Genomic DNA, 980,426 nt, shown 5'->3' with positions numbered 1-980,426 from the left:
GTTGCACTCTCAACTCCCAGCAATATGGCTGGGGGTTAGGATGATGGAAATTGTAGTCCAACATCATGTGGAGAGTCACAGGTTAGCCATGCCTGACCTACATTATTTGTTTGAATTTTATAAATTTAACACAAGTAGCATATGAAAATGACATTTTTCCACAGGTGTTTTACAGTGAAAATTGCTATTTAGAATAACTTCTTAGAATTTATGGATATGTAACTTTCTAAATAACTGTGAGGTATTTTCTCAATATAGTGAAGTATATAAAGAATGTCTCCCAGCCTTTTTTTTTCCTAGAAAAAATGTAACCTTACCCTCAGAAGATAATGAAGCGCTCTTGTCTTTAGATAGCTCCACTGATGAGTATGTGCTGGAAGTCTCGGTTAATTGTTGTGGTTATTTGTGACTATACAAAGCAATTCAAAAGCAATCCATTTATGCTGAGGTCTCAAAAGTAAATTGAAACTGTTTTGGCGCTCCTAAGGGCCAAACTAGATGATGCATTAAATGTGATTGTAGTTTCACACCTTCCCAAGTTTTGTTTTTTGAAAAATAGCTATATGATGGGGAACTAGTCTAGGAATGCAGAGAGGAGATGCATAACATTTTCCCCAAACTGTGTGCACACAAAACACACAGCTGTTAAGGGTGGAAACTGCTTCTTTTCTCTGTCGAACAGCTTAGGGGTCATCATTGGGTCTCCAATGCCTTTATTTATTTAGACATGCAAATATGATTCATTGTTTTTAAACGTCTTTTTTGGCCCCTTGGCGAGCTTGTGAAAAATGGAATAATAAAAAAAGCAAGTGACTCAGAACCTGCATATAGAAATAAGTGTGGCTCAGATGTAGACTGACTATATACTTCTGTAAAGCAGCATGCACACTGATGCAGCATTCCTGAAGCTGGTGTATCCTGAGCAAAGTTGTCTGCAAAACAGTCGTTTTTTGGCGTTTCCCCAAGAATCAAAATTCATTCTGGTCTATGTCAAAGCTGACCTTCAATCCCGTATAGACCATGACCTCAAGTTATGACAGCAGTTATGATACAATCTCCTGAAGCACATGGTAGCTGCTAATCCAGCACCATTCCACACAGGTGCTGTGAGAGGGAGGTCCTGGCATATGCAGCTTGTCACCTCTTGGGCAACGTGAAAAGGGTGGCCATCACTGATCAACTTTTAGCCAGGTAGATGGTATGTGGAGATACTACCGTTTAACAAATAGGGCCTCCACATTTGTGCTGTGAGCTTGGAGGCAACACCATGAACTGAGCAATCTGCTACTGTTCACAAACGAGCATTTTGTATCTAGGGGAATGCTTTGGAGGGATCTTTTACTTCTTAGGTCTGAGGATATCTTGTTGAAATGAATTGGTTGGTTGTGCGATTTGAATTTCCTTGGCTCCCACGTTCTGTGCCAAAAGAGATATTTCGTACCCATTTTTGAAGCTGTCGTCTTGAGTAGAATCCTGCTGAGGAAAAAAAGCTCACTTTCCTTTACAAAGACTCCTTGACTAGTCTCAAAAGGAAAGACTAAAGTGTCAATATAGTGTGCTGCTCAGCTGATTTCATCTTGATGAATATAAGGCTCACCCCATAAAGTTAGAGACTGAAAACAACAAAGATGCACTGAAAATTGAGGATTTTATTGAAAAATTGACCAATAAAATGTCCTTGTGAAAGTGATACACTGTAACATCCTTTTTCTTTAGCCTTCCTCTAATAAGGAGGAAGTGTCCACACATGGTAGAATAGATTTCTGAAAATGTCCGTATGTTTAGTCTCAAAAGCAAACAGCATCTTTTGGTCTTTATTCTAAGTGGTACAACCAAAAACACTATTAGTGAAGGTGAGTTTAGATTAGACAAAGAACACATGAAATATACAAAAAAAAAATGACATTAGGTTTTCACAATTATAAACTGTCAAAAGAAAATTTGCAGCATTATAGGAAGTTTGTTAATAAAGTTTAAATAATGCAATTAACTTTTAATGAATCAAAATCAACAAGTATATATTTAAAAAATGAACTTTTTGAATATATTATGCTTCAACTTAAGGTAGGTTTCCAGCACAGATTTATATCCACAGTTGTACTATCTGATAAAAATTGCTAGGTATCCATCAATTGCAGTTTAAAACTTAAATAAGGAGACAAAACATCAGCTGCTTGGAAAGAAAGATTATTCCCTTTGCCACAAGTTAAAGCAATAATTTGGAAGACCAGTAAAACTGAGTTTGGTTAAGGAAGAGCTCAGGGGGTTTCTTTTTTAAAAGATCCCATATTTATGCCTACCAATACACTATGCTTGGTTTCTAAGAGGACATACGGTACTTCAGAGAAGTTTCAAAAGCCTCAAAGAAAAGTCAAGTTCATGTATACTTTTGCATCAGTCTAAAATATTTAGAATGCTACTTCCTTTACACTCTTGCTTCCTACAGATGTTATATCCAACAATGACCTATAAGCATGCAAGAGGCACTTAACCTATAATCTGGCCTCTTTCTGGTTCTTCTATTGCGATACTTTAGCACAGTTTGCATGAATGCTGCTTCACAATACACCCCCCACCCTGCTTTCCCAATACCCTTGTGAGATAAAAAAATCCTTGAGAAAGATTCAAATGTTCTCCAGGACACAGTAATAATGCCCAACTGAAGTTCCTAGCCGTGACACTGCTATGTCAGAAAATATAAGTGCTTAACTACTAAGTGCCAAATAATTTGGATTCATTTATCTCTACTCTTCTTTAATAACCCAAGTATCAAAATCTCAGATCCAAGACTTCCTAATCCAGCGGTAAACTCTTGGGAATATTACTGCGGGCATGGAGCTCCCTTTACTGAGGTGTTTTTTCCCCCAGAGTCAATGTACAACATTCCTATTGCATGGGTTGCTAAACTACCTGAATTGACATACCAGGCGCTTGATGCATACCAGAGATCTGCTTGTATATGCATCTGCTTACAGACGTTTTGCCAGCAACAATGGGTGCTGCTTCTTCCTGAAAATCCACTACTGGAACAAAACTAAAGTCCCTTTATGTAGCTACAATTTTTTTTAATGGGATGAAATACAACATAAACTGAAATCTTTAAAGTAGGGGTGTAACAGAATAACATTGCTCCGAAATCACTTCTGTCCTCCAAAATGGTGCAGCACCTCTACCCGGTTTAAGCCCTTCTTCACAGAAGGACACAAGGTTGTGACTTGAACAGCACAAAGTTCATTGTTTTTTGTTACCGTGAAAGGAGACCCACTTGCTAGACATTAGTCTGACAGTTCATGGGCTAACATTTATTTTTGTAGAACTCGATAAAAAACAACTTTGGCATTATTTATCCAGTAATTTTACATATGTACGAGATGACCAATTGCATATTTCCACAGTTTAGTGGCCATCACCTATCAAGCCCATACCACACACCATTCATTGGTGCGAGAACAGCATTGTAAATATCATTTTAAGCATCTCAGCTGTTTTATGAAATACTCCCAGGATGGGTAACATGAAGTGTCAAGCACCTTCAAATCCAATGTCTCCTACAGAAATTATCTGGCAGGGGAAACACCATGATTTTTTTATATATATAAAAAATATTGACAAAACAGCTCTGCCTTCAAAGTTCATTTTCTATTTACAGGCAGACAATATCCTCTGACAGTGGATACTGGTAGTGAAATGGAACTTTCCACAATATGGCAGCTACAATGATATACTAAGCCAGCAGAACTGTCAGTCTTCACTGTCAACATCACTCAGGATTGAAGCTTTAAACAAATTTACAGTATTTGTTGAATTGGGCCCAACATTTGTGCCCCTATTTTAGGTCATGAAGATTTTTTTTCTCGTGAGTTTCCTCTCTGCACACTGCAACAGTACAAAGCTATAGGACTTGGGAATATGCTTGAAACCTTTTTCCTGGCAAAGGTTATGTGGCTCATGAGTCTGGTTTTACTGTGCACTGTGACTCACCTCGGCCCATTTGACATTCCAAGTTATCACCAGCACTGGGTGTGTTAACTAGCATGGTGGCTTAAGTCTGAAAGTGACTTGAGCAGTTTCCAAAAGAAGAAAAAAATGACTAGACTGCACAAAGAATATACCTTTGAAAATATTTACATTTCTGTACATTTACACATCACTGGAAGCTAGTAAGCCTTGGAATACAAATGAACATAGTACTGACAATTCTGGACACATTCTTTCCAGTAGAGCAAAAAAGGCTAGTTTCTCTTCAAGTTTCATACAGTGGAACCATATGAAGATTCTAATTTTTTTTATTAAAAAAACAACAACCCTTCTGAATAAAAATGAACATTCTTCTTTCTGTAGCTACCCATGCTGGAAATACCTTAATTATTCTTGTACTTTCATTTTTGTACTCTCCATCCCCAATCTATTGCAATCCCTATTCACATCTAGGTTTGCACTTTGGGAAATGAAAGCGTAAACCAAGATTATTGTAGTAATATATTCAATATATTCCCAAATACTACTGGATAACAAATACAAGTTTAGTAGGTTTGATGGGCAGCTTTTATGGCTCTGAGGAACCCAAAAGAATGTCAGCGATTCAACCTGTGGGCTGTTTAATAATCTCCAAGCATGCTCTCCAACGAACACAGCAAGGACATTTCCAACCAGCTTGGGTGGGGAGGGCAGAGGGGATATCTGCAGATTTATATAAGATTAGTAACAACTTTCATTGGAGAAATGATAGGTTGCCGGGCGGGGGGGGGGGGGAGAATATGAATAGCACCACAATGAATTGCACTAAGGTGCTAAAGGAGGTACCTTATTCCCTGCAGAGTGAAGGCTCTAATTCTGACACGTATTGCAGTAAATGAATGCAACTGTTTAAATGCTTACCATTTGGTTCATTCGTCTGCAGAAAATCAATTCCTTCTACTATATGCTCAATTTACTGAACAAATATTACAGAATTTACAATACATGAAAACAAAGCTCCAAGGAAGGTTATAAGAGCAGCTTAAGTAAGATGGGTATTTTAAAGGGCTAATAGCCAGGTAAGACATTTTAGTTCTTTATGCTAATGGTCCAAGGGTGCTTTTATTACCGAGAAACGTAAAAAAATTAAGAACAAATTACAGTCCTTATAGCTGTTATGTAAGTTTTTTTGGGGGGGCAGGGGGAACTTATTGAGGTGCCAGGCTATCATGCTTGCAGGTCTGGATGTATAAATGCATGTGACACAGCAGGAGACCAGCTTTCATTTAGACACTAGGTGGATGCTTGCTATATGGTACAACTGACTGAGATTCACGGTGTGTTCCCTTTCTGGTTTCATTTTAGCGAGTTCTGTCCCTTCGTACTTCACCCACTTTTAGACAGATGTCTGGGGGCTACCTGCATCCTCTCTCTCCCTGTCTCCTTGTGGCATGCTGGTATTTTCTTTTTATTTACTGCTAACTTTCCAGTTAAGTTAGAGATCAGGAAAGCGGCTAGGGTCCTCCTTGTAGTCATCAGGAATAGTGAAGATGGATTCATCAAACTCATCATAGCGAAACTCCTGAAAAGTCACAGTGGCTGTGATGGTTGGAAATACAGGTATATCTAGGAAGAACAGAGCAAAGGATTGAGAGGTTAGAAAAGGCACAATGCACAATGGAAAAGGGCATTTCTGTGGCAGAAAAGGATTCACCAGCCCACTTGCTCAACTTCCTGGTAATCTGTCTGGAACAGCGTGTCAGAGGAGGGGCTGGAGGCAGAGTTTACAGTGGTTCTGGTCCTTTCTGGAGGGATATGTGTAAATGGTTTTTAACTTATTGTAAAGTAGCTTGAGATTGCTTGCCCTAAAGGGCAGAGTGAAAATATATTTTAAAAAATCTTCATTGTCCAACTCTGTTCACACTTCTAGCAAATACTTGCACTCCTCACTGTTCTCATTTGTTAAGAAAAGAGCACAATGTTAGCCTCCAACCACGTTAAAGCACTGACAAACTCGGTGTAACTCTGTACCATCATAACACAGCAAATCCCTGGGCACTGACTGTGTGACTTCTGTGTTTTCTATGACACCCGGTAAGCTTCTGCAGAAACTTTGGGTAGCAGGCAGACAAATTTTGTTCACAAGGGCTGACGTCTTGATAACTGAATCATTGCTTGTGGTGTATGTTCATCCCATTTTTGGATTTTGGATAAATAGTTCTGCAGGTTTTTGTATATTTGGGAAAACCTACTAGCCTGCTTTATCAGAGGGGACAAGGCCCTAAGATATTAAACCACGTTTGCCTCTCTTGTGAAATGCTGACTGTCTCCAGCCTTACTCTATTGCCGCACTTCTCATTGGCCAAAATTCACTAGTTTTGAAGTAAGGCTATGAAGAAAGCAAGTGATTTTCATCAGAGACTATGGGCATGCAGAAAAGGGTTAATATCCCTTCCATATACATTGTATCTCCAAATGCTAAATGTGTTTCCTACGTTGCCCTCATGCAATCACTTTCTATTATTGTGTACTTTCCACTCAGTACACTATGAAATGGCATGCTAGTTTCACTCCAGGATCTGACTATCTTCCTGCTAAAGCCTGAGTGACAGCCCACTGCATTTCTCACCACAAAGTTTAAAAGGCTTTTAAATACAATCCATGTTCTTGGCAGGGCAGACAGTCCCTTTTAATTGATGAAATACACTTCGACAGCTCACCTAACTTTACAGGAAAACCCGGTGGTAGTTTCATCTGCACAAACTCCCGCAGTTTGTTAAAGTGCTTGAAGGGTGCAATTACTTCTAAAACATTCAATAACCTGGGGGGGAAACACACACATGTAACAATTTCATCTCTTAGCAGCTTTAGGATTTACCCACACACTCCTAATCAGTGCACTGTAAGAAAAAGAGGTGTCATCTCAGCAAATCACTGCAAACTGAGCCAAGACACATGCCGAGGGAAAGACGCTATTGTTCATGGCCACTGATTCAAATCAAGTAATTACACTGAACCATTTTTGTTAGCACAATGCAGGTTAAGCAAGAGTAAGCTAAATAGTCCGGCATAACTTTGGTCCAATGCAGCTCAGAGACAGTCACAACTGAGCATTCAAACTGCAGTGAGCTTCAAATGACTTGGTAGGAGGATTTCCAGACTGTTTCTCCTTTGGGTAAAACTGAGTTTTAGCACTCATTTATTTTCTGTTAGGTGAGTTTTAAATCTCAGGATTTCAATAGGTTTCGAAACTAAAACTTATTAAGAACTCCAGTAGTAAAGTGTCAAGCTTAAAACAAGCTTCCTTTTGAATCGTAACAGGAACAATCTTCCAAAATTCCAGTTTAGGAACTTTTCTTTATAGATGTCGGAAAACTTCCCATCAGGGCACACAAATAATATAAGATTTGGAAAAGCATCACACTTCAAAAATTAGACATTTCCAAGTCACTATATATTCCAAATATCTCTCATTAATTTTTTTCACATCATCTCCTCCACAGCATCTATGTAAGTGGCTAACTTATTCAGATCACAAGTAGAGCGAATGTACTAGTATGGGTACACTGCTGAAAGGATTCAGAACCCAACATGTTGCTTACAAGGCCTCCAGTGCCCATTCTTGCAGGGGTTCATTAACTTTCATAATTTCAACCCCACCCTTACGATTCCTATTCCTTGTCCCACAATCCTCCTAGCCAAAGTTCAACCTCCTTCACCCCAGATTTTTCTTCTACTTGAAAAAGTTGCCAAAACATGGAAAGCTCTTTGGCTCTTAGATGCAGAATAAATCATACACACTTCATTTTTTTTATATAGATTTGAGAACAGAATACAGAGGACTTGAGAAGTCTGGATAAAATCTGAGAACTTTACATTTAAGAATATTAGAGAAACTACAAAAAAATTGGATCTTTGTAGAGGTGAACCTATGGCAGGCAACACGTTTTCCCATTTATTCTATGACAATGTATTATACCGCAGTCTTTGGAACAAGCAAAATTTTATACATATCAGCGTATTTTAGCTAAATCACATGCCCTTTCACAAACTTTTGTAGTGGACAGTTTGAGACTTACGATTCAATTCCTAGAGGAAATTCTTGGCTCATGGCTATTGTGGCTTTAAATGTTTTCTTGCTTTCTTTGCAGACCAGTTCCCTACCCAAATGAGGTGCTCTAAGTTAAAGAAAATAAAAATTAAAACCTCCCTAGAGACATAATTTATATAAACAATAAGAAATTGGAATGAATTTCTCTTGTGCAGGAAAACAAGTTGACAGAAGTTGTTTAATGATGCCTGGAAGAGTTCAGATAGCAAAAACTGTCAAAGCAGGCAAGCTGCCCAGGCACTAACAGATTAAAGCAACTGAATAGAAGTCTGTAGAAAAGAGAAATATATAAATATACATACACACTTTGGCCGTATGATTTCACACAGTTAAGAATCTAGGACTAGGATCTAAAGAGCTATTCAGATGAGCCCAAAGGGAATTTGTCTTTTGACTTTGAAGAGGAAACCCTCATACCGTTTCAAAAACATTTTGCAAGTGTGGCATGGAGCCCAATGGTCATGATAACTAGTTTAACAGTTATTTCCATACTGGCCATTGGACACTAAAATGGAAATAGTGTGGAAGCCTTAAAAAGGGGGGGGGGGAGAGAAGGAATAGATACCAGCATGTTACTTTCTAATTTCTGTAATCAAACAACTTCTGCTGGACCAATGTGTAAGTATGGAAGAAATTCATACTGAAACAGACTGTCTTCCTTCAGTGCAATTTTGTTTAGAAACTTAGAACTGTTCTTTAATATTTACATTTAAACTTGTACATTTGGGATTGGATCCAGAGTTATCTTTCCACAAAGAGAAGGGCTCTCTCAAATCTTGGAAGGAAGTGAGATCCAGCAAAAAGTCTCATTAGAGTTCACTCTTCCTCATGAAGCCAGCAGTGCCCTGTCCCGTGGTGGGATAATGTTTGGGTGTCTCCCACTCTCCAGAGCATCTTCCCATGGGGCTGGGGGAGGAATTGGCAAAAATGCCTCCCCCATCCTCTCCAGTTGGAGATGCTGCTGGAAAGCTGGAGCTCACCCTCTGAATAGTGTTAAGAAAGATATCACATTCCACAATTTACAAGTAAGGACAAGCTGAGGCACCCGAAAAATATCCAGTCATCCAAAGCTCTCCAAGTCCATCAATATTAGAGACTTGTCATGACCATTTCACCCCAAACCCATGGAAGTCCAAAATGAAGAGACCACTTCTGATTTGGTCAAGCATGTGAAAAAGTAAAAACAATGAGGCATATATAATCAGTTTAAGATGTTATTAAAACAAATACAATATCATGAGTTGAGGGTTAAACAGCAGTGTTGTCACAGTTAAAATCTAGGATGAAAAAGCCTTTGATTTGATGCCACTAATACTGACCAAATTTGAGATAGCTGCTTTAGCTCTAGTAATGACATTAAGATTATGTGCATGGAATAGGAGTTTCATTCAACAGCATTCTGACATGCACATCCCAGTCTACACACATTATCAAATCATCCTTCAAAAGCTGTTTGCTATAGGGTGCGGAACGCTGCTTTTCACGAAACCATTTGGAGCTCAGGAGTAGTTTCATGGATCTCTGGATAAGTAGATCTTATCATACTACTTTTCTTCAAGATAAATCACACCAAATATAAAGGACATATCTGATTCCCATGAGAAAGGGACTGATTTTACACCATTGAAATCAATGGGACCTAAACGCTTTGGGGTCAGTCTGTACAATCTAAAACCTATGTGTGCAACTTTAAGCAGACATTTCTATTTTCAAATTAATAAGGCTTTACTGCAGCAATAGGAAGAATGGTTTCATATATTCATCTTTGTTCTCAATTCTATACTAAACATTTCAAATGAGTACCTATGAGGTGAGCCAAGGACAGCACCTTATGCAATAAATTTGGATGCCATGGCTGGTTTCATAGATAATTAAATTTCACAGATGTGCACTTTTAAACCCCAATAAAGGCCCAGAGCAGATGATATTTGATTCCTTCATGCATTCTGATTGAAAAGATACTCTCATTGCAGAAATTGCTTGTATGCATCCAATGAAAATAAACTAATATATAAAACTAAATATATTGAAAAACACAATTTTAATAAAAAAGCTTGAAAAATAGAAAGTTTTGATTCCCTGTAATTATTATTTTATTATTGTATTTATACGGCTGGCATCTGTCTTTCTCGGGAGACAATGGAAAAGTGTGCCTTCGGGGGTGAAGGCATATTTATATAATGTTTATATCTTGCCTTTTCCCCAGACCAAGACTCAAGGCAGCTTGCAGATAATATAGGAAAAGCTAAAAACATAGAAGAGTACAGTGGTACCTCGGGTTAAGTACTTAATTCGTTCCGGAGGTCCGTTCTTAACCTGAAACTGTTCTTAACCTGAAGCACCACTTTAGCTAATGGGGCCTCCTGCTGCTGCCGCGCCGCCGGAGCACAATTTCTGTTCTCATCCTGAAGCAAAGTTCTTAACCTGAAGCACTATTTCTGGGTTAGCGGAGTGTGTAACCTGAAGCGTATGTAACCTGAGGTACCACTGTAATGCCAAATAAAATGCACATGTAGGATTTAACCCAGAAATTACAGACACTATGGGCTTCTGCTCATGGAAGGGACCCTGATTCAGTCAAAACTCATGCCTGGTGAAAAGAAAAGGTAACATTCACCAGTTCCTCCTTCCCACTGAAGCCTGCAGCGCCGCCTCCTAGAACAGGGGTCAGCAAACTAAGGCCCCTGAGACAGATCAGGCCCACTTGGGTCCTAAATCCGGCCTGTGCCGCAAAGCCGGAACCCACTGCAAAGCCGAGACTCCCGGCGATGGTGGCGGTGGCTCTGCCACTCAAATGCCTGGTTTACCTCAGCTGCGTTTGATTGGCAGAGACGTCCCCCGTGCCGCACTGAGGTAAACTAGGCACAGCGCTTGATTGGTAAAGCCTCCACCACTCGGCCTCTTCCTCTTATCGCCATCGCCGGGAATCTCGGCTTCGTGGCGGGTTCCGGCTTCATGGCATGGCCTCTTACTCCTGCCACCGCCGCCCTGGTGCTCCTGTGGGCCAGAGAGCGGAGCAGACAAGCTCACTCTGCCTACCCACGAGAAGCGATAGCGGGGAGGAGGACTACTTGGCCCCCTTGCTTCTTCTTCCAGCTCCCCCACCCCAGGTGCTGCTTCTCCGGCCCACCACAAGGTCTGAGGGATAGTGGACCAGCCCACAGCTAAGGACATTTCACAGGACAAAGGGAAAGGAGGAATCCGTGAAAAATAATCTCCCTCCTCCCAGTGGAGTGTCTCGTGAAAAGAACTCAATTCATGCCAAGCCCTGATCCAACCCATTATGTTTTGAAAACGACATTAAGTATATACATAGCAGCGGCTATATACACACACTATGTGTATTTAACACTCACTTTCCATTTTCAGCAGATATGTACTCCTCCCATGTAATTGTGTTTGGTGGAGGTGGAGTAAGAGACTGCCTCCTGACAGGCTGTTAAAGAAAACAAATGGGAATTATTTGTAAATCAAAGCACTTTACTACTTAGTAGGCTACCATCATCTCGTCTAAAAGAACATCTGTGTCTCATGCTTCCTCCAACATTTGCCAATCTGAAGAAGAGTAAATTGGGGCTAATCCAAAATTAGAACACTGCACTCCTGACAAATGAACAGCAACCAATCATTTAGACATGAAACAGAAATGTACACATGTTAGCATGTCTGAAGAGCTGCGTAAAAAAATGTAAGCATTTCTTAAGGATAGCCACCTGCAAAAGAAATACTTTTTGTCTCCCCCAGATAAATCACAAGCATCAAGACAAGAGCAAACCTTGGCTATAACTCCTGGACTGTCTGGAACAAGACAAACCATGTGCCTAGGTTTGGCTGTAACGCTAAGCCAGACCATGGCTTAAGCTCCAGCTGGTGTGGCAGCCAGAGGACTGGGAGTGGACCGAAGTGGTCACGATTTCTGCTGTGAGTACCTGCACACTTGCACATTCACACTCAGCAATGGCTTGGCTTAGCATTACATGTGAACTAGGCCAGCAAAAGGCCATCTGTTGTTAAATGTTCAATTTAAACAGAACTTTTAACTGTACCTCAAAATTTTGTTCCATCAAGTTTCCACCTTTACTCAAGCTTTCCATAATAGCCTTGTTTCGAAGAATATCTTCCTCACTGAGATGTTCCCGTCTTTTCCTTGATTCTAAGACAAGTCCATTAACCAGGTAGAAGTCTGCCAAAAAGTTTCCTACCCTTTCCTGCAAACACACAAAAAATAAGACACATGAAGTATTTGAGCCAAAATGCAAAACTTCTACTGAAACTCATCTAGTCTTTTCATTTGTTGTCTACCTGCCAACTGCTTATGTTCTTAACCCTAATGTCACATTTTCATATATTTCACTCGCTTTTCTTATAACCCTAACATTTAACATCCTCCCTTCTCCCAATCCGGATGACTGGGAAAGCAAAACTGACAGCCTATATGTTTGTCCCACATTTCACCTGCCTTGCAGACGTCTTCCCTGGGGCACACTAGCACAGGATGGATGGATGTCTTAAAATAGTTATTAAAAAGTCTTACTGTTTTATCTTCTCGAAAAAGCCATCCTGTTTGGGCACGTGTGAAGGTGATTGATTTGGTTGATAATGTTGCTGAATAAATATCGCTGCTCATCAAAATGTCAACTTCCTCCTCTGTTTCCATCTCAGATTCCTGAAAAAAAGCAAGAATATTAATTGTGGTTTGGGTTTTTTCCAAATTGTTTAAACAGATTTGTTATCCTCTCCCTGTCCAATTTCTGCCTGAAATAAATAGAAGCCTTCCAGTAATTATTCCATTAGGTAGCAGCCTTAACCACTGTGAGTATGAGTACACCATATCTCCCACTGATACACATTCTCAGGTACAAGATTACTCTCCATTTGATTTCAGCTTCTTTCTAAAGCTACACATTCACATGTTGCCTTTGGAAACCTTCCGCGTAAAGTAGTCTTCTGCAGCCTTCTGATTTCTCAGACCCTAGATGTACATCGTATTACTGTCACTGCTACATAAGTAATAAATATATTTTGGGAGGACATTAGCAATCTATATGGGAAAGGAGTTTAATATTGTTTGCAGCAGAACTGTTAAGCAACTAGGTATCCTGCAAAGCAATACTAAACATAAGAGAAAAAACGGCAGTGGAATTATAGCCCTCCTCCGTACATGTCTACTGTGTTCAGTGGAAGCATTCCCAAGTAAGGGCACAGAGGACTGCAGCCTTACATGTCTCATACCAGACTGACAATATCTTGCAACTACCTTGTACACTTTTTAAGCAAGTCATTTATTTGGTGCACAAAACAGCAGGAAACATATTTTGCTTTGTTTTTGAGTAACATTGTGAAAGATTTTACTAGGGGTGCTGCAGCTTACCTCGTGATGTATTCGCTGGTAAACTTTTTGTTCGTTGTCTAAAACTACAAAGGATTCAGAGGGTGCAGCATCACCGTTGAAAATGAAGCTCAAGTCCCCTCGTTGGCACTTCATGTCAGTAAAATCTATGAGTGTTGTGTCAAGCCTGGGGGAGGGGGGAACATTCCAATACTTCAGCTGATCCAGAATATTAGTTCACAAAATTGTACTAATAACCAGTGAGATTTGATTATTATTTTTTAGAAGCAAGATTTGAAACAGAGATCAGCCCTGTTTGGGTGTGCTATCTGTGTGCAAAGGCAACATACAAGCAGGGATGAGTGTGCTAAGATCTGCCCCCTGCATCACTCTGCCCATCACCCTCCAAAAGAAGAGGGTGAGGTAGGAAGAAGGGAGCCTCCTCTACTCATGGAGTAAACTTACTACTCATGGAGTAGACTCATGGAGTAATTTAGAACCCTGCAGAACTGGGGTCGCCTACAACCCTCGGAATGACTGTTATCCATCCGCTGAATGGGGTGGGCTAAAATGTGACAGAAGGCAGCAAAAACTGTGTGGCCACCTTCAGCGAGAAGAGCTTCTGCTCACAGAAGATGCCTCTACCCAATTTTCAGCAATCATTTCTCTTGCCTGCTTTCCCCACAGCATCCTGTGCTAGAGCCCAGCGAGGTCTCCTGACTGCTGGGAGAGGCAGGGATGAGGCAGCTCATTGCATACAACCCAAAATATACAACAAGATCTTGTCCTATCAAATCTTTTGAGTCTCTGCCAAAAGAAAAAAAAAATATTCCTACAACAGAAAACTTCTGCCACTACTACTATGCAAGTTCTGTTCAGAGAATTCTAGTGAATTCACAAGATCAGAGCACGTAAGTCTGAGAAGTTTAGCTTTAGCAGAAGAACAAACTTGCTGATAGTACATGTCCGAATAGGGAATTCCTGTATATGAAAAATTCTCCACACACAGTACAATAAGGTGAATTTTAACAGCTAACAGTAGTGCTGAAATCTCATTCAGTTAAGAAGGTAGTGCAAAATTTCCATTAGATTAAGAATGTAGCCAGACTAAAAAGTTTATTTTGCTTCTTTCAGTATTACACAGAATATATATTCCATTTAATTTAAAAGTTAGCAAGACGTGGAATTTTCCCTTTGACAAAAACCTGCTTAAATAGCAACATCTTTAGTTAAATGGAACCCAAAGTCATCTTGACTTGTTTAGAATCATCCAATCACGTAACAGGCAGCTATGCCAATATTTGGCTACAGGTGTTTGTTTTAGAAGCAGCCATGCAATATTCACAGGATTTAAGGAGACCATGCTGAAGATGGCCCCCAAGCAAGCACTAGCCTTAAAAAGTCAAATACGTAATTCACAAAGGGGTAGAGCGAGCCACTTTACAGAATAAATCTTATTCATCATTTGTCCAGTTGAGAGCTGAGAACATTAATAGTGAGAGAATCATGACTCTCAACAAAAGGCATTTCATTAATGAGTTAATAGTCAGCTCACACTAACATCACATCACAGCACCTGGAATAAAGCGGCAAAACATGCACAACTCCGTTTATCTGGAGATTCACAATTATGATCAGGCCAACAATGTAAACACAGCTATGCAGACCACTGGTAACTCTTGTACAGTTGTCTTCTTTAAATAATGTTTTTTTGTAATAAACTCCAATACTTGTAGAGTTTCTTTAAAGAGTTGGAGCTCATGAGCCCAACTCCACACCAGCAGGGGGCTGTGCAATTTTCCCTCTTAGTTGCAACTCCTTGCACTATGTTAGATGCCACTCTGCACGGCAACGCTTTGGAACATTAAGGCGACTGCAAAGGAAACACAGATCAAAAGGCTCTGTGAATGGGCAGTGCATGGCCTCTACATCTTATGCTCCTCACCCACATCACAACAGGGTATGAAATTTGGAAATGCATGAAGACATTGGCAATAGAATTAAAACTCAATATTTTAACATCATTACATTTAGTACAGTCCAGGGATGGGTAATTTGTAGTCCTTCAGATGTTGTTAACTACAACTCACATCAACCCCAGTAAGCATTGTTAGCAGTAAAGGATCGTGGGAGTCGAATTCCAGTAGCATCTGGAGGGCCACAGGTTTCCCATCCCCGGTGTAACCCTTCAAAGGTGAAGACTATTCTTACCTGATATTTATACCTTGTTTGTATATTTTACATGCATCAGAAGGCAGGATTCGGGAAAGTAAAGGCACTGCATTTAGGGTAAAAACGACACCCTGTTACCATTAATGTCCTTCTAATGTATCCATTCAGCATACAGCACACAAAATAAAAACTATCAACCAAATCATATATAAACACATCCAACAAAGCAACTAAAACAGAGCCATATGTAAAGCTATTAATCATGATAGCTGTATAGTACACCCATTGCCCAAAGGCACCTTTCCTCCAAATACCAGTCACTGCGGATTAACAACATGAGAGGCCTATTGCTCCATGCCCTGCTTATTGGGTTCCTAGAGGTATCTGGTTGACCACTGTGGAAAGAAGGATGCTGGATTAGACAGGCCTTCAGTCTGATCCAGCAGCTCCACTAGAATTGAAGCCGATAGAACTGTAACTAATTTAAAGAACGTAATCTCTTCCACCAAAGAGTGGGAAAACACATTTCAGGGCATGTAGGAAAAATCAACAAAAATTACATTTTCCTTCCATCTGCAGGAATCACCCAGCCATGAGTCCCCATGGGATCAGAGTCCCATCTGTGAACAGAAGGAACCTTTCGATTTGTGGAAGATGTCTGGATCAAACTCCAACTATGTTTGTGCTTTTGCATAACTATCTACAACAAGTTTAGTGTCATTCCAAATAACAAGTCTGTTCTAGAGAAATAAGTATTTAGACTGGATAGCTCAGTTGGCAGAGCACAATACTCTTAATCTCAGGGTCATGGACAAAAAGATTCCTGCATTGCAGGGAGTTGGACTAGATGACGCTCGTGACCCCTTCCAACTCTACAACTATGATTTCCATAAAAATCTTTAAAATCTTACCCCAACTTTGAAAATCCCAGTGAAGTTCAAGATAGAAGTCACCTAGCTGAAGAGAAAGAGAATTTCTGTTAAATGTTAAGAAACTGAGGACTTTCATGTCCACCCACCCAGGAAATGCTAGAAACCATAACTTTCATTTGGCCATGCTAAACTTTGGGGTAAGTGTGTATTAACTGAAGATTTGATTTGCACACCTTTCACATTAACAGCTTTTTAAAAGAAGAAGAAGAAGAAGAAGAAGAAGAAGAAGAAGAAGAAGAAGAAGAAGAAGAAGAAGAAAAGTAAATTAGTCTGACTTGTTTTATCTACGAAAGTACAGAAGTAACATGATCAAAATAACAGCTCAAACTATACAATATCTGAATCAACCTAACCTTGCAATGTATAAATTCTATTACTACAACTACAACAGCTTGGCTTCTTAAAAATGATTTTTCAAATAATAACTATTTTTTTAGCAATACATTTCTCCTTTGAAAGCAGTCAGTGTAGGTGACAATTTTTGATAGCTGCTCCTTAACTGAGAGCTTATGTTTGTAGAAAACGTCCTTCTGTGCAAGATAATAATTGCTATATGAAGCCATTCTTCTGAAGAACTAGTTATTTATGAAGCAAGGGAATCAACCATGAAATGCTAGCTAAGCTAAACAACTTTGACCCAGATCAACAAAATGAGGAACCTGTGGCACCTCTTAAAGTACATGGGTGAGGGATACCTAGAAGCAGCTAATGTAGCTGGAGAACGCATGATATAACAGAAAAACTTGCTTTGAATTGGAGACACTGAGTTTATGTACCCAGTTTATGTACAAAGTTCTAAAACAGGCCTTCTCTGTCCATGGGAATTAGCATGACAAATGGAAACTGTGCAAATGCAGTTTTTCCTTCCCTCAAATGGAAACTGTCTCTCTCCTTATATCAATAATTATGGTATGTTAGGAACTGATCTCTGGCTCACAGTTTAAATGCTATTCAAATATTTTAACATATTTACAACAGCTTCCAATTTCACTGGAACTTCAAAATGTAAATGAAGCATTATTAACCCAGCTTGACTTTAAAACCAAAATAGAAATGGAATTTTTTTCACAGTGAAGCTTAATTTTTTAAAATCACAATTACGATCCACAGCAGAGACTTAACACTAAAACTCTACACCCGGAATTTAGAACATACAACCCATAGGCCATATCTAGTCACCAAGCCCTTTCTCTGAGTAGGGAAGATGTCACTGCTGCAAGGTAAGTCACCTGCAGGTCAGTCATTCTAAGACACAGACTAGCAAGCAATATGCAATTCAGCCAGCAATTCCCAGAAATAAAGGCCTGTGTTGAGTTTTTTGCACTTAATGAAGACACAATGACAATCACACACAAATTGTCTGAAAAGTAATGACTCCATAATCTCCAATGTGGGTGGGAAAATCCTTACAAACTTACCTCTTTCAGAGCTTTTAATAACCGAGGTCGCTTTTCCTCAACACTTTCCCTAGACTGTTGTTTCAGTTTCCTTAGAAGTGCTGTAACTAAATAAATATACTGTAAGTCCAATGTAAAGGCAATCATGTTAAGCATCCACTAAGCTGGGAGCTGCCTTTACCTTTTGTAATGGCTGGTGGCAAAAGAGAAATCAGCATCAATTGCAGGGCCACCTCTACTGCCGGCAGAGAAGCAGCGTCGGCATCAGCACCAATTACAGGTGAGATCTTGCTGAAATCGCGCAAGATCTTGCACCCTCCACAAGATTTCACGTAATTTTGGATGATACCGGTGCTGCTTCTGCAGCAGGGTGCCCATGGGGCTGCCACTTGGGGGCTTCTGCCACCTGAGACAGCCACCATAGTCTGCCTAATGGCAGAGGCGGCTCTGGTCAATTAGTAGCTTTTCGAGCTTTTCATTACTTAAGCAGTGTTGTCAAATAAATAAAACAAATTCAATCAAGTAAACCGACAACAGTAAGCCATATATTACCATTCAGAGACAAATATACAAAGCTTTCATAGGGGCAAGTGAAAGATCTCTGAATACCAGGTGTTTCAGTGTTACTGAAAGTGTGATCTAATCAGTAATCTGGATCGGAGATCACTGGGAGTCTCATAAACATGCACAAAGCCAACATGTGTGCTTTTCCTGAGAGTGCCTTTTGGAAATGAAGCAGTTACAGCAATGTTGTTTCCTCTTCAAAACCTCTGGCATACAATTCCCAGACTGTTTTCTGAAGGAATTTATACAGCAATTTGGGGTTTCTGTAAGGGAGTTTTCATTAAGACATTTCCAAATTCAGATACAAACATGCTCCTCTCAGCTTTGACCATAATGCTAATGCTCCTTATGCTTAAAATAATCCCTCATTTACGTTCTGGAGCTGTACATCAACACACCATTGATCAGGCACACTCAACTGCTAACCTACAGCGTAACATTTGATATGCTATATTTTACTGCACTTGTATATAATTAAATGAATAAATCACCCACCCTGAACATTATATGTAAGTAGCAATGCAAAAGTTGTAAATACAGCTTTGGAACGTTACATGTAATAAATAAAAAATTGATACGTAAGTTATATTAAGCAAGAGTAGCTTGCATTTTAAATCAAACTCTCAGTAATTTGTGCCAAATAAAACTAAAAGTTTATATTTGAACTGAAAATGATATTCATTAGTCATGAAAGACTTTATCTTTACAAAACCTCGAGAAGCAAGATAAATCAAGCAAGTCAGGTTTTTATAATTTGGGAACATTTCAGTTGAGAAGCAGGATAATGTAGCACCACCACACTGCCTTCTTAAAGAATGAGAACTCCAAACAGCATATATTTCAACACTTGCTGGTTGACTAACTCCTACCTAACGACAACAAAAGTGCAATGCTGCTCTTGATTTAGTCATACTTATTGCTAGTGTCAGTGTTAACCTTAAACTATGATTATGACCAGGGATAATAGATGAATGAGGAGGAGAGCTCCTGTGAGCAATTCCTGATCTAATAACCATAGTTAAGTAGTAGACAGCTTTACCTCTGCATCTAACCTAGTATTGGCATTGTTGTTGTTGCAATTTATTAACTGCCTTTCACACTATGAGGTCCCAGGGTGGGCTACAGCAATTTAAAATACAATAATAAAAACAGAAAATTGGGTCCTAAATCATTTAAGGCTTGAATCACTAATGTGAGGAGCTTGAGCTGGGCCTGGAATTATCCTGGACAATCTGCAGCAAAGCCTAACATGAGCACTGGCCTTTAAAAATTATCTCAAGATTAGGTGTTCATGATCTGCACATTTCAATCACAATCTGCAGTAAGCTGATTTTAATGACTAAATGGATTTCCTGTATTTATGTCCGGACAACCAGAATGACAGTTTCTTACTCATTTGTCTATCTCCATAGCTGATGGCTTCTGCGAGAGGACTCCATCCCTGAGCATTTTTCACTTTCACAGGAGCATTGTGGGCCAAAAGCAGGTGGGCACATTCTATAACAAAGTATGAGACAATAATTATTTTCCAAATAAGACCATCAGATTGCTTCTCTGTGGAGCCACTTACCATTTGAAAAAAATACTGACGTAAACATGTTTTGAACTTACTGAAGTTTGAGCAGCACATAAAATCAAGCTAACCAATGACCTATTTTGCATTTGAAACCATTTATGTAGCATTTGGTGCAAAGCAAAATCTATTGGGTGGTATCTGACTAAGTCACACTCTTGGCTGATGTTAAGTGAATGGGTCTGTTTCAATGGGTCTGTTCTATGACTTAGTTTGCATTCTTAACTCAGAAGCAAGTCCTATTGAATTCAATGGTGGTTACTCACAGGTTAAGTGGGGTTAGTCTTGCAGCCACAGCAAGATACAACCTAGTGTTTGAATTGTATCCAAATGATGTCTTTCTGCTGACAGAAGTCTCTGATCCAATAGAGGCTTCAATCAGCAGGACAGGGAGGTAGACTTTCAACAATTCCTAGAGTCCCCTGAGTAGCGCCCCCATCACACAATCTATTCCTGGGGGTTGGGAGAAAAAGTTAGAACCTGTGGTACTATGATGATTTAATGATTTATACCTTTAGGAACTATTTTGATTGAGCAAGTCAATCAAAAATATTTAAGAGCAGTTTCACTCCCTATGTATACACAAATAATTATGTTTCTGAGATTAACAGGAAATGGTTCAACAGTCTTGACTACCATAGAGGAAACCCAACCTGAATCCACCATACCTAATTAAACAAAGTACACTGAGCTGATGGGATTGTTTGGCACTGTATCTTAACAAGGCAAACCAAGGAGACCAGTGGAAAATGAGGAATGGAGACAACACTTATGGCTAACAGTTTTAAATTTATTGGGAATTACAAATAACTTTATATCCTATGCTACACTGCTATTCTACTTGAACAAGAAATAAAAGCTGCCTTTTTAAACAAAAAAGTAAACTCAAAACAATTTAAAATGAAACAAATAGAAACCTAAAACAAAATAAAAGCCATGGTACACCTGCATCAGCACAACCAGACACTTTCAACTACCCAAACTAAAACAAAACATGCCTCTCCCATATTGATTTCCAATGGCTTGACTTCATCCAGGCGGATGCCAAACAAGATAAAAGGCAGTCAAACACATCCCACCCACCAAGGGAAGCCACAATATCTTAAAATAAGATGCTTTGGTGCCAAGACCAAATATGGGTGCAAAGGAGAGGAAGGAATCAAATAAACATGAGCAGCACAGAAATCAACAAGAGGATGAGGTAGTGACATTGGCAAAAAAAAGAAAGAAAAAAGTACACACAATGCAAATCAGAGGAAAGATAACAGAGCATGTAGTATGAATCTTATGGATCAGACTGAGAGGGTGAAAGCAGAAAGTGAGAGCTTCTCCCCAGCAGAAATGCTGAAAGAGTGATTAGATTAGTAGGAACAGTCAGAGAAACCTCAGGCATGAAGAGTGTCAGGCACAAGAGGGTAATCAACAGTATCAAAAGCAGTAAAGACAAGGATAAGTAGAAAAGGGAAGACAAAGCAATTTTGCTGAGGTCATTTGACAATAGGGTACTAAGTGCAGAATACAGATTGTAGTGGATCTAGACAGAGCTGAGCCTCATAGAGTAACCAGTTTGATCCTGGAGTCTGAGGGTAAAGGGTGGAAAGGAAATTAATGGAGAACAACCGATTTCAAAGTAAGGGAACAACAGATGTTAAGTGGGAAAGCACCTGCAGCGTTCTTGTTTCTAGGATCTACTATCCAAGAATCACTTCCCAGAGAATATCTGCTTTCAGTGTCGATGGTTATGACAGCAATGCCTTCAGGATAACAAATGAACTTTCCACTAAAATTACTTAACTGGCAAATGCAGGAATCTTTATGCCCAATGTTCTTCTGACTGAGCTATCCCGCAGGGTCTACGTTACAAATTTCTAATAACCTGAGAATCTTCTATCCAACACCTATTTAATACTGAAAAGGCATTTCAGTAACTGGAGAGGCAGAGGGTTAGAAGCTTCCACATCTGCCAGCAACGTACACTGCATTATGTTGCACTGGTAGGACTTGAACAGAGAATGAAGGTGCTTGTGCACCTGCTAGCAGTTAGTTTATCCTCTCTGGAAAAGCCTCTCTCATAGTCCACAGTCCCGTTCTACAAAAGCTCTGATATGGCCTTTGTTGATTTTAAAAGAGGGATCAGTCTTTTTCCATTATATTTTCCATTATTTCCATTATTAATATTCTAGCTTTAGGACCAATTATTACGACTAGCCTGGTTCCTAACTTGACTGGACCTGGAGAAAATGAAATGAAGGCAGCAGCCTTCATTTATTTTTATGAACTTTTGCAGATAGTTCTGAACAGCATCTCATAGCTTCTCTGCCTACCATACTTCATTCCAATTTATTTGGAATTTTCTCTTAAGTCACTGCAAGACAAGCAAGGGGCAATACAGACCCTTTTCTCTGTGCCCCTTCTTGTCCCTCGCAATAAAGTAATAATGGTAAGGATTCAGGACTGGGCAAGGTAGACATGTGCAGGGAACTCCCCTCTCCATAACCTTCTGAGCAGCTCTTGCCATTCAGAAGCAAAAGGCACTGAAAAGCACAAGCGTGACCATGACCGCAGCTCACTGTAAAACAGCACTGGCTGCATTTTCACAATGGGCTCTGTGAAAGAGATGTGTTTCTTCTTCATCCAACTGCAGTTCCCAACAGCCGCCACCACCATGATCTAGGGAAAGCTATGAGAAGGTGAATTCTCCCCTTGTTTGCTCTGTTATTCCCTTTTCTATGTTTTGAGAAATATGATCTGGAGGCTCTAGTTGCTACGTTTGATGCTGCATACTTTTTTTTTAAAGTGAATATAAATGAAGTCTTACCAACCTTTATGCCCCAGCATCACAGCCAGATGTAAAGGAGTGTTTCCTATTTAAATGAATAAACAAAAAAGATTTTAAATCAGTAATCAGACTGAATAAAACATCAAGTTTCACGCTGATAAATGGTCCTAATATCAATTATGAGTTAAATACAGCAAACCTACTATTGTCAATTTGACAATAATGAATAAGCAGTGTTAAATCACATGACAATTCACTTTGATACATTATCTGCATTGGGTCAATCTTCAGTTTTACTCCTGGGCAATTAAGAGGACAGGAATAATTAAAGAATATTGGAAAGAAAAAGAAAGAAATCAAGTGACATTCCGTCACTCTAAATTAATTAAGGCCTGTAAAGTCTCCAATGTTATCAAAACTGACGGATGTAGGTCACTACACATAAGGGATATATTCTAATAAAAAATTAAACAGCATGTTTTATTTATTCATTGCATAGATCCAGTTTTACAGACAAGGTATGTTATTAAAAGTACCTTAATGAAAACCAGAGAGTTTGAAGTCACTCAAAATACATAATTACTATAAAATATTACAGCAACAGCTTACAGTTATGTAAAAACAGAATTATGAGTATTGTATTGTTGCAATATACTTGAACAGAATTCACACTGGACAGAGAAATCAGCTGCTTCAGAACCTTAACTTTTATTTTTATGGCAGTTAAGAAATGCAATGGCTGGAAAAATCAAAGAAGAATGAAAAGGTAAGCAGGACGCTTATACCACCCTAAGGGTGGTATCCAACACTGCACTATGATGAACATACCATCTGCACAAGCATTGCAGATTGCCAGACAGAATTGTCTCCCCAATCCTTCTCTGCATGCCGTTCTTGGGTTTCTGCTGAGCCCCCCCACCCCCGGTTGCACTGGGGGAGGAGAGGCGGGAAATCTCTATTTTACAAGTGATAGTCCTTGAGCAGGGATTCCACCAATGATCACATAAAATAACCTGTCCCCAGTTAATTATATCCGTAATAATTGCTGACAGCTTGTATTTGGGTTGCAAAGAGAGCTCTACCTCTCTTTCAAATCAGAACCAGTGAAGATGGTGAAGGTCCTATGTGAGTATCTGGAGGATGGATGGCGGCTAACAGATTGAAGTTGAATCCTGACAAGACAGAAGTACTGTTTTGGGGTGACAGGAGGCAGGCAGGTGTGAAGGACTTCCTGGTCCTGAATAGGGTAACTGTGCCCCTGAAGGACCAGGTGCACAGCCTGGGAGTCATTTTGGACTCACAGCTGTCCATGGAGGCGCAGGTCAATTCTGTGTCCAGGGCAGCTGTTTATCAGCTCTGTCTGGTACGCAGGCTGAGACCCTACCTGCTCGCAGACTGTCTCGCCAAAGTGGTGCATGCTCTAGTTATTGAAAGACCTACATTGGCTCCCAGTACGTTTCCAGGCACAATTCAAAATGTTGGTGTTGACCTTTAAAGCCCTAAACAGCCTCGGTCCAGTATACCTGAAGGAGTGTCTCCACCCCCATCATTCTTCCCGGACACTGAGGTCCAGTGCCGAGGGCCTTCTGGCAGTTCCCTCGCTGCGAGAATCCAAGTTACAGGAAACCAGGCAGAGGGCCTTCTCTGTAGTGGCACCCGCCCTGTGGAACGCCCACCCACCAGATGTCAAAGAGAAGAACAACTACCAGACTTTTAGAAGACATCTGAAGGCAGCCATGTTTAGAGAAGCTTTTAATGTTTAATAGACAATATTTTGTTGGAAGCCGCCCCGAGTGGCTGGGGAAACCCAGGTGGACGGGGTATAAGTAATATATTATTATTATTAATTATTATTATAACACTTAATCAGAGCAACGGGTTAAAAAACCTTTTGATCACTTTAAAAAGTGCCGCTGATCAATCAGCAGTTTATTAAAATAACTTGTTCATACAAGTTATAAATGACAAGCAACATCTTAGAAGCTGCATTTCCCCTTCTCTCGCATAGGGCGGAATGTCTCTTCTGAAGTGAAACTCACTACAATAGTCATTTGCAACTGACACATTTAACTTACAGGATTTTGATTTTACGCAGTTGACAGCGAGCCAGTTGAATTTGCACAAATTAAATGCATGGAAAGCGGAGAGCTTAAACTTTTAAGTTCTCCACCTTGCTTACCAGGTTCTGGGAGGCTCTGGGAAGATTTCACAGGAACACAGGTGACTACATGTGATCTTGCAAGAGCCACCCAGAGCCCAGTAAGCAAGGCAAAGAGCTTAAAAGCTTTCTGCCTTGTTGAGGGGGGCAGAGTTTAAGACCCATTTGATACACCAACTCCGGAAAGTAAGAGTGCTAGCACGGGGGTGGTTCCAAGGAAGTGCTTCAACTACACATTTTTGCACATACACACCACCCCTGGAATAGAACCCTCTGTCTCTCTCTATATAATTCTTGCACAAGACGTGAGATGCTGTATATAAATAAGAACATATAAACACTTTTCTTTAAGACTATTTTTAGTAATACAGAAACATGCAGATTTAATTACTTGATGAAAATGTACAATAGACTAAAAATCAGGAGCCAGTTTTTGCTGGAATATCATTGTGCACACAGCCTCAGCAGTGCTGATTTCTTTTAACCTAGGGCAGTGTTATAAACATTGCACATGCAGCTTGCGCTCTCTGTGGCTGTCAGATGCTCTAACACACACTAGTACAACAAGGCAGGTCAGATTCAACCCCATTAAGCCTGGTCTAACCAAAAGGCTAGTCTATCTGATTATCAAGCTTCCTGGACTACAATCCAGTCTTTCTTTTGTTCTGAAACTGTTTTTATTGTGAAGCTTTTGTTCTGAAGGGCAGGTTGGAGTTCATTACAACTCCAACCAATTATTTTTTGGCATCCTGGGGCATAATTTTCTGGGGAAAACTCTAAACAAGAAAATGCATACTGCCTGGTCTTCATTGTAATACCAATTTGAGCTTTTTACCCAACAGAAAATCACCTTTGAGCATGCAACACTAATGTCTCACAACAAATGAAACTGATCTGTAGAAAACATAACTTGGAAAAAAGAGACAATGCACGTATTTTTGTAAACTAGGATTTTTTTTATAAAAAGAAAGAAAGAAAATCACCTTTGTTTCCCTAGTCCAGGCATAGGCAAACTCACCCCTCCAGATGTTTTGGGACTACAACTCCCATCATCCCTAGCTAACAGGACCAGTGGTCAGGGATGATGGTAGTCCCAAAACATCTGAAGGGCCGAGTTTGCATATGCCTGCCCTAGTCCCTGTGAGAAATGAGATATGACTGACCAAAGACCTCAAAATGCCAGGGTGCATTTGATGTAAAGGAATAGTTTCTAATCTATGTACTTTGTCCTCAGCTACAATTCAGCTGACTGGATAACCATCCATGGCAGTGTAATTGGATGCTGCTAGTCAGACACAGAACTAAGTGTGTTCTAATGAGGTTCCAATATTATTCTTGGAAATGGATCAAAGCTGTAGTTAATCACACAAAACCTATGCCTACCTTACCATCATGGTGTAAGAAAATGTGCCCATGAATGTGTCACTGCACTGATCTCGCTGGCAGTCTTAACATGGCAGGGAAACAACCCATAACAGTGACAGAAGATAAGCCACCACAATACCAGTATTTGCCCTACTGAAGTAAATCGGGCTGGAACAGCAAGCAATCAAGAGGTTATATTAATACAATCAAGAGGTTATAATCAATCAAGAGATTATAATATTGTATTACTAAACTAATATTGTGGATTTAAACTCAAAATTTGAGATAAATGATAGCTAGTTTCCAATCTTAAATTCAGCTTAGCTCCAAGACACACACTTTCCATTATGACAACTTTTCAACAGAATTGTGTTATTTAGCCACAAACTGAAATAAACAAATACAGAAAATGGTAGCTATGCCCGTTTTCAAAATTAGTTTACAGCTTAGTTCTTGCTCACTGGAAATCTTATAATTATTTGGACCAGTTTGAATTAATAAAGCTCTATAATAAAAGGCTAATACCTCAATCCTACATCTACTCAGATGTAAATCCCATTGAATTTAGTGAGGCTTACTTTCAGGTAAGTGGATCTAGGACTGAACAATAAATATAACTCTTTCCATTAAGAAAATTCCAGTGGATTGATATGACATTTAGTAAATTACACAAAGTTCTACCAGATAAAAAGATCAAAGTAAAAATAACAAGAAGAATCTCAAAGACTCATAGCAACTTCTCATAGAAATAAATGCAACTAAAATTAAGCATACCCTTTAGATCTAGTAGGTATTAAAAACTGGCTGAAGTACAAATTCATGGCTGTAGGTAAAACTGTAGGTGGCATAACAATTATTCTCCTGGAAAATCAAACCACTGAGTAATAGTGACTAATTTCCAGAAAGGCAGTTTTCTATCTTCAGAAGAGAGATGTTCCTACCACGTGTGGGGAACCTCTCAGTGGCGTAGGGTGGGGGGTGCAGGGGGGGCCCGGCCGCACCGGGCGCAACATCTGGGGGTTAGGGTTAGGGGGCGCAAATCCACGGGTTAGGGGGCGCAAATTACTTGCCTTGCCCCGGGTGCTGACAACCCACGCTACGCCACTGGAACCTCTAGCTTTCCAGATATTGCTGAACTATGTCCCATCATCTCTGGCCACTGGCCATGCTTGCTGGGGTTGGTGGGAGTTGTAGTTCAGAAACATTTAGAGAGCCAAAAGTTCCTCAACCTTGTTTTATATTAAGGTCCTTCCAATGGGCAGAGAGAGAAGAGATTGCATGTACTCCAATATAACTCAGAATACACTGAATTCAACAGGTAGTACTTCCAGGGGTGCATCTAATCGCAGCAGAAGAGCCTCCCCAAATAACACTATTTGCACATTGGGCATCTCTTAGTAAAGGAAGCATTTCTGCTAACAACTATGGTTGACTACAACTGTTTCAGATCAGAAAGTGTTCATTCCTACTTCAGAACTAACATGATACTTCAAAGTATATTATTAGAGTCACACAGGCCTGTACAAGAATCAGAAGCATCACAAATAGGGGGGAAATAACCATGTCTGCACTTTTGATTGGTACATCCACTCTGAGAGAAAGGAGAGATCTTATACACATTAGCTGTTTTGTTTACATGAAAAATTAATTCCTCCGGTTCCGCCTTCAAAGGCAGGAAAATTGTATTCATTCGGCTAGCCAATGACTAAGTGAGTCGTCAACCTTTACTCTAATTTCCACTGGATAAAATAAAAGCATAATATGTTTTTCAAGTTCAGGAAGTACACTGCCCCATCAGCATTCCTGTAGGCAATTTAGAAATCAGCACAGGAGCCAATTCCTCTCTAAAGTGTGTTACACAAGCATACGTGTGCATATACACATACACAGGTCTCATCAGTGTTTCTTATCACAATCCAAAACTGGGATAGCAGTAGTTCTGTCATTTACTTCCTGCTTTTTAAAACACGCTTATTAACATCCCCACCCCCACCCCTCATTAGACAAGACACTCCAGAAGCCTTTCTGAACTAAAGCTTCTTTACTGGGTCAGGATCGGTTTAGGGCATGAGATGCCCAAGTAAAAGCAGACACAGATGCCAAGGGAGGTGAAGAGAGATCTCAGGTCGATCCGCATCTAGGTGAAGGTGATCACGGATAGAGAGGTTTAACCGGTAGCATGCCGGTGCGCAGCCGTCCCCCGCCACTGCAGAAAAGATCGGGATGGGGAGATGCAGTGCCGAAAAACACGTAATAAGGGCGATGACCAGCGGAGGGGGAAACACAAGGCGCCTATAACGGGGGCGTTAGATACACAGCGCAATGGAAACAAAACGGAGCTCGAGAGACCGGGCAGGAGGATGTCCTTAACTCCGGGGAGGCCCAGGGATGCTCGACCTTCCCCCAGGGTGGCGAGCCCTGCCGCTTACCGTGGCTGTCCTTCTGGCCGATGCCCTGCGTGCGGATCAGAGCCGACAGCCGCCTGACGTCCCCCTTGAAGACGCACTCGTGCACGGGGAACTGCGCCGACGGGCCCTTGTCCGGCTCGGCGGCGGCGGACCCGCCGGTTCCCCCCTTGAGCGGCAGCCGGTGGTGGTTGGTGGTGAAGATGCGGTGGCTCCCGGCGCGGCCGCTTTTGCCGGCCCCCGGCCGGCCCCCGGTGAAGGCTCCCCCGCCGCCGCTGCCTGGCGCGGCCGCCGCCTCTTCCTCTCCAGGCGCCAGCAGGTCCCCGTCCTCCTTGCTGGGCTTGTGGTCCCTGCGCAGCGAGCGCAGCTTCTCTCCGGTCATCGCCAGCGGCGGCCCCGGGCGCTGGGGGGCCCCGGCGGGGAGAAGCGGCGCCGCAGTCGCTGCCGCGGGGGGCTCGGCGAGCTCAGAGCCGCGGCGGAGGGTCTCTTCCGGGCTGCAGCATCCCCCCTTCCCGCCGCACACACTCGCCGCCCGCCGCCCAGGGACTCCCCGCAGGCCGAGGGGGCTCCGCGCTCCTTCCGAACCGCCTTCCACCTGCCGCTCCTCTCAGCGGCTAGACCGCGCCGCCATCTTGTCGGAGGGGTCTCGCGAGAGCGGAGCGGCTCCGCCGGGCGAGATCGAGGCGCTCTCGCGAGATGGTGACCTCCGGCGCCTGCCGAGGGAAGGAGGTGAGAGTCCCAGCGGGACTGTTCCGAAGGCGGGGTCGCTGCTCTGAGCGGCGAGGTGGGACAGGGCGGGGGCAGCCCTAGTGAGTTTATTGGGGAGACGCCTGCCCCCCCGTTGAGTCCTGACAATTTACCGGCCGTGTTGCGGTTTTGGCTGGCTCACCTGTGGCCCCCCAGGTGCTGCCAGACTCCCAGTCTCCGCCACGTGTATGCACGTGGGGTGCTGGTGGGAGCCGGAACCCAGGAACAGGGGGGGCTTACAGGATGGCAGCCCCGCCCCTAAAATATTTCCCAAATATCCCCTCTCCCAAAATTAATAGCCATTGCTAATCAAATGATGTTCGTGTGTGCCGCATCTTGTGATCGATTATTCAAGTTGGCACCCCTGATCTTGCAGATGAGTCTTTCCCGGGAGAGGAAGGGACGAAGGTTGCATTTGCCTGCTTTTTTCCGTGTGAAATATACTCAGAGTCGCGAAGTGATTTCATGCTCTTTATTCAGCTCATAGTGGTGAGAAGGAATGAATGAATGTCCCCTCAAAGTATCTGCTTTATATACATTATTTACACAATGGGCTGCACATGATTGGCTAATTCCGGAATTCTACTGTAAGCCAATCAGGTTGTGGATTCACTTCTATCTGGAGCATGATTGGGTAGTTCCTGCCAACCAATCATACTGCTGCATTGTTCTAGGACCAATCAGACTGCTGCATTCTGAATCCTATTGTTCTAGGACCAATCAGACTGCTGCCTTTTGGATCCTATTGTTCTAGGACCAATCAGACTGCTGCAGTTTGGATCCTATTCAACTCAGTACATAACACCCCTCCCCTCTAAGTTCCAGTCCTGCCCGGGAGGTCGCATTCATAGTCCTCGAGGTACGCTGGCTGCCTACGTGTGCGTTGCGGCCTGGGGTGTTCCCTGGTCCGGGGTTCAGGTTCTGGCTCGTGTTCCAAGGATGCTGGCTGTGATGGGGCTATTTGGTCTGGCGCAACCGGCTCGCTCTGTCGTGGTTCTGGTTCCGGTGTCCTTTCGGCCTCGCAGGTCCTCTCTGTATTTACTGATTCTGCCTCTCCTGCTGGCCCCTCGTGCTCTATGGGCCTCACTGCCCCTCTGTTCCCTTGGGACTCCTCTGACCTTTCCTCCTCCTGGTTTTCTCCCGGGAATCGTCGCCGTATCTGGTCGCAGTGGCGGCGCCAGCATTGCCCCCCATCTGTTAGCACCTCGTACGACACGGGGCCAGTGACCCTGGTGACTGTGGCGGGTACCCATGCTGGGCCTGCCCCAAAATTCTTTGCGTACACTGGGTCCTGGGCCTCGAAGGTCCGGGGGTTCCTGCCTTCCCCCACCACTACCTCATCCTGAGCTCTATCGGGGTGAATGCGGTCCAATCTGATTGCAAGGCGCCGACCCATTAGTAGTTCAGCGGGGCTCCGGCCAGTTGTTGAGCTGGGGGTGCTGTGCTGTGCTAGAAGGAATGTGGCAAGGCGGTACTCCCAATCCCCTTGCGTCATGCGGCGAAGGGTGTCCTTGGTGGTCCGCACCATGCGTTCTGCTTGGCCATTGGTGGCAGGATGGAATGGCGCCGAACGGATGTGGCGGATGGCGTTCTGCGCTGTGAAGGTTTGGAATTCTCCTGACGTAAATGCAGTCCCTTTGTCTGAGACGAGAGTGTCAGGGAGCCCGTGGGTTGCAAACAGCCTGCGTAGTACCCGGATGGCTGCGGACGTAGAAGTGGACGGTACCAGTGCGACTTCCAGCCATTTGGTGTAGGAGTCCACCACTATGAAGAATGTTTTCCCCTGAAAGGGGCCAGCGAAGTCCACATGCAGGCGTGACCATGGTGCTCGGGCGGACTCCCAGGACTGGACTGGGGCCCTTGGGGGATCTGGGCGGGATTCTTGGCAGGCCTGGCAGTGTTTGACCCAGGCCTCTATCTCTCCGTCGATCCCCGGCCACCACACATAACTCCTGGCAAGGGCCTTCATTCTTACTACCCCTGGGTGTGTCTCGTGTAGGGCTGTGAGGACCCTTTTGCGGAGGGGCTGGGGAACAACGACCCTGCTTCCCCATAACAGGCACCCCTTGTGGGCCGACAGTTCATGTTTGCGGGTTGTGTAGCCGGCGAATTCTGGCCCGGGGCTGCTGCTGGGCCATCCCCTCCACACCCAGTCCAGGACCCGGGAGATGACCCTATCTTTCTTGGAATGGTGTGCAACTTCTTGTGCCTGAATGGGGCGGTTGGGAAGCAGCTCCAGGCTCATAACCTCTTGTGCAGGTGCTGGGTCGGGGCCTGTTTCCGGTAGTGGTAGCCTGCTGAGGGCATCCGCATGGCCCATCGCCTTCCCCGGACGGTGAATCAGTGCATACTGGTAGCTGGCAAGGAAAATTGACCACCTGAGGACGCGAGGAGACAGCACTTGGGGGGTCTGCTTTTCAGGGGCAAATAAGCCAAGCAACGGCTTGTGGTCAGTCACCACGGTGAAGGGCCGCCCGTACAAGAAATCATGGAATTTTTTTACTCCCTTCACGATTGCCAGACCCTCCTTGTCGATTTGCGAGTAGTTCCGCTCGGTTGCGTTGAGTGTCTGGGAAAAGTATGCCACCGGTACCTCTCTTCCATCCGGGAGTTGGTGTCCCAGGACAGCGCCAATTCCATAGGGCGAGGCATCGCATGCTAGCACCACCGGCAGCCTCTCGTCGAAGTGTGCCAAGACCGAGTTTGAGACAAGCAAGTCCTTGACTGCCTGGAATGCGGCCTCCTGGCGCTGGCCCCACACCCAAGGGGCCCGCTTGTCCAGGAGTCTGTGTAGGGGCTCTGCTACCGCCGCCTTGTGGGGAAGGAAGGAATGGTAAAAGTTCAATAGTCCCAAGAAGGCCTGAAGTTCAGTCTTGTTCTTGGGCGCTGGGGCATCACAAATGGCCCGTACCTTGTCCCCAGTCGGGTGGACCCCTTCTGCGTCCACCATAAATCCCAGAAAGTCCACCTGAGGCACTCCTAGTAGACATTTTTCCCGCTTCACCTTGAGACCCGCCGTCTGGAAACGGTGCAGAACGGTGCGGAGGCGGTCCTCAAACTCCTCTGGTGTGGGCCCGGCAATCAACACATCATCGAAGAAGGGGGTGACGCCAGGAATCCCTTTAAGTAGAGAGTCCATTAGATTCTGGAATATGCCTGGTGCCACGCTGACACCGAATTGCAGCCGCTTTACCCTGAATGCTCCTCTGTGTGTCACAATCGTCTGTGCCTCTGCTGTGGCCTCATCTACTGGCAGCTGTTGATATGCTTGGGCCAAGTCCAGCTTGCCAAAAATTTTCGACCCAGCCAGGGTGGCAAGAACATGGCTGACCACTGGCACTGGGTATGCATGGGCCGTGAGGGCCTTGTTTATGGTACATTTGTAGTCTGCGCAGATGCGGACTGAACCATTAGGCTTGACGGGCGTGACGATTGGGGTTTCCCAGGGGGCATTAGGCACCGGCTCCAGCACTCCTTGCTCCACGAGCCGGTCCAATTCCTCGTCTATACGGGGTTTCAGGGTGAATGGGACCCGGCGGGCCTTGAGCCTGACCGGTCGTACTGCGGGGTCAAGCTGTAGAGCAATGGGGGGGCCCGTATACTGTCCCAATTTCCCATCGAAAACCCCCGGAAATTCCTTGCATATGGCGTCCACGTCCACTTGTAAGCTAGTGTGGTTCACCCCGGTGACGGCTAGCCCCAGTGGTCCAAACCATGCCAATCCCAGTAAGCTAATGTAGGGGCCCTTGACCACAAGCAAGTCCAGTTGCCGCGTCCGCCCTCGGTATTGCACCCTGAAGGTCCCCACCCCCATTGTGGGGACCTTACGTTTTTGGAAGTCCCGGAGGGTGAATGGGGCCGGCCTGAGTTTGGGACCCCCAGTAGGACACAGTTTCCTTAAGGTCCTTGCCGAGATTATGGATAGAGTTGAACCCGTGTCAAGCTCCATGCGGCATGGGGCCCCCTCTATCTGTACGTCAACATAAATTTTCTCTACGTTGGGGTGGGGCAACTGGTATACCTGGAAGTCCGTGAGCTCTGTCGAGTTGCCTTGGTGCGTTGGGCCCCGGGACCTGGGGCTCTTGGATTGGTCATCTGATGCCTGGCGTCGGGTGGGCCGAGCCCGACACACCCGGGCGATGTGTCCCAATTTTCTGCACTGCCTGCACTCTGCGTTGCGGAAACGGCAGGTCCTCCTCTCGTGACTTTCTCCACAGCTTGCGCAGTTCCCTCCTTCTCGTCGAGGCAGCTGTGGTATGTGGGCTGCTTGAGTGCGCTGCTGTACTCGGTGCACCTCCTCCCTGTCGGATCCTGAGTCGTCGGTGAGGTCTTCGTGGTGGACCCTCGGTTGGGACAGCCGGCTCGGCCGTGCCTCTTGCGTCGACCTCTCGGCAGCTTCCGTTGCCAGGGCCTCCTCCAGAGCGACCTGGAACGTTAGGTCCTTCTTAGCGTAGAGGCGTCGTTGCAGCTTCTCATCCTTCAGGCCACCGACGAGGCGGTCACGAAGCATGTTCTCCAGCTCTGAGAAGTTGCAGAACCGGGCGGCTTGGCGGAGAGAGGTCACAAACCCAGTTATGGTTTCCCCAGGGGCTTGCCGCTTTGCGTAGAAGGCATTTCGACGAGCCACCACTGAGGGCTGCGGCGAAAAGTGCCCCTTCAGCTGTTCCATTATTGTTTTGTATGGAACAGTAGCGACGTCTTCAGGCGCAAGGAGAGCCCGGGCGATTTCAAACGTCTCCTCTCCGCAGACGCTGAAGAATATCGCCCTCTTCTTGGCGTCTTCTTCGTCGGTGACCCCTTTGGCTTCTAGGAGGAAGGTGAAACGGGAGGCGTACGCTTCCCAGTCTCCAGATGCTGGGTTGAATGGCGAGAAGCTGTTGTCGGTTGCCATTCTGAGTTCCTTGTGTCCCGGAGCTGAAGCCTGGATACACGGTGCGAGGCAGCGGTGCGGCAGGTGGCGGTGCTGCGGTGCTGTGTGTGGCAGTCAGCTCAGCGGGATCCCACCTTCGTCGCCAGTGAAATATACTCAGAGTCGCGAAGTGATTTCATGCTCTTTATTCAGCTCATAGTGGTGAGAAGGAATGAATGAATGTCCCCTCAAAGTATCTGCTTTATATACATTATTTACACAATGGGCTGCACATGATTGGCTAATTCCGGAATTCTACTGTAAGCCAATCAGGTTGTGGATTCACTTCTATCTGGAGCATGATTGGGTAGTTCCTGCCAACCAATCATACTGCTGCATTGTTCTAGGACCAATCAGACTGCTGCATTCTGAATCCTATTGTTCTAGGACCAATCAGACTGCTGCCTTTTGGATCCTATTGTTCTAGGACCAATCAGACTGCTGCAGTTTGGATCCTATTCAACTCAGTACATAACACCGTGGCACAATTTTCATGGGAGTGGGAGACGTGCACATGGCCGGTGGCAGTGGAAACGGGAATAGAAGACAGGAAAGGCTTCAGAGTTGGGGTAGGGGAAAGTGAGCTTAGTAGTCGCATGGGGTGGGAAGGGAGAATCTCTGGCGGTTAGTGTTGGCGAGTGGAGTGAGCCTCCTAGTTAATTCATCATTTCTTCTTTTCTTTAGGACTGCAATACGAAACATACTGGGAAGAAAGCCTCATTATTTATTTATTTTTTACACCACCGTTTATCCGAGGATCACAGGGCGGTTTACAATATAAAAACACAGAAATGCATAACATTGGAACAAACAAAAACAACAACACCCTCACCCCCGTTTAAAAGTCCTGGGAGAAGAGGAATGATCTCAATGATTTATTTACTAGTAAATATGTAGATGTTAAGATTTCAAATGCTGTTATTCCTTGGGTTCCAAGAATCGTCCTTCAGTAAAACTTAATCCTGGTTTTGTTCATTTCTAATACATTTCAACTTTCCATTGTGTTTGAGATGATCTATTCTTACTTGAAAAATGAAATTGGTTTATTTTATCCATGCTAACCTGGAAGTGGGACGCGGGTGACGCTGTGGGTTAAACCACAAAGCCTAGGACTTGCTGATTAGAAGGTCAGCGGTTCGATTCCCCGCAACGGGGTGAGCTCCCGTTGTTCGTCCCTGATCCTGCCAACCTAGCAATTCGAAAGCACATCAGAGTGCAAGTAGATAAATAGGTACCGCTCCGGCGGGAAGGTAAACGGCATTTCCGTGCGCTGCTCTGGTTTGCCAGAAGCAGCTTAGTCATGCTGGTCACATGACCCAGAAGCTGTACGCTGGCTCCCTCGGCCGGTAAAGCGAGATGAGTGCCGCAACCCCAGAGTCGGTCACGACTGGACCTATGGTCAGGGGTCCCTTTACCTTTACTTTAACCTGGAAGCACCACTTGTTTCAATGTAATTTTCTTCCATCAGGTTTGTAGCGTCAGGTTGCAGTCTATACAAACTTACTTTCAATAAAGTCCACTGAAATAAATTGGACTTTTTGAGTATATATGTATCAAATCTGGTGGTTCTATTTTTATGTAAAAATCAACAAAAAATAGTATTGGATTCACATTTTCAAATTTCTCATTGCATTACTCAAAATGAGTTTTGAAACTACTACAATGCTGCATTTCCAGTTTATTATAGTGGGTCACAGGCAATATGAGTTCTGCAGTTTCCTGAGTCATACAAACACCAGGAGATTTAGAATGCTGATTCTGTGGCAGGTTGATGCATCCACTAGAAATATGAGTCAGCTGAGATAAAGAAGTTCACCTCAGAATAGTCAGAAACAAAACTTAACTTAGCACCTTGTCTGTAATTCATGAATGCTCATAATGCATTAAAGTATTTATTAATATCCCCCCACGCACATGGGAAGCAAATATTGTATTCAGATAAGAAACTGCCTTATACAATTTCAAACCATTGATCCATCTACTATTGTCTACACCAGGCATCCCCAAACTTGGCCCTCCAGATGTTTTGGGACTACAGTTCCCATCATCCCTGACCACTGGTCCTGTTAGCAAGGGATGATGGGAGTTGTAGTCCCAAAACATCTGGAGGGCAGAGTTTGGGGGTGCCTGGTCTACACTGACTGGCAGCAGTTCTCCAGGGTTTCAGATGGGGTTTCTCCCAGCCCTGCCTAAAGATGCCAGGAATTGAACCTTGGCCCTTCTACATGCACAGGAGATACTATACTACACAGCTATCCAGTGTACTGGTTTATGGAATCAAAGAGATGGAATCATGCTTGCTTTATATTTTCTTCCAGTTCTTCACCATGCTAAGAGCATAGGCCATGTGATACTTGGGGACTTAAGGGCTTCAAAGGCCTAAAGGTTTTTAGGATCATTCCAGAAAGCCAAATAACTCAACACAGATACCTAAGGATTGCCACTAAAAAACCCCCAGAAAACTCTACAGTGTTGTAAACATCAGCTTCAGCTTCAAGCATTAGCAGGAGGCAATACTTAGCTCTATGCTGCGAAAGCAACTTCTGATTTCTTGCCGACCAAGCTGCTGTTAAATGCACAGGAACAGGCCAGAGTTCTTTTCTGGTTAGTTGACAGCCTTGCAGATGTTGAATCTCAGAGAAGTAGATTTGTTAAAAGGGTATGTTATTAATAGAATAAGAATTAATACAGCAAACAAACAAAAAAACCTAGCAGCTCTTAACTCATTTTCAATTGGAACACACCTTGAATTCAGCTCAACAATGCTGAACCCCTGCATCTTTTTTTCAGTATCAAGGTTAGATAAGTAGTAATTAATAAAAGTGCACCTAAACACGTGCATAATGCCTTTCCCTTAGCACTTAGTAACCACAGCCATTCCTAACACATCTGAGGTTAGAGGAAAGGGATTTAATATCAGAGGCTGTTGCTTAAAGATGAAAAGTTTTCCAGCACTGCTCATTGTCATTTAGAAATGAAGTAGTGAGCTGGACAGCACCCAATAGAGAGCAGCTTGATCATGAACAAAGCCATTTTTTAGAACAATCCTGAAGCAAACTCACCTGCTTATTCATTAAAGCTGCATCCATGTAACCAGGTCTACAGGATTTGAGTCTCTGTTTACAATGCAATTATTGTTAATACAGTGGTACCTCAGGTTAAGTACTTAATTCGTTCCGGAGGTCCGTTCTTAACCTGAAACTGTTCTTAACCTGAAGCACCACTTTAGCTAATGGGGCCTCCTGCTGCTGCCGCGCCGCCGAAGCACGATTTCTGTTCTCATCCTGAAGCAAAGTTCTTAACCTGAAGCACTATTTCTGGGTTAGTGGAGTCTAACTTGAAGCATTTGTAACCTGAGGTACCACTGTAGAAACAAGCTGGCTGAATTTGCCTCATGACGACGTACTTAAATGCATGTAACTGCTTGAAAACAATGCAATCCCATTCTTTCTATCTTTTATAACTTTGTACTCCAAATGGCAAAATTGTACAGAGAAACAGCCCCACCCTAATCATGTTTACTTGGAAGTGAGTCACACCGGGGGGGGGGGGAGGTGATTCACTTCCAAGTAAGTTTGGTTAGTATAAGAGCCAAAACAATTTAAAGCACAATTCTATACATGTGTTTTTAACAGCATAAATGAGTACAGTGGGGTGGACCCCCAGGGAAGTGGGTATAAGATTGCAGTATGAAGGTTGTGTGTGTGTGGTAAATTGTCTCTTGTCATCATCAAATGACTGACGTGATTAGTGGTTGTGGGCATTGAACTCCCATGGTTCCTGCATTGCTGAAAGGCTCTAGAAAAGGGATGGGAAAGTTTTTTAAAACCAAGGGTTGCATTGCCTAAACTTTCCACTCTCCTGTGTTAATATGTACATGAATCTTCTGGGCATGGGCATTCTGGGATTTGGTGTGGATTATCAGTATTATATCCACTTCTCTTTTCCATGTGAACCACATGAAACAATCTTACTATGAAGCACCTTCTAAGGATCCTTGGAGTTTAGGGTTGGAAATGAACTGGCTGATGGTGAATAAACTGAAACTTGGTCCAAGCAAGGAGTTTTTTAGATTGCAGCCCTGGAGTGATGAAAATGTCTGTCTCAGATGGGCACAAACTGTTCCCCAAAATATGGGATTTGTAGATTGGGATCAACTCATCCTTGATGGCTGGGCTAAGGCTTTGCCCAAGACCATGTTCTATCAACTTATCTGCAATAATAAACATGACTGCCATTTTAAGCATGCTTGTAAGTGATCCCCACCAAATTGCTAGTGGGCTTCCTATGACCCCCTGGCTGGCCACTATGACAACATAATGCTGGACTTTACAGGCGTTTTGTGTAATGCAGCGGGACTCCTCTTATGATGATTGCTAGATTGTTTACTGCCCCTGGTTCATATTCCTTTTATCAGTAGATTACTCACATGCTGATTCCTGCAGTTCAGCCTCCTGTTAAGAACACAGGAGCAGGAGAGCAATTTTCCTCCCTATCTCTTGATATTTCGAAACCTTGCTACTGGGTAGTGAGTGCCATTGAACACATTTTGGAGCTATGATTAGAGGGGAAGTTGCCATTTTAAAGGAATTGAGACTTTAAAGCCTTGGAAAATGTGGCTGTAGGGCACTATAGTAAAAAATAAATAAATCCCCATCTCCCCTCCCAACAACCAACACCACATCATTAGGCAATTTCCAGAGGGGTAGCCATGTTCATCTGTTGCAGCATAACCAGCCCCCCAAATAGGCTTGGATAGGTCCATTGAATTCAGTGGATATGCTAGGGTTGCCATACATCCAGAAATTTCCAGACACAGCTGGTATTCAGCCTCCTAAAGCAGTGTCTGTGTGGAAATCACTGCAATGTCCAGGAAAATCCAGACGTATGGCAAACCATGTCTGAAGTATAGATTTTGCCAAATTTCCTTAAAAGCAGCTCAAAAACTTCATTTTCCCCCCAGATTTTGCAAAGAAAAAAACAAAACAAAAAGCTCAATAACTTTTGGCAAAAAAAAAGTGCTCCACAACTTTTGTGTCCAGATTTTCACTTTTTGAAATATGGCAACACTAGGATATGACCAACGTAGGTCAGTGGGTCTGCTCTAACCTACCTGGATACAACTAATATGAACAAACTGATCATAGCAGAAGCTTTTGAGAACTACAGTCTACATACATACATACAAGAGTGGTGGTGGTGGCGGCGGCTAATTGTAAGCAGTGGGCTCAGAAGCAAAGGAAATGCAGAAAAATACATGGCGAGAAAAACAGTTTATTTCCTTTGTTTTTAAGTCAAGTTTAAGAGTTAGCTACCGTCAGGCCTGGTCCCAGATTGGGGGTGTGGGGCTTCGCTGCTCCCCCAGCACTCTCCCTCGGCCACTGTGGCAGGTGCCGCTGCTACAGCCGCCAACTCCCCACCCCTTGGCACCCTGGAACCGCTTGCAGCTTGTGAACTTGATTGGTGTCGGTGGCTATTTCAAAATAGAAAATGCCAGCACTGCATTCGCCTTTTTCTTTTTTGGGGGGGTGGGAGAGACACGTGTTCAGAGAATTCAGGGAGGCAAAGGAGCCAACTTCTAGGGTCCGAGATCTCAACAAAATATTTGAGGGCAGCGGGGCCCCCACCCCCAAAGTTGATGGGCAATGCCATTCAAATAGTGTGCGTCTTGTGATCGGTTATGGGAATGGGGCTTACCTATCCCCCCGCCCCCCAAATCTTTTATTCAAGTGGGGGTGTGCTGCAGGGAGGACGGGCTGTTGTTATCTTTCGTCGAAGCTGCTTGGCTCGCTGCCGATGGCAGGCAGTGCACCTTCGCCCCAGGCCCCAGCCGACGGCCCCACGCCGCCCTCTCTGCTCCCCGACCCCAAGTCCACCCCGGTCGCGGCGCGACGCGCCTCCGCCGCGCGCCAATGAGGGGCCCCGGCCGGGCCAGCGCGTGGCGGGATAGGGCTGCCCCATCTCCACCCACCGCCAGGCGAGGCGACTCACTGGCCGGGCGGCTCGCCGGGGTGGAGCTTCGCCCGCCTTAAGGCAGCTGCCCCTGCCAGCCACAGGGAAGCCGGCGAGCCGCGCAGGAGAGAAAAGGCAAGTCTGACTCGAGATTGCACCAGCGCTCCTCGCCCTCGCCGTCGGACGTGCTCGAGCCAGCGGCATCCGCAGCAGCGACCCCAGCTCACCCCGCGGAGCCAAGATCCCAGCGCCGCCGCTCCTCCGACACCCAGGAAGGAAGGATCGCTTGCCGCCGAAATGGAGAACGCGAAGCAGAGGCACGCCGGTTTCCTGCCGCCCTTCAGGCACTTCGCCACGCAGGCCATCCACGCGGGGCAAGAGCCCGAACAATGGAAGTCCCTGGCCGTGGTGCCTCCCATCTCCCTCGCCACCACCTTCAAGCAGCAGGCGCCGGGGAAGCACAGCGTGAGTGAGGCGGATGGGGCAAGCAAGGCTTCAGAGCCGGGCATGGGGGGGGGAGGGCAGGACTTGGAGGGAGGGGGTCCTTCTCTGTCTTCACAGAATCGTAGAATTGGAAGGGACCTCTAGGGTCAGCTATTCCAACCCCCTGCGATGCAGGAATCTTTTTGCGCCACGTGGGGCTCGAACCCAGGACCTTGAGGCCAAGAGTCCCATGCGTCTACCGACTGAACTGTTTGCTTTAGTTAGGGGCTCTCAGAAAACAGCGCCCCCCTCCCCATCTAGTCAATCGACTCTTTCTGTCTGCCCCAAGCCACACACCTGTCTGTTCTGCTCAGACGGCTCTTCAGCTTACCCATAACTCCTTTCCTTCTCCCTCAATGCGCCTAACCAAGGCTGCAGCCCAAGCTATGTTTCCTCAGGAGTTAACTCCACAGACTACAACAGCGTAAGTGAGGTTAGGATTGTAGGCAGAGGCTGCGATCCTAAGGTTTTATGGCAAGTGGTAGAAAGAGGTCTGCACAGAGGTAAATCCTGTGAGTTCAGTGGCACTTACTCTCTAGTAACTGTGTACATGATTGCAGCCTCTCTCTGTGTTCTAATTATCAAAACCACACACACACACACACTTTATATATCGATATATCTATAGATATAGATATATCTCGAGATCCTAGCTTGCAGTTTATGAAGATTTTCAGTATATGTCTGTTACTGATTCCTACATCAAAAAGGCTAACCCGTATTGGCTAAATTGTACATTTCATTATGATAATCCTCACTGAATTGTGAAAGTCCAGCAGAAGCACCTGTTGCCTATTTATGAGGCAAGAGGATGACATCGCCTCCTTTTTGATCATTTTGCCTTACCGCTTTGCATTTTGAGGGCCAAACAAGACAATCCTGTCTCTTGTTTTTCCGCAGAGCAACTGCAGGTGTGTGATCATGATAAGGACTTTGGCTTGTGGGGAGGACTTTGTACCACAGCCCCGGTGAAAATTGCTCTCCTCCACCTTCCTTCAAAGCTGTTGTGCTTTGTTGCATGGTTGGCACCAGTGGCAGCTTCCCTTCCAGGGCAAAGAGTGGTTCAAGAGGGAGAGATTTTAATTGGGACGGTAATATCGGGGGTGAGGTTAACCCAAGTCCTAACCAGGCACACTCTGCTGCTAGTTTGAAACGCAAGAGACGCGTGCATTTCAGTGTGAAATTAACAGACCTAACTTTGATTCCCTTCCATCAGTTAGTCGTTTCTATGCTTGGAAGGAGCTCTTTCATTAACTAAAGGCCAGCTCAGGATCCAAGCCAAAGTCTTCAGAAGTTGGCCTATGTCTTGCCATCCCAGAAAGCCAACCTAAGGTGGCTTGTACACCTATGGAATTGATAGTGTTTGTTCACTTCGTTATTATAGAGAATCTAGATAGCATCTTTGCATTCTAGTGTTTTCCCTATTCTATCTTTTAAAAAAACCCCATTCTGTAGCAATGCGTGTCCAAACATGGACTGGTACAGATAGTATTGTTGACACAACTGGCAGGAGAAGTGACCTGTGCTATTCCACTTGTCTGAATTACCTGTCCCACACCTGTCTCATAAAGGTCAAAATTCTGTAATTTAACTATTCAGAAGAGGTAGCAGTGAATTGAATAGGACTGGATTCACCCCCTTCTTTTCCATTTCCCCACCATGGTTGATGGACAGAATCTTAATCTCGCCCTGTTGGATGGTTCCTTCCTCCATTACTTTTCAACACCTTTTTTCTTAATTTGACTCCTCCAAGTACAAGTGAGCAAATGTTTAACCTTTTTAAAAACAACTTGAAATTGCTGGCAAAATAATACACTGTCTGTTTTTGCCTTTGTCACATAGACAGACATGCTAGAATTCAAATGGGTAGTATATTATTAAGTGTCATGTGGAACCTCAGATATATTTTGGCTTTATATGATTATGGAAGAGCAAGATGCTCATGTGGAGGGGGCTACGAAGGGGGGGGGGTGCGCGTGTGCAAGCAATGGAACTCCAGATAGGAAGTGTGTTGCATCTGTACTATTTCAGTCACTAAATGACATTTCTGTGTATAAAGTACATACTGATTTCCTCTTTCTTTCTTTTTTTGCCCTTTAGGGTTTTATTTGCTTTCTTTCAAGCCCATTTTGTTCTTCTAGGTATGGCAAATTTGGCATGCTATTTGAAAATGTTTTAAAAGCAGATCCCTGATTTAGTTTTGCCCAACACATTCAATCCATGTTGAATTTCTGGATTATCATCCTAGTTGGGTTGCAAGAAAAAGCTGACTCATTTTTAACTCTGCAGATTCTTGTGGGCAGGGCCGAACAAACTCGCCTTGCTACCCTGTCCTCTGCATGACACAAGACGATATGGAAATTGCATAAGCAAGCCGGCAGCTTTCCAGAGTATTGCATTACTCATTATGTATCTTGGGTTGAAAAAAACGTGTGTGTTTTAAAAGCAATGAAACGCCACATTTCATAAAACCAACGAAGAGTCTCATGACATCTTAAAAGACTAAGTGGTTTATTTTAGCATAGTCTTTAATATGCTACAGAACTCTTAGTCCATTGTAGCAAAAACAGGTATTCTTCTGTATATTCAGTAAGATACTTAATACTTTACTAGTTGATGTACAAGAGTTTAGCCAGGCAGGAAGAGTTAAAGTACAAAACCACAGGCGGAAAATATGTACATGGCGTTCTGTTCGGAATAATTTGTTTCACTAGAAAGCATTGTTTTCTCCCCCACTCCAAGGCTGGCCAGCTTGGATTCCTAATTTGTCATTTTCCCATATATTCAGACTTTCAAGTAATCAATGCTAAGGCAAGAAGGCACTGTAACTATAATACAGTCTTACCTCTGTCTAAGAACAGTCCTTTTAACGATCAATTGGGGCAATGCAGGAAGCTGGCTGTGGTGGAAAACTCTGAAGATGATTCAGTTGCCTGTGGTTTTGGTCTGCTCTTGCAGTTCTCACCTACCTGCATTTCATGACCCTGCCAAGGAAACAAATTCGTATGAAATTCATAAGCTATTTTAGTTTTATGATTAGTGGACAGAAAAGGAGGTCATTGGTTCCGCTCCTGCTCCTATGCTAAAGTTCTCCAGCTGTTAGTCTACATATCCCATTATCAGCTGGAGGTAATGGAAGCTGGAATCCCAACAACATCTGGAGTTCCTCATCCTTGCTCCGAAGAGAATGGATCTGCTTGGCTTGTGTGATAACCTGGAAGACAAACTGCTTCCCTAGCAGTTTCACTTCTGCCGCATTTAGAAAGCTTCCCCTTACTCCCGTCTTGGCCCTGAGCTCCATATATCTGGATTATCCCCCCTACCAGTCACATAACTCTGACTTGCAGTCTAGGTCTTGTTTCAGTTCCCCATTCCAAGACCTCCTGTCCACTCTAGGAACACGGAAAGCTGCCTTCTACTGGGTCAGTCTGTCTAGCTCAATTTCGCCTACCCTGACTGGCAAGCTCTCTGGGATTTCAGACGGAGACCGTTCCCAGCCTATGTTGGAAATCAAACCTTGGACTTTTGTGCAATGCAAAGTCCAAGGCTACAGTTATTATAGCATTAATTGCAGGGCATGCAAGGTGCCTTACAAAACACAGGAGATGCAGCCTTGGGCCTTGTTTTTGCATCAAGGTGTGTTTTCTGCATCCTCTTCCTCCTGTATCCTCATCCTTCTCCTTTCTCTGGTCCCTCCACCCCCCCCCCATTTTATACCTGCAAGTGAATTGTACTAGGAATGTGTGCTTTTTGAAATAAATCCTCCATTAGCTCTGCTAATGTTCCGAAGAGCAAACATTTCAAATGAGCCTTGCCATGGGAAATGCAGGTCTTATAAATTGTCAGACTGTCACATGCTGCTTCCACAACCTGTCTTTGAGCCAAATGATTGTTTGATTTTGCTTTCATCCCAGCTGTCTGCCAACAGTATGGAAATTTCTTTCAGGAGAAAACTCAAGTGGCTGCCATAGGAAGCCTAGCTGCAAAGAGGGATTGGGGGCTTCTGTACCTTTAGTTGTTTAGAACTGTTAAAGGTGCAGGAGCCCTGGGACTTGTGACTTGACTGTGTTGAAACATTAGATTGCAAGATTTAATCTGTTTTCATGATTTGAGTTTCATATAACATTTTTTTTTCAAGGAGGATGGTAATAAAGGCAAATGGAAGGAAATATATAGAAACATTTCCAGGATTTTACAACAAAGAAATCTAAGAGGCCGCTTCCTTTCTCTTTTGAATTTTTTTTTTAAAGTGGAAACAGAATTCCTAATTTCATCCTCAGTAGGAGATTCAGTATTTGTTTGGCCAAACTGCTGGTGCACATTATAAATAATTTGATCTCTAATAATTTCATCAACTATTGATGTATATTTACCTTATTTTATTTTATTTTTGTTCTCTTTCATAGGGCTTTGAATATAGCCGCTGTGGAAATCCAACCCGCGATTCCATGGAAAAGGCTGTGGCAGCACTGGATGGTGCCAAGTATTGTAAGCTGTCAATATTTTCATTACAAAAAAATGATGATTGTCTTTGGCTAACAGTACACATAAGGTGCAACAGTAGTGTCTTGGAAAAGAGACAAAAAAGGAAGCTATTGGTTTTTGGTTAGCTCTGATTCTGGTATCATGCTATGCAACAATGCAGCTATATCTTTGTATTTTATCTATTTCATCAAACCTGGATAAATTACTTTTGGCCATGTTATTAAGGCATTTCCTAATCCACATTTTCAGGCGTGGAATGCTTGGAGTTTGACACAGCTCATAACATAAATGTCCACAATCATCTCCATAATGTAGTGTTTTTTTTCTAGATTCTTGGAATTATGGGTAACTATAATGGTTCTAGATAAAATTGTTGTTACCTATTGTGTCAAAGCCCCATATCTAATCCTATGTAGTGTGTGTGTGTGTGTGTGTGTGTACACACACACACACACACACACATATTAAGGTATTCACAGTAAGCTCTCCTTTGAAAGCGAGTTAAGTGTTCAGAGACACACACCTGCCACAAAGCTGAAATATATTGAAGAATTCATTTGTTCACTTGTCAGATGTTATTTGTTTATTTCCTTTTCCTGTTAGGTTTATCCTATGCGTCTGGGTTAGCAGCTACGGTGAACATTGCACACTTGCTGAAGGCAGGAGATACTGTTGTTTGCACAGACGATGTCTATGGGGGTGAGTGCTGTACTTGCATATGGCAGGTCTTAACAGTCCTAGATGTAATCTCAGGGTTGTAATCCAGAAGTGTTTCAAAGATCATTAACCTGAGCCTGCACACTTAGGTCTTTCACTTCAGCACTGAGGATGGCTTGAAAGTCAGCAGTTATAACAGGTCAGACACCACAGGTGTGACTTACTATCTTAATTAATACTTCTTAGACAGAGCCAGTTGACACATCCGGCAGTGAGGCACTAACTGGTGTTCACACATTTGTGATTTGGCCCTCAGTCACATGCCAAATAAAACTTCCATTATGGGCCCATCATAAGCCTTGCTACTGTTTCCTGGGTATAATAATAGTTTTATTCCTGGGCATAATAATAGTTTTATTCCTGGGCATAATAATAGCACTAACTAGTCCTCTGTTACACATGGAATTGATGCACCTATCCTGCCTTTGAAATTAATAGATTTTTGTGCTCTTTCTTTAGTTTTCCAAAATCTTTAGATTGGTGTTCTTTCATGCAATACGTTGGTTCATCATTAGTTGATCTGAACTTGCTAAGAAGCTTTTTGCTTTTTAAAAAACACTTCTTAAAAATTCAAACCTATGCCCTATTGGATTTTATTTTCTACCTTGTCCATTTTGCAAAGTATGGCTTGCACCATCATTTCCCAAACTAGTACCCTTCATATGTTTTTGGAGTGCAGTTCCCCTCATCCCTGACCATTGCCAGTGCTGGCTGGGGCTGATGGGAACTGGAGTCCAAAATATCTAGAAGCCACCAAGTTGGGTTTGGCTGACTTTAGATGCTATTGTAGCATACAACCCTGAATCTGTCTCTCTTCCTTCAGCTCCCAATACCAGGTTCCTTGACTTCCACCTGACGCGGAGTTCTCAACCCCAGTTGTCCTGGACACAGTGGGCTACATTACACTCTCTAGATGTTGTCCCATGTAGGTGTGTCCAGGAATTGCTAGGAAGTTCTAGCAAGTTGCCTACCATTATTTGCATTATGAGTTATAAACCACTGATAATTACTGATTTTCACCTATGACAGTGTTTTCCCTTTGAAATAAAGTGGTGTCACTGATGTGTGTTAGGATAATGTGAATAATGCTTTAATGTGGCTAAGGTAAAGGGACCCCTGACCATTAGGGCCAGTTGCGGACGACTCTGGGGTTGCGGCGCTCATCTCGCTCTATAGGCCGAGGGAGCCGGCGTTTGTCCGCAGACAGCTTCCGGTTCATGTGGCCAGCATGACTAAAGCTGCTTCTGGTGAACCAGAGCAGCGCACGGAAACGCCGTTTACCTTCCCGCCGGAGCGGTGCCTATTTATCTACTTGCACTTTGACGGGCTTTCAAACTGCTAGGTGGGCAGGAGTAACAGGAGCTCACCCCGTCCCGGGGATTTGAACCACTGACCTTCTGCTTGGCAAGCCCTAGGCTCAGTGGTTGTCACGAGGTTTTCCTCTGCTGAACTTTAACACATACTCTTGGACTAACGGGGGGGGGGGGGGAGCGAGGAAGATGGCGCCGGGTCAAGTCTCAACTGAGTCTCTGCTGCATGAGTAGGAGCTCTAATGATCAAATTACCCTGATAAAAAGGCTCAACCTATGAAAATATCTGCCAACTTTTATCAGTAAAAGACTCTGGGAGTTGTCGGGTGGACTTTTAAACCTCCCTTCCCTTTCAAAGCTACTTAAATCAACTTTGAACCACCTCCCTTGAAAAGCCCATAAAGCTGTGGGCTGGATAAAATAGTCCTATTTATTTCCGAGTACGAAGATGGTACTTACAAGACACATACTCTTTAAAAAACAAATACCTCGTAGGCAATAAATAGGAGTTGCAGACGTTTACTGTATGATTTCACTGGGTGAAAGGTGGAAATTCCTTACCCAGAATCTCTGTGCTGTTGACTGTGCAGCTACTGGTGCTTCAACTTTCTGGGAGGACAGCCAAAGATAGCTTTAGGGGTAAGCAAAACAGGTATCCATTTACCATAACTAAAAGCGAGGGGTAATCTAGGAATGATTCTCCTTGTGACTGGGCCTCTCACATGGCAGTACGAGCAGAGAAACATGTTTTCCACAAAAGCGGAAGAGGGCATGGCTAGATCAACACCACCAGCCAAATGTTTCCTTCTGTCATTTGATATCTGTGATTGTGCCAGTTTTATTCCTAGGAGCAATTAGAAGTCAAATAGGGTAGGATTGAAGTCTAGCGTGATAACAAGAAGGGGGATTTATGTAACCTCTACCACTTCCAAATTATCTGTTAAGCAAATTTGTTAGCTTGGGAAACAAATATTCTTTCTAGGAATACTTAATGAAATCTAGAAGGCAGGCAAAGTAGAGAAGCCAACATTCTTTGTTTAGACCAGTGTGGCTTGATAAAAGGATTCCACCCATGTTTGTAATGTTTGCTGAACTTTCAGAAAAGAAGAGGTGTGGGTTGCGACCCTAAGTATTTCACCAAGGAATTGATCCTAGCAAGATTTATTTCTTGATTTATTTGATGAAGAGGCCACCTTAGAAGAGAAAACGCTATTTACACATCTATTTTGAGACCAAAAGGCAGGCTGCAGACATATTAATAACAAAAATATTTAGGATTGGGCTGCAAATCTGCTTACCTTGGAAGTGAGACCCTGGAAACCAGTGGGGCTTGCTGTCAATGCTGGACAACTCTGGACACAGCTGTCATTAAATGTCCTACCTTGTGTTGGTCCTTTCTTTGTTCTTGTTTCCATTGCTTTCACCTCTAATTAATTGTGGGTCTTTTCACATCCTAGGTACCAATAGGTATTTCCGGAGCATAGCATCAGAGATGGGCCTGAAATCTATTTTTGTTGACTGCACCAAACTGGAAAACCTCAAGGCTGCAATTACACCAGAGACCAAGGTAAGAGAGGAATGCTCATAAAACAGTGTTTGCAACATGCCTGGGATGACTTTATTATATCAAGCCTCCTCGGTTTACAAGGGCCTGGGAGTGACTGCAGATGTGTAGGAGAGGGAAATATTAAAGTGATAATACTACAGATCACTTATATACTGACAGTGTTGGAGCAAACTCTTCTTTGCTTTAAGAGGCAAACACAACTGTATATCATGTAGCTGTCACTCCTGATCTCTGGCAAGCGCCTGGTGGGCATTTGCCAATGTAAGCAGGAATGGTGTAAGTAATATGAAGATTATTTTTTGAAAACATTATTGGGTATGATAGGAATTGGAGCAGGATCACTTGGATCTTGTCTATCCCCTCATGACAGCTTGGGTGATTGCCATTGGAATTCGTTTGATGAACAAAACATGCATGATTGGATCCTCAATTCTGGCAACAACAAGATGGTCATTGGATACAACCCAGGGAGTTTTCTGGGTTGGTTCCAGACACTTGAGGCTAGCACAGCTCACATCCAAATGGCTGCAGGTGAAATTGAAAAGCAGGTTTGATGACCAGGATTTAAAGTCTGGCAGTTATTTCCATGGAGCCAATTGCGATTAATCAATATGGAATAGTGAATGTGCCACAACAACAGAAAAATCTGTTCAGTGGCGGGGTGTGTGTGTGTGTGTGTGTGCGCACACGCATCGATGTGTAAGCAAAAGACAAGCTCAGATTCTAACGTGATAGCCTTTCCGTTCAGTGTTTCCTTGAAACATAGAAGAGAAAGGCAAGTTATTGGTGATATCAACAAAATCATATACACATGTGTATCATTTCATAACTTTTACCGTCTGTCTTCTCAAAATAAACAGCTTGTCTGGATTGAAACTCCTACAAATCCAACGCTGAAAGTTGTTGATATTCAAGGTTGCGCTGACATTGTCCATAAGCATAAAGGCGTTATTCTTGCAGTAGACAATACTTTCATGTCTGCATATTTCCAGGTAAGTTGATTACCCAGTGCTGTCCCAGAAGTGCTTCATGCATATAGTAATTTTTTCCTTCTCAAAAATGGTGTCACAGGAGGGAACTAGCAGTGATGAACTCTTCTGTGTTAAAGTGACTGGCTCTGGTGCTGAATTTTGGATATGTGGTTGACTTTTCCAGGGTGTGTAGGCACTTAATGGCTCTTCCACATAACATGAAACGGCATGAGACCACATTTTCTGGCACGTAAACCTGCTCAACAGGGGGCACAAAGTTAATCTGGTAGATAGAGGGATATGTTTCTTGTTTTCTAGAGCAAGCTGCAGCATAGTTCTGTGCATGTTTACTCAGACATAAGCCCCACTGTGTTCAGTGAGATTTACACCCAAGCAAATGTATTTTGGATTGCAGCCCTTCCATTCCCTTGTCACTGATCTGGTAAGAAGATGTGTGGATGGTGGGGTGGAAATTCCGTAATTTTATGTGGAGTATTGGCTTTTTATTGATGATCCACTGATCTTTCGTTTCTTTAACGGAATAACATATTTTTCCTGTTATTAGTAGACGAATACTCCTTTCAAAGCGATAAACCAATTTTATATTTTATCTATTAATACAGATATATAGCTAACCTTCAAGGGGCTCCAGTTAGGCTTACATGGTTCACAACAACCCCGTGAATTAGCTTAGTAAGAGACTGTGGTTAGCCCTGAGTGCACTTAGTAGCTAAGTGGGGACTTTAAACCTGGTTTTCCAGGTCCTAGTCAAGAACTCTAACCACAACACCACACTAGCAGCCCTTGAAGTTATCTTCAAATTAGCCATGTGCTGGAGTTCTTGTCTCCCATCTGTATCAGATCTCCCTCCCCCTCTTGTTGTATATAAGAATCTATTGAGGAAGTGAAGGTGTCCAGTTACCAGCCTAGCTAACATTTCTTCTGTGGCTATACTGAGAGGAGCTGCATTGCACTGGTAACTCTGTAGTGTTATATGGCAGGTATTAATAAGTAATGGCTTTAGCAATTCAATGGACCCCAGAGTTGCTGTGTCAACAACTAGACCTGTGGTGTGGAATATTCAACATAGTGGGCCAACCGCCTAGTGAAATGCTGGAGACTGCTGCTGTACACACTGCAAGGACTTCACAGCACAAAGAGAAAATGTTTCAGCTCACTAGCTTCAAAAGCAACAGAAAGGTCATTGCTAGTACATTACGCCAAGTTCATGCAGTGTTTCTGTTACTGGTTTTGAGAAGTTGCAAAGCGTTCCTAGTTCAACAAGTATTGGACTAACATGTTCCTTTTAAAATTTAATTTATACCTTGTGCATGAAGTTCAGCAACCACGACCAAAAGATAAATAAAACAACAATAACCTAGATATTGACCTAGCCATCTAACCATATATTTTAGCACCACTAATGTAAAGCCACCAGTAACACAAAATTATCCACAAGAAAGGAGAAACTGGTATGATAGAGTAAGAGGGAGAAAACATTATCAATTTAAGAAAAAAATTAAGCAAACATCTCTTTGATTCATTAACTTAACAGTTATGGTCCTACTGGGTTTTTTTAACAGTTGCATATGGTTGCATGTGATTGTGTACTTTTAATTCCAATTCATGCCAATACATGCACCATATTTCTTTAAAGGTACCAACCATCTGTCTTCCTTCCCTTACCTAAGTTAGTGAACCTGATCACACACAAGATGCTCCAAATTCCTGATAGCCATTGAAAACCTATTTGTATTTTTAGGCCTGCTTCCAGGTTGGTTGAGGGCCTCAGGGTTGGAAGGGCCCCTTGAGCTGCATTAGAGGCAATGGCACTTACTTCTGAGTAAGCATGCCCAGGATTGCACCGGGAAGAAAGAAAATACAGGGTTTAACTATGAAGGCGCAGAGTCTGTAATTTAGTAACCTATTTGAAAACAGGAAGAGCTGTCATGGTTAATAATAATAAAGCTACACTGAGACAGTGCTTGGGGACAATACAAGGGTGGTAAAATTGAAGGCCTTTATTCTATGGAATTAGAAGCCTGATGATGACGTGGGTCTATAATCTAGCCCCATTCTCCTTTACTAATCCTCCATGACCAAACATTCCAAATAGATTAGCTGATATAATAGAGGGAAACATTGTCCAATTGTCCAATTTCCAGAGTGCCAGAAGCAGAGGACAGAAAAGAAGAGATGCTATGACAGTTACAGTATTTCTTGGGGAGGAATGCAATTTATTATTATTATTATTATTATTATTTATTTATTTAGGTCAGACCCTAATGGTTAGCTAAAACCAGTTGTTCCACATTCATTCCCTTTGAGAATTTAGGGCAAAGAGAGAAAGAATACTCGCAAGAAGATACTTTAGCATTAGTCATCTTGCTTAAGAAACCCATATCCAGTTATGTAGTTCCCAATGAACAGGGATATGCAGTGTAAAATTCCTACAGCTTCTGTTTACAGTTAATAAAGCAGTACTTTTTAATTCTGAATTCATGTTTATTTTGTTGTTTCAGCGTCCTTTATCTTTAGGAGCAGACATCTGTATGTACTCGGCAACCAAGTACATGAATGGTAAGTGCCTGAGTGTTGTTGCAGAAAACTTCCATGTTATATTTATATTTACCAATCCGACATTACAAACAGTCAAGGCTACCAGACCTAAAAGGCATTCTATTGTTTCTTTCTACTTTCAAGTTTTTATTTTCTTCATGCCACTTTGAGGGGGGGTGGGAAGGTTGATTTATAGTGGTGCCCATAATACATCTGCCCATCTTCCAGACACAGTAGATGTACACAATGGTTATTGTCTAGACTGGTTTCCCTTCTGAGGACTTTGTTTGATGTTAATTTAACAACAACTCCACAAGGCAATATTGTATTGAATATATACTTGCTGAACAAGGAGCTCTTTTATTTGAAGTCTTTCTGCATTTTCATTCTTGCCCTGGGGTAGAAAATCTTCCTCAAATGTTTGAAAAACTCATTGTGTCCAACTAAAAATTGCACTGTATAGGTCTGAAAGGAATCGTTTTGAGGTGCTGAGAGGCTTTGCCACTGAGCATTAGGGTCCTATCTGGTGCAAGGCTCTTACCAAAGTACTCACCATCAAGGTTGCAAAGGCAGCACAGGGATAATCAGTTTTTGGCTTCAAAATAAGCCACTCAAGGCAGATGGTACTACTGTACTAAGAAGAAATAGGGTGTCATGCTTTGCAACAGAAATGCCCTCTCAAGATAAGGCTGCCTGGAACCCTCACCACTGCCATTTAGGTTTCAGAAAAAGGCATTTCCTCACTTTTAAGAACTAACTGCTAATGTAAGCATTTTTAAAGCTTAGGCCATTTTCATTTGAGTGGGCTGTTGTTTTTTAGTTTCTTTTTTGTGTTTGCTTTATGGTTTTTTATCATTTAAAAGGTGCTGTAGTTTCTAACCATGTGGTTAAATGCCTAGTGGGCATAGATCTATGTTGACATGAAGGCTATAAATTAGGTATAATTAATTGCACAGGAAGCACATAGAATGAAAGCAGAGGAAACAGCTACAATTTTATGTCTGACTTCTCTACTTAAAGAGGGCTAATTTGCCATTTTTCTTCTGCCTCCTTGTTTCTTCAGGTCACAGTGATGTTGTAATGGGACTGGTTTCTGTCAATGACGATAAACTCCATGAGAGGCTCAGATTTTTACAATATTGTGAGTACACAGAAAGATGTGATGAATGTAGGTTTCTGATACCTGCTTACTTAAATTCAGAACTGCATTTCTGCAGTAGTCATTTGCTTTATGCACGTTTATCTGACTTATTGTCAAAAAGCCTCCCACAAAAAAAGATTTTGTGCAGCCTTTTTTACCACCCCACTTTCCTTGGGAGCAAAGAGATTCATTCTGACACCATAAACCAGTTGGCTCTCATGGGAAATTTGAAACTGCAGTGCTGAAGTCATGTTTCAGGCCTTACTAAGGCCTTCAGTGGCCATACATGAATTAAGACTGAGCTGGTGTGTTTCCTCACTTGAGGCCTCTGACTAAAATCTACAGCTTGAGCTGGAACAGTTTTGGCCTGAGATGCAAGTGGTGCTGCTGTCTAGTCCATTATCTATCAGGCCTGCCCAATCCTGAAGGTTCGTGCTTCCTGTTAAATGGAGGGCCTGTAGTTATATATCACTCAGTGTAGTGGATGGATTGTTTAATTTGGGCCCTGGAAATCTAGATCAAAATCTCACAAAATCTTAAAGCTCACTGGATACCTCTCAATTTAACCTTTCTCAGAGTTGCTGTAAGGATGCATACATTACCTCAAGGGCCTTGGAAAAGCAATGTGATAAAAAATATAATATCATTGTTTCCTTCTTTGCCTGGAGAGGATTCAAAGACCTAAATTAAAAACCACATCATTTTGCTAGGCTATGTCTCAGATCCTGAATTTGAGGTTCCTGTTTTAAAACTCAGAAGCCTGAATAGCTGCAATGCCACCTGAATGCTATATTTTAACTTTTTGATTAAAACTCTGCTGGGGTTTGGGCTTCTGTTCTGAACATATGTCTATACTTTGATGAGCCAGCAGTATTGTCTTGCTGAGTTCCTCCTTATACTTTTCCCCAATGGGGCTGAAAAGCCTATTCAGCAATAAAGCCATTAGCAAAGAGGGTTATCTCTGTGTTTCTTTTTCCCCTTTTCCAGCTCTTGGAGCAGTTCCATCACCTTTTGACTGCTACCTTTGCAACCGGGGTTTAAAGACATTGCAAATCCGCATGAAACAACATTTCCACAATGCGCTGACGATTGCCAAATACCTTGAGTCAGATCCAAGAGTTGAGAAAGTCCTCTTCCCTGGTAAGTTGGCTTTGCAGAACCTGGCAGGGGATATAAGCTCTTGCAAAAAAAGTGCCGCTGGCTGTAATTGGAGCGAGGAGAGAAGCAAAAGAATCTGCATGACTAAGTGGACTCTTCCAGCCCAGTAACTCTGAAGACTCAAATGACTGATAAAGGGTGGAAACAATAAGTGCTTGTGAATGACTTGTTCCATATCTGCCTACGGCACAGTTTGTTATTTGAATTTCCCTGCCATGCTCTCACTTTCTTCCTCTCTCACATATGTTCACCACACATTCACAATCTTTACATGGTTCAGTTGGCTTATTTCTTTACACACACTCATCCCAGGCAAGGCATTCAAAATCCTAGTCTTCTCATGCATTATCCTTTTGTAAAGCTTAAACACATGTAGAAGATGGAGAGATATTGAACTGTTGGCCCAGCCCCTGATGTCCCTTGCAGCTCCCACGACCTCTGGGGACAACTTGAAAGGGGTGGCAGCTGTCCCTTGGAATATGTAGTCATCGTGGGATCAGGGGTTGTAACAGCAGGTCCTTGCTCCACCTTATGGAAGTGAACCTTGCAGAGAGACTTGCATAATGCAGTTTATATAACTTTTGTAACCACAATTCTTTTATTTTTGACAAACAGCATTTTCAAACTTAACTCGCTTGGAACCATAGCAATGATCAAAGTACATTTTATGCCTTGGACTAGCGACTTCATATTTTAATAGATTGTGTGTGTTTTAAAGCAACGATAACCTAAATCCGGATGCTTTAAATAATGCATAATTCATTTCAGGATTGCCGTCACACCCTCAGTACGAGCTGATGCAACGCCAGTGCACAGGCTGCCCAGGAATGATCTCCTTTTACGTTAAAGGAAACCTTGAAAATGCCTCCACATTTCTCAAAAACTTAAAGGTAAGAAAGAGGCCTGATTTGCATTGCTTTTGAAAGAGGAACACTCCCCGCCCCTCCCTTGTCAGGATATGGATGCTGTAAAAGACTTCGCAATATGCTTCTTCCCTTAAAGCATCTCCACCCCCATCATTCTGCCTGGACACTGAGGTCCAGCACCGAGGGCCTTCTGGCGGTTCCCTCACTGCGAGAAGCCAAGTTACAGGGAACCAGGCAGAGGGCCTTCTCGGTAGTGGCACCCACCCTGCAGAACGCCCTCCCACCAGACGTCAAAGTGAACAACTACCACCAGACTTTTAGAAGACATCTGAAAGCAGCCCTGCTTAGGGAAGCTTTTAATGTTTGATGTATTACAGTATTTTAATATTTTTTGGGAAGCCGCCCAGAGTGGCTGGGGAAGCCCAGTCAGATGGGCGGGGTATAAATAATAAATTATTATTATTATTATTATTATTATTATTAAAGGAAGCTTTAAAGGACGGGCTGTCCCCAAATGTAAATAACCAACCTTGTTATGCAAAGTGGCACTAATGACAGGGAAGGAAAAGGAGTATTTTAGAAATGATGTGTTCATTCAGGCAACTGCTGCTTGCCTAAGATATCACGTAGTGCCACCCAAGGCCAGCCAACTCTCCTGTCTGGAATTCTGGAAGCAGGGGAGCCCTTGCTTATGTAACACTGGCCTGGTGTTTTGAAATGCCTGGCATTAGTGCTGAGTCCTCAGAAGACGCTTGTCAAATCAATGCCTCATCCGCATGTATCACTGGAAAAGTATGCTGCTGCAAAGACTGCTGTGCAGTCATTTCTCCTGAATTTCTGCCAGCGGCGTATCGTTCATCTTGGCTTGTGCCCGCTGGCTGCGAACTGGCATACTTTGGTTTCACCAAAAGTTGGCACCTAAATTAACAACAACGAATGAGCCAAGAGCTTTACTGTACTTCAACAACAACTGAAGATATAAACATCCCACAAACTAGGGCTGGCTAACTTTCCCCTCCCTGCTCATAAAATGATCAATCTGATGACCAGGGAGGGCGCGCCGTTTGTATCCCCATCAGGCACCGGGCTGGGCAGATAGGTTTAAATTACTACCCTGCAGTGCTATGTCTAATTAATACCTTTTTGCAGCTTCTACAAAAATTATTGGGGTCTTGCTGAGGAGGGCAGATTGGGCACCCCAAACCAGGAGGTAGCCACGCAGTCCATAAACAACTAACAGGAAAGTCCTAATCCACCTTCTGGGGGCAGGTGGTAATATGTTTATCACAGTCATTTACCCCCATATTGCTTTAATTCTATCCCTGGCTGCTATAAACCAAGCAAGCAAGAGGAGAATCGTATATCACTCCCAGAAAATGCCCAAACACAGGTTTTTGGAGAGTCTCTAGGGAAAGGAAATTTCACAGAAGCTCCTGAGAATGCCTGTTGTTCCCCTGATTTTTTGATTTATTTATATTTGCTCCTAGGTGGAAAACCTGAAAAGCTTTTCCTGGCCTGTATCTGAGATTGCCATGGCACAAAGAGACAAATGTGGTCTCTGGTGCTGATAGGAGTTGTAGTCACCAGCTTGGCCGAGGCTGCTTATGCAATTACTATTAGTTAACTAGCAGGTAGGGAGTTGTGCTCACTCCCTTTGGAATCCTGGGAGCTCAGGGGCCCATAGGATTTAATAGGGCAGGGCTGCTGAATACAGTGCTGTCTTCTCTTCGTGCCATCCTTCCATAGGGCAGCAATTCAGTGCAGGCTTGGCAGCTACAGTCTCTTTCCCATGCCCTAGTACAGGCTTGCGGGAGAAGCCATATTTTGCCACAAATATCTCCATGTCATGCAGAAAGGAAGGGACATTCTGGCATCTGCCATTGGCCAGGGGACGAAGGCCACTAGGAAGCTGCTCCCCTTCGCTCCCAGGAACAAGTTTGCTTCTGCTCCTCTCAGCCCCAGCTGACTAGAGAGCTGACAGCAGCAGACTCTGCCCTTATTTGTAAAGGGACCGAGTTTCAAGTGAAAAGTTGAGTGAATGAATGCTGAAATATAAAGCTCTGTATTGTTCTTCTTTTTAGCTTTTTACGCTGGCTGAAAGTCTAGGAGGATATGAAAGCCTGGCAGAGCATCCGTAAGTGAAGTTAATCTGAAATCTCTGTTGGAATCAACTATATCCTTATTTTATTTTAAATCTGTCTAATACTTAATACGATTCAAACTAACGAACACAATAATAATTTAGCCACAATGGCCAAATACTGTACTTTATCCCACCTTTCTTTCAGTGAAGGAAGATTTATTTTATGTAGCAAATAAATATTACTTATGAATTCTTTATCTGAAGGGCTGATCCTTCAATGTAGTTGAAAACAAAAACTTTTTGTTAAGGTTAAACTTAGGTTAAACTTAATTTTAAAGGCCTAAAATTTATTCGTGAATAAATTATATTCCTCCCAGTATCTTTTAGCCACCAAGTATTACTGACATAAGCTATAGTGGTCTCATTTCTCTTTTTTTGCGCTCCCAACAGGTGGATAACTAATTTTAATTTTACCTTATTTATTTTTTATTACCACCATATAATTTTGCCCTCAACTTTTGTTGTTGTTACCTATAAAATATCCCACTAGCAAATTTGTCCTTTGAAAATACTAAAACCAGTGAGAATTCTTATTACCTTGGAGGATGGCAGTATTTTACTACAGTAAACAAGATAATTACATGAGAAGTATTTCTTAATTTCTTTTGCTATTTTAAAGTCCTTATTAGTATCCAATTTCAAGCCATCTGCCACTACTCATTCCATAATATATCTATCCCAGATCCTTAACCAATTAGATGTTTAAAGAAAATCATCTTGGCATGAACAGTTCTACTGTTTTTATTCCTCCATAATATGCCGTGTAGCAGTACTCTAATCAATGCTTTCTCAAATAATGAACTGGCAATCTGCTGTTTTAAGCTGTGTACAGAGGAGGGCATGCTTGGTACAGCAAACTCTGCTGAAGTGCATATGACTTTGTAAAAGTGTGTATTTTAACGATAGACATGGTACAGATTGGAAGCGTCACTTTATCGCTTCTAAATTACTGCACCTTTCAAATTACAGGAGTTTGGTGCTAGCATTTCTCTGCCTCTTAGGAAGATTTATAGCCAGGAAAAATGACAAGGGTAGTGAACACAATCTTTTTCCTGGATGTCATCCTGTGGCCATATTGAACCCTCTGGATTGGCCTGTCCAAATTGGATATAATCACTGCAGGTTCTGCTGCTACTGCAGATATAATTGTACATTGTAATTTTGGAAGTCCCTGTGAGACCTAGATGTGATGGAAAACAAGGTACATTTAAAAAATAAATAAAGATAAAGTAACACTGCAAGCTGGACATAGCTAGGTCCGAATCTCTTGGCAGGGCTTCTCATTTATCAGAGAAATCCACATTTGTTTCTGGGTCTTTCTAGACCACCACAAAAGCCAATAAGATGCCACACAGTGGAGCGGCAAAGGTTCCACCTCTCTGCTGACAAGACACACCAGTAACTTTTAGGGTCTCGGTAGGATTGAATATGTTTACTGTTGTCCTTGGAAGCTTTCTTGCTGCATTCTGTCCAAATGTAACTTCTCCTGTCCAGGGCTGAGCTCTGGGAAAAGCTGAGCTTTGCTAAACAAGAACTTTATGGCAGAAAGATGAAATTGCTTCTGAAAGCAAGTGTATGGTATCAGTTGACTAACCATCATTACCGCCACCCCCAATAATGTTGCCAAGAAAACATCCCATCAAAATAATAATAATAAAAATAATAAAAATAAAAAAATAAAAATAAAAATAAATTTATTATTTATACCCCGCCCATCTGACTGGGTTTCCCTAGCCACTCTGGCTGGCTCCCAACAGAATATAATAATAAAAAAGCAATAAAACATCAAACATTACAAACTTCCCTAAGCAGGTGTCTTCTAAAAGTCAGATAGTTGTTTATTTCCTTGCCATCTGATGGGAGGGCGTTCCGCAGAGCAGGCACCACTACCAAGAAGGCCCTCTGCCTAGTTTCCTGACTGCCATCTAGAAAACTGCTTGCTACAAGCATAGCAGTTCCACAGCCTTCAGGGAGGTGTCACTATCCCAGAGCACTTGACATGGATTTGAGGCCGTAGTCTAGCATGATCTTAGCGCTCACTTGATGAGGATCACAGATCTGTCTCTTAAAGGGAATACATTGGCATTTTGCCCATGGGTTGATAGCTGCTTCTCTGCTGCCTCTGTGCAGTTCTTTTTAACTGTTGCATCTGGAATGACAGACCAACCCTCCAACATTACTGGGTTGCCCCAGCCAATCTGGGCAGCTTTCAACATATATAAAAACACAGTAAAACTGTAAAAAAAAACCCCATCCTTATTCAGGATTGCTTGGGAGTCAGATATTTCCATACCCTCCAACATTTCTGCAGTGAAAATAGATATACCCTAAGGAAAAGCAGGACATTCCGGGATCAAATCAGAAACCATGATGGCTTCTCTAAATCAGGTACATCCCTGGAAAACAGGGACACTTGGAGGGTCTGACAGACTATCTGTTCTTGTTTAGTGCCATCATGACTCATGCCTCAGTCCCAAAGGCAGACAGAGAAGTCCTTGGGATCTCGGATACGTTAATCCGCATGTCTGTCGGTTTAGAAGACTCGGAAGACTTGTTAGAAGATCTGGACCAAGCTTTGAAGGCCGCGGTAAGTGATTTCAGTTACGGAGAAATGTAGGGGTATGTTTTTGCTTTTTAGCTCCCCCCATTGCTTTAGAAGTCAATAGTAATTCTGATGAACCCTCAAGTTACATTTGTCAGATAACTTGACAGAACACAGCTAGTAGCGAGAAGTGAAATGTTTTTGCAGTAAGCTCCTGTACTATATCTTACTATACATACTATATAGGTCCATGATTACTGAGCAGGCTAGCTGAACATATTAGTGAGGTGTTGGGGCTAGGTCCCTGCCCCCCTCCATGCCATGCACACATCCCAATTTATATTCACACGTAGCCCATACACTCCTATAAATACACATAAAGGTAAAGTAAAGGGACCCCTGACCATTAGGTCCCATCGTGGCCTACTCTGCGGTTGCGGCGCTCATCTTGCTTTATTGGCCAAGGGAGCTGGCATACAGCTTCTGAGTCATGTGGCCAGCATGACTAAGCCGCTTCTGGTGAACCAGAGCAGCGCACGGAAACACCATTTACCTTCCCGCCGGAGCGGTACCTATTTATCTACTTGCACTTTGATGTGCTTTCTAACTGCTAGGTTGACAGGAGCAGGGACCGAGCAATGGGAGCTCACCCCGTCACGGGGATTCGAACCGCCGACCTTCTGATCGGCAAGTCCTAGGCTCTGTGGTTTAACCCACAGCGCCACCCATGTCCCCATAAATACATAAATACACAAATACACATACAGGCACACTATTCCAGGGGCTACCAGCCTTCTGAGGCCAGCAGGCCCATTTTGAATTTGGGTATAACCCAAAATGGCTGCCACGGGGGCCATGATATAATGGCAGATGTGTTGAAAAGAACAACAGACGAGGCACAACCACTAAGAGGTGTGGGTATGCATCTACATCAGTCACCACTGAGCTTACTTCCAGAGGGGAGCTCTTTTGCACTTCTGTTCTGCTCAGAATAGGAGGAATGTGGGTGTCCAGTCCTGGAAGTCAATGAAATTTGGTCATGTTTAAGGGGGCACCCTCAGTGTAAGAGAGACTGAGCCAGTGCAAACAAGGAACTGAGCAGGAAGAGCAAATCGTCTCTAGTACAATTGTGGATTTCTGAGGGGATATTTACTAGACCTGTTGCAGGTGCCATAGGACTCATGCCTGTCAAGCATGAGAACTTGACAAAAAGGGATTACCTGAGTGGTAATGGCACTGAAGATTAGCCTTAGGCTAAATGACTGACAAAAAGCATGCTGAATTTTTACTGACGACTACACGTCTTTTGCAAAGTGACCAAGATGCCTTTGTCTGCTGACTTCCTCATTTTTCTGCCAGATTCTTTTTCCTTTAACATAGCAGAAAAAGGCAGCTGGGAGTTTGGATGAGTAGCATAGTGTGTTCCAATATGAATCTGGTCTGCAATTAAGTTGAGTCATTTAAAGAACAATAGTGATAAAATTTCTCTTGCTTTCTCTTGCCACAGATTCCTGATTACAGAATCTATAACTAGGAGTCTTGACATCACATTTAATTCCTGCACATCTGTAATACAAATGAACTGGGTGATCAGCTGCTCATGAACTTCCATTGCATTAGATTTCCTGCTGAAAATGAAAAAGGTGATGTTTTTGATGCCCAGAATGGAAGCCTATAATACTTGTTGACTCCACAACCCCCTTTTTTTCAAGAAGTGTCTTCCGAGGTCATCTCCTCATTGTCTGGTTCCTTTGATTTAAAAACAAAAAGAAAGCCATATTTCTTGACAGCAGTAGTTCCCAGGTGACCGTGGTCCACACTCAGGAAGATTGTGCCCAATCACACACATTTATATTTAAATATAAATATATTTAAATTAGTGTGGCATAATAGCTAAAAGACGGTGCTGTAAATCAGGAAGTCCCTGGTCTGAATCTTGCCTTAGGGTAGGGTTACCAGACTTCCCCGGTTCCTGGGGACTGTCCCCGGATTTGCAAATCTGTTCCCAGGAAACATGGCAGCCGCAGCCTCAGCAGCCCAGAGCCAGCCTGGTAGCACAGTTGGCTCTGGCTGGCTTCAGGAGCTGCTCGCTGCCATGGTGCCCACCATTTTTCCTCGCTGAAAATCCCCATATGATGTAAACTGTGCATTTATGTTTCACAGGGTGCAAAAATAGGGCTTTGCACCTTTATACAATATGCATGTGTGCTTGGGCCCAGGGTCTTTTGCCTCACCATCCCCACTACTGACTCCCTGTTGCTACTCAGCTTCAAAAAAAATAAGTGTCCCCGGATTCATTGAAAAAAAATCTGGTAACCATACCTTAGGGAAGCCAGTCTCTCTCAGCCTCAGTTTCCCCCCATCCACAATACTGGGTTATTGTAGGGATCACAACTAGCTAATGTTTATGAAGTCCTCTGAAGTCTTGAAATGGCTATGCCAATATTATTATACTTGATTATTTTGATAGAAAATTGCCATTATGCCAGCATACTTGGTTGTTTCTTGTCACTTATACATGCTGCTGATTTATTTTACTGTTTTTAAACGTTAATAACCGACTTGGAAAAAAGACTGCTGCATATACCAAGTGTGGATTTTAGATTGGTTCCCACTGTTTTTCTCCTGTGCAATATTGGAAAATGAAGCAAAAAATCAGTTGCATGGCACCCTATGCAATAGGTTTTTATCTAAAATAAATAAATAAATAAATATTGAATTTGCTTTGGTTTCTGCTTTTAATTTCTGTTAATATAGATCTAATCAAACTCTACAATCCTATGATTCCATAACCATCTTTTAGTTACATTTTTGTTGTTGGTGGTTCTAGTTGTTTTTTTTACAACATTCAAGAATTTTTTCCACAAAAGACACGAATTTCATCATCATTTGCACTGTTTTTATCAGTTTTATAAAGTTAATTATTGCTTGGGCCAATTTCTCTGAAGAAACTAATAGGAGGAATGCTTGGTTAAAAGCTCAATATTATACAGTGGTACTTCGGGTTAAGTACTTAATTTGTTCCAGAGGCCCGTTCTTAACCTGAAACTGTTCTTAACCTGAAGCACCACTTTAGCTAATGGGGCCTCCTGCTGCTGCCGCGCCGCCAAAGCACGATTTCTGTTCTCATCCTGAAGCAAAGTTCTTAACCCAAGGTACTATTTCTGGGTTAGCAGAGTCGTATGTAACCTGAAGCGTATGTAACCTGAAGCGTATGTAACCCGAGGTACCACTGTATAGGCAGAATATTTTTCTGTGGGTGTGGCTGCATCAGATTCATTTGCAACTGACCTTACATGTGGGTTTGCTTTAACTAAGCCCAGTGTTTTTTCCCCCCTGGGGGTATGCAGGGGTATGCATACCCCTAAACATTTTGTGAATCTAAGTTTGGCCTCATTGAGGGGCAGTATTTCGATATGAGTAGGAAAATGAGAGTACCCCTAAACACTTTTTTATAGGAAAAAAAGCACCGACTAAGCCTATGGTTTGTCCTGTAGTCACACTTGCTTTTCTGGGAACTGGTTCCTTTGCATGCCTTAGTCTGTTTTGCTGTCTTTAATAGTATACCATAGCCTAGGTGTTATAAGTAGGGACAATATTTGATGTCTGTGGGATGATATTTTGGAGCCATCCTAATCCTTAATACTCTCAGTGTGGAAGAGTTCCTAGCTAAGAACATATGCACACATCTGTTCCCCCGCCCCATGGATGCTTTCTATCCTTGCAGTTTTATACTGCAAGAGTCAAACCACAAAAATATCCTGTAGACAGAGTGGCTGGACTGCAAGAAAGCCGATCTGATACTGTGCAAGCCACCTAGGAACAACTGAGAGGTATGTTACTCACCTCAAATCAGACGCCCCCTTTTGGAATTCCTGAGAAGTGAAGATAACTTCACAAGTAAAATTCTGTGTGGGGGGGGGGGGTTTATCCAAGGGAGATGTGGATAATACCACTTATCTTTTGCCAGATGGCATGCGGGTATTTGGGCGATGCCTCTACATCCCAAGCGCAGCAAACTGAAACTTCAGTAATGAACCAAAAAAAAACCCTCTGTTGCAATAAGAACCGGTCACAACAATTCAAACACAATACGTTAGTAGAGAATATATAATAGAATAATGATATCATTCAAATTCTAGGAAAAAGCCAATCAAAGTTCATATGTACAATATAACAGTGGTAGCGAGGACCGTCAAGCCGTGTGTTCAAAATAGATGTCTAAGGACAGTCTCACAACAGTCTTTCAAAAGTTTCAACAGAAGATGTCTCAAAAGTTTCAAAAGTAAAGTTTATCAATAGTCTTTCAAAAGTTTCAAAGGAAGTTTTTATTACGTCTCCTGTGGAGGGCTTGCCAAACACAAAACTGCTTTACAGCAGCATTGTGAGGTTGTATAAACCAAACCAGTGATTACAGTACAGTGGTACCTCTGGTTAAGAACTTAATTCGTTCCGGAGGTCTGTTCTTAACCTGAAACTGTTCTTAACCTGAGGTACCACTTCAGCTAATCGGGCCTCCCACTGCCGCTGCCCCGCCGGAGCACGATTTCTGTTCTCATCCTGAAGCAAAGTTCTTAACCCGAGGTACTATTTCTGTGTTAGCAGAGTCTGTAACCTGAAGCGTCTGTAACCCGAGGTACCACTGTATTACACACACTGCTTGATAAAATGACTGGGGGGGGGGAGATTCTTCTTTCTCTATTTCTCTTTAATGGTATCAAATCCTGCTAAGATTTGCATATCCCTGAGGAAAAAAGAGCACTGAAAAACATAAAGGAGAAAACAATGTCATTAATTTCTTCTTTGGCTTGCTTCCCTGGAGATGAGCTGCCTAGACAGTGGTGGCTGGGATAGGTCAGGCAGAGAAGGGAAGTCAACAGGAGGTGGAGCCCCAGCCCCAGCCCATGACTGGCAGAGTCAGCTTAGTCTAGCCATGTCCTCCTCCTCCTCCCCACCACCCCTCCTGCTGAGTTCTGCAAGGGCCAGTCCTAAAGCTAAGTAGTGCCACCCTTTTCATTGCTTCTAAGAAGGCAGGCAGGCAAGTAGGGGCTGTCTGAAGGCAGATTGAGGTTAGCAGGGCAGTATGGAAAACACCATACCTCAGTGATAGAGCACCCACCTTGCATGCAGAAGGTCTCAAGTTCAATTCCTGGCATCTCCAGGTAGGGCTGGGAGAGACTTCTGTTGGAAACTTGGGAGAGTCACTGCCAGTTGCTGTAAACAATACTGAGCTAGATAGACCAGCCATCTTGACTCGGTATAAGGCAGTATCCTATGTTTCTATGCCCCACTTGCTCAAATGGGCCCAGCCTCCATTGTGCCTTGACCTGAAATAGTCCACTTTGGAGAGAGTGGAAGTATTAGGACTGAATCTTCCAGATTAGTTGGGGGGAAATTATATTATGGAGTAGGGTCCAGATGGGAAACTGAGCTTCCAGATGTAGGAAGGCAAGATAAGCAGAGAACGAAACTCTAGATGTAAAGGGAAGGTAAAGGATCCATACACGGTTAAGTCCCGTCAAAGGCGACTATGGGGTTGCAGTGTTCATCTCGTTTTCAGGTCAAGGGAGCCGGCGTTTGTCCACAGCTAGCTTTCCGGGTCGTGCCGCCAGCCAGGGCCATCTTTACCTGGGGGTGCAAGGGGTGCAGGGCACCCGGGCACTGAATTCTGGGGGTGCCAGGAACCCACCGCTGTAGCCGCCTAAGATCTTAAATATCTACCTGTTATGAAATAATAAAACAAAATACATATATACCTAGGTATTACCAAAATGTATACCTACTGTTTCACTAAAGGACTTTCGACTTTGTGCGCTCGTTTACCAAAGATGCGCCGCACCAGCAGCGGTGCTTGTCATTCACAATGGCGGCACTTGACTCAACAACGGCGCTTGTCATTCATAATGGTGGGGCTTGTCAGACTCAACGATGGCACTTGTCATTCTCAATGGTGCCGTGAACGCGAAATTAACTCTTACATCATAATAAAAGTTAATTTGGGGCTAAACTAAATTGGGGGTGCTGGGCAGATCTTTGCACCCCGGCGGCGCATATGCTAAAGACTGCGCTGTGGCCAGCATGACTAAACCGCTTCTGGTGCAACGGAATACCGTGATGGAAACCAGAGCTGCAGCAGTCCCTGTTTGTCTACTTGCACTGGTGTGCTTTTGAATTGCTAGGTTGGCAGGAGCTGGGTCAGAGCAACGGGAGCTCAGTCTGTTGTGGGGATTCAAATCGCAGACCTTCTGATTGGGAAGCCCAAGAGGCATGGTGGTTTAGACCACAGCGTAGATGATGAAGTAAGGTTTAGCAGGCCCAACCTATTTCAGTTTAATCCTTCAGGAACATTATAAAGGGTTGGTTTAGTTTATTAGATTCATTTTTCACTTCACACAACCAAAAAGGGCCCCAAAGCAATTCACAGGGGAAGTAAAATGCAAAATGACACAATAAAAATATCAGTTAAAACGATATACTAAAAAGCATTCATCCAAAATTCATAGTGAATCACAATATCTGGCACAAAAGGAAGCACCAGGAACCGCCACTAACTGAAAGTAGAATGTCGAAGAAACAAACCTACCCGAAACTAAGGAAAACAACTTCTCAGTGACTCGGCTCTCAACCAGTCTGGTGGCAACTAATTCTCCCATATGAATGCATCTAGGAGCCCTTGTTCCTGGGGGTGGGAAGAGAGCTTTGCCAGTAATAAATAAGGCAGTTTTGGGAGGGGGGTGATTTTCCTCAGGAAGACAACAGAAGGGAACATTAAAAAACTCTTCCCTCCTCAAACTTGCCCCCTGTGGTTCTGCCACTGCTCAGGACCCCCTGCTGCTGCTGCTACTTGCATTTTTAAAACATGCATTAAAGTAGCATCTCGTTTGGCCCACAGAGTTTTTAATGTTAAACCATATATGGAAAGGTGCAGACCAGTGCCATGTATATATGAATTGAAGATGTATTAATAACGTTTCTAACTGGCTGGCATGAGGTGAGATTAGTGAGGGATTGCTATGACGAACTTGCCATAACTTGCCATGCTACATTATTTTGAGCAATGCAAATGTAATCATATTTTAATTGCTCACTGAAGCATGCAAAGTTAACGAGGCTTGCTTTTCTGCCTATATTCTGTGACAGCTATTATTGCTCAGTGAATTTCAAGCTTTCTGGGGTATTTCATAGCTGAGTAGCATAGCATCCTGTTAGCCAATAAAAAAAATGGCAAATGTAACCTAGATAACTTGGAGTTCATAATGCCTTTTGTTTTTAAATTGGTTTGATAATGGGGGATGTTTATTCCTATCAGCTCCGTTTCCATGGCAGCAGAAAGCACTCTTTAAACTTGGAAGGCATATAGGATAAATTATTGAAGCTCAGAGCCTATGGCATTACACTAATGGCTTTTACTAGTAACTTCAGAGACTATAGGACCACTGCTCTCCTACTAAATATGCAAAGTAAGCCTGGTACCTTTTCACTGTTGAACTCCTGGAGTTGAGCGTGGTGCTTGTACGGTACCATTCATTTTACAAAACCATAACAGGTCTCTATAATATTCAGTAGAGTGTATTCCGGTAAATTTCCATCTGTGCAATTTATGCAGCTATGCAGTAATCTCAGAGCCCATGACTCATATCCATGACTACCTAAGATAAGAAGTTACGAAACCTTTGGGCCTTTCCTACCTGGGAAGGAAGGAAATAAGTACAGTAAATGCTGTATTTTACAGTACTAAGCGATACTTAGATTTTACAGCCTGATCCTAAATAAATGAACTTGAATGTAGTGATGCCTTGTGCAAGCAGAAACGCACTTTAGCTTGCAGAAGACAATTCTGCTAATTTCTCCCTTTCCTGTTGCACCCCACCCTGCTCCCCATTTGTCTCATCACATGATATTCAAGAGGGATTTCCTATCACATAAAGTGCTTTTAAGTTCTCCGTCTTGCTGACAGGGCATTGGGAAGGTCTCCTGAGATCTTGAATGGCCCCATGAGACCATTGGTCCATCTGGTAGTGGTTCTCTAGGGTTTCAGACAGCTGCACCTGAAGATGCAGGGGTTGAATCCGAGACCTTATGCATGTAAAGCAGCTGCTGTCCCACTGTTATGACCTTTCAAGGATGCTCTGCCACCGAGCTGCAGTTCAGCATATCTGAAACAGAAGTCAGGACTTGAATGAGGTTTATCACACACCCTTCAGCCACAAACACTGGCACACTCTTTCCGTAACAGAATTTCAACAGATTTTTAGATATGAAACACAGTGTGTTCTCCCTCATGGAGAGCACAGGTTGCGGGCGGGGCTGACAAGACACCTCACTGTTACTAGGCAAATGGTTTGGCCATCCTGTAAGCAGGGGCGGGCTGTTACTGGGGAAATTTAGATGTTGCCAATTAGTGATTGACAGCCCTATTTGCGTGTTGAGTCCCACAGCGCCACCCCCCAAAATAATTCACACTTCAATTTTTGTTTAAGGTTTTTGGCATAATTTTTGGCCACAACTTTATTCAAATACAAAAAATGTGAGTGGTTGCTTAGGCATTGGCTATGACTATCTGTCCTTGCCCCCCAAGGACAGAGCTGGCCCTTCCGGACACCAACGGAAGCCAGTGTGGGAAACAAGCATTGGGTGAGAAATGAAGCTGGGAATCAGACCCTCACCTCTCACCCTCATGTTCCTGTGGGGCTTGCACGGCCCAAGTCCGGCTCCACGGACAAGGACGAAAAGAATGGCAAGCCCCTGGATTCCTTTAACGGAATTCCCTTTCCGCATCATTTGGAGGGATAGGCACTTACCCCTCCAAGCACCAATTTAACCAATGCCTAACTGCCAACCTTACAAGTTGTGACGATTTGCTACGCAGTAGGCAAAAACCAAATGGCACCAGCCAATCAGACAAATGGCAAAATTCCTACCAGGCCCCCGCTCCAAGGCGGACGACCCCATGACAGGCATAGCAAGGTCAAGCGAGCAAAAAACCACCCTATGAAAGGGAGGGAGGGAGGGTGATCCGGTGCAAAACGGCCAAGAGGACGTCCCATCGTCTGGCCCCTATATTTAAAGCCTCTGACCCCTCCTCCGAATTGGCAACAACCAAAATACCCCAGCAACCCAATTAACCCCTTAAAGGCTAGGGTTCCATACCAAATTTGCCTAGTCATGACAGGGTGGCCTGTTCCCCCAACCGCAACACGTGCTCTCTGTTAGAGAGAACACGCTTTGTTAAATACAAGGCACGCAGCAACGGACGTCCTCTTTCGCTGCATGCTTCGGATCACCCGCCCTCCCTTCCCTAATGTTAGGCTGTTTGCTTGACCTTGCTATTGCCTGTCATGGGGTCGTCTGCTTTGGGGCAGGGGCCCGGTAGGAATTTTGCCATTTGTCTGATTAGTGTGTGCCACTTGTTTTTCGCCTACCGCGTAGCAAATCGTCACAACTTGTAAGGTTTGCGGTTAGGCATTGGTCTGGAATTGGTTGCTGGGGGGTATGGATTCAGCTGTGCCTGCCCCCAAAATGCTGCTGCTGGTGGAGGGGTATGGATTCGGCTACGCAGTAGGCAAAAACCAAGTGGCACACACTAATCAGCCAAATGGACAAAATTCCTACCAGGCCCCTGCCCCAAAGCAGACGACCCCATGACAGGCATAGCAAGGTCAAGCAAGCAGCCTAAAATTAGGGAAGGGAGGGCGGGTGATCCGAAGTAAGCAGCGAAAAGAGGAAGTTCCTCGCTGCGTGCATTGTATTTAACAAATAGGGCTGTCAATCAACAAATGGCAACATCTAGATTTCCCCAGTAACAGCCCGCACCTGCTTAAAGGATGGCCAAACCATTTGTCTAGTAACAGTGAGGTGTCTTGTCAGCCCCGCCCACAACCTGTGCTCTCCATGAGGGAAAACACACTTTACAGGATCCTTTGTACCTAAAGCCACTGACATATTAACTCAAGCTGTAGAGTAGATGTGAGGAACCTTGGGCCCTCCAGATGTTGCTGAACTGCAGCTCCCATCATTCCTTGCTACTGGTCAGACTTGCTGGGGATGATGGGAGTTGTAGTGCAGCCAAAAGTTCCATTCTCTTGCTGTGGAATGACTTACGGTTGTCTCCCACCTTGGTTTAAAAACCTGGAAGTAGGATCAGAGCCAGTGGGAAGTCCGTTTTCAAACCATCATTCACTCCTAAATTGAAGCAAAAAAACCAAAGGAAGAGTGAAATAGCACCTCATTTCCTGGAGTCTGTCAGCTGACGTCTCTCCCACCCCAAGTAACATTTGCTTTTAATTGTCTGTCCTGTCTCTTACTAATCCATGTACCATGTTAGTCAGACGCTGTTCTTAGAAATGGCCAGCTTTGACTTATAGGAAAGTTTCTAAAATAGAAATGCAAAGATAATTTGTCACAATTAAGTGGCACTTATTTATATGCCTCTTGTCGAGCCCTACGGTGGAGTTTCCATTGCAGTACATCAACTCTCTAGCACTAAGCCGACCAGCCACTGACTGTCACTGTTAGGCTATTAAATGGAAATATATATAAGGTGCTTTATCGTCTTCATACCAATCTAAATCCGCTGCTGGACAGAACTTTAAGCTAGGAGTCCGGAGCATCCATCATATTTATGATTCAAACATGTGGGACTGTATTTGAGCAGATGTTAGTGCATTGCTATACAGTGTCCTAAGTATATTAGTTACGGTTCTGTGAAATATAATAATGAATGCTGATTTGTCACAGGCATTACCAAGTGTTTGTTTCACATTTCCCCTTATCTTCCATAGCTTGCAGCATCCTATTTTTGAAAAAGCAATTTTCTACTTATTCCCTTTTGTTGCTTGCCACTTATAAAAATACTGATTGCCTCCCTTTTTATACTATATAAACCCATGCAATTTACTGATAAGCCACATGCATCTTACTATTTAGAAAGTGAGTTTATAGCAACTTCTGTTCAGTTTCCTGGGGCGGCGGGGAGAGAACATTGTTTTATAGTTAGTTTCACTGTAAATAATGGAGTCCACTAATTAAATAGCCTTATTCAGATTGTTTTTTTCACACGAGAGGCTTAACTCAGATCCTTACATCTGACTTCACTTCAGCTTTTATATTCTGCTTCAACAGCACAAAAGCATGGCAATAGGTCAGTGTTATTCAGATGGCTCTATTATATGTTTTAGGTACTCATAGGTATTTCAGTGATGCACAATCAAAAGTGATATTATTTTGCTTTCTAATGCCCCAAACTCAGGCCTGTTGAAGAAACCATGAACTCCCTTTGGCTTGACATTATTTTCCAATAGAAGGCAGAGCACGCTTGTAGGTGTCTCAGCAAGTTGGAAGTGATGTGAGGGTTGTCAGCAGGAGTTTCTCCCATGCACATGATGACCTCTGACCACTGGTGTTTTGGGAACCATGATTTCAATACTGGCAGAAGTGAGCTCTGGCCTATTACACGTACTATTTGTACAGATGGTCAATTAAAGCACAGATAAATTAACATTTGCTTTGGATGTCTCCAAAAGCCCAGAGAAGTTAACATTTGATTTGTAAATAATGAAAAGAGCATTAGCAGCAGCTTTCAGTATTTCCAAGGACATTCAGAGTATAGAACCAAAATCAGAATAGATCTTCAGAGATGCTGTGAATGGAGTGTATTCAGGCCCCCCATTTTAAAGGTTACTTAAAAGTCTTGATTCTCGTAATATTTAAGAAATACCAGTTGCCAGTACTTTAAACTGACCATTATTTTAAAGGCAAACTTGCTGCAGAATATCCTGCCAAAATTTACTTTTCATTTTCTTCCAAGACCTAAAAGTTAATATCCAGCTCTGCTGGAGATGTAAAGTCCAATTTACAATATTTTCTGAGAAAAAAAGAGGGAGGTACTAGAAGCTGATTACTGGCAATGTAGAACTGGGAAGTTAAATGCCAGGTTCTTATACTGATGTCTATGTATGTCTATGTATTTGGAGGAATGCTGCTCTCTCTGTGTGTGTATATATATATAACAGCTGAGTTTGAGGGGTGTAAAATGGCTGGGAAATGGTTCTTGTCATTTACAAACAACCCTAACAGAATCAGTCATAACTGTTAAGAATTACTGTCAGGTAAGCTAAATACATACTCTAATGCAGGCTTCCTCAAACTTGGCCCTTCAGATGTTCTTTGCCTACAACTCCCATGATCCCTAGCTAGCAGGACCAGTGGTCAGGGATGATGGGAATTGTAGTCTCAAAACATCCCGAGGGCCGAGTTTGAGGAAGCCTGCTCTAATGTTTTCCTACTGAAACATTTCCCCAATTATTAACTCTACAATCCTATGGTCCTTGGGAGGGCATCCCAGAGCAACAGGACATTTAGGATCTCCCAGTGGCGGGAACAGTCTACTCTTGTAGAGAGGGATCCAACTTCATTAAACTCTCCTTGCCACTGCAGAAACCTCTGTGCCCTCACCTCCTGATGTCAGAGCTCTAATACTGGTACAACTTGTGAAAGGGCAGATCAGGGGTGTTCCAGGGTGCACTGGGGAAACTCATAGATCCAAACATCCACAGCCTTCTGTTTCCCAATGTGCTCCTATAATGAGGGGAAATATGCAAGCCCTGGAGCTGCTTGATGAATTTTTCCTTCCCATGTGAGTGTGGCCCTGTAATAACTCTCTGAGTTCAGAGGTGCAGTCTGAGGGTCACAAAGCAACATAAATTAACCATAATTAACTAACTAGTGCAGAAGCCGGAATATGTCTTTGATATGCAATGAATGAGAAGAGAACCTGTTTTTGTCTATTACTCAAAGTAATTGCTTAAAGAGCAGAATCTGAGCAAACATTTGTGGCTTTAGACTCAATTTTTTAAGAAACGGTAAATCACTATCTGTGCTATGGCCATGGCACCGTATTGCTGAGTTATTAACACTGAACAATCCAAATCAACAGTAATCATAATAATGACATATCTATTTCCCGCTGCCTGAATGAATATAAATGCTTCTGTCTTCCAGAAATTGCACATCACGAGAAGCCATTTCCTGTCCTTATTCATTCTTATAATTGAATAGAACATTTTACTAAATGTGGCCTGCTGAAGAATGGGAATGTACTTTTAGCATTCTCTTAACACTCAATTAGTGGCCACTGTTGATTAAAAGAAATCACTTTAATTGTCTGCCAGGACTCAGTTAATTTGTTCTAACAGCAAAAGTACTGATCTTATTCTCAATGAAGTCAAATCGCAGCTTGGCCACCATTTTTATTTTAGAACAGTATTAAAGTCTTAGCCAGGCATTTGGGTGAATGTGTGTAACCTTAAAATAGGAAATGTGCACACGCAGACTCAGTCTCTGAGATCTCCTCATATGTCTACCCCACACTGCCAGAGTTCCTGATCATGAGAGGACTTCTAACTGTATCTAGCTGGATATGATTAGAAACTCCCTTCGGATGTTTGTGCTCAACAGACTGTTTGGAAGCAGAGCCAGTACCTATGAGATATAAGGGGCCGAACCTGCATGAACTTCCATCTCCCCCCTGCTTTAAGCCCAAACATGTTCACCCAGATTCCTCAATGTGTCTATGGAACTGAAACAGTTCTATATATAAAAATACTCAAAAGGAAAATCTAAAAAAATGCAGTACTCAAGTGAGCTACAATGGCAAATGGCACACCTTCTGCCAGGTTTAACAAACTGAAAGGATGTGTTGGTGTATTTTTCATTTTAATACACATCAACCTGCATATGATATTTTAGAATTTATAAACTTTCCCCTACCTGATTTGGAGTAAAACTTGATTGAATTGGATGAGAAGGAAGTTGAAATGAAACTTAAGCTATGGAAGTTGGGGGAAAAGACATGCTGGTTTCTAAATGCTGGTTTCACAATGTATTTTCTCTCTTGATTAGAATAAACAGATGTTATATATCCTAATGGAGTTCAAAGGCAGTGCTTCTGTCTGTAGTTAAAACTCTAGACCAGATGCTGATTATTTCATATTATGTGACATTCCCAGATGGATTAAATTCTGACATTGAACAGATTGCAATCTTACAGCCTAGAAAGACAAACTTATTGTGCAATTGTTGCTCATTTGTTGGATCTGGACATCTTTCCCAAGGAAACAGAAAATGTCTACATTTCTCCAAAAGGAAACCATCATATTTTGTTACTGGGAAGATACACTTCCCTCCACCAGCCCCTGGTACATTGATTGTGGAGTGACAGTGACGTTTCTGGGTCGTGTCGTATCACCTCTCCCTTGTGCAGAGTGGTAGACAAAGCTACTTTTCCCCATACGAATGTTGCACTAATTCAGCTCTCCAGCTTTACAGAATGCATCCCCATCCTGTTTGTTCAATTACATTGAATTTAATGATCTTTGCTCCAAAGAGTGTGTTTATAGGATTGCAGCAGTAGGATGATCTGTGTCTCCAACGAAGAAAATACACAAGTAAATTATCCCTCACTGAGTAAGCAGATTGCCCTGGTAAAACTGAAACATAGCACTGCATGTTCGAAAATGTGATTATTGTTCAGGGCTGTTCTACTTTATTATTTCAATTCCAGAGTACAATAAGAGAAAGTTGATTCCCTACTAACAGAGGTATGATAAACAAAATTGGTGGAAATCTCCAGGATGGCCTGCCTGGACTCAAATCAGTTTGTTTGCTTTTTAGAAAATTATGTCTAACAATTGCAGTGTGATCTATTAATGCAGAACATCTTTAATACTGCATGCTTTACATGTTATGAAACTGCAAATGATTAGCATTGGACAAGGTGATAAATAACTTTCTGGCTTGTTTTTGTAGTTTACAAACTTCTTTATGGGGTGCCAGATACTGTTTTCTAGCTAACTGCTGCCTTCCTTGGCTATTTTATTGAATGCAATATGTTTGTTTTAATGCACATTTTTACAGAATGCTTTGATCCCCCTGAGCATTCCAGATTTTCATTTGGAAATGACTCTACCTGTATTTTATCTTATGGCAGTTTTGGTAGAAAGCCTTAATACAAATATTGATTATGCCTTTTCATTATCTCTTCTTATGTGTTTTATGCTTCACTGCATGCCAGGCAACTTTGGGATGATCTGTTAGCTATGCCTAATACAGTATGCTATCGTCTAGTTTGTTTAAAATGTTTCTATACGAATGAGAGTTGTGCAGGGTTGTGAAATGCTTTTAGTTTAGTTTTATTGCAATAAGACGTTTCAGTTCTATGTTTCATTTGTATGTAAGCCCGCTTTAAAGGTCTTAGCCTGAAAAAGTGTCATAGGAAATGAGATCAATAAATACCTATGGGCTCTTAAGTACTACAGTCTCGAACGCATCCTACTTTGGGTTATTTTCAGATGTTAACCGAACTTAAAACAGTTTGTTCTTGCACTGTGGGGTCAGGCAGTGGGGTTAACTTGTTTAGTATTGAGGGCCTGAAATTCACAAGCCAAGAAACCAGAGCTTGTTTTTAATTTAGGCTGCATTCCTAATCACACTTAACCTGGGAGCAAACTCCACTGAATTTAATGGTACTTCGACATGCATAGGATCATGCTGCTTTCATGCCATCAGCATGACTTGTGTGTGGCCCGTTTCCAGCGGAAGTTTAAGAACCAAGTTGTGAAGTCCGGGAAAGAGTCGGATAGAATGATCAGGTTATATGGGCCATCAATAGTCATTCAGAAGAGGCGAGTGGCAGCTCACCATGATTCAAGAAAGATGAGGCAAGGCAATGGAAGGCAAAGCAAGAGTAAAAAAAAAAGTTATAGGGGGATATGGTGCAGAACAGCATGGAATAGAGCAGAGGTCGGCAACTTAAGGCCCATGGGTCGGAAGCGGCCAATGAGCTGCCCCTGAACCGAGCTGCCCACTTAGCAAGTCCCCACGTGCTGCGCTAAACCAGCGCAGCACAGCGTGGCGCAGGGACTCTCCTCTGTGGCTCCAGAAATCACTTCTGTGCATGCCCAGATGCCGAAAATTGTGTCTGCGCATGCTCAGACGCTGAAAATCGCTTCTGTGCATACCCAGACACTGAAAATTGCCTCTGCACAGGCACAGTTATACTATACATTTGTATACTAGAAAGAGATGTGGAGTGGTGGCAGGTGCATTCATATTGCACCTAGTCCTGCCCCAGTACAAGATGTGTCTTGTGTTGAGAAGGGTAATAATGTCTGTAAATTATTCATTTGACCAAACTCCAGTTGGTGGCACCACATGCTCAACCTTAGCCTGAAAAGCCCAGAGGCTTCAGTCTAAAATCAGTTATGTGTTATGACCCCTGAAGGTTTTTGTCTTTAATTATGCATAAAATTCAAGCTATTATTTATGTTTATATTGTTAGAGAGCTGCAGGAGGGCTCTATGATTCAGACAGCTGCCATTCTCAGTTAAAACCATCACAATTCTGTTCCTTATAAAACTGAGACCATTCTTCTCAGTATGTAATTTGGAGGGTCTCTTGGGTGATGGCTACAAGCTGTCCACAGTTCACAGAAACTGGATGAAAATGGCTGAGTTTAAAAACTGGAGGCAGAAGAGGGGTTTTTTAATGCTTTGGGTGTTTTCAGCTATTTTTGTTGTTATTGTTGACTGAGAAAACACATGCTTTCTGTCCAGATACACAATGTTTCAAAAACATCAAACCTGCTGTCTTTCATTTACTTTTTGAGAACACTTACGACATAATTATTTTTTTCAGTTCCCACATTGTTCGATGAGAGAGATGGACCTATGCACTCAAATGTGGCACTTAAATAAGGAACAAGCATCCATAGCTGAAGCTGCCGCTCTCTCCAGAGTTCCCTGGGAAGAGGGACTGATTGTTAAACCCACTTGGAACTGTAGCTCTATGAGGGGATAAGGGGTCTCCTAACAATTCTCTCAGCATCCTTAACAGGGCCGGCCCAAGACATTTTGGCACCCGAGGAGAACCACAAAATGGCACCCTCCCACTGTGTGTGTGTGTGTGCAATGCTGGAAAAGCATTTTAGTGCCACTTAAATAATTGCTTTTAAAAAAGAAATAATCAGGTTGACAAAATAGCACTCACTGCAAAAATTGTTGAGCTTCAAATAATTGGTGTAGGTGAAACATAACAGGATGGACACTTGTAACTTAGTTGGAAGACCAATGATTTATAACCACAAGGCAGCAAACAATCTGGAAACAGCAGCAGCCTGAATGACTTTGTAACAGCCTCTAACTCTTATCTTGAACCCTTTGATTAATGAGTGTTACAGTTGTACTTAAACAGTGCTAACCATGACTAGAGTGTGGTTTGGCCAAGGTCCTTGCTCCAAATGGATTTTATGCCCTATCCAGCTTTTGTGACCCATCCAAGAAAACACTCTAGAAACTTAACACAAAAAAGTCACGAGCAAAGTCAAACTGAGCTTCAAGTTGTATTTGCACAAATGACATTAGATAATAATTATTTCTCATGAAATCTTTTTCTGAACTGTTTGATGAGGCAGCATAAATACTTTTAGATGATTTTGATTATTATTCTAATAAAAATAACTTATTAATGGAACAGCCATTACTCCGAAGTTACTGAGCAATATATATATGAAAAATATAAAATAAGAACCCATATATAACCTAATAAACCAGGGAAAAAATGATAAAAGAGGCCAGAGGATATGGTAAGCCACAACATTTGAGGAGGGGTGCATTCCTGACTATGGTGGAACAGAAACTCACCAGAGGTGGGAGGGCATCTGCCCTGCCCTCTCCGCTTCTGAGCCCAGCAAGAAATAGTTCTTTAGCTAACTAAAATCAGCTACCCAAAGAGGAATGAGGGATGGATAATCAGCTCTGAGGTGCAAAGTTAAGTTTCCTAGCAAGTTTTGGGGTATCGCACCGAGTTGAGGTTGGAACCAGGAAAAATTCTAGAACATATTAAGCAAAGCATCTTACATTTGGGTATAAGGAATCAAAGGCACAAGTGTAGGATGGGAAAAGTCCTGGATGGCCAGCAGCATTTCTTTCCTAAATGAACTAGTTTAGCTCAGATTTCTAGGAACCATTCCCTCCCTCTTCCCTATAAATGAAAGATACAGTGGTATCTCGGGTTACATGCACTTCAGGTTACATACAGTTCAGGTTACAGACTCCGTTAACCCAGAAATAGTACTTTGCTTCAGGATGAGAACAGAAATCGTGCTGCAGCAGCAGGAGGCCCCATTAGCTAAAGTGGTGCTTCAGGTTAAGAACAGTTTCAAGTTAAGAAAAGACCTCCAGAAAGAATTAAGTTCTTAATCCGAGGTACCACTGTATCTGTCTGTCTGTCTGTCTGTCTGTCTGTCTGTCTGTCTGTCTATCATCTGTATCATTTCCTAAACCTCTGCTGCCTTGTGGGATGTCTTTGGGAGAAGAGAAGGCTTAGGAGCGAGCCCTACACAAATCTGGAGTGGACTCGCTAAGATGTTTGGATGGTGCCTTGTACTCTTCCTTCTGGTAACTCCTGCAGCCAAGCTGCTGCCAAATTCCTGCTCTGCTTTTCTTTGGGCCACATCAGCGAGGCCGACAGTGGAGCGAGGTGTGTGTGTCTTGTTGTTTGGGCAGCCTAGGGCCTCCATACATACTGCCCAGGCTTGTGCCCTGGGAAGGTCACTTTGTGCTGCTCATGCAGCAGTTTGACTTCACCCCCGGAGGCACACTCCATTGTCCCTCAAGACAGATAGATGTCAACAATAGCATATTCAACTTCCAGTCAGGTAAACTAAGCAGATAGGAAATATGGTTATGATACAAATATTATCTTTGCTCCTTTTTCCTCTACAAATGTACCTTTCATGTGGAAAAGTCCAGATGTACCTTTCATGTAGAGGAGTCCAGAGGTTCCCACGAACAAAATGTAAGCAAACCAGCAGATCTGAAACAAGTCAGTAAAGCAGGTGTGCACTAATGAATATTACATAACTAGACTGTTTGAACATGCTTGGCAAGATTATTATCCCACAGATGTGTTGCCAGTCAATCTTATTTCTCAGTATAATGAAAATCTGACAGCTGAGTTGCGTTCTGTGACATCTTCACCTTGCCTTAGGACAGTATTAGCCAATGTGGAGCTTTCCATGCATTATGGACTACAAATCCCATCATCCATTCCTTGACCCAACACAGTATTTCAGACTGTTAATTTGAACAGGGCTACTCCATCCCAGGCTTTATATTGAGCTGGTGTGGTGTAGGGCTCACTGGGAGAAAGAATCAAGGGTATCTCATGCATGCAAGCAATCCTGTTCTGCAGCCTGCTGGAGATCTTAAGCAATAAACATCTCATAGCCAATCCACATATTTCACAGTAACAAACCCAGGTTCAGCACCAGGCTCAACACCGTGAGCCGATTCTCAGGTTCCCAAAAGTGTCCCTGCGGAATAATGTATTTTCCAATGCAATTTTGTTTCATTCTGTACTTTTAATCTGCTCTCTTAAAAGAGCAGTTCTTATTTCTAATGCTCATGGTGTATTTGGGACGCAATAATTAAGTGCTCTGGGAATACGCAGAGGCATTATCTTAACATTACTGTTTTAAACCAAGCTTAATTGGTTTTTACAAATGGAAAACTGCTTTGATTCAGTGTTCATAGGGATGCAGCCGACAGCTAAACTAATAAGTCAGGAACTCACCATACTTCTCCCCTGTTACTTCAGGATGCCACAAGCTGTATGTGCAAAACCCCAGGAGTATCAGGTTTTCTTAATACGCAGAATCAAACTGAGCAAGGTAAAATGCAGATGGGAAATGTCAAGCATGCAAACATCTGCCTTATTAGAGCCATAAACTGGCCAGGGAGTGCTGTGTCTCCAACTATGTTTATCCTGTATATTTGTAAATAATTGCAGATATTAAAAAAGAAAAGAAAAGGTAAAAGACCCCTGACAGTTAAGTCCAGTCGTGAATGACTTTGGGGTTGCGGTGCTCATCTCGCTTCACTGGCCGAGGGAGCCGATGTTTGTTCGCAGACAGTTTTTCCGGGTCATGTGTCCAGCATGACTAAGCCGCTTCTGGTGAAAGCAGAGCAGCGCACGGAAATGCCGTTTACCTTCCCGCCAGAGTCGTACCTATTTATCTACTTGCTCTTTGACGTACTTTCAAACTGCTAGGTTGCCAGGAGCAGGGACAGAGCAACGGGAGCTCACCCCGTCATGGGGATTCAAACCGCCGACCTTCTGATCAGCAAGCCCTAGGCTCAGTGGTTTAAACCACAGCACCACCTGCGTCCCACCATTGCAGATATTACAGCATGCCAATAAGCATCCAGTGAATGATCTCCTTGCAAAGGGAACCAAACTCCACTATTCCCTGTGCTTCTTTCTGCTTGGAAAATTGGGATGAACAATATTGTGCTTCCATATTCATAACACTTCCTTATAGCACCAGAAGAACAACACATGTATGATAGCATATTTGGGTCATAAATTCTGTTCTTTCTGCGTGATAGGTAGCCACCCCCCCTGAAGAAGAGCTTATTCATGGAAAAACCTACAGAGGATCGTTGAGGTCACCACATTTGGCCCATTTTCAGATAAGCTAAGAAGCTGAAGCGTTGCATTGTTATTTTTGGAGTAACCTCCATCAAGTTGTGTGTGTGTGTGTGTGTGTGTGTGTGTGAGAGAGAGAGAGAGAGAGAGAGAGAGAGAGAGAGAGAGAGGGAATGGAGGGAGGTGTGGCAGGGCATAGTGTGTATTAGATAGATAGCTAGAAATTATCTATCTATATAAAATAGAATACTATTGTAGTTTGTCATCAGCTGGATTGCCTGTTCTAGAAAATAGCAACAAACGAGTCAAAGACTTGGCAGAGCTTCTGACCAGCATAAAACAGATCTAGCAGCCAATGTGAAAGTCTAGAAGAATTAGCTTCAAACTGCTCGCTCTCATTGTGTAGTCTGCAAGCTATATCTCCAGATCAGAACTCTGGGGGGAAGAAAGGTGGTGTATTTGCTGTCGGTTCAAAAACATGTGCTGCATTATGTTCTCAATTATCCAAAATGGCATTCTTTTGAGTTTCACTGTTGGTTCCTTCACATTCGTCATGATCACACGCTTTAAAGCCTACCTTTAATTACTTCAGTGATTGTTCAGACATTCTCAGCCAGTACATAAATACCTACCTTTCTGTTCTCTGCTACTGCTATGCTTGACTAAGCATCATGAGAAAAGGAACAGCACCATACCATTTAAGAATTTGTCCAACAAATGAAGAACAATTTTGTTTTGCAAATCATTTGCAGACTAAATTTTAGCTGGTTTGTCTTCTGCAGGAAATTGAGCATATACAAAGGTTAGCCTATTGCTAGTACATAATTTACAATCCACTTTCTCCCGCTCAAGTGCCACTGGAAAGAATGGGAGCTGTGCAGCGATCTTCTCGACTGATTGTCTAGTCTGCTCCTTTGATTACTTGCATTTTAAAAGCTGTACTGTTTTCACATTTTGGACATTTCTAAAGGTTAAAATCTCGTTTGCATTCCTTTGTTGTGGCCACCCTGCTTTTTTCTGTACAACTCTTCACAGATACAGTATATTGATGCAAATACTGATGCAAATATGTATTTGCATAAACGGCTGCTGATTAAATTGCTCATGCATTTTAAATATGGCTTAAAATATATTTCAAGATGGGTACTGGAGCTATTTATACAATAACTAATTCAGCTAATTCATGATTGAATTAAAATATATTTACACAGCTCTACAGAAACAGCAAGCTTCAGTTAAAAAAGGAGGGGAACCTGAGGATGATAGTAATAAAAATTCAGTCTGGAAAGTGTTTTAAGTGTTTAGGAATCCCTCATCATTTGAGTTTAGAATGTCTTACAAGGACAGTTATTTTTATTCTTAAAAGCAAGAAATTGGGAAATTGGGGCCGATTCAAGTAATCTGGCGCACTAGCAGAAGGGTTTTCACTAGCACAACACTTTCTCCCTCCTCCCTGATGCCTCCCCATTTCAAAGGTTGGAGGACTCCCCCCCCAGAGCAGTGGGCAGAGGGAGGGGAAGGGGGATGATTTCACCAGGCAAGCAGAAATATTTGCACTGATGGAATGATCGTAAAGACACAATGTTGAATTCCTCCCATTGTATTAGCAGCTAATCTTTTGGAGTTTGCATCAGGGTTCCTTAGCACTACCAAGACATAGGATATGTGGATTCTGTCATTTTCTTTTAGATATTTATACCCTGCTTTTCAAAACACTTTTTTTTTTTCAGGGAAGCTTTGCAAGGAAGATAAAAATGCTACAAAACACTAAGCCCAAATACTAAAATATTATAATAAAAAAGCAACAATACAACCTCTGCGGATAGCAGAGCAGCATAAAAGCTATTCACTGGAGAATGCCATGGAACATGAACTTCAACAAGTCATTCCGACACAAACAATGCCATAAATGTAGCTAAATCAGAGTATGCAGAAGTCTAGAAAAGGAAAGGGGTTCCTTTTCTCTCTTCTGAATTGACTGATATGGTGAAAGAGAGGTAGACATGTACACATGGCTCAAACTGCACTTTTTGTGAGGGTGGCTGGGTAAAGTAACATCCTGCTGACTGAATAAGGGTCTTGAAGAAATAGCACACCCAGGGAGTCAGCAAACAGTGCATGAATCAGCAGTGCTATTTATCTAGAAAAAGAGATGTCAGAACTCACCATGAACGCCTTCCTCTTTCTCTTAGAATGGCAATGGCCCCTACCTGAGAGGTCCTGTAACTGAGTTCTGGTGAGTTCCCTCTGGGGGGAAAAGCACCCTGTGAACTGGGATTCAAGATGATCTTAATAGATTGGAGAACAGAGCCAAAACTAACACAATGAATTTCAACGAGAGCAAATGCAGTGTTCTACACTTAGGCAGAAAGAACCAACTGCGTAAATATAAGATGGGGGGCACTTGGATTGCCAGTAGTACCTGTGAAAAGGATCAAGGGGCCTTAGTAGACCACAAGCTTAACATGAGTCAACGCAGGAGCAAAAAAGTTAATGCTATTCTAGGCTGTATCAACAAAAGTATAATGTCCTGATCAAGAAAACTCATAGTATCACTCTATTCTGCCTTGGTCAGACCACACCTGGAGTACTGTGTCCAGTTCTAGGTGCCACAATTTAAGAAGGATCTTGACAAACTGGAAGGTGTGTAGAAGAGGGCAACCAAGGTGATCAAGGATCTGGAAACCAAGGAATGGTTAAGCAAATTGGGTATTTTAGCCTGATAAAGAGGAGATATGATAGCCATCTTCAAATAGCTAAAGGGCTGTCACATGGATGATGGAGCAAGCTTGTTTTCTTCTGCTCCAGAGGCTTGGACCAATGGATTCAAGTTACAAGAAAGGAGATTCCGACTAAACACCAGGAGGAACTTTATGACAGCAAAAGCTGTTTGACAGTGGGGCAGACTTGCATGAGAAGTGGTGGACTCTCCTTCCTTGGAGGTTTTTAAGCATAGGTTGGATGGACATCTGTCATGTATGATCTACTTAAGATTCCTGACTGCAGTGGATTGGATTAGATGACATTTGGGGTCCCTTCCAACTCTAGAATTCTATGATTCAATGAGACCTGATTTTCTGGCTAGACCTGGGAAATTCACCTTCCATTTGCCTTCCTAAATGGGTTGTTGTGAAGGCGAATGAGATAATGCAATTCTGTTATTCAACCAGATTGTTAATAAACCTGGTCCAGATAGAGTGGCTTCAGTTCTGACTGAGGTGAACAAGGAGGATCTATTCATCTGTTGCCAGCCATTATTAAGCAGAGAGCAAGTAGCTAGAATCAGCCTGGCGTGTGTGTTTCAGATAAAGTCATGCTGCATCTGTGCAAAAACATCCAGTAGCTTGAACTGTCTGATGATATCACTAGATCTGAATTGAGCCCTCACTATAAGCCGTGACAGGATAACGGCCGTGCATTTATCTCATTTATTTTCACCACGAGCCTGCAATTCAAGTCATTATTATAATGTGTCACATGGTCTATAGCTGCCCCACTGCCTTGATTGCCACTAGCAGTAGCAGTGATGGGTACAGACTTCTTCTTGGTCCTGAGCAGTGACAGCACCCTAAGAACAGAACACACACTATACTGAACAAGGCTATGAATTGGGCATATTCATCCTTATATATGACACTAATCTAGCGTCCCTCTGTTCTGCTTACTGTTTAGCCTTCAGAGCAGTTTTACAAAATTGAGAGGCTGTATATACAGCATACATTTAAAGCACATTTAAAGCAATCTCGCCTCACCAAATCATCATTATCATTATCATCTGTGAGGGGTAAACTACAATTTCCAGGGTTATTTGGGAAGAATAGTGTGCTTTAAATATATAGTGTGAATGCAGCCTAAGTGGGAAAGAGCTAGTAAAAAAACTTTTGGCTACACAAAAGGGAGGTATGTCATCGTATCCAAAACAAATGCAGCCTTGGCTTCAGAAGGAACTAGCACAAAATTCTGTGAGAAAGCTTGGTGAGTGCAAACATAGGGACTATATCCGAAAGGTGGGAAAGTGATTGTCCAGGAAATTGCAGGATGATGTTGAAATAATTTTGACCATAGGAAGTTATTATAGCAACTCATAGAACAACTGATTTGCAAGTGTCTAGAAGAAAATGAGTTGCGCCAACAGCTCAGGTCATGTCTAAACAACCTCATTTCCTTCTCTGGCAAGGTAACAATTGAGAGTGGTATGATTAAAGTGCACACATTTATTTCATCTTTATATTTACAGGAACACTATTTACATTCCACCCCCCCAGGGGTCCTACAACCCAATAGCTTCTTTATTCTTCTTTTTTTAAAAAAACAATCTCTTTAGTGTTTCTTATATAGGAGTAGACAAAAATGAGATTGTGGTTTACTGGTGGACCACAGACCAATTTTTGGTGGACCACTTACCATTTACTGATTTCTAGGATTTTTGGCACCAGATCATTCCTGCCCTGGTCCAGCAATGCACTTCACACTCAGGATTACCTAACACAGATTGGTGATGCAGTAGCTATTAAGAGGTTCTGATTATTCATTCTGCTTATCTCTACAGAGATATTTGTAATAAGAAAAGTGGACCATGTAAGTATGGTCAGATCACTTCATTTCTATGCTGAATAAGCATTGTATATATGCACACATAGATTTATTTATTTTTTTGCTTCAGGGACACTGCATACATCCCTCCCACATCAATATAGATGCTATTTTATAACTAGAAATAGAAGTATTTTTGAAAACATAAATAAGGGCACATGAACACTGTAGAGATTTAAACACCTCTGAAACCAACTGAAGTGCTGTTGTAGTTTTGTGAACATTTTGTTAGCTATACTTAGCTAACATTATTACAGTGGTACCTCTGGTTACGTACTTAATTCGTTCCAGAGGTCCGTTCTTAACCTGAAACTGTTCTTAACCTGAAGCACCACTTTAGTTAATGGGGCCTCCCACTCCTGCCGTGCTGTCAGAGCACGATTTCTGTTCACATCCTGAATCAAAGTTCTTAACCTGAAGCACTATTTCTGGGTTAGCGGAGTCTGTAAACTGAAGCGTATGTAACCTGAAGCGTATGTAACCCGAGGTACCACTGTACTATCCTGAGGATTCGCGGATTTCAAACCCATGACAGTGAAAGAGGTTTGGAATGTGCTTAAGTTTGTAATGCAGATACAAGTGAATGGAAATATTTGAGAAACTATATTTTAAGGATTCCTAATATTGTCTAGGGGCGCGGGTGGCACTGTGGGTAAAACCTCCGCGCCTAGGACTTGCCGATCGCATGGTCGGCGGTTCGAATCCCCGCGGCGGGGTGAGCTCCCGTCGTTCGGTCCCAGCTCCTGCCCACCTAGCAGTTCGAAAGCACCCCCGGGTGCAAGTAGATAAATAGGGACCGCTTTATAGCGCAAAGGTAAACAGCGTTTCCGTGTGCTGCTCTGGTGCCGGTTCGCCGGAGCAGCTTCGTCACACTGGCCACGTGACCCGGAAGTGTCTGCGGACAGCGCTGGCTCCCGGCCTCTAGAGTGAGATGAGTGCACAACCCTAGAGTCTGTCAAGACTGGCCCGTATGGGCAGGGGTACCTTTACCTTTACCTTAATATTGTCTAAATCACACACCACCAGTTTGCAGTAGATAATATCAACCAGGGTTCCAGACTTTCTCTCAGGAAGCTGCAATCCACTGATGTTCTCTGTTACTAGGATTTGTTAGCCTCTGAAGCAGTGCTCAGAAATGCTATTAATATGGGGAAAATGTTCTTCAACCTTTCTAGCTCTTTAATATGAAAGCTTTAGCAGGCTGGTGATGTTCTAAATTGGTTCAAGAATTCTCACTTTATAACACAGCTGAAGGGCACCTTCTGATTGTCGATAGTTTGCTAGAGAGTTTCAGGCACATACTGAGAAATTTAAGTTTTCACAATTCAAGAAGATTCAGGTTATCTGTCGCTCCAGCGCAAGGAATCCATTTTTAAAAGAAACAGGAAAGTGATGGGAAATGCTTCAAAAAGTGTGGCATGAATGAATGATTAACGTGAAGATGTATAAACAGAATGAACGAAAGATGAATGTTCATTGTCAAATAACCTCCCAGCAAACAAATCAGAATGAATGCTCAATAAAGACTGGATATTATCTAAGCTCTGCATAAGCTTTGTGCAAGCAAATCAGGAAGAAAGCTCAATAAATAGATCATCTGGAGGAGCCCAGATACTCCCACTTTCCACAAGAGAATCTGTGATCCATTTATACTGTTATTTTATTTTCCCCCTGCTATCTTGTGCACAGAATTTTATTCGAGTGTCTCATTGTTTAATTAGGTTTCTTTCAACCTGCCTTCTCGAATGGGAAGCCTTTCTATCATTGTCTTTGGAAGCAGAACCATTTCTGACTGGTTCCATGCATGAGTTTGAATATGAAACGCAGAATGTTGTCTTGAATGTGCACAGCAACTGTAATGTTTGTGCTTCAGCCTTCAAGGATTACAAGGAAGGGATCATTATATGTATTTCATTTTTATCCCTTCTTTGAAACTAGGGGTGCTTCCAGACTGTCACTATTTTCAGTCACTTTCTGGCAAATTCAGGCTGCACAATCAAAGCTGATTTGGAGCTCTTCTGAAACAAACCATTCCCAACCAAAGACTGGGCTCTTTGCAATAAGGAAAGTGATGGGGAAAATGTGCTGCTGCTGCTGCTGCTGCTGTTGTTGTTTAGTCGTGTCTGACTCTTTGTGACGCCATGGACCAGAGCGCGCCAGGCACTTCTGTCTTCCACTGCCTCCCGCAGTTTGGTCAAACTCATGTTAGTAGCTTCGAGAACACTGTCCAACCATCTCGTTCGCTGTTGTCCCCTTCTCCTAGTCCCCTCCATCTTTCCCAGCATCAGGGTCTTTTCCAGAGAGTCTTCTCTTCTCATGAGGTGGCCAGAGTATTGGAGCCTCAGCTTCAGGATCTGTCCTTCCAGTGAGCACTTAGGGCTGATTTCCTTCAGAATGGATAGGTTTGATCTTCTTGCAGTCTATGGGACTCTCAAGAGTCTCCTCCAGCACCATAATTCAAAAGCATCCATTCTTTGGCAATCAGCCTTCTTTATGGTCCAGCTCTCACTTCTATACAACACTACTGGGAAAACCATAGCTTTAACTATGAGGACCTTTGTCGGCAGGGTGATGTCTCTGCTTTTTAAGATGCTGTCTGGGTTTGTCATCGCTTTTCTTCCAAGAAGCAGGCGTCTTTTAATTTTGTGACTGCTGTCACCATCTGCAGTGATCATGGAGCCCAAGAAAGTAAAATCTCTCACTGCCTCCATTTCTTCCCCTTCTATTTGCCAGGAGCTGATGGGACAAGTGACCATGATCTTAGTTTTTAGTGTGCGATAATGTCATTTAAGCAGGGGACGCGGGTGGCGCTGTGGGTTAAACCACAGAGCCTAGGACTTGCCGATCGTCAGGTCGGTGGTTCGAATCCCTGCGGCGGGGTGCGCTCCCGTTGCTCAGTCCCAGCGCCTGCCAACCTAGCAGTTCGAAAGCACCCCCGGGTGCAAGTAGATAAATAGGGACCGCTTACCAGCGGGAAGGTAAACGACGTTCCGTGTGCTGCGCTGGCTCGCCAGATGCAGCTTGTCACGCTGGCCGGAAGTGACCCGGAAGTGTCTGCGGACAGCGCTGGCTCCCGGCCTATAGAGTGAGATGAGCACACAACCCTAGAGTCTGTCAAGACTGGCCCGTACGGGCAGGGGTACCTTTACCTTTACCTTTAATGTCATTTAAGCTCCTCTCAAACAAGTCCCGATAAATACTAAAGAGCTGATGTTGTCTAATCTCTTCACAAACAAATCAAAGTGAATGCTCATTAAACAGGTCAGTTCAGGAAAACCCCAGGGCTTGGCTGAACTGGTGACTGAATGTGACATGTGGATCTGCACCAACTTCCATACTGACATCTCGACCTTCAAGACAAATATATACATCAGAAAAAGTTTGCAGATCACAATCCACAAATACATGAACTTTCACACAGTGCGTGGTTAAAATATGGAACAACCTTCCCAGGGGAGGGAGTGATGAACACCATCTTGGATGGCTTCAAACGAGAGTTAGACAGGTTCATGGAGGGAAGCGCTATCAATGGTTACTAGTCATGGTGGCTATGCTCTGCCTCTAGGGCAGGAGACAATAATGCCTTTGAATACTAGTTGCGGGAAACTGCAAGAGGGAAGAGTGCTGCTGCACATGGGTCCTTCTTGTGAGCTTCCCATAGGCATCTGGCTGGCCACTGCGAGAAGAGGACGCTGAACTGGATGGGTTCTTGGCCCGCTCCAGCAGCCTCTTCAGAACAGAGTCTAGTGAGCAAACTCTTCATTAAACTCCCGTGGAATTGTTTGGGTGAAGGCAGCACAGCTATCAGGAGTGATATATGGTAATTAATGGAACAGTAAGCATTACTTCTAAATATTTAAGAAAAGGCATGAAATACGTCTCCATTGTGGCCTGGCCTGGGATGTTGCCACTTGCACCTCATTATGCTGAGTGCACCGTGCACCAAACCACCATTTTAGGATGGAAAATGTAGCTAACTCCCATCTCCCCCTCACCCAAGGTGGTGGTTCAAGTTTTTGAAGACTCCAACAGTCTAGCATCTATGCCACTATTTTGGGGAAGGAGTAAAACATCAACAACAGTTTGCTCCTCCCTTTGTCTCTGAGATTGAAACCAGATAATTGGTATCACTATAGTTGGTAGGAGGAGGACCCCATGAGAGAAGTATACTGGTCTGGAGGCAGGCTGGGTGACAGGCAAATTGGGCAGCTGCTCACTGTAAACTGTGCTCCTTTCTTGCTCTCTGAATATTGCCTCTGTAGGCTGAAGAAGGGAAGCAGAAGATCAGGATGGTATTGCACTGGCTCAGGCAACAGCACTGATGGTCAAGGCAGGCATGGTTGGAATTTGTGGCGCCAGGTACTAGTGAAGGCTTTAAAACAGGATGAGGCAAATTAATGGATGATATAGCTATCAACCACTACTAGCTATGATGATGATGTTTTACATCTACTTACAGAGGCAGTAGGCCTATCTCTCATTCTACGTTCCTTCTTCTGCAGTCAGCTGGTCTGAGGTTCCATCCAGCCAATCATAGCACATTATAATGGGTATAAAGATAGAAGTCTTCTGTTCCCACAGATAGTCGATGCCTGCTTTTGCTTTTATGCACAGCTTTTGTGAATCTCTAGACGTCAGCACTATGGGGTTGGACACAAAGTATGTGGACAAGGATCGTAGCAGTGTTCTTGCAATTTGGCAATCCTGGGACAAGGAACTGGACCTTGTCCCTCAAAGCCATGGAGGTACACACTCTCAGTCAGCACACTTAATGCCCAAAATTTCACCAATGGAAACAGAGGGAGGAATTCACTTTGCACTCTTCCAGGCCTTCTAACAACACAAACATTTCAGCTTAATATCGGCATTTCCCCCCACAGTATTTTCTTCATTTCATTTTTGGGAAGGACCGCATCTCAGCGACGGGAGGTTCTTGGTTCAATCCCAGGCATATCCAGGTAGGCCTGGGAGAGAACCCTGTCTGAAACCCGGGAGAGCTGCTGTCCGCCAGCATAGACCATCTGAGTTACATGGGTCAATGGTGTGACTCAGTTTAAGGCACCTTCCTATGCTTCTATGGCTGTGCACACATTAGTGGCTTAAAATGCAATGGGGCCATTCACCCCCACCCCCCGCTACATTTCAAGTCACATATGCACATATCTGTAGATGCCAGAGTAGGGGTGTCTTCACCCAATGTGCATTATCTGTTTGGTTTTCCCATTCCTGCAACTCCCCCAAGCTCCTATTCATGAAGCTGTCATGTGCATACCTCAGCTTAACTGCAGCTTACATTTTCAAACTGGACGGAAGCACATCTGAGGAGAAACGCATCAGACAGCAGTATCTCTCCAGAAACTACAGGGTAGGAAGACAGATACAACTTTTTTTATGTATGCTACAACAGCAGCTAGAATACTTATTGCAAAGTACTGGAAGACACAGGATCTACCCACACTGGAAGAATGGCAGATGAAGGTGATGGACTACATGGGTTTGGCAGAAATGACGAGCAGAATCCGAAACCAGGGAAGAGAAGCGGCGGAAGAAGAATGGAAAAAGTTCAAGGACTACTTAAAGAAATACTATAAAATTTAATGACAGTTAAAATGATGTTGGATTAAAATAAATGGTTACTATTAGTATTGGTTAAGACAAAGAGAATAAGGATGATTAACATAAATTTATAGTAAAACAAGGGAAGATTCGCTGAATAATTGTAAGAATTTGGAATACAGAAACGGGAAGCAAGAGGAAGTCGAGGAAGTAAGGTTTAAGAAATCAGGATATGAAATGGTACTTGTTTTTTGTTTTGCTATTGTTTTGATGTTTGTTTTTGTATGTTTTGTTTGTGTTAATATAAAAATTGTTTAATAAAAAATATTATTAAAAAAAAACAAAAAACAGAAACTACAGGGTAGGTATGGTGTGTGGCTGACGGTCACCAGTCGTGGGACAGCAGTGGAGCCAGAAATATACCGCCTGTATTTCAGGGCATAGGAAAAACAATGTTGCTAGTAGTCATGAATGATTTTAGCTGTGGACCCTGGCTATGGTTATTTATAAAGCAGTGCATTAAATATTGTGTTGCTGCCCGTTCTTCCAAGGAAGCCTGCCAAACTTTCCAGGAGTAACTGATCACTTCCAGGCCTCCTGGAATGTCTCTTAGGCATACTAAGTATGGGCAGTGGTAACAAAGATACTGATATTCAATTTGCCATGTCATTTGTTGAAATGGAATGTGGGTTCTTAAAATAGAAAAGAGCACTGTTTTCTTTCTCAAGCTTGGTGATGAAAAGCTCCATCTTGGCACAACTTCAGATAAACTATAAAATTTAGACACTAATTGTATTATGCTGACCCAGAGCACCATGCTGGTATTAATTGGGTTAGAATAACAGCAGAGGAAAGACTGTCTAAGCTAATAAATGAGGGAAATATACAGGTAGTAGTTTCATGGCAAGAAGCAGAATGAAATCAGCTCTTAAGAGAGAAACAGGAACCTTGGAAAGGATGTGCTAAATAAAGCTGTCAGTGTTGCTCATTACTAGTGAAGTTTGACTTTCTATGGCATAAAATATAGTGACAATGCCACTCAATACTGATTTCCCCTGTGGGCTATATTACTTTTAGTGAACAGGAAATTAACTACGTTGTTATGTCACTTAGACAGGGGTGACAAAGCCATTCTGAACACCATGGATTCATGATAGTCACAAACTAGCGATGTACCAATTGGGCATGAAGTTCACCCTCTTTCAAAGTGTTCCCATCCTTTGCAGTGTGATGTGTTGTTATCATCACGACACTCCTAAAAGAAAGACATACTTATATTCATGTTCTGATAAAGCAGGTTCATTGGATTGTTGTGAATTTTCTTTTTAGCACCATCAGTATTCATTAATGCTTTTTAATCATGTTTTTTTTTATGAAGACCTTTGTGGTTGTTGTAAACTTGGTTGCCTGTTGCACTCAGGTGGATGAGAACTTTCTGTACTTAACCTTCGTAACAATTCATAACTTTGCGCTTAAGTCCACTGGTTGAATCTGCCACATGTTAAAACAGGCTCTGCCACTGTTTAATTGGAATCCAAAGAAGTTGCATTACGCATCTGCCTTCCTAAATACTCAATATACAATTTACACATGGACATAACTGAAATCAGCCATGGTTTTAATTACTTAATTGCCAAGGAGGTTTCTAAGCATATTCAGTTGGGAGGTCTTAGAAGTCCTTTTCAGACTTTCTCACTCAACATGGGAAAGTTGGTGGTAGAGCAGGCGCACCTATCAAAGGTAATGCTTATTGAATAATAAACATGTAAACCATGATCTCCTGCACACTTATTGTCCTTGTGTATTTAAGCTGGAGTGCTCAGGGGACTGGTAACAGCAAAGGAGGAGTAGAATGTGTCAGAAACACTCACATGCAAACCTGCAGAGCCAAAGTCCTAATGAATAGCAGGCTATCAGGTTCTCTGTTTCCCATCCATGGGAATTTTCCATGGCTAGTGGCACAGTGGCTTGATCCTGGTAGCCATTCCAATAATACAGGAGCCACGTGAGCAAGAGGTCAGGGCTCCTGAACCTTTATGAGTTGTGGAGAAGAGGAGAATTCAGTAGGTGGGGCCTACATGACAAGCCACACCTACTGAAGTGCCTTCTTCCCCACAATTTGTAAAGGTCCAGGAGCTCTCACCTGCTTTTCACCATGCTGTTTTTAAAAGCACAGGGGTTTGGAAGAAGAAGAAGAAGAAGAAGAAGAAGAAGAAGAAGAAGAAGAAGAAGAAGAAGAAGAAGTTGTTGTTGTTGTTGTTGACAAGTTAGGTCATGAGTGCATCAACCCTGCTTGAGTATATAGGGTGACAAGATACTACCAAGGCCTTTCAGAGATGGGGCCTGAGTTGTTTAGGGCTTTAAGCACTAGGTTCCTTTAGGAGGAAGGGCGGAATGTAGATTTAACAAATACATAATAAATAAACAGAGAACAGCGCTCCTTTACCTTTAATAGAAGCAGAAACCAAACTTTCCAAAATTCCCTTTTCTACACAGGTATGGAGTTCACCTCCTTTTGCATCTAGTCAATTGAACGTGCACATGTGCTACATGACCATTAATGGGTTTAAACCATGAGCATGAGAGCCCCAAGGCTCTAATATGAAAGATTGCAGCTTCCCACATGTACCTGTTTTTTAAAAGAACCATAGGAAGCCCCCATTCTGGGCAGTTGCACCTTCTGAGGCAAGTGGCAATTGGAGACTTTGCTGGTGGTAGAATATTACCTTCAATAATACTTTACTTGCTTCTTGGCGCCCCAGGAAGGCAGTTTTATTCTCCCAAGCTTTTCATGGGTGATTAATTTTCTTATTCATCTTCATCTGCATTTATTGATAATTTTTTCGTTGCTTTTACTGTTTCATGAGTAAAAAATAATAATTTCATGTTCACTGTTAAATCAGCCAATTACAACAAACAAATTGCATTCTTCTCTTCCTTTGTGTGTGGTAATGGAAAATAACATCAGGGGAAAGTCAGGTAGGAAGAGTAGGGAGACGCAATGGGTACACAACTGCACCATTGCACAGGACAGAAAATAAAATCGTATGGTGCATTGAGTAATGGAGACTTCTAATGGAAAAGGTTGACAAGCAGAAATTCAGCCAAGACTCCATCACTGTCTGTTAGGAAAGTTACATCCATTGAATTACTGCCTGCTATACCATTGTTAAAGGGCACATGTGCTTAAGAACACAGTGAAAACTAAACCCATTTTAAGATTCAGGAAGCATCACAAGGATCAGGGAAGAAAGCATAATTCAGATGACTTACAGTTTGCTTTTAGCTCATATAATCTATTTAGTTCCCACAGCAACCAGATTGTATTATAAAAATACTGAATGCTAAAGGAATTTACACTGGTCCTGAGTTCAGCTTTAACTGGATTTTGAAAGAGCAATAACAGAAATGGATTAGTTGAAGGAACTCTTGGCAAAATCCGTTTCTCAGCGGCTGAAGAGTATCGTAACTATCTTAGCAGGATATGCTAGGGTTGACTACATATGTGCCTTTGGGAGACGAAGAATCCTTTTACTCGATGTGGCTGATGTGTATGTATATTGGTGCTGTACCTCCAGGCCTCATTATATTTTTTTTGTATATTATTAACAACAACCAAGCACTGGGGAGAAAAAAACCCAGACGCCAACTAGAACAGAAGTTCTTAACCCTTTTCAATCCATGGCTCCTTTGACCAAGTCGTTTTGTGTGTGTGTGGCTCCCCTGTGAAATACCTAGTTAAAACTTATGTTGTTTCATCATTTAGCAGTTTTGCCTATCATTTTTTTAAGGCTTAACATTTTGTGTTTACATCTGGTTGCTAGAAGAGGAGGGAGGTGCATGAGGTGTGAAGGGATGCATTTTGTTCTCTCTTTTTTGGCATGTGGGTGCAGGGGAGGGTAGTGGGTTGCTGCAACCAAATGGCAAGATCTCATACTGGCAAATTCAGCTTGTGCAATTTGGTGCTCTTGGTCAACAAACTACTCCCCCCCCTCAAAAAACCTGGACCTTTTGCAATTAAGGAAGTGATGTAGAAATGCACTGGAAACTATGGGGATACACTTGTTTATTGCAACATCATGTAACCTCTCAGCAAACAAATCAGAACAAATGCTCAATAAATAGGTAACATAATTAACCTCCCTTGAAACTTTGCAAACAAATCAGAAAGCATGCTCAATATACAGGCCACCTGGCAGTGACCTAACATGCAAACTTTTAAGTTCAAGGTGCAAAGCTGACCAAGTAGCCAACTCAAACTGTTCTCTCAAAGGATTAATTGGGGGGGAATTAAACTGATTCGGGTGATCGGAAGGGTGTAAATTAACCAAGAATGTATGTCTTTGGGGTGATGTGTATAAGAGATTATTTGGCTAACCTACTGTGAAATGTAAATTCTATGAATTATTTCTAAAGCTGCAAATATGCTTATAAATTAGCATGTGCAAATTTAGTCAATGGGCCAGGGCCTCTGAAACATTTAAGTACCTAGTCAGGACCCTGCTTATCATTACACATGTTGGTATGTAACATCTAATTCAGACATGAGTCATGCTGGATTAACTACTGTCAGTGGCGTAGCGTGGGGGGTGCAGGGGGGGCCGGCCGCACCGGGCGCAACATCTGGGGGGTAGGGTTAGGGGGCGCAAATCCACGGGTTAGGGGGCCCAAATCCATGGGTTAGGGGGCGCAAATTACTTGCCTTGCCCCGGGTGCTGACAACCCACGCTACGCCACTGACTACTGTTCCTTCAGCATAAAAGTGAGCTCTTAGAACCACAAAATCTCAATGCTGCTGAACAGCAAAAAAATCTGTTTTTGCAAAAAGAAGCAGAATAAATCTCTGGTTTAAGGTAGTGCCTCACAATATTAAGTTTCACAAAATGAAGCCGCCTAACTGCTCCTGCAGGTACTGCATGTAATAAAGCACTTACGGTACCTAACATTAATGCAAATATACAAAACAATTGCTATTTGAAGGTGAATGCAAGAGTTACACATTAAGGACATCCCTCAAATAAAGCTCTTAAAATATAATATAATGTATTTTAATAAGCTTAAACCAATATAACCAAGCTGTATTCTGTTTTGCAAATTGGTGCAATACTGCCCTAAGGTTTGGTGGAAGCTCACAGAGGAATTCAATATATGGCAGCACCATGACAGATAACTACATTTAGGAACCAGAGATTATCTTGCTCTTTCTCTTCTAATTATGCTTGCCATTTCAAACTTTCAGCTCAAAGTTAGCATATAGTCAAGGCAGAGGAAGAAGACATCATTAAGATCTACTTTTTGCCTGTGCCAATGCTCTTTACCGGAAGACCTTTAGTTTAGCATTAAAATAGATTTCCTTTGATCTCATACAAGCTTCTCATGATGTACCTGAACACCTGGACTCCCTTCCCTCAGCCACCTGGATTTATTTACTTCCAGGTTCTCAGGGTTTGAGGATTAAACATTTCAGTTTAGAATGTTCTGGTTGAAGCTGAATGTCCGTTATGGAAGTATCTGGAAATTGTCTGTATGGCTGAAATGTCAGTAGAAGATGAAGAATCTAATCCACCTGGAATTCATGTGCTCACCAGTGCTGTCTGACCAAATATCACATATCCTCTGGGTTTTAAGTCCTACTGATGTTTCAAATTGTGTTAAAATACTTTCATGCATTTGCATGATGATCAAAGCATGAAATACAGACGATTTCACGTGTTAATGCCAGCCAACAGTTTACAATGGGCAAACAAGGCCTTTCTTTAAGGCAAAGACTCAGCTGTTGTAATGGATCAGATATAAGTATCAATAACATTAAGAAACCAGTGGTTGATCAATTTAATCTCCCAGGTCAAATCATGTGAATCCAAGGATCATGAGACAGTCAAACAGGAGTTCATACAGAAATCTGACCATGCAAAATTATGGTTTATCTCTGCATTCTAAGGATTCCATATAACTTTCAGTATACAGTACTATTACGCTTCCTTTAAGAAGGTTTTCTCTTGATCCACTTATTCAGGAGAAACTTTTTATTTAAAGTGGCATAGATCTATTATATACACAATTAATCCATTAATCAAATTTCTATTCCACATTCCTCCCAAGGATCCCAGGTTTGCAAAAAAAGAAAGCAGCAAGAAAAACAAAAACAAAAACAACAATCAAATATACTCCCAGCTAAATAATTTCAAGGTCGCCATTAGCAATATATATTTCAGCCATCAAATACCTGGGTGAATGGATTTGTTTTAAAATTCTGCCTAAATGTTAATAAAATTTAACAACCTGAAGAGATGAAGAGCTTTGTAGCCTGTTAAATGAAGAAGATTCTCAAATTGCTTTATAACCTTTTATGAGCCACTTCACACATGGGTGCTTATCACTGCAGTGTCAAGTGATGATTTGCATGTGTGAAATCTACCCACAGATCTTATAGTTGCTTTTAAAAATGTCTAAATGGTTCACATATTCAACTGGCAGTCTTTTATCAAGGATTAGTATAACCCAGTCTCAAGTAGATATAAGATACATGTGTGAAAAACAGGTCATGATGAACACAACGAACAATAAATTACTGAGATGCCTTCACCTATAGGAGAGGAAGATTGTGCTAGAGCTGAGCATAAATTTCAGAGAAGACCCTTTTCTGACAAAAGTTCTGAGCTGTTTCTTTCTGAACCTTCTCCAGCATTTCCTCTGTTCGCCCTGTGCCCCAGAATGATGCTAGGCGTGGGGCACTGTGGATGGTGCAAAATGGTGGACTGTCTGCCAACACATTTCCAGCAGCCCCAAAATAGCTCTGTTATATTTTGTTCACCTGGAGAAGGTTGTCCTTAGTAGCACCCTGTAATGGAAGAAGAAGGTGGGAGGAGGGAGAAGACATCATTTGAGAGGTGTTTCCAGCTACCCCACCTGCTGCCTTTGGAAGACTTGTGAGTCGCTGCAGGAAAGGGACTGGGAGGAATATACGGTAATGGGCAGGGTATGCATAGGACCAAGTGTCAAGCTCCTTTGTTGTTTTTGCTATTACCAGGAGGTGTAGTGTTGCTAATCTTGTTATGTTTATAGTACAGTGGTACCTCTGGTTACGTACTTAATTCGTTCCGGAGGTCTGTTTTTAACCTGAAACTGTTCTTAACCAGAAGCACCACTTTAGCTAATGGGGCCTCCTGCTGCCACTGCGCCATCACTGCACAATTTCTGTTCTCATCCTGAAGCAAAGTTCTTAACCCGAGGTACTATTTCTGGGTTAGCGGAGTCTGTAACCTGAAGGGTATGTAACCCGAGGTACCACTGTAGTGAATTGTTCCTCTTATGCTGCTACATTTGCTATTATGTTGTTGTGAAATTGTTATTGTGATGGTTGATATTCTTTGTTGTACACTGTTTTGAGTATGATTCATTTTGTGGGAAAAGTGATATACAAATGAAATTATGATGAATGAAGAAGATGGGTAAGAATATGGTTGAGAATGTGACTGGAGGTTATCAGTAAAACTCTGAGAATTATTATGAAGATATAGATACAGAACAAGTGGTGATAAGCTTTTTGAAAAACCCACAGCATACAAGCTTCCCCCCACTTAGGACTACAGAAATAAACTGTGCTTCTACTGCTGCCCATGGTGATCACCAACACCATTTTTTAAAGAGAATTTCTCCTCACCCTAGACAGCATTCAGTGAAATTGTCCCTTGCCAGTTTCCCTGCCCACAAATAGGACTGGGAATTTTAAGAGCCCATTTGCACACAGCTCTAGAATTCTCTTCCTTTCTCCACTCTTATTTTCACTCCCAGTGTTTCCAAAATGACAAAGACACACCGTTAAAGACAGACTGCTACATTAACTTTGAAATTGCAGGCCTTCCATTATGATAGAAATAAAACAATTTTATAGCTTTCAGTAAAAACCACATAGCTGAATACAATCATGTTTTATCAGACCCCAGAAACAAAGTCTTCCGGTTTTAACCACAACGAAGAGATTACATTTTATTGTCACAATGGCTAACCTCTCCCTATACTTCATGTTATTGAATCCTAAGTATTCGAAGAGCAGCACTCTGAAACCACTACCTTCCAGTGTATTTTTAAATTCAAGGTTTTAATAAATTTTCACCATCCCTTTGACACTCTCATTTGAATAAAGCAAACGTGGTAATTTTCTTGTCTGGTTCTGTCATAGATCCTAGATCTATATGGTAGATAGTTGGCATCCGTCTGTCTCGGGAGACCAGTGAAACACTACGATCACTCCCACCGATGATCTCTTGTACCTACACAAATCAGGTTAAGCTTATAACTTGTAGCTGCTGCCTCTTGCATTGTTTTTGCTGCATTAGCAGCACCAAAGTGACTTCTCCGGGGCACAAGCCAGGGCAGTGTGTATGGAGGTCCTGAGCTGCCCAGGCAAGACACCCTCTCTCGGCCTTGCTGATGTGGTCCAAAGGAAAGGAAAGCAATATTTGGCTGCAGGAATTGCTGGAAGGAGGCGTACAAGGTGCAATTCAGTGCACCTTCAAGGTGAAGTCAAATTGTTGGAGAGTTACAGCGCCTGCTGTGGCTATAGAGACTGACACATGACAGACACGTTTTGCTGTAGTGCCAGACAGGCCCAATTTGTCTGCAGGGAAAATTCTAATATGTATTTATCAAGCCATACCAATTTATTCTAAGTACTGTCAACCATTTATCTTTGAAGATATATTTGCACCCATTTTGTCAGATCTTTTAATGTTTGCTTTTTTATGCTGTTTTTTCTTTCTTGAATTTTAATTCAAATCTCATGGGATGATAATACATTTTAGTAGCTGGAACAGGCCACCCATCTCTGTGAGGTGGTTAAGGCTGAGAGAAAATGACTGGTCCAAGGTCACCCAGTGAAATTTATCGCAGAGTGGAGATTTGAAGCCTCGTCTTCTAAGTTCTAGCCAGACACTCTAACCTCTATACCCTGTGGGCTCTCTTCTCTTCAACAGCCACCTAATGTGTTTATATCTTGCCTTCTTCCAAGTTGAGCCACTCAAAGTGGCTCACAACATATTAAAAATATCCTTATAAAATACAAAATAACAAAAACAATCTAGTTAAAAACAAAAGTTAAAATATAAACAAAGCACATTTAAAACCAGCATTAAAATTACCATTGCCCTAATAGCACCCAAGTGGTCACATCCAGTCAGTCAAGTCTCTCCAAAGGGCCTTTGAATTCCTTGGGGTGGTGGACTGGCAGAGGGCATCTTGGTAGCAGCATCTACTGTGGAATTCTCTTCCTACAGAGATGAGTCTGGTAATTTCAGAATATAGTTTTCAGTGAATGCTGAAGACCTCTTTATTCCTGACTTTTGACACCTGAGACGTATACTTTCAGGGCCTTCCTTATTTTTTGTGATCGCATTTTTTAAATGTAAGTTTTAAAATGGTTATAGATGGTATTTTAAGTTGTTGTAACTCACCTTAGCACTTTGGCGGGGGTGTAATATGCAAAAATCTTCATCATTTTGTATATGTGGTGGTCATTTGTTAAACATTGTTCACCTGATACTATATGTAGAATTATAATTGTTTGGGGTAAACAGGAATGCAATGCTAGAAGTTAATGAGATATAAAATGATGTTGACACATAATAACCCTCAAACAACAGATAAGGGCATAGGGCTGGTCCACCCACAGTTTAGTTGGATATTACCATAATAAATCATTGTTGCGCAGGACAGTTTCAGTGTTTGAATATGTTTGAACGTTCAGTGCAGCTGTGCAAGCTGAACTCCACTGGTGCTGCTTTTGATACAACCCCATGGTTTTAGACAGGCAAATCTCTCACTGCAGAGCAAGCCGACAGTATAACTGAACTGAAATAAATCATGCTTTGGTATTGCAGTAAAATCAAGGACAAAATTAGAGCAAACCCAGATTTAAGAAACATGTTCAATATGTGGATCAGAAGTAAAAGATAACTAAGCCCCACCTTTGCAACCAACCTTTACAATGAATGAACAGAAAACAAAAACATATTTGGCAATTTACATCTCTGTAAAATAATATGGATGAACTGAAATAACAAAACTGCTTGAAAACAACACTTTATTTTAATTGAAATTAAGAGGAAGAGATGACAATGAGTTTAAAGAAGATGGGAAGGACTTTACTGCATATATACAGAAGCAATGTACACAGGTTAATACATTAGCAGGTTTTTAAAAAGACTTGTAAAGACATAATGACTGCACAATAAGAAATTTTAATGGTTTTATAATTTAAAATGGACATGCGGTATGATGATAAACAATGGAACCAGGGAAGGGAATAGGGGGAAGTCAACTCTACTTTTTTCTATGTTTGAATATGTATTGTTGCTTTTATTTTTTGTTGTTTTTGGAAAATTAATAAAATTTTTTTTTTAAAGGAAAGAAAACAACACTTTAAAGTTTAGCAATTAATGCAATTAATGCAATGCAATTCATGTTTACTGAATAGACACAGTCAATTCCATGAAATCACAGAAGCTAAGCTCATACTTATTTTTTTTTTTAATCAAAATAATTAAGCTAAACGTATAAAATTAGATACTGAGGCATCTGATCAAGGCCTGTATTTTAAAATGAGCTTAAAGATTTGCAAATGTTTCATGCCAGGCAGAAAACCAGCTGGCTAAGTACTTTTTCAGTTGTTTATCTTTCTGCTCTCCTGGACAAGGGCCCCCCTGACTTATAGCAGGAGACAAAATTCTCAAAGTTGTAAAAGGGAATTACAGGCTGGGAGCAAAGGTTATACTGACCCTACACATTACAGAATACAATCAAGCTGCAAAAACACTAATTAAGAGTTGGTAAATAGTAAGATTTATTGTTTAACAGAAAATAATACCATGTGCCTCCCATCAGACTCTAGCCACATTTTCCTAAGGTTAAAGGGCAAGAGCTAATGGGAAAAGCAGCTGGCTGGGAAAGGGGGGGGTGTAAACTGAAGAGGTTGTACTTTGCAAAGGCCTTTTCTTCTAAAAAGCTATCTATGTTAATGTATGAGATTTGTTGGCTTAAATGTAATTATGCAAAGGATTTAGAAAGTAAGAAATGTTAGATTCTTATGTTAGATTCTTATTTCATTGATGATGTGTGAGAATGTGAACCCAAGATATCTGTTTAGACAAAATTTAATACCATGAGCCATCTGTTTTAGCCATCTATTTTGGAATGGAGGGCAAAAGGGGCAAAAGGTGATCTGGTAATTAAGGTGCCTTGTCGAGGCAAATGTAAGATATATGGCTACTTGTCTGCCATTTATGGATAGAAGGAAATATAGCTCTTTGTCTCCCATAAAAGGTAATGGGAAATGGGTGTATCTTTTATGATTGGTTCTAGCAAACAGCCAATAGGAATTTCAACCAGGCTGATTGGACAGAGGCAGCCAAAGGAGGAGCAAGGGGGCTGGGCTGAGGAAATATAAGTGCTGACCACCGGGGCTGGAGTGGGCAGAGCTTTGGTAACCATATACCACTGTGCCTATCATTTATTTGTCTGACAAATAAATTATTATTTTAATTTCTCTATTGCTGCGTTGAATATTTCATTCCAGCTAAGCGTTAACCACAAGCAGGGTGCTACAATACAACAGCTGATAGTTACAGAAATATACTGTTTTGAAAACTAAAAAGCCAGAGCTCTAAAATACCTTGTCTTCTTTAGTATGTCAGCATAGCTAACAGTGAGCCTGGGTTTGGACATTAAGCTAAGCCAAACCACAACTTAGCTCCTGGTAATGCAGCAGCAGCATGAGAGACGGAGGAGCACAGTGGTTGCAAACTTCTCCTTGTGCATCAGCACACTGCAGGTTCACGTTGAAATCGTAAGCTATGGTTTTAACTGTGGTTTAAAGTAGTGTGCAAACCAGCTTATATTTTCCGGCACACTGTAAAAAATTATGATTACTATCTCCTTGATGAAGCCAATATAAAGTTTAGCAAAAACAATCCTAAAAATGAATTAGGAAAAATATGGTATAAGGTCTATTCTCCTCCGAGTCTATCCCTTTGACAAGTATTTTGTTTTTCTCATGTCTTTTTGACTTAATCACTTTCTTTCAAAAAATATTCCTTGGCCCAACTTTTAATATATTTCACCTTTTATGCCTTTGTCTATGGCACTAAAAATGTGCCAGCTGATTTAATTAAGGCAATAAATATTGCTTTTATCAAACTTGTTTCACTTACTTTTCTGAGCTGTTTTAAGGAACATTTTTGCACTGCAAGGTCAAAATATAACCTCAAATGAATACAAGTACAAATGACTGCTTCAATGGTTGTCTCATTTTATATTTTATAACCCACAGTGTATTAAAAATTCAGATCCAAATTACAGCATTTCCTGTTCAACATTCCGCATGCAAAGTTGTGGCATAAAGGTCCATTCTTCTGGGCTCAGACCATGGTTGGGGTGCTCGCCTGAACCACTGCGACTTGGCAATGCAACCCTCGTTGTCCCTACTAGGGGTGTGCATCATTATCAAAGAACTCTGGGGGCAAGACAATAATCGGAATAGCTCTTCAATTTAATGTGAATTGTAAATAATGTAACTTGTCAATAAATAAACAGTAGAGTTAACACTGTAGTGTTCTGTGTTGTATTTTGGGTAGGTCGGCAAAATGAGAAGTATGATGCACATTCCTGAAGATGAAGGAATCGCCTTTTGTTCATTTTAAAACTGCATTCTTATCTTACTACTTGTATCACGGGACACATGGCTGCACAATGGCTGCTCACAAATTTTGCCTCTTCAATGCCATTAGAATTTACCATTATACCTCCATCAGTCTTCCCTTTGTTAGTTCCTCCTAGGCTTCTTTTAATTTTCAACTCTGGCCTTTAAAAGTTGGGATTTACAACGTCCCTTTTTCACAAGCAACTTTCTGTCTCGTTATTCAACCTGCTCTGCTGTCACCCAGATCTCCCCACCTCCCAAATAAAATAAAAATCGAAATGCTACCATAAATCTATGTAAATAAATTGATACGGTTTTGAAATGTCCCTGTAATTCTTAAGGGATGGTGATTCCTGGGCTTACAATGAAGCAATTTCCTTGAAGTTGGAGACTGCAATATATTTTCACATTAGTGATCTTGTCCTAAAATCCAAGCATTTACATTCTTTCCATGTCTTATCTTCAAGACTCTGCACTGATAACCAGTGATATCCTAGAGGTTAATAAAGGATGTTGAATAAGGCTCTGCTAGAAAATTATTTGACTGATAGAAATTGATGGAAAACTGGAAGGGCTTTGTCCTTGTGCAGAAGATCCCAATTAGGCCTTTGTACCACTGAATAATGAATGTTTTAACCTTACACATGGGACTTTGTTTGTAATGAAGATTTGTGTTCATCTTCACTATTTTCTACACATTTTTTGTTTTCTTTTTATGCCCTGTTTGACTAGACAGAGGATTATTGCCAAAAGCAGCCTTGTTATTTTCATTTAGTCTTCTCATTCTGCAGTGAAGGAGGAGAAGGAGGAGGATTTACTTTGCTTTACTGTTTTGTCCTTGGGCTTTCTGCTTCTTTTGAAGCATTGTGTAAGACTGAGAAAACCTGCAGGGAAGGGGAAACATATTAGTTCTGCTGGGCTGTGGACTCCTGGATTCCTGCTGCTGCAGATGATTGCCTTGTCTGATGATGTGCTGCAGGAGTGAGACCATCCTGTCAACACAGTGTTCTCCTGGCCATATTTTATATCGCAATGGTCGAAACTGCTCAGTTTGAACATTCTCTTTGCATACTCAGAACTGCATGCAACCTAAGAGCACAGGAATGGACTGGGAACATGTGCAGCTGAAACAGCAATAGAGTTATAGGATCAAAAACACCAAGCCCCAGTCAGAGCTCTATCTGTTGCATTTTGCAAGCACATTTCAAAGACCTACACTGAGTGCCTTACAGTAACCCAACTATGGCAAAGGTAAATGGTGTGTTTATGTGGTTGCCACCTGAGTGGTCAAAAGACAAAAGTGTTACTTTAGAAATGTTGGAACTGAGCATGCTCTGGGATTGTGCCTTTAGGAGTAGTTTCAAAGTAGGTGCTAGAGTTAGAACTGTATATAAACCCCCCTAGAAATAAAGCCACTTTTTCCTTTCATCTTACTAGTGTAGCCTGCACACCTTATAGTAAGCATGGCAAATTCCTTAGGAACTGGCACAGCTGACACACCCATTTAAGCTGCTCAAAAGTTCTCTCGGCTGCAGCTGAAAATCTGGGGGCAAAACTGGGTCCAGGTGCACCCCAGAGCTACAAACCAGATTCTTCAAGAGGAATGCAATGCTCTCCAAAACAGGCAACATATGCCAATTCATGGGTCAGCAGTCCTACTGCTCAAAAGCACTTCCACCATGGATGGAATTGTAAAGGAGGAGGCTCACAGTTTTGAGGTACTCCTGGATCTCATTGAGCTTTCCTTCTGATTTGATTCCAGGGCAAGTTACACAACAGTTATGCTCCATTCATCCTGATTTGCTTTTCAATTTTCTAACTGCAAAAAGTCTGCCCCCCCCCCTGCCACAAGTGGACTTGTTTTACAAGGGCAACAGAGCTCTTTAATCCATGTTAACTGCAGACCTAAAGTTCCAGTACATGCTTGCATTCCTTGGAAGCACCCTCAGGTGGGCTTGACGGCTTGCAGTGCCTTCTATCAGCTTAGCTGTTTTACCAGTGGCGAGCCTATGTGAGCAGAGATCACCTTGCTACCTTTATTCACAGTGTGGTGTCCTAGCTGGATTCCTGCAATTGATCCCAAAACATGAATCCAGAGCCTCAGCTACATTAGTAAAAGAAGAAGTTATAAATGCGTTATAACACTGTGGCACCAGCTGGCGCTGTAGACCTGAAATCAGAACTCTCTGAAATTTTCCATTGTGAGGTTTAAAACGTCTTTTTTTCCAAAGCATTTTTTATAGCTGTGTAGATGCAGCCCAGGCTATAGCACCATCATCTGCTCTGACTTCCAATCAGTTTCTGGGCTCGATTCAAAGTGCCTAATGAAGTGAGGATCCTTTTGGCATTTATGCCCTCCCTAGAAAGGTTCATCCAGCCCCCATGTTTATGATATTTTAGGTGCTGGACAAATAATTTTTTTTTCTTTCCCAGATGAGCGTAGTCATATGATGTTCTTAGATGTTTTGCTCCCCACCTCCCTTTTAAATTTTGCTTAGCTCCTATGCCTGGGCTGTGTTTTAGTTTTTTCTTTTTTGCATTTTGTGTTGTTTATAATTGGTTTTACCATTTTTATTTGTTGCTTAAATGATGGATTGCATCTGCACTTTTAATAGGTTGTACTGCCCAGAGACCTATGCTGTATGTATAGTAAATAAACAAACACTGTGCCTGGATATTTGTGCACCACATATTTTTAAACTTTCATTGATGGTTTGAAGAACTAAAATATGCTTTTGAAATATTAAATCAAAAGAGACATTTTTCCACATGCAAAATGCTGGTTCATGTGCTGCATGATTTTTGTCCCATGACTATGCAACTTTCTAGACCTCTGCAGTTTGTTGAAGTGAGAGTTGCGTGTAAACTCTTGATTTCTTCCCCTGACTGCTAATATGAGAGAGAGAGAGAATTTGGATAAATTAAGATAAATAGTAGGCAGTTCTATTACAGGCAGTAAGTTCTACTGAGATTAATTTGTCAGGTATTTTGGAGTTGTAGTGGGAGAAGTCTGCAGCTGTGGCTGCTTTAATATCTCAGAGATAAGCTGTACTTTTGAGATTTGTAAGAGCTTAATAAATAAATAGCCCATCAAGGCTGATTTCTTACTTGGCTTGGAGCTTGTTCCAGAGATGGTTGCGTTTCCTTATCTTCTTTTCAGACCAGTTCTTTTTTTTAAAAAAAAGATTTGTGTATTCTAAATTTGTGTATTCTAAAGATTTGTGTATTCTAAACTCATATGTGCATTTGGGCTGTGATTAATTTATGATGGGAGAAAATTCACTCTGGATATGCTCAGAGTCAAGTCCTGCCACTGATTGTTTTTGGTTCTCAACTTGCAGGTCCTATGGGTGCACCTTGTTCAAATACACAGCTTCGCTGATCCATAGTTATTCCCACATTACCCAGTGGGTAATATGAGTTTTAATCCAACAAAACTTGTCAAATAATCTCTTGAGCTAATTTAAGGCAGCAGAAACTGGTGCAAGGAATGTGGCATTCTATCTCGTTTTTACAAACAACGATTAAAAATGGAAGAGATCTAAGATGATGGGAAGAGGAGCCTGCTGTATCAGGCGACTGGCCCATCAAACTAGAAATTGATATTGCAGTGTGGCAGCGCCTAAACTTTGGAACTCCCTGCATCTTGACATCAGGCTAGCACCTTCATGGTACTTTGTTTGGCGCCTGCTTAAAAAACAAGCCTATCCTGTCAATAGTTGACAAAGTGTTTTAATCTGTATGTAATTTATCACTGATCTTAATTTTTTAATTTTTTAAAATAGTTGTTTTAAAAACATTTTGTTCTTTTTGTAAACCGCTTGGAGGTGTGTGTGGTTTTTTTAAACAAACAAGCAACGTATACATTTTATTAAATAAATAAAACAAAGCCCTGCATCCTGTACTCACAGCGGCCACACAGATACCTGTGGGAAACTGTGGAAGCAGGGCCCAAGCACAAGAACACCCTCCCCTCCTACTGTTTCCAGAAACTGGTGTTCAGAAGCATTACTGTCTCTGATCATTGAGGCAGAACACAGCCATCATGGTTAGAAGCTATTGATAGCCTTATCACAGCTACTTTGTTGTTGTTGTTGTTTAGTCATTTAGTCATGTCCGACTCTTCATGACCCCATAGACCAGAGCACGCCAGGCACTCCTGTCTTCCACTGTCTCTCGCAGTTTGGTCAGACTCATGTTTGTAGCTTCGAGAACACTGTCCAACCATCTCGTCCTCTGTCGTCCCCTTCTCCTTGTGCCCTCCATCTTTCCCAGCATCAGGGTCTTTTCCAGGGAGTCTTCTCTTCTCATGAGGTGGCCAAAGTATTGGAGCCTCAGCTTCAGGATCTGTCCTTCCAGTGAGCACTCAGGGCTAATTTCCTTCAGAATGGATGCGTTTGATCTTCTTGCAATTCATGGGACTCTCAAGAGTCTCCTCCAGCACCATAATTCAAAAGCATCAATTCTTCGGCGATCAGCCTTCTTTATGGTCCAGCTCTCACCCCTTCATGGATCACTGCCTTGCCGTGGCGAAGGGGCTTGAATAACTCAGAGAAGCTATGAGCTATGCCGTGCAGGGCCACCCAAGATGGACAGGTCATAGTGGAGAGTTTTGACCAAACGTGATCCACCTGGAGCAGGAACCGGCAAGCCACTCCAGTATCCCTGCCAAGAAAACTCCATGGACAAAGGCAACAGGCATCACAGCTACCAGCCACTGATATTTGAATGGTTCCTTGCCTTCTTTATGCCCTGTGCTGCTTCCCTAGCTCTTGTACAGCTGCCATGCAGACACATGGGATGGATGGTTTTCCTGAAATGGAAATAAAATGGTTTTTCCTGAAATGGAAATAAAATGGATGGTTTTCCTGAAATGGAAATAAAGTGATGGAACAAACTTGCTAAATTTCTGTGTAGCATAAGAGCCCTGTGAGAAAAAAGTTTGGCGACAGGGTAGATATTTCTCTCTCTTCCCCCACCCCTTTATACAGCATGTGTGCTTAATGGAACCTCTTTGGTTCCATTAGCTGGTGATAATGTGGTAATTATCTGATACAGTCCAGTGTAAAACATTGACTCAGTGTGTGGCTTGGTTGAGAAAGGCAAATGCCATGCGAAGGTTCATTAGGAAAGGGATTAAAAGTATCATAATGGCTTTTATAAATCTATGACGCAGTCGTGTTTGAGAAACGGTGTACACTCTCACCATCTTGAAAAGTAATACTGCAGAGATGAAAGCCTTGTAGAAAAGAGTGGCCAAAATTAGCAAGCCATTGGGAACACCTTTCTAAAGAATGAAGGCTGAGAAGAGATTTAGGCTGCAATACTATATGCACTTAATGGGAGTAATTCCCATTGAATTCAATGGGGATTTCACTTTGTAACATGTACTTAAAGAGCTTTACTTTGGCTGAATTAAGCCCACAGGCTGTTTCCCTTTAACAGCGTTTGGCGTGAAGGGTTATTGTTTCCACTATTCACATCTTACATCTATTCCCCTGTGTAAGTGATGGAGGATTTCAAACTCAGCAAGTTAATAAACAACACTGACTGGTATATATTTTGGAGTACTAATTTTGTCAGTGGCTTGTACGCCATTGGTATTTGAATCAAGCCATAAATTATGAGTTTGTGTGAAGTGTCCGGAGTATAGCAGGTAAACACTTACAAATTGCAGGGCAGTTGCTAAGACAATTGACTCTTGGTTCTGAAAAGGAAGAAGATAAATTATGTAAAATAAGTGATGTATCTTTAACCCTCCTGCCATGCTATGAATAATCATGATTTCTCTGCCTTCAGAAAGGGCTTCTATGTTCAAGGCGCTTGTCCAGTGTGTCACTTAATAACAAAAGGTCCCCCAACAAATTGTGGGATTTATTATATCCCACAGAGCCAAACCAGATGAACTGTAGATGAAGCTTTTGAATTCAGAAAACGAATTAAGCAACAATCATGTCAGCACTGACTTGCATGCTTACATAGCATAGAAACTATATCATATGAAAAAGGAGAAAAGGGTCCTTCAGCACTTAATTGGAGCAAATGGCAATTTGGGTTTTCCCTTGATTGCCATTTGTTCCGATCTATCGCTAAAGATTGGAAAGGATTGGGGCAAGGGGAAAACCACTTGGACTTGTGCCTAGATAGCGTGAGTCAAGTGGAAAACCACTTGGACCCATGCTTTCTAGAAATGCTGTTGCAGAAGTGCAGACGAGCCCTAAGTATGCTTATCAAGACAGTAGGAAGGAAATAAATGGAAAATGGTCTGAGAGATGTCGTACTTTTAATATTACTATTTAAGCTTCATATTTTAAATGTTCTCTCTTTCTTTTCGCTCCTATCTGATCACCACCTCCCTGTCCCGCCACTCTGCGCAAAGAGAACATTCCTTGTGTGTACTTTTCTGGAGAGGTGACTATGGCAACAGTGAATGGGAGGGACAGTAATTGTGTGCTCTCTTGCTTAAGTGGTTGAGTAGAAGGCCACTTGAAAAGTCCTCACGTAAAAGTGCTCATAAATTCCACTGGCGATTGAGATGGCTTTGCAAGTTTACTTCTGGCCTTTGCTTTTGCCCCATCCCCCTAGAATGTAGGTGCAGGAGGAGGCGTCAAATGGTTCAGCTGTGGCTTAAGGACTCTTGAAACTCACTTTGAGTGGGCAGCCCCATGATGACCACAAGCATCAGATCAGTCATTAACAGCCATTGTCTCTTGTCAGTGTTTTCTAAAGAGGCCCTTCAAGTATTGTAAGCCTCATGCCATTAAATGATGGTCAGCAGGTCCCATGGGATAGATCTCACTTTCTTGTGCCCCCTGGAGCCAGTCAGCTGTGTATGGTTTAGCCAGCCTTCCTTCACTACCAAGGTGTTCCTTGGTTGTTCTCTTGTGCCTATTTATTTATTTAATAAATAAATATTCCCAGTTTAGGGAAGTTTTTAATGACTGATGTTTTAATGTATTTTTAATCTCTTGTAGGAAGTGGCTGGGGAAACCCAGCCAGATGGGCGGGGTATAAGTAATAAATTGTTGTTGTTGTTGTTATTCCTGCTCTTCAGCCAAAACCAGCTCCCAGTGTAGCTTAAAAATGTCAGTGGTAAGCCAGTCCCCACTTTTAGGCTAACAATCTATAAAGCATGTCACAAAAGGAAAAGGAATTGTGAAGAAGAGGGGGAAAGCAAACTCAGGTGCTGTTCGTCAAAGCAAGGTTTATGAGGGAAAATATCATGTGTGGGGGAAAGGGAAGGTGGAGAAAAGAAGGTGGCAAATGACTCTCCTTATAACATGATTGCAGGCCTGTTGTGAGTGCCTGCGGTGAGAGGAAACTGGCAGCCCTGCGGATGAAATTGTAACCTACTGACAATTAAGGGTGCCAATATCTGGAGGAACCACCTGACTAGCCAAAAAAGAAAGAAAGAACAGCTGAAAAAGTGCCCCATTTCTTGTTTTCTTTGCCAATTTAGGATGTTTTCTTTGTTTTGCTACTTTGATTTTAACTCCCCCCTCAAAGTCTCAAAGTGACTCACACAGTAAAGAAAAAAAGTCATACTACACAATTTGAACAAATATAACAATAATAACATTAATACGTAGCAAAAATACCCCTTTCATCCACAATTATAGATAGATGGAGCCATCAATTTCAGTTCTCTCAGTTTCTCAGTTTCCCAGTCTTAAATTCAGTTCTCCACACTTTGCAGCAATTTGTCATTAAAAAAACAAAACAAAACAAAAAAACTCATGAAATTTTTTCAGCATTTAAGTATGGATTTCTTCTAACACACTTTTATATGCAGTTTTGAGTAATGTACACATTTTTGCAAGCAGTTTTCCCTAACACAATTCATTTTTTTAATATTCTTTTCACTAACACCGGTGGTGCGTGCAAGTCTAGGCATAAATCTGATCAAACACAGGTACAATTACATAGCTGGTCCCACAGTACAGCAGTGGCGGCGGCAAAGGGAGTACCGTATTTTTCGTCCCATAGGACGCTCCGTCCCATAGGACGCACCTACTTTTTTGGGGGGGAAATAAAGGAAAAATTTTCCCCCTTTATTTCCCCCCCAAAACCAGGTCGGGGAACAGTGGGATGGCGGCGCTGCGCCTCCCCGCGGTCCCCCGAGCTTGTGGGGCTGGCCGATGTCTGCCCGGTGCGAGGGGCGCTCTGCTTCAGGGCGCCCCACGCGCCGGGCTGCAGGCTGCGGACACCTGCGCGAAGCACGGGGCGTCCTCCGGAGGGCGCCCCGTGCTCCGCGCTGCAGGCTGCCACCCGCAAGCCTTGTGCTCCCGGGGGAGTTCCCCCCGGCGCGCAAGGCTTGCCGACACCTGCGCGAAGCACGGGGCGTGCTCCGGAGGGCGCCCCGTGCTCCGCGCTGCAGGCTGCTGCCCGCAAGCTGTGCACGCCCGGGGGGATCTCCCCCCGGGCGTGCAAGGCTTGCGGACACCTGTGTGAAGCATGGGGTGTCCTACGGAGGGCGCCCCGTGCTCCACCCTGCAGGCTACCGCCCGCAAGCTGTGGGCGCCCGGGGGGTGTTCCCCCGGGCGCGCAAGGCTTGCAGACACCTGCGCGAAGCACGGGGCGTCCTCCGAAGGGTGCCCTGTGCTCCGCGCTGCAGGCTGCCACCCGCAAGCCGTGCGCGCCCAGGGGAACTCCCCCCAGGCATGCAAGGCTTGCGGATAGCTTCCTGGAGCCTGGAGAGCGAGAGGTGTCGGTGCGCACCGATGCCTCTCGCTCTCCAGGCTTCAGCGAAAGCCTGCATTCGCCCCATAGGACGCACACACATTTCCCCTTCATTTTTGGAGGGGAAAAAGTGCGTCCTATAGGGCGAAAAATACGGTATATTTCTTGACCTCTATTGCATCCTCAGTGATTCACCCAGCAGAACTGTTTAGAGTGGTAAACTGGCTTGTGCAGACCAGTGTTCTATCATTGACAATGGACCAGTCAATAGCCAGCTGTGAGAGATTTTTGAATCACTTTGAGGAGAAAATCTCTTGAACCTGTTCTCAACTTGATGCCACAATTGGTTCAGGTTCATTCATCCTAAAGTATGAGATGGATCATTTTTTGACACCTGGTTCAGAATATACCTGGGTGCAGCATGGTTCTAATTTTAGAATTATGGAGAACAGCTAATTTGGCAACGTGATTGGTCCATACAGATTTGATCCATAGAACTTCCCATCCTCAGGATATCATGGGACATTTTACCTGTGAGTACTGCCCATGTTGCTGATAGTTAAAGAAATTCATAAACCTTGTTGATAACACTAAATATGCTTTGACTTCATTTGCTAATTGTAATTCAGATCATGTAGCCTATACTGTATTGTCATGTGTGCATGTCCCAACTTGTATGTGAGACATATATATTTGAAACTCAGGATTATTGAACATAAAAATAACATTTGCATCCAGATAGTTGAAGCTCCTGTTAGCATGCACTTCATACAACACGATCATTCCTTGGATGCTTTAAGAATTTTTTCACTGGAACATGTACAGTCAACTCTTTTAAAATGTGTATCTCTAACTGATTTATTGGTTTAGACTCAAGAGAGAAGTGTTTTGGATTCATAAATTAAAGTCTGTGTAACATTGGAATTTGAATGACAAATTAGATTTGTGTGTCTTTCTGTAAATCATCCCTGATATCGAGTCTCCCTCTTAGTCACTCAGCCTTTTCCCAAGAGGTTGTTTATCATATTGGATTCTTATTTGTACCAATTGCCTGTTATAATATTCTTTCTCTTTCAACAGTAATAGCTGCTCACTTCGATTTTCTGTATACACACAGCTGTAGTTGGTGGCTTTTTATGAACTGCCTATGGTGACCTGCCTTAAATCTTAAAGGTAAAGGGACCCCTGACAGTTAAGTCCAGTCTCGGACGACTCTGGGATTGCGGCGCTCATCTCGCTTTACTGGCCAAGGGAGCCAGCGTACAGCTTCCGGATCATGTGGCCACCATGACTAAGCCGCTTCTGGCAAACCAGAACCATGCACGGAAACGCCGTTTACCTTCCCGCCGGAGCGGTACCTATTTATCTACTAGGTTGGCAGGAGCAGGGACCGAGCAACGGGAGTTCACCCCACCGCGGGGATTCGAACTGCCGACCTTCCAATCGGCAAGCCCTAGGCTCTGTGGTTTAACCCACAGCGCCACCCATGTCCCTTGAAATCTTAGTGCCCCCCTTTTAGAAGCACTATCTCTTTTTGGTTGTTTCTGCAGCAGTTTCTTTGTTTTTCCATTACAGCAATTGTTATGTACTGAAGTTCTCACCCTGGGCCAGCAGGGGGATACTGTAGATAGTTATGCAAATGAAGGATCGAAGGTGACGTTCAGTGATTGGATAGTTTGTATGCAAATGAAGGATCGAAAGTGACGTTCAGTGATTGGATAGTTTTAGAACATGTCAACAGTTACCTTGTTCTGGAGCTCTATATAAGCAGGCTGACTGAGCTCCTCAGTCAGTTCTGTTCCAGCTTACAAATAAAGAGCTGCTTTGGAAGAATCGCTGTGTCGTCTGATATGTTCGCCTACAACTTAACAGCAATATGACCTTTTCACTGTATAATTTCAGGATAATTCTTCCCTTGGATAATTTTTTTTCTGACTTGAATTTTGGAGTGCTGCTGGTAAAATCAACAACACTGGTTGGTTTTTTTGCTACAGCTTTCTACTTGTTTGTTAATCATTGGGGTTTTTTTGTATTGTAAACACAGTAACATCTTGGAGAGAGTCAAGCTTGGTTGCGGTCCAGTAAACTAATGTCTGAAGAAGTAAGGAAATGAAAATATGTACATTCTAGTGTTTACACAATTCAACTGCTATATAGTCTACTATATAGTATTTGGACTCTGTGCTATTCAGTTGGTATATAGCATTTGGAACATTTATCACTTCATCTATCATTTCATTCAACTGACACACAGTATTTGGACTGTTTCTTACCTCTGTTTATATACAGGTTTTACATTGGTTGTTTATTCCACTGAGATATAGTTTTGTATCCTCTTACTTTACCTTATACAGTGGTACCTCAGGATGCGAACGGGATCCGTTCCAGAGCCCCGTTCGCATCCAGAAGCGAATGCAACCCGCGTCCGCGCATCTGCGGGTCGCAATTTGCCGCTTCTGCTCATGCCGTGACGTCATTTTGACCGTCTGTGCATGTGTGAGTGGTGAAACCCGGAAGTAACACGCTCTGTTACTTCTGGGTCGCCGCAGCGCGCAACCCGAAAATACTTATCCTGAAGCTACTTCAACCTGAGGTATGACTGTATATGATATATGTATCTCATTACTAATTTATTATTCTTGCCATTCATTGGTCTGCAACTGGGTTATTTTGCTTGTCTATCACTTAATAGAACCACCCGCCATTGCCTAGTTGACAGGTGCGCACAGAGGGATGGAATTCCTGCTGCCACCTATGAGAATACTGTGCACTTTTGAAGCTAAATCTATGAGAAACTGTCAAATGAATAATCTTGCATTTGGGCTGGGGGCTGGATTTAATATGCACCTTGCCATTTTCCTCTTGTTGAGGATGATTTATTTAATCTCTATACTCAGGTGCCCTCCATGACATGTTAAATGTAGGGCTAACTCGAAGATGGGAATCCAGGTGGTGCTGTGGTTTAAACCACTGAGCCTCTTGGGCTTGCTGATCAGAAGGCCGGCGGTTAGAATCCCCACAACGGGGTGAGCACCTGTTGCTCAGTCCCTGCTCCTGCCAACCTAGCAGTTCAAAAGCACACCAGTGCAAGTAGATAAATAGGTACCGCTCTGGCAGGAAGGTAAACGTGCGCTGTTCTGGTTTCAGTGTTCCGTTGCGCCAGAAGTGGCTTAGTCATGCTGGCCACAGGACCTGGAAAAATTGTCTGCAGACAAACGCCAGCTCCCTCGGCCTGTAAAGCGAGATGAGCGCAGCAACCCCAGAGTTGTCTGCCACTGCACTTAACTCTCAGGGGTCCTTTACCTTTTTAACTCGAAAACAGTTCGGAAACTTCAGTTGGTGCAGAATTTGGTGGCCAGGTTGCTTACTGGGGCAAGGTGGTTTGAGCATATTACACTGATCCTGGCCCAACTATATGGGTTACCAAAGTGCTGGTTTTGACCTATAAAGCCTTAAACAGCTCAGAACCACAACACCTCAAGGACTGCCCCTCCCCATGTGAACTGACCCAGACCCTACCATCATCATCTGAGGCCCTTCTTCATGTGCTTCCTCCACAAGAAGTCTGGAGGGTGGCATTTCAAGAACAAGGCTTTTCTGTGGTGGCTCCCCACTTCTGGAATGCTTTCCCCAGGGTGGCTCGCCTGGTACCTTCATTACATATATTTAGACATCAGGCTAAAACATTTCTCTTCAACCAGGCTGATTAACATTCTATGGCTTTTAAAATGTGTTTGTTGGAGGGGGGTTATTAGTTTGCTTTTGTTTTATTATATATTATGTATTATGTATTTTTCTGTTGTGATCTTTGGATGAAGGGCAATGTGTAAATTTAATAAATAATAGTGGTAATAGTAATACTGCCTTTCATCTGAGGATAACAGGGTGTGTTTACAATATAAAAACACAAAAATACACAGCACAGTTAAAAGCCCACAGATTGTTTAATTAGACAAAGGCCTAATGATTCTATGTGTGAGTCTATGCATGCTCCCCAGTATGCATAACATGAACTCACACTGTTATGACAAGGAACTGGACAAATGATTCAGAAAAGGCAGCAGGAACACAGCATGTTTTACAGTAGCCTGCAGTCTGCTAAATCTTTGAGATTATCCATTTGTCATACAGTGTAATTTTTATTCTTGAAAGAACAGTGTGAGAGAACCATTTCAACTCTAGGAGACTTGAAATTGATTTTATTTTCCACTAAAGTAGGTGCTACACAAACATTTTATTAGAATTGCTGGTGTGTCATTATTATAATCTTTTTTGTGAATTATTTAGAATGTAATTGATTTCTCTTCTCGGTTCCTTTTCAGTTTTGATATAGCACCTCGCCTTGAATGAAAAGTGGACACACAAAATGATGAGCGCACAATTTTCTCGAAATATTTGCTATGCACATGGCAAAATCATCCTACATTGATGACACTAAATATTATATATGTATTGTTATAATCATTATAATCCAATCCCTCCGATGCCATTTCTCCTTCCCCATCTTTATTATCCAATCACACAGTGTACCTGGATTGCAAATTCCTATTTTAAGAATGTATAAATTGCTTAATATAAATATCTAAGCCAGGAACAAGAATATATAAAAACATAAGGAATTTTTTTTAAAAAACAACAACCCATAAAACAAAATTCTAAAACATAATACAAATCCTTCATTACAGATCACATTGACTGCAAACTAAAATCAACAATTCAGCTAGGAAATACTAGGAGTAAAAATGAATGACTAGACCCATTGATGGGTCACAACCCAGCTAATAAAATCAAACCTCAAAGGCCAATTGAAAACTAGAGCACCTCATTGTGGTCACTTTTTAAATAGTGAAAAGTGGGGACTTTGGGGCCCGGGTGAATACCACCGAAGTTCAGGGCATTTTATTATGCACACACAGAAAAACAAATAGCTGAGTCATTTGGTTCAGCTCTACTCAGAAGTCAGTTCTGGACATACTATTGCACTATATTTGCAAAAGACAATGTTAAAAACTACACAAAGTATGCCCCTATTTTTATCTGTGAAATGTTGCAGGATATACTAGCCAATGTTTGTTCCTTCTGGTAACAGTCACCATTTGAGTTCTCAAAATGTTTTTAACATGGACATGTCAATGCAATGTCTCACATCCTACAATTGTTGGTCCTTGCCTGACTGCATGTACCAAACAGCCCTTTTAACTGGACTATTTTGCAGTGAGACGTGCTTTTCCCCCCTTGAGAAATTACAGATCATTTAGATCCCAGGATGGTGCCTGGGATAGTTTGAATTAATGTCCACTTTCCTTGCATCTGTTGACATGTGGATTTATTTGCTGTCGTACAGTTCAACTCCTCTTATAAATGTTTTCTGTGCGGGTCTACCAGGGCTCAATTTTGCTGCTTTAATACAGATCTTTAGTGCTTCTCGTGCTGGAAAGAGAGATTAAAGAACAGTGGGTTTCTACTTTAGCAGCTGCGGCCTTATCGTTTTGAAACGGATAATGTGTGGCAAGCAGTAGCTTTTATCTGCAAGGAGGGGGATCACGAAGGAGAAGACTCTCAATGGCTACTAGCCATGACAACTGTGCTCTGCTGCCACAGCTGGAGGCAGAAATGCTTCCAAGTACCAGTTGCTGGAGACTCCAGAAGGAGAGAGTGCTTTTGTGCTTGAAGGCTGCTTGGTGGTTTTTCTCACAGGCATCTGGTTGGCCACTGGGAGAAAAGGATGCTGGACTAGATGGACCATTGACTGGATCTGGCAGGCTCTTCTCATGTTCTTATGTATGGGATGATGAGAGAACAGGTATGTGCTGGTGGTTCTGCCCTCAACAACTAATAGCCCTGCCCCTTGACAAGGATAGCGGTATGGCCGTCTCCCATGATAAAGCCTACTCAGGAGATGTTGGTTCCATGTGATTGGGACCCCTGATCTTTTTCTGGACATGCTATTGCTTCTCTTCCTCCTGCTCCTGGCAAGGAGATGATCATTCTCATCATATGTCCACATTATTGAATTTCGAACCTGAATGGGAAACACAGTTCATTTTCAATGCCATCCCTGTCACCCCAATTCCCTGCTCTATGAGTATGCCCCAATCTGTAGACATGTAAAAGAAATAGTTGTGGGAATAGTGACCCCCAAGATCTGCTTATGTTTGGGTTTGACTTCTTCTCAGAAAAGTATGCAAGTTGGATTTGCTTCCTAATCCTATGCATGTTGACTAAGTCATGCTGAGTTCCATGGAACGTACAATTGCAGCCATGCAGATACATGACTATCCAGAGTCACTAATAAATTCCACTAAATTCAATATGACTTATTCCTGGCCAGGTTAGCACTGAGTACTGAGTAGCGGCTGCCTTGAGTAAGAAAAGACTGTGGAATGAACCTTGCTGCACCTGTAGCAAGGTGTGGTCATTTTTTTCAAAGCATATCATCACATTGCAAGCACTATTAGGCAAGGAAGATGTAGGATTAGACTGGGGATGTCCAGAACCAGTTCCTAAAGCACTAGTCTTGGACCTGGCATGCTTCCCAGAAATTGATGTGTGCAAGCCTGCTGTTACTATTTGATATAAGCTTGCCAATTCCACACAGTAGTGGGCTGTTCTGTCTTGGTTTTACTTTAGGCAGCGATTTTCTGGCAAGCTTTGAGATTATACTATCAATATCAGTTTTCCAGCTGTAAAATGGGAGTAAAGGTTTATGAGAGTATGAACAGATTTAAGGCTCTAAAACACTGAACAGTTTGCAGCCTGATCCTCTGCAGCGTTAGGCATGGCTAATTTCACATAAATTAGAAGGTTTCAGATCAGAATGTACATGGCATCCTATTGTCATACATTTAGGCTGCAATCCTAAATACATTTTCTAGGGAGCAAGTCCCACTGAAGACTTACTTCTGAGTAAACATGAATTGAGGATGAGATGGTTGGATGGTGTTCTTGAAGCTACCAGCATGAGTTTGATCAAACTGCGGGAGGCAGTGGAGGACAGAAGTGCCTGGCGTGCTCTGGTCCATGGGGTCACGAAGAGTCGGACACGACTAAACGACTAAACAACAACAACAACAAACATGAATAGGATTGTGTTGTTATTCCAGTTCCACATGCTTGAGAGCACCAATGTAAATTGAGCCAAGCATGCTTAACTAAGTGTAGGATTGCAACCTTAAAAGGCCTTTCCAGACAATTCACATTAGGAAATGGAATGCATAGTTGCACAGGATCAAGACAATGTTCTTAAATGTAGTGCTTGCATTGAAGGGGAATCCAAATACTTTTAACCAGGCGTTGGGCATTTGAATAAACACTGTCTTTTGAAAAGGCTCATGATTGCTATCCATTATATATTTATTTTTTCTTACAGCTTGCAGAATTAATGTGCAAGTTACTTTTTCCTTCCTAGAGCTATTTATATTTATATTTTAAACAATCTGGCATTTTAATTTTTTCGGTATGAGTTATTAAGATTTTCAATTTCATCGGTTTGGTTGTTTATGAGACAGTGAAAGGTGTATCCCAGTATGTAAAACTAGGGGAACACAGGACTTTGCTGTTCTGCTGTTCTTTTAATCATCTTGATAGTAGGCAAGTTTGTTTAAAGTTGTGTGTATTACGGATGGGCAAATCTAGGGTTGCCATATCTCAAAAAGTGAAAATCTGGACACAAAAATTGTCAAACTTTTTTTGGCCAAAGTTGTTGAGTTTATGAGCTATTTTTAATGAAATTCATCAAAATCTACACTTCCAACATGGGCTGCAATACACCTGGATTTTCCCAGACATTTCAGCGATTTCTGCTCGGACGCTGTTTACCAGCTATGTCCGGGAAATTTCAGACATATGGCATCCCTAGCAGATCTGTCACCAGCCCTAGCAAATCTGTCACTTTCAGTTTCTCACAGTTTCTCTTTTTCCCATTCTTCAGTTCAGGCACCCACATTTCCACATGTTTGCATTAAAAAAAAAAGTCCTCTTGAAAAATTCACCAGCATTTTGGTGCAAATTTCTCCTAATAGGCACATTTTTGCATCCAGTTTTGCCTAATAGATACATTTTCCCAAAGCAGTGTCTCCTAACAAAAATATTATTATATATCTCACATTCATGAACATATGCAATTTATGCACACTTGAGCACATATGCATTTTTGCACACATTACTTGGCTAGAGAACTTCACTGCAAACATTGGAGATGCGAATTTCAAAGGATAGCTGTGTTTTGGTTTTTGTATACTTTCAGAAAGTGCAGAGTAGGGGGATTTGTCTTTAAATGTGATCTGAATTTAATTTTTCCCCACCTCCCTTTTGTGCATATATATCATAGCTGTCAAGCGTCCCTTATTTGGTGGGATAGTCCCTTATCCCAGCGCCATGTCCCACTGCTGTCCCTTATTGATGAGGCTTTGTTTGGCTGCTGGCTGGGCTTTCTGCCTTTGGCTCAGAAGGGCTCAGAAGTTGAACATACCTGTGCCCGGAAAATCCCTTATTTTGGCTGCTGACCCCTTATTTTCAAGGCTGCTGGTCCCTTATTTTCAAATCTGTAAGTTGACAGCTATGATATGTATGTATGGGTACATATACAGTCATATCTCATGTTACGGAAGCTTCAGGTTACTTGTTTTCGGGTTACAGACAGTGGGAAACCCGTAAGTTACTTCCGGGTTTTGCCACTCACGCGTGTGCAGAAACACCAAATCATGCTTTGCGCATGCACAGAATCGTGAGTCCTGCCAACGCGGCACTTCAGGATGTGAACGCTGCAGGTTGCGGACGTGCCTCCATCACGGATTACGTCCGCAACTCAAGGTTTCACTGTAGAGCATATTATGGCTAAGATGTGCATTGAATATGAACTTTAAATTATTGAATCTGTGGCACAAAAAACAATATGTGCACTTTGCACTCCAAAGAAAAACATTTCTTTGTTTTGTGTATTTGACTTGTCATGCATTTGTCTTTATGAAATATCTCTTTAAATATCTTTTAAAAGTTAGTATAAACCCGGGTGTTGTTTTTTAAATAAAAAACAAGCAGTTGATAAATTTCCACCTATTAACATAAATAGGCAGAATGTTCCTCTGGCAATACATCACAGAATCCAGGAACATAAGAAAACCTCCCCCCCCTACTTTCCCCCCAAAGGGAGCAATAGGTTAGTCACATGGAGGGGAATTATGAGTGTCTGTCTGCATCAACTGAAGACTGCAGATCAAAGAATAAGTACTTCAGAATCTCAGAATCTGAAAGCTGGAAAGAGCACAGAATAAAACATATTGGAGGGAACACAACAAGTTAACCTAGTTATCTGCCTTTGCTGGACGGTCAAAGAGCTGTCATTTCAAGCCTTACAGATCTTGTGAATGTGGAACTGGATTAATAAATATTTGATCTGCTCATGGGATATATGCAAAGTGCCCTCTAATACCTTAGAGCAGTAAGGAGCAGCTGAGAGGTGAAAGAGTTCAGGTTCTACATCTCAGTAGGCTTTTATGCCTTGTCAATATGCAAAAAGGAACCTATGCAATTGGAGACATGCAATTTTGGGGATGAGGTTCAGTTTTAAAGATTGAGGCTTTAAATAGCTGCAAAAGGCAGGGGTTACAGTTCAACATACTTACTTGCACTCTTCTGCTGGTTGCCTTTTGCCCAGCCAGGGCAGATAAAGGGTGTTGGAGAGTTTGTCTTTTTGTATTTTTGATTACAGATCTTGTAAATAAAAAGGCTGTGGAGAAAATGGAAGGTGAAACTTGGGTGGAGTTACAAAGAATTAAATATATGTCTCTGTTTCCATGGACACAGCTTTGCATGTGAGTGTGTTTCTCTGTGCTAAGGGTGTGCAATTCTAAATTGGCCTGGCCCTGCCCCACTACTGGAATCCCTCCCTTAGAAGATTGACACAACAATGCCTGAGCTATAATAGATGAAGAGAGTTTGCTACTGTTTGACAGCATTGTTTTTCTGTGCCAGTTTTCAGGGCACAACCTTCCCCAGGTGGCCTGCATGCATAACTAAAACATCTTATTCCAGTAAAAACAAACCATTAAAACATCAGTTTAAAAACATTTCACAGCCCAACAGAACGCTCAGATTAAAACAATTTAGACAATTTGGAAGAAGCAATTTAAAAAACAGCCACAGTGCAAACCGTTAAATAATAATGAAGTCAGCCCAAGCTCTCAGCACAAAACAAATGGGGTTTCACAACCTATTTAAAAAGCAAAATGAACATGTCCAGGTTTATATCCCCTTGGGAGGGGATGCCACAAATATTCCACTGAATATTTGGTTCAGCAGCTGAAGCTCCCTGTATAAGATCTTCTGTTTACCACTAATTAATAGTGCGGTGGACTCACCCCACTAACTGCCCCCAAAGTAATTATAGCACACACCCCTCACTGCACTCCAAATACACTGAGTTTCACAATTTACCATTTATCATGTGGGGGACTTGTGTGAGGGAAAACTTAATAGTTTCTTAGGCAGAAAAATGATCAAACAAACAAGAAAAGTTTTATTGAAACAAAAAAAGTTTGTGAAACAAACTGAGTCAGGAAATGTGTTCTTTCAGGTAGAAGTTAACTTATTTACTTTAACCAACCATAAGATGTCTTTATTTTATCAAATAAAATATTATTTGCAAGTTAACTCTTGTATTTCATAGAAGCATCACTTTTTGTTTCTTGTGTACCTATGTTCCCTTTCCTCTCGTATATCACTTGCGTAGTTGTGTAACTGAGCAGAGCAAGGCTTCAAGCTTCACAAAATACTTTTTAGTAACTGATTTGGATTACTCCTTAATACAGATGTGACTAAAGCAGAATTCATAGATGTAGAGAAGAGGGATCTGTGTGAGGAACATAGAGTGCCATCTGAATAATTTGATGATCCCTACTGATTATGAAAATCAAATTAGTAGTAATTGTTGTGCATGGCACACCTTTCGCCAGAAGCTGCAGTGCTGCTTCAGCAGACAGAAATAATCATAATGTAAAGGAACAGTGAGCTCATAAGAAACAAAGGCAGAAACTAGGAAAGGTTTTGAGAGCAGGGTGGCGCTGAGATCGTAGAGAGCTGAATTTTTTTGGTGGGTGGGGGTGGCGGTTCTTGTGTAAATTATTCCAAATGGCTCTATCCCTTCCAACCCCCCCTCCCCAAATTCAGATACTCTTAAACTCAAGAATTGGGAATGTAAAATGATTGCCTCCATACTAGTAAGCCTCAAGACTGGTGATCCTCATCACAATTACTTAGGAGGAGTAATTGCTACTGATATCCATCCACTTAAATGAGGGCCAAACGAGACATGTTGCTGAGATGCATGAATGGTCTTTTCACATTTTTACAAATAGAAGCTGCACTCCTCACGCCCAATCTGAATTAAGACTGTGGTTGCAGGGTGATTAATGCATCTTATCTGTGCTATTCTCTTGATGAAATAGCGCCCCATGCAAACTGCTATTTTTTCCCCATCGGGTCTAGATTTAGGATCGAAGTGCCTCTCTGTACACTGATCTGCCCCATATCAAACTGAAAGTAGGATGACAACACTGTGAAGTATGTGGGCTGGTTAGTTACTGCATGTCTGACACAGAGATTTCTACTATCTTACTGTTTTGTGATATAAAGGTCAGAACAGTAAGGAGTACTTGAGTTGCACACTTTAAGTGTATTTACTCTCAGAAGCAAGACCCACTCAATACAATGGGACTGAATCCCTAGTGAAATGGCCCTAGATTGCCATTGACAATGCCTTGAAATTCTTTACCTGTGGTTTATATCTCTGAAAATAATTTGAACTGTGATAATCTTTTTGCCTATTTCAATTTTAACAGCAAATGCTTTAAAAAAGTTTCTCAGCGATCGAAGGATGTAAGTGTGCCATTTTACTACTTTGCAATTCAAAAGCATTGCTATAATTTTGATATACCTGTCTTATACACGTGTTGGTTTTTCAGAGGTTGGTTTTTCAGAGACTTGAAAATTAATTCCCTCAGCTGTGGATTCAAGAGCTCTGGGTTTGAATTATAGCCATTGGGTCTGACCTGTAGTCTGTTAATGGTCCTTTTTATGTCTGAGTCCAGCATCCTAGCCGCAGTACAGATGTCTTTCCCGGTAAAACTACAACTGTTGATGCCATTTATATTCATTAAGGAACAAGCTGTTCCAAAGATTTATATTATAAATATTGCCGTAGCTCTCTAATTCAGAGTAGTTTTATTATTAGGCATTTCCTAGTAGATGTTGTCAGGCTTTTCACTATCTAACTTTGATCATCAAAACACATATCTTCTACACTCTTCTTGCAAATCCCCAGAAAAGTACTGCTGTAATATGATTACCTCTCCCTTTTCTGAACATCTGATTACTTGTCCAGTATGTCTGATGCTACCCAGCAAACCGAGAAACTACATATTGTAATGAGCAAACAGAAAACGTGTCTTCTGACACCAAGGACTGCTGTGCAAACATAGCACCAGGCCTCCATACTTTGCAACACAATAGAGATTACATTTGTACTATAATCAGAAAATAAGCTACCTGCACAGCAGGTAGCTCCCCAAAATGTGCCAAGCCATAGACTACAGATCAGGTTTCACATATATTGTCTTTGGTCAAGAAATTAAGCATCTAGAAGAAATCGCTTTGGAAGAAGAACACTGAAGCTGAGGCTAGTCCCAAGAACGGTGGATCCATGACCATCGTTCAGCCCGGACTTGAGGTCCAGTGCTGAGGGCTGAGGGTGTGTGAGAGAAACAGTAATTGTGTGTGGGGGGGGGGGGAGAAGGCTCAGTTTTTTTCCTCTGCCTGGCAACTTACATCCTGAAACGAAAAACAACAGCAGCTGGTTGTTCCCTGCTAGCTGCTTGGCAGCCCTACCTGTTCATGTCTCAGCCACTTAGCAGTTTAGAGCTCTGCATGCACAAGGGCTTCTATGTTCTCTTCCATAACCTTGGCGTTGCATACAGAGTTTTTCCCGAGGTTGAGGGCAAAGAAAAGGCTCCTGCATACACCAAACTCTATCTACATTCCCCTTCTCACACACAGCAGAAATCTGGTTGCAGGCTCGTTAGAACCTCTTACTATTATGCAATTCAGTCTCCCTCAGATTGAATTGTATGTTCCTGGTAAGATCCCTCCTAAAAGAATAAAGACACCACAGTCTTATTCATAAGCAATAAAAAGAAAGTTTACTCATGATCAAGCAGAGCACAGTGTGATACCTGAAGGCAGGCTTTAAAGTTACAAGCTTAGACTAACAGGTTTATCCCATAAGGGAGATGACCGGGGGGACTGCTTGGCTGGCAGCCAGCAGTTCATTCCAGGAAGTTCGCAGGACGAAAAGAAGATGGAAAAGAGAGAGTGTGGTAGCATGCCTTGGCCTTTTACCAGGTCTGGAAAGGTCACGCCCACCCACTAGTCAGAAGGAAGGATGCTCCAGGCCAGGAGGAACAGGAAGTTTCGACTGGCTGGACCAAACATTCCCTTGCATGTCCACTCTAGCAAAACAAGAAATGTTGTATTTGACTGCTCCCAGTGGATTACATCCCCCAATATTGATGTTCTTGAGAAGTTTGGGCATGAACTATATGCATCTTCTGAAAAGTTGTACAATAGTTGTAAAATCTAATGTCCCAATAAATGGGTACAGTTCTGTTCCCAAAGGTGTGCAGAAGCAGATATTAGAATTCTATACAGATGCTTCCAAAGCCATGTGCCAATACATTTTTGAGATGCTCATTTTTACTAGCCACTGGCTGCTCTATCATTTAAAGAGCACACTTTTTAGCGTGCTTCTGCAGCTTATTGCAACACATACTAGATACTGAGCTTCTGGGATAAAATAAAATCCCTGAATCATTTTACGTGCAGTAATGAAAACTGCACAGAATTAGCCAGGAGCTTCGCTTTGGATGGCAGTATACATAATTACTTGGCACATTTGGTTTATGACGGCTTATCGGGTAATTGCTAGATTATAAAGAGGCATGTCAGATGGATTTGATTTGAATATGGTCTTCTAGCTCCACAGTCTCCTGCCTTCAACTGACCCCCCCAAAAACCCCCCACAGTAGGTGGTAATCAGTGATGATGAAGTATGTTACTAACACCTTAATCTACAATGTTTTAATGAATGTACAGATTTTAATGTGGCCTATGTGTAGAACACTTGCAGTCTTAGTGGGAGCCTGTCCTGGGGGGAGGGGAATGGCTGGCACGTTGAAAACTCCATGATTCATGGGGAAATATACTCAGATGTAACCCCAATTGAAGAAAAAACAGGTAAGTGTGGCAACCGCAGCTTTACTGAGCTTTGGCTCTTGGTATAGGCAAGGTCCCCAGTCTCACACTCCCTTCCCATGGAGTGGTCCCAATCTGACCGTGGATGACCCAAGCTTGATCTGATCCAGATCTGGGAGCCCCTGTGATGTGATTGGGTGATGGTGGTGGAAGAAGGAGATACACATATATCCTGCCTGTGCATCCCTCTTCCCTTCCTCATTTCCAGGCGGTCCATCACTGACACCACCGATTGCCCTGGATGGACCCTATCCAACCCTGGGTCATTCAGGGCCGACACAACCTAATCTGGCTGAATCCTGGATCAACCTGAAATGGCCTGATTCGGTTCTGGATCCAGCCAGCTCCACTGCACAACCCCGGTGGAAATTTCTGTTCTCTTCAGTGTTGTGTCAGATGAGGAAGAGGAAATATTTGACTCCAAGCTTTGTTGAGACTTGGACTCATAATGCTAAACCATGCTTTAGTGCTCTGTCCAAATGCAGCCATTATTGTGAGGGTCTCAATGAGTTGCCAGCATCTTGCTAAGATATCGTCTGTCAATATTGCCTTAGAAATTGCTTGTCCTGAGATCTGTGCTATGCATTAAGAGACTGAAATGTCATGCCTTTTAGTATTTGCTCATTTTGCATCACACAGTGCTGAGAGAGACGGCTTGGAGCAACATTTTCAGTTTTCTATTGATGCAAGCACATTAGTGGACTCAATAGCTGGAGTTAATGGAAAAGCTTGCTGGCTGGTGGCCTGTTCTCATGATTTCTTCTAAAGGCTACATGTGAGCAATCCCATACTCACATAATTTGCCCTAATTTTTCGTAGCGGTAATATAAAAATGTAAAAAAATATGACTTTCCGCTATAGAACAAAGGGTTTGATCCACAGCAGATGTTGTCTTGCATCATATTAAAATATCCTGGGAAAACACTGGTTGACAAAAACATGGTTGATGTTGGTTGATGGCTCGTTTTTGTTTTTGTTTTAGTCCTCTACCAGTCATTTGATGGCACCAAGCAGGTTACAATTGCCTGTCATTTCAGTGCTCTGACTAAATAAAATGTGAGATGATACCACTCCGAAAAGAGTAATTTTCATCAGCCAAAACATTATCACCACTCATCACAGTAGCAAACACAAACTCATCATAACAGCAAACCCAAATGCTGAGTGGCGACAGGATTGGCGCTGAGAAACAAGAAAGAGATCAGCATGCTTGGTCCCTTTACTCACAAGAATCTCAGGTGGTGGTGGGTGGAATATTCAAGGAAACTCAATTTGCTTGCAAAAATGGAAAGAAGCATATTATGTAGCAACCATTCTTAATAATTCCTTGATGGTCTGAAACCTCACACAGTTACAACTCTACTTCTCCTGGGGAACTCAACTATGATTTCAAATTGTGTAGATTTTGTGTGTGCGTAGCTTGAGCGAACATCCTTCTCCTCTGCCTTCTGCCCTATTCCAGAGCACTCTATACTGAACCACAGGAGTGGGAATCAGATGAAGAAGGACCAACAGGATTCATATGGGGACAAACACTTCGCATGTGGCCAGTATGTTTCCCCCAACCTATTTATGGCTGTGCCTTTTACGTACCGTAAGTGGAATGAGAGGAAAAAGAAGAAAAGGAGAACTTCTGTCACAACTATTGCTGCCGCCTTGTCATAATAACCTTTGATAAGGTTTAAATGTTCGGTCAGGACAATTAAAATAAAAATAAAAGGCTCCCGCAATGATCATTAGCCTATTTTGGCAATGTACTTTGTTCAATGCTTTGTGATTTCCAGAACAGCTATGTATAGATTTTTATGTGTTTTCCCATACACCAAAATTAACTTATTATGGGACTAGGAATGGAATAGTCATGCTATGTGAAGTCATGTTTCCCGATAAGACTTCTAGCAGCTAAGCATATGTCCTCTTTTTCTAGGACAACTCTTTTTCACGATGAGAGTCACCATAGAGATCCATAGTTAAAAGTTGAAGTAGGCAAATGTGTCTTCCTTTTTGCTCTTCAAAATATGGCAACCCTAGACTCTGGCATATCTCCTCCCTGCCTTGGTTAAAACAAAAAAAAATTTTTTTCCTTCCAGTAGCACCTTAAAGACCAACTAAGTTAGTTCTTGGTATGAGCTTTCGTGTGCATGCACACTTCTTCAGATACACTGAAACAGAAGTTGCCAGATCCTTCTATATAGTGAGAAGGTGGGGAGGGGTATTACTCAGAAGGGTGGTGGGAATGGGTGATTGGCAGATAGCTGTGATGAGCCTGTTGACGACTCTTAACGACTGCAATAGGTCTTACAGGAAAAAGCAAGGGGTGAGAAGGTGAAAAATGGCTTTGTCATGTATAATGAGATAAGAATCCAATGTCTTTGTTCAGACCAGGTCTCTCCATGGTTTTAAGTTTGGTAATGAGTTGCAATTCAGCAGCTTCTCTTTCCAGTCTATTTCTGAAATTCCTTTGTAGTAAAACAGCTACTTTGAGATCTTGTATAGAAAGTCCTGGGAGATTGAAGTGTTCTCCTACTGGTTTCTCTGTCTTGTGATTCTTGATGTCCGATTTATGTCCGTTTATTCTTTGGCGTAAGGTTTGGCCTGTTTGTCCAATATAGAGAGCTGAAGGACACTGTTGGCATTTGATGGCATATACAATGTTAGACGATGACCATGTACTTCTAGGAGAAAAAGGTGGGATAGAAACGCAATAAATATTAGCTACCCGTTGGATGAGATTGTGTCCTATAGAAGTTACTGGAGTAGAAGGATGCAGGTGACCTGGATAGGTCAACCCTGCTGATATGACAGAATAACCCCAGTTAAAGCTGGCTCTGAAAGGAGTTGTAGTCCAGAACATCTGGAAATTACCAGGTTGGCAAAGGTTGCCTTCAAGACTCCAGGACGCTCTTTCATCCAAAGGAAACAAAACTCAGCAGAGCTGTCCCTGGAAATTCTCACTGCTCAGGGAAGCAGCAAACAGCTAACAATATGTATTCCATCCACAAAGCCTGGCATGCTATTATTCCATAATGGGACTTGTGCATGTGTTAGAGATAATATAATAAAATCATCTTGTTTAAAGACAATTTGGACCCTTCCAGGCGATGGAGCCTTTGATGAATCTTTAATGTTTATGTCATGGCAGCTAATACTGGGAACTGTTAACTATATTCTGTTTGGATTACAACCAGCAACAGGCCACAATGAAACTGTGTGTATGAGTAACCCGGAACCTATGAAATATTGAGAGCATGCTCATTTCTATCCACTTGTGAAATATCCTGAGTAGCCTCTCTAAATTTATGGTGCTTACTTTGACTCATAGGAATAGCATTTTGTTCTGATTTATTAGATTCTCCTTTTTTAAAAAGCCTTCACACTCTTAGCATTTTGAAATAGGCTTCTGCATTCATGGTGTTTAATCTCAAATCAGCAAAATGTTTGAGGCATAGCCTCAGAAACATATAAACACATAAGCCCACATGAAAATGATAGCAGCACATGTTATTTTGCTTTCGGACTGCTTTTTGGAAACAGAGGCAATGTTTCTTGGATCTGTGAAATGAGCTGATAACCAGGTAAAATTATTTTAGTAGAAGTTTCTCGATTCTTTTTTTTTTAAAAAAAGAGGTTTGTTTTATTACAGTTGTATAGAATGCTATTTTTCTAGAAAAAGAGGTGCCAGGACTCACCAAGAACACCTCCCTTGTGCTCTTATAATGTAATAGCGTAAATATGTAGCACACCTTACAAGATTTCTCAATCAAACAGGTTAGCTAACAGTGTATACCAGGATGACATATATAAGAAAAGAATGGTAAAAACATAAGGACATTCTGTTCTTTTTGCCAACTAAATTCACCAATAAGTAAACAAAAAAAAGCCATTTAAGGTGAAGAAATGGTAAATAAGGAAAGAAATGTTTGATAAAATCTACCCAACTTAAATTGCTCTTAGATAACATACAGGTGGACTGCATCTTGTACTTTATCTTTCCAATAATGAATAAATAAACCCCAACAACCATATTGTTATTCCCATTTAATTTTCATGAAGTTAGTCCATTTGATATTGTAGGCCAGTTTCTAGACCCTTAAAACTAGTCCCTAGTAAAGGGCAGGTTAATCTTCTTCCATTTATAACTGATAAATATCTGGGCTGCAATCATTTCCCTGTGGTCAGGAAATAGCACTTAATAATAATAAATAATATAATAAACGTTTATTGTCACTACACCACTTGTGTGCAGTGAAATTAAATGAGCCTCCCCCACATACACTCAGTCTTGTTCATGCTCTGTGTGCTTGTCAGAAGTCAAATTACACCACTATTTTTTTCCATTCAGCAGCCCAACAGCCCACAGATAAAAACTGTTCTTTAACCTGTCGGTGCGGCTGACTATACTTCTGTATCTCCTGCCCGAAGGTAGGAGATTAAAGAGGTGCTGGCCAGGGTGTGAGTCGTCCCTAAGAATTTTCCTCGCTCTCCTGAGGCAGCGGTCTCCCGTGATGTCATCTAGCAAACTCCAGGGACAGCCCATGATGTCATGTGCTGTATTCGCCACCTTCTGTGGGGACTTCCTGTCCGTGGCTGTCAAACCAGCATACCACACTGTAATACAGTATGAAAGGACACTTTCCATTGTGGCACTTCTTATACATAACCAAAAGAGAATTATTAAAGGGCCCACCAATAGCTCATAACCTGTTATTTTGATTTCATTTACTATGCTGAAACAGAAATCCTCAACTTTAGGGCATGTGCAGAATATATCAGACATAATGCCATACCTCCAACATTTATCTGTCATGGCCATAAATATTTGTGGTGCTAGATACTATCTGAAAACCAGTTTCTTTTCTTTTCTTTACGATACATACAAGCCGTAAACTGTGGAGTGCTTCCACATTTACTTCCTTATTATCTGTGAGATATTTATATGTAATTCATTTCTCCATTCATTTTGGTAGGAGTGTGTAATGATGGCTGTGGTGATTTTATAAAAGTCAGTCAAGTTTCATTTAGCTGGCTGCTTAGTTAACATCATTTAAAAATGTTGGTGGTCTCTAAGTGAAACATGCCATACAATACTAGAATTTACTATATGTTTAATTTGTAAATATTGGAATATTGGGATGCAAGAAGTACCTATCTTATGAAGAATTATCTGTCTTTCAAGCCATTATATTGCAGATTCCTGATCTCAGTCAAATTATGATCTTCCCAGATATTTCCCAGTAGTATTTATCTAGCAGATGTTTCTCATAATAAACTGCTTTTCAGGGTAGGTTGCATTGAAAAGTAGCAATGTCCTCGTTGGTCCAATATCAGAGAAAATATTTGAGATCAACAGATAGTGTTATGTTCCTCTATTTTAAAGGCTTTATCTAGAGTAGACCATGAAGTAAGATGGTTCAATATAGCCATCTAACTTTAGGAAGCTAAGAAAAGCTTCCCTGATTCCCAATTGGTCGAAATAAAGTTTTATCTTAAATTTTTGCTCCCCACCCTAGACCATAAGAAGTTGTCTTGTTCTCACAAGGTTCTCAAGTTTTGTTTTCTCTTTTCCTTGTTTGGGAATAAGTATAATTTTTGCCATTTCTTATGTTTGGTGGAAATTACAGGTTTGCAGTACTTCAGTTAAAGTGTTTAATAAAGAGATAGCGCTGTGATTAGGATTAGTTTAGAGCAGCAGACATCTGAACGTTGACTCTTATTTCTGGCACGTTACGCAGAGCTGGTAAAAAAACAAGTCCTACTCTTCCTTTCAAATAACCAAGTTTCATTTTCTCTGGCCTCTGTGGCTCGTACCCGTCTATGTGGGTAGGGTTAGGGAATGGTTGCTTAGTTCTCACAAATAGTAGATGAAGTGGAAAGCAAGTCTGACTCAGTATTTCTTATGTATAAACAGATCCATGGCACATAGAAACCTAGCAGGTCAGCGAGAAGGGCTTTACACTTCTCTCTCTGTCTACCATGATTTTGTGCACATTTTTTCTGGACATTTGTATCAGCCATACATGAACTTGAAATTATTAGCATCTAACCGCTCTTCCACCAATCTGTCTCACGCAGCAATATTGTTAGTTCTCGAGTTGTTATTCAGTGTTCTTATACCCCAGCCTGCAATATAATGATCCGCTGGAAGGCCAGCTGGGACTGCCTCTTCCCTCTGCATAACATTAGGCATGTGGAGTGTTTAGGATGCGACATATTTGGAGACAGCAGTAAGCTGTAAATTTCTGGAAGCTGAGATATATGATGTGTATCTTGGCAGTCTCCTTATGAGAACATAACCTGGCTTGCTCCCAGTGTGAAGAAGAAGAAGAAGAAAACATTGCAAATGTTTCAACAACTCTGTGCTTCACTGAGTTCTAGTACATGTTTTGTGTGCAATGCACCCAGACGAGTTATTTTGCTCCTGCAGTTTATTTTTAAAAGTCTCTTCTGTGTTTCAGCTTGCAGAAACCCTGCTGAATCATAGCTTGGGAAGTCTCTCTTTTCAGTCCAGTTCTTTCCTCTTCTCTGTAAACCAAATAAATAGGTGACCATTCTTTGAAGAAATCGTAGGTTCTCACACATAATGTCTTTGATTCCTAGGACACGAATGGGAAATCTCAGGATGGGAATAAAAGTGGCCTTCCAGGTATCTCTCTGTGGTCCTTGGGACATTTTCCAGGTCTTATTCCCTCTCCAGCTCTCCCTTTCCCCAGGCCACCCCCCTTACGAATTATGTTTTTCATTCTCCTTGAGTGTTTTCGAACTCTGGTCGTGTTTCTTGCTTGTCTGGATGGGGGACAGAAGACATATGCCTGCCCCAAAGGGAATATAGGCCTTGGATGAAAAAAATGTTCCCTGCCCCTGTTCTACAATGGCAAAGCTTGTGTCATGTCAGCAGCAAAGAGACTCAGATTTACAAAACAGAAGTTTTATTACTTTTCTTAGCTCGTGCAAGCTGCCTCCAGCTTTGTGGGAGCCCTGGGGGGGGGGTGTTTTGTCAATAGCTCGGTCCCCCTTCGAAGTTCTCATAATGCCCCCCAGCTGCACCAAATCAAGAACAATGCAGGGAATTAAATAGCTGGCTAGATTTAGCTGCTTGACCATGCCAGGCCCGTGGAAAGTACGGTCATTTAAGGGGGTTTCAGGACAGGGATCAGCAGAGGGCGCTGCCACGATGTTGAGGCCTTGGCAGCTGCCCACGGATGTTAGGTGATGATGCCAACCCCATTCCCATTACTCTCCTTGAGGTAGCAAGAGGGGACAGAAGGGATGTCACAATGCAAGGAACATGGAGTACTATGTTATACAAAATCAGACTATTTTGTTAGTCTACTATGATTGACAGCATCTTTACAGGGTCTCAGGCTGTCAAAGCTCTTCTCCATCACCTGTTCCTTGACACTTTTATTAGAGGATTGAACTTGGGACCTCCTCTATGCAACGCATCTGCTCTGCTAGTAAGTCATGGTTCTTTCCGTAAAGTGTTGGATGCAAAGGGATATGATTAACCTGATGCTTTCATAGTCACTCCATTGGGAAAGAGAGTTACTGACTGCCAACAGCCTTTTCTCTTTCATCATGTAAGTTCAGTGTTTCTGTATCCTTCCATAGAAAAGTGCAGCCGGAGGTAGGATTAATATTTCTAGAATACATCACTGAACTAATCTGGAAGTCCCTTCCAGTTCTCTAATTCTGTGTGTGGTGGTAGGGAAGCATCCCTGCAAAAAGCAAACACAAACGTTTCAGGAACTGAGATTAATAAGGCCCTTTTAAACTTTGTGAATCAGATATTATTCACTGAGCTTGGGAAATAAAATGGAGCACTTGTTTTGCTGTGGAGCTGAGCTGCCTGGTTTACAGTTCCATCATCCATAATGCACAATATCTTGCCCAACACATTTTTATGGTGCTGTTAAGAGAGCTTTTAAGAGTATTGTAGCAAAGCTGTCAGACAAAGTCTGAGCAGTGCAAAGTGTGAGCAGTGCACACTTTGGCAAAAGAGTACAAACAATAATTATTAATTTTAATTGCATTGTCCATCCTGAAATGTTTACTTTGTAGATCACTCCAGTGTCTCTGCAAGCCTCTGGAGGAAAGGATCTTATGGCAGTCTTTTTTATGATATGGACTGAACATTGATAATGATACTGGTAGTACTTTATTTTGCTTGTAATAGTTCCCCCACTGCTTATCTGCCAGATCTCGGAATCTTTCCCATCTCTCTTCCCATGAACAACTATCTATTCTGTACTTAGTGTCCAAGATTTGATAATGAATATGGGAAACTTATACCAAAGGAGATGATGGAAAGAGAAATACAATAATGCTACTAGAACTTTCAAAATCCATTCACATTTGTTTTCTTAAGGCTTCAAGCTTCCTATATGTATTTGGGAAACACGGTCCTTTTATTTGACTCTTGGGCCCACCCCAGTTTTCTTAACAAAGCTCTTAAGATAAGCAACAGCTTTTGAGGTTTCCTGTATGGTTCTTATGACTCTGGCAAAATTGGCAAGCATGACTACTATACATGATGAAATATTTCATAGAACAATTGGAAGCTACTTCTTTTTACTTTGCTTGAAAATCAATATAAAATTCAAATGGTACTATAAGCGCATCAGTTTGTGCAGGCGTAGGCTTTTTTTAAATTGTCAGACTCTTAAATAACATTAACCAATTAACGACCAAACATAAAAGTCTCATTAGCATGGGCAACATGACATCACTGCTCATCTTTCTCTTGGTAGGCAATTCCTGGAATATGAAAGGGTTTTTTTGTTTTTTGTTTTTTTGCCATGGCCCTACTTAGATTGATGGAACGATTTAATGCATCCCAGGAGCCATTTGACAACACAACATGTCCTTTTTAGATTTTCCTTTGAACTTGTTGGTCCGAATCGAAAAGGAACAAAAGGTGAGGACAAAACAAGGAAGTCGTGTTTTATTTTTTGTCCAGGGAATAATAATATGGACAGAGTTTCTCTCCCCACTCTCCTTTAATGGTGCTTGGTGTTTCCCTGCTCAACACTTAGTTATATATATGGGCTGTTAAGTGAAAAAGAAGTTGAGAAGAATTGCAATTCCTGTAGCTCTGCTCCCCCTGTGGGCCAAAGATAGTCAGGATGCTCAAATGACCCTGGTGGGTGGCAACTGATGTCTCTCCAATCCTTTGACAGAGAAACCAAAGCTCTTCATTGATCTGGGCTTTGTTGTTGCTCTCTGGAATGGCATGGGACATGAGAAAGAAGGGAATGGAATATACAGGTCCAGATTAATGTCATTTTGCCATACTATGTAACTGAAAAGTTATGGCATAACTAAAAGCAAGGAGCTGCAGCAGACTCCCTGCAATCCACCCAATGAATGATTCAGCCAAAGCAACTGCCAGAGAAAAACAGCTCCGAATGGCTGCATTTCGGAGATGAAACTCTGTTGTTAATGCTGCGTCACAGGACTACGCAAAAGCTTCACTTAATCATGATCTGCACATGCACAGTTCTGTGTGATGTGGGCCTCTTGGCAGGGCTGTTCCCTCTAACATCTTGAGAATGTCTTTAAGCAGACACACATTTATCTCTGTAAGCAGGGAGTCATCCTTGGGAGAAACAAGCTTTTCATTTTTTCTTTTTTTAAAAAAGATTCATATAGCAGTCGCTTTCTGCAGGATGGTTTGAAATGGCATCTCTTTTTTTACATTTTAATTAATTAAGAGTGCTTCTGTGTTTGTACCCTTCAGTTCCATTTTCTGAGGGTTTGAACTTTCTCACAAACTGTTTGGCTTCTGATGGGTGTATGGGCTCTCTGAGATGCCTGAGAGGAAAAGAACGTCAGCAATGTTCTTTCTCTCTGATAGAAAATGGGCACAGGGTAGATCTGGCCAAGTATGTGGTCCAATGTTCCCCTGAGTTGAAAAATGTATTTATTGTAAATATTTTTAAACCATCCTTCAGTCACATTCTCCACTGCATAGCAGGCCTTGCTTTGCCCATTTTGCATACCTCGCCTGTATGGACAATGCTAGGTTGTTTTTTTACTAGTGGAACCGCAATCCACAAGAAGTATAGACACTGAGCAGACAACTATAACATCCATTTTACTGAGCTTCCATCTCCCACCCCTCTCTTTCTTGGGGAGATTTGTCACTTTGATGTCAATGGCGTTTATGACATGGCAGTGAAATGAAATCTGTAGTTATGTTTCAAAGCACCACACAACCTTCAGGAGATAAAACAGCAAAGAGCCCATCCTCTTTTGGCTTTTCCTTGCCTATTCCCCCTCCTGATTGCCAGACTTTACTATTACACAGTGAAACTCAAATGTAACTATATATTTTGAGTTAGATTAGATCCTTCAGAGCTTCTCAGTGAGAGTGGAAATGCAGACACATAATTTAGTGCAACCAGCCAGCTGGCCTTTGGGATTACACAGGTTACCTGAAGAAATCTCCCTTTCCACATGAGACTTATGGTTTTGCTATATTGTCTGTTGAAATGAATGTATATTAGGAGAATAAAATAATAAAGGCAAAAGGGGAAAAAAGGTTCCTCAGAGCCCCAGGTTGACTCTTAGCACCAGAGACTGCCTGGTGGGAACACTTACAACTTGGGCTTGGAACAAGATCCCTTTCCTATTTTTATTTCCTTAGTGTAGAGCTACTAGCCATGATGGGTATGTTCTACCGCCATAGTCAGAGGCAGTTTGCATCTGAATACCAGTTGTTTTTTAATCATAGGTAAGCAGAGTGCTGCTGCTGCACTCAGGTCCTGCTTTTGGTCTTCCCATAGGTACCTGGTTGGCCACTGTGCCTATAGGATGCTGAACTGGACTGGCCTTCAGCCTGATCCAGCAGGCTCTTTTTATGTTCTTAAACCATACATGTGATTTCAAAATACTATTGGTTCTTTGATATTTGTCATCATTCATGTAACACAAGAAACTGCTCACTTTCTGCACAGAATCCCCCATAAAAGCAAATGCATACAAAAGTTCTCAGCTTTGAAATGCTGACTTCATTATGCTACTGATACAAGCAAAAAGAACTAAGAAGCAGGCCAGCTATGGATTCACCGTCAAACCATGCTGAAAAACACCATCATGGAGAACCACACACCTACAGTTCATTCATTTGGCACTAAGCAAGAAGAGGAAGTTCCCTGTGGGAACTTACATTATGGAACAACCTCTCCTAGGAGGTTTTTGCCAGTAGTCAAAGTCATCCTTGTTTACCCTAACATTGCTGGACTCTTGAGCAACCGGCTCATTTTCTTATTTACTGTGTGATGGTTTACTGTATGACATATATATTTCTTGTGCAGTTTAATTGGTTGACATTGTTGTACACCACTTTGATACATTTTGTGAAAAGCAGTACTGTACATAAACCTTTAATAATAATAATAATAATAATAATAATAATAATAATAATAATAAAAAAAAATAGTAAAATAAGTTTATTTCCGCTGGATTGATCAAGAGACAGGAAACTGAAAGCTGCTTTGTGCCACATTAGGCTACTTGTCCATCTGTCCTAGTATTGTTTATTCTGACCAGTAATGGCTTTCTAGGGCATTTTTCACATCACCTGACCCTTTTAATGTTTCTTTATAAAGCTCTATCCCTGACTTCTGGTCCCTCTCCAGTTGTAGAGATTTGTCTCATTGTATTTGCTCAAAAATTCTTACCACAGGGAAGTTAGATTGATAGACAGAGATTGAATAAGGCTTCATAGTAGAGCAAAGCCATCTCAGCCCAAGCTCGTTATTCTGCCCACTAGACAAGGTTGGGACCAGTTTACCTGCAATATCTCCTTAAATCATGAAGGCAAAGTTGCTAAGACCTCCAGACACATAGGCAGGCCAGATTTATAGATTTCCTATGATGTACAGAGATCACGTGTCTTTTACAGTATGATTATTATCTAAAGCTGTAACCATTCGCTGTGGGTTTGCATGGTCTTTCTGGACCCATTATGAGATGCTGACATCTATTTTGGGTGTTGCCTGGAAGCACTAGAAAGTGCATAGATGGTTCATTCATATGCTATCCCGACTTCCAGGTAACAAGTACCAGTAAATGGTAAAACTACTCAACTCTGTAATGTGAAGACTGATAACATAGGCGAAGTCTGATTTAGCCAATGTAATGTCTAGGTACGTTTAGTGGTACTTAGCTCTTATGTAAGCCTTTTTGGGCATTGGAAGTGGCCTATAAATTCTTACAATAAGCAATTAAATAAATGAGCCATTCTGAGAAGTAAACAGAAGCTCTGAGCCACAAGATGGGTCCCTTATCAGAGACTTTCTTCGTTGTGAGTCCCAACAAGCTTCCAGTCCGTTGGCTTCAGAGGTGCCACAAAACTGATAGGAGCCCAGCAGATTTGCTACTCTTGGCTTTGGAAACCAGCTTGAATTATGAGGATTCCGTTTCATGTCATTTTCAGTGGTGTTAATGTCCCTGGTAATTAAATGTGCAATATGTTTCTGTGCTGCTTCAAGCTTACAATTAGTCCTAATGTAATTTCAGCTGAAGAAGACCAAAATGTACTTTTTATCTTACAGAAGACAAACTGTTCCAAATGAAACCAATGAAAGATTTTACACTGTCAACATGTTTGTTTGCTCATTTATTTTGCTGCTTATTTTGTGAAGGTCATTGGTCCTATGTTCCACCACTGTGGCACCAAATGTGAAAGATGGCTGTTCTAATCCCTCTAAACTGTTAAGGATCTGGTTTACCAAGCCTTCTCCAAATGCCCTATAAATATACTTTAGTTCCTTTCCCTTATAATTCCACTGCCACCATAAAAAATGCTAATTAAATTCTCCAGCTTCTTGGGACAAGCACATTCTTCATCTTCCCCTGTGGTCTTCTTTCTGGTTAGAGATTTAATAATTAGGATCCAGCCAAGAAGATGGCACACACTTGCCTCCTCTAAAGTCTTCCTGCTTCCTGAGGTCAATTGCTTACTGCTGTCAGTCTGCCAGAAGCTATATTGGAGAAGTCTGCTCACCCTTTCGGTAAAGGTATATAGGATTGCCTCCAGATTAAACCTCTGAAATAACTTATATATAATTGGCGTACAGAGAGCGAACAACTCAAGGATATAGCTTGCTCAAAATCTTAACGAAAGAAACCGTGTGATTTTTTAAATTGCCATATTTTTAAGCCTGAAAAAATATAATTTTAAATAAATATAAATACAAAACATAATCACTTACAGCATATGAGGAAAAGCGGTGGACTCATAATCTGGTGAACTGGGTTCGCGTCCCCTCTCCTCCACCTGCAGCTGCTGGGTGACCTTGGGCCAGTCACACTTCTCTGAAGTCTCTCAGCCCCGCTCACCTCACAGAATGTTTGTTGTGGGGGAGGAAGGGAAAGGAGAATGTTAGCCACTTTGAGACTCCTTAGGGTAGTGATAAAGCAGGATATCAAATCCAAACTCTTCTTGATTCCTTCTTTGTTGCCCATTCCTTGCTTCATGTGATGTGATCTCATCACCCAGTGAATGCAAAAAGGTTTTTACTGTGTCATATAATCAAAATCCAGAGCTTCCCACCCCCCAGCTGGAACTCACCAGAACTCACATCTGGCATCTCTCAGGTGGGTGCCATTGCCATTATAAGAGAACAAGGGAGGGGTTCTTGGTGAGTTCCAGCACCTCTTGTCCTAGAAAAATAGCACTGTCAAAATCTATATGGATGTCTGAAGTTGGTTTCTTTCTGAAATGTCAAGTAGCTGTGAAGGTTGGCTGGAGGTCGAGGTAACTGTAAGGACAGCCAGTTAGATTACTCTGGTAATGTACTTGATAAGAAAAGCTAAATAAATATTTGTGCACAAGTACCTTGTTAAACACCTTTAGGTCAGAGATGGCTATAATACCATGCAAAAATCTGAAATAGCAATTCAGTGACAACATTAATTTGAGAGAGACTTTTGTTGTCTCTTATCTTTATATGTACCTATGTGTGCCTACACTAGATTCTAATGAATGAGCAAAACTGAATGGTCATCTATATATTTCACCTATAGTGAAACCCTACCTTGCGTTCAAGATAAACTGCAATCCCAACCTGTGCACACACCATACATTTAAAATATATTTAAATAACATTTTCCCCTCCCAAGGATCCTGTGAATAGTTTACCCCTACAATTCCTAGTTCCCTTACAAAACCCGCAAAACAATACCCCAAGCAGCCTCAGCTTTTGTAGCTGGAGTCAGTCAGGACATGAAAATGAAGTCATGAATTATTCAGAATGTACTCTATTTATCTCAGAAAGGCAGAGATCTGCTGTTATGCTCACTGATAAGCCATACAACTGCTGCATCCATGCTGCAGGCACAGAATTAGAAAATATACTGTGCTTTATGGGTCTGTCACCCGATTCTGTTCTGGAAATGTTACAAAGAATTCAGGAAGAAGTCCTTTGAAAACTCTAGCCAAAAGAACATTGACTTCCTATTCCAAGAATCTAGAAAGTCAAACACGCCCCCTCCCCCACTCTCCCAGATTACAGTAACTTCCCGGCAACTTTTTAAATCCCAGAAAAGATATTTAAAAAAAAAAAACTTGTGAGGAAAAATGTTTTTAATCACTGATCTTTTGAAGAATATTTTTCATATCCAACATCTGTGAGGTTTTTTCTCTTTCGAGAAGTCCTGTACTGGATCCATTCCACATACCATGGCACTCTGATTCCCGCAGCTGACAGCCAGATATGATGCAGAAGTGCCTTTTCTGTTTCCTGCATTTCACCTCCAAGGCAACTCTGCAAGAACAGCAGACACGTTGGCTGGGGACGATTCTGTAATGTGGACGGTGGTGAGAGTGATTCAAATATGCCATTAAGAAGCAAATAAATGTGTTGCCCTTTTCAACTGTATACTGAACATTCACCAGATGAAGGTGTTGTTTGAAGAAGCCAGTGGGGGAAAGTTGTTCCATTCTGTATTCCTCAGTAGCATCTTGCTACAGTTTCCTGTCTCGTCACATCTTGATTGGACTACAGTGGTACGTCAGGTTACATACGCTTCAGGTTACATACGCTTCAGGTTACAGACTCCGCTAACCCAGAAATAGTACCTCGGGTTAAGAACTTTGCTTCAGGATGAGAACAGAAATCGCGTGGCGGTGGCACGGAAGCAGCGGGAGGCCCCATTAGCTAAAGTGGTGCTTCAGGTTAAGAACAGTTTCAGGTTAAGAACAGACCTCTGGAACAAATTAAGTACGTAACCAGAGGTACTACTGTATTGCATTGCGATGCTATCTTTTTCTGGCTGCCCTCAGAAGTCTCCAAAAGCTCCAGTTGATGCAAAAAGCAATGGAGAGACTGCTGACAGGAGCTTGGGTCTTTGATCATATTAGCATATAATGGATAGCATTTTGGTGGTTAATGTGGCAGCCACATTTCTTCTCTATGAAATTCACTTTTATGCAGAAGGGAAACCAGCACCTAAAATATTGTGCTGTTCCCTTTATATATCAATATATTTACTTGTACTGTGGAGAAAACTAAAATATGTGGAGAATTAATGGGAGAACACAAATACTCTGTTGTAGACTGATGAATGGTATTTTGGTATCAGTAGGCTCTTATTTCTCCTTCAGAAGTGTTGTGAATAATTTGATTTCCTCCCATGGAAGTCCAATTCCCAGCATCTTTTGGGGAAGCCATGTGTTTTAAAATGTGCATTGAATGTGATTTGAATGTATGGTGCGGATCTGCCCTTTGTTGAAGGGGCCAGAAACAGATCACCAAGTGCACAATGGAGCCAGTCTCCTTGGGTAGGTTTCTATGCAATAATGGAGAAATTGAACCGGAGCTGTTTTTTATCTGCTGCTGATTTAGCTGGACTATAACACCCATATTCACATTGACAGCAAGAGAAAACATATATTGGGAGACTGTATTGAAGGGAAGAATTAGATTCTGAGCAGGCAAACTCTATCTGGCATATAATTTGTTGTTCTTAAACATATTGACTGAGTGTAGGTATCATGAATTTCAGTAAGGTTTGCCATCCTAGTAAATGCTTTTAAGATTTCAGCCTTAATTAAAATTCTGATTATGTTTCTATTTATTTTTAGCCTCTGGTGCTGCTAAAAATTCAAGTGTTTTTTTTCTTAATAGGGAATACTAATATGAAGCCTTCTCCATCTTGTGCAGGGAAAAAATGTTTTTAACAGCATCACAGCACAGTTCAACAGGAAATGTGTTTTTCAGCATGGAGGGACATTAAACTGTGGGAGGCAGTGGAAGACAGGAGTGCCTGGCGTGCTCTGGTCCATGAGGTCACGAAGAGTCGGACACGACTAAACAACTAAACAACAAGAAGAAAGCCTTCAGGTGCTGCTGGACTACAAATCCCATCAGCTCTGACCACGCTGGCTGGGGCTGATGGGAGTTGGAGTCCAGCAACATGGAGGACCACAGGTTAGTCATCTTTGTGGTAATGGAAATCTTTATGTTCACTATCTGCCTGATAAAGGAGCAGGAGCCCATCAACCCTTTTGGAGATTCTGCATTGTCTTGGAGAGTGAAAGCTCCTCCAGTCCACAGCATTCTAGCCTAGTCAGGAGGCTGCTGAAGAAGGAACAAGAGGGAATCTTGAACTGTAGCCGCAACAAGGGCAAGAGTCCCTTAATCTCTTTCTGCAGTATAATTACATTGGCAGCAGCCAGGTTTCCAGCTGTCATTTTAACAGAAGTTTGATCTGCCGCAATTAGCAGGTGATAAATGTTTGCCTCCATGGCCTGAAAAGATTTACCAGCTTATTTATGCATATCAAACCTGTTAAACAGACAGGCCAGGCCAGAATAGGGTTGTTGTTGTTTTTTCCTTGGCTACTTAGCAGTTACTGAAACGTTCTCTCCCAAATCTCTTTGCTGTTGCTTGAAGCTCAACCATTCAGCCTTCCTTCCTCCTGTCCTTTCCTCTCCTAAGTCAGAATGCATCACCAGGCAGTTTAGTTACGCGCCCTTTTGCTGATATGCCACATAGGACCTTCTGCCTAAATCCTGGCAGTGCCAGGAAGGGGCCATCTTGACTGGGTGAAAATGGAATCACTTGGATCACTTGGTCACAAACCATTTAGTAAATTCATAAGCTCTCGTCAGCGGCAAAGACAAGGGACGTAGTTGAAAATGAACCTTCCCCAACAAATATTACATGCCATCATGCTGGGATTGCCAAAGTAGTTCCAGTGGGTGTGTATGCACCCACAGAGGCCTTTTCTGGAGCTTGCAGGGACCCCTTCTCACACTGAATTTAGGTTTGAAAGAAGCATTCTGTTATGTACTGAATTCAATAGGATCCAAAATGCGGCAGTCTGAATGGTCCTAGAACAATAGGATCCAAAATGCAGCAGTCTGATTGGTCCTAGAACAATAGGATTTTAGAATGCAGCAGTCTGATTGGTCCTAGAACAATGCAGCAGTATGATTGGTCCTCAGGAGCCACCCAATCCAGCTCCAGGTGGAAGTGAATCCACAACCTGATTGGCCTACAGGAGAATCCTGGAATTAGCCAATCACGTGTAGCCCGTTGTGTAAATAATGTATATAAAGCAGATATTGTGGGGGAACTTCCATTTCCTCCTCACCACTATGAACTGAATAAAGAGCATGAAATCCACTCTCGACTCCAAGTATATTTCACATTCTGTTGTAGGTGATAGGCTATTAATTCCTCTTGTTTGCAAATATGCCCAGGAGCTTTGTGACTCCTTCCGCAGCTGTGCGTATGTTACTGCTTCAGCTGTGTTGGCTACTGCTGCTAGATAGAATCAAGGTGTTAATGGCTATGGCCTGGGTCATAGCTGCGAGTCATAATATACCCAAATTAATAATTAACAGTAATCAAGAAGAAAAATGGGAGGGAAAAGATGTTTGCTTTACAAACAAGGAACTACTGAACAGGGAATTATTTCTGGTTCTTGCATATTACCAAGGTCACACACACACACACACACACACACACACATACACACTTCACAGATCGGTTCTCTCCCTTCCTCCTCCAGTACTGCCACACTCCCGCAAGACCTTGAACATCTTGTCGATAATTGTTTCCATATTTGCTTGTAAAACAGACAGCCTTGGTGTACATAGCACTTTGCACAATATGCGCAGGCCAGATGGAGCTAACATAGTAATTGTCCAAGTGGACAATCCGTCCCTTATGCTAGGATTCTCTGTACAGTGGTGTTTTGATGCGTGTGAGCAGATGCCTAAGCATCTGAAGTGAGCAGCAGCTAGACAGAGGGTCAAATGCCACTGGAGGCGCAAATGAGTGCGACAACATGTTGCTTCGTAGTTGGCGTGTTTATAGCCTCCCGTGTGATGAGAGGGAGACAGTAATGGTGGTGCTCATCTATTCATATCTAGCAGGAACAGAATCAGAAGAAGCCTTCATTGTAACTGAGAGGAAAGAGAAAAGCTACCTGCAAGCCAAACAAATTTCTTCTGTCATTTTGTTGCATTTCATAATTAGTTAATTAACGTATGGATAAAGATACAAAGAGCTGCTCAGACAGAAACCTTTGCATACCCTCCAACATTTCTCCAATGAAAATAGGGATGTTCTATTCCATAATGATGATGATGATTCTCTGGGTGGCTTCCGACACATATAAAAACATAATAAAACTATATAAGGCTGCCTTCAGGTGTCTTCTAAAGATTGTATAGTTACTTATCTCCTTGGTTCTGTGGGTCACATAACCCCACACCCTTCAGCATTTCTCTGATGAAAATAGGGATGTCCTAAGGAAAAGTGGAAGCTTCGGGGATCAAATCAAAAACTGGGACGGCTTCTGTAAATTTGGAATGTTCCTGGAAAATAGACCACACTTGGAGGGTCTGCCTTTGCAGAGAAGTTAGTCCTGTTTCCATCTGGCTAACAGTCTTCTTTGGCGATCACTTGTAGCTGAGTAAGATTGTCTACCATAAACACGGTTTTAACAATGAGTCTGTAAGTGACTGTGGAGGCCAATTCTGGATCCACGTCCTTCCACAGTGGGGACATTGGTTCCCGGGCGGGAGTTGATCATGGTGTGGATTTGCCAAGTGTGCCTTCCCCTTAGCACGTTTCTCCCTTGTGTCCTGAGTTCAAGTGTCTTCAAAGCCCATGACACCTTTGGTAAAGACTGTTCTCCAGTTGCAGATAGGTAGCCGTGTTGGTCTGCCATAGTCAAAACAAAAAAATTTTCCCCCTTCCAGTAGCACCTTAAAGACCAACTAAGTTAGTTCTTGGTATGAGCTTTTGTGTGTATGCACACTTCTTCAGATACCTTCTCCAGTTGGATTGCTTACAGGCAAGTGTTTCCCAATTGTTGGTGTTTATACTACTTTTTTTTTTAATTGCCTTGAGACAGTCTTTAAACCTCTTTTGTTGACCACCAGTATTACGCTTTCCATTTTTAAGTTCAGAATAGAGTAGTTGCTTTGGAAGATGATAATCAGGCATCCACACAATATGTTATATTAATTCATTTCTCTTTTGGCTCTTTTGACCTGGAAGACCTCATCCCCAGGTGGGTTTTTATTTTCAAAAGTAAAAATAACGATAGGCTGGACTCAAGGTATGTAGGCATTAACTCTTCACAGTTTTCTTCGGGAAATCACTTGTACTCTGATCTAAAAAGGATGTTGATGTTTACTAGATTCAGAGCAGATAAAATAAACTACATCTTCAAGCAACACATAATTAACTTAAAGAATTCATTGCTGTAAGAAGGTGATGAATTTTGTAAATTAAGGTAGTTCTAAAAGATTCGGATAGTTCTGGAAGAACATTAACTGAATTCATGCTTATTAGAGATTTTTATTTTAAGTGTAAGAGGGATCTTATTAGCTAAATGAAATGGTTGTTGCCTTTATACCATGCCTCTGGGAAACAAGACACTGGACTAGAAAGAATCTTGATTGGATTCAGCAGGGCTCTTTCCATGTTCATTCCTAGTGGACACTTTTTTCCATTTTAGGGATCATTACAAAAGGATCTGCAGAAATCTAAGGTACAAGCACACTTGGAATACTGTATAGAGTTCTGACTGCAGATGTTCAAAAAGGTTATTGTAGAGCTGGGTGTGTGCAAAAAAGGGAAAATAAAAATGCTAAATGTGCTACAGCAGCTTTTTATTTTTAACCTGAGAATGTTTGAGTATATTGAAAAAAAGCAGGTGCTTGATCCAAGAGGTGTTCCATTGCGAACAAAACTTGATTGTGCCAGAACCACCAAATTCCATGTATAAAAGAATTGGAAACAGAGCCCTCCCCATCCCTAGTTGTACACACTCTTGTTTACTCTGCACTCAATGCCCTCCCACTGCTGGTTTAGGAAATGGTGTACACACTACCTTAGCCACAATCTGTTATCTAGTCTGTATCTTTCCCGCTGTTTCTTTTGGGATATTGTGTTTTGATGCATTTGTTCCCAAACCAGCTTCAATCCAAATTGCTAAAAAGAAGGACTTGGTTGTGCTTCAACCCAGTAATGTGTATACACAGCCGTCGTATACACGTAAGAAGTTTCTTGGTGTACAAATGACTTTGAAAAGGGCCATTTCCCAAAACACCAAAACTGTGGTAGCAGGCTTTTGGTCAGATTAGTAGAACTATTCGAGACAGACTTTTCGTATAGAGCAGAAGGGTTCTGAATAATTCAGAAATGATGACAAAGTAAACAATTCTGGAAATGAAAACATTTCTGAGTAACTCTTGCCTGCAGAGGGCACTGGGACACTTCCTCTGTAATTCAAGGTCTAAGAGTCATCTTTTGACTGGCCATGTAATTATGATCTAATGACATATAAACATTATTGTGCTGTAACTATAAAACCGGTAGACTCTGGCCACAGGGTTTGCTCGTTTTCCATCCAGATGCAAATTGCATTTCAGATAAATAAATCACATTGATAGATATGATTTCTCATCAAGTCGGTTGTTTTATGACTTTCTGATTTTGATGATTGGGTGATAAATCAATCCTTTCTGTTTCTGTGAATGAGGGAAGTGCTAATGTCCTTCTTCAAATGCCCCCCTGGCAATGATGAGGCTGCCTAGAGTCAGTTGGCATATTAAGATGTGGCCAGACAGATGTTATTAAATTATATTCAGCCTCTGATAAGTTAACTCCACTTTTGCACAACATGTACTGCTGTGCTTTGAAATGTTATAGAAACAGAGCTCCTTTGCACCATGTTGAGCCATTGGCGATCTCTTTTGCCAGTAACCTCCCTCAGATATTAGTCATGCTCAAAACAGTTCTCTCCATCTGCAGCCATTTACCAGTTGTGCTTGCCTTAAGCTAATGTGGTGTAGGGAACATAATGAAATGATAAATAATATTATGTTTAATTATATCACACCTTTTTCTCTGACGAGGTAGGAAGGTGGCTTACAGCTAAACAATAACGAAACAATTGGGGAAGCAATAATGAAAAAAACAATTAAGAATGAATGCTATATCCTGGACTTTTCCATGTATAAGATGCACCCATGTATAAGACATCCCCTAGTTTTCAAATTTAAGAAAATGGGGGGAGATGGCACAAAGTTGTTGAGCTTTTCTTGGGGGGGGGATTGCTGAGGGTTTTTGAGTTTTTTTAGGGGGGAATGCTGAAAATCGCTCACCCGCACTCGCCACAAAATGCACCTCTCATCTGTCCTCTCGCCGGCAGAAGCTGAAAATCACCTGCCCAATTGCCGCAGCATTGGCAAATCAACACTACCCATTGACCCAGCAACAAATAAAATGCACAATAGCCGCTGACAGCCACGGCAGAAACCAATCAAACGTCCACCCTCTGCACTACCCATGTATAAGGCGACTCCCACTTTTTAGCATGACTTTAAAGGGAAAAAACCTAATCTTATACACGGAAAAGTATGGTATATATACACATTAATGTTATATATACATGGGTTTCAAGCCCCATGTTGGGCAAAAAGATTACTGCATTTCAGGGGATTGGATTAGATGACCCTTGTGGTCCCTTCCAGCCCTATGATTCTGTGATTCTGTCTGTGATCTATTAAAACATACAGATCATTACAATAAAAACATCACAGCCCCAGCCCCAGTCAGTTCCCAAAAGTCTGTAGGAACAAGATAGTCTTCCCTTGCCTGTGGAAGGACAGCAAGGAGGGAGCCAGTCTAATTTCTCTAGGAAGGGAGTTCCAAAGTCTGAGAGCAGCTACCAAAAAGGCCCTTTCCCACATCCCTACCAAGCATATCTGTGACAGTGGAAGAGCCTCTCTCAAAGATCTCAGAGCCTGAGCAGGTTCTTAGAGGGGAACCTTTCTTTCAGAGAGCATGGACCTAAACAATACAGGGCTTTCTAAGTCATAACCACTACTTTGAATTGTGCCCAGAAACTGACCAGTAGCCAGTGACGCTCTTGTAACAAACTCTCTATAACCAGCCCTGTTCAACCATCTGGCTGCAGCTCTTTGAGCCACTTGAAGTATCCGAGTGCTTTTCAAAGGCAGTGGCATGTAGAATGTACTACAGTAATCCAGACAGGATGTAACTGTGGCCAAATCAGACATCTCAAGGAATGGGTGCAGCTGGCACATAGTGCACTCTGAGCCATCACAGAGACCTGGGCATCCCTGCTCAGGACTGGGTCCAGGAGCACACCGACACTATGAACCTGTGTCTTCAGGGGGAGTGTTACCCCATCAATCACAGACCAAACTCCTATTCCCTGTTCTGCCATCTGACTGACCAACAGCACGCTCTCTGTGTTGTCTGGATTACCGTATTTTTCGCTCTATAGGACGCACTTTTCCCCCTCCAAAAATGAAGGGGAAATGTTTGTGCGTCCTATGGAGCGAATGCAGGCTCCTTGGCTTCAGTGAAAGCAACGCAAAGCCTCCAAAGCGCAGAGGGAGTGCTCCCTCCGTGCTCCGGAGGCTACGCGTTGCTTTCGCTGAAGCCTGGAGAGCGAGAGGGGTCGTTGCGCACCGATCCCTCTCGTTCTCCTGGCTTCAGGGATAACCGCCTGAAGCCTTTGGAGCGCAGAGGGACCTCACGCTGCACTCCAAAGGCTTTGGGGTTAGCTGCTCAAAGCCTCCGCAGGGCAGCGGGGTGCCTTCACCCCGCTGCCCTGTGGAAGCTTGAAAGGCTGTCCCCAAAGCAAGAACAGCGAGATGGAGCGCTGCGCAGCCCTACATCTCGCTATTCTAGCTTGAGGATGCCGGGGCTTTATGGGAAAACCCCGGGCTTCCCCCTTCAGCCCCGACACTGGCCGGGCTGGCTGGGGAAACCCCCGGCTTCCCCATAAAGCCCCGACAAGCTCAGCCGGGGCTGGCTGCTTGCTGGGGCTGTAATTGAAGCAAAGGGAGAGCTGCTTGCACACGTGTAAGCAGCTCTTACTCTGCTAGATTTACAATGTGCCGGAAGGATGGGGACGGCTCCTTCTGCCCCTCCCCCAGCTTATTGTGCCGGTAATTCCCGGCATTTCCTCCTTTTGCAGTGGTTCCATGAGGCAAGGCAGCTGCAATGATTCAGAATATTTTTTACTTGTTTTCCTCCTCTAAAAACTAGGTGCGTCCTATGCTCGGGTGCATCCTATAGAGCGAAAAATATGAGTAAGTTTCACTTTGTTCATCCTCCTTACTGATGACAGACACCAGGTTAGAACCAAGACAGCTTCCTTGGATTTATGTGGAAAGGAGATATGGAGTGTCATTGGCATATTGGTGACACCGAACCACAAATTGCTGGACAACCTCTCCCAGTGGTTTCATGTAAATGTAAAATAACATGGGGGGGATGGAGCAGAACCCTGGGGTATTGCTCTGGAGCTTCTGACAGCTCAGTATTGTGTGGTTAGAATGTTGGACTAGGACCTGGTAGAACAGGGTTCAAATGCCCACTTGGCCATGAAACTGGCTGGGTGTCCTTGGGCCAGTCACCGACTCTCAACCTAACCTATCTCAAAAGGCTATTTTGAGGATAATATGCAAAAGGGGACAGCCGTGTATTCCACCTTGAGCTCCTTGGAAGAAAGGAGGGAGATATATGCAATAAATAAATAAAATATTTATGGCCAGGACCAGGCCTGCTATATTGCCAGGTGAGTTGACCTGTTTCAGGTGGTACCAAAAAGGAAATGAGGAGGGGACTTCCGGGTTGGCGCCTCCGGCAATGGCGGAGCTCCTCCGATCGGGAGGAACTTGCTCTGTGAAAAGCAGGGTCTGACCGCCACCCATTGAAATCACAAGCGGGAGAAGCTTGTGAACCTGGGATTCGGCTGGCACCTTTTGCGCCTCCCCTACTCGCGGGGAAACCTGGTTTCGGGGATCCGGAGCGACGTGGGGTGAGTGGCACGGTGCTTCGAATTGACTGCTTCTTTCACGGAGTGAAGCCGCATTGCTGTTGCCGGAGAGTGCTGACTTTTTCCTGTGGACAATTGGATTTTAAATAACTACCCGTGAGTAGAACAGAAAATTGGATCTTTAAATACCTTAATTTGGCACCGAAACGGGGAAGGTCTTAAACAGGAAGTCCGCCTTCCCCTTTTGTAAATAGATTGAAGCAAAGACGTTATAAGCTAAAGTCTTTGAAAGCTTTTGGCAAAGGATTAAATTTTCATCAGTTAAAACTACAAAAAAACCCTTGGAAGCAGGAGAAGAGGGGGGAAATTTAGGACTTAGCGAGCCTGCAGGAGAGAGTGAAACACCAAATTACCACTGCTCCGAACCTGGTAAGGGCTGCCAGAAAGAGTGAAGTTTTGGGAGAGTTCATTGACTGCCAACAAAACATTTTTGACAGCTAGTTAAATAAGAGAAAGATACTGTTTCCATTGTCCTCTTCTGCGTTTAAAAAGGAGGAAAAGTAACTGGAAATTGAAACTATTTTTATGGCTTGAATTGTGTCTGAAAGGATTGATACAAGTGGAGACTGTTCCCCTCTAGAGGGAGTTTTTGAAACTGTCACAGTAGTGCAACTGGGGAATCACCAGCTGCAAGATAAGTAATTGTGAGAACCAGAGATTGACCTTGGACCACTCAAAATGTTGACAGGAGAAGCCATTGTGACAGTATTATGCAAGATAAGCTACTCGCTGGAACAGCTTCATAAGAAGACGGATTACATGTCTTTTAAAATTAACAACTTGGATCAAAAAGTGACTAATTGGAGTCAAAAAGTGAGTACCAACACAGAAATAATTCAGGACTTGGTTCAAGAATCTACTTTGGCAGGACAAATTGTGGAGGAGAAAGAGAAAGCTGTGGTTGTTGAGCCTAAAGTAATACAAGCAGGATCCTCAGTCTTACAGAAGCAAATTGAGGATTACAAGTTGAGACCTTCTATGATTGAATCTAGAAAAAGCCAGATTTTGAGGATTGGATCCCGGCTTGAACGGAAGAAGCAAAGCTGGAAAGATCCCTCTATGCAGGGATTAACTGACTTTTGGGACATGGACTTGGGTCTGGAGGAGATTGGAGTTCTGGGGGCCTTTGGATTTGGAGGAATTTTGAAACATGTCATGAAACATCTTATAGACCTCAGCTTCAACTATGGAAATTTGGCTGACCTGCCTGGAAGGAATAAAAGCATTGTTAGGTTGGAGTCTTCCCGAGATCTGCTCTTTGGCATTAAAGAATATGAAGAAGACCTGCAGAAGGGACCTGGAAAAGAGTTAAGAGCCTCGGACATAAGATCTCCAGGTTGATGGACTATAAGGAATTGATGGAAAGGACTGGCAGAATCCGAAACCAGGGAGAGGAGATGGTGGAAGAAGATTAGAGAATTTAAAGTTTATATACAGAAATACTGTAAAATTAATGAATGATAGAAAAATGGTGGAAAGAAATTTTATGGCCTTAGCAGAAATGTTATAAGGAGTTAAGCATATATAAGTATTTTCGTTTTAATGATAAAAAATATGTTAAGATATTTATAATATGACAGAAAATAGAGAAAGATGGAAAGGATTTGCTGAAACAATTAATAGAAGTGGAATACAAAAAAGGAGGTGAGAGGAAGTCGAGGAAACAAGGGAATGAAAGATAGAGTATGGAAAAGGTGTGATGTATGTTTTTAAATGGTTATTGTTTTGTTTTGTTTAGGGTTAAGGTGGGTTAGGGTTTTGTTTAGTTTAGTTTAATATGTTTAGGTTGTGTTTTGTATTGTTTATATATTGTATTGTATTGTTTTTTCTCTTTCTTTGTTTTTTCTTTTTTTCTTTTTTTTCTTTTCTGTAATCTTTAAAAGTAATAAATATTAATTTTTTTAAAAAAATTAAAAAACAAAAAAAAGGGAATGAGGAGGAATAAAAGGGGTTGTATAAGCAGAACTTTTAAATACTTTTAAAAGCAGATTGGGCTCTATACTTCCATTATTATTTCTACATTATCACACAAATAAAATGTGTGCTTGTTGCATTATGGTAATGATCTCATTGTGAGATAACAAATAATATGCTGCTGGAAATTGTTTTCTGAAAATCTCATTTCTACAGACATATGGCTGGCATCCTAAATGACAAATCTCTTCTCGGCATCAGTGTGTGATTATCATCCAGCCCAACACGTCAAACTTTGTGAATGATGGCTTTCTTCCGAGGACTGACCCTAACCCTCAGGCTCTAAAAACCTTTCTATTAGCTCCAGGGACTGAGTCTGTGCCAAAATACCTTTCTAGGATGAGTTATGAAATGAAATGTTGTTTATTTCTTCAACTTGTTTGTTCTTCATACTGTGACACCTGCAGCTGTGGGACTGAACATCTTGCTAGAATGCAAGGTAAATAAAAGCTTATCCAAAAATATCAGTCTTAGCAATATTTTTTGGCCAATGTTCTTTGCATAATAGTGATTCTTACTCTAAAGCAAAGGTCGCCAATTTGTGTCCCTCCAGATTATAATTATTACACTTTATTAATGACTTTCTAAACCATAATTTCAAGGCAATTTACACACAAAATAATTAAACAGTTAAAAACTCATCTATCGATATGTTTGTTTTCAACCCGCTTGTGAAGACTATCAGAGATCACAAAGAAAGGAATATATGATAACAACAAGAAGATGAGGAAAATAACAAAGAGACTATCTGGACAGAACTGGGCAGAACTGTGTAATTAAAGCAGCAACAAGAGTGATGTTTGGATCCCTTTCGGAGCTCGAAGTATGGGTACCCCCAATAAAATTTTAAAAATTTGGCTGTATAATTTGGAATTAATGTGATTTGGAATTAATGTGATTTGATTGGCCTGTTAATAAAAATTATTTTTTTTTAAAAAAACTCATCTATCTATCTATCTGTCTATCTATCTGTCTATCTATCATCTATCTATCTATCTATCTATCTATCTATCATCTATCTATCTATCTATCTATCTATCATCTATCTATCACAAGACTAGAACCTTAACAAATGGACTCTTGTGATGAAGGACTCATTTATGCAAAGGGGAAAACTTGTTGGAACAAAAATGTCTTCAGTTATTTCCAGAAAGTGCAGTGCCTGTCATATATTGACAGGAATGCTATTCTAACAGAACAGGGGCAACCACACTAAAAGCCCTGCTCTGAGTTAACTGCAGAGCAAGCTTCTGAGATTTTGCAGGCCACAGTGAACTACTGTGTGTATCATGCAGTCTCTTAACTAACCTGGTCCCAAGCTATATAGGGACATACATTTTAGTACCAATGCCTTGAACTCGGCCTGGTAGCCCCCTGGCAGCCAGTGCACATCCCACAAACAATGTGTTATATGCTGGGTGTGCTCATACAAGCTGCAGCCTCCAGGTCAACTTCAAGGAGAGGCCCAGAAAGAGCACATTGCATAATCCAACTGTGAGGTTACTAACGCATGGACAACTGCGGTCAATCTACAACTCCATCAGCTCCCGTCAGCACTAACACTCTAGCATTGCTTTGTGCCAGCAATGAAGCAATAAGCATGCAGCAGATTGGCAGGGGTGGGGCTGATGTGTGTCAGGAGCTCGCCCTACACTCGAGTAGGACCCTGGCAGAGACACATGCCCGACTGGCACGTTCTCTCCCTCCTGGTCGATCGTTCAGGAGCTTTGTAAGCTTTCTTCAGCCCGAACATCACAGCGACCAATGCCAACAGACATCGGCACACTTAGGGATCTGCAGAGTCTTCACAGCTTGCGTGACAGACCTCAGCAACTCAGCATTTTGACTAATCTACTTTATTTACATATAAACACACACAGAGCACTGCAACATGGCTCCCTCTCTCTCTAGCATCAGACAGCAAAGAGAGAGAACAAAGGACAATAGTCCCACTTCACGGAACACAGTAACACAAACATCCTGTCTCCGTCACTTCCCACTCTGTGGAGTCAAAACATATACCGTCATGTGATAGACAAAAATCCCATGACTGCAATCATGGAGCAGGAATTCTAACAATGTGATCATGGGAAATACCATTAGAATATTGTGAAGGAAGGGGCTGCCTAATGCTCCATTGCATGAGGAAGTGATAAGCAGACAATGATGCCAGCAGACTGTAATAGGCACGGTTACCGCAACCTTTCTTCTGTGGCTCCTGCCTGGACCGTTTACAATGGCATCCGCCGTGAAGCATACAGCCCTCTTTTGGGCTGCTGCTTATCGCTGGCTGCTGAGCAATGCTGCCTGCCTCTGGCATGCACCACTGCTGCTAATATAGAGGAAAACCTCTCTAACAGCTTATCAGATCCCAGGGCTTACGCAGGTATTATATGGGGCGTGAAAACAGCAGTCATTTTCTCATGTGTAGAATGCTATGGAAGTCAGGTGTCTTATTTTCACTGTGGCCCTAAGGGAAATTCTGAGCATTTGACTCCATCTCTTCTTATATAAAAAAATCAACCAGGCTCCCTACAGGTAGGGAGGTGTGTGCTTAGATAGCACAGGCGATTACAGCCTAACAACTTCAAGTCAGGGCAGTAAATCAATGTTGTATGCTGTAGGTTTTTACGTTGATGCAGTTATCACCTGCCTCACAGGACTGACAAATCAAAAGAGAAGCAGATCAATAACACATGTAACTTGCTATAAATGGGATGTGACTTCTCAAAAGCTCTGTTTCTTTGGCAAAGCTTTTTCTGGGGACCACATTTGCTGGGACTTCTGACCAGATTCGCAATCTGGGTGAACAACAATTTATGTGAAAAGTCTGGCCGGCTCACCAGAAATGGAAATGCTTTTATTGAATTTGCTGTCCTCCTCATCCATAAGAGTCCATGCTTTCATTCTACAGTAATAAGACATTCTGTAGACACTGGTTTGTACACAATGCAGTGCTAAGTAGCTATCACATCAGCACGAGGATTGAATCTTGCACAGTGGGGCTTTCTCACTTCTCCCCAGTGTTTCGCAGGGGAGATTTGGGGAGAGAGTGGGGTGCACATGGCAGGAAGAGGTGGGGAAGGCCCACTGCACAAGCAGAAATCCTTCTTCTTTGCCAAACCTTTATTAGGCATTACAAATATAGGCTATCATAAAACATCCATATATGAAATTTTAAAATATATACAAATACTGTAAACAGCAATATAAAAATATGTAATAACAAGGATTTTCATTGGAAATGAAGTCCTTGCCTGATGGGATGATTACTTAGCACCACATTGGATACATGCCAATATTTCATGCTAAACCGTTGCCTGTGCTCTCATTATATCTCATCCTGTAGTTTCGATCTATTCAAATACACAAACTGTGGTTGCACTCATGTATTTGCAAGTTGCAACTGCAACTCAACAGGGAAAATATCCACCCTGCTGTGAATAGACACATCCCACAGGATGGGAAAGGATCCAGATGCTCAACAAATCATTATTTTATAATCATTATTTTATAATCATTATTTTATAATCTGTGGCATTTTATGTCGTCTGTTTTTTTCTGATGTTGTCTTGATTGTTTCTAATTGTTTCTAATTTAATGATTCACTGCAACTGTCATTTGCTGATAGTTTGTAGATGTTATCACATATTATATGTAAAATGGATTCTTGAATTTTGTTGATTATTTTTGTTATAATTTGAATTGTTGCAAAATGACAATGCGTGCGTACTTTGTTTTTCTACGGGTTGAAAGCTGCATTGAGTACAATATACAAATTTAAAAAATACTACTCATTCATTTATTTTGTAAGATTTACCCATGACTGGATTGTAGAAAACCTCAAAGCCATTTACAAAAGATAAAGGAAAATAGAAAAATTCACAACCCTGTTTTAAAACTATTTAGTATTTAAAATACTAAAACAGATTAAAATTACCTCAACTTTCTAAGCCACTAGGTATGCTTGTGTAAACAGGAATGTTTTAAACAGGCACCTAAAATAGCACAGTGAAGGCACCTGCTTGATCTCAATAGGCAGGGATTTGCAAAGTGCAAGTGCTGCCACACTAAACGATTGAGGCACCTGTAGTAGCGCCAGTTCTGCTGATCAAAGCAGTCAAATGGGCACATGTGGGGTAAAGGTGATCTCATAGGTAAACTGGTCCCAAGTTCTGAGTGGTTTCCCAGAGCAAGAAGTAATGTGTGGACAGCACACACATAGGTACGTATATCTTTAAAAACTCCTTATATGTGCCTGGGAAACATGACAGGTCCATAAATTTGCTTTGGTGAAAGAGCAATTCAACTCATTAAACTAATAAATAAATAAACTTGAAATATCACCTGTTATCACCCATAGAGTCAGTTCTATCTATATTTCAAACCTCCTGGCTTCAGACAGCATCACTTCTCGTACACTTAGCTGAAAGTCCCGTGGAGTGCACTTTGCAATTTATGAAAGGGCTGCCCTTCCCTTTTTGTTTTATGGAGGTTGCCTTCTTTTTTTTGCCTCCAGGCAGCAAATGCAAATGCTACTCCATGCTGCCAAGGAAATTCATCTACAGACTATTTTGTGTTGGAGCCAAAGAGATGCCCAGGGATGGAGACTCAAAGCAACTTCAGAACTTCTGGCTGGCAATAGCATTAGCATTAGCTTCAGATTTTCTAAAAGTGAATTGGTATCAAGACACTTGGAAGAAAATATTGGAAAAATGAATACTCATATGCATCTGATTTCTTCGCTGCTAATTCATTCAAGCCTTCATTGGTTTAATTTAAGACCATTTTTTGCCGTCCCTGTTGAATATCTATTTATTTATTTCATAAAATTTTTGTTAAAAGCATGTCTGCATTGCCCTGCAGAATGGGTTTTTTTGGGAAATTATGCTATCTGGCAACAACCTTTACTTTTCTATATCATCTTGGCTTCACAAATTCAGCCGTATCAAATTTTAGCTCTTTCTTTCTTTCTTTCTTTCTTTCTTTCTTTCTTTCTTTCTTTCGACTACCACATTTTGGATACAGCCATTGCAACAGTAAATTCTAACAGGAAGAATTGAGAAATTATGGTAAATATACTATATCCATACTCAAAAGGTGTCAAAATATAGCCTTTCACATGGACCAATACTGATGCCAGCAATCAGGTTGGCTGATTCAGGATACATAACCAATGCCTGTGCCAAATCTTATCTACATCTGTAATCTCACAGTTGTGAACATTTCGATCCCAAGTAGGTGTCATGTCTTTCTTATTGTCTTCACACTGTTAATTTCCCCATCCTTCCGTAATCACTGGCCCACAGCACTTGTGGCCAGCGATGCACACTTCTGCCCAACTGGTAAATTTGTATTAGATCCTGAAATAGGATATAAAAATTATATTCTGGCTTCAGACTTCTCAAGTATGCATTAAAGCTGGCCTGGCCACATTTCATTTCGTTTTGCCAAAGAAATAAAAATTAATGATCTTTTCTCCTGCCTAGTTTTCTTCATCCTAAGTGCGAACAGTTTGATGTAAGCCAAAATTTAAAATGGTGCTCTGTGTTTGTTCATCTTTAAAGCCAAACTTTGAAAAGGGGGCCATTTGACCTGGAACATGGTGGAGAATATTTTAAAGTATGATTTATTAGGTCCATCATATGCAGATAATAAAAACTATTTTTTCTTCTTAAAAAAATAGAGATGATCTTATTATCCCCAGCCTTGCTCTTTAGTGCAGTTGATTTGGGTCTTTTCTTTTGTCCAGCATTGTTACAGTCACTACAGCTAACTGCTGCCTTCACCTGAACTTCTAGATCGCTTTAAAAATAATAATTTAGAAATGAGTTTTTGAGCATTGGGATGCTCAAAAGCATTGGGATGATCACCTCAACCAAGATTAGCTGAAATGGGATTTGTTATTCTGTTCTCAGGAACTGCATTAGGGAGGCATTTCAACCATTAAACTCTGTTTTATGGATTCACATTAGTCTGTTGCTAATAGTTCCAGCTCTACTTTAGCCATGTTCTGGTTGCTGAAATACTGCAATGATAAGCTAGACATTTGTAGCTCAAAATATATGTTTGCCTTTAATCAAGCAATGAAAGATGTTATACCTCTGAAAAATCAGTGTCTCAGAATGGCCTGGCAGCAGCCACATTATATGGTATTTGTTGGCAAATTCATAGCTATTTAGTTCAGCAGCATTTGTTGTGTAATGGCTTTTCTTATGCTATCAGTTTTCCACCCACCCCTTTTTGAATGTAGACATTCCACGGATGTTTCTAAAAGCTTAATATGCAGTATGACTATAAAGGCATCACACAACTGAAACAAATCACTAATAAATATGAACTCGGCTAAAGAAAAATCCTCATGTGAAATGCCATATTTAGGAATAAAATGTTGCTGCAACAACAACAACACCTTTGGCTCTCTGTTAGCTAAAGTTTCTCTGTTAGCTAAAACAAGAAACTTGTGTCTGGTAAAATTAGTATTAGACCAATCAGCTCCTGATCACATAAGGCAAATTAAACATAATTATCTGTCCCTTAAAGAGACCAGTTTTGGAGTCCTACTGCTAGGTTGTTGCTGCCTCCAAATCAAGTAATTAGTATTGATATCATTATGTGCACTGACTTGAAACTGAGAATTCTTGCCATGCTGGAAGACAGGTGGTAAAGCTCTGGCAGAACCTTTCAGTTATGATGCTTCTGTGATTTTAAGTTTATGTCAGGGGTGAGGAACCTGAGGGTGAGGCCCTCATATGTTCTAACGCCCATCAGCCCTGGCCAGTGGTCATGAATTAGGAGAGTTGTACTCCAGCAACATCTGGAAGGCTACAGGGTCCTTCCATCCCCACCTCTGGTTTATGACACGAGGTAACACTTTCCTATAATAATGTTCTGATTTATTGCAATGCTGTGTTCAAAACATCTTTTTCAGCGTTTTCGTTTTACTCACTCAGATGGCATAATGCATCACACAGGCTAATGTGCTTAATGATATGGGTGCCATTGTCAGTACTTATCTGAGACACTGGATTTAAAGCACTGGAGTAATTGAAATGTCATGCTGATATACAGGGCAAAGTGTGCCACTATTTGCATAAAGTATATTCTGCTGCCTCCGTCTAGACATTCCTTTTATGCCTTTTGGTAAAAGTTGGTGGTACTGCAAAGACAGAATGAGTTTGATTTCATTATGAGTGGAAAATATACCTGCTTTTAAGAAGTGTTTAGCTCTACATTTCCCCCATGTTATTTATTTTCAACATTAGGTATAAAGCAAAATAAAGCTGGGCAGAGGATTCAAACCAAGCTATGAAAAGATATGCAAAGTAAAAGAAATATCGACTGGTCTTCAGAAATAAGGGACTCATCTGCATGCAGTTTTTGTGTATTTCTTGTTTGGTGCTGCACTGCTTATTAAAAGCGAGTATAAGGCAGAGTCAGAGAATACCTTTCCATGAAACCATGCAAACTGTATAGAGAACTGGTGGATTATGACTTTTAAGTGATTTGTTAAGGAAGGTCTCACTAGTGACATCACATTCTCTTTCTTTCATTCCTTCATTTTTAAGGAGAAAAGAAAGCTACGGAAAGTAGGAAAGGAGAAGAAACATAGAAGAGGAAACAAAAGTTGTCCAGTATTTAAATCATGCAAAACTACAATCTGAATGAGCTGTGGTGCAGCATTTACATGAGATTCTCTACTAAATTGTACTTGCATATTCTAGAAATCAGGTAAAGATAAAAGTAAAGGTAAAGGACCCCTGGACAGTAAAGTCCAGTCAAAGGCAACTATGGGGTTGCGGCACTCATCTTGCTTTCAGGCTGAGGGAGCCGGCGTTCATCCACAGACAGTTTTCTGGGTCATGTGGCCAGCATGACTAAACCACTTCTGGCACAACGGGACACAGTGACAAGTGCCAAAGTGCACAGAAATGCCATTTACCTTCCCGCCACAGCAGTACCTATTTAGCTACTTGCACTGTATGCTTTCGAACTGCTAGGTTGGCAGAAGATAGGACAGAGCAATGGGAGCTCACCCTGTCACAAGGATTCGAACCACCGACCTCCTGATTGGCAAGCCAAAGAGGCTCAGTGGTTTAGACCACAGCACCACCCGCATCCCGCTAGCCATCAAACTAAACCCAAAACATATGAATGGGAAGATCCTGTGCAGCCACTTATTTTCTGGGATTAGTCTCCCTTTTTTATTTTGCATTTTCTCAACTAGTATTGGCTGATGTAATTGACCTGTGACTGAAAAAAACTAGGTTTCGATTCATCCAGAAATGGGATGCACACTGTTTAACATCTGGCTGGTGTTCAACTGCTTGGAAACACCTCCACTTGAGTTCAATGAAAGACAGCATATATATGTTCTAAATGAATGAAGATAATAATAAATATATTAAAGATTTGTTAAGCAGACCTTCCTCCTTTTTAAAGCAGTCAGTGCAATGTTGATTTCGTGAACAGCTATATACCGGTAAATACTGTAGATATTCCACCCAGCAATAGCAATCCTAGCTGTGAGGCGGCAGAAGGGGTAGTATTGCTCAATAAAAGAAAATAGATTTCATATAAATGAAACTAACAAGCTTGTGCATCTTGAGAATGTTGTCGTAAAGTTTAAACAAATACAGTGGTACCTCGGGTTAAGAACTTAATTTGTTCTGGAGGTCTGTTCTTAACCTGAAACTGTTCTTAACCTGAGGTACCATTTTAGCTAATGGGGCCTCCCACTGCCGCAGCGCTACCAGAGCACGATTTCTGTTCTCATCCTGAAGCAAAGTTCTTAACCTGAGGTACTATTTCTGGATTAGCCGAGTCTGTAACCTGAAGTGTCTGTAACCTGAACCATCTGTAACTTGAGGTACCACTGTATAGGCTATTCTCTGTCACCACTCAGTCAAGCTGAAATGTTTGCAGGTATCAGTGAAAGAGCTGAAGCGCAAACTTCCCCACTCGGGAGACTTTCTCCCTTGCTGTACTTCTGCAGCAGCACAATATGAGACTCAGTTTCTTGATTCCTGCTGAACTATGGGTCCCATGAGGACACTTACCCAGATTGGCTTTGAAACAAGCTTTTAAATAAGATCCTATGCGTAGGAGAGCTCTATTCTACATTCCTAATATAATGACACTTCTGCCCCAAGCTTATTTATTCTGCCAGGCTCTGCACCAATTTGATATGTGTTTCACTAATACGGGAAACTAATAAAATCAAACGGAGTGAAGTAGGAAGATCAAAGAGCATAGCCCCTAATCATAGGGGGCTTGTAAAAACTCAGCACATCTTTTTCAACTGAAAATACAGGTTTGTAAAATGTTTTAACTTGTGCACTTTCTACTGACTGTGTTCCAAAGACGAGCCTTCATTGAAAGGGACAGGTTTTAGGATTTGTTTGTTTGTTTTTTCAATTCAGGCCAAAAATCAGTAACTTAACCCATTAGCACACACAACAATTAGGCTATTAGAATTTCTGGTTTCTAGTAATTATGGGTCAAACTATACATGACACTTAAGGCATGGTGTACAGCTATGACTTCTCCCCCCCCCCACTTGATTTGATTTTGATTATTTAATTTCTATACTACTTAATATATTATTGCATGGTCCCCCAACCTCTGAACGGTGTGAGATTCCTGGGGTTCCAACAGCCTACTAAGGCTTCATGTTTCCCTGTGGGAATGAGACAGTGGGGACTGTGGTGTCTTTATGATGGGTGTGTGTATCAGCACCCTAAAAGTGTCTTTGTTTCTCCCATAGCCACAGCCTTGGATTCAAGCAGAGATCTGACATGGCTCTCTCTGTCTCTGCTTGCTGCTTTGCTTCTGGGCCACATCATTGTTCCCAACTCTCTAAACTCTGATGAGGGAGGGGCTGTCACCCATTTCCCGTCTTGCACCAAGCCCCTTAATTCTCCCTTAATGACTCATCGCCCAGGTTTATCACCTCACTGGAAGCCAACCTATTCCAAGAATTAGAAGCCTTGATTAAATTCTAACACTTGCCTGATCCGGGGATTAGAGGGATCTGGCACCCAGTTAAACACTTGAAACTCACAGCAATATTTAAAACATCTCTAAGCTGTGTACATGAAGCTGAAGCAATAGCAGGCAACTTAAACAACATACTAAGAAATACACAGTTACCTATAAAAATGTTAAATTGATAGAAAGTTACTAATATTATTTTAAAAAATCAAAATCAATTCATTTTCCTTCTGACACACCTTACCTCTCAGCCTCCGGGTTCTCAACCAGGGTCCAAATAAACTTTCAGCTCTCCCACAAAAGTCTCAGGCTGCCCACAACTGTCTCATTTAGCTGCAGTCCGTTCCAGGTACGGCAGGTTTGTTGAGTTTCCCAGGGGGTTCAAAGGATGGGGAAAGGGGCCCCCTCCACTCAGCTCTTTCTTCACTCTCTGGCCTCATCTCCTCCAGCTGCTACTTACATGTTGTGGTGGGAGGCTGATTATCATTGGGACTGCAGTGCAATGTAGAGGCAAGGTTTTTTTATTATTTTTCTCTCCCTTCCCAATCCTAGTTTCTTTTCTTTTCTTTTTTTTACTTATGCCCTGTTTCCATGATCAAAACACAGAGGAGAATGAGCACCCCTCACCCAATTTGCTGTGTGGTTTGAGTGGCCCCAGGAAATAATTCACTGTTGTTTTGTGTTTGTTGTTCAAGAGTGGCAAATCCACTTTATTGTGCAACCTGATTTTGCCAATATGTAACTGAATCCCACCTGCAAAATAGTACAGTGGTACCTCTGGTTGTGAACGGGATCCGTTCCGGAGGCCCGTTCGTAACCTGAAAAGAACGCAACCCACGTCTGTGAGTCTGCGCACACATGGGTCGTGATTTGCCACTTCTGCGCATGCACATGATGTCATTTTGCGCATATTCGCATGCGCGAGTGGCAAACCCAGAAGTAACCCTTTCCAGTACTTCCGGGTTGCCGCAGGACGCAACCTGAGAATGCACAACCTGAAGCAAATGTAACATGAGATATGACTGTACCACAGAATTGAATTGAATCTGTTCATCAAAGCAATGTATGGCTCATGGCTGCATTAGCTACATTCTGTACATCCAGAAGGCTGCAACATAAATCTACATGGAAATCTGGAGCAGGGCATCTATATTTTTCATCTGGCATCTTCCAAAACTATTTCCTTTCATAGCTGTCAGCAGAAGAACAGTTTTGTGTTGTTTTTTTTAAGCACTCTCTCTATTAGAATAATCTACAGTCAGTATAATTTCCAGGAAGCTATTCTCACATTTGATGTCTCCCTGCCCCCACTTTTATTGTCTCCTATATTTCATCTAGGACATTACTTGCTGCTGTAATGCCACAAGGGAATATATTGCCTGGAGCACTTATTTCTTGCACTTTATCTCTAGAATATAAAGCAGTGATACATCCACCTGCAGGCATTTAAGAAAATCACTTTGAAAGCTAGCTGTGGTTCATGACAATGGAAGTGGTGAACATCTCAGCCATGATCCAGCAATGGAAAGACAAGGCGCTACCTGTTAGCTATAAGTTGCTGAGCAATGCTTTTAGGTGTTGTTGGTCACTGGCAATAACAGAAAGAATTTTAGTCTTGTTGATGGCACTTAAAGCATATAAACTAGGGCTTGAGGGAAACTGAAGGCTTGCAGAACTGCTAAGAAACTTTAGGGGGGAACAAACAAACAAACAAACAAACAAACCACTAAGGGGTGGAGTAACCCCTTGTGCCCTCAAAAACAGCCCAATGAAGGCCAAGTATGGCCAGTGGGCACTGAATACTGACCGGTTGTCAAGGGCAGAGGAACCAGGAAGATGGAAAATTGGATGGTTTTTATTCAGAGAATTTGCCAAGAGCAGCTTTTTTGGATTACCATTTTCAAAGATTATTTCATGCATACAGTACACAGTGAGATCAGATCAGGATTCTGATATGTAATTGCTGTTGAACAAATATGGGCAAACCTCAGGAAAATAAAAGAAAAGAAAAACAAATAAAACAGTCAATAGGTGTTTCAGAAACCCCAATTGGCTTCAGCTAGAAACTTGGGGATTAAGTGTCACTGGTCCACATTGCTATCTTTTAACTGTCCCTTGAAGAGTCTTTGTGCTGAAAGGCCTATTCAGTGGTTTAAATTTTCTTAAGATGAGCCAGTCATTTTAATCATTATTCTGTTTATTTTTTCATGGTTCCTTTCTGTTTTATTGTATACATTGCTTCACACTAGCTTGCTATTTTATATAGATAGATAGCGCATCCATATTTTTTAAATAAATAAATAGAACATAGCACCAGGTTACTTTCAAGTAACAAGTATATACATGAGTAAGTTGGGAGGCAGAAAGAAACAATTCAGTAACCTCTGATTCTATCAGGGTGGGGCTGGAATCAAGGCTGAGGTGAACTAGTCCTTCCAGAAAGACTCCTGTGCCTCAGATGACGACTGCTGTCAACAGTTTCTGTTAAACTGCACGATGGCTTTTAATGCTACCTTAATGTGAATCCGATTTTGTTTTGGAATCATTTTCTGTAGGAAGAGGCAAGGAGGAGCAACCACAGTGATTGTGGTCCCTTGGCCATATATAGCAATCAATTAATTCATGTCCTGAGTTGTACATACAATATTTGCCCATTGCCTACTGTTCTTTCAGATCAGAGTGATTCAGTTCCAATCTGTGCAATGAGGCGTACCATTTTTTACAAGTCGACTTCCACAGTCACTTCAGCAGGAAAATGTGTCAGCATTATGAGCCCTGCACTTCCATTTCCATTATAATTAAATTGAATGCTTTAAAGAACTCAGTGTCTCATAAACCCATACATTTATTGAAGGATCAATATTTCCTTGGAGAAGACACTATATCCACCTTTTTGTGTCAGGTAATCCTGCTACCATTAACAACCACACCCAACCATTGCTTTAAATTACTTGAGTATTTTCAATTCAATACTACTTAGCTAAGTATTAGCTCATTCATTTATTCACTCTTGTTATATCCTGTCCCTCTCCCAAAGGAGCCTAGGGTGGCAAATGCATAACAAATAAACAAATACAAATGCAAAACAAGTTAAAAACATTCTGAAAACAGTTTTACAAGATAAATCCCATGCTAGGAGCAGTAAAAGAAGAAGAAGAGTTGCATTTGGAGGAGCTGCATAGATATCTCCTTCAAGAATAGCAACTTGTTTTGAACCAAAAAGCCTTTTCTCTCTGACAACATAAAAATACCTGTACATTTTAAGCACATCCAATGCATATCTGAAGCATATGAAATCCCTCTGAAGAAACATGGGAACTGTAGTTTTTTTTACAGACCTACAGTAATTGACAGTAACTGTAACAAACTACAGCTCCCAGGATTCTTTGGGGGAAGTCCTGTGTTTTAAATGTATAGTTTGAATCTGCCCCTTGTCTACACACAGTATTTTTTCCATTGCATCCACAGATCATTCTTCTGCTCATATGAGAGAACGGAAAACAAAAACCAAAACCATTGCACCCAAGGAGTTCCATGAGTGCTGATGATGATCAGCTGATATTCCTCTCCTGCTGTTATCTGCATTGTGGATCACAGTAGTGATGACACAGTAAGATGTAAATTTAAACTATAAGGGGAGTCCCACTTCCCCACTTCACATCAGAAGAGAATGGAAACTATTTGTATGCACAGTTATCTCAATTATGCCAGTTATAGATCACAGTAACATTACAAATTAAAACTACTTGCTTTATGAGCATATACACATGGGCCCCAGGGGCATGTCTACACCAAAGAATCAGAGCACTTTAACTGCCATGGATTCCTCCCCTGGAGGCCCCAAGAGTTGCACTTAGCCTTTATAGTGTGTGGGTGGGAGCCAGGCATCTCTAAAAGGGAGAACAATTAGCTGCAGTACATTTCTTATGGTTCTCTTGGGGGGAAATCATTGCAGGTGAATTACCTTCTTAATTGAGGTCATTAAAGTTGTCCCACTCCAAACCACACAACTCACGTTAAGATTGTGAATTTGAATACTCTTTGTATCTTCCCATCCCTCTGGTTTTCAGACCACAGTGTACTGGTAGACACAAGGACTCAGTATTTAGGTTTTACACATCATGGGGTACATGTGCCCTAACCTGATAGGGCTGTCATACATTACTGAGATTTCAATTGGCATCCAAAATGTGGCGTCTTGTCCTGGATCTCAGGCAAGTCAATCAAAAAATTGTGGGTTTTTTGTGTGTGTTTTCAACAACTTTGGGGTTTGTCTAAGAAAAGCTCAACAACTCTGGGGTTTTCCATAATAAACTGAATAATTCAGGGGGTTTCCTTAAAAAAGTGCTCAAGAATTTTGGGAGGTCTTCCTAAAATACATTTGGGGTGTCCTGGTTTTTACTTTTTGAAATATGGCAACACTACATAGCATGTACATTGGACAGATGACTTGTATGGCTGGGGCCTGCAAAGATCCTGTACCTGATTGTGGGTGGGTGCAGGGGCAGGTCTTAAACCTACACAATGGAGCCTTGCCTCTGATCTCAGCCCTATTTCTGAGTTCCTAGGCATGCTTTCTGCTGCCTCTGTGACATGTGTTATAATGAAGACCTCTTCTGTTTCTCATTTATCTTCAGCTGAACAGCTTGAACCCTCAAAGTTATCATGATAAGTCATTATGAACTTGGGCAGTAAAATCGACGTACAATTTTCTGTGAAGTACGAGTGGGTGTAGCAATGTAGAATACAATTAAGGCTTAAACCTCAGTGTTTGTATTCTTTTGAAGAGAAGCTCTTCTCCCTGAGTGTGTTTTCAGTGCTATTATCTATCAAGAGGCCAGTAAAAGTGTGTGTGTGTTTGTTTGTTTGCTTGTTTGATAGAAGAAAGTGATTGTGAGCACTCTTCTTTTTTATGAATGCTAATGCAGCAATTCGAAAGCACGTCAAAGTGCAAGTAGATAAATAGGTACCACTCTGGCGGGAGGGTAAATAGCGTTTCTGTGCGCTGCTCTGGTTTCGCCAGAAGCGGCTTAGTCATGCTGGCCACATGACCCAGAAGCTGTCTGCGGACAAACGCCGGCTCCCTCGGCCAGTAAAGCGAGATGAGCGCCGCAACCCCAGACTCGTCTGTGGCTGGACTTAACGGTCAGGGATCCCTTTACCTAATGTAGCAATAGACAGAGCAAGAGCAATTTGTTGCTCAACCTCTTACATGATGTGTGAAGGGAAATTAAGCCTTCAGAGGCTGTAGTCCTATTCCTACTTACTTAGCAGCAATCATAATTGAAAACAATGGGGCTTAACTCCTGAGCAGACATGTATAGGACTATCCTGTAAAAATTGATACTGGAGTGGGGAGTGGGGCTCCCCTTATATTTTTAATTTTCTTACCTTAATGATCTTTCAAAACATCCATTTCATGCCTCTCTTTTATCTCCCGCTTGGGGACCTTTAGATGAACTGTACACAGTGCATTTGTCAATGCAAAGCATTTTAAAATGGAACAAATTAAAACGGAACAAATGAACAAATTTCATTGGAATTCTCATTCATTTTTTTAATTCAAAAACAAGTGGTAGCACAGGGGCTTATTTCTTCCTTTCCTTTCCAAAGCATAATCAGACTTATATTTTGTTCAACTGGGAGGGGTAGATGCTCAGCAGGAAAGAAACCTTGTTCTGTAGACATGTACCACATTTCTTAGAGAATATATATATATATATATATATATATATATATATATATATATGATGTAGAATTGTTCTGGTGTCAATTGACCCATACTTCATTTTTCTCAGGAAAAGGCATGAAGAGTAATGGTGGCTTGATTAGATGGCTTCCCTTTCCCCCCACTTACAAATGGCTTTTATGTGATATAGAAGGCAGGGAACGGAGGGACTGATATCTAATCACAGCAGTAACAATGGGTGGGAGGACCTCAGGCCAGACAACAACTCTTGAGATTTCTCCCTGAGATTCTTCTGTGATTATCCTGCCTTGTGCTTGACACAGGTAAGTCAAAGAACAATTTGTACAAAGCAGGCAAGATTGTGCTCCAGCATTCAATTGAAATTGTCCGGGGACCAAAGAGGGAGATGCTCCACTTTCTTCTTTGTCATGGGATCAAAAGAGCAGAGTGTAATTGTTCCTGCATCAGACCTTCTTATTAGCCTCTACTCCATGCGAAACCTTTGCAAGGAACAATATGCTGGTCTGTGTGATTAAAAGTGGAATCCGCAACAAAACCTTGCAGTGTGCAGAGTTCCGCTATAAGGTTCCAGCCACCTACCTACTCCTTCAAGAGTACTCCATTGCATCCCCATCCTGCACTCTTCCATTTCTTCCCCTCAGCATTCTGTGGTCATGGTGCATGCTTAGTTCTCATTGGGGTGGGTAGCGTTCTTTCCTTCTTGATTTTTTTTCTGCCCTAAAGTTCTTTGTTCCCCTATGCCAGGCACCCGCAGACTCGGCCCTCCAGATGTTTTGGGATTACAATTCCAATCATCCCTGACTACTGGTCCTATTAGCTAGGGATGATGGGAGTTGTAGTCCCAAAACAGCTGGAGGGCCGAGTTTGGGGATGCTTGCCCTATGCCTATTGATACCACCTTCTTGTGCATGGGTGGTAACAAAAATGACGTTTGCTCTCCTCAGTTTGAGTTTCCATGTTCCAAAGAGAAGTGCTTGATCAGGGCGTAATGGTGTTAAGATATTCTAAGTCCTATATTTCATGACTTCCTGCCCTGCCCTGAGGAAGACCTCAGGGAGAAAGACATACAGCAAAATGGAAAAGTTGTGACCTTCAAAGTGTTCTCAGACTACAACTTACCCTTACGCTGCCCATTGGCCATGTTGGCTGTGGATGATTGGAGTCCAGCACCATCTGGACAAGACCATATTGACTACCCTTGTCTTTTGAGGAAGGATCTGGCTGGTGTGCCAAATAATTATCTTCCCCAACCTTTGTGGCCAAGTTCTGACGTCTGGGTGGGTGGGATGCCAAAGACCATGTGAATTGCATATTGAACTGTAGATTGAACTGGAACATAACTAGTTCCTTTTTGGAGGAGGTGAACTGGAACTAATTCCTTTTAAAAATGAACTTTCCAAACACTGAGCAAAACCATTGTTCTTCATATTTGTTATGGGAGTTGATGAAATCAAATTACTTTCCAACCCTATGGTTTCTTGAACTGAATGCAAGAGTTTAATAGCAGACCTGTTGGAATTTGTTATGGGATGTGGGTTTTACCTTGGAGAAAACAATATGAATGAAAGACACAGTTAAATGGCAAACAGTGTTTGAAAAGAAGTATTTGAGTTTGACTGTCCTTGTATGGCATTGGCAAAGAGCTTCAGCCCCAGGAATTGAATTAAATTATTAGGAGAATGACTATATATTTAAACTGAAAAATATATTTCACTGTAAGCCTGACTGAGTTCAATGAGGCTTACACCCAGGTAAATGAGCATAGAATTGCAGGCTTATGCTTTTTTTTAAAAAGCAGCAATACATAAATTCTTGGTAACATTTTAAAGAGAATAATGAAAAAAGATGAGCAATTTTGCTTAACATCTTATTCATCACAACTCAAAGAGCTTCTAAGGCAATGAGTTAAAGCTATCATATGAATAACACAATTGTAGTGGTAGGACATTTAGTTATTATATATCTCAATACCTGCTATCAGGCAGCAGTGAATATATTGTGTTCAGACAAAATATAGGGGCCATGACATTTTTAAAAAGTTAGGCATATTTTAAAGTTTGATTAGTATAAATGCTATGAAAGCTTTATTTCTCCCTGCTAAATGGATGGCTGTGGTTTGTTGAATAGTCCCAAATAGGAATTCCACTGGGTTTGGGATTCTGAACAGAATGGATATAAGTGCAGACCTCAGAACATTTTCTCTTGGGAAGGTGTGACAGCACAGGCTGCAACCTGCATCTTGAGAGACAAAGGAGGCAAGCAAACCACTAAGCCAGCCTCTCCATCCTTCCTCTGGCACTGAACAAAGTAGAGATCTTTCTTCCTTGGTTGACTTCACTAAACAGACCCATAACCTCTGGAAGATGTGTACTTGTCCAACCAACTCTCAGCTCCAGGTGGTGAATAATAATAATAATAATAATAATAATAATAATAATAATAATAATAATTTGTTATTTATACTGCACCCATCTGGCTGCGTTTCCCCAGACACTCCGGGTGGCTCCCAACAGAATATTAAAAACAAGATAAAACATCAAACATTAAAAACATCCCTAAACAGGGTGATCTTCAGATGTCTTCTAAAAGTAAGATAGTTGCTTATTGCCTTGACATCTGATGGGAGGGCATTCCACAGGGCAGGCACCACTACTGAGAAGGCCCTCTGCCTGGTTCCCTGTAACCTCACTTCTCGCAGTGAGGGAGCTGCTAGAAGGCCCCCAGCGCTGGACCTCAGTGTCCAGGCTGAACGATGGTCATGGATCCACCGTTCTTGGGACCAGCCTCAGCTTCATTGTTCTCCATCCAAAGTGATTTATTCTAGATGTTTAGTTTCTTGACCAAAGACAGTATATGTGGAACCTGACCTGTAGTCTTTGAATTGTGCTCGGAAATGTACTGGGAGCCAATGCAGATCTCTCAGGACCGGTGTTATATGGTCTCAGCAGCCACTCCCAGTCACCAGTCTAGCTGCCACATTCTGGATTCATTGTTGTTCCCGGGTCACCTTCAAAGGTAGCCCCTTTATTAAGGCAATTAAGCAAACAATCATACCTCAATACGATTTCTAATCAATGTTTGGTCATCATTTGCAGTTCCACATTCCGAAACCCTAAGCATATGACGGAAGAGGAGTTCTGCTGGATCAAGCCAAAGGCACAGTGTAATTAACCATCCTGTTCTCACAGTGGCTAGCCTATGGGAAGTCCCTAGCAGAACCTAAGTGCAGCAACTGATTCCTAGCAACTGATTTTCAGAGGCATACTGCCTCCTACACTCAAGGCAGAACTTACCTTAAGACTATAGAAGAAATGAAACATCAGTCTCTGAAATGTAGTGATGGGAGAAGAATGTAAAATGTAAAGCAGGTGGGGGAAGTAATAAAGAATTATTAGCTAGGAGTGGAGAAACACAGAGTATTTATTAATTCATTTAACACATTTTTTTCTTTTAATTTTCCAGTCAAGGAAACCTTGTTTTGGGTGGTCCCATTTCACTGTCAAACAGGCACAAATTCACTATTAGAGGGAATAATGAATTACTTTTTGATTGACAAATGCTGTCTTTCTTTCAATTTATTTTCTTTTCTTCAATTGATCTGGAGTATCTCCCACCACTATGTAATATTTTTTAAGAAACTTGCTTCCACACTTTTTTTAAAGGAACAAGTCTTCTCTCTGAGGAAACATATGTCGGACTGGACTGTCTCAGTCTGCCTCATATCCAGTGAGGGGAACAACAGCTGCATTCATTTTCATATCACAAGGACAACAGTAAGGAAGAGAAATTTATATGATGGATAGATAGTTAGACCCATTACACCCAGAAAGTACTAGCAAGTTGATAAAGCTTGGTGACCAAATGGTTAAGCCTTTATTACTTAAATAATGCAAAGCAACTGTTTATTCCTAGAGGTTGTAGCTAGCAGTAGATGATTCTGTACACCTCTTTCCCCCCTTTTAGCAGCAGTTTTAGGGCATCATAAAAAAGCACCTGCTCCTTAGTTCCCATAAATAAAAAGGGAAACATAATAATGCATGCCAAGGATACCAGGGAGGTCATGAAAAAAATATATACTATGGCATGCTTATAATTTTTTTCTATGCATAAGTGTGCAATGAGGGCTTTGGGACTATGTAAATATCATTAAAACTGTCGCTTGTTAAAATGTTAAGCACCATTTTTTCTTACTTCATTCCAACAGGTCTGCTTTTAAACTCTTGCATTCAGTTCAAGAAACCATGGGATTGGAAAATAATTTGATTTCATCAACTCCTTGGCTACCCAAATCTATGTGTGCAGTCCAGGCATAATGCAATAATTTATGCCATGAAGTTAACAAAGGTCACACTTTGACAGTGTGATCTGAGGATTTGTATACATGCAAGGGTTTAATGATGTCAATGCAACCAAAATAGCACAGCTTCCATTCATGTTGGAGTCTGATGTGCATAGGTATTAGGAACAATGGCATTTGAAATATTTTATCCAGAATAGGGCACAATGATGCAGCTGCTGTGATAATTCAAAACCCAACTGTGCAATTGCCTTAGTTATTGAGAAAGCCATTAAGCATCTATTATTACAGATCTACTTACACATAATGAGCAACCTGTGCCAGAAGTCAGCAGAATGTTGGTGTTCTAATTAGGGCCAGACCAAGACATTTCCCCACTTCAAGTGGCTCATCCGAAGGCCCAATAGTTGAGCCTTATCTTCTTCAGCGGCAGCTAGACTGGTGACTGGGAGTGGCTGCCGAGACCATATAACACCGATCTTGAAAGACCTACATTGGCTCCCAGTACGTTTCCGAGCACAATTCAAAGTGCTGCTGCTGACCTTTAAAGCCCTAAACGGCCTCCGCCCAGTATACCTGAAGGAGCATCTCCTCCACCATCGTTCAGCCCGGACACTGAGGTCTAGCTCCAAGAGCCTTCTGGCAGTTCCCTCACTGCAAGAAGTGAGGTTGCAGGGAGCCAGGCAGAGGGCCTTCTTGGTAGTGGCGCCTGCCCTGTGGAATGCCCTCCCACCAGATATCAAGGAAATAAGCAACAGTTTAGAGAGAATAAAGAACTTCCTTCACCTGGAAAACTTGGTTTTGCTTCATGAAATTGTACTCACTTTGAACAGATTTATACAGCTTTAAAAAAAAAATGTGCAGAGGTGAATCACAAGTTGATTCTGCTTTTCATTGTATTTTGGTGCATTGAGCTGAACCTTTGAAAGTGTCAGCAAAATGCTTGTTGTTGTAGTCCGGCCATTGCCAACCTGGTGCTCTCCATATGTTTTGGACTACAACTCCCATCAGTCCCGGCCACGTTCTGGCCAGGACTGATGGGAGCTGAGGTCCAAAACATATGGAGAGCACCAGGTTGACAAAGGTTGTTGAAGGCTGTGGCTTAAGTCAACATGCACACACACACTTCAGTGAATGTTGTATTTAATGTCTTTAATGAAGATGTACTTCGTTGTGCCGAATTATAGTGCAGAATTTTTACTGATGTATCCACAAGACTGGTGTGCTAAAATACACATACAATAACATCTTGCTGACCAGATATTTGTGTATAATCAGTATATGGACAGGGAGGGAGGGATTGCTTCTGCTACTCATTCCCTGCACACATGGATACAAGCCTATGGCCTGTGCATGTTCTCCTTGTATGCACCTTGAACACACATGGGCACTGTCCAGGGGTTGGAATAAACTGTGGATGTTGTGGGTACAATTCCACTTTCCTTGGTCCATGTGTACACAGGGCTTAGGGCAATATAGGATGGCTTTGATTTGGTTTATATTTTGACAGTGAGGCTTGATTTTTTTAAAAAGAGGGTTTTTGCCATTCCACAGGCATTTTACATACAAAGTAAAGAAAAAAGAAAAAAAGATTTTGTCTGTGCTTCTAGCTTGCCAGTATTCCACCCCCCCCCAAGTCAGAGCAGCATGTTTTATTACCAGAGCTGACCTTACAATAAAGTAACAGGGCACAATTCTGCCATTAGGCAAAACTAGGCTGTTGCCTCAAGCGGCTGATATTGCATGTCATGGAAGTGCAGTATGCATTAATTAATTAATTCTACTGTCAAGGAGCGGGTAAGTTGGGATGGGTCATGCAAGAGGCCCCTGCTTCGATCCTTGGTGTCTCCAGGTAGGGCTGCCAAGGATTTGTGCCTGATGCTCTGCAGAGCGGCTATTAGCAATCCATGTCAATAGCACTGAGCAAGATGCATAAATGATCTGACTTTGACTGGGACAACTTCCTATGTTCCACCTGTGGAGTTTTCTGCCCAAGGTGCCAGGATAACTTGAGCAGCCTTAAGTTCTCTTCTCCTTGACTTCAGCAGGTATTTCATCTCAGGTAACAAAACGACATGAAGCTGTGCCTGCTATAATATATAGCATTCCATTTTGTGGTAGTCAGTTCTAGGGGTGAAGACATTTTCCTTCTTCCATTATTCATCTCTGCATGACCTTGAACAGAAGGAACTTTACTCTATAGCAGGGGCGATTATCGTACCATGTTTAAGTTTCGTTCACGATGCAAAACGGCTAAGCTATTATTGTTCTAAGATTCCTTTATAATCCTTTCCCTCCCTTGTGTTTTTTTATGGACTGAATAATGACAGTTCTTTATTGTCTCTGCAAACTAAACTCAGAAGCACGTCAGTCTGGAAGACAAGACTCGTTCAAAAAAGAAAAGGGGGGGGGGAAGCAGTTCACGAAATGTCAAAGTGCCTTTGGTGGTTATTTGCACTTTCACTTAAATTAACAATATGATTGCCAGAACAATGAGGTTACGTATTCACTGTAAAAGCTTTGATGGTTAAGTATGCCGCTGACTTCATAACTATTGGGTTTTCTCCTTCCTCGCTCACATAATGATGCTTAGGGACCTTAAAGCACAACTCTATCCATGCCTATTTGTAATAAAGCTCCTCTGTGTTCCGTGGAACTTACCCAATACCCATCTCCTGTGTTTATTTTTGTGATCTACCCAGCACCAGGCTGCGAACATCATGCTCCTGTGACAACTATTAACAAACACACATATATTAAATTCAGAATCAAGAAAGGGATATCAAACTTTCCTCTAGCCCAGCGGTTCTCAACCTGTGGGTCCCCAGATGTTGTTGGACTACAACTCCCATCATCCCCTTGCTAGCTAGAGGTGATGGGAGTTGTAGGACCCACAGGTTGAGAAAGGCTGCTCTAGCCCATAGGATAAAGGATGGGTAACCTGTTGCCATCCAGATATTACTGTAGTACAACTCCTATCATCCATGCCCATTGACCATGCTAGCTAGGGCTGTTGAGAAAAGAAGTCCAACATCTTCTGCAGGGCTACAGGTCCTCTCTACCTGCTTTAGGGGATGCAGGCTCACTCAGCTGTACCTTTTTTATACTGAACTTTCTTCACCCCAGTCTAAAGGTTTTCTATAATGTAGCATCTATGTCAAAAAGCAAAAGAAAAGTCTTTCTTGGCTCAGATTCCAAATATTTACTCATAATGATTCATGAATGATTCAAATCTCATTTGAAAAGTATTTTTTTGTCTTTTCATGGTGCAGCTGCTTTTCAATTACTGTGAAAGGTTATGAGTAAGCAGAAAAAAACATACTATTTAAAAGCAATTTATTTTCAGGAAGACTATCTCCCCTCATGGTAGATGAAGCAGCTCAAACACGTATAAAATGGGAGAGAACATTGCTAAAGCAATTTTAAAGATACATGCTAATGCAACTTTAAAATAAGACCAAAAAATACCTGAATAAAATAAAACAAACTGCCCATGTTTGACATTCCCATGATACTTACTTCACACTGAGCAGATTATTTTCAACACAGAGTTAACATGAGAGTGCAGAGAGCAGTTTCCACTCATTTCTTTCTTTTACAAGAAAAGTAGCTGAGAGAAGGACTAGCTAGATACAAGGCCTTTCATCAAAAGTCAGAAATGAAGCTAGAAATACACTGAACAGGAGGCAGTTAGAGGTAGAAGCTGCAAGGAGGAATCTTCTAATTAAAGTTGCAGGTGGTCTTTCCTGAACAGGACATTTTTCTATTATGTTTACGCAGAAGTAAACCCTGGGCTCCTTTGGAGGAAGGTGTGAGGTATAAATCTAATACATCATCATAATCTTAACTATTACTTAGAAGAGGTATTTATGATAATCTGAAAAGGGGGTAATTAACTGCATAATATAGAATTATATTAAGTGCCTTGTGGAACTGCTATTTTATTTCTGCTTCTAATAGATTGAAGAAAAGCACTGCCTTTCCAGGGCCAAGAATCCTAATATAGAAGCAACAATTTTTTTCAGAGGCAAAATTCTGTAGTTTGAATATTAGGACAATGTGCTTTCTCCTGAACATAAATTCTTCACTGAGAGTAGACACATGGATTCTCTGCATCAGCAAATAACAAGGGCAACTTGCATAAACAAGTGAAAATATACAACAGGTAACAAACTATCATTTGAAAAAGACCTTTAGTGTTTATTGAAAACGAGTAATTAGTGTGGTGACTCCATGCATTTGACAGGCCTCTTGCTACTTTCCCAACTTTAAGGAAAGGACACAAGCCATTAACACCCACACCATAGCATTTTTGATTCCTCAACTCCCACCCTATCCCTCATTTCTGGAATCAGCATGAAAAAGGATTATCCTTTCTTTTCGGTTAAATCGGTAAGTCAAAAAGAAGACCAGAAACAAAGAAAATTTCTGACAATAATTTTAGAGTCAAACAAATGTTGAGTCTTCAATAACTTAATTGCCACTGAATATACAGTCAAAGTTCCGATTTTTAAATGGCAGGTTCTTCTCCCATGCAGTAGGAAAAATCCCTGCGATGTCTTTGGACGTACACAAAAAGCTGCACTCTTAGCTATGGATTTCAAAAGACAGGCAGGTTTCTTAGTTATATAAGTTAACAATTTCTGGCAGACACTGAAAATACTAGTCCATGGAATATATTATGTCCTTGCCATTCAGTTACAGAGGGAAACGGACAGAACTTGGATGCCCATATTCACAGTAAGGTGGCGGTGCAAGGAAAGTTGTTGGCATGCAACCTGCTTCATGGTGTGCGCCTGATTTTGTCTGACAACATGATGTGCCGCCCTTTCCATCCCTCCTGGGAGCGGCAGGAGATGGCACTTGCCAACTGGCAAAACTTTCGCAGGAGGATCTTCCTAAGCAGCAGGTAAACCCAGGGGTCCAAGATCTGATTCAGTGAGGCCAAGCGGATAGCGGTCAAGAAGAAATTGCACTCTGTCTGCAGTTCTGTGCTTCGGGTGGAGTTGCAGGATTCTCTGCAATGATCCATAGAGGTGCGGTTGAACGTCACTTTCAGCATCATAATCTAAGGGAACAAGAGGGGAAATGAGTGCAGTAGAGACAGAGTCAATGATTTAAAGGCATTCTTTGACGTGGAACAATAGTCCATATTAAGGCAGCTTGGCGGCATTCCCTGAAACCACTGCAGCCTATCAGATCAAAGACAGTCATGAGACCGTAGCACTACCTGCTTCAATTAGTTCTTACACGCCAATCCTCATTCCAGAAGCCTGCATTTATGGATGCCAAAATGTGACCTGGGCCATTTAATTTGATTTATGTCTCCTAAAGGAAGATAAGAGTTCACCTCACAATTTCTAAGGCTTGAGGTAGACCATGTTTTTTAAGAGAGTTGAAGGAGCTGTGATAGAGGCATTGCTGTGATAGAGGCATGCATGTCTTTTGTCCTATTGTCCTCTCAGTTGGAAGCTCAGCTCTCTCTGTCTGAAGTTTTTGCAGGTTTTTTTCAGCCCTGCAAAACCTGTAAACGTAAGGCAGCCATTTTGCATTTATAGGAATATTGTATATGTATGAATATGTATACCAGTATTCATTAAACAAGCAAACAAAAATCAAAGCAGTTTGTAACAGTCATACACATATACAATAAAAAAGGGAAAATTAAAAATCTGGGATCATCCCCCGCCCCCGGCAAAATATGTATTCTTAATTGTCTGCATAAGCGTGAAAGTACAGAAATTTTTTCAGCAGGTGTTCACAGGTCAAAACAGAATGTGCCTACTGAGTCTCTATTAGAAGAGGACTGAGCTGATGACACTAAGTTCACATCACCAACTTGGGGGATGACCTGTAGATGATGGCAATGATTGAGCTGAGATATAAGGGTTTAAGGTATGATGAGTCATGGACTGAGTGTGCACACCATTTCTCTATCACACTCCCTTCAACAAACACTCCAGCATGAATCAAAACAAGACTTCCTCGGGGGTTTTTTTGGTGAGCTGGCAGTCCTACCCTTGAAGTCAAGCTCAATTAATGAGCAACAACTATGTTGTATATCTGGGATTGTATCCAATAAGTTTTACTCGGAGCAGAACCAGTGAAATTAATGGGCCCAAAGTTGCCCAGGCCCATCAGTTTCACTGGGTCTACTCTGAGTAGGACTAACCTTGGACACGACCCCTGGAATTTTCCATCACTTCCAAATTAATAAGGGACAGAAGGGGGAATGAAAGCACCATTCTGTGCCTATGTTGTAAGTCCATTTCCCTCATGTAATAACCATAAAATGTTATCAGCATTTACAACAACTTTGCAATCCAACTCTTATTTTATACAACACAGACAAACATGGGGTACCTTCTGATGAAAGGCAAAGAGGTATTTATTTTTCCATGGATTAGTTGGCATTCTTTCTTCTATTTTCCCTTCACTAAGCTCTGTCTATAAAAACACAGCTGCCATATATTTTAGTGCCTTTTAAAAGGTACTTGATCAGTTTCACCCATTTTAAGGTCCACCGGGTTCTCTGGCAAAATATTTCCCATACTTAAATAGTAAGAAATTAATCCAAAAGCCCATGTGGAGTATTCCAAAGTGCACCTGTGGTTCATTTACTATGCCCCAAACGCAGTATATTTTACAATGGCAATAATGAAAACCGAATTAGCATTTTAATGAGCATAAAGGAAAATCAATTATATTGCCTGGGTTCACTAATTGGCTTGGCCATTCTGCAGAAAAGAAAGCATTTGGGCTGAAAATTCTGAATGGTACTTTTATTAAAAGGGCTCTTTAGAGACTCGGCTGATATCACCCACATTATTTGGCTGTTCTGCTGCACATTATTCACACCGCATGGAGGGGGAGAGCAGGGCTGTGCCCACCACCATGACCCCGCTGGCCCCCGTCCCAGTGCGAACCCATTGGAGGAAGGTCTGAAGAGGGGGAGGATGCTCTAGATGTGTTAAGTTGTGGATGAACATATCAGACGACACAGCGATTCTTCAAACAGCTCTTGTTTATTCACAGGCCAGAACTGAACTGAACTGAACTGAAGGGTTCAGCCAGCCTGCTTATATAGAGCTCTACTACAACGCAACAGTAACCACTTTCTGTAACTATCCAATCACTGAACGTCACTTTCAATCCCTTATTTGCATATGTGGACCTGAGTGAAAACTATCTACAGTATCCCTCTGCTGGCCCAGGGTGAGAACTTCAGTACATAACAATATGAACCATGATTAAGCAGAAGGCAAATTTTACAGCCAGCTGCACAACTTTTGTTATGAAAACAGAGGGTTGGATCCAGAGTTAACCGCATGTAATTTAGCTAGCACAGCTACCATTTACCCTAGTAGCAGGCAAGGAAGCAGTACTGCCACACTGCCAGCATATCCTAAGAACATAAGAAGAGCCTGCTGGCCCAAGCCAATGACTCCAATCTAGTTCAGCATCCTGTTCTTACAGTTGCCAAACAGGAGGGTTGCCATAATTCCCGACACCCGCAAAGTTGCTGAGCTTAGAAACCCACCAAAATTGTTTAGCTTTTTTTGAGAACAAACCCAAATTGTTGAGCTTTGGGTGGGGGTACCTCCCCCCCCCAAATAGTGATTTTTAAGCTTTTGGAGTTGTTTCTCCAACTTTTTGGAGGGCCTTCTTGGTAGTGGCTCCCACCCTGTAGAATGTCCTCCCATCAGATGTCAAAGGAATAAACAACTATCTGACGTTTAGAAGGCATCTGAAGGCAGCCCTGTTTAGGGAAGCTTTTGAATGACTGATGTTTTAATGTATTTTTAATCTGTTGGAAGCCGCCCAGATGGGCGGGGTATAAGTAATTAATAATAATAATTTCTGATGCATTTTCCATTGTGTTGCCATGCATACTGGCCCCCCCGACACCATTTTTACACCCAAAAACCAGGACACGTCAGGAGCTTTCCTGATGTGTGGCAGGCTACCAAACAGATGCCTGTGGGAAACCTGCAAGCAGGAGCTGTGCTCAAAAGCACTCTCTTCTCCTGTGGTTTCCATTGCTGCCTCCAAGCAGCGTTCGAAATTAGCAGGGTGCTAGGTGCATTTCGTGACTAAGAAATCCCTGATTGCGAACACTTCCAAAAGCACAGTACAGTGGTACCTCTGGTTACGTACTTAATTCGTTCCAGAGGTCTGTTCTTAACCTGAAACTGTTCTTAACCTGAAGCACCACTTTAGCTAATGGGGCTTCCTGCTGCCGCTGTGCTGCCGGAGCACGATTTCTGTTCTCATCCTGAAGCAAAGTTCTTAACCCGAGGTACTATTTCTGGGTTAGCGGAGTCTGTAACCTGAAGCGTCTGTAACCTGAGGTACCACTGTAGTGGTATTTGGCGCCTGGCTGAGACTCAAGATGAAATTGAAAAATGCTGCCGCATGCCATTGCCTCTCTGCAAGGAACGCAACTTATATGGCTTTCTACTGCAAATGCATACAGCTTTTTACTCTGCTCAATCTCTAATCTCTTGCTTATATATGGAGGAGGCAATATTAAGATTGTTCTGTCTAAATAAAACCACCAGAAAGCATGTTCTTTTTAATATGTGTGCGATGCATTTAATTAGAGCACACACACACACCGTTTCCTGAAACCCTTCTTAAAAAAAGCATCACCTCCATTCTGAAGAAGCTTCAAGGATTGATCAGAATTCCTGTGTTCCATTTCCAAAAGGCAAGATGATTTATACATCTCAGGAATGTAAAAATTTGAACACTGTGTAGCATAAAAACTCAAAACCTTTAAAATCACTGTATGTTGCTTCTGAGTTTTGAGCAGACTAGTACCACTTGTTTTATGTTCTGCATAACATAGTTAACATACAGTAGATCAGTCAGAGACAGACCATTTCTAAATGCGCCAACAATGTACATCTTAGATTAACAGAAAATGCAGCAAGGGAAAGGGAAATAAACATAGCAAGAGATAATGTTGATATTAGATGCACTTGGGAATAACAACAGACTTACTAATGTCTTATTATTTTTAGTAAATAGAGCTCAGGGGCAAGAGGCAGGAAGAGAGACTGAGGTTGAGTAAATTTATTATAACTGGGGTGACTTAATCGAATGAATCTTTTAGGTCCACATGCATGTTGGTATTTCTGAGCTGAATCCAGGAAAGGTACAAAGTCCTTCTCCCTTTAGATGCTTATTGGAATTCTGTGACCAAGCAGTGCTCAGGTCAGATGAATGAATTCAGTCTACTCTGAGAGAAGGAAAGCTTCTGTTCAATCACAGAGTACCTCCCCCTTTAAAATTCAAACAAGACAGGGTGTGTTTGTTTTTTACACATTATAAATCTGGTGCATGTGGTGCAAAAAATCTCAGGTTGAATCGGTGTCATTTGGAAAGGGGTGGGAAGAGTAAGCCCAGGGAAATAACCAGAAGGGCTGCATATGGATATGTGTCAAGGTGGCAAAAGACAGCTATGGCAGCTTGCTCATCATGTGGATCATGCAGTTCAAGCAGTGACTACCACAAGTGAAGCATGAGCTTGTTCCAGTTTAAAGGAAGCTCTCTCTTTCCTATATTTTAAAAAGGTAAAGGTACCCCTGACCATTAGGTTCAGTTGTGGACGACCCTGGGGTTGTGCGCTCATCTCACTCTATAGGCCGAGGGAGCCGGCGTTTGTCCGCAGACAGCTTCTGGGTCATGTGGCCAGCATGACTAAGCCGCTTCTGCCGAACCAGAGCAGCTCACGGAAACGCCGTTTACCTTCCTGCTGGAGCAGTACCTATTTATCTACTTGCACTTTGACATGCTAGGTGGGCAGGAGCTGGGACCGAACAATGGGAGCTCACCCTGTTGCAGGGATTCGAACCGCCGACCTTCCAATAGGCAAGTCCTAGGCTCTGTGGTTTAGACCACAGCGCCACCCGCATCCCTTCCTATATTTTACCAGTGCTCAATTTATAGGGGGCACTTTACCTTCTATGATGGCTTCCTTGGCTATTGCTTTCAGAAAGCTATGGGTGACATAATTTGGCTAGGACGTGTAGCTAGGCAGCGGTGTAGCTAGCCACTCGGGTGCCCGGGGTGGTGAGCACGCCCTGCAGCCGAGAGCAGAATGAGCCAAGGCAGGGCGCGCTGTGTGGAGCTTCTCTGCAGCATCTCCCTCAACTGTAGGGCGGCTGAGGCAGTGGGCAGACACAAGTCCCACGGTGCTTGAAGGAGGAGAGCTGTCGAAGGCTACTAGCCATAAAGGCTGTGCTCTGCCTGCAAAGTTGGAGGCAGCAAACTTCTGGTTTCTGGAAATCACTCAAGGGAAGAGCGCTCCTGCAGTAGCGTAGGAAGGGGCGTGCAGTGGGTACGGGAGTTACTTTTTCAAAAACACATATTTTTGCCATTTTGTCACCCCCCACAGTGATGACACCCGGGCAGACCACACCCACCACACACCCCTTCCTACGCCACAGGATTCAGGGGTAGGAAATCTCCTTAAAATCTTCCTTAAGCCCAAGCCCCAGCATGTTGCCTTTCTCAAGACTGCTCAATGGAACTGGAGTAACACAGCTGGGCCTCGTACGGATCTGAGAAGCAGTTATGCAAAAGCAACAGTCACGAGTGGACTCCTGTGTTTAGAAAGAGTGGAGTCCTATCCTGGCATAGACATAAAGCAACAAGTCACACAAACCCTGCCCCATGTTATTCTTAGATTTCTCTAGACTGGACACTTAGGCTGTCTGGAAATTTTACACCCCATCAAAACAAAAGGGATTTTAATCTCTTCCCCAATAATTTCAGTACTACAATTAATGGTACAATGGTACCTCAGTTTAAGAACAGTGCAGTTTAAGAAACTCTGCCAAACCAGAAATAGTGTCTTGGTTTCAGAACTTTACCTCGGTCTAAGAATGAAATCCGAACACTGGAAGGGCACCGGCGGAGGGAGGCCTCATTAGGGAAAGCGTGCCTCGGTTTAAGAACGGTTTCGGTTTAAGAACGGCCTTCTGAAATGGATTAAGTTCGTAAACCAAGGTTTCCAGTTCCCTTGTCTCCCTCCTTTCATCTCATGTGGCACCCCATTATGTGGCAATAACTCCCATTTATTCCTCTGGGTTGGGTTTGGCAAAAGCTTTCAGGAATCATGGTTTTTCAATATGTGAACACATTAGATTCAGGTTTGATTGGGCATTAAAAAATGGTTTTATAGGAAAAGAAATATAGGAAATAGAAAATGGTTGTTTCTATTCTAGAGCCTGAAGGCACTAGAGAAACAGGCAGGAGTGTGTCATTTGCTACTGTGCTAAGTTCAAATTGTTATGTGAATTTCCACTCATGAGACACCTGGGTAGCTTTTGTCACACTATCAGAAAAAGAGCTTTCTCTCTCTCTCTCTTTTGTTGTCTTGTTGATATTCACCTTGAAGAGCTTTCATCCAGCTGTTGGCTGAGTGTGGTTGTGACCAGCACAGAAAGCAACTGTTAACACAAAGGCCCAGTGAACAGCAATTATGAGCAATGAACAAAGGGTAATTAAAAATGAGGGGGTTTATCCACATTGCATCTGTTTGCATAACTCCCTCAGAGCTGCGAATTCACCTAAGTGTGTGTAAAGCAGGGGTCAGCAAACTTTTTCAACAGGGGGCTGGTCCACTGTCCCTCAGACCTTGTGGGGGGCCAGACGATATTTTGAAGAAAAAAACGAACAAATTCCTATGCCCCACAAATAACCCAGAGATGCATTTTAAATAAAAGGACACGTTCTACTCATGCAAAAACACAAGCCAGGCCCCACAAATAACCCAGATAAGCATTTTAAATAAAAGCACACATTCTACTCATGTAAAAAACATGCTGATTCCCGGACCATCCGCAGGCCAGATTTAGAAGGTGATTGGGCCAGATCCGGCCCCTAGTTTGCCTACCCATGGTGTAAAGCAATTTCCAGAATGGAAGAAAATAGTCACAGCAAAATTAAAAGATCTAAAGCTGTGGGCGTAGAGCCCTGAACCTCATAGGAAACCCCCTGTTGCTAGCTAGGGACAGGCAAAATGACATTCCCCACACTTCATAATGCCTTGCTGCATAGTTCAGACACCAGTTCCTACATTCCCTAATTATACCCTTTCTTCCCCTGGCTTTGGTCATTTCACCCTGCATGCATGGCAGGGCCATGGCGAGATGTATCTGACACATTCTCACTAAAGTCCAAGGACTTTTGATGGCCTCTGCATGTTTGAAGTCATGAAATCCCTCCATTGCCCTGAAGAGCTTCAAGACTATGGTTTCCATTCTCTCATTCAAATGCTCATACTGACACAGCATCTCAAAATCATAGAATTGTAGAGTTGGAAGGGAACTGACATAGCTCAGTAGTACAGCATCCACTTTGCATTCTGAAGGTCGTAAGTTCAACCCCTGGCATCTCCACATAGTGCTAGGAGATTACCAATGAGAGCCCCCACTAATCAATGTAGAAAATCCTCAGCTAGGTGGACCGATGGTTTGACTCAGTATAAGCTTCCTATGGTTCCCAGAGCTTATGTTGAGAGAGAGAGATGCGCCTGTTCTGATGCTTTCTTGGTGCTAAATGATATTGGAATTCTCACGTCCAGGAAAACAATAGTGGGGAATTATTATTATTTTTTAAATTATCCATTCCACATCTATTTGGCATTTTGTACACGACAGTTTATACAAAAAAATTCTATAGATGACAATCTATTCTCATCTACTATCGCAGGGAGTTTATTGTACAATCATTGAGCTGATTGTACAAACTCATTTTTCTTACTCATATGTAGAGATTACTGTCTTTTCTTTTTGTTATTCCATAGAAGATAACCTTAGCAATTTGATTAAATCTCAGTTTCCTTTTCTGTGAAATAAACCAAATGATCAGATCTTATAGACCACATAGAGGACAAGATAAATGAATGTTTCCCAACCAAGCTGTGGACTTCAGACAGTTTTTAGACTAGATTTGTTCCAACCTTATGCTGAATATACTGTACAGGCAATATTGACAAAACAAATACTGCATGCTTGGACATTTGCTAAACATTTGAAATAATATTTTGAAAATATTAATTAGTAACATGACATTTTGATCTATTATTATACGTAAGGGAGGTCAGATCTCTTTTAAATTAATTGTCATCATTCATCATGATTCACTAGTATTCTTTTTCTGAAACTCATTTTTTAATTTAAAATAAGCATGTTAATTATGTTAGAGCACCTTTTCATCCCCCCATACTGAAATTAAAGACGTGTTCTCTCTTTCAATCTCTCTTCCAAAAGATTAACAAACATCTACAGTATTGCAATTTCTGGTCCTCCCTGTGATGGGTGAAGACATCGTTTTAACCAAGTAAAACCACAGCATCTGATACTTAGAACTATAATTGAGTCAAGGACAAATGAGCCAATACTTTAGCTATTTCTGTTTACCAGTCTATGAAGTTACACTTGATTCAGCAGATGGCAAACTGGGCCATCATATGATCGTGTTAGCTGGAGGAGAAATACAGCACTGTAGCCTGAGGCTCACCAACATTTTAGGACCCAAGGGCTGGAGAAACATTCACTCCATGTCCTGATTGAGAGGGAAATTCTGGTTGTTAAATGTCTTTTTATATCTATTTAAATGCATTTCAAAATGTAATGATCTCATTCACATGGGGCTTCCTGGGTTATTTACTTACACATTCTTTGTGAATGGGTTACTGTTGACATTTATACCTTCTATACCTCATTTGTATCTGACCTCACTTTACAAAGTACTCATTCACCCAGGAATCTCTGAAGGCCACTCTAGATGGGAGTTTAAATGCTCACTCTCTCCATTTAACTTGCTGGAGGTTGCTTTTAAAACTATGTAAATAGAATCTGTTTGGTATGGGGGCAGGGGTGTGAATCTGAATGTGGGTGGAAAACTAAGCCCTCTCCTTATCTGCTACGGTCTTGATGAAAACCTCTCCCTCTGAAGTTGGGAGTTTGCTTCTAATGCAAACAGCTTATTTTAGAAGAGGGGTTTTCCTTAGGACTGCAATAGGGGAAGAAAGGGTTAAATCCTCCACCGCACAATTACCAGCCCCTCTTTAGCTGATGCTGTTTCCTGTTAAATGCACTGATGTATTTAACATAGCATGTTGTTTGGCCAGCCACAAGCTCTTGATTCATTCAGTCCCACTTCACAGGTGCCCAAAGGTACAATCTATTCTCTATCCTCAGCAAAATTCTAACCTTTTTGCAAGCTTCCCTCCCAATGCAGTAACCACAAGATCTTCCCCGCCCAGGAACTCCTTGGTAAATCCTGAGGAATCCTTTATCACCTCAGATGAGCAATTGGACAAAGGCAAACTATCGCTGCAATCAAGTATCTCTCAGGGCTGTGTATATGTAGCCTTGCAGGATATTCACAATTGGTCTGCTCAGGAAGGGAAGAAGAAGAAGAGGAGAAGAGTTTGGATTTGATACCCCGCCTTTCACTCCCTTTAAGGAGTCTCAAAGCGGCTAACATTCTCCTTTCCCTTCCTCCCCCACAACAAGGTGAGGTGAGTGGGGCTGAGAGAGAGACTTCAAAGAAGCGTGGCTGGCCCAAGGTCACCCAGCAGCTACATGTGGAGGAGCGGAGACGCGAACCCGGTTCCCCAGATTATGAGACTACCGCTCTTAACCACTACACCACACTGGCTCTCCTGGATTTAGGGCCTGGATTTAGCCACTCCCTACCATTCTCTTCCTTGACAAACATCTGGTTGCTGCAAGTGCCACTTGTCTGGGAGGCTTATGCAAGAGCAGTGTTTTGGGTAGCTCATCACTGCTCTCAATTACAGCCCAATGATGATATACTCACCATTGCTCTTAATTACAGCCTAAAATGCATGCCCAGCTCTCTCTATAAGCTTTTGTGCACAATAATAATTTATTACTTATATCCCACCCATTTGACTGGGTTGCCCCAGCCGCTCTAGGAAAGGCAACCAGTGTAATGTAGCACTGAGATACCAGACTTCAATAAGGCAAACATGGCCTCACCCAAGCAGTTCACTGGGTGACCTTGGCTCCAGCACTCTCTCTTAACCCAGGGATGGGAAACCTGTGGGCCTAAGCTCCCATCATCTCCATCCACTGACCATTCTGCCTGGGGGTTGAAGTCCAACAAGACCTGAGATGCCACAGGTTCCTGGTCTCCACCTAACCTCGTTTATTTCTACTTGTTTGTTTTCTTACATTGACATCTGACCTACTTTGCTACAGCAGCATTTTAAAGCTAAAAGGGAGAAAGAACCACGGCTGCATGTCAGAGACAAGGCAGGACAGAAACATAAATGCATGAAACTAAATGCAACACGCACTACTAGTTGCAAGTGGCAAGGGAATCGCAAGAGGGACATTTTGTTCTCCCTGCTCATCTAAACATCCCATAACAGTTATTTTTCTTTTTCTCCTGTCATGGGTGGCAACAGCTTCTCTGGAGTTTCATAAGCAGAGGAAATTCAGTCCTCTCTTTGCGCTGGACTAGTGAAACTGGGGGGTGGAACATGTTTAGCTTAACAGTGATGAAGTTTGCTGAGCTGTATAAATAGGGCCTAGGAAAAGACTTCAAAGATCAAACATCCCTTTTGCTAGATCAGCCTGATATAGAACTACAGCACAGTCAAACTAAACACGATTATGACAGACCCACATGTCAGGAGCAGGAAGTTCGCTACTGATTTCTAAGAGAGAGCACAACTTAAAATGATGCATGAGCAAGATACCCATTTGCCTCAGCTGTTTTTCTCCTGGTAAGGCTGAGAGAACCCAAAAATAACCCCTGCTGGGGACAGAATGAAGAGCAAGAGGATTAAGCAGCTTCTACTTGCTTATTATTTGTCAAGTTTATAGCCTGCCTTTCCACCGAATGGTGCTCAACGTAGCTTAATGGCAAGAGGATGCAAAGTAAAATGCAAGAGAGCTATCAGAACCGCGAAAACAAGAGTAGATAAAATGTACTCATAAACTCCAATAAAGCTGACAGTTGCAGCAATTTTTATGAAAGCCTATGATGTAGCAAGTCCAAAGACCAGTCTGAATTGAAGGTCTGTGGTGTCTTGGTGGGACATGGCGACAGGAGAAATGTTCAGTAACCCCCCCCCCATGCTTGGAGCTTTTAAATTGCTCCGCCCATCTTACATAGGGAAATAGCTGCATTTTGACACATAAAACATGCGTTTTCTTTCTTTCACAGAAAAGCATGGCAAGTGGTTTGTGTCACCAACTGGTGCCCACACGCTTCCACAAGTTATTCTCTAATTTATTTTAAAAGGTTACAAGTCAACCTGGTACTCAAATATCAACAGGAACTCTCGTTTCTTCTACTTGTGTGGCTTAAAATGTTGCAACCATTTCTAAAATAGCTAGAGTAAGTCCAGTAATTTTTATGCCTCATCCTCTTTTTAAAGACTGTTAAGCGGGGGGGGGGGGAGATGATCAATACTGTTTTTACAGAGTGCTGAAGGCAGTCCATAGCTCAGTGGCAGAACACATGTTCCGCATGCAGAAGGCACAGAGTTCAATCCCTGGCATTTCCAGTTAAAAAGGTACAGGTAGCAACTTGATGGGATAGATCTTGGAGATCTGCCCACCAATACTGAGCTAGATGAACAGCTGGTTTAAAGCAGCTTTGCTTCCTACTTTCCCATATGAGAGAAGCAGAGATGCTTCAGGTGTGTACATTCACCCTACTTTAACTTCTGGTGAAAAACCTCTTCACACTGCTTCAAATGTTTGCAAAACCTGTTGGGCTGGAAGCACCAGAGCGGCAAAAGAAATGAGCAAAGGGCAGGAAGGACATGGGAAGCAAGCTCTCTCTACCCTTTCATCTTTCCCTTAAAACTATAGTTCAACTCTAGCCTGATGCAGCCAAGAGTGTGCACAACTCTTCAAAGACCATTTAAGACGTCTAAAGAAACTGGAAGGCAGGATACCAGTTTTCCCAATAATATACCTGCACAAAGTGCTTAGCATAACATCCAATAATAGGCTCCCTTGCATTGCCAACTCCCTCTCTCCTGCTCACTCACTTTCTAGCATTATGATCTTAAGAAGTGTGCATGCACATGAAAGCTTATACCAAGAACAAACTTAGTTGGTCTCTAAGGTGCTACTGGACAATTGTTTAATATATTTTGACTGCGTCAGACCAGCACAGCTACCTACCTGTTTCTAGCATTATGGTAAAACTTGGGAAGTTTTGCAGAAGTTATTTGCTGTCCTCATCAGAGGGCTAAAAGCAGAAGCTATGCTTTTTATTTTTGCTCATAACTTCTTTTTTGTGTGTTCAGGTATTCAAGCCCTCCAGATGGGCAATGCAAACCATAAAGATTCGTGTTTATTTACATTTGTCCAAAAAAGGAATGATTCACATATATTTTATTCTGAGCACAGATTATTTTTTTTAATTTTTCCCCCCAAGGGGGTGGTGGGTATAGCTATTCTATAGTGAAGTCCGCCACACACACACACACACAAGAGACAGGTTGTCCACCTACCAAGAGTGGCGACCAGCAGGCAAAGAGGACACACATGATCCCCAGCAGCTGGATCAAGGTTTCCATGGTGATTCTGCCCCACTGCCTCCTGGACTGAGACGCGGAGTTTTTGGAGCGGCAGCGGCACACCAGGGCGACGATAGTGGCCAAGTTGCAGGCCACGGTGACGGCGAGCGAGAAGAGGCCCAGGAAGGCGAAGGTGGAGGCGAAGATGACGTTGCCCACGTGGGGACCCTGATCCCCGGCGCTGATGAAGCACCACGTGCCGGGCCACTGGAGGGCGTAGCGCCCGACGCCCACCACGGGCAAGCAGGCGAAGGCCAGCACGGCCACCCAGATGCTGAGCAGGACGGCCTTGGTGACGCGCGTCTTCATGTGGGCCGAGTACCAGTGGGGCGCGCGGATGGCCAAGGTCCTCTCGACGGCCATGGCGCTGGCGATGAAGAGCGGGCACAGCCCGAAGACGGTCATGCTGAGGCCGAAGAAGGTGCACAGGCGCAGGGAAGGGTCCACCGCCCGCCAGTCGCGGCCGGCCCGGTAGACTGCGATGACGATGGGGCTGGTGAGGAGCTGCCCGGTCAGGTCGGTCAGGGCCAGGGAGCCGATGCAGAGCAGGAAGGACTTTTTGCGCGCGTTCTGCTTCTTGTGGTAGGCGCGGTACACCAGCAGCAGCGCCAGCCCGTTGCCCACCAGGCCCGTGGTCATCATGGTCAGGGCGAAGACCACCGACACCGAGCCGCACACCTCCGGGCTGGTGGCGTTGCCCTTCTCCCTGCCCGCCGCCGCGGCGCTCAGCAGCGCCATGGGCGTGCAGTTGAAGCGCCCGTCGTAGGGCCCGTAGGAAGTCATGTTGCTGCTGGTCGGGAGGGCGGCGGCAGCGGCCGGGGCAGCGGGACGGGGCGGGCAGCGGGGCAGGCCCATCCCATGGTGGGGCGCCCGCGAGAAGGCAGCTGGGTGCGCACGCTAGACGGCCACAAGCCAGACGGGCAAAGGAGCAGAGCGAGCCGCGGCTGCCTTTTAAAGGCAGGCGCGGGGGGCGGAGCCCCGACGGCGGAGCGGCTCCATTGATCTGGGTCTGGCCGCGGGGCGGGGGCGGGCGGCCTTCCCGCAGCGCCGAAAGAGGGACGACATCCGCTTTCTTGCACCTGCCTGGCGCGGAAAGGGGGTCTTCCGTCTGCCAGCGAAACCGTTCAGCAGACCTTGTTTTGAACTCGAGGACCAATGTCAGGGAAGCCGTGGGTGATCCTCCCTCTGCCAGCCCCAGTGCCCATACCCGCCGATTCGAGACTTACTAGGCTGCCAAGCGCGGGTGCTCCGTCGAGGATTTCTCGCCCTTAGAAACCGCTCGGGACCGCTTAAGCTTAAGTTGCACTTCCGCGGCTCCTTTACACACCTAGCCGCTGTTTGGCCTCCATCGGAGAGTGGTTGGTCGAGTCGCTCATAAAGCGCGGTTCCTAACCGCAGCTACAAAACAGGAAAATGAACTTGACAATCGCGGCGAATCCCAGGAAAAAACCCAAAAAATCATATAGAAGTATAGAGAGGCGCTGATGCCATCTAGCGGGAAGGAACTCTCGTCCACTTCCTAGTCACCCAAGATAGCGGCACGTGCGGATTTAGGGGTTTATTCCATGTAAATAGCGAATAGGCGCCCGGCTCCCAACGTGCTGAATTTTTATAGTTGCGGAAACGTCAGTGGTCCAAGGAAACGCAATATGCTGCAGACGCCGCTATGTCACTTGAATGAACAGCGCGATCTGGGATTTCAGAGTTGCGTTCACTTACAAGACGTCTAGCGCTTTGCAGAGGACATATTTGAAGGCATACACATAATAAAAAGGGCCAATACCGCTTTCAGTTTTGGCAGCTAGAGAGAGACAGCGTTTATTTCTCGTCAGTTACTATTTGACCCATATTCTCATGCTAAATTAACTTTATTGGTAACTCAAATGTGAAGATAGGCAGCCTTCTGTTTGTAGAACCAATGGGTTGAATGTGGGATATGTACATTAGATCACCTGATAAGCTCAAATGCAATGCTTTTGTCATTTCCTACTTTACAATCTGAACATCAGTTACTGGTGAGTGCCAGATGATAGAACTGTATCTCCAATCACATCACTTGTTGACATCCGTTTATGGACCATCTGCTTTGAGTCCTGCAGCAGCTTCCAGATTGTTGGAGGGTATTGGTGGATCCTTACAAAAAGCCAAACTCTTGTTTACAAATGCTTAATGTATCTATGTACAGTGAGGGGGGAAAGTATTTGATCCCCTGCTAAATTTGCCCATTTGCCCTCTGACAAAGAAATGACCAGTCGAAGTACAGGAACTTAGGGAGGTGTGGAACAGGGGATTTGAATACAGCCTAAACAATGGGAAATTTAGAATATAAACAAGAGTGTTTATTTAGATTTGAAACCAAGTTTGATCCAGCAAAAACACTATTTTTGGTATAGGAAGCCACAGGCCAATGCAGACAGATGTTGGAGGTGTAATTTTTCAACTCTGGCTCCGGCCTGGTGGAACGCTCTGCCTCATGAGACCAGGGCCCTGCAGGATCTGATTTCTTTCCGCAGGGCCTGTAAGACAGAGTTGTTCCGCCTGGCCTTTGGCTTGGAGCCAATTTGATTCCCTCCCTCCCTTTCTTTCTTTTTTCCTTTCCTTCTCCTCCTGCGATGAGGCTACGTTTTAATGTTTCCATATTTTAATGTTGTGTTTTAATTTTGTTTTTAAGTTGTAATCATTCAATTTGTTTTTATTATTCCTCGTAAGCCGCTCTGAGCCCAGCCTTGGCTGGGGAGGGCGGGGTATAAATAAAAATTATTATTATTATTAATGTTGAAAATGCCTCCTTGAAGCGTATGGTGTGGTCCAGTGATATTTACTTTTTGGTCTGAAGTTGTGTTGTGTGTATCAGTTTTGTAATGGTGAAATCTTTTATGTACAACAATTTTTCTTTTTGTAGTATGGGGATTAATGGCAGGACAACAAAAGTGGATTTTGTGAGTTCTTATGGTTGCTAAGATGCTTTGAGACCTGATGGATAAATACCCACGCAATGGTCTGAATACCTCACTGCTCTGGCTATATTTGAACATATTTCATATAGACATCAGTTTCTTGAGGATGCACGGTTGAATATCTAGGCTTATACAGAATGAGTCTTTTAAAAGAGGCCCTGTGGAACATGTGTACTCTGTATCCACGGGGCCTCTTTTAAAGGACTCACCCTGTGTATTTATATGACTAGATTATATTATATTATGCTTTTTAAAGGTTTATTTTATTCTTCCGAGTAATTTCGTTGTCCCTGAGAGGGGGCAATGACAATAAAGATATTATATTATTATTATTATTATTATTATTATTATTATTATTATTATTATTATTATTTGAGTATGTGTAATTGGAATTGCTGTTCTGGATTTACTATTTATGGTTTCTGTTTTTTATTTTTTACGTTTTATGTGTGAGCAGTTTTGTAAGCTTCACAACACCTGAGCCACACAGGATACAAATTGCAAGTAAAATAAAAAGCATTGCCCAAATGCTAACATTCTGCTTCTTATTGAAAAGAGCAAATGGTTTTGAGCAGGAATAAAAGAGCTACCTCAGCCTTTTGCTGTTGCCTTTACTAACACCCTGATCTTTGCACTGGGGGAAAAAACCATCCATTTTAATGTATGAGGATTACACCATTGGCACAGAAGTATATGCTATCAGTAAAACAACTGCACCATCTAGTGATCTGTTGGATATGGCTGTGGTTAATTAACTTTTTTGAACCCACTTGACAGTTAGTAAACTCATACATGAGAAGCTGCATTATCTTGTTAAAACTGAAACAGTTTTAAGGAATTCAAATACCAGGGTCCCAATATAGCTATCAAATTAAAATGAGCAAACAATACCGGTTATATTATTTAAAAAATATTTTATCTCAGCTTAACTTTACACCAGCTTCAGAGGTATATGTAAAATACTGCTCTCATGGCTTCACTGAATGATGCTTTAAATAGATCCTACCATTTCAAAGAAAAGGTTGGAAAAACTGTTAGCATCCACATCAGTACAAGAGAAAATACAAACTGCTTCTCTCCAGTGAAAAAACCCTGGAAATTTCTTAGGATTTTGCTTTCCAGAATAGGGCGGGGGCTGTAAAACACAAATTTCAAGATTTAACTTAGGCTGCCTTGGCTAATCTTGTTGCAGCCAAACTTCAAGAACCATTTTGCTTTTCCATTCCCTGCCTGGTGACAAGAGTAGTGGGCTAAAACTACTTTTAAAGTGGCTGTGGACCTTACAAAAGAAGTTCCCACAAGCTGAATTCATTAGTGACTGAATCTCTGGATACTGATACTTCTTTACAATGTCCAAAGCTGCCGTTATTACATACCGATACAATTGGTATGTAATAGTGATATTTATCAGCGAAGTCATATCTGTGTAAGACTTAACATCTGCCATGATTTTAAAAAACAAGATTTTTATAACTGTAAATGAGGAAAAGATAAAATTACAGCAGAAACCACCTATCACTTTTAACATACACTATCCATAAAATCCAATTGGAAGCTTAAATTTATAGAAGGGTTAAAAAGCTACCTAAGAGGAAACATCTATAACGATAAGCTGTAAAAACTGTCTGAGGAATCTTCCTTATTCCAGTAACACCAACGCTGCCCTGGAGGGCATCTGTCCCCGCAGGGAAATTAAGTGATACATTTCTATTGCTCAGCTGCTTTTCTGTTACTGGAAACATCCCGTTTCATTTTATGATTGCGCTTTAAAAAGACCCAATAATTTATAGATACTTATCAATGGTATTTACATACTGCCAACATTCTCTCCCAAATAGCAATAAAATAATTCTGAGTAGCAAGTCAATGCCAAAAGTCAGCACATAAACTTTATGCAAGCAGTACTGAACTAGGTACTTAAGAGACAAGTTACTCTTAAGTATAAATATAAATATGAATGCATATTCATAAAAACATTAAACCAAACAAGATTTTGCAAGCTTTTTAAACTCTCCCAACCTACTTGTCACCCTCTTCAGATAAAAAAAAAACATACTTCAGCAGAATTTCATCTTTGTGAGCAGGAATAAAACAGCTACCTCACCTTTTGCTGTTTTGCCTTTACTAACGGAGAGGGTAATAATTCCCACCTCAATTTCCCTAGCATAGATTGATGTTGGTGCCTTTTCCACCTTAATGAACCTTCTATGGGGAAAACACAGAGAGCAGCAACAAACTTGGGTCTCCAGCTGTTGTTGGACTATAATTCCTATCATCCCTAGCAAGCAGGACCAGTGGTCAGGGATGATGGGAACTGTAGTCAAAAAACGGCTGGAGACCCAAATTTGGGAAAACCTGTTCTAGGACTTCCAAAGTGTTGAAGCCTATATATTTATGCAATACAGTGGTACCTCGGGTTGCATACGCTTCGGGTTACAGCCTCCGCTAACCCAGAAATAGTGCTTCAGGTTAAGAACTTTGCTTTAGGATGAGAACAGAAATCGTGCTCCGGCGGCGGGGCAGCAGCGGGAGGCCCCATTAGCTAAAGTGGTGCTTCAGGTTAAGAACAGTTTCAGGTTAAGTACGGACCTCTGGAACGAATTACTTAACCTGAGGTACCACTGTACTTGTGCCCTTTTTAGATTATACATCATGGGTTCTTTAGAACATCCCCCTGCGCCTGGGGAAATGTGAAAGCTGCTCTTACATACAAACACACACATCTAGCCACTCTCATACACAGACACACATCACACTATCTATTTTCACACCTACATCCACAACAGGTCTGGACATAAACTAGTCTCTCACCCACATGATAATAGACTATATTAGATTCCCCCCCCCTGAAGTGTACAGTTTCATAGAATGTTTATCTTATGAGGATGGGGTGTGTGAGAGAATGAATTGGCCTGATCAAGCTGGCTGCAGTCTACTAAGTATCTCAGCAATAGGGATAAAGCTTTAAGGGAATACATACTATGGGGTTGAAACTCCTCCCTTTGCTATGTGAAACATTTCCCCTTCCCCACTCCTCAGAAATCTCATCCCAATATCTAAGTAACAAAATGCATATACTGCTTATTCAAAGAAAATACCTTTGAATAAAGCCTTCTGGTTTAGGGATGACAGCCCTTTTGCTGTTTTGCCTTTACTAACGGAGGAGAGGGTAATAATTCCCACCTCAATTTCCTCAAAACAAAAACAAAAATTATGTGTGAGTGAGCAAGCGAGCATGTGTGTAGTTTTAATTTTTCCCTCCCTCTCCCCATAAACTCCAGATCACTTCTACAACACTCCTGATACAATGCAGATGCAGCTCTGAAAACGAATACCCATCAGAAATGTATTTTGGAAAACATTTTTACAGCCTTACAACCTGTACCTAGCAACAAACAGCTGCCCTTTGGGCCAGAAGGATCCCCAAATAAGAACAGTGAAGTTACGAAAGCTGGCTATTGATTTCAATGTCGCATTAATTTGTTCTAGATCAGATTTTTAAATACTAGGTTTACTTAATATTTAGTATGTATTTCTTGTATCTTATGTGGTGTTTAACTGCCATGGTCTCTGGCTAAGGTGACTTGTTCAATTCCTCATTAACTATTTTAGCACCCAACACTTTCTACAATAGGATAGTTGTTTGTGTTCTTTTATTTTCAGTTCTATTAACCAACTGAACAGTAAGTGCTTGAGAAGAGCATGCTGTGAATTTTCTTATAGCACAGGGGGGAATTATAGTGATATTGCAGCATGTAAGAAACTACACTTTCCAAAAACCACTAAGTAACTTTTTTTTAAGTCTTAACAATAGAAGGCAAGCATTTCTAAATGATAACACCATGCAGCATAGGTTAGGAACTCTGCTATTGCTGGTGGTTACTATGATGCAATCTCTTACAGACCTCTTTCAGTTTTGGAAGATGAGCTTTGCTGAAAGTTAGCTAGTTAATCCACTGTAGAGGCACAGGAGGCAAGCCAAGGAGTGTAAATAACACATCTCTCTGATCTTAACCAACTAAATAAATACTCAGAATAGACCCATATGAATGCAAAATGGAACTAACTTGCAGAATATTCAATATTTTTGAAATTATTCAGACAGGTGTTACTTAAAACTCAAGTATATGCACACTTCATCTTTGACTGACATGCTTTATTTACATATGTCTACAGAATTATATCGTCATAGAACAAACCAGTACATTTTAATCCAAGCCAAATGAAACCCATAATTTCCCCAGTCATCTCTAACCTATAATTTGCTGAGTTTAAGAACTTGTTAGGTACAATACTTCAGAATACAAAGCACAAGAATAACTAAATTAACATGTAGCATCTAGTAAATCTGATTTTCACACTTTTAGACAGACTTTCAAGAAGTCAGAGGCACAGTTACAAAGACTATTTGTTCTTGTGCAACCTAAGCTATGCTTAGCAAAAAGGAAGAGAGAAAAGAAAAAGAAAAGATACCTAAGAGAAAGCAACACAGGATTACAGGGCATTTTTTTCCTGCAAAATTTATCCAAAATATTTCTACAGCAAAACCATTTTACTTTGTCTTTGATCAGTCCAAAAAAATTAAGATGTTCATAAAATAAAAATAAAATAAAGACAAGTTCTGCTCCATTTGTGGTTGTGCAGTTTGCTTTAAAATGCAGATGATCCAATATACAAGTAAGATATACAGCTTCTTTCCTAGAACCACTAAGCTTCCTTAACATACTTACCTTGGGATCTCACTGAAGACACATTTCTCCCAAGCAAACGGAGCTTAAGAATGGTCAGTATTTAACAAATATTTGCTAGTAAAACAAATTTAATGAAGCATTTTAAGCCATAAATTTACAGTCATCCAAAAAGATATGCGATGATTTGTGATTTGTTTAAGTAAGCATTTATACTTTAGAAGAGTCACAGTGTTTTCTGGGAGAGTTATAAATATATAGTTTTCTAGTGTAAATTGAATTTTACTGACTTAGAAGAAACTGATTTTGTTATTACATTTCTACACATTAGGAAAACATTTCACAAAATCTGAGCGCTTTGGATCTTAGTACAGGGCACAACTGTTTTGCATGGGGACTGAGTTCCTGACCCCTGCTTGCATCAGCGGAGTGTGTGTAAGCCTGTTACGTCCCTGCCCCACACCCTTTCCTGGCCACTTCCTGGTTGCAGCGCTGTACACCCACACGTTTGTACATTGCGCGCAAAAAGGCCGTTGCCTGTACTTAATTGTATCTTAATATACACTAGCGGCCCAATTTCTAGCATGAACCAAAGATTCCATGCATGTGATGGAGGGTGGAGGGGGAGATGGCACACCAGCGTCCAGTTCTGGTACTAAAATTGAATGACTCAAGAGAGTACTTCAGGAACAGCTTTTTGGGGAAGGGACACAGAGAGAGATGCCTGAAAAGCTCCAGTAGGAAGGAAAATTACACATTCCTTTAGATGCTGTGCATATATTTTTTGCGCTGCAGCAAAAACAGAGCTATTGATTAGCCAGGATGTGGCTGCCAGAAACTTAGGAAGTTACATGCCACCAGAAAGCACTCACAGATGCAGCATCAGGGCAAAATTGTAACCAAGTTGTTTCTGGCTGCCTATCTAAGAAGCAACACAAGGTAGCTTACATGTCTACTTTGATCCTGTCTACTGAAAGAGTAATTGTTTTCTAGTTTGATTTATTTTCACTTAGAAAGCACAACACTTGCTTATGGAAGGCAGTTCTCTCTCTGAAGTATCTCTTGCTTTGCATCTGAAGATATACTACAGTAGCTTTTGTGATCCTTGCAGGAATGGCTGGTGGTGGGGAAGGAGTGGCCGGGACCAGTTTAGAAACCAGAGTGCATATTAACATCCAATGAACTGTCCCCTTGGTAGTTTTGTGACTAGCAAACGTGAAGGCTAAATGACAGATCGGAATGGCAGCATAACATAGAAAGTTCTTCAACAAAATTAGTGTCTTAGAACTGGGAAGTAACAAACCAGTCAAATCAAGAAGGGGCAGGCACTTAGAAAAAAAAAGTCATGCTACTCACCTTTCTGGAGGCAATTTATGGCTTAAAATATTTCATTACGTTTTGTTTCATGAATTAAAATAGCTGCAGTTTTCCATTAAACATGCATCTCTACTAGCAGGATTTAGCACTTCTGACCAAGTAAGACACCAACTTCTTAAAAATGTCTCATGCAGTGGACTATTTTCGTGTGTGTTTGAGTTTTAATATATTATTTCTTTTTAGAACTTGTACGGGATCCAGAATGAGAAGATCCAGATGATGACCTTCGGTGTCTGCAAGATAAAAGATGGAAGAAAGCATGCAAACAAGTAAGTTTGAATTGCAGTGATTTTCATTGGGGAGGGGGAATTGGGAAGGAGAAAGAAAATGGGGAATATATGAACTGGGAACGCAATTATTTGGACTTCATCACTGTATCATGACTGCATTCCACAGTTCGCATCAATATAGAACTTTTAGGTAATAATACCTTCATTTGTAATCTAGAAAAAATCTAAGAGTGCTTCAGGACTTTAAAAACATTTTTTTTCTGATTTATTTGTGAGAAGTAGATATATGAAAAAATTTAACTAAAAAGTTTGACCATCTTTTAAAAGAAATGGCATCAGCTGGGATAAATGGAATCTACAAAAATGAAAACAGCTATCTTCAAACACACAATACTTAAACATACTGTTCCTTTTCTAGCCCTTCCACAGTTAACATTTAAAGAACCATTCTTATTCTACAGAAACCCAAACCTTTCAGGTGACAGTGATTTCGTTCGCCTTTTTTTGCGATCACCAGATGAAGATCTAGATCGGCTTCTCTTTCTGCTTCTCTCAGGGGAAGATGATGAGCGAGAGCTTGAGTAAGATCTTTTTCTTGGGGTTGAAGAACCCCTGACGGATCTGGAGCTGGATCTTTATTAAGAAATAAATCAGACTTAATCCTAGCATAAATAACAAGGTTGCAACAATCTACTACATATATAATCAATCTAGAACACACGCTGCAAATGTAAAATGAAATTATATTAGGACATAAATACTTACTGCTGTGCCAATAAGAATTCTGCCTTAAGAGCTTCTCAATATGGGATAGTGGGCAAATCACTCACAGACTGACCAGAACTGATCATATAATGATCAGGACCAATGCAGAAGCAATTATTCAGCTTTATGCAATTGTTGCTTCTCAGCAACAGCAAACAATTTAAGTCTAAAGTGAGAGATGAACATATTCACATTCCCTACATTAAGAAAGAGGCTGAGGCATTAGTTTAGACATTTTACATAACTGTATGCATTTCACAGACCTTTGAAAACAAGTATAGTCATTAGGAAGACTGTACGGCCACAATAATCTTATACACATACAGAAGTCGCATTGCATAGGCACATGCGACTGCACACTGCATTGGCTCTCGCACATTGTATTTCATTTACTTTATAAACTGTAGCTTCACAGAAAATATAACAAGGTAGTATACAACATAAAGCAAAGTACTCAACAGTAAAAATATCAGCAAGAAAGGATTGGTAGAAGGCTGTTACAAGGATCTGAAAGAAAGCAGGGATGACTCCTGATGGACTTTTACTTGGAGGGAACTCCACAGAATACATGGCCTATCACATTCAAGGTTCAGTTCCTGGTAAAGGTCAATTGAACCTCGGGGGCATGGGGAGCCACCAAAAGTGCCCCATCAGACTATTTCAGTGATCAAGGTGGAGCAGAAAGAATTAAGTAGTCTTGAAAGTACTTTGAACTCAAATTGTGAATGAACACAAAAAACCTTAAACCTGTCTGGTAATAAATAGGCAAGTGGTGCAGCTCTCACAGTAAAGGACTAACATTTGCTCCTGTGAACAATTTGGCTGCTACATTCTGTATAGCATAAGCCAATGCTCTTCCTGTGTCATAGAGTACAACCCTTTATCTTTCCCCCTAGTGCTTATGGACACACACAAAATATCAGGGCAGTCTGAGGGAGACCGGCGCACATATTCAATATTCCCAACTGGATTTCCCACTCTGCTTTGGGCAAGTTTTGTGAGGTCCATAACTATATAGACCCCTCTCTCTTTGTGCTGTCTAGCACAAAGAGAGAAATTGGGCTCTGTTGATTGAGATTTATCAGAAAAGAGGACTGGTATGTTTTTAAAGTCTTTTATGTCAGTGAAGTATATTTATGATACAACAATTTTTATAACAAGTTCATTACTATTGTTATTGCATTGAACAAAAATTATATGTGAGAACAAAATATTCAAAATAAAACAGTAATTTCTGGTGATCTTTTCGCCTCTCTCTCTCTCTCTCTCTGACAAGCAGAGAGGTTGCTACCTCATTCACCTTGATTTCGACCCACGAGATCTAGAACGTTCTCTGGAAGTGGAATGAGATCTTGACCTTGAGCTGGAAGAGCTTCTTGACCTGAAACAACATGAAGGATTTTAATTTTTTTGTGAATAAAAATATAAGAATCAAACGGCAATCTACGCTTCCGTGTAATTTGTATTGGAAGTGAAAGTAATTTTTATTTCCTTCACAGCATTTAATAAGTGGTTGGTCAGGATCCAAAAAGCTGCTTTGAGCTAACAGAAGCAGAATGTGCTAAGCTAGTTGAACAGATTTTTGCTTTGAATACCTAATTTCCATACAATGTCACAAGCTGGTTTTTAAACATTCTACAGTTTTAAAAGCAGTTTGCCACTTAGTAAAAAGGGAGTGTCATTAAAGAAATACAAGCATAAGGCCCTCATGGGCTTTCAGGGTTCTTTGGATCCTGATCAATAGAAGATAAAATATTAAGTTACCTTAAAATGTTAAGAATATCATCAGTTATTAACCTCAGTGTATAAGCTGCATATACAAAAAATTCTAAAATTTTACTTTTAAACATTAAAAGTCAGTAACAAATATTTGGCTCAAAATTGAAAACCAGATATTGTAAATAATGTAAAGAAGCCAACTTCCAATGTTATATTTGTGTCAAAAAATAAACGCTAGGATGCTCTGAAGGCAAGAGTTAAAGACTTATTCTAATAGACCAGTGAACATTCTACAATTATTTTTCAAACAACTGTTTTCAGGAAGGGGCAGTTCAAGAAGCCTGGCATGTAGGTATAAGCCAAACATGGAGGCACAGAGGATTCCACAATTCCCAAATTAAGAAGTGTTCCCGTAGCACTGTTCCATATTAATGAAGAAGTTTGTCTAAAAATTTCAATTCCACTTGGGAAACATTTTTTATTGCCTGCTAGGAGTTTTTTCTCAAAGAACATAACCACTAGGAAACACATTTGACATTAAAATTGCATTTGTGGCTTAACTAGCACCCAAATGGCATACGAGTGTCAATAACTTCAAAAATTATGTACCAAACTACATTTCTCTAAAGTTTCAACCAGCAAACTGACAAATTAAATATTTTAATTTATTCGATGTTCTGCAATAATTATGTAGAATTATCTTCTCTCAATAGTATTATTTTATATACAGGACAGTGGCTACATAAGGTGATCTCCAACACAGAGAATACAGAATGCTGGGGGAAAATAACCATTGTTAACTGCATTATCCAGGTTGTAAGTCACCAAAGAATGGTTGTATTTGCCAGGGTTCATAGAGCATTTCCTGCAACTGATACACCATGGAAATGTAGCATATAAGAGTACTTCTGATGAAGCAAAAAACTGGTATCAAATATTTGGTGCCATCACAAACCTAACCAGCAAGAGTGACAGAGAAACCCTGTTTGTTTAGAGATATAAAATTAAAATTATAAGCTACAGTTTACTTGGTCAGTAAGAAAATGTTCACTTACACTGTCTATTACACTAACACATACCCTGACATTTATAGTGAGTACCTGCAATTTTCTCAGTTTAAGCACAGACTACCTGTGCAGGCTAGCTATGTAAGATTTATTAGCTTAACTCAAACCGTGAAAAATAAAAAGTAAAAAAAATCAATCACAAAAGAGATGTAAATAAAGAAAGTTAGATACTGACATTTTGTCTGGCGTTACCCTTGACCTGTACCCGTTTACCTGGACCTAGACCTTGAGCTTGAGTGGGAGGATGAGCGAGATGAAGATCGTGAACGAGAAGATCGAGACTTGGAACGGCTGCGCCTAGCTGTAGATTTCTTCTTGGTGGAATCTTCTTCCTCGCTAGCATCAAGATTATATTTTGAGAGATCTGCATCTTCTTCATCTTCATCCTGAAAAAAACCCCAATAAGTTTTTTTTGTTAGAAACAAAGCATTCGGAAAACTATTTCATTTATACGGTATATGTATCTTTGTCCTGCCTCAAAACAATGTAACACGGTGCAGTTAAACAACTTGCTACATACTTACCTTTATTTAGAAAATAAATAAAATAAACTTCAGCCTGAGTCCAGGGAAACCTGGATGGAATCCTTACTTGGCCATGAAGCAGACCAGCTACGGCTGCCATATGTCCGGGAAAACCTTGACACATCTGGGAATCGAACTTGGAAAATGGCAACAATGTTTGGCGGTCAGGGTTGCGGCCACTTTTGGGTGACAAGCCGTGTGTGGAAAGAAACTGCAGCTGCAGAGTTCTGCCTACTTCCCTGCCATGCACACCTGAGGTGTCTCCTCCGGGCAACGAGAGCGATGGCAGCAGGGTGGCGGATCGCACTGTGCAGAAGTGCAAGTCGTAGTGCAGGATACCCAAGCAGTCAGGCCCTTCTACGCCCATTGTCCTGTACCCGGGAGACATCAAGACCACCCCTGTCAAGCCACCCCATGGAGGCAGCGACGGCCACAAGCCTGGGCTTCAGTGACTTCACAGTCTACCCGTGGCGCTGGGGGGAGAGCGCACACAATGTCACCTTCAGCCTTCCACCTGGCACGTGCAGCCACTCCACAACGGCAGCAGAAGAACAGGGGGCTGCAGTGGCGTCTGAAGAGCCACGGGGCACTTGGGTAGAGAGGACGGCGATGTGTAAACAGATTCACGTATGCTAAAACAAAAAAAGGCTAAACAACTCTCGTCTGGATTTTCACTTTTGGAAATACGGCAACTCGAAGACCAGGTGGCCTCTGAAACCTAACTTAGGTCACAGAGGTGTGAAAATGAAGTGAAATAACTGAATGTGTGTTGCTCCTAGTTCATTTGAGGATGAAAAATGTTAAAAAAAATGAAACATACATGGTCAAGTTGCAATAAAATTTCTCTTGAGGGAAAAATTAATTTTATAAGAACAAGCATTTCTCATATATTCATCTGTATTTGCCCGCTGCCAAAACTGGATATTTCAGCTGGCTACTGTGCATGCATCCACACACATTTGTGCATATGTGACACATGCATAACCCTAATATGCTGCCTTTACTAATTCAATACGAGGGGGTCACATCTGGCACTGCTTCCTTTTCCTGTAGCATACATTATCCCATGCCAATTTGGCATACAGGTTGGTACCTGGTTATGTGAAGAACTGCCACCTCCTGTAGGAACCTGCTTCTAAATTATAGCCAACTTGCCTGAGATGTTGAGAAAGGCAGTCTAAGAACTGGTAGGGCTTGCCACTGCTCACACCAAGAGCAAGTGCAGGTATCATCTCAACGGTAGTCAACCTTTCATGTAACCATTTCTTTCATACTCCTGCAGTTGTGAAATGTGGCGGTTGCCATAGGGGTCTTGAATAACAGGTATATGAGTGTAATCTATGTGTTATTGTTACAGCTAACTTACAACTAATGGTTATTGCTTTGCTGACTTCTGTAACTATTATGGTTGCATACATGTTAATGGCACAATATCTTGTTTTTTAATGTTTAAAAAACTGTAGGGTCAGGTAGACCCCACATACTGTTCTCATACATTTATATACTTTACCTTGTGGGGTACTGTTGATCCCAATGAGTTCACTGCAACTATACTGAAAAGGAACCTTCTCAATAAAGGCAGTACTTTTAAAATTTGCACATGCTGTCATACTTAACACCTCCCCAATATATTTATTTTTATGGCTGTCTTGGAATATAGCCAACGCCAAAACAGGATTCAGTATTTTCTTCTTTTTTTTTATGGAGGGGCAAGGAAAACCATGCCTTGTTTGTTGTTTGCCAGTGAACACAGGGAGAAGGCACCAAGAGAATGGATGAATTCCCAAATTGCCAATTCACTCACATTAGCCGTCTATGAGTTCTGAACAGCAGTCAAATCAAGGTTTAGCTGTGTGAATTTAGCCAAGAAGGAAACAAGACAGAAGAATGGTTTTACCTCATCCAACTTATACTTCGACAGATCTCCATCCTCATCCTCCTCTTCTTCTCCTTCTCCTTCAGATTCCTTATCTTCAACTTCCTTTAGGATAGATGCAGGACCAACAGGTTTCCCTCTGTATTTTTTCTTTTTGCGACCAAACTGCAAGAGGTTGCATTGTATTCATAAGAGAGTGTACTGTTGCTCAATGCATGCACAATCATACACAAGCACATTGCAGCAACCCAGAAGCAGTCAGAAAAGGGGTGGAGCGGGCTTACACACACCCCAATACACGCAGGGGCCAGGAATGCAACCCTCAGGCGAATCAGGGGTTGCCTGTACAACCCACATCTACAAAACTACTTTTAAGTACTTGGACGAAGCTTACTGCTATATACGTAACTTATGCACATTTAAGTTGCACTCATTCGGCTTTATGTGCTTGGCAATTTTTAAGAGAAAAATTATAAAGGGGACAAGTGCCTGGGAAAAGACTTTGGCAATCCCACCTGCCATTGAACCCATGTGTTTTGACTATGCACGGTTTTGGCTTTATACGCTCCTCGGTTGCCTGTACTCAGTCTTGACAATTACATACACATTCACCAGGTACATACTGCCTACCTCATCATATTCCCCATCTGACTCTTCACGTTCTATGTATTCAACATTCTCTCTTTCATTAAAGCCCCCACCATATCCTGCAAAAAGAAGTTTCAGAAATGTCAAAAAGCAAACATAAGGACACAGATAAGGACACAGAAGACTATTTTTTTCTTTATACATTGTTTCTTTCTACAGCAGAGAGTAGAGAGGTCACTTAGTCTCACTGCCAATTTTTCCAAGCTTGTCTATTACCACTCAGTGTTAAGTTGTGCTCAGTGTAATTGCTGCTGCTGCCTCTACCAGTAAGTACATGTCACTTCTAGCCAAAGTCAACTGGATCAGAGAGCTGCGTATGCACGTGCTCTACTCAGTAGATAGTGATGGTTGCTTCCTACATGCTGAGCACTCCCAAGAACTGAGAAATGCTTGAGCAAAACTGACTAGGTAGTGGAGAGAGGATTTTTCCATGAAGCACAGGACCATGAAGACATCTGCTTTCTTCCTGCACTTGGAACTTGGAGACCCCCTTCCACAGCTGCTTCGTCCTCTGTCCATCTCTGTGGCAGTCATTTCAGCCACCCATTTCCTTTGAAGTTAGGAAGAAGCTTCTGCCTCTCTCGCACCTCTCAATTTGAGGCAGCAATCAAAGCTCAAGCATTTATGTTCTGCAGAATGCTTGCACCTTCCTACTCCACATGGTTTGCAAGAGGCAAGGAAACAATGGACTGGTAACTCTCATACTGAGCACTCCTTAGTGCTGGGAGGTGGCAGAGGAAGGGCATGTGCTAAGCATTGATGGAGCTGGGAAGAGGGGATTGACAAAAACGCAGATCAATGTAGCGGTGGTATTTGCTATGCATGGTAGAGGGACAAAGGCCTCTTGTTGTGTGTATGAACATTAAGATAACTTATTGACAAGTGCTATAATGTAGCATACAGAACCAAAACCAGCTTAACACATAAAGATCTCAAGGGTCTAGTTATTAGCAACACAAGAGGGCTGAGAACAAGGCCAAGCCTCTTCACCTACGTTCTCTCAACATGTGAAGTAAGATGTCTGGAAATCTCAGTAACTCTTGAAGAAGTTCTGGGATCTCTTATTTTACCATTATGGCCTACTGAGATGTTTTGGTGCCCTTTCAGCAGATTTTCATTTTCTTTCCAGGACACACCCAAATCTCTCGGAAACTTGACTTTAAATTGCCACAACCCCAGAGAAAATTGCTAAAGCAAAAGCAAAATCAAGCAATGTGTGGAATGCTTTTGGTTCCAAGCCAACAGTTCCCAAAGTTCAATATTGCTTTATCACAAAAGCTGCTCACAAAGGAGGAGGGAACATAGTTGCATGTGCTGTATCTCTAAAAACATTATTTTAGATAATTTGAAACATATACCTGTCCTTTCCTCAAGTTTGGCATATTTTGGAGTGTTGCACATATTGCATTCTGATCTCCTGGCCCAATTAACGTTGCCACATCTTTGGGAAGAAAAACATATGGTTGACAGTTTAAATACAGGAACTACATTGGTTCAAAAATTAAGAAATTAAACTAGTCAATACCTTAAATTTTAAAACCCATTTTTAAGACCTACAGGAGTCATTTTATTACTTCCAAGATACTTTTAAGTATACAATAGTGAATATCACTGATACTTAAACAACTTTTAATCAAAATACAGAACTGACAACAATGATCTCCTTTTATAGCAGGTATATTGGTGAAGACTTATTTTGTGTAGTGAAAACAGTTCCAACAACATACACAACAAACCTATTCTCCTACTTGGATGGCATCTGAACAAAGTACAATTAAGAAAAAGCAAGCAAAACCCTGTATTTTGAGTCAGCAAGCAACCAAACTGATTTCTTTTTGCGGGTCGGCAAAATGAAGTTTGGGGAAATACTCTTCTACCACATACAAATTGTAGTGCAATTATGCAGTTCCCATATGATGTCAGTGAAAACAAGGGAAAGGAGAAGAGAAACAGATGCCAATCAACTGATGCCACTTAATTCAGACTAAATTACTAATACAAATAAATGCTTATAAATTCAGAAAGTCAATAGGCATCACATGGCTGTGCTTTTATCTCAGGCTATATGAAAACCTTTAGGTCAATTTTATTTTCCAATATGAATTGCAAAAAGAGTGCTTAAGAATGAAGAGGAAATTAAAATATTTAGTGCTGCCAACTAAAGAATTTATAGTTGAATTTTTAATGTTTTAATATTTTTATAATGCATGTGGTTGTAAATAATATGGCAGTAGCACAAGCATAACACTGGAATCCTATGCGCACAGTGGGACTTACTTCTGAGTAAACATACATAGGATTGGTTTGCATAAAAAGTAGGAAATACATGCGGATAATAAAGAAAAGGAAGAAAAACAGACAGCTAAAAATAGACAATTAGATATTAAAAGAGAAAAATCACACGTTTAATAGAAATTAGAAATGAACTAAAGCTTTAGGATAAACGTACGTTTTACACTGCCAATCATTAGCACTGAATAGACCACGGCTTTTTTCAGCAAGTGTCTTCCCTATCTCAGTTCCCCCAGCTTTCATCATCTTGGCCTCTGTGGTTTTTTCTGAAAGGTTAACAAGATTCAGACAATTTATTATAAATTGGAGTTTCTGCAATAAATTTCCCTCTCAAAAGAAGCATAACTTATAATTACCTCGACCACATCTGTTGCAGCTGGTTCTTCTAGCAAAGTTAACATTTCCACACCTTCAAAAAAAGGAAACATGACTGAAGAGCCATTTTTTCTAAACATGATACTAAACAATAACTTTAAAGTTCTACCGAGTTTAATGGGATTTTTTTCCAGTTAGTATGCTTAGGACTGCAATCTACATTTTAAAACTAAATTTCTAAACACAAATATAGAGTCAGTCTCAAGATATTCATGTTTTTTGCACCTCATTAACTTTTTGAATATTCTTCTCCCATGCAAAAGGTATGCAACACAGTATGTTAATAACTCACTGGAAACATTACAACTGTGTGACTTTATACCTAAACATTTCAGTAGTAACACCGTTACTGAAATTGAGTTTGTACTACCTCTGGCAAGATAATGGTCATCTTCTAAATAAGGCACTTGGGCAACAGGGCTTTCAGAAGCTTTGTGTATATTAAAAATGCTTTATAGCTGGCATGTTGTAGCTCAGTGATAAGGAACCTGTGATGCTCAGATGTTGCTGGACTCCAGCTGCAATCAGCCCCAGCCTAAACTGCCAAAGTTAAAGGATTCTAAGAGTTGTAGTCAGTTGCATTAGTCCAGTGGTTCTCAAAACACTACACTGGTGTGGCAGGAAAAGATGGCAAGTGTGGTGGAAATATTCAAGGACAACCAAAGAACTGATTTGCTGTTGGCTTATGGACCAGGGCTGTTTTAACAAATGCTAGGCCTTATACCTGAACCCAGCAAAAGCAGCTGAAAGCAAGCAAAAAGAAAAAGGTGGAGCTTGTTTCCTCACTGGTGAGGTGATCTGTAGTTTGTTGAACAAGCCATGTTTAAAACAAAACATGGTTCAGCAATGCATAAACACAGCCAATGACTCAATTTTATATGTTTTATACTAGTATATGTTAAGTGTTTAGAATTCACTGGCTTTTTAAAATACTATCTGAAACACATACAATGAGTGATAAAAATGTGTAAACAGCTGAACAATATAGTTTCCCACCAATGCCTTTTCAAGTTCTTAGCTTGCTCACTACTACATGGTATTTTAGCTAGTTCCAGCATGAGATTCGAAAATGTAATAATTTGAACTTGTTCCAACAGAGATTGGCACATTTATCTTTCATTTCTGCAGACATTATGATTGTCATTACCCCATAACTTTCTAGTGCTATGGCAATTCAAGGCTGCCAGGTTTCCAAAAACAATTGTCAAAAAACATCCACAGAACATCCCATGCATCCCTCATAGCAAACATAGCTGCTTTGCTTCAAAAGGCAATGCAGCACATTTCGAACAGAAAAGCATCCACTACGAGGCAGCAACCCCGCACATTGAGCCTAAACCCCACTGAACTCAGCTGAACTTGCTTTGCCAGAATGGCAGTGCAAAAGAAAAAGAAAAAAGAGATGAGTAAGAAAAAGGGGGCATGTGATAAAAGATGTACAGAATTACACATTGCGTGGAGAAAATTTCAAAGTCTATCTCCCTCTCACAGATCCTCCAAGTGTCCCTATTTTCCAGGGACAGTCCCAGATTTCTGACTTGATCCTGGAATGTTCCACTTTTCCATAGGACATCTATTTTCAGTGGAAAAATGTTGGAGGGGATGTCTCTATTTTCACTGCAGACCCTCCAAGTGTCCCTATTTTTCAGGGACATCCCTGATTTAGAGAAGCTGTCGCAGTTTCTGATTTGATCCCAGAATGTCCTACATTTCCTTAGGGATGTCCTATTAGCATTGGAGAAATGTTGAAGAGCATGCAGTTTTCTGACTCCTGAGCTGCCTGAAGGCAATCCTGTATAGGGAAGTGTTCTTTTTTTAAAAAAATGTTTAATGTTTCATTATGTTTTTATATATGTTCAAAGCCGCCCAGAATGGCTAGGGCAACCCAGTCAGATGTGCGGGGTATAAATATCAAAAATGATCATTATGGAATTGGGCTGTCCCTATTTTCATGGGATAAATGTTTTATCACTTTATTCTTATAATTATTATTAATGTTCTGTTGGGAGGCGCCCAGAGTGACTGGGGAAACCCAGCCAGATGGGCGGGGTATTAATAATAATAATAATAATAATAATAATAATAATAATAATAATGCTGGAGCGTGTGCTCTCACTCACTACAACCCTGGCCCTTGCAATGAGGCCGAACGTTAGAAGAAAGGTGGGATACAAACTCAATAAACAAATGAACGGCCGGAAACTCCCCACTCCCGGGTTTTCACCCGCAGGCAGGAATATTCTGCAGGGGGAAACGAAGCAGCTCCGGAGGACGACCGGCGGCAACGGCAACAACAACGGGCAAAGCGAAGACGCGCGTTTCTCCAACCATCCCTCTCGGCGCTTGACAAAAGGACCATTAAAGGGAGTGGGGGAAAGCGGGCCCAGCAGCAGCAGCAGCGGCCAACCTCTCCGTTCCCCAGGAAAGCGGCGTGTGTGTGAGAGAGAAAAAAGCGCGCTCCCTCCGCCCGCCCGCCCGCGCCTTCGCTTCCCCGGCCCCCGCGACACCACGGGAGCCGAGGCCTCACTGCTACCCGCGTCCCGCCCCAGGCCTCTCCCTCGCCCGCCCGGCCTTTCTCCCTTCGCTGCCTCCTCCTCCTCCTCCGCTCACTTTTTGTCCGGGCAGATCCAGTCGCCGTCGCTGACGCGGAAATTCTTGGTCGACATTTCGGGAGGCAGGCTCGGCCCGGTGTCTTGTCCCGCTCCTTCCTTGCTTCCTCTCCCCTTCGCCTCAGCTCCCCGGAATGACACGAAGCGGGAGGGGGGCTGCTGCGCCACTGCCAGCAAATGGGCCTCGGGTGAGGACCCCAGGGGGGTCCTTGCGGGGTGATGGAGTTGACTTTGGTGCTGCCTGCGTCGCCGGGCCCGCAACTCTCAAGCTCTGACCCCCGCGTCAAGCGCTCCCTGCTCTCGCGGCTTCTCGGAGCTGCGGGACTCGCGCGGCTCGCCGATGCACACGTCACCACTTATTCAAATCAGGATCAGGCGTTGCGGGTAGACGGCTCTGCAAGGCGCGCGGCGGGAAAGAGGAGATGTTTGCGGAGAGCGGCACCTGGCGGGGGGAGGACCGTACAGCGCTGGGAGGGCGAGATACGGGGTCGTGCAAAAAAGGGGTTGATTTGGTGGGCGGTGGAGGAAGGAAGAACCTGCTTTTTTGGGCGGGGAAAGAATTATGGTTTGGGGGAAATAAGTTTGGCATACGGAGTTGGAGGAAAGGAAGAGCTGGAATGACTGACGGATCCCCCTAAATAGATGGACAGCTGTGGAGAGGCTGCCACGTGAGCTTCGATCGCCTAGGTTTTGTTTTCGAAATGAGTCTCAGGTCTCTCCTCACTGATTCCCGCTCAGGATTATCCACCTTTTCCCAGTGTGCAGATCCCTGCATTGGTTATTATGGTGTCCTATATGCAGATGGGGGTATCTTGTTCCATAGGTCGGATGGAATAAAGTTCCTTTGCTTTTTTTCCTTGTTGGTAAAGTAGGCAACGGAGTGGCTGGGGGAGACACATAATCTCAAAGACTCTCCCCAACTCTCTGGCGTTTCTGGTGCTGTCCTTAGAAGCCTGTGACGAGTCTAGGTGAAATAGCTCCCTTCCGCGGCCAGAAAACATTTTAAGTTACACGGTGACTAATAGGACCTACAACAAAACGTTGCACTGCAGAATGCTCCTGTTCCCTCTTACATCTGTGCCCTTCTACACGATGCTGCACTGCAGATGTTGGGACTTTGGTCTTCCAGATGCTATATGACAACGGCCACCACCCCTGGCCATTAAGCCATGCTTGCTGGAATTCATGCAGTTCTGCAGCATCTGGAGGGCGAAGTTCCCTGCCCTGCTCCATTGCAACCCTTCTTCCAGCTTGGTTTTCTATTCTTTCCATTCCACAACAGTCACTCTATGCTCGACAATAGCAATCCAATATTTTACGTATTTCTTCAAATCTTGGAGTTCCCTCAGGCTTCCTTACTACTGCATACTACTAGACTTAGTCTATCCACCAACTCTATCATTGCGTCTTGAATCACATTGCTGTAGCAATAATTGAACAGCTTAGTGTGCACACATGTGAGGGCAGGTGCCTGTCATGTATAAACAAGCATCTACATAGCACAAGACAACATTGCCTTGCATTCAATCATGTATCCTGAGAAATATCCTTTTGTCTTTGGCACACTGACTTCCGCTTCCTATTGGTATGTTGTCACCGTTGGTTCATTTATTTGGTTATAACATGTTTTGAGTGTGCCAAGAGATCATTGGGTTATAATTTGCCTTGCTAAAAGTGGTAGATCTTTTCTGAAACTTGGTCCTGGAAGGAAGGTGCAAAATATCACAAACCATCTTTAAATGAACTCTGGACAAGAACAATAACTTAGATTTAGACTGCTCCTGGAATAACTCAAAGTATATTGCTGACACTGCCGCAGAACGAACACCAGGGAGTGTGGTCTTTCTCCTTATAGGGCATTACAGATTCTTTACATCCACCCACCCATGCTGCCTTGGCATCCATGCCAAGGCAGTATGCCAGGACAGTCAGAGGCTTGCATGCCAGAAGGAAACAGCCTGTTAAGGGATGTTTTTTCCACCTTCTCTATCTGCACTCAGTCTTTTTGAGCTCTGGTGCTTGAATCTGAGAGGTTTGTTAGGGCAGGTGCATCCAGATCTTTTATTTTTCACAACAGTGGATAGGCTGCAGATGCACCATGGCAGAAAGGAAAGGAACAGCACTACGGGGTTTGTTCCACATAAACATGCTGCTGTCCTGCGTGTGGTCTCTTGCCCCATGGGGGAACCTGGGGGCCCTCCAGAGGCCATTGGACTCCAGTTCCCATCATCCTCAGTCAGCATGGCCTTTAGTTGGGGGTTGTAGGAATTGTAGTCCAATAACACCTGGAGGGCCACACCCCTACTGTATGTTTTCTTTTTTTAAGCAGGCAATAGGCGTGCTTCAGAAACAGCTTTTCACAAATGCTAATTAATAAAGGATATGACTTAACATCCTCTATCCAGTTTCCTGAAAACCTAGCAAAAGTTACCCATAACAGGTCACAGAACTGGAGCTGTATTTCTCAGAAAAAGTAGTCAAAGGTAATACATCAAAGTTGTATTACCAGTGCTTTACTCCTGGTCCCACAGCTATGAGGAATCAGTGCAATTAATACCTAGAATATTCAATAACACTGTAATTATTTTAGAAGTGAGAAGAGTACTTAAAATAAGGCACAGAATGCATGCACAAATCTCAGAAAGTGTGCAATTGCTCCCAGAGCTTGACCCTGACCCTGCAGACTGCGCTGACAATCCCATAAGTCACATGATTGTTTTGTTGAGCCTATGGCTGGGAGACTTCTGGGAGCAAATTGCACAGTTCTTAATCCTACACACAACTAAGAGTGTGTGTTGGCTTCCAAAACTTATGAGCAAGACGTACATTGTATTGTTCCTGCTGATACAGTAGGTGGCACTTTAGCAGCACACAATTTTAATACCCAGTGGCGACGGAATATTAACTTGGAGGGTTATCTTTTATTAAAGGTGTAAAAATAAATGTTTTAAAATATAATTGTCAGGTCTATCTGGCAAAATGTAAAATCCATTGTCTCTAGGCATGAGTCATGCTGGGGCTTGAAAGGCAAAATTAGCCATAATTATGGCATTTTAGAATGCAAGTGCGATAAAATGAATCGGAAGACTGTGCTGTCTCTCTGCGTACTTTCTTCTTGATAATATATACCATTGATTTGACTCCTGCAAAGCAAAGGCTTTAAAAGGTATCTTCAAAATAGAACGGTCAAAGGAATGAGAAATAACAAGTCCCCCAACAGAGTAATAATTACATTTGTACTGTCAATTCATATTTACTTTTACAATAAGTAAAATATTTACTCTTCAGAATCAGACCAAAATGTACCATGTATTTCTAGCTCTGAAAAGACTTAAAGCAGCGTTCTAAGTTTCCCACATAAGTGCAAATGTTTAAACATTTCTTACATGCTTTTTTTGTCAGGACTGAGGTGCAAAGGCACATACAGTGGTACCTCGGGTTAAGTACTTAATTCGTTCCAGAGGTCCGTTCTTAACCTGAAACTGTTCTTAACCTGAAGCACCACTTTAGCTAATGGGGCCTCCTGCTGCTGCCGCGCCGCCGGAGCCCGATTTCTGTTCTTATCCTGAAGCAAAGTTCTTAACCTGAAGCACTATTTCTGGGTTAGCGGAGTGTGTAACCTGAAGCGTATGTAACCTGAAGTGTATGTAACCCGAGGTACCACTGTACCAATGAGATGCGGAGTGTTTCCTCAGAATGACTTTGATTTCATGAAATCTCTTTCAGTGCCTAACACTGAACCCAATATCTGCACAGTCTCTATCTCTGCTTCCTTTTATGAAATGAGCTGTGTGATCCACACCTTAAAGGGCTCTTCAATGTGATCGAGCATCCTAGAATAAGAACTCGATTAAAGGATGACTTGCATGTGTGAAACTGGTCTCATATGCAGAATCCATATGCAGCAGCTTCTGTTGCAGAATCATAGAATTGTAGAGTTGGATGGGACCACAAGTCTTATCTATTCCAACTCACTGCAATGCAGGAATCTCTTGCCCGACGTGGGGCCCACGACCCTGAGATGAAGAATCTCATGCATGTTATATATCACTTAACCCAAAATCCACTTGAACGAATTATCTCATGTTAAGTCAGAAGCATCTGAATTCTGTGTTATATTGAGTAATGTAGAGGCATGTATGAATCAGTCCTGTATTTATCCTTTGAGAGTCAAGTCCTCCTAACAAGATATAAAAATATTAATATCAAAAATGCTTGGCAGGGGGTTGGACTCGATGGCCCTTGTGGTCTCTTCCAACTCTATGATTCTATGAAAAAAGTCCTCCTTACAAGATGAGCGGCTCCTGTTTCACCCAGGGTAAGCCAGGGATGGGGAAACCTGTGGCCCTCAGATGTTGTTTGACTGTTTTGGGTGAGCAAATAACTGGGTAAACAACGCCAGAAATGCTATCTCTGGTAGGCGCAATTTAGTATGCAGATACAGTATCCTACGACTGAGCCAATTAAGTCAGTAAGGCAATGTGTTGTAAGACCCTGAAATTCCTAGTTTATTTATCTACTGGTTATTATTTTAGAATAATGACCACTAAATTTTAATTGTATAAGTAAGGCCTAACATCTTGTAACAAATGTGTTACTCAGATAGCACACTATGGGCCAGCTGTTCAGATTGCTGGCTTCTCCGGAATGAGTAATGGTCCCGTCTGCAAGATTATTTATTTATCAATTTGCAGGATTTATAACAGGGTTCTTGGGACGACTTGCAACATTTTAAAATTCAAAAGAATACTGAAGTACAACAACAAGTCCCAGAGAATAAAAACAGCTTAAAGCTAAAATGTATTAAAAGGTCCTAGAAACAGAAAAGAGGTTTTCCCTGCTGCTAAAAAGACCGTAAGGTAAGTGTCTGGTGAGCTTCTCTGGGGAGAGAATTCTACTGCATGGATGCCACCATTGAAAAGGCCTCATCCAGCCCTCCTATGAGGATAAGTAGTCATAGACTGGGTAAGTAGTCATAGACCAATGGCCCCGTTATCTAACTGTTGTCTCCTGACTAGTTAAACAATCGGTGCCTCCTTCTATAACTGTTCGTTTCTTTGAGGTAATGGAGTTTTCGGCTGTGGGGATCACTCTTCAGGGCTCTGTTGATCTCCTCAGGTGTTTGGGAACCTGCCATTCAGGGTCCAGGACACAGGGAGCAGACCGCAATGTCTGTGCATCCACATGGAATGGACTGCGGTACGAACCCATCTCCTTGGAGCTGCAGTTGCTGAAGGACTCAGCTTCTGAGGAAGTCTTGACCTGTGGCCACGACGAATGCTAAATGTGTGCCATGGTGGCGCTTTTGGAATTAAGAAGAGCTCAACTCTGGCTTTGATGGTAAGGCTACCCAATCTTATTTCATAGATAATGCCCTCATCTCTTGAACTGTTCCTACAAACCTCATGCATTCAGTGAATTTGTGCGGGGAGTGAAGTGGGCTGTGCCATGCACCTGATGCTGAGTCATATGTTGGCCATGGCCCCTTGTGGTGTTTGTGAGAAGGACCTTATAAGTGTACATGAAAAAGGAATCATCTGCATGTACGGCATGCCATGTATCCAGGGTTCCTGAAAGCATGGGAGACCTGGACACATAGCCTCCAACATTTCTCTGATGAAAATAGGGACGTCCAATTCTATCATCATTTTACTATTTATACTCCACCCATCTGACAGGCTTCCCCCAACCACATCAGGTGTCTTACAACATATATTAAAAATAAAACATTAAACTTTTTTTTTATTTTTAGAAACCCTTCCCTATACAGGGCTGCCTTCAGATGGCTCGGGGGTTGGATAATTCCACACCCTGCAACATTTATCCGATGAAAATAGGGATGTCCTAAGTAAAAGTGGGACATTCTGGGATCAAATCAGAAACCGAGACAGCTTCTGTAAATCCGGGACTGTCCCTGGAATATAGGGGCACTTGGAGGGTCTGTGGATAGGGCCCATACTGCCCCTTTCTCAGTAACGCTGAGTGCATAGCCATCAGGAACATGGCCAGCAAAATTACGTTTTTGTATGTGACCACCATGCACAGCTCCCCCCATGTTGCACCTCACCTGCAGAAAGTTCAGCTTATGACTGCTGCCTATCCACTCCTGTGTTCTTGCCTGATGCGGTTAACTTGACTACCCGCCCCCCCAGCTTCGTGGTTTGGGTTGATTTCACGTTATTAAACATTACCTTTTATCTGTTGTCTTTATGTTTGCACATGTCTAATCTGGAATAATTAAGGCATTCTCAGATCAGCTGCCAGGAGCCCTTCTATGAAATGCGCATTTAAAAAAACCAAAACATTTTTTTAAAAAGCGATGGCTTTTGCTTTGTGCATATCTGATCACTCCTGGGAATAGCTCCTACTTGCCTATTTGTCCCAGAGGAAAACTTGTGTGAAAACAGCCTCATTCAGTGCCATCTAAATCTTACTCTTTGGGAAGAAAGAAAACAAGGATCAACATTCTCTGAAATTAGTTAATGAGATAGCAGTGGCACAACCATGCAAACTATAATCACCAGTGTTTTGAAACAATAATGGTTTTGATGTTTTTTTAATGCAAATATGGGGAACTTGTGGCTTTCCAAAAGTTGTTGGACTTCAACTACTACCAGCCCTTCTAGGGAACATAATGGAACATTTGTATTTTGAAATAATTTTTACCACAAGCTTTTGTGTTCATGTCTTACAGGTGGGCTTCCCATAGGCATCTGGTTGGCCACTGTAAATACAGAATGATGGGTTAGATGAGTCTTTGGTTTGATCCAGCAGGAATTTTTCTGAAGTGGGGGAATTGATTAGAACAGGACAGAGCTGGTATATCAGGTGACTAGGCACCTGATAACTGCTGAGGGCTAGAGTAGGTAGGCCTGCCCTCTGACAAACTTCCATGCTAGGTGTACAAATCCATTGCTTCTCAGTGGGTAGAAGTATGCAGTTCTTTTCTGGGGTCCTTTTTCAATTTCCTTTTTCAAATGAAGCCAATTGGATAACAACACTGAACTACATTGCAGGGCTGTCCTACATGCACTCATTATCTCCTGACACCACTGCCCAGTCATAACTACACTAAAATCTTGGGGTTGCCACATGTCTGGATTTCCCCAGGTATTACCAGGATTTCAGAGGCAGAAGTGATGTCTGGGGGTGGAATTTCCAGAAGGCTTGTCCTGGATCTTTGGCAAGTAAACCAAAAAAATCGTGTTTGGGGGTTTCCTAAAAAAAGCAACCCTATTTCTACAGCAACCACTACTCCAGCGGGGGAAAAGAACACAAAGAAACAAGGGACTCGGCTACCTTCGTAAAGAAACAAAGAATTGAATGTGTTTTAAACATGCAACACCAGATGGTGCCAGAGAGCAGGAATTTTTTAAAATGACGTTTCCCATAGGAATTTTTTTGTTTGTTAAAATAATCTAATTTCTGACTTATTTATAGTGCTCCCCCCCCCCCGTGTTTAGATCCACCCAATGATTAAAAATGAACGGGGAAGTTCTTCCAAACCATGAGTGTGTCATTCTGCCCTTTTTGTTAATGGGCTAGCTCTGCTTCATTAAACGTGTATCATTCCTATGACCCTCATTCATTGGCTAAAAACACTGAAATGCAGGAGCAGACTAGTTTTGCATGAAACAAACAATGTCTGCACATCTTGACTCCTACAAGGACTGGAGTTTTCATAGTTTTTTTTTTAAAAAAATATGGTGATGGTGGCTCATCTGAAAGAGGTAATAATGCTCTCTTTCATCCCCCTTGCATAAACACATGCAATATTATTGGGAAGTCACATTTCTTTGAAATGAGAGAGATCTTTCTACACGTTCCTGCTGAAAACAAGAAAATAAGGGAGCCCCAAAGCAATCCACCAATCTAGACAATGCTAATTTATTCCACTTCTGTTTTCACAGGAACACTACTTAGTGCTCTGTTCCCAAAGCATTTTGCAAATGTGTGAATTTTGTAAACCATCAAGCAATGTGCTATTGTTTATAATTTGCATATATATATATATATATATATATATATATATATATATATGGGCTCTCTGTGATAGTAGTGGAAAACACCCCCCCTCCAAGCATCATAACATTTTAACTCTCTTGGTCTCCTACAACGTTTGTTCCAATTTTAAAGTGTGACAGACTTTCAGTAATAGAATTTCTGTAACAGATGCTTATAGAGGGGTGCTCACATGTCACTCAAGCTGACATCGCTTGGAAGATATTTTCTTCAACATGTAATTGTTGTAAAAGATAAAAGATTAGCGCTTGCATGTAAATCTCTCGTTACATTAAATGAAGAGTTCATACCTCCTGAGAATGTGCCAAAACAAAACCCAAAAGATAGCAGTAGCTCTAATAAAAATGCTAATACATTTTTTAGCAGCCATGCAGTATAATATCTGCACTCTTTTTTATTTATTTATTCCCACATGTCAGTTTTTCTTTTCCTTTGTCATCAATCTCGGTGCTCGGATTTTTATTTTATTTTGCTTCATTTATTATAAATGCAGGTCTGTTGGTTGGTTTATTGACAGCGATCTTTGTGATTCAGATTCATTGCAAAATTATCCCGTTGTTAGGTTTGCAGGCAGAGAGAATGCAATGCCGCAGAGAGCACATCCCTAGTCTGAGCGGTAGGCCCCTTGGCATCTAGCCGTACAAGTTAGCAACAATACCTACAGATTTTTCCCAATCGACTCACTAGGGTGGAGTTGCTTCAACACAGTGGTCTTGGCTGCATCCGTCAGGAAAGCTCAGGAGAAGGTAGGAGAAGGGTTTCTCAGTTGGAGTGCCTGCCTCACATGTCATTCTCCATGGTAAAACACTGTCCCAGTTTTGCCTTTTGTAGATTTCTTTTAATATTGTTGCTAAGGGATCCCATATGCACCGATGTTATCTAGGTTTCATTCCGATTCCATGGTTCCTTCCACTTTTTAAACACTGGATGCTTTGCTAGATGTGGCATTAAAATTAAGGTTCTTCATAAGCGCTTCATATACTGACATATTATCCAGCAGTGGCTTTCTCTACAGTCAAGATCAGACATAGGCAAACTTGGCCCTGCAGATGTTTTCGGACTACAGTTCCCATCATCCCTGACCACTAGTCCTGTTAGCTAGGGAAGATGGGAGTTGTAGTCTCAAAACATCTGGAGGGTCAAGTTTGCCTGTGCCTGGTCAACATCTTTTTATAAGTTTACTTACAAATAAGTCTGTTTTAGCTAAGGGACATGTACAATGTTAATTAGTAGCTGCCTCTTTGGAGGTTCTGGCCTTTTAATTGGTTCCTGTTCAATGTGGTTATGGGATAAATGACGAGTGGTCGCTTAACCAGTGTCTTAGGCCATGTAAAAAAATGTACCTGGGTGTCATCATGATCCCAATTTCATAGTTTATATCTATTTTCCAAACCTACAGCTTCTTATTCTCTGGCTAACCTCTGTGGTGTTTTGATTGGTAACAACCTCTCATCCAATCAGCACGGATGATTTTCTTCTGCACATTGCACTTGTCAAACAGATATTTTCGATAGCAGGGCTCCCATTTGGAAATAAATAACTCATGGTGCACTTGAGCTTATTGCTCTTCCAGCAAAACCCAGGCCTTTATTTGCCAGCAATTTAGCTGACATTTACAATACAGATTTGGATTTTCTTTATAGCCACTGAAGGCCCAGCTTGGATTTCATAAAACACATATCATATAACGGGCAGAGAGATATGTGGGAAGCATCTATGGATCAAGCTGTCACATCCACCTCCTTCAGATCAAGTTATAATTTTAGGTCGCAGGACTTTTTATTTTGTATCCAGATATCCAACTACAAAATACACACACCTCTCCTCAGGTGTGAAGGGTGCGCATGTGCACAAATCGAGGCATGCAGTCTTTCAAACAATGGCAAACAAGGCTAAATGTAGCCTTTTAAAAAAAGGAACATGCACCAAATACTGATGACAGTTGCATGTATTTTGTGCTTGGACATCTATACTTGGGTATAATTTATAAACTGAAAATCACTTCCGAGAAAACATGGATCTCATATAAAATTAAAACATGCTCATGAAAGGCACATCTTGTGAATTCACAGCAGCAAACCAAGAATTTTGCACTTAACAATTTCTGTGGATAACCTTACAGATGTATAAATTATCATGCTTGTAAACTCTTGTGGACAATAATGTTACAGAAATGGGCCAAGCTTTTCTGCTGTAGACTTTGGAAAGCAGAGAATGATCAAGATGAATATATATTCACCTCCACCCCAAATGATTTATCTAGGTGAGACACAGCTCAGTAAATAATCAGACCAAAGCTGCAGATGGGGTCTTGATTCTAGGAAGCACAAAATAAATCCAAGCAATAACACAAACATGGATTTTTTTCAAGCCCCTTCACAACACAGATCTTTCGGCATCCAAACCATCTCAGCCTCTGCGCCACAAGAAATATATTTATGTTCTAAGGCAAAGTAAGTATATGGAATTTCAAATTCCTGAAACACATTGTGCCATTGAGTGAAAAGGGTTTGAGAAATATTTTCAGATATTTCTTTTTGAAATAGCAAAGCAAATTGTCCTCTATCCAACATCCAGTGCCGTAGACTGCCTATGGGATGCGACCGAGTGACCATGGGAGAGGGGGCAGGGGGTGGGTGGAACAATGGCTGACAGATGGAATGGAACAGAGTTTCCTAAAAGAGGGCATGGTTGACTGGCTGGAACCCTGAACAGGAGCTCTTCACGCTGCAACAATAGGCTGCAGGTTCTGGAACAGAGGACTGGCTTGTACTGAATCTGATAGTTAATCCATCTATGTCAGGCACTTCTGTGGGTCTGTGGGTCAAATTAGGCCAACCAGGAGTTCTCATTTGGTCTGTGAGTCCATCTTTTGTCAGTTATATGCCCACCTGCCCTACACCTGATGTCATCTGATACCAGGTACAAAGCTCCTCCATGAAATGTTTTAATAAAAACATTTAGAAAAACCCTCCACATCACTTTTATAGTAAGGCAAGAATTCCCTTAGGATAAATAGCTCTTAAGAGAGTTGAAGATGGCATGTTGGAGGTGCTATTGACATTCATTTGTTTTGCTCTACCGTCATCTGTGGTCCAGGCCACTACAAACTGTCAGTATCGCCCTTCAGCCAGTGCCACCAACTGGACTCATCCACTTCAGCCCCGACTGGGCTAGGCGAGCTGGGTAGCACTTCCAGAGACCACCTTCTGCACAGGAACAGGTCAAAGTGCTGTGGACTCACAGCTTAGAGTTGTGAGCACCAGATTCACTTCCACAAGAAGACAGTCGTCGCACAGCAGAGTATAGCAGAGTACAGCAGAGCATAAATGACTCGGAGAGCAGCTCTGTAGAATATCTTCTTTATTCTATCTACAACTATAATACACAACTATATACAGAGCTAAATGAGGTCTAAACGAAAAATGCTGAACTGCACTGAGTGTCTGCAGCTGCTCTTAGCAGCAACCTTATCTACACACACAATCTCTCTAACACTCAGTCTCTCTCTCTCCCCGACACTTTGATGTGAGGCTGGAGCGGAATAAGTAGAGAGCAGAAAACCGCCCCCTCCTCTCTGGAGAATCAGCAGAGAACATCAGCAGATTCTTGGATATGGGAGGGGTGAAATCTCCTCACAAACACCTGTAGAACTGTTTGGCCAGAAACAAGAATGGGATGGATGTGCATATCACAGGCAACGATGCCTCCATTACTCCGAAAAGACTATCATTTGTCTCCAGCCTTAGTCCACCCACTCCAGTTAGCTTCCTCCTACTATCCATGCCTTGCATTATGGCACTGTATGATTGATGCTCTCCAGAGCAACAAAGCTATGCTGATAGCTGTCTCCTGGCAAAAGCAAATACAGGCATGGTCCTTAATCAACCTATCATTATTGCTATTACATATTAGTAACAAGGAGAGCTCGACTGAGCTTCCCACTGGGCAAAAATCCTGTAATGCTATGTTTATAGCAGCCTTCCCTGCGTTTCCCCAAAAGGCACAATATGTACAAACACATGTAACAAAAGCCAGGCCATATTTTGAACTGGAAAAGCAATTCTGCAGGGTAAGATTCGGAGCAGAGAGGTGACAGAGAAGGGAGAAGTTTGAGCCATTTCCCCTGCCTACTCTTTCCCCACCGGAAAGTAGATTTCCCCCTCCCTCATCCCATCTGGTGCAGCTTCAAGTTAGAATTTGCTCCTGATTGCATCATAGGAAAGGCTTTTCTGGTACCCAAATGGACCACTTCCAGGTAGTGGCAAAGTTGAGCAGCTGATGGGAGCCTTAGGACCAGCACTCTTCTCTTATAGCACTGACATTCTCTTTGTATGGGCTATCCCAAAAGAACAAAAAATGAATGTCAGAATGTGTCTTCCAGACTAAAGGGACCCATCTGAGTGAAACTTGCCCAAGAGCTGTTCTCCCCAGATCTTGGAGCCAGCATTGAACAGGCTGCCTTTACCAGAGCACAGTATAAAGGTGCATAATACAGCCACTTTACTGAAACTGAGAGGGGGGAGATTATTAAATGTACTTAAATATAAAAGTCGCATGTAACTCCATGTTAATTTATTCCAGCGCTTCACTCTTAAGTGCTGTTTGTGTTGTAGTCTGGTGGAGGAGGGTGTGCTCCTTTTATGCTACTGCAAAATCAGCACTTTTAGTTAGTGTTTTTAAATCTTGTGATGTATTTTAATTTGCTGTTGTGTGTGTGTTTTGGAAAAAATGTAAGCTGCTTTGAGAATTTTTTTGTAGTAAGCTAATAATAGTAATAATAATAATAATAATAATAATAATAATAATAATAATAATAATGGTGCTGTTTGGCTTAAGAGGCAAAAGGAGCTACAGACACAGAAGCTATTGTTTTGTGTGGTATTGCAGAGAAATGGCTTGGACTGGGTGGTATTTTAGTAGACCAAAAGAGAAAAGAAATAAGATTGGCTTCTTGCAGTAGGGAACATGATGGCACTGGAAAGTGTGGACAATTGTTTGATGTGGCCTCCCTGGAAACTAATTGGCATGGGTGCTCCATAAACAGCTGAAGTCATATATAACTTCCCTGCAAACATTGTGCAAAAACATTGAGGATGAATCCACAATAAATAGGTCACCTGGTAGTAGAGATGAACAGTAAATCTGTTTATTTAGTTTCTCATTTTCCAATCCTATTTTCAGTTCTCCACATTAGTTTGCTTTTAAAAAAAAACACACTCGTGAAAATTCAACAGCATTTTAGTACAAATTTCTACTAAAATACACGGGTGTGTATGCAGCTTCCCATAATATACATCCCCCCCAAATGTAACACGTTTGTATGTTATATTTATTAATATATATTACACAAATATATAATGTGTATGATTTTGTGCATATTACTTGCCTGGAGAACAGCATTGCAAAATTTGTAGAAGTGTGAATTTTGAAGGCTGGCTGTGTTTAGGTCCCTACCTGGAAGCTGCATGTCTCTCTTTATATGCATCTATTCAGCAACATTTCTTCTCCTGAGACAAGGAGTAAAAACTGCTATTTCCAGAATGATTATAATACACCCCTGAGTGTCATTCCTCAATAGTTGTTCCCTCTTTCCCTGAGGCCGGTATCATACTCACAAAGTTCGTTGTCTCTTCCTATGTCCAGAGGGGCACAGGGAATCTGAATTTTGAGGCCTCTTACTGCTTTCCAGCTGAAGAAGAAAGTAGCTGAGGCTTTGTAATGGTGATTGACAATTTCATTTTAAGCTGTTTATCAGTTTACACTCTGCCCATCAGGTACCGAAAGAACATGACAACTCTTGTCAGTTAAACAAAAGATTTGGATGACAGCATTTCAGTGGAATGTATATTTTTTTCCACCTCATGCTCTCTGCATCAATACTGATAAAACAATTCCATTCATTATTCCAAAAATAAAATAATATAATAAAAATCTGGATGAGATCCTGACAGGTTAGATGAATATTGAAAAATAACAAAACAAACCTAAAACTGCACCTGATCCTAGTTCTTCAGCACTTTCCAAATAACCTGTCGGGGTTCATTAGAAATCCTTTTATTTGTTGAAGACAATAAACCAGACGCGGTCATTCTGTCAGTGGAAGTGAGTCACCCACCTGCTGCTGATTCTTCATAACAGGAATATTCTTTTTTTGGATTGTAAAGTCGAAGTAATATATATTCAAGAAGCAAGCGTTGGATTTTTGATTTTAAAAATCTAACTTTATAATATTCTCTGCCATTGTTCTTCCATCTAACACCTGCTTCAGGTGTCCCGTGAAAAGTATGGAATATCTCCATATGCCCTCTTAATTGTACATGCATGATGATTTGTACTTATGAAACTATTGGGGGAATCATAGATGATTCCGCTATCAATACCATTTGTATTTGAAGGTGTGTATGTGTGTGTGTGTGTGTGTGTGTGTGTCTGTCTGTCTGTCTGTCTGTCTGTCTGTCACACTGCTTCATTTCCCTATAGTGCATGTTCTGTAACTCTTACCTTTTTATTTCACAAAGGTTCTGGTTTATTTTTGTTCCACTTTTGTTGTGCTGTAGCCCTTTCAGACAGCAGTAATATAGCAGCACGAGGGAAGCCACTAATGAAGCAGAATAAATCGACCACCAATGCACTATTATTGTGTCAAAACTACGCTATGTTGCAGAATACATCCTCAATGAAACACAAATCTGAAGGGGCCCTTATCTTTCTTTGCTCAGGTTTTCCCTGACCCACTAGATTAGGGACTGTAATTTCTGAATTCCTGTTTGTATTCTTCTCTCTTTTATACTACTCTTTTATTGATGTTTATAATAATGTTTATAATAATTGCACAATGAGAAGTTGCCTGCTGTCCACATGAACTGAGTTCACATCAACATCTTCTTCTTCTTCTTTTATTATTATTTTTATTATTTTTCACAATCAGACATTGTCTTCACATACCATAATAAACAAATACAATTAAAATAAAAATAGAAAATAAAATGTTTTCATACCATATTAAATCCATATTTTGGGATTCCTCCGATCCCTTGACTTCCCTCCATTCCCTCCCCCAGTTCTTTTATATTTTCTTATGTTGTACATGTCTATAATTTTATTATCTTCAAATATTTCCAATTTCAAACATCGTCCTTAATATTACAAGTGTTTTTTAAAACCCTGCTATTGTGTTAACTTCTTTTCAATGCTTTTGTAAATATGCAAGAAACATTTTCCATTCTTTTTTATATTTGTTGTCCTCTTGATTTCTTACATCTTCCAGTTAATTTAGCCATTTCAACATATTCCATTAATTTACATTGCCAGTCTTCTTTAACTGGGACTTGTTCTTCTTTCCAGTGTTGGGCTGTCAATGTCCTTGCAGCTGTTGTTGCATACATAAATAAACTTTTATATTCTTTTGGTATATCTGTTCCAATTATACCTATTAAGAAAGCTTCCGGTTTTTTTAAACAAGGGTTATTTTTAACATTTTCCCCCAATTCGTTATAGATCATTTCCCCAAAACTTTTTATAACCTTCCATTGCCACCACATATGGTAAAATGTACCCTCTACCTCTTTACACTTCCAGCACTTACTATCTTTTGTTTTGTACATTTTTGATAGTTTAACCGGTGTTAAATACCATCTATACATCTTTTTCATATAGTTCTCCTTAAGTGCTGTACATGCCATGAACTTTATATCATTTCTCCATAATCTTTCCCAGGCACATCAACATCTTCTGAAACTTTGCAGTTGGGGATACTGAGGCACACTCCGGTTTACATACCACTCTGAAATTCACAGATGTATATTGTCTTCTTCAGACATACTTCTTTTGTAGTTCAAAGGGCTTCCCTCCTGCTCACTTGACCTATTGCCTGACTTAGTTTCGCTCCCTTAGAGTTTCCTTTTCCATGGCTACAATGACTCCCATTTCCATGCCTCAATTTCCCTCCCAGGTACCACAATGTGTTCTTTCTTCCTCAGCTCTTTGAACCCACAGTTGGGCCACCAGAAGGACAACATTTCTGCTTCTCTCTCCCAACCCATGGTCTTCCATGGTCAGCAATGCCTCCCCCTCACATCTTTCTCTTCCCAAGGCAACCTATTCATGCTCTGAGGAAGATTTTCTTTAAAGTTTGTTTTTTGATTTTTCAGGTTTACAAACAACAAAGAGAACACTTAAGATATAATCAATAAATCCCCATTTAATTCCCTCCTCTCCTTTTGTGGATCCTTATGCCAGCGTTTTCTCCTGCATCTCATCTGCCACTCCAATTTTATCAAATCTTTAACTAATCCATAATTCAGCTTTTAGCTATGTGTCATATCAGTCCTACTAATGATTTTACTTGCTTACAATTTTTTTTAAAAAATACATTATATACCGTACTTTCTCCATTCCTTATTGAAATGTAAGTCTTCCAGATTCCTAATTCTTCCTGTCAGTTTTGCCATTTCAGCATAGCCCATCATTGTTATTTGCCATTCTTTCTTTGTAGGGTCCGTGTTTTCTTTCCATCTCTGAACTAACAAGGTCTGGGCAACTCTAGTCGCATACTTGAATAATCTCTTCTGGTCACATGGGATTTCGGCACCTAGAATTCCTAAAAGAAAAGCTTCTGGTTTCTTAGAAAAGGTTATTTTAAACTTTTTTTTCCAACTCATTGTATATCATCTCCCAGAATTCTTTTACTACTTTACATGTCCACCACATGTGATAGAAGGTACATTCCTTCTCTTTACATTTCCAGTATACATTTGATCTTGATTTATACATTTTAGCTAATTTATTAGGGGTTAAATACCAACAGTATATTTTTTTCATATAATTTTCTTTCAGAGTATAGCATGCTGTGAACTTTAAATCCCAATTCCATAACCTCTCCCATGCTGCCAATTGTATGTTATAACCAAAATCTCTCGCCCAGTGTATCATCACTGATTTGACCTCTGAAGAAGATTCCTGGAAGGGCTCCGTTCCATCCATGCTTCTCTTGCACCTCAAAGTAGCTCAGACTAGGCCAGTGCGATCGCAGACTATTGTAGTACAAATATAGAGAAAAGAGTTGACTCCTTGATATCGTGCAGCCTCTGTTATCTTGGTGCTGTAGCACAGCTCTCTTGCTGAGAAGGGATTTCTATTCTTAATGGGCAGGCTATAAATAAACAGCAAAGACAAACAGTCCTCTTGTTTCCATTCGAAATGCTGCAGCAAAGATTATTTCCTTGGCGCTTCTATCAGACCATGCCTCTCCTCTTTCACAGCCACTTCATTGTTTGTCTGTTAACTCTAGAATACTCAATAAGCTTATTGTCTTTACCTTTAAAGCCCTTGAGGGTCAGTCTCCTTCCTATCCCTCAACCCTGGTGTCCCGCTATGGACATAGTGGTTTTCTTTGTTCTTCTAATTCTGGACTTTATTGTTTTAGGGTTTTCTTGTTCTCTACTGCATCTTCATTCTTGCTGCTCCATATGCTTGGAATCATCGTCCATAACATTTGTGGGCTGCCCCCCCCCACTCCATACGTTCAAATCGCTCTTAAAAACTTATCTTTATTTCTGAGGCCTTTGGGTCTGGTTAGCTAGCTCAGTTATGCTCAGTATAATGGCTTGTGAACCAAGCATTTTAAGCTATTGATTTTTATTGTTTTGCTTATATTTGTTTTAGATTTTGCTCCCTTTGGGGTAGAATTTCTTACTTTAATTCTGTACGGAGCCATGTACATTGATGGAGCTATATAAATAAATGCTATTGCTACTAATGTTTCCAAAAAATAACATATTAAACAAAGTTTAGGCCATTTACTCAAGGAATAAAGTTGACAACTGTGTTTTCTCTTCTTCAGTCCCCAGGAACTGAATGAAGTAGCACACATCTTCAGTATACTGTGAGGCTCTCTATCAGCTGCAACAGTGATTTTAATGCACTGCTGTCTTACTCCTTAACCCATGCCATGCATAGCTTTCCAGCTAACATAGGAGCCAACTTGTAGGGGCTGATGGGTCTTCACCCCCCAAAAAAATATTTGAGGAGGCTAGCCCCCTTCCAGTTGATGGGCATTGCTATTCAGACGGTGTCCATGCACTGTGTCATGTGCTCAGTTATGCAGAGCAGGGCTTACTTGCCCCCCCCCATTTTATTAAAGCTGACACCCCTGCTAGCTAACCTGTTTATTATGTTAAATTAAAACCTGTGACCTTCTAGTTGTTGCTGCACTATAGTTCCCTTGATCCCCGACCTTATGCCATGCTGATGAGAGCAGAAGTGCAACAATATCTGGACAGCATCATATTGGCTGTTCCTGGTTTAGGTTTCAACAGTCAGTGCCCAACAGCATTTGAAAGATTTCAGTTTCCCCATTACTGGTTCAGATTGGGGGTAGCCAGCATGGTGCCCTCAAGATGTTGTTGGACCATACTCTCTAACTGTGGGCCACGCTGACTGGGGGTGATGAAGATTTCAGGAGCAGAAAATGGGGGCGGGGAGCACAGAAACACACAGTCACTAAAAGTCCAAAACAGATCTAAACTTCAGTGGGTTTTCATGTTCACAATTTCAGTTCTTGCTTTTTAATGTTTTATTATTTGTAAGCTGCTTAGAGAACGCTGTCAGTAAATAAATTTTCAAATACAGTTAGTCAATCGCATCCCCCTGCTTATTTGACGTAACATTTATTTAGCTAAGTGACACTAGCCCTAAAATAAGCAAAGCCATTTTGGCTATGTCAGTGTAATGAAGACTGATCAACTGTGCCCAGTAGGTGTCATCATTGTCCTGCTACTAGCCAGAGAGAGACCTTCACATTTCATTCTGAATGAGCCATAAATATTCAGTATGAAATATACCGAGATGTAAAATAGCAGGTGCAGCAAATTTGTAGTGAGGATACAGTTAATGGGTGAAGGATTCAATATTCTATCTACTGAGCAAACAACTGTATATAAAAACTCCATCTGTAGCTTTTTATGTATGCAACCAGATATACTATATGATTTCCTTTTTTTAAAAAAAATACTGATATCTTTGTTTTCAAAGATGGTTTTATACAATTAAGTGGCAACATGTTTGAAAGCCATTGCTAAAAATATAAACATTTTATTTCAGTAATTTTAGGTTCCATCTGCATATTTTGCAACAACAAAACTTTCCTACTAACATCCTCTCCTGCCAAAAATCCTAGGGATTTTCTATGTTGTGCCTCCTTGTTCTCTGATCTTTGACCCCCACTCTTTCTCTCCTCACCTTTTCTAGTCAAAACTTCTTTTTAAGTCTTTCATCAACATTGTCTTTACAGCATATACACTCTCTTTTTTTTTAAGTCATTACAGTAGTCTAAAGTTCCTTGCATAACTTTGCTTGTGGTATCTGTTTTTTGGGTAAAAAACTATTCAGACTATTGGGATGAAAATGTATGAGGTTGTTAATGCCTACGTTAGCATATACTTCAAAATTGAAGCCCAAATATATATTAAGATAGGCATTAATAGCTTCATACCTTTTCATCCGAAGTCCCAGTACTTACAGCAACTCAAAATCTTTGTAGCGGAAGATTCCTACTATCGTATTTGTCATTGCTGATTTCCGTGGGGGAGGGCACTGTTTTATTAAATGCAGGGACGTGCGGCCTATATGCTACTTTCTAATATAATATTGAAGCTGAAACCAATTAACTGTTGGCTCAAATGCACAGCTAGCATAAGCAGACACAAGTCTGTTGAAATCCATGGCAAAGCTATGGCATGTATCTTAAATTAAAGATGATGGGATCTGTAATAAATTATACACATAACACATAAAGCTGTGTAGACAGGATGCCAGCAGAGAGCTGTCTCAACATAATGTCTGGCAAGTCCTTAGGACTTACGCGTGTCTCAAGCAGTGAGTGTCTGCATTAGTCTGTTCACCGGTGATTCTGAGATCTGTAGCCAGCTCTTCTCTTCTCCATGTGACATCTATGGGAAATCAATTGGATAGTGCCTTATCTCGGCTGTGTGCCCGCCCACAGGTAACATGTAAATCCTAAATGCTATTCTAGTCTGCATTATACAGTGCAGTATGTTTTTATTTTCAAAGGCAAGAACATCTGTCCTGCTGCATAGAGCTGGTGTAAAGGTTATTTGCTGAGAAGGTCCATGGGAATTGTACCTGGAACCGATGACCAGGCAAGTAGCAAACCTCATGGCAGAGCTGCATACTTCTTGTCTTTCACTGTCTCTCATGACCACCAGCACCGTTATGATGACCGAGGTTGCATCTCCTACTCTTGTGCTATGATCTTCATAAGAAATGCCCCCCCCCTTGCCTGTTATTTAAAAGTACACACTGTGGTTGCTATTAATTGTGCCACAAACATCAAATCTAGTTAAGTTCTAGTCCCTCATTAATGGGGAAGGACTCCATGTTGAAAGCAAACACAGAAGGAAGTTTTAAGGAATCAAATGGGGATTAAAGAAACTGTTATATGAGAAACTGTTTCAAACAGTTTCATTGATTGCTATGTATGTGCAGGGCCGGATTTAGGTTTGATGAGGCCCTAAGCTACTGAAGGTAAGGGGGCCCTTTATATGTCCAGCTGTCCTTTGTCAACAACAAATTGTTGCTGTTTTTGTGTTGAATATATGCTATATGGTAATTTATGGGCCTAACAGGTATCTAAAGCTATTTGCACATGCAGAATATAGGCACCCTATACGTATATAGAAATGAGCAAACCAATGATATTTTAGGGAGCAGGCTAGCAGGTGGGGCCCATTACTTACATCATAGGAGCCTACACAACACTGTAGGTTTTATTTGTTTTTTATCTTATATTTTGGAAATGTGCATACAGTTTCCCCCCCTTTTAATTTTTTTTGGGGCCCCCTAAGCTATAGCTTGTTTAGCTTATACGTAAATCCGGTTCTGTGTATGTGTTAAAATTAATACAGCATAAATATTTTTAAAGTGTTTCACCTGTGCTTTTGTCTATGTGATGGCTCAGTTACTGTTCTGATCCAAGGTATAACGTTGTGGTAAGATGAATGCATGTAGCTGTGTGAAATGGAATTTAATATATTTTCCTCTGCAGTCCAGGAAGAGGACTCAGCTTGTTTCCATCTTCTCCTGTTCCAGTAAAGAATTCAGAGAAAGGTTCTGTGTAGTATTGGTCAGCATACTTAATGCTGCTGGCCGAGATAACTGCAGCGGTGCATTTGTCAATTAATGTTTGTGATTCCTTTTTTTTTTAATCACCCATTGTCCCTAATGGGTTAGGGCAGTTTCCAAGTTTCCACATTAAAATATGAAGTATTTTAAATACCAGGTACAACAAAAAGTCCACCCACAATTTAAAAGCAACAGGAATTCAAATTGACTAGGGAAAGAACAGCAACCCAGCCATATTTTTGCCAATAGTGACAGCTGGGTTGCCAGTGAATAAGCAAAGTGTATGCAAAAGAAAGGAAGGAAGGAAGGAAGGTGAGGGGGAGAGAGAGTTTATAATAAGGAAGCATTGGGATGCCACTGCACTGTATGCAATGATGACCACACTGAAATGGGCTGTGGTTCAGAAAATCTGGAGGACATCTGTCAGGTTTTAAAGGTAGCTTGCAATAAGGCAGAGGAAATCTGCTGTTAAGAAACTGAATGCAAAAGATCAAAAGCAGTCCATTAGATCACCATTATGGTCTCTGTCTAATTTAGCTCCTTGTAAACCCAAGGATCCATTCTTCAGGAAATCAGCCCTGAGTGCTCACTGAAGAACTGAGTGTTCTTCAGGAAATCAGCCCTAAGTGCTCACTGGAAGGACAGATCCTGAAGCTGAGGCTCCAATACTTTGGCCACCTCATGAGAAGAGAAGACTCCCTAGAAAAGACCCTGATGTTGGGAAAGATGGAGGGCACAAGGAGGAGGGGACGACAGAGGACGAGATGGTTGGACGGTGTTCTCGAAGCTACAAACATGAGTCTGACCAAACTGCGGGAGGCAGTGGAAGACAGGAGTGCCTGGCGTTCTCTGGTTCATGGGGTCACGAAGAGTCGGACACGACTAAACGACTAAACAACAACAAACCCAAGGAAATATTACCATTGACCTCAATGGACGAGGGATTGGAACCAGGGTTTCACCTCCCTTTTGCCAAGACTTGGGTGCAGTTAGGCTACAGTTAGGCTACAGCAGGATAAACAATGACTTGAGCATGTTTAGGGGTATGCATACCGCTCCGTCCCCCCAGAAAAAAGCACTGAATGTAACCAAATATGTTCTTCCTTGGATGGATGGATGGATGGATGGATGGATGGATGAGGTCAGGGGCATAAACAAATTCTAGGCCAGTTAATTTCCTGTTCATATGATGAAATTCAATACAGGGAAAGGATAAACCTAAGCTAAAAGATCACAAAAAGCTTATTCATGCTTTTTGCATGCATATTTATAGTGTGATGTATTTTAAAACAGGTGGGACGCGGGTGGCGCTGTGGGTAAAACCTCAGCGCCTAGGAATTGCCGATTGATCGCGGGGGGCCACTAGGGGGCGCATTGGAAGATGGCCGACAATACCATCTCTCCGACCCACACGGGGTAATTAAGAGGCTGTTATGGGAGTAGGCAGCCTCCCTTGTTGCCCCAAGGAAATGGGGAACACTGCCCTTGCCTGCTGTGCCCATAAATCACCCCCTAATTCAAAAGAAGGGGGTGAGGGCCCTAGGCAGAATGCCCCCGTGTGGACCTCGGCTCTCCTGGACGCTGTCTCTGATCGCGCACTAGTTGCAGCAATTTGGAATAATTAATTACAAAAGAAGCAAATGCACATATTTCAAGTGAAGAAGGGGAGTGAAGTCTGCTAATTTACGTGACCTCTGCGAAAGAAGACGACGGGTTGGAGAAACAGGAATATTTTACGATGAAGATACACCAAAGGCTGGGTATGTTGACAACAACGGGATTGAATGGGGGGGGGAACCTTTTTTACTTTCCTTCTATGTGATTTACAAGAACCCCTCCTCATTAGAATCGTCGGTTGAACTGACCCAAGCAGGATGATTAAGGTCTGTGTGGAGATAAACTTTAACCAAAAGTATGCTTTATGAAGATCGAGAAGCAATAAGAGCTTTTGGGAATGGCGCAGTAATTAATTCGGAGTCGCCATCTTGCCAAAGGATTTATAGCCGGGAGGAAGAAAGGACTTGTTTTCAGACTGCATTCCTAGTGAATCTCCTCAGAGGTTTTGAGAAAGGAGGCAGATTGGTGAAGATTAATGACGCTAAGACTGTTTTGATGTATGGAAGTGATGTTATATGGAAAACGTCTGGATATGGCTACTGGATTAAAAAAAAATAATCCACGCAGGATTACAAACTGTTGTAACCAGCTTGTGGAGATTATCAGAGGTCACAAAGAGAAAGGAAAAATATATGAAAATAACAACAAGAGATGTGGAAAAACAGTAAGAAAGGACTGGATAGTACTGTGAACATCATAAGATTAGATTTGTGGACATTAAAACAGCAGTAAGAAGCAAGAAGTTGATTGGATCCCCTTCGAAACTTGAAATATGGGTACCCCCAACAAAAATTTAAAATTCGGCTGTGTAATTTGGAATTTATGGAATTTGGTTTGATTTGATGTGATTGGTCGGTTAATAAAAAAATATTCTTAAAAGAAAAGGACTTGCCGATCGCATGGTCGGCGGTTCGAATCCCCGCGGTGGGGTGTGCTCCTGTCGTTCGGTCCCAGCGCCTGCCAACCTAGCAGTTCGAAAGCACCCCCGGGTGCAAGTAGATAAATAGGGACTGCTTACCAGCGGGAAGGTAAACAGCATTCCGTGTACTGCGCTGGCTCGCCAGATGCAGCTTGTCACGCTGGCCATGTGACCCGGAAGTGTCTGCGGACAGCGCTGGCTCCCGGCCTCTAGAGTGAGATGAGCGCACAACCCTAGAGTCTGTCAAGACTGGCCCGTACGGGCAGGGGTACCTTTACCTTTTTATTTTAAAACAATTGATTTGATGGCCCTTCTAATGACATAGGGTGCTTCCATACTGCAAGCTTTTCGTGCTACCCACTGCTGCTCTTCAACTGTATGTTGCCTGCAGACTGGCAATCCCACCATAAATATAGATTGTGAGATCACCTCTGAGGTTCACAAAACTACGTGCTCCATTTCACATTAGGACCAAGCCCTTCTGTCGACTATAGGAAGCTCTTGAGGTGCTGCTTCTGAGGAGGCAAATGCAGCCCCACATGCCTCTCTGTCCCGATCTAGGGACTGTCCCCAGGCCATGCCCCAATCCCTACACCACATCCCCTCTCCTGAGGTCACAATCTCACCTACCCAGCTCTGCAACTTCCTTGAGTGCTTTTACTTGGCTCTAAGGTGTCCTTGAACTGCCATAATGTCTCTTGCTTATCTGAATGTAGAATGGAGTGGTGTGTGTGTGTGTGTGTGTGTGTGTGTGTGTGTAGAACTCCATTGTTTTCGTGTGGCTGAAATGTAGGCTACTGCACAGAGGTGAGAGTCACATTCCCAGCTCCACCTCCTTTCGCCTCTGGCCCCACCCATTGTAATGTGGCCCTCAGGCCGAAAGTATTAGAGGGATACATAGCATTCTTCAGGTGGGAAGGTTAGTGGCTGAAAGGGTCTGGACCACAACAAATGGCCAAAACACAGGAAGTTACTAGAAATGTATTTTTCATCACCATGGCTATGAAAGCTGTCCTGGGATCTAATATGACACATGGCCTCTGTTAGTATTTGAGCCCAAGGTCATCTTTAGACATGCATAGTCTGCTTGATTAAACTGCTTCCAAACAAATTTTACATTCTATACTACTTAACATAGGGTTTTGGGTTGTTGTTTTTTAGTTTTCATTCAGCTTTATTCATCATTAAAATGAGAGTAATCTGCATACTTTTTAATCCAGGATTAGCCCTTTTTAGTTTATTTTCCCCGCAGACTGATTGTCAGTGCTTCAAAAGCATCAACTATTGATGGATTTCTATACAGCTGCCTGCACATCTGCGGCAATAAAATGTGAATCTGCTTTAACAATATCTGAAATCTTCTGTTTGGGGTTTTATGCAGCTTTTGCTTTCTGAAAGCACCTGCATATTCTTCAATGCTAGCTCGGAAAAGCATATATAAAAAAGACTCATCACTGGAAGATGCTGTTTTGTTTTGTTTAGATATGTCTGCATTTAGATATAACAGTAGTAATGTTTCGGCTATAATGAAAACAAGAAATCTTTCTTATATCCTTTTCTAAAATAAAAGTTTATAACCCAATTCGGCAGCCATAACATCCAAATATGCAGGCTGATCTTTTAGGCTGGTTAGTTCTGGACTTCCAATGCAGATACTATATGGAAAATTGAAGGAAGAAAGTATGCTGTTTGCCATTCAGATGTTACTGATGTAGCACAATAATTGCTCCTGTTCTGTTCTTCCTCATGGCTGCATTTAAACCTGATGAAGACACAGGTCAAGATCATGGCCATACAGGGGCATCTATTGTCCTCTGAATAAAAAGGTAAAGGGACCCCTGACCATTAGGTCCAGTCATGGCCGACTCTGGGGTTGCGGCGCTCATCTCACCTTATTGGCTGAGGAAGCCGGTGTACATGGTCATGTGGCCAGCATGACTAAGCTGCTTCTGGCGAACCAGAGCAGTGCACAGAAACGCCATTTACCTTCCCGCTGGAGGTAAACTATTTATCTACTTGCACTTTGTCGTGCTTTCGAACTGCTAGGTTGGCAGGAGCTGGGACTGAGCAACGGGAGCTCACCCCATCATGGGAATTCGAACCTTCTGATTGGCAAGTCCTAGGCTCTGTGGTTTAACCCACAGCGCCACCCGCATCCCTGTCCTCTGAATAGAGGACAATAAATAACAAGCTAAAAAAGAATAACAAGTGGGGCTCCAAAGGGATCAGTCAGTGCTGTGAGGTATCTTCAAAGAGATCCCAAGAAGGTCCAACTGGATGGAGCTGGCACCTTATTTCTCATATTTGTGGATGATGCAAAACTGGAAGTCACTGCCAACATTCCAGAGCGGGGGGAGGGAATATATTTTGGCCCATGGGTAGCATTTCCTTCTAGGCAACTTTCCAAGGGTCAAATGCCAGTGATGGGCAGAACTCGAGGCAAAGTTGGGTGGAGCAATTAAGGCAAAATTTACCTTTGTTCAATTTCTACACATACACCCTGACTGTCTTCCATCCAGAGAAGCAAGAGACTTGTGGAATTTCTTCTCTGGCTCAGATTAAAATATGATCTGAGGAACAACTTTTGGTTTACCTGGCTAAGAAGTGCACTGAACCTCCAGCAAAGAAAGCTGTCAGTGCATTAGATTTTCGATCTACAAGCATATTAGTTTTTGTCTCTACAAGCGTATTAGTTTGTGACTTATCAGTGCATTGAAGTAATTACCCTGTCCATTGCACTGAGCATGGCTGGCATGAACATGTGCAAGGGGGAAAGATCTAAAGAGGCAGAAAGACTATCCCCCTTCCTGGGAGACCTGCAGAGACCTGACTTCCCCCCACAGCCTTACCTTCTGCCCTTGTGCCTCTTTATTCTGGCCAATACAATGTAATGGTGAGTTGTAATAAGGAATTACAACTGTCATCGTTGACAATCACCATTAGACAACGGTCCACAATCACTGACACATTTTCTCCATAAATTTGGCCACTCATTAGGCATGTCAACATTCTCAGTGTCAACAGTCCTGGCATTTTGGACATTACCAGACCAATCCTACTTTACATTGTTTGTGGGATGAGGGGAGATATACAAATTTTGCTATGGGCAGGATGGGAGGGGGACAATTTTGTTTACTGCAATGGGAGGGAATTTTCCAGTTTCAGGATCACACCAGGGAAATGACAGGGCTAAGATCTTTGCGCCACCCTTGGCACACATCCAGTGTCATGAGCACATCTGCCCCAAGTAGAGAGGCACAGCATGAGTTAAGAAGCAGCCAGCAGCAAGAAAGCTCACATTCCTCTCAGGCACCTGGGAGCAGTCGGCTGTCTACTCCCCTGCCCCCTGACAATGCAAGGAATGCAGAGGGCAGGAGGAGAGAAGCCAACTCGCTCAAGAAGCACAGGCAGACTCAGAAAGCAGGAGGGGGAACATTTCCTCACCAGAAGAGGAGGCAATTAATCCAATGAGCCCAAGGAGTAGACATATGGGAAAGGTATTAGTCAGGAAACAAAACCAGAAAGGTAAGGGTCATAGGTTCAGGATATTCTGCAGAAGCAGGAAGAATACCCCAGAAGGGTCAACTGATTCGTAGGGTATGGAAGCTCCAACAGAGTGCCTGAGGCTGATTGTTTCTTTTGCAATAAATCTTCAAGCTAATTACGACTTGCGTGCTTTGTTATCAAGACGGCAGTCTGGGCTCCTGACACCCAGTATGCTCTGCATCTACCCTTGTGGTGGAACATCACCAGTGGAACAGCTATACCCATGGAACTTTCTGTAAGTGGTCCAGGGCATTTCTGTCCAAGCCAGCATTGTCCCACTGACATATCGCTGTCAGTGGAGTAGTACTCTGCTCTGCTTTTCGAGACCCTCAACTGGCTTACCAGTGACGGTACTATATAAGTCTCTCTTATGCTGCACAAAGAAGAGACCATTAATCACATTCTAGAATATTATCAGAGAAACAAGTAAGTAGGCACAGAGTTGACACCTGGTTGGTTGAAAATCACTTCCAGATTTATCCTTCAATTCATTTTAGAACACCATGACTGAGCAGCTGTTTTTAATAATGAAAGATATTTATAAATTGCCATAATAACATTGTTTACTGTTTGCATTGCCTCTCTCAGCCTGGTTCATTAGCTATCATTAAAAGCTTTTCACAACATGCTCTCTGCATATATAGAAATGTTGAGATGCCATCTTAATGGGAAATGTTCTATTTGCAACGCACAGCACAGTGAACAATATGAATGGAAGGCGGTTTGAAGGAGGAGTAATTGTCATATTTTTTTTTTAGATCCCCAAAGATATCATAGTGACAGAGCTGAAAGATTTCCAGATACTTCACATGGAAAAGACCTAGAGGTTTCAAGCTAAGTTGAGAAATATTCTGTAGAAACTGAAGAGCATGTGGCAGCTGCAACAGCAACTCTTCTTCATGCATTTGCAGATGGAATTGTCTATATGGTTTTCCATCTTTAAGGACATAAGAATGGCTTTGCTTTATCAGACTAAAAGTCCATCTGTTCCAGCAGAGTGAACAGCCATATGCCTCAGGAAGTATTGTTACACGTATATGTGGGAAACTTCACTCCATGTAAGAACCCGGAAAAAAACATCGCTTGAGAGAGGAGAGATCTTTTGCATGGAGAAACAATCAAGTACTGTTCTAATGTATGCTTAAGCCATACTTATCCCCCTAAATATGTAATGACACAAGACTTATTTTTTATTACAAGAAAGAAAGCCTACATAAATTAATTTCACGGTAATGGATGTGGGCAAAATACGTTTACATATAAAAACCACAGGTACACTTAATTAATACATTCATACTCCTGAGCTGAAGGAATGATGACCTTATTCTGTAGTAAGTACAAAAGTAGGTGAGTTACTTATGGACTCGGAAGATCGAGTTAGAAGCAAAGTTACCATTTTGCAACTAGGGCAATCCAACAATAGAGAGAATGAAAGATGGTCAGAACCCAAAGCTGGAATGAATACCTCTGTGCTTGAGAGAATTAGGGTCTCTCTGATAAATAGTTAGGCAACAAAATCTTACCAGTTCCTTTTCTGATATCCAATGGAGCACTACAGTTGGTCCTTGAGAGCAGTGTACAGCATGTTGAGCATCGTTGAAGTCATGCTATGCTGATTAGGCCACTCAGAATGGTAGCCTTAAATGAGATTTTGGATATCATAGGTGGATATATAAAATGGGAGGCGGAGTGATGTCATAAGAGGAGGAAAATAGAAGTTTCTTGTGAAACAAAAGCTGGTAACTTTTTTTCTCAAATGTGCTTAATGATTGTCATTTTGTTTACATGAGATGCCTAGCGTAAATTCCTGAATTCAGAGTAAACAAGCTTTCTCTTTCTAATTTTAAGATGTCATAAATCATGCCTGGGCTGACCCTAATGTATGTTTGGAGAAAATTTGTTCTCTGACAGGCCTGGGAGAAGGAAATTGTGTCCTATTTTGCCACCTGAGGTGAAACAAGAAGGTTCTGCCCCACCCCACTGCTGTCACCCTGCTGCCATGACCCCTTACCTGGCTTGTGTGATGGCGCCTGTGAAGCAGCAATGATGGCAGGTTTTGATGAGCTCTTGCGAACTCTCACAGATTCTCACGAGATCTTGCTGGAAGCCACCACTGCTTCTCTGTTGGTGGTGGGGGCCTGTGGGAGATGCTGCTTCTTGGTGTTTCAGTGCCCAAGGCAGTTGCCTCCCCCCGTCTCGTGGGCGGGCTGGCCCTGACGGGGAGTTTTCCCCAATGTCTTTTTTTTTTAAAAAAATAATTTTTATTCATTTTCCAAACAAGTTTTATACAGTCAACAAATTATTTTACACTCATGCTTCAATTTTTGACTTCCCTCAGTTTCTCTGTCAATCTTTCGAAAAATTTCTATTTATTGGCGCATTTCTAAACATGATATTGCCTTTCCCCACTCCTTTCCCTCTTACTCTCTTTTTTGCAATATTTCTTACTATTTCACAGAGTCTCTTCAAAACCAACAAGCGTTGTCTGTGTATCACATATATTTTTCAGATATTCTGTAAATTTTCCCCAGTCCTCAATAAACTTTTGGTCTTTCTGGTATCGAATCTTCCCAGTCAATTTGTCCAATTCTGCATATTCGGTCAATTTCCTTCTCCATTCTTCCACTGTTGGAATTTCTTCCTGTTTCCATCTTTGGGCCAGAAGGAGTTTTCCCCAATGTCATTGATGACTTATCAGCATTTGCCTCCTTACAGTCTCTGGAGTCAGGAAGTCTGGTCTTGTATTCTATGTCACAAAGAAGAGTGAGGGTTATGGAGGTCATGGATGCCACAATGCAATGCAAACCAGACGTATGCCCTGTTCCTTCAAAATAAACCAAAGAAAAGTCAGGTCAAGCACTCTCTCGTTACAGTGTACCAGCAGCACAAGCTGCTCTAGCCATTAATTTGATGGATGGATGGATGATTTTAACATATTTATACCCTGCCTCTCCTTCTCAAAGTTCAAGGTGGCTCACAAAAGAATCACAAAATGCAAAAAAATCAAAAGCTGTACTAACCAAACAGATCAGCAGATAAAGAGATTCTAAAAGCTGCGCAATATCTGTTTGCCCCTAGAATCCTGAAAGAAATTTAAACCTGGAGACTTGACATGGCTTTTCATTGCATTTCATGCCACCACCTTCCTTTACCTGGTAGGCCACACCCTCTTAACAAAAAAACAGCTGCAAATGGAACCACATTGACAACAATAACATCTTAATTATCAGTTGGATAAACAGTTTGTTAGGCACAAACTAACACATTATGATGTAGTGAATAAGCTTCTCATTTCTCCTGCATTCCTTTTCTTGTTGGATGCTTAAAGGTCTGAAATGTGGGGGGATTTTTGGCGTGTGTGTGTGTGTAATAAATGCTAGGCATGATAGAAAAGCCCATTTTAATATCACACTCACTAGGCATTATACAGATTTAATTAGAACATGCTAGGTGCAAAAACAGTTTTCAGCTTGCACTTAGAATTGCTGGAAGAAAGATGTAGTGATGGCCACCAACATAGATGGCTTTGGGATGAGACACATTCATGGAGGATAATGCTATAAAAAGCTACTAGCTACAATGATAGCAGTGCTTTACCTCCACCCCAGAACACCACTTGATGAAGATGACAGGAAGCAGAGTGCTATTGTGCTCGTGTCCTATTTGTCAGCTTCCAATCCAGTGGGCATCTGGTTGGCTACTGTGGGAAGAAAATGTGAGAATAGACACTAGATAGGCCTTTGGTATGGGTCCAGCAGGACTCTTCTTGTGTTTTTAGATAATGTGACAACAGAATCCCAAAATTAGGAGCTGCACAGAATGTTACATAAAATTAGGAATGACAAACACTGCCCACAGACTTGTAATATATTTTATTTATTTATTTATTTATTTATTTATTTAACAGGTCTTTTAAAAAACACTTTACTTTTCTTCAAAGCTGCAAACATAGCATATATGGTAACAATGCAAAACATAGTTTAAAACTTTAAACAGTTGGTGAAGAGGAAGAAAGAAAAAATCAACAAACGAGGAGTGAGAGATGGGTAACAACAACAACAACAACAACAATTATTTTTATTTATACCCCGCCCTCCCCAGCCAAGGCCAGGCTCAGGGATATGGGAAAATAGATAGGCACTAATCATGTGACAACAATTTTAAAACTTTTCACCTAGCTGTCTCCATTACATGGAGATCTGTTGTCTCGATCCGTGCAATGAAAAAAGCATAACTACATTCCAGGAAATACTTGCGTCTGCATTTTAAAAAATGCAGACTTATATTTCCCTGCTGGTCCTGCTCAGAAACTAGCTCCTTTCTGCTGTACTTCAAGAGCATTAAACATTCAGAGCCATATATATATCCTTCAAGGCTGTCACTGGTGCGGCTAGCAAGAACTTGATCTGGTGGTTTTTAAGGAAAGAACTTGAATGAAATATATATATATTTCAACTTGCTATTTCCCATGCCTTACCTTTTTCTTATGCTGTTACAAGGAGCCGGTGGCCTATATTAAACACATACAAGTACATTTGTTGTTCTCAAGTAAAAATCACAGTTGAAACATTTTTGTATAAAGACAATTTGTTCACAGCCAAGATGGGTGTTCAAAACGTAGGACATATATCATATAAATAATACCAATGTTGCGAGATGCAAGGCAATGGCCTACTAAAAACAGACTGGATCAGGAGGTCAGCTTTTATTATATATTAAAGGAAAAGGTACCCCTGACTGTTAAGTCCAGTCGCGGACGACTTTGGGGTTGCGGTGCTCATCTTGCTTTACTGGCCGAAGGAGCCGGTGTACAGCTTCCGGGTCATGTGGCCAGCATGACTAAGCCGCTTCTGGCGAACCAGAGCAGTGCACAGAAATGCCATTTACCTTCCCACTGGAGAAGTACCTATTTATCTACTTGCACTTTGATGTGCTTTTGAACTGCTAGGTGGGCAGGAGCAGGGACCGAGCTGTTGTGGTTCTGGACATTTCGACATGAGCAACGGGAGTTCACCCCGTTGCGGGGATTCGAACCACTGACCTTCCGAATGGCAAGCCCTAGGTTCAGTGGTTTAGACCACAGTGCCACCCGCGTCCCACTTATTATATATTAGCAAATAGCAGTGCATATTCAGAAGTCCACAAAACAATCAGAAGGGCAGGAAAAAATAATAACCCAGTAGTCCACTGCTATCCATATGTCCTGATTTATTTACAGGTTCTTAGTCTGAAAGTGTCACTGCCATCACCAGAAGCACTTTTCCTGAGCAGGCATTCCTGAGATCTCAGTTGCTTTCCATCATTTGATGGCTCCACAGGTGCCTCTAGGCAACAACTCTGTTTTCCTCCATGTCTCTCCCTGCTTGGTAACCTTTCAGCACTGAGCACAGCAGAGCGCCTCAAGCAATGAGTCTCAAAATGATGTCACAGGGAACAAAAACAGCAACTTTTCACCATCCATGTTACGTGTCATAAACAGCCTCCAAAGCCCAAGGTTCAATCTTCCTACTGCCACCCGCAATCACATTAATACAGTACATTCTCAGTGACAAAGAGGCTTCCTAGTTGCTTCTGTCCATCTCCTCTTCTTAGCCAATCATAAAAATCATTAGCAGCAGATCCCACCCTTGGATGTAGCTGAGGGAAAACACTTACAAAACAAAACAAATAAGCAACTATGTCGTGTAGAAAAGGCTTGGGATAGTGTGTGTGTGTGTTTGTGTGTGTGTGTTTTCTTTGAATTTAATTTGGTACAATGATGCTCCAGTCAAAATACAGATTTCATGTTTGCTAGCTGAACAAAGGGTTAAGAGACATAAAAGTTCTCTGCAAATTCCTAGAGGGCACTCTGTGAGGTCACATCCTCTGTTTGCACAGGGCAGGAAGAGAACAATAGGGGGGAAAAACTTACTACTTCCTTCCTGTCCAGAGCTCATCCTCTTTTACATCTTTCAGCTGTGGAGAAAAGGTGTAGTTTGTGCTCTATTGAGCACAGGCACCATATTCAAATGTGTGTTTTGTAATATAGAAGTCTATTTTGCCTGACTTACTTGACTGCCATTTTCTGCTTGAATCAAGTCTGCAGTGTTATGTAAGTAAACAACATTTTTATGTTTACATTACAGACTACTGTACTGTGTTGTTATCATTTAAGTTTGGAGCTTCAGGTTTCAAAATGCTGTCTTTATGAATGATTTATTTTACTTTGCTCAACTGGGTTCTGCAAAAAACCCTCTTCCCCTTCAGCCAAACCCAAGAACCTACCCAGTGGAGGAGGCTACAGTGAGTATTTCCAGGATCCCAACAGAGTAACTTTTTTTCCTACCAGGGACTACTCGCCCCATAATTTCTGGCTGGAAACTGATGCTAGGCTCATCATTTTTGCCACAGATTCTGGAGCCAATTGCCCTAGGCCTCTGCAGGAAGAAATACTTAACAGGGAGCAGTTCCCATGGACGTAAAATGGGGCTTACTTCAGAGTAATGTACAAGGTAATACACCGCAATGTTTCATTGTCCACTGTTTCTTTGCAGAGGAGGAGGATAGAGAACCAGAACAGAAGAGGGTACCACACAACTTTTCTACCAGCGAAGCAGCAACTGCGGCAGCTGAGACCCCTTCTGAATCAAGGTAAGAGGCTTTAGGCCCCAGGTACATCTCCACTGCTTAAGTGTCTGCTCTTCTTTTTTCAAGTGAAGAAGATGGGGACCTCCTAGACACTACCTACGTGACCTAGGTGTCCCATCAGTTCAATTTTAATTTTATTATGGATTTATTTTGTTAAGTTGTGGGTGAACATATCAGACGACACAGCGATTCTTCAAACAGCTCTTGTTTATTCACAGGCCAGAACAGAACTGAACTGAAGGGTTCAGCCAGCCTGCTTATATAGAGCTCCACTACAACGCAGCAGTAACCATTTTCTGTAACTATACAATCACTGAATGTCACTTTCGATCTCTTATTTGCATATGTGGACCTGAACTATCTACAGTATCTCCCTGCTGGCCCAGGGTGAGAACTTCAGTACATAACATATTTATTAAATGTTTATATTGTCTTTTATCCGTAGATCTCAGGGCAGTTCTCAGGTCTAGGTTCCTGGTGGCGCCATTAATTGCAAAGGATTATGTTTGCCCAAATGACCTATATGGGCTTTCAAATGGGTCAAATGTATAATCTTCCCAGAAAACATGTGAAGGGGTTGTATTTTTTTCCTTTTTTCTCCAACCTGCCTCTACTTTATCAAAGCAGAACTAATGACATTTATGTTTTGACGCTCAGACCTACAGAAACTCCCTATAGAAACTGCTGGCACAGTTGACATCATCACAGCCCCAATGATTTCTGACATATTACATGAGACACCTTTCAGTAAACTTGTGCGTGGCGGGGAATCCATAAATCCAAATTCAATTAAGTCATTTTTATGCTGCACATATTCACCATACAGTACATATCCAGCTCTTTTATCTTGTGAAGGGGAAGGTAGAGGCAGGAGAGACAACAGAACCACACCACTTATAAAAACGACTTGCTTACAGTCACTCAGTAATTATTATTCTAGCATTGCCCTAATACATTGTCTTACAAATGCCAAGGCAGGGAGATAAGCGTTTGCCTGTTGAAGGTGAAGAGCTCTGTTCTGTCTTTAGATATTTGGAGCTAAATTGCTACTCTTAAATCACTGCTATTTTCCCCCAGTGTGCAGTGTGGGATTGTACTGGAGACACACTGTTGCTATGCCCTTCCCAGCCCCCACCTCGCCTACTACATACAAGTCCTCTCTTTTTAAGGGCATTTCCCCATTATTTCAATCATTTATATCTTTGAATGCCTGACATTTTACAGTGCCCAAACCCCACGTTTCAGTGGGCATCAGTAAATCATCCCCCAACGCTGTGTCTTCCTTATATACTCTTCCATACATAACATCAATCATTTTACCATTTCATAGGAATAAAAAAAGAAAGAATGTTTTCTTAACTGTGTCTTGCTTTATTGGCCACATTACATAAACAGGATGATTTATGAAGCAGGAAAAGGAAAGAAGGTGGTGTTTGCTCTTATGCGTTCTTCTCCCATCTGTGATTTTTGTCGTGTCTTTAGGCTTCATGGAAGCATCCTTGCACTAAGTTAGTATAGGGGCATGTGCAAATGTCAACACCCCCCCCTTTTAAGCTTTCTGAATGTTTGTAAAATGACTGTGCCTGCTTTTTGCTATGATACAGTGCAGATAACCTGACTGTTCTACAATATTTGCTGCTTTAGGCCATTGATAAGAGTGGGCATAGTATGGGTTTCCTATACAAGTTGTGCCTTTGTCATGGAAACCAAGTTAACAGACATTAAGCACACCCTTGCCTCTCCTCTCTACCCCACTTTCTCTTTCTCTCTCTCACACACATTCACAGTTGCTATGGTGGCACAAGATGAATGATCTTCCCTGCAGTTTCATTGATGACATACAGCCCTGTAATGAACTGTCAGTTCTTTTGTAGGGTTGACTTTTGGGGATTCGTAGCTTCTACTGATCCAAGGCCGGCGAGTGTTTTCCACTTTTTTTTAATGAACTGTGGGTTCTGAAAAAAACAACACACCAACCAGCATTTGTGGGCAGATAGAGAACCAAGCTAAAACACATTATTTTTAACTAAGCTAGAGACCTAGGTAGGCTAGACAGTGAAAACAAAGGTGGACAAGAGCAGAAATAAGTTGGGTAACAACTTAATTTTAGTATTTTTATTTGGGTGCCTGATATCTGTGTTTGTTGTTCAGCATTCGGACAAACAAAGAAAAGAATGCTGCTTTCACACTGTCCCTTCCTTCCTGTCTCTTTACTGCAATCACTGTCCTCTAAACTAATTTCTTCTGCTGTGGTGTGCCTCTGCTTGCCATTGGCTTAAATTTGGTAGCTGGCCATTTTGGAACCTACTCTTTGCATTCACCAGACACAGTAGAATTCTGAAAATGGTGGCTGACAGGCACCAGTGGTGGACAGCAGTAGGGAAAAAAAGATACAAGAAACAGCGTGGCATTGTTGACCCGTGCAATTGTGAAACCATGGGTTGGAATCCACTACTACAGCAACAGCATGGGAAGCTTAAATCTGAAATTATGAAACCTTCTGCATGAGGCTAAAACTTCAAGGAAAACACTATTGGAAGAATTCCATCTTGTTTATCCATACGCTGTACGTAAAAACTAGCTATCATGAAGACACCCCCCCCAATAAAATCTGGGCTTCCTCTTCCTTGGAATCCTACATTCTTAGAGTAGAAAAGCAGGCAGGATATTAACACTTTCCTTGCTTATTTTGTGTATAATTAAATATTCAAAGTTATGGACAAGTAATCTTGCAGAATTAGACTTCCCTAACTGCCTGTGGCCCCTGTAGGGCTGAGAGTATTTCATAATGAAGAGGCGTACTGGGGAGTAATGAATAGAGGTATTGTGTAGAATGGGGGGAACCTGGCAAACAACTGTATGCCTACGCTATAAGGTTACAAAGAGACAGTGGAGAATGGGACTTGGCTCACGCTCAGGTAGAGCTTTCCTTTTCCTTTTCATTAAAGTTCTTTGTTGATAACTTCTGCATTCACATGCATTTGAAAAAAGCGTCATATCAAGGACTCTGCATCTTTGCAAGGAAAACAATATACCAGGAAGCATTTCAAAACACAGGCAGCATCTTCTGCAGAAGCTTGTTTAGAAAATAGGTTTGGCTAAACAAAAGCCTTGGAAATAACATAATCAGCACTGCCCCTGTTTGGGCGCATGGGCCGAGGGAGGAACAATTTGTCAAAGATACACGCTTGTAATGTTCAAAGAAACAATTTTCTAGCGCAGTGTTATCTCTTGCAACTCCTCTTTTCTATCTATTGTTTGCTATACGTTTTTGTTCAAGAGAAAAATTAGGCACGCTCTGGAGTGTTTGCTTGGTCTGGAATTTCCCCCCTGTGCCAAGCTGTTTAATTTATGATGCCCTTCCATAAGAAAAAGCATCTTGGAGACACTGTACACACTGTAGCAGAATGTCTAATTTATTTATCCTCCAACCAAGGCCCTAGGTCAGCCTTCCCTAACCTGGTGCTGTCTGGATGTAGCTGAATTTCAGCACCCACCCCCAGTGCTAGCCATTAGGGATGATATTATTGTTCTTGTTGTTGTTGTTAATCTCCTTCCACATATATGCCCAAGATAATTTACAAACATACCCTGAAAAAAAGATGAAATAATGTTTAGAACTGTATAAAAAACAATGGAATGTGGGTTTAAAAACAACAGAAAACAAACACCTAAGGCAGAGAGACCTTTCCATCTAGCTGGAAAAGTTTGTCAAAACAAAAACGACTTCAATTGTTTCCAGAAACTACAGATCGTGAATAGACAGTACAGCAATGTCCAAAGGCAACCAGGATGGGGAAAGCTGTGCATGCATTATTTAATTGTTGCAGTCACTCGACTCATTGATTAAGGTTGGATATGTGGATTCCTACACCAGTGTTAACTAGGGCTGTTACCTGTGAAATGGCTTTGGGCGCCGAGAGAAATGTTCTGAACATGTCTCTGGACGTTTCTTCATCCAGGCAGTGGCTGGGATACAAAGAGCTCCTTCAGGCATGTGCATGCCCAGTGGGATTTCCCCTTTGAATGGCAGTCTGCTGTGCCACATCACAAATGCTTTTTAAACTCCCTTCAGTTTTCCTCACGCAGCATGGAGGGCTAATGGTAAAAAAAACAACCCACATTTTTTTTCTAAAAGGAACACGAAAGGTACAGTTGTATCAACCCACATGTACAACTTACAAAATAAAGCAGCTGACAAAACAAATAAAATAAAACATTGGGTTGTATCCAAGGTGCTTTTCGACCCATTGAAAAGCTGCTTTGGATTTAGTGGAGAAATCTAGGAAGTCCCTCTGTTTGTGCAAGCTCTTGTGTAAGACATTGCGCTTTTGAATGGGCAGCCAGTATGAAAACGAGAAACACAAAGAAAAACCTTAGCTCTAGCCTCTTTTTCCCCATGCTGCGCATACATTTAAAATTTTATTTATTTTCATTTTTATACTTCCCTTCATCCTTCGAACTTAGGATGGTTCACATCATAAAAATACAATATAAAAACATAAAATACATAATAAAAATAAGAACCAAACCAATAATCTCCCCTCCCACAACACACCTATCATGTCACTTCTTACTTGCCCCAAATCTCCTTGCGATTCAGTGTACATGCAAAACTGACCGTCCCCAATTACTCTTACTTACGATTCAGTGTACATGCAAATTCAGTGTACATGCAAATTCAGTGTACATGCAAAACTGACCGTCCCCAATTACTCTTACTATTACTCTCCTAAAATTGTAACTCACCATGCAGTCTTATTCATGTCTGCTCAGAGGTAAGTCCTATTAGTTAACATCTTACTTAGTTCTGTGTGGCTTACTTCCATATAAGTGGGTACAGGATTACAGTCTTTGTTTCCTAGCTGGAAGAAATTTGCCCTGATCTATATGTGGATGTCCAGATATTATGGAATAACAGAATCATAGAATTGTAGAGTTGGAAGGGACCCCCGAGGACCATCGAGTCCAACCACCTTTTAACCACAATGATGCTAATATTTTACAACCTGTTTTCAGTGATATTGGACAACAGCTGGCTTGCCTTTGTTGATTACAGTTACTGCCTGAGTCTTGAGATGGTTGTATGGGGGAAATGCTTCATTTTTTGTCATATACAGTCTTCAAAGTTTTTGTTTTTGTTTTAGAATTTTTGCAGCATCATTGTAGAGTTGCATCCAAAGGTCCCATTCCTTCCACCAGAAAAAGGAAACCTATGGATGCACCCCTGAGTGCTTCTAGCACAGGTGTAGCTTGAAATTTTTTAAAAATGTGGAGCTATTCTAGAAACCTGAACTTGTGATTACTTTGTTTCCTCACAACTTTCACTTCTCTTTGTTTTGCTGGTTTCTGTGTTCGGAATAGGTTTGTTTAGATGCTTTTGGTTGGATGTAGAAGCAGGCAATCCTTCAGGCGTTCTGAAACCAAGCCACATGCATGGTTTTTCAGGAGTAGCACTTTGAGTTGTACCAGGAAATGTATTGGAAGCCATGGAGGAGCGCCATATGTTTCCATTACACAGCCCCAGTTAGCAGTCTAGCTGCAATCTAACATACCATTCATTGCAATCATCTAACCTGGAGATGAAATAGTTCTGTAGAAACCAGGCCTTCCTTTGCAGTTGGTTGCCCAGCTATAATAGCATGCATTTAAGTCATGGACTGGTGCTAATCCAAGTATTACAGCTCAAAGTTTCCACAGTAGGTCTGAGCAAGCTAGGAACACAATGACTTCCTGATCCACAGGGTATCCCTTTAGTGAGAAACAGTCGGCTAGAACAACATGATGTTGCCAATACTGTTTTCATCTAGAAAGGAAAATGTGGCTCTGTAGCTCGGCGGTAGATCACATGTTCTACATATAAAAAGTCCCAAGTTCAATCTTTGACTTCTCCAAGTGAGGCTGGGAAGACTCCTGTTTGAAACCATGGAGTGTGGTTGATAGACATTATAGGCAATACTGAATTAGATAAACCTATGGTTTAATTTGGTACAAGCTGTCTTCCTGTGTTGTAGAATCACAAAATATATTGGATAATTACAATGGGTGTAAAAAAGAGAAGTCAATAATTTACAGCTCTCCACAGGCATCTAATTGCTCTGGGGAAAAGGGAAGCACAAGACTACATTTTTTTTAGCTTCAGTACAGTGGACAATTCACTAAGTGATAAATTACAATGCTGGACAGTTTAATCTATGGAATACTGGTCATCTGTACATCTGCCCTCATGGTGGTGTGGAGAATCCTGTTATACCGCTTAGAACTGACCAGAAATCGGGGGATGCCAGGAAATTCTAAGGTTTCCTTTACCATGTAGGCAGAAATTATAGGCGAGCATCTCATCATGTGGTTTTCGGGTAAATGGTTGTCTGTCAAATGGGAGAAAGGGTAGAGAACTACCTGAGTGCATGTAAAAGGAAACAAAAATGTGCACTTATTCATCTTTGAGTTGGTGGACCTGCTCCAGAAAGTACCATTTTTCTATATGGCAAGTTTCACAACCTGCTTTAAGCATTTCTCAGCTTTTCTAAAAAGCATTTTGCAGTGTAGGATAGGTGCAGAAAGGAAGATTGACTTCGGGGGAAAAAGAAAACAAAAAAGTCCCATTGTGCACTTTTCCCTATGCCCCTCTCTGGATTGGAGCACAGTGATTTTGAAATAAACGCCAGTATTAGTCAGGGACTGTCTCCCCCTCCCATTTTTTAAAGAAAGCTCTTTATGTAATCTAGCCTTACTGATTGATTAATAGTGTTCCCTGGGGTGAAGTCTTCAATAGGCTCTGTTTGAAAAAGAATTGTTAAAAGCTGAAGAGCCACATTATATACTTTATAGGTCAAAAACAGCACCTCAAATTGTTCTCGAAAGACAATAGGAAAATAGTGGAGAAGCTTTTGTGGGTAACAAGCCTCCAGTAACCAGGCTCCGCTAGGAGGTAGACCACAGGATTCTGCCTCAATTGGCAATATTCATCTCTTATTGAGAGCAATCATGGAAGATGTGTGATGATCAATTTTACATGTACCATTTACAGTGCTTTCGAGCCTCACTCTCATGCTGCTGTGCAAGTTTAAATGTGCTTATACAGTGGTACCTCAGGTTACGTACGCTTCAGGTTACATACGCTTCAGGTTACAGACTCCGCTAACCCAGAAATAGTGCTTCAGGTTAAGAACTTTGCTTCAGGATGAGTATAGAAATTGTGCTCTGGCAGTGCGGCAGCAGCGGGAGGCCCCATTAGCTAAAGTGGTGCTTCAGGTTAAGAACAGTTTCAGGTTAAGAATGGACCTCGGGAACGAATTAAGTACTTAACCCGATGTACCACTGTATCAGCTTTCTAAAATTGTTGATGGTGATACAGAAAGGAATAATTAGAATGGTATTTTATTCTTCCTGCGTGTTTTGGGTCACCTGTGAGCAAATGACATTACCTGAAGTGCATTTTTAGTCCACCATTTGTGTGACCCATTGGGAATGGCTTCTCTAGACATTTTACCTCTCATTTCTGGAGGAAAGTGGCTCATTGGTCACACTGACCTAGGCCCAGATTAACATTCCTTGAGTCATACCCATTTCGATGATGGACTCTTTGTCATAGCCATTTCCTGCACCTCCCTGCTCTCTGTTAAGAAAAAGGCAAGGTAAACATGAAATGCTTCCCTCTCCTTATTGACATCTGCTGGTGTGTGTGCGTGTGGGTGGGAGGGAAGAACTTATCAATTTTGCCAGCAGTGTGCTCTTTTCCTTTCCTTCAAAGCAGATATATATTTTTAATCAGTGCTGGTTCACATAAACCATGCCTTTTGAAACTGACATGGTTTTCTCTACCTTTAATTTCAACAGATGTTAGAAAGGGCCAGTGGTAGAATTGACAGTGTATCAGATTCACTGGAAACCAAGTGGTTAGATGTTGAAGGAAGTGGTGATGGGAGGGTGGGGAAGTCATGCAGAAGGAGGGGGTAATACATTGTCAGACTGTCACCAACCATGCCATGAAGGTAGTTGTGGGCCAGTATGGGTCTGCATTTGAGGTAGACAAGTGAGAAAGTAACAGGAACTAGCAAAGATTCCCAGGTGATCTTCAAACAAAAAATCTTCAAGAAAAGGTGCCATAGTGATCTTGAGTATGCATTCTAAGAGACTGGATCAGCTTCTCAGATCAATTCACTGTTTATGCCAGCATTGTGAATGTTATATGTGGGAAGAAATAAGCAGCATACTAAATGCTCTTTATGTAAAGAAGTATAATGAAAACATGAATTGCTACAGCTTTGACCATTTCCTTTTTATATCATTATTTCCGCTTATTAGCCCTGTCTTGAACCACCGTTGACCTTGACCTTGATGCCCCAAACAGCAATAATCTGTGCAATCCTATGTATATTTATCTACTTAGAAGTCCCACTGTGTTTGATGAGACTTGCTACCTAGTAAGTGTGAATACGATTGCAGTCCAAAATTATTTCAAGATGCAAGAACTACACTCTCTGTCAAACATGCCAGATGATAATGTCAGTTGAAATCATTCATTTCCAGATGGTGGTATTCTGAGATCTAAGAAATTCAATGAGCATATTAAGTTTTCCATGTAACTTATGAGGATTAATTCCAAATTAAAAATAAATATAAGCAAGCTGTGGGCCAGTCTCTTTGGATAAACATTTGAAATGACCACAGCAACCTCAGATGCCCCCAATATTTCCAGTCTGTAGGCACTGGTCAAGTTAAGCTTCTCTAAGATACTTTAGCTGTTGCAAACAAATAAACAACAACAACAAAAAGGAAATAAATTGAAAATCTGCTCCGAAAGGAATGGTAAAGTAAGGCATCTGTTTAGACCTCTTTGAAACTCCCAGTCAATACCAGAGTCTTTTCCTATGAAAGTCTGAATTTGTTTGTATTTCATATAAATCAGTTGACCTGGTCTCAGCAGCACTGCCTTTCAAATTGTTATATTCATTTCATTCCGAGCTTATTTCTTCCACAATTGGTCTCTGAGGTTTTATTTGCTGGTTCATTTCTTTCAGCCTGCAGCAAGCTTTGCTCTCTTCACCCACCCTCTGCTTCACGCAGCTCTTCTGGGTCTTCTGGTCTACAAAAGGTCAGGTTGTAGTGGTTTGTTTTTAGATTTGGGCATTGGACTGTTTCCTACTCATGCCATGCAAACCCAAGCCATTCATTTCAGGAAGAATGCAACACCCTGTAGAAAGGAAAACCTACACAGAAATTATTAGAATGCCTTGAACAACACTCTTTAATAGAACTGTCCTTGCCTCATATAATGTACCTGCTTCGCATTCAGAAATGTTCATTGGCAAATATAGCAATAATGGACATGACCAAACACTCCACAGCTTTTTCTTCCTCTCCAATGGCATATTAATCTTCTCCTTGTTTTCCAATATGATATGCATTCATTATACACCAGAGAAAATGAGTTCAATTTAGCTAAGGCTGCAAGGATTGCTCAACTATATCAATTAAATGGTGCAATTAACTGAATAATTTGTATATCAAACATTTGTTAAGTGCATTCAGAGTCTATTCCTGGGCTTGTAACAGCAATGTGCAGTTATTCACGGCATTCTTAAACAAAGGAATGTGTTGATTAGTTAGAGAAGATGCTCCTCTTTCAGTTGTTAATACTGGGCCTTATTTCAGTCGCCAGCTCATACTCTGGAGACTGCAACACAGTTCAACACTGCCGAAAGGTGGTGAGACCTCTTGGCTTCTCCTGCTCTATCTACTCCATCTCTTTCCTCAGCCTCTTCACATGCAAAACAAAAATCCTGATAAGATATGAGGAAAAGAGCTGAATAGGAGAAACTTGGTTTTTGCACCTCTTAAAGGGTTCGTGTAGCAAATTTAGCCTTATTGCTTCTATAGGCGTGATTGCTCTGTGACCATTGCAAGCTGCATTGTACCCAAGATGCAGCGCAAAGCTCCCTGATGCATCACCAGAATTCTGCCGAAATGTTGATGTTTTAACAGTTATATTCAAAGGATTATGCATAAAGGGGGCTTTTAGTCTCCCCGTTTTGGTGGCAGTCCCCACAAAGACACCTCTAAAGTTTAGAAGGCACATGCATAAAAATGCATGTATTGGTGATAACAACATTGAAGATTGCATGATCATAGTAGGGGGAATTGCTTGCAGAAATGTGTATATGGGGCAATCCTATCCAAGAGTTTACCTCACCTCCCTGCACCAGAAGTGGGATAATAGTTAAATATTGGCTCCTGCCTTTATGTCCGCCCCGCAATTGAATTTTGTCAGTGCGGGAGGTGTGCCAGGGAGGAGGGATTGAACCCATCTTCCCTCATGCAATTTGGTTGTGTATGACTCTGTTGCTGTGGATCTCTATTGATCTTACATACAAAGCTCAAAGGCTGTGTCCCATTGAATCCCTTCACAAAGGGAATGAACATAAGAAACAGTATTGGTAAAACATAATGAAATGAAACTAGAAAGATAAAGCCAAATTCATGTTCCAGACTCATGCTGTTTTCATCTTTGTAGGTCAACTGTGCTGCAAAAATCAAAATTTATACATAGTTGTGTAGGGCAAGGAGATACAGGGGGGGAAAGCTTGGTGAATGAAGTTAAAGGAAAATGGATAGTAAATGGATCTATATTGTGAAACAAAAAGTACCACCTGGGTCAAGCTGTTGTTTCATCTACAGCAGCTTGACCCAAAAAACAGTTCTTACCCAGGTTCTGGGAAAGCTTGGATGTGTGAGTGTTTAATATGTGTATGAAAAATAATAATGAATGATGAAACAGAGTTTTACTGTGTTTGACTGTAAACTCCTAGGACCTAGAACATAAATGTTTGCAATACAGTTTGTTTGCCTTTAACACACACACACAGACACACAGACACACAGACACACACACACACACACACACACACACACACACAGAGGGATGCAGATGACATTTAGGGTGGTAGAAAAGACAAAAACAAAGCTTGAACAAACTGTCAGGTTCATTGACCTTATCTACCTTACAGTACTAAAAACCTAAATAAATACGCAGAGACCTGGGCAGGTCATGGCAAGAGAACTGACTTGCCTCGCTTACCTTGGTCTGTTTGAAAACTGGCTCAGTGAATCTTCAGGAAACAAGGCAAAGCCTGCAAAGAGCGTTTCTTAAGCTGGGTTTGTAGACAGTGGTGAATTCTTAGCACTCATGAAACCACCAGAACACAAGAACTTTGATGTCCATTGGGGGGACATCAAAGGCGTTCTAAAGCAGATATTGCCACTGGTAGCCATAGGAACTAAGGCTGCAGCTAAAAGTGGCTTTTCAGATTTGCAATCCAAATATACGTGCATTATTGAATCAAAATGGACAACTCCATAACTTTCGTTGTCAAAATTGGCTGGAACATTTATCTAGTTTTGCTCAGAGCCTGGTGGCCTCATAGCTCCCTTATGCCCAAGATACCTGGAGCCTGGATTTGTAAACAGGACTCGGGGACTGTGTAGCTCACTTGGCCTGATTCCTCTGGAATTGCAGTAGATTTTGTTGAGCACCTATGCAAATCCCACAGCATGTTCTGCATCTGCAGACAACCAAACCCTACCACCAGATTTGGAAGGGCATTCAGTGTCATTTTGATTCAGCATGTGACTGGTCATGTGTTCCTCTTAGTTAAATGCATGGGCTCACAAGCATTCTGATGCTTTTCACTGCAATTCATGTTCCGCATCCTCACCTTTGACTGTTCAAAGTGGCATCACACTTTCAGTTCTATACGCACTTGCTTTAGAGTAAGCTCCATTGACTTCAGTGGGGTTTAGTTTTGAGTAATGAGCATAGCTTTGGTTTGCCCTATCTCCTGGAGCCTGAAATAGCCTTAAAGATTTCCCAGCTTCTTTGTTTTTCAAGCCCAGAGTTGTTCCGATTCATTAGAATAACCAGAGAAGAAGTTTTCAAGGAAGAAGCGAATTTTGAGGCAAAAGTAACAAAACATCTCAAATTTTTACTGCTCTGCATTGAAATAATACATGAGAGAACATGCTGGTTAAAGCCAGAGCTTTATAGATAAAGGTCACATGTTGAACGTTTGCATAAATTTGCCGCGCAGATTGCTTTGACATGTTGCATTCTGTAAGCGCAGGCTCTCCTGTGGTGCTTCAGAGCAGCAGATACACATGCTCAACCTGTACAGCCATGGAGCATCATTTGCCTCTTGTGAGATGGTTCCCTTAAAAGCACAATGCATTTCCACTGAACTGAGAGTAGAGGATTTTTCTTCCTTTTACTTTTTGGTCTTTCTAAGGCAGAACTGCTTTACCTAGCCAAAGATACTATTTTCTTCATATGCGCTTCAAGGGTATGCACATGGGCTTTCAACAGTGTCAGACTCTAACGCCCTTGCTTTCCCTCTGCTTATTCAGCACCCATTTCCCTAACTTTTTGAGAGCTTGTAGGAGATGATGTGAGTGAGAATACTTGGAACACACAAGATACATCAACCAGACCAACCAAATATGGTATAGCAATTTGTTGTTTTATCCTTCTTTCATTCCAAGGAGCTGAAAGCATCATTTTAGCCATCACAGCCTTATGGCACATTTGTCCAGAGCTTCTTCAGTGTGCATGAAGAACAACCACACGTCCCTTTTGCCCTGCTCTTTCCATTCACAGGTTTGCACTTTAAAGCTCTGTGTCTGAAGGCCCCGCCCCCTTTCCCATGCGAAAACTCGCTCTTTAAAGCTGAATTAGAGCAAATGGCTATTTGGGTTTTTAATGGATTACCACTTGGTCCGATTCAGCTTTAAAGAGTGGCGTATCGTGGAGCAAAAAAAGGGGGGGCTGAGATACAGAGCTTTAAAGTGTGGGTCATGCCTGGAAAGCGCTGAGGAAAGGTGTGGCTAAGCCCTCAGTCCTGTGAATGTTATCTCATAGAACTCAATAAGACATACTTCTGAGGTGATATGAATAGGACTGAGAAGTTATTCTCTTTCTACACATGCACATAGAAAATACCCATTTTGTTTAGTAGCAAGGGTTGGGAGGGGATTAATGACAAGTGGATGGTGAAGAGCTGGATTCAACTATAGATTATCTTAAAGGCATCATTGCATCCAGTGGCTGTGGGTTCAGTTTTTTAAAGCTAGTATTTTCATGTGGGGAGTGGGAATCCTTCACTGGTGCCAATGGGTAATTTCCTTCCAAATTAAGAAAAGCACCAGCTTCAGAAAATGAATTTTCCTAGGACCGCAGTGGAGGAGAAAAAAGTTAACTGCTCCTCTCTGTATCTCTTATGATTCCATTAACTGACATTCACCCCTCAGCTGATGTGATTTGTATTTTTATAAAATAGAAAATCTGCACACTAGATGATGCAAAGGGACACTTAATATGTAGCTTGGTCCTCAGCTGCATAGTGTCTTCCGCCTCTAGTTAAGGATTGGCACCGTAACTGTATTTGTAGAGGGGTGTGTGTGTGTGTGTGTGTTTAAATTAATAAAATCATTTCTGGGTTAGGGATCAATTCCAGAGAAAGAAAGGTGTTTGTGGGAGATGGCAGTGTGAGAGCCTAATTGAACAAGACTGAAGTTCCAGGGATTTGTAAGTGGAACAGGTGAAAATGGCAGTCGCGATAATTTAATACTAATTACTTCCATCCTAGCAACTGTCTGCCAGGTGCTCTAAAGAACAAGAAAAGAGAGCTAGGCATGTACAGATCCCTTGCCCAGCTTTTCCTGACAGGACAGCTGGGGGTATAGGATCGCTTTAGCAAAACCTCGGTGCCTATATTGTGAATTTTATTTTTGCTCACTTTGTAGATAATTTCATTTATTCATTTATTTGCTCCCTTGCTTTCTTAGTTACATTTATATCATGCCTTTCAGTCTAAGACCATTTGCTGTCATGTTTCATAAAGCAGATGAAAAGAAATTAAAATTACCTATGCGAAGCAACACCACAACTGGATCCACATACACTATACTGGGGGAGGGGAGAGATGAAATCACAGCGGGAGCATGAAAGCAGAAATGGAGGCACAATAATAAATAAATGCTATGTTAGTTCATTAGTCCTATTCTATAAAAAAAGAGGCCACCAAGAAGAGAAAGGTCGGCCCTTGTAGTCCCTGTGATTACTTAAAACAAATGAGAATTTTGGTTTGATTTCTGTCATTCTGTGACTTGTTTTCATGTTGCCTCAATGCAAAAGCCTTAACACAAAACTCTTGCAGTAGAAGATCCTCAGGGCATAAGAGAGAGAAGAAAAGAAGCAATGTATCTTGTATGTAACGAATGTACCCCGAAGGAAGTCTCTCATTAGAAGAGCATCCATGGAAACATGGCACTGAACAGGAAGTAAAACCCCAGCAGCCAAGTTGAAGAAACCCCTCTTACCTTTGCCACACATCTTAAGAGGCTTCAGTCAATAAGCATGGCTGCTTTCCACAAGCTTTGACTCCAGCAAGACGGAGTGCAGAGCAGATGGTAGCCATGTCTGCAAAGTAGGTGGCAGAATATTGCTACGGGGAAGGTGACTCATCCTTGCATAAGAGTCAGCCCATGTTCAGCATTCAGCAGCAGCGCAGTTGGGTGTCAGCTGATAAATACTGGGCACAAAGAAGTACGATATCGTCACAGCTGCCACTGCTACAATGTTCTCTTTAAAGCCCAGTGCAGAAGAGTGACTGGAGCTTTGGGCTTGGATGTGACAACCCTCCATTCATTTTGCTGTTCACCTGAAGCACAGCCATGGTTTCCTGCCCTACTCTGGTTGTGATAGCTAAAAGGCTGTTTCAGTGCTAAGGAAGGAAGGAAAAAACAAACAAGTGTCTCTGATATATAATCCTCTATTCCTTCATCTCCTACAAGTTTTCCAAAATATAAGCAGAGGAAGAGCTGCGGCATGTGGGGTTGGCACTGTTGGAAGCCCATGGATGAGCCCTGGGATGTCCTAGTTTTGCTGCTCCATCTCCCCTTTCTTGTTGTTGCCTGGTGAAGTGTTGTTGCTCAGGGATACAGCATCTGCTTTGCATGCAAAGGATCCCGGTTTCAGTCCCCAACATTGCCAGGAAGTGATGGGAGAGAACCCTGGAGAACTGCTGTAGTTAGCACTTGAATAATCTATGAGATGGATTTCAGAATCCAGTAACAGAATTTTTAGATCAGAATTCAGAATTGATATACCTGTATTATTGTTGTTGTTGTTGTTGTTGTTGTTGTTGATTTTTAAAAAACCAAAGCCTGGATACCAGGAATTCAACGTAGCGCTTCTGTGATCACTCCATCAGTACAAGCACTGCTTGCCCTCCATGTTCTGTTCTGGGGGTGCAACTAACCCCTGCAACCTAATTGGGATGTGTGCAGGGGTTGTATGGGGCAAGGAGAGGGAAAGGGATAGCCCTATAGCACAAGTCCTTGCATGGGCCCCATTAGAGGAATCCACCGGCATTTGGGGGGCATTTTGATGACAAAGCTTGGAGCAGCCTCACTGATTCTGTGCTGCCAAGGACAACGCAAGAGCTAAAGATTATAGCATGACAATTAGACCTTCTCAATCTATTTCCAGGCCCATGCAAAAACCAAAACAAAAAACCAAATCCAATGGTGTGTCCAACTTCACATTTCAGATCATGTGAACAAAACTTTCATGGGTCTGCAGTCAGTGCCCCAATCCTTTCTATAATGCAAAAAGCTCTGTGCCATACACACTGACAGGCCAGTGTTCTCCAGGGTTTGAGGCAAAAGTCTCTTCTAGCCCTAACTGGAGATACTGGGGTTGGGCCTAGGACCTTCCGCATGCAAAGCCATGCTATGGCCCATCTCCTAGTTCAAAGATGCCCTACAAGGAATTGATTTGGCTCAACAAAGTTCAGGTCATGTGATCTGTTCCAGGGATAATTGAACCCGTGTTGTTTACTATCTCATCACAATGGTAACCTGACAAATTGTGCTTTTGTTTATTTTTTTCATGCTCCCCAGGCGATGTGCAGGCCAGCCTTCCCAAACTTGGAACCTTCCAGATGTCTTAGACTACAGCTCCCATCATCCCTGACCATTGGTCTAGCTGGCAGGGACTGATGGGAGTTGGATCTCAACAAGATTTGGAGGGCACCAGATTTGGGAAGGCTGAGGATGTATTATCCTATCACAGTTCTGGCATGGACTGAAATGTCCTAAGCGCTGAACTGTGAAAGGGAAGAAAAACTGTTAGCCTCTAGGACAAAATGGCAATATTTAAATGCATCTCTGGTGCATTGCCTGTGAACAAACATGAAACCTTAAATAGCATACTTAAGAAAGGTTTCATCTTTGTTTTTCAAGAGAATGGCCATAGGAGCTCCTGCTGCAATGATTCTATGAGCCAACTGGATCAGTTAAGCACGCTCCCCACCGCCATCAATTCTGGTTTTGTCGCTTTGTAGGGATATAAAAGAGGAACAGAGAGCAAAAGTACCAGTTGTGCTTTTCCAAGCAGAGCCATGATGAAAGTGGTTTAACGGGGTTCAGGCGGAGAGGGTGTGGCAGCTTGCCAGTGTTTAAGCCAAAGCAAACTGCTGTCAACATGGAAATGGCTGAAGAGGCTGACCTCATGCCTCCTAGGATTAAGCTGAAATCTTGCTGGCGCCATGGTGGGAATATTGAAAGGAGCTGTAATCCTGCCAGTTTGAATGAGCCAAACTGGCAGGGCCCATGCGCACAATCAGCAGCTGAATGGGATCTCTCCCCCTGCTCACCCCAATATTAACAAATGAGTAGAAGCTGCTTAGGGCTGTAAGAAAAAAAGATGCAGGCAGCCAGGGAAGCGGGGGGTGGAGGGGAGGCCAAATTGCCTGCTACCTGGAAGAGCGCAATTGTGTGAAGGCTGCTGTTATGAAATTGCTGCACCAGAATAATAGGCGAATTGTTCCAATGCCTTCCACTTCTCCTGTGGATTAACTGACTTTACATTATTTCCCAGTGATACATGCTGTATTATTTATTGCCATAATCAGTAAGATCCCAATGCCATAAATAACTCGGATCTGACGATGTGACTTTGCTTTATGGACCCACATTAATGGTTTAAATTAGATTTCATAGGAAGCAGCTATTGCTTTGTGTCTTCCACGAAGATGCTCAGATTTCCTTGCATCTCAACTCCGGCCCTCCGTCTGTGAAATGTTTTTTTATAGAGAAAGGAGCAGAAATCCTAAAATATATTGACTTGTGTGAGTACAATCAACCAAGGGAAGTGTATTACAAGAGGGAGGATCACAGGCCATTTATGTTATGGGGAGCCACTTCCCTCCAAGGATACAAATGGGTGACCTTTACTTGCAGCGTTAAATGCCCAGGGGTCATTTGTGCAAGACACAGGGAGCTTTAACTGGAACAGGCCAATCTCATAATGGCTGTGTCAGCCGCAGCAGTGCTAGAACAGGCTTGTGCTGCAGCAGTTAAAATAGCATTTTATGTGATGTTAATGGTGCAGAGTCACACAGATATGTCCTGCTTGCCAAATACATCACCCCTCAAAGACATCTTGGCACCACATGTTGCTGGCACAAAGGGCTATAGCTAGGGTTGGATGTGGGAGAGGGCTTCCTTCCCCAGGGAAACTCCAGACCCATTCTTTGAATTTTCAGCTCTCAGTGAACTGGGTCCTCTGAAGATCCATTTATTTGAGCAGACCTTTAGAGGACATCAATGGTTGACCTGGTTGTGGTATTGCTGTTATTGCTTCTGCTGGTTTCTTGTTGTTGTTCTGTTCTTCTGTTTTGATTTGTGGCTGATATTGTCATTCCTGTTGTGTTTTATTATACCCTGCCCTGGGATCACTACTGCGATGGAGCGGGTGGGGAATAGCCATGTCTTTTCAATAAGCCGGTCAGTCGGTAATAGTGGGAAAGGAATTCTGAGGGTTCCAACAGTGCCTGCAAATGAAAGGCACCGAGGCTCAGATTAAGTCAGCAGCCATGCTTTGCTGCTCTTCCCATCCCAGCCACTGTAGGCACTAAAGGGGGGGAATTGGGTCCTAGTGCTGGAATATTCCCTTGTATCATTCCTAGAAATTGTGCCAGTGCTACTACATGTTAGAGAAGAAAATCAGAGGCAGAGCTATACAGGCAATACCCAGCTTGGACCACCACATCATAATATAATGATGATGATGATGACGATAATAATAAATTATATGCAACCCATTGAACTGGGTTGCCCAAGTCACCCTGGGTGGTTTCCAAAGATTAAAACACAGCAAGACATCAAACATTAAAAACTTCCCTATACAATGCTGCCTTCAGATATCTTCTAAAAGTCAGATGGTTGTTTATTTCCTTGACATCTGGTGGGAGGGATTTCTGCAGGGTGGGGGCGACTACCGAGAAGGCCCTCTGCCTCACTTCTTGCAGTGAGAGAACCACCAGAAGGCCCTTAGCGCTGGCCCTCAGTGTCTGGGCTGAATGATGGAGGTGGAGATGTTCCTTCAGGAATGCAGGGTTCAAAGCTGTTTAATTAATCAACCTGGACCAAGCAAAAAGACAAATCACAAGGGGGCAGAAAGGTGCCTACCATGATATCCTAGGGGATAAAATTTTCCCTCATGATCTTGCATAAATCTAGTTAAAATTTCAGAAGGCACCTGTCCTCCTCAACTTCGTCTACAGTATGAATGGAAGGCAATTTTGTATTCTTTTGTGAAGCTGTAAAGTATGTACACCTTCTGGTTCTCTCACAGTATGTGTCAGTCTCTGAAAATATATAAAGCAAAAATGAAAAAAGCAACATGCCTTGAAAAGGTGATGCAGGCATCATGAATGACTTCAGCCCTGCGGCATTTAAAAAGGTATAATGATCCGTAGATACTGCAAACTATCATTTTATGCCTATTGTGATGATAGTAGGGTTTCTAGTCTACACCAGTATTACAAAGAGCTTCTGCCATTACGCTGTCTCAGGAAACCCAGTTGTCTAATAAAGACAAAAAAAGCATCTTTCTGTCTCTCTCTCTCCCCGCCTCTGTTCCACAAGTTCAGAAGGCAATGTCAGTAAAAGTTCTGGAACTACGGGGCGGGGGATTCTTGCTACCTGGGATTGGGAATGGAGGAGAAATTTGTTTGGTCTGGATTTCGATACAAACCAACTAAATTTTCCAGTCCCGGACATATTCTGTGGGTTGAATGCAGCTTTTTGATCGGATTGCACACTTCTCTGATTTTTGCAGTGCAGTTTTTGTTCGAAATGCAACCAAAAATGCTCACTTCATTGAAAATATGGATTCAAAATGCATAATTTAAGGGGAAATGCATTGAAAAGCACATAAAAACATGTACTTTGGGTAAACAATGGTTGTACTAAATGTATGCAATTAAAGTGCAGTATTTTGAAAAATCCTCAAAGTCTGGAACATAACAGACTATGACTGAATGCACACAAAACTTAATGTGGAAAGGAATTAAGGTGATCCATCACTAAGTTAAGAATAGACAGTGAAAGCTTAAGATAACAATTTATAAGACTTTGGGGGAGAGAATCAGTGTATCGGTACTAGCTGCTTGTTTGAAAATAACTTGAACATTTAAACTAGTAATGGACGAATCTGTAAACAGTGGTTTCTCTCTATTTGTCTTTTTCCCAGTGTTGACTTCACCATATTTCTGCATCAGTTTGTGATTTTGTTAAAAAAAAGTCCTCATGAAAATATACCAGTATTTTAGTGTGCATTTGTCCTAACAGAAGCATTTCTGCAAATACATTTTCATATGTCACTTTCACTACTATATACAGTTTCATGCAAACATTCCCCATGTATATGCCTTTCTGTACAGTTTGGGTTGGAGAACTGCCTTACAAAATTCAGAGAAATGCGAATTTTGAAGGCTGTCATGCATTGTTTCAGAAAGTGTACATTAAAATACAAACTGAACCAAATTTCACCACCATCCCTACTCTAAACCTCCAAAATAAGGACTGCTGTGGGAAACTGATGGATTCACTAGAGTTGTGGCAATCTGGAATAAGGTCCATAATGTCCCTTGTGGGTCTGATATTCTGGAATAGAGGGCTAACCTTTAAAAAATAATGGATGCATTCTAAAGCAGCACTCCACAACCCTGTACTTATCTCAGATATTCAAGGAAGCCAAATGTGAAGTTGAGGAAATATGCCAGTTAACAAAACCTTCATTTGTTTTTAGATAAAGAAAATACCCACAACATGACCAAACAGGCAATGCATGCACCTTTATCAGATGAATATCACTGCACATTAGCCATGAAGCTCTCTGGTATCATTTGAATGAGCATACCTTGAATTATATTTTTTGCCCCCACAAAAGCTAAGGTTGTTTGTTGTTTTGTCTGATAAGGTAGAAATTCTTCAAAACTCATTATCAGTTTGAGCAATTTTACATATATAAGGGTGCTGCCTGACCACAAAACTAGTAAGAACCAGTTTTGGAGGGGCCTAGCTGACTGCTAGAGTGAAAAACAGCTCCAGATAAGATGCAAGGAGGCCATTGGATGAGTGTTTTCAAGGACTGTGGTTAGAGGAAGAGAAAGTGAGGTGTTGGGGTGACAAGTGGTGGCAGAAAGAAGTTGGCTAGAACAGGGATCAGCAACCTAAGGTCCATGGACCACAAGTGGCCCATGGGGGTCGTTTAACTGGCCCATGGACCCCTGCTGCCCGCTTGGTTGGCTCCTGTGCGCTGCACTAAACTGGCACGGAGCAGAGCAGGGACCGCCTTCCGTGATGCTGGCTGGCTTTCCATTGGCTGCAGGAAGCTCCTGCAGCCAATGGGAAGCTGTGCACACCTCCTCCACGCTGGCAGGAGCCACAAAAACTTTGCCGACCCCTGGGCTAGAAAATATGCGATGCATTTTCTCCTCTATAGGGACTCTCTCGGTACCAGTATGGCTGGGAATGGCATTAGGCCTGTATCCAGAAACAGCTGTGCTACCTCTTAACAAATTGCAAACAGACAGCGACAGAGTACCTATGAACTGGGGAAACTGCCTGCATGGTAAAAAAGCACCTTGAAGCTGTAAGTTCTGATTCATAAACATAACTTTAATGCACTAATTTACATTTTTCTGGTGGCTACAAAGGAACCAAGGACTGCCAGTGATCAGAAGAGAAATGCTCTGATTTGTGCTCATATTCTTGTTTTCTTACCACATTTGAAAGGATTCTGAAGCAGGTAAAGGTGAACATACCTGCAGGAAATATGAGAATAATTTGCAGATACAAAAGAATGAAAATTCAGTGGAGACCTCATCCAGTATTAGGCATGTGCTTAAATTTAGGTGTACATCCTGACGGAAGCCCCCTTTGGTCAAAGTTAAGCGCCCTTAAGGCATATTGATTTCAGTGAGAGAGATGTAAGCTCATTTACCTGTTTTGTTGAAATCAACGGATGCTTAATATGGGCTCTTGTAAGAGGTTCCTTACAAAATAACTTGCCTGAAGATAAGCTAAAATTGCCCATAAGTAATTAACTTTACCTGGATTGGGAAGTTAAAGTTATGGCTTACTTCCAGTGACTGCAACAGAACTTGTTGGTACAGACGAACGAGTTCCATTGGTTTCAATGGGACATGCAGGGCAATTGTAGCTAGAGTCAGTATTTACTCAGAAAACAACCTTTCTGTTGAGTTACCCATGTATATAAATGGATATAGGATTGCAGCTTTAATACAACCATCATTCTGCCCGGACGCTGAGGTCCAGCGCCGAGGGCCTTCTGGCGGTTCCCTCATTGCGAGAAACAAAGCTACAGGGAATCAGGCAGAGGGCCTTCTCGGTAGTGGCGCCCGCCCTGTAGAATGCCCTTCCAGCAGATGTCAAAGCGATAAACAACTACCTGACATTCAGAAGACATCTTAAGGCAGCCCTGTTCAGGGAAGTTTTTAACGTGTGATATTTTACTGTATTTTTGGTTTCTATGGAAGCCGCCCAGAGTGGCTGGGGAGGCACAGCCAGATGGGCGGGGTATAAACAATAAATTATTATTATTATTACAACTAACTTTAGCTCTCACATGGCATTTCTTCCCATTTCCCCCTGCTGATATTGCCTGTACCACTTAGCATGGAAGGGCATTTTTGGCTGACATGATGATTATGCTGGCTAGTGGACTGACTTCGACAGGTAGGTTGTCAAGGCCAGAAGCAAAGGCTCTGAGAACAGATTAAATCTAAAGTTGATGAAATGGTCCGAAGTCACTGCTTGGCCATTTCCCCAATATATAGAACATTTGAAACTAGCAGAGAAGCTTCTTTTGGACGTGCCACCCACATAAGTTTTTCTGGGAATTTACTTTCTGTCTGTCTCAATTCCCTCTGCAGTGTCAATTTATCAGCTCAGACTCATTAAGAATACATCTGCTCACAGTCTCCTGGGGACTGATATGTCTCAGCATGCAACCTCATTCGTAGGCCCCTACCATAAGCTCTTGCAAAAGCAGCATGCAATTATTAGGACTTTATTCATTTCATACTTCACACTGTTTTGCTTCAGAGTGGCTGTGAGCTGTTCAGTGGGATCTCATGAGTTGAAGTTCAGTGGGCAGGTGAAGTAATTCCTTTCAAGGTAAATGCAGTTAAGGTACCCCAGTATTCCAACATCATCCCTGCAAGTCATGATCCATCTTTAACACACCTATTATAGTTCACCTTCTAGAGGACTATCCAAAGCACAAGACTGTCATTCTTTATGGGAAGGATTTGGTTGATGCCTGCCTTCTTCTTGAAATTATATGGTTAGACAATTGCAATTTGTTATTTGTGAGGTTACCAGAGGGTAGACGTCTTCAGCTCAATTTCATTTAGAATACAGCTGTTTCTGATCTTATGGGGCTGACGCTTTCTCAGCAGGCTCCCCTTCATTTCCAAATCTCCCCACAGGCTCTTCGAACAGTTTTGATGTTATGGTTTTGTTAATAAACAAGCAACTTAGATTTAGTGCTTTTTGTTTCATGAACTTTTATTAACTTCCACTTGTTTCTCACTTTGCACTGGCTGTGGATAACAGCGATTATGTTCCCCTCAATCCCCGGTGGTGCTTTATAAAAAGCTATTCAGGTTTCATGAAACCAAAAACCAATTCAACTATAATGTGTGGGTGTTGTTGTTTTCCCCCCATGGGGGAATACATATGCCATAGAGCAGTGTTTCCCAACCTTGTGCCTCCAGCTGTTTTTGGACTACAATTCCCATCATCCCTTGCCACTGGTCTTGCTAGTCAGGGATGATGGGAGTTGTAGTTCAAAAACAGCTGGAGGCACAAGGTTGGGAAACACTGCCATAGAGTACAAAATTTACATGAATTTTTGGGCTGCATAAAATAGTCACCAGTTCCAATATTAAGAGTTGCCATAGACAGTTTTGGCAAGGTGTAAATTTTATCTCAAAAGGATTTAACTGATGTCCTTTTAGTTCACCAGTTGTGCCCACAGATAAGAGTGGAGGTGGGTGGGGCGCAAGGAGCAACACAGTGTCCCAGACTCAACTAACCTGGTGCACGAGTGGAAGCCAGTTCCCACTAGCACAATGAGGCTTTCTCCCCTCTCCTTCCTCTGTGTGCCCCTGCAGTTCCTCCAAGTCCATTCTGGAGGGTCACAAGAATCCTCAGAACAGTGTGCAGGGGAGGAGATGGGGATTGTTCTGTCTGACAAGAAAAAAAGCTTGTGCTGGTGGAAAAATCAAGAGAGCATGACATTGAGTTCCAGTATGCACTATGGCTGAATCCATGTCTTTCAAGAAAAGCTCTAACTATCCTTCTGAAATTTGGCAGGCATTATCCACTCAGAAGGGACGCGGGTGGCGCTGTGGGTAAAAGCCTTAGCGCCTAGGGCTTGCCGATCGTCAGGTCGGTGGTTCGAATCCCCGCGGCGGGGTGCGCTCCCGTTGCTCGGTCCCAGCGCCTGCCAACCTAGCAGTTTGAAAGCACCCCCGGGTGCAAGCAGATAAATAGGGACCGCTTACTGGTGGGAAGGTAAACAGCGTTTCCGAGTGCTGCGCTGGCTCGCCAGATGCAGCTTTGTCACGCTGGCCACGTGACCCGGAAGTGTCTGCGGACAGCGCTGGCCCCCGGCCTATAGAGTGAGATGGGCGCACAATCCTAGAGTCTGTCAAGACTGGCCCGTACGGGCAGGGGTACCTTTACCTTTACCTTTTATCCACTCAGAAGGGGTTCTGTGCCTGCAAATTTAACCAAATTCTGCCAAAAAGTAAAGGAGCCATAATAACAGTGAATGAGGAGACATGAAACTTTCATTTTCCTGAAGTGAGGCCACTTTCTGAATGGCCAAATCAAGGTTTTTCCTGAATCTAGTGTTCAGTGCACATCCTTATTTGGGGCCATGACTTTGCAATCATTTGGTTTGGGGGGGGGCTAGGGGAAGTACTATTCTGACACAGATGCTGCTAATGACAATACTCATATTAGTGGCTTATTGATAGCTGAATCTTATTTAGCCTTGTTTCAGAAATGCAAGAATTGGGAACAATACAGCCAAAATGTTTTATTTGGGCAATACAAATACAATCAAATCAAAAATATCACAGATTTTCATACATTAGTAAGAAGTTACTGTACACTTGAACAGTTGCCATTTTATACAGCTAACAAAGCTTTACCTTTAATAAAATGTATTTTCCTCTCACATAAAATATACACTTTTCACTGACGTATTTTACATCATACACCTCTCTGGGATAAGAAACATTTCACAAACAATGCACAACAGAGGCCATCTTCTCTAAACCCATACAAAATATTACATTGAAGCGAGAAACACTGTAATATCCTACTATAGGCTGCCGCCCTCAAAGTCATATTCTGTTGCTACTTAAAATACTACATGCATCATAAAATGCTGTACATTGATTGAAGATTGGACACATCAGATTTGCTCAGCACTCTGCATTGTACTTTACAATGTCAAGCTTCTAGCTAGATCAGTGGCACACTTGCATCGTTCTTTGTGTCCAAATATGTGCAATTCAGATAATGGCCCACATGTTAAATACTGTGTTTCGGCAGCAGAACACCAAGAGTTGTTATTTGGTATCTCGGTGTGCCTTGAAGGCATGCAGTTCTGTAAAAGTTGAAGGCTGATTTTTGTTTGCAGACATTAACCCCAATTCAGAGATTGCTCTATGTAGACATGTGAGGGGCCCTTGCGCATGGAAACACCTTTATGCACACCACAAACCCACAATGGAGCTCAGTGATGGAGGGCAGGAATGGCAGACATAAGAGACCTGCCCTCTGTACAGATAGCTCATTGCTGGATAGCATCACATTTGAGCAAAGGAAGCATCATCCAAGGATGGGGAAGCAGGTGCGCTGGGTCTTATGCACATGCTTAAGTGCATGTACACCCCCAACACTCCTCACAGTATTATGAGAACGCACCTTCTCATTTGTTTCTTGATGTGGATGAAAACACCTGTATCCAGGGTCTGTAAAGCTACATGCAGATTTCCATACTTGGCACGAGCCACATGCAAAGCCTAATTGCGCACAAGAGTCTCTGGCTCAGGGCCACATGTACCCATTTTACTGAAAACTACCTTGTGGTAATAGAAAAGTTAGTGTTAATCTTAAAACGTGTCCTTTGCAAAATGTATAAATCTGAACCAGGAGTCAATGGTTGCATGCTGCGGGAGGGAAAATACAGCCTTTATGTTGCCATGTTATAGATTCTGCAGTAGTCTCATGGTTTCCCTTCCTATCTATATAATAGAGAGGAGGGGTGGGGTGGGAAATGTTCTCCCAGAAAACATTCTAGCCATGCTGCAACCCAAAGAACAATAGTAGCAAGCCTCTTTATACTGCAAGGTTTCTTCTATGCTTTTGATAGGAAACTACCAACAGATTTGGGTCCCCCCCCCCATCAAGTGTCATCCTATTTAAAGAGCAGGCGACAGGAGAAAGTCCCTTGAATCCTGCATGGTGATGCTAGGATCTAGGCAAACCCCATGTTAAATTCAATGGGACTTGAATTCCAAGCAAGTGTTTATGAGAACGAAGCCTTAGATTCAGGACAATTTGTGATGGCAGTAGACTTGATTGACTGTGAGTCTCCTCCAGCCATGCATAATGTGCTTTGGGAGCAGATTTGAATAGCAAAAATAGTATGCAAGTGAAGAGAGCTAAGCCTCCCTCCTCCCATAGCTTACCTAGTCCCGATCTGTTGCCTGAATACTTTTTCCATGTTAGTCAGACTCTGATGCAGTGAGTGAGTCTAGCTGGGACAAAACACCTGGAGAGGTAATGAATAGTGGGGAGGTAAAATGCAAGAAGAGGAGGGTTCAGCTCTCTCCTATGTGCTCTTTCTGCATTCTGGTTGGGCCCACAGTTCTCTGTAGGTTAGTTCCAGCATTAAACCAACAGACTTGCCAGCATGGTGGATACTTTGAATCTTAGAGACTCAATGAACCTCAGGTCAAACTGCATCAATAGAATCGTCTCTCTCAGAGTTTATCCTCTTCAGTTAACCAGAATAATTCCCCCCCTGCTAAATATGAAAGGAGATTTTTGTCCTATGCATTGTATGATAGAGTAAGGAATGATACGTGGATATTAACCAAGAGTTTTGGAAATCTTTTGCAATTACACTAAGCACCTGTTTAGTTTTAGGGGATTGACCCCTCCCAATTGCACATATTAAGAAGTATCAATTTAAATGGACAGCTCAATATGCACAGTAGCTTTGTTTCCATAAGATGTTTTGCATTTTGCATTTCTCTTGTAAAGAACCAGCTTTCTAGAGACTTAAGTCCTTGACAACAATGATATAGCTCTGTTGATTTTTAAGTCCTTTGTGTTCAGTGAAAACGCAGCATTGAAATCACCATTTAGGAACATTTTTGTATTTCTACAGTTTCCCACAATACTGAACAGAAGTTGAAGAACCACAGAACCTTCTAAACTTGGACTAATACCAGAGTAGTGAATATTTGCCTGTATATTTGCCAGAATATTTGTTAGATTGAGGTAACGGTTTCAGCAAGTGTTAACCTACGTTCAAATATCAAGACTCCTTTCTGACCTCAGTTTCTTATTTTGCAGAGTTTCTTTCTTATCTTGCTGTCAAACTGACTTCATATAGTAATATCCTAGGCATTCTAATCCCATTCCCAGGAAGAAATTCCCCTACTAAGATTTCTTCTTTTTTACCTGAAGTTACATTTGGAACCCCAGACCGTTGGCATTCAGAAAATCTTACTACATCTAAATAAGGCATCTATTTATATTTTCTTTACTATGCTCCAAATAAAAGGTTTCCATTACGTCAAGAGGATATATCAAGAGAAGAAGTAAAAAGGAGAAATATGTATCTCTTGCTTAGAAGCTGACTAGAATGAAGGTCAAAGAAAAAGGCAGTGCCTAATGGATTAGAACACTAAAGACTAATGTGAACATTGCCCATCACTAAACAAAAGTGTCTGTTGTCTGATGGGAGCAGAAAGGCATGTATGAATAAGGAATGCCCCAACATAGAAGATACAAGATGCTCTTTTACCTCCTGATCTCCAGCATCAGCCATCAATGCCATGGGATTTCTTTTTAGAAAGAAACTGTTAACTTACTCTAGATTCAACATAGTGGCTTTGTTCAACTGTGAAGAATATAACTCGTAAACAATGTGAGTAAATAAATGTAGTGTATGAAAGAGCACTGACCCGGGTGGATTTTTAAATTTTTTTTGTGGGTGTCAGTGTTAATTTGAGTCCATCAAGTCAAATTTCAGAAGGATGTAGAGAACAGTCCTTCCATGTTGGCAATTGATATTTTAATTGTTATCTGATGCCATTGGGCCCATCCTTATCACATACATTTCCCCTGCCTGTGCTGCTTTCACCTGTCATGGCTGGGAAATGTCCTTCACATATCATTTGGCTGGTTCTTGACCAGAAGAAACCGTGTGCACGCTTGTGTGTATTTACAATTATTTGTGTCTTTCAATCAATGTAGTTTAATTTTGCCAGATACATCATTTCTAGCCATCTACCCAGCACTTGTTATTTAGAAGAATATAACTAGCTGAAGACACATTGCTTTGAAAAAGTCCTTTTCTCCCCGCTACCACCACCGCATCGCAAAATATATTAGGTGCAATGCAGTACTTAGACTGCTCTTCCTTATTGTGAAAATGAATAAAGAAAGAGAATCAATGTTTGCCATGCACCATTGGGACACTGAAGTGAATGGAAACGGATCGATTCTCTTCTGATTCTTACCAAATCAGCCCCATGTGAGCCAAAAGATTAGAACAGAATGAGGTCCAGAGTACTAACCCAAAGTTAATATCACCTTCTGTGCACATAAGCCAGACTATGTGAGTATTCCTGACTCCCAGCCGAGTGTCAGGGATGCTCTGCCAATGAAATATTTGCTATGCAAATATGTACACTGTCTCTTGGGTGGAAAGATGAAGACATGGCATTATATGACCAAGTCCATGCGGATAGAAAAATAACCGAACCTGCTTTTCCTACTGAAAGTGCAGCGTTCTATATACACTATATACAGATCTACAGAATACAACATTGGCCAGAGTGCCCAGCATGCCTCAGTTATATGTGCCATAATTTCATAAAGCAAAATTTCCATCGGTTTGCTCCTTCTATTGCCTCCTGTCTCCAGAGAAAGGATATTCAACTTTCATTCACTCTGTTCTATTTTGTTTTGTGATTTGATGTAATAAAATGAAACCTTATTTCCATTATGGGTCATTATTTCTTCGCCAAGACACATCAGTTCTGACAAGTTTCAAAAAGAAATCTTTCTAGATATACCTAAGTGAAGAAAGCCAAGTTTCTGTGATTTTTTATTTTTTTAAATTGTTGGCTTTTTGCAAAGGCAAAGGGGAGAGAGATAAAGAGTGGTTGAGGCAAAGACTGGAAATTATTTTATTTAAAAAGGGAAAGGGAAAAACCTTGTAGGATAGCATTTTAAGCCTGCTGTTTCTTGGCAGTGACTTCAGGCCAGGAGTTTTGGGCAGAGGTTCCGTACCCCACTGAGAATCATCATCAGGAGAGCCCTCTAAGGTGGCAGGGTTGGTTCCCCATATTTTGAAGCTTAAGTGAAGTGCACAGATTACCATCTGAAAGAGGGAGCCTCCATAAGACCATTAAGTCCAGATGGTTGAATCCAGCTATGTCATCGCATGAACACAACAAGATCCTATTGTGCAGTGGAACGTCTTCTCCCTCTCCTTCCTGCATGTGCTCCCTGCCCGCTTCCAAATATGCTTCAGAGGGTTGGAGAGACCCAGAGCAGATTTGGTGCACATGTGGAAGTTGTTCTGCTCACACAACGACATCATTAGATACAATCCAGTGTTTAAAATTACATAGTTGCCCTATTGACAATTTCTTACATATTTAAAAAAATATGTAGATCTTTTAAATGCCAAGTTCTTAAATTTGGGGGCCTTGTTGTACGAAGATAAGGAACTTTTTAATATGAAAAAGACTTTCTTTAAGTATGGCAGTGAGCACCACTAAGAAATCTATCCATTAGATGTGAGCTTTAGAAATGCTTCAAGGTTCGTTTACCCTGCATAAACTGTACATCTACTGAAGCAACGGAGAAGTGCTCAAGAGAATCGCTGATGGCATTACACCATCATTGGGTTCACCATTATATCTTTGCCCAAAGAGATTATCATATTGTACAACATAAATAATTGTCTATTCGGTGCAGAAAAGCAAACTATAATGCAAATGTTTGCTTTAAGTGTCAATTGTTGACATGGTTTTTTTATGCTTGAAAGTGAGGATGAAAAATGTTAGTCTCCCTTCATTCTCTTTAATGCTTTTTGACCTTATTTTGCTCTTAAGTAGCTTTTGCCATCAAAAGCTATTTGTGCAGAATGATTTCCCAAATGCGAGAGAAGCCCTACTGTGTAATACTTGCCAAATCTCACAGTGTGCAACATTACATTACAGGCAGGTTTCACTACTCACTGATTCCATTTTGCAGTCCAGCTAAAACCATCCCATAATTAAATAGCAAAGCCCATGCAGTGTAAAGGGCAAATGCTTTAAACGTGTCAATAGAAATGCTCTATATGTTTATGACTCAACTTACTTTACAGCAAAGTCAGCATAAAAATCGAACACATCTGTTTTGTTAACAATGATGACTTGAGCTAATGATTTATAAGTTAAGCATTAAAATGCACTGAAGTGTGGAAATCACTGTACAAAGCTTGCAAGCACACAGAGCCATCACTGTAGACTGACATTTACATTAGCTTTACCATCAGGGCAAAGTTAACACTTTATGTTTTGCAGCCTAAGTCTAAAAACGTTTCCTTGGAAGTAAGTCCTATTGATTTCAATCAGGTTTATTTCCGGGTTAAGCAAGCTTAGAATTTCAGCAAAATGTGCCATCGATCTTCAGCATATGCTTCAAGATTACCTAAGGCGTAACCCGTTACACCTTTTAACCACCAGGATGTGCTTACTATCAGAGTGTTTAAAAAGAGTGGATTTCTTCCATGTCCTTCTGCATGCTTATGAATGAAGCAGGGCTTCTAGTTCAGTGACTGTGTAATTAGAGGATAACAATTATTCCAGATTCTTTTCTGCTGAATGCATGGTTGTGGATATGCATATATAGCGCATGTGCCTAGAATGCATTCTAGACATCAATAGCTTTGAATTCTAAGACTCCAAGAAGAGTCTTAGAATTTAAGAAAAACAAAAAAACCTGGAGTTTCTTTTTATTAATGCACTCACAATTTATCAGACGTACAATGTGTATCTAGGCTAAAATAAACCATGCTATTGCATAATTTGGGCTTTTTCTGTATGTCAAGACTTCTACATAATAAGTGACCTTATGCTGGTCAGTTAATTCTTCTTTTCTAGGTCAGTATTGCCTATTCCAAGGGACAGCAGTCAGGCCATTTCATGGCATCTGCCATTGCGGGCTGCCACCCATTGTGACTGGTGGGATGGAAAGCAGAGAACTCAAAAGCAGGTCGAGCCAATGAGAGGCAGGCAACTTATGCTAGTTTAGCTCCCATCTACTTCCTCCTTTCTGAGTTCTACAATGGCAGAAGGCAGGTGAGAGTTTTCATGTGCTGACTGAGGTTGTTGGGGGGCCCTCCCCCTTTGCCCTAATGGACCCCCCACTGCTAGTCTGCTACTGGATCCTTTTGACTGGTGATGCCAGGGATTGAACCTGAGACCTTCCACATACAAAGCACATGCTTACATTCTTGACCACTGAAATATGGTCCTCCCCCATTCCTAGAGAACCCAATCACGTAAGAATTTTTTAGTTGGGCTATTTCTCCTAGCAGTTGCTCAGTCGTCCGCATTACATATTGTAAAAAAACAAACTTGAAAGTCTTTTTGTTCTGATTATGGGTTTGAAGGATTTGGTGAGGCAACAAAGGCTACTCTGTCCGAAGGAGGAAACATCAATAACAGCTCATTTTATAAATTAATCCTAATAATAAAGTGCAGTTCACAATGAAAGCAAGCTATTATTTCCCCTCACACATAGTATATTACAGTGTAAGATCCAGAAATACCATGTTCTGCAGGATAGATAATAAGCAGAGTCAACTGGGGAGCTGTTGAGGTCCATTGGGTAGAGCAAGGGACCTGCATCAAGAGCAACTGGGCCCTAGCAGGAGTGGCTCAGGATGGAGCTGCAGCATTAGTCTCCAAGCACCAGCATTGCTGTCACTCACCAGGAAGGGCCAGGTGGCCATGAGGATGGGATTATGTGGATTTAGGCAAATCACAATGTTCTCTCGTTTAGTCATCCATCAGTTAAATAGCAATAATGATGACCATTCATGCAATGCATTTTGAAAATTAGATGTGCTAGAATAGCAGAAGTAATTTACCCAGGAAGGTAAAAACAAGAATCCTCTTTTCTATAATAATAATAATTTATTATTTATATCCCGCCCATCTGGCTGGGTCCCCCCAGCCACTCTGGGCTGCTTCCAACAAAACACTAAAATACAATAACCTATTAAACATTTAAAGCTTCCCTAACCAGGGCTGCCTTTAGATGTCTTCTAAAAGCTTGGTAGTTATTTTTCTCTTTGACATCTGGCGTTCCACAGGGCAGGCGCCACTACCGAGAAGGCCCTCTGCCTGTCTGTCTAAGGGGAGAAGGGTATCATTTTCTAATCCTCAACTTGTTACTCTTTTTGACTACAAGAAGGATTGGGGTGAGTTTTTAAAAATGTATTTTATCAAATTTAGAACCAAATTGCTCATCCACAGACATCATGGATGATATTGTAGAAGTGGTTTTACATGGAGAAGCTCCATCTTTAAATGTAGGGAAATTTGGGGGCCACCATTTTTTAATGGAATGCTGTTTCTCCCTCACTGGAAATGCTGGGTCTACTGTATGAGTGCTCTGCATTTCTTGCCCAAAATCTTTGCCCTACACAGCACTGTCACTTTTAGTATAGGTGTTACTGAAAGGAGGCCTGATCATCACAAGAATTAGAACTTAAGGGGATTGTTCATTTGGTACAGTTTCTTTTAAAAAGCGCCATTGACCGAAACAATGAAGGCAACATGGACTGGACAAAAGCAGCATGTGAAATATGAAGATATGTAAATCTTATAGCTGCTGGAATCAGAAAAGATAACTGGAAGTTATAGTTGATTGGTTTGCAGCAGTGGACAATGATGTCCCCATTGACAATAAATGAAAGCCACATGAGAGCTAAGCTGTTCTCCCTGAAGTGATGAAGGTCATTGTGGCTAATGCCGATTTTATGTTGTCATCAATGTAAATGCTTTAGCATTATCTTAGTTTAACTCCTATAGTTGTAAAATTTACAAAACAGGAAGTCCAACCAAGGAACCCACCCCCCCTTAAAAAAAAAAAATTGACAGGCAGAATGGTTTAGTAGATACTCTTTTAGATGTGGTCCTATGAATCTAAAGTTCAAAGCCCAGATCAGTCTTGGACTGACTGGCTGGACTATATTTCCTATGTCTCAGCCGTTTTGCACCATCTGTAAAACAAGATCATTTTCATTAGTGAGAAAGTTGTCTCTCAGTGAAACATACTACATCTCAGTGAGATATTCCTATCATTGAGAAGGTTAAACTAATATGTCCAAGTACAAGGAACTTTTTATGGGGGGGAGGGAGGAGAAATATAATCATGTGATTTATCCCATCTTTATTCTGGAGTGGTACTGTCCAGGAATCAATTTTACCATGTCTTGAGCTGATTGTCTATGTTGTCTATTAGGTACTGAAGTTCTAGATTGACTTTAGGTTTATTAAGTAGAATTGCCACCATAAGATTGTGAGTGAGTGTTCTCTCTCTCTCTCTCTCTCTCTCTCTCTCTGTGTGTGTGTGTGTGTGTGTTCGTTCACTACTGACCATGCGGAAGGGTGCTCAGCATGCTCACCAAAGGGTATATAATGTAGACATGAGCTAGAACAGGAGAGCTCCAGTATAGTGCGCATATGATTGTACTAGCCCATTGCAGTGCTGCGTTGGGGAAATCCAAGAGCATTTCAGCTGTTGAGCTGAAGGAGTGAATGGGGGCAGCTGTAATCCAATACTACCACTTCTAGGCTGTCACAATTTTGCAGGAACGATTCAGTTATATACCATCTAATTTAGGTTGCACAATTAAAGTAGATCTGTGCTCTTGTGCAACAAGCCCACTTCCAAAAAGAAAGAAAGTATATTTATTGATGGCATGATACAGAAAGTGAAGGGAGAATGCACTGGAAAGTGTGTGTTAATAGCAATGTCTGGGGAAGTTCCATGCAATCCAATAAGAATGAATGCACAATAAATAGTGACACAGGCCAACCAGCAACATGTCTACCCCCCCCCCATTCTCAATGAACAGGTTCTCTAGAAGAGGCCCCAGGAAAATATTTAGTAGAAACCTCTTCCTTCACATCATCACAGTATCCTGTACAATTTGATATCTTTTTTTCCTTTGCCCACTCAGTGAAGAATTAATTTTTTCTGTCAATTTCATCTACACTTGGTTCATTTTTACTGACAAAAGATATACCAGAACGACAAGTAATTAAGCTTGACGTACTCCAGAAGTAAAGCAAAAGTTCATAATTAAGGGTAAGCACCCTTGAAATAATCAGAAAGTGTCATTATTTGGACATTAGTCTCAAAATTAGTAATGTGAAACTTGCTATTCACAGAGAGGCATCAACACCACATTATCACTGGCTAGTACATATCTTTTCTTTCTGGAAGTTATTGAGCCAGATCATTAGAAGGTGTAAATTAGCTGGGCTCCATTGCCTTACATTAAGCCAGTGGAGTTACATTGTCTGAGGCTCAGAAGAGACATGGAATATGAAACTTCCTGTGCTTTAATGATGCAGACAGGGATGCAATGTCCACTTCTCTTACAGGGTTGCAAAACAAAGATTCGTTGGAAATGAAGACCAGGAAATGTAAAAACACTGCAGAGGCAGGTTTGCCAATCGTTGACTCTGTGCACACCACACATTTAAAGCACATGGACCCCTCCACAAAGAATCTTGGGAACTGTACTTTACCCCTAAAAAGCCAAGAGTCTTTCAGGGAAGCCAAGAGTTCCCAAGAGTCTTTCAGGGAAGTCGTGTGCTTGAAATGCATGGTATGTATACAGTCATTGTCTACTAAGATGATGCTGGACTTTATACTTCCAAATGGATGGCTGCCACAGTGCAGCCAACTATATTAGTCGGGGGGTTATGGGATGTCCCATTTGTAGTTACAGAGTAGTACAGGCAACGCAAGGTGCCCTTTTAGCAGTTTATTTAGCACTGTTATTGTTGCACTTTTGAGGGGGTAGTGGGGCTTGAGCAACAAATAGGAGAATATTGCAAGTAGACTTAAAATCGATGCTCTTCTTAAAAGTAGTACATCCTCACAGGACTTCTGCAGTCAGTGCGTTTTAGAAGATGTCACTGTGCCTCAAATTTCCTCCACTATTAAGTTTTACCAGGAAAGATGAGAAGGGCACCCAGAGTTATTTTCTTGCATTGGCCCAGCCTAGGACAGCCTTTGTGATTGGTTACATTTGTTCTTTGAGCTAACTTGACACTGGAACATTAACAGTGTAGGTGAAACAGGAGTGATGAAACACTTATTTATGTACAGAAATGCTCTAGGGTTCAGAACATGCCACTCTTTTCCCATTACATTTCAATATGCTGTTCAAATATGTGTCGTTTTCATCTTGTTTATGATTGTAGACACAATCCTGAAGCTGTGAATGCAAGGAGGACCATGATGTCTCTCGCATCACTGAGTGAGAAACCTTATGCGGGTGTATTATGAGCCCAGTCAGGGAAGGAACTTGTGGGGATATTTATACTAAAAGCAATTAGGACTGTGGACGGAACTGTAATGAGGATCTTTGGAGTGGAGAACTGGCAAGAGGAGTTTTCAGGGCATAGCTTAGAGATGAGTGACAGGTGAGTCATAAGGCAAGAGGCAAGAGACTGGCAGCTATTTGGACAACAAACTCCAGGAAGTATGGATGTCTGAGTAGTGAACAGTAAACCCACAAGAAAACCAGAAAAATGGAAAATTCATAGGATCTGCTTCCTAAAATAGCCAGTCCTCCCTTATCTCCTCGAAGCTCAATTAAGTTGGAAAGAATTGCTTCATATTTTTCTCCAGTCTTCAGTTGGGGAAGCATTTGTGGTGCAGGCCAAGCAGGTTGGCAGAGAGTCATAGTGAAGAGGGAGGGTTTGTATTTGGTCTGCGGGAAGCCATCAGGTCCAGATACTTGTCTTCCCAAAAGCCCCCAAATGCCTCAAAGGTTGCAGAGAATCAGGGGGAGAAATAACTGAGGAGATTTTTTTTGAACCCTCCAGAAACACAAAGCACATCCATTCCTCAAAAGTTATAAATTCTGAAGCCTTATTTTAATCACAAGTTGATTTAAACGCCATGGCTGACCCAAAGTACTGTGGAAACTACAGTTTGGTTTGTGCAGGTGCTTAAAATTCTTTGTTTGAGAGTTCTTGTCTCTTCAAAGAAGTGCAGCTACACTGAGAAGAAGTCAGCCTGATGGAAGCTGGTTCAAATTTGTCATATTGGTAGCCTTGAGATGACTCCATAACAGTGCAGAAGCCACAAAAGGTCGGCTTCCCATGCACACAATAACTTGCAGAATCAAGTTTTATATTCAGTACTTTGCTTTGGGTGAACGTTAGACAGATTTGCAATGCAAGAAGGTCAGAGGATCTGTATATGTGAACACGTGGCTCCTCCAGCATGCATGGTTACAGACAAAAATTTAGTACTGAATATTACTACAGTGAGATAGAAATTACTATAGAGAGGCAGTTTTATCTGTTTCTGAGATTCATTGTTCATTACAAAGAACCACAATAAAAACAGCTCCACCACAAGCACACAGCAGCATTGATTCACAGTTCCTGATAAATCATCTGAGAAGACCCCATCAATTACTTGTTCTGAAATGTCTTAATTTTTCCCCCTGAGCTATATTTAGCTCAGAAATATATTGTTATCAATCAGTTTGTGTTGTCACAATGGCCTTTTAATTCTAAGCTGCATCGTGCAGGAATTATTTATTGTTTTAATATGTCTCATCATACGATAATGCACTAAACCTTCTGTACAGGACCACTAATGAAAATATATCTATGAAATGAGGAACAGATGGCGCACCACCAAAACGAGCCCCCCCCCCCAGCAATGCTTTTTTTTTTTTTTTTGGCTGCTCATCAAAATCCCAGAATATTAATGCAGTAATTAAAATATAAGCTTGAGGTATTAACACTAAGGGCATTTCATAAGCAATATTTCCTGCTTCTGTCTTAGTCTCCCTACATCTGCAGCAGACTTGGAAGAAGAGAAAACACAATATATCTTAAACACACATCATTTCTGGCAGCAACTACAATCAATTCAAAACACCAGCGCCTTTGCAATCCAGCTCAGTAACTGAGGGCTCAGTGCAATACAAAGCATATCCAGATTCCGGGCTGCAGCAGCCACTATGAAATCATTAGCAACAAAACCCTCACAAAGGATTTTGCAGTGTAAAAACCTAGGTAAGCTTCCCAGCGACTCGAAAGGAAAGGCTAAGTCCGAACTTGAACCGAAGGCAGCTGTATGAAGAAAGGCACATCCCCAGTTTGCTGTGTTAATACAGTTTAATTGAACATCCTGAATTTGTAATGAGAAGCAATCCATCTTATAACTGTTGATCTAACTGTGCTGTACAAACACGGAAAGTCAATCAGTCCACTGGGTGTGTAATATGAATGTCAATCCTAAGAAGCTCCATTCGTTTGGGTGCTTGGCAGGATGAGGGGGTGGGGTGTGTGTGGAATTAACATAATCTGTACAGAGATTTTTCCTTGGTGAAACAATGAAGCTCAAATCCTGCCTGTGAGTTAGTAGAGCAGACATAGATGAGGGAAGGAGCTTTAATGTCTCTCTTTTGCAGGGAAGTGGGATGAGACAACAGATGCCATGGGCTTTGTAAAAGATATTGCTGCTTTCAGCACCAGAAAATGCAGTGATCTCTACTGTATGTAACTTGATCCTAAGCTTATTTACTCAGATGTAAGTCCCACCAAGTTACTCTCAGGTAAGCGGGCACAGGATTGAAACCAGCAGGTTTCGGAAACTATGAGAGAAAAGATGTTCACAGCAGAGGGTGGTGCACTACTTGTTACAGACTTCACTGAGAAACTCAAGGACTTTAAATCCTATCAACGGAGTAGTAACTTTCTAAGTGAATGATGACACTGGCTATCTAAAGAAGCCACAATAACAATGTGAGACTTTGAGTCCTTCCAAACGTCCTTTTTATTCACATTCATGCTGATTTGTGCTGCAGAGGCTGTTAGGGCCGTCCTCCTCTCAATATTGTTTGTGCTTGATCACATTGCTTCATTCCCAGTCACTGCATATCCTGTAACTTCCTGCTGAAAGCTCATAACTTTTTAATACCATTTTTTTGGTCCCACTTTTGTTCTGCTGTAGCCCCTCCAGAGAGCATTAATGTGGTCACATTGGGGAAGCCTCGTAGAACAGACGGAAGCATAACAAATCCACCACTAGTGCACTGTTTTTGTGTCAAGAACATGTTGCAGACTGCACCCACAATACAACACCGGTCTGGAAGGAAGTTTTCGATTAGGAATGGGGAGCCTTTGGCCCTCCAGATGCTGTTGCAGTACAACTCCCTTCATCCTTGACCACGGGCCACGCTGACTGGGGCTGATAAGACCTGGAATCCAACATCACCGGGAGGGTACTGCAGTTTCTCTGGCAGTAGAGCACTGGGAAAAATTAAGTGCAGATGCACACCTGTAGCCTGCGACCACTCATGCTGTCTTAGGAGCTGCAGGGAAACAATCAGCTTTGTGGCGGGGGGGGGGGGATAATTCTGCAATAGCACAGTGTGCTAACACACAGCCTTGAAAATATTACCAGGCCATGCAGCTCATGTTTGAAAGTTAATGATCCAATGTGTAGCAGTAGGAAAGACTTACAAAAAATGGTCAGTAGTTGTAAGAGCAAGAATTCTGCACCATGATTTCTGACCTGAAATTTCTAGAGGAAAACAACAGGCAATGCTCTGGCAATGGAACACCCATGGTTTATGTCCAGGTGTTCCTTCCTGGCCCTTGCGGCTCTGTATGACCACCAGGTGCCAACTGAGGGCCAAGCTAGATGTGGCATTAAATGCATCAATGCATGAATGTTCAGGGCTCCCCAACCCAATGGAAATAGCACCAAGTAGGGGGAGGGTGCTGATAATTATTAGGATCATAGCAAATGTGGGGAGGGAATTTAACCCTTCCTGCCCCTGTTGTGGTCCAGAGGAAAATCTTATCTGAAGCTGGTATTTACTGTGTGTATGTGTGTGAAATCCCCCAATGTTGTCATTGCAACTACAATGGTACCTCTGGATGCGAACAGGATCCATTCTGGAGCCCCATTCGCATCCTGAAGCGAACGCAACCCGCGTCTGTGCGTGCGCGGGTCGTGATTCGCCGCTTCCGCGCGTGCGTGATGTCATTTTGAGCATCTGCGCATGCGTGAGCAGCGAAACCCGGAAATAACGCGCTCTGTTACTTCCGGGTCGCCACAGAGCGCAACCCGAAAATGCTTAACCTGAAGCTACTTCAACCCGAGGTATGACTGTACAAGCTTCAGATGAGGCATTTCCCTCAGGACTGTGGCAAGGGAAGAAAGGGTTACGTTTCCCCTCCACAACTGTAGCGGTCCTGGTAAAGATCCCCCTCCCCATGCACCCTTTTAAAACCCTGCACAGTTAAATGTAAGGGCACATATAATGCCCCTTACTAGTTACCCAAGAGGAAGAAGAAAGGCTGACTGCTCTTCCACATCTAGAAAACATCAACAGTATTGGCTCATTCCGATTTGAATAGAGACACTATTTCTCAAGCTGATAAAAATCTGTTGCAAAACCAGGAGAAAATACTGTTAATTTCTCGTAGAAGCAGATTTCCACTCTTTTCCCATCTTTGTGGGGAGATAAAACACTTTATGCTAACAGTGAAAGAACATGCTTTTTAAATTAGCATTTGGTAAGAGACATTTGATAGTAGCCTGATTATCAGATACCGGCTATGGCTTTATCCATTAAAAAGCCATTCAACTAATGACAACAAAAGCACAAATGTTGCTTCTGTTACTGTACTAAGGAAATGATGTGGGTTCCTCCCCCCCCCCCCGGCCTGCTATTGTTTAGGCTGCTGATTTTTTTTTGCTTTGCCGGTTATAAAACATATATGCTTTTGTCGGGTACAAAACATGCATGGTACTTCTACCACTCTTTTAAAGATGAACTTCATAATTGCTGACTGGGGCACATTAGCCCTGAGAAGATATATCCCTGCCAGAGTCAAAGTTCTTAGTTTGCTGCTAAGCATACAGTACAGGGCAGCTCACCCAGGAAAAGTCTACCAGCCAGGCTATATATTATGGTTTGGGAACCTTTGGCCTGCCAGACATTGCTGAATATAGCCAATGGCCATGGATGATGGGAATTGTAGTTTGGCAACATCGGGAGGACCAGTTCCCCATGCCTATATCTTCTGATTGCCTGTAGCATCTGTCACTTTCTGCAGCTACTACAGGCAAGTGGAGAACTCCATGGCAGCTCTCTAAGCAGCAGTGCACTGCTTACCCACTTGCCCTCTTCTGCAGCAGAGAAGAGTAACAAGGAAGTTCCAAGGAAACACCAGTTTCCTGGGCATTGCTGAGAAGGATTAATAGGCAAGTGGATGTGGTGGTGCTGCCAAACAGATACAGCGGCAGAACTCCAGCAGCCTGCAGAAATGTTCTCTTGTGTGAACCAGTCCCCGGAGACTGGAAACCATTGCAGCCCACATGTGATAGTACACTGGCAATTTTCTGCTGCAAGGCATTTCTGCCTCGCAGCACTTTCAGAACCACACAATGCCTACAGGTATCCTTATGGTATATATAATAGCAGGCTAATGAAGCCTGCTATATAAGCTAGATAGGGTTTTTGCACTTAGGAGCTATTCCTATGTCAATTATTCTAAAAAGGGGAAATGAATCAGTCATTGCAGCAATGCACATTTTCTTGAACTTGCCCCATTATGCTAAAAAACGAAGCATGCAAAGTTTTCTTGATTTGACATTGTTGATCCTTCCTGGGTGTTAGGATCCTTGTTTCATTAATGACTACTAAACCTGCCTGATTAAGATTTGGGTATATGCCAGATAAGCATTTATCATTCCTCTCTAATCCTCTACAGTCACTCAGATGTTCACATGGAACTTCCATTCTGGTGATGTGCAGTGTTGCCTCGGACATGCCTATGACAGCACTCAACATGTGTAAGGAATCTGTGATCATTACATGTATTCCTTTTAAATTCCCATTTTTAAAATATTGACACACCTAATTTGCTCACCTAAATCAATTAAAAAATATCACTAAAATCTTGGAACAATAAGCATTTCCCCAAAATGCTCTGTGTTGGTTCCACTACTATTACACAGCACGTTGTCTTGGAAAGGAGACTTTTGGTACTCAAGATGGCTTAGTCTCAGGTAAGTGTGAATAGCAGGGGTAGCCAACATAGTGTAGTTGTGGGCTACAACTCCCATAATGCTCAACCATTGGCCATGCTGGCTAGAGCTGATGGGAGATGTAGTCCAAAACAACTGGTGGGTATCCCTTGTGGCTTCTCCTGACATATCAGAAGGACATTCCTATATACCCTTACCTGGGAGGAAGCCCTGTTGAACTTAATGAACCTTACTTCTGAGTAGGCATGCAAAGGACTGCTGTGTTAGAAAAGCAAAAAGAAAGCATGTCGCAGGTAGCCATTTTTATAAACCTGAAAAAATGCAGAATTGCAGTTATTTTTATGCTTTTGAACAATAGGGCATCTTTTTCATAAAATCACTGGGTCTTAAACTTTCCTGTATATGATTGCATTCAGTAAACTGTTCGCATCACTTATTTCACTACTTTTTATAAACCTGTTTTTAAAAAGTGCTCATAGAATGTGTTAACGTTTGACCAGAGTAATGTTTCTTAATTCCACATGTGTGCATTGACAGTGAAGCGTACATTATTCCTCCTACACAGCACTTACTCTTATTATAATCGCCTATACATATTAAGTTATTTTTGTTGACAATTATGAATGAACATGAGCATGGCAGGTCTGGGCAAAATAATGTTACAGTGCCAGCAGCCCAAATTTCTTTTTTTAAAAAAATGAAGAAAAATACAAGACATAAACAAATGGCTTGACTTGCCAACGATAGCATCTAAATAGTGACTCTGGCTTAGGAGAATTGCCAAGAGAATGTTGTGTTTTACACTTTTGTCATTTTTCTCCGCTTTAATTTCTGCTATCTGATTCCCTTCTTATGTAAATGATACACTCACAAGTCAAGAAGGGTACATAATCCTGCATGGTATTATAAATGTTTCTGTCAATCTCCCTTCCTTCCTTTTGAGCAATGGCAAGATGTAACCAGCGGGCTAGGGGACAGCGTAATTTTCTCTTACCACCCGTTCCATCAGTGAAATGATTTATTACTGTGTGTGCAGTTTGCAAACACCATGTTGCTATTACACTGCTACTTATGCCTTGAACGCTTTCTACCTTCAAAGCCGCAGACATGCAATCTATGCAGAAGTAAGTCCTAGTGAGTTCAATGGGACTTCCTCTTCAGTAATGCTGTATACGATTGCAGCCAAAGTGTAACGATTTACAGTGCAATCCTAAACATGTATACGCAGAAGTAAGCCCTACTGAATTCAATGGGGCTTCCTCCCAGGTTGGTGTGGTTAGGATGGCATCCTTAGATATCAGCAACTATAGCAACTCTACAGCACAATATGTAGCGTTTATACAGATTTTCGCGGTGTTGATAACTGTAGCATCTCTGCTACAGTAACGAAGTTTTCATATTATTGTTTAAACTGTTTTGCATTGTTCCATTGGCACTGCAGATATTGCAACTGTAATGCTCAATGTGTGATAAAAAGAGACAGGTATCCATCATTGATTTCCTGCTCCGTTTATTTTATTGGAAGTCCATGGGGAACTCTTGTGTGTCTAGTTATCATTGAAACCTGAACTGAAGGTGTGCTTAGCATGGAGGGTAAATAGCAAGAAGAGCTATGTGGTTGTTTCCTAGGCTAGTTCTACTATTGCTGTAGTAGAGATTCTCCAACCTTGGCCTAGGACAGTTTTTTAAACAGCCTGACTAGTGGCATTAAACACCAAAGCATGATCTGGATGGCTGCTATGGCACTGGCAAAGCTTTAATGATAAGACCAGTCTTCTTAACGTAAATAGGACTCATAAGTTCACTTGCTACTAAGTCCAAAGCCACCTTTCCCAACTTGATGGCCTACAGCTGCTTTAGAGTGCAATTCACATCATCCGGGTATTGGCCATGCTAGCTGGGTGTTGATGAGTGTTGTCATACAAAACATATGGATGGTTGGCAAAGGTTGGTCCAATCAATGAATCTCACGTAACTGACGTGGCACTTTGTGCCTTCATGGGTCTAGGAGAAGTTGCATTCCAAAATGCCTTTCTGGATATGATGGCGTTGTTGTCAGATGCTGAGCAAATTGCATAGGCTGTGAGAGTTAGGCTAAGGACTCAAAGGCACATCTGCTCAGCTGCTACACTGAGAGCCAATGCAGCTTGAACTCTGAAGGCTTTACAGAGAAAGATTTCACTGCAGAGGGGCGGCTGTTAGAGATCTAAAGGTTGGTGGCTTTGCAGAAATATGGTTTCTGAGATTTCTGAGATTAAACATCATCCTTGTGGCATCTTGGGTGAAAATTAAATTGGTTATGGTAATGTCCCCTCATCCTGAAGCAATGTATAGGAAAGGTTTAGCAGCTGACATTCTAGCTTGGGGTAAGAAACTGGATGCTGCATCCCGCCTTCACCTCATGGGCAGTGCCACCCATCTGTCAATCACCTGGCATCATTAAGATGTCTGGTGACTTCTTGAAAGGGCTCACATCTGAAGTCGGTATGGAGGCAGTTTCAGTATGAAAAGCTTGGAAACAGACTTTAAAGTGATGGCTATCAGTGCCCATAAGATAAGCAACATAGATAGCCCCTTTGCAAGCAGTTTGCATTGAAACTGCTTGCAAAGGGACTCCAAAAGGTGTTTTTTTTATGGTGCTGAGAGACACCAGTTTCAGTTCCCTTTGCAATCAGTTTTAAACCGCCTGCAAATGGACCACAAAGTGTTGGCAGCCATGCCTTTAACTGCCTCACACCTGATGTCACAGGCGACATTAAGGAGGGTGTGGTTTGGGAGAAAATGGCCCTGTGGATCCCTGCAGGATCTAATTAGACTTCAAGGTCAAAGGTTCCCTATCCGTTTCCTAGTTCACCTGCTCTTGTTTGCAAATGAATCCTAACTCTCTGTGTGCTGCACCAAGCATAAGGTTCAGTCCTTGGCTCCTAATGAAAGAGGGTTTGTCAGTTAATTTCTTTTACAAAGGAATACAATTTAACATGGTTCAGGAGTGCTTGGCAAGGTACTTTGGGAAGCAGGGAAGTGATGGAGAAGGGTTGGTGCTGAAGTTGCATCTTGCATGTTTTCTGAAGACATGACCCACAGCTCTTAATGGTTGTGTGGCCTTGAGCTAGCCAGAAGCACTACAAGATGATTGATCTCTATTTACTGTATATACTCGAGTATAAGCTGACCTGAATATAAGCCAAGGCACCTAATTTTACCACAAAAAACTGGGAAAAAGTCAGCTCATACTCGAGTATATATAGTATGTCACAACAGTGGCAGGTGGGGATAGGGTTAGGCTTTCCTGACTGAGATGTAATAAGGAGGAAAGACAGTGATCTGTAATTGGCCATTCCCAAAGTTGGAATCTGACAAAAGAAACAGAACAACACACACACACACACACACACACACACACAACATTCAGACTTCCCACCACCATCAAGATGAAAAAATGCCTGGGATTATATCATCTAATGAAATACAATTAAACTTTATAGGTCTAAAATTGTTTCAATAGGCTCATCAATTGCATCAGCTCAAACTAATAGCAAAATTTTACGAGTATACAATGGCTTGCCTTGTAATTATCACAAGGGAGTATTTTTCCTAAGCTCTAATTTGAATGGATATTGGTTTAATTCATCAGAATCCCCCATTATTGCATTGCAGGTAAAGCATTAAGTTATTACTCATGCACAATGCAGTGTCTGAAACAAAGCGAACAGAGAGAAACAAATTTATTCCAATTCTAATGAAAGCAACAGTGCCGCCCCCCCCTTTTTGCTGTTGCTACTCTAATGGCATCCTACGGGAAGCAGAAACCAATTTGCGCACCACAACTCCTGTTTATATGGTTAATCACACCAATGGATATACATTTATTAACTTGAATGCAGTAAAAACACTGACTGTATTTACTCAGTACATTTAATATGGTTAGCGCAGTGAAACATTTTAACATGCCACTGTTAAACAGTTATATATAGAATGGTATCCACACACATACACCTTAGACAGTGGTAAAATGAGGGAAAAGAGGAATGTGATGAATTTAATATATCAGGTATGTTTGACCACTTTACACTCTGTTCACTAATCCATCTCTGCTGGAGGAACTGCTTCCATTCCAGACCTCTGGGCAGCTTCAAAGAGCTGACATTTAAAAAGAAGCCCACTTTATGCTAAATCACCTTTCACATTTCTTAATGGCGCTTGTGAAGAAAGAAAGAAAATATATAGCTTCCCTCATATGAAAGCTGAAGAACTATCATGGAAACTATTGTGATTCTGTTGAGGGGGGGGGGTGTTCAAAGAATCTAAGCAAGTCTGCTTACTTGTAGATTAAATTTAGGTTCCAGCCGAGACATTCAGGCTTTGCTATGAGCACAAGAATCCCCCTGAAGTTCTGTGTTGGGTATTTTATAAAATGAGACTGATGGATCTTGAGGGGGTGATGGCTGTTTATGCATCTTGGTACCTAGGTATACATAGAACCATAGAACTGTAGAGTTGGAAAGGGATCACAAGGGAATCTCAACTAAAGCATCCATGACAGGTGGCCATCTGACCCCTGCTTAAAAACCTCCAATGGAGGAGAGTCCACAGCCTCCCAAGGCAGTCCATTCTAGTGTCGAACAGTGGCAATAAGTATACAGCCACTTAGATGAATGGGATGATATAGTGAAGTCTGGCGACACTAGCAGGGCACATCTGTAACAACAGACTGGCATGACAGTCAGCCGAGAATCAAATTCATGCTGGTTTAAGTTTTGGGTAGTGCTCAAGGAATGTAGGGAGATGCTGCTCCCTATAACTCACTGTTCTCCCTTTGGGCTTAGTCTCCACTGCTACCCAGAGAAAAAGGGCAGAGGAGCACGCAAGAAGCTGCGGTTTCCTTCTGCTGTCTCCCCTTGTTTGCTGGTGCTCCCTTCTCCCTGGACCACACGGACCGAGTAGGTGAGCAAGTGGCAATGGCAAGCAGGGATTTCTACTGCAGAATTACCGTGGAGAGTGGGAGAGCCAATCCACTCAACACGGCTACTTTGAATCGGACCACTGTTTTTATCCATTCATAGCATTAACCTTTTATTTTAAATTCCGCATATCGCAACTGGCAGTTTTCTCCAGGGAAAGTTGTGGGTATTAGAAGTATCAAATGGAGTAATAAAATAACTTGAAGCCCAAAGAGATTTAAAAAGCTTTTAAAACGTAAGCAGTTATGAAATCAGTATTAAGGGCTACAAACCCCATTTGATCCCTGCAGAAAATGCAAGAGTAAATAGGCCTTAATCATCATACATCCATTATGATATTGCTTCAGACTACATTAGCTAAAAAATATTATTCTGTGAAATACCTTGCAATAATATAGGCATATACACTTATTTATTGTAATTTGAATGTGAATAATCTTTTTATTATTATTAAAATAAGCATTAGAGCTCAACTGACTGCTCATGGTAAGGTTTGTATACTTCTATTTTAACAGAGCTGATTGGGTCTCTTAAATAGCAGTTCTTTATTTGGTGATCAAGGCCTGAGAGCCAGGGGTCCCCACTCTACTCTTGGCTGAGATGTTCATTATGACCTAGCGGTTCCCAAACTTCCCCCTCCATAGACCATTTGAAAATTGCTGAGGTCTTGGCAAATGACTGAGTGATTTGTTTTCCTGCCCGCTGTAGCTGCTGTGATACGCTGTAGTAGATGCTGCACAATATTTTTAATCGCTTGTTTATTGCTTCTTTTCATTGCAATTGTAATATTATAAAATACAAAATAGGAAATAAAATCCCCATATTTCATTTTATTATATTAAACTTTGAATTCTGTGAAATTGATTTTGTAATGCAAAAATAAGAAGTAAGAAGTAAAAGAAGCAATAAGAATAGAATTAAAAATCAATATGAATATTTAGTGCGGACATGCCTCAGACCACCTGAATGAAACTTATGGACAACCAGTGGTCCATGACTGGCCGTTCTGTTTGGGATGAATGTGCTAGCAACAGAATATTCAGAAACAGTACGGTTTCTTTGAGTGTGGAGTAAATCTCAGTTTGCGGAGAGAGGAAAAATTAATACAGTGCTCTGAGAAAGAAGGAGCTATTTGTTGGAAGGATGAATGTGAGCAGATAAGGGAGATTCTTTATGGTGGTGGTGGTCAAAGTGACCAAAACAGGGAAGGCAAAGAGTGGCGGCAGAATAATTTAGCATATTGATTTTATCAAGAGACATACTGGGCTGCAGGCCAACCAGTTAAGATTTATTGTTATATAGGGACTTGGGGGAAGGGCTCCACAAATGAAGCTTAATTGACATGGGGCTGGGGGCACTATTTTCTGGGAAATAAGATTCTGCTATCTTTGAATCCTGTCTAAAACTTCCATCATTAATTTGACTTTTTAGCTTAAGGTGGCAGATAATGTTTAAAGGCGCATCCTGTATCATCTTCTTCAGTGGCTGCTGTTAGGCATGGGGGTGGGGGGAAACCTCTCACTCTGCAGGGTAGGAGAAACTTGAAAGAACAGGGTACAGTTTGGAGTGTGTGTGAATCTGCACAGCTCCATAGATGTCAGTGGAGGTGATGTCAATGAAACATAACATAAAAGCTGGACTAACATTAAAAGAAACAAGCCCTGGATTGCTAGAAGCTCATTTTGGGAAAGGGTTAGCTCTCAGGTTTTATTTTGATTGTGAGCATAAATACCAAATGCCCTGGAAGCAAAAATACAATGTATTGTCTATTTCACTGGGGCTGCATCTTATCTCAAACAATTTCCCAAGTGTGCCAAATGATCGCATTACAAAGCAGGAGCTCAGAGAAAGGAAGCCAGCAGCCGATACAGACTCGACACTAAGATGGGTGCACTCTTGCCACATACTTCAACAGAAAGCACTCAAAAGATTTGCTCGGAAATAAGAACAGAGATCTTGGCAGTGCAATTGCATTTGCTTCTCTAGGAAAATGCTGCCCAGATAACATTCCATACAACTCTGGAATGTGCTTATGTCTTTCTGATTGCACTGTAAATCTGACTCCGTCTTAAAGACTGGCTCTGTTCCCCCCCACCTTTCATTGTCCCCCACCAACAAAATGGTTTTATGTTGTCAAATCCCTCTTCCTTCCCCTCCCTGCCTCCTAGTCCCTCTCACCACTTTATGACTTTTTGCCAATGGTAAATGTTATTAACTCTCCCTGAATGCCGTTGGGTAAAGCTGTGAGAGCAACTCCAGCAAATTAACAAAGCCGGTCAAATTAGATTAGCCACCACTGAATGGGGCCTCCACAAAAGAGGAGACATTTCTTAGCTTCCAGCTTCATTACTGCTCGACCTGCCATGCTTCAAAACTTGGCTGTCATGTGCATGAAACCACTCGTGGCTTTTAAAGTAGGAATTGATCTTCAAGAAAGGGAAAAATGCTAGGACAGGAACAATGAGAGGGGCAATTATTTTGCTCTTCTTGAGCCTTGGATGTGAAAACAGACTGGGGAACAATAGAAACAATAGAGTTTATTGTTCTCTATTCATGAGCTGTCATGTGACTCCCAATGGGCCACAATAGGGCCCATTTCCTTTTGGAAATGACTTGAGATTCTCACACACTTTTAATGCGTTGTCATTTTGTGAAGGATGGCAATTGCACATTTATGGAGCTATTAACTGTGGGTTGATGAATTCTTTATTTTCTAATATATACTGCTGAGTTTTGCCATATGCACATAAAATGTTTATTTAGGATTATATAGGCTGAGCAGAGACAAGGGAGAAACATCTGGAATCAAATCTATGTGGCTGATTTAAAATAATAGTCTCCCCCACCCCATCACCACCTCATCGAAATTCTATTCAGGGAAATCCTGTCTAAGCAAAGCAAGAACATCATGTTTTTCTTGCAGTGAAGCTGTATCTGTCCTAAAAGGCACATATTCCCCTAGGACTCATTAGGTCCTCTTGTATATGATAAGAAATGGGGCACATTACAGTGGTAGATTCTGATCCTTTCAGCCGTCATCGTTTAAGACACTCAGCTAGAATTGGGGGATATGTAAAAAGCAGACAGATGACCGTGAAACTTGGTGTTGGGATCAAAAATGGAAGGTTCACAAGATCTGCTTGGCACTTACATAGTTTCTTATTTCTGAATATGAATATGGTGGACTAATATTCTGACTCCTTATAAGGTGGCTACAGGTGGTTCTTTTTGTTGATGTGTCCGTGTGCATTTTAAATGGACCCTAGGCTTGAGGGTGGATGAATTTGCAAGCAAATTACGATCCAGGGCACATTGTTTGGCAGAGTGAGGTGGCCATCTTAGGTGGCAGATGCTGGAGGCGGAGAGTGGCAGTGAGGTGTTGAAGGATAGAACTGGGCCACATGGCCTGCCCTGGATCTTCTAAGCTAGCCTGCTACCCTCAGGTGCAGTGGAGAATATTGTCCTGTTAGCAGTAATAAAATAACATTCATGGATGAATGGATGAAAACATTTGTGTCTTTATTTGCCATTTCTTATTAAAAAACCCAAACCAAAGACACTCTTTTAGGAAACACAAGCATCTGATGACATCTCACCTCAAACCCCAAAGCTGCAACTGGGCTGTCTACCATTGAATTTAAACTTCAGATTCATTTTGAGAATTTCCTACAGCTCATTAAGAGCTACTTAAAATTTTAACTATTAAAAATTTAGGAACACTTTCTTTTTTAATTCAGGTTGCCTGAAATTTTAATATCTGCTTAATTTTTAATCTGAGCCCTGACATGCATAAGGAAATGCAAAACCTGTTCTCTTAACAAATATGCAAAGATGTAGATTTCATATACTGTAATGGAGTAGTTCATTCTGCCCTCCACCACATAATTATTAGCAGACACATTCCAGCTTTTGGTTTTCTTTCTACAGGTTTTTAAAAGGTGCAGGTTACATTGCAATATTTTTAAGTAGCCCCATTCTGTCTGCTCTGTGATGTATTGAGGGTGTACTTACAGGAATACACCACTATTACATTGCAAGGTATGTCAAATGATTTTCATTCTCTATTTTTTTTTCTTTGCCTAATTAACAAGGAACTGAATTTGATCTTCTTTCTGTTAAAATAAAAAATAAAATCTCCCAGCAAACGTAGTTTTAAAACTTCTGCATCTCTTCCTGTCACATTGTATCTGTATTGTGTTCTGTATTTTTTTTATTAAAAAAAAACACATCTGCAGTGTGAAGTCCGACATTCTAGGAGAGGATGACGCCCCCTTGTCCCTAAGATTTACCCAGAATATAAAACACATAAAGTTAAAATAATGAATTAGAGAAAGGGTGGTGAATCTGTGGCTTTCCAGATGTTGTGGAAGTACAGCTCCCGTCATCCATGGCAGTTGTATGCTGGCTGTGTTTGATAAGAACTAGAATACAACAACACCTAGTAGGGGGGCACATGTTCCCCTGTTAGATGAAAGTTAAATTACCATGAAAGTTAAATTACCATGAATATAGGCAACCAAACCAAACCAAACCAAACCAAACCAAACCAAACCTAAAGACATCATTATTGTGCTTTTTGTCATCCTTCAGATGAGATGAGAAAGTTTCTTTCCATGAACGACCTTAAGTAAACTTATTTTAGGAGCTAAGATTGGTTTGTTATTGGTTTGTTTTGTTTTTGTTAGGGTTTTTTTTTAATCTTGTATTTTGTGAACTGCCATGAGATCTATGGATGAAGGGCGGTATACAAATTCATAATGATGATGATGATGATGGTGATAATAATAAATTTAATTTTATTACGATGGGGGCATATTGCTGAAAACAGCAAAAGGGGCTTGCCCCAGTGGTGCAATTCAAACTACAGTACTGTATTTCACAGTATGGGTTCAAAGCCCTATATTTTAGGAATTGGAATCCATTCACCTAGTCAAGGGCCACAGAAAACTACTTGACAGGTAGCATTCCATATGTGATCTGTTATCCCCTCATACACTCAGGTCCTTCTAACCTCTGAATCTAATCTTCAGTGGTTTTAGATACATGACATTTCTCCCCCCTCCGCTCTCTTTTTCTACCTGATCACTTTTGTTTGTGTGATAATGAGTAGGTAATCATTGTAAAATGCATTCGTAGCTAAATGAGTAATGCGCTTTTTTCCCTCTTTCAATTTTTGTACATTAGAGTGAAGCTGCTTTTTCGAGCACTTATTAAGAAATGTTCACAAAGGGTAAAGGCAAACTGGTAGCTAAATTGAGGTGGGGAACGAAGCTCACATTAAGGGCACCATTTGTATAAGATACCACATGTAAAAGCACACGTAAAAGGAAATAAAGGCATAATATAAATGGACCATATTTGTAGGTCCTGAGTGGGGAAAAAAATCAAGATAAAATAGTAAATGGAGAATAGCTTTTTAGCATTAGCAAAAAAGCAACGTGACACAAAGATTCTGCTATTGAACAACAACTTCTAATTTGTGCCCATTATCTTGCCACCACATGTGGCACAAATAAATTGTTCTCCTTCTAGAAATGGGCTATATACTCAGCTTCATGACCTCAATGCATCATGCAACCTAGATTTACACTGAGGGGGGTGGGAGACAACCAAACATGATTAGCCGACTCTTAACACACGACAGTAATATAAATGGATTCTCCATGTGGAAGCAGGCTGCTTTTTAAATTTTTTTAGGTATCTACAGAGTTTTCTCCCTCAGAGTTATATGTGCATAGATAAAAACCAATGCTTGATTAAAAATACCTAGACAACTTTTTAAAAATACTCAGGGTGGCATTTTTTTAAGGGGGCATTTCCTTAACTGAATGAATAGCAAGTTCCTGATTCAAGCAGTTACATGACAAGATTGCTGAGAAAGGCGAATCTGGGATGTAGTTTTATATCCATCCGGTCATGAGATGTTCAGTTTCTTTGTTTTGTTTTGCTCACCACAACCTCCCCCCTCCCCTTTTGAGGAAAATTTAACCATAAAAGTTACTAATGCTGCCACTAGTGTAGATATTTGTCTCCTGTTCATGATATTATTCCAGCCATGTATCAAACACGTTTCCTTGTCTTCGACCAGAGTTTGCAGATTTTACTGCTCTGTATGAAGATCTCCTTGTTGAACAGATGAGGGTACAGTCAGTTTTAGCTGTGCTGTTCAGCTGCTGACTGCGCTAACCATTATTGTAGTAGGTGTGCCTAAAGCTTCACTCCAGTAAATGATCTCCAATCCACATGGTGACCTAATTTTCACCAGACATAGCCCCACCTGTTTGCATCAGACATGGGATGAGGCAAAGAACACCTGTCTTAGTGACCTAAGGTGTAACTTGACCCAGGACTAATCTGTATCTAGGGATAAACAAATCTGTCAATTTCAGCTTTTCTTCATTTCTCATTTTTTCCGGCCTTAAGTTCATAGTACCATATTTCTGCGTGAATTTTTGGATTTTTTAAAAGTCCTCATGAAAATTCACCAGGATTTTAGTAAACATTTTGTTTTCTGATGTAACGTTTTTACAAGCAATTTTTCCATACTGGTATGATATTTTCACTAATATATGCATTTTTATGTATACTGTCCGCTAATATACACATTTTTGTACACAGCATTTGATTGGTAGAGATGCACCGCTAAATTCAGAGAAGTCTGAATTTCAAAGGATAGTTGCGATTTAGTTCTTTCAGGAAGCAAATTAAATAGGTTTTCCTTAAAATGCAAAACTTTACCCCATTGTTTGTTGTTTTATGGACAACTTTCCCCATACTTTTGACATTGCGAAAGAGCCAAATCAAGGAAAAGGAAAAGGGCCTGTAGAGATAACACTCTGAATCTTGCAAGGTGGACTGTTGTAATAAAATATCTTAGCTAGGATCCAAACCAAAGCATCACCATGTGCACAGAAGCAGTTCTGTGTACACACGAAGGTGCTTCAGGTATTCTGTTTTGTCAATTCCAGGGCATTCCCATTACTATTTATATGCTACCCATCTGACTGGGTTGCCCCAGCCACCCTGGGCGGCTTCCAACAAAATATTTAAACACAAAAAACCTCAAATATTAAACACCTCCTAGTACAGGGCTGCCTTCAGGTGTCTTCTAAAAGTCAGATAGATGTTTATTTCCTTTACATCTGATGGGAGGGCGTTCCATAGGGCGGGCGCAACTACCGAGAAATAACCTCTGCCTGGTTATGTGTCTTTGAGAAAGAAGACTTCATAAATTGAGTCGCACATGGAAGAAGAAGTCCTTTACCAGCATTTCATTTCAACAAGGCACTGATAAACAATGTACCAGAACTTCGCTTGCACTCCTTTGATATGGGTGTGGATTTGCCTGAGAGCTGGCATCATCATCTGGCATCTGTAGGAAGCTACTAGGGCCTCAACACCCTGGCGAGGCCCACATAAAAATGTATTCTTTTATTAATTAATTAAAATTATATCCCCTTCCTCCCAAAGGAGCCAAGGGTGGAAAACACATAAGCAATTAAACAATTAGAACATCCGAATACATATTCAATAAAATTCCAACACAGATGCAAACTGGGAAATATCTCTACTTAAAAGTCTTGCTGGCAGAGGAAGTTCTTCAGGAGGCACCAAAAAGGCAATGGTACCTACCTAATATTGATGGGGGGGGGGGATTCCAGAGGGCAGGTGCCATGACACTAAAGGTGTGATTCCTATGTTGCGTGGAAAGGGACTTCCTGATCATATGGTATCTGCTGCAGAAGGCAGCAGGATCTCCTGCAGGGGGCAACGATCAGTCGGATACATGATTGGGTGGGATGCTCTTTTCAGCCCTGAGCCAACTTTCCCCCCACCCTGGTCCTGTGCTTTAACAGCAGCTCCATCTAGTTGCCATTTTAATTTCCTACAATGCTTCCTGGCATCACGGGGACGTTGTGGGCAGTTTACATGGCAGATCCCAGCCAGTGCTGCTGCTTGGAGCAGTGCCAGAGGCCTGAAACATGGAGTTGCACAAACCAGGGTGCTCTGAGATTTGTATGCACGAGTACACAGAACAGTCACAAAGAGCAATGAGTCCTCCCCTTAATTTTTTTTTTAATCCTCCTTTTCTCCTTTTAAATACTCTGACTTTTTCCTTTCCATTTCATTTCTCACAGTTTGTCAGGGAGGTTATGACACTTCAGCAGGTATTCTGTGAGAAATGGTCTGGGCCATTTATACTTTTCACAGTGGCTCCTTCTCCATTCCTCAAGCTAGATAAGGAAACAAAAGAGCTATTGTTGCTTCCAATCACAAGCCAATGGAGGGGGGGGACACATACAGGTTTATAGACATTTGTTTTCGTTTTTGAAAAAGAAAATCTCATATCCCCTGTATACTGTTGTTAGATTAAGAGGAAAGGTAACAGGAATAATGGAGAGAATGTTTGCAGAAAAAACGGCATTTTGCAGCACTCAGTGTTACAAACATTGGTGATTTTTAAGTTTAAGTTGCTATTTTTCAGATGCTAACTGAAACAGAGTCATCATGAAACTATCACCATTCATATACAATTAAAAAAATCTTTGCCAGATGTCACTGCTGATTCAGTTAATACGCGTATGGATTTTAATGACTGTGTAGAATTTCATGTTTTCCTGGAAGCAACAGCATTTCTATGTGATGACGTTTCAATAAAAAGGAATTAATATCTTTTGGGGTCTTTTGGGGGATAAAAGGTGTCTTTTCAGAATGCATCATTTGTGCATACTGCCATTTGTGCATTATTTTCAGCATTTTACTCAGAGCTGCCTTGTGCTTTGTGCATCCTGCCCTTGCAAAGTACTTAATATCTTTGCCAATACAGCATCCAGGTTCTGCAACTTCTTGCCTAGGGAAGCCCACCTTGCCCCTTCCCTGATGGCTTTTGGATGTAATATGGGCCACAGCATGCAATGAAAGGAATTAGAGCTGTCTAATCGAGTTTGTGCAGCACATACGGAATGAAGGTATGGAAGAGAGCATTGGTACAGAAAGCCCAAAGGGAGCTCCCATGGTAGGTTCTCAGTTGTTCTCAGTTTTTCCTGGCAACAAGAGAGTTCACAGGCTGAGATGGTATGAATCATGTGTTAGTTGTTTTGTATTCCCAACAATACTAGTCCTTGATCAGATAGCGAGAAGTTGCCTCCTTATGCTCTGAGAAATAATAGCAGTTCAAGGACTAGGAGAAGGATTGGCTCATATTATCTGACAATCCTGCATGCGGCTACTTCGGTGAAAGAATTTATGGGTTTCAGAAGGAAGGAAGGAAGGAAGGAAGGAAGGAAGGAAGGAAGGAAGGAAGGAAAAAGAAGTGGTTCCATGTTGTGGATTTTAGAATGAGCTTCCCTCCCACTAATACATGTAGTGATGTTTGAAATGAGTCATCAATTGCTGAATAGAAAACACATACACTTGGCTCATTGCAGGTCATATTGGGAAAATAATCTAAATGTGTACTGCTTGGGGCAACAGATGCACAAGAGGCAAAACTGCAAGATTGCAAAGAGCAGGTGGCACCCATTCACAGGCTCAGGGCCAAACTTGACTAGAAATCAATTGCAAGTGTGGAAGCCCTGATCTGGACTGGGACCCTGGTGGCAGTGGGGAGGGGTAGAGAGGGGTTAACCTTTTGCCCCCTGCAGTCCTGATGTAGAGGGGGGCTGTGCCTGCCATTTTGAGCTGTACATTTTGAGTTCCTATTGCAGTCAAATGGAAGTTTTCTCCTCAATGGAAATTGTACTCGTGGGGTCCTCTGTACAGACTGGGACTGTTACAGGAGAGTGGGGCCAAAGGGTTAAAACTACCTGCCTCCCACACCAGAGTCTTGAACAGGTTCGGGTCCTTGCAAATGGATGATGATGATGATGATTACCATTAAGACAGTCACATTGCCAATTATGTGACTGGTAAATTAATCCAGTTGGATTAATAATCTGTATCTTGAAAAAAGAGTACTCTATCATGCTGGATTTTCTGACTCTAATAGACATCAGCATTTATTCTTCAACAGCTAAAGTACAAAAAAGATGTCTTTTGGAAACTGATAATAACCAGGTATATATTTTAACATACTTTCATTGCATTGCCTCTGGGTAAAGTTCTGTTCACTGTTCCCATTAACCTTTCTAGAGTATTTGACTTGGTTTTCAGTTATAACATCAACACCCTTTGCTTAAACTGATTTCATGGCATAAGAAGCGTTATTTTGTTCACAAGAGAGTGCAGTACATTGAAAGCAGAAGTGTTCATCAGTGTTGCCCTCTTGACTGGTGTTAGTCCAATGTCATTTTAAAAGGAACCTGCGCTGCCTGGGTTGATGTTAAACAGACATTTGCTAGAGTGTTGGGCCGCGAAAACTGTGTCAAGTCTAGAATGAAAATGATCATCTAGTGCTTATGGGCAATCTATATCCTATGTACGGAGGATTCTTTGGGAATCAGAGTTGCCATTAGGCTGTCGTTAGAATTTTGAGACTGTCCATTTTGTGCATTTTTAAAGGAGACTTGCTACTCTTCATTGTTGCAGGTGCAAATTTGAATTTTGTGGCAAATGGGCCAAATGACGAGATTTTTAAATAGTGGGGGTGCATATTCTAAAGTATCCAAGAGCTTGGGGCATTTGCATAATATGAATGCTTCCAGTTAGCTACAAGCTTCAAGAATGTTTCCAAAAGGAAGCACTCTCAGCGGTGTGTTGATGTGTGGGACAATTGGTTAGTGGGAAAGCACACACAATGTGGGAGGTCCATGGTTCAATTCCTATAGAGCAGTGGTGGCGAACCTTTTAGAGACCGAGTGCCCAAACTGCAATCCAAAACCCACTTATTTCACACAAAGTGCCCTGAATTGTTGAGCTTTTATTTGGGGGGGGGGAGGGGGTTGCACACTGTTGTTGAACTTTCATTGAGGGGAATGCCGAGAGTTGTGGGGCTTTTTTTGGAGGGGGGATGTTAATCCTGGGCGGGATGGAACTATGCCCTGAGTTCATATATAAAGCAACTCCCCATGATTCATACACAGGCATGAATTAATGCAGCAGCTTTCCTGGTTTACTTCTGTGCGCACACACACATACACACACCCTTCTGAACATCTGCAACAAGACCACATTACCCCTTTCCCTAGCATAAGGTATGTTGGTTGGTTGCTTTCAAATAGATCTGAGATGAAGGTGGGGACTGAAGAAATGTCTGCTGATGTGACAAAGGCACTGATGCCACCCTAAAGATTAACATGTCTGAAGATGCAGTTGCATGTTAGACAAGGATCAAGGCACTGAAGTTAAAAGCTCGGGAGTCAATTATCTACATATTTACCTGGAAGAGAAGTCCCACTGAATGTGGAATGGGGCTTACTTCCGAGTAGGGATGTGGAGAAATTCAATTCAGTTCACATATAACAGCAAATGTATCACATCCACACTTTTTGAAACAGTATGAGAACCAAAACACAGCCATCCTTTAAAATTCACACTTCTCCAAATTTTGTGATGTAGTGCCCCAAACAATGTTTACAAAGAAAATATTAATGGAAATAACATACACAAGTGCACTGTTTTAAAATAATTGCTTGCAAAAGTGAGTTCATTAGTCAAAACTGTGTACATAAATGTGTTTATTCAGAGAAATTCAAAGCAAAATACTGATCAATTCTAATGACACCACACCCCCCCCCCCCCGTGCCTCAATTGTAAATTGCTGTAGAAATGCGAAGAATTGAATTTGGGGAAAGGAGAAATTGAGAGAAGAGAACCTGACAGATCCTTCCATTCCTACTTCTGAATGGGATTCATAGGGTTATTCAAGTTTCTTTTCTCCAAAATGACCCAGGGGGTGATATCTGTAACATGCAGTTATACATATGAATGCCATGATGGGACTCTACACCCACCAGCCCAGTTAATCAGGTAGGGAATATAAACACAGCAAACATAAAAGGATTTCTACTGTAAAAGGTATAAAAGCTCTAGGCCTGTCTCGCTGAAAAGCATGTAGCAGATCACCTCTAATAAAAGCAACTTCCTTTTCAAACATATATCCTACATCCACGTAATATAAATATATACTCAGATAAAAGATAGTGTTTTAGTGCCACAACTCTTCCTTGGAGCAAAGTCAATGTTCACACATTCAGCTTGAGGGGAACAGTTTTGTAGAGTCACAAACAACACAGGCCCTTCAAACTCTTCTGAGTGAAAATCAAATCTTATCATCCTTTTATTGAAGTGTCTGTTTGCTTTTTCCTTTCTTTTCTTGAAATGTGTGTCGTAGCAAAGGTAACTTGCAAAGGTAGCAAGATGAACATACACATGCTATTATAGTGCTTTAAACCTCTAGCTGTTTTTTAAAAAGTTTCTTTTAAACTTAGGAGCAAAAAACAGTTGCAGGGATAGTAAGGAAATGCTGGCTGTGGCATGGGGGTGAATTGAAGCAACAATACTTCAATGTTCTGGCTTAAACTAAGAACGCAGTAAAGTGTGTACTTAACTTCAAAGTTGGTTGCATTGAGGTCAATGGTTTGTTTGAACAGTCTCCTGGTGATTGCTTTAAAGTGATTGCTTTAAGGGGAAAAAATAAGAATATGATGCTCCCAATTAAAAATGCCTACTCTTCAAATAATATATAAAAGCATTGTCCTTGGTCAAAGTGTGTGCACACACAGTTTCAGTCATGTAATCAATAGCACCAATAATTGTTTCCGGAGGAGAGATGAATTGTGGGGACTGAAACTACCCTTCCTACTCTGTGCTCCTAAAATAGGGACCATGGTTGCCAATTGCCCAAACCGGGGCTACATGGACATGACCCAGGAACCACATGCACCAATGTAAGGCTGAGATGTGCTGCTGAGCTCATGTTCTGCTTAGGGCTTCCTATGAGCATCTGGTTGGTCACTGTGGGAACAGAATGCTGGACTAGACTGGCCTTGGCCTATTCCATCAGGGCTCTTATTAAATTAGGAGATCTTATACTATTCCGCATCCAGCTAAGGTTATACACATAGAAACCTGCATCCACATATATTTTCTCACTCACTGATAGATCATGCCTGCAGAATGTCTCAGGTTTGATCTTTTGTATCTCTAGGTAGGGTTCAAAAAGATTGCTTCTGGAAACTCTGGAGTGCTGCAGCTAGTGAATATAGACAAGTAATGAGTTAGAGGGACCAGTGAGCTTACTATTAAGTCATCTTCTCATGAGTATTTCTCTAGTGCAGTTAGGTTTGTTGGAAAAGCCCCGCACCCCACTTTCCTGTGGTTCAGACATGTGTCTGCTTGATTAACTCTGTCAAAAGATGCTGCTTATGCAAATATCGCTGAAGAAATCTTCAGATGACTCTGTCAGCTATGTTTAGTGGTGGCGGTTTGTGTGTGTATGTGTGTGTGTTTAAATTCTAAACTCTACATGGTTGACTTGCGAGCTTATTTTCCAGATCACCGAGAGAAATGAGAGACTTTTTTTGACAGACACTGGCTAAAGCAGCTTAAAATCAGAGGCACTGGGTTTCTAAAGGAATATCTCTCCAAGAGCTATTGACCGCATTTTCCGCAGGTCATTGCTCAAGTGGTTGTTAGGCAGTGCGTTGGGACACAAAGTGTGCATGAAGCTGCTTGCATTTTCTGTTGTGTATGCGGACCAGAAATGCCATTTTGGCACCCTTATGTAGTCATTTTGACAGACTACTTTATATTCTTCCAATTTAGCACATACCCCTACTATGCAAGCTAAAATATTTGGGTGTTGCTGTTTTTTGTTTTAAAAAAGTCACAGGTGCAAATGCAGGCACATATCACAGGGAGCTTCTGATTGGCTATGGCTCTCTGCAGTATATGCCCATGGGGGCAAATGTAAGAAGGGAAGCAGCCTTAATACTGAGAAATCCATAGGGGGGGTGCCTTACACCAGACCGCTCTGCATTTACCTAGCCCAGTAAGGTCTACTTTGACAGGCAACAGCTCCCCAGGGTCACAAGTGGAAAGCTTTTATATCACCTTACATGATTGTTTGACCTGGAGATGCCAGGGACTGAACCAGGTATCTTTGCTATGTGGATCATGTGATCTACCACTGAGGCATGGCCCTAACCATAATTCAGGTTTGAATAGGTTTTGTTGACATGTGCAGCACATCACACTGCACATCACACTTTAGATGCGGGAAAGTTAAAAGTACAGTTTGTTTTTAAAGCAGTGTGCATGTTACAATTAAAATGTCTAATACAGTGGTACCTCGGGTACGAACTTAATTCGTTCTGGAGGTCCGTTCTTAACCCGAAACCGTTCTTAACCTGAGGCACGCTTTCGCTAATGGGGCCTCCCTCTGCTGCCATGCCGCCGCCATGCAATTTCCTGGGGCAAAGTTCTCAACCTGAGGTAATACTTCCAGGTTAGCGGAGTTTGTAACCCGAAGTGTTTGTAACCTGAAGCATTTGTAACCCGAGGTACCACTGTATGTCCAGAAAAACCTTTCTGAATCATGGCCTATGTCTGCAGAATGTTGCACCACTTTGGCACAGACACAGTGGACTTATGCTACTGTGATTATTTTAGCCTATGATCAGGAGTCACAAAAAATGAACCATACATAACATTAGCTGCATCAATTGTTAATTCTAATTTGCTGTGAGGAAGCAAAGCTGTTATAGATTCCCCCTGCTCCTAAAGCTAACTCCTTTTTGTTGTTGTGAAAAAGTACATGTCAGAAGGTCAAAATTAACGAAGAAAAATGCAAATTCTGAGTTCCACTGGAGGAACAACCCAATGCTTTTAGCAATTTCTAATGAAATTAGGAAGGGGAAAACACCCAGTCCTACTTACATTTTACAGCCTAATGAAGCATGTTACCTCCTGTAGTTCCTCCCAACTTGAAATTGGAACTGTCTCATTAGCATGAAGTTAAAGAAGAACAGGCCAGTCAGTGAAGTCAGCTTTTCATGGTGGATTCCTGAAATGTCTTCCCCTCACACCTTTGGTTTTAAGCAGATGATGGTTCACTACAGTAAGTAACATCTGAAGAAAGCGACAAATGTTAAGTACATCTAGAAGACTTGGAAATTCCAGGCTAAATTAAGCTTTGCTTAAAAACATAATTTTGTGTGTGTGTGTACATGCATGCAAAAATTGTCCAACTTTCCCCTCAAGATGGGAAAGATAGAGGAAATCAAAGTCTGTGGTATTACAGATCCCTAGGGCTTCTTCTAAGGCTTTTTCAAAAGGTCAGTGGGAGCTCTGTTATAAATGCAGTAGCTTGGAGAGCGAAATACGTTATTATTGTGCATTGTTAGAATAAAGATTATTCTGGTTCTTGTTAAATATCTTTTGGCATGTATTATACAAATTCGTCCTCTTGCATAGTCAAAGTTAAGCCCTTTTAACAAGCCCATTGTTTTCAATAAGTGAGATTTAAGCGTGTGCTTAATTCTACCATTGAAACAAATGAACTTTTAAAAGTACTTAGCTTTTAGTGGAATTGTGCCTATAGTTATTATGGGAAGAAATTAGCGAACATTCATATACAGAGCCAGTTTCTAGCCTGTCAGACCCAGTACTACTTTCTGTGGCTGAAGGAAATGTAGAAGGATTTCCAAAGGTGTACCTTTTGTTGGTTGGGAAGAATCATTGCAAAACAGCAGACAAAGGGGGTATGATTGCAGCGTTGTACTGCTATTTCTGTTCATCAAATTAGTATATTGGCAGACAAGGAGAGTCTTCATCAGGTTGATCTTTTACTCTGATCTGCCACCTTGTGCTATGGTGAGGTGTGAAGCAGGAATAATAAGGCAGAGAAAATCATCCCAAAAACCATAGGTTCAAAGAATGTAGTTTCCGATAATGCCCTTGCTACGGATGACAAATCTGACATTTGCAATGTATTTTAAAACCTCATTTATTGCAAGCCGTGTTCAGTTGGCGTTATTCTCCAGCTTACGAAAGCCAAGGGCTGATAGATATTTTCGCAGAAAGGAAGAAACCTGGGCTGGATCTAGACACATCAAAGAAGTGTTTCAGTTTAAAGCGTTGTAAATTTAAACAGGGAAAACGGGTAGAGAAAAAACAGGACTCCATATCGCCCTCTGGTGGCACAATGTTATATCGCATAAACAACACATATAAATCTGCTTTTTCCTTACCAGTCTAGCTGAGTCCCCAGATACAGTAGTTACAGGGGAAGTTAGAACAGAAGAGTTAGGGAAAGGAAATTAAGTGATTCATGTTTAGTAATCAGTGCTTAGCACCAAAGAAATGAATGGCTGGAAGGAAAACCCCACACACCCAAACAGAAATTAGTTTTCAGAAGAACAGTTCTCGTTCAGAATCTCCTCAATATATATTTTTTCCTGCTCTGCTTGTTAACATTGTCTCAACTGGACTATTTTTAGGTCTGTCCAGGAGGCAGCATAAATATCCCACTTTCCTTCAAATATTTAAGAGAGAAGGAAGAAAGGGATTAAATTGTCAACAGGAACAAACCCAGTTAAAGTGCACTTAATGCTTTTATTCATGTGTAATAATGAATAGACTTAAAAGCAATCAAACTGAAAATGAAGTATTTCCCCCTCAGTGTAAACAAACTTGTATATGGATAAGCACAGGAGAGGGCTGTAGCTCAGTGATAGATCTTGCCTTTTACATGCAGAACATTCCAGGTTCAATCCTTGGCATCTCCAGGTAGGGCTGGAAACAGCCTCTGCCTGAAATCTTGGAGAGATGCTGCTGGTCAGTGAGGCAGGGAAAAAAGTAAAACAAAATCCAGGTTTGTTTGTTTTTTAATTGTGTCATACCTCATGATCTCAATGAGGCATGCAAGGCAGTTCAAGTATTTATAGCTTTCCAAAATGTGCCACATTTTACGCCCTTTACATCCAAAACTGGTATTTGTGCTGGTAAGATGCAGTAATCAAAATATTAAATGCGTGGCTATTGGGTTTTCTTAGCCTAACAGTTCTGGGAGGTCTTCCGTATAGCTGCAAGGCAGCACATCCTTGTATTCTCCCTTACTGCTCTGTCTGTTAACAGTTTCAGAATCCAAAGATAAACTAGACCATGGGCTTGTGCTCACCCTGTAGGGAGTCCTTCTGGGGGGAAAAATCTTTGAATGATCGATCCTAATGCTGTATCACAAATGGCTTCTCTAGTGCCTCCCTGTTTCAAAGTCTGTTGTCGTGCTGCATAAGGGAGAGCATTTCTTTGAGAAACACAAGTCCACATCACCCTTGAATGTATATCATGAGCAGAGTGGATTTTCTGATCCTGGCCAAAGTGAAATAGCATCAAATGTCACTTACAGCACTTTGCCTTAACATAAAAAATGAGGGATTATGGAAGGGAAAGACCCTTCCTAGGAGGACTGACTTCCTGGGAGGTCTCCACAAAGACCTGAGTTAGGGTGACATTTAGTCAGTGGAAAGAGTGGCTTTCCTTAGGAGAGGAAAACAAGAAATAGAGAAGACTGAAATGTTTGCAGATGCAAACATTCTTCAGAAAACAAAATATCTTTCACAGAACCTGGAAGGAACTAGTTGGTTGACCTTAATGAGTGAAATGGAGTAGTTTTTATATTTTAGGCTGTAATCTTAACACATACTTACCTGGGAGTATGGATGGAGGAGGAATTTGATTCAATTCACGTTTAAATTTAGAATATTTGCGCTTTCCAAGAAGTATGAGAACCAAAACACAGGCAATCTTCAAAACTTGTTCTTTTCCAAGTTTTGGGATGCAGTTCTCCAAACAGAGTTTACGAAAAAACAACAACCCTGCATCCATTAGGAGGAAACGTGTATACAAAATAATACATTTCTGAAATTACATACAAAAATCTAATATATTGTATTAAGATAGGTTGCTTGTTAAAATGTGTACATTAATCAAAACTGCAGACAAAAATGTGCTTATTGGGATAAATTTACAGAAAAATGCTGAAAAATTTTCATGAGGATTTGAAAAAACAAACAAATTGCTGCAGAAATGTGGAGAACAGGATTTAAGATTGGAAAAATGAGAATCTGAGAGAACTGAAATGGACAGACCCTTCCATCCCTACCTGGAAGTAAGTCCCATTGAACTCAACAGGGCTTCCTTCTGAGTAGACACAGATAGGCTTGTGCTGTTAGTTACCTTAGTAACTTTCAGCTAGTGTATTCTGTGATTAGGCTACAGAATGCAAGTCAGCTAGCATGGCAATGAATCTGTCACACTCACAGTCAAGAGGTGTACTAAGCAGGCAAAACCTTGCATGTAAGATGCCTGAGATAAAATATATTTCCTGCTTTGCTTTTCTAAACCATCATAATGATCTAGAAAGCACATGCTACTTTTCTAAACCATCATAATGATCTAGAAAGCACATGCTACTTTTCAAAAACTATTTACCATGTTCTACAGATGTTTCAGTAATGTGGCATACACAATTTCACAAGCATGCTTCTGCCTTGAACAGCTATTACCCTTTACTACCTCCCTCAAACTTCCATTTCTTTGGCTAATCATTTGACTGGCTCATTGATCCAGCTACAGTTTCCTCAGCCATATTGCAAAGAGGGACTCGTTTGCTTGGAAGCAGAGGCACTCTCTATTGGGCAGGCCAGAAGAAGACTGTGATCCTTGGAAAGGCTAGAAGGACCAAAGATGGAAATCTCGCTTAGGGAGGAAGAAGAGAGCAAACTGCATTTAAAATGTGCACAGAGTAAATCACCAATGAACTCTTTACAAATAAAATGGAAATAAGTTTTCATTAGTTCCATACTCACAGTACTTTAATTATAACCCCAGGATATATCCCACTATGGCGTGCACCAACAAGCCAAACACAGCCCATCATCACCTATGTATCATGGTCCACCAGGTATCCCCATTTCCATAGTTCTCAACAGGTAGACTTGTTGGAAGCTGCTTGTAAGCTGCCATACATGGTTGGTGGGCTACATTCATCTTGATGAGTCACATTTTGTGCAGGCCGGGTCTATACCATATGATTATCTACTAGCAAGAATCAACAGTGTGAAAGTTTCATTAGGGTTACCATAACCCCTAGGTACAATCCGTCACTGGTGGCAAAATGCCAACAGATTTAAAAGGATCTAGATTGCAACGTTAATAGTTTCCTTAGAAAATATTACTGTGCCCACCTACAATCTCTGGTTAGAGTTTCACCATGGCTTTGAATTTCTGACACAGTCTAATTGGTGAAAGTGTTGAATGACCTTTTTGGGATAAAATGTCTTTTCAAAAACAAAACTCTTTCACGGCAAATTATGGAATATGGACTATTTTCCTCAGACTGGAAGAGGGTGATCCAGTCCCTAAAAGTAAGTGCATACTGAGGCGTTAAGGCATATTATTTATCCATTTAAATACATATTTTGGTATACACATTCTTAAGTGCACACAGTTGTGTGGGGTAGATGGGTATTTTGGTCAGCATAATGTTGAGCATTGATTCTGAAAATGTGCAAAAAAAATAATAATCACCCCAGGTTTAGTTGTGGTTATTAACACTTCTGGATCTGAAACAGAATGTAATTTTAAACAAGAGTGAAGAACAGAAAATCCTATCTACTTCAACTGAATTTTGAATAGTTATCTTCCCAGCTAATCTCTTTTAAACCACCCATCAAATTATGTATATTGAGACAACCCTTACTTCAGTTAGCAGCACTACCTGCACCACAGTAATTGCACCTTATTTCGCAATTATTTTGCACCTTATATATTAACCTGGCAACAGCACAATCGTGGTTAAGTGTCCTGATTTGCCAAACAGATTGTCACAATCATAACTATTCAACACTTCGGACAATTTATGCATAATAAGTCCTCATTTGTATCACTTGGAGCTAATCCATTTATTTTTCATATTTTTTCATGACTGGGAGAAATATAATTGTGGTTGATTAAAAATATGAACAGCGATGATATCAACTAGATGATCACAGATTATCATGTAAGAAATAGAAGAAAGCAAACATACCCCACAGTTTAAGGACTAATAAACTCTGTAAAATGTTATTGTAATTTGCGACAATCAACACAATCCACATCAAGTCCCAATAAATCCCAAATTGTACAATGAACATATAGAAAAGATTTACCAAAGAAGTATGGAACTTTCATTAGGGAGTAATCCTATAAACACACAGGCACATGCTATTTTTTTTTTTAAATATTATTGGGACTGTTCAGTGCAAAACTGTATGCATGTGTCTGTCTTGACAGAATTAGGCCCTCGGCTGACCATTGTTTCAAAAGGAGCCTCTGTGGGACTAATCTTGAAAGCACTTACTGAGCTGGTCCCAGTATCACAGTATGTACTTTGAGAGATTCAGCCCCTGATTTGTTCTTATGATCTCCTCCCTCCTGAAGAAGCAGGGAGAGGTTTGCACAAAGTTTTCTTCTACGACTACGGTATTTTGCATTTATAAAGTAATCACACCCAGCAACTGCAAATGAAAATTCAGAGGCTGGTTTGAACACTGGGCTAATAATGCGTTCCAACTGCTCCCACACAAACGAAAAACATTACTAGTCCCTTTCATTAGGTATTATCATGTTGAACAATAAAAAATAAAATGTCACCCTGTTTTGCTGCAGGAATCATCAGACTCCATGTGCTGGGGGAGGATCGTGAAGGCAATTAACTTGACTATAGAGTTTGGATGAGCAAATGATATTAAAACAGCTATTGTGCCTGTGAGAAACAATGCTGGATATGCTTGGTTTCTGACATACCTTTGACTTGTTTCTTATTCCCCAAGAGAGCACTGGCAGAGATAATAGCTTCTGCCACCCTGCTCTTTCAACCTGTTGAATGGATTCTAGAACTTTAAAGCTGCAATACAAGAGGGAATACAGAGGGTGGCTTCAGTCAGTCCAACTTGGAGGAACAGGGTGTGCACCCAACTCACACTTCTTGTTCTCTGCATCTTTGTAGGAGGAGGAGACAGCTGAATAAGCTCTCATCGCCCGCCGCAAAGCCTCCGTTACAAAGATGCCAAAAAACAGCCCTTGCAAGTTACCAGTGCTTCCTGCCATCCTAACAAATTTGAATGTCTAGTCACCCCAAATGTCGGGATATTGCACCAGTCCAGTCAAATATTTCCATTAAAAAGTGCCATAGCGCAACACCAGTAGGTCCACAGCGCATGATATGAGACGAAAGTATTTTCTCCTTCAATACAAACTGCATGATACATTATGGTTCTGTCACCTAACATTCTCAATATAGCACTTTATTACTATTTCTAAAGAGCCGTACTATTTCTAATGCGTCAACATTTTATTCATGAAGAACAGGAGCTAATAAAGGAGCTAAATAAATTTATAATGTAGGTCTTAGAAGTGGTTTATGTGTAAAATAATTGTGTCGAATCTCCAGCTAGAATGTCAGAGCTTTGAGAACAGGCTTTGTAATATGATGGCGATATTAAAAGCGAACTGTTACTATGTAGTCAATAACATTCTCCTTCCTCCATGTTTCATAGGGTTAGAATGGGTGATGTAATTATTTAATGTACCACGGTTCTTTATTCAACAGTCAGTTTACTTGAATTAAAACCACTGTGGTTAGCTGAGTCATTGCTAAATTCCCCTTTTAAGCTTTGATGCCTACACAAACTCATTCTGAGATACAACAGTTTATGTAACATCATCAGTTATTGCACTTTGTAGTACAGATCTTAGCAACTTCAATTAAAGAGGCAAACTGTTAACACACATCCTGAACTGATGAAAACAAATGAATCTTCTATTAAGTAGCAAAGAGCAATTTCTCACTATTTGTTCTTGTGAACGAAAGTCTTTGCACTTATTTTACACTAGAGCAAAATTTGTACAGATTCCCTGCTTTTTCAAGTGTCATTTTTTAAAAAAAATTGGAAGTGGATATTCAGTGGATACAGAGTATCAGCTATCAGATTGCTTATTTTTCTTCTGTTTTCAAAGATGAACCTTTACTAACTATGTTTCTCTCACTAAAGTTCTATGTGGGGGTTATTTTCAATGTCAGCTTTCATGGAAGCAGGACTTATAGGAACCAGGGCATTAGAAGTCCTTTCAGAAGAGAAAAATGCAGTTGTTATTCTAACAGGAGAACGATGCTAATGACATTTTGGCAAATAAATATGTAATAGGCATCATTTGATATATATATATATATATATATATATATATATATATATATATATATATATATATTCATTCTGGTTTCTAATGTTGCATGTAAGATAAACTATGAATGAGGACAAAATAGGACATTTTAAAGGTTATATCCATATGCCTTTGCAGATTGTGCAGCATGAATGATGTTTAACATAACATTTACAACATGTAGAGATGTGGCTGACATGTGGAATAGAGCCACAACAGGCATTTGGGGAAATTCTTCAACCAAATGTTTGTGAAGGGAGAAAACACTGGTATATTTTTGCAAATCGATGGCTTTTTTGAAAAAATGGCACTGATATGTTATCATCTGTCTTATGTAGCATTCAAATTATTGTTGTTATTTGTGTGCATGAACATGTGTGTATGATCAAAACTCTAATCCTTCTATAGATTTTCCAGACCTAAGCACTATGTTCTATAAACCAACCAACCAGATACTGTACAGTATAAATTCAATAGGAAGAACAATACTGATATGTAGAACTTATCACTAATTATAAAAATACAATAAAATAAAGGGATGATTATTTTCTCTGCAGCCTTATAAAAATTCTGACTTTGAATGAACAAAGGAAATGTTACATTCACAAAGGAGTCTCTGAGAGATATCTTCTGCTTTGTACAGGTTTGGAATATGCTTTGAACTTGACAGACTGAAAAATGTACCAGCTATTACTTTTTCTGCTGTGCTCAATGTTTGGAGTAGTTCCTTTACCCCAATGGTGGTTCATTTTACAGCCAATAGCACCTTTTGTCCTTAAGAAAAGATTCGGTACCCTTGAGCTAAGCATCTACAAAAAATAAAATTGAACATTCCCCTCCCATTTGTTGGTGAGGAAGCGAAAAGCAGTATCTTATGAAGGCACACCCATGCTGAACTGACGAGAAAATCAAAATCAAAGCATAACTGCACAGTGCAGTCATATCACAAGGCTCATTCTTGAAATCTGAGTATCATGCTAGAAGAAAATCTAGGTATGTGATCTAATTTTGAAGAAATGAATCAAAGGCAATATTATTTAGTTTTTTTGTAAAAAAAAATTCTGTGTAAATGAAGATAGACTCTTATTTAAAGAGGGAAATGGATGTTTGTATTGCAGCCTTAAAGATCACATATTTTTTTAAACTGCAATATTTGGGTTCTTTTTATGTAAACTACAGTCTGCAAATCAGCAGACCATGACTGAATGTTTTTTTGAAAAGTTATAGATTACAAACATGAACTCACAATTAATATCCTCTAAAAGTAATTTCAGAGCTCTCACGTCTTTTTTTAAAAAAAAAGAAGAAAAAGGACAATGTGTACTTCTTCACAAGGTAATGCAGCTAATAAAAAAGAGAGTAGAATTAAAGTATTTACATAATGAGCAATTCTACAGAAGGCGATCATCCCCACATAAGCACTGCTGATTATATCCCACGCCGCTTTTTAACAAACTCTACCAGATTGGATCCAGTCATCAGCACTTTCAAAGAATCCTTAAAAGCCATTCATGGTTCTTTACATTTATTGTAGAACGATGTTCTTCAGGTACATTAAGCTGGTGTAAGAGGACAGTGTCAACACAAGGAACCAGCAGGATAATAGAACTTCAGCACCCCCAGTGATCCCAAGCTGGGTTGTACTTGGAGCTGGAAAAGAAAGAAAGAAAGAAAGAAAACAGATTATTTAGAATCTTTTTGAGCTTTCCTCACTTTTTCTTCTTACAATCAGCTATAAATTATTTTACCAATAGATTTCAAAATAGCAACTTTCAGCAAAGCATAGCTGAAAAGGAAATCACACCTTTACACCACTAAAATTCCTCTATAGCAATCAACGGGATCACAAGTTCATCGAGGACTGGGGAAAGTTTACAGATTATCTGAAAAGCATATGTGACGAACAGACAACGCTAGTGGGTTTTAAAGAGGCTCTGTGAAGGTTAAAGATGTAAAAAAGAAATAGAATTGAAAGGATAATATTAAATGGCAATACTAAATATAGAGAATGCGTAAAAATGGAAAATATGGATGATTGGTGGAGAAGCCGGTGGAAGTCCAAAAAGGTGAAATTTGTGAATAATGTTTGAGATGGCGAATTTGTAAAAGGAAAATCTTAATAAAAATTATTATAAAAAATTAAAATAAATAAAATTCCTCTATAGCAAGCAGAATTTTATGATATAGATGAGGGCTGGTTCACACACTACATTTTTAAAAGAGGGAATGCATATGCTTTATTTCCCCACTTGTCTATTATGAATCCTGGAAAACAAAGCAGATTCCTTTGTCAATAGGCAGATAGGGCTATTTCATATTGTATAGAAGGTACAGGTTCAAGGATGGCTGTGAAACAGAGAATTTTAGAACTTCATTCTTTATTAGAGCAAAAATGGCTCTTGCTACAATTTCCCTTCTCTCAGCCACTTTCCCCACAGCCTGAGCAAGTATGTTCTTTCCTGGACCTAAAGTGTTGGTATATACTAATTCTTCCCCCATGTAGGACTTTCTTTTATACAAGAAACTCTGCTCTGTCTATCTGTCATCTATCCATCCATCCATCTTAGGCAAATAAAATCACAGGGCAAAATGAACTATGGTGATTATTGCAGAAGAGTGTTCTATCGTTAAGGTCAAAGGCCACTTCTAGGATTTAACCCAGTAGAAAGTAGCTTTTGCCACCAGCTCAGTCTACTGCATAAAACTTTCTTTCACTCAGCTCTCTATAATGTTGAAATATGCTTCTTGTGCAGGGCTCTCACTACCATTTGGCCGCCATAGCGGCTCTTTGCTGGAGGATAGACTTGTATGTGCCCTCAGTTGCAGAGGACCACGTTGTCCCATTAGTATTGTTGAAGTAAGATCCAGTTGTCAGTTCAGTCGACTTCTGAATGTTGAATGGAGAGAGGGAGATGCCTTTTTGTTCTTTTGGCAGCAAAGGGTCTTGGGGTGGTTCTGTTCTTTTCTATTTAGTTCCAGATGCATTCAGAAGCTGTGGTGGCTGCTCCTCAGTGCTTGGTGGCAGCACTGTCCTTCTGTTCATTGTTCTTTTGTTTATACTCAGACACATTGTGCTGCAAGTGAATGTGTGCCTGTGCATAGGGTTGTCATATTCCCAAAAGTGAAAATCTGGACAAAGTTGTTGACCTCCCCCAACCCCACCCCCAACATTTTGCTGATTCGGTAAAAATCCTCCCAGGTGCCATTTTGATGTGTCCAGGAAAACCCAGACATATGGCAGCTCTGGCTGTGCATAACCTCTGGATTGTGCACCACCAAACTTTAATGTACCTCTGCGGCATCTTGCATCTTGCCTCTGTAAGTGCCTCCACCTGGTATGATCATGGTTCTTGACGTGTGGCTACTCAACATGGCTGGCAGCCAACCATGGCCCATTTCCATGTAAACAGCACTTCATGATGCTACAGGAGCTTAGAAGTGCAATCCCAGTTGTGCTGTTGTTGTTTCTCTAATTGTTTTAGGATGCAACGGGCTCGCTGTGGTATAGTACACTGTGTGAAGAAGGATAGCATCCTACCCTTCAGCAACTGTTCAGAAAAACAGTCCATGGCTCTCAGCAGTGTGTTCCAGTAAAACCAAGTTGTTTGATCACAGCTTGATACAGCTGTTTTGTGGAACATTGAGTTCATTGTCTGAATGCCTCTCGCAGCTGGTCCACTGAAATGTGGGGGTCTCAAGATTGCAGTATATGTTATTCCCCACTGTATTGCTTCTATTCGTTCCTTGTCTGTAAGAGACATGGTCCCCTGTCAAATATTTGAGGAACACCAGATTTTGCAAAGATGACTTTTTAATTTGGTTGCATCAAAGTCTGCTGAATTATCTCAGAGGGTATTTGGAGGAACAGTGAATTGGGAGTAGGTACAAATGTCTAAGAAATACCTGCAGTTATCTTGAGCTGTGATAGTTTACAGATGTTACTGGGGCAAAGCACTTTACACCTTGTCTTGTCTGGAATGACTACTTTGTCACCACTGCTTTGTGATGAGAGTATCTTTTGTCGCCCAGCATGGCTGCAGTCCAGGATTCATTTGCTTTCTTTTGCTTGTCCAGCCTTTCTCTTTCAGCCTCTGTTCTGAACTCTGCATCAGAACTCTGTACTTTCATAATAAACTCCTCCTTCACAAACATCATCTGTGTCATTCCACAGATTCCTGCTAATGTTCTTGATAACAAGCATCTCTTTTTATAGCTTTGCAGTCATGTTACAATAGGCAGAGAAGCATCTTGCAGATACTTTGCCAGACTTTCAAAATACAATACTTCCTAAGTAATGAACTTCTAGATGTGGATTAAACAAGCTTCTAGTCCATATTCCGAGGCATAGGCTGGTTTTAGGGCTGAGCCACATCAGAGGTGGCCAACTCCTGAGAGACTGTGATCTATTTTCAGATTTAAGATTTAAAATCTGGCAATGATCTACGAGGTTTTCCAGGGAAAGCACTGGGACAAAAAAGAGAATTGCTCAGACAAGGACCTCAAAAGCCCAGACCTTTCCCTAGAAAACATGGAGCAAAAAATTACTGTACATTTTATGCTAGATGTCTGACAGCTCTTGATGTATTTCAATTAGGATGGTCAAAGGGAAAAAGTCACTCACAATAATATTGCTTTGAATGAAAACAGCCACAGAGAGAAAGCTTCACCTTCCCTTCCACTGATCAGACAACAATGGGGGGTCGGGGGCGGGGCAGGAGCCAGTTTCAACGACACTGAGGAAAGGGAGCCAGAGATTGACCTGCAATCTACCAAAACCTCATGGGGATCTACCAGTAGATCATGATCGACTTATTGGACATCTCTGCTCTACATGAATCTGGTTCATCCTCAAAAGCCTTTGCAATGCATGAGGGAGATGGGGATGGATTGTCTCGACTTTGCTGTCATCAGGGTTGATTACATGTGATGAGAGGACATGTTCCATGCACTTTACTCCTTGGGCCAAGCACTGCTCTATCATGTTTCTCACATTTTTCAGTATCTTGTTATGTTTCGCATGTGTGGATGCTGTTACACTCATGTCATTTGCTATTATGTGCACTTCTATGGTATCTCCAAATGTGTCATAATTATTTTGTTGAAGCACTTCAATATTTGACTTAATTCCAAAAGGTAGACTAAGAAATTTGAATCTGCCCCATGATGTGTTGAAAATACATAGGTCAGCGGAATTCCCTATCCAGTCCATTTTGCCAAATGCATATTTTGCATCCAGAATCATAAAGATGTTTATACCAGCGAAACGACACTGAACATCTGCTGCCATTGGAATGAAATAATGTTGTCCTCCATTCTGGGATCCAAGCAAATCTGCAGTTTGCTATTTTTCACTCTGTCAGTGATGCTCAAGTACTCAAGCTATTAACCCATGCGGTAGACAGAGTCATTCTGGCTATAAACCCTTCTTTCTCCAAAAGCTCAAGTGATTATTTTTTTTTAAAGGCTGTTAAAATGGTATCTGCATACCTCCAATTTGATGGATGGCTGTTCTGAATTTGTGGATCTATGATTTATCCCACAAATTTTGCCGGGTTCCTAAAAATTCCATTCATCTTTAGCTTGGGGCAGTTTGTGCCAATTCAAGCTGAGATGTGGTCAAGCATCATGACCTAACAGTAGTGTGGTAGATGATGTGGTGATGAAAAAATTGAAGACTAGTTTTGAATCTTCCTATAGCTGCTATGTCTTGTCACAGAATGAACAGAGCCTGTGAGGTGGTGTTCTCCTTGCCCTCCTGTGGCCTGGCTTTGATCCTGGTGCCTTGAGTGCTATGCTGTTTTAGGACTTGCAGACTTCCAGGAATTTGTCACTCTGTCACCCAGCCGTGAACTCTGTGTGTGTGCAACTTCAGAGGCTCTGCAGATGTGTTACTGCCTTTTATAAACTCAGATTCCCTTAGTAATGTCTCCTTTAGTTTCTTAATCTGTCACACTGCATACAGTTTTGACCCTGAGCATGTATGATCCTCAATGCCCCCAAGCGCACTGAACACATTTTGTTTCTTCCTGTTCTGAAAGATTTTAAATGTTAAAGTTTCTGTTTCTGTTAAATGAGAATGACAGCAGAACCGGTAAACCCCAAAAACAATGTTTTTATGATAATGTGATTTCTTAGGACTGTTTAATCACCATCCATTGTTGGCCCCTTTTTATCTGACTGCTGACCTAGGGAACCCTTCTTCAACCTGGTGGATTCTTAAATAAATAAATGTTGGAAATTGCTCCAGGGAAGAGAGACAGAGCAAAAGAGATTTCACGGTCTCTCATATGATGAGGTTAAATATACAAGAGCATTTTACTGACCATTTAATTGAAGCAATATCATCAAGCTTTTAGATCATTATCAGAAAAGTTATTAACTCTTTAGAAAAGAGATCCAGCAGGATCTCACTAGTTGCAGCGGAGGCCTTGCATACTAATGAGATCATTTAAAAATAATAATTAAATATACACTTAAAATGTATACTCTTAAAAGATCTCATACAGATTGTTAAAATAAAAATTACAGCAACAGCCCTTTCATTAAAAGTAAGCAGCCCTAATAGAGAAGAAAGTTCCAAAGGGCTGATTGCAGCAAACTTAAAAGCAATCATAAAAACAGGAAGAATAATTCATTCCCACTGTGTATGTTTGCTCATATATCTAGATCACTAACAGCCTCCAAGCTGTTACAACGTACTTCCAGAACTTGAGTACATAGTTACAACTCCACCACATATGCCAATATCTTCCTCGTACATTATAACTTTGCCAGCTTAAAGGGGAACCTGATCTCGCCATACAAGCTAGTCAGACCGGGGTTTAAAACCAGTAGTGGACCACCTTCAAAGAATTCTCCCTAATGTTAGTAGACATGGACTTAAAGGAACAAGTGGACCAGAACTTAGGCTATTGAGAATCTTTCTATGCCCTTCTAAAATGTGTCTCTCTGTGTGGGGGGGGGGGGCGTTATTGGGTTGCTGTTGTTTTTATTTTGCTTATGTACTTTGTGGTTTTATATTCTGATTTTATTCTGTGAACTGCCCTGAGACCTGCAGGTATAGGGTGGTATAATTATCCAATCAATCATCATCATCATTATCATCATCATTCAGTTCACCTATAGGGTCCGGCTCCCACACTGATTTCAAAATAATAAGTGGAGAGAACTGCAATTGTAGGGAATATATCAGAGACCCTGCCTTTCTGGGCACTTGTTCATAGCTGTCAACGTTTCCCCTTTTTAAAGGGAAATTCCCTTATTCTGAATAGGATTCATCGCAAGAAAAGTGAAAAGTTGACAGCTATGCACTTGCTACAGCTAGATGTTCATAAAGTTTCAGCGCACTAGTGGCTACACCATGCAATAACAATGCAATTTAAGTTGCAGGAAACAACAGGAGGGCCCAGTGCTCTTGTGCTCAGGTCCTATATATATGTTGATGCACCAGCCCTGGGCCTTTGAAGATGCAGCACATTACTATGCCCTCAGAAACAAGATGTCTGACTTTTCTTTAGAGACAGTTTTTTCCTAAAATCTCAATGTCTAGTTTATTCAGACAGATTTCCCCCTCTTAATGCCTGTGTCATTGCTCCTTAATATTGACAAAAATATGCTAAAAATATGAACAATTCTCACACAGTATATGTTTTATCATATGCATGCACACTCCAGGTTTCCATAAAGTAACTAGTGCATAAGCAGAGACATACAACAATGCACACAACTGTATAAAAATACTTCTTGTATTTTTCCTTGTATAAGGCGCCCCCATGTATAAGATGACTCCTATTTTTTTAACTCAAAATTAAGAAATTAAGTTGTTTAGCTTTTTGGGGGGTGGGGTGGGGGAGGTCACTTTCGCCAATCGCTCACCCGCCTGCCTGCCACTGCCAGTCGCTTGCCACAGCCACTGCCGATTGCACACCTCGCAGCACCCGCGAATAGTCTGCCTGCTCACCACCACCAACAGCCCACCTGCCCACTTGCCGCAGCTGCCAATCGCCTGCCCGCCTCGCCACAGCCGCCAATCACCTGCCCAATTGCCGCAGCCGCAGCCAATCGGCAGCAGGCCTTGCCGCAGCCACCAATCACCTGCCCAGTCGCTGCTGCCAATCTCCTGCTTGCTGCTGCCATTAATCGCATGTCCCCCCTCTGCATTCACTATCTGTGTGTAAGACAACACCCAATTTTTGCCTTTTTTTTTGAGCAAAAAGCATCGTCTTATACACAAAAAAATACTGTACAAATGTACTATTAGTCAAATTATGCTGCATAAATGTAGTACATAGTAGTTCCGTCTTCATTCAACTCTTTTATAAATGTTGTATATATGATGTATTACTTGTTGTGTATAGTTTTGCATATAAGTAGTTGAGCTTTTGAGAAATGCACAGGGGGCTGGGACATAAGCAGGCACTCAATACAAGAGGTGGTTTCAAGCAGGTGGGAATTGCCAATTTCCAGTATAATTCCATTTAAAGCTTATTCCTCCTCCATCCTCACTCCTCCTTCTGTTATGGGACAATGACTGATTACAGTCATACCTCATGTTAGGTTTGCTGCATGCTATGTTCTTTCAGGTTACGTCCCATGGCATCCCGGAAGTACCAGAAAGGGCTACCTCTGGGTTTCGCTGCTCACGCATGCGCAGAAGCATTGAATCGTGCTTCGCGCATGCGCACAAGCACCAAATTGCAACCCGCGCGTGCGCAGACGTGCTGCTGTGGGTCGCGCTATTTTCATGTTGCGAACGGGCCTCCGGAACGGATCCCGTTCCCAACCAGAGGTACCACTGTACAGACATGGTTGCAGAGTTGTCTGTGTGTGCAGCTTGGCTCACACAAAAGCAGCTAGACTGGGGTCTATGCCTCTGAGCAGTTGAAATGATTGTTCCCCCAAAAATATACCGACTGAATTCCAACGCAACTTAAAAAGCAAAAATGGCAATCTAAAAGCAAAATCCATTTCTACTTTTCTCTTATTCATGTGTTTAAGAAAATGGGGCATCTGCAGTTGTTATTGATTTATAACATTAAGAAAAAGGTAAGCAAATGAGCTGTGCGACTCTCTAAGCTTTCATTTAAAGTACTTTGGCAGTAGCAAAGGTATCTGTAAAGCAAGATGTTTTGGTAATCAACTTCCAAAATAGACAACAATGCATTTAATTCAAATACCCACAATTCACGTCAAGGGCTAAGTTGAGAGAAGTAGAAATGCAAATGAAGGTCTGACCTCAATTTTGCACAAAGGCTTGAATACAGAACACAGGCAGAGCAGGTGAAATAAATGGGGTTGAGGCTGATGAAGCAAATTAAATAAAGTCAAAGTTGTCAAAATGAATTAAACAATGTTGGAGTTGCTGAAGCAAATTATTCAAAGCCAAAGTTGTTTTTTTTAAAAATGGCCCATATCAATTCCATGTGTTCAGCTAATAAACTGAACCTTTAGATTTCATTTGTGAATTTGAAAAAGCTCTCTTTGTCCCAGCCATAATCAGTCACGGACCTTGCCGCAAGGAACCTAAGCCACACTTCATTCTGAACTGTGCCTTTAAATGCCTTGTAAAAAGCCTTCAACTGGTTTTTGAGCTAGTGCATATATTAATAATAATAATAATAATAATAATAATAATAATAATAATAAAAAAGCACTGCTCCAAACAGATATTTTGCATTGTTCAACCTCTGGGCTGATAACTTTTGTAGACTACTAATTAAATACCTTCCCCTCTATCCACTCAAGGCCCTCTTTTGATGTGTGCCTGGCCACTCCAGGCTGGGGAAGCAGATGGAGCAGCTGTTGTCGCATGGCCCATCAGCCTGGCAACGGTGATGAAGTATTTCTCCCGATACTCTTCTCATCAGTGTTATGACAATGTATGTTGGGAGGAAGTACTCCTCTATTTTTCTAACAATGTCAGATACTATGATAGCAGATTATACGAGCAAGACGGTGGACGGATTCCAGCCTGTTTCCAAGAAAAGTTCCACCACCCCTGCTTCTCTCACACCAAAGAGGAACAGAAGCAGGTAGTTCAGAATGGCAACTGCCACTGATGCACATTTTGAGTAGCAAACAGTAATTGAATTTCTCACAGCTGAGGAGATCTTGCCAACTGAGATTCACCACTGCATGATGAATGTATACAGACCTCTACATGTTGTGAATGCTGGATATGCTCTTTGAAAATTGAGCTTAAAGCTAGACCTTATGGCAGCCAGCAGGAATAACTATTAACAAAGAGAATGCACAGATAGCAATTGAACTGGTTGGCAAAGACTGACACATCACATGGCACGAATTGAAAGGAAATCTCTGCAGCATTTAGTGCACTACACTAGCCACGGAGGCCATTTGCACAGAATGCTGCGGGCCTCCACAAAGGAGCATTGTTCTGCCTCAAATCACGATGATTGTTAGGAGAAGGCTCTAGAAAGCATCTGTCCACGATCAAGAGACCTTGAAAAGGAGTAACATATTTTTTTTTTTAAATCAAAATGTAAGTTTTCTGTCTGATACTACACTAGCCATTTTTTGAGATCTTCAGGAAATAACTTTCTGAAGTCTGAATGGATGAAGAAACTATGCACTGAAGCACTGAAAAATATGGCCAAATGGTATTATGGCAGAAATTCTTTGTATTAACATGAATAGCAGGTATTATACGCCTCTTAATCTCTTATGTATGTATGGCACACTGTAAATTGGGCAATTCGTGTTATTCTAGGGATGGGTTTGTTTGTGTGTGTTTGCCTTTACACTGGTTGGCTTATGGTGTTTTCTACCTTATTAAGAGCTACTGATCATGATTGTTGTGTACAGTGGTACCTCGGGTTACATATGCTTCAGGTTAAAGACTCCACTAACCCAGAAAGAGTACCTCGGGTTAAGAACTTTGCTTCAGGATGAGAACAGAAATCGTGCAGTGGCAGCACAGTAGCAGCAGGAGGCCCCATTAGCTAAAGTGGTGCGTCAGGTTAAGAAAAGTTTCAGGTTAAGAACAGACCTCCAGAACGAATTAGGTTCTTAACCCGAGGTACCACTGTATTGCCTTCAGTGTCAGAGGTATGTATACCTGGGGAATCACAAGTGGGCTGTTGCATCCATGTACGGCTTCCCATAGGCATCTGGTTGGCTATTGTGAGAGCAGGATACTGGACTAGGTGATAGTGGGGTGTAGAAGCTCTTGGTGGGGGTTGAATATTGAGATGAGGTGAAGTAATTTGGGGTGCTTTCTCCCCTCCCCGACTCAAAGGGTAACATTAATAAACCCAAGTCAAAAGTTTTGTGTTTCTTTATCTCCCTGTCGTTTCCATATTTTCTGCTCTTATTTCTCTGTGTTTTCCTAAATCTCTGTTGCTTTGTTGTTGTGTTTCCTAAATCTCATTGTTGTGGTTATATTTATTTATACCCCACCTTTCTCCCTGACGGGACCCAAGGTGGCTTACAACTAAAATAGAAACAGCTAAAAAGAAAAGGCAACCATTGGAAAAAAACAAATAAACATGCACAGGGTTGCACTGTAAAACATCATCTTAGACATGGGAGGGAAAAGTAAATTTTAAAGAAACATATATACTCTCTACTCTGGTGAAAACCGTGTTCTGTAGTTAACATAGCATGTAGAAGAGGAGTTCAAGAAGCAAAGGTGACTATCTTTACTTCCATGGGCTCTCCGAGAAGCAAGGCTGTCCAAAATGTCTGCAAAGCTTTGAAGAACTCTGCGTTTATTTATTTTTGTTGTTAAAACACAGCAGTGGAAAATTTATTTAAAAGGCAAACTTTTTTAAACATTTTTTAAAAATCTACATTGCTATGCTTTAACAGCAGCATCAGCAACCCCAGAGCTGTTCAGAACTCTGCAGGCAGCTGGCTAGGTTCATGTTGCAATGGAAGACACAAACAAGCTCTGGGAAGGTCTGAAGCTGCAAAAATCCACACGCAAAGATACACACCACTCAGGGAACTTTTAATTATGTTTAGGTACGAGGAAAAAGAGACAAGCCCCCACTCCCTCTCAAAAATGTGAATCTTACGAAGTTTTAGCAGGTGTGATATGGGCCTTGTGCTAATATGGATTATGGAGGAACTTTCCCAAGAAAAAAAATCCTCTAGACTGCCTGCAATTTAGCAGACATAATCCACTCTGGATAGGCTTCTATGCTTGTAAATTTCACCTCCTTTGGCCAAAGGGGGGGGGGTTAGATTCCCCATTATAGTGAATGAGGAACAGAGAGATTCATTTTATACAGAGTGGCACAGAACCTGAATTACAGATTTAAGTGGAGAAAACACAGAGCAACTCAGAAAAAATTGAACTAAAAGAAACATATAGATACAAGGTAATATTGGGGCCACCGCACATTTCTACTAAATATGCCTTTGGTCTAATCAAGCAAGATGCTTCTTATGTTCTATTCTTGGAACTAGATTGTTCCTGGTCCACCCACAGGATCTATGATCTTAATATTCATGCTCTCTAAATTTCAGGTGCCAGTATCAGATAGAAATGCTCTCTCATCTTCCAGACAATCAAGGACTTTCATCTTTCAATAGCGACCTAAATAAGTAAGTTTGAAAAAGTAATGCTTCTTTGGGAATACTTGTAATGCATTGTGTTACCCAGGTACTTCTGCAATATTGAAATTGGTGCTTTATAGTTCTGAGTTTGGTGAATTTGGTGGTCAGGCTGCTCAGGCCAGATGGTCTGAGCATATTACATAAATCCTGGCCCTATTACACTGGTTCCCAATTAATTTCCAGATCCAGTTCAAAGTTCTGATTTCGACCTATAAAGCCCTAAAAATATTTTCCTATGAAAATATTGTGAGTGAGCATAGAGAGCTTCCTCTCCCAGGATTCTCTTTAAAGGTATCAGAGAAATAACAGGTAACCCAATAGAGCTTCATGACAATTTGTAAGATTGCATTAATCATCATAACAAATAAATATACCTGAATATTTGCTAATTAAAGGTCCTTTCTGAACTTAGCAGAGTATGAAACACAAGAGAGGCAATAAAATTAATGGAAGAAATACGCAAAAGTTCATCCCATTTTGTTTGCTTTGTGGTGCTGCAGTCCCCTGAGTTGGCAATTTAATTGTGTTTTGAATAGCAGACCTAAAAATTTCCCTCATTTCCTTGTAAGAGAAGTCAGAAGCACAGCTGTCACGCTCTTGACAATTTCCAATTTGTGTTGAGTTATTTGCTTCTTATTATGCACAGAGTATGACATGAACAAAACATCACTTTAACTCCTTCTTGGGAATCTTCACCTAATATAATAAATTTACAGAATATAAAATCAAGGCCCCAATTCGGGAACTTTCATTTGCATGAGCAATTCCCTCAGCTTTAAACACTTTGTAGGCCTCACTAATCACCTGAATTTTCAATGTTGCTGAAGCAAATGGAGTTCTCTTTTACACTTTCCTTCCTTTGATTACAAAGCAAAGTTAAATTAGAAATCAGTATGACAAACCAACCTTTCATTTAGATCAAAAATCAAGCTAGGAAGATCAAGCATACTGTAGGTGGTATTTCATCTTATCATATTAAAACAGTTTCCTCAATTTACTACATAATCTGGACTGTTGTGACTTCTTAAGCAAGCAGAAAATTATGCTAATCTGCTTTCCTTCATATGAACTTCAAGCTTAATAAATCATATCCAGATTGTACAAATGCAAACACATCAGATCTACAATGCATCTGTTTTATTTTTTAATGTAATATTAGAAAGGTAATTCAAAGTAAGTAAATGAAATATTCATATTTCTTCTGGTAGATTGGATTCAGCAGCTGGTAAAAGACAAACTTCAGTGCCTGACACCCACAAACTGTTGACACCAGACCTTTTATCTTCATAGAATCATAAAATCAGTGGGGCTTCTGGTATTGCCAAGCATTCACAAGACTGGCTTATTCCCAGAACTGAAGGATACAAATCTACAAAATAAAAACCCAGCAATGCTGTTTTAGCACTAATTGCACAGAGCTGTTGCTTAAAAATACATAAAATACATATTTTGAGAAGGATTTTAAAAAAACAGCAAAAAAGTGCAGATTTAAATGCTTATCCCAATGTTTACCTGTTAATGCAGAAACAGGACAAAATGGACTTCAAGGTGCATAGATATGGATATGATTAAAAATAAACTGAACAGTCCACCCCTTTTAGTGAGTCTGCATGCGGATTTAATCTTAGAGCCACCAAACTTGTAAGCCAGCTGAAGCACAAAGCCAACGTCTTTTTCACCAGTGTGATTGCTTATTGTTGCTGTTAATTATGCACCCTTCACCCTAAGGTGGGTTACAACATTAAAACACAATCTTAATAACAGTTTAAAACAACCTATAATCACAAAAATAAGTTGGATCCTGAATAAATAAATAAATAAATAAATAAAGATATAGTTATTAAATTTATATACCGCTCTATACTTACTCTATGCTCAGGGCGGTTTGCAAGATAAAATCAGAAAATAAAACCACAAAATAGATAATCAAAATCAAAACAAAAACATCCCAATAACTCCCCTCCCATCTGTCTGTCTATCTATCTATCGCACCGAGCCAGCTTTTAGTTAGTGCAGTATCTGTATATTAAAGTATATATTCTTGGGAAACTGTTAACCTGAATTATACTTCTAATAATGTTTTAAATTGCATATCAGTTGTATATTGATTTCAGTGTATGTACAGTTTTAACTTTTGATTTGCTTTGGGAGAAACCCAGTGAACTCCTGTTTTCGGAGGTGATAGGAACACAGTTAATAAATTCACCCCACTTACCCAGGAGTATGCTTCACTGACTTTAATAGGACTTGTTTCAGAGTAGACATGGTTGGAACTGCTGCCTAAGATAGCCACCAGACACAACAGAAGTGCTAGTTCCTGTTGCTGTGGGCCCGTGACCAGCTATTCTGTGTTGAACCAATTTAAACAAGTAAGCCTGGTTTCCTTTCATAGTATTCATGAGTCTCCTGTTCCACATATTATCCTCACAACACTGAGACATAGACTGACAGTGAATAGCCCAAGGACACCCAGGGAGTGGCGATTTTAACCCTGGCTTCCTACACTCTTGTCCATTTAATATCCTTCCACATTTTGGGAAGAGGCATAGAAATGAATAAGTTAGGGATAATCTTTTTTTGATAGGGCTGATAGTTTGGGGGAGAGCTGGTTAACAGCTCTGTGTGTCACTTAAGACTAACCAATTCATTCTCCAGTAGTATTTGGGAGCCATTCCTATGGAATTTAATGGGGCTTACTTCTGAGTAACATATGCTTACTGTGATGCCAGGGACCCCTTCTAGAACAAGGCTAGACACTTTTCAGTTGAGTTATGCACTTAGTACTTTAGTATTCACACTTTTGCAAGGGAGGAGGATGGGAAGAAAACCAGAACTTGGTCCCACCCATGTGACTTCCTTGATCTGACTCATGTGGCCTTATTGGCCCGGCCTACATGACCTCCTTGGCCACAGGTGACCCACCAGTTCCACAGCTTACTAGCAGCCATCGTCTAAACATATTTTAGTTCTTGAATGTTCATTTTCTGCAGCATCTATATTTGTTAATTAGGCTGCTGGCAGCAAAGCACTACGTTGAGAGACATTTGGGTTAGATCTCTTCAATTTCAAAGAGCTGTGCTACTTCCCATCCCTTTATAATCATCCTCAAATTGGAAAACATACGGATATGTTATTCTTAAGAACCCTAAAAGTATTCAAATTAGATGTGAAGGTCAAGTGACTGTTTGTTAAATAACTAGTAAATATAGCAGAAACCTAATTCTGCTTAGCTTAAAATGATGCCTGGAATGAGAATTTATTATGAGAACATCTTGGTGTCGGTTGTGGGATTGTGACTGCCTTGGGGCTAAATCAACCTTAAGGAAGTCTGGCTATTAGGAAAAGAAAGCGAAAGAAACCTAAGAGACCAGATGCTAGTTCATTTTGTAGCTTGCCAAATCTCTGAGGCATGATGTGTGGTGAGTGATCTATTGGAATGTGCTGCCATCTGGGAAGTCCACTAGGCACAGACTCCTTGTCTTGACCTGTGTGACCTCTCCAGCTGTTCCTTGCTTTTCTCTATCTGTATACAGTATATAAATTAATACCCCTTTATCAAATCTCCCTGTCAAACAAATGGCATCAACAGCAGTACTACCGCACCAAGAGACAAGACACTAGCCACGCTGTCTTTCTAAACTCCACATTAAATCATTTAAAAACTTTTGGAAATTCCCGTCCTCCCCCAGGCTTCCTACTGCAGCCTGAAGATGAATCCCCTGAAACATTTGAAAACATCAAACATCGAGTTTGATGTTAGCTTATTTGTCCATTCTAATACAGGTACTGGAATGGGGAACCTTGGGCCTGGAGACCAAATGCCTCCCTCCATGACTCTCTGAGTCATCCTTGGAGCTCTCTTCAAACCACACACCCATCACCGACTAGGGCTGGGTGACAACTGGTTTTCAATATTGTGATGTATCACCAGCTAAACATTGTGATATATTGATATATCACGATATCTGAAATAAAGAAGGAGCTACACAACGGCGAACAGGACAATGTCTTGGCAACTGCTACTACTTAGGGGTCTAAAACTGATAAATGATATTATCTATCACCTCATGGTCACTTTCAGCAGCAGGCAAGGAAAAATGCATCCAAATGGGACTTTTGGTTTGGGGCTTGTCTACCAAATGGTGGTATTCAGCACAATCCAAAGTATGGGGATGAGTCATAGTGAATACAAATAATCTGGGACTGCCAGACTTCCAGCAAGCCTACTAGGTAGCAACAGCCTGGCGGCAGGGGCACAATAATCAGCAATCTGCGAAGCATCGCCACAGCAGTGGAAGGCAGCGGCAGAAGCGTTGGCAGCCTGCGAGGCCTTGTCATGGCGGCGGCAGTAGTGGCGGCAAGAGACAGTGGCAGAAACAGCTTGCCTGCTGATGAAGCTGACTGTGTGATGATTGATCATGTCATTTATCCGATTTAGACCCTTAAGTAGTAGAAGTTGCCAGGACATTGTCCTGTTCGCCTCTGTATAGCTCCATCCTTATTTCAGACACTGTGGTAGATTGCAATGTTTAGCTGCTGATATTGTGAGGTTTAGCTGCTGAAACCATTGCAGTGTTTAACTGGTGAGGTATCGCAGTGTTGAAAACCAGTTATCGCCTAGCCCTTACACACATTGTGATTTGTGATATATTGCCAGTTCTAATACAGTGGTAGGGACGCGGGTGGCGCTGTGGGTAAAACCTCAGCGCCTAGGACTTGCCGATCGCATGGTCGGCAGTTCGAATCCCCGCGGCGGGGTGCGCTCCCGTCGTTTGGTCCCAGCACCTGCCAACCTAGCAGTTCAAAAGCACCCCCGGGTGCAAGTAGATAAATAGGGACCGCTTACCAGCGGGAAGGTAAACGGTGTTCTGTGTGCTGCGCTGGCTCACTATAGAGTGAGATGAGCGCACAACCCTAGAGTCTGTCAAGACTGGCCCGTACGGGCAGGGGTACCTTTACCTTTACCTTTAATACAGTGGTACCTTGGTTTGCATACGTCTTGGTTTGCATACATTTTGGATTACAAACACATCAAACCCGGAAGTGCATGTCCCGGTTTGCAACCTTTTTTTGGGTTACAACCCATTTTTTTGGATTACGAACAAATTTCTTTTGGAGGCCCCATTGGCAAAAGCGCGCCTTGGGTTACAACCTGTTTTGGTTTACAAACGGACCTCCAAGGTACCACTGTATTATGAAACAATTATCATGATGTGAACTTCAAACCGATGTTGGACGATATACCGCTATATCGCCCAGCCCTATCACTGGCCTTACTTTGCACCCTTCTTGAGTGTTTTCGCCTGCTGGAATGCTCTAAGAGTGTCTCTTGCTTGTCTGTATATGGAGGATAGGAGTTTGCCTAGGAACTAGCCTACTGTACGGCTCTATTAATCAACCTAAAATCCTAATCCTAAGAAAAAGAGGCACAATAAATATCTTGGCATTAAATAAAACTCTCCACCATGGATCACTTAACCATTCTTCCTGCAAAGGAATAGCTGCCTGCATTGCATCATAAGGCATATACAAACAATTATATATCTTTAGGGAAAAGGGCTTGCTGTTACAATATAGGCTTAGGCACAGTGGGACTCTACCCTAGTTGGTATTTTCCAGATGATAATGAAAGACAAATAATATATAATAAGCACTTATGCCTATTTTCCTGATAAAAGCACTACCTAATATTTGCTGGATAGACTATGCAGCTTTGGAATTGCAATTCAGTTGCAAGTGATAAAGTGTAGTCATTATGTGCTGTGTTCAACATTGCTACCTTACATTATTTAGCAGATATATGTAAAGATGAAGTAAAATTTAGCTTGGATGTAGGCTGCTGAGTCTGCTAATGACATCTTTGTTGCAATAGCTGAAAGAGAGAGGGAAATGTTGGTGTTAACGTGTGTTATATTAATATAGAAGGATCTTCCCCCCACAAGATAAGCCTCAGGTTTGGAGAAGGTATAATTGCCATGTAGTGAAATAAGACCAATCCTTAAAATAAGTAATGAAGGAGAGAAGGATTTTGATAAAGTACTATCTTGTTATCATTCAGAGTGCAAATTGTTTTATCTTCAATTAGTGAATTCTGCTATTGGTAAAGATAGATCACATATAGGCAAGCATGCCATTTTTAGTCCTTGGGGGAGAGTACCCTTGCTTTATTAAAGGAAGAAGCTAACAGTATTAGTTTTCATAACTTCCTGGCCAGGAGGTTATTATTGTCTAGGGATCTAATTTCTTCTGAATGGTTCTGCCCAACCACTGTGGACTCACGGTGTTGCACATCACTTTTACAAAGAAATCAGCACATTTTGCCTGCCTGATTTCAGCACTCTGTTCCACGGATAGGAAATAATAGACAATATACTTTAAATGAAACTAGATACCATTCCTTGGAAGAGTCAATATGAGCCTAATAATTTGACAGTCCTCTTGAAGAAACGTCAACCGAGTTTGCTTGTGTTTGTTATTGTAAGAGTCATAGGTCCCCCAAGAAAGATTGATTTATCCACATTTAAATCTCATTCATGCTACAATCTCTCCTTTATGATTGACATCAAATTTGATGACAAAAGCAGCATGGTTAGAGCCAAGCCTTGAAAATGAAATGTTTTTCACAAAGTATATATGCATACGGTACTTGTCAGGTATCTATTTCCACTCCTACCTGTATAATCTTAAAATTTGTAAAGCTGCATTACATAAAAATATTTAAACTGGAAAGATAAGTTTTAAACATCATTTTTGCTGATGAACAAAGGAGAGCAAAGTACCCTATTACTATCTATTGAGAAATATAATTATAGCCCTAAATGGCACAGTATCTGAGTACACTGAGAAGCACCTCCTTCCACATGGTTTCCCCCCATATGCTCTGTTCAGCATGTGAGGTCTTGCTTCAGATCCCTTGGCTATCTGAGGTGGAATGGGTGCTGACAAAATGCAGGGCATTTTCTGAGGTGATGTTCACCCGGTGGAATCTCCTTTTTGTTGAGGACTTGACACTATATGCTTTCAGGAGCTTGATCAAACCTGGTTATGTAAAAAGGCCTTTTTACTTTTATGGGCATGCTAATTGTGTCCCACAGGGGGCCTCCCCACTATTTTGTCCATACATTATATTTTGGCCTTGAGACTGGCTGATTTGCTGTTTGCAGGAATTTCTGGCTTTCTATGTATTATTGCATTATTATGAATCCTGTTTAATGTGGGTTTCTTTTTATGTTGCCTTACATTTTATTATTGTAAGAGACCCAGGGTTCTTTTTAAAGGGTGGGCAGGATATGAACTTTTAAAATACATACATGCATACATACATACATTGCAATTATTAATGCAAACCAATTACACAACACATGGCTTTTTCAAAGGTGTTTGTATAAACACAAACTAACCCACTTAGTTTCATTATAAATCATGAATATTAAAAGAACCACAGACTTCTGTATTTGGACTTAGTCAAGGGATAAAACTTAACCATATGCAGGGACTGAAACAGACAGAGGATAGCTGACTGAAGGTCAGAACATATTTTTTCAAAGTAGAGACAGAGGACAACAAACTCTGCATGTCAAAAATGTTTCTTATGAGGAAAGATTGGATGATAATGGAGTTCTGAAGTCCCAATCGAGCCCTACAGATAAAATCTCTAAATATTATACTTTAGTTGAGGATTTATGACTTTTTAGAAGCTGGACAACCGTCTGTATAAAAGCACTGAATTAGAAAGTGTTGGCTCAAGATAGGAGACCTAATCTACTCAGAAAGTGTCACAACAGAATTACGAGTGTTTACACCAGATGAAAGTGTGTCAAAATGGAAAAAACCCACACACTATAATTTATGGTTTCAAGGCCAAAATATGATAATTGAAACAGTGACCTTGGGAGAAGATCAAAAGATGGAATGCACAAAAGACCCGAACTGAAGAAACCTAGAATTGATATTCTTATATAAGTTTCTATTCATTTATCATGACTCAAACCAACAACTTGATTGATCCAGTTCAAGTAAAGTAATTTAGAAAAGGAAGGTGTGTCAAGTCGATTTTATATATATATATATATATATATATATATATATATATATATGCGCAACCCAGAAACTCCCCCTAGATTTTTTTTGTTTCAGCACTGTACACAAAAATAATGGTATTCAGGGACTGGTTCAGAAATAGTTAAGGCATGAGTTCAAATGAAATATATCCTTTCTTTCTTTCTTCAAATTACATGTCTTGAATTGAGTCTTTGTGATGAGAAATGGAAGTATTTAGGTCCATGCACACCTGTACCAGTAAGAATGATGCTAATTTATTAGCCTAATCTACAGGCTATTTAAGCTAATGTAATTGAACTTCAGCCATCATACTCACCAAACTCAGTGAGGGTAAACTATATTAAATCCAAATACTTCATATTAGGCTATGGATGAGATAAGGTACCCATGCTGAGCAGCTGAAGAAAAAGTCTAGATAATTTTCACTGAAAGTTTTGCATCTTCAAAAAAAAATTTGGTTGGTTGGCATCTGTTTTGGGGACAATGGAAGAGTGCATCATTGTAGCTGAAGACAAACGGACTTCACGCCTGAACCACCATTTTGTGATTGATGGGCCAAAGAAATATTTATTTTGGTCAAGCGGGCCCTGGGGGTACAGAGTCCAAGAACCTCTTATCTAGTCAGATTTGACAGAGAACATAACTCAAGACTATTACACATATAAATATTTGAAACATCAACCAGACTTTTCATATTGAGACTCTTGGGAACTCAATGCACTGATTCCTGCTGCTGTAAGAAGCCATTCTGTGCTTGAAACACAATTAACTTCTAAAAACCTTGTGATTCACTTCTACCCAGTAACAGATTATTTACAAATCAGCCCATCTGAAAAAGTAATCCAAATAAATCACACTAATATGGCTACATTGTGGCATATCACACACTTTAAAGATGTTGGATTAACAGTGACTTAATTTTAAAAAATTGTACTGTGTTATCAGGCACATACAGATACCCCAAAGGTCGTAATTTTGAACATTGGTATAATAATCTGATGCAGAATGAAAGACTGAAATGTCAGGCTGGGGGTGGGTGGGATTGGCTTGGGTTGTTGTTGTTTTGCTTGGCTATGCTAGCTGAGCCAGACTCCTAATGGCTGCTGAATATGCATTTGGGATGGAGGCATACTGGAAGTATCCCCTCCAGTTAAGTCAAGTGGGAAGCTCTAAACTGGGATGTTCTAAGGAAGGAGCAGGGTTGAGTCAGCCTGGGACCTAGTGGACCCTGAGCTAGTCTCACAGCCACCAGAGGCCCAGCATAGAGATCAGAGAGCCCGATCATCCTTCCCCCCCACCCCACTTTCTGCCATAGCTGCTGAGACTAGCAGGGCTGCAGATATGCTGGGGAGTGGCGTCACTCCGTCACTCCTCACAGACCTGTCAGAAGCTCACATTTTGGACAGCAACCTTTCATCACTGAGTTGAACTAAAGATTTGTGAGATGGAAGAATATTACACCAACTGCCCCCCAAATTCATTCTGCTTGAGCACAGGCAACAGCCATTCTTTCATCTTGATTAAGTGAAAGCACGTTAAGCTGACTGTATTTGAAATTATGAATTTTCTACTGTGTATATAAATATAGCACAGGTATAGCAACACTGGCCTGATCAATTGCTTTGAGAGTGATCTTGAGCCATAAGACAAATTCGGCTCTCAGATTTATGGCTACTTGCTTCTCTGTACATGGCATAAAAATGAAAACAATGAATAGTCAAATTCTATCATGGTATAATGAGAATGTATTATCCCATAAAGTTCTGCAGGTAAGGTACATACATCAAACCCTCATTTTAAATTTTCTACAGCTGCACTTTGCTCAGATTGTACAGACTACGCAGTAAATTTCACATGATAAGCGTTTTGTCAGATTTTATCTTCCCTTGCCCACAAAGCAATTTTTATTTACATTCAACATCCAAACTCACTATGGCCTAAAATTACTGTCCTAGAATGTCAGTAATAAAAAAAAAGTTCCTTCCAAGTTCAGTTTTAAAATATGGAATGGAAGAAATAAGAAATGAATGTATGGATTCAGGGGAACTTGAAAAAGTTGAGGCAATCAAAAGAGGCATGAAATTTCAGTTTTTGTTTTATTTTATGCCCTTTAACCAGTATCCTTGAAGTAAATTTTCTGCCCTTGAAGAGAAGATGGGTTCTAAACATAACAATATTGTTGGAAAGTCACATATATTGGTAGCCTCTTGGGTAGGTCTTTTTCTGACACCTGGAGTTTCTGGAGTGAAAAAAGGTGAATATTTGTTACACTAGGTGCATGTTTGTGGACAGGGTTGGGGTTTACTGCAGATTTTAAAAATATTTTTAAAAATATTTACAGTATTATTCACTTCTACTAGTAAAAATAAAACTGCACGAATAAGTACATACCTAGATAAAACAAAGCTAAACCTTAAATTTGTGACAGTAGTACTTCCCCATCAATCCAACTTAACCAAACAATTTGTTGTGGCTCAGTTTGTATCAGTGCCACACAGCTGTAGATTTATGCAGTGGTTCTGTTTGGTCACAACTCAACACACGTATTGTAAATATATATTTAGGAAGGCATAGTACTTGTAATTTCTATAAACATTCACATTCATATATTCACCAGTTATTTTGAAAAGTAACTAAATATGGAATTCTTATCTATTAAATGCCGTACCAATTGTGTTTTAGGAAAGCTGATTGAGGCAAGAGCAGGTGGTATGCCTTGTCAGAAAAACTAATTTTTGTTTTAAAAAGGGTACATATGTCGAATTTCATCTGCTATAATTAGACAGAAGGCTTGGTTACTGCTGTATGTTTAGCATTTGACAAGTTAAGAGCCTCCAGATTATTAAACTAAATTGACTTGGCTTGTCGACTGAAAGCTGAGATAACATACGCTGCATAGTAACAGAACTCTTCAGTGGGAAAAGTTGTTCTCTCAATAAAATTTTAGTGACACCATCATAAAAAATGTTGAATTGGATATCTGAAGTCAAACCAAAATGTAGTTTGAATTTTTCTCTCAAGGTATTATCCATTCAAGAAAACTCAGTTGATTAAAAAATCATGATCACCTCAACAGTCTCTAGTGATCTAGTGGCTGCATTTCATTCACAAAATAAAGGGATTCAAACTATGTTCCATATCAGACAAAGTACATCAGAAAGGGATTGTAATTTACAGTTCACAGGCAATTATATTATGTAAATAAAAAATCTCAATAAGCACTCTTCTCTTTTTGAACAATAAAAAGCTCTAGGGACAATGCTATAGGGCTTCACTTATTTTTGGATGAAAGGTCACTGGAAACATGGGGTGTGATCCAATGCAATGTTAGTGTAAGAAGTTGAAGAGTTGACATTGTTGCACATCTGGTAGAACGTGGTAATACAAGCTCCCCTGTCTCCAAGTATAACTGCAGTTGCACTACAGTGGTACCTCGGGTTACAGACGCTTCAGGTTACATACGCTTCAGGTTACAGACTCCGCTAACCCAGAAAGAGTACCTCGGGTTAAGAACTTTGCTTCAGGATGAGAACAGAAATCACGCGGCGGCAGCACAGCGGCAGCAGGAGGCCCCATTAGCTAAAGTGGTGCTTCAGGTTAAGAATAGTTTCAGGTTAAGAACAGACCTCTGGAACGAATTAAGTTCTTAACCCGAGGTACCACTGTATTGCCTTCAGTGTCAGAGGTATGTATACCTGGGGAATCACAAGTGGGCTGTTGCATCCATGTACGGCTTCCCATAGGCATCTGGTTGGCTATTGTGAGAGCAGGATACTGGATGTCTGTTCTTAACCTGAAACTGTTCTTAACCTGAAGCACCACTTTAACTAATGGGGCCTCCTGCTGCTGCCGCGCCGCCGGAGCCCGATTTCTGTTCTTATCCTGAAGCAAAGTTCTTAACCTGAAGCACTATTTCTGGGTTAGCGGAGTGTGTAACCTGAAGCGTATGTAACCTGAGGTACCACTGTATATACATAAGCACAAGTGTCAGATAATGCTAGCATGTAAAACCAGTTTCCCCCAAAACAAACAGTATTCTCTTGGAGCCCCTTTTGGTTACCGTATTTTTCGTCCCATAGGACACTCCGTCCCATAGGACGCACCTAGTTTTTTTGGGGGGAAATAAAGGAATTTCCCCCCCTTTATTTCCCCCCCCCAAAAGCAGGTCGGAGAAACAGAACCAGGTCGAGGAACAGCGGGATGGCGGCGCTGCGCCTCCCTGCTGTCCGCCGAGCTTGTGGGGCTGGCTGATGTCTGCCCAGCGCGAGGGGCGCTCTGATTCAGGGTGCCCTGTGCGCCGGGCGGCAGGCTGCTATCCGCAGCGTGGGGAGCCCTGTGGGGAACTCCTGCAGGGCTCCCCATGCTGCGGGTGTCTGTCCGGCGCGCGGGGCGCTCTGCTTCAGGGCGCCTTGCTCGCCGGGCGGCAGGCTGCTATCCGCAGCGTGGGGAGCCCTGCGGGGAACTCCTGCAGGGCTCCCCACGCTGCGGATGTGTTCCCGAAGCGCCGGGCGCTCTGCTTTCAGGGCGCCCGACGCTCCGGGAAGCAGGCTGCTATCCGCAGCCTAGACATCCCTGCGGGACCTGCCACAGGGCTGCCTAGGCTGTGGATGTGTTCCCGAAGCACCTAGCGCTCTGCTTTCAGCGCGCCCGGCGCTCCGGGAAGCAGGCTGCTATCCGCAGCCTAGACATCCCTGCAGGACCTCCCGCAGGGCTGCCTAGGCTGCGGATGTGTTCCCGAAGCACCTAGCGCTCTGCTTTCAGCGCGCCCGGCGCTCCGGGAAGCAGGCTACTATCCGCAGCCTAGACAGCCTTGCGGGAACTCCCGCAGGGCTGCCTATGCTGCGGATAGCTTCCTGAAGCCTGGAGAGTGAGAGGGGTCGGTGCGCACCGACCCCTCTCACTCTCCAAGCTTCAGCGAAAGCCTGCATTCAGCCCATAGGACGCACCCAGATTTCCCCTTCATTTTTGGAGTGGGAAAAGTGCGTCCTATAGGGTGAAAAATACGGTAATTGCAGTCATCTGCAAATCTCAGACCAGTTTCTTTCCGACTACAGTGGAACTAATTGCCCAGCATCAAGCAGCCCATCAATCCATCAGTCAATTTCCTTACTTTCTTTACATACACAAACAAACCAGATTGCTAATCTCAGCTCCACACTGCCTGAATAATGGCTAGGAAGACAGACCTGGAAACATTGTTCATATTTAAAGCTCCTCTGCTGCTATAATTTAGATTTTCTATATCTTACCTAACATATATATACTGTACATTATGGTAATTCCACATTTTAAAAAAATAAAATGTATGAAATATATGAAAAAAGGTTATAAATGAATCATGTACCAAAGGAAAATACATTAATATATTTTTATTGTGCAGGCGTTTTATAAAATAACATTTTAAAATGCCATTTTCCCACCAGACACCACACAGTAACTTCTCATTTCAATATATGCACTATCATTTGTAGCCGATTGCCCTCACACTACTCTCAAAGCCAAAGTACAGTGGTACCTCGGGTTACAGACACTTCATTTACAGATTCCACTAACAAAGAAATAGTACCTTGGTTTAAGAACTTTGCTTCAGGATGAGAACAGAAATCGTGCAGGTGTGGCAGTGGGAGGCCCCATAAGCTAAAGTGGTACCTCAGCTTAAGAACAGTTTCAGGTAAAGAATGGACCTCCAGTACGAATTAAGTTCTTAACCTGAGGTACCACTGTACTTTACCCTGTCAAAGCACATTTAACTGTAAATCCCTGTTATAAGATACTACTTTTTCTAGAACTACAAAAAACAACAACCAGCAACTCTATCTACTTGAACACAGTGGTTTCAACTTTAAATCAAGCCTTTAGCACTTGAAAACAACAATGGAAAAATAAATGAGATTTATCCAATTTATTGTGAGTGGTATATTGGTAAGAATGGGACTGCATAATGAGAGTCCAAGTCCAAGCATGAAGACCTAAAGGGAAGAATGGGGTTGAAAAAACAGATCACTATATACTCCCACAGTAGACCTCCCGTGAGTTCGTGTACAGCATGATACATATTAAGTTGACAGCAAATTCTTAAGGTATATGATCCATGTTAGGAAAGGTAGCTCATGAGGGAGAAAGAAAGACAGGACAGAAATTCTGTTTTCCATTGTCTCCTGGCATGGCTTGTGTCATTGTCACATATTTTCCTTTGTATGTAAATATGGAATGCATTGATTTCTATTTTTTAGAGACCCTTTTTCAGAGACAGAAAAATCTGCAAGCTTGACTGCTTCAAGACAGTGTTGGCATTTTTAAAATTCTTGGAAGTATTTCAGAGGCGAATTGTTTAGAAGACTCAAATAAAAATTCTAGTAATGATGACAGAAAAATGGGGAAATTGCACACTTTACGACAGGTAATTCTCAATACCGTTGCTCATTATAGCCTGTTTTTATCAAAATGTGGAGAGTTGACCATCGTTAATCTAACTAAATCTAAAACATGCAACACACATTTGAGGAAGACACTAGGTCAACATAAACATTTCCCTACTTCATATTACCTAAAGGAAAACAAGCAATTATTTTTACGGCCTTTGCTGTGCTTTAAATACTAATGATGATTTACAACCAAGGAGAAAAGAGGCTGATTTTCTTCAGTTTGCAAGATTAAAGATAGATAGATAATATTCTAGAATGAGATCAGAGAACCTACCCCTGAAAAAATATTATTTAGACTGTTATTTGTTGCTTAGTTGTCATATCCACACACCCAGAATGATATGTGACAAACATGGGGTTTGTCCTAGCTTTATTAACAACAGATCTGAAACAGGCAGAGAAACAGCAGCTTAGAAGTATGGATGGTATAAATCTAGCCAGCTAGCAGAAACTGCTAACTGGCTGAGAAAGGGCAGTATTTGCCCCACACTTAATCTTCATTCTGTAGGCATGTCGGAAGGGCAAATCTAGTCCCCGCTAAATGTGGCAGAATGGCATCTTTGTACTTGAAATGTTAACCAGCCTTTCCCCCATTTTCTCCCCTGAATTGTTCCACTGAACCTGGAATGCTATGTGCAGGAGTTTTTGCTTTTTGCACATGTGGGACCTGGAAACGGAACTCTAGACACCCTGGGCATCAGCTTAAGAGAACCGAGTGCTGGAGAAAACTGACATTTTGCTTCACAAGATATAGATCTATTTGTGGATCCCAGAGTCACCATGCGTACATCCTATGTTCTGCTTCTAACATAGATGAGATGAGAACTATGTGCCTTCAAGGCAGACTGAGGTAAGATATTTAGAATTCAGGAATGCTTAATTAATACTTCTGATGATATAGTAATGGTATATAATTTATTGTGTGACTCATCCATCATTCTCATTCTCTCTCTCTCTCTCTCTCTCTCTCTCTCTCTCTCTCTCAAATAGGTAGATATCTGAATGCTCAGGGAAACCCTGAGGTTTGCAGAAGTACCAAAACACATAAAAGCCTTAAGGAGACACACAGACCCCCGAAAAGCTCAACAGTGGGGCTTGAACATGGACAGTGAACATCAGGAGCCTGAAATGTTGGGTATCTGAAGGTGGGAGAGAGCAGGAGAAGATACACTGCAATGTTTTCTTGCAGGTGTTCATTGTATGTATTGTATACACACACTGACACCTCAATACAGTTTCTTTACTCTATTTTTCCACTACCCCTGTGTGTCTGTGTGAAGTCCAGCCTGCAACCCTGGGATGGTATCAGTCAGATGTTTGTTGTTTGTAGCCAATGGCCATTACAATGTAAACCAAACAAAGCAAGTAAACCAAAACTAAGTTAAATATATAGGGTTGTTCAGAGTTCTTCTCAGAGTAGGCTCATTGAAATAAATGAACCTCAACCAGTCCTGTTTATTAATTTCAGTGAGTCAACGCTTAGTAGGGCAAGTTGTAAAAAATAAATAAATTCCTCAAATCACTGAAAATCATTAAAATTAAAAATCTCCTTGGCAGTCCCCATGGGTCAAAAAAGTGGCCGGTGATTTTCTCACTGCTCAGTGAATATAAAGCTAGCCTATAGGTAGAAAACTCAACTATATCATCCAGTAAACACCTAATTTTGAAGTAATCTGATTGGCCCTCTAGAAAATTCTGAAATAAATAAAGGACCCTATTTTTAGGTGAGTTGTACAAAGGGCAATACAGGAAATGGTAAGCAATGCCTGATCCACATATACTGGTCATTTATTGGGCTGTTTAAGAATTAATTAACTCAGATATTCTCTGCGCATAGTTTGAAACCTAATCTGATTAAACACATGTCTAATAGGAAAGAAAGGTTAATTCCTGCAAATAAGCAGCCCTTTTATGGTTGGATTTAATTTTAATATACAAAAACGAGGGCTTAGAATTCTTCATATATTCAAAGTTCATTTTGGCATCTTCAGCAAACCCCCATATCGTGGATCTTATGGCCAAAATTGCCCCAAGATTATAGGGGAAATTGAATTAACCAAGCCATTACAACATTGTGCTCAGCCTTCTTTACTCTGCAGGTCTAAAAAGCCCCCAGTTTGGGTAGCTGTTTTCTGACATTAGTGAAAGTCCCCTCCCACCAGCCAATATTTTAAAGGACATATTTGCTGTGTAAGAAACAGCAGCTAGTTTATACAAGGAAGTAAGTGCCCTTTTTTCCATGGTCTATGAACTCAAAGACAAATAAGAGATCAACAAATGCAATATAATGTTTGGACATCTAACGTATTTTTTGAATAAAACTAAACGCTGATCAATTGTGCTGTGTGCCTTGTCGAAGCTGGCCTGCCATGGGGAGAGGATTTGGTTCTCTTTGTCCTTTTGTTCTAACTTACCTAAATGATATAATATACCTATTTCTGAGGGTCCTTCGATGATAGGCCCTAGCTAGTGTTAGAACCTATTGGTAGAGGAACAATTGGTCTTGAAGATGTTCCCACCTGGTTTGGAATCCATGGTTTGGAGATGGAAGGAACATTCAAAATGGCCACCATATTGTGCAGAAAATCAGCACTACCTACTTTATTTATGACTGCATGGCAGGAATAGCCAATGTGGTGCCCGTCAGAGATTGTTGGACTGGAACTCCTATTCTGCATGGTCAATAATTAACAGAATTGGAGTCCAGAAGCATCTGGAGGGCAGCACTCTTGCTAGTCCTGTTGTATGAGATTCAAATGAACTGTATTTTTATGCTTTATAACTTTGGTCTAGGTTTGGAATGATAGGAACAGTTGTTGAGATATGTGTGCTGGGGGGGGGGGCATAGCTGTCAACCTTCCCTTTTTTTTTGCAGGAAATTCCCTTATTCCAGCGCTGTTTCCCGCTGCTTCCTGCTGCTATCCCAGATGGTTAGATATCCCATAAACTGTCCCCAGGACAGGTGAGGCTGCTGATCCCTTATTTTCAAATCTGAAAGTTGACAGCTATGGGGGGTGGGTGGGAGAGCTGCACCATAGATTTCCCACCAATCTACTAATTGCTCCTTGATTGCAGCTTTGACCTTGGTGGTTAACATTGCACTTCAAAATATTTTTCTCCTGTTGGTGGCTTGAGAATCAAATATTGCTGCATAAACCTTCCCAGCAGAGCCCTTTATTTTACTATTGGTGATTTCATATCCATGGCAATGGGCACTTTTTAGTATGTCAGATTTTGAGCTTCGGGGGAGTCTGTGCTAAGCTAGGGATGTATGGCCATGCCTCATTCCATTCCAATATTCATTTGCACTTTCATTTGTTGTTTTCCATTCAGCTGCAATTGGTCTATTTCACACAAGTTTGTGTTCCATTTCACCGTATGCAGGTGCAGATATATTTGTGGGTTGTGTGTGTGTGTACATATTTTTTACTTAGCACACAATAGACATACATAGCTCAGCCATCAACAAATATTTACAAATTATTTACCTTCCTGGCAAGTCACTTTTCAAAGTTAATGAATTTCCAGAGCCTGTTAGTCTTTTGCAGTAAAACCAACAGAGAGCCTTGTGATACCTTAAATACAAAGTTTATGGAATGGCTAATGGCCCATCAGAAAGCTATCTATTCAGAATTCCTATTGAATTCCATGGGGTTTGCTCCCAGGTAAGTATGGTTAGGATTGCAGCCACTTTCACAACCTTGATTTCACAGTACATCATAAAATTATCCCTCTCTAAAGCATCAAAAACAAGAAAAGCCAAGAGGCATCAGCATATAACAACGAATATATAAATAATGCATATTGCAAAAGAGTTTACATATCTGTGTATATTGTGTGCATGTGAAAAAGTAACATTTGTTGAAGAGAGCTAATGTCAAATCTTTCATAGCAGGAGTCTGTGCAGCAGTGGGGTTGAATGGGCAAACAGAAGGAAACTCACTTGATAGTCCGTTTTCAGTGGATTCATCTGGCATCCCTATGCTAAGCTTCCTTCCTAACATTTTATAAGCTTCTTCATCCTGGCTGTGAGGGAAATTGCTGGGGAGAGATACAAATAGATTTCCTCATGGATGGTAAGATGCCTGTTTTCCACCAACAGATTGTTGTACTGTCACATATCAAAAATACTGCAGTGTTCCCAACAGAAGATAAGCTGTTGCGAAAGGCATATGGCAGCTCAACCTCATGCTGCTTCATATTAGTTAATGGTGTGAGACTTCTCCCATCAGAGTGGATCAATTTCCATAATTCATCAACTATTTCCTCAAAGTAATCATAATAAACTTCCTGAATGGGTCCAAGTCTGAATATGAATGGTTAATTATATGACAAGGGAACCATAATGAAGGAACAAGTTCACAGTTTTGAAACCTTCAAACACTGCCAACTCTACAAGTAGCTTCACCTACACCAGAAAGTAGTTCCGATAATTGTTGGGTGGACAAAATACGATTTAAGTTCATTCTGTTGGCTAACTTTGAAAAATTTCTAGTTAATATTCACATTCACCCCCCCCCCCCGCCAAGAGGACTGGACCTTTAGCTTTTATTGTTAAAGTGAGTCACTAAGTCCATCGTACATCGATAAATAAAATTAGAAAGCAAATTGTGGAGGCTTATTAGACAGATATGGAGGCACGGCTGTTCCTAAGGTGGCCTAGCCCCTTATTAACTGTTCTGAAGCAAGCAGAAGGAAGCAACATGAGGAATTTCTTGCATCTTCCCTGCTGAAGAGATTTTCTCTCTTCCAACAGGAACAGTTTGCATTGAAAACTAGAAGTACAAGAGTTTAGTGAATAATGCCTTGTACCTTTAACAGCAGTGTGGCTGGCACAAATTAAACAGGGTAAGCCTTTCCTACAATTATGGGGAAAGCTTCACTTGTTGACATTCTGCCTGTCACAAATCTCATTACTTGTGTGTAAACCAACCAACCTTATCCTTACCACCCAAACTAAAGCAGAATGCAAACTGCTGGAAGCTTCCATTGACAATTGTACTTCATTTAAATATGTTTTTGCCTTGTGGCTCTTATTTTCAAAAATCTCTGCAAAAAGTTCAAAGCATACAACAAAAGATGCAGTTCTGAGTGGTCACCTGAAACGTTTTCTAAACTTTAAAGTGGTACACTTATTTTTTTTTATTTAAAAAAACTAACTATTGCTCATCAACCTCCTGCTAACTCATTCATTCTAGGAAGCCACAATGTATTGATTTAAAGCACTAAACAGTTCTGGACAAACTCCATCCTACACTTTTAGCATCCCAATCAAGACATACTGGAGAAGGAGAAAGAGAAAAATTGTCTGAGTATTCCTATGTATATCTATAGGAAGAACATGACTAAAAGTATGTATCTATAGGAAGTGTTTACCTACAAGAATAACAAGAGCCACTTTTGCTCAATTGCATACTGGCAAATTCAGGTTGCAGAATTAAAATAGATTTGGCACTCCTACCTGCAAACCTGTGTCCAAAGAAGATTGGAATTTTTGCAGTATGGAAATTGATGTAAAGTTTGGAATAGCTCCCCACAAACAAATCAGAATGAATGTTTAATAAACAGCAGGTACCAGCAAACTCATAGTCCTCCCCACTACAGTGAGATGTATTGCATCTGTGTTTTAATTATAGTACTTATTTCTAAAGTTGCATCTATACACATAGATGTATATGCTTATGCACATTTTATCCTGTTGGTGATGCATTTCCTCTTTTTCAGCAGTGCGTAAGTGGCCACCCTATGAAGGGCAGGAAATATGATTGTTTATATGCTAGATGTCTTAAAATGTTTATGTGAACATGGGTTTACTTTGACAGCGAGCACCTTGAAAATAAAACCAATGGCCTCATCTTATCCTACAACTCAATTCTTAGTCTTCATTTAGACTGCTCCTGCTTTGCCACTGTGCAGTGTTAATTCATCTCCATAGGGCTCCAACAGAGTTGAATGGAAGCTGTACAGCCACTCCCAGTGATTTCAGCAGCCCGAAAGGGAGGGCAGCGGCATCCATGATCAATACTCAAGTCTCACACATTTTCATAAGCAGCAGAATAAATTTGAGCAACCTGCCTCAGTTATATTTTGATAAATATGCCTAGCACAAAAGTGTCAGGTTATAACAATAGCTACAAGGTGATAAATTAAAGCGGGGACAAACATATTTCAACTCTAATATGCACTGCACATACTATCAGATGTTTATGCATATACTTCTGGCACTCTGCTTCTTCAACAATAATACCTTCATTTGTTAATGTCGTGTTGGAGAAAAGTAAGAGCATTTTAATGTGCGAGGATATTTTAACCGGGATACTAATTACTCTAATTTGATAGAATTTTGTTGCATTTGCATCCCTGTCAGTTATTTATGACTTACTATAGGTAATTAGGGCTCAGGAGTTGCATTTAGAATATTGTAAATAGCTTTAAAGGCATTAGCCAAACTCCTAATTGTTAAGGGGTGTGTGTGAATTTATTAGTAGCTTGCATGCAAAATATTTGTGCATTTGACCTTTTGTAAAACATTTCTTTCCACGTTTCTAAAAGATTGGCTTCTGAAATAATTTTTCCTCAAAATAAAGTGTGACATTGTAAACAACCTCTTAAAATGAAACAGCTCGTGAAAAGCTATGCATTCAAGGGGAACTCTGGTTAGTTCTCCTCCTCTATCAAGATCATTTCAATGGTTTGCCACATTCAGGTATAGTCATCTTGCACTTTATAAATGATAGTAACTTACACTGAGCTTTGTATCTCTGGGTCTTTGCAACCATCACTCTTCTGAACTCACCAGAGGATTTGAAGTTAAAATCTTTTTTATTATTATTATTCCTTAGGGTTGCTCTGTGTCAGAGATGGTCACATCTGTAAATTTCAGTTTCTCTCAGTTTCTAATTTTTCCACTCTTAAGTTCAAAAAAATGCTTTTAAATATTCCTTATGGGTTGGCTCTGCATACAACCTAAATCCATACTCTCTGACTATCCTGAAAATCCCAGGAGTTACAGCAATTTGCTCAAAATTCGGGCTACATTATTGCCCCACAGAAATCCTTTTTAAAAACAACACCACACACACACACATTTCCCTGGTGGGGACAGATACTGAAACTACCAGTGGGGCAGTAGGGAACAGAGCTCTCATGCCAACCTATTTAACTTGGTAAAGGTAAAGGGACCCCTGACAGTTAAGTCCAGTCGCGAATGACTCGGGGGTTGCGGCGCTCATCTCGCTTTACAGGCCGAGGGAGCCGGCGTTTGTCTGCTCTGCAGACAGTCTTTCCGGATCATGTGGCCAGCATGACTAAGCTGCCTCTGGCACAATGGAACACAGAAACCAGAGCAGCGCATGGAAATACTGTTTACCTTCCCGCCGGAGCAGTACCTATTAATCTACTTGCACTTTTTGGTGTGCTTTCAAACTGCTAGGTTGGCAGGAACTGGGACTGAGCAATGGGAGCTCACCCCGTTGCGGGGATTCGAACCGCCGACTTTTTGATCGGCAAGCCCAAGGCTCAGTGGTTTAGACCACAGTGTCATCCATGTCCGTACATAACTTGGTGCTTAAAGGCAATAGAGGAAGAGGAAATGGCAGCTTACCCGGTCACAGGGTGGGTAGCTGTTGTGACCTGTCACACCGGGCTCCTCTTCCTTGAGAGCAATGTTGGGGCTAGTTGGCTGGCTGTGGGGAATTCCCAGGCTGGCCACTGGAGATTGGTGGGCTTTTCCACAATCAACTTATTCAAATCCCGGCCAGTCTGGCAAGTGGGGCTTGGGACTTAATGAAGTGAAGCTCTGGCTGTTCCCAGGGGCCACTGTTGGCTGAAGGATGTGCTGCTTATGCAAGTGTACAAAAGAAGCTTCAAACCCCATTTGCCCTCAATGTGGCCATCATGTGCTTTTTCTTGGCAGAACCATGCCAGCCAGCAATGTTACTCTTGGGGTTCAGGCTCTTGGGGGTGGTATCTCCTTGTGGTGTGACCTGTAGGCTGTGTTCCCTGGGCAATCAGACTCCAGCCGACATAATCACAGGAGTGTAGCTATTTTCATCCAATAAAAATTGGAGGATATGGAGCACTCTACTGAGGAACTGGTGAAGTTTATGGTCTTAGAGCCCAGGAGTTGTGTGTTTTTTCAGCCAGAACTCATTGGAACTCAGTTCCAGCACCTCTCAGGTGGGCACCATTGCTATTATAAAAGAACAAGGGAGGCATTCATGGTGAGCTCCAGCACCTCTTTTTCTAGAAAACAGCACCGTTAGAGCCTATTTACACCACAGACTAATTTAATAGTAAGAACTTTACTTTTCTATGGAGTCTAAGGATCTATAACAAGGAAGCATCTGTTTCCAGCATTTGTGGGCAAAAGCCATGGCTCTGTCCGGACCACTTAACCATTCTGAGAATCTTGTTCCCATGACAAAGAAGCAAGCAAGTATATGCTTTCTACAGTGCTGACAACTTAAAAAGAGATGTAAAGGTGGTACCACAGATGCCTGCATGGATAAAGGGTCAAATTTTGTGAACTTTCCTTCTTTTGATTTGGATGATTCGGGCTTCATCCATGTGGCAACACCTATGCCAAACATTATATTATGAGAGTGGTGGGGTATGATTCATACACTCCCTTCTTTTGGTCCAACATACATTTCAAGTCAACTCAAAAAATGTTTCCATTGGTATAAAATTGATAATTCCTTAGAAAAATTGAATCATAACATTGAAAGAAGCCACCTCAACCAACTGCCTGCCCAAAGAGAGGATAAGTCATTCATCAGCTCCATCAGACTCTGTAATCCAGATCCAAAATGTGCCTCAAGAAGAAAAGACAGAAATCACTTCAAAAACCTATTTACAGGGCAAATCAGCCCAAATGACTCGGGATCATTGTCCATCTGACATGTTGGAGATTAAATATTTCTTTTGGTCTTAGAAATGGAAGTCATTGATGTCTAAAACGTGAGCAAAACCCAACCCCCCAAGTAATCCCAAGGGAATTCCAATTGGGTGCATTTTCACATGCCAATGACTTGTCTTTAGTTGTTTCAAATCACTTTGCCCCATGATATATGAGAGACTGTAGAGAATGTTCCCAGGTCCAGTGAGCCATTACTCTTTGTATCAAAGTAAAAACTACACAATACCCTTCAAACCTTTGTATAAATGTACTGTATGTTAAAATGTTCCCTCCAATAAAACAGGAAAATGTGTGCTTTCTTTACATCTCTGATATAGTAAAAGTGGGTCTTGTCTCTTCTCCATAGTTCACTATATTTGGTCTCCCCTAAACAAAGCAATCCAAGTAGTGCAACAGATGGGCTGGATTGACATTGCTTCAAACCAAGGCTAAAGACATTCAAGAGAAGTTTAAAAGCCAATGCAGCAATACGATGACCAAGACAAATCGCCTGCCTCTGACACACCAGGAAGAATCTTTACACTATTTTATAAAGTAGCTAACTGAAATGTTTCAACAACGTAAGGATTATTTCAAATGAAAAGTGTAAAATCCTGTCAAATATCTCCAACACATATTGTGCTTAATTCTGCATATGAAAAGCGCACTGGCCTATTTTTTTTCTTGAGAGTACTTCTAGGGCACATTATGTTTAAACTTGCACATAACACTTCATGTATCATTGCACAACATAGTAACACTGAGAGTTGCCTTGTACAGAGTCAGGACATTGGTCTGTCTTGCTCAGTAATGTCTACCCTGACAGACAGGTAAAGATGTCAGGGCTTGAAAATGGCACTTTCTGCAAGCAAGGCATGTGTTCTTTCACTGGGCTATGGCACTTCGCCAACTTATTTTCCATACTAATATATTTCTCCCTGACACATAAAAAGAAGGAAGTGAAAAGCAAGATACAAAGCATTTAGGGAACCTTGCCCCCATTCCAATAATGCAGTCCTAAATATAATTTACAGGTTAGATTGTAGGGATGTTTCCAAAGTGTCATTTTACTACAAGTTTTGAGAATCACACATTCAGAAGCCTCAGTGGAATGTGTGCCAGTAGTGTGCATATGAATGAGAGAAACTTCCACACATTATGTGCTTGATGGACTCAAGAATAAAGCATGCCAGCTGGACAATTTTGTATTCGCTATAATAGTTAGTAAAACCAATGGCCACCTTTATTCTTCAACAATAAAACTACCCAGCCTTTTCATGAAAGATGAGTGCAATTTCCACTGACCTGTATATGCACTTAAAAAAGCCTCCCTATAACTAATGAAATTTTGAAGTATTTGCTCTTAAGATACAAGAGTCTTTTTATTGAAGACTCTGTGACATTAAGTATTCATGAGACCTAGAGTGAGCTCAAATACCGCCCAAGTAAAAAGTATTACAATTTTTCAACTTGATTGAAATCTCTTTTTTCTGCAAGATGTGCACCATAGCCTGCTGAGAGGGGCTATTTTTTTTTAAGGCTGTAGAGATATGCAGAATACATCCAGGTACCTTAGCTGTTAGTGATCGATTTCCCTGAGCACCCTTGTCCCTCCTTTGAAATTGATTCATGATAACTGCCTCCATTTGGGTCAAACAGTATTTAACCGCTTGTAAATTTTAATTAAATGATTTGTCACTTTGAACATATAGTTTGTCATCTTGCAGCTAAGCAATGTGTCTTTATCAGAAAATGACTCAAGGGAAAGACATTCATCTACTCTGTCATTTCAACACCCATTAAGATAATTTGGTTGTCGCAGAGACGCAAACTTGGGGAATTGTAAAATGGGCTATTCCACTGTATATGAGTTGTACCACTGTGTAAAGTTTAAGAGTATAATTTGTTCTTTAATTGCATCCTAATAATTAGTTTAGCTGGGTCATTTCTCATTAGTGGATGTTTTATTTCAGTGTAGAACAAAAATGTTCTCCAGCTTTTTCTTTCTTTCTTTCTTTCTTTCTTTCTTTCTTTCTTTCTTTCTTTCTTGTAATTGCTCTGGTTCCCCGATTTGTTTCTTTAGGAGGGAAGTAATGTTTGCGTGTAAGCAGTGTTGCCTGAATATCACAGGACTATATTTGCTTGACCATTAGTTTTGATACAGATTAGATACAATTAAAAAGAAAAACTGCTGCTTTCAAGTTCAGATACAAGAGAATGATAATGAAAAACACTATTTGGAAACTAAATATTCAGATACCTGTGGTTCGCCATATGTTGCTGTATATCACAGCCTATCAGTTCTAGCCTGGCGTGCTCTGGTCCATGGGGTCACGAAGAGTCGGACACGACTAAACGACGACGCAGGGGGAAAAAAATCAGTTCTAGCCAGTGTGGCCATTGTTCAGGGTTGATGGAGGGCAACAGACTCGCCTGTTCTTAAGGAAATCAGAGATATAACACCATCCTAAGTAGCTTCTATATCATGAGTTTTTACAGCTAGGAACACACCCAACGATGTTTTTTCTTAGATTTCTCAAAAAAATCTCAAAAGACACCCCATACATTGCCCAATATATTTTTGTATGTTGTTCAACAGGTCATAGACAGAAACTGAGATTCAGTTGTACAATTCAGCAGATGATAAACAAGCAAACAAAAGTACAAGAAAAACTAAAGAGAATATCAAAGCAGCTTTGACTTCCAACTAAACCAGGCTGTGTTGATCACAACAAAACCCTTTTATGGAAACATGGGTTTCAGATATACAAGAGTGGGCACCAGCCAGGAATTCCAACATATCTGCAAGTAGGCTTCTGAAGTCACATGGTGTGATGCCTTGCTACTCTGTTATTTCTAGGTGTAAGATCCTGTCTTCATGTTTTTATACACTTATATAGTTATTTGCTTGGTTACTGTATCAGCCACCTGAAGACAACCTATATATCTCCCAGACCTCAGTTAGGACCACATTGCCAGTCTTTTGCCTGCATTAATTTAATCACAAACTGAACAGTTTTTAAAACAGAACATTCTTACATATTGTTATACACCACCCCTATCTCCAAGCGTTGTGAGATTCCAGGGGTATCAGGTACATTTTAACCCAGGATTTGTTTTTCCCTTTGGACAATTAGGCACAGCAGAGACTACAGTGTCTTTGTGCTATATGGTTTTATTTACACATATTTACAACTTGAAGCCTTCAATGGAGGTAGTTCAGTGCATCAATATTCCAAGAGCTTTCTGCCCTCTCTTAGGCACAGAATTCTTTCCAAGAACAGATACCAACAGCACATCACTCACCAACCCTTGCCGCTTAACTCCAAAGTGCCATGCTAAACCCTCACAAAACACTGGTGTTGTCTTTTAAACTAGCCTTCCAGTTGAGGGAGCAAGGAAACCTACACTCTTGCAAATAAGATTTGCCTTTTCTTCCCTTTTGTCATGCTCTGCCATTGAGCTGTGGCGCATTCCTCAAAACCTAGATTACTTACAGCAATCTAATCTGAAGGTGACTAAAGCAGGTGTAACAATAGCCTTGATCTGCTTTACCCAGAATGGGGTTCATCTGACGCACCTTGGTATTTGTGACAAAGCATTACATTGCACAGCTGAGCTGCTATGTTGTTTCTTTTCTGAAGCAAAACCATCTTTCCATTTAAGCTGAGGATTTTTTCCTTCCAAATAAATGGCGGTATGTTTCTTTAGGAAAGAAAGCCGAGATGTTACGATTTCCTTGGTGAATTTCTAGACGTATACGTATCTCGGCCTCTCTTCCAACTTTTAAGAACAAACACTCCAAGAACGAGGCTTACTTTCTGTGACATGTTACTAATTGTCTCCCTGATGGCACTTTGGGGTCGGCATGCATATTCCCCAGCCTCTCCATGTGTAGCCAGTGCATCTTGAGTTCTATTTTTGCCTACAGCTGTGCTATATGTTTCGGCTTCCACCATGCAGCAACTTAATGCTGTCTCACCCAACTGTTCAGCAATGGCTGCTGATATTGATGGGAAACGGCACAAATACCTCCCGGCAGCTGAGAAGCTGTGGGTTGAACTTGATGAGCGGAAGGATGAAAATGGGAGGTATGCTCTCATATCAGAGCGTTGAATCCTGGATTCCAGACAAACCTGTCAAAATTATATTTTATTTAATATCATTTTGACAGTATCATGTTGACTTTTATTCTTTAACTATCTGCTTAGTTCTAAAACCATTTACCAGTCCTCAAGCGTTTGTTTTTTTATTTTACTCAGTAGCTTCTTCCATTCTTAGACTGCTTACCACCAGAAGATCTCTAAGCAGTTTACAGCAGTTAAAATGCAAATATAAAGTACAATTTAAAAAACCCATGTCAAATGAAGTCAAGTTCTCAAATTTTAAAACGGTTTTACAAGCTTCCTTACAAATTACTCTGCTGCGTCGTTTTACATTTCAGTGGTATGTGAACAGTGTCGTAGAGCCAAATAAAATTTAGTTCCAATCGAAACAAAATTCCATTTCCGCTCCCCCAAGCTTTTGACCAATGATCAGTTGGGCTTGGGGTTTCAAATTCCCAGTAAACGTTTTCTCTGTTTTTCAGCAAACAGCTCAATGTGCAGCTGACACTGAAAAAGATAATTCTGCTTCCTTCCTTAGGTCACCTCTAGACTACTGCCATAGTGGTGATGCTTATTCCAAAAAGTGCTGATAGGGATAATGCTGGATTGTTGTTTCTCCTTATGATTTCTGTTTGATGGTTGTGAATTTTGTGATACTTGGATTACCTGCACAATTCCATGCATAAGTTAGTCCCACTATATTCAGTAGGGCTTGATCCATACAAAGTGTGTTGATGAACTGCATCCTAAATTACTCTTTTGGTTTGTAAGCTGACTTTTGAATATTATGATAAAAAAGCAGGCTATAGTATGTGTGTATAGATAGATAGATAGATAGATAGATAGATAGATAGTCAGTTTTGAGCAAACTCTTATTACTAAGCATCTCTAACCCTTGACAACAGGGTCTCTTTCAAATGCCAACTATAGGTGAAAGTATATTGTTGATCATAGCAGAAGTAGTAATAATAAAGCTGCTACTACTACTGGAATTAATGAAGATGCAGATAATGATGATTTCTTACTGACCTTTCACTATCAGGTGTCAGAGTAGGTTACAACAATTTTAAAATGCAATATTAAGAATCTGTTAAATCAAATGGTGGAATTATAGGCTGCTTTGCAAATGCAGGTTTCTTTAAAATGCAAACCAGGTCAGAAATTAATCCTTTCCTACCTTACAAGGCTACTGAAGAAAATCCCTATTCTGATGGTAGCATTGGATTTCGGGTAGGGGATCCCCCACTGGCATAAAATAATACTACCTCCCAAAGAGATTTTCCTTAAGACCACAGCAATGGAGGAAATGTTTAAATTCCCTCTCTGCACTTACTCTGATCCTGGTAATTATCAACTCCCCTCGCCAGCTGATACAATTTGCATCTTTTTAAAGTGCACATTAGAAGCAGATACATTTTATTTCGTATCTCGTTTTGGCCCCGCTTTAAATGAGGAGAAAGGCGCCTCACCCCAGCCGGAAGTGACATTTGACAACATACTTTCCTTTAAATTAACACCAGCCTCAGTGAAGGTGAATTATAGCTTCACGCTCTTTGGTGCCATGTTATATTTATGTGTTCCAGTCAGATAAACTTTTAAATCATTCATATTCCCTGGTTCTTGAAAAAACAGCAGACTTCAGCTTCAAGAGGATTTTCTCCGCCTGCCAATATGCAATTAGTTTTTGCCATTGATTTTGCCATCTCTTTGGCACTTGCATCATTTTCTCAGTGCCCTTGCCTATTCAGTACATTCCCTTTCATGTAGATGAAGAGTAATTGTCCTGCTGATACACATGCGGGTAGTGAGAAAGAATGTAAGTGCCTTCAAGTAATAGTTATGCATTTTCTACAATGTACATATTTTCCTTTCAGTCAGTCAAATGTCCTGAAGGAGGTACAATAGACAGTAATTCAAAACAAGCCAGTGTAGGCAAAATGACACCTGCTCCTTCCAAACGACACGGCTCAGATTGTGTCTTATGGGCCATTCAATAAGTTACGACTTCCTGAATAGAGATTTGCTTCTGCAAGTATGAAGGGCATGGTGCTGTTTGAAGTAGTGGCTTTTAAATCAGCATTTTAAATATGCAGTCCACATAGCACTTATTCTGGAGTAGAATAATTCAAAACAATGGAACCTCTGTAGAATAAGTGCTTTTTGTTTGGGATTTTGGCAACAAATATTAAACGAACCATTCCCCCTATAATGTAGTCCAACATCCCATCTCACTCTAGAGCAGTGTTTCCCAAACTTGGGTCTCCAGCTGTTTTTGGACTACAACTCCCATCATCCCTAGGTAGCAAGACCAGGTCAGGGATGATGGGAATTGTAGCCTGAAAACAGCTGGAGACTCAACATTGCTCTAGATAGCTAAGAAACAGAACCCCTGACTATAGCAATTCATGCCTTGGTTGCATCTGGAGTGGACTACTGCCATGCATTCTATATGGGGCTACCATAGGGAAGTGTTCAGAACAGCTGTCTAATGTTGCCACTCCATTGTTGACTGGAGTGACCAAGCATTTTATACCAATTTTACAACAGCTAATTAGCTGCCAGACCCTATCCAAAGTTCTGGTACTGACCTTTAACACAAGAGAGAGAACTATTCATTAGGTGGGTTGTTGTAAAATGAAACCATTCTCAAAGGTTGGGGGAATTTTCAGGCGGCAGTTCTTGCTTACCTTATCTAATCAGGTGACCCAGTGTTTTTTTTGGGAGGGGGCTTCCTCCCTTGTTTTTTCTGCTTTTAGTAATCAACTGCATGGAAAATTCTAAGTTGCATGTGTGAAGAATCTCCTTAAGATCTGCATCAATTTCTGAGAATACATGGAGGCAAATGCCTAAACAGGGTAAGCATGTGCTACATGGTTCTCTCTGTTCAAGTCAAGGCCTGTTTTGAAAAGGAAAAAAAAAATCGCAATCCATGTTTACTGCGCTCCAAATGTTGTTGAACTAAAACACCCATCTGCCTTAGTCAGCATAGCCTGTGGCCAGGCATGATGGGAACTGTAGTCCAGACAGTATGGTGTGGTGATGGTGCTCACCCGATCTTTCAACAGCTGAGTCACTGCTGCTTACTAGGAAGGCATGGTGGTGAGGCAACAAGAAGTTGACACAAGGCAAACATATCAGCAGAGCCAATTTGGTGCTCCTGCCAGTGTGTTTGAACTGCCCCTCTTCTTCCTGGTAAGCAGCAATGGCTCCAGCTGGTCCAAACTCACTGACTATCCCTGGATTATGATCTTGCCTATGGAAGCAAATGTTTCAGTGAATTAAAGGACTGTGTAATACATTCATGGAGCTCTTTGCCCTAGCACTGTGCTGAGCATGCTGTCCTTTCTACATGTCAATATGGTACATTCTAAAAACTAGTTATCAGATCATCAAAGGCCATTCAAACAATTTCCTCTTTTGTTCTGTTCTTCTCCCTTACATTTGCCCAAATGGTTGTGACATTATCAAAATTTGCTGTTCTCAGAATAGCAGGCGCTGAACATTGTATGTGGCATAATAGTGTACAAAATGGAGGTAAATAATGGGGAACTAATGGAGACGTCTGGCAAGTGAATCATCATTTTTGACCTGAGGAGTTTTAAAGCTAGTTTTAACTAATATGCACAGTTGTGCAATACAATAGATGCATTACAAGAAGGAAATAAAAAAGGTGGTTGTAAATATATTGAATTAAAAGGGTCATGGCTTTATTAAAGGAAGAGAAGGACACCAACTTTTAATGATTTTGTGGCCCAATCAGTCTGAGTGTGAAACATGGGTGATGAATTTGGGTAGGGACATTCCAATTATTTTTGTGATTGGTGGGCCAAAGGGATTAAGAAAGAACAAGCTCATTCCAAGCTGATATAAGGCACTTCTTTCATCTCTAGTTTTTCTCCCATAGGGAGGTATCAGTGTAGCTTGCCAGTCATTCCATTAATTTCAAAATCTCAAGTTGTACAAGGAGAAGGGGAAGACAGAGGACGAGATGGTTGGATAGTGTTCTCGAAGCTACCAGCATGAGTTTGACCAAACTGCGGGAGGCAGTGGAAGACAGAAGTGCCTGGCGTGCTCTGGTCCATGGGGTCATGAAGAGTCGGACACGACTAAACAACAACAACAACAATCTGGCAAGGTTCACACTTCTTTACAATGCCCATTTCTACTCAAGCTATCCTAAACCTTCTAATCAACTAATTAAGGAGACTAACTTTCCTCTAGACTTTTATCATCAATTCAAGGACGGCCACTTTGCAAAGACCATTCTCACTATCATGGCTTGTGAGTACCTGGAGAAATTACTTCTGCTTTGCCTTTTGGTGGAGCAGCACATTGTGAGCCTAAGTGACGGATACAATCCACTGAGTCCTTCGATCACCACTAATAGCTCATTTCCCTCTACAATTTCTAGATTGTGGCCACAGATCCACATTCTCAAAAGAAATATATAAAAGAAAAGAATGGATAAAACATGTATTCTTCCTCTAAACCCAGCTGCAAGCAGACCAGTGTCTCTTTCCATGATAGCATCCTCTACAATTACATAAGGCCACAAATATTCCTTATATACAGAAGATCTTCACTTGACTGTCCAGAAGTCCCTACGAATGCTTTTACTATGTGTCCCTTATGTGGTGAACTGGATTGCATCCTGCCATGGCAGGCAAGGAACCAGATCACCACTCAGATAGTGGTACTGGGATGCTTCAGGCCTCCACCATCTCAGGAGCCCAGCAGCACCCTTGGTTGGCTCTGGTGGGCAATGCCTGGCCACCAGCAAAGATGAAACCTATGCCTGGGCTATAAAAGGATGTCTAAGACTGAGGTGGCTCCAGTGCTTCTGAACATCAGTTTGCCACTGGTTGACAGAGCTAGGAAGGTATTTTACCAACAGTTCAATGTGGGGCCCTGCCTGTAGGGATTTTGCCTTTCAACAAGAGTATATTATTGGTATTTGTCATAACTTGGTGAGGGAAGGCTTTGGGAAGGATCCTTACCTGTAGAGGAAAGAGCCAAAATGAATCTTCAGTGAAGCCTAGCTTGGGGTGCCAACACCACACAACCAAGTCACTGTGGGAGACTCCATACCATGGTCTCATAGCAACTCTTTAGGTTGCCATGCAGATGGGTTGGGTGAAAAATTGGACCAGCAGGTAGGCTACCTGGGGAGAATCAGAAGCACCAGCTTCTCGAGAGGATGTGGGCTCTAAATATGGAGGGGGCCAGCCCCCTAAAAAAATAAAAAATAAATTTGGGTCGAAACTGCATTGGCCCTTAGGAGTTGGTGCCTATGGGGACAATGGATTGTTTTCCCATGCTATGATTTCACCCATACAGAGCCTCTTTCAGTTCTTTCTCCTGCCTGCCTGTCTCCCTCCCTGGCACACAAATGCTTATCTGTTACTGAAGTAATGCAGTGTTCTTAAAATAAATGGAAAGCCCAAGCTAGATAATTTGGAAGGTGATTTGTTTTTAAGAGACTGAAAACAACCAAACTACTGCATTTTTATCCAAAAACCGTATGCCCATCTGTAATTACAGAAATACCTGAGATTACTATAATTGAAAAAAATGATAACATTTGCCTATCTTCTCCCAGATTGCTTATTTACAGCATGTGACAACTGTTTCTGTTGAGCAATTTTCTCATTTCCTTTTCACATAGACTTATGAATATCAACAAGCATGCACATAGAAAAATACTGTTGGTTGGATTTATTTTTTAAAAGGTCTAAATTAAACAGGTTGATTATAGCTACTTCATGTAATGGTAATGAATAATGTGAAGTTGGAAGTGAGGAAAGCGGGAAAATTGCATATTCTTAGGCACATATTTTCAACAAAGTCTCTGAGATATGTAGGTTGAAGCATGAATCGTCAGCACCATCATGATTATGGCCAAAAGTAATTTTGCAAGGGCTGTGATGAATATTCTCCCATTTAAATTTCTGGATAGAAAATAACTCTTTGAATTGCCAATAAGTCATTGAAAGAAAGAAAAAAAGCACTATTCCTGAAGAAAAATGTTCTTAAAAACAATATCAGATTTCTTAAAAAGTTACTTGCATAATTTATTTCCAACACATTCAGCATAGATTTATGTTCCCAGGGAGACTTATCAGAGTAGTAAGAAGCAAAAAGAACAATTTAAAACAATAATAATATTTATAACACACCAACCAGTACAGAAAATTTAAACAACAAACCAAACCAATAGCAACCAACAAACCAAACCACACCACGTTGGGTCACAGCACATGGGGGAATGGCAGCCCGCAAAGGCACCCCCCAGAGATGGTGAGTGGACTTATGGGTATAGAGGCTAAACCAATAAAAAGTAAAAAAGCACATATTTATTAATCACAACTTCAAAACTCTGTGGAGCCTTTTGTGTCCTAATAGAGACCAGAAGCATCTTTAGACAATTCAAAAGGAAAAACTGGGCAAAATTGATCAATCAAAATAATGCATAAGGTGCTTGAAATGGTTGGGTATTCTAATTTCTCTTTGAAACAGTGGCTTTCATGTGTTGGACTATGCACAGCATAAGAGATGCATCAAAATAGCTTTCTGACTCACTGTGGCAAAGCTCATTAATATTATAATTGTTCACAATTTGATACACAGGTCTAGAAAATGTTAATCAATGAACTCCAGATGACCTGTTTCAGATCTTGTTCTTACTTGATAGAAAATGATCTGATTCTTTATTTATTCAGTGAGCAAGTGAATTATATTGTTATGATTCTCTGTAACCAAACAGGTCTCCTGGAATAATCCAGTCTTTTTATGCATGATCCCATGAGTCAGCCAAACATTTAGCTCTTTAGTATAGAAACATTTACATTTATCACACAATCTTTTTTATTTTCGGTATGTCCCTGGATATTTTAGAATGTTCCTTTTTGAAACCTGCATTTGCCACTAACATTTCCATCTGTGTTGACTGAATAAATTGCTCCAGAGTCCCCACAGTACAACTGTTTTTGTCATTCTTCTAAAAGCTACTGTTCTATTATTTTTGAACACGACTCCTCAGTGCTTAAAACAGAAAGCGTTGTAAAGCAGAAAATAAATAACATTAACAATATATTATTGTTCTATGATTCACACCATCTTGGATACTAATGGGCATATGATTCACGCCATCTTGCTGTTATGGCATGAATCATATGCCCATTAGTATCCAACAACATAATTCCCTCTTTTCAAGTGCCCACAGACTTCAACTCAAACACTGAAATGAATCGGGGGGAGTTCCATGGGTAGGTTTGAGTTCTATGCAATTTGGCACTCAAGCCAATGAAACTGATTCAACATCAGTGAAGCACTGCAGTCTATAAATGTTGTACACCAAGCACATAAATCATTCCTAAGGGCTTAAAAACATAAGAATTGTATCTTCCCTGACCCCCAATAAAAAAATCACTACAAATTTGACAGGTACAGAAACGCCTCCCTGAGCAGAATAATAAAATGAGTTGATACCGTACAAAATATTTTCTATGAAAGGAACTTGGTTGTTCACTTGGGAGATGTTGGAGAATTCTATTTTTTTTGGTCCAACCTCAGTTGATACAGCTGTTCTTGAGGCACATGACAACACAAAATCACTGCCACTTGATCATATGGGTGACAGTCCCTTATGAAACATGCATTCAGTATCTCTCTGGATTGTGATAATCTTTCCCCAGCAGAAGTGTGGGGTCATATATCTATGTGAAAGTTTTTGATCCCATGAGTCAGCCAAACAGAGAAACAACCTCTCCTAATCAATTTTGAGTTAGAAACACTTGAAAATTATGAATATTACTGCGAGGCCCAGGAGAGAGGTATGGGCTAAATGTTACAACTTAGGTAAATCCTGACATTTGTTGCTCCATTTATTTCATTCAATGGGATTTCAGCTGGGTAAAGTCTTGCTTTAAATCCGGGGTGGGGGGAGATGACTTAACAGGAAACTTAGATAATGGTTTGCTCAAGGTCTTTCATTACTGAGAAAATGAAATACAAATCTTCCTCCATAACAGCAAATCCATGATTTATTAAACAGAATATGTCTGGCCACAATAAGACTGCACATTTCAAGGATACCAAGTCCAGAAAACAATTACTTAAGTCCAAATTGGCATTGAAAAGAGAAGTAAACATGTTTATTCTGTGTTAGTTCATTCTGAAAATTGTTATTTTAGTATCCTTTAATGTTTTAAAATATACTGAAGAAGTAAAATTGGTAGTAATTGGAATAAAAATAGTAAGAATCAATTTACTAAAATGCACAGAGTGTACTTTTCATCTTAATAAGAGACACAAATGGAACATCTCTCATTGAACTAACTTATACGAAAAAACACTTCATGAAATGAGCCAATTAGGAAAGGTCACTAATTATTTCCTACTAATACTGCTACTTGATTTTCTAGCGTTTTATTTCAACTCTTTTCCCTTTTTCAGTACTTCACAGAGATACCTCCTCCTAATCAATTTCAAGTTAGAAAAACTTGAAAATTATGAATATTACTGCCAGGCCCAGTTTTCAAATCTATAGACCCATTTCATCATCTATAGAATCAGTAAGGATAACTAAATATTAACACAGATGTCCAGGGAATATGGTATAGAATACTGAATACAAATATAATGCTAAACTGTGGACTTACACTTCTCATTTCTACTGTAATTAACATGAAACTAAGCAACTAAGCTTCACAGCTTCTCTGACTCATTGTATGTGGCCTTAATTAGATGTAATTGAGTTTTTTGTTTCTCATATAACATGATGGATTTAGTGGAAATACTTGCCACGTTTCAAGTTTCTTGTCTTCACGCTGTAGAAAATCCTTTTGTTCCTAAGTTAATGCAGGCTCTACTTTATTAACTGTTTTAATATGTTCATCTTCTTGCGGAATTAAAGTATAAAAAGAAAAGAAAGTCAGTTGCCTCAAATTAGCATCCATGTAGTAATTCCCCCCCTTTTTTAACAAAGGAAATTGTCATTTGAAATCTCTTTGTTGTGGATAATAAATGTTCTCTCGCAGTAAGAAATGGAAAAGTAATTTCAACTTACAAAAATAAAAATTTACAAAGCACACCAACACAGTTCTTATAGAGGCTCTATGGGCAATTTTAGTTCAGCAAAGAACTCCCAACACAATGGTAAATACAGACAACAATGTGCATAAAAAGAACCAGATTTAATCCACGTATTTATTATTGTATATTTAAAATTTTACATCCCACTTTCCTCATGAAAGAAAGCGAAGGTGACTTTCACCAGTACCCTTGCTACATTGATTAGTTTCCCCAAAGTTAGTGTACAGTCAGCTGAGCTTGAACATTGGACAGGGTATAAAGAATCTTGGTCTGATTTGGTATGAGAGGTGTTTGTACTTTTCCCCCTACTAAGTATCATAGTGGAAAAATGTGGATCTTACACACTGAGTACAGCAGCTGCACCTGATCTTCTGCAAACAGCCCATGCCCCAAAACTTCTCAAGAAAACTTAAGAAATGCCTTTACCTGGCAGTATGCAACACAGAAATCCCTGACATAGAGACAGTCAGAGAAAAGTGGAATAGAGTAGTATATACCCATGTAGTATATACCCATGGTGACAGCAGTCACAAAATTAAAAGATGCCTGCTCCTTGGGAGAAAGGCGATGGCAAACCTAGACAGCATCTTAAAAAGCAGAGACATCACCTTGCCGACAAAGGTCTGTATAGTTAAAGCTATGGTTTTCCCAGTAGTGATGTATGTAAGTGAGAGCTGGACCATAAAGAAGGCTGATTGCCGAAGAATTGATGCTTTTGAATTATGGTGCTGGAGGAGACTCTTGAGAGTCCCATGGACTGCAAGAAGATCAAACGTATCCATTCTTAAGGAAATCAGCCCTGAGTGCTCACTGGAAGGACAGATCGTGAAGCTGAGGCTCCAATACTTTGGCCACCTCATGAGAAGAGAAGACTCCCTGGAAAAGACCCTGATGCTGGGAAAGATGGCGGGCACAAGGAGAAGGGGACGACAGAGGACGAGATGGTTGGACAGTGTTCTCGAAGCTACAAACATGAGTCTGACCAAACTGCGGGAGGCAGTGGAAGACAGGAGTGCCTGGCGTGCTCTGGTCCATGGGGTCACGAAGAGTCGGACACGACTAAACGACTAAACAACAACAAACAACAATACCCATGCAACACCTGCAGAATTGAAAAATGATCTAAGTAACATTAAAACAGCCACCTGTGCCATCAGACAGAGTCCAGTCCAACAGTAAATACTTCACTGAGTTTACTGGATACCAACATACCTTAAGCACCTGGGCATTATACCCATGGGCAGCTTTTGGAAATGTAGTCAACCACAGGCAGACCCAACTGACCTACGGTATTCAAACCCTTCTGGAAGGAAATGCAAACTAGAGTCACTCTGGTCCTAAACAAATCTCTGTCAATAAACACTGCAATTGTAATAACTGACCACACATATTGTGGGAGGGCAGAAAAGGTGGTTCCAGCAGGCCATGTTCATAGCTTCCAAGAGATCTATAACAACGTTTTGAAGCTTTTTGCAGAGTAATCTCCTGGACCACAAGAAGTGAGTGGTTGATGAAGTGCTTCCGCTAGCACAAGGTTTTCTACCTGTGCAACTGAACTGTTCCCTCTCTTTCCCCTGTGTGCCCTTGCCTCCAAACTGTTCTAGAAAGTTGGGGCAACTCCCAGAAGAGATTAAGGGGGCATATGGAGAGAGGAGGGGAGGGGTTCTGATGCACAGCCAAGTTGTTGAACTAGTAGAAGCACTAGTAGATACCACCCTGAGAGGCACAGCACAAGAACTAGAACTCAGCAGTTGCTTAGCTAGGCACTAGACACAGCCTTGATGGTCACCTATTTTTTTACTTGAGCATGTAAATTTGAACACTGCGTTGTTTTAAAGCAATTGCATGAGTCCTGGAATAGGAAAAATACAGGATATAAATATAATGGTGAAGCATGGGGCTGGATCTTTAGCTGAGCAGGTACTCCATTAGGATGACTCTGTCTGGGAGTCCACACAGGGGCCAACGAGCCAAAACAACTCTTCTGCTGGCAGCCTGTGTTGGGTCGTGGCACCCGGTCCACATTGGGGTTGACTCCCCAGCACGGCCGACCCCACTAGGTTCCTATCAGCCGGCATGTGGGCTTTCTGATGCTGGATACATGCCCAATGCCTAAGCAAACCTACTGACATCTGTAATCAATAATGTTGTGGCCTAATTTCAACCCAATACCCATCTCCTACGTTCATTTCCATGTTCTACCCCACACCGGACTGTGGTCATCATGCCTGTGACAGCAATAGTCGGCAAAAATTAGTGGATTTATACCACTAGTAGATTTATGTCCACACGCCAACCTGCTTTAATAATCGTTCTATGAGGCTGCCTCGATGCTACCACATTACTGCTGACTGAAAAGCTATAGCTCAACAATAGAATTCCCTCTCCCTCAGAACAGGTGTGAACTTTATGAATGCACAATAAAAAGGATGTTTCAGAGTTAACTGAAATATTTCAGTGATTGATTATAATTGGTATGGGGGTATTATGGTATGGTATTGGGGGAAAGAGGGAATTATTTTGTCATTCATGTAATGAAGCCTGGCCAATGTTCTCCTTGCTTTCTTGATTTGCCAGTTCTATTCATAGCAGGCTGATAGTAGACATAGCTGTAAAAACCACAGATTGAATGCAAGGTGGTACACAATATATTTGTTAAATTCAGCTACTACTTAAATAATACATATATATGTCTTCTTTATATGTTATTTAGAACTCTGTGTTTTTATTTCCTTTAATTCCTAGTGGCATCCCAATGTAACACGCACACACACACACACACACACACACACGACTGGCATTTTTGGGAGGTGGCTGTTTGCTTGCTTGCTTTTTATTTTTTTTATTTAGAATCACAATTATAGTTTCAGTCAGGTGATGTTTACAAGCCTTAATTACAGCCTAGACTTGAGTCAAGAAACCCCTTGAGTGGATGATCCCATTATCAGAAGGTGGGGAGCCAATTTCCACTGATTTCCCCATCTTCCTGAGAATCTCTGTGTTCTCTGAAAAGCTGCTTTGAAGGGGTTGGGGGACCCTCCAGAAAAAAAAGTGAGGGTGGCATGGGGTATTTGCTGGGGAAAGGGGTAATCAATTAAAATCAACTCCCCTTTTTCCACTTGTCAAACCTCAACTGGGTGAAAAACCTCAGCTGGGTGAAATCCTTCCATTTGTGAAAGAGCATTATTATTATTATTATTATTATTATTATTATTATTATTATTATTATTATTATTATTACTGGAAGGCATAGAATGCTGTAAGCCAGTCAGTAAGTAAAGATTCAAGGAACCAATAGAACCTCTGAGACTAGCCTATGTCCATTTGGATCATAAGGCTATTAATGGCTACTAGCCACGAGGTATGTTTTCTACCTCCAGTGGCAGAGACAGTATGCATCTGAGTAACAGTTGTTGGGAATCACAAATTGGGAGAGCACTGCTGCACCCAGGTCCTGCTTGTGGAATTCCCATACGAGACCCCAAATTCAGCCATATAAGTATGCAGACATTTGTACGGTTTCTGTTATATATAATGCCAAGTTTCCTTTTCTGCTTTCATGAGAAACATATGCCACTTTTATTGTTTTAAAACAATCAGTTAATTAGGGATTCTTTTTACAAAACAGGAATGCAAGCAACATTATTCTTAATATAGATCTACCTTCTGTTTTTTGTGTATCTACCACAGCCTGTAAACTAGGAGAGAATGCTTGCCTTAAGCACTTTTAAAACTATATTTGAATGGCTGTCATGCTCGTTGACTATAGTCTAACAATAGATTTCCAGTGGGTGCACAAATCCAAATCACAGCATTATGTAATATTCAACAATAGTCTGCACTTATATCCCCACAATAATTATGAACTGCACATAAAATATGGCTAGATGTATGCAATAGTTTTTTGAGAATATAAGAGGACAAAAGTGTTGTGCTAGATCAGAGCAAAGACCCATCCAGTCCAACATCCTGTTTGCACTGTGGCCGGCCGAATGGAAATGGAAAGCTTGCAAACAGCACCTTAATTTGGCAGTCCTTTTGCTACTTGTGATTCACAGCAGCTGGTATTCAGAGACATACTGCCTCCAGCCCCTAGTGGCACAACACAGCCATCATGGTTAGTTGCCATGGATAGCCTTACTCTCCATGAATTTTTCTATTCCTCTCTCAAACCAGGCAAGCTGATGACCGTCACTACATCTCGTGAGAGGGAACTGCATGGTTCTAACTCGGGCATAGGCAAACTCTGGCCCTCCAGATGTTTGGGACTACAATTTCCATCCCCCCAAGCTAACAGGACCAGTGGTCAGGGATGATGGGAATTGTAGTCCCAAACATCTGGAGGGCCAGAGTTTGCCTATGCCTGTTCTAACTACATGGTCTTTGGAGAAGCACCTTTCTTTAGGCACTCCTGCATCTTCCATCTTCATCAGTGGCTCCAGGTTCTACAATTATGAGAGCAGGAGAAAACCTTATCTCTATCACTTTCTCCATTCCATGCATCATTCCATAGGCATCTTCCCCCCCCTTAAAGCCCCAGTGTTTTAACCTTTTCTCACAGGGAAGTTGATCAAGCCCCTTGACCATCTTGCTTGCCCTTTTCTGAAACTTCTCCAGCTCCTTAGTATCCTTTTTGAGAATATTCACAGTGTTCCAAGTGTGGTCACACCATAGATTTGCGTAACAGCATTATGATATCAGCAGTTTTATTTCCATGGAATTCACCCTTTTGGGGGGGGGGGTTTGCCACACACTGCACTGACATCTTCATTGAGCTAGGAACTGTGACTTCAAGTTCTGGTCCTGATCAGTCGCTACCAGTTCAGATCCCATTAGCATACATATGAAGTTTCGGAGGGTTCCGCCCACCCTTTCACAATAATATCTGATAAAATAGGTTAATAGATTTTTAAACCCGTATATCAATACATCACATGCATTCCGTATGCAAGGAAACAACATTATGAATATTTATTCAAGCTCGTCGTCCTTGCATTTGAGGCTCATCTGATCAAATCTCTTGATCACATGGTATTTTTTCATTTCTTGAATATAGCTGGCATAGTGAACCTATGAGCATATTAAGCTGCTTTTATGTGGAGTGAGACCAACTGCCTATTTCAACTGGCAAACAGTCCTCCAAGGTTATGCAAGTAGTCACAGCTCTGAAACTTGACATCCTGTTAATTGGAGATGCTAGGGATTGAACGTGAGATTTTGTGTATGCAAATCATGTACTCACCACTGAGCTGTGGCCCCTTGTTCAGTTCTCTAGTTCCTATTAATATTTTCCCCAATTATATAAATTCCTCTTGGCCAATCTACTATAAAACAATCTGCTTTCTGCAGTCCTTTGCTTGCAAATGTTCATCTTCTTCATTTTTAAGCTGTAGATTTCCACACTGCATCAACTTTCACCCAACACTATCTTCAGTGGAGATTATACATGTTTTGCAATGCTTTTCATTTAGTCATAGTTAATTTTGCCTGTCAGTCAATGATCTTCATGTAGAATTTCAAGCCAATTCTTGAAGTTCACTAGAAAATGTTCATTTGTTGTTGTCTCTCCCTTTCTCTCTCTTCATTGCTGCCAGCATTTCTGAATCATCATCAGTTGCAACAACATTGATCAGTACTGCCTGCCTCTCAAAATGTCAAACATTTATGTTTATGGTTTTTGTCCAGATGATATTTTCAGGGTTTGTGAAGGAAATCCCTCTCCAATTATTTTTGATGTTGACTGAAAGTGAACAATGGCTAATTAGCAGCTAGCATGACAAGAAGAAATGTTCATCATTGAGAGGTAGTTGGGTATGGTATGATGAACTAATGGGAAATGGAAGTTCTGCCAATGATGTCAGCAAAACAGAATCAAAACTGGGACCAAGATAGGCTCTTTAAACACATTATACTCATTTCTAAGGCTGTAATTTCCCCCTGTCATCACTGATTCCTTCTTTCTCATGAAAGCCTCCTAAAACAGTGTAACATAGGCCACCCATAAACATTTCTGTTTTCAAAAGTACTCCATAAATCTTCATTATTTTCACTCCAACTTCATTTGCTGACAAGGAATAAACAGCTATTAAAAACACACAGGCCTAGATTGCTACATTTTAGTTGTACATTCAAAGTGTTGAAAGAACTCGAACATTAAAGCTAAGCAATTTACATCGCCAGTGAGACAAAACAAAATGATACAATATCTATTTCGTTTAACATTAAAATAAACTGGCCATGATCCAGCATGAAGTCAGACACACTAAAGCCCATTCGTATCTGTTATTAACTCCTTACTGGATTGTAGTGCGCGTTATTTGGGGGGGGGGGGGTGATAAGGAAGCAAACAGATTACTATCACCATCACCATGAAATGTTTCAGGGCTGTTTTGTAGGTGTAATGACCCATCCAAAGCAGCTTAAAATAAGAAAACGCCACACAAAAAAGAAATCAAGGGTACAAAAATAACCAAACTCATTCAATCTCCTAAAAAACCAGGAAGCCAATAAAAGGACCTTCTGTGTTTTTTTTTCTGTTTTTACACTGTGCACTGCTTTGATGGCTTCATGCTGTGAAGCAGTCAATAAATCTGTATAACAACAACAACAACAACAACAACAACAACAACAAACAAGGTGGAGAGATGAAGCCACAAAGACACCCACTGCCTGTGGAACACTTATAGAAGAAGTGAATGAAATAAATCAAAAGGGGACCATATTAAGAATCCATCATTCCTTCTTGTTCAATCTGTGGGCTTCTTCAAGCATTAAGCCATTCAATTACAATCATCTGGAGTGGGACCAGTCCTGCATCCACAAGTTGACTGAAGGTCTGAAGAAGCAAACTTCTTGTTTTGCCAACTGGCAGGGGTTCATTTTGGACTTACAAATGGGGTAAAGGGTAAATATTTTCCTTAAACGGCTAAAAGCAAGCTACAAAGCATTACAGCTATGCTTACGGTCCCTGTGGTTTCTGGCAACCCCATCAGCAATAGGGGGTTACGTTAGTAGCCTTGACAATATTTATGCATTCTTGCTACAGCGAAAGATCAATTAGTCATTGGGTGGGTAGCAGTAAGATGAATGGATACTCCCTACAGCAGGTATTGCCACTAGATCCTGCCTTTATCTAGAAGATAAATCTGCTAGATAAGGCTTACCCAGCAGATTGAAGTTCCCAAGGAATCTCGGCACATAACTAGCCATGGGGAAGCAAAGTATTATGGAATACTAATAAAGAGACAGTATTAAGAGTTTGAAGATCCCAGGCCCACAGGATTTCTAGTCCTGAAAGGAGCATTGCTGCATACTACCTAAATCTTCATGCAAGGTGATAGCAACCCTTGCTTCTTTGCATGTATGTCTATGTTCCCATTATGGCCCTGTCCTTCTGGGGAAAGCTTCAGAATTCTTAATAGCGTCTGCTTGCATGTGCCTGTTTTTCAAAAAGCAGACATAAAATGTAGCCTTTCTGGGAAGAGAGGAGGGTAGCTTATGTGGCCATTGGCCACCAACTTGGAAAATCCTCTGCAGTGAACCACCAATACTTTACAGTGCTCAGGAGGGAATAATCTATCTGATGGCACTGTGTGATTTTGTGGATCTCCACCTGTCAATACTATACTGTTCAGATTTGTTATGATCTTTGGTTGAGCAACAAATCTACTGATTGACTGTAAGTTTTAGGCTCATGAGTAAGTATGGGGAGGAATGTTAAAACTATAGAAAAAGTGCACCAGAACACAATGCTCCTCAACCTGCAAAATGTTTCAATTGAGGATCGCTTTCTAAAGAAAGAATGTGTTCAAACAAACAACTAACAACCTGGGTATAAATGAACTTTAGGTTGAATTAAGTTTTATAGCATAGCTTTTTTTTATAACTCTGTGGTAAAATGAAAAGAAAAAGCAAATTCCAGTGAGCTATATTATCAGCTATGTGGCAAGTGAGACTACCAGACAAACCCTAAGCACGACTTTTAAGTGTTTCTTTCAAGACACTGCTAGATTAGTTCGTTGCACAGCTGTGTCAGACACTGCATGAATGACACAGAAAACACATGAGAATTTCTACAGAAGCAGTGGGAACTCTCATTCTTTATAGTTCAAACTATACATCTTCAAAGCAGGGCAAATCTCCACACTAAAGACTACCATATTTCAAAAGTTTGCGAAGCTAGAACTTTGGTGTCAGCATCTGCCCTCGGCGTTGTGGCTACCAGGGGTAGGCCAAGTCTTTGCTGAAGATTTGTAGCATGCCTGTATCAAAACACTGCTATGGTTTTGTAGAAATATGCACTGGTTTGGCAACAGAACCTGTTTCCACAGTTCTGATTTTTTTAGAGGATAGGTAAAGAAAGACATTCCCTAAGTACTATGAAAATATATATATACAGCCATTCTACCCATCAGGGTTTTTGGTTGTTTTTTTTAGAGCTAAAGTAACTTCTGCAGGTGTTAGTCCAGTGAAATTATGGTAGGGAGTAAATAACAGAATAGCCCTCAAAGACCAAGGAATGATTCTGTCTTTTTTATTAATCGAGAGATGGAAAATCTGCATTTCTCTCTGAAGATCTCACCCTGTAAGTTAAAATTAATAAAATTCTTCATCTTGTGTTACTTCTGCTCATGAAGCTTTGCTATGTGAACAACCTTTACAGAAAAAGGTACCCCATCATTAGCACAGCCCTGCATTCGGTCATAGATGTTCCAACACAATATGCACAAAGGAAGAGCCAGGGGGGGAAAGAAAACTCACACAAATGCCTTGCTTCCAGCAAAACAGCCAACAATCAATTCAGCACAGATAATACCACAAAGAGAATATAAAAAGCACAAGGCATTTCACCACTAAGCCAATGCTGTCTGCATCTGCTGTGTGATCTTTGGGACAGAGGGAAACAGAGAAGCGCTTTCATAAAAGAAATCTACCAAGGCAGAATAGCATTTGCCCAAAGAGCAGCACAAACGGTGAGTGCACAAAGACAGGAAAGAGACAATTCAGCAGTAATAGAAGTAATACTGCTCAACACCAACTGCGTGTCTACTGGCATGACAGCAACATATATGTTGTCATTCCTTGAAAGACAGAGGGAGGGAGAGAGTACCCAAGCATACTTTCGGGGTGTATGTGGATACTGACCTGGGCTTGAGACAGGACTAGTAGTAGTAGGCTCAATAATTTCTACAAAAAGGGAAAAGGAAGAAAAAAAAGAACATTTGGATATTAATCACATATGGAAGACAAATACAAAATGAGACAGTCATCGGTCATGGTCATGCAACAGATAATGCTTATGAGGTTAACTTAGGAAACAAGGAAAACAAACAAAACCCACCAAGACTTTGGCGTTTTCTGTGAAAATCATGCAGTAAGCAAAAACCGTGTTCATGGGTGACACACATCAGTTTCTTTATTCATGCATCACTAAGACACAGGGGTCAAAATAAAACACTCTGAGAGACAAACTACAGCCAAACTGCCTTTGCTGACCTACCCTTGAAGTTCTCTGATAAAGTTGTCTGGTAGGTGACTGAAATCAGCATACAAAATACACCTTAATATCCATCTTTTAATGTGAATACAGATGTAATTATCTGCTCACACAACGGATTTTTAAAATTTTATTGGGGTTTTTTAAGAATGCATCTGTCCATACAAAGGTCCAAAATTCCTTTCAGTGATTTCTTTTAATCAAGGATTTTTTTTAATGCATCAAATGGACAAAAATGGTGACATACATTTTGGTTTAGTAAATTTGAAAGGAAAGTTTAAAATAATGTTCACAGCAGCTCAGTGAGTCATGAAACAAGGCATTAATTTAAGGTTTTCTCAATACAGGCCAGCTTTAATTTCATTTAATTGGTGGCATTCAATAATGTCCACTCCCCTGTACAATGGAAATCTGCTTGCATAGCAGAATGTAAACTTCTTTCCTTCCCCCTTGCAGCCCCACAACAAAATCGCTCCACAGGGTCCCCCAACCCTCTGGAGCAGATTTTGGGGCACATGGGTGGCAGTTTCAGGGGAGAAAACAAAACAAAAGCCCTGTGTGTTCAAGGGGACACTTCCTTGCACTACATCGCATTCCACCCATTGACTTTTATTAATGGCCAACAAACAAATCATATCAGATTTATAAATATAGATAAGGTACAAACCAGTAGCGGTATTTCAAACCAGAAGCAGTATTTTCACACCAAAGTCCAATTGTCCACAAACACTTTCCTTTGGAATTGTCACACTGATTTAGTGCAAGTTACTTTTAAGTAAGTATCCAATGGATTGTAACATACCATTTTTCACTTTTCATTTCCATCTATATTTTTGTCACTCTCTGCCTGACACAGCATACGCAAATCAAAACCAGGCTAATACACAACTCAAAGAATTAAATTCAAATGACCATTTCTTTAAAATGCTGCTGTATTTGAAATGAAAAACATGTCAAAATTGTGTATCATTATATTCTAAGCACTTTTTTTTGGTAAAATACATTCTTTCAGCTCTCAAAAAAGAAGAAGAAAAGCCACCATCAACTTCACCTATAAATTAGCACATTTTTTAAAATGGAAAACGATTTTGGATTGGCACTTCTCTGATAATTATGCTACTTGAAGACCTTGACCTGCTATGCAGTAACTTCACAATTCCTTTGAGAAGCTAAAATGCATGGCCTTTGAAAGGCTATTATTTCGTATCATATACTGTCAATCATATCCAAGGATTGAAGCCACAGTATTAATTCTCCCTCCCTTTTGCTCAGACAGCTCGTAGTTGCTCTTATGCTGACTTGAAACGCCATGGCATTACTTCAGATCAGAATTCAAGCATCACTCTATTATACGGTAAAAGAAGCAGGGAGCATTAAATTTTCACTCACACTTAGAACACATTAGCTTTCTTGGGGAGTTAACCTAACCCTTTGCACATATTGGAATTATGTATAAATACTGGTAGGGAGGAATTCTTCTACATCTCAGGAGAAGAAATATCCCTGCAAATCAAGACAAAAGTTACAAGTACCAGGAGTTTTATTTCTCCCCTGTGGCACACCAACAACATGCGTTCGCGGAAGTGATGATGGCTGCCAGAAGCTGAAATTGTACATCAAGTGTGGTAGTGAATGCAGCAGATCCAGCACACAGATTAGTATCCATTAGAGAAACAAAAGTACAGTAACTTGAAGATTGCCTGTTGCTGCAGTCCTATCACATTTACAGAGCAATCCAAACCTGGATCCACCATGCTTGATTAGGGGTTGGATGGGGGTGGAGGTAGAGCAGGAAGCCCTGCTAGAAATCAGTGCTCCAGTGCGCCTTTCCAAACAGCAAGCAGCCAGCAGAAATCCCTAGAACAGGAGAAGGCACAGGAGGCAGAAATAGCACAGGGTCTGCTGGATAATGAACCAACTGTGCTGTTATCATGTGATGTTATTGAGACTGGCCTGGGTCTGCAAACAGGCACAGTGAAAGGATCCCCTCCCCTGTTCCCCTCCTTCTGTCCTGTGGATGTGGCAGTGGCTTAACGCAACCCGGGACAAACCTCATGTGGAATGGGAGAGCAGGGTGAGTCAAGGAATGTTTGGTCTGGTTCAAATGTGCTCAAAAGGAACTCTCAGAGTATGGCTGTGGATTAAATAATCTGGCCTGGCATGATCATGCATGGCATGTGTTCATCCTAAATACCGAACTGCAATTTTGCAAGTGCATGGTGGGTGAGATTACCCCCCCAAAAAAACCCTTTAATTGCCCACAGGAAGCTGTCGCTGTGAGCATACTTTCTCCATGTCAGAACTGCTTCCTTCACACTGCAGAGTTAATGTGACTAGCTCAACATGGGAACTAATGCAACCTAAAAATGATAAATAATATATTTGAACTAGGCCCTGGTAAAAACCTAATAGGGTTGGTGGTTGCAAAGAACATGGGGCAATGATTTATTAGGAGGGTGAAATATTTTAAGCAGTCAAGATGAAGCTTATTAGGAAAAACGTTTTACAAAAAATAATAATTCCCTGTTAAAGCCAAAAAAGAGAGAAGTGAAATTAGCAGAGGAAGAAAAACAATTCAGTTGCCAGAAGGAATCCAAATAACCAGCATGGAGTAGAAAGGAACTTTGGCTGGGTTTGTTAAAAGTGCTGGGAATTGTAGCTCTTCGAGGAGCACCCTAACAACTCTCAGGACACTTACATGAACTACAGTTCCCAGGATTCATGGGGGGGGGGGGAACCAAGATTGCCAACGTGGTATAAGAGTACCTTAAATGTATGGTACATATGTGACTTTGATTTAGGGCTCCAAGAAATGTACAAAACACTTTCAATACATCCATAGTTCCCAAGGAATTGTGGTTATCTTTGTTTTAAAAAGCATTATTCAGTGGGGATGATGACATAAATTTTCTCTCTTGCTGTTCTGTGATAACATGTTTGTGTCTTATGGAGCGAATACAGGCTGCGCAGCTATCCCAGAAGCCAGAACTGCAAGAGGGATTGCTGCTTTCACTGCACAGCGATCCCTCTTGCTGTTCTGGGTTCTGAGATTCAGAATATTTTTTTTATTGTTTTCCTCCTCCAAAAACTAGGTGCGTCTTATAGAGCAACAAATACGGTAATACCACATAGCATGATGCAGTGCTGCAGCACGCGAAAGCTACATGCACAAAAGCATCCTGGGCTATTACATGAAACAAGGAGTTGATACTGAATGAACTGACATGCATGATGCAACTGAAGTCCAGTGAATTCAGGGTAGGGGTTGAATTTTCTGCAGACATCTGCTCTTCAGGATCAAGAAATGGGACTCTCTTTCCCTTCCTCACATTACATTTCCCTTCCTTCACATTACTAGTGAGTAGGCTGAATTTTCAGAGGCCCCTTTCAAATAATTCTGTTCACAAATAGAAAACCTCAACTGCTGCATCAATCAAACACTACCAGTTTGAGGGTTCTGCCATACAGTTATCCCCAACATTTGCTCTCCTCACCTCTCAGATGATGGCAAAGAAGCCAAATCTTAATCTGGATAAAATGACGACATTGTGGGTGAGGAAACCAGTTTATCTAGATGGAGGTATGTGATCAGTCCTGGATGGGATGACAGTCCCCCGAGTTAGCAGTTTGGGGGGGTCTTCCTGGATCTGGATCAACCTATGATAGCTGGCATCCATTTTCAGGAGTTCCTTTTATCAGATTCATTTGCCACCTGGGACCCTATGTCGCGAAAGCAGACCTGACCATGGTTATTCGTGTGCTCTGGCTTCATACAGATTAAGCTACTGTAACATGTTCCACATGAGGCTGCTGTTAAAGACAGTTTGGAAGTTCACGTTGGTTCAAAATGAAGCTGCCGTGTTCTTTATGGGGCCAAGCAATCGGAGCACAGAATACATGGTGCTCCTTACAGGAGAGATGCTTTCAGAGAAGGCTCTTTAAAATGGAAACCTTTCATTATTTCCTTAAAACCAGGCCTATAAACCACACCCTGATAAGCTCTATGAAGTTTCTGGCTAATAATAATAATAATAATAATAATAATAATAATAATAATAATAATTTATTATTTATACCCCGCCCATCTGGCTGAGTTTCCCCAGCCACTCTGGGCGGCTCCCAATCAGTGTTAGAAACAGTACAGCGTTACATATTAAAAACTTCCCTGAACAGGGCTGCCTTAAGATGTCTTCTGAATGTCAGATAATTATTTATCTCTTTGACATCTGATGGGAGGGCGTTCCACAGGGCGGGCGCCACTACCGAGAAGGCCCTCTGTCTGGTTCCCTGTAGCCTCACGTCTCGCAATGAGGGAACCGCCAGAAGGCCCTCGGCGCTGGATCTCAGTGTCCGGGCTGAACGATGGGGGTGGAGACGCTCCTTCAGGTATACAGGACCGAGGCCGTTTAGGGCTTTAAAGGTCAGCACCAACACTTTGAATCGTGCTCGGAAACGTACTGGGAGCCAATGCAGATCTCTCAGAACCGGTGTTATGTGGTCCCGGCGGCCACTCCCAGTCACCAGTCTAGCTGCCGCATTCTGGATTAATTGCAGTTTCCGGGTCACCTTCAAAGGTAGCCCCACGTAGAGCGCGTTGCAGTAGTCCAAGCGTGAGATAACTAGAGCATGCACCACTCTGGCGAGACAGTTCGCGGGCAGGTAGGGTCTTAGCCTGCGTACCAGGTGGAGCTGGTAGACAGCTGCCCTGGACACAGAGTTAACCTGCGCCTCCATGGACAGCTGTGAGTCCAAAATGACTCCCAGGCTGCGCACCTGGTCCTTCAGGGGCACAGTTACCCCATTCAAGACCAGGGAATCCCCCACACCAACCCGCTCCCTGTCCCCCAAAAACAGTACTTCTGTCTTGTCAGGATTCAACCTCAATCTGTTAGCCGCCATCCATCCTTCAACCGCCTCCAGGCACTCACACAGGACCTTCACCGCCTTCACTGGTTCTGATTTAAACGAGAGGTAGAGCTGGGTGTCATCTGCATACTGATGAACACCCAGTCCAAACCCCCAAACCCAGCAAATGTTTCACAATGATCTCAGCTAAACAAACTTTTCAAACTAATTTATTTTATGAACATAAGGATTTTGATGGATATAGACATTCTCAATATAAATATCATTACTACACTCAGTAAATATTGTTGCTTTATATAATTTGTGAGAGGAATAGACCTAAAATATTGTTATGAAACAGAATACAAAATGATGTTTTTAATTAACCACTGATAAATCAATAAAAACAAGCTTTAGGAAACAGATTCCAAAGTTAATATACTGGTAATGTGCCAAAAGGGCCACAGATAGACTGACTAGTCTTCAGATTCTGTAGAGATGTTTAGAATGAACTGGATACTGGATTCTGCTTCCTCACCAATTACTCCATTGGGTGTTTCAGAAACAAATGTTTAGTTTTTGATTATGTCATCTATGGGAAATAGTTTCCACAAACCACAAACATACACAACATGCCCAGCTTTCTGAATCCATGCAACTGTAATAAGAAGCTCTTAGATTCAACATATTTCAAATAAAAGAATGATGCTCAGACAAAGAAATGGTGGTATTTTTATATCACTATTATGTGAACATAAGGCACTGCATTTTTCTCCTTCAGGAAAACCAGCAGTAGAACAAAAGGTTGTTCATAACAGTCATGATGTCTAATCTGTCATGTGTTAAGGCTTCTATCCGATTTTTAATGGGAAACATAATTAATTTTTAACTGCCCCATTACAGCCATCCATGCCTCCTTGTAATGATTTTCCCTCACACATGCCCTTAGGGTAGTATATCAAAAGACACTGTATGGGAGAAGCAGAAGTGGTAGACATCTTCAGAAATATTTCCTCGCTATTTATCCACTTATGACTTTGTAACATGATATATCCCAGTGAAAATCCAGAGCAGTAGCCATTTTGCTCTCTCTCCCCCCCCCCCCACAATACAGCAGTACTACAAGGCCATTGGCTGTTTTTAGCCAAATGAAATGGATAAATTAAAACAAGTTTTGCACATCATGGCAACTTTTACTATGCCACAAAGAATGGCAAACCCATTCCTCCCCTGCTCCCCACCAGGGATCCAGAGAAAGCAATGTGTATGTTGTAAAGCTTCAGCATAGAAACATAGGAAGCTCTCTTATACCAAGTCAGACAACTGCTCCAATTAGCTCAGAGTTGTCAACATTGACAAGCAGTAGCTCTCCAGGCAGGAATCTTTCTTGCCCCGCATGGACACCAGGGATTGAAGCTGGGACCTTTTGCATGTAAAGCATGAGGCATCTACCTGTGAGCTACACTCCTTCCCCCAAATCCTGTGGTCCTTCCCCCCAAATCATGTGCATGGTTGATTATTTCTTCTGGTGAGAGTATCCCACTCTAGAAGCCCTATAATCTACAAGGAACGGAGGGGCTGCCATCAGATGGAGGGGTTTGAAATCCTCCATGCACTGATGATGTTTCACTTTGTTCATACCATTCTGCAATCCCTTATTACCTAACGAGACAGAGGACGATGATTTTGAAAGGAAATATTTTATCTTCTCAAGCCTGATTCTTAGATCCATATTCGGAATCTATTTTATTCCATTAAAACAGAGATCAAGCTTCTTTCAAAAGAAACAAGGTTGGCTGAGACTTATCGTCATGCTTACAGTAGACCCATTGAAATCTATGGAATTTAAATTAGTCATGAGTACTAACTTAACTTAAAACCTATCATTTCAATGGGTTCAGTCTAAGCATGTCGAAGTCTGGAGTCAAGCCAGGGAAAAAACCTCCTTCTTCAGATTTAAGCATTTTCAAAATTCTTGTACACCAACTCAGCTACTTATTTGAAATCTTATCAATAAATGCACACTAATGACAGGATCAAAGAACCCCAAACTCCTTCCACGAGCCCAAGAGGGTCTGATTTTCCTTTAACAGGAGCTACAAATCCCCCACCCTTTTAGAAAATTGATTTTTGCACTGAGGGAAATATTTAAAAGCACAGATATGGTGGATTCTTAAAAACTGCAGCATATGCAAACAACTTCACCACTCCTTTCTCATGGATTGGCCTCTTCAGCAAAGTGAATGGGGCAGGTTGTGGGCACAAGTAGCCTTGTTTTCTCTTCTCAAAATAATCTTTTTTAAAAAGCCAACAACCCCCGCCCAAGGATTCTGCTTTTATCCATTTTGAGAAACATAGGTAATCATACAGAAATCATAACACAAATTTCCTCTTCTTGAAAAGAAAAAGAAAAAAGGTTTTGTAGCACACACTGTGGGAAGGTTAAACTGCATCCCACTTAATAACATTTTCTCAGACCACTCAAGAAGATGGAAAATATGCAGCCAATTATCATATCCGGAGAGAAAAAGTCACATCATTTGAATGAAGGAAAGAGAATACTGTTAACAGTTTTAACATTTTGCATCAGGCAACCATCAACTTTCACATAATAGCCTATCCAAGAACCTCAAGGGAACTGAGCAACAGTGGGCTAGTATGGGCTCCAAAAACATGTCCTTCTGTCAGCACTGTGACCCAATACCGCTGCAGCAGAACAGAAAGAATTGGTAGCCCCAATATTTGTACTCCATGCTCCCAACTTCTCATTGTATACTCTTGATAACTTGCATCAGCGGCACTGTGGAACCTGGCCCAAAATGCAAAGGCAGACCAGAGTTGAAGTGCAACATTGCCTTACAATGCCATCCAAATTCTCAACTGCAAGTCCTGCGTCGGGTAGGGTGATGCCGGTTCTATATTGCAACAACATAATATATGACATATTTCTCTGCTTTTCTTTTTCACACAAAATGAAGCAAAAGGCAAAACTATGACACCTCCTTAAGAATATACCCAGGGGCGTAGGAAGGGGTGTGTGGCCTGCCCCGGGTGTCATTCCTGAGGGGGTGACAAAATGGCATACTGCGGGGGGCGGCACTTACCGCAGGACCTGGTCTGCAGTGTGCCCAAGCCACGCGTCTCTCTTGGGAGTGACATGGTGGCTCGGGGGCCTGCGCTGCCCGAAATGGCAGGGTGGGGCTTGCTTCCGCCAGGCGGAGTCCATGGGCAGCTTGCCACAGCACCCCCCCGGGCAGATTGCTGAGGTGCCCCTGTGGGCGGCTTGCCTCGTCCCCACCACTCTGGGTGCCAGAACAGCTAGCTGCGCCCCTGAATATACCACCTGAAGCAACTGCCTCATCTAACGCCATACACAGGTCAAACCTGCAAGTCGATTATAGGATTTACTGTTGTAAAAGTTGGAAAGTATCAGAAAATTGCCCATCTCTGAAACTTCAACAACCTGTAGTTCCTTAAGTCAACATTCTAAAGCTGTAGCAATTAGATCAATGCTAGCAGACAATGATACTGTCATGAGGTTTTTTTTGGGGGGGGCTGGCTGAAATGCCTGCCTTCATCCTAATTATTGGAATAGCCAAGCTAGCTTCCTGGTGATCTGGTGATCCATTCGGAGGAACAAAAGAAGTGTCTCTGTGCAAGATGGTAAATCGGTGAGGAGGTCCTCTCTCTACTCACAGCTATTAGAAGGACAAAGGCAGAGTTGAGGGCAGAGTTTGGAGTGATATGAGAATGAAGCAAAGAAGCAAGTTGGGAACCAAGACAGACAGACAGACAGACAGACAGACAGAGCCATGATTAATTTCTGTCTGAATCCATGTCAGAAGCAAGGCCCTTTTGGGGTGTTAATGCTGTGAGTCCATAGGCTCAGGTTGTATATATTTGTAAATAAACCATATATCATAAAGATAGAACAGACTCCATTGTATTTCATTCCCAAATAAACACAAACCCTGGGTAAGCACCTGAAATTCCTGGAATCTTGCACCACTCAGAGACTGGGGCAGTGCTCAACAATATAAATGAATTGATTGTAGCTCGAGTAACTTGCACAGCTGTGTTACTATGCTTAAAGAAGGGCTTAATGAAAGAACAAACAGGAAAGATTATGGAATCGATAACAATTAAAAAATTAGTAAGCACATCATATCCAAGAAAGACTATTTCGTACATGCTGGTAGGTCTGAGTGTTTTGATTATCTACTGCAGGATGCCGGAGGATTTGTTCAGTCTTTTTTTTTATCTTATGTGAATGTCTCAACTGGTTTATATTCATAGCAAGAGTTACATGCGTGGTGACAACATGCAGAATGGTCCTGTCATCACTCACCGCAGACAAAATGCTGCTTATAAGCAGAACTGTAGACATTTTTATGAAGATTGTTCCTCAGCCTGGCTACAGCTACTAACTGCTGTCGGCTGGACTGTTTTTAGAAGTTCCCCCTGATGATTCTGCTAGAAAAACAACCCCTCAGGAGAAGACTATAGGAAAGACAAGGGCTAGATTAGAAAACGTTACAGCTTTGTTATTGGTTTTACAGTGGAAACAGGCAAGCACAGGACTAAAATTCAACTAATCTCAATTACATATCACAGCATGACCTGGTTTCTTCAGAGGCATCGTACTCACAGCCAATCTCTTCACAGAACTGAACTGGATTTTGCCATGTGACACCCCTTCCCCCTTATCATCAGGGAAAATGAAGCATAAACTGCTTTAAAAGCCTATAACCTCCAAGCATTCCTCATCATGCGATTTCACTGTGTGAGCTCCACCCCACTGTCACATCACCACCACCAACATGCCGTCAGCAGTCCCCACTGCAGAAGGTCAGTTCCCAATGTGCCTGATAAGTGCAGAGCGGGACTGAGATTGAGATCTTTCTGCAAAACTATGGTTTCCTCTTTTCAGTCTGAAATAAGTCTCCTACAAATAGCTCCTCCCTCAGTGCTGCAATAGATGTGGAGAAAGTATGGTAAAAAAACTCCATGAATTCATAACTGGCAGCTTATGGACACACAATTGTTTTCGTAGGACTGTCTGCAAACAAATTCAGGTAGTGGACTGGCAGCCAAAATTAGTTGGAAAAGAGCTGAAGAAGTACCATCCAAGAGAAAGAAAATGGTCATTTAGTGTGTATTATTAGTTAGCATAAAAGTTGGATTCCCTTGAAATACTATTACATTAATTTCAGCTGCCCATTTGTGTCACATTTTATGCTGCAGTTTACTCATCAATTACCAGGATAGCTTTTGCATCAGAATATACACATTATCTTTGAAATACAGACCATTCTAACTTGCAGGAGAAATCTGTCATTTGCAGAAAGCTGCAAGGGAGATTCTTTGAAGGATAATGCTTTTACAACATGCACACACAAATAAAAATGGGAGGAAATGACTTGTTTTATTTCATTGTAGAAGTAGAAAAATATTGTTTCTGTGCTACTGAATGCACAGATGTCTGAATATTTTTTAAATATTTTAAATGTTTTTTAAACAATGGACATGGTGAGCTGTACAACTAGCTCTAAATAACCAAAATCATTACAGGGAGTTTTTTGGTTGTTGGCATTATATAGGCCCTTCAACATTGTAGGGGGGACTGACAAACTGCTTCTAAACAACAGGAAATCCATGAAAATCACCTCTCCTTTTCTGTTGGTGGAGAAGCCCACTTTATTGTGACCCTACCTGCAAACAAGGAGCCTTTCCACAAATGGAAGAGATGATCTGGATCAAATGCAATGCACAGTCATTCTTACATACTGTCAGCTGAACAACAAAAATAGATAATGAACAATCCAAGTGAATAGTTCATGCCTAGCAATATCACCCACCTTTTTTATCTGACCATGGCAATGAAGCTAAGAAATACAAACTCCTAAGATGCTTGTTTGAAGCCACAAAACACAAGAGGAACAGAAAACTGTGAGTAGATTCAAAATTTCTATGTGATATTTTCAATTATTACTTGGCTGTATGAATTGGTGAAAGAGTTCTCCTGTGTCATTCTTCTTATTCTCAGTTGGCCTTACTAGGAAGTAAACAGATGTGATCCCAGAATGATTCAGGATGACCGATTCCATGAAAGCAGAAGAGAGACAAGACTATGAACAATGAAAGTGAACAAAGAGAAAAGATAATCGCTTCGAAAACACTGTAATGCAGGGGTCCCTTTCAATTCAACAAGTCTATGATAAAATAGACTGACTGGAGCGGACTCTGGGAATCCTAAAGCAAACATCTTATTTTAAAACAACACGTTGCAAACTTTTTGATCCAGTTTACAAACTTCCTTGGGGTATCATGGTAGCCAATGTTAAAGAAAGTCCAGGTCTACATGTACCTTCGGTCGGACATAGGAAGGCAATTATTTTATTGTTATGTAAAGGTGAAGTCATGCTGTGATAATTCCTTGTAAAGAAAATGAATGTGCTGTTATATATATATATAAGCATTTCGTTTAATCCAGAACTACAGCCTGCCTATAGTACATTTCTATGTCAAATAGAGAAAAGTATACAATAAGCATTTAGGAAGCATTAATAGAATCTGTAGTGCTGCTATAACCACATTCATGTGTAAGATGTGCCAAAGTACTTATTCCCAAGCGTAAGCAGTATGTGCATTAAAATCCTTATTTCTAATCTTAGAATAGTCAGAGGAAACAGCTGGCTTAGGTGTTATTTTTACAGCTGTTCAGCACAGAACAAAAAGAAAGTGACAAAGTACTCACTGCTCGTTAAAGCTTATTCTTTCATTAATATGTATAAATAGAAAGTCCATGAATAATGTAAGACATAGGAAAAATTGTTTGCGGTTTTGCTCTTAAAAATCCATCTGATTAGCACTACTCCAATAATTATACAGCCTTGTTCTCAGAGGTCATTTTCCAAATCTGCATAACTAGTTATGTAGGGGAATAACTCAAGTTTTTAGGAAGGCAAACATATAAATTAGAATTGCGACACTTTCATTGCTTGCTACAGGGATGCCTTCTGCACAAAACCCCTTCATCTTGGAACACAAATTAATCAGCACTCCTTTCAAATTAGATGTTTTTTAGTTACATGTTTCTCAGTTACTGTAAAAACCAGGTTGCTGTCCACCCTTCTCTCCCCCATTATTTAAAAATGGACGTCTGAAGTGTTCAATAAATCAGCATAGTTTTGTCTTCTACTGATTTCTAGCTTGAAATGGAAACAGCATAAGTTCTGCTGTTATGCTTGGTTTTTTTTAACAATCATTTTTATTTATGAGAACTAGTCCTACCTATCTGCAGAATGAGGTAGATGCTTCAGGTCACTAATCTGGTTGTTGTGAAGTGGCAGCAAATGGCCTCAGATGCCAAAACAACTTGCACACCTTGAGTACTGTGCACTGAGACTTGCTGCTCCTCCACTCTGGGGCAACTCTTGACTTTGCCTTAGTCTAATATAGATTCAAAGGTGTATAATAAAGACATCACATATGAAAATATGGCTGATACTAGTTAAAATTATTAATATACATAAATTAACCCTTTACTATGAATTTCATACCAACTTTGTACATATACATACATATCAACACAATAAACAAATATGAACTCCATTAAATACCAATATGAATCTTGTACTTTCAAGCTACAGTACGAACACTATTTCTGAGCAAAGCAGTCATCTTTCTGTTTCTCTTCTTTTACATTAGTCAATAGATGGAACTCCTATGAAGTATGCTTGTTTCACTCCTGCACCGTTTGTTGCTGGCTGTCAAAGACCCCCCTGTTCTGTCATGCTATTGTTTTTGTTTACAGCTGATGCTTTTATGCTTGGTTTTAATTGCTGCTTCTCTCTACTTGCTTGGCTCGCCAGCAGCTTTTGAACTACAGTTCCCATCATCCCTGACCAGTGGTCCTGGTAGCTAGGGATGATGGGAGTTGCAGTCCAAAAACAGCGGGAGACCCAAGTTTGAGAAACCCTGCTCTATATTATTGTGTGTGTGTGTGTGTGTGTGTGTGTGTGTGTGTACAAATGCTGTAAGCTGTCCAACAATTGTAACCCTAACTCCCCCCTCCCAAAAGCAAATGCATAGCTGCACAATTTGAAAGCATCTGATGAGTCAGGGAAAATGACTCAGTAGCTTGACCACCAAGCACCTGTAAGGAAGATGGTGGATCAGAGAGAGGTATGATCCACAGCCCTCCAGACCCTACCCCTCTCCTCTGTGCACCATGTTTCCTATCTATGACCACCTGAATAGGAAGACCACTGTTTTCTTCTTGCCAAGGCATATATATCCTAATTGCATATAGACTGTTAAAAACTGTCTAGCCATTTGCTTCTGGAAATGGCTATGAAGATCACCAAACTGCTTTTGGTGAAAAAACCATTACTACTTTTCAGTCATTTGTCTTCTTTACTAATTGGATTGATTCTATTTATTTTGTTTCAACCATGCTATCACATAATTAAGACAATCTTAGCTTATTAATTGTACAGGCTTGACACAGAACACCTAACTTTTTAATAGAAAAGATTTTAATAGATGAATCTTTAGCCAAGAGGTGTATAAATGGTAACACTTTTCAGATATTAGTAGGTTGACCAATAAATGCTGATTAATGGATATTGGGGATCTATCTCATTTATTTCTAATCTTAGGGAAGCCAGGGGAAATTGCTTGTACAGTGTCTCTATCATTGTATCTGTCTATTGTATTTACCATTGTATTTATCTATTGTATTCATGATTATATTTATTTATAAAGAAATGGTTGCCTGTTCTAATAACTAGTCATTTATGGTGATCTTGAATAACACAACATAGTCATGAAATGCACAGTATGTCATAGACACCCAGTGATAAAATGGTTGGCCTTGCCTCACCTCTCTTCAATTTCAGTTTAGCCAAGGGGTTAAAGGGCTGGTCTTCACCGAGTCACTTTCTTGAATAATTCCGTTCCTTGTTTTTCAAATAGGAATATGAGTCACTTCTGCTTCAGCTTTAAGAGCAAAATTTTGATCAGAACTACTGCATATATATATATTTTTAAAAAAAGTTATGTGGATGATAAAAAAACCCCGTGTGTAGCCTATTTGATGCAAAGCTTTTAAAGCTTAATGGAATGGCCTTGGGGCAAACAGAAGTATCTAAATTTCCCTCACATTTCAATATATAGCACTTGGCCTTCCCCTTTACATTTGCAAAGGAATCTGGAATACATTTGCTGAAAAAGGTTTCTTTAGTTCACTGAACTAAACCATGGGAATTCAGTTTAGGATATGTAAGTGGGGCTGTTTTCTTTTTTCTTTTTAACCAAACAAACAGATCTAAAGGATTTCCTGACAAGACAGAATATTATGAGCTTATTCTTCTCTGAAGTGACTGCATATTCAATAGAAACCAAGGCCATTTGGTATTTATAAGTGAACTAAGCCATGGGGGAGGGATTATAAAATTGCAGATGAGATATATCAGATACGCTTTCACTTTCCTTACAACCACAGGAAGTAACGTCCCAGGTCTGTGGTGCATCAGTGGGAACGCCCACTGCCATATCCAGGCCACATCAAACACTTCCTTGTTCTTCCTTCTTCCCCAACACAAAACAACAACACCCTCCTCGTCTAGGGCAACTGATACACAGAGTGCATCTTCCCAGTGAGCGAATGGGACTTGACTACAAGTCCCATGATCTCCCAGCAGGGAAGCCACTCATTGAATCATTTGCTGCTGAGGAGGAGGGCCCCCACATTGGCTGAATCTGATGCATAACTGGAGTATCTCTAAAAAAAACACGACTTTTCGCACATTGATACGAGTGTCCGCCACCTTCTACCTCATCTTCCTTCATTCCTAAGGTATTTTGTCCTGAGGGAGGGAAGACTGGTAGGTAGGTTAGGGTTGCAAATTCAAGTTGGCACTCCTTATTCTAGGCATTCTAGGTGGCAACCCAAGGTTCTTGTTTCCTTCGCGGTGAAGTACAATATCATTCACAGAACCCCATGCCATACATGGTAGTCAAACCACTGCTACCAGTCCCCATTTCATGGATACAACTTAGTATATGACATACAATTTTACAATGTATGTATCGTTAGCTTTACAAACTGATCTACTCCCCTAAATTTTGGAGTACAATTAAATCCTGAGTTGGAGCTATGATTGGTACCATTTAAAACATGATCGAAAATAATTTTGTCTTTCAGATAATATATTTTCCATGACAAATGTTCCTGCATTGTCTATGGATTATATCTGAAAATAAAAAGTCTTTTGTGAATGAGATGTTACACAAAAGTAATTTACCTTTCTCATGCTGTGCCTATGTTCCTGCCACTATGGCAATTTGCACATAAGTTCTTTGATAATTACTGTGTAATTACTGTGCTACTGATCCATGATGAATTGAAATCCACAGTCAATGTCCCTCAAATGAGTCGTTACAAATTTGTATAAATTGCATAGTGAAATGGGCTTCATGGTAAAATTCATAAACCAGATAAAATTCTGAGAAAAACAAATTCATTAAGATGGTATTATAGCTATAAAATTATATAAACAGTGAAAGGAAGAAAGAAAACATTTGTACCTTCTTGGATCCAACTTCCTGTAAAACATTTTGTTGTTGACTGAACTTAGCTTAAAAATGGAACAAGCAGGTTTTTTCTGTGTTCCAGGTTCATTCATTACTTATATTGTTGTAAGCTGCCCCAGAACCTTAAACATCATCATCATCAATATTCAGGAAGAACAGACTTTTTGCTAATAAAATATAGGATCAAGTGCTTTCCAATGAAAAGTAAATGAAAACATATATGAACTCATTTGCAACAATTTTCCATTTGCTTCGTTGCTGCCTTTCTGTTGTAAACAACGAAACAAAGTACTGGTGTTTCTTTTCTTATCTAATGCCAAACAAGTAACAAATTACATCTGACTTAAGCGCATCCAGCTCTAAAGATTCCTTAATGCTGGGACAGGGAACCTGCACCCTCCAGAAGTTGCTGATGGACTATATCTGATGATCCCTGATCATAAGCCATAGTGGCAGGGGCTGTTGGGAAAGAGTCTAAAGGGCCACCCCTTTAAAGGTGTCCCACCTCTGCCTCAAAGAAATGTTGTGCTTTCTTTTTTCTACTATTCATAGAACATCCTTGGGCGAAAATATCCAGGACAACTTCTGAAGTATAATGTAATGATCTCAGGCAAGCAAGCAAGCAAGCTCCGATAAGAATTAATGAGTCTCTGGCAGTTTTATGGTACATTTATTTACAATTACTATCCAGAGAGCGGCTCCGAGCCTGCTGCTCTTAGCTATGAGTTGGTCACTCTGAGTCTCCGCCCCTTTTGCAGCACGAAGGGCGCCAAAGTCCAGTCCTTCCTGTCTTGTACTTCCGTTGCATTTTAACCCTTTCAGCTCTTTTGGTTAGGGGAAAAGGTGGGTGGATTCCCCCTCCCCCGCTCTCAAAAGAAGAGCTCTCTAAATGCTGCCTCCCTCCTGGTTGCATAGCAACCCCCTCAATGCCATCTATCTCCTCCACTCCCTCTGCCTGTGAGCTATCTGAGTCTGCTGTTCTGAGTCTGGGAACTCTTGATGAAGGTGGGTCGAACTAACCCACTCCTGCTCTGTCTGTGACTGATTTCCCTCATCTACAGACTCTGGCTCCCTCTGTGCTGGCATTCCTTCATCTCCAGAGTCTGACTCTTCCCAGGCGTTTGATTTAGCCACATCCCTGACACATAAAAGGAAGAGAGATTTGATAGAGAAGGTGCCATGTGGGCTCCCCTGGAAAGTATATTGCACAAGGAGGGAGCCACCATTGAAAAGGCCCTCTACCCTTTGCACAGTTCAGACAGCAGGAGCATCAGAAAATAACCTTGATTCATTATTAATTTGTTTATTTATTTATTTTTATTTTATTTTATTTTATTATTTTATGTACCTCCCTTCATCTGAAGATCACAGGGCAGTTCACAACATAGCTATTAAAAAGTGAAGACAACTGTACCATGCTACCCAAACTGCAGTTGCCTTTCCAAAAGCAGCTCCCATATGGCTGTTGTAGTGCTCAAATGATGAGTAATCAACGTGGGCACAGTTTGATATATTGGAAAGGCTCCTTCCTATCTAGCTGTAGGTGAACTTACATAAAGTGAGAGGGAGGGCAGAAGGAGACAAGAAATTAACTTTTAAAACTACTGATTTTCTTAGGAAACATGAAACATTTATTAACAGTCTTTCTGGCATAACACATATCTAGCTGTATTGATAGTTACAATGCACACTATTTCGAAGTGTGTCTTTCAAATAATGTAACGAAGAAGAAACAAACTTTGAGCACTCATTTCGTACCTAGAAAAGAGGATGATCAAAACAGAAACTATCAATGGACTTCATGGTAAGGGTTAATTTTATTTAGCATGTTGTTCTTTAACATTCCCAAACCATCACAGAGTTTTTCTGAGTGCTTGTGAGCTGCCTGCTTTCATCACTTACTCTTAATCAGAACTCCTCAAATTGCCTGTTAGGTTTTCCGTTCATCAGAGGGCCAAGCAAAAGAAGAAAACAGCACCACTGAGATGATGGGAAATCCTAATTGCTCCCAGTGAAAAGGGTTTTCTTGTGTGAGTTTCTTGTGGCTGATTAGCTGCTTTCTCTGTGCAAAGGTCAGAGGGGGCAGGGCTTCTGTTGAGGTAGGGGATTAGCTGTGGGAGGAGCTTGTCAGAGCTTGTAGGGCAGCGGCTGAAGAAGGAACAAAAAGGGTTTTCTTGTGTGAGTTTCTTGTGGCTGATTAGCTGCTTTCTCTGTGCAAAGGTCAGAGGGGGCAGGGCTTCTGTTGAGGTAGGGGATTAGCTGTGGGAGGAGCTTGTCAGAGCTTGTAGGGCAGCGGCTGAAGAAGGAACAAAAAGGGTTTTCTTGTGTGAGTTTCTTGTGGCTGATTAGCTGCTTTCTCTGTGCAAAGGTCAGAGGGGGCAGGGCTTCTGTTGAGGTAGGGGATTAGCTGTGGGAGGAGCTTGTCAGAGCTTGTAGGGCAGCGGCTGAAGAAGGAACAAAAAGGGTTTTCTTGTGTGAGTTTCTTGTGGCTGATTAGCTGCTTTCTCTGTGCAAAGGTCAGAGGGGGCAGGGCTTCTGTTGAGGTAGGGGATTAGCTGTGGGAGGAGCTTGTCAGAGCTTGTAGGGCAGCGGCTGAAGAAGGAACAAAAAGGGTTTTCTTGTGTGAGTTTCTTGTGGCTGATTAGCTGCTTTCTCTGTGCAAAGGTCAGAGGGGGCAGGGCTTCTGTTGAGGTAGGGGATTAGCTGTGGGAGGAGCTTGTCAGAGCTTGTAGGGCAGCGGCTGAAGAAGGAACAAAAAGGGTTTTCTTGTGTGAGTTTCTTGTGGCTGATTAGCTGCTTTCTCTGTGCAAAGGTCAGAGGGGGCAGGGCTTCTGTTGAGGTAGGGGATTAGCTGTGGGAGGAGCTTGTCAGAGCTTGTAGGGCAGCGGCTGAAGAAGGAACAAAAAGGGTTTTCTTGTGTGAGTTTCTTGTGGCTGATTAGCTGCTTTCTCTGTGCAAAGGTCAGAGGGGGCAGGGCTTCTGTTGAGGTAGGGGATTAGCTGTGGGAGGAGCTTGTCAGAGCTTGTAGGGCAGCGGCTGAAGAAGGAACAAAAAGGGTTTTCTTGTGTGAGTTTCTTGTGGCTGATTAGCTGCTTTCTCTGTGCAAAGGTCAGAGGGGGCAGGGCTTCTGTTGAGGTAGGGGATTAGCTGTGGGAGGAGCTTGTCAGAGCTTGTAGGGCAGCGGCTGAAGAAGGAACAAAAAGGGTTTTCTTGTGTGAGTTTCTTGTGGCTGATTAGCTGCTTTCTCTGTGCAAAGGTCAGAGGGGGCAGGGCTTCTGTTGAGGTAGGGGATTAGCTGTGGGAGGAGCTTGTCAGAGCTTGTAGGGCAGCGGCTGAAGAAGGAACAAAAAGGGTTTTCTTGTGTGAGTTTCTTGTGGCTGATTAGCTGCTTTCTCTGTGCAAAGGTCAGAGGGGGCAGGGCTTCTGTTGAGGTAGGGGATTAGCTGTGGGAGGAGCTTGTCAGAGCTTGTAGGGCAGCGGCTGAAGAAGGAACAAAAAGGGTTTTCTTGTGTGAGTTTCTTGTGGCTGATTAGCTGCTTTCTCTGTGCAAAGGTCAGAGGGGGCAGGGCTTCTGTTGAGGTAGGGGATTAGCTGTGGGAGGAGCTTGTCAGAGCTTGTAGGGCAGCGGCTGAAGAAGGAACAAAAAGGGTTTTCTTGTGTGAGTTTCTTGTGGCTGATTAGCTGCTTTCTCTGTGCAAAGGTCAGAGGGGGCAGGGCTTCTGTTGAGGTAGGGGATTAGCTGTGGGAGGAGCTTGTCAGAGCTTGTAGGGCAGCGGCTGAAGAAGGAACAAAAAGGGTTTTCTTGTGTGAGTTTCTTGTGGCTGATTAGCTGCTTTCTCTGTGCAAAGGTCAGAGGGGGCAGGGCTTCTGTTGAGGTAGGGGATTAGCTGTGGGAGGAGCTTGTCAGAGCTTGTAGGGCAGCGGCTGAAGAAGGAACAAAAAGGGTTTTCTTGTGTGAGTTTCTTGTGGCTGATTAGCTGCTTTCTCTGTGCAAAGGTCAGAGGGGGCAGGGCTTCTGTTGAGGTAGGGGATTAGCTGTGGGAGGAGCTTGTCAGAGCTTGTAGGGCAGCGGCTGAAGAAGGAACAAAAAGGGTTTTCTTGTGTGAGTTTCTTGTGGCTGATTAGCTGCTTTCTCTGTGCAAAGGTCAGAGGGGGCAGGGCTTCTGTTGAGGTAGGGGATTAGCTGTGGGAGGAGCTTGTCAGAGCTTGTAGGGCAGCGGCTGAAGAAGGAACAAAAAGGGTTTTCTTGTGTGAGTTTCTTGTGGCTGATTAGCTGCTTTCTCTGTGCAAAGGTCAGAGGGGGCAGGGCTTCTGTTGAGGTAGGGGATTAGCTGTGGGAGGAGCTTGTCAGAGCTTGTAGGGCAGCGGCTGAAGAAGGAACAAAAAGGGTTTTCTTGTGTGAGTTTCTTGTGGCTGATTAGCTGCTTTCTCTGTGCAAAGGTCAGAGGGGGCAGGGCTTCTGTTGAGGTAGGGGATTAGCTGTGGGAGGAGCTTGTCAGAGCTTGTAGGGCAGCGGCTGAAGAAGGAACAAAAAGGGTTTTCTTGTGTGAGTTTCTTGTGGCTGATTAGCTGCTTTCTCTGTGCAAAGGTCAGAGGGGGCAGGGCTTCTGTTGAGGTAGGGGATTAGCTGTGGGAGGAGCTTGTCAGAGCTTGTAGGGCAGCGGCTGAAGAAGGAACAAAAAGGGTTTTCTTGTGTGAGTTTCTTGTGGCTGATTAGCTGCTTTCTCTGTGCAAAGGTCAGAGGGGGCAGGGCTTCTGTTGAGGTAGGGGATTAGCTGTGGGAGGAGCTTGTCAGAGCTTGTAGGGCAGCGGCTGAAGAAGGAACAAAAAGGGTTTTCTTGTGTGAGTTTCTTGTGGCTGATTAGCTGCTTTCTCTGTGCAAAGGTCAGAGGGGGCAGGGCTTCTGTTGAGGTAGGGGATTAGCTGTGGGAGGAGCTTGTCAGAGCTTGTAGGGCAGCGGCTGAAGAAGGAACAAAAAGGGTTTTCTTGTGTGAGTTTCTTGTGGCTGATTAGCTGCTTTCTCTGTGCAAAGGTCAGAGGGGGCAGGGCTTCTGTTGAGGTAGGGGATTAGCTGTGGGAGGAGCTTGTCAGAGCTTGTAGGGCAGCGGCTGAAGAAGGAACAAAAAGGGTTTTCTTGTGTGAGTTTCTTGTGGCTGATTAGCTGCTTTCTCTGTGCAAAGGTCAGAGGGGGCAGGGCTTCTGTTGAGGTAGGGGATTAGCTGTGGGAGGAGCTTGTCAGAGCTTGTAGGGCAGCGGCTGAAGAAGGAACAAAAAGGGTTTTCTTGTGTGAGTTTCTTGTGGCTGATTAGCTGCTTTCTCTGTGCAAAGGTCAGAGGGGGCAGGGCTTCTGTTGAGGTAGGGGATTAGCTGTGGGAGGAGCTTGTCAGAGCTTGTAGGGCAGCGGCTGAAGAAGGAACAAAAAGGGTTTTCTTGTGTGAGTTTCTTGTGGCTGATTAGCTGCTTTCTCTGTGCAAAGGTCAGAGGGGGCAGGGCTTCTGTTGAGGTAGGGGATTAGCTGTGGGAGGAGCTTGTCAGAGCTTGTAGGGCAGCGGCTGAAGAAGGAACAAAAAGGGTTTTCTTGTGTGAGTTTCTTGTGGCTGATTAGCTGCTTTCTCTGTGCAAAGGTCAGAGGGGGCAGGGCTTCTGTTGAGGTAGGGGATTAGCTGTGGGAGGAGCTTGTCAGAGCTTGTAGGGCAGCGGCTGAAGAAGGAACAAAAAGGGTTTTCTTGTGTGAGTTTCTTGTGGCTGATTAGCTGCTTTCTCTGTGCAAAGGTCAGAGGGGGCAGGGCTTCTGTTGAGGTAGGGGATTAGCTGTGGGAGGAGCTTGTCAGAGCTTGTAGGGCAGCGGCTGAAGAAGGAACAAAAAGGGTTTTCTTGTGTGAGTTTCTTGTGGCTGATTAGCTGCTTTCTCTGTGCAAAGGTCAGAGGGGGCAGGGCTTCTGTTGAGGTAGGGGATTAGCTGTGGGAGGAGCTTGTCAGAGCTTGTAGGGCAGCGGCTGAAGAAGGAACAAAAAGGGTTTTCTTGTGTGAGTTTCTTGTGGCTGATTAGCTGCTTTCTCTGTGCAAAGGTCAGAGGGGGCAGGGCTTCTGTTGAGGTAGGGGATTAGCTGTGGGAGGAGCTTGTCAGAGCTTGTAGGGCAGCGGCTGAAGAAGGAACAAAAAGGGTTTTCTTGTGTGAGTTTCTTGTGGCTGATTAGCTGCTTTCTCTGTGCAAAGGTCAGAGGGGGCAGGGCTTCTGTTGAGGTAGGGGATTAGCTGTGGGAGGAGCTTGTCAGAGCTTGTAGGGCAGCGGCTGAAGAAGGAACAAAAAGGGTTTTCTTGTGTGAGTTTCTTGTGGCTGATTAGCTGCTTTCTCTGTGCAAAGGTCAGAGGGGGCAGGGCTTCTGTTGAGGTAGGGGATTAGCTGTGGGAGGAGCTTGTCAGAGCTTGTAGGGCAGCGGCTGAAGAAGGAACAAAAAGGGTTTTCTTGTGTGAGTTTCTTGTGGCTGATTAGCTGCTTTCTCTGTGCAAAGGTCAGAGGGGGCAGGGCTTCTGTTGAGGTAGGGGATTAGCTGTGGGAGGAGCTTGTCAGAGCTTGTAGGGCAGCGGCTGAAGAAGGAACAAAAAGGGTTTTCTTGTGTGAGTTTCTTGTGGCTGATTAGCTGCTTTCTCTGTGCAAAGGTCAGAGGGGGCAGGGCTTCTGTTGAGGTAGGGGATTAGCTGTGGGAGGAGCTTGTCAGAGCTTGTAGGGCAGCGGCTGAAGAAGGAACAAAAAGGGTTTTCTTGTGTGAGTTTCTTGTGGCTGATTAGCTGCTTTCTCTGTGCAAAGGTCAGAGGGGGCAGGGCTTCTGTTGAGGTAGGGGATTAGCTGTGGGAGGAGCTTGTCAGAGCTTGTAGGGCAGCGGCTGAAGAAGGAACAAAAAGGGTTTTCTTGTGTGAGTTTCTTGTGGCTGATTAGCTGCTTTCTCTGTGCAAAGGTCAGAGGGGGCAGGGCTTCTGTTGAGGTAGGGGATTAGCTGTGGGAGGAGCTTGTCAGAGCTTGTAGGGCAGCGGCTGAAGAAGGAACAAAAAGGGTTTTCTTGTGTGAGTTTCTTGTGGCTGATTAGCTGCTTTCTCTGTGCAAAGGTCAGAGGGGGCAGGGCTTCTGTTGAGGTAGGGGATTAGCTGTGGGAGGAGCTTGTCAGAGCTTGTAGGGCAGCGGCTGAAGAAGGAACAAAAAGGGTTTTCTTGTGTGAGTTTCTTGTGGCTGATTAGCTGCTTTCTCTGTGCAAAGGTCAGAGGGGGCAGGGCTTCTGTTGAGGTAGGGGATTAGCTGTGGGAGGAGCTTGTCAGAGCTTGTAGGGCAGCGGCTGAAGAAGGAACAAAAAGGGTTTTCTTGTGTGAGTTTCTTGTGGCTGATTAGCTGCTTTCTCTGTGCAAAGGTCAGAGGGGGCAGGGCTTCTGTTGAGGTAGGGGATTAGCTGTGGGAGGAGCTTGTCAGAGCTTGTAGGGCAGCGGCTGAAGAAGGAACAAAAAGGGTTTTCTTGTGTGAGTTTCTTGTGGCTGATTAGCTGCTTTCTCTGTGCAAAGGTCAGAGGGGGCAGGGCTTCTGTTGAGGTAGGGGATTAGCTGTGGGAGGAGCTTGTCAGAGCTTGTAGGGCAGCGGCTGAAGAAGGAACAAAAAGGGTTTTCTTGTGTGAGTTTCTTGTGGCTGATTAGCTGCTTTCTCTGTGCAAAGGTCAGAGGGGGCAGGGCTTCTGTTGAGGTAGGGGATTAGCTGTGGGAGGAGCTTGTCAGAGCTTGTAGGGCAGCGGCTGAAGAAGGAACAAAAAGGGTTTTCTTGTGTGAGTTTCTTGTGGCTGATTAGCTGCTTTCTCTGTGCAAAGGTCAGAGGGGGCAGGGCTTCTGTTGAGGTAGGGGATTAGCTGTGGGAGGAGCTTGTCAGAGCTTGTAGGGCAGCGGCTGAAGAAGGAACAAAAAGGGTTTTCTTGTGTGAGTTTCTTGTGGCTGATTAGCTGCTTTCTCTGTGCAAAGGTCAGAGGGGGCAGGGCTTCTGTTGAGGTAGGGGATTAGCTGTGGGAGGAGCTTGTCAGAGCTTGTAGGGCAGCGGCTGAAGAAGGAACAAAAAGGGTTTTCTTGTGTGAGTTTCTTGTGGCTGATTAGCTGCTTTCTCTGTGCAAAGGTCAGAGGGGGCAGGGCTTCTGTTGAGGTAGGGGATTAGCTGTGGGAGGAGCTTGTCAGAGCTTGTAGGGCAGCGGCTGAAGAAGGAACAAAAAGGGTTTTCTTGTGTGAGTTTCTTGTGGCTGATTAGCTGCTTTCTCTGTGCAAAGGTCAGAGGGGGCAGGGCTTCTGTTGAGGTAGGGGATTAGCTGTGGGAGGAGCTTGTCAGAGCTTGTAGGGCAGCGGCTGAAGAAGGAACAAAAAGGGTTTTCTTGTGTGAGTTTCTTGTGGCTGATTAGCTGCTTTCTCTGTGCAAAGGTCAGAGGGGGCAGGGCTTCTGTTGAGGTAGGGGATTAGCTGTGGGAGGAGCTTGTCAGAGCTTGTAGGGCAGCGGCTGAAGAAGGAACAAAAAGGGTTTTCTTGTGTGAGTTTCTTGTGGCTGATTAGCTGCTTTCTCTGTGCAAAGGTCAGAGGGGGCAGGGCTTCTGTTGAGGTAGGGGATTAGCTGTGGGAGGAGCTTGTCAGAGCTTGTAGGGCAGCGGCTGAAGAAGGAACAAAAAGGGTTTTCTTGTGTGAGTTTCTTGTGGCTGATTAGCTGCTTTCTCTGTGCAAAGGTCAGAGGGGGCAGGGCTTCTGTTGAGGTAGGGGATTAGCTGTGGGAGGAGCTTGTCAGAGCTTGTAGGGCAGCGGCTGAAGAAGGAACAAAAAGGGTTTTCTTGTGTGAGTTTCTTGTGGCTGATTAGCTGCTTTCTCTGTGCAAAGGTCAGAGGGGGCAGGGCTTCTGTTGAGGTAGGGGATTAGCTGTGGGAGGAGCTTGTCAGAGCTTGTAGGGCAGCGGCTGAAGAAGGAACAAAAAGGGTTTTCTTGTGTGAGTTTCTTGTGGCTGATTAGCTGCTTTCTCTGTGCAAAGGTCAGAGGGGGCAGGGCTTCTGTTGAGGTAGGGGATTAGCTGTGGGAGGAGCTTGTCAGAGCTTGTAGGGCAGCGGCTGAAGAAGGAACAAAAAGGGTTTTCTTGTGTGAGTTTCTTGTGGCTGATTAGCTGCTTTCTCTGTGCAAAGGTCAGAGGGGGCAGGGCTTCTGTTGAGGTAGGGGATTAGCTGTGGGAGGAGCTTGTCAGAGCTTGTAGGGCAGCGGCTGAAGAAGGAACAAAAAGGGTTTTCTTGTGTGAGTTTCTTGTGGCTGATTAGCTGCTTTCTCTGTGCAAAGGTCAGAGGGGGCAGGGCTTCTGTTGAGGTAGGGGATTAGCTGTGGGAGGAGCTTGTCAGAGCTTGTAGGGCAGCGGCTGAAGAAGGAACAAAAAGGGTTTTCTTGTGTGAGTTTCTTGTGGCTGATTAGCTGCTTTCTCTGTGCAAAGGTCAGAGGGGGCAGGGCTTCTGTTGAGGTAGGGGATTAGCTGTGGGAGGAGCTTGTCAGAGCTTGTAGGGCAGCGGCTGAAGAAGGAACAAAAAGGGTTTTCTTGTGTGAGTTTCTTGTGGCTGATTAGCTGCTTTCTCTGTGCAAAGGTCAGAGGGGGCAGGGCTTCTGTTGAGGTAGGGGATTAGCTGTGGGAGGAGCTTGTCAGAGCTTGTAGGGCAGCGGCTGAAGAAGGAACAAAAAGGGTTTTCTTGTGTGAGTTTCTTGTGGCTGATTAGCTGCTTTCTCTGTGCAAAGGTCAGAGGGGGCAGGGCTTCTGTTGAGGTAGGGGATTAGCTGTGGGAGGAGCTTGTCAGAGCTTGTAGGGCAGCGGCTGAAGAAGGAACAAAAAGGGTTTTCTTGTGTGAGTTTCTTGTGGCTGATTAGCTGCTTTCTCTGTGCAAAGGTCAGAGGGGGCAGGGCTTCTGTTGAGGTAGGGGATTAGCTGTGGGAGGAGCTTGTCAGAGCTTGTAGGGCAGCGGCTGAAGAAGGAACAAAAAGGGTTTTCTTGTGTGAGTTTCTTGTGGCTGATTAGCTGCTTTCTCTGTGCAAAGGTCAGAGGGGGCAGGGCTTCTGTTGAGGTAGGGGATTAGCTGTGGGAGGAGCTTGTCAGAGCTTGTAGGGCAGCGGCTGAAGAAGGAACAAAAAGGGTTTTCTTGTGTGAGTTTCTTGTGGCTGATTAGCTGCTTTCTCTGTGCAAAGGTCAGAGGGGGCAGGGCTTCTGTTGAGGTAGGGGATTAGCTGTGGGAGGAGCTTGTCAGAGCTTGTAGGGCAGCGGCTGAAGAAGGAACAAAAAGGGTTTTCTTGTGTGAGTTTCTTGTGGCTGATTAGCTGCTTTCTCTGTGCAAAGGTCAGAGGGGGCAGGGCTTCTGTTGAGGTAGGGGATTAGCTGTGGGAGGAGCTTGTCAGAGCTTGTAGGGCAGCGGCTGAAGAAGGAACAAAAAGGGTTTTCTTGTGTGAGTTTCTTGTGGCTGATTAGCTGCTTTCTCTGTGCAAAGGTCAGAGGGGGCAGGGCTTCTGTTGAGGTAGGGGATTAGCTGTGGGAGGAGCTTGTCAGAGCTTGTAGGGCAGCGGCTGAAGAAGGAACAAAAAGGGTTTTCTTGTGTGAGTTTCTTGTGGCTGATTAGCTGCTTTCTCTGTGCAAAGGTCAGAGGGGGCAGGGCTTCTGTTGAGGTAGGGGATTAGCTGTGGGAGGAGCTTGTCAGAGCTTGTAGGGCAGCGGCTGAAGAAGGAACAAAAAGGGTTTTCTTGTGTGAGTTTCTTGTGGCTGATTAGCTGCTTTCTCTGTGCAAAGGTCAGAGGGGGCAGGGCTTCTGTTGAGGTAGGGGATTAGCTGTGGGAGGAGCTTGTCAGAGCTTGTAGGGCAGCGGCTGAAGAAGGAACAAAAAGGGTTTTCTTGTGTGAGTTTCTTGTGGCTGATTAGCTGCTTTCTCTGTGCAAAGGTCAGAGGGGGCAGGGCTTCTGTTGAGGTAGGGGATTAGCTGTGGGAGGAGCTTGTCAGAGCTTGTAGGGCAGCGGCTGAAGAAGGAACAAAAAGGGTTTTCTTGTGTGAGTTTCTTGTGGCTGATTAGCTGCTTTCTCTGTGCAAAGGTCAGAGGGGGCAGGGCTTCTGTTGAGGTAGGGGATTAGCTGTGGGAGGAGCTTGTCAGAGCTTGTAGGGCAGCGGCTGAAGAAGGAACAAAAAGGGTTTTCTTGTGTGAGTTTCTTGTGGCTGATTAGCTGCTTTCTCTGTGCAAAGGTCAGAGGGGGCAGGGCTTCTGTTGAGGTAGGGGATTAGCTGTGGGAGGAGCTTGTCAGAGCTTGTAGGGCAGCGGCTGAAGAAGGAACAAAAAGGGTTTTCTTGTGTGAGTTTCTTGTGGCTGATTAGCTGCTTTCTCTGTGCAAAGGTCAGAGGGGGCAGGGCTTCTGTTGAGGTAGGGGATTAGCTGTGGGAGGAGCTTGTCAGAGCTTGTAGGGCAGCGGCTGAAGAAGGAACAAAAAGGGTTTTCTTGTGTGAGTTTCTTGTGGCTGATTAGCTGCTTTCTCTGTGCAAAGGTCAGAGGGGGCAGGGCTTCTGTTGAGGTAGGGGATTAGCTGTGGGAGGAGCTTGTCAGAGCTTGTAGGGCAGCGGCTGAAGAAGGAACAAAAAGGGTTTTCTTGTGTGAGTTTCTTGTGGCTGATTAGCTGCTTTCTCTGTGCAAAGGTCAGAGGGGGCAGGGCTTCTGTTGAGGTAGGGGATTAGCTGTGGGAGGAGCTTGTCAGAGCTTGTAGGGCAGCGGCTGAAGAAGGAACAAAAAGGGTTTTCTTGTGTGAGTTTCTTGTGGCTGATTAGCTGCTTTCTCTGTGCAAAGGTCAGAGGGGGCAGGGCTTCTGTTGAGGTAGGGGATTAGCTGTGGGAGGAGCTTGTCAGAGCTTGTAGGGCAGCGGCTGAAGAAGGAACAAAAAGGGTTTTCTTGTGTGAGTTTCTTGTGGCTGATTAGCTGCTTTCTCTGTGCAAAGGTCAGAGGGGGCAGGGCTTCTGTTGAGGTAGGGGATTAGCTGTGGGAGGAGCTTGTCAGAGCTTGTAGGGCAGCGGCTGAAGAAGGAACAAAAAGGGTTTTCTTGTGTGAGTTTCTTGTGGCTGATTAGCTGCTTTCTCTGTGCAAAGGTCAGAGGGGGCAGGGCTTCTGTTGAGGTAGGGGATTAGCTGTGGGAGGAGCTTGTCAGAGCTTGTAGGGCAGCGGCGCGCGCCTAGCGGCGCGCGCAGTTTGATCCATCTTTTAGATTTAGGGGAGCTAGTCTCAAACGTTTGTTGGGGGAGATATAGGTTTATTTGGGGGGATTTATTTGTCCTGTCTTCACGCTTTTTATGATGGAGGACCGCTGTAGTCACCCCCAACGACACCTTCTCAAGATGGAGGGTGAGGGAACAGCTGCAGTCGCCTGTGGTTCCTGCGCAATGTTTGCCATCTTGCCAAAGGTTGCAGGCAGCTTTACCTGCAGCAATTGCATGTTGATTGCCCTCTTAAAAGACAAAGTCCAGCAACTGGAGGAACGTGTAGCTACGCTCCAAAGAATTAGAGAGCTGGAGCTCTTCTTGGAAGCAACAGAGCACACCGTCTCCACCAAGGAGGAGACAGGGGACTCCCCTGAGAAGGAGGCTAGTTCACCAACACAGGAGCCAGATATATGGAGAAATGTGACTCAAAGAAGTAGGAGGCCCAGGGTTCGCTCTGATTGTTTAGAAATATGCAATCGCTTTGAGGTCCTTTCCCCTAGCATGGAAGACGAAGAGCAGACTCCATTTGAGGATCTCTCCCTCATTACAGTCGATCAGGTATATGAAGACGAGCAGCAAAGGCAGTCTTCAGGGAATGTGCAGGCGACCTTGGAACGGACAGCTCACGGAAGAACCCCGACCAGACCTAAGAGGAGGCGTGTAGTGGTGATAGGGGATTCCCTACTGAGGGGAACAGAAGCAGTGATCTGTGGGCCTGACAAGATGTCTCGGGAAGTGTGCTGTCTCCCCGGGGCTAAGATCCAAGATGTAACTGAACGACTGCAAGGAATCATAAAACCCACTGACAAATACCCCTTCCTCTTGGTTCATGTGGGAACCAATGACACTGCAAGCAATAGCCTCCAGAAGATCAAGAGAGATTACGAGGCTCTGGGCAGGAAATTGAAGCAATTAAATGCACAAATTGTCATCTCATCTGTCCTCCCAGTTGAACGACGTGGCCCAGGGAGAGAGGGAAAAATAGTGGAAGTGAACAACTGGCTTCGCAAATGGTGTAAACAGGAACGGTTTGGATTCTTAGATCACGGAATGCAGTTTCTTGAAGATGGACTTCTGGCAAGCGATGGGCTGCACCTCACAACGGTTGGTAGGAATGTTTTTGCAAAAAATCTCAGAAACCTCATCAGGAGGGCTTTAAACTGACTAATGTGGGGGAGGGAGACAGTGCTCCTGAAGGTAGGAGTCTATCAATTGATGAAGATGATCATCCAAATGTCATAGACCGAATGGAGCAAACAGCACGCAGACCTAGTGGTGGGAGGAAAAAATCCTTAAATAAGAGACACGGGGGAATGATTAATGGACTTCAATGTCTGTACACTAATGCGCAAAGTATGGGAAATAAACAAGATGAGCTTGAGCTCTTGGTACAGCAAACTAAATATGACATAATAGGCATCACTGAAACCTGGTGGGATAAGTCCCACGATTGGAATGTAATAATGGAGGGATACAATCTATTTCAGAGAAACAGACCAGACAAGAAAGGAGGAGGAGTGGCGTTATATGTCAGGGATGTGTATACCTGTGAAGAGATCCAAGATTTAGAACCTCAAAGCCAAAGTGAGAGCATTTGGGTCAAAATTAAGGGAGAGAAGAATAACAGTGACCTCATTGTGGGAGTTTACTATAGATCCCCAAGCCAAACGGAGGACATAGATGATGCCTTCCTGGAACAGATGGCCAAGCATGCAAAAGGAAGGGAGATAGTAGTAATGGGGGACTTCAATTACCCGGATATTTGTTGGATGTCAAACTCAGCCAAGAGCATAAGGTCAAACAGATTCCTCACTGGCCTTGCAGACAACTTCATTGTCCAGAAAGTGGGAGAAGCTACAAGAGGAACAGCCATTTTAGATCTGGTCCTAACCAATGTTGATGACCTGGTTAGTGGGGTAGAAGTGGAAGGATCATTAGGCGCGAGTGATCATGCTCTTCTGAAGTTTACTATACAGCGGAAAGGAGCAGCCAAGCATACTAGGACTCAATTTCTCGACTTTAAGAAAGCCGACTTCATAAAACTTAGGGAAGTGCTGGGTGAGATCCCATGGACAGTAATACTAAAAGGAAAGGGAGTTCATGATGGCTGGGAGTTTGTTAAGAGGGAGATAGTAAAAGCACAACTTCAGGCAATACCAATGAGACGGAAACATGGAAGGTGCCTAAAGAAGCCAGGGTGGCTATCTAAAGAACTTTTAACTGAGTTAAGATTAAAAAAGGATGTGTACAAAAAATGGAAAAGGGGGGAAACCACCAAAGAGGAATTCAAACAAATAGCCAGCACGTGTAGACACAAAGTCAGAAAAGCTAAAGCACAGAATGAACTCAGGCTTGCTAGAGAGGTTAAAAGCAACAAAAAAGGCTTTTATGGGTATGTTCGTAGCAAAAGGAAGAACAAAGAAACAGTGGGGTCACTCAGAGGAGAAGATGGTGAAATGCAAACAGGGGACACAGAAAGGGCTGAACTCCTCAATGCCTTCTTTGCCTCAGTCTTCTCCGATAAAGAAAACAATGCCCGACCTGAAGAATTTGGAGCAAATGATTCAGCAGAGGAAACACAGCCCAGAATAACTAAGGAGATAGTACAAGAATACTTGGCTAGTCTAGATGTATTCAAGTCTCCAGGGCCAGATGAACTGCATCCAAGAGTATTAAAAGAACTGGCAGATGTGATTTCAGAACCACTGGCAGTCATCTTTGAGAATTCCTGGAGAACAGGCGAAGTCCCGGCAGACTGGAGGAGGGCAAATGTTGTCCCTATTTTCAAAAAGGGGAAAAGAGAGGACCCAAATAATTACCGCCCAGTCAGTCTGACATCAATACCAGGGAAGATTCTGGAGCAGATCATTAAGCAAACAGTCTGTGAGCACCTGGAAAGGAATGCTGTGATCACCAATAGTCAGCATGGATTTCTGAAAAATAAGTCATGTCAGACTAACCTGATCTCGTTTTTTGACAGAATTACAAGCCTGGTAGATGAAGGGAACGCAGTGGATGTAGCCTACCTTGATTTCAGCAAGGCATTTGACAAGGTGCCCCATGATATTCTTGTAAAGAAGCTGGTAAAATGCGGTCTTGACTATGCTACCACTCAGTGGATTTGTAACTGGCTGACTGACCGAACCCAAAGGGTGCTCATCAATGGTTCCTCTTCATCCTGGAGAAGAGTGACTAGTGGGGTGCCACAGGGTTCTGTCTTGGGCCCGGTCTTATTCAACATCTTTATCAACGACTTGGATGATGGACTCAAGGGCATCCTGATCAAATTTGCAGATGACACCAAACTGGGAGGGGTGGCTAACACCCCAGAGGACAGGAACACACTTCAAAACGACCTTGACAGATTAGAGAACTGGGCCAAAACAAACAAGATGAATTTTAACAGGGAGAAATGTAAAGTATTGCACTTGGGCAAAAAAAATGAGAGGCACAAATACAAGATGGGTGACACCTGGCTTGAGAGCACTACATGTGAAAAGGATCTAGGAGTCTTGGTTGACCACAAACTTGACATGAGCCAACAGTGTGACGCGGCAGCTAAAAAAGCCAATGCAATTCTGGGCTGCATCAATAGGAGTATCGCATCTAGATCAAGGGAAGTAATAGTGCCACTGTATTCTGCTCTGGTCAGACCTCACCTGGAGTACTGTGTCCAGTTCTGGGCACCACAGTTCAAGAAGGACATTGACAAACTGGAACGTGTCCAGAGGAGGGCAACCAAAATGGTCAAAGGCCTGGAAACGATGCCTTATGAGGAACGGCTAAGGGAGCTGGGCATGTTTAGCCTGGAGAAGAGGAGGTTAAGGGGTGATATGATAGCCATGTTCAAATATATAAAAGGATGTCACATAGAGGAGGGAGAAAGGTTGTTTTCTGCTGCTCCAGAGAAGCGGACACGGAGCAATGGATCCAAACTACAAGAAAGAAGATTCCACCTAAACATTAGGAAGAACTTCCTGACAGTAAGAGCTGTTCGACAGTGGAATTTGCTGCCAAGGAGTGTGGTGGAGTCTCCTTCTTTGGAGGTCTTTAAGCAGAGGCTTGACAACCATATGTCAGGAGTGCTCTGATGGTGTTTCCTGCTTGGCAGGGGGTTGGACTCGATGGCCCTTGTGGTCTCTTCCAACTCTATGATTCTATGATTCTATGATTCTATGATTCTATGATTCTTATCACCTCCAATCCCAATTTGAAGGCTCCATTGCCCCAGCCGCTATCACGCTAATGGGTGCATGCACCCCAGGAGACAGAATGGCAGCACTGGCTTCAGATCCAGGCTGCAAGCTCATTCTGCTGCCTGAAGCAAGCTTGGGCAGTGGAGCAGGAATCCTGTTTGGTCTGCCAAGGCCCTGTGGTTTTAACACAGTTGCTTCTGGACAATTCAAAATGCTGCATGTTTTTTCTTTACATATCTCTATAATAAACTGTGTATTAAAGTATAATAGACCCTGGTCTACTGCCCTTTTATTTTCTTTCCAATCTATGAGACCTATTATGTTGTAAAAAGGTAAAGGTAAAGGACCCCTGACAGTTAAGTCCAGTCACAGATGACTCTGGGGTTACGGCGCTCATCTCGCTTTACTGGCCGAGGGAGCCGGCGTTTGTCTGCAGACAGTTTTTCCAGGTCATGTGGCCAGCATGACTGAGCCGCTTCTGGCGAAACAAGAGCAGTGCACGGAAATGCCATTTACCTTCCCGCCGGAGTGGTACCTGTTTATCTACTTGCATTTTTTTTTTTGGCGTGCTTTCGAACTGCTAAGCTGGCAGGAGCTGGGACCGAACAACGGGAGCTCACCCTGTCACGGGGATTTGAACCGCTGACCTTCTGATTGGCAAGCCCAAGAGGCTCAGTGGTTTAGACCACATCGCCACTCGCGTCCTGTTCAGTTATGTTGTAGCATACTCCAGTTTCAGACTGAAGATCCAGACTCATGTCTTTTGTGTACCTGTGATTGGTATATACATGTGTATGCAAAGGAAACATGGTAACAAAGCAATCTCGTCCACAACCAGGTCATACCCTCCAACATTTTTGTCCCCAAAATCAGGACGTCAAGAGGGGCAGGATCTTCTGGTCTAGTGCTCTGGGAATCGTCAGTAGGGTTGTCTCAGAGTCTTGGACTAGGAGGACTGGAAGGTGCTCTGGCGCTTATCAGCAGGGTCATGCCAGACAAAAAACCAGGATATTCTGGGATCCAAACAGAAGCTGGGGTTGTCTTATGTGATCCAGGATGTCCCACTAAAAATGCTGTTGTTCCACCACTATCAACCAAGGACACATAAGGAAGCCTCACTTTCCCTCTTAATTCAACTCCACGTGCAAAGCTAGAAGCCTGTGCAGCCTCACTGTGCTCATGCCTGGGATTTCTTTTTATTTCAGAAGAAATGTTCAACTTCACTACCGATTTATCAAATAGTGTGCATGGTATATATAGGATCTGGTGGGCAGGGCCAAGCCTAGACCAAACGGTGCCTCGCGTGAGCACCCCTTCCTTTTTTCAACTTTAGAATATTTTATTTCTTTTATCTTGCATTTGCCATCCATTTTATGACTTGGACGCGCAATTTATCCCTGTCATATAAGACACTTAGTGGGCATGCGTGGATCTGATCAGGATTACTCATTATTATATTAAAATAATAGAGAAGTATAGTAAGAAACCCCAAAGCAAACAGTGGAAGTAAATGCAGACCCTTTTGCTGTTGATCTTAATATTTTATTTCTGCTGTGCTGTGCACTCCTCGGTTGCTGTGGGGAATCCATCAAACGTATTCATTAGGTTTAGCTGAGTCATTGATATAATTCTTGTACTTTTCCTGTTTCAGAGCATTATAACTAAAGATAGAAAATGTAACTTAAATCAACGAGCTCTCAGCTTTGAGGTTGCTCAGCGAGGAAAGTTCAGGATGTCAAAATGCTATAAAGGATAGAATCCAGAGCAATACTCTTTGCATTTACAATTCTTTGCCATCACCCAAGTACAGTTCCCAGGATTCTTTGGGGGAAGCCATGTGCATTGGATATGCTTTAAATATATGTTGTGGACCTGCCCTTAGTTGCCAAAAGCATTCAATTTTCCTATGGATTTCATACTTGTTGGTTTAATTTGCTAAATATGACTAAACAAACATTTTCCCCATTCTTTTCGAGTCTTTTAAATTTCGGATTTTACCCCAATGCTGGAAAGAAGCACAAGCTTTTTCTTTTCATAATGGTTCTTTCTTCCTAGTAATATAAATGTCACATGTTGTTGTTGTTTAGTCGTTTAGTTGTATCCGACTCTTCGTGACCTCATGGACCAGAGCACGCCAGGCACTCCTGTCTTCCACTGCCTCCCGCAGTTCGGTCAATCTCATGCTGGTAGCTTCGAGAACACTGTCCAACCATCTCGTCCTCTGTCGCCCCCTTCTCCTTATGCCCTCCATCTTTCCCAACATCAGGGTCTTTTCCAGGGAGTCTTCTCTTCTCATGAGGTGGCCAAAGTATTGGAGCCTCAACTTCACGATCTGTGCTTCCATCCTTCCGCCCTTCCCTTCATGGATCACCGTTGTTTGGACCCAGCTCCTGCCTAACCTAACAGTTTGAAAGCACATAGTCCAAGTAGATAAATAGGTATCGCTCCAGCGGGAAGATAAACAGTGTTTCCATGCGCTGCTCTGGTTTCACCAGAAGCAGCTCAGTCATGCTGGCCACATGACCCAGAAGGTGTCTGCGGACAAACGGCAGCTCCCTCGGCCTGTAAAGCGAGATGAGTGCCGCAACCCCAGAGTCATTCACGACTGGACTTAATTGCCAGGGGTCCCTTTACCTTTACCTTTTTAAGAATACAATGGCTATTTTTAAGGTTAAATGTAAACCTACCCCACTTTACAGTAGCCTGCAACTGTTCCCAAGTTTGGCCCTATTTATTAGAATTGCAGCTTGAGTCATGGCTTCCCCTTGCAAAAATTGCAAGGAAAGTCCTCTGCAGCCCAAACCTGATGCTACATCAAATAGCAGCCAGATATCATCATGATTTGTTTTTAGGGTTAGTGTTTTGTGAACTGAGCAGAGCTAGCAGGGGGAAAAAAGGCTTGGTGGGTTTCTTTCCCTTTTGTAGGTTATTGGCTGACACAGAAGCAAAAGCATGAACATAAACTAAATTTCCCTGGAGAGTACCTTTCTTTTGTAGAGATGACAAAATGGCTAGCTCAGTGGTGTTACTGAGCTAAAACCTAGCAAAATCTGCCACAAAACCAAACACATTAAATACAATATCTCAGCCAATAAAAGAAAGCACCTTTAAATTTAACGACAACGCAAGCCAATAAAATAGTCGCAATATTTTCATTCAGTCTGTGGAGCAAAGTAAACGAACATTTTAAACTAATTCTCCAGATCCCTGTAAAAACAGTCAACTTAAGGAATCTTCCTAGCAAAGGCCATGTACTCTCCCCCCCCCCATTTTATTTTTAGTACAGGTAGCGAAATAAGAGCTGAAAGAACAATTCAATAGAGCGGGTGACACCATCTGTAAAGGATATCAATAAAGTATTGAAATGTCAAGTCATTATTTATTATCCAACGGGAGAGCCTGTAGATGCATACATTTGTAGCAGAGCACAACTTAATACTGCAACAACTATTATTATATTCTATGTGCCTAAACCAATTTTTTCTCTATTCAGAATCTTTCCAGAGTTGTGGGTTCGAGCCCCACGTAGGGCATTGCAGGAGTTCGACTAGATGACCCTCTGCAATTCTATGATTCCTCTGGGTATCAGCTCTCCAAACACACACACACTTCCTATTCCTTCTGCACAGGAGAGTTATATTTATAGCTCTCTGGTCCACACCAATGGTAGCATGGGAAGAGGCAGCATGTTCATATACAGTGGTACCTCGGGTTACATACGCTTCAGGTTACACACTCCGCTAACCCAGAAATAGTGCTTCAGGTTAAGAACTTTGCTTCAGGATAAGAACAGAAATCGGGCTCCGGCGGCGCGGCAGCAGTGGGAGACCCCATTAGCTAAAGTGGTGCTTTAGGTTAAGAACAGTTTCAGGTTAAGAATGGACCTCTGGAACAAATTAACTTAACCTGAGGTACCACTGTATTACAGGGTGGAAATAACCTGTTTCTGCCTCTGACAGGTGGACTTGCACAGACTAGCATCTGTGTGTAGATGAATAATGAACAAAGCTAGAAGTGTTCAGTCTGTGTCTGTTTTTATGTAGTTAAAAAGAACAAAACCCCAAACCCAACCCATTCAAACCAAAGAAATTGCTATCAGTCATGGTAGTGGTTTTCAAACTTTTTTCTCGGGCCACACTTTCAGAAGACAAATTTGCTATGCAACACCAACTTTTTATTGATAAGAAATACATTAAAAACAAAAAGAATCAACCCCTGATTTATAGCAAAGAGTACAACTACTCTATAATATGGGACATCCAGAAAGTAAAAAAAACTATGCAGCTACCTAACAACATGAATAATTCTTAAAATATAATATTGACTGTTCTTGAATCTTCTTGCTACCAATGTGGCATGCTACACCCTTTGAGAATCACTGGTCTAAGGCCCAAGTCTGGTTTTCCAGAAATCATTGCATAGGCAAAATATACACAGGAGACATATCGAATGGGCTCAATGGGAATCAACACAAATGGCCACACAGATAAATTATACATACAGGCAAACTGCATTAAAAATAAAATCCTATAGTTTCGGTGTTTCAGAGTTTGCATTCATAAATGTAATAATGGGAGTTTAGACCAACAAGCACTAACACATACTCTGATGTATGTTTATTTAAAAAAAAAATAAAACATAAGCTATGGCAATGAATATTTTGTGATTGGTTCAGCTCTATGTATAGTGCTGCTTAACTGAAGTTTTAATGGGCCTAATTTATTTTTAAGCCATTGACTAGCAGCTCGGGGGGGGGGAGCCCTTAATACAGTCACAAAATGAACACAATGCTAATTCTGTGTTTTTGAACACTATACTACACCCCTGCTCCTAGAATATGTACCACTGTGATGTGTTTCTATTCAATCACATGTTTGTTTACGGATAAAGCAAATGTCAAAGGCACACAAATCATATATAGGAAACACACATTATGTAGAATAGAACAATATTTATTCCATATGATGCTAAGTGCCCATTTGGCAATTTGAACCTCGCATTCAAATGGTATGTGTAATTACACACTACTAGATTCAGTGTTCTAATCACAGAGGCTTAATTAATATGTTTATTTTAAGCAGCATTTTTTTTTTTTTACAATACAGCTTAAGAATTATTATTATTTTTAATTTGACGTGGGTTTTTTGTTTCACTATCTTCAGAATCAGTGTTCTCACTTCCTGCAAATTTTGCTTCAGGGCAGATGGGCTGTGGTGGGGCGTGACTGAGGATGACTCACCAATTCTAGGTGCTCCTGAGCCAGCTAGGTCTAGGTAAACAATGGGTCTCCAACGTTTGGGGCCCAAGAATGCATCTGGAAATCTAAGGGCACCCCCAATTTGTCAATATTCTGCAGGAGGGATTTAAACTGAAACTTTAGGTTTATGTATTTTAAAGTGGATTAAAAACACTCTGTTGCCCTAATGAAACAAATTCACTTTTAAACAAAACAACAAACTTTTTGCAGTTTGAATGTGATGGGGAAACACACTGAAAAGTGTGTAACAAACAAATTATGCCCCACGAACAAATTTGGAAATTGTCATATAACTGCTCTGTAAACAAATCAGAACAAATGCTCAGTAAAGACCAGATAAAGTCTAGCCACCATTTAGACTTCATTCAAGCAACTTGCTGGAAAAATAGGTTTTCCAGAGGAAACCTAAAAAAACTGTAGTGGGTATGACAAAATAGTCTTTTCACAGATGAAGGAATGGTCATGATGTGAACATGACTCTTCCTTGAAAAGCAGGAAATACCGACACTCATCCCAAAACAAAACATAGGCAAAACCAGCAGGAACTCCATCTCAAAGAATGTTCCCCCAAGCCAGAAACATCAATTAGAAACTGGAAGGGGGTAAGGGATTTAAATGGATGAGAAGGTACACTGGTGCCTTCAAGGGCCATGTTGCGGACTCCTGATATAAACCAACACATAGCATGTGGTAGCAAACTAGAATGTACAATAGCAATCCAGATCTGTAGCACTTGGTCCACAAAACATGCCATGCTCCATACATCACTTTGGTTACCCCCAAGGCCATCAAATGGAAACTTTACTATAAAACATTTGCAGTGAAGGACACAGATATTTAGCTAACATAGTTTGCCCCAGATGCATCTTTACCCACCAAAGGATCATTTCTTTATGAGTGGTCTTGAGGACCCCAGTTCCAGGTATTTTGCACTAGGCCCAGGTTCTTGTCCCTTTACCGCCTTCTAAAAAAGTTTTGTGCTTTTATGTTTTGCTTATGATCTTGCATCTGTTCATATAAATTAGAATATGCAAATGTCATGCAACTTTGTGCCATAAATTTTATAAAGGCCAAGTAATTCCTCAGCTCCTCCCCAAATATATATGTCTTGTCTCCATATATGGAATGCATATGTCTCCCTCCTTTTCTTTCCTACCGTCAGAAGGGCCAAAGCAACTTTAAAGTTCACTCTAAACTTCCGTTCAGCAAAAAAAGTTCTGCTTTTATTACTGAATTAACATGACGTAAATATGCTGTTATCTATTTCCTTCTTCTGCCACTAAAGCAGATGTTCAAGACAACATGGTATTTACATTTCGCCATCCTTATTACCATCTCTCAACATTTCTATGGCACCTTTCATCCCCAAAGAGCTGAAAACATATGATAGGTATACAAACAGATCACTTAATTCAGCGCTAAGATGAATCTGTGACAGCTGCTTAACGACATTAAGCGATGATAGAAGCTTTTGTATATGCAGCTGAGTCCCCTTTAAAATATTATGATGCATAATTCTCTTTGCTTGACAGGAAGGCAGTATTTCTCAATTTTATTTTATTTTATTCTTACAGTGAAGGGCCAAAAAACTATCATGCAGGGCACAGAATGGCTTCACCAATGCTTTCTTTAAAAAAAAGATATAAAATAGCAAAATAATGATTTCAAAGCTTATAGTCTAAGTAGCTATTTGCTGCAATCATGAACATTTGTATCTTTTTTCCCCTTTGTTACAGTGCAATCAGAAGTGGGAAAAGTTGGCACTCACTCAACCTTGTGTTGCCCACCTCACTCCTGCGTACTGGGAGAGAGAAGGGAGGGGCAAGATGGCAACAGGACTGGCAGATTGCGATTGCACTGGCAGGAGCTCCAGGAGCTTCTGTGAACTGCCCTGAGGCGGTATATAAGTTCAATAACTAACTACAAATTGAATAACTAATAATAAAAAGATTGCCTAAGTCCAATAGAGTTCAATCTGTTTTGTCTTCAATAATTGTGCATGGGATTAGCTGCGTTTTTTTTCTTATTGCAATCAGTGGAACTCATGTTATGCAGTGACTAAATTGCCTCAGTTATTTCAGAATGACCAATGTAACACCGGATCCAAGTCTATAATCTTAAATCTAAACCAATTAAGAATAAGTAAAACTAAAGCTGTTGGTGATAAATGGTAGCAGTACTCAAACTATGATCAAACATCTTATGATTTCTTTCAATAAGACACAGATGGTGAGCTATTCAACCTTGAGTTCTAGCATGGTGGCTTAGAAGTAGCTTCTTAAAGCATTCACAATGACACTTCTATAAATTCTGCAAAACCAGCCTGTTATTCCTAGTTGTTTTGAATTGATTACAACTTAGATGCCTGTTGCTTGTAGGTAGAATCAAAGTGATTTTTGGAGTCCCAGTTCCTATTTTCTGGGGGCAGATTACTCAGCCATTACCTGCCCCTCCCTTCCACACAGTCTCCTGATAAGCTGCTCTGGAAGCAAGAGTGGATCACCTGGTGAGGTCGAACCACAGCTATAGCCTCCAAGCAGCAGCAGCAGCAGCAGCATTGCCATTTACCAGTAGGGGTGAGGCACAGCAGTGAGGTTGTGCTGCATGGGTACATCAGTGGAGTGGTTCCTTCTGACCTACTGGATGAGCCACCTGAATTTTGTTCAATGGGGAGTAGGTTGCAGGTAGAATCAATGGGATCTGGAGACACAGCTTTGAGTGAGCAGTAGTGCTTTGAGCTCACACTGAGGCCTCGTTGGACCCAAATCAAAATATTTTCAGTTGCAAACCAAAGCATATTTACCTGTGATTAATTTCCATTAAGTGCAGATGAAATGTAAACAGAAATATTCAAATATATGGTCTGCATCATAAGCCTACTTAGCACCTTTTTTTCCCTTGGGTACATGAGGTTTCTGAATACACACATTTTAAGATATGTGGGTATTTCACTTGCTTTTTCCACACAGAATTTGCAGCTTTGTTTAGGAATATTTAGCAGCAATACTGCTCCCTTGCTTCTGTGGTTTGAAAATAAGTAAAAATTATGCAAGGCAGAGTTAGTCCCTGTTTTCTGGCAGTCTCCAGATTTGTTTTCAAGGAATAGGAATTTTGTTTGTTTGTTTCAACTTAACACTGTGCTAATTCAGAAGCAGGGTTTGCATATTTAAATACGCTTAACTCCTTTTTTCATTGTCTCTGTGTCTTAGCTACTCTGCAAACGGGGCCTTTCATCTCGGGTACATATGGTAAGACTGCTTGCTCCTTTGGGAAAATGGGTTTAATGAATCATAAAATGCATGCTTTTACTTATAGCAAAGACTTCGTTTTTCCTCTTTCTAAGCAGAGGAAGCTCTGTGCAAAAACCTACCAAGTAAATAATGCAAAATGCTTAAGGTGGGCCCCTAGATGGCAGGATGGGACTATACAGTATACACACCCACACAGTGACAGTGTTATCTCATAAAGCTTCCAGTATGTATTGGAAGCAAAATATTAATAATATATACTTCAGAAATAATATTGTTGGAATAGACTAGAAGAAAGATTAATCACAAATAATTAAAATTCTGTGACTTGCTATATTATCCTTGATATCGGGAGATGCTTCGTTTTTCATGTCTACTGATGATAGGTTGTTTATTCAGCCACAAGTTGTGCCCCAGTGCTCTTGGCAATGTGGTCACAAAATTCACAAGGCACTGATTAGCTGGAAAGGTTGAAGAAAGATTTCACAACATCTATGTTGCCATCTAGATCCCCATCACCTTAAATAAATTCTCATTTGTGCTGGCTTCAGCAATTCCATTCGTAGTAGTATTTGCATAGCATACATGTGGTGATCTATCATTTAGGAAATAATCGGGGACACACTGTTTAGCTTCAAAAAATTACATTACTGAGTAGCTAGACTTGAGTTCCATCCACCCACCCCAATGGCACTTCTACACCACAGCACTATAACTTCTTTGAAACAATTATTGTTATGATCACCTCCCTCATTTATCAACCTCTTATACTACTGCTGTACTGAAAATTGTGTCTCATATTTTTTGTCAACCTTTCTCCAACAATGAATGAGAAAGGAAACTGTATTTGAAAATTATCAAAGGGGAAAGACAAGTTTGGTGAAATTCTCGTGGGTGAGATGCAGGGTTTGTTGTTGTTGCTGCTGTGCTTACCTTATTTATGAGGTGGCTGAGGAATGTTTGTGGAATGTTCATTCTGCAGGTCATCTCACCAGTGGTCTGTAGTCTGCAGCCTTCCCAGGTGCTTTCACTTTACTTAAATCCCAGGGGAAGACATCATGAGATAACCCCTCCCACTGGGCTTTTTCATATCAGGAAGTGGAGGCAGCTAGAGAGCCTGCAGAGTGCTAGAGTGTTTACTGTAAAGGAAAGCACACACAGCACCCTTGACCACCCTGCAATAATAATAAGGGAATATCAAAGCCTGAGGATGAAATGGGGAAGAAAAAGCCTCTTTTGCAGGGGAACAAAACCTTAAAAATATGCAGTAGTATTTCTTAACAAAGATCTGTGTACTTTTACACACCCAGGGTGATTATTACAAGACCAGGCAGGCTCATGTTAACTATTTAATAGGGATGGGTGAATCTGTCAATTTCAGTTCTCCACATTTACATATCTGTTTCTGATTTTTTTTTAAATAAAAAGTCCTCATTCACCAGTCCAATCCCTGAGGCTTTCAGGTGAGTCATGGTTTGTGGTTTCTTATGGCTCAGACAGACAGCTCATATTCACAAGGAGCTGTGTGTTAAGAACTGTGGGCCTAATTTTATGGAATTCCCTTCTAGTTGACATCAGAAAGGCCCACTGTTGTATTTCTGCTGCTTACTGAATACTTTTTTTTATTTAAGCAGGCTTTTAAATTCCATTCTTATTTTATAGTTTTAACTCATTTTCAAAATTATTATATTGGGTGCCCTGTGCACCACTTGGAGATTTAATATAATGCACTTTTGAATGTTATTTTCACTAACAGGTGCATTTATACTTACACTTTACCCTAGTATGTGTACACATTACCTGGCTGGAGACCTGCATTGCAAAATTCAGAGAAGTGTGAATTTTAAAGAGTAGTTTTATTTCAGTTTGTGTATTGCTTCAGAAAGTGAAGACTAGGTAGGTTCACCTTTAAATGTGAGCACAATCAAATCCATCCATTCTCTACTATGTTTAGATACTCCTATAGATAAGTAAAGACTGGTTTTGTTTTAATATATTCACTTGGTTACTTATCCTGAACTAACCATACTTCAACTAAAACTCTTGAATCAGAAGTTGGTTAGCTAAACATGGGCTCTTGATTCACCTTTCTCACATTTTTGTGTGTGGGTATATGAACAATAGCAAAGCTGTTGTCTTTTTCTCAGTTCCATAGAGAAACAAGTGTTCAACAAACAATTCAAGGTAAGTTGTAAAAGGGTTGTGTGACCAATAAGACAAAAGAGTGCATCATTACAGCAATAATACCAATTCCTGACTTCTAATTCATCATTATTCTTATCTGTGACAAATACTTAATGTTACAAGACGACACAATGTAAGCAGAGTGTAGTACTGCATGTTGCTATTTAAGCAAACACAAGTATGAGTATTTATCAGAAGTCTTTCTGAACATATTTCTAAAACAAATATGTTCCTTCATGAAGGGGCATTATGGTGCCCCTGAACAAACCAGTACTACAGTATAGATCAGGGGTCCCCAACATGGAATCTGTTAGTGGGCATTTGCCCATAGAAGCTTTTCCTGGTGACCATAGTGCCTCCCAATGATACCAGTCTTGAAAGAAGCATTCTGTTATAGCCAATAGAAAAGATTGTGGTGTGTGCTTAGTTACTTCTATGTGTGGTGACCATGACAGTTTCTCTGGTTTGCAGATGTCACCATGGGTCAAAATGATTGGCAACCGAAGCACACTTTTCCTGTTACTCTGCCCACTCTAAGCAATGCACCCATGTTTCACTGCTTTGAAATGAATTGTAAGTTCAAAGCAACTTGTATCTGAGCATGGGTGTAGCCAAGGGGGCGAGGGGCTGCAAACTAAATCAATAAAAATACATAGCAAGCTGAGGTTCTGCCCCCCCTGCAACAAAAGGCCTGCCCCCTCCAACAAAAATTCTGGCCATGCTCCTTGTGTCTGAGTCTAAGTTTCAAGTCAAACATACAAACAAGTTGGCATTCCTAAACATGAGTCAATCTTGTAAGTCAATCTTGTTCATTTACATTTTTCACCATGAAAGTGGTTAAACACTGCAAACAGCCCTGGGATCACATTACCTCCACTACATTAGCACCTAAAGTTGAAAAAAAATGCCATCACTAGAAGTCTTCCATACATATCCAAATCCTTTTCAAGGGACACAAATATAAAGTTAATTAGCAAGGATTCTGCAATAGTGGGAATTTTGCAAAAGCGGAGGTGTGTTGTCTTCTACATTTATAGAATCAGTTGCTCCAATGCTATAGTAAGGCTTTGTTACAGAACCATGATAAAATCGCTGTGTCTTCACACACCAATTGCAATCCTGCAGGGGAATGAAGATAGCTGGCCAACAGGGGCTCCAGTATTGGCAGCTTTTCTAATTACTCCATTCCAGACACTCAATTATTTCCTGTATCTTCCTAATGTATCACTAGCTCTTTATTTATTCATGAACATTTTAATTAAGAAATCAAAGTCTATTTTTTAAAAAAAATAGTGAGCAATATTTTTTGTCAGATTCTATTTATTGTAACACTCGATAAAATATGTCAGTGAATTGCTCATTGTCAGCTAATTGAATTCTAAAAGAATTATGCATGGCGTATGATATGGCAAACTTCTACAGCTCCCAGAACACACATACCCAAATAAATAGTTCATTCCTGTAGGCAAAACCTTGTGGCAATCTCATTAGTATATTGGACTTACTTCTTAATTGTATATGTCACAATTGTTCACCTGAGCTCATGAGACGGCTGCAAACTATCATAGCCTATTTGCATAGGAACCCCAGTAAGTTCATATTCAACGTCCTACATTAGAGAATGATGTACAAGCCAGAAACTTCCTCTCATACCTTGGGATATAACCCATACATGCAACAGGTGTCAGAAACGGAACACACATGAAAGAACATTAGGACCTGCAAGTAACACACATCAAACAACAGTCTTTCAGGAAATGAATTAATCTTAAGTAGGAACTGATGGCAGACACTGAGGCCTACTCAAAGTATTAAAACTTTCATTTGCTTTTTCATGTGCCCTGAACTTGTGCTTTGCAAAGCACTTCATGAAACTGGCCAACCTTTACCTACAAAATTCACTACTGGTTGGCATGTATGGTGAACTCCAGAGTAAGACTTTTCCATGAAACATGGTGGCACTTGTCTTAGCCATACTCAGCAAAAGCACAACTCACCTACCAGGCCATGTATGATCCAGCCCTAAGACTGAGATTCCTCCTGCCCAGGTCAGCCCAGGTACAATGTTCTTGCACTCTGCTTGAACCAAATGAAGCCAAACAATCACGAAACAGACTTGTTGTATCCTGGGTCACTTCAACCCAGACCTACCGCCAAATGAAATGCATGTGAAATTGTTCAGAGAAAAATGTGGGAGTCAACAATACTTTTCAAGAGATCATGAAGCAGGTGGACCTCTTCAGGGCAGAGAGGGTAAAAGAAAAAGCCTAAGCAAGAATACTTTCCACCATCTTTTTTTGACTTACGGTTAAGAAGCAGGCTGGCATTGGTTGTGCCTAGTTTGTTGGCAGCGACACATGTGTAGTTTCCAAAATGATCCTCCGTCACATTGTTGAAATTTAAAAATGATCTTGAACTATAGCTTTTAATAGTAATCCCTTGTTGTCCATTGATCAGTCTAGAAGGGAGGAAAAGGGAAATATTCAATTAGAAGGCATAGGCAAATATATTTTGCATTTTCCTCTCATGTGGATGGAAAACAATAGTTTTTACCTGATTGGGATGGAGGAGTGAATGAGATAACATGGACAAGGAATGGCAGTGATGCCATATTGGGTATATGATGGTGTTTGCCACAGCAAAGGGCTTTCCATTTTTGCTCGAAAATAGCTTAAAGGTACCTTTCCTTTCCCTACCAATTGACAGGGGGCAAGCCCACTTGTGAGTAGTGAAGGTGGTATGGGGGAAATGCCATAGGTAAATAGTCAGGAAAGAGATGCTCAGTTCAGGGAGCATTTCGTGGGCAAGCAAGAGAAAAGCTGGCAAACGACTTAGGCCCAAGAGCTCTGAGTAAGGAAAGGCTCTTCTTGCTTTCCTTGGGCATTACAAAGGGAGTAGGGAATACTGGCACCAACAGGAGACAGGACAGGTCAAAGGGCTTCAGGTGAACTTGTATTCCAAAGCAAAGCAGGACTGATACCAATAGTCTTACGACTAAAAATTTGTTCCAGTTCATCAAGATGATGATTTGGAAATTAAGAACTCTCAGAAGCCCTTGTTGCAATGGATGTGTGTGTAAAGGAAGACTGGGATTGTACAGCTGCATTCAGCTAAATGCCTGCATACAGCCCACATGGACTCTTTGCATATGATCAGTAACCCTAAGAACCATTATAAGAGCCATGCAAGTCTATGGCAGCTTTGGGAACCGAACCCATATGTCCACTGAACATTTATTTGTTGATTCGTTTATGATGCTCTCAACACAAACCCCTGCACCATCAGGAAAGTCTCCTATTACCTGCTTGGTTTAGTTAAACTTTGTTCCATTTTACACACATCAATAGCACTTGTCCAAGCCCAAATGCTACTTCTGCATATGCAAAATGTTGCTCTCCTCTCCAAAGAACAGCATGTGTTTGCATATTTTTTTAGACTGCACTGATTCCAGACATTTGGCTTGACCCCCTACACCAGCACTATTGCCAGTATTGGTGCTAAGTTCTCTCTCCACCACTGCTCTTGTAAGCCCTTTCCTTTCCTCCCATTTCTTTTTATCCCTCCTACCGATAGCCATCTGAATCAATTGGTGTGCACCCATCAAATGATCTTGAAATACACATCTAATATAACACCATTACTTCTTAAAAACAGACCTAGTAAATGCAGATGATCCACCATCTTTTTTTGTCATTGACTATACATCATAATGGATTTTTGCACATCATAATGGCTTTTCCTTAGTTCTATGAATTGCTCACTTTTTCACACTAAATGAGCAGCTTATGAAAAGCAAAAGCCCATTTAAGAAGGTCAGGAAGCAGCCAGGTACATTTTAATCCCAGCAGAAGTATATTAATCCCTGCACAGCAGTATATGGTATGTACTGCGACTAGACCTCAGCCTTATGTGTGTTTATTTAAAGGTAAGTCTCACAGCAGAGTTTTTTTTTTCATTCAAGCAAAGTGAATGTAGTATTGCATTCTAAAGAGATTGTACTCTCTCTTTTCATCAAGAGCACATATATTATCCATAGAAAGCTCACTTGCCCCTTTCTGTTTTACTATAGGGAAATTTTGCAGATTCACTTCTTTAAAACTATAAAGAATCAAAGTTGCTCCTTCCTATCACTTGCTACGCAAAAGGGAAGCAGTATTTTCTTTAATGTAACTTTCTGCTTTAGTGACTGTGCTTATTTCCGCTCTTCCCCCCCTTTCCTATCCTTGTGGAAGATTGCTTGTATCGGACTGGAAATACAAATAAGTTTAGCAGGCAAGTAGCTCTCTACAAAGGTGCCCCCAGTGCTGCAGAAAATTTTGTGTACAGAAAGCTGTGGACCAGAACAGAGAGGCCAATCTTCCACTCAACAGATCAATGCATAGCACGAGTGTCCGAAGTTTGGGTCTGCATACTGAGGTGGAAGAGATTTCCAGGAAAGGAGAAAGCTTCATGCAACAGACATGCTGCTCCATCTTGGATTGATCGAGAAGATTTCCTTGACTCCTTTATTAGTTCCACCCTGGACTTATTAGAAGAAGGGTGAACTCTATCAACTCAGTGATCCCTATTTCTCAGAAAGAAAAATAGCTGAAGAGATTATTTTTTAATGAAAATTTTGTTTTTTAGACTTGAAAAGGACTGCCATTTTACCAAAAAAAAGGTCTGAATATTCTCTGCCAATTCCTCCCACAATGCCCTGAAATTACACTACATCCAATGCATTGTGGGAGATGCAAAATGGTGGTTGGATGGTCAATAGACAAGTTCTGGTATGCTGCTTTCAGTGGCCACAAAATATTTGGGTGGGGGAAGAAAGAAGCTATGCCACAGCTAATGAAACCACACCTGAGTCTTTTGGCCCCTCCTCCCAACAAGCTGTTGTGTCAATTTTGCCACTTGTTGAGCAGTGTGAAGAATTTTGGGTGGCCAATTTCGCTCAGCTCTTTTTAAAACCAAATTTAGGAAGACTCCATCAGTCAGAAAAGTGACATTTAGAATCTTCATATGACTAAAGGTTGAGACTTCTTGGCATAGGAATTTCCAGAAATAGATGAAGGAGCAATTGGTAAACACTGTGGATAATTTGAAAAATATTTTTCTCTTGGACTCATTTATTTTCAGGACATATGTAACCACATTCAGAAGTTGGGTAGGCATAGTTAAATGTGAAAATACTTAGCTATGCTTGATTACTCGGGGAATTGCTTATATTTCATCCTGAAAGCAGAACTCTTGCCTATATCAACAAGTTACCATTTAATTTTGATATATTGAGGCAGCACATCATAAATCTGGGAGAGAGGTACAATTCCCTCCCCAGCATTCAGCCTCAAAATACATATCTATCATTATTAATAGTATAGCTGCATATTGATGATTTAATATTTTACATTACATTAATGCTCCTATTTTTTATTTAATCAGTACACAGCCCTGCATATAAAATAGCATTTGGTTTAGTCATCTCAAAGCAGTAGACAACACACTAGTAGGAAACAAATAGTCCTTTTCAAAACCCTGAAGCATGAGTTATTGCTGCATTGAGCAAACATGAACATTTAGGAATTATAGGTTTGAATAATTATCTCTAGAAACCTCACCTTTGTTTAATCTACTTTTTTCTAAGTGATTTACTTTGAGAATTCAACTTCACTTGCGTAATTTTCAAGTGTTTGAAGCTGTTTAATTCATTTTGACAAAAGGGATGGAAACTCTCATTTTCTTTTCACTACTGTGGTACAGCAGCAAACCAAGAAAAATATATATATTAACAAGTTTACCGAAGTCTAAAAGCAATTCATATTAAGATGATTCACTCACGAATGCTGAAGTGTAAATTAAGCATTCAGAAGTACTTAAGAGCGAGCAATGAGTAATGATGAGACAAACATAATTGTGAATATTGAATACTGATGCTACTTGATTAGGATCCATTATATTACCTTGTTTTCGCAAAAGTTTTATATACTGCTTATTCAAAAAATCTTTAAGCTGCTTACATAAAATAGTATAATATTCATTAAAATAGCAATAAAAACAGCTTTTAAAACAGTAGAATTTATTATTATTATTACTATTACTATTATTATTATTATTATTATTATTACCACTGCCCATCTGGCTGGGCTTCTCCAGCCATTCAGGGGGGGGGGCAATACAAAAACATAATAAAACGTCAGACATTAAAAGCTTCCCGATAGAAGGCTGCCTTGTTTGAAAATGCTACTGATTAAGGGCTAATTGCTTCTAAGGGCTAATTAACATAGAAGCACTAGAAATATCCAATATCATTGGAATTATCACAGGGAATTTAAGGCTGATTTACTCCATATCATAGAATTGATCTACACCGTATTGAGACTATGGTTTACTTAAGCTTTCTCCCTTACATGTTACTTTTTTTTTTATGTAGTGAGCTTTCTAAAGACATGGAATTCAGATATGAACCTTCTTCAGCCAGCTGCAGTCTGGTGGTATAATCCAAATTTAAGTTTGCCGAGTCTGTTTTAATGCATACTTTTTTGGTCACCTCAAGGTCACGAGGTACTCACAGGTAATTTTGAAACCTGCCTTCTCCTGCATCCTCACTGTACCCAGACGAACATATCCCAATATAAAATTACCTAATTATACTTGCTTTAAATTCAGATCAACCTCTAATTTAAAAGTGTGTGTTTTCTATATGGACACATGAGGAAGAAAATGCATAGAAAGTCAAACTCCCCTTTCTAAAATTTCATTCTTTATTTTTGGAATTTCAGATTATCTCCTCCCCACTCCCGCCCCCAGCACACACCAGCCATTTTGCAGAGAGGAAAAACATAAGCAGGCAGCATTTATGTTCTGTGCATGTGCGTGTGTTATTTACACAGAGGAATTACGGCACTACAAGATTTAACTTGTCCTTCAGAGACAATGGGAAAGACCAAGCTGAAGAACAGCACGAATCAGCTTCAGCCCTGAGAAATATCTATATTTAGGCTCATATTTGAATACATTAATGATATTATAATATATTAGACCATTATAACAGTTGTAGTCTTTATTAGGCTATTTGAAATGTACATTTTGCTTGTTTCATGGGTTTTAATGGAAATAATATTTTAGACTCAAGCGTTTGTGTTGTCTCGTTCATGATGCCTAATTTGCAAGAAGAATATAGTTGTGCTTAACCAGATGCTGTGCTGATCATAAATATTCTATTTATGTAGAATGTCCAAGTATGCAAGTTGCTTTACAATCTTTCTCTTGGTAATCCTAACAGAGTCTAAGATCACCAACCTCTGTGGGTTCCTTTACCTGCATTACAGCAACACTCCACTGTATACCAGATATTTATGATATTTGTGGTGGCATAATTGGACGATATCAGCAATGCAGGCAAGTGACTGACTGCTTCCTGTGAGGAGCCAAATTCGGATTCATTGCCCACGTAATATACAGATCCTAGAGCACATGTAAGAATGAAAGCAGGTTTGACAGTCAAACTTACTTCCTTTCACCTCTGAACCATTCAAAAGCTGGGGAAGGAACACCCGCACTTTCGCATCTTATGAATCCACTCCCTCCAAGCGTCACTCCACTCGATTTTATTTCCTGAATTGTTGGGGCAACTACAAGGAAACATAAATATTTGTTATTGAAAGTTGCACTCGTCACAAAGCCATGTAAAACATGTTGATCCATGTTACATTTCATTTCCTTGTTGCTCAAGCGGGCAGTATCATCCCAAAATAATTTAAATTGAAATAGTACTAAATAATCTAAAACACTTCACATAGTCATGTTCTATTCACTGCCACTTCACCCTTCCGCCTCACCATCCCAGAATGATGTCAGGTGAACAGTGCAAGCCCACCTTGCTGTCAAAACGCTGCTTAGATAAAGCCATAGCACTGGTCAATCCAGCTCATCACTGTCTATTCTACCACTAAGCTATGGTCCTTCCACATAAGTGGCTTAAACAAATTGCCGTAGTTATGTGAATCTAATGCGCAATTTTCAAAACCTTGAAACCAAAAAAGTATTTGCTGGCACCATCAAATCTAATGATGTAATTCACCCCCAAAAGGTGCAGTCGAGTGAATACAGCAGTGATGGACAAACTTGGCCCTCCAGCTGTTTTGGGACTACAATTCCCATCACCCCAACTAACAGGACCAGTGGTCAGGGATGATGGGAATTGTAGTCCCAAAACAGCTGGAGGGCCAAGTTTGGCCACCACTGGAATACAGTAAGCTCCACAATTCACTATGTTCATTTACTTGCAACAGTTAGAAAAAATGTTCTAAGATTTTTAAAATCCATGTTTAGGGAAATACATTTCCCAATGAATACCAGGAAGCATAAGCAATGACCATTCTCTCTCCCATAATTTATTTTATAATTTCTGTTTAAAATATATGTGTTCTGCAAAATACTATCTAAGCAGGACTCAACTTATAAATACAAATTCATTTTTCCAGGCTACATTCCCATTGATATAATGTTATTGTAGATGTGTGAACTTATGACTCCTCATCATTCTCTTTTTTCAATAATCACACCTATCCTTCTGCTTGTCATGTAAAGAGGCTATAATCTTTTATGATACCAATTATTCCCAAAGAAGAAGAGCTGTATTAAAGAGGGGATTCGTCAAGAAGCCTGGTCAGTGTCTCTATGGTTTTTATATGTCTAGTGGAACAACAGCAAGTAAATCATGTTCAGATTCTTTAAAGTATATAAGTAGGAGGATTTTTAATGTGCCCAAATAATTCTTAGAAACATTGGAAGCTGGCATTAAGCGCTTTCCGCAATAGTCCAACATTACTGATTATCAATTGAAAGATACAAGCTACTGTGCCCCATGACATAGTTTGAAGGCACATGAGAGCTCCGCCTTACTGAAGCTAAGCAGGTCTGGGTCTGGCCAGGGCTTAGATGGGTGACTGCCTGGAAAATACACGTACACCATCTTGGGTTCCATGGTGGAAGAAAGGCAAGATATAAATGGAATATTAAAAAACAAACTGCTGAACATGACCAAGTATTGCAGTGCGCATGTAACCAATTGATATGCCGATAAGAGATATTTCCCTTTCAGGGAGACATGTAGAGCAACTTTGTTTATTGAAGACAACCCAAAATACACTTTGATAACCCAAGTGCCATGTGCACAATTCAAGACTGCAGGATCTAACTACTTCTCTTTTCCAAAGTATCTAGTGAGCAGGGGTGCCAACTTGAATAAAATATTGGGGGGGGGGGCAAGTAAGCTCCGCCCCACATAATCAATCACATGACACAGCACACACACACCATTTGAATGGCAACACCAATCAACTTGGGGGGTGACCCCCTCAAATATTTTATAAGGGGGAGCGAAGGGACTTTGGCCCCTAGGAGTTGGCTCCTATGCTAGTGAGTTTGAACAGCACAGACAGTGGGGTGTAGTGGTTAGAGTGCTGGACTAGACGAGGGAGACCCAAGTTCCAATCCCTGCTCAGCCATAAAGTTCATTGGCTGACCTTGTGCCACTCATCATCCCTCAACCAAACCTACTTTATAGGGTTGCTGTGAGGATAAAATGGAAAAGAAGGCACCTATGTAAGCCAAGCTTCTTAGAGGAAAGGTAGGAGGATATCAGTGTAATAACTAGATAAAGAAAAGGGTTTCCAAGACGCACTGATGACACAATATGAATAAACCATACACCCTAACGAAAGAATTTTAATTAGAAAGATATTGACAAATTTCATATAATGACTGATTCATATGTTTATTTTTGAGGTAGTAAAGGATAACTTTCTCCCCCACCTACCATTTTACCATCGGTGCCATTTCTATTAAAAACAACAGCAGCTCACATATGAAAACTAACTGCAGGATACACCTTCATATAACTACCATTTTCTGTTTGCTTTCAAAGTTTTAGGCCCTAAAACAGTTCTCTCCAAAAAGGAATATGCTTGTCCTGAAATCATTCAAGAATCAATAAGCTGCTGCAGACAATTCAAAGCCTATTTTCCTCCATTATGCAGCCACACATCTCCATGTCCCCTTGAAATTATTTAATAAAGAAAACAACGCCTTTTCATTTCTCAGCCTACAGAATAGGAATGATGTTGATCAGTGCATTTATTTTAATATAAATTCAATAACACATTTTCCTCATTTGAATAAATATATAGCATTTATAGCATGCCTACTCCCCATTCACAGCACCTTAAGTCCAAGGATATGTGTTTACCATTCTTACAAAAGTGAGCAATAATTAAGACTATGGCGATGATGGTGCAAAAGAGCACACAAGGGCTCTTATTTTTCTAATAATTGGAGGGTATATACTTATTTATTTGCAGAAGTAAGTGGGCAGGCAGGTTCAGAAGATGTGCTGCAACTCACTGCAGTTTCCTGTTTAACATAACTTCTGAAAGTACAGGCACTCCTTTTCACCTCACCATCCTAAAATATCCAACATTATCTTGCAAAATAGTAGAATGCACTTCCAGTAAAGCATGTAGAGCAGTGCTGGAGAAATGATGCTGGACCAGTGGACCATGCTTAAGTTCTCAAGAATCACCTGATGTATAAATGTCCTTACCATAATCAGATTATTTTTGGGGAAGGTTTTGGGGAATGGTGAAAGGCTGGGGCATCAATTTCGGACCAGACATTTTCACTGGGAGTTTTTAGTGGCGCTACTTCATAGGCCAGTATTTTCTAGCTTTTTGTAGATTCCCCCCCCCCCAAAAAAAACATGTGAAGCCCAGTTTTGGAAGGGGAAAAATGTTTTCAGGCTTCCTGTAGCATTTTGAAGAGAAAAGTTCATGTGGTTCATAAATAGATCTATTTTCAAAATGTGGTTGAAATGACTAGAATTTTATGATGCAGAACTGTTTGCAGGCTTGCAAGAGCTAATATTGACTATTTACTTTAATGGAGAGTCATCAAAGACTCGCATACCAGTGTATAAATGACTTTAGGAGTGTAGCTAAATTCCTGGCTAGATTATTGGTAATGTTACTAGGCTAGCAATCTGAAACCCCTGTTGCTTCCACTGATGTGTAAGACTTAGAATAATTCTGGAGGAAATTACACCTGAGAATATCTGCTGCTTTGTGGTTATTTTTTGTTTGTTGGTTTCATTAAGACCCTTAAAAAATAGTGCTAGAAAAGTTCCAGTTACAACACAACTCTCGCCTTACTTTAAGAAATAGTTATTTTGTGTGTCTTGTATGAACCACAGATATACGCTACTCCCCTTCTTTTGCTGAAATTTGTATTGCCGAGCCCCCCTCCATGGAACAGAGCTCCTGTTTCTCTGAAAAAAAGTACAAGAGAAGCAAAAATATCAAGGATCTCCAACCACTGCTTTTGTATGCTGGAAAAAGCATCACTTCTGAGGCAGCTGCCAAAGATCAAACAGGTAGTGCCCCAGGTGCAGGCTGCTCAAATGGGCAGGGGGCGGACGCGAGGGAAGCCTCCCCACTCCGTTGGTTCCATCCCCCAGCACAGGCCAAGTCCCAGCCTGCATCCCATTAGCCAAAACAGGATGCAGGCCAGAATCTGGCTCCTGATAGATGGCGGGGGCTTGTGCACCCTGGTTCCCTTGTCAAGGCCCCACTGAAGCCTCTGCCATCCTGCAACGCTAGCGCACCAAAAGCGGTGAGTGGACTTGCTGGAAAACTGGGCAACCCATGCTGAAGCAATGAGTCATTCTGAGAGGGGGGTGGGGAACAAGAACATACAAATGATGTAGATTGACTAGGTAGTGGTTCGACCACTTCCAGTTGTTCTGTGTAAATCAGAAGAATAGAAAAATGAAGTTGGGTGCACTGTGCCCAAGACCTTCTGATGGCTGTTAACTAGCACTGTGGATGAAATAGCGTCTTGTGGCACCTCACAATGGGTGGTCCTTTGGGTCACCAATTTCAGCAGTGTCCTGTGTAATGCCAAAATTTGACGCCCCCTGCCTCTCATGTTCTATTCTAAATAATAGGTGTGGCGTGCCCAAGGCTCTGCACCCAGTGTGACCAAATTGGTCATGCTCTTCTAAATCTGCATCTGACCCAGCAGCTAAGTTGCCAGGATGTAGGCACATAATTCCACAGTGCTGTTTTCTTAGACTGACCATGCAAGTACGAGCAGAACCACCATAAAACATTGCCTCCAAATCCCAGCCCACAAAGAAAGGAGGATAACATGGTCAATGGTGTCAAAGGTTGCTGGGAGATCCAAGAGCAGCAACAGGGTCACACTATCCTTGTCTGTTCCAGAAGTTTGTTCACCTTCTGAAAAGTTCAGAAACTAAGGTGTGGCTTCTGATTGGTTCCCGATTACGCAGGCAACAATAGCGGAAGCCGCGCTGCATGTTAGGCTTCCCAAAAAAAGTTCGGAAACCGGAACACTCACTTCCAGTTTTCGATCATTTGGGAGCTGGAACTTTTGACTCCCAAGGCATTTGGGAGCCGAGGTATGACTGTAGTTGCCAAGTACCTCAGGGTCCAGGGAGGGCTTTTAAAAATAGGAATGAGCTTTCCACCACCTCCCTCAAGATGGTGGGGCCAACCCACTCACACAAATATGCATTAACTACCCTATGAACCCACCTAGTGAGCTGCCCACCCAACTTGCACAAACAATCCAGGATGTGCAAGGCTCAAGCAGGCAAAGAGAACCTCACCTCTCTACTCCCAATTGCTCCACAAGAAGTGGCTTTTCCTCATTTAAATGGGCCACTGGGTTACCTCACCATTTTATGCCCCACACTTTTAACTTGGCTTGACTCAATGCAGGTTACGGATAAAAACCAGAACCGCTAAAAACATAGAAAAACCAGTCATTAAAATACAATTAAACACTGACAGACTTTAAACTACATACGTATATAAAATCTGTTTAAAACGTATAACTAATCACAATAAAAACAGCATGGCACCAGCCCTTTCATTAAAAGCAGTCAGTTCCCAAAAGCCTGTTGGAAAAAGAAAGTTTTCACTTGCTGGCAGAAGGACAGCAAGGAGGGAGCTGGTGTAGCTTCTCTGGGGAGGGAGTTCCAGACTCTGGGAGCAGCCACCAAGAAGTCCTTCTCCCGTCTCCCTACCCATCATGCCTGTGGGGGTGGCAGGGCTGTGAGAAAGGACTCCCCCAAAGATCTCAAAACCCAGGCAGGTTCATATGAGGGAATACAGTCTTTCTGATAGCTTGGACCTAAGTCATGTAGGGCTTTGCCAGCACTTTGAATTGTACACATTTATTTGCAACGTGTAGTTTAGACTTCAGAGCCACCGATAGCACACCTAGAAAACCTGTGAAAACTGCTTGGATTCACTCCTAGACCAAAGCCATTATATTATTATTGTTAGAATATATCTGCACTAAGCCAGGAGGAACCAGACCTTTAAATATGCTGGCAAAAAATGATTTAAACTCTACTAAATCCAAGTAGCAATTATAATCCTTCTAATGTTCTTGGCAAATTTCCTGTGAGGCCATTAGAAATATTCTAATTGATATTAATATTCTTCTCTGGAAACAAATACAGTAAGTAATACTACATCATTCCAAACAATTTTTTTTACCAGCCAATCAGACTTTGTTAGAGCTAGCTATTTATTATTGTTAATTATTGAAACTGTAGCAGCACTCAATAACGTTTTATGTCAAATAAGATGTTTTTACTTGGATATTATTAATATAGCTTCAGCTCCACAAGAAAGCTATATTGCACTGTCATAATTTTCTTTTTGAAGATAAACAAATCATGATGAAATCAGTCATTAATCAAATATACATTTTAAAATTTGATGTCTTGGCAGTGCAGAAAACAATGACTACAAAGAGATCAAGAAAACCAAGGAGTCAGGAAGATTTTTTTTTAAAATAGATGGCTTTAAAAGTTTGTTCTATACAATAGGAAAGGAGAAGGAAAATGTGGTAAACCAAAATATATACAGATAGAGCACTAGAGTTTTCCTTTATGATTCTGTTACCCTTCCCAGTCATTTGCAGTGCAGAAATACGCAGGTATTGTACTTGGACCAAATGTAACAGGACACTGGAGTTGCTTGAACATGATACTTGCAGGATTCCACCCCACTCCCCACTCTTTCTAAACTGTCTGGTACAGGGCATGAAAATATGATCAGAGCAGGGCTTGGGAGAGGGATCAACCCGTTTACCTTCACAGTTTTTCAGGTTGAAACCAGCCCATCTATCAAAGCTGCTGTTTGCCCACTGTAGGGTAACATGCCCATATGGTACCTGCATGTTTGCAGCTTTGGATGACATTTTAGTTGAGCAAATTGTGCAGGAGGAACAACTTTAAAACAGCCTTCCCTAGTCATAGAATCATAGAATTGTAGAGTTGGAAGGAACCCAAGGGTCATCTAGTCCAACCCCCTGCAATGCAGGAATCTCAGCTAAAGGATCTAAAGCAGTGGTTCCAAATTAGTGGTCTGGGGACCCCTGGGAGTCTGCAGAATGCACCCAGGAGGTCCCTTGCCTCCCACCCAACTATTTTTTTTCCCATTTTTGCTTGGTAATATCACAAATTTTATGGTCTGTTTTAGCACCATGCAATTTTTCAATATATTGGCCAAAACTGGATTTGAAATCACCCCGCAATAACAATTTTGACCCGGCAATACGCAGCAATATATTGCTCCTTGAGCGAGAGAGAGCAAGGCAGCCAATTTCAAGGCACCACTGATATCACTTGATGGTCTCAGCTGATAACGCTGCTGATCTGAGCTGCCTTCCCTCACACTGAGGGAGACCAGGGCAGATGATCGCCCTCACTTCAAGGCACTGTGGCACTGCCCTCCCCTGGCACTGAGGCAGAGCAACTGTTCTCAGTCAGCAGTAAAAGCAGCAGCAGCCACAGTGGACATGCATTTTCGCTGGCTGCCCCACTGGTGGGGGCTTGATGTACACCCCATCCCCATCCCCTCCCACTTAAAACATGCAGTGGAGGTGACTCTGCCTCCTCCCCCCCCCATGTGATTTCCGCAGCTGCTCCTTAGCTCATCCGCATGCCTGATCTCCCATTTTAGACATTGTGATATATCGGAATATCATGATGTTTAGCTGCTGATTTATCACAATGTCGAAAGCCAGCCCTAGTCTGTTTTTCAGTATACCTAAAATCTTTTGCTTATTAGGGGCTACCCCACATTTTGTTTGAAAAATTGCTTTGCAGAGGTAACTATCATAGAGTTATGTTCAAAAGTAGGGGGTCCATGGCTCGGCTTTTGAAAAACAGGGGGTCTTCACTAATTAGCTAATTTGGAACCACTGATCTAAAGCCATAGCTGTCAACGTTTCCCTTTTTAAAAGGGAAATTCCCCTAGTCCGAATTGGATTCCTCACAAGAAAAGGGAAAAGTTGACAGCTATGTCTAAAGCATCCATTACAGATGACCATCCAACCTCTACTTAAAAACTTCCAAGGAAGGAGAGTCCATCACCTCCCAAGGGAGACTGTTCCACTGTTGAACAGCTCTTAATGTCAGAAAGTTTTTCCGTATCTTTAGTCGGAATTTCCATTCTTGGAACTTGAAGTGCTGTGGTCTTTCCCCAATTCGCCACCCCCTTTCCATAGCTACAGGGATTCAATAATCAATCCTCAATATCATTTCTAGCGGCACCCTTAGTGGCAATCAGCCTGCAATGCCTTTTATACAATGGGATGCACATGAATATCCAAAAGGGACACACATATTCCCTTCCCTTCCATTTTTGCTTCAAAGCCTGTTGCAGGTTGGCATGAAGCCTACTTTTCAGTGTAGGAAGGGACTGAGGAGTTCCCAGGGGTGGCACTAAAGAGGTTAGGTGCTGAGCAAATGCTAAGGAATTTCTTCAGACTTCATTGTGGTCCTCTTCCATCAGTTCCCGATAGTGAGATACAATGAAAGTTACTGGGAGTGTTAGCAGCTTCTAGTTATACTTTACATTTATTGTGGGGAAATTAGCCATGTGTAACCCAGGCTGTGATTATTCTTGAAGTTCCAAGAGACATACAACAAATCATGCACAGAACTGCTGGGCACTTTCTTTTGTTCCTAGTTTTACACATGCTTATCTCAGCAGCTAATTGTTCCCCCTAACTGGGTCAGCCTAGGACATTATGCTGCCAGAGGCAGAGGACAAGATAGCATCCCTCCCAGAGTGGGTGCTATTGGCTCACCTTAATAACCATTTTAGTTGCTCTTTTCCATACATTCTTTGGAGCCACAAACTGCTTTGCAAAATGGGGTACATAAAGTATTGCTTACATGGCCACATCATGCATGTATACAATGGCATTCTGAATTCATCACATTTAAGAACAGGAAAAGAGCCCTGACAGATCAGACCAAATACCCATCTAATCCAGCAGCACATTGCTCTCCAGTTGCCAATAAGATGCCTATATGAAGATGGCAAGCAGGACCTTAGTACAAGAACACTCTCCCCATGTGCATATTGTGTAGGACATGAGAGGCATTACATAGTCATTATAACTAGTGGCCACTGATGGCCATTTTCTGATTCATCTTCCTTGAATTTGTCCAACTCCCTTTTAATAACACCCAAATTGGTGGCAACCACTTCATCCTAAGGTGCTGAATGCCATAGTTTAAGTATTTATTATGCCTTAGGGTCTGATCTAAATTTCAGAGTTTAGCCTTCTTCTAAGGCTCCTATACAGCAACTTAAAAAGCAGACACATCACCTTGTTGACAAAGGTCCGTATAGTTAAAGCTATGGTTTTCCCAGTAGTGATGTATGGAAGTGAGAGCTGGACCATAAAGAAGGCTGATCGCCGAAGAATTGATGCTTTTGAATTATGGTGCTGGAGGAGACTCTTGAGAGTCCCCCGGACTGCAAGAAGATCAAACCTATCCATTCTTAAGTAAATCAGCCCTGAGTGCTCACTGGAAGGACGGGTCCTGAAGCTGAGGCTCCAGTACTTTGGCTACCTGATGAGAAGAGAAGACTCCCTGGAAAAGACCCTGATGTTGGGAAAGATTGAGGGCACAAGGAGAAGGGGACGACAGAAGATGAGATGGTTGGACAGTGTTCTCGAAGCTACAAACATGAGCTTGACCAAACTGCGGGAGGCAGTGGAAGACAGGCGTGCCGGTCTATGGGGTCATGAAGAGTCGGACTAAACAACAACATCATCAAGGCTCCTACACATATGCTCCATGAATCTCAGGATCCAAGTGCTCAGGAGACCTTGTTTATATTTCATCCTTTCTCCAAACAGCTCAGGGCACACACCCAGACTGATCCCATTGTATCTTCCCAATTGCCCTCTTATGTATGTTAAGCTGAGAAACAGTGAGTTGTCCATGAGAGATTAATAGTGGATAGCAAGTGTTGGTGTAGTGGTTAAGAGTGGTAGACTCGTAATCTGGTGAACCGGGTTTGCGTCTCCGCTCCTCCACATGCAGCTGCTGGGTGACCTTGGGCTAGTCACACTTCTCTGAAGTCTCTCAGCCCCACTCAACTCACAGAGTGTTTGTTGTGGGGGAGGAAGGGAAAGGAGAATGTTGGCCGCTTTGAGACTCCATAGAGTAGTGATAAAGTGGGATATCAAATCCAAACTCTTCTCTTCTTCTATCCAGTCCAAGTTCCCGTCGCTATGTTTCGATAGCCTTATACCTGGCAAAATGTCTATATGCACAGCTCCGTTATGCTTGCTGAGAACTCCAGGCATACACTGGAGCACTTGTGGATCTTTGCATCCGGGCCTGTAGCCAATGAGGAACACGGAAGTCTTGTTGCTTAATGAGCAGTCTATAAGAACGTCAATAGCATAAAGAGGGCCAACCCAGAAAACTTCACAAAGAAATGTGAAGATCCAAAAAAACAGTAACTTCTTTCTGTTCTATAGCAAGTTTAATCTTTTATCATTTTAATGAGCTTTGAAACCTTTTTATGTTCATGCTTTTGAGGGTTTATTTAGTGGCACATTAGCACAACAAATGAGAGCATTTCTTTCAGCAAATATGTATAATTTCTTTGTCCAGGAATCTCTTTTGGCATCTACTTTGCATGGCCTCCTCTTCCATTCTTCACAACTCACAGCTATGTTAAAGGGCTAAAGAGCCTCACTAGAAGTGAAACTGTCTCTCTCATTCCAACTGTATATTAGATAGAGTAGTGCTAAATTTTGTTCACATCCCAAATGTTTGAGTTCTGTTCTGTTTTAAATATGCAGGTAATGAAAGTGTAGATAAAGCTGTGCAGGAGGTATATTGGCATTCAGATGGATGCAAAAAATATGCAAAAAATCCTTCTTTTATCTGCACCAGGTTTCATCTTTTAACATTTTAATGAGCTTTGGGACTTTTATGCATATTAGTTATGTTGCCCTAATTACTCATTATAATTCTAATGTGCATTTTTATATTTAATTACAATGCTTATAAAGATTTGATATGGACAGTAAATTATTATAACTAGCATGTGCATAATGATTATGAGCTGAATTTATTAACTTTTACGCTAGCATTCAACAGTGCTAACTTTCAATTTCACCTTTGTGATTAACCACATTGTCTGATTAAACAAACATTTTGTGGTATTAATTGTAAAGTCATAAAGCAATACGGCTTTATTTAGCAAGATTTGGGCCCTGTTTTTTATTTGTGCTTTTCATTTTCATTTTGTTGAGGTTGTTCTTTTAGCAATTTGCTTGTCAATGTGGTGAAACAAAGATTATTTTCTTTTAAATGATCTTTCTAATAAATGGAGAAACAAGAATGGGTGAGATCCATGTAGCATTAGAACAAGACGTTGGAGAGTTGGCGTTGTTGAACATACTGTAGTGCACAAGCTAAACTGTAACCACATATCATCATCATCATCATCGATGCCCAACATCCTTCACAAGTGTAAAATGCCTACTAGGTGTGACAGTTACATTCCCATTTATAGAATTCATGTTGTACAAGTGGACTGGCATAATTGGATATTGCCCAATGATTCTGGAATGCCTGGTACTTACTCTAGTTGAAAATTATTTGCCTCATTGCACATGTATTATTTGTTTCTCTCTGTGTCTGTGTCTTTTTCATATCTACTTTGTGTCCATTTGCCCATCACTTTGTCCCTCAGTGGCAGCTGGGAGTCTTGAGGAGGGTTTTTCTTGGATTGGTCATTTATTTCCTTCCTTCCTTCCTTCCTTCCTTCCTTCCTTCCTTCCATAGCTCTTATTGCATGGGATTTCCGCCACAGTGATAAGATCTTTGCTTTAGATATCTGTATAATTTGGGGAGAAATAGCTCTTTCAAGCAGCTCATACACATTTCCTCCAATTAGTCCTCATAATATGATGATGAAACAGAGGCACAATTATTCCTTCTAACAGATTATCAGTGTTTTTAATTATGCATAATTTAGATAATTTCAGATTCTTATAAAATATGAATTTCCCACAGGTACGCCTAATGGATTGTTATAACTGCTTATAAAAATTGCTTATAAAATCAGTGATACACATTAAGTGGCTCCCGGTTTCCAAATATGCCAGCAGCAGATGAGGATTATACTGAAAGATGCAATTTATTAGGGCATGATCCATCCACCCATAATTAAATACTGCTCAGTCCCATTGATTCCTGTAGAAGAAATGAAGGCAAAAATTGCCCAATGGGGCACAAACGTTTTATTGTGTCATGATCTCAATGTATTGTAATTGCAATATTGAAAATTTGGAACTCCTCCCCCAACCTGCCTGAAGCAAGTTAATGGAAAATATGGTTCTTTTTAGTGGGAAGGAAGGATGCAGTCATTAGGCCTGTTTATTTTATTAAATTTATTTTGAAGGGGATAAACAAAATGATCATAATGAAGACAAGGCTTTAAGATTTGTAGTTTCATCAAGATGCAACCCCAATCGTATTATGTTATGCCATGTTATCAAATGCTGTAATTTGATATAGTGTCAAGTAATGGAAAGGAGATTAATACGAGTTGTCAAAAATCACGCCTTAATGTAGGGCTGATCATGGGCTATATCAGTAATATTCAGACTTCTGGCTATAAAGAACCCTTGCCACGTGGTGACCTCTACTGAAAATCCTTCACATTTACCATGTGTATGGAGGAGGATTGTAGATAATGTGCTAGGGCACATATGCCATCCATATGAGGCATTAGCCACGCTGGCTGAATCTCACTGCTGCTGTCCTGATTGAACTAAGAGGGCAATCTAGAACATTCCCAACATCAAAGGGAAAGCTCATAACTGCTGTTTTTAGTTGTGTCCTTTCAGGAATTGAAGTCCTTCCATTTGTGGAAAAGTTTCTGATCCACCGGAGGCCCCTGCTAATGGAAGAGGAGGGGCAATATTCACCAGTTCTGCCACTCCCTTGCAGTTTCCTGAACCCCTTTAATCTGTATTAAATCAAATATTATTCTGTGAATTTAATGATTCTTTAAACTTATAGAAAAGCACCATTATATACAACCTGGTATCTTGATATAATATTTCATTATATTTGTATACTGTTTAAGGACACAGGCAATGCTTGTTAAATGCTATGCTGCCATCCCAATGGTTAATTTCCCTGCCATCCGTTCCCCTCCATGTTAATTGTGTGCCAGTGCTTTGTGCAGGTTCTCTAATGGGTCTGTCTGGTATGGAAATCAAACACCAGACAGCCAATCATCCCTACCAGCTGTACTTATTGTGCAAACTATCTGTCTTAAGAAGAAGCTGCATGTGTTCATTGATGGGAGACTATATAATAAGCCATTTTCTTTACAACATGCATTACAGAATGACCATATCCACTTTGCAAATTAACTGAACAAAGAACCCATTAAAGAGTTTGTTCTTAGTCCCATGCATTTACAGATGAACTTCCACAGGCTTTTTTTTTAAAGAATGTAGAGAACAATCTTATATTAAGTATTAAATTATGATTGCAATAAAGAACACAAAAACGAGTTGCATTAATTATATTTGTTGTTTAAGGTCTCCGTACATATTTTGCAGGTATATTCCTTGCCCATTTTTTATTTAAATGTGTTTGGTTAGTTTCACCATTTCTGCAAGTGCCCATTTTTTTCTTCAAAGAATAACAGAAGCAGGATTCTTGACAGTAATTTCCCAGCAATAATGTCACAACTCAGCAAAATGGGAGTGTTGCCAAAGTCTGAACTATAATTGATGAAAGTTGTGATGGCAAAAATGAAACTTTCTTCTTCAGGAACATTATGAGCTGTATTCAAATATTCCGCAGTGCTAGTGGAAGTCAGCACAATGAGTCCTGCTAGTACAACAAGACCCGCCTCTCCTGCCTCCTCCCCAAATCTGGAGTGGAGAGAGATCAGGCAAACAGGAATGCTTGTGCTGATGGAACATTGTCCTTATCAGTACAATAAAACAACCCCCATTTCTTCCTCATACCATTTGATGATTAATATTGTGTAGCCATGGGTCCACACAGAGGGCAGGACTCTATTTGAAGGACTGTCACAGGTCAGTCCTCTATTTGAAAGACTGATCAGTCCAAATCCATTGTGAAGATAAAGAATAATAAGACGGGAGAGCTGGGACCTTGATATTGCCAATCAACAATCTGCAGTTGGGCAGCAGAAACAGCACAGAGGTCTGCATCTGTATCTGTATACATTCTGACTGTATTTTGCTAACTAGATACCAAATAGTAGCAAGTAGTGGGCAGGTAACTGAACACCAAATGGACTATTGAGCTACCTGATTCAGCATGGTCATCATTCTGCTTTTAGACAGGGTTCCTCCATCAACTTATAACTATGTGGCTGAGAATGAAATGGGCAGCGGGGGCTTTTCTTGGGATTGCAGCTGTTCTAAAAGAAAAGCTTATTTATTAAATATATTTTATAAAAATACTTATATCCCACTTTTTTATTCCCAAGGTGAGGCTCCCAAGTCAGGTAACAAACCACACACACACACACACACACACACAAAATGAAGCAAAAAAAAATGAAACAAAGCCAAAAACCCCTTGGGAAAGCCAACACCAAAATAATAATAACCAACATCCTTTTGGAACAAAACAGACTTCACAAGATGTTAAAATGTCAGTTGATAAGGCAACAAGCATACATTCCCAGATAGAGAGATCTACAGCGAAGGCACCACAGTTTAAGAAGGCCCCATCCTGTATATCTAAGAGTTGCACCTAATATGCCTTTAAATATGTTGTTGTTGTTTAGTCGTTTAGTTGTGTCCGACTCTTCGTGACCCCATGGACCAGAGCACGCCAGGCACCTCTGTCCTCCACTACCTCCCGCAGTTTGGTCAAACTCATGCTGGTAACCTCGAAAACACTATCCAACCATCTCGTCCTCTGTCGCCCCCTTCTCCTTGTGCCCTCCATCTTTCCCAGCATCAGTGTCTTCTCCAGGGAGTCTTCTCTTCTCATGAGGTGGCCAAAGTACTGGAGCCTCAGCTTCACGATCTGTCCTTCCAGTGAGCACTCAGGGCTGATTTCATTAAGAATGGATGCGTTTGATCTTCTTGCAGTCCATGGGACTCTCAAGAGTCTTCTCCAGCACCATAATTCAAAAGCATCAATTCTTCGGCGATCAGCCTTCTTTATGGTCCAGCTCTCACTTCCATACATCACTACTGGGAAAACCATGGCTTTAACTATACGGACCTTTGTTGGCAAGGTGACGTCTCTACTTCTCAAGATGCTGTCTAGGCCTGTCATTGCCCTTCTCCCAAGAAGCAGGCGTCTTTTAATTTCGTGGCTGCTGTCACCATCTGTAGTGATCATGGAGCCCAAGAAAGTAAAATCTCTCACTGCCTCCATTTCTTCCCCTTCTATTTGCCAGGAGGTGATGGGACCAGTGGCCATGATCTTCGTTTTTTTGATGTTGAGCCTCAGACCATATTTTGCGCTCTCCTCTTTCACCCTCATTAAAAGGTTCTTTAATTCCTCCTCACTTTCTGCCATCAAGGTTGTGTCATCTGCATATCTGAGGTTGTTGATATTTCTTCCGGCAATCTTAATTCCAGCTTGGGATTCATCCAGCCCAGCCTTTCGCATGATGTATTCTGCATATAAATTAAATAAGCAGGGAGACAAAATACAGCCTTGTCGTACTCCTTTCCCAATTTTGAACCAATCAGTTGTTCCATATCCAGTTCTAACTGTAGCTTCTTGTCCCACATAGAGATTTCTCAGGAGACAGATGAGGTGATCAGGCACTCCCATTTCTTTAAGAACTTGCCATAGTTTGCTGTGGTCGACACAGTCAAAGGCTTTTGCATAGTCAATGAAGCAGAAGTAGATGTCTTTCTGGAACTCTCTAGCTTTCTCCATAATCCAGCGCATGTTTGCAATTTGGTCTCTGGTTCCTCTGCCTCTTCTAAATCCAGCTTGCACTTCTGGGAGTTCTCGGTCCACATACTGTTTGAGCCTTCCTTGTAGAATTTTAAGCATAACCTTGCTAGCGTGTGAAATGAGTGCAATTGTGCGGTAGTTGGAGCATTCTTTGGCACTGCCCTTCTTTGGGATTGGGATGTAGACTGATCTTCTCTAATCTTCTGGCCACTGCTGAGTTTTCCAAATTTGCTGGCATATTGAGTGTAGCACCTTAACAGCATCATCTTTTAAAATTTTAAATAGTTCAGCTGGAATACCATCACTTCCACTGGCCTTGTTATTTGCAGTGCTTTCTAAGGCCCATTTGACTTCACTTTCCAGGATGTCTGGCTCAAGGTCAGCAACCACACTACCTGGGGTGTACGAGACATCCATATCTTTCTGGTATAATTCCTCTGTGTATTCTTGCCACCTCTTCTTGATGTCTTCTGCTTCTGTTAGGTCCTTACCACTTTTGTCCTTTATTATGGTAATCTTTGTACGAAATGTTCCTTTCATATCTCCAATTTTCTTGAACAGATCTCTGGTTCTTCCCATTCTGTTGTTTTCCTATATATTTGTTTGCATTGCTCGTTTAAGAAGGCCTTCTTGTCTCTCCTTGCTATTCTTTGGAAATCTGCATTCAATTTCCTGTATCTTTCACTATCTCCCTTGCATTTTGCTTGCCTTCTCTCCTCCGCTATTTGTAAGGTCTCGTTGGACAGCCACTTTGCTTTCTTGCATTTCCTTTTCATTGGGATGGTTTTCGTTGCTGCCTCCTGTACAATGTTACGAGCCTCCATCCATAGTTCTTCAGGCACTCTGTCCACCAAATCTAAATCCTTAAACCTGTTCGTCACTTCCACTGTGTATTCATAAGGGATTTGACTTAGATTGTATCTTACCGGCCCAGTGGTTTTTCCTACTTTCTTCAGTTTAAGCTTGAATTTTGCTATAAGAAGCTGATGATCTGAGCCACAGTCAGCTCCAGGTCTTGTTTTTGCTGACTGTATAGAGCTTCTCCATCTTTGGCTGCAGAGAATATAATCAATCTGATTTCGATACTGCCCATCTGGTGATGTCCATGTGTAGAGTCGTCTCTTGTGTTGTTGGAAAAGCGTGTTTGTGATGACCAGCTTGTTCTCTTGACAGAACTCTATTAGCCTTTGCCCTGCTTCGTTTTGATCTCCAAGGCCAAACTTGCCAGTTGTTCCTTTTATCTCTTGACTCCCTACTTTAGCATTCCAATCCCCTATAATGAGAAGAACATCCTTCTTTGGTGTCACTTCTATAAGGTGTTGTAAGTCTTCATAGAATTGGTCAATTTCAGTTTCTTCAGCACCAGTAGTTGGTGCATAAACTTGGATTACTGTGATGTTAAAAGGTCTGCCTTGGATTCGTATCGAGATCATTCTATCATTTTTGAGATTGCATCCCAGTACAGCTTTCGCCACTCTTTTGTTGACTATGAGGACCACTCCATTTCTTTTACGGGTTTCTTGCCCACAGTAGTAGATGTGATGGTCATCCGAACTGAATTCGCCCATTCCCGTCCATTTTAGTTCACTGATGCCCAGGATGTCAATATTTATTCTTGCCATCTCATTTTTGACCACCTCCAACTTACCTAGGTTCATGGTTCTTACATTCCAGGTTCCTATGCAATATTTTTCTTTACAGCATTGGACTTTCCTTTCGCTTCCAGGCATATCCGCAACTGAGCGTCCTTTCGGCTTTGGCCCAGCCGCTTCATCAGCTCTGGATCTACTTGTACTTGCCCTCCGCTCTTCCCCAGCAGAATGTTGGATGCCTTCCGACCTGAGGGGCTCATCTTCCAGCGTCATAACTTTTATATGCCTGTTGTCTTTGTCCATGGAGTTTTCTTGGCAAGGATACTGGAGTGGCTTGCCGGTTCCTCCTCCAGGTGGATCACGTTTGGTCAAAACTCTCCACTATGACCTGTTCATCTTGTGTTTCATCTTTAAATATATTCATCCCCAAACATTTAATGTTTTAAAGGAAAGGACCAACACTTCACAAAAGCTAAGCCTATAAATTCTCCCCTTTTTGTATGGCTATCAACTTAGCCCTCTTTGCTTCAGAATCTGTAAGTACTTGAAAAACAGTCCTGAGTCAGCCTAATATAAGTCAATTCAAGTGCAAATCCATGATGCTTATGTTAGCAAAGGATGCACCAATATTGTGACAGACGGATGGAAATGGCAAGTGCTCACTGCTTCTAGTGTTATGTGAATGTGGTTAGTAGTATCCAACTAAGTCATACTCAGAGGAGACCCATTGAAATAAATGGATTTAAAGCAGTCGTCATTGAAGCCTATTAATTGAAATGGGTATACTCTGAGTGTAATGTACTATGTGTTCATTTTATCCATTACAGGCAAGTAAGTGAAGAACTGAAAGAGAAGTGAATATACATCAATCTATTTTTCAGGAAGGTAAGCATCCTAATTTCACATATCTGTAAAAACTAATGGTCACAGACTGCAACATCAAAACAACTAGTTTGCAGAAAGGACAGGCTTCCTATTTTAGAGGAACAAATACATAGCAGGAACTGCCAACCTTTGGGGGCCAATAGGCTCAATTGAAAGTTAGAGAAACTGTTATGGGCACCAAACACACACACACACACACACACACACACACACACTGCAACCAACAACTTATTATATACATTAGAATATTTATTTCAGCCCTAATTTCGGGTGCTGCCTTGACAACCCTTGTCATAGAGGGCAAAACGTTTTTTCCTTAGATATAAGAGAAATGTATGCTTTTCATCATAAGAAATGCTAAAGTTAGCTGAGTAAGCAAGATTCTTGTTATATCTTCCATTGGCACTGGATAAAACCATGATTGTAACAGCCAAATGTTCTGGAGATGCTCCAGACCAGACAACAGGAAATAGATTAACCAATGACTATCACTATTACTTCCTTTTTGAAATGGTCATTGCCTTGAATGGGGAGGAAATAATAACCATTCATTATGTTCCTTGTGTTCTTGTGAAACTTGCAACCTCACCAAGCCTTATTATTTCAGCTTTGAGTCTGAATCATATGAATAGGATCTGCCAGGAGAAACATACTGCACTTAATTAAAGAACCCAGGCACCATATGCAACAGAAATAGAAAGTTTAATTAAATTTGGAAGGGCTTCATGATGCTGTTTAGATGGGAGAAATGGAGCTTATCAAGTGGCTGCAAAGGCACGCGGGAAGAATGATTTCATAAAGCTTGGGGATCATAGAATTGGTGCAGAAAGATCCTGCCCAAATAATGTAGCTTAATAGGAGAATACATGACACCAGACCAGATGGCACACGCTTGTGTTATAGCATAGCTTTTTCACAGGAAGACAACTTTACTATAAGAATGGCAGCAACCATTAATCTCTACTTGGAATGTCAAGTTTTCTTAACACTACATCATGGGATTCTAATTCTGCTCTTCCTCCAAGCAGCTCAGGGCAGCATACATAGTTCTCTCTCTTTTACCCTGTTTTATAGATAGATAGATTCTTTATTGTCATTACACACGTGCAACATTGCACAAGTGCAACGAAATTGGATGCCATCCCTTAAAAACAACAAAAGCAAAACAACAACAACAACCAACAAACCACATTCCAGCCACACCCACACCCATCAATCTCCCAGGTCACACTATCGAGTTACAGCATTCAAAAGGGCCACAGCTCTCGGGTAAAAACTGTTTTTCAGTCTATTTGTCCTTGACTTGATGTTTCTATATTTCCTGCCAGAAGGCAGTAGTGCAAACAGACTGTATCCCGGGTGAGATGAATCCTGCAGGATGTTGTTTGCTTTCCTAAGACAACGGGAACCGTACAATTCTTCCAAAGATGGGAGAGGTTGACCAATAATCCTTTGTGCTGTGGTTATGACCTTCTGGAGCACCTTCCTCTCCCTAGCTGTACAACTGGAGAACCAAGCACAAATACAGTATGTAAGAATGCTCTCTATGGAGCCTCGGTAGAAGGACACCAGCAGTCTCTCACTCAGATTGTTCTTCTTTAAAAGTCTGAGGAAATAAATTCTCTGCTGGGCCTTCTTCACCAGAGCAGTGGTATTTGCGCTCCAAGTCATGCCCTGATCGATAGTTACTCCCAAAAACCTGAATTCCGCCACCCTCTCCACCCGTTCCCCATTGATATGCAAGGGCTGAATGTCCGCCTTTTTTTTCCTGTAATCCACCACTAATTCCTTGGTCTTAGCCGTATTAAGAGCCAGATTGTTCTCTCCACACCAAACACAGAGCCGCTCCACCTCGTCCCGATAGGCGGACTCATCCCCTCCTGAAATGAGCCCTACCACCGTAGTGTCATCAGCAAACTTGATGATTTTGTTGCTGGAATAGGTGGCTGTACAGTCATACGTATAGAGAGCATAGAGCAGGGGACTCAACACACAACCCTGTGGTGAGCCGGTGTTAAGGCTAAGGGCCTCACAACAATCCTATGATGTAGGTTAGTCTGGGGGACAGTGAGTTGTCCAGGCTCACCTTGTGATCTTTGTGATAGATTTCGGTTTTAAACCTGGACCTTCCAGCTCCTAGTCTGACACTCTGACTCAGGGATGGACTTTGGTAACCTTTGGTAATCTGGTGTCCTGAATGAGGTCAAAATTTGCCCCCCCCAATGGATCTTCTCAACTATGGACCCTCTCAGTTTTGCACCCCTTTGACCTGGGGCCCTATGTGGGGCAACCGTCTGCACTGCCCTAAATCTTACAATGCTCTGTCTGCTCCGCCATGTTGTGTGTATTACTAAAGTCATAGAATCATAGAATCATAGAGTTGGAAGAGACCACAAGGGCCATCGAGTCCAACTCCCTGCCAAGCAGGAAACACCATCAGAGCACTCCTGACATATGGTTGTCAAGCCTCTGCTTAAAGACCTCCAAAGAAGGAGACTCCACCACACTCCTTGGCAGCAAATTCCACTGTCGAACAGCTCTTACTGTCAGGAAGTTCTTTCTAAAGTATCTGAGACGTATTGCTAAAATGTTGACAATTTATAATAATATTTTAAATGTAAGCATGTTCCCTTACAAGGAGGTCTAGATGTGCTCAGCTTGGCCTAATTGTAATTTACAGCATGATTAGGACTGCAGACCAAGGCTTGCTGCAATTACTGGGAAGGAAAGTCCATTGAAAATAATGGGAATCGCTTCCAATCTAACATGGCTAGGACAATGAATACTCTCAGATTACAGAGCAACGCACCCCAATTAGGAGGGGTTTTTTCTTTTAAAAGAAAAAAAATCATTACATTACTCCTTGGTTGCTATACCAACCATCAATTGCTTCATTTATTTCTAGATATCTGCAAGCCATGTCTTTCAACAGACAATAGAAGGCATTCACTAAAGGCAACTGCAGCCTTCTTCTAATATAATATAAAATCAGACGAAAATTACCTGGAAAGTACTTCACAAAATGCATGCATGATATCTACAATCCACTGAGGCATGTACCTGTAAACCTCTGGGTACTATCATGACCCTGGCAACTCCTATGAATACACAACAGGTTTCAGTGGCTACAGGTGTACAAACTTTGTGCACCACCAGTGTATAAAGCATAGCGGTGCTGGTATGTGTACTTCTATCACTTGGTGTGTCTCCTTAACAGCTGAGAGTCTTGCCTGCTTCCATGGAAAAATATTGTGTCTGATATAATGTCAAGGGGGGGGGTTGTACTGAGTGCTTCATCTGCAATGGCTTCTTCACACATGCAAACCATTGCTTGATGTTGCAGTCTCTGATACTGAATGACAAAATCATCAATCTATCAAGGAGTGAAAAATGAAGAAAAGAACTTGGATCCTTTCAGTGGGGTTGAAAGATCATGAGCAATGATAACAATGGAAGTTAAAAACCATAAACGCAACCAACAAGAACTCAAAAAATTAAACAAAGTTAAACCTACCCTAGTACATTAACAAATAAATCCACTTTGTTCATTGGAGATTACTCTTGGGTAAGGTACATAAAATTGCAGACTAAAGTTCTGTGCTTTCTCCATAGCAATTAAACTGTTTCTGTTATGAGCAATTTCTGAATTGGGACAATTTATTTACCCTGATTCCCAAGTGACAGAATAAACAAACTGGTTTTGCAGAGAAGCAGCATCCTATTGCTGTCTTTTGATTTTGTGGGGCATATATACATAATAAAGCAGACCAATACGTCCAGTCAAATGATATTGCTCAGGACATTGCTCATTATTACCACATAATGAATGGGAGGGTTAAGCCAGTGTTAGCATAGAACAGATTGTGGAGTTGTGAAGACAGCAGCTGTCACAGCATGACAGCTTTCTTGTTAGTGAATCAGCGTTACTGACAGGGTTTTCTTTCTTTTTTTTTATTAATTTTGAAAAGCCACTGTTCACTGAAACTGCCTTGTACCTGATATACATGCACATTTCATGAAGTAACCATGAGAAGTGTAGGGCCTACCCCTCCACATTAAAAATAAACCAAGTTTACAAAATGCTCTTATGGAAAGCTACACAGACAGACAGAAACAAATCGAAGAATATTAGGCTGATGACTGGTAAACTCCTTTTAAAAAGGAAGGAAAAAGCCATTATCCCAGCACAAAAAAGATTCATTTTCCAAACAGATGCAACAACTACAGAAATAAGATTTTTTAACTAACTAGGTTCACTAACAGGAAGATATCATAGAAAAACATGGCCACAAGCAGGGAAAATTGGCAATGTTAAATAAATCTGCAGTTGTTCTCCTCCCCTGCCAAGGTTTAAGAATTTTCCGTTATTTCTATTAATCCTGTGGGACAGGAAAAGAGAAGACGACCAGCACAAACAGAGAGCAGGTATCAAGATGCCCGTTGCACAACTTCTCACTGTAGAAAAAGCACTCGGTCCAGGAATACAGAAATCAAGGGAAGTATAACCAGTGCTTTCTTTCTGGAGGGACACAGGGGTATGCATACCCCTAAACATTTTTGTACTTTTGTCCATTTACTGTATTAATTTTTCCCAATTTGAACTATAAAATGGTGATTTTCTTGAGTCAAAATGAGAGTACCAACCATTGCACAGCTCCACATATAACTCCTAAAACAAAAGTGAGGGGGGAGACAGGGAAAGATCCACTGCATGACTTTGCCTTCTGTTTGCACAATGTTTGATATGGCCAAAAAGAACCCAAGTCATTAACCCCAAATTTAGTGCAATCTTTTTGTGTGTGTTTCATGATTGCTAGCAGTGTTGCTATTGAATATCAATTTAACCCTCAACAATTATATATTTGCTGATATCCAAATTAACAGCTCAGGGTGGAATCCACACACACATTAAAAACGCTGTGAAAATGCTTTTTTAAAAAACGTTTTGAAAAAGACATTGAATTTGGCATAGCTCACTGTCACCACCTAGTTTCACATTTGTATATTGCACTTTACAACACATTTAAAATGTTTTATTTTCAGCTGTATAGCTGAGTACAAGGTGTCTGTTGGGGGAGAAACTGTGTTTGTGTGTGTGTGTGTGTGTGTGTGTGTGTGTGTGTGTGTACACTAGTGCTCTTACTTGTGTCCCCCCCCCCTTTAATAATAATTAATTGCTCTGGAAGGAAAACAAGTGACCACTGCCTAGATTTCTGGACATTTCAGATGTCTGGTACAAGCTAAAAACAAAGGATTGCCTGCCTGAGACACCACCTGCAATTCTTTGACAGATCATCGAGTAAAGAAAAAGAAACTCCACAGCAAGTCGTCAGAGTTAGCCATCAAAGAAATAACATAGAGCAGAAAAGCCTAGGGGTAATGATTACTCCAATCTGTATTTCACAACCATTGGGGAAGTATTCTTTTTATTGCACAGGTCAGAAATTCATTGATGTTTTCTGTTTGAAACGTAACAGTGGATGAAGGCAATTAAAATAATTCCTTTGAACATATTTTCAAATTCCCCATAATTATTCAGTGTGACTGCCTGGAACTCGTGCTGAAAAAATGCATCTATTCTTATGCCTTAGAGCAGCAGAAACATTATGTGTTTGCTGGCAGTCTGATTGACTTGTAAAGCTTGCCACTTGAATAGAAAGCTATATGTTCTATGTGACAACAGCAGTGTTATGCCATCAGTATCTTCTTAGCTTCAAGCAGGAGCCAAGCCGTATCCCTTGTCCTACTCAGCTTATGCAACTGATCAGCTCAATATCTCCATGGAAGCAGAAGACAGCCCACCTTGACAGACTGCTGTCTTAAAATGACATGCTCTACATGATAACACAACATAGTCTGTGGACAGAAATGTGAATGATAGAACGGTGAAGGCCTTTTAGATTTTTAGTGTGGCTTTTAACTTTCTTTCACACTACTCATGTGGAATATTGGACAGTTTCAGAAGATTCATTCTTTTTTTTAAAAAAATGGGGCTCTTGATTTATGCAGCTTACAAGCAGTGAAATACACAGGGCTGTGTGTGTTTTATGCAGCAACAGGACTTTTCTGCAAGCACAAAACGGAGGCTATGGTGCAAAATGTGCCAATTGAATAAACATTGTTTTTTTAAAAATAACATTTTTGTAATCTGGAAAGGTCTCAAAAATATTAAAAAATGACAGAAGCTGTCAGTCAGTGTAGACAACATTGAGCAAGATAGCACAATGGTATCACTCCATATAAGGCAGCTTCCTATGTTCCTATGACAACAGACAGTGAAATAGTATAGCGTTTACCATGAACTATTATCTCTTTCCCCAGGCAACCGATTTTTTACCCCACAATCCAACTAGTCACTTATATCCACTCTTTCTTAAACTTCAATTCATTTCCAGTTGAGGGGGGAGTAGGGGAATGCCAAATTTCTGGAACGGCTTCAGATTAAAGATAATAAATCGTGCAAAATAATAAAAATGCATATCTTCCTGATTATTTGAATGACAATATTTATGCAATTTGCGTGAATTACAGCATTTCATTATTGCAGGATTTTGTTTCAAATGCTGGGTTCAATGTGCATACAGTCCTTATCGTAAATTAATCAGGGCAATATTGTACACAGGGAGTCCAGCTGACAATGGACATTACTGCATCAACAAAGCAGTAAGTGGAATTGCTCCATAGAGTTACAGCTGCATTTTATTCCACAGTTTCACTAGGGAGGGTATCTTCCTAGCAGAAGTTGTTTGCATCACTTCTTAACTGCTCAAGAAGGAAAATTGCATCAGCTCACCCATAAGGGTGAACCAGGCTGCAATCCTATGCATATACATTTAAGAGTAAATTGCACTGAACAAACATGAATAGGACTGCATTGTTAGCTTGAAAGATTTGCATGTATAGTACAAGAACTGGTCAATTTCCATGCAGTGTATAGTCATTCATTCGGCCTTTATTGGCATAATGTGTAGAGTATATGAGTAGACTAGGAGAAGTGTGGGGAGAAAAGTATTATTTTGTCCCTTTGTGTATGTACTAGTGCATGCATGGGGATTAGCAAGTCTAAACCACAGAGCCTAGGGCTGGCCGATCAGAAAGTCGACGGTTCGGATCCCCGCGACGGGGTGAGCTTCCATTGCTCGGTCCCTGCTCCTGCCAACCTAGCAGTTCGAAAGCACGTCAGAGTGCAAGTAGATATAGAGGTACCGCTCTGGCAGGAAGGTAAACGACATTTCCGTACACTGCTCTGGTTCACCAGAAGCAGCTTAGTCATGCTGGCCACATGACCTGGAAGCTGTCTGCGGACAAACGCCGGCTCCCTCGGCTTATAGAGCGAGATGAGTGCCGCAACCCCAGAGTCATTCGTGACTGGACCTAACGGTCAGGGGTACCTTTACCTTTACCTAGTTCCCTAACGCTGGGCAAGCTCCATTCAAGATATGCCCATGAACAGCTCAACTGAAATTCCAACCCGATGCTGTGGCTGAGAACATAAAGGATATTTTCACACAACTGGTAGAGAATCAGACAGAAAAGGCAGATTATGTTTAGTAGGCAACTTGCAAGCATATAGTAGGATGATTAACAAGTGGCAGATTTCAATCTGCATACATTTCATATTAGGCTTTCATTAATGTTAAATAGTAACTGCATTAACTGCATAGTTCCAATAATTGTACCAAAATTGTTTGTGCTATTTGTTCATTAGATAATACTGTGAAAGGGAACTCAACATTTCTGGGGTGGGGGAAGGATTTCATTTGTTCACTGTTTTGGATCTTGTACTGCAATTTATTCCAGAAATCCAAGCTGGCTTCTTACCATTCTCTGTTTTTTTTAAAACACCCTCGTTCCAATGGAACATGCTTTCCAAAAGATTAAAGCAAGAATGATACGTCTCGACAGCAAAAGGCACAACACACACCACAGTCCCCTAATTTCTTCCACAGAGTACATATATAATTAAGTTCAAGCAACTGGTACAGTATGTCTGAATTCAAAGTGAAATGAGCATTATAGATAATATTATGCAAACTGCCATAGCAACAGCAACACAGACTTCTAAGAAATGCTAATATGTTAAGCTGCTCTGCAAAAAATAAAAAAATAAAAGATCCTCCCCCCCAAAAACAACCACTCAAAAGTATCCAAGAAAAATAAATAATTAAACCCAAACATTCTCTGTTGAAAGAATTCCGATTCTTGTCTGTGAAAATAAGGTTATAGTGAAGTCTGCACAAGGTGACTTTTATCCCTCATTTTCATGCGGCAAAGTTTTTATGCCCCCCCCAACCGCCTCCATGTGGTGATACTGAGATTTACCATGTCCTGTGAAGCTTAAACTAAAGTTCTGCTGGCATGAAGATCTCAGGTCTACAGGGCATATGCAGGGGGTGGGATGTTACACCCACACACAAACACAGATCCACAAACATGCAAGGGAGCTGCTGTGGATCCATTTTTATTCTTTACTCAAAATACTATACAGAAGAACTAGGAAAAAGTCACATTAGAATAGTTTGGGTTGGGGGTTTTGCTGCTGCAGTTGCTTACATAGAGATTTTCTTAATTTTTATAGGGATGGAGGTTGCGGTGGATTTTGTCCATTTAATGGCAGTAAGTGTTATGGGGATACTTCACGTGATGTGTTTTACTGATGAGACAGTTGTGTTTTATAGGATAATAAAGATTTTCTCTTCTTGTTTTAAATAGTTAGGGATATTTCTTTTTAATTACTTTTCTCTGGCTATGAACATTTCTAAGGTGGGTTTTTTTAAATATAATGTTTATTACTTTATTTTAGGAAACATACATTTTTTTTGAGTTTGTGGGGGAGAGGTAGGCTATATACTGAGTTCCTTCAATTCCTGAAATAGCCTGGCTAGCTTCATGGTGAGGTAATGGGTTGTTAAGGTAAAAAAGGAAGCAGATCTGTGTCAGATGACAAATAGGTGGGCTCCACTCTCTCAACTCACTGGTAGTTGGAAAGACAAAGCCCAGTTGACTTGTGTGAGCTAAAAGGTAGAAGCTGGAAGGAAGACAGCAGGCTGGGAAGGCAGAGAGTCAGAGCCATGCCTGATTTCTGCTGGAATCCAAGGTCCCCTTAGGCTGTTAATGCTGGGAACCCCTCCATCATAGGCTGAGGTTGTATACATGTGTGAATGGACCAGACATTATAAAGACACCACAATCTCCGATGCACCTCATTCCAAAAGAACTCGAAACCTGAGTAAGCGCCTGGAACCTCTGGGATCTCACCCTGCTTGGGCGTTGGGGTGGTGCACAACAATATATACTGTATTTCTGAGTGAGGTTGCATGTCCAACTCAACTATAGGGCACAGAATTTAAACACAATTGAATGTGAGAACACAGTTTTTCTGCAGAATTCCTATTGACTTAGATGATAACAAAACAAGATTCTGTGCTGTTACATAAGAGCATAAGAACAAGGCTACTGGATCAGGCCAAATAATCCATCTACCCAGCATCTTGTTCTCACAGTGGACAACAGATGCCACAAAATTATTCTACATTTGGTAACCAATTATTTTCAGCTACAGAAGCAAAACATTCTGCAGAGGTGGTACATCTCTAGGACATACATAGTTTGGACAAAGTTGAAGGAAGAGCAAAGGCCTCAGGCAATCTCAAGGGCAGGATGACAGCAGCTTGTTTCAGTTTACTATGAAATGTAAAGTATAAGTTACAAAACACACACACACACACACACAAAATATCTTATTTATTTAAAAAACGAAGCCAGAAAGACACCATCAAATATAACTGAACCTCATAAAAATACTTTTACAGTTGAGGTGACTGAGGTACGTTTTCCCCTTTTCACACTTTAAAAGAAGGTTCTCAATCCACTGTAGTATTGTTTTGACTTCCTTCCGGCCACATTTGCTGTTCCTGTGCCAGATCACCAAAGAAACAAAGCCTAGCTCATATTTCCATGGTGAACTGGCACAGAAGCAGCAAGCTGATAGGAAGCCTGAACTTTGCAGAGAGATTCTCCTCCCCCTCCCCACAGCCTTCTGACTTCTTTCCAGCCACATTGGTGCCTACCACTTACTTACAATTTTCAGAATGATACTGCTGCTAGGAATAGGAGAACTTAATCTTTTTCTAATTTCACTATTTAAAAAAAGCCCTTTGTCTACAAAACTGAAGATCTAGCGAAACTGCTGTAGGTACAACCAACCAGCCAGTTTTCTGGTAAAATATTAAAATCTAGTTAATTCATGACTCAGCAGGGGTTAAGATTATCATCTACAAATCAGCATTTGCTTTATAAAATATAATAGAAAATGTCCGGTGCTGGTGTGGTTGCTCAAGAGCAAACAGGCAAGACTCTGACCTGTCTTTTCCAGCTTTATTATTAGTGCAAACTATTTACAGTGAAGAGCGTCGCAAGTTCATGTCTGGCTCAGTCGCTAGCAGAACCTGGGAGTGGGCAGTCCTTGTACCTCCCCCAGCATAACAGTTGTGTGACCCCCAACCTTCTCCTCCCTTCCCTGCGCCTAAACCTACTGCGCAGAATGGGCACTGGAAAAGGCGTACTGCCCTCCTCTCCGGTTTGCTCAGGCTCGGTGTTGAGGCTCTCCCTAGCATCCCCTGGTCCCACCACCTCCTCTCCACTGGAGGTGGGGCTTCCCTCCTCGCCAGAGGAGAAACTGCTTCGCAACATTTTTGGAGGCTCCCTATAACACAACTGCCCTTCCACCTCTGAGCTGATGGCAGTTCCCTGACAGAAAATGATAAAAAAAATACTGGGAAAATAAAACGGTATTAAGTCTTATCTGTCTTAACTCAGTTTGGAATAGTATTCTCACATGGAGAAACTAGCAACTTCACAATGCTTCTAAAACTAACGCGCTCTCTCTCTCTCTCTCTCTCTCTCTCTCTCTCTCTCTCTCTCTGAAGCACCCCACACACTTACCATGTTTTCTAAGGTCACCATTAAAAGAGCATATGACACATTTATTTTTCGAGAAAACATAATTTATGCAATAAAAGTAGATGTAGGGAAGAATAATACTATTTATGCTACAAGAGCACTCACAGACCTTGTTTATGTCTCATTTAAAGCAATCCATCCACAAAACTTCAAATTTGAAAAGCAATTTAAAATGGATAATTTTTCTTGCATACATTTGGATGGCTAAGCAGCTGTTTACTACATGAAATGAATATTCAATATTTTAAAAAATATGCCTTGTGTTTCAGCAGTGTAGCTTCTCATGCATCTTAACAATATTGTACAGTACAGAGCAAAAACTTGAAATGATAGGAAATTATCAACTGCATCTTAGTCCGGACATCTTTTCCCCTTTTAAATTGGAAATAAAAAAATCATGCAGAAATGGTATGGCCTATAAAGTTTTACTTCCTCATCTCCTGTTTGTCTAATTTAGGCCTAAAAGGGCCACTCCTGCTATTTTCCTCCTGCTGTTCTCTCTACATCTGCTGGTCCAGTAGTTCCTGCAACCTTTGAAATATTTTTACTGTTACCATGAACATACCTGGTGGTGTAGACATAGCAGCTCAGAATATGACCAGAAAGCCCTTGGTTTAAGTCCTCATCACTTACCTCAGCAACCTTGCTTGTAATATGGATACAATAATATAAAGTTTCCTTACAAAGTGATTGTGTAGCTATGTTTGCACATAACCCTAATCCATAGTTAACATAAGCCAAGGTTTATAAACCAACAACAAATCATGACTCATGTGTGTTGGTTTGTTAGTATTACTAAACCATGGTTAAGACACTGGACCAGGTTTGGATAATCAAACTAACCTATGGTTTATTAAACCATTGCATCGTGTTATGTGCTAACCAAGCCAATGTGGAGTATAATAATTCCAGATTCAGCAAGATCTAAACTGAAAGTACAGTGGTACCTCGGGTTACAGACGCTTCAGGTTACAGACGCCGCTAACCCAGAAATAGTACCTTGGGTTAAGAACTTTGCTTCAGGATGAGAACAGAAATTGTGCCGCGGCGGTGCTGCGGCAGCAGGAGGCCCCACTACCTAAAGTGGTACCTCAGGTTAAGAACAGTTTCAGGTTAAGAACGAACCTCCAGAACAAATTAAATTCTTAACCCGCGGTACCACTGTATTATCTGATGATTCGAAATCATTAATACTTATATGCAAAAGCAGGCTTTAAATTGCAAAAATGGCACCCAACTATACATTAATCTACTTTGGTTTCTGCAAATCTTCCCTCCTGTCTAATGGGTAATGTTGGCACTGCTTATTCCTCCCTCTGTTTATAAGCTGGGATCTGTATCCAATGAAGCCCTACTCAGAGTAGTCCTACTGAAATTAAATAGACCCAAGTTAGTAATGTTCATTAATTTCAATGAGTCTACTCCACATAGGACTAACACTAGATATACGCCATAGTGTCCCATGGTTGGACATAGTAGATGGTAAACCATGGGAAGAAATAAGGATGAAGGCAATTGCTGCTAATGGGAAGTCTCCCAAGGTATGTTTCAGAATACTTGACAAAGAGTTTCCCTTGAATAAAGCCCATCAGGAAAGTCACTTGGTGCCTGGAATGTCATTTGAAAGCAGAACTGAATCAAATTAGATATACTGATAGTTTGCTAAAATGACAATAGCATTATGGCCAAACTTGGCCCTCTGGCTGTTTTGGAACTACAGTTCCCATCATCCCTGGCCACTGGTCCTGTTAGCTAGGGATGATGGGAGTTGTAGTCCCAAAACAGCTGGAGGGCCAAGTTTGGCTATGCCTGCATTATGGTGTCTGGCTTGACTATGAGGTTCAAGCGAGTCTATGGATGAACTGAAGAAGCAGGGAATCCAGAGGCAGGTGAAACAGAAGAGTTCCTTTTCTTGGGCTCCACTTGTACTGTTAGTCTCTTCCTCCCTGGCAGCCTCTCTTCCTGAAGCCCAGGAGAACCATATTGTGGGAGGGGTGCCAATATGCCCTCTCACACAACATGCTCCCTTCCACCCTTCACATTCTCCTTTGGAGAGCTAGCTTGGGCTGCTCTTCCTCTGCTACCCTGGGGCCAGTCAGCATTTTCACTGTTTCCAGGTCTGCCTGCAACCTGACAGTCCCTTTGGGTACCATTCCAGAAGCACTATCTGGTGCAGCCAGGGATCTCATTGGCATAGAAACAAGAAGTCCAGCATCTCCCCATAACAAACGTTCAACAACTTACCTCCCAATGAAGACAACTCAAATGACAATCCATGTTCAATTCCATGAGCATAATAAAAAACAAGAATCACTCTATTCCAACCACCACCAAACAAACTGAGTGTCAAAGGGCTAAGTATACAGGAATATACCCCACCACACAAGTTTTAGCAATATGACTTTCAGAATTAGACTCATCGAAAACAATGAAGTAGATTAGGGGTATTATAGGAATTTGTTTCCAAACATGAAAACAAACACATCCATTGAAAATGAACACGCAGACACACCCACAAATCATTTCTCCGACTCTGAGCTGCTTTTTGCTGCCTGCAGCTGTTCTGCTAAATGCACATCTGGTGGGTGTAATGGCTGCTCCACCCTAATGAGTTAACTCTCTTGCCAGGCATATGCTCATTTGCATGATACAGAGATCACAATGTCTCTCTTGCAGGAGTTGCTGCTGGTTGAAGCTTCGTCAGTGAATCATGGCTTACACGTACACTCTCAACCATCCATCAATATTTACCGCTACTTTAATTACAATTGTAGAACCAAGGCCATTAGGACAAATTGGACTTTGCTATGCTGCCATAAATCTGGTGTAACTTCATTGATTTCTAGACAGTTACTCCAAATTTACAGCAGTGTAGATGAAATCAGAATCCTATTCAATGTGTCCAAAGGAAGCTGAGTGGCAAATGATACACAATTTCCACATCAAAGGACCAAGTGACTATGATCTTTCCCCCCAGTTGGACTCTCTCCCCTTGTTAATACAGCAGTTTACTCAAAATCTTCTTTTCATCTAGCAGGCAAGGCAATAAAGTTTACTCTCCAGTGTCAGAGAACCAGAGGTATACAAGTAGCAATATACTGTGATTTAAGTGCAAGACCTGAACACACAATATGCTGTGCTGTTATGAGACTCTTCTGCCAAACTGTATGAGATTTTGTTTTCCAATATGAGTAAAAGAAGCAAAGAGAGAAAATGGATGGAAGACACTGGAATATATTTGATCAGCTTCTTAGAGACCAGGAGTTTTTATATTCAGTGAGGAGAGGGGGAAGGGATACTCAAATACTTTTCATTAAGAGGCCCCACCTCTGCACCAACAAATAGCTGAACAGATCTGAGATTCTGGGTGGGATTGCGTGCATAAAAATACTGAGGAATTTATTTGTTACAATAGCATGCATTCAAAAGAAAAAGATGAAATTGAATCAATAGAACTTCATGTTTTTAATGGAAGCTGAGACTGTTTCAAGAGGTTTGAGATCAATGTGTCTGCTATGAAGACTAAATATGCCAATATCCATCTTCTGAGAATTTAAGCAAGAATACTACAGCCCAGTACTGCACCCCCCAAAGTGGCCAGCAATGTCTCTTGGATGCTCACAAGTGAGAAATATTAATAATTATTTTTGTGATAATCAAATGTAGTCAGCTTCTGAATACAGAGGAACCCTAAGCATGTTGGACGGCTAGCAAATTTGCACAGACTTCACAGAAGAGGAAGGAGGATATGAAAAATAGTCTGCATTAATACTGCTGTGGATTATTCAAACAGAAAATAAGGAGGCACTATACTGTACTAACCATTCGATTTATGCAGGCTGTGCATCCAACATAGAGTTGCATTACACAGAGGCAGCTCAAGGCAATCTAAGGAGGATTCCAGTGCTCCTATTCCAGCTTCAGGCAATAATCAAGAAACAAGTTTGACCAAAAGAATCCTCAGAGATAGCCCATTGCTAGTAGTATGATATACTTGCCAGCAGAGCAGAGCATTCTGAGGTGTTTACAGACCACCAGCTATGCTTTAAAGCACAAAGCACAAGTCATCCCCTGCAGATCTTTTGAAAATTGCTAATGCCCTTGGTAATGATGACTTGATTATTTCCTGCATGCTGTAGCCATTTCAGTGTGCCGTGCTAGATGCTGTCTGATTTTTATTGCATTTGTTATTGCTTCCTTTAATTCTTATATTGCATTTCATTGTACTGCAGTTTGCATTCCACAGAATTCAAATTGCAGTGCAGTAAAATACAATATAAGAAACATGGTTGGCATCTGTCTGTTTCGAGAGACAATGGAGTGCATCTCCACTAACTGCTGAGTTAGCCAGACATGCCATGGACCACCTGTATGAAGCTCATGGACCACTGATGGTCCACAGACCACAGTTTGGTAACATCTATTTTAGAGAATCAGATCCAGATCAGAGGTTCAACTTTCACTTAATAATATTAGGCAATTGCTCTCAAGATCTAGCAGCTGGATGCTCAGAATTTGTTACTTCACCATAGATCATACTATAGCAGGGTGGTCCAACTTGCAGCTTGAGTGGCTGCATATGGCCATTGAGGCCTTTTTTCATGGTCCTCAGCAACATTTGACACTTACCCCCAGCCCTCGTACTGCCTTCCCAAAGCTGGGCTTTGGGATGGAGCTGTGATGGCTGTGACAGAGTCCTAGAGTCCTTTCCCCTGCTTCCCAAAGCCAAGTTAGCACTTTTGCAGCTTTAAACTTCTAGTTGTGCTTAGTGTTACATTTAAAGTCCAATGAAAATCAGATACAACCAGTAGTTTTTATAGCTCTAGAGAGCATATGCTCTCCCAATACAAGTAAGCTTTAGCCTTAAATGCTGCTGAATGTTCTTCTTCTGCCTAGTCAGAATGAATCATTGCTTGTAGTAGGGAACAGATGTTGACAGTATTTCTGCATTTCACACGAAATGGCTAGGTGAGGAGCTGCTAGGTAGAGACAGACAACTGCCTCTTGAAAAAGCCTTCTAAGAATATCCTTCACTTCTTCAGCACATTTTTTTAATCCCAATGTCATCTTGGGATTGCTATTTATTGTTTTCCTTATTTAATAATAGTGTTGAAAGCATATTACACACAATACAGACCTTTGAATAGAAGCCCAGGAACTGAAACTAAGTTATAGCAACATGGGAGGTGACACTGTCTATGAAAGAAGGACAAGAAATAATACAGTGGTATTTGAGAGAAAGCCCCAAGCAACAGAAGTCTTGAAACCATGTGCCTGAGAAGTTAAAAAAAAACAGACCTAGTTCCTGTTTCCAAAATAACTTTCCAGTGTCCACCTTGCAGAAAAACTAAAGTAGTATGTTATAAGGAACTGGAGAGCTCAGCAAGGAGAGAAACTTACTTAGGTACCCCAGTTGTTTATAAGGACACAGATTTTTTTAAAAAAGCTGCCCTTCTGAGATGTGATCAAGGGTCCATTCTGCCTTCTGCATCCTGGTATGGTATCTCTGAAAAACTCACAGGATGGGCATAATGTAAAAGCCCTACCTGGAATGCAGCAATCCGAGGCAGCACCAAGCACCCAAATGATGATTTTGTTAGTCTGAATGGAATTGCAAATCGTATTCTGGAACATACGAATAATAAATTTAGTCTAGTGAAGTGCCCACTGTGACATGAATTGGAGTACCAGGAGAAGAGCCCATATGCTGCAGGGCACCACTCACTTAAAGGGATCTGTCTTGAGCAGGCCTCCTCAACCTCGGCCCTCCAGATGTTTTTGGCCTACAACTCCCATGATCCCTTGCTAGCAGGTCCAGTGGCCAGGGATGATGGGAATTGTGGTCTCAAAACATCTGGAGGGCTGAAGTTGAGGAAGCCTGGTCTTGAGCTCAGTAGGGAAGGGGCGAAACCTTCCTGCTTACCTCACTGTCTTTGGAACCAGGGCGGGACCCAATAGGCACAAATAAAGCTAGTCATGTCAAAAACATGATACACTAAAGTAGCGGACAATTTACTGACCATTTACAGAGTTTCCCAGGATTTGAGGAGTTGAGCCCAGGTCTGAGACTGGAACCTAGTCAGGTAAGCTACCAGGGATTGTATGCTCAGGTGTCAGACCCCCTTTTCAGTCACAGAAAGGAGAAGCAGCATGAAACATCAGCCCTTCTGATTGCCAGGAAAGAAAAAAGCTCTTGGTCTGATGAGAAAGGCTTCCATCATGAGTATGGTTGCTTTTGCACAGAAGCTGCTGCCATGGTGCTAATCTCTCGCAGCTAACATCACAGATAGCCACTATTTGACAACTACCTGAATGCATCTTCTACATCATGCTGTTTTTCACCAACCTCTTTCATTTCAAATATTCCCCCCCCCTCCAAAACACATGCAACTTACAGTTTACTGTGACTTTTACTTTTTTCACATCTGGGACTGAGACGTCGTTTTCAGCACTGCATTCATATTCCCCAGCTTGGTCTCTTGTAATTCCATAGATGTCCAAATACTGTCCACTTTCAAATGGTTTGGCTGAAATTAAAGGGGAGAGGGAGAGAGAGATTAAAAAGAGTGTACAGGAAATTTCATTGAAGCTGATTGAAGCTCCATTCAGGTAAAAACAGCCAGCTTGTTGCAGGAAACTGCTGACAGAACTATTCCTGAAATCAAGGTGACAAACGATTACATCTTTCACCCCTTCTCCCATGTGCTGAAAACAACTGCACATTGCACAGCCTCACATAAGGTAGCAATACTGTAACAATGACTACCACAAGAAGCGATATACACCATCTCTTTATAATTGATTAGAGTTACCTAACCTTGGCATACATCAAATAAATCTATGCCCATTTTGCAATTGAGTTGAACAGCCCTCTAGCAGGATAGATGAAAATTCACCATTATGCTTCAGTTCATATTGACTTTTACAAAACATAAGGTTCCGCCTTACCTAGAAAAAAAGCTGACACACGTTTCAAATATTTGCTGTGGAAAGGCATTTCGTTTTGACTAAAGCTTCTGAATCGCAATGTTCTGTTAACAGCTCCGGTATCCATTGTGTTCTAGTCCAGGGTTAAATGTGTATACAAGCCTGTACTGTACGTGCCTGCATTCAAAATCAAGACACAGGCCAAGAGAATTCCTGCTCAGCTGCCAGACTCAAAGGGCTCTGGTGACAGCAGGCCTTTGCAACCATGCCAAGATTTCCTGGTGTGGCTTCAGCCAATGTACACCACCCTGATGCACAAGAGGTGGGGCTCAGCAGTGGTGTGTGGTGAAATTTTTCATAGGGGAACAGTTAGGGCCAGAGGCACTGGCTTGCGAGGGCGAAGAGGGGCAGATGTTGTGTGTGTGACATTGTGCCTCAGGCTTAGGGAAGGTGGTGGAAGGGCTCTTGGACCCTGTCAGAGCATCGTACCTCCCTCCCCAAGCCAGGCAGAAGCACAATCCCCTACCTCAGTAGGGATGAATCTGTCAATTTTGGTTCTCTTGCTTTCTTATTTTTGCATACTTACATTCACTTCCAAATGAAAATCCACCAGCATTCTAGAGTGAATTTCTTCCAAGAAGAATATTTCTGTAAGCAATTTTGACTAATGTGCACAATTTTTTGCAAGCGTGTTTGCCTAATATGCATTTTAATGTTATTTTCATTTTTATGCACACTTTCCCCTAATATATGCATTTTTGTAAACATTGCTCAGAAGACTGCATCAAAAAAATTCAAGTAAGTGCAGCTTTCATGCAGTTCTTATATTGTTTCGGAAGGTGTGAATTTGATAGATTTGGCTTTAAATGTTATTTGAATTTCTCCCCCATATCTACTCCTAGCACAGGACTGGGACCTCGTTTCAAGTGTTTCAAAGCATAAATGGGAGCACCAATGCAAATAAAATAAAATAAAATAAAATATGCCTGCCAAATCATAATTAAAAATGAGGAAAGGCAGAGGCAGGGAAATCAATTAATAGGATATAACAAAATACAGTGGAGTGACGCTGTTTTCTCCTTTTCTGTTTCACTTGGAAGGAATATATTATGAAAGGTAAGCTTCTGCTAAAGAGCCAGCTGTTCCTGTTTATGTGGTTGGCTGCTGTTACATTCTGCTAGGGCGAATGAATTTCTAGGAAAATATTATTTACTATCAATTTGAAATGAAGCATATGTTACCAGCCAGAATGGAATAAAAGCTACATTTTGCATTGCTTGAAAGTAGTGTGGCCTAGTAAAGAACGCTCTGTTTTCATATGCCGTTGCAGCAGTATTTGAATACACTTTGCTATGTTATACTGGTATCAGGTTCCTACTGAGAAGCAGCAAGTGAGTTTCGCAGCACTGCATTGCATTAAATTGCAGCAGATGGGTGTGTGTGTGGAAAAAGCAAAAAATACGCTTGGATCCAAAATTCCTCAGATGGTATTTTTCTGTGGGGGAAATGTGATATTTTTCTCTGAATAGAACCCACCCACCCACGGCCCTAGAAAAAGAAGGCAACTTTAGGAAAAGGCCACGTTTCAGTGGCAGAGCATGAGGCTTACATGGAGACCAGGGGTCAGCAAACTTTTTCAGCAGGGGGGGGGCGGTCCACTGTCCCTCAGACTTTTTGGGGTGGGCCGGACTAAATTTTGAAAAAAAGAGAGAACGCATTCCTATGCCCCACAAATAACCCAGAGGTGCATTTTAAATAAAAGCACACATTCTACTCATGTAAAAACACGCTGATTCCTGGACCATCCACGGGCTGGATTGAGAAGGCAATTGGGCCAGATCCGGCCCCCGGGCCTTAGTTTGCCTACCCATGTTGTAGACGGTCTCTGGTTCAATTCTTATTATTTCCAGGTAGGGCTGGGAGAACCCTGTCTGAAACCTGGAAAACCACTGCCAGCCAGTGCAGACAGTACTGAGATAGATGGGCCTATGGTCTGTCTCAGTATAAGGCAGCTTCCTATGCAGAATAATTTATGAATATTCCCCACTATATCACCCTCACAATGCACTGGAATGGAAGCAGGTATGGGGAATTATGGAGGGTGTGAAATGTGTCCCAGCTGTCAACATGCAAGTTGTTGGTATTGGCAGTTTCAATGGCAGTAAAAAAAAACAACACAAAAAAGACAGGAAAATATAAAAGGTGAATGTCTTCTGAATTAGCCCTTGCTCTGAGGAGCACACTGCTGATGGTGAGCCCAACACCTGAGGAACTGCTGGCTCTCCCAGTTTCTCTGTCTACAAATAGGATGGATTGCATGACACTGTTTGTAAATGGGCCTATGAAGTGGATGTCATATCTCAGAATTCAAACTCTGAAGGTTGGTATGGGGGATTTACAGAGCAATCCAAAGCCCTTTACACTGGGTGGGGGTTGTGGGAATAGGAATAGGCAGAGACCTGCAGAGCTACAGTTTCCAAAGTGATGTAACAATCCCATAACCAGGGAATTATATCTCAGGGGTGGGTGGGTGTTTCCTAACAACTCTTGGCGCTGTTGACAAACAACAACTCCCAGGATTCTTGGGGGGAAGCCACAACTATTTTAAGTGGTATGATACTGCTGTGAATGTACAGCGCAGAATGGGGTCTTGGTGGCACATTTAATTCTGAACTTTGTTGAATGGGGGAAGCAAATAATGAACATGGTGGAGTTCAACTCTGCACATTAGGGTTTTTCGCAGCCTTCAAATTTTGATCTGCCTCTAGGATTGTAATGCTGGTAGAATTTGCTTTGCAGCCTTGAGAGTAGCAACATTCGGCTCCAGCCAAGGTCAATACTGCTGCCACTCCAATATTGACAGAAGTGACAGGCTTCAGAGGCCAGCATAGCACTACCGCACAAGCAGCGTAACTTGCCAGCTTGAGGAAGCAGTCATCAGTCCAGTTGAAAAATATCATCAGAAACAATAACTGCAGGGAAAATGGGTGTACCTTGTACAAAAAACTGCTACTGCAAAGGGTGCCGATGGAGGAATACGCGAGAGCGAGAGGACACTGAATAGCAAATACTTTCAGAAATGCAATGCAATGTAAAAAAAAAAAAAGTTGCCAAGAGTGCCTGCAGCAGTTCTTATTAGAGCTGTTATTAGTGTCTGTCAGAGTTTCTTAGAGCAAAAACGCACGTGGGTGTATGTTATTTGAAGATGCCATAGTAATCTATTAAAATTATGTGCTGCAAAGAACATCATATAGAAGAGTCACTATCACACTCAGCAGATTTGTTTAGGCAGCACAAGGCATTTATAAAATCCTGAATTTGGGTGGCAGGAAAAATCAGTCGAGGCTAACTCTGGATGTGGGGAACTAGAATATTTGTCCCAAGTACAGGTCTGAAAGGAGAATAAAAGTATCAAGTTGTTGTGTGTGTCCCCACCCCTGGCACGCACACGTCTTTCTTCACCCTTAAACTCTTGTGTTTTATGGTACAGGAAGGAAGCCACATGTTCAGAAGTTAACTTTGCATAGGAACTACAATATTACTTCCCCATCCTTTGGTGGAAGCACAAGGCAGAGGGAGAGCTTCAGAGTGTACAGAAAAGAGAATAGCCAGGAAATGCTGAGTGTAAGAGAAAGATAAGCATTAGGAGGATGTTAATCTAAGTCCTTCTTTTACAGTACAATCTAATTTACCTTTAGTGTGAGTTCAGTGGGAAACCTCAGGTAAGTGGACACAGGGCTACAGCTTTGCAGCTCAATCCAATGCACTGTAAGTTCCCTCTCTCATTCACTCCTCTGAATTTACTTCTTATTGTGGGCATGGGTCTGCAAGCACTTCATGTCTCTCCTCACCCCAGTCTTATGCTGTGTTTTTAACATACATAAATGAGCATACACCAAGTCGAAAGCAAAGAGGGAACTCTCCAGATGCTGCATTCACTCATGTTGCCAGTTCATTTGTCATCATAAATAAAAGTGCAATGTAATGTAAGGATGGACTCACAAGCAAGCAGTCTAGATCCTAAATAGGCATGGTTTTCCATTGTGATAAATATATCTGTATCTTTTATCTATATAGTTGAAGTTGAACTTTACTGATAGTCCAGTTTTATGCACAGCATTGTAAATATCAGTAACAGTAAAAGCAAATGCTCAGTAGCAGTTAATTAAATAAGAAATGTGGATTAATGCTCATATTTGAGTGAGTCATGAAAAATCAATCTTGCTGAAGAAGAAGAGATTGTCTAATAAAGCCATTTGCAGCTCAATTATATGCATGGCTACTTGGAAGCAAGACCCACTGAGATCAATAGGGCTTACTCGCAGGTAAGTGTGTATAGGGTCCCAACCTCAAATTAGTTAAATGTCCTGCTTGAACCCCAAAATTCATAGGCTAAATGGACATAGTTTTCCATCACAAGAATCATATTTATTTTATTGTTTATCGGTTTCCAGGATTCTTTGAGGGGAGCCATGACTATATAAAGTAGCATGATTACTGCCCAGAGGCCTTGGAAACATGATGAAGGCATCGTTGGGTATTATCTGTGAATTTTCATACATTAACAAATGAATGAACATGAGAATGATCAAGTACAGATAAAAAATAATAATGCATGATTCTTGTGCACGGATGATTTCAGTATATAAGAATGTCTGCCTGCACAGGGTTAAGATCATGGGGAGGCAAACTAAGGCCCAGGGGCCAGATCTGGCACACTCGCCTTCTAAATCCGGTCCGTGGATGGTCCAGGAATCAGTGCTTTTTTACATGAGTAGAATGTGTTTTTTAAAAAATTTAAAATGCATCTCTGGGTTATTTGTGGGGCCTGCCTGGTGTTTTTACATGAGTAGAATGTGTGCTTTTATTTAAAATGCATCTCTGGGTTATTTGTGGGGCATAGGAATTTGTTTATTCCCCCCCCCAAAAAAAAATAGTCCGGCCCCCTACAAGGTCTGAGGGACAGTGGAGCGGCCCCCTGCTGAAAAAGTTTGCTGACCCCTGGTTAATAGCCCAAAGAGATGTGTAATACCTGTGAATTTGGTATTATTGCCAGATGATGCAAACTGTGAAATTTGTTACTTAAAGATCTTTCATGGCTTTTGCATTTTTTAATTATCAGATTGCCTTTAAACATGCTTATTTTGAGCAAAGAAAACAGACAACTCCCTATTTATTTATTTATTTTGCCCATGTCACGGGTTGTACTCTCTGCTCTGCAGTATGAGTCATTCCTATCTTGAGTACTGATGATCTATAGCTCTGAAATGACATAACATGTATCTCTGTATCATGTATTATTGCTTTATTTGAATTTATATTACTTTTCTACCACTGTAGGGCATTGCAAACTTGGGCTCCATTGTAGAATTTAGTGCAATTTAATTTCCTCATATTTTCCAGCAAAGTTTATTGCAATCTGTTCCTGCTATCCATTTACTGTCCAGGACACCAACTCTGAACCACTTTAGGAACTGGAGGGTAAAGGGCCTTTGTTCAAATTATGAATTTTAGCAGCACCCTGTGGGACACCAAAAATTGGCACCCCTCCACCTTGTGTGTAGGGACGCGGGTGGCGCTGTGGTCTAAACCACAGAGCCTAGGGCTTGCCAATTGGAAGGTTGGCAGTTCGAATCCCCACGACGGGGTGAGCTCCCGTTGCTCGGTCCCTGCTCCTGCCAATCTAGCAGTTCGAAAGCACTTCAAAGTGCAAGAAGATAAATAGGTACCGCTGCGGCGGGAAGGTAAACGGTGTTTCCGTGTGCTGCTCTGGTTCCACAGAAGCAGCTTAGACATGCTGGCCACATGACCTGGAAGCTGTACGCCGGCTCCCTCGGCCAGTAAAGCGAGATGAGCGCTGCAACCCCAGAGTCGTCCGCGACAGGACTTAATGGTCAGGGGTCCCTTTACCTTTATCACTTTGTGTGCTCCATTCTAAATCATAATCATGGCATCCCCAGTGGCACCTCTGAGGCGCCCGGTGTGATGGAACTGGTTGCACTCCCTTAAATCCTCCTCTGTGGGCAGAGGCTAGGAAAAAGAATTTCCCTATAGCATTGCACCAGGTGGTAGCCAATGTGATAAAAGTTCATGCAACAACAGTACTTGAGAGGGTTAACAGCGCAGGAGGGTCCACCTGCTTCCAGAGGCAGCATGGAAGGAAGAATTCCCTGGAGTTTGTTAGTGTATTTTGGTAAGACCCTTGACTGTTGTTGGAGGCTCGAAGCCTCCTCAGTTGTGCATTAAAATAAATGGTCGCATCCTTTTAATTAAAAGCATGGACTGTCTTTACAGTAACATATGATGAGCTTGCTGGATCAGGCCAATGGTCCATCTGTTTCAGCATCCTGTTATCACAGTGGTCGATCAGTTCCTGTGGGGAACCTGTAAGCGGGACCTGAGCGCAAGCAGTTTCCAGCAGCTTGTACTCAGAAGGATACCAGCAGCAGTTCAGGGATTAGCAGTGTTCCTCTGAGGTGCTAAAGCTTTGGCACCTGTCTGAGAGTACCAACCCCTGAGGTCTTTCCTGGATGTGCCATGGATTCCATCTGATATACAAAGTACTTTATCCCTAAGCCAGGCTTCCTCAACCTTGGCCCTCCAGATATTTTGAGACTACAATTCCCATCATCCCTGACCACTGGTCCTGCTGGCTAGGGATCATGGGAGTTGTAGGCCAAAAACATCTGGAGGGCCGAAGGTGAGGAAGCCTGGTGTAAGCCATGGATAGCAGCCAATGAGGTGCATTCCAGATGTTTTGGACTTCAACTCCCATCAGCCCCAGCCAATACTGTCAATGGCCAGCAATGGTGGCAGCTGTAGTCCGCAACACCAGGAGGCAACACATTGGCTCTTCCTGCCCTAAAAGCTGTGATATCTCAATAAACCCTAAAGAGCTAATGGTGACCCTTATATCTATAAAGATTGATAACAACTTTTTAAAAACAAAATTATCATCTCTGGGTGTCACTTTCTGCACAGATTTTAAAACAAACCATGCAAATCCTCTAAGTGCTGATTCAGAAAAGTTTCATGAAATGATGGTCCATCATTACACAAATGCATCATTAGAGAAACAAATCTTTTAAGGCTATTAAATTGATGTATTACTGTCAATCATCAAAGTGGTGTTGCTACAATGACGCGAGAATAGTAAGTAACAGTAATGCCAGCATAAAGCTGTCCATTTCCAGAGAACATTCTCTATCTTGTAATAAATCAAAAATTTTATAGTAAACTGCACTGCAGTTTCCCTTTAATACTAAGTGGCAATCCTCAAACAGCACTTTATTGAAAAAGTATATTTTTATGTTCTATTCAGAGATAAAATGACTCATAGGGACTATTTATATTTTTCCTAGAAGCACAGTGTCCAGTTCACTGCTGTTTCAAAATTGCTAGTTTTGAAGCTAGTGTACATATTAGTTTTAAAACTGAAAAAGCCAGGTTTAATTCCCTACCACCACTCTCAAAGTTATATTAACTTTTTATCATTGAGCCGAACTGCTGTCAGGCTAAATTATATATAACTGAGATCCATAAAGTCACCATACTCTGAAGTAACTTTGAATTTTCCTTTTACAGTCATTTTACCACAGCATCCTTACCCAGCTGTTGTGCTAGGATACATTAGGGTATTGATTTTGCTGCCTTAGAGGTAGAATCTTGATATAAAGGATGTCTATCTACATTTTAATACTCTTGATGTAGATAAAAACAGCTGCTCTCGTTTGGAAATAGCATAAGATACTGAAACAAATAGACCAGATGGATATCTGTACACTATATGGATAGCAGCATGGTCAGACGTCCTTCTGTTGTGTATGAGAAGGAGAAGGAGAAGGAGAAGGAGAAGGAGAAGGAGAAGGAGAAGGAGAAGGAGAAGGAGAAGGAGGAGGAGGAGGAGGAGGAGAAGGAGAAGGAGAAGGAGAAGGAGAAGGAGAAGGAGAAGAAGAAGAAGAAGAAGAAGAAGAAGAAGAAGAAGAAGAAGAAGAAGAAAAGTCAGGCTACCTATACTACAGGTGCAAAGGTTCAGTGTTCACCGGAGATCAACAAAACAGCCAGGGACAGAGTTAATTCTCTTCCATGTTTTTGTTCAGAATGTTCCCATGTCACAAGCATGGCCCAAGCAATATACTTCCCATCTTCACCTTCGTGATAAGATGTTTACTCTGATCCTGGGCATGTTGACTCTGAAATACATTCTCCTGGCTTCAGATGGGAGTACTGAGAAGTAAGTATGCATAGGAGTGTGGGCTTAATTGCTGACTTCCTTTTCCTGCTAACAGCTGAAGATCGCAGTAACCGTGGATGAAGCATTTTCAATAAATATCCCCCTACAGCTTGTGGCCATGAAGCCAAATAAGAAGCCTTCACAATTTGATGCCAGATAAAGCCCGGGAGACATGTATAGCAGTCTACCAAGGGTTAAGACCCTTCTTTTCACTACTTGTTAGGAGCTCTGAATACTAAAGTCACAACCCATCACCGGTGCAGTGTTCTCATTCTGCTTTAACACAGGCCTGGGTTAGCCTTGCAGCACACCTGGTTTACTGCCCCTGATCAAGGAAAGGTCTGTAGGTCGGTGGCAGATCATCTCCTTTGCAATGAAGCAGGTCCCAGGTTCAATCCCCAACATCTCCAGGTAGCACTGTCTCCTGTCTGAAATCCTGGAGAGTTGCATACTGAATTTCCTATCTTCTTAGTATTTTCTCTACCCAGAAGCACACCTATTCCACATGTTGCAGCTTCGTCATACTAGCACAAGACTGAGATCTGTGAGGCTGATTGCCATTATTCTTATTAATGACTTGCTTGCCCAAAGTTTGCATTCAGTCTGAGTTAAATATATACTTATCACATCTAGCTATTCCAGTGGTGGTCCCTCCATTTTTAACATGGCTCTTTTAAAGAATGAAGAATATTCTTAGGGCTATGGAGAGCTAACAGATCTTGTGAAGCCTTATTACTTGGTCACAACAAATCTTACGTCCCTGAACATTACAGATGCTGAAATAAATGTTACAATTATTTTGTCATTGAAGCCTAGTGGGGTTTTTTAATAGTTAAGAAAAGCCTTTCAAAAAAGGCCGAAGCGTTAGAATGGCAGCAGAATATATGCAGACCTAGAAAGAGCAACTCACCCTCAACAACAAGGAACAATAGAATAAAGGGTCAGTAATAATAATAATAATAATAATAATAATAATAATAATAATAATATAATAAATTTTATTTATACCCCACGCTCCCCAGCCAGGGCGGCTAACACCAGGTATAAAAACACTTGATTAAAATACAACTTAAAAACAAGATTAAAATACAACATTAAAATACAGCCTCATTTCAGTAGAAACTCAAATCAAAAACTTTTGGGGGGATGAAAACGTCAAAGTAGGTGGTGTGTCCAAAATGTCATCATACCTAACCAACATCTCTGCTGCATAGTTCTCATATCATGTTCCTACCCATTATTGCACATGATCCAGGTTGTAAGAATACCACAAGCAGTAAAAGCAGGACAGAAGAAAGTGACAGAGATGTCTAAAGACTTAGACTAGATAAGTCCCTGAGTCCCTGTCAGGGGGGAAAGGGTGGGGAATGAATGAATGATAGTCAAGCCACATGATGTTCCTATGGTCACATGCAATGTTGGCATTGGAAGGAAGGATAAATGTCCACATGGCAAATGTGTTATGGACATTGTGGCATAAAACAGCACAGAATGTGGAATGCCACCCTATCAGATGCCAAGGAAATAAACAACTATTTGACTTTTAGAAGACATCTCAAGGCAGTCCTGTATAGGGAAGTTTTTTGTGTTTGATATTTTTTTGTGGTTTTAGTATTTTGTTGGGAGCTGCCCAGAATCGATCTGGCCCCTACTACCATCAGAATCCTCCCTTTGAGTTTTACCCAGTTACAAATACTCAATCTAAGCTGTTGGGACAGGATGAAATAGTCCCTATCCAGTACTCTCATCTCCCCCTACTAAGACATGAAAGTAAATATGAAATACATGCCACAGACTGAGATTGAGATAAATAGCTTTCAGCAGACCAGGGCAATTATTCATAATGGCCTAATGTCCAATTTTCTATTTTCCTACATGAAAAATGAGAGTCCTCTGAGCTTTTGGCTATTCCTGGCCAAGTCAGAGTTGATTCTTCCTGCCGTGGTTTGCCACTGAAGGATTTCTGGCTAATCTCCAGACCCATTCCAGCTTAGCTGCAGGGAACAGATGTTTCACCTCATTCCTTCATCTCTCACCTGGAAGATAAGAGCAGTTCTGGTGCCCATAATCAAGCTGTTGCCTGCCAGCAGAATAATGATGGCATAAGGGAGGTATGTCAGTGCTCATCAAATAAAACCACTGAATTGTTTTACACTGTTTCCCCATAACACACACACACACGTATGAAAATGTCTGCAACGATTTCTTTCAGTCATCTAGAAAATTCACTATGATCTGTATATCTCACCATTACAAAGAGAATATGAATCTGGAGCTGACCAATTTAAAAGAGAACAAACCCAGAGTTGTCCCAGTTTCCACATTGTTCCATTTGTTTCCTATAGCATGGGACAGTTGAATCCTTCCCTTGTCTCCAAGAAGGGAGCCATGACAATGTTTTCCGTCTAGCTTTCATAATTCCAGCTATTACAACATTATGGTGTCTTGGGCCACAGGATGCTTTAGCTGAGATTCCTGCATTGCAAGGGGTTGGACTAGATGACCCTTGGGTCCCTTTCAACTCTTCTATGAGTCTATGCTAAACAAACTGGAAGTAGTGGGAAGAGAGAAGTTTTTCTGCAACAGGAACCTCTGAAATTCAATGGTCAGTTTAAGGGTCATTGGACATATGATGGATAAAAAACATATACAAAGTGTGTGCTTTTCAACACCAGGTCAGTCAATTTGTCCATCTAGCCCATTATTGTCTCCTATGACTAGTAACACCTCTGAGGGTCACAGGCATGCAGTTCTTCCTGACCATATGTCAGGGACTGAATTTGGAACCACTTGGTCTACCACAGAGCTAAGGGCCATCCCTCATGTTTTATTAGTTTAAATGCCATTAACCCACATGTTGTCGCAATATTTAATATATATTTTTATACTGCATTTCCTGCAAGGAGCTCCCACCCCCACATCCATTTTCTTATTGGAACAACCCTATGAAGTAGCTTAGGCTGAAACATAGCAGTGACCTATAGTCACACAGTGAGGTTTCAAACCTTAAATCTCCCTGATCCTGGTCTGATTCCCAGTGTAGAAAGATCAGTCTGCATACATGGATGGAAGTTCTTCAAACATGGCATGTGCCCTCACAAGCAGACTTTATTTTGTGTACATTCTTTCTCCCTAACATGCATCAGTGTTCCAAGATACTTAAGATTGCTGTTAAATAAAACCAGTATAATAACCACCTGAAGGATGGGTTTATAGCTGTGCTGCTGCTGAATTTCTTTGATACAATAGGATTGAGTTCCGATATGCCTATCCTTGATCTTGTCTTGCATATACCTATGATCGTGCAGAGGGAATTAGTAGAGAAGTATGGCATACACAGTTACATGATCATAGCAATTTCCCAAAACCACATAGCAGTAGTTTTTGGAAACCATGATTGTAGGAATTAGTGCAACCCAGCTCACCAGCGTACAATTGTGTTTCCTCCTTATGAATACAGGCGTGTGTGCTCAATATCATTGTGCAGAGTATGGCAGCAGCCTTCACACAATAGCAGCCTTCATAATGACATTTTTGCACTAATGCGCTCTAGCAAGGCTTCTACAGGAAGTATTCTCTCTCTTTCTCCATTCAGTTGACTAGCAATGCCTTTTGTCCAGTAATTGAATTGAATCAACTCCTAGACAGCCCCATCATTTGAGTGCTCTGAAGATGTATTACACTAATATATCGTCAGAATGACAGTGCTATGATGATACATTAGTGTAATACATCTTCAGAGCTTTAGTGCTGTCCAGAAATAATAGGGATTGTATTGGATAGAGTTCAGTTACGGCACGTGCATACACACACACACAGAGAGAGAGAGAGAGAGAGAGAGAGAGAGAGAGAGAGAGAGAGAGAATGAATCAGAACCGAAATTTGCTAATGGGGAGGGGATTCCTCCAGGATGAAAGAGCAACAAAGCTAATCCTGAAGCACAGGCTGGCGATATCACTGAACTGCAAATGTTTAGTGTTATTACGGGAATTTTATGCTGTGTTGCAATTATGCTCCCCAGCACACTGTTATTATTCTGTCCCTTGTTATTTTCAGCTGTAGCCCGTGCATCCTCCACACCTCTGCGATTCAGATATGCTTGGTGTATTTTAATTTTAGCCATTTACAAAGAAATCATTGCCAGCTTTTTCCTTTTCCTTTACATGTGTTGCATTTGTTGTATTACAGCACCTTGCTTTGTGACAGGAAAACAAAACAAAACCTTGAACCTCTTGGTAACATCATATTTACATGTTGTGAAATAGTTCCTGAAACTGCTTTTTTCATACATTCACCTGTGGGTTTAGGGTCAAACATACTTGCCATTCAGTGCTTAGGAAGGCTCTCCTTGCAGAAAAAGAAAGGCTTTTATTGGTGGCAGGCATTATTAGCACAGAGGACAAAGAGATTCAGGCAGGAAGAGGAAGTGAAATGCTGCAATCTCTTCTTATAGAGACACACAGGCACATCACAGAAACTGAAAGGCTGCTTTGCAGATAGGGTTCCACCAGTGCTCCCCCCCTCTTTAGGGGGTACTCAAGGGCATGCAATACTGGTACCTCTCTTTTTTTGGTTAAAAAGTGTGTTCCCGCACCTATTTTTTTTGGGCTCCACTACTGTATTTCTGACACACCAAGATCCTCAATCTCATGTTTCATGTTGAGGAAGCAGGATGTGACATAGATTCCTTGCAGGGAGACCACAAAACAGCATACAAACTAATATACTTCAGTTTCTTGGCCTGGCTTTATGGGAATGAGCAGTGTGACGGTACATGAAGCTAAAATCCCAGGCAAATTGCTTCTCCGCTGTGCCTGCTGCTGCCACACAAACCTTGGCCTCCTCTTCTGATTTGTCTGGAGGAAAACAAACCATAAGACTGGGTTCAAGTGATGTGGCAAATGAGGCCACTGCCTGTCTCCTAGCAGAAGTAGAGGAAGAGCAAAGCAACCATGATTTCAATACACTACATTGAGCTATAGTTCAACTATGGTTAATGTAATGTGCAAACCACATCACTGTATCCGTGATGAAATAACAGCATCTCCAACTGGAGAGGTACTTCAGGGCACAGAACCCTAGAATTTTGAGTCAAAATGATCTTACCACTTCTGCAATTGGGCATTAAGTTGCTAGTTCTCCGTGTCTGATACAGACACACTTCATAAAGGAGGTCATTCCACAGCTTAGGGGTATCCACAGAGAAGACCCTGTATTGTGCCTCCACTCCGCAAACCACAGCTTGACAGAACTGGCAACAAGGGCCTCGCCAGCTCATCTTAACTGCTTGTGGGTTTCCCACAAGCATCTGGTTGACCACTGTGAGAACAGGATGCTGGACTAGATGGGCCCTTGGGATGATCCAACAGGTTTCTCTTCAGTTCTTATGTTGAGACTCGGGCAGTTTGATATCAATAATTTTAACATCCTCAGTGATAGTTAAGTGCTAGAGCTATTGGAAATAATAGGACACAATAGGCTGAAAGAGTAATAACTATGTTGATTTCAATGGGTCAACTCTCAATATGACTTAGTCTGACACGATTCTTGATAAATTCTGCACTTCTCCATTGTTTTCTATGGGCAGCTTTCATTTCTGCTTTGGGTGAGACTAAAGGCATGGCAACCAAGTGAACCCGGGATTTAGGTGTGAACTACATATGCCTAATCACTCCTTCTTATCTTATCTTCCCTTTCCTATACCTCTATCTACTATTCTTAAATGCATGGTAAGGGTAGAAACCCTTGAGATCTGCAATGGGCATGAGTTAACATTTTCAGATTGTACCAGCAGTGATATACCTTTTACTCATTCTTGGAAAGAGGAGTCTTAATTTCTCTAATAGGCATTGATCTCCCCCTTGAACTTGCTATCGAATTAACGATGAGCCTGATTTAGCATCAAATAGAAATCTTGCAGTCTCCTTCACATGAATGGGGGCAAATGCTAAACACCTTTTTTGTGTGTGTGCGTAGGAAATTTTGTGTTACAGTCACCTGAGTAAACTGCTTCTGAGAATATCATTTTCTTTACAAACAGTGGTGATTACGCTGCACAATTTGGTTCCATATGAACCATGTCATATTACTGTGGACGCATTAACAGCATACATTTAAAGCACTTTAAACAGATCTACCAAAGAATTCTGAGAGCTGCAGTTTTTTAAGGGTGCCAGGAATTACAATTCCCAGACTTGGCTGGCAAGAGGGATTGGTTGTTAAACCCTCTGAGAATTGTAGCTCTGTAATGGGAATAGGGATCTCCTAACAATTCTCAGCACATTTAACAAACTACAGCTCCCAGAATTATTTGGGGGGAAGCCATGGCTGTTTAAAGCAGCATGGTGCCTGTGGCCTATGTTTGGATATCACCATCAACTCCTACCAAACACACACATGTCCATCACTTTAAAATTAATATTTTACAAGTGCTCAAACATTTTTTTTATTGGCTTGCAGGGCCAGTTCTCTCTCTCTCTTTTAAAGATATTTATTAAAGTTTTCAAATTTTTTATGCAAACAAAAAACAAACAAAAAAATTAAAAAGACATATAGTTCATAATACGTAGTTTTCAATAACATATTTCTCTGACCTCCTCATACCTCCCCTTCTTGTATTCCATTTCAAATTATTTGTTCAGCAAATCCTTAACTTAAAGCATTACAGCTTATAATAACACCTTGTTTTCTATCCAACCATTTTTTCATGTTCCTTTATACCATTACAGCTGGAAACCACTCAATTTCAATCCAGCATCATTCAACATTCCTTAATTTTACAATATTTCTGTAAGTAGTCCTTAAATTTTTTCCAATCTTCTTCTGCCGACTCTTCTCCCTGGTCACGGATTCTGCCAGTCATTTCTGCCAATCCCATACAGTCAATCAGTTTCATCTGCCATTCTTCCAGAGTGGGTAAATCTTGCGTCTTCCAATACTTTGCGATGAGTATTCTTGCTGCTGTTGTGGCATACATAAAAAACGTTCTATCCTTCTTTGACACCAATTGGCTGACATGCCCAGGAGAAAGGCCTCTGGTTTCTTCAAGAAGGTATATTTAAATACCTTTTTCAACTCATTGTATATCATTTCCCAGAAAGCCTTAATCCTAGGGCACGTCCACCAAAGGTGAAAGAATGTACCTTCATTTTCTTTACATTTCCAACATTTGTTATCGGGCAAACGATAGATTTTTGCAAGCTTGACTGGTGTCATGTACCACCTGTATATCATTTTCATAATATTCTCTCTTAAGGCATTACATGCCGTAAATTTCATACCGGTGGTCCACAACTTCCTAGAATTGCCTAGAATGTTGTTTTTGTTTCAAACACTGCAAATTTTGGACAAAATGGACTGTTTCAAGAAGTGGCAGAAAGACATTTCTAAATTTGTCTGGCAGGGCAAGAAGCCTAGAATAAAATTTAAGATATTAACTGATGTAAAGGAAAGAGGTGGATTTGCCCTGCCAGACTTCAAACTTTATTATGAATCAGCAGCATTCTGCTGGTTGAAAGACTGGCTGCTTCTTGAGAATACAGACATTTTGGATTTGGAAGGTTTTAACAATGTATTTGGGTGGCATGCATATTTGTGGTACGACAAGGTTAAAGCACATAAAGCTTTCAAAAACCATATTGTCAGGAGAGCATTGTTTAATGTTTGGATTAGATATAAAGATCTATTGGAAAATAAAACCCCAAGGTGGTTGTCACCAATGGAGGCTAAGGCTCAGAAAAAACTTAACATGGAGGCCAAACGGCCAAAATATCGGGAAATTTTGGAGCAAGAAGGGGACAGACTGAAATTGCAGAGTTTTGAGAAATTAAAAGATAAAGTGTGAGATTGGCTTCATTATTATTATCAGATAATGGAGGCTTACAATTTGGATAAGAAAGTTGGCTTCTAGGTGGAAAAATCTAAATTGGAAACAGAATTGTTAGAACCCAAAACTAAGACTTTGTCAAAAATGTATAACTTGCTGTTGAAATGGAATACTCAGGATGAGACGGTTAAATCTGTAATGATTAAATGGGCACAAGACGTTGGACATAACATTATGTTTGCTGACTGGGAACAGTTGTGGACCACAGGTATGAAATTTACGGCAGGGCCAGTTCTCTAGTCAAGCTATACACATCTGGTTTATTATTCTAATAATTTAACCTGCTCATCTTCTAGGCCATAGGTTCCCTCATCTGACAACACCACCCTTCACTTGTTTGCATAGACCACAAAGGACTGCCCCTAAGGACACTGAATGGATGCCGAAATCAGGTATTAAGAATTGAATGGACAAACATTTCAAAAACCCCTAACACATCAGGGAACGCTTGGTGAAAGACACATTAGATGAATTACATTGCAGAGGAGGGATATTTGCTTTTCTCTCGTGCCATTTCTGATCTTACTGTCATTCATGCAGGATTAATATACATTATTGTACATTAATGTATTGTCTATTATTGCCCCTATCATGACCACATATTTGGTGTTAATAGGAAAAGGCTGTATGCCCACAGGATGTTTCCTCATAATCAGGGACACTGGTGGGTCATAGGGCTGCTTCTATCTTTAGCCGTATGCATATGGGGCTCTCGTTCTTTAATGCTTTACAGAAAAGGAGGCAAGTTTATATTCACTTAGGTACATTGGAAGTCCAACCAAATTGATAAGATGGGAATAAACGAAAGACAAGAGACATAAAAAGAACCCATCCAGAAAGCTAAAGCTGTAGTGAAATATGAGTGCAAAAGGTCTGAAGTATCGTTCTCCAGGCCCATTAACCCATTTCACAATTAAAGGCCTTTTCCTGCTTTGTAAAGCAGGAAAAGGCCTTTAAGTGGAGGATTAATTCGTATCCTTTAGCTTCCTTCCTTCCCTTTGTCTAAGTCAGTCTTCGTGCACCGGTTAATTAGACTTATTGGCAATTAAGTTCTCATACCATGATAAAGAGTCAGCCTTTAAGGTGCTAGAGGATTCTCTGACTCTCCCCACACTCTGCCAGTCTGACCAAGGCATTCTGCTGAATTTTGTTTATTTGTCGTATTAGTGGAGTTAAGCTTTCAAAAGTGAGTTATATAGGGAGAGCGCCATATCTGCAAGAATGGCTCAGCAACTGAGTGAGCTCTCCGGGGCTTTGTTTACATTACCTTCATCACAGGGGGAAAACAACAACCCAGCTACTTGAAAGGATGCTGCATGCTGGAACACCATTCTTGCCACTCTGATGCATAAAAAAACCACGCCATGATACTTAGATCTGATTGTTTGGAGCATCTTGATGCCAGCACCATACAGTCCCAGAAGCAACTGGGGATTATGTGGAGATGGTACATAGGATCAGAAGGGCAAAACAGTGACCAACTCCACATGTTGCAGTGAGATAGAGCTAAACCATCACACCTGGAGGCCATTTCAACATGGCTGCACAATAAAGGTAATGTGTAAGCCGGTTTGAAGAGAAATTGCAGTAGCTCATTCCTTGGAGGGCTTTGAGAAGGTTGGAGAGCAAGCGCTGCAATGCAGCTCCTCTGACTTAACATTTCTAGCTCTTGCTTTCAAAAAATGGAAAGTATAATAAGCATGCTGTGCATACAAGTGTTAGGAGGCAGAATTATGTCTCAGACAACCCCAAATTCTTTTAAGATTCCAGTTTCATTCTTCAGCTATTGATGTTGCACTTTGCTCTTAAATGTCAGAACAAAATAACTAATACCTGCAATTTATTCAGATGACATTTCAACAATATAAGATTTTCAGATTACAAGCTTCTGTTCCATGTTCCTTCTAGTGTTACACTAAATGTGTAGATTTGGCAGATTTACATAATAGCTTCAGATAATGAATATTTATAATAATGAATGAATTTACATAATGACTGCAAGTTAAACATGCCCCATTAAAACTCATGCTCTAATTTATGTACTAAGTTAAAATAACTTTACAGTTTATTTTCATTCATATTAGACTAACAGTTTTTCCTCAACAAAAAGCAATGTACCAACCTCTGCCAAGTGGAAACTATACAAAGTGGTTATTTTCCCCCTCTTCAAATTATACTGCATTTTATAGTTTGCACTGTGAAGTGCCGATTCCATGGCCGTATACACATTGTCATTTACTCTGGCTCCAGTGCACTCCCACCAGTGGTGTTTGAAGTCAAGTACATATGATTTCAGCAGCAATCCATATCAATGTGCAGTCTCATGAATAGCGGGGCAGTTACATGCATGGGGAAACCAAACATGTAATGTGCATCAGGTAATATGTAAACATGCCCACCCCCCTCTCTGCAATGTGAAATTGTAACTTGAAATGCAGCAAAGAGCAATAACCTTGCTGCATGTTATGACGCTAATATAAACATAGTCTGTGTCTAATCTGCTCCCTTGTAGGCATGCTTAACATTGTGGGACTTACTTCTGCATGAACATGGATAGGATTGTACTGAAGCGGTGTTATGAATGTGGAACACTACAAAAAGAGAGACTGTATTGACTCTCATATTAGGTAGAAAAATGGCACTAATTCATACTGACTCAGATCAATGGTACATTATCTCAGGTATGCCAACTTAACCTGACCATACCAGCTCTCCATATCTCCAGGCACAGGTATTTTGCCAGTCCTCTACCTTCAAGTTCTTCAAATGGACTTGTGGGACCTTATGAATGCAAGGCATGAACCCTATTTCAGAGCAACAGTCTTTGTAATTATATGGATGCTGCTGTGAATTACAGGTGAAAACTGAGGAGAAACATGAAGTGCCAATGAACCTTAGTTCATCAAGTGAACTAAAAGCAAAAGCAAAGCAAAAATCTAACGTGTGCCACATAACAAAAAACCCTGTGTTCTCTCCCCTATAAGCCCAGCTTCTTTTATTACCTATCTGATAATTTAGTTAGACTAGAAGGTTCTATTTTTTTCCACAGCTTATTTGTGTGTGTTTTTCTGGACTCTATTTTAGGATGCCTAAAAGCTGTCTCCTTATAAATTATTTTACCCTAGCATAATTTTCTCAGTGGTAGAGGGTGACCCAGGATTTCAGCCATATCAGATTGCTAAGCAGTCACCCAAAAAAACTCTCTAGTAATGCTGATACAGTAATGTAGGTACTTGGAAGCCAGTGCCTCAAACAAGACATGAAATATACTGCAGATGCATCTTTTCTTAAACAACAGTCTCCTTGCCATAGTCTCAAAGAATAGTTTACAGGTGTACTTCTTCCATTTATTTTGTCAAGCTTGAAATCATCCTCATGATCAAACCTCGTTGACACGACATGAGCATCTTATGCCTCTCTGGAGTGAGATCCACCAGCATTTCTGTGCTAGAATGTACATGGTTAAACATAACTGGAGCATCCTCTGAGGCCTTATTTTAAATGAATGATTCTGTTTCTAGTTAATACTTATGTCCAAATGGAACACTATTCAGTTAAGTGTAATCAATTCATTCATTTTGTTCATTCATTAAAATGTAATTCAAGTGTTCTATGGATCTGCATGGCTGCAGTTGTGCAAATGAAACTAAATATTATCTCTACCAAAGAACTGAGACACCATGACCCCTATCTGAGTTACTTGTCTAGGGAAGACCATAGCAGAATCATAGAACTGTATAGAGTTGGAAGAGACCCAAATGCAGGAATCTCAACTAAAACATCCATTGCAGAGGCAAGTATGTTCTGGGTGGGTTGGTTTAGAGTGGAAAGTGGGGAGAGAATATTTAGTCATTTTTCTACCCATCAGATTTCTTTTCCCTTCCAATTGTTCCTATTTTACTTTTTGCAGTAACAGAGTCTTGAATTTTTTTTCTTAGGAGACTGGGAAAACATCTCTATAATGGCTTAGCGAATAGGTATCCTGCCCTAGGACAGGGGACCAAACTCAGTAGCCTGCTGTACCCTTTTTCTAGGCTTTAACTGTTTCCACAAGTTTTCGTGGGATTATACTTATTCAGGCTGCAGATTGAGGGTAGCATATTGGAACACTCACCCAAAACTTCCCTGTTATCCTAGCTCTCAACATGCAGGGGCATCTTTACTGAAAAGGATCCAGATATGCATTCTAAAGCTGTACATTCCAGTAACTCCTAAATATTTGAATCAGACTTTATTGGTTCAGCACCATCTGGCATTAACAAGTGTTTAACTTGCATTCATCTCCGCTGATTATTCCCAGTGGCTGATTACTGGAGAACATTTTTCTTCTTTAGAACATTCATGCATCAACCAATCATTCAGAATGCAAAAGGGGTGGCCACAACTGGAAAGGATCCAGAGTTCCTCCTTGTGGATCTTTTCTGCACAATCCTAATTGATTTTGTTATCAAAGGTAATTTTTTTTAGTTTCAATTTACCTAAGTAGTCCCAATTCTCATGCAATGTAGATAAATAGAAGTTTTTATGAAGACATTCATCAAAGGATGCTATCTCATGGGAGTAAGCTGTTCATATCTAATCTCTTGGCCACATTCATCAGCAGGATCACCTGTTTACTCAGAAGGAAGTCCCAGTGTGTTAAATGGGGCTTACTTTTTAGTAAGTGTGTTTTGGGATTGAAGAAAAGACTCAAGTTACTGCCTTGATATATCTTATGAAAGAGCAGTTTATAAATATTTCTATATATAAATAAATCCTCTGCTGATTTAATCAGAAATTCAGCTGTGGGGGGACATTCCAAATTTCTCTTTGCACTGAAATTGCAAGGTGGCAGCAAGGTTCTGCTAATGTCATTTTCACAATGCAACTCAAGGCCCCGTGTCGCCTTTTAGGAGAGTTCACATCCTAGGCTCCCACTTTGAAGACTCCCCAAGGTTCCCAACACAATTTTGTTTGACATTTAGTTAAAGACCACCTTTATGAAGTAACTGATTTTTCTACTCCCTTGGTGGTCACTTAAAAAGGTTTAATTGTTGCTCTTTTAAAGGTCACTATTAGTAATTCTTTCAAGCCCTCCACTATAAAGCAAAGTGCTGCTTAGCCTTTCTTTTAGGCATACTACGATGTGGCTCCAGCACCTACATCCACACGAGGCTGATTTGCTATCTAAATATTGTCTAACTACCAGAATAAGCTCTTAAACCCAACACAAACTCTCCTCCTTGAAGTTGCAGTAGGTGGCCATTTTGTCAATGCTATTCATCTGACACAGAGATGGCCAATGTGGTGCTCTCCAATACCATTCATGGCTGATGGGAGTTGTAGTCCATCAGCACTGACTACCCTTGATCTAGCGTCACCAACCTGCATGTCACTCTATACAGCAAGAACAAAAAGAGGAGAGGGGAAGGCAGGCCTAAGAAGTCACCACCCTGAGATGATTAGTTGTTAAGGGGGAGGAAGGGAAAAGAGGCAAATAGAGTAAAAGAATGTAGAGGAGAAAGGAATGTAGAAGAAAGGGAAGCAAAGGATGCAAATGAAACTGAACAGAACCTGTGGCTCTCTAGACTACAACTCCCATCAGCCCCAGCCAGCATCACCCAAAGACAGGGGTATGAAAAGCTGTAGTCAATCAACATCTCCAATTTACTTCACTTTTCCTCCAAGGAGCTCAATAAAGCCCCTTTTTTAATTTGCCACAAACCTTCCCTGTGAAATAAGTTGGGTTGAACTAGAGAACAACTGGCCCAATGACACACAGTAGGTTTCAGGGCTGAGTAAAACCCATAGCCCTCTCTCTGCCTGAGGCTATCCCCTGCCCAACTCCCATTGTGGGAATGGAGGAGAAACAATCACTACTCACCCACTTCTAGGGCCACCTAATTCCCATGGTGGGATGGCAAAGATAGCATCATGATGAGCAGCCTCCACCTGCCCCTGCTCACTCTAGGCCTCTCTTTCTCTATTAGCCTTGGTGCCTTCTGCACTTATGTGCATCTCCAAGATCACATATCCATCCTATCCTCCTTGAATTCCATACAACATGCAAGTTTCATGGGAAAGGGTTGCAGCTCCGTGGTAGAGGATCTGGTTTCCATGCAGAAGATACAAGGCTTGATCTCTGGCATGGCTAGGTAGGGATGGGGAGCATCTTGCCTGAAATTCTGGAGAGCTACTGCCAGACAGTGTAGACAGGAGTTTCCCAAACTTGGGTCTCAAACTGTTTTCATACTAAAGTCCCCTTCATCCCTGACCACTGGTCCTGCTAGCTGGGATTGATGGGTCTCCAGCTGTTTTTGGACTACAACTCCCAAATTTGGGAAACCCTAGTGTAGACAATACTGAGCTAGATGGACCAATGGTCTGAATTAGCATAGGGCAGCTTCCCATGTTCCTATGAGACAAGGGAGTATATCTCCATTGTTCTGGCAATAGAGCTGCAATTCCACACCATGCTGCTTCTGGCAGGAAGGCAAAATTGTGGTTCCATCATCTGAGCAGGAATCCCCACTTGCAGCTTCCCTGCCACCTCCTTTGAGGCTCTTAACCTAGCTGTCTGTATTGCACCACTTCCATTGCCTGGAATCTGCATTCTCCCTTGCACAGGAAAACATCAGGGTAGAGTCTATTAAATAGTTAAATAGCCATGTGTGTTGGGTGTCTGTGTAGGGTGGAGCATGAACAGATAAAAGCTGGAAACTAACTTCAGATCTCTTGCCTGAGGCACTCAAACATGGGGAGAAAGCCTTGAAAATGTGCAGTTTTCCCCCTTTCTCATTAACCAGTTTCACCTTTCCACAGGGTACTGATTTTGGCAGGAACTCAAAGCCAGAAACTGTCTGTTAACAATGAAACAAAACAAAACACACAGAAACACACATATATAACATTTTAAAGCTAATAGCTACTCTCTGACTGCTGTCATTTATATCATAGAGTTTAGCCACCAGTATGATCCAATTAGTGATTTAAATCAAATTCTGTAACATATTTCAAATTTTCTAGCAAATTTCCAGGTTCCTGAACAACCTGGCACTTGGAATTCATATTAGACTTGTATGTAACTTAAAACAGCTGCAACAACCCAAACCGCACACAAACACACCAAAACCCCATGCACATTGTGACAGAGAATCAAATCGAGTGGATTTTGAGCATACCTGATGGAGAGATATGTCTCCAAGAAATGGAAGGGTCTGGTTTCCCTGTAGCCAAGCAGGCCAGCGTGACGTTACTTCCTTCATTCACCACAATGTCATTTGAGATATGACTTATCTTTGGAGAAACTGAAACGACACAATAAAACACAGTTAAAGATTTTCTTTAATCTGGGAAACCACTAGAGATGTCATTAAAGACGCAATACTGATATCGTTAGAATCCAGCTTCATCCCAAACAAGAGTCACCCTTGCTCCGCAATACACAATGCAAGGTTAAGTTTATATGCCCATTTTCTATAGGGAAATATCTCTACAAAGTAGCACCTCTGCATACACACACAGGAATACATTTCCTTGATAGCTTTTAGCTGATACAACATTCAGGCTGCAATTCTAAACACACTTACCTGGAAGTAGGTCCCACCAAACTTAATAAGGAATGCCTTTGTACATGGCACTGAATTATGGAGCATCACTATAAAAAACCTAGTAGGTTAATATTCCATTTATATTTCATCTTTCTTCGCCCATTATATCATTGCAACAACCCTGAGAGATAAGAACATAGGAGAAAGGCTCAGAACAATGGCCTATCTTGTCCAGCATTCTATTCTTACAGTAGCCAATCAGATTCCTGTAGGAAGCCAAGAAGCTGAACCTGACTGCTATAGCACCCTCTGTTATGTTTGACATTGACTAGTATTCAGAGGCACATTTCTCCTTACACTGAAGGTAATATATAGTCTTCATGACAAGAAGCCATTGGGTAGCTTAAGCCAGCACTGGATTTAGGGTAGTGCTGGTGGTTTCCCTGCAACAGGGCACAAAGCAGAGTGCAAAATGCAAAATGATGATGATGATGATATCTAAATTTATACGTTCTTAATGGTGGTTATTTGGCTTGTTATACTACGTATCTTTTCACCATCAAACTCCCGAAGTAGGTTTACAATAGTAAAAACAGTAATAAAAACAAAAGTCCTAAATCTATTCATTTAAAATAAAACAATCCAACACAATAAATCACACCAAGAACAACATAGGCAACAGCATCATCCTCACAGACCTGCTAATCCGGGAAAGCTTTGGCTTGTTACAGGAAGACTGTAAAGGAGCTCATCCCTTTGATTTCTTGAGAATGAGCATGAGCACTTCATAAAGCAGGTGCCACTGTCAAGAAGGCCTTGTTCCTTGCAAATAAAAATTGTGGCAGTCATGTTCTTTGCAGATATTAAGCTGTTTCAAGTGATTTGTAGGCTGTGCTGTGCAGCTGTATTTATTTGCAATAAACCCTCCAGCACCAATTATTCTAGGTTTAGTGCACTGCTTGCGAAGATATATTACTATGGGGACCAATTTATGAAACATTGTGTTTTTTGGGAACCCAAATGTCAGTTCCAGCTGATGAACCAGGACTGGAACTCCTGAATCTGAACAGCTTTGTCCTCTCTCTCCTGTCTTCAGCACTCTGCTTCCCTCAGCCTCTTGTTTAGTCTCTTTGGAGAACCCAGTTCTGCAGCAAAACCTTTCCTGAGCCACTTAGCCTCTCCTTAATTGCTCTTCTACTGCCGCCTGAGTTATTCCCACTGTAGCTGCATTACTCACTTATTAATCCCTCATGAATATCCCCAGCCCTTTGGTTTTTGCATCAGATTGCAAACCCTCTAGATAGGAATGTATGTGTGGTATCTTGTACAATGTTGGAGGGAATGATGAGAAACTCACTTGCCCCCCACAATTACACTCATGTCAGAATGACTCATAATATAAGTCAAGTGATTTTGTTGTTTTCCAGTAAGCAAAAAACTAAAACAAGAACTGGCAAAGTACCTGGAAATGATCATTATATGTCAGTAGCACCTGCTCCAGATACTACCTCTTGCTACATAAGGATGACTCTTTCTTGCATGACTCAGAAATACTCTGGTTCTGCACACTCACATTCACATGGAGTTTGTATGGAAGCTAGGTATCATGAAACAGCCACATTGCGGTGACAGGTTTCTGCCCCTTATCAGGCAATTCAACATCAGGAAGGATTGTGTACCTCTTAAGCCACATTCACACCATAAATTTAAAGCACTATGGTGCTACTTTAAACAGTCATGGCTTCCCCCCCAAACAACCACCTTGGGAGCAGGGCCAGGGTGGGAGAGTGCTAGAGCCCTGTCTGGTCGGAGTTGCATGGAATCAATTTTAATCCGTTATCCCCCGAGGATGTAGACAGTCTGCTTGGACGTGTGAAACCAACCACCTCTCTCCTTGAGCCTTGCCCATCCTGGCTAATAAAAGCAAGCCAAGAAGGGCTGGGCGATGGGCTCTGTGGGGTGGTGAATGCTTACCTCTGTGAGGGAGCGTTCCCAGACCCGCTGAAAGAGGCTGTCATTAAACCACTTCTTAAAAAAACATATTTAGACCTGGCCAGTATGGCCAACTATCGCAGTCTCAAATCTTCCATTCTTGGGCAAGGTGATTGAGCGGGTGGTTGCTGAACAACTCCAGGCACTCCTGGAGGATGCGGACCATTTGGATCCCTTCCAATTGGGATTCAGGCCTCATCATGGGACTGAAACTGCATTGGTCACGCTGGTTGATTATCTCTGGCGGGCTAGGGACAAAGGTGAGAGCTGTTTCCTAGTTCTGCTGGATCTCTCAGCGGCTTTTGATACAATTGTCCATAACATCGTTTTGGACCGTCTTGAGGGGCTGGGAGCTGGGGGCACTGTCATACAGTGGTTCCGCTCCTTCCTCCTGGGCCGTTTCCAGAAAGTGGTGGTGGGGAATGAGTGTTCAGACCCCTGGGCTCTCACTTGTGGGGTGCCTCAGGGTTCCGTCCTCTCCCCCATGCTTTTTAACATCTACATGAAGCCACTGGGAGAGATCATCAGGGGGTTTGGGCTGGGTGTCCATCAATATGCGGATGATACCCAGCTCTGCCTCTCTTTTAAATCGGAACCAGTGAAGGCAGTGAAGGTCCTGTGTGAGTGCCTGGAGGTGGTTAGAGGATGGATGGCAGCTAATGGATTGAGGATGAATCCTGACAAGACAGAAGTACTGTTCTTGGAGGACAGGGGGTGGGCTGATGTGGAGGACTTCCTGGTCCTGAATGGGGTAACTGTGCCCCTGAAGGACCAGGTGCGCAGCCTGGGAGTCATTTTGGACTCACAGCTGTCCATGGAGGCACAGGTCAATTCTGTATCCAGGGCAGCTGTCTACCAGCTCCATCTGGTATGCAGGCTGAGACCCTACCTGCCCACAGACTTTCTTGCCAGAGTGGTACATGCTGTAATTATCTCCCGCTTAGACTACTGCAATGCACTCTACGTGGGGCTACCTTTGAAGGTGACCCGGAAACTAAAACTAATCCAGAATGCGGCAGCTAGACTGGTGACGGCCGCCGAGACCATATAACACCGGTCCTGAAAGACCTACATTGGCTCCCAGTACGTTTCCGAGCACAATTCAAAGTGTTGGTGCTGACCTTTAAGGCCCTAAACGGCCTCGGCCCAGTATACCTAAAGGAGCATCTCCATCCCCATCGTTCTGCCCAGACACTGAGGTCCAGTGCCGAGGGCCTTCTGGCGGTTCCCTCACTGTGAGAAGCAAAGCTACAGGGAACCTGGCAGAGGGCCTTCTCAGTAGTGGCGCCCACCCTGTGGAACACCCTCCCACCAGATGTCAAAGAGATAAACAACTACCTGACATTTAGAAGACATGTGAAGGCAGCCCTGTTTAGGGAAGTTTTTAATGACTGATGTATTAATGTATTTTTAATCTTTGTTGGAAACCACCCAGAGTGGCTGGGGAAACCCAGCCAGGTGGGCGGGGTACAAATAAATAAAATAATAAAATAATAATAATAATAATAATAATAATAATAATAATAATAATAATAATAATAAAATTCTGAAAGCTGCAGTTTGTTCCCTGTGAAGAGGGATTGATTGTTAAACCACTCTAGGAACTGTAGCTTGGGGAGGGGAATTGAGTTGCCCTAACAACTCTCTGCACCCTTAATGAATTACAGCTCCCATAATTCTTTGGGGAAAGACATATCTGTTTAAAGTGATATCATAGTACTTTAAATTAATGGTGTGAATGTAGCCTCAGAGCGTTGCTTTGGGTTATAAGAGGTGTTGCACTGAGAGAGAAAAATGGGGGGAAGCTGGATGAAAATATCTGCTTCATTTTCATGTCTCTTTCTGGAGTACAATAATTACCTGTTTGAACTTTAGAAATATTCCTTTCTTGTCTCTTGAATTATCAGTTTTATTATTTGCATACCCTCCAGCATTCCTCAGATGGAACATTTTCACTCCCCCCCCAACTGACCCTCCTTGATGTACTTCAAAAGAAAGGTGAGGACCACCACACCACACCACCACACATGCCCTCCACTGTCTGGAGGAAACCCCTTAATCCTAGTCTTATTTCATTATTTGGGACACACACACACACACACACACACACACACACACACACACCAATAAATATATTTTAGAATGGGGCAAGATTAGACACAGACACACAAAGCATTTTTTTTTTTTTTAAATCAAGACTCCTTTGCTCCTCCTTTCTTCCTGCCCAGGGCAACTCTGCCCTCTGCCTGCCTTGGTGGATGAAGCTTCTCATCCTCCTCACCGGCTCTCCAGCAGTCACTACAAGCTGCTCAAGGGAGGATTCTGGCAGCAGTGGCCCTGGAGAGGCCCTTGCTTCTGCTGCTGCTCAGAACAAGCACCGGCTCATCCTCTTTCCTGAGCTTGGCAGCAGTGGCACAGGCAGTAAAAATAAAAACATTCCAGGATCAAATCGGAAGCCAATATGGCTTTCATATTTCCAGGACTGTCCCTGGAAAACCAGGACACTAGGAGAGTATGTACTTACATGTCAGCATCACCTAAGCCAGCCTTTCTCAACCTGTGGGTCCCCAGATGTTGTTGAACTACAACTCCCATCACCCCTAGCTAGCAAGGTCAGACCCACAGGTTGAGAACCGCGATGAATTTCTACAAACAAGACATCTGACTACAGGATATGCTTGAGTCCCCACTCATGTAACTGATATGAAACTTCAATAATATTTCCACCAGGTGTTCTTTGTGACATGTTAGCAAGCAATATTGACTTACCCAAATTCCTTTCCCTTACGTGCCTTAAAGACCTTTCTTTCCTATATTGGGGGTAGGTACTGTGTGTGGATGAACAACTGTCTTAATCATGTAGGAAGATACTGATTGGAAATCAGTAAGCTAGGAGGTCACAGGTAAAAGGTACACATTGCACTGAGAGGATACAGCATAAATCAAAATGATTTCAGTTCATATTCTCATTTTCCCCTCTTATTATTTCTACAAGATTGTAGGCAACAATCCAATCCTGAGGCAAAGATATTGAGCAGACTATTTAGGCAACAAAAACTTTCAAGGTTCATTTAAACTAAGTGAAACAAAGCACTAGGCACCAGAACAGAGACTTCTGGGATCACACTATCAACCAGAACTACATCTCCACCTTGTATATTTTAATCTGAGTCAGAAAATTATGTGGGGCCTTGTAATACCTTGTTTATGATGATCAAAGAACACCAGAAGCTTTAGCAACCCTCACTGGCATTTCTAGTTGGTGTTTAATCATAGTGGTTGTGGTTGGTATTTTAGCAATTGTAACAGGAGCCTCTAATCCTTATTACGTAACTCGCAGCTTTGAAGTTTAGCAGTCTGTCCTCACATCAATCAGTTTGTCCTTTTTCACCTATCATTTATGAATTCTAGAGTTGGAAATGCCTCCCCCGAAATCTCAAGGGGATGACAAGATTAAAACTCAAATTGTTAGTAATCATGTTTTGGCGTGGTTCTGATGCTTTGCATGTACATTCAGGGGATAACAAAACAAAGCAAAAGCCCTGTAATGATATGTATCGGGTCGCACTGGTCAAACAGCTCTATAAAAATTACATAGTGGCAGAATCGATAAAAATAATTCCGACTAGCTCTCTTCACAAGAGCTGCTGCAAGACTGCACGGACGAACACCAATCAATTCGAGGCAGACTTCCAGGATGGAGGGAGCGCATGGAATGTTTATTGAACCTGGCCTAGGGACATCACATGCCTACTATTGCATCCTTGAAAAGCAACTCTTCAGCATTTTCTTTTCTTTTTCTTTTCTAGGTATATAAAAAGCAACTCTGCTTCTCACTAGCTAGGAGGGGATTCGCTCCAGATTGTTTCCAAGACATGCGAGGCAGTTTAAAAACAAAAAAAGAAAAAGAAACACTTCCTGTTTATTTCTACAATACAAATTATTTTCATGTGGGCACAATTTCAGCTATTGATTTTTCCCGAGCAGACTTAACATTTCCAGTGCAGCATAACAGTGGATGACACAGTAAACACTCAAGAGGAATCATGCTGTGGGCAACATCACTTTGGAGCCCCTAGCAGCCCAGAGTTTAGATGGTTTCCAGGTTCAGGCAGGCAATCAGTGCTTTCAGCATGCAGAAATGTGGGCTATGTCTTATTTTCTTTACTGCCCTTACGCTACACTTTCCACACAATGCAATATCTATGTTTCTTCTTCCTCTTTCTTCTTTTTAAAATTTGTAAGCTGCCCTTCACCTGAAGATCGCAGGGCAGTTCACAACATAAAAATACAAAATGAGAACATAAAATACATAACAAAAACAAACCAATAACCACCCTCCCACAAATACATTCAAAAGGCCATAGAATGTTAAGCAGCCCAAGACCTGGTTACAGAGCTAAAGATACGTAATGAAGGTTGCAGGCAAGCCTTCCTGGGGAGCGCATTCTACAAGCAGGGAGCTATCACAGCAAATACCCATTCTCGTGTTGCCACACTCTGGACCTCTCATGTTAGAGGCACATGGAGAAGGGCCTCACATGACAGACCCACCAAGTGTCCCTATTTTCCAGTTACAGTCTCAGTTTTACAAAAGCTATCCCGGTTTCTGATTTGATCCCAGAATGTCCCACTTTCCTTATGTTGTCCCTATTTTCATCAAAGAAATGTCTGAAGGTCTGAGCCATCTGAAGGCAGCCCTTTATAGCAAAGTTTTCTTAATGTTTAAGGTTTTATTATGTTTATATATATATATATATATTGGAAGCCACCCAGAGCAGCTGGGGCAACCTAGTCAGATAGATGGGGTATATATAGTAAAATTATTATTATTATAGAATAGGACATCCCTATTTTCATTGGAGAAATGTTGGAGGGTATGACATGTGGTTGTAGGGTCCAGGTTAGTTCAGCTGGGGAGAGGCAGTCCTTGAGGTATGGCTGTCCTGAGCCATTTAAGGCTTTATGGATCAAAACCAGCACTTTGAATTGGACCAAGAAACTAATTGGCAACCAGTGCAGTCAAGCAGAGGTGGTGTAATATGATCAAATCATCTTGCCCCAGTGAGCAACCTCGCTGCCAAATTCTGCACCAGCTGAAGTTTCTGAACTGACTTCAGAAGCAGCCCCATATATAACATGCGGGGGGTGGGGAGGGAACTGCAAAGGATCCCCAAGAAGCAGGCATTCCAAAGGCCATAAAGAGCAGACACAATTTTGGAAGCGCTGACTCCATTGGTATAAAGGAAGCTCTGTGCTGTGGCTTTGATTGAGACACAATATCTGTTTATTGTACAGCTGTGATTCTAATCAAACAGTGTTGGCAGCGACTGCCTTGGAAGGCCACAGAGCAGCTCATCCACAAACGGGTGAAAAGCAAGCTGTATCCATTTGCAGACAGCCAGTGGATTCTGCTCCAGGCGATTGGGACAGTGTCACTGTTTGGAGTGAGGGAAATTTTGAATTTATTATACTTTTGAGTATGGTTTGTGACACACAGTTTGTGAGCAAGCATCAGCATGGATAGATTTTTTAAAAAATGAAAATAATTGGGTTTAGAGCACCAGAGGTTATACAACTGCACAGCAGATTGACAGCCAACAGGTACAGTGTTTAGACTGTGCACCTGCTGAATTTCTGCCTGTTAGGCAGCAGCTATTTTATTTTATTTTTTTTATAAATAATTAAAAGGAAGTTGGTAATCCTGGTCAAATGAATCAACCTGGATCGTGTGATCATCATCTGAGGCCTTTTTTCATGTGCCTCCTCTGTCCAGAGGGTGGTAACATGAGAGTGGACCTTTTCTGTGGTGGCTCCCCACTTGTGGAATGCTCACCCCAGGGAAGCTTGCCTGACACCTTTGTTGCTTTTCTTTAGGCACCAGGCAAAAACTTTTTCTTCTCCTCCTAGGCCTTTGGCTAATTAAATAATCTATGGCCTATACCTCTAAGGGTCCATTTCCATATTAGCTTTACAGCATGTTTTCCAGGGGAGGCAATGATAATAGAAGAAGAAGAAGCTAGAGCAAAGACTGGAACCCGTGGTCCCCAAGGAGTTGGATTAAAACTACTGTCAACCCCAGCGAGAATGGCAAGTGGGCAGCGAAGATGTGAGTTGGAGTCTAGCAGCATCTGGATGGCCACAGGTTCCCCATCCCTGAGCCAGAGTTTGTGCTTCACCCACATAGTCAAGAATGTCTGACATTGCTTTTGCAGTGTGGGAAGGAACTGGTCTGCAGAAGCTCCCAGACTGCTGAGGTCTGTAAACTCCTTGAGATGGAGAACTGGAAAGTGCCCTGCATACTCATAGCACTACAGTGGTACCTCGGGTTACAGACACTTCAGGTTACAGACTTCGCTATCCCAGAAATAGTACCTTGGGTTAAGAACATTGCTTCAGGATGAGAACAGAAATCATGCTCCAGCGGCGCAGCGGCAGCAGGAGGCCACATTAGATAAAGTGGTGCTTCAGGTTAAGAACAGCTTCAGGTTAAGAACGGACCTCCAGAACGAATTAAGTTCTTACCCTGAGGTACCACTGTATATAAAGGTAAAGGTAAAGGGACCCCTGATCGTTAGGTCCAGTCGTGGCCAACTCTGGGGTTGCGGCACTCATCTCGCTTTATTGGCCGAGGGAGCCGGCGTGCAGCTTCCGGGTCATGTGGCCAGCATGACTAATCCGCTTCTGGTGAACCAGAGCAGCGCACGGAAACACTGTTTACCTTCCTGCCAGAGCGGTACCTATTTATCTACTCCCACTGGTGTGCTTTCAAACTGCTAGGTTGGCAGGAGCAGGGACCGAGCAACTGGAGCTTACTCCGTCGCGGGGATTCAAACCGCTGACCTTCTGATCGGCAAGTCCTAGGCTCTGTGGTTTAACCCACAGTGCCACCCGTCCCTTACCACTGTATATAAATTATAGTAAAGAATGATAAAAGTTTCTTAGTCAAGCAGCTGGGTTTATAACGATAAGGAGATAGCAGTCCAGAGACTTGAGCTGCCTGAAGAATACAGAAATTGGCCATCCCTGGCAGAACTCCAGAAATGCAGACAGAGAAAATGAAAACATGCGTTTGGCATGTGAGTACGGGATGAAGCAGATGATGCGAGGCAAATGTTTTGTAAGCGATGCAAATCAAAACTGCTGAAAATATAATTGGAATATCATACAGACGGTACAGCCATATCCTTGGATTCTATGTTCGCTTTATGGCTAGTCTTATTACTATTAGACATAACTTTATTAGTTCCCTGTCTCTGAACAAATACACAGTCGGATACAAAACACAAACATTATTAAAAAGGTAATAGATACACACCCGTTGTAGGCCAACAAACACCTGCGAATGAAGTCAGGTGGACTGTACAAATGCCTGCATGAATTTTGCATGCCACTCAGACAGTGGGTTCTATCCAAGACTAGTTCTACTAAGAGGCTTATTTGACTTACTTTACCTCTCTACTTTTCAGGCACGGACTGAACTTTAAAGCTCTGGGTCCAAACACACCTTTTTTTGTGTGTGCTCCAGAGGTTTCCCGCAAAAAAACCATTATTTACCACTGCAGCATAGCAAATGGCAATCTGCAGAAAACCTTAATGGACTTTGGTTGCAATTCTGCTTTAAAGAGTGGGTTTCCACAGGGAAAGCTTTGGGGAGAAAAAAGAGCAGTCAGACATGGAGCTCTAAAGTACTGGAAAGCACAGGGCCAAAGGTAAGTGCAGATAAGTCCTCTAATTTCTATTAAAGTAGGCATGACTAACTTAGATTCATTAGTTTGAATTGGTGTGCTCTGACTAGAATACAATCCAGAACTGGTAACAGAAACTTCTTTGTCTCTTTTTATTGCTAATGAACCCTCCTTGCCACTAACAATTTCCCATAGGGAGGGACAGACCCCATTACCTGCCAATGACATGCTCTAAACCTAACCATTATCAGAGGTTAATGTATTATATTCTGTGAAGGAACCCAACCCTCCAGTTTATAGCAAGAGTTAAGATGCTTAAAACATCACTCATGGACCAAAAGCACATGGGTACAGATGGGGGATGCCAAATCAACTGCCACCCTCATTTGTTAAAATGTACAAGCAGAACGGAGAAAGCTTGAAAGCCTGACACAATTATGGTAGGGATGGATAGATGGGGAAATGAGTCTGTTTCCAGTCTGTACACATGCATGTGTTCAGTGCACCCAAAAGTCTGCTCCATCCCATTTCCAAAGTAGTCTGTAAATAAACATTTGAATGTAAGTACATCTTTATACATGTCATTTTACAGTGCAAAACTGTTATCCCTGTCTGCACAGAACTAATTCTTCTTGACTTCAGTGGACCTTATTCCTAGGTGTATAGGACTGAAGACACACACACACCATTTTGAAAGTATTTTGATTCTATTGCTGTGAGCTTGTGACTGCAACTGAACATTCAGAAGCATGGAAGGCAGGGAACAACTAAGACCCAATCCACGTATTAGTTCAGGAACAAATGTGCTGATTTAATCTTGGTTTCTGTCTGATATGCATTACATAATTTGCCTTAAGATTACTCTCATTTAAAACGGCAAGTCTGAAAACTTATAACACTATGGATTTTCATTAAACAAATGAAAAAAGCCCCCTCCAACATCCACGAACTTTTAGCACACCCAAAACATGCAAAAGAAAAACTTGTCTTATGTTTTGGATGCTGGGGGTGGGGTGGGGAACAGTTGCAAGAAACTAATGTGATCCCCTGTAGTTGGAAGCTAAAGCAGCTGTAGTACATCTGCTTTTCAATGGACACTCGACCCCCCCCAACCTCCAAGAATTGCCCAGATTATATCATTCACTACACAGGGTCTCCATGCAAAATTCCATACTGATCAGACAAAGTCTTGATTTTACAATGAACAGAATTTACAGGCTTTGTAGAATACAGTATTAGGAAAAAATGGAGCAATTGTGGTCACTTTACAGACTAAGAACTCTGGAGCTGGTTGTCTTTGACCACACATTTACACATAATGTTCAGAATAAAATGCTGAGTCCATAATTCTTTCTTCCCCCATACTCCCAAGAACATTCCTGCTTACCTTTCCCCTTCCTACATTACAGCAACAAAATCCAATATATGTGTAGCTTACTGAAACAGTAGAAGTAAGCACAAAGCCTTGTGTATGTGTATGTGGAGGTAAAGGACCCCTGTACAGTTGAGTCCAGTCAAAGGCAACTATGGGTTACAGTGCCCATCTCGCTTCAGGCCGAGGGAACCAGTGTTTGTCCACAGACAGCTTTTTCAGGTCATCTGGACAGCATGACTAAACCACTTCTGGCACAACGGGACACTGTGTTGAGTGCCAGAGCACCCGGAAACACCGTTCACCTTCCTGCCGCAGCGGTACCTATTTATCTACTTGCATTGGTATGCTTTGCACTGCTGAGTTGGCAGAAACTGGGACAGAGCAACAGGAACTTCCCCCGCCAACCTTCTGATCGGCAAGCCCAAGAGGCTCACTGGTTTAGACCACAGTGCTACCTGCTCCCTGATGTATATGTATATGTACATGTGTATATGTGTGTGTTTGTGCTGAGGGCAAATTTAGATGGCTTTAAAGGGGATGGGAGGTGAATAGGAAGGTCTCCTAAAAAATCTCAACACCATTAAGAAGCTACACCTCCCAGAATTCTTTAGGGGAAGTCATGACTGTTTAAAGCAGTATTGTGGTGCTTTAAATGTGTGGTGTGAATGGGGCCACAGTGTCATTCCATGGAGAAGTGCCAGGAGGAAAGGTATGGCTGCTTTTGTAACCATTCCAAGGGCTGTAAGAAGAGGTCACAAAAAGAGGAAAGATAGTCACTTTGTTAATAAGGTGATTCACTCCTGACCCACCCTTTCCAGGAGCAGAATTCACTTCCCTCTTCAAAGATCGTCACCCCATTTTGACCAACAACCTATTCAAATACTGTGGGGAAAACAATACTCAGGCCTTGATTTGCTTCCTGCATCCTTTTTTATTTTTAGGGGGGAAATCACTTAAAAGTGAGGGTTATATTAGATTTGTGCCTAAGGATGATTAAGCCTCCCTCAATTCTCCCTTTTTCATTTTTAAATTAGCAGAAAGAACCTTTGTAAGTAGTTTGGGTGTCAGAAAGAAGCTAAAAGAAAAATATCCGGCTTTTCAATTTCCTAGAACAGCCAAGTATAATATTACTCTGCCTTGCTGTTTGAAATGAGTTTGTACATTTTCCCCAAAATAGAAACATATTTCAAAATATGTCACAATCTAACCCTCAAAGCCAATAATCCACTCTTAACACAGTTCATTTAATGACCTCATAGGGCTTGCATACGTTGCAAAGCATCCTCAAGATTAGAAACATCCAGAAGTATTATTTCCACATAAAAGGATAATTTATTAATCAGATTCCCCATGTAGATCCCTGAAATGAATCCATTACTCTAATTCACTCTGTAAAAATCTATTCTGTGGCAAAGAAGAAGAAAAAAACACTGAACAGCTGTGACCTATATAACCCCAAATGAACCAAACTAAATCGATTTGACTTTTTAAAAAAATCAACAACAATCAAAACTGCTCTCATCTTTCAATAAAAAAACTTGTAAGTTAATAATAATTAAAACTGGGGAAACAAATAGTCAAAATGCAGATTTTTGAAGGACAGCTCTTTATCCTCAACAGTTGCTTCTTATTAAGTAATCCTTTAAGACCCCAAGACATGATACTGTATTATCTGCAATGAATTACTGATGAATGAGCTTTTCCCTACAAGCCCATGAATAAAATCAACTCCTATTCCTATCATACCAGATTGGCTTAGAGTTGGGGTAGTTTATTTCCTAGGCTATTGCAGGAGTTCTGTTTTTGTAGGCATCACAAATGCCACCCCCCTTCAAAATCTGCCTGGCAGATTTTGTGGGTTGAAGCTAACAGCATCCTTCTCTATGCAGAGCAGCCTTTGATACAGTGGACCTCTCTGTGAAAGGAAGAATGAAGACCTGGAGGGAAAAGGGGGAATTTGGGGAAACAGTTTCCCCTTCTTTTCCATTAGCAGAGGCCTGGATAAAAGACTCTTCCAAGAACAGGACTCCTCTTTCAGTTCATGGAAGGGCACCAATGGATCCAGTCTCACACCTACAAAGCGTGTTCTCCTTCATGGAGAGCACGTGTTGTGGTGGGGGCTAACAAGGCACCCACTGTTGCTGGGCGGGAAAAGAGTTTGGCCACCATTATCATTGAGCTTCCTGTTGCTGGGGAGATTTAAATGTTGCCATTCTGACAGCCATAGCCTTTAAATACCCTGTGCGCAGCGTTGAGCTTCCTCTTTTCACTGCACTCATCGGATCACCCGCCCTCCCTCCCTATTTTCAGGTTGTTCGCTTGACCTTGCTATGCCTGTCATGGGGTTGTCTGCTTTGGGGGCAGGGACCCGGCAGGAATTTTGTCCATTTGGCTGATTGGCTGGTGCCATTTGGTTTTTGCCTACTGCGTAGCAAATCGTCACAACTTGTAAGGTTGCGGTTAGGCATTGGTTTAGGAATTGGTTGGTGGAGGGGTATGGATTGACTGTGCCTGCCCCTCCAAAATGCTGCTGCTGCAAGGGTTTTCCATTAAGGGAACCCAGGGGCTCGCCATGCTTTTGTCCGAACCCTGTCAAGGGGCTAGGGCCACGCAAGAGCCCCTGGGAGCATTTGGGGAGAGGTGAGGCATGGTACCCAGTCCCGTCTCTCTCCCCAAAATGTTTTCCCTTTCTGACTTTGTGGGCGTGCGAATGTCAGTCTTTCCCCGTGCGGGGTCAGATAGTCGCAATCAATGCCTAAGCAACCACTCACATTGCTTGTAATTTTAATAAAGTTGTGGCCAAAATTATGCCAAAAACCTTAAACTAAAAATCATGTGTCAATTTTGTTTTATTGGGGGGTGTCTTGGGGACCTCAACATGCAACTTTCAAAGACGCAGGGGAACAAGTGAGGACAGTGGTTGCGTTGCAAGTGCAGATTGCAGATATACCGTAAGTGATGAAACAGGCAGAATTGGCTTTCTTGATCCAGTATAAAAATCTTACAAATGGCCACATATCTTTTCATTTTCCTCATTGTTCACAGGTTCAGACAGCTAAGTTAATTCCAGCTCGCCAAGCGTTTGGAGCATCATGTTTTGCCACCTTGCAGAATGAGACCAAGATGGCCTCCAATATTCTAGCCCACACTCACAGTATAAAATGCATGTGCAAGGCTGAGAGCCAATGTGGTGTAGTGATTAGGTGGTTGGGACTGGGACCTGAGAGACCAGGGTTCAATTCCCACTTAAGCCACGAAGCTCACTGGCTGAACTTGAGCTAACCACCATCTCGCAGCCAAACCTGCCTCCCAGGGCTATAGTGAGGATAAAATGAGGAGGCAGAGGACCATGTATTTCATCTTGAGCTACTTGGAGGAAAGGTAGGATATAAATGTAATAATAAATAAAAGTTCATTTTCACTTTCTTTAATGTAGGGTTTAATGAGAATAAATAAGATCAATGGGTATTTAATCTTTGTGTGACACCATTTTATAATGAGAGAGAGAAGGAGAAAATGACTCACTCTTGTGTAACTGATCTTTCAGAAGCTTAATTCCTACAGTCTCCTGTTGTATGCCTGCTGAGTGCTTATAGGTCCTTCTCATTGTGATTAGCTTCCTATCAATGAAGGCAAGAGCATGCCAAATGCAGAATTCAAAGCCTGACGGTCAGCTTGCTACAACACTACTTAATTGTTGTGTTCAAATGTCAAAAATACTTGAAATCATTCAACAGCAACAGTGGAGATGTCCTAAGGCAGCATTGGGGTGTGTGTAGCGGGGGGGTATGAAGTACACTAGATGAACAGCAAGCACAACGTCACAGGAATGGCATAGAGGGGGAAAGGTCAGGCTTCTGTAAGATTTAGATTTGGCTCTAACAAGCGCAAAATGTGTGCGCTTCACAAAACACCAAACAAGCCTGGAAAGGGAACTCTCAGTAGCCTCAAGCAAGAGCATACTCTGAGCATCCTTTACTCTTCAGGAGCAGGAGTTCCTTGATATAGCTGGAAATGGAAACCAACTCTTTTTCTTTCTTTCCTACCCAGACCGGATAGCAAGGAAGGGAAGATCCGAGGTGTTCGTACAATGGGCCTAACCATTTCATGGTGTGTCTGAGAGCTGCACTCAATTCTGTAGAGAGCAGACCACTAACAGCACAGCTGTGATCTGCACAGCATGCTCATTATTCCCAATGCATAGCGTGGAAGTATCTTCCTGCGTCTTCATACAATATTTACTCCTTGTTGTGCTACTTTCAAAAGGTCACATTGCCTTCTCTCAGACCCAGGAGCAAACAACTTGTTCTAATCCCCATGACACTCTTCCTTTTGCACTGGCCGGCATTTTGGTCTGGCCAGCTCAGGAAGACCCAGGTTAAAAGAAAAACCAGACGAAGTCCTAATATAGATAAGGGGATCCACAGGGCTCAAAACTGCTTTGCATTTATCTGCCATAGCTCTATGCAATAAGTGCAAACGGGCTCATCTTTCACTGGCACACTGTGATGCTTCATTTAAATAGCTCGTTTTTAGCTGCATGATGAAAAATATAGACATTCTACCAAAGCAAGCCTACGATCAAAATTGAGTAATAACACAGCTCCCTTAATGAGCATCATCAGTGTGCTTGGGGTTATTCGGTGCAAGCAGGAGGACATGGATCTGTGCCAGAAAGGGTATGAAATCCAAATTAAAAAAAGAGCACAGAATGTTCAGATAGCTGAGGATGGAAAAGTCGGTATGGAAGATTTTGAGAAGATCCTCAGGGTAGGATATGGTTTAATTAAAAGGATTTGCAGAAAATCTATACTTCTAAACGGTTTGAATATAGTGGAAGGAAATAATGGATAATATCATGAGAAAATTATCAAAGAGCCATTGGTGTGAGCTGACTTTTAAACCACAATAAGAATTTGGAATTTAGTGTGAAAGGCAAGAAGATGTCACCCAAATGGAGCATGTTTCTGAATCACTAGGCAGTGTGCTTTCTACTAACTTGGCTACAAATTCTAGCTAAAATGGCACCTTCAACGATGACATATTTATATCATTACTTCATAGAAATATAGGGAAAATAAGGCAGTTATTTGCATTTTCTTATGAATCAACTTTCCAGGTGTTTTCCCCCCTGAACATAATAAAAGGATAGCATGCAAAATCAATAAAGGAATATGTAAAGAAAAACAGCAAGTGGTGATTGGAGTCCTGGTGACTAGTCTATTGTGTTCAGGGATTTCATATATATTGACACACACACATTCATACATGGAAGAACATTCTACCACATGAACTTCCAACTGCAGTCTGAAATGGTACACTCCAGAAACAGGTTTACCACTTCATCTGCTATTTGTGAGAGATAAAAAGGTAAAGGACCCCTGGACAGTTAAGTCCAGTCAAAGGTGACTATGGGGTTGTGGTGCTCATCTTGCTTTCAGGCCGAGGGAGCTGGCGTTTGTCCACAGCTTTCCGGGTCATGTGGCCATCATGACTAAACCGCTTCTAGCACAACGGAACACCATGACGGAAACCAGAGGGCACGGAAATGGTGTTTACCTTCCTGCCCCAGTGGTACCTATTTATCTACTTGCACATTTTTGGGGTGCTTTCGAACTGCTAGGTCAGCAGGAGCTGGGACAGAGCAACGAGAGCTCACTCTGTCATGGGGATTCAAACCGCCAACCTTCTGATTGGCAAGACCAAGAGGCTCAGTGGTTTAGACCGCAGCGCCACACACGTCCCATAATTTGTGAGAACTACATGATAATGGGGGGGGGGCATTCCTCACACACTCATCCAAATTTAAAGTGGTTACATGGTCTGAGCTTCTTAAAATACTTTTCTAATGTAAATACAAATACAACCTGTTAATTACAGCAGGATACATAGTAGTTGCTGTAATTGAAAACAGCAATCAGGGAATAAGCTAGTGCTGCAATTATTATGAAATAGCACGTTAGTGTCCTGGAAGAAGGCAGTGCTCAATGACATTCTTTCTCTTCCCTTTTGTTTTAATTACTTCTGGCAAGAATTTCTGTCTACTGACAGTAACTGTCATGTTCTAAATATCTGCAGGGAATCTAATTTGAATATGAATCACCCAAAAGGAGAAAAAAAATCTGGACATTTTTCAATGTTCATGGATTTGGAGCTATTCATCCAGTTATAGGATTGTTCTATCCAGATCACTAAATCTGTCAATTACAATTACTGTGCTGTATTCCTGGCTTCTATTCTCAGGAGGTGCAAAGCAGAGAACATTGAACATATTAAACGCTGAAGTCCTAGGCACACTTACTAGGGGATAAGCCCCACTGTGTGCAGTGGGTCACTTTTGAGTAAATACACAGAGTTTTTGCCTATTTTACACATAAATGGTTGGGAGAATGTCCTACCGAACTCAGTAGCACTTCCTTCTGAATAAACATGAACAAGATCAGACCCTAAAAACCAATGTGCACTTAAGTGCTTAAGGCTGCAATTCTGGAAGTAATCCTTATTGAACTCAATGGAATTCTTGAGTAGGCATGTCATAGAATCATAGAATCATACAGAGGGTTGGGTTGCAAGTCCCACTGAGCAATTACTCTTGATTAGGTGTGTGTGTGTGTGTTGTGCCTATAAACTATTTGATTTATGAGTATGTTGTGAAATTTTTTTACATGATGTACATGGTGCTAGAATAAACCTATTTTTTCCCTATTTTTGTAACTTTTATAGTAGTTTTGACAGAGATTCCCACATGCTGATCCTCCTGAGATCAGTCCTAGCACAGCAGCAATTAGAGTTGCTGCTAAAATTCAAAACAAGTCCTTCTTCCATCCAAGAAATTTCAATTTTGAATTGATTAAATTCAATATAAATTTCATGTCAGGTGTGTGTCTCATCTTATAAGTTATCTGGATGCAAATGGGGTGGTTCTATTTTGAAACTAATGACGCTTCAGCTTCAGGGCCCCTAATCCCAGAGGGGCCCCAGAAGCAACTTTAGTGCACATTGCTTAAAAGTTGTGGGTCTAGTAGACCCAATTTGTGTCGCACAGCTCAGTTTGATTATTATTGTATATATTTTAACAATCCCAAAGTTTGGGAGTCAGTAACACAGATTTTGTAAAGGTGTGGTGATCCATCATGGAACAACTCAGTTGACAAAGATAACAGTGGTTAACCAGACCTCATTGCTGGTTGCGAAGGGGGCCTTTTAAAGTTCCAGCTTTAGGGCCCCCAAAATGTAGGTCTGCCACTCGATGCATAACAACCTACATAAGTGAAAAGGTAACCAAAGGTAATGGGTTGGATTCAAATGGTTGGTTGAGGCCCATGAAACAAGTCCGTCATGACTTAAGTCTGATTGATTCCAGTGAGAACTAAGTTCAGCTTAGTCTAGATCATACCTGTTATAAGCCTGATTTCCAGTATCAAACTGGGGCTCAATAAGTATTGATTTCGTGAAGTTTCTTCTCATGGAAAAAAACATATACACTACCAGGCACTATGGATCGCTTATCACTGATTCTCTGTACCACCATTGATTGGTGGAGGAAATGCAGACTGATACAGAGCTAGTCATAACTGCCAGGGGTAGTGCATCCCATTTTGCCACTTGAGGCAAGTGCCACCCTGCCTTGCTGCCCACACCGCTGCCTCCGACACCAGCATCTCACATGTTCTGCAAGATATCATGCAATTTCACCGCGATTTTTCAGGAAATTGGCATGATCTTGTCCCAAATTGGTGCTGGTGAGCAGCAGCCTCACACTGCCTAATGGCTGCGCCAGCCCTGATAACTGCCATACTTCCTTAACTTGAGTGACTTTTCATTGATGGAATCTGCTGTGCTGCCTCTCTAAGCCAGAGTGGTGCACAATTTATAAAGTCAAATGAGGACTGAAGAGACCCACTTCCAATTCCTGTTCAGCCATGGAGCTTTCTGGGTGACCTTGGGTGGACCATTACTTCTTGGCCTAACCTACATCAAAGGGTTGTTGTGAGGATAGAAGGGGGGAACTGTGTTTAGTTCCTTGGAGGAAAGACAGAATATAACTGTCACAATTCAATTAAATAAATGCTGGTCCGCTGCCTCCCTTCTCCCAGGTACTTGCGCAACCTTGAGCATACTATTTCAGTGCCCCTTTCTTGTAGTCGACTAGGCTGGCAGATGAAAAATGTATTACAAATTACAAGGAATTAATTCTTCACATTAATAGATAATTTCCCAACAGTTTGTGGGCTGCTTTGCTTTTTAAAGCAGAACCAAGGGCACGCTTGATGAAGAAAGTTCATCTTGCTTTCCTTTTTAGCTCATTTGCAGTTAGCACAGTTTTAATATTTGCCGGGGCTTGCAGGGGCTACAGAAATCATTAAATAAATTAATGCATTTTCTAGAGAGCTTCAAATCAATGTGCAGTGGCAAGGGGGACATTAAAATATTGTCATTTCTCCCCTAGGCCCTCCAGTAAGTGGGAGTGTAATTTCCCTTTGCTTCCAAAACTGATAAAGAATGATTCAATAATGAAGGCCTACGGAGTGCAAGCAAAACCCTGCCCTTTTGCAAATGATCTCAAATGTGAGCAGGAGCAATAGAAATAACAGCAGTAGCAACTTGATTTTGATCTCATACTTGGGCAACCAAGGATTTAGTGCTTGCAAGTCATTCTTCGGTCACAGCAGAGTTCATATAAAGAATAATAAAAGCTACAGATCATGGCTACCAATACAAACCAGAAGTGATTACTGTTTATTAACAACAACAATACCTGACACTTAACAGTATTTCATATACGTTATCGTAGTCATCCTTGCAATATCCCTGTAAGATAAACTTGGTATTATTATCTCTGCATTGCAGGTACAGTGGGCTAGAAAGCAAGGAGAAGTGGCTGAGGTCCTGTGCAAATGTTCATTGGTGGATGGTCGAAAATGCAGAGGCAGGGTCAGAACTGCTCCTCCTGCCCCCCACCCATGATCTCCACACAGCTGAGATTCCATCTACACAGGGATATACAGTGGTACCTTGGTTCTCAAACGCCTTGCTACTCAAACATCTTGGAACCCAAACACTGCAAACCCGGAAGTAAGTGTTCCAGTTTGCAAACGTTTTTCGGAAGCCGAACATACTCCGTTTTGAGTGCCACACTTCCATTTTGAGTGTCTGTCTGTTTTTGCTATTTATTTTTCATTTTTGTTTTTGCGGCTCTTTTTGTTTTGTTTTTGTGACTGTGTGGAATCCAGTTCAGCTACTGATTGATTCATTGTGTGACTGCAGTACATTGTTTATTGCTTTCATTTTATGGATCAAGGGTCTCGTTAGAAAGTCAAATTCATGTTCAATTGCTGTTTGAGGGGTTGTCTTTAAAAGTCTGGAACAGATTAATCCATTTTGCATTACTTTCTATGGGAAAGCGCGCCTTTGGTTTTGGAAAGGACTTCCGGAACGGATTAAGTTTGAGAACCAAGGTACCACTGTATATCACAGAGGACAAATGCTCTGTTGGTATGAGCTGTACCTTTCATTTCTGCAGGACGTCAGAGCATAACTCGCAACTGTTCTGGAAAAACGGAGCCATCCTGTTTTCTCACATTTTTTGGCGGCATCCATTTTTAATGCTGAAATTACTTCCATGCCCAATACCATAGGCACTAAATAAGCTCTTGCCTTGTGTCATTGCCCTGCCCTGAAGTTCATGCTGCAGTACGAATTGAGCCAACAATCTATTGCCACATTTCATGAGTGGGTGATTATTTATGGTTTACAAATCAGTTTATAAAGCACTTGGGGCCCCATTGTGATGAAAGATGCCAGCTAAATGCAATTTGTTATCATTAGAAGGCAGGAAATCGTGCCTTGCGAATTATATTAGCAGCTAAAGTCCAAGAACAATATTGAAGCCACGGCTTATATTTTCTATCTGTCTTATTTTATCCCTGCTACAACCCTGACTCTTAAAAATAAGTGCCCATCAGAACCCATTAATCACATAGGCAAGAGTGGGCAAAGCACAGTCCTTGTGCCATCTTTCCCTGTTAAGGAACTCACGGTAGAAGCTCAAGAATTACAGCTCTCCTCGGGAAAGTACATTTTTATTCCCTGTGATTATGGAGTTTCAGGTCTGAAAATGTTTCAAAAACTGCAAAGTGAGCAGAGGCCTAAATTCCTTTGCTCTGATTCAGTGATTCCTTTTAGACACGGACCTCCATTGCACACATGTAGCTCCTCATTCATTTTAGTAGTGCAGTGATGTGTGCGCATTTCTTTGAGTACACAAGTTGGTACACAGTTTCATAATAATAAATAATAACAAAAATAATACAGTCGTACCTTGGATCTTGAACGCCTTGGCTCCCGAACAAATAGGCTCTCAAACGATTGAAATCCGGAAGTGAGTGTTCCGGTTTTCAAACGATTTTCGGAAGCCGAACTTCCGGCAAAGCTTTGGTTTCCGAACGTTTTGGAAGTTGAATGGACTTCTGGAACAGATTCTGTTTGACTTCCAAGGTATGACTGTAATAGTTTATTTATACATCACCCATCTGGCTGGGTTTCCACTCTGGGCGGCTTACAGCATATATAAAAATCTATTCAAAACTGTGCAGGCCATAATCTAGATTTTTTAAATGGCTCTTTATATTTCAGGGTAAGAAGGTTTAAGAACTGAATATTTAGTTATGCTCTAATGATATGGAAATTATCCAGTGTCTTGAAAATGTGTACAATTAAAACAGTTTAGCTTTGGCTCTTCCACTCATGGCACTTTGTTGATGCAGCCTCAATGCAAAACAATTTGAGATTGACACTAAAATATGTTTGTGTACTTGAGAAGTATCTGAATCATCTTGTCTGAGGACTCATTTTATCCTAAAGTTGAGATGTGTCAAAACTGTTCCTATAGATATAGATCTATTTCATAATCCATTGAGTGGGAGGGCTTATTCAAAAAAATGATTCAGGGGAGAAACAATGAAAATCCTTCCTAAAAGTTTTTGGAGGTTGCCATTTACCTTACTTAACCTTATTTGGCAGCCAAGGGTTTTCCATTTTTTCCTTTCTTTTAAATTTCTTTTAAACGTCTCATGGGAATGTCAATAATATACTATGAAACTTGGGTGTGTGTTTTTGTGTTCTGATTTATTTCCAGTTTTATTGCACTTGACAATTAAATATTATATCAGCATTACAGTATATAAAATGTTGTATGTTGCCAAAAGCTAGTCCACTGCCGGCCATACTGAAGGCTATCCATTGAAGACTCATTATAAAAAGCACAAAGATTTACAACCAACTTTGTGTGTGTGTGTGTGTGTGTGTGTGTGTGTGTGTCTGTCTGTCTGTGTGTGTGTGTGTGTGTGTGTGAGAGAGAGAGAGAGAGAGAGAGAGAGAGAGAGAGAGAGAGAGGGTGGGGTGGGGGTGGGGAAGGGAGAGACATTTGAAAAGTTTTAACCAGTGCAGAAGGTACTTATTAATGGACCCTTCACAACAGTTTATCCTGAAGATTCAGTTGTTTTGCAGAACCACAAAGCCACATATGGTGTTTGCTACTAATTGAATTGCTCTTAGTAATCATTATCCTTATTGAGAATTCAAAGCACTTCACATGCAAGACCTTGTTGTAATGCTTAAACAACACTGTGAAGAAGACCAGTTTTCTTATAATCCTCATTCTGCAGATGGATGCCAAGGCTAAATGGCTTGTCTACCGTGTGAATTTATGGCGGAGGTGAGATTTGATAATGGAACTTCCCCATTTGCTGTTAAGTCTCTTATCCATTGTCACATACTAGCACATGTAATAAGTCACTCTGAGTTAACTCTGATTCCCTGGTGTAGGGTTGCAGCCTTAGTCTCTATGGTGGTGCTCTATGGTGTGGGCAGTGGCCCCGATATTTAGGTGCAACTTTAATGTGTGATGTGAACACAAGTGCTTATTTGTCATCATCCTTTCAGTTCAAAACAGGGATGGAAAGCATACAAAATAGGGATATGCCATCTACAATGGCTTCACGTGTTAAGTTGGCCTAGGACTATAGGAAGCTCCCTTATACCAAATAAGACCGCTGGTCCACGTGGCGTAGTATTTATCTGAACTAAGGATGGGAACCTTTTCCAACCAGAGGGCCACATTCCCTCATGGACAATATTTGGGGGGCTTGACAGTGTTGGATGGGACCAGTGGCCAAAAGTGGTGCACCAGAAGGAAGTGTGGGTGGAGCAGCAGATGGACAGCAGGGGCTCACCCACACCGCTGCTGGTCCCATACCTAGAAAGCAAGGGTCCAGTTGGTTTTCCTCTTGCCCTGCTCCTTTCCTAGGAAAAACCCACTCTTTAGTGCTAAATTGGATAAAACTCAAATTGCTGTTTGCTCTGATTGAGTGCTAAAGAGTAGTTTCCCACGGGGGGAAATAGCAGGGCAAGAGGACGTGTAAACCCTAGGCTACATTCTAGCCACACCAAAGCCAAAGGTTTAAATGCACACAAACACACTGACACCTTTATTCGCCATTCAGGCATGGAAGAAGCTGGATACAATCCAGCCAGGTAGAATAATAAGGCAAGTAGCCTGATAATGTCTACTTTATTCTCTAGTATATGAAGCTGCCAGTATTTTAGAGCATCTTCCACTCAAGACATGCTTCCCCTTGTCAACCATCAGGTTAGCAGTTAATGAATATAGTCTACCAGCACATTATTATATAGAAGTGTATCCTTTTCCCCATCTAATGATAGATCATTTCTTTAAGCTTCTGAGAAGTATGTAATAATTTTTAATTATTAAAAATAGGGCTTTTTGCAAAGGTTTTTGTAATTATGCATTTAGATACACACAAATAATTTCGCTGCTTTAGAAAAAAAAACATTCTATACAGGGTTTTTTAAAAAAATTAAATCAACAAATGAAGGGTGCGAAGCCCTGAAAATAGTTCATCGTAATGTGCTTTATTTCAAGCCCAAAATGCCTGCTTTTCAAGAAAATTAATACCCTGACAAGGAATTGTGATTAGGACAGATATAGTCTGTGACTCAAGTAGGCCACTTAAATCATCTGGTGTCAAACAATGAAGAGGACTTCTTTCAAATTGTTTTATAATTTCCAACCCATTCAAAGACTGCAGTCCTGGGCAAAACAGTGTTATCCTTAAAACACAAAGTGGTTGATATGGGGGGGAAATTGTTTGCCTACACAGCACTCTAAGGTATTCAATGCATGAGCCTCTCTAGCTCAAGAAGCCTTCAGTGATTAGTTGAACCACATTACATTAGACAGAAACACCAAAGGAGTGAGCACTAGCTACAGACAATTGATAGCACATGATCCTGTTCATCTAATCACTCCACTCTTCAGCTGAAGAGCACTAATTCCTTTGCAAGGCCCACATGAAGCAACACCCCTTCAAAGCCTATTTCTATGAGATAATGCAGCACTGTATAATAGAACCTATTTCTTCCATCACTTTCAAAGGGCGGAGGTACATTCATAGACATTACACCAAAATCTGAAGATCCATGAAAATGGAACCATCTCTGAGTGATTGATTAATTCTCTGAGTAAGGGCAGATCTACACTCATGGTTTTTAACGTTAAGGAAGGGTTAAAGAATGGTTTTGATAACGTCCTACATTTTACGTTCATAATGCGTTATTACCTTGTCTTTTTTATCGCTTATTTTTTTAATCGTTTTATGCTGCTATATCGGTGAAACACTGCTCATATGTCCCTATGTAGCGTGTTAGGTTTCCAAGGGGTTGCTCGAGAGCAAGCAGGCAAATATCTCCCTGCTCGGCTGTGAAGCCTTGCTTTTTCTGCAAAAATAAACTATCTGTGCAGAGTGCCACTCTCCCGTGGCTGACTCAATCGCTGGCAGAATCTGTGAGTGGGCGGTTCCTAAACTTTCCCCAGCAAAGCAATTCCTTGACGCCCAGTCTGCACCTCCCCTTTCTGCGTGGATGCTTACAAGGAGGGTGTGGGTAACGGAGGACCCCTCTCCTCCCTGCTTTGCCCAGGCCAGGTGTCCTGGCACCGCCTTGCCTCCTCTGAGCCCTGCAGCTCCTCTCCACTGGAGGTGTGGTTACTCTCCTTTGTTGAAGAGGAGCTGCTTCCCACGATCCTTGGAGGCTCTCTACAATCCATCCGGCTTTTCCTCTCTCCCTCCTGAACCGATGGTAGTTCCCTGACATAGCGTTTCGCCTTTCTTTCTTTCTTTTTTTTACTTCATTCAAACTCCGACCTCCTTCCAATAGTATTCACGGCATAGATAACAAAGGACATGGAAAGAAGGAAAAATTAAATGTGACACCTGGGGGTGGAGCAGAGCAACCAGCAACCAGGAAAGAAACAGCGTTTTGGAAAATGGTATGGCTGGGTATTACTTACATTTGACAAACCAAACCAAGGTAAAACAATGTTTTAATTAACAAGTATGCCCTGTGACATTTTAGAATAACATATCTAATAACATTCTAATAGGAGGAAATAACGTTAAACAAGTCAGTGTAGATCCAGCCTAATTTATCGAGGGTACAGCTAGGGTTGTGGTAATGGGAAACGGGTGCTTTAATTCTTTACCCAATGCTGTTTTCCCAAATGAAACTGCTCTTCAGGTGAAAGCTTGCAGATGCGCATATGGCAACACGTTCTTTTCCTGTGCCTAATAGCAAATTGAGGTATGGTTTAAATTTATTTACTAAAAATATTTGCATGCCACTCATTAACCAAGGTTCCGTGGGTGCCTTGCACTAAAATGCCCCCAAACCATAAAAAAGAGAAAGCCAGCATTTTTTTAAGACAGCAAAAAATTGAAACCAATCAACACAATAAGTCTCATAAGCAGATCTTAACACTCTCAACATACCAAAGCCTTCAAAATACTTAAAAAGCCACTAATCTCTAAAAGTCTGAGAGAATATTAAAGAATGTCTTTACCTAGAGTTGAAAAGAGTACAAAGGATATTTGGCAGGTGCTACCACCAAGGCCCCCTTCCAAGTAGCCACCCACCACACCTTACTTGACAGAGGGAGCTGGAGAAGGTTCTCAGAAGATGATCTCAAGTACTGGATATTCATTCATTCATTCTATTTATAAGTCACCTCTAGGTGTCAAAAAAACTAAGTGCATGTGATGAACTGTCCATAAGTGAGTCAGACATTTCCAAGTTAAAACTAGCACTTTGAGCTGGACCCAGAAATGGACTTGAAGTCCACCAGTGTAATATGATCAAAGCACAAAAATCTCAAAGTCAATAGGACCCATAAGCAAGACAGAGTGGATGTTATAAACAAAAATGAGGGTACAAAACATGGTCAGAATACATATACGTAAAATGAATTAGAAGAATGGTACATATGAAGATGTGTAAGGAAGAAAACACGCATGAATGCAAGTTCATATATTGATTGTGCCATTGCAATCTTCCCCAGTGAGTGCAGCCTGCTCACATCGTACAAAGGATACCTATTGCTAATGTCTGATTACCTTGGGTGTCCTTTGTATTGTGATAAATGCTTGTATCGCGTGTACTTGCTCAGTGTGTGTGTGAAGCAGTGTTGCCCAATGTGGATATGCTGGTTTGGCTATGCTCAAAGAGTCAAATTCTTCCTCAGTTCCAGATGAATGGCTTCATTGGTTAGCCTGGGCTAGCCAGTAGCCAAAGCCAAATAATAAATCAAGTAAGAGCTACAGCATTTTAAACACAGAGCACACCCAATATCTACTAACTCATATTGGTACACAGAGGGAAGAGAAAGCATTTTTCCAGCTCCATTTCTTCCTTCCTTTTTTTGCCTGCACAAACCAGCCATTGACCAAATAAAGCTACAGTATACATTTTACCCTTGGATTTAAATTATTAGATCTTTAGCAGAATTTTTTACTGATAACCAGGGCTTGGAAAAGTTCTCACCTATCGCTTCTTAAACACCTTTTGCCTTATGTGCAAAGGTAGCTTCAGCCTTAGCCTAGGGCTGCCTGACAGAGTAAGCGATGGCTGTGCTGGAAAGAAAAATGGCTGTGTCTTGATTTATCATTTGCTTCCAATTTATTGCTGAGGCAAAAAATGAAGCCTCTTTGAGGTAGTAGTAGTAGTCTTGTTCCCAGCTTTTGATTAACCTGTATCATCAAACTTCCTCCTTGCCATAGGTATTATACAAAGTGTTTAGATAATGTAGTTTAACAAACCCGTGGATTTCAGCTAGAAATTTACTGTCATGTAAATGTTGTTATCTACTGCTGATGGATTCCTTGCAGACTGATTTCAACGTCAGCTTTATGGTGCGGGGGGCGGGGGGACAGGTAGGGAACAACTACAGTGAAGTGAATAAAATTTGTACGTGCTGGCATATCAAAAGCAATGTATAGAACTGTGCACTTGCTGAGGGTACCAGAATAATGCTAGGTCAGAACTGTAGTGCCACTTACCAGATGATGCCTCCACTAAGAGCCTTGACCTTTAACGGCCTATTAGCAATTAAAAGATTATTATAAAGTGCATCAAATAGAAAATACATTCTGAGTTAATTATGACAAGGTGGGCCTGCTTCTAGCTGTCACCATACACTTTTATCGCTTCAAAACAAAGATTAATCATTGTTAATTGCTGGCAGCAGCTTTCACATCCTAGTTAGTGCTAAACATGGGGCATAACTCATAATGGCCTATATATCTATCCAGAATAATTAGTTCAAACAGGTATTCAAAGGGGTTTGCTGTGCTTTCTCTCTCACACATTCGCTCCTGTCCCTCTGTCTGACTCAAATGCAACTTTGCATTACATCAGTGATGTTGACTCATGGACCATGGAGCTAGATTACTGCAGTGTGTAGACAGCTCGGAAACTTCAGCTACTGCAGAATTCAATGGCCAAGTTGCTCACCAGGGCAAGATGATTTGAACATATGAAGTACCAATCATGGCCTGGCTGCCAATTAGTTTTCAGGAACAATTAAAAGTGCTGGTTTTGACCTATAAAGCCTTAAATGGCTCAGGACCGCCATACCTCAAGGACCGCCTCTCTCCATATGAACCTATCTGGACCCTGAGACCATCTTCTGAGGTCCTTTTTCATGTGCCTCCTCCTCGAGAGATCCAGAGGGTGGCAACATGAGAACAGGCCTTTTTCTGCAGTGGCTCCCTGCTTGTGGAATGCCTTCCCCAGGGAGGTTTGGCTGGTGCCTTCAATATACACTTTTAGGTGCCAGGCAAAGATGTTCCTCTTTAAGTAGGTCTTCGGCTGATTGGCATATTTAAATATATTTTGGAAGAGGGGATTATTGGTTTTTGTTCCTATTTTTATTATGTACTTTGTGGTTTTTATATTGTAATTATATGTTGTGAACCGCCCTGAGATCTATGGACATATGGCAAGACAGAAATTTAATTAATAATAATAATACAGTGGTACCTCAGGTTACATATGCTTCAGGTTACATATGCTTCAGGTTACAGACTCCACTAACCCAGAAATAGTTCCTCGGGTTAAGAACTTTGCTTCAGGATGAGAACAGAAATTGTGCTCTGGCAGCAGCAGGAGGCCCCATTAGCTAAAGTGGTGCTTCAGGTTAAGAATGGACCTCTGGAACGAATTAAGTACTTAACCTGAGGTACCACTGTAGTAGTGAACAGTAGGAATTTCACCCAAAATGAAATTTATTACTGCCAAGAATAGGGCTGTCATATGTCTGGGGGGAATTTCCGGAAATTACTAAAATGTCCAGGAAAACCCAGATGTATGGCAACCCATGTTGGGAATAGATTTTTTTGGCAAATTTCTTTTTTAAAAAGGTCAGAAACTTCAGAGTAGCCAAGGTCTTTGAAAAGGGTGTATGTCATATCTCTAATCACAGACTAGAGGTGTATAGAAATCACCAGGCACATTTTGTCAACCATATTAAAATGCTGAATATGTGGATGGGCTATGCTGGTGTAGCTCCCACATCCTGGATCAGCCAGGCACCCCAGTTCTTTCAACCCAGCTCTGCTGGGGCTACAGTATGAAACAAAATCCTTCTCTTCAGTTACCCCATCTATAAAATGAAAATCTTAACAGCATACCTCGTGACGTGTGATGCTTAATGAGATAAAACAAAAACAAAAAAACACATTCCCCAGTAAGTGTAAGTGAGCAGAGCCATTTTCTCAACACAAAGATTGGGGTGTCATCTTTTATCAAAAATTTATTCAAAAGCCCTTCATTGTGAATGGTTGAAAAGAAAATCTGGCATGCTGGACACATAATGGTTGTAGGAGTGCTGCGCACCTTCCAGAGCCGTTCACAAAACCTGGTTTCGTGTAGATTTCCCTGCATGGGAGAGCTGACTCAAAGTTACCTTGTGTGAGAAAATGGCTGCATGAATTGCCATAAGGCTGCAATCTAGCAACCAACTATGCTATGATGCCGCTGACATCAGCGACACTTTCATGTTCATAATTGGATGCACACAGACATAAGGAGATACACATAAACAAACCACTGACAGCTGCTACAACTGAAGAATGGGAAGGCAAAACAAGCGCACGTCACATACAATGCTGGGATGTTGCTTAATATTGCATCCTTTCTCTCACACTGTCATAAACTGGCAGGATGACGGGGAGGAGGAAGAGGATGCCAGAAAAGGATGTAGCTGGGACTGGGACACACTGGGGACAGCAGGGGATGGAGAAAGAAGTACTCACAGGGTGCTGGAGGATAGGTGAGAGGGTGCACAGGAACCAGGGCAGCAGGACCCAGAGCCAGAGGGACTCCTGTCTCTATGAACACGGTCAGCTCTGAGGCATATGGAGCAGTGGGAGGGGCGTTCTAGAAGGCTGGGAAGGCAAGGGCCCACAGCTGGCCAGGTGGGCTCGCTAGCTCTGGGAGGAGTTGTGTGATTCCTCAGCCAGAGTAGGCTTGGAACAGGTGAGGGCCATATTCCTCATCAAGCCCAGATGCTGCAATCAGCATGCAAAAGTGCAAAAGGGAAGTGAAGCTGCACTGCTCAACTGCCCATGTTGGTGGATCTTGGCTTGGGGTTCAGGACACACAAGCATGCACATATGAATATGCAACACAGTCCAAAATGTTCCAATTCACACAGGCTAAATAGAATTAACTTCTGAGTTCAAAATACTAAGCATTCAAACCAGCAGATACAAAATGTATTTGCGTGATTTGTTTTAAAACAATTACACTCCATGAATCCAAGATCTTTCCTGGGGAGGTAAAAGCCAGTTCAGACTCTTATCAGAATATATGTGAAGTTAGATTTATATATAGATTAAAAAAACCTATTATTTTGCCTGATGGACATCACTTGGCATTTACTTATACTGACTTTGCTTCTGCATGTAGATGCCCATTCAACTGGTTTGTTAATATTATTAGAATCTTTAAAATCATATTGTCTTCCTGGTGGTACAGCCCATAGTTGCCTTTGTCTGGACTTAACCATCTGGGGTCGTTTACCTTATACCTTTACAGGAATAAAACTGCTAGCAAATTTGCAAAGCTAAGCAGGTTCCGGTATGCTTTCAAATTGGATGGGGGACTATATGGCAGGCGGTTGGACTTGATGAAGTGCAGGGTCCTGTCCAACTCTACAACTCTATGATTCTACTGTATATAGAGGGTCAGTACACAAGCGGTAGTCGGCATGGGGAAAATATTGTTTAAGGAAAATGGATTATCCATATGCAAAGCTACTAATTATAGTCGCTAAATGGAGTCTGTTGTGTACATAGGAGCCAACTCCTAGGAGCTGAGGGGGCTTCAGCCTCCCCAATAAATTATCTGAGGGTGCTGCCCCCCCAAAGTTGGTAGGTATTGCCATTTGAATGGTGTGTGTGCACTGCATCATGTGATCAATTATGTGGGGTGGGGCTTATCTGCCCCCCCCCCAATATTTTATTTAAGTTGGCATCCTTGGTTGTGTGGAAACATTTGTCATCTTCCAAGTGGGAGTCAGAAGGCATAGATCAGCCTTGAAGCTTCAGCTGATGAACATTGTATCCGTTCCTGTGCTACTGAAGTCAAACAATTCCACAAGATCAGGTTAAGTTATTAAGTGTATGTAGGCTTCTTAAATCCTCTTTGCTGAGTCTCAGGCTGTGGTATCAAGTCAGAAGAATGCTGTTGCTCCTAAATGTCTCTCCACAAACCTGGTGGTTTCTTGTGGCAGGTAATATACATAAGATTTAATGATGACATTCTCACAGGTAGTTTCTTGCATGACATGGTGAGGTTCTGTGAAAGATACCTTAGAAGCATTTTTGTGTGTCAGTAAATCAAAGGGTCTTCATTTCTTACCAAGAGTTATTTTGTCATGCAACAATTTTCCCGTCAATGAAGAAGGAGAAAGGCTCTCTGGAGATAATCATTCTTCAATTTTTGATGCCATAGATTTTCCCCATTTTCTGTGACTCATACCGTTCTCCTGGTGAATTCGGAGAGAGGGAGAAAGGGCCAGCACTTGTTCTTTCAGCAGACCTTTCATCACTCTCCAACATTTTTTCATTACTGTACCCAATTTATCACTCAGAAAACAGAGATGGGGAGGGGGGAGCTGTAGATACTGAGCCTTGGAGATATATTTGTTGCCTGTAGCTTGATGGTAGTAAAAAAAAAAAAGCAAGAAAGGGAGGAAAATAAGGCTGCCATTTCTGTTGATTTGTTTTCCAAAGACTGGATTCAGGGCTGGGTGAGGTAGGGAAAAGTGAATTACAGTGGTACCTTGGGTTAAGAACTTAATTCGTTCTGGAGGTCCGTTCTTAACCTGAAACTGTTCTTAACCTGAGGTACAACTTTAGCTCATGGGGCCTCCCACTGCCTCCACACGATTTCTGTTCTCATCCTGAAGCAAAGTTCTTAACCCAAGGTACTATTTCTGGGTTAGCGGAGTCTGTAACCTGAAGCGTATGTAACCCAAGGTACCACTGTAAAAGGAGATAATCTATCAGTCAAACCTTTCCAGTTTCCTGACTCAATTAGAATGGCTAAAAGCCTTTTAACGTGATAGGAGCATAGGATTTGGCATATCTGATTAGATTAGTAGTCCATCAAGCCTAACCTCTGCCAGAAAGGGATAGAAGGAAAATATGCACCCACTTCAGCTCCCTGCCTGTCATGGAACAAATGTGCAACTTTTTGCCACCTACCCACCTCTTACAAAATCAGCTGCAAAGGCCAAGATCAGATCTCCACTGATTAATTAGAAATACTTTGAGTTTTATATTGTGAGCTTCTTTGTGCAGGATTTGTTTGCCTTGCACAGGCTCTACTGAAAAAATCATTACCTGTATTGTGGCACAATAATGCCACTCAGACCATTTCCTAAAATTACCAAGCTGTTATTTAATTATTTACTGACATGTTTGTGATCAATTTTTTTAGTGATTAATAAAAGCATAATTCTTGGCGAACTGATTGTCTCTTGAGCATTCGGTAACTCTGCTCTGCAGCTTATTCATTTTCTTTGAACTACAAAAACCCATTTAATCCATTCCGAAGCTGAGCTCAAGACAGACCAAATGACAGTATTGGGGAGGGGTGCCCCCTCTCTTTTACATTGTACTAGCATCCAGTATTACATTCTCCTAGTTTGCGAAGAAACTTTATGTGGAAATAACGGCAACACTGGGGTGCCTTCCAAAAGACGAGTGAGCCCCCTGGGGGCTCTAAAAATGTAGCAAGCCTATTGGGGAGATTTCGGATGGGTTGTGGGATCAGTGCTCCTCATGCATGCAAGCCTTTCACATTAAGGATAGAATAAAACAAATGCCTTCTACTGAGTTTGGGTTCAATATATTGAGACAAGAGTTAACGTGGTGGTTTCATTAATTAGCAGCAGCAGCAGCAACAACAACAAGCTTTCTGCTGGTGCTTTTTCAGCCAGTCAAGCTTCCCCCACCTCACAACTTTCTCCGGGGATCTCACAATGTTTCTTGTAAAGAAATGTTTCTAAATTACTATAATCTCTACATCTCCTTTTACCTAAACAAAAAGTAACAAGCACCAACAGCCAACTATTTTGGACAGGAGAGGCTACTTGCACATCACTCAAGAGTAAATCCTACTACTTACTTCCCTGCTCTATACCAGGCTTCTCAGCATGGTTCTGCAAGTCTCTGTGGAACATTCACCTTCCTTCCTGGCTACTGGGACGTGTCACTTTCCTCTACGCTGTCTTCTTTCATGTTGTCCTGGAGAGTAACTCATTTTTCATCTTGCTCTTGAAAACACGCAAAAGGTGTTGATGTGCAACCTGCCCTGTTCCCATCTACTGGAAAAACTGGATCACTTTTTGATATGCTCTCTATCATACATGGTGTGGATATACAGACTACATGGCCCCTCATGCCCTCTTCTTACATTTTGCAATTCCTAAATGGCTTTCATGAACTTTTCTGAGTATTTCATGCCAGAGGGTCTTTGGAATCACTGCCTTGCTACTAGGGATGGAGGGAGCTGTCAGTTTTGGTTCTCTCCGTTTCTCATTTTTACAATTTTAAATTCAGTTTGTGAACTTGTGGGTGTGTTTTTTAAAAAAATTCTCATGAAAATTTATTAGTGAAAATTTATCCTCATAAGCACATTTTAATCTGTAGTTTTGAGACTAAATAATGCATTTCTGGGGGGGGGAACCAATTTCCCTAATATAATGCATTATTGTTTGTTATTTTCACCAATGCTGTCATGCATCTTTCCCCTAAAAGATGCATTTTTTTTTGAAATATTGTTTGGTTGGAGAACTGCACTACAAACTTTGGATAGCTGTGAATTTAGAAGAATAGCTGTGTTTCAGTTTGCTTATTGTTTCATAAAGTTCAAACTTGATAGCTTCATCTTTAAATGCACAGTGAATCGAATTTCTCCTACATTCCCACTTGCTGCCTTTGAAAATCAGCCCAACTATTACTGAGAGGTCATGCCTGCAGTTCCAATAGTCCCACAGGCTTGGATCACAGCCGCATCAGTCCTCTGGCCAAGATTCATGTATAACTTCTTTCAGGACTCCTGTGGCATCCTAGTTCTCTGTTCCTGTTTTGATTTGCTATAATTTTCTGTCGGCTGTGGGAAGTAACTATACTATCAGATGCCTGCACGTCCACATCAGAATTATGCTCTGGGTACAATGAAGGTTGTGTGGTCCTGGAAAGTGCATTAGCTGTAAACATCAATTTAATAGGTGTGTAAGACACAGTGGAGCCACATTTTCTGTCTCAAAGTACAGTCATTTAACTGCTTCTTACACAACACTATCAGAGGTTTATTTGTTTCTACTTGCTCTTTCTGTCCTTAGGAAAACTGGTGAAATATCTGGCCAGCGAACTCAATAGTTCTTTTTCAATCTGTGCATATGTGGTTGCCAGTTACCATCATGGTTCTGCATAATCACTGCACTTAGCCCAGCTGCAAGATACCACAAGAAATCTTGAGTGGCTTACCAGGGTCACAGAATTTTAATACATACAGGGGTTTTGCTAAGTTCCATTTTAAATATGAGCCATGTTTGTTCCTCTGGTGCACCCTGTATCATCTGTTTGTTTTCAAAGTGCCCAGAGTGGTGCTGCTTTAGATGACAATTTCAATATCAATTTCCAAGGGCAAACCTGCCCAGGAATCATTGTACATTGCCTTTCATCCACAGATCTCAGAGCAGTTCTCAATATAAAATTACAATATAAAAATTCAGTGATTCCAAATGCACTTTTAATTTAATTTCTGATTTGCTGCTCTTGTGGCACTTAGGACCTTCCAAAGCCTCAGATCATTTTCAGGTTTCGCAGAACCTCACACAATGATATAATCAACTGAAGAGTCCACTCTGTGTGCTAATATATCATGTGTATGATTCTATGGTACATTTCAGATGTTGAATTGACACCAAATGGGAGCTGCAGAATGTAATACCTCCCCAAGGGGATATTGAATGTGCAGCGTTTGGAGCTATCCTCTGTGAGTTTTGACTGCTAAAAGCCAGAGGAGGCATCATGTTAACTGAGGGAAAAGGCATTTGCAAATTGTGAAATGATTTCCTCTCTAGTGGAGTTTGAAATGCTTCCCTCTTGATAGGCTTGTTAAGTGCTTCTGGGATCAAGGCAAACTGGTAATTTACCATTAGGTTTCTCTACAATGACTAGAGAGCTCACCAGTTCTTTGGGTTCCTCAATCTTTCCTATGACTTGTAAAGCCTCCATCCTTGAAAGCTCCTCTCTATCATCAAGTGAAAAAGGCACTTTTCCGCATGGATGGATCAGTGGGAAAATTTATTTATTCATTTGGATGGTATGTTTGTCTGGTAAGCAGCCAAGTTCTTCAAATATATCTTGATAACTCAAAATCAATGCCTTATATTCCTGTTCCTCGCTGTTTTCATGGCCAGTACTCATTTAATAAGGTTAAACTTCTCACATGCTGCCAAACCTAAGATTGGAGTCACTTGTTTAAGAACTATAATAAATTCCAAGTTATACACAATGTCTTCATATCTGATCCTGGCAAATAGCATCTTCTTACTGGTACCTTTACTGCAGAATATTTGCTGGGTGTATTTTTGGCCTAACTTGAGTGTATTTCCTAATCTTATTTGAGCGACATGTTAACCTGAACACCCATGTCAACCTTAAAGGACACCTTTGCTACTTATACTTCCGTTGGCTGATACAGAAGATGCAGTTTTATGTGGGTGGAGTAGAATTACACAGCGAGAAGGGAACTTCCCTTCTCCCTTCTCAATGGTACTTCCTTCCCTTCTCCCTTCCCTTCTCGCTGTGTAATTCTACTCCACCTGCATAAAACTGCATCTTCTATATCAGCTCAGCAACATGCACCTGAGGGTTCAGTACTTGTGATCTACAATATTTTGCAAAGTTACAACAGGCTTCACTAACTACAGCACACTGTTTTTGACTATGCTGCATGTCAGTTTCTGTAAGATGGCTCAAGCCCTGTTTACTTTCCCAGAAGCTTTGTTAGGTACCTACTACACTCCCTTTTTCACTGCTGTTGTACTTGTTGCTGCTTTTAGTGCATGGACAACCCCTTCAGCTAGCCTCAGTTATTTTGCTTGGGCCCACGCTACTGTTGCTCTACATATCTTGAGAGTTTTTTCCTATCTTGAGATCCCCCCAAATGTCACAAATAAGTCTATTTCTGATGAGAGAGCCTGTTAGGGCCTCAAAGCCACAATCTTGCGAAGGATTTTTGTAGCATGGTGCTCTATATTTTCATCTGTTTTCCCCATGCATGTACAGTAAATAATCTATGGCTTTCAAATGTCTCTTTTTGGGTATATGGTATTCCTCAAATGCTTACATTACTGCAATTGTTTTGTCCTTCTGCAGACTGGAAATTATTGTAAATGCTTCCTCCCCCATCACATGCAAACAGTACTGATGATTTTACTCTATCAGCTTTTCCTTCAGCCCCTCTGGCTGTCTGATAAGATTTCAAATCTTTGCTTGAACTTTCTTCAGTTTTCTGTGACGTTTCTAGACATCTACAGGGGGTGGAGGGTTGTAAAAAAATCCATAGAATGCTGGCAGTTCTACTGCTGGATGGAAACCAGGCCACAGATTTTTGGGTGGGGCCTATCTTGGCCACAGTGCCCTGCAGTCCCAAGGCAGAAGAAAGCTACACACTCCTTCAGAAGCCTTGTGGCTCTGCTTCTGACACCATGTAATAAGGTTGGGTTCAATATCTTGAGACAAGCGTTAACATAGTGATTTCATTAATTAGCAATTACAACAGCTAGCTTTCTGCTGGGGCTTCTTCAGCCACTCAGGCTTTGCCCCCTCACAGTATTATCCAGGAATCATCACCAAACTCCCTCCCTGATGTTTCCAGTACCAAAATGTCTCTAAATTACTACAATAATCACCTAACCACCCACAACTTGCAACCGCATTCTCACATAGCAAATTAGGGTGGCTGCTTTGGTGCTATTTTAGGGGTCACAATTCAACCACTGAACCCGTGAAACATTTTTTTAGAGACAGTAAGGGGTTACCATGATGCCTTCTTGCTTTACCCCCCTTTCTTTCAAAACTACCCCCCTTTTTTCCTATAGCTTTGAAAAGCCACAAATTCTGCCTTCCCTTCTAGATTTTCTCTAGGAAGGAAGCTAGGCTTGAAGAGAAGGAGTTGCAGGAGTGGGAAAGGATAAAGAGGACATTTTCCCCTTTTCATCCCTCCAAGTCTATATAGTTGTGCTAATGTAGTCTTGAGATGCTCTAACTTTCTGGAAAGGTTTTGTGGAATGGGCAGAGGAACCCAGGATGACAAAATGCTTTTAGGATGCACCCCGTTATTTTGACTGATTGTAAACTGTTCAAACAGATTTTAATATATTATATTTTTTTACACCCGTATGTGTGAATATGGAAATCACATTCATTCAAAAGGAGCATTCACTAATTACTCTATCCACAGATGTCATTTTTGTGCCTAAATAAGACCTTAAACCTTTTCATTCTCAACTAGGAATATTTACAGGCATTACAAGGGAAACTGTAGTTGTGAGTGCAAATATCCATTTGCACTTCGTTTTCAAGGATAATTTCCAAAGCCACACATTTTTAAGTAATTGGTCTGTTGTGAAATGGAGGTGCAAACTGTACTCTCACTCTACTTTCTGCATTTTCAATGAAACATTGCCACACTCTGGTACATGAAAGCCACAGAAGTCCCCCCGCCCAAATAATAATAATAATCAGGAAGTGCCACAATGGTTCAGACACCAGCACCTGAAGTCTTAGTAGGGTGACCACATGCAAAAGAGGACAGGGCTTAATAGTTTGTATATAAGAAGGAAGGTTATTAACTGTAGCTTGCCCAAATTCAACTGTTGAAATTCCTTCTTCTACACAACAGTTGAGGACTCAGGAGCCCTGTCCCCTTTTTTGCTTACCTTCAGATTAAGGCTGCGTATACTCTATATACCTTTAGAGCAGATTTTCCACCTCAACGAATTCTGGGCACTGTAGTTTGTTAAAGGATGCTGGGAATTGTAACTCTGTGAGGTGTAAATTACAGTGCCCAGAATTCTTTGTGGGGGAAAGTGTGTTTCAAATGTGCTTTAAGGTATAGTGCGTATGTAGCCTAAGCTACACATTAATGTATTATCAAATCCCTGGCCCAATGTGAAGCTGTGGAGCTACATGTTCATTTCTTTACCTTAAGCACTTACAGGTATAGCATGGGGATGATGCCGCTGCGTTCCGTACCTCTACTCCCAAAGATTCTAGTCATATTTAGCAAATATGTATGGTTGTGTGAATATGGGTAGGTTTTAGATCTGACCACAATGAAGCAGGAAGAGGTAAACTCCCTCTTCCATGTGCTGCATTCCCAGTAAAGATCCTCTTTCTCCACATGCACACTTGCAAGTAATTCAAGTATGCATTGGGCTTAACATGAAGTTTGGTCCTCAGTCCACCACATTCCTAGGAAGAACATAGGAAGCTTCCTTATACCAGACTACAATTCCCATCATCCCTGACCACTGGTCCTGCTAGCTAGGGATGATGAGAGTTGCAGTCCAAAAACAGCTGTAGACCCAAGTTTGGGAAATGCTGATCTATCAGCATTGTATGCACCGACAGGCTGCAGTTCTCTAGTGCTCAAGAGACGGGTCTTTTCCACCTCTATCAAGAAATGCCAGGGACTGAACTTGGGATCTACCTAAAACATGCAGAGCATGTGCTCTTCCACTGAACTGTGGCTCTTCCACTTTCTGAGGCTTTGCTTCTATCTTGGGGAATATCTACTGTGGGAATTTGGGTACTTTCCTTTAAAGATCTGTATAGTTATTTTGACATGGCCACTTAGAAGCAAAGCAGTCAGTTTAATAAGTTTCACTTTTCTTTCCAGTTGTTAGCAGTTCCCAGGCAGGAATCAAGAGAAACTCCATCTTGATTCTAATAACATTTTCAACTAACTCTTTATTGCTGTGAAATTATTACAGTTTGGTTACCATTGTTTGCTTTTCCATTAGCCTCTGACTATATATTAAAAAGTACACAGCACGAAGGGAGTGTCTGAGACCATAATTGCACTACAGACAAAAAGAAGTTTAACTACCCAGGGTTATTCCCAAGGAGCCACAGTTCTATTTGGAAAGCTAGGAATCGCTAATAGAAATTTCAAGGCACCCTCATAAAACTGCAATAAAACTACTGCACCTTCGGTTTGCTGCTATCTGTAATCTCTTTTTCTGAGAAACAGAAGGTACTTTGCAGTGATGCAACAAACAGTTTAAAAGTCTCAATAAATTTGGTTAAGCATTCTATTTGCCACCTGTAAGAATGACGCTTGCACCATATATTATGAAAATGTGTTAATCCAAGCATCCCACAGTGGGGTGTTGAACTTCTTTGTTAAAGCCAGCTTTTGACAGGCTTCCATTCTTAATTTAAAGACTCTCAGCTCAGGAAAGCCCCAAAAGCTTTATTGATAAAATCAGCGCACCATTTCAGCATCAGCTAAAAGCCCTGCGGTTCATAAGCATAGTTCTAGGATACAAAGCTAGGCGTAAGTAAACTTAGTGTCCCAACACCTGACAAGCTGCTTTGGCTCCTCTTTTAAAGGGTAGATGGGACAAGTCAGTCATGCAGCTGTCCCAAATGAGAAGACTGTGCTTGTAAGCAAGCACTCCTTAGGACTGGGGCTGCTAGGTCTGTTTGTGCCGGCACAGATGACAGCTCATCCTTGGCAACAGTGTCCAAGTCCAGCCCTTTGACTCTCCCTCAACTTCCAATTCAGCTGGCTTAGCCAATTGGCCAGCTGCCTCTATGGTGATCCTGGTAATTTTGTTCTCATGAGACTGAGTAGGAATCAGCCCAGCTAACTCTCCCTCCCTTGCAACAGCAGCATGGGGCCCCCTTCTCCATCATTGCTTGAGCTTTCCCTACCCTCAACCCTTGAGTCTTTCTCCTCTGACAGCTCCTGCTGTTCCCAATCCATCCTGGCTGGTGTCACAAGGCCCATAACAGCTTTTATGTTTTTTTTTAAAAATGTGTTTACTGCTCTCTCATAATCATATTTCGCATTTGTTGTCCTGGAACTAGGGAATGGAAGTAATGCACGCTTTGATCTGCCACTGGTCAGGGCACCTAGGTCCACTGAGAGGCTGCATCCCTTGCCTCTCAGGGAGAACATAATGCCATGGTAAAACTACCGTATTTTTTGCACCATAACACTCACTTTTTTCCTCCTAAAAAGTAAGGGAAAATGTCTGTGCGTGTTATGGAGGGAATGCCTATGGGTGGCATGCCTACGGATTTTCCTCCTCTAAAAACTATGTGCGTGTTATGGTTGAGTGCGTGTTATAGAGCGAAAAATACGGTAGCTTGTTCCCATCTATCAATCAGGGAAGGAGAAACTGTAGCAATGCTTACACTCACCTTCCTTTCCTCATTTCTCTTTGCCTTTACATTGTCTATGGAATTGTGAACCTTTGGGTTGGGATTGTTTTATCTGTACAGCCCTTTGAAATTTCAGTGCTTTATAAGTGTTAAAACAATCACCGTCATCCTTTCTACAGCACTCTGAAAGAACTATGTTAACTTAGTAGTTCTTACAGCAATCCTTTAAGGGGAGGGCAGGATGACCCAAGGATTACCTGAGATCACCTAGCAGGTTCATTGAAGTGACACCTGAAACAGGAACATTTTGTCTGACAGCTCAGTCTAGCCTCTATGCTATAGGACACTATGCTATACACCAGTGGTCCGTGAGCTTCATTCAGGCGACATATCACAAGTCTGGTAAGAACACATCACTGCTTGATTTCTGTGGCATTCATGTTGCAATACAATAAAATGCAATAAAAAGAAATAGAAGAAGCCATAAAGATACAATTGAAAACCATGCAGCATCTACTGCAACACATTACAGCCACTACAAAAGGTAGAAATTTTTTGTATGGTCTGCCAAGCAATTTTCAAGTGGTCCATGGTGGAAGTTTGGGAACCATGGCTATACTATGTTATGATCAGTATTTGGCTTAATTTGAATGTGATGCTATCTGTTGACATTTCCACACTTTTAGTTCTACCCATAGAGGAATATCTGTCTTATTCTTTTTAAAGAAACAAACATGCAAAGTCCTCACAATACTGCTTCAAGTGTTATCCCCTGGGTCACAGAATACTTGAGTTCAAACAAATGTTTCCAAATCCTATATTAGATGATTCAATTTGATTAAGGGAGGAATCCCTGCCCAGTGGAGACAGATTTCAGCGCCAGCTTCCTCTGCATGTGGTAGTCTTCCCAGGGCTAAAACTGTAATAATATTGGATCTTCTATCTGGGCTGAGGGGGAAAAAAGAAACTAGATATTTCAATGAGGCATAAGCAGACATCAAAAATCAGACTTGCTGTGAAAGCAGTGAAGAGAGAAAAATTAAATCCCTGTTTCTGAACGCTTTTCATATGATCTGCTGGCCAGTATCTTCCAGAGAAGTTGCAATTGTGAAGGTTGGCTAGGCCTACATTCAAGCTGCCAACTGGAACAGGAGGAAAAGAAACATCCTAAATTAGGCAAGACTCAGTATTGCTGTTTGTTAATTTTTCTGCCAGAATGGAATTAATCTCCTTTCCCCTCACTTTAATGCTCTTAACGAGTCATACACTTAAGAGCATATTTCCCTTTGTTGGAAGGGACACATTCGACACAAAGCTATTGCTCACAGAGGCCAAAGCAACGAAGCATTGGGGCAATAAATAGGGAACTAGAAAGAGCCAGATCCCACCCCCCAGAGCATTGCTATTCATAGAGTAGTAGAACTGTGGGAATAAAGTTAACCCAAAAGTAATATGGTCCAGTTCTCAGCATTCAAGTAAGATGTACCCGAGAGATCACCAGGAAATGAAATGAATGAAGCTTAAACAATTAAACCAAGTGACAGCTGAAAGTAGGGCACACTCATTTGGCAGCTTCAGATACTCATGGGGTTGGATCCAGACTTAGTCATACTCAGAGGAGGCCCATAGAAATGAGCAAGATTTAAGTTAGTCATGATTTATTTATCTGGATCCATCACTAACATTTAAAGGTGTTATAGTCTATGATTAGGAGCGTGCCTGGAAAAGTCAAGTTATTTTATTTAGCTCAGAGCCAAAAATAGCAGCCACGAGAGAGACAGAGCAGGACTGAGACTATGCCCTGTGAGTGTGATATGTAACTCTTTTTCCATCTGCCATTGGGATAAATATGAAATTTGAGGAAAAAGTAAGAAGTCACAAACAGGAAAGGGCAGTAGGATGTAAGCAGAATGGAGACCAGTCTGCTTGAATTTGTTTATTATTGCATTTATATTTCACCCCTAAAGAGCTCAAGGTGGCATTGTTCTTCCTTTTCCCATTTTATTCTCACAACAACCTTGGTTGGCTCAAGATCCCCCAGTGAATTTCATATCTGAGTATAGATTTGAACAATGGTTTCCCAGGTCTTAGTCTAACACTCTGACCGCTATACAACACTGCCTGCAGTTCAGCTATCAGTTATCAAATGATGTGTTAATGGGGAGGCACATTGCATTTCCCCTAATATAAAGCACTGTGGTTTGACATGCTGGGGACCAACAACAAGAAGCACCCCCTCAAGGAAAGATAGCTGATTGCTAGGCAATAAATGAGTAACAAATGCAAAGTACTGTGTAAATAAATGATCCTTTGGCAACTTAGAATGAACAGTAGCAGACAACAGACATTTCACCACGGGTGGTAAACAGAAGGATGCGGGGGGGGGGGGGATGCCTCAGTTAAACAATGAAAGACAGGTTTTGGAACTGTGGCTACAATAGCATGAGCCCCACCTTTGTTTCATTTTAGTCTTTGGTTATTTGATTTCATAGTCTGCTTTATTTTATTTATGGGACAACTACTGCATTTCTTCTTATATTGATTGCTTTTAATCAAATTTTAGAAGAGCCAGGAGTCTGGAGCTGTTGTTATTGTCCCATAAATCCACAAGAATTCATTCACATTCTACGATGAAGCTCCATTAGAAGCTATATCTCCTTTACCAGCAAAACCGATCAGACAAGCCAGCACTAGATAGTTAACATTTTTTTACTTTATTTGAATCAAGCATGGGGAGGCGGGCTGTCATCTTCCAGATAGTTGCAAATCAAGGTGAAGCTACCTCTTTAATCTTTCAAGGAACAGAAACATTGGCAATAGAAAAGAACCTGGGGAAGAGCTGTTTAACCTTCCCCCCTCCTGCTGTTTGCCCAATAAAAGTTCCTCCTACCACTTGTCTGCTAGAAATCCCCCCAGGCTTCCATTTTTCCTGAGAGAGGTAAAGTCTTCCATATATGTTTTAGTAGACAAAGGGCAGGAGTGCTTTTCAGCTATTTGGGGTGTTTTTTTTGCTACTTATCATAGCTAGCAAAAGTGTGTGTGTGTGTGTGTGTGCCTAGTGTGTACACATGAGAGAGAGAGATACCACAAGAGAAAAGAGATTTGGAATTCACTTTGTTCCTTCCTGGTCTTTTTGGGCTCCCTCACCATGCTGAGCTAAACCAAGGTTTGCCTTAGCATGACATCTGAACCCAGGATCTTGGTTAAGCTCTTGCCTATCCAACCATGAAGTAATAGCCAGTTTGTTCTTGGCTTTGCTCTGTGTGGCACAGAAGTAAGAATGACTGGAGAGCCTCTCTAGGAGGTCACATATTTGTGGTAAGCCATAGTTTGGCGTACTGTGCTGTGCAAATCAGCCTACTATATCACATTCAGTTTGGACTAAGAGTTCTGTACTTAAGCTATATTACTTTCTATAATTGAAAAGACTCAAGAAATTAAGTAGAGGAGACAATGCATATTACCTTTAAATGTTAAGGTCAGTGCTGTTTTTCTAGAAAAAGAGGTGCCAGAACTCACCATGAACACCTCCCTCATTCTCTTATAATGGCAATAGTGCCCACCTGAGAGGCACCAAAACTGAGTTCCGGTGAGTTCTGGCCAGTGCTTCTTTTCTTAAAAACCGTTTAGGGGTACTCTCATTTTCCTACTCATATTGAAATACTGCCCCTCAATGAGACCAAACTTAGATTCACAAAATGTTTAGGGGTATGCATATGTGTCCCCCCAGAAAAAAGCACTGGTTTTGGATGAAAAAAAGCCATGGTTAAGGTAACATATATGGTTAAATATGTAAAAAAAATCTTTTGTGAAATCCAATAAAAAGTTAATTTGAGTTTAATTTTTTTAAAGAGTCTATTAAATAACTTCATAAAACACAGTGATTATTATTAAAGTCTTTGGTAATAAGGAATAAATCAAATCTGAAGTGCTCTGGTAAGGTATTACAAGGATTATAAACATTCAAAGTAGCCAGCTTACTCCAATTAATATTGACTTCCAGCAATGAATATTCAAAATCCCTTCTAATTAGAATTTCAACTGCAAGCTAATGATTTTGCTCAGATATTGGAGCCGGGAGGAGTCATCCTTTTGGTTAAGAAGCAAAGAAACAGTCTCTTAGTTGCAGATAGTGGTTTGGCATTCCAGCAGATATATTCATCTTCCAGATGAAGATATATTTATAGATATAAGTTGTCCATATCTCAAAAGAGGTAATTCAGCATTCAGCATAATGTGACCAACAGTATATTGATTGCTGAAGAAAAGAAAGAAAAGCTACAATTTATAGCAATTAATTGCTCAAAATGCAAGTTCACAACCTATTTTTGGTTATTTATGATGCATACAACCATCAACCTATGAATACTTGCTGTCCTGCACCATGTAAATTCATGCAGAAATAATTTTTTAAAAAGAATGGCAATAATAGGTTTCTCCCCTAAGGTTGTACTTAAATTTTTGCAAATCATATCATGCATACATTCAGAGTCAGATATTAAGGATACTAAAATAAACTTCCCTTACCCAGCTATGAATGTTTAATAGATTCTTACTCTCTGTGTTGATTTAGTTAATGGTAATTTGCGATAGAATTAATAAATAATTCTGTATTTCTACAAAGAAAAAAAATCTATCTGGATGTTACAATGCTAATAACTTAAATTTACACTAATATTGAAAGCAAACAGCTCAAAGGCCCAGGGACATGCTACATAAAGAAGAAGAAATTAAAATCAAAGATGGTTCCTTTTCCTTATATCATAACACATAAAACATTGATGCTACTAGGCAAGTATAACCATGTGATCACATCATGGAAACCTTCAATTCCCAGTCGGTAATAGTACCATTTCCACATTCCATATTACTTTCTAAAGGGTCTTGTGGGTCCAACACTAGCATTGATCTGCATGGATTAGCTTTTATTGACTCTCCACGCCCCCTGCAAGCTCTAGAGCACCCACAATTTATCTGTTTACAATGGTACAGATCTTTCAGCACAGAAAAATATTGACAGACCACCTGAAGTATGTGTATGTGTGTGTGTGTGTGTGTGTGTGTGTGTGAGAGAGAGAGAGAGAGAGAGAGAGAGGGTGTCTCTCTGTCACTCACTCACTCACTCACTCACTCACTCTCAATCTCTTAGCCTAATTTAAGTCACACTGTTATTGTGAGGATAAAGAGAACAATAGCCTTGCATGTTCCCGACTTTTATGACAGAAAAGTAGGATCAGCGCCATCACCATTTATCAGACCAGATAAATCTGGTATAATGCAGACTACAAACTACAAGCTGCTACTGGTTTACTGCAAAGAAGTAAACCATATAAGTTACTATGATCTGTTTTTTATGAAAAAATAAGAAAACAGATCAAGACCTTTGGTCAAAAGGGAAAATGACAATTACTTTAGCTGGCCAAAGGTCTTGAACTATTTCCTTATTTTTCATAAATGCAGTAAATCATAAGCAGACCATGCAGAGTTTGTCCAAGGTCCAGGGTGGGAGTCTTATTAGAATAAAGTTATAAACTTAAACAAAACAGCAGCTGGTCCCTGGCGCCCCCTGTCCCCAACCAGCCTAGCCCACCAAGCCCTAGGGCAAGTGTACCTGACTGACTGCCCCCTGCATGGGCCTGATAATAAATGCATATTATAAATACTTACAAAGCTTACTTTTTTACAGTCTGAAGTCACAGAGATCTTGGTGCTGTGCCAGTTGAAGTGGTTAGAAATATACATTTGGAGAAGCAAAGGCCTTTGCATTGAGACCTTTTTCTTATATTGATGATAATAATAATCCCTGCCTACATGTATGCATTCCAGTGTAATGCATGATTTGTATGCTTTAAATTCATGTACATACACATTTGAACTATCTGCACATGACTCTTGACAGAAAGAAATGAATCCAAATGTACAGATCTCTTGAGTCTTGGCAGAAAAGAGAGGATGCCAGACACCAAATTAGATTTCATACAGTACTGGAGACATGTGTAATATTATCCTGATTCTCTCTCCGACTCTCCAATTAAAAGCAGGTGCATGAGGCTGCCAGTTTGAACACAGGAATGGAAGGCTGGGTCTGCTCAGCCTTCCATCTGGGTATTCCTGCCCCCCGCCCCCTCAGATGTGTCCCACTTTAAGTTGTTTTTGCACCTACAGGGGAAAAAGATGAAAATATCTGTGGGGTGGTGATGGTAAGCAGAAACATGACAGGAGGGAAAGGGTTTACACAGCCCATCTGCTATCATTCTTCTGTTTGGACACTGAGCCTCCAGCACTGCTTTCCTGTTTCCTTTTAAGTGGGAGACTGCTAGATCTGTCTGCTGCTGGTTTGGAAAACTATGATTTCTCCAACCTAATATTATAATAGGATTTTATGAGATATTGGTGTGGAAAGAAACAGGGAGCCAGTGGAGCTGCCAGAAGGGTAATCAGTCATTTAAAAGTGCTTGTATTAACTGAGATGAATCTATTATGTATAAAACGGTGGTTTGTTTCCGGTGTTATGATATTTGTGACAATTCCGAAAGAGGAATTAGTCTCTGGCAGCAAAAATAACAGAGTCTTGTGGGGTCTTAAAGACGAACACAACTGCTGTCTTCAACAGAATCATGAAGTGTCATCCTGTACTTTAGGTCTATATTACCCATGGTTGGAAGGAGGTGTTGCATATAGTGGAGTCAGAAGGAAAATAAATGTAAAAAGGAGCAGACAATGATAATTACATAATAATAGTAATTCTCAATATATCATGGCAATGCATATCTTTCACAGGCAATGCTGCCACACTTGTAAGAGAAACACGTGGCTAAAAACATTTAGTGAAATCATGTCACAAGTAGTTTGGGACAGTTATAGTTTCTGTGCGTGGCTTTACATACCATTCCCCTTCACATCATCCATGTCTGCTGGAGTGAATTTGGATGAAAAAATGAAAAATGCCCTTTTCCGTGATATAGGACCTTGCACTAAGGCAAGGGTGGCTAAGCTGTGGTTCTCTAGATGTTCCTGGGGTACACCACACATCAACTCTGACTGTTCATGCTGGCTGAAGCTGGCTGAAGCTGCAGTTCAACAACATCTGGAAAGCTACAGGTTCTCATCCCTGCCCTATGGGGATCTATAATCTCTCCTGTGGCAGTGGTTCATCCTGAGAGAGCCTAGCTAAATGTTAAACTGGGGGAGGAAACACACAACGTTTTATTGCCACAAAAGAAAGACAGTTGAGTTTAAAAGTCTGCAAGCTGCTTGTTTACAAAGACAAATGGAGATTTCAGACAAAAGAATAGCTTTAGTACAGAACAATCTGTGTATCTGCTCTGTATAGATTTATGGGAGAAATAATTTTGTGTAGGTCAGTTGCCATGACTGGAAATGGATACTAAAAAAAAGACTTTGGAAATTAAGCAATAAAACACAACAGGCAATGCACTTCCAAGAAGTTGCTGCAAGCACTTTGAAGCAGTGGTGAAGTGCCTTTGTATTTCAGACACCCACTTTCTAAAGTGTGTTTTTGCTCTTACGGCATGGAAATTATAAAAGAAACCCAGTGGGAGATACCAAGCAAGTGCATTTTAGAGAACTTAAAGAGATAACAGTGCACAATTCCTGAGAAACTCTACCTATGGCCAACATTTTAGAACTGAGAAGACTGTAAACACAACACATTTCAAAGCTGGGGGGAAATGGCTAGATTAAAAAAAGACAGATTGATGTTGCAACATATTCACCACTGAAGCTAAAAAAGTTGCTTTTGGTAAATAAAAATTAAAGTGGCTGTGTTTTCACTGTCTGCAAAGCCTGTTTATAAAATAGTAACAATAAAAACATAATGCCTCCATCTGTCTTCTGAGAGAGAGAAGAAAGGTGTCAGTCAAATTTCCATGATGTGCAATATTATTACTAGCACCACCCAAAAGGACAAATGCCAAATTCAAATTCCTGCTGTATATTTTCCAATGTTCCTTTGTGTGCTTAAAAATTGAATGCCTATACAAACATTGCTGGCATAACTAAGGATGCCTCCTGAACAATCATCCACAGCCCTGCATCATGGTGATTTAATTTCCTCTTCTTTTATTTGTTTTGAAATGAAATCCTTCTGTGAAGGGCTCTTTGATGCTATTGCTAGCTATCTTCTCATAGGCACCATCAGCAGAAGTTTGGGGAAACGGACTTGGAGGTATGGGGGGTGGCTGGCCAGCCAGCAGTGAAAGGGGTATACAAATGACCAGGGTCATAAAACAGGAAGGAAATGCAGGCAGAGGAAGAAGGAAGAAGAATAAGCTGAAATCTATAGGAGGCTGTACATGCGAAGAGAGAGTTCAGGGTTCAGGATGGCTGCCAGCAAAAGTCATAACTACATGGCCAAAGTTCTAGATGGGAGCACAAGGCTACCACATAATTTTGAAGAAATGGAAAGCACTTCAAACCACTGAGACCACCTGAGCCTCAAGTGACAGCAATGGATCCAGCATTACCCCCAAGCTGCGTACCTGTTCCTTCAGAGAGAGTGTAACCTCATCTAGAGCAGGCAACCTCCTATCCAACTGTTCTAGGGATCTACCCACTAACAGTGCCTCATGGATTGAGCCTCAGTTTGCTGGCTCTCATCCAGTCCACTACCAAGCCAGACAAGTGTCCAGCACACCCACTGCCTCACTTGCAGATGTAAAGGAAAAGCAGGGCTGTGTGGCATCAGTAGTAGGAAATGGTGCTCCCACCCAAGTCAACCTGCATACCCAAAGCTTGTCTAATAAGTTTTGTACCTAAGGTAAAAAGTACAACAAGCACCAGCTGTGGAAACTATGGGCCCCTCCAGACTGGTTTTTTATTGTGGGTGTATTCAGCAACATGGTCATGACACAATAATAGTGCATTAGCAGTGAATTTATCCTGCTTCATTAGTTGTTCTGTGATGCTGCCCTGGTGCTACCACATTATTGCTGTCTAGAGGGGCTACAGTGCAATGAAAACTGAACAAAAATTAAACCAGAACATTTGTGGAGTGAAAAGTTACGGGATTTCAGGAGAAAGCTAAGGAGACGAGCTGACTAAAGCTGAAGCAGTGTGAGCACCCCAAAACTTTTGCAGGGGCAAACAGTATGCAAAGTGGAGTAATGTGTGATGGTCCCAATACCTTCATTAGCACAAATCATAATGGACACAAAATAAAAAGGATGCCAGGAAGGGAATAATAACTAAAAATTTGCAACCCTTTCATGGCACCTCTAATCGGAATAGTAAAGTCAACAACTAAAACCAGTATTAAGCAGTCTTAAAACCCTACTGGAAAAGTACAGTTTTCAGTCAGTGGCAGAACACTGGCAGAGAGGGGTCTAAATTACGGTAATCTCCTTGCACAGGGCGTTCCACCGCAGAAAAGGCTCTTTTGTGCATCCCAAGAGTAACTCAGAGAATGGCAGGCTGAAAATAAGGTCTTCACCAGATCTTAATGCTCAATGTGCATAGCACCACACGATACATGGTGTCATCTGGAAGGGAATTGAGAGTTGTCAAGAGGAGTTGCTGTCACCATAATCAGCAGCAAGTCCCACCCCAGGGACTTTCCTCCAATCCTCCCATTGGCAAAATGGCCTCCCAGTTTTACCACCTGAAAATGGGGTAGTAGATAGAGCAGGGGTCACTTCACAACTAGCCTAATTTGAGAATCTGAGCCTAAATCTTTAATTTTTGAAAACTGTGAATGTGAAACATTATAACCAAACATACTATTTAGAAGTCACTTTGAAATCTTTAATATTAGGCCCATTGCCACCAATTTTTCCTTCAGGTGCAATGGAAGCCAGTTCTGAACACCATGCATGGACAAAACATTTGTAGGAATCTGAGGCAGATGATTCCTCAGATTCCTTTAAATATGATAGGTAAAATTTCTTGGCAGAGCGAAGTATTTATGTATTTCTAACGCTCCATGATTTCTCATGTGGAGAGACATTTGAGGCATATATGGAGAGTTTTGCTTGGGAGGAACAGCTGTCAGAGGTTCTCGGGGACCTTAGAAATATTTTGATAAAAGTTTTGATATATGAACAGTCTCAGGTATTTTTTTTAAAAAAACTTTGTTGCTATACACTAGCCAGTTTCATTAGCCATTACATGATATCTGAAATTCCCCAAACATTTCCTTTCCTTTTTTATGTCGAGGCAATGAGTGTGATATTTCATACATATATCTGCTGGTAGCTGCAGGCGAATTAGGTCTCTTTAACAGCTTAAGCTGAATGCAACTCCCATTAGTTCTACTGGAAGTTATGTCTCCATGCCGAAATACGACTATATCTTCCGTACGTTGGAAGCACAGCCTGCAGCAATTTTTTATGGACAAGCTGTAAAAGCTTAGAAATAGATACAATTGCAAGGTGTTAATGAGAAAGAGAGAGAAGTGGTTGTTGGTGTTGCTATACAGACGGCTGAAAGACGAGCGAGAAAAATATTGGGCAAGCAGGAATGAGAGGAAGTTCTCCTCTTCCCCTCCACTTCTGCTATCTAAAGTAGGTGTTATCTTATTGGAACATCCAGATTCTCACAGGGACCATCTTATCAGAATTCTGAAAGGCAGTAGAGAAGCCCTTCGGGGAAATGCAATTAGAGTAATGTTATTTAATGTGATGATTAATTATTTACCAGATTACACTGACAGAAATGTAGAAGGCTCACTATTTGCACATAATGTGTGATTTCTGAAAGTGAAGTTGTCGTTAAAGAAATGACATGGATGGGTGTGTGTGTGTGTGTGTGTGTGTTGGAAAGGGAGAGGAGTTCACCAAACAAGAGGTGAATAGATAGCCAATTAGTCTCTGGAAGGACCAGGATAAATGCAGAGAGTAATTGTTCTATAACAAAGAGGAGTGACCCTAATGTGCCTACAGTAGATTGTCATGCATATGACAAGACAGTGGTTTTTTTTAAGGTGACTATTGGTAGCTTTCTTCAAGGAGTTTGTCAGTAAATAATATGACAATGCTGTAATGCTCCGTTTTCAACCTTTCATGAACTCAGCTGTGCTAAAATGTTTTCAGGCCTTTCAAGGGCAAGTGTACACCACACCCCGCAAAAAAAGATTTGCTATTTTAACACCATAATTATACTCTAGCTATTGATCGCTGACTGACCTATGAATCACATAACAAACCACAAAGCGGCAGAAAAGAATAGCTTGTAGTCAGCAAAGTTGGAAAGGAATAGGTTGCTGAATCTTCTTTAACACATTATAGCAAGAAGTGGCAACAATTAAGATGCAAAGTGCAGATTAAGACAATAACCTGAAATACAAAATGATGTTATTACTAATAGCCTGATTAAAATTTAGCTAGGGTGAAACAACAGTCCTGCTCCTTAAAATATTGTTGCACGCCAAGACTGGTGAGATTCCAGGAGAGGGTCCATAACTTTAATCAGATTCTCAAAAGGATCTGTGATCCAAAATGAGTTAAGAACCAGTGGCCTAGAGGTTGGTTGAAAAAGTACAGACCTATGAAGGGAGTGAATAAACTTACTCCTTATGGCTGCAATCCTATACACACTTTTCACTAGGAAATGACTTACTTATGAGCAAACATGTATAGGATTACTCCATTAAGTGCCTCTTCACTCAAGTTCAAGGTTACTTTTCTCTCATAAAAAAATTGTTCATTCTCTACTCAGCACACTAACATGAAGAGGTACAATGCACCAGTCAAAGGAATATATTTCGAATGAACATCTCTCTCTAAATATGGCAAAAAACAAACAAACCCAGGAGCAAGGAACTGGGGTATTCAGTTCTCTGTGCTTATCAAGGTTTTTTATGTCTACCTGGAGATAAAAGATCTATGAGAAGTGTATATAATAAATATATATGTATTGGGTTTACATTAAAACACATTACCCTGTCATAGGATTATCTGAGGTTATAAGCATTTTATTTATTTTCAATATAGCTATCAAGATATCAAATCTTGGAAACCGTTATTTTGAGACATTGCACTGTAGAGAAAATGTGCTGATAATTCATCTTCACTTTATTTTCTCTTCCACCAAAATAATAAGTAAACCAATTCTTCTTTTTTTAAAAAAAGTATTTGATGCATACTGTCTTTGACACATACAAAAAGGACTTGTTTTGTCATTTTAACTACCTGACATACTTTTGCTAGCTATTCCTCAAATGAATGCTCAATCAATTTCCTGCTAGCCATTGGTATTTTTGAAGTAAAGAACAAACCTTTGATCATCTTTGTATGGGTTTCTTGAAGCACCATTGTTGTTGTTGTTTTAAAGTCATATGGAATTTCAGCCATGTCAAATAGTAGGGAAACCTACTACACCATTACTTGTATATTTAAACCAATTACTAAAAATGAGCATTGAACACAGGGTCAAAGGCTGAATATGAGAATTGTCTGTTTCTGAGAAGCAGAGAAGGCCTTTCCTGCTAAGCCATGGTCTGGGCAAAATGGGTACATGTACTATTAACCCAGGAAAGCATGCTCATATTATAAGACCAGTTCATTTATCAATTCCCTAACATGACCACAAAGAAACATTCCTGTGAAAGAGACAGTAAGTAAACATAGATAGCCAGCAGTCATTTCTGTGATCACAGTTGCAGTTCTTCAAACTGCTGTGATCATGGGAATTGGTGCAACTGTGTACATATTCAAACTCCCTGCTCCCACATTTTCGCTGATCCGTTTACCCTCTATGAAAGAGGAAGGAAAAATTATTTGCATCTTAAAAAACAACAATCCCAGAATACCTCTAGGAATTATGCTACGGCATCACGTACTGCCATTTCCATAGATATGTTGACTCATGGAACCTCATCATTAGTGGAGAGCCATTAATATTGGCAGTGAATCCCAGAATACCTTCTCCCTGCCTTGCAGTCCTTTTCCAACTGGCCTGGTAGTGCAGAATTCTTTAGGAGTTTTGTTGCTGCTGTTATTGATATTATTTTTTGAGGTATCTTTGTTGTTGTTTTTTAGATCTTATTATTTAATGTGGAAATTGTTCAGTTTGGTTGTATACTTTTTGATGTGTTTTATTTATTATTTATGACCATTTTTGTTATATTTATAATTATATAATTTTGTTATATTGTAAGCTGCCTTCATGGGACGCTGGTGGCGCTGTGGGTAAAACCTCAGTGCCTAGGACTTGCCGATCGTATGGTCAGCGGTTTGAATCCCTGAGGCGGGGTGAGCTCCCGTCTTCGGTCCCAGCTCCTGCCCACCTAGCACCCTTAAGTGCAAGTAGATAAATAGGTACCGCTTTATAGCGGGAAGCTAAATGGCGTTTCCGTGTGCTGCGCTGGTGCTGGCTCGCCAGAGCAGCTTCGTCACGCTGGCCACATGACCCGGAAGTGTCTCCGGACAGCGCTGGCCCCCGGCCTCTTAAGTGAGATGGGTGCACAACCCTAGAGTCGGACACGACTGGCCTGTACGGGCAGGGGTACCTTTACTTTAAGCTGCCTTCAGCATGGTTTTAACTATGGAAAAGCACCAGACAAATAAAACGATGTATGTTTGTATGCCTGGTGATGCTTTTGTCAGAGTATTAACAAAAACGATTAATAAGCCTTGGCTATTTTGTTCAGTATAAGGTTACCCAATTCTCCCCCCTGCAAATTTCTGAGAAGTTCACCAGTCCTTCAGTCTTCAGGGTATTTTCATTTCATCCCTGCTCCCTTCCCCCACCCCAATGCAAAAAAAAGTACAAAAAGGTTCAAACTATGAGTCCATGTGCATTTAAAAATACTATCTCATTTGTATTTCAGTCTCTGGCTGGGTCTCTGACAGCTCTTCATTCTCCTGCAGGCCTCTTCAGTTTCCATGTATGTCTCTTGTTTACTCCTTTTCAGTTTCTGATATCTAATTGTTGGCAGGGTCATCATTTCATTCTTCTGTTTTTGTCTTCAACAAGTCGACCAGTTCTTAGAACATTCCCGATTTACTACATATACTCAGTCACTGGGATTTTCAAGACAACCCTTAAAAGATGTTCCTAGTTTTATTACCGTAACTCTCCTTATGTATGGAAGGGCTTTCTTCTTCAGTGGATGTAAGAGAAGGTATTTCCCTTTTCTTCCCAGTTACTGAATGATTTCTTGAGACAATTCCCACCTCTAGTGGTTCACATGCTAGGTCACTTCTGCAGTGAACGTGTTACAGAATAGACTTTTTAATGCTTGAATCTCTACTGCAGTTTATCCAAAAGCAGACAATGCTTCATAAAATGGGGAGAGGTGGGTATTTTGCAGTATCTTTTCTGTCTACAGACCACAGACAATGACAGGCCACAGTCTACTGCTATGGAGCTGAACCTACAACCAGAAATGAAAACCGCTTTGTAGAGCAAAAGGGTCACCGAGCTCCCATACTATCTTAAGCTTAGTGCTTGAAAGGCCTTTATGTGAACTTTCTAAACTAGTTTGAAAAACCTGCAGTGAAGTTTTATACACGGCGCTAGAATTAAATTAATCTGGCACATAGAGATCAGTAACAACCTCCACATTTAAAGCTTTATACAAAGCTCATTGACATCCACAGGCTTGGGCTCTGACCCTTGTACAGGATCTTACTGGTTATAATGAATTGTGGGGACCTCAATAGCCGATAATCGTGATTTGAATCTAGAGCTAGCATTATTTCACCCGATTGTATCTCTGTTTCCTTTATCCTAAAGGATGGTGTTTCCCATTTAAATCCATGGCTCCCCCCACCTACCAACATAAGGACAGGAGCTGTGAAGAAGTTCAACGTCAATTTGCTTTAGAACTAACAAAAGTAACACCACAGAATATTGCAGCATAGTATTTTGCATTCATCCGCCCCACATGTCCCTCCCGTATTGGCTTCTACAGCCACAGCAAGCACCGCACCTCTCCAACAGTTTGACTTTAGCCCTGAAGGCACTCTCTTTCATTGTCTCCCGAGACACATGGATGTCAACAACGATTTTGCCTTAATAGATACTCTACCATTCATCTTCAGTATAACTTTGCCTCAAAGGTAGCTGCGTATTCTTTCCTATATAGATATACGTGAATGTTTCAGAAACTAGAGGTATGAACTGTAAAAGCTATAGATGACAAACATGTTGTTCAATGTCATATGAAGAGTAACAAATCCAAATAAGAAATCTCACATAGCATAGACGGTGGATTAGAATTTATAGAATCCTGTAATATTTGAACGTGTACCCATTTAGGATGTGTCATAATGCAAGATGGAAATCTATAGTATAAAAGGGTCTCTTTACCCCAGCCTTCACTGACCTTGTTCCCTGCAGATGTCTTGGATATGCTGGCTGGAAATGATGGGAGTTGTAGTCCAAAACATATAGAGGGCACCAGGTTAGTGAAGGCTGCCTTGCCTCTTTCTTTCAGATTTCACCTGTGGTTAGGGTTGGTCTGGGTCAATGGTGCTGAAATAGTTATTCATATGAGAGTCTATGCACACAAATACTCATGTGAGCATCCCATTTCTTTGTCGCTGGGCTAGGAGTTATATGAAGCAACTACTGCCCCACTCCAATGTTGTAGAACTGAACCTTATTGTAGAAACACCCAGGGGCAATTTTCCATAACTGTAGTGAAGAGTGGAAAGAAGAGATTTTTTTGAAGACCAAATTTAGAAACGCTAAACCTAAATTAAATCTCAGTATGTTGGATTTCAAATGCCTGCATCAGAAATAACCAAGGCTTTGATTCTGGCAGTGGGCGATGTGCTTTCCCTAGACAGTTCAGGTTAGTTAAGCTCATTATTCACTGTCAGGAAATCTTTTGAAGATTATAAAGTTACTCTGTATCTAAAACCTTTAAATGTTTTCCTTACAAGGAAATATTTGAGAGGGATAACAATAATGATGATGATGATAGGGACTTATGTTTGGAAACAATGCTACTGAGACACAATTTTTAATGCTTCACCACAGTGAAAATTAAGATAATTGTGAATTGGATTGTATTAGGTAGGGAACCTTTTGAAACGGGGTACGGGTGACATTAGCATGGATGTGTACTTTGCATTGCATATACGGTATATGTTTGCATCACATTTGTCATAGCCTAACCTTTTTCTTGTGAGTAATAAAATCAAAGGGAAAAAAATGATCCAAGTCTTGGTTTTCTGTTCCCTCACCAAGCAGGTAATATGTGAATCTTTCCCTTTTACTTAGTTTAGTTCTTCTACAATAAATTCTTATTCATTTCTTCTTCTTTCTTTTTTTAACCCTTTCTCATTTTATATGAGATTAAGATCTTGTATAGAAAAAACTAAATCCGCTTGATTTGAAAGAATCTTGTCTGAGAACAGGATTAGTTTTCAGGTATTTAATTATATGAATTGAGAGGAAAAAGAATGACAAGCTATGTCACCTCCATACATACTTCTCACACATGAGAAAGCCCCATTGAACTTAATAAGACATGTAGAGGACTGTGATTTAAGAGGCTGAGGTGTGGAAGACTCTGGTTTGAATCTCACTTCTATGATAAACTTGCTAGATGGCCTATGGGAAGCCACTGGTCCAGACTGGTCTAGTGTTTTAAAGCACTTCATATTCATTATCTAGTTTGTAAAGCTTACAACAACCCTATAAGCTGAATCAATATTATTATCCCCCATGCTGTAGATCAGAGATTGAGGCTGAGAAACCAGTGGTACAAATATTAAGTCATGTTTGTCCAAGTGGTGGTTAAGAGTTAGGAACTGTACTACATGTGTTAATATTGTGTATTTTTTTACAGAGCTTCAATAACCAGACTTATTTGTCCTTGATTGCTTCCACCCCTGGAAGGTCTTCCTGGTCATACATAAACAAACCCACGCAACTAGATCTGTTGCAAAGTTTATATCCAAACAATAAAGATTTGAAAGCATATTTTACAGAATTGTTAAGGTATGCTGGTTTTCATTTTGTCCCAATGGTGTTTACATTTTTAACAATGAAAAATGTTCTCTTAGAAGACTTCCTTCTATTTTTGTGTTTCTTTCCCCTTGATTATATGCAGGGCTTTTTCCAGCCCGAACTCGCCTGAACTCAGTTTTGGCATCTCTCAGGTGGGCACCATTGCCATTCTAAGAGAACGAGGGTGGTGTTCATGGTGAATTCTGGCACCTTTTTTCTAGAAAAATAGCACTGATTATATGGAATCAAAATGTTTCTTTCTGGAAGCTGAAAGGCTATTTTTAGCTTGTCCCCATACATTGCTCAGAAAAAAAGTTAAATTATGCAAAACAAGAGCAATGCAGAGCAAGCCAGGTCAGGAAAAATGAATGCGTACTGTGGGTTCATTTCAATTCTACAATACCATGTGCAAGTGCCTGAAATAGTTTCAGTGTTCATCAGTACATAGCTACTACCTATTAAAGACTTAGATGCAGGAATTTTACATTAATAGTAGAAGTGTATTTTATTGACATCTAGCAAACCTATTTTCAGCCTTCTCTGTTATTACATAAATGGAAACACTTCATCAATTGCAGTTTAGTAGAGGCATTAGAGGTCTTTTTAGAGAGTTTTGCTACACTGGATGGCATGCAGCCAAAAATAAAAGAAGTTAATTAACCTAATAAACATTACATTTTCACTTTCCCATAAGTAATGAATAATCTCTGAATTCAATCGCTTCTTCTTATGGGGGTATTATTTCACAGAAAAATGTAGAAATAAAAGGCATGGAACTTTTCTTTGGAGGCTACATCTTGCAGAATTTTTGGCCATCTGCTGCAGCCTTCTTTTGGTATAAGGACAGAAGATGCTATTTCATGAGAAACGTTACAGGCCCAGTCTCTCTCCTCGCAGGAAGAGTTTCAGAATTTATAGGATCATTTTGGAGTAAACTGAGGGAGTGTTTCCTACACATTAGCATCTAAGGTTGACCATGTGTTCTACTTTACAAAGGACAGACTTGTATTTGAAGAGCTGTTAGAGAGCTGTTGAAGCTGTCTTCCATTTGAAGGGCTTCCTGGTTCAAGCATCATAAGAAGGAAGAACGGGGACCTTGAAATTGCTCATCAACAGCTAACACCTGGAATATGAGCAGGCATGCAGGTCACTGGTCACAATCTTCCCCACTGTGGTGAAATGTATTTATTACTATTTAAATTGCAGCAATTATTTCTAAATTTGCATAGCTACATGTGCAAATTTTATGCAAACCTGCCCTCTTCTGCCCTCTTTCTTGATGCACAAGTCACTCCCTGTCAACATGCCCATGCATTCATAAACTGAAGACATATAGTCATCTGACAATCCTATGTTTCATCACTCTTATGTAAGAGATGCCATTAAAGAGAGGAATGTTTTCTGCTGGTATGAAGGACCAGAACTTCCATTAGAAAAGCACCCCTTTGAAGGATAGATGAATAAAATATGTTCTGTGCATCTGGTTGTTCTGAAGAACATGGACTGGGACTGAGGAAGGCTGAAGGACCTGACTCATTCAGCCACAATGTGCGTTTCACAATTCAAATTAACATCTATCAATGGTCAATCAAACCTAGCTACTCACAACGAATTTACTATGCCATGAGTCGGTGCAATCAGCCCTATTCCACTCTTACAGTGGCTGAAAGTATTGATCAAATCTGCACCTGCTTAGCAAGAACAATGGTGCTGCATCAAGTGTGCCTGGACTATTCCTTATCTGTGTCATGATTGACATGTCACAGATACAGAAAAAAGCATTGTAAAATGGGGTGGGGACTGTTCTGGACTGCCATTGGAGCCTTCAAAACCCATGTACAACTGGTTTGGTGCAGATAGGCTTGGCTGTAGATCACTGCAAAACCACCTGCTAGCGTTTAGTCATGCACAAATGCCTTTGTACACTTCAAAATGATCCCAGGGGAAATCATGCCTAGAGAAGAAACCAGTTCACCAAAAAAGGCACTCTATATGCTTCTGCCACTTTGTAATGCTGTATTCTTTTAAATGTTTACCTACTGCTAAATTTCAAAGGTACAGAATTCTGTTCCATCCAAGGGTTGTACTACCACAACACACAAAAATGTTTCATCATCTACATCATTAAAAGGATAGAGTTGGTCTTTTGTGCTTCAGAGATTGAATTTAAATGAAACGATTTACACATTTCCATGTTTCCAGTTAATTCAATCACCTGTGCAACTGCTGATAAATTTCGCTTTAGATCCATTTATGGTACATCAAATAACTTATAGTAAAATCCAAAAATAGAAGAATTGTTACCATCAGACTCCCTCTATGCATTCTGAATTTTTTATAACATCTTAGGGGAATGCCTCATATCCTAAGGGGCTTCATTATTAATGGGAATTATCCATGTACATCAGGAGCAGAAAGACTTCCTCAATTAAAAGATCTTACGAGGAAGAATACAGTAAATGGATTTTTTTCAAATTTTTTTGGTCTAAGTAAAAGCAACTTCCCATAAGAATAATAAAAGATTCAAAATTTATTCTCTTGAAAATACAATGGATAAAAAGGACTCTTCTACTTAAATATTAAAGCCATACTAAGTTATTCAACTGAAAAACAGACATAATTTTTGGCTTTTTACATCAAAGAAAAATAGATTAAGTACTCTGAAGAGTAAGTACATAATTTACTGAACATTTACAGCAAGTCAATGCATGCTTTTCAGGATAACCCAGAGGAGACCTGGAAGTGGGTGGAACTGTCTTATCAGCTAAGATTGTGTGATAAATCAATCTTTTGATAAGACCCCTAGGAAGGTCAGGAGGACTCACAGTGAATCCAAATCGAATAGTCTTTTTAAAAAATAGAATACTTTGGTTGTGTGTGCTACTTCCTGAATGTAATTAACAGTTATATTGTGCAAATGTAAAATTTGATCTCAAAGAGGATGCCTAATGAAAAGGCACAACGGAGCAGAGTGGCTGCTTGCCTAGTCAGTTCTATCCCACCACATTCCAGAGGTTCGGAATAACAACAAAAAAATTGGCTGAATACATACAAATAACATGTTGCGAGTGATCTTTAAGGCTGGGTGAAAGCATGCACATAACACATCTGGGCAAGATCAACTAAATCTGGGTTGAGCAGACTTCAAACTTGTGGGATATACTTTGTTCTTTTAACAGAACCCACATCATTCATCAACATGAGCAGGTGCAAAATAGTGACTCTCTCTCTCTCTCTCTCTCTCTCTCTCTCTCTCTCTGTGTGTGTGTGTGTGTGTGTGTGTAGGGCAGAGACACCTAGATTTCATCACAACTGAATTCATCTTTCACATAAGAATTGTTTTCAGTGGTAGAATTGATCTCACAGTCCTTTCACACAAAAATCCACTCGTGGTTTTCTTCAATTCAGGTGCCATTTTGTTATTGTTAAAAAGGTGGGAGGTGGAAATGCTTGTGAGTCTACTGCAAATCACCCTGAGATCAAAACATAGATTCAGATCTACATTCTTCCCATCCCTATACTAAACAGAAGAAAATCTCTAAAATTCTACTTCTCAACCAGGTTGGCCAAATTAAGCAAACAACAGAATACTACAACACTTCCAGTAATTATTCAGGTATTGATGAAACTGCAAGGAAAAAGGGATGACCACAGAAGAACTGTCAAACATTTCTCTTTGAACCCTTTCCATCTAATCTATTTCTGAATCTGACACAAATGTTAGGAGCTTTTTCGTGGAATGGAAGCATTGAGAAGACCTCCGCAGCCCAGGCTTTCAAGCAAAGTGATGGAGCTACTTAAGCTTATGGTCACCATGCTTTCATGACAACACCTTACTAGATTACACAGTCATAATTGCATCAGCAACATTGTTTCTATTGAGTTTTAATGTCCAACCTGCCAACATAGTCACTGAATAATCGCAGTAAAGGTAAGGTAATCACAGTAAATGGAAGGACACAGGGGAGACAAAAAGAAAAGAAGGGACTTCATATTTCTGCACAATTTCAGCCAGTGATTCATATACACAGTAAGCACAGCAGACAACAGAAGATCCTGCAGGAAAAGGTCACGAAGAGCAATCAATCCCCGAGATTCCCCTGTCACAAACGACTAGAATGACTTGAGGAAGATTGTTCAGATGGTCACTGCCTCTGACAATTGCAACAACTGCACCCGCAATTGATAACCAGGGGTGTCAAAGGCTACTGAAAGATTTAACATGATCAGTGGGCATTACCTACACTATGGATCACTGACTATGGCACAAGCGCAGTCTCGGTGCTATGTCCACAATGAAAGAAGAGAGGCAAGGCTAAGTTACAGAGGATGTGCAATGTAAAGGCCTGCCTGCCATATTGCAAAAAGGTATTGTATCACATCACATGAATTGCAACTCTCACCAACTGAGCTGAATTTAATTGGTGACTCTTATAAGGGAAAACTGTAGCCGGAAAGAGTAGCATAAAGATACACTTGCAAAAGCAGGTTTTTGTTTTGTTTTTAACCTTAAACTACACTGCCATTTGCTGTGTATAAATTACTGCTTTATTTATTGCTGTGAGAAGCAGGTTTTGTGTGTGTTTTACAGTAGACTGAATCAAATACAATTCTGTTCAATCATGCAGAACTTCAGTTTAAGAAGCTCCCTAAATGATCTTACTTACACAGCAACATTTGCAAAATTTTCAAATCATTTTTAATTTCTAATCTAGGTACTTCCCCCCTTTTGCTTACAATATGTAAAACTGGCCCATTACTCTCTCCCCAGCCCCTTGCATCACAAAAAAACAACAGATTAGCAACATAAGCACTTGTAAGAGGATTTGGATGAGTAAAAAACCCCATGAAGTTTGCTATTTTTTATTATTATTTCAGTCTCCAGTTTTACTGAGTGAAGTTGTTTCTAAATGATGCAGATTAATGAACCAACTACTGCATTCGTTTTAGCTGTAAGAGAAAGGAAAAAAAGAAACCTGGGAGAGTGGGGTGGGCGGGGTGGGAAGAGAGATCACTGTATGTACTGTCTATTCAGAACAGTCAATTATGGTGAAAATAATAAAGGGAAATATTTACTTGCATCTATTTGTTCCCCTTAAATTAAATAAAGGAAAGCTCTCTGCAAATTGTGCCAGTCCAGCAAGGGCAGTGTGTGTACACTGCTGAAATGTATGTGTAGCACCGTTATATATGATCATTCATACTATTAGTATCTGGGTCCCAACCGAACTTCACACCAGGTTATAGTTAAACTATGGAACTCACTCCCAGAAGGCAGTGATGGTCACCAACTTAGATGGCTTTAAAAGAGGATAAGACAAATTCATGGAGTATCAATGGCTACTGGCGATGATGGCTATGCTCTGCCTCTATGGTCAGAATATGCAGTGTGCTTCTGAATAGCATAGGCTCCAGTTGGTGGACCTTGAGATTCTAGGTAACAAAGAGAGAAGAAAATCTCACAAGGGTGGAGTCCACTTACTCCTTGTAAGTAGGCAACCATTTCCAGTCGCACATGTAAAATGTAAAACTTCACACCCTGCTCTTTATTAAACATTATTCATGCCTTCCCAAACTTGACATATAATTAGTACTACCATAGAAGTTTAAAAGGTGAACCTGGTCGTGAATGACAGTCTTGCATTCTGGAATGGTGTGTAACTAGGAGCACATAGCACTTGTTGTTCACCAGTATATATAGTAGCATCCATAAATCTTCCAGACAAAATTCAAGGTGTAGCTTTCAACCTCTGGTTGACTTGTGTCTTGAACAATACATCTGTACCCTACATTGGTGACAGATTGCACTAAGCAAAGTATGATCTAATGTAGTTTTGTTAGCAAATTCAGAGTCTGGAAACTGAATACTTCTAGTATTGAAATACCCCAGACAACATGAACTGAACACACCTCAAAGGTTTAGGGATAGCTTGTCATGATTCCTTTCCCACAAAGATCTGGCAAAGCCTGAGTCACCTTCTCAAAACAATAAAAAAATACTGTATATTCAGGCAGGCCAGGGAAAAGCAAGAGATTTTTAAAATGTATTTTGTTCATGGTATTTTATCATGCATTGCTTTTACAGGTTCTATACTTTTCCTTAGTTTCAGATAAAGTGTGTGTTACATGTAAGAAGTTACCAAAAGGAAGTCATGGAGGCAGATATTATTTAGCGATATTTTATGACTTTACAGACATTGCTGAAATTGTAAACAACAAGTATAACCACATTCTGTAGTAAGATCTACCTGAATAGTGTATATTGGATCCCTAATCCCAAGATAGGTGTCTCTTTCTCCTTCACACACAAATGGCATGAAAACAGCAGGCATTGTAACCCTCCAGTGTCAAAAGCAACAGTTTCTTCATATAGGCAGTGGCAACAATTTTCTGAAGCAACTACTGACATGTTTCAGCAACACACAGTCATTTTCACAGGCTCCTGTGGTACAAAGCACAGGAAGGAGGGGTGGGGGAAAGAAATATTTTAAAAAGCGGCATGCTGTGATGAAGGATGACAACTGAAGGGAAATATTTTAACCTTTAAGAAACCAGCTGTGAGCAGCCATCCTTAGAGCTCTTTAATGAGAGAGTGCAGCATAGTCAACCTGTTCTCAGTAGTACTAGGCTCCTTGTCCTTCCCCGAGATTGAGAAATGTGGCTTTGTTCAAACATTGCGCTCTTTTGGCACCCTGGCCTTTAGGTTACATGAACCCGTAGTAAATGTTAACTCTTTTCTTTCTTTCCATTATTTTCAAAAGGGTAGTTAGGAGATTGGGGCCTCTTTGTTTGGGGGACGCCAGCTCTGACACTCAGGTAGGAAAACTGCCCATTAGAAAATTTCAGGTCCCGACAAGATGGAATAATGGCCTTATTGGAATAACAAAGTTTGCCCCAAATCACACCCAAATAAAGATGGCATTGACTATCATCCCAGCTTTTTTTACATCTCCATGTAAGCAAATTGTTTGGCCAAAGCCTGGGGTTCCTGAGCATTCAACTTGCTGCTGACAGCAGCAACGCTTGCAACATGTCCAAAGGCATGAAAAAAGCCTTTGGGCCTTGTCTGGAGAGGTCATCACAGACCACAGAAAGAAGATGAGGTGATGGGCAGAATACTACCAAGAACTGTACTCATGGGAAAACATGATCACTGACACAACAGTTATCAGCATCCAAACTCTGTCTTGGGAAAGCTGAATGTCCCTCCCTCCCTTGAAGAGCTGAAGAATACCATCAACTCCCAAGCAAGTGGGAAAGCCACAGGACAGGATGGAATCCCAGCAGAACTGCTGGAGCTCACGTCTCCAAAAGGGTATGGGAGAATGTGATACTAATGACCAGTACCTAGATGAAGGTCTACTAGGCTTGAGTATTGAGCGCAATGTTTTATGGTAGTGAGACATGGTGAACTTACATCCACTAGGAGCAATGCCTCAATGCCTTCCACATGTGCTGCGTCAGGAAGATTTTGGGCTCCCCCAAGCCCACACTGCCAGAATGTTCACATTCCTGTCTCAAGAAACATCTATGCTGGCTTGGTCACGTCCCCAGAATGGAAGATGGCAGGATCTCCAGTGATATGCTGCAGGAGGAGCTAACTTCAGGCACCAGGCCCATTGGCAGACCAACTCTGCATTACAAAGATGTCTGCAAATGTGACATGAAGGCTGGCGACATTAACCCCCCATATGGGAATCCCTTGCAAATGATCACAGTGCCTGGACACAATAGGTCAGGACATGTATCCACAGCAGTGACCCAAGGAGAAATAACCACTGGGAGGAGTGCAGAAAGAAGAAAACCATGGTTCACCTGCATCAACAAAACCAGACACCTTCATTTGCCCCAGCTGCAACAAAACATGTCTCTCCTGTATTGGTCTCTACAGCCACAGCAGCCACTGTAACTCTCCAAAGCTTAACTTCTCCCCCAAAGACAAACTCTTCCATTGTCTCCCGAAGTACAGATGCCAACCAGGGCATGTAAGCAAATCGCTTGGCCAAAGTCTAGAGTGGTGGGATTTGTAGTCCCTACATCACCTGGAGGGCCACAGAGTTCCAATTCCTGGTCTAGGTCTTAGATGCAAGACTGAGAACACTACATAGACACAGAATTAAGGGCTGATGTCATAGTCCATGCAGGGATAGCAGCCATGTTTTTCAGTTAACTTGTGCTTACTTTCTGCTGTGAATTCCACATACTGAGACACACATATACTGAAAGGTCCATGAGAATAAGCAACATGTGCAATGTTGAATTTGTAAATCTGCCTTTAGGGAGAATTTGAAGTAGAAAAAAAGTATAGATTCTCCTTTAGATTGTAGCCCCTTGTGTGGGGGTAGTAGTACTAGTTGTGAAAAGTTGGACACCACAGACTGTGCATAATTCTGAAAGCAGAGCCAAGGAAAATGCTTAAGACAGACACACATAATCTCACACTAGATGAACCCTACCACCCAAATAACAATGCTGCACTCCATTTAAAATGTTTGTGAGCAACACATAAGTAAGGCGTCCCTTAACAATCCCTGCAAGTTGTTGCCTATGCAGGTCATGACAGCTTCTGAGCATTTATGAGCAAAGTAGTAGCTATCTTTTCCCCAAATTGCTCTATTTAGCTGCTTAAGAATCACTAGGAGAAGCATCTTGGGATAATCATTTCTCCTTCATTTTAGAAGATTAAAAGTGGAGCCTTTCATCTTAAGCCTCTCATCTGCAGTGATAAACCAGAAGTGGGGAGAGAAAAGCACTGAGGGAAGATACTACCAGGAAGTACAGGGAAGTGTGCCACCATCTTGCTAGACTTGATAGTGTGCAATTTGGGTGAGCACTTGAGACTCGCAAAGGGTCAAATTCTTCTTTTTGCATGCTTGCCATTTGGACTACTCTTCACAAGAGACTGACACTTCTATTCATTTTTGGGAGGGCAAAACACTTATTATCATTATGAGATAAGGGTGGCAGAGGATTCTGGTTGCTTTAAGAAGAAGCATTAGCGTCACTTCAGATGTCTGTGGTGCTGCAGTCAGCAGCCCAGCAGCAAAACATTGTCTTCCCATTGAGTTTGGCTAGTGCTGTTTTTTTTTTAATCTAAAGAACCCTTCTACAAATTTGGGAAATGATATTAGATGCAGCAGCACTGCCACTGAGGAAGGCTATTGGGTTAGAATGCATCTGATTATGGAAGAATAGCCATGTGAGATAATAGTCTAGTGCAAACTGGATGTGTCAATATACCTTAGGGAGTATGGACCATTGATCTGAAAAAATTTAATAAGTTCTGTACATATGGTGTATAATACGTTGAAATGGTTTGTGTGATATTGAATGTAGACATTGGCCATTGTTGGACAATATTTTATGAAATGTGTTTTAAAGCTGCATGCTCAGGGAATGCAAATGATTTGTATTAAAAGTCTTGAACTGTTGCATGTATAGGCTTTTATTTTATTTTTTTATTTTGGTCAGGAAATATACCTTCTTGGTTGTTGTTTTTTACCATCATACGCTGGGACACTGATGTGTGAAAAAGATGTCTTCCCATGCTTGGGGGATTTTGCCCCCACCCCAGATAACACCATTAGTTGGCTGCTCTTTTTTGTTCCATCCTCCCTGAAATCACTGAAATAGGCTGAATACATTAACCCAGAGCTAGTCAAGACCATCACAGTCCTAATGTAGCTTGCAGGCATCAGGCACACTGAATTGCTATGCCTGGCACATGGGAAAACAAGCCTGCAGTGTGGAAACAGCCTCAACCTCTTGAGACCTTCTTTAACCTCGTAGCTATAAATCCATTCTTCCACCTGATATCCCTTCTTTGTAAATAAATACTGTTTATAGCATTCCTGGACTGTTCCAATTATTTTTGCCGTTGTTTCAAAATGTAAATGCCCCAGAGCAAATTCATTTTGCTTCTCAAAATTATAATTTTCTTCTTAATTACATTCCCAGCATTTTAATTGCCTTTATTGATACATGTAATGTTCTGCATGTTTATAATTATGTTTGTTTAACTTGCAAGGTTGCAAACGGAAAGATGCAGGGATTTATGTAATTACCACCAAAAACGGATGTTTAACAAATAAGAGTAAATATATTGCTTGCATTTAAGGAATGAAGGATGGGGGCAGAATGTCAGACTTAAGTAGACATATTTTATAACTCTTTGTCCAGTCTGGTTTAGCATTTAAAGGAAAAAACATTTTCCTTCCATTCATTTTCTGAGGGACTGAGCCTTCACTATCAACTCATCAGTGAAGGGTAGGTGTTATCATTAAATAAAGATCAAGTGCATCCTATCTCTCCAACGTCCATAGGCCTTTTTCATGTGGTGCTGTGTAATGGATCTGAGACTGAAAATAGACAGGAGATGTTCTCCCTCCTACCTGAAATCTGAAAACAATGGTGCCCCCCGCCAATATTGGTGGGGTCCTAATTCTCACTTCAATACAATCTCTTGGTGTCTATATTGTTCACCTCAATACAAGGCGACTTCAGATATTCTTCTCCAGCTTAGCTGTTAAACTTAAATCATCCTTCTCAAACTCCCTATGCCTTCCTTCCTTCAAGCCTCTCCCTTGTCTTTGTAACTGCTTCAGCAACAGTGGAATAAGAAAGGGAGAGACATCTCTCTCACTCTTCTCTTCATGGACATCTGGCACACTGCTGCAACAGCATCCTAAGCAGCTGCTTTGCAAGCATCCCCAGTTCCTGGCACACAGCTCTAGTCCCCCTCCCTCCTTTTCCATGTTGACTTAGGTCAGGTGGGATGGAAAGGGAGTTGAGGGATGAGGATATTAGGTGGGCAGGAAGTTGGAAGAGGGGGCTTGAAGGCTCATGACACAAGGTTGCAGGAGGCACTGGACCTAATGGTGCTCCCAAGAACAAAAGGAGGAATGTGACAAGTTCTTAGTTAGGTTTATATGCCCAATTCCGAAGCTACTTTTATGATATTGTTATATGCCACCCCAATCTCTGAGCAGGATGAGATTCCAGGGGTACCAGGTGCACTTACCCAGGGGCTGTGTTTTCTTTCAGACAATGAGGCATGGTGGGGACTGTGGTGTCTTCATGATATATGGTTCATTGACGCACATATACAACCTGAGCCTGCTACGAGGAGCTTCCCAGCACTGCACTCCAAAAGGGTCCCCTGCTTCTGCCATAGGTGAAGCAGCAGCTCTTCTGTTGCTCTCATGGCTGCCATGCTGGATCCCAAACTGCCAGCAGACATTCTGCTTTGCCTCCCTCTTTCCTGCTTGCCAAACAGCTTGCAAAACACAACTATTTTTTGATTCTGCCTACCTCATCTCCCACTGCAATTCTGCCCCTCCCTCCTGAAGCACTGGGCTTTTGTCTCTGCTAACTAGCTCTCGGAGGGACGCGGGTGGCGCTGTGGATTAAACCACAGAGCCTATGACTTGCCGATTGGAAGGTCGGTGGTTCGAATCCCCGCAACGGGGTGAGCTCCCGTTGCTCGGTCCCTGCTCCTGCCAACCTAGCAGTTCGAAAGCACATCAAAGTGCAAGTAGATAAATAGGTACCGCTCCGGCGGGAAGGTAAACGGCGTTTCCATGTGCTGCTCTGGCTCGCCAGAAGTGGCTTAGTCATGCTGGCCACATGACCCAGAAGCTGTACGCCGGCTCCCTTGGCCAATAAAGTGAGATGAGCGCTGCAACCCCAGAGTCGGCCACGACTGGACCTAATGGTCAGGGGTCCCTTTACCTTTTTAACTATCTCTCACCTCAGGGAGGGGCTTTTGCCAGCTGATGTCCAGCCCAGAGAGCCTCTGTTAATGGGTCATTAAAGCTCAATGGGTCATTACCCATTTCTTTGTGCTCTTTTAATCTCCATCTCTCCAGGCAGTTACTTCATTGGGAAGCCAGCCTAGCTTATTTTTTAACATGCTGAATTCAATGTCTGGCACCCCGGAATTAGAAGGGTGTGTGTCCAGAGTTAAAAAGGGGAGTCTACGCACCCCACAAATTTATAAATAAGGTAACAGGAATCTTATCAAAGACATTTAGAACACATATCGTTCCATTCAAGCAATTCCTGGCTCCTCAAGATCCCTCCAGGCTTTCCTTCTTTCCATGGTTTTCCTGCAGCACAAGACAGCTTTCAAAAACACACATTTATCCCCTTGCTGTCATACACAGTTGTACACCCACCCACAAGGTTATCAGAACATTTCCTAAAATCATTAACCAGTTCCCACCACCAGAAACATGTCAACAAACAAAATCACAGATCAACAGCATTTGCTAAAACTTGCAGGAAGAATCCCTGCAGCAAAAGTAAACAGTCTCATAAAGCAGCTACAAACCTCAAAAACATTAAGCACAGTTTTCCAAAGCACAAGCGCCTGGCCCCCTGCATTTCCACTCCATGCAACTGCCCACATGGCCCCTTATCCTGGGGTTTTCAGATCCAGAATTAGAAAGGGAGTCCAGGCACACCACAAACATATAACAATATCCTCATAATGAAATGGAACACTGGATAGTGCATAGTGGGTATTGAGCAAAGCATGAACATATTTTGGTTCATGAGGTACAAAATCCACATAGTGCCACTCAGTTCAAACAAGCAAACAACAATACAGTAATAATCCAAATAGCCAACATTTGCTGCTCTTCAGTGGTACCCAAAGATGTGCTACCTGAGGTGGGCTGCCTCTATTGTTATAAGAATGGTGTGGAGAGTAGAGCATACAGAGGGAAAGCTATTGTTAAACTGCTTGTCTATTTGAGGAGACAAATTAAACACATTGGCTTTCAAGAGTCTTGAACAGTTGTTATTTGCTCAGGCAGCTTCAGTGGGTTTCTGTTTTCTTTTGTTTTTATTAAATGAGAAACTGTAATCATAGTAGTTTTTCTTCTGTATGCTAATCTACCATGTCTAGAGATGGTGTTTCCAGTTGCTCCTTCCATCTAAAGGCACTGATGGGATTTCCTTGACATGGAGGGCATGTCTCGACCTTGAGGGACCCAACCACCAGCTTCATGGCTATCGTCCTTTCATGGAAGACACCTGTGGACCTTGGGTGGTTGCAACCATACTGCCCAGCAGTGCCCAAGGCAACCCATCTGTCTTTCCCACAATCTGGTTCAGGACAGATTCATTGGAGGGAGAAAACTTGGGTCACCACTTTTGGGCTTAACTAGGAAGGCCAATCAAATATTTTAGACCTCTGTAAAGACCACAATGCAATATGTAACAGGGTAAATGAATTTAAGTAAGTAAGTAAGGACCGTAAAAACCAAGATGGAATTAGATATATGATGATGAATATGATGATGATGATGATGATGATAGATGATAGATAGATAGATAGATAGATAGATAGATAGATGATAGATATAGATAGATGATAGATACTGCATTACTTTTAGGAAGAGACACTTGCCAATCAAAATCCTCATGTAAGAAGGTTTGAGGCACAAAACCATACTGAAATAGCATAAGCTGGAAATGACAGAGTTTGGATTCTCTCAATAATCAATCCAATGTTAGGTCTGGACTTTTGAGTATGTACAAATGATTTCCTTTGGCATTCCTGCCTGCATACCTCTTCTTCACCACTGTGGCTTGATACACTTAATTTCTCAGCAATCTTCACATCTTTTCGGTGAAACTATGGGATTTTATTTCCAGAGCCATTTCACCTTATACCACATTAACCAAAGTTGACAAAAGGTTTTATCTGATGATAACATTTCAGTGCAGATACTTAATGTGTCAGACACTATTAACTTTACATCAAAAAGCAGAATCCTGACCTTTGCCTTCCAGCCAGAAAAACCTCACCAAAAGGCATACAGCTCACAAAATGATTTCTGCCATGTGACAAAGGTGACACACCCTTGGCACTGTTCTGAATCAGTTCAACATTGCCTGGATTAATGATGGTGTCTGTGACACTGTCTGCATTTCTATTCATACCAGGCTTTCTTCTTTTCCAAAGTTTAATCTCAGTTTAATTAACTGACTTGTTTTCCCCATGATAGTTTCCAATTTAACTGGTTTTTTAGACCATCAGAAAACATGTGATGTACTACCAGCAAATAAATGATTGTCATTTTATAGTCATTTCATTTGGATGTTTTATTGGACATTTTGGTATTGTAACATCCTCTGAGCCTTGGTGGAGTGTGGAGAGTAAGTGAACAAGGAGTTCAAAAAATGTCTTCGTACAACTTACTAACACACTCTCAACAAAGAGCAAATTATTTTACCTTCTTTATTCAGGTATTTCAAAAATATTTTTAAATGGTTACCATTTCTACCAATCCATTCTCCAAAAACTAGAAGTTGTTGTTGTTTAAATCAACTTATTTCCCTTTTCTATATATTCTGTCTTCTAAACATAATTTAGTATCTGCAGTCATGCATAAGAACTTCCTTCCTGATCTATATCACTGACCTAATACGCCTCCCTCTCCCAAGCTTTAATTTTACATAATTATCACATTTGCTTTAGTGGAATCCTTGCTAAATTACACTGTTATATCCAATGGTGTCAGGTCTCACAGGAACTCATATGTTAGGAACACTGCAAAATTATGTATAGAAATTCTGAAAACCATGGCAAGAATTCCACTAATGTGAAAAAAAATATCACTGAAAATAATGGGGGCAAGTGTGGTATGGTGAATAAAGTATTGGTCTGCCATTGGGCCCTATTCAGTCTCTGGATAATTCTGGAAATGCAAATGATCCCCAGAGAGAGATCACTTAGATAATATTACAATAAAGTGGTAGATAAATTGTCAAAAAAATAAATAAATCCATGGACACAGAAATGCTTCCATTTGTGACTGTACATAGGAATTAGCTTCTATGATGACTTCATTTCCATCCCCACAAGGGGGTTTGTAGATCTCTGCATTTAGTCCAGAACTCACAAAGAACAGGTAGATGCTAGATTTCAGCTATTTCTACCCTCACCGCAAAAACAGCTTCTTGACTCTTTTGATATGGTGTAAATTGGATAGGTGGACCTAGGCCCTGAGTCTTATTTTCCATTCCATGCCACCGTGGGCTGCCAAAGGCATCTTTCAGTCGGTCTCATGGAACTAGCTTCTTTTATTCTTTTGGGTTCTGGCTAGTTTTCCAGACAATAATAGATGCACAAAGATACTCATACATTTTTTGTAAGCTTAAGTGACATAGGACTGTAAACCATTTTGTATCCTGGAAAGTACCAGAGAAATGAGTCACAGTCACAGTACTGCCAGCAATCATGTATCCATGAGATGCATCTTAAAAGAGGGTAAATATGTATTTTACAGAAGGATTGCCTTCCTATTGTTTTGTAAATCTTGCTGAGCTACTTTGGAATCCAGAACAAATTTGCTAAATCTTGCTCTTTTTGTTCTGAGAGAGAAGACAAGATGATAACAGTGGCTGGCACCAAGAAGTTAATTTTATAACAAACTGACATCTCAAGTAGCAGCAATTTAAAAGAGCAATGCTTTGTCAGTTTTAAGTGGGAAGTGGTTGCTGGTATGATTATAGATGTCTTCTGCATATTTATTTTGCCCCACTTTAAATAAATTTGTGTAAGATTTATCTTGTTAGTTCCAAATACAAGTCCCTCTTGGCTAGATTTAGGAAATAAATTAGTCTTCACAAACATTGAGGAGACTGAATCAATACATTAATATTTAGGAGGCATTAGGGAGGTTTATTAGTGGGAAAGGGCAGCACACGTTGCACTGGAAATATTGGACATATTTAATTCAAAAGCATCAATTGCAGTGATGCACTGAATCTATAAATTGTATTTACATATACAGATAAATGAATTTTGATGCATGATATGGTAAAAGGGCTGAATGTTTGGACAAAATCAGAACACTGGCTAGGCACAGAGATGAAATGTGACCAGAAAAGCATGAACTATGATCTCTCCTTCTTCTGTGTAGATGTCCAATTCTCTTCCATTTCAGCTAGAGTGGGCAATGGGAATTCTCAATTATTTGTTTGTCATACTCACGAGATAAGATGAGGACTGCCATTTATTTAGAATTGGCTCTTATTCAGATACAGAGAGCAGATAGCATATTTAGCTTGATCTTGAAATCCATCCTCAAGGAGGACAGAAAGGGAGGATAGAAAGTTCACATAAATATGCTAAATATGCTTAAATGTGTTTAAATAATGCAAAGGAAAATCCAGTCTGAACGATCCTGATTTAAGTATCTGATATACATCTAGTTAAGATGCCAAAGTCAGCATCATTTTCTGCAGCAAAAATGATTAGAAGATAGTGATCTTAAAGAAGTATAACAAAATTGTTCCTCAAAATGCTCCTAGTCAGAAGAGGGGTAGTTTTTGTAAGGGGTATTCAGCTTGTTTAGTCTCTTAGATATTTGAAGTCAAAGTTATCCTAGGGCTTTAAACACTAGCATGTACATCTTGAACTGGGCGAGAAACAAACTAGCAGCCGATGGCATAATCATACCAACACTGATAACCATTGCCACAATATCGCTGGCAATTCTACTGCTACCCACCAGTCTGAATGACACTTGTTGGCAATGTCTCCAAGTCATCAGTGATGATTGAAACACCAAGATGACATCTGAGAACCCAGACCACAACTCTCTACGCACCATGGGCAGCCAAAGACAGCTTTACACATGTCCCTTCTCAGATCCTCTGCAATCCTATATGTAGGACTGAGAGGGAACAGTTTCATTGGGAGAATTGTTTTGAAACCTGCTGTAGTACCAAGGAGCCTTCATTACACATTGTTTCAAACTTCACACCTAAATCATTTGTATTTATGAATACACAGGGATCACGTAAGAGACAAACATAAATGCACACTACAAGAGGAATGGCATGAAACCCATATTGTGAACTGGTTGCTGGCTAAGTGGGAATAAACTATTTAACTTTTTAAAATATTTACAGGTTACTGTTCAAAGTCAAATGTTCTTAAGGATGTTTGCAAAGTCACAAAACTGTGATGGCAAAGTTGTTTGGAGACCTCTGTGCAACAAATGGCTAACAGGCCCACTTATTATTAATAACAGCAATAAATAATAACATTTAGGTTTGTCACAAAAAGGGGAAATGACCAACTGTAGGGACCACTTACCTTTGTATGATGGCGAGCAGCGATTATGGGCCAGCATGAGTGCGGTCTGAGCTTGGGGCAAATTTCCAGCCCCACATGACTATTGGGAGATGACGCTCCGTACCCCTCCAGTCATACAGGTTGCTGGGAGGCTTGTATTGTAATGGGTTGTCACAGGCAAACTACATTTGCTGGGATACTTGTATCTAAACAGACCTATCACAGACAAGATGCATTTGAATGGGCCTATCACAGGAAAACAGAGGATGGGTGGGCTTCATAATGAACCTGAGTGACAACTTCAGCCCCTGATCTTCACTCAGGTCCACCCACTGGGTAGATAGAGAGGCTTTGCCCGGACTCAACACCAAAGTTGAAGCAAGATTCCCCACCCTCCCACCCTATCTAGCCTACTGACTTGCCAGAAGGTGAGCAGGCAGGTTCTGCATATGACCTTGCTATGCAAATACTTAGTTGCCATATTTGACCAATGAGGAAATTGCCTACAGGCAAATTGGGCCTGTCTGGAGTTTTGTCTTCCTCACAGCAATTATTGCAACCTGTTGGGGGATAAGGCACTAGACTAGTTCCTTAGTCAGGGGGAGTTGATAGGAGCCCACTGACATCCGTGCTTCAGGGAATTAGGAGTACCCTGTTAAAGGAGTCCAGGGGAGGTGCTTCTGTCTGCATGCCCAGTTGGGAGCTGATAGGCTGCAGCAAAATAGCGGTCCAGAAGGGATCAGCCCTATTTGAATTATGTCATAGGGGGTTCCTTAACCCAAGATTGACCCTGCAAAATAATCAACCAGCAATCAGGTTGGTTGATGGAGGAGACATGCCCAAACTGTCACCTATTTGAACCCAAGATGTTTGTATTGTGTGTTTACCGTATCTTCCCACTATATAGGTTCCCTGCTCCTGGGCCCACAAATCTTGGTGTTTCTTTGCTCTTTTTTGTACAATTCAGCAAAATAAAATGAAATTTCCTTCTATATAATCACAGCTTGGTATTCTGGAGTAGGAACAACAAACAGAGGCCACAATTTAACCTCTTCACTAATACTACAACCTACATGCTTAAAGTTTGTTTTAGCATGTATTTATATGTGATGTTTTAATGAGGTATTTTTATCTGCTCTTTCTTTGCTCAATTTTTTATGTTAGTTTTGTTGTGGCAAACCACTCTGGGATCAGCAACTACAGAGGGCAGAATATAAATGTCTCAAATAAAGAATGCAGTCCTAAAGATAAACTTTTTAGAGTCTGCCTGAAAAATACCAAGGATAGGAGCTGCAAATATATGTGCCAGTGAATGGTCATTGGCACATACAGCGTGTTTAATGTGTCCAGCGCTACAGGAATCCAAACAGCTGCTGAGATTCCTAGCATGCTGTTATGGCAGAACACCGATAATAAATGAAATGGGAGGGGGAGAGGTAATGATAGCACTGGAAAAAAGCTAAAAAGAAAATAGAAGCCACCATTTGAAAATATCACATAACGGAAGGGGCTTCAGTCTAACTGATTTGACACTGATAATCTCTTGTTGCACTTGAGGCTCAATTTGATGAGAGAGGTACCGGTAATATATTTTGGGACCTTTTCCATTCTGGAAGGAGGCATAACATTTAAAATGTTACACATGTAATAATCTATCCAGTTCTTTTCTTACTATTTCATGTGCTGCCACAGCCCTCAACTAAATCACCCACACACAATGCGAAACAAAATAGAATGTGTGCATGCATTGGTTTTTGCTCTGCCTCTCTACCTACTTTTCCCATTCTTGATTCCATTTTTGTTTCCTTAAGGAGTGCAACCCATGGCAAACATTTCAGACTAAAAGGCTTGAATGAACCATTCCAAAGGGAATTTCAAAATCTCCTTGCCTCTGTTTGCATTATACCCTCACTGGGAGCCAAAGTAACTCAATAGTGGACATTTGTTAGAAACGATAACTTCTTGATGCCATAAAAGCCACAGTTATTTCTAGCCACTGTATCTTAAAGTAGTTTCTTAGAAATGTAAAACATTTCAAAACTTTCTGCTATCTTCTATGAAAGGCAATTGGAGTATTTTTTAAAATAACAAACATAACACAGCCTTAGATACTCTTTACAAAGTTGTAAACATGTAGGTTTACAATCTGGCCTGAAGTTTTGAGAGGAAGTCAAGATATCTGAGGGGCAGAATAATTGTTGAATGGACTTTTACAGCATTATTCATTAAGGGCTACTTTTGGCCAACCCCCATATGTTTTGGTGGATAGTGCCAGTGATTAAATGCATGTGACTGAATCCTGGAGCCATGACTTCCAACCAAACAACTTGCAATGCTCAACAACAACAACAACTTATATGCTGCCCAACTGACTGGGCTGTCCTAGCCACTCTGGGCAGCTTCCAACAAATTAAAACACAACAAGACATCAACATTAAAAACTTCCCTATATAGGACTGTCTTCAGATGCCTTCTAAAAGTCAATTTATTTCCTCAACATCTTATGTGAGGGCGTTCCACTGAAAATATGGCAGGCTTCAGCTTCAATGAATCATTGTCCCTTAGGGCACTTGGAATATGGGCCAGTATGAATCAAATGACAGAGATTTTCTTTAGCTCTACAATTTCAGGCTATAGATGAGATATGTTGATGTCTTGCATTTTTAAATATGATTTCAAATCCAATCTTTAAATCAATTAGTTTGGCAAAGAGTAACTGAAGTACAAAATTAAATCATTCTATCTGTGTTGCAAATGCTACAGCTGCAGTTCGTTCAGAAAGTAAGGGGTTACTGCAATCAACATTGGAGCATGGGCAAAGAGGTTAAACATTGGATGATTCATCATGCAACATGTATGTGGACTCAGAGAATGCAGAAATTAACTCACAATCTGTCTGAATAATGAAAATATTAAATTAAGGAAACAATGAAATTTGTCAGGTAGAAAACCACATTTATGAGCCTAATAGATTTGACTATACAAACTGCCTAATAAACAGTTTTGGTGGTGATACAAGTTCTGACCAAGTCTTGTTTTGTTTTTTCTTTCCATAATAGTGTAGAAAAGGGGTGGGTAACTCTTGTGGTCCAAGGAATACAATTACGGTTGACCACCCCTCTGAGGGCCACATACTAGTTCATGCACATGTCACTCACCGCACATACATAACACAAACCGTGCACAAACACACACCAGGAATGGCTGTTGATGATGAAGGAACTCCATTGCATTCATAAATATCAACTATTTATTAAAAATTCAGGGTACTTAATGCTGCATCCAGTAGCACACTCCCTCCAGTAACTTTTGATGCCTCCAGCAACTTATGTTGCCTCTCACACACTGGAGATGCTCACAAGTCTACCAAAAGGCATTGCAAGTAGAAACCGTTAGCTGCCACTTCCTTATTCACTGTGTTTTTCTATCACAAAAGTCAACAAGAAATTTCTCCTCTCAAGATAGCTCTCAATAACAGGTATAGTGGTACCTCAGGTTAAGAACTTAATTTGTTCTGGAGGTCCGTTCTTAACCTGAAACTGTTCTTAACCTGAGGTACCACTTTATCTAATGGGGCCTCCGGTTGCCACCACACCACCGCCATGCTATTTCTGTTCTCTTCCTGAAGCAAAGTTCTTAACCCGAGGTACTATTTCTGCGTTAGCGGAGTCTGTAACCTGAAGCGTCTGTAAACCGAGGTACCACTGTATTGTGTTTTGTGCTATTTCTGTAACTTTGGGCTTTATCTGTTCTCCACAACAGCCATGACAGATCATCTCTCTTTTTTTTTTGCAGCCATTGGCATCGAGTAATGCTTAAGTGCTCTTAATTAGGAAGTGGCAAAGCTGTGTATGCTTGAGAAGATTTAAGGGGACTTCTTCTTTATTGGCCCTGACAAACTCCTAGGGTATCTTCCTTGGCCCCTACAAACTCCCAGAGAATCTCTGGAACATGCAGTGCACACATGCAACAGTGAACAGAGCAGTCAGAAATACAGACAAACTTAGACTGTTGATGCCAACAAAATTTGGAATGCCTTCAAGGGGGCACTGAAAACCTTTGGGGGCAGAGTTGAAAAGGGCTATGAGTTAGCCACCACTCCTGCAGTTGCTACAAGTCAAGCATTCTTGCATATAAGTTTATTTCAGCAAAGGCTTTGATCCTTTTTCTTTCAGAACAATGGGATCTACATCCTTGGTTCAGGGTGGCTCTTTAATCAATCTAGGATCTAGGATCATTCTGTTTAGCAGTTTTCACTGTGGTGTTATCGGAAACAATCCTCATCATTGTTCAGGATGCCTTATGAATGTATCCACAGCAAGCTAGAGAACTCAGCAAACTCTGGGTGGGGTCCCACTTTGCACATAGGACGAACTTCTTGTTCACCCCAATGACCCCACTAGGATTCGCATTCCTCATGGGCATAGGCTAAGGCCAATCATGCCTCAGCAGAGGCACACCTGTTGGTATCTAGTCCACTATTCTAGACTGCCCCTGCAGCATTTTGATAGCTGTGGGTAGACATTGGTTTTTTAAAACCATTTAAAAATAGATCATCACAAAACAACAATTTGCTGTTTTAAGCTACTAGAAATAAGAGTGAATTCTTCATATTTTGTGGGTTTGCTTTGCTGCACAGTCCACTTTCTCTTCATTTCAATTCAACATGGATAATACCTAAAGCGAATTCTGGCATTTACTACACCTGCAATTTGCAGCAGCTTTCAGATAATTTATGTTGCATTCCTCCCTGCCCTGGGCCTATACAGATTATCAATGTAAAGAAGCTCCTGTGAGCATTGATGGAGCAAAACCGAGGGGTGGTGGTGGTGAACACTGATGTGATTATGTGAAGAATCGAAGCAAGATTCCATTTGTTTTTCATCAATGTGTGCAGGTCCTTGTGTGCACTGGTAATCTGGCCAGAAAAACAAAAACAAAATGCCACTGAACAGAAGGTACTTGAAAGCAGCGGCAAACCGCTTACACCCAACAGTTGGGTAAAGTCTGGAATCCAAAAATAGAACAATAGCAGATTGCTAATGCATCAGTGACATGCCACAAACAGGATCAGCTAAGTCAGACAGAGAAAATGTCATAAGGATATCTAATTCTGAATGGCAGCTTTGGCTTCAGATTGTGAAGAACACTGATTAGCCAGATTTGGTGTGGACTGCTATGCAACACTAGTTGTCAATACAATGAATAAACTCAGATCTTCCCCTTTGTCAATATTGTAAAATCAGTAGTCTCTGTCAAGCCTGGATTCAACTGTTTTCTATGATGTGATGATACCAGAACGAAGTGTCCTCATCAAAATACATCCCATTAGACAAATGGACAAGAAAGGGCTAAATGTCACTTCTTATTCTGTTTCGTCTTTTCACCCTCCTATCCCCTTCCTACTTCAGTTTCCACTTCAGAAAATGGCCAGCTTGACTGCAAAATGGGTGTTTTACGGGCTTCTCATTGGCTAGTTTTGCAGTCATAAAACTGGTGCACATCTGATATTGTTTTGCCCTGTCTGTTTACACTGAAAGCCAGCACTTTAATGAGTGTTGCACCATAGTTTTATCAATTAGGAAGGAGGTGATGATTTTAGATTACAAAAAGGTGGGGGGTTTGCACCGATAAGCCTAATCTGCTGTGCATAGTAAATGTAACTAGGACATCGTCATTATTTCTGTTCCTAAATAAAAGTTTTTTAAAAAGAAAATAATCACAATCACTATAAGAATTCATTTGCATCAACAGAGGGAATGAACCACATGACATAATATTCGTTGTATGGGTCACTAAATGATTTAAGCTGTTTCTGGACAAATAGCATGAAAGGTTTTCCCAACATAGCTGTAATTATGCTGTCATTACTTGAGATAAAGCTCAAGGCAATGCAACTGTAAGGAGAAAATATCTGCTGATGATGATTTGTATCTGCTTGGAGTGCATTTGTTTAAAAGGGGAAAAAATATCTGCAATTCTATTTTTTTTCTAATGAACAGAGTGACTGATCTGCATGTTAATGCAGGCAGAGCTGACAAGATGTTTTGAGGATCACATGATATGCCTTAACAAGATTTATTTTCACCTGGGACGGCATAAGTCTCCAAAGAAGAGAAGAAATAAATAAATGCAGCAGAAAATACTATCAGCTAATAAAACTTCACTGTACATGGAGCTTAAAGAAAGTAGAAGTGCCCAGAAGTGCATCCCACTGAATCTAGTGGGGTTTACTTCATGGTGGGGATGGGAAAGAAATTGGAATCAGTTGTCATTTAAAAGGTGATCTGAAACAAGATGCACAAGGAAGCACTTCTCTGATTTTTGCAATGCATCTCTCCCACCAAGTAATGTGTACAACCATGCATATACCAGGTAAAGTGTGCATAAAAATGCACATATCAGTGAAAATAACATACTAAAATGCATTAGGTTAGGGGAAATCACTTTGCAAGAATGCATATGTTAGGCAAAATTGCTCACAAAAATATGCATATTAGGAGACAGTCACACTAAAATGCTAGTGGATTTTCACCAGGACTTTTAAAATAAAAATTTGCAAGCTAATGTGGAAATGTGCAGAACTGAAGTAAAGGCTGGAAAAATGGAACAGATTTGGGCATCCCCACTTCCAGGTGAATTGGTATAGGACTGCAGACAAAGATGACTGATGGACTGTTTTCTTCACATGCTGTGTTGCCAACCGATGGTATAACATGAGGATCCCCACCAAGCTCAGAAAGCCAAGGAAATGCCAGACATACACATGTATGAACACGGCCTGGGCCTAAGAAGTTAAAATATTATTACATATGTGCTGCCATATGAAGCAAGACCACTGGCCCACCTAGCCTATATGTAAGCATATTATCTGTGGCTTTCCAGAATTTCAGGCATATTTTCCCCAAGCACTGCTACCAGAAGTAAATGAAAACGGATATGTCAGCAAGTAAACCTGCAATTTTCTGCATGTATTGGGGAAGGGCTATAGAGCTCAGTGGTAGGACATCTGCTTTGACTGCAGAAGGTCCAAGGTTCAGTGCCCAATATCTCCATGTAAGGCTGTTGAAACCATGAGAATGTGAGCTACTCTCAGTCAGTTGAGACAATTCAGAGTGAGGTGAATCAATGGTCTGACTTGGAATAAGGCAGCTTCCTATCTGTACTACATACTATTGAAATATACACCTCCCTATAATAAAAATCCCCTTCCATACTTTTGTTCAAAAATAAGTTTCCTTCCAAAGTTTCAGTATGATCCTAACGCAAAATATGATGGTCATAAATCTGACGCAAAGCAATTAACCTGTCAAACATACCGCTTTAGTTATGTATCTATATCTGTACATTACTAAAGATCTTTCAGTTTGGTTCTTTGATATGATGGGCATTATTGCTCAGTAAAGTGCAACTGAAAAGTGCTAATGATAATTGCACCAAATACTAAGAATTTGGAGCCTTAGGTTGTACTTGGAATGTCAGAAGACATAAATACTATCACTTAATAATTACGCCTAATGATACATTTCTTCCCTATTTTTGAAGGCAAGGTTAATTATCCTCGAGCTTGCATTTATGCTTTATACACACCTAGTTTGAAGACATTAAGTATTTTAATAAAGGAATTCTTATATTCTCAGGATAAAGCCCTGGTATCCCCAGGCAGAGCTGAAAACGAGAGTCCGAGGGAGTCACTGACAGTCAATGTAGACAATCCTGAGTAGTATGGACTAACGGTCTGACTTTGCAGTTTCCTATATGTCACAACTCTGGAGAACAATGGCAACCAGAAAAATGACTTGGAGGCTATAGTGTCACCAGCTATGGAGTCCAAGGGGGTTCCTGGCTTTCAGACTGATGCTGCTGATCAGGGGGTCATTGAACCTGGCAGACAGGATCTCCTTGAACCAGCTCCCACATTGGCATGGCCCATATAACTAGAGCCAGGACCTTCAAAGGCACCTTCTCCTGATCCTGAGGAAGCAAGTACCTCCCACATTTCCTCACCAGTCCAACGGTGCAGGGAGTAGTGCAGTAGGTGGAAGGCATTGCTCTTTTAAGAGGCTCTAGTTCACCAAAGGGGGATGGAGCCTAGGAGAAGTGGGCCGGAAGCAGAGGCTTAAAAGATCTCTGTATACTTCCACCGCTTGTCAGAGCAGGCATCTAAGTAGGAGCTATCCGTGGTGCTGCAACAACTGACCTGCTTTACCCTATGCACTTCTTCAAAGGACCAGAACAGGATGCAATGAAACTTTTCTCTATGAAGAAAGGGGCACTTCTGACCAATCCTAATCATAATGTTTTAAAAGGTATCGTTCTTAGGAAACAGTAAAATTGAAAGTAGAATTCTGTATATACTGTATAGCTGTATAAAATTATCTGACTCTAAGCAGTTTCATATCAATCCTAACCCCCACCCCATCAGTGGATCTGGCATTTAAAATTGCAGTGGATCCGGCATTAAAAATTGCATACATTAACCTAAATTCCACACAATATACTTTATTGAAATAATATGCGGGGAAGATGTTGCATGTGAAACAAAGCACATTAAATACACAGTATTTCTGTTTCCTTAAAAACTGGCCAAAATTATACTACTATGACTCCTATATTGATAATGCAGATGATAACTAAAAGTAATTCAGATTCATCTAGCCCTTTTCTGGCATATTCAAGGTACATATATTATCCTAGTAACCTTACAGCTGCTCTATAAGATATGCCAGTTTAATTATCCTTGTAACGCAGATGCGGGCTAAAAGACTACGGCAGCGAGCTTATCAGAGAGCTAACATTTGAACCAGAGATTTTCAGATCATGGCACATACTCTAAAGTACCAAACTGCACCAGTCCCTTGATGGATTTCAGGGCCAGCTGTTAGGCTACAGAAATCATTTGGTATGGACATTCTGTTGCCCTGTGGCATGGTGTAGAATGTGGTTATATTTGAAAGTGGAAGTCACGTGGGAGGGCCTGTAACCTGGTTTCTTCTCCTTGTAGCCTTTGTAACCATGTTGTTAGTCCCTTACAACTAACCTGCTCAGCTCCATATTGTTAATGTGGAAAGCAACATATAATGCCTGGTATTCCTTTCTCCATTCTTGCACACACACACCCCGACCCAATAGGTTATATTCAATGTAGCACTAAAGTGAATGTTGTTTCAGCATAAAGATTTCTCACACAATGGAATGTAATCCCCATCTCCTTCCTCCACATGCTCACTAAATCTAATCTGAGGATTCCTTCAACCTCTGCAGCAGATTTGGAAATAGTGTGGAGAGCACACAGGGGGAGGAAGGAGTTGAAATCCTGTTGTGCTAGTGCAAAAATTTAATCGAATACAACCTAATGACTGCAAACCAATACAGATGCATAGACCCACAAGCATAGCAATTTCAGCATGCTTAAAAGGTAAAGGGACCCCTGACCATTAGGTCCAGTCGTGGCCGATTCTGGGGTTGTGGCACTCATCTCGCTTTATTGGCCGAGGGAGCTGGCGTACAGCTTCTGGGTCATGTGGCCAGCATGACTAAGCCACTTCTGGCGAACCAGAGCAGAGCACAGAAACACTGTTTACCTTCCCACCAGAGCGGTACCTATTTATCTACTTGCACTTTGAGGTGCTTTCAAACTGCTAGGTTGGCAGGAGCAGGGACCGAGCAACGCGAGCTCACCCCGTTGCGGGGATTCGAACCACCGACCTTCCGATCGGCAAGTCCTAGGCTCTGTGGTTTAACCCACAGCGCCACCTGCGTCCCGTTCAGCATGCTTAACCTACTCTTAACTCTTTGTTCAGTTGTGGCTAAGTGACATTCAGGGTTAAATGGCAGAGCACATCCTTCAGCAAGCCAGAGGCCTCGGATTAATCCCTGCCATCTCCAGTACAAAACAGTTTCACATTTAGAATAAAATATTCTCTGTATAAAAAGGCCCTGACTGAGGTCCTGCAGAGCCACACTCAGGTAGAATAGATCAGGTTTTCCCAACATTGCACTTTCCAGATGTTTTGGACTATAGTTCTCATCAGCATGGCTAATGGTTAGGGACGATGAGTTGTAGCCCCAAACATCTGGAAGGAACCATACTGGGGAAGGGTGGAGCAGGCTGTACTGGACAAAGTGGCTCAGAGGTCTGATTTATGTTGAGGCAGCTTCATATGTAACTTACTGATATTCTGCACATCCAATAAGTGGAATGTCACAAAATGAGAAAGCAGCTTATATATATATAGACACCTTTTGTAAACAGACTATTTATACACCTCATGTATCATTTCCTATCCAGAGGCTCCTGCTAATCATGAGGTATTTTGTGGCGGGTTTTGGATTTTTGTTTTGTTGTGCTTGCTTGTGTTTTATTGGGACTTAACTACAGAGAGTGAGTTGACAGCATGAAGAGGCATTTCATGAAAGCTATGGACAGCAATCAGATGGTCTCAGCTTCTCGTCACTGCCAAGCAGGGCCGGATTTGTACTGCAGATCGGGAGATGAAAGGCTTCCCTCATCTCATTGCTAATTCCTAAACCACCTGTCCCTCGGAATAGTTAATGAGGGCACACAAGCATTGGGAAATGGATGATCATTGAGATGGTTATTAACACAGAGCTGCAGTCTCTTTTAAATAAAATGCATCACCATATCTGCATCAGTAGTGCTCAGTATGGAAATGATCCAGGACCTTCCAATAATTGATTTTCATTGTATCTACAAACCTATCATGCAAATCGCAATCTTCAAATATGCATCTGAGCTTGCATTGACAAGACAAGGATGAAAGAGATTTTTCTGAAGAAGAACAGTATGCTTGACAGCTTGTTTTTGCATAATGATGATAATCTCTCTGAAAAGAACATTGTTTTCAGTGACATTTACTCTCTTTTCAGTTTGACCCTGTTTGGTGGTAATGATATCTGTCCCACTTGCACTTTATTAATGTTTCCAAGTAATGGTTTAAATGCCAATCAGTTTCAAAAGGAATAATTACATTTACACGTGGACATTAGAAGAACTAACTTAGTTCATCAAAAGAGGTACGATTTTCTGCTGCCTAGCCTAATCCCTGTCACACTAGAGTAGTGATTTGCCACTACTGTTGCAAGTTTGTCAGTAGTGAAAAAGAAGGGAGAGACACTGAGAGGGAAATGGTGGTTTTAAACAACAACAGAGCTTAGAGCAAAGCGGGGGTGGAGAGAAACTGGGAGGGGGAAAGTGGTCATTTCAAACAACAGCAGAGGATTAAGAGACACTGAGAGGGAAAAACCATGATGATTTAAAACCATGGCAGAGGTTTGAGTAGAGTGAGCAGGGGGTGACACTGAGGAAAGGGAAGTGGTAGTTTTTACTACAGTTTGAATACAGCAAGTGGGGATTTGGGAAAGGTTCTATTTTGTTAGCTTTTTGTGTTAGCTTCTGTGTTGCACAACAATTAACTTGTTGAAACCTAAAAAAATAAACTCTTAGAGTGCTTCTACCCCTACTTTACTCAGACTACTGTTGTTGTTTAAAACCACCACTTTTCTCTCATTTATCTTAAGTTTATATTCTGCCCTTCCTCTTAGTTTTTTCAAGGTTGCCAGGAACAGCATATTTCAGCCAACACATGTCTGGGTAAACAGGAATTTTCAAATTTAATAATGAGAGAGCAGCACTAGGGAGGTCATTCCACAAATGGGGAACCATCACTTGTCCCAGATTGCTGAGAACTAGGCTGTACCAGCAACAGAGCTTCCCCTGCTAACCATAAAGCTCAAAATAATGAGAGAGGTGCTCTTTTCAGTACTAGGACAACAAGCCATTTAGTGCTTTGTACACTCACAATATTAATTGAAAGACCATGTTTTCCCACATCATTCTTCCCTCTTGTGCAGATCTTTGACAGAGACATTGTTTTGCATTCTTCCACAAGCAGAGGCATTATGGCCCATATAATTATAATAAGGGTTCTAAACTGTGTGAGGCATCTATGCACTGTCTCCCTACTTCAGATCTTCAGTCCCAAAGCATGGACAACAATGATATTGGGAGCATTCCAGTGAAGGTGGGCCCAGCAAACTGAACTCTGACCTCCCTGTCATGTGCTTCAGTGCCTGAATAGAGATTATGTTTACCACCTTTCCAGAACATGTCCTATTCTTACTGAGTAGCTTACAAATGCTTATGTCAGGATTCACAAGCCATTGTTTGCAAACCCAGACACATTTTGTGATTGCCCCCAAGTTCGGTGGGACACTGATGTATGCGCTCCAGTTATCTAAATGTAATTTTCAGCATTCACTGAAGTGTGCCTGAGGAATTGGGTAGAACTTGGGGAAGAGTTATCCGTTTCCCCAGTATTACTCTGGGATTGCCAGCATTCGTATGGGATCATCTTTCAAAGAGAAGCCAATTATCACATTAATTGCATCAGAAAGACAGTCAATGAGTGAACTGAAGGGCACAAATAGAAAAACAAGAGTAAATTAAACGTTTCAACGTTGCAGCACATAAGAATGCCAAATAGATTTCCTTTTGAAAAGCAGATTGCTTATGATGTATATATCTATATAATGGGTGACTAATACCTTTTACTGTTAAGTACACCTGCATTGTCCTCGGCGTGTGTTGAGTCTGCACCGAACAAGTATAGGGACCATCATCTGAGACATCCACGTTCTGTATCTGGAGGCTGTACTCCTTTTTGTTTGCTGTTGCAATTGAAACTCGAGGATCTACTGACCACTTGTCTCCTCCTGCAAATATAATACTTGATCGGTTCAGCCAGGCACCTTTTGAAGCTCCATCTTCCAAGTAACACCTGTAGGTTTCAAAGGAGAGAAGCAATTAATTTTTTGGCATATAATATACTTGTTTAATGTTTACATATTTTGAATTGGATGCATTCCGAACTACAACTTGTAATGGAAGAGTCTAATTTTGTACAAAAATGGCAAGCCAGTGCAAATGACACCTGATGATCTATTGCTGAGTAGCTTTCTATTTTCTGAATGCCACCCCCTCCACCAAAGGGGGATAAGTTATTATTAACAGTAGCGGTATCAGAATTACAGTTAGTCCCCAAAGGCAAAGATATACAGACAAAATACACAGTGAAATGCAATAACTCAATCAGTGCACACAAAACAATATAAGGCAAAACAACCATAACAAAGGAAACCCCATGACTGCATAATGCAGATGTTTGAAAAGTTGAATAGATAAATAGAACGATTCCTGCAAGTTAAGAAATCCATGTTGTGGATGCACCTTGTCTACATTTTCTACATTGTCTACAAGGTTCAGAAACAAAGTACTGGGATAAATGGACCTAACAATGGACCCAGCAACACGCCACTCACATTAGATACATTTTTATATACTAAACAAAATCTTCCTCCCTTAGACAACGAGCTAGAACTTTTGAACTATGGACATATTATAGAGAAAGAAAAATGTTCAGCAGTGAAACACTGTTGATGAGTTTAGCAGTATGTGTAGATCATGTATAGATCTTACAGGTTTATTAAAAAAAAGAAAACAAATTGTGAAACCGTAGGGTATTGCAACAAGAGAAGATGAAACTGGAGTTCTATTCATACTAATAGAGACCATTAAATGCTGGGAAGTAGCGATACTCAGGCCATTGTGACAGACTTCTGCCTCTCTAAACTTCATTTTGAAAATGTTCAGCTACAAATTGAAGAGTGGTTCTTTTAAATGAGCACAAAGTACAGCCACAGAATGAAATACACATCCACCGAAAAGGGTTTGACAGAATCTCTACACAATCCCTCAGGGGTTTGAACACCGTGCTGAAGATTGCTACAAAATCCCAAGCTGAATTCAACAGGGTAAGTTACTGCCAACAGTATGAAACTAATCAGTTGAAAAATAAGGAACATGGTATATTGTAGAATCTAATTTGCAGCCAGTTTCATCCTCCTGCCAAACCAATCCTGCCCTCCTCCCCCCGCCCCCCGGGGGGGGGGGGGACAGGAGGAGTCTTTAAAGGTTTGTATTAAGAGAAATACTTTCTTTCCATATATATTTTTTCAAGTAGAGAAATATAGCTTTTAAAAAAACACTTAAAATGTGACTATGATGTTCAGGTATGTGGTCAAACATTCAAAAATGGATATTCAACATGTCACTGTCTTCTGAGAAATCTATTCACGCTAATTGGGAATTAAAGATAATATTAATTAATGACAGAAAACTGAAAAGGATTTCTCAGGTTTTTGACAAAGATGCAAAAAAGACTAATTGCATTTTTATTAAATAATTCAATCCATCACCTTTGATGGAATGATTGGAACATTCTCACTTAATGATGCATTTTAAGTGAAATGTGGATACAGTATTTGCAAAGTATCAACGGGGCAGAAGCTTCCCAAGAGAGAGGAAAAGCCATTAGGTTTTTTTTGTGCAGAACGATGGACTGAAAATGCAGCACACTGTCTATTGCCAAAGTCATGCTTAAATTCATATACTCCAAATAATAATAATAATAATAATAATAATAATAATAATAATAATAATATTATTTATACCCCACCCATCTGGCTGGGTTTCCCCAGGCACTCTTCAGTATATACATACAAGAGAGCCATCATTTTTTCAAGAGCATCCTTTTTCTCTGAAGATACAACTTAAGGAATTGGATATGCAACACTCCATCAAACTTTTAAGCACATGTTGATATATCAAGTGATGAAACAGGCTGAGGCCCTTGAAAGACCACCATCAAATCCTGGGAGACAAGTTGAACCCCATATGGATAAGGAATGTGTTATGGGGTAGCAGGCACTCATGCAGAAGAAGAATGGAGTGCTAAAGTGCTTTTAGCTCACCATCAGTTTATTATTTGTGCTCCGTACACAGTGTCCAACCCTTAGGGCATTGGTTCAGCCTTTGTGGTACGGAATGAGACATTTTTTTAAAAAATTGCACAATGAATTGGTAACATAATTACTTAAAATTGCATATTGAGAACAAAGCCTTTTCTACTGTTACACCTTTGTCTCTTTCATGATCATTATGTGCCAATTGGCGCTGTTGAGTATTGTTGTTACAGGACAGTTTGAGCCAGCCTTGAACATCAAATCAATGCACGAGCATGCATAGGAAGTTTCCTAATACATCTGCATGGATCAAGAGGTCCTTAATGGAGGGTTATGGTACTTCTGACTAATTATGACTAATTTGCTTTTGCTCATAAGAATCTTCTGCTCTGAGCTTGACCTTGATATTGGAACTGGCCTTCTAGAAACCATGATTCATGGAAATGCATGAAGGATCATCCTAAGCATGCTCATCCAATTGCTTGAGATTCAATGCCTTCTCAACCTGCTCAATAGGAATCAGGCAGGATATGCTCTTCAAGATGGTTTTAGAATGGAATCTGGAATATATGTACCTAATAGCTAACTTAATAAGCCCCCTACATAGGCCAACACAGGTAAGAAGAGCCAGTGTGGGATAAATATCTAATATTAATTTTCAACAAGGGAGGGCAAAAAAACTGAAAAGTACAGAACAATGGGGAATGTTATCAAAACACTTGCAGATGACAAAGGCATTTTAGGAAAACAGAGAAAAGGCATGGCAAGAAAGAGGTGATAAATTGCCAGTGCAGTTTAGGGAAAGGGCATAAGTCAGTGGCAGAGCACATAATTCAATACTTAACATCTCCAAAGATGCTGGAGAAGATTCATGTCTGAAACAATAGGAAGTTGCTGTCATCTGTGTAAACCAAGGATGTGGTTGGACCAACTCCCATCAGCCATTGATAGCATGCCCAGTGTTTGGGTTTCAGACAGGAGCTATCCTTCCTTATTCATGGTGAGACAACAGTGAGTTAGATGGCCCAACCTTGTGATACAACATGAAGCATCTTCATATGCTCCTACTGTGAATGTATTTATAATCAGGAACAATGCTGTTTCTCTGATAATATCTTATGTGTTGTTGTTTTTTCATGGGGCTCATATCAGGGTACCTGCCCAGGGGATTGGATTTTTGATGAAAGATGGAGGTCAGTAGAGCTGAGGTTCTGGAACTGATGAGCAGATAAGGTAAGGTAAGGTTAGGACCTCAGACAATTACCGAGGTGTTGGCCCTGGACCATAGTTTACATGAAGGCAGAAAAAGCAAGTTCTCTCAGCAGAGTCTTGAAGAAATTGGCAGAGTTTTGTCATCTAGACAGGAGAGTGAAAATGAAAGGTCTGCTCCTGAGTGCTGCAGCTGGCCAGTTAAAGGGCAAATGCCTTCCTTTCTCTGTGGCCACTGGGCTTCTAGGCAGCAGAGTTTCAGGCTGCAGGGCCTTCTTTGTTGGAACCTCAGATTTCCCTGATCCTCCGAGGAGTCTGTGATGTCCAGTGGCAGATATATCTCATTAGGGTTTAGGGGGGTGAGATGCAGGTTCCAGTGCCAGTGGATTCATGTGGAAAAGAACAGGATCCACCTCTTCCTTATATATACTTCTGTAGGAAGAATCTGATTCCAAAGGTTCCTGGTACATGGTCATGACAATGGGGAAACTGTGACCCTCCAGATGTTGACCTCAGTCTCAGCCAGCATAGTCAATGGTTTGGGGCTATGAGTACAGTAGCCCAACTACATCGGGAGGACCACAGACTTCCTATCCTTCTGGTATCATCTTGGCATATTCATTTCTACGAATACTGGCAAAGATAACCTGGACTTAAATGCACATGTTTCTAGAGTTATATCTTACATATATACTTAGAGCCAAAGAATATGGCATTTTCTCTTTCAATGAAGCATGTCATGTCAGCACTATAAAACAATTTCAACAATGCATTTCATTGCTTTTGAAGAAGCTTCCCCCCAAATAACTAAATTAATGAAGTCAGATCTCAATGCATGAGATGGGAATTAATTAAAGATTAAAGGCATTTCTCCCTTCATATTTAATCTTAACTCGTATGAAAACTATGTTCAAGCAGACAGGTTTAGCCAGGTACTTTCACAGCTGTCTCCTCAGCCAAATGGACAGTTCTGAAGCTTTGAGTGCAGAGTCTTCAAAAGACTATAAAGCAGCCAGATGCTGTGACATGTGTTTTGAAAGTTGCAGAGTTTCCTCTCTGCTCTTCATGAAATAAATAAATAAATAAAAATCAGCTCTTTGGACATCAAGGCTTTAATGCTGAAATGGATAAGATAAAACAGAGTTGGAAGGAGGAATCATCAGACTTGCAGCAGGCTGTTTTATTTGCTAGAGTTCCTATTCTCTCCTCTCTCCCAGCCTCTCTTGCCACCTATTAGAACAATTTGCAAAAGTCACAATAATACAGTATTGCTTACTTGGCCAATCTAAAATGAGTTTCTCCATGAATAAGGGCCCTTGTCCAAAAGGAGTTTACACATTAATAAAGCAAACCAATGATGTAAATATAGTTAATCAAAAGCCACCCATAAACTGATCTCTATAACCAGGACTTTAAATGTAGGGCATCAAACCTAATTCACAGAATAGATTTTGGGAGCCCATTCATCATTCATGCTTGCTGTTTTTTATGGCTGTTCAGATTGGAGTATCCCAAACAACCCTTTAGGGATGTATGTAGTTGTTGCCATATAAATGTAGATTCTGCTTGAGTGTGTGTCGTCATCATCATCATCATCAATGGAATATGCCATAACATGCAGCTTTCTTCTCTGACAGCTTGAGAATTTCAGAATGTGGTCTTTGAATTTGGAATGGGATCTAGGAATGGGCATGATACCTACATATGTAATTTTATTTGTATACTGCCTTTCCATAGGTAAAACTATGCTCAAGGCGGCTTAAACGTGTGTGTGGGGGATTACATAATTCAAAATGTAACAAAAGTAGTAATAAACAATAAATAAAACATTAAAAAAAATCACAACCAAATTGAGCAATTTCCACATAACTCATACTAAAGATACAATAAAAAAACCATAAAACCAAAAGCAGCAGCAACCCCTGCCCCAAGCAATATCCCAGCCCAATAGTCTGTTCAGCAACCTCAGCTTTTGTAGCTGGAGTCAGTCAGGGCTCTGCCCTCCCAGGCCAGCTGGAAAAAGGTCTGCAAGGCAGGGAACAGGTCTCATAGCCAAGATAGTCCTAATAGTCAAGGTAGTATAATAATAATAATAATAATAATAATAATAATAATAATAATAATAATAATAATTTATTATTTATACCCCGCCCATCTGGCTGAGTTTCCCCAGCCATTCTGGGCGGCTCCCAATCAGTGTTAAAAACAGTACAGCGTTACATATTAAAAACTTCCCTGAACAGGGCTGCCTTAAGATGTCTTCTGAATGTCAGGTAATTATTTATCTCTTTGACATCTGATGGGAGGGCGTTCCACAGGGCGGGCGCCACTACCGAGAAGGCCCTCTGTCTGGTTCCCTGTAGCCTCACTTCTCGCAATGAGGGAACCGCCAGAAGGCCCTCAGCGCTGGATCTCAGTGTCCGGGCTGAACGATGAGTATTCCACGTGGATGAGTAGACAAAGATTACCTACCAGTGAAAGTGAATGTATCCTCCTCTCTAGAAATTATATGGCAATTCAAATGTTATGTCGCAATTAATTAAAAAGTGATCACTTGGTTTCCAGAAATATCTCCTAGTGCAATTGTTTTGTTATATTTAAGTACAAATTATACATTCATTTTCACTGAGCATTTACTATGGACTTCATCTTTCCTCCTTTCAGTTGTTTCAGCTTCTTGCTGGTCACCAGAAGATTATACTTAATGCAATTTATTAATAAAAAAATCTCTATGAAGCACCAATTATTCCTTATGAATAAAGAATGACTATACAGCAAAATTAATTAAACCCAGCACTACAGTCATTAGACAGAAGCGACATTAATCCTTATATTTCTCATGTCTCTTGAGAAACTTTTCTGTGAGCAGGAGTTCAGCTAAAGTTGATTTTCTATTTATGAAAAGATTACTGTGTGTGAACAGCAGAAAATCTAGTTTCTGGGTTTTGTTTTTTTAAAAAACCCTTCTGTTGTGATTATTTAAGCCATATGCTTCTAAAATGCATTTACTGACATCAATTTTATCATATCTGATTGGAAAATTCTTTATTTCTTTTACCAGTGAGTTTATTCTCTTGGTTTCATGAAACATTTTAACCCTAATAGGAGATTATTTCTTCATGTATACACTGATGGGTTCTGAACTGGTGGTAACCAATCATAGGCGGGGAGGGGCTGTACTTGGGGCCCTTGTGCATAGCTCAGTGAAATTGTTAACACAGAGTACAGCACCTGTACTGTTTTTTTAAAAAAAACCTCTTAAAATGTAATCGTGAGGGAGATTGACCCACTAGGGGAACCACTAACAACAAGGCCCTGCCATGGGTCCCCACCAACTGGGCAGTCCCCTGTGCCGGTACCACCAACAGGACCTCCCCTACTGATCATAGGGCCCAAGACTGTTGATACTGAGAAAGGTGCTCTGTTAGGCACCTGAATCCTGTTTTACGGTTTTGTATGCTATCACTAATACCTTTAATTTTGCCCAGCTGAGGACTGCACTGGCTGCTAGTGAACCAAGGTCTTACGGGGATACCCCACTTACCACTTGGACATGGTCTCATGGGACTATCCCACTTCCCAACCTAGTAGCTGTATTGTACACTACATGCAGCTTCTGGACCATCTTCAAGGGCAGCCCCATGCAGAATACATTGCAGTAGTCCAGGGCTCAGCTTAATTGTTGCTGAAGCAGCATCAGAGCTCTGTGTTCTTTGCATCTAGCCCTGTGTTCCACAAGCTTATTGTTTTCTCCACTAGCAACAGTTTCACACATTTCTAAAATGGAATATATTTTTTTTCTCTCTCTCCCTTTCTCTCTCACACAGTGGGCGGGGGAGAGAGTTATGATGACGGCGAGTCATATTTTATTATTTACACAGTCAAAATTAACAAAAAGCAAAACAAAACCCTGCCATTGTCTTCAATGGAAATGCGGGATAGCTCAGTTGATAAAGCATGAGACCCTCTATGCTTTAGTTCGAGACCCATGTTGGACAAAATATTCCTGCACTGCTGGGAGTTGGACTAGATGGTCCTCATGGTACTTTCCAACTCCAGAAAATTCTATTATTCTATGAGTCAGTGTTGAGCTAGTTGGGTAAGACTGAGCTAGATAGTCTGACACAATATAAGGCAGGATCACGACGATTTGGGTAGCTTGCTCCTTTAGATATTATAGCTGCACTTGATTTTCACTCCTCACTTGATTTTCATCTCCACTCGGGGCTCATAGCAGGATCAGGCAGAAGCAGCAATGGCTGAGCCTAAATATAGGATCTTTATAGGATTTCAAGATACACAATGCAAGTACTGTACTACAGACCCTCTTCTTCTGTTTTAGGCTAGGTGGTTTTGAAATAGTAGTCTGAATGGACCAGAGTGGATATGCCTGAGATCTAAACTCAAATTTAGGATACAATTTTAGCAGCATCGAAACGCAAAGTTTTAGCTACAAATAAATTATCCTCTACTTGGGAACTTTGGTGGGTATCCAATACAGTGTCTCATCTACAAAGGGCTCCCGCTTGTGCAATGGGACCTTCCCCCTCTCTTTTCTCCATGTGCCTCCATGCTTTTCCCCATCCTCACACTGATGGGATGTTTACTTAGTACTGCATTTGATGCAATACTTTGTATGTAAATCTACATCTTTAGGGTGATTGTAATCATGAAATTAAAATGCATCATCTGCAGAAGTAATCCATCAAATTCTGTCTAAATAAGTCTAGGCTTAATTTTGGGTTTCACACCAACACACTAAGCAGACAATCTACAGAATTTATTGTGGAGCTGTATCAAGTTCAACTGCACTGTCTACCTGTTAAACATAATAACCTCAGTTCCCATAATATTCAGAAAGTTATTTATTTGTATTCAGTTGAAGCACTCCCTCTGTTAGCTTAATAGCTGTGGGTGGTACCCACGTCATCTGTACAGCAGTATTTACAGTGCATTAATCTCACTAATGCTACTTAGAATTCACAGCCTAAAATGTGAATTTTCTTCCATTTTTATATTGGGTGGGACTAGCACAGGTTTACTATCAGTGTGAGTCAGTAAAAGCGAAGTAGCCACCAGAGGGAGACTGAGCTGTTTTATTAAATAGGATAGGTCCCTTCACAACCAGTTTCCCTCGAGTCAAATAAAACAGGAGCTTTTTAAATATGCAATCTATCTTTTTTTGGTATAGGTCCAAAATAATATTCAATGCTTTGTGCAATGAATCCATTTCTGGCAATTCCATTTGGGTTTATAAAGACAATTTTGCCTGGCATCGTTTTTTCTCTCCCTACACACACTGAGCACAGCCCAGACGGTGTGCTGGGATTAATAGATGCACCTGTAAGAGCAGCCCTGTTTTAATTTGTTCTGATTTGGGCTGTGCAGTGTGGGAGCAGTTCATTCTGGTTCCAAATGATTGGAACACACTCTGAACAGGTTGAAAGAGTGTAGCCTACTTTATCTTCCCTGGCACCTTCATCACAACATATGCTACACCCTGGAAACCTCATTTCAATTCAAGTTGATTTTGCAGTTCATTGCTGTGCATCAGAGTGACCTGTTGACTTCCTCAGAGCTGCTATTTTTACACTCGTTCCTGGGTATATATATATGAAAAACACAGTTTACACATATATTTTCTCCCTCTTTCTTTCCCTTTCCTAGAAATGCAGCCGTGCTCTTCCTGTATGAAATATTTTCAGATGCTTGAAAACTGGTTATTAAAAGGAAACAACCACACATTTCTTATTGGGTCTGATAGGGAAGCTACTGCCAAGGCTCGGGGAGCTGGCATCATTGCATAGCAACCTGCTACAATGCTCAGTGATGGACAATAACAGCTCACAGAGGCATGGAGACTTCTGACATTTATGGCATCATGTTGTGACAATATAAGCCCACTTCATGAGTGTCTAGTCTGTGTGTATAGCCAATGTCTGGAAAGGCAGTGGATCTATGTCCTCTGTCCCCTGCAAAAACTGTTCCTTGAGTGGAACGTAAGCAAAGAGGGCTCATGTGAATATAGGTAGTTGTACACTTATCTCAGTAGGATCTCCAATTATGCAACCAATCAGTTTATTGCTGTCACGGACCAGGAACGTTTCTCCTGCTTTACACAGCCATGTGTGCACAAATCCCACCCCTCTTGCTATTTTGCTCAATGCATGGCTTTTAGGACTGAGGTTGGTAAGATGTGGTTCTGGCTCCCTGCTCCCTGCTTTTACTATATACCCCATATACTATCTGGGGCTCTTGTGAATACCCCTAGAGTAAACTTGATTTCATTGTGCATGATGTCTTTGTTTCGGTTGCTAAAATTTCAGCCCAAAATCATGATTTGGGTAAGTCTGATTCTATGTACACAGCTACAACAAAACAGAGCATGTCTCTTCCTGCAGTTCCCCCTTTACTCTTAGACAACAATTGAATGCTGAAAATTTGCTATGTAAACTAAGACAATCACATCACTTTTTTGGAGTATTTAGACAAACTCACACAATTTAACTGTCTTCTCTTAAAAAACACCCACCACCTACCATGAACAAACCAAAACACCAGACCATAAAGCAATAATTGCACTCCTCTGTGAATGGACAGCTACAAATCAGAGAAGTGCAAATGTTTAAGGAGGAAGTAAGAGCTCTCCCCGGGGTACCTGCCGAATCATAGATTTTTCAGGAGACATAGCTTTTAGCATGTGCTTCTTAATTGGCAAACTGCTGGAAATAAATGGATCAAATGCTTACTTGCTACCTGAATTTTTATGTGTAATTAGCATAATTACCATTCATGAATTTTTCATAGGTCACCTCTAGTACTTTGGAGATTTTGTATATGGATTATTAAATGTAAGGGCTGTGCAAACCACATTATTATTATGCTTGATGGCAGGCTTGAGAAATTAGTCTGCCACCTACAAACCAGATGCTATTACAAAAGAAGGGAGGCAAGAGAAAGGTCAAGCACAGACGTTCCAGTGTATTTTTCAATCTTGCATTGCTTCTGATTGTGAGACTGGCCTAACCATTGGAGAAGGCAACCTGGCAAGATGCACTTCCTCTTCTAAGGTTGTGAATGGAAACTGACAAGTATCATGTTACTTTCACTCTGCTGTTGCAACAGATACAAGGGGTTTGTTATGCAGCAAATGTAGGGAGACAGCTTTGCAGCAGTCAAGTAGACTGGTAAAATTCCACAGCCAAGTATCTTCCTGCAAACCTAGAGTAGTCTCCAAAAACCATAGCAACTTCTGAGGGCAAGTGGCATTCAAAATCTACCATTTGCTCTCAGGAACCTAAGATGATGGGTAATGGAGGCTTTCCCCACCCCAGACTTTGACCTTTGCATATGAAGATGATGGGAAGAAGAGACAACTTGTAGCATCCTCTGCTCCATTTATACCTTGGCAGAACTACCCCCCCCAGGCATGCTTTCTATGTCCCAATACTTTAATATTTTAATGAATATTTTAATCAACTTGTATTGCAGCTTTACTGGTATTTGGTTTTTATGTATAGTGCTGGCTTTCCCTGAATAGCAATGTGCATATGTGTGCAGACACAGCAGACAGACGCGTGCGCACACACACACAAAATGAAACATTGCAAAGTAGTATCAGAAAGCAGCCTAGATAAAGATGGGGTGTTAAGAATCTCCCTCCCTCCCTCCCTCCCTCCCTCTCTCTCTCTCTCTCTCTCTCTCTCTTCTTTCTTTCTGTTCAACCACTCCTTGCTGCTTGAAAAGCAAAAGTTTAACAGGAACTTTTAACGCATATGCATTCACCGCAAAGCACAACAGCTAGACTAAGGGTGGGGACCTGTTGCACTAAACCATTTACCAAATTTCCACCAAGAGTTTTGTATCAATTATACACAGAAGCACTGACAATAAACATAGATCTGCTTCTTAACTACCACCACTTGTCTTAGAGTTAATGTTACTTCTTGAATTTCAACCATAGACAACCAAAAATGGGTTTCAATTACAGCGCAACCCCAATCCCTGATCTGCTGCACTGGAGGGGCTGCAGAGGAGGAAGAGGTGTCACCCTGCCCAGCCCAACCCTCCTTTGGTAGGTTCTGCCAGCAAGAGACTGTGCATCCACAGAGCTCTCAAATGTACCTGTCCAAACTATGGGTGACTGGAACTTACTGCCAGCAGCATCTCTGCTGAAGTTGCTAGCATATACTCTCCAGACTGTGTTTCAGAATGGAGAGGAAGGATCTCTTGGCTCCTCACATCACCACACATCCAGCAGGACTCCATGTGTGTTGCTGGATCTACTGCTCTATTCAAGCCAACTGCTTTCTGACAAGGGTTTGGATTTCACCTTTAACTGGTTTTCTTGGACTCTGATGAATCTGCTGTGATAAGCAGATAAGAATGAACGGGAAAAGCATAGAACATAATACTACTGCATAATGCTTAAATGTCCAATGTATTACTGCTATGGCTAGCATCAGCTGTGCACAGGAAACATTTCAGAACTTGTATTCCCTCTGCATGGAGGTTCATATTTATTTATAATATCAGGGGAAAAATAATACAGTTAACACCCAACTATTTATGCCACTTTTGAGAGCTACTACTAACATGTTTGTGATAGCACAGAGGAAATGCATATTTGGATATCTATTTCAGAAAAGCTTCCTGCAAGATGGCAGTTTTGGAGAACCTGCACTATCCCTTACTCCATAAGAACGCTTATGTAAAAGCTTGCTCCACTGTGATCAGTGAAATACTCCCAAAGGCCACAGGATTGTACCCTTACTATTTCATTTTTCATTTCCTACTATGATAAACAACCAGTTCTAAAATAGTCTAAAGTGTAAAAAATCAAGCGTGTGGCCTTAATTTTCAGCCTCAATATTATCCCTCAACAAAGAAAATAAGTACAATCACTTAAAGCTAAAAATGGAAACTTAAGTTGCTTGAGCTATTAAAACTTGCAGCTCTAAACACTTTAAAACATGTATTTATGGTGCAAACTGTGACACCACATATTTCTAGAAACTGAAAACCACTGTGACTAGGAAGCTCATGCATTTATCTGGGACCATGATATTTTGAATATTCACAAAACTCTGGAAGTATATTTGGGAGCAAAATGAAAAATGGAGGGTATATTTCTATATAGGAATTGTTTTGTTTTAATATGCCAAACTATATACTGCCTTCTTGTTTCAAAGCACATTGTTGTATCAGTTTCAAAGATTTAAGATCTAAAGCATTTAATATACTCATGGTCCCATTGTGAGAACAACAATCCCGATATTCGTAGTAGGAAGCCTTTTGCAATAAAAGTGACTGCCTTGCTTTTAAACCATGCACTGCAGGATCAATGGAAATGAAAAACTTGTGAGAATCTCTACATTGTACAGAGTCAAACATTTTTGCTGGTGATCATAGCCAATCCAGATGGTACAATTTTTCCCTCCTGATTTCCTGCCATGTGACAATGAAACACAAAATTAAAGGAATAAAAAGCAACAGAAGCTTTGAGACCATCACAAAGCAGTAGATTATGCCTAGAGGATACAAAATAACAGGCTTTTGAAAATGTTGATTATATCCAAAATGTTCAATATCATGGGCTTTGGCTAAGGCTTTGTAGTCAATTTGCCCACCCCTTTTTTAAAAAAGGGGGAATACATAACTCCAGAAGCAATAGGCTACACTACCGGTACAATTATATGCTCTCTACTCTAGTCTTTAAACATTCTCCCCACCCCAAATCTACAATGAGGCTAAAAAAAGCAATACATACTGTCAAAAAGGGAAAACAACAAAACAGAGCTGGGAACAGAGGGTTATTACGCCTAAGATGCACCTATGGGTGGGGAAAAAAAGAATTATCATGCTTACAACATTCAGATAAGTGTCTCAGTGCCATTACAATTGCCATTACAATTGGACTGGCAAACCCTATGCAGGGTTTCAATACCCACTGTCAACAAATAGAAGAAAAATGAGATCTCACTTATTTCAGACGTATCCCATAGATCAAGGACTGGCTTATAATATGGAGTTTAATTTCAAAAGAATCATATGGCTTTGCGATATTATCTTGGATCTCCTTGGGCAATCAAAAAGCAATGTTAAGGAGTTTAATCTAAAAGAAAAACTAGGAAACCCAAAAGACTCTATATTCTATTTGCATATGGGAGAGATTGAGTGGGCAGGAATACGAGGGCCTGGCTGAAGTTGCCTAAGGAAGTCCAGTGGGGGCCCAGCTTTCTTTTTCCCCCTGGGTATAGCAATAAGGTCACAGCCTCTGATTTATTTATTTAAAAAATGCACATATTCATGTGTGATTTATAATGAATTCATGAATACCACAGTTATGACCTAGAATCTATTATTTCAATAGTATGACTCACAGAGTCTTTGATCTTGTAAGAGACATTTCATGGCTATACTCTTCACTACTTTTTTATGATTTATACATTGTGATAGTTTGTGTATGGAGCATGCTACAGCAAACACACACACACACACACGCATAACCCTAATTGCAAAGATCTTCTAATGTAAAATAAACAGGGAAAAGGAGAGGGGTGAATGTGGGCAAATGCAGCTACTGAATTAATGCTTGGTTACAGTTAGCAAGGAGGACTAAGCAGTTAATCCAAAACCCACTCAGTAAAGGTTAATCCAGCCTTTGGATTAATTGTTCAGCCTTCATTTCCAGCTGGTTTTAAGGAGGGATTTTCAGAAAAGGAGAGAGGTGGCATCAAGTGCATGTTAAATGTGGGAGTTCCACAAATCGAAGGTTTGGCCACAGTAGTTCAAGCACGAGTCATTTCACAATTGGATTAGTGCAATGCACTCTCTAGGACTTCCTTTGCTCTCAGTCTGGAAGCTGCAATTAGTACAGAATGCTGCAGCATGGTTCCAGACAGGAGTGAGACTCTGTCAGCATATAACACCTCTGCTCAGATATCACTGAGCCCTTTCACACATTGTGATTCACAATATATTGCCAGCTCAGATATTATAAAACAATTATCACGATGTGAACTCCAAACCAGTTTTGGATGATATATTGATATATCACCCAGCCCCAGGCCAGAGTCACCCCTCCTGAACCCCTCTAATGGGATCCACTAAAGTTGTGACAGTTATTATGAGATAGGCAAAAAGCTGCTAGCCGGCCAATTTGCTTGCAAAAGTATCTTCTTCCCTGGCCCAGAATACAGTGACTAGTCAACTATAGTAAGCTCCATACGTCAACTCACCCATTTTCCCACCGAATGGGCCCCTAACAGACTGGGTGGGTGGAAAATTCTGTGAAGATTAGCAAAGAGGGTGGCCTGCATCTGGCCCTGCTCTTAAACATGGCAGGGGTGGACAGAGACCAGCCTCCATGCCCCTGACCCAATTGGCCTTGCAGGTGAGGCCCGCCCAGAATGGAGGGTCTGGCACGCCTGGTGATGGGTGGCACCAGGTGACCATGCCCTCCCCCAGCCATGCAGGAAGATGCTGCCCCCCTCGGATCATCCATAGGCACACTATGCAGCAAAACCCCTCCCTCCACAGCCCCAGGTGAGCAGATATTCTGCTAGATGATGCTGTCCTTGGATTTTTACCAGAGCTTTCCAGACTCTCCCCTCTTGCAATCATGACAAGTTCAAGAAATCTTCTGTGTGTTAGAAGAAGCAGTGGCACTGGCAACAGAAGATGAGGAAAACGTCTTTCCCTCTTTCCTCTATCATCCTAAGCGTCACTGTATTACATGAAGGGTAGTTGTTTGAGGAGAACTTGAAGGGGAGCTTGCAACTGGGGTGGCGGAGATGTCTCAGATTAGCAGGAGACTGCCAGAGATAGAATGTGGAACTTCTTTTACGAGTGCTACAGGTGCTTCATTCAAGTAGGGAGGGGAAATTCTGGAACTGGGAGACTTGGATTTGAGGTTGAGTGCAACTGCAATGAGTGCAGTGGCTTTTATTTTTGGACAGTGTTAGAAAGAGAAAAGGGCACTATATATGACGATGTGACTGAATGGGACTGCTCTTCCCCTGTGTAGCAGTTCAGTCTCAGAGATCAATAGATAGTTTTCTCTTAATGCTATCATCCATGTGTCAAACATCAAGGTGGTTTTGAGAAGTGTCCTCAAGGGCTGTCCCTGACCAGTTTAAGATGTCACTTTTCCTAGAAACACCTAATTTAATCAGACTCACAGGTTTGTTTGAAAAAAGGGGGGCAAGTTCAAATACTTCCACATGGAAGATTGTCCACAACAGATGGCCTTCTCCTCTGCATGCCATTTGGTTGGCACACATCCATAGGTCCAGTTTCTGAGAGGGCTCCTGTACTTTGGAGAGTTGCAAAGAAACTAGAATCTCATCCAGTGTAGCTTTTCTGCACCAAAGAGCTGAAACTACAGGAGTGAACAACCTCAGGTCACCTTCCTATTACAGGCATAGGCAAACTCGGCTTTCCAGATGTTTTGGGATTACAACTCCCATCATCCCTGACCACTGGTCCTGTTAGCTAGGGATGATGGGAGTTGTAGTCCCAAAACATCTGGAGGGCCAAGTTTGCCTATGCCTGTCCTATTCAGTGAGACTCTAAACAGTGCAGAAGATCACACAGCCTGAAGCTGGAAACTACAACACACACAAACACAAACCCTGCTTTAAGTGAGGCTGCATTCACAAAACCCTATATTTTATTTCTCCATTGTTTCCCTAACAGCTAATTTCCGCATTATGTTTGAGCTTTCCCACAATTGTAAAAGCTACTTCTGAAAAACTAGTGGATAATAATGCATGTTTAGTCCCCATTTCCATGTCATCTGATTCTAGAAAAAATCCATTTCAGCCCCCTTAATCCAGAAGAACCACAGAAGTCAAGTAATGGAATTTAGGGTAGTATACCTACATACAGTTCTTTCCTGTTGTTGTGGGGGAATGGAAGCTCACATCTGTGGAATGGATGGTGGGGTGTTTATGTTGTCCAACAATGTTGTTTGTTGTGTCACACCACAACTACTGGTATGAATGAAATGTAACATGGCAGGCCAGTATATTGGTCAAAAAGTCACAGTTACCATAACACAACAGGTACTGCAGTGTAAAAGGGTCATTAGGAAATGGAACAGAAATGCTAGCATTATAATCAGGAAAACTAACGCATGTCTCAGTGCAGCCTCAGACACCACACCCTCCAAACTGACCTGTTGAGCCTTCTTCCTCTTCCTCAGTTTGGACACTCATGCCCATGTTCATCTTTCATCCTTTCACCCATGACCATGCAAGCCACCCCTTGGAAGATTTCATTTGTTGACAGTTATGCTATACAGCCAGGATGTGTAGACTTTCAGGGAATATCAACAGATAATAGGAACATTTCAGTGATTTCTAGTGTGGGGCGGGGGCGGGAAAAAATATATATTACTGAACAAAAAGCGCATTTCTCATCTTCCGCAACAGCACAATCAGATAGCACTACCATAATACATAATGTCATGTCTCCCAACCCAGTCTGTTTCTAGCAGGGAGACAGGTACCGAAGCCACTTGAATTGAATTAAGCATGAAATTGAATCTTGAACTCAACAGAATACTTTGCATTAAGGACAGCAACCATTAAAGCCAAACATGCATGACAAATAAACTCAGAATCTAAGCTGAACTGTAGCTAGAACAATAGTGAATACCAATTATGGTAAACCCAGACAAAACTAATTTGTGGAAGCACCTGTCTTCCCCATCATTTCATCTAAATATTGATTGCATTAGCAAAGGCACACCCTTACACTGCCACATCGACAGCCTGATCCTTAATGTGTTTACTCAGAAGTAAGTCCCACTGGTGTCAATGAACAAGGCATCTTCCAAATCACTATTTTTCACCTTTTTGCTTTGTGGGCTTTTCCACGCAAAGAGACACAGCAACTGATCAGCCAGGATGGCAGTTTCTCAGATTTAGGAGTGACTGCAATTATCACAGGCAGAGAAAGACATCAGCAGCATGGTACTCGGATCTAAGTTTTTTGATAACAGATTCACCTTCTCCTTGAAAGAAGATGGTGACAATAGCTGAAACTGCTAAGTTTCAGACACTGCATTCACATGGCAGTTCATTCCATCTCCATGGCTTTTCCCTTAAAAGTTAAGTTTTGCTATATTTGGGCTTTCATGTGAAAAAAAATGCCACTACTGCCACTATAATATAGTGGAAGTTTACTGCTCATTTCCATGTTATTTGATTCCAGGAAACATGTTTCCCAATAAAATGGAAATGAGTGCTAAACTTGTAATATACTTCACTACAGTTCCACTATAGTTCTGGAAGTGGCTTTTATGTTGTGTGGAAGTTCAAATATAATGTGAAAAATAACAGGGAAATATTGTGAAAATTGAATAAACTGTCATGTGAATGCAGCAGCCCAGGTTGAAACTGTTTCATTTCAGGAGGCCTTTGCCCTATGCATACTATTCTAATGCTTATGGTTTTCATTGTTTTAATCTCTGTCCAGAGATTTTTTGTGTGACAAGTTTTGAGACATACGGTTTATATAGAGTGTGGTATCAATCCCATCAAACAAACAAACAAACAAACAAACAAACAAACAAACAAACATCAATCCATGAAATAAACAGAGTGAAGCTGCTGTTGTGACACTAAAATTCTATAGACTTGCAGCCTGCCAGATCTGCACCCTTAAGAAACTTTTTGTTGCTACTGTAAAAGTGTTCTGTGTATTCGTTATTTTCTGGGTCACTCCTGTGGTCAGAGGTAAACCAGAAGGAATAATAGATAGCTTCCATTTTCTCCAAAGCTCTGTTCCCTTTCTACATGACTTAGAAGCATAACAAACTTTACTTGCCTTCAGGGTATCATCCTCTTCAACAGGTAAATTATCTTGGTTAAATAAATAAAAGCAACCACCCTAATTTCAATCCTTTTCCTTTATCAACAGCCTGGCATGTAGAAATTTACCTTTTCCAATCACTTTATGCCAGGAAAGTTTCACCTGCTAAACTTCTATTATGACATGCTGCCTTCAGCAGTGCAGAAGCCCTGGCGAGAAAAAAAAAATGAAGTTGGCAACCTTACACAGGGACTTAAACCTTGTTCAAAAGCAAGCCTGCCATTGGCACAGCAGGAGCTTTTTCATTCTGATGAAGAATTCAGGATCAGGCCTGTAATCTCCTTAGATGGAAAGATTCCTGCAGTGACAGGAAGGCTATTCTTCACAATAGAAATCTGGTTCACATTTACAGGGCTAATGTCATTATCTCAAGTACATGCACTGTAGCATATGGATTAGGAATCTAGTTATTTTTCAAAAGAATCCTGAAGAGTGCTGTTTAATGTAATTACCTTTTATTTTCACTCTGCCTTGTATAATTTAACACCAAATGCCTGACTTAGGTCAAGAGGATTGGAATCATCCACTCATACTAACTGAGGCCATTTTTTCTCCTTGTGCATCTCAGTTAACAATGCGTAACTGGAACAGACACTTGTGTTTCACAGCCAAGGAAGCCACAGAATGATGTGGGGCCACAGAGAGAAGACAAAGCATGCATACAGCAGAAACACTGGGGCAGCTGGGGCAGTACCCCATTCCTGAATCACATCAACTTCTTGATGCTTATTTATCCAATGCTGCCCATTAATGAACCTTCCTTAAATGGCACACTACAAAATATTAAGAAACAACACAGAATAATAACTAAAAGCCAAATATATTTATTAAAAGCCAAATTTTTCTTATGTAATCAATTTGTATTTTATTGACTTTATTGTATATGGTCGATATAGTTTTTTATTATGAGCTTGCAGTTAATAAATACTCTTCTTTATTTATTTGTTTGTTTATTTTTAAAGAACACAGGTGGTAGAGGGACATCTTTGTATAGAGCAGTATAAAACAGTTCACAGTTCACATTTAAAATATCTATACCATCGGGTTCCAGTAACTAAAATTCATCCAACAAAACCAGACCTAACAGTGGTTTGGACAACTCCAGTTACTATGCCATGTTTGTTTCTTGCGAGTTTGTCACAGTGTGCTGCTGAGGGTTCTACCAAATGTCCCCTTAAGACAGACTTCAAAAAGTCCCTCGCAATTGAGAGAGCCTCACACTAAGTATTGAAAAACCAAGAGAGAATTGGTTTACTTTTTCCTACTAAAAAGTGTGTAGTATCCTCTTCCGTGATCTCACCTGCAATGGAATGGTAAGAAAACAAGAACGCATTCAGAATGCATCCCTAAATAAATTAATATAAATAAAAGCATTCACATTCTTCCTGTTAATCTGCGTTAAGCATCAAGTAAAGATGGAAGCCATTTGTACATCTAAGATGTTCTTATGTTATCAGATAATTAGCTAGAAAATCGTATCACTGCATAGCTCTGATCTAATGTGACTGTGCAAGACCTTCAATCTAAGCTACCCAGCAGCTCAGGTTTCGCAAACTTGAAAATGAGTTAAATCTGAAAAGCTTGGAGATGCATGATAGACTTACAAATACTTTAATCAACCATTCATCTTGGGAACTTCCTTTCATTACCAAACACCTTGTTTTTATGTAAAAATCAATTAAGGTGAATCTGAGAAATGCAGAGGAAAGTTGTGTGAACAGATATTTCTGTGTAGAAGAGATGTCATCTACTAAATCCACTGCCAATCATTTAAATGAATAAGCCCAACTAAGTTCTGTCAGTATCTGCATGTGTGTGAGAGAGATTTCTCTTTCGGTTCACACCATTCTTCTGGAGACAAGTCCCCCTCCCAAATGCAAAGCCATCAACCATTTTATGGCAGGAAAATGGTCATATCCTTTTATCATTTTAGTAGTCCTGTTCTGCACTCACCATACTCTGAACACTGTAAGGAGGACAGAATAACCAGGGACATAAATACCCCCAATTCCCCTATAAAAGTGCTCTCAGATTATTGGAACACAGTAAGAACGGTGCATTGTTGCATTCTTTGCATAATAACTAACCCCACTCTAATCTGGTAAATAAACAAGTACTACACAAAAACCTTTAACTGGTTTTTGTGTTAAGCACAGAAGCTTTAAACAGAATGCAAATTTATAGGCACATGGCAAGCATAGGGATATTATAATTGATATATGGGTATACATAATAAAATGCCACATCCTGTCTTTTTATTCGATCAACAGTGACCCAAGTCTCTTACTTCAAAGAGGGACTAACCTTGTAACATAATTCTCTCCAGGATGGTTTTAGGAAAATAATAGAGTTAATGACAGAAGCAAAGCTACCCATAGAGGTATAATTCATCATGGAGTGTTGCATGCCATTATCTCAAAAACATACAGTGTAATAATCACTTGAAGTAGTGATAACACATAATTGTATGCTTCTCATAAATTATAGGTGAATGGCAGTTTCAGCTAATGAGTGCGAAATAGCAGCTCAAGAACTGCAGTGATTACAGAAGATGTGGTTATGAATGCATTTTATTATTGAGGCATTACAAAGCTTTTTATATTAGAGATGGCAGGCATATACATAAATAACCAACCCGCTGCAGTACCTGTAGATACAGCTTAGTAACAAAAATACTAATCAGACACATAACCTGCCTGTTACATAGCAACCCTCTTGAAGAATGGCTTTAGAATGGCTGCCTTAATGCGACTGCACATATGGGCTAGCTCAACATTCACAAACAGTTGATGCACGGAATGTTTATCTTTTATTTAATGTGCAGGTTGTGAATCAGCTGACACAGAAGCTGCCATCACATAAGGAGGCATTCAAACTTAGGAAGCTGCCCTCAGCTCAAACTGGTGCAATCTGCAACTGAAAAGGCACATAATAACATGAAACAATCTCACCGCCTCAGAGCTCCAAAAATCCTTTCTTTGTTAGGCCAATTTGTTCAGTTATATCTTATTAATTAATTAATAATGCCCTACATCCGAGCGTCACAGGAAGGTTTACAATATAATAACACAAAGATATGTAACATGGTAACAAACAGTATATTGAGAAAATCTTGCCAGGGGTTTTTCTAAAGAAAACAGTAACTGGATGCAGAATACAATATAACCTGAGACAAGATTACAAAAAGAATTCTAATGATCTTAAAATATGGAATGACTTAGATAAGGCTAGGTGATGCACATCTGAAATGGGCAACAGTTAATACAAAATATGACTTTTAAAATGTTTGAAAGGTGTTAATATAAAACATTTGTTTATTTAACAAAACGTTTATGCTCCTTGATTGTAATAAAGTGTCTAAGTGGCCATTAAACAGTGTTTTGGTTGGCTTTTAGGATCAATCAAAGCAAATTCAAGGATCTATAAGGTAGCTTTATTTTATCCATTAAGGTTACATTGCCCCACCCCTGAAGAAGACTTGAGAGTCAGTTAATTGGTGAATTTATTGAATTTACTGTAACACAACAGAAGAAGATATACAAATCAAGAGCCAATTACTGTAATAAGTGAGAGATGAGATGAGTTTATTTGGAGTGACCCTAAACTGGCCAGGTCCACCTCCCACACAATTGGTTACCTTGCTCCAAGTGACCTTCTTGCCTCCTTCCCTTAGAAAATTCCTATCAGATACTTCTTCAGGTAAGGGGAATGGAGCTACTTTGCTCATTCATTCAGAATTTCCCTTCCACTATGTAACATTCTTTTTTAAGCATGACATTCTGAATTAATTGTGCACTAAGTTGTTCCTCTTCATATTTACCTGTCCCAGGCACATGGCTAATTTTGAACAGCATATGTTATTGTGGAATATAAATACTGAACTGCTATCTATACTATTGCCATGTTTTATAAAATTGTTACGGGGTGAGATTTGAATTAATCCAAAGTGGTATTTTGTGCTCAGCTGAGATGTTTACAATGTATTTAACTTCTAGGAGGAAATTTAAAACTGCTTAAATCCAGTCTTTCATTTAGTTCATAAAATATATACACCACTTGATTGTAAAACAAACCCTCAAATAAGTCTTGTGGTCCAGAAAGGACAAATGTTCCCTTCTCTCTAGATGATCAAGAGTCAACAGTGCATTTACCAATTTATCAGAGGATTTATACCCTACTCTTAAATATGACTATTTCTTATTTTTACAAAGCTACCTCAATCCAACCTCAAGCTAAGCTGAATGTGGTCTTCTTTGGCCTCTTTCAGTTTGTAGTGTTACTTTTTTTCAATCTATGTAGCATCTCCACTTGTCATTATTATCAAGAATATAACTACCCAGGGAAAATACAGCAGGGATAAAATCACCAGGGAAGAGGTCTGGGTATTTTCTAATGGCTTCCTATGCAGTATATAAACAAATCAAATATTAATGATCCAATCACTAGATCTGAAGGACTTAATTCTATTCTGTTAGGGTTGAGAATAAATGTTAGAGAAATACAAAAGAAAGAGCTTCACTGTCACAAGCAGTATGCTGGAGACTGCAGGAGGGGAGTCTGATGTCCTCCTTCAAGTCCTCCTTCCAGGTTTCCCATAGGTATCTGGTTGGCCATTGTAAAAGCAGGATTCTCGATTGGATGGTATCGCTGGCTTGATTGAGAAGGGCTTTCCTTATGTTCTCATGTTAAGACCCCTCATTCATCCCTTACAGTTTCGTTGCATCTCTGTCCGTGCTTCACTCTTTCATAGCACTCCAGAGGAATTGTGCTTTTGCTTATGCATTGCCTGTCTTCAAGCAATGGGTCAATAATTATCACACAAACCTTTGATAAAGAGGAAGAGAGGGCACTTTGCCCCACTTGGCATCAAGGCAGAGAAGGCCAAAGTGAAGCACTCTTAAATCCTGTTGATTTCAGGTGGAGTCAAGTATGTGCTTTAGTCCTCTGGTAAAACCAACCCAACTTAAATCTGAGAGCTGGTTTAATATAGCGGTTAAAGAGTGTGAGTTGCAGCTTGTGAGTTAGACAGGCCCTTATAAAATTCTCAGCCAAGGGTTGACAAAGGAACAATAAGAGACTTTCAACCCAGCAATATTCACTTATACGCTGCAGTTATTAATTTTGTTACTGGTAATTGCCATTTACTTGTTACTACAGCACACCTAGCAGTTTGAAAGCATGTCAAAGTGCAAGTAGATAAATAGGTACCACTCTGGCGGGAAGGTAAACGGCGTTTCCGTGCGCTGTTCTGATTTGCCAGAAGCGGCTCAGTCATGCTGACCACATGACCCGGAAGCTGTACGCTGGCTCCCTTGGCCAATAAAGCGAGATGAGTGCTGCAACCCCAGAGTCAGTCACGACTGGACCTAATGGTCACGGGTCCCTTTACCTTTACCTTTTTACAGCACCACCTAGTCACATGGCACTATACAACGAACAGGACTGACAGGTTAAGTTTTATTCTCTTTCTCTCTCGTGTACACACTTTCATATACAGCCCCTGAAATGTCATCTAGTCATTTGATCTTTTCAAATCTTCTCAAAAATTATAGAGAATGAAACCTACAAGGCAAGGCTTTCTTCAAAACAATTATGATTGTGTAATTTGAATATGAATTGTTACCCAGAAGCACATTATTTCATTGAAACACACATACACAGAATCTGTCTGTTAAAATGGTCTTCTTCTTCTTCTTGTTGTTGTTGTTGTTGTTGTTGTTGTTGTTGTTGTTGTTGTGTAGTGTGCATATTCACTTTCAAATTTTTGTGAAACAATGCCCACAAGACAAGGGACAAATATCTCATTGGTATGCATCTCAATTCAGCCACTCTGCTAGATTGCACTACAAAACATCTCTGCCTGGATCTTGGTATGTCTCAGTACATACACAAAATCTTTTGAGGTAAGCTCTAACAAAGCTTAATTTATTATGTTTTATGGCAGTTTTCTTATCCTACCTTTCCTCTCAGAGCAGGATATATATCCCCTTTATACTCTGACCAACAGGGCAGGTGCTTCTGCCCCTACAACCCATTGCCCGCCACCTCACAGATTTGGCCCCTATCCTACTCCCTCCCTGTCCCTGCCATTGTGCCCATAATGCTGCCAGCCCTCTCACTGCAACTGTACACTCAACTGGAGCTGTGCCTGTCCTGCTGCCACCAGGCAGTGGTGAGGGCAACAGTGCTGTGTCAGTGCTGCAGGAAGCCCCTGCAGGTCTAGCAGCAGCGTAACATTGGTGTGGGGTGGATCTGATGCCTGAGGCAAAATGGATTTGCTTTGCCTCATGCACAGGCCACCCCTGCTCACAACCATGCAAGATGGGTGAGGCTGAGAGAGAAATGTCAGTCACCTTGTTGTTGCAGCTGGGTAGGAATTTTTCCACTTGGCGAATTGGCACCTGCCATTTGGTTTTCACCTACCTTGTTGCAATCGTCACAACTTTGTAAGGTTAGGCATTGGATAAGCCTTTGTTTAATGGAGGGGAGCTTGTAGCCTCCACCTGCCGCTCCTCGATAAGGGTATCCTGTTAAAGGGATCTGGGTGTGTGGTTCCTGTCTGAAGCCGGGGCGTGGGCTAGGGCATGCCACAACCCCAATGGGGTCCCCTATTTGATGTAAGTCATAGGGCTCCCCCTTCTGGTGGTTTACCCTTAGTTTGATTCCCTGCAGATGGGTGGGAGTCAAGAAATAGTCTGGTTGCCTAAGCCAAACCACTCACATCTGTAACCAATAAAGTTGTGGCCTGTTTTAGCCCATAATCCTAAATACCTGTGGCTGTGTGTCATTAATCAATGGAGAACTGTGGGACTTATGGCCTTGGCATGCAAAGGTGAGGCTGGTCCAGGTTCACCCAGCTTCCTGGCTGAGCAGGTTTTTGAACCCAGCTGTTCCTGGTCAAAAGTCAACACTCTACCCACTACACCAACTTCCAGGACTGCTAAGGGTTTAAATATAGTATGCAAAAGCTAGAATGGGGAGAACCAGCAGCTTCCCCAGATTAGGAAGTTTCTCGTAGCAATGTGGCTAGATTTCAGTAAACAGAGATTTATGTACTTTGGAAGCATAAATGACGTCGAGAGCAAAAAATTATGCACAAGACACACATCTCAGCCGGAGTTAGGCATTTGAGTGAAATGGTTAGTAGTTGTTTCCACTCATCTGGCTTTTGTAAAACAATATTTACTACAACTTTTAGCTGCTGCTGCAAAATATGCAGAAAAACTACCAGTTGCACTCAGGTTCTAAATTAGCATAGCCAGCACAGGAAGCCTCAAGCCACATGCAATTTTCTTAACTGTTATCATAATTCTAATAAAACAATAGGACCTATTATCCCCACCAGGCTTTGCAGGGAGTGGGGTAGGAGGCTTAAGATATAAATGGTGCATTATAAGCCAAAAGGTTGCATCAAAGGTTTTAATAACAGCTTCGCATGTTAGCAGCTAGCCTTATGATTTCCTGTCCCTGCACTGTTAATAGGATGAACATTATTTTTCCTGAGCACCTCAGGAGCCTATTCTCATTTTTCATGCTGTATTTCCATTTGATTCATTCATTGTAAAAAGAAATTTTACCAGAGGAATTTAGCTTTTTACAGAATCCAGTCAAGGAAGTAGATTACTTAGCAAAACCGTCATCTCCACTCAACTGGTGCTCTTTATCTTCTCTCAGCAGATACTCACTTGGTTGCCTCGGTAATCCAGTCTAAAGAACATGGCCCATGAACATTAAACATAGTTACTGCAGGATAATCACAGCTATTGATTCTGACATGCTGATTTTTCACAAGGAAAAAAAAATCTCTCTACTATCTTCTATTACATTAAGGTGCTTTGGAATGCATCCCAAATGTGTATTTACCAATGTTGTTTGCCAGGTCTTAAAACTACAAATAAGGCTTATTTTCACAATAGAAATGAAACAGTCTTTTCACTCTTCGGGGAGCTATTTTAGGAAAACAGACAAAAGGGAGCATATGGGGGGTGGAAGAAAGCGTTAGAATTTGCAAATTAATCCTAAAAAAAACACATTTCTACTATAAATACCCAAAGGGGGAAAATGCCCTCTCATTTTTATGTAACCAAACACTAAAATAAAACAGTACACATATAGATATCTAAAAATAAGGTTATCCAGTGTGCAAATTTAAATATCTATTGGATTCTTAACTGACTGCAAACCAGGAAAGATAGGTAAAACAACCCTCATCAAAGCTGGCCACACCATCCTTGTAGTTCCCTGAAATAATGTCAGTGCCAGGTGTGTTACAAAAGCATGAGATGTGGTGTGAGAGACTATAGCTTAAGTGACAGATCCATCCATAAAACTACTGTGAGAAAGATGAAAATTACAACTGTTGTCAAAAGAGGGAACTCACCTACTGCTAGACACCTGCCCTATCAGACCCAATGGACACCAGTGACTTCTGCATTTTTGCAATTTCAAGTTTCATTGACTTGTGATTTTTTATTTTTAAAATCCATCATTTTAGTGTATATTTCTCATGATGTGCACAGTTCTGTGAGCAGTTTTCCCTAATATGTACGTTTGTCCAAGCAATTTCCCCTAATATAATGCATTTTGGTATGTTATTGTCAGTAATAAGTGCAGTTCTGTACAAATTTCTTATTGGAGGACTGTATCACAAAATCCAGAGAAGCAAATTTCAAAGGACAGTTGCATTTCAGTATATGCATTGTTTCAGGAACTGTGAATTAGGTAGGTTCATGTTAAAATGGGGACCAAACCCAATTTTTGCCTTAAAATTTCAAATAGTCCAATTGCTACCTCCAAATCCTGCTTCCAGTTTAGCAACATCTGCCCCTCTTTGTGCAGAAGGCAAGAACTACAGATTTCCAGTGGCCATTTAAGTTTGCTTTGCATCCCACCCCTTTTCATTCCAAGACACCAGCCAAAGAAGGCAAGAAGAATCTGGCAGCCTCACAGAAAAGAACCCATACTACAGATATTCTTTTCCTTTGTTTTTTACAGTGATAAATGTGCTTTGACTAAAGGCTGGAACCACAGTCTCTCAAGAGGCAGAGAACAAGAGCTAGAGACACACACCTGTATGACACCTTTTTAAAAAAAGAAAATATGAGTGCAATACACATACTTGGGCTGAGACCATACAAATAAGGATTTCTGGTTGTTTGACTGGCAAGTGTACATTAACAACTGGAATAAATGATGCCTGAACTTCTGTTTTTGTAGGAGGCAGAACATGGGCTTCTATAATTTTTTTTAGAAGAACAGCACAAATGTTTAGGACTTTTATTTCAACTTGCTAAGAGAGACATTCAGCAAAAGTACCTAAGGCTTAGTTTTAAAAGTTACACTTACACACACACAACTGACCTCAGTTCTGTGTTGTGGTGACCCTTGTACCAAGAACACTGACAGAAGCATCAGTACATGATCCACCAGGAATATTTAAGCCTGGTAGTCCTTATTGTAAAACAAGAGGCTTATCGTCATAAGTGGTTGCAGATCAGATCCCATACAAAAAAAAAAAAAGGATAAATACAATACTACAATCCATAGGCAGAACTCTGCCAAATAAACAGGCTTTCTGCTGGCTGCCAGTATGAAAACTCATAGCTGAAATGGTTCTCAAGGGATCTGGCTCTAATATGGCTTCAGAAATTATTTCAGTTATACTTGTAATTAAGCCAAACAGCTTTATTATTTCAAATTACGCTTAGCCAAAGATACCACAGATCAAAGTTGGATAGATCTAGCTGCTAGTTAAAACACCACGAAATGCAAAGAGAAATACAACATTGCTTAGGGTGGCCATTTATGCATTACCACACATGAAAAGAGAGAAAGAAGAAATACATCACCAAAAGAGAGGACGAAAGAGGACGCATATTTGCATAACATTTGCATATGCCAATTTATATGTATAGATGCAATTTTGGAAATAATGACTGTAATTTATATAGACGTACAATCCATCTTGCCACTGCGGGGAAGAGTGTGACTAGGGGACCTCCTGTGTGTCTGTTCAGTCTGTTCCCCAGTGCTAATGGTGGGTGGGAAACTTCAAGGCCCCCTGCTCTCCTTTCTTATGGTTTTCTTTCTCTCCCACCCTCTCCCTAAACTGGATTTGGACTGCGCAATCATGTAAATAGACAAACCTTTCAAAAAGAGGGCAAATTCCTTTGGCAACATGTCAAACAAAGATGTATACCGGGACTCTGGAATTGATACACATAGATTACTCAGGTTAAGTGAGCCAGAAAATCAGCCTGAAAAAACCGATACAGTACATATGCATTACACTTTTAAAAAATATTATTGGGATGGTCAGCTGGCAAGGCCAAATTGTCCTCATTCAGATCCATTTTGGAGTTTTTCTACAGCAACTTAGTTACAAACAAGTTTCTGCATTCATATATCCTGAAATGTGGAACCTCCTCCTTCCCTCAGAAAAAATCCCCATCTTTCTATTCATATTCAAGGTTTGCTGCATATTTGATTTATCATATCCTTGGATTGATAAAAACAATGGGTCTGAGTTCAACCAGCTTTCATGTATTCAGTGCCACAAAAACCACAGACAGTATTTTATTCTTCTTTTTTCGTTTCTGCATTGATTATACACTGTTTCATCTATCTGAGAACAGGACCTTGGAATGTGCCACAAGCAACCCCTGAATGCAGTTTTAAGAGCTTTGCTGAGAACACTGTACCAACCCAAGGAAATATTATTTAAATTAATGGTGCAATGCAGCACTTATACATTATATACAAGAGAAAAGACTGGGAGGAACGGAGTAGCTCCTTTGACAATTCACTGAAAGTTTATAGTTGTATTATTTATGAGATTTACCGAGATTCTTTAGAATATTTTATTTACTATTGGCTCTCCCTGGAAGGTCTAGCCTATTTGGGTGTGTGTGTGTGTGTGTGTGTGTGTGTGTTACACACACTCTCTTATACATTAGGATGGAGCTTCTTATACATTAGGATACACCCACCTGCACACCTGTACACACCTTTCTTTCCTGATTGGACCTCAAAACTTTTCTAGGTGTTCAGAACATACTGTAAAAAGGAAAGCCCATCTGTAAATCACTCTAAGACCAATACTGTGATTTTTGTGGGGGCAGAGACATATAAAGTGGTATCTCGGGTTACATATGCTTCAGGTTACAGACTCTGCTAACCCAGAAATAGTACCCCGGGTTAAGAACTTTGCTTCAAGATGAGAACAGAAGTCATGCTCTGGCGGTGTGGTGACAGCAGGAGGCCCCATTAGTTAAAGTGGTGCTTCAGGTTAAGAACAGTTTCAGGTTAAGAACGGACCTCCGGAACGAATTAAGTACTTAACCCAAGGTACCACTGTATAAGCAGGGAAGCGGGTGGCGCTGTGGGTTAAACCACAGAGCCTAGGACTTGCTGGTCAGAAGGTCGGCAGTTTGAATATCCACGATGGGGTGAGCTCCCGTTGCTCGGTCCCTGCTCCTGCCAACCTAGCAGTTCGAAAGCATGTGCAAGTAGATAAATAGGTACCGCTCCGGCGGGAAGGTAAACGGCGTTTCCATGTGCTGCTCTGGTTCGCCAGAAGTGGGTTAGTCATGCTGGCCACATGACCCGGAAGCTGTATACCTGCTCCCTCGGCCAATAAAGCAAGATGAGCGCCGCAACCCCAGAGTCGGTCACGACAGGACCTAATGGTCAGGGGTCCCTTTACCTTTACCTTTACCACTGTATGATAAAGTTGTTTGTCTGTTCTTTACACATTAGTACACCTCTTAAAGTATAATAACAACCAAATTTTACATGATGCTTTGTGAGATCAAGGAGCAGGTTTACGTCAGTTTTGATGCAGTTGGACACCATTTTGAATGATGATGGCAGAATGAACCTTCCAAAACTGAACTGATTTTAACCCCTGCTTTCAAAACTGAAAACAGCACTAATTGTTGATGACTAAGAATTCCTGAACACCACTAGATATGAAGCTACTAGGGTCTCTCTCTCTCTCTCTCTCTCTCTCTCTCTCTCTCACACACACACACACACACACACACACACAATCTTCTAGGGGCACTCAAACAAATCTTACTGTGGGTCATTATTAATATTTCTTTATTTGTATTGCATGGTGCTTTATATGGTGCAAAAGAGGATTGGTCCTTGCGCCAAGGAGCTTACTATATTAAATTTGACACACAGAAAGAATATTGAAATGGGACATAAGTAAAAAAAGGGGTAAATACAATGTGTGGTAGCTGCATGTGCTTAAGCGTAGTTGCAGTCAGGACAGGAGAACTAGAAGCCTGGGGCAAAGTGAAGCTTGAGGTTTCAGTGAACGCTGAAGGTGCCTGCCTTGGGACCTCAGGGTGAAGAGTGATTTATTGTAATAATAGTACACATGCATATAATGTATTACATTTGCATAAATATTTTGCCTCTTATTCAGGAGGACCTGATCCAAAGCCCATGGAGACACGTGGGCAAATCTCAGGCTGCAAACAACTTTGGCTGAGGACAATAAATCTTAATTAACAAATATTATTTTAACTCCCAACATGAATGATTTGAATGAGGAGAGAGCATTTTACTTAATAACCAAGTTTGTGGATGAAGGAGGAGGTGGCAAAGTGTGTTTCAAATTAATTTTCTATGGCCCTCCAGTGAGCTGTTGCACTTTAAAAATTTAATAGAGATATGAGTCACCCTTAACTCTGAAGGCAAAAGACTTGCATGAGCAACTCAGAGGTGAATGAAGCATCCAGCTATTTCCTTCACATTAAACAATCCACTGAAAAACCTGGGAGAGGCCTTCTGATGTTCAAGGATCCAATTTATATAGTCACCCAGGCAACTGCAGGATAGCAACAAAGTTAGTATGCTAAAGCGCTTAACCTCTCAAAATACAAATGTAATACAATGCTTGGTTAAGGGGGTGGTGGCAAATCACTAGGCTGTAAATGCTTAAATTATACATACTGAAAAGTCATTTTCATTGTTAGTCTATAATCTGGGAATAGCAAAACGCTGATAAAACTTAACATAAAGGTAAAGGTAAAGGGACCCCTGACCATTAGGTCCAGTTGTGACTGACTCTGGGGTTGCAGCGCTCATCTCGCTTTACTGACCAAGGGAGCCGGCATACAGCTTCTGGGTCATGTGGCCAGCATGACTAAGCCGCTTCTGGCGAACCAGAGCAGCGCACGGAAACACCGTTTACCTTCCTGCCGGAGCGGTACCTATTTATCTACTTGCACTTTGATGTGCTTTCGAACTGCTAGGTTGGCAGGAGCAGGGACTGAGCAACGGGAGCTCACTCCATCGCAGGGATTCGAACTGCCGACCTTCTGATCGGCAAGTTCTAGGCTCTGTGGTTTAACCCACAGCACCACCCGCGTCTCCCCCATAATCTCCCCCAAATCTGATCTACCATAAAACCACAAACGATTGTGTCATTCAATTCATTTCCATATTGCCATTCTCCTAAAATTCCTAACATCCTACAGTTCCCATCCTGTTTTGCTCCCGGTCCAATTTTCTATTATTCCTTTACTGTATCTGATATTGACAGGGCAGACCCTTATCTAAAAACTGTTGTGATTTGAGGATCATAGCATGACTACTTAGAAGGTCCTCTCCCCTGGTAACAACCCTGCTTTTATCATTTAGCCCCTGTTGAAGATTTTATTGTTGTGTTGTATACATATTTTTGCCTGCCACCTCAATCTCTGAGTGGTGTGAGATGGAGTTCCAGGCGCTTACCCGGGGTTTGTGTTTCCTTTTGGAAATGTTTCTCCCATAGCCACAGTCTTGGATTCAAGCATAAATCTGGCATGGCTCTCTCTAGCCCTCTCTCTGTTTGCTGCTATGCTTCTAGGTCCACACCACTGCAACTCAACTCTAAATTCAGGCTTTGTCCTTCTAACTATCTGCAAGCTGGGGGGAGCGGCCCCGCCCATCATTTCACGCAAAGTCCCCTTTCCTTTGTTCATCTCATCAGGAAGCTAGTCTGGTTTATCGTTTAACACTTGCTGGATCCAGGGGCTAGAAGGATCTCAACTTTTCCCCACCCAAACACATTACAATATGAAATCAGGTGGACTTCAAAATACTCTGGTTCTAAGCCATAAAGATCAAAACCAGCACTTTGAGTAGACATGGACATGTCCTGTGAACCAGTACAATTGACACCATGCACGAGTAATATGATCATAATGCCCAGTCCCAGTTAGTAATCCCAGTTAGTAAATTGTAGTTTCAGAACAGTCCTCAATGGTAGCCGCACAAATGGTGGGTTGAAGTAGTCTACCCTGAGTAAAGCAGAATGTGAAAAACTGAGGAAAGCATAAATCAAACTGTCTTAAAATTTAAACTGTTGAACTGTTTATTACATCAGCAAACATCTGGGCGATGTCTGCATAGTATGACCACACTTGGTGGCAAAGCACAGACACAAAGTGACATCGTCGTGTAAGGAAGCCTTTGAGAACCATAAGCAAAAGACTAAAACAATTCAATCTGAGGGAGACATTCCGATAATAGATTTAGAAGAAGGCTGTAACCAGATCTCCAATTTAGTTGTGGAAGAAAATAAGTTGCAGTAGCCTGAGATATTTAAATATTTATATATGTTGATATCTCAATGCAAAAATCCCTCTGGAAGGAAAATTGATTATTCTCCAGATTTCACAATTTATGATGTAACAATACTGCCACAGTAGGATCAGCATTTGCATAATATCTTAATACAGTTAATGGTTCTGATGAGGAGGGCCTGAGGGGAAAACTATGAAAGGATTAATATAGATTTTCAACCGGATAGTCATTATCGCTAAATACCATACGGCAGCCCTGGCTAGTAGATAGGATAATGAATCAAAATCAAGGCAGGCTAGGACTTAGTCCATTGTTTATCTCATTATGACACTTTGAGCAACTCAGGTAACCTCTCTGTATCTGATCAACCTACCTATGAAATGTGGGGAAGGTGATATGATATCACATCTGGAAAGCTTATTTAAATGATTAGTTTAATCACTTAAGGGGTAACAGATCTTTGGGCTCACTTCAAGCTTGAATGTGCTTATGTGATAAATAGATTGATCTATTACTATGAGAAAATTAAAAGAGCAAAAGCCCAGAATCCTAACTAGTTTCTGTGTCCCAGTGGATAGAACATTGCCCTTATTTGAATTTGTGTTGCTAAGGCCCACTATAATGAACAGCAAGTGCACCACTCAGAGGTGTGGCATTCCCTTTTATTCCTTCTGCAGTGAAATGCAAAGTACTGTAACCATCAGTCCATTCATTCTTTGTTTTTAAAAATCTATTTCTCGTGTATGTCCACAAACACAAAGTAAAACAAAAATTCCAGAAGCAAATGAAATGAGGAGCCATGGTATGTCATTGCCCAAAATAAAACATTTTCATTGTGAAGACTAAGGCCTCCATCTGCACTATACATTTAATGCAGTACTATACGACTTTAAACATTTCTGGGGGCTGCAGTTTGTTAAGGGAGCTGAGAGTTATTAGGAGACTGTACTCCTCACAGAGCTACCATTGTGGTTTAATAATCAATTAGTCAACCTTCCCAGGGAACATTGGAAATTCTAGCTCTGGAAGCATAACAGGAGTCTTCTAACAACTACTAGCACCGTTAACAAACTACAGTTCCCAGGATTTCTTTGGGGAAGCTGTGATTGTTCCAAGTGGTACAATGCTGCTTTAAATGTACAGTGTAGATGGGGCCTAAGTAATGGGGTGAATTGGTCAACTTGAATAATATGCTCCCCTCTCCCTCCTCCATTGACTGTTTGAGTCACTTCTTCAAAACTTCGTAATGTGCATGTTTAAAACAAGGCTAGTGGCACTACTACTGATAATTTCTAACCTTATTTATTTATTATGCTTTTAAAGTATTTTCACCCCACTTGGGAAAATATTTCTGCTCTCCAGTTGCATAACAGACCTTCATTTTGAGAACTAGCAGCTTAGGCTGCCTACTTTGCCCATTTTCCATGGTAACAATGAGCTACACTGTCCAGCGCTGAAGCAAAATGAGCCACTTTTTATGATACGCTGAGTTTTATTGCTAGGGATTATATATGAAATGCAAATAATTTACCAAAGTATTGGATGACTGCAGAAGGATTGAAATGGATTTACTAAGCTATTTGTCTTGAAACCTAAATATTTCACAGGTGAAAGCAGGAAAAGAATTCTACAATGGCATTTCCCCACAAACCCTTAAATTCATGTGGCGTTTGCTGGACCACAGAGTTTTTGATGTCCTTGCCATCAATCACATGTGAAGAGATAAGGACAAGTGCATTATTACTTTGATCAAGGTTTTAGAAAGGCTTAAGACAGATGATGTCTTTTAAAGCAGATGGTTTAAAAGAGGGAGTATATGAAAATGATATGTTTCAAGGATTGCTTTCACACTGACTGCAATGGGGTGGAAGAAGAGGGAATTTCCCAGAATGCTTATCAGGAGATCTCCAGGAAGAAGACCACTAATGGTTTCTCTCAATCACCAGCTTGCCTACCATACCAACTTTACCCAAAGCATGCAAGTGCAATATGTAGGCCAAAGCTCAGCATACTTTATGATCTCCTTCAGTGCACACAAGGCATTGGCAGGAATTAACTAACCTAGCCAGATAATAGCTGTCAACTTTTCCCTTTTCTTGCAAGGAATCCTATTCGGAATAAGGGAATTTCCCTTAAGAAAAAGGAAAACGTTGACAGCTATGAGCCAGATGCTAAGTATAAACAAGGGCATCTGTGGTCCTCCAGAAGTTGTTGGACTCCAAGCCAGGGTCTCAAACTCAGTATGTCTAAGAAATAGCAGGGACATTCAATGGGATATCAGAAGCTGCTAAGTCAGAGCATCTAGCTCAATATTGTCTATATGGACTAGCAGTTGTTCAGGTTTCAGACAGCCGCACTGGGGGATTGTCAGGGATTGAATCTGGGACTGATGCATGCTAAACATTTGCTCTATTGCATCCTTTCTATTGCAGTGCTTTGGTCCTTCAGCATGTTAAGGAAGGATGATAGATTGGCCCAACTGCTGCTGGAATGTTACCTATGGGTTGACCCACAGTGGGGATAAACCCTGACAATACAGGATTCTAAATCTCATGAGGAGATTCCATGAATAGAGGAGGCTCCCTGCTTCAGACCCTCACCCCCAAAGTTGTGGTGGGCTCTTATGTGGATACAGATGATGCTCTTGAAAGGAGTGGGCATGGCAGCATGTCCCCATATCTCCTCACTAGTTTGCTTACATATGAGGGGAGTGAATGCCCAAATTGGGGTTTTGTTCTCATAGAAACACATCACCAGGCTATCACCAATATTTTGTCAAGTTCAAGGCTCTGTTCAGGTATTGCCTCAGAACAACCCAAGGACAGTCCTTTTCAGAAGACTCTGGTAGAAAGCCTGAAACAGTATGTTTGTGGAAACTGGATATAATAACATGAAACAGGGTTGCATACTGCTTGATTGGAAAGGGCTTCCTTGAGCTCCTGATTCCTATATAAATAATGTTTTTTAAAATATTTTAGCTGCACAGTAAACAGCATAAATCACAAATAAGTTATTAATCTTTGAAAGCCTTGTACAACTGAGATTAATTGGCTTGACACTCATAGACAATATTAACAGTTGCAGAATTTTTTAAAAAATTACTAATTCATAAATAGTACACCTAGTACACAGTCAGCCCCCCAGAGCTTGAAACAGGCAGAAGCTAAGATATAGATACTCCATTAGGACATCTTGGCAGATCAATAACTCAGGCTGATTTATAAGTCACAAGGGAAAAGTGGGTTTGAATTTTTGGGCCTATTAAGAAAGGATACAGATATTTCTGAATTAGATTTTCTGAATTAAAGTTTTATCAGCTTTATCAATGTGAGAAGGAAAGTGCAATAAAGCAAAAGCTTTGGGGATTCTATTGGTAAGTTAGTAGGAGACAATTTTGAAATGTTATGGGTTTGCTGAGCGAAGGAAGATGTAGAAGTACAGGAAGGCTATGGGGAACAGTACACAAAAGCCATAGTTGCCTCAAGTTTGATACAAACACCACTGTTACTACCCCTGTGATACTACATTATCCATGTGAATTGTCCTGTGAGAACAACTTCTTGGTGAATATAGATCTATGTGTAGCTCATAGCAGTCATAACTAAACTTTACTGAAAGTCATGAGAATAAACACTAATCCAGATTCCTGAAAAACATAACACAAATAGGGTTGGGGAGGGGGCACTGGGAGGCTCCATCCCAAGCTAAATTCCAATGTATCTCATGTCCCCAAAACATTTGATGAAGGGAAGTATAAAAGCTATATTAAAAAAAATCTGTTTCAGTCACAGTGGGAAGTAAAAAGATAAGTCTCCCCCCACCCCCCACCGACGCATGCTTCATTTCCAGTTAGAATCCCACTCCCACTTGTAATTAAGTAAGAAAGAAACTAGATACTGCATGCTCTGTATGTAGCAAAAGTCTAGTTTTGACTCTGCATAGGAAGCTTTTCTGTACAGTTCTGCAAGCATTTGCTTGGAGAGAGGATCACCTGATTCTCCTGCTCTTTCACCAAGCACAGCATGAGAATACCCTGTCATCCAGAATACCCTGTCGTCCAGAAAGGGAATCTAACACAAACCTGTAAGTCTGATGTGTGGGTCAGAACTTAGGTATCCATTGGAATTGGCTCTACTCTAAATACCACAAGAAAGTGCTTTGAAGTTTAAGTCAAAATGTACATACACCTATTGAGATAAAGCATGCATGTGTGTTTTAAATTGCAGGTACAGAGTGGAAAGGAATGAATTAAGAACAAGCTAAATGGCACAGACCAAAACTTAGAATCATAGAACTTATCCTTCTCTGCTCCCAGGCTATGCTTTGATGCAACTTGTAGCACACGGTGGCATAAAGAAGATGGAGAATCGCCTGATTTTCCCCCTTCAAACTATGATAGCCTTGCTGAAACACAAGAGGAAGGGATTATTCCTACCACAATAGCAAAATTCTTCTTTCTTCAAATCCCCTCCCAAACCCTGATGAGAGTCTATCTTCACACCCCACAGATGTTGCTTTTCACTCTAGTATATTGCTAAATGGAGCATAATCATTAGGTCTATTTTGCATTCAGTGGTTACCATGGTATAAACAAACTCTTCTGTTTTGATTGTGCTGCTGTTGATTTTTTTTAAATGAATGGCACAGTCATTTATGTAGCTTATTCAAGTAAAAAGAAAATCTATAAACTGTGTGATCATACATATTGCTTATTGTTACATCACACATCATTGTTTGTGGATAGACCAGGTAACCTTTACCATTCCTGGGAACAAAGAGAGAAAGAGAGAAAAAAGGATTAATCATTACCATTTAGTTTTAGAGTACAAGCTAGGGAGGTGATGAATCTTACTTTTAAGTACAGAACACTGAACTTAGTCATTAATGCTCAAGGCATCTATTGCATCCCTTAGGAGAGGTAAGCTAATCAGACTTAACACATTCAAATTGCTGCAAGGTCCCACACTTCCCCTACCGTGGCTTTGCTAAAAATAAAGTGGCACATACAGCTGAGACTGGTGAAATGGCCAGAACTTACAGCAATTTTTTGACATTTCAGAAGATGCATGGCTAGAATTAATTGAGCATATTTTATGTTTAAAAAGTAGAAGGAAACAGAGGCCACATGAGGGAAATAGCAGCATATTGAGCAGAGTAAATTGCCAAGATAATAAAGTTTCTGTGGAAAGTCTTCCATATCACCCTAGCTTTTCAAATAATGGGACTCCAACATAAATTGGGATAGACCTCTCCTGCTTCATTTTCATATAAACTGTTGCAAATGAGAGAAGAGACACCCATTCTTGAATATGAATTTCTGAGAAAATTAAGAGAAGTGTGTGATGTCTCAGTTTAAGTGTTCCTTTGGCAGCTTCAAGCTGAAGTGATGCGCACTCCTGTTACAAATCAGACAAAGTGAATTTGATCCGGACAGCGATGCAGAAAATTGTCACAGCCTTGCCCCCAGAGGACAGCTTTGGAGATGTGTCTTGCATTTAGAAATATTTTAGCCCTAATTCAGAATAAAAAAATATTAGAAAATTGTCAGGATTCACTCAATTTGCCTCCCTGCTTATGTGACATCAATAGTAATATTTCTCACACAAACAAAAACCCCCCACAAATGTCACAAGGGGGAGATACAGTCCTAAAGTAGAATGGCCAGGTATCTGTCATTTCTTAGCCATTTTCTGCCTTTGAATGCAAGCCCACCTGAGACCACTTGACCTTCTCTTTGGCTTCACTTCCCCAGAAACCCCTTTAAAAGGAAAAAGCTAGCTACAGTTTTTTGTTTGCTTGATTCCACTTATGAATTTCTTCATGTGAAGCCTCTCAAAGCCATTTAGCAATAAAGATATCAATAAGCAAAAAAAGTATATTAAACTATTTTGTATATGAAAACAATTCTAAAAATGTCAGATCTAATACAAGTTCCTTCCAGTAGCACCTTAGAGACCAACTAAGGTGCTACTGGAAGGATGTTTTGTTTTTGTTTCGACTATGGCAGACCAACACAGCTACCTACCTGTAACTAATACAGGTTGTGGTTGTTTAGTCGTTTAGTTGTGTCCGACTCTTTGTGACCCATTGGACCACAGCATGCCAGGCACTCCTGTCTTCCACTGCCTCCTGCAATTTGGCCAAACTCATGTTAGTAGTTTCGAGAACACTGTCCAACCATCTTGTCCTCTGTCGTCTCCTTCTCCTTGTGCCATCAATCTTTCCCAACATCAGGGTCTTTTCCAGGGAGTCTTCTCTTCTCATGAGGTGCCCCCCCCACATTATTGAGGGGGTGGAGAAGGCTGAACCTCCAAGCTTAGTGTTGCACAGCATCAAAGGCAGACTCCTCCTGAGTGTGAGAGAAGAGGAGCTGTAGCCATTGAAGCTGCATGGCACTGGGCTACGCTTCCTCGCAATGATGCCTCTTCTCCTGATGACATGTGTGCACCATGCATCACCTGTGTGATGTCACAGGCACATGCACACCACATGCCGCTGTCCCTCTAATCTTCAGCCCAAGGTGGCACCTCTGCTGGGCTTAAAAAAACTCTACTTAAAAGGCTTGGCAAAAAAGGAAGGTCTTCATTCAGTGCCAAAAAGACAATAGAGGCAGTTCCTGCCCAATACAGAATGGGATGAAGTTCTAAAGAACAGATGCCACCACCATATGGCAGGGACCTCTACTCCTGATGAGAAGGTATATGCAGTACCTGTAGGTCCTCTCCTTCAGAATGTAGTGATCACTTGGGCATATATGATGGGTGAAATGATCTTTTAGGTATCCTGATCCCAAACTGTATAAACCTTTATATCCCAGTGCCAGGACCCTCAGGTTAGGCCAGTAGCTTTTTTTTGTCCAGTGGCTCTTCTTTAGAACTCTTTAGCAATGTCTCTACTTGAGCCTAGTGTGTCCTCTTTCTACTTCCTTCCAGTTGCTCTGCCCTAATCCCCGCATCCTACCTGGCTTGCTTGCACGCTACCCTGCTGGTTTGCACTTGGTTCTCAAGATCCTGCTTCAAGTTACAGTGGTACCTCGGGTTAAGAACTTAATTCGGTCTGGAGGACCGTTCTTAACCTGAAACTGTTCTTAACCTGAAGCACCACTTTAGTTAATGGGGCCTCCTGCTGCCGCCACACCTCCGGCGCACGATTTCTGTTCTCATCCTGAAGCAAAGTTCTTAACCTGAGGTACTATTTCTGGGTTAGCGGAGGCTGTAACCTGAAGCATCTGAAACCCGAGGTACCACTGTACTTCTTCTGTCCTCTAATTCATCTCGGTTGCCTGGCTTACCCCTTGATAGTGTCAATCATTTTGAAGCACAGCTCTTATTTTAAAAGACTACCTCTTTCTCTAACACATAGAGATAATAAATCACCCTATTTCTGGCCACAGCTCTTATTACTAGAAATGCTTACATTTGGGACTATCCCAAAACAACAAGGTATCAAGGTTTCCTAGCTGGAATTTGAAACAGTTACCCCACTTGGAAAACCATTAGTGCTGGGCTGCTATTATGTACTTGTAGCAAAATATAAACATAATATTGTTCTCCTCAATCCAAAGCACACACTTGCTCTTGCAAGTGTTAACTTGTAATGTAACACTATAAATTATATGGCCGATATTTTTCCATTGCTGAAACATAGTTGGATATGCTAGCTGTAACACAATGGCATGGTGGGTCTCAATCTTAGTCATTATTATGGTGCCTCAGTATATTATTATGATGATTATTAATCACTATTATACAACTTTCTAGATCACATCATAGCATAAAGCCGCTGAAGCAGTGTACAAGATAAAAACAGAATAAAACATGAAAACAAATAAGCTCTAAAAAGAATATAATCAACTCCACACACTCTAAATACAATAAAACCATTCCTACAATTTCCAAACACACACACACACACACACACACACACACACACCTTCTTCAGATATAAAATTGATGTTTTAATGTCTTCAGTAGTTGCCTAAGCATTGTGACACGAGGCACCTATATGATTTCAGCTGGTAATTGATTCTAGACTGCAGGGACTACAACACTAAAGACCCACTTTCTATAACAGTCTAAGCAGGCTTCCTCAACCTCGGCCCTCCAGATATTTTTGGCCCACAACTCCCATGATCCCTAGCTAGCAGGACCAGTGGTCAGGGATGATGGGAATTGTAGTCTCAAAACATCTGGAGGGCTGGGGTTGAGGAAGCCTGGTCTAAGCACATATCTAGGGCCTATGGTACCCTCAGCAGTGCCCTGTCAAGAACACAGTTAATGGACTTCCGGGGTGGCACCTTCGGCAATGGCTGCCTCCCTCTGAACTGGAGGGACCAGCTCTGTGCGAAACGGGTCGTATCTGCTGCGGCGAAGCGGGGACCCTTTCAAAAATCACAGGCGGATGAAGCCTGTGACCATGGGACTCAGCGGGCACCATTAGCGCCCCCCCAACCCACTAAGGAACCCACCAACGGGCTCCGGTGAAGAGGGGGAAGTGGCGCGGTGCTGAGAGTCATCGGCTATTTCTGTGGAGCGAAGCCGCATTGCTGTTGCCGGAGAGCGCTGCCTTTTCCTGGAACAATTGGGACTTTAAAACAACAACCCGTGAGTAGTACGGAAATTGGATCCTTTAAATATTTTTAAATTCGGCACTGATCGGGGAAGGTACAACCAGGAAGTCTGCCTCCCCTTTCTGTAAATATTTTAAAGCAAAGAACCTCCAACTAAGGTCGTGGAGAACTCTACTTTTTATAAAAGATTTTAATTCTACCGATTGAAATTACAAGGAAACTTACTTGGAAGCAGGGGAACCTGCGGGAGAAGAACTAAATTTAAAAACCGACGTGCCACCCCCCCTGGACCTGGGAGTGGTCCGTGAGAGCCGGTTGAGGAGTAATTGAATAATTTGACAGCTGTCAAGTTAGCTGTCAAGATACAAAAAGAGGATTTTGTCTCTGCTGCTTATATTGGCTACAATGTAAGTATTGGTTACATTTTTATGTTTTAAAAGAAGGAAGGACTGCTACAATTTAACGTATGGAACTTTTGGTTTTGTGCTGAAAGGAGTAAATAGAAACTTAAATCCCCCTAGAGGGAGTTTTGGGACATTGCATTAAGAACCAGCTGAGAAATTGTTTTCTGACCTTAATATGTTTAAGAATGGCAGTGGGTAAAGAAATACAGTCTGAACTGAACAAGACTTTCTTTCTCTTGGGAAAGCTGCAAGATCAAATAGGTGTTTTGACTACAAATGTTACAACCTTGGGCACAAGAGCCAGTTCTAGCAATGAACTTGATAAGAACTTGGTACAGGATTTCTACTTAACTGAACAAACAGAGGAAATTGAGAAGGAGAATAATGTTGCCTTTGAAGAGAAAAAAGGGGGGGACCCAACCCTGCAGATGCAAAAGGTGAGCTGTAACCTGAGGCCTGACACGATGGTAATAAGAAGAAACAAACCTCTGAAGATGGAAGCCTGGCCTGAATTGGAAAATGGAAAATGGAGAGATCTCCTTATCTGGAGATCATATGACATTTGGATTATAAATTTGATTCAGTTGGAAGTTGGAGCTATAGGGACATTTGGAATCTTAAGGAGAATGAAACAAGATGTGGAATACCCTATAGGCCTTACTTTCAAGTACATAGGCCTGGCTGGAAGGAACTTGGATGCTGCAGGGCAGGAGCCCCATCGAGATTTGGTCTTGAATATTAAAGACTATCAAAGAGACTGGCAGAGGGGTCAGGAGAGAGACTTAAGAGCCTCGGACATAAGGTCACTGGGTTGATGGTTTTATTTTGAGATTTGTTGGGACTGAAACCGGGAAGGGGGGTGGGTGGAATGAAAAATGGGAAGGGTGCATGATATAAGTTGCTTTTCTGTTCAATTTTTTTTGGTCTTATTTCTAGGAGAACTGGAAATTTGTGGAAGGGAACCTTCTTTCGACCTTAGGGAAATGTTTTAAGAATAAGCACCGTTATATAGATTTGGACGAGAATTAAGTCTGGATAAAGTTAAAAAGCGGGTTATATAAAGGAAAATATGGTAAAACTAAGGTTTTGGTGATAAGGACTTGATGAACTAACAATTTGAACTGGAACATAAGGATTTGTTGAACTAAAAAGAAGCAGGTTAAAATTTATTGACAAGGATTTGTTGAATTAACAATTTGAATTGGAATACAAAAAAGGGAGGTAGGAGGAGGTCTGGGAAATAAGTTAATGGAAAATAAGTTATGGAAACTTTATGTGTTTTTAATTATTTTTATTTTTGTATTTTTGTTATTTTTTCTTTTTTTCTTTTTGATTTTTTTCTTATTGTATTAATATTGAAAACTTTAATAAATATCTTATATATACAAAAAGAACACAGTTAATGGATGGGGATATACTGGGTGAGATGGTCCCTTGGATATCTTATGCCTTAGATATTTGAACCAACATCTGAAATCCCCGCCTGCCCTTATAATCCTACATGTATAGAACAGGCATGTGGCTTGGACTCCAAAGATCTACTTTATCAAAGAACCTATATATCCTTTGTGACTTGCCTTTAATTCACCTCCCAACCCCACCCTTGAACAGCAGATCCACAAAACTTCCCCTCATTTCAAATGCGGCTTACTATGCAGCATTGGGGCTGCTGTCAGTGGAACACATATTCAAAGTCACTTTCGATGCATGGGATTATCTCGATCCCAGCCATCTTTACTCTAATGTAGGCTACCAGTGCTTTTTATAAATGCCCACAGCTGAGCATGTTGAACTTTCTCTGCCTAAGGCAGAAACTTTGTCCTATTCTTGAAAATGCACTAAGTACTCTACTCGTTGTGCAAGGACGGAGGGGAAAAGTTTGTCTAAGAAGGGAACAAACAGGGGCTATTGCAATGTTGAATGTGGTCAATAGCACAGAGGTGGCACCTATGGGAAAGAGGAAGAGCAAAATAATAAGCTGCCTGGACATAAACAATGTTTGTTTTTTTAAAAAAGTCAGGTTGGGCCTAAGTTCAAGGACCCAATATGAAAGATATCCTATTCAGGTTACTGCCATCACAGCAGTGAACCATAGAAAAAACAAAGGAGGTTTGTATTGAGTTGAAATAGGCCACAACTTCCATTGATAACAGATGTAAGTACCAGTAGGTTTTACAACCTGGGTGGGTGGTGAATCCCACAGCAGTCTCCCAAGAGGGTGAGAGGCCTCTTCAAGGGGTGGACCTGATTAAGTCCCCTCCTCCTGCAGCCTGATTGGTCTGTTTAAACAGGCCTTCCTGTCAGGCCAGCATGGCTTGGGGGCGGGGAGGCACCAAGGATCCCCCCCACCCCCACCCCCATGGCCGTGCAGGAAGAACATGGTCCCTGGGACCGGGTCTCAGCAATGCAGCATGGTGAACACTGCTTCCTTGGAGCCCCAGGCTGTAGGGATGATCGCTGGGTGCGGAGCACACACACCTGCAGGCAGCATCAGCTGTCTGCACGCGTGACCATGGGGTGCGGGGCACACTCCTCCTCACAGATAAAGCCACAGCTGTCTGAACATCTTGCCCTCTGCCTAACCTTTTGCAATCTCAGTAGTCTGCGGTGTCCTGTCTGTGACTTTTGTCTCTGAGACCTTTGTCTCCTTCGTCATACAATGTGCAAGGGGAAAATGATGCAGTGGAAACAGGTGCCAAAATAGCTTTGTACCACCCCATGATCTTGGGACTGGAAGACGTGTAAAGGTCACAGCTCAATATGTATCTGCCTGGGTTTGCATATTGTGTCAATAAAAGGAGGCTCCACAGAGCTGGCCGGCAGCTTGCTAGCAGCTCACCTGTGCGCAGCTCATCTGCATTATCAACTCGTGCCTCATGTCCTTCACTTCACCAGGCAAACAGGGATTACTGTGGTTTGCACTAAAACCCTGATGTTTTCAGTGTCAATGTTGCAAATTACACCTTAAACTTTAATCCACAGGCACTGATCATACAAAACCTGTAATTAAATAACCATGCTTTCTACTGAAACAGCTTTAAAACTACTCTCCAGCAAACAAAATAAAATATATTACAATAAAACTGGAGCTTCTCCAAAAGACAATGGAGGTCACACTTTGATCAGTGAAGAGGGTGTCTCTCCTTTTTGAGATTTGTTTGGGTGTGTAGTTGTGAAAGGTAAGAAAGGTGTCCCAAACACTAGTGTCATTTCCCTATTCCAACAGCTTCATTCATTCTCGGTGATGTCAGCACTTAGCAAGATCCAACTGACTATGCAGTTATACGTTATCACATTCACTGGTTAATGGTATCAAAATGGGAAGAAAAAAAACATGCCACAACCAGGGCAATATTGATGCCTAGGTGGCAGTATGTGGGTAGGAGAAATGGGTGGGTGCATATTTAGTTGGGAAAACATTTTCTAGCCCTTTAATGTATTAGTTTCACTTTGAATTTTGAAAACTGGTGAACATTTGGTGAAGCTGTAGAGAAGCAGTTAAATGCCAAGTGCATTTTAAAGTGGAGCTTATCAATGACTAAAACCAAGACACTATTAGCTTTCTATTGCTAATCAATTATTCCACATTGATTATCTAACTGCTGCGGGAAGAAACAATTTAGTAATTAGGAAAAGCATTTGATGCCTATTGGTAACTCTCTTATTATTGTGTCAATTTTTCTATTTGCGATAGCTTTTAAGACAGGAAATAAAATCCATTTAGCCAGAACGTTTTTTTTTTTCCTCTGGAGTCATCAAGAGTTTGACTGCTATTAATTAGAGAACGGAAAACCCGACGTGTCTGCAGCTGTCAGGCTGCAGCTGCTTGACATGATGATTCTCCCAAAGTACACAACTTTATGTTTTCCCAAGTCTAATATTCAATATTTCCAGCAAAAATTAAACAAAATACAAAAAAGTCAAGGAATTTTGTCAGAGTTAAACATCAGCCATGCAAGAGTTGCTGTGCTCTAATTTGGAAAAGCTAAACAGATTCTCTCCCCCGCCCTCAGACTTTTAGCATGTTGTCAGCAAAGCACTATTTAGACTAGGTTTATTTTAGAAAACAAGTTCAGACTTCATATATATACAAGTTTAACCGAAAGGCTTTCTCTGTCTTTTTTCTAGAGCCTTTTCTCTAGCTTTAAGCCATAAGATTACTTTCCCTACACTGCTGCTCTTCCTAATGCAGTATTGATTTTAAAAATAATGATAAAAATAAAATAAAATCCTGTATATTCTTGTAAATATCAATATCTTTGTACTTGGAGCAAATTGCAAGCTACTTCTTGCCTATCAACAAGCCTATCAAGTAATCAGATCCGGGGCAATCAGACCCGAGGCAAATGAGAAAGTAAGAACAATCATCATCCTAGAGGAATGAAGAACTGGAGAACAGGAAAAGATCAAGCCCGATTTCCAAAAGATATGGGCTAAATGATTTAACCACACAATCCTATGCATGTTTACTGGAGGTGGTGGAGCTACAATATAGAAAAGAAAGCGAATACAATTCTAACTATATGAAGTTGTCCAGAATAACCAGGAGGAAGGAAGAAAAAGCATTACCAAATTAAGAATGCTTTGTTATGCCTGTGAATCTTGAATAAGTTCTTTTGTAGGGATTTGGAACCTGTTTCAGCCTGAGGACCACATTTTGGGGGGCCTCATGTCAGCAGCAGATGGGGCCAAAGTGGTCAGGACAACAAATGTGAATTTTACCTTTGTAAGCAAGGCTACTTTCTATATTCACACATCCCTCTCCATCTAGGCAAACATGAAGCATTCTGAGAGTTGAAGGACAACATTCCAGCCAAGCAAATGCTCTCAAGGAGGGTGCAGTGCCAGAGGGGAGGCTGCTCCAAAGCCCAACAGCTGCACCAGAGAGGCAATCTTAGTGGAGATTGCAGCTGCCTTTTCCAAATTCTCTCAGCTGCAATTTCCATGTAGATCACCCACCTTTGGCAATTAGGCCTAAAAAAAGAAAGCTAGAATATCTTCTCAATCTCTTAATATTCTGTGCCATTGATTTATTAAGGGGGCTTGGTGGAGTGTTTCTTTAATTAGCATTCCCCTATGTATGTATTTGTGTTTGTGTGTACTTCAGGGTTAGAATGGTCTGCCAGATCTCTGTCATGCATGGGTGATGCTGTTTGGTCCACATAATCATAAGCATAGGAAGATTCAAACTGATATTAGTGTATAGATGTCTGTGTGTATGTGTTGAAAGAATTCTTTTTTGCAAGATTCTGCTTGGAGTAGGGGATCATATAAAGTACTTCCACCAAGCTAGCATGGCTGTTGTGGAAGCAACTGGTATTTGCACATTTCTGGTGCAGGACGCAGATACATTTAAATATGCTTTGATAACTTTCTAGACCATACCAATTTTCTAGAGTTAGGTTTTGAGTTGGTAATTTGTCTTTTATAACGGGCCTAATTTATTTTAAGAAAACTCTGTTGTACAGGCTGTCTGTGTGCATGCCCCCCCACCCCCGCAACATGCATAGCTGAAATGGTAGGACTAAGGATAATGAAAAGCAATTAGCCCCTGGAAGCAATAGTGCTATGGCTGCAAAAAACTGTAATGCAGTGAAGTGTCTCTTCATGTTGCTCTTTTATGTGAGTTTTTACTTGGGCTTCCCATTAATGCTGCCTTAAACAAGCAATCCATAGTGCCAGAGTCAGACTGTCTTGAGTAAAGCATTTGCAAGGACCGGGGGGTTAAAAATAGAAAACTTCATCAGAATCCCAGCAGTCCCCCAAAGCATTTAGGTAGCTCAGAACAGTTCCACCTAGAGCAAATAAGAGTCCTTGGTAAACAACCAAAATGGGAGAGTCAATGCATGGAAAGGGGAAAAGGAAAGTGTCTATTGACCTCTTTTCTGCATCAATCTATTCAGATATACAAGGTCAGACTATTCCTTCAACTATCCCAGTATTGTCTATTCCAAGAGATGAGTGTAACATTCTCTTCCAAGCAACTTTCTGAAGTCCACATGCCAGGGCAAAAGTGGGTACAGCAAAGAATGCAGATTGTACCTTTCTACTGTGGGCTAGTTTCTCCATGCCCTCAATCTATTCAGACAGGCAGAAGGTACTATTGGAGTTCAAGGACACATTCCAGATAGGCAAAAACCCAGGGGGCATAGAAGGCTTCATTCAGGCCCTGGGCCTAAATTTCCCAAGCCCTGGTCTATTCCAGCTGGCAGAATCTGTCCAGCATCCCAGGCAGAAGTCTTTCCCATCATTTGATACCTGATCCTTTTTAAGCGAGAGATCTCAGGGACTTGACTGGGGACTTCCTGTGATTAAAGCATGTGCTCTACCTCTAAGTTATAGCCCCTGCCCTTGCTCACAAACAATCTATGCACATTCCTGTTGAGAAGACCTGATCACCATGTATTAGATGGAGAAATGGGAGCAAGCCTGCTTTCCCCCTCTCCATCGTGACTATCCACAAATGTTGGTTGTCAGTACTATTGTAGCTCTTCAACAGGTATACATTTCTTCATGCTGTAGCTGCCAGATTTGTGGCCAGTTTTGGAGCACTTCCTCACATGCACCTGACTGAACAACATCTACTTTGTTGCTCAGCAGATCATGTTTGAGAAAGTTAAAAAGAAACAGATCTGCGGAAGGCTCAAACCTTTCCCATCACCTCAATGGTAATAAAAAAATAAAAAAATATTTTACAAAATGTAAAACCAAAGGCTTTATGAATAATAACATTGATCAGGCTTTATGGATGTCACCAGTGCTTCCACTGCTTATTTGCTACTGTAGGAGAATAAGCTATTTATGTGAGGATGGGTCTCCTCCCTATGTCTGACAATGCTGGATAACTATATTCATTATGGACCAAGGCAGGCTCAGAAGCTGCCGCTTCCATAAGCGTCTTCCTTTTAGTTTAATTGTGTTAGGTTCTCAATAAATTGCAGGGGTTGGTAATACCCGCACTCATTTATGATATTAACAAAGAAATAGTTCAAGAAAATTCATACACATTCTGCATTTTGACAGTAAGCAAACAGCAATTATCCAAAGTACATAATTGCACCATAATGCACTGAAGGAGAAAATAGCAAAAAATAAATCTGAAGAGTGTTGCAGAAATGAGGTTCTGACAACACCTAAAACATTGAAACAATTAATGCAGTGGATTAGCAGTCAATGTAAAGTTCAAGTTCATTCGACTTTAGCAAAGGAAAGGCTCCTTCATATGAGGAGTGGGAGACAGACAGAGCTCAACCTGCAATTCTGCATATTTGCCAATGGATAAATTATAGTTAGAGATTAAACACTAACAGCAATGAACTGTTCTATATATAATGTCATTTTCTCCAACAGCAAACCTAGATCACATCCACACCACATGTTTATTTACAGCACTCTCATATGGGGTGTTAGGGTAGTGGTAGTACCTCTGATGGGGGGACACTGAAGAACCACTGAATTCAATGACATGCATTTCTGACAAGACAGCTATAGGATCAGATATGTGAACAGTACTTATCCCTCCATTCACTCCTATTTTCACTAAAACTTGTAATTCTACTGCCTAGGAACTGCACCTGACAAATGGAATAGCCTCATATTTCCTCCTCTGAAACTGTGCAAACTTGATTTTTCCAAAGAGTTGGAGAAGGAAACCAAATCTTAGTTGTCTGCTTTTATAAAGTCGAGTACTATTCAGACATCACCACCTGACACTCTTGATAATGATCTGCGACTTTGACCTGCATGCAGAAAGAAAGGAAATGTGAAGCTGCCTTAGGCCATATGAGATCATTGGTCAACACTGAGTGGCCTCAGCTTAGCAGGTCTTGGACAGGGGACGGTCCTAACCCTATCTAGAGATGCCTGGGTTTGAATCTTGAACCTGGACATAAAAAGGAAATGATATACCACCAAGTCTCTGTGTAGGATATGGGGGGGGGTTGCAGGGGGAGCAAGAAGAGGAAAAGAAGAGGAAAGGAACAATGTTAGCTAGAAATACAGAATGGAGAGACTGCTTTTGTGGGAGAAAGAACTTCAGATAAATGTTTGGGATGAGTGGGGAATGGGGGTTTGTGCATACCTCCTGGCCCAGCAGCATTTCCCGGAAGAGTTCCTAGGAACTGTGAAATGTTGCACCATCTACTTGGTATAATCTTGGCAAAATGCAAACATTTGTGGAAATGGTTTAAAATGCATTAAATATGGGGAAACTGCTTTGCAAAAGTTTTGCATAGCTGGCAAAATTGCATATAGTCACGTGTACATTAGGATAAATTGGCTGATGAACTTTCATGAGGGCTAAAAAATAAAATAGAAGTTGCAAACTGATGCAGAAATGTAGAGAACTTAATTCAAGACTGGGAAAATGAGAAAGAGAATCTAAAATTGACAGATCCTCCCATCCCTAATCATATGCAGGCCACACTTTTTTAATAATAATAATAATAATAATAATAATAATAATAATAATAATAATAATAAAATAATAATAATAATAATAATAATAATAATAATAATAATAATAATAAAATATTTTGCCTCATTCTATGGGAGCCACTCATTTTTCAAAAAGAATACAAAGAGGTAAGTCCTTCCTTAAAGAAATTGCTATGGCCAAATTTTCTGCTCTGATGTACCAGTTACAGCCAGGGTAGCTAAAACAGGTGTGTTTAGGACTATGCTTGAAATTCAAATAATCTGGGTTAAGACACCTGCAATTGCCCATTAGTTTATGGATCCTCCACTTAGGCATATTTCACACCAGCACTCAGAAAAAGTACATTTGGATCATAATATATTGCTCATAGTAAAGCTACTGGGATGTCCCAATCTGTACCACCACCACTCAATATAATGCCACAATCTTTTCCCACATACCAAGATCTCTTGCTAATGCTATTAAAATTTATTTATATTTTTCAGTGGTGCTGAGGAGGTAATGAATACAAACTCACAACGTGCCACACTGCAAAAGGGGAGACGTTGGTGGCACTTAAAATGCAACACTTTATATTTACTAGCACAGTAGGGCGAAGAGGGATGCAGAGTTAACTTTGTGCAATTCTTTAAAAAGGTCACGTGCAAAAAGATAATCCTTCCTTGGTGGTTGGTTACATAATGCTAAGCTACTGAACTCTAGAGCACACAGTCTTTAGGCTCGAACCTCCTTCCCGTTATTCCCATGCAGTCTATGCGGAAATCCATGGGATTTCACTTTGACTCATCCAAGCCATAGCATGTTTTATAGCAGTGGGCTGCTGTGAAGGGTGCCTATTTGTATAGTTAGTACGGAAGCTGAAAACCAAGGTGAACAAGAAAAATACATGATATAAAGAGGCTGTATTTCCCTCCAGTAATTTTTATTATTATTTCATAAACTCCCCTCCAGGTGATCTTGGGCATCTCAGTGAATATCAATCTTTGCACAGCAGGTTCTGATGAATACTCCAGCTCATCACGGAAGGAAGGAGCACAAAATAATATAAGAGCTCAGGAAATATTAGTGGTCTCAGCATGTCTGGGATGTTTATTGCCAGTGAGCCATGAACAAGATGCAGAGGCTCTCTCTTTTCTCTCTCTCGTGAAAAATGCTGGACCAAAATCAGTAGGTGTACCAATAATCACTCAGGATGGGATGGCTGAAACTGCTAAGACTGCAACAACACATTTCACAAGGACAAAAACTTATATAAAAGAAATTGGCTGGGATTTGGGTGGGTGTTCTCACTATGTACTATTTCTGAGTTGTTGTGATTGGGAAGATCGCATTTGTTCCATGTATGGAGCCTTATTTCAGATTTCTGTATTTTTTTTAAAGGAATAGTTTGTTAAAACTTTATGTATCGAAGAAAAACAAACTAACAACAACAACGAAAACCTTCTGAGCATGCATACCTATACATAGGGTTACAGAAAACCAAAGAGCAAAACAAGTAGACGACAGATCTCCCACAAATATGCAATTCAACACACACACACACACACACACACACACACACACACACACACAAAGTGATTACATTATAAAAGTAACCAACCAGAGAAGCATGAAGAGAAAAAAACAAAACTCTGTGAGTTGTCTTGTTTAGTGAGCAACAGCTTTGTATGCAGCGTGTGTGTTTGTGTGCATATGTGTGGGTATCTGAAGCAAAATAGCTGTGAGGGTGGTATGGGGCTTAATCCTTTGCCCCATCACAGTCCCAATCCAGATCACCTGCCCCATACAGCTGCTGTTTGCCCCATGACAAAGCTTCCCCAAAGGTGCCAGTGGGAGCTTTCTGCCAGATATAAATAGCAGCCATGGGGTGGGATGGGAGGCCACTGAATTAGGACCACAGTGCGAACAAAGGGTTAAGTCCCTCGCTACTCCTCCACCGAAGTCCTGATCCAGATTCCCCACTCCACTCACAGTTGATATTTAGTAAGCAAAAAATAGTCATAGGAACATAGACTATTGGTCCATCTACTTCAGTACTGCACTGATGACAAGGACTAGCAATGGCCAGTATCCTGGTGTTCAGGTCAGGGTCCATCCCAGCCATCTCTGGAGATGCTGGGGATTTAATGTGTTGCATTTTGCATGCCGAAAAATGTGCTCCACCACTGAACTTGATCCTCTATGTAACTATGCAACTGCCAGTTGTTTAATTATTGTCATGTTTAGTTTGGCCCTCAGTGTCTGGAAAAGAACTACAACTTTAAAACTCTAAGCTAGGAAAGCTTGAGGAATTTGATTTCTGGGAATTCCAGCGTGGCTTGACCTGATCTGCCTTTCCAGGACTTAATTACACTTCAGAATCTCTGGATTTTGCAATACCACCACACCACATTTTCCCCCTTCCAAAAATGTACCAAAACACACTAAAATTGAGTATTTTAGAATAAAATAAAATATTGTGTGTTTTAGAATAAAATACATTTTAAAGTGCATATATTAACATATTTAAATATTTTATTTTTGTGCAGAGCTTTTTTTTTAAATATGCAGAAACAGGCAGGATGAAAGGGATTTAAGAATGAACACATGTGAAAGTCGCTGAACTGGAAATAGACTGATCCATCCATTTCTAGCTAACATGTAAACTAACCCAAGAGTTCATAGTGATCTGGAATAATTTGCCTTTGAACTAGAGAAAAAAAATCAACCTGTCCGCCTCTAATCCAAACACTGTGCATTGCATTGTTTAAAATCCATGGTAAGCACAGCTACCTCCTAGATCTCAATGAACAGAAAATGATGGATTTGCAGGAAATGGTTCAATACAGCAAGTTTCCTTAATGCAACTTCAGAATTAACTCCCCCCCCCCTTATTTTGCTCTGCACATAAAACAAAATTGCTGTTAGGGAGAAAAGAGAAGAAGGAACCATTTCACATCAACAAATGATCAGCCAGCCACACTTTATGAAGACTGAAAAATCCAGCATGTTTTTCTCAAGAAGAGAAGTGATTCGCTAGAACCAACTTAGTTGCCATAGCACCCAACATCTTCAACTCAGGTACAATCATAGTGTATGACGGCCTCACTATTTTCCTGCTAAGACAAGAAGCCTCCCTGCAATATATATATATATATATATATATATATATATATATATATATATATATATATATGCAATAATTTCAGTAAATCAATTAGGTTTCAAGTGACTGGAAAAGATAATAAATGGAAGCTGTAGACATTTAGTTGATTAAAGGATTTCTAGACAGATTTCACCTTGTTTGCTCAACCGTAAGCATATATTTGCACATTTAACTGGGCATTCTACAGCTGGAAATAGGATTTTCCACTAACCATTTGTATAAAATTATCCTCCTATTTTGAGGTGAGAACCATATACCTCTTCAAAAGATGTGTATTCATCCATTTAAATACCATAAGGTCTATCAAGTTTCTGTTGAATTGAGGGAATTATTAAATATATACATGGGTTTCTCCAAACTTCATTTAAATGTAATTAGACAATTGGATATATTGTTTTTTTTATTTACTGTTGATTTTTAGTTTTGCTTGCTATTGCATTTTCATATATACCCAGTTTTCAAGAAAAGGGTCTGGTTTCTCCTTTTTTATTATTACTGCAAAAGAACTTGTTAACTTTACTAATAAGTAACATATCAAGTCAGCCATCAGAAAAGCCTTCCTTGTCTCCACTACTTGGCATATATTACTATTGCAGCTGATACTTCTCTAAAATATATTTTGGGCTGAATCTAAAAATCACACTTCATAGAACCATAGAACTTTAGGGTTGCAAGGGATCACGGGGGTCATCTAGTCCAAACCCCTGCAATGCAGGAATCTTTTGCCCAGCAGGGGGCTTGAACCTATGACTCTGAGATTAACTGCTAGCACAAATGGATCCAAAGCAACGCCTAATTATGAATAGCAGCCACTTCTACCTTTTGTTGATTCTCCCTCCCACCACAGAACTATGTGTCATTCCAGCAAGTCTACTGACCTTCAGGAGTACATTTTCCAAGGTACTGGGGGGGAAGAGGGCTCTGTTGCATTAGCAAAGTTGCACTTGTACTTCTCTGGACCTAAACAGTATTTGTCATCACTTCTCGGCCTTTTGGCTAAGATCAAGTCTAAACAGTATTTGTCAACAAACATAAAATGAGTAACCCCCAAAATTGATTCATTCCATCCCTTCCCCTGCCACACAATATGTCTTTAATCACACGGCATGTCAGTCTGAGAACTGTCGTTGTGTTCTTTTCTATAGTGGAACATCAGAAAAGGATGTTTATTTCAGAAGAGAGACTTTTGCCATGTGTAACAATGCAAAGCGAAAACACTTCTGAGCCACTGTTCTGAAATGTGCATATTGTTATGATGACGTTGCCTTTACTCCCCACCCCACCGCAAGAGCTTAGCTACTTTTTACATTTCTTTAATGAAATTATGAATCTCTGATGAGCATCCCTGAAGAGAAGCAACACCATAACATTTTAATGGTTGGCAGAGCTACACAAAAATGAGTCACTGAATAGGCAGTTAAACAGTAGTATGTTCCGCTACATTCAGAAACGAAACAGAGATATTTGTTCCTCAGGGCGGAAAACACAGAGTGCAGTGAGGATAACGATTCATCTGGAGTCTGGTCACAATCCAGTGAACTGACTTTACAGAGATTTCTTTATTCCAGTTTAGAAGGTTATGGTGGCTGTCCTACAGAGCACACATGCAGGATATTTTGGTGCTTAATTTCCAAAAGAAGAGGAGCTGGACTCGGGTTTAATTAAAGTCATACTTCTTGCTATGGAAAACCTTTATAACAACATGAGGGCAGCACCCGAGTCCTGAAAAGAGGTCTAGACGCTAAACCCTAACACCCTTCAGATGTGCACTAATACCAGGCCTGACCCTAGCATTAGGCTAAGTGAAGAAGCTGACTCAGGAAGCAGATGCTAGGGTGCAACAGAAAGTTCCTTGGCTGTTCATCCTCAGTGTCTCCCTGCCCCAGACATTCCCCCCTCTCAGAGGAAAGAGTATGTACCACACCTCCTGCTCTGCATCTTCTAAGCTAGATTGCAGCTCTCTGTTGCAGTGGAGGGTGCTGTCCAAATGCTAGTGCTGAAGTAAGACAGTCTATCCATGGAATCAGGGGCCCAGCTGGCCATTTACCTTAGGTAGCAAAATCTCTTGGGTGGACCCTGACTAATGTGCTCCTGTACTAGGAACTTAGGAAGCTCTCTTATACTGAATCAGACAAGTGGCCCATCTAGGTCAGTATTGTCTACACCAGGGGTTGTCAATCTGGTCCCTACCACCCACTTGTGGGCATTTCAATATTCTAGGTGGGTGGTAGGAGGTTCTATGGCACAAGCTGAATCCTCCTTCCATTGAGCACTGGTGGGCGGTAAGGAAATTTTACCATCAAGAAAGATGCATTAGTGGGCGGTAGGTATAAAAAGGTTGACTACCCTGGTCTACACTGACTGGCAACAGATCTCCAGGGTTTCAATCTGGGTTCTCTCTGAGCCGTACTTGGAGATACTAGAGGCTGAAGATTGGATCTTTAGCATGCAAGCAGATGCTATACCACTGGGCTATTTCCCTTCCCAATATCCTCTACTCTGAAGCTTTAGTATTTTATTCTTAGTTAAACTAATACTTGCTGTAGGAAGGAAGTGATGCTGGGCAGGTTCTTTCCTGAGCTGCTAAGGACAGCTCTATACATCACAGAGTAGCCCCATAATTAAATACTCACAATCATTCCTCTCTGTCCTCTAGCTAGCCTCTCAGATTTCATACATTGTTTATGACCCGTTCCTAATTTACCATAAAGCAAAAGCCTTGCTCCATCTGTACATGGAATTACGGTACATCTACTCAATATTTTAAAATGAAATGTTCTTGAGTAAGAACCATTACATCATTTTTCCTAGTGCTACTTTATTATAAGGGGACAGTTATTTATTTTATTTAAAATATTCATATCCCACCTTCTATTCTCAATCTTCAAGGTGGCTTATCTGCAGAGACATCTGAAGTAACAGTGGACCCCAAAAATATGAAAAATAAACATACCTACAGTTTTTGTGCATTTAAACACCCTATTAAAAGCATACATTAAAAGACATGTAGATAGACACACAAAAACACATGAACTATTAAAGCACTTAAATCATGCGTGCATTCTTACACAGCAAGAGAGATAAGGAATTTTGCTTGTTTAAAACAATATTGTTTAAATGTATTGACTATTTTATATTGTGCTTTTATGTCCTATGGAAATTAATGGTTCACCTGCAGTATTATCAAGGTGCCATGTAATATAAATTCAATTGAAATTCAGTTTTCTCCATTGGTTCTAGTCCTCCACAGCAACAGTGCAAAAGCCTGCTATATACAAATAGTGCCCAACTTATTTCAATTTCTGCATGTGGTGCAGAGGGAAGTGAGGAGCAGATGGGGCTCATAAACCTGGGAAGGTAGCTCCTTTAGGAGAAGGGAAACTCTGCCTTGCAGGGTATCTTTGGAAGAAGAAAGGGCTAAGGAGTAAAGCCTATGCAAATCCAGAGTGGAGTCCCTAAAATGGTCGGAGTAGCACCTTGCAACTCCTGCAAGTGGCAGTGCTATTTGAGGGGGAAACAAGTCTAAAGCTCCCTTGATGAGTACAGAACACATCTCACAGTTCTTGGGATCCTGGCCTATGCTTTTATACACTAATACAGCATCATTATTTCTATGGAAATTAGGGCCACACCTACTTTTGATCAAAAAACATGTGGCGAAGGCAAAGAATAAGTTATGGAGGAGACTTTCATAACACCCTTTGCTCACACCTTTGTCACTTGATCTGTTTCTTTTCTGATTTAAGATCCATCACTCCGTCCAAAAAACTTAGGCTTCTCCCTGAGATAAACCTAGCCAATCAGAGATCATGTAAGTTACGTGATGATGGCATGCTGCTACGTCAGCCAAATCAATCTGCCCTAACCTCACTCTGGCAAGATGGGAAAATCAGGAAGCTTTTAAAATCAGATTCTGTCAATCACTCTTTCTTTTAATGGGTGCCCTAATGCCAAGAAAAGGCTGTGCTTCACCCTGATGTATCTAACAAGAGTGAGTTTACACTTTAGAACAAATATCTCAGCATGAAGTCAAATGTTTAGTCAATTATTCTTCATTTATTTCTTATTATAACCATGTCTCATGTTCTGTAAATGAGGCTGAGGCATGGAATTTCTTCTAGCGACTATTTCCCCACATGTGATATGTAACAAAGTGATAGCATTATTAGTAAAATAAAATAAAATAAGGTTTGTTTTTATCCACCAATCATAAAAAGAAAGGTACACCTTTTTAATGTCTTTCTTTTAAATGCAGGATGTGAGATGGATAGCTTCCCAATTCCTTTAAAACATAAATACATGTCCCAGCAAACTATTCCCCAAGTGAAAGAGATATTCTCAGTGGTATAAAGGAAAAGAAAATAATAATAGGCATAGTAAACAAGCCTGAAGCTACACAATGCAGAGAAGACTAAGTGAGCTTTGCATAAATATGGGGAGAGGGAGAAAGGGCTCTTTCAGCATAAGTATTGCAATAAAACATTGTCCAAGCCAAATAAACCAAATAACCTGCAATAGGGAACATTTTTACTGTTATACTTAGATTGCATTTTGTAATTCATTTAATTGATCATGGAATACTGGAATTAAAAGAAGATGGCACAAACTATTTGTTGCATTTCCAAAAACAGCAACCTTTTGCCTTGTAGCAGTTATAACCTAGGTTATACGGTATCAAAGAATGGTTTCTGAGTAAACATGGCACTAGAAAGGCTCTATATAGAGAATCAGAAATGGTCCACTTCTACAGTTCTGGTGGGCCACTAACTTTTCCGGGTTCCAGCTTCCTAAGGAAATTGGCACCATATAGCAGTAGGGAGATCACAATTATGGAACACATAGAATAACAGAATCATGAAACTGTAGAGCTGGACATGTGCTCAATCGGGCATAAATTTGCATAGGAGGAGGAGGTGAACACTCAAGGTAAGACAGACTGTAAAACAATTTACACATTTAAAGTGCTATTTTAGGAAGAAAAAGAATGGCTATTATAAAGTATATGATCTACCAATGCTGGCCAACATAAACACATGCTTCATTTGAGAGTTTGCAGGACCAGGACATATCAGAAGTACAAGGACCAAATGTTACTGCAGAAATATGGCAATATGTGTTATCATTATTTGTGATTATTGTCTCCCTTTCTTCCTGGATAAAGTTTCTAATTTTAATTTCCAGTTAGTACTGATCAAACTGATGCCAGCAATGGTATTATATCCTGTCCTTGGGCTTCTAGCACTTCAGTCCTTTCTATTTTGGTCTATTACATGACACAAACCAAAAACAACCACCCAGCACCATCAGAAAATAAAACAAGAGGGGTTTTTTCCCTTCAAAAAAGAGACATTGCATTTAAATGACTTTACATTTAAGCTGCTATTTTACTGTAAAGGTTGCTTTTGTTTTTGTTGTTGTTAAAAAATCAGAATGACACACATGCTTTTATGATGGCTCTTTCTCTGTTTGTTCCACCACCACCTCTTAAAACTGCAGAACAAACACAATATTTGGTCTGAGTTTTGTCTTTTACATAAAAAGGGGGGAGAATCTAAATTACATTTTTAACTATTCTACTATCATTGTTTCCCCTTTCTGCTGATTGGTGGACTCTCCTTCCTTAGAGGTTTTTAAGCAGAGGTTGGATGGCCAGCTGTCATCTATGTTCTAGTTGGGATTTATGCATTGCTTGGGGTTATACTAGAAGAGCCTTGGGGTCCCTTCCAGCTCTTCCAACTCTTCCAGTTCTAAAATACTCTGATTCTAATCCTGAAAATTCTTCCTTGATTAGTCATATGGGCAATTCTAACTAATCAGGGACCATGTAGTGAATGGGGTGATGTCACAATGCCACATGTGATGGAGGAAAACCAAATCCGATTGCCAGTGAGGGCAGTGCATGCTGAACAGACAAACACTTTCCACCTTTCAAAGCCATCACTGCAAAATTGCCAACTACATTCTGATGCTGCGAAAAATGTTCATGGAAAGCGTATCTGTCTATCTTTCTCTCTTTCCAGCCTAGTTTGTTCAGCTTGCAGGATAAGATTAATGGAGGATATGCCGATCTAGGAAGCTGCTGAAATAGCATATGTGCAGGAAAAATATTTCTTTCCAGAATTATTCTAGAGTTGTCACAATCGGAATACTCATGGGTGTCAGGGCTGGTGGTCTTGAAGCTGACAGGCAATTCATCAGGGAGCCAAGCAAGGAAAAGTAGTCTATGAGCAACTCAACCTGCAGCTGAGTTGTTTAGCCTGAAGACTCAAGGAAGAGCTAGCAGTTCTATGGGGCTACACTATTGGCTCCTTGCGATCTCTGATGCACCAGAATAATTAGCACTCTCATTATAGGTAACACCCCCACAGGACAGCCAGTCTCAGCCAGTAAATGATCGTCAGTGTGGTGCTCCTCCCAACAGTAGCCTTTGCCCCTACACCCTGAAGAAGACTGGAGAGCCAGCATATTGGTGGAATTGTTATATATACACATGGAAATATAACAAAATTAGATCTGCAAATCAAGAGCCAATTCATAAGTAAGGGCAGGTCAATTTATTTTCATCCCACTTATCATCTACCAGGCATGTCAGCCACAGCACTCAGTGGCTTCCTAGCCTAGGATTGGATGCCCTTGCTAAGTGGACCTTGGTGTATGAGGGCTGAGCATGTACACTATGACCCTGCAGCAACATGTTCACCCAAGTGTACCCACCCATTCCTGTGGACACACGTGAGCGCTCCCCCAACCTGCAGCTATAGGTGCTGCCTCCTTGTGTGCTTACAAACCTATAATGCCTCAGACTGCCATCGTGGCTCTCTTTCCACCAGTATCCTTGATCTCAATACCTGATTCTTTACAATGGACAAAATAATAACCTCTGGTCTTTGTTTCAGCAGGCATACAATGACAACTAGTTCCCATTATTTCGCTTGTGAAGCAATACTTCTGCCATGAGTATTTGATGTTAGCATGTATGAAATGGCTTGGGGCTTGTCAAAGGCCTGTTTTATGTGCCTCATCTATGTTTGATGATCATTGCAGGAACTTTAGGGTCTTCTAAAGCTCAAGCATTCCTTTGAAACAGAATCACACATTTTGGATCACTTATAGCTATGACTGCAATCTAGAAAACGGTGCCTGCAGCTGTAGGCTCATGCGTGCGAGCTACTCCACAGGAAACCATGGAAAATTCCCAGCTATCCTTACTTGCTGGATTGTAGCCAGTCCATTTACAAAATACAAACTTTTAATATATTTTTCACTTACTATTCGTTCTTTTGTAAACATTCAAAGTTCTGGTTATGTGAAAATTCAGCTTAGCAAGGTTATTTGGGTAACAGTTAACAGCGTTTACCATATGCTAAAATCTCATGTAGCTATAATTTGAATGGTAATTGTTTTAAACATTGGCAGTTTCCATTCCATGATACAATTGTTTTATAAAATACAGAATGCATTAATAATGATGGGTGATAAATCTAGGATGGACGCCAAATGCAGAATGCTTTGGAATTGATACAGTATCTCACCACTTAACAGAATGGTACATAGCCAAAATTCTAAAACTCTAGGGAATAAGAGACATTTAAAATAATCCATTGAATTCTTCCTCTTGCAAACAACAGTCTTCTCCTGTGGCACAACTCTGCATGGCTTTAAGCAATGGATTTCAGATGGTGGTATCAAGAACATTTACAGGGGTCAATGGCATTATCTTGTGAAGAAAGATACCTTTGTGGAGTTGATGAGGACTACAGCAGTGGTGGATTGTGATAAGGCAGTTAAAATGTTGAGATAAATAGAAAGGGGGTCATGGAGATTTTTTTTAAAAAAAAAACTTTCATTCTCTGTGGCGACTGTGGCTGTTATTCCAGGAAGACAAATTAGACTAACTTTTCCTTTGGTAACTGTACAAATCATAAAGTCAATAAATTACAAATGCTTTTTAAATGAATAAGTTAATGAATGTGGTATATGAAGTGAAATGTAATTAAAATTTTAAAGTTATAAGTCTTTAAAGGATAAAGTGAATTAACTGCACAGGCTTCATAAATGAATTAATGAACACAATACATGAAGTGAAATTGAATTGCATTTTAGAAGTATTCTAGATTTTTTCCCCCATGTCCACAAAAAAAAATAGCAATGTGTGCGATTGTAACTTTTAATTGGTTTTGATGAATGCAGAAAAGTTGTAAATCCTCTCTAAATATGCCATTTTGAATATTTGTTTAATTATTCATGCCTGAGTGTGTTATGCGTCCCATAACCACCTGGCAAAAACAACTTCATTTCACTTTTGTCTCATGCTCATTTCCACAGTTTGTACCCTAGTCCAGTTCCATGACTTGACTCTTCATGAAAGTAACCTGACTGCTATTTAACATTTTATTGTACACCCCCACCCACCCCACATGTATGCACACATTTATTTCGAAGTTGTTGTTGTTTTTAATAGACTTAACAGGTGGTATTCAACTATGTTTTACCCAGAGTAGACTTGTTGAAATCAATGAACATGATTTAGGCATTTTCTTTAACTTCAGCAGGACTACTCTGAATAAAATTCAAATGAATACCACCCAACATATTTTGATTTAACCTGCTCCTAATTTCTTTCACTTAGCCTTCCTCTAGCCCAGGGGACATCTAGACCTGTTGGCACACTTTGAACTTTGAGAGAGAGTTGGTGGTGGTAGTCACAAAAATTGGTTCTATGGGATGTGGCCTAGCACAAAATCAAAGAGATAGCTAAATCCTGTTGGTCCTGATTGTGGGGAGCACACAATAATGATTTCACACAGACACTAACAGTAGCAAGGAACATTCCTCAGTATCAGAAAAATATATGAGGCCACACCACACTCTGATTTAACAGAAATTAGTAATTTATTAGAAATTTGTCTATTTCCACTTAATAGTATTTTGATGGGTAAAAAGCTATTTTCCAGTGTAAAGATGTAAGCTTGGATCTTAAGTTCCCATGGGATGCTCCTACTGAAAGAAAGGGTACAAAATGGTTTCACTTATTCCATCAGCTTTCAGCCACCTGTACCGCACAAAAACCTGCTCTGGACAGCTAGGGGGTGCTCTGCAAGGGTGGAAAATAGCACAGGAGGAAGGCAGAATTGGCAAAAATCACACCATGTCCAATTCTACTGCCAATGGAAGCTTTTGCTGGATTGGAGTCTCTTCCATTTATGGAAGCGCAACTCAAATAGACTACAGATCTTCTTTGGTACATGAGTAGATTCTCATGACCTTTTTACTTTACATGAAAAAGAGTACTCTATTTCTGTCTTGTAGCAGTTAATCCCTTACCGAGCAGGCAACACTAAGAGCTGAGCATGTTTCTTGGCTATATTATCACCCAACAGCTAATGTCTGAAACTAGTGAGGGACCTTCTCCACTCAAATAAGTTTGAAACAGAACTAAACTTTGGGATTTTTTAAACATTAAAATGGAAAAACAACAACCTGATAGCCACCCCTCCTGTGTTGTATCGTGTTGTATCTAAAGACTACACATACAATATTGCTTAAGATAATCAGTTTACATGGAACCACGGGGGAGATAATTTATTGGCAACCAATCAAGACATGGATGGCCCTCAAGAGAAGAAGGAAGAAAAGAGAGAGGAAGAACCAACCTTCATTACTGCTGAACAGTAAACTAGGCCACCATGAGGGTGGAGGGAAGAACAGAAATAATTCTCTTCTGTTGACAAAATGAATTGTTATCTGAGGGGATTGGTTTACCTGTGAAGTGGTGAGCAGAATCGCATGGGAGGAAGCTTATGGAAGGGAAGAAACTTTTGTTATTCAGGATATATATATATATATATATATATATATATATATATAATCTTAAGAGTTTTATATGTTTCAGTCTAAGAATACTATGTGGAGCCTACTTTCAAGCCATTTAGGAGTGGCCGGTGTGAGGCTGCTCCACTGCTCTTCCAGTGGTGTCGTCACTGCTACTTCCTGGACAATGTAGGAGAGCGAGGCAGCAGTGGGGTTTGGGCAGCATGGACAAACTTCCAGGAGCCCTAGACTGGCTCCACTGGTTTGCCTACTCAGCCTGACCTTGCCCCCTCACCATCCTGATGAATGGGAGCAATGCCACTGTTGGAAGGGCAGTGCTGTGGCACCACTGCCACACTCCTGAGGCCATCTTGTGGCAGTATTCAAGCATTGCAGATCTTGGAAAGTATAAATATGTGAGGAAAGCAGCAGGGATAAGTGTACTAGCTCCTGGCCTCTGTCAGTCTAATGTGTTTTAGAATCTGACCAAGGCAGAGTTTGCCCATTTTTGGTGTAGTTGTATAATCTCCTCTAAATATTCTTTATATCAGAGGTTGCCATGATGGTACCTACCAGATGTTGCTAGGCTGCAACTCCCATTATCCCTTGCCATTGGACATGCTGGCTGGGACTCATGATCGAGATGGCACCACATTGGCTATCCCTATCCCTATTACAGCTTTCAAAAGCTGCCCCATAGTATTGTTAGCTGTCAAAAAAAGGAAAAAGAAAGAAAAGAAAAAGACAGGGGACAAACTGAGACCAAAGGACAAAAATAAGGGTTTGAAGGGTGATGTTTATCCTGAAGGTGCTAATTTCACACCAGATGATCATACTAAATTCAGCTGCGAAAATTAGGAACCTAATGTACCTGGATGAAAAAGTCAAAGACAGTTGAATATAGTGCTGCTGTCATCAATCCGTCATGTGCCATAGAAACAGATGTGCTTTAACTCCACCATCTGGCAGAGCTTAGCATGGTCAATGCAAGCAACTTAACATTTCAAATACAGAAATGAGTATGCTTCAAAAATTATCAAAACATAGGTACCCTTCTCTATATATCTGAGCATTAAGAAGTATTTTGAAGGTAAAACCATGACACAACCCCTGCCCCTGATTATTCGTGAACTTTTAAAACCTTGGATTTAAGCAGTGATTTCAAATAGAACTGAAAGATGGTTTCATCACTTTAGAATCTGGCAATGCTGGGCTTTTCAGCCATATACAAATATTTGGCAAATGACAGGGAAAGAAAGCTTGGTGAGCTATCTATCCTTCAAAGTGAACTTCTCAGCAACCAGTCATAGAGGGAGAAGACAATGGGGAAGGGAAAATGAAACAAAATAGCGACAAATTTAGGAAATGGCATGCTTATTTGCTTTTTCCAAGGCAGTTCTTTTTTTAAAAAAACAAAACCTTCTACCTGCATAGCAAAAAGAAAATGGGAAAAAGGTTTGCTACAGTTTTCTGGAGATTTCAAGAAAATGGGTGTCATCATATATAAAGAATAACACATGCCAAGTTATGGAGTGAAAGGCAGAGGGGTGTGCACTTTAAAATGGCCCCCAATGTTGTCAAAGGGGTGTAGGCTAAAATTTGTACAACCTAAACTGAAGAACTTTTCCATTCATAGAAGAAACCTATCCAAAGAATGCAAAGGGTCATTCAAGTCCATCTAAAACGGATTCACAGAGTTATTTTCTATGACTTTGCAGCCTTGATCAGGAACTAGTTTTATTCCATGGTTGTTCAAGAGAAGCAGCTCACACACCCACCCAACTAAAATGTCTGACAGAGCCAATTCTATTGCCATAAACACCAGTCTATGAAGTCTACAGCCTTCATTATCAGCCTTTGGACTGGTAATTTGTGAAGCATCCCTAAGAGACACCAGCTTTCTTCAAGGACTTCAAGTGGCTGCTACTAGTCTACAAGATGGGTCATGCTGCCGTTCTCAAGTCAATGAATTAGGGCGAATTTACACAATCAAGGTATATGGCTTAGCTTTGCATGGCTCATCATGTATATTCACCAGAAGTCCTCTGTTGTCTTCTAGCTGTACTACCATGGGTGGAAATTCATTGGTTAGTTGTCATTTTTCTGGTCAGTACACAGCTTTAACCATATAGACAAACAGAGAGAAACTGCAAGTCATGGGACCTATAGATCAAGTCCTCACACTTAAAACAAAATAGGAAGGAATGGGGAGGCTAAGCAATGACTCCTTACAGAATGATACATGGCACAGCAGATTAAACCTTTCTAGTGCTATGGAGGCACACCAGTACAAACAGCCATCCACAAGAAGACAAAAAAGAGCAGTCATTTCAGAGAGCCAAGGGTAGGGGGATCCCCAAATTGTGCTGAGTAAGTTTATCCATGTGAATGTCTTTAAAGTCCCAAATAGGACTAAGGGAAGCAAGCCTAGTAGAATTTTGATCATGTAAATGCACTCTCAGATGAGTTAAGAGGTGGGAAAGCTACCCATTTATTGCAGGAGCATCATTATGTATGCAGTATGCATGCAAGCCAGTGAGAATGACTGCTATCAAATTAGCTGCTAGCATTTACTCCATACTTTAAAAAGGATACAACTTCGCCATTTTCAAGTTCAAAGTGATGAACAATGCAGAAATCCCATAATATAATTTCCAGCAACAACAAAACCACTATGCAAATCTTGGCCAGAATAAAAAACTAAGTTAGGCCTCACAAACATATTTACCTTGGGAAGCCTGTTTCAAATACTGGGAATGTGAAAAGGGCATACCTCCCGCAAGAAAGGGGAGGTATGCAGTTTAAGGATGCTCTTGGTACCCAGGTGGACTCCATGGCAAAGAGTGCCTACCACCAACTTTGGCTGGTGTGTCAGTCACTTCTTGGGCAACAATAGCTTGTCAACTGTGACTCATGTGCTGATGACCTCACATTTAGATGGTAGTGAGCATTTTCTTTGCTCTCCCAAGAAACTGGCTGTTCCTCATTGCAGGAGGACCAGTGAGGTGTTGTTAATAAAAAACAGAAGGATATGTAGCAAAAATGATGGATGGAGAGATGCTTCCAGGGTAGCAATTGAATTTTGAGCATGACAAAGGAGAAATTCACACCAGGTGGTAGTAGAAGGGAAGAACAGGAGAAGGTATGTTCAGGGCAGGGGCGGAGGAAGGGGGGCGGTATGGGTGGTCCGCTCCGGGTGTCATCACTGAGGGGAGTGACATTTGGTGTGCCGCCCATCCACGACTCCCAAGCCAACCCCGAGCCGTCGGGGGAAGGGGCGGAGCCACACTGCCTTGCCAGCTACCTTCCCCCCTCCTCTTTTATTTTGACAGCTCGGGGCAGGCTTGGGAATCGTGGGCAGGCGGTGTGCCATTGCCCCTCACTCTTGGGCTGCTTCTGGGGGGGAGGAAGCCTCCCCTGAGCTGTCAAAAGGAAGAGGGATGGCAAAGCGGCACGGCTCCCCCCCCCGCCACCCAGGAAACAGTCTGCCATAGGCAGCTGGCTCCATCCCCCCTGGGCAGCTTGCTCCGCACCCATGGGCGGCTCGCCCCCGGAACACTCGCTGCGGCACATCCCTTGGATGCTCGCCCCGCTCCTCTGGGATGCTTGCCCGGCCCCCATGGCCCCACCCCTGAGTGCACAGCATGTGCACCACTCCAGGTGCCAGAGCAGCTAGTTGTGCCTCTGGTTCAGGGTTGTCCTGACTGGTTACTGACTCACTTGAGTACTTTATTTCAAGACACTGAACTCTCTTCTGCACTGGAGATACGGGCTAGCTGTGTATGTCATGTTTAAATACCCTTTTGGTCAATTCACTCCTGGTGCTTGGTGGTGTCTGCCTCTTGATTCCTTGTCCATGCAAACAATTTGTTTCCTACATGTGAAGCGGGGATTGTTAGCATTCACAGCCACTTCTAAATTGGTTTCAAATCCAGTTATTCACAAAATGATAGTTTTGTTTTGATGCTAAGTAGGGCAGACAACACGGCTAAGGTTTAGTAAACGGAATTTACAGGCTGTTCACTTTGTAGTGAATGGGTGCAATCCAGCATTCTCTTTTATTTTTTAAAGTCAGTTATCATAGGCTTCAATAGGAAATAGTTTATACTCTGGGTTTCCTGCCAAAATCTACTCTACAAGTAAACTGAAACCAGGGAAATAAATTACTGTGCATTTTGCTTCTCCCCCCAAATAATAAACGTGAGGAATCAGAAAGACACCATCTGTTAAAATAATTTTGTATTATTCGCATTGACAGCAATATACACAGGTCCCAGTTTCTGGGTTTGGCTTTGTTAGTGCATGCTCTCCATTGTTGAATAATCTAGTCTTGTATATATGACTTATCCTTGCTATTTTAAGCACCCCTATCTATTTATTAAAGGGATTCATAATCATGCAACTAGCAATTGTTTGAAACATATGAAATCCACATTCCAGAGGCAGAATGAACACGGGATGAACAGCCTCATCTGGATGCTTGAACACAGAAGTGCTTCAGGGGACAAATAGTAACTGCTATGCCAGAACAATACAAAATTGCAGAGGTGCTACAATGGAATGAAAGTTAGATATGAATGTCAGTTATCTAGAGCAAGAACTTAATTGAGGGTTTCATAAGGTTGTGGGAAATGACATTTTATAAATGTTAGTGGTTAATATGATTAAAGTGTGAATATGGAAACTTGACCAGGTGTTTGTTTTTTTTGAATTTGCAAATAAAATTTATTATACCTTCATGAAGGTTTTGATAATAATTCCTGTTTCTGACTCCCACTATTTTTTAAATTCAATATACTATATGCAAAATGTGGCTGATTGAAATAGTTTTAATCCAATAATTCATCAATTGATTGACTTTGATTTAAAAATATTTCATTGTTTTAAGATAAATAACTGAAACAGGAGTTAGGTAGTCATGCGCTGTACTATTATTTTGAATCAATAAATGTTGTAAACAAATAAAAAATGCTGGATAGGGTATATTCCAACTCATGACATGACTTTGCTGTTTGGATATTATATAACTAATGTGCCACAAATTTTGAAAGAAAGAAAAAAGACCTGTGGGGGGGGAGGGGTGAAGGAAAATGCAACCCTTGAGTAAACTGATGGAAAGTGTTGTTAAAGCCAGAATGATAAAGCATGGAGAAGAACAAGACTTGCTGAAGAAGAATCAATATGGTTTCTACAGCAGCAAGTCCTGCCTCATCAATTTTTGGGGATGTTTTGAGATTTTCAACCAACATTGGGTAAAAAGAAAATGTAACATTACATACACACTGGTGAGAACTGAATGCTTTTGAATTATGGTGCTGGAGGAGACTCTTGAGAGTCCCATGGACTGCAAGAAGATCAAACCTATCCATTCTGAAGGAAATCAGCCCTGAGTGCTCACTGGAAGGACAGATCCTGAAGCTGAGGCTCCAGTACTTTGGCCACCTCATGAGAAGAGAAGACTCCCTGGAAAAGACCCTGATGCTGGGAAAGATTGAGGGCACAGGGAGAAGGGGATGACAGAGAACGAGATGGATGGACCGTGTTCTCGAAGCTACTAACATGAGTTTGACCAAACTGTGGGAGGCTGTGGAAGACAGGAGTGCCTGGCGTGCTCTGGTCCATGGGGTGAAGAAGAGTCGGGCATGACTAAATGACAACAACAAAACACAAAAAGAAACTTGGGGTAGTCGATAGCTTAGTAATGTAGCAACATAAATGGATAAATTCCAAACTAGGAATAAGTAGGAAAGGATCTGAAAATAAAATGGCCATGCCTTACACAAATCTATGTTGATGTGTATATGTAGCAATACATAATGTATGGGGCACACTGCCACTTGCTTAAAGGGGGGATTGGTCAAATTAATGGGGCATAGGTGGATGAATAGCTAATAGCCAGGTTAGCTAAACAGAACCCCCATATTCTGAAATTATATGCCACTCAATGCCAGTTTTGGGGGAAGCAGGCAGAGTGTGTAAAGAGAGGTATTACCTTTATGCCCTGCTTGAGGGCTTCCTGGAGGTATCTGATTCTACACCGTAAAACCAGGATATTGAACCAGATAAACCTTTGGTCTGCTCCAGCAGAGCTCTTATCCTCTTCAGCTTCAGTTGTTAGCATTTCGTCTTTTAGTTTTATGAAAAATGAATCAATTTCAATGCTTCTCCACATTAGTGAGTTTGTTTTATTTCTGTATGCCAACTGCAAATGCTCAGTTTTTAATATATAGGATGAATGAGTGACATTGCCAGTATACTGTTGTACATAATTGTATTTTGGGGTGTCCATTTTAAATCAGTCCATTAAAGTAACAGATTTTATACATTAGTTTAGCTTGAGCATGGGTTGTGATAGTACCCAAGGTAGGCAGCCGCTATCCATCATTGTCTTGGGTAAGTTCTGCAGCTGTTCAGTTTTCAGCCATATTCACTTAAGATTTTGCTAAAGGCACTATCTTTCTCTTTAACAAGCTTAGCTAAGCTGTTACAAGCACATGGCAATTTCTGCTTGTTTCATATAATCTGATGGGATGAAATTCTTTTTACCTGCACTAGAAAATAATTGCTTGCCTATCTTACACAATATTCTCATATCTTATCCCATGTGGTTCAAACTGGGAGGGATTTTTCCCTGGTTTGCCTGCCTGAGCTCTGCAGTGTCTGCAGCTCTCTTTCCATCCATTTCAGAAGCTGGGAATTTCATTCTGATATAACCACAAGAGTATACATCACACACACACACACACACACACACACACACACAGAGCTACTACTACTAGATGTTAAAACTTTCTTAGATGCTTAGATTTCTTCATATTTTGTTATATTATGACAGAGAACTGTTTAGAACTGGCTAAATAAGCTACCAAGCTCCTAAAATATATGTGGAATGTATAGTTTCTGTTCATCCTGGAAGTGTACTAAAAAGGGATCCTAGCATTTGAATTGGGTAGAGGGTTCAATATGCTGAGGAAAAAATCTTAAAATACATTACAAACTCACACGAGTCTGAATCAGCCCTTGCAATTTGTCACAAAATGACATAATAACATTAGAAGAGCTTGCTGAATGAAGTCAGTGACCCATCAAGCAGGACCAGAGTACAAGACCTTCCTCCTGTGGTTTCAGGCAACAGGTTTTCAGAAGCATTACTGCCTCTGGCCATGGAGGCAAAGGATAGCCATCACAGCCAGTAACCATTGAGAGCCTTTTCCTCCATAAATATATCCCTGTTTCTCCATCCCCTTTCAATGCAAAGGATAGAAAGCAGGGAAGGTAGAAAAGGGCATCTTATATTTGTGACTATCCATCCATCTCACTACCTAGGCAGGCAGGCTAACTTGCCTAGCCTACTCTAGAAGTTGAAATAAAGCTACTTAGCAAACTTAGAAGCACAATTTCCTGCCAGGAGCACAATAGGACCTGAAGTTTGAAAATACATATAAGTTCTGGAATCATCAGAGATGACTGCCCTGCCTCCCCCTCTGACTTATCCTTTCCACTGACAACAACTCTTCATGAATATATCATTTTTTTATAGCAAAAGGCAAGGATCATCCTTCTTTGTTTGCAATCATTCCATATAATCATGACCTTGAGCACTGGTGCCAACTCTATAGGCTGAGGTGTCTTCGACCCCTCAGTATCTGTGGGGAGGGGGCCAGGCCCCCTCAATGTTGAGGTGGTGGAGGAGGCCAAGTGTGGAGCCAAGAGCAGTGTGGTTCAATGGCCGGATCCTCCTGAGAATATGAGAGGAGGAGCCACCGGCTATTGAAGCAGTGCTATGTTTTACTCCACACTTGGCCTCCTCCCGATGTGGTGGCATCAAACATGCATGATGTCACACACACTGAATGTACGCTGGGCCCACTCAATCTTGGGAAAAAGTTGGTACCTCTGCCCTTGAGATCTTCTGAGGACTTGCAGCAAAAGATGACAAAACCCAGCTGTACAATAAATGTACAAGTAATTTTCTTAAAGTTTAATTTTTTTTAAAAAAAGGTTTTAAATGATTTTAAAAGATTGTACCCTTCCCTCCTTATGCTGGTCTACGACTGTAATAAAGTGTTGCTGTTGTACAACAATGTCTGAGTTGCAATCTCTCAGGCTGACATACATATGGATTGTATGATTAGCCTGGTAAGAACAATGGGAGAGACTCAATGGGAGAAAACACATTTAGAGAAACTAACAAGTATTTGTAGGATACCCAGAAATGCAGCACACATTCCTAAATGGGCTCTCTCTGCACTTAGTAGGACTGGTTCTATGCTGTTTGTGTCTACATCTATTGGAAATTCTCTTTGGTGTTATTATCACAGTATGAAAACAACCTCTTGGGCTATATACACTTTCACACAAGCACTATGAGCATTGTATTAAAGGCAAGAAGTCAAATAGCCTATGATGATTAAAGGAAACCCTTCATATTATATTTGACATATGTTTGAAGGATATAGTAATGAAATTTTAGCAACAAGCAGAACAGAATGGGCATTAAATAGCGTTATGGAGGAAAGGTGAGCCAGCTAGTATCCTAATTTCATTGCTTTTAAGTAAGAAACCCTGGAAGATTTGGGCAGAAAGTTGCCACACAACGTTCTCCTTCTCATCTTCAGCAGAAACATCTGAAACTTGATAAACCAACGACTTTAAGAAAATGCCATTTTCATTGCATTCCTTGCATATTTAAAATACACATAAATAAGGATTCCTCCCATACTAGAAGCACTGACAGCTGGTGACTGCAAATGGGCATCTGCGGTAGATATTTCACTTTGGGGGGTGGGGACTTTCTGGATTTGCACATACCTTTACCGGGTCTGAAGCATCTGATCTGATGGAAGATAAAGTGACATAGTGAAGAGCACTTTCCCTTCCTTGGACAAGTTCAATTATTTATCCTTCCCCCCTGCAGAGTCACCTCCATCTATAAAGGCAGCAAATCCACAAACAATGGTTTAATATGGGATGGCACTTTGCACCAAATCCTTGATGGTGGAAAGAAATGTGAAATATCTCTGGCCTTCAGGGCCAAGACCACGAGTAGAACTTATTCTTCCCATTCTGCAATGTTTCTATAGCTAATGTTAGGATTCTTGCTCCGTGTTTGCAGTCATGGGATTGTTGTCTATCACATGACGGTGTATGTTTTCATTCCACAGTGTGGGAAGTGATGGAGACAGGATGTTTTGTACTACTGTGTTCCAGAATGTAGGACTATTGTCCTTTGTTTCTTTCTCTTTGCTGTCTGATGTGAAAAAGGAAGGAGCTAAGTCAAAATGCTCCGAGTGTATTATATGTAAATAAACGTAGATTAGCCAAATTGCTGAGCTACTGAGTCTTGTTACTTGAACCACCAATACTCTGAAGGATCCCTAAGCATGCTAATGCCTTTTGGTATCAGTCGCTGTGATGTTCAGGCTGGAGAAAGCTTTTGAAGCTCCTGAATGACCGACCAGGAGGGAGAGAACATGCCAGTTGGGCATGTGTCTCTACCAGGGTCCTACATGAGAGTAGGACGATCCTAACAGCTAATACATAACTTATTGGACGACTTTCATTGTTCCCATGGTACTGAATGATCCCAAAAGCATAGGCAGGAAGAAAGGCAAGAGTAGAACCTGTGGCATCATTCAGGCTCACAGCTCAAAAGCAGGATGGAAGAAGAGATATACTGTACTTTTTATTATCAGATGGAAACAGCCAGGAGCAACTCCATACAGAGATAGTAGCAAGTGTAGAATCCTGAGAAGCTCTCCAGGGTCCAAGATCATTCTTTTTCATGGAAAGGAAGGAAGTACAACCTGCTTTCTTCATTCCAATACACTGCCTTGCAGTTTTTGCTCCCTTTTCATTCCTCTGTTCCTTCTATTTTCATTTTCTCCCTCCTTCTCCCCAGTTACCAGCGATCTTTAAAAAGAAAACTTCTGAAATGTAAACTGGAAAGGAACCGATAATATCCAGGAAAGGGAGTAAGAATGAAATGCTTTACCCTTTAACTGTTCTTGCTTTAGGGAACAAACTGTACTCTGCATAATATTGGCATAAATCCAGATTAACTTTATTGAGTTTAATGGAGTTACTTTTGTTTAAGTGTGATAAGCATCTGGCCCTCTGACAAATGCCTCCCTTTTTAGACCTAAATTTATCAATTTTCTTTTGCAAACAAAGATGGTGTTATCCTAGTCTGCCAACTGCAAAGTCTATATTTTAAATATATAGATTGCAAATGCAGATAGGTGAAACCATGGTTACAGAAGATATTATCTATGCTAAGGAATGCAGCACTAAATAAGTGGCAGACTTCTGTTTTTATCAGGAACAGACAAAGCATGCAAGCAAGAAGTGATATGGAATTGGGGTGCATGTGAAATGGCTCCAATGTAAAATATCCCCTCTCAGACATCACTACTTTGCACATGGCTTTTAAAATTGTGTCAAGCCTACAAAACAGTTTGTGTTGTGGGACATTCTGGCAAGGGAGGGGAATGTTTTAACATGCTGTTCTCTGAACTGTGGTCCAAAATAAGCACAGTTGACAAGTATGATAGTACCACAGATATACTGCACCACACTACAATGGGACACTGAAGAACCTCTACCGGTTGAGTTAAAACATCCCTTCGCTCAATATTATTCTATTCATTTATTGCTTTTTCTCACATTTATATCTTGATTTTCTTCCATCATGGATCCATGTGGCATACATGTGGTTCCCAGGTGGTCTCCAATCTAGGTACAGACCAGGGCTAGACTTTCTTAGGTTCAGCAAAGTGGTGGCTTCATGCGCCTTCAGACCATAACCTGGATAATCTAAAAGTAATCTTCTTGTTTGGCCTTCCTTGACCTGGAGCTGTTGATGGTTTGGACCAACTACCACACAGCATGGCTAATCGTCAGGAATTATGGGAATTGTACAAAAAATATCTGGAGGGTACCATATTGGAGAAGCCTGTTCTAGAACACCCCTTGTTCCTTTTCAAAATGGAATTGATTGGACAGAATAAGTTAATTTCAAATATGATATGAAGGCTTTCAAAAAAAGGGTAAGTCATAAACCCTTGGGCAGGAACCCTTTTTGATATTCTAATAGTATCGTTGCTGTACAGGGTATCTGTACAGTAGTACAAATAGTAGTATGGTCACTTATATGTCAGATCAAGCCTTTGGAGTAGACTATTTAAGACAGGCATGAATTGACCCAAATTCCAGATGTAGTTTCCTTCTGATATATTTTCATGCCGAGTTTCTCTGAGGGGTGATCTAGCGATGTTGATGTATTAATTTAACCTACTGACGTGTGCTTTATTTTATATTTCTTTTATGGATGAAATTATTTTGCTTTTATGCTATTAACCACCATGCTATTTTTCTTAACATTGACAGTACAAATAAATGCATAAAACTCTTTTCAAAACTCTGGAAACTCTGGCCTGCGGGTCAAATTTGACCCACCAAGGGGTCCCAGTTTGGCCTGTGAGGACATTCTCCCCAAACCATGCCCACCCACCCCACATGATGTCAGGTGGAAGGCAGGAACCAATGTGGCCACAAACAATTGAGAGTTTAAAGTGAGATCCTAATTGTTCATTTGCTGGCACAAAATGCACATCCACTAGTCACCAGCAGAACTATTTTCCTCCATTTTAGCAGTGGTTTCAGTGCTATCTGCTTTGTGCTACTGAAGCAAGCTCTCACCCATCCATCAACCAAGCCTAAAAAAGGCACAAATTAAACCATTCATACTAAGCAATTGCACATGCCAAACAAGGGGAGTTCTTTTTAAAAAAAATTACAGCTAAAAACAAACAATTTTTTGCAATCTTGAATATGTTCAACATTTGTTTAAGAGCCACCACTTTATTCATATTTCTTCTTTCCTTATGTAGGGGGGAAGCAGTGTAATTAAATGGATATCACTGACCTCACTTGTTTACCAAAGCATATTTTTTATTGATTACACAATTGGATTTAGTTCTTAGAAAATTATGCTAAAATTGAAACCATTATCTAAGTCAGAAAGACAGCCAAAATCATAACCATCTGGCTTTATTTTTTTTAAAAGGCAAATTTAAATATTTTGATATATATGTGCACATTAGAACTCCAAGTAAAATACTGTTCACTTAATTGCCACTTTCTATGGTATCAATTTATTAAGAACTGCTGCATTTCAAGCTGTTTAGGGTGCTCTGAATAAGTCAATGCAATCTATAAATTAGCAAAGAAGTGTCTCACTCAGGGCATAGCAAAGATAAGGATGCATTTCAAATGAATGCTAAACACATCATAGGTTGATCTATTTTGATGATCATATTAAGGAACATTTAATTATGAATGCTATGTGAGAGTGCCTTTTAAAAACAACGGTTCAAAGTCAGCTCAGTGAAAGGCATGATTGGAATCTTCAGCCCACTAGAGACCAAACTGAAGAGTAGTGATGAGCAATACATATTTTATATTTCCAATCCACTGGAATATGGAGTATAAAAATCACCCTGACTTTGTTCACACAGTATTCCTGTGTCCCTCAAAGGCACCAGTGGGAATCTTGGAAGACAGAAGTGACCTCCTTTAATCCATTTCTGTGCTGTTTTATATATTGTGCTGATAATATCCAATTACTTCCTTTAACCTTTAACCACAAGTAACACTTTCGAAAACGTGTGGTGCAAGAACTGCTTGCTTCAAGTCAAGGCTAGCAACATGTAGATGCTGGATAGGCCTCAGTTTCACACACTATCATGTTTGAACAACCATATTACATAGCAATAAAAATGTTATGGACTGATAGACTATGGAACTTGTGCAGCAGCTGCTATAAATGGAGAGAAGCGGTGGAGAAGAAAGGATGAGTAAACTACAGGCCTTGTAAAGAAAGAGTCTGGGCCTGTCCTGATATAGCTCTCTGGTGAATATTGGAGAAGCCTGGTGTTCCAGATGCACCCATTTTGGCAGCACAAGCTTGATGAGGCAGCAAGAATTGGCAGATAATTTTCAGGAGGATCCAACAGCCCTTGCACCAGTGTGTCAATGATTTGGGATTTACATCAAAGGCTGTTAGGTTGCCCTGTTGGTTACTGTGTAGCAGATAAGAACTACTGAGTCCTACAGAGAAACGACCACTGATACAGATTGTAAGCGAGGAGGAAAGCATGCTCTGTGTTCACTTGACTTTTATGTGTGTGTGGAGTAGGTGGGTCTGACAGAAAATTTGCCACTTCCACCTGCAACTTCCACATTAATAGTTATACTGTTTCCAAAAGAGATGGGGAACCTGTTGCCCTCCCATAACCCCCAATCATTGGCCATGCAGGCTGGAATTCATAAGAGTTGGAATCCAAAAACATCTGGAAGGCCACATATTTCTCATCCTTGGTAAGACTTAGGGCCTAGTATTAAGTGATGTGACAAACCTTTTCTTAGATGTAGCACTTTAGACTACAGCTGGGGGGCCCCCCTCACACTTCAACATTATTCCATACAAAAATATATCCACGCAAAAAAACCTAACATTAGAAGGAAGGAGTTTTCCCTGATGTGTAGGCATCTTCCCCCATTATGGTCCAAGGGAGAGAATGAAATGAATAAAAATAATCTCTCAGGGAAAGAAAAAGCAAGTCCCAGATCTCTGTCTGTTAAATATTTGGCTTTTTCCTAAAATGAAATTCAAAGCAGCAACCTTGGCTATTTCCCCAGATGTCTTCATATTGTTTAAAAAAATTAATAAAGATGGTTTGAAAACTTTTATTTTATATATTCACCCATGACTGAAGTTATTGCTTGAAGTAGATAACACTGCTTGTTTAATTAGATATTTATCTTCTTAACTAGCCGTTCTAAGGGCATGAATTGGCTTTCCAGTGTTCACAAAAATTAAGATTTTTATAACAGATGAACCTTGGCTGAGCATATCGCCAAAGGGTACAAACTTATTACATTTGTGGTGCAAAACAATTACCCTCTAAACCTTGCCATGTCAATCTTTTCCCAGTAGTGCTCTGATCCTAAACACATTTGCTGGAAATCAAGTTCCACAGATTTCGAACAAACTTGGTTCTAGTCAAAGCATACAATTTGTAACCTAGCAAAAGATAGAAGCGGAGAAACATCCATGCATTTTACATCTAATTTTAACAATCTTTTGTATTATTTTCTTCTTTAAAAGTGTTAACAATGACAAACTCTTGCTTTATTGATGTCACTTTGAATGGTGAATGAATGCATTTCTTTCATTATAAGAAAGTTATGCTCTAGGCATTGCATGAACAATAAATGAGGCAAAAATGAAAATAAATTACAAATCCATTCCCTACTCCCAAACAACCCCACATATTCAGCTATCTGTAAAGTGTATGAGAGAAATATTTCCACACTTCTGGTGCCCATCAAGAGTTGTTTTTTCTCTGAGGTCACACTATAATGGCTTGCCCAGTACCATCTCCAAATGCCTGACTGCAAAGCTCTTCAAAGCCATAGGTCAGCCCTCCCCTACCTAGTGCCCTCCAGATGTTTTCGACTACAATTCTAATAATACACAGTTACTGGGCATGCAAGCTGGGGCTAATGGGATTTGTAGTACAAAACATATGGCGGGCAACAGTTTGAGCAAGGCTGCCTTCAGTGGAAGTATGTCCCAGCTTTCTGAACTGTTTTACAAGAAGATGCTAAGGTGTGAAATCTGGGAACTGCTGCATGCAAAGCATGTCCTCTACCACTGACCTAAATCTCAACAGGAAGTGAACTGGTCATGATAACAGAATCCTCCACTTTCAGACCACTTTCCTATCCAGTTGGGAAAACGAGATCCAGAGTCCAATAACATGTCTGGACAGCCCCTTGATTGTCACAATGGAATAGCCTAGGTCCCAAGTCACCCTGGCATTGAAACCAAAGTTTCCTCAGACAATTATCATGAAAGTCCTGATCATATCTGAGACCACCTTCTTCACCTCAGGGAAGCAGACTGGAGAGCAGCAGAGAAAGCAGAATCTCTAATCTGCTCCAAGTTCCCAAAACAAGACAAAAACAGTCAAGAGTGGCACTTAAATAGACTAGAAGTATGAATAACAAGTATGTATAGACCAAGGCGACCCCCACCTCAGCCCAACACACAAGACTATTTTGGTATTGAACTTAGTTCTTAAATGGACACAATTGGAACAACTCCAGAAAGGCATGTGGATGGACATAAATTCAAAATATTCTATAATCTTGTCCAGTGCTTTTTTTGTTTGTTTTTTTAAAAAAGTCTAGGGGTACTCTCCTCCTACTCACTTTTCCTACTCACACTGAAATACTGCCTCTCAATGAGGTCAAACTTTGATTCACAAAATGTTTAGGGGTATGTGTATCCCTGCGTCCCCCCAGAAAAAAAGCACTGATCTTGTCCATATTTCTGCATAAAGCAAAATGTCTACCGAGTTCTACAGAAAAGAATATCTCCCCTTCTCAAATACACTCCCCTGGCAAAGCTTTACTTAAGACTCTCAAAAAGATACAAGAACAGAAGACCAATGGGGACTGAAAATCTGCCATAAACTACAACTGAAATAGTATTCTGTTGCACAGAAATCAATGTACACTTTGGGATATGGCCGTCGAATTGTTAGTTGGTATATATTTTGTAGTTCAAGTACATTTCCTGCTTTTAAAGTACCATTATTGTACCCAATTTTCAATAAATTGTAAGTTCTAATTTTTGTTTCATGTAGCATAATTTCATTTATTTATTTATTGGCAAAGGAGAAAAGAAATGAGCTAGCATTGGCTTGTTAATGTAATTATAATAATTTCAGTGTTTATCGGTCATGAACTGGGGATATTAGTTTATCTTTCCATTTTTAGTGCTTTGTTTCTAAAGAGCAACTTACTGCTCCAGGCAGATGAAGCAAACTGACGTTTAAGGGGTTTTATTGGTAGGATCCAGAGGACATTCTGCTTGAGCAGATGGCAATGCAACTCATGCAAGAAGGTCTCCCATTTCCGTCAATTCTCCCTCTAGGAATAGCCCTTCATGACACACCCCATTCATTCCACATTGGCTTTGTGGAGATAGGAGGGGATTTCCAACATAAAGGATGTGACAGAAACTTCCCTTGTGGAAACATAACTCTCAGTATCCCTTTTACATATTTTTACTCAACAGAATAATAATACAGAAAAGAACTACAGTATATTATTCATTATTACACTCATTAAATGAAAGCTTATCTTAACTGTGACTGAGTGTAATAGCTTTCATGTGAAGACTTCAGAAATATGCCCTGCCGTATTTAAAGAATGACACCAGAAGTTTTGTCCAACCAACCAGAAGTTTTGTGCTTCACTACTATGGGCAGGACCATAGATCATACAGAACAGGTGTGGGGAACCTTTGAACATCCAGTAATTTCTGAACAACAGCTCCCATTAGCCCTGGAAAGCATGGGAGTATTTGTTCAGTGGGTCCCATGGGTCCCAGGCTCAAGTCTTGGCATATCCATGTATTATCCATTTTTGACTGGCCCTTTCCAATCCCTAACTCCCAGTATTATACAGTAACGGTGTAACAGGGTGGCAACAAGAGAACGGGCCTTTTCTGTGGTGGCGCCCCAATTTTTGAATACTAATCTTCCAAGAGAGGCTTGGTACCATCACTACATGTCTTTAGGTGCCAGGCAAAAACATTCCACCTTACCTAGGACTACAGCTATTAAATTACCTATGGTCAGTGAATGTGTGGGATTGTTATTATAACTATTTTATTATTAGGTTGTCTGTCATTATGTTTTATATTATGTTTTTATTTTGTGTTCATCACTGATGTTCTGTATTGTATTTTTAATATTTGTACACTGCCCTGGGATCTTCTGATAAGGGGTGGTATTATTATAATAATAATGATGATGATGATGATGATGATGATGAAGATGATGCAAGGGTAGGCCTTTTGAATATTTCTGCAGTTGTACACTTCTCTGAAAAATTAGAAAATACAATAAGAATGGTAGGCTAATATACTCCAGCCACCACTTTGCAGGAGGGCTCAGTTGTGCAAATAGTACTCTGAGATACTGTCAGTGCTCTGAAAAAGAGGACATTGCCAAGATTTTGGAAGGGAGCAAAACGTAAGTGAAGAACTGCAAATGTGTTGTAAATAGGAATCAGACCAGAGCCATAAATTAGATAACCTGCTGTTTAGACATCTCTTTCTCTCCTCAGAAATATATTGCAATGGTTTCACATTGTTTAAGATGTCTAAAAGTTTGTGCTTGTTAAAATATATTGCTGTTTGTGGTTATCAAATAATCCTTAACATGAACATGTATCGTTAAAATACCTTAATGCTTTCCTACTGCTCCCTCCTCCTAACTTGTTAGAGCCATCTGGATTTGTTTTCACTGACGAATTAGTTGCCCTGCAGGCACTTGAGGCAGGGCAAGGTGCTTGATTGTGGTTTGCAAGTGGCCAATCTGCTAGGGATACTAAGGCTGCCATCCTATATGCCCTTCCTTGGAAGTAAGACCTGTTGATCTCAGCTGGAGTTACTTTGGAGTAGACTTTCTAAGATTTTCTGCACAATATCCCCATCTCTGTACAGGGAACTCCTTTCAAGTCCCTTATACCTAAAGGTATAAAATAAACTCTCTTACTTTTAAAAGACATCTGAAGGCAGCCCTTTTTAGGGAAGGTTTTAATGTTTAATGTTGTATTGTGTTTTTAATATTCAGTTGGGAGCCGCCCAGAGTGGCTGGGGAAACCCAGTCGGATGGGCAGGGCATTATTATTATTATTATTATTATTATTATTATTAATTCAAACAGGACCAAATATTCCCCCAAGGTAATAATTGTGGCTTCAAGATTAATTAAAATAAAATAATTACAATTATGGATTAAATCAGCAATGATGCACTACCAAAACCACTCATCTTAGTCTACATCTTCATCGAATGGTCAGCCTAATAATCAACATTAGTGAAAATAAATTTGCTATGAATCTAAGCCATTGAACTGGCTACATGAAGAAATTTGTCATTTATCAGGAGACCAAAAGATAAGCAAACAATTTCATCATGACGTCCAAATCCAAAGCTGCAACCAGTTTTTAGTCTGGGTACCTCAGAAAGACTACAGAAAAACACCCCACTACCCACCACCAAGGAATGTCTTATGTGATTTGGATAGAGCCATACAATCGTAGATGTTCATAGATTTTCAACATAATATCACCATCTCCGTCATAGCTGTCAACTTTTCCCTTTTCTTGTGAGGAATCCTATTCGGAATAAGGGAATTTGCCTTAAAAAAAGGGAAACGTTGACAGCTATGATCTCCGTACAGGGAGCTCCTTTCAAGTCCCTTATACCTAAAGGGCTCAAGTGGCTATGGAGAGCAGGAATCTCAGCTAAAACATTCATGACCATGACAGATGGACACACAACCTCTGCTTAAAAACCTCCAACGTAGGAGAGTCTACAACCTCCTGAGCGGAATGAAAGCTACCTAGGACATAAGAAGCTGCCTTATACAGATTCTGACCATTTATCCATCTAGCTGTGTATTGTCCGAAAACTGACTGGCAGTGGCTCTCCAGGGTTTCAGGCAGGTTTCTGTCCAAACCCACCTGGATATGCTGAGGACTGAACCTTGAACCTTCTGCATGCAAAGCAGATGCTGTACTGCTAAGCTACTGACTGTTCCCCACCTGAACAAACTTGTTGTTGTTGTTGTTTAGTCGTTTAGTCGTGTCCGACTCTTCGTGACCCCATGGACCAGAGCACGCCAGGCACCTCTGTCCTCCACTACCTCCCGCAGTTTGGTCAGACTCATGTTTGTGGCTTCGAGAACACTATCCAACCATCTCATCCTCTGTCGCCCCCTTCTCCTTGTGCCCTCCATCTTTCCCAGCATCAGTGTCTTCTCCAGGGAGTCTTCTCTTCTCATGAGGTGGCCAAAGTACTGGAGCCTCAGCTTCACGATCTGTCCTTCCAGTGAGAACTCAGGGCTGATTTCATTAAGAATGGATGCGTTTGATCTTCTTGCAGTCCATGGGACTCTCAAGAGTCTTCTCCAGCACCATAATTCAAAAGCATCAATTCTTCGGCGATCAGCCTTCTTTATGGTCCAGCTCTCACTTCCATACATCACTACTGGGAAAACCATGGCTTTAACTATACGGACCTTTGTTGGCAAGGTGACGTCTCTACTTCTCAAGATGCTGTCTAGGCCTGTCATTGCCCTTCTCCCAAGAAGCAGGCGTCTTTTAATTTCGTGGCTGCTGTCACCATCTGCAGTGATCATGGAGCCCAAGAAAGTAAAATCTCTCACTGCCTCCATTTCTTCCCCTTCTATTTGCCAGGAGGTGATGGGACCAGTGGCCATGATCTTCGTTTTTTTGATGTTGAGCCTCAGACCATATTTTGCGCTCTCCTCTTTCACCCTCATTAAAAGGTTCTTTAATTCCTCCTCACTTTCTGCCATCAAGGTTGTGTCATCTGCATATCTGAGGTTGTTGATATTTCTTCCGGCAATCTTAATTCCAGTTTGGGATTCATCCAGCCCAGCCTTTCGCATGATGTATTCTGCGTATAAATTAAATAAGCAGGGAGACAAAATACAGCCTTGTCGTACGCCTTTCCCAATTTTGAACCAATCAGTTGTTCCATATCCAGTTCTAACTGTAGCTTCTTGTCCCACATAGAGATTTCTCAGGAGACAGATGAGGTGATCAGGCACTCCCATTTCTTGAAGAACTTGCCATAGTTTGCTGTGGTCGACACAGTCAAAGGCTTTTGCATAGTCGATGAAGCAGAAGTAGATGTCTTTCTGGAACTCTCTAGCTTTCTCCATAATCCAGCGCATGTTTGCAATTTGGTCTCTGGTTCCTCTGCCTCTTCTAAATCCAGCTTGCACTTCTGGGAGTTCTCGATCCACATACTGTTTGAGCCTTCCTTGTAGAATTTTAAGCATAACCTTGCTAGCGTGTGAAATGAGTGCAATTGTGCGGTAGTTGGAGCATTCTTTGGCACTGCCCTTCTTTGGGATTGGGATGTAGACTGATCTTCTCCAATCTTCTGGCCACTGCTGAGTTTTCCAAATTTGCTGGCATATTGAGTGTAGCACCTTAACAGCATCATCTTTTAAAATTTTAAATAGTTCAGCTGGAATACCATCACTTCCACTGGCCTTGTTATTTGCAGTGCTTTCTAAGGCCCATTTGACTTCACTTTCCAGGATGTCTGGCTCAAGGTCAGCAACCACACTACCTGGGGTGTACGAGACATCCATATCTTTCTGGTATAATTCCTCTGTGTATTCTTGCCACCTCTTCTTGATGTCTTCTGCTTCTGTTAGGTCCTTACCACTTTTATCCTTTATTATGGTAATCTTTGTACGAAATGTTCCTTTCATATCTCCAATTTTCTTGAACAGATCTCTGGTTCTTCCTATTCTGTTGTTTTCCTCTATTTGTTTGCATTGCTCGTTTAAGAAGGCCTTCTTGTCTCTCCTTGCTATTCTTTTGAAATCTGCATTCAATTTCCTGTATCTTTCACTATCTCCCTCGCATTTTGCTTGCCTTCTCTCCTCTGCTATTTGTAAGGCCTCGTTGGACAGCCACTTTGCTTTCTTGCATTTCCTTTTCATTGGGATGGTTTTCGTTGCTGCCTCCTGTACAATGTTACGAGCCTCCATCCATAGTTCTTCAGGCACTCTGTCCACCAAATCTAAATCCTTAAACCTGTTCGTCACTTCCACTGTGTATTCATAAGGGATTTGACTTAGATTGTATCTTACCAGCCCAGTGGTTTTTCCTACTTTCTTCAGTTTAAGCTTGAATTTTGCTATAAGAAGCTGATGATCTGAGCCACAGTCAGCTCCAGGTCTTGTTTTTGCTGACTGTATAGAGCTTTTCCATCTTTGGCTGCAGAGAATATAATCAATCTGATTTCGATACTGCCCATCTGGTGATGTCCATGTGTAGAGTCGTCTCTTGTGTTGTTGGAAAAGCGTGTTTGTGATGACCAGCTTGTTCTCTTGACAGAACTCTATTAGCCTTTGCCCTGCTTCGTTTTGATCTCCAAGGCCAAACTTGCCAGTTGTTCCTTTTATCTCTTGATTCCCTACTTTAGCATTCCAATCCCCTATAATGAGAAGAACATCCTTCTTTGGTGTCACTTCTATAAGGTCTTGTAAGTCTTCATAGAATTGGTCTATTTCAGTTTCTTCAGCACCAGTGGTTGGTGCATAAACTTGGATTACTGTGATGTTAAAAGGTCTGCCTTGGATTCGTATCGAGATCATTCTATCATTTTTGAGATTGCATCCCAGTACAGCTTTCGCCACTCTTTTGTTGACTATGAGGGCCACTCCATTTCTTTTACGGGTTTCTTGCCCACAGTAGTAGATGTGATGGTCATCCGAACTGAATTCGCCCATTCCCGTCCATTTTAGTTCACTGATGCCCAGGATGTCAATATTTATTCTTGCCATCTCATTTTTGACCACCTCCAACTTACCCAGGTTCATGGTTCTTACATTCCAGGTTCCTATGCAATATTTTTCTTTACAGCATTGGACTTTCCTTTCGCTTCCAGGCATATCCGCAACTGAGCGTCCTTTCGGCTTTGGCCCAGCCGCTTCATCAGCTCTGGATCTACTTGTACTTGCCCTCCGCTCTTCCCCAGTAGCATGTTGGACGCCTTCCGACCTGAGGGGCTCATCTTCCAGCGTCATAACTTTTATATGCCTGTTGTCTTTGTCCATGGAGTTTTCTTGGCAAGGATACTGGAGTGGCTTGCCGGTTCCTCCTCCAGGTGGATCACGTTTGGTCAAAACTCTCCACTATGACCTGTTCATCTTGTGTGCCCTGCTCGGCGTAGTTCATAGCTTCTCTGAGTTCTTCAAGCCCCTTCGCCACGACAAGGCAGTGATCCATGAAGGGGCTGAACAAACTATGCCAGTGCAAATTCACCGACAGAATGTGCCACAGCAGAAGCACAAGGAGACACTCTAATGGATGAGCACACGCCAACAGTAGCTCATTACAATTAGGATTACAGGATCAGTCAGTGCTTCCCATCAGATATGAACACATATATAATGGACTGTAGCACTTATTTTAGCATTTGACTTGTTGCTGCGTTTGTTTCACTTGCTTGCATGCTTCTCATTGCTGAGTAAAATGACACTGACATTAAATAAAAAAAGAACTTACCCATATTCAACGTGTGCTTGCAAATTGCTCTGCCTTCTCTTTCCCTTTGCTGCATAAATGACATTACAGCCTAAGAATATATTGTTGTGTAAATACAGTGCTTTCTCCAGCCCACAAAACAAAGTTGTGGTTTTTCTTACAAATGCTATCTTGCAAAATCCCAGGCATCAAGATGTATAAATCAATATTAATTTAGGGAACTACAAGGGCATAATTTAAAACAAGGCCAAGTGTTATTTTTTTATAGAGAACCTTCCCCAATTACACATCATTTTAGACACATTGCTATTAGTCTTTCGTTAGCCTCTCAGAAATTCACTCATAAATACATTGCTCACTAATTAATCAGCTGCTTTGGTATTGTTCCTACATAGTAAGAACAGAAGTCATTTCTGATTATTAGAACTTTATTCCCTGAGTAAATATATATATAGTTATACAGCACCACATGCCAAGTCAGCTGAACAAATAATCAGTATTGGGCTTTCTTTCATGTCAGCAGTAATTTGCAACTTAGAGCACATTAATAATTTTGCAATTAAGTTTTGCACAACCAGCCCCATTACCCAACACTTGCACAATATTGCTGGCACTTCCAGCTGCTGCAGAATAGATTAAATGGTTTTGAGGCAACAACTGTGAGGGTAAACCTGAGCATGATAACTAAGGATTAGAGGACCCTGTTAGCATAAAAACTGGTCTGATGCTCTTGACATCTTAGCTTCTAGTCAAGCACTGGCAGGATACATGACTGACAGAATGTGTTCTGAGTCTAGTGGGTTGTGCATGCCTGGCCTAGCCAAGCTCCCTCCCCTCTCTCTTCAAGTGCTATTATTCTCAGCTGCTTACAAAAACCACCAGCCCAGTTAGGGGGGGTTTTCAGGGAGGAGGGGGAGATTTACAGGTGAGTATTAGTCACTCTTCTTACCCATTCCTATGCAACACCAGACTGTTGGGGGGAGAGAATGATGTTCTGGCTTGTCAACAAGTGGGCTGCTTTTTTATTTTATAGATCATTTATATCTCAACTATCCTCCAAGGAGTTAAAAATGGTGGACATAGTTCTCCCTCTCTTCATTTCAGCCTGCCAACAATCCTGTGTGTGTGAGAGTGACTGACCCAAGGTCACCCAGTGACCTTAATGGCTGATTGGGGATTTAAACCCAACTCTGCCAGGTCCTGGGGCGCGGGTGGCGCTGTGGGTAAAACCTCAGTGCCTAGGACTTGCCGATCGTATGGTCGGCGGTTCGAATCCCCGCGGTGGGGTGAGCTCCCGTCGTTTGGTCCCAGCTCCTGCCCACCTAGCAGTTCGAAAGCACCCCTAAGTGCAAGTAGATAAATAGGTACCGCTTTATAGCGGGAAGGTAAACGGCGTTTCCGTGCGCTGCGCTGGTGCCGACTCGCCAGAGCAGCTTCGTCACGCTGGCCACGTGACCCGGAAGTGTCCTCGGACAGCGCTGGCTCCCGGCCTCTTAAGCGAGATGAGCACGCAACCCCAGAGTCGGTCACGACTGGCCCGTACGGGCAGGGGTACCTTTACCTTTACCTTTACTGCCAGGTCCTTGTTCAACGCTAACCCCTGTACCACATTGACGCTCTTGGTTTGCCCACAATGATGGCAGCTGTGCTGATGGAAACTGCAAGGTGATAAGGCCAGGAAGTTCACACGCATGGCCTGCAGCCCTAGTCAGCCCCATACACCCAACTCCTTGACAGCTGCTGAGCCTTCCCACTTTGCCCCAGTATGCCCTATGCTGACTCCAAGCTTCATGTTTATTCATGAGTAAACCCACCTGTGTCCAACCAGGCTTACTCTCTAGTAAATGTACAGGGTGGCAGCTTATTGGGATTTATTGGTAGCAGGAATGTCCTTCATTACCCAAGTTGTAGTCACTTGAAAGTGTTTTAATATCCCCATGTCATGAAAAGTGGTATGTCTTACTATTGCAGGCGGCAGGGAGGGAATCCCACTCAGATAAAACATTTGGAAATTTGTTATTTTATGTGATAAAATTGACAGACTATTTTCCATCTGAATGTATCCAAACATACCATAGTATACAGCAAGTCATGGAAAGTGAGAGAGGCAATACATTCAAAATTACTAATTCTTAGCAGGCACATGTAGAACGACATCATCTTGTGTGAAGACTTTTCACTAGGCAATGCCATCTGCTCGTCCTCCTTTAATATTGCTGCCATACTGATTTTTTAAAAAAGCAATAAAACATGATATATGACTGAAATTTATAAACTGGTCTGGAGTTCCCTATTTACTTAAACAGACACCCCACTTTGTCCTAAAGGCTAAGGACAAAAAACAGAAACAAACAAACCATAAATACATAGATTGCACCAGAGTTGACATTTCATTAAGAGCAGAGCTGTGTACACAGAAAGAGGTTATACACAGGCAGCCTCAAACTACCATATTGGAACAATTCAGATAATTTGGCACATGCTTATACTTCTGCTGTTACATACATTTTACATGTTACATTGATACAACTGGTGTTTCAGATCATGCTCCAGAATCTTTGGCTATTCAGTTAATGAATGATGTTAAATCTCTGGTTCATGATGTTCCTAAGTATTTCACTTCTGAACAATAAAATTAAGAAAACCAAGTGAAAAGATGGGAGCTGAACTTCAGGAATACTGTGAAAATAATGAGGGTACAACTGCTTCAAGTGGTATTGAATGGGAAGCATGAGGTAGGATGATAGCATATGCCTCCCAAGAGAAATGGCTTTTGAATGTGGCCTTTAACAGCAGGTGTAATGGCTCCACATTTTGGCAGTTGAAGGAACATGGAAAGCATTAAAACCAACATTTTAAACCAAAAGGGTTTTGAATTTATAAATAAATAAACTTTTAGTATGCATTAACCAACTTGGTAGTGCAAACAAGAAGAGACATTACATACAAGGTCAACATGTAATGACATGACTGGAAAGTACTAATTTGTTTCCCCACCTCCCTCCCTCAACTTTCCATGGTTTCCCCTGCTCTCTGATAACATTAAGGCAATACATTTAATAGATTCCTTTCATTTTACTCATGGCCAAGTGTGGGAAATGTTCCATTTTTTACATTTACTAACGCTGTTTTGTGTGATTATGGCAAAAAATTATGTTCCACAGAATTCTTTCCTCCCACGAACACGAAAGTGACACTTATGAGCAGTTTTCATTATATTTTGCACAATATAGATTTTAAAAATACAGCTCTGCAGTTACCCTTGAAATGCCAAACTATACTGATTGCTGTTCTTCCGTGGAAGTAAGGGATCAAGTAATTTGGGTGCATTAATTAAATTGGTGTAGAGTATTCTGGAAGCTTCTAATAACCCCCCCCCCAAAAGAGGAACTTAATGCCTTTTCCCCTGGGCCTTGGAAAATTGACCGCCCCTCCCCACTTAATGGCTCTCTTTATCTCCATTCACTTTCCCCAAGACACTCCTAGAAACCTCATTTGAGTTGTGAGGTTGCCACACATCAAGCAATGATGCTGAGAAAGAACAACAAAAATCAATGCAAGAACAGGGTCGTGGGTTGTTTTTTTTTTTGTTCATTTCTACAAAGTGCATGTTTGCTTATTTTTAATTATTTATTAAATTTATATACTGGCTTTCATCTGAAGATCATAGGGTGGTTTACAGTATAAAAACACAAAATACATAACGTAATGATAAAACAACAGCAACCCCCCCCCAAAAAAAACCCTGCTATATTTTAAAGGTCACAGGTTGTTTAATCAGCCAAAGGCAGGGTTGAAGAGGAACATTTTTGCCTGGTGCCTAAGGATATGTAATGAAGACACCAGGTGAGCCCCCAGGGGAAAAACATTCCACAAATGGGGGCCCATGGTAGAAGAAAAACTCTTGTTACAAATTCTGGTTTGATTCCTGAGAACTGTGAATGGATAAGATGCTTTCAGAAAAAGGCCCTCTTCCTTTCCTCCCCACCCCCTTTTAGCCCCCAAAGTTTATCTAGAAGAAAAAGAGGACAATATTGAACCATGTGGTGTGAGCTGTGTGTGTCTGTGAGGTGTCTTTGCCCAATATTGATTGATTCCTCAACCCCAAAAACCCTAGTCGCTACATCCCATGCTGCTTAGGAGTGTCCACTGACTCTCTGGATAGGCCTTTCAGGGAGGAGAGGATGGGGGGGGGGGAACCTTCATGAATTTCCAGACAGAACTCTACATCCAAGCTGAAGTCATTATTAAAACTGCTTATATTTATAACATAGGGATTATCTATTGATCATTTGAAGTTGTGTGCTTTGCTTTACTTGGAGTACATCAGTGCAAGTCCAAACACATCTAAAAGAACAGCATTAGATACATTTCAAGCACTAGTGCAAGATTCCAAAATCACTGCATATCTCAGAATGCTTGTTTGTGGACACTAGCAGAAATCCCAATGGAAGACTCTGGAAAAACATAATTTTGTAAAGTCATGAACACAGGATCAGTCACTGCTTGTCTTCCTATCCCCTTCTTTGCACTCCTCAAATGCATTTTTTGAGCAAATTAACTTCTGCAGATTTTTTTTCTTGTTAATACTGTTTCTAAACATTGCATGACCACGTGTAAACAAGTGAGATAGCAGGAAATCATTTTATATCATTTGGATATAAAGTTACTCTTGCAAAGCAACATTAAACAACTCCTCTGTTTAATAACATATTGGCATTTCAACAGCAAATTGATCTTTTTTGTGATATCACAATGTAACATTCAACATTCCTTATGTCTGACCCTCGGCTAGTTCAGTATATTAGCTTCCCATCCTTGAAGAATTTTGCTTTTTTCAATAACATAGTGCAACTGCTTTGATTTTCAGCATCCTGTTTTCGTTATAGCATATTCAGAAATTAATAATCTAGAGTGACTGTTAGTAACATTGACGTCACTGTGCTCAATGAATTAATACAGATTAGGCCTATGAGGTTCAAGAATAATCAATCAAACATTTTTCCTACCAGTAACTATTAAAGGTTTATTTTCTGTGTTCCTATATGGAACCAAGAATGACGGTTGCCAAAGATAATGTCTTGCCATCTTACCATAAAACCTTTCATGTAAAGAAACTCAGTCCATGTTTCTATAAAAGTGGGAGTATAAAAGGTGGTGTGTTTTTAATAGACAAAATGTTTCTACTGAATATTGAAGACTAAATCATAAATAGATGTTTTCTAGACAGTCTTGATTTCAATTTGTGGAAATTCTTGTACATGGCCTATATACCACTGTCGCTTTAACTATGAAAAGGGATACTAACAAGATCATTGAGATGTAACAATTTGCTGCAGGAATAATGAGCAAATAAATGTTCCTGAAATGCCGAAAAGGAAGAAGAGACACAGGCAACACAGCACCAGTCTGGAATTTTATCATGGAGCCAGACAAACAGAACTCCATAAAACGGCAAGATCTATTTTACACATGAGAGAAAGTGAATTGATTTGAAACTAAAGTGTGCTGTACAAATGATGTTTCCACATTTTCTTCCAACTGCCTGGTACACTATCTACCCAAATATAAAATATTTATGTAATTAAAAATGCTGCATTTTTCAGCTAATACACAATTTTATATGAGCTTGGTGCAACATCTGAAACCAGCACTAGCAACTAGGGTGGAACATGGTGGGAGTATCCTATTTTGCTCATTCTGCTTACGAGAATGATAGTTCAGCACACTTAAACCTTTTTTTAAAACTCAAACAGAATAGTTTTGTGCGCAGTGCTAAATGAGACTAGGCTTAAATAACAATACAAGCCGCACGGAAGGAGCATATTCTAAAAGGCCTTTTCAACTCCTACCTTTCAAATGCTTCTTATTCAGAGGATCATCAAGTCAAAAGATTTTGGGCTGCAGTCACAGGATTTTGGCAAAATGCTGCAAAATCTCTCACTCAAAATTTGCCATCCCATTCGTGGAAACTTTGGTTTATTTTTATTTTTTGCCAAAAATCTTTTTTGGGACCTCACTATTACAATGTCCTCATTTCTCCATCCATCCCTGCTATTTTTTGCTGTTGCCACTAGATGTAGCAACATTACATGTCAGTGTGGTGGTCATTATTGCCCCCACTCCACAATGGGGCAAGGGTGGGGTTGGGACCTGGATTCAGGCAGCAGACCAGATTGTTATTTCCCTCATTTCCAGTAGGTCCAGTCTGACAAATGGGTGAGGCTGTCCACCTGTCAATCACCTGTGACAATGAATTTACCCGTCCTGCATCTGATGTCATATATATGTAAAACAGGTAGGCAGGGCTTGGCCAAAAATTGGGAGACCTGCTGGGTCTAATTAGTCCCCAGGGGCACAGATTCCACACTACTGGACTATGAGTGAAACAAAAGTGAGTCTGAGCTGTCAAAATAAAAGCTTTACAGTTTCCTCCACTGTGAAGACTGCAATAAAAAAGAAACAACAAAAGAGAGGAGGAGAAAAATGCTGTCAATGACACCCAATATGTAAGTTTCCAGGACTCACTCCATTCCTGTGACTGGCCAGAATTTCATCTGCCCCCTGCCAAAAAACCCCAATTCATTCTTTCCAAGCAGAAAACCCATATAATACTGCTGTCTGCAGTGGGTAGAATGCAGAGGAAGGGTGGAAGGAACCAGCGGGGGAACTCCCAAGGGAAGAAGGCTCAGACCCTGGGGATTGGTGGTGGGATGATGATAGTCAGAGGAAGAAGACTTGGAGGAACAGGTGTCAGAAGCAACAGGAAATTAGGTTTGGTGAGCAGGAAGAGTCTGTGGCAGAGAGAAGTCCAGAATCAGAAGCTGAAGCAGAAGCGTGGCATGAGGGAGGCAGAGATGCGTCAGGCTGGTGAAGAAGTATGGGTGTTTCTTCCTCCTACTGTGACAAGCTCACCTCCCCCCTGGTCTCCCAGAACCAGAAGAGGCATTAAGAGAGATGGGGAGAAATTAGTCTTATGTAGACACAGTCTCAGATTGCTTGGGAAAACTCCCATGGAGGGAGGGAAGGAGGTCTGAAGATTCAAATGAACCTTGTATTTGAATGTTTGAAAAGGTTATATTTTATATGTATAAAATTATTAAAAACCTAATAAAAGTTATTAAAAAGAAGAAGAGTTGTTGAGCTCATTAAGCCTGGCACTCCAGTGCAGATTCTCATTTTTCCCTAAAAAAGAGTTAACTTCACTTTGTGTGATTTACTGCAGGCTCGCTCATGACAACCACATATTTGGGGGCATTAGTGCCAGGTTAACAACTTACTAGTTAGATGCTTATTCCACCAGTGTGTTCAACAACCTTCAAATTCTCATTATGTGATGCTTTCCTATGTACAAATCAGAATTAACTCCTGCTGTGTTAAGTGGAAGTGACTCCCATGGAGCAATGGATGTATCTGTCAGTTTTGGTTTATCTCAGTTTCTCACTCTTCAAACCCAAGTCCAGTTATTCCCTGTTCTGCTTCAGTTTGTACTAAAAATGAAAAATCTGCACCAAGAATTGTATGAATTCTCATATACATTTCTGTTAATATTTGCAGTTTTGCAGACATGTATAGAATTGTACTGAAGAGCATTCCTGAAACATACTATCCACCCCCATTTGTTTTTACAATATTGTCACTCACCCAAGATTTTTAGGACGGGGAGCGTTAGAGCAGAGAACAATGCAAAAAAGAAAAGGGGGGGGGAGCTGAATTTCTTCTGCTTGGATGCAATACTTCAATGCCACCCCGTGCAGGTGCCACTCCATTTATTATGTGCATCTGATGATCCAAGTAGCTCATATTCTTTCCTGGATATATAGATAAAGGGGGTTGTAACTATATTCAAGTGCTGCTGTATGCTCGCTTTCCTCTATTTTCACCACTCTCCATGGAATATCACATTCCACAGGAGAAGATGAGAAACACCTGATACCTTAAGGGTATGAGGATAACAGATTTCTGCTACATTATTTATATGCTTCAATTAAAAATATCCAAACCATCTGGTTTCACATATATAGCAAACTGGGGGGAAAAATCATAACAAGATGCATTCAACACAATGTATACTTTTTTTCAGGATAAAAGCCATAAAATGCAACAGTGAGGAACAGAAAGACAAAGGATTGTACTAAATGCTTTATCAGCCACCTGCTGTTTGCTGAATAGTATTTTGATATTGAATTCTTTTGAACATGGGCGGCGGGGGCGGGGGGAGACTTAAAAAAAACCCCCTACTGTCTGGCAAGACTGCCTCTGGCAGATGTAGCCATCTATTCATGTTGCAGGGAAAAAGTCTGATAACACCCTTAGTCTACAAAAGGTAAGTATCAATTATAAGTGGATATTAATATTATATTTTTAAGTAAATAGAATATTTACTTAGCTTACATAACTATTTTTACATAAGGCCAAGTGACACAAATATTGTTACTTCCACTATCTCTGGCAATAACAATTGCTACCACGAGGCTGTGTTGTTACTGAAGACTTGTTGAAATTAATACGCAATGCTGTACATACACATTCAGATTGATTACTGTGATGTTGCAAGGCAGCTCTTTGAAGATAGTTAAGACATTTCAGGTGGTGCACCTGCTGTCAGTTACAGGGCAGGAGATATTATACCGATTCCATGCTTTCTACACTAGCTGCAGGTTCACTTATGGGATTCACTGAATGTGCTGATTGTTACCTATCAGCCCAGGGATGCTTTCCCCGTATGGTCCTATCAAATGGTTAGCATCTTCTAGGAAGGCTTTGCTTTAGGCCCCGTCTTCTCTGGAGATTAGATTGAGTTCAGAAAAGGGATATTTTAAAACAGCCTAGTTAGAAACCCCCAAACTGTATCTGAGCATTCAAGCCCTTGAGTGTAAGCTAGCAAATCATGTATTCTAAAGGAATTTGTGGGTATTGAATCCATTTTGGTGTTTTCCAAACTGTATCTATAAAATGTAACCTTCGTAAGTTAGAAAAAAATAAATTGCCACAACAAACACTTGTCATAGAATTACTTGAGAATGATGAACCTAATGCTCTGCCATTTGTCAGGTATGTATTTAAAAACAGCGAGGGTAAAACAATATCCAGGTCTCTGCTGCTATGGGAAGAAGGAAAGGCAAGGCACAGTCAAACTCAATAGCATACATGAAGAAAAAGTATATTGAATGTAGAAATAACAATTCCATAGCCAAACAAGCATTTACTACAAATCTGGCATTCTTAAAGCTGCTTCATTTAAACTATCGGCAGAGATTGTGTGCACATTTTTAATACAACAACCATAGTAAAAAATTCTAGAGGTGAGAACCAAGTAGGACTGTGTGATTGCTCACCCATTACCCTAGAACTGGACAAGGCTTTTCAAGTGTTCCAAGTGAACACTTGAAAAGCTTTTATTTCAAAAGGAAATAAAAAATATATATTTATGCACAGATTATTCAATGATTAGCTGTCAAGATATATTGACATCACTTCAAAATGAGTTATTAATATTTGATACATTTGGTAAAATATCAGGATGTAAAGTTTGAAGTGTTGAGGGGTAAATTGTACAGATCAGCCAAATGTTCCTCAACAACAGTTTTAAGTTTCGGGAGTTAGCTTATCTCTCACCGCCTCCTCACTAGCCAACTGTCTGTCTTGTTTGTGTGGAAGAGTAGGCACAGTTGTCATTTGTATTGCTCAACTACGGTGTACATAGGCTACAAGTGCAGAAGCCAGTTATTTGTGGGGCACAGATTGCAATTTGTTGAATATTTGTGGGAACACCTATAGTGTCCTTTCAACTGAGATTTGGGGCAATTCTCACACACCCCACACCTCTATGATGGCTTTAAGAAAAAGCACTGCCACCACTGCCAGGAAGGTAGTCTTTTTGTCCCATCTTTGTTTTCATTCATCCATTTCACTGGGGTAGAGGAAATGGAGTGGGGGCCATTTCAGCTGAGCTTTAAGAATTGAAGGAAAGTTTAAATCAAGAGCCAAATTAGGAATTCAAAGGAGAAAAAGCGACCAGTTTAAGAAAACGCGTAGGCATATTTCTCCTGCATTATTAGGTATCAGGTAAATGTGGCAAATGGAAAAAGAAAGATTTCAACAATGGAAGGATTCAAACAATGGCTTTTATGCACAAATGGACTGTCCCTATTAGCTAACTGGTAATACAGAAATTGCAAAAGGTGACAAAAAGTTATATGGAATAGCAATCCTGAAGTTGACCAATAGGAATGAAGGAGAGGCTTCCTGTCCAAAACATTGTTGTGTCCTACAAAACAGAGACTTCTAGGTAGCAATAGGAGAGTTTCCAGTAAAATGAATACTTGGGATTAATAAAAGAATAGGAAGTGAGCTTTTGTAGAAATAATACCATTAAGATTTTGGAAAACACTGATAGCATGAAATATTATTTTGCTGTAGTAACTCTCCCTTAAAATGTATATCCTACAACAGCAAACAGACTTCCAATGAAACACTCAGAAGCTTTTATAAATGGATTCATTGCATTGTCATCACATTGATGTCTGATTATGTAAGCGTTTGATGTAGAGGGACAAATAAATAGCTGTCCATTAAAGCGAACTGGGGCATTGCTCTACAAAGTGAAAATAAAAACTTTTAAAAATATGTTTTTACAGCATTCCAAACATCTCAAAGCCACACTCTTTTCTGCCCACTTCCCCACTGGTATCATTACATCTGAACAAAGAAAGACTCCAGGAGATATTTCTGTCAGTTACCAGTACCTCTCTGGACCACTCAGCCACTCCCAATCCAAATATATTGCTATAACCCAGATATTCATCTCATGTGTCTCCAGGCAGAAAAAACCATGTGATAAATTCATATTTTACTAGAAATGAAGGTTCTTTAACCATAGTTTTGCAGGCTTCCCCTCCCTCCCATTGTCATGCAAGAAATCCAGCCATAGTAAACAACATTAGTAGGAGTGCTGCCATTGTAAACCCCATTAGTCTGGTAGACTGTTCAGAATCATGCATCTGCTTTAAGCATGCTCAGAGCTGTTTCCTTGAAGGTTTCAGCTGCATATAGCTCATAGCATATCTGTCGTGAACTGGCAGGATGATGGGGAGTAGGATCCCAGCTAGGGGCAGAGCTGGGTCTGGGACACACTGAGGCAAGCAGGGGATAGGGAAAGAAACACTCACAGGTTGGTGGAGGATGGCAAAGGGATGGGGATCAATGCACAGGAACCAGAGCAGCAGGACCCATCACCAGAGTGGACCCTGTCTCCATGAACACAGCAGGCTCTGAGGTGTAGGAAGCAGCAAGAGAGACACTCTAGGAGCCTGAGGCAGGCAAGGGCCCACAGCTCAGCTCCCTAGCTGGCAAGGTGGGGCTCACTAGCTCTAGGAGGAAGTGTGTGATTCCTCAGCTGGAGTAGGCTTGGAATAGGTGAAGGTTGCATGCCTCATCCAGCCCAGATGCTGTAATCAGCATGCAAAGTACAAAAGGGATGCAGAGATGCGGTGATGTGCCTGCTCAACTACCCATGTTGCTGGACCTTGGCTTGGATGCTCCTCGACCTCTGTGGGACTGCAGGACTTCATACCACACCCCAGGTTTATCTTGAAATCCCCCTTACCTGCAAGAGAGGCTTTTGGAAGTGCAGAAGTACTCAGTGGGGAGAGGGTGAACAAGTCCTGTTCTGAGAACAGACTTGTATTTGCACAAATATGGTACAATCCTATGTCTTCTTTATTCTTCTTAGAAGAATCTCTGCTTTTAAAGTATCTTTATTTATGTAGAAGTAACTATAGTCAAAGCTGGTTGTTATAAAAGTATTTGGCACTTTGAAATTAATTGGCAAAAGGAAGAAATAAGATCATTTCTCTTGTTTCATGCATATGTCTTATTTTTGGTTTAAAATCATTGACGTTTCTTGTATAAACAACAAAGAAATTGCAAACCATGTGTGTGTTAAAGGCATTTTTACAAATTCATAGAAAACTAGCATTCTAGTATGCAATGGATGGTGTTGCATTTGGTGACTTGATTGAGTGTCCAAATTAATAAAAAAATATTAATAGTGCTGATCTACCTTTTTCTCTTTGTGTGCACCTTACAGTTGTGAATATCCCCATGAATTCAGTGTCATGAGGACTGGACTGAACACACCAAAATTACATGGGGGAAACAATAACTAAACAGCTTCCTAGAATAGCATATGAACATGGTGTTTATTCATTTTTCCAAGACCAATTGTTGTTGTTTTTTAATGTTAAACATTACAGATACAACTTGGCAAACATGAAAAATGGATTTGGCTCCTCTGAAGCCTTCAGAGAAAAATAACTTGTGCTCAACTATGCTTAAGCATGTTAGATTCACTCAAAATAGAACTAGTCTACTCTAGTGGCACCACATATGGAATTCTCTGACAAGGGGATTCATCTGGCAACATCTTTCTCAATCTTTCAATGCCAAGTAAACACATTTCTGTCTTGCCAGGCTTTCAGTTCTGCTGCCTAGCTATTAAACTGTTGTAGTTTCTCCTTTCTTTACTATAATATGGGGATTTAAATTTGCTTATAGTTTTTTCTTTATTTGATGAAGTGTTTTAAATGCTTTTGTATCAAGTGCTACTTTGAGCTCTGTAAAATAAGTTTATGGATTTTTCATTACCTACAAATAATGAAATATGTAAATATTATCAAAAGCTCACTCTCACACACCTCCTGATAATGTCATATATGTGTCAACCTGTCAGCAATTCATATTGTGGTGTACTTTGGCCAAAGCAAACAGTGAATTCACTACATGAGAGATTGAACAAGCACAACAGGACATAAAAATAAGAACTGATAGAAATGCACCAGGGAAACATTTAACCTCTTTGGGCATTTCACCTCTATCCAAGACGACAATACATAAATGAAACCACTATAAAGAGTGAATGGTACATGAGCCTGTATAACTGAAATTATGCAACAAAGAGAATTGGGACAAGTTGGGGAAGTGTAAAAGAAACCACATACACTAGGTCAGGCATAGGCAAACTCGGCCCTCCAGATGTTTTGGGACTACAACTACCATCATCCCTAGCTAACAGGACCAGTGGTCAGGGATGATGGGAGTTGCAGTCCCAAAACATCTGGAGGGCTGAATTTGCCTATGCCTGCACTAGGTATTAGGTGTTGGATGGGAAGTTGGAGTGCATATGTAGCTAAGACACCAATTTCCATAATTGACCAAACCAACATGGTCAGCAGTCAAGGATGATGGGGAATTGCAATCCAGCAACATCTGGAGGGCCACAGGTTACCCATCCCTGAAGTACATATTTCTGGGATGGCATACATAACTATATCTGGCATAGTCCTAAAACTAGGTACAAGGGCACAATCTCATAGGAAGCTGAAATGTTCACTAATTAGCAGCAATTAGCTCACAATGAAAGGAGTCTTACATTAGAAAGAGGCTAATGCATGTTGGACACTACTTCATTTTTTCCTCCCTCACAAGAATCATTTTGGGAGCACTCAAGGACTCTTATGGTAACCCTACTTTGTAGAACCACTATTACCCTTCATCCCTCTGAAAGGGGGATTGAAGCACACACACTTAAGCTGCGCCAAACTAAACAACAAAACCGAATTCCCAGAAAAAAAAGGTTTTTCTCAAATGGAACACCAATAATGGAAATGAGACTAAAAGACTGCACAGAGATCATTTATGCTGCTCTGTCAAAACAGAAGGAAAAGAGTTGTGTGGGTGGTTGTGTATTCCTACAAGTCAATATAAAATACAGTAAGAGGGAGGTGATGCATCTCAAGACATATAAATAAAGCTTAGAATCAAGCCTAGCAGAAAACACAAGGGGGGAAACTAGATAATAATAATAATAATAATAATAATAATAATAATAATAATAATAATTTATTATTTATACCCCGCCCATCTGGCTGGGCCTCCCCAGCCACTCTGGGCGGCTTCCATAAAAACCAAAAATACAGTAAAATATCACACGTTAAAAACTTCCCTGAACAGGGCTGCCTTAAGATGTCTTCTGAATGTCAGGTAGTTGTTTATCTCTTTGACATCTGCTGGAAGGGCGTTCCACAGGGCGGGCGCCACTACCGAGAAGGCTCTCTGCCTGGTTCCCTGTAGCTTTGCTTCTCGCAATGAGGGAACCGCCAGAAGGCCCTCGGCGCTGGACCTCAGTGTCCGGGCAGAATGATGGGGGTGGAGACGCTCCTTCAGGTATACTGGACCGAGGCCGTTTAGGGCTTTAAAGGTCAGCACCAACACTTTGAATTGTGCTTGGAAACGTACTGGGAGCCAATGTAGGTCTTTCAAGACCGGTGTTATATGGTCTCGGCGGCCGCCCCCAGTCACCAGTCTAGCTGCTGCATTCTGGATTAGTTGTAGTTTCCGAGTCACCTTCAAAGGTAGCCCCACGTAGAGCGCATTGCAGTAGTCCAAGCGGGAGATAACCAGAGCATGCACCACTCTGGCGAGACAGTCCGCAGGCAGATAGGGTCTCAGCCTACGTACCAGATGGAGCTGGTAAACAGCTGCCCTGGACACAGATTTGACCTGTGCCTCCATGGACAGCTGTGAGTCCAAAATGACTCCCAGGCTGCGCACCTGGTCCTTCAGGGGCACAGTTATCCCATTCAGGACCAGGGAATCCTCCACACCTGCCCGCCTCCTGTCCCCCAGAAACAGTACTTCTGTCTTGTCAGGATTCAACCTCAATCTGTTAGCCGCCATCCATCCTCCAACCGCCTCCAGACACTCACACAGGACCTTCAGCGCCCTCACTGGTTCTGATTTAAAAGAGAGGTAGAGCTGGGTATCATCCGCATACTGATGAACACCCAGCCCAAACCTCCTGATGATCTCTCCCAGCGGCTGCATGTAAATGTTGAAAAGCATGGGGGAGAGGACAGAACCCTGAGGCACCCCACAAGTGAGAGCCCAGGGGTCCCAAGCTTAACTTTTCTCTCCCTCCAACTTGCGTGGTTTGTTACACAGCATTTTGGCTGCTTCCTAGTTGTTTAATGTAATGCACGGCCTTTTTCTGTCCAGAAGTCTCCAGTTTGTTCACTCATGTCCTTCCCCCCCTTGATGCTCCCAATGCCTGAGGTTGCCCTTCAGAACAACTTTGTGACACCCCTGCCTCTACTTTCAAATCTATCCTTAAAACCCAAATCTTCATTGGATGCTGATTAATGTGGGTGTGGAAAAGAATTGTGGGTGGACACATTCAGAAGCTATATGGACTGGAAATTGACAAGTCCATCCCTAAGCAGCTTTATTGAACTGAACACACATTCTTGGTCTGCTTCCTGCCATCTTCAGGTTCCTACTGTCCCTCTGTTCCTCCCTTACAATAAAATTTTAGGTTGCATAGGATAAGGATCTGTTTCTTCATTGTTATAGCTCAATGCCTCCTTTCCATGGAGGCGCAAGTTACAGCAACAGCCAAGGCGACATTTTTCCACCTTTGCCGCATCAAGCAGTTGGTCCCTTACCTTTACCGCCCCGACCTGGCCACAGTGATCCATGCAACGGTCATCTCCAGGCTTGACTACTGTAATTCGCTCTACGCGGGGCTGCCCTTGAAGCTGTCCCAGAAACTCCAGCGGGTACAGAATGCTGCAGCGAGGCTCCTCACGGGGTCTCTGCCATGGAAGCATATTCACCCAGTGCTTTTCAAGCTGCACTGGCTCCCGGTGGAGTACAGGGTCAGATTTAAGGTGCTGCTTTTGACCTTTAAAGCCCTTCACAGCCTAGGACCCTCGTACCTACGGGACCGCCTCTCCTGGTATGCCCCACGGAGAGCCTCAAGGTCCATAAATAACAACACCCTAGTGGTCCCAGGCCCTAAGGAAGTTAGATTGGCTTCAACCAGAGCCAGGGCCTTTTCAACTCTGGCTCCGGCCTGGTGGAACGCTCTGCCTCATGAGACCAGGGCCCTGCAGGATCTGATTTCTTTCCGCAGGGCCTGTAAGACAGAGTTGTTCCACCTGGCCTTTGGCTTGGAGCCAATTTGATTCCCTCCCTCCCTCTCTTTCTTTTTTCTTTTCCTTCTCCTCCTGCGATGAGGCTACATTTTAATATTTTAATGTTCCATTATTTTAATGTTGTATTTTATTTTTGTTTTTAAGTTGTAATCATTCATCTTGTTTTTATTATTGCTTGTAATATTATTATTATGCATATTATTATATACAGGGAATGTGAGGCTTTGGCAGTGAGAGCGGCTGCTTCTGCATTTTCATTGACAGATCTTACAAAAATTGATTGGTGGAGACATCCTCCAAGCCAACTATTAGATATCTGAGATTGAATGTGGGACCTTAACATAGCACAGTCAAGTTCCATAACTCTTTGAGAATACTGCCCCTTTCCCTTTCAAAAAGTGCTTATAATTTCTTTCCCTGTATTAACATGAACAAACATGACTATGTTATATTAATCCTGGGAATCCTATCAGTGCTCATATTGAGAAATGATATTTCTGCCAGGCAATGATATCCTCTTTTCAGCCCATTTGCTTTCTTTTACTGTGTTTATGGTTGTTCAAGTAGATTTCATATCAACTTGATTTTTTTGTAGATGTTGGAGAGTGTATTCATGAAAGTTTTCCAAAAACAACAACAACAACAACAACAACAACAAAGCCCTTTCCCAGGACTTTCACTGTAACAATATGATTCTTTTTCATCAATACTGAGAAATATTTAAATTATTATTCTACATCCAATCATTTTTATTCCGTCTTCTACTCTATAGCAATCACTCTGCAGTACTACAGTTGCATTTAGTTATATATAACAATGACTTTATTCTAAAAACAATTCCTGCTGTCACAGATTTGTTTATAAAGCAGAAAAAATGGGTAATTTTTTTTCTGAACAAAAACCGATTTTTCCCTAAGGAGAAACAAAGAAGATCTGGCACGCAATAGCAACTCTAGACACAAAATAGCAACTTTTCTTAATTTATTGGATGCATGCCATCAATAAAATAAATCAATAAATTCAGAGTTGGTCTTCATAATAACAATAGAAAGCAAAGGGTGGAGGATGTAGGTTCTTCTCTAGGAATCAATAAGTCAATATAAATATTCAGTTGATCAGATGACATTTTCAAGGTTATTGACTTGATAAGTCTCCCAGATTAACATGGATACAGGGGGTTTGCTGAACTCCTGTAACATGTTGTCTGTTGGTGATTCACATTAATTTCAGTAAAATGTCTGCATGAGTACCTGGGTAAAAGACTGAAGTCTCAGATCTAGTCTACACAGAACTACTCCTGGATGACTAGTTGCTGAGTATGTAAACTGACTCCATTTAAAAAGCATTGCTAAAAAGACACTAAGGCAACTTGAAGAAAACAAAACAAAACTGTTAACCATAAACTAAACTTCAAACATAAAAACACAATATTTAAACACCCACCAAACCAGCTCAAAAAATTGACAGCGCATTAAAATCAACCTATCAGGCAAAGCATTCTGAAACGAAAGGTTAAACATGTTGCTTAAAATCAAAAGGTGTACACAGATCATTTATTAGAATAATTTTCAGAAGGATCAGGCCCAATTAAAACATGCCATATTTAAATATCTCATTAATCAGTTGATTGATTGACTGATTGCTTGACTGATGTATCAGCTAAAGGACAGAAATTACTGATAACTTTTAGGACTGACAATTACCAGATTCGATTAAAAAAGTCTTTTCAGTGGGGATCTCTCATTACTGATGCGTGTCTGGGGATGGAAGGGCTAGAATCTGCCCTCACTCTTAGAATGTTCCCCCACCCTACCCCAACGTTTAAAGCATATGTGTGTGTCAGAAACAGATTTAGGTGTCAGATAGAAGTTTATATTGCCTCTCAGTCATGAAGCTCTGCGCCACCTCTCAGGGCTAGCCTACTTCAAAGGATTGTTGTGAGATCAAAACGGGGAGAACGATGTACACTCCACTTATTTATTTATAGGAATAATAATAATAATTTGCATGACTATCTATCATGCAATATGAGGTCTCAAGGCAGGGCCACTTTCTTTAGGAAATGATGTATGTAGAAGTCACTCTCAGACTTCTGTTGCAAACACACATTCCTAAAGTTACACATGGGGAAAAGAGATGGGAGTGGAAGATAAATAGTTACAGGAAGAAAGCTGAACAGTGGAAGCCCTGATGCCTGCAAATTACCCACCCACTGCAACGCTGCACAGAAGTAGTGGTCAGGCATTGAGAGCAACATTTGCCTTCATAATGTGACATTCCAGCCTCAGTTGGATTTAAATTGATCGCCCAAATGAAAAAGAGTAAAAATTGGAAGATACATTATGTAACCCTAACTGTAGGCCCCTTGCAATATCTATCAAGAAATACATTTTCCCCCTACAGAGCTGCATTTCCTCAAAATATATCTATTGACCTGCCTTTTTACATGTAGATCTTTGAGATCTGTTCAGGCTTCCTAATGGTCTGTAATTTCTATTCTTTGGCTGTGGCAGCACTATGATCAATTGATTAGTCAATGCAAATTGGCAGGCTCTAAAAGCCACAAATCGCTCTTGTGCAAGAGGTTGGAATAATAAAACTATCATTTTTGCTTTGGATGAGCTGAATTCCTTGCAGGTTTTGAAATTTAATTCAAATCCTGCTGGTTTCAAACACACTTTATCCTGTGGTGCATGGATCGCTCTCCATCTCCAGACACAGTACGACTGCATTGCTGGAAAGCTATCATCTCATTTTCAGTCCTGCAGAAGAATGTAAGCCAATTGGTGTTAAGGGGGTGCTGGATTGAAACCAGGAGAGAATTAAATTTCTCGCCCTGACCTAGCCACTGTGATCCACGCGACGGTCACCTCCAGACTGGATTATTGTAACTCGCTCTACGTGGGGCTGCCCTTAAGACTGACCCAGAAACTCCAGCGGGTGCAGAATGCTGCAGCGAGACTCCTTACGGGGTCTTCGCTGCGAGATCACATTCATCCGGTGCTATATCAACTGCACTGGCTCCCGGTGGAGTACAGGATCAGGTTTAAGGTGCTGGTTTTAACCTTTAAAGCCCTATACGGCCTAGGACCCTCGTACCTACGGGACCGCCTCTCCTGGTATGCCCCACAGAGAAACTTACGGTCTTCAAATAAAAATATCTTGAAGGTCCCAAGCCACAGAGAAGTTAGGCTGGCCTCAACTAGAGCCAGGGCTTTTTCGGCTGTGGCTCCGACCTGGTGGAACACTCTGTCACAAGAGACTAGGGCCCTGCGGGACTTGACATCTTTCCGCAGGGCCTGCAAGACAGAGTTGTTCCGCCAGGCCTTTGGCCAGGGCACAGCCTGACTCCCTCCCTCGGCAATCTTCGCGGAGCTCTGGCCCAATGGTGGCCAGTGGCTTGAATTTAATTAATTTTATAATGAATGATTTTAGAGTGTTGTTTGTGTTGTACTTTTGTATTGTTTTATTGTTGTTAGCCGCCCTGAGCCCAGCTTCGGCTGGGGAGGGCGGGATATAAATAAAATTTATTATTATTATTATTATTAAACAAATGGCACTTGATCATAATACAGTTTGGGACATTAATGCTTTCTATCTGTTAATAGGTAAACATGCATAATAACAACATATAGGTTGATATAAGGGATCATGAATAGAATAGTGGTTTCCAAACTGTGTTCTATGAACCACCAGTAGACCACGAGCTTCACTGAGCCATGGCTTCCCCCAGAAAATTCTGGGAGTTTAGTTCAGGGTGATGAGAGTTGTTAGGAAACTCTTATTCCCCTCACGGAGTGAAGTCTGAGAATTGTAGCTCTGTGAGAGGATTAGAGGTCTTCCAAGGTTGCTGGCAGTTCTTTAGAAACTACAGCCCCCAGAATTCTTTGGGGGAAAGCCATGACTATTTAAAATGATATCATAGCAGTTTAGATGTATGTTGTGAGTGCTGCCTTAGAATAAATGATTGCTGAAGACTCCATGTCCATATTATCTTTATCAACTTGCAAAATGAACAGAATTGTTAAATTGCACTGGCAATTTAAAAAATAATGTTTGAGGACAGACCTGGAAGCATGAAGGGGTGGGGAGAGAATCAATACATAAATATGAGCACACAATCTAACAAGAAGCTTAAGGCAGTGAAATTTCAACAATGTGGAACATTGTAGAGCTGAAAATGATGTTGAAGGACATCTAGTCTATTCCTGCTTAGAGCAGGAATCTTGCAAAGACAGCATCCCTGACAGATGGCTGATCAGCCTCGGCTTCCATACCTCCAGCAAAGGAGAGCCCACCACCTCCCAAAGTAGCCTGCCATCAAACAACTCTTCCCCTTAGAAAGCTTCTCTTAATGTTTAATAATACAATACAAATTTTATTATAGGGTCAAGGATCTGGTAACTAATGTTCAGCTGAAATGTGCCTCATTGCAATTTCCACCCATTAGTCCTGCCCTCAGGAGCATCCATGAAAAGAGGCTTTATATACATTCCAACATGGAAGACATTATCATTTCTATAGTGCTCTACAAAATGCTTTCATTTCATTTTTCATCACATTCTTGTTAATAATAGCATTCAATAAATTAACAGCAGCATGAAAAACGCAGTCAGGTAATAAATGCAATAGTGTGAGTGGGCTCAAGGAACATAGGAAGTGGCCTTATTCTGAGTCAAGTGATTCATCCATCTATCTCTGTATCATATACATTGAATGGCAGTGGCTCTCCAGGATGAAAGACAGATGTCTCCCCCAGCCCTGCCTGGAGATGCTGGAGGCTAAACCTGGGACCTTTTACATGCAAAGCAGATGCTCTACCACTGAGCTAATGGCCCTCTCCCCTTGGGCTTACTGTCACCTTCTGCCTGATGTACATAGTTGCAAATAAAGCTTGTTATGGTTTGGAAGCATCCCCAATAGATGAAGAATGGAGTTTAACAGACAGCAAATTAGCGGGCCTGATGTCAAACACACACATATATCTACACACTCCAAACAACAGGAAAATATTCCTCAAAGTGAAGCTTTAATTGACCTTGGATGCAAACCAGCTTCTCAGATAAAATAAAGAAGCAGTATATCAATCATTTGCTAGCATGAACTGAAGTATGAAAGCTGTCTCGGCTAGACAAGACATGACTTCTGAGAATCACCGAGAGATAAAATACTATGACAATGGTCAAGAGGCTGCTATGAAATTGTTGTTGACAATCCTAGTGTCACATACCACCGCAATGGAGGATGAATCAAAACCTGACAATCCCAGCAAAACACGAATGACCTTGACATGGGCAGTCTCTTTGGTGGCTGCATTACAGTCACTGCAATTACAAATTCTGTCAATTCTCTCCTTGAAATGGGATGACACTTACCCTCACCTCCAGCACTCTAAATTGTTTCTTTTCTGCTGTCCCAAACCTACTCTCAGTGCCTTTCCCCCCTCATTTTTAGCATAAATCTGAAAATGAAAATGTCACTAAAATAAATAAATAAATAAATAAATAAATAAATACTGTATTTTTCGCTCTATAGGGCGCACTGGACCATAGGGCGCACCTAGTTTTTTTTGGGGGGGAATAAAGAAAAAAAATTATCCCCCCCAGCCCCAAAGAGCAAAGAAGCCAAGACTTGGCTTCCTCTTTAGCCACGCACAACCTCTCCTGCCGGGAGAGGCTGCACGTGGCTCTGGCAGAAGCCAAGACAGCGAGCGGGATGGATCCCACTCGCTATCTTGGCTCCTTTTTAGCCGTGGGGCTGGGGCGGGGGAAGCCCGAGCTTCCCCAACCCCAGCCCCGAGAACGGGTCCGGGAGTGGGGGCGAGGTTGCGCGCAACCTCGGCTTCGCTCCCGGAGCTTGCTGCTATCCGCAAGCCTTCTGAGCCCGGCGGGAACTCCCGCCGGGCTCCGAAGGCTTGCGGATATCTGCCTGAAGCCCGGGGTGCGCTGCGCAGCGCTCCCCGGGCTTTGGGATGCAGGCTGCTATCCGCAAGCCTTGGGAGCCTGGCGGGAACTCCCGGCGGGCTCTGAAGGCTTGCGGATAGCTTCCTGAAGCCTGGAGAGTGAGAGGGGTCGGTGCGCACCGACCCCTCTCACTCTCCAGGCTTCAGCGAAAGCCTGCATTCGCTCCATAGGATGCACACACATTTCCCCTTCATTTTTGGAGGGGAAAAAGTGCGTCCTATAGAGTGAAAAATACGGTAAATAAATAAATAAATAAATAAATGGGTTTGATTCACAAACATCTACTGTCAATAACTTCCCTCCCTAACATGTTTCATGCCATTTAACCAACCAGTCCACAATATAAACGATTGATTTAATGAAAAGAGTTTTGCAAGACTTCAGCAGCGCTTGCATAATTTCTTTCAAGTAGGTTTGTGAATGTGGGCAAGGTACAGAACAATGTGTCCCAGGTACACTGGGGTGCATTAAGCATTAGCAAAAAGAGATAAGACAATTCAGATTTGCATAAAATTTGCATGTGCTAATTTATATAATTATTATTTATAAGTTATAGACATAATTTAACTAGAATTATATCTCACCACAGTGGCCTAGACTGTGACCAGGTAACACACGTGCAATTTCCCCCCATAAGACAACTCCCCTGGCAGTTGCTAATGCCACCAATGGTAAATTGGATTGCTGGGATGGGTGACCATTAGGAAATGCTTGGGCAGAATCAGGCCTGTAGACCACAGGCTGACACCCCTGCGCTACAAAACTAGCACTATTCGGAAACGTTTTGTTTGTTTTGCCAAGCCTCATAGCTTACCTCTTGCCATCTTGAGTGTGATGGGCAAGAGTATGAATAAACTGACCCTCCCCAGCACTATGGTCCCAAAAATTGCCACCCATGCCTGTAATTAAGGGAAAAAACGTGTTGTGTCATGCTGCACATTCATCATAATGAGCAGTTTCCCCAAATAATCCAGAGGATTGTAGTTTTCCCTTCACAGAGCTATAATTCCCAGCTTCATTAACAAAATTGAGTCCCCAGAATCTTTTGGGTGGAGCCATGTGCTTTAAAATTATTTTACATGTGTGACCACTGTCTGACCTTGTCTCTCACAGGGCCCTTGGTCTTCATGGCCACTGGGGTGGGAAGAGCACATAAACTGTGTGTGTGTGTGTCTAAGTAACAGCTATTGATACAATCCAGAACCAAAGATTGAGAAGCTATAGAGAACACAGAATTACAGCCTGCAGAATAATTTTCCAAGCTGAAACCAGCATGCTATGCAAATTGTGCTTGCAAAGCAAGGAGAAGGCAATCAAAATCAATTGTTCATAAAGGGATGTGTCAATTACTGAACAGCCAAGTGTCTAGTGGTGCTGTATGATGTGCAAGAACTCATACACAAAATTACAATGGAACCAATATGCTAGCTCTTAAGAATAGTATTTGTATACAGAAAATGTATTATTAAGAAAAGCAAGGGAAAGACAGCTTTTCACTTTTCAAGACTGTCTTAACACTTGTTCTTTCAGTAAAAGAGAAAGATTTATTCTGAAGGGTTCTAACGGCTTTTCAGAAAGAAAATCTAAGAATTAACATACCAACCAGCAAAATGCACTAATTTGCATAACTCTTTCCATTTCCTGATGAAACAAGCATATACCAATGGGGAGTATCATTTAAAGATTGTGTTCTGAAGGTTGTGTAAAGGCTGAAGATGTTTCTAGGTACCAGTAAGTCCAGAGCTCATATACTTGACTTAAAATGCTTTGAATTGCTGGTTGAAACATGTCATACCAGTTTTAAGTGAAATGTTTTCTCTCTCACACACATATTCAAGATGACCTTAACAGATTTGAGAGCTGGGCCAGAACTAACAAAATTAATTTAAATAGAGACAAAAGTAAGGTCCTTCACTTAGAAAGGAAGAGCCAGCTACACAAATAGAAGGTTGGGAGACACTTGACTTACCAGTAGTACATGTGAAAAGGATCTAGGGGTCTTAGTAGACCACAAGCTTAACATGAGTCACTACTGTGATGTAGCAACAGCAGCAGCAGCAGGAAAAAGAGAGCTAATGCAATTCTAGCCTGCATCAACAGAAGTATAGTGTTCAGATTAGGGGAAGTAATAAAAAGGTAAAGGACCCCTGACGGTTAAGTCCAGTCGCGAATGACTCTGGGGTTGCGTTGCTCATCTCGCTTTACTGGCCGAGGGAGCCGATGTTTGTCTGCAGTTTTTCAGGTCATGTGGCCAGCATGACTAAGCCGCTTCTGGCAAAACCAGAACAGCGCACGGAAACGCCATTTATCTTCGTGCCGGAGAGATACCTATTTATCTATTTGCACTTTTTTGGCATGCTTTCGAACTGCTAGGTTGGCAGGAGCTGTGACTGTGCAACGGGAGCTCATCCCATCGTGGGGATTCGAACTGCCGACCTTCCAATCGGCAAGCCCTAGGCTCTGTGGTTTAGACCACAGCACCACCTGTGTCCAGGGGAAGTAATAGTACCACTGCCTTGGTCAGACCACACCTGAAATGCTGTGTTCACTTCTGGGCACCACAATTTAACAAGGATATTGACAAGCTGTAACAAGCACCAACCTGGTTTGGCTCTGTGACTTTTCTTTAGGTTATTTTTACACAGACGTGTCTCTACCTCTTTATGGCACCTCACAGCAATCCCAAAAAAATCTTCCATCTTTTCTTTTTTGTGGAGATGGAGAGAACATGTTGGTTGCTTGAGTTTACTCACACACAGTCAGGAGCAAGCAAAAAGGGTATGTTTCCTTGGAATTTCTATGCAACGTTTTTGGTAAACATTGGAAATGGCAACTTTCTAGAACTCTTCCATAGGACACCTTGTCCTTGATACCACTTTGTCTTTATATGTCTTTTAAAAATACCCAAATGCAAATCTCTAAACCATTTCTAATGAGTCAAGCCCAGAAAATGTCAGATAGAGGTCAGCGCCAGCATTTCATTCCCAGTAAATTATAATTAAATAGATCGTGACTTTTGCTAATGATAGCCTATTTGAGGCATTTTAAGGACACATACCAAATGAAGCAGTGAGTTCAACTAGCAAAGGACCAGTTGTAAATCAATGCAAAGAAAACAAAGGGAATAGTGATTGGAAAGGCAATGAGGAATGCAAGTTGGTCAGGCACCAAAGGAAAGCCAATCTTTTTCATACTATACTAGGTTATCTCTGACCACTGGGGAGGAGAGAGAGGGGGGATGGAAAGTAAAGCATCTTTCTCTAGGAGAATTTTATAGCACACTTCCCCCCACTCCCTGTAAACACTGTTCCGTATCACAGTTAAAAGCAGAGATGTGCTCAAGCACTCAGATTCAATTTCAGCAGGCAGTGATCCAGGCAACAAGAATGAGAAAATGTCACTGTCCACTTATCCAAAATCCTTTCTTTGCATGTATGGCTTCTTGCAATGAAGAGGAATCAAGAGATTTAGCTGGAATATATTGGCTTAATATGCTTGGGCTCTTACATATTTCCTCTATGGGACAGCTATGAAATGAGGTAGACAGGGAAGGAGGAGGAGAACAACTGAAACCTGAATGTGACACTGGAGATGAAAGTCTGAAGATTATTTAAAAATCAGTATTTCATGATATTTCGCAATGATACTAAATATTACACAGTATAACGTTTACCGCTGGAATAAGCTTGAACCTGCATTTGCCAAGGGATATATGAGGAAATAAAGTTTAGCATCTGCCTTAGACTGACATTTGTCCAGCATGCCTGGTGCTATCTCTTCTAACCAGCCACAATGTCTACATTCTGCCTCCACTGTTGAAAGCACCATGCCTCTGAATGCCAGTTGCTGGGAATTAGCAATGGGGCAGTGCATCAAGTTGGCCACTGTGACAGCAGGACGTTGGACTAGATGGGCCTTTGGCCTGATTCAGCAGGGCTTTTCCTTTGTTCTGATATCAGTGGTGGCCAAGTCAGTTCAGCTCAGCAAAGCACCCTCCACCATCATCCATCAGGCATCTCCTACCCCTGAACTGTGTCAGTTGGTTATTATAAGAACATCTATTTAAGAATTAGTATCCGAGTTTGATTCCCCCCCTTCTTCCCTCCCTGTCCCCTTCCCTTTGTGTGTTGTGTGTGTTTTAGATTGTAAGCCTGCAGGTAGGGACCCTGTAGTTTTTATTGTATGTAAGCTGCTCTAGGAACCATTTTGGCTGAAGTGCAGGGTACAAATACTTTAAGAAGTAATAATAATAATAATAATAATAATCCCCAATATCCCAGAAGTCATTTTCAAGAAATGCCTGGATGTAAATTCTTGCTGTAGCCAGGTTTCTGTAATATATACAAGAACCTGTAATATGCTTTAGTTTGTTATGCACTGTATTCCTTTTTGTGTAGTTGGTAGCTTTGTTGTTGGAAGTTGAGTCATTATGTTTGCCTTACCTTTTTCTTGATATGTTTGTCTTTTATGGTTCTGTTGCAGTTCTGATATCTCCACCAGGAGTGCCACAAGGTCTGAAACCTCTTGTAAGCTCCTGTATAATGTTGTGTCCTTCTGTTCCTACTTATGGCAACAGAGATACCTTCATTGCAGTGGCAGCATCCAGATGCCAAGGACCATAGTCACTGTAGTTTTTCAGGAGTCCCAAGTTCTTAGTATGGATACCAGGGACTCTGGAAACTACATGCCCGAGGGCTCTTGAGCATGCTCAGCTGCTGCCAGAGAGGGAGTCACAGGCATTGTGATTTCTCTCCAAGATGAAGAATTTTGGGGCCAAAAGGCACTTAATTTATAATTTGGGTGAGTAGATAGGGTTGAGAATGTTGAATTATGACCTGTAGGGTCATGCTTTGATGTTGCTGGTTTTTAAAAATAATAATAATATTTTATTAATTTTCAAAAAGGGTTCTACAAGATTCTGCAAAATACAATGTTACCAAATAGTATTTGGTGACATGTAGTCCATATCCGATTACAGTGGTACCTCGGGTTACAGATGCTTCAGGTTACAGACTCCGCTAACCCAGAAATAGTACCTTGGGTTAAGAACTTTGCTTAAGGATGAGAACAGAAATCGTGTGGTGGCGGCGTGGCAGCAACAAGAGGCCCCATTAGCTAAAGTGGTACCTCAGGTTAAGAACAGTTTCAGGTTAAGAACAGACCTCCAGAACAAATTAAGTTCTTAACCCGAGGTACCACTGTATAGATCACTGTCAAAGAAATACAGACATAAAATAAAACACAAATAAATAAACCACAGGTATGTGACTGTGTGGAAGGTAGCAACTAGAACTATTCATAACATAGACATAATGGTTAAACAATACGAGGTTATAAGACATGAACCCCATTATACAGAGGAAAAGTAATTAAAGTATTCAAATGCCCTGAGTCACTATATCACTATCAATGGTGAAGGGCAGTTTCAAGTACTATTGGTAGAGCATGAGACTCTTAAGTTCAGGGTGGTGAGTGCGAGCCAGACATTGGGCAAAAGATCCCTGCGTTGCAGAAGGTTGGATTAGATGACCCCCATGGTCTCTTCCAACTCTACAATTTTATGATTCCATGAAACTGCACCTGAGCCTGATAGTCCTTCAAAATAAAGGTCTATTCAGATAGAGGACCAACATACAGGTATCACAGGCCTTACAACAGAGGACAGTCCTCTGCAAAGTAGGACACTCAAGATCTATTAAATTGGAAATTGCAAAATTAAACTCAGTTTCAACTCTACCACTGACCTGAGACCCTTCCCAATTTCAAATATTCTGCTTTAGGAAATGTGCATACAAAAATATGGACTACTTACACAGATTGTGTACCCTAGGTTTAGGGGTAACACTAATGCAATCTGGTTGCAGAAAAAAGGTTCCACTGTGCAGTTCCTCCTCTTACTGGAGGATGGGGACCTGGTGAGTCTTCCAGACTCCAACAGTGCCAATCAGCCGTTAGTCAGGAAAGAGTGGTGAGGAGGAGGAGGTAAAAACGTGACCCCTAGTCTATACCATATTCAATTTAGAAAAGGACTAGAATTCCCTAGGAAAGTCAGGTAAGAGATATCTCAGTAACCCAGCACTGTATGAAAAAGATGGTAGGCACTGTAGGTAGAGTTGGGATTTCAAAAAGAAAGATGACAAGCCAGTTGGCAACAGCTGTGTTGAATGTGACACAGATAAGAGAATGGTATAGAAAAATGTCAGGGATGACATCTGCAAAAATATGAGCTTATGGCCAGTCAAGAAGGGGCAGTCAATCAGAGTGCCTCCCAGGAATAAATGATCTGATCTCACCTAAATCAACTCTGGCTAAATATCTTATTCTAACAGCCACTTAAGACTGCATTCCTATAAACACTTTTGTGGAGTTAAGTGCCATGAAACTCAGTAGGGACCACTTCATAGTACACCTTCAAAGGATGGCACTGCACAACTGAGTTCAATGGGACCAATTCCCAGGTAAGTAAGTTTGCGGCTGCCGTGTAAGACGCTCTTGTGCTATTGACACTGATAACACAACAACTGCAAGAAAGTCATCATTCGGCTACACATACAAGCTGCTCACATTCTTTAAGAAAAGGGTTTGCTTTTCCAGAAAAACAACAACACAAGTATTAGAAACCTCCGCCCTGGATATTTGACCTCCCCAATTCAGAAACCAATATTTTAAAACTAAACAAAAGTTGGACTAGATGACCCTCAGGGTCCTTTCCAACTCTACAATTCTATGATTCTATAATCACACCATCTAGGCAGATCCCTGGCATGGCAGGACACTGGAGGGTCTCAAATAACAAGCTTATTTAAAAGCACTATAATATTAAATATTAAAACAATATAAATATTAAAACAGAACTTTCTGGACATAAAGGGTACCAAAGTTGCAGTGCATTCTGTTATTTCACTCAGTTTTGTTTCAGCATTCTGTAGCCAATTTGAAAATAATGAAATATTTGTTTGTTTATTCTTTTTATATATACAAAAACAGTCTTAAAAGGAAAGATGTGGGCTGCTGCCAACAATGGGAAAGAACGAGTGAGACTGTGGCACTTTTAAGTCTTTGCTTTTTAATAGTGCATTATTAATTGAGAGAAATTTGGCTTTAAAAATTTAATATCAGCAGCGGATGACCCATTAGAAAATTGGCGCCTCTATTGTATTTTCCATTCCTGTTGAAGACCTTCTTTATCAAAAAGCTTTTTAAGTGGAGATTTTCATCCCAGTTCTATCTGTATTGGATTTGGAATTGTTTTTATATATGAAATTGCTTTAATTGTTGATGTTCTTTATTGTGAAATTGCTTTTAGACGTTGCATAGGAAGCAATTCATAAATGAAATAAATAAATAAATAGGTTTTGCACTTCTTATGCTGAAAGAAAGAAAAACAAACCAACAGGATAACAATAGAAACTTCCCTTGTAAACTTCTGCCTTATTAGCTACATGATTATTCGCTGAACTGTAAAAGCACAGCTAAGAGGGCATAATTTCTAAATTCACTAGGGCTGTGGTTCTCAAAATCCTCCACTCCCATGGACCACTTAAAGCTTGCTGAGGGTCTTGGCCAAATACTTAATGATTTTTCTGCTTGTTGTTGCACTTGTAATGCACCGTGACAGGTTCTGTATGATTTTTACTTGTATCTTTCTTATATATTGTATTTTGCTGTATTGCAGTTTGAATTCCATAGAATTCAAAGAAAACTAAAAGTAGCAAAAATACAAAAAAGCCAATATGAATATTTAATACAATGCATGTGCCACCTCCTGCCCTGAACCACAAACCCACAGATGTGCCACGGGCCACCTAAATTAAGTTTGCAGACCATTAGTGGCCCATGGACCACACTTTGGAATCCGTGTACTAGAGCAACTTGTGTTGGCAGGGGCTGTTGGGAGTGGTAATCCAGAACATCCGGAGGGCACTAGGTTAGCAAAGGAAGAACTAGGAGTGCAAAGATTTCTCTGGCAGAGCAGACCATGATTCTTAGCCATGTGTTGTCAACACAAGCACTCATGCTTGGTTCTTTTTTAATCTTTTAAGGGAAGAAAATTATACGTTTGGCATGTATACTTAATATACAGCTCCATTTAATAATTTAAGTACTGACATTTAGTGACATGTCCAGAAATCTAGGTGCCCCTGAGAAATAATAATATACATTTTGAAGCACAGGGAGGAACGGGTCCTCCCATACTCTGTGAAACTGGTATAGAAAGGAAAACGAACTGGGATGTTAAACAAACTAGATGCTGGATATGTAATCAGATTTGCATGTGCTTATAGTGGAACTGTAATCAGGTAGTGGTGTTCTTATTAAGGACATCTTTATCATTAAGGCCTATTGTAATTTTATTGGGTTATCTAAGGGGTATTGGGTTATCTAAAAGGTAATGGAAAAGACACAGGAATGTATTGACTGATGCTCTAATGTGATTGGAAATATATGAGAAATATAAACTATCACCATCAAAAGACTCATAGATTTTGGCAATTATGTTTATTAGCTGAAATATCTTTGGGAAGAATCTAATTGTACAGAATATCCCCACCCCACCCCTAGAGAAAGGGGAAAAAATTAGTCCAGCTTCACAAAACTGGAAACTGTTCTGTTGTGTATATTGTAAGCCTGATACAAGAAAATGCTTCCAGTCTGACGAAAATTCCCACTCTTCATTTCAATTATGGAACATATTATCTATTCAGAAATTGATTTCTGTATTACAGTGGATAGTGTGAGAGGTTGATTAAAAAAGTTTCTCTTGCTTAATCCTCTATATTTAGCTTACAGCTCCAAGCCATCTATGTGCAATAAATCTATTGTTCAGAAAGCTATAAAAATGTCTATGCATATGCAGGAATTTATTAAAAGTAGTGAAGAGATGTGATGCAACTAATGTAACAAATGCCCAGCAATGGTGTTAAGCAAGTGGAAACAATATGCACGGTTGGCTTCCTTTTCTGGATTGGGAAATGTATGTACAGACAGGGTGCAGGGGCACATTTTGAGATTATTTATTTCTTGCATTTCTTCTCCACCTTTTTCTCCAAGGAGCTCAAGGTGTCATGCATGGTTCTCCTCATCCTCCTCATCTAATCCACACAACAACCCTGTGAGGTAGACTAGGCTGAGAGGCAGTGACTGGTCCTGTGAATATAATGAACTGAGTGGATATTTGAAAGCAGGTCTCCCAAGTCCTATGCCAACACTCTAACCACTACACCACACTAGCCATTGAGTCTGCGTGCAAATAAGCAGTAGATGAAAGCCATTTCCCGCTGCACTCAATGCTTATGGAATTATGCACCCCAATCACTTTGGAGTTACACATGCTTTACATCTGGAGCAAAACCAGACAACACAATGAGTAACTCCAAATATTTATTTTAGTTTTAAACTTTGTTACTTCACATCTAGTTTGCTTCTCATTCGGTGGTTTGTTAGTTGTGTGTAATACATTATCACTAAAGGAGTGCCACATGTTACATTGTACTGTCAATATGCATACAGGCAGGAGAGGGACTGTTCCAGCAAGCTCTTGTCTTTCTCTTCATGTGTTCAGTTAAGAAAGGGATTATGCAGGGATGGACTATATACATAAGGATCCTACCATGACTGGTAGCCCTGTGAAATGCACATAGTGTGTCTATGCCATAGGCTTTTGATGCTAATAGCACATGGAGGTGAGGAAGAGTTCGTGAGCACATTCCCACATGCAGGCATGCTGACTGTACACCAGTGTAAAGATGCACAGCCCTTAAATCAGACCAACTATCACCTGTCCAGTACCATCTACCCTCACTTGAAGTTGCTAGCCTTCAAGTAGCTATCCTGGATTAGATGCCAGTGACTGAACCATGGCATTGGGCATGTGGCACTGTTTCTACCACTTGCAACCTCTTTCTTTACAAAGAAACTGTGGTACACATGAGTCATAAAAGCCAGGCACAGGACACAAAAAAGACACATTCCCTTTCTTTCACCCTTCTGTGTCCAGCTCATCTTTTCATGCTGTTGACAATTCATCATTCTGTTCCCCTATCATCTCTCTCTCTCTCTCTCTCTCTCTCTCTCTGTGTGTGTGTGTGTGTGTTTTGCACTGGAGTAGTAGCTAGCCAACTCAGCTGGTCTGCCCTTTTTGAAATGGAACGTTAGCATCCAAAGAACTTTAAGTCACATACTTGCTCTTAAATTAATTTGCTTTGCACACTGGAAGGAACATCTCACAGGTCAGTAGATATGCAGAAACAAACTTCTACAGACGTTGCTGTGTGAGCAGCACTGGAAAATTTGTACAGATGATATAGATCAATCCCAAACATCCCACAGTGGCGGGGGGGGGGGGAACTGTCCTAAAGTTTTTCCTGAGCCACTGATCAAGTAGTCATATGTGCCAATAGCTGTAGAAAATCTTTGGAACAGATGTTAAGCTTATCTGAGGTCAAATTCTAAGGGAAAGAGAAATTAAATAAGCATGCCATACTTCTAGGTTAAATTGTACTTTTCATTTACCACAGCAGCCACATAAATAATGATGGCATACTTCAAAATGCACTTCACTGCCATTAGTTGCTCTTATTGCTGAACAGCAGGAAATAGCTGGTGTGAACAATTAAACTACCATTGTAAAAGGAAGATGGTTTGTCTTAATAATGGACGAAAAATGCTTAGCTGTTTTGCTTTTTCCCCTTTCCTTTCCTTCCCTTCCCTTGATTTCAGTAGAAGGTATGGATAAAGGTGTTCCCACCATTAATGGGGGCAAGTTTGCTCCAACACCCTCTTACCTGAAGGAGACTCCATGAAGAATGGCCTAAGCAGGAGGGGGCAAGGATGCCCTACTTTCTGCTCTGCAGATAACAAAACTCTGCTCTGATTGCATAGGTTAACAAACTTGCATCCAAACAATGAAATGCAAATGAAATTAAATGGATTCACTCAAATGTATAGCCTTCTCTTCTGAGCCTCTCTCATAAAATATGGACCATTTTTACATCTGTGTGATAGAATACAAAACTGTGTCTGCTTCCATTGCTAAACATGATAAAATGAAATGCCAGGGATAAACCCAGAAAGAGATCGGTGCTGATCTGCAAACTACACAAGAGCCAGCAGAAGACTAGGAACAGCATGGCCTTGGTGTAAGCATACATCTTGAGACATTGTGCAATATTTTTTAATTTTTCTTATTTATTTGTACTCACACCTTTCTTTTGTCATAGAACCCAAGGTAGGATACATATGCTTCGAAGGCACACTCCCACCCAGGCACTAATCAAATATCTGTTCCATCTTTATCATTCTCTTGTGGATTGTATCCCCTAGTTGAAAGTCAACGCTGTAAAGGATATGAAGCTTTCCTTGTACCTCATAGCCTTCCAGCTAGCCTCTGAACTTAATTGACTATGCTTAGAGTTGATTCGGTAGACATTTTTACAAAGATTCGGAGAACTGGGGATGACTGAGTCATTCATTGTTACCGCATAAGCCCTGAGCAACATCCCTCAACAGTTGCTTGGAAAGAGGTGGAAGTGGAAGGATGGCAATGTTGGCGAGGTGGAACAGGTCTACATTAGTCATACAAAGAGTAAGCCCATTGAAATCAATGGACTAACTCAGAGTTTGACTTAGAGATCACCCAGTACCAATAACAACATCCCAGCAAAATCAGCTAATAGCATTTAGGCTGTTGGTTGTTCCACACAGAATTTTAGACGTAAATAGAAAACCACTAGCTGGTTGTAACTATCCAGAAGCTGCTGCTCAATAATATACATATAATCATAAAATAGTATTACATGTGCCCAGGAGATTTTTAAAACAAGCTAGAACATAATAGTCCACCAAATGCATACTGAATATGACCAGTTTTGTTCAGAATTTAGTCTGTATCAGGTGTGCCAACCAGACAGGTGTTGGAAGAACCACAGCGATAATTACAAGGACATTAAAATTAGGCAAACAGAATGTACTGTTTCCATGAAGAATAAGAAATTATCTGACATACAGTTTGTGGAATTATTCTAGCCTTGATTACCACCAATTATCCTTTGATTATCTCAGTCTCCTGATTATTCCCAACTCATTGTACAATACTCGTCCACCTAGGACTTCTGCTCAGACTATTCTAACATTTTGGATTTCATCCAGATCCATGGTATCTGCAGTTTGCTGGCAAGCAAAGCATAATTGCAAAGAATAATTTTTTCCCCTGCCCTTTCAATTGCTTAGATCTTGCACATAATTTGAAATTATTAATTTGTTTAAACTGCAATACAAGTTTATGGACACAGTGTAATATTTGTCCAAAACAAGATATATTTTGATTTTGCTTAGCTCCCTTTGGTTTTCATTCCTAATGCAATCTGCTTTATCACCCAGTTCAAATAGCTGTCACCATTTCAGTAAAGCTTGCAAATGAGAAATGAAATTTGTCTTCTTCACAGCCAGACATCTAGATTCCATTTAATATGAAAACAAAGCAATCAGTAATACAACCGATGAGAAATATCTAGGTCATTTACAGGCTTTAATAATATTTGCCATTGCATTTTATGCTCAATACATTTTTTCTAATCATCCATCAGTTAAACTTTAATAGAGCACTGTGCAGAATACGCATACGCAACAGCTCCAGAACTGATCTAAAGTAGCTCCTATGGTGAGCTATCACCATATCTTGACATTCCAAGAGCCATCTGATGGCCCCACCACAAAAAACCCAGATTTTTTTTGTCAAATAAGTCTCTGAATTATTATTTGTAAAATATTTTTATTGATTTAATCAAGAACATATACTTCAAGTCAATATATATGCAACATATGCACAAGTCAAAAAGAAAACAACAAGACAATTGAATTAAAATTAAAATTAAATACGTACACAAATACAAATTTGAGCCTTATCATTTATGACCCGAAGACAGGAGTGCCTGGCGTGCTCTGGTCCATGGGGTCATGAAGAGTTGGACACAACTAAACGACTAAACAACAACAAAATTCATAATCCAAGGAAAGTTGTTTTAAAATATTATTATTGAAGTTGGAGTATAGTAACAATTTTTTAAAAAATACTTATTTCATTTATAAATATATCTGGTGATTTTGTGAATATACTCATGTATTATTTTTGTTGCTGTGGTGGTGGTCCAATTTGTATTGCTTCTTTCCTGCCAAAAAGACTCAGGGTGGTGTTCATGTATTTTTCGAAAGCTTTATTACAAATTTTAATGTAATCCGTTATAACTGTTAATTAGAAGTCCGAGTGAAATAAATCTGAGTTCTACATGACTTCCCAAGTTGATTAAGATAACCTTAAATAAGAGAATAAGAAATTAAAGGAACTTCTTGGAAGATGAAATAATGGAACAACTTCATTTGGAAGAGGAAATGTCACATTTCAGGACAGAGGCACCCTGATAAGGCTGAGAAATGATGAACAGACATTCAATGCCATGCTAATCATGACTAAAAGTAATATCATTATTCAATGTATAAAAAAGGTAAAGGTATAAAAAAGGTAAAAGTAAAGGACCCCTGAAAGTTAAGTCCAGTCACGAACGACTCTGGGGTTGCGGTGCTCATCTTGCTTTACTGGCTGAAGGAGCCGGCGTTTGTTTGCAGACAGTTTTTCCAGGTCATGTGATCAGCATGACTAAGCCGCTTCTGGTGCAATGGAACAATGAAACCAGAGCAGCACACAGAAACATTGTTTACCTTCCTGCCAGAGCTGTATCTATTTATCTACTTGCACTTTTTGGCGTACTTTCGAACTGCTAGGTTGGCAGGAGCTGGGACAGAGCAATGGGAGCTCACCCTGTCACGGGGATTCAAACCGCCAAGCTTCTAATCAGCAAGCCCAAGAGGCTCAGTGGTTTAGACCACAGCATATGAGCATATAAAGCCCTAAATAGCTTGAGGCTAGTTTACTTGCAAAACCACGATAATCCATATATGCCCATTCAGCCACTTCAGTCTATGGAACTGAATTGGCACAGTTACAGGTGCTACATAATACTAATTCTGCATGAGGGAACCAAATCATTCAAAGTGTGGCAGCACCCATACTTTGGAACTCCCTCCATATTGACATCAGGCTGACCCCTTCACTGTACTCTTTTCAGCACTTGCTAAATACATTTTTGTTTAGGCAGGCCTATCTACACCTGTACAATGTTTATGTGTGTTTTAATCTGGTTTCTAACTTATCGTTGATTTAAACTTTTTTAAAAAATGTTCCAATTAGTTGCTTTTAATGATAATTTGATTGCTTTGTTCTTTTTTCTAAACTGCTTGGAGGTTTTATTACCATCAAGCAGTATATGAAACTTGTGTAATACATTTAAAAAAATTAAAAATAGGCACATGGACTTACAGCCTGTATACTATGAGTGTGTACACACACACAAACAAACAAACAAACATGCACACAGACTCCTCTATTCACATATCTGATTTACTGAATGCAAAATGGGAAACCCATACCAATCTTTTTTACAGATGTTCATACTGGGTACAGCAGCAGCATGTTGGCAGACTTTGCCCCTTCCCAATGCACAGTGGTTCTCTACAGATATTTAAAACATATGAAAGTGTGAACCTTGCCTCCACAGTGCCATTTTGACACATTTTCACTGTCTGCAATGGGTCTAACCTGGTCCTGGTAGGTTTGCATCAGGTGACACCAGAATTAGAACTTTCTCTGGAACTCCTCTGCTTCCTATGCTAATTTGAGGAGACAAGTTCCAACACATCAGGAATATGGAGTTTGAGAACTCAAGAGTCAAATTATGTCATTTAGAAATTTCAAGTCACCTCTAGAAACAAGAATGAGTAATCTTGGAGGTGCGTATGAAGTCACACGAGTGGTTTAATTCCTTTGCCCATACTGTATGTTGTCATTGTTTGTGCTTATTTCTGTTCTTTGAGAAATGGCATACAGCTGCATCTGCGACTTCTGGCATGCTAAAATGTTTACGTAGGGAAACAACAGTGATAAATCTTGCACCAAATCTTTTTTTAATAATGAGAGGAAGGATGGAGAGGCCTCTCCCTTCTCCCTTTAGTAAAACATGTTCACATTTAGTAAAGGACCCTTCTGTCTACAGGTGGCATGGACATAGCACAAGAATGGTAGGTTTTTTAAAAAAAACACACATCAACAAACATCAAGGGTTCAGGTATTGTCTTTGGGAAATGAATATTTTTCACTTTGCTTATAGTGGATAATAGTTATGACTGTCAGAAGAAATTGTTTTGTACATGACATCAATGATGGGGCTGCAACCCCCTCCTAAGTATTTTTGACTGACCTCAGCATTCCATCATGGGGAACCAAAATTATAGTTTGCTTCCCACATATCACTTTTTACATATCATACCAATAGAACATTGGGTTGCGTTGTGTTGTGTTTTGTTGATGCTTCTTGAATTTCCACCTTTTTTTTAAGTGAATTACTTGTTCAGCAAATGGTGTCCTCATTAATGTGTCAGCTGTTCCTACAGTAACTTAACTGTGGCTTCATAAGGATGTAGGTATGCAAGCAGGCCTAGAAAAAACCCAGGCACTCGGTTGCTGGGGACCCTCAGGAACTGAAATATTTACTCAATATTTACTCAATGGGCCTGCAGCCCAACAGTTTGTATTCTAGATTATTTAAAAATAGACTTTTGTTGTACTAAAGAAAGTGATGCCCCATGCTTTGAAACCCATCCACTCCCCGCTTTTAAATACAGCAACCTCTTTAATTATCACAGAATACTAAATTGCCCAACCCCACAATACAGGTGTTGTTTTTTGTATTTCCTTAAAAACAGTTTTATCACCTAATATTGTTCTGAAAACCTTGTATGTTTCATTACTTCAGTGTAAGTAAGGATTACAGTTTCTTTTGCTACTTATCCCAAGGAAAAAGGATTAATATTTGTTTTTGCTCTTAGGTATAGTAATTACCGAGCATAATGAAGGCTGCTCTGCTTTGGGTTTGTTGTTGTTGTTAAAAACAACAACCCAAGTTGCCTTAATGTTATGCTGTGAGAAAATCATTATAAGAATCATGAAAATATTCATTTATGCAATACCCAACAGTCAGACACAAACAGAATGGGTAAGAACTGCAGTGTGTTTCCAAAAGAATTGCATTCTTCTGGTGTTGAATGTGTTTTTCAAAAAGTTATGATGGAAAGAAGAGAGAAGGATGGAAACATGCAAACAATTTATTTCTGAAAGTAGTATAGATAGGGAAATAACAAAATAAACATGCCTTACACTTTGGTTCTCATTGGCACAAACCAGAAGCAGTAATGCAGGTTACCAAATGCTTCAAAAACCAATACAGTAATAAAAAGGCAGTATCAATTGTAGCCTCTACCTATGTTAATAACCACTGCCATGGTATATTTCACATCTTATCATGCATTACAGCTGAAGTTACCCTGGAGCGGGTGGATTGCTTCAGTTATGTCAGGGCCCTTTGATGAATGAAAAATGGATGACTTATAAAAGATTCATTAGGTGATGGGCAATGACTTGATCAAGTATGAAATCACTGGTAATAAAAATACGACACGGTCAGATCATTTTAAGAAGCCTACAAAACAAATGCGATGCTACCCGCTAAAAATTAGAGCGTTGCTAAATCAGATAGCAGAATCCGTACAAGGACACACAGTCACATAGGAATTGTCAAGCTGCAGAACTTGCCACTTTCTGCTCCAAAAACATAATGTTTAAAGTGGAGACTGGGGCTTCTTCTTGACTTGAGAATTTAGATGATATCAAGGGTAGCCAATGTGATCTTCTCCAGATGCTGTTGGACTGCAGCTCCCATCGGTCCTTGCCAACATGGCCACTCAAGAGAGATGATGTGAGTTGTAGTCAAACAACTTTGGAGAGCATCATGTTGGTTACAGATAAAATTAGTTGATTATTTTATAATAAGTTTCAGTAATCCAACAATATATTTTCAATGTGTTTCAGCCCCTATGGAAAAGTGCACAGTTGCAGAAAGGCCAAAATAATGTGAACTAGAAAAACATAGGCCAGTAAATTTTAGAAAAAGAGTGTTTTACAAAGCAGGTATCAATTCCAAATCAATAGTACACAGAGTAACAGAAGTCTTATTTTGGAGGTTAAGACATTAATCACATGAGTCCAGAGAGCAGGACCACACCCACTGACCCCAACCCTTTCCTAGTGTTGTCTAGGAATTTGGAAGCATGTCTGTAGTGTAGCAGCCTGAATGGACAGAGGCCACTCCTGCATGACTATCATCAGAAGCTTTGAACACCTGGATGTAAGGCTGGAGCCAGCAAGTGAACAGCAGCAGCTGCCAGACTTGGACAGCAGCCCAGGGGACGAAGGGAGGTTTCTCATGGGAAGATCAAAGGAAAGGGCAGGGGGGAGTTCACAGCCCAGAGAACCACAGGACTTAGCAGACGATAGCTTGTCCGAACCAGTTTGCAAACCTCTCAGCATGCAAGAATGCAGAAGAGGAGGGGTACAAGAAAAGGGGAAATTGACATCACAGAAGCGACAGAAGAGATTCATTTTCACACATTGTTTCCGGAGGAAGAGGAAGAGGAGGAAGAGGAACAACGCTGAGGATTTAGTTGAGCCATCATCAGGGTAGCCATAAGTCACGGGGGCAGAGAGCTCCAGACAAGTGGCATGGTTTTTCTGGAATAAAACCAACTTTTAATTGATTGTACATGTATGCGCCTTGCTGCCGCTACACAGGATAAGGGCTAGAGAAGATGTGAGAGAATGGTACTCTTTTAAATGGATTTGAAGACCATTTTCAATGTCCTCTATCTCCAGATGGCATGAGAAAAGGTACTTTTGGGGAAATGGTTGCAGATTTGAAAATAATGCTCTGACCTGGGCAATCTATGTGCCAAATTAGAAATAAGGAGCTGTGCTACCAAACATGTTATAGATAACAGGTGAATTTCTGCAGAGCCTTGAACAAACACAAGCAAATGAAAATTGGGGCAGAGTGGAAACACCATGGTTTTAAACTACAATACTGTTTTAACTAAGAACATGGCTGCATAGTTTCATGGAGTGTTAGTTTGACACACAGCATCATTCAGATTTCAGAGGACACCAGTTCCTTAAACATATAGAATTTGACTTTGCTTATACCTGCAAACCCAAATGTAATGGTACTAAGTGCTGAATAAAGCATAGCTATAATCAGAGGCCATAGTCATTGTGTGTTTATTTACATACTACATTTTTAAAAGTTTAAGTACAATAACCAGATCACATAATAAAAATATTAGTATCAGTACAACATAAGACTAACAATTAAAAAACTAACTCATCATTTAAAATATGGTGAGCATAACAGTTGACCAATAGGTTAGTTGATAAAATTCAACAGTATGAGATCCCAAAGTAGGCACAGGTCATCGAATTTGTGCCTAGGAACCCCCACTTTAACTTTAATACCTAGACCCTGAAGGTCACAAAGCCCTTTCTTCAGGCAGCAGCTCCCCATTAAGGCTCCTAGGGCTAGAGGGTGGAACAAGACAGCCCTTCTCTGATGAAAAACAGAGTTTGAAAATTCTCTGTTACACTACATGGAAATTCTCTTCAAACCACAGCATTCATTTCTGAAAAGACCTTCACCTGCAATATACTTTTCTTCTCCTTTCTTACAATTTCTTTCTTCCCAGCAACAATTAACAATTCCTTTCATTCAGAAGAATTGCACAATAAAGCTAACCATTCTAGGATTTGGGTACAAATTGATTCAAACATGTTTTCTTCATTTATTTCTAGACATTACGGCATGGTTTTGAGCAAGCTGTTCTCATTCATAATACAATACTCTTGCAGTGTTGCAAAATAAGAAGCCCCAGTGTGGGTAAATTAACAGAATGCTTCATCTGTTCTCAAAAATCCCTTAGGACACTATTCAGAAAGAAATAGCCTTTGCATAAGCATGCAAAAATGTACAGTTTGAACATTTGGCATAGGTGATTGTGGACTTTATTCCCACTTCTTGTAAACAACTTTGTGCTTGCTCAGAGAAAAGGCATCAATGTTTATTTGAGTTGATATGGATAAACTTTCCTTACCCAATTCCACGAAAGTTTTTCAAAATAACATTAGCAGAAAGACTACAGAGTATTAAAACAAAGACAAATCATTATCTACCAAAAGAATGAAGATGTTTTCACAGTAATCAAGATCACATTCTTTCCCCGGCTGCATACCCTCCAAGTGTCCCTAGTTTCCAGGAAAAGTCCTGGAATAACAAAAGCCCCCCGGTTTCTGATTTGATTCCAGATTTGGTCCCTGTTTCCTCTGCCAGAGCCAGTACCAGCAAGCTCAGGGAGGAGGATGAGCTGGCACTTGTCCCAAGCAATGGCAGCAGTAGCAGTGGTGACTGCGAGGGAGCAACCCGTTGCCTCTCCATGGCCACTGCTGCTGGCTTCCTCCCTTGGGCAACATGTAGTGGCTGTTGGAGAAAGGTGAGGAGGAGAGGCTGCCACAAAATATATGGATATATGTGCAGACTTTGTACAATTAAAAACAGCAACACACAAACTGGTTGTTTTATTTATGTGTATACTAATACATAATTTACCTCCAACTTTAACTGTATGGGCTATGTTGTGAATCTAGGAATGTTCACATCTCTTTGGACGAAACTGCATCAGCTGTTTTAGCTTTTGTCTAGAAGGCCAGAAATATTTTTATATTTGCTGTTTTTTCTTCATATCATTGGCTTTCGAGCTCTAATATTGTGTCTGGGTTTTGGCCCATGAAAAGCAAGTGTTTGCATCGAAATCTTCCTGCTACATAGATGGCCACCAAGCTGCATAAATATTTTCCATTCAGTGCCTCACAGAAACTGTAAGAAATTTGCATCTGACCTTATTTCCAAAAATACAAATGCAGCAAATTATGCACGGCTCAAAGACAAATGTCACTAGGAAGGGCAAGGCACCCTAGTAACAGGCTGACTTTGCCTCGGTTTCACAATCATATTTTCAACCTACCCTCAAAACAGCTGCTGGGGTTATGAAGTGGTAGCAAGCTATAGCTATGCTGGAGCAGGCATAATTCAGCAGAACACCAGTGTTGAATAACTGAGGCAAGCAGATTGCCCAGACTATCTTCTATGTAGTATCACAAAATATGTTAGCTGATACAAAAAAATTGCAGTGTGCTATTTATTACTGGGGTTCACTCCTGAAAAAAATCAACTCTTGCTGCACATCAAGTCTTGGTTTTTCTCTTGCACACAAGCCACCCACTCCCATATTAGGGCTCTCTCTTCATTTCCTCAGTCACCATTCACCTTAAACTCTCTTGATTCCTCCCTCTGGCCTCAGTTTATCCTCCATTGCTTCATTCTCCCCATTTCTCCACGTGCCCCAAATTGCCTCAGTGTACCATATTCTCACTCTCTTTTTTTCTCTTCATCCCCTATCATCTCAGCCCCATAGTTTCTTGCTCCTTCTTTCTGTGGCCTCAGCTCCTGGCAAAATCATCTCACCCCTATATTCTCCCCTCCACCATTTCACCTAACTCCCCCAAATGGCAGGACGTACCCAGGATTGTCTCCACCCCCATTCTCATCCCGCTTTTTTCTTACTTAACAGTCATTAATGCTTGCTCTGTCACTGATGCCCTCCTACTTGTCATCATGCTATAGTTTGCAGGGCTTATGCCATCTATTGGTGGCCAAGTGAACTACAGCATGAAAAAAACCTTATATATTTATGATATAGAGGGATGGACACACACACACACACACACACACACACAGTATTTTGAAGTTACTACCACCACTAGAAGGGGAGTATAAACCCAATGAAAGCTCCAGCTGGTGTGGAGGTACAGAGCTGTGGAAAAGTAAGCAAATTGAGGAGTGAAAATGGAAAAGGGGGGATACATATATATATTTTTAAGACAAACCCCTCCCCCTGCATTTTGTGATGCAGTACCCAGACACTGAACATTACTACTTGGATGGGTCCTGTCACAAAGCACATTAATCTGGTAGTGGATGATAAAGACTTAGGCCAGCTGCCCCCCCCCCATTATCACAATGGATTACAAACACATGTCTAATGCTTACCATTTGGAAAGCAGGAAGGTACTCCTTTACTCAGTCTGGGTGTTCCTTTCCCAACCATATTTCCAGTATTATCCCAAACAGATGCTTAAGTGTAAAGTGTATACGTTACTATATAACTAAAACATCAACTGCTAAATGGTTCTACCAACACACTTTATGTGACCCCAGTGCAACTAGTTAAACCTTCCTCCTTTCAAGAAAAAAAAATGTTAAATCCACACAGACACCTAATTCAAATTTCTCATGTGGAGTGAACACCAGGCAAGAGCATTCTTCAGCAAGCCATTATATGCAGGTGGCAGCATAACCAGCATCAGAGACTGATTCCGAAAACCTATTTCATAACTATGTAGATTTTATGTATAACATGAAAAGCATGCATCCCTGCAGAACAAGCAATGTGAATAAACGCAAATCATTTTACAAAAGGCCTTAGCATATGATTCACTGTTTGCCTTATCTTTGAAAATTATTTGTCTTGACCTCAACATTATCTGGATTAGAATCTGAACTTCCTTTGATGTTCAAACTAACTTAGGAAGGCATGAAATATTTCTCATCCAACATAGGATATAGATACTTAAAAGCTCAAGTAAAGAAAAGAAGATAAGCGGCCACGATTACATAATATAATCACACTGGATCATGGTGATGCATTTCATTAAAGGGTTTCCAGAAGATTTAAATTCTTCTGAAACTGAGACATTGTCAAAAAAAACACGAAGAGGCAAAAAATAAAAAATAAATTATCTGGGGAAGAGTCGGACACTCCAAACTGAAAGTAGGCAAGTGCAGCAATAAATCATGAAGCCTACACAACTGACACAGTGACTTGAACAGGGAAAATGAATTGCTGTGTCCTGAGTGCAAAACATAATAAACTGAGATGCCAAGAAATAGTCATATCTGCCAGTAATAATTTGGAGCTGAAATATAATCAGAAGCAATGTACACCACCAATAACATGAAGCTAACCAAACAAATCATATAGATGAATAATACTGCTATTTGAAAGTAAAAAAAAGTCTTGAGCTCCTGGCTTTAAGATGGGTTTGGACAACAACTGTAAATGTCATGCTCTTATAATTTGATGGCCAATGGACTACACATTGTCAAATGTTTTCTTTCTCAGATATCAAACCCTCAGCTTCAGGGAGTTAAAAAGAAACGGTTTCATGAAATATAATTTCCAAAGTGCATATTGTGGACGCTCACAAGGCATCTAATTATGGCACAAAACAACAGACTTCAACTGATTTATTTAACAAAAATTATACCACATTTCGACAGAAATCCTTTAAGCAGCTTACCAGAAAACCCCCACAACAACGTAAAACATTCCTTAAAAAACTGGAGCAAACATTAATGTCAGTTCTGCTGTAACGGTACCAGCACCATGGTAATAAAGTGCAGTGCATTATTTATTCATTCGGAAGAATTGTTTAAACTGCTTAATTTTAAAAAAAAATCCAAGCAGCTTCCACAAAATAACTGTCAATCACACACACACACACACACACACACACACAAAATGGGTATACATAACTGACTTATGTATCTGGACAGGGTTGCTGAAATAAGAGCAGTGTTTGTTTGTTTGTTTTAAAAAAGTGAGACAGAGCAATCCAAATCGCCATTACTGAAGGTCTGGGTTGGATTAGGTGGAGGTGCCCCTCTGACCAGCTCGCCACCTCAGCTAGTCCTTTAAATAAACCAGTACAAAGCTACTGATGAAACCTTTAACTCTGCCGAGTACTGAATCAGCAGCCACTGCAGATCTCTGAGCACAGGTGTAATATGATGACTGGGTCACATTCCTGTCAGCAATTGCTCTGCAGCATTCTGCACAAACTGCAGTTTCCAGATCAACAGAAAGGCAAATGCGTTGTGGCAGTCTAATCTTACAAGTTACAAGTGGCTGGACTACTTGCCATCCAGGCCCAGAAATGGTCACAGATGCCATACTAGATGGAGCTGGTAAAAGGTATTCCTTGCCGCAAAGGTCTCCAGCCTTTGCTTTCATGGAGCTGTCCAGGGTACCAATGAAGTCTTGTAGCTGTAGGGCAGGGGTCAGCAACCTTTTTCAGCCGTGGGCCGGTCCACCATCCCTCGGAGCATGTGGTGGGCCAGACTATTTCTTTTGGGGGGGTGAACAAATTCCTACGCCCCATAAATAACCCAGAAAAGCACACATTCTACTCATGGAAAAACATGCTGATTCCCAGACCATCCGCAGGCTGGATTGAGAAGGCAATTGGGCCTTAGGTTGCCTACCCCTGCTGTAGGCCATTGCTCAAAACAAAATACCTTCAAGCAAGTTCTGCATGCAAGTGCAGCAACGACTGAGATCTGTATTACACCACTACTTAGGGAAATGTCACTGATTTTGCATGTGAAACATATGTGATTAAGTCTACATAATAGGCAGGCAATGCACAATGGTGTTTGAATGTACTTGCAAAAACAGCACACTTCATTTTGTGGGCAAATGCTGCAAACAAGTGCTGTTGACATACAGCAAGGTGGAAACATCCATAGAAATAAGGGTTTCACACCCCCTAGTCTTGCACTCCGGTGGTTCTACCATGCATAATAAATAGCATGGGGAAACTCAGCTAAATCCTCTGATTTTCCTACAGGATTTTTCTACTCTTGTTTCTGAAATGGGATAGATATAGTATCCTATGTGTTTTGGGTTTAAAAAATAATAATAATTCCCAACTTTTCTAACAGTGCTGTGCATGACGTAATTCACTACAGCAGCTTCAGTTTCTCCTGTTTACTTATGTCTTCGACTCCCCACTTTACTGATGTGTCCATACAAACAGGGTTGAATAATGATGCAGGTACTCTTCAGTTGTTGTTGTTGTTGTTTAGTCATTTAGTCATGTCTGACTCTTCGTGACTCCACGGACCAGAGCATGCCAGGCACTCCTGTCTTCCACTGCCTCCTGCAGTTTGGTCATACTCATGTTAGTAGCACACTTCAGTAAAGGACCACAAAAATAATAAACGGCCTCAGTCCAGTATACCTGAAGGAGCGTCTCCACCCCCATCATTCTGCCCGGACGCTGAGGTCCAGCGCCGAGGGCCTTCTGGCGGTTCCCTCATTGCGAGAAGCAAAGCTACAGGGAACCAGGCAGAGGGCCTTCTCGGTAGTGGCGCCCACCCTGTGGAACACCTTCCCACCAGATGTCAAAGCGATAAACAACTACCTGACATTCAGAAGACATCTTAAGGCAGCCCTGTTCAGGGAAGTTTTTAACGTGTGATATTTTACTGTATTTTTGGTTTCTATGGAAGCCGCCCAGAGTGTCTGGGGAGGCCCAGCCAGATGGGCGGGGTATAAATAAAAAATTATTATTATTATTATTATTATTATTATTATTATTATTATTATTATTATAAAAAAGAGATATTGGGTTCCATCCAACATTCTGTCTGTTTGCATAATGAATCTTGCATTAGGAAATGCGTGGCTTTTAACGTTGTGCAACAAAGGAATTCCATGCAACAGCTGTGCTCTTGAAAATATTGCGCAACAAAATTCCAAGCAACCTGCTTATGCGTTCTCTTACATAACAATGTTTCATTGTTGCAAAATATTTCACCAGTGGAACAAGCATATGGATAAGTTACTTTAACTTAGTGCTTACACTGAACACAACCACTGATACAGTTATCATATCGCAAGTCTTCCTATTCCACATCTTGAGGCATCAAAGCTTTAAATTGGATCTCTGCAATACATGCCTCCAAATATGAAAATTCAATGGGGAAACTGGTAGATGATAGCCAAACTGGACCACAACAAGCCCATAAAAAATAATGTCAACATTTGGTAGTAGGTAACAGATTTAAATATTCATGTTTCAAGGGGCATGGTTATACCTAAGCTGAATCATCAGCATGCTACAAGAGAACCAGAGCGGCCTTGTTCCTAAGTGCCTCTGACATTTACTCTGTTTTCACTCCTATACTTGTAGGTCATTATGAAATTAAGTAGTTGTGGACTCACTTTCTTTGACAGGCAGATACACTTAGCAGATTTGGGAGAAGGTTAACTCTGTACCATATTTACTGATGACATTCGGAAGAACAGCTGTTTTGTTTTGTTCTGGGCTTTGTTTTTCTAAGTATTACAGTAATAATGACACAGTACATCTAAAATTAGTGACCCTAGCCACAGGGCTTAAGCCAAATTACATATTATTTTTCCTCCAACACTGTAATTCCATTTCTAGCACTGTCAGTGAGAAATGAAGAATCATAAGCAAGGTTACTCTTTAAGTTCCCAGTTCTCTGGAGTTGCTATTAATATGATTAGCTTTAAACACAGGTCTCCTGCCAGCCAAACAGTAGGCAAGAAAAATACATCAATTGCTATGTGCTCGTTCAGGAAAAAAAATGTGCATGTTCCCACTTGCAAAATATCAGACCTCAAGCAATGCTATTAACTTTTTTGGATTCATTTAATTTGTTTGATAGATTAGGAATCCCCAAATAGAATTTCCTTTAAAAACATTTTGGATGAGGCAAAAATGAAGAAGTTGTTGCCCTGCATTCCAATTATTTGAAGAGGTCACTAAGAAGAGACACAGCGGGTGCCTTCTGTGCCAACTTTTAAATGCCTGCTTTAAACTATTCTGTTCTTCCCGGCCATGCAGGCTATTAGGAATACCTGTACATCCCTCACAATGGTTCATTGGCATTTGTTTTAAAAGGCCTTTTTTTTGCTTTTTACTTTTTATGATTTTGTTGTTTAGTTTTATTTTTTATTTTTATATTGTTGCAAACCACAGTGATATATCTTTATGATGCAGCAATATATAAATATTCTTATAAATAAATAAAAAAATATGGTAGCTGGTTCCAGTTTGGGGTGGCATACAACAGTATTTTAAAAAGCAGTCACTTAAGGAAGCAGCTCATTTGGCATAAAAACAAAGCCCTCTGTGTTCCGATACACTTGCGGCAATGCATCCATCTGTAATGATGCAAGGAATCCTTGGGTATGTTTTGGATCAAACGGTACACCCTGAGCAAGAAATCAAAATAGCTTGGAGTGGTCCTGGTAGGAAGACAATCATATATTTTTTTTAGCATTCCCCACTAAGGGGTTCCAATAGGGAAGCCCAATGGAAATTTCCTTGTGGCCGAAGGAAACGTATGTGGCATTTTTATGTTGAGGATTGGCCAAATGGTGGAGAGCTGGGGCCTCCTTTTTCCCACCACCACCTCCTATCTCCTATCACAATGACATGCTATTAGCTAGTAAAGAAATATTATCCAGCCACAAAGGCCTTGGAAATATTTTCAGCTCCAAATATGCACAGCAATCAGGGAAAACAAAACAAAACGGCCATACAATAGAGATGAACAATGTAGGTCTACTGTAGTCATTTTAGACTTCCATAGGAAAACTAATGAGCAGCTGTTCCAGCCCAGAGACTTCAATCAAGGCCCCAGAACGTTCCTGCCAAACATATTGAACTCCAAGCTCTCAATGCTGACTGAAAACTGATTATTTAAATCAGTCAACAACAGATGTCAGAAGGGAGAAAGTGGTGGAAATTATCTAAAGGCAGGGCTGGCCCGAGGAATTTTGCTACCTGAGGCAAAGGACAAGACTGCATCCTTCTCCAATTCTACGTAGAGAAACTAGTTGGATTAGCAGGTGAATCTAACTTCGACATTGCTGATGGGATAGCATCCTCCACCATAACAGAGGACAAAAAGATAGCATAAGGCATTCTATGAGTGACACAAACAGCTCTGCCTTCTAATACCTTACCACTGCTCCCCTGCCTAATATCTAAGGCAGTTGCCTCACACTGTCTAAAGGTAAAGGTAAAGGTAAAGGTAAAGGTAAAGGTACCCCTGCCCATACGGGCCAGTCTTGACAGACTCTAGGGTTGTGCGCTCATCTCACTCTAGAGGCCGGGAGCCAGCGCTGTCCACAGACACTTCCGGGTCATGTGGCCAGCGTGACGAAACTGCTCCGGTGAACCGGCACCAGAGCAGCACACGGAACGCCGTTTACCTTCCCGCTAGAAAGCGGTCCCTATTTATCTACTTGCACTTAATTGTGCTTTCGAACTGCTAGGTGGGCAGGAGCTGGGACCGAATGATGGGAGCTCACCCCGCCGCGGGGATTCGAACCGCCGACCATGAGATCGGCAAGTCCTAGGCGCTGAGGTTTTACCCACAGCACCACCCACGTCCCTACACTGTCTAAAGGAGCAAGCAAAAAAGCAAAATTCCACCTGGTCTCAGGTGGTATGATCTAGAAAAGGCTGCCATATTTTATCTATGCACATTTAATTCCACCATAAAAGACAGATTGAAAATTGTCAATGCAGTGAAGGTGCCATTTGAAAAACTGAATAACAAACTGAGTTTTCAAGAACCATCTCTTACATTAGTTATTTCTCTACTGTTGTTGTTGTTGTTGTTTAGACATTTAGTTGTGTCCGACTCTTCATGACCCCATGGACCAGAGCACGCCACGCACTCCTGTCTTCCACTTCCTCCCACAGTTTGGTCAAACACATGCTGGTAGACGAGAACACTGTCCAACCACCTCGTGCTCTGTCGTCCCCTTCTCCTTGTGCCCTCAATCTTCCCAACATCAGGGTCTTTTCCAGGAAGTCTTCTCTTCTCTTCTCTTCTCATGAGGTGGCCAAAGTATTGGAGCCTCAGCTTCAGGATCTGTCCTTCCAGTGAGCACTCAGGGCTCACTAAGCCCTCCTTAAGAATGGATAGGTTTGATCTTCTTGCAGTTCATGGGACTCTCAAGAGTCTCCTCCAGCACCATAATTCAAAAGCATCAATTCTTCGGCGATCAGCCTTCTTTATAGTCCAGCTCTCACTTCCATACATCACTACTGGGAAAACCATAGCTTTAACTATAGGGACCTTTGTTGGCAAGGTGATTTCTCTGCTTTTAAAGATGCTGTCTAGGTTTGTCATTGCTTTTCTCCCAAGAAGCAGGCGTCTTTTAATTTCGTGACTGCTGTCACCATCTGCAGTGATCATTGGAGCCCAAGAAAGTAAAATCTCTCACTGCCTCCATTTCTTCCCCTTCTCTTTGCCAGGAGGTGATAGGACCAGTGGCCATGATCTTAGGTTTTTTTTTTTGTGTGTGTGTTGAGCTTCAGACCATATTTTGTGCTCTCCTCTTTCACCCTCATTAAAAGGTTCTTTAATTCCTCCTCACTTTCTGCCATCAAGGTTGTGTCATCTGCATATCTGAGGTTGTTGATATTTCTTCTGGCAATCTTAATTTTGGCTTGGGATTCATCCAGCTCACTACTTCCACCTAAAAAAATGTTCTACTGGTGGAAGGCAATGTGTCCAAGCCATTCAGAAGAAATCAGCTCTAGGCTTCCCAGGATTCGATCATCTCTAAGATAAAGAATGATGATTGCTCTGTTCCTAAACTGCAGAAGCTTTTCCATCCCATGTGTTGTATTACATGCAAATGTGAAGTCTGTTTTAAAAGTAAAAATGCATTAATTGTATCATACAGCAGCTTTGAGCTAGGAGAAATTGAGCATTTATCCCCAATGGCTTAAAGTTTTCCTAGTTCTTAAAATAGCCTTGTGAAGAATGATTTTAAAAGCAACTCAATTGAAGTGGCTGCGCTCCCCCCACCTCTTCACTGTGAAATCTTAGAAACCTAATGGCTAATGAAACATCCCTAAGAATGTAATGAATATCCATAGTTTTCACTTGAAGTAGTGAATTGCAGCTGTGAATAGCAAACATAGCGATAGGTTTTCCCAAAAGTTATTGTTCCTTTCTGGTGAAATGGGGTGGGAGAATGTCTCCCTTCAGTTAGTTGTTCCACAATCAAGCTCAAGTGTTGCGTTCAGCAACATGTATTCTGCTCAGCTTTATATACAATAGGAAGGGGGAAAGGGCTACAAAAGTGTGCCTCTGCAGGACATTAGTCTGTAAAGTAGGCATAGCCAATATTGTGCCCTCCAGATGTTTTGGACTACAAATGTCATTGGTCTGAGATAGCATGGCCCATGGTGGAGGATAATGGGTGTTGTAGTCCAAAACATCTGGAAGGCACTACATTGGCTACCCCCACTGTAAAATCAGGGCTAGCCTTGTAAAGTGTCTGCACCTATATAAAAGTTGGGAAACAATGATTCAAACTAACAGTTGAGTAAAGACATTGCAACCTCCTGCCCATGAAACAATGGTGGAATTGCTGTGTGGGTAAATGTAACAGACACAGTGGTAATTTTTGGGAAAGTGGGAAAACGTATAAAAATAGTAAGGAAGGTTTTGCCCATGGCCGTGCATCACCACATGATGGATCAGAGGCAAAATACAAAGCTCTGAGTGGTTCAGTAACAGAAATGATTGGGGTGGGGGAGGAAAAACACCCCAGTCTGAAATAATTGATAGATGTTGCTGAGACAGTGAGCAGAGGGAGAACAATTTTCTTTTTTTAAGCAGATGAGTAATTAAAATTTCCTCATGCTCAATCTCTAATCCTTCCTATCCTTCCTAGATGGTTCTCCCTTGTAACTTATAAATGGATCAGAATACAGCTCTGTTGCTTATGTGCTCTGTAAAGTGTTTCATTTTAATGGGGTCCCAAGTGACATATAACAGTAACAGTAACTTTAATTAGTCATCAAGTTGAATTATCATCAGAACCCATTTTTTTTATATTTGAAACAATCATTTCTTCTTGTTCTAATGCAAATGTAAATTTAGAATCTATTCTCAAAATTCTACTTGTACCCTGAAGGTCAGCAACATACATATTTTGAAAGCATCCAGGCCAAGAATATTAGTAACACCACCCGTTATTACGATATTAGAGCCCAGAGATAAGAGACCTTTATATTACTATACGCTTATTTATATTACATTTTATTATGCTTGGAGAATGATCTCTACTGCTTTGCACTATCCAGGGCAATAAATAGCTGCCAAGTTTGATTAATGAATGAAGCAAAGCTAAAGCACTTAATCAATCTCCAAGCTTTTTTTTATTACTACTCTTTTGCAGGAGAGATTATTCCTATTACTCAACAAACCAAAATGTTGCAAAAGAGAGCTAATAGGGAGCTACTGTTTTCTCACCACGGAGAGACTGGAAATTCTGCGTACCTAATTCTTTGTTAGCTTCCAGCTAACATTCCATCAGGTTATGGCGTGGATTTAAGGAAGAATCCAAAGTGAATGGCATGCATGTATAAAAAAGGATTTACAGACATCTGAGGTCTGAGTCCCAGAATTATCCATGTAAAAAATGTGCATGTGATTTCAAACCACAAGATAATTACCTGATTTGCATGTATAATCAAAAGCTAGGCCCAGTTAGCATGGCTGTAAGCAGCTGATCCGGCAAGATGCTTAAAGCCCTTATCTTATATCAACAACAAGCTCTGCAGAAACAGAGATTGGGCTCATTCATCAGGATATATACCTTTCCTTTAAATGCAGTAATAAAATTTGCACACAAAATGGGATGCCCTTTAATCAATGTTAAGCTGGTTTGTCAATAAACGTATTCTCGCCCTTAAACAATAGCAGCAGAGCACAGGTAATGAGAAAAGAGATAATAGAGCTCTGCAGGTTTTGGTTAATGAAAACCACTGCTTACATGATGAATAAGGTACTTAAGCATCCAACTCCAAAGAATCTTAAACAAACAACTTGTCTGCATCATCTGTCATGGGTGCATTGCCTGACTCCCCTTCACCCCCCCCCCTGCACTGGACAGCATTTGCAACTTCTTTACCATGTGGCACATAACGTATTTTATTTAACAGCATTAAAGTACCATAAATCTGTATAAACAGGAGCCAGGAACTGACTGTAAAATGAAGAGTTTCTCTCCTCCCTTATATCATTAAAAGGAATAATTGAGAATTTATAGCAAAAGGATACTAAAAAGACTAGTAGCTCATAAAAAGGGAAGAACTAACTTCAGGCAGACATTATAGGGACCATCTCCATAAATAAGTATGCACTATAGTCATTCTATTAGAAACCATCTGTGTATCAAAGAGTAAACAGACCTCTTAAGCCTATTGGAGGCAATGAAATGGAAGCCTGTCTTCTAGACATTGTGTCCCTAGGGAAACTGGGACCTTCCATAGCAACACTGACAGTAATGCTATGAGCACATCTGAAACACATCCATCATCTCTTGTTAAATGAGACCAGGACGGGATTGCGGGGGATAGTGGTGGGGTGAGAACATTCTCTCAAAGTAGATAGCATGAATGCCTGGGATGGGTTGGCCCAATCTATTGGCTTTTATATTGTAAACCACTCTGTGATCCTCAGATGAAGGGTGGCTTAGAAAAATAATAAAGAATAAGAGTAAGAATAATGCTTACAAGTGAAAATGGTTTGGTCAGTGATGAAAGTAAATGGTCCTTTGGTTTCTCATCCCAGAATGAGCTCTGATAGTAAGGGATTTTTGCCTTGAAGAATACAGCAGCACCACACAACTCAATGGGAACTGATTCATTGTACACTTCACTAGTTGGCAACTTAATTGACCAATGGCTAACTTTACAGCACCCGGGATAAGTTCCATTTCTTCCTCTCTTCCTCTTCTTGAGGCTAGGACCCAAACCAATGGATTCAAGATACAGTCATACCTTGGTTTTTGAACAGAATGCGTGCCAGAAGTCTGTTTGACTTCCAAAACGTTTGGAAACCAAGGCGCAGCTTCCGATTGGCTTCCAATTGCACAGGCATGCCAGAAACAATAGCGGAAGCCGCACTGGACATTCGGCTTCCAAGAAAACATTCAAAAATTGGAACACTTACTTCCAGGTTTCAATCATTCGAGAGCCGAAACTTACGAGTATCAAGGCATTCAACAACCAAGGTACGACTGTACAAGAAAAGAGATTCTAACTAAACATCAGGAAGAATTTTCTGACAGTAGGAGCTGTTCGACAGTGGAACAGACTACCATGAGAGATGGCAGATTCTTCTTCCTTGGAGGTTTTCGAGGAGAGGTTGGATGGCCATCTGTCATGTATGATATAGTTGTGATTCCTGCATTTTAAAAGGTTAGGTTAGATGATGCTCTGGGTCTCTTCCAAGTCTACCATTCTATGATACTATAATCTGTTGCTGCTGTCAGCACACTCATAACTGGCCCCCAGGCTATAGTGCAGATCATTTTCTTTTTGAGGGGGGAGAAAATAACCTGCAATAAACATTTGTGAAGCACAGTCTTGAATAGATTTTGCAATTTGATTGCCATGGGCTTTAAAGGTAACTTATTTCTTGTGGTATCTACAACAGTAACTTGCAACTGTAAGCACAACTAGGCTTCATTTTTTTTATAACCAAAAATCATTCACTGTGGCTGCTGGACCACTATACTTGAGGTAACCTCCCCCCCCCCCAAAATACTTGGGGTGACCTGCATTCTTTCAGAATTAATTTCTTTAGTTTGCACAAAATGTGGGTTTAAGTGGTTATTGAGATCCTGGGTTACCGGCATTCATTTAGCTCAGAACTTTATGCTATGAGGTTCTATGCAGTGATCTTGCTCCACACACTACCTACTTAGGAAAATCAGATTTAGGCTATGAACAGTTTTTGTCATTGTTGCCACTAGATATGTTTTTGTTCTTGTTTTGATACATGTGTGTGTTTAGTTAACTACTATGTATTTAAAATAGAGTGGTTGGTGGTTAATGTATACTATGTTATCATTCTGCAAGTTGTTGTTGGTTTTTTTTTGCATGAAGCATGGTGAACCTTTATGCTAAATATCCATACTATGTATATCATGTTTCCAGCATACCTGGCTTGTCATTAACAAGCTATTGCACTACAGCAGTTGGAACTTTTTTTTTTACCATGCCAAGGAAATGCAAACAAAAGACCACATAGATATTTGCATTAATCATAATGAGTCAAAGACAAAAATCTGTGGGAAGCCCATCTAGATAAGAGAATGCTCCTCTATGAAGTGAATGATTTCATGGCCCATCATCACATAGTGAATTTACGTGCCACATATAAACAAGAAGGAAATATCTGAAGGCTCAAGGAAACTCCCAAATTTGCAACCCTTCCCCACAAATGACCAAGTGAGAACAGAGAACATTCAGGGCCCACAGAATGACTTGTTGTTGGGGGATGTAGGGAAGAGGGCTAATGAAAAAGAGTTTCCCTAAAGAAGGCATGGATGCCAGGCTGGCACCCTGAACATCAGCATGCCACTCTGCAACATTTGTTAGTACACTTTGTTTTTGCTTCCCGTGTCTATAAATTCTCCTGAGTTAACTTTGCAGGAGGTACAAGTGTTCTCTTATTTGTTGGAAATACCATTATTACCCTCAGGGGGTTTTGTTGTTGATGATGCACAGGTTATCTAACATAAGAGCAATCCAGCCGAGGTGCACAGACTTTATTCATTACAGCAGCACTTGCACAGGTACTCTGCATGAGACTCCTTGAAATGAATGGCAGTTGCACACCAGCAGCGCTGGGTGAATTGCCCCTGTAAACACGTATTTAGAAATGCTGCTGCTTTAAAAATAAATAAATGCTGGTATTGACGACTGAAAGTAATAAACAAGTTCTACCCATGCACAATGTCCCCTTCACCACAAAAACAAACAAGCCAATAAACACACAGACATCTTCACTCAATTCCCTGGTGCTCTTCTTGTATGGAAGCTACTTATGTGTCCAGATGGTATCTAAAAGAGTTGGATCTGCATTCTGAGTGACTGTCAGCTGTATCTTGTTGTGCTTTCACATATCAGTGCTCTGAATCCTTCAATAATTTGCCTCGGAGCGATTCATATTTTATAAGCATTAGAGGTCCAAAGCCGAGTGTCTTAGGCCAAGGAGATTTTGCAGTTTCTCCTGCCATTCCTATATTGTCTTTTAATATTAATTTAAATCACTAGCAATCCTGACACCTGTCATGGAGAACAAGCCTTTCAACCTGGAAAGCTATCGTGAATTTGTAAATGACACATGCTGACTGGAGAAGAAAATGCAATTCATCTCTCCCTCTCTCTTTTAAATAAAATAAAATGTATAATACTAATAGTATGAGAAAAGAACTCTGAGCTTTGCCTCTATTATGAGTGTGAGGTTTAAGTATTTGCGACAGAATATCTTTGCACTAACTATAGTTAAAAATAGCTGCAGAGAAAGAGGATCGGATTAGAAGGGCAAAGTTTGCTGAGAACATACTGGAAGAAAATTCAAAGTCTCTTTTGACTTGGTTGCCTGATCACTGCAAAGTTTAAGGATTACTATTGGATTTCTGAGAAGGGGTCTGCGGTATGGACCAGGGAGGGTCAACGGGCACCAAATGGCTGCCTTTGAAGGTCCCTTAATAGTCAGTGTCCAAGCATGCCAGCCACAAATCACCTGTGAATAGGAACTGTTTGGCAGAGCTACTGGGGTGTGTGTAGGACAACTTGTGGTGCAGTGCAAGCAAAATAAAAATCAAGAGTTATTATACTATTCTACTCAATATGAAAAAGTAATGGCACTAGGAAACAGGCTTTCATTTGTAAACCTAATGTCAGAAAGCACACTAGAATGCTGCTAGTGGTATGTAATTTCAAATGCATATGCTGCTAACAGGGTGCTTCAGGAAACAGAACCATGTGCATGTAAGGTCATGACACTGCTAAGAACTAGAAGTTGGCAGGAAGATAATGTTGCTGCTGTTGTAGCGAGACAGCATTTGCAAGGTATTCAAAGCAGTACAGTGGTACCTTGTTTAAGAACAGCTTAGTTTAGGAACAACTTGGATTAAGAGCGCTGCAAACCTGGAAGTAGGTGTTTTGGTTTGTGAACTTTGCCTTGGAAGCAGAACATGTTGAGTGTGTTCCATTTGTAAATTGAGTCCCCTGCTGTTATGGGAAAGTACGCCTTGGTTTAAGAATGCTTTGGTTTAAGAACGGACTTCTGGAACAGATTAAGTTCGTAAACCAAGGTACCACTGTACTTGTTTTTAGAGCACATCCAGTACTCTAGCTCTGAGCATTATTTATTTTGCAATCCTCAGTATGTAGGAAAGGATGGGGCTTGTCAACCTGGGAAGGTAGCCCAGCAATGAAAACTCTGATCCTAAACCTCTGCTGCCTTGTAGGGCATCTTTAGGAGAATAAGAGACTAAGGACAAAGAGGCTACACAAATCTGGAATGGAGTCCCTAAGATGGTTGGGTGGCATCTTATGCTTCCAGCAGCTCTGGCAGCCAAGCTGGTGCCAAACATATTGCTCTGCTTTTCTTTGAACCACATAAGTGAGGCTAGGGTGGAGCTTGTCATCTGGGAATCCCAGGGCCTTCATACATGCAGCCCAGGCTTGAGTCCTGGAGAGGTCACTTTGGTGCTGCTAGCACAGCAGTTTGACTTCAACCCCGAAGGTGCACTCCACTGTCTCTTGAGACAGATGGATGCCAACAATGTACTTGTATGTAAGTCAACTAATGAAGTTATTTAAAATGGTTAACTAATTGGAAAACATTTTGGGTTTTTTTAATTATTATTTTAAGGCATGCAATTAAGAATGCAGGAGTTTGCCTGCTCAACATGCTTTAAAGATATCTAGGATGGGAACACAGAGGATGGGGACAGTTAACCCTACAGAAGGGAGAAAACCCCCACTGATCTGCAGCAGCACATGCACAAGCAGAGAATAGCATATTTATTTATATGCAGCTCATCTGACTGGGTTGCCCCAGCCACTCTGGGTGTCTCCCAAAAAAATATTACAAACATTTTTGCCTGTTTTACACTGGCTGGGATACTGCAGGAAGTGGATGTAATTCTATTATTATTCCATAGCCTAATAAATATAGATCCACACCAATTTAAAGCACATCTAACACTCATTTAAAGAACACGATTTACCCAAATCCTGGAAACTTTTTCCCCTCACAGAGCTACAGTTCCATTAGCCTTAACAAATCACAGTTCCCATGAGTCCTTAAGGGACAGTCATGTGTTTTAAATGTGTCTTGGAGGTGCTTTGAAAATATAGAGTGACCCACACACAAAATACTGTATATCCCAGGGTGGGGATGGGACATTGGGAACAATTGCCAGGATCTCTTACCAACTGTTTGTATCTCCCATTTTGCCTCAGAATTGTATCCAAAGAAATTTATGGGCAGATGTCTAAACTTAAACAGCACTTTTACTATTAAGTAAATAAAATAGATCACCTTGGTTCTTGAGCAGCAGGTGTTATACTTACAAACAATATCAGGGGAGGCTATAAATCCAGCCATCAAATTGTGGATACCTCTACTTCTTTTTCAAGTATTATATCACTGAATCCATTTTATTTAGATGAATTGATCACATACCATTTCCCCAAAGCCTCTGCTTTAGTTTCCCAGTGAAAAACCAACATAGATGGACCCAGAGATCATTTGCTTAACAATGTTGTTCATGGATTTATTTCCCATGGGCACTCTCCAGGTGAGTTTTAAATCTTTCTACTGTTTTGATCATTGGCCTTCCTGGATACTTTAAAAACTCATAGATGTCTTCCCCAGCTGTGACACATTTTATCAGTAAATAAGCTGAATAGGCTTTGAAAAGAAGAAGTGAAGGTAGGTTGAAATTGCAAAATAAAATATTCACTTCAAAGCCCCAAACCATTTTCTAACATGGCAAAGGTTTGGCCAGAAAACATAAGCAATATTTCCATTCCATGAAACAATTGTTCCCTGGAATTGTTTTAAATCCATAGAGCTTTAGGGAAGGGGATAACAGGAATAAGGAAAAAGGTCTCTTCTCAGTTAATATTACTATTTATCTGTGTCTAAGAAACAGTCATAAAATGATTCCAGGTTCTAGTCATCGCAGCTCTCAAAAGATGGCTGCAATCAAAAATTTGTATCTTGCTAACAACGTATAATGTAAATTGACAATGAAAGAAAGTATGATGTGAATGGAATTTTATATATTCTGCATCCTGTTTAGAAACTATTCTTATTTTGGAAACCTTTGAGTCTTCATTCTTTAAGAAGTCTCCCATAGTACTCTGTAATCTAAACACACTGTGTTTGTATTAAAAAAACAGCCTTAGATGCAGCGAAAAAAAGACAACTGAAATCTTTTAGAAGGAAAAATGAAGTTAAAAACTGTTCAAAGTGGACTTTAATTTTTCTTTGATAGCAATAAAGAGAGCTTATGGGGTAAGATGCAAGGGCATAATGATTTTTGAACTGTACTGTTGCTCGGGGATTTGTGTGTATAATTCATTTTATGCAGGGATTAGCACTTACTACTACATGCTTTCTCATTGTACTCAATAGGCAATTCACATAGCTCCTGCAGGTCACCACTTTCCTAAACTATTTCATTGCAGCTGACAAGAAGCCAGACCCACCTACATCAGCAGAAATGGTTGTAGTTATTTTCAGTGGCCTGATTCACACTTAACACTAAGGCAAATTATGGCTTAGCACAAGCAAGCTCCTCTCCTGTTCCTGCCGCACTACCGGAAGCTACAAATGGCCAGATCCAACCATTTCTGTCCCATGCTGGTTTCATGTGTGTCATGTGTATCCAAAACCAGCTCTGGGATGTGTCATTTCCGGGGGAAAGCCACCTTTATTTAAAAAGAAAAAGTACCTGTGAGGTAGTCCAGGACTGCCTTTCTATTTCTTTACCATTTTCCAGCTGCTTAGAGCAACTAATACGCCTTATGGCTGTTTTGAAATGCTCTCAGAAAGCAACTGTGCACCACAATGTGTAGTCCTTTCCTGGAGGAATTGTACAAAGAAAAAGATGGCTGCCCTGTGTACTTTTTAAATCAGTTGTTTATTATTATATTATTATTATTATTATTATTATTATTATTATTATTATTATTATTATATTTTTAAAAACTACACCATGTTGTGGTACCTTTTAGATATAGCTGCCTTCTTGTGTGATGTCATGCCATATCAGCAGCCATTTTTGAGACTGGCATCCATGGCACTTCCTCAAATGCGCCCACTGGGACAAAAAAGCTAGTAACTCCTGAAAATCAACTGATATTCCAGAATGATAGTTATATGAATTGTTCTGGCTCTTTGCTTGTTTCCAGTTGTGGCACCAGACTCTAATTAAGCATATGGTGCATGAAAAACACTACCCATTGTTAATTTCTGTCGTGTATCTGTGGTTTTCCCCATTAATAGCTGACAGAGAAATGTATTATTTGCTGAGATAATAACAGATGATCATGAAAGTATTTCATATGCAGAACATTGAAAGCAATTGACATTTATTCTACAGATAATCAACATAGACCAAAGTTTAAATGATTGCATTTGTTGTGAAATAGTATTATATGGATAATTGTTCAGTCTGCCAGAATTGTTTCCTGCACTTTAAAACACTGATTGGCTTTGGCATACTAGGGCAAGCATTTATGAGCCCTGAACTGAATTGTTCATGCATTAGGAGTACAAATCTGTGGGCAGAAAACTGTAGAACAGCTTCTCTGCTAGATTCCAGTGTGGAAGTTGAATGCTGTCTATGTATGCCTCTAAATGCTAGTTATTTGCAGAAGGTCTAGTGGTGGTTGTGCACCAGTTTGCCAGTAGGGACAACCCAGTGGCTTAGATGTATGACGATAGTAAGTGACTGGGCTTGAGGACATGTGCAAACTTCCTGAGAAACATTGTTGGCTTAACTCAATATTCTTTGGATGTTTGGCTTGGTGAACAGTCCTCTTTTTTTCTTTCAGATTCCATTCACTAGGAAATGAAACACCAAAAGGTATAAGTAGAAGCCCCTCTTCAAGTGGAAAGAACACATTTGTGGAATATGTTGCATAGAGTCTCACTTCTCAACCATGGTTTGTGAGAAGGGTACCCCAAGATCTATGTGAAACATAAGGAGGAAGTTTTAGAGTGAATTAACAAGTAATAGGAGCTGGAAGATATTTCCCTAAATGCTCTTAAATAACTCATATGCAAATTTTGCTAAACTTTTTAACTAAAAAGTTTCCTTACCAAAGAATTGAAGACTAGCTGCCACAACACCAATTTTGAAAAAGGGGATCCATGAAAGAACAGACCTACAAGCCTAACTTCTGTACCAAATAAACTGATAAGAGAGCATTATTAAAACTATGGTTGTTTAACTCAGGGAATCACCAGCCTTGCTGTGATGAATCACAACTATTTATGCAAAGAGTGCTCTGTATCACCAAATGGCTAAATTTCTTGGAGAGCATAAACAAATATGGAGGTAGGGACAATCCTGTAGTTATTATAAGATGGGCTTTGATCGCTTTTGCTGCTACTGACCTTGTAAAGTTTTTATTTCCTCCTTTTTACTTGTATTGTGTATTGGAGATTTGATTTGATTCTACCATGCTCCAGTTGCAATGAAGGGCAGGTGGGGGGGTTAATTAATTAAATAATACACTTGGACTTCTGAAAGCCTTGACAAACTTCCTCACTAAACCGAGCAATCATAAGATGAGACAGCAGATTATCTTATGGCTCAGTAACTGGTTAAACAACCTTAAACAGAGAGTAGGAATAAATGGAAAGTTCCCATGACAGAGAGAAGTAAACAGTGGTATCCCCAAAGATCTGAAACGGAGATTGCTACTATTTAATTTGTTCATAAATGATCCTGAGTCATGGGTGAGCAATGAAGTGGCCTGACTTGAGGATTAAACCAAATGGTTCAGGATGATGACAGCCCAAGAGGACTGCAAAGAGCTCCAGAAGGAACTACCCAAACTGTATAAATAGCAAACAAAATTGCTAGTGAAAATCACATATAAGTGTTAAGTGATGCACGCTGTAGCCAAAAAGGTATTGACTTATGGGTTCTGTACTGGCAGTCATTATCCAGAAAAATATCTTAGTCTTGGTGAGCCAATGAACTCAGAGTGAATAAGGCAAACTTAATGCTGGGTATTAAAGAAATTTTAAAATAAACCTGCCACCTTTCTAAAAATCTGTGATGCAGCTACATTTAGAATACTGTGTGCAGACAATTCTGGTTGCACCATCCCCGAAAAGGAATTGTAGCACTGTGTGTGTATATATGTATTTGCGGAATATACAGAGACAAGCAATCAAAATGACCAAGGAGTAGAACCCCCTTCCATACAAGTAGAAGCTAAGTATTTGGGTAATTTTAGTGAACAAATGATAAGAGGTGTATGAAAGTATTAATAGTATGGGAAGCCCCAGTTTGGCATGCACAGAGTTATGCCCTTGTACATAGTGCCACACAATTACATGAAGGGGAAGAACTAAACTGAACTGAATGCAATAGAACAAGTGGTACCACATGAAACCATCGTCATTGCACCTGAAGAAATAGAAAGAACTCATGATGAGCCAACAACATGGTTAATTTGCTTGTTTTTATGTGTTCCAATGCTTTGAAACTGCTGCTGCTTTGTCATCTTCTATTGTTTGAAACTGGGCAGCTGTCTGTATTTGCTTCACCTTTCTATGGACTTACCAGACTACAAATTACTATACAGAGCCAGGATGGTGCAATAGAAATATGAACACCCTAGAAACCAAAATGTTTGATGGGACTTAGCAGGGGCTAACCAGAACATTGCTTGCTGCATAGCTAGGAATATCTATGAGGGCACAGCAAGGCAACTCCACCTTTACTTGCCATTTTAGAACACAGCAGGAATTACAGTGATGAAAGCCACTTCTGTAACCACAACAACAATAGTGGGTAAACAGGATGTGGCTGTAGCTTTAGGCCAAGTTCTTGCCTGCAGTGGTCCCCATGTGAGCACTTTGGTGAGCACATACATACTGCCACTGGGATCACCCCCAGGCAATACTCACACAAAGAGAAAGCCAGTATGTCTGCATGGGAGCTGTGTGAGAGCACATGTGGCATAGTGGTTATAGAGTTAGACAAGGACCTGGGAGGCCAGGGTACAAATCCACACTCAGTCATGAAGCTCATAGTCACTGAAGCTCAGCCAAACCTTCGTCACAGTATTGTGATGGTGGTTGATTGAGGAGACGGAGAACCATGTATGCCACCTTGAGCTCCTTTGAGGGTTAAATAAAATAAATGTATATACCTACTGTGTTTTGTGCCTTCATGTCAGACACAAATTGCAGTGGCTGTATGCACATAGCACCCATACAGAAGGGGCCATTGCACACAACTGGTGCCTTGTGGGAGTGGAGCATTGCTGCATGGCAAATGACTCCCACACACACTCCCAAAACATGGAGAAATCCTGGCACGGGGCTGCTGCATAGATGAACCAAATCTGTAAGGTCGGCCTGATCAACAGCAGCACAGCGTCTGGAGCCTGCTGCTTCCTTCCCCAGGTAGACCAGGTTACAGCAGCTGATTGAACTGAATACACAATAGCAAAGGCAATGAGACTATCAAGGTTTCATTCCTTTTCCCCAACCCAAACAGCTGCTGCCATCAGTGATGAAGCAGGTGCTGGTGCATGAACACTATTATTGCTAAGAAGAACAGACTATTCAGTGATAACTTGCCTTGGTATAATATGATATCAAAGTAGTTTTAAATTCCCCAAAGTGTTCAGGTGAGAAAGGAGATTAAACTTTTTAAAGTGTTTCTTAAAAAAAAAAAGGGTAAGAAGAAATAGTACAGAAGGGTGTTTTTATTATTAGTATTCACCACAAATTGCACCTTTTTAAAAAAAGAAGAAGTAAAGAAAAGAGCAGGATGATAATTGATTTGGGACACCCCAAACAATAAAAGACTTATGTATTTAATAAGGAGGCTGTGTAGCTACCGCATGGCGTTTTGCAGATCTGCTGGCTGGCAGCTTGCTCCCAACTCAGTGGACCACAAATGAAAGGAGCGGCAGCCTCCTAATGACAGCTTGAACCTTCCAAGCATCATTATGTGCAACAGCTACCTGCCACGGCCCTCTTTGACTGCAACTCAACAACAGGCAGTAATGTCAATGACAGAGCTTAGGGATCTGTACCAGGACTCTAGGGAAGTCTTTCTGGCAGTTTGTTATGGCTGCTGTTTGCAATAAGCCTCTGAGAGCTATCCTGTGTATTGTAAGCTGTGCCTAATGTACAAGGCATTTTAATCTTATCCCACCATTGTTTCGCACTAATGGAACATTGTGGGAGTTAACCACTTTCATTTTGAAAGCCAAAAGGGGAACGAGTGTAGAAAAGCTGAACATACTTCGTTGTATATCTGTTTGATTTATTTAATAATAGAGCTGGGAGCAATTTTATAGATAAGGCAGGATAGGCCACTGACAATGAGTTGGGAAGGGAATAAATGAGTGGTGCTCGGCTGTGGAACCAAAGTAAGCATATGGAAATTTAAAAGTATGAAAAGGAATGCTGTGCAGACAGCTTCATAAGTAGCCCATTATGGACCTACTTATGGGACCCATAAAACGGGTTCATAAGTTCAAAGTCACATGATACTGCCTTGAACTGAGTCAGACCACTGAACCATCTAGTCTGGTGCTGGTTATTCTGCTAGAGGTGGCATTCCAAGGTCTTTGCTAGGTTCAGCCCTTTGACCTATTGCTGGAGGTTGAACCTGAGCCCTCCTCCATACAAAGCATGTGTTCTACTGAAAAGCTATAGTGTCTGCATTCAGTACTATTGAATGCTATTCCTCCATCCCAATGCTGTCCATCTTCAGTGCCTCCAGTGGTATTTTTGAACTTTTTTTTTTGCAGTGGGCAGAGCAGCTGTGCATTGATCCTCACCATTCTCACTTGTGACAAGGCCACAAAAATAAACACTGCCTCCCATATAGCTCTAATGAGATTGGCAGAGGACTAGTTCACACCCAGGGGTGTGTGAAAAATGCTGGATTTCCATATCTCGGCCCCACATTGCTCCATAAGGTGCCTCTTTGGTGCAAAACTAAGAGAAGAAATTAGGGCACGGAAATAGATACTATCTCCCACATAGCTTTAGTGAGCTTGGCAGAGAATCAGTTCACACCCAGGGGTGTGAAGAAAGGTGGATTTCCATAACTGGATCCCACATCACTCCATAATGTTTTGAGGAATGTCCTCAGGTGGGTGGACCACATGAGAAGCAAGCACATTGGCACTGCTTGTCCCAAGGCTTGAAATAATGTATGTTGAAATGCATGGTTGCCTGAAGTGTGGTTGTTGTGTAAGAAGTATACACAGTATAGAGACCTACTGGTTAGCTGAATCTTCAGGTGTTGTTTACATCATACCTGGAGCTGAAACTCACTTCCACCTGCATAGACATTCAGCAAGCAGAAGGGGGAATGGCCCATTCCAAATTTCATCCCATGATTTTATGAGTTAACAGGGTTGCAAACAGATTTTTTTTTCCTGGAAGCAATCAACATGGAAAGCAGTACTTAACTTCCACTAGATTCCATTAGAGTTCCAGAAGTAGTTTTTGAAACTGTGTGAAAGGTGATATAAAATGCAAAAATTATCAGGTAAAGAACCTCACGAAAAAGGAATAAAATGCTGTCTGGATGCAGCCTTTATTTCCCTCTCTTCTCTGCTTTCGCATTTCCTCATTTATTCATTCATTTTAATTTTGCATGTGTTTACTGGAAAGCTGGAAGCATAACCTCTAAAGCATTTGTGAGTGCATGTTTAAAATTTCAAATGAGTTAGGGGAGATGAAGTGGTGGAAGAAAGACTTGGAGGAAGTAGATTCTTGGACAGAGTTCCTTAAAGTGGTGGCGTCCTCCACTTCTGGACCATGCCATCAGGCCACACTAGGGCGTCAGATTTCAAGAACTGGCAATCCAAATTCAACAATTTTAGCTTCCAAAAGAAAAAAAAGTGAAAATTACCCCAGAAAACTCAAAATCAACCCTCCATCTTTAAATAACAGATAAAGCGGAGTGATTCTTTCCCTATATGGAGGCATGAGAAGCACTCAGTCTTCTCAGTTAAAAAGGTTCAAAAGCAATCAATTGCTCAAAGGACACATTTTGTTGATGAACAGATTACTAACTGCCCTCTAACTGGTTTCATTGAAAAAGGATGGTTAGGTCAGTGTCACAATCAGATTAATACCACAATATCATTGGCATCATTAATTTTTATTGCAAAGCCAAGTATCAACACACATTTCATTGTGTCTATGGTTTGAGAGAAGAGAAAGCAAAGCCATCATAGCCACTGTAAGTGCCTAACAACAGTCCTGCATAAGATTTCTAGTGTAAAATAGGTAGACAACTCATTAGTTTCTTCTAGATCCTGGGTGGAATTAAGTGTTGTACTATAGTTGACAATTTATTTATACAAGCATTTCAGCTTCCCAGATGGAATGAGTCCCCCCCTCCCCTACATGTTGTTGTTCTGTGGGTTCTCCCAACCCCTGCCTAAAGCCAATTTGGGGGTGTATGGGAAGAGGAGAGAGCCATGAAAGCCCCATTATGCAAGTGGAAGTACTTGTGCAGGGCTTCTGCCATTGAGACTTGCTAGATGAACCCCACTGATATATTGACTGCAGTAACTAACATAACACAGGCATTAAAGTCTTAAAACAAAAGCTGAGATATACATGCCATTGGTAGGTGTAACCAGAGGAAGCCATGGGAAGAGCGACAGATGTGGCCCTTACCTTTATGCAGCAGCCTATACTCTAGGCATGCATAAGTCAGACAGTCTCACACATCTCTTCACCTCCCAGCCAGGCAAAAGTTCAATGACGCATTCCAGCCATGCAAAAGTACTCAAGGATGATGGAGAAGGACCTAATGAAGGATGTGGCCAGGGGAGAGCACCAGGGGCTTCATGAGAACTAGGGAAGAATTCAAGCAGGGGTGCCCAAACTTTTTTCAAAGAGAGCCAGATTTCTTTTTTTTAGGATTTAATCCCAAAGTTGTTCAGGTTTTTTTTTCTTTCAATTTTTCTAGGATTGAAGTTGCTGAGCTTTTTAAAGGATTTTACCCCATGACATATGGGGCCAGATTAAATCGACTAGTGGGCTGGATTAGGCCCCCGAAATGGACTGAGTCTTCAAGGGTCCCACTGCCCCCATGGGCAACATATTGGTGACCCCTGTTGCAAAAAAAAAGAGAGAGATATGTGTACACAATTAGCAAAAAAGTTTTATAGCCAAGGGGAGGAGGAAATAAAAGTAAAAGAAGGTTGAGTTTTTGAAAAGAGAGGTGAAAGAAAATAGAGGAACAATGTCACCTAAGTGTTCTGGTTCAACAGCCAGGCAAATGGCCTGAGCATGGTTTTAGGTGTGCCTGAAGCTTGTGCATGGCTTGTGCATATTCCCTTTGTACAGTGAAATGAAGCCCTGCCAGTGAGATGCCCATGTTTTCTCACATTGGGACACTGGGATGAGTTATGCATACAGAGGAGAAAGTGACAGTGACTCCAGAAAGGGTATAGTGAGACATATGTCATAGACAGAGGAGGGGCTGGCACAGGCCAGACCATTTGGTTTCCATTGATGAAAGAGAAAAAGGGCAAATGAGAGCAGAGAATAAAAGGCATGCTTGACATGACCAGTGTAGGACACAGAAGGGTTTATCCTAGCAACAGATCTGCTCAATGCCTTTCCTTGCACAAAATGCATCAACACCTTCTTGACTTCATTGTCCAGCACAAATCCAGGACTCTACCTCACAGCAGGAGGCTTTATAGTCCACTCGCTCCTCCAAGCGAGTTTCCCCCTGCACTCAATATATCACACCACTTCTTTGTTTCTCCAAGTCTCTAATTAGCTCCTCTCTCTATGGTACCTTCTCACAGCAGTTCCCTTGTGTGCTCATTCTCTCACCCAATATTTCTTGGCAGCTCACAATGAACAGGCAGGCTATACCAGGACACGAGTAACTCAGCCTGTTAAGACTCCTCGCTGACTTTCCTCACTACGTTGCATCTAAAAACTGTTCTTTCAGCCTCATTCTCTCCCTTGTGACAGGAGGTTACCTTCCCCCATACTAAAACACTTTCCATTTGTGTGATCTGCTGGCTGTGTTCTGCTTTCGAGCTGGCATTTTTCCTCGCCTCGTCTCTCAAAGTTTCCTGGTTGGCACCGTCTCTATCTACCCTCTCCATTATTTTATCAGCAGCATGCAATGTTACCCAGCCTGAAGCCTTTGGAAACTGGGTTAACAGGCTTGACGGGCTCTCGATGAGACACTCGAGGCAGGCAGAGGCTACTCCATAATCATCAGGCTGAGGCTGTATCTTTTGGGAAGATGCTACCTTTTCCAGCTGTGTGCTCACACGCACTCACGCACACAGTTTCATTGCAGAAGCCTCAACACAGCAATGGGAAAGTTTTTCTTGGCAGGCCTAGCACAAGTGGGAAGCGACTCCAGTAGAGCAGCCTGGTCTTTAAGAATTGACTGTTCACCATAGTATTAAATTCTTGATTGGAGACTGTTAAATTGACAGGCCTTGAGCACGCACTGAACCTGGTGGGAATGAAAAACTTTCAGTAGACTTCCCTATTTCAATTTGATGTTATAGGGGAACTGCTAGTGGAAAGGAGAAGTGCGTAAACCTGAGTGAACCTCCATCCATCCAACTGGGGTGATTGCTTCCCCTTCCTCCGCTGTCCCTTGCACCACTGATTGTTTAGTATGGTACATGACCTTCCTGGAGAGGGTTTTGTCTGGGACAGCAGGGTAGTCTGAATTTTCTTAAGGTACTTTATCTTAGGATCAAATTCTTCTAATCATGTGATTCTAGACATGTTCTCTAGGAAGTAGACCCCATGGAACACATGAGGGCTAACTCTGTTTAAACATTTGTTTGCTTGTTTACTATTTATTTATTATAATTTTTGCTACCCAGTATTCACCAAAAATGGGTATTATTTTATTATATTATATTATATTATATTATATTATAATATTATATTATATTATTATATTATATTATATTATATTATATTATATTATATTATATTATATTATATACTGCCCTATACCCAGAGGTCTCAGGGTGGTTCATAGAAAAGATCACAATATATAAAATCAAAATAAGAACAATAACCCAATAACACCGTCTCCCCAAAAAAGGGCCACATTTTAAAAGAATGTCAAACAGATCAACCAAAGGCCTGGTTAAAAAGGAACATTTTTGCCTGGTGCCTAAAGGTATATAATAAAGGTGCCAGGAGAACTTCCCTAGGGAGAGAATCCCATAGACGGTGAGCCACTGCAGAGAAGGCCCGTTCTCATCTTACCACCCTCTGGACCTCTTAAGGAGGAGGCACATAAAGAAGGACCTCAGAAGATGATCTCAGGGTCCAGGTAGGTTCATATGGGAAATGGTATCCTTGAAATATTGCAGTCCTGAGACATTTAAGGCTCTATAAGTCTAAACCAGGACTTTGAATGGGGCCCAGAAATTAATTGGTAGCCAGTGCAGTCGGACCAGGATCGGTGTAATATGCTCAAACTGTCTTGCTCTGGTGGGCAACCTGGCCACAAAATTCTGCAGTAGTTGAAGTTTACGAACTATCTTCAAAGGCAGCCCTATGTATAACACATTGCAGTAATCTAACCTTGAAGTTACCAGAGCAAAGACAACAGAATAAAAATGCAATCATATAGAAAACTGAAAAGCATAAATTACCTACTAATTCTAGGTAGAGCATCAGATATTAAAATAAAAGCTAACATTCAGCCATCCTCTAAAGCCTGGGTGAAAAGGTGCACCAAGGCATGTCAATGAAAATGGACAAGGTAGGTGCCAGGTACACATCCAGGGGCAAGGAATTCTGGAGCTTGGCAGCCACTACAAAAAAGGCGGTTTCACAAACTTCAAAGACACATGACTGGAAGATAATAATAATAATTTATTATTTATACCCCACCCATCTGGCTGGGTTTCCCCAGCCACTCTGGGCGGCTCCCAACTGAATATTAAAAACATAATACAGCATTAAACATTAAATACTTCCCTAAACAGGGCTGCCTTCAGATGTCTTTTAAAAGAAAAGTAGTTGCTTATTTCATTGACATCTGATGGGAGAGCGTTCCACAGAGCGGGTGCCACTACTGAGAAGGCCCTCTGCCTGGTTCCCTGTAACCTCACTTCTCACAGTGAGGGAACCGCCAGAAGGCCCTCGGCTCTTGACTACTAATATGCAGGTGATTGCTCTGTCAGGTTTAATGATCCAAAAACAGACTAAGAATACAAATGCCAAAGGTGACTGGGTGTGACCCTTCTTATTTTAGGTATGTATATGAAGAAACTTTTGAATGATAGACCCCATGAGTAAAGTGTGGCGGGAGGTATTAATAGATTGAAGCATCTCATAATGCCAATTGGCCTATACAAGGGGGCACTGCTTGTGATCTTTCCAACAGGCATAGCTGATGGTGCAGTAGCCTTGAGAAAAAGCCTTCTGGGTGGCAGGATTCCGACTGTGGAATTTCCTCCTTGAAGAAGTGTGGTTATCACCCACATTGACAAGTGTCAGGGGTCAACTAAAAACTTTTTTAAAAAAATTCACCTAGGCTTTCAGGACATTTTCTAGCCCTGGATCATAAGTTAACAAAGATATTATCAGGCTTATGTGTAGTGTAATTGTTTTAGTTGTGTTCTTCTTAATTTTTTTTTCTTTCCCCGCCCCCAAAGCTCCCTCAAGAGGGGAGTGGAACATGAATAAGATGAAGAAGCAGAAAAATACCCCCTCCTCACAAGCATTAGTAAAGGTAAAGGGACCCCTGACCATTAGGTCCAGTCGTGGCCGACTCTGGGGTTGTGGTGCTCATCTCGCTTTATTGGCCGAGGGAGCCAGCGTACAGCTTCCGGCTCATGTGGCCAGCATGACTAAGCCGCTTCTGGCGAACCAGAGCGCACGGAAGCGCCGTTTACCTTCCTGCCGGAGCGGCACCTATTTATCTACTTGCACTTTGACATGCTTTCGAACTGCTAGGTTGGCAGGAGAGAGACCAAGCAACGGGAGCTCACCCCGTCGCAGGGATTCGAACCGCCGACCTTCTGATCAGCAAGTCCTAGGCTCTGTGGTTTAACCCACAGCGCCACCTGCATCCCACACTTAATCCATTAGACATCAATATTTAATTGTTTCCCCCCTCTTTTATGCAAAATTAAGCTAATGTCTCAAATACCTTTGGGATTCTTTCAAAAAATGACCCTAATGAACAACTTATTCACTTATCACATTTATTAACTGATAATTGCAACTATCACTACATTATTTGATTTATCACTTCATACATTAAAAACCCCCACACAGAACACTGTATGTACCAGAGATCAGAACACCAAATGTTTTTTGTTCTCCTATAATAATAAAATATTACCAAATAATAATTAATTTATTGAAGCTATCCTCCTGACAATGGAGCCAAATCAGGGATGGGGACCCTTTGTATCCCCCCCCAATGTTGGAGTTCCAGTCCCCATAAGTTTCAGCCAGCACAGCCAATAGTCAGGGACAATGAGATTTGTAGTCCAGCAACATAGTCACAAGTCCCCCATTCTTTATATAAGAAATGAGGAATGTGTGCTCCTCTAGAGTTTGTTAGACTCCAGCTTCCATCAGTCCCTGCAAGCATGACCAATGGTCACAGGCGAAGGGAGTTACAGTCCACCAACATCTGGAGGACCACATGTTTCCCATACCTGCCTCATTTGGATGCTATCAACTATCCATTTTGTCGATCTAATTGAAAATGCGGATTGCTCAGGTTAAGAGCTGTTACTCAGCTTCAGAGGTGTTCACCTTACACATACCCAAGACATAAAGCACTTTTGTCAGGTTTCTCACGCTTTAGCGAGATGGTACAACATATTACACCTAGGAAGGGGAAAATCCACTTTCTCCCCTGCTGATAACAGCTTCCATGTATCAACCGATTTTTCAAATACAGTCTTTGATAAGGTCTCCTTACAAAGACAACACCAGCAAACATTTCTGATGTGACAGAAGTGCTATAAAAACCCCCGGATCCCTGTGCTTATGAAAAAGCCACATATCTCTAAGCGCTCCTATGATTAAGGTCATTGGACTAAAAAAAAATAAAGAACTTTCTAACAAAGAGCTGAGAGAGGAAGAACACTGGAGAAAGCATCACTAAGTCACACACACACACACACACACACACACACACACACACACCAAACACACACAAAAGGAATTAAAAGACAAATTGTTTCCAGGATATTTTGAAGATGCCTGGCAGTTGATCAGGTTTGTTTTAATGACCACCACCAATCATTACTTTTAATAGAAGGTCAGCTACTTTATATGCCAAGTATATGAGCTCAGATCATTTTCAGTGTAAGCTGCAATAATCACATTTTCTGCTAATGATTCTGTAGGCACAGTCCTTGCCATTAGTCCTTAAACGGTAAAAGCTTTAGAAATAAATATTTGCTAGGTGTTGCAAACAAGCTTACAAGATTTACTGTGGTATGAACACTTGGCTTACAATTAGCAGCTTGCATACGGTGCTCACAATAACATGGAGCAGATATGTGAAAGTTAATACTGTACCTAAATTGCAGTGAGGGATAGAAGGCCACAACATACACTAGATGTATTTCTAACAGCCCACTCAGAAACATGTCGACTCAGAAGCAAATCACCCATGTTATCCTGTAATATGGGTATCCATTTCTTAATCATCCAGGCCCATAATCTTTCTGAAGAATCGAAACAGTAGTTCTGGTCTGCTTAGTTTCCAATGAGTTAACCGTACATTTCCTGGCCTTTCACTGGAAATATCATGACATGTAATAGATTTGTTGTTGTTGTTGCTGTTGCTGCTGCTGCTGCTGTTTTATAACCACCTTTTCCCCTGACAGGGACTCAAGGCAGCTCACAATATTTATGTTTTTTTCATTAAACTAAAGATCTGTACACTATTATTTCTGCCAGCAGCAAGAGAGGAACATGAGAATGGCTTGTATTTACATAAAGCATCAAATGTATAAATATATGCTATGCTCCATTTTGTCCCCTGGGACACTGAATTTCAGCATCTGAAAAGTTCTGCCCTTTTAGAGGAAAGGAAAGAAGATGATCATGACTTCAGGTTCTCTTTTTGCCACTTAACGAAAAAGGAAATAAAAGGCATCTAGGGTGCAAACTAGAGCCAAAAAAAGAGAGAGTTCTTAGCACTGATTTGCTACAGTGTTTACATGGGTTACAAATGATTGTTGCTACCATATGAATCACATTAGGAATTACTTTCTTCAGCGGAGTTCTTACATCTGAATTGACTTGGTAGAGGAAGCAACTAAAGGAAGAAGCTTTCAATAGTTGCCCTGCCATTCAGTGGTGAGGAATGCATGATTTTGTTATCTACGAAGCTGAAGTCATCAGCAATGTATGAAGCTGGCATCCATCATTTTTTGTGCCCAACACCATTTTGTCCGATGCCTGGCTTCATTTCTCCTAGTGCTGCTCCTTCTCAAAACAAGGATGAGCCACACTGGGTTGCATATTACATCAGTACACCAGTAATGTCTAATAACAGTTGGATGGTGTCCATGACTGTTCTGTGAAGTGCTGTAGATACTTAGATACTTTTTTAAAAAAGTCCTGTACTTTCAATGCCACTGTAATTAGCAAACCACATAATATTCAACAGCTGTAGCAGATTTACTGCTATCTTAATCCTTACATGCACATTTTACTGCAAAGTCTGCAGGATATATCTATGAATTTGTGAAGATAAATAATGGCACTTTAAAAAAATACAAGATTACCCTTGCATTTTCCATCAGTTGTCTAGCATTTCATTAGTAGCTCCCCTTCATCTTGCAACTTTAATTAGCAGTTCCAGTCTGGGATTTACCTGTGACTGTCATGGGTGGAAAGTGCTCGCTAATGAATTATTCCAGTAAATTAAGAGACTGAGGGAGTTCTCTACCTGTCTAAGACTAATCCACACTTTTATTAGTGAATACGTTTACTTGTGATAACTATATAGCAGGCCACTGGACATGCTTAGCCAGAATACATTTCTCTTTGCATCTACATTCATGTCAAACTCTGAATTTTGCTTCTATGAGATGACATTAACATTGACAGGTTAGTAAATTAGGCAGTATAGGGCTATCTTTGTTAAACTGAGATAATTATGGCAATGGATTTCAGTTTATATTCCACCTAATATACAGAATGTGCCTGTCACTAACCCCACAAACCAATTACTAAACATTTTGTCCAAGGATGGAACTAAAGTTCAGGAAAGCACCAAGAATGGCAGCCCTGTGGTCTCACTGTCTAGTTATGCGGCAAGCTACAAGCTACTCATCAATCCCTTTCTCTCATGCAGGCCTTCCACATGCTCACCAGACAAGCAGTCTTTCCTTCAAAGATAAAGTGCAGCTCTTTTTTTTTAAAAAAAACACACCCAACAGTTCTGCATCTAGCTAGTGACAAAATAATTGGGCGGAGCATTGTGTTTGCTTTGTGCTCACAGCTAAACCTCTTATCCATGTTTGCTTATCCTTAATTGAACACACTAGGTTGGTGCTTTAAAAGACATATTTCAAGAGACAGCCCTAAGCTTTGTACGGTCGCCATTAAGGAAGGAATTCTATGTAGAACTGTAGGGAACCCTTCTGCAGCATTATGAGCTCCCTGGGGCTAGAAAGACAAATTCTACCTAACCTAATGCCACTTGACTGCAGAACTGTCATCTTCTGCTACCTAATACACATAGTACCCCAAGAGTGTTTTCTAGTGATTTCCCTATAAATCTTAATAAGACCAAGACCAATCTCTTATAAGAATGAATATTTTAAGGCATTTCCCCCCATTTGTTCAGCCAGGGGAAAGCTGTCATGTAAATCAGCAGAACGCTTAAACCGCAGGAGGGATATTTGGTGAAATGCATCTTGAGGGATCGCATCTAAACAGAAACACTTGCTCTTATTAGGAAAGCTTCTATTAATGAAAAGAGAAAGGGCCCAACTCCCTGGTCAGATGCACTAGCATGAGAATAAGTCAGCTTCATAGTAACTGTGACATCAACCAGCAAGTAAAGTTCATGCAAATACCACACATTTGCAGAAGGCGATTGTAAAAATGCACGAAGGCAGAATTTTGATTATAAGATGCAGAGCTTAGAATAAGTATGGGAGGTAAAGTATCATTTTGAAATGTGATGTGTTGCAGCTATGAATTAGAAGCATGAGTGGATAAAATTATCAGCTCAAATCAGAGATATTTTAATCACCTTGCTTGCAATGTGACAGCTTGGTTAAGGTCTAGTCTCCCAAAGGACAAGGAATGTCCTCTGAAGGATATTGATTTGCTCCACTGCACCTTCTTTGACTATTATTACCAATGCAGTTCTTCCAATTAATCAGCTCGACTTAACAGCGGCAGTACACTACAGCCTTTACATGCATTATGCAGATAAGTGACAAAGTCAAGGCTTCCTGCACAATTACTCTAATTATAAACCTTTCTTTGGTCAAGGATTGCAAACAAGCATGCAGTGAGTGCTTTATATATTTGCTGTGAACCATGTTGTTTGTGCTCTTGAAACGGATCCAAGAGCAGCATTTTCCTCTCTGCGAAAGAACTCAGGGGGAAAAATGCATCTCTATAAAATGGCTGTTAGCAGCAATGGCCACATTTTCTCACAGCATACATGAAGTAGCAGTGTGCCAGAAAATTATCCCACATTTTTCCTCAACTCATTATCCATCAGTTAATGAGGAAAGGAATTGCATTCAAAAATCATCAAAGGGGAGAGGGGGGGAAATCAGCTAAATTCTCACGGGTGGGTTTTTGGCCTGCTTACCTTGCTTTTGTTGCAGCCAAGGGATGTCTGCGAGTGCCCCTTCTTTCATTCTACAAATCATCAGCAGCCTTCCCTGCTGCCACACTTCAATCATAGCCCATCAGGAAGTAACTCCTCCCATGAGGCTTTCTTGGATCAGGAAGTTGAGGAAGCCAGGGGCTGGAGAAATGTTTAAAGGAATACCACCCTTTGACACCTTGCAACAATAAGGTAAGATCAAAAGCCTGTACCCACCAAAATGCCAAATAGAGTGCCCTGAAAACAAAGGAGAAAAATGGAAACCTAAGAAGAAGAAGAAGAAGAAGAAGAAGAAGAAGAAGAAGAAGAAGACGACATCTGAGAAACTGGAGGACAGTGACTGAGAAAGCATTGATATGAAGTTATTAAAACTCATCTGGGATTAGCCAGATTGCAAATATGGCCAGGACACATTATCATACCAAAATAATGAAGGATGGAAAAATATTTTTCTACTTCCACTATCGAATGGTAGAAGGAAAATAACAAAGAGAGCTAGAATCTGAAAGCCTAACATCATGGCAGACTTCCCATTCATTCCCCTGAAGGCACATCAAAACTGAATCTTAATTCTTGCAAAGCTGAACAATGAATGTGGCAGGTACAGATAAATACTCCAATCCAGCCACTGCTTCTCACATGCAGAAATGTGTTTTCACATGTGTGTTAAGAAGGTGGCTCACTGGATGAGGGTGGCTTCCTGGCAAGTGTGCTGCTGCTGCTGCTTACCAGGAGATCGAAGGAGAGAAGTGAGGCAGCAGGAAGGTCAATGTGATGCAGGCAGTAGGAGCAGCATATTGGCTCTGCTGGTGTGCCCACACTGCAACAACCTTCCTGCCAATTTGTCCCTCCCATTCTATGTGATTATGAATGCATGGAGGATAATGTCCGAATTGGGTTGGAGTAACAAGGGAAATAAAGGGGTAAGAGCTTGCACATGCCTAACTTTATGTGAATTAATAATCCAATCCAGAATCAATATTTTACAGTCATTGCTACAAAGATGTTTTTGCTTGTGGAAGATTCAAGTGAGGAGACCTATAGTTCAACATCTTTTCAAGAAAAGTTAATTTTGTTACTATTATTTACAGTATACAACAATGGCGATCTGAAATATTTTAGATACATTATTTTATATAAACAAATACTATTTTATTTGTAGTTTGATGCAAAAGTTGTTTAGAAAGGGAGGAACTGTGTTCACTCAGCATATTGCACCACTCAGGAAGCAGGGTTAGTGACCTCTGCATAAGAGAAAACTGTCATGCTGTTCAAATACATATGGGAGCTATATTCAGCTAAACATCTAACAATTGCTTTGTTCATTATTCTGCAAACACCCCATAAGTGTTTCTTACCAGGTAGATCAAAATGCTTACATTACTAACCCGTCAAACTGAAGTGTTGTAACATTTTATGAGAATCAGCATGATAGAAAATAGAGCAGGGCCCCTTGAATAGTATAAGGAAGCTAAATATGGGAGTGTCAGGGTTGGCTTCCATTCACCAAATCAAACAGAGCTGGAGCTGTAAGACTTCACCACATATATCATAGCTAAAGATGGTTGGTACAGTGGTTGGAATCTTGTAATTATGAGAATAATTTATATAATTGGATAAGAGAGAGCAAACATCCGTGGCAAATGGCCTTCTAGGATTCAATGCCTGCTAAATAAAAGTGACAGATCAGGCAATGTAGATCAGGAGTGGAGAACCAGAAAGGCCAAAAGGGTTCCCAACAATCCTCTGTATATGGCCCCTAGGACTCTCCCCAGGCCATGACATGTCCCTCACCAGCCCAACCCTACTGCATCTCTTCCCTTGAGTGTTTTTGCCTTGCTGAGATCTGTCCTTGAACTATGATAATGTACCTTATCATGTGTTTGCTAGTGTGTTTAAAACAAACAAACAAACAAATCCTAACTTAGCCCACTGCCCCCACTGTTTCTAGTCAAGGATTTCCCAAACTTGGGCTTCCAGCTGTTTTTGGACTACAACTTTCATCATCCCTAGCTAGCAGGACCAGTGGTCAGGGATGATGGGAACTGTAGTCCAAAAACAGCTGAATATCCAAGTTTGGGAAACCCTGTTCCAAATCCACCTGGAGAGGCATCATTATCTACCACCAACTTAAGGATATTTCCCTCTCACAAAAGCTATGCAAGTAAGTTCAAAGATCCCCCTCCACTTCCCAGGGACCAAATCCCTCATGTGCTACAGCAATGATTATATTTTATATCTAGTGCTTCAAAGACTTAAGGTAAAGGTAAAGGTACCCCTGACCATTAGGTCCAGTCGTGGCCGACTCTGGGTTGCAGCGCTCATCTCGCTTTATTGGCCGAGGGAGCCGGCGTATAGCTTCCGGGTCATGTGGCCAGCATGACTAAGCCGCTTCTGGCAAACCAGAGCAGCGCACGGAAATGCTGTTTACCTTCCCGCTGGAGCAGTCCCTATTTATCTACTTGCACTTTGACGTGCTTTCGAACTGCTAGGTTGGCAGAAGCAGGGACTGAGCAACAGGAGCTCACCCCATCATGAGGATTCGAAGCGCCAACCTTCTGATCGGCAAGCCCTAGGCTTTGTGGTTTAACCCACAGCGCCACCCGCGTCCCTGCTTCAAAGACTTATCACTACATAATAACCTTAAACTGGGCTGTGTGGTGGGACCTATACAGCTATTGCTTCTGGCAGTAACTTACCATGAGACCAAAATGTAAAGAACACCAAATGTGTTACAAATAAAAGGATGTTTCCAACCTTGCCACGTAAGAGACTTATTTCAGCTAGTGCTCAAAGGGTCGCCACAGCACCTCTCTGAATAAGGCTTGGGTGGTCAACTGCCTGACAGACCCAAGACTACCAAGTGGGAAGGGAAAAGAAAACTGGGGGAGAAAATTATTTGGTCTGCTTTTTACAATGGGCCAACTTGATCTGCCTTTCTCAAGCATGCTTGTGGACTAGAATGCAACTCAAAGTCAGATTTCAAGGCTCCCTGCATTTTGTGTGCACAATAAGTCCACACAAAAATGCATATTTTCCCCAAAAGTTGGGTACCAAATGCATATTTTACTAGTGAATGTATTGAAATGTTTAAAAAATGCATGATTTATTTAAAACTGCAGAAAAGTGCATATAAAATGCATATAATGGTGCATATAATGGAATGGAACAGGATGAAATGTCATTAAGCAGGACAAATGTCATGGAATAGACCTCTGACTGAGTGACAGCGAAATGGAATTGACTGCATATCCCATCCCTAGCTGTGATTCAGTGGTGAACCACATGCTTTATATACAAAATGCTCCAGGATCCACCCTATACAGGCTCAGCTGGGAAAAGATTCCTGACAAATCCTAGAGAGCCACTATTGGTCATTATGTGGACAATACCGAGTTAGGCGGATCATTAGTATGACTCAGCAAAAGCAGTTTCCTATACTCTTTAAGTTTCATCACTGGTAATTTTTGCTTTCATTGGCCAGCTATCAATGGATCATTGGCATCTTTTGACAAGGAGCAGGACTCGCTGTCAAACTGACCTCACTTATATTTGAAGATATACAGTAAGGAAACCCTTTCACTTTCATTCACCATAGGTTGCTTACACTTAAGATTCAGGGCAAAGTTGGAAAGCCTACTTTTAGTTCTCAAGGAAGCATGGTGATAGTGTGGAAATTGTTCTGTTTTTCACAAATTATAAACCAAGGAGACGATTTTATTTATTTATCATGAGTCCATTATAGCCCCAAACATGTGAAAATTATTTTGTGAAGTATTCTTTTCCACAGAAAACAACTGGTACAAGTTATGGGACTGAAACTGCCTTGGTCGCACTGGTTGATGATCTCCGGCGGGCTAGAGACAAAGGTGAGAGCTGTTTCCTAGTTCTGCTGGATCTCTCAGCGGCGTTTGATACCATCGACCATAACATCCTTCTGGACCGTCTTGAGGGGCTGGGAGCTGGGGGCACTGTCATACAGTGGTTCCGCTCCTTCCTCCTGGGCCGTGTTCAGAAAGTGGTGGTGGGGGATGAGTGTTCAGACCCCTGGGCTCTCACTTGTGGGGTGCCTCAGAGTTCTGTCCTCTCCCCCATGCTTTTCAACATTTACATGCAGCCGCTGGGAGAGATCATCAGGAGGTTTGGGCTGGGTGTTCATCAGTATGCGGATGATACCCAGCTCTACCTCTCTTTTAAATCAGAACCAGTGAGGGCGGTGAAGGTCCTGTGTGAGTGTCTGGAGGCGGTTGGAGGATGGATGGCGGCTAACAGATTGAGGTTGAATCCTGACAAGACAGAAGTACTGTTTTTGGGGGACAGGAGGCGGGCAGGTGTGGAGGATTCCCTGGTCCTGAATGGGGTAACTGTGCCCCTGAAGGACCAGGTGCGCAGCCTGGGAGTCATTTTGGACTCACAGCTGTCCATGGAGGCACAGGTCAAATCTGTGTCCAGGGCAGCTGTTTACCAGCTCCATCTGGTACGTAGGCTGAGACCCTATCTGCCTGCGGACTGTCTCGCCAGAGTGGTGCATGCTCTGGTTATCTCCCGCTTGGATTACTGCAATGCGCTCTACGTGGGGCTACCTTTGAAGGTGACTCGGAAACTACAACTAATCCAGAATGCAGCAGCTAGACTGGTGACTGGGGGCGGCCGCCGAGACCATATAACACCGGTCTTGAAAGACCTACATTGGCTCCCAGTACGTTTCCGAGCACAATTCAAAGTGTTGGTGCTGACCTTTAAAGCCCTAAACGGCCTCGGTCCAGTAGACCTGAAGGAGCGTCTCCACCCCCATCATTCTGCCCGGACGCTGAGGTCCAGCGCCGAGGGCCTTCTGGCGGTTCCCTCATTGCGAGAAGCAAAGCTACAGGGAACCAGGCAGAGGGCCTTCTCGGTAGTGGCGCCCGCCCTGTGGAATGCCCTTCCAGCAGATGTCAAAGAGATAAACAACTACCTGACATTCAGAAGACATCTTAAGGCAGCCCTGTTCAGGGAAGTTTTTAACGTGTGATATTTTACTGTATTTTTGGTTTTTATGGAAGCCGCCCAGAGTGGCTGGGGAGGCCCAGCCAGATGGGCGGGGTATAAATAATAAATTATTATTATTATTATTATTATTATTATTATTATTATTATTATTATTATGGCACACTAGATTCCAACAGTAAATCATTTACACATCTTTAGTAAGATGAACTGGGAGACTGACACACACAATTAGTGATAGTCATGCGTATTCAAATGCCTCTGTTAGATGGACAAAATCTGAATCATAATAATGCAGCAGGAAAGGAGAAAAAGAATATTTGAGCTGCAACGTGCATCAGCATAGGTGATAGGTAAATATCAAGTAATGTTAAATCTGACTTGATGGACTGATAAAATAAGCCAGCACTTTCAGTAAAGGGAACGTCACAATAATTACCCAAGCCTTCCCTTCTTTGTGACATTCAGCAGCACATGCAAACTTTCTTAAATATAAGGAAAATTATATTCAAATACCAATATTCCTTTATAATCACTGTAGAGGAGCACTCAAATTATAATAATGCCATCATGACACATCTCAGAAGGGGGAAAACTGCTTCATAATGATAAATGGCATGACCTTCAGATCCTAGTTGCCGAGAAAGGGCCTGCATGCAGCCACTCATACATTTATTCAGTATCCCTAAATGATATTATCCAATTGATTAGGCCTTTCTGGATGCTGATCTCTGCCTTCCACTTATGCATAGCCATGAGAAATATTTACTGGCATATCCAAAGTATTTTCATGAACAATTGTGGATTTTTGTGTGTGTATATGTCATGTCAATTTATGCCATTACCAGAATTCAGGAGCAGAAATTGTTTTTGCTTTTAAAAATGATTGTATTCTAAAACAGGTTTAAAGCGAATTCCCATGAACTATTTGATTAATTGTAGGTGCCCATGGTGAAGTAGACATGTTCCCACATATGACAAGCCATCTATTTGCATCAGTGAAACACTTCTAGAAGTATTGCTGAGGTTCTAATCTTCAAATGATCACCGGTGGACCCTCATTGCAGCACCACTGCAGCATTGTTACCACTGAAGAACTTATGACTGAGTATATTCTAAGCCTAGGAATTTGTTTTCAGTGCCAAAACTGAACTGAGTTCACAGTCATTTCACACAGAAGGCTAGCTTTCTTCATTTCAACAGCCTAATTCATGTGGTGGGGAGGGGAAGCTATGTTGTGGCAATCATTTAACAGCTGGAAGTCAGAAATCTTTAACGTTCTATCACAGCAGAGATAGCCTGGCCTCCATAATTCGTAGCACCTTGCACTTCTGCCTCTCCATCCCAGTATGCAGCAGTGACTTGGCCCGAGGGAGATGAAGTAAGTGGCGCAGCCATGCCACCCCAACCGCTGCTGCAGTGAAGTGAGCTGAGCTCAGTTCCCTCCTAAACTGAGCATGTTAAAAATCAGGAAACCTGAGAACAGATCCAATCAGCTGCCTTGCACCTTTTCTCAGTGTTCCAGGCAAGCTGTATGCACTTAGACAAAACAAAGTAAAATCCAGTGCTGTATATATACTTATTATTTATCCATGAATAAAAGACATGGACACAATTTTAAGAGAGTCAAAAAACCTGTTCCACATGGGGAGGGGGAGGTTCCATGATGTCACCAATCACACCCAAGCATAAGTGTGCACAGTTGCTTTATGCTACAAACACTGAGAACCCAGAGACAGAAGTTGGTGCATTTGAACAGAGTGTGGTGAGTGTGCTTCTGTACTAGTTGTGCTACTCAGATTGTGCACACCCTCAGTCGAACAGGAACAGGAAACATATTCCCCATGATTGCAGTCCTCTACACATTTTCCTGGGACTAAGACACATTGAACTCAATATGACCTTCATTAGGGAAGATATGTGTAGCATTGTGCTGCTGATTTGACAAAAAATTCACTTGCAGAGGGCTGGGCTAAAATGCTAAAATCAGTGACATATAAAAATTCTCTAGTGCCAAAAGATTTCTTTGGCATTCTTTTTCCCTTTGTGTAGTCCCCAACATTTTTCTTAATATTTAATCTATCTCACCAGTCGCCTTATTATCTTTTTACTTGTCTCTGCGGTCCTTGCACAAAATCTTAAGTATTATGTTTAGTACTTTCAAGCACTGTGGCCTAGTTTCATGTACTTGCACCATGATTTTCAGATAAAACCATCTGCAGATCTCCCCCCCCCCCTTCTGTATTGCATAGTCGTTTAGAAATAGTTTGATATGTCAGTTTGCTTTCACCATTCAAATTTTTTTCCCCTTTGTTGCATTGGGCAACTGCAAAAGCCTTTCAGCAGCTCCATACAACTGAAAATATCCAGGAACAATTTTGAAAATAGGTGTCATATCCACACAGCCTACGAACCATTTTGAGAAAATGCCTAGCGCAAATCACAAAGCAAATTGGTTACAGTAATGGACAGAAACAAGGCAGTAGCAGAATGAAGGGAAAGTGGTGGATTTATTCATAAAAATATATAGATGTAGCAGCAACTTTTCACCATATGTGGTACACAGGTAACACTACACAACATAAAAGCAAAACAATGGAAATGGAACAAGTCCACAGGACCTAGTGCTCAAGTGTATGTTGTTTAATTTTTTTAAAAAATAAAATGGTCTGAAATTTTGTGATAAAGCTAAATTTTAAATAGGATTAACTGATAGGAGTAGTGTATAATGATAAAGTCATGTGTGCTCTATCTTATAGGCAGGCAGGTTCAAATTTGCTCTCTTCCCGACCTTCTTCCTTTTGGTATGTCCACACATTTTTTATGCGCCTAGCTATTGTTCAAAGCCACAAACAAAAAAATCTTTTCCTAAATAACAAAAGCACTTTCCTAGGCCTTGTTCACACATAACTATGCATTCATTAAACCATGGCAAAAGGGGAATCAGTAGCCAAGAAGGCTTAAGAAGACCTGAGTGCCCATGATTCCTGTCTGTCATTAATGTTTCTGAGTATGCTTGAGGCATTTTATTGAAAAATGAAACTCTTGTGAACAGGTAAATAGGAACTACAGTTTTGGGAATTCTTACAAGCACTGGACCTCCTAAGTATGCTCAGGAGCCTTGAAGGCGGTAGGAGACCAAGGTTATGATGGATGGACTTTTGGATGGTTTCCCTTCTCCTTATCAATTCGTAATTTGGGAACATGTGGAAAAACATAGGGAAATGCGGACCAAACAAACAAAAAATCAATAGGGGAGGTCCCAACATTTCGCTCTTTCTTAATTGCAGGGGGTTGGACTAGATGACCCTTGGGTACCTTTCAGCTCTACAATTCTATGATTCTATGATTCATTTGAGAAGCACTGTGTGAAAAAATCCCAACAAAATGTTTTCTCCAATAAACCTCAAGTCAATTATGAAGCAAGGCGAAAGATTTCTATCACTGCATTTTACCTGTTGGTGGCCCAGCTATGCCCAGTCTAAAATCTATGCGGAGCTCCAATCTGCACAGCGATTTTGAGCATCAGACTGACAGAATGTTTTCATATATTTAGTGTGCAAATTGTTCATTTGAAAGAATCAAACAGCCCACATTCTTTTAAATATTCAGCCACTGAAGCAAACTGATGCTGGTGGTGTTTACAAAAGCCATTACAGAGCAGTCTGATAATACATTTGCAAAGTACAGTATCTTGATGAATAATTCAAAGTAGTTCTATTTAATATACACTGATGAGAGAAGATGTCTTAAATTATTGTACCACTTCCTGTTATTGTGTGTAAGAGAGAGGACGAAGAGTCTAAACAACAATGAAGACTGCAAAACATACATGGATTTATTATTTAACTAATATGGCCAAACCTGCTTGCATACTCAGGTGCTGACCCCTCCCCGTCCCCACCCTAACTTTATTGGAGAAAAACCAGACAAAACAAAATACTTTGAGTCAAATAAGGCCACATCTTTATTGCTTACAGATGTAAGAAGGTTAGCATAGGCATTGGGTATAACCATTAACATCTAACGTGCCTGCTGGAAGCATTTATTTTGGGGTCAACCCTGAAGTGAGGAGGTCCTATGACTTACACCAAATAGGACTGTCCCTGTGGGATTGCTGCCTTGAGGAGTACTATGGCCCTAGCCCCAGCCTGGGCATCTGGACAGAAACAACTCCTCTGGGATCCCTTTAGCAGGATAACCCATATGTTTGGAAGGACAGGCAAAGGCTACATACAACCTCCCATTCAACCAAGACTAAGGCTTACCCAATGCCTAAACTGCCAGAAGTTGTGATGATTACTTTGAGGTAGCCAAAACCACCAGACATGGGATGGAAAAGAATTCTGTCCGGTCCCAAATAAGGCAACTAACATTGTCCATAGCAAGGTCAAACACAGTATACTATTGACAAAAACATAGGGAGGGGTGGGCAGGAGATCCAACAAGGAACTGCATGGGAGGAATAGGTAGGTTGCTTTTTGTACCCAAGGAGTGGACCCAAGTGAAACCTGCTGGCTCGGTTGACCCACCCCCTGGGAACAGCCCACCCCTCAGACTGCTTGCCATTGGCCTATTGAGCAGCCACGCTTGAATCCGAATTCACAACTGGCATAGAGGACGATTTAACTCCATGCTGGCCAGGAAACCCCCACAAGCAGCTGTCTAATGTTGGATTGCACCGGGTGAGCCAGTACTGGCCTGCAACTCTGCCACACATTTAAGCATGATAAGTGGTTGTGTAGGAAATTTGAAGAAACACAATTAAAGCAATGTATTTCCAGTTTAAAAAGGAAAACTTCTTTTTAAAAATAAAATAAGGGTTCTTCTTCAGGGAATCCTAACTGCTACCACAGAACATCACTCAGTGAACTCAACCATAACACCAAAACTCTATGCATCTAGAAGGGTAGGAAGAGGCAGTGTTGCACTCATAGGGGCAGGGATGGGCTGAGGGAGCTCCAAGGTGGAGGATTCACAAATGCACACATGCCTGGGAGACTCCCACTGCCAACCTGGAGGTCTCCCAACCTTACTGCTTCTGTCTCATCCTTTTCTTGTCCCAGTGAGCACAGTGCCACCACTATCAGGAGCATCAATGTCTCTGTCCTTTCACAAGCTTTCACACACCTAAACATGCACCTAAGCAATCTGGAAAGTAAACAAAACATGTCTCCTCCATATTGGTCTCTACAGCCACAGCAGGTGCTGGAACCTTCCAAAAATTGGACATAGCAACAACAACATAATTTGTATACTGCCCTATACTCAGGGAGGTTCACAGGATAAAATCACAAAATAAAAACACAGAATACATAATCAAAACAGAAACAAAAAACAACTCAAAGGCTTTATCTCCAAAGGTGCACTCCTCCATTTCCTCCATATCAGTGATTTATAAAACTCACAATATTAATTTGCCCTGAAATCTGCCTGGTCGCGCTGGACAATGATCTCCAGTGGGCTAAGGACAAAGGTGAGAGCTGTTTCCTAGTTCTGCTGGATCTCTCTGCAGCTTTTGACAACATCAACCATAACATCCTTCTGGACCATCTAGAGGGGCTGGGAGCTGGGGGCACTGTTATATAGTGGTTCCGCTCCTTTCTCTTGGGCCATGTCCAGAAAGTGGTGTTGGGGGATGAGTGTTCAGACCCCCTGGGCCCTCACTTGTGGGGTGCCTTAGGGTTCCGTCCTCTCCCCCATGCTTTTTAACATCTACATGAAGCCGCTGGGAGAGATCATCAGGGGGTTTGGGCTGGGTGTCCATCAATATGCAGATGATACCCAGCTCTACCTCTCTTTTAAATCAGAACCAGTGAGGACAGTGAAGGTCCTGTGTGAGTGCCTGGAGGCAGTTGAAGGATGGATGTTGGCTAACGGATTGAGGATGAATCCTGACAAGACAGAAGTACTGTTCTTGGGGAACAGGGGGTGGGCTCGTGTGGAGGAAGGACTCCCTGGTCCTGAATGGGGTAACTGTGCCCCTGAAGGACCAGGTGTGCAGCCTGGGAGTCATTTTGGACTCACAGATGTCCATGGAGGCGCAGGTTAATTCTGTGTCCAGGGCAGCTGTCTGGTATGCAGGCTGAGACCCTATCTGCCCACAGACTGTCTCACCAGAGTGGTGCAGGCTCTAGTTACCCTGCTTGGACTATGACAATGCTCTCTACGTGGGGCTACAACTAATCCAGAATGCGGTAGCTAGACTGGTGACTGGGTGTGGCCACTGAGATAATAGAACACCGGTCCTGAGAAATCTGCATTGGCTCCCAATACGTTTTTGAGCACAATTCAAAGTGTTGGTGCTGACCTTTTAAGCCCTAAACGGCCTTGGTCCTGTATACCTGAAGGAGCGTCTCCACCCCCATTGTTCAGCCTAGACACTGAGGTACAGCGCCGAGGGCCTTCTGGCAGTTCCCTCACTGTAAGGTTACAGGGAACCAGGCAGGGGGCCTTCTCAGTAGTGGCACCCGCCCTGTGGAACACCCTCCCATCAGATGTCAATGAAATAAGCAACTATCTTTCTTTTAAAAGACATCTGAAGGCAGCCCTGCTTAGGGAAGTTTTTAATGTTTAATGCTGTATTGTGTTTTTAATATTCGGTTAGGAGCCACCCAGAGTGGCTGGGGAAACCCAGCCAGATGGGCGGGGTATAAATAATAAATTATTATTATTATTATTATTATTATTATTATTATTATTATTATTATTATTATTATTAAAACACAGCACGGTCCATCCAAACAGGATTGCAATAAGCATAGAAAAGCTTTAGAAAATCTCAACCAACCAACCCCCCCCCAACTAACCCAAACAGAAGTAAGCATTAGCATGCTTCTGAAAACACATGTAAGTCAATAATTCAGTTTTCCTTCTTTTTCCTTATTGCCCCTTTTACTCATTTTGTACTGTCTGTCTCAGCAAAGTCTTACCTATCAAACACAGTATACAGATTATAATATTAAAGAAAATGCAGAAAAAAATACAAATAGGTTGAACACATCCATATACAATATCAAGCTTAAGAGTGAATATTCAATGCTGTATTCTTAGATGGTCAGTTATTTGGATATTGTGCATGTATGCAGCCCTCAGTTCTAATCATTGTTATACTATCCTCTGTGTAATAGTCATTAACACAGTTTCCTTGTTTCAGCTGTCCAAAGAACATATCCAGTGAAAATGCTTGTACGAATAGTTGATTGGGAGGTCTTGCACAGAAAACAAATTTCCCCTGAAAGACTGGACTATTTGCTATAAGGAAAGAGACAGGGAAAGTGTACTGGAACATGTGGGATAATGCTTGCTGTGATACAGTATTAACCAACCTCCTTACAAACAAATCAGAATGAATGCTCATCAAATAGCCAACATGATCATATTCTTCCTGCAAGGAAATAAAGATGAATGCTCAATAAACTGGTCCTCTGGAAGCATTCTATGTACTTCATTTATGGTCAGCTGGAAACTGAATGCCACTGCTTTCTCTCCTAACAGTTGGCTGCATCCACAGGCAATGCTAAACCACACAGCTGGGAGGAGACCTTCTGCTGAGATAAATTTCACTTTCAAAGAATGCCAAGTAGTCTTTAAGATGTTTTAGTTAGAATCATAGAATCTTAGAGTTGGAAGCGACCCAAGGGTCATCTAGTCCAACCCCCTGCAATGCAGGAATCTCTGCTAAAGCAACCATGGCAGATGGCCATCCAGCTTCTGTTTAAAAACCTCCAAGGAAGGAGAGTCCACCACCTCTCGTGGAAGTCTGTTCCACTGCTGAACAGCTCTTATTGTCAGAAAGTTTCTCCAAATGTTTTTCTGGAATCTCCAAAATCTCTGGAATTTCTTGCAGCTTGAAGCCATTGGTTTGAGTCCTACCATCCAGAGCAGGAGAAAACAAGCATGCTCCCTCCTCCATGTGACAGCCCTTAAGATATTTGAAGATGGCTATCAAATCTCCTCTCAGTCTCCTCTCTTCCAAGCTAAACATACCCAGCTCCTTCAAGCGCTCCTCATAAAGCTTAGTTTCCAGACCCTTGATTATCTTGGTTGCCCTCCTCTGTACACGTTCCAGCTTGTCAACATCCATCTTAAATTGTGCTGCCCAGAATTGGACATAGTATTCCAAGTGTGGTCTGACTAAGGCAGAATAGACTGGTACTATTACTTCCCTTGATCTGGACACTATACTTCTGTTGATGCACCCTAGAATAGCATTAACTTTTTTTGCAGCTGCATCACACTGTTGACTCATGTTAAGCTTGTGGTCCACCAAGACCCTTAGATCCTTGTCACATGTACTGCAAGTAAGCCAGGTGTCCCCCATCCTATATTTGTGCATCTGGTTCTTCCTGCCTAAGTGCAGAACCTTACATTTGTCCCTATTGAAATTCATTTTGTTAGCTTGCGCCCAGTTTTCCAATTTGTTAATGTCATTTTGAATTCTGATTCTGTCTTCTGTGGCAATAGCTACCCCTCCCGGGTTGGTGTGATCTGCAAATATGATGATCATCCCCTCAATTCCTTTACCCAAGTCATTTATAAAGGCATTGAACAACAATGGGCCCAGACCAGAACCCTGTGGCACCCCACTTGTCACTTTTCCCCCAGGATGATGAGGAACCATTAATGAGTACACTTTGGGTTCGCTCAGTCGACCAGCTACAAATCCACCTAACAGTTACCTCGTTCAGCCCATGTTTTACCAGCTTCCTCATGAGAATATCATGGGGGACTTAGTTAATGTTTTTCTTTGTTGTTTGTCATCCTGGACTCCTTTGGGAGGAAAGGCAGCATACACATTTAAACAACAACAATAACAATGATGGTGGTGGTGTATTAATCTTCTACATGCTGGGAATCACTGCAGTTATGAAAACACACTCTTCTGTGTTTCAAAACAAGGCAAGTACAAACCAGGAGTGATGGAGCTGACTTGTTTAACTAAGCCAGGATTCTCAGATTATATATATATATATATATATATATATATATATATATATATATGGAATGAACTAATCTCCTCTTGCCCAAGCACAGCGATTGTTGCCATCCATTTTATCCAAAATAGAGTGATATTAAGTAGCTCCATAACTGTTGCATGTATCTTATGTGCATACATTTGTTTTTATACCCCTTAGGTTGAGCAGACAAATTAAGGCAGTGGTATTCAAAACATTTCTAACTTCAGATAACTTTTTCCATATCAATTCATCTGCCAAAGGCACAATCACATGACAGAGGGCTCTGAGGTGCACTTGGTGTGTACAGAGCACAGGAACTCACTGTTGCCTTGAGTGAGGTGAGTACATCATCCCAAGCACACTCAGTGTTATCCTGCTATACATTTCAGGGAAAGATCTAGAGCATGGGCAAGCTATCATCCAGGGAAGCTTGTCTGCTATTACTGATCTTCTCACTGAGGAGTCTCTGATAAGTTTCCAAGAAATCCCAGGGTTCCTGAAACACAGTTTGAAAATCAGTGATCTAAGGTCACCCACTACCACCTCTGATACTTTCTGGATAAAATCCCCAGGAATATTTGGGATGTTACTTGCAAAACTGCAGTTGCTATTGATCTTGTTTGGAAGATAGGAATAAATTCACTCCATCTGAAAGCTGTAATGCTAATGACATATTAAATAACAGTCAAGAAATCTTATGATTAGATGTACACATGTAAGCTCTTTATATAATAACTGAACAAAGGTCCGTGCTAAACGCTGTGCAGATATCAGGTTTCTAATACCATCATTTGAATAAAACCCATAATAGATGGGTAATTTTCAGAATTATAAGTATGTTGTTTCCACAGCTTGGCAAATGTTTCCTCGAGCATTAATAGCTTGGCCATGGTAACAATTAACACTGAACTAAGATATGCAGAGAGATGAACTCTTGACCTACTGAGATAGTAGAACTAGAGGGTTATTTCAATTATCTACAATTTAAAATGTCATTTATCCAGTAATGTTAATTATTTACACTGTTCCTAAAATCTTATCAGTATGTGCCATGGATTTCTTGTTCCCTTGAAATATTTAAACACCCACTCCACTCAGCAAGATCCATTACGTGCTGTTTATCATGGAAATTGCTGTTTAAATATCCCCTAAAAAATACACACATACAAGATTAATTTTATATCTGTCATTTGCTTTGAGAGGAAAAGGAGAAAGAGAAGAGAAGCAAATTGTTTACAAATAAATGATAGAATTTCAGTAAACTTCAGCGTTTTTTCTTCTTCTTCTTCTTCAGAAAAATAAAAGCAGCATTTGGGGTTACAATGCTTTTTTTTCTCCAGCAAGGAGCTCAGCTCTGTCACCTCTCAGGTGGGTGCCATTGCTATCCTAAGAGAACAAGGGAGAAGTTCGTGATAAGTTCCGGCACCTCTTTTTCCAGAAAAATAGCACTGTGGGATGTATGTGGGTTTTTTGCAGCGTAGGTTGGAGATTTCATCCATGCAGAGATCTAGGAACATCAAAGAACGTGAGTGCATTTCCACATAGATCACACTGCACAATAAAGGTCAAGAACCAAGGTTGGTACTCTCTCTCAAGCAAAGTTTTGAGAAAGGACTGCAGATTATATATTTTGTTTTGGAAGGCAATCTATGCAGAAAGACTCAAAAGAAAATCGATCACTAGCTTTTGCCTGCAAGACAAGTTCAAATGTTATAAGCCTATAAAATGATTCTGAATACACCAAAAAATATATTAATATGCACACATATACATACTAGGACCATTAGTATATCTGTGTAAAATATAATGGTATCTATACATGGAGTGTCTGTAGGGCCTTCTTGGCTCCCACAAATGGAAGGAGGGCAGAGGGATTTTTGTCAATTCCCCCTTGCACTCACTGGAAATCTTCTCTGCAGGCTTGAAATAACTTCATAAACAGCACAATGCAAGGGTTTAGAGGCAAAATGAGCAAAAAAAATTGCTCCCTTCTGATCACTAAAGCTTATGCTGAATCACAGTCCTTTCCATAAACAAAAGCACTCCATCTGTGAATTAAAGGGTTTTGGTCAATCTATATCTTCACTTTTATGCTAAACTTATTTATTAACATATTCTGTGGGCAACTTACAGCTAACTTTACCACACCACATCCTTAAAGTTCACATGGTTTGAAAGAAATTCATTTTCACACAGTTCTAGTTTTGATGCTCCTAATGTTGTTTGTCAAAGACTGGATACTAACTGTGAATGTGCACTGCAACTTCATGGGGTTTTTTTTGGGGGGGGGGCTGTTGGAGAGCCAGCTTGAAGTTGAGAATTGTGGAAGCATATTTTCTTCCATCACTTCTCAAATCTAAATTTCCATTCTCTTTTCATTTTATAGAATGGCAACAGAGCTCAAGTACATGTTGTTGAGTATATTTAGTTCATCCCAAGCAGAACATGGCTGCAGCAGAACATGCAAGATGGGAATAATGAAACTGACAAAAGACAACTTGGAAACTGTATTGACTGAAAGTCTGCCTACATCTCCTTTGTTTCTAAATCTGTTTGAAACCCTTATTATACCTTTGCAGACTTTTTGCTAGAAAAATAGGATGGTTCTTTTAAATAGATTTTTTTTTAAAAAAACAAAACTAAACAGTAAGTGGTCACAATTATTAGGAATGTACAGGACACTTCAATTTATTCATGTGGAGTTTCCTATTGTTCTACCCCTTGGACGTGAATTACCAAAGAAAGTCCATTGTCTTGTGCATTGGTGGAATTTCTTGAAGATCAACCCTAAATGCATATTAACTACTCCCCATGCAAAGGTTCCAAAGAGCAACTGTGAAACTAGCACACATCTGCAGTTTATTCAAGAAGTCCTGTCATTCTAAAGGTGAAGTTGATATGCAGCTGAAAATGTACTCTTTGAAGCTTTTGGGGTAGAGGCAACTCCACAGGACATGTATGTAGAAGCCTGACATGGCACCTTGGCAGCAGGATACAAAGCTAATAAGTTCAGCCTTCATCTTCCCAAGCTACATGGAATACCCTTATGCTAATAAGGATTAATTGTGAATGCTTTAAGTTCAAAGGCAGTAGGATGTAGCTATATAATTGATGCACAGTTGGAGACCTTCAACCTTCTAAGTCTTAATATTCTACCTGCAACTGCAAGCAGACTTTCCCCCAGTCTTTTTCCTGTATTCACAGTGAAGGTGTTGCCGCCTTATTTTATTTTAAGAAATTATTTGTGGCAGGGAGTAACAGGTTTTACACATGTATACATATTAATAAACTAAAGGCTTAGGTGAGGCATTTAAATGCTGACACAATACAATATTTTGTTGTTTAGCAGATCCGACCATTTTACACTGGCTGAGGGAGAAAGTACAAGGATGAAAGGTGTTTTACTAAGCAATTATATTCAGCAGAAGATTGCAAAGGAAAATACTCTTAAGCATTTTTGTCCTTCTGAATTGAGCATCATGATGGCAATCATATAGGAATTATCAACATCCTTCTTCTTCTCTCCTTCTTCTTCCTCTTCTTCATTTAGAGAAATCTATAACTTTGTTAGATCCCAAAGATACAGTAGCTGAAGGGATACATTTGTGGGGGACTTTGGCGGCCTTTCAATAACTCAGTCTCCAGTAGCTTGAAAGGCTGTTCTTGGCACTCAATGAAAGCATTCTTTCAGTAAGAGTAGGCTAGTTGTAGAATCTCAAGAAATTTTGGAAGCACAGGAAACATGTTTATGGTGCAGGGCTTTGCTTTGTTTTTTAATTACCGAAGTTTTTACCTTTTCCTTACTCTACCTCTATGTTGCCTGATTGTAACCTATCACAACACCAAATGAAACCCATGGGTTTTTTTTTAACCTATGTTTAACTGTCTTCAGAATTCCTCCCTTAATTTCCTTCAGATATGATGGAACATATTTTTTAAAAATATTACCATAATCCCAGAGTCTGTATTTCAGGGTTTTCTTTTATTCAATCAATTTATCTGGCAACAATTTTGTATGTGCAGCGTGAAAAGTCAAATAAGTTTTTATATTCAAGCTTGAACATTTCCTATTAGTTCTACTAGAGATAAACAAATATGCAACCTTAACTACTAGTGTGCCTGCACATTTCAGAACACCTGATCGTCAGCCCTTTTCTTGGCTGCATGATCTACCTGCAGGATGTGTAGTACAATCCTGTCTGTTCAGAAGTAATTCTCACTGATTTCCGTGGGAGTTAGAACCCCTATGGTAGGCATGTAATGGATTGCAGCTTTGGATGGAATATTTTGGTTACATCCACGTAGTGCTATTTTTCTAGAAAAATGGGTTCCAGAACTCACTATGGATACCTCCCTTGTTCTCTTAGAATGGCAGTGCTGCCCACCTGAGAGGTATCAAAATTGAGTTCTGGTGAGTTCCAGCTGAAATAAAAGCTCTGCATCCACACCATGCATTTAAAGTACATAGCTTAAAGAACCCTAAAGAATTCTGGGAAGTGTAGTTCTCTCACACAGAGCTACAAGATTGTTAACAAAATACAGTTCTTAGGATTCTTTTGGGAAAGTTGTGTTATTTAAATGTGTGTTGAGTGCGCTTTAAACGTATGGTGTATATGTAATCTCAATGATATTTCTTACAACAACCTTTCTTACACATTTTTCATGAATGTTGATTCTGCTGCTAATTCATGCACTTGTGTTGCTCCTTGTCTTTTTGCTTTCTGCTGTTTTGGGCCTTTAGTTAATTTGTGTTTTAATCCTTAGGTTATTGCTTTGTTGCTCAGAGGAAGTGTGTGTGTGTGTGTGTGTGTGTGTAGAGTTACTGTAATCAAAGCAGGCATTGTGGTGAAATTTGATACCTATATTACTTTTACATCTTTACTGAATTTACATGGCATTATTTTCATTGCATTTGTACTGCTAGAGTAGCAACATCTGCACAACACACTAAAATGTTTCCTATTTGTTAAGTGCTAATGCACAAAAACTATGCAGCTCTGTTGCACAACTTAACATTTATTTAAAAGGATTTGCATGACAAAACTATGACTGGCTGTTACTGAAATTACAGAAAGAAGAGTTCCTTTGCACCATTTCCAGCTTACTGAGAAGCAGTGTAGGAACAACATCTCCCAAAGGGCCACTCCCTTTCCTTTTCAATGTGTTGTTCCAGAGTCATATCCAGAACTGTACTTAGGGGTTGGCAAAACCACCCCTGCCGAGGGTGCAGGCCCAGAAGGGGCGAGTGTGGATGTAGAAAGGTCCCACTGTGTGAATAGAGCATTGGTCAAGTTTCTCTAGATCCAATCCTCTAAGGTCAACCCTCTGAAGCAGAGGTGTCTTTATGGGAAGTGAAAAAGCTATTGCAGAACTAAGTCTGGAAGGTGCTGGATCAGAATACAAAATGATGAAATTCATCAATGACCCTTACAATAGACTACAAAAACAACAGGTGTTATTTTTATGTTAAATGTTGTGTTTTTTGTCAAGCAGGTGATAGCTACACCATACTCAGAGTAGACTCAATGAAATTAATGGACTGATAAAGTCAATTTATCTTTGTGGACCTAACTTGATATCTCTCAGTGTTAATAGAATTGATGATGAGTTATAATTATTTGAAGGAAATGACTCAGAGCATCATTTAAGTATATACCTACATAGTTTCAACTTGTTTTAAAAGTAATTGCCATGGCATTTGCTTCACTTTTCAAATGGGAGCCCACTTTTCCTATAAAGGATTATCCCATAATTTGTTAATTACTAACTGCTAAGTGCTCTTCAAGTACCCATGGCACCATCTGAGAAATATATCACAAAGTGTTGACAAAGTATTGAAGCCAAATGCCTTCAATGAGCGTTTCTCCTAAATTAAAACCCAATGATACTGTGATGCAGAGTGGTAGAGGTAGTGCACAAATAATCCTTGTTCTGTGGTCAGCAAATCCATCAACATGGGCTTATATCAGTGGGCCTAATTCACACATACAATAAATGAAGTGGCAAAACTGTTCCTGGATTGGACCACTTCCAATTGGAGGTTCAATATCACCCTGGGGGGAAATTACAAAAGTAGCATGAATCTCAACAACCTCTCTTCAGCTAAAATTTGAAAAATATTGATTTATATTATTATATTTCCATGTAGCCACACCAAGATTTTATATCTTATTTTGAAGGAATAAAATACAATGATAGACTAGTTGCTGTAAAGTGTTTGCAGCCTCTTTCACCAATATATGTCTGGCCCAGTACAATTTACACTTCAGAGGAAATGAATGAGCTCTTTCTCACCTGCTTCAAATTGTCAGAAATGATTCAAGGTCTACCCAAATAATCACTTAGAGCATAAAAATCCAAGACTCAAAAAAGGTGCCCACATTTCCACCAAGAGAAGCATCTCTATTGCTCTGTCCAGGGACTATTTTGAAGAACTGTGAGGAAAACTGCACATAGGAGCAAATGTCTATCTTGCATGGAAAACTCTGTTGCCTCAGAATTCTCATGATTGTGGGCTTCCACTCCAGTTTCCAGATGGACAGCTCCTCAAAGCAGCTGCCTGGGCAAAACCATGTAGAAGCATATCCACTGCATTACATTGGAGTGGGGGGTGGTGGTGGAGGTGTTTTAATGAACAGTACCTGAAGAAATCTTCAAAAGCCTACCCCTCAACTGGAGATCCTTAAGACTGGAAACAACCAATCCATACAACTAATACAACCACAGGGACAATGCTAATCCAGAGGAACCCCATGATTGGAACCTGCTCCTACAATGGGGGTGCAACCCCATCCAGAACCGGCCGTCTATCCAGTTCCCAGACATGAGAATCATCAACCTGTAGAACCTCTGTCTTGTAGGGATCTAGTCTCAGTTTACTGACCCCTAAAGAGCCCACTGCTGCCTCCAGAAACCAGTCACAGCCCCACATGGTTCAGATATAATTGAGAAAAAGAGTTGAGTGTCATCAGCATATTGATTACAGTGTGCCTCAAATCTCTACCTGTCGAAGTTCTATATTTATGTTAACATCTTATGTATAATTTCAATCAAACTTCCACAGGTGATAACAACCTTCATGTGCCATGCCTTAGTTCTACACAAAAGCTGCCTGTTTGAAAGCCAAAAATGTCCCAATGATTCCTTAATGCTGCCAGCCACAGAAAACTTATTCTAGAGCAATCCCATGATCTAGGGAAAACAGTATTGGCACTGCAGCCCAAGGCTTCAATCCTAAACATACCTGTCTCCTAGTAAATCTAACTTAAATTGGTGTGACACACTTCTAACTTCACACCATGAGCATCTATCTGAAAGACTAGCAACAGACACCCTTAGCGTATTTTCATACTATTTTTCACTCATTACTTAGATTAAGAAATAAGGTTCAATCAACTGTTTAGATGAACGAGACTGTTCAACCCCAAAAGCAAATAGCTTACATTTCATTATTAGATTTTCATTCCCCTAACATAGTTTCATTCTTCATTATTCAAAGTAGTAAAATCATAATTACATATTAAACAGTAGGAAACCAAATATTGTGCAATGTTTAAGTAACTCAATCACTAGTGTTGGCAGAAACTGTAGAACAGCTCAATGTGTAGCTCAATTGATATTCCTTTAAGAGGTTAAATTCATTGTGGGTAAAGGACTTTCTTTCCCTGTAATTATTGCTATTGAGACTGCAAATATTGTATTAAAGCAATAATCCCCAACAGGGAGGGATTACCTTGGAAAATTAATGGCACAAGGAACCAAAAACCCTTAGTAGATCATTGACAGGAAGAAGAACGCCAGCACATCAAAAATTTAAGTATTAAAAATTAGATTGTTATGTATATAATTAGAGAGAGGACATCAGGAGTCGCCTACAGTATACGAATATGGAATATTCATTATCTTTACAGTGATGACTGGGAAAGCTATTCCCAGTCTTAAAGCCTCCAGATTCAGGTTATCCTTTCATATGTTCCATCTTGTTGAATAGCACAGTTTCTCCAAAGATAAATGAAACAAAAGCTCATAGAAGCAAAGGCCATCTTTAATACTTACTTTTTCCTCAATGTGATGTGGAAACCTAGATTTTTGTGTATTCCCTATCACAGGAATACTGCCAGCACACACAAAAAGGTATAGAAATGAACAAATTCAATTTCCCATTAGTTTTGGAGAAGACCCAGATTTAAAAGATGTATTGACATTGATTTCAAATGAACACTGTCCTCTTTGGCTTGCCTATGATTCTTATTGCTAGAAGGAACTGTAGTGGTTTCTCCCTGAAATGCAATATATCTACTAGCTTTGAATACCAAACTGGAGAAGAGCCACCTTTTACATGCCAAGTAAGATGACAAAAAGAGAGAGAGAATAAAGCTGGCATGTCTATGCAGCTTGTGTGCCTTTCAGTTTCTGCTGCCTCCACTTAATTGGGACACACACATTAAACTGCAATATAAAAGCTCTGGTTGATTGATCTACCAGTTCAACAGATTAAAGCTTGAAGTCCTAAATAACAAGACAGGCATACATAAATTAATGAGAGCGTACAACCTACACTATCATATTCTCAAAGTTTATTGAAAGAAGTAAATGTATGTGTTTAGAGATCACTTTTCCAAAGCCAAAATCAGCTTACAATAGAGAGGTTCAAAATAACAAAAAACTACAAGAAAAGGGCTACCAGAAAAATAGACATCTCCAGCCAAATACAGATAATACACCTTCATTGGCTGCACTGATGTTATAAGGAGTGGGTAGGAACGGGACACCCTCCAGATATTGTAGACTGCAACTCCCATCATCCTTGGCCATTGGTGACCCCAATTGAGCGTTGGAGTCCACGGTGTCTGGAAGGCATGGTTGCAATCTCTGGAGAAAATTACACACTTGGCAGAAAGATAGGGAAATGGGTTGGTTTGTTAGCAAGCTAGTTCTCCTAAAATTATTCGAAGGACCTATTGGCAGTTGCAGTCTTACAGCCAGGTTCAAAGCAGATATTGCTAAGCAAGCAGTGAGCAGGTGAAGAACAATTCAGTTTCCAAACAGAAAAATCTTGTTTCTGCATACCACAAAATCTGGTCTGTTGTGGAGAAAAAAAGAGATTATCAAAGTATGACTTAGCATGTTTTGGGGACTGATAGGCCTCCTGGGATGGTTTGCAGAGAAGTAAATGATATTTTGAAGATTATACTGTTGGGAAAACATAGGTGAGCTTTTTTTCTTTTTCCAATGATTATGCACTGCTAGAGAAATAGGGGAACTTGTGGACTCCAGTTATAACTGCACATCACCTTGGACCATTATGCATTTTGGCTGGGGATGATGGGACTTGCAGTCCAACAACAAATGGTAGGTCATGTAGGTTCCCTACTGCTAATATACTGTACAGTCAAAAAAGGTTGCGACGCTCATCTCACTTTCAGGCTGAGGGAGCCGGCATTTGTCTGCAGACAGCTTTCTGGGTCATGTGGCCAGCATGACTAAACCGCTTCTGGCGCAATGGGACACCGTGATGGAAACCAGAGTGCATGGAAACGCTGTTTACCTTCCCACTGCAGCTTTACCTATTTATCTACTCGCACTGGTGTGCTTCGAACTGCTAGGTTGGCAGGAGATGGGACAGAGCAATGGGAGCTCACCCTGTCATGGGGATTCAAATTCTGATTGGCAAGCCCAAGAGGCTCAGTGGTTTAGAACACAGCACCGCCCATGTCCCTAATATACAGTATTGCATCCCCAATGTATAGGGCTGTGGTCCTTCCACTTGTAATGCATGTTGGCTGGGCATTTATTTTATCTGTTATTGTATTTATATTCCACCTTTTCTCCAAAGGGCTCAAGGTGGCACAAACACTTTCCCCCCACTCAATCTTATTCTCACAGCAACCCTTTGAGGAAAGTTAGGCTGTAATAAAGTGGCTGTAGGTTCGTGGCTGAATAGGAGTTTGAACCCTGGTCTCTCAGGCCCTAGTCCACTGCACTACATTGTGATGGTGGGAAAATGAAGTCCAACAACATCTTGAAGATCCCAGGTTCCCCTCCCCAATACTTGACTAGCGCCATAATGGCAAATCCGTGTCCCTTTTTAATCTAAGATTCCAGGAAGTTTCAGCAGCATCCTCTGCCAAGTATTTTATTTCACAGGTCAACAATTAAAAGTAACAAGCAAATAACTGGAACACCATTAATGAATTTCCATCTGTAAAATCTAATCAATGACTACATTGGAAGTTCTGCAAACCTGGGCTTTCATTAAGCAAAGGAAGTGAACACAGGCTTGTGGCAACCAGCTAAACTATTCACTCAACAGCTTGTGCAATGGTTTTGGCAACAGCTGGTGTGGCTGCTGTGCTGTGGTAACAAATAAAAAAAGTATCTCCAGTTCTTGTTTACTGATGGGAAGTTGCTTTATTCTGTGTTCTGTTGCCAGGGTACACACATATATTTAGAACTTGGGGACTTGCTGTTACCAGAGAGAGAGAGAGTGAAAAAGACACAGTGCAGAGGTCCAGATGGCTAAACGGATTTGCTGGGATAACAGCTCATGCTGTATCATGCTCTGAAAAAAGCCTACAATGTAAGGGAAGACTTCCACCAAAACAGAAGCAGAGCTTAATTCCAAGGCACATCATCATTCAGAGATTTATTCATTATTACTGCATTTATCAGGAAATGGGTTGTACACTGCAGACCAAGTCATTGCCATTTAAGGGCCAGGAATAAGCCCAGAGTTTTTCACAACTCAAATGAAAAAGGCAAATGACTCTCTTATTTCCTCCCTCTACAGTTTACGTTAAATGGGACAGCAAGACCCCATCTCTGGAATCCTATGCCAAAAGTGATTGCTTAGCATTCCTTCATACATCCAGGGTGAAGAACCACAGGTCCAGGGTCTGAATGTGGCCCTCCAAGTCCCTCTATCTTGCTGTCAGGACCATTCTTTGTTGGTGGCAGTGGGAAATGGTATGTAGAAAGGAGAATTACTGGATGTCAAAAGATCCAAGTTTAAAGCAAGTAATCTTTCATGAGAGAAACTCAGAAGAGATTTAAAATCACAAAATATGCAGCAAAGTAAAGCAAGGAAATATAAGCTGTTGGGCCTTTAAAATACACCCTTGTGAGTTCCCTCTTCCCCTAGTATAGGAAAAGACCACGTTTGGTAAGTTAAAAATTGGTTTACTTACAAACACTTCAAAGGTCTTGTTCATGTCCTTTTCCATTCAGCATTCAGAAAATGTTACACAGGCAGTAAAACATGGCAACCTGCTCAGACTTCCTTACACATTGAGCTTCTCAGGTAGATTGGGGGTGAATAATTGCCTTGATCACAGTCAAACCTCAGTTCTTGAATGTAATCCATTCCGGAAGCTTGTTCAGCTTCTGAAACATATGACAACTGAGGTGTGGCTTCCAACTGGCTGTAAGAGTTTTCTGCAGTCAAGCGGAAACTGTGTCGGACATTCAGTTTCCGAAAAACATTCAAAAACTGGAGCACTTACTTCCAGGTTTTTGGCATTCGGGAGCCGAAACATTCTAAAACGGAGCTGTTCAGGAACCAAGGTTTGACTGTAGCTAGTTCCTTCCAAGGTGAAGTAGGCCTGGCAGGACAACTTACTCTATAGTCTTAACCCCTCCAGGCATTATTTAGACTGTAACATGTTGGCTAAATGAGGCTGGCTATCTCATATTTCTCGGCCATACCCTTTCCAGGGCACACAGCTCACAGGCCCTGTTTCACATTCCTCATAAGTGTTTTTGGCTAGGTAGAAATGTGTCCCTAAATTCTGATAGTCCCATATCCAGGCAAACGAGGGATTGAGAGCATATGACAGTGTGTCTAGAAACCAAGCTACCAAAGGTAGCAGATGTCAAAGAAATAAACACTATCTGACTTTTAGAAGACATCTGAAGCCAGCCCTGTTTAGTGAAGCTTTTAAGATTTGGTGAATTACTGTATTTTAATATTTTGCTGGAAGCCACCCACAGTGGCTGGGGAAACCCAGCCAGATGGGTGGGGTATAAATAATAAATTGTTGTTGTTGTAAAAACTGCATGTATTGCTTTGCCCACTTTTGCCTCTGGCTCTGCCTACCTTTTGCACATGGTCCCTGGAAAATTACCCAAGAGGAAAGGTGGCTGTTGGCCTAAAAGAGCCTCCCCCCTTGTGATATCTCTTGGCCTGCAGAGTAACTTGAAAACCAAAATATGTGCTTGGTGCAGCAAGTGCACATGCATTAAAATGCCAAAACCACATCTGTTTTAAAAAACAGGTTTGATACAGGCTTTGATTATCTTATCCTTATGGGATTAAAACCAGTGTAATTCATTCTCTGTAGTCCTTGGGAATACTGCAGTTTAAGCATGTCAGCTGATCAGGCAGACTTAATCTGGAGGCTGAATCTTCTATTTTGCTAACATTTAGGACACTGACACTCAATGCCATTCAGTGAGAAGAAAATAATTGAAAAAAATCTAAGGTAATCTTTTTGTCCCAACAGCACATCCTACACAGAAGCAACTTTCATTCCTTACAATATGTATATTTTCTAGTAGCTCTCGGGCACTTTACTATTTCATACCTTTCAACATTTCTCCAATGAAAATAGGGACATCTTATTCAACAACAACTACAACAATTTCATTATATATACCCCACCCATCTGACTGGGTTGCCCAAGCCACATTGGGAGGCTTCCAACATATAGTCGTACCTTAGAAGTTGAACGGAATCCGTTCTGGAAGTCTGTTCAACTTCCAAAACGTTTGGAAACCAAAGTGCGGCTTTTGATTGGCTGCAGTAAGAACCTGCAGCCAATTGGAAGCCGCAGAAGCCCCATCGGACGTTCGCCTTCCAAAAACAGTTTGCAAACCAGAACAGTCACTTCCAGGTTTGCAGCGTTTGGGAGCCAAAACATTTGAGAACTAAGCTGTTCGAAAACCAAGGTACAAAAGTATATAGAAACATAATATTAAAAAAACTTCTCTATACAAGGCTGGCTTCAGATGTCTTCTAAATGTGGACCTCCTTGGCTCGGGGGTTGTATAACTCCATACACTCCAACATTTTTCCAGTGAAAATAGGGATGTCCTAAGGAAAAGTGGGACATTCTGGGATCAAATGAGAAACTGGGACAGCTTCTGTAAATCTGGAAAAGTGGAAAACTTGGAGGGTCTGCTATTTGCTTATTGTAATACGAAATGCTATTTGTCAATGGATAATTCAATGGCCACTTGGTCTAACAAAATCACCCTGGCAGAGTATAGGAAATTTTCTTGGTAAAATACTATAGGAAGGCAAGAAAATAACAGGTATAATCTGGCAGTTCAGGCGGCCAATTTTTGTGTGTTTATTTTATAGGATTTTTTATGTTGACAATCATAATTCCAGAAACCGCTAAAAGGTGTGGGTCAAAATTTAGGGAACACAATTATCAGAAAAGCCCCAAGCTTCCAATATGTCTTCAGCACACATCCCACCACCAAGCCTCAAAGAAATTCTACTATTTGACTTGCTACTAAAGACTTTACACCTTGATTCTACCCCCTAAATAAATTGGACTCCCAGCTTATGTTAGACCCAGCGAGCATGGCCAAATGGTAAGAGAGGATGGTAGCGGTAATCCAAAATATATGGAGGGCATTCATTTAATGCTAGTATAGCTCTTTCATTTTTTGTGTGATATAAGCAGCACTATAACTTTTCTTTCAATAAACAACTGGATTGTAAAAGTGGAATGGCAATGTTATGCAGATTAGAAGGTTATTGACTCATCTATTTAGGTCCTTATTCCAGGTCAAATATCTAGAGAAGTGAAATTTCTGCTGTGTGCTGCAAGCAAAATCTTCCTATAACTATGCACATTTATTCAGCAGTCCATGAGGTTGCTTTAGTCTGATGCATGCTCTTATGCTCCTGGATATATTAGCTCCTCTACCTACATTTAATCTTGTCTTTTCCTCCATTGTAAATCCTTTCCTTATTAATGGCTTCAATTTCTTTCCTCTATTTTATACTTGTAGAATGATTTGCAAAGTGAGTATTCATGCGGATCTTTCTGAAAAATTAATACATTTTTTTTGCCACATGTAGGTGTCTAAAGTTAAGAAGCTGTTTATGGAAGATTTCTTCATTTCAAATCTATGCCAATTAACAGATAAACACCTGGCACTTGAGCCTGTGGTTAAATCGTCTCTAATATGCACTTCAATTTATTGAATTACAAAAAGGCAGGTTTTTAAATTTGACAGTAGGAAAGGTTTCTAAGCCATAAAAAAACAGCACTTGAGTAATGGAACAAGTTGCTTAGGACTGATATAGAATTAAGTTTATTGAGGGTTTAATAAAAAGAAGCTGGAATAGTCTACAGCAGGTAGACTTGGTAAATGCTACCTTTGTGGGAAGGGCTGAAGAGTTCAGTCCCCAGGATCTCAATATAATAGCTGGAAAGATGGCTGTCTCAAACCCTGGAGACCAGTCTACTGCCAATAATTGTACTATACTGAACTACCAGGACCAATAGTTCCCTATGAAGTTGACCCAAATGCTGATTTATGTTCATGCACAAATATATCCAGACATTTGGAAAGAGAAATCAGATCTATTTATACTGCCGTAAAAGGTAAAGGTTAAGGACCGCTGACAGTTAAGTCTAGTCATGAACGACTCTGGGGTTGCGGTGCTCATCTCGCTTTACTGATTGAGAGAGCCAACATTTGTCCACAGACAGTTTTTCTGGGTCATGTGGCCAGCATGACTAAGCCACTTCTGGCGAAACCAGAGCAGCGCACGGAAATGCCATTTACCTTCCCGCCGGAGAAGTACTTATTTATCTACTTGCGCTTTGACGTGCTTTCGAACTGCTAGGTTGGCAGGAGCAGGGACCAAGCAATGGGAACTCACCCTGTCGCGAGGATTCGAACCACCGACCTTCTGATCAGCAAGTCCTAGGCTCTGTGGTTTAACCCACAGCACCACCCATGCCCCACTTATACTGCCATAGAATCATTATAAACTACAAGTGAGATAACATACCCCCAACAGCATGCAACATTACATACTGTGGGCAGTATATAAACAAAACATACACAACTTTACATCCATCTAAAATGTATCCTGGAGCCATCTGATGCCCTCATCTTTATTACGAAACCTTAATGCAGTTCTCTAACTGGTGTTAACAAAAATGCATATTGGGGGGAAATTGTGCATAAAAATGAATATATTAATGAAAATAGATGCAAAAATATCATAGATTTATCCAGTATCATAGAATTGTAGAGCTGGAAGGAAACCTGAGGATCATCTAGTCCAACCCCCTGCAATGCTGTCCCATACAGGGATTGAACCTGCAAACTTGGCATTATCAGCATCACGCTCTATCCAACTGTGCCATCCAGCATTACATTTGAAGAATGCCATCCAGCATTACATTTGAAGAAACTGCGTGCAAAATGTGTACATTAGTCAAAACTGCATACAGAAAATGTGGTTTTAGAAGAAATTCACATTAACATGCTGAAGAATTTTCATAAGAATTTTTTACTGATGAAACCTTGTGGCTGGGGAAACCCAGCCAGATGGGCGGGGTATAATCAATAAATCATCATCATCATCATCATTATCATTGAAAATCAATGAAGAAATGTGAAGAAGTGAATTTAAGATTGGGAGGGGGGAGTGTGAAACTAATAGAACTGAAATTGGTTAATTTTTTCCATCCCTAGATGCCAAGAGGCATTTTCAGCGAAGATTCTCACCTGCCACCACAAATTATTATGGCCAACTCTGAAAAAATATTAGCATTTTCTTATATACCTTTAGGACACACTTCAGAAAGGTTATTTTCCAGTGAATCTACAGGGCTTGAACCTGCAATTAAACATCTAAGTCCCATTTTAATGAGCCATAAACTCATCTTATTTTCTCTTAGATGTTCCCACAGATATAAGACTGCCTTCAGTAAATCAGTATGGCCCTGTTACTATACCTAGCATCCAACTTTCCATTTTTGTCCGAATTCACATTGCTCAACTTACAACCACGTGTCAAATCCACCAACACATTAGATGTGATTTAACGATAATCACACAGGGGCTTTCTTGTTTGCAATGCCTTGATTCTCAATTTTCTTATTCCTCTTGGCCTCAACATCACAGCCAAGGAGTTATCTTTGTGAAACTCAGTTCTCCATTTTCCAGCATGTGTGTCTTCCATATTCCAAGCGGATATGCATTTTGGTGCATTTGCTACTTTCTTCAAACCTTCATTTCAGTCCCACTTCAAAACCAGATTGTTAATTTTAATCTGCGCCTCAAGAATTCAGTCAAGCTTTCCCCCAACAATCTTTTAAGGGCCATAGTGTGGTAGTAGAGCACATGTTTTGCATTTTGATGTTCCCATATTCAGTCCTTGGCATTTCCAGGTAAGACTGGGAAAGATTTCTGCCTGGAATCCCAGAATTTTGCTGATCATCAGTGTAGGCAATAATAACTTAGATGGACGAATGGCTGGCTCAGTATAAGGCAGTTTACCATGTTCCACTATGTACACTGTGACACTGGGAAGGAATGAAGTTTACTGACTTACGATGTAGAAAATGAAAAAAATGCCAGTTGTAGCTCACCAAAAAGGAAGGGAGAAAGAATAACTTTTCCCATCATGGAACTCAAGTTGGAGTACATGGGATTTCCATTCGATCTCCCATCTAGGCACTGATCAGAGCATCATAGATTCAGGGAGATGACTGTATCATGGGTCCTCACACCTTGCCCCAAGGAAAGCCTAAGCACGTCTGTCCAATTTTTAAAATGGTACCTATAAACTTTGACTTACTCATTGCTTAGTTATAACTACGTTCTTGCAGTACATCAGATCTGTTGAACTGAACAGACTAGCACAAACTGCGTAAGTGCTTTAAGACATATATTAAAAAGTTGTGTCATTCTATTCAACTAATTCACTGTGTTTGCGTCTGCGGTTTTCATTTTTGTTGAAGTACGTCAACAAAGGCCATGCCCCAAATCACAACAGCGTCTATACCACAGAAGCAATTGGGCTGTTATCAGGTCTGGATGATATATTGTAGAAGCACAGAGATACATCCTAACATAAAACCAATATCCAGGATGCGTATTGCTAAGTCATGATTCATTTTAGTCAGTTCAGAATGACAGAGTACGGTAGTACAATATTATATATGTCTATTCAGAAATAAGCCATAATAAGTTCAATGGGACATATGCCTGGGTGGGATTACAAGTTTCTTTTTTCTTTTCTCCATGGGGTGGGTCATAGCCATTCATTTAAATGGGAGAAAGTTAAAAATATTCAGGAACATTGCTGTTGTGGGAGCTAAATCCTTTTCTGTGATCGAGTTTTCTTGGAGGCAGCAATCTTCACCAGCCTTTCCCAAATTTTGTTCTCATTTTGCACCAGTCAGTAGATCTCAGGGTTGTAATAAAAATCAAAAGTTGATCATGCAACCCTGTAGTCAGAATACCCTGTCCTGTACCATAGTTCTAGTTGGGCACTCTCATGTGAGTCCAGTCATATGTGCCTTGTGGGGTGGGGTAGGGGAGCAAGATTCTGCACATTGCTATCTTTCAGGGATGGTGGGGCCTGCAGGCCCAAGCCTCTGAATGGCACTTGGTTGGTTGGAAAAGGCTGCTTTAGAAAAATGGCTGGCTGGAACAGATCATGACTCCCAGTGATAATCATCATCCAGCAAGGACGTATCAGAGGTGGAGATTTGTGGCTCACAGATACTGTTGGCCTACATTTTCAATAACCCCCAACCATTGTCCACACTAGCGACAGGTGATGGGAGCTAGTGTCCAACAACATCTGGAGGGCTGCAAGTTCTCCATCCCTTGTGTACATCACCAATAATATTAGTATTCCAACACTGGAACTGTGATACCCAAATATACAAAATGATAAAAGGTGCTGTAAAGCTGTGGTTTTATTTGGTAGACCTGCGATTTTATTTCAATCTGTGTAGCTATTATGTTTCAGCTTGCTGCCCAACCCTATAAAACAAGGCAAGTTGTTTAAAATATAGATTGCTGGCAGACATAAGATGTTTGAAGCTTGCACGTACAAAGTATAATACTTCATTTTTTTCAGATAATACTTACAATATATAGCACATCCCTCCTTTAAACCTTTTGTCAGTGAATTTCTAGACAGGTGTGTACTCAGAAATATACCCCACCTTTGTTCAATGGTGATTATTCCCTAGTAACTGTGTATAGAATTGCAGCCCAAGCTTCTGGAAGAAAGCTATCCTTATTCCATCACATTTTGCCCCACGTGGGACACTGCAAAGTCACATGGAAGTCTGGCACTGGACTCCACTAATGGTGATTACAAGAATTGCTTCCTAGAAAAAGAGTCTTGCTACCACTGACACAAGCGCAGACATTACTGGCTTCACTTGGCTTGTGGATTTATCAGAGAAAGACTCCACCACCATTCCACAGTTACATCCCTATAGCATTTCAGCTAAAATGCCTAACTGGTAACGTTTTTCAACAGTTCAGCAGTCAGATAATTAAAACACCTGTATATCATCCTTATTAACATAATCGTCCTTTCATTAAACAACAAAACTGCTGACTCAAACACTGAAAGGATGACTCAGAGATCCCAACACTTGACCTTTAATATTAGCCACCAGCAGTTATACTGGATGATTTAAGTCTTCAAATTAGAAGTTTCTTGATTGCAATATTTTAAGCGTGTAGTTCCTTTGGGGACCCCTGGCGAAACAAAATATTTCTTTTTAAACATGAAAATACAGTTTGATTCTGAGAATCAAAATATTTGCATGAACCTTATAAAACATAGTTGTTTGTATACAGAATCACAGTGTTAAAAATATGTGATACAGTATCACCTTATATTTATATACATTTCTTTATGCAGAGCAAGATGCATTAATCCCAACCATCACACTCTAGTCTTGGGTAAGTGGAAGAAAATACACTAGCTACTACCTGTGAACAAATCAACAGAGCCATTGAAACAGCTGCAATATGTACTCTGCATTCCTTGTCCGTGTTTGCAGAAGGCTGCTTCCCGAATACGACACCTAAAAAGCATTTTCTTGTAGATTTTCATTAATTTAAGTGTTCTGGGTTTTATGCATTAAATAAAAGCTGTGCATAACCCGTAGGGACAAGATTCCAGAGAATGACTAGGAAGTCTGCATCAAATGGCTAAGTTGCTCCTCTGTTTCCTATCAACTTTCCTTGAAAATTGGGCTCTACTGAAGTAAACTTTGCTTGCACGACAGATACCAAGGGGAATGTATTTCATTCCACAAAATGTGCCATTCCTTAAGAAACATTCAAGGAATTTTAACAACATTAATATTGCCTTTGCTCTTCTGTGCCCAGTAGATCAGTAATGCATTTTGCTTTCTCTGGTAAAATAATGTATAGTGCATTCTATTCTCGGTGGAATTTTATTTTAAAAGCTGCTATTCATGCTCCCCCACTTACAAGATGGGAAGAATTGCTTTGCCATAAAAGTCCTATTGCATTTATGTAATGTATTCCGCGTCATAGCCAGGCCTTGGAGAAATACATATGTTACAGTGATAACATACACATTTAATTCTAGGTGCGAAAAGGCACCATCGGTTGCTTAGTTCTGAATTCACTGGGTTTCTTTAAAAATATGTATGAAGGATTCACACTGCCCACTAGCACTGGTTTGCATCCTAGCATGAATGGGAAAACTCAGCTCATCAACTCTGATCCTTGGCTGTCTTTACATTGGAGGCAATGCAAATAAAGAAAGAGACTAGGGTTGCATTTACTTTCTGTCTGCAGCATGGGAAACCAACAAGAGTAAATTCCAATGTATTCTAAAACCATGGACTGTAACTACAGCATATTACTACAGATGAAAAATATGTCAACCAGTGGTGCATAAACACTGAATGTGTTCTCAGCATCCACCACATGAGAACAGTCAGGGAAATAAATAGGGCTGGGCTGCCCCTGCCACAGTTTGAAACAATGAAAGAGTATCTTCTGCAATAAATATACGGCAAGAGCTTTGCAGTATAAGTGAAAACCAAGGATTCTGATGAAGTTAGTTTACGAATCTAATTCACTATCAGCAAGCAACACAATTTATAACCATGTCGTTCATGGTTAAAACTGCTGCAGAGACTAACCTATGAACATGTAAGAAACAAGAAGTAGGAATCTTTGTACTTATTCTAAGTAGTAAGAAAAACCATACAATCGCTCCCCTCCCTTCACACACACCCTTGTCCTGGCAATGTGCAAAATGCGACCACTAAAAATTAAGCTGGGGGCTGGGGAGGCACAAATTAAAACAGGTGACTAATTAAGCCAGTTGGGGGGGCGCTGGGAGGGATGCATAGACGATAGACTGCTACTGGTAAACAAATTATCCACTAGCCAAGTGAGTTGTTATGAAATGGAAACGTTGTTAAAAAGGAAGGAATTGCAAAACTGCTGTAAACCGTGCAATCTTCTGGTGGCAGAAATATGTATATTTGAAAAAGTAATTAATACACATCGTTAACATCCTCCTATGAAAATCGCCATGAAAATGCCAAGAACCTGAAGTGGAGTGTATCTGTATCCTCAGTGAACTGTTACTGCTGAGCAGTGCTATGTAGCAGACATAGGAAGGTTGCACTGCAGATCCTGTTACAAACATCAAGCACTATCCCAAAGAAATTAAGTCGAGCATCAGTGATTCCCATTCCAACTTCTTTGAACAAACTTAGTATTCCAAAGGCAAGTAAGGACCTTTTGCATTCATCTGCTGCTGAGGTACAGAGTCCACCCCCCCATCCCTTTGGATCTTTCCGTTACCAAACTGTCTGCTTATTCTCTACAGTTTCACAACGTCAACTAATTGGGCACGGGGCTCTGCATTTACAAGACAAGTGGCAATGTGTGCTCTTAAATCATCTCCACACGCAAAGCTCTCTCTCTGTTGTTTTTTTTTAAAAAGGAAGAACAGGAGCTCCTTTATTTTGCAGCATAGATCAGGGCTTGGGGGAAATGGTCCAATTAAACATCAGAATACAGGCACCTCTCCCAGGCAAAAAAAGAGAAGTGCGTGTGTTAGTTAATACACTGCGGTATGCATTGCTTGGTACTTGGTACAGATGGATCCCTGGATCAGATCTCTCGAGAAATCTACATATCCCATACCGTAGCAGTCAGATGCGTGGAACTGCACTGTCAGTGATAATGCAGCAAGCATCTGGACGGGAGTTTCAAGCGCCAGAGGGAGGGAGGCTCTGAAGAACGGGGGGGGGGGGTGGCGGCGTTTTAAGCATCACTCGGATCGCTCTGCTGGGCACCAACTTCCAACATTTCTGCTCAAAGGAGATATTTCGCACCGCGCACCACGCACACACCAGAGTCTGCACTGCAGCCACTTCGCCTGCGAAGCTGGGGACGCGGCGGGGGGGGGGGAGAGCGTGCGAGGGGGGGGGTGTTCGCTGTTCTCTGATGAGCCATTACAGCTTTCAGAGGCTTAACAAGGAGCTGAGAGAAGAAGCACGCCTGAGGAAGAAGCTGCGAAGTAATTCCGGGGAGAGAGCTAATTGCAAATCCACGAGAAAGGGAATAATAATAATAAAAAAACACCACAGAGGGAGCAAGGGAGGAAGACTCACTCCAAAGAGCCCACCGAGTAACGAAAAGGCGATGCTAAAGTTCCGCTGAAAGTCCCACCAAGAGGGGCATTTCGGTGGGGAGAGGAGGGAGGACACCTTTCAACGCCACAAGTGCGAGGGGGGGGGGACATGGCTGGGGGGGGGGAGAGGCAGGAGGGGGACAAAACTCAGAGGGGCTCCATTAGTTTCCAAATGGGATGGAGCCTCCTCTCTCTTTCTCTCTTTGCCCAGCAACTCCACGGCTCGGACCCATTTTTTGGTGCAGCCAGGACTTCTCCAGTTGAGCATGAGGGGGTTGAGAAACACACACACACACACGACACACAGCCCCTCACATGTTATTTTCCCGCCCTCTGCCCCCCCCCCCCCGCCGCGCGCCGCCCTGAGCAGGAGAGCAGCAGCAGTAGCTGAGGCGAGCCCTACCTCAGCACCGCCGTCTCGCCTTTCCTGACCACCAGGTTGTCCACGGCCGTCCCGGGGAAGTCCACACTTTGCCCGGCGGGCAGGCAGGAGGGCAGCAGGCAGCAGAGGCTCAGCAGCAGCGCGGCCAGCCACTGGTTGGAGCAACAAGCGCCCTGGACCAGAGGCATCATGTCCATGCCTGCTTCGGAGGGAGAAGCTGCGCTGCGCTCCGGCTCGGCGTCGGGCTCTGGGCTCGTCTCCCCTCAGAAGGAAAAAGACAAGGAAAAAAAGGCGCGCGCGCGCGGGCGGGAAATCGTCGTCGCCTCCTCCGCCTCCTCTCCTCCTTCTTCTTCTTCTTCTCAGGTCCCGGGCGAGCGGCAGAGCGTCCCGGACTGGCTAGTCGCCTCTCGCCTCTTCTCGTCCGGCCGCCGCTGCTGCCTGTGCCGGCTTCGCCTTCGCCTTCTGCCGCCTCCCTCCGCTCCTCGCGCCGCCTCTCCTCCTCTCGCTCCTCGCCGCTTCTCGCTGCCCGCGTCCGGAGCGTGTCTAGTCTCGGGTGTCTCGCACACCATCTAGCGAGGAGGGAAGCGCGCGGGAGAATGAGGCAGCCACACAAGCGGCGGCGGCGGCGGCGGCAGAAGCAGCAGCGGCAGCAGCAGCAGCAGCAGCAGACGGACCCCAGGCTCTGAGCCGGTTGCCATGCAGCCGTTTCCGTAGCAACTTGTCCTGGTGGCTGGTGCTGGTGCTGCTGGAGCAGAGAGGGAAAGAGGGGAGGGGATGGTGGCGTTGGTGGGAAAATCACACACACACACACACACACCACACAAAATATATATGGCAGAGGGGAAAAGAAAACACACACGCACACGCAAGCAACAGAAGAGAGTGAAGGGGCACCGCGAAGGCAAGAAAGCATCAATTAGAGGCATTGATTGCAGCCAGATAGCGAGCTCGCCTATGTGGAAGAGATACACACACACACACACACACACACAAACACACACACCGATTTTCTTTTCAAGAGCTCCAGTTGCTTGTATCTCTCCCCCCCTTCCATCTCCTCCTTTCCATTCATTCAAGCTCAAAGCTTCCTTCTCTGAACATCCCCTCCCTTTAAAACTTAGCTCGCTCTGAATTTGGGGGACAGGGTGAGTGTGACCACTCTTGCCTTGCTCTGGTTTCACCAGATCGCCTTCACACAAGTGACATCTCTTTTTTAAAAAGGGGGGAGGTTGCTTGAATGTGGGGTCGCCCTTCTCCTTTGGCAGGCCTCCACCCCTCAGTTCCCTCATGCGCACACCAGGAAAGGGAAGGACTCTCTGGCTGAGAAGCAAGTTCAGAAGGCAGAAGGGAAACCCTTAAAGATGTGGGTTTTGAACCGCAGGGCCCTTTGATGTTGCTCAATTCAACAGGGGATCATTCACCCCAGTGGAACTGAAGGCCCCTGAAAAGTCAATGAGAGATCGTGGGGAGATCTTCCTGCAGAATCAAGATGTGCAGAACTGTTGCTGTCAGCTTCTAAAACTGACCACATCCCACCCTTGCTGATCTCTTACTTAATATTAACACACTCACGCTGCTTATTATCCCTTAGTACCACATCTCTAAGTGTCTCACTCTCATAAGTCACAAATAACGTCAGTGTGTCAAACTCTGGAAGTGGAGACAATTGAGCGTGTGCAACCCATCAGTACAGTGGTACCTTGGGTTAAGTACTTAATTCATTCCAGAGGTCTGTTCTTAACCTGAAACTGTTCTTAACCTGAAGCACCACTTTAGCTAATGGGGCCTCCTGTTGCCGCTGTGCAGCCGGAGCACGATTTCTGTTATCATCCTGAAGCAAAGTTCTTAACCTGAAGCACTATTTCTGGGTTAGCGGAGTCTGTAACCTGAAGCGTATGTAACCTGAAGTGTATGTAACCCGAGGTACCACTGTACTTGGGGACTCGATGAGTCAGGGAATACACTTGGTTTGTATTTTTCATTTGTATTTTTAAAGATTTCTATACTGCTCCCCCCTTCCATTATGCATTACCAAAGCGGTTTACATCTAAAACCCAATGCAATACAATATAATCCTATAAAATCCAAAAACCCAAATCAAAACAGTAGGTGGGAGTCAATAGCAGAACAGGAGGTGGGGGGGAGCCTGTTAAAATAGTGCATTTTTCACTTTCAGGGGAAGCCATCCAGCACCAATGCCTGCATATTCTCTGCTGGAAAGTTGTTCCACAGGATAGGTGCTACTACCAGTTAAGCCCTGCTTTGCACTGTGACCAGATGAACAGCTGGGCAACAATTTAATCTGAAGTAATGGCATCTCCAGACTACTGGTATTTTTTCAGGATGGTTTCAAGATCCTACGAAAACTTTAGGTTTGTACAATTAAAATAGATTTAATTCCAGGTCACTCTGCCACTATGAGGTATAGTGTGAAAATTTTCATTAGGAGCTATGGGCCTCAGAAATAAAGCACATGGGCATGTACAGAGTGTACCTTCCTTGGGAATTTAAAATGATTTTTTTTCATTTTATAATTCCTAGTGACAGTGATTGATGATTAATAAACATTGGTAATATATTTATATTTCTTGACTTTATATTCATTTATATTCCTAGGAATTTGGGCTGGGGTTGATGACAACTTTGTAAGCTCACCAAGAACTCTGAAGCTTGGGAAACCAAGGTCAGTGTTTAGAAAACCATGGTCAATATTTGGGAAATCATGGTCAGTATTTTGTCCCATCCATCTTCTCTTCTGACGCTTCAGCCACATACTAGATTTCTGTCTGTTTCCTCCATAGAAGTTTCATTTAAACCCATAGCAGCCTGGAGCAGGCTTTATCTAAACAGGAAAAGACTGTGCTCTGTTCCTTCCGACAGTTGTTTCCATCTCAGAATTACCTTTCTCTCTAGCTGCTTTTTCACCTATAGCAAGAAAGATCCAGGGAAGATATGGATAAGCCTTATGTTCTCTCCCCAATGGAATTAGCTAATACAAGAGTGATTTTAACAGGAAAAGGATCAAAAGAGAAAGGATTATTAAGCAGCCTCTTTCCATACGTCCTTTGCTCATTCACAACTGCTTCAATAGCTTTGTTTTTTGTTTAAACAACAACAACAGCAGCAGCAGCAGAAGAAGAAGAAGAAGAAGAAGAAGAAGAAGAAGAAGAAGAAGAAGAAATAAAAAAACAGCAACTGCAGAGTAACATATATCTTGCATAAGGGTGAGGAATCTGGTTGGTATCTCCCTCATCCCACACAGGCTAACTTTGACAAGTGATTCAAAATGACTACCTGCCAATCACCTGTCATCATAATGACACCAGGTGATTGACACCTGCCAAAGTCCAAAGGAGGCTGCCTGCCATAAGCACTGAACAACTGATTGGTGGTTACAACAAGCTCCTTTGGCAATGAAAGAGTACCTTCAGTCAGCTGGTTGACACTAGGAACACACTTCAAAGAAACTCCCTGAAACCACCTATAAAGTCTTTGCAAAAGGGAAAATGCTCCCCAAAACAGAGCACTTTCCCCTTTCCAGAGGAAGCAGTTTGAATTCAAAATCCTGGGGGAAGTACACAATAGTATTGTTGGAACTACATGTCCCATGCCTGATGATGTCACATGTACAGCAGTACCTGCTTGGTGAAATGGGGAAGCCCAGTGAACCCAATTAGATCCATAGGCCAGAGTTTCCCCATTCCTGTTCTTGAGCCTCAGGAGTCCTTACTGCTTGCCCAGGTCCTGCTAGTGGGCTTCCCATAGACACTGGGCTTACCACTGTGAGAGGATGCTAGATTAGATGGTCATTCAGTCTGATCCCTCCCTCAGGGATTATGCTCCATCTTCTATGGAGGCCTACTAAGACACCTGGAGTGCTTATGGGGTAAGCAAAGCTGGGACTTAGATGATGCAAGAGCAGCAGTTGTACATGTTTATGTTGATTCCCAGTTCCTAGTCAAAATTCTAAGGCCTGTGGTATAAAGATGCAAGCTGACTATATATTAATACAGGCATTTGTCAATAGATCACAGACAACTACAAGAAATAATTGTCTGCCTCTTTCCACTCCCCGCCTCCCAGGGGCTCATTGATAAACTTGTTAAAGAGAAATGAAATATTTTGCATGCTTTTCCTGCAGGTACATGTTGGTGTGATTAAATGGAGGACGGCTGGGGAACAGATGGGAATCAAGCATTTTAATCTTAACAACTCAGGAAGTTGTATAAGGCAAGAGAAGGCTTAAATGCTTTGAATCCTTAAGTATAAAACAATTAACATTAGGAACTTCAGATATCATGAAATGAGTATGCCAAGAGAACAACAACAACAACAACAACAACAACAACAACAACAATTTATTGTTTATACCACACCCATCTGGCTGGGTTTCCCCAGGAACTCTGACAGCAGAATCTAACTGCAGTATAGGTTATTATGTATACAATTACATTTCCCTGTATTCCTGTATTATTTTTACAGTGTTTTCAGGAATTAAACAGAATCATTTTTCACTTTTCGGGTTTTCACTTTTCAGTATGAAAACCTTTTTCAAGGAAGCTGAATTTTCCACGGAATAGTCACTTTCCCTCCTTCTGAGGAAGATTGCTCTTGGTCTAAATGATTGGCAATTGTGTTTTCCTTCATTATTTTTTTTTGTACTAGTTTCTCCTAACCATTTCTCTCTCGTAATGCTGGAACTCATTGACATCCAGGGAAGCTAAACGTTGGATGATTCAGCACAGATTAAACAAAGCCCTTCTCTAAACGGCACATAATTAAACTATGGAACTCCCTGCCACAGGAGGCAGTGATAGTCACCAACTCAAGATGGTTTTAAAAGGTTATAAGACAAGTTCATGGAGGATAAGGTTCTCAATGGCTATGCTCTGTCTCCGTACTCAGAGGCAGCATCCTGCTGAATGGCAGTTGCAGGAAACCACAGGAGGGGAGAGTGATCCTGTGTTCAGTCCTGCTTGAGTGCTTCCCATAGGCATGTGGTTAGCCACTCTGAGAATAAAATGTGGGACTAGATGAGCCATTGGCCTGATCCAACAGGCTTTTCTGCTGGATCATTACAAATTCAAACAAACAGACTAAAATGATTATTGGCCTTTTTTGTGTATGTGTGGGAAGTGGAGTAGATGTGATAGTAATTTATAAACAGTAAACAAAAGGAAGCATGGCATTTTTCACTTTCAGAGAAAACAAACAGGGAAATGAATGAGTAGCTTCACCCCAGCCTCCATTTCCCTTTCATTGAGGCTGCAATTCTATGCCCACACAACTGGCTCATTGAGCATCATGGAACTTAGCTGTCAGGAAACATGCGTACGATTGCCCCAGGTAAGAATATCTATCTATCTATCTATCTATCTATCTATCTATCTATCTATCTATCTATCTATATCATCTATCTATCTATCTATCTATCTATCTATCTTGCTGTTTCCCACGATAATACATGTTCGGTTCCCCAAGAGTTATTTGGACACTGGATCAACAATAACAATAAGAGGAAGAGGAAATGTTTTATTTCATTCATTTTTAAGATTCACATCCGCCTGCCATCGGGGGCCATTTTCAGATCAATGAAAAGTGCAGGTCAAGAGTCAATAGCAGTTATGCCGATCAATAGTGTTCTGGAGACGGAGGTCTTTTATCCAGATCTGTTTTCTAGGAGTCTGAAGGCAACAAAGAAGTTTGCTTTGCATGTATGAATACATACACAGGGAAGAAGAGAAACCTCACAAAGCAGCTGTTTCACTTCTCCTCCCCCCCTCTCCCTCCTCCTTACTTGGCATTAAACAAGTTGGCATCTCAAGAATCCTTCAAAAATAATTACTGCAGAGATCAATAAGAGGCTTCTTCTCACAAACTGGGTAAGTTACTAACTAGAAGGAAGCAAGACATTTGATTGGGGAGGGGGCTGAAGCTAAAATTATCCCCTTTGATGAAAGGGAGATTTGTGGTTGTCGCCAATGGAAGCTAAGGCAGTTAAAAAGTTAAATATGGAGTCGAAGTGGCCAAGATATTGGGAAATTCTGGAAAAGGAAGGGGACAAACTGAGATTGCAGAGTTTTGAGAAATTAAAAGGGAAGGTGAGAGATTGGTTGCACTATCACCAAATAAATGAAGTGTTTAAATTGGACAGTAAAATTGGCTTCCAGGTGGAAAAATCAAAATTGGAGACTGAATTGTTAGAATCCAGTACTAAGAATTTGTCAAAAATGTACAATTTGCTGCTGAAATGGAATACACAAGATGAAACGGTTAAATCAACTATGATTAAATGGGCTCAGGACATTGGTCATAATATTTTGTTTGCTGACTGGGAAAAGTTGTGGACCACCGGGATGAAATTCACGGCATGTAATGCCTTAAGAGAAAATATTATGAAAATGATTTACAGGTGGTACATAACCCCAGTCAAGCTTGCAAAGATTTACCACTTGCCTGATAATAAATGTTGGAAATGTAAAGAAAAGGAAGGCACTTTTTTTCACCTTTGGTGGACGTGCCCGAAGATTAAGGCATTCTGGGAAATGATCTATAACGAACTTAAAAAGGTATTTAAATATACCTTTCCTAAGAAACCAGAGGCCTTTCTCTTGGGCATTGTCGGCCAAGGGGTGTTAAAGACGGATATAACTTTCTTTATGTATGCTACAACAGCAGCTAGAATACTCATTGCAAAGTACTGGAAGACACAGGATCTACCCACACTGGAAGAATGGCAGATGAAGGTGATTGACTACATGGGCTTGGCAGAAATGACGAGCAGAATCCGAAACCAGGGAAGAGAAGCAGCGGAAGAAGAATGGAAAAAGTTCAAGGACTACCTAAAGAAATATTACAAAATTAATGAAAGTTAGAATGATGTTGGACTGGAAAGTAAATGGTTACTATTAGCAATGGTTAAGACAAGGAGAATAAGGAAGATTAGCTTAAATTTAAAGTAAAATAAGGGAAGATTTGCTGAGTAATTGATTAGAATTTGGAATACAGAAAAGGGAGGCATGAGGAAGTCGAGGAAGAAAGGTTTAAGAAATTAAGATATGAAATGGTACTTGTTTTTTGTTTTGTTTCTGTTTTTGTTTGTTTATGTATTTGTTGTTGTTATGTTTTGTTTGTGTGGTTATAAAAACTGTTTAATAAAAATATTTTAAAAAAAAAAAAGATGAAAGGGAGATTTGTGTGCTCCACCTGTACTGTAATCAGACCATTCGACATTTGTTTGTACTGGTAACTGTTTCCTATAGCAGTCATTTTTCCAGGCCTCCCATTCTTAGAGGAGAGCATTGGACCACCAAATGTGTAAAAATGCCATAAATTCATTTGTATAGCAAACAGATATAGCTGCTCCTTAGTTGCAGGAAGATATGTTACAGCTCAGATACATAGCTCAGTATTGTATCAAACCCTCCAAGTGTCCCTATTTTCCAGGGATGTCACTGATTTTGAGAAGCCGTCCCAGTTTCTGATTTGATCCCATAATGTCCCGCTTTCCCTACAGGTGTGGCCAAACTTGGCCCTCCAGCTGTTTTGGGACTACAACTCCCATCATCCCTAGCTAACAGGACCAGTGGTCAGGGATGATGGGAATTGTAGTCCCAAAACAGCTGGAAGGCCAGGCTTAGGATGTCCCTATTTTCATTGGAGAAATGGTGGAAGCAGTGATAGGAACTGAGATATGAAAGATAGGAGCTAAATGGCGCCTTAAACCTAGGTTATGGGCGCAACAATGGAATGTCTAGGAGTGCTTTTTTATAACAAGAATACAAAGCTGAAAAGGAATGAACTGCAGCTAAAATATTATGTTCATTTTTTACAGGTTCTAGTCCTTCCTCTGCCCACCCCCCTAATATTCTTAAGAGGGTCTCTTCTCCAGTCTTCAGAGAGTAGCTGGAAGTGAGGAGGCAGAAAAAGGACCTCATTTCCTTCCACTCTGCAGTTTTAATCTGAAATCGTAGGCGCAGTACTACGCCAAGAGCTCCGAAACTGCTTACGCTAATGAAATTCCCTGTTGCTAAATGCACCTAGAACAATGGGAGTTTCGAACGCTGGTTCGAGGGTATGTTAGGATTTCCCTATTTTCATCTGAGAAATGTTGCAGGATTTTGAGTTATCTGACCTCCCAAGCCATCTGAAGGCAATCTTGTACTGTATAGAGAAGCCCTTTTTATGTTTAACATCTTCTTATGTTTTTATATATGCTGGAAGCCTCCCAGAGTGGCTGGGGCAACCCAGTAAGATGTGTGGGGTATAAATAGTAATATTATCATTATGGAATGGGATGTCCCTATTTTCACTGGATAAATGCTGGAGGGTATGTTGTATTATATAGTTTGAAACTGATTGGGCCACCTGTATTTGGTCTGGGTCTTCTGCATTTATTTTCCTCCCTTTGGCTCCTACCTACTTCACTGCAATATTTGTGGTGGCTGTGGAGCTGCCCTAAGGCCTCTAATATGAAGATAAATCAAACCACTGACTGCTTGCCATTCCAGTCTCTGGGCAAGGGTGGACCTTGGTAATATGGTGCCCTGTGCAAGGCCAAAATTTGATGTCCCCACCGCCCATACCTTCTCAAAGCAGGGTAAGCAAGGTGCTGGGCTTTAGGAAGGAGGCTTTGGCTTTGGGAAGGTGGAGAGAGGACTCTAGAACCCTCTCAATACCCTCACACCTCCTTCCTGAAGCAAGTGATTACTAGGCTTTGGAAAGGAGGCAGAAAGGCACCCTCTCAACTCTCCCCCATGTGTGGGGAACTGGTTATGCAGCCCCAAATCTGCCTCTGCTCTAGGTATATATGAAGAAGCTTCAGATGACCTAGGAATGCCCCATGGCCTTGAAAGCTCCAAAACCCAGAAAGAGGTCAATAACATACCAAGCCCAATATATTTGCCCTTGAGATATCAGACTGCTGACTTTCATATTGAACACTATTTTTGGAATTGACTTGGAGTATGGTTGGGCCTGGGACCTTCTCAAGCATCTTACCAACCCAATCAGCACTCAGAGGATGGGGGCAGAAACCACTTCTGTGGACCAGTGCTTTACTCCATAATTTCCAAGCACCATTAAGAAAACCATCCACTGCGTTGTTGTTTAGTTGCTAGCTTGCACAACGAGGGAGCCAGATGAATGCAAACATGTCTACAAAAATTACAGACTAATGATGAGAGACTTTCAGATTTATTACCTATAATGTTATATTAAAAAACCCAACAACATTAAGGAAGCAATACTATAGCCAGTTACCTCTGAGCAGACATGCATAGGATTGCACTGTAAAAGATGATGAGATGCTGAAATAGCAGAGGCTGGAGTCTAGGAACTCTGCCAACAGAGCACGCCTGTCCAGCTGTCTTTGCAGACACATCTCTTGAGTCAGGAGGAAGTGGGAAACCAGGAGCTCCATAAAGTTTGAAACAGGCATTTGGTGCTTGCTAGTATTTGGGAGTTTGGGGAGCTCTGGGCTCCTGACTTCCACAAACTGTGGTGGATGGCAAACACAGCATGTGTCTTTCAAGAAAATGTTCATCATGTGTGGGTGAATGAAAACATTTTCTTTACCATATGGTTTGCTAAGGGAAATAATTGTCAAATGACAGAAGTGTACTAATACCGATGCCAAATACGTCAATAATACTGTCAACTTGTTAACAGCCTACATCTTCCTATTTTTATGAGACACAAATGAAGAGAGTTTGGAAACATCCAGAATCAGCTCAGTTGTGCTGTAGCAGAAGAATAAATATTCAGAGTAGACATATAATATACTGTGCTCCCCAAATGGACAAGGGTTACAATAAAAACACACAGAGGACTAAGAACATAAAGTTGCTAGTGAATAAATCTCCACTCCTCCTCTTAAGTAGGAGATGGTGATAATGCTGGAGGACTTTATGCTACCAGTCTGAAACACTTCCTTTGATAGTTATTTCCTAGACAATTGACAGTGTCCAAGAGTGCGCGCACACCATTTAAAGCACCCCTCCACCCAAACAAGAATCCTGAGAACTTCTAAATTTCTCAGCACCCTTAGCAAACTTCAGTTGCTTGGATTCTTGCGGGGTGGGGAGGGAAATATGCTTTAAACCTATGATGCATACAAAGCCTAAGGCATAAATGGTTTACTTTGCCTGTGTAGCAAGATACTAAAAAGCACAGAATGGGGCTCAAGTACCTTGAAGAGCTAAGTGTACGCAAGAGAATTTCATCAGGCATAGCCTGCATGACTAGCTATGCCTGCTGGATTTCCCCCTTCCACTTAACTATTAAAGCTGCAGGAGCTCCACCCTCTTCTCTATCTGGCCACCCAAGTGGTGCAGCAATTTTTTATTTCCGCTATGATACTTCAGGCTTGATGCCTAAAAGCAAAACTATTACTCTTAATAGTAATAAAATGTATTCAAAGGCCCTGCTGCTGTTCTGATTGTAAGTGTATGTGTCTCCATACTTTTATGTGCTTGAGGAATGAAGCTGTAAATCAATTTATCTCGACAAAGCTAGCTAAAGTTTTTTTTTAAAAAAAAAGAAGAAGCCCAAAATGATTATGGTGTTTTAGCATCCCATTAACCAGGTTATTTTACACTTACAGCTTTGAGAAGCAGAGGAATGTAAGCATGTACTTTACAGTAGCTCCCATTTGTCACCTGATAGCAGGTGAACACTCTGTTGCTGAAGAGATCAGACTTTGAACTACTTATTTCATGATCAATACATAGCATCCATTTATACTCAGTCTCATAAACATTTCCTGATTATTTTTTAACACAAGGGTCTGGAAACCAAGCTTAGGAACAGTTGAAGGAGTTGGGTATGTTTAGCACAGATAATAGGAGACTGAGAGGAGTTATGATAGCCATCTTCAAATATCTCAAGGGCTGTCACATGGAAGAGGGAGCAAGCTTGTTTTCTCCTGCTCCAAAGGGTAGGACATGAACCAATGGATTCAAGTTACAAGAAAGGAGTTTCCAGCTAAGCATCAGGAAGAATTTTCCAACGGCAAGAGCTTTTCAACAGTGGACTCGACTCCCTTGGAAGGTTTTAAAGCAAAGATTGGATGGCTATTTGTTATGAATGCTTTAGTTGAGATTATTGCATTGAAGAGGGTTGGACTAGATGACCCTTGGGGTCCCTTCCAACTCTACAATTCTATGATTCTATGAACTTGCAGTCAAGACAGTAGGTGCTAGAGATGTGGAGTGGGAGGATCTGTTGCCTTTATGACATGCTTCACAAAGATCTCCAGGAACATAGCAAGCTGCCTTATGCTGGCCTGGTTCATCCATACCTAAATAGCAGTTAACATTAACTATAGTTAATAAATCATAGTTAAACCCTTGCTTTCTACATCCCGGAGTCTTGTAAGCCATTTGAGCATTTTGCTGTTCTTAAATTGGAGCTATGTAGCTGCTGGCAATGGCTCCTTTTAAGGAGAAGGTGTGGGTTCAGGATCACACATTTCACTAAACATTTGTTAATGTTAACTAGGGCCGAACCATAGTTAATAACCAAAATTAGACTGGCTTCACAAATAGCACAAAAGCATGGTATAATAAACCACAGTTTAATAAAGCATGGTTTAGTGTTATGTGCAAACCAGGAAGCCAAGTCAAATTATTGGGCCATCTAGTTCAATACTGTCTGCTTTGATTGGCAGTGGCTCTCCAGGGCTTCAGACAGGAGATGTTTCCAGTCCTACCTAGAGACACCAGGGATCTTTGGTTGACCAAGTTAGAAACAGGAGGCTGGATCAACCTGGCATTTTATTTTGGTACCGCTTTTTTAGGAGTTGATACAGATGGTCAGACCAGCTATAGATCAGCAGCAGGGATTTTAACCATTTTGTATGTAACATATATTTATGAAGGGCAAGTAAAATGATAGGTAAAGCCAATGTAAAAGATTTCTCATGTCTACATATTCTTTTTAAAAAGGGCCTGCCAGTTCAGGACTGGAAATGAAACTAATGGAGTCTATGGGATGTTTTCAAGTTGGAGTAATCATTGTGACACCACAGAATATATTTCCAAAGAAGTGTCAGAACTTCACAAAAAAACAAAGCTGTTTTAGCAAAAAGATTCATGCATATATGGACAACATTTTCATGTAAATTGAAAACTTTTATGTCTCTTTCTCCTTTCTAGTTGCACATCTCTCTATATCTCTCTCTATATATATTTATAGATATATATCCCACAGAAATACATTAAAAACCCCTGATGCTGTTAAACCCTCTCTTTGCAGTTATCGTAAATATACTGGAAATGCAGAAAACTGAGTTGCTGGATGAAAAACTGAGATATATGTAGTAAAAGCATTTGTGGGTGGAGTAAGATTAGGTTGCAACCTAGATTAAGTTGCTGTCAGATTACTATATTCTGAAAGAACAGAAATCTAGAAAGAAAAAATTACTGAATACAGGTCTATATGGATTCAAACAAACCATACAGTAACAAAATATTTTTGATGGATGAAAGCATTTAAACATTTTCTCATGTTCCAGAAAAGAATATCCCTTTTGAACATGGAGGAAATAGAATTTATGAAAGGTCAGACTTAATCCATGATGTCTGACCATGCCTTTGTTATTGACATTGATGGAAACCCTTTACATAAATGATGGCAAAAATCAATCAACTTTTTGATTGGAGACCCAAGCCATAAAAACTCAAAAATTAAAAAGTTAGGTGAAGAAACAGGATTCTTTAATGAATTTTAAGGGAATTCACTGATTACAATATTTGACAATATCCTGATTTCTTAATCATTATCATCATAGGAAAAGACTGTCAATTACATTTTCTATAAGAAGTGCTATAATCGTATTGTACAGGGTAAGCATGGTCAAAGCTGATTGTTAAACTGAACAAAAGTGTTACAGAAAATTCAGTTGCTGGGCATGTAAACAAAAGATCTGGAAAACATGTTTTTATGGAAATGAGATTTTGCTTGGGCTCAGTATAAATGCATGTATTATGAACTGTCAGGGACCTACAGAAATAAGACACCATGGAATGCCCATTATTTTGTATCTGCAAATAGAAAACAATTCCACTGTCACATTTTATGGTTCAAAAGTGTACCTTTTAGTAAAGGCATTCAGAATTTCCATGAAAAAGTGCCTGCATATATACCGAAAAAGAGAACTGGAAACATAAATATGTCAGGAACAGAAGATTCGGCTCGGAGAACTGAGTCTACTAAATCTCATGCTTCCTAAATCTGTGCTGCCAAATAGCTGCCTGGGAAAGAACAAGGGACGGGCAGATATCATAGCATCATAGAATTGTAGAGTTGTAAGAAGACCCAAGGATCATCTAGTCCAATCTCCTGCAATACAGGAATCTCAACTAAAGCACCCATGACAGATGGCCATTCAACCTCTGCTTAAAAACCTCCAAGGAAGGAGAGTCCACAACCTCCCAAAGGAGTCCTTTGTTTTGGTAGCTGTGACCATTGGTCAGAATTCTTACTGACCTTAGAATTTCCTGGTACCCTCTAGTATTTTCAGCATAAGCTGTGATTCAAAGAACTGATAGGCAGGAAACTTGGACAATGTTTGTTGAATTATTACAGATATTTGTGCATTATTGTGTGTGTGTGTGTGTGTGTGTGTGTGCCTGCTAACCCCTCTCGCTCTGCCCACAAACCCTGCCTACCTGACAGTCCCTTTGCCTTCCCCCTGCCTGATCATTCCCCTTCCTCTACCCCTCACCCACTCTCTCACCTACCCTTTCACAGCTTGCCCCACCCCTTCCTGCACAGCTTGGCCCTAGCTTCTCCTCCTCCTCTCACAGTTCACCCTGAGCCCCACCCACTTTTAAATGAGAGGGAGGAGCTTCACAGTACAGCTTGCTAAACCATTGTGTGAAGCATCTTTCCCATCCATTAAACTTTGCTGCAGCTTGCTAAACCTATCTATGAAGTCCCCCCCCTTCATTAAATGTCACTAGAGCACTTCACGGAGTGGCTTGATAAACCTGGGCCACCTCTCACCAGGGCTGCTTGCTTGGCTGCCTGCCCTTTATCACACAGGAGTTGGCATGACTGCCAACCACAGAGTGACAACAGCCTTACATTTTTATTTGTATAGGAGAGATAGACATAGATATCACTAACAATTAAAGCACTAAGGGTTTTTCAACAGCAGCTTACTGTGTGTTTGCAGCTTCTTGCATTCCCATTTAATGTACCTAGTTGACATGGCATTACCCTCAAGCAACACCAGTCACAAAGCTTTTCCCCTGTAAGTTTGGGTTTTCCCAATATGGGAATAGTCTGATAAGTTGGGGAGAATCAGGCTCCAAACTACTTCCCTTGCGGTCATATATAAACACTTTTGGTGTTTTTGGATGGCTGGGTCAATTGTCATTTTCTGTTACTCCCTTTACCATGCCCATTACCTCCTCAATGCTTTCATTCCTTTTCCATCTATGCTCATAACTATTTTTTTGGTGAGCTTCTGAACAGAAGAATGCCCACGCATCCCTCAGATTTGCACAAAACCAGAAAACTGCACAAGCAAATCATTAAAAAAATTCTACACCAGATATATTGAGCAACAATCTGAAAAGTGTGTGCTGGGAATGCACAATTCAGTTCAGAACTCACTCTCCCTGGAACCTCTCTGTAATTCATGGGGAAATGGCCACCTAATATGTCAACAGTTTTATACCCTGTTTTCTCATGTGTTAACATAGTAAACTATTTGTGCCAGACCTGAAAATGAAGTGGGCTCCATCTGTTTTATGTGTTCCTTTCAAAACCTAACTCAGTAGAAGAAATGATATCTAGTAAATCTCTCAAAACATGTGAACTGCCTGCTCTTCATCCTGCATCAAATAACCTCGCAAAGTCACCGTTAGTCAAGACTATCTACGACCCAATTGTCACATGTTCTTTGGAACTGACCCAATTATAACCAAAACAGCTCATATTTTAAATATTCATAAACTGCATGCAGTTTAATTTTTCATACAAGATGCTAAATTTGTCAAATATATTTGAATAACTAATACACTGGAGAAAAATGCAATCTGCTTCTGTTTATTAGTCAAGCTAAATTAGTCAAATAAATTATTTATTGGCAAGTCATTCACCTCTGATTTTCATTAGATGAATTTAATATCTAAATTAGTAACAGGTTCAAAAATGTACCCAGTGAAAGCAATTCTGTTTGAATACAAGGAAAAGACAACCTCCATTGTTTGCAATGGAGCAGAACTCCAATAATGTTTGTCAACTGTTGGCAGAGGGAAAACGCAACCATATTCAAGGAAGGATAAACAACAGAAGCAGAACTATTCAGATCACCATCAGGAAAGCCAGTGATTATCTTTCAATAGAGGTTTCTAGCAAACACAACATTTGTTAGCTTCATATATAATGGATGATGGGTTGTGGGGTGGAGGACAGGATTCCAAGGCAAAATGAAATCAAACATAAACTATTAAAATAATAAAAGTGTTGCCAGTTAATTCTGTGGCTTATGGCACGTCTACATATGGAACTCCACCACCCGGCCACCTGTGCCTGGTTCAGATACATTGATTCTGTCGCCAATTGCCTAGCACCACAGAAACATTGAACATGTATTGTTCCCCCAAAGAGGATTAGGAGTTCATTAAAGTCTGGTTCACAAGCGGAGCCTATTTGGATCAGCTTGTGGGAGGCACCAGCTGAGGAACCCCAAGGGAAGAAGGCTTGGAGTCCAGGGATTGCTGGTGGGATGACAACGGTTGTCAGAGTGAGTGGTTCAGGGGAACTAGTGCTGGCCTGGTGTTCTCTTGGGCCACATCTTAGCTTCTGGGATGGGCAGTGTTTGGTTTGGCACTAAAGCAAAGTCAGGATCTGGAAAGGTTCTCATGCATACCATAAGTCCAATTTTGTATTCCTATGCAGGCTGCAGAGCAGAAGCAGTGAAGAGAAGCAGGGCTATTCCATTGACTCTGCTGAGAGACCAGCTGCTTTTGACACTCTCCCTCAGTTGTCACCTAGCAGCTGCCATTCCATCAGAGTCTTGCAAAGACGATAACATTTTGTTTCTGGTTTAAACCCATTTTTAATGTTGCCAAAATCTAGAAAAGACAACACTGGAACTCTCAAAAATCTTGTCTTCAAAATAATGTGAAACAACTTCCTTAGAAGCTACAAACTTATTCCACTTTTTCATAGTAATAACACATAAGGATTTGAGGCAAACCAAATAATGTTACCTTAATTCCAGAAATAAGGAAATTAAATAGAACATGGAAAAATGATGATGCAAAAAGGAAACTATTGTTATACTCTAAAGTGCAACACATATTGGGGGCATAGTAGCTAACTCCTAGGGCAGAGATCCCTTCACCCCCTCCAATAAAATATTTGAGAGGGCTGCCCCCAAAAGGTGATGGGGTTGCCATTCAAATGATGTGCATGCACTGTGTCATATGATTAATTATCTGGGGCGGGGCTTACCTGGGCCCCCAATATTTTATTCAAGTTGGCACTCCTGATTGTGGGTGTGTATTGACTCTATGGAAGGGACGAAATAACAAGGCAAATTGGGGTGATTTGGTGATCTTTGACTCCCTTCTAGGTCAAAGTGCAATGGCAATACCTCCCAAATTGGATCAAAGCACTTACAAAACTATGTGCAACTCTATTTTTTCTGTGCCTCATAGCTCTATGTTTTCCAGCATATATCTCCATGTTTCTCTAGGTCCATGGGCTTGGCAAAAGCAAAGCAGTCGAAAATGTTACCTGCAGAATAGTGAAGAGCTCTGGATTTTTAGTTCTTGTTATTAAAGTACAACATCAAACCATTTTTTTAAAAAAGTAAAAATAAAAAGACTGCATCAAAAATATGAAATTAAAATGGATTATTAAGGAAAGCGAATGTTTTTCACTTTTCCCATGAAACCCCCAGACCTATGTGTCTGTGGTTTTTCATGCCTAAGAAACCGCAGAGGGAATCCTGTGCCTGCAAATTCTATCCATTTTGGCCCAAAGGGAAGGTGTTATACCAATTTTTAGATTTATCATTATAGTAAATGGAGCTTTGTTTTATACCCAGAGCTTTGTTTTATACAGAGCAGCTTGGAACCCAAAACACAGATCAAAGTGAACTGAGCACAGAAGCAGAATAGAATTTTTAAAAATGCACAAGGTAAATCTTGATGCCTGTATATATTTATTTTTAATGACTATATATCCCACCTTTTTCTCTGAGGAGCTCAGGGTGGTATTCATGATTCTGCCTCTCCTTGTTTAATCCCTACAGCAACTCTTATATTTGTAAACCATCCTGTGATCTTCAGCTGAAGAGTGGAATATAAATAATCACCACCATCACCCCCCCATAAGATAGGTTAGGCTGAAACGCAGTGACTGACCCAAGGACACCCAGTGAGCTTCATGGCTGAGTGAGGATTTGAACCCTGATCTCCCAAGTCCTACTAACCACTGCATGACTCTCTAACCACTCTATGGCTCTCATTCATAGTATATAGGATATGCCTACTATAGGTACAGGGGTAAGAAAAAAAGCTAGATGCGTGAAATGCTACTTTGCCCATGGAAAGATTTTGGGGAAACTTGCTCATCACATCATTTTACTTACAGCAGATAGAAATAACAATTCTGCACCAAAAGCAATATTATGCTTAGTTCATGCACAGATATAACATATACTCCCTATAGCAACTGGACTCTTAAATAAGGCAATTCTGTGGCTCATATCATATTGCATAATGCAGTCAGGTAGAAGTTCTAGTATCATCAAGAGATCTCCAAGCAAAGGGATTAAATTAAGTGAAAAACTGCTAGAATTACTTTAAATTGAAGAGGATAATCGTGTCAGTTTCTTAGAAAATTGTGGTCATTTTTTTCTTATCTAGAGATAGTTTTGAGCAGGGTTTGTAGCAAAATTTCTGTATTCTAAGATTGTAGGGGTGGTAGGGATCTGCAGGGGACAGTGTCTCAAACTGGCACTGTAAATCTTACTGCTCTCTCTCTCTCTCTCTCTCTCTCTCTCTCTCTCTCTGCAATTCAGAGAAAGCTAAGCACTGTCGTTGAAATAAAACCATCTAGCCACATTTCCTTTGTGTGATTCTGCTGTTCATGAAGCCTGGCTCTCGAGCAGATTTTGAGCTATAAACTGGGACCTTGGCATGTGGAGTAGGATGCTCAAGTATGTATTATATCTTAAGGCCATTGTAACCAACAATTTCAACATGGATTAAAAATAAGCCCAAAAGGAGACCTGAAATTGGTCCTAGCTTAGGGAGTTAATCCTCTTTCATGGGTCAAGTGATAAAAGGAAGTTTAACCCCACACAGGGATCCTTCAGGTGGTCTGAAGAAGCGACAACAAGAGACGTGTGAGTGGCTCAGTGACCAAGGAAGGGCCACACTTCGTATGTAGACAGTCCTGGGTTCATTCCCCAACTTCTCCTGGTATGGCTGTGAAAGAATCGTGTCTGAAACCTTGGACAGCTGAGGCCAGTCTGTATCAACAGTAGTGAGCTAGGTGGCCAATAGATCTGACTTGGTCAAAGGCACTTTATTGTGTTCTTATGTTCCTGCTCCTCTACTTCTAAGTCACATCTGAAGATGGGAGCTGTATATAGTGGCATATTGTCCCATTGTTCTATAGTATGATGACCACTGGGATCTCTTCCAGCTCTACAATTCATCAATACTATGATTCTATGATCTAGGAACATGGGAGTCACACTTCCTGTCTTGCTGCTTCTGGAGAAGATTGTATTCTCCCTTAATGGCACACAATGTCCAACATATTGCCACAGCTCTTACTTGGTCTCTGTCTCAAAGACATGACAGTGATAACTGGTGACCATTGGGACTCATAAGGTAGAAGGCAGGAAAACCAACAGTAGTTGGAGCCAGAGCCAATAACAGGTAGAACCTGGTCATAAACAGGGGAGCAGGTGGGGTCTGCCTGAGGGCAGGCAGAGGGTGGTGTTGCAGTGTCCCATTTGTCCTAAGGGTCAGCCTCCACCGCTAAGAACCAAAACCCTGATTCATTTAGGGAAGCCACAACAATTGAGAACATCCCACAAAGCAAAACATGATACTGGGGGTTCAAATAAGTCCTATTCACAGTTCATCTCTTGGAATGATGAACCTATATAAATGGCCCTTTGGGTCCCTTCCAACTCTACAATTCTGTGATTCTATTATTCTAAGTCATGCCCATTAATTCCAATGTGTCTACTCTGAGTAGGACCAGCATTGAATACTACCCTGGAATTTGTTCAAAGGAATTAGTAAGCCAAGGCTAAAAGGCAGGTTAAATTCATCTTATTGATTTTCTTGTCCTTCTCTCCAGAGAGCAGTAAACGCTCAGCACCAGTGTCCTTGTCTCCACAATCCCAAGTTTGCAGACCTTTCCTGGTGCATCGAAATAGCCACACAAGCATATATTTTCACCCACTTTTGAATCTGACAAGAGATAAGGTCCTAAATTTAGTTTTCTGGGTGGAACAGAAGCTAATTTCCAGGCATCGTTTCAATTAGCACAAATCATTGTACTCAGCCGACGCAGAAACAAAATTTCAAACACAATGGTCAATTTCTAGTTTACAGCTCAAAACAAGCAATTTACTATCCTTCCTGCTCCAGCTTGTTACAGGAACAATGTGGCGTACATAAGCAACAGTAGTTAATTTCTTGTTAGAATAGGTCCAAGATTTAGAACTGATGTACACAACACTGTTGCCAAATGGAGGCTGCTTTCAACTGGGGAAGGGCACTAGCTCAGTGGTAGAACATAGGCTTTGCATACAAAAGGTCCCAGGTTCAGTTCCTGGCATCTCCTGCCTCAGATCATGGAGAATCACTGCTAGCCATTGTCAGCAATGGTCTGACTTAGTATAAAAGCCTCTTCCTCTGCTCCTGTGTCCATTCAGACATGAGAGTTATTGTGTTCACTTCCCTAGCACTTCTGTCCTGGTTTCTAACATTCTTTTTCCAGTGCACTACCTGTTGCATTATGGAACTGTGGCTTCTTGATCAATATACTGTCATGGCATGCCAGATTTCATTCACACCAGTGGCTGTGGTGTGACACTGCAGTGGATGTCGTCTGATGTGTTGCAACCCTTTATGTGCAAGCATACTCCTGTTCCCCCATAAAGATGGTGGGAAAGAAATCTATGCTGGATTTTCATCATGCGAGTGGCTGTGGTGGGATCCATTAAAACTGCAGAGAAACTACAGTGCAAAACACTCGTGATTTTCTGGGTTAACAGGGTTGCAAATGGATTTCATTCCTGGAAGCAAGTACCATGGAAAGAGCACTAAACTTCTACTTGTTTGCCAGAAATGGTTTTCCCACCATTCAAAAGATCACATGAAACATGTCAATTATCAAGTAAGGGAACATTTGGAATAAAGTGCTTTCTAAATGCAACCTAACTATCTCCATGGTTTATTGGGAGAAGCCAATGCATTCTTTATTTTTATTTTGGCCAGTCTCTTGATTTGTCTTGCGGGTGGGGATGCTGCAGCACATGACTGGCTTGCCATATGGAGAAAAATAACTTGAAGCAAATATAGCAGCCTCCATGCGCCAGCTATTTTGTCTGCACCTCCCTAAGCCTTGTCAGACTGCTCAGTGAGACAGTAAATCTTATCACCCACCACTGCAAGGAGCAGTAAGATTTCGGAGAAGGACAACGTCTTCTTAGCAGATGAATCAGACAGGAAGGAGGCTAGGGTAACTATGAAGTTTACAAATGTGTATTTCAGCAGATTATTTCACGTTTGGATAGCAAGGTTTGTGTGAGGAAGCTTGCTGAGAAGGTGAGTGCTTTGCCATGAAGAATTCTAGGTCCATGAAAGTGCAGGATTTTAAGGTAAAATCGCTACTGCTTACTGGGAGGGAAAGGAGCAAAGTGGCAGGAAGTTTGGCTCAGTGCAGGTGCACTAACAATAGCACTGAATTGGTTCCGGCAGTGCATGTGCGCTGCACTGACCTCCCTGCCACCTCACACCTCTCCCTCCTCTAAGCAGCAGTGACAAACATGGGAAGCTAGTCTTGTGGCTCTGCCCCACCTAGTAAGCCACTTCTGGAAGAGAGGATACTTCCCTCCCTCCAGTGGTGTAGCTAGCCATTTGGGCGCATGCGCCCTGCAACCGGGAGAGGGGTGAGCCGTCCATGGGGGCGGGGTGAGCCAAGGCAGGGCGCACTGCGTGGAGTCTTTCCACAACCTCCCCCTCAGATGTAGGGCGGCTGAGGCAGTGGGCAGATGCAAGCCCCACGCTGCTCGAAAAAGCAGTGCAGAGCTTGCAGGCAGTCAGCCCACCACCTCCCCCTCAGGAGAGACGCATGGCTCAGGCACACTGCAGGCCCTGCAGTGTGACTCCCAGTGCTCCCTGCCTCACCTAGCTACGCCTCTAGATTATGCAGATTCATGGAGGAAAGGGCTGTCAAGGGCTGTCAAGGGCTACTAGCCATAAAGGCTGTGCTCTGCCTGCAAAGTTGGGAGGCAGCAATGCTTCTGGTTTCTGGAAATCACTCAAGGGGAGTCTTCCTGCAGTGGCGTAGGAAGGGGCATGCAGTGGGTGCAGGAGTTATTTGTTCAAAAACACATATTTTTGCCATTTTTTCACCCCCCTCAGTGATGACATCCGGGATGGCCCGCACCCACCACACCAGCCTTCCTACGCCACTGCCTCCCTCTGCCTATCCTTTCCCCCTCCTTTTCTCTCACTGAGATGGCAAGCAGGAGATCCCAGAAGTCCTACCTGTACCTGATGCCTCCAGTGACATCCTGATTGACTCAAGCAAGTCACTTGACCACAGCTGCAGCTGTTCCTTATGTCCAAGCAGGACAAGAGCAAGAGAGTCTGAATTGACTTGTGGCCAGTGGGATGATTCGCTGGAAAGTTCTTGTGAAGGCATTGAGGCTACGGGCATCCCCAAACACATACACTGCAGGGCATAACAACAGAATGATCAAGATCTCTGCTCTAGAAATAAAAATCCTCAAACAATATGACAGTGAGTTTGCATGAAAATGTGCAGCCCCCTTTGTGGCATTACTACTTTGCATTTAGTCCAGAATTCAGTTTGGGAATCCTGATACATCCTATAATAGGAAAAAGACGCTGCATTATTTGGTAATGTGTGGTAGCTGAAGGCAATGTGACAAAAACCAGACCCACTGGGGTAGTTTCTGAACAAGAGGAAATGACTGGAAAGGCCCAAAATAACAGAATATGTTGTATTTTATGGCACTTTGTGTTAGCTATTTGATATTGCTACATTAAAATAACAAAAAAGTACAATTTTGTACATGCTTTAATATGTGAGAGGAGTCGGCTTTCTTTAAGATGCAAAATATTCCATACAATTAGTTCTTCAGTACGATATCAAGATTTTAATAAATTGTTCTCTCTCCTATCTATGAAAATGAATAAGCGCTTTCTATTTCAGGCTCTTTCTTGTCTTGTACCTCTCTGTTTTCTTCTTCCTTCTTGCTGAGCTGTTGCATGAATAATAATAGAAAATGTGTTTACTGAAATTCACAGTTTGTTGATATTTTGAATGCCTTAAAGTCATCCTGCTATCAGTGTTTCTTTTTTGGGGGGGAGGATGAGATAGTGATAAAGTTAAAAGATGAACACAATTTAAGAATCCAATTTTTGTTCCGGTGCAATTGTTTTGACTAGAGCAGCTGCTTGCAAACAACTTAAAATTCAAGCAGTTAGTATAGTTAATAATTTTGATTACATTTTTTTTGCTTAGACAGACAGGTAGCCTTCCCTGTTTAAAGTGTTGTTAAAATTCATTTCCTTAACTGTTTTCCCACATTATGCAGAAACTCCCCAAACAAACATAAAAATGTGTAAGCTGATAAAAATCATACATGGTGCATCCTGTCCTTTGAGACTATGTATAGAGAAGACAATATAAAAATAGTACCAACAAATAGTACTTTAGTATTCAAAGGAAACTTGGAGGTCATCTAATCTGAACCTTTACTCAGGGAAGGAATCTACAGAATCGCTGGCAGTTAGCCATTCAGCCTCTGTTTAAATATCTCCAGGAAAAGAAAACTTCTCTAACTCCCAATACAGTTGGTTACCATTAAGAAGTTTCTCCTATCCAGCAAGGGCTTAGGGCCAACCTACATATGATATATTATTCTTTATTTAAAAGCTACCATGCTGGAGGATGGGCAAGCAGGATTTGGATTTGGGGACAGAGGGCAGGGCTTGTTTGATTTTAATGGATCAAGACATACCCTCAAGCTACTCACCTGCTTTTTTAAAGAGGGCAGTGTAACCCCATCTAGGACAGGACACATTTTATCAATTTGGTTGAGGGATCCACCCACTAACCGTTTATTGAATTTCATTCAGTCATTATGCAGTTCTAAACCTCCCCAGGGAGAGAGTTCCACATACAGAGGTGCCACCACAGAGAAGGCTCTGCTTTATATCACTGCCCCATCTCTACTGATAGGCCCACAAGCAGGACCTAACATATTAGAACATATCTGGAAAACCTTTGTGGTTTTAAAGCACAGGCTGGCAAATACAGGAAGATGTGATCTTTTATCCAAGCCATTTAGGGCTTTGTATATCCATGTCATCACCTTGAATTGCTCCCAGCAGCATACAGAAAGGCAGTGAAGCTCTTTGAGGACCAGTGTTATATGATCACACCTCACAGTCCCAGGCAGAAGCAACCTGGCTGTGGCATTCTGAATTCGATACAGCTTCCACACCATATTCCAGGGTTGCCTTAATTAACTGCATGGCTGGCACCAGATTTATGTATAGGCTAAGCAGGCTGAAGCAAAAGGGATCTCATAAAACATGAGAAAAATGGGAAATAAATGGAAAAGCCCCCTGTGAAATTCCACACCCACTTGCAGATCTTCAATACAGTTGAAGAGATTTCCCTAAAATTATTTGCATAAACACACCACAGCACTAATCATGTAATCCTACATGTGTCTACTCAGAACTATTGAGTTCAATGGACCTTGCTCCCAGGTACACGGATCTAGAAATTCAGTCTAAAATGTAAATTATGAGTCATCGCTCTAGAAACTTCACAGTTGCTCCGCTGCAAGCTATGGGAGTAAGCACACATTCCAGACCAGCCTTCTACTTTTATATTGTCCTTTTTTGTGGAATTGGGTAAATACTAATAAGAAAAATGGTTCTAGTGTTCATTCTGGTAGTAGCTCACCATAAATAGCCATATCAATCATATATAATTAAGCTGTCAGTTTCTCATTTGGGAAGAATGGTTGCAACCATGTATAAAAGCAAATATACATATCAGAATAATGTGACTTGCTCAAGACAAAAGTATATTTATGGTCCATTTAGTGGGTCACAGAAAACTGCAGCCTATTATCTTTATTCCTTAAGCCAGATAGAAAGAGGCTTTAAAAGACTTGTTTCTCCATTTCCGAGCTAGTGGAAATTTAATTGCTTAACAGTTTAAGTAATCGCAGGCAAATCTGATAGCGGATATTTAAACGTATCTGTGAAATTATTCTAATTACTCTTCCCCCAGTAAACATGAGGCCCTAGGCAAGTGGTCATTAGAACAGTTTAATCTGTGCCTTAGGTATTCTTGTCAATGCATACTGCTTTGTTTACAAGCAGAAAATAAAGAAACAGAACCAGGCTATTTTAGTACTTGGAAAATATAGTTGTTGCTAAGTTTTCAAGGGGGAAGATCTAGTTTTTTTTAAAAAAATGAAAAAAATCATTTCCTTTCATATTTTTCAAAGAAAACGCTGCCATGTCAAGTTGCTCAGTGTTTGCTTCTTTTGGTCAACAATTTTGTCTGAGCATGACAGCAGTGTAGATTGCGATTGCCGATCTGTTAAGGTTAGTCATTGGCTGCTGGTCCCCTCAGTGTCGTTGATGACAAGCTGCGAATACCCCCTCCAGTTTTTATCATCCTTCCCCTTAAAATGAAATTAAAATATAAGATGTGCTCTGTGCTGCATTGCTTCAGATCTCCACAGGGTAGCAGAGATAAAGCCACAAGATTATTTCTCACTAACAGTCATTGATGACAGCGAGTGAAATTCATGGTTGGGCTCAGGAGTCTATGGCCTCCATATGTTCATAGAATTATAGAGTTGTAGAGTTGAAAGGGAATTGTAGAGTTGGAAGGGACCTTGAGGATCATCTAGTCCAACCTTCTGCGATGCAGGAATAAGCAGTTGTCCCATACGGGGATCAAACCTGCAACCTTGGCATTATCAGCACCATGCTCTAACCAACTGAGCTATCTAGGTTGCTGAACATCAATTCCTTTGAGCCCCAGTCGGCATGGCAAATAGTGAGGGATGCTGAGAGTTCCAGCAATGCCTGGAAAGCCACTAGTTAGCCACCCCTGGTTGAATCAGGATGAATCAGGGTACTCTGGTAACATAAAACAAACCAGCAAATAAGTACGTAGGAACAGCTGGATCTTGAACCTTGCTCCTAGTCCCAAATGTTACAAATCCAAATCCACATTTAAATTATGGATATTTTACATGAATTAAAAAATCTTTATGGAAGGTTGAGCTTCCCTGCCACTGTTGGGCAGAGAAACTGAATCCAGATCTTCATGTAAGTCTTATAATGGGGTTCAGATCATGCATTTCAGAAGAGACAAATCTACAAGTTCTGATGTAGTTGCTCCATCTGCTTTTTAAACACAAAAATCTTCCATTTTTTATACACTTTACAAACAGGGATTTTACTGTCCAATAAACCTGTTTTAACACCTCTCGAATAGTCTCCCTTTTACCTGTCTAAACAGACTAAGCATGTGTAAATGGTAATTATCCGCCATAGTAATTATCCACCCATTCCCATTAATTGTGGATTGCTGCTGGGAAAACTGTTTATAATGCCACAATGAGCAACATGTGCTTATGGATAATGATTGTTCAATATGATGGTTCTCTTAGGAGTCCTTTGCCAATTGCTTTAAAGGTGTGCTCAATGTGCCTAAAATTATAGTGGCCGCAATGTTCTCCAAGGGAATTCAACACCTGCCATTCATTTTGGCGGGGCACTTTCACAACCATCAAGTGCAATGTTACTTGTAACCTTTTGTAACTATCACCTGTAACCTTACTCACTTCCAAGTTCTACCATGCAAATTTTCTTGTGTTTCCAGCTTCTAAAGCATTGCATAGTTATTTATTTAATAATAATTAAATACCCTCCCCCAAGCATTATCCATTGAGAAATCACCAAGATAATCAACTTTGGTAATTCAAGGCCCAGCTAAAATCTGTCATTTATATACTAATATTGGCAAAGCTTTGTCCTCCTCCTATAAAGTCCTGGCTTGCTTCTGTTATTAATTATATTAATACAATTAGTAGCATTTTACTTGCAGATGTTCCACAGGTGGAACTTGGTGTGACAGAAGAATGTGTTTCGGCAGCATCTTCAGCAAAGAACTTGTGATGAATGATATGTTGAATGTTTTTACGTGGCGTAAGTATGGTGAAAACAATCAATGAGATATTAGCATTTCTTAAAGGTCCCATTTTTCAGAAGGACCGGGATAGGCATTTTGTAATAGAAACGAGCTGCAGATTGAGAGGAGGAAGAGCAGCAAGACGCAGCGAATAGGAGGGGGCATTTAATCATTCCTTTGCATGTTGCTTCTGCTCTGTGACCCACCCATCCCTTCATTATAACAGCTTTTGTTCTACTTGGGTCCTAGATGTCTATGTTTATCATGTGTGTGTGTAAAAGCTGTGGAAGGAGGTGACCAGGGCAAAACAGTAACTTGTCTGCCCTGCTGCAGTGCTGAATATCAGCCTTGTCCCCTGCAACTTTGGCAAACTGGAATCCTAGATCCAGTTGCTTTCACAAAGCTTACATGGATGTTAGGCCATGTCCAATCATTAGCACTGACCACACATTCTGATTTGCTCACATAAAGCTTATGCAGAGGTTAGGCGATATCCTGTCTTGGCTGAGGATTTGTGGCAACAATTGGATAACAATGGACATTTATCTTGATTTGTTTGCCTAGTGGTTATACATCTTCCCACTGATCCACCATTCATTCCACACTTTTTAGAGCATTTCCTAAATAGGTCACTATGAAACGTATGTTTCTTAAAAAGTAGATTTGTTACAACAGAGTGTTTTGTTGCAATAATAATAATAATAATAATAATAATAATAATAATAATTATTATTATTATTATTATTATTATTATTATTATTATTATTATTATTATTTATACCCTTCTTATATGCCAAATAGTGCAAACCTAAATTTCTAATATATGACTGAATCTCTCCTGCAAAATCCCGACATTCTGGAGGTGACCCAGGTCTGTCCAATTTGGCCTTTAAATAGGAATGCTTGAGAAATCGAGTCTTTACAAATTCTATTTATTCATTTGGAATTTACTTATTCACCCAGAGGATGTTAACATAACAAATGTGAAGAGCTGGTCGATTAGGTTTGGGGGATGTAGCAGCAATGAAAAATATAGCAAGCTATATAACATAAATGCTGCTAGCATTGCCATTTTCCAAAATGTATAGTGTTTATTTCTTGTTATTGTTGCAAAAATAAATAAATACAGATAGGTATGTCTGATTTGTTTGGGTTTATTGATATGCCTCCATTCTACAGTGAGCCATGTCCAAAGAAGCTTACAACAAACATTTGCTTATCAAAGTACAAAGCACTAGGTTGGGGAAGAGAAGTCAGTTTACAAAACATATCAATACATTCAAATAGGGCAAAAACCAGCAACTTAGAAAACATGGGGGGAGGGGAATCAGTACCGTATTACAAAATGAACAATCTATTTTTTTTTAAATAAATTTTTATTAATTTTCCAACACATATTAAATAACAATACAAAACAATACAAAAACAAACACACATATAAACATGTATAATTTCTTAACCTTCTTTTCCTTAAACCTTCTTTCAGCGACTTCCCCATACCTCCTTTTTCTGCATCCTTGTTTTAAATTTTTCCAGCAACCTCTAATTTTATTTACTTATGGCACTTCCTTTAAATCCTTTTTTCCCATGTCCAATTGTTTATCGCTGCAATTCTATTTTGCATTACTCAAAACATTTTAGCACTCATTAATTTTACAACAGTTCTTAAGGTAAACTTTAAATTTCTTCCAGTCTTCTTCCACCGTCTCCAAAATGAACAATCTAGACTCAAACACATATGTATCGAGTGAAATAAGAATTAACAAAGTATAAAGCCAAAACTGCTAGTGCAGGTCTAATTGCAATCCTAGGAGCCCCAGCAATTTGTTTTAGAGACAGTTCAGAGGGGATGGGGCCTCTCACCTGGCTAGACAGCTTACAGCTAGTTCCTTCTTCCCTCTTCCAAAGGAGATCAACAGCAGTGAAAGAAAATTGCTGGAAATGCTGAGAGTGCAGTGGCAGAACACATTTGTTTTGACTTGTTATAATTATGAATGAAAAGTATTCAGAATCCCTTCCTTTGCTCTCATTGTCGGTCATTCTGTTCTGCAGTAATATAAACTGTTAATTATTATTATTTTTTTAAAAAAAACATTTTTGCTTTTTTTGGTATTCCTATCTCTTCTTCCTTGATCTTCTACTTCCTCCTGCTTTGATTCCTCATATTAAAAAAACAACAACCCTTCATTCTATTGCTGATCCTTGTGTACGCTATAGTCCCCTGCACTAGGCTACATAAAACCCAGTGGCATAAACTGGTAGGAATGTACATCAAAAGAGATACAACAGCAAATCCATTGAAGTCATGCAATTTCTTCTCTTCGCTCTCAAGTCATTAAGAGGGAAAATTTTCTTTCAGTGACTAACGTGGATTTACAGGCAGCCCAACTGAGACACATAAAGATTGGCATATATCAATAAAAAGTCAGGAAGTTAGGAGGTTTGGGGGCAATCCGACCTGTGTCTGCACTGATGGATGATACATTTGACTAATATAGAAGTCTTCAGTAGGTTAAATAGATTTCACCTCACACAGAGGTGAATTTTTTTCAGAGACATCGTTGATCTTTGCTTGTGAAAGAAACGTTTGGCAGGGATGATGAAGATCCAGTATAACGTGATTGAATCCCCCTCCCCACCTAAAAAGGATTTTGCATTTGTTTTCTTTAACTATTATAGTAACTGTGCATTATTACAAGAGCACCTGTGTCCTCAGGAAAAGAGACATACTTGTAGTCTCTTATCCTTATCAGGTGTTCTTAAGGATCAAGATGAACCTTAACATTCAGCGTTAAGTTGTAGAAGGTAAAATTGCTTCAAGACAACAAAGACAAGCAGAGGCATGGTTCCTCAGCCCAGAACTAGCTGTTGTGGACACAACTGGTCCTTCTCAGTCAGCTTCTAGGCTATCTGCAAGGCTTTGGTCCATCATCTATGACCCAGTGTTTCCTGAAGTGCAAGGTTCCTTCCAGGGTCTCTATTCCCCCCTTGCTTTCTCCAAACCACACTCTGGTTGTTCCAATGTCTCCAGCAGTTGCCCTCACAAAAAACTATTTACACTGAACAATGGCAAGGCCCTGGTCCAGGCTACAGATAGCTCCACCATCTTCATTTCTCCAGAGTGTCCCAGTCACCTGAAGAAGAATAAGGGATATTGTGAATGGGAACTAGCATCAGCCCCTGTATGCCCATGCTAGGTGACAGCCCTGTGCCTATTTCTTGCTGTTATGCTGGTCCCCATAATTTGTTGTTGTCTCTGGGGGTAGAAGATAGGCTTTGTCGACATGGATTAATGCTCTGAAGTCTGGCTGCACTAGTGCCCTTGGTTCCAAGTCCCAGGACAATCTGCTGCTGTGCTCTGGACCTCAACCCCACACCTCCTCTTGAAGGTCCCAGTGCTCAGCCCATAAGTGTGAACACAGGTTTTGTTATATTTCTCACAGAGGTGGGATGGGGAAGCACAACTCTCAGGAAGAAGAAACCACGAGTCTCTCAGATTACATTCGCTTCTGCTTCTCAAGCATATGCGGAGGAAGAGCATACAGAAAAAAGTATCTATGCACACAAAAGCGCATCTCCATATTTTGCACCATAGGCCACTACTGTTTTTCTCTCACCATTTCAACAGAGTTTTCAAAACAGCCCCCAGAAGGAACTAGCACATTTCCACAGACATATGAAGAAAGATCAATATTTTACCAGCTTCAGCTATTGTCAGTTTATTTTCCCATGGAAGGTGTGTGCCAGTGATATCTTTCAATATACGGATTAATTTGAAATTGATTGAACATGTTTCCACTTTCCTACTTTATGCTCCTTATATATCTTAGCAAAGATTCATGAGTCTGTCATCCCAATGAGTATAACTGCTATCTTCTTTGGCTGCCAGACGTAAAATTTCAAGGAAGACCTTCTGCAAGATGTCTTTGTTGTTGTTCACTCATACAAAACCTATTAATAAGCCTATACATTTTGTCAATAAGATAAACAATATTATCTCTCACAAGCTGAGTTCATTACTAGCTTTCACGGTGTCAGCATTTAACCAAGCTCTAACAGATGAAGTAGGCAGAGCATTAAAGAAACAGATTGCCTGTGCATAAGGTGGCAATGAGGGCAAAAGTGATGTGGCCTTTACATTTGCAAAAAATAAGAATAATTAAAGATGCCCTCAAAGTCCACCCATCCTAAAACTGAAGCCAAGCCAGTGGGGGGGGGGGAACTAGGGGAAAAGTGGATCCAGAGCAATACTGAACAGCTCAATCTTAGGTGCTATATCTCTGCTCAGCATTTTAATACATATTTATTAAAGTGAATTGGCACATAAAGCATTTTTCATTTGCATTAATGGTGCTGAATTGCTGACACTGCCAACAGTGACCCCGTTTTTCACCATAACCATGTCAGAGAGTCTGGACAGTGTACATAGGGATTTTCTTGTCTTGGTGTGTGCAGGGATCTTCTTCATTTCTATGGAAATCCCAGTACTCATTCATCCCATTTTTATTCTATTATTTTTCTGCTACTTCCATCACATATAGAACTTCTCTAGAATTTACATTGCAATGTCATATTAACTTCATTCTAATTGGAATCAAGTGCCAACGTCATGCAACTTTTGAAATGGACTCTGGATAATATTTTCATTGAATATTGTATCCAAATGTTTTTCTCATTTTTTTTTAAAAAAAGTTTATAAACAGCCCTGTTTCCTTCTCCCACATTGTTCTGTAAGAATTGGTCTCATCAATATATTTATTAATAATACTTACGCTTGTGACAATACCTCTTTAACTGTTCATCACATTTACTATTGCAGTTCTGAATCTTCTGCTAAATGTTTTTGTAATCTGTTTCGATATAGTCAAATTAGTCACAATATGTCACTTGAATAGCTTTATTATAGATTTTATATATATGTGGATTTTTGCACTGTTATAAAGAAAAGAAGAAACACAGCTATCAGAACCTCAAGTGTGCAGGAAGCAGATACATCTTCATAATCGAAACCTGGCAAGGTGTCCATACACATTTGTTGTTCATGAGTTGATATGGAACGTTCCGCAGTTGCCTTCTTCAAAGAAAGAGAAGCTTACAAAGGTAGGCCGATTTTCATAAGTGTTGAATATTCTATCAGAATCCCCCTGCGGGTTGAAAAAGAATGGATAAACATATTCCAGACAGATGACGGGTGAAAGAGGAATATTAGAGTGGCAAAACTGGTGAGAGATAAAAGGAATGATGAAAGGAAGATGTGGGAGAGATGTCAGTGACATCAGATCAAAACACTTTGACCAATGTTTCATTTTGCATTAAATAGTGCAAAAAAGCCCCCCAAAATCTGAATAGCAGTTGATAGATGGTATATTCTTAAATTGCTCTGATGACTTCATTAGCAACAGTCTAGATTAGAAGAATGGTCCTGTGCATTACATGCAGAGAATTCTCATTTCTCTGAAGGATTTGGAAGACTTAAGTCACTCTCTCCAATTACTTAAGAAAGAATATGGGGAAAGTTTGAGAGCAGTGCCGGATTTACGTATAAGCTAAACAAGCTAGAGCTTAGGGCCACACTATCTTGGCGGCCCTCCAAAAATTTAAAGGAAAACAACAACTGGATGTACATTTCCAAAATATAAGATAAAAAAAAATTACCTTGATAAAATACATATTTTGTTATGTGCAAATGGCTCTAGATACCTATTAGGTTCATAAATTACCATACAGCATATATTCAACACAAAAAACAGCTGGACATACAAAGGGCCCCATTACCTTTAGTAGCTTACGGCCCCATCAAACCTAAATCTGGCCCTGTTTGAGAGGCATTCAGATCAATGGAGTTTTGCTAAGTGAAGTGTGTATACATATAAGTGCCCTGTTCACTGGGTTATTTTCTTTTTTATTTCACCAACAGTTCTGCCAAAACATTTTTTTAAAAAAACATGTAATGAATTTTATGTTTAAATGCAGTTTGGGTGGTCAGTGGAGACAGCTGCAGTGATTTCCACACGCATATGCATCCATATGCGTGTACGCATATAATAAATTACCACATTTGAAGTGGCTATATGTGTCAGTATCAACATGCATGTAGTATTGGACATGACCCTGCCTAGAGCCACTTTATAGGGGATGAATACTGCTTGGGGAAGTGAGAATTTGGAGTGAACAAATGTCAAGAGGAGGGATGCTTAAGCTCCCTCACACCTGCTATCTCTCCACTCAAAATAATATCCCCAAGTGTCTTTTCCCCCATGTGAATGTGGTGTAGGTTTGGGAAAATCCTTTGCATACTAGGCTATGCAAATGATTCAGTTTTTCAAATGCCAACACAAATTATCAAGAAGTGGCAGCATGCCAACAGCTGAATCCTGTGCATGGTGGCAGAAGCACAAAATGGCTCGCCATGGGCTGGAAGCTGGCATGGGCAAGCTTTCCAAGCACTGTCCCTGTGGTTATACTATGCCCAGTGGTCATATGAATAGGTCCTATGATAATTATGTTGTTAGCAGCCACAGTGACTATATGCGAGGAACAAAACATTACAGGTAATTTTGACGACGTACGTACAATCTAACGGGATGCTTGTACATAAGTGACAGGCACTTCTTTTTCAAATCCTTCGCCAGGACTGTGCTATGAATACTTTATTAGTTGTAGACAGATTGGCTTGTAGACATGTTCTTATGTTCTCTGTTTAAAACATTATGTAACCCACAAATATATCTCCTAGCTGGAGGCAATTTGACATGTGCCGATCTCATGCTGCCTGCAGTAATAAGAAAGACCAAATATAGACAGCTTTAAGAAGTGACATCTTTTAGGAATAGGAAGTAATAAAGTATTCTCCACTCTCAACTCCAATATTTGTACCTCCCCTACATTCCGCTAATAAATCATGCCCGGAGCAAGCTTGATGATCTTGTTCAAATTGCCAAAATATAGTGGTGTACAATATATTTGTTTGGATCAGGATTGACAGGGCAAATAATGTTGGGAATTAATTTGTACAACACCATGTCAAATTGTGACAGCACATTTGTCCAATGAGCTAGTTTGATCATTTTTAAACCTAACCATTCCAATATTTTTGTGTCATCTAACTTTTCCTTCCACATTTCAGTTTCTAATAGTTCTTGATCTAAACTAGATATTGTTACAACACGCACACAAAACACCCACTCTCAGAACTAATCTAAGTTTGCTTCCTGTCAAAAAAAGAAGTCACAAACTTTGACCCACTACTTCATGCCTCAAATATGTATGGTCTAGACATCTATATCAGAACATCACTATTCCTAGGTTGATGCCAAACCTTTTCTGAGTTGACATGGAAAGCAGAATGTCCATATGTTAATAAACCATATAGGAGTAGAAAATATAGCTAGAAAAACTAGCTCCTTTTTTTTCTTGCTTCTTCAAGAAACAAACACTTGCTGACTTTGCTTTAGTTCAGGGTAGATGGTGGAAGTTGGATTAAGTTAAGGCTATGTACGATATAGTACAGATCAATATCAAAATTAGGGCATCAGCTGGTATTAATTTATACAGAACTCTGTTTGACATAACAATGGTGCCTCTCCATCATCCCAAGACAAAGGACTGCTAGCTATATTTATTTGATTGCAGAACATAAAAATCCAAGCATACTATGGAGCTGAAGGTGCAGAATGCTTTTGTGACATGTCTAAAACAGGGCCTTTGAGCACGATTCATTATCGTGCCCTGATTCTTACCTCTAAATTTAGGATTTGAATCCATTTTTGAACATCACTGTGGTTGAAATAAGGGACACTTTGTATGTATACACAGAAAGCCCATCTGATGAAGTGCTTTGAGCAGGCATCCCCAACCTTCGACCCTCCAGATGTTTTGGACTACAATTTCCATCAACCCTGACCACTGGTCCTGTTAGCTAGGGATCATGGGAGTTGTAGGCCAAAAACATCTGGAGGGCCACAGGTTGGGGATGCCTGGCTTAGAGGGTCTGACTAGGGCCTAGGATACCAGAGTTCAAATCCTCACTTAGCCAGGAATCTCACTGTGTGACCTTGGACCAGTTACAGTCATACCGCGGGTTAAAGACAATTCGGGTTAAATCTTTTCAGGTTGCGTCCCACAGCAACCTGGAAGTAACAGAATGGGTTACTTCCGGGTTTCGCTGCTTGCGCATGCGCAGACGCTCAGAATGATGTCATGCACATGCGTAGACATGGCGAATCGCGACCCACGCACATGCAGACGCACAAACGTGGGGTGCGTTCTGCTCATGATGCGAACGGGGCTCCGGAACGGATCCTGTTCGCATCCAGAAGTACCACTGTACTGTCTCTCAGCCTAACCTTCCTCACAGGGTTGCTGTGGGGATTAAATGGGGAGGGGGAAAGCCACACACAGTACCTTGAGCTTCATTGAGATGGGGGTGTAAATGCAATAAGTAAATAAATGTGATAAGAGCATAGAGCCATAGGCGCACTGAGAAAAGGGATTAACAGACTTCTAAATCACAGCAATTGCTCAAGGATGGTGTTGGGAATTGTGTGGTGAACTGGGCAACATTAATTGGCAGTGTAGCCAGAACACTAGATCCTAAATCAGAGTAGAATGCCATTGCTGGAAGTTGCTCTTTCTTTCTTTCTTTCTTTCTTTCTTTCTTTCTTTTTTTATTTTTCCAATTTACAGGTTTACAACAGTAGTGCTTTGGCAAATGTATTAGGTGGGATTGTACCCACTGGTGGCTTCTTCCTGTTGCGACCGGTAGGGCAGAAGGCAGGGAGCCCAAGCTGTCTGTAGAAGTAGAGCCAATGAGAGGCAGAGCCAACTAATTCTAGGTTTGTCCCTGTCCTCCTCCTTGTTGATTTTTACTAGGGCAACACTAAGGAGCAAAAAGCTGACTGACAGTACCACCCCCTGGACTGGTTTTAAAACAAAAAGGTATATGGGTGGTGGCTTAGGGCAGACTGAGTTTGGTGGGGCAGTGTCTTATTTGCCCTAACAAACTAGGCTCCAGTGATTGTAGCTGAGTCATCATGTGCATTATTGACATGCAAAGGCTGCCCCACATCACTGGCTAAATGAATTTCAGTCAGGGATGAGAGCAAGTCTTCCTAATACCCACTCAGCGTGAGCAACGGCAGTGGGCTAGAAAGGCTAATGGTCTGGTTAACTTGATGGGCTCGTAGGTCTTTCCTCCAGTCCAATACACAATAGATTTATTTTGTAGATTTCCATTCCCTCCCCACATCAAAATAGTTTAGATAAGATATGCACAAGTGCAGAAAATGCTAATGTTTCCCCACCTCACCCCCCCCAACAACTAAATATATGCAAAGTATAGTGGAAAATTACAGCTGAACTAGACCCAGTGCAGGCAAGCTAAGATTCAGCTACTTGATTTGGGAATTATTTGGATAAAATGTGAATATTTTAGGTGCTAATATCAATCCAGACAATATAAAAATGCTGAAAGGCTATTGTGTGAATACTGGAGTAATGTATTTGACTAAGAATATATATTCAAGCAAAATTTAACTAGTGCTGGGGTAGTGGTGGTCATAATTCTGGGGTTTCAAACCGCACAGAGCTTCAGTCAGCTGCTCTCTGTATCCTTCAAGAACATGGTATGCACTCCATCTCCTCATCAGACCAGAGATGCCCTGATCAGCTAAGTTGGTTGAGCATGAAACTCTTAGTTTCAGGGTCATGGGTTCATGCCCCATGTTGGGCAAAATGTTTTCTGCATTGCAGGGGATTGGACTAGATAATCCTCATGGTCCATTCCAACTCTATGATTCTGTGATTCTATGATCATAGGGAGTAGATAGATAAACCAGACTGTCTCTCCACCTTAGCTCTTTGTCCTGCCTCAGTAGGCAGCCTCTGCCTTCTTCAGGCTTCCATTACTATTTCTGTTGCTGCATGCATGCCATACAGTTAAAGCACCCCAATAATAATAATAATAATAATAATAATAATAATAATAATAATAGTGAAATTTGTAGTTTGTTAAGGGTGCTGGGAATTATAGCTTGTTGAGGGGTAAATAGAAAATAACACCAGACTCAACCACATTAATATGTTATCATATGTGTGACTTCTCAAATGTAAGTAAATTCTGATTTTCCCCCTCTCCTTCTCTGCTACTCCCTACTTCCATTCAGTGATAAGGCACTGACATCTCTTTAGTTTCCCAAGGCTCTTCACTATTGTAGTAGAGATTCAGATGCGATCTTTGGTTTCCATGATGCCATGCTCATTCAAAGCACTTCCCCTCCCTCAAAGAATTCTGGGCATCAGACTTTCTTAAGGGTGCTGGAAATGGCTGCTTACCATCTTGCCGGTGAGCAGCTGTTGAGGCTCAACGTGGTGCCTCCTCTCCCTCCCGAATGCGTAGCACCATTTTAGGTTGGCGTCCCCTCCAGCCACCATGGAGGCTCATGGGTTCCCACCTAAACCCATCCTTCAAATGAGCCAATCCATGAGCCTCCTGGGGAGGGGTCTGACCATCTACCTAGCCTGACTGACCACTCAGCGCAGCATCCCATTGGCTGGGAGCGTCACCCATCCTTCCCCTCCCTTCATTAATAGTTGTTTACTGTTCTAAATGTTTCTTTTCAGCTAGCTGGGCTTTGCTGTGGTCACAACTTTGGTGGTTTAGGTCATGGGTGGAATCCTATAGTCTTTTATCCAATTGGGGTGTGGTGAAGTGGTGACTCACCCACCCCATTCCCTGCCTGCAGCAGCATTAACAGGGCACCACGTTAGAGTGGTCCAGAGGGAAGTCTCTGTCCAAAGAGCCAAGTGTGTAAGGCTAGTGGGCCATAGAGCTCCCCTCAGCATTTGGGGGCCATCTGCGTAAACCTGTGTTTTGTGATGGTTCCACCCCCAAATAGACCCTGTCATGCCTCAGTTCCTCAGCAGGGGGCAGGGCTGAGAGAGATACACACCCAATGCCTATGGCAAAACTTCCTACATCTAAAATCAATAAAGTCATGGCCATTTAAATCCCAGACAGATGTTGTGTCCACTCAGCATTTAGGTGCGTCAGGAGGGGGGACTCTGCGGCTGGGCACACAATTGCAACTCTGTGCAGGGTAGACATGCACAGAAAGGCATTGTGAAACTGCTCATTTTACAGAGGGGAGAGACACACAACTGACAGCCAGATAACTGCAGCCTGCCATCTTCGCAGCAACAACAGCAATGTGCCTGGGTGGCAGAATGGGCCCCTCTTCCAAATATTAACTTTCACAACAGCTGTGTTTGCATCTGCTTTACTAGACCTTCCGGTGCTCCGTGTTTCTAAGCTTTCCCACCTGATAGAGCACAACTTTGCCCCGTAGCCCATGACCATGTGAGGAATATATCATCAATGCTTCTCCTTTTCAGAACAACTGGTTTGCAACAGGAAGTTTAACCGCCTAGCAGGTCTGAACTGAAAGGTGACAAAGCTCACGTCATCTTTCAAATCACATCCAAGACTCCTTACCCAGAAGCTTTCCTTCCAATGAAGATTGTGTGTCTGTGTGTCCATTCAGTAAGAAAGAAAAAGCATTTTACATATGTGCAGAGGAACTGAAATTATTACTTCCCAATGTCCACAGCTCACTCCTGATGCTGAAACAACAACGTGGACAGGAAGCTTTTAATCTAAGCGCAGGCTCCATTTTTGCCATGAGAGCAAAATCAAAGGAAAACAAGAAGGGCCAGTGTGATATTTATTTCCAATTGGTTACATGTGCTGAAACTGACTTAAACAGTACCAGCAGATGAGTAAGTACAGGATTGCTGTATTTTGAAAGAAATACAGCCATTGTGAGCCAGTGTGGTGTAGTGGTTAGAGTGTCAGGCTAGGACATGGGGGTTCAAATCCCCACCCGGCCATGAAGCTCACTAGGTGACCTTGGGCCAGTCACTCTCTCTTACCCTAACCTATTTCACAGGTGTGGGGATGAGAACTATGTATGCTACCTTGAGCATCTTGGGGAAACAGGTGGGTAGAAATGCAAATAAATAAATAAATAAATAAATAAATAAATAAATAAATAAATAAATTTCTTATAATGCGTAAGATAATGTTTGCAAAGGTAAACACCTGTAAAACCATATAAACAAAATCTAAGGCAAACGTTTCCCACTTCCAAGGCTAAATGATGTATCTAGAAAACCACTGCATGTTTGATCCATCTGGGAACTGGCCCAAATTCAGCTTTGTACTTGGTCAATTCTGAGCCATTTGGAGGTACCTTAAGGCACTTAAAGAAAAAATCTAGCAATGACAGTTAAGGGAGATAAAATGTGTAAATGTATTTTTTTTAAAAAAACCCACAAACAACTTATGTTTTAAACATGCAAAAGGCCTCCAGCTCTTCCACGAAAACAGTTCCCTCTGTGATATAGTCAATGATAACAAGACAGTATGGAATAGATATATTAAATGACAAGTTACAAACTCTGTTAGGGAAAACACAGCAGTGAAGTCATGGCTTAAGCGATGTGCGCTCAGCCACTTGGCATGTGGCAAGTATAACAGCCACTGGTAGAAAGCTCATTAAAATTCAGAAGTTTATTCCAACTATGCATGATATCATAGATGGAAACAATATGTGATAATCCAAATGAGCCAGCTAATGTGATGCTGCAAAGACCCACTTAGGAGAAGTGCTTTAATTAAATGACATTTAATTATTATAATTAGATACTAAACAGTCTCGTTGGAAGGAAATTGCTTTAGAATTGTGTTATTTTTGGTCAATGTCTTTGGAATGATGTGCTATAGGGTTACATGTGAACAAGGTAAGCATACGATTGCTAATGGGCTCATTCTGTGACCACTTCTAGTCCTTGGCATTCTGAAATCTGTTTCAGCTTCTTTGGCTTACAGGACTTTAATTTAAACTGGCATAAGCATTTCAATAAACACATATATACACATGTGAAAATCAGGGCACAGTGGCAGTTTGGGAGGGGGCAATGATGTTTTATCAGACAAGGATCCCCAGGAGTCCAGCTATATAGATTCGGAGAACCACCACCCCTCCCCTGGTATCCGCTTAGCAGGATAATAAGGGAACACATTTTATTTTATTTTTTATATATTTTTATTATTTTTCACAAAATTATAAACAAAACAAACAAACAAATAAACAAACATGGATCATAACCTTATTAAAATTACACTTATTAACATTGTTAAGTGACTTCCTCGCTTCCCCTTGGTTGAATTTCCTTTTTTTTTTTAAAAAAAAAAAGATATTTATTAAAAATTTTCACCGTAATACAATAATAATAAAAAAGATCAAAAAAGAAAAAAAGAAAAAAAGAAAAAAGAGACAACAAAATTTTTTAAAAAACACATACGGTTCACAATCCTTATTTTCTATAACATATTTCCCTGACTTCCCCACACCTCTCCCTCTTGTATTCCAGGTCAGATTGTTGGTTCAACAAGCTCTTATCCCTATTTTTAAACCTTTTAATATTTAGTTCCTTTTTCTAAAAAACCAATTTTGCCTTATAGACTTCATATTTATACATCTTTGCTTATTCTTTAAACCTTTTTCTAAAGTCGGCCTAAATTCCCTTCCACGATTTCCCCAATTTTCTTACAGATATCCAAACAAAATAAAAACAGAACAAGTTAGATTATACACCCTTTGGATTCCCAAACTCCACCTCCCCCTTTCCTGGTTTCAATCCCCATCAAACGTCCATCAGTCCATCTCCTATCAGCCTGGAGACCTCACGTCCGAGGCTCTTAATTCTCTCTCCATTCCTCTCTGCCGGTTTTTTTTTAAAGTCCTTGGTATTAAACACCAAATCTCAGAGGAGCTCTAGTCCAATATGGTCCATGTTTCTTCCAGCCAGACCTCCATACTTAAAAGTGGAGCCTGAATCTTGTTTCTTAATCCTTTCAAGTCCAAATGTCCCCAAAGCTCCACCTTCCACCTTGATCAAATTTGTAATCCTTAGGTCTTCAGATCTCCACATAAGGAGATCCCTCCATTTTTCAGTTTCCGATTCAAACCAAACTTTCTTCATCAAGTTCTTATTTTCCTTTGTAGCCGTCATGTCAGGCCTCTGGCCTTCCTTTATCTTTAACAACATTACAGCTTCTCCTTCCTTTTCCTCCAGAACAACATATACCTCTTCCTCACTCTCAAATCTCTCAAGTTTCTCTTCTTGGCCAGCTGCATAGGCTTCCTGGGTCAAATCCTTATCAAATTCAATGAATTTGTTTACTGTTAAGTCCAGAGTTTCAACATTTGTAGTCAAAACATCCACTTGACCTTGTAGCTTTCCCAATAGAACAAAAACTCTGTCCAACTTAGCTTGAATTTCCCTTCCTTCAGCCATTCTTGTAATGTCCCAAACCCCCTCTAGGGGGATTTTGGTTACTTAGTGTTCCTTACAGTTCAAATCCAAAAGTCAAATTAGTTTGTATCCGTTCTTCCTTATTTTCAACAAAGTATAATCAAATTGTTACAAATATAGCCAGCAGAAGCAGTAGAAACAAAGTTCCCTTTTTCCGTCTTGACAGCTAGTTTGACAGCTGTCAAATTCTTCAGTACCTTTCCAACAGGCTTTCTCGCGGATCACTCCCGGGTCTGGGGGGTGGTACCTCAGCTCAAAATTAGTTCTTATCCTCCAGTACAATTACTTGCAGTGCCAAATCGTGAAATTAATGTCTTTTGCCCAATAAAAGAAAGAGTTCTCACGACCTTAATTAGCAGATCCTTGTTTTAGGTTGTTTACAGGACGGGGAGACTGGCTTCCTGTTTACGTCTTCCCCGATCGTGCCTAATTCACAAGAAATTTTCTTTACAAATCCAAATTCCGTACTACTCACGGGTTGTTGTTTTTAGGTCCAAATCTCAAGAAAAAGTCAGTGCTCTCCGGCCATGGCAGCGCGGCTTCACTCCGCAGGAGGAGCAATAGACTCTCAGCACCGCGCCACTCACCCCGTCCCCTGTTCCGCAGCCTTTAAAAAGGCTGCTTCGCGGGTCGGGGGGGCGCTAATGGTGCCCGCCGAGTCACCAGGTTCACAGGCTTCACTGCCTGTGATTTCTGAGGGTCGCCGCCGCGGCAAGACCCAACTCCTACGGAGCCGATTCCCTCCGGAGCTCGGAGGGAATCCGCCATTAGCCGATGGCGCTAACCCGGAAGTCCCCCCTTGGTTGAATTTCCATGCACTTCCTTTTAACGGTTTTCCAAATCAAAGTTCTTATGAAATTTAACTTAAACTTTAACATCACATCCTTATATCCTTTAATTTTAAAATTAAACATATTGATTCATCACTTAACTTATATGAAATCCTAAGCCAATTAAATATCTGCAAGCTATTTCCAATTAATTTAATTTTACATATTTAACTAAATAATCATTAAATTTTATCCATTCTTCCTCATACTCCTCCTCCTTCTGGTCGCGGAGTCTTCCGGTTAGGTCGACTAGCTCCGAAAACTCCATCATCTTCATCTGCCATTCTTCCACTGTAGGTAATTATTGCGTTTTCCACTTTTTCGCTAATAAAATTTGAGCAGCAGTTGTGGCATACAAAAATAATTTAACATCTTTTTTGGGCAATTCCAAACCTGTTATTCCAAGAAGAAAGGCCTCTGGTTTCTTTATAAATGTATATTTCAACATTTTTTCAATTCATTATAAATCTTTTCCCATAAGTCTTTCACCTTGGGGCCTTTACCTTGTCATACCATAAATATGCATGCCAACCAAACACATTGTCAAACCCCTCCAAATCTAGTACGTCTGTATCGTCTAATAGCATCCACTCTTTAATCCAGTAGAGCGCTGCTGCTTCAAAATAAAATTTTAAATCTGGCAGGGAGAATCCCCCTCTTTCTTTAGTATCTATAAGCAGTTTGTATTTAATTCTGGGTTTTGTCCCCTGCCAGATAAATCTAGATAGAGCTTTCTGCCAATCTTTAAAACATTTTGCATTATCTATGATTGGGAGGGCTTGGAACAAAAAATGCATCTTCGGCAGCACATTCATCTTAACCACTGAAATCCAGCCCATTAATGACAATTTTAAACTTGACCATATCTCCAAATCTCTCTTAATTTCATTCCATAGTTTCTCATAATTATCTTTATACAAGTTCACATTTTTCCCAGACAGGTTCACCCCCAAATATTTAACTTTTTTCACAAAATCTAGGCCCGTCTTTTCTTGTAATATTTTCTTCCCATCATTTTCCAGATTTTTCTCTAATACTTTGGTTTTGATCCTGCTACCTGTCCAAACTCTTGTATCAGCTCCAGTGCTTTAACTGCACAGGAGTCTGGATCTTGTAGTGTCAATACGAAATTGTCTGCAAAGGCTTTTAATTTATATTGTTTGGATCCTACTGTAATATCTTTAACTTGTTCATCCTTTCTAATCATACTTAGCAAGACCTCTAGGACTGAAATAAACAGCAGAGCGGAAAGTGAGCACCCTTGCCTGGTTCCCTTCTCAATTCTAATTTCCTCCAAAACCACATTATTTACAATAATTTTAGCTTTTTGTTCCTAATAGATCACTTTAATACCATTTAGAAAATCTTGGCCAACCCCCATACTCTTGAAATTATGTAACATAAAACTCCAAGATACATTGTCAAATGCCTTCTCTGCATCAATAAACAGTAACATAGCTTTACAACTCTTTCTTGCTTCCAACTTTTCAAAGATATCCACTATATTTCTAATATTATTTTTCATATGTCTTCCAGGCAGAAATCCTGCCTGGTCCTTGTGGATATACTCAGATAAAACCTTCTTTAGCCTGTTAGCCAATATACTTGCAAAAATTTTGTAATCCACATTGAGTAAGGAAATTGGTCTGTAATTTTTAACATTAGATCTATCTTGGCCCTGTTTGGGAATCAGAGTAATATAAGCTTCTTTCCAGGTTTCAGGTGCTTTGCCCCCTCGCAGAATCATATTAGATACTTCTACCAGAGGTTGAATAAGCCAATCTTTCAGAGTCTTATAATATTTCGCTGATAGACCATCAGGTCCTGGTGCCTTGCCAAGTTGCATTGAATTTATCACCTGTTCCACTTCCTGTCTTGTTATTAAACCTTTTAGTAGGATATTTTTATCTTCCGGAATCTACTGCAAACCATTAACCTTGATAAATTGCTCAGTTTTTACCAAATCCTCTTTATCCTTTTTATACAGTTGTTTATAATACTTGTAAAAACATTTTCTTATGTCTGCAGGGTTCTCTCAAATTATGTTGCAAAAATTAAGGTGCACATTAGATTCAATTACACATTTACATTTGCCAACAAATGCTTTTTTTTGGGTTTCAAGGTTCTGAGAACTGAGGTGTGCATTTGATTCAATGGCACATTAGACTCGAGTAAATACGGAATGTTGGCCTATTCACACCTACTTGGAATTCCCATCCTGGTAGCAGTACACATTTTGGCGGAATTATTCTGCAACTCTAGGGTGTGCTTTTGGTCTGACAACCAGGCAGGGGGGAGGGTTCTGGCAAAGGAGTCTTCCTGGACGAACTGGGTTCTCCACTTGTTATGGGCATATGTGCTCCACTGCTTGCTGGCTCTACAACAACATAGTGGATGCTCTGTATCAATTTTAGGAGGATCATTTTCAAGCTCATTTGCCTGGGGCTCAGGCCAGAGCCAGACCTCCCAAGGAAATGTGGGCACTTGGAGTTAGTGTTGTGCATCGCAGGGTGTACTGTAACCTTGGTTAATCCTGCCATAATAATCAACCAGCAGGTGGGCTGGTTGATTCAAGATACGCACTTATTGCCTGTGCCAAACCCTGTGATACCTGTAACCAATAAAACTGTGGCCTGTTAAAATCACATGTGGCACACTGTGCAACTGTGCTGTTTTAAGCAAGACACCCCAGAATGACAGAAGCTGCCATGGCTTCTGACCTCAATCCCGAATGTTCCATTTTGGCTTCTGCATGGAGAGCATAGAACCAAAAGACACACCAGCTTAGTTTGCTCCTGCATATTGCCTACTCTTCTTCCTCCTTCTGCTGTCATGTTCCAGCTGATGTACTTCTGGAAGCCAGTGGCACATTTCCGGAAGCTTCTGGAAGTGCAGTGGTGGCTGCAGCAGTGGCGGAGGACACATCGGTGGTGGAGACTGCGGGCGAATGTGTGAGGAAGGGAGGGACCCATGAGACAGGGTGGGGCATGAATGAGAGAGGGTACAGCCTCCATCAAGGATGTGTCCTGATTTGCCTCACTCTGGTGTTGGAGGGTATGATGTGGTTGTCCTGTGTTTATTCCAATTTCACCATGCTTAGGCCCTGCCACCCCCAGCTTCAACACACTTGGGCCCTGCAAGAGAGAGAGTATGTGCTACAAAGGATATCTGGGCTTGAGGCCTCTCCACAGTGAGCCCCAGTTGCGCCTCTGGTGCTGTAAGGGTGGAGTTGGGCTGGGTCCCGGCTGGGTGGGTTTCCCTGCTGCAGCTCCAATAGGAGGGTTTCTGCTGGCTCCTGGTAGCCATGGGCACAGCTCAGACAGAAGCTTATATTCAGGAGCAAGCAGCATTTGCTTTTCAAAGAAACAACCATCTCATATGAGTAAAATAGAAAATGAAAAGGAAGAGGAAGAGAATGGAAACAATTCCTCCGTGAATCAGGCATGTTCTGCATTTAAAACTCAGTCAGGAACATATAGGAATGGATTCAGCCAAATAATTCAAAAATATGCACTCTATATGCAGATACCATTTTAGATTTCAGTGACAGGAGACAAAAGCCCTCTTCAAGCATTACTAAATAGCAAGCAGGATGAGCGCAGCTGCTCCGCCTCCTCTATCACCTCTGCTTCTCAGAAGGCGGGAGCCGGGACTCTTCACAGTCTGGGAAGGCTCTCCATTCATTTTAGCACCCTGCATAAATACAGATGGGTTTAGTTTGCATATTTTGTTGTGAATTAAGGCTCATTCGTTTAAGTTATACGTATGTTGCTCTTTGGAATTTTGGATTCAGAGTGTGTTCAAAAAGGTGAATCAGGACTTTCATTAGGGGGCAAAAGTGTTGCACATGCATAAAATCAAGAATTAATTATAAGAAAGTGATATAATATTTTAAGAGCATTTGCTATGGTTCTTTACTTTAAACTTCATAATAACGATAATTTCATAAGCACGTGGCAGTAACTTCAAAAACCCCATGAAACCCCAAAGGGATTTGTGTCATAGGAATGCAGATGTTGTATGTAGGCCTCGTATTATTATCAGCGTCATTATTATTATTATTAAGCTCAGGCTAAAATTAGATGTTGCTAGAGTTACAGAACTGTTGCTGAACATATCAGCTTTGCATCTCATGCTGTGTCCTTTCCCTAGAGGTCCAGTGATCCGAAACTCATGGTGATGATGATGATACCTCACCCATGTGGCTGGGTTTCCCCAGCAAGTTATTATGCTCAGCAAGTTATTATGCTCCGGGTTTCTCCGCCTCCAATGAGCAGGAACGAAGAACAAGGAGGGTTGCATATAGCACCTGCAAAATTTTATTTTAAGTCAAGTATGTAAAAACAGTGACTTGGACAGAGATTTAAATGTTTCCAATGAATATGCGGTCTGATGCATGGCAGGCTTTGTACCCCACCCAATGTAAAGGACACTTCTGATTCTATATACTCCGTCTTATAGCTAGAAATGAAAGTTACAACTACCATACACTCTCCCTTGCCCCAGATACAGGTATATATGCTAAACAGTCTTCCACCACTTTTTTTTTAAAATTTGATGCATTAAAAATATTTAAGGGACCATCCACCTTCAACTGAAGCTAGTAGCGAAACTCATTTCTTTTACTAGAAAAGGAATGCACTGTATAAAGGCAAATTGCAGACATTTAATGCAGTTTGAAGAGCTAATAATGGTGATATTTCTGGGAGAAAAGAATAATCCACATCTTTCCAGAACCAAAACCAGTTCTGAAGCAGAGAGGCACATAAATCCCGGGCAGCATGTAACAAAATAGGCCAGTTACTACTCCAGAGCCCTATTACAAATATTACAAAAGGAATATAATATGCAATCAGGGAAGAGCTGCAAAATCCTGATGGCATCGTAAAATGGAAACCTGAATCTTGTTTCATTTACAAGTATTGACAGGAAGAAATGCCAGTAAATGACCATCATTACAGATAAGGCAGATGCACTAAATGGGTAATTATTTTGGGAAGGAGTTTAATGGGTTGCTTCCCTTCTTTTATTTAATGAACAACACCACTATTAAGTTAAACAATGCAGCAGAGAGTGCAGGTTTAAAATAAAGTTTAAAATAAAGAAGCCTATTTCCACACTGGGTTGAAAAAAAATGTTGAAACCAAAATACAGGGAAATAAATAAACAAATAAGTGTTTCCTTTTCTGCTCCTGTGTTGTTCCTGACCATAATTTTACACTTGGTGGTGCACCTATGAATTTCAACTTACAAAGCCAGACCTTGACTGATGTAATTCCAGCTAGGTTTTCTTTTCTTTCAAAATAATTTGTATTTTTATTTTACAAGTGTAGAGTTATAACAATGCAAAGTACATATCCATATTTAGAGATTTCTCTGAATCTCTTGAGACTTCCCACCTTCCCTTCCATGGGTCCTATTGTAATAAACCTTTTCAACTGCGTATTATTTCATCATCCAAAATTTACGTCTCTCCATTTTATCCAGAGTATCGTCTACATTACAAGTGCTATTGCAATCCTGCTAATGTTTTCATCTGGTTCTTTATTCTTTATTGGATTTTGCTCTTCTTGGTTTCTGAGCTGTCCGGTCAGTTTTGCCATTTCTGCATAATCCAACAGCTTAGTTTGCCATTCTTCTCTGGTACAGTGGCAGAGCAAGCTGATCAGGCACCTGGAGTGGCGTGCATGCCCTGTGCCCAGGGGTGGGGTCAGCCGCCTGTGGGGCGAGTTGGGGCCTCTAAGGAGTCTGCCTGCCTCCTCTCACTTAGCTGCCCTATGGCTGAGAGGGGAGGCAATGGGGTGACTGTTTGGGGGCGGCGCGGAGTCTGCGGGCGCCCAAGCCACTGTGTCACTCCCAGGGGAGATGCATGGCTCAGGCGTGCTGCAGGCCCCACGGTGAGTGCCGCCCTGCATTTTGTCACCCCCTCAGTGGTGACACCCGGGGAGACCTGCACCCACTGCACCCCCCTTCCTCTCCCCCTGCTCTGGTAGGGACTTTGTCTTCTTTCCATCTCTGGGCTAGTAATATCCGTGCAGCTGTCGTTGTATACATAAAAAGTCTTTTCTGCTCTTTTGTAATTCCAGCTAGGTTTTCAATCCCCAATGACATAAGATGAACAGGATGCTGAATCAGGCCAATGGCCCATCTAGGCCAGCATCCTGCTCTCACAGTGGCCAACCATTTGCCCATGAGAAGCCCCCAAGAGGGTTCTGAGTGCCCTGGCTCTCTCTCCCCACTTGTGACTCCCAGAAACTGGTATTCAGGGTCATCCTGCCTCCAACAGTGGAGGTGGAACATAGCCTTATCCTCCACAAGTCAATAACTCATGCATATAACTACTTAGCTTATGTGTATTTATTTATTTGAAATGCTTTTATCCCACCTCATCCAGTGCTTAAAGCGACTTATACAACTGTGGTCAAAATAATAATATCCTTTATTAATTAAAAAAACCATGCATGAATAAACACATTTTTTTAAAAAAAATGGCAGCAAAGTAAACATCCGGCCCGTCCAAGTTTTATTTAGTTATTTGAAAAGCATCAGGAATATGCTTTAGCAGACCCACAGTCTCCAAACACTTTGTAAAAGAACCGTTCCTAAGGGCGCTAACCATTCCCAGATATTGTGGGAAGTTTTTAATTTTGATGTTTTATCGTGTTTTTAATATTCTGCTAGGAGCCGCCCAGAGTGGCTGGAGAAACCCAGGCAGATGGGTGGGGTATAAATAATAATAATAATAATAATAATAATAATAATAATAATAATAATATCTTTGCAATAGAACTCTCCTGTTAGTAACACTTTCAGGCTCATGTAGACTGGAAGAACATCCCTTCTGCTCCTGCCTCCCTTTCCCCACATCACACCATATATTTAAAGCATTTGAATGCCAACTGAAATAGTCATGGCTTTCCCCCAATAATCCTGGGAGCTGTAGTTTATTAAGAGTGCTGAGAGATTTAAGGAGACCCCTGTTTTCTTCACAGAGCTATAACTCTCAGAGTTCTCTATGAAGAATGCTTGACTGTTCAGCCTCTCTGGAAACTGTAGCTCTGGAAGGGGAAGCGGGGTCTCCCAACAGCACCCTTAAACTACAGCTCCCAGAATCGTTTGGAGGAAGCCACAATGGTTTAGAGTGGTATGGTGTGAAAATGACAAATTGCTGCTAATGGTTAGAAAATGGGAAGGAGTGGGGAATGTTCATAATTTCCTGAATTTACTTATGAGCCTAACAGGAATTCTGTGAGAGTTAGGGTCCTGTGCCAACTAGAACTGAAACCGGACTTGCAAGTTCTCATTATAGTAAAGACTTTCTGCTTTCTGTGAGGTCTGGTGGGCTGATGGGGTGGGCTTAATGCAACCTGGGATATTCAGTGATCAGCACATGTATGAGAACAGCACTGCTTTTGACTGCACAAAATCTTTCTTCTTCTTATAAAATGAAACCGGGAAGCAGCTTTAATAAGATATTCTCCACAGTCCTTTTGACAGTATCCCTCATCCTTGAATCCATTCACTAAGCCCACGGCATCATCAGAAAAAATCAGGAAGGGTTTTATTGCAATGGCTTCATTCCTGTTAAGTATTATAAGTGATTAGCTGTATTCATGAATCTATAATTGCACCTGCATACGACAAAGAAATCTATAGAAATAGGAAGTATCTTCAAAAACATGAATATTTATGTGGCATGCGATGCCAAAAATATCATAATGAAGATTATATGAAAGTCTTCAGGACCTAGCAATGCAGTATTTTATTCTCCAGATGTCAAACTTAGCCAGTTTCCTAAAGGCTAGCCACCACATACTGGAAGTTTAATGTAGAGAGAGATAAAAGGATTTTTTTAAAAAACCACCTTCTTTCATAGAACCATTTGTGTTCAATAAAATAAAGTTACTTACCTTTTACTACTTTCCAAAATAGCCCATTTCAAGAGAGGATCCAAAAGTCTGATCTATTCTTTTAAAGAAAGGAAGATTGTGATTGAAAATGCAGGCTTTAGCTTTTCATATCAGGTTGCAGTAAAAAAGAAACTTGCACTCGTTACTTATATCTTATTAAAAGGAAGCAAACAACATAGGTCCTTTAATTTGCTGTGGAAATACCTGCATAACTGTCTCCTCTCTCCCTCTCTTTTTCAAAACAACTTCAGGGACAAGATAAGGACTAAGTAAATATAAACACATCACTTTTCATCCAATCATCACCTACCCTAAGCCAATCAGAATCATGCATTCTACTTCAGGTGTTCATACGTGAATCAGAACCACACATTCTTCCTGCATGTGTTTGAATTTAGAGTCTGCAGAAAGAAATTTGTAGAAAGAGAAAGCTGTCCAGTAGGAACATTTCAAACTTTATTTTTAACTTAATTTTCTTTCCAGTTTAAAGTGCAACATATTTGTATGTGTATGGGGGGGGGCAAGATGAGCAGAGCAGAACAGAATGCATATTTGCCTTTGTTTGCTTGTTAGAATCCTTAATCTCTCTCTTCCCTCTTAAACATGCTCAGGCCCTATCCTTTCTTTGGATCCTTCCTCTGAACAGTGTCTTCACTGCCTCCATCTTACTCAAAAATAATAGTTAAAGCTATTTCCATGTTGTCCCCTGTGCATGTGTACTAACTCCGTCTGACTATTGTTTCATTTTGCTTTGGGAGAAACCCAGGGAATTCCCGTTTGGGCAGGTGATATACATGCAGTTAATAAATTAACCCCACTTACTCAGGCGTAAGCTCCATTGAATTCAACAGGACTTATTTCAGAGTACACATGGTTAGAATTGCAGCACGAGGTAGCTACCAGACCCATTATAACTGGTTTGTTCATGTTGTTATCTTCCCATGACCAGCTACTCTGTGTTGAACCAATTAATAAATGTGAATCTGGTTTCCTTTCATCACATTCATGCTTCTCCTCTCCACATTTTATCCTCACAGATCCGAGACATAAGCTGACAGTGAACAGCCCAAGGAGCTGCATAGATGAGTGTTGATTTTAACCCTTGTCTCCTACACATCCTGAGGAGAAGACACAGAAGTGAATAAGGGGCTGAAGGATCAGCAGGTGGGGCTTATGAAAAGTTCTGTGTGGCACCTCTAAGACTAACCAGTTCAGGCTCCAGTTCTTTGTGGGAACCATCCCTGGTAATTTTATGGGGTCACTTCTGAGTAATGTGTGGTTTTTGCAACTATATTCCATCCATTCTAAAACAAGGTTAGACACTTTTCTGTTTAGTTAGGTAGAAATTAAGTAATTAAACAACTGCAATACTTTTATGTTCACATCTTTGTAAGGAAAGAGGATGAGAAGAGAAGCAGAGCATCTTGGCCCTTCTCATGTGGCTTTATTGGCCTTGCCTAAATTACCTCCTTGGCCACAAGTCACCCCACCAGGTCCAGGGATCACCAGCCACCATTGTCTGAGATACATGCTGTCAGACAGCAGCAATCAGCAGTGCTGGGGTGCTTTTAGTTTTCGCAGTTTTAAGTACTGTTGCAAGCTATAGTTATCCTTCCCACCAGATCTCTGAACTACGATGGCTTCTCTGTGTTCTGTTGAGGTCAAGGGTTCCGTACACATATGCAGATGGCATTTTCTGAGTACGGCTTTAAAAATAGCTCAGTTGTACTCAAGGGGGGGGGGTTGTATTGTTGCTGGGAGAAACAATGAATGCTACGAAACTTTGTCTAACGTGAAGATTTTACCTATTAAATTGTTTAGTTAAGGATATGTGGTGTATGCACTAATTTGCCTCATATCGTCATAGAATATGACTGGGGAAACTATGTGTCAGTGAGCTATAGTTTACCTAGCACTGGGTGGAGAACCTCCAACCCACAGGCTAAATGTGGCCCTCCAAGCCTTTTCATCTGGCCTTTGGGACACTCTCCAAGCTATATCTCTTACTGGGTCTGTGTTATATTCTCCCCTAGTACTTTTGCCTGGCTAGAATGTGTTCTTGAATTGTGATACCAAGTCTTGCTTACCTGGATGGAAGTTGCACAGGTGTGTCTGCTTCCTAACCATGCTGGTGCTGGTCTGTCTGTTTATGTATCTGATGTACCAATTTGAGAAAGAGAGGGAAACCATGGGAGGCAATTTGGTGACCAAGTCTCTTGACCACATAGCAGTGCTTCAGTTAATTTCCTTAAAGAAAAATCAGAAGTGTACATAAAATATTCATTGCTTATAGACGGGCTGTTCCTTGCTGCGTTTGTAATGAAAAAGTCTGGAGGTTCCATTTTTCATTTTCATTGTTTCACGTGAGCCTTGGCATAAAGACGTTGGACTCTGGCCAAGGAGGCCTGACTCACAGTGTGAGAGATGCTGCTTGGCCATGTTTGAGATGGAGACGCAAGATGGTATCAAGCAGATGGTACAAGAAATATCATTCCAGAACTCCTGCTCACCTGGTCACGGCAGCTGGATTAGTTCCAAGATGTGTGTGTGCCAACACAATCAGCATCCCCCATTCAAAAACCAAAATATGGACACTAATGAATGCAGTCTTGCTGATGATCTCCTAGCACATTAATCAAGCTGATGGGTTCAGAAATCGTTGTTGTTGTTGTTTAAAAGAAGCTTTAAGATACTATGTTTCTTCCATAGCAAAGTATCCTATGATGTTCTGGTGAAGTCATCCATATATTTGGTCTTTCAATTAGATGGTAATATCCTGAAATTTTGATGGTAAGAATCAAAGAGGAGAAACTGGAAGCGGCTGTTCATTTTCCCTAGGTCTATTTCTTTCTACATGGTCACCACCCCAGGAATCTATATGGTGTCAAGTGCATTTTATCAACCTGTGGCGATACATTTTATGACATCGTTAATAAAAGCCAGACAAAAAGGTGCATTGAACTGCAGAGGACAAACTGGTTCAGGGCTTCTTACATGCTTTTCCTAATTTATTTGGAAACGTAGCAGCAGAGGCAACGAAGAGCGGCTTGCACTTGTCAGTGATTGATTTTGCTAACCCTTGTCCAATTGATTGCCATGAGCAAAGACATGGACGGAACAGAAAATAAATATGAGGTCCTAAGTAAAAATATTCCGTGTCGCTTGATGTGAAATGGCCCATCACACACATTTGGGTATATTAGGTCTATGCTTCCTCTTCCAATTCATAGGGCATGTAAGTAGCACGTCCTACGTTTGCCTACTAGACACAATCCAACTCCTTGCTTCTTTTAAAAAATGGTTGGATGGCTCAAGCCAGCAACAAGTGGCTCCTCAATATTTCCTGCAGAACTTGCATCCAGGATAAATTCCCATTCATGCTGGGAAATGACCAGTCCATCATGATCATATCCAATATATATGAACTTACCAAGCAGTCAGATATGTATGTAATTGTAGGAGTGCTGGACATATTTTCCCATTTAAGTCAGTCAAGAGAATGTTTAGAAAAGATTTAATCTGTATCCAGTTATTTGCTCAGACTCAACTAACTGCTTGTTCAGAAGATGGGAATTAGTGCAGTAGTTAAATTAGGCGGTTAAATAAATGACATCCAGCCTAAATATATGATTTACAGTATTTTTCTGTGTATAAGACGCCCCAATGTATTAGATGCCCCCTATTTTGGAGGGCTCCAAATTAAGAAAACACCCCTCAGCACTACCTGTGTATAAGATGAGCCCCAATTTTAAACCTATTTTTTGTTTAAAAACAAAACCTACTCTTATCCACAGAAAAATACAGTAATTCTTTTTTAACAAAATAAAAAGCAAAGCAAAACAACTAGATTAAGGTCAATGTATCAATGCCAGCTACATCCATTGATTAGAGACAGTATCCTTTTACTTTCTTCACCTTAAAACCATGCTAGCTGCTAGCTTGGAAATCTTTCGAACCCAGAGAGTGCTTTTGAAGTGTTTGATCCTGCCACCTCCTCTCTCCTTTTCTTTCTTTCTTTAGGTCTTTCTCCCTGTAGTAGAGCCTTCCCAGGGGCACCTCATGAACATTATTTACAGCCCACACATGGAGGAAGCTGAAAAATGAAAAATGCCTTCATATGTCAGGCTTAATGCAGATGGAACAACTTTTGGTTTCTGCTTACAGTGTGAATTTGCACAAAACATCCAACCACCTGTCTCCTTGATCCTTGCTCATCCTGGCTAATAAAAACGAGCCGGGAAGGGCTGGGTGATGGGCTATGCGGGGTGGTGAATGCTTCCCTCCATGAGGGAGCCTTCCCAGACCCGCTGAAAGAGGCAGTTATCAAACCGCTTCTTAAAAAAACATCCTTAGACCCGGCCAATATGGTCAACGATCGCCCAGTCTCAAATCTTCCATCCTTGGGCAAGGTGATTGAGCGGGTGGTTGCTGAACAACTCCAAGCACACCTGGAGGATGTGGACCATTTGTATCCCTTCCAATGGTGATTCAGGCCTCATCATGGGACTGAAACTGCCTTGGTCACACTGGTTGATGATCTCCAGCAGGCTAGGGACAAAGGTGAATGCTGTTTCCTAGTTCAACTTTGATACCATCGACCATGACATCTTTCTGGACTGTCTAGAGGAGCTGGGAGCTGGGGGCACTGTTATACAGTGGTTCCGCTCCTTCCTCCTGGGCCGTGTCCAGAAAGTGGTGTTGGGGGATGAGTGTTCAGACCCCTGGGCTCTCGCTTATGGGGTGCATCAGGGTTCCGTCCTCTCCCCCATGCTTTTTAACATCTACATGAAACCGTTGGGAGAGATCATCAGGGGTTTGGACTGGGTGTTCATTAATATGCAGATGATACTCAGCTCTACCTCGCTTTCAAATCAGAAGCAGTGATGGTGGTGAATGTCCTGTGTGAGCATCTGGAGGCGGTTGATGGATGGATGGCGGCTAACAGATTGGGGTTGAGTCCTGACAAGATGGAAGTACTGTTTTGGGGGGACAGGAGGCAGGCAGGTGTGGAGGACCTCCTGGTCCTGAATGGGGTAACTGTGCCCCTGAAGGACCAGGGGCACAGCCTGGGAGTCATTTTGGAGGTGTGGGTCAATTCTGTGGCAAGGGCAGCTGTTTACCAGCTCCATCTGGTATGCAGGCCGAGACCCTACCTGCCTGCGGACTGTCTCAAAAGAGTGGTGCATTGCTCTGGTTATTTCCTGCTTGAACTACTGCAATGTGCTCTATGTGGGGCTACCTTTGAAGGTGACATGGAAACTACAACTAATCCAGAATGCGGCAGCTAGACTGATGACTGGGAGTGGCTGCCAAGACTACATATCACTGGTCTTGAAAGACCTACATTGGCTCCTAGTACGTTTCCCAGCACAATTCAAAGTGTTGGTGCTGACCTTTAAAGCCCTAAATGGCCTTGGCCCTGTATACCTGAAGGAGCGTCTCCACCCCCATCATTCAGCCCGGACACTGAGGTCCAGCTCCGAGGGCCTTCTGGTGGTTCCCTCACTGCGAGAAGTGAGGTTACAGGGAACCAAGCAGAGAGCCTTCTCAGTAGTGGCGCCCACCCTGTGGAACATCCTCCCATCAAATGTCAAGGAAATAAACAACTATCTGACTTTTAGAAGACATCTGAAGGCAGCCCTGTTTAGGTAAGTTTTTTATGACTGATGTATTAATGTATTTTTAAGATTTTGTTGGAAGCTGTCCAGAGTGGCTTGGGAAACCCAGCCAGATGGCTGGGTATACATAGTCATAGTAATTAATAATAATAATAATAATAATAATAATAATAATAATAATAATTCCCCAACCTGGTGCTTTCCAGATGTTTTGTACTACAACCCTAATTGTTACTCACCATTGGCAATGCTGTCTAGGGCTGAAAGGCAAACACACACAGCATCAATAGCAGAGGGAGTAATATCAGAAGCAGGACTAGTTGATGTTCCCCCGGCCCCTCCCCACATGGGTACATCCAACAAGTGCAGGTAACATTTGAACAGGGCTGCAATTGCTCCATAATGTTTTGAATAGCTTAAAGGGGAGAGCAAGACCTTGATTTGACTTCCCAGGTTCACATTGTAGTACATTTGCTTGCATGTCACAAACAGGATTTATTTAAGTAAGGTCGCTGAAAGGTCCTTTTTGTTCCGTTTGCTTGTTTCCCAGAATGCCCACTGTGAAAAGCACACAGATTGATGTGGGAGAATTTAGAATTATTATGCAATCATAAAAATAAAAAGGTTTCTGGTCTTCTTCTTTTTATTACAGTCCTTGATTAAAGTATTCTTTTTCTTACCATAATCACGAAAGAGCAAATGCAGCTGATAAATCTTTTCCAAATGCCAAAGATTTTGACTCAATTGACAAAACGCTGCAGACCTAATATTAAAAACAAAAAAAATGTGATGTAAATCCTATGAAGACCTGTAATGTGCAGTTGAATCTGAATCTGATTTCACATTTCAGCTGCCACAGCCAAATTAGGACTTAATGCTGTTAAAATTTAGGGATGTGCAACCCCTCTCCCATCCTGCAACTCCCAGGTTTTTCCAATGAATTCTTAGTTGTAGCAGGTTTTTCATCAGTTAAATAGCTATATTTTAAACACACACAGACACAAAATCACCTCTACCCCTCATATAGTGGAAGCTTCTGTTGGATCTCCATGAACAGAATATCAGAACTCTGCCAGGTCAGGTAAAAGACTCATCTAGCTGTTCCTACATTGACCAACCAGATACATGTGTGGCCAATAGAAGACTGGTGGGGTTTTTTTGCAGAAGGGAAGCCTGATCCAATTCAGTGAAGTGGAAATAATGCACTGGAATCCCCACTGGTGGTTGTTTATATATATATAAAGGTAAAGGTAAATGTACCCCTGCCCATACGGGCCAGTCGTGACCGACTCTGGGGTTGCGTGCTCATCTCGATTAAGAGGCTGGGAGCCAGCGCTGTCCGAAGACACTTCTGGCTCACGTGGCCAGCGTGATGAAGCTGCTCTGGTGAGCCAGCACCAGCGCAGTGCACGGAAACGCCGTTTACCTTCCCGCTATAAAGCGGTACCTATTTATCTACTTGCACTTAGGGGTGCTTTTGAACTGCTAGGTGGGCAGGAGCTGGGACCGAACGGCGGGAGCTCACCCCGTCACGGGGATTCAAACTGCCGACCATACGATCGGCAAGTCCTAGGCACTGAGGTTTTACCCACAGCGCCACCCGCGTCCCTACTATATACATATATATATGTGTGTATATATATATATATGTATATGCATATGTATATATACACATACACAAACACACATACACAAAACACTGTGTATGCACAGAGCTTTGAACATGTCTGTTCACTTATGTACCACCTCCCTCTCTATTAGCGCATTGATAAAATATTGCCCCTCCTCCAGAGATCCCTTTTCTGTGGTGTTATACCACTATGCACAAGCTCTTGTTTGTATTGCGGAATACCCTTGTTCATTGCCACGACACTGAAATACCTGCAAATAGCAGCCCCAACTAATGAAAACTGTTACTTATTTTGGCCCATTTCATATTCAAGTCGAATTCTTTGGTTCACTTGCATATTTTGTAGAGTCTTCAGAAGCTGTGCATATATTTGAAACCTCAAGGATCTTGGCATCAGACTTTATTAGATTTGTGTCTGGGAAACACTTAAAACTGTAGAAGAATCCACATGTTGTTAGCTACTGTAAAGCAAATTCTGTATTTTCAATATATTGTGGTTCAGTTTCAATGGAATTTACGAACCTGCTATAATTGCAGATCAACAAAGAATGTCCAAAATGGGAGAATGTGCAGTGAATTCAAGGTGTATTCAAGGAGTATAAAAGGAATGGTGGCCAGTTCTAAATTACTGGATAATGTATATTGACATGCTTGGCCTTTACTAATTTTTCACAGATTGTGCTATACAAAAGATGTTAGTAACATTTGTTCAGCATCCTTTGCTACACACTACCCAAATTATGTTAGGCAGATGGATACACACACACACACACACACACACACACACACACACTTTCAGTTTGCTAAATGTGGAGTGTGCTCACAAATATGACTATGTGATTATCAATTAGGCACATTACAAAATAAATGAATACATCTCCAGTTGATGTGACTTCATGGAGCAATTGTAATTTACCCTCTGCAAATGGCAAACTTTTCAATGATTGATGATATTGCGCAGCAGGCATATTATTTTAAATTCAAAATTAGCTATGTCACTCTCAGCCTCAACACCGCCCCTCCACTGGCATTGTTGTAGGGCAAGAGTGAGGATCCTTCATCACTCTGAATGTTGATGAATGCCAGCTTGCATTGGCCCAAGTCTACATGGCCAATGATTGGGGTTGATGAGTTTTGTAGTCCAACCATGTCTAAAGGGTTACAGGCCTCCATCCCTATGGTAGGGATTCAACAATATTGGTTAAGCACTTTAGATGTGCTAAACAAAGGATAAATGGCTGCTAGACGCTTTGCAGTTAAGAGATTTGGAGTTGAATCCAACCAAATTACTGAGCGAGTGGAACAGTTTCAATGATACTTCTCCTGCCTCCACCCCCATGTGTCGTTCCCCCAGATTTACTCTGGACTGCTGGGAAATCCCCCAAAGCAAATTTGGTGCACAGAGCTCAGGCAGGGGTGGGGAGAGAAAAGGAAGGGACATTCTATTTGTGCAGTGGCTTTGTTGGATACAACACTATGTGTTTCAAAATCCAGCCATCTGCAAAGAGTGTCATAACAGTGAAATGTACCATCAGAAGTGTGTGTGCTTTGCTTAATGCATAACATTGCTTAATGTATAACATGCTTCCTTTCCTTACTTGGACAGCTGTCTTCACAGCCACTTACTCAGAGCTCATCCAGTGTACGCTAATGGAACTGATTTGGCGCAAGTATTGAAGTTTCAAAATGGAGGCTTTCAAATTCAATTTGCCTCTGTTATAGTCTGAGACCAACATAGCATCAAACGCCATTGTAAAAATCCTGACAGATCTGCTAGGGAATGAAAATGACTAATTATTATGACAGCATTCATACAATAATACTTTGAAATATAGCGTTAAACTGTGAAATATGTCTTTCACTCCCGATTAAGCAATGCGCCCTCGTAGTGTGTTGTTTTCCCTTGGTGAGAAACCAAGTGACGTCAAGAGAAATGTTTAAAAGTACATGTTAATCAATATTAATTATTTCCTCCTTGCGAGTACTGTGTATTTTGTGTTGCAAGGCTAACATGAAACAGGGGTGGGGGAACCTTCAGTTTTATTACTTTATTGACTTTAATATAATGGGAGAAGAGAAAGCTATAGATTAATGCACTATAATATCTGCCCCAAAGCAGACAAGTTCAAAACAAAACAAAAAGCTTCTCCAGTATAAAATATAACAGATTGCATTCAGATTCTCTAATCCAGCTAGGGGCTATAAATATAAAATAGCGCGTTTCTGGATATGTATCCTAAACTGGATGGGGAACCACATGTATAACTGGGAGTTGTGCTTATGCTTTCTCAGTCTCATCTAAAAGTAAGGGGCATGAGGAGTGGGGTTGTTTCCCCACCCTACCAGCACTTCATCAAATTGCATTTGCTCATTGGTGAAATTGCAGCTATTTTTCGTGGCCAATGCATGCATAGCTGTGGCACATGCATATAAATGAATTGGGGTCTGTCTATGTAAAAGCAGCTCAGCCAACAACTCATCAACTCTTTGGCATGATGAGAAATGGTTATTCTTGTGCACAGTACCTTTGCCTAAGGAACAAATACTGGTGGGGTGTTTTTTTAAGGCACAAAGCTCAAACAAGATCAAAGAAAATGTTTGAGAACATTGAGAAGGACTAAATATACATAACCTTGTGTAAGGCCATTTGAACAAATCCAAAACTAACATTGCTAAATTGAAGATCATAGTGCTTCCTTGGCAAAGATTAAGTCAATGATTATGAATGTTTCCGCATGATCCTTACTCGTTAGTACGCACCACTGTAGTTAACTGGACTTACTCGCAGGTAAGCATGCAAAGATACAGCCTTTGTATAATGCCAGCAGGTGCATGAAATAAGCATGCATGAATTGTATAATAAATGTAGTGCCTCTGTTCATTAAGAATGTTCCAGAACAAATACATATATACCAAGTGCTTCTGGGTTACTTGATAAGATTGTACAATAGAGTAGCATCAGAAAATAGATCTCCAGCAAGAAGACATTCAAAACGCTGTGCAATTTTAGTTCAATACTAGGTTTAAAGTCCAATCTGCTATTGAACTTGCAGTCATATTTAAAAGGTCAGGTTTATTCTGCACAAAACCTGCAAATGCCTCTTTCTCTCTCTCTCTCTCTACTTCTGTAACTATACTGAGTTTTTCTCATACCTTTAGCAATTTTACAACCATTGTATTATTAATGGCCCCAAGTCAGAGATCCTTATATATCTGATCTGGGGCTGCATTGCTGCTTCTGTTTCTGCATTGAAAAATAATAATAATAGTAATAATAATAGTAATAATAATAGTAATAATAATAATAATAATAGTAATAATAATAATAATAATAATAATAATAATAATAATAATAATAATACCCCACCCATCTGGCTGGGTTTCCCCAGCCACTCTGGGTGGCTCCCAACAGAATATTAAAAGTACAATAAAACATCAAACATTAAAAACAGGGCTGCCTTCAGATGTCTTCTAAAAGTCAGATAGTTGTTTATTTCCTTGGCATCTGATGGGAGGGCGCTCCACAGGGTGGGCACCACAAGAAGTCCCTCTGCCTGGTTCCCTGTAACCTCACTTTTCACAGGGAGGGAACTGCCAGAAGGCCCTTGGAGCTGGACCTCAGTGTCCAGGCTGAATGATGGGGGTGGAGGCGCTCCTTTTCAGCAAACAGATAGATGGGTTTTTCAGCTGTAGCAATGCTGTCTTGTTGGGATGGAATTCCCTTTGCTTTTCCAACAATGAATCAGGACTATTAGAACTGACAGTTCCGGTAAAATTTATTTGTTAACATGGCACAAAAACTCAGCATCATGAAACAGAAGAGCCATCCAAGCTGAACATCTGACTTTTATTATACCATTCCCCACCTCTTGTTTACATGTTTGGGATGATCCATGAACAGGACTTTGCTTCTTTACATAAAGTGCATTTTGCTGTCTTGGGTCTCTAGTGAAAAATAAAGTATTTACCCTTTGGACAAGTCTATATGTTATGTGACACAGGGATATCACCACTAATGGATGCCTCATCATTTCTTCTATAGTCCTCTCCAGCCTTTACAGCCATGAAGGGGCAACACAAGTAGGAAAAGGCTGCAGAACCACATGTTTAGCTCCACCCAATTGTTGTGCACCACACACTGGCTTCTCTGTGTTCTGCAGTAGATATACTTCATAGAGTATTCATAGAAGCTTCCAACGCCACTAGGAACCCTGGAAGACCAGACTTCTTAATTACACACAGAGCCTTTGCAGTTAGAAGAGACTGCAGAAGTTACTCTAGAGCAGTGTTTTCCAAACTTGGGTCTCCTGCGGTTTTTGGACTACAACTCCCATCATCCCTAGCTAGCAAGACCAGTGGTCAGGGGTGATGGGAACTGTGGTCCAAATAACCACCGGAGACCCAAGTTTCTAAAACTCTGCCAGGAACGAACTATGTAGCATTTGGGCATGAGGTTAAAGGCTTAGCTAAATTACTCTTTTCTACTTGTGTTGCCTCTTCACTCCTGCAGCACCTGAAGTTTATAGCATGCATTGATTGACTGACTGTATTTCTATGCCATTTTCAATTCAAAGGAATCCCAAAGCAGCTGCAAACAATAAATAACAATAACAGAACAGAGCAAGTACAGCATAAATCATATAATATACAGTAATGTAGCATGTAATGAAACTTACCTTTCTGACTTCATCGTGCTCTTTCCACTCTACTACACACTGTTGGTGGGCATGAGGAAATACAAAGGACAATATCAGGGCAAAGGTAAGTTGTCCTTCTTGTTATGGATAGGATGACCTCATCCTAGGGGTGCCATTTGCAGCAGAAGCCTCATGTTTATCATAACGCCTAGTTGTACTCTTTAGATTAAGAGTAGATTACTCCCATTTGATTGATGCATTTTATGCAGGGTTGCCTTTGAAGACTGATGCCGATGCAGACCCAATCTACTGTTAGTAGCACTGGCTGTCACTGGCTTCCTATAGGGTTCCAAATGTAATTCCAGGTGCTGATTCCCTAAGCAGAGTCCACAAGCATTTGAGCTCCACCATGTGACCACATCCTTTTCTGTGTGATGGTAAACCATGGATTCTATACCTATTTGATAGGGGGATGGTGGGGGAACTTTGTGCCCAACAGCCAAGATCACCTAAGACCCAGAGCATGAATTCAAGAGTTGCAACAATAAACATAAATAAATATTTAAAAGGTATAGAGGAAAGCCTGAAAAGATGCACACTAAAAAGCATGGGCTTTATTTATCCTGTTCCCAGTTTAATACTGTGAAGCTTGTTAAGTGTATAATGGAAAGGAGACAATTTCACCTCTGCCATAAGAGATGCTTGAAATGGGAAAGGAAGCAGAAGGAAAACACACACATTTTTTGATCCCATATCTCTTAAAATGTTTTTACAGTTGTAGTTGATTTAATATGGAATGAATTAGTCTTCAGAGACACATTTCTGCCTGTGTTCTCATATAAATAGGAAAGCCTCAAACAGCTGTATGTGCCTAATTGCTTTGCATTTTAAAAGTGTGGGTTATAGCTATTAATGTTTGTGAATAGCTCTCAGAGGAGCCAACTGGTGCATACAGCAACAGATCTGTTTGTTTTAGGACCAAATGAGGCCCGATTCCACAGAGTGCTGTGGCACTTGGATCCTTCTTGTGGGTTTCCCACCGGCATCTGCTTGGCCGCTGTGAGAAGGGGGTGCAGCCCTAGACTGGGTCTTTGGCCTGATCTAGCAGGGCCTTTCTTAAATGTTACATTGACTGAATTGCCTGACTTTTAAAAAGTAGCTGCAGGGGCAAGGGGTATCTGTTGGATGCAACACACTCACAGAGTGCAAAGAGGTTGATTGAGAGGGCACACTACAAAATAAATATGGTCAAGCCTGTCAGCTTTGGGTTCTCTCGGTTTCTCATTTATTCCCGTCTTAAGCTCAACTTTCCACATTTCCACATCAGTTTGTGAATTCAGCTTTTAATGTGAACTGAATCAGATTTGTCCCCATGCCTAGCAGCCACCAGATCACAGTATCCTGGTGTGTGTGTGTGTGTGTCGATTACAAACATATGTATAAAATCAAAAGCATATAATTCAGTAACGTGAATGAAATAAAGTAACAGTTTTGAAGTCTGTGTATTTAATAATAATAAAAAAAACCTGAAGGTGATGACTGAAGCCTTTAAGGAGCATCACCCAAGAAACACTCAAATTTGAAGGCATGGCTTTCACTCTACTTCTTGACAACTTGGAGACAGGGGTGGGGAAAGAGAGCTGGAATATGATGGGGCCAGTTTTAGGTACTGTTTTAGTCCCCATTGGGCTTGAGATCAGGAATAACTGAATGTTTACAGCGGCAGATGCAGCAAAGTGCTAAGCTGGAGTCAGTGGGAATTATCTAAGTTGTCAAATGGCTCGTGCAGGCTCCTGAATTCATGTACAGGTTTTTGACGGAAAGTTAAGCCTGTCATCAGTGAATGTGCTAGACAAAGATAGCAGTAGCGAGCACACAAACCCCTTTCTATGCCAACAGGATCAGGTAGCCCCTTTGTGTTGCTGCAATGTTGTAGCCATAAAACATGAATAATAATTTAAAAGCAGGCATATGAAAAAAGCCTGAGGTCTGTAATCAACATACGTAGCTATCACAGTGCATGGAGAGGCAAGCAGGTGGCATGCACCGACCATGCAACACACATTGACATGACTGGACCCTGCTACAAATTTAATGACTAATCCTATGGCTGTAGAATGAAGGATCAAATGCCAGGTCATCACAGACTATACATTTACCTGGCAACTACCTGGATTACAAAATATTCTGTGTATCTTTTGCTAGTTCTGCGTGTGTTCATTGTGGCTGGGACCCTGAAACTAGTCTTATGATATGCCAGACTCATAAAATGCAAGCATAAATCCTTAGGTTAGAGAGAGAAGGCTGCAGTTTTAACCATCCTGGCTGCTCCTGCTTGATGGCCTAATAAAGCAAAGTTATGAATGGAAGCATGCTGTCTCTGATTCTTGAGGTAGTATACTGCCATAATGACTAGGAGCCATTAGTAGCTTTATCCTCCTTGTATTTGTCGAAGTCCATTTTAAAATCATCCAGATTGGTGGCTGTCATGACAGATTTCAAATTTCAGCTTTATTGGATGATGCTGGGTTCTAGTATTTAAAAAGAGGGAGGAATACTTTCTTTGCATTGTGCATAATTTTATACATTTCTGTCTTGTCCTCCTTAACTTGCCCTTTCATCTAAACTAGAAGGCCCCAAATGTTTGAATCTTTCTTCATATTGCTTCAGCTTCTTAATCGTTTGGGTTGCCTTTTTCTGAACCTTTTCCAGCTTTACAGGATCCTTTTGAAGTGTAGTAACAGGATTCCAGTATTCCAGGGTTAGGTAAAGGATGCAGGTAGTGCTGTGGTCTAAACACTGAGCCTCTTGGGCTTGCCAATCGGAACGTCGGCGGTTTAAATCCACACGAGGGGATGAGCTCCCGTTGCTCTGGCCCAGCTTCTGCCAACCTAGCAGTCTGAAAGCATACCAGTGCAAGTAGATAAATTGGTACTGCTGCAGTGGGAAGGTAAACAAAGTTTCTGCGCACTCTGGCATGCGTCACAGTCCTCCGTGCACCAGTAATGGTTGAGTCATTCTGGCCACATGACCCAGAAAGCTGTCTGTGGACAAACACTGGCTCTTTCGGCCTGAAAAGCGAGATGAGCGCCACACCCCATAGTCACCTTTGATTGGACTTAACTGTCCAAGGGTCCTTTACGTTACTTTACCTTTATTGTATTCAAGGGTTGCACCATAGGTTCTTATAACAGGGTTATGATAATGGCAGTTTTTGTTTCAATCCCTTCCCTAAAGATCCCTAACATGGAATTTGCTTTTTTTTTTTTTTTTAAGCTGCCCAACACAAGCTATCCACCATGATTCATGGACCTCTTTCCTGGTCAGTCGCTACCAGCTCAATTGGCATGAGTGGAAAGGATGTATTTAAATATGAAGGGGTCCAGCAAACTAGAAATGACCTGAAACTTTTGCTTGACAGTGTGCCTGACCTAGTCAAAAGTTATAAAATAAGATGGTTGACGAGTGCCAGTTTTGTAGGACGAGATGGGTTTAGTCATATTTTCTGCTGCCATGTAGCAGCAGTGAATAGATTCTTGCACATAAAGGCCTAAACTATTTAGATCAGGATAGTTGAAGAACCATCTCTCCCCATATGAATCTGCCAACCATCCCACTGGGAATTCAGCATCTGAGGCCCTGCTCAGTATCTTTGACACATTCAGAGAGGCAGTTGGTACAAACACACAGCAATGGGTCCCTTTCGATGCAGAATGGCCTTCCTAAAGAAGCTGAGATGGCCTCCTCCTCACTGTTTTTTAAAATGTAATATTGAAATACTTTTGTTTTTCTGAACCCTCCACCAACACCACTACCTAGTATTTGTTGGTGAGGCTAATGTGTATTTAAAATGTTTCTACTCTATGCTCTCAGATTCTAATGTATTAGATTTTATTAGGGCCAAGATGAAGGGTATAAAATGATTCTGTCAATAAATCTAAATAAATGCAGAGCATTTGGTTTACTAAAGTGCTGCACAATCAGAGCACAGCTTTGACGACATGGTTAAGAAATTCGCAAGGCGTGAAATCAACCTTGGTTCAAGTACTGTGTGGAAGTGTGTACGTACCTTTTTAAAGAACATTACACTAGTTTAACTTTATGCTATCCCTCCTCCCGGGTGAATTTAACCTATCTCACTTTAATTATTGTAATTGATATGCACTGCAAAAGTAGTCATGGCGGCCTGAGGCATATGTTGGAAACTCACTCTTACATTAGTTAACCTTTCCACTGACATTATTTACCTTTACACATGGTGTCTGTTTACATTTTGATCTAGCTGCTGCTTCACATTTGCAGATGCCCTTGGCTTCTTGTTTAAAGAGAAACTTTAATTCACTTTCAGGAATTGCAGTCTCGCACAGCAGATCTAAAGCCCGCTTTCTCCTTTTCTCTCCTTCTCTCCTTTCTATGTTTTTCCCCCTTTAAACACCATTTCTTTTCCTTCTGCCACCTGACGCAGGGAGGGAAAACCATACATTTGAAAACAATGGATGAGGCAGGACACTGCAGAACTTTATTTCATGTTGAGAGATTGTCCCTATTGCTTGGGTTAAACCATTTCAAGGAAACTGCACAGAAGGACATTTGTAAGTCCATATTGTAGCCCCTCCATTTGCCTGGACAGTCTCTCTCTCCTCTGGACATCAGTACCTCCCAAAATAGGAGGCAACTGTTCAACACTTCATCATTAGTGCCTCTGAAACTCCAGCTGGGTACAGGCATTGCTTCACTAAGGCAGTTGACCCAAGGCACAGAACTCCTCTAACAAACACACATATTATCCCTCTGGGTTACATACTCTCCACTCACCTGGCTAGGAAGCAACACACTCAAGTGAAAATATGACTCTCAATGTCAACATATGCTGCTCCTGTACCTTTTCCAAATCTATTGCTGCTTCAGTTGTGCTTATGTGTGGATGTTCCCCCCACTCAGACCCCAGTAATCACTTTTAGAGTTACGGGGAACCAGTGCAAAACAAATGTTGGCATTTGGAGGACTATGTTGGCCTCCTGTGAAGGTCAGGCTACTGCATTTATTTTATCTGGATTGGAAGAACCTCTGTCTGCTTGCAACTTTATGTTGGAAACTCAGTAGAGTTCTAAAGGAACAAAGTACGCTTTTCAGTAAGAGGCACAGAGCTCCTTGATGGAGATTTTTCATCTCTTTTTATACCTACCATCAGTCAGTGTCATAGAATTGTAGAAACATCAAATTGTTGGAAGGGAACCCAACAGTCATCTAGTCCAACTCCCTGAAATACAGGAATTGCAACTAAATCATGACAGGTGGCCATCGAACCTCTGTTTAAAAATCTCCAATGAAGGACAATCTACCACTTCTCATGGAAGTCTGTTGTCACTTGTCAATAACCCTCTGGCTAGGGCCAAATAAAACTACGTTTACGTCTCATATTGATTAATGACTAGGCTTGTTTTGGGAATGCATGACAACTGGTCTGACTTACCTGTTGGCCGCACTGAGACTCTTGCTTCAGATGGCAGATCACCCCAAGCCTGGCTTCCCACTTGCCACCGTTTAGTCCTTGACCGAGGCTGCTTTGCCACATCACCAGTGTGGTCTGCAGCACTCCTACAGGGCTCTCTGAAGGCCCAGAGTCATTTATGCCTTCCTCTGAGGAAGGGTCCTTCTTTAGAGTGACGCATTCCGAACAAAGTGACCCTGGAGATTTTACCACAGCTGCTTTACCATTGCAAACATTGTTTAAAATTTAATACTAGGAGACTGTTGATTTTAAAGTCTGACTATTCCCAAGGCAGAAACTTTAGGTAGTATTTGCTGCTCCTGCAGCAAGGCAAGAGCAGGGCAGGCAATTTACCAGGCCACCTTGCCCACTAAAGGACCTTAGGTCCTTCATAAGAGTGAGGCACTGTTGAGCAGGAGGCCCTGCAGAACCTTAGCACGCCCTGCTACAGTGGCAAAACACAAATGGAGGGTGTCAGCAGGGAATGGCAACAGCTCTGTCTCAGGTGGCAGAACGTCTTGCAACAGCCCATACCTGATGACTGTAGCCTCAGGCTATCACTTGACTGAGTGAATGGGCCATCACAGATATGGCAGCACAGAAGGAACATTCAGAAATCAAGAGATGTGTACATATGTTAGCAACCTTGTAAGCTCTGTTCAGGCATTAGGCCGGAATTGGGAATGGCAATGCATATAGGGGGCAGGGAGGCTGTGCCCAATGTCTCTATACCAGCCCATTCCATGCCTGCCCTCAATGAATGGGAATGTCTAAGGCATGTCCAAAGCATGTTCAGCTGAAAGTGCTTAGAAGCTGCCCATGATCAGGAACCATGCGTCATCAGGGTTCCTGATCATGAAGAGGTTTATGTGTTCAAGCAAATATGTCTAGATGTTCCCCTCAGAACTTTGTGCTTAGTGTAGAAAGGTGGGGTTGGAGCAGGCAGGTCCAGTGCACATGGAGGTATTGTGGCACAGCTGTTGCATGTATTCCATACTCATGGTGGCATTCGCTGCTCAGGCATAATACCTGAAGAAGGTCTAATAATCAACAATAATCAGTAATTTTCAATACTACCACTAGGATCATTTACTAAGCAGAGTGTAAGGAAGGGACAGCAGTGGTGACAGCAGTCACAAAATTAAAAGATGCCTGCTCCTTGGGAGAAAGGCGATGGCAAACCCAGACAGCATCTTAAAAAGCAGAGACAACACCTTACCAACAAAGGTCCGTATAGTTAAAGCCATGGTTTTCCCAGTAGTGATGTATGGAAGTGAGAGCTGGACCATAAAGAAGGCTGATCGCCGAAGAATTGATGCTTTTGAATTATGGTGCTGGAGGAGACTCTTGAGAGTCCCATGGACTGCAAGAAGATCAAACGTATCCATTCTTAAGGAAATCAGCCCTGAGTGCTCACTGGAAGGACAGATTGTGAAGCTGAGGCTCCAATACTTTGGCCACCTCATGAGAAGAGAAGACTCCCTGGAAAAGACCCTGATGTTGGGAAAGATGGAGGGCACAAGAAGAAGGGGACGACAGAGGACGAGATGGTTGGACAGTGTTCTCGAAGCTACCAGCATGAGTCTGACCAAACTGCAGGAGGCAGTGGAAGACAGGAGTGTCTGGCATGCTCTAGTCCATGGGGTCACGAAGAGTCGGACACGACTAAACGACTAAACAACAACAAGGAAGGGAATGGGGGGGGTGGAGAGCCATTGACAAATGAAAACTAATAGAAAGAACCACAAGAAGAAGAGCTTAACGTTCCATGAACACACAAAGTCCCAGCAAGCAACAGCTCTTTGCGAACGCTTACAAACACACCAGTACTTAAAGTTGGAGAAATCAGAGCTTGCTCTGACACATGCAGCTGAGCTTTTCAAGATTCCTTTGGTTTCCAACGGTGATTGTGAGCTTGACCCAAAGAATGTGGGTCACTTGGCAAATGTGATATCAGCTGGATGTAAATAACATCTGGTGCCCATTTCACTGAAACTGAAATAACAGCCTGATGTGCCAATGAAAGCTTAAGGAGCTGTTGACACACAGCATTTGATGGCACTTGGATAGTCCCAGGCTGATGACTTCTATGCATTTTTTAATGTTGATGGCTACTAATGTATTATCTATAAGAGGAGCAGAGCATGGCTATAACCATAGCAATGTGATGATAATAAAGAGAGTAGTAAAAGATTAAGGTTTATTAGCCACAGTAGTATATTTAGTGCTAGCCTATAAATCTTTGTAACAAATCAGTGTTTTATTTAGTATTTAATAGCAGCTTTACTGATTGTAATAATATTTCAGGGCCAAGGTTTTAGAGCTGTGCTTAGAGAAATAGGTATCTGTGTACTCCTCCTTGTTCACATATTTCATTCATAGCATAAGGACTGAAGTTAGTTCAAATGTTTGTACTCATGGATACAAGGTTGCATCGGAATTCTGCAGTGTTAGTTTGTTTTTTTGTTTTTAAAAGCTGGCCTTTTGAAAGTTTAGAACTGTATCTGCATTGTGTTTGTGCACGGGTCTGTATAATGATGTTCACTTTGCAGAGGCCCATAAGCATTAAAGCTGGCTTGAGCAACTTCTGGGTCCCAGGTCCCAGTACGGCCCTTGAATCATCCAAGGAAGACACCTCCACATTGGGACTGTTGAAATGACCCTGCCACCTGTGCATTCTGCCTTGTTGAGGAGCAATACTCATCTTCCCTTCTGTTAAGTTATGGGCCTATCCAATGTGGAACAGATCAGCTCCCCGCCCCCCAATAAAACAACAACACTAGAACTAGTGAAGTGGTTTCTTGCATAATTTCAACTCCTTGGTTTCCAAGCAACCCCTCACAACTCTTAAGAGATGCGTCCCTGAATACTTACAGAAGGGAAATAGAAGATATGGGGTCCATATCATAGGATGTGGCCAGATTTGAGCTCAGTATTGCCTGTTCTGAGTGGCAGCATCTCCCAAGGGCCTCAGGCAGGTCACTTGCTAACTGGTCATTTTAACCAGAGTTGTTAGGAATTGAAGCTCAGCCCTCTTGCATCGTTTGAAGCATGTCTTCTACCACTAATATATGGAAACTCACCATATCTCAGAGAAGACACCCCGACCTGGCCAACACGATCCACAGACACCCAAGACTCCCATTTCCCAACTAATGGGTATCTCAGTCAGAGCTTCATGAGCACTGGCAAGGAACAGTGACATCTCATAGACTACTGTTGCTTTAGAAAGGAGGGGCGGGCTTGAGGGCAGGTGTCCTCATTGGTAAGATACTGGATGCAAGAAAAACCACCCCTCTTCCTTTGAACATTTGCCTTCACAGCTACATCCAAGGGAACATGCATACCTCACCCATCTGGCTCCATGTGTGCTTTTGGGGACATTAGCCCAAACACGAGGAAGATCTGGAAAAGGCTTCTTTTATATTGCCCTTTGTATGTAAGCCCCATCCTACTGATGTGAAAGGCTTTTCCATTTGCCATTCGAACTACTATTTAAATTAATGCTGGTGGGTATAATAGGAGCTGAATGGGAAACAATGAATATGAAATAACTCACACACCAAGTTCAACTTTTATATACATTTCACACAGGTTATCACCAATCTTCCCAGTGGAATTGCCCCATATTGAAATCAGCCTGTCAGACCCACCATATTAACGTGAAGCTATTGAACAAAAAAAATATTCTTCTGGTCTTTGATGTTTTATTTTCTGTTTATCCAAAGCATGTCAGCGACTCCAACATGTGGTCCATGTCAGAAATCTGGGACAATACTTTATACAAACAAACACACAATGTGTCAAATTTCTACCTTTTCGCCCTGCTGTTAATGACAAGAAACGACTGTTTTCTCCAGCATTTAATCCTCTTTGGAGGATAGCACTTTCTATACTTCTTTTCGCAGCATGCACAGAAGTTGTAATGCATGGCAGAGTTCATTATACATCTTGCTACCTCGCTTCTGAATTTTGCATAAGATACGCCAAGGGGTTTTTTTTTTTATAAGAAGAACTTTTAGTTGAGGTAACTGGAGAGAACAGAAACACTTTAAAATTTCTTTATGCCTGTGTATAAGTTTTACACACAATAGTCAAGTGCTCTCTGTCGAAGTAATTTAAAATGATATATCAGATGGCTGCAATATGAATAAGTTCCTCACTTGGCCGTTGTAATCACACATAGTCTTTGTATCCCCTTCCGCTCTATTCCTGTCTACCTAAAGATGAACAAAATATAAAATGGAGGATAATTTCAACATACACATTAGCAAGGGAACAAAGGGAAACTGTTTTGAAAGGCTTTTCCATTTGGCACTCCCAACTACTGTTTAGATTAATGCTAGTAGTTATAATAGGAGCAGCAGGTTTTTTCTTCTTCTAGGCCAGGGTATAATGGTGTTTGGTCCTTTTCTACACAAAGGGATCCATCCACCTACAGACAAAGCCGTCTGTCTGTTACCACGGCCCTGAATGTAGTGACTGATGAGAATGTGAGTCAGATTCAGGTAGCAAGAAGGAAGCACTTATATTCCAGTTAACTACACTGTCCTGTCTTGATACAAATTATACAAGCTGAGATAATCAATAACTTATCAGCCTGCTGAGAACCTATTAGCATGTGGTTAACATGCTAGTGTTCAAAGTGGCGTTCTGCTGCGCGGAATGTGGCCTTTGGTATAGCACACTTCAGCGGTTTAAGTTCAATAATAATAACTCTTGTTTAACAAGATATGAGATTGACTCTTATAAATTAGAAGATTGTTTTCATGATCCGTCTAATCTACTCGATTAATAAAAAAAATAGACCAAAGCCTTTTGGCACAATTCATTTCTTACTTCCCCTTTCAAGTGGGCTCAAAATATGGGAAATCCAGCCTGCCCAATTAATCAGGCTGAACATCTTGAATACCTGCAGAGAATGCAGAGCCACTGCGATCAGAAAGTTGAAATTAAACACTTGAGCCTAAATTAAGGACCATTTAAAAGACAGCACCCATTGTCCAAGCTGAGCTCGAAAACTAATCACTTTTGCTCATTTCCCTTTAATAGACAATTTCAAGGAAAAATAATAATTTGCAAGTTCATTTAGGTCCTCGGATGTCTGCCTAATGTAGTTCATATTGAGCAAGAAAATAGGAAAGGGCAGAAGAGTTCAACAGTAAATATTTCAGTCCCCAAACCATTTTATTTTTAATTTGCACTCTTGCCTTGCTAATCAGTTAACTGGATTTCCTTGCTGTCTAGTCTTTAAAGAAACAAAACAAAACAAAACCCCAAACCATCCTTAAACAGTAACAGATGACTGCAACATATCATTTATGCTCTACACTTTGGGATTGTCATACTGCATCTGTGGGATTAAGCATTTTAAAGACTTGTCAGTTTTAATTGGAGGCTCAGCACAGTTCTTGTTTGCCAGATACATCACACCATCAAAATGGATTTTTCCCTCTCTTTTATCGTTTTATGAGAATTTGTAGACCTAGATAAAAACCATCTGTGAACAAAGCATGTAGACTTAAGTAAATAGCTCTCAGAAATTGACTGGAGCCTAATTTGTTCATTTCACAACGATCTGCTGTATGCTTGATTGCTTTTGGAGCAGAGTGTGTGTGTGTCTATATATATACATACACATTGTTGTGGGGGGCAACTCAAGTGGTTCTGAAACAAGAAAATCTCCAGAGTTAAGGATTTGATTCATAATCGGTTTATACTCTGATAAACATACACATTTGTTTTCCATTTGTAGCACATACTCCTTGCAGCTTCTGTTAAGGCTGAGGCCCAAACTAGTTGGCACTCCTAAAGAGCCAACACTTTGACCCATTTCAATTTGGCCTCAAGCCTGGTTTGGTCACTCTGGTTGATGACCTATATCTGGAGAAAGATTTCTGGCCACCATTCTGCATCTTCCACAATGACCCTTAATTAGTGTGTGGGTGTGTAGTTGTGGGTGGTTGTGGCACCTGTCACAAAAATATTGGGAAATATTGAAACAAAAACATTGGGAAACATTTCATCAGCAAAATGTTTCCCTAAAAGATTTCACTCAGCTTTAAACAATGCTGACCCACATCATTATCGTTAAGTGTATTTAGGTGCCTTTTTTCTAAATAATGCTAAAGTGGCTCAGAAGAACAATAAAGAAATCATTATACAGGTACAACACAGCATAATCATATCGATCACATTTCACATATATAGTGTTATATACCTACATGAGCAAGCTAACAAAAACATTCACAGTGACATCTCCCTAAACAGAAGACATACATTCTAGGCACTGTCAGCAACAGGAACAGACTTTGTTGCTGGAGTCATGCCCTCCCAGGCAGGATGGAAGTGGGCTAGACAGAGCGCAGGGGACTGGTTTTGCTGGACTCAAGAACTAGATTGTCTCTGGCGCCTGCAACTGCAGCAGCCACCTCTGTAGCTGAAATCAATCAAGGTCCTGCCTTCCTAGATCAGATAGAAATGAGCTGCGCCAACACGACACTCCAAATTTCCTCTTCTCTATCTCACATCATTGGCTGCCACTGGAAAGTGTGGGGAAGCAGGTAATGTGGGAATTCTTGACAACAGGTAAGTACTACCAGAGGTTTTGGAAAAAGAAGCTCAATGTGTGAGTGTGATTTCTGTGGTGGGTGCAAATTTATTGTTGTCACAACTAGTAGGGTCCCAAGACTCTGTTGCAATAATACTCCAGTCAGGTGTCAGAATCACACTATTTTACATTTAGGAAATTTGGTGCATCCTCTAGATTAGTGGTGGGGAGCCTGTGATTCTCCAGATGCATCTGGACTCCAAACATCCCGCCCCCAGCTCCAGTCCACATGAGCAAGGGACTTGGGGCCTGAAGCCCAGCAACATTTGGAGGGTAACAGATTCCTCACCACTCCTCTAAATAGTGCAGCTGTTGTTATCCTGATTCGATTTGTTTGATTCGATTAACATATACCTGCACCATTTTTCTTTAATTCTATTTTCATTCTCTAGATGCTATGGTATTTTCCTGTTGTAGGATAAAGAGCAGCAGGGAGTTTTAGAACAACTCTCCCTCTAACACTTTTCTGCTCTGTCACCTTTGAAGTTAGAAATGTTTCAATTGGAGTTTCTGTTGCTTTTTGGGGGTGTATACTTTCCTCATCACAGTAATATACATCTTTCTAACCAAAGAACCAAACACCCCTGCCACCATACGGTATTTTTTTTTACTTCATAAACTGATTCATTCTGGAATTATCCTTAGAAATTTCATGGATACTACTTTTTACTAATTCAGTTTGTCATCTTGGAGATTATAGATTTTACTAATCTCAAAACTTTGCCAATGTCTTCCATCTGTTTTATGGGTGGAAATATTGCAGTGTAGGCATGGGAGGAATGGAATGGCTTATCCAAAAGCAGGAGTTAGAATGGTAGTAAAGGTAAAGGTAAAGGACCCCTGACAGTTAAGTCCAGTCACAAACGACTCTGGGGTTGCGGCGCTCATATCTCTTTTACTGGCCGAGGGAGCCGACATTTGTCCACAGACAGTTTTTCCAGGTCATGTGGCCAGCATGACTAAGCCGCTTTTGGCAAAACCAGAGCAGTGCACAGAAACGCTGTTTACCTTCCCACCAGAGTGGTACCTATTTATCTACTTGCACTTTGACATGCTTTCGAACTGCTAGGTGGGCAGGAGTTGGGACCAAACAGCGGGAGCTCACCCCATAGCAGGGATTCGAGCCGCAGACCTTCTGATCGGCAAGCCCTAGGCTCAGTGGTTTACACTACAGCACCACCTGTGTCCCTGGAATGGTAGTACAGTATGCTATAAAGTGTGGACAGGGTGTAGGGGTGGGCAGGGTTATAATTTGTTTTTGGTTTTTTTAAAGAAGGTAGGAGTGAGAAAATAATGATGAATGCTACAGTGCTTGAAAACATATTTATTCAACTAAAATAATCTGAGTGCAATGATACAACGAAAACAGCAGTCTAAAAACACTATGCAACCCATCCCAGGAAATCAGAGAAAACAACTACCATCAAAGCAGGAACCATTTACAAAATACCCAGCACAGCATCTTAGCTAAGGGCAGATAAAAGCAGAAAGGTTTTCATTGTCTGTTTGACAGTGAATAAAAAATGGAGCCAAGTGTATATCTTTTCAGAGGGAGTTCCACAAACATGGGGCCACCAACCAAAAAAAGGACATTCCTCTAGTGCCTGCCAATCTATTTGTCCTTGATGATGGCCCTAAAGAAGCCCCTGTAGCAGAATTGGCAAATTCAATGCAATCTGAGAAGAATCGTGATTCAAGAATGATTAGATGGAAGGTTCTTTGGCTCAGCCTTCTGTGATGAGGCAGACTCCTAGGACTCTTATACCCAACATTCTTATAATATGTTAACCCACATCAAGCACAGTGTGGTCAATTGGAGGTGGTGTGAAGGGTGGAAGGAGGAGTGGATTTTAGTGACAACTCACAAGCCAAATACCTCTTGACTTCCATGGCTGGCTTGACAGGCCACACAAGTGTCAGTTTGTCTCTGATATTGATAGTGATTTGTGGCCATCTTAACAAGGCAGTGGTAGTATAATCTATCAAGCAGCAATCTTTTGAATTGGCTGTGGTCTTTAAAAACAAAACAACCACCCCATTATGTCTGTGACAGCATCAGCCCCTCTTCAGAATTATGTTCTGTGTAAATTTAGCGCACATAATAGCTAATAGGCAATAGATGACAAGAGACACCTTGAACTAAAACCAATGCACATAAATCTTTACTAATCAAAGTCTACTGGCTGGTTGAACTTCTGCAATTTCCCTGAGCAGAAAGACCCTGGAAAAAAGCTCTCTGATAATAAGTTCTGAACGGGTGGGAAAGTTCATATGAATGTCACTGCCCCAAATGTCTATTGGGTTTTGTCAGCAATTCAAACTATAGATCTTACTATCATCAAATTCTTGTCTTGGTCCTTAACTGGTTCCCTAAAGGAAATATTGTAAGGTCTGTTCTGGAAAGACGCTTTATATGTGTTAAGCAGACCACACTACTGAAAAGCTTAATTCTCTAGCCTGTCTTCCTCTGGTTTCTAGGCAAATTATCAGAGAAAGGAGAAATGGTATTTGTTCAGATGCATATTCACCAAAAAAACCCCCATACAAACCTTGCAGCTATTCCTACAATAGGCAAGGCAAGTAAGGAGAAGAAATGGTTTGGGGTTGGCCAGGGACACTTTAAATAGAAGATCACAATAAATCATAGTCCATATATATATTCTTTGATGGATCCAGAGAAGATCAAGAGGAAAACTGCTCATACAGTGGGGCTTTCTGAGCTTCTCCCCTGCACCCCACTATGTCTCCCAGCGGCTGACCCCACCCAGCCACTCTTGAGAACTAATCTGTAATGTTGAGAGATGAGACTTCGGGAGCTCTAGAATCGAAGACTTACTTGATTTGCTGGGCTTGCAGTGCTATCAAGTCCAGCCTTGTCTCCAACAATGGCTGAGCAGGGAAAGTCTCACAAGCAGTCATTGAACAGGATAGGATTTATTTGTTATTTCTTCTGGCTTCTAGTGTTTGGAGGCTTACTGCTTCTGTTCATGGAAGTCCTATTATTATCATTGCTAATAGCTGGTTGTCCATGATAAGCCTATCAACTTCAGCCGTGGTTTTGCTTCAGTACAGACCACTGCAGTTGCCTCCTCCATGGTGGATCCTGCATTTAGCAGGGGGTCAGACTAGATGACTTCCAAGATCCCACCCGTCTCTACATTTCTCACAATACTTGCTTACTCTGTGCCATTTTCAGCACACAGTTTCACTTAAGACCGCCACCAGCAATTCCTTTATACATGCAACTTAAATAGCATTTGGATCAGATCCTAATCGCATGGACCCAAAATGTGGTCACCCCTCCAGTTTCCTTCTGATCTCAGTCTATCCTGAAGCTATAAAATGAGCATTTGCCTCATGGCTGGTCAGAAGATGTTTCATCTTGAGCCTTGTGTCCTCGTGTTTAATGCTGCCTCTGTTTGTTTTCCCTCTGGCGTTTACTTAATACCTGCAGCTTGTAAACTAATATTTAAGTGCATGTTGAGATTGCCGAGTTAGAGATAGAGTCATAAAAGCCTTTTGCCACCACTCACTGTGTATGTAGGCAGCTTATCGTAGAGCTCACTTGGGAAACACACATTTTCCAAGTTGCATTAAGCCAGCACTTTCCTAATATATTAACACACAAGAAGTATGTTCTTCTCCCCCTCCCCCACCCCAATGCATCTTCCTCTGATTCAAGCAGTAAAAACACACCTCCAGAGATCCTCAGGGGAAAAGGATCTTGTGAAATTCTGTCTTCTGATTTAAATAAAAATACAAAAGACTCCCACCCCAGAAAGGACTTTGTGGTGGATGGAACAGAGTGAAGGCTATTAAGCTTTTTTATTCCAGAGTGCCCATTTATGCTTATTCCTTCCCCTGCTTTCAACAATCAGACCACTTTAAAATTCACTCACTTGCTGGTGAGTATGTAAATGTAAATAGATGGAATACACTTGCTGAACTGTTGAGTGGGGAAATGGTCACATTGTAAACAACGGAGCTGTTCACTGGGGGGAAAGACTGCAAACTGTCTCTGTACCTGTTGCCAGTAGTTCCTGTTTCAGATTCAAAGATATTCTGTGAAAGTGGAGAAGACTTGTCTGACATTTGGTGGATTGTCTGATGCAAGTGCTGCAACATAACATAGTGGGAGTCCATGGAGCTCTGAGATGTCAGAGCAGAATCAGACCATTGCCAGTGTCAGAAGGTTGTAAGAAGGCACTGAGACAAATTTCTGCTAACCCTTCTCGAGCTATATGCCTCTCTGACCCACACACATTATTACTGCATGTCTCATTCATAACTTAAATGACTGAAATGAAATGATAAAATTCGCACTGAACTCAAAATTACCTGAAAATAGGTCGAGATGAAAAATTCAGGGAATGCAGCAAACAGACTGGTGACTGGGAGCCATAGCTGTCAATGTTTCCCTTTTTTAAAGGGAAATTCCCTTATTCCGAATAGGATTCCTCGCAAGAAAAGAGAAAAGTTGACAGCTATGCTGGCAGCAGCTGCCGAGACCATATAACACCAGACTTGAAAGACCTACATTGGCTCCCAGTACGTTTCCAAGCACAATTCAAAGTGTTCGTGCTGACCTTTAATGCCCTAAATGGCCTCCATTTAGAATACCTGAAGGAGCGTCTCCACCCCATCGTTCTGCCCTGACACTGCGATCCAACACCGAGGGCCTTCTGGCGGTTCCCTCACTGTGAGAAGTGAGGTTACAGGGAACCAGGCAGAGGGCCTTCTCGGTAGTGGCACCCACCCTGTGGAACACCCTCCCATCAGATGTCAAAGAGATACACAACTATCTGATGTTTAGAAGACATCTGAAGGCAACCCTGTTTAGGGAAGTTTTTAATGACTGATGTTTTAATGTATTTTTAATCTTTAGTTGGAAGCCGCCCAGTGGCTGAGGAAACCCAGCCAGATGGGTGGGGTACAAATAATAAATTATTATTATGCTTCTCTGATGGAGATGGGAGGCTGACATTATTCATCAGTTTCAGGGATGGGGGCTTCTAGAGCAATCGAAACACCTTTGTGCTAGATTAGGGTGTTTATGGATTGGGCTGAGGTGTCCACCCACTAGCTCTGCTGACCTCTTATCACCTGCAGAGTAACACAAGCACAGAGCTTTTCCTGCTGAATGTGAAGGTGGTGGGGAGGGGGAATGCCACCAGTGAGGTCCCTGCTAGTAGCAGCCAGCAGCAAATTCCAAAATGGAGCTTTCTGGAAATGGAGCCATGTAGGCAATGTGACACTTTATAGGCCCCAAGAAAAAGGTGGTATTGAGCCACCAAATTTGAAATACTTTTATAGTGCATTCTAGTTAAAACATCTGAGTTATTAAGGCATCCAAGAAAATAAATTAGGTTCATTTGGAGTTGCCACCTTCTGTTTCCACTTATAAGCAATGCCTTTCTTGCACCTATCCTGTGCGGCACTCTGCAAGATCCCCAACCCCTTCATGTATACCATGAAGATACATGAATATATCTGTACCACAGCAGTCGATGCACAAATTGCAACAAGGTGCACCTCCTGGGAGGAGATGCAGTGTAGTGAGATAAAGATGACAATGTGAGCAATTCATCTGCTTGAAATTAGGACCACCTATGTGCCTAAGATGCTACAACAGGCTTGGAGCTGACATCCAGTGGAGTTGGACAGGTCCATTTCTCTCTTCACTCTCACTTGCTGCTACATCAATGCATGCTACTCAGTATACTCTCTTAACTTGTACACATCTTTAGTATCTTGGCAGGAAAAAACCAAACAAATTAAGGAAGCATTTTGGAAAACATTACTTGATTCCCATCATCTGCAATTTAAGAGTGCACAGAGAAAAGAGCACATTGGGACTATCATATTCACATCTGTGCATGGATCTGTGAACATTAGAAGAAAAAACATTTTACAAATACAATCTGCTTACTTGCTTGGGTTGTTGTGGCAGAGAATACCTGTGCTTCAATGGATGGCAGCTTTCCAAGTTAAGAATATTTATTTGTTCCACCACATGTGGTGGTTGTGTAGCATAATTAAAAATTATTGGGAAATGATCTATAATGAACTTTTAAAAATGCTTTAAAAATCCTTTTCTAAAAACCCAGAAGCATTGCTGTTGGTGTTAATAACAGCAGAAGTCACCAAAAAAGAGAGAATTTTTTTCCTATATGAGACAACAGCCGCACATGTGTTATTACTGCAAAAATGGAAAACAGATAAGGTACCAGCAAAAGAAGAATGGCATATCAAACTGTTAGTATATGTGGAGCTAGCAGAGATGACCACTAGAATGCGAAAGTGGGCAAAGATGTACAGAATGAAAAATAGGAAATGTTCGAAATGTGGAGAGGTGGAGGGAGACCTATACCAAATGTGGTGGACCTGCGGTAAAGTGAAGGGCTTCTGGGAATCTATTTATAATGAACTTAAAAAAGTTTTTAAGTACACCTTTCTAAAAAACCCCGAAGCCTTTCTATTGGGATTGACAGGGAAGGAAATTAAAAAGAAGGATAAAAACCTTTTTCTGTACGCCATGATAGCAGCAAGAACTATGTTGGCCCAGAACTGGAAAACAGATATAATACCTACTATTAGGGAATGGCAGGTTAAAACGATGAATTATGCAGAATTGGCCAGATTGTCAGGGAAAATACGAGATCAGGATGAAAAAAAGTTTCATGAAAGTTGGAGTAAATATTTGGTGTATATAAGAGACAATTGTAAAACCTTAAAGACACTGGCAGGGTTAGAATAACTCTAACAGCATATGACAAAAGAGTAACAAATAGAATACGCAATGTTAAAAAAATATATGATACTTACTGAAGGGGTGGAGGGAAGTCCGCAGCTCGGCAGAGCTAAAGGTATATGTGGGATTTATAGATGTATAGTGAGTGTATGTTAAATGAAAATCAATAAAAATTTACTATGAAAAAAAAATTGAATGCGAAACCAAAATGTTGAAGGATATAAAGAGGACTGGATATATGTTACTCAATATGTGGGAAAGTATTATAAACAGACAATCAACCTAGCTGGATGGTAAGATTTTGAGCAGTGTAAGAAATAACTAAAGTTTATATAAGGAGTTGCGGTAGACGGGATGAACCAAGAAAACGTGAGAAAATCAGGAGAAAAAAGGAACCATGGAAAGAGAGGATGGGAAGTCGATTAAGGAATTTCTCCCTCCCCCATTTTTTTATTTCAGAGATTCCTCTTTTTTTGTACTACTTTTGTTCCACCACTCTCTAGGAAGTATTCAAGTGATCATAAATGTATACATGTTCTATATCTACAGGATACATAGTTTTTTTGTAACCAGAGAGCTCAAAAGCTCTACTCAAGATTCCTTTTTAGATTCTAATTGTATGATTTTCTAAAATGGCATTCTATGTTTCTTTTTTTTATAAGACAAATTGTGTTCATGAAAGTGATAGAAGGAAGAAAGCCATGGCCAGAAGAGAACAGAAGGTAATAAGGAGAATTTGTGCTGTGGGTGGTGAAGGGAGCAGGCTTAAAAACTTACAGAAGTTAAAATGGTTCGAACCTAATTAGGGGCATAGAACACTGTAGCAACTTGGAAAAAAGTTTGCCACATGCCAAGTCAAGACAAAAAAGACAAAAGGCTATTGATTGCAATGTTCTATGAGCAAAAGTATTTAAAAACAAAAAAGAAAGTTTATATCTGGAATTTGGTGATAGTTGCAATAGAAATAAGTGAGAAGTATTTGGGTGGAATTGACCAATTCCACAATGACAATTTCATGTCTTGAAAATTATAGCCTTTCAGACTGATCATATTGATTGGAAGTCTCACTGAATTCACCAGGACATCCTCTAGCAGAAGTATGCTGGATTAGAGCCCTACAGGTATCAAATCAATGAAATTATGTCTTCTATCCAAATAACCAGTCATGTGGACCTGTCGTGTTTTTCCAAGTTTCAGAATATAAACAACATGTGTCCATTCTAGGCTTCAGATTGGTCTTTTTGGCAGACAGAAGACTGCTGCGACTACTGATTAATACATCTCTTGACATATATAAATGGCTTTGCTGGTTCTTAATTCAGAGTATTGAAAGTACGAGGAGAACAGAAGAGTATGCATTAATTGCATCACTGGGTAGCCTGAGAACAGTAAGTGAGACTCATTTGCAAGGCAATTTGGAATCCCTTAATAATTGTTATAGTCTTTTATCTCTGTATCTGATATATATATATATAGAGAGAGAGAGAGAGAGAGAGACAGAACTACATGAATGAGTCTATTCAGAACTGTTGTTTTGAAAAGATGGATTTCAAAAGACTTAAAAAGATCTCACTTCACACCCACAGATGAGAAGTGGTCAGTGTGGAACTTTGATCTAGATATTCCATCTGTCACATTTTTGTCATTGATGGTCCTTCAGTTTGGCCTTTAGCTGGGAGGGGGGTATTTCATCTTATATTCATAAGAACACTGCTTCCTTTTTTGCCTGTTTCTCTTTTTTAAATCTCGCTTTTTTTCATCATGTCAATGGAATGTAGCTATGGTTTTCTTTCTGGGGATACTCACTCAGTGATTTCTGGGCTGGTGCAGATATTTATGTTAAAAGTAACCACGAGCAGGCATTTTGTGACTTATAAATCCCCTTTCAAAAACTGGATTCTGGTGAATCCAGTGCTGAACACAGTGTGAAAGAAAAACCACACAAAGGTACAGTTCATAGAAATCTCCTACTTTTTGCAGAGCAGCAGAATTTGTGAGAACCAAAATTCTGCAAAACTTGGGTGAATGTATGGATTCACATGTGAACACAATAATACAGCAGAGAAGACAAGTTTGTGCTCTTTGTCTAGCACACTGTTTCAGCGCTGTTCACAATACCCATACTAGCTTCAGTGTATTCATGGCTTCCCATTCATTTTAACTGAGAAAGCCAATTTGTATGAGCAAAGTAATGTTTATGCAAAGTAGTTATCATAATTAAGATGAATGAGGAAGTTGTTCCAGGAAGGGGGGCATGAATGTCCCAGCTAGGGAAGACCACAACAGATTGTCTGATTGTATTTATCTAAATTCAGACAGAAAAGAAATCTACTATATTAAAGCTATTTCAGAACATCAAATCTGGCAAGGCGGACGCATTTAGTTTTCAGAGCTGTTGTTGCTATATGATGGGATGTTCAAATTCCCAAGGCTTTCTTTTCACTCAAGCTACTTGCTGGAAACAAAATTGCTTTCTTCATTAAACTCAAACTTTAATTTTCAATATATTAAATTTATGAGTTGTTTGAAGCAATAAAATGTTCTTTTTATTGATTTTGTTCCTCCAATTATTAAACTAAGATTGTCATTTGGAGGTAATCTCTGTCATGATTTCTTTTCTATATAATCTGACTTTGATATTTATGAGATGAACAAGGTAAATTAAATGTGATTGTTTTAAAGGAAGAAAAATAAAATTCAAATTAGTTCACTTGTAGACATACTATTCTCATTATATTGTTGTGACTATAAATATGGGCTAAATTGCATTCCTGTATAGAACCTAAATTTGACATATGATATCCAAATGGATAAATTCAATCTTTTATATCTACTCAAATGTATGGTAGGTCCTATTGAACTTAATGGGACTTACAGATAACTGGCTATAGGATTGCAGGCTGATTTGTAGTTACAAGGAGTGTAAGAGTTAGACAGTCTTTACTGATGATGATGAAGAAGAATTATTCAGCTTCTTATCTGCCTTCATCATAAGGACAGGTCACATCAATTTAAGAATGCAAGATTAAAAACGGTTTAAAACAAATGATAGTCATAAGTATTGGATGAGTCCTAAAATAACTATATCTCAGGTGAAATAAATAAAAAAAATAAAAAATTGTCCAGTAGCACCTTAGAGACCAAATAAGTTTGTTCTCGGTATATGCTTTTCACGTGCATGCACACTTCTTCAGATACAGTGGTACCTCGGGTTACATACACTTCAGGTTACATACGCTTCAGGTTACAGACTCTGCTAACCCAGAAATAGTACTTCGGGTTAAGAACTTTGCTTCAGGATGAGAACAGAAATCGTGCTCTGGCAGTGCGGCGGCAGTGGGAGGCCCCATTAGCTAAAGTAGTACCTTAGGTTAAGAACAGTTTCAGGTTAAGAACGGACCTCCAGAACGAATTAAGTTCTTAACCTGAGGTACCACTGTACCTGCTTTGACTCTGGTTTCATTGTGCTCGTGTAGAGCAATACCATATAGTGTACAGCAATGTACTTTAATGTTAAAATGAGATGCGCCATTATCCTATTAGGAATGGGGCATTTCTTGATCTGAAACTGCACACAACACAGAAGATACGGAGCACTTCTGGAATAAACTTAAGAGTTCCAGGATTTTATCTTTGCTTGTGCTGTTACAGGGCTCGTTCTACAATGTGAGAAGCCATATTTCTGGACCGCTGGAAACCTATTCAGAGTAAAAAACATTTAGACTTCTACCAAACATACAAAGAGCACAATTATGATTATTTTAAATCTTTAGATGAGAAGTGTTTGAGTCTCATTCACTGAAATGGCACATTACAGTTCTTACAAGAGGTGAAATATAGTTGTTATATGAGCAGGAATCCAGGCAAAGTTAAATACAAAGTCCCACTGATTAATTTCAATGAAAGAATTAAGTATGTGCTCAAAATCTCTCCCACTGAAATCAGTGGGATCTGAAGTCTTAACTGTGGTTGGCCCATAAGCAGAGAAATTACACAGGAACTGGCTTGCTAGTAATTGAAGTGAAGAACTAATCTAGACTTTTTTTTAGGAAGAAGGGTAGAATAAAAATTATTACTATTAATAATATTTGCACCCCCTTTTCCTCGTCTTTGGCACCTGAGATATAGATTCAGGTAGGGTCAAAATGAGGGGGTCAGGGGGTCAAAATGAGGCCTGCAGTGGGACACACGAGGGCAGAGCAGCAGTGGGTGCTTTCATTAGCAGCAGTGGTGCTTGTTGTCAGGATGGGACGAGATCCATGGCAGTGGCAAGGTCAGGGGAACTCCACATTCACAGTGGGGGCTGCAGTGATAGCAACTGTGGGACTGCTGCCGTCAATGAGGACCACTTCTCCCCTGATGAACTGAACCCTGCACTCATCATCTGAAGCCCTTCTTCATGTGTGTCTTCTGTGAGAACGGGCTTTTCCTGCCGCGGTTCTTCATTTATGGAATGCTCTCCTCAAAGAGGCTCACCTAGTGCCTTTGTTACATATCTTTAGGTGCCAGTTGAAAACATTTCTCTTCTCCCCAGATTAATTAAACAATCTATGGCCTTTTAAACTGGAGGGGGGTATTGTTTTTGTTTATTATGGTGTGTATTTTTGTGTATTTATATTGTAAACTTCCCTGTGATCTTTAAATGAAGGGGCAATATAGAAATTTAAATAACAACAATAGCAACAATATCCTAGTGCTACCCTAACATCACCCCCCGCCTTTCCCCATCCCCATTTTCTTTACCAATTTGAGCAGTAATTTTGTACAAGTTCTCCTGTGGCTGCATTTTCCATTTGTCTCTCTTCTGCACCCCATTTCCCCCCTCTTCCTTCTATACAGCTCTTTCTCTTATATTAGGGGGTAAAAGGACAAGAAAAGAATTGAAAGCACTTGAAGTGAATTATATCACACCACTGTGATGTGTCTCTTTTACCACTACTGAAATAAGAAATCTTACAGAAAATGCTAAAATTAGGGAATGTTCTTGTTACTAACAAAACAGAAAAAGAACAGAATGTCCCAGTAGGTCAGTGCATTATATTAATTTGTTCAACCCTTCCATCATTAAAAAAGGATCTGGTACTGTAAGTCACTCAAAATTAAGCTTTTGAAAGGCAGCACAATTGAAAGGCAGCCCCTGAGATTTTGGCTTCTGAACTACATAGATATTTTTCAGTGCATGAATAATATTAGCACTTTTCAACACCTTTGACAAATCCTCTCCTCAATTAAATGTATCTCAATTGTTTTGATTTGGTACTTGACACTGACACTTGATGCTGACTGGCAGGCCACGGCCATCTGGTGAGCTTCAGGGCTGAGGGGGGATTTGAACCCTGCTCTCCCAGGTCCTAGTTTGATACGCTAACCGCTACCCCACACTGGCTGTCCTTGCGACAATCAGTGTTCATTGGCTGAGGATGAGCAAGTGATCAAATAGTGACAGAAGGAGGAGGCTCCAGGGATTGGCAGCGGTGGCTTCTGCTCGGCTGTGGGTCTCATTACACGCCCAACCTGTGATGCCAGCAATGCAGCCAACCTATGATGCCAGCTCTGCTGTCAGCTTATCATAGGACTTCCTTATCAGAAATGTGTATAGATCAATTTGCCTGCCATGTTAAGGGCAAGAGTAAACCACTGCTTAAAAATGGCTAGACCAGGTCACAGGTCAAGGGAGTGTAAGCTGGTTTAGTCTCAGGCAGACACATGACTGAACACCTTTGAGATTCTTAGAGTTATTTGGTTACACTGATAGACAAGTATTGGTCTTTTCAAGGGGTTGCCACTTTGCTTAGACAATATCCACAACGATTTCTTTGGACTCAAATGTCCTATATTGTGGGTTTCATTCAATACTGGGCCTATTCAGAGTAGACCCACTGAAATTACTAGATATGCATAACTTGGTTTCAATTAATTTCAGCAGGTTTACTCTGATTAGGACTTAGTTGGATACAATCCTAAGGAATTTGTCACCTATAGGCACAACATGCAGCACACACAGAGATTCATAGATTTTACAGTTGGTTCAATCCAAGGTGGCAAGATTAGCACCCCCAGGAACTTTGTTAGAGCTGAAGTTTTCCTCCCCACTGACCACATTCTGTTACTGAAAAAGCAATATAACAGTTTAATATCGCCGAATATGACTTGGCACACAGTTGTGTTCAACATGTTTTTAGAACTCCAAGGGCAGAACAGAAATTTCCTGGTCATAATGAGCAGATTTGTACTTCAGGATCACTAAACTTTTTTTATAGATATATGAAAGACACACATCACAATATAAAAAGGTGAATGGTGGAGCTCAGGTTCCTGAACCAGAAGCAGATAAGATGTTTGGTGTGGCCTGATCAGAGAAAGGTTTATATGAGGCCAAACTTGTAAAGGCCAGATTACAAATCCTTTTTGTGAAATTATCTGACAAGATATACATCAAAGTAGAAATGCTGACACTGTGAATACATACCATTGAAGGGAAACAGGATCACTGGAAAGTCATCGGACAAATTAATCCAGGGAAAGGGCCTAGGAAAAGGAGAGAAGAGCTGCTAGGCTACCTTCCTGCAAGGAGGGTTGCTATTGCAGTGAGGAGGTTGGTACAGGGCAAACACACCAGCTGACCCAATCTGGTCTCCTGCTGATGTGTTTGCACCATGCTGCTCTCCCTGTCACCTCGCCCTGTTCCTTACCAGTAAGCAACAACAACCCACCTCCTAGGAACCTCCATAGCTCAGTGAGAGAGCATCTGCTTTGGATGCGGAATGTCATATGTTTAATGCAGGTGGGGCTGGGAGAGACTCCCACCTGAAACCCTGGAGAAGTCACTGCCAATCAATATAAAAACTGAGTTAGATGGACCAATGGTCTGACTTGGTATAAGGCAGCTTCCTATGTCCCTACGAAGCGAACGTAGTGGTTCCTCCCCATCTGGCAAGCAGCTCCTGGTATGGGGCATGGGGAGAGCAGGAGGCACATGTTTATGAGAGGAAGACTAGCCTGGAGTCTGAGAAGAGAAGGGAAATGGGAGCATTGAATGGCAGAAGAAGAGAGTTTTATGCATCAGGAAGTAAGAGGAGCAGAAGTGAGAAATTGCACCTTTCTTTTCAAATAGCCTGCAAAAGCTTTGGCTGGAGGCCTGTAGTCTAAACGTTGTCAGAGACTCGGTTTAAGACTGACCTGAGAGATCTCATCGTTTGTTATTTCATGCTAGATTAAATTCCAAGTGTCTGGAGAAGGCAAGGGCAGCAATAATATATGCAGGTTTTTATATTGTTACATTCTTGACTGGGAGGACAATATATCACTCAAAAGAGAAGGGCCAAGAGCTAGAATTTCTCATTAGCTGATTCTCGATTAGAGGACAGAATGGCATTCATTGCTGACACTTTCGCAGAGGCAAAAAACAGTTTAAGGTTTTAAATAGAAAAACACCATCATTAAGTCAAGCCCTTTCTTGGCCAAATTAGAATAAACAGCTTGGAATAAACCTCTAACTAGAATTTCAAGAGTTTTAAAATGGAATGAACTCACTGTTTCATCTTTTAGGATAATGTGCCAATATTTTCCTTCACAAATAATAAAATAGCTGATAACTTAATATGGAAAATACTGATGTTATTGGATAAAGTTCTGAGCCTAATTAACACAAGTCTCCTTACTGACTTACTCTGCCCTGTAGGTTCATAATGATATAAACCTAATATATAATATGAATAGAAACTAAGAATGATGTCTAAGGGTGCAGTCATAAATAACTTAGTGTGCAAGCACAGGCTGGCCTGTGCCCAGACCACTGGGGTTTTATGGAATGGCAAAGCTACTATCACTTGCCAGGATTGAATATGTGTGGGGAGGGAGATGGGGTGGGGGTGGGCCAGGCCAGCCTGAGGTTCTTGCAGTGTTCAGAATGGGCCTGATACTATCATGCAAAGGCAGCAGGGCTTAGAGAGCACTTGATTGTTATTTTAGGGGTAGGGTAGATCAACACAGGATCTGCTGGAATCTGATCTAGCCCAGCTGATATCAGATCATGGCAAGTGGTCCAATCTGAGCTTCTTTGCAACATTAGTCTGCGAGCTCGAGCAGCAAAGAGGCATGTTTAACTGCCACCGCTCTATTTTCTACCCAGGACAGGACAAGTGACAGAGCTATGGATATGGTGGTGGTGGTCATGCCACTCCATCAAGCCCTGTAGTTGACAGCCAGAGGGGTGCATGATGCTCTGAAGACTGTAGCTATTTTGTAACCTACCCTGAGTGGTCCATATAAGTACAAGACAAATCCAAAAATAGATGCATTTGGGTTAAAAATGTTATGCATTTAATTTCAAACCATATATATATATATATATATATATATATATATATATATATTTGATGGCTTTGGCATTAACAGAATTTAGTTTCTTATACTCATTACACTCTGTGAATGAATTTGTATGCTACATGCTTTTTGGGATACAATATGTTTCTAATTTGTATGAGCAAATTTATCCACATAACTGAATTTATGATTGCATGGAATGACCACACTAATTTTGATTTAGCTGTTCATCCTACCACGCTTGCATGAACGCTTGGCTTTATTATAAGAAAGAGTTCAGCTACATTCAATACAATTTCTCACAGTTGGAGAAATGCAAGTATTTGCAGAATCACATGCTAACTCCCTTCATTTTGTGGATGTATGATTTTGGTTTAGGCATATTTAGATTAATCTCCAACCGTAAATTGTTGGGTTTCATTAAGAATAACCTTTTGCATGTTTCCCCACCCCACCCCACAACTGTAAGATGTAGTTTTAAATACCTTCCCCCCCAATGACTCTAAAGGTTGTGCTGCAAGAATTAATCTTTATACAACATTAAAAGGCTAATATTAATGCTATTTTTAAAATATGTGAGTAAAAATGGTGAAACCTAACCACAAATGCTGTAATGAGAGACCACCCTTTGGAAATCGCTATTGGTTTGTCTTAGTGCTTTTAGCTGGAGAAAGCAGACTTGTCTTACCAGAGAGTTTACAATTGTAACATTGAATAATTAGATCTGAACTGGAACAACAACAACAACAACAACAACAACAACAACAACAACAACAACAACAACAAAGTGGCAGTGCTGTTAGCATTGAATGGCTTGGCCTAGCCACCTTTTGAATTTCCCACAATGCCCCAGAGTGATGCTTGGCTGGAATCACTATGAGAAATGTAAGAGAGTACAGTCAAATCTCGGCTCCCAAATGCCTCTTTTTTGGAACATTTTGGCTCTCAAACACTGAAAACCAGGAAGTAAATGCTCCGGTTTTCTAATGTTTTTCGGAAGCTAAACGGGCTTCCAGAACGGATTGCCCTTGACAACCAAGGTTTGACTGTAGCTAGTTCCAGCTGTCTGGCAGTGATTCGAGTGCCAGGGCAGATTTTAATTTTTTTAATGGAGGTTAAGGGCAGGGGTGGGACGTGGGTGGCGCTGTGGGTTAAAGCCTCAGCGCCTAGGACTTGCCGATCGAAAGGTTGGCGGTTCGAATCCCCGCGGCGGGGTGCGCTCCCGTTGCTCGGTCCCAGCGCCTGCCAACCTAGCAGTTCGAAAGCACCCCCGGGTGCAAGTAGATAAATAGGGACCGCTTACTAGCGGGAAGGTAAACGGCGTTCCGTGTGCTGTGCTGGCTCGCCAGATGCAGCTTGTCACGCTGGCCACGTGACCCGGAAGTGTCTGCGGACAGCGCTGGCCCCCCGGCCTATAGAGTGAGATGGGCGCACAACCCTAGAGTCTGGCAAGACTGGCCCGTACGGGCAGGGGTACCTTTACCTTTACCTTAAGGGCAGGGGTGGATCTACGCTCATGGTTTTTAATGCTAAAAAAGAGTTAAGGAATGATTCTGATAACCATATGGCCATGTGGTGTTCTTTTTTAGCATTCATAATGCATTATTAAAATGTGAGACCAGAGGGTGCTGCAGAGCAACCAGCTACAAGAAACCAATGGAGTGGAAATAAAGCAAAAGCGAAACCAAAGAGGACTTTTCCTGTCTCAACGCTTTAGAACAATATTTCTAATACCATTCTAATAATGTTCAAAAGGCGAGTGGAGATCCAGCCCACGTGCGAGCAGTGAGCCTTGCAAATATATAGGTGTTCCCAGCAGCTGCCTATGGATACCAGGTGCTGTCACCAGCCCTGGACGGGTACTAAAGCTGGACTAGAGCTGAAGCAGCCTAAGACTTTTTTGTTCTCAATTTGTTCCAGGTAAGGACCACAAGACAATAAAGCCAAAAACCTGGAAATAATGTCTGAACAAAGCAAATGATAATGTAGTTATGGAGACCACCAGTTATTGTTGCTAACATTTACTGTATTGGCCTGAATATAAGCCTCACTTTCCCCCCATATTCTGACTGTGAAAAGTTTAAGTGTGGCTTATATTTGCGACCTTACAGTGTGCAGCTAGGAGTGCAGGGCAAACAGTGCCAGGAGCAGAGCAAAGCGGTGCCTGCCCTGTGCATATTCTCCCGTCCTCTCCCCCAAGGCTGGGAAAGGAGAGAGGGAAAGGAAGGGGAAAGGCCTCCAGCAATGCAGCGTGACTCCCCACCACCCCCAATATGCAGCCAGGAGCAGCGAGTAATGGAGGAACTTATATTCAGGTCCCCCCCCATCAATTTTAAAGGTGCAGCTTATATTCGGTTGCAGATTATGTTTGCGCCAATACAGTGGTACCTCGGGTTTTACATACGCTTCAGGTTACAGACTCCGCTAACCCAGAAATACTACCTCAGGTTAAGAATTTGCTTCAGGATGAGAACAGAAATTGCGTGGCGGCGGCGGGAGACCCCATTAGCTAAAGTGGTGCTTCAGGCTAAGAACAGTTTCAGGTTAAGAACGGACCTCCGGAATGAATTAAGTACTTAACCCAAGGTACCACTGTATAGTGGCAAAATGTATGCTGGAGGCTGTACAAAATACAGTCACTGGAAAGTAGCCTGAAGATTGAGAGGCAAACTGTAAACAAATGTGTGCCTCAAAGCAGAGAGATGTGGCAGTAACTGGAAAAAACTGCACCTGGTGAATTTCTGCCTAGCAGATAGCTTGCAGATTTTCTTTTCCCTCTTGGAATAAGAGGAGCAAATGAAGTTGGTGTCATAGTAAATTTGCCACTGAAATGGGTCCCAATGGAGGCTACAGAATGCAGCCGCTCACCAAGGAGTGCAACAAATTAGAACCCCTTTTCCGCTGCAGAATGGCGCTCTCTCCTGTGCCTGCACACCTTGCATTCCTGACCACATTCATCTGTAACAATCTCTCATTAGTTGATAAAATGCAGTTGTTAGAGACACTTTCTGCACCTTTAGCTCCTTTGTCTTCAATCACCACCATCTGTGGCATTTCAAAAAGTCAAGTGGGGAGGATTAGACTCAGCTGGAGAAGAAAAATATCTCGGTAAAGATAACAAACACCAATCAGAATGGGAAGCACATTTACAAAGGCAAAAGTCAACACCCCTTTGAGTTTTAGCAGCAAGAAAGGAAAGAGGCTCTGCCCAGTGAGCAAGCTACTGCTTTAGAGGTTCTTTTAATGATAGAACAGGAAGACCCTCATACGAAGCAAATTCCTGTTTCCATTCTCCCTACATTGTTACCTCTACGCACAATTGGGAAACCCAGGGTGAAAGACCAGGAGGATGTGGAGCAGAGGGCGACAGGCATCACCCTACATCTGCAATAATGGTCACTCTCTCCAGACCTTTAGCCAAATCATGAAAGAGCCAGATTTGAGCAGGAAGCCAGATACTCACTTGACAGCCCTGCACCGTCACCCCTGTGCAAATGCCTGAAGAGCACCTTGTCCCAAATCTTGTTTATCCTGCCTCCACCTCCAAATCCATCCATTTCAGTGATCTCAATAAATTCCCAAGGCTCCCAACATTTCCCTCCTAACAAATTCCCAAGGCTGCTTAATAAGAACCAATGCAACAATAAAACAGCATAAAATGCAAACTAAATTTGAATGATAAAGCACACAGTTTAGATGACTGGCATATATGCAAAGTTAAAGAATAATAATAGCAGGCTGTGTTAGCCCTTGGGAAAATTACATTCCCTAGTTAAAGAGAAGAGCCTTCTTTCTTCATGCTTGCCAGCACAAACAGAGCACCAGCCATGCAAATGCATGGGAAAGAAGCCCATTGCCCTGATACAGGGTATGACTTTATTAGGATCCATTTGGATTGGTTCAGATTAGCCAAGCAACTTTCAGAACCCAGGAAGTTGTCTTCTACTGAGTCAGACCATTGGGACATCTTGCTTGGGACTGTTTAGGCTGACTGCCAGCAGATCTCTGGCATCTCTCCCAGCCCTTCCTGGAGCAGTGACCGACGCTGGGCGCTCAAATTTCAGCTGCGCCCTGTGTGACGCTAACATACAGTGCCCCTACCTCTCATGTTCCATTCTACAGGAATGTTTTGCCATCCCCTTCATCACAGCAGCCAGTGAGGCCATACCAGTCATGCCACCCTAAAACCATCTACCTGGAGAGGCCAAGGATCAATCTGTCCCTGAGCCAAAATCCTTTGATTAGCTAATTTCCTTATTAGCAAAGCCAATACGAGTCTGGGAGGGTTAGCCTAGCACTGCTCTATTATTACATTTACTCTTCAAGTACCTTCAGCATGAGCAATAGCCAATGTGGTGCTCTCTAGAGGTTGTTGGCCTAACTACAACTCCTATAAGCCAGCATGACCCAGGGGTCAAAGAACAACTGGAGGGTACTATGTGGGCTATTCCCACAGGACATGGGGTAAAGTGCTTGCCTCAGGTGGCAGAAGTGGAAGAGGTCCACCCCGCTCCACTGCTTCCACCACCAAGAGGGAGGGATTCTGGTGCACAGCCTTGACACATATTTGCCCCACTCCTGTGTGGAGAAGCTGATTGACTGGCAACACTTTGAGGAGCACCCTGGCACCTGCCATGCTCAGCAAGAGCCAGGGCTTTCCTGTGTGCCATGTAGCCTCTCTGGGCTCCCTCTCTGGGATGGGCAGGGTTGGCTGACTGGCAACCTGAACAGGAACACTCCCACTAGAAGGTAAGGACCAGGGGCACACTGGGGCCCCCACATTAAGGGGGCCCAGTGTCACATGATGCATCCATCCCTGGCTGCGCGCAAGCATGTGCCCAGTGGTAGGGGATGGCAGCCCCCTCAATATTGGGGGGGGGGGCTCAGCCCCCTGCCCACAAATATTGAGGGGGCAAAAGCCTACTGCCCTCTATAGTTAGTGCCCCTGGTGAGTGCAGCTTTTTGTTTCAGATCCCACTTGTCCAGGTCTAGTGTTGTGTCCAAGACTCCTTCCAAACTGAGAACATGCTTTTATCAGAGGAGTGTGAGACCCTTCCTACCCCCCCACAGTCTCTATAAAATTCAACACATCAGCCTGGCTATTTCAGTAATGAAAAGAGTTCTTCCCATCATTTTCCAGAGCTCCTTGCAGTATCAGAGTCCCTTATGTCATATATGCTGGCTTATATATTAGTTCTATCTGTGTCTCAGTTTCGACTATCGAATTCGTAGCGTTTTGCTGAATCAGCTTCTTTGCCACGCTAATAAAGCCAAGTGTCAATTTCCCTCCATCACATATATATATGTGCCAGTCATTAAATTGTAAAAAATCATAAATGTTCCCTAGCAAGAATATTTTCTTCTCAACCTCCCTTTCCCTCTCCCCTGAATGAAGAAGGCTCCCTGAATGGGACACTTTTATATATTGAAATCATTTGTGCTTTCTAGAAAAAGTCAGCTGTTTCAGCTGGGTATTCAGATGGAGTAGCCACCATTAGTGGTTCCTTAGCAACAGCGCAGGCACACCTGGGCTACCACTGACCTGCTGCTGCTGCTGTACATTATTTAGAGAGAAACCTGTGTTAATTATAAAGTGTAAAGGAAATGCATCACCACAGTTCTGGTAAATGCTTCTCCCCTTAAATATTTTAAAAGGCACCTGAATTTTATAAATTTAATTTAGGTGTCAAACTCTCTCGTTTTTAATGAAAGCCAACAGCGGATAGAAATTCAAGTGGCATTTAATTATTGTCCTAACTTTGAAATTAAACAAAACAGGATTTCTGTGGAGACCAAAATGAAAAATAATAATCAACTGTTATTTCTTGTTTCAATTTCATAACTAGTACATTATTTTATGGTGTGATTCAGTGGTCAGAGTATTTCAGCCATGTTATTTTGCTAAGTCCTTATGACCACTGCCCTATAAGGTAAATCAGTCACCAGGGTCATCCCCTTGATGTAGGCAGAGGCGAGTGTGTTGAGGCTGAGACGATAATGATTGCTGAAGATAGCTAGTGGGTTCATGGCAGAGAAGGCATTCAACCTTTTATCCACTGTGGTACACCAGCTATCCAATGGACCTCAGCAGTGGTGAAGTGAGAAGTTCTGAAGTAACAGAGGTCATCATGATAGTCATGTCCCCAAGAGAGCCCAAAATTGCTGAAATTCAACCTTATTCTGGAAGTGAGCTCAGAGATGTTTTCTTCTGCCTTCATAGGTTCAACTTGTAAAGCACACTGAGGGTTAACAAAATACCTTCAGCCAGATGAAATGTACCACATCGGAAAAAGGAAATAAATATTTGTCACAAAAACTTTGAGAGCTTGATTATCACCTCACTCACTTGCCAGAGCAAGGAGAGTCTTTCAATTACCACAGTGCTCCAACCTTGGCTCTGGAGAAAGTCCTGGAGCTGTGCATTCCCTTCCCACTCAAAGCTCTGGACCTCAGTTTCTGAAGAAAATTATAGGGAAGGGTTGGAGGAGGGCCTATCTGGGTAGTAGGACATCTGCTCAGGTTCAATCACGAGCATCAGACAGATGGGAATTGTCTTCCATCTGAAAAATGGAGAGCCACTGTCAGTCAGTGTAGAAAATACTGAGTTAGATGGACCAATTGCATAACTGAGTGTAGGGCACCTTCCTATATTCCTATGATATAATGATTATGACATGAAGAATGTGTTCCACAAGCTTACAGTATGGACTTATCTATGCACCACAGACTCTGTAGTAGTCAACATCAAATGGTTGGTAGCTTCTCCGACTTTGTGCTGTCTTTCAGACTTGAGAATATACCCCTCTTAGCATGAGCAACAAAAATGAAATAAAATCTGAAGATGGATTTTTCATCTGTAGATAGGTCATTCCAGCATGTGCACGAAGAGCAGTGCCTTCCTTGGTTTAAAATACAGCCTCTGTTATGACGAGGTGGGAAACTGAGGTCGTAGTTTTCAATCACACACCCCAGCGCATGTTCCATTAGCATGAATTTCCTGAAGTGATTTGCTGTAAATTTCTATTATTATTTCAGCCTCAGTCTATTGTAGGAGACAGCAAGTAGATCGGCTTCCAAAGAGGTAATCATAATTCAATTCAGAGGACATTTTCCATGCACGCGCTCACAAGACGTGCTAACAAACATTAATGGCGAGGCTTTAACACATGCTATGTAATTCACTTAAATAAGCACAGTCTAGCAGAACTATTTCACCACTGCCACCACCTTGTTCTTTCCGCCTGTTATGGTTTCTTAAGGTGTTAACATATTCTCAGGTGAGTCATCTTATTCCCTGCTTTGACCATGGCAGGCTTCTCATTTCTTCTTGCCAGTGGTTTCTCTCTTATCACAAGGCTAGGAAAGAGAAATCTAGAGCCCTGGAGAGTTATCCTTGTCTTCCCAGGGTTAGGTTACCTATTGTACCAAGGGAATTAAAGGCGGGGGCATGTAGTCCACTTTACAGCAATGGTTCCTGCTGGCCAAGGCAAACAAGTTGATTAAGGGTTTTATGTTCTTAGCGGCCTGTCTGTGAACATTTGAGAAGAGCAGTCCTCCTGACATCAGCATCACTGCTGACCAAGTGGTCACTGGCAAGAATGCCAGATTGGCAAGGACAATCTCCACGGTGTTGTTGGGTGACCTTGCCACTGCCCCTCCATGCCCCATCTAGGAATGGACAAGAAATCCAATTGAGTTCACTTTTACCCAATTTCCAAAACAACATGTGAACCAAAGCACAGCCTCCTTTTCCCTCAGAGCACCACACTTTCCAGTGTGGTTTAAAAATCAATCTCTCTTCCCAGGGAACTCTGGGGATTGTAGCTCTGCAAGAGTCTCCTAACAATTCTCAGCATCGTAAGGAACTTCATTTCCCTTTGGGAGAAGCTATAGAAGCTATAGAAGCCCCCTCTTCTGCAGCCAGCATTAGAAATGCTAGCCAACAGCAGGCAACCACCATTTTTTGAAGGCTAGTAATCTTTGTGGACTTGCAGCTGTCTTGCAGTGCAGTCCTATAGATGTATACTCAAAAGTGAATCCTATTTTTTCAATGGGATACTCCCAATAAGTGGGTTTAGCCTTACACTCTGCCTCTTGCTCCCTGGGACTTTCCTTCTATCCTCTTTTCTTAGAATCACAGAATTGGAGAGTTGGAAGGGACCATGAGGGTCATCTAGTCCAACCCCTGCAATGCATGAATATTTCACCCAATGTGGGACTCAAACCCATGACCCCAAGATTAACAGTCTCATTCTTTAGCAACTACTCTTACCCTTCTCTTTTCTCAGTTTGATTCCCATGCCTACCTTCATTGAAATCACTTTCTGATATGCTAACTCCAAGAGCAGCTATGACTGTCATTTGGGACATTTTATTTTATTTTAGATGAACATCAAGGTTTTAAAAAAGTTGACAATAAGTATATAAAATACAATGTTAGAGAAAGCACCCTCTGCCAGATATAACCCCCCCCATGCTTTGAGTTTGGTTACTGATCTTTTTTTTTGTTCCCTGCCTCTACAGAGGAGGGTGATATTTTCCAGCGAGAGAGCCACATGTCAGTGATGATGGGAGCAATGATTGTAATTTTTATCTTTTCTACACATACTCCTTCACCCCTCTCTATTTTCCATCCAAGCAAGCGAAAAACAAGCAAGGACCCATTCCAGCCAAGCAAAAACACTCAAGGCGTGGGCAAAGCAAGGCTAATGAGGGCCACTGGTGGAGGAACAGGAGTGCGGGGGGAGTGGACTGCCCCTGGCACCACTATTCCGGTAGGGTGCCATCACGGCGGCCCCCCCAGACACGCACCGTGCATCCCCCCTGCATGCAGGGCACCACACCCCTGCAGGCGGCGTGCCATGCACTCACGGACGGTGTACCACGCCCCCGGGATGCGTGCCATGCCCCCGTCTGCTCTCTGCCCCCGGTAGTGGAGCATGCAGCTTTGCCACTGATGAGGGGAATGAACTCAAGAGAGGGGGTGTGTCTGGAAAGGGAGTGTAGTATAGGGAGAGTTCTAAGGGCCAGAAAGAAAGGTCTTGGGGGCCATATCTGGGTTCCAGGCTAAGGAACCCCAGCCATGATCTATTAGTAAGCTTGCAGTCTGTAGCTTGCAGTCAATGAAAAATGAATTTTGTTTATTGATAGCCTTCAGCCATTGGAAGAGGCTTGGGGTTGCAATGCACAAGCTCCAAATATGTGCTCATTTTAAGCATACATTTGTACTTATTATTTTCATTAGTGTGTTCCATCTTGTCTATCTGTTTTTGTTTTTATTTTACTGGTTTTATGTTTTATTTTTAAAAAAATTCCTTGTGCTGGACATAAGTTAGGCTTTTTCCTAAATAAAAATTTAAAAGAGCTATTAAGCAACTCACACACCTATTTATGGCCATCTATTTTCTACTGACCACATCTTTCCTTTCTTCCCACATTTGGAATGATGAGTTTCCACCTTTCACTAGGAAAAAGAGAGAAAAGAGCAGTCGCTCACCATGCACTGTTAATTCATAATACATGAAACCTTTAAACGAGAATGAATAACCATTAAACCACAAAAGCAGACTGGTGAGTTCAGCTTAAAACTTACCAGATGGCATTCAAAGTGACATATTGCCATATCAGACATCACAATTAAGTCCCAAAAGGTGTCAATTTCACATTGTCTCTCTGGCCCCTGGAGATTTTCCTGTTTAGGGGATAATATGCTTATAATAGAAAATGATAGACTTCTTGGCCATGAAACAGATTCTTGAGCCCATGGAGAGTGAGAGAAAAGCAGCCATTCATGTGAGTCCAGCAAGTGAATCATTACAGTTGAATGAAAATGAACTTGGTTGAACCCGGGACACTGTATTTTTCACAGTTAAAATTCAATCCAGCCTATTGCAACTGATCAGACCCCTTGCTTATTATATTTCCACCAGCCTTTATCTTTATTTATCCATTTCCTTGTGATAATTGTGGTACTTCTTTTATTCAAGGTAACTTTCCCTTCTCACCCACTTCCAAGCAAAATAAGTCCAGATTATTTGTAGATTAGTTTGCAGGTAATGCACACTTTTCTTACAGAGTATCAGAAAACGCATCAGTAAACAATTAAGGCTGAAATCCTATGCCTTGAGTCCCATTGAACTATAATGGGATTTATTTCTGAGTCAGTATGCCTAGGATTGTAATGAAAGATGTGGGAGGGAAATCAAAAGGCTCTTGAATCACAGAAGGTGTTATGTAACACTTGGTAACATCAAGTGTTGTTCGACTCTTTCTTGGAATGCTGAAAACCACCGGCCAATGTTTTCTGTTTCTCAGGGGACTTGTTCCGTCCTTTTGAGGCTTCAAATAGGCCCAGCTAAACAGTTATGCCCTTTCATTCTGGACACTACTATGGGTGAATGCCAACGACAGCTGTTGCAACTCTGATAGAGTTGCCAACTTTTGATTGGCAAAAGTTAAAAAATGCTAGCCTCCTAGAATAGGCTAGCAGCCTAAGTGTCAGAGGGAGGGATTACAATGGCAAAAATCTTTTGTCAGCCTTCCTCTGGTGTTTACTGTCTTTTTGGACCCTCATGTAAACCAGGGTCAGGAAAATGCAGTAGCTGTATTTGGATATAACAATAAACTCTGGTTTATCATTATGGAATGAGTCCAGGTAAGTTTTTGGCTCACAAACTTGTCCCTCACTTCCTCTGTGCCAGAACTAGGAATATTAGACACTTTCACTGCAATTGTTGACCATTGTTTAGTGTTATATCCAAACTGAGACCAACTGTGGTTAATCTTAACCATGTTTTACTGAGATTTCAAACCATGATTTATGAAGTGGGCTTGTATCAATAAGCCACAGTTCAGATTAAGCAAGGCTGCAGTTAGGTAGAAATGAAAGCAAAGGTTTCCCGTTGCCTTCTCACAGTCATGCCAGAGGCAAGAGGACGTGATTATGTATGAGGCAGAGGCTCACCTAGGCTAATTCCTGTCATGATCTTTTTTTGAAAACAGCCACAATGCAATGTCACAATACAAGGTAAGCAGTAATAATGTGACCTAAGGATGTTGTTTTCAGAGGCATACCTAGGGTTCCTTGTGCCCTTGGCAAGGAGCTGCATTGATGCTCCCCCCCCTGGGGGGGGAAATCTGAGAAGTAGAGGAGGTTGCCTGGACAGGAAGAACATGCCTCCTTGAGGCTGGATGGGGTGCACATGCTGCTCTCTGCCCGGAAGCTGCTCTAAAGACCCCTTTCCATCCCCTCCTGCATCATCACCAGCTTTTCCTGCTGGAGATGATCCCAGTGGATTCCTTCTTCAGGGAAAGCAGGTGCTGGAGCCCAGAGGTGGGGGTTGCATTCCAGCTGTCACAGGAGGACTACAAACACCTACTAGGTGCTTTTTATGGCCTCCGGAGCCCAAGTGCTAGGTATGACTCTGGTTGTTTTAGTACTAGTATAACATATAGTTCAACTCTGTAACAGAGCAGAAAGCTGAAAACATTCCTCTAGAATACTGTTGTTGTTTTGCTTACCCTTTGGAGCAGTATATATCTACCAGATTATCTCAGTGCTGTTCCTCCTTCTTCCAACACTGATGTTCAAAAACGAGAGAAAAGATTCCAGCATTGTACTAATAGGGAAGAAAAGGTAGGAGGGTTGGCATTCTGCCTCCTGGCCCAATCAAAACACACAATGGGAGGTAGGGTGTCAATTGGCTTCCTATATTACATTGATTGGGAACTGTTGGCTTCCTGACCATGTGCCCAATTAAGGCTTAGTCTCCAGACCTGTAAGGCCAAGGAAGCAATGTATTGTGTTTATACCATTCTTCAGGCTTGCTCTTGTGGTGAAAGGGAAGAGCATGGAAATCAAAGAGCAGATTTTAGCCGTGTTGTGGAGGTAGTAGGAGCAGGAACTGGTGAGCAGACAAGGAGCAAGAGCAGAGAAATATAAGGCTGAGAAATTGCGCCTTGGTAGCGTTCTGTGAATATTCTGTGCACTGAAAGCATTTAAATTGCCTGTGAACACTTTTCTTTTTAAATCAACTCCCACAGCATTTCCAAACAAATTTATTTTGGGTCTGGCCTGTTTAGGAGAAACATAAAATGTATTTTACAAGGGGAGCCCTTTAAGACATGGGATCGGTGGACTTTGGAGAGCGTGGCCTTGTAATTTGCAATTGACGGGTTTCGTACCTTTAGAGCTTCCCTGCCAAATCAAGAGATTGTTCTCCAAAGACAGTCAGCTGGGTAAATGTCAGGAGCTCAAAAAGTAAATTATAGTGCAAACAGCTTTGATATTTCTATGAAATGAAAGTAAAGCACATTTATTTCTAAAATACAGAATTTTATTTAAAACAAGTGAAGGAAAAAAAAACCCCTCTTGTGACCTTTATGAGATTCCAAACAGTGACGAATTTGGTCATTACAAATAACCTTTTCCGAGCAAGTGCTTTACCAAGTGGGACCTTCCTTAGAGTAATATGTGGATTAATTTCCTTTCAGCAAAACAGCTCTAAAAATATAGGACCCTTATAAGTTATTTAATCTTCAGGAGAGTTTTAACAAGAACAAAAATAAAACAAAAGGTGCATCTACTAAGAGCTTCCTCCTTTTAATGTAGCTTTTAGAAAGAAATGTTTCATACCTCACCTGTGAATATCACAGGCATGTCGTAGCAATTCTGCTCCACTGTGACAGTTGTAGTTATATTTTTGAGCAACAGTGACAGCATCTCTGTTTCTCAATTCCATGTGTTTATTTATAGGCTACCCTTGTGGGCGCAGCCCACTCAAGGCGGCTTACACAGCATAAACACGCACACAATGCAAGAAGCTTATGATAGCAGCAGCACCATAAATCACTTAAAACAGACCACTGGAAAAAAATAAAAATAAAACAGCAATAGAATATTCCCATAGCAATCCATCGTAAAATAGCTCTCTAACAGTGAAACATTTATTTAGGCAAAAATGCACTTAGGAGTTTGTAGTGTGGGGCCAAACATACCTCTGAAGGTATGTATTCAGAAATCCAAGGGCCACCTTGCACACAGAACGTGAGAGATCATGGCATGTACACCCCCTCCAAATAAACACAGTGGAACCCCACCCTCTTCCACGCAGCTACTAAAACAGCTTGGGCCCCTTTAAGAGTAGAGGTTCCACTCATGAGAGGAAGATTAGCTGCTTAAAGAAAGCTGCTGCTCAGAGAAACTGCAATCCTAGTTAATGCTCAGTCTGGGTTTGGTGGCTATCAGAGCAACATTCAAGCCTTTCTTGTCTGACTTCCAGCCTAGGCTCTACTTGGAGCTATCCATGGTGCTGCCCACCCATCTTGTTTGCTTGGTCTTGTTTAATGGGATCTCCCCGCTGCTTTGTCTGACCTTGCCCTGCAGGCATATAACCCCGCTTGGGCTAAAACACTCTGACATGGGAAGCCACTTGGAATGAGCACTACGTCTTCTTGGACCCCTGGCTCTATCCTGCCTGTCTCCCCTGCTTGAACCCAGAGTGCAGCTTGAATCGTTTACCCTGTTCAGCACAGAGATGACCAGTGTATTTAGTTTAAACTTTGGATTTGCACAGCCTGATCCCATACATATTTACTGAGAAATAAGTTCACTGGGGGATGTTCCTATCCTAGTAAGTGTGCATAAGATTGCAGCCTCACTTTCAGAGCTCTCGTGCATTTGAACTCTCCTTATCTTTCCTTCTGGGGATGCGGGTGGTGCTGTGGTCTAAACCAGAGAGTCTAGGGCTTGCTGATCAGAAGGTTGGTGGTTTGAATCCCTGCAGCAGGGTGAGCTCCCATTGTTCAATCCCAGTTCCTGCCCACCTAGCAGTTCGAAAGCATGCCAAGTGCAAGTTGATAAATAGGTACTGCTCTGGCGGGAAGGTAAATGGCTTTTCCATGCGCTGCTCTGGTTTCACCAGAAGTGGCTTAGTCATGCTGCCCACATGACCCGGAAGCTGTATGCCAGCTCCCTCAGCCTATAGAGCGAGATGAGCGCCACAACCCCAGAGTCGTCCGCAACTGGACCTAATGGTCAGGGGTACCTTTACTTTACCTTTACTAGCTTTCCTTCTGCTTCTTGTTCCATTGCATTCTGAATTGTTTTTCTCTTTTAACTCTTTTTAAGTCTTGGAATCCTTTCCAAATATCAACCATATTCATCTCCCCCATTTCTGAAATACATTTTTTCCTGTAAATATTGGCACACATCCTTGTTCTCCTACAATAATTAGTGTGTTCTTTAGCACTCCTTATGCGTTCAAAGCTTTTCACACACAGGAACTTATTGATCCCCACAGGAGTCTGGAAGGTAAATAGCAACAAAGGAAGCTATTTTTATTTTTATATATATAATGAGGCAGAGCATTGGCCCATCATGCTCAGTCTTCTCTATACCAAGTGGCAGCAGCTCTCCAGTATTTCATGCAGAGGTCTCTTCCAGCCCTACCTGCAGATGTTGGGGATTGAACCTGAGAACCTTCTGCATGCACAGTGGCTGCTCTATCACTGATCAGCATGTTCCAGCTCCATCCTTGCCATTCCTTTGCTAGCTAAATAGCTGATGAATTGTCCAGGATGGTCAGTGGAAGTCTCATTCATGGAAATGAATTATCAAATGAATGGTGGTTTTGTGTGCTTCAGTAGTAGGGAGGTAACCTGACCACACTCCCCTGTAGTGAGACGTTACATTCAAGAAGAGAGGGAGAGCTGAAAGAACAGCACGTGGCAAATAATTTGTGGAAAGGGAGAGAAAGAATTGTCTAAGGGCATACCTTTGGGTTCAGGATCTATCTCTCTGGAATGTGATGTATAGTATTGGTCAGCTGTCTTGTAGAAGTGTATTTTTCTTTTAACTTACTTCCACTACTTGCATATTACAAACATATCTGCAAATATTGGGGTTTCCATTTATTTGGCAGCAAATTAAAAATCAAAGCAAATTCCTTCAATTTTCATTCATTCCAAAGAATATCTTATCATTATGAAATGGGTGTGAATAGGATTTGTTTCATTAGCCCATCTGTAACCACTCAACACTCATTTAGGATCAGTGTAGGGTGGGGCTTACTCCATTCATAGCAGTGGTGGCCCTCTTGGTGGATACAGTTTTAATTTCCCTTGTTATTATTTAATGATTTGTGGTGGGAAACTGCTGCCACTGCAAAAAACTGGCAGCCAGCGTAAAGGGCTGTGATATGCCCAGAACTTGCCCCAGAAAGTCATAACATCCAACACATTGGGAGAATAAAATGATAGCTATGTGGGGGGAGGGGAGAGCAAAAAACTACACCAGTTAAAAGAATTTTAAGGGTGGGGGAACTAGACACGAAACAGAATGCAAGTAATAAAAAGACAAATGACTTGAACAAATTCATAATGAGCCAAATGTAGCTTTAATGGATGAGTAACAAAACAACAACAAAATAATAAATAATAATAATAATAATAATAACAACAACAATAATAATAATAATAATAATTTTATCAGGGAACTGCCATCGGAGCCAGGAGTGGAGGCAAGGCTCCCGAGCGATGCCAGAGAAGGGCCCAGCAGGGAGAGAGGGAACTCATCTACTGGGGAAGGAAATCAGCGTGACACCAGGGAGAAAGGGGAGCAGAGGAGGGCTTCGGAGAGATGGCTCCAGGACTCTTCACCAGAGACCAGCGGGGAGAGCACGGGTCCTCCGCTGGCCACACCCACCCTGCGCAGAAGACTTCCGCGCAGGGAGGCTAGGCGGAGACTTGGCGTCAAAGAACTTTTATGCTGGAAGAAGTTCAGGAAACGCCCACTGACGGATTCTGCCAGTGACTGATACAGCCGCGGAGTCAGGGCTGTGCAGCCAGGGAAAGGTTTAACCAGGCAACCTTGCCAAGAGTAGCGGCAACCTACGCACGAGCAACCCCAATTCCCATTACACTGCCCTTCTGAATGGGTTGTCCCAGCCACTCTGGGCAGCTTCCAGCATATATAAAAACATAATAAAACATTAAAAACTTCCCTACACAGGGCTGCCTTCAGATTTCATAGTTACTATTAATAGGTCTTTATTAGTAAAAATGAATGTAGCTACAAAATGGGGGGGGGGTTGCATACCTTTAACACATATTGCAAAGACACCATAACACATAAATCCACCCAGTGAAGCCCCTGCCCCTGCTCTTCCTCACCCTTTGGGGAAGTGAGGAATGTGTAACAATATGATCATGTCATTGGGGGAGAGAAGTGATGAGATGGCAGATTGCATAAAGCCATCTTGCGAACCGATCTGAGGTGAGATATGAACTTAAACAATGCCAGCTGGTAGTTTATACTTCTAAACAACACCAGCTCTACTCCATCCTTTTTCTAAGGAAGGATACAATAGTAATTTGGACATGGGATAAATAAACATTGCCAGGAAGTAGACTGCTAGTAAATGACCCTGCATCAAAAACATCAAAACTGAATACACATTTTTGGGAATCAAAATTCCTTCTTGAACATTTGCCTGAACACATGAGAGTTTAAAACATAGGTGGGCCAATGGTGCACATTTAAGTCCTACTTGCCATTGACCTTGAGGAGACTTAGACTGCAGTCTTATACCCACTTGAACTGGGACTAACCTCCATTGCACTCAGCAGGACTTACTTCTGAGTAAGCATGTATAGGGTTCTGCTTTTACTTCTGGACAACTGTGTGTAGAATCATCCTGCTAAAATTATTCAACAGCAAAAAGACAGTGCAAAAAAGATAGATATACAGACAGGTCACATCTATGGCATACATTTAAAGCACTATTATACAACATTTAACTGTCACAGATTGCCCCCAAGAATACTGAGAGCTGTAGTTTGTTAAGGGAACTGTAGCTCTCAACACCTTTAATAAATTTTAGTTCTCAGGATACTTTGGAGGAAGCCATGCTTGTCAAATTGTGGATGTGACCAGAGAATACAAATAGCAGGATCCTGACCCAGCAGTGGTACGGGGTGAGGTGAGCAATGCATATGAGGCATGCTCCTTTTGAATTTATCCAGAGGCAGCTGAAAAATTCCCTGTATTTTGTGTATGAAATCTATCAACATGGGTTGCAATGGGAAGCTGGGAAGCTGCTGTACATTTGGAATCTGCATTTGGAGTCCCACCTCCACGAATACCCACATAAACAGCCTGCTACCCATCTAGTTGGCAGTTGGGGGTTGGAGAGAAAGGATCTCTCGAGGCTGCTAAAATGTCACATCAGCCATACCTTTCCTATTCTAGTTAGTATTGCCTAGCTAAATCCAAAAGCTGGCTTGGGAAATTTCAAGCTGAATGGAGAAAATAGACCGAATTAGCTTGTTTGAGCTGACAAAAATGGTTACTGGCATAGCCCAAGTTTTTTGCCTGGAATGCATTATGGGAAACCAGGCTTCTAGAAAACAACCCCTAGTGGTCGCCTCTCAGGCCTTTGACAGGAGAGTCAATCAATTTATTGCATCTTATAAATCTAAGTTATTTTAAATTAAAAAAGGGTAGCTGTACTTAATAGACTTGCCTTTTTTCAGTGTTGAAATGTCACCTTTTCATGCTACAGTAATCAAAAAAAAAAATCTCTCCCCCTCTCTTTTTTCTGGTGTCAAATACATGCAAACTAAAATCCATCACTTTCACCCATTGTTAGTTGTCAGGTACAATTTCAGTTTTAATCGCTACATTCAAAATCACTATGCACTTCACACCGTCATTTTAATTTAAATGTCATTTATCCGCTAAAGTAGAAAAAAAGAATAAATAGGAAATAAGTGAATTCATTCTTGGGTGTAAGCCTTTTCCCCTTAATGTGCCACTGTTAGAGCTTTTAAACAATCTGGCAATCAGACTGATTTTATGTTGCATTAACTTGCAATTATTAATAATCCATGGGTGGTTCCTCATGGCAGAATACACATCATCTCTGATGTACTGCTGCAGGGTTGGGCTAGCAAATCCTCATCTTCATAATAACTTGGCACTCTTACAACTCAAAGCAACACTCCCTTTTGTGCTATGGCAAAACGAGCGATTCACCTGAGCAGGGTAGATATTCACAACCTTGATGGTACCTCTCGATCTTATCCTGTGTGGGACTTTACCCGTGCAGGTTGCAAGCATATGCTAGCTACGTGAAGCAACTGGAGTAAGGACTGCCTCATTCACCTCACTTGATATCTAAATTCCCTTCAACCAATGGGATCTTCTGGTCCATTAGAGTGAATGCCCCACAAACCTCAGCCTGCCCTCAGCCAGGCCTCACCTGCCCACCTTCTTACTTACAACCAGGCAAGGGATATGGCTACTTGTCACTGGATCAATCTTGACCTGTGTCTTCTGCCTTTCAGCCCAAATGGACACCAATGACCACTACTTTCAACACTCCGTATTACAGCCTATACAGTTTCCTGGAGAGGATACTCCTAGGAGGCAGGACTCCTGCTATTTAGGGTGTTACATTATGATCTCCAGATGGCTTGACCTCTTCTCCAATGTTTCAGTGTGATATTGGGATTTCACCTTAGCACCAGCAATGGTTGCTGCTAGGACGACTGCCATTTGGCCAGTCCCAGAGGAGAAGAAGAAGAAGAAGAAGAAGAAGAAGAAGAAGAAGAAGAAGAAGAAGAAGAAGAAGAAGAAGAAGAAGAGTTTGGATTTGATATCCTGCTTTATCATTACCCGAAGGAGTCTCAAAGCGGCTAACATTCTCCTTTCCCTTCCTCCCCCACAACAAACACTCTGTGAGGTGAGTGGGGCTGAGAGACCTCAAAGAAGTGTGACTGGCCCAAGGTCACCCAGCAGCTGCATGTGGAGGAGCGGAGACGCGAACCCGGTTCCCCAGATTACGAATCTACCGCTCTAAACCCCTACACCACACTGGCTATGCCCCCTGCTGCCGCCACTGGGCATCTCTGGGACGCTTGCGGTCAATTCCACGCTCTTTTCCCCACTGCACAACACAGTTAGTACACATTAAGTTTCTGTCTTTCTAATAATTCTCTTTCTCCTCACCATTTAAAAGAGCTGCAGGTATCACAGCTTTGTTTCAATTAACTATTGGTTTTCTACAAATCACCCCCATGTTTCCTACATGCTGATGCTGTTCTTAATTTAGTAGTTTTGTTTGTTTGTGTTTCATTGGTTTAACTCTCACTGGAAACATCACTTATTTTAATTGCCTTCTAAGCAGAGAATTCCGTGGCATGAAATTGGAATCTCCAAGGTGTGATTCTCATACTATTGGGGAGTGCATGTGCCCATCACAGTGACATGGGTGGGCTGATTGGCTAGCAGGGTGGCTACCATTTGGGTGGAAAGGGCCAGTGCCATCCATACCATGAGACTACATTATGCACATGCTTTTCCCCATGGGATGGAACTAGATGATGGAGACAAACCTTCTAATGTGTGCATATGTGAAGGGTGTTACCGGTATATAGACTCCATCTGCACTCTGTATTTAAAGCAGTATCATGCCACTTTAAGCAGTTGTGGATTTCCTCACAGAATCCTGGGAACTGTGGTTTGTTGGGAGAGTTGCTAGGGGACTCCTATTTCCCCACACAGAACTTAAATTCCCACAGTGGTTTAACAACCAATCTGTCTTCCCAGGGAACTCTGAGAATTGTAGCTCTGTGAGGGGAATAAGGCTCACCTAACAACTCTCTGTGCCCTTCGCAAACTACAGTTACCAGTACTCTTGGGGAAAAGCTGATTATTTAACGTGGTATAATACTGCATATGGGCCATGTTGTTACCTTGATAAGATTTTCTAAGGATAGTATAGCAAGGAAGCAAGTTTCTTCAGGCACTTAAAATCATTTATTCCCTCCCCCCCTTACTTTTTGATAGGCATCTCATAGAATATGCATATCTTTTATGATTCAGTAATAACTGTAAACTTGCATAGCGGTGCATCTTCTTCTTCTTTTTGGTCATTATCCTACCTATATCGTCCAGAGGAATATTTGCAGCAATTGATCTGAGCATTGCTTGTTACATAACCAGAAGGGGCTGACACACTTTCATGTAGATTAGAGTCCCTGTGCTTGTCCATCTGGGTTGCAGAAGTGGCTTTTAAGTTTCCCACACTAATCTTTAAAAACCCAGAAGATAACTTTTGGCAGTGATATCTTTCAGATATAAGTCAGGCTGCTATGCCCATTATTATTATTATTATTATTATTATTATTATTATTATTATTATTATTTTAGAAAAAGGGGATCGTCTGGGTAAGTGAAAGGCTTCAAAGAGAACCAAGAAAAAGTTGGGTGAAATTACCTTTCTGGTATTGGACCTACCTTGACTCTACATTCTGAAAGTGGTGAAGATGGTGGGTGGCAAGTTTATTTCAAAAAGCCAGGCTTTGTACCTCCTGGATCATACTCCCCAATTTATGTGCTAAACTGATATTGATTGTAACTTTGTTTTCAAAGGTGAGGACCATTATTTATATATTATTGATTTGTTTGTACTTCTAGAGCTCTTCTTTCCCATCTCCTGCCAAATATTCAGAGCAGGTAGCTCCCCCCCCCCCCCTTGGATAGCGAACAGGTTCACAACCATAAGTCTGTGGCTGAGAAGAGATTTGAATTTCTATCAGTCAGCTCCTTGGTCTATCACTGTTCAACAGTGCCATTTAAGCAAAGAGGGGATTATTCCTCTCTCTGGTGTTTCAGTCCATATGTAATTATTTTCAAGAGCACCCAGTATAAAAAATAACCACATCAGATGCTCTCACTATACTTTCTCTTTCTTTCTTTCTTTCTTTCTTTCTTTCTTTCTTTCTTTCTTTCTTTCTTTCTCTCTGTCTGTCTGTCTTATTTTTTAGTGAAATCTATGTAAGTCTACTGAGAGGGGCTTACACCCAGGCAGTAGTTGCACTCACCTGACCTCCTGTCACCCATCACTGCTGTTTATCAGGCAAGAAAGTGGGAGGGACAAGGTGACAATGAAATCACCATGGTGCAAAAACACTGATGGAGCCAATCCGGTGCTCCTGATGGTTTGTTGAGTCCCCCGCAAAGAAGATCCGCGAATGGCCCAAGCAGATGCCCAGGAAGCAACCACAGGGGAAACGCAGCCAGGCAGAGATGCGCTTTGAGCACCTGGTGGAGCAATACAAATGCAAGATCCTGGGCGGCAGCAACTGCAAGGCTGCGGAGTCAGCCAGGAGGAGCAAATGGTTTGAGGGCTGAGGGAGGCCCTGGGGGTGGGGAGGGACAGCTGGCTGGGGCTGAGCCCAAGAAAGGGCAGCGTCCACCCTCCCTACTCCCTGTCCCTGCCATCTTGAACTACTGGACTGTGCAAGCAAGCAGCAAAGAGCCTCCTGAGTTCTCCTTGTAGGGGTGCATGGGTGCGGGGTCTGGTCCCCAAGGTGCCCCCCTCTGCTGCCCCAGGCTAGTTGGCAGAGGTTTCGGGAAATGCTCGCAGGACCCAGGATTGGGGAGAGACACACACACCAGCGGAACAGGAAACAGGATGGCATTGCAGGTGACAATTTGCCCCATATATTTTGCAATCTCTGACCAAGAGAGGCCTTTGTTGTTATCACCACAAACTTTTTTTTTAATAAAAGGGTTTTATTAAGAGAGAGAGAGAGAGAGAGAGAGAGAGAGAGAGAGAGAGAGACTGCATTGACCTCTTCAGCTTACCTCTCCCCTTCTCCCTTCCCAGTAAGCAGGAGCTGTGTGGGTGATGGGAGGTCAGGTGAGCACCACCAATTGCTACTGCTCCCAGGTAAGTGAGTCCTATACTCACTTAACTAGTGGTAAGCCCCACTGAACTTTATGAGATTTACTTCCGATTAACTATTTAATAGGCTAAGTAGATATTTAATATTTTCAAGAGCAGGTCTCTAAACCTTGCTGCGTATCTTTCTTCCTCTACCCCCAGATATTTCTTTACTCCTTCAGCCATGGTCTAGAGCAGTGTTCCCCAACCTTGGGCCTCCAGCTGTTTTTGGACTACAACTCCCATCATCCCTCACTAGCAAGACCAGTGGTCAAGGATGATGGGAATTGTAGTCCAAAAACAGCTGGAGGCCCAAGGTTGGGGAACACTGGTCTAGAGCGCTGGTTCTTTTACGGGCTTCCTGGAAGTATCTTGTTGGTCATTGAAGGAAGCAGTATGCCAAGCCGGGATAGATCCAGGAGGACCTTTCTTGTGCTCTTGTGAGTAATCCCTCTTCTACAACGTCACATACCAGGTGCCAGCCACAGAGTTCTAAATAGTATGGGTCTGTGCCAGTGAAATTCTACATCCACGACAGAACTTCAATTTCTTTTCTGCCCCTCACCCCCACCAATCTGCGTCAGAGCATTTCCTGACCCTTCAGAGCTGATTCTGAAGCCATGTGGGAGGCTGGAAGGGACAGGAGACGAATAAGAAGCTCAACGGCACACATGGGAATTTGTTGCACTAATATAGCTTAGAGCATTGTATGCAGCAGAGATAGCCCACACACATGTGTGTGCGCGCACACACACACACTCTTAAGATGATGATGATGATAATCCATCATCATTACCTGCCTGATTAATTGGGGACTCCTTTTAATTGACCAAAAGATTTGCAATTTATTTATCAATTAAACTTTAAATCCTCAATTGCTACTTTAGGAGTTTGCCGCTGTATAGTGGGATTAAGATGCAAAACCAATCCAAAAGTGGATTCAGGGATGGGCCACACCATCTTACATGTCCTACTGCAGCACCCTTAATTGTTTAACTACCAGCTTTCCTCTAGCTCATTGGAAGTGTGTTCACTACCCATGGTGCTGGCTAGTAGACACGATCTCCTGCAACCCCTCTTGTTAGAGCAAGTCCACCCTGTGACATGGTCATCTCTTTCCCTCTGTTAATACTGCCCTATTTATATGGCTAATATTTGGAGCCACCTTGATGAAATTCATAAAGCCCACTGATAAAACAATGTAGGCAAAAGAGTGCCTTCCCTTGGGATGGACAGGAAGGAGAGACCTACTTGGTCACAACAATTGGTCACAATTTTATTTTTAGGTCTCCAAAAGCTGGTCTCCAAAAGGAGGGTGCAGCCGCCTTTAATGTCTGTGACCTCACTGCCTTGTGGTTGTCTGGGCTGCATGAGGCCTAACTAGCTACTCAGATCCAACTTGCCTTGCACTTGAATCAACCCCTCCCTCAGCTAGTTGGGGAACCATATTGTATCAGTCTAGCTTTACTTTACTCATTTTTGGTTTCAGGATGTAGGGAAGGTCTTAAATGTAATATTCTAAACAGTGCTAGAATAAAAAATACAACATAAAGACAATGTTTTTGTTTGTCTTATATAAGTTTTTCATTCGTAAATTGTAACTTAAGAGTTCAGCATAGACGCTACTCATAATAGTAACAACTACTGTGTAATTGAAGAATAATGTCTTTCGATAAATTAAATTGAGAGAGTTAATCATTTTTCATCAACCTGCAATTTTTTGGATTTGATGCTTGCGTATTCATTCAACAAGATGGTAGGCCATGAATGACATTAAATTTAAAATTGGGTTTCCAGGTCTTTGCAAAATTCTCCAAGCCTTCCTCAGACTTCCCTTCTTTATTGCAAAAAAAGGGGGGGAGCATTGAAATATTGGGAAAGATTAAGAAATGGGCCTTCTTTGTTTATCAACGTAAGCTGAAGTAAGCCTAGAAATATGTGTGAGGATTTCTTATGGTGGCATCTTGTGGAATTATTCCCCAAATGAGATCTGTCACAACCACTGAATGTCCGTCTCCTTACCTTAGTATTTCAGGGTATTAAATGGGTGTCTAGTTTGCCCTTTAATATTGTGAGTAAGTCCACCTTGCAGTAGGGCCTTTCTACCAACAACAACTGAGATAACAGAACAGAAGAACTTGTGGGAGGAAAGAACTAACAAGGCTTCTGCATCATGTCAGCTCCTCTTCCAATACCCAATCAATCCACTAGAAGTTTAGCCTACACTTCTTAAACAATAACATGGCTAAGAAAACCAAGGCAATAATGTAGCGTGAGATGCAACGGTTCAGAATCTGCCCAGATCAGACCAGCTTACTTGAAAAATAAAAATAAATTAAGGCATAGGTTTATTAATCAGAACACAAAATTGCTGTCAGTTAAGCAAATAAAATGTTTGTTTTAACTCCTAAATTTGCCCTAGATTGTAAAACAGGAACGCAATAATTTGTTGCTTACACAGATGCATCTCTACCCTCCCAAGAAAGTGTACTAGGGCACATGGACTATGAGAGTTGTAGTTCTTTCAAAGGCTCCTGGAATTACAACACCTCTTGAAAAAAACTACAACCACCACTCACCTGAATGAATGCAATCGTAGGAAGGGAGAAGTGAAGAGAAAAAACTGTCTCCTTTTGGGAAGGGCCATAGTTCAGTGGTAGAGCAACTGCTTTGAATGGTTCAATCCCCAACATCTTGAGAAAGGACCGGAAAAGTCAAAAGTGCCGAAACCCTGGACAGTCTTGCCTGTCAGTATAGACAATAACAAGTTAGGTGGACCAATGGGGTTAGGGCGCACACTAACTAATCAAGCAGAGAATCTGCCTTCCACTCTATTTTGTTGTAGTACCTGCTTTTTTGCCTCCCTTTGAACATTGTCGTCCAAATATTTCTGGATGCTGCCAATCAATAGAGCTTTTCCTGTATTAGCAATTATCAAAACAGTTAGTCGGAACTGGCCCAATATGAAAATATAACATCTTGTCCATTTAGAAAGTTCTTCCCTTTTCCCATAATGGAATTTGGGTTTGTTTAAAAAAATGCAAACAAAATATTGGGCAAGCTCAGTCAGTAGTTACTCCCTATGCATATGGCATCATGTCTTCTACTGCCTGATACAGTGAATGAACATTTGGCAAATAGCTTCATGTTTCATTTTTCTCCATACCGCTGCCCAGCTGTCCTGGGTATAGATGAGGCTGCTCCTGTAGCAGATGGAAATCTATGAGCATGTGGGGTGTTTTCCTCAAGTTTTGTAGATAATATGAGAGCCCAGTGGCCACATACGGAGATATGATACTGGATAACCACCACAGATAAAATAAACAAGTCCTAAATTCTAACAAATCTTTTGCCAATGAAAGGCCCTTTCAACCTCCAGAATAATGAAGATATCTTGACTCCGATAAAAATGATGATGATATTAACGAACACACTTCTTGTGGGATTCACATTGTAGGGTAGACATATGGATGCCTTGGATGGCTTTAAAAAAGAGTTAGATAATGGAGCAAGAGACTAACAATGGCTACTGACCAATATAATAATAATAATAATAATAATAATAATAATAATAATAATAATAATATTTATACCCCGCCTATCTGACTAGGTTTCCCCAGCCACTTTGGGTGGCTTCCAATAAAGTATTAAAAATACAATAAAACATCAAACATTAAAAACTTCCCTAAACAGAGCTGCCTTCAAGTGTCTTCTAAAAGTCAGATAGTTGTTTATTTCCTTGACGTCTGATGAGAGGGCATTCCACAGGGCGGGTGCCACTACTGAGAAGTCCCTCTCCCTGATTCCCTGTAACTTCGCTTCTTGTAGTGAGGGAACCGCCAGAAGGCCCTCAGAGGAGGACCTAAATGTCCAGGCTGAGCGATGGGGGTGGAGACACACCTTCAGGTATACTGGGCCTAGCCATGGCTATGTTCTGCCTACACGGTTGCAGGCAGCAATTCTTCTGAATATCAGTTGCTGGAAACCACAGTGCTCTTGTGCTCAGATCCTGATGAGTGTTTCCCACAGGCATCTAGGAGGCTACTGTGAGAGCAGAATGCTGGATAAGGTGGGCCATTGGCCTGATCCAGCAGGTTCTCAATATGTTCTTAATATCACACTTGCCTTCAAAGAGGCACACAGGCTTTGCATGTGAGAGATTCCAGTTTCAACTCATTGTACCTCCAGGCAGGGTTGGGACAGAAGTCACCAGCCTGAAGCCCTGGAGAACCATTGCTAATCAGTCACTTCCTGTACTAGTATTTGAACTGAAGTGTAGCCATCTTTCAAAATTTGCATTCCTGTGAATTTTATGCTGCAGAAATGCAACAACAGCAACAAAAAGCATTGTAGTAGGAGAAAGGGTGCATAACAACGCACACATTTGTGAAAACAATGTACAAAATGCATTATATTAGGGAATGTTGCCCACAAAAAAAATGTATACGTATGTACAGTGGTACCTCAAGTTAAGTACTTAATTTGTTCCGGAGGTCTGCACTTAACCTGAAACTGTTCTTAACCTGAAGCACCACCTTAGCTAATGGGGCCTCCCGCTGTTCTCATCCTGAAGCAAAGTTCTTAATCTGAAGCACTATTTCTGGGTTAGCGGAGTCTGTAACCTGAAGCATATGTAACCTGAAGCGTATGTAACCCGAGGTACCACTGTATATTAGAAGATATGCCCACAAAAATGGATACCAATTTTAATTTAAAATTTAATTTTTGTTTAAATTGGCAAACTGTTGTGCCCATGAACTGTCTGGGTAAGTAAGAAATGAAGAGAAAATAAATCACAGGTTTGTCCAACCCTATTTGCAGAAAATGCTGAGTAAAATGGACCAATGATCTGTTTCGGTATGAGACAGCTTCTTAGACAAATAAGTAACATTCGCCTTGGTACTAAATAGCTGTGCGGTGACTGAGGAAAAACCCTGGGCTGTTCTAAAATGTTGATGACAACACCTTAATGTTAAGTACAGAGCATTTTACAATTTGCACTGTGTACAGCTCCGTCAAGAGACCTCAAAGATAAAATATACTGTTCTAGTAAGAGGAAGTAAAGTAAGGCACAAACAATGCATAAATCTCTTCACTCTGAGACATTATAGAATATTTATTAAATAGTAATACAATTTTCTGACTACAGCTGACGCATATTCTACAAAAGAAATAACCGAGATTAACATTTCAGCAACATCTGCAAAAGCAGTGTGATCACCATCAATCTGTATTTCAGAAGAATAAGCAAAGCTCCTACAGCCAGGTGCTGCAGTTAATAAGAAACCCCTTCCACAAGGCGTTCTGTTAAAAATAAAATGTTGGGACATTTTATGTTCAAACTTCTGTCAGGCTGGATAAGCAGAAAAAAGAGAGAGAGCCAGGCAGAGCTGTGTATTATCAGCAAAGCGATGAAAATTGAGCCCGGACTGTCAGAAAACCGAAGCCATTGGGGTCATATAAATAGTAAAGCACTGAGCTAAGAACAAAGCTCTGGGGAACTACATTAACTTGAGCTGAATACTTCAATGCATAAGATACAAATTGAGACCGTTAAGTAAATAAGAGGAAAACTAGGTAAACACCGAACTAGGCATGTTTCAATTGATCTGGAAGGACCTCATGATCTATCGTATTAAGCACAGCTGACAAGGCAGAGAGCTTGTTTCTCATCTCAGATATGCAGGCACACAAAAGATGCATTCGGATTTGTGAAGATATTAAGTTTGTCAAAATGGGAAAAAATTGGTTCCTATTTTACAGGGGCTATCTTATTTCAGTGACCCTACTTAACCTGAGCCTCACAACTGTTTCCTGCCGTGGTAATTACTCTTTACTGATGTTTTAACTTTGCTCTTAAATTCATATCATAGGGCTAGGACTGGTCCTTATCCTAAAGCAGCAGCCTATGGTTTCTGATTGCTTACAGAAAGGACGGTGCACCAACTTGGACCATTCCTGGACACAGATTGCCTAACTGCAGTGACTCATTTGCTGGTAAGCTCAAGGCTGGCTTATTGTAATGTGCTATATAGGGGCCACACTTAAAGATGGTCCAGAATCTAAAACTGGTGCAGAAAGCTGCAACTAGGTTGCTAAATAGAACTAGAATTTCACAAGCATGTTATATATATAACAACAACAGCAGAATTTAAACACACACACAAGCACACACACTGGAGAAAATGGTATCAGAGAAAAGTAGTAATCAGATAATTGTCATGAAAGGGAAAAATATATATTTCCTCTCTTTCCTGTGATATCCCTTGTGACTCACAGCACAATAATCTCACTGCTGCACATGGTTCTATGCTCCTATTGCACAGCAGTGCTCATAATAACTTAAGCAGAGATAGAAAACAGGACAAAACAGACAATTTGTAGAACATAATGTAAGGTAAAGTTGGTATTTTGGAAAGTGACTGCCATTCATGTCTTTCAGCAAGCAGAATTCCTATGAAGATGGCAATCCTTTCAACCAAGCAGTTCCTTCATTCACATATTTCTGGATCACTGTAATTGCACCACAGGGAAGCAGCTCCATGCTCTTCCCCGCCTCTCTGTGTTTGTGTGGTGATGAAGCTTGCATTTCATTTTTTTTAAGAGGCAAACCAAGCAATGTAATGGGGAGGCTCTGATTTGATTGCTTCTTTATTTAATTTCTACACCACTTTATATACTACTAAGCAGTGTACAGAAAACTGAAGCAACAACAGACAACTTAAAATATTACAAAAAATACACTTCTATATAAAAATATTACATTAGCACAGTTACTAATATATATATAAATCAATATCAGTTCATTTCCCTTCTGACACACCTTCCCTCTCAGCCTCTGGGTTCTCACCCAGAGAACAACTCTCACAGTGAGAAGAATTCCTGCAAAGAGCAGACATAACCCTAGTCTCTCACTCTAGGTTTGTTTTTTAATGAGCAGGCCCAAGGTGGATGGTACTTTCTCAGGCTGCCCACAACTAATAAATTATAAATAATTTATCATCATCATCATCAACATCATTATTATTATTCAGCTGCACTTTCCACACACAGTTCCAGGTACAGCAAGTTTGTTGAGTTTCAAAGGCGGTCCGAAGGATGGCACCCTCCACTCACAGCTCCTTCTTCACCCTCTGTCCTCTTCTCTTCCTCCAGCTGCTCAGGGGAGTTTGGGTAAGAAGCACAGCAGATGGTTCTAGCAGAAAATCAGGCCCTGTTTTCACTAGGGGATAATATTTTCTGGTCTCTGGAGTGGGACTTTTGGCCTAGCCTTAAACTGTTCTAAGGACCTTAAAGAGAATGGAGGTGCTGCTTAGCTAAAATAAGTGGTCCATGAGGTGGCTGTGCAAAAGTGTCCAGATTCTTCAGTTCTGTGCACTGAAGTCAGACTTGGCTTTATTCTTCTGTAGCCCCATATTAATTGCATATTCACATTCTAGTTGGGTGGCCTGGTGTAGAAGTGGGACTGGACTCCTGCACTTTTAACAGTTTATTTGTTTAGGAAATGTATATACCATGCATCATCAAAAGGCTGCAGGGTTGCTTACAGCACAGTAACAAAACATCCCCCCCCCAATTTTAATGTACATGCATAATGAATCAACTGAAAATAAAACAGTTATATAAATACAATTCATAAGTGATACATAATAGCACATAATACACAATACGCAATGCATATTAAGCAGCAGTGTCAAATTATTCAGTGTCAACCCAGCAATAAGCTCCCCTATTCAACTCCTGCAAAATACAATAACCTAATAACATAAGTTGTGATCTGTGCACCTCAGGTGCAACTGCAAAATGTAATATATATAGTTAACAATAGCAGCAGTATGAAAAATAAGGGAGGGAATCAGCAGTGGTGTACTGATGCAGAAACAGGGTATTAAGTACATATATTTCTCCCTGTGTAAAAGTAGCTTTTACTACCCTTGCTGCAGAGAAAATGACAAACCCTTCCAACTTGCACCTGGGAGTTTTCTGGTCCTGCCTGTCTCTCACCCAGGGAGATCTCCAATTTCCTGCCTGTAACTTATGGCTCTTCCACTATCTACCTACTGCTCTTAGGGGATGCCACCCATGGTTCCTAATGCCCTCCAGGGTAGACAAAAAAGGGAAGGTCCTCTTTGGAGTTTCCCTTGAGTCTTTCCCACTGGGGCATTCCACTGCCTGCAGCTTGCCTGTCTTGATCTCTCCTTGTCCCAAAACACACCCTCTGAACAGGTGAAGCCCAGCCGGCCAGCCTTTAAGCAGTGGTGGCTAATTAACAGTGTCCTGTGCACCAGATTGCTGATAACAGCCTTGGAGAGTAGCTACAGTTGTTAAAGCTAGCAAGATAGATGTTTCAAGTTCAGCTCCCTTTATTTGATAACCTGGCTGTCAGCAGTGGGAATGCCACTGCCAAAATGCTTCTTCTTCCTTTCCTGCAGTCTTACACAGGAGAGGGAATTTCAAGAGGTATAACTTGCACCTAAGGGGATTATTCACAGACTACATTAAAATTGTGTGTGTGTGTGTGGGGGGGGGGGTTATTTTTAAAAAGTCCACATAAATTAGATGCAATTTTTACCTCACCTAGAATGCACATTTGGTCCCCAAAGCAGTCTTTTTTTATACAGTGGATACTCGGGTTGTAAACATGATCCATGCGGGATGCATGTTCACAACCCACAGCGGTGCATCTGTGCACGCATGGGTTGCGATTCAGTGCTTCTGCACATGCGCAAAGTGCAATTTAGCACTTCTGCACATGCGTGGCTGCCGAAACCTGGAAGTAGCCCGTTCTGATACTTCCGGGTTTCAATGGTCCGTAACCCAAAAAAACGCAACCTGAAGCGTCTGTAACCCGAGGTATGACTATATTCTGTTCAACATTAGCCACATTCATGTGTGCATAATAGTGGAATAAATTATTTTGTTTTGATGTGTTTAATTCTATGTATTTAATTTATAATGCATTGTTTAAGAACCTACTTAAAACCGGGGCTACCTTTGAAGGTGACTTGGAAACTACAACTAATCCAGAATGCGGCAGACTGATGACTGGGAGTGGCCACCGGGACCATATAACACCGGTCTAAAGGATCTTCACTGGCTTCCAGTACGTTTCCGAGCACTGAACTCAAAATTACCTGAAAATAGGTTAAGGCGAAAAATTCAGGGGATGCGGCAGCCAGACTGGTGACTGAGAGCAGCCGCAAAGGCCACATAACACCAGTCTTCAAAGACCTACATTGGCTCACAGTACATTTCCGAGCATAATTCAAAATGTTGGTGCTGACCTTTAAAGCCCTAAATGACGTAGGCCCAGTATACCTGAAGGAGCATCTCCACCACCATCATTCAGCCCAGACACTGAGGTCCTCCTCCAAGGGTCATCTGCTGGTTCCCTCACTGCGAGAAGTGAATCAAACCTGCTAGTAGACACCCTCCCTTCAGATGTCAAGAGGATAAAGAATTGCACAACTTTTAGAAGACATCTGAAGGCAGCCCTGTACTGGGATATGTTGTAAGCCACCCAGAGTCAGATGGGTGGGGTATAAAAATTTTATTATTATTATTATTATTATTATTATTATTATTATTATTATTATTAATCAATTGTTTATTACATGTGTCAATGGGTAAAGACAGTAGCTTCCTATTCCTATGTCCCTAAAATCTCAAACCTACACTTCTATTTTATAGCATTAGCAATGAAACATTTGTAGCAGCAGAATTACACGTGACAATAAGAAGTTAAACTCAGGCCTGTAAAATCATGAAATATGGAACAGATACAATCTAAAAGGCAAAATAGGAAGCTAAGCTTGTCTCCCCCACATGAGTTACAACTGTACTAAATTCTGCGGGTGGCAAAATCCCTTTGGGAATATAAAAATCTTCTACAAAGAAATTAATTATATATTGTTAACACAGATACCAAGGAAGCGAGAGATAGAAAGAAAGAGAGAAGGTAACAGTTTAGAACTTGGCAATGGTGAGCATTAAAATGTGTTTTAGTAGCAAGGAACTGTTATCCAGAAATGTTCAGCTAATGGTTCAATGTAATTACGTCATCGTATCAATAGATTCAGAAAACATACTTGGCAATAATTGTATCCCTCTGTGTATCTGAGGCCTCCTCAGGAACCATGCCAGGTTCCAACTTTTAAAAATAATTTGCTTCAGATAAATATTTAGTAAGTGCTAATACAAAAAAGTAAAAATGATACTTGAAATGCAGTCTGTATACTAAGGCAATACCTCCCCAAATGGCCCAAGTAAGCTCTTCAGTTGCTCATAACACCCATATTAATTAAACTTACTGGCAAGTAAACTGAAAGAGATTTATTTATTTATGAAACATTTCCATGCCGTGCTTTGGCTTCAAAACAAGACCCCAAGGTGATGACATCAGTGCAAAGTATGTGATGTTCGCCTTTGGTGGCTGGTCTTTCCTGTGTTTGCAACTCCTTTTGGAAACCAGGAACAAATCTTTGCATGCATGGTAGGGGTTGGGTGCTGGCTGAGGACCCAAGCACTCAGAAGGGCCTACCAGGCTGATCCAACCCAGTCGTGGCAGCCAGGGCATTGTACGTTGAGTTACTTACACAGAGCATGAGAGCGGATTTGCTCCTTTTCAAAAGCACCAGACCTTCCCAAAGCACCCTTCTTCTGAGCAAGCAGGTCTTGTGTGTCTGCTGCAGCAAATCAAAGGGGGCAAATGTCACAGGCATGAAAACTAGAGACCAGCAGCAGCAGCAGCAGCGAGATAGTTCAGTTGGTTAGAGTGTGGTGCTGATAATGCCAGAATTGCAGGTTTGATCCCTGTAGGGGGAGCTGAGTATTTCAGGGGGTTGAACTAGATGGTCCTCAGGGTCCCTTCCAACTCTACACTTCTGTGATTTCGTGATGTGGGTGGACCAGAGTCACTCCTGCAAAGCAGAGCAGAGCAATTTTATCTTATTTTAAATATGCACCCTTTCTGATGCTACTGCATTGTCTTGCTATTTGTTTAGGAATAAAGGTTGAACTTGAGGGAGGGGTGAACAGCTTGGAAACAGAGACAAAAAGCATGTGAGAGAGAAGAGTACAAGAGGGGAGAGAGTGAGAAAGAAGAAACAGATGGGAAAAGAAAAATTGCTAGTGGTTTCTGCTGCTTAGGTTATTTACTGCCCTTTTCGGGGACATTTTTAGAAATTATCTTAGCAAAGCTGAATGAAACGTGTATCGTTTACTGATGTTATTCTTTTGTATGGGAGTTTGCGCCATCCCAACTGAGAGAAAAGGATTTCCACAACAAATTGCCGAAAGCTTTTCACAACAGAGAAGATGCATGACCTAATGATCTGGCTTCAAAGAAAACACTCCCCAAATAAAGACAGCAAATGTGAGTATTGATTTCTAAGTTAATAATATGCATTTGACAATCTCCCACCCCCACTGTTGATAGATGAAAGAGATTATATTAAAATATAATTCTCCACAAGGTCACCCTTTATGATTCTCCCCCCTCCCTCAGTCTAACCGCTTAGTGAAGTTACTTCCTCCATTGTTTAATAATTACCTTCTGCATTAACTTTGCCGGTGTCAAGAAAACAATTTCTCAATAGAGACTTTAAAAAAATTGAAGTTGTGTTTGGATTCTGGTAGCATTCAGATTCTGGCTGTCCTGGTGAGCAACTGATATATTACAGGTTTTAAAATATGGAATTTTAACCTAGAAATGATCAAAATATTTGCACCTTATTCTTTGTTTTAAGAATGCTGTGGTGTTTCTTCTTCTGGAAAAATCTATCTTCAGACTCAAGAGCATACTTTTCATTTTCTGATAAAAGACGCCTCTTAACAAGTCACGGGTGCATCATTTCACTGGCTCTCTCAATGTGGTTTTGTGGACATAAATAACTGCAGATTACAAGTGACTTGCATGGCTGAGTCAGGCATTTGAGATGAATGTCGTTTAATATATATATATGGTTTGACTCCTGAGAGAATTTGTGGGGTGTGGGTACTAATCACTTTGCTCACATGAGACTGAAACACAAGGAAATGAAATGTTTGATCCTCAAAGCAGTTAAACGTCCCTGCTGGGATTTTAGCCTATGAGAGTGAAGGCTTAAAGTGCCTAGCCCAGAATAATCCCATGGAATGTAAAAGATACTGCTCCATTTCAAACTTCCTGACTTCCAATAGTGCAACAATAGGATAAACAAAATGCCTCTCCCTCCAGTCCAAAATTATACTGCTGAAATGAAGAGATCCTTGACATTTTTGTGTGCAGAAAGACTATGAACCACTATGACTCAGTACCAGAACCACAGGCATGACCGATATGGAATGTCTGGGTAACAACCCACTGGGTGCTTCTCCAGATCAGATTCCTCCCCTGAAACATCTCTTTTGGCCAGTTCTCATGTTTCACAGGACCCTGACATGGCCTGAACCAGCTTGCTGGGACCATCCCTGGGGGCATCAGCTACCCTGGGTAGCTCCTACTCCTCATCCTGTTCTGACCAGCCCCACCAAGATGTCTCTTTGGGGCTCACGACATCAACAGGAAAATCACCAGGCTGCTGAACAACCACAAGAAGATGAGCGCTGGTTGAAGGCAGCTGAGGAAGGGCAAACCAGGTGAGCATGAGCCAATTACATCACTGGCCCCAACTTGTGAGCTGCAGGCAATTCACAAACAGCAGAGTCAGCAAATGAGTGCCTGCTGATAAGGATGCTTATGTGAATATAGAACAGTATTTCCTGATACCTGAAATAAAGTGTAAAAGTCCCGGCTTCTCAGAAAAAACAGCAACAGAGGCACACACTCCTAATTGCCTTGAGGATTTAACAACACAGCACTAATGACCATTGTATGGTGGCGGCCCGGTCCATCTCTGTGTGACATCTCTTAATAGCTAAAAGTCTGTCAAATAGTATTGGCTGGAAGATAACTGGAGTGCTATGGAGAAATGCAGTTCTTTCCCAAGTTTTTCTCTTACTTTTCTTCCCTCACTTCTCACCCCCTGTTTCACTACTGAGTTCAAGAGAGCAAAAAATTATATTATACAATTACAGACCCAGTAAATTATAGCCCAAGAGCAGGGTGGTGGTGCCTGTTTTCCCAAACTTGTCACCCATTCCCCCCGCCAAGCAAACATGGTCTCCCGGTCCTGAACTAAGGAATGTTTCTTCACCATGGGCAACATTTGCGCAGGGGCTAAAGCAACTCAGTGCCCCAGGCGATTCTCATGTATGAAGTAAAAAAACAAACTAGGCAGCGTTATAAGTGTGTCCTAGATTGCAAATGCAATCTTTTCTTGACTTTCCTCAGGATTGTCTCGAAGGACGAGTATGGAAGCAGACTCAAAGGCAATTAAACTAAATAAACAATTTATAGTATCCATCAATATAGCAGTTTAATCGAGGGCCTGGTGTAGGAGTACACAATGGGAATAGCACAATGAAAATAACTCAGTATTATTAAAAATTTCCAGAAGTCTCAATACTCAGTTACCACGACTCCTTTCAATATCAGCAGCAAGGTGCATTTGCTGCAGCTACAGTCCAGAAGAACTCTCCATCCATATATTGTCCAGTGAAGCTCTAGGAACACAGTTCTGGTGTCATCAGAACAACACATTGGGGAAGAGGACCTTGGTCCCACTCAGATTGCACAGAAGGACCTCCAATTGCAGCAGCAGGATGGGTGCACCAGGTTTTAAAGTACACAAAATAATATATACATATTACAATCTGAAGAGACCCCGCCATAAGATTATTAACATCTAAAATCACCTAACTAAACCAGTAGTTGCACGAAGAGAAGTACATGTGAAAGGAAATGATAAAGGAAAATCCCTAAAATATATATTATTATTTTTTACAAACCCACACAAGCGCTTGACAGAATGTGTCCACTTAACAAACCCATCATGGCCCCCATAATTAGGAAAGTTTCATTTACTCAAGCCAAACTATTCAGGGTTTAAGAGTAAAATCTTCCCAGCAGGACCTGATCTCCACAGCAACCACTCTGTGAAGACATTCAGAAGCAGAAAACAGAACTGTGTGGAACTCGGAGTGCTGTTGCCATACCCCCGGGTTTCACAGTGAACTTGGAAAACAACTAAGCTTCTGCCTGCATAATTCTACCTTGTGCTTTACTTCTTGGTCCTGCTAGAATTTGATGTTAAGGTTAAGAGAGTAGGGCAGAATGATTATTTATTTGCTCATTTTTGAAGCCTCCCCTTTTCAACAAGGGAACAATAAAAAGTTCAGCAAAGCATTAAAAGCACATAAGGATTCCACTGTACCACTAAAGTACAGCAGAAAGAAACACAGCTCCACTGACCTTTATCACCTCAATCTGTTCCAAAGGCCTGAGTCAATGAGTTTTCAAACACCACCAATAGCGCAGTACTGAGGATGACAGGTTCATCTCCCAGGGGAGGGAATTCTACAGGGTGCCAGTACTGACAAGGTCCTATTAAGGATCATGGCATAGCAAGTTGTATGTGCATTGGTGGGACCACCAAGAAGGATGGCAAATATCAGGAGATACGCTCCTTCAAGTATTTTAGTTCCAACATTGTGAAATTTCTCGTGTGTGTGTGTGTGTGTGTGTGTGCATAGAAACTGTTGTACAAAGACAACACCTTTAATAAGATAAAATGTTTGTTCTAGCTAAAAAAAATACCACTGTAAGCATCAGATAAAAGTTTAAAACACAATTGCTCTTAACCATTTATTCGGGAAATTTTAAAATAAATAGATTAATATTTTTCTTTCTTTTTCCTTTTTGGTATTTCTTTGACGAATAGTGAGATCAGAACCATACTTCTTTGTTGATAAATCTTTCTGATTTGCATTCTAAATTCTTAGGCATTTTATATCAATTTGGTTTTCTAGCCATGTTATCGTTAAATCAAAGTATTACCCAATCACACATTGTATTAACCTTGCTGATAGAAGTGCACAGCACAATTATATCCACTGTCAGCCTCCCTTTTTTTGCTAGATTAAAACACAGAGCACCTCATTCAATCTTACTTAAGGTGACTGTGTTGTAATTTTCCAGCATTTTTGCATCAAGGACTACATGAGCTAGCCACATGATGTTCCCCCAACACATGAAAAGCTTCTTTGTGTGTGCATGTGTGGACTTACAGAGAAGATCCCTGTAGGCTCCTAGTGAGACGTTTACCTACTGTGGCATAATGCACTGTACCCAAGTCATTTCACTATCACATTGAGGCCGTATCATGTGGGTTTGGAAAAAAAATTGGCTAGTATGTGACATACAAGAAGGTCTTAGCACAACATACCCAGCTGAGGACCGGTGGGGAAGAAGAAGAGGAAGCATCAGAAAGCCAAAAGGGTATCATCTGAACTAAGGATGTCTGTGAAAGTCAATATTTGCAAATTTCAATACAAACTGACCTGACCTGACCTTCACTACCCAGAAGACTAATGTGATGTTTAGAACCTAGTTATATACCAATTCTCAGATTTCCCAAATGTTCTTAGGCAGTTCTTGGCTCAAAATGGGCTTCAAAACATTTTTTGAAATGCATAGTGGAACTGAGAAAAGACAGGTGAACACATACAAAAGGGGATTGATTGAACCATCTTTATTCTGAACTCACAAAGCCAGTTGTGCGCAGGCAGGAAACGGGTCATGCCACACTCTTTATTATAATATTGGTATATACAAGTTGGAAATATTCACTAAGCTTTGGATAGTCTGCAAGCCAGATTTTTAGCTGTCGTAAATAGGTAAGGTATGTTTGAAGAAGCACACACATAACAGCACCTTCACTTTTCAAGGGACTCCATTCCACTGTTAAACAGCTCTTACCGTCAACAAGTTCTTCTGCATGTTTAGTCAGAATCTCCTTTATTCTGAATCCATTGGTTCAGGTCCTACCCTCTGGAGCAGAAGAAAAGGAGCTTGCTCCAACACTTCCATGTGATAACAGCCCTTTAGATATTTGATGATATTAGATATGGTCTGGGATAACACCACTAAGGTGACAGCCATCTGCATCCCTGGTATTTTGGCAGGGGAATGAGTATGTGGTTCAGCCACATGGTTCCTGTCTTTACAAGTAACTAGAGCAGCAGTTCTCAACCTGTGGGTCCTCAGATGTTGTTGGACTACAACTACCATCATCCCTGAGCTCTGGCCTTGCTAGATAGGGGTGATGGGAGTTGTCGTTCAACAACATCTGGGGACCCAAAGGTTGAGAAAGGCTGAACAAGAGCAATACGATGCTATACCAAGGAAAAGTGGCTCCCATGTAATTCTGGCAGTGACATAGATTGGGCCTCTTGCATATTTGTAATGACCATGCTTAAAGACCCCCTTGACTGTTCCACTGTCACTAACTACTGGCCAGTGTCTCTCGCTCCTGCTACAAACCAGTTTAAACCAGGTAGTTTACTGTCCAAAGTCCCTCACCAAAGTAAGCCAAATGTATATACTTGATTTTAAGCTGATTTTAGGATGTGTACACACTCCCATTTACTGTGTATCCAGTGCACTCCCACTGCTGGTTCGGGAAGCTGTGTACACACAGCGTTACCCACAATCTACATCTATCCTGCATATAATATCCCATTGTTCCTTAGGAAATGCTGCATTTTGATCCAGTTGTTCCCAAACCAAGCTGGAGTCTACACACATATAAAAAAAGTTGTGAAAATGCTTTTTTAAAAACCGTTTTGAAAAATATATTGAATTTGCCATAGCTCACCATCCCCATCTAGTGTTACATTTGTATAATGCGCTTTACAGCACTCTTCATATGTTTTATTTGCAGCTGTATAGCTGAGTCGCAGCTTCAATCTGAATTGAGAAAAAGAATGATCCAGCTGCATTTTAAGCCAGTAAAGTGTACATAGGTTTAGTTTCATGGACAGATATTTGTGACTGTGAATCCGATAGTAGTTGGCACTTCAGCGGTAATGCTACATTATGTTATACACGTGGTATTAAAAAAAAATAAGCTGAACACCCTAAGAGTAAATGGCTTACAAAACATCATTTAAGCATGGTTTGAGAGATATGTGATGGCTGAGCATACAGTGTCTTTGATAATTGGATCACATCCTAATCACTCCCATGAGCTTGGATGCTGAATACATAAACATAAGCGTTGACGCGGCTGGAAATAAATGGGACTCCGATTCAAGTAAAAAGCAATCTTCCCCAACAACAGACCCACATCTCAGAAACAGGCTCTTGGCAGCCGTTTGCACCAAACATGTACCTCGCAGGAATTTGAGAGCGCATATGGCAGAGCGTGCAATAAATGTAAATAAGCAGACTCCTCCAACAGGAGCCCCCTAATTAGCACACTTTCGTGGGGCCCCCAGCCAAGATGGTCTCGTTGCACCCTTAAAGGAAATCCTGGTTGCATGCCAGAGCCAAGAACGCCTTGGTGCAGATCTACAGATGCCCAGAGGATTTTGTATTTTTCATCGGAATAAAGAAGTGGAAATAACGCAGGGTACTTGACACTGCACCTGCAATTTTACATCTGAGTGATTTTAATACTTTGAATAACAGATATCTAGCATCATCATTCAATTTTAAGAAAAGAACGGCTTGTAGTGCTGCGATTTTTGTCTGCAATTTAGATTCATGAACAAGCAATTTATCCTTTGCAATGGTTGGAATCCAGGCGAGCTGTTGTCTGAATATTTGAATGTGCAGCCTAGCTCTCAAGATGACAAGAGTGTAAACAATTCTCCTGGCTCCGACCAGTGGTCCAACTTTGCCAGTTTCCTTCCATCAACAGTAGGCATACCTAGATTCTTGAGAAAGTTTATATGGTGCAAAGTGTCATGTCATTCTTATTTTAGCTCTCATAATTAAAAGGTTTTTGGGGGGTGTTATTATAAAAAACACCCTAGAAATAGCTATGCATTTCCTATCAAATGTTGATATTTCTGTTTTCTATCTAATGATTGGAAGCTGTGATAATTAGGTGTCTCAGCAGATGAGGATATAAAACCTATAAAATAATTGCAAATTATGCTGAATTTGAGTGAGACTCTTTGCCTATGTCTCATTTGAATGGTGAAACTCCCCACTTTGCCTTCTGTGCAATTAATTTATGTTACTCTGTGACACCAGAGACAGATCAGATGAGAGGATCCTGTGGATGAGCCTAGAATTGGGGGGATAAAGTTCTTCCATGAGCTCAAGGTTTTCTCCTTGGGCAATGGAACTTCCCTTCCTCTCCCTCTCTTCACACTCTGCCTGCAGTCTCCCCAGATCTGCTCTGGAGGGTTGGGAGAAAATGCAGAACAGATTTTTATTTGGGGTGGTGGTGGTTCCAGGTCAGCTGGAGAGAAGACAAGGTGGGGAAGTTGCATAGCCATCGTTCAGACAAAAGCCATTGTGCTAGCAGAAGGATTTCATTGGACACTGCCCATGGAGGTCAGCCTCACACTGCTACTGTTTCATAGTGGATAAGAGGTGGGAACACCTGTAGTTCAAATCTCTACACAAACTTGTTAAGCAGACTCAGATAAAACCATTCTCTTAGCACTCATCTAAGGGGACAAGTCTCACCTTCATTATGGCATTGCCACAGGATTATTTGTGAGGAAAGAGGTTTGGAAGCTCTAAAACATCTTCGCCAACTTGGTGCCCTCCAGATATTTTGGACCTCAGCTCCCACCTACCCCCGCCAGTGAACTTGAAGAGCACCAGGCTGTTGAAGTCTGCTTTAAAATGCTACATAAATGTTTGTGGTTGAAGTATGGCTGGACATTTTCTGTCAACTTTAGATGTTCCCCCCCCCCTCTTATAGCACTCATTAGTGGTAAGAACTGGCAAATCAGGAATTGAAAGTGGCATCCTGCTCTCTGGACTCTGAAAAATTCCCATGATGTCTCAGCTCCTTACAAAGAGCAAAATTAATATTCAATGATCAACTGTCACAATATAGGAGCTTTTGTTTTTTTAAAAAAGGGGTGTATTCAATAAAATAATTGCACAAGTGGAACAACTTCCTCTTGCACAATGTAACTTATCCTTGTTCTCCCCCTGAGTTTTCCCCAACTCTCTGGAGCAGTTTAGGGGATGGCACAGCAGGAGCAGAAGTCCCTTCACACAGGCAGAGGTTGTTCTACTCAAGCAATGAGTTTGTTGTGTTTTTGCAAGTTTGTATAAAGTCTCTTACTCTTCTTGGGCAAAGTGTTCATGTAACTGGTTGCCTCTCACCTCCAGGCTCTTCTGGATGATATGGAGGTTTGAGAGCTATTTCAGGAATGGATTTTGGCTGGGGACAGCTTGGGTCACCTTGTTTGATGACCTACACTGGGAACCGGGTAACGCAAATGTGTGGCTGCACACACATAGGTCTGATGGACTTATTGGGGGCTTTTAGTATCGTTAACCTGTCTGGATTGCCTGTCTGGATGTCAGACATGGAGAGTCCTCTCCTCCGCCAGTAACTTCACAGACAAGAATCACAAGCATGTTTATATTTTATAGTCCCTTTTATTCAGTCATCTGGTTGCAAAGGAAGAATCCATATCTCTCTACAAAGAGAGTTGTTGGCTACTCTGAGCCTTCCCTTCTGTACTCAGCAACATCCTGAGTGCCAATGGGACATTCCAGCCCTCTGCAGTCTTTGTTCTCTAATATGGAGAGACCTACGAGCCCGAGGAGAGAGGGGAAGTCACCCAGGCTCTCTAGGGAGGTCTCTGCTGGCTGTTCCCTCCCTCTTCTTCCACTATGTCGTAGCTAGGTAACTCCTGCGGAGCATTCTCCTCTCTCTCCCCTACTGAATCTGCTGCGAAGAAGTGGGGTGACTCTTTCCCCTCCTCATCTTCGGAGAGAAGTTGATCTGACTGAAGATACAGTTCTCAGTCCTCCTGTTCAGAGCATTCCCTGACACTGGATCAGGTATCTGTCTGGTGCATGAGTAGCCGTGTGCACATTGCCGCATGACTGCTTTTTCGGGGTAAGAATGTAGGGTCAGTTGCCCTGAGGGAAAACTTTTATGGACATATGACAGATGTGTTCTGTCTAGCAAAAACTGAACTCACTATCTGAAATATAGGCCAGTGCATCTGTTTCTTGGGATGTTTTTGGAAATAGGATGTAGCGTAGCAAATTTAGCTCTACTCTTACTGGAAACAAAGAGTAATTTTGGTGACAACACTCTATTCAGTTCCTTGGCCAGAAAACCAAAAAACCCCACAGAAACAAAAAGCTCAGTTCCGTCGTATTTACGAAGCACTCTGAGAAATGTCATCAATATCTTTTCACACGTTTTCACACTTGTCTGCCCCCCCCCCCATTGGCTGGGTAAGTGGGAAAAGATGCACAATATTTAAAGTGCTCTGTAATTCTCAAGAGCACTCTATTATTCTTGATGGTGTGACAGAATATTGGTCCCTACAATGCTACCTTCTGGTTGTAAACAAGACAATAGTTAATAGATCTGGAGCTGATCCATAACAGTTTGATGCAAAAAAGTATCACGCTTGCTGTGAATGACCATGAAGTCACCATCGTGTTCTTTATCATTCCTTAACAAAATCAGAGCTGGCTCTGCCATTAGGCAGAGTGAAGCAGCTGCCTCAGGCAGCTATTTATGAGTGCCAGGAAAGGGTAACATACAGATATTTGCATGGGCCAGGTGCCCCACCCCCTCCTTCATGCCTGACTCCCAGATAAAAGACAGGACAACATTGCTTTTGGTCAAGTCAGGCCACAACTTTATTGATTACAGATATAGAGGTTTAGCATAGGCATTGGGTATATCCATTGAACCTCCAGTCCACCTGTTGAAGTATACCTAATTGGTGTCAACCTGAGGTGAGGAGGTCCTATGGCACTCACTACGGAGATGCCACCTTGAGGTGTGCTATGGCCCTAGCCCCTGCCTGGGCTTCTGGACAGAAGTAACTCCTTCTCCTTTAATGGGATATCCACAGAGACTGGAGGGAAAGGCAGAGGCTACAACCACCCCTCCACCATAGAGTAAGGCTTACCCAATGCCCAAACTGTCAAAGTTGTGACAATTGCTATGAGGAAGAGATAACCAAAGGATAGAGCCAACTAGTTGGATGGACAAATTCCTGCCCGGCCCCAAATACAACAATCATCCAATAGTCCATAGTAAGTTCAAGCATAAATTAGGGAGGGTAGGAGGAAGATCTGGTGAGCAAGCTGTGCAAGGAGGTGGAAACTGGCTGCAGTTTTAACCCTCAAAGGCAGACTGGGTGAAGCCCACCAGCTCAGTCCAGCCTGCCTCCCAGGAAGAACCAGCCCTGTAACCTGCCCATGACTGGCCAATTTGTAGGTAGACTACAATCCACTTTTCCAGCCAGCAGGAGGAACATTTTGGGGTCGCAGTGGCTGGGAGAATGCAAGACACAGCACCTCACTGGATCCTGGCAGGGGAGAAGCGCTGTCCTGCAATGGTACCTGACCAGTGAGGATAAGTGGAATTCCTGTTTGCCTGCTTGCGGTTCACAGATTCAAATATCCTGTTTGCAGAATAATGAGGTTTCATGTTTCTGGGTCAAACTGCATGGCTGAAGATCCACATTCACTGCTGGCCAGCCCTCTTGAATGCACTACGTACACACACACACACACACACACACACAGCAACACCCCTCTTTAGCTAAGCCATGCATATCAGCTAAAGAGAAGATTACATTCCAACTCTCGGCAATGCCCCTCCTTCAGCTCTGTGTCCCCTTACATTTTGCCCCTGCTACCAAAATCCTCTTAGGTGGGCAAGAAATTTGCTTGCAGAGGGTGCCCAAACTGGGAGTTAACTATCCCTGTAACACATTGTGCTTCCCACTTTAATCTCAATTTCCCCTTATTTCTGTGACTGGCAGCCGTAAGGACACATTGTGCTTCCCACTTTAATCTCAATTTCCCCTTATTTCTGTGACTGGCAGCCGTAAGGACATAAGAAAAGTTCTGGTGGTCCAGGCCAATGACCCATCTAGTTTAGCATCCTGTTCTCACAACCAGAGGCTTGTGGGGGAAGCCCAAAGCTGGACACGAGCACAACTATACCATGCATAATTTTGAAAGCTGCCTCCAATTGTCTTGGCGAAGGTGGGGGCATGAAATCTTATTTGGCAATGGCCTTAGAAGCGTCATTTCCCCCCTGCTGTTCATGCTTGTCCACAGCTCCTCCTTTCCCCTCTGCTCCAGGGTCAGTGTCATTTCTCCTTTGGCTTTTTTCCTCCCCGAGTGATCCCAGCCAATCCCAGTTCATGCAGCGAATGCAATCCTGGTGTCACATAGACAAGCAGATCTAGCTATGCAGTGATAATGTCGCTGAGGGCGAACAAAGCCTTGGCATCTGTTTAAATTGATGTAAGAGGAGAAGGAATATCCCTGTTGCTGAAACATCCTGCACTTTGCTGCCAAGATTGAGAACATCAGTCTGGTTGCATCAGCAATGTCCTCTGAATAGTTTTTCCTCCCCTGAAATAAAAGATGACCCAAACAGTGAAAACATTTGATGTGTCATAAAGATATTGGTAAAAATGGGCAACCCATTCACCCCTCTTTGGCTTCAGCTTTGATAATTCCATTCTAACTGTAAAAGAAGTCATGGGATGTACAACCCAGTCTTGAATCAAAACAACACCAAACAGAAAAACAAAAAACACCCACCCGCCATGCCAGTGCACTGGAATAACATAGTCTCAATTTGACATTCAACTAGGGATGATGCTACAATAGAGAGATGAAGGAATGGGGCATGGCTGTCCTCTCCACAGCAACACCTGCCTGCACAGAGGTCTGGATTTACACAATCTTCTCTTACATTTTATTGGGTAAAAAAGAAGAAGCAAATGTCATCCTGACCTGGCTGTCACAGTCATGGCCTAGTCTGCTGCAGGTTCTCTGAGACACTATCACAACAGTGCTTTCAATTGGATTATAAACTGGTGGGCATGGGGTGGGGAAAGGCCACCCAAACTTCTCCACCCTATTTTCGAGCAGTAAAATGGGAGGTATTATTTTGCCAAGTAATCTTGAGGTGGGGGCATTAGTCAACAGTCTATTGGGGTGGAGCTGCCGAGGTACAGTGGTACCTCAGGTTAAGAACTTAATTTGTTCTGGAGCTCTGTTCTTAACCTGAAACTGTTCTTAACCCGAGGTACTATTTCTGGTTTAGTGGAGTCTGTAACCTGAAGCGTCTTTAACCTGAAGCATCTGTAACCCGAGGTACCACTGTAGTCCAACTCTGTGTTCCGTTCACTCACAGGGACTCTTTCTTTCTTTCTTTCTTTCTTTCTTTCTTTCTTTCTTTCTTTCTCTTTCTTTCTTTCTTTCTTTCTTTCTAACTGATTAGTCTGAAAAACCACAATTGTTAGCCATGTGCCAGGTCCATTTAAAAATACCAGTTGCAATTATAATTTTTATTATGTTCCATTCCTCTGTGCACTGAAAACAACAACTTTTTCAGTGTACAGAGTACTGGCGTGCAAGTCCTGGCATAGGCTCATCATTTTATTTCAGTTCTCGGCTATAGGCTAATTACATAGGCCAGAAGGTTTTGGTGTAAGTAATATACTCCAGGCAGACTTAGAAATGAGCTCTGGAAGGACAACAGGGTGAATAATGGTCTGTATGAAACAGCGAACAATTAGAACGTCTCAGAAAAGCTGGAGGAAACATCCGACATTACAAATTTTAACTGGACTCTAGTGTAGAATAAATATACCGCACCGAAAAATGAGTGCAGAGGCATTTATTTTCTAGGTACATTTACAATAAATCAATAGGTAAAAAATAAAGTTGTCTTTAAGAAGCCAATATCCTCAACATTCAGGTTATGAGGCTATAACATTGTCAAAGAGACACTTATCTATGAAAGTACCATAATGTATTATTAAAGAGCATCATAATTTGTATGAAGCAGAACAAAGCATTAGTTGCAACTCTATCTCAAAGGATGAGCGTGCATACGTTTTACAAGCAGCTGGGGAGTCATAAAGAATCCAAGAAGAAAGTCTAATTTACAGATGTGAATAACCACAAAATGGAGGGCGGGTTTCTGTAAAGAAAATGATGCTATGGGCTCAGGGCCATGGTTTTCTCTGATTCTCATTTGAGCCTCACTCATTTTGTTTATTTTGTCTTTCTTTGTTTCTAATAATTTGAATTTAGAAATAAGGGAATTTAAAAGGCCCAACTATGTCATTAACAAAAGACAAAATTGATATGATGTTTGAACTTGATAAAATTGTGCATTGACTTCCAGCTCCCTATATAATGCATTAACTGAATCCTATATTTTGTCCACCAGTTTCTGCATCAACTGGTGGTAGGCAAATTCATACTAGACCCACCTGAGAAGTCCTAAGATTATTTATAGAATTTCTTTCCTTTGTGATTTAATATGGGTCATATTCCAACTAAGTCCTTGCTGAGTGACTTCTACTCATTCCATGACACTTCCTCTCTTTCTGTTTTGCAGCCCCCTCTTCAGCTCCTCATTGCCCGCCCACCCCCAGTTTTGGTATGGAGAGTTATGCGGAAACGTCCAGAACATATCTGGGAGGTTCCTGGGGAGAGAAGAGGGAGGGGAAATTTTGGTTGAGTGAATGGATGTTGTTCTGCTTGCTCAGTGACTCAGTTAAATACAACTCGATGTGGTCCTGCCACCACCACTGCTGGCAGCACCAAAATGTGCAGTGAACACTAGGGATGCTAAGGACCTAGGGTAGTCTGGATGGCTAGGGCTAAATCAGTGAGTCCCTTACTCAGAAGTAAACAAAGAAATTCTACCAGACTTTGCAGTGGGCCAGAAGTGATCAGAGATCTTTGTGCCTTCTGCATGCCTGCTCTTCAGTCCAAAAGGATATCCTATAACCAGCTTGGGGGTTCATTGTATTGTATGTGTGGGAGAAAAACCTTAAAACATGTAGCAGAGTTTCCCCAAATAGACCAGAGGCAATAGTACAATGGTACCTCGGTTTAAAAACAGTCCTGTTTACAAATAATTCGGTTTACGAACTCTGCAAAACTGAAAGTAGTTTCCCGGTTTGCGAACTTTACCTTGGTCTAAGAACAGAATCCAAACAGTGGAAGGGCACCGGTGGTGGGAGGCCTCATTAGGGAAAGTGCGCCTCGGTTTAAGAACAGTTTTGGTTTAAGAACGGACTTCCGGAATAAAGTTCGTAAACCGAGGTACCACTGTACTTCATCCAGCAGAGCTTTACTTGTGTTGAAGGCAAATGAGCGCAATGATCACAAATCGAAATACATTCAGGATTGGCACAGTCCATAAAAATCCAGTTGCAGCAGTTACCAAAACTTAGAAACTTCTAACAATACTAAACCTTAACACTACGGATACTATGTACAGAACACCACACCAGAAGGAAGAGAGATAAAAAGAGAAAGTAAAACCCCGGCTCCTTCTGGCCTATATTTATAGTCAGCATGACCTTAATTGGAAGAGAGAGGATAACTAGTTCAAACCAGCTTCCCAGAAGGTATAACCCAAACAATCATGACCCTTCTGCTTGCTTCTCTCACACAGAGAAGCTTCTAGTATCTTCTAGAATCCTCTTGTATTAATCAGAATAGGAAAGATATTCACACATTTCTGCACTAAGAAATGCAAACTGACACATAGTATTAAAGGATCCACTGCTGCAGACCAAAGATTAGGGGAAAGAACAAAGAAAAACCCATTTTAGTTTCATGCTGTTGTGGGGGGTGGGCATCAGGATTTGACGTTTGCTCTTTCTTACTAAAATAATTAAGATGTGGCCAACTGGTATGTATTGTTGCTTGTACATTCCTTGGAAAGTATTAGAAGCTTTATGCCAGCCAGCCTAGCTTTGTTACATTTATTTGCATTGGGAGACTGCATCCTTCAATTGGAATAATTACACAGTGAGCATATCCCTGAACACTGCCTGCAGAGCATTGAAGATCTCTGAAGGTTCCTATCCCCACCCCACCCGCCAAAGCAGAGCAGCAGGTGTGTTTTTTTTAACAAACTTAAATGAAGCTTTTAGCTTAAAAAAAAATCCTTCAACAACAGTAACAAAACAAAAAACACACCACCCAGAGCTCTTAGTGCCCCAACAGGCAGCATTATAGACAGGCTTGCTTCTTGCAAAGCCCATGGACAGAGGGTAGAGAAGCATAGAGACTTAGAAAGATATTGAGATAGAGTAGGCAGAAGAGTAGAGGCTGCAGAAAAAAAGCAGAGCTTCAGAAGGCTTTGTGGGGACCCTGACTTGACTTGGGATGCTTTATTGACATCTCTGTTCAACTTGGGGATGGGTAAAATGACCCCAGTTCATCACGTTATTTGTGCCCAGCAAGGGGCAGCTACATGCCCCTATTGCATATACAATAGGTTGAGCAGGGAGAAATCTAGGGTTAACCTAAAATAATTCACTGGTGCCACCTGAATGTCCTCTGTAGAATATCATTTGGGAAGCTTCTTCGAGACTGATTCCGAATACTGAAGTGATAAGGTGACAGCTTGTGAAGGATAATTAGTAAAGTTGCATGAGGCTGGGGGGAAATGGTTAATCTCTCTATTTCAGAGGGGAAAGACTTTACTTTCTTTCAAGAGTCATAAACAGTTCCTGATGCAAGTCGCTAAGGAACTCATATCTGCTTTTCACCAGGGTCATGGGTTGGGCTCACACATGGTGGTTTGGATTTCCATTAGCACTTCAAACACTTCCTGCTGAATTAATGGGGCTCATTTTCCCTATTTTATTTTTTAAGAGATGCTCACCGCTGAAATAGCAAGGTTGTTTCAAATTAACTCTGAGGTATGTTGGCAGAGGTATGGGCAGGGGGCAAAGTTCGCACGGTTCCTGGCAAATCCATCCCTAGCATTAGCCAATACTTCCATTGTCTCTTTTCACAGTTCTTGAAACCCCTGTCAATTCAAACCAAATTGAAAAATAAAAGGCCACAGCTCTTGCAGCTCCTGACTGTATAATTAGCCTTTCTGAAGGCTAGGCATATTCCTTAATACCAGCGACACGTCTGCAAAAACATGTATTCAGTTAAAAAATCCATCCACCTACCCATTCTAGCAGTTGCAAAAAAGAAAGGAAGAAGAAGGCTTTATGGCTTGCATTATTCAAGCATTCCCCTTCTGGGGCTGGGGGCTGGGGGTGGATGGGAAATGCAATCAAAACTTAGGCCATGTGGAACAATTGCACGGCTTGGTTCTGGTCCTCAAGCTGCAGTATCTCCCCAACCGTAGCCTGAAGGTGTGGCTCTTGGAGCAGATTTTCTTTTCTTTTGTACTTTTCCACCTCCATCCTTGCTCTTCTGCTTGGCTTGGGGGTGGGGGGGTGGGGAAAGCTTCATCATTTCATAACCGTTTCTCCTCCTTTGTGTAATGACTTATTAGGCACACTGGAAACTCTCGGATTGACACAGTGAAAATATTTACGGGGAAATCGAATCATCAGTTGTTGTCACTGTCTTTTGTGTATAGTTGGAAAATAATTGCTACAGTGTCTCCTGCAATGATTTAACTATATAACAAACAGGGAGCCTCAGGCAGACGTCAGATGACAGGGTACTATACATATTCATATTTAATATGTATGTATTAAATGGCAAAACATTTTCTTCTCTACTATTTATTCCACTTTACTTCTTTCTAGTTGCTGGAGAGGTAGACATATTAAAATATTAATTTTCCGCTTTACTGGAATGAGTTCAGAGTCAAGTGCCATTAAAATTCTGAATGTAAATATGAGAAAGGAAGATATGACTTGCACTAATACTCCTCATTGAGTTTTCTTCTTTAAAAAGAAAAACCTATTTATTTACACAGGATTTTTTTTAAAGGAATAAACTACCCACATTGCTATTCTAGTTTTTTAAAAACCTGCATCCGTTTTTCTCAGGGCATTGCAGTTCCATAAAGTGCCCCCCCTCCATCTTTCTGAATATAGTAGAAGAAAGACATTTTGGGTTCAAGAGGGAGAAAGTGAGAGAGAGAGGTTTTTTTTGTTTTGCTTTTGCTGTTGCTTAGAAATGGCAAGTTCATTAATGTAGTCTAGATACATATTTTATGACAATATCTTATAACCTTGTAGGCTAGGTAAGATTTTGTGGCTTTGTTGTCCTCTGGGATTTGTAGTGTTAGAGTTTTAATGTAAGAAAAGAAAGCAAGCTGTGCATGTGTAATTGCTCAAAATAAAATAAATATGGATAAAGTTAAATGTTCCATAGTGATTGACTATAAAAGCTGAACTTTCAGTTACAGGTGTATTGGGAATGAAGATCGTTCATCTCTGCAAAATGTGAAACATTTAATACCAATCTGTACCAAACTTTCCACCATTTATCCGTGGCTGTTTTGAGATACTTTTTCTAGTTTGGATGCAATAACACTTTGCCCCCACCTTGAACATCTTCTTGTTTGCTGAAAATCAAAATAAAATGACCATCCAACTAAGCATAGGATTATAGAGGGTGGTTGTTGCTGCTGCTGCTGTTGTTTACTATGAAGAAGTAAAAGTGCATTCCTATAACATTTCTACAATGAAGTTAAATGGTGTATGGCAGAACTGGTTTTAATCATATGCATGACATGTTTAACTCACCAAGACTAATTTCCACATAGATATAGGCAAAGCTGGGTGGAATTTACACACATGTAAAAACCGTTCTGAAAATGCTTTTTTAAAAAAAGTGTTTTAAAAAATACATTGAATTTTCTGTAAGGCTCACCATCGCCATCTAGTTTCACATTGTATATTGCACTTAAAACACACTTAAAACATTTTATTTGCAGCTGTATAGCTGAGACCCTGAAAAAGCCTGCAGACATCAAAGCTTGTCTTCACTACAAGACTGCATCCTTGTATGATTAATTAATCCAGGATAGCTATTGCAGGGGTGCCAACTTGAATGAAATGCGGGGGGGGGGGAGGTAAATCCTGCCCCACATAATCAATCACTTGATGTGGTGCATGCACACCATTTAAATGTCAATGCTCATCAACCTGGGTGGGCAGCTCCCTCAAATATTATTTGGGGGGGGCAAAGACCCCTCAGCCCCTAGAAATTGGCTCCTATGAGCTATTGTAACCCTACAACCCATACACAAGATCAAATCCCTGTAATCAAGAATAAATGCCATACTCTTGCTGTGCATTCACAATTGCTAGGGTGAGAATCCCCATATCAGAGGAGGCTCCATTATGCTACACTTATCACAGCACACTGTCCTTTTACTTTTCAGTTATTTTTGTGTGTGTGATTTTTATTTCATCATGTTTGGGTGTTGCCCCGTGCACCATAGATTTAATGTTTTGCAGTGTGCATAATGTAGGGCTGCACTTGATGCTTTAGAATCTTGTGGTCTACCCTTTATTTGGAGCATGTCCTAGCAATCAGATTGCACCAATTTTCCTCACCTGCATTGACTGCCATTCAGCTTACAGGCTCAATGACTTGCATACATGGAGGAGTGCCTTTCACCTGTTATTCCTCCTTCTCTTGTCATAATAGTAGGAGATGATCTCCAAGATTTGAACCTGGAGCCGGGCCTTCCTGGTAGTTGCACAAACACTTTGGAATTCCCTGCCTTGAGGGATTTTAATTAAAGCTTGCCTGTTTCAGAGAGCATTTATTTTTTCTTTGCCAGCTTCTCTTTGATATAAGTAACTACACAACCTTTAGAAGACATCTGGAGGCAGCCCAGTATAGGGAAGTTTTTAATGTTTTTAAATAATAATACACTTTGCAAGGGGGGTGCGGTCCGCCCCAGGTGTCATGCCAGGGTGTGTGACAAAATCCCCCTAGGCGGATCAGCATGGCAGCATTCGCACCCCTGGCGGGTGGATTTTCACGATTGGCACAATCACTGTCGTGAAAATGTGGCCGCCGATCGTGCAAATACACCATGTTCACACCCCTGGCGGGTGGCGCTCGCATCCCCGGTGAGGATCGGGCGCCACCAATGCCACCTCTGGGAGGATTGACCCCACCCGCCGGTTGCCCGTCATGTTTGCCACTCTGGGTGTGCAAGCGGCTTCCTCCGCCACTGTAACTAGCTAGTGCTATTTTTTCTTCCTAATGCATGACTCTAGTCCTGAAGCTGCCTTGAAACCATAGGAATACTAAACCTTGGGGCAGGCATTCAACAATTCAAGTACAATACTTCAAAGACCTAGGTTAGAGAACAAAAGATAAATTAATGTTAATGTGTTCTCAGGAATACAAATCATGGGGCTGTATGGAATATCTCTGGTTATAATTAACTTTTTAATTGTTTTGGGTATGTTGGCATCACTGATGTTTCCTATTCTCCTTGCTTGCTTGTTTTCCCAGCAAGTCATTAAGAACAGACAATGTTAATATAACATTTACAAATTTAAGAGTTGCCATTTGCCTACATATTTATTGCCCTGTATAAGAGCATTAAATCCTTTGAAATACAGGGAACATCAAGTTTCACAAATGATGGTGGATGCATCTTGTAAGTCAAGATGGATTTTAAACAGAATCAAAATTGAAAGGAGTGTGCGACCTTCGATCAATGCAGTGAATACTTTATTAATATTTGTAATGACTTCATTGGTTCGGTACAATGTACAATTGACAGTTCAAATTGGTTTTGGAATTGCAAGAGGTATCTTGGGATTTCCAAAAAGATAGTGGGAGGGGGGGTACTGTGTTGCATGAATTGTGAAGAGCATAAAGAACTATGTAGTGTAAATCACATTTTCTGTTAGGAAAAAAATATTAACATTTGCACAATGAATTTAAAATGCTGACAAAAGTCTTCCTTATTCCTAGAAGAAGAAATCTCTGCAGCACTGCAAGAGAAGAACTCTGTTTGGCATAAAACTTTACACACAATCCAGCTGTTCCTATTATTGTCTTCATTACTCTCTCCACCCTAACACATTTTGGATGTTTTGTTAACATGTATAGTACAAATTGCTAGAGTATCTTTTGGGTTCAGCTCCCTCTGCCAGATCTCTAGAAGTTAAATATTGAGGGCAGGGTACCTGAGGCCCATGGGCCAAATGCAGTCCATCAGGTCTCTCTGTCTGGCCCCTGAGACTCTCCTGGCAACACTCCTTCCCCAGCCACACCATCCTTGAGTGTTTTTATGTAGCTGGAAACTGTCCTTGAACTTTGATAATGCCTCTGGCCTTGATGAAGGATAGAGGGGGGTGTTTGAAAGTGTGTAGAAACTAGCTTACCATAAAAAAGAGTAACAATTGGATTAATTGTTCCACCTACTATTGACTCAGGCCCCATGAACCATTTGCATGTGGCCCCCAGAAGGGAAAGTGAAAATGCTTCCCCGCCACTGTGATCAATCACCCTTTGTGATATGGGCATTAAGGCTCCTTAGAATGCAAGCTCTGCATTATTATACATAGCTGTTGCTGATAATCTGCTGTGAGGTGTCTCTATTTTTCTAGTATACACAGTTCTGACTTTTAGCATCATTGGAAATGCAGAATAAATTACAAAGTAAATGAATACTCTAGGTATAAAGCAAGGGTAAATAACCCTTTTGGTGCAAAGATACGCCATACAGCCAAATTTAACAAGTGAGTGGGGACACCTACCTGTCAATGACCTGATGTCACCCAAAAATATCAGGAGATTTTGTCCTTTGACTTCCCAAAGTAGAAGGTTATGCTACCCTGATGAAGAGAAACCTCTGGACATAATAGACACCGTAGCCAAGCATATGACATTCTCTCACACAACGCAATGCCACATACTGGTCCTCCTCCAAAGAGTCCACAAATTTATCTCGAGAGACTTTCAGATAGTTTCCCAATGCTTTCTTAGCTACTGTCCCCAACCTGCTTTGTCAATAAGCACATCACTGTTCCAAGTATTTGTTTCTTTCATCTCTGTCTGGTTAGATCAGGCTTCCTCAACCTCGGCTCTCCAGATGTTTTGAGACTACAATTCCCATCATCCCTGACCAGTGGTCCTGCTAGCTAGGGATCATGGGAGTTGTAGGCCAGAAACATCTGGAGGGTCAAGGTTGAGGAAGCCTGGGTTAGATTTTAGACTCACATGCAGGGGCATAGCAGAGAGGGGAAGCTGCCTCCCTAAATCAATACAAATCTGAAGTTCTGCACACCCTAACAAAAGCCTGACCTCCTAACAAAAATCCTAGCTATGCCCATGACAGGGAGACCCATGGGAGAAGCTTATAGAAGATATAAAGTACAGGTATTATTAGTGTGTTATCAGAAGCTGGGAACAAAGTTTCCTGGTTGTCACAAACCACTTTCCTTTACTGTAGGCTCAGTAATCGAATGGTTATTATATCTTGAACTTATGTTAAATTGCTCACTTTTCACATATCTTGAGCATTTCCCCCCTAATATATAGGGTTTTTTACTTATCAAATATAGAGAAGATAAAATGGAAAACAGCAGCCAGAGAGTGGAAGAATATACAAATTGTAATATTTCTTGCAAACCACTTAGATTTTTTAGTTCAATCAAGCAGTATGTAAATTCTGTTAAATAAATATCAGTCATGAAACCATCATAATAAATAACTAATCAATCACTGAAATCACCACTGTATTGGCTTTCTGAAGGGCGGATTCCTTGTGGTCACTCCTTTTCTTTCTTTTCCAAATGTTCAATGAACCTTGCCAGAGTTCTCTCTTACAACCCATCTGTTGAGCTAAAAGCTTTCCTTATACTTTGTAGGAGAGCAAAGGAGAAGCTTTCCATTAAGACATGTGAAACGGAAAGCAATTTGCTATTGAAATGGCGAGAGAACAGTGGCAATGACTACAGTGCCATGAGAACAGAAGAATGGAAGAGCCAAGATGTCTGAAAGCAGACACAGAAGGTGAAGAAATAGAGAAAGGAAGAAGCTAGGAATGAGATAATTCACTGGTGCGAAGTTCAGGCAATGCAAAAGAGGAAGAAAGCTTTGGAAGCAGCTGAATGTCAGGGGCAAGCCAGGTGGCATAACAGGTTAAGGATGAGAAAATAAAGGATAGACAAATAAGAAACAGGTAACCAGACCAGGTGGGATGCAGATAAGGGATGGGAACTGAACTTGAAAAGAAAGAACACAAGACAAAGATCATGGAAATGAACTGTTGACCAGTCTGTGAGCCATCTCTTCCAGTGTCCTTTGTTAGAGTATGAAACAGGGAAACTCAACTGGCCTCAGGTGTGGAGCAGTTTCTGACAGTGAGATCAAATAGAGTAATGATGTCAGATTGCTGAATGGCTGGGGCCGCAAGGAAAGAGGCAGAAATCATATATTTAGTCTCTGTATGATCCTTGGAGTTATTGACACACTATGGGAAGTGGTGGTGTCAGATGAGTGAAAGGCTGGGGCAGCAAGGAGACAGGCAGAAATATTTCGTTTAGCCCACCTGTGATCACTAAAGTAATGGATACTTCATGTAATCAGCATATATTATTGCCTCAAATATTTTGGGAAAATAAGCTGAAAGAATTGTGGATTTCAAACAGAATTGTCTCACGCTCTACCAGAGATTCCTGAGTATTACATGGAAAATTAAAATGGCAGCACTCATCTCCTGCTCTTGTCCAACATCATAGGGCAGAACGGATTGTCACTTATTTATCGCACAAGAAATTTGCTAGCTTGGGGGCATCAGACATTGTCTGGCCTCATTACCTTCTAAAGCTAGATTTTGGCCCCTTGGATGCATGTTAGAAAGTCAGCACTTATCGCTAGGCTCCTGACACACACACAAAGTTATCTTTCTTAAACTTAGCAGTTTTGTTTTGCATTTCCTTTTCATGCCCAAACAAAATTAATCATAAAGAGTATATGCTCTGGCCTCTGCAAGATTAGACAAATCAATACAAAAGAGACTATTGCTTTTTTATATCTGATTGTTGGAGTTTTCTATAACTGATCAAAGAAAAAAAGGTCATCATGACTTCATTTCCTTATATCTACTATGAGCAATGAGTTTTTGTGGTTTTGCTTTTGCATGTGGAAAATCCCCCCCCCCCCCAATTTTGGAATGAATAGCAAACTGTTCACTGGCTTGAGACCAGTTGCAGTTTAGTGTCAAACATGTAGCAGGATAAAGAAGAAACAAAGTGACTCTGAATGCTTTGGGCCTTCAATACATTTGTGCCTAGGTGTACAAGCACTGTTAGACTTTTCTGTTCCATGATATTGTATAATACCAGATAAGAGTCAGGTTGAAATAGAGCAGTACAGTTTGGGTTTCAAAGCACTCTTCTGAATATTGAATGTTTGGAGGTAAAGGCAAAGGTAAAGGGACCCCTGACCATCAGGTCCAGTCGTGGCCGACTCTGGGGTTGCGGTGCTCATCTCGCTTTACTGGCTGAGGGAGCCGGCATACAGCTTCTGGGTCATGTGGCCAGCATGACTTCTGGCAAACCAGAGCAGTGCACGGAAATGCCGTTTACCTTCCTGCCAGAGCGGTACCTATTTATCTACTTGCACTTTGACGTGCTTTCAAACTGCTAGGTTGGCAGGAGGAGGGACTGAAGAACGGGAGCTCACCCCATCATGGGGATTCGAACCGCTGACCTTCTGATCGGCAAGTCCTAGGCTCTGTGGTTTAACCCACAGTGCCACCCGCATCCCAGTACATGGGTAGACAAGTCTAAAAAGCCTGGGATACAAATTTTCATTGCCCTCTAGTGGCCACGATGGCTCATTTACCAGAAGTAATGTATTTAGTGTTAACCCTAGAAATGTATACTTGATTCTGACCAAACAATGCCTCCTGGAGATTAGTGCACGGGGAAGTGTTTTTTCAGGGGGAAATCATGGTGCAAAATCACACAAGATGACAGGACCCAAAATGGCTGCTGTCCTCTCGTGAGAAAAAACGGGAAGATGGCATCCTGGTTGGTGGCATTCCGGTTTTTGCCTTCAATATAAAGGCGCTTGCTAAGCTAAGGCAACAATGACAAAGCTATGCCCTTAGTTTGATTTATGTAGGACCTCACTTCTAAAACTGCACAAAAAAGATTAGCTCTGGGATTATTAGTATTTGATTCATTTTCCAACACTATCATTATTTCATGATAGGCATCCATCATAAAATTTCCCCCTCTGGTACACAAGCTACAAACCTGAAGGCAGTGTGTTAAATCTTTAATTTGCTCCATATCGCTAGCACATAATATCATTTCTAAATGATTGTTTTGGTATCTGCCTTCCAATATTTTTAAATGCATAGACTGGAAATGTATTTATAAGAGGAAAGCAGGCTAACAGTGCAATCCAGTGTATTTCTACTCAAAAGGAAGCAGTATTAGTTTAATGTAACTTGGTTTAGATAAGGCTCTGTACATACCATGCATATAAAGCACATTTCCTGTCAAAAAGTCCTGGGAACTGTAGTTAGTTAAGGACGCTGGGAACTATCTCTGTGAGGGGTAAATTACATTTTTCAGCTTTCTTGGAGCATGAGTGTGTACTTTAAATGTGCATGCAGCCAGAGACAAAGGCCGATAAGTCTGGTAGACACTCTTCAAAAACATGGCAAGTTTTAAAAGGTGTATATCATGTGGCTCAGCTTTTAACCTCAACCACAATAAGAACAAGGAAACGGAGTTTGTGCTTAAGGCGGGAGAACATGAGATGCCAGTGTAGGAGTTTGAGGAGAGCATCTGATCACATGGTGTAAATAGGAAAAGTGGTGAATGACTTTGGTTGTAGTGTTGTATACAAAGGTGAGAAAATTGCACTGAAAACTTGAGGGGCAGGGAGAAAAATGTTGCAGTAATAAAAGGAGGACACAACCGAAACACGAACCAAAGTGTTAGCAAAGGGAATAGAAAGGAAGGGGCAGGTTTTTGAAATATTGCATTAGGAGCAACAATGTGAATCAGTGACAAATTGAATGTGAGGAGTGAAGGAAAGGAGGGGGAACCAAAGATAAAGCTAAGGTTTTGTGCTTGGTTGATAGGATGGATGGTGCAGGAGAGCAAAAGCAGGAGATTATTAATGATATTTTCTAACTTCAATAAGGGAGAAGTGTTGAGTCTCTGTACCTTTTTATAAGCAAAGTGCTATTATGAGTTCAAGCAGCCACCATGTTTAATTTGTCCGTTTCTGCTACGGAAAGCTAAAAGCATATTAAAAACCAAATACTGGGAGTTCATGCACTTGGATTTTGTAGACTTATCCTCCCCAGTAAAACACATGTGACAGTATTTTTCTAGAAACACCCACATTGTTTTCTGAAGATATATTTTAGCAATAAAAATCCAGATTTTAGTATATTTTAGTACCCACAAAGTCTGAGGGTGAGTAACAACAGTACAACATACAGCTATAAAAACATACAGTTATTATTATTATTTTCAAAAAAAACTCCAAGTAAATTAATAAAAAAATCCAAACAAACATAGAATAATGTAGATTCAAAAAGAAGAAGAAACAGGGCCACACAAAGCAAAATATTTTAACTGTCAGAGACCAGGGTAAGAGGTGCAGCTTCAGCACATGATGGAAGCTGTACAGTGAAGATGCTTAGATACATCTCTGTGGAGAAGGAGTTCCACAATTTAAAGGCTCCCAGCAGCAGTAGATAGCAGGGTGGAATGGTGGTGCTCAGTTGAACAGCCAGCAGTGGAGTCACTGCTGCTTACCCAGAGGGAGAGGGAGAGACAAGGTGGCAGGGAGGTCAGTGTGGTTCAAATGCACCAGCAGGAGCACCATATTGGCCCAGCTGGTGTGTTTGCAGAGCCCTGACCTTCCCGCTGCCTTGCTGTGCCACTCTGTCCCAGTAAGCAACAGAGATTCTTCTGCCAGGAGGTCAATGGAGTGCCTCTGCCCCACTCCGCTGTCCATTACAAGCTGCTATGGAGAAAGCCCTCTCCCAGAGCATTTGAGAGTTGCAGAATTTAATCTTTTATTTTAAAACTTAAAATATTAATTCATCCTCAATCAAATTCCATCTAATATTCAGCTACAGCTGATTACTTTGCTGCTATGGATGCCCCTTCTGCTGGCACACACATATATAATAAAATATTTGTGGTTTTGTTTGTTTATGCTCTTGGCCCCTAACATCCTAACAGCGGAGTGGATTAGCATCGGAATGTAGTACTTAACAGTTTTAACAAACTATAGCAGCATCATGAATCAGATGGTTGGCTTCAAGGTGCACCTATTTTCCAGTGAACTCTCAGCATTAAATTTACACACATAGTTCAGAAAATCCAAATACACAAATACACACACACACACAAAAAGAAACCCAAAAAACCCAGGCATAAATGACAAGGAAGTTGCATTGCTGAGAAGGATCTGGGGATTATGGCGAAGAAGATTCAGAGCACAATAACATAGATGATAAAGGGTTTAGCAAGGGTTTACAATACAAGGCATATAAGAGGGACTGAAGGAAGTGGGCATGTCTGGCTCAGAGAAAAGAAGATTAAGAACACAATCCACCAAGTCCTGCTCCTGTACAAGCCCTATTGAAATGAACTGTGCTTTGGAGATTGAACTGGGAGGGAGAAACCTGATAACAGTTTTTGAGATGGTAGGAAGGTTGCTGAAGGCAGATCATCTTGGAGGGCCAGAGACAGTGCTGTCAAACAGCACCATAAAAACACTTGGATTTTTTTTTAAAAGAATCAATGAATTCTCTAATTAAAAAAAAAAGCCCTCGACCCCACCCCATAAGGCATCTTGCAAACTGGAGCTTTTCAAATTAGTGTTCTGTCTGTGAAAAGCTGTCCTTTGAAAGTTATCTTTAAAAAAGTATCCCATGAAGCGAGAACTACAAAAGAGCATGCTTATTTTTCAGGTGGTTTTTTTTAAAAAAGGCTCAGAAAACAAGCGTTTTCTGAGGCAAAGGTAGAGGGAGGAAATGAATTTAGTTTCTTCATAATTTATCTGTTGTCTATTAGTGCTCCTATGTTCCTTAAATGGCCTCTCTCTGATTGGCTTCCTGTCTTTTGATTCAATTTAAAGAAATGTGTATTAACTCATTTCTAGGAAAATGATGCATTAACTCATTTTTAAATTGTTAGCAATTCCATTGCTCTTCAGTTTCCTTCTACCTTATTAGATATCTGCAGAGTCTGCGCTCCTGTCTGTTTCCTTTATATGACCAAATGTTCAAAGGAAGTCATTTCTTCTGGCCTCCTGAACTGTGTTAAGCCTGCTAGCATCTTTTTGATCATAGCTGATCACACCGTCTGTTGCGAACTTTTTATGGTCACATTTTATGGCTACATACATGCTTCCTTTAAAATAACACCTTTCAATCACATTTCAACCATGGCTGCCCTGGCCATGATATAAGCAAAGCAGCCATTACAACCACAGCAGATAAAGTGGTGGAGTGGCTGGGTGAAATTGACTTCCCAACAGCTGAGACACTACTCAGGGCAGGTGGAGGTGGAATGAAGGTCAGAATGGTGCAAACACACCATCAGGAACACCATATCAGCTTTATCAGTGCATTTGCACCATGCTAACCTCTCCACCATCTCACCTCTCAGCAGGGGACTCAGTTCTCAGAAGGTAAGAGGAGCACCATTATGTCACCTTAACCATCCACTACTGCATTTCAAGTGGCAGATTTGGGTGTGTTGGTGACTAGGTCACTGTCAGTCTAGTAGCAGATCTAAAACAGCTAGCTTGGAACTGGCAGTGGCTGCCAACACCTGTCAGGCTACTCTACAATAGTTGATATATAAGCCATAATGTGAAAATATAGGGGAAGGGCTGTCTGGATGCAGCACGAGGTAAGATTGTCCATCTAGCCTACGATAGTCTATTCCAGGTGGCAGGGGCTCTCCTGGGTCTCATCCAGACCCAGATAGTACTTGATTCTTCTTCTACTTTAGCAGGAGATAACAGAAAATTAGCTCCCACTGAGTGAGGAAGAAAGAAGGGAAGGAAATAAAGTGGAAGAACGGCAAAGCTGGCCAAAGAATAGAATGTTGTAGCAGGCAGCATGGTGCAACAGAGGCAAATGTTACCTGATTTCCCAGCAGACAAGTCACTGCTGCTTACCAGGATTGGGGGGTGAGGTGGTGAAAAATGCAGCAACCCCCCCCCCCCCCAGAACACCAGATTTCCTTTGCCAGTGAGTTTTCACTACACCAATATCACTGCCACTCCATCCTTCCCAATTAGCAGCAGTGACTCGCCTGCTGGGACGTTAGGTAACAGCCTCTGCCCCACTCCACTCCACACTACTAATTTAATGGTTTCCATGCAATATTATGCAATACCTGAAAAAATGATAGATAGTATTCAATGGCCATCTCCCCCATCCCACTGTCTGCTACTGATTTAAAGGTCCCCATGCAGTATTATGTAACACTTGAAACATTTGATACATTGCATTCAACAGCATTTAATATTTAGCAATTTGTGAAATCTCATTTTGAACCCTGCTGAAAAGTCTATATATAAACACATTTGAATTTGGAAAAATGCGGATGTGAGAATTTTCAATTTAGAAAATGATGCAAAATGGGAGTGACAAAATAAAAATGGTTTTGTTTTTTTTCTTGAAGAGAAGCAATTATTCCATGCAGCTTTAGAAAGCTGCTACAGTGAGTCAACTGACTGGCACTCTAAATCCTATCAGGGAATGCGATCAGACACTGCTGTTCATGTTCACTCAGAAGTCCAGCTTAGTTCAATAGGAGTTAGCCTCAAAGTAAGTGTGCATGGGATTGCTGCCTTTCAGTGCAACTGTATACAATACGTCTCACAATGTTCAGTGATGCTCTCTCAGTAGTAAACATGTTTAGGATTGGTGCTTAAAGCTGCAGTCCTATATCCACTTGCTTGGGAGTAAGTCCTATAGAACTTAATGAGATTTTTCTTCTGAATAGACATGCCTTGGGGCACACTGTGAATCTGCTTGGCTGCTACCCCAAGAAATATGTAAGGAGTTTATGACCAGATTATGTGAAGGACAGAGAACACCTGTATGGTATTGCCAATGTGTTAAGATTAGTAAATTAAGCTTGACTCAGTGACCACTCACAAGAGTGGCTGGGGCAACCCACTCAGATGGGCGGGGCAGACATAAAATCATTATTATAAGAGCTGGTTTCAGGAACAGGTCCATTTCAGTAGTGACTCCATCACTGCTGGTTTTAAAACCCTGAAGATGTTTTTATCCTGTTCTGCAATTCGGAGATATTGTGCTGTGCTTGAATAATTTTTACTGCTGGTGTTTTTCAATTAATGTGTTGGTTTATTTGGGGGGAAAATGCTGGTTCTATTCATTCATTCATTGCATTTATATCCCACCATGTTCTCCAAGTTGCTCAAGGGGCCGTATGTTATCCTTCCCTCCTCAGTTAATCCCTCACAACAAACCTGTGAGGTAGTTTAGGCCAAGAGGCAGTGATTGGTCCAAGGTCACCTTGTGAGCCTCATGGCCTAGTGGGGAATCTGTTGCTGGAGGTGGGGAGGCGGGGTTGTGTGTTTTAAAAGCACCTTGCAAGGGAAGCATGCCTTGATAAGAAAGAATTTATACATCTCTGAATGAATTCTTAAAAATGAACTTTGCATTGCTGGAGTGGGAAAAGCTTGAGGAAGGGGAACTGAGAAGCATTCTAACTGGGGCATCTTAACATGTCATTTCAAGCCCAGAATGAATTGGCTGGAATCTGTGGTCAAATGCTGAGAAAATTATATTGTGGAAGCAGCAAATGCATCAGTAGGATTTTCAATTTTAGCTGATGAGACTGCATATTGTCGGGAGAGAACAAATGTCGCTGGGAGTGAAGTTTGGTGAACTGAAGCATGGAAGCGTCTGAATTTACGAGGAGTTTTTGGGTTGTGTCCCAGTATTCTCACTGAGTGCAGGAGCCATAGCCAATAAAATATTCCTGAACATAGTCTTGGCCTCCAAAATTAGTCAGCCAGGGAGTATGCTGGTTTCTGCGATGCAGGAGGTTTTATAATGTAGGTGTCAAGAATGACTTCTGCTTTAGCTTAAACTTCATTGTTAATGAATTGAACTGTCTAGGGGAAATCAGTAATACAAGTGGAACTGTTGAGTTCTTATTTTAAAAGGGTGCTCATAGATTTGTTTCCTTCCAGTGTAGCAGTTGAGCCTAAGGTGCACATACCCAGCCATGAATAGAAAAGGTACCTACATTGATTTGTGATTAGGGCACTGAAACCTCTGATGCTGATTGGGTGAGGTGATGGGATACCTCAGAATGTTCAGTTGCTCAGAGGGAAAAAGCAGTTTGTAGTCCAGCTTGTGTGAGGGAAAAGAATGTTGTTACTTTGGCTGGGATAAAGGCCTCTCAAGTGGGGATGGCTAAGGATTTGGAGGTAGGATTTGGAGGTAGCCTGGAGCAAGCAGGCTGAACAAAGGGAAGGAGAGAGAGAGAGGGGGGGGGGAGAGAGAGAGAGAGAGAGAGAGAGAGAGAGAGAGAGAGAGAGAGAGACCTTAAAGAAGGGTGCCTGGAAAAAAAAGCTACAGGAAGAGTGCATGAGACAGGGAAGTGAGGCAAAAAGATGATACATGGGAAAGGAATACGAGATAAAGGATAGAAAGGTTAGGTGTGCAGAACCTCAGCCGAGCAGCGGATTCTGTCAACTGTTGGCTTCTGCGGTCATTGCTGCTTTGAACCAACCATTCCTCTTTGGCTACAGATTTCTCGTTGTTTATGTATTTTGGAACATTTTGTAGAGAAAGCAATTAACACTGGAAGCCAGCAGCCAAATAATTGGCTGATTAGTTCAAATAAATATGTAACATTTAGCCCCACTCACCCACTGCTTCTTGGCCCTGTTTGCCCCCTGTGGGTTGCCAGGCGACAGTTTTGCAGTAACAGTAGAAGCCACAGTTAGTAAAAATTTCAAAAATCCCCTATGCTCCTTGGTTGCCTTCCTCCACTTCCCACATGCAAGTGGTACATGCAAGCTATTTCTCTTTCTAGGCCACATGTATAGCTTTGTTCCAGCCCTACTTTCTTTTCCTCCCCTTCTTTCCATAATTTTCCTATATGCCTGTGCCAGTAATTGTAACTTTAGGATTCAGCAACAAAGGACCTTGGATTTTATTGGTTCAAGAGATCGAGTGAAAGGGTCTTGGAGGCAGTGAGGGACCCCAAGTTGTCTTCATTGTAAACAAACAAACAAACCCTGGTAATATATTAGGAACATAGCTGCCTTATACTGAGTCAGACCTTTGGCCCATCTAGGTCTGCACTGACTGGCAGTGACTCTCCAGGGTTCTCTTCTAGGCCTAGCTGGAGATGCCAGTGATTGAACCTATTTAAATCAGATGCCCCACAGCTGAGCTGTTGGATTTCTTCTGAAAAAAGATAGTTAGCTTCATGCCAACTGCTGGAGGTGAACATCCTAATCCAGGCATAGGCAAACTCAGCCCGCCAGATGTTTTGGGACTACAACTTCCATCATCCCTAGCTGACAGGACCAGTGGTCAGGGATGATGGGAGTTGTAGTCCCAAAACATCTGGAGGGCCGAGTTTGCCTATGCCTGTCCTAATCCTGAAATTAAAATCACAACTCCAACAAGTTATCCCCATATACAGAAGACCATGGCAGAGTGATACCAGTTCACTCAGAACAGTCTCCCTTCTTTCTACCTAGTTTATTTTTTGACATGAAAATCTGCTCCTCAAGCTTTTAACCATGGGATTGGTTTATTTTCCTAACAAAAACTAAGCAAAGGTCCTTGGAGTGCCGTCATATTCTAACTGCATAAAGTTCGTTTAAAAAAAGACTATAGAAATAGGTTGAATTGCAGTTATAAAGATGAACGTATTGCCAAAAATGTTATTTCTGTTTCAATCATTGCAAATTTTGGACAAGATGGACTGTTTCAAGAAGTGGCAGAGAGACATTTCTAGATTTGTCTGGCAGGGCAAGAAGCCCAGAATAAAATTTAAAATATTAACTGATGCAAAGGAAAGAGGCGGATTTGCCCTGCCAGACCTTAAACTTTACTATGAATCAGCAGCATTCTGCTGGTTGAAAGACTGGCTGCTTCTTGAGAACACAGACATTTTGGATTTGGAAGGTTTTAATAATGTTTTTGGGTGGCATGCATATTTGTGGTACAACAAGGTTAAAGCACATAAAGCATTTAAAAACCATATTGTCAGGAAAGCATTGTTCAATGTCTGGATAAGATACAAAGACTTATTGGAAAATAAAACCCCAAGGTGGTTGTCACCAATGGAAGCGAAGGCTCAGAAAAAGCTCAATATAGAGGCCAAATGGCCGAAATATTGGGAAATATTGGAACAAGAAGGAGAGAAATTGAAATTGCAGAGTTTTGAGAAATTAAAAGATAAAGTGCGAGACTGGCTTCATTATTATCAAATAAGAGAGGCCTATAATTTGGACAAAAAAATTGGCTTCCAGGTGGAAAAATCAAAATTGGAAACAGAACTGTTAGATCCCAAAACTAAGATACTTTCAAGAATGTATAACTTGCTGTTAAAATGGAACATGCAGGATGAAACGGTTAAATCTGCAATGATTAAATGGGCACAAGATATTGGTCATAACATTATGTTTGCTGACTGGGAACAGTTGTGGACCACCGGTATGAAATTTACGGCATGTAATGCCTTAAGAGAGAATATTATGAAAATGATATATAGGTGGTACATGACACCAGTCAAGCTTGCAAAAATATATCATTTGCCTGATAGTAAGTGTTGGAAATGTAAAGAAAATGAAGGTACATTATTTCACCTTTGGTGGACGTGCCCAAGGATTAAGGCTTTCTGGGAGATGATCTATAATGAAATGAAAAAGGTATTTAAATATACCTTCCTGAAGAAACCAGAGGCCTTTCTCCTGGGCATGGTCGGCCAATTGGTGCCAAAGAAGGACAGAACTTTCTTTATGTATGCAACAACAGCAGCAAGAATTCTCATCGCAAAGTATTGGAAGACACAAGATCTACCCACCTTGGAAGAATGGCAGATGAAAGTGATAGACTATATGGAATTGGCGGAAATGACTGGCAGAATCTGAGACCAGGGAGAAGAGTTGGTGGAAGAAGATTGGAAGAAGTTTAAAGACTATTTGCAGAAACATTGTAAAATTAATGAATGCTAAAATGATGTTGGATTGAAATGAAGTGGCTTTAGCAATAAGGTTAAAAAGAATATGTAAAAATGGACTGATAATTAGATGAAATATAAAGTTATAATATGTTAAGATATAGAATTAAGATAAATACAAAGAGGGAAAGGATTTGCTGAATTAACCATGTGAATTGGAATACAAAAAAGGGAGGTGTGAGGAGGTCAGGAAACAAGTAATTGAAATATAAGATATGAAAAGATTGATTTGTTTTTTAATTGTTTTTTATTTCCTCATGTATTTTGTATTTTTCTTTGCATTTTTGTATCTTTTTTCTTTTTATTCTTATTTTTCTTTTTTATTCTGTAATTCTCTTTTGTCTGTAAAATTTCAATAAATATTTTTTTAAAAAAATAAAAAATAAAAAAGACTATAGAAATATTGGCACGATTTTTACACTTGAAATGGGTCTTTTGAACCAGTTCCAAATGAAAGGTTCGTGCTTCTGTTTACAGAATACAAGAAGCTTAGTTATCAGGCAACCATCAACAACCCCATACCTTCCTAGTGTTATCCTGCTATGAACACAGGTTATCACAAATTCTCTCTATTTTAGAATGCGTTTAACAATGTGTTTTACATATATGAGAAATGATTTGTGCATATGCAAATAAATAGTCCCAGGACACTGTTGAAATTCTATGACTCCCTTGGAAAGACACTTTTTGTGATACTGTAACTTCATGATAAACACATTTATCTGCAAACAGAAACACAAAAAACACTGATAAAATAGATCTAATTGTCTTGTTTTTCATAGGAGTTTGACTGATGTAAAACTATTTGAGTGGTCCCCCCCCCCCCCCCAGGAATCTCTGATCAAGCATATGATTGATCTTTAACTTGGGGTTTCAAAAAGTTGTTTTACTGTGTCACCATGGAAGAACAAAGCTTAATAAAATGTCTGAAAATATATTTGATTTTGACATGACATGCACTTCTCCATATCTCACCCCACCCAACCATTCTATTTTCTTCCTTTTTCTCATTCTGTGCTATCTATTATTACGAAGTTTGCAATGTGTGCCTGGCTAATGAGAGTGCTCATCTCTTTCCTTAGCATCTAGATCAGCTTTCCTCAACCTAGGTAAAGGTAAAGGGACCCCTGACCATTAAGTCCAGTCATGGCTGACTCAGGGGTTGCGGCGCTCATCTCGCTTTATTGGCCGAGGGAGCTGGCATCCAGCTTCTGGGTCATGTGGCCAGCATGACTAAGCCGCTTCTGGAGAACCAGAGCAGCACACGGAAACGCCGTTTACCTTCCTGCCAGAGCGGTACCTATTTATCTTCATGCACTTTGACGTGTTTTCAAACCACCTTCTAAATATCTTGAGCTACAACTACTCTTATCCTTTAACCATTAGCCATGCTCACTGGAGCTGATGCGAGTGCAAAATTATCAGTGGGCGACTTGAAAGTTTGTAAAGTTCCTGGGTGCAAATTAGGGTGGGTATCTTTTCGTTTTGCTTTGGGATTTCAGCCAAATTTGAGGGGGTGGAGGGGCACATTAGCAAAAGCCCTGAAACAAAAAACATGAAGAATGGAGTGATATCTTTATCCCTGAAACAGAACCCGCAAATTGCCACCTACAAATGGGATGGTGAACTGGAGACAGCATTTTCAGCCCGCCCTTAAACTGAATATGCCCATTGCCACAGGCTTCCATTGTATATGTGTAACCAAAGGTTGGGCATATCCATCATCCCTTGCTCCAATTTCTCCTGTCCCTCCATCTTATTACTTCTTGAATTACTCACAAATCTCAAAGCGACAAATTCAAGTGAAGTAGCCATGTTAGTCTGTTGCAAATAAAAACAAAGATAATCACACTATAACAGACTCTTTGTTATTCATCTCCAGCTATAATGTGCCCCCTGAATTTAGAATTCAGAAAATAAGTTGCTTTAGTAATGGATAGTTTTCATCCTTTTCAAGCACTGCACTTGCATCATGAGCTAGTCTGCAAAGTTAAGATGAGGCTGGGGTTGACATCAGTGGGTAATGAGCAATTGCATGAGATGCATTTGACAAGTACCTCTTATGAGAATACCAAGCCAAAAGGACACATTCACAGTGAAACTACTGAACCACTGCAGACTCCGTACAAAGTGACATCATCTCCTCTGTAAGAAATCAGCTTCAACATAAGTTAACAACTGTGCTGCAGTTTCATACGTCATTAGGCTAATGTTCTGTTTAACTACAGCTATCAATCATTTTGTGGTTAAACCATTTTGTGCCTTGCAGCAAATATGAGAATCTAAATCCTTACAACTGCATTCTAGGAGGATGGATAGATCTTGCCTGAAGATGAATTTTAGTTTATTTTTAATTTGTGTGTGTGTGTGTGCGCGTGCAAAAATCTGACTGTGTGAGTTACTTACCAAATGACTTGGAAATGTTTTTCATTTTGAGGGATTGTTGTGTACATGAAAATCTGGAAATGGATACAGCAAAGAAATTCATGCCACATATATGTGCTTCAGTTGTTGGGTTAGAAGTCTAATGAAGTTCAGCATTCAGTAGTGCAGGAAAAGTACCAAAGCACACCATTCATTTTTGATCTGGTAAAGTCAACTGCTTGGGAAATCTTCAAAGGACTTCCCTAGGTATTCGGCTTTAATTCACAAAAGGCATAAGACCAGAGGTTCTTGCCTGCTACCCTCTCTCCATTCCCCAAGGGGAGAAAGCTTTTCCTTAGAAAGGTGGGAATAGGTAGCAGGTAGATGAAGGAAGTGTCCCTCACTTCCAGCAGAAGGTCAAGTGACTTTCCTCACCAGAGATTATTGTGTTGGCATTGTGTTCAGAGAGGAATGGGCCAGTCTAAGTCTGCTCTATATCAGTTTTGCATGTGCTCAGTTGCAAATCCTTTCCATCCTGCTGTGTGTCTGTGTGTTCACTCTGCAGATTTTAAAAAATGTGCAAAAGTATTGCATTTAAATTATACACATTTTGTATGCAATTCTTACAATGTAATATGCATCTTTGTTTGCTTTTCAACGCACATCTTAAAACATACATTTTGGTATGCATGTCATCCTATAAAATACACATTTTGTTCACACACACACCAAACTGCATTGCAAAATTGTGTAGTCCACTTGCTGAATTCCAATCTGCATATACGTAGTCTGAGACAGGAGAATTTGACCAGTTTGTGTTAAAATGTGGACCGAGCTAGTTCTGCCCCCTTCCTAGTAGAGCTTATACATAGGTCTCACCTTCCCTAATAGCATAATTTCTAGCCAATGTGACATCTAGCAGGGCTCTCCAATAGGCACTAGAGAATCCTTCCTCTTGACACTCACTGCTGCCTTCCCAATGCAAGGCTTTGTTTCCTTGTGGAAGGGAGAAGGGGTAGAACACAGCACAGTGGGTGTGAGTGGAAACAAAGTGGGGGCTGCTTAAGGTGATATGTGCTGGTTTTGATCCTGTTCAGTGTAATTTGAGTAGATGAACTCACATTGTTTCAAAGGCTCACCCTCAAGCCTATAGTGAAACCATGCGACTATGCAACTTCATGAAAACGAAGACATTAATGAAATTAACATACAAAAATTACTTAGGTTAGGGGAATTTGCTTGCAAAAATGTGTACATTAGTCAAAACAGCATTTAAAAGTGTTTTTATTAGGAGAAATTGGCACTAAAATATAAATTCCCATCACGATGATTAAAAAATTGCAAATCACTGCAAAGTGTGAAGAATTGAATTTGAGACTGGAAAAATGAGAAACTGGGACAATTGAAACTGACAGATCCTTCTATCCTTACCACAGAGAAATACTCAGAATGATGCACAAACACTGAAATATCTGCCTATATATACAGAGAGGAACTCCTAGGTGAAATTCCCCCCCTCCTTGTCTGCCACCACTCCAATAGTTTCTAGTTAGCCTGCTCAGTCTGGCTTTAGCCTTGAGATGGGGAAGATGCTTCCACCCAAGGAGAGCTCATCAACCAATCAGATATGAGCTGCAACACTTCCTATTCTTTTCAGAAGCCCTGCTTGACAACCTTGCAGTACCAGTCAGTAAAGTACTTCCTAGGTTTTAAAAAACAGTGCACACACACGCACGCACGCACACACACCAAACCATGGGGACTTTAAAATGAAACCTTCTCACCTTGCAAACACACAATGGATTTTTCGGCAAACCATCAAAAGTGAGAGCCTTACGATATCCTTGAAATGTTGACATAATCTAAATTGGCAAAGGGAGAAAGTGAAGGCATGTTTCAAGTGAGCAGAAACACATTCAGAAATAAAGAAAATTTGCTCTTCTTTAAACTGCTGATAGTCATTCTTAACATATTTTTCTTCAGTTCAGTGAGACTGTGCCCCTTACATGGTAAATTCATCATGCCAAATTTCAAATTGATGGTACGGTATTTTTTATATTTTTGACACACACACACACACACAGAGAGAGAGAGAGAGAGAGAGAGAGAGAGAGTTCTACAGTATAACAGCAGAATGGAAAAATCCATGAATCTTTGCTATACATCTGCTTTTATGGGTGTATAATCAATTATATCCAAAGTTTCACTTGCTACAAACTGCAAATATTGTTAAATGCCTCAGTTTTATTTTCTAATAGAAAATATTTATGACTTATTTATTAACAGCACTCAATATATGACACCCAAAGAAGTGTACTCTGGACAGCTTAGAAACAAATAAAACTTTAAAATACACTAATAATTACAAAAGAAAAATAGTAAACAAATTCCAACATAAGCATTCAGCATAAGCATTTCAGCAGCAGAAAGCAAAACAGCATAGAAAAACTATACACATAATCCAAAATTCAGTGAATTCAAAAATTCACTACTTGAAAGTTTTAGAAAATAAAAAAGAGGTTTTCACCTATCACTGACAAGACTGCAATGAAACATCCAGTTTGTATTTTACATTCCCATTATAAAATTAAAAATAACACCCCCACTCTCTACTATTGCAACTCATTTTTCTTTCAGTTTGTGGATGAACCTTCTGTTAATTTTAACGCCAATACTTCTCTTTGTGGTGAATATTAAATGCATTTGTAAGTGCTTTTCATGATTAAGCACCCATGCCATTGTTAAAAATGATCATAGTTTGAGTGCTTGCATAAGAAATACACACAGAATTAAGATCTTGCTTTGCAACATTCTAGCCACTGTTTCACTTCTCCTGTGTCCTCAATACCATCAGAGCAGTGTGCTGGATCACACTAATGGTTCATCTAGCCCAGCATTTTGTTCCCACAGTCAGTTGTCTATGGGAAGTCTGAAAGCAAAACACCATATAGGTCTTACCCTCTTCTGCTGCAGTCCTACCCTGGGAGTAAGCCCCACTGAATTCATTATCAATCAATAGATTTTTATTGTTTAAAGCCAATGGCCATCACAATACAATAAAAGCACAAATCACATAAAAAGATATTACATGTTCCAGACAAAGACAGATGTCCAGATTTTTTTTAAAAAAACAAACAAAAACAAAAACAAAAACATTTATTCTGGTCAGCACTGAATTCAAGAAGACTTTGATTAAATCTGTTGATATCACTGTAATAATGCTCCTGGAGTATAAAGCAATCCATTAGTACTAGTCATAATGGTACATAATGATATGTTACCTATAGTTTCAGTTGATGTTGGCCTCAGAATGTCATTTACTGAGAACCACACATGGGAGGATGTGTGCTTGTGGAAGAATTGTACTTATGTGGGTTTCCACAGCTGCCTGGTTGGCCATTATGAAACTGCTGGACAGACTAGGCCTTTGGCCTGATCCAAAACAACAACAACAATTTCTTCTTCTTCTTCTTCTTCTTCTTCTTCTTCTTCTTCTTCTTCTTCTTCTCCTTCTCCTTCTCCTTCTCCTTCTCCTTCTCCTTCTCCTCCTCCTCCTCCTCCTCCTCCTCCTCCTCCTCCTCCCCTTATAAGCATTCCCACCAGTGGCTAGGAGAAGGTAATTTGGAACCTCCAGATCTGGGCTGAACTTTGAAGAGAGGGAATTTTGGAAGCATCCCTAGTTATATAACATTGGATGTTGTTGGCTAATTCCATTTTTCATCTGCTGACGAACTATTTTCAAGCACTTGCTCTTAAAAGTGAAGCCTCAAACGCAGTATGTACAGCTGCATCCACCCTCACAAGAGATAAGCTGGCAGAACATTACAGATTAACTATGGTGGATCACAACTGCTGTTTGAAAAGAATCCCATCTGGGTATAAAATTGGATGTTTCCTTATTCAGTGTATCTGGATAAAAATATAAACAGGAACAGGAAATTTAAGCTGCATTCTGAACAGCACCAATTCATCAATTATCTACAACTGTTTGGGGGCATTTAATTAGGGCTGAACAAAAAAAAGGCATATTTTTATCCTGAACATTTCTGACGTTATCAAAAGGCACTAGGCTTTGATAATTTGACTGCAAAGTGCTCAATGCAGCAGAAGATTCAGTGGTACCAAGTTAGGGCAACATCAGTGTTTTCCTTTATTTACTCAGTGGTTCTGCACATAACCAAATTTAATCATTTGTAATATATTTTCATGATGTCAGCCCAATCACTGTGTGACCTCCCTCCATTGGCTGCAGTCACGATTTTGACAGATTGCCATTGTTTTCAATTGGTTCTGTTTGTTCTCTGTGTGGTTATCCTGTAGCCAGCTCACATTAAACCATGACATCATTGACCATGTGACTGAAGCAGGATGAAGAGACTTTATTTTAAAAATAAAAATGGTGTAGCAGCAGAGATGAATAACAATTTCAGTGATTATCTATTTTAGTCCGAGGGTGCTTAAAAGAAGAAATCTAGATGAGAGCCAGCACATTATGATTGGCATATGGTATTATAGGTTGCATCTTGGGTAAGAATCGCCCTCTATATATAATCACCTGCATTACCTTAATAGCTATAAATAGCTAGTATATACACGTTTTCGCCCCATCAGAGTATACATTCTTTAGTTACCGTATTTTTTGCACCATAACACTCACTTTTTTCCTCCTAGAAAGTAAGGGGAAATGTCTGTGCGTGTTATGGAGGAAATGCCTACGGGTGGTATGCCTACGGATTTTCCTCCTCTAAAAACTACGTGCGTGTTATGGTCGGGTGCGTGTTATAGAGCGAAAAATACGGTATGTGCTGCCTAAGCAATCATTCCATAAGCCTTCTGTCCAGTAAAGTTGAATTGAAATATCTTTGATCATCCTCTCCTTTATATATGTAAGGATTCCTATGAAGTCTTACTTTCAAGTCAGAGACCCAATTCATTAGTAACCAGTGTTGCATGCCTATTGCTATAAAGCCAACTCTGTATGGTCGGAGGTTAACATTTCAGAAATAATGTATACACGCCCCAGTTCCATGGGGTGCCCAGACCATGCCAGAACTACACAGCTATGACAGTGGCCAGATCTGCTTCATCCAGGAAGGGGAATATTGGCACACTAGTTGAGGCTGTTCAAAATCATTCCCAACTACTGCCACCATCTGAGAACCCAGGAATAAGTCTACATCCAGACACGTACCCAAGCTGCAGACTTGCAGTGGAATTCAACACCACACTATTGCAACCCTATCCACTTGCAGATGCAATTACTCCCTCTTCTTCCTCAAAGTGCTGTCCTGGGGATTGCCCCAACACCATTCACAGCCAATTTGGTGTGTGTGTGTCCAGGGGGCACACAGGTGAGGAGGGGGGAAGCCATATTGTACAAGCAACACACACACACACACACACACTTTCAAATTTCAATAATGTGCCATAAAGTACCATATATTCTATCAAGGATGAAGCAGGTGTAAGGCAAAGCTCATGTTGCCCCTAAGGTACTTTCTGGGAGGAGAGGCAGAAGTGGCAAGGACACCTGTCTGCCCCACACCCCATTCTGCTTTATAGACCCTTTGCACCCCTTGCACCTATCATTTCCAGGTAGGATCACAGTTGGTGAAACAGCCTTGGTATTGAAAAGCACTTTGTGCTCTGGTGAGAATGCCTGATCTATACACTTCTTGAAATTCTACATATGATCCTTAAGCAGGAGTCCAGTTCCATTTTAAACAAGAAGATTAACATCACTGTCCTGGTCAGGTGAATCACTCGCCACCGCTTCCTTCTTATGAGGATTGATTTTGAGAGTTGATCCTCAAGTGCTCAAGTGTAGTGTAGTGTAGTACAGTGTACCTCGGGTTACATATGCTTCAGGTTACAGACTCCGCTAACCCAGAAATAGTACCTCGGGTTAAGAACTTTGCTTCAGGATGAGAACAGAAATCATGCGACTGTAGCATGGTGGCAGCAGGAAGCCCCATTAGCTAAAGTGGTGCTTCAGGTTAAGAACAGGTTCAGGTTAAGAACGGACCTCCGGAATGAATTAAGTACTTAACCCGAGGTACCACTGTATAATAAAATAGTAACATGAAAAATCCCAGTCACAGTTATTTCATAAGTTCCTTTGAACTTGGCACCCTAAACCTAAATGTTTACTTCAGGATCTCTGCACATGACATTGACCTAATATCCCTATAAGCTAATATCCCCAGTTTCTGAAGTGTTTTGGCAGTAGCCCAGTTGCTTAATCCAAAGCAATTATTTTCTGTGCAACAAGTCTTTAGAGAAGACCCTTTGAGATCCTTCAGCACGTACACACAAATGCACACTCAAGCACACACATTTTATTCATTTTTTTTAAAAAAGGGATACATTATGTGTCTTTGTTTCTAAAGAACAACCTCAAATTAGTTGCTTCATTTGAAAACTGTTCTGTCGTCATGGCAACTAAAGCCCTAACTAGGAATGCCCTGTAAACAACTGTATTGAATTGTTATGTTAATAGAATTTTAGAAGTAATTAGCTCACAAAGATGTTTTGTTTTGTCTAGTTTGGAGCTCTGTGAAACTCCACTAAACAAATTATTGTGAAAAGAATAACTTGTTTATTTTAATAAGATATTGTCATACGAATCTTTTATCAGCTGTCTTACAATGTTCAATCATGTACACATGGCAGAACTGAATAATATGGCATTGTATAACTTGAGTCTTATCACAGCATGGTTGTTCAGTTTTTGTCATGGTTAAAAACAGACTAAAATTTCAGGTTCAGGGTGGCCTCATAGGCTTTAAAAATGTGTTTGTTCCTAAGTCTTCCCGTCTTTCTTTTTTTTAAAAAAAGGAAGATTTTATTAAAGCTTTTTCATAATACAATAAGATAAAAGAAACTAATCTAAATAAAAACAAAAAGAGAAAAGAGAAAGAAAGGGGGGGGAACCAAACGGGGAAAAAAGAAGAGAAAAGAAAAGAATAAAGAAGAGAGGAAAAATAAAAAGGACTTCCTACTTGTTAGGATATTTCCGTTCCACCTTAAAAGGGAGCAGGATGTTTGTATAACAGCCTGCGTAAGTTCCTGTCTCACAGGATGTTTATGTTGTAAGTTCGTTTCGTTTTCTGCTGTTTTTGCCTGAGCAGTCGGAGCAGACGGTCATGCCTTCTTTGTTCTGACCAACGCTGAATAAAACTGTAAATATGCATGTCCTGCTCTCATGCTTGTGCAACTTTTGCTGTGTGAATTCTGCTGTTATAGTGTGCACTAAGCCTGAGGCTTAGTGTCGCTGAATTGCTGATATTGCCTGACTACCAGAGGTTGATGGATCGTCCGGCACCGAGCTTGGGGGCTCAGATGGACTTTATCTCCCTGGCAGTATCCCAACAACAGGTTTCGGGCCCAGATTCACGGCACTTGCAGGAGTAAGACAGCGACAGACTGCTGAAAGGTATGTTGGAAAAGCGAAAGCAGAGGCTTTTCTGTTTGCCGCGGAAGACGTCTTTGATGTCCGGCAAAACTAATTGGCCTGGGAGCCGAGCCAGAGGCATCGTGATTAATGAGCTGCCGAGATAAGAAGTCTTTGGAGGCATAACGGCTCACGTAAAAAGCTGGAATGGAGTTTTTCCAAGCTTCAGAGGCCACTGAGTGTCCTAAGTTAAATAGGCACAACTATCAGACCTGGGCAAAATGGTGTGAGAGTTTGCTGCGTCAGTTTGGAGTCTGGCATACTGTATCTCAAGCCACTCCAGTTCCTCGGACAGAGAAATGGCAGGGCCAGAATTTGAAGGCCGTGGATATTATAGTTTTATCCGTCTCTCTGGAGGAAATAAAGACGCTTGCTGGAAATCTCACGGCACGTGACATGTGGGATGCTTTGAAAAAGGCCCACCAGCCAATAATCCCAGCCCAGTGTTTGAATGCATCGGAGGTCCTGGCTGTTTCCCAGAATGCTAGTGAATGCAGGGATGCTGAGGGCACCGGTTGCAAGCTGCAGGGGGAGAAGACTGCCACGTCATCCCAGGCAGCATTCCAGCCTCCAGGGGGAGCCAAGGAGTCGGCAGCTGAGAGCTCTGTTTCTCGTGAGAACCAAGGTCAGAGCCTTTGCAGAGGCCGGAAGACCAGATGTAAACAGAGCAAGATGCTTGCAGGTGGCCAGGAGCGGGGGGGCAAGTTGCAACAGCCCACGCCAGTGGAAAACAAGGCTATGTTTGCTGGCACAGCTCCACCAAAGGCTAAAGGCACGTCTGATGGCCAGGAGCAGGGGGGCAAGTTGCAAAAGCCCTCGCCAGTGGAAAACAAGGCTATGTTTGCTGGCACAGCTTCACCAAAGGCTAAAGGCAAGCTGCAAAAGCCCACGCCGGTGGGAAACAAGGCCAAGGCCAGGTTTGTTATTGACTCTGCGGCCACGCACCATCTCACCAAAGACCGCCATCTGTTTATCTCCTTCACACCTCAAGATGGAGAGGTCCAGCTGGCTGATGGAAGGACTTTGCAAGCTACAGGAGTTGGGACTGTGAAGCTTGAAAGTCTGCATACTACCATTAGTAATGTACTTTTTGTTCCAGGAGCTGCGGACAATTTGATTAGTGTACCACAGCTGACTGGGCGTGGTTTTGAGGTTTCCTTCAAGAGGACTGTCTGTGTCATCAGAAAAGGCAAAGAGGACACGTGGCATGCAAAGTTGGTGGATGGTTTGTTCAGTCTAACTTATGATGATGTTGCTGTGTCTAATGCTGATACTTGTTGTGTTGCACAAACTAACAAGGTTCTTCATGCAGGATGCATTCATGATGCACATCGAAGATTTTGTCACCTCTCTTGGCAAGCGCTAGCCAAGATGCCTGAGTTGGTTGAAGGTTTGGACATCAAACCTTGCAAATTTCACATGAAATGTGTGTCTTGTGCAGAGAACAAGGTGAAGGTTGCTCCAAAAGGCAAGGAGTCTAGCAGGCAGGCTTCCAAACCCTACCAGCTAGTTCACGCAGACCTGGTAGGTCCTCTAGCACCCTCTTTGGGTAGAGCAAGGTACTTCATGGTTCTAATTGATTCTTTTTCCAGGTACATTCATGTGTTTATGCTCGAGCAGAAATCGCAAGCATTTCCTAAGTTCAAGGCATTCTGTGCTTGGTTGGAGAATGCTCACGGTAAACGTATTGGTTGTCTGTTTACTGATCGAGGCGGGGAATTCACTTCTCAGCAGTTTGAAGCTTTCCTGACTGAGAAGGGAATCCAGCATGACTTGTCAACGCCTAGATCGCCATGGATGAATGGGCTTGCGGAGAGAGCAAATCAAACGTTGCTGCAAGGAATAAAAACCTTGTTGCATGATGCCAATCTCCCTGAGAAGTTTTGGGGGGAGGCTCTGGCGAATTTTGTTTACACTTTTAACAGGAGACTGTCATCACCTATTGGCTGCACTCCCTATGAGAAGATGTTTGGTAAGAAACCTAACACCAAGCACTTGAGAATCTTTGGTTCTGACATTTGGGTGCACACCCCACAAAGCAACAAGCTTGGGAAGCGTGGGGCACATGGTTTGTTCATGGGGTACGAAAAAGGTGCATACAGGGTATGGATGACTAACTCTAAATCCATTAAGTTCACAAGGAGTGTTGAGTACAATCCTAAGTGGGGGGAAAATGTGGGAATTTTCCAGAGTTACCCAGAGGAGGATGAAGGTGATGTGAAGAAAGCAGATCATGCTGAGAAAGCTGAGGAAACTGAGGATGATGATGATGATCAGAGTTCGGATTCTAGTTCAGTGGGCGGCGCTGCTGCTGCTGTCAGTGACAGTGATGACACAGCAGACTACAAGAGCGCAAAGGCCTCAGTCAGACCATCTGATGAGTCTGACAATGAACTGGAAGAACCACTGTTCACCATTGGTCGTTTTTCTCCTAAGAAGGAGGAGATGAGTCCAGAAGACTTGCGTCTGGTTCGCAGGTCTGAAAGGGCGACCAAAGGCAAGCCTCCAAAGAGATTTGCTGATGAGTTTGCTAAGATGGCAACTGCTGTTCTTAGTAGCTCAGAGAAGGTGTGGGAACCTTCAAGCTTCAAAGAGGTCCAGGAGTTAACCTCTAAAGATGCTGAGCCTTGGCTAAATGCCATGAAGGCTGAAGTTGATTCCTTGAACAGGAACCAAACTTGGGAACTGGTACCGGTAGTCCCAGGGATGAGACTGGTTGGCAGCAAATGGGTCTTCAAGGCCAAGACAGACCAGAATGGCAAGGTTGTCAGACACAAAGCCAGATTGGTTGCCAGAGGTTTTTCACAGGTACCAGGGCAGGATTACCACGAGACCTACTCACCCACGGTCAAATATGAGAGCATTCGGCTGATGCTCAAGATCACTGCGGAGGAGAAACTGCATGTTTCCCATCATGACATTAATACAGCTTTTTTGTACGGGATTTTGAACGAGCAGCTGTACATGCTTCCACCTGACGGGATGCAGATACAGAAGGGAATGGTCTGTAAACTGCGGAAATCCTTATATGGTCTCAAGCAGAGTGCCAGGTGTTGGAACACAAAACTCACTGAAACGTTGCTTTCTCTAGGTTTTCACCAGGGCAAAGCTGATCCGTGTGTGTTTGTCAAGGAGGAGGGGCAAAACAAACTGTATTGTTTATGTTTTGTTGATGATCTTCTGATGTTTTGGAAGAATCAGGCTTTCTACCAAAGCACCCTAGCTCAGCTGAAGGAGCACTTTGACATGAAGGATCTTGGTGAGGTATCCAACTATCTTTCTCTGCAGGTGGAGAGGGACCAAGCAGGTAATTTTCTGGTACACCAAACACAGAAAATTACTGATGTATTAACCAGGTTGAATTTGGTTGATGCAAACCCAGCAGACACACCGATGGTGACAGGTTACCAGGTAGACAGTACTGCTGAAGCGTTTTCTGACACAACGCTATACAGATGCATTCTAGGCAAGTTGAATTTCATTGCTAGATGTTCAAGACCTGACATTGCTGTAAGCACTAACTTGCTTAGCAGACATGCTAACAATCCTACTGTTCAGGATTGGAAAGCTCTGAAGCGCATAGCCCGGTATTTGAAAGGGACTATGCACTACAGGCTGAGGTTCACCAGTCAGAAGACTGGAGGTCTTGAAATCTTTGCAGATGCAAGTTTTGGAAGTGACACCACAGATGGTACGAGCACTTCTGGAGTATGCTACATGTACAACCACTGCCTGTTTGACTGGTTGTGCAAAAAGCAGACAACAGTTAGCCTAAGTTCCTGTGAAGCAGAACTCAATGCTCTGTCATTTTCACTCATGGATTGTGAATGGTTGATGCAACTGTTTAAGGACATTGGGGTTTCTGTGAAATGTCCTATACAAGTGTATCAAGACAATAGATCTTGTTTGGCTTTGCTAAACTCAGAGAGTTGCAAGCAAAGAACCAAGTACTTGCAGATTAAGCTACATCGTGCAAGAGAGTGTATTCAGAAAGGACTCATTCAGGTGTCCTACATGCCAGGAAATGAAATTCCTGCTGATCTGTTGTCTAAGGTTGTTAACAGAGAACAACTGAAGGTTTACGCACAAAAGTTGCAATTGGGTTGAACCACAGGTACTACAGGTTACACGGAAAGGGGGAGGATGTTAGGATATTTCCGTTCCACCTTAAAAGGGAGCAGGATGTTTGTATAACAGCCTGCGTAAGTTCCTGTCTCACAGGATGTTTATGTTGTAAGTTCGTTTCGTTTTCTGCTGTTTTTGCCTGAGCAGTCGGAGCAGACGGTCATGCCTTCTTTGTTCTGACCAACGCTGAATAAAACTGTAAATATGCATGTCCTGCTCTCATGCTTGTGCAACTTTTGCTGTGTGAATTCTGCTGTTATAGTGTGCACTAAGCCTGAGGCTTAGTGTCGCTGAATTGCTGATATTGCCTGACTACCAAAGGTTGATGGATCGTCCGGCACCGAGCTTGGGGGCTCAGATGGACTTTATCTCCCTGGCAGTATCCCAACACTACTTTCCATCTGTCTATTACATACAATAAATGAATCAAATTTTCACTCTAGAATGACATCCAAGTGATCTACTTTCTGTTAGGCAATATTTTCCCAATCCTCCAACCCTATCAAACATATCAGCTTTGTCTCCAATAACTTCAACAACCATTCTGCCTTTCCTCCTTCAGCACTGATGTGCAATTTAAAAAATAAAAAATCCATGTGAAAAAATGTGTTTATATATGTAATTTTTTAAAAAAGTATCTTATTTCAACTTATGAATGCCTAAAAGTATTTTATCCTAAAGTCCAGCTTTTTCTGCATTTGTGGACCATATTGGGAAATTTGGAGAAGAGTGAAATCCAAAATATAATCACATTCTGAATCATTAGTTAGACTGGGAATGTTGATTAGTTAAGTTCAGTTAAAAATGCAGACCAAGTGGAATTTTTCTCTATCCTTGACTAGAAGTCATTATAGATTATAAATCTTGATCTCAAAAAATTCCCCTGGAATCAGCTGCAAGATGTTCGAGTTTGGAAAAAACACACACAATCCTGTACTTGCTAACCTTGTTTCTCTGTTGTATCCCAATTGGCTCTGTTTTGCTGATGTCTACATGTTGGGGCTGACAGTCTGAAGCAGAAAGCCTGCTCTTACAACCAAAGGTTCCTCAAGTGATTTAGAACCATGAACATAAAGGAGCATTCAGATATAGAGCAGATTCCTTCCTTCAGACTTACCTCTCCAATGCACAGGTGGCGGTGGGGCCAAGCTGACCAGATAATATGAGTGTGATCATGTCATGGGGTTGACTGCTTTTATAGAGGTATTAAGAACCAGAGGAAGTCCTACTGAGGGAAAAAAAGTTAGTCCTGACTAATTTATCCCATCAATTTCAATGGGACTAAGGCATGGCTAACTGGATTCAGAATAATATATATTTCTTTCATATCCGAGGGAGTATTTCTATTGCTATGAAGTTTTTCTTTTTTCTTTTTGTATTTCTGTAGAATTCATGTGCGTATAAAGCTCCTTTCTGTGTCTGAGAAAGGGGGTGAATCCACAAATCCTAGTACAAATCCTGACACTCCTGTCGTCCCAAAGATTTGTGTTTCTACAGAGATATTTACTCTGGCAGTTTGCAAACAAGGTTGTTCTTTTTCTCTTTCTCAGGTGACAAGTGCTAAGTTCTAAGTCAGAGGTCTTTTCTGTGGCAAAGGATTTTTGAGTAACTTAGCCCAAGAATCAGATGTACTTTGTCCAAAACTTCAAAATCATTCTCAAAAGTCACCCTAATTGGATCTTACTTCTAGTACAGCTTCACAAGAAAGTTATTTGTTTCTTTTTTCATTTTTTTAAAAAAAGGAATTTTATTTTGGCATAAAGTTAAAAATAACAAAAAAGTACAAACACAAAAAACAATACAACACTTATGAGGTAAAAAAGAACTGTCACTGATTATGGTACTTTGTTTATCATGGGTACGTTTGTGAGACAATTAGAGTAAATCATTCTAAGGAGAAGCTCATTAGGTATTGAAAGAGTTTAAATGTGTAAGTCATAGTTACTTTTTGCAGTTTTCAGAAAAGTTAGTCCTGGTTCATAACCCTGTTGTCTACTCAGTTAATCATAGTAACTGTTGAGATGCTCTTACAAAAAGCATAAATAAAAAGAGCAAGTTAAATCAGCAGAGCAGCTCTGTGAAGAAATGATTACACCATGAAGGGAAATTTAAATGTAACAACCCTGTTTTGTTAAAAGCAACATTCGTTTGGTAAAGAGTTAACTGTATGAAGAGATAAGCTGGCAGAACGCTTCTGACTGAAGCCAAAAATATACCATGGATGGTGTGTGTGTTAAGTTGGCATTCTGACAAGAAACAGCTAGGCTCTTACAATTTCAAAAGAGGTGTTTACATACTTGTAAGGTTTTCTATAATGGCAGTTATAGCAGAATCTGTCTTTTATATGGGACAGGAGAATGGAAAAGGGTCAAACTGGGACAATTCCTTCAGTGAATATTCTGTTCAAATTCATTGGTCCTTTTTTATAGGCCAAAGACGGTTTGTAATCCCTGATGATGGATCAGAAGTGTGTGTGTGTGTGTGTGTGTGTGTGAGAGAGAGAGAGAGAGAGAGAGAGAGAGAGAGAGAGAGAGACAGAGAGAGAGAGAGAGAGATTTAGTCAGTCGGTTGTTTAGATGGTGGAAACAGAGGGCCTAGGACTATGGAAAAGGTAAGCTGAGAAACATAGAAGGCAGAAGTAGAGGAAAGCCAACCAGGAGAGGGAGACTCCAGGATGCCTTTCAGCTAGACTGGCAACAGCTGCTAGTTCAGCTAAGGAACCAGCAAGACTCTAGAGGAGGAAACTGTGACATCTTAAATGTTGAGTCCTGGTTTTCAAATACCTGACAAGAACTAAGGCTTAAGTTGAAGAAAACCTGATAGAAGGTCAGCACCAGCATCATAAGGCAGAGTCACGTGGGAGTGATAACTCTGAGTAACTCTGCTACTTGCAAGTAGCTAGCTTTCCAGCAAGTATGCTGCTGCTACTGGGAAGGAGAAGGGAAATGGCAAGTCTGCAGGGAGGTTGGCACAGTGGCTGTGTGTATGTTCTTTCAGATAAGGGTGTGTGTATGTTCTTTCTTATAAGAACGTGATTACATAGGAAGCTTCCTTATAATAAGGGGGGGGGGTTCATCTAATTTGGTTCAGTTCACATTAACTGGCAGTAAATCTCCAGGATTTCAAACAGGTTTCTCTTTTGCTCCTACCTAGAGATCTTGCATGCAGAAATTCCCCAATGAGCTATGACCCATGGGTCTTCAGATCAGGGAGCACAGACAGCCTGTGAGATTGCAGAGCTATGGAGAAATGTTTGGTGGAAGGAAAAATATGCGCACCACCTATGATTACCGATCCCATGTGCACTAAAAATATACAGAAAAAAGCACCCCTAAGAATGAGGCCAAACATGAAAACCTATTTCATAGGGGAAGAAAACTTGCAAGGAAATTGGAGGGCAACTTTCAGCACAGCCCTAGTTCCTTCCTGTTCTATTCTAGCATTTCAAAATGTTTATTTGGCTGGTCATATAGTTCAAAGGCTTTTAAAGCTTTCTTTGTAATAAGATTAGATGTTAATAAATGAATCAATAGCAAGCTGCCTGTTTAACACAATAATTAATGATGTGCTTTGTTTTATTTATTTATTTTAGGTATGCAATTGGCTCATAAGCTTTTGAAAAGGCCATGTGCCCGCTAGCAACCAAGAGAGCATTTCAGCAGAATTGGACAATTCCAGGAGAGGCTGAAATTGCACAGGGTTTCATAATGTTTCACTCCTCAGAGTCCATTCATCTCTTGCTTCATGGAGAATTTATGCTGTTAACTCCTATTACTGCTAACGGGAGTTACGAGTGTAAATGTGACACATCACTGGGCGAATGGACTGCCTGTGCAAATGAAGCTAATTGTTCAGAGCGTTTGGAGCTCGAGATAATAGTAATGTCACATTTTACATTCCAGTCACTGGGCCAGTTTCTTAGAGATGATGAGCACCTGCAACTCCCTCCCTTTTTTAGCAGGTAGAAACAGAGGTGCTTAGCGCAGCTCAGGATTAAGTCAATTGTCTTTTGCAGGACTCCCAATCAAATGTCAGTTCAGGGGTGTCTGGTCAACAGAAGGGAAGATGCGTCCACACAGGGCAGAAGTTTTGTCCTCTACAAAGTCAAGAGTGTAAAGAGTTTTCCCATCTACACCTGACTGTAGACCTTTCTTCAATCAATAACCTTTAAATGCTGGGAACTCTTTTTTCTTTTCTTTTTCACTTCAAATAAATATGTTTGAAATATATGTGGCATGTAATGAGACTGGGGGAAGACAAATGGAAGATATGGGAAGAAGCCCAAATACAAGTTCCAAGTAAAGAACATACGTACATAGAAAGCTATCTTATACTGCGTCAGGCTGCCGGTACATTTAGCTTGATATTATCTGCACTTGATATTGTCTGGTGTGGTGAACCTTTGACTCTCAAGATAATGGAGTTATAGTTCAACTCCCATGATCTCATGGGCATTGTAGTTCAACAACACATGGACCACACAAAGATTCACCCCACTTGGTCTATGTGTATTTTCTTTTGTTTTTCCCCCCTTTCCATGAAAGCTAAGGTAGAATTTGGGTGACACATTTTAAATGCAAGGTACTCTTTCCTTTCTCTCTCTCACGCACATGTCCAGGAGCTTTGCACTGGCCAGAGTAATTTAACACGCTCATGAGGCTTGTACTTCAGAAGGAAACCATTTTCTGTAACTTCTCTTCTTAAATGGAGCCTACAGACAACAGCTTTCCTGTGTAGTTCAGGAGCAACATGCTTTTAAGTATAGTGCCAAGTTGTCTGCATCAGCCTGGATTAATTTATTTTTACATTCATTCATACTAATGTGCCCATTAGTATCCATAATGTTCCAAAAGCAACATCAATTCAATATTGTGAAATAATCCTTCAGTAAGAACTGTTGATATTTATCACAGATTTATTAGTATTTTTTTTAAAAAGGTCACCATAAATCAACTGATGTCATTTGCTCAAAATGTTTTCAACAGCCACAGAACCTATTAGAACTTGTATAAGAGAAGTTGCTCATTTCCCCCTTTTGCAAACAATAATCGAATAGTTGAATTCATTGTTGACGTATCCGTAGTTGTGTCTCGTTCGTGGTGAAACTATCATGCAGCATTCAGAAACGGGAAGGCATCTGTTAGTCTTGCCAAATGTTTGGAATTTCCTCGACATGTCCAGATTTCAATGGTGAAATCAACGTCCAGGATGAATTTTGAAAAATCGGCAAAATGTCAGGGTTTTTTTGCCAACAGAACAAGGAGTGTGTGTTTGAGTATCACTCTTTGCCTTTGGGGGGGGACAAATTTCCCCCCAAAAGCTCACCAAATATGGCAACCCTAACATCCATGCCATATTTTCTTTTTGCTCACATATGATTTTCCTTCAGAAGAATCTATATCTTTGATCAACTTACTGGACTCTACTTACCAAATGATAGTTCAAGACAACTGGATATGGCTTCACAAGTATACATTACTAAGGCATAATTTATTTATTTTTGCTACAAAAGGGGGACTAACTGTGGCTCTCTCCCATAATCTTGCTTATTGTTATCACTGAAGACTATAATTAAGAATATTGTTTGTTTTTATTTAAAATAATAAATGTTCTTAAGAAATAGGCTGAATCTGAGAACAACCAATTGAACATGGATGTGAATCTTGTAATTTTGTGGTCTCCCTGCCCACCTGGAAACTCTCCCAGTCCTCCTAAATGTAATGGGAACTGAAGTGGAGCCTTGACTTCATTCTAGTATCATTTTTTCCCATTCATTTGTTTCATTTTTTTCATATTGTTTGGTAAAACTCCCATGAGAAATGAGTATTTCAAAGTCTATAAAAAGGAGAATGTCTCCCATGGAGGATAAGGTTATCAGCGGCTACTAGTCATATTACCTCCAAGTAGCAGAGACAGTGTGCCTCTGAAGAACCAACTGCTGGAGATCATGACTGGAAGAGTAATGCTGTGCTCATGCCCAAGCTCATGGGCTTCTCATGGGCATCTGGTTGGCCACTGTCAGAACAGGATGCTGGACTAGACAGGGTTCTTTTGTTCTTAGATAATATTCCATCTCAGATTTGGCCTAACCAAATTACATTTGGTTACATTTCCTCTCTGAATTTTGTTGTTGAAATCTGGTGTATCTGCAGTCTCTGTGATGGCAATTCAGAGGTGTGAATGACTAGATGCAAGGATACAGCACACCTGAGTGTACAGGTGCCAATCCCTTTGCGGCCGCCCTTGCTCCAACTTTCAGCTGCCTCTGCCTTTTTGTACACAGGAATTAATCACAGGCACAAGGAAAAGGTCTGTTTACCCCTGTTTCCTCAGACAGACATGAATTCTCAGCAGAGCCTCTGATGTTTTATAGGCACAGTGACACAGGGTCAATTTAATAAAACAACAGCAGCCAATTTAGGGGCAATTTTGGAAGTTGTCCCCACACATAGTAAATATTCAGCTTAACTTTATTAGCCATCCAAGATTTATGGAGAGACCTAGCAACCATTAGTATCCATAATGTTCTGAGAGCACCATCAATCCATTATTCTGAAAGTATTCTTCACCATGAAATGTTGATTGCTATCACACAGTTAATATTCATCTGAACATATCACCGTATTTTCAAAAGAGCAGTTGACTTCCCTTCATAAAAAGGTTAGTTTCTCCCCTCCTTGTGGCAGGTTTTTAACTTATTGCTACCTGTGTGTTGAGCGCCTCCTAATTATAGGAAGCTCCATCAATTATCTTCCTCCCAACCCCACCCACCAGGGTTACCAAGATATAAATGCTTCTGTGATGAAGTGCACAGGATGGTGAATTAACAAGCAGAGGGCCAGCTTGTTCCTCGTACATCTCAGGGACCACTCTCTTATTTTTGGCATGGTGCTTTGCTTCTGACTTCCAGCCAAGGTAATTAATAGCAGGCTTTCGGAACTTGGCACAGGGTGAAAAATACGGAAAGTCAGTCCACTGAGAAGTCGTACTTGCAAGTGGAAGGAGAGGAGAAAGCAACAGGGATGGATGTAGAACGACCTTGAACCTCTAGTCAAAACACACTGTTGAATCAATGGGCAGTGCATGCTGTTTTGTGATTTACCCAAAGTTACAATATCATCACAAACTGTCATGTAAAGTGCAATAACAATACCAGTGCAAAGGGAGAACTTTAGAGAGATCAAGATAAAGGGGTTAGAGAGGCAAGGGAAGAAGAGGGCAGGAATAAAGGCAAGTTATTGCTTTCCCTAGAGATTGGCTCCCTGGAGAAGAAATGCAAAGACTTTACAAATAGTGACACAGCTGGAATCTGCATAAAAGCCCTCTCAAAACACTGAACTGCCAAGCCTCATTAGATGAGGTTATCAGCAAAGGTAACACTACATTTTTGTTTGATTCATTAGTTTCAAAAAGTATGACGTTCCCAATGCCTTGGGGAGTTGTTTTTAATTTTTTTTAATTTTATTTTTTGCAAAGCCATCTAGAAAAGCATTTGAATCCTTCAGGAAGCCTTGAGTCAGATGATCAATATTCCAAGCTGCAAGACAGGAAGGAAAGCTAAGCAGAACGGAATCAAATGCACTGTTTTCTCCAACAGCAGCAGGTGCAAGGGATAAATCAAGAGTCTGATGCTTTTGCACTTTGAGGAAAGTAATCACCTTTTGGGAACATGTGGCAAATAAGAGCTTCAATCTTCAATTAATACTAACAAGAGTCAAGAAATTACTGCATCTTAAATGACAAGAGCCATCCTTCATGTCATTTTCATTTGGTTATAGGGTTTTTTTGTTTTGTTTTTTAAAACAGTTTTCTATATTGGCTGCCTTATCAATAGCAAGATTGCTGCAACTTAAAAGATTTGCCAACACAGCCATCTGTAAACGCCCATGGCTGTGGCTACATGAATTAGCAATGGTGTACTGGCTAGGTTCTGTGAAGTGAAAATATGCCCCCAGTGACACACACACACAAATGGCACAAGCTGTGCAAGCTGGGAAGGAGGTTATGGGGCTTTACAGTCATTGCCTTTTAAGCATGCTCACTACATTGCAAGTGGCACATTATAAATGAACACCTTCATTACAATGGTGATAAACTCCACTATTCGATGCTCTGCCCCATGATCCACAATACCTGCCTTCTGCTATAACTTGAAGAATTTCTAATAGTAATTTTGGAGGCACTACACATGCAGTTTGTCACAAGTTCACAAGTATTTTCTTCTCTTATAGATTACCCAAAGGGCAAGTGCAGAAATGAACATTGGTTGAATCACAGTATAAATAAAGCATGCAGTCATATAACCAAATATTTTGTTGTGCCTATGTGTTCATGCCAATTTGGTACCCAGGAAGAAGAGGGAGGGGAGGGGAGGGGAGAGAGGGAGAGAGAGAGATGGATGAACTGAAACCTGCAGGATTGTACATAGTCAAAGATCTGCACAAAGTCTGGAAATCAAAAACAGAAGAATGGTGAACTATAAATGCATTTGTGATGCTATTCTGGAAGCAAGATTTGATAATGCATGAATATGCAATCCAGTACATGCCTACTCAGAAGTAACTCCTGCTGAGTTCAGTGGGCTTTATTCCCAGGGCGAAAGGGGGTATAGGATTACAGCTTTTAAAAATTACATTTGCACATTTTTAAGGTGCCACAAAACTGCCTGTTGTTTTTGTTACAAAAGAACAACATGATAAGTCTTCTGGAATTTATCACTGGTGAACTGCTTTGATTAATATTCATTAATTTTAGTGTATTTGTTGAACTGTGAAATTTATCAGTACAAATAATAAATGTCAGACAGAAACCCTGCAGCGACAGTTCATCAAATGCAGAGGGGGAAATCTGGTGCTGATTTTCAGGAACAGTATTAGCAACTCAACATTATTTTAACCAATTCATTCTACTCCATACAGGTTAATGCTTCAGACTGTACTTCTTATGAAGAAAGGTGAAAACTGAGGAGTCCGTGTAGATTAATCCTATGCAAAAACTATTCTTTGTTGTTTAAAGAACCCCCCTTTATGCAGTCAAATGAAGATCTGAAGTAGAAGGTTGACGACCCCAGTTCAGTTAAAGTAAGTTGTATTATCAGCCTCACACTCATGAATAAGTAGATCAAGCTATTTCTGTACCACTTTAGGTGGAGATTAGTCATATGTTTGAATCCATAGGCATGGAATCCCTCCAACAGAAAAACAGCATGTCATGGAGAACAATCCTGGTCTAGCTAGTTTTCTGCAGGCTGTTATTTTCATTATATTTTTTTGGTATGGCGAAACACTGAGTCATGTAAACCTAATCCAGCAGCCTGGAGTGCCATACTCCAGAGACAAAAGTTAGCCTTCTTTTCTGATGTTTGTGATAAGTTGTTCCATTCAAAATGATGGAATCTGAGAGTTACAACTATCCTGCTTCATTAATCTCAATGGAATTTGCAGCACAGTCCTACTTGAAGCACAATCCTATCTCTAGTATTCAATAGGACATAGTCGAAGCTGAGTATGCATAAGACTGCAATGATAGTTACAACTAGCTTTAGTGCTGTTGAAGCCATTAAATACTGAAATGGCATTGTCTGGTTTTTGTTTGGTTTTGTAGAAAAAAATATTCACGCATGAGAACATACATGATGGTAAACTGTGGTAGACAATCAATATTTTTATGTTGATGTTCTCCTAAACCTCCTTGGGAGTGGGGCTAGATAGAGGTGGCTTTAAAATCTATTAAATAAGATTTATTAAATTAAATAAGAAAATAGTATCAAGTGGTAGCTGCCATTCTGATCCTTGTGGCAAAGAGGGTTGGATAGCATAAAGTAAGACATATATGAGCTTCATATACAATGAACGCAACAGAGCAAAACGAATGTTCAAATGCTGTGGTTTCAATCTACAAAAAGGTGAAAGCTATTATACCTTAGATTGACGCTGATGGCTCTTCCTGAGACACATTTTTTACATGGGAGATAATGTATCACAATGCACAATGATTATGTTCAGTAATAGAATGAAAATGGATTACCCTCTGCTGCTATCTATTTGCAAGGGGAGAAGGAAGAGAGCTAATAATAAAAATGATCAATGTATAGTTTGAAAAGTCACAATTATTTATAGAGTAGATATTATTCAAATGTCTTCCGTCTTTGAATTTCTTTGGCTGTCAGTACCCCAACTACCTAAGAAAGTCATGCAAAAAGAATTGTGCCATTTAATTTCATCCATATTTAAGTTCCCATTACCACCAGCATAGAGAGCAGTGAAATTGCTGTTTTTCCAGTTCTAGTTACAGGTAGGTAGCCGTGTTGGTCTGCTGTAGTCAAAACAAAATATAATAAAAAAAGAAAAAAAATCCTTCCAGTGGCACCTTAGAGACCAACTAAGTTTGTTACTGGTATGAGCTTTCGTGTACATGCACACTTCTTCAGATACACTGAAACAGATGTCACCAGACCCTTATATATAGTGAGAGAGTAGGGAGGTGTATAACTAAGAAGGATGGTGGGAATGGTGATAGGTGTGGTAAACCTGTTGACGACTGTTAATGACTGCAGTTTTTCCAGTGTGTTTCACATCACTTTTCCCCCAGCTGTTCACACAGCTTAATTAATGTCAGACTCCTTTGTTTCTGTACACACCAGGGGCCACTGATGGGGTAGCAATGTTTTTACCCCATACTCAGCTGTTCAAACCTTGGCTGGAGATGAATTAGCAAAGGATTTAGGACTCCAATTAGTGTGAAGCTAGTTTGAGAAACAATGCACCAAACGGTATAACAAAGTACAGGATACATATGCATTGTGAATAACACAGTGAGTGCATTATTATTATTATTAATAATAATAATTTATTTCTACCCCACCCACTTTGGGCAGCTTTCAACAGAACATTAAAAACAGAATATAACTTCAAACATTAAAAACTTCCCTAAATAGGGCTGCCTTCAGATGTCTTCTAAAAGTCAGATAGTTGTTTATTTCCTTGACATCTGATGGGAGGGTGTTCCACAGGGTGGGCGCCACTACCAAGAAGGCTTTCTGCCTGGTTCCCTGTAACTTCACTTCTTGCAGTGAGGGAACCGCCAGAAGGCCCTTGGAAGTGGACCTCAGTGTCCCGGCTGAATGATGGGGGTGGAGACCATAGTAAGTGTGAATACAGCCTATTATTAATTATCACTGCAGGGCTGAATGTCTTTCAGCAAACACACTTTTTTCACGACTAGCCAAATACTTGCCCCCTTTTTATACCAGTTGGTTATTGTTCACAGTCTTGATTTACTATTGCTTTCTTTTTCAAAACAAACAAAAACAGTTCTTTCTTCTCAGTAACTTTGTCCTCACCATCCAGCCAGTTACTGTGAAATGTCTCTAAGAGCAAATGAAGCTAATTCAGGGTGAGGGGTTTGCTGTCACTTAAAACTAGCTTTGTTTGCATTCTGTGACTCATCAGGCACAGAGGAAAAGAGGAATTGAGAAAGACTCATGTTGATGTGCTGTTGCTGCACGAATATGAGGTATGGAAGGATGTAGGCAATCTGAATAGATGCTGGGTACACACCTTCTCTAAGTGATGCCCCCATCCAAACATAGCTGAAAAAGGAGATGCACTTCATGGGGAAGGAAAACTTTATAAGAAGAACACCCCCCATTTAACCTCAGCTCTATTAGTAACCCATTTAATATAGTAATATCCAGAAACATTTACTGTTAAAAAAGTTTCATAATCTTCTCCAACTCTAATTGTAGGGTTCATGCCTACAGTAGGCTGGGAGTAGTATTAGACTGTGAGGTTACTACACTAATTATTCTTGTTCTTAAATAGTAGGATAATTACTGGAGCAATATTCTATTCAAAGTGAAAATTAGATACCACCCCCTGGCAGACTTAAATTAGGAACCTTTCTCTCTCTCTCTCTCATTTTTTTTTTTGCCGTCGTTCTACTTTTCTTCTCCTTCAGATATGCAATTTAGAATTTGAAAGGGGTTGGATTTTAGAGCTTTCTAGTTAATATGATATCTTGCTTGTGTGAAAAACTAGTCGTTTTTCTTCCAGGAGACAAAGGATCCTTCCCAGTGTTTTGAAAATTAGTGCAAAGATATATAGGGAAATATATATATTGAAAAAATCATTATTCTACCTTGAAGATAATGCTCCTAAAAGGGGCAAGATTGACAGTGCAAAAGATTGAGCTCTTTTGCTATTGGGAAAGGTAATACTTAAGAAGAAAAATGATACCCATCTGATCACTTGCAGTAAGGACGGATCGCAAACCTCTGCCTCTGAGCCACTGCATTGTCTGGATATGGGTAAATGATAATGTAGACATTGAATCTGTTTGAATATGGATTACATTAGTCATTTTATGGGAGAATATGTCAATGCACTATCCTAAATGTACATGCTGCAATCCTTTCACATCAATCTGAGGAATAGGCAGAGAGAAGAAGAAGAAGAAGAAGAAGAAGAAGAAGAAAGAGAGAGAGAGAGAGAGAGAGAGAGAGAGAGAGAGAGAGAGAGAGATTAAAAGGAAGTTGTGGATACATGGTTAGAACAGCTACATGAACCCTTTACATAGTGTAGTTACTACAACTATTTGACAGAGAAGAGCATTCCTTTCGAAAAGGTAAATGTTTGACACTGAGCTGTGTTTAATTAACCTCATCATTAGCATTCATAAATGTTTTAAAGGGGATATATGTTTAACAGAATAATAGCCAGGCAAGAATACACTTTGCCCTGAACCAAGAAAGATTACAAGACCCAGGGCATGGGATTCCTAAGGCCACATTATAACGCAAACCTGAAGAATCTGAATGTGATTTCCCCAGAGTGGCTAACTAGCCTTTCCCTGGAAGAGGAAGGAGGCAGTTTTCTGAACTTTCTCACTGGCCCTTCCCTCCTAGCTACAAAAGCAGGTTAGCCATCCAGGCCTAGTGGTCCTGTCAAGGACAAAGAGGTGACCCGCATCCCTGTCAAGCAGTTTTAGGGCAGGAAGATTACCCAGACCCTGTGGAGTATTTGAGCAAACCTGCAAACGACACTAACCCCTTTCAAGTGCTGCCTCTCAAGCCTGGTTCTCACTCGAAGGGACTCACATGACTAAATGCTCATTAATAATAAAAAATAGTGAGGTTGGTCTTATAACATTGCTACATATATTTCTCTTGGCTCTACCTCAGACTTGACAGGCTTTCATATAAGAAATCTGTCTTTCCCTTTGCCACCCTGTCCCCATGCATGGTTACCTACAGGCTATGATAGCTGCCTTATTTGCTGTTGGTGGCTCTGTTCTTTGAAACCTGCATGGCAGACTGAAATTTAACAAAGGTGGCTTACAAGAAGAAAGCCGAGCCTCTTGGATTTCTCCTTCACATGCAGTTTCTTATTTGAGACTCTCTCTCTCTCTCTCTCTCTCTCTCTCTCTCTCTCTCTCTCTCTCTCTGTGTGTGTGTGTGTATGAGAGAGAGATAGGTGATTCTGTTTATTCAAATGCAGTTAAGCCAGTTGACAATTAGTTTTGACTGCTGTGGTTTCTCCTAGAGCACCCTTTCCCAACCTTTGGCCCTCCAGATGTTCAGGATGAAAACTCCCATGATCCTCAGCAAGCATAGTAGTCAGGTGATAAAAAGGTAAAGGTAAAGGACCCCTGACAGTTAAGTCCAGTTGCAAACGACTCTCATCTCACTTTACTGGCCGAGGGAGCTGACGTTTGTCCGCAGTTTTTCCGGGTCATGTGGCCAGCATGACTAAGCCGCTTCTGGCGAAACCAGAGCAGTGCATGGAAAAGCTGTTTACCTTTCCGCAGGAGTGGTATCTATTTATCTACCTGCACTTTGACGTGCCTTCAGACTGCTAGGTGGGCAGGAGCTGAGACTGAGCAACGGGAGCTCACCATGTCATGGGGATTCGAACCACCAACCTTCCAATCAGCAAGCCCTAGGCTCAGTGGTTTAGACCACAGTGCCACCCGCATCCCGCTAGTCAGGTGATACAGTACCCTAAAACTTCTGGAGAGAGCATGAGGAGGAGGAACGCTGGCCTAGGGTTAAGTTAAGTAATTGTAGTTTGGGGACTGGGCTGAGAATGCTTTCATATTTTAGAGCCTCACAGTCCCTTTATAAAACTTGAAGCATCACAGTTTAAAACAAGTTTTGAAATGCTTTTAGTTAGTTAGTTAATAGTATCAACAGCAACAATAGCAACAATCCTGTGCACACACAAAAAGCTAGCATTTTGTGGAGAAGACTAGGTTAGAATCTTACCCCCAGACATTTACTTTCATTGAGAAGAGAATTTTAAGCATGGATAGGTATGGGTCAACATTCAGTGCTTTGAAACCATACCTGTAGTCTTGACACGATGGTGATGGGTTGCCAGCCTAATGCCTAAGGACAATGCCTCCTCACTGGCCACAATAACCCTATGTGACTGACCTGATTTACAGGATGGGGTTGTTCTGCATATGGGGTATGTCTCATTAACCAATGTTGATAGGCAAAGCCCCCTCCATGACCAGTCAGCATGGGGCTGGGCAACAATCTCTGTCCATTCAAATGCATATTGATGAGGTTTAGTTCTCAGTGAAATAATAATAATAATAATAATAATAATAATAATAATAATAATAATACACCACCCATCTGGCTGGGTTTAAGGTTTCTCAGAATGTGTAAGGTTTCTTTGGAAATGCTTTATTGCTGGCCTCTGCAATAAAAAGAAAGAAATAAAATACTGATGTGCATATATAGCTCTCTGTGTCTCTCTTCTTTACATACTGTAGATACTTAGATCAGCTCAGAATTGTTTCTTGGCTATTTCATCCCTGTGCCAAGTTCAAGCAAGAAGAGATTACCATTGTCTGTCCAGAAAGGTGGATTTCTTAGACCAGGCTTGAGGTCTGAATACATAAGGACAAAACACTGACAACCTCAACCTCTCCTGGTGCTTTCAAGGGTATTTTCCTCCAGAACATCTGTTCTTAATGCTCAGTATGTGTTGCACCCACACATGGCCTATGATCATAAGCTTAATGGTTTTAATTAAAGATGTTAGTGAAATCCAGTCCATTCTTTAGAGGGGCTTCAGAATGGCGAATCCCCATGGAGTATGAATAGGGAATTAGACCTCTTTCTGAGCTTTTCATGGTCACACAAAGCAGCCTGGAAGGGGAGCTGCAACCTGCGGTGTGCAGAAACAAACAGATGTAAACAATACCAAAAACAGATACATACATTACAGACTTTCTTCATTTCATGGTCAGTCCTCCATGCACGAAGCTACTTTGTGTGAGTAGGCTTCCCGCTGGGAAAGTGTTAACCATGCCAAAAAACCCAGGTATAGCATGTTCGAATCCCCGCAATAGGGTAAGCTCCTGTTGTTCGGTCCCAGCTCCTGCCAACCTAGCAGTTCAAAAGCACATCAAAGTGCAGGTAGATAAATTAGTACCGCTCTGGCGGGAAGGTAAACGGTGTTTCTGTGCACTGCTCTGGTTCACCAGAAGTGGCTTAGTCATGCTGGCCACATGACCTGGAAGCTGTCTGCGGACAAACCCCGGCTCCTTGGCCTATAGAGCGAGATGAGCGCCGCAACCCCAGAATCGTCCGCGACTGGACCTAACAGTCAGGGGTACCCTTACCTTTACCTATAGTATGTTTTGGTACAGCTTCATCACTGCTAACCTTTTATGCAAACAGTGAATTCCATTATTCAAGCACTCATCCTTATGCATCCAAAATAGTGTCACATATGCCTGAGAGGAAAGGTAGCAGCAGGACCGGAAAAATCCCAACATTTGCAGAAGTACAAAACCATGGGGAGGGGAGGGGAGACAGAGTGAATTATCCTGAAAGAGATCAGAGTGTCTGGATTGGCTGGGACTCTTCAAGTGGAAAACTTCACACCGCAATATTTTATTTATTTATTTAGAAATATTTATGGGCCCCGTAATCATAAAACTCTGACATAAATAAATTATTTACAGTTAAAATCCACAAAACTGGGGGGAAAACACACCGAGTGTGCATAAAAAAATCAATAAAACAGAAAAAAATTTATCAGAACTTTTAAAACAGCATATGGGTAATAATTTTGTTATCTATGCATTGTTTTAAAAGTTTTGTTGATTTCACCTGAATAGGCTTGCAGAATCTTTTCAGTAGGTATTTAAAACAATGCAGGAAGCTCTCCTGCCAAATGTCAATAGGCAAGAAATTCCAAAGCAAAGGCATGTTTTGTTACATGTCCCACTTGTATCAAGCAAGTGGGCATGCCTTTTATTTTCCTGTAAAAGAGAAGGCAATAAAACCCACAAAATCTGGGTTTGGAGTTGTAGGTTAACAGCGCTATCCCAGCCCAAGATCCTCTGGGCTAAAATAGCTTGGATTCAGTGGATCTCAGGGCTTTATCCTGTACTTAGAACTGCTCTGTGAGTGTTATTACAATTTCCCATTTGAATATACCGGTACCTTTAGATGAGTTAGACAGATAGGAATCTACTTTTCCCACCCTCAAATAAAACAAAGTCTGTTCAGGAAGCACCTACTGTAACTGTGCTGTTGTGGGTGTGGGTGTTTGTGTGTGTGTGCAGGGGGGAAGCTTCATCACAAAAATATTTTTCTACTTGTAATGTTACCACAGCACAGAATAAATAAAGCTTGCACAAACTGTATCACATGTAGTCAGAAGGAGTGCAATGTAGAAAGAGATTGAATATGTTTGCGGACAAAATCTATTCCACCACATCAGGGCCAAGTTTCCTGGAGCTTGAAAAAGGGCTGCGCTTTAAATATTTTGCTACTGAATGCATAACATTCCTTTTCCCCGACCCATACCTGAGCCACTTAAAACAAATTGTTGGATTTCAAAGCCTTGGCTGCGTAGCAAAGCTACTCTGTGTAATGAACCTCTCTGAAAGGTGGCCCCCAATGGTGTCTTTAAGAAACATTTTTAGTGAAGTTAAAAACAAATACTCTTTAAAAATAATTGCTCAGCTGTGCTTTTCAGCAAACCCAGAGCCCAGCAGTTTAAACACTACTTTGTCTTAACTCTCCGGGCTTCTAAATTACTCACAGCACTCGCTCAGAAGTTTTGCTTTGTGGTATTCTTAACAATGCTGGTTTTTGGTCAACTGTATACCCCTAGCACAGAGTATATATCCCTCGCAGATGCTTCTTTCATGTGCTATTTGTTGGCGTTACATCAAAAATGATAACTCATGTATGCCGAGGACAGAAGTAGAGAATACAGGGTTTCCCAGAGAGGATGATTCTATGCTGTTGCTTAGCTCTGAGCTCCTCTTAAACATACATGCATGTCAATAAATTCTTCATCACTTGATCCTGCAGCCAAGTGTATAGTTCTGCTTTCCTTTTGTTCACATCAGCAAGACCAGGAGGGGAGTCTTGTCATCTGGGCAGCCCAGGACTTCCATATACAAATCCCAGGGAGGTCACTGCTAACACAGTGGTTTGACTTCACCCATGGAGGTTCACTTCATTGTCTCTCGAGACAGAGGGATGCCACCAACAAAATTAATCTAAACATGTCCTTGGCATCTGCAAACTGGCTGTTTTGAAAATTATGGCATTTGACATGACATTGGGTGATGTGAAAACTTCATGGGTGGATTTAGATCTGGTTGGCTGGAACACAGTGAAGAAAAAAGAAAGCAGGAGAACAGTGCATATATAGCAGCCTCTCTGGACTGCAAACACACAGGGGGGGAAAGTGTGACAGGTTTTTTCAAGACACCTTCCACACTCTTTGAAAGGTCACTTTTCACCTTGGAAATCTTTCAGGGTGAAAATGTGTCAGTCTTGCTTATTCTCACAAAGAAGGGAAGAAGTGTTCTCTAACAGATCTTTGAGCTAAGTGAACCAAGTTAGTTCACAGGATTTTCTTTCGGATGTGAAAATAAGCTGTTTTTGAGTGAGTCTCATTGCTGAGTTCTTCAAATATTGATAGCGAAAGCAAAGATCATGATCTAGACCCCAGACCTTAAACCTCAATCTGCTGGGATTTGGAAGGAATGTGTCTGTAAACTCTCCCCACCCAGCCAGGGGCGGAGGAAGGGGTTGTTGGGATTCACAGAATGCTGTGTAAGATAGTAAGTCTGCAGGCTTGAGTTTGCTAGCTGATGCAACAGGCTGATGCAGTCAGCCTGCAATACTTTCTCTGGAAGTGCTGGGTCAGAATGACTCAGCAGTAATGTGCTGACAGTTTATTGGCTGTCCTAGGTTTAAAAGGGAAGCCTGTCCAGCCGTAAGAGTGGTGGTGTAGAAGAGTGTGGTCAGAGAGGAAGAGAGGTAACTCTGAGCATTTCTGCTAAAGCTCCATGAAGAATTCATGACAAGGGGTGCGGTAGGGGTGGTTCACCCCGGGTGTCACCACTGAGGGGGGTGAGAAAATGCCGGGTGGCACTCACTGCGGGCCCTGCAGCGCGCCCAAGCCACACATCTCTCCTGGGAGAGACACAGTGGCTTGTGTGCCCGCAGGCTCCGTGCTGCTTCAAACGGTCTTCCTGCCACCTCCCCCTCAGCTGTAGGGCGGCCCCAGGCACCTGATCGGCTTGCTCCGCCACCGCACCTAGCAAAAGAATGCAAGCAAGTAAATGATTGCTTCCTTCTTTCATATGTGCATAAAGGAGAAGGTCAGGAGTAGGGATATAATTTTCTGAAAATCTCAATGTCAAGCTTACCTCCATGGATTTTTTGACATTCCCATCTTGCTCTGTAACCTGGTTGTCATTACCTGGGGCCCAAGTGAATGTCATGGCCTGAGACCCACTGTGATCAACACAGCAGACAAGCATTTCTGAGCATACGTTGCTCTTTCACAGCACTAATATTTCTGCTTTGAGTCAGTTTCTACTGAACAATAGCTTACAGTCCACTGTTAGCAGGACACCAAGGAGAGGGCTTCACATACCAGAAAGGCAAGGTGGCCTTGAAGAGACTAGAAGCTCCAAACTGACCTCTTCATGTAACTATCAAAAGTGCAACATTTTGCAGGGTACAGAAGAATGGATGGATTTATAACTTTGTTTTAAAACTACGTGTTGCTATGGTATTGTGTAGTACATAGGAGCATGTTTTGAGCATGCTAGCCAATTAGGATGGTTTAAGCTTCTGTAGTAATTGCATTCTTTTCTGTAATATTATAAAAGCTTTGTGTGCCCTTTGTTCGGGGGTCACAGCTTCTCGGAGATAGCCACTGGGGTCTCTAGATTTATGCTGCAGCAATAAATATGAACGCTTTCCATGTGCTGAATTTGTCTTCTTTTGGCTGAAGGGTCAAGCATTTTTATTCCACCCCCCTTTGCAGGGTAACAGCTCCTTAATCTCTGTAAGAAACAAAGTTCTCTTCCCCATGGTTCCACTAAAAATACAAACAACTACCACATACTATATGCATTATAGTATATAATATAATATATAGTATGGTATGGTATGGTATAGTAAGGGACACGGGTGGCGCTGTGGGTTAAACCAGGGAGCCTAGGACTTGCCGATCAGAAGGTCGGTGGTTCGAATCCCCGCGATGGGGTGAGCTCCCGTTGCTCAGTCCCTGCTCCTGCCAACCTAGCAGTTCAAAAGCACGTCAAAGTGCAAGTAGATAAATAGGTACCGCTCCGGCGGGAAGGTAAATGGCGTTTCCGTGCACTGCTCTGGTTCACCAGAAGCGGTTTAGTCATGCTGGCCACATGACCCGGAAGCTGTATGCTGGCTCCCTCGGCCAATAAAGCGAGATGAGTGCCGCAAACCCAGAGTCGGTTTGGTCACGACTGGACCCGATGGTCAGGGGTCCCTTTACCTTTTTTTTATATGCATTATTGTACGTATTATTGTACACATAATATTATAGACATATTATAAGCATGCACACTTTAGGCATTGTCTTAGGATTACTTATGAACATAATAAGTGGCTTGATGTATCAGACCAAGAGCTCGCCTAGTCCAGCCTTCTGCTCTCACAATGTCCCACTTGAGTGCAACGGCACAACCACCCACAGAAGGTTCTCAGAAGCAATTAGCTGTTTTTCTGTTCTTCTTGATGAGTTCCATACATCTCAAAAGCTTGCAAGCTTTTTTTTTTTTTGCCAACAGACTCATTGACAATAAAAAAGAACTGCCTCATCTGTTTTATAACTCTCCAAGAGAAAATGCCTTTTATTGCAAGCATGAATACGCTCCGTCCGTGTATTGAGATTGTATATTGCTGGCACCCAAAAACAAAGATGCCATGCTACTTTAATTGAAGCGAAGCACATATACTTGTCATGCAAAGCCCAGTGCTCTCTAGTTCATCTCTTTTTACAAGATATACTTAACTAACTCATAAGTTCCACTCAGCGCTGACACAAGGCAGATACCCTGTGTGCCACTGCCCCTTGTTTAATCAATCACTTTAATCTTTCAGCGGTGACTCAAAAATGAAGAGAGACTGAATAATTTAGAAGAGACCAATTCTTAGCAGCCGGATTTATTAAGACAAGGAATTACACTGTTTAAACAAAATAATCTCTAGAGATAGGGAAATAACTCAATTGGTGTTTAAGCTAAGGATGCCATTTTGAAACAACTCACTTTAGCCATTCAGTTTAAACCAAATATGAGCCACTGTATATTCTGTTTTCTGGAGCCCAAGTTCCCCAATATTTGACTTTCATAATTAAAAGATGGGAAGCTTGGGCTGTCTTCTTTTGATAAGCAAAAAAAGGAGAAGCTACATGGTGGGGCATTTTATACTGAGGAAATAAAGCCATATTCTCCCATGACTTGCTGTGTTATTAATAGTCCTGCCAAACTCATTATAATCTAATTTAAAGACACATCTAGCAGAGGCAGATGAAGGATGATTCGAGTTCAGGGCCTACAGCAAATTGCTTGAATCTTGATCTAATTACCCCTGAACGTTCAGCTTTACAAGCTTTTCGCATTTGGCAGCAACCCCTTGAAAGGGAACTTCTGTGGTGGAACAACATTTTGAGCCCAGAAGGGAGCAGTGTGTAGGTGTTTGCCGCCAATTCTGGCCCATCTCTCATTTTTCACTGGTGCATTAACTGATCAGTCATCCAGCAGATCAGTTTTCATCCCAAGAAGCAAACTGAGTGAGAGTTGTGCAATGGTTACAGTGTTAATCTAGGACCAGGGAGACCTTACCTCAGCACTACCCTCAGCCTCTCAGGTGAACCTACCCTGCAAAGCCATTGTACTGTAAAACAGGTTTTCATCCTGAGCTCCTTGAAGGAAGGAAGAATTTTACTAGGCCTCTTGTATCTTTCCCAGTTTACTTCCTTCTTACTAGGTGGGCAAACCAGACCAATATGCAAGTGACAGGTCTTCAGAAAACTACTCTAAAGACATGCACAGTGGGATTTTTGATACACGCTTCAGTTTTTAACCACAGCCCAGAGTTTCATATTGCAAACTACATTCCAAGTCCCTCCGTTTCAATTCCCTGTGTTGTGCTGTGGTGTGGGGCTACGGTTTGAACAAGACAAATGCAAAAAAACTTTTCTTGGGTGATTTGTATGAAGATCTCTGATAAGGAGCTCCATGTGGAGACAGGCAGTTCTTATGAAGCTGCTGACTTTGAGGTCCATACATACCCTGCAACATTTTCTCTGATGGAAATAGGGACATCCTATTCAACAAGAAGAACAACAATTTACTATTTGTGCCCTACCCATCTGACGTGGTTGCCCCAGCAACTCTGGGCAGCTTCCAACATATATAAAAACATAATGAAACACCAAACTTTTAAAAACATTACTATATAATGCTGCCTTCAAATGGCTCGGGGCTTGGATAACTCCCCGTTGGGTACTCCAACATTTCTCTGATGAAAAGAGGGACATTCTAAGGAAAGGTGGGACATTCTGGGATTACATCAGAAACCTGGATGGCTTCTGTAACTCTGGGACTGTCCTTGGAAAATAGAGACAATTGGAGGTTCTGGAGGTACGATCTGTCTTCATGAAAGGGATCTCCATAGGAAGAAGAGTTTGGATTTGATATCCCGCCTTTCACTCCCTTTAAGGAGTCTCAAAGCGGCTAACATTCTCCTTTCCCTTCTTGCCCCACAACAAACACTCTGTGAGGTGAGTGGGGCTGAGAGACTTCAAAGAAGTGTGACTAGCCCAAGGTCACCCAGCAGCTGCATGTGGAGGAGCGGAGACGCGAACCCGGTTCCCCAGATTAGGAGACTACTGCTCTTAACCACTACACCACACTGGCTCTCAGGACCGATGGGTCTCTCCTCTCACCATGTGAAATCCAGAACATGTGGAAACCTTTGTGTATACAACTGCCTGCTGACATTTGCACTGTGTGTACAGATGCCAGGGGAAGAGGCTGGTCAGTATATGTTGCCAGGGGTGGGGCTGATTAGCATGACCCCACTGCCACCTCATGCATTGACAGAATATGTGAGTCAATTATTTGCGCTGGGCTTGCATCTCCATCTCCGGGGTTCCAGAGCATTCCTGTATCCTTCAGTGACTCCCTAGTGTTGTCACTAGTTAGTAGAGATGTGACTGTAGAGTTGAGGGTGGGCCAAGACATACTCTTTGGCTGCTTGTCATTTTGCAGAACAAAGGGAGGGGGGAAAGTTTCTTCAAATACCACAACCTTTCAAATCACGACAAGGAGCAACACTGCAAGTGACACAGCTATGCACCGAATTGCATCACCACACAAGAGCTTTTTATCCCTATGTTGGTAGGAAGTAATTAGACTCCGTGTGTGTGTAGCGGGGGTGGTGAATTTGAAAATTGGTTAGCTGAAGAGCGGATCAATGATTGTTCATGCCTAAAGTTCAAGCATGCTTTAAAGCTGCAATTGAACTTTTTAACCTCTACCAAATGCTTTGCCTGCCTGCAAGCCATGCCAGAAGATAAATTCACACATTTTAGTAGGCATTTGAGTAATAATCATCCTAGGAGCCAATATGTACTACAATATTGCTCTTAATTAATGAGACGATTAGGCTTTGATTATGACACTGCAGCACCATTATCATTTTTTACCACTCATGACCCCCTCTGACAAATCTTGCGCCTTTCCCTGTAAGTGGCTACATTTCTCAAAGGGCTAATATATGGGGAAATATCATTTATAAAATGGCTTGCGCTAGAGGAGCAAATCCCATTGTGTGGATTTTATTGTATTCTGGACTCAAAGAATGTAAGCCCTGAAATAGTCTAGAATGGAATTCAGGCTTTAGTGATTACAAGGGGGACCACTCAGTAAGGATGGGCTGAGCAGCTATTTCATCCTGTTTCTACCTTCCTGGCACTCAGTTATAGATCTGATCTGTCCTGATTTGTATAGATTTTTTTTTAAGGTGCAGTTGCACAATTAAACTACACACATTGTGTACACTCTTTTAATGAGAAATGTGCACCATTCATATGTAAAATGCAGATTTTTTTCATTTCTTTTCAATACATCCATCCACAACATACACATATTTTACACAAACTACACAATTGGGTTTGTACTTTTAGTATAATGTATAAGCTGAATATGAATGGCCACAAAGCTTTATACAGGCGTGTTCCACAGATCCACAGCTTTCACCTGTTTTGCAACAGTATTTCTGAGCTGTCAAATTTTAGTTTTGAGACAAATCAAACCTGAGGAAGGCATGGTTTGTCTTCAGACTTTTCATTATTTCACAAAGCTATTATTATAAATACAAAAAGAAAAAAAAGACCTATACAGAAAAAAGGCCTTCCAAGCACCATTTGTCCTAAAGTCTTTCAGCAGAGACAGCTTTATGAAATATGCTCAGTATTAAGAAAAATGTATGTGCCACATTGTTGATTGACAGCTGTCTCTTTCCTCAGCTCTCCAAGACCTGATGCTGGAAGTAAAATTGCATTTATTTAGCATGTTACTGCATTTTAGCTGAACATACACACACAACCAGGAAATAAAATGTCAATTATGAAAACGGGCCCAAGAAATGTGAATCTTAACAGTGCTAAGGAGGGAAGGCAACCCAGTTACTAGCTACTTCAGCTATTCGTCTCTTACCACTGAAGTATGAAACCTAAATCAAGTTGCCAATAGCAATTAGTTGTGTTGTACATACACTGTAATTCCCATTTAGCTAAGTCTATATATTTATTTTTAAAATATGTGTAAGCTCCCCACCCTTCATCCATATAAATACTGGGGGTGATGGGTGAGGGCAGGGCAACAAATAGAATGAGAATATAGCAAAGATAACATAACAAATCAAAGCAGTTTTAAAAAAACCCAAAATGTGGTTGATAAACAAATATGGCAACAACATTGTCACCAGTCACCCCACTGAGAGGACAGTCTTCCAACCTGGTTTAAAATCAGTGTGGTGTGATTTACTTTGGTGAAACCAGTTAAAATTTAGGCAGCCATATTCTGTTGGAATGAAGCTTCTGAGGCATCAGCAGGATGAGTTCCATGTGCAAAGCATTGAAAAAAATCAAATAAGGAGATCACCAGAGCAAAGATGGCTGCAGCTAGACTATCCTTGACCAGAAACAGCTTTAAAATAAAAGAAATTTTTGAGAAAACATTTCGTCTTGATGTGGACTAACAGCTCACCCTTGAGTGTATGAGAATTGCCATTGCTCTAGTGAACCCTGAATAGAGAAATATCCATGTATTTATATTAATTAAAAAATCTCAGTTTTAACCCCCCCTTACAATAATGCATCTGATTAGAGCTGGGCAGTCCCTTTGTAATAGGAGCATTGAGGTGGGAACAGCAAATGATCAGGCACCCTAGAGTTTTTTTCAGGAGTTTCATCCTGACTGGTGGCGGCCTATGGAGGTTCTTTCTTAGGGAATCCTTGCAGAAGTAGAGGCTATAAGTGTGTGTGTGTGTGGGGGGGTGCTTTCTAGTCACAGAAGGCACTTGGCCTTTAGAGGGTAGATTTTATGGTTTGCCTGCCCCCAATTAAATGTGATCCTCTCTTTTTTAAAAAAATATATACTGGCCTTGATTGTGTTTCATTACTATTTTACTGCTGCTGTTTTACGTGGTTTTACTGCTGTCTTATTTAATTGCTGTCTGTTGTTTTTATTATCATTGTAATCCACCTTGTACTCCATAGAAAATAAAATGGATCAATAATCATTTTAAATAGCGGCTTCACGGCTGGCTGCTGCTGCCATTTGATAAACTTGAGCCCCTGAAAGAGAGTACCGTATTTTTCGCACGATACGACGCACTGGTCCATAGGACGCACCTAGATTTGGGGGGGGCAATAAAGGGGGAAAAATTTATTTTCCCCCCCCGCCAGGCGCGGGGCTGGGGCGGGGGAAGCCCGAGCTTCTCCCTCCCCCAGAACGGGACCCAGAGCCATGCCGCGCAGCTTTGGCATCGCTCTGGGAGCTTGCGGGGCTGGGGGAGGAGGAAGCCCTCCGCCAGTCTCCAAACCATGTCGGGAGACAGTGGGATGGCGCGCTGCGCCTCTCCCGCTGTCTCCCGAGTTTGCGGGGCTGGCGAGGGGAGGAGCAGGCTTCTCCCCCCCCCAGCCTTCTAGCCAAGTCGGGGGACAGCGGGAAGGGCGCGCTGCGCCTCTCCCGCTGTCCCCCGAGTTTGCGGGGCTGGCGAGGGGAGGAGCAGGCTTCTCCCCCCCCCGCCAGCCTTCTAGCCAAGTCGGGGGACAGCGGGATGGCGCGCTGCGCCTCTCCCGCTGTCTCCCGAGTTTGCGGGGCTGGCGAGGGGAGGAGCAGGCTTCTCCCCCCCCGCCAGCCTTCTAGCCAAGTCGGGGGACAGCGGGAAGGGCGCGCTGCGCCTCTCCCGCTGTCCCCCGAGTTTGCGGGGCTGGCGAGGGGAGGAGCAGGCTTCTCCCCCCCGCCAGCCTTCTAGCCAAGTCGGGGGACAGCGGGATGGCGCGCTGCGCCTCTCCCGCTGTCCCCCGAGTTTGCGGGGCTGGCGAGGGGAGGAGCAGGCTTCTCCCCCCCGCCAGCCTTCTAGCCAAGTCGGGGGACAGCGGGATGGCGCGCTGCGCCTCTCCCGCTGTCCCCCGAGTTTGCGGGGCTGGCGATGGGGAGGAGCAGGCTTCTCCCCCCGCCAGCCTTCTAGCCAAGTCGGGGGACAGCGGGAAGGGCGCGCTGCGCCTCTCCCGCTGTCTCCCGAGTTTGCGGGGCTGGCGAGGGGAGGAGCAGGCTTCTCCCCCGCCAGCCTTCTAGCCAAGTCGGGGGACAGCGGGAAGGGCGCGCTGCGCCTCTCCCGCTGTCCCCCGAGTTTGCGGGGCTGGCGATGGGGAGGAGCAGGCTTCTCCCCCCGCCAGCCTTCTAGCCAAGTCGGGGGACAGCGGGAAGGGCGCGCTGCGCCTCTCCCGCTGTCCCCCAAGTCTGCGGGGCTGGCGAGGGGAGGAGCAGGCTTCTCCCCCCCTCCCCGCCAGCCTTCTAGCCAAGTCGGGGAACAGCGGGATGGCGGCGTTCCGCCTCCCCGCTGTGCCCCGAGCTTGTGGGGCTGGCGGTGGGGCTCTCCTGAAGCCTGGAGAGCGAGAGGGGTCGGTGCGCACCGACCCCTCTCGCTCTCCAGGCTTCAGCGAAAGCCTGCATTCGCACCATAGGACGCACACACATTTTCCCTTCATTTTTGGAGGGGAAAAAGTGCGTCCTATAGTGCAAAAAATACGGTAGTTGGGAGGTGCCGGAATAGGACTGGAAAAGATGTGGGGGGGGGAGGGGTTCCTTAATTAAATCCGCAACCCCTCCTGAATTTTCTCATTTTAAACAATATCCCCTTCTAAAACTAATCTAATGAACGACAACGAAGGTTTAGGGCAGGGGTCAGCAAACCTTTTCAGCAGGGGGCTAGTCCACTGTCCCTCAAACCTTGTGGGGGGGCAGACTATTTTTTGATTAAAAAAAATGAACAAATTTCTATGCCCCACCAGGCAGGCCCCACAAATAACCCAGAGGTGCATTTTAAATAAAAGGACACATTCTACTCATGTTAAAACACCCTGATTTTGGGACCGTACAGGGACCAGATTTAGAAGGCGATTGGGCCGGATCCGGCCCCGGGGCTTTAGTTTGCCTATCCATGGTTTAGGGGGCATGGCCCTTTCTGGTCCCCTTGCCATCAGGTCCAGTAGATACTATTCAGTGAATTATAATTTAGAAAGCTTGGATATTTGCATTTTTAGATTACATGTCAATATGGATCCCTGGCAAAGTTATGTATTCTGAGCAAAATGGCTATGTCAACCTCTCCAGTGCTATCCTAGACATGTCTACTCAGAAGTAAGCCCCATGGATGGAGCATTGTGTTTTAGGGTTGCAGTCCCTTACAGTACTGAATAAAATCTGCCAAGCTGCTGAGGGTAAATACAAAATATGTGATGTTTGCCAGAGAGATGCGTCTGTCTACAATGGAGCTATAAATGTTTCATAAAACTAGGACCATGATGTTGATGGCAGAAGTCTTTACAGTCTACTGTCAGATTGTGGCCACTTGAAATTCTGAAAAGCAGTTTGTTTGGAAACCGAGTAGGTGCTTTTTATAACGCCACAGACTGTGCTATTAATCAATCCATTATATAAAGCTTTTACCAACATAACATCTAAAATTCTTTTCCTCTCAGAGACATTTGCCCTCAGCCCATCTCAGTAATAATTTCTCACACTTGGGGTGGGGTGGGGATTTCTTGAAGATATGATCATATTCTGAGTGAAAACAGATGAGGGAGTGGGAGCCACACACTAGTTGTTTAAAAGCTTATTTACCACAGAGCAGCTACCTGAAAACCCTATAGGGAAACAATTGTTCACAGTTTCCAGCAGGGGTTACAAAGGGCTTAGTGTGTCAATGGAAGCTGCAGTTTAATGTCATGCCAACAGTTTCCAGATAATTGTTTCTGCTTTCTTTAACATTCCCTCTCTTCTCAACCAGGGTTAGCCAATATGGTATCCTCCAAGTGTTTTGGACTCCAATTCCCATCAGTCCCATCCATCATGATCTCATCCATCTTGGCTACTCCTGCTCTGAACTGACATAGATCCATCATATTTATTCATGTCACCAGCTTGTGCCAACTTAATGGACATTTAGTGATTGGTTCCATGCATAAGTTTCCCATTTCCCTCCAAACAGGCCACATATTTTCACTCACCAATAGTTTGAACCAATACATGAAACCAGATTGTCCTTGGGTTAGCTCACTGGCTCTGGGGTAGCTCAGACATTTGCATTCTTCTGTAAGGAGGATTCTAACCACACATCAGATACTTATGTATGGTAAATGAAATGTATGAAAATAGCATCCTCGAATCCTCCATACTATTTGTATGGGTGGCAAAACTGGGACTGAGGCATTCTGCCAGGTTTCATTGGGGGTAGGTGAACTCATCCAACAGTTTTCTTAGGGAAATCTTTTCTGATGAATTTAGCCTCACTTAATGCTGAATGAAGCTCTAGTGCATATCAGTAGATGAAAAAAAGCAATTAGTTATGTAAGAAGGACTAGAAGGAGTAGCAGAACCATAGCCCATTGTATCAACAATATTAAAATACTATTTAAAATAGCCCACTTCATGCATTTCTAATGAATGTTGCTGCTACACAGGAGAGACAGTGTGGGCAAGTGTGCTAGTTCAGCTCCTTGGCCCTATCTGCACCTTTTGTTAAAAACACTACCATACCACTTTCAACAGCCATGACTTCTCAAAAATAATTCCGGGAATTGTGGTTTGTCAAGGGTGTTGAGAGTTGTTAGCAGATTCCCCATTCCCCTCACAGAACTACGATTTTTCAAAGTGATTTAACAACCCATGTGTCTTGACAGGGAACTCTGAGAAGCAAGGGAGCTGTCCAGCAATTGCAGAACCCAGAGCTTCTACTGCTGAGGAGATAGGAGCTGTCCAGCTTATTCTAGCTAAAGGTCTATTTGACAGTGTTGAATCTAGAAATGTCAGAACAGCCGTTTATTGTTTTCCCCAATAGGTGCCCTCTAAATGTTTTGGAATGCAACTTCCCCAGCCAATGTGACCAATGTTCAGGGATGATAGAAGCTGTAGTGGTGGTAGTAGTAGTAGTAATAATAATAATTTGAAGGGTATCAGAAAGTATGCAGTCTGACTGCATCTTCCACCTTGGTGTACTGGGAGGGCTCTGATGCTGACCAAATGATAGGTGGATGTGTCTGTTCCTACTATGGAACACTTTTGCAGGATTTTGTTCACAATTCCATTCTGTTTCCGTATAATCTCAAATCACCTCAAAATTGCAGTTACAGATTTTAATATTGAAATGTGTCTTGTCCTTCAAAATAAATACTTGTGTATTTTCTATCAAAATATAGTTAATCTACAGATAACTGTGTTGCAACAATAGTAGAAGTGCAAAATCCAATTGGTAGCTAACTTATGATCCTACCACAAAATGCAGATCACGTCATTTTGTAGAGGAGTGAGTTCCTCAAATATACTCATCTTGCTTAGGACCATGGTTCTTCTTCCAAAAAGGGCATTTGATGCCTCTGCTGACAAGCTGGTACCATGTTTTGATTTTCTGCCTCTGACTAGTAGAATCCAGAATTGGGGGTCCCAGAGAACCTGCAGATTCAAGGGACGCAATGTGCAATAGGGGGAAATTAGGTCCCCTAGCTCTACAGTTCCCCTGGATGAGGATAACTGCCGTTCTGGAGAATGATCTCAGATATTCCCTTTGGGTACACTGTTTCTACCTGGTTCTGGTTCAGGTTGGCCCTGATCTGTGCATAGTTGTCTCCAGCTCCAGGAGTGGGTGAGTCCTAACACCACTGGCCATGTAAAGTACTATGAATCTTAAACTAGTGCCAACACACCTTCCTCCCTGCACCATGACAGCAGATTGTAAGTGAAGGGAACTGCTGGCCTAATCTCTGCTCTGCTGAAGCACCACTGTGTACTGACATGAACCTCGATCTGCTCTTTGCTCCTGGCTCCTCAACCCAATCAACTTGCTGCTCAGGTTCAAGCTGAGCTGCTCAGAGTCTGCCAAGCCACCAGTGCTGCCAGGCTTCTTAAAGCAGCCTCCACGTGTATTTAGGACAACTTTTCAAATATATATAAACCTATGTAGGTAATTTTATTTGTGTGTGTGTGTGTACCAAAAGAACTATTTCTAGTAGTTCCTTGTTCTTCCATAACATATATTTCCAATGCAATACAGGGTTAAACTTGAAGGAGTGGGTGCCACTGAGAGTTAGACTTACACCATTTGAACTAAATTGTAAGAAGCACTGCTTCAAAATCCACTGAGTAGCTGGCTCAATGAATAAATCACACACCTACTAATCTTGAAAAGAGGAGATTGGTGTCCATCTGTCCCAATGTGGTTTGTAATGTGAAGATGAGACAATGATTGCCTCTCTTTTTCTTTTTCAGCCAAGCAGGGACTCATCTTTGCATACGACTCATACCCCTACAAAAAGCAGTGCATATAATCAAATAATCCATTTTGCTGTTTCACCTCTCTCTCCATATAGACGTCCTCCTTTTGCTTCTTACTCAGAAGCAGCCAAATATATGTAAATGTATTCAAACTATCAATTGCTGGTGACCTTGCAATTGTGAGATGCCATGCTATTTTTCATTTGTCAGGCTTTTCAGCTGCACTAACTGCTGTATGGTGAGATACAGCTGAAATCTCTGCTTAAAGTTCCCCAATTACAGTCCATATGTCCAAGCGTTTGCAATGGAAATGGAAGTTTAATTTCATCCCTCATAACACGAGCATCTTTCTTCCCTTTGCGTTCTGCTTTTGTAGATGCTTCATTCTGAATTTCAGCAAGTGCTCTGGTGTCATGTAAAGATTAGGAAACACTTCAGAGCAGTCATGTGAGCAGCAGAGATTGGAAAAGTCACGTCTCTCATTGACTCCAATGGGGAAAAATATGGCTTTTATAAAAACAAACAAACAAAAAGGGAGATCAGGTTACAGCTGCACTATGCTGTTGCAACAACCATGGCATTGTTTTGGTGAAGCTAGTAAAATGTGGGCTAGACAAAGTTATTGTTGGGTGGATTTGTAGTTGGTTCACTGACTGAAACCAAAGAGTCCTCACCAATGGTTCCTCACCACCTTGAAAAAAGTGACAAATTGAGTTCTGTAGGTTTATGTCCTAGGCTCAGAGTTGTTCAACATCTCATTGAACAACTTGAATGAAGGAATAGAGAGGACACTCATCAAATTTGCAGGTGACACCAAACTGGGAGGGTCAGCTAATACCTCAGAAGATAGAACTGGGATTCAATGTGACATAAGAGATTTGAGAACTAGGTCAAAACTGAGAAAACTACTTTCTTAGTAATGAATCATCAGACCCACAAATATAGCATGAGGGACATTTGGTTTGGCAGCAATATATGTGAAAAGGTTCTGGGGTCATAGTGGCCCACAAGCTTAACATGAGGTAACAGTGTGATGCAGCATGCAGCAGCAGGAAAACATACACACGAAACTAATACACTTCTAGGCTACATCAGCAGAAATATTGTTTCCAAGTCAAGGAAAGTAATATCAGATGGTTGTTATTCAGACCATACCTGGAGTGCTGTGTCCAGTTCTGGGCACCACAATTTAAGGATATTGACAATCTGAAATGTTTGCAAGAGAAGGTTACCAGGATGATCAAGGGTCTGCAAACCAAGCCTTATAGCAGGCTTCCTCAAATTCGGCCTGCCAGATGTTTTTGGCCTACAACTCCCATGATTCCTAGCTAGCAGGACCACTGGTCAGGGTTGATGGAATTGTAGTCTCAAAACATCTGGAGGGCCGAGTTTGAGGACGCCTGCCTTATAGGAATAGCTGGTGGAGCTGGGTGTGTTTAGCCTGAAGAAGAGAAGACAGAGCTGATATGAAGGGCTGCCACAGGGAAGACCGAGCTGCTCCAGTGGGTAGGACCTGAACAAATGGATTCAAATTATTATTAATCATTTTATTATTTATATTCTGCCCATCTGACTGGGCTGCCCCAACCACTCTGTATGGCTCCCAACAAAACATTTAAAACACAACAAAACCTCAAACATTAAAGAATTATAAGAATGAAGTCTGACTAAACATTAGGAAGGACTTTTTGATAGTAAGAGCTGTTCAACAGTAGAACAGATTCACGTGGAAAGTGGTGGACTCTCCTTCACAGGAGGTTTTTAAACGGAGATTGGATGGTCATCTGTTAGGGATTCTTTAGTTGTAATTTCTGCATTGTAGGGACTTGGATTAGATGACCCTCAGGGTACCTTCCAACTCTACTGTTCTATTATTGGTCACAAACATCAGGGTCTCTTTTGAATTTCTGTTCCTTAGCAATGAAGGTTCAATTTTCTAAAGAGTATACTGATACTAACCTCAACTGCATAATAGGAATTGGAAACTTAACTGCTAGTGTGCCATGTAATAATGTTACAGCCACAATGTTTGAGCTGGCTTATTATTTCACTGAAACTATTTTCATAGTCCTTTCTCCTGCCCTATTTTTGCAGAATTTCATATAATTTTATTCCAAAGCCCAAGCCTTTCAGAGCAAAGATTGTAAATTTGAGAAATGTTAAGCTGCACTGATACCAATTGGGATTTTGTCATTTTAACTCTTAAGAGAATTGTGTAATTTCCATTGCATATCTATGGAAGGATGATGGTGAGTTAACACCGATCTTCTGTTTGAGGAAATTAATATTATAGTCCTAATATATGCTTACCTGGGAGTAGTCCCATTGAATTCAATAGTCCTTGCTTCTGAGTTTAAGTGCATAGAACTGTATAGTAATGCAACTATTTCAAACTTACCAGTTGATAGATCTTGTGTTGCCATAATTATTTCACTGATATACCATGAAAGAAGACTGTGGTTATTTTATATTCAATGCATTAGTGATTGATTTTTTGAATTGTCCACAAATCCAAATAGTATAGTCTTGAGTGCTTTGAAAAATTAATCAATTAGGCTCTACTCCTGTATCTATTTCCAAGGAAGAAATCCTCATTGGACTCAATTGGACTTACTTCTCAGTAGACATGTACAGGACAGAGCTCTTAATGTACCACTTTAATATCCAGTGCTGTTCTATGTGAGACTAAGCAAATACTGAATAGTATTTGACCTTCATTGCCTCAGATATGTGTTGAGCCCAAGGAACCCAGGAAAATGTAACATGTGAAGTAGGCAAGTATGTATTACAGGAAATGACGGCTTCTGTTTTTGAAATAATAGGAATGTCTTTCACTTTGATCAAACTCTTGACTATATTTTTTTGCATGGCCTCCTAGCTGTGTAATAAGGTTCTTTGGGATTAATTTTTCAAGTGGGGAATGTCTTCATAACTAGAAGGGGAAATGTCTTGATGAGATGGTAATAAAAAAAACTCCCTACAGACCAACAATATGGTGCATTTTACCTGTTAAGTATAGTTATTACAGATTGGATTTACATAGCTCTCCACCTTTACAAGTATCCTTTTGAATTTCACCCTGCTTATTCAGGAGATACCTTACTGTGCAAAATTACCCCTTCCTGAGCAGGTAGAGGAAGGGAGATGAGAGAGAAACAGGTGAGGAAGGAAATGGAAAAGTGATGGATGGTGAAATATGACTAAACTATCGTTTCATTGACAGATTACTCTGACAGCTGTGTAACATGTACTGAATGTATAATATATAGCGCTTGTTTGACATGAGTTGGCGAAAAGCTTCCTCAGAAGTTCCATTTTAATGGCTTGTGTGTCTACACAGTTGCTGCAATATGGCTATTTCATCATTCTCTCTAATAGCTGTGTCAGAGGGCGAGTGCCAGACAGGACCAGTGAGGAACAAGAGGGAGTTATAAGCATGTCCATGGATATCACAACAATAATACTAAAAGCCCCGCAAAACACTCTAATGAAGACCAAGTGTATGGAGTAATAATAATAATAATAATAATAATAATAATAATATAATAATAATAATAATAAAATTTTATTTATAGCCCACCCTCCCCAGCCGAAGCCGGGCTCAGAGCGGCTAACAACAGTAAAACAATAAAACATTCTAAAATCATTTCATTATAAAGTTAATTCCAATCAAATTAATGGCAACCATTGGGCTAGAAGTTCTGTGAGGATTGCCAAAGGAGGGAGTCAGGCTGTGCCCTGGCCAAAGGCCTGGTGGAACAGCTCTGTCTTGCAGGCCCTGAGGAAAGATGTCAAGTCCTGCAGGGCCCTAGTTTCTTGTGACAGAGCGTTCCACCAGATCGGAGCTACAGCCAAAAAAGCCCTGGCTCTGGTTGAGGCCAGCCTAACCTCTCTGTGGCCTGGGACCTTCAAGATGTTTTTGTTTGAAGACTGTAAGTTCCTCTGTGGGACATACCAGGAGAGGCGGTCCCGTAGGTACGAGGGTCCTAGGCCGTATAGGGCTTTGAAGGTTAAAACCAGCACCTTAAACCTGATCCTATACTCCACCGGGAGCCAGTGCAGCTGGTATAGCACCAGGTGAATGTGATCTCGCAGCAAGGACCCTGTAAAGACTCCCGCCGTGGCATTCTGCACCCGCTGGAGTAGCCATGGAATGTTGAATATCATTTGGAAAAAGGAAAACAGAAAAGGGGAGTCATTGAATGGAATGTCCTAGAACAGGGCATGACTGAACAGAAGAGTTGCTGCTAGGATGTGAAAAGAATACACTACATTTTTTTGCAGCTCCCACTTGTTTACCTTATGCCTATTTATCTAGAAGTGTACTAATGATGCTTCTTCCTCATCTTTGGAAGGTGGATGCTGAATATACTGGGGAAGGATAAGCAGAACGGCAGATTATTATCACAGCAAAAAAGCCATGAGAGTATCCTCCCATCTAAAAACACATACCACACATATGTGTCACCAATAATTAAAGAGTGGTGCACCTTTTTAAGACAGGCGAGAGATGTGTTATTATCCAACAGCTGGCAAAAAATAAGCACAGGTCTCATTACTGCACCAGTAGGCATTATTTTGGAGCTTATCCATGACAGCACTCAGGTCCACTAATATTGCCCCAAGAGCATCTATACTTCAGGAAATGATAAATGCTTTGGTACAATTTCATCAGCTCTTCATTATTCTCTGAAAGATGCAATTTTTTTATTTTATTTTTGTACCTGAGCACTGTGAAGAAAGAGTAGAAGTCTCCTTAATATATTTCATGAAGATGAGCAGTTAGTACCTGGTAATAGAATTTTCCATTCATAAGAAGCTATGAGAAGATGAGAAGAGGATGCTGGATTAGGGACAATGTCCCATCCAGTCCAAAATCTTGTTCTCACAGTGGCCAAACAGATACCTGTGGGGATTTAGGGCAGCTGTGTTGAACCAAAGGTGAACTATTCTGGAAGCTTCGCTAGCACCATTTTGGTAGGCAAGATAACCCCACGATTAACTGGTAGTTGTTGAAGCAGTGAGCTCATATATTTCTATATTCACTTGTTTCAATATAAGCTAGTTGGCTTGCTTTGATGTTATCCTTATCTGTCTACTTGGGGTGCTGGGCTCTGAGCCCAGAAAGGGGAGCTATCTGTAAGGTTTGTATTTTCCATCTATGCCCTCATCTAGGCAGATGAAGTGACGAAAAGTACTAGGCATCGTGACGTATGCTGCTTTGTGTATAAACAATGTGTGCACATTTGCCGTAAGTCCTTACCTTTCTTAAGAAAGCATTATAACTGGCCATTCTGATGTCTTTGGCATCCTTCTTTGGCATACCTGCACTCAACCAACCCCACGAGCCCACCGTTGGGTCTACAGTACAGAACAGCAGTGCAACCGGTTCCCCCACACAGGACGCTTCCCACCTTCTTCCCAAAGCCTATAGTATAGTATAGTTAATGCTTGTTCAGCTTTGGGAAGGAAATGGGAGGGCTCTAGGACCATGCCAGAGCCCTGACACCTTCCTAAAGACACTTACCTGGCTTTGGGAACGCAGCTTGTGGTGGGTGGCATCAAATTTTGGCCTTCCACAGCCCCCCTCCATATTACCAAGGTCTGCCCCTGCTATGGGAAGCCCACAAGCTGGACCTGAGCACAACAGCTCTCTTCCCACCTGCAGTTTCCAGCAACTGGGATTCAAATGCATAATGATTATGAAGGTAGACCATAGTCATCATGGCTAATACCCATTGATTATTTATTTATTTATTTGTTTATTTATTTATTTATTTATTTATTTGATATACCGCCCCATACCTAGAGGTCTCAGGGCGGTTCACAGAAAAGATCAAAATAAAAACCACAATATATATAATCAAAATAAAAACAACTCAATAACATCCTGATAGCGTCATAAAAGCTACATATTTTGTCAAAAAGAAATGCATGGACCAGTCACTGGGATATTGAATTTTCAGATCCCAGGCTGTTCAAATCCTTGAACAACTAGACATACGGGGTGGATTTGGTCAAGTCATGGCATCTCTTACCCTCAGTTCATTCTAGATATATCTAAAAAGCTAACTACTGCTATTGGATGCAATAGCCGAGGGCCTTCTGGCGGTTCCCTCATTGCGAGAAGCAAAGCTACAGGGAACCAGGCAGAGGGCCTTCTCGGTAGTGGCGCCCGCCCTGTGGAATGCCCTCCCATCAGATGTCAAAGCGATAAACAACTACCTGACATTCAGAAGACATCTTAAGGCAGCCCTGTTCAGGGAAGTTTTTAATGTGTGATATTTTAGTGTATTTTTGGTTTCTGTGGAAGCCGCCCAGAGTGGCTGGGGAAACCCAGCCAGATGGGCGGGGTACAAATAAATTATTATTATTATTATTATTATTATTATTATTATTATTATTATTATTTAAATCAACAGGAAATATGACAATTAACAAAAAATAAATGCCACAATGATAGATAAAGGAATATAGTCATTTTACCTAGCACCATAAAGATGCAGATTACATAATGCAAGACTGTAAAGACTGTAAAATCAATCTCCTTTCACGCAGATTCCTAATGTAGCTGGGGGGGGGGAGGCAGAGCATTTTATTTCTAAACTTCCTATCACAACCACTATTCCAAAACACAGTTCAATCAATAATCAGATTGATTATGCAAAATTACATATAGTTACATGCAGACATTTGCTTCTCCATTCCGTTTGGCAGAGGTACATAGTTTTGCACTGCATCAGAGTTGACTCTATTGCATGACCTATCAAGTGTGACATTACATTATTATATATTGACAGAAAACGTCAATATGGTTGATGTTAGACAGTGTAAAGAGAGGGTTTCAGTGTGCTACCTTTGTAGTTTATAATAACACCATTGATTTATAGTTCAGTGACACAGTTTTCAAAAGTTCACAGCTAATTTGCACAGATCTGCATTGGGCCATGGAGCCCAGTGGAAAAGAAATGCAGCGATGGCTCTGCAACATTTGATCAGTTGCTGAAGAGTTATGACTGAGTCTTGATTCATTATATTAACTGCAGACCCACTTTCAGTTTTGACTATGGAATATTTGTCATTCATTTGCAATTGTTGTGCTCTTAGTATCTACCATTTTTCACAGCCAGTTTTTCCTTTGCAGTCCATCTTTGTCAAGAGCTTTCAAGCAGGTTCTTTCTCAAGCAGATGACACTCAGCTCTACCTCTCCTTCAAATCAGAACCAGTGAGGGCAGTAAAGGTCCTGTGTGGCCGTCTGGAGGTGGTTGGCAGATGGATGGTGGCTAGCAGACTGAGGCTAAATCTGACAAGACAGAAGTACTCTTCTTAGGGGCAGGTGGTGGGTAGTTGTGGGGGACTTCCTTGTCCTGAATGGGATAATCGTGTCCCTGAAAGACCAGGTGCGCAGCCTGGGAGTCATTTTGGACTCATAGCTGTCCATGGAGGCACAGGTCAATTCTGTTACAATACTGAAGCAATGCAGCTGCAAAGTGCTAGCTTGAAAAGTAAACATGATGGGAATGTTGGGACTGTCCGTGGGAAACAGAGGGACAGTCAATTCACAGTGCGAAGCACCGGAATTAGCTCAGAGTGTAATATGAGCTCTTCCGTTTATTCCTGTCCAGGAAGTGCAGGAAGTGTTTGTCACTACACTGCTGGAGTTTGAAGAGAGCAGTCATGTTTTTTGTAACGCTGCAAAGACAGAAATAAAGGCATGTAAATACATTTCTGTCTATCTCTTTCCCCTGCCGGGGGGGGGGGCAGGAAAGAGGGGGTGTGTTCTTCTCACGTTTGAGAAGAATCGCCGATCGAGACCTTGCCTGCGCTTGCTGGGGAATGCAGCCAGAGAGGTCAACAGGGAATCAAGCCGGGTGCCTGGGATTGTTGCCAGTTTCTCCTGAGAAGGGCTTGAATTCCCGACAAATTCTGTGTCCAGGGCAGCTGTTTACGAGCTCCATCTGGTATGCAGACTGAGACCTTAACTGCCCGTAGACTGTCTTGCCAGAGTGATGCATGCTCTGGTTATCTCCTGTTTGGACTACTGCAATGGGCTCTATGTGAGGCTACCTTTGAAGGTGACCCGGAAACCACAACTAATCCAGAATGCAGCAGCTAGACTGGTAACTGGGAGTGACCACCGAGACCATATAACACCAGCCCTAAAGGATCATCACTGGCTCCCAGTATGTTTCTGAGCACAATTCAAAGTGTTGGTGCTGACCATTAAAGCCCTAAATGGCCTTGGCCCAGTATACCTGTAGGTGTGTCTCCATTGCTCAGCCTGGACACTGAGGTCCTCCTCTGAGGGTCTTCTGCTGGTTCCCTCACTGTGAGAAGTGAAGTTACAGGGAACCAGGCAGAGGGTCTTCTCGGTAGTGGCACCCTCCCTGTAGAATGCCCTCCCTTCACATGTCAAGGAAATAAACAACTATCTGCCTTTTAGAAGACATCTGAAGGAAGCTTTGTTTAGGGAAGTTTTTATGGGTTGATGTTTTTATTATGTTTTTAGATATGTTGTAAGCTGCCCAGAGTGGCTGGGGAAACCCAGCCAGATGGATGGGGTGTAAATTATTATTATTAGCAGTAGTAATAGTAATAGTAATAATAATAGTTGTAGTAGTAGTGGTAAGTGAACTTAACTGAAAAAAGTGCTGAATTGTCAAAATTATGTGAGGAGCACAGATAAACAGAATTAGAAGCTACTGCAAATTCTGCATGCAGAAGACATGATTTAAAAGTAATGTTATTGTTGTTGTTTTTAAAAATGGTGGGTTGTGAAAGCATATTTTCTACTGTGGGAATATCACTTGGTCATCCAGGGAGACATCAGTATAAGCAGAACTTCAGACATATCCCTGTTTCTGTATGAAGATATGTAGCTATTCTGTGGTTTTCCTCGGCCAGCTTCTCCATCTGTGGGTGGGGTCATGAACCACATGTCCATTAGTAAGACTGAAGCCAAAATATATTACAGACCTCAAAAACTGTCCCAAGTGTACTGTGAAAAGAACATAGTTGGAAAACCGTGATAGAGACTTGCTTGTCCAATGGATAAATAGTCCCCTGTGTGACAGAATAAACCCAGAATACCTGGCAGGTATATGCTATCATGATTTATGCTTGCACTTCATAGCTAAGATTGCTGCCTTAGAGACTAGGAAACACTTCCCTAAGTGAAAATCAAAGTACCCCTCTTGGCCCCCAGGCAAAAGTAATAGTTGCTATTTTTTTCTCCTTTAACTTTTCCTTTACTGCAAAAGAATAGTTTATCTTTTTGTTATATTATAATGCCTTCAGTCTTTTCTGCTGAACAGTAGAAAGCTTTGGATTTCCAAATCATCAGAACACACAGAAATTACTGGAGTTACTGAACAATAGAATGCTAAACTGAAATCACAAAAAATTCAGTGTGAACATCCAATGTAGCAGATTTTAAGAGACAAAGGTCACAAATACAAGTCCATGCTGTATTCTCATTTCTACAAATCCTGGAACTACACAAAACTTATTTCAGGGCTCAGCCAAATCTAGCATCTTGATGAAAAGTGTTGCATTGCAGTATTGATTCAAAAGAGGAGTCCCAAATTCCACTGATTGAACTCAAGCAGCACTGTTTGGGCGCAATACATAATGACACACTCTATATTGGCTAGGATCCTAAACCATGAACTCATGCAAGCCGAAACTGAGACTGCTGTTTGCATATGTCTGCCTCAGGAGAAAATGGAAGACTGCGCCTTCAGGGATGAGTAGCAGCAGGGCGCACCTTCTCAGCATGAGTAGCAAGAGCAAAGTTGGTTCATCCTCAACAGCTTGGTGGCTGATCCCTCCTTTCTTCACCTTCTAGCTATGTCACATGGTATTGTGAACAGTGCTGAAAACACCTTCTGCCCATTCTTTGAATTTATGGGGAAAGATCAAAAGGCTTTCATGAGTTATTGTGAATGTGCCCTGCTTCTCTGAAGCAGCTTTATTCCCATGAAACGGGTCATCCTGTAGTGTCCGGCAAATTGTCAGGTAGCCCTATGTAATTTGCAGAAATTGAATTATTAATTCATAATTCTCAGAAAGCTGCACCTTTAGCCTTTTCTGCAGCTTGACTTGGCTTTCTTCCTCTCACTCTTTTCTTCCTTTTCAATTTAAATAATAAATGGCCACTCTTAGTCCCTTCATTTTTAAATTGTCAAGCAAGGAGAGACTACGACCTTCTAACATGCACTTCTCCAGTAGCAAACCTGTTGCTGTTGCTATGGTAAAAGGTGGTCCCCAAATGCTGAACCTTGGAACTGTTTACAGTGAAGAAATGATTTCCCATAAAGAGAAGCTCTGTAAATCATCAGACAAAGAGCTCACAAATAATTACAAATTAATCGGCTCATCTGAAATAGGGCTGGTCATGGATTTACGGTGCAAGGGCAAGTAGGCCGCATTGTGTCACATACATAGGGAGAACATAATAAATGCATGGCCATGGCAGGTCACAGATCGTAAGAAATAAATATGCACCAGACTATTTTCTAATGAAAATCTTTTTAAAATGACTTGTTGACATAACAGGCATTAGGAGATGGGAGCTTTCAATAGAAGGGACTGGAACAATTTTGTTTCTATGCTTGAATTGAGTTCTGTGGTCTTCTGAAATGCTTAGAGTGCTAGAACGACATATTAATGCTCTGCTTTGGAAAATCTGGAATATGCTTCAGCAAGTTTTGCATCCAGAGAAGAAGTATTGTGGCAGGAGCATTACATACTAAGAGTTTTAATCCAGGTTGACATAATGTCCTAGGATCTGCCCAGCCTATGATGATGCAGGCTCTTTCGTAAGAATATGGAAGAAATCTTTATTGAGGGAGAAAAGAAATTCAGGCTCAGCAACACATAATGAGTCCCAGAAGCTGCTGTGGTCAGGCTAGATGGCAAGAAAAGGGGTGCCAACATTGAAGAGCAATGGTCTACATTTAAGGAGTCCAAGGTCAGGGCAAGGAGTTTAAAACTGCAGGAAAATTTCTGTGTTTTCCCTGTGGGTTGGCTCACACACTCTGCCATGCTTTTAAAGATGGGGCAAAGTGAAACTACCACTACTACTATTAAAATTGTTAGTCATTTTATTTTGCCCAAGGCAACCCAAAGAGTCTTACAACCAACCAACCAACCAACCAACCAACGAACCTACCAACCAAGCAGACGAAAAATATTCCACCCATTTCTAAATGGCCATAGATAGTTAAAAGCCAAATGCTTGGTTGCAGAGGAAAGTTTTTGCCTGGCACCAAAACATATATAATGATGGCACCTGACAAGCCTCCCTGGGGAGAGCATTCCACAAACAGGGAGCCACTGCAGAAAAAGCTAGTTTTCATGTTGCCATCCACCCTCTTGGAGGGGGCACATGACGAAAGGCCTCAGACACAGACGATCACAGGATCTGTGTCAGTTCATATGGGGAGAGTAGGTCCTTGCAGTATTGTGGTCCTAAGCCATTTAAGGCTTTCTAGGTCAAAACCGGCACGTTGAATTGGGAAACTAACTGGCAGCCAGTGTAGTTAGACCAGGATTGGTATAGTATGCTCAAACTACCTTGCTTCAGTGAACAACCTGTTTTCTGAATTCTGCACCAGCAGAAGATTCTGAACCGTCTTCAGAGATAGCCTTTCTTATAATGCATTGCAGTAATCTAGCTCCAGGAGTCAAGATCACTGGTGTACTGTATATAGCATTGTTTACTAGACTTTAAAACAGAATGCAGTATCCAACAAAGTCACACTCAGTAGAATCACAAGTAGGAAGGGTGCTGCTCTGGTCTGTTCCTCCTTACAGGCTTCCCATAGGCATCTGGCTGGCTACTCTGAGACCAGGATGCTAAAACTGATGGGCCCTGGGCTTGATCTAGCAAGGCTCTTATTAGGTTCAGTGAAGACTCGATGAAAGTTTTAAACAGGGGGGCGGAAAGCAATGCTGCTTGAATTAGCACACAAAATAGCTTTAAAGGCTCTTCAATTAAGCATATAACTTAGGCATGGTGGAGTTTTACCTTTAGGTGCAATGCTGTGCAAGAAAAAGAAAAATCATTCAAGCGTCTCAGCGGAGAATGAGAAATCATGAAGTATGAAATCGGACCAAAGTTTCATTCTTCTCTTCTCCTTCTTCTTCTTCTTCACAGGATGCAATTGTTTAACAAATGACATTTGGTAATATATGTAATTGCCGAGTTTACTGCTCATTACTTCTTTTTAAAAAACAAGAAAAATAGTAAGAGGTCTTTGATTTCCTTAAATAAGAAAATAATTTTCATTATAAAGGTTAAAACAAAATAAGTGATCTTTCTTTCTAAATTTAATGGTTTAGTTCCTGCTTCTGTGTGATATTTAAATTTTGTGGATTAGCATTTCAATTACATCTGGGCAGACTTTTCAAAAGCTGACTTGAAAGGTGAACTGTTAATTTTACTCTGTAAAATGATTTCCAACCCCTCCCCCTCCCCACACATAATGTTTTGTTGAAATCTCTTGGAATCTCCTGAGATGAATGGTGTCAGATGTAACTTAGCACAGTAATTTGGTTTCTATTTGTGCACCATTTTTTGTCATGTACTACAGTTCAACCTTTCAGTCCAAATGGTCTATGGAGACATCCAAGGCAGGTGAATGACAAGACCTGTGCTTCATTCTCTTGTGGAGCTGTCTGAGAAGACTGACAGGAAACTTAAGATAGTGCAAAATTTAGTGGCTCCGCTCCTGCTGGGGGTGGGGATGGTCACCAGTTTGCAATGCTCCACTGTTGGAAGTAGATTAGACACAGGTTCTAGCTTTAACCCACATTATCTTGAATTAGATTTGATTCATACCCAATTTTGGCACTCTGAAAAACAGACCTATTTGGCTTAGACTAACTTAGAGATTGCCCAGTTCAGCCCAGGTGGTCTGTGCTGGTTTATTTACTCCACCCATGTTGAAAACTGGGGGAAATGGCTATAACACCCCACTTTTGACAGAAATGGACAAAATTTGCAGGTGTAGTAGTTTCTGCAGAGACAATAAAGTCTGCTAAACTACAGGGGGAAAGGTTCAGTGGTTTTTTTGTTGACCACTTCTAAAATGTGATTTTCCTCACAAAAGTATTTCTTTAAAAAAATTAGCCAGAATAGGATGAAAATTGCAGGCAAAATTGATATTTCTGAAGGCATGCATCTAATCAAATTCCAGAAGGCTGGGTGCAGTGGTTTTCTTGCAAGGACAGATGTTACAATTTAAGGGTGGATGAAAAAGAAAATGTAATTTACTTGTTTTGTGGGCAATTAGTATGAAAATTGTAGATGTGAGACGCATGTTCCTGAGCAATAAACCTTCAAAATTTCAGACAAATGGATGAGCCCAAAGTTACTAACAAATTTAATAAATAATAATAAACAAACAGTAATGAATGAGGTAAAGGTAAAGGACCCCTGGACAGTTAAGTCCAGTCAAAGGCGACTGTGGGGTGCAGTGCTCATCTCACTTTTCAGGATGAGGGAGCCAGCGTTTGTCCACAGACAACTTTCTGGGTCATGTGGCTATCATGACTAAACCACTACTGGTGCACAGAGGACTGTGACGGAAACCAGAGCACATGAAAATGCCATTTACCTTCCCGCTGCAGCAGTACCTATTTATCTACTTGCATTGGTGTGCTTTTAACTGTTAGGTTAGCGGATGCTGGGACAGAGCAACGGAAGCTCACCCCGTCACGCAGATTTGAACCACTGACCTTCCAATTGGCAAGCCCAAGAGGCTCAGTGGTTTAGACCACAGCACCACCCGCTCCCTTACAACATAAGGAATAAACAGTGACACAACATAACTTATTTGGAAGTCCTACTGAATTCAATAGATTGAGTGCAGAGTAGATACGGATAGGTTAGGTTTGCATTATCAGTCCCCCTACCTATGTTCAAGACTGTTTTTGTTCTTGTGTTCCTGTACAAATTGTTAAATTGAGAGTAACTTCCTCATTGTTTAATCCATGACACATGTTTGAATATTCACTCCTGAACTATAGAACCCTCTTTCCTTGGATAATTCCTTAATCTGTGGGGATTTTTTTTTTTTTAATGAAATCAAAATTTTATTTTTACAGAAACATTAATGTTGAGTACTGGTTTTAGTTTTAGTTACAAACTGCTATAATTTTCCTCTTTCTTATTATATGTTTGTTTCATTCTGATCGCAAATTGCCCAGAAAACTTCAATTAAAGGGTGGCATGGCATGTGAATCTGACAGGTGAACATGAAAATAAAATATATTGTTGTACGACTGGTTCGGTTATATTTGCAGTGGAGAGGTTAGTTGAACATTCACAGTTGTGATGTGGTTTAATTCTAGGCCATGAATGATTAAAAAATGCCACAGGACTGTACATATTTTCACCTAATAAAGGGCAAGCAAGGTACAAACACATGTTTAATTAAAGAAAGTCTTTAATCTTTCCCATCTAAATATGAACTTGATACTAAGGGAATAATGGAAAAGCTCAGGGTGCTTGCGAGAAAGAGGAAATGCTACCTCTGGAGATCTCATAGCAGCTGATGCCATTCTTATTTTCTGTTCTCTTCACAATTACCCTTTTGACAACTCTGGAGACAAGATATTTTATCTTCCCCTCATTCCATAACTCTAAGGGAATCCAGGAGCAAATAAACCCATTTTGTTTCTAAGGGAATGAACACTCTCAATGGTCTGTTAAAAGTCAGCCACTTCCCAGGGTAACAAAATTACATAGAGTTCTGATGAAACTAATCTCACATGGTCTTAAAGCAGGAACACATGAAGCTGGTTTTTTAAAAGGAAGAATGTGTACAATGAGTGGGGGGGGTGGAACCCCAGCATGATGAGAATGATATGAGTTTGTTCCTTAAAATGGATGGAAAACTCATGTACCTTGATACTAGCAATACTTCTCCTTTCTTCTAGGTTGTTTTCTTATGTGTTACAAAATATGTCATTCTGTACTTAGGTGAGATCCTGTTAGCAGCGCTGCCAATGAGTGGGCTGGCAGCACACAGGAAGGCCTTCTCAGTGGTGGCCTCCAGGCTGTGGAATACCACTGTGATATCTGTTCCAATCATTGTATAATGTTCAGAGATTAGTAAAGGCACATGTCTTGGCTCAGGCTTTTGGGAAGAGATGTTGGAAGACATTTCTTCCCCTGC

General features: G+C 41.3%; 5 protein-coding genes and 3 long non-coding RNA genes across 15 annotated transcripts; 3 read left to right on the top strand and 5 right to left on the bottom strand.

Annotated features, from left to right (window-relative positions):
• Positions 1 to 1,631: 1,631 nt before the first annotated feature.
• ANKRD13C (ankyrin repeat domain 13C) lies at positions 1,632 to 29,403 on the bottom strand. The gene is made up of 13 exons (XM_053392070.1): positions 28,767 to 29,403; positions 22,858 to 22,899; positions 19,855 to 19,959; positions 17,920 to 18,005; positions 16,481 to 16,526; positions 15,609 to 15,675; positions 13,440 to 13,584; positions 12,603 to 12,734; positions 12,115 to 12,276; positions 11,425 to 11,504; positions 8,037 to 8,135; positions 6,678 to 6,778; positions 1,632 to 5,583 (listed from the first exon to the last, which is right to left on the bottom strand). Exons 1-13 carry the CDS (start codon positions 29,122 to 29,124, stop codon positions 5,453 to 5,455), a joined length of 1,554 nt encoding a protein of 517 aa, XP_053248045.1. The 5' UTR covers positions 29,125 to 29,403; the 3' UTR covers positions 1,632 to 5,452.
• An 83-nt stretch (positions 29,404 to 29,486) lies between these two features.
• Positions 29,487 to 35,397, top strand: LOC128415616 (uncharacterized). The gene is made up of 2 exons (XR_008331017.1): positions 29,487 to 29,526; positions 35,083 to 35,397. It is a non-coding gene; the product is annotated as an uncharacterized LOC128415616 (long non-coding RNA).
• A 5,025-nt stretch (positions 35,398 to 40,422) lies between these two features.
• Positions 40,423 to 62,435, top strand: CTH (cystathionine gamma-lyase). Of its 2 annotated transcripts, XM_053392067.1 has the most exons (12): positions 40,429 to 40,815; positions 45,240 to 45,321; positions 45,922 to 46,017; positions 48,803 to 48,912; positions 49,773 to 49,904; positions 52,406 to 52,463; positions 53,506 to 53,583; positions 54,571 to 54,723; positions 55,510 to 55,631; positions 57,689 to 57,741; positions 60,199 to 60,337; positions 61,800 to 62,435. In XM_053392067.1, the coding sequence occupies exons 1-12, from the start codon at positions 40,648 to 40,650 to the stop codon at positions 61,824 to 61,826; spliced, it is 1,218 nt and encodes a 405-aa protein (XP_053248042.1). In that variant the 5' UTR covers positions 40,429 to 40,647; the 3' UTR covers positions 61,827 to 62,435. The 2 variants fall into 2 exon arrangements, with proteins under 2 accessions (XP_053248044.1, XP_053248042.1); XM_053392069.1 differs by lacking the exons at positions 60,199 to 60,337; positions 61,800 to 62,435 and adding an exon at positions 60,015 to 60,171 and having other exon boundaries at positions 40,423 to 40,815.
• On the bottom strand, positions 49,731 to 51,725 carry LOC128415614 (uncharacterized). The gene is made up of 2 exons (XR_008331016.1): positions 51,570 to 51,725; positions 49,731 to 50,139 (listed from the first exon to the last, which is right to left on the bottom strand). It is a non-coding gene; the product is annotated as an uncharacterized LOC128415614 (long non-coding RNA).
• Positions 62,436 to 176,793: 114,358 nt separating the features above from the next.
• Positions 176,794 to 191,675, bottom strand: PTGER3 (prostaglandin E receptor 3). The gene is made up of 2 exons (XM_053392065.1): positions 190,446 to 191,675; positions 176,794 to 177,992 (listed from the first exon to the last, which is right to left on the bottom strand). Exons 1-2 carry the CDS (start codon positions 191,364 to 191,366, stop codon positions 177,708 to 177,710), a joined length of 1,206 nt encoding a protein of 401 aa, XP_053248040.1. The 5' UTR covers positions 191,367 to 191,675; the 3' UTR covers positions 176,794 to 177,707.
• Positions 191,676 to 197,609: 5,934 nt separating this feature from the next.
• ZRANB2 (zinc finger RANBP2-type containing 2) lies at positions 197,610 to 211,747 on the bottom strand. The gene is made up of 10 exons (XM_053392066.1): positions 211,640 to 211,747; positions 209,011 to 209,063; positions 208,812 to 208,920; positions 207,721 to 207,803; positions 206,345 to 206,421; positions 205,736 to 205,879; positions 203,528 to 203,700; positions 201,829 to 201,909; positions 200,235 to 200,396; positions 197,610 to 199,766 (listed from the first exon to the last, which is right to left on the bottom strand). Exons 1-10 carry the CDS (start codon positions 211,693 to 211,695, stop codon positions 199,703 to 199,705), a joined length of 1,002 nt encoding a protein of 333 aa, XP_053248041.1. The 5' UTR covers positions 211,696 to 211,747; the 3' UTR covers positions 197,610 to 199,702.
• Positions 211,748 to 244,702: 32,955 nt separating this feature from the next.
• On the top strand, positions 244,703 to 350,314 carry LOC128415610 (uncharacterized). 6 transcript variants are annotated; one of them, XR_008331011.1, is made up of 9 exons: positions 244,704 to 244,976; positions 245,419 to 245,515; positions 326,128 to 326,205; positions 328,474 to 328,586; positions 340,512 to 340,678; positions 341,343 to 341,553; positions 341,694 to 341,848; positions 344,599 to 344,779; positions 349,970 to 350,314. It is a non-coding gene; the product is annotated as an uncharacterized LOC128415610 (long non-coding RNA). The 6 variants fall into 6 exon arrangements; XR_008331013.1 differs by lacking the exons at positions 344,599 to 344,779; positions 349,970 to 350,314 and adding an exon at positions 254,536 to 254,609 and having other exon boundaries at positions 244,703 to 244,976; positions 341,694 to 341,954; XR_008331010.1 differs by lacking the exons at positions 344,599 to 344,779; positions 349,970 to 350,314 and having other exon boundaries at positions 244,724 to 244,976; positions 341,694 to 341,954.
• On the bottom strand, positions 313,358 to 767,135 carry NEGR1 (neuronal growth regulator 1). 2 transcript variants are annotated; one of them, XM_053392063.1, is made up of 8 exons: positions 766,488 to 767,135; positions 569,174 to 569,406; positions 481,838 to 481,963; positions 458,028 to 458,159; positions 422,366 to 422,486; positions 417,180 to 417,331; positions 371,946 to 371,987; positions 313,358 to 315,285 (listed from the first exon to the last, which is right to left on the bottom strand). In XM_053392063.1, exons 1-8 carry the CDS (start codon positions 766,661 to 766,663, stop codon positions 315,161 to 315,163), a joined length of 1,107 nt encoding a protein of 368 aa, XP_053248038.1. In that variant the 5' UTR covers positions 766,664 to 767,135; the 3' UTR covers positions 313,358 to 315,160. The 2 variants fall into 2 exon arrangements, with proteins under 2 accessions (XP_053248038.1, XP_053248039.1); XM_053392064.1 differs by lacking the exon at positions 371,946 to 371,987 and having other exon boundaries at positions 766,488 to 767,132.
• Positions 767,136 to 980,426: the final 213,291 nt, after the last annotated feature.

This window comes from Podarcis raffonei, chromosome 6, assembly GCF_027172205.1.
Source record: "Podarcis raffonei isolate rPodRaf1 chromosome 6, rPodRaf1.pri, whole genome shotgun sequence".
Lineage (NCBI taxonomy): Eukaryota > Metazoa > Chordata > Lepidosauria > Squamata > Lacertidae > Podarcis > Podarcis raffonei.
Note: the sequence above shows the minus strand (reverse complement) of the source record. Positions and strands in the feature narration are given on the sequence as shown.

Coding starts and splice junctions, on each gene's coding strand:
- ANKRD13C (XM_053392070.1), bottom strand. CDS start 29,124: ATGACCGGAGAGAAGCTGCGCTCGCTGCGCAGGGACCACAAGCCCAGC. Junction 16,527..17,919: donor TATTAAAAGCTCTGAAAGAG/GTAAGTTTGTAA, acceptor CTTTCTCTTCAG/CTAGGTGACTTCTATCTTGA. Junction 12,277..12,602: donor TTTTTCGAGAAGATAAAACA/GTAAGACTTTTT, acceptor GTGTGTTTGCAG/GAAAGGGTAGGAAACTTTTT.
- CTH (XM_053392067.1), top strand. CDS start 40,648: ATGGAGAACGCGAAGCAGAGGCACGCCGGTTTCCTGCCGCCCTTCAGG. Junction 54,724..55,509: donor TGAGAAAGTCCTCTTCCCTG/GTAAGTTGGCTT, acceptor AATTCATTTCAG/GATTGCCGTCACACCCTCAG. Junction 60,338..61,799: donor ACCAAGCTTTGAAGGCCGCG/GTAAGTGATTTC, acceptor CTCTTGCCACAG/ATTCCTGATTACAGAATCTA.
- PTGER3 (XM_053392065.1), bottom strand. CDS start 191,366: ATGGGCCTGCCCCGCTGCCCGCCCCGTCCCGCTGCCCCGGCCGCTGCC. Junction 177,993..190,445: donor CCTGCTGGTCGCCACTCTTG/GTAGGTGGACAA, acceptor TTGTTCCCTTAG/ATTATGATGCTGAAAGTGAC.
- ZRANB2 (XM_053392066.1), bottom strand. CDS start 211,695: ATGTCGACCAAGAATTTCCGCGTCAGCGACGGCGACTGGATCTGCCCG. Junction 208,921..209,010: donor CTGCAACAGATGTGGTCGAG/GTAATTATAAGT, acceptor TTAACCTTTCAG/AAAAAACCACAGAGGCCAAG. Junction 199,767..200,234: donor AAATCACTGTCACCTGAAAG/GTTTGGGTTTCT, acceptor TTTATCTTGCAG/ACACCGAAGGTCATCATCTG.
- NEGR1 (XM_053392063.1), bottom strand. CDS start 766,663: ATGGACATGATGCCTCTGGTCCAGGGCGCTTGTTGCTCCAACCAGTGG. Junction 569,407..766,487: donor GGCGAGACGGCGGTGCTGAG/GTAGGGCTCGCC, acceptor TGAAACCTACAG/GTGTTACTTGGAAGATGGAG. Junction 481,964..569,173: donor GGTGTACTTAACAGTAAAAG/GTATTAGTCACC, acceptor GTGTCGTTTCAG/TTTCTCCAAAGATAAGTCAT.